Source organism: Schistocerca nitens, chromosome 5, assembly GCF_023898315.1.
Source record: "Schistocerca nitens isolate TAMUIC-IGC-003100 chromosome 5, iqSchNite1.1, whole genome shotgun sequence".
In the NCBI taxonomy this organism is placed as follows: domain Eukaryota; kingdom Metazoa; phylum Arthropoda; class Insecta; order Orthoptera; family Acrididae; genus Schistocerca; species Schistocerca nitens.
The window spans coordinates 857,640,463-858,793,895 of NC_064618.1; the positions used below are offsets into that span (position 1 = coordinate 857,640,463).

At 44.5% G+C, this 1,153,433-nt stretch overlaps 1 non-coding gene across 1 annotated transcript; it reads left to right on the plus strand.

Annotated features, from left to right (window-relative positions):
• Positions 1 to 345,951: 345,951 nt before the first annotated feature.
• On the plus strand, positions 345,952 to 346,024 carry Trnaa-cgc (transfer RNA alanine (anticodon CGC)). The gene has a single exon. It is a non-coding gene; the product is annotated as a tRNA-Ala (tRNA).
• Positions 346,025 to 1,153,433: the final 807,409 nt, after the last annotated feature.

Sequence of the window (1,153,433 nt, forward strand, 5' to 3'; positions counted from 1 at the left end):
AGAAAGCTTTTGACAATGTTAACTGGAATACTCTCTTTCAAATTCTGAAGGTGGCAGGGGTAAAATACAGAGAGCGAAAGGCTATTTACAATTTGTACAGAAAGCAGATGGCAGTTATAAGAGTCGAGGGGCATGAAAGGGAAGCAGTGGTTGGGAAGGGAGTGAGACAGGGTTGTAGCCTCTCCCCGATGTTATTCAATCTGTATATTGAGCAAGCAGTAAAGGAAACAAAAGAAAAATTCGGAGTAGGTATTAAAATCCATGGAGAAGAGATAAAAACTTTGAGGTTCGCCGATGACATTGTAATTCTGTCAGAGACAGCAAAGGACTTGGAAGAGCAGTTGAACGGAATGGACAGTGTCTTGAAAGGAGGATATATGGATGAACATCAACAAAAGCAAAACGAGGATAATGGAATGTAGTCAAATTAAATCGGGTGATGCTGAGGGAATTAGATTAGGAAATGAGACACTTAAAGTAGTAAAGGAGTTTTGCTATTTGGGGAGAAAAATAACTGATGATGGTCGAAGTAGAGAGGATATAAAATGTAGATTGGCAATGGCAAGGAAATCGTTTCTGAAGAAGAGAAATTTGTTAACATCGAGTATAGATTTAAGTGTCAGGAAGTCGTTTCTGGAAGTATTTGTATGGAGTGTAGTCATATATGGAAGTGAAACATGGACGATAACTAGTTTGGACAAGAAGAGAATAGAAGCTTTCGAAATGTGGTGCTACAGAAGAATGCTGAAGATAAGGTGGGTAGATCACGTAACTAATGAGGAGGTATTGAATAGGATTGGTGAGAAGAGAAGTGTGTGGCACAACTTGACTAGAAGAAGGGATCGGTTGGTAGGACATGTTTTGAGGCATCAAGGGATCACAAATTTAGCATTGGAGGGCAGCGTGGAGGGTATAAATCGTAGAGGGAGGCCAAGAGATGAATACACCAAGCAGATTCAGAAGGATGTAGGTTGCAGTAGGTACTGGGAGATGAAGAAGCTTGCACAGGATAGAGTAGCATGGAGAGCTGCATCAAACCAGTCTCAGGACTGAAGACCACAACAACAACAACAACAACATACCTTTCATGTATCACTTACCTCACAAAAATCTTCGTTACTCGAACTACTGCAATACAGCGTGTGCCATTACTGACAGCTGAATAAAAGATTCTAACTACTGAAGGCACTAACTACTGATAGGCATAGTTAGCAAATGAAAGATTCTGATGGAGAACAAACAATGTATTTACCTTAATAATGTTCAAAAGTCATAATATATATATCAGTCATGATATCCAGTATTACAAATTTACTCCTTCTGGCGGACACACGTCCAGATCGTCCGCTCTTAATATTCTGCCATCTCTCTCCCCACATCCACCACTGCTGACGGCACACCTCTAACTGCGCAACGCTACGCGCTGTTAACAGCCAACTGCCCAACACTACAATGGCGAATATTCCAACAATGCCAACCAGCCACAGGCTGCACAAAGCACAGTCAGTGATTTTCATACAGAGCGCTACGTGGCGTTACCAATATAGAAACCTAAACAGCCTACTTACGCTACTGACTGTTTTAATTCCAAGTTTCAATCACGAGAACAAATGAGAAAAGAAATAATATTTTTTCGAGTGATGTAATTACAAATTAATAAGTCTAGGATTTTTCCTTTACTTGTGCAGTGAAACCTTGCCAATTTTTACGGTTCTGGGCCAATGGGAAGTCTCCTGTAGATTTTGATGCGTGAGTTGGCCAGTATCAAAATACAGCCTCTGACAACAAAGTTCGGTGAATAGTCCTGTAGCCGGCTGGAGTGGCCGAGCGGTTCTGGGCGCTACAGTCTGGAACCGTGCCACCGCTACGGTCGCAGGTTCGAATCCTGCCTTGGGCATGGATGTGTGCGATGTTCTTAGGTTGGTTAGGTTTAAGCAGTTCTAAGTTCTAGGGGACTGATGACGTCAGAAGTTAAGTCCCATAGTGCTCAGAGCCATTTGAACCATTTTTTTGACGTAAATGGCCGCATTTGACTGCATTGACTTAGAAACTTCAATTTTTTACACCGCCAAGATACTATAGGTTTTAATGTGTTCCATGAATTTCAGCTCGATACGTCTGCCTGTACCTAAGAAAAAAGGGGTCATAAGAGACGGGTCAGGAACAGAGAATCATATAACAAATGACAAAAAAATCTTTTTTGTGTGATATAATTACAGTTTTACAATTTTCGGATTTTTTCCCTTTGGTTGTACTGTGGAACCTTCCAATTTGCAGATTTCACGATTCTAGGCCACCAGTAATGGCCACCGGGAAGTACCCTATAGTTTTGGTGAGCTACTTCGCGAGTTTAAAATGTGTGACATAAATTACCGTTTTTTTTATTGTGATGACTTAGAACCTTCAATGTTTTACACCACCAACGTACCTCAGACTTCAGTTTGCGACATAAATTTTAACCCGACACGGCTACCGATTCCTGAGAAAAAGGGTTTTCAATAGATGGACAGACAGACGGACGGACAAAAAAGATATCCTATAAGACTTCCCTTTTTACCGATTTAGGTACTGAACTCTAAAAACAAAAGAAAAGACGGGAAATTTGCTTACAGAAGAATGGAAAGACTGACTGGTATCGGTCTCGCTGAAGTTACGATTAGTCTGCAGAATTCCCGAGTGTCCGTCTGGGTTACTTCGCAAGTTCTGCACGATATTTCACCAGACAGACATGGAAGACTTGCGACGTGACCTGGACGAATACCTGAAAATTCTACTAGATCGAAATACGTCGACATAACATCAGATCCCAATATGAGTTTGGGTTCCAGAGGAATGTAGGAATATGCGAGACGCTACTGAAAGGACAACTGGTGTTAGACTAAAAGAAAAGGCAAACAACTTTTACATCATTGCTGGATCTACAGAAACTGTTTACCAATGTTGACAGGAACACAACTGACATAAAAGTTTTCTGGGTTTGGTACCGCGTCATAATGTAGACCCAGAAGAAGGCCGCTGCATTCGTGGCCGAAACGTTCGTTTTTCTCCAGCAGCAGTAGTTTTTACATTATGACGCGGTACCAAACCCAGAAAACTTTTATGTCGACTGACTCTGGCCGCGGAAGCATACGCAGCTATAGGAAAACATTTATTAAAATTCGGAAAATAGCAGAAATAAATACGGAGATCTAAATGTTATACACAAGTTGTATAGAAAACAAACGACAGTTATGATTCAAAGAACATGAAAGGGGAGGAGTGGCTTACAAGAGCGTGGGACTGGATTGTAGCTTATCCCCTACCTACAGTGCCGGACAAAAAAAGTCAATCGCCCAGAAGAAGTAATCCGCTGTCAATGTAACTTCGCATATGTACACACGATTGGCGGGAATGTTAACGATTAGAGTTGCAATTCTCTCTAACAGGTAGAACGAGCTTCAGAGTGGATTAGCTCTGTTCGTGTTTAGTGTTGATTCCAAGCCCTGTAACGCTTATAGGGGGCGCGAATAGCGTCAGATCTTGAGTGATATCAGAAGGACACAGAGGTGCCGCGTACTCGAATAAGACAGCGTTGTTAGCACCTGAGAGAACTAATTTCCACTCTGCAGCGGAGGGTGCGCTGGTAAGAAAACTGTGTGCCGGACTGAGACCCAAACTCAGGACCTTTGGCATTCGTGGGCAAGACTCGAACTAAGGACCTTTTGCATTCGCAGGCAAGTGCTCTACCACTGAGCTAGCCAGACACGAGACACAATCCTTCATCAGAGCTGTACTCCCTCGAGTAGCTCATCTACCAAACTTCACAGAACCTCGCCTGCGAAACTTGCACGACTTGCCCTCTTGGAAGAAAAGATATTGCCGAGATATGGCTTAGCCACTGCCTGGGGGATTATTTCCTCATATACACTCCTGGAAATGGAAAAAAGAACACATTGACACCGGTGTGTCAGACCCATCATACTTGCTCCGGACACTGCGAGAGGGCTGTACAAGCAATGATCACACGCACGGCACAGCGGACACACCAGGACCCGCGGTGTTGGCCGTCGAATGGCGCTAGCTGCGCAGCATTTGTGCACCGCCGCCGTCAGTGTCAGCCAGTTTGCCGTGGCATACGGAGCTCCATCGCAGTCTTTAACACTGGTAGCATGCCGCGACAGCGTGGACGTGAACCGTATGTGCAGTTGACGGACTTTGAGGGAGGGCGTATAGTGGGCATGCGGGAGGCCGGGTGGACGTACCGCCGAATTGCTCAACACGTGGGGCGTGAGGTCTCCACAGTACATCGATGTTGTCGCCAGTGGTCGGCGGAAGGTGCACGTGCCCGTCGACCTGGGACCTGACCGCAGCGACGCACGGATGCACGCCAAGACCGTAGGATCCTACGCAGTGCCGTAGGGGACCGCACCGCCACTTCCCAGCAAATTAGGGACACTGTTGCTCCTGGGGTATCGGCGAGGACCATTCGCAACCGTCTCCATGAAGCTGGGCTACGGTCCCGCACACCGTTAGGCCGTCTTCCGCTCACGCCCCAACATTGTGCAGCCCGCCTCCAGTGGTGTCGCGACAGGCGTGAATGGAGGGACGAATGGAGACGTGTCGTCTTCAGCGATGAGAGTCGCTTCTGCCTTGGTGCCAATGATGGTCGTATGCGTGTTTGGCGCCGTGCAGGTGAGCGCCACAATCAGGACTGCATACGACCGAGGCACACAGGGCCAACACCCGGCATCATGGTGTGGGGAGCGATCTCCTACACTGGCTGTACACCACTGGTGATCGTCGAGGGGACACTGAATAGTGCACGGTACATCCAAACCGTCATCGAACCCATCGTTCTACCATTGCTAGACCGTCAAGGGAACTTGCTGTTCCAACAGGACAATGCACGTCCGCATGTATCCCGTGCCACCCAACGTGCTCTAGAAGGTGTAAGTCAACTACCCTAGCCAGCAAGATCTCCGGATCTGTCCCCCATTGAGCATGTTTGGGACTGGACGAAGCGTCGTCTCACGCGGTCTGCACGTCCAGCACGAACGCTGGTCCAACTGAGGCGCCAGGTGGAAATGGCATGGCAAGCCGTTCCACAGGACTACATCCAGCATCTCTACGATCGTCTCCATGGGAGAATAGCAGCCTGCATTGCTGCGAAAGGTGGATATACACTGTACTAGTGCCGACATTGTGCATGCTGTGTTGCCTGTGTCTATGTGCCTGTGGTTCTATCCGTGTGATCATGTGATGTATCTGACCCCAGGAATGTGTCAATAAAGTTTCCCCTTCCTGGGACAATGAATTCACGGTGTTCTTATTTCAATTTCCAGGAGTGTAGTACACGTCTCTATGAACTGTCTATGTGACACTGAGGTACTCACGTGTCCAAGAAGATCCCCAGATCTTTCCCCGATGGGGTACGCGTGGGACCAGTTGCCACCTCAACACTGTCCCAGTGTCAGTATTCAGGATACCAAGGAGAGGTTACAGCAGCTGTGGGCCAGTTTGCCTCAGGAGAGGATATAACGGCCTTATGGCACCATTCCCAACCGTAGCAGTGCGTGCGTCCGGGCCATGTGGGGTGCAACGGCATACTGATAAGGGGGCTCGTAATGCCAAGTTCTTTGTAATTTTGACTCCATGTTGAAATTACGTAAATGACCCTCTCAGGTCGTGAAGATTCATTTCATTTCCTACTTTTCATCTGGAAATTTCATTTTTTTGTCGGACAGTGTATTTAATCGGTATATTGAGCAAGCAATAAACGAAATAAAGGAGAAATTTAAAGTACTTGGAAAAGAAACAAAAACGTTCTCAGCAAACGTAAAATAAAGGTCACATATTGAGGTCTACTGTCCCCTAGCGATGTGTTACACATTAGCTTCTAATCAATGGAATCAAGAGATATGGCCATTAATGTCACATATATTAATACTGGAAAACTCATTCATTAAGACGTATAGGGTGCTTCCCGTTGACCTAGTACCATGAAATTTCGCAGTAAGCGGGTTTCCGCAGTACAAATAAAGTAAGAATTTGCAACTATATAACACGAAATATACTTTTTATCCAGCTGTCTGTTTGTCTGTCATCTCTTAAGACCCTTTGTCTCTGGAACAGGTTGGCGTATCAAGTTAAAATTTATTACACATACTAAGACGTATTGTCCCTTGGTGGTGTACAAAAGGTACGGCCGTTTATGTAACATATTTTGATACTCGTATATCCACTCATCAAAACCTATAGGATACTTCTTGTTGATCTAGAGTCACTATATTTGGCAGTAAGCAAGGTTTCACATTACAGGTATAGCAAAAAATATAAGACTGTTAATCGGCAATTATATTACACGACAAGTCATACTTTTTGTCATTTTTTATCCTCTGCCTGTCTGACCGTCTTTTAAGAACCCTCTTTCTATGGAACACGTTGGCGTGTCAAGCTCAGAATTATGTCACATACTAAAGTCTTTGGTCCCTTGGCGCTGTAAAAAAAAATTAAGCTTCTAAATCAATGCAATATAAAACATACGGCCATTTATGTCAAATATTTTGATACTCGCAAACTCAGTCTTCAGGTATAAGATGTTTCTCGTTGATCTAGCATCATGACATTCGGGAAGAAGCAAGATGTAACAGTAAAAAACCTCAAACTTGTTAAATTTTAATTATATCACTTAAAAATATCTTTCTTCCACTTGAACAAACACTGCGTTCATCATCCGTTAAAAACGTTCCACGATTCGCGCATAAAATGTAAGTTGTAGTCGTGTTTTAGTAAGTAAATAAAATATGTTTTATTAAATCTTCTCACTGTATATATATTAATCGAAGTCCCCTGATCGTTCCGTTTTCTTTGTCTGGGGTACTCTGAGCAAGTACTGTAGAGATTTTGATATAATCTTGGAATTCCTGGGGCCAACATCTTACAGTACCGATGTTAATAACAGGCAAAAATCATTGAAGTTCTGGATTCCCAGGATGGATGAACTATACATATAAATAACTGAATTTGCTCGGAGCCTCAATTCGTGAGTCCTACTCGCACTTGGCGATTTATTTTATGTGTCCAAGTTTCAACAGTTTAATCTACCAAGTGAACTGTCCAGATCTTTCTGTTTAGAAATTCGTATTCATAAAATTTTAACATCAGTATTTTTGCTTTAGGTACTTCAAGTTCGTCTTCGCAGCTACTTCAAAATGTCTATTTTACCATATTTTGTGCGTTTTACTCATTGGAAAAGTCAGTGATCTGGAATCAAACATATTTACAATTTTAGTTTGCTTATACTTCTACATAAGAAAACAGTTGTTTGTGCAGCTACAGTAGTGTTACCACACTGTTACCTAAAAAATAAAAGTAACGAGAAGTGCTTTGCAACTGCTCTGCTTACGAGGCCAAATTTTAGTTACAGTTTGTATCAGTATCTCAAAGAAATGTGGAAACTTTTTTTCCTCCTACACCACTTTAACCTTCCCAACCACCTGGTTCAAATTACATCTACAAAAAAATTAAACATATACAAACTTTAGGATGCCATAAATAATAATAGTAACGTATACAGACTACCATTGCATCGTTATTAAAAATAAATTTGTGGGAGCTCTTACATGCGCGACATTCGTGCACCAATTTAAGATCATTCCAAACCATATTATATAAGAAATACTCACCTGGAGTAATCAGAAGAGTTCTTGCTACAGGCGAACGGAAACAGCACGAGTAACGTGAATGCACGACCTACACGTCTTAGATAAACGCAAAAAGGACGCCACATAATTCTCAATTACCGAATGTACGAGTTACTTTCAGGCCTGCAAACAAAATTAAACAGTAGTTTAAAAAAAAAAACTGTTTGAGGAATAAGTGGTCCGATGATGGACTCCAAAATATAGTTAATTGAATTTGCGTTTATTTTTATTATCTTTCACAAATCAACAATACAAATACAATCTCGGGGCCAGTTTGACTTAGCATAGATACGACTAGTAAGGATGTTAACCATTTCTCCTCACTATTTGACGGAGTGGGGCCCACAGGGAAGAAGACCCAACAAAGTGGGCTAAGATGGTATGGACATGTGCAGAGAAGAGGGGAGTACTACATGGGGAGAAGAACTGAAGACCTAGAAATCGAAAGACCAAGGAGTCGATGAAGACCGAGACTGAGATGGAAAGACAAGGTAGCAGGGGACTTACGGGAGAAAGGTTGGCTCAGAGAACAAGCGCTGGATAGGCATTTATGGAAGAGAAGGATCCAGCAAAGATTCGCCGACCCCAAATGACGTGGGTAAAGGCTGAGATGATGATGATGATGACGATGATTTGACAGAGTCGGTGTTATGTGCAGCCATGTGTGGGTAATGCAGTGTCAATGTGTCCTCCCTCACCTTCTGTGTCCCGTGGTGAAGCGCCGTCCTCTGCAACATAGGCTATTCCCCCTTCTGCTGGCTGATAGCTTGCTTCACCCCTCTCCAGCTACAGTGCTGCTCGGCAGCCAATGTCATGTTATTGTCCTCATTAACAGCGTCTATTGTCAGCAGTGGTCAGGTTCCAGACGGTGGAGGGGCGGGGGGGGGGGGGGGGGGCAGAGAGGAGTCAAATTAGTGTTCGGTCGGATATGCAACCGGATGGTTAAAGGCTTAATAATCAAACCATAAGAAATTGCTTGCGACACGGAATGGAAAATGAGGGTATCCCAAAGTGATAACAGATATCGGAATGGATGTAGAGATCCATCTAAAAATTTGAAAACTGAATCGAGAATAAGCTGATGTTCCTCCAGAATATAAAATCAGAATGCCCTTCTGTAAAACAGCATGCAAATCACTTTGTGTGACGCCTGATAGATCGATATGACGAAGAAGATGCCAATTAATCCTCCCTGATCTCTACCTGCTTCACTAGTACTCATTCCTAACTCACTGATCATACCGCTCAATCCTCGAGTCCTCCTCTCCCAAAGATCGAACTTGTAGTTTCCCGTACTCAGCTCTTTTGTTCGTTTCCCCCCACTCTGTCCTCAGGGCACTCAGTTTCCCGTCGTATCATCTCTGTCATTGGTGGGCTCAGTCTTCAATGAACAATCGACACTCGGTGACATAACAACCCTTCTCAGTCTTCGTATAGGCTGACAAAATTTGCGCTGAAATGCTCGTTGGCTGCAGCTTGCATGTGACACAGGAACTCCCAAGCCACTCTTAGGTGTTTCTCCTTATGGCAGATTGCGTGTGGGATTTTCTCATGAACACCGCTAAGAATTCATTCAGTTATTGATCTGCATTCCTGAATTGTCGAGACAGCTGCAACCCAACACAATGCAACTTGTTTCTAACGGAAATACCTATAACCCTACGCTGAAGTGTCCTGACATTTGGGTTTTGGCTGTCATTCTGTCTCTAAACAAGACATCCCTTTCAGAACGAAGCAGCCGCTGCAGTTAAATAATATTTATTTCACTTTTGGGAAAGACTCATTATGTTCATGTGTGGCTTAAGTGGAGCTCCTTTTTGCCCTGAGCGGCTGACAGTGAAGTATTACACTGTTCATTGGAATCGTCCTGAAGCTTTTGGTACAGAAGGTTGAGAGTCATGGTAGTGTGGGTATTCACAAAAGCATCTTTACTTCCTAATTAAAAATATATTGCAATTCACCCTCAAGTTCAGTGGGTTTCGTGGAGGTGCAATATCGTTTCCCGATGCGCCCAAAGTATGTCAAGCCTTGTCACAAGAACCCCTTAATCAGCAATGATCATCCATTAAATGATACACATAAAATAAATATACAAGAACGAACAACATGTAAATAATGCAACAACAATATAAATTACAAAAAATGGTTCAAATGGCTCTGAGCACTATGGGACTTAACAGCCGTGGTCATCAGTCCCCTAGAACTTAGAACTACTTAAACCTAACTAACCTAAGGACATCACACACATCCATGCCCGAGGCAGGGTTCGAACCTGCGACCGTAGCAGTCGTGCGGTTCCGGACTGCGCGCCTAGAACCGCGAGACCACCGCGGCCGGCTATAAATTACATTGAACAGAGTATCTATACGTCTCTATACGTCAGGTTAATACGCAAACCATGGCGCTATACCACAACACCGGGTTAGAAGGTATATGTACACTACTGGGCATTAAAATTGCTACACAAAGAAGAAATGCAGATGATAAACGGGTATTCATTGGACAAATATATTATACTAGAACTGACATGTGATTACATTTTCACGCAATTTGGGTGCATAGATCCTGAGAAATCAGTACCCAGAACAACCACCTCTGGCCGTAATAACGGCCTTGATACTCCTGGGCATCGAGTCAAACAGAGTTTGGATAGCGTGTACAGGTACAGCTGCCCATGCAGCTTCAACACGATACCGCAGTTCATCAAGAGTAGTGACTGGCTTATTCTGACGAGTCAGTTGCTCGGCCACCATTGACCAGACGTTTTCAGTTGGTGAGAGATCTGGAGAATGTGCTGGCCAGGACAGCAGTCGAACATTTTCTGTATCCAGAAAGGCCCGTACAGGACCTGGAACATGCGGTCGTGCATTATCCTGCTGAAATGTAGGGTTTCGCAAGGATCGAATGAAGGGTAGAGCAACGGGTCGTAACACATCTGAAATGTAACGTCCACTGTTCAAAGTGCCGTCATTGCTAACAAGAGGTGACCGAGACGTGTAACCAATGGCACCCCATACCATCACGACGGGTGGTACGCCAGTATGGCGATGACGAATACACGCTTCCAATGTGCGTTCACCGCGATGACGCCAAACACGGATGCGACCATCATGATGCTGTAAACAGAACCTGGATTCATCCGAAAAAATGACGTTTTGCCATTCATGCACCCATGGTCTCCGAGGTGATAGTCCATGCTGCCGCAAACGTCGTCGAACTGTTCGTGCAGATGGTTGTTGTGTTGCAAACGTCCCCATCTGTTGATCGAGACATGGCTGCACGATCCGTTACAGCCATGCGGATAAGATGCCTGTCATCTCGACTGCTAGTGGTACGAGGCCGTTGGGATCCTGCACGGCGTTCCGAATTACCCACCGATTCCATATTCTGTTAACAGTCATTGGATATCGACCAACGCGAGTAGCAATGTCGCGATACGATAAACCGCAATCGCGATAGGCTTCAATCCGACCTTTATCAAAGTCGGAAACGTGATGTTACGCATTTCTCCTCCTTACACGAGGCATCACAACAACGTTTCACCAGGCAACGCCGGTCAACTGCTGTTTGTGTATGAGAAATCGGTCGGAAACTTTCCTCACGTCAGCACGTTGTGTGTGTCGCCACCGGCGACAACCTTGTGTGAATTCTCTGAAAAGCTAATCATTTGCATATCACAGCATCTTCTTCCTATCGGTTAAATTTCGCGTCTGTAGCACGTCATCTTCGTGGTGCAGCAATTTTAATGGCACGTAGTGTATGATGTGGTGATACAGTCGCAACTACCAATTGCAATCTTCAAAAATTCGACGTCGTGCGAAATTTATCTAATGTATGCCGCCCTCGGTTTTTGTACGGTAACTGAATATGTAACGCTGAATCGCGTCTTTTGCGGAAGTATCCAGTAGTGTTTGATTAGTACTGTGTATGAAATGTGTGTATCTCATTAGCATCGTTGTGTGTGTGTGTGTGTGTGTGTGTGTGTGTGTTGCTTTTACTGTGGTTATCATATGTATAAAATACGAAGTAAACGTGCCGGACCCATATTTTGGATCCAAACACCTGAAGAAAGAATGCCAGACAAGGCGTTGAAAGTGAACTGACCGAGTTTTGTGGCAGTTTCGCAACGGTTAACTGTTTGGGCGTGACGTTCAGCACTTTGGTTGATTGATTTGGGGGTGGGGAGCAAACAGCGAGGCCATCGGTAACATCGGATTAGGGGAAGGATGGGGAACGAAGTCGGCCGTGTCCTTTCAATGGGACCATCCAGGAATTTGCCTGAAGCGATTTAGGGAAATCGCGGAAAACCTAAATCAGGCTGGGCGGACGCTGGTTTGAGCCGTCGTCCTCCCGAATGCGAGTCCATTGTGCTAGCAACTGCGCCACCACGCTCACGTTGAGTGCTCTGATTGGAGGAAACCAGCGCCAACGCGTAAAGTGTCAACTGTCAAGAAGTTTTAATCGGACTAAAGATAATAGCGACGGCTGTTACGACTTTAGCACGTTGCAGAGCTAATACAGCCTGAATACTCCTCTTAATTTTTGGATTGCTTTTTTATTCTGTTTAGAACTGACATCAAAAATATTGTGGTGTACTAGAAAGAAAAAGGTTAAATAGGTTGAATTGAACGTACAGAGTGTGGAGAAGTTTATAGAAACACCAAAAACGCAACACAGTGCAACCTCTAATACGTTGTAGGAGACCAGTTGGCATTCAGTCGTTTCGGAAACGTTTTCGAGGAAACGTTATACCATTTTTCGTGCAAAATAGTGGCAAATTCAGGCGACGATTTTGGAGATGGACAGCGATCACGCGTTCTTCTCTCCATGGTAGAGCACAAAGGCTCCCCGACATTGAGAACTGGCGACTGTGGCAGCCAGGGGAGGTGTGACCATTCATCCTCGTGCTCACAGAACCAGTCCTGGAAGACGCGCGTTGTGTGAACAGGTGCAGTGTCGTATTTGAACAAACCATCACCACTGGGGAACACATCTTACACCATGAGCTGCACCTGATCACTCAAAATGGTGACATAGTCCCTGGAAATAAGGCGACCTTCCAGAGCAAACACTTGGCCCACGGAGTACCACAGTGTGGATACCCAGATCGTCACCGAACCCGCACCACGTTTCAAGTCGGCCAGAAGTTGGAACAGTACGAAATAAGACTCATCCGACCAAACGACTTCCTTCCATTGTCCCACAGCCCAGGTTCTATGGCTTCGACACCACGTTATCCTGTCACGGGCATTTGGGTTACTGATGAGTCGTTTTGGGATTCCAACTCCCTTCTATATCTACATCTACATCTACGTGATTACTCTGCTATTCACAAAAAAGTGTCTGACAGAGGGTAGGTAGGTCTCTCTACCGTTCCACTCTCGAAAAGCACGCGGGAAAAACCAGCACTTGAATTTTTCTGTGCGAGCTCTGATATCTCTTATTTTATCGTGACGATCATTTCTCCGTATGTAGGTGGGTGCCAACAGAATATTTTCGCAATCCAAGGAGGAAACTGGTGATTGAAATTTCATGACAACATCCCGTCGCAACGAAAAACGCCTTTGTTTTAATGATTTCCGCTCCAATTCACGTACCATGTCTGTGACACTATATCCCCTATTTCGCGACAATACCAAACGAGCTGCCCTTCTTTGTACTTTTTCGATGTCATCCGTCAGTCCCACCTGATGCGGATCCCACACCGCGCAGCAATACTCCAGAATAGGGCGGACAAGCGTGGTCTAAGCAGTCTCTTTCGTAGACCTGTTGCACCTTCTAAGTGTTCTGCCAATGAATCGCAGTCTTTGGTTTGCTCTACCCACAATATTATCTATGTGATCGTTCCAATTTAGGTTATTTGTAATTGTAATCCCTAAGTATTTAGCTGAATTTACAGCCTTCAGATCTGTGTGACTTATCGCGTTATTGAAATTTAGCTGTTTTCTTTTAGTACTCATGTACAAGTGGCCCATCGGTACCATCCGACCGCCGTGTCATCCTCAAGCAGGATGCGGATAGGAGGGGCGTGGGGTCTAAATCATTTTGCAATTCGTTTTGGTCATCTGATGACTTTAAAAGAAGGTAAATGACAGGATAATGTGCAAACAATCTAAGACGGCTACTCAGACTGTCTCCTATGTTGTAAATATAGAACAGGAACAGTAGAGAGCCTATAACACTTCCTTGGGGAACGCCGGATATTACTTCTGTTTTACTCGATGACTTTCCGTCTATTACTACGAACTGTGGCCTTTCTGACAGTAAATCACGAATCCAGTCGCACAGCTGAGTCGATATTCTGTAGGAACGCAGTTTGCTTAGAAGACGCTTATGAGGAACGGTGTCGAAAGCCTTCTGGAAATCTACAAATATGGAATCAATTTGACATCCCCTGTCCATAGCACTCATTACTTCATGAGTATAAAGAGCTAGTTGTGTTTCACAAGAAAGATATTTTCTGAATCCGTGCTGACTATGTGTCAATAAATCGTTTTCTTCTAGGCACTTCATAGTGTTCGAATACAGTATATGTTGCAAAACTGCAAATCGACGTTAGTGATATAGACCTGTAATTCAGCGGATTACCCCTACTTGCCGGCCGTTGTGGCCGAGGGGTACTAGGCGCTTCAGTCTGGAACCGCGGGACTGCTACGGTCGCAGGTTCGAATCCTGCCTCGGGCTTGGATGTGTGTGATGTCCTTAGGTTAGTTAGGTTTAAGTAGTTCTAAGTTCTAGGGGACTGATGACCTCAGCTGTTAAGTCCCATAATGCTCAGAGCCATTTGAACCATTTTTGAACTCCTACTTCCCTTTTTGGGTATTGATGTGACTTGAGCAATTTTCCAGTCTTAAGGTACAAATCTGTCTGTGAGCGAGCGATTGTATGTAACTGCTAAATATGGAGCTATTGTATCAGCATACTCTGAGAGGAACCTGACTGGTATACAATCTGGACCAGAGACCTTGCCTTTATTAATCTGCTTCGTTACACCGAGGATATCTACTTCTACGTTACTCATCTTGGCAGTTGTTCTTGATTGGAATTTAGGAATATTTACTTTGTCTTATTTGGTGAAGGAGTTTCGGAAAACCGTGTTTAATAACTCTGCTTTAGTGGCACTGTCATGAGTGACTTCACCGTTGTTATCGCGCAGTGAAGGTACTGAATGCGTCTTGCCACTGGTGTGCTTTATGTATGACCAGAATCTCTCTGGGTTTTCTGCCAGATTTCTATACAAAATTTTTCGTTGTGGAAATTATTAAAAGCATCTCGCATTGAAGTACGCGCCATATTTCGAACTTCTGTAAAATTTTGCCAATCTTAGGGATTTTACGTTCTTTTGATTTTGGCATGCTTTTTTCGTTGCTTCTGAAACAACGATCTGACCCGTTTTGTGTTTCATGGAGGATCCCTTCTCGTTGTTTTGGCGCTGACAGCGTCCGCAAGTGCGTTATTCAGTTTGCGTAACATTTGCAGTTGCGCGTCCTCTTATTTTTCGTCACAAACCGGTTCAATGGCCGTCTGTCACGATTACTCAACAAGCGGCTTAATCCGCGTTGTGACTTAGTGGGTGACGTTTTCCCACGTTGCTCCTACGCGGCACAAAGCTACGATACGGTGTTTCTTGAAACACTAACCACTTCAGCTACTCTGGTTACTGAAGCCGCCACTAGTACGAGCACCACGCTGGAGTTCACTCAGCTCCGACGTAGCGCAGTCACAGCTACACAGAACGCTGTTCTGACCACGACTGACACTTGCAACATTGCACAGGTGTCGTTCGTAGTCAAATACACAGGGCAACCTGAAGGTTGGGTAGCGTCTGCATTTACATGATGACAATGATTGAACTACACACATCAAAAAAAGTTTTGCATCACCTCGGTTCCGAAAGTTCCGGAACCTGTACAGAAAATTGGAACAGAGATCGACATAAACACCATTTCCACCCTTTTTATTGCTCATCAAAACAACACATTGCACGTTGTACCACCATACAGCGAGACCTCCAGAGGTGGTGGTCCAGACTGCTGTGTACACCGGTATCTCTAGTACCCAGTAGCAAGTCCTATTACATTGACTCATGCCTGTATTCGTCGTGGATACTATGTACAAGTTCATCAAGGCACTGTTGGTCCAGACTGTCCCACTCCTCAATGGCGATTAGGCGTAGATCCCTCAAAGTGGTTGGTGGGTCATGTCGTCCATACACGGCCCTTTTAGATCTATCCCAGACATGTTCGACAGAGTTAATGTGTGGAGAACATGCTGGCCACTCTAGTCGAGCGATGTCGTTATCCTGAAGGAAGTCATTCACAAGATATGCACGATGGGGGCGCGAACTGTCGTACATGGAGACGAATGCCTTGCCAATATGCTGCCGATATGGTTGCATTATCGGTCGGAGGATGGCATTCACGTATCGTACAGCCGTTACGGCGCCTTCCATGACCACCAGCGGCGTACGTCGGCCCCACATAATGCCACCACAAAACAGCAGGGGACCTCCACCTTGCTGCACTCACTAGACGGTGTGTCCAGTTCGTTCAGCCTGACCGGATTGCTTCCAAAGACGTCTCCGATGACTGCCTGGCTGAAGGCATATGCGACACTCATTGGTGAAGAGAACGTGATGCCAATCCTGAGCGGTCCATTCGGCATGTCGTTGGGCCCATCTGTACCGCGCTGCTTGTTGCCGTGGCTGCAAAGATGGACCTCGCCATGGACGTCGGGAGTGAAGCCGCGCATCATGCAGGCTATTGCGCACGGTTTGAGTCGTAACACGACGTCCTGTGGCTGCACGAAAAGCAAAATTCCACATGGTGGCGTTGCTGTCAGTGTTTCTCCGAGGCATAATCTGTAGGTAGCGGTCATTCACTGCAGTAGCAGGCCTTGGGTGGCCTGAGTAAGGCATGTCATCGACAGTTCCTGTCTCTCTGTATCTCCTCTATGTCCGAACAAGATGGATTTGGTTCATCCCGAGACGCCTGGACCCTTTCCTTGCTGAGAGCCCTTCCTGGCACAAAGTAACAATGCTGATGCGATATAAATGCGGTATTGACCATCTAGGCATGGTTGAACTGTAGTTCACGAGGCGTGTACCTCCTTCCTGGTGGAATGACGGGAACTGATCGGCTGTCAGACCCCCTCCGTCTAATAGACACTGCTCATGCATGGTTGTTTACTTCTTTGGGCGGATTTATAAGTTGAATTCTTTTATCTTGGCGGCACGCGCATGCCCGCCCAGACGCGGGGGATTACTGCGTTGCCAGTTGCACACGACGCACGCGCCAAGAGAAGCAACGCCATAGTATAGTATAGTTCGCAAGCTTACGTTTAGGGGGGAGCGCACAGTTCATGAAGTAAAGCCACCACGGCCGCATTAACCCTTTCGATGCTACAGAGACGTGCTCTCCGCATTCCGCGCTGTGCGCGATTTTGTCACTGCACTGCTCGCCTGTGCTGACACATGGTGTTTCCGACTGCTTTGACACACTTATCATTCGATTCCAAAAAAAACTATTTGGCCCAAAAATTAGATTTTTACACATCTTCTTGACTGATATCTTCCCCCCACTTCCTTTGTCTGATTGAAGTGCTTTAAAATAAGCCAAACGCGCCCGGTGTAAATAAAACTTTTATTACAGTCGCGAAAGACGGAATATTTCTCAATATTACATACAACGCCTATGTGGTACTTAAATTAAATGAGATATTGTTATACAGTAAATTTTATATGAAATTTAGGTACCTTGTCCACATTTCATACTCAACATTGTGGCAACTAAAATCGACCATACGGAAAGTATACGCTATGGACTTTTACCTCTGCAAACTCTTCAAAATTTCGTGCAATGGTTTACTACATTTAATGCTGCACAATAACTGGGTTTAACATCGAAACAAAATTAAGTCATTTATGGGGGGAAGGTATCAGTCAAGAGGATGTGTAAAAATCTAATTTTTGGGCCAAATAGTTTTTGTTAAATCGAATGATAAGTGTGTCAAAGCAGTGGGAACACCATGTGTCTGCACAGGCAAGCAGTGCAGTGACGACAAAATCGCGCACAGCGCGGAATGCGGGGAGCACGTGACTGCAGCAGCAAAAGGATTAATGAAGAGTCAAAACACTAGAAATTTCAAAAAAATTGCATTCAAACGAATAAAATTCGTGAAGTAAGACACTTCGATATTGTTTTTAAACAAAGAAAATATTTAGCATCGCACAAGGTTTGAATTCTTTACCTTACGCTTACTAACCCAACGCCTTAACCGTTGCACTAGCGCAGCTCGATCTACAATGTTTTTCCATAAGGACTCTAACAGATGACGCAAAATTCTGACAAACATTGTTGGTATGCCTATGAATTACTCGCACTTTGTCGAAGTACAATAGGAAATAAACAATTACCGCTGTTCTTTATTACGAAAAAGCGGTTCGTTGATACAAACACCTTTCCTTGCTATCACCTGAATTAAGAGTGTTATTGCTTGTTTGGTTTAATTAATTAATAGAAAATGAAGCAATTGGTATAAAGAATGGTTTTTCCAAACTTTCAAAAAACAAAGTCTGCTATCAAGACATTGCTTTTGTTCTATTACTTTATTTATGACTGAACGTTTCTAAAACTGAAGACACTCGTCCGTGCTCTGCACTGCAGTGGAGCTCTGGCAACGTCGTTCTCTGTTCATTGGCTGACTGTGTTTTGTGACGTCAGATGCGCAGAACGAACCTAAACTCGGCCGCCAACATAAATGACGCTCACTTAGTGATATCTATGAACAGTCAAAGGGACTGTGTCTGTGATACAATATCCACATTCTGTCTTCACGAGTTTGGTAGCTGGGGTGATGCAAAACTTTTTTTTGATGTGTGTATATGAAAAAGACGTAAATTAGCTCAGACTACGGCGTGCACACACCATATTAAACATGTAAACGTAGCTACAGGTATTCGTATTTAGGTCATGACACGTTGAATATGCCTGCCGTCATTGGCGATGAGTTCTGCATGACCCGCTGAAGTGTCGAAACATGGATGCTGTTGATGATTTGCCGCGCAGGGTTAGCCGAGCGGTCTTAGGCGCTGCAGTCATGGACTGTGCGGCTGGTCCCGGCGGAGGTTCGAGTCCTCCCTCGGGCATGGGTGCGTGTGTGTTTGTCCTTACGATAATTTAGGTTAAATAGTGTGTAGGCTTAGGGACTGATGACCTTAGCAGTTAAGTCCCATAAGATTTCACACACACGCTGTTGATGATCTGCTGAATGGCTGTTATTAGCTCAGCAATGGTTTTGGGGTTATTGATGTTCACCTTGCCTTTAATATGGCCCCGCAAGAAGGAGTCGCAAGTGTTCAGATCCGGAGAATACGGCGGCCAATCGAGGCCCATGGCAGTGGTCTCTGGGTACACCAGAGCGAGAATGCGGTCCCCAGAGTGCTCCTCCAGGACATGAAACTCTCTCCTGCTTCGATGAGGTCGAGCTCCGTCTTGGATGGACCAGATCTTGTCGAAATGAGGGTCACTTTGGATAATGGGGATGAAATCATTTTCCAAAACCTTTACTTATCGTTCGGTAGTAAGCGTGCCGTCTAGTAATATCGCGCACCCCGCAATCGCCTGTTTAGAATGAGGAGACTTCTCGATCACGAAATACGGATTCTCAGTCCCCCAAATGCGCCAATTTTGCTTACTGACTCAACCATCCAAATGGAAGTGGGAATCGTCGCTAAACCAAACCATGCATGCGCATACTAATTCCCATAATACCCTGCGGCCACCCGTGCAATTTAAACGTCGTATCGCAAACCGTTCAGAAGGTATGACAATTTTACGTCATACAGTTCATTGATTGTCACTCTATTCGTTCTTGGAAGCATGCCTCGCGGTGTTATATATTTTTGCCCAAACCCTGTAGGCTGCAATAGCTGTGGAGGTATAAAGAGGTTTGCATAGGATGGTGGAGGGGCGTGGAGAACTGCACCAAGCCACTCTTCAGAGGAAGAGTGCAACAGCGAGAATGTCGCAGAGAGAGAGAGACTGACTAAAGTTTGCAAAGGCCTCAGGACCGCAATGATTCCAACAATCCCGTCGACCATATGAACTAGTGCTCCCCGCCTCTCTACGTTAGAGAGATGCAATACAGTTGACACCACGACATTAGGAATGCGTTTAAGGGGCATCGCACAAAACCTATTGTTCGGAATTCTCTTTGCTATGGTGTTGTAGAAACAAGGAAAAATTAGAGGGACTGGCGAAGGAAACGGAAGCTGTGGCTAAAGAAACCGGAGCGTGACTGTGTGTCGTGCGTGAGGCGTGCGGTTGCCACGTGTCAGCCGCTGGAATTAGCCGGAGAGTGAGTGTTACGTTTCATTTGCCGCGCGTGCATGTGACGGGCTTTATGACACCTAGGGCCTACCGTATAATTATAACCGACCCGAGGCACGCGCTGGAAATAGGCCGAGAGGTGAGCTACGGTCGCGGGATTAGGGCGCATCCGGAGGCGGCGGGCGGCGCGCGTGTGGGGGCCGAGTACACGGGCAGCGGGGGCGGTGGGGGCGGCGTAGCGCGGACGCGCCGCGGCAACTGCTGCTGCGGCCGCACTGACCGAGGGTCTGCGGCTGGAGGCCGGTCACACGCCGGAGTCCGAGAGTCGAGGACGATCTGCGGAAAGGTAAAAGAGGAAAGAACGGCGGCAGTCACTGGAAACTAACGCTAGGATCTTGTTGCTTCCGTAACGGGGACGTCCGCTGTACACTGAGGTCGGAAAATTCCGTGGGATACCTATAAGCACATGTGCAGATAGTGGAAGTCTCACACACACAAGGTGTAAAAGGGCGGTGGATTCGTGGTGCTGTCATTTCTATTCAGGTGATTCATGTGAGAAGGTTTCCGGCATCATTACGGCCGCGAGACGGCAATTAACAGACTTTTGAACGCGGGATCGTAGTTGAAGCCAGACGCGCGGAACATTCCATATCAAAGATCAAATGTTCAAATGTGTATGAAATCTTATGGGACTTAACTGCTAAGGTCATCAGTCCCTAAGCTTGCACACTACTTAGTCTAAATTATCCTAAGGACATTCACTTAACGACCGAGGGCAGCGGCATTTGCATAGAGTTGTATGTGCTAAGAGACAAGGAGCACTGCGAGAAATAACCGCAGAAATCAATGCGAGAAGTATGACGAACGTATTTGTCACGAGAGCACGGCGTAATTTGCCGTTAGCGGGCTGTGCCAGCAGACGACCGACTCGGGTGCCTTTGCTAACAGCGCGAAATCGTTCGCAGCGCATCTTCTAGGCTCGTGACTGTATCGGTTGGACGATAGATGACTAGAAAAGCGTCGCCTGGTCAGATGAGTCCCGATTTAGATTGGTAAGAGCTGATGGTAGGGTTGGGATGTGGCACAGACCTCGCGGAGCCACGGACCGTCTGTTTGTTAACAAGGCACTGTGCAAGCTGGCGGTGGCTTCACAATGGTGTGGGCTGTGCTTACGTGGAATGGGTTGGGTCCTTTGGTCCAATTGAAGTGATGATTCGTTGCAAATACACTCCTGGAAATGGAAAAAAGAACACATTGACACCGGTGTGTCAGACCCACCATACTTGCTCCGGACACTGCGACAGGGCTGTACAAGCAATGATCACACGCACGGCACAGCGGACACACCAGGAACCGCGGTGTTGGCCGTCGAATGGCGCTAGCTGCGCAGCATTTGTGCACCGCCGCCGTCAGTGTCAGCCAGTTTGCCGTGGCATACGGAGCTCCATCGCAGTCTTTAACACTGGTAGCATGCCGCGACAGCGTGGACGTGAACCGTATGTGCAGTTGACGGACTTTGAGCGAGGGTGTATAGTGGGCATGCGGGAGGCCGGGTGGACGTACCGCCGAATTGCTCAACACGTGGGGCGTGAGGTCTCCACAGTACATCGATGTTGTCGCCAGTGGTCGGCGGAAGGTGCACGTGCCCGTCGACCTGGGACCGGACCGCAGCGACGCACGGATGCACGCCAAGACCGTAGGATCCTACGCAGTGCCGTAGGGGACCGCACCGCCACTTCCCAGCAAATTAGGGACACTGTTGCTCCTGGGGTATCGGCGAGGACCATTCGCAACCGTCTCCATGAAGCTGGGCTACGGTCCCGCACACCGTTAGGCCGTCTTCCGCTCACGCCCCAACATCGTGCAGCCCGCCTCCAGTGGTGTCGCGACAGGCGTGAATGTAGGGACGAATGGAGACGTGTCGTCTTCAGCGATGAGAGTCGATTCTGCCTTGGTGCCAATGATGGTCGTATGCGTGTTTGGCGCCGTGCAGGTGAGCGCCACAATCAGGACTGCATACGACCGAGGCACACAGGGCCAACACCCGGCATCATGGTGTGGGGAGCGATCTCCTACACTGGCCGTACACCACTGGTGTTCGTCGAGGGGACACTGAATAGTGCACGGTACATCCAAACCGTCATCGAACCCATCGTTCTACCATTCCTAGACCGGCAAGGGAACTTGCTGTTCCAACAGGACAATGCACGTCCGCATGTATCCCGTGCCACCCAACGTGCTCTAGAAGGTGTAAGTCAACTACCCTAGCCAGCAAGATCTCCGGATCTGTCCCCCATTGAGCATGTTTGGGACTGGATGAAGCGTCGTCTCACGCGGTCTGCACGTCCAGCACGAACGCTGGTCCAACTGAGGCGCCAGGTGGAAATGGCATGGCAAGCCGTTCCACAGGACTACATCCAGCATCTCTACGATCGTCTCCATGGGAGAATAGCAGCCTGCATTGCTGCGAAAGGTGGATATACACTGTACTAGTGCCGACATTGTGCATGCTCTGTTGCCTGTGTCTATGTGCCTGTGGTTCTGTCAGTGTGATCATGTGATGTATCTGACCCCAGGAATGTGTCAATAAAGTTTCCCCTTCCTGGGACAATGAATTCACGGTGTCCTTATTTCAATTTCCAGGAGTGTAGTTATGTTCGGCTACTCTGAGACCATTTTCAGCCATTCACGATTCGTTGGAAATAGTTATGTTCGGTTACTCTCAGACCATTTTCAGCCATTCACGATTTGTTGGAAATAGTGATGTTCGGCTACTCTGAGACCATTTTCAGCCATTCACAGACTTCACGTTGCCAAACAATGAAACGCTATGTCAGTAGGCCGCAGCTGTTCGCGATTGAGCCACCCATATCGCCTGACATGTCGCACAAAATCCTGAACCGGCAACACTTTCGCAATTATGGACGGCTATGAAGGCAGCATGGCTCAACACTTTAGCTGGGGTTTCCCATGACTTGTTCAGTCCATACCACGTCGTGATGCTGCCGTACGCCGGGCAAAAGGAGGTCCGACACGGTATTAGGAAGTGTCCCGTGCTTTTCGTCGCTTCATTGTACACTATCTGACAAAAAAGAGAAACACAGAGAAGGTGAGAATGAAATGAAACTTTAGGGATTGAGAGGGTACGTGATTACAAAACCTAGTGAACTTTGCAAAGAACTTGGCAATGAGAGACCACTTATAAATATGACGTTGCACTCTCTCTGGTCAGGATGCACGCACTGATTCGGTCGAGCAGAGTGTCATAAAGCCGTTGCGTCTCCCACTGAGACAAGCTTGCCCACAGCTGTTGTGACTGGTGCTAGAGATACTGTGTGCTGGTTCCACACACACGTGTTGTATACGGGACAGATCACTGGATCTCGTTGGCCGTGGGAACACTCATGATTATACGGATAGTTCATACAGACATGTGCCATGCCTTGACGAGCATTGTCCTGTAGAAAGATCCCACCACGACGTTGTTCCACGAGAGGCAACACACGAGGGGGTAGGGACTCTGTGACGTACCGTTGTGACCTCCATCTCTACCAGCCGTGACCTGAAGACATACCTGATGGTTCCCCACGCCATGTCGCCAGGACTAAACACCATTCTGCCTCTCTAAAACACCGGAAGAACGGAACCTCCCCCCAAGTCACCACTATACTCGCCGACAATGATCCTCCAGGGTCGTGCACGTCCGCGATTCATCGCTGAACACAATGCGATGCCGTTCATCAGCACTCCATGCTCCTGGTAATGGCACCACTCCACATGCAGCCGTTTGTGCCGGACTCTTAAGCCGGCCGCTGTGGCCGAGCGGTTCTAGGCGCCTCAGTCCGCAACCGCTCTGCTGCTACGGTCGCAGGTTCGAATTCTGCCTCGAGCATGGATGTGTGTGGTGTCCTTAGGTTTAAGTTGCTCTAAGTCTAGGGGACTGATGACCTCAGATGTTAAGTCCCATAGTGCTCAGAGCCATTTGACCCAGACACTTACACCATCCAATGCGTGAGACTGTAATTTGCTAGACCGGCTGCTGTTAATCTTGGACTAACGGTTGCAGGGAGTGCGATAATTGTTCTTGGATGTCAGGCACAGATGTGTGCTTGGTGCACAATCCGGTGATCTTCCCTAGTTGCCGTCATACGCAGTGGACCGTAACGTCTACGCTATGACTGTCGCCATATTCCAAGCTCTCCAACAATGGGGCACTGTCTCATTCGAATGTCCCACAAATATAGATATGGCAGTATTCGACCAGCTGGACACGTGAAGACCCACAATGAGGACCCTTTAAAACTCTTTCAGATGCTGATAACGCTGTCTCACGCGAATACACGGCATCTCGGCGTCCTTTAGAGTGATCACTCAACATCTGAAGCTGTTCGCTGGCCGTATATACCTTGCCACGCCTGGTAAAAACACGAAGCAAAAGCAGCAGTAGTACAATCCAGTGGACCTCCTACCTGTTGCAGGGAACTGCATCTCTAATTCCCTACATATCTGTCGATGGTATGTATGTGTATGAAGTTACATTGTCTTCCGGGTGCTTCACTCTTTTTTTTATCAGTGAGTGCACTTTTTTATTAAAAACACAGAGTACTCGCTTATTACGTATTTTCCTTCGACTTAGTTCTGTTTCTTGTCTTAATTTACTTGCTGTGTATTTCGAAATAACTACGGCTTCACAGTGAGGCATTTGACCACAGTGATCAACGCGATGTACTAGAGGAGGTGTACCTTGTTAACGTTCTCGACGTACTCTGGTGTGGTAATTACAAGCCTCAAGTGTTAACGTCACCACACTAGAGGACACAGGCGGACGTCATCAGGGTCGCGGTGTAGCGGAGTGCAAATTAAGCAAGGAAAGGACGACGAAATAAAAACTCTGAAATTAGACGACGACGCTATAATTCACTCGGAGACGGCAAAGGACTTTGGAGAGCTGTTCAGCAGATGGACAGTCTTGAATAGAGATTATAACATGAACACAAACAGAAGTAAAACAAGCGTGATAGACTGCGGTGGGATAAAATCGGGCGGTGCTAAGGAAATTACATTACACAATGAGACACTAAAAATAGTAGATGAGCTTTGATGCTTGGTAAGAAAAATAGTTGACAATAGCCAAAGCAAGGAGGATATGAACTGTAGATTGGCAACACGAATAACAGCGCCTACGAAAGGACAAATCTGCTAACGCTGAATATAAATTTAAGTGTTAGAAGTCTTTTCTGAATGTATCTGGAATGTACCGTAGTGCGGAAGTGAAAAGTGGACGATATGTAGTTCAGAAAAGAAGAGAACGGAAGCTTATGAGGTATGTTGCTGCAGAAGGATGTTGAAAATTAGGTGGGTAGATGGAATACCTAATAAAGAGGTACTGAATCTAGTTTCGGGAGAAAATAATCTGTGTGTGGCACAACTTGCCTAAAAGAAGAGCTCAGTTGATAAGACACGTCCAGAGGCATCAAGGGATCGTCAATACGATAACTGACGTAAGTGTGTGTGTGCCTATGTGTGTGGAAGGGCAAAAGGGTATAAAAATTGCAGAGGTAGATCAAGGCAGGAATACAGTAAGGAGATTCAGGTTGATGTAGGCAGCAGTAATTATGCAGAGATGAAGGGCCTTGCACAGGATAATCTGGAGAGGTGCATCAAAAAAGTCTTCGAAGATTACAAAACTCGTTGTTGCTCCCCTTGTTGCAAGCAGTGAAACTCAAAGGCAATGCTCTGAACCAGTGACCGTGGACACTCAGACGATTCGTCTCCACAAGCTCGTCGCAAGCCGTCAGTAGGCACCTTAAGTTACAACGTGACAGCTGACTGAAATTTTGCCAGCTGAAATCACAGCGGGTATTGCAGGAGTCGTACGAGGTCTGTGCTCCCAACTTGTTTGTGTTTTCATTACGTGGAGAGTGAGTGGGTAACGGTAAGGTTAGTTTGTCAGTTAGTTAGTCTCATGTTCCAGGGATCATTTGCACGATAAATCGTAATGATATAGAAGTCATTATACATTCACATCGCAAATTAATTTTTAAACATGGTTACGTGCTGAAAATTTACAAGATTTTTCTTTAATTTATACATGACGTAACGGACGTAAGTGCACATATTTCTATTGGTAACTGAGGGCGATGTACGGGACAACAGTACATTAGTATTTAATTCATTTTCAGACTAATAATTATAGCTGTTAGGAGTAGTACGTTTGTAGGTTGGTTAGTACCTTCAAGTACATATGACAAGAGCAAGCCGCTGATGCCTATTTTCCCATGGGTAGTGGGTCAATTGCTGAAGTGTGGGCACGTGGACACAAAACGGCTAGTCTATACCGACAGGTGTAGTCCACTTAGTGGTGCAGTTGCGGCCATGCAAAAAACATCAGGTCTAAAGCTTGTAATGCATTTGTGAGAAGACTGTTTGACACAAAGAAAAAATATGTGTGTACATATTAAAGTACAACGTATAAAAATATCTGCAGTTATACCCATTAAACCCTTGATATGTACGATGGTAATTCCTACCCACTTCCTTTTACACATTAAAATAACAGAAACTCTTCTGCAGAACCTATTTTTGATCTATTTTCTATCTGTATCGATATTTCTATGTCAGTTTGTAGTATTCCTTAGGTGCAATGTCGTATCTGTCACGGAAATTCTTCGACTGTGTACACATGTTTCAGTTATGTGAATTTTAGAACGGTGTTGTTTAAATTATGGTTGTGAATTTAAGTAACTACTGAAATGATTGTTATGTAACGTACTATAAATGACTTGGTACATAATTAGGGAACGTAGTGTTGAATGTAAAAGATGTGGAGAAGCGCCGCAACTACGGAAGTAGCCTGGGGGAGTGGAAAAGGTGTGGTTGGTGCTGAAGCGGCAACTCGTGCTTTGTGACGGGGGAGAAGTCTGGGCTGAGCAGTGCTGTGGTTAACACCTCGCTAGCAGCAGCGGACCATAGTGGCTCATATTCCTGGAGTTTTGAGGCCAGGAGAGCTTAAGGGCAGTATTTATGGGCCTCGGATGCTGAATTTGGTGATACCATTAACATGGCATGGTTTTTGGCCCTATAAAATTATTATTCGACGCCACGAAGATCAGTTACAGGGCGAGGCCAACCCTACTGCTATGACTGCAACGCCGCCAGGTTCATAGCTACTGCAAATTGCTCCACCAGTGCCACCAGCCTTCGTCTAAATTGTTTTGTATTTGACACTCTGCAAACGGACCAGGTGTTTGTGAAAATTACTTGATTTTAATAATAATCGTGGTGTTACTAAAAACTATCTTACTACCATGATTATCCCAAATCACACAGACTCCTATCGTTGTGAATTTAATTCCAAGAGTCCTAATTTATTATGAGAAAGTGACTGAAATCCAATTTAACGACGTGTTGTCATCTGCACAACCAGTTATAATTTTTAGTAGGTGAAAAGAATGCTTATGAAAGCACCTTTGTTGTTTCAAAAGTGTTATAGTTTGCTGTGCTTCACTTAACTAATAATTAATTATAAGAATACTTACCTTTTGTCATACAAACTGGTGTAGTTTTGTTATTGAGCATGGTTCTTCAACCAATGAAAGAATAAGGGTCCTCCTGTACCAGCCTAGTTATTTAATGAAGCAATTCAAAGGCTCCTTCAGAGCCAGTGCAGTTAGATTTGCATTCGGTTTGGTTGCTACAAACCGAGTTTAAGAAAGGACTGTTTACTGCGTTATCTATCCTCATGCAAGTTGGTTAATTATAGGCATAGAGACCCTGTATTAGGCACTGAAGTTATAGTTTATGATCATTAGTAGACCCCTTGATTTAAATTACCATCGGTTACTATTGTTTATACTCTGCTGGAGTATTTCGGACCGAGCGAGGTGGCGCAGTGGCTAGCACACTGGACTCGCATTCGGGAGGACGACGGCTCAATCCCGCGTCCGGCCATCCTGATTTAGGTTTTCCGTGATTTCCCTAAATCGCTCCAGGCAAATACCAGGATGGTTCCTTTGAAAGGGCACGGCCGACTTCCTTCCCCGTCCTTCCTTGATCCGACGAGACCAATGACCTCGCAGTTTGGTCTCTTCCCACCGACAGAAACAACCCCCAGTATTTCGGGAACGAATCCCAGTTTGATGGCTCTTTTTCCATTAGGTTATTTCACGCTCACATCTCAAAAATTTCTCGAAGAGGTACAACGTTAGCATCGATTGCCGTTTAAGGTAGTCAGTGGTAGTGTTACAAATTGTCGAGGTGAAACTTCTTCTGTTTATTTTCAAACTGTACTTTGCTATCTCTCGAACATTTTATGTCATTGGGGAACTTAGCAAAATTTTTGTTGTAGCATTGTGCACCTCTTTTTGCGCTAGAGACAACCTTAATGTGGCGTAACGAATGTCATTTTTTCTTCTGGTATTGTAATTATGTACATCCTTGTTCCTTTTGAATTGCAGTGGGTTATTTACGACAATTTGCATAAGCAAATAAATGTATTGTGAAGCAGTAGTCGGTGCGCCCGACTCATGAAACAGTTGTCCACTAGACCAGCGTGGGTGGGCAACACAGATTACTTACAGCACGTTTTGGCTCAATGAAGACTTTCTTTTTTAACGATGAGTTGCCCCAGAACATTAGTCCACATGACACTACTGAATGAAAATATGCAAAATATGTCAACTTACTGATTGGTCTCTCCCGAAGATTTTCAACGATTCTAGGTGCAAATGTGGCTGAACTAAGTTGTTTAAGGAGTTCCGAAATGGGCTTTTCCCAGTTTAAATTCTTATCAATATGGACACCTAAGAATTTTGAAGTTCTCATCCTATTTATTATTTCATCACCATGTGTTGCACTTATCATTAGTGTAGTACCCATAGATGTGCAGAAATGAATAAGTTGTGTCTTTTTAAAACTGAGGCTGAGACCATTCCCAGAAAACCACTCAATGATGCTTTTAAGTAAATTGTTTACCATCTCTTCTGTTTCTGTATATATACTTGGACTGTTTACGATACTAGTGTCATCTACGAAATGAACTAATTTTGCTTGTTATGTATTAGATGGATGATCGTTTACATAATTATATGAGGAACAATAATAGAGCTAAGACTGAGCCTTGGGGAACCCCCTTCATGGTTTCTCCCCAGTCAGAATAATGTCTCGAAACCAGAATGGTTTAATTACTAAGTACAGTTTTCTGCATTCTTTTTTAGATATATTATCCACTGGTTGGATGTACCGATCCTATTAAAACTTCAATTTATTTAGAAATCTTAGCTAGTCGTATGGCTGTCAAATGAGACTATGGGAATTAATTCGTTACAGAGATCGACTCTTTACTGCGAAGGAGCAAACTAGTCCCGCTGTATTTCACTAGCCTGTCTGTATGATTGTTTTTTCCTTCGCCTATACTACTTAGCTCTGTTACCGTCCACAATTTACTCTTGACGACAGATAGTTTAGCAATAACTGTCTGTTAGAATTTGAGTTTCGTATATGGATTTCTTTTTGTACAACATGGCTGTCGTTTGGCAACGCAATAAATTTTCCTAGGTGCCGACATAAACTTTCGCTGAAATATAGTCGACACAGTCTTTGTTGGTCCGCTCGCTGGGACAAAGACGGTCACATGAACGTCCACGATTGTGTTGTACGCGTCGCGCTGTCCAGCAGTAAAAGCATAGCCGGCAGTTTAGTTTATACCTGCCACGGTCGCCCCGGCTGTTAACCCCTAAATACAGCGTGTAGCGCAGTTTTACAGCTGACGGTATCTGGTTCCACGCACCGGTCTCTAATGCGAAGTAAGCGACTCTAGCGTGATTTACAACACTAACACACGTTTTATTACACAGTTGTTGCTCTGCGTGTAAATCTTGCTGCGGAGACATTCGAACAGTCGGTTCGCTACACCAAACCTACACTGTTAATGTTTATAAAGGACAGTGGAAGATGATATCGTACAGAAGAAAGATGAAAGGGGTAACTAAGATAACGAATTTATACGTTACCTACTCAGCGACAAGCAGCAATTGAAAGCTTTATTTATGTCAGTAAGGCCAACTCCGAGATGTATTAAATAGCGTTCTGTAATTGGATTGCATAGAAATTGGATACCAAGTCTGCACACACAGAGGACCTTTAATGATTGAGTAAACAAATGGACTTTTTTTATTCATTTAGCTTATTCTTTTCTTGTACTATTTTTAGTTGTGGTCTTTCATACTCCCCATGTTTATTTGCTTTGCTGTTTGTGCTCGATGCGTTTGATATATATCTACAAGGTGACAGTTACTGAACTACATGAAAAAAAAAAATTATTATAAAATACGGCATGCACACACTTTATTCAACATGTAAATGTCACTACAGATTTTTGGATTTACGTTATGACATGTTCGATTTGCCTTCCACCATTGGTGATGATGTAGCGCAGACGAACAGCGAAATTGTGTGTGACGCGTCTGGAGTGTCGGAACATCGATGCTGTCGATTACCTCCTGAATGGCTGTTTTCAGCTCAGCAATGGTTCTGGGTTTATTGCTGTACAGCTTGTCTTTAATATAGCCTCACAAAAAGGAGTCCACTGTGTTCAGACCCGGAGAATATGGTTGCCAGTCGAGACCCATGCCAGGGGTCTCTGTGTACCACAGAGCCAGAATGCGGTCCCCAAAGTGCTCCTCCAGGACATCAAACACTCTCCTGCTTTGATGGGGTCGAGCTCCGTCTTGCATGAACCACATTTTGTCGAAGTCAGGGCCACTTTGGATAATGGGGATGAAATCATTTTCTAAAACCTTGACGTACCGTTCGGTAGTCACCGTGACATCAAGGAATATCGCACCGATTATTCCGTGACTGGACATTGCACAACACACAGTCACCCGTTGAGGCTGAAGAGACTTCCCGAACGCAAAATGCGCATTCTCCGTCCCACGAATGCCCCAATTTTGCTTACTGACAGACCCATCCAAATGAAAGTGGGCTTCGTCGCTAAGCCAAACCATGCACGTGCATACTATTTCCCATCATGTCCCGCAGCCAACCGTGGAGTTCGAACGTCCTAATGCGAATCGTTCAGAAGTTATGACGATTTTATTTCCCATAGTTCAATAATTGTCATCTGTACTAGTCCTCTACTTTCTCAGAGGTGCTGTATGTAGTTAAAGAATCGTCAAATCGCTGCCCATAGATATCACTTCTGTGCTTCTTTCTCTTTCAGATTCCTTCTGTTTCTTTTGTATTCTGTATCAACTCTCATTTTGACATTTCGAAGTCTTCCTCAACTCTTAGAGCTAGTTCTTTGAACACTTTTTCTTTTTCTTTTAGTTTCTCCGTATCGAATCGGTACGAAGCCGTTCTGTTCCTATTTCCATTAAGAGGTATGGGTCAGAGGTCTGTTACTGAAGGATAGTGATGTGCGTCTACACTTTTCTCTTTTTGACTCTGAAATTAATTATTTTTGGACTGTGCCTTTGAGATTTGGCAACTTGGTCTTTTTAGAATTCTCCCGTTTCCGTGATGCGTATTGCACTGCCAACTCGCCGCAACGCTAAAATTCTTCGCAAAATTAACGCCCACATAACTGCAGTCCCGTTACAAGAAATTTTTTAAGTGATGCTCCCCTATACCTCCATCGGTTTTGGTTTTACTTCTCTTGAGAGCCGTGAAGTGGAAGGTCGGCAAGTTAGCGGGGGACGTAGTTAATACCTGGTTTTCTTTTCAGCATATTTCTTCCCCTCTCATTCTTTCCTTAGGCGTAAGACTACGGAAACCAAATTCGGTAGAATAATATGCTGTCAAAATACATATTTCTATAATGTTACACTTCTGGGAAACTTGTTTTTCACAAATAATTAAATCAAAAATATTATTCCACGCTTTCAGTGGGTGAATATGGATTGAGGGTAAGAAATGAAAGAGGAAGCCGTATGGAAGAATTTCGCACAGAGCATAACTTAATCATAGCTAACAATTGGTTCAAGAATCATGAAAGAAGGTTGTATACCTGGAAGAAGCCTGGAGATACTAGAAGGTATGAGATAGATTATATAATGGTAAGACAGAGATTTAGGAACCAGGTTTTAAATTGTAAGACATTTCCAGGGGCAGATGTGGATTCTGACCACAATCTATTGGTTATGAACCGTAGATTAAAACTGAAGAAACTGCAAAAAGGTGGGAATTTAAGGAGATGGGACGTGGATAAACTGAAAGAACCAGAGGTTGTACAGAGTTTCAGGGAGAGCATAAGGGAACAATTGACAAGAATGGGGGAAAGAAATACAGTAGAAGAAGAATGGGTAGCTCTGAGGGATGAAGTAGTGAAGGCAGCAGAGGATCAAGTAGGTAAAAAGACGAGAGCTAGTAGAAATCCTTGGGTAACAGAAGAAATATTGAATTTAACTGATGAAAGGAGGAAATATAAAAATGCAGTAAATGAAGCAGGCAAAAAGGAATATAAAACGTCTCAAAAATGAGATCGACAGGAAGTGCAAAATGGCTAAGCAGGGATGGCTTGAGGACAAATGTAAGGATGTAGAGGCTTACCTCACTAGGGGCAAGATAGATACTGCCAACAGGAAAATTAAAGAGACCTTTGGAGAAAAGAGAGCCACTTGTATGAATATCAAGAGCTCAGATGGAAACACAGTTCTAAGCAAAGAAGGGAAAGCAGAAAGGTGAAAGGAGTACATAGAGGGTTTATACAAGGGTGATGTACTTGAGGACAAAATTATGAAAATGGAAGCGGATGAAGATGAAATGGGAGATACGATACTGCGTGTAGAGTTTGACAGAGCACTGAAAGACCTGAGTCGAAACAAGGCCCCGTGAGTAGACAACATTCCATTAGAACTACTGATGGCCTTGGGAGAGCCAGTCATGACAAAACTCTACCATCCGGTGAGCAAGATGTATGAGACAGGCGAAAGACCCTCAGACTTCAAGAAGAATATAATACTTCCAATCCCAAAGAAAGCAGGTGTTGACAGATGTGAAAATTACCGAACTATCAGTTTAATAAATCACAGCTGCAAAATACTAACGCGAATTCTTTACAGACGAATGGAAAAACTGATAGAAGCCGACCTCGGGGAAGATCAGTTTGGATTCCGTAGAAATGTTGTAACACGTGAGGGAATACTGACCCTACGACTTATCTTAGAAGCTAGATTAAGGTAAGGCAAACCTACATTTCTAGCATTTGTAGACTTAGAGAAAGCTTTTGACAATGTTGACTGGAATACTCTCTTTCAAATTCTGAAGGTGGCAGGGGTAAAATACAGGGAGCGAAAGGCTATTTACAATTTGTACAGAAACAAGATGGCAGTTATAAGAGTGGAGGGGCATGAAAGGGAAGCAGTGGTTGGGAAGGGAGTGAGACAGGGTTGTAGTCTCTCCCCGATGTTATTCAATCTGTATATTGAGCAAGCAGTAAAGGAAACAAAAGAAAAATTCGGATTAGGTATTAAAGTCCATGGAGAAGAAATAAAAACTTTGAGGTTCGCCGATGACATTGTAATTCTGTCAGAGACAGCAAAGGACTTGGAAGAGGAGTTGAACGGAATGGACAGTGTCTTGAAAGGAGGATATAAGATGAACCTCAACAAAAGCAAAACGAGGATAATGGAATGTAGTCGAATTAGATTAGGAAATGAGACACTTAAAGTAGTAAAGGAGTTTAATGTAGACTGGCAATGGCAAGGAAAGCTTTTCTGAATAAGAGAAATTTGTTAACATCGAGTATAGATTTAAGTGTCGGGAAGTCGTTTCTGAAAGTATTTGTATGGAGTGCAGCCATGTATGGAAGTGAAACATGGACGATAACCAGTTTGGACAAGAAGAGAATAGAAGCTTTCGAAATGTGGTGCTACAGAAGAATGCTGAAGATAAGGTGGGTAGATCACGTAACTAATGAGGAGGTATTGAATAGGATTGGGGAGAAGAGAAGTTTGTGGCACAACTTGACTAGAAAAGGGATCGGTTGGTAGGACATGTTTTGAGGCATCAAGGGATCACAAATTTAGCATTGGAGGGCAGCGTGGAGGGTAATAATCGTAGAGGGAGACCAAGAGATAAATACACTAAGCAGGTTCAGAAGGATATAGGTTGCAGTAGGTACTGGGAGATGAAGGAGCTTGCACAGGATAGAGTAGCACGGAGAGCTGCATCAAACCAGTCTCAGGACTGAAGACCACAACAACAACAATAACCTAAGCTAAAGAACGCATTAGAGAATTCATCACACAGTTTCTAAACACAGTGTTACACTAATAATGCTACATTATTAGACGTAATGGCATGCGCAGTGAATAGTAACAACAGAATATAAAGGACACTGCATAGCTAGAACGCATCATTAGACCCAGAAGAAGGCCGCTGCATCCGTGGCCGGTGGCCGAAACCTTGGTTTTTCTCCAGCAGCAGTAGTTTTTTACATTATGACGCGGTACCATACCCAGAAAACTTTTATGTCGAATGCTAAAACGATTTATTAAAGCTCACGATGCGAGCAGTATTCTCAAGTTGTACTGGTACAATATCGAAAACTTATAGCACTACAGTATAGGCAACGTCGCCATTTGTTCTTTGTCAATTTTCTGGAAACGAGTCACAACGAATAGAGATTCATGACTGTCTGCAGACTAAGACTATTTCATGTATATTCATCCATAAATATACAGTATGTTACCACTCATCATATAACAATAATTCTCTTCACCACATACACAAAAAATTGTTTACAAACTAGAACAAAATCAACGATGTATTCAGACGATCTGTTCCTCAACACACAGAGCTCATAGCTCATAGCTCTCCATGCTACTCTATCCTGTGCAAGCTTCTTCATCTCCCAGTACCTACTGCAACCTACATCCTTCTGAATCTGCTTAGTGTATTCATCTCTTGGTCTCCATCTACGATTTTTACCCTCCACGCTGCCCTACAATACTGATTTGGTGATCCCTTGATGCCTCAGAACATGTCTTATCAATCGATCCCTTCTTCTAGACAAGTTGTGCCACAAACTTCTCTTCTCCCCAATCCTATTCAATACCTCCTCATTAGTTATGTGATCTACCCATCTAATCTTAAGCATTCTTCTGTAGCACCACATTTTCGAAAGCTTCTATTCTCTTCTTCTCCAAACTAGTTATGTGATCTACCCATCTAATCTTAAGCATTCTTCTGTAGCACCTCATTTTCGAAAGCGTCTATTCTCTTCTTGTCCAAACTAGTTATCGTCCATGTTTCACTTCCATACATGGCTACACTCCATACGAATACTTTCAGAAACGACTTCCTGACACTTAAATCTATAATCAATGTTAACCAATTTCTCTTCTTCAGAAACGCTTTCCTTGCCATTGCCAATCTACATTTTATATCCTCTGTACTTCGACCATCATCAGTTATTTTGCTCCCCAAATAGTAAAACTCCTTTGCTACTTTAAGTGTCTCATTTCCTAATCTAATTCCCTCAGCGTCACCCGACTTAATTCGACTACATTCCATTATCCTCGTTTTGCTTTTCTTGATGTTCATCTTATATCCTCCTTTCAAGACACTGTCCATTCCCTTCAACTGCTCTACCAAGTTCTTTGCTGTCTCTGACAGAATTACAATGTCATCGGCGAACCTTAAAGTTTTTATTGCTTCTCCATGGATTTTAATACCTACTCCAAATTTTTCTTTTGTTTCCTTTACTGCTTGCTCAATATACAGATTGAATAACATCGGGGAGAGACTACAACCCTGTCTCACTCCCTTCCCAACCACTGCTTCCCTTTCATGCCCCTCCACTCTTATAACCGCCATCTGGTTTCTGTACAAATTGTAAATAGCCTTTTGCTTCCCTTATTTTACTCCTGTCACCTTCAGAATTTGAAAGAGAGTATTCCAGTCAACATTGTCAAAAGCTTTCTCTAAGTCTACAAATGCTAGAAATGTAGGTTTGCCTTACCTTAATCTAGCTTCAAAGATAAGTCGTAGGGTCAGTATTGCCTCACGTGTTCCAATATTTCTACGGAATCCAAACTGATCTTCCCCGAGGTCGGCTTCTACCAATTTTTCCATTCGCCAGTAAAGAATTTGCGTTAGTAATTTGCATCCGTGACTTATTAAACTGGTAGTTCGGTAATTTTCACATCTGTGAGCACGTGCTTTTTTGGGATTGGGTCAAATGGGTCAAATGGCTCTGAGCACTATGGAACTCAACTGCTGTGGTCATAAGTCCCCTAGAACTTAGAACTACTTAAACCTAACTAACCTAAGGACAGCACACAACACCCAGCCATCACGAGGCAGAGAAAATCCCTGACCCCGACGGGAATCGAACCCGGGAACCCGGGCGTGGGAAGCGAGAACGCTACCGCACGACCACGAGATGTCGGCTTTTTTTTTTGGGGGGGGGGGTTGGAATTATTATATTCTTCTTGAAGTCAGAGGTCAATTCGCCTGTCTCATACATCTTGCTCACCAGATGGCAGAGTTTTGTCAGGACTGGCTCTCCTAAGGCCGTCAGTAGTTCTAATGGAATGTTGTCTACTCCCGCGGCCTTGTTTCGACTCAGGTCTTTCAGTGCTCTGTCAAACTCTACACGCAGTATCGTATCTCCCATTTCATCTTCCTCTACATCCTCTTCCATTTCCATAACACTGTCTTCAAGTACATCGCCCTTGTATAGGCCCTCTATATACTCCTTCAACCTTTCTGCTTTCCCTTCTTTGCTTAGAACTGGGTTTCCATCAGAGATATTGATATTCATACAAGTGGTTCTCTTTTCTCCAAAGGTCGCTTTAATTTTCCTGTAGGCAGTATCCATCTTACCCCTAGTGAGATAAGCTTCTACATCCTTACATTTGTCCCCTAGCCATTCGTGCTTAGCCATTTTGCACTTCCAGTCGATCTCATTTTTGAGACATTTGTATTCCTTTTTGCCTGCTTCATTTACTGCATTTTTATATTTTTCCTTCTTTCATCGATTAAATTCAATATTTCTTCTATTACCCAAGGATTTCTACTAGCCCTCGTCTTTTTACCTACTAGATCCTCAGCTGCCTTCACTACTTCATTTCTCAAAGCTACCCATTCTTCTTTTACTGTATTTCTTTCCCCCATTCCTGTCAATTATTCCCTTATGCTCTCCCTGAAACTCTGTACAACCTCTGGTTCTTTCAGTTTATCCACGTTCCATCTCCTTAAATTCCCACCTTTTTGCAGTTACTTCAGTTTTAATCTACAGTTCATAACCAATAGATTGTGGTCAGAGTCCACATCTGCCCCTGGAAATGTCTTACAATTTAAAACCCGGTTCCTAAATCTCTGTCTTACCATTATATAATCTATATGATTAAGTTGTGCTCTGTGCAAAATTCTATTAGGCGGCTTCCTCTTTCATTTCTTAGTCCCAATCCATATTCACCTACTACGTTTCCTTCTCTCCTTGTCCTACTACCGAATTCCAGTCACCCATGATTATTAAATTTTCGTCTCCGTTCACTATCTGAATAATTTCTTTTATTTCATCATACATTTCTTCAATTTCTTCATCATCTGCAGAGCTAGTTGGTATATAAACTTGTAGTACTGTAGTAGGTGTGGGCTTCGTGTCTATCTTGGCCACAATAATGCATTCACTATGCTGTTTGTAGTAGCTTACCAGCACTCCCATTTTTCTATTCATTATTAAACCGACTTCTGCATTACCCCTATTTGACTTTGTATTTATAACCCTGTAGTCACCTGACCAGAAGTCTTGTTCCTCCTGCCACCGAACTTCACTAATTCCCATTATATCTAACTTTAATCTATCCATTTCAATTTTTAAATTTTTTAACCTACCTGCCAGATTAAGGGATCTGACATTTCACGCTCCGATCCGTAGAACGTCAGTTTTCTTTCTCCTGATAACAATGTCCTCCTGAGTAGCCCCCTCCCGGAGATCCGAATGTGGGTCTATTTTACCTCCGGAATATTTTACCCAAGAAGACGCCATCATAATTTAACCATAGAGTAAAGCTGCATGCCCTCGGGAAAACGATACAGATAGCCGTACCGTAGGTGCAACCACAACGGAGGGGTATCTGTTGAGAGGACAGACAAACGTGTGGTTCCTGAAGAGGGGCAGCAGCCTTTTCAGTAGTTGCAGGGGCAACAGTCTGGATGATTGACTGATCTGGCCTTGTAACACTAACCAAAATAGCCTTGCTGTTCTGGTACTGCGAACTGCTGAAAGCAAGGGGAAACTACAGCCGTAATTTTTCCCTTAGGTTATTAATTAAATAATTATTTTGTGTTACAGGATGGCAACAGAATGATATTATGGAAAGCGGAGCACAGATGAATTGCATTTACCTAGAACAGTATACCTAAATGGAGATGAATATTAAATGATTGTGCATATGAAATGTCCAAAAGTCAATAATTAAGAGGCATGCTGCAAATAAAAACGAAAATGCAAACAGGGATATAAAAAATTTTGGTCACATTAAAGTGTTTCCAACGAAGTTCAAAATCGAATTGGAAGAACATATTCTTAATCTTAAGAGATGATGTTCGCTGTAAGCATGTCAGATATGAGAAAACTGGCGTTAGACAGAAATGGATTGCTCCGTAATTTCAATACAGAAGAAGCAATTGCAGGCAAAAAGTCTTCTGCAGGTTGAAATGTGGCTGGGAAATTAGCATGCCCGTTTTATTCTGCCATCGATTTCATAATTAGAGAAGGACAGTGTTGGGGATTGCTATGAATACGTCATTAATGAGCGTGTGCTGGAGTGACTTGTAGTAGAGTGCTCTATGTAAATATTTTTTCCTCTTACTTGGTGAAGCACTCAGTCGTTTTGAATGCTTTTGCTATTGTGACAAAACACAGTGCAAAGGGGGCTGAGACTGTGGCAACAGGAGATGTTGCCAAGAGCGACACTGTGTGGGGAGACTGGCGGGTCAGGCAGCCAATTCGTGGAACCAGAGCTACCGTGGTCGCTCCAGGAGCCCGCTTACCATTGTCTGGGTTCACAACCTCTGCCTGCGTCTAGGGCGCCGAAGGCGGAGCTGTCATGAGATGGGGGCAGGGGCTGTTTCTGAAAGTTTTTGCAGAATGGCTTTGGAGACAGCCATCGGTCACTTCCGAAAACACGAAGCTCACAGAATAATGGGCTAGCCTCGTGAGCATCATTTTCGTCATTTTGGAAACCCTCAGATGTGAGGCTAGTGCTATGGGTGTGAAGGCGTGCGATTGGAGTGTCTGAATGTGACGTCATGAGCACAGGGTGAAGCCGCACTTCTTTTAATGGTAGGGGAGCATTGTGTGACTTGATTGGCATCTGAAGGCGACGCGCTGTCTTTCGTGGGACGCTGCTATTAGGCGGCGGTGCTTTTGCAGTTTTTTATTGGCAAAAGGTACTGCTGGCAATAAGTTGAGCGCAGGCGAGAGACATTTTGAAAACATTCAGTCACCTATTGTAGGCTTAAGTAGTCACACGTTTGGATGAAGACCAAGTGGAGAGGAGTCGGAGATTGCGGACTCCGGTTGAGGTTAACAGCAGTGCAGCTAAACAGACCGGCAGGGGACGCAGCTGCAGCTGTCTCAGTGCGTCACATCCACGTCAGCGCCGTTCGTCAGTGCGTGCAAGAATTCACGGTGGGCGCTGCAGGTAGCACTGGTGAGACAGGGCAATTTGTCCCGCACTTCAGGGACTCAATACTATTGCCAGTGTCAGCATCAGAGTTCATATGTTGATTGCATGATTTTCGCCAGCAGTTGCCAAGTTTATAGTCACTGTTTCTGTCAGAAATTCGTGGAGTGAACATACGTAAGCTTCAGGTACCTCTGAGTTCACTGGGCCTATGTGGGAGACAGGAGACAAACTCCGTTATCCAAAAACACAGTAATCAGTAATTTCCCAGAGATGGCGTTATTCATTGTTTCTCTGTTTCTTGTAATAAGGGTCATAATCATTGTCTCACTAGAACAAACTTGTGTATCTAAAACGAAACATTGCTTTTGCTAGAAATTTTCCTATCACATTAATTATGGTAGATCTTAAAGAAATGGCCTTCTCACAATCATTCTTCTGCGTAGGGACCACAAAACAGTGGAGATTTCGCATAAAGTGGCGAACCCTGAGCCAGGATATGGGTCCAGAACCCACTGAAACGCAATCAGAAGCAATAATTGCAGGATTTGCATAAAATGTCAAACATTAACCAGGATTTAACGTGGAAGTAAAGAAAATATGATTAGTAATTTTGGCAAACGCTATTCATGAATTGAACGTAATTTTCTGTTCCGCAGTTTTTAATATTAATCTTAGGGCCTTATTGTTCAATGATTACGTTTGTGGTGACTGAATAGGAGACAAATCATATCATGCTAGTCTTAGCAACCTGCTTGCGCCAGTAATTAGTCCTTTTGCACTTTTTTGTATTGCTTCTAGTTCAGAGTTTTGTGGATTCGTGTCCACATCTGTTGATACACCAGCGTTGAACATCAACGTTGCAATTCTGGAATGGGAAATATGGGAAATATTATGTTAAGTCAGTCACATTAGACTGTGATGAGTATAAGGATCAATAGTAGTATACGAATCTCAGTTGTATCGTGTGTTTAAACAGTCGACCGCAATAGGTGGAATCCACGACGATATTGTAACAGATAGCAGTCAGTTAGGAAATGAAGCAAGTACAGAAGTTGCGAGTACTCGAGAGGAGATCAAAGAGAGCAGACAACAACATTTGAAAACGGTAGTCATGCTAGTCTTAGCAACCTGCTTGCGCCAGTAATTAGTCCTTTTGCACATTTTTGTATTGCTTCTAGTTCAGAGTTTTGTGCATTCGTGTCCACATCTGTTGATACACCAGCGTTGAACATTAACGTTGCAATTCTGGAATGGGAAATATGGGAAATATTATGTTAAGTCAGTCACATTAGACTGTGATGAGTATAAGGATCAATAGTAGTATACGAATCTCAGTTGTATCGTGTGTTTAAACAGTCGACCGCAATAGGTGGAAACCACGACCATATTGTAATAGATAGCAGTCAGTTAGGAAATGAAGCAAGTACAGAAGTTGAGAGTACTCGAGAGGAGATCAAAGAGAGCAGACAACAACATTTGAAAACGGTAGTAATAATTCAGAACTAGGTGGACGAAAAGAGTAGGAAATCAAACCCAGAAGTGAGAGGAATCACTTTGTTAGCGTTCAGAGGTGCTTCGCCTGACAGATCGAGCAAATCACGAGATGATGAATTCAGATTAATAGACTTTTGAAGGGAGTGAGGAAAGAGAAAGAAGACATGAGAGAGAAGATACAAGGGAAAATCAGACGGAAACTGAAGACAAGGGGGAGAAAATAAAGAAAGAGAAAAAGGAAAAGGGGGGGAGGGGAGATAATATAAGTAAACAAAGACATGGGGAAAGAAAACAGAGCGAAATTTATGAGATAAAGAATGAGATGTAGAAGACTTTGCATGTAGCAAATGGCTCGAAGAAAACGACTGAAGAAGCGAATAGCGAAACCCAGGAAGTAAAATGAATTGCAAATGAGATGAAATAAGCAAATAAAAGCACTCACAAGAACCGTAGCGAGTCAATTGTAAAGACAGAAAACAGAATAGAAGATTCAGAGAAATGTATCGAGGAAAGGTTGGAAGAGGCAACGAATCTGCTAGCAAATTAAACAAGAGATAAAATCGAAAATGAGATGCAAGAACTGAGTACAGGATCCGATATAACAAGTCCAGTCCCAGTTCAAAAAACAGAAGAAGTCTTGGTACTAATAAGCTTTAAAAATAAAAAAGAAATTATTACTGCAGGAATAGAAAAGGAAATCGAAGCCACATTCAAAATAAGTATGCAGCAACAAAGAAGAGATAGAATGATGGCTAGTGTGGATAACATAACACATGAATCACACAAATGTGTGTGGCTGGGAACAACCCACGGACAAAGTGCCAGTGAAATTAGCTTCGCAGTTGACAGTATTGGAGGTTCACAAGAAATATGAAGTCAAGAAGGCATGGGGAGAGTAGAAACAAGTGTTCCAGCGTATCTAACCAGCGTATCTAACAATGGGAGTTCAGTTTGCCTCGAAGCGTTTTATCTGAGTAAGAAAAATTCCAAAATTACAGATACGAAAGGAATTCACTGTGTCCTAAAACATGAATATCACAAGTTAACATATCACTGCCACCACCTTGGCCACTACAGTAGAAATTAGAATTATCTGTGGACATTTAGAGGGAACTGTAGCAGAAAAGATGTGAGGAATAGCACTGACATGTTGCAAGCACAATGAGTTCCACCACGCTTTTCTGGAGAATTACTAGTCCAAGGACATTCAAGAATGAATCAAGCACGAAATGATAATTGTGAAGAATTACATAGAATCGTGATTTAAAAGCCCAGTCAAATTTCTGGAATCGATGATAAAAAAGAATCAGCTTCTGAATGTATCGTACACAGCACGTGAATTAACGAGGCACTGCCATACAAAACTAACGAAACTACCATCGCACTAGCAACAAGTATTAACAGATAGATGCAGTGTCGACATAAATACATTCAGAAACCCGAGCCTGCAGTACAGTCAGGTAGGAAGGCGAGAAAATGAAGGCAACAGTGGAGGACAGTCACCTGATCGAAATCAGTACAATGAAACTTCCTGGCAGATTACAACTGTGTGCAGGGCCGTGACTCGATCTCGGGACTTTTGTCTCTCGCAGAGCACTTGCTCGCGAAATGCAGAAGTCCCTAGTTCGAGTCTCAGTCCGGCACACAATTTTAATCTGCCAGGAAGTTTCTTATCAGCGCACACTACACTGCAGAGTGAAAATTCGTTCTGGAAAATCAGTACAATAATAACCAGAGAACCGGAAGTGCAGGAAGCGGGTACCATTCTGGGGTGCATGAAAAGGAGCAGATGTCGGAGACCATAATGGGCATAATAACAGTTCTATAGCTATGGGCCATGTAGTGGTGTCAGAGGCTTTATAATAACGGAGCACAGAATGGTGACTGGAATAATCGAAGGATCAATTACAGAAGTGAGTGAACTGCAACAAGCTACAGAGTAGCAGAGATGGATCAGAATAGGGTTGGAATCGCTGATGTCTGTGGCCCTAACCCACAACATCTCGTGTGTGGTCATAGTCCACACAGAAATTGACAACAAATTAGCAAGGTGGAGGCTAATGTAACACCCGCCATGATAATCGAAACTAGCCTCATCAACGTAATAAGATATAACGATACATCGGAAGTTTTACTGAGGAAAAAGAAAGAAGAGTGGCAAACGACATCCACCACATTGATAACGGCGACAGTGGGGGGAGGTGAATTTACGGGGAGTTTTAGACGGCAGGAGCCGCATTACCGCCATACGGGAAACCGCGTTTGTGAGATGCAATGTATAATTTAATTGACCGGAACTCTCATTAAAGAAAGTCGTGAAAGTCGGAATAAATGGCGCAGTTTGAGAGAAGATTAGCGAAGTGAACGGACAAGTGAAATTTGAATTTGTGTGCCAAGGATACAGATTAATCAGTAATTTTCTTGCGGAGCCAAAATTGGTGACAGATCATGTTATGGGGATTGACTTTCTCAGTGGTTATGAAGCATTATTAGACTCGGGAAGAAATGAGGTACTGATGCAGAAAGGAGAGAAGATGAAGCTTCGATCTGAAGAACATGGCATCCATACTCAAATACGGGGGAGTTGTTTAAGACCGTTTGTGGACCAGCTAGTTAAACAGGATAAATATGCAAACCAGCTAGGTCGACGACCTGTTAATAGCAATAAGTACTTTGAGGGATCGTAACAGAGTCCTGAAGTCCTTACTCGGTGCTCTGCGGAATCACAGACTAACAGTTACTTTGGAGCAGTCTTGTTTTGGTACACACGAGGTAGAATTTTTAGGCCATATCGTCCCTGGAGAGGAAGTAGCTCCGAATCCGGAGAAACTAGAGGCAATTGCGCAGTTCCAGACACCTTGGACTGGGACAGACTTGAGCGGATTTCTTGGAGACATCAACTTCTACAAGAAATTCATACGAATAGGTACATTGGCAGTACCAGAATGTTCTGCACTGACCAGGAAGAGGGCACCTTGGGTATGAGATGAAGATGCTGAGAGTGAAGTCACAGCACTGAAGCATACCCTGGTACCTGCGCTGATATAATCTCACCCTGGCTTATCAGCAGACTTCTTCATGGCAACTGATGGCGCAAAATCAGGAGTAGGGGTTAAGACCTTCCAGGGAATCGAGGAGAATGGAGTGACGATAACGAAGACGATGGCATCTGGAAGACGGGTACTGTCAAAGTGTGCAAGGAACTACTCCGTGAAGGAAAAAAAAAGGTTCAAATGGCTCTGAGCACTATGGGACATAACATCTGAGGTCATCAGTCCCCTAGAACTTAGAACTACTTAAACCTAACTAACCTATCACACACATCCATGCCCGAGGCAGGATTCGAACCTGCGACCGTAGCGGTCACGCGGTTCCATACTGAAGCACCTAGAACCGCACGGCCACTCCGGCCGGCTCGTGAAGGATTTCAAGGCTTTAGGCTGAAACGTCCTCTTTTGAAAAATTATATACGACTGTGCTTAAACTGACACACAATATTTTTAGCGCAACGCAATCTGACTTTCAAAAATACCTACAAAAGAATGGCCCTGACTAACATTAACCTATAGCTTTCACAAATCACTTACCTCACAAAAATCTTGGTTACTCGAACTACTGCTATACAGCGAGCGCCACTACTGCCAGCTAAATAAAAGATTCAAACTACGGAAGGCACTAACTACTGATAGGCATAGTTAGCAAATGAATTATTTTAATAGAGAACAAACAATGTATTTACCTTAATAGTGTTGAAAAATCATAATATACATAGCAGTTCATTACATCCAGTCTTACAAATTTCAAAACTCCGCCATTTCTCTCCCCACATCCACCACTGCTGGCGGCTCACCTCCAACTGTGCAACGCTACGCGCTGTTAACATCCAGCTGCCCAACACTACAATGGCAGACAACAATGCAAACTAGCCACAGACTGCACACAGCACAGCCAGTGATTTTCATACAGAGCGCTACGTAACGTTGCCAATAAGAAAACATAAACAGCCTACTTACATAGCCCCCATGCTCCCCACAAAAAATTTTACAAATTGTTTTGGGCACTGGCCAATACAGATTTGAAAAAAATTTCATAATTACAGTAAGAAAGATATCAAATGCACACACTTATTAATACAATGTTGGTCAAAAGCTAAAATTTTCTCACAGTCCATAAAGACAGTCCTGATCATTCATCACAGTAAAACTGCCGTTTCTTTTCTCAAAGTCTGAGCAGTAAAAGACAATGCACATGGAAGTAGTGGATTTCCATGCAGTCTTGAAGAAGTAGTGTTGTCCTTCCAATGGAAAGACAGTGCTGACTCTTGACATGCTGACAGGTAATGGGCCACAACAGAGCAAACCCACAGCAGAGTCATTCGACGTTTTGAAGAATATTGGTAGGTAGGTCATCACAGAGCAGACCCACTGTAGTCCTGGTAGAGACTACGGTTTATTGGTGGGCCACCAGAGGTGCAGACCCACTGCAGTCCTTGTAGAAATAATGGTATTGGTGGGTCATTAAAGATGCAGACCCATTGTAGTCCTTGTAGAGATTGCCAGCAGCCATCTGTTGTGACTGTGCAGGTGCACAATCACCATTGAAGAGTCTTGCGGATAATGTAGCAAGTCCATAACCACCACTTATGCACTCACAAAATTTTTGGAACTGTCCTCAGAACCAGCAATGCTGTTATCCAGTCCCTTGCTGAATTATTAACACACATGCAAACACTAACAGTCCCTACTTCTCACATATTGTCCATATACTATAACCAACAGAAACGTGTGCAGTGAAATGTAACTTACAAGTTACTTAATTTGATGAACTGGTGTCAATTACAATTTTATAACATAAGAATACAATAACAAAGGTGCAAAATACATCATTAAAGAACATAACAATACAGATAACATTTGTGGTAACGCAGGCTTTACAAAAGAATAGAAATAAACATGTACACCAGTGTTACAAGAATTATGACATAAGTACATACATAAAAGATCAGAATAACTTTTGAAACATCAACTTCACACATGAGCATTAAAACAGAACAGAATAAATAATGTCTAAACATCTTTACAAAGAAAATAACATATTATCAGAAAAATTCTACAACATAACTCTTATTAGCTAAACATATTAAGACAGGAAGAACATAAATACACAAGGGTACACAAACACATAGTGGGATAACACAAGGAAAGGACAGGGTTTGTTTTACTGCAGTATTTTGCAAACAAAACTTACTTTACTTCTCGGAGATCTCCCTTCGTTCTTCATTATTTCCAAAAGTCCTATCTATACCTGCTTTCTGTACTTTTCTCGTATAGCCTCTCAGTGCATTTCTTCAAATTCATCACAACTCATTCTCTTATAGGCTACCCCCTCTTAAGCTAACTTAAATCTACTGAGCTCAGATGCTAAACTAAGGGACGAGGCAATGCAGCAGCATAAAACAATTAACACAAACAGCAATGACAAAAAAAATGGAAAATTGCAAAGCAAGCTACGGTAAATCTAAATTACCAAGCAATGCAACATTACAACTAATATGAGCCAACAAGAAAAATAAATCAGTAGTAAAACTAGCTTAACAGAGTAATACAAAGTGAAATTTAGTAGCACTATGCCTGGCAAACAGCAGAAGCAAATGCAACAACTTATATCTAAACATGACAAAGCTCAATCAGAAAAAATATTACATTAAAGAGAACAATGCAGACAAGGGAAATGTATATTCACATCTTAATGTCTATGTAATTAAAGTGGTGCACCACACGAAGTTATTCTACCAAAAAAATTACCAAGTAGTTGAAAAGAAAATTCCGTATGCAATTCCTGTGAAGGGAAATGTCTTTTTATGCTCCTTCGACTTTTTTGAATAGATCATAAAATTATTTACTGGATCTGTAGGCATAAAATATTTATATTAGTACATCTATTAAATTTTATTTTAACCAATGCTGCAGTGCAGCTAGAAACTAGATATTAAACAAAATGAGTAAATAAATACATAAAGCAAACCATATGGCATTTCTCTCAACTAGCAAGACAATAGCCGTGAAATGTTTCTCATCGTTTCATTAGGCATTTTAGTAAATATCATAAATTAAGAGCCCCACAGTATAATCATATGTTTTCAAGCTTGAGCGTGTCGTGTTTGCGATGCTTTCTACAAAGGAATGTCAATAGCGAGGATAATGGCCTCTCTTCTTTTTCTACCTGTGCCTCTGAAAAGGCACACACTAATGGCTTTTTCTCCAGGCGTCTGACACAGCTGGGTGCCCACGACGCATTACGTGCAGGTGTTCACTCAACTTTCTTACGGAAATATTTACGACAGCAGTTTCTGCTACAGTGGCAGTCTCATATAAAAAAATTCCACAGGTTGAGAATTTGCGTTACAAATGTGTAGAAACAAAACCCTATTGATATAACAGTATCCAAAAAATTTTTGTCGGCATTGTAATACATTCACGCATTTACATACATTTCATAACTCTTAAAGTACGATTCTTGGTTTCCAACAACCTTTTTCACAAACCAGAGTCCCTAACCACTACTCATTGTTCCTTACCTTTTTACACATATACATATTCGTTGACACTTCTTCAATATTTCCTCACAACAGATATGTAGCATAATCAAATAACTCATATAGCATCAGCTTATTAATCATGAACATACCGCAACAGCATAATACACATAGTCATCGTAATTATAACATCATAGCACCTCAGTCAACTCTCAAAATCGTCGTAGCTTCCTCCAATAATTTGAAAACCTAAAAAAAGTTCTCTGCTCATGTCAAAAGTGTCACCTGCCTCAAACATACTTTAAAAATCGTGATCCCGTACTAAATATATCATTAAAAGCTCTCATAATATCAAAATGGGTTTGAAAAAATATGAACAGTTCACAAAGTACAGACAAAATACAATTTCATAAGTGTGAAGTTATCCAGTTGGGTAATTACGTAAACATCTGTCACTGATGTAGTAAAATAAATATTTGTCTCTCTGTTAAATAATCAGGTAGCTGTGTAATTCTGTGTTGGAGAAATATGGTACCGATGTGTAAAGTTGTATAAGCAAATACCATATTAGCTAGGGCTCCTTGTGCTTGCCAAACACATGGTACACAAAGTAAGCGTGTACCCCCCTGAGGATTAATGTAATTATACCCTCAGGTGTTACAGATTACAGCAATGGAATGAAATGTATCACGGAAAACTTTCTTTGTAATTCAAAAATCTTGAAAAATAAATGGTTTAAGTACAAAATTAATCACTCAAATACGTGTACTGTAACGCTAAATGTGCGTCTTGCTGTGAGATAATTCTGTGCAAGTGTCGTAGTTATCGTTCTCTGGAAGCAAAGTTCTGCTGAAGTCAATCTACTTACCTCATCATAAACGAAAGTGAAATGCTTTGCATATAGATATCGTAGTTATTACGTACCTTACTGTGATCAAGAAAGTACTATAATGTAACGTATTGTTGTGCTACAAAAAAGGCTGTCACATTGTAGCTATACCACAAAAGTTACTACTAAAACATGTTTTACTTTCCAGAATAATTCAGAAAACTGTGCAGATATAAAACAGAAGCCGGCCGCGGTGGTCTAGCGGTTCTGGCGCTGCAGTCCGGAACCGCGGGACTGCTACGGTCGCAGGTTCGAATCCTGCCTCGGGCGTGGGTGTGTGTGATGTCCTTAGGTTAGTTAGGTTTATGTAGTTCTAAGTTCTAGGGGACTTATGACCTAAGATGTTGAGTCCCATGGTGCTCAGAGCCATTTGAACCATTTGAGCCATAAAACAGAAACACCGCAAAAGCAACATTGTAAATTGTCACTCATTAGTAGTGTCGTGATAAAATCGTGTAGCTGTCACATAAACTAACCACTGTGTCATCTGGTATCTCACAGAAAGTACTTTAAATCCAGAATGTATTTTCAAGTTGCATTAAAATCTCATTAGCAGTACTGGTAAATGTTCTAAGTATGTGAGCCTTATAGTCGTTACGTAATCGTGCAACTAACAAGCAAGAATGCACAAATACAACACTGTGTTGTCTGTTCACTATAACAATGCATTCGTAATTTCTGTTTAAATAAATTCTCTTGGTTCATGACTGGATATTTAACTTCAAACATTGTTGCATGTTAACAGATTCTAAGTCTGACAAAGCATACTAGCAATGTAAAGTGAAAAGTTATATGGCAAAGACAAAGTTAAAAAGCAGATTATCTTTCAATAAACGGTTTTACATGTGAAATGTAGTGTAAACCTTTACTCTTCCTAGTACACAGAGGTTCAACTTGAACGGAATTATGATGCGGTATACGGCGGTCAGGAATGCTAAAATTTTTCTCAAGGTTAGCGTCTATGTTATTTTTCTCTGAGCCAGCCGGCGCACGCGGCTGCCTGCGGTGCGAGTCATTATCTGTTCCTTTGTTGGCGTGCATCGTTATTGGGATTAGGAGACCTAACTTCTACAAATTCACCTTGACGAGAAGGCCCTGCCCTGTTTGAAGCTCGCCAGTTCTGATGGAATTCAGGTCTGTCGTTTTGTCGGTAGTTTACATAGTTTCTTGTTTGTCGGTCATGTGGTGGAGAATTTCTCCCGGAATAGTAACTGCGCGCTGGACCGTTGCGTCTGAAGTTATTCTGTCTCCCTTGACAATAATTATTTTGGTTCCCATATTGTCTGTTTCTATGGTTGTCTCTGTCACATTCATTACTATGGAAAAGCGATCTTTCTCTGTAACTATTATTCTGCCAACGGTTGTCATACGGATGGTGTCTGTTTTGGTCACGATTTGTGTTGTGAAAATAGCCTTGTCGTGTCCAGTTATTATTTCTTTCGTCGCGGAATTGTGACGGATGTGACCTGTAATTGTTGTGCTCCTGTTTTCGCATTCCGCGATTGTCAGTGTCAGTTTCCAGTTCTTGTAACAGTCCCTGAAAAGCTTCAGTCGTCTTTGCAACGTCCTGCTAAAATAATATGTCGTAAATGTTCAGGCAATTTGATTAAGCCAATGCGGATGAGTTCTGAGGGGCTGTATGGGTTTGAAAGATACTGATTCTTATGCAACATGTCTTCAAAATATTTCATAAGACTGGAAAATTCAGATTGTTCGAAATGTTTCATCATTATGATGCTATGTTTTACTCGGTCTAGTGTAGCTTGAGACCAATACGCTGAGAGGAATGCATGATAAAATTCTCCTTCACTGTGACAATCGTGAATGACCGATCGCATTCTTACAGCTGGTTCATTCTCTAAGTAGCCACACATAAATTCTAATCTGTGTTCTGACGACCAGTTGGGAGGAAAACAATGAGAGAATTGATGAAGCCATGCTTGTGGATGAATGTCGTTGCCAGAATTCTTAAATGTTTTGAATTTACGTGTAGTAATGAACAGCTTATAGTCAAAATCATCATGTCAGCGAGTCATATGTCGGTCATTGTTACGTCGTTTCGGCGGTTCCATCTCAAAATTCGGTGTGCCTTGCCAATTTCTTTCATAATTTCCGAAGTGTCCTGTGTTATTATTTTGTGGTTGTTCTGTATTTCTAAGTCCCTCTTCCCGTGTTGGAGCGCGAGTGTCCTCTGAAATATGTAATTTTTGTATTACTAGTGCCAACTGATCTTGTACTTCCCGGATTTCTCTTTTTTGTTGCGTATTAATTTGATTCTGATTTTGTTTGAATTTCTTAATTTGTTCATACTCTTCTGTGTCAGTGATGGCTACAGGTCTTGTGTCATTCAGATCATCATCTACCTTTGTAGATAGGTTAGTGAACTGATCTGAAAGTTCGGCTACTTTATCCGTTAGTGAAATTATTTCCTCTGTGTGTTTTTCTGAACCAAGTTTCAGAGTGTCCATTTGTGTTGAAATCGTATCTACTGTGTCCTTTAAGTTTTCCTGAGTTTTTGCAAGTTGCGCAACCGAATCGGTAGATGCAACTGAGTCAATTTCAGCTTGCAAGGTGTCGTGATTTTCATGAACAATAGTTTGCAGTTCTTTTATGGATGCTTTGTGATTCTGTAATGCATTTTCATGACGCGAAAAAATAGGTTGGAAATGCTCACAAATTTGTGTTTTTACGTCATTACAGACTTTTTGATATTTCGATTCGATTTTATGTAACTCAGTAGTTAAATCTTCACGTGTTTGTTCAAGTGTGGTGTCTAACTTTTGAAGATTTTGTTCCATTGCGTCTAACTGCTGCTGTGTTTGTCTCTGGTGTTGTTCCATTGTGTCTAACTTTTGAAGCTTTTGCTGTGTTTGTCTCTGGTGTTGTTCCATTGTGTCTAACTTTTGAAGATTTTGTTCCATTGTGTCTAACTTTTGAAGCTTTTGCTGTGTTTGTCTCTGATTTTGTTCCATTTGTTGCATTAGCTGTAATAACAATGCATTAGTGTCTGGAATCTGTTCCTCTACGCTTTTCGGCAGTGCATTTGCACCGGCAACATTCACATTTTGATAAGCAGAAAATGTGTCTTGACTTATTTGAGAAAACGGTGAGGACGCAAAACCTGAATCTACAGTATTTGCAAAATTGTGTTCTGTCATTTCGGATTCCTGAGGCGAGCTGTTGCCGAGCGATCGATCGATAATGCTTCCCTGTTCACTAATTGTTTCACTGCCTACGCCATTGTTTGCCGCCTGCTCCATTTCCCTATGCACAGTTACCAAATTACTATGTTGAACATTAGTTAATTCATTACACGGTGGCGCTAACACACTCTTTCGTCTTCACTGTCATTTCTCAGTTTACTTTGGAGCCTAGTATTACGTTTTTCACACGCCATTATTGTCACAATATTTCACACGACAACACTGAAAAACACAATTTGAAGAGCAAAAATAGGGGAACACATTTACATAGAACTGAAAATAATATCTAGTTAATTGCAAGCGCAGTTGCGAAATACTTGCTGCAAATCTACATGCATGCCACAACTGTTTTACTGTACAACAATGAAAAACTACAACTACAAAGGAAATTCTGTCTCTAATTACGCGATAGCAATAAACAAAAGCTACACTAATTACACAAACTACAAGAAAAAATCAGTAGATTCCAGTGAGGTATCCTCGGCTAAGAGTCGACATATGAAACGTCCCCTTTTGAAAAATTATATACGACTGTGCTTAAACTGACACAATATTTTTAGCGCAACGCAATCTGACTTTCAAAAATCCCTACAAAAGAATGGCCCTGACTAACATTAACCTATACCTTTCACAAATCACTTACCTCACAAAAATCTTGGTTACTCGAACTACTGCAATACAGCGAGCGCCACTACTGCCAGCTAAATAAAAGATTCAAACTACGGAAGGCACTAACTACTGATACGCATAGTTAGCAAATGAAATATTTTAATAGAGAATAAACAATGTATTTACCTTAATAGTGTTGAAAAATCATAATATACATAGCAGTTCATGACATCCAGTCTTACAAATTTCAGAACTCCGCCATTTCTCTCCCCACATCCACCACTGCTGGCGGCTCACCTCCAACTGTGCAACGCTACGCGCTGTTAACATCCAGCTGCCCAACACTACAATGGCAGACAACAATGCAAACTAGCCACAGACTGCACACAGCACAACCAGTGATTTTCATACAGAGCGCTACGTAACGTTGCCAATAAGAAAACAAACAGCCTACTTACAAGGCGTGGTTTGGGGATTAAAATATTTCCCCTATTTTATCTTCCGGCCCAAGACATGAGTGTACATCGGCCATCGAGCCAAACTACGATGGAGTGAAACGGCGGGTTCCCTGCCTGAAAGAATTTAAAACAAAGAAATCGATCAATGTGCACCACATCTGTCATATCAAATTATATCGAATAAAAAATAATGAGTGCAGAAGTAAAGGTGAGAAGAATGCTCAGGAAGTATTACTGGAAGATGAAAATATGTTTACCGTAGTCCGTGGATGACATAGAAACCAGAATGACGTGAATGGGCGTATCAGTGTTCAAGGAGGAGCAGAGAAGCAGGAAATAACTGGTTTATCATAGCCCGATATGATAAGGTTCAAACAGGGAACAAGCCAATACCTAATACACACGAACAGCATTTATGATGTATTTTGCAGAGTGAGCATTATGTAGACACGTGAATGTTGAGGTTGTAGTTTGCGGTCGTTTGACGTCAATGAATATCCGAGTGAGATATTGGTTCTGTATATGAACTGTGTTTCATGTTTTACTGGGCTAGCACTCGGATGGGTGACCATCCTTGCTGTTGGCAAGCGGGGTGGACTCAGCCCTTGTGAGGCAAACTGAGGAGCTACTTGACTGAGTGAGAAGTAGCGGCTACGGCCTCGTAAACTGACCTACGACCGGGAGAGCGGTGTGCTGACCACATGCCCCTTCATATCCGCATCCAGTGACGCCTGTGGTCTGAGGATGACACGGTGGCCAGTCGGTACCGTTGGTCCTCATGGCCTGTTCGGGCGGAGTTTAGTTTCGTTTAAGTGCATGAGGAGCAAATGGAGGTGGCAAACAAGGTTTTTTGTCTAGTAAACAGTAGCTCGGAAAAGAAATTACAACAGGAAGATGCGATATACTACGGAACACACACAAATGTTCAGCAATGTGGAACTGTCCCGTATCCAACAGTATGTAACTAATCAGAACGAGTTTTATTTCGTTTTAGTAACTCGCAGAAGAATAAACACGCTTTGAATAAACAGCCGACCAAAGAAAAAAGGGGGGATGACGAGTCCAATGGTGATCAGAGAAGATTCTAACAATAAAGGAAGTGAAAGCTATGTGTAGTATTCTACAGGAGACTACGTTAGGTGCGGAAAAATGTATCAGATAAGCGTCTCGACATGGTTTTGTGTAGTAATTATGAGAAGGGTTAAGCTAATATTGTGAGACGGATGATTTTTGTGTGAGATTTTTCTTCGCAGGAGACCATGGGAGAACTGATGAAGAAGACAACACCAGAAGAATAGTTAGAGGGTTTAATATGTAAGAAAACAATTAAATTTTAGTCATTTTCATTAGGATTATGTGCATTTACTATAGCATTAATTAGGAGCAAAGCATGAAAACCAAACTAACATTGAAATGTAAGTCATGGCATGGGTGATATGGACGTCTGCTGGGTTAACAAGAGGTACGTAACATGGGTCATAGAGATTGTGTCTCAAAGAATCCACTTATCATACTGCCATCAGCGACACTGTCTGCAGAGCTTCATCAAAACAGCCAATGAACACTCTTAAGTGTCATGTTAATTAACATTGTAATCAATTCAGATTAATTTAGATCAGACCAATTGTATTTTCGTCAATTTATTTTATGCTTTCTTGATAAACTAAACTCATTAGTCTTAGGGTATTTGATAGGAAGTATGATAGATTGTAAGAATTCATGCATTGAGCCAGGTCGTAAAGTACTGTGCAGGAGGACTTGACAGTGAGGAGTGGGGGACGCGGGCAACACGCGGGTTGAAGGCATTTGATGCTACTGGCTACCCGAGAGACGTCTGACACGCAGGGGGAAAGCAGTGACGTCACAGGTGTGTGGTAGGCAGCCTGGTGGCGTGTGCCCAGTAGAGATGGGGGATCCGCTCCTGAACTGTTTTATAGAGTTGAATCTTTCAAAGTAGTGAACAATCAGTGATTCAGAAAAGAAGAACGGTAGCTCCAAACGTTTCCCACAGCAGAGAGAGAGAGAGAGAGAGAGAGAGAGAGAGAGAGAGAGAGACGGAGCATATCAGCGGGGCCTCTGCTGGTCAGAGCACACTGCGCGCCACACAACACAGCCAGCGCCGGCCTCTGCCCTGCTTCTGCCTTGGCTGCCTGCATTGTGCAGTGCCCCATTGGATTTTGTGTTTCACATATCCCGTGCCGTCTCTGTGCTTCCTCTGCCGCGTGCAGTGTCTGGCGCACCTTAGCATCGCACTCCGTCGGCGATCGTTTCAGTCGCACGTCCTGCCCTCTGGGCAGTTGATGCGAGCAACAGGACAGAGAGCCTCCTAGCGGAGAACATAAGAACTACTTGCAACAACCTGCTCGCAAGAGAGCGGACGATTTGTCTCGGAACGGGTGACTGGTGGCCGCTCACCGCTCCCCCCACCCTCGGAACTCGTCCGCTCAACGCTCACCCCACCGTTCTCAACTCTAGCCAGAGCGTTGAGCAAAGCAACTCAGGTGTCACTCTGGTCTCTGCGGTCTTAGCTCACGCAGCAATACAGCTTGCGGCTCGACCAGCTTGACTCAGCGCCTCTGCATCGGAGTTCGTCTATACTGGATATTGTTCTTCGTACTAATACAGATGTGTATATTACATAATTATGTTATGTATACATCATTTGTTTCTATTTTATTTTTATTTGTTTAAACTGATCAGATGAGGTTCCTGACGACTCCTCTTACTACAGGATTTTTTATTATGGACACTCGAATTTACACTTTAATTACGAGCGAACCAATAAACGTATCGCAAAATGTGATACACCAATATTTTCCTTGTTTTATTCTGCATAAGGCTATATGCAGCACTTTGGTCTTACAGTCAAATTTATATTTTTTTTCTAATTGTAGTACGGATTTGGCGATTTTGGGCGTCTTAGGAAGGAAATGTTTACTTTAAAAATATATGGCTTGGGATGTATTTGTACGAGGTTAATGAAATTTTAATACATTATAGCCAAATACATTGTTAATGTAAATCTCAAGTTACAAAATTTTCCGATCACCCAAAAAACCACGATAGTGCAAAATAAATCGATAATCAAAAACTTTGTCATATCGTGGAAATTTCAATAAACAATACAAAATTCTTACTCATTATCTGTGTTTCTTCAAAATAGGATCAAATATGATCAAAATACAGGTATAGTACTGGAGTAAACCAAGTTTAAAGGGCAATGTGCCTTCCATTTATTTTCTATTGTGAATGAGTGGTGAGTCATGAAAAAGACCTAGTTCATTTCAGGGAGTGAACAGTTCGGATCCGATCTCTGAAAAGAACAGTTTTGCCCATCTCTAGTGCCCAGCTGGCGTTAGCAGTGGCCAAGGACGAACGGCCTCTGCCAGTGAGCAGCTTCCTGGGCAGTGCTGAACAACGCCAGGGACTAGTCCACAATGTAGCATTCCCTAGAGACACCAGCGACTGACGTGACCACCAAGACAAACACCAGCTTGCAATGGCACTATAAGGACAACAAGAGATTCTCACCGTCTACGAGAGCACTTCGAATGGGTCATGCTAGCGTAGGCAACACAAATTCCTACCTCAGGCTCTTCTCCAGGCCCTTCTCCAGTTATTCTGACGGAAACCCCTGTCCATTAGCCAGATTGCACCTTCAAACAACTCTCTGCCAGGCTATAATAGCAAAATAAAAGTTTCTTTTCGAACAATGAGAAATTCCTCCGCTGTCTGGCAGAGCACGCGGTCGAGATCAGCAAACCCTGATTGAATATAACCTTTGAGTAATGGAATGGTTGTTCATACATGTCCTCTAAGAAATTTGTATTCAGCTTGAAGGAGCGCATTACATCACTGTCAGGCCACAGACGAGTGCGACAAGCAGCACCCATTTCATCTCCAAGAACTTTGGCAACAACTGATAATTTCTGCCTTGCCACACACCAGTGGGCAAAGAGGCACCCTTGCCGAGATGACGGTAGCCACAATATGGAGCGCGATCTTGTCGCAGAGCGTCACAGTCACCCCTCACTGAACCACCAGAGGACCGGACGGCGCTCCTCCTGCTGGCCTCTGCACAGACTTTGTCCATGAGCAGGGAGACGCCCCTGCTCCGCGCGACAACGAGGCAGCTGCTTTGGACGTTTCTATGAGCACCGCCATAGTTCAGTGAGCCTTTTGTGAACCACACTACACTCATGTGACTGTCGTGAACCTAGTGCACGTGCAATAAAAACAAAGATTCCTCAAAATGGTCAGGCTCAATTCTATTTTACGGTTGCTGTAAATATTAATTTGTACATGCAACACTCAGCGGTAAAGGAAATCTGAAAACGTGGCTAAGCTTAAGAAATATTTCAGTGATAATATGTAATATTATTTGTTTTTTATTCTATTCCAATAAATTATATTTAAATTGATTACTCAGTTCTTCTGCAACTTACGGAAAATTTTAGCCCAACTATGAGATTATCAAATATTGGGTTTTTCATATGATAATTATAATGGTAGGAAAACGCTATTATATTTATCAAATGTAAAATGTGATAGATCTTCAGATGACAGATTGTTCTTGGGAGCCTTACTAAATCTAGGAAGAGCATAGATAGGAATTTGATGTTTAATGTAACATTTAACTCCGACCTGTGAGAGAAGATTTGCTGCATTCTGATCAGCTAGAATAATCCTTTTTGTTTTTTCATTGTTAGTTAATTTTCTAATTCTAAAGGACATGCCCTGAACATTGACTGCAGCATTAAAGTAAGTTTTCGGACGTGTGCCTTAAACAGGTGGGAAGTTGACAGAGTTACTGAGTCGTTGATACTTATAAATCTAGCCCGTCATTCAGGCAATCCAGACAATTATACATAACTAAATAATAATAAAAAAGTCTGTTGAGTTGTAGGGTGCAAATTTATGCTTGTTCATGCCTCTCTGCATGGAAAGATAGTTACCCATAGTACAAAATTTACGTAAGAAGGAGTTATGAAACACAGGAAGGAAATTTGCAGGCCTGTTTCATTTTTATCCTGCCATCGACATTATGCACTGTAGTGCCAAAGCAACTGGTATACGCATGCGTATTCAAATACAGAGATATGTAAACAGGCAGAATACGGCGCTGCTATATCAGACTCCTATATCAGACAAGTGTCAGGCGCATTTGTTAGATCGGTTACTGCTGCTACAATGGTAGGTTATCAAGATTTGAGTGCGTTTGAACGTGGTCCTATAGTCGGCGCACGAGCGGTGGAACACAGCATCCCGAGGTATCAACGAAGTGGGGATATTCCCGTAAGACAATTTCACGAGTGTACCGTGAACGTCAGGAATACAGTAAAACGTCAAATCTCCGACATCGCTGTGGCCGGAAAAAGATCCTGCAAGAACGGGACTAACGACGACTGAAGAGAATCGTTCAACGTCATAGAAGTGGAAGCCTTCGGCAAACTGCTGCAGATTTCAATTCTGGGTCATCAACAAGTGTCAGCGTGCGAACCCTTGAACGAAACATCATCGGTATGGGATTTCGGAGCATAAGGCCAACTGGTGTACCCCTGATGACTGCACCACACAAAGCTTTACGCCTCTCCTGGGCCCGTCAACACTGACACTGGACAGTCGATGACTGGAAACATGTTGCCTGGTCGGACGAATCTCGTTTCGATCTGTATCGAGCATATCGACGTGTACGGGTATGGAGACATCCTCATGAATCCATGGATTCTGCACGTCAGCAGGGGACTCTTCAGGCTCTGTAATGGTGTGGGGCGTGTGCACTAGGACTGATATGGGGGCCGTGATACGTCTAGATACGACTCTGACAGGTGATACATACTTAAGCATTCTGTCTGATCAGCTGCATCTATTCACGTCCGTTGTGCATTCCGACGGACTTGAGCAATTACAGCAGGACAATGCGACACCCCACAAGTCCAGAATTTATACAGAGCGGCTCCAGGAACATTCTTCTGAGTTTAAACACTTTCGCTGCCCAGCAAACTCCCCAGACCTGATCATCATTGAGGATATCTGGCATGCCTTGCAATGTGCTGTTCAGAAGAGATCTCCACCCCCTCGTACCCTTACGGATTTACTGGCAGCCCTGCAGGATTCACTGTGTCACTTCCCTCCAGCACTACGAGGTGCATTCAAGTTGTAAGGCCTCCGATTTTTTTTCTAATTAACTACTCACCCGAAATCGATGAAACTGGCGTTACTTCTCGACGTAATCGCCCTGCAGACGTACACATTTTTCACAACGCTGACGCCAAGATTCCATGGCAGCGGCGAAGGCTTCTTTAGGAGTCTGTTTTGACCACTGGAAAATCGCTGAGGCAATAGCAGCACGGCTGGTGAATGTGCGGCCACGGAGAGTGTCTTTCATTGTCGGAAAAAGCCAAAAGTCACTAGGAGCCAGGTCAGGTGAGTAGGGAGCATGAGGAATCACTTCCAAGTTGTTATCACGAAGAAACTGTTGCGTAACGTTAGCTCGATGTGCGGGTGCGTTGTCTTGGTGAAACAGCACACGCGCAGCCCTTCCCGGACGTTTTTGTTGCAGTGCAGGAAGGAATTTGTTCTTCAAAACATTTTCGTAGGATGCACCTGTTACCGTAGTGCCCTTTGGAAGGCAATGGGTAAGGATTACGCCCTCGCTGTCCCAGAACATGGACACCATCATTTTTTCAGCACTGCCGGTTACCCGAAATTTTCTTGGTGGCGGTGAATCTGTGTGCTTCCATTGACCTGACTGGCGCTTTGTTTCTGGATGAAAAATGGCATGTACGTCTCATCCATTGTCACAACCGACGAAAAGAAAGTCCCATTCATGCTGTCGTTGCGCGTCAACATTGCTTGGCAACATGCCACACGGGCAGCTGTGTGGTCGTCCGTCAGCATTCGTGGCACCCACCTGGATGACACTTTTCGCATTTTCAGGTCGTCATGCAGGATTGTGTGCACAGAACCCACAGAAATGCCAACTCTGGAGGCGATCTGTTCAACAGTCATTCGGCGATCCCCCAAAACAATTCTCTCCACTTTCTCGATCATGTCGTCAGACCGGCTTGTGTGAGCCCGAGGTTGTTTCGGTTTGTTGTCACACGATGTTCTGCCTTCATTAAACTGTCGCACCCACGAACGCACTTTTGACACATCCGTAACTCCATCACCACATGTCTCCTTCAACTGTTGATGAATTTCAATTGGTTTCACACCACGCAAATTCAGAAAACGAATGATTGCACGCTGTTCAAGTAAGGAAAACGTCGCCATTTTAAATATTTAAAACAGTTCTCATTCTCGCCGCTGGCGGTAAAATTCCATCTGCCGTATGGTGCTGCCATCTCTGGGACGTATTGACAATGAACGCGGCCTCATTTTAAAACAATGCACATGTTTCTATCTCTTTCCAGTCCGGAGAAAAAAAATCGGAGGCCTTAGAACTTGAATGCACCTCGTACTTCAGACATTAGCTGAGTCCATGCCACGCCGTGTTGTTGAACTTCTGGGTGCTCGCGAGGTGCCTTCACGATATTAGGCAGTTGTTGGCTCTTCTGTGTAATAAGAGAAGGGAAATGATGGTCATTGCTATGAATACTTTATTAATGAGCATGGACCACAGTGGCTGGTAGTATGGTGCCATACGCAAATATTCTTTTCTGTACAACGGTGAAAGACTCAGTTGTTTCGAATTATTTTGGCGTTTGAGAAGATTCAGTGGAATGGGTGCTGAGACTGGGGCAACAGAAGATGTTTGCACCAGGGGCACTGTGTAGGGAGACCGGAGGTAATTCCAGGAACCGGAGCTGCCGAGCCGCCCCAGTAGCCATCTAGGCATTGTCTGGGTTTACAACCTGTGGCCGCATGTGGAGCGCCAAGAGCGGAGGCACCACGAGAGGGGAGTCGGGGCTGTTTCTGTATATTTTTTCAGGGTGGCTTTGGAGACAGCCACCGTCCACTTTCGAAAATACGAGGCCCACAAAATAATAGGCTAGTCTTGTGAGCATCATTTTCCATTTTGGAAACTCTCAGATGGGATGCTAGTAACTGGGCGCGAAGGCGTGAGGTTGGAGTGTTTGAGTGTGACATCGTGAGTACAGAGTGAAGGTGAACGTTTTTTAATAGTAAGGGAGCACTGTACGGCTTGATTGGCACATGAAGACGATGCGCTGTTTTTGGTGAGACTCTGTTGTGGAGGGAAATCTCGCCATTAGGTAGCAGTGCTTTTGCAATTTTTCTGTTGGCAAACCATACAGCTGGGCAAGAAACATAGCCGAGAGGAGAAAGGGAGACATTTTGAAAAGATTCATGTTTACCGACTGTAGGTTGTCAGACGTTTGGATGGAGAGCAGGTGGAGAATGATCTGAGATTCTTTCGGGGACTTCAGTTGAGGTGAGCAGCACCGTGGATAGACAGAGCGGCACGGGACGCAGCAGCGGCTGTGTCAGCGCCCGACAGAGCCACTTCCACGTCAGTGCCGTTCGTCACAGCGCACGAGAATTCACGGTGAGCGCTCGACAGAGTCAATGCGATTGCTTTTCAGTATTAGAGTACATGCGTTGATCGCGTGATTTTTGTTAGTAGTCACCAAGGTTCCAGTCAACGTTTCTGTCACGGATTCGTGAGGTGAATGTAAGCTTCAGATACCGTTTGAGTTCACTGGACCTGTGTGGGAGACAGGAGCGAAACTCTATTATCGAAAATAAACAGTAATCAATAGTTCAAAAATGGCTCTGAGCACTATGGGACTTAACATCTGAGGTCATCAGCCCATAGACTTTGAACTACTTAAACCTAACTAACCTAAGGACAGCACACACATCCATTCCCGAGGCAGGATTCGAACCTGCGACCGTAGCAGCAGCGCGGTTCCAGACTCAAGCGCCTAGAACCGCTCGGCCACAACGGGTGGCAGTAATCAGTAGTTTCCCACAAATAGCGTTACTCATTGTTTCTCTGTTTCTCGTAATAAGGATCATAACTGCAATAAACTCGTGTATTTAAATGAAATATCGTTTTTGCTAGAAATTTTCTTATTGAATTACTTATGGTGCAAGTCTCTCACTTTAGGATTATGCCTAGGTCTCTATAAAATATCGCGTTATCCGCGTAAATTTGCGTACATGTAAATTAATAGTCCCGATCTTAAAGAAGTGCTCTGCCCACATTTTGTTTTCTGGGCAGGGAACACAAAAGCACGATGAGGGGACCCACGCAAGAAATATCATCTAATCCGAGAAAAATGATAAAAGCTCCAGACAAAAGTTCCAAGACTCAGCGAAGGCAGCAAAAGAACCTAATCGCAGCAAAGGAGAAGAAATCCATAACTACAGCTCCGCTTGTGAAAAGAAAGCCTTTTGGGGATTCTGGAAGGAAGCCACCAAAGAAACTGACTCTCAAAACGGAGGAATGATATAGCTAGGTGTGCAGCGAATATTGAAAGGAATAAATGATAAATCACATGAAATGCAAAATGTGGATTCATGCGTACTTTGCACCGGTAGAGAAAGGAGGAGTTAAGTTGTACTGCAATACCTCTAAATAATGATATAAGAACTACAATATGGAACTTTTCCTTGAACTTAGGAAGCTCAGGGACATAGCTTCGGCACGCTACCTCGGCTCTGGCCGTCCGTCTGTCTGCCATCCCGCGGCCTTCTAATCGGCGCTCGCTTAATTAAAAAGGCTACAACTTTAGTTTCATTACCCGTACAATAACAGGGTTTCTGTCTGAAGCCACCTTATGTTCATAGGTATCGAATAAAGTTCTTAAAACTATTGCTTATCTGATGTAAGAAATAGTAAATTTGAATATTTTAGGCTTTTGAAAAATTATGACTCTCTTGTACAGGACGCGCGCACATAACGCAAAGACGGTGAACACAATCTAACAAATTTTTATTTCTATATAAGACCGGTGTTTTACATTTTATAACTACACTGCTGGCCACCGTAAATGCAACACCCTGAAGGAAGCATCCGAATCAAGTGGAATTTGCACCATGGGTTTGCAGCGATGAGATATGCAACTGATTAGAATTTCAGCGCAGACGCACATCACGCGCGCCTGTGGCGCCACCTCATAGCGCCATTTAAGGCTTGGCGATTTCGACGAGTGTACGTTCGGCACGTGTGTTTACCTTGTGGTTGTTTCACAAGACGATCAGTTATGCCTCGTAGACAACAGCGAACATCTTTTGATCAAGTATCCGAGTTCGACAGAGGAAGGATAGTGGCTTACCGAGATTGTGGATTATCATACAGAGAAATCGTTAGTCGTGTTGGACGAAACCAAACAACTGTAATGCGGATATGTGACCGTTGGATGCAGGAGGGTACGACTGACCGACGTGGTCGATCGCATTCACCTCGGTGCACCACTGCACGTGCTGATAGGCAAATTGTGCGCATGGCAGTGACGGATCGCTCAGTGACATCCCGAACCATAGCACAGCACATTGCGTCTGTAACGCATCATCCAGTGTCTGCGCGTACCATCTAACGCCGTTTACAGCAGAGTGGTCTGTCTGCAAGACGTCCATTGCTTCGTCTACCATTGACGCAGAACCACAGACGTCTCCGTCGCCAATGGTGTGATGACAGACGGATGTGGACGGCAGAATGGAATGACGTTGTCTTTACTGACGAGGCCGCTTCTGTCTGCAGCACCACGATGGTCGGATTCGAGTGTGGAGACACCGTGGAGAGAGGATGCTGGACAGCTGCATTATGCACCGCCACACTGGTCTTGCACCGGGTATTATGGTATGGGGCGGTATTGGATACTACTTTCGCACGCCTCTAGTACGCATTGCCGGTACTTTAAATAGCCGGCGCTACATATCCGAGGTGCTGGAGCCAGTTGTCCTTCCTTACCTTCAGGGCTCGGCCACAGCCATATTTCAACAGGATAATGCGCGACCACACGTGGCACGCATTGTCCAAAGGTTCTTCGTCAATAACCAGATTGAATTGCTTCCCTGGCCGGCTCGCTCTCCGGATCTTTCGCCGATAGAAAACATGTGGTCCATGGTTGCTCAACGAGTGACCCAGATTACATCCCCAGTTGCCACACCAGGTGATCTTTGGCAACGTGTGGAAGCTGCTTGGGCTGTTGTACCCCAGGAACACATCCAACGTCTCTTTGACTCAATGCCGAGACTTGTGGCAGCGGTGATCTCCAACAATGGTGGCTACTCTGGCTACTGATTCTGACAGGAACCACATGTCACAGACGTCTGTAAACGTAATCATTTGATACTTGGTCAACATGTTATCTACAAAATAAATTTTGTTGTGCTACCTCTTGTCTTTCTTGGTGTTGCATTTACGGTGGCCAGCAGTGTAGTTTCACAACGCATGAACCTGTGTTCAGTGTATGCCGCCTTTAGGTATGAACAATATATATTTCGCATAAATTCGTTTAGATTAATAATAAGCGTGGATGTACACTCCTGGAAATGGAAAAAAGAACACATTGACACCGGTGTGTCAGACCCACCATACTTGCTCCGGACACTGCGAGAGGGCTGTACAAGCAATGATCACACGCACGGCACAGCGGACACACCAGGAACCGCGGTGTTGGCCGTCGAATGGCGCTAGCTGCGCAGCATTTGTGCACCGCCACCGTCAGTGTCAGCCAGTTTGCCGTGGCATACGGAGCTCCATCGCAGTATTTAACACTGGTAGCATGCCGCGACAGCGTGAACGTGAACCGTTTGTGCAGTTGACGGACTTTGAGCGAGGGCGTATAGTGGGCATGCGGGAGGCCGGGTGGACGTACCGCCGAATTGCTCAACACGTGGGGCGTGAGGTCTCCACAGTACATCGATGTTGTCGCCAGTGGTCGGCGGAAGGTGCACGTGCCCGTCGACCTGGGACCGGACCGCAGCGACGCACGGATGCACGCCAAGACCGTAGGATCCTACGCAGTGCCGTAGGGGACCGCACCGCCACTTCCCAGCAAATTAGGGACACTGTTGCTCCTGGGGTATCGGCGAGGACCATTCGCAACCGTCTCCATGAAGCTGGGCTACGGTCCCGCACACCGTTAGGCCGTCTTCCGCTCACGCCCCAACATCGTGCAGCCCGCCTCCATTGGTGTCGCGACAGGCGTGAATGGAGGGACGAATGGAGACGTGTCGTCTTCAGCGATGAGAGTCGCTTCTGCCTTGGTGCCAATAATGGTCGTATGCGTGTTTGGCGCCGTGCAGGTGAGCGCCACAATCAGGACTGCATACGACCGAGGCACACAGGGCCAACACCCGGCATCATGGTGTGGGGAGCGATCTCCTACACTGGCCGTACACCACTGGTGATCGTGGAGGGGACACTGAATAGTGCACGGTACATCCAAACCGTCATCGAACCCATCGTTCTACCATTCCTAGACCGGCAAGGGAACTTGCTGTTCCAACAGGACAATGCACGTCCGCATGTATCCCGTGCCACCCAACGTGCTCTAGAAGGTGTAAGTCAACTACCCTGGCCAGCAAGATCTCCGGATCTGTCCCCCATTGAGCATGTTTGGGACTGGATGAAGCGTCGTCTCACGCGGTCTGCACGTCCAGCACGAACGCTGGTCCAACTGAGGCGCCAGGTGGAAATGGCATGGCAAGCCGTTCCACAGGACTACATCCAGCATCTCTACGATCGTCTCCATGGGAGAATAGCAGCCTGCATTGCTGCGAAAGGTGGATATACACTGTACTAGTGCCGACATTGTGCCTGCTCTGTTGCCTGTGTCTATGTGCCTGTGGTTCTGTCAGTATGATCATGTGATGTATCTGACCCCAGGAATGTGTCAATAAAGTTTCCCCTTCCTGGGACAATGAATTCACGGTGTTCTTATTTCAATTTTCAGGAGTGTATATTGCACTTATTTTTTAGGTGTTAATAAAAATTTTCTGTTGTATTGCTTTAGCATCTGAAGATGGTCATTGTATGGCCGAAAACGGTTATGACTTTGACATAAACATGTGATTGTGTCTATAAATAAACAAAAAATTTTTATAAGAGAATCAGTCACGCAATCCATAGACAAAATGTCGTTTTTTTTCCAAAAGCTTATCTGGTGCGTGGTCATTCGTGCACAATACATTGCCACATTTCGGGTGGTACAATTTATGTACCCACTGGAACAAATTAGGAAAACAATTTCCTAATTTGTACCACTTGCAAGTGTTAGAAAATTCAACGTAGCATTTTTACTTTTTTCAAAATTTATAGTGTTTAAATCAGATTCTAAGAACAACCTCCATTAGATGACGAAGGCATTGTTTAAATAATTCTGTAGCTTATTGTTTAAGCTATGATAAATACATATAGTATCTATGGTGGTGCCGGTTAGGCAACTATCCGCTAATACATCCCAGGGGTGTGTGACGATGTTTCAGAGGTCGCTTTAATTAAGAGAAGACGTATAAATAAATAAACATACAAGAAGAACAGACACCAGACATAAAAATATATGCACCTTGTCGGCAATTAATGATCATTCATTGCAGGTGCACACTTTGTCAGATCTCTTGCGGAAGCAGCATGAGGCTGCGGGCAATGAGGGTAACGGGCTATGTATGTAGTTTACGACAAGTTGGGAATTTGAGTTGGGCATAAAACGTGCTCGGATAGCCGAAGTGGTTATGGTGACCACTCATGTAAAGAGGGAAATCCGCATTCGTGTCCCGTCTGCCACAAATTTTCTCTTGCCCTTGAATTTATCTCAGTGCCTGATGCGACTAAGATAGGCATTTCAGTTCCGTCAACAAAGAAATAGTTTAAAGACTCACCTCTCTCGTCTTGACCTGCGAGGTGAGAATAAACTAATCATCACTTCTACACCACCGTCACCTTCTGATAAGTTCCAAAGTCTTGCCACCAAACAGGAAAAGTTCACTACATCTAGTCTCTAAATACCCCCAACTACCACTCTGCAATGTAATCAGACTGCTGGTGTAACTCCACACTCACAAATGGAACATGGAGTTCTTTCTGTCGAGGTAATGTTAAAGCGTATTTATTGTATGGGAACTGATACGTTCCATTTCCTCTGATTCGTGGATTTTATTTTCTCTTTTCGACTGCCTTCCTGAAATTATATGATTGCTAAGCTTTCCGGGAGGGGACTGCCAAGGGGGAGGTTACCCTGAGAAAAAGATTGAATAATCAACGAAAGGATAACGTTCTACGAGTCGGGGCGTGGAATGTTAGAAGCTTGAACGTGGTAGGGAAACTAGAAAATCTGAAAAGGGAAATGCAAAGGCTCAATCTAGACATAGTAGGGGTCAGTGAAGTGAAGTGGAAGGAAGACAAGGATTTCTGGTCAGATGAGTATCGGGTAATATCAACAGCAGCAGAAAATGGTATAACAGGTGTAGGATTCGTTATGAATAGGAAGGTAGGGCAGAGGGTGTGTTACTGTGAACAGTTCAGTGACCGAGTTGTTCTAATCAGAATCGACAGCAGACCAACACCGACAACGATAGTTCAGGTATACATGCCGACGTCGCAAGCTGAAGATGAACAGATAGAGGAAGTGTATGAGGATATTCAGAGGGTAATGCAGTATGTAAAGGGGGACGAAAATCAAATTTCAATTAGATTACATCATGGTCAGACAGAGATTCCGAAATCAGATACTGGATTGTAAGGCGTACCCAGGAGCAGATATAGACTCAGATCACAATATAGTAGTGATGAAGAGTAGGCTGAAGTTCAAGACATTAGTCAGGAAGAATCAATACGCAAAGAAGTGGGATACGGAAGTACTAAGGAATGACGAGATACGTTTGAAGTTCTCTAACGCTATAGATACAGCAATAAGGAATAGCGCAGTAGGCAGTACAGTTGAAGAGGAATGGACATCTCTAAAAAGGGCCATCACAGAAGTTGGGAAGGAAAACATAGGTACAAAGAAGGTAGCTGCGAAGAAACCATGGGTAACAGAAGAAATACTTCAGTTGATTGATGAAAGGAGGAAGTACAAACATGATCCGGGAAAATCAGGAATACAGAAGTACAAGTCGCTGAGGAATGAAATAAATAGGAAGTGCAGGGAAGCTAAGAAGAAATGGCTGCAGGAAAAATGTGAAGACATCGAAAAAGATATGATTGTCGGAAAGACAGACTCAGCATACAGGGAAGTCAAAACAACCTTTGGTGACATTAAAAGCAACGGTGGTAACATTAAGAGTGCAACGGGAATTCCACTATTAAATGCAGAGGAGAGAGCAGATAGGTGGAAAGAATACATTGAAAGCCTCTATGAGGGTGAAGATTTGTCTGATGTGATAGAATAAGAAACAGGAGTCGATTTAGAAGAGATAGGGGATCCAGTATTAGAATCGGAATTTAAAAGAGCTTTGGAGGAGTTACGGTCAAATAAGGCAGAAGGGATAGATAACATTCCATCAGAATTTCTAAAATCATTGGGGGAAGTGGCAACAAAACGACTATTCACGTTGGTGTGTAGAATATATGAGTCTGGCGATATACCATCTGACTTTCGGAAAAGCATCATCCACACAATTCCGAAGACGGCAAGAGCTGACAAGTGCGAGAATTATCGCACAATCAGCTTAACAGCTCATGCATCGAAGCTGCTTACAAGAATAATATACAGAAGAATGGAAAAGAAAATTGAGAATGCGCTAGGTGACGATCAGTTTGGCTTTAGGAAAAGTAAAGGGACGAGAGATGCAATTCTGACGTTACATCTAATAATGGAAGCAAGGCTAAAGAAAACTCATGACACTTTCATAGGATTTGTCGACCTGGAAAAAGCGTTCGACAATATAAAATGGTGCAAGCTGTTCGAGATTCTGAAAAAAGTAGGGGTAAGGTATAGGGAGAGACGGGTCATATACAATATGTACATCGCCCCTACTCTTCAATCTGTACATCGAGGAAGCAATGATAGAAATAAAAGAAAGGTTCAGGAGTGGAATTAAAATACAAGGTGAACGGATATCAATGATACGATTCGCTGATGACATTGCTATCCTGAGTGAAAGTGAAGAAGAATTAAATGATCTGCTGAACGGAATGAACAGTCTAATGAGTACACAGTATGGTTTGAGAGTAAATCGGAGGCCGGCCGAAGTGGCCGTGCGGTTAAAGGCGCTGCAGTCTGGAACCGCAAGACCGCTACGGTCGCAGGTTCGAATCCTGCCTCGGGCATGGATGTTTGTGATGTCCTTAGGTTAGTTAGGTTTAACTAGTTCTAAGTTCTAGGGGACTAATGACCTCAGCAGTTGAGTCCAATAGTGCTCAGAGCCATTTGAACCATTTGAACCAGTAAATCGGAGAAAGACGAAGGTAATGAGAAGTAGTAGAAATGAGAACAGCGAGAAACTTAATATCAGGATTGATGGTCACGAAGCCATTGAAGTTAAGGAATTCTGCTACCTAGGCAGTAAAATAACCAATGACGGACGGAGCAAGGAGGACATCAAAAGCAGACTCGCTATGGCAAAAAAGGCATTTCTGGCCAAGAGAAGTCTACTAACATCAAATACCGGCTTTAATTTGAGGAAGAAATTTCTGAGGATGTACGTCTGGAGTACAGCATTGTATGGTAGTGAAACATGGACTGTGGGAAAACCGGAACAGAAGAGAATCGAAGCATTTGAGATGTGGTGCTATAGACGAATGTTGAAAATTAGATGGACTGATAAGGTAAGGAATGAGGAGGTTCTACGCAGAATCGGAGAGGAAAGGAATATGTGGAAAACACTGATAAGGAGAAGGGACAGGATGATAGGACATCTGCCAAGACATGAGGGAATGACTTCCATGGTACTAGAGGGAGCTGTAGAGGGCAAAAACTGTAGAGGAAGACAGAGATTGGAATACAAGGAAATAATTGTGGACGTAGGTTGCAAGTGCTACTCTGAGATGAAGAGGTTAGACAGGAAAGGAATTCGTGGCGGGCCGCATCAAACCAGTCAGTAGACTGATGACCAAAAGAAAAAAAAAAAAGCTTTCCAGTGAAATCGCTGCTGATGCTGCTGTATGCTGTGGTGTATGGGGAGGCATCGAAGATGAGTGACTGTACTGTGATACAAGATGCGTTTGGTGTGATGAACGGCACCTGACTCTAAATGTGGAAGAATGTAAGTTAATGTGGATGAGTAGCAAAAAGAAACCCATAATGTTTGGATGCAGCATTGGTAGCGTCCTGACTGACAAAGACACATCATTCAAATATTTGGGATTAACGTTGCAGTGCGATAGGAAATGATACGAACTTGTGAGGATTATGGTAGAGAAGGCGAATGGTCGACTTTGCTTTATTGGGAGAATGTTTGGAAAGTGGAGTTCCTTTATTGGGAGAATGTTTGGAAAGTGGAGTTCATCTATAAAGAAACCACATATAGGTTGCTGGTGCGACCTACTCTTGAGTACTGCTCGAGTGTTTGTATCCGCATCAGGTACGATTAAAAGATGACATTGAAGCAGTTCAGAGGCAGGCTGCTAGATTTGTTACCTGTGGGTTGGAACACTCGACCAGTACTCAAGAGTAGGTCGCACCAGCGACCTATATGTGGTTTCTTTATAGATGAACTCCACTTTCCAAACACGCAAATGTTACGGAGATGCTTCGGGAACTCAAATGGGAACCCCTGGAGCGAAGACGACGTTCTTTTGGAGGTACTCTATTGAGAAAATGTAGAGAATCGGTATTTGAAATTGATTGCACAATGATCCTACTGCCCCAACATACATTTCGCGTAAGGACCACGAAGATATGATAGAGATTAGAGCTCATACGGAGGCATATACACAGTCGTTTTCGTTAGATTTACATGCGAGTGGAACAGGAAAGGAAATGACTAGTTGTGGTGCAGGGTGCCCTCCGCCACGCACCGTACGGTGGCCTGCGAAGTATGTATGTACACGCTGATGCGGATGTAGATGTGGGAGGCTGGTAATAGGAGGTGTATGTGGAGACTGGAAGCGGTGAATGTTTCCAGTTTGGTAGCGCAAACTGGGAGTTGATTGTGGTGCGTAGATACAGCTTTCCTGTAGTGATACCACTGTGTTGTGACTGAGATCGAATGCTGCATTGCACTGGGACTACGATACTGACAGCACTGGGTGATTGACTATGCCCCCCTCCCCTCGAGAACTCAAGCCACCAAAGTAAGTGTATGAAATGACTCTCAGAGATCTTTAGTGCATCTACAGTATCACATGCCCCCTCCTCATGAGACACTGCTGGGAGGACTGGAATTTAATCCAGGACATTGGTGCAAAGACCAGTGACCGGACACTTTTCGCGGATGATGCTGTAGTATACAGAGAAGTTGCAGCATTAGAAAATTGTAGCGAAATGCAGGAAGATCTGCAGCGGATAGGCACTTGGTGCAGGGAGTGGCAACTGTCCCTTAACATAGACAAATGTAATGTATTGCGAATACATAGAAAGAAGGATCCTTTATTGTATGATTATATGATAGCGGAACAAACACTGGTAGCAGTTACTTCTGTCAAATATCTGGGAGTATGCGTGCGGAACGATTTGAAGTGGAATGATCATATAAAATTAATTGTTGGTAAGGCGGGTACCAGGTTGAGATTCATTGGGAGAGTGCTTAGAAAATGTAGTCCATCAACAAAGGAGGTGGCTTACAAAACACTCGTTCGACCTATACTTGAGTATTGCTCATCAGTGTGCGATCTGTACCAGATCGGGTTGACGGAGGAGATAGAGAAGATCCAATGAAGAGCGGCGCGTTTCGTCACAGGGTTATTTGGTAACCGTGATAGCGTTACGGAGATGTTTAGCAAACTCGAGTGGCAGACTCTGCAAGAGAGGCGTTCTGCATCGCGGTGTAGCTTGCTCGCCAGGTTTCGAGAGGGTGCATTTCTGGATGAGGTATCGACTATATTGTTTCCCCCTACTTATACCTCCCGAGGAGATCACGAATGTAAAATTAGAGAGATTCGAGCGCGCACGGAGGCTTTCAGACAGTCGTTCTTCCCGCGAACCATACGCGACTGGAACAGGAAAGGGAGGTAATGACAGTGGCACGTAAAGTGCGCTCCGCCACACTCCGTTGGGTGGCTTGCGGAGTATAAATGTAGATGTAGATGTAGACTTCACGCAACCACAATTTCTCCCCTTGCCAGAAAAACACAGGAACGGAAAAATTCATCTACCAACAAGAATCGAACCCGCTTACCTCTGAGTTTGAGCGCCACCACACAGTCATGAGTTAGCGACCTTCGCTAAGACCCGGCGCATTTCGCTTTTATTGGCAAAACAGCACCAGCAGTTATGCTGTAATCGTTACAAGTGGATGACACATTTTGTTCCTTTGGTTTTTATAGGCTAAAGACAATTTTGTTTAAGGATATCATATTCAGCACAGTACTGTCAGCGTTTTGTGTTCCTTGTTCAACATTTTCATCACAACTGCTTCTCATTTCACGTTATCAGAAGGTGGAGTCAATCTTGCACTGCTCTCATTCACTTTTTTCCTTTTATTCATGGCTTTTTGAATCATTTTTCTGTCATTGTTATTCACAGTTTACGAAATTTGTTTGTGAATGTTCGGCTTTTGTACAGAATCTTATGCTGTCTTTTCATTTGTGTTGTTATGAGATAGAGCTGGTGCCAATGAAGGCATTGTTAAGGAGAACTATTTTAAACTTTATAATATTATAATACACTCCTGGAAATTCATTGTCCCAGGAAGGAGAAACTTTATTGACACATTCCTGGGGTCAGATACATCACATGATCACACTGACAGAACCACAGGCACATAGACACAGGCAACAGAGCATGCACAATGTCGGCACTAGTACAGTGTATATCCACCTTTCGCAGCAATGCAGGCTGCTATTCTCCCATGGAGACGATCGTAGAGATGCTGGATGTAGTCCTGTGGAACGGCTTGCCATGCCATTTCCACCTGGCGCCTCAGTTGGACCAGCGTTCGTGCTGGACGTGCAGACCGCGTGAGACGACGCTTCATCCAGTCCCAAACATGCTCAATGGGGGACAGATCCGGAGATCTTGCTGGCCAGGGTAGTTGACTTACACCTTCTAGAGCACGTTGGGTGGCACGGGATACATGCGGACGTGCATTGTCCTGTTGGAACAGCAAGTTCCCTTGCCGGTCTAGGAATGGTAGAACGATGGGTTCGATGACGGTTTGGATGTACCGTGCACTATTCAGTGTCCCCTCGACGATCACCAGTGGTGTACGGCCAGTGTAGGAGATCGCTCCCCACACCATGATGCCGGGTGTTGGCCCTGTGTGCCTCGGTCGTATGCAGTCCTGATTGTGGCGCTCACCTGCACGGCGCCAAACACGCATACGACCATCATTGGCACCAAGGCAGAAGCGACTCTCATCGCTGAAGACGACACGTCTCCATTCGTCCCTCCATTCACGCCTGTCGCGACGCCACTGGAGGCGGGCTGCACGATGTTGGGGCGTGAGCGGAAGACGGCCTAACGGTGTGCGGGACCGTAGCCCAGCTTCATGGAGACGGTTGCGAATGGTCGTCGCCGATACCCCAGGAGCAACAGTGTCCCTAATTTGCTGGGAAGTGGCGGTGCGGTCCCCTACGGCACTGCGTAGGATCCTACGGTCTTGGCGTGCATCAGTGCGTCGCTGCGGTCCGGTCCCAGGTCGACGGGCACGTGCACCTTCCGCCGACCACTGGCGACAACATCGATGTACTGTGGAGACCTCACGCCCCACGTGTTGAGCAATTCGGCGGTACGTCCACCCGGCCTCCCGCATGCCCACTATACGCCCTCGCTCAAAGTCCGTCAACTGCACATACGGTTCTCGTCCACGCTGTCGCGGCATGCTACCAGTGTTAAAGACTGCGATGGAGCTCCGTATGCCACGGCAAACTGGCTGACACTGACGGCGGCGGTGCACAAATGCTGCGCAGCTAGCGCCATTCGACGGCCAACACCGCGGTTCCTGGTGTGTCCGCTGTGCCGTGCGTGTGATCATTGCTTGTACAGCCCTCTCGCAGTGTCTGGAGCAAGTATGGTGGGTCTGACACACCGGTGTCAATGTGTTCTTTTTTCCATTTCCAGGAGTGTAGTTGTTATTTACACACAATGTTAATACGAGCTGGTGGTGCTAAAAAAGGGATGAGTTTTTCATTTTTCTGTGCGCTTAATACAGATAAACAAAAAAGCTGCAACAGCTAGCGAGGAGGAGAGTCACTCAAATAATTACCTCTGTTTTTATTTGTGATGTTCGTCCTGCACTCAGTGCTTTACAACCATATCATTTAAATGTGAAAACAACTCACTGTTCTATATTTTAGGTAATTTGTCTCTCAGTCAACACATATTGAGGAATTGCGAACAACCCAAGTGCTAGCCAGCTCAAGAAACACATAAGCTGAGCATATGTATTCTTCCAGTCACTAGTGTAATTGAGAACCAGCAACATTGCAGAATACTTTTGGCAACAATGCGACCATCGATTTACTACCTGGAGTGATTCAGAGCTATTCTACTAAATTCACTTCATATTTTCTTGTCGTTTACAAAAAATAATCTGAATGATTCTCCCTTACAGAATAACACTGGGTTTCAAATTTATGATTTGATACCACGAAGGTCATTGCACCCATAAGTTACAACAGATTTCGTATTTTTTGATGTGAATTATCTGCGCTGTCTATCATTATGGCGATGAGAGCACGCTGAGGGTAGTACTGTGTTGCTAGATGAGTGGTAATGTGCCGCTTTGTGAAGGAGAAGGTCTGTTAACTCTAGATTCAAAACTGTGTTTTGATTCAAAACTTGGTCAAAACCTAAACAGTTTCTCAGCTTTCTACTTCTTCTCTTACGACCTACAAGCTTAAAGGCAGAAAATCAATAGAGAAGTCTTAACATCTCCATCTACCGCAGCCTTGCTTTAGCACCCTCTAGATCTAAAGATAAAAAATTTAAGAAATTCAGACAGTGCACTTTCATTAAAACTCATATTATGGTTCTTATACTCACACAAATATTAGGTTTTTCTGAATGCTCAGTTTGACTGATTTATGGGTGGCAACGATTAATTTGTTAACTGAATTTCTTTTTGAGTCTACTCTTACTGCTAAATTTACAAATTTAGGTGGCAGTCCTGAGCTTTTCCTTGGGCGGGAAGTAAGACAACGTAGACAGAGACCATATCGAGCTTAAAAGTGCGTAATATCTTACTAATTAGTAATATTTAGGATATAGTTTTATGGGCCCGCGGTGTGGCCGAGCGGCTGTAGGCGCTTCAATCTAGAACCGCGCGACAGCTACGGTCGCAGGTTCGAATCCTGCCTCGGGCATGGATGTGTGTGACGTCTTTAGGTTAGTTAGGTTGAAGTAATTCTAAGTTATAGGGGACTGATGGCCTCAGATGTTAAGTCCCATAGTGCTCAGAGCCATTAGTTTTATGGATACTATTTGTTTTATTAAATTAGACTCTAGTCGTAAGGTTATCATGGTAAGTTGTAATGCATTTGTATTGGAAACTTCATGTTTTATTGCTTCTCGATGATTTACTGAATACAACAGAAAAACATAATAAAAATTATCATCAATTTCTCACATTAACTAAATTAGCCTGTCGACAGTCAGGGAGGTTTTGGATTCCTCTCCTGCAGAAAACTACTGGTTCGGAGATAAAGATGTAGTCGACCCACATTTAATGTGCATTTTCATTGACAAAGAATTTTCTTGATGGTTGTTCGATAAGAAGTGACGAATGTAAAGGAGCGAGGACACAAGACTTGAAAAATAAGCGTGATAAGATGCCAACTTTTTCGGTACGCTCTTTAGTGAAGTGACCATAGTGCAGATGGGCGTTCTATTGTAGCAGCAACACGTGATGCAGTTTGCTTGGTCGTTTCTCTTGTACTGGGATCGAAAAGCATCTCGGTTCTTGGCAACAAATGTCTGCTGCAATGAACATACACTTGTAATGCAGTTCGTAACACAAAAAACCTATCTAGCGCCAGCTGATACATAACGTTGCATATTAGTGACTCACACTAGCCTTTGCTACAAATATTTCTTATTAGGATCAAACGTTGTTTCCTTTTTATGAAGTTAACACACGGTGGCTCAAATCGTCGTATGGCTATCTAGAGTTGAGTTTAACGTTACCTCCTTAAATCGAATAAGACAAATGCTAGGATCCTTCTTTTCAAAGGGCAGGGTCGATTTCCTTCCCAACACTTTTCAATCGTGGCTCCTGTTTCATCTCTAATGATGCTATCAGAAACTTGATATTTAACCCGAATTATCCTTATCTTATTTTTTCCCCTACATTACCCACTGAATGCAAGTCAAGAGATACTTTCAAGAAAGTTAAATGGTCACAGTTCATCACATTTATCCATAGTCGAATGGACCATAATGGTAAACCAAAAAAACGTAATTCATAGAAGACCATTGGTCTTCTTGAATATGGTGAATAATTCACGTCAAAACAATCCTACTCGAAACAGGAAAACTATTTTCTGTTGTGAGTTCCTCAATATTCTTATTTCATACGCGACACGAACATTTACAGTGCTTCCGCTACCTGCAACGCTCTGTTAAATATAAAGAGAACAAAATGTCAAAACTGTTAGATTTTTCTTCCGTTTCACATTCCGTTTTGTAACACTTAAACTAAGTTCCACAACCTGCAATAACCCACCACAAGAATAGTTTTAGGACCTTAAATAAAAAATGATATTTGATAAATGTACTGCGCTATTAGACTAGTGACGAATTACATACTTCAGTATTAAATTTGTCACATAATATGCTGTATTTCCAAAGGTCTGTACTCTGTAGTCTGCACAGTGATATCAGATGAAATGCAATTTACAAAGTAAGGAGATGAATGCGCTCCATATATCAGCTTAGAATTTACACTGCAGCGCATTCACCAGTAGGCAGCTGATGATTCCATCAACTCAAGTGGGAAGGTATAGTTCATCTAGAAATTTCCGATTCCTACGGTGTTGACAATTCATGCAGATGACCATTATGCAGTTTTATTCTAATGAATACGAAATCAATTTGAAAATACGGATTGTGTATCGGAGGCAGCGGTTGAATCTCGATGCATCAGAGCAAGAAAATTAATGTTTTGAACTGGCTGAAATGCACAATTAGGATGTCAGAATTCTCATTCAGTTTGGAGCAGCCTTTTTTGTGACAAAATCGTGAGACCGGTATATATGTGTAGTTTGGTGGTTTGTTGAAATGATTCTAGCGTCGTATGCTTAAAGCATGGGTTCAGTTGACACCTTAGGCAACCTTTTTTAACAAGCACGAAGAGACAATTCCCGGTAGCGCCAATTGACCGACGATGGGCAGCAACTTGGTTCCAAATCTACACTGACTATGATGTCCCTTCGCCACCAACTGGAGGAGATGTAGGTTGGACCATAACAGCGGAGGAGGTTGCCACAAGTAGAAACTCTGTCGTTCATAAGTGTTCTTACACCAGAGTTTTTTTTTATTACTGGATATGTTGAATGTAAGATCACATGGATCTTACTTCTTATTTGATTTGAACTTGTGTTATTATATTCGAGACCAGATATCCCCTTCCGCGGGATTTGACACCTTCGCGACGATACAGTTCCATTATTTTGTTGCTTCCCCAAAATCTCAAACATCTCGTGGTCTGCATGAGAGACACGTGTCGGGGTTAGAATAATAGAGTGGTACAAAAAATTTCATCATGTCATTTCAAGCTGTGCATGCACAAGCCGAACTAAAGGTGATAAGTAATTATGATTTTTCACACCTCTCCATCCTTTATCAAAAATAGCGATAGTCATTTGAACTCACCGGCGGCACAGTTATTTCCTGTACAGAGATGTGCGCGCCTCACTGCTCCTAGCCGGCCGCTGTGACCGAGCGGTTCTAGGCGCTTCAGTCCGGAACCGCGCTGCTGCTACGGTCGCAGGTTCGAATCATGCCTCGGGCATGGATGGGTGTGATGTCCTTAGGTTACTTAAGTTTTAGTTCTAAGTCTAGGAGACTGATGGCCTCAGATGTTAAGTCCCACAGTGCTCTGAGCCATTTGAACCATTTGATCACTGCTCTTGAACTAGACCTGAAAGATATCTATTACTTCATGGGGAGGAACCACGCGTGCTGTTGCAGTCTGATATTTCTAATTATTCAATTCAAGGGCCGCCAGATGCCTAAGCATCAATGATTAAAACAAAAATGTTACATTTCCTATGGCCTGTAGGTTGATCGGAAGCTGTCTGTAAATTTAGAAGAAAATAAGCACCACTTAATAGTCTTAAGAAAGCAATGTCAATCACACAAATGTATGCCGATGGCCTTGGTTAATCTATATTGAAGTGAGATGGGTCTATTTAATTACTGAAATGAAATTAAGAGGAATTCGATTCATATACTTTTATTTTGTAAATATCTGCACACATGGGACAAACTGAACAGGGCGAATGTCTTCGTTCAAAAATGGCATGAAGCGCAATGAAGTTTAAACTGTTGTAATTACAATCAATGCACGTTACGCTGGGTCCTTAAGGTGCTGTGAAACATTCTGTAAAACAGATGTTATTTCTAAAGATCGCCATTGAATATATGATTTTGCAGAAATAATTACGTTTCCCATGGCACTGAGGAGGGATTACTTGCACCAGAAGTAATACATACAACGTGCAAGTTATGTAACAAAACGTTAAATTCCAAATAGCGAAAGAATTTAAATGAAAAGTTAAATATCATGACTTTGGCTGGGAAACGACTCAAAATACGAGAACACTCGCCATTTTTAGCTGGCATCTCGGATCCCGGATCCTGAACAATCACTAACTGCTCCTCACGGCTCTTCTAAATAAAATTCTCTTTCGACTGCTATCCAGAAGAGAATGGCCCGCTTCTCCTTTTTTCTGTCTCTGTCGTCTCAACAAAATAATTCCACTAAAAGCTCGCCTCAGCCAACCAGGGCTTGTAAAATAGAAAATTTTCCGCAAATTCTCCTCCCCTCGCTTCACGAGCATCAGAATGAACTGTGTAACATCTTAGTGCCCAATGAGAAATGTAGCCAAGGTGGTAGCCTATAAGACATGAGCATTTCTCGTTTCTTCCCCTACCATCGTGAATATTTTTGAGTGTCCCAAGTCTTCCAATAGTCCAGGTACATGCCTCTGAAGTTAATACATCGGCTGACGGCATGACTTCCTACTTAAACTGCAAGGTGTCAACTTGCAAGACACGCCCACCCCCCTCCCCCTCACTTGTACTAAACCTCCAGAAATGTCTCAGTTTAACTGGTAAAAACGTAGGCGGTGGCAGAAGGGAGGTACAGTATAACTGGCCACGCTTTCCCACCCTAGTTTGGCAATAATTAAGCCAGTCCGTCCTTGAACTGACTTAGTGAGCTGCCGTGTAAGAATTCTTCCTACCTGCTATGTGGAGATGTTCTCGTAGTTTTAAATCCTCTTTCAGAGGCGTAGCAGCTTCGTCGGAGCCTGAAAGTGCAATGCTACTATCCATGTTTTACATAATGAAGTGGCAATACGGTTTTTTGTGCAAATAATTTTTACACGGGATGCCATTATGGTGCGTTTATTCGAGAAACGCCGTAAAATGAATTTGTTCATACCGATTATAAGCCAACTATTAACGGCAGGAGAGCATGGTCTACCGCATGACTAGATCGAGGCATTCTATCGACGCCTGTCGACTATGGTGCACAGTCTGTAACGTGAACGTACAATCGGTATAGTTCGTATAAGATCGTAAATGTCTGGTTGTGGCAAAGTTATTCATTTACTTATTAATATCGACGATTTCTGGCATTTTCAAATTACTGAAAGATAGTATTTATGAGCTGTAGACTCCTTCCAATGTCTGGCTGGAAAAAGGCAACTTGTGTCAGCAAATATTTATTAATAACAATTACATGTCCATCATCATACTTTCCGAAGCAGAAACCAAGAGAGCGGACAAGGTAACGAACAGAGATCTCTGAGGCAAAGTGATTAATATTTTTACCGACATCGCTCTGTATTTTTCTAGCAGACGGATACACACCTCATCCGCAATATAGCTCTACGCACTAACTTTTTGTCAGAATCGTCAGATCTCGTGATTCCTTTTTTTCATTTATATTCTTTCCTTGGAGAAGCAAATCGCGTGCTGATATCTAGAGATTCTTCCGATTTTCCTGCACTGTTAATACGGAATACAGTCGATTTGGAAATACCGCAAGGCGATCTGGGTGCAGTGACGAAAGCCCAGTAAGAGCTGCAAATAAGAAAAAAATCAAGAGGTAGGAAATATTCTCGCTCATATTAATAGGCGCCGTCGGAACTAAACTCCTAGCGACATACAAGTATTCGCGCACATAGTCACTCGTAAAAAAAGGATACGATACAGTAAAGGTGTCTCCGATGTTGTCAAAATTAATTTCGTAGTTTTGTTAACAACTTTCTCACTGCACGTTTTCAGAATACCCAACAGAGCGCAAATTCATCAGCGACGACATTTTTCCTTACAGAGGCGAAACAGTGTCAGTCCTCTAACGGTATTTTATTTTTTATCTCCAAATACTTTTATGTTTTCACGATAAAATGTGTATCACATGGATCTGTTCATTTTGGGAATGTTTATGTATTACTATCATCCCAAATAAGTCAATGGTTTTGTTTTTTCTACCGGTTGGAGTAAAATTTTTTTTCTTCAAAATTTCGTATGACGTTAGTATTTATTTTATTTCGTAGCAGCTGGCTAGAATTTTCTCTTGGAAAGTACTCCGTTATATCTAGACCAGAAATAGAGACATGTAATATTTGTTTCTGAATTTTTACTAACATCTGAAATTATCATTAACTGCAATGATGTAGGACAGTGAGATTGTAACGCCGGAAATGCATATCCTCCTATTTCCATCTATTGCACTGCAAATTTTATTCCTTATTTTGTTACCTGGAGATATAACATTTCTGTGTCTTTGTATATTGTAATTGTTTTCCTATTTGTATATATATGCATTTATGTCGATGTATAATTGGTTTGTTTTGTGATTATTATTTGTATTTATACGCTGGGTCTGGCCTAGGGAAAACTATACTATCGAACGAATACATCGATAGGTCGTGTGGAGAACGGAAGTGTTTAGGATCTTTGGTAGTGTTAACTCTGCCACGTGGAGCGCGGGCTGAGCAGAAAGAGTCTGGCTGGGGTGGTGCAGTGGAGCAGGTGTGTTGTGTGAAGCTCCCGCGAGTTGCCGCGCTTTCGGGGTTTGGCAGCATGTAATTGCGCTCGACTTGCGATGCTAGTTTCTGACATGGTGTCGCGGACGGGAAGCATTAGCTGGCGCACATCAAGAGCCCGTTTCGTCTGGTGACCGTGTCGAGAAGAAGGCGCGCCAACATCCAGCTTCTGCAACAGCGACGGCCGACAATGAGTGACTGTCGCCACCTCCTCGATCGATGGCTTCAAACCTTCAATCAGCCAACAAGGAAGACTGGAAGCACGTAAAGTTTTAGAACTGTATGGCAGACCTCAGCTTTTCAAACTTTTAAAATTGTTGCATCACAAAACTACAGCAACTTAGCATGAACCTTTGTTGCTCATTGTCCCAATTGCATTGCCAAGCAGGGCCCCTTCCTTTTCCGAAATGAACCCGAGTGTCGCTGAAATTCAAACGCCACCATCATTCGATTTCACTGCTTTAATTTCAAAGTTCAGTTAAGGTATTTAGACTACACGAGCACAAATTAAGAGTGCGAGTTTTGTTAGCATATTTTAGCTTACCTGTGACTGCAGCTAAGCTTGGTACGTACTAAATTTTACTATTGTTATTTGTTCAGAATCATTTAATTCATGTTCGAAGTTAAATCTCTTATTTCTAAATTGCGTAGATTCAAGTAGCTTTTGAAATGATTGTTGAGGTAGCCCAAGACTAACCGTATTTTACTGAATTTAGATGTGCTTCAGAAAGAAAGCTCACTATTAATTTCAGTCACTAAATTAACTTTCAATTTTCCAGTTTTATTAATTCTTTTGCTAAATTAAGTCAGGGTGTAGCGAAATTTATTACTGCAGACAAACATTCAGTTTTCACACAACACGTGTCAACCTTCAGTTGCCACGCTTTTAGTGTTAATTATATGTGCAATAACCTTTCTTTTTCAGTTATTATAGTAATTGTCCATAGGACTGGCGACCGTAATTTTCCCCAAATCTCAAATATCTAATTACCGCTAGTTAATTGTTAACGTAACGGCCGCACATTTACTTTCTTTATTATCTTTACCCCTTTTCAAAATTAATTTCCACCAGTTTCATTTGCATTTTTCCTTTTCATTTAGATGTAACTCTTTCCTCCGTCTTTACCGACAGATTAACTTCGGTGACGATTGCTTTTCCCAAATTTCCATTAGGTACACGCAGTTTAATTTTTCACTGTCATTAAGGTCGATAAGTGAGGGGGAGGTTACAAGATGACGTTGAAATACAGACGGGGGCTGTTCGGAAAGTAAGAGTGCGATCGCTCGCGAAATGAAAACCACAGTGAAAATCAAAATTTTTTTATCGTAACAGTTTGCCACACCATTCAGCTACCTTTCTAAATAGTCGCCACTCCGACTTAGGCGTTCGTCATGGCGTGGTACAAACTTTCCAGTACTCTCGTCACAGAAAGTAGCCGCCTGTGCTTTCCGCCTATTCTCTACGGTGGTCTGCCTTCCGTTGTTTGTCGCAAAATGCTGTCTTCGTAGCCAGCGGTTCATGTGAGAAGAGATGAACAACGGAGGGAGCCAATTAAGGGTTGCATTGTGGGTGACTCTTCCCATCGAAAACGCTGCAGGACCTTCTGCATTGTCCCTGCAAAAGAAAGAAATGCATGACATTTATGTTATGTGGGCTGCATAGCTTCAGGCGAAATCTCTCACCAGATCCACGTACTTGGCGGGAGAGACTGTTGTTTTAGGCACTTCTACGTGGTCGCTTTGCGCTCTGAACAGAAAAGAGCGACGTGATCGACAGGCCAATAAAGGCACTGCCCAAAACATCTGTACAAAGTTGCATTGGATTTTCACAGTGGAGTCCATTCCGCGCCTAATTGGACCTTACTTTTCGAATATGCCTCGTACTTTCGTGACAGTCGCAGTAGTACGCAACTATTCGAATAGACGCCAGGCAGGGAGCTTGCAAATACTGCAGCCTTCCCGCGCAGCAGAACTGCTGCGCTGGTTGCATCTTCAACTTTGGTAGGGGCCAAGCGTGTGGCGGCCAGAGCGGCCCGCTCCGCAAACAAGTGTTTATTCACTAACAAGGGGACCACGCCTACTCGTCTTCTTCAATTTCGTCCAGATTTATGTTATATGCAGTGCTTGGCTAGAAACGAAAGTGGCAAAATTGAGAGCTCCAGGTAGCCAAAAATGTAGAGAAAATAGTATTTTTGGCGCGAGTCACGCGTGGCATATGCCGCTTATTTTAGTTTCCAAGCAGCGGCTGGCGCAGTGGAAAGGATGCAGAACGGTAAAATGAGGGTCATGCGATCGAGAGCCTCTGCGGGAACTTTTTTTTATATTTCCCATTTTTACGTCACTTACACTGCAAATAAATCGAAACAATGGTCAGTAGTTGGCCGAAGTGACCGAGCGGTTCTAGGTGCTACAGTCTGGAATCGCGCGACCGATACGGTCGCAGGTTCGACTCCTGCGTCGGGCATGGAAGTGTGTGATATCTTTAGGTTATTTGGGTTTAAGTAGTTTTAAGTTCTAGGGGACTGACGACCTTAGAAGTTAAGTCCCATAGTGCTCAAAGCCACAATGGTCAGTATATTGTACTAATTAACATTGTAATAAAATGAGTGAGAGAAAGGCACAGAAAATTTGTGATTGCACATAAATTTCCAACGAAGGACTGTACTTATAGCGTCCACGAGGACTCTGCAAATAACTTTCTAAGAAGGGATTGTAATTAAAGCTTGCAGTACTTCGTATTCCGTTAGTTTCACTTTGACTTTCGAGCAGCCCTCGCCAGGTAATGCAGTCTTGCAATGTCTGTTTTGATCATCACGTAAGAAAGCTGATCAAAAGCTTCAAAACTGCTCGTATCACATCGAGAGAAAAGGATATCATATTCCAAGAAGACTGCAGCAAAAAACATTCCATTGTCCACCACCAGCTATCCCCGCCAATATTTGGGGAAATGATGTGTTACGGCTGTTTTTCTGCCAAAGTGTGCGATGAGGGAGAACCTTTTTTGAATGTAAAGAAAGTTTTTTTATAGATACTTGAAAACGAGCCCGTAATTGTAAAAATACGGCTACATAAATGGAAAATTTATTGCTTCCCATGCTTTTATGCTAAATTCCACACCAACACATGTAAATCATCAATTATGAAATAATAAAAGTATCTAGTATTATACACGAAGTTCTCGTATACACTTTACAATCACGTTCCTTTGCCTTTCCTTTTCATGACGTTTATAAAAATATTGTTAAGTACAATATATTGAACACTATTTCGGTTTATCAGCAGTCTAAGTATCGTAAGTATTGAAAATAGAACGAAGTCGCTCTATCGCACGACCCTCGCATTAACATTGTGCACTCTTTCCGATGCTCCAGTCGCTGCCTGGAAACTACTGTAACATAACTGACTCATTCTTCGCCCGACCAGCACTAAAAATGCTGCTTTTTTTTAATAAACTGCTGGCCATATGGAGCTCCCATTTATATCACTTTCGCTTATGGCTAAGCCCCGCATGTTCCGTATATTTGGACGAAACCGGTGAGGACGAGTAGGCGCGGTCCCCTCGTAAGCTGTTTCACTGTACAGTGCTTTAACGCAAATACATGAGCTGGAATACAGTGCGCCGACAAAGCCTCTCTGCAATGGCGAGTTCTGCGTGTGTCATGTTGCTGCATAAGCTAGTGGCTGCAGTTACGTTGGCAGATAAGATTGAACATGATTACAACTAAAACAATGAAATTAATTGTTTTTACAAATTACAATTAAATACACTTCACCTACCAACATCATAATGGTCGCTGGAAATGTTTTCCTCTTTCTACAAGGCACAGTTCAACACTTTTACATTTATTTGCCAACACCCTTACCAAAATGAGATTTTCACTCTGCAGCGGAGTGTGCGCTGATATGAAACTTCCTGGCAGATTAAAACTGTGTGCCGGACCGAGACTCGGGACTCGGGACCTTTGCCTTTCGCGGGCAAGTGCTCTACTGGCAGAAGTAAAGCTATGAGGACGGGGCGTGAGTCGTGCTTAGGTATCTCAATTGTTAGAGTACTTGCCCGCGAAAGGCCCGAGTTCGAGTCTCGGTCCGGCACACAGTTTTAATGTTTCTTTCAACAAACAATATTAATTTTAGCACACTCTATTGCCATATTAATTTTAATATGCCTTCAATAAAGGACTCTCGGCAAACACTTTAGCGTGATAGGAATCTTAAGTGGATATGTGAGTAAGAATAAATCACGGTAGGTGCAAGAGTTCAGTCAAATTTTACCTTATATTTGGATACACTATAACATTCTATGAGCTGATCCTTCACTGTACATTACTATAGTGTTCCATTACAGTGATTGCGCAATGTGGTAGCGATTGCATGTTGATAGGTGGATTTGCAGGTAGAATTGCCCGACTCTGTCATTTCTTGGTGGAGGATACCAATTCGAGAATAGTTCCAGCTCTTTATCCATCCATCCGAGGCATTGGAAAGCGTCAGGAAAAGCCTCTCTCGAAACCAGCACAATACACAACTTTTACATGAGCAGTTGATAGTTTGGTAGCTCGTCCCCGACTGACTCTTAATCCATCTTTCTATCCATGCCAACCACATTTTGCGCACGCTGCATGCTTCCGTTCCCGAGGGGAACCACAACACCTTTTACATGCAAAATAACTAAGAACCCCAAGTGAAGGTCAGCAGTTTAGATAACAGCAACAAAACATATTTAAATAAAACAGAACATTTGCATATATTGGCAGTTCTACACAAAATTATTTAAATAAAATTATTAAATTTTAAAGATAACCAAGGGGATTATATGAGGAAGACAAAAGATCATTTGCTCATATTGTGCATATTACAGAGATTACACTTCATTGTAGCATCGAATTAATCGTACACTAATTACATCTACATCTACATCTACATCTATATGACTACTCTGCAATTCACATTTAAGTGCTTGGCAGAGGGTTGATCGAACCACAATCATACTATCTCTCTACCATTCCACTCCCGAACAGTGCGCGGGAAAAACGAACACCTAAACCTTTCTGTTCGAGCTCTGATTTCTCTTATTTTATTTTGATGATCATTCCTACCTATGTAGGTTGGGCTCAACAAAATGTTTTCGCATTCGGAAGTGAAAGTTGACGACTGAAATTTCGTAAATAGATCTCGCCGCGACGAAAAACGTCTTTGCTTTAATGACTTCCATCCCAACTCGCGTATCATATCTGCCACACTCTCTGCCCTATTACCTGATAATACAAAACGAGCTACCCTTCTTTGCACCTTTTCGATGTCCTCCGTCAGTCCCACCTGGTAACGATCCCACACCGCGCAGCAATATTCTAACAGAGGACGAACGAGTGTAGTGTAAGCTGTCTCTTTAGTGGACTTTTTGCATCTTCTAAGTGTCCTGCCAATGAAACGCAACCTTTGGCTCGCCTTCCCCACAATATTATTTATGTGGTCTTTCCAACTGAAGTTGTTCGTAATTTTAACACCCAGGTACTTAGTTGAATTGACAGCCTTGAGAATTGTACTATTTATTGAGTAATCGAATTCCAACGGATTTCTTTTGGAACTCATGTGGATCACCTCACACTTTTCGTTATTTAGCGTCAACTGCCACCTGACACACCATACAGCAATCTTTTCTAAATCGCTTTGCAACTGATACTGGTCTTCGGATGACCTTAGTAGACGGTAAATTACAGCATCATCTGTGAACAACCTAAGAGAACTGCTCAGATTGTCACCTAGGTCATTTATTTAGATCAGGAACAGCAGAGGTCCCAGGACGCTTCCCTGGGGAACATCGGATATCGCTTCAGTTTCACTCGATGATTTGCCGTCTATTACTACGAACTGCGACGTTCCTGACAGGAAATCAGGAGTCCAGTCGCACAACTGAGACGATACCCGATAGGCCCGCAGCTTGATTAGAAGTCGCTTGTGAGGAATGGTGTCAAAAGCTTTCCGAAAATCTAGAAATACGGAATCAACTTGAGATCCCCTGTCGACAACGGCCATTACTTCGTGCGAATAAAGAGCTAGCTGCGTTGCACAAGAACGATGTTTTCTGAAACCATGCTGATTACGTATCAATACATCTTTCCCTTCGTGTTTGAATACAGTATATGGTCCAAAACCCTACTGCAAACGGACGTCAATGATATAGGTCTGTAGTTAGATGGATTACTCCTACTACCCTTCTTAAACACTGGTGCGACCTGCGCAATTTTCCAATCTGTATGTACAGATCTATCGGTGAGCGAGCGGTTGTATATGATTGCTAAGTAGGGAGCTATTGTATCAGCGTAATCTGAAAGGAACCTAATCGGTATACAATCTGCACCTGAAGACTTGCCCGTATCAAGCGATTTGAGTTGCTTCGCAACCCCTAAGGTATCTACTTCTAAGAAACTCACGCCAGCAGCCGTTCGTGTTTCAAATTCTGGAATATTCCATTCGTCAGAAGTTCAACGATGGGATGTTGAACAAAATAGAAAGCTAAATGAATCAACAAAAGGTATGTAGTGTCTAAGCTATGGTGTTACAAACTGAGTAACTGTTGGGCACGCTACTGTGTTGTGTTTACGGTCTTTCGATACCTTCGTCCAGCCCCTGTACGTTCCTCCGGCCTCGTTCTGCAGCTGCCGCTAGCCAGCAAGTGCCGCAGTGCTCCCGAGACGGCGGCCGGAAGAGGAAGTGCGCCGCGCCCTGCTCCTCGCTGCGCCGTCCCGCTGATTGGTGGCGCCGGGGCGCGCGGCGCGACCTCCCCTAACGGCGTCGGCGTCGGCGTCGGCGTCGGGGCGGCCGGAGCGCCGGCTCCACGACGAACACTTCCTCCGCCTGCGCCTATACTTAGCGGAAGGATCTGCAGGTGGCCGGGAGCCGATGTGTCTGCCGGCGCGACTGCAACACCGGAATAGGCACCCCTTCCGCCGCGATTCGCCTTTCCGGATATCCGCTCTCTGCAGGAAGGGATCCGTCACAGCGTCCGCGGCGGCCGCGTCTGGAGCCTAATTGCGGGGCAGTGCGTCGTCGCCAGAAAATCTGAGACGCGATATACCTGTACAGGGTACAAACTCTACGGATTGATCGATCAGAGGATGCGGAACAAAAAAGGTCTATTGAAGTTATGCATGGTTCAAATGTTCAAATGTGTGTGAATTCCCAAAGGACCAAACTGCTGAGGTCATCCGTCCCTAGACTTACACACTAGTTAAACAAACTTAAACTAACTTATTCTATCAACAACACACACACACTCATGTTCGATTGAGGACTCAAAACCTGGGTTAGAAGGGGCCGCGAAGGCCGTGTGGAAGCAGGCTAGGTTTTTATGTTGGTAACGCCACGTAGCGCTCTGTATGGAAACCACTGACTGTGCTGTATGAAGTCTCTGGCTGGTTTGCGTTGTTGGAATATTCGCTATTGTAGTGTTTGGCAGTTGCATGTGAACAGCGCGTAGCGTTGAGCAGTTGGAGGTGATCCGCCAGCAGTGGTGGATGTGGGGAGAGAGATGGCAGAATTTTGAGACCTGACGATCTGGACGTGTGTCCGTCAGAAACGGTAAATTTGTAATATTGGATATCATGGACTGATATATATATATATATATATATATATATATATATATATATATATATATATATATATATATATATATATATATATATATATAGGGCTATTACAAATGATTGAAGCGATTTCATAAATTCACTGTAGCTCCATTCATTGACATATGGTCACGACACACTACAGATACGTAGAAAAACTCATAAAGTTTTGTTCGGCTGAAGCCACACTTCAGGTTTCTGCTGCCAGAGCGCTCAAGAGCGCAGTGAGACAAAATGGCGACAGGAGCCGAGAAAGCGTATGTCGTGCTTGAAATGCACTCACATCAGTCAGTCATAACAGTGCAACGACACTTCAGGACCAAGTTCAACAAAGATCCACCAACTGCTAACTCCATTTGGCGATGGTATGCGCAGTTTAAAGCTTCTGGATGCCTCTGTAAGGGGAAATCAATGGGTCGGCCTGCAGTGAGCGAAGAAACGGTTGAACGCGTGCGGACAAGTTTCACGTGTAGCCCGGGGAAGTCGACGAATAAAGCAAGCAGGGAGCTAAACGTACCACAGCCGACGGTTTGGAAAATCTTACGGAAAAGGCTAAAACAGAAGCCTTACCGTTTACAATTGCTACAAGCCCTAACACCCGATGACAAAGTCAAACGCTTGGAATTTTCGGCGCGGTTGCAACAGCTCATGGAAGAGGATGCGTTCAGTGCGAAACTTGTTTTCAGTGATGAAGAAACATTTTTTCTTAATGGTGAAGTGAACAGACAATGTGCCAGAACTGCGAGCTCGCATCAACGATGCTTTCGAACTCATTGATGGGGACATGCTGCGCCGAGTGTGGGAGGAACTTGATTATCAGCTTGATGTCTGCCGAATCACTAAAGGGGCACATATCGAACATTTGTGAATGCCTAAAAAAACTTTTTGAGTTTTTGTATGTGTGTGCAAAGCATTGTGAAAATATCTCAAGTAATAAAGTTATTGTAGAGCTGTGAAATCGCTTCAATCATTTGTAATAACCCTGAACACTATTAAGGTAAATACATTGCTTGTCCTCTATCAAAATCTTTCATTTGCTATGCCTATCAATAGTTAGTGCCTTCAGTAGTTAGAATCTTTTATTTAGCTGGCAGTATTGGCGCTCGCTGTTTTGCAGTAGTTAGACTAACGAAGATTTTTGTGAGGTAAGTGATTCATGAAAGGTATAGGTTATTGTTAGACAGGGCCATTCTTCAGTAAGGATTATTGAAAGTGAGATTGCGTTGCGCTAAAAATATTGTGTGTCAGTTTAGTGTTGATCAGAATAAGTAAAGAGAGAAATGTCTGACAAGGGAACCTCCCCATCGCACCCCCCTCAGATTTAGTTATAAGTTGGCACAGTGGATTGGCCTTGAAAAACTGAACACAGATCAATCGAGAAAACAGGAAGAAGTTGTGTGGAACTATGAAAAGAGTAAGCAAAATATACAAAATGAGTAGTCCATGCACAAGATAGGCAACAACAAGGATAGTGTAAGCTCAGGAGCGCCGTGGTCCCGTGGTTGGCGTGAGCAGCTGCGGAACGAGAGGTCTTTGGTTCAAGTCTTCCCTCGAGTGATTAGTTTCCTTTTCTTATTTTCGCAAAGTTATGATCTGTCCATTCCTTCATTGACGTCTCTGTTCACTGTAATAAGTTTAGTGTCTGTTTTCCGACCGCACCGCAAAACCGTGCGATTAGTAGACGAAAGGACGTGCCTCTCCAAGGCGAACCGAAAACATCTCACGAATACATCTCACGTATTTAATGCACTCTCGTCCAAAGTAGCGAACAGTCAACTGCCAGCCAGGGAGCCTCGTTAGCAGGAATACTCTCTCTTCTGTGCGCTGCAGTCGATTGACGTCGTGTGTTTCGATGTTTGTTTATGTGTAGCGTCCCCATACTACGGCGCAGTTACCTCGCATCGGACGGACGGACAGATAATAATTGTCTGAAAATAAAAAAATTAAACTTTTCATTCGAGGGAAGACTTCAACCAAGGACCTCTCGTTCCGCAGCTGCTGACGCTAACCACGGGACCACAGCGCTCCTGAGCTCATATTATCCGTGATGCATATCTTGCACATGGACTGCTCAGTTTGTACATTTTGCTTATTTTTTTCATAGTTCCACACAACTTCTTCCTGTTTTCTCGATTGATATGTGTTCAGTTTTTCAAGGCCAATCCACTGTGCCAACTTGTAACTATATCTGAGGGGGGTGCGATGGGGAGGTTCCCTTGTGAGTACATTCAGTTCTGCTCAGCTGTTTGAAAATCAAACAACGTAAGATGTTTATCAGCACAGTAATTCATAATTTTTTTTTTTGTAAGGGGACGTTTAACGTGATATGATGCGTCGAACCGCGCGGCCACTCCGCGCTGCGAAATGCGTGGTTTCCATGCTAGAGACAATTTATTCAGTCATACATTGCTACAGATACTGCGGTCTAATTGAAGCTGTAACATGCAGTTACAGTGACATGTACCTCAATGCATGCGTGTACGCGCCGTAGCATTTTCTATTTTACATGTTCACATCGGCCAGGCTGCATCCGAAAAGTGTCAAAGGCAGCATGTACACGCTGCTCCAGTGTCTCTACATCCTGAGCAGGTTCCCCATATACGATACTTTTGATATGGCCCCATAACCAGAATATCGCAGGGGTTGACATCCGCTGAACGAGCAGGCCATGCAACTGGACCCCCTCGTCCGATCCATCCACCAGATAAGACACGGCTGTGTCCGGACGTTAACGGCGGAGTGGGCTGGAACATCATCATGTAGCAGTCTTCGAATCATCAATAGCACTTCTTCCAGCAGCGGAGGCGCAGTCACCTGCAAGAAATACCGATAGTTCGGGCCTGTTAGGCGAAGTGGAGGGAAGACTGGTCCCAAAACACAGTCGCCAATTGTGGCGCCCCACACATGCTGGATGCACCGATGCTGATGATTCACTGCCACCGGACCACGGGGTTTCTGCATACTACCCCACAGATGACTGTTGTGAAAGGTGAAGATTCCACTCCGCATGAACGTGACCTCATCTGTGAATAGGATGCATGACACAAATCCCGGAACCATGGTTGCCTGGTCAAGAAACCAGTGACAAAACTTCTCCCGATGTGGAAATTCTGTCGCTAGTAAACTCTGGACACGCTGCCAGTGATAAGGGTAGTAACAATTGTCACGGAGAATGTTCCACACGGTCGTTTGCCTTACCCTCTACTGGTGGGCCAACCGGCAGGTGCTGACACGGCGATTGCCTTCCGCAGTGTTAATGACATTGTCCTCCAACTACGGTGTCCGATCATTTCGGGTACGCCGGCCGGAGTGGCCGTGCGGTTCTGGGCGCTACAGTCTGGAGCCGAGCGACCGCTACGGTCGCAGGTTCGAATCCTGCCTCGAGCATGGATGTGTGTGATGTCCTTAGGTTAGTTAGGTTTAATTAGTTCTAAGTTCTAGGCGACTGATGACCTCAGAAGTTAAGTCGCATAGTGCTCAGAGCCATTTGAACCAGCCATTTTCGGGTACGTCCTTCATGATTTCCTGCTTCCTGAAACGACCCTGTCTCAGATGGTGAAACACTGTTCCAAACATTGAATGCTGTGGTTGTTGTCGGCCGGGATAGGTCTCCGATACAACCTTGCTGCCCGCCACCCATACCCATTTGCCTTACCGTAAGTAAGTGTCAACCTGGCAAGCTCTCGATTCGAATACAAAACCATTCTGTACAACGCTGTATCACATCCGCAACAAGATGAGTCAGCAAGTGAATCGGACACAACATTAGGAATTAGTATGGCAAGGGAGCTCGCCCGGCTAGCCGCGCGGTCTAACGCGCTGCTTCCCGAGCGGGAAGGCCTGCCGGTCCCCACCACGAATCCGCCCGGCGGATTAGTGTGGAGGGCCGGCTTGCCGCCAGCCTGTGGGTGGTTTTTAGGCGGTTTTCCGTATGATTCGGCGAAAGGGGACTGGTTCCCCTTATTCCGCCTCAGTTATACTGTGTCGACGATTGCTGCGCAAATACCGTTTCCATGTACGCGTACACCATAATTATTCTACCACGCATACATTGGGGTAGCATTCGTCTGGTATGAGACGTTCCCTGGGGGGGGGGGGAGTCTACTGGGGTCCGAACCGCACAATAAACCTGGGTTTGGTGTGGGGCGGCGGTGTGGCGGGTGGACTGCTGTGGCCTGTTGTGGGGTTGTGAACCACTGAGGGCTACGGCGGGACGAAGCCCTCCGTCGTTTCTAGGTTCCCGGCTAATTCATACATACATACATACATACACCGCTGGTCTAGGGGTAGCGTTTGATTCATAATCAAAACGTCTTCGGTCCCGGGTTCGATCCCCGCCATGGCCTAAATTTTGATAAATAATCAGCATTGGCGGCCGAAGGCTTCCGGCATAAGAAGTCAGCCTCATTCTGCCAACGGCCTTGTCAAAGAGGGCGGAGGAGCGGATAGAGGTTCAGGGCACTCTCTTATCCTAGGGGTGGGAAATTGCCCCTAAAGGCGGAAGAATCAGCAATGATCATCGACATGAGGATGCAGAAGGCAATGGAAACCACTGCATTGAAGACACGTAACGTGTATCCACAGGACATGTGGCCTGTAATTGAAGAAGTGTCATGATGATCCCTCCATTGGCAAAAGATTCCGGAATAGTCCCCCATTCGGATCTCCGGGAGGGGACTGCCAAGGGGGAGGTTACCATGAGAAAAAGATTGAATAATCAACGAAAGGATAACGTTCTACGAGTCGGGGCGTGGAACGTCAGAAGCTTGAACGTGGTAGGGAAACTAGAAAATCTGAAAAGGGAAATGCAAAGGCTCAATCTAGACATAGTAGGGGTCAGTGAAGTGAAGTGGAAGGAAGACAAGGATTTCTGGTCAGATGAGTATCGGGTAATATCAACAGCAGCAGAAAATGGTATAACAGGTGCAGCATTCGTTATGAATAGGAAGGTAGGGCAGAGGGTGTGTTTCTGTGAACAGTTCAGTCACCGGGTTGCTCTAATCAGAATCGATAGCAGACCAACACCGACAACGATAGTTCAGGTATACATGCCGACGTCGCAAGCTGAAGATGAACAGATAGAGAAAGTGTATGAGGATATTGAAAGGGTAATGCAGTATGTAAAGGGGGACGAAAATCTAATAGTCATGGGCGACTGGAATGCAGTTGTAGGGGAAGGAGTAGAAGAAAAGGTTACAGGAGAATATGGGTTTGGGACAAGGAATGAAAGAGGAGAAAGACCAATTGAGTTTTGTAACAAGTTTCAGCTAGTAATAGCGAATACTCTGTTCAAGAATCACAAGAGCAGGAGGTATACTTGGAAAAGGCCGGGAGATACGGGAAGATTTCAATCAGATTACATCATGGTCAGACAGAGATTCCGAAATCAGATACTGGATTGTAAGGCGTACCCAGGAGCAGATACAGACTCAGATCACAATGTAGTAGTGATGAAGAGTAGGCTGAAGTTCAAGACATTAGTCAGGAAGAATCAATACGCAAAGAAGTGGGATACGGAAGTACTAAAGAATGACGAGATACGTTTGAAGTTCTCTAACGCTATACATACAGCAATAAGGAATAGCGCAGTAGGCAGTACAGTTGAAGAGGAATGGACATCTCTAAAAAGGGCCATCACAGAAGTTGGGAAGGAAAACATAGATACAAAGATGGTAGCTGCGAAGAAACCATGGGTAACAGAAGAAATACTTCAGTTGATTGATGAAAGGAGGAAGTACAAACATGTTCCGGGAAAATCAGGAATACAGAAATACAAGTCGCTGAGTAATGAAATAAATAGGAGGTGCAGGGAAGCTAAGACGAAATGGCTGCAGTAAAAATGTGAAGACATCGAAAAAGATATGATTGTCGGAAGGACAGACTCAGCATACAGGAAAGTCAAAACAACCTTTGGTGACATTAAAAGCAACGGTGGCAACATTAAGAGTGCAACGGGAATTCCTCTGTTAAATGCAGAGGAGAGAGCAGATAGGTGGAAAGAATACATTGAAAGCCTCTATGAGGGTGAAGATTTGGCGGATGTGATAGAAGGAGAAACAGGAGTCGATTTAGAAGAGATAGGGGATCCAGTATTAGAATCGGAATTTAAAAGAGCTTTGGAGGAGTTACGGTCAAATAAGGCAGAAGGGATAGATAACATTCCATCAGAATTTCTAAAATCATTGGGGGAAGTGGCCACAAAACGACTATTCACGTTGGTGTGTAGAATATATGAGTCTGGCGATGTACCATCTGACTTTCGGAAAAGCATCATCCACACAATTCCGAAGACGGCAAGAGCTGACAAGTGCGAGAATTATCGCACAATCAGCTTAGCAGCTCATGCATCGAAGCTGCTTACAAGAATAATATACAGAAGAATGGAAAAGAGAATTGAGAATGCGCTAGGTGACGATCAGTTTGGCTTTAGGAAATGTAAAGGGACGAGAGAGGCAATTCTGACGTTACGGCTAATAATGGAAGCAAGGCTAAAGAAAAATCAAGACACTTTCATAGGATTTGTCGACCTGGAAAAAGCGTTTGACAATATAAAATGGTGCAAGCTGTTAGAGATTCTGAAAAAAGTAGGGGTAAGCTATAGGGAAGGACGGGTCATATACAATATGTACAACAACCAAGAGGGAATAATAAGAGTGGACGATCAAGAACGAAGTGCTCGTATTAAGAAGGGTGTAAGACAAGGCTGCAGCCTTTCGCCCCTACTCTTCAATCTGTACATCGAGGAAGCAATGATGGAAATAAAAGAAAGGTTCAGGAGTGGAATTAAAATACAAAGTCAAAGGATATCAGTGATACGATTCGCTGATGACATTGCTATCCTGAGTGAAAGTGAAGGAAACTTAAATGATCTGCTGAACGGAATGAACAGTCTAATGAGTACACAGTATGGTTTGAGAGTAAATCGGAGAAAGACGAAGGTAATGAGAAGTAGTAGAAATGAGAACAGCGAGAAACTTAACATCAGGATTGATGGTCACGAAGTTAATGAAGTTAAGGAATTCTGCTACCTAGGCAGTAAAATAACCAATGACGGACGGAGCAAAGAGGACATCAAAAGCGGACTCGCTATGGCAAAAAAGGCATTTCTGGCCAAGAGAAGTCTACTAATATCAAATACCGGCCTTAATTTGAGGAAGAAATTTCTGAGGATGTATTTCTGGAGTACAGCATTGTATGGTAGTGAAACATGGACTGTGGGAAAACCGGAACAGAAGAGAATCGAAGCATTTGAGATGTGGTGCTATAGACGAATGTTGAAAATTAGGTGGACCGATAAGGTAAGGAATGAGGAGGTTCTACGCAGAATCGGAGAGGAAAGGAATATGTGGAAAACACTGATAAGGAGAAGGGACAGGATGATAGGACATCTGCTAAGACATGAGGGAATGACTTCCATGGTACTAGATGGAGCTGTAGAGGGCAAAAACTGTAGAGGAAGACAGAGATTGGAATACGTCAAGCAAATAATTGAGGACATAGGTTGCAAGTGCTACTCTGAGATGAAGAGGTTAGCACAGGAAAGGAATTCGTGGCGGGCCGCATCAAACCAGTCAGTAGACTGATGACCAAAAAAAAAAAAGAAAAAAACAACATACATACATACATATATACATGGCAGGAGAGGCCGCTAAGGTATAACGTATGAAGAACTGTACCGCTCCCTAGGAGGAAACCACGCATACTGTGACTTTGGCTGCATGGTACAGCGTGTATTAAACCGCAGTGTCTGTAAAAATGATTGAATAAATGGTTTGTAGCATGGAAACTATGCATTTCTGGACATAAGTTCATTAGACCTTATTTGTTCTGTATCCCCTCATGAGTCAATCCCTAGAGTTTGTATACGGTGGAAACAATCGCGGCGTATATGGCGTTCGCGGCATGCGGAGCTGCAGCTCAAGTGGAAAATGTTCAGCGGGAATCTGTGGCAGCACATGCGTTGACACCATCCCTCTGCTCGTAAGAAATGGATTATGGAAGCAACAGAACACTTAAACAGGAGAGATGGGTGTAATCAGAAGTCGGTGCCGATGACCTGCAGACTGCCGGAAAAAAATAGCACACTTTCAAAGACGACGTACGATTTTGATCTGATGATAGCATATGCCACCTGGGAGATGGTAGATGTACTGGTAATAGTTTCAACGTCGTCCGCCAGCAGATAGCGTAGTGGCATAACTAACAGTGCGCCATCTTTGTCTTCCCTTCAACAGAGGAAGCTAGCAGCCAGGAGGTTAAGGTTGCAAGCGTGTGAAGCTAACAGGCACCAATGCCACGGAGACGCACTCGTGCTTCTTACATCCACCTGAGCGTGTTTGAAATGGACCAGATTGTGACCTCCGATCGTCAAGTCAAGACCTGCTGCTTGGAGTGTCAGGCACCACCTGACTAGCAAGTCGCAATGCACATCAGAAACACACAAGCACGCTGTAAGCAAACAACAAAACCATACCTAACAACCACGCACGTTAAATGGCACAAATAAATGTCAGTGTGGTAACTTTTGAAATACGATATCTCGTAAATGACTCGAACCAGAAATCTGCAACAAACACCGCTGACATTCTAATTTACACTAATTTTAGTCTGTTAATATCAATAAGCATTGTTCCATTTAAAAAAGTGCATGTTTCCACAAAAATACGCTTTCTAAGTATTATTACAATCTGTTTATTGGCAAACAATACGAGCCCCTGGCTGCCAGTCCATTCAGTGATAAACTCAAACCAATAACACTTCCCACTTTCGTGATTATTCCAGTACAAGTTTGGTGTGATTCACCCCCATAGTTCCAGGCCACTGAAGATAGCTTGCAAATAAGGCAAAACGTGTATTGTACAAAACCTGCATTTTATTCAGTTGTGATTAGACGGTGCCAAAGTAATAATTATCAACATATCGTAATACGCAACCGAGGACTACAAAGCTGAACTTTGTTAACGGTTACTGTTTAAATATGTTAATAATTTTATTAAACACGCGACTTTATTTCGATTTCAATGGTGTCATCAGATTTTCTACACTACTGGCCATTAAAATTGCTACACCAAGAAGAAATGCAGATGATAAACGGGTGTTCATTGGACAAATATATTATACTAGAACTGACTTGTGATTACATTTTCGCGCAATTTGGGTGATAGATCCTGAGAAATCAGTATCCAGAACAACCACCTCTGGCCGTAATAACGGCCTTGATACGCCTGGGCATTGAGTCAAACAGAGCTTGGATGGCGTGTACAGGTACAGCTGCCCATGCAGCTTCAACACGATACCACAGTTCATCAAGAGTAGTGACCGGCGTATTGTGACGATCCAGTTGCTCGGCCACCATTGACCAGATGTTCTCAGTTGGTGAGAGATCTGGAGAATGTGCTGGCCAGGGCAGCAGTCGAACATTTTCTGTATCCAGAAAGGCCCGTACAGGACCTGCAACATGCGGGCGTGCATTCTCCTGGTGAACTGTAGGGTTTCGCAGGGATCGAATGAAGGGTAGAGCCACGGGTCGAAACACATCTGAAATGTAACGTCCACTGTTCAAAGTGCCGTCAATGCGAACAAAAGGTGACCGAGATGTGTAACCAATGGCAAAAAAAATGGTTCAAATGGCTCTGAGCACTATGGGACTCAACTGCTGAGGTCATTAGTCCCCTAGAACTTAGAACTAGTTAAACCTAACTAACCTAAGGACATCACAAACATCCATGCCCGAGGCAGGATTCGAACCTGCGACCGTAGCGGTCTTGCGGAACCAATGGCACCCCATACCATCCCGCCGGGTGATACGCCAATATGGCGATGACGAATACATGCTTCCAATGTGCGTACACCGCGATGTCGCCAAACACGGATGCGACCATCATGATGCTGTAAACAGAACGTAGATTCATCCGAAAACGTGACGTTTTGCCATTCGCGCACCCAGGTTCGTCGTTGAGTACACCATCGCAGGCGCTCCTGTCTGTGATACAGCATCAAGGGTAACCGCAGCCACGGTCTCCAAGCTGATAGTCCATGCTGCTCCAAATCTCGTCGAACTGTTCGTGCAGATGGTTGTCGTCTTCCAGACGTCGCCATGTGTTGACGCAAGGATCGATACGTGGCTGCACAATCCGTTACAGCCATGCGGATAAGATGCCTGTCATCTCGACCGCTAGTGATACGAGGCCGTTGGGATCCAGCACGGCGTTCCGTATTACCCTCCTGAACCCACCGATTTCATATTCTGCTAACAATCGTTGGATCTCGACCAACGCGAGCAGCAGTGTCACGATACGATAAACTGCAATCGCGATAGGCTACAATCGGACCTTTATCAAAGTCGGAAACGTGATGGTACGCATTTCTCCTCCTTACACGAGGTATCAGACAACGTTTCACCAGGCAACGCCGGTCAACTGCTGTTTGTGTATGAGAAAACGGTTCAAATGGCTCTGAGCACTATGGGACTTAACATCTATGGTCATCAGTCCCGTAGAACTTAGAACTACTTAAACCTAACTAACCTAAGGACAGCACACAACACCCAGCCATCACGAGGCAGAGAAAATCCCTGACCCCGCCGGGAATCGAACCCGGGAACCCGGGCGTGGGAAGCGAGAACGCTACCGCACGACCACGAGATGCGGGCTTCGTATGAGAAATCGGTTGGAAAGTTTCCTCATGTCAGCACGTTGTAGGTGTCGCCACCGGCGCCAACCTTGTGTGAATGCTCTGAAAAGATAATCATTTGCATAACACAGCATCTTCTTCCTGTCGGTTAACTTCCGCGTCAGTAGCACGTCATCTTCGTGGTGTAGCGATTTTAATGGCCAGTAGCGTATAACGTGCGTGGAAGCTGTGTTCGTGTTTTTGTGAATACTCGAAGCTTTTAGTTTTAGCGCAGTCGGTCCCTGGCCATATCGCTCAGCATTCACAGGCATGCGGCGGTACAGTTGACCCTGGTGGCGGTGACGGGAATACCAAGCTCCGTGACCTCCCAGCGACCCTGTGGACAGCAGCCTCCCCTCCTCTTCACCCCTCCCCCTGCCCTTCATCTCCTCTTCCCGCGGCTTGCTCCAGCGGCACTGAGCTCACCCCAGCATTCGCTCTCCTGCTTGATGCGGCCAGCCACTTCACGGCAACCTGACAGCGACATGATTCTCGGCCAAACGTGCCGTTGCGGAGGCAGTTCAAGGTCTGAAATCAGTAACCAGATTCAAATGCTTATAGAGTGCAGTAATCTGGTTGTTCAGAAATGGCTCTAAGCGCTATGAGGTCATCAGTCCCATAGACTTAGAACTACTCAAACCTAAGGACATCACACACATCCATGCCCGAGGCAGGATTCGAACCTGCGACCGTAGCAGCAGCGTGGTTCTGGACTGAAGCGCCGAGAACCGCTAGGCCACAACGGCAGGCAATCTGGTTGTCCTCGACGGCCAGTGTTCATCAGAGACAAGGGTATCGTCTTGGGTGCCCCGGGAAAGTGTGCCAGGACCGCTGTTGTTCTCGACATACACTGCTGGCCACCGTAAATGCAACACCCTGAAGGAAGCATCCGAATCAAGTGAAATTTACACCATGGGTTTGCAGCGATGAGATATGCAACTGATTAGAATTTCAGCGCAGACGCACATCACGCGCGCCTGTGGCGCCACCTCATAGCGCCATTTAAGGCTTGGCGATTTCGACGAGTGTACGTTCGGCACGTGTGTTTACCTTGTGGTTGTTTCACAAGACGATCAGTTATGCCTCGTAGACAACAGCGAACATCTTTTGATCAAGTATCCGAGTTCGACAGAGGAAGGATAGTGGCTTACCGAGATTGTAGATTATCATACAGAGAAATCGCTAGTCCTGTTGGACGAAACCAAACAACTGTAATGCGGATATGTGACCGTTGGATGCAGGAGGGTACGACCGACCGACGTGGTCGATCGCATTCACCTCGGTGCACCACTGCACGTGCTGATAGGCAAATTGTGCGCATGGCAGTGACGGATCGCTCAGTGACATCCCGAACCACAGCACAGCACATTGCGTCTGTAACGCATCATCCAGTGTCTGCGCGTACCATTCGACGCCGTTTACAGCAGAGTGGTCTGTCCGCAAGACGTCCATTGCTTCGTCTATCATTGACGCAGAACCACAGACATCTCCGTCGCCAATGGTGTGATGACAGACGGCTGTGGACGGCAGAATGGAATGACGTTGTCTTTACTGACGAGGCACGCTTCTGTCTGCAGCACCACGATGGTCGGATTCGAGTGTGGAGACACCGTGGAGAGAGGATGCTGGACAGCTGCATTATGCACCGCCACACTGGTCTTGCATCGGGTATTATGGTATGGGCGGTATTGGATATTACTCTCGCACGCCTCTAGTACGCATTGCCGGTACTTTAAATAGCCGGCGCTACATATCTGAGGTGCTGGAGCCATTTGTCCTTCCTTACCTTCAGGGCTCGGCCACAGCCATATTTCAACAGGATAATGCGCGACCACACGTGGCACGCATTGTCCAAAGGTTCTTCGTCAATAACCAGATTGAATTGCTTCGCTGGCCGGCTCGCTCTCCGGATCTTTCGCCGATAGAAAACATGTGGTCCATGGTTGCTCAACGAGTGACCCAGATTACATCCCCAGCTGCCACACCAGATGATCTTTGGCAACGTGTGGAAGCTGCTTGGGCTGCTGTACCCCAGGAACACATCCAACGTCTCTTTGACTCAATGCCGAGACGTGTGGCAGCGGTGATCTCCAACAATGGCGGCTACTCTGGCTACTGATTCTGGCAGGAACCACATGTCACAGACGTCTGTAAACGTTATCGTTTGATACTTGGTCAACATGTTATCTACAAAATAAATCTTGTTGTGCTACCTCTTGTCTTTCTTGTTGTTGCATTTACGGTGGCCAGCAGTGTACATAAATCTTTTGGCGCACAGGGTGGGCGGCAGTCTGCGGTTGTTGGCAGATGATGCCGTAATGTACGGTAAAGTGTCGAAGTTGAGTGACTGTAGGAAGATACAAGACGACTTAGACAAAATTTCCAGCCGGTCTGATGAATGACAGCTAACCCTAAATGTGGAAAAATGTAATGCCGATGAGTAGGAAGATCTGATCTATGACTTTCGAATACAGCATTACTAGTGTCCTGCTTAAAACGATCAACCCGTTTAAATATTTGAGGGTAACGTTGCAAAGCGATATGAGGTGGAACGAGCATCAAGCATGAACTGCGGTAGGGAGGGTGAACGATCAACTTCGATTTATTGGCAGAATTTTAGGAAAGACTCGTTCGCCTATAAAGGAGATCGCATATAGGGCACTGGTGTGGCCTATTCTTGAGTACTGCTCGACTGCTTGGGATCCGTACCAGGTCGGATTGAAGAAAGACATCGAAGCAATTCACAGGCGGGTTTTTAGATTTGTTACCGGTAGGTTCGAACAACACGTAACCGTTACGGAGTTGCTTCGGGAACTCCGATGGGATCCCTGGAAGGAAAGCGACGTTCTTTTCGAGAGAAAATTTAGACAACCGGCATTTGAAGCTGATTGTCATACGATTCAAATGGTTCAAATGTCTCGGAGCACTATGGGACTTAACATGTGACGTCATCAGTCCCTTGACTTAGCAATACTTAAACCTAACTAAGCTAAGGACATCACACACATCCATGCCCGAGGCAGGATTCGAACCTGCGGCTCTAGCAGCACAGCAGGTTCCGGACTGAAGCGCCTAGAACTGCTCGGCCACAACGGCCAGCGTCAAACGATTCTACTGGCGCCAACACACATTTCGCGTAAGGACAGGAAAATAAGGTAAGAGAAATTAGGGCTCATGCCTAGGAATGGTTCTGTTTGCTCTGTTTGTGAGTGTGACTGGAAAGGAAGTGACAAGTAATGGTACAGAGTATCCTTCGCCAAACACCGTACGGTGACTTGTGGAGTAGATATAGATGTAGAGGCTCCTCCAAAATATGGTGATTGCAGCGTACATGTTTCAGTATACTACGAGGCCTGTTCAGAAAGTAAGCTCCGATTGATTGCCAAATTGAAACCACAGTGAACATCAGAAATGTTTTACTTGTAACAATTAGCTACACCTTTCAGCTACTTCTCTACGTAGTCGCCGTTCTGACTTAGACTTTTGTCATAGCGTTGAACCAACTTTTCAATAGCCTCATCATAGAAGGCAGCCGCCAGTGCTTTCCGCCAATTCTCCACGCTGGCCTACACCTCGTTGTCTGTGTCAAAATGTTGTCTTCAAAGACAGCGGTTCATGTGACCAGAGATGAAACTCAGGGGGAGACAATTGCGGACTGTATTGTGGGTAATCTCACATTTCCATTTGAAAACGATGCCGGAGCATCTTCATTGCCCCTGCAGAATGCGGCTGAGAATTGTCTTGAAGAAGAAACAGCACGACAGTTACGTAATGTTAGCTGCATAGCTTCAGGCGAAATTTCTCACCAGGCCCTCGTACTTGGCGGCAGACACTATTTTCGAGACATCTTTACGCACTCACTGCGAGCTCAGAAATGAGAAAAGCGACGTGATGCTAACTGGGGTTATACTAGAGACACTACCCAACACATCTGTGCAAAGCTTTATCGGATTTTCATAGTCGTTTCCATTTCGCGACCGATCGGAGCTTACTTTCTGAACGCCCCTCGTATATTTGAAATCAACGTATTTTATAATCAGACAAGAAAATATAGGTTATTTTGCCAATTAATCTGCGCTGTGTTTTATTAGAGTATGAGGAAAATGAGACAAGATTTTTGTGATGCTTGAATTGCTCACTAAACCGTCCGGGAGGAGGTTTCAGTGTGTTATCAGAGTAATTGGCTAATCCTTTATTTTTTTTGGGGGGGGGGGGGAGGGAGGGGGCGTAAGTATGACTGCGCAGGTGAATGAGAGTGATAAAGGGGGAGAGTGATCGTAATTTTAATCAAATTGTATTTTATGCTTTTCTAATTTTGATTGATCTAATCACATTTGTTTAGTGATCAATTAGAAAAAACTGTAACGATTGCAGAATGTCACATTTATTAAAGTGAGAGGTTTCGGCTCGTTTAAATGGCCATCTTCAGATCTGAACACCATCTACATCTACATGCATACACCGCAAGCCACATGACCGTGTGTGGCGGACAGTTCTCCTTTCTATTCCAGTCTCGTATTGTTCGTGGGAAGAAAGATTGTCGGTATGCCTCTGTGTGGGCTCTAATCTCTCTGATTTTATCCTCATGGTCTCTTCGGGAGATATACGTAGTGGGGAGCAATATACTGCTTGACTCCTCGGTGAAGGTATGTTCTCGAAACTTCAACAAAAGCCCGGACCGAGCTACTGAGCGTCTCTCTTGCAGAGTCTTCCACTGGAGTTTGTCATCTCCGTAACGCTTTCGCGATTACTAAATGATCCTGTAACGAAGCGCGCTGCTCTCCGTTGGATCTTCTCTATCTCTTCTATCAACCCTATCTGGTACGGATCCCACACCGGTGAGCAGTATTCACGCAGTGGGCGAACAAGTGTACTGTAACCTAGTTCCTTAGTTTTCGGAGTGCATTTCCTGAGGATTCTTCCAATGAATCTCAGTCTGGCATCCGGTTTACCGACGAATAATTTTATATGGTCATTCCATTTTAAATCACTCCTAATGCGTACTCCCAGATAATTTATGGAATTAACTGCTTCCAGTTGCTGACCTGCTGTATTGTAGCTGAATGATAAAGGATCTTTCTTCCTATGTATTCGCAGCACATTACACTTGACTACATTGAGATTCAACTGCCATTCCCTGCACCAAGCGTCACTTCGTTGCAGATCTTCCTGCATTCCAGTACAATTTTCCATTGTTACAACCTCTCGATATACTACAGCATCATCCGCAAAAAGCCTCAGTCATTTATATACACTCCTGGAAATTGAAATAAGAACACCGTGAATTCATTGTCCCAGGAAGGGGAAACTTTATTGACACATTCCTGGGGTCAGATACATCACATGATCATACTGACAGAACCACAGGCACATAGACACAGGCAATAGAGCATGCACAATGTCGGCACTAGTACAGTGTATATCCACCTTTCGCAGCAATGCAGGCTGCTATTCTCCCATGGAGACGATCGTAGAGATGCTGGATGTAGTCCTGTGGAACGGCTTGCCATGCCATTTCCACCTGGCGCCTCAGTTGGACCAGCGTTCGTGCTGGACGTGCAGACCGCGTGAGACGACGCTTCATCCAGTCCCAAACATGCTCAATGGGGGACAGATCGGGAGATCTTGCTGGCCAGGGTAGTTGACTTACACCTTCTAGAGCACGTTGGGTGGCACGGGATACATGCGGACGTGCATTGTCCTGTTGGAACAGCAAGTTCCCTTGCCGGTCTAGGAATGGTAGAACGATGGGTTCGATGACGGTTTGGATGTACCGTGCACTATTCAGTGTCCCCTCGACGATCACCAGTGGTGTACGGCCAGTGTAGGAGATCGCTCCCCACACCATGATGCCGGGTGTTGGCCCTGTGTGCCTCGGTCGTATGCAGTCCTGATTGTGGCGCTCACCTGCACGGCGCCAAACACGCATACGACCATCATTGGCACCAAGGCAGAAGCGACTCTCATCGCTGAAGACGACACGTCTCCATTCGTCCCTCCATTCACGCCTGTCGCGACACCACTGGAGGCGGGCTGCACGATGTTGGGGCGTGAGCGGAAGACGGCCTAACAGTGTGCGGGACCGTAGCCCAGCTTCATGGAGACGGTTGCGAATGGTCCTCGCCGATACCCCAGGAGCAACAGTGTCCCTAATTTGCTGGGAAGTGGCGGTGCGGTCCCCTACGGCACTGCGTAGGATCCTACGGTCTTGGTGTGCATCCGTGCGTCGCTGCGGTCCGGTCCCAGGTCTACGGGCACGTGCACCTTCCGCCGACCACTGGCGACAACATCGATGTACTGTGGAGACCTCACGCCCCACGTGTTGAGCAATTCGGCGGTACGTCCACCCGGCCTCCCGCATGCCCACTATACGCCCTCGCTCAAAGTCCGTCAACTGCACATACGGTTCACGTCCACGCTGTCGCGGCATGCTACCAGTGTTAAAGACTGCGATGGAGCTCCGTATGCCACGGCAAACTGGCTGACACTGACGGCGGCGGTGCACAAATGCTGCGCAGCTAGCGCCATTCGACGGCCAACACCGCGGTTCCTGGTGTGTCCGCTGTGCCGTGCGTGTGATCATTGCTTGTACAGCCCTCTCGCAGTGTCCGGAGCAAGTATGGTGGGTCTGACACACCGGTGTCAATGTCTTATTTTTTCCATTTCCAGGAGTGTATATTGTGAATAGCAACGGTCCTATGACACTCCCCTGCGCCACACCTGAAATCACTCTTACTTCAAAAGACTTCTCTCCTCTGAGAATGACATGCTGCGTTCTGTTATTTAGGAACTCTTCAGTCCAATCACACAATTGGTCTGATAGTCCATATGCTCTTACTTTGTTCATTAAACGACTGTGGGGAACTGTATCAAACGCCTTGCGGAAGTCAAGAAACAGGGAATCTACCTGGGAACCCATGTCTATGGCCCTCTGAGTCTCGTGGATGAATAGCACGAGCTGGGTTTCACACGATCGTATTTTTCCAAACCCATGCTGATTCCTACAGAGTAGATTTCTAGTCTCCAATAAAGTCATTACATTCGAACATAATACGTGTTCCAAAATTCTACAACTGATCGACGTTAGAGATATAGGTCTATAGTTCTGCACATCTGTTCGATGTCCCTTCTTGAAAACTGGTATGACCTGTACCTTTTCCAATCTTTTGGAACGCTACGCTCTTCTAGAGACCTACGGTACACCGCTGCAAGAAGGGGGGCAAGTTCCTTCGCGTACTCTGTGTAAAATAGAACTGGTATCCCATCAGGTCCAACGGCTTATCCTCTTTTGAGCGATTTTAAATGTTTTTCTATCCCTCTGTCACCTGTTTCGATATCTACCATTTTGTCATCTGTGCGACAATCCAGAGAAGGAACTACAGTGCAGTCTTCCTCTGTGAAACAGCTTTGGGAAAAGACATTTAGTATTTCGCCCTTTAGTATGTCATCCTCTGTTTCAGTACCATTTTGGTCACAGAGTGTCTGGACATTTTGTTTTTATCCACCTACCGCTTTTACGTAAGACCAAAATTTCTTAGGATTTTCTGCCAAGTCAGTACACAGAACTTTACTTTGGAATTCATTGAACGTCTCTCGCATAGCCCTCCTCATACTATATTTCGCTTCGTGTAATTTTTGTTTGTCTGCAAGGCTTTGGCTATGTTTATGTTTGCTGTGAAGTTTCCTTTGCTTCCGTAGCAGTTTTCTAACTCAGTTGTTGTACCACGGTGGCTCTTTTCCATATCTTACGATCTTGCTTGGCACACATTCATCTAATAAGCATTAGATGGATGTGTGCCAAGCAACACTATCTGTACTTGAGTTAAAACTTTTGTGTTGAGCCGTAAAGTACTCTGTCATCTGCTTTTTGTAACTTTTGCTAAACAGAAAAATCTTCCTACCTTTTTTAATATTTCTATTTACAGCTCGAATTATCGATGCAGTAACTGGTTTATGATCGCTGATTCCCTGTTCTGCGTTAACTGTTTCAAATAGTTCGGGTCTGTTAGTCACGAGAAGGTCTAATATGTTATCACCACGAGTCGGTTCTCTGTTTAACTGCTCAAGATAATTTTCAAATAATGCACTTAAAAATATTTCACTGGATTCTTTGTGCCTGCCACCCGTTATAAACCTTTGAGTCTCCCAGTCTATATCTGATAAACTAAAATCTCCATCCAGAAATCTCCACAACCATTTGGCTGGAGCTGGCGGCGTGGTGAGGAGCTGCGTGTAGGCACTGCGGTAACTGCTGCGACCACACACAACTCTTCACCACGCCGCCAGCTCCAGCAAAATGGTGCTCAGATCTGAAGATGGCCGTTTAAACGTGCCGAAACCTCTGATTTTAATAAATCGGACATTCCGCAATCGTGAATGTTGTTTCTAATTGATTATCAACTATAACCTCCCGAGCATGTTGGTTAAATTTATTGCATTTGTTTCACACTATTTTAGCTAAAGCGCTAATTACCTGCCCTTGTGCTTCTTCATTACACAAAACAACCCCCCCCCCCCACACACACACACAAACCGTATGCTACACAGATGTGGGATGACTTACAAAAAAAATTCATGCATGGAGATGTGAATCAAACGACAAACAGATGATTACGATGATAACAATAACAACGCAACAAGAAAAAGAACAACAGTCTCCAACGTGCTTGGAAACGTTTCTATTGTTATTTCTATGCTATTTATTATTTAATTCTGATTGCTTCTGGTCCCGAAATAGTACGGCTTGCAGGCGATGAGATGACGTAATCCTACCCAGAGCTGTCGACATTTTTAACATTCAGATCTCTAAGAGCTTCTCAGTTCTCCGGGTAAATCGCAGTGGCTCGTCTCTCCGTTCGCCTTTGAACCAGGGCGGGCTGCAGCAGGCTACTGAACAGGGCACGGAGTGTAATATGTGAAGCTGTGGCGATTTTATCTCGGTTATCCCCGGAGCTCTTCAGCTCCTGCCACAGGTTCACGAAAAGCGAGGCGCTCCTGTGTCAAACTGCTTCCGGTCACTGCAGCAACACGGACACGCTGAATTGAGGCCGGCACACCTGGGGCGCGTCGAATCGCCTAACGGATTGCCGCGGGGGCAGCGCTGCGATGCTAAACGCGATGGCCGCGGACAGCCTGAGATGTGGGTGTTTCTCCAGCCGCTTCCTGAACAGATATAGCCGCGCTCTCAGGCACGTGACGTAAATTTTGAGAGATGATCTCGGCCGGGGCCGTGGCGACACCTGCCCACGCCTCGTGTGTCACGTCTCGCCACGTGACGTCAGGTTGCGCCACAGGGGCCGCTGACCGCCACCTTCCTTCCGGGCGCGTCCGCTGCCCGCCGCTCACTTCCTCCCCACGTGAGGCCGTTCTCTGCACCGTAACGTCCGTGACGAGCTGCTCAAGTCCCGTTCGCAGAGACATAGGCGATGTCACCGGTGTCTGAAGGCGATCTTTGCCGGCCGGTGTGGTCGAGCGGTTCTAGGCGCTTCAGTCTGGAACCGCGCGACCGCTACGGTCGCACGTTCGAATCCTGCCTCGGACATGGATGGTGTGATGTCCTAAGTTCTTTAGGTTTAAGTAGTTCTAAATTCTAGGGGACTGACCTCAGACATTAAGTCCCATAGTGCTTAGAGCCATTTGAACGATTTGAAAATCTTTCTGAAAAACCCCTTAGGGGTCCACCGGCTCTTTCTAGGGGGTCCGCGGCCACCTTTCACCAAATCGTGTAAAATAATGAGTAAAATTATTGAATAAAAATGTGAAAATCAAATTCATTACTATTTTTTCTTCTTCGAAAAATATGTGTTAGCACTCGAAAGTTGGCAATAACATTCGATCTTTGGCAATAATATTTGACAGTCGGCAACACAAACGAAAACATTGGTGCGGCTCCCGCTGTCGGAGGTTCGAGTCCTCCCTCGGGCACGTGTGTGTGTGTGTGTGTGTTGTCCTTAGCGGAAGTTAAACTTAGGTTAATAGTGTGTGAGACTAGGGACTGATGACCTCAGCAGTTAAGTCTCATAGACTTACATACATTTGAACATTTTTCTTCGGATTTCACGAAAAACCACACACACACACACACACACACACACACACACACACACACACACACACACACGCGACTGTTACGAAATATGCATGCTCCTTACACAGCAGTAGCCAAACAGTGGAAGTGAACAGACCACAGGCGGCAGCTTGTCAACAGCGAACAGTTGGGACGTGACGTCGATTGCTCTTGGAGGAAGGCAGCTCCAACGTGTGAAATGTCAATTACCTATTAATCAGGCTATAGTGTCTTGAACAAAGGGCATAAATCCACTAGTAAGTGTCTGGATACAGCGGGAATTCAAATTGGATCGTTAATTTCAAGTTGTTTTCGTTCATCTCTAAACCAAAGCCAAAGACTTCGGGGGGGGGGGGGGGGGGGGGGGTGGTCCTGTGCTCTTGACTGATTAGGGTTCCGCCATGAATTTTCAACTGAAGAAGGGTTCCGCCAGCTGAAAAGGTTGGGAGGCCCTGGTCTACGGTTACTTTCATTCCTCCTACCGCCAAGGATTATAGAGCATCTGCGCGGATTCGGAAGGTTGGTTGTCACTGCTAACAATACCAATTCCCATATCTTCAATCCCACTGCGGGTGTGCCACAAGATTCCACCTTTTCTCCTTTATCTCCTCTAAACTCCCAATACACCCAAACACCTTCCACCAGTCCTTCAGTAGCCTGATGACACCTCCTCCACCATTTTTTAAAATCATCTATCTTCTACATCTACATGGATACTCTGCAAATTACATTTAAGCGCCTGGCAGAGGGTTCATCGAACCACCTTCACAATTCTGTATTATTCCAATCTCGTATAGCGCGCGGAAAGAATGAACATCTATATCTCTCCGTACGAGCTCTGATTTCCCTTATTTTATCTTGGTGATCGTTCCGCCCTATGTAAGTCGGTGTCAACAAAATATTTTCGCATTCGGAGGAGAAAGTTGGTGATTGGAATTTTGTGAGAAGATTCCGTCGCAACGACTTTTAATGGTGTCCATCCCAAATCCTGTATCATTTCTGTGACACCCTCTCCCCTATTTCGCGATAATACAAAACGTGTTGCTTTACTTTGAACTTTTGCGATGTACTCCATCAGCCCTATCTGGTAAGGATCCCACACCGCGCAGCAGTATTCTCAAAGAGGACGGACAAGCGTAGTGTATGCAGTCTCCTTAGTAGGTCTGTTACATTTTCTAAGTGTCCTGCCAATAAAACGCAGTCTTTAGTTAGCCTTCCCCACAACATTTTCTATGTGTTCCTTCCAGTTTAAGTTTTTGGCAATTGTAATACCTAGGTATTTAGTTGATTTTCCGGCTTTTAGATTAACCCGATTTATTGTGTAACCGGAGTTTAACGAGTTCCTTTTAGCACTCATGTGGATGACCTCACACTTTTCGTAATTTAAGGTCAACTGCCACTTTTCGCACCATTCCGATATTTCTTATAAATCGTTTTCCAGTTTGTTTTCATCTTCTGATGTTCAAAAAATGTGTGTGAAATCTTATGGGACTTAACTGCTAGGGTCATCAGTCCCTAAGCTTGCACACTACTTAACCTAAATTATCCTAAGGACAACGACACACACCCATGCCCGAGGGAGGACTCGAACCTCCGCCGGGATCAGCCGCATAGCCCATGATGCAGTGCCCTAGACCGCTCGGCTAATCCCGTGCGGCGATCTTCTGATGACTTTGTTAGTCGATAAACGACAGCGTCATCTGCAAACAACCGAAGACGGCTGCTCAGATTGTCTCCAAAATCCTTTATATAGACAAGGAATATCGAAGGGCCTATAACACTACCTTGGGGAACGCCAGAAACCACTTCTGTTTTACTCCATGACTTTCCGTCATTTACTACGATCTGTGACTTCTCTGACAGGAAATCATAAACCCAGTCACATAACTGAGACGATATTCCATAAACACGCAATTTTACTACGAGCCGCTTGTGTGGTACAGTGTCAAAAGCCTTTCGGAAATCCAGAAATACGGAATCGATCTGAAATCCCTTGTCAATATCACTCAGCACTTGGGCTGGTTGTGTTTCACAAGAACGATGTTTTCTAATGTTGACTGTGTGTCATTAGACAGTTTTTTTCGAGGTAATTCATTATGTTCGAACACAATATATGTTCTGACAGTTTTGACGCTGTCCTTCATGAATTACTCTCCTTTGCCGACCTCTTCATCTCAGAGTAGCAGTTGCAACCTACGTCCTCAATTATTTGTTGGATGTATGCGAATGTCTATCTTCCCCAACAGTTTTTGCCCTATACAGCTCCCTCTAGTACCTTGGACGTTATTCCATGATATCTTAACAGATGTCCTATCATCCTGTCCCTTCTTGTCATCGTTTCCCATATATTCCTTTCCTTGCTGATCCTCCAGAGAACCTCCTCATTTCTCTCCTTATCAGTCCACCTAATTTTCAACATTCTTCTGCAGCACCACATCTTAAATGCTTCTCTTCTTTTCCGGTTTTCCCACAGTCTGTGTTTCACTACAATACAATGCTGTGCTCCAAAATTACATTCTCAGAAATTTCTTGCTGTACCCTACATTCCAGAAATGCCAACGATCCCTCCAAATCACACTCGCAAGGGGAGGCCACGACTCTGGCTTGATAGATTCACCTCCAACTTTGTGCACTTTTAGTAGCCCATTAAAACAACATCATGTGCAAATAGTAAGGTACTACCGTGGCAACTGCGAGAAAATCTCAAGAGAAGTTTTACGCGTCTTTTAGGTAAGTAATGTATCTGTGTGTAGACGCTAGCTTTTAGAGTTCATGGTGGTCAAGTGGACGCCAGCACGGTAGCTCAGCGTGTTCGATCAGAGGTTTACTCGCCCTCTGTAACAAAAACCTGAGTAAGTGGATCAACGATGAACTTTAATGGGTGTCATGGGACATCCGCGCAACGAATGGAACAAACAACAACGAACAAAATGAGACAACAAAAAGCCGACATGGTAGATCAGCGTGCTCGGTCAAAGGGCTGTACGCCCTCTGTGATAAAAAACTGGTAAAGGAATGAACGATCAACTTGAACGGATGTCTTGTGACATCCGCCCAGACCAAACGCAACGAACAATACCGAACAAAATGAAAAAAAAGGAAATAAATCACTCGGCACGCTGGCACGGTAGCTCGGCGTGTTCGATCAGAGGGTCGATTGTCCTCTGTAATAATAAAGAGAACTGAGTAAAGGAATCAACGATCAACTAGAATCGAAAGGAACAATACCGAACAAAATAAAAAGAAATAAAAAAGAAATAAAAGCGTGATCGGTCAGAGAGCTGGTTGCTCTCTGTAACAAAAAACTGAGTGAAACGAACTTCAGCGGATGTAATGTGACGTCCGCTACGACCAAATACAGCGAACAATAACGGAAAAAAATGTGGTTAGCGTTCGAGTGTGCGGCGATGGTTCAACTCCCGCTCAGACTTAGACTTTAATCTATTTCTTTTTTTCAATCACTGGACATATTTTTAATTTATATGACATTTTAGAGGTAATGTAATTAGAAAAACCACCTGTATATGCATGAAGTTTTAGTGAATTTCATGTTATTCGGCTACTTACTATTTTTAATTAAATGTAATTATTAGGACAAACATATTTATAACTGTCGACAAGTAAATGACGGAAAACATAGAGTTTTCGTTAAAATGTATGCCTGTCGTGATTTGCGAAATCCCTTATACATGCAATCTGATTAGATACCCGGAACTACTTTGCAGATAGACGCTTAGAGCTGCAGACACAGAGGCAGGATCCATTTGGCAGTTAACCTGTGTAGCTAACGTAACACGAACGAATAGTGTAGCTGCAAACTTTCTGAATATCAGAGAATTTACACTTGTTCTAGAAAAACGAAGGTTTGAGCAGGAGTCGAACCGTCGCCTCATACACGCTTGTCTTACAAAGTTCGAACGACAACCACTTGAGCACCACGTGCTCTCACTACCGGTACCCACGCACAGATACATGAGTAACGTAACAGACGCGCAAACCTTCTCTTGCGATTTTCTCTGAATTTTCAGAGTGGTGCACCTTACTACACTCCTGGAAATGGAAAGAAGAACACATTGACACCGGTGTGTCAGACCCACCATACTTGCTCCGGACACTGCGAGAGGGCTGTACAAGCAATGATCACACGCACGGCACAGCGGACACACCAGGAACCTCGGTGTTGGCCGTCGAATGGCGCTAGCTGCGCAGCATTTGTGCACCGCCGCCGTCAGTGTCAGCCAGTTTGCCGTGGCATACGGAGCTCCATCGCAGTCTTTAACACTGGTAGCATGCCGCGACAGCGTGGACGTGAACCGTATGTGCAGTTGACGGACTTTGAGCGAGGGCGTATAGTGGGCATGCGGGAGGCCGGGTGGACGTACCGCCCAATTGCTCAACACGTGGGGCGTGAGGTCTCCACAGTACATCGATGTTGTCGCCAGTGGTCGGCGGAAGGTGCACGTGCCCGTCGACCTGGGACCGGACCGCAGCGACGCACGGATGCACGCCGAGACCGTAGGATCCTACGCAGTGCCGTAGGGGACCGCACCGCCACTTCCCAGCAAATTAGGGACACTGTTGCTCCTGGGGTATCGGCGAGGACCATTCGCAACCGTCTCCATGAAGCTGGGCTACGGTCCCGCACACCGTTAGGCCGTCTTCCGCTCACGCCCCAACATCGTGCAGCCCGCCTCCAGTGGTGTCGCGACAGGCGTGAATGGAGGGACGAATGGAGACGTGTCGTCTTCAGCGATGAGAGTCGCTTCTGCCTTGGTGCCAATGATGGTCGTATGCGTGTTTGGCGCCGTGCAGGTGAGCGCCACAATCAGGACTGCATACGACCGAGGCACACAGGGCCAACACCCGGCATCATGGTGTGGGGAGCGATCTCCTACACTGGCCGTACACCACTGGTGATCGTCGAGGGGACACTGAATAGTGCACGGTACATCCAAACCGTCATCGAACCCATCGTTCTACCATTCCTAGACCGGCAAGGGAACTTGCTGTTCCAACAGGACAATGCACGTCCGCATGTATCCCGTGCCACCCAACGTGCTCTAGAAGGTGTAAGTCAACTACCCTGGCCAGCAAGATCTCCGGATCTGTCCCCCATTGAGCATGTTTGGGACTGGATGAAGCGTCGTCTCACGCGGTCTGCACGTCCAGCACGAACGCTGGTCCAACTGAGGCGCCAGGTGGAAATGGCATGGCAAGCCGTTCCACAGGACTACATCCAGCATCTCTACGATCGTCTCCATGGGAGAATAGCAGCCTGCATTGCTGCGAAAGGTGGATATACACTGTACTAGTCCCGACATTGTGCATGCTCTGCTGCCTGTGTCTATGTGCCTGTGGTTCTGTCGGTGTGATCATGTGATGTATCTGACCCCAGGAATGTGTCAATAAAGTTTCCCCTTCCTGGGACAATGAATTCACGGTGTTCTTATTTCAATTTCCAGGAGTGTATTTGCACATTACGTTGTTTTAATGGCCTACAAAAGGCGTACAAAGTGTGAAGTAAATCCGTGATCCCAACGCCGTCACCTCCGCTTGTCAATCAGTTTACCTCCTCATGCAGCCAAGGCCCCTCAAAGATCAACACCTCCCTAGCAATAATTATAGGACGATCCATGGGCATCTTACACGTTCATGACTTCTATCTCATCATTTACAACTGTCTTCTCCAATTAAATATCTTGGACTAAGCCTACACCGGCAACTAACATGGATACCTCAACTATAAAGATCCAATGAAGAATCCGCTATAAGATAAAACTACTAAACTTCAAACTGGTCGAACTTGGGGATTATACTCCTGTGGTGTCACCGCCAGACACCACACTTGCTAGGTGGTAGCTTAAATCGGCTGCGGTCCATTAGTATATGTCGGACCCGCGTGTCGCCACTGTCAGGATCGCAGACCGAGCGCCACCACAAGGCAGGTCTCGAGAGACTGACTTGCACTCGCCCCAGTTGTACGACGACGTTGCTAGCGACTACACTGACGAAGGCTTTCTCTCATTTGCCGAGAGACAGTTAGAATAGCCTTCAGCTAAGTTAATGGCTACGACCTAGCAAGGCGCCATTAACCATTTGTAACGTTGCATGTACCTCAAGATAGAGTCTCACTTGTATCATCCAGAATGCTGTATACCAAAGGACAATATAAAAGTTAAGTGTTCTAGTAGCTACGTTCTTTTCTTTATCACATTCATTACGAATCCTGTTCCAGACTTAACGCCAGACGGCGTGAGTTGACGCGTGCCCTTTCGGCTACTTCACTGTGGACTGGCTGCCTTAACAGTCCACAACATTGGCGACGCGGATTAATCAGGATCTTGTTCTTTCTCATTGCTTCCATTTACTTGTGTCATGGCTTCGCCACATTCTCCAGATGTACTGTCCGAATTTTATCGCTTGCAGAATCAGCAGACGCAGGCGTTATTGGATGCCCTTGGACAACTCGTCCAGGGTCAACGTGCGCTGCAAAACGATGCGGCCGCCGCCGCTTCATCGCTACCGCAGCCACACCATGCTGTTGCACCTCAATTTAGGCCCTACGAGGCGGCCAACGAGACATGGCCGGAATGGTCCCGACAATTTAGATTTCATCTCGCCGCCTACAGAATTCAAGGTAATGAGCTGCAGCCGTTTTTGCTTTTGTGTGTACGTGTGCCCAAATCGGCTACCCGTCTCTGTGGACTGGCTGCCTTCTCAGTCCACTAAAACTCCTCCACTATCTTCACACCTACAAAACCTTGATCCGACCTTTTCTCTCCTATGCGAATGTTACACGAATATCGAACCCTACTAAGTTTTATCAGCCCCTTGAAATCCTTCAAGGTCACTCAGCCCTTACTCTCAGCTTCCACTTACCCTCCCTCTCGTGGGTTCTCTACCGTCTCATCAAATTTCCGACGCTCCTCAGCAAAATCGAGCACCTCCACATATTGCACGCCATCCGCAAACTGGATTTCAGGAACCCCGTTGTTCCCCCTCTGATCAATAATCACGGTAAGGTGCCATGCCTTTACGAACATAACCCACCGTCACTTCACCTACACACACTCCATATCCTATTCCACGCAACTTCTACCTTAACCCCCTCTCCCAGACAACAAAATCTGTCCTGATATTTATTAGTGCTATCCACTGTCGAAGAGTGAAGATCAACACCAAAGCCATTCAAGATGATGCGCTGTACAAAAAGTTCAGTGAAGAAATTGAGATGAAACTGAATTCTGAGCAATTTATAACTACACAGAGCGCCAAAAATATGTGGCATCTAGCTAAAGAAAATATTATGCAGACAGCTATCGGAACATTTGGGATGCAGGGTAGGACTCAAAGTGGTTTACTGAATGTGAAAGTGAGCTGCGTCCATATATAGACAAGAAACCTAATGCTCATATACAGGTTATGAATAATCCTAAAGACCAACGAGCAATAGATGAATACAAGGCCTGCAAAGCAGATCTACAACGAGTTTCTCGCCATTGCGCAAATAGATATTCGACCAACCTTTGTAAAACTATTCAGATCTGCCGAGACAAAGGAGATTATAGTGGCATGTATCAAGGCATCAAAAAGGCCATTGGACCAACAAGCAGAAAGTTCGCTGCAATAAAAGATCTAAATGGAGACCCAATCAACAATAAAAACCAGCAGCTAGATAGATGGGTGCAGCACTATGCTAAACTATACTCAGAAGAGGTCAACATTTCTTCAGAAGCTCTGGGTACTTTACCAACTTACCCAGTTATGTCTGAGCTTGATGATCCTCCCACTGTTGACGAATTAAAACTCGCACTTAAAAGTCTAAAGCTAGGCAAGAGTACAGGCCGTGATAACTTACCAGCAGAAACCATCAAACTTGACTGCGTTTTGCCGATATTGTATCAAATCCTACTGCAGGCTGGGAAAAAGGCACAGTACCTCAAGACCTGCGAGATGCAAATATAGTAACATCTATAAGGGAAAAGGCGACAGAGGTAATTATAACAACTATAGAGGAATATCTCTCTTGAGCATTGCTGGAAAGGCGTATGCAAGGATAATCCTGAAGAAACTGGAAACCTTGGCTGCTCGGATCTACCCTGAGTCACAGTGTGGATTTCGAACCGGCAGATCCACAAGTGACACGATATTCACCTTGTGCCAACTACAAGAGAAGTGCCGCGAACACAGAGTGCCATTAGATGTGGCTTCTGTTGACCTCAACAAAGCCTTTGACACCGTCAGTAGGGAGGGACTCTACAGCATATTCGAAAGAAATTGGATGTCCCCCAACTTTTCATGACAATAGGCGTGGCTCTGTAATCTTCGATGGCAGTACATCTAAACCATTCAGTATGAACTGTGGCGTAGGACAAGGCTGTGTGTTGGCACCTACACTTTTTGGAATTTTCCTCTCGGGTCTGCTCCAAGTGGCTTTCGAGAATTGCAATGTTGGAGTAGATCTGCATACTAGGAAAGATGGAAGGCTTTTCAATGTCAGTCTTCTGAAGAGTAAGACAAAGCGCTACGAGATAGTCGCTCGTGAACTCCTGTATGCTGATGATGCTGCAATTGTTGCGAGCTCCACAGAAGAGCTGCAAGAGCTAGTATCGAGATTTAGTCACGCATGCCACCTATTCTCGATGAGTGTAAACAACAGTAAGACCATAATTATGGTTCAGGGTACTAACACAAAGCCGAATATCACACTAGATGGCACAACTCTGCAAGTCGTAGATAACTTCTGCTATCTTGGATCTACTGTAGAATCAAACATCTCTGTTGACAAGGAAATTGATGCGCGCATTGGAAGAGCTGCGACAACTTTTGGCAAACTCTCTACACGTGTTTGGAAAAACAACAAACTCTCTTTGACCACCAAAATTCTTGTATATCGAACTTGCGTCCTCAGCATCCTTTTGTATGCATCGGAAACATGGACTACCTATGCCAAACAAGAACGTCGCCTTAATGCTTTCCACATGCGTTGCCTGAGATCCATCCTCGGAGTAACGTGGAAGGACCGAGTGACCAACGAAGCAGTGCTATCTAAAACTAACTGCAACAGTATTTCAGCTGTCTTGAAGCAGAGACGACTCCGCTGGCTGGGACACGTCCACCGTATGGATCCTGACAGATTACCATGTGAGGTGATGCTTGGAGAGATCTCTATAGCCAAATGACCTGTAGGACGTCCTGTATTGAGGTTCAAGGACTCCTGTAAACGAGATATGGAGAGCTTTGGAATCGACACAAACAGATGGGAGGCACGGGCTAGCATGAGACCAGAGTGGCGTGATGATATATCATCTGGAATGTCGAAGCACGATGAAGGCTTGTTAGACAGATTAAGGCAGAAAAAGCTTCGCAGTGCTACCACTGCTCCTGCCTCAGCAGCCAGATACACTTGTGACAATTGCGGCAACAGATGCCGTGCTGCCATTGGCTTGACAAGTCATATGAAAAAAGGCAACCCATAAACACACAGACACTGCAACAATCATCTACCAAGATGTCGTGGCCAATATATATATCCACTGTAACTCTTCCCCCCTCCCCCCCATGAACCATGGACCTTGCCGTTGGTGGGGAGGCTTGCGTGCCTCAAGGATACAGATGGCCGTACCGTAGGTGCAACCACAACGGAGGGGTATCTGTTGAGAGGCCAGACAAACATGTGGTTCCTGAAGAGGGGCAGCAGCCCTTTCAGTAGTTGCAGGGGCAACAGTCTGGATGATTGACTGATCTGGCCTTGTAACATTAACCAAAACGGCCTTGCTGTGCTCGTACTGCGAACGGCTGAAAGCAAGGGGAAACTGCAGCCGTAATTTTTCCCGAGGACATGCAGCTTTACTGTATGATTAAATGATGATGGCGTCCTCTTGGGTCAAATATTCCGGAGGTAAAATAGTCCCCCATTCGGATCTCCGGGCGGGGACTACTCAAGAGGACGTCGTTATCAGGAGAAAGAAAACTGGCGTTCCACGGATCGGAGCATGGAATGTCAGATCCCTTAATCGGGCAGGTAGGTTAGAAAATTTAAAAAGGGAAATGGATAGGTTAAAGTTAGATATTGTGGGAATTAGTGAAGTTCGGTGGTAGGAGGAACAAGACTTTTGGTCAGGTGATTACAGGGTTATAAATACAAAATCAAATAGGGGTAATGCAGGAGTAGGTTTAATAATGAATAAAAAAATAGGAGTGCGGGTTAGCTACTACAAACAGCATAGTGAACGCATTATTGTGGCCAAGATAGACACAAAGCCCATGCCTACTACAGTAGTACAAGTTTATATGCCAACTAGCTCTGCAGATGATGAAGAAATAGATGAAATGTATGACGAGATAAAAGAAATTATTCAGGTAGTGAAAGGAGACGAAAATTTAATAGTCATGGGTGACTGGAAATCGGTAGTAGGAAAAGGGAGAGAAGGAAACATAGTAGGTGAATATGGATTGGGGGGAAGAAATGAAAGAGGAAGCCGCCTTGTAGAATTTTGCACAGAGCATAACTTAATCATAGCTAACACTTGGTTCAAGAATCATAAAAGATGGTTGTATACCTGGAAGAATCCTGGAGATACTAAAAGGTATCAGATAGATTATATAATGGTAAGACAGAGATTTAGGAACCAGGTTTTAAATTGTAAGACATTTCCAGGGGCAGATGTGGATTCTGACCACAATCTATTGGTTATGAACTGCAGATTGAAACTGAAGAAACTGCAAAAAGGTGGCAATTTAAGGAGATAGGACCTGGATAAACTGAGAGAACCAGAGGTGGTAGAGAGTTTCAGGGAGAGCATAAGGGAACAATTGACAGGAATGGGGGAAAGAAATACAGTAGAAGAAGAATGGGTAGCTCTGAGGGATGAAGTAGTGAAGGCAGCAGACGATCAAGTAGGTAAAAAGACGAGGGCTAATAGAAATCCTTGGGTAACAGAAGAAATGTTGAATTTAATTGATGAAAGGAGAAAATTTTATAATGCAGTAAATGAAGCAGGCAAAAAGGAATACAAACGTCTCAAAAATGAGATCGACAGGAAGTGCAAAATGGCTAAGCAGGGATGGCTAGAGGACAAATTTAAGGATGTAGAGGCTTGTCTCACTAGGGGTAAGATAGATACTGCCTACAGGAAAATTAAAGAGACCTTTGGAGAGAAGAGAACCACTTCTATGAATATCAAGAACTCAGATGGCAACCCAGTTCTAAGCAAAGAAGGGAAGGCAGAAAGGTGGAAGGAGGGTTTATACAAGGGCGATGTACTTGACGACAATATTTTGGAAATGGAAGAGGATGTAGACGAAGAAGAAATCGGAGATATTATACTGCGTGAAGAGTTTGACAGAGCACTGAAAGACCTGAGTCGAAACAAGGCCCCAGGAGTAGACAACATTCCATTAGAACTACTGATGGACTTGGGAGAGCCAGTCATGACAAAACTCTACCATCTGGTGAGCAAGATGTATGAGACAGGCGAAATACCCTCAGACTTCAAGAAGAATATAATGGTTCCAATCCCAAAGAAGGCAGGTGTTGACAGATGTGAAAATTACCGAACTATCAGTTTAATAAGTCACAGCTGCAAAATACTAACGCGAATTCTTTACAGACGAATGGAAAAACTGGTAGAAGCGGACCTCGGGGAGGATCAGTTTGGATTCCGTAGAAATGTTGGAACACGTGAGGCAATACTGACCTTACGACTTATCTTAGAAGAAAGATTAAGAAAAGGCAAACCTACGTTTCTAGCATTTGTAGACTTAGGGAAAGCTTTTGACAATGTTAACTGGAATACTCTCTTTCAAATTCTGAAGGTGGCAGGGGTAAAATACAGGGAGCGAAAAGCTGTTTACAATTTGTACAGAAACCAGATGGCAGTTATAAGAGTCGAGGGACATGAAAGGGAAGCAGCGGTTGGGAAAGGAGTGAGACAGGGTTGTAGTCTCTCCCCGATGTTATTCAATCTGTATATTCAGCAAGCAGTGAAGGAAACAAAAGAAAAATTCGGAGTAGGTATTAAAATTCATGGAGAAGAAGTAAAAACTTTGAGGTTCGCCGATGACATTGTAATTCTGTCAGAGACAGCAAAGGACTTGGAAGAGCAGTTGAACGGAATGGACAGTGTCTTGAAAGGAGGATATAAGATGAACATCAACAAAAGCAAAACGAGGATAATGGAATGTAGTCAAATTAAGTCGGGTGATGCTGACGGAATTAGATTAGGAAATGAGACACTTAAAGTAGTAAAGGAGTTTTGCTATTTAGGGAGTAAAATAACTGATGATGGTCGAAGTAGAGAGGATATAAATTGTAGACTGGCAATGGCAAGGAAAGCGTTTCTGAAGAAGAGAAATTTGTTAACATCGAGTATAGATTTAAGTGTCAGGAAGTCGTTTCTGAAAATTTTTGTATGGAGTGTAGCCATGTATGGAAGTGAAACATGGACGATAACTAGTTTGGACAAGAAGAGAATAGAAGCTTTCGAAATGTGGTGCTACAGAAGAATGCTGAAGATAAGGTGGGGGGATCACGTAACTAATGAGGAGGTATTGAATAGGATTGGGGAGAAGTTTGTGGCCTAACATGAACAGGGACAAGGGATCGGTTGGTAGGACATGTTTTGAGGCATCAAGGGATAACAAATTTAGCATTGGAGTGCACCGTGGAGGGTAAAAATCGTAGAGGGAGACCAAGAGATGAATACACTAAGCAGATTGAGAAGGATGTAGGTTGCCGTAGGTACTGGGAGATGAAGAAGCTTGCACAGGATAGAGTAGCATGGAGAGCTGCATCAAACCAGTCTCAGGACTGAAGACCACAACAACAACAACAACAAACTCTTCCCCACCTGTCGCACTCCACAATAGGGCTCTCTCTTCCTATCCCGTCCCCTCTTGATGCCATGGACCAGCCCACGCACCGCACTCCACACCTTCCCTCTATCCACCCCAACACTTATCTCCTCACTTCCAACCCAACATACCACTATATTTTTGGAGCCACACCCTTCAGCACAATAGAAAACATTTTTCCTCTTTCTAAATCCTTTTTCCTCAGAGCAGGTCCTTCAGCTTTTAACTGAAAATGCAGTTCTGTTTTCTTTTAGAAGAAGCCACCAATTTCGTGGTGTGTTTTTTAACTTTTAGTACTTTCATTAAAATAAGTAGAAAAAATCAACAGCCTTAATGTTTTTTAAACCATATCTAAACTTTTCATCTTTTAATAATATGTATTTCGTCTTTATTGTTATTTTCATAGCTCTTGGCTGAAGTTGTACCACTGTGCGCTTGGGGGATGAAATGATAATAAAGAAAAAGGAAATAGGATGGTTGTCGGGTGTGAAAAGGAATTGAAGATGGCGAGTGAGCGGTGGCTGGGTGTGCGGCGACAGCTGACTGAACAGTAGCCATGGAGGCGACGCTGCAAACTGTGCGAGTAGTGCCGCGGAAGTCAAGACACTCGCGACCTGACTAACCACAGTGGCAGCTCTGCGCATAGTGGGGTGCTCGTGCTTTGCGCAGGGTGTGGACGGGCGAGCATTCTGATGCGGGCTGGTGCTCGCGCCACATCTCTCGCGGCTGTCAGCATCATGGGACGTTCTCACAAACACGGTCGATTGTTACAGTCTTGCACATTTGTTTGGTTTATAGCTGAATTATAATTGAGCCTCGTTCGTGTAACGGCAGTTGCTCTTCATTAACTGTACCGAACTGATCGTGATACGCGTTTCTGTGCTGGAACTGTGCTTAAAAGGAATGTGCTCATCTGAGCGTTTCGTGTATTGTTCGTGTGCAGGAGCTGTTGTTTGAACCATTTTGTAATCGTTATCTGCTCACGTTCAGAGTTGTTGTTCACGTTAGTTTGTGTTATCACTATCTGCTCGCTGTTAAACCTATTGTTTGATTATTTTACCATTATCTGATCACTTTTAGACCTGTGTTTTTGAGCTATACTGTTAACGTTATTTGCTCACGTTCAGAACTGTTGTTCAAATGACGATGTTGTTATCTGCTCACGTTTAGAGCTGTTGTTTGAATTATTTTGTAATCATTATCTGCTCACGTTCTTGCTGTTGTTCGAATTATTGGTAATCATAAACTGCTCATTCGTAGCGCTGTTGTTAAAATTATTTTTTAGCCATTATCTGGTAACTGTAAGAGATATTGTTCGAATCAGTTTGCAGCCATTATCTGGTCACTTCCAGACTCATATGTCGCCTTGGGCACTGGGACAGATTCCGGGATAAGTCTTCATTTTTTTAAGATATTCAAAGAGTTAAATTAACCTCTTTTTATGCTACAGCGCTTACGTTTCTGTCAGAGGACGGAAGTTGTCAAAAGTGTTATCCGGAAGTTGATGGTGGTTATTGGCACGTGCGATAGTGCACTGAACTGTTTCATTAGTTAACTGAATATTCTTAAGCTGCATTCAGACCAAATGACATACTGTTATTTGTAGGAAATTTTTTATACTCTGAAAGATGTAATGTTTTCATTGGGTTTTAAGAGTTTAGTGTTTTTACTGTTTTTAAGTCCTAAAGCATTCAGTAAATGTTATTGCGGATTACATATGTAAAAAAATTACCATTTCTAAACGTGTATTTTCTAAAATGACTGCGACTGTTAGTAACTTTCTCGTTGCGATAGCTGCGAAGAGGCAGTTAGAGTTTTTCGGAAATTAAAAATGTCTCTTGAAAGTAACGTTATTTTTCACGGGAAAATCCACCAGCACTCTTCTCTCCCCAACTAAACAGTTCTCTACCGCCGTTCCAAAAAATTTCTACAATGGACGACTGGTATCACAAGGAATAATACGCAGTAAGAATGAGATTTTCACTCTGCAGCGCAGTGTGCTCTGATATGAAAATTCCCGGCAGATTTAAACTGTCTGCCGGACCGAGACTCGAACTCGGGACCTTTGCATTTCGCGGGCAAATACTGAGCTACCCAAGCACGACTCACGCCCCGTCCTCACAGCTTCAGCAGGAGAGCCTCTGTGAAGTTTGGAAGCTAGGAGACGAGGTACTGGCAGAAGTGAAGCTGTGAGGAGGGTCCGTGAGTCGTGTGTGGTGGGTAGCTCAGTTGGTTTAAAAAAAAATAAGTAAATAAATAAAAAAAAGGGTTGGTAGAGCACTTGCCGCGAAAGATAAAGGTACCGAGTTCGAGTCTCGGTCCGGCACACAGTTTTAATCTGCCAGGAAGTTTCAATAATACGCAGTAGTAGAATTGCAGAAGGAAACTTTATTACCTCTCCCGGGTACAGCTCTAGCAGTGATACAAGTATTTTGTTTGTGTCACATTTTATTTCCTCATGTCAGAACCCTTCCTTTACAGAACACACTGTTACAGACATTATATACATTTTTAGAACAAAGGAACATTCAGAAATAGCGCTGCCAAAATCGCAAATCTGACGTTGAACGACGTTGGGGCACTTAAGGCATAACGTCCTGCGTTGAACAAGTGAATGGACAAAGGCCACACCGCCACACTCGCGCACGCTCTTCTCCGATGTGGAACACCGCAATCTAAGGGAGGACACTGCCCTATCTACAGATTAGATTAGACTAGATTAGATTAATACTTGTTCCATAGATCATGAATACGACACTTGGTAATGATGTGGAACGTGTCGGTTAATAAAAGATTTCTGTACAACATATTACATTACACAAAATATTGCATGACACTAATGTTGAAGTTTTTTTTTTTTGCCCCCCTTAATTTATATCTAAAAATTCAGCCAATGAGTAGAAGGAGTTGCCATCTAGAAATTCTTTTAACTTATTTTTAAATGTTAGTTGGCTATCTGTCAGGCTTTTGATGCTGTTTGGTAGGTGACCAAGGACTTTTGTGGCAGCATAATTTACCCCTTTCTGTGCCAAAGTCAGATTTAACCCTGCATAGTGAAGATCATCCTTTCTCCTGGTGTTATAGCTATGCACACTGCTATTACTTTTGAACTGGGCTGGATTATTAACAATAAATTTCATAAGTGAATATATATACTGTGAGGTTGCTGTGAGGATCCCTAGATCCTTAAACAGATGTCTGCAGGATGACCGTGGGTGGGCTCCAGCAATTATTCTGATTATACGTTTTTGAGCAATGAATACTTTTCTACTCAACGATGAATTACCCCAGAATATGATGCCATACGAAAGTAGTGAATGAAAGTAGGCATAGTAAGCTAATTTACTGAGATTCTTATCACCAAAATTTGCAATAACCCTAACAGCATACGTAGCTGAACTCAGACGTTTCAGCAGACCATCAATGTGTTGCTTCCAGTTTAACCTCTCATCAATGGACACACCTAAAAATTTTGAAAATTCTACCTTAGCTACAGACTTCTGTTCAAAGTCTATATTTGTTACTGGAGTTGTGCCATTTACTGTACGGAACTGTATATATTGTGTTTTATCAAAATTTAAAGAGAGTCCGTTTGCTGAGAACCACTGAATAATTTTGTGAAAAACATCATTTACAATTACATCACTTAGTTATTTGTTTTTGGATGTTATTACTATACTTGTATCATCAGCAAAAAGAACTAACTTTGCATCTTCATCAATGTGGAATGGTAAGCCATTAATGTATATCAAGAACAGTAAAGGACCTAAGACCGAACCCTGTGGGACCCCATACTTGATAGCCCCCCAGTTTGAGGAATCAGCTGTTGTTTTAACATAACATGAACCACTTATTTCAACTTTCTGCATTCTTCCAGCTAAGTATGAATTAAACCATTTGTGCACTGCCCCGCTCAAACCATAATGATTTAGCTTATCTAAAAGAATTCCATGATTTACACAATCAAAGGCCTTTGAGAGATCACAAAAAATACCAATGGGTGATGTCCGGTTATTCAGAGCATTTAAAATTTGATCAGTGAAAGCGTATATAGCATTTTCTGTTGAAAAGCCTTTCTGAAAATCGAACTGACATTTTGTTAGTACTTTATTTTTACAAATATGGGAGGCTACTCTTGAATACATTACTTCCTCAAAAATTTCTTAACCGTTTAATAGACCTCCAAACACCCCAAAGCTCATTGTGGCCCGCCGGAAGATGCTCTCACGGTTTCATCCAATTTCCTCACACGGATTTCGATCGAAAAAGTCTTGGCTTGATTGGAGCGGATTTCAAAAGTTCTGTTGTTCGAACGAAACTTTTTCTTGATTTTAGTCTGGGGTCAGGCAGTTCATGACCAAACAGTGGGTGAGCTTCAACGCCCGCAGACTTCAGTCGTTCAACACTGGCTGCAACTTCTCGTGGAATATCTAGAGGCGCGATACCGAAACGACAGTAATTCTCGTCAACAGGAGTTGCTTTAAAGCACTCCGTAATCACTCTGCAAGCTTCGTACACAGCAGGGTACACAGTTTTGGCACGAGATGAGGTACACCAAACAGGGCTGCCATACTCTCCTGCAAAATAGTACAGGACCAAAACAGTGGTTCTAAGAATTCATTGCTTAGCTCCCCTGATTGTGCCTCTAAATTTTCTGAAGTTGTCATTCCGTGAGCTGGTATTGTGTTCGTCGTTGGAGCAGCGATGTTTGCAGGTGAGGGAGCCGTCCAGTATTAATCCTAGGTACTTTGAGGAGAAGCAATATACACTCCTGGAAATTGAAATAAGAACACCTTGAATTCATTGTCCCATGAAGGGGAAACTTTATTGACACATTCCTGGGGTCAGATACATCACATGATCACACTGACAGAACCACAGGCACATAGACACAGGCAACAGAGCATGCACAATGTCGGCACTAGTACAGTGTATATCCACCTTTCGCAGCAATGCAGGCTGCTATTCTCCCATGGAGACGATCGTAGAGATGCTGGATGTAGTCCTGTGGAACGGCTTGCCATGCCATTTCCACCTGGCGCCTCAGTTGGACCAGCGTTCGTGCTGGACGTGCAGACCGCGTGAGACGACGCTTCATCCAGTCCCAAACATGCTCAATGGGGGACAGATCCGGAGATCTTGCTGGCCAGGGTAGTTGACTTACACCTTCTAGAGCACGTTGGGTGGCACGGGATACATGCGGACGTGCATTGTCCTGTTGGAACAGCAAGTTCCCTTGCCGGTCTAGGAATGGTAGAACGATGGGTTCGATGACGGTTTGGATGTACCGTGCACTATTCAGTGTCCCCTCGACGATCACCAGTGGTGTACGGCCAGTGTAGGAGATCGCTCCCCACACCATGATGCCGGGTGTTGGCCCTGTGTGCCTCGGTCGTATGCAGTCCTGATTGTGGCGCTCACCTGCACGGCGTCAAACACGCATACGACCATCATTGGCACCAAGGCAGAAGCGACTCTCATCGCTGAAGACGACACGTCTCCATTCGTCCCTCCATTCACGCCTGTCGCGACACCACTGGAGGCGGGCTGCACGATGTTGGGGCGTGAGCGGAAGACGGCCTAACGGTGTGCGGGACCGTAGCCCAGCTTCATGGAGACGGTTGCGAATGGTCCTCGCCGATACCCCAGGAGCAACAGTGTCCCTAATTTGCTGGGAAGTGGCGGTGCGGTCCCCTACGGCACTGCGTAGGATCCTACGGTCTTGGTGTGCATCAGTGCGTCGCTGCGGTCCGGTCCCAGGTCGACGGGCACGTGCACCTTCCGCCGACCACTGGCGACAACATCGATGTACTGTGGAGACCTCACGCCCCACGTGTTGAGCAATTCGGCGGTACGTCCACCCGGCCTCCCGCATGCCCACTATACGCCCTCGCTCAAAGTCCGTCAACTACCAGTGTTAAAGACTGCGATGGAGATCCGTATGCCACGGCAAACTGGCTGACACTGACGGCGGCGGTGCACAAATGCTGCGCAGCTAGCGCCATTCGACGGCCAACACCGCGGTTCCTGGTGTGTCCGCTGTGCCGTGCGTGTGATCATTGCTTATACAGCCCTCTCGCAGTGTCCGGAGCAAGCATGGTGGGTCTGACACACCGGTGTCAATGTGTTCTTTTTTCCATTTCCAGGAGTGTATGTTATATTAGCACATACTGAACAGCATCATGGAAATGTTTCTTTTTGTGTAAACAGCAAGATATACTTTTATGAGTTATTTGTGCCCTGCCTTTATTATACTGAGTGAAACAGAATTCTCCGGTAAAATTTCAGAGCCTGTTCTGGATATTTTCTGAGTACTTTGGTATAAGGCCGCTGTGGTCTCTGGTGGTTACTTACAGAGTAATTGCATCTCGCTTCGTTTCTTACCTCCATTTATCTCTGAGTTTCTATCTCACTGTATATATAATTACGATATGCCGTGTGTGCACTGTTTGAAAAACGTCGTGTTTTTTTTCCACACACGGTAGCTGCTGTTGACTACATTAATGCCCATTTTACGTTTTGCCCTCAAATTTGCATTCCGCATTGCTCGATTCTGTCTTGCGTTTCCTTTCAGGCAGTGTTAGTTGCACGTTAACAGTGGTACACAGCTCTATGTAGAGGTGCGCTGACAAAGAGTTGGCCGACATTCACCTCGTGTACGGGTTTACTGAATGCAGTGGGTGAGCAGTGGTAGCGCCTCTGTATTCAGGTTTGGTTCAAAAAATGGTTCAAATGGTTCCGAGCACTATGGGACTTAACTTATGAGGTCATCAGTCCCCTAGAACTTAGAACTAATTAAACCTAACTAACCTAAGGACATCACACACATCCATGCCCGAGGCAGGATTCGAACCTGCGACCATAGCGGTCGCTCGGCTCCGGACTGTAGTGCCTAGAACCGCTCGGCCACTCTGGTCGGCATTCAGCTGTCTTCGCAACAGCAGCAACCGCATGTGGTTCATCTGAGTGCTGTTGGATTGCCCTGTGTTCTGCGGCGTGCGTTTTAGTGATTTCATTTTAAATCATTTTCACTGTTTTGAAGGTTTTGTCAGAGAAATTGAAGGAAATTGGGTTGACCGTATAAATCACAGTTACGTGATTACTCTGGAACGAACCACCGGTGACCATGGGTCCCTCACACCAAAATACTCAGAAAATATCGTTGCTGGTCCTAAATTTTGTCCCTCGATTTCAGGTTCAGGTTGCACTATTGAGTTAGGATTTTAATAGCACATTTTAGCACTGAGGAAATTGAAAATTTTACGTTCTTCATGACTGGGTTTGACCAGGTAGATGAATGTGAGTAAAAATGGGAGAGAGTGACGGCAGTTTTAAGTGAAATTGTATTTTATGCATTTTTAATTTTAATTGTACTGATCACACTCACTTCAGTCTATTTTACCAAGGATTCTAATCAGCTCTCTAACGAGTGCCCTAAATAAATACACACAAAATATATATATATATATATATATATATATATATATATATATATATATATACACTACTGGAAAATGAAATAAGAACACCGAGAATTCATTGTCCCAGGAAGGGGAAACTTTATTGACACATTCCTGGGGTCAGATACATCACATGATCACACTGACAGAACCACAGGCACATAGACACAGGCAACAGAGCATGCACAATGTCGGCACTAGTACAGTGTATATCCACCTTTCGCAGCAATGCAGGCTGCTATTCTCCCATGGAGACGATCGTAGAGATGCTGGATGTTGTCCTGTGGAACGGCTTGCCATGCCATTTCCACCTGGCGCCTCAGTTGGACCAGCGTTCGTGCTGGACGTGCAGACCGCGTGAGACGACGCTTCATCCAGTCCCAAACATGCTCAATGGGGGACAGATCCGGAGATCTTGCTGGCCAGGGTAGTTGACTTACACCTTCTAGAGCACGTTGGGTGGCACGGGATACATGCGGACGTGCATTGTCCTGTTGGAACAGCAAGTTCCCTTGCCGGTCTAGGAATGGTAGAACGATGGGTTCGATGACGGTTTGGATGTACCGTGCACTATTCAGTGTCCCCTCGACGATCACCAGTGGTATACGGCCAGTGTAGGAGATCGCTCCCCACACCATGATGCCGGGTGTTGGCCCTGTGTGCCTCGGTCGTATGCAGTCCTGATTGTGGCGCTCACCTGCACGGCGCCAAACACGCATACGACCATCATTGGCACCAAGGCAGAAGCGACTCTCATCGCTGAAGACGACACGTCTCCATTCGTCCCTCCATTCACGCCTGTCGCGACACCACTGGAGGCGGGCTGCACGATGTTGGGGCGTGAGCGGAAGACGACCTAACGGTGTGCGGGACCGTAGCCCAGCTTCATGGAGACGGTTGCGAATGGTCGTCGCCGATACCCCAGGAGCAACAATGTTCCTAATTTGCTAGGAAGTGGCGGTGCGGTCCCCTACGGCACTGCGTAGGATCCTACGGTCTTGGCGTGCATCCGTGCGTCGCTGCGGTCCGGTTCCAGGTCGACGGGCACGTGCACCTTCCGCCGACCACTGGCGACAACATCGATGTACTGTGGAGACCTCACGCCCCACGTGTTGAGCAATTCGGCGGTACGTCCACCCGGCCTCCCGCATGCCCACTATACGCCCTCGCTCAAAGTCCGTCAACTGCACATACGGTTCACGTCCACGCTGTCGCGGCATGCTGCCAGTGTTAAAGACTGCGATGGAGCTCCGTATGCCACGGCAAACTGGCTGACACTGACGGCGGCGGTGCACAAATGCTGCGCAGCTAGCGCCATTCGACGGCGAACACCGCGGTTCCTGGTGTGTCCGCTGTGCCGTGCGTGTGATCATTGCTTATACAGCCCTCTCGCAGTGTTCGGAGCAAGTATGGTGGGTCTGACACACCGGTGTCAATGTGTTCTTTTTTCCATTTCCAGGAGTGTATATATATATATATATATATACAAGTCTGCCATTTAGAATACCTCGGAGAGACTATACAGTCCTCAGAATTAAACCAAATCGCCAATAAACAAAAAAGTCACCAACCTCCAGAAGGCCTACAAGCTAACATTGATGCATTACAACAAGAAGTGCATTTCGACAGACGCAAAATCAAGGCCCTATAGAAGTGATTCTTCCAGAAGCAATCTAAGCAGCTGAAAAAATTCCTGGTGATGGATTATTGCTCCGTCACGACAGCTCTAAGTCGAAATATTAAATGAATTTTTAAATGGTTAATTCTTCTGACACCAGATATCTATATTCCAGTGTTTGTCTCGCTGAACACGATAAATCGTAACGTAACGCGTATGATGGAGAAATCCGCCGGAGAGAAGTTTTAGAATCTGTCATGGGAGAGGGGGGATGTGACTGCAGGGACTTCCCGGGTGTTGCACTCGCGTCGGCAAAGGACCCGCCAGCAGTGGAAAATAGTAGGGGTTTCTCCCTATTAGTAGGCAGAAAGCGGTGGAAGTACAGTCTAGGCTGATACAGTGCTTGTCCGGTCCTATGGCCGTTTTTTCTATGTATGAAATATGGCCATTTTGAAATACCTCATAATTCCATACTACGAGGGGCGTTCAATAACTAGCGCGATAAATTTTTATTCTGGAAGCAGGTTGGGTTTATACAGAATTTCAGTACACCATGTTATTACCCAATCTTTTGGCTACAAACCGATAGGTGAGTGAACAGCGCGGCGGTCTGTCACGCCAAGGTGGCCGGGTTCGATTCCCGGCTGGGTCGGAGATTTTCTCCGCTGAAGAACTGGGTGTTGTGTTGTCCTCATTACCATTTCATCACGATCAGTGGAAGGCAACGGGAAACCACCACCGGAATCACTTCCCTAGACGCTCATGCGGTGGACGTTTCTGACTAGTCTTCCCCCATGACAAGACCTGCCGTAAGGCACAACACAAAGAAGTTTGGCTACAAAACGCTATTTCTCAACATAATCTCCGTTGAAGGCGCCGGCCTTTCGCCACCTTTCTGGGAGGGCCTCTATGCCCGCATGGTACCATTCTACTTCTCGGATGGAGTGGCAGAGCGGTTCTAGGCGCTTCAGTCTGGAACCGCGCAACCGCTACGGTCGTAGGTTCGAATCCTGCCTCGGGAATGGATGTGTGTGATGTCCTTAGTTAGATTTAAGTAGTTCTAAGTCTAGGGGACTGATGACCTCAGATGTTAAGTCCCATAGTGGTCACAGCCATTTGAACCATTTAAACCACTCTACTGGTCTACGTCGGAGACGACGCCTTGCTGCATCATAACCGCCCCATCTTCCTCGTCCCGCTTGTAGTGTCGGCAGACTTGCCAACACTACGCACACTAATTGAAAGAGGCGGCCAAGATGCACGCGCTAACTCACGAAGGATGGAGTGAGGTCTGAAACAGGAGACTTAATGAATGCTATAAAGAAAAGTACATAGCTTCTGGACTACTTAACTTTTAATCCATCCTTTGTATACATCGTTCTTGATGAGACATCTGGAGATTGTGGCGATACAAGTGAGACTCTTTAGATATATGCAATGTTACAAATGGCGCCTTGCTAAGTCGTAGCCATTAACTTAGCTGAAGGCTATTCTAACTGTCTCTCGGCAAATGAGAGCAAAGGCTTCGTCCGTATAGTCGCTAGCAACGTCGTCGTACAACTGGGGCGAGTTCTCGTACGTCTCTCGAGACCTGCCGTGTGGTGGCGCTCGGTCTGCGATCACACAGTGGCGACACGCGGGTCCGACATGTACTAATGGACCGCGGCCGATTTAAGCTACCACCTAGCAAGTGTGGTGTCTGGCAGTGACACAACACTGCTTCCAGCGGAGTGCATCCTTTATTGGGCCAAACAGATGCAAGTTGGAAGGTGCGACGACATCCGAGAAGTAGGGTGGATGAGGAAGAACAGTCCAATGAAATTCTGTGTGATCCTCTCGGGTGCGAAGAATTTTGTGAGGCCTTTCGTTGTCGTGCAGAAGTTCGTTTCCATTTTTCAGGCGACTAACACACTGAAGTTGTTCTGCACTGTCCCGAGAGTACGTTGGAGGTCGGACAAGAAAAAAAAAAAAAAGGTTCACATGGCTCTTATCACTATGGGACTTAACATCTGAGGTCATCAGTCCCCTAGACTTAGAATTAAGTAAACCTAACTAACCTAAGGACATCACACACATCCATGCCCGAGACAGGATTCGAACCTGCGACCGTAGGAGCCGCGTGGTTCCGGACTGAAACGCGTAGAACCGCTCGGCCACAGCGGCCGGCGGTCGGACAAGATTCCGCGACGTTGTTGCAATGATAACAGACGCCTCGCACAATGGCTCGCCGTCCTTTCGTTCCCTGCAGGCGCCCACAAATGTCTGTGATGCTTTGGTTTTGCGCCAAGAGAAACTCAATGACAGCTCTCGGCTTGGAACGCACCTCCGTAGCACATGCCGTTTGAAAGGCTACATAGGGCGCTGCCACCTATCACAACTTCATGAAACTATCGGACTTGAAGCACAAATATCCCACGATGTCCCATAACAAATTTCGCGAAAAAAATGTGTTGCTCCACTTATTGAACATACACTGGCACTCGTAGTTCGGTAACTCACAGTACGAAAAATCCAAACGTATCAGTGTACTTGCGGCATTGAGGCGCTTGTATTAAGACTTTCATGTTATAAATATCATAAAAATTGTTGCGATTAACTGAACATTGTTAAATATTCTTACAATTCTCACTGCCAATAAATAACTGCTGAACGCTTCATTTGAGCTTTATAAATGAAGCAGTGGATGAAAGCTCAGGACTCTAGCTCCCACCCATCAAAGTCACCCACTCAAACGTATCTTATTTATTGAATTATTGCGTTTTATATCTTTTCATTATGTAAATGTGTCAGATCGTCGTATCTTCCAAAGAAATACAGCAAATGAAAGGAGTATGGAAATGTTCAGTTCTATTCATACGAGACCATCTTACGTTTATCTCAGTTATTAACAGTTTCTGAATGATAACTGAAAGTTATGTTAGCCACTATTAAAACTTTTGTAACGTAAAAGCAATAAATTATCCGTAAGATTTCATACTACAAATAGATTAAGCGTGAAAAGACGGATCACTTGAGCAGGCCAAACTTAGATGTCATATGCTTTAATGTGTGTTATTTATTGTTTGTTATAAGCGAGTATGCGCTAGATCATGCTTAATTCGTTGTGACTATGCTTTTATATGTACAATATCATGTTTGGTCTCTACAGAGGCGGAAGAAAAGGTCCTAATTTAAGCTGTATATCTAATCTAAACTTTATTATTATGCAGTTGGTGGTCCATTTTATGGATTTTAGTAAATCTTGCTCTTTGGCGGAGGACTGAATGTTTCTGATTGCCAGGAGTGGTGAAGCTCTCAGACATTGAAATTCATGCACCGGCTCTTGGGAGAGGTAGAGAGTTGAGACACTGGCACGAAAAAGTGATAGAAAACACTTTGTTTCGATATGTGATAGACGCACTTGGTGTGGAGAGGTGATTCGGTGAACTTCGACGTGGGATAGAGGAGAGATTTGATGTCACAAAGCAGTCAGTGGGGTAAAGTGACAGAATAGGGGCGGCTAGCGGTAGCGGATACTTCAAAATTTTCTGAGACTTTGCGGAGTTCCATGCCAAGTGGAACTTTGACTCTGTGACTTTAACTGTCAGCGATAATCATAAAATGTGCTTCGAGGAACTTTGACGTGATTTACTTGCTAGTCTGGGAGTATTTGCGCTTAATTTAAAGTACAGGACGAGTCATGATATATTGATTTCTGGGAAGTCTATTACCATTCTGATCGTCAGATTTACGCAATCTTAACTGCAACCGAATATATACTGTATCAATATCTACATCTACATACACTCATGCTCATAAATTAAGGATAATTGCAGAATGTGGTGCCACACAACGTGCCACTACACAAAAGTGGCGTTAATAGCATAGACCCATAGGGAACACACACGACACAGATCTGTAAGGCGACGGTATTGGTGATAAGTTGAGAAAACCGTCCCGAAACACATGTGCTACAAAACGCCACTGTTTCCTGCGCATGTACCCGACGTCAATATGGAATATGATCACCGTGCACACGTACACAGGCCGCACAACGGGTTGGCATACTCTGGAGCAGGTGGGCCAGCAGCTGCTGGGGTATAGCCTCCCATTCTTGCACTAGTGCCTGTCGGAGCTCCAGAAGTGTTGTAGGGGTTTGAAGACGTGCAGCGATACGTCGACCGAGAGCATCCCAGACGTGCTCGATGGGGTTTAGGTCTGGAGAACAGGCAGGCCGCTCCATTCGCCTGATATCTTCTACTTAAAGGTACTCCTCCACGATGGCAGCTCGGTGGAGCCGTGTGTTATCATCCATCAGGGGGAAGGTGGGACCCACTGCACCCCTGAAAAGGCGGACATACTGGTGCAAAATGATGTCCCAATCATAAACCCATCCCACACCATCAAACCACGATCTCCATACAGGTCCATTTCAATGACGTTAAGGGGCATGTGGTTCCTGGTTCACACCAGATGAAAACCCGGGGAGAATCACTGTTCAGACTATACCTGGACTCGTCGATGAACATAACCTGGTACCACTATTCCAATGACTATGTACTGTGTTCTTCACACTAGGCTTTACTGGTTCTCCTGTGACCAGTGGTCAGTGGAATGCACCTTGCAGGTCTCCGGGCAAATAAACCATATCTGTTCAGTCGTCTGTAGACTGTGTGTCTGGAGACAACTGTTTTAGTGGCTGCGGTAAGATCCCGAGCAAAGCTACCTGCAGTACTGCGTGGCCGTCTGCGGGCACTAATGGTGGACGTCCCGTACTGTGGCGCCTGGACACGTTTCCTGTTTGCTGGAATCGTTGCCATAATCTTGAGATCACACTTTGTGCCACACGGAGGGCCAGTGCTATGAGTTGCTGTGTTTGACCAGCCTCCAGTCGCCCTAGTTTTCTACCCCTCATAACGTCATCAAATATGCGTTCTTTGAGCCATTTTCAACACACAGTCAGCATTAGCACATCTGAAAACGTATGCACACGTACTCGCTGCACCGTAGTCTGACATGCACTAACACACCTCTGCGTATGAGGAATGCTGCCAGCGCCACCGTGCGACGACCGCAGGTCAAATGCACAGCATGGGCATACTCTGAGGTGATTTAAACCAGCTTACCGCCCACCAGAGCGTTGTTTCACCATGTATGAGCATTATCCTTAATTTATGTGCATGAGTGTAGACACTGCGCAAGCCACCGTAAGTGAGTGGTGAACGGTACCCTGTCCCACTACCTGTCATTTCCCCTCCTGTCCGACTACCAAACAGAGCGACGGTAAAACGACTCTCTGTACGCCTCCGTATGAGCCCTAATTTCTCGCACCTTATCTTCGTGGTCCTTATGGGCGATGTATGTTGGCGGCAGTAGAATCTTTAGGCAGTCGGCTTCAGATGCCGGTTCTCTAAATTTTCTTAATAGGTTTTTGGGAAATAACGCTGCCTTCCCTCCAGGGATTCGCAATTTAGTTCCCGAAACATCTCCGTAACACTTAAATTTGTTCGAACCTACAGGCAATAAATCTAGCAGTCCTCCTCTGAACTGCTTCGATTTCCTTCAATCCGACCTGTTACGGGTCACAAACACTCGAGTAGTACTCAAGAACAGGTCCCACCAGCATCCTATATGCGGTCTCCTTTACTCTTTCCTAAAATTCTGCCAATAAACCGAAGTCGACCATTCACCTTTCCTACCACAGTTCTCACTAGCTCGTTCTAACTCGTATCGCTTTACAGCGTTACGCCCAGGTGTTTAAACGACTAGACTGTGTCAAGCTGGACACTAGTATAACTTTATACGAACATTACAGGTTTGATATTCCTACTTATCCGAATTAACTTACATTTTTCCTCATTTAGGGCTAGCTGCCATTCATCACACCAACTGGAAATGCCGATTGTCCTCGGAGGATGCCTTCCGCAGTCAAAGGCGAAACGTCACGAGAGAGAGTTATATATGGACCACGGCATCTCAGCCCGGAAGTTTTAAGTGATGCTACCCATATTTCTTAAAAGCTAGTACGTTGAAAACTATATTTGTAAAAACAAGTAATGCCGATGACCGTAGAATAACACAGCATCAATTTTAATCTCTCGAAATCATCTACAGACTCGGTGGTCACACCAGCACTACAAAGATGGACTATATACTTACAATATTGGCGATGCTGATGCAGCAGCTGTTGCATTTGTCTCTGCTGTTACGGACATTATCTTTTGGTGCAATGGTATCCACCTAGATGCAAATAGACCTCTAACACCTTTAACACACTAAAAGGGTACAACTGAGATGAGGCAATTAAGTCAGCCACCTAGTGTTCTGACTAAACTATACGACTTTCTCAAGTATATACAATGTACCACTCATCGTGCAAAATTGCTTCACCTTTACCACAAAGTGAACCACAAAACTTGGCGACTGATAATATTAAACTTATATAACACACAAATAAGCAGGATAAGTATGGTGAATCTGACTACCGGTAGATTCCAGGGAAAGGTAGAGAGTTGAGACACTGGGATAGGAATGTGGTAGCGAACACTTTGTGTCGATATGTGATAGAGACATCTGGTGTGGGTAGGTGGTTCGGTGAACTTTGTGTCGACGCGGGATAAAGGAGAGGTAGAATAGTAGAGTAAACCAAATATCCGTCGGTGCTCACAGTCAACAACGCGGAACCGTTTTCTGCGTATCGGCCGCACAGACGCAGACTGTTTTGTTTCCTGGCTGACACACGCACACGGCTTCTTTTTTTCTTTTTTTTTCTTGTGCCTCTGACAGGACGCGACAGCAGGGAGGTAAACGCTGTCGTCTGCGAGAACGAACCGGACGCCGGGGGCCGTGCGGACAGCTAGCGAGCGGTTTGCTTTCGCGGTACACAAAGAGACGCCCCGAAACACTCCGACACGAAACACTGATTACTGGGTTGCCTAAACATCAATGGTGCTTAAAGAAGCCGTGAGTCAACGCGGCGTGTTTAAACAGCGGTTCCCGGTAAATGACCGAGGCAAAACAAAGAGGGGCGAGCCACAGGTCTAGGCGTGCGTGCAATACCTCCGAAGCGGGCCGAGGCGAGGCGAGGCGAGGTGTGTCTTCTGGAGAGAGAGAGAGAGAGAAAGAGAAAGACAGAGAGAGAGAGAGAGAGAGAGAGAGAGAGAGAGAGGGAGGGAGGGAGGGAGGTCCTCCAGGATGTGCCGTCAAGTGTGGCTGTGGGAAAGGCGCTTGCCGTCTGTGTGCCACATTCAAAATTCCCTTATTTATCCTTTCACAGTTGTTGCCCACTTCTGAGATACAAAGGGCGTTCAAAACGTTTTGCACAGTCGTCTCCAGTTTTTTTATTTTTTTGCAGGAGGAGAATGAAATTTTTTCTGAACGTACTTGGAACATTTAGCTATACGTTGAGCCTACTCAATGTAGCCTTCATCAGCTGCGACGCATCTGGCTCAATGTTCTTTCCATGATGTAAATGCACTTTTTTAAAATTCTGGGGATTGACATTTACACCATTGCTTGACACAGGAAATAAGGTCTTTCTCACTATCAAGAGTTTTACCGCGCATTTGAGACAAGTCTGGACTGTAAGGAGGAAGAGGAACAATTTTCCATCTCATTTTCCTGATTTTCTCCTGCGTCATAAGAGCTGTATGGGGTTTGGCATTGTCACGGTGTAGTCTGATGAACTGACTCTGAAGCTGTGGTCTGTGGGTCTTGATGGCACGTCGCAGCTTGTCCAGTGACAAACAGTAACGGTCCCGGTTAATTGTGGAGCCAGGTTCCAAAAATTCATTATTCTCCTTGTTCACATCACTCACCGCCGTCGATGGTCTACCGCATCGTGGATTATCCAGTAAGGAGAAATCACCTTCCTTAAACCTCTGCAACCACCGCTGGATATTGCTGTGAGCCACTGTGTCCTCCCCATAAACAGGGAGCAACTTCCTGTGAGTCGATGTGGCAGAGTCATTACCGGTCTTGAAGAGGAACTCCATCACCGACCGTTGTCGGAACCTGACATTTACTTCACGCTCCATTATCGCTCACCTGTAAATAAAAGAAAAACTTTTATTTACCAACTCGTCGCTAAGTGTTCCAAGTATGTTCACAAAAAATTTCTCCTCCTCCTGCAAAAAATAAAAAAAAAATTAGAGACGACAGTGCAAAACTTCTTGAACGCCCTTTGTATCTAGACTAAGTCTTTAACTCATATTGATCACGTGATGTACTTCTGTTTCATTGCAATTGCTGCTTAGACCGTATCCCACTCCTTGGATGCAAAAATCCTACAAACAGCGCAACTACTATTAACTTTTACTTCATTAGTGGGAGAACTACCGTCTCTAAAACTTAAATAGCGACTACTTTAGCCAGTCAATTGGGCTCGCAAGGGTGAGTGTAGCCCGCTTGCCAACAATGCTCGGTGGACCCAGACGAAGTGCTAGTCAAGCACAAAAGCGCTTAACTTCGGTGGTCTGACAGGAAATGGAGTTACCATTGCAGCAAGGCCGTTGACATTATTATTAACTATGTAACTACACTCCTGGAAATTGAAATAAGAACACCATGAATTCATTGTCCCAGGAAGGGGAAACTTTATTGACACATTCCTGGGGTCAGATACATCACATGATCACACTGACAGAACCACAGGCACATAGACACAGGCAACAGAGCATGCACAATGTCGGCACTAGTACAGTGTATATCCACCTTTCGCAGCAATGCAGGCTGCTATTCTCCCATGGAGACGATCGTAAAGATGCTGGATGTAGTCCTGTGGAACGGCTTGCCATGCCATTTCCACCTGGCGCCTCAGTTGGACCAGCGTTCGTGCTGGACGTGCAGACCGCGTGAGACGACGCTTCATCCAGTCCCAAACATGCTCAATGGGGGACAGATCCGGAGATCTTGCTGGCCAGGGTAGTTGACTTACACCTTCTAGAGCACGTTGGGTGACACGGGATACATGCGGACGTGCATTGTCCTGTTGGAACAGCAAGTTCCCTTGCCGGTCTAGGAATGGTAGAACGATGGGTTCGATGACGGTTTGGATGTACCGTGCACTATTCAGTGTCCCCTCGACGATCACCAGTGGGGTACGGCCAGTGTAGGAGATCGCTCCCCACACCATGATGCCGGGTGTTGGCCCTGTGTGCCTCGGTCGTATGCAGTCCTGATTGTGGCGCTCACCTGCACGGCGCCAAACACGCATACGACCATCATTGGCAAAAGGCAGAAGCGACTCTCATCGCTGAAGACGACACGTCTCCATTCGTCCCTCCATTCACGCCTGTCGCGACACCACTGGAGGCGGGCTGCAAGATGTTGGGGCGTGAGCGGAAGACGGCCTAACGGTGTGCGGGACCGTAGCCCAGCTTCATGGAGACGGTTGCGAATGGTCCTCGCCGATACCCCAGGAGCAACAGTGTCCCTAATTTGCTGGGAAGTGGCGGTGCGGTCCCCTACGGCACTGCGTAGGATCCTACGGTCTTGGCGTGCATCCGTGCGTCGCTGCGGTCCGGTCCCAGGTCGACGGGCACGTGCACCTTCCGCCGACCACTGGCGACAACATCGATGTACTGTGGAGACCTCACGTCCCACGTGTTGAGCAATTCGGCGGTACGTCCACCCGGCCTCCCGCATGCCCACTATACGCCCTCGCTCAAAGTCCGTCAACTGCACATACGGTTCACGTCCACGCTGTCGCGGCATGCTACCAGTGTTAAAGACTGCGATGGAGCTCCGTATGCCACGGCAAACTGGCTGACACTGACGGCGGCGGTGCACAAATGCTGCGCAGCTAGCGCCATTCGACGGCCAACACAGCGGTTCCTGGTGTGTCCGCTGTGCCGTGCGTGTGATCATTGCTTGTACAGCCCTCTCGCAGTGTCCGGAGCAAGTATGGTGGGTCTGACACACCGGTGTCAATGTGTTCTTTTTTCCATTTCCAGGAGTGTATAAATAAAATTCCTAATTACAAACTCTAGACAATGTGGTTTTCTTTGATATTAGCAAAACCTCCGTGTTGTTGTTATTATTGTTGTTGTTGTGGTCTTCAGTCCGAAGACTGATTCAATGCAGCTCTCCATGTTACTGTTCGCGTGTAAGTTTCTTTATCTCCGAATAACTACTGCAACCTACATCCTTCTGAATCTGCTTACTGTATTCATCTCTTGGTCTCCCTCTACGATTCTTACCCTTCGCGCTTCCCTCCAATACTAAATTGCTGATCCCGTGATGTCTCAGAATGTGTTCTATCAACCTATCCCTTCTTCTAGTCAGTTTTATTCAGTACCTTCTCCTTAATTACGTCATCTACCCATTCAATCGTCAGCATTCTTCTGTGGCGCCACATTTCAACAGCTTGTACTTTCTTCTTGGCTAAACCGTTTATCGTCCATATTTCACTACATAACATGACTACACTTTCGGAAAGGTCTTCCTAATACTTGAATCTACATTCGAAGTAAAAAACAATTCTCTTCTTCTTTAATACTTTTGCTGATACTGCCAGTCTGCATTTCATATCCTCTGTACTTCGCCCATCATCATTATTTGGCAGCCCCAAAGCAAAACTCATCGTGTACTTAAAGTGTTTCGTTTCCTAATCTAACTCCCTCAGCATCACCTGTCTTAATTCTACTATATTCCATTATCCTTGTCTTGCTTTTGTTGATGTTCATCTTGTATCCTCCTTTCAAAACCCTGCTCATTCCGTTCAACGGCTCTTCGAAGTCCTTTGCTGTCTCTGATCCAAGTCCTTACGACGTCATCAGCAGAGTTCGAAGTTTTTACTTCTTCTCACTGAACTTTTATTCTTGCCCCAAATTTTTCTCTGGTTTCCATACAACTACTACATTGGAAACGTACACCGCCCGACAGAAAATATACGTCAAAAGACATGTCAGATATAAATATAACTTCGTACAAGAACACACCATCGGCGGTAACGTAAATGATTAGAATAATTATTGCCTGTCACTGATACAACGGCCATCAGAGTGTGTTACTATTGTTCATGTTTAAGCGTTCTAACTATGCCAAGTAGCAAATATATCGGGCACGAACAGCGTCACAGTGGAGGGCACGCAGATGCCCCGTATTCGTCTGAGTCTGCATTACCAGCACCTAACAGAGCTTAAACACATCTCACTGTGGGTCTCCATTTGGCCGGCTGGTCAAATTGTGCGGTATCCAAATTTGTAGCCCGATGTTGGACTGCCTGGGACCGAGAGGCCAGGCATATTCGTCATCCACCTTTCAATCGACCACATCTGAGTGGCTCAATGGGGGGGATCGCTGTATTGTGCATGGTAACACCTTCACATCAGCGCCTGTCGACCAAAAACAAGCAATAGATTCCCAGCAAGGTTCTTTGTCATACCGCACTGTTGATCAGTAACTAGCGGCAGCTAGACTAGGGCATTGCTGTCTACATCTACATCCACATTCATACTCCGCAAGCCACCCAACGGTGTGTGGCGGAGGGCACTTTACGTGCCACTGTCATTACCTCCCTTTCCTGTTCCAGTCGCGTATGGTTCGCGGGAAGAACGACTGTCTGAAAGCCTCCGTGCGCGCTCTAATCTCTCTAATTTTACATTCGTGATCTCCTCGGGAGGTATAAGTAGGGGGAAGCAATATACTCGATACCTCATCCAGAAACGCACCCTCTCGAAACCTGGCGAGCAAGCTACACCGCGATGCAGAGCGCCTCTCTTGCAGAGTCTGCCACTTGAGTTTATTAAACATCTCCGTAACGCTATCACGGTTACCAAATAACCCTGTGACGAAACGCGCCGCTCTTCTTTGGATCTTCTCTATCTCCTCCGTCAACCCGATCTGGTACGGATCCCACATTGATGAGCAATACTCAAGTATAGGTCGAACGAGTGTTTTGTAAGCCACCTCCTTTGTTGCTGGACTACATTTTCTAAGGACTCTCCCAATGAATCTCAACCTGGTACCCGCCTTACCAACAATTAATTTTGTATGATCATTCCACTTCCAATCGTTCCGCACGCATACTCCCAGATATTTTACAGAAGTAACTGCTACCAGTGTTTGTTCCGCTATCATATAATCATACAATAAAGGATCCTTCTTTCTATGTATTCGCAATACATTACATTTGTCTATGTTAAGGGACAGTTGCCACTCCCTGCACCAAGTGCCTATCCGCTGCAGATCTTCCTGCATTTCGCTACAATTTTCTAATGCTGCAACTTCTCTGTATACTACAGCATCATCCGCGAAAAGCCGCATGGAACTTCCGACACTATCTACTAGGTCATTTATATATATTGTGAAAAGCAATGGTCCCATAACACTCCCCTGTGGCACGCCAGAGGTTACCTCATACGTAGGTTGTAGGTTGGAGTTAACACCACAACACAAATGGCAGCGCTTGGAGTGCTGCCATGGCAGGGAAGCACGGCTTGCTGACGAATGGTGTCGCTTCGTGTGCAGCGACGAATCACGGAATGCACTACCCCTGATGGGCGTCGTCAGATCGCATGGCGGTGGTCTGGGGACAGGTCCCATTCCTTCACTGTTTTGGAGAGGCAAGGCGATGTTACGCCTGGCGTTGTGGTGTGGGAAGCCATCTGGTATGAGGACAGATCACTGCTGGATGTAACTGAATGATCTCTCAGAACACCGCGATACCTCACGGACCCCCTGGATCGTCGAGCGTTATCCCTCATGTTGCAGTACCGCGGTGCGATTTTTCAACAGTGCACTGCTAGTCCAGACATGGCACGCGTCTCTGTGAACCGTCTGCGTGATGATTAGCTGCTCGTATGGTCAACACGATCCCCAGATCTGTCTCCGGTACAACATGTACGGAAGAAGCTCAGAAATCTACGGTGTTACAGGGCCAGCATCCAGCATATCAAGGACCAGTGGTGTACCAGTTTGCCTTAGGAGAGGATGAAACGGCTTTATGACAGCCTTCCCAACTATATCAGTGTATGCATTCAGGCCATACTGGCAAATTCTTTCTAAATTGGTTCGATTTTTTAATGACTGAAATAACAGTACTTACCCTCTTAACCAGTGAATTTTCTTTTCGTCCTGTCCTTCTGTGTGTTTTATTTTCGTGTGTGGTTAGTTTGTTTTCTTAATAGATTCGGTGCACTTGCAATTATTGCTCTCAATATGTTTTTTGGAATGGCCGATGATTATGATGGCGATGATCCTGATTATGAAGTGTACGAGTAAGCAACAATAAGACCTTCAGCAGTCTACGAGTGTGATTGAATGTGATAAAAGCTAAAAACATCTTCTGCACACTGATGAGGCTAATGCATTCTGACCAGCTGTTTGATACCGTGTCGGTTGATTTTTGGAGCGTAATACAGCAACCACTCTTCGTGGCATGGATTCGACAAATCCGTGGTGGGTTTCTGGGGACATGGCACTAGATGCCTACAGACAGGTCACGTATTTCCCACAATGTACTGGCAGAAAATTTGTGCGTGTGTAACTGGTGCCCTACAGCGTTCTAGTTGTCTTACAGTGAATTCAGATGTGGCGAATTTGGTGGCTACGAAATCAACTTGAGTTCCTCAAACCAATGAAGCTTGATTGTGGTCTTGTGACACAGTTATCCTGATTGTTGTTGTTGTGGTCTTCAGTCCAGAGACTGGTTCGATGCAACTCTCCATGCTACCCTATCCTGTGCAAGCTTCTTCATCTCCCAGTACTTACTGCAACCTACATCCTTTTGAATCTGCTTACTGTATTCATCTCTTGGTCTCCCTCTACGATTTTTACCCTCCACGCTGCCCTCCAATGCTAAATTTGTGATCCCTTGATGCCTCAGAACATGTACTACCAACCGGTCCCTTCTTCTTCTCAAGTTGTGCCACAAACTCCTCTTCTCCCCAATTCTGTTTCGTGCCTCCTCATTAGTTACGTGATATACGCATCTAATCTTCAGCATTCTTCTGCGGCACCACATTTCGAAAGCTTCTATTCTCTTCTTGTCCAAACTATTTATCGTCCATGTTTCACTTCCATACATGGCTACACTCCATACAAATACTTTCAGAAACGACTTCCCTTACACTTAAATCTATACTCGATGTTAACAAATTTCTCTTCTTCAGAAACTCTTTCCTTGCCATTGCCAGTCTACATTTTATATCTTCTCTACTTCGACCATCATCAGTTATTTTGCTCCCCAAATAGCAAAACTCCTTTACTACTTTAAGTGTCTCATTTCCTAATCTAATTCCCTCAGCATCACTCGACTTAATTCTACTAAATACCATTATCCTCGTTTTGCTTTTGTTGATGTTCATCTTATATCCTTCTTTCAAGACACTGTCCATTCCGTTCAACTGCTCTTCCAAGTCCTTTGCTGTCTCTGACAGAATTACAATGTCATCGGCGAACCTTGTAAGGGGTCCGCAGGCCCTTACTACTAAGTTTGCACTCACACAGGTCAACAGGGCAACTATCGATAGTGTATTGGGTCGCGAGAGCGAGAGTCAGTTGAGTTAGTGTGTGTTGTAGGTTCCCGCGAGGCGGGCAGAGAGCTGTGCAGAAGCCAGCAGTAGTTGATTCTTGAATTAGCGACAAAGGGAGTGGCCATCGCCGCGGTTTAACCCCTTTGTGTTAGTATTATACGGGAAAGTGAGAAAGTTTAATTAACAGAGTGATTTCAGTGATATTTATGTGCCGTTATTGAGATTCCGCGTCTACCGCGCCGGCATTATTTGGATTACAGTGTTGGATTACAGTGATTGTATGTTGCGTGTGACGATTATGAATAGCGAGGAAGCCTGTGCTGAGATTAGCCGTTATTAACAGTGTATTGACGAAGGCAGTGGCTGTCTCCTTATCTTTGTGGTTTTTGATGAGAATATAGGTCTTGTTTAGTGAAGCTGTGTTTGTTGTTCTTCTTGCCACCAGACAGTACATTGTTATAGTATTTGCGAAGGACAATATGGAATGTAACATCTCCTGAGCAGTCCAATCCGATTGCCAACCCATTAGGTACACGGTCACATCAATTAATTACTTAAATTGGGCTGCTATTCAGATCCGCGAACGAGCGGATACACCAAATTATAAGGGAGTGTTACACCCTTGGCTTACCATGAAAGGACAAGTGCAATTTTCGGACGAATCGTAATGAACAATAGGTAATTTTACCATGCTTAACGCTAGAAAATATTTTTCAATGTGGAATCGGGACAGTGCATGAACGTTAAAATCGCGACAAGGAACAGTGCATTTTTGAACAATACGAAGTAATAATATCTTACGATTGTGACTAAACTGTTTTTTCTTGCCATATTAAATAGAACAATAGTGTCAATAAACTGTGTTGTAAGTGCAAATGCGTAAATCCGCGCGAAAAACTGTGAAAAGTGAACGCCAAAGAAAGACACGTGTGAACAGTAAAATAGCAAAACGAGCTAAGATTTCGTCACGAAAGTTGTTAAAAAGGTGTTTAGTGGTAATATTTTGACTGAAATTGCTTTTTGAACAGTGAAAATCGGACAGCTTCGTGTGGACCCATAAAGTGTTATGCGGACGACAATGTATTGTGGCGACGCAATTATTGAGTGACGTCACTCAGACCCGTGTAGCAGTTGCACCAAAGAGCTTCGGTCCGCAAGGTGATTTCACATGACATCCCACCACGGCGAGCGACGCGAACTTCGAGACACAGAGCGCAGTCCCGGCATCTAGCGGCCAAACTACAAACTACGCTCGCCTGCAGAGCTACGGAGCGGCCGACGGAGAACTACGACGTCTCGCAACGGCAGCGCAACCTCACGCAGCTCCAGCGGCAGTACAGCGCCACGCCCACTTCAAACGTCAAAACATCGCGACTCGCGGTAACGTCAGCTGGTGAGTGAAGACGACTGGTTGACATAACATTAAATTGCAGTGGGCAGTCTTCGCGATAAATAAACGTCTGCAAACTGATAGTTACATTAGGAAAAGTGCCCAATTACAATAATTTTCGAAATATTTGCGAAACATACTTTGAACTATAGCATACTTATTTATGCACACTGCACTGTCTAAATAGTAATTATACAGATATGCTCATTGTTTTTGGGGATTTTACATTTATAGATTTTGTGAGTGATGTGATTATCTTGTTTAAAACATTTTTACATAAATTGTGTATGTGAAAATTGTTATTGGAAATTAATAGGTTTTTGAGAGTTGTGATGTTCGGTACTCATGCATGTAGTACCATTTTGGGGATTAACTGAAAGGATTGCAGGTACTGTTTGATTAGTTTCATGGTAATTAGGAGTGTTTTGGGTTATTAGAAGTTATTTTTGTATTACTTGCTTGTGCGTTAAAAATAAACCAAACATGTCTACTGAAGATAAGCAGATCTGTGAGGCAGTAGTTGAAAGGAAAGGGATAGGACAGGAGGACAGAGATGATTCAGGAATCAGTGATTGTGGATTGTCATTAGGAAGCCCATCAGCACATTCAACTAATTATCCCGAAACACCGGGACAAACGACGAGAGCTAGACCAGTTTCAGAGGATGCCGATAGGTGGTCGATGTTGATAGATTTGATAAAGAAGACTAACGAATCGTTAGAGAAGAATTCACAAGAAACAAGAGAATCACTAAAAAGTTTACAAGAAAATAACGTATCATTAAAGGAAGATTTACAAGAAACTAGAGAAGAGGGAAGAATATCCCGAGAATTATTAGAGAAAGGTCTCAGAGAATCACTAGAGAAGGGTTTACAAGAAACTAACGCATCGTTAGAGAAGAGTTCACAAGAAACAAGAGAATCACTAAAGGAAGATTTACAAGAGATCAAAACATCACAAATGAAGATGGAATATAATTTGAAGAAGGAAATGCAGGAGTTGCAAGAACGACTGAAGATCGACATCGACGAGAGAGAGAGGAAGCTACAGAAGAGCATAGACCAAGTCCAGGGAGACGTGGAGAAGATGGAAGGAAAGTTAGCAAAAAAGATAGAAGACGATATTGAAGAAACAAAAGCCGAATTGGGAGAAAGAATCAACGAAGTGGAAACAAATTGCAATCATCGAATCGCCGAGGTGATGCAGATGCAGAAACAATGCAATGATGCGGTTAAGGGGATAGGAGATAGGCAAAACCAACTAGCTGTCAATCTGAGAAATGCTATTGCCATGCAACGAGAAGAGGATAACAAGAGGGTTGAAATGGAGGTCAAGCAGTTACAACAGGGAGTGCAGCAATTGGAGAGCAAGACGGAAGAAATTGATAAACGAATTAGCAATGCCACCTTAGCCATTGGGGGGGGGGGTAAGGTCGTTACATTGATGAGCAGTGATAATCGGCGCATCCAAAGTAATACAGGGCTGCAGCAATTGAGGACCTACTCCATCGCAAGTCACTTAGCACATGGAGAGGAACGTTGAGAGAGTTTGCCGAACATTTGTGGGAATTGAACGAGACCTTGGAACAACCCCTGAGTGATGACGTAATGATATCAGCGATAAAAAGAAGAATGAGCCAGCGAATGCAAGAAACTGTATCCGGGAGCCTAATTGAAGATAGGGAGGCCTTGATGAAAATACTGGAACAGTTGGAATCTGTTCGATCACAGGGACACAATCAACCTAATGATCAAAACCGAGGGGGAGGTAATGACCCAAGGAATCATTTTGGTAATTCGTCTAATTATAGAGGAAGAGGTGGCAGTCATAGATACAGGAACCATGGTGGTGAACGTCAATGGAGAAATCATTGGAGAAGGAGTGAAGAACCAAGAGATCATGAGAGAAGATGGGATAGGCGAATGAATGACACGGTGCATATAGAAGAGGTGGAGAGACCGGAAAACTGAATGACACTCCAGATGAGGTCCGATCGGGAGTGAGAGCTACGAGGACCAGGGTAAACCTACTAAGACACGACAATGGCGGAGACCTAAGAGAAGATCTACTGGAGGAAAGAAGTGGGATTCCCAAAGAACCCATGCTACCCATGATAGGGATCAAGTTATGTGGACTGAATATCGAGGCATTAGTCAATACAGGAAGTGAAGCATGTGCAATATCCAAAAGGTTATATGAACAGATACTAAAAGCAAATGTTAGCTTGCCTAGTTTCCCAGTGAGTGGAGTGAGAATTGTGAACGCGTTGGGTGCAAGGAGTAAACCTATTAAAGAACAAGTGTTGATTACCTTCGAGATAGAGGGAGAAGAATACGAAGCAACATTTTTGGTGGTGGCCGGATTGAACACATCAATTATTTTAGGGATAGATTGGTTGAATGAAGTTGATGCAATAGTGAGTTTTGATGAAGGTACTATCAAGGTCAAAGGAAGAAAGGGAGAAGAGAAGAGGTTAAAGTTTGCTGAGGGGAATGCAATCGAAGAAGAGGAAGAATTCAGAAGAATAAATTTGTGTCACGAAGAGGAACCCACCACGGGATACGGAGAAGAGGAACTAGGAAAAGAAGTGTTGATATACCTTGAGGGACTAGCACGAGAGGATAGACATAAAGAGGACAAGATCAATAAAAAGTAGGAGGAGATGACACACCTAGATGAGAGGACTAATAAGAAATTAGCCACAGTATTATACAGGCGTTGTAAAGTATTTTCTCAACGGCCAGGTATCATGAAAGGGGTGGAGTGTAAGCTAAAGATAAAGAACCATAAACCGTTCAATATAAAACAGTATTCCATTCCCCAGGCGAAACGAAGAGCAGTAGATGAAGAAATACAGAGGATGATGGACCTTGGTGTTATAGAAAGGGCCAATAGTCAATACAACAACCCCTTATTTGTCGTTGATAAGAAGGATGGAAAGGTGAGGATAGTTTTGGATGCACGAACAGTGAACAAAATCATCGAACCGGAGCGGGACAAACCAGAGACTATAGAAGAACTGATTCAAAAATTCCGAGGAGCAAAGGTGCTTAGTAGTATCGACTTGACTGCTGGTTATTGGCATATACCATTGGCCACAGAGTCCCGCCAATATACAGCATTTACTTATGGAGGAAGGTGCTATCAATTTAAAGTGTTGCCATTTGGGCTTAATGTGTCAGTGTCTGAATTTATAAGAGCGATGGATAAGATACTAGGCGAGGAGTTACTTAAGAAGGTCACCGTCTACGTGGATGACCTCTTGATCGCAAGCGAATCATGGGAAGAACATTTGAATAGATTGGATGCAATCTTGGCAGCTTTCGAAACCGCAGGGGTAACTGTAAACCTGGACAAGTCGGAATTTGGCAAATCAAAGATAAAATTTCTGGGCCATATAATATCCGAGGAGGGTATCTATCCTGATCCTAGTAAAATGGAGGCTATTAGAAATTTTCCGACCCCCCATAGTAAGAAGCAGTTGCGAGCATTCTTTGGGGTTTGTGAGTTTTATAGAAAATTTGTCAAAGGATCTGTACTTAATGCCCCGAGTATGAGGGAATTGACTAAGGCGAGGATGCCGTGGAATTGGAGTGCAGAGTGCCAAACCGAGTTTGAGAATATCAAGGAAGCACTATATAGTGCGGATATATTGTACCACCCGGATTTTTCCAAGGATTTTTATTTAGGAGCAGACAGCTCTGACTATGGACTAGGAATACATTTGTACCAAATAGAGAGGAGCGGAAATGGTGAGAGTGTAAGAACAATAGCGTTCGGTAGCAGAAGTTTAAATGCTTGGGAGAGGAAATATTCGATTACTGAAAGGGAAGCATTGGCAATTGTGTGGGGGTTTAAGCGTTTCCGGTATTACTTGGCCGGGAGGCATGTGAAAGTCGTGACTGACCATAAGGCCCTTACATTTCTGACTACAAGCAAATTGAGACATAGCAGACTAACGCGATGGGCCCTGGCATTACAGGACTATGACTTCGAGATAATGAACCAGGAGCAACACACATAATACCTGATGCTTTGTCAAGATTACCAGCTGACTCGAGGGGAATGTTGGTGGACAGGCCAGAAGGAGAAGGAGTTAGGATTAACCTAATGAAGGGAGTACAGTATGAAGAATTCATAAGGAAGTTCCTAAAGAATGTGCGCAGGGAACAGAACGAGGACGAGAAATTAAAGGCAATTAAAAACAAATACAGGTGTGCAGGAGAGGAAAGAATTCGTACATTTTATTATATTCACAATGGGATACTTTATAAAAGGAACAAGGAGAGTGAGGAGAACTGGAAACTCTGTGTGCCTGAGCATGTAGTAGAAAAATTAATTTGGTATACGCACTATAGTAATGCGCATTATGGACCGAAGAAGTGTCTGGAGAAGTTGAAGTTAGATTGTGCATTCAACAACATGGGAAGGCGTATACGTAAAATACTGAGTACATGTGACACCTGTCAAAAATCTAAAACGACTACAGTTCAGCACAAAGGATATATGCATCCAATTGTACCAACAGCAATTAAGGACATAGTTGCAGTGGATCTCTTTGGGCCACTTCCTGCCTCACGAGGGAATTACACACAAATCTTAGTAGTGGAAGAACTGGTTTCCAAGTACATAAAATTTTACCCATTGAAGAAAGCTACTAGTAGAGCCATCATTAACCATTTTGAGAAAGACTATTTTCAAAAGGTGTGTATTCCTAAGCGAATTTTGAGTGATAATGGGTCACAGTTCAGGTCAAAGGAGTGGACAGAGATGCTAAATGAGCACGGAATAGAGCAAATTGCCATTTCTGGGTATAGGCCAGCTTCTAACCCAGCGGAACGAACAATGAAGGAATTGAACCGTTTGTGCCGAACCTACTGTCATAAGAAGCATGGTTCATGGAAAGAATATCTGGAAGAATTTGAGCGGGTGAGGAATCACCTCCCACATGATTCTACAGGGTTTGCACCATGTGAAGTATTGCTCAATCAAGAACCCGATAGTATTTTTCGTGAGTTGGTGGTCTACCCACCAGGAAGTTCATTGACCTGGGAAAGGAAATTGGAGCTAGTGGAATTAAGTATGAAGGAGAAGGCTAGGAAAAGGCAAGAAAGACACGACAAGCTAGTGAAACCGATAACTTACCGAGTGGGAGACCTGGTATTAGTAAAGGTTCATGCTAAATCAAAGAAAATAAACTCTGAAATACATGTTTAACCACGTTTATAAGGGACCGTACAGGATTATAAAAATTGGTCATCCTAACACTGTGGAATTGGAATATGCACGGACAAAGAGAGTGCATGGTAAGGAACATGTGGAAAACATAAAAAGGTACTACTCACACGAGAGTAGAAATAACCCGGATGAGGAAGAGGAACTCGATTAGGGCCAATGTCTGAACTGAGAGTGTTCAAGCTCCTTGAAGTAGTGGGGTAGGACATGGTTAGAACATTTAGCTGTAAAATGGACATTTGAAAGAGGGAAAGGTTTATTTACATTGTGTTTTGTGATGTATTACAATTAGAAGTGCACATTTCATGTCGAAGATTATCTGAGAATGGGTATAAAAAACCTGTAACAACTAATTTGTAGTGTAGTATTCATATGTCATGTGTTTAAACAATAATTTTTGGCTATATGTTGTGTGTTTCATTTAATATTGGACTATAGAGGACTATTGCTGCTTGATATAAAAATTGTAATTTGGACAATGCCATGTTTATGAGATGTATAACCTTTGTGTAGAAATTATTGTGGAGGCAGCCCACTACCGGAGTCGAGGGATTATTTGATGAATTGTAATTCCATTAATTATTTGTATTGTATGTTTTATTCAAATGTAGCAATGTTTAATTCCCTTGCCGATTCTTTTTCGCCTGCGGCTCTAAAGAAGTTTTCGAGGGCGGGGATGTAAGGGGTCCGCAGGCCCTTACTACTAAGTTTGCACTCACACAGGTCAACATGGCAACTATCGATAGTGTGTTGGGTCGCGAGAGCGAGAGTCAGTTGAGTTAGTGTGTGTTGTAGGTTCCCGCGAGGCGGGCAGAGAGCTGTGCAGAAGCCAGCAGTAGTTGATTCTTGAATTAGCGACAAAGGGAGTGGCCATCGCCGCGGTTTAACCCCTTTGTGTTAGTATTATACGGGAAAGTGAGAAAGTTTAATTAACAGAGTGATTTCAGTGATATTTATGTGCCGTTATTGAGATTCCGCGTCTACCGCGCCGGCATTATTTGGATTACAGTGTTGGATTACAGTGATTGTATGTTGCGTGTGACGATTATGAATAGCGAGGAAGCCTGTGCTGAGATTAGCCGTTATTAACAGTGTATTGACGAAGGCAGTGGCTGTCTCCTTATCTTTGTGGTTTTTGATGAGAATATAGGTCTTGTTTAGTGAAGCTGTGTTTGTTGTTCTTCTTGCCACCAGACAGTACATTGTAATAGTATCTGCGAAGGGCAATATGGAATGTAACATCTCCTGAGCAGTCCAATCCGATTGCCAGCCCATTAGGTACACGGTCACATTAATTAATTACTTAAATTGGGCTGCTATTCAGATCCGCGAACGAGCGGATACACCAAATTATAAGGGAGTGTTACAACCTCAAAGTTTTTATTTCTTCTCCATGGATTTTAATTCCTACTCCGAACTTTACTTTTGTTTCCTTTACTGCTTGTTCAATATACAGATTGAATAACATCGGGGAGAGCCTACAACCCTGTCTCACTCTCTTCCCAACCACTGCTTCCCTTTGATGCCCCTCGACTCTTATAACTGCCATCTGGTTTATGGTTGTCCTGTCGGGGAATACGTGAAGCACAGAGAGGTGCAGATGGTCTACAATGTGGTATCACTGATGGATACTACCCAAGTGGAGTCCTACAGTTGGTAAAAGCAACACAAGTTTCCGTCAGACACCAATTGTGGTCGTGCTGGAGCCGGTGACCCAATGGAGCATGCCTGCTGAGCCACACCTCCAGAGGCTCTGTACCACAACCGCCCTCTTCCGCCGAAATTCAAGATGGTCGGTGCCAGCCAAATGACCCATTCGCAACGAGGAGCGGTCTAATGGTAACGGAGTCGCCACCAAGGCACAGTGGACTAAGGTACCTCGCCAAGATTCGTGCGGCTCTACCCGCTGGAGGTTCAAGTCCTCCCTCGGGCATGGGGCATGGGGCATGGGTGTGTGTGCTGTCCTTAGCGTAAGTTAGTTTAAGTTAGATTAAGTAGTGTGTAAGCCTAGCGACCGATGACCTTAGCAGTTTGGTCCCTTAAGAACTTACCACATATCTTGAAAAATTTGCAAGGCATAGCCCAGTCGTGGCCATGACTATCAATTGTGCATTATTAAGAGAGCATGTCCCTTCGATGCTCTTTTTGCTGTTGTATTAGCTGAGCTTTATTGTTGCTTGTCCATTTGTAAAAAGACTTTATATGCTTCTAAAGAGCTACCCCCCTTTGCATAATACACCACCAAATCAATGGCGTGGCGGTCTGCAACTGTGTCGCATTTGACAGCATATCCGTACACGACCATCGACCTGGACTAAGGAAAAATTTGATTCAACCGACCAGGAGACACGTCTCCATTGATTCAAGATCCAGTCTGATGATCCCGCGCCCACTGCAGTCGCAGCTGATTGGGTCAGCATGCGAAGACGCGGGGCCCGTCTGCTGCAGAGACACCCTTGCACTGAATGGTAAGCTCCAAAACCTGCCTGCTCCAGCACTGTACTCTGCCGTCAGATGTACCACAAATCGTCGGCTATCCTGCTTCACGGAGTGAGACAGTCTCCGACCTCCACGCTCTGTGTTCAAATGTTCAAAATGTGTGTAACGTTGTTGCTTTAATTTGCTATGAAATCGGTACTGATAGACAATAAAAGCGGGTTAAAAGCTGTGAGCTGTCTGGGGAAGTTAACCTTGCATTACTGCGCAACTGTTTCGCCAGGTATCCAGTCTAGCTTACCAAATTCCCAACCAGACTAACATTAATTATAATCTTTTAATAGTCATACAACAACCGGTAACACACACACACACACACACACACACACACACACACACACACACACACATATATATATATATATATATATATATATATATATATATATATATATATATAAGAGAATTTAAATAAAAAGAAATAAATCAGTTTATATTTGGAAATTTATTTTAACATTGATCATTGAAATTTCAGCATATTAAACTTGAGTCACAACTAAGCTGGTGCCTTATTTAGGATTGTGTAAATGTGAGTTTGTAATCTTATGGAACACATCAAATAGGGAGCCAAGATTTGGAGACTGCATACAACACTGCATTCATAAAATAACACACGAAGAACGTTGAAACATATGAAAGAGGAAATTAACCACAACCAACCGATTCAATTTTCACCCAAAGAAGTTACGTTCTAGCGCAATCCTGTCCGTCATGTAATTACCACACACTGGTATACTAAATTCATACTAACTCTCTGTGAAATCTTCCCGAAAAGAATAGCTGAGAGCTACTTTGATGATTACACCACAAGGTACACGTGGTCAACTTGGTTTACACAAAGAGCGTAACTCCACAATAATTTCGATAATTAAAATAAATTACATCGAAATGCAATTTACAAAAGAAAAACCTCGAACTGATTACTATCGTCTTACTATTAACCTGATGGGTCAAACAACTGTATAAGCACGTGGTACTGGTCTCACAAAGTACACCCCACGTGGGTTGAACATAAAGAAAAGTTGCTATATTGGAAAATATTGTCAAGACGAGACGTTATAACCTCACCGACATTCGCATTTAAGATAGATGATCTTAGTTATAGTTACGAATCCTCAACACGTGGTTCCACTTTACTCACAAAGTAGTGACAATGCAACTACTGGAAGATATTCTAAACTTCACACTCGAATTTCACTGCGTTGCAATTTAAGATATAAGATATTTTAGATCTAAACCTGAAATAAAGGTGATTAAATTTTCAGTTAAGCTGAACTTAAGAAATCCATTGTCCTACGGACTTAGCAGACACGCGCTTAGCCGGAGATCTTACCACTTCAGACGCTCGCCGTGGACAGACTGCCCTGGTCCCTTCCTGAGGGTGGCTCACAAATACAGACGGAAGTGGCCAGAGGGACAGCTTCCTATGCCAAAATGACAAGGGACGGACAGGACCATACTAAGGATAGAAACCTCTTTGCTTTTAGAAAGCGTAGCTACCTCTTCCGACGTTGGTCCTACTGTCCTCTAGCAGACAGGCTTGTCTGCTACCCTCAAGCATGCAAGTAGAAATACATTTGCTCATTCATCCTCTAACACAGAAGGGAAGGGGGATGACAGTATCTTATCATATACAGTATATAACAGAAAGCGGATGTAGGTTCCGTATGAGACTGTGTGAGATGAATTACATATAAACTGTGTTTTAAAGTGTAGTAGTGTGACAGATCGTTCTTGTTTATGTGTAAAAGTAACACGTTCCACTGCTCAGTCTCCTCCCAGATAGTCAGAAACACCACAGTAAATTTAGAAGAGGAATTTATGCCGTAAATGACAACATATTTAAGAAATTAACATGAAAGTAATCCAACAGAGACCTTTCAGTGTGTGAAATCTTATGGCACTTAACTGCTAAGGTCATCAGTCCCTAAGCTTACACACTACTCAACCTAAATTATCCTAAGGACAAACACACACACACACAAGTCCGAGGGAGGACTCGAACCTCTGCCGGGACCAGTCACACAGTCTATGACTGCAGTGCCACAGACCGCTCGGCTAATCCCGCGCGGCATGCTCTGTGAAGACGCGTGGACCTTCAGCACTTTGTAGCCTACTCGTGGCTTCATCGTCCTTCAGCAGATTTAGATAGATGCTCACAACAGTAGCACGCGAACAAATGTGTGTACTCAGGCACCAGACCATAACAATCTCTCCTTTGTCGAAGTTGCTTATGTTGGTGGATTTCACCGTTTGTGGATTTCACCATTTTGTCGCTAGAATGATTCCTGAAACGCCCCTGTTTCGTTATGCACTGTCCTTATTGTGTCACGTGACCGCAAAACCACCAGGTGGCTCATCACTATATACAGGGTATTTCTAAACGAATACTCATTTTAAAGTTTTGTAGCATTTGTTGCATTCATCTTACAATTATAAAAAAAATACAGCAAGTGGAAGAGCAACCCAAACAATTTTTATTACAAGTGTTCAATTTGGGTAGATCAAAAATGGTTCAAATGGCTCTGAGCGCTATGGGACGTACCATCTGAGGTCATCAGTCCCCTAGAATTTAGAACTACTTAAACATAACCAACCTAAGGACACTACAGACATCCATGCCCGAGGCTGGATTCGAACCTGCGACCGTAGCGGTCGCGCGTTTCCAGATTGAAGCGCCTAGAACCGCTCGACCACACCGGTCGTCTCCGGTAGATCAGCTTGTAGCGGAGGCACATATGATCCTTTATGAACCACCAAACGTAAATATCGCATGAACTCAGTTTGTGTGTGAACGTGGAGGTCATGCAAAACAAGTTCTACTATCCGGCCCCTTGCAGGCAATCCAACTGAGTTATGCCAGTGAAGCGGTGCTCCATCTTGCTGTCACATAATGTTCAGCTTCTTCCAATTGAGGAAAGAGCCATAGTTCTAGCGCATCTCTTTGTGTGGGTCATTCTATTGGCCTTTTCTACAGCACACTTCCATACGAGTATTGTTCTGGCAGGCTGTTATACTCCATGCTCTCAACGTGTCCATGACGCCTGACCGTGCACTTCACAGCTCTCGGTCATTAACAGATCCGCTTGCATCTCTGCTCTGATGTCTTCCCTCCTAATTTTCTCTCTTCTAGTCTTCTGCATGGGTGATCGCAGAAACTTCATTTTGGATACTTGTAACTTGCTCACCACTCCAAGCTGCATGTCATAATCGGCGAGAGATACGTTTTAAATATGGCTTGTTTGGCTCTCACAGGAAGTCGCTTTTCTCACAAAAAAATTTAGGTCCCTTTCTTATTCTGTTCTGTACTTCTAGTTTAGCAGTTCCATTCCTTATGTTGTACTTCCCAAGTAACTGAAAGCTTCCACATATTCAGTTTTATCTTCATTTAGTATCAGTTTGTTCTGGGCCAATGTCCTGCTCTTAATCATTGCTCCAGTTTTGCTAGCCAAACAAAACTGTCCCGGAATACATTTCATGCACCTTAAGATACGCAACCGAACTTACATAATCCACATTCGGGCAGATGTTGTAACTTCGGTAGCCTGTCTTTACATGAAAAGTGTTCCGGGACAGTTTTGTTTAACCTACTCTGCAGCATATTCAAGGCTGGCCAGAACGATTTTCTTTCTTACTCGTCCATTCATGGATGATACGTATGAAGAAAGGTTGAAAACATGAAAAGTTTTCCAGGACAGTTTTGTTTAACCCTTTCTGCAGAAGATTCAAGGCTGGCCAGAACGATTTTCTTTCTTACTCTTCCATTCATGGATGGTACGTGTGAAGAAAGATTGTCCTTTCACTGCATACTTCAAATACACTGATTTAATTTGTGGGGTGTTATTGTGAAATGCGAACTGGAGTAAGCGAGAAGTTTTTTGACGCCTGCCAGTATTTGTGCTCTCGAAACTTCTACAGTAAGCCGAACTGCAATGTACATCTTTCATGTATGGTAACATCTCCAATTGGAATTTACAGAGCTCCAACGTTTTCCTTGTGACTTCACCAGCGTACGCGTATCTCACATTTATTTCGTATATATTTCACATATATTTGACACAGATTTGTACAAATATTTCATTTCCATCTGTAGCGAATATTACCCTGCGGTTTCATCTGACTCCTGAGAGAACTTATAATTCTGCCTAGGTAAAAAGTGAGCAAAAAGCTTGAATCCACACTTTTAAAGAATTGAAAGTCAACTAAATATAGGAAAGAACTACCAACAGATATTTTGCGTATATTTTTACACGTGATTTTTTTCTCAGCCGCACAACCGTACCTAGCGGTAGTAAGGGTATCTTACTCCCACAATATTATTATACAAATAATAGCCATATACAGGGTGTTTCACAAATTCTGCTACAGGTTTCTGAGAGTTGTACGGGGAACTTGGTAGATAAAGTTTTAACAAGGAACCTACGTCCGTAAATGTACCATTTGGATGTAGAATACGTTTGAAAATCGAATCGGTTACAAATCTGGACGCTTTTGCTGCTCAGGCCACAGTTCTCAAACTTCGACGCTTTGCAGTGCTCAGGCAGTGCGCGTCTGGACGTGGGTTGCCTCGTGGAAACAGACTAGTCCCGCGTGCTGCATAACGTACTAAGGGTTGCCGATGGTTTTGAAAACACCCTGTACCTCGCCGTTATCGCATCTAAGCAGAAAAAAATCCAGTAAACTTGCAGTTAATAATGACCAGATAGATGTAGCTTCTCCCGATATAATTCACTGCCACTAAAGTAACTGCGTAGTACTTTATCTACATAAGCATCCATTACGGATTTTCACTTTGCAGTGGCACACTGAAACCTTAGGTCATAGCCTGTCCCTTCAGGGTCAACTGGTCTACCGACTCAGCTATCCAGATGTTATGTTGGTGAAGCCAGTACACGAGGGGCGGCCAAGATTTGGGGTCGCAGCCTGTGCCTCAGCATGTGTGCCATAGCGCACAGGCTCCCTGCACATTTCCCCCACCGCCATGGCGAGCTGCCTTTCCGCTAGGAGTGGGAGGGGGGGTAAAGAGGGGGTCTGCGAATGGGGCGCATTTAAATAATACTGCAGTCAAACTGGATATGACTTTGTTTTATAGTTCACTTTTTCCATCAATGTAGATCAGAACTAAAACAAATTTTCAGTATTTAATTGCTTGTGGCGCGCTGAAAACAATGTAATTTTTATCTGGTACAGTCTATTGGCGTACGGACAGACGCAGAAAATGTCACAGATTTTCGCACTCAGGTTGCCATCTAATCGTGACTTGCTTAGCTTCATAATCAAAAAATGGGCATTCATGCATATATATCGATCGAAATTTTGTTGCACTCTCCCTGAGGAAAGCAATGTAGTTGTCGTAGATGGTTTTAACGTGAAAAGATTTGTCATTAAAACCGGAATTACCAGGCGGGTCATTTATGTAGTTACATCTGCTCATACGCAGTGCCGCTTTCAACTGAAATCGCAGAGCGGTTGTAAGACTGCCAGCGTCCTCAAAACGTTCAGGGGGCTATCCTTGTAATTCTTTCACGGCTACAGTGAATTCTTCAGACCTTTTCTATCTTTAAAGGCAGAAAGTGCCCCTCCCATATCGCGATTTCCTTTTTAAATGCATTCCCATCAAATGAGAAAGAAGTTGTTTCTCACCTTGCGATGTCTTATTGTGGGCAGCGTGCACTCAAGTCCAGTTAAGATGCGTGCTCCGCAATCCACTGATTTTCGTTCCTGCACTCGTTTTTCCTTCACAAATTCAACAATAGCGAGTTTTAAATCGAAAAATCGTTCTGGGCATGCCCCTTGACCTAACCAACGTACTTTGCAGCAATGTGTGCAGTCTGGATACTGTTCGTTCAGTTCCATCGAAAATAATTGTAACTGATGGTGGACGTGCGACTACACGAAATTTAGTATTCATACCATCAGATGATCACGTGCTCCAAGTCACCAATTTTAGCACTAAGTGCTTTTCGGTGTACAGGACAATTAATTTACATCTACATCTACACCCATACTCCGCAAGCCACCTGACGGTGTGTGGCGGAGGGTACCTTGAGTACCTTTATCGGTTCTCCCTCCTATTCCAGTCTCGTATTGTTCGTGGAAAGAAAGATTGTCGGTATGCCTCTTCTAAACTCTCTGATTTTATCATCATGGTCTCTTCGAGAGATATACCTAGGAGGTTGCAATATAGTTCTTGACTCCTCGCTGAAGGTATGTTCTCAGAACTTGGACAAAAGCCCGTACCGAGCTACTGAGCGTCTCTCTTACAGAGTCTTCCAATGGAGTTTATCTATCATCTCCGTAACGCTTTCGCGATTACTTAATGATCCTGTAACGAAGCGCGCTGCTCTCCGTTGGATCTTCCTTATCTCTTCTATAAACCCTACCTGGTAAGGATCCCACACCGGTGAGCAGTATTGAAGCAGTGGGCGAACAAGTGTACTGTAACCTACTTCCTTTGTTTTAGGACAGCATTTCCTTGGATTCTTCCAATGATCTCAGTCTGGCACCTGCTTTATCGACGATTAATTTTATATGGTCATTCCATTGTAGATCACTCCTAATGCCTACTCCCAAATAATTTATGGAATTAACTGCTACCAATTGCTGACGTGCTATACTGTAGCTAAATGATAAACGATCTTTCTTTCTATGTATTCGCAGCACATTACACTTGCCTACAATGAGATTCAACTGCCATTCCCTGCGCCATGCGTCAATTCGTTGCAGATCCTCCTGGATTTCAGTACAATTATCCATTGTTACAACCTCTCGATATACTGCAGCATCATCCGCAAATAGCCTCAGTGATCTTCCAATGTTATCGACAAGGTCTTATATTGTGAATAGCAACGGTCCTACGACATTCCCCTGCGGCACATCTGAAATCACTCTTACTTCGGAAGACTTCTCTCCAATGAGAATGAAATACTGCGTTCTGTTCTCTACGAACTCTTCAATCCAATCACACAATTGGTCTGATAGTCCACATGATCTTACTTTGTTCATTAAACGACTGTGGGGAACTGTATCAAACGCCTTGCGGAAGTGAAGAAACACGGCATCTACCTGGAAACCCGTCTGTCAATCGTTGTAATTGTTTGCTCTTTCACTGTCAACTAAATCTTTAAATTGTTTCAGTGTGGTACTATAATACCATTTCGTAGGAAATAAATACGCTGAGAAGTCTGTCCCTCTAGTCCGTCATTGCTATACATTTTTAAAGCTTTTGACGACAGATTGCTAGACTGCCTCTTTTTACTCAAGCATCCATTGGACATGTGGATGTCCTTCTTACCACAAACAGTGAAGGGTAAACACCGCTGCCGCCGCGTTTCTGACGGACTGGAGACAGATCTGCTGACCGAATAACGCCACACTACAATACTAAATGAAAATCGCGCTGCACTGAGGACTTGCGAGAAGGACCGAGAAAAGCCGACACAGGCCGAGCCGTGGCCCACACGTGGCCTGCACGTGGCCCGCACACGGTCCGCACACCTGATCCGCGTGTAGTTGCCACGCTGTGGCCGGCCCTGCAGCACACGACACCTCATGTCTGCCAGTACTGTACAGGAACGTCATGTCTGGTGACACTAGGCAACCATCTGACAGTGATCTGATGTCTCACGTTAACGTAGCGAAATATGTTCATAGTGTGCTTTCCGTTCTCTTACGCACGATATTTTGACGAGCAACTCGGTCACGTTCAGGTACTGAGTGCTGCTGGAGTCTACGCAGCGAATAAGCGTAATAATTGCTTACAGGACGTGGAGCAGACAGCTACATCGGTCGTACGAATATTGCGCGTAAGAATGGAATCAACAAATATACCGAAGACGCAGAAGCACACTGTGAATGGCAGAATGTTACAGATGTTATTATAAGTTCAGACAGTGGCAAAAGTGTTACGAAAATAATGGGATAGAATGAGCGCCTGAAGGCTATTGACGTTGATTGTGACGTGTTAGGCTTGAAAGCAGCAGTTAAAGTACGTGTACAAGATATGAGGCACGCTAGAATTATTGTAGTGATACACTACTGGCCATTAAAATTGCTACACCAAGAAGAAATGCAGATGATAAACGGGTATTGATTGGACAAATATATTATACTAGAACTGGCATGTGATTACATTTTCACGCAATTTGGGTGCATAGATGCTGAGAAATCAATACCCAGAATAACACCCTCTGGCCGCAATAACGGCCTTGATACGCCTGGGCATTGTGTCAAACAGAGCTTGGATGGCGAGTACAGGTACAGCTGCACATGCAGCTTCAACACGATACCACAGTTCATCACGGGTAGTGACTGGCGTATTGTGACTAGCCATTTGCTCGGCCACCATTGACCAGACGTTTTCAATTAGTGAGAGATTTGGAGAATGTGCTGGCCAGGGCAGCAGTCGAACATTTTCTGTATCCAGAAAGACCCGTACAAGACCTGCAACATGCGGTCGTGGGTCATCCTGCTGAAATGTAGGGTTTGGCAGGGTTCGAATGAAGGGTAGAGCCACGGCTAGTAACACATCTGAAATGTAACGTCCACTGTTCAAAGTTCCGTCAATGCGAACAAGAGGTGAACGAGACGAGTAACCAATGGCACCCCATACCATCACGCCGGGTTATACGCCAGTATGGCGATGACGAATAAACGCTTCCAATGTGCGTTCACCGCCATGTCGCCAAACACGGATGCGACCATCATGATGCTGTAAAGAGATCCTGGATTCATACGGAATAAATGACGTTTTGCCATTCGTGCACCCAGGTTCATCGTTGAGTACACCATCGCAGGCGCTGCTGTCTGTGATGCAGCGTCAAGGGTAACCGCAACCACGGTCTCCGAGCTGATAGTCCATGCTGCTGCAAACGTCGTCGAACTGTTCGTGCAGATGGTTGTTGTCTTGCAAACGTCCCCATCTGTTGACTCAGGGATCGAGACGTGGCTGCACGACCCGTTACAGCCGTGCGGATAAGATGCCTGTCATCTCGACTGCTAGTGATACGAGGCCGTTGGGATCCAGCACGGCGTTCCGTATTACCCTCCTGAACCCACCGATTCCATATTCTGCTAACAGTCATCTCGACCAACGCGAGCAGCAATGTCGCGATACGATAAACCGCAATAGTGATCCGCACAATTCGACCTTTATGAAAGTCGGAAATGTGATGGTACGCATTTCTGCTGCTTACACGAGGCATCACAACAACGTTTCACCAGGCAACGTCGATCAACTGTTGTTTTTGTATGAGAAATCGGTTGGAAAGTTTCCTCATGTCAGCACGTTGTAGGTGTCGCCACCGGCGCCAACCTTGTGTGAATGCTCTGAAAAGCTAATCATTTGCATATCACAGCATCTTCTTCCTGTCGGTTAAATTTCGCGTCAGTAGCACGTCATCTTCGTGGTGTGGCAATTTTAATGGCCAGTAGTGTGTATTGCCGAAGCAAGTAATGTATTAAGATGCATTACTGGAATTGTTAGCGCGCGTATTGTGACGGTGCTACAGCCACACACACAGTAATTTACGATTTCACTTTTAGTTGCTTTCAGCCTTGAGATTCATAGCGGTTCCATATTTAGCGCAGCACCTTGAAGAAGCGGTGTACAGCGCGCGTCCTCGTACAGTATTCTGCGTAAAGAAACAATGAGGACGGGGCGTCGTCGCGAGGTGTGGGAGACGCGGAGATGGTTTACGAGCGGCGCGGCGGCGGCAGGTAGCCGGCGCAGGCGCGGTGACGTCACGGCCCGCCCGGCCCAGCCCGTCCCCCTGTATAGCGGCGTGATGAACGGAGCCCGTGCGGCGCAGCGGTGTGGGGAGGGCGCGGCAGGCGCCGGCCCTGGTAAGGCGCCTACGTACGCCTCCTTGTGGGGCGCCGCGGACACGGCGAGCAGACGCGGCCCTGGGCTCCCCGCTGACAACACGGCGGCAAACTTTGACAAACTGCCCAGTTACTCTCTGAGTTGTGGTCTCTTCACTCTCTGGACAGCCTGTGTGTGTGTGTGTGTGGGTGGGTGAGTTACAACAAATTCGTCAGCAGCTGTTGGTGCTAGCTGAAGCTGGGTGTGGCACCAATGTTTTCAGTGTCGCATTTTTATATGGGAAACGTAAGGGGGGTAGGACGTCAAACGGGCCGACTTGGAGCACGAGAGGCACCACAGGACATTTTATTTTCTACTGTCTATACTTTTACAAATAAATTCATAAAAGCTTGTCAGCATGACCAGGAAGGATTCAGGATTCACACTCATAGCAGTGGAAGTGCAAAAACATAACAAAATATTTTTTTTAGATATGTAATTTCATCATTTTTTCACTTACTGTTGGCTCCATTTGTTGCTATAGGTACATTTTTCTTCACAATTCTTTGATGAATTTTACACAGCATACAAACCATACCTACAGGTGCATGAAACTCTACAATTTTCCAAATCTATCAAAAACTGTGGTAAAAATTAAGATAATTAACTACTAATTTTGATTTTTTCTAAACATAAAGTTTAAAACGTAACAGCTCATTCCTTTTTTATAAATTAAATATATTCTAGAGTTTCAGACACCTGTAAGTATATATCTAGAATGAAATTTTCACTCTACAGCGGAGTGTGCGCTGATATGAAACTTACTGGCAGATTAAAACTGTGTGCCGGACCGAGACTCGAACTCGGGACCTATGCCTTTCGCGGGCAAGTGCTCTACCGACTGAGCTACCCAAGCACGACTCACACCCCGTCCTCACAGCTTTACTTCCACCAGTACCTCGTCTCCTACCTTCCAAACTTTACAGAAGCTCTCCTGCGAACCTTGCGGAACTAGCACTCCTGAAAGAAAGGATACTGCGGAGACATGGCTTAGCCACAGCCTGGGGGATGTTTCTAGAATGAAATTTTCACTCTACAGCGGAGTGTGCGCTGATATGAAACTTCCTGGCAGACGAGGTACTGGCAGAAGTGAAGCTGTGAGGAGGGGCCGTGAGTCGTGCTTGGGTAGCTGAGTCGGTAGAGCACTTGCCCGCGAAAGGCATAGTTCCCGAGTTCGAGTCTCGGTACGGCACACAGTTTTAATGTGCCAGGAAGTTTCACCAGTAAGTATGGTTTGTATGCCGTGCAAAATACATCGAACAGTCTCTCTTACTTACGAAGGAAAGTGTACCTATAGCAACAAATGCAGCCAATAGTAAGTGACAAAATGATGAAATTTCAGATGTAAAAAAAATTTATTTTGTAATGTTTTTGAACTTCCGCTGCTACGAGTGTGAATCCTGAATCATGCCTGGTCATGCTGACAAAGTTTTATGAATTTACTTGTAAAAGTATAGACAGTCGAAAATAAAATGTCCTGTGGTGCCTCTCCTGCTCCAAGTCGGCCCGTTTGACGTCCTACCCCCCCTTAAAAGGAAATGGCTTTTCAACTCGCCACCTCAATTCCCAACAGCCATCCACATTAACTAAACACATCCTGACAAAAAAGGTGAGGCACCGAGAAGACGTGGTCCAACATCAATGTAACTTCGTATACGTACCCATCAGCAGGTATCCACACGGTTGCAGTTGCAATTCTCCATGGCAGCTAGAATGGCCACAAGAGTGCTGTAGTCCCTGTTGACCCATCATGGACAGGGGGCACCAGCTCGTCAAGTAGTTATCAATGAAATTCGCCAACAGCAGTGTAATTGAGATGTTATTTCATTTTATTTCATTTTCACTACCACTTTCCGCATTCCACTATGCCGTCTTCAGACCCCATGCGCATCTCTCAAAAGTAAATGATATTGTCATATAGTGCCATATAGGACCGTCAAGGCATGTTTGAACTACAGCCGTGTACCTCCTTCCTGGTGGAATGACTGGAACTGATCGGCTGTCGGACCGCCTCCGTCTAATAGCCGCTGCTCATGCATAGTTGTTTACATCTTTAGGCGCGTTTAGTGACATATCTGAACAGTCAAAGGGACTGTGTCTGTGATACAATATCCACAGTCAACGTCCGTCTTCAGGAGTTCTGGGAACTGGGGTGATGCAATACTTTTTATGATGTGTGTAGATATAAAACTTCCTGGCAGATTAAAACTGTGTGCCCGACCGAGACTCGAACTCGGGACCTTTGCCTTTCGCGGGCAAGTGCTCTGCCATCTGAGCTACCGAAGCACGACTCACGCCCGGTACTCACAGCTTTACTTCTGCCAGTATCTCGTCTCCTACCTTCCAAACTTTACAGAAGCTCTCATGCGAACCTTGCAGAACTAGCACTCCTGAAAGAAAGGATAATGCGGAGACATGGCTTAGCCACAGCCTGGGGGATGTTTCCAGAATGAGATTTTCACTCTGCAGCGGAGTGTGCGCTGATATGAAACTTCCTAGCTGATTAAAACTGTGTGCCCGACCGAGACTCGAACTCGGGACCTTTGCCTTTCGCGGGCAAGTGCTCTGCCATCTGAGATACTGGCAGAAGTAAAGCTGTGAGTACCGGGCGTGAGTCGTGCTTCGGTAGCTCAGATGGCAGAGCACTTGCCCGCGAAAGGCAAAGGTCCCGAGTTCGAGTCTCGGTCGGGCACACAGTTTTAATCTGCCAGGAAGTTTCATATCAGCGCACACTCCGCTGCAGAGTGAAAATCTCATTCTGTGTAGATATACTTTGTGTTTCTTTTTGATGGTTGTAGCTGTTACGGCATTCAGCCTAGCAGAAACTGCCTTGTGGTCGCTAATCCCTGTATTCGTCACTATTTTTCCAGGATTATTTGCTGGTAAGAAGGCATTCAGTACAATTTCGGATGACTTTTATGCCTGCCGCCGGCTTTATACGAGGGCTGTCCAGAAAGTAAGTTCCGATCGGTCGCGAAATGGAAACCATCGGGAAAATCCGGTAAAGCTTTGCACAGATGTGATGGGCAGTGTCTCTAGTATGCCCGTCGATAGTGTTGTACCGCACTTTTCAGTTTTGAGTGAACAGTGAGCTCATAAAGATGCGTCTTCCGCCAAGTATGAGGGCCTGGTTAGAGATTTCGCCTGTGTGACGCAGCCCACATAACACGACTGTCGAGCAGTTCCTTCTTCACGCCAATTCTCGGCCGCACACTGCAGGGGCAATCAAGACGCTCCTACAGCATTTCCGGTGGGAAGTGTTTGATCACACACAACACAGTCCGTAATTGGCTCCCCCTGAGTCTCATCTCTGCTCACAAGAACCGCTGCCTATGAAGACAAAATTTTTCCACAGACAAAGAGCTGCAGACCAGTCCAGATAACTGGCCGAAAGTACAGGCGGCTGCTTTCTATGACGAGTATATTGGAAAGTTGATACAACACTACGACAGAACTCGACGTAGGAGCGGCGACTGTGCAGAGAAGTAGGTGGAAGGTGTCCCTAACTGTTACAAATAAACGTTTTTGTTTCTCACTGTGGTTTCCATTTCGCGACCGATCGGAACTTACTTTATGGACAGCCCTTGTATAACGCCGGCGGCAGGCATAAAAGTCATGCGAAATTGTACTGAATGCTTTCTCAGAAAATTATTTTGAACAATTAGTTCATGAGCCCACGCCAAGTATAAATGGTTGCGAAAGCATACTTGACCTCTTAGCAACAAATAATCCTAGGAAAATAGTGAGTATAGTGACGAATACAGGAATTAGCGACCACAAGACAGTTGCTGCTACGCTGAATACCGTAACACCTATAACCATCAAAAAGAAACGCAAAGTGTATCTACACACATCAAAAAAGTTTTGCATCACCCCGGTTCGGAGAACTCCTGAAGATAGACGTTGGCTGTGGGTATTGTATCACAAACACAGTCCCTCTCACTGTTCAGAGATGTCAATAAACCCGCCCAAAGATGTAAACAACTATGCATGAGCAGCGGCTATTAGACGGAGGCGGTCCGATAGCCGATCAGTTCCAGTCATTCCACCAGGAAGGAAGTACACGGCTCGTGTTGTCTGTAGTTCAACCATGCCCTGACGGTCAATACCGCGGTTAGACCGCGTCCGCATTGTTACTTTGTGCCAGGAAGGGCTCTCAACATGGGAAGTATCCAGGCGTCTCAGAGTGAACCAAAGCGATGTTGTTCGGACATAGAGGGAGACAGGAACTGTCGATGAAATGCCTCCTCAGGTCGTTCAAGGGCTACTACTGCAGTGGATGGCCGCTACCTACGGATTATGGCTCGCAGGAACCCTGACAGCAACGCCACCGTGTTGAATAATGCTTTTCGTGCAACCACAGGACGTCGTGTTAGGACTCAAACTGTGAGCAATAGGTTAAATGATACGCAACTTCACTCCCGACGTCCATGGCGAGGTCCATCTTTGCAACCACGACACCATGCAACACGGTACAGATGGGCCCAACAACATGTCGAATGGATCGCTCAGGATTGGCATCACGTTCTCTTCACCGATGAGTGTTGCATATGCCATCAACCAGACAATCTTTGGAGACGTGTTTGGAGGCAACCCGGTCATGCTGAATGCCTTAGATACACTGTCCAGCGAGTGCAGCAAGGTAGAGGTTCCCTGATGTTTTGGGGTGGCATTATGTAGGGCCGACGTACGCCGCTGGTGGTCATACAAGTTGCCGTAACGGCTGTACGAAACGTGTATGCCATCCTCCGGCCGATAGTGCAACCATTTCGATAGCATATTGGCGAGGCATTCGTCTTCGTGGACGACAGTTCGCGCCTCTATCTTGCACATCTTGTGAATGACTTCCTTCAGGATAACGACATCGCTCGACTAGAGTGCCTAGCATGCTCTCCAGACATGAACCCTATCGAACATGCCTGGGATATGTTGAAAAGAGCTGTTTATGGACGACGTGACCCACCAACCACTCTGAGGGACCTACGCCGAATCTCCGTTAGGGAGTGGGACAATGTGGACCAACTGTGCTTTGATTTGATAGCATGCCATGACGAATACAGGCATGCATCAATGCAAGAGGACGTGCTACTGGTTATTAGAGGTACCGGTGTGTTCAGTAATCTGGATCACCACCTCTGTCCCGCTGTATGATGGTGCAACATGCAATGTTTGGTTTTCGTGAGCAATAAAAAGGGCGGAAATGATGTTTATGTTGATCTCTATTCCAATTTTCTGTACAGATATCGGAACTCTCGGAACCGAGGTGATGCAAACCTTTTTTTGGTGTGTGTATTTAAAAAAGCTGATAAAATACTCTTAACGCCGTTTTATGAGACAGTCTTCACTCCTTCCGATCTGGTCACGTAAGCGTAGAAAAGTTGTGGAATGATTTCCAAGAGATAGTATCTACAGCAATTGAGAGATGTATAAAACAAAAATTAATAAGTGATGGTAGTGATCCCCCATGGTACACAAAACGAGTCAGATCGCTGTTGCAGAAGCAGCGAAAAAAGCATGCCAAGTTTAAAAGAAAGCAAAATCCCCAAGACTGGTAAATTTCTACAGAAGTTCGAAATATAGTGCGTACTTCAGTGCGAGATGCTTTTAATAATTTCCTTAACGAAACCCTGTCTCGAAATCTGGCAGAAAACCCAAAGAGCAATCAATACCTTCACTGAACGGTAACAACTTCGAAGTCACTGATGACAGTGCCACTAAAACAGAGTTATTAAACACAGTTTTCCGAAACTCCTTCACCAAAGAAGACGAAGCACATATTCCTGAATTCCAATCAAGAATAACTGCCAAGATGAGAAACATAGAAGTAGTATTCTCGGTGTCTCAAAGCAGCTTGAGTTACTTAATAAAGGCAAGGCCTCCGGTTCAGATTGTATAACAGTCAGGTTCCTCTCAGAGTATGTTGATAAAATAGCTCCATATTTAGCAATAATATACAACCACTCCCTCACAGAAAGATTCGTACCTAAAGACTGGAAAATTGCTCAAGTCACTCCAGTACCCAAAAAGGGAAGTAGGAGTAATCCGTTGAATTACAGGCCCATATCACTAACGTCGATTTGCAGTAGGGTTTTGGAACATGAACATTATGAAGTACCTCGAAGAAAACGATTTATTGACACATAGTCAGCACGCATTCAGAAAATATCGTTCTTGCGAAACACAACTAGCTCTTTATATATAATAAGTGCTATCGACAGGGGATGTCAAATTGATTCCATATTTTTAGATTTCCAAAAGACATTTCACACCGTTCCTCACAAGCATCTTCTAACCAAACTGCGTGCCTATGGAGTATCGCCTCAGTTGTGGGACTGGATTCGTGATTTCCTGTCAGAAACGTCACAGTTCGTAGTAATAGACAGAAAGTCATCGAGTAAAACAGAAGTAATGTCCGGCGGTCCCCAAGGAAGTGTTATAGGCCCTCCATTGTTCCTGACCTATGTTAACGATATAGGAGACAATCTTAATAGCCTTCTTAGATTGTTTGCAGATGATGCTGTCATTTACCGTCTTGTAAAGTCATCAGTTGAGCAAAACGAATTGCAAAATTATTTAGATAAGATATCTGTATGGCGCGAAAAGTGGCAATTGACCCTGAATAAAGAAAAGTGTGAAGTGATTCACATGAGTACTAAAAGAAATCCACTAAATTTTGATTACGCGATAAGTCACACAAATCTGAAGGCTGTAAATTCAGCTAAATACTTAGGGATTACAATCACAAATAACCTAAATTTGAACGATCACATAGATAATGGTGTGGGTAGAACAAACCAAAGACTGCCATTCATTGGCAGAACACTTGGAAGGTGCAACAGGTCTACTAAGGAGACTGCTTACACCACGCTTGTCCGCCCTACTCTGGAGTACTGCTGTGCGATGTGGGATCCGCATCAGGTGGGACTGACGGATGACATCGAAAAAGTACAAAAAGGGCAGTTCGTTTTGTATTATCGCGAAATAGGGGATATAGTGTCATAGACATGATACGCGGCAATCATTAAAACAAAGGGATCTTCTCCTGAAATTTCAATCACTAGTTTTCACTTCCGATTGCGAAAACATTCTGTTGGAACCGACCTTCATAGGGAGTAATGAACATCACGATAAAATAAGAGAAATCAGGGCTCGCACAGTAAAATTTAAGCGCTCGTTTTTCCCGCGTGCCGTCCGAGAGGGGAGCGGTAGAGAGACAGCTTGAAGGGGGTTCGTTGAACCCTCTGCCAGACACTTTATTGTGAATAGCAGAGTAATCATGTAGATGTGTAGATGTAGATTCCTGAATGTCGTGAATTCAAAACCGTATTCCAAGTGCTTCATTCGAAGACTTGGAGTTTCAATAAATTCTTCGAATGATACACTTTATAACTCCATTTGTTTGTGGTTCATCTAATTTTTTTAAATAATTTTTTGCTTTAAAATTTTCGCATATTTCTGTATATGTAAAGTAAAGTGTGCTATAGTGGAGGTTGAAGTTCTTGCACTGTATGCGAATAATGTATGTAAAATACTACTATGTAAGTTGTTTATTACGTTAAGTAATTTGCTGATGACATTTTGCATTTAAAAATATTTGTATGTACAAACTGTTCATGTTGATGTAAATTTGACAGTTGGGGGAACAATGTAAGAAATAGGTGTTATGTAAAAGCCAGTGTGCTTTTGTTTGAAACGAAAGTGGCTCTGGGGAGGGGAAAAGGTGGCAATGGCGAAATGGCGCGCTACCTAGAGCAAGCGTGGGAAGAAAGGCAACGCAGTGTGTAGGCAGCAGTGAGTGAAGCAACCAACACCCTCGTGCGGCAGGAGAAGCTCAGCCTGCAAAATTGCACAAAAATGCCTCGGATGGAGATTGCAAACGGCTTACGGTATAGCTGCAAGTTGTTGGGCTCCTGTATATAAAATTGAACGACGCCAAGAAGAGAAAAAAAAATGTGTTTGAAATCTTATGGGACTTAACTGTTACGGTCATCAGTCCCTAAGCTTACACACTACTTAACCTAAATTATCCTTAGGACAAACACACACACACCCATGCCCGAGGGAGGACTCGAACCTCCACCGGGACCAGCCGCACAGTCCGTGACTGCAGCGCCTGAGACCGCTCGGCTAATCCCGCGCGGCCAAGAAGAGAAATTGAGGCCATACAGCGAGATAGTTGCAGGCCGTACTGAGGGTAGTGTAGTCGCTATAATTGTTCGTCACACCAAAGCCTACAGCGACCAGATAAGATTTTTTTGGTATTTTACTTTTGTACAAGGTGAACCACTACTTCAAACTATATTTCATTAGTGAATAATCATTCTTGAACTTTAAAGAAACTGGTTCACCCCGTTATTTCATCCTAGTCATACACCTATACAGGGTTCCTTCCTGGTGTTTGATTAATCCAAGTATCCTGTTTTACAGACTTATGAAGTGCCAAGGTAACACAAAGAGGCATCATTTAAACGCTAAGATATATATGTGTGAGGGACTAAATCCTGTAGTAATGAAATTACGCCTCAGTAGTGGAAGAGTGTAAATTGAATATAGTGAATTTAAATGCAATTTTGCATATAAGTTAAAGAGATCATAAATATTTTCAACTTGAGCAATAGTTAAAGAAAAGTTGTCTTAGTTGTTTCACTGAAAGGCATAATGAAAAGTTTAGTTACAGTAGTAACACGTCCATGCTTTAGTACATTACAGAGAAATAAAGTCAAACTATTCTTGTTGTAAAAGTTTTCTTAACTATTGCAACGTGTTATAGTAAAAGATTGCTTACGTAAAATTCAGTCAGAGTGAAGCAAAGTTACTAGAATCTGTTGGATGACTATGTAGAGTAAGTTCAAAGAGTAATAGTTTGTGACAGTAAAGTCCAGTAAGAAAGAGTAATAGCTTTTGAAAGTAAATTCCAGTAAGAAAGATGTTTTCTTGAAGTGATATGTTCATTATATAAAGTGCGTGCTTTAGTGTCTAAGTATTTTAGTATTAAAGTTTGTTGGTTATGGAAAGTGCTGTTACAAAAGTCGCCCTTGCCAAATTTTTTTTAGTTTCCCTTAAGTTATTTGAGATTTTGCTGTTTTAAAAACGTAGTAGACAAACAATTCCAGAGTCTGCACTCACATTGTTTACGTGGAGTAATATTTATTTGAAGAAGCAGCTTAAACGGTAGCAAGAAAGTAGGCAAAATTCATACTTCTGCTTTTGCAATACTTCACTGTTTCATTGCGTCGATAGATTGGCGACCGTTAGTGCATATTTTGAACCACTAAATGAACTTGGAACTGGGTTGTCCTAGCTTCAATATAATGCTATTCATACCACGTTTCTGTCTAACAGCTGGGTAAAATCTTACGAAAAGAACTGAATAGTCTGATTTACATTAGACACAAACACGGTCAAATCCTCTCAAAAGGGTAACTATTGATTAGCTTTTCCTATTAACAGGATTATCCTCCCATAGTGTACTTTATTTGAAAACTATACTAAATTTAGCAAGAGGGTTATACGTAGCACATAGAGACAGGGTTTTCTGTTAATTTTGGTAAAAGCATACTAAATTACAATAGTAGTAGAATACGGTTTTGAATTCACGACACCCAGGAATATATGGCACTGTATGACAATATCGTTTACTTTTGACAGATGCATGTGGGACCTGAAGACGGCATAGTGGAATGCCGAAACTGGTAGTCAAAATAAAATAAAGTATCTCATTTACACGGCTCTTGGGGAATTTCATTGATAATTAGAGTGCTTTGGTGTGGTTCGTCTGTAGCGCTGTTAGCAGGTCTGCTAGGGTGTGTAAGTGCTGTGAAATGCGTGAGATGTCGAGTGATCACCTCGAAAGACACAGAGAAGTCGTGTACTGGTGTGAGAGAGCGTGATCAGCACCTGACAGAGTTTGAAAGGTGTCTCATCGCAGGGCTCCGTTTTGCCAGCTGGTCGGATCGCCCAACATCCTGATTTGTGGGCCACTCGGGCGTGACACACTGGCCCCGTACTGGACTGCACGGGAATGTGAGGGCTGTCACAGCCTCCGTCAGGTCCTTGTCTATCGTAGCTGACCATCACAAGGAAGGACCGCTGTATTGTGCGCCAATAACATCAGAACGCCTTCGCATCTCCAGCTACCATCTGAGAACAAGTAATGCCCCCTCTGCGGCATTCTGTGTCTTCCCACACTATTGGTCAGAGGGTAGCGACTACTGAATTAATGTCCCATGCGTAGGGTGGGACTGCCATCACAACACCACTGATTGTGTTTGCAATGTTGCCATGATTGGGAAGCATAGGCTGCAGACGAATGCCATCATGTTGTGTTCGGTGATGAATCGCAGATTGCCGTCGTTCGCGAGTATGGCGGCGTCCTGGAGAGAGGTCCCATTCTTGCAATGTCTTGGAGAGACACAACGGTGTTACTCCCGGCGTCATGTTGTGTGGATACATCGCGTGTCACTTCAGGTCAATCAGGTCACGGGTCACGGTGTCTGAGCAACTCTGACGGCACGACGGTACTCATAGACATCCTGCATCCTTAAGTGTTACCATTCATGAGGCAGTATGTAGTGGCATTTTCCAACAGGAGAATAAGTGCCCAGCGTGGCTTAAGTCTGCGTGATGCTGGGGTACTCGTGTGCTGAGCAAGATATCCAGATCCAACCAGCAGGAGTGCAGACAGGTCGCATGATGCAAGAGCTATTTGAAGCCAACACACTCAGCCACGGTGTCAGTACCGAGAATGTCTCGCACCGTTGTCAAATGTTTGATATATTTACCACAACGTCTTTCGAGACTTCTTTTTCTATCTGAAACGTTTCTGCTTATGCAAATCGTTCGAAAAGCCTCTTTCAAACTTCGTTTTTCTTCCACAATCTATCATTCAGCATTATCCCCTTTCCACTCCTCTTCGGTTCAATTCATCCTTCACCTGGTATCTCCATCTTGTTCTTGGTCTTCTTACTGGTCTTCGTCAATTTTCTGTCCATTCCAGGGCTTTTCATGGAAGCTCTTCTGGTCTCATTGTTTTAATGTGGCCAAACCACGTAAGACTATATCTCTCAACAACTTCTTTTAGGGGCTCGATCCGCAAGGTGCTTCTTATTGTTCCATTACTTATCCTGTCTTTTCTCGTCTTACCCAGGCTGCCTCGTACAAAGCATATCTCTGTTCCATACATTCTGATCGGGTATTTCTTTGCCCAGCATTCTGATCCATACGTCAAATTTGGCAGATAGTATGAGTCGTATATCATGATCTTTGAGTTTTCAGGTAATTTTCAATTGCTAATTATCTCTACTAGTCAATAACAATATTTCGAACAATTTTCTTTTCTCTCCGAAATTTCATGCTTGATATTTCGTTTTTTGATTAATTTACTTCCTAGATACTTGAAAGCATCTACTTCTTTAATGAATTTTCCATTGCAAATTACATCATTCAATTTTCCTCTTGGTTTTCATTACTTCACTTTTTGTTAAGCTTATTTCCATGCCTCCTTCTTCGGTTACTCTCTGCCAGGTGTTCAGTTTTTCTTCCATTTTCTGCGCATTTTAGCCCCCAATTATCACTTCCTCCGCATATGCTATGATCTTCAAATTCTTTGCTGTTGACTCTCACTGAACTTTCCTTATGGTGCTGACCATGACTATATTAAGAAGCACTGGTGAGATAACGTTTCCTTAAGGACCCCTGTGTTTGTTTTATAACATTCTAATGCTTCGACGTCTATTATAATACAATTCAGGCATTTTTGTACATCTTTCTGTTTCTCAGTTGCAGTCCTTTTCACAATTGCAATCTATTCAGACTTTGCCATATCTCTTCCCTTCTAACAGTATGACAGTCCTTTTTTATATCTGTGATTGCAACTATGATGTTTTATCCTATTGTCAAGAAAAAATGGAATACATTGCGCCTCGCGGGATTAGCCGAGCGTTCTAAGGCGCTACAGTCATGGACTGTGCGGCTGGTCCCTCCGGAGGTTCGAGTCCTCCCTCGGGATAATTTAGGTTAAGCAGTGTGTGAGCTTAGGGACTGATTACCTTAGCAGTTAAGTCCCATAAGATTTCACACACATTTTTTTTAATACTTTGCAGTATTACGCATACCGGCAATGGTATCATCCAGAGATCACATTGCCACACCAAAGTTGGCTACGTTAATTAATACCACATACACCAAGCGATGGCTCGCTGCAATCCTAAACGACGTATGCGAGGTGCTCACTAACACCATGCCTTCCTTGTCAGTACTGCAGCGTCCTCACGCTGAGGTCAATATAGTGTCGAGCATGCTAAAGCTCTGCCCTGTTCGAGACCTTTGCTAGTCAACATGATTGAGTAGGACCGTGACAGAGTTTCTGATGAAATGTACTTTGTTAATGTAGAACATTGTACCTCAGAAAGCAGTTTGTTGATTATTCCATCGAGTGATGCTTTGCTAGTGCATGACAATTGTACACTCCTGTAAAATGGAAAAAAGAACACATTGACAGCGGTGTGTCAGACCCACCATACTTGCTCCGGACACTGCGAGAGGGCTGTACAAGCAATGATCACACGCACGGCACAGCGGACACACCAGGAACCGCGGTGTTGGCCGTCGAATGGCGCTAGCTGCGCAGCATTTGTGCACCGCCGCCGTCAGTATCAGCCCGTTTGCCGTGGCATACGGAGCTCCATCGCAGTCTTTAACACTGGTAGCATGCCGCGACAGCGTGGACGTGAACCGTATGTGCAGTTGACGGACTTTGAGCGAGGGCGTATAGTGGGCATGCGGGAGGCCGGGTGGACGTACCGCCGAATTGCTCAACACGTGGGGCGTGAGGTCTCCACAGTACATCGATGTTGTCGCCAGTGGTCGGCGGAAGGTGCACGTGCCCGTCGACCTGGGACCGGACGGCAGCGACGCACGGATGCACGCCAAGACCGTAGGATCCTACGCAGTGCCGTAGGGGACCGCACCGCCACTTCCCAGCAAATTAGGGACACTGTTGCTCCTGGGGTATCGGCGAGGACCATTCGCAACCCTCTCCATGAAGCTGGGCTACGGTCCCGCACACCGTTGGGCCGTCTTCCGCTCACGCCCCAACATCGTGCAGCCCGCCTCCAGTGGTGTCGCGACAGGCGTGAATGGAGGGACGAATGGAGACGTGTCGTCTTCAGCGATGAGAGTCGCTTCTGCCTTGGTGCCAATGATGGTCGTATGCGTGTTTGGCGCCGTGCAGGTGAGCGCCACAATCAGGACTGCATACGACCGAGGCACACAGGGCCAACACCCGGCATCATGGTGTGGGGAGCGATCTCCTACACTGGCCGTACACCACTGGTGATCGTCGAGGGGACACTGAATAGTGCACGGTACATCCAAACCGTCATCGAACCCATCGTTCTACCATTCCTAGACCGGCAAGGGAACTTGCTGTTCCAACAGGACAATGCACGTCCGCATGTATCCCGTGCCACCCAACGTGCTCTAGAAGGTGTAAGTCAACTACCCTGGCCAGCAAGATCTCCGGATCTGTCCCCCATTGAGCATGTTTGGGACTGGATGAAGCGTCGTCTCACGCGGTCTGCACGTCCAGCACGAACGCTGGTCCAACTGAGGCGCCAGGTGGAAATGGCATGGCAAGCCGTTCCACAGGACTACATCCAGCATCTCTACGATCGTCTCCATGGGAGAATAGCAGCCTGCATTGCTGCGAAAGGTGGATATACACTGTACTAGTGCCGACATTGTGCATGCTCTGTTGCCTGTGTCTATGTGCCTGTGGTTCTGTCAGTGTGATCATGTGATGTATCTGACCCCAGGAATGTGTCAATAAAGTTTCCCCTTCCTGGGACAATGAATTCACGGTGTTCTTACTTCAATTTCCAGGAGTGTAGATTGAACTAATATTGCGTGTGTTCTAGTTTTATGAGCCTTCTCCTAAAGCAATCAAAGAACCCACAGACGTTGCCAGACGAAACTAGTTTCACCTGATCAGAACACTGACACACATGTAAATATCTGTATTCTCCTGCACTACAAAATACGTTAAAGTTTCTATGCCATGAGGTACCATCAAAAGTAGAAAGCCAGCAGCAAACATGATTTATCAAAACATAAAACTCTTCCTTGAACACCTCATCCTTGTGCATAATACTCTTGCAAGGCTCAGTTGTAAATTAAAGGCAGCTGCTTTCATCTACCGAAAATAGTACTACCCTGTAACTGATGTTTCACAGCCCAAATATGCTACTGTCTACTGTGTGGTATACCAAGACCCAGCAAATCCTAAACATCAATACTGCACTTATGTTACAATGTGAGCAATCATATAAGAACACCAACAGGACACACTGAAACCTTACGCCACTAACTAGAAAAAGTTGGTGGCCGGTTCTCAAGGAGGACATTGCTGAAGTGGGCGCCGTGCTGTGTGACTCCCGTATCCCGCTTGAATTTTTCACCATATCCTGCATACTGCAGAGTGGAAAGCTGTGAGGGTCATGATCTGTTGTTCTCTGCAACACATCAGCTGCTGAGTGTGGAAACGTCTCTTCGCTACTTCTATGCATGAAGTGTTTTTCGCAATCTCTGTGGACCAAACGTCTCTCTCAACAACTTCAGACGATGTATTTTACATAGAGTCCCAAGACGAAGTTTGTAACTGCTCCTCTTAAGATACACTCCTGGAAATTGAAATAAGAACACCGTGAATTCATTGTCCCATGAAGGGGAAACTTTATTGACACATTCCTGGGGTCAGATACATCACATGATCACACTGACAGAACCACAGGCACATAGACACAGGCAACAGAGCATGCACAATGTCGGCACTAGTACAGTGTATATCCACCTTTCGCAGCAATGCAGGCTGCTATTCTCCCATGGAGACGATCGTAGAGATGCTGGATGTAGTCCTGTGCAACGGCTTGCCATGCCATTTCCACCTGGCGCCTCAGTTGGACCAGCGTTCGTGCTGGACGTGCAGACCGCGTGAGACGACGCTTCATCCAGTCCCAAACATGCTCAATGGGGGACAGATCCGGAGATCTTGCTGGCCAGGGTAGTTGACTTACACCTTCTAGAGCACGTTGGGTGGCACGGGATACATGCGGACGTGCATTGTCCTGTTGGAACAGCAAGTTCCCTTGCCGGTCTAGGAATGGTAGAACGATGGGTTCGATGACGGTTTGGATGTACCGTGCACTATTCAGTGTCCCCTCGACGATCACCAGTGGTGTACGGCCAGTGTAGGAGATCGCTCCCCACACCATGATGCCGGGTGTTGGCCCTGTGTGCCTCGGTCGTATGCAGTCCTGATTGTGGCGCTCACCTGCACGGCGCCAAACACGCATACGACCATCATTGGCACCAAGGCAGAAGCGACTCTCATCGCTGAAGACGACACGTCTCCATTCGTCCCTCCATTCACGCCTGTCGCGACACCACTGGAGGCGGGCTGCACGATGTTGGGGCGTGAGCGGAAGACGGCCTAACGGTGTGCGGGACCGTAGCCCAGCTTCATGGAGACGGTTGCGAATGGTCCTCGCCGATTCCCCAGGAGCAACAGTGTCCCTAATTTGCTGGGAAGTGGCGGTGCGGTCCCCTACGGCACTGCGTAGGATCCTACGGTCTTGGCGTGCATCCGTGCGTCGCTGCGGTCCGGTCCCAGGTCGACGGGCACGTGCACCTTCCGCCGACCACTGGCGACAACATCGATGTATTGTGGAGACCTCACGCCCCACGTGTTGAGCAATTCGGCGGTACGTCCACCCGGCCTCCCGCATGCCCACTATACGCCCTCGCTCAAAGTCCGTCAACTGCACATACGGTTCACGTCCACGCTGTCGCGGCATGCTACCAGTGTTAAAGACTGCGATGGAGCTCCGTATGCCACGGCAAACTGGCTGACACTGACGGCGGCGGTGCACAAATGCTGCGCAGCTAGCGCCATTCGACGGCCAACATCGCGGTTCCTGGTGTGTCCGCTGTGCCGTGCGTGTGATCATTGCTTGTACAGCCCTCTCGCAGTGTCCGGAGCAAGTATGGTGGGTCTGACACACCGGTGTCAATGTGTTCTTTTTTCCATTTCCAGGAGTGTATATTGGAAATGTTTGTTGGTGATATTCGTGCTCCGACTAACTCGCAGTAACATACAGTTACCCGCAGTTGCACACGAATGGCTATCCTCGTACTAATTATGGCTACAGTCCATATACGGCAATAGTTTCTCCCCTAAAGTTTTCAATTTACGTAAGCTTAATTGTTCGAGTCGCTACAATAACTGTCTAACGCGGCAAATAATATTTATGCATGCTGCGCTCTGTTATTAATCTATGTCGTCGCGCAATTAAATATTTCATAAAAACACAATATTAAATGGGTTGAATGAAATGTCACACAGTAAATCCAGTTTCTGCTGGTTTATTCTATACTATTCACGTCCTATTTTGTATTAAGGAAGGCCGGCCGCGGTGGTCTCGCGGTTCTAGGCGCGCAGTCCGAAACCGTGCGACTGCTACGGTCGCAGGTTCGAATCCTGCCTCGGGCATGGATGTGTGTGATGTCCTTAGGTTAGTTAGGTTTAAGTAGTTCTAAGTTCTAGGGGACTAATGACCACAGCAGTTGAGTCCCATAGTGCTCAGAGCCATTTTTTGTATTAAGGAAGTAACTTTTCCTTAAGCTGGGTGGAATTAATTACGTTTCCGTCAAAGAGTTTGTAACAAGATCCAGATTTCATTCGCTACTTTAACGAAACTTCAGTACTTTCTCACAGTTTAATAGGAATGTTCACTTCCTATGTCGGTAAATTGCTAACATTCTATTACTTTGGGGTAAAGTTCAGACTTCCCTATATGATAATCAATTTAAGACAAGTTCGGATCTTTTCTTCCCTTGCTGATCTACCTATTTCAATTTTGATGATTCTTATCAGATCGCAAAATTTCCCAAAATGCACCAAAAGCAATCTCGTCGCTCCTACGTACAAGACCATACGTTGAGATACAACCTGATCCAGCAAGCGCTAGCAGCACATTAACAATGTATGACTATTTTCTTCTGTATTACGCAGTATCCTGAAAGAGTACTCACAAGGAATATTCTTCGAGTTCACTCATTGTATTCCGTGATCTATAAGTACACTACTTTGCGATCTACTATTATTTGAATTTGAAACTAATTTATTCTATTTATTTTCTTTCCCTTTTCAAAACATTAAGTCAGTTTATACTGGATTTCTTTTCTATGTACTTGCTACTATTCAAGTGATGCTATTCCAGTGGGACTTGAAATTTGGATCTTGGATTCTGGGAATTTTATATTTTCAATTTTGCGTCCAAAGGAAGCGGCGTTACAAGTTTCACCTTCAATTAGACTTCTCTCTTCTCTCTGCCGAGCATGTGCAATTCCTGTCCGTCAATGAAAAGCCTCTGCAACATGATGCCCAATGATATCGCAGTTAACAAAATAACTTACTCAACATCTGACAAAAATTTTACATTGTTAACCAATCACCTAGCTGCCTCATATGCAGTTCTTAAACCATTCTGTGTTACACTCCCAACCTTCAGTTAAATTTCTCATTTCAGCCAATATGCTTGTCGCCACGTCCGAATTTCTCGCAAAGTGGCGTCTTGCCTCCTTCTCGTCTGCTATTTTTTTAAGATTAGCATGAGGTGCCGTCTTACAACATTTTACACAGTAGTGTATTCACTCGAAATGGAGCAGAGCCAGAATGTCGTCCCATCGCTTTTAAAACGACAGAAAAGAAATCCTGAGCAAACTGCAGCTGCATTGCTTCTCACGGGACACAACGATCTGTATCTGCAACTGGTTTACTACTCCACTCCATTCTAGGAAGCCGACCTGTATGCGAAAAACTTTTGAAATGTGTTTTGACCGGAGGCACAGCTTATAAAAGCCAAGATTCTGCACCAGCCCAGGTGCTTTTTTACAGCACGCTAGATGACTTCTTTCGATAAGGTTAGGACCCCACATTGCGAAGCCTGCATTATGAGGACAACTGGCAGAAGCGAACTCTCATGCGCCAGAGCTAAACAGCGCCTGGCTCACAGTGTTGTATGTCCTGCGAATGGACACTACTCACCATCCCCTAGCTTTCACCTCTGTAACGAGAGCCGAAACTCGCAGGGAGGCTTCACCAGACGCCGAGTGAACGTCCTGTAACTCTCTTTCTTTCCTGACTCGTTATTAGCCCGGCTGATCTACAGAAAATATCACTTGCGAAACTGCCACCTTGTGTTTGGATGGAACAGACTGGACTGCGTTTACATGGAGTGGTCTGTACCCTGTTTACATGGAATATAAAGGGTCCTCTCGTCCAACTGGAATTGACTGAAGATTGTTATGTTTGGCTACTTGGAGACCACTTGCAGCCATTCACGGACTTCATGTTCCTAAACGGTGGAATTCTTGTGGATAGTACAGGGTGATTCAAAAAGAATACCACAACTTTAGAAATGTGTATTTAATGAAAGAAACATAATATAACCTTCTGTTATACATCATTACAAAGAGTATTTAAAAATTTTTTTTTTTACTCAAAAACAAGTTCAGAGATGTTCAATATGGCCCCCTCCAGACACTCGAGCAATATCAACCCGATACTCCAACTCGTTCCACACACTCTGTAGCATATCAGGCGTAACAGTTTGGATAGCTGCTGTTATTTCTCGTTTCAAATCATCAATGGTGGCTGGGAGAGGTGGCCAAAACACCATATCCTTAACATACCCCCATAAGAAAAAATCGCAGGGGGTAAGATCAGGGCTTCTTGGAGGCCAGTGATGAAGTGCTCTGTCACGGGCTGCCTGGCGGCCGATCCATCGCCTCGGGTAGTTGACGTTCAGGTTTATACCAACGTTTAATACACCACCTATCAGGAGGTTTAACACCATACTTCGTTCGAAATGCACGCTGAACAACTGTCGTCGATTCACTTCTGCCGTACTCAATAACACAAAAAGCTTTCTGTTGAGCGGTCGCCATCTTAGCATCGACTGACGCTGACGCCTAGTCAACAGCGCCTCAAGCGAACAAATGTACAACTAAATGAAACTTTATAGCTCCCTTAATTCGCCGACAGATAGTGCTTAGCTCTGCCTTTTGTAATTGCAGAGTTTTAAATTCCTAAAGTTGTGGTATTCTTTTTGAATCACCCTGTAATGCTCCATGTCATCGGACCGCAATTGTTCGCGATTGATTTGACGAAGCAGTTCAAGCGAATGATTTGACTACCAAGTTCGCCCTACATGAATCCTATTGAACATTTATGGGAGATAATGGAGAGATGAGTTCGTGAAGAAAATGCTGCACCAGCAACACTTTCGCAGTTATGGACCGCTATAGAGGCAGCATGGCTCAGTATTTCTGCAGAGGACTTCCAAAGAGTTGTTGAGTTGCTGCACTAAGCCGCGTTAAAGGAGGTCCGACATGATATTGGGAGGTATCCGGTGATTTTTGCCACCTCAGTGTATTATCAGACGGAAAGTTATTCGAACTGTGTTGATTGAAAGTTGCTATGAAGAACAGAAAATAGTTTTAGATTGATAATTTTCCCATGTATGACAACTCAGCCAGGGATTAGTTACGGTGCCGCCAATTCCGGACATGGGCTTCATCACTGATTACTTTCGACGAAGGCAACATTTTTTCCAGGGCAGTTGAATGTGCTTTTGACGTTCAAATCTGCTAACTGCTTATCAGAAAACGTCAGAAATTTAGTTTCAGCTTACAGTCTGGGTAACAGAAATCCAAACACGGTGAAGAAAGATTACATCAAATATTTAGTTAAGTGTAAGGCTTATTTACTGAAACTTGAATTTCTGCTGTACTTATAAGATGGAATCAGAAGTTGCGTTTAGACTGATCATAGTGTTATGGCATCAAGAAAACTTTTATGAGTATCTCCTTGTCTAGAATGAAGGATTGTTTGGGATGACAGGAAAAATGGTTCTTTACCATGCGAAGATTTTCATTATCATGAACACACCAATCTCTCATTCCTAAAGAAAACACATCCATCCATTTAAAGAGCTGGCGAATATGTCGAAAACTTTATTTAAGGGCACAAAATTTAAAAAGCGGGAAACCGGGTTACATATTCCATTCATTGTCGTTATGAAAACTTTACAATGGTTGCTCTTTGAATACGTTTCTCATTCACACTCAATTTTTTAAAATTTTTTTTTGCGTTTTGCTGAGCCTGAATCATTCCTAATTTCATTCTAATGATGAAGAAGTCGTCTAACCACAATCACTCTTTACTTGAAAAATTAGTAGCAATTCACATTCATTCATTACTTGACAATTTACTGTGCTTCTCATCATTCAGATATATCCCTGCTGTACTAAACAATACAAATAAAACAGACATCTATTCAAGCATACATCTCTAAAAACGTCAATCTTATTGATTGACGTTTTTAGAATAATTAAACGTATACTTGTTACAAAAATCAGAAAATATGATATGAGCTACATTTGGTTTATAAAAACAGATAACATGGACAACATTGATTCAAAGATAGTATTACTAAGAAACAGCATGAAATACCGTGATTTACCAACAGACATTTATAAATATATAGTTAGTGAAGTCATGTGAAAAGTGTTTTAATGAGGTCAAGGGGTCAAGGCACTTAGCCTTGGGCAAACAAAAAACAACAGTACATTGGTGTAAATTAAGTCAGAATGACAAACTATGAAATGCAAACACTAAAGTAAAACATGCTAAACGCATGAAAAATGAACTGCGGTCGTCTCCACATGGAGACCGAAGTTACATAAAAGATCATCTTAAGTAGCAAAAATGTCTATCTATTCCACAAATTTCAAAAGAATAAAAAATATATCGCATTTAAAAGCAACTGATTGATCCACCAGTTTCAACAGACAAGATGATCAGTCTACATTTACGAACATCAAAGATAATTATCATAAATTAAAAGTCAATGCCAGAAAAGAAATACCGCATCATATGCTATAAACCATCTATCCGAATTTTTTAGTTTGATACATGATATTTATTTGTTCCACTTCATTTTGTGTGACAAAGCGAGACAGTTATGGTTCACTGGGGACGGGACGGATGTCATTCAGCGTTGATTCAGAACATCGTGGAATAAAATGATGTTGGCAAGATTTAGTTCAGCTCAATGTTTTTCGTGTCTACTTCCACTGAAGAGCAAAATCGAGTCTTTCAATGCGTCGTCTTCACCCCACAAACTGCCTCAATACCAGACCATTGCCATGAAAGCCTACCTCGGATCGGCATATTCACAGTCTTCACACGCTGCCGACACCGATTAATATCAGCACGTCAACTAAATATGTACACATGCCAAATAAAATTCAGTGGTTATGAATAACTGAAGCTGTACATATCATCCCTTTACTCGTTGAGAAGCTTACCTTCAGTCACGTTGTTCGTTATGACATACCTAAAACAGTTGATAGGAATAGCCCTCTGATACGATAGTTCTTGGTAGTTAAGTCCCTAAATGGTACCTATCTCATTTAACATATGCTCCGTCACTTGCGTAAGAATTGTCTTTTGAGAAACCTTTCCTCAGGCACTGGAAGACTATATCTGTGCATCATAAAAATTTTCGAAAGGTAAAGCTGCTCCGATTCATCACAGAACAAAAACAAACAAATACCGTCCAAACGGGCCTTGAAGGCCCAATGGTACCGACCGGCCGCCGTGTCATCCTCATCCCTTAGGCGTCACCGGATGCAGATACGGAGGAGCGTGTGATGAGCCCACCGCTTTCCCGGCAGTTGTCAGTTTTCGTGATTGGTTCCGCTGCTTCTCAGTCAAGTATCTCCTCAATTACTGAGTGCACTCCGCTTGGCAACAGGAATCGGCAGACCCAGACTGTGACCTAAACAAGCGCTAGCTAAGCCCGATAGTGCTTAGTTTCGGTGATCTGACGGGAACCAGTGTTGCGGCAAGGCCACTGGCTCATCGTGTAACATGTGTAGCAAAAATATCTATTGTCCTGATGCAGACTACACTTTGACATCGTAATTGCAGCAGTGAAAGATATCTAAACGTGTTTGGCACGCGTTTTTTTTATGTTTTCAACCCAAAAGACAAGCACATAGATGGGTCGGCACGGACAACTGACGCCTATTACCAGCGTCTTTCCTGTTGATATGTCCCTGTCGGTGATTCGCAATCTGCCAGCCTTGGTGCAGGTAGCGCTCTGTTGTGGAATTCCGTTGCGGCGCGAGTCCTTGAGTGACTGGACAGTGAAATACATAAGAGCTGGCCCAATTGTGTGGCATAAGATTGCCTGCTGGAACGCTGGAATGCCGCACTGCTCGCCCAGCGGAGAGGGAGAGTGACATGGACCGTTTCGCCGCAGCGTGCCCTCAGAAGTACGAGGGCAGTTCAATAAGTAATGCAACACATTTTTTTCTGAAACAGGGGTTGTTTTATTCAGCATTGAAATACACCAGGTTATTCCCCAATCTTTTAGCTACACAACACTATTTTTCAACGTAATCTCCATTCAATGCTACGGCCTTACGCCACCTTGAAATGAGGGCCTGTATGCCTGCACGGTACCATTCCACTGGTCGATGTCGCAGCCAACGTCGTACTGCATCAATAACTTCATCATCCGCGTAGTGCCTCCCACGGATTGCGTCCTTCATTGGGCCAAACATATGGAAATCCGACGGTGCGAGATCGGGGCTGTAGGGTGCATGAGGAAGAACAGTCCACTGAAGTTTTGTGAGCTCCTCTCGGGTGCGAAGACTTGTGTGAGGTCTTGCGTTGTCATGAAGAAGGAGAAGTTCGTTCTGATTTTTGTGCCTACGAACACGCTGAAGTCGTTTCTTCAATTTCTGAAGAGTAGCACAATACACTTCAGAGTTGATCGTTTGACCATGGGGAAGGACATCGAACAGAATAACCCCTTCAGCGTCCCAGAAGACTGTAACCAAGACTTTACCGGCTGAGGGTATGGCTTTAAACTTTTTCTTGGTAGGGGAGTGGGTGTGGCGCCACTCCATTGATTGCCGTTTTGTTTCAGGTTCGAAGTGATGAACCCATGTTTCATCGCCTGTAACAATCTTTGACAAGAAATTGTCACCCTCAGCCACATGACGAGCAAGCAATTCCGCACAGATGGTTCTCCTTTGCTCTTTATGGTGTTCGGTTAGACAACGAGGGACCCAGCGGGAACAAACCTTTGAATATCCCAACTGGTGAACAATTGTGACAGCACTACCAACAGAGATGTCAAGTTGAGCACTGAGTTGTTTGATGGTGATCCGTCGATCATCTCGAACGAGTGTGTTCGCACGCTCCGCCATTGCAGGAGTCACAGCTGCGCACGGCCGGCCCGCACGCGAGAGATCAGACAGTCTTGCTTGACCTTGCGGCGATGATGACACACGCTTTGCCCAACGACTCACCGTGCTTTTGTCCACTTCCAGATCACCGTAGACATTCTGCAAGCGCCTATGAATATCTGAGATGCCCTGGTTTTCCGCCAAAAGACACTCGATCACTGCCCGTTGTTTGCAACGCACATCCGTTACAGACGCCATTTTAACAGCTCCGTACAGGGCTGCCACCTGTCGGAAGTCAATGAAACTATACGAGACGAAGCGGGAATGTTTGAAAATATTCCACAAGAAATTTCCGGTTTTTTCAACCAAAATTGGCTGAGAAAAAAAAAGTGTTGCACTACTTATTGAACTGCCCTCGTAATATGTCTGAATAGCCTTCACATGTGTCTCACCTCCACATCTGGTCTCATACTCCCTCAAGCAGAGCGACAGGATAGGTGTAATCTACCATTACTACTGAAACAAATACGGTGACTTCGATTATGGAATCTATTTCAAACTTTACATAAAGAACATAACACTCTCATAAAGTTGTTTCAGGCAGCAAACAAAATTTATTACTCCAGAACGTTCTAGGAAGGCAACATGTCTGCGATAAACTTTTGAAATGTGTTTTGATCGGGTGCCACAGCTTGTAAAAGCTAGGATTTTACACAAGCCCAGCTTCTTGTTATTCCATGCTACATGGCTTCTAGGACACTGCAACAAACAAAATTTTCTTGAATGGTCCACGAAAACCGTGATTCAGATACAAAAACTTTACCACATGGCATTTCTAAGTGTGTAGTTATTTGCAAGACTTCAATAAATACAGTTAATCGATTAACATCGATGTTTTTCAACAATGAAGAGAAATTATCATCTTCTCACATATAAAACTGATTCTAAAATAAGTAGTGCGGTTTCAGTTCAATTGACGAATAAACCTAGCAACTAATATTTGCAATTTATCGCAGTCATTGGCAGTCCACGTTACAGTTTATAGTTATTCCCATCGTACCACTAATTACAACATGTACTAGGTGTTTGTCCTTAGGATAATTTAGGTTAAGTAGTGTGTAAGCTTAGGGAATGACGACCTTAGCAGTTCAGTCCCATAAGATTTCACACACATTTGAACATTTGAACAGATCTCATTGCTAGCACTTTGCAAAACTGTTTCATGTATATTATATTACCTACCGAACTGTTCATTCTCAAATTTATCTTGGGGTGAGAAAATTTTTTAATTCTTAGGTCTTGGAGTTTACCTTTGTATCAGCAATCTGAGCAGCCCTCTTAGATTGTTTACAGATGATTCCGTCTTTTAAAGCCATCAAATGATCAAAACCAACTGCAAAACGACTTAGCTAGGATATCTGTATGATACCAAATGTGGCAGCGGACTCTAAGTAACGAAAAGTATGAAGTCATGCACATGAGTACTAAAAAAATCATTTAATTGCAGTTGCTTGATAAATCTCACAAATATAAAGGCCTTAAATTCAAGTAAATACTTAGGGACTACAGTTACGAATAACTGAAAGTGGAGTGCTCACACAGATAATGTTTCGGGGAAAGTGAACCAAACACTGCGATTTAATGGCAGAACACTCAGAAGGTGCAACAAATCTACTAAACAGTCTTCCACCACACCTGTCCGTCCTCTTATGGAGTACTGCAGTGCAGTGCGAAATCCACATCAAATGCGACTGACGGAGGACATGCGAATTGTGGTGCCAATCAAAAAAACAGGCATTTTTCGTTGTGGCATGAGCTCATCAATAAATTTCAGTCCACAACCTTCTCCTCCGACTGCGAAAGTATTCTGTTGGCGCCCATTCACTATAATGTCATAAAATTTTACACGAAATTTACCCTATGTAATGTAACTGGTCTAGGCACCTCTGCATAATATATTGATAATCATACAAAGATCGTAATGTGTAATTAATATAAATAGCAGTGAAACGAGTGCTCCGCTGTGTTTTGTTCTTTTCTTTTTGCTCTTTACTCTCTTGCCATTGTGGTTGTCTCTTCGGTTAGCTTGATGCATATTACGCAGTTAATTCTGCGGATTTGATGATGTGGTCATAGGTGATCTTTCTTGGACTGTTACTTAATTATTTGGAACTGGAGCTGTTATCAGTAATCAGAATACCAAGTGCGTGCATTTGAATATCGGGCGTTTCATGTAGAGGATCTTTTGTTTTAAAAATTAGACATTAAATGTTTGCTTTGTCGAATAGCGTAAGTTGACTTTTCTTTCTTTAAAATATACCGTTACAGTTTAACAGTATTTCATTTACAAATATGTCTTTCCTTTACAGATTCTTAATTTTGTGTGTTTTCTTAGATACAGAAGCATTTCTTTTTGTTATTATAGTTTGCGTGCGCCATTTCATGCGCCTTAATCTTTTGTTTGTGAAACACCGTAGAACTTGCAATCATTTAATATTACGAAGTCAGCTATGACTACAAGGAAGATGTATACAGGGTGTTCGGAAGTTGCCGTTACAAACTTCTAGGACTTCTAGAAGCGAGTGAGGACATACGAATAATATTTTGATTAGAAACCGAGTCCGGAAACGTACCGTTTACGTTCTACTACGGCTTCAATTCAGATGTTTAACTAATCCACCTCCGCTTGAGGAATTGGGTTAGGCGTGACGCAGTACAATTACTAGGTAACGATTGGTAAGGAAACATAACGAAACATCCATTTATCACTTAAGCACATTTGTTTCTACTAACACTTAAACATTACGTTTCGTATGTACAGTCGTGCTCAAAAGTATCCAAACGACCTGAATTTCATTCGCCTGATTCGAATGCAACCCACACAGAGCAGCTGTCTACCAGGTCCTCTAATCGCCCCTCGGTACAGTCGTTTGACTATTGAAAATGGTTCCAACAACTCGCCACTAGAAAACATTGCTCTGTATCGCAATAACTCAAGATGTAAAGTAATACCAAGGTACTACAAATATCACGGAACATCTTATCGCAGATAAGACGGTTCTTCAGGCTTGTAAGCTCACATTTATTACAATAAATGACATACATGAAATGTTACCACTCTCATTATTAAGTCAGATAGGTAATTCACGTAGTAAGTTCGTCGTATACATGATTTCCTCTTCAAAATAACATACCGTACTTATTATTTAACACAAAATGACATTAATAATTTAAGTTATTCACGAGCAGCTAGTTGAGAATATGTATGAACTTCAAATGACATAACGAACCGTCTCGTTTTGCATATGGATTCAAACCCATGTCATGCAGACTAAGCAAAGACTTCGTGACTGACGGAAACTAACAGTCAATCCTGACTAAGCATACAGAGAGTGATATATCTCGATTTTAGACAGTACCAGTTAGCAAATATCAACTTTAAATTATATAACGTAAACATTGTTAACGGACGCGAATTCCTACCCAGCATCTATTGTCCTTGTTAACGAACTACGATAGATGTTAAATATTGCTTCTTCACAAGAAACTTACTTGAAATGCCGTGAGGTAAAGCTTTATGTTGGACAGGGATTCGAACCCAGAACCTAATTGAATTGTCATCGAAGCACAATTAACTGTGACATATAGGATTTTCTCGGCAGTAGCTAGATGTTTTAACTGAAATGACGAGACGAATCATTATTTTTTTCTTTCCCAGGACTCCAACCTGGCACCTATCGCTGTTATATTCTAGAGAAAACGAACGTAAAAAATGGGTTTGTTACACCAGCAGCGACGTATGAGCATGTTTGAATTAGAAATAATATGACGAAGAGTTCAGTGCTGACTGGGAATCGAGCCCCACACATATCGTTGTTGACTACACACAAAGAGACGTCAGCTACCGAATTTTTTCTCCACCAGCTGCTCGGAATAACATCCCTGAATTTACAATGATTTCGCCAACAGTTCTGTGTCTCACTGGCACTCAAATACGTCAGATACCGTTAGTGTTGACAACGAATGAAAATACATTAAAAATCAAAATATATTACCCACCAGCAGATAGGTGTTCTCATGCTAGAGCTTGATAATACGTAATGAAAGCTTTAGTGCCGGGCAAGGATTCGAACCCTTTCACGCGCAATATCTGGAGATGTTGAGGAATCTGCAGTTTTGAACAAACAACAAATTGCAGTCGAGCTGTATTGTCACGAAGGGGTCAAATTCCGCGTTGAGGGCGGTCTGAGTTGCATTCCCAGATCAGAACCAATTTTATCGACACAGAAGCTTAAATAAAAGATGGAATAAGTGCCTTGTGACCCTACATAGCGTTTGTTTCGTCACTAGAAATAAATAACTAGTATAAGAAAGCTTACTGTTGATAGAGTTTCTACGTGTCGCAACTCCTGACTTTATTGTGGTTCAACCTAACGTCTACTTGGTAGAGAAGGAATATCATGTTTAACGTGAATTTCAGATCACAATGCCATTATACCTTCTTCACTTGGCGTAGCCAGAAGAGAACAGAATCTGTCTCTCCTTATCAAAAATCATCAGCAGGAGTTGGAATCGAACCCAGACCATCAGTATATGAACCTAGCATCAATCCAATAGACCACAAAATGATCTTCTCTATTACTTTCTTTTCTATCATAACATTGTTGCGCCACACTGGATGAGAATTCTGACACACAGACTCCCTGTAGTGGTTTGCAGCATGTTGAGTACATTCATTTACTTGATTGACCGAATCGCCATGAACTAGCTGCCTCAGCTACCCAGTGCATACATTCGACTCTATTTTGTAATCACCGAAATAAAATCACGTAACTGACACCTACACAGAACTGCCAACAGTGTAGGATGCAGAAATTTAAACAGGAAGTGTTCCTTTCGACTTGAGCTATTCTACTGCGCTATCTGTTTGTTAAAAACGTCGTGCAGTGCGAAAGAAAAGCTGTAACTGTCTGTCTCTCAGAAGTCTCGATCCGGCCATATGCATTATCTCACAGCACTGTGCAATGCGCAAGTTCTGGAGGAATTGTTGTTGAGTTCTGGAGGTGTTGTAACTATGCGTCAGCTAGTAGCGTAACGGTAAGCATCACGCACTGTTGATAAGACGTCGCGAGTTTGGGTACATCACTACTACATTTTTTAAAACGCCATGCTGCTGTCTGCTGAAGTTATTGATCTAATGGAACTTCGAACATAATTCCCTTCACTTCTCAACCCAAAATAGTCGCATGTGGAAAAAGGGCTAACTTCTGCGACATTTTGTTCTTTTCAGGTTTAATAGATGGCCAGGCTGCAGATGCATCTCGAAACTTTTGTATTATGTATGGGGAGAGCGCATCGTGCCAAAATACGTCAGAAAAGTATTAACTACATTATCTGTCGTGTGGCAGTGGCATTTTATTCTCCATAAAACCTTGTTTGACAGCTTTAACTCAGAACAAGTTTTCTACACGCATGTCATCAATAAACTGCATGTGCATTGTCAGACAGTTATAGGTAACATCAAAGAATTTGCATTTATCGTTGATGATTAATTTCTCTCTCATGTTAACTAATGTTTTAACAACACTAAAAGAAACCGTACGAAAATTGTGCACTGTATTATAAGAAATGAAATAAAACTACCCACGTTAACCTTACGACGAAAGTCTGTTTCAATAAAACTGAGTATCTGTACACAAGCGCGCCTCTATCGGCACGAATTAGTAAAATACTAATCACTCAGATTTCGATTGGGTCTGTGTTTGATTGGTATGCTGTGTCATATTCAAGTGGTATGCAGATGTGGAATTTCATAAATAAAGTTATGTATTCCTAGAAACCCAAAATTTGTTTGTCAGCAGCGGAAAGAGGCGTTACCTGTTGTGCAGCATTGTAAGTTTTTCACCATTGCACTATGAGCCGAAGGTATTTTCTTGCGATTTCCTTATCGATGTGTGATCCGACTGCTTGTAGCTCTTTCACAGAAGGGATAAGAACGTTACAGTCAGCAGTACTGGAACCGCAAATGATAACACACACTTTCTCTCAGGTTAGCACGTTTCCACAGAGCTAGGGAATAGGCATTCGTTTAGGGCTTCTCCTACAAGACCAGTAGTGGCTAGAACTCGTAAACCGCTATTTAAACGATGAGATTAGATGCGATTTTCACGTGCAACGACTTTCCTGGGCAGAAAACCGTAAATTTACAATCTTTTGTTACAGCTCAAGCGTTTATAATAATTGAATTATTCAATGGAAATGACAGGAAAAATCAAGTGAACTTTGAGGCTTAATTCCGTGCACACGAGGAAGTAACTCGTCGATCACAGAGTTGCCAAATATACCTTGCCTTGTTGCCAAATCTCAGTTACATTACCCGCAGGAAGAAGACGAACCGATGTGATCCTACAGTGGGCTGGGAAGTGACCATAGCTGACGTCTCTAAGACGCGGCTGCTACGGCCTGGAATACGTAATCAGTCTGATTCACATTTCTGCAACTGGGTTTAGGGACTGGAGTGTAGTTACTAATAATACTCAGAACTGACTGCAAACTAAGCTTCATAAATAAGTAACTCTCTCAGTTGTTTTTATATATCTGTCGTAAGTGTACTCAAAACTAAGAAAATCATTGACGAACGTTTTCGTGCCTCGCTGATAGTCGAGCACAACAAACAAATAAAAATGAAAAAAGACTCTGTGTGTGTGTGTGTGTGTGTGTGTGTGTGTGTGTGAGAGAGAGAGAGAGAGAGAGAGAGAGAGAGAGAGGGAGAGAAATAAAAATAAAAAAGAATGAAAGAGAGAGTAAAAAATTGTTGCAAAGAAGCTGAATCATGGTATGTAAAGAAATCTTTCATTAAAATGACAGGTTCTACATCATTACGAAATGTCGTATTCATGATCTATGGAACAAATATTAATCTAATCTAATCATATCATATTGCTGACTAGTCATGAAGAGGCACGAATTACAGATATTTTCGCCAATATCAGTAACCAAATCTATTCTTGAAAAAAAAAAAAGACGACAGTATTTGTAATAAACCCGGACTCCTTTAAAGACCCTTTCGTCCCTGTTAACTAGCCACGAAAGATGTGTGATATAACTCCATTCAGAAGGAACAAAGTGTTCATGCATTTAAAGATGAAGCGCATGATGTGAAGTTCCGTGACGGAGATGCAAACCCAGCTGCAAGATGTTTGAATCTCAAATAAGGATACAAATTTTTGTGCCTGAGAGACAATCGAACCGCGCACCTACCTTCTTTATCATCCACGGATATAGCTTAAGTAACACGTGCATACTCACCAACAGTAAGATGTGTGCGTGTTTGACCAGAAATAACGACACCTATTGCGATTGTTGACAACACATGAACAGACATTAAAAATGCACGTTAATTTTCACTAGCAGACTGGTATGCACGTGATAGGGCTTGATATGAAATTATGAATATTTTTCTACTGGATCAGGATTCGGACCCTTTGGAGGAGACCTAGAGAAGATTGCAGTCTTGGGAAAAGGAACGAAATAATTGAACTATACTGTTCCGAGAGATTCAGATCCTCGAAAGATGAGATACGAATTCGAATCACAGTCCAGCACCAAATTTTTCAACGTCTCTAGTTCAATCAAGTACAAGAATAATAAGAGCCCTGGTCCTTTAAATGGCTATCGTTTCATCAAATAAAATAAAATTTTCTAATGTAAGTAAGTATACTGGAGACAGTATTTCTGTTTACCATGACTTCCGCCTATGTCATTTCCCAACGTAAACCGGCTCTGCCAAATTGGTAATGAAGGAACGTGATGTTTAATGCGGATTGTGCATTATAACGTCTTTCTCTTGAGGTTACCAGAGGTAAAGTAAATCTGTTTGTGCCTCTTAAAAGTAAATGCCTGAATCCACGCATTGCACCTGTGATAGTTCGTTCCACCAGACCATTGTAGCCACATTTCCCAGCCCCAGGAGTATGCTGTAACGGATGATGTGCTTAGCTTACAAAATTAGTCACGGTGGAGTGAGGAGTGGAGCAGACGGTGCCGGCAGAAGGCAGCGCAGTGCCTCAGCCCCCGCCGGTAGGCAGCATACGAGTCCGGGAGAACTCAGACGCATGAGGTGTTCAGAGGCTGATGGTCGGCCAAGAAATCTCTCGCTAAAATATTGTTGAACCAAACTGTTATTACCAATGTGACAGAAAGCGAAATATTTTGTAGACTCGCTTGAATTACACTCATATCTTCAGCACCGAGAGGAAATGGGTGATAAAAATTATGTAGACGTGTGCTCTCGGTTGCCAGACGTCGTAGTAGCTAGTCCTGCGTTTTACCTCAAGACTACAGTCGCAGTGGAAAATGATGCACTCAGACTGCACTCAAGACTTCCACCAGGAAGTGACGCAGTCTACAATGTAGCCAGACGGAGCATATTGCCGGACATAGAATTCTGATGGCAGCACAATTGTATCGTCCACCTTAAGGAACATTTTTTTTAATTTAAGACTGTATTTACATCACATATTGCACGCTGAACACCCAGAAAAATAAACAAAACAAAATTATTTTATGAGAGCAACGTTAGCTACAGCGTTCGAAGTATTCATAGTATTGTATACGTGTGTGTAAGGGTCTTCCAATGCCCACTCAAGCAAGACAAGGATAAACAGTCTAGCTTCAATATTATAAATACGCCTCAGTTTGTGAATGAACTCAGACTTAGATTGATAATCATTTTGAATATTTAGCAGTGCTGTACCCATTGGCGTTAAACTCGTTTTCAACCAATGATTCCCACAGCTACAGGAACACTACTTGTGATACCTCTTAGACAAAATACTTATGCACTGCTACAAGACGAAAAGATCGACCTGACAAACTGTGGGAAGTTTGTCTCACAACTTTCGTACCAGGATAAAGAGCTTTTTCCTATTTGAGATATCTGTGAACGTTGCTGCATAAGACGATTTAAGAAGAAACTAAATTCCTTCAGCTACGACAATCTTTAAAGAAATCGTCTTAACGGCATTAAATCGCGTTATGTGAATCGCTTACTGCCTGTACTCTGCCGCATTTCGCTGGTTGGAAGGCAAAAAGCTTACTGACAAATTTCACACAAGGAAAAGGGGGACGAAATGACTCCCACTGGCAGGTCATGTTGTTCTATTTAAATGATTACAAAATCAGCTAAAACGAACAGTGAGGCTGCCATTATAAGCACATTACTGTTGTCAGAATGATGTTGCACTGCCCAGGGCCTGTAATGATAAAGGGCCCGTTTAGGTCAGGCATATTGTATACAGAAGTGGAAGAGAGAGCACCACTAAATTCCACAATCCGCATGCATTGCATACACACATAGAAATTACTGTTACAGTGTACTATTGGAGCCCAATGAGTGAATTGCATATTTTCCGGTGAAAAAGAGCACTGGAAAACAGTCTTCGCTACATTAGGTTACTTAAACTGGTGTCACTCTGAGCTAGAATTTATGGTCAGCGACTAAGTATAAGGTCAATGAGTCGGATGCGGGTTTTGCAACTGTGAAATACTTTTGTACACTATAGAAGTGAATATTAAATCTGAACTAATAAGGCGAAATTTTTGAACTTGGGTAGCTTACTACGAAAATCTTTCTGTTTATTGCAAAGGAAAACAATTGATTTTCTAAAATATTCTCTGCCATACACAACTTGAAACAGGTCACGTCGACCAAATCTTGTGGAAGAACTGACAGCGACGTATAACGGAAGGCAGTAAGATCCCTTGGCTTTTGGTTTGGCAGTATTCGACAGCCATTATTGGGCACAAGTAAATTAAGAAAGGCAGCACGTTTTTGTTATCAAGTAACGTCTTCATCAATTACTTTAGTTTTAATGTAATCTGCGAGTAATTGCTGATGTTTGATATTAACATGAAAAGGACTCCGTAGACAGAGAAAGAACCTCTTCTTGTGCAACTACTTCTATAATGACCAAAAGGCAGTAAATGATCTTCAAGCACATATGTTCCAGCAACGGTATGAAGAAAATGATAGTAACAATGACGGTAATAATCGAATTATCCCGTAACTTCACACTTCACAGTGGATTTTCTCGAACTAAGAAATTTGCTGAATTAGTGAATATTTCAAAATTGCTTTACATCGAGGCTAAGATGACTAGAAGAGTCTTTACATCCTGCTGACATGAGAATAGCATAATCTCCACGTCAGAAGATTGCTTCTACTTAAGCATTTAACATACTCGCATTTCTTCCACCGTGACTAATTTTGTAAGCTAAGCACATCATCCGTTACAGCACACTCCTGGGGCTGGGAAATGTGACCACAGTTGTCTGGTGGAACGAACTATCACAGGTGCAATGCGTGGATTCAGGCATTTACTTTTAAGAGGCACAAACAGATTTACTTTACCTCTGGTAACCTCAAGAGAAAGACGTTATAATGCACAATCCGCATTAAACATCACGTTCCTTCATTATCAATTGGGCAGAGCCGGTTTACGTTGGGAAATGACATAGGCGAAAGTCATGGTAAACAGAAATACTGTCTCCAGTAAACTTACTTACATTAGAAAATTTTATTTTATTTGATGAAACGATAGCCATTTAAAGGAACAGGGCTCTTATTTTTCTTGTACTTGATTGAACTAGAGACGTTGAAAAATTTGGTGCTGGACTGTGATTCGAATTCGTATCTCATCTTTCGAGGATCTGAATCTCTCGGAGCAGTATAGTTCAATCATTTCGTTCCTTTTCCCAAGACTGAAATCTTCTCTAGGTCTCCTCCAAAGGTAAGTATGTGGGTCCGAATCCTGATCCAGTAGAAAAATATTCATAATTTCATATCAAGCCCTATCACGTGCATACCAGTCTGCTAGTGAAAATTAACGTGCATTTTTAATGTCTGTTCATGTGTTGTCAACAATCGCAATAGGTGTCGTTATTTCTGGTCAAACACGCACACATCTTACTGTTGGTGAGTAAGCACGTGTTACTTTATATTCGTGGATGATAAACAAGGTAGGTGTGCAGTTCGATTGTCGCTCAGGCACAAAAATTTGTATCCTTATTTGAGATTCAAACATCTAGCAGCTAGGTTCGTATCTCCATCACAGAACTTCACATCATGCGCTTCATCTTTAAATGTATGAACACTTTGTTCCTTCTGAATGGAGGTATATCACACATCTTTTGTGGCTAGTTAACAGGGACGAAAGGGTCTTTAAAGAAGTCCGGGTTTATTACAAATACTGTCGTCTTTTATTTTTTTTTCAAGAATAGATTTGGTTACTGATATTGGCGAAAATTTCTTTAATTCGTGCCTCTTCATGAGTAGTCAGCAATACGATATGATTAGATTAGATTAATATTTGTTCCATAGATCATGAATACGACATTTCGTAATGATGTAGAACCTGTCATTTTAATGAAAGATTTCTTTACATACCATGATTCAGTTTCTTTGCAACAATTTTTTTACTCTCTCTTTCATTCTTTTTTATTTTTATCTCTCTCCCTCTCTCTCTCTCTCTCTCTCACACACACACACACACACAAAGTCTTTTTTCCTTTTTATTTGTTTGTTGTGCTCGACTATCAGCGAGGCACGAAAACGTTCGTCAATGATTTTCTCAGTTTTGAGTACACTTACGACAGATCTATAAAAACAACTGTGAGAGTTACTGATTTATGAAGGTTAGTTTGCAGTCAGTTCTGAGTATTATTAGTAACTACACTTCAGTCCCTAAACCCAGTTGCAGAAATGTGAATCAGACGGATTACGTATTCCAGGCCGTAGCAGCCGCGTCTTAGAGACGTCAGCTATGGTCACTTGCCAGCCCACTGTAGGATCACCTCGGTTCGTCTTCTTCCTGCGGGTAATGTAACTGAGATTTGGCAACAAGGCAAGGTATATTTGGCAACTCTGTGATCGACGAGTTACTTCCTGATGTGCACGGAATTAAGCCTCAAGGTTCACTTGATTTGTCCTATCATTTCCATTGAATAATTGAGTTATTATAAACGCTTGAGCTGTAACAAAAGATTGTAAATTTACGGTTTCCAGCCCCGGAAAGTCGTTGCTCGTGAAAATCGCATCTAATCTCATCGTTTAAATAGCGGTTTACGAGTTCTAGCCACTACTGGTCTTGTAAGAGAAGCCGTAAACGCATGCCTATTCCCTAGCTCTGTGGAAACGTGCAAACCTGAGAGAAAGTACGTGTTATCATTTGCGGTTCCAGTACTGCTGACTGTAACGTTCTTATCCCTTCCGTGAAAGAGCTACAAGCAGTCAGATCACACATCGATAAGGAAATCGCAAGAAAATACTTTCGGCTCATAGTGCAATGGTGAAAAACTTACAATGCTGCACAACAGGTAACGCTTCTTTTCGCTGCTGACAAACAAATTTTGGGTTTCTAGGAATACATAACTTTATTTATGAAATTCCACATCTGCATACCACTTGAATATGACACAGCATACCAATCAAACACAGACCCAATCGAAATCTGAGTGATTAGTATTTTACTAATTCGTGCCGATAGAGGCGCGCTTGTGTACAGATACTCAGTTTTATTGAAACAGACTTTCGTCGTTAGGTTAACGTGGGTAGTTTTATTTCATTTCTTATAATACAGTGCACAATTTTCGTACGGTTTCTTTTAGTGTTGTTAAAACATTAGTCAACATGAGAGAGAAATTTATCATCAACGATAAATGCGAATTCTCTGATGTTATCTATAACTGTCTGACAATGCACATGCAGTTTATTGATTACATGCGTGTAGAAAACTTGTTTTGAGTTAAAGCTGTCAAACAAGGTTTTATGGAGAATAAAATGCCACTGCCACACGACAGCTAATGTAGAAAATACTTTTCTGACGTATTTTGGCACGATGCGCTCTCCCCATACACAATACAAAAGTTTCGAGATGCATCTGCAGCCTGGCCATCTATTAAACCTGAAAAGAACAAAATGTCGCAGAAGTTAGACCTTTTTCCAACTGCGACTATTTCGGGTTGAGAAGTGAAGGGAATTATGTTCAAAGTTCCATTACATCGATCACTTCAGCAGACAGCAGTATGGCGTTTTAAAAAATGTAGCAGTGAATGTACCCAAACTCGCGACGTCTTATCAACAGTGCGCGATGCTTACCGTTACGCTACCACCTGACGCGTAGATACAACACCTCCGGAACTCAATAACAATTCCTCCAGAACTTGCGCATTGCACAGTGCTGTGAGATATTGCATATGGCCGGATCTAGACGTCTGAGAGAGAGACAGTTACAGCTTTTCTTTTGCACTGCACGACGTTTTTAACAAACAGATAGCGCAACAGAGTAGCTCAAGTCGAAAGGAACACTTCCTGTTTAAATTTCTGCATCCTACACTGTTGGCAGTTCTGTGTAGGTGTCAGTTACGTGATTTTATTTCGGTGATTACAAAATAGAGTCGAGTGTATGTACTGGGTAGCCAAGGCAGCTAGTTCATGGCGATTCGATCAACCAAGTAAATGAATGTACTGAACATGCTGCAAACCACTACAGGGAGTCTGTGTGTCAGAATTCTCATCCAGTGTGGCGCAACATTGTTATGATAGAAAAGACAGTAACAGAGAAGAGAGTTTGGTGGTCTCTTGGATTGATGCTAGGTTCATATACTTATGGTCTGGGTTCGATTCCAACTTCTGCTAATGATTTTTGATAAGGAGAGACAGATTCTGTTCTCTTCTGGCTACGCCAAGTGAAGAAGGTATAATGGCATTGTGTCTGAAATTCACGTTAAACATGATATTCCGCCTCTACCAAGTAGACGTTAGGTTGAACCACAATAAAGTCAGGAGTCGCGACACGTAGAAACTCTATCAACAGTAACCTTTCTTATACTAGTTATTTATTTCTAGTGACGAAACAAATGCTATGTAGGGTCACAGGACACTTATTCCATCTTTTATTTGAGCTTCTGTGTGTCGATAAAATTGGTTCTGATCTGGGAATGTAACTCAGACCGCCCTTAGCGCGGAATTTGATCCCTTCGTGACAATACAGCTCGGCTGCAATTTGTTGTTTGTTCAATACTGCAGATTCCTCAACATCTCCACATATTGCGCGTGAAAGGGTTCGAATCCTGGCCCGGCACTAATGCTTTCATTATGTATTATCAAGCTCTAGCATGAGAACACCTATCTGCTGGTGGGTAACAATTTTGATTTTGAATGTATTTTCATTCGTTGTCAACACTAACGGTATCTGACGTTTTTGAGTGCCAGTGAGACACAGAACTGTTGGCGAAATCATTGTAAATTCAAGGATGTTATTCCGAGCTGCTGGTGGAGAAAAATTCGGTAGCTGACGTCTCTTTGTGTGTAGTCAACAACGATATGTCGTCATATTATTTCTAGTTCAAACATGCTCACATGTCGCTGCTGGTGTAACAAACCCATTTTTAACGTTCGTTTTCTCTAGAATATAACAGCGATAGGTGCCAGGTTGGAGTCCTGGGAAAGAAAAAATTAATGTTTCGTCTCGTCATTTCAGTTAAAACATCGAGCTACTGCCGAGAAAATCCGATATGTCACAGTTGATTGTGCTTCGATGACAATTCAATTAGGTTCTGGGTTCGAATCTCTGCCCAACATAAAGCTTTACCTCACGGCATTTCAAGTAAGTTTCTTGTGAAGAAGCAATATTTAACATCTATCGTAGTTCGTTAACAAGGACAATAGATGCTGGGTAGGAATTCGCGTCCGTTAACAATGTTTACGTTATGTAATTTAAAGTTGATATTTGCTAACTGATACTGTCTAAAATCGAGATATATCACTCTCTGTATGCCTAGTCAGGATTGACTGTTAGTTTCCGTCAGTCACGAAGTCTTTGCTTAGTCAGCATGACATGGGTTTGAATCCATATGCAGAACGAGACGGTTCGTCATGTCATTTGCAGTTCATACATATTCCCAACTAGCTGCTCGTGAATAACTTAAATTTTTAATGTCATTTTGTGTTAAATAATAAGTACGGTATGCTATTTTGAAGAGGAAATCATGTATACGACGAACTTACTACGTGAATTACCTATCTGACTTAATAATGAGAGTGGTAACATTTCAGGTATGTCATTTATTGTAATAAATGTGAGCTTACAAGCCTGAAGAACCGTCTTATCTGTGATAAGATGTACCGTGATATTTGTAGTATCTTGGTATTACTTTACATCTTGAGTTATTGCGATACAGAGCAGTGTTTTCTAGTGGTGAGTTGTTGGAACCATTTTCAATAGTCAAACGACTGTACCAATGGGCGATTAGAGAATCTGCTAGACAGCTGCGCTATGTGGGTTGCATTCGAATCAGGCGAAATGCAATTCAGGTCGTTCGGATACTTTTGAGCACGAGTGTACATTATGCTGGATTCTTTTTCGGTTTGAGTAATATAATCACATATTGTCCAAGCGTTAAATACAGACAAACGTGCTGAAGTGATAAATGGATGTTTCGTTATCTTTCCTTACGAATCGCTACCTAATATTTGTACTGTGTCGCGGCTAATTCACATTTCATTATGTTTCCTTTCGAATTGTTACCTAATAATAGTCCTGCGGCACACCTAATTAAGTTCCTCAGGCAGAAGTGGATCAGTTAAACATCTGGATTGAAACCATTGTAGAACGGAAACGGTACGTAATTTTCCATGTATAACGGATTATGGACAGGAGGTGGGCAGAAAAGGTCAAATAAGTGAGAAAGGCGTAATGATGATGTTTTCAGTAACCGCCGCTTACACAGCTCATTCAATACGATCGCCGGAGACGTCGTTGAGGTGCTGCACAGCTCTATTTGCACCTGGCCAAAAGTGGAACTAATTTCTTACCAGCGTAGATCGGTTCCGCGTTAACGCATTAGAATATCTACCGAGCGTCGTTGCCTTGTGATAATTACAGCCCACATTCGACCTCTGTGAATAGCTGCGCTTTAATTTTAAACACACATTGCTTGGTGCGGGTGTCCTGGAACGCTAATCATTTGCCTATCGAAGCAATTAGTACACCTCTTGCCAATCTGACGTCTACTGCATGCTGCACTGGTAGGAACGGCGTCACTCCATACAAAGAGTAAAACCAACAAAGTCAAAAAGTCCGTCGTCAGCAGCACAAGAGAATTTTTATTTGTTTCACTTTACTGGTTTCGTCTTCAGAAGTGAAACAGGCCCGAATCATGGGTAAGCCAACGTCGGAATAAGAATCGGACGGTAGTGTCCTACAAAGAATTGGAAAAAAATGTATGTGAAACAAGTACCTTAATAACAAATGTACTAAGATTGAACAGCAGAAATAAAACAGGTTTGTTAAAAGATGTAACACAGTTAAGCTTAAGAGCCACCACATATTTTTGCTACAGAATCAGTAAAACAGAGTGACACCGCTAAAAATATATGATGTGTGGGAGATGAAAGGCATTGTATGCGGCGAAAAATGAAGTGGGAGTGCTAATGTACATATAAACTGTAATAAAGCGTGTTACAGTTGCTGTAAACATTATAAAACCACATAAAATGATTTCCAAGAGCATTTACAGAGGCAAAAGGCCATGAACACTATGTGATCAAAAGCATCCGGACACCTGGCTGAAAATGACTTACAAGTTCGTGGCGCCCTCCATCGGTAATGCTGGAATTCAGTACGGTATTGGCCCATCCTTAGCCCTGAGGACAGCTTTGACTCTCGCAGGCATACGTTCAGTCAGGTGCTGGATGGTTTCTTGGGAAATGGCAGCCCATTCTTCATAGAGTGCTGCACTGAGGAGAGGTATCGATGTCCGTCGGTGAGGCTTGGCACGAAGTCGGCGTTCCAAAACATCCCAAAGATGTTCTATAAGATTCAGGTCAGGACTTTGTGCAGGCCAGTCCATTACAGGGATGTTATTGTCATGTAACCACTCCGCCACAGTCCGTGCATTATGAACAGGTGCTCGATCGTGTTGACAGATGCAAACGCCATCCCCGATTTGCTCTTCAACTGTGGGAAGCAAGAAGGTGCCTAAAATATCAATGTAGGCCTTTGGCGTGATAGTGCCACGCAAAGCAACAAGGGGTGCAAGGCCCCTCCATGAAAAACACGACCACAACATAACACCACCACCTCCGAATTTTACTGTTGGCGCTACACACGCTGGCAGATGAAGTTCACCGGGCATTCGCCATACCCACATCCTGCCATCGGATCGCCACGTTGTGTACCGCGATTCGTCACTTCACACAACGTTTTTCCACTGTTCAATCGTCAAATGTTTACGTTCCTTACACCAAGCGAGGCGTCATTTGGCATTTACCGGCTTATGAGCAGCTGCTCGACCATAAAATCCAGGTTTTGTCAACTCCAGTGTGTCATAGTAATTGCAGTGTATCCTGATGCAGTTTGGAATTCCTGAGTGATGGTCTGGATAGATGTCTGCCTGTTATGCATTACGACCCTCTTCGAGTGCCGGCGGTCCCTGTCAGTCATCATACGAGGTCGGCCTGTACGCTTTTTTGCTGTGCGTGACCCTTCACGTTTCCACTTCACTATCACATCGGAAACAGTGGATCTAGAGATGTTTAGGAATGTGGAAATCTCACGTACAGACGTATGACACAAGAGACAGCCAATCGCCTAACCACGTTTGAAGTCCGTGAGTTCCACAGAGCGCCCCATTCTGCTCTCTCACGATGTCTAATGACTGCTGAGGTCGCTGATACGGAGAACCTGGCAGTAGGTGGCAGCATAATGCACCTAATATGAAAAACGTATGTTTTTAGGGGTGTCCGGATAGTTTTGATCTGAATAAAATCAGAAATATTAAATTTGAAGTCATGTGGCGTGAATGGCTGGCAGACTCCGGAGGGCAGGTTTATCCGCTTAATTGGACAGGTTTTTCCTATCCTCCCCGCCCGCATGTACTTTTTCCTTCGAGAAGTATGAGAACTGTGTGTGTGTGGAAGTGTTTTGTTAGTCGTATTCATCTCGACATGGCCGTAGACCGCAGAAACATGTGCTGCGAACCAATTAGCGGGCTACTCTGCCGGTGTACTGAGTGTTTTGCTACAACCACGCGGATAGGGCGAGCCTCGAGGATCGCAATGCGACTTCGCAACGGCGGCGCGCCAGACACGCCGAATAGGGAATGAGCAACGGCTGGCGAGGCGGTGTTAATGGGCCCCCACTGCCAGCACACTTTCTCCGCGTGTCAGGGGTCGCGGCTAGCAGGCGATTCCAGTGGCGGCAGCGGGGAATTTCAGAGCCTCCGACCGTATCTCATCTTGGACATACAATGACTGTGTAAAAGCACAGACCCTCATTACTTTCGGAGGTGGCTTCTGCTTACCAGGAACGCTGCGAATCAGTTACTTGTGTGGTGGAATTCTCGTGTGCTGGAAAGTCCTACCGACCCTGCCTCCTTCATTATGGCTTAAATAACGTGTGTTCGGGAAATTTACGTAACGCACAAGTTGCGAAGACCGTCAAAATTCACCTCAAGTAACAAAAAGAAACTTGTGAATAACGAACTTTATCAAGCAAGAGCCGATGTTGTTAGCAAATCAAATAACTACACGCATTTCGTTCCCATATTTCACGTAATCGTACATGAAACACACACCCACATGGAAGGTTGTACGTGTTGAAGCGCTACTTTGGGGACGGTGAAATGCTCCGGTCCCCTCCGAGAGGATTAACGACGCGGGCCGTTTTGGTTTTTAGGCAGCTTCATACAGCCCACTAGGTGAATGGCAGGCTGGTACCCAAGTCCTGCCTCGCTGCACGATTGGCAAACATTTAGCAAGCTAACAATACGGGATTGTGAGTCCGCCTTGATACAAAACACTTTTATTAGTTATTCCCCCAAAACTAGTTTGGTTCACATGATTCAAAATGGCTCTGAGCACTATGGGACTCAGCTTCTGAGGACATTAGTCCCCTAGAACTTAGAACTAGCTAAACCTAACCAAATAACCTACTTGTAACACACATACATGCCCGAGGCAGGATTCGAACCTGCGACCGTAGCAGTCTCGCGGTTCCAGACTGCAGTGCCTAGAACCGCACGGCCACTTCGGCATTTTGTATTTGTTCAGTAACAGCCACTCATACAGCTGCAGACGACATCATCTGTGCAGAGAACACAGGCAAAAAAAAAAAAAAAAAAAAAAAAATGCCGGAAACAGCGGCAACAATCGTAAAATCACGCTGTATCGTATAGTAAATAAGGTGTTACGATGTTACGAAATTATTTACAGAAACAATATTTGGAACAAAATAGTGCACATAGCACAGTGTTTCACAGATCGCTATTTTTGTGCATGTTTTAGAATCAAGGAATCCACTGACGATGGCATATTTGTTCCTGAAACTAGTTTAGGGGAAGACATAAAATAATAACAAAAGTGTTTTACATCAAGGCGAACCCACAATCCCATATTGTTGTTTTGTACTTAAATACGGACCAATAGAAGAGTTTCAAGATACAGTTATTATTTAGAAAACTTTCTCTCACTTTCACATGAGTACATTACTCACAGACAGTTGGGATGCACATGCTCCGTCCCGGGTTGTAAAGGTTTCCCTACGGGTAGGGCAGCCCGGCATCCCTTAAATTAACCGTGCCAAATCCGTTCATAGCCATGACGACGCTGCACCGATGCGGGACGAAAGCGCAATAAAATAAGAATCTATGTGGATCACTCGCTAGGTGGTGAAAGGTTACCGTATTTTAGTGAGCTATTCGCCATGTCTTTACTGTGGAAGATTCATTTGCCAGTGCAGGAAACATAAAAGTACAAAGTATGTGTTTAATTTTAATTTACGTTGCTGAATTCAGCCACGAACAAATTAAAGTTGACCGCTTATCTCAGGGGCAGAGAGGGTACATGCGCGGCCACTGTGGGGTTATGTGGTTAAGAGAGGGGAATGTTTTATTGGTTATTTTCCAGTACTGAGAAGTCACGGGCGTGCGCGACTCGTACCGATCAGCTGCTATGGTCTAAAGTTTGACACGAAAGTAACATGGATTAGTGAATTCGCGTTGCAGAGTCTGTCGTCTTCAAATGCGGTATTTACTTGTAACAAACATTTTGAAACTGAATTACGGTCATTGTAACACAATGCAATGAGTAGAAGAAATACCACATTCAAAACACTTAGTAAATATCTATGATCGTGTCTCATATTGCACAACGCAGTTAAGTATGAGAACAATTAGTGTTATTAATTAATTGTTCATCCGCTCACACAACATAACAACTCTTCGTTACGGAATTACAGCAACAATTTGTGGGTCGCTGACGTTGGCAACAATATGAAACAGAACAGTCGACACAATATGTTCTGTCTGAATGGTGCTGGATTTGACGTCCAGTACTTGGGAACTGGTGGCCAAATTAAGCCTTTCCTATGGCTGGACTGTTGGTGGCTCATAACAGTTTAGGTAAACAATTGAAAATAAGACCGATACATAGGCGCCCAGGGATTGGGGGTTGGGTTGTTCGGGGAAGGAGACCAGACAGCGAGGTCATCGGTCTCATCGGATTAGGGAAGGATGGGGAAGGAAATCGGCCGTGTCCTTTCAGAGGAACCATCCAGGCATTTGCCTGAAGCGATTTAGGGAAATCACGGAAAACCTAAATCAGGATGGCCGGACGCGGGATTGAACAGTCATCCTCCGGAATGCGAGTCCAGTGTCTAACCACTGCGCCACCTCGCTCGGTGCGCCCAGGGGTGCCGCCCCACATTCTCAGTATAGGCTGTTGAGCAGAAAAAAAACTGACGGTCACTGATTAACTGTCGGCCGGCCGCGGTGGTCTAGCGGTTCTGGCGCTGCAGTCCGGAACCGCGGGACTGCTACGGTCGCAGGTTCGAATCCGGCCTCGGGCATGGGTGTGTGTGATGTCCTTAGGTTAGTTAGGTTTAACTAGTTCTAAGTTCTAGGGGACTTATGACCTAAGATGTTGAGTCCCATAGTGCTCAGAGCCATTTGAACCATTTGATTAACTGTCCATGACAGCTGCGGACTGTGTGAACATTACTGGCGACTACCAGCATCAGTTCGTGAAGTTGTTTTCCCCGACGGCGACGGCATCTTCTAGTGTGATACCAGTCAGTATCACACCACGATGATTTCAGGAGCATGATAGTAAACTCACGTTAACGTATTCGGCACGATTCGTCTGACCTGAACTGGATGGAAACCGTCTGGGATGCTATAAGGCACCAAACCCCAGTGCAGAAACTACCGGTCACTAATTCTGACAGAGCGAGGTGGCGCAGTGGTTAGCACACTGGACTCGCATTCGGGAGGACGACGGTTCAGTCCCGTCTCCTGCCATCCTGATTCAGGTTTTCCGTGATTTCCCTAAATCGTTTCAGGCAAATGCCGGGATGGTTCCTCTGAAAGGGCACGGCCGATTTCCTTCCCCATCCTTCCCTAATCTGAGCTTGCGCTCCAATGACCTCGTTATCGACGGGCCGGCCGCGATGGTCTCGCGGTTCTAGGCGCGCAGTCCGGAACCGTGCGACTGCTACGGTCGCAGGTTCGAATCCTGCCTCGGGCATGGATGTGTGTGATGTCCTTAGGTTAGTTAGGTTTAAGTAGTTCTGAGTTCTAGGGGACTTATGACCACAGCAGTTGAGTCCAATGGTGATCAGAGCCATTTGTCGACGGGACGTTAACACACACTAACCTAACCCACTAATTCTGACCCGTAAATACACTGACGGAAAAAAGTCGTAGCACTAGAAATAATTAATGAACAGTAGTGAAATTTCTGGAATACAGTTATCTAGGTAATATATGTAAGAGATTAACACTGCAAGATCACATTTGGATGTAAGCGCGAAATAACTCATTTCATATGTGAAATTCTGGTACATTAAAGATCAGTGTAACGGCCAGTATGTCGAATGTAAGCATGCAAACGTGTAAGCACTGTGTTTTACAGCTGCTGAAAGTCAGTATGTTGGAATGAAGTCCCGTACTTGTTGCACCTGGACGGTCAACATAGGGAGGGTTATCGCTGTTTGTGCACGACGCTGGAGTCGTCGTCCGGTGATGTCCCATATGAAGGGCTTATTTCAATAGCGGTAAAAGTCCATTTTTGTTCATCTTGAGATACAGAGTTCTAAAGTTAAATGAGCGCTGAAAAATCTGCAGTTGAGATACCAGAAATATTCAAGCATACGGCTTCTTGCTAGAGATGAACCTTTCTTTCCGTTTGTTTGGATCATTAATTTCAGAAGCATTATAGGCAGAAAAGTGGAGGTAATGGACTTGTACCACTATTGAAATAAGCCCTTCATATGTGCTCGATTGGAGACAGGTTAGGTGACCGAAATGGCCAAGCCAACATCAGAAAACTCAACACACCTCCACCCTGTCCTCCGGTGAGCTCTCGCTTGACACCACTGAAGTTCCAAATGGCGGTGCTCTGGGGTCAGAGGACTGCACGCTGCAGGGTGTCTGCCTCGGAGCTGTCCTTGAAGTAACCGGTCTGTAACAATTCGTTGTGCAGTGTGGCGCCAACCGGTGATCAAATTGCTGCTGCAGTTGCAGTGCGATGCGCCAGGCGCACACGCCGAACACGATGCTCTCGGCAGTGGCACATGGTTGCCCGAGCACAACCATCTTGCGACCGTACATTGCCGTGACCACCGCTGCTACCAACCGTGTACACTGACTACATTCCTGCCAATTCTCCCTGCACTATCGCAGAAGAAACATGCAGCTTCTCGTAGCCCTTTTGAACGACCTCGTTCAAACTCATTCAGTTGTTTGTAACCCCCCCCCTCACTTATCGACCTTAATGACAGTGAAAAATTAAACCGCGTGTACCTAATGGAAATTTGGGAAAGCAATCGTCACCGAAGTTAATCTGTCGGTAAAGAGGGAGGAAAGGGTTACATCTAAATGAAAGGAAAAATGCAAATGAAACTGGTGGAAATTAATTTTGAAAAGGGGTAAAGTTAATAAAGAAAGTAAATGTGCGGCCGTTACGTTAACAATTAACTAGCGGTAATTAGATATTTGAGATTTGGGGAAATTACGGTCGCCAGTCCTAAGGACAATTACTATAGTAACTGAAAAAGAAAGGTTATTACACATATAATTAGCTCTAGAAGCGTGGCAACTGAAGGTTCACACGTCTAGTGTGAAAACTGAAAGTTTGTCAGAAGTAATAAATTTCGCTACACTCTGACTTAATTTAGAAAAAGAATTAATAAAACCGGAAAATCGAAAGTTAATTTATTGACTGAAGTTAATAGTGAGCTTTCTTTCTGAAGCACATCGAAATTCAGTAAAATACGGTTAGTCTTGGACTACCTCAACAATCATTTCAAAAGCAACTTGACTCTACGCAATTTAGAAATAAGAGATTTAACTTTGAACTTGAATTAAATGATTCTGAACAATTAACAATAGTAAAATTTTGTACGTACCAAGCTGAGCTGCAGTCACAGGTAAGCTAAAATATGCTAAAAAAACTCGCACTCTTAATTTGTGCATGTGTAATCTAAATATTGTAGCCAGCTATGAATACTTTAACTGAACTTTGAAATTAAAGCAGTGAAATCTAATTATATTATTTTAATGCTGGCGTTTGAATTTCAACGACACTTGGGTTCATTTCGGAAAAGGAAGGGACCCTGCTTGGCAATGCAATTGGGACAATGAGCAACAAAGGTTCATGCTACGTTGCTGTAATTTTGTGATTTGAACAGTTTGAAAAGCTGAGGTCTGCCATACAGTTCTGAAACTTTACGTGCTTTTAGTCTTCCTTGTTGGTTGATTGAAGGTTTGAAGTCGCCGATCGAGGAGGTGGCGACAGTCACTCATTGTCGGCCGTCGCTGTTGCAGAAGCTGGATGCTGGCGCGCCTTCTTCTCGACACGGTCACCAGGCGAAACGGGCTCTTGATGTGTGCCAGCTAATGCTTCCCTTCCGCGACACCGTGCTAGAAACTACCATAGCCAGTCGATCGCAATTACATGCTGCCAAACCCCGAAAGCCTGGCAACTTGCGGAAGCGTCACACAACACACCTGCCCAATCGCACTACTCCAACCAGACTCCCCCTCGCTGCCCGCGCTCCACGCGGCAGAGTTAACACTCCCAAAGATCCTACACACTTTCGTTCTTCACATGACCTATCGATGTATTCGTTCGATAGCATAGTTTTCCCTAGGCAAGACCCAGCGTAAAATACAAATAATATTTACAAAACAAACCAATTATACATCGACATAAATGCATATATATATATATATATATATATATATATATATATATATATATATATATATATATATATATACAAATATTAAAACAATTCCAATATATAAAGACACAGAAATGTTATATCTTCAGGTAACAAATTATGGTACAATAGATGGAAATAGGAGGATATGCATTTCCGGCGTTACATGTTGATAATGATTTCTTTGTAACCCTAAAGGCATTCTTGACTAACATCAACTCACCACGTCCAATCTCAAAGGTAACTAATGCTCTCGACCGTAACAGCGTATATTTACAGAAAACCTGTTGTGCTTGCCGGCCGAAGTGGCCGTGCGGTTAAAGGCGCTGCAGTCTGGAACCGCAAGACCGCTACGGTCGCAGGTTCGAATCCTGCCTCGGGCATGGATGTTTGTGATGTCCTTAGGTTAGTTAGGTTTAACTAGTTCTAAGTTCTAGGGGACTAATGACCTCAGAAGTTGAGTCCCATAGTGCTCAGAGCCATTTGAACCATTTTGAACCTGTTGTGCTTACTCATAGTGGCGTTACTACCGCCAGGCTCTGACTGACTGCCACGAAATGTATTGATGGATATCGCCTTGAAGATGTAGAAACGCGGCTACCAAATTCCGCTTATGTTGCACAACTCCTTCCTGGTGTCGCGATTTTTTCCCGTCAGTCTAATTCACTGAACGCGCCTATGTAAAACCGAGATACGTTCCACAGCTAATGCAAGAGACTGTGCAAGCGCATCACGCGAAGCAACACGAGATTCTACCTGTTGATACGGCAGGTACTGCCAGGAGGCGCCGAGCAGCTACCACGCAGCCCGGTACAGGAGAGGGGCCAGATTCGCGATATCGTCGACCCAGCGGAAAGTGGCGTAGGTAAGCTGATTGCTTTACGTCCGAGCCACGGTCCTGTTGACTTACGTGATAGAAAACACTGCTTTGTAAAACACGGCTGGGCCGGGCTCATGCGAATACTCCTCATTTCTAGTCAGTAAGTTTCAGGTGGTTATAGTGAATACTCTGTTCAAGAACCACAACCGAGGAGCTGTAACTTCGTAGGTTTTCCCGGCGTAATAAGTACTGAAAGTCTCTTCGGGTTTGCTGCTGGATCCTAAAATCAATTAGATTCGATATTTCGGCGATCCAACTGGTCGCCACCATCAGGAGAATGCTGCTTCTTCTGATGAGTCCCGCTCGAGTTGATTTTACGATCCGGCAGCAAACCCTAAGAGACCTTCAGGATGAGCTGTATTTGGAAGATACCTGTAGACACATGAAGTTTCCAGCTGGATTACATGATGGCCAGACAGAGATTCCAAACGAGATATTGGATTGTAAGATGTACCCAAGTGTAGAGCACGCCGAAGTTTAAGAGAAGCCTTCGGAAGAATAACTGTGGAAGGAAAGGGGGGCACTGAAGAACTGAGTAATGATGAAAGGTATTTGAAGTTCGCTAAGGATGTGGATCCTGCGATAAGAAAGGCCGGAGAAGGCAGTTCCGTTGAAGAGTAGAGGACGTTTGTGTAAAGGACATTAACAGTCTTACTGGCTATTACGAGGGTTGGAACTTAAACAGTGGCAACTATTTATTCACAACCGATATAAAAGAGTTACGTGTTTGACTCTGTTACTGGCCTTCAAAGTAGTCACCAGCGTTGTGTAGAACCCGTTGCCAGCGATGTGGAAAGCGTAGTATACCATTAGCAGAGCCTGTTCTGTTCATGGTGCGAATGGAGCGGTCTACTGCCTGTCGAAACTTTGGAACAGTTCTGAAGCGAATGCCACGAAGTGGTTCCTTCATCTTCGGAATCAAATCAAAGTCACAAGGACTTAAGTTCGGGGAGTATGGTGGATGGTACAGTACTTCCCAGTCCCATCGACCGAACAGAGCAGCCACAGCTTGCGCTGTATGCGCCCCCGCATTGTCGAGCAAAATGATGGGTGGGTCGCACAGAAAGTGTCGCCGCTTCTTTTGCAAAGCTGGTCGCAGGTGATACTCCAAAAACGAACAGTAACACTGTGCATTGACGGTCTGCCGTGGAGGAACTTAATGCGTTAGTGTAACACCATCACAGTCGTACACGAGAATCACCATAACTTTCACCATACTGGGGCTCTGACGCGCTTTAGACTTTCGCGGCGACCCATAATGGCGCCACTCGTTGGATTGTTGGCTCGTACGATGTGGCCCATGTCTCATCCAGTGCTACGGTGCGGCGTAACAAAGCCTCTCCTTCTCACTCACAGCGCTCCAAATGCGTCTGAGCAGCGTCGTAACGCATCCATTTCCGCATTTCCGTCAAGTCATGCGGAAACCACCGTGATGCAATTTTTCGCATGCTCAGGCGTTCCTTCAGGATGTGAAGCACAGTCGTATGAGCTAATCCGGTTTCGTGGACGAGCTCACGAAACGTATGGCGTCGACCACTGTCCACTAACGCGGCAACAGCATCCAGTTCTTCTTCAGAGACACTAGGACTACCGGCCCGATGCGTGTCTGTTACAGTATGCAGACCTTCGTTGGTTGGTTGGTCGTTTTGGGGAAGGAGACCAGACAGCGAGGTCATCGGTCTCATCGGGTTAGAGAAGGACGGGGAAGGAAGTCGGCTGTGCCCTTTGAAAGGAACCATCCCGGCATTTGCCTGGAGCGATTTAGGGAAATCACGGAAAACCTAAATCTGGATGGCCGGACGCGGGATTGAACCATCGCCCTCCCGAATGCGAGTCCAGTGTTTAACCACTGCGCCACCTCGCTCGGTCAGACCTTAGTTGAAGGCTTTTACCCAACGTGCCACTGTTCTGTACGGCAATGCCTTTTCCCCGCACGCCTCTTGAAGCCCTTGATGACACTATCGTGCTGTACGATCTCTGGAACATTCAATCTTGATCCAACTGCATTGTTCCTGTTTCGAAAACATAGTGACACCGTTACGTTAGACCGCTCGCTCACAGGTGACTGAGTTTCCCTCGATTGTGCGCGCGCCGGTGGGGTGGGACGGGCGGTAAGGTGGGTATGTCAACAACGTGTGCTATCTACGACAAAAGTAGATTCCATTGCATAGTGTCTCCACAGCAGTGTTGCCACTATTTAAGTTCCAACCTACGTATCTAAATAGTAAGATGCCGATAATGCTATTCTTGTGAAACAATTTTTAATTTGTGACAGTGACTGAGTGTAATGGAAAGGCGTCGGACTAGTTTTGTTTCTGGAAAGGTTATTATTCAGATAAAGAAGTAGCAAGGTAAGCGAGAATCCATCCAATGTTCTATTAGCAATCTAGTAAACTGTAATTACGTTAAAAGATGTGGTTTCCAGCCTAATTAGTCAAAGTCGTACCTCAATGACGTACGCTAGTAGTACCATGGTTCATAAAGAAAGTTAGCTACGTGGGTTGTCTTTACTTGATACTATACTTCTGTTTTACTGATAAGATACAATGTATTATTTAGCAAAGAATGTACCGGTGAACTGACTTGAACTACACTGGAAAAGTATTAATGTGTTTAGGCAACAAGCGGCTCCCAATAACACCATCTGTACATTACACTAGGCTCTGGCTCTGAGCACTATGGGACTTAACATCTTAGGTCATCAGTCCCCTAGAACTTAGAACTAGTTAAACCTAACTAACCTAACGACATCACACACATCCATGCCCGAGGCAGGATTCGAACCTGCGACCGTAGCAGTCCCGCGGTTCCGGACTGCACGGCCACCGAGGCCGGCATTACACTAGGAAGATAATGACAATCATAGGTAAATGATTACTGATGGTGGGGCGCTATTGACATGGACAGGAGGTTCTTTTGTCGGTTTTATTAGAGCCAGTTGCTTATTATTGATTGCTGTTATTGTAATATGACATTTAAATTTCACTCAGCAACTAGCTTTGGGACCCTGAAACTAATGTATCGGTAGATTCAGATAGTGGCTGAACACTTCAGTCACAACACAATATGGGAAATACTGTTAGCTGCATAACACGTGAAATTATAAGCACTATTATTTCAATAAAAAGAATCTTTAAACTGAACACTTTAACTGTCCCTACATGAAATGTACAGTCGTGGACAAAACGAGCGAGACCCCTCGCCTTTTCGTTATGCTGATCCGCACAGCTTCTAAGTCTGCTACACAGCATAACAGGCTAGGCGACGAAGTCCTACCAACATACTATGCACAGGCGTGAAATTGAAAAACTTTCCGAACTTTGTCAGACTGTTTTCAATCCCGTCTAAGACTATATTAACGCTGATCAGTGTGGTAAACATAACACGCAAATATAAAATATAAATCAAAGAAGAAACGCTAATTAGTATGAACTGTACTAATTAAAATGAATTCCAGCTCATCGAGATAACATAACTGTTTTAGTAAGACAAAGTACCCCACATCGTTACGAATTAGCAAAATATTACTCGCATTCGGCCACGAAACGGTCTGTGTCATCGTTCAGACCAGTCACACTGGATTACCGTTGCTGAACTACCATGAAAGTGTGCAAATTTAGCAAAGCTTGAAGATACATAACGAAATTCTGTTAATGGTGCAAAGGGTTTCAGCGGGGCGGTGGCCGAGCGGTTCTAGGCGCTTCAGCCACGAACAGCGCGGCTGCTTCAGTCACAAGTTGGAATCCTACCTCAGGCATGCATGTGTGTGAGGCCCTTAGCTTAGGTAGGTTTAAGTAGTTGCCGGCCGAAGTGGCCGTGCGGTTAAAGGCGCTGCAGTCTGGAACCGCAAGACCGCTACGGTCGCAGGTTCGAATCCTGCCTCGGGCATGGATGTTTGTGATGTCCTTAGGTTAGTTAGGTTTAACTAGTTCTAAGTTCTAGGGGACTAATAACCTCAGCAGTTGAGTCCCATAGTGCTCAGAGCCATGTGAACCGTGTTTAAGTAGTTCTAGGTCTATGGGACTGATGACCTAAGCAGTTTGGTCGCATAGTTCCAATTTTTTGCCCTGTCGCGTAAATTTTCTTTACATAAACGGTCGTATCTTTAGATTGCGTTGACATAGGAGCTCACTTTTTTACACCACCAAGGGACCGTATACCGCAGGAAGTGCGACACATTTCCGCTTATTATATCTGCCCGTACTCGAGGTAAACGGGTTTCAAGGGTTGGGTAGACAGATAGACGGCCAAGAAAGTGAGACTAGTAGGGTTCCATTTTTAACGATTTAGGTGACGAAATCTTGAAACGAAAATAGCTACGACAGTTACTGAAGACGAGGGCCGCATGAATAATTCGCCCTTCTCTTTATTCGAAATGTTCCAGTTGCAGTTGATACATCAGCATATTAATCGTGGCTACGCTTTCAATCCAAATCACCTTTATAGGAATGCAAATAAAATCCATTTGCCTATACACGTGGTAATTCAGATCCCAGTATTAATGCCACCGCGTTTTAGAAGTGAGAGTATCCCCATTGCTAGCTAGATTAAGAAACACTTCGGCTAATGAACGTTTTCTGGGTGTGGTGAGTCTAATGGAGAATTCGAAACATTGTAGAATATATTTGGCAGCTATGTCGCCGTTTATTTCCTGGGGTGGTGCAGAATTATCCTACTAAATTTACTCGCTAATAACAGTATTTTGTTATTTCGACAAACATCCCGAATGATCGTCACATAAGCGGTGACATAAAGGTAGAAAATTCATTATTTTTTTAGTCCAAAAAGCTCTATGCAACAGAAAGTACAGATTATTTTGTCATTTTCATCGCGAAATTGCCGGCTTATTCGTGTCTGGGGTAATAATAGAGGGCTCTTTGCCTGGGTTGTCTGCTGGTGTAGTGAAATGTATTTGCTACTGCAAGGGACGTCTGGTTTGTTTTCGGTTCTAATCTCGATGGAGGCAGATAGACTATCAGTAAAACCATTTTAAGAAATTCTCGCGCCCCTAATGCGTTTTATTGCTACCTTTATTCTGAACCAGAGTCTTAGGGATGTCAATATGAAACTCTTGTAGAATTTCATACTTGTCACTGCCCACTTTTTCCGCTTCTGTCGATAACTGAATTGACTTAAGTGTGGCAACGAATGATTTTTGACAGAATTTCGTTATGTATCTTCAAGCTTTGCTAAATTTGCACACTTTCATGGTAGTTCAGCAACTGTAATCCAGTGTGACTGGTCTGAACGATGACACAGACCGTTTCGTGGCCGAATGCGAGTAATATTTTGCTAATTCGTAACGATGTGGGGTACTTTGTCTTACTAAAACAGTTATGTTATCTCGATAAGCTGGAATTCATTTTTATTAGTACAGTTCATACTAATTAGCGTTTCTTCTTTGATTTATACTTTATATTTACGTGTTATGTTTAACACACTAATCAGTGTTAATATAGTCTTACACGGGATTGAAAATAGTCTGACAAAGTTCGGATGGTTTTTCAATTTCACGCCTGTGCATAGTATGTTGGTAGGACTTCGTCGCCTAGCCTGTTATGCTGTGTAGCAGACTTCGAAGCTGTGCGGATCAGCATAACGAAAAGGCGAGGGGTCTCGCTCGTTTTGTCCACGACTGTACATGGAGTATTTCAATAATGATGTACTTTACAACTCCACAAAGATTGTTAATTTCCACTTCATTAAATTAGGACATTCGGGTATATCGTAGGACTTTGGGTAGGACTCTGTCTAGGTAAACGACTAAGGATAAAATACGGTGGTTCAACACGAACTTTACAGAATATAAAATTATTATTTCCAATGATATAGTACTCAGCTGATAAATTGAGACGGAGGTGGTGGCAGCGTAGATCTCGTCTGCTGTTCAGAAAGGCGGCCAAAGTATCCCTGGCTGTTCCTGCGCAACAAGCTTTGATGATTCTCTTCTTACCGCCGGATTTTCGTAGTCCACGGCTAACCAAAGTATGCCATGTGCAATAAGCCGCGCTACATCCGCATCCGTGGCTTGTATCACATAATCTTGCAGTTCTTCCCGTCTCTTTCAGTTCACAAGAAGCGCACCTGTTGCCTGATAGCCACCGACTGACTGTGGCCACACAGGAGGTTTGCAGATCGACCGCCAAATCGACCTTTTCTGCTCCCGCCTAGCCAGTTCTGTTGCGGAGGGACTTCCCTCCACGTTTTACATGATTACAAACCTACTTTCCCCGTGAATGAACCAGTAAAATATAACATTTTCGTCCTTTCACAAAACATTAGTTTTGACATCACATCTATCGATTAATTACAATTATATAAATAATCATAAATAGTGAACAAAACTTTTACATGGATGTTACGCTACTCTATCTGTGCAAGCGTCTCCCCGTAATTTAGGAATTAAATAAATAGGAAGTGCTGGCAGCCGAGGAGATTGACTGCAGAAAAAATGTGAAGAAATCGAAAAAACGATCGTCGGAAACACTGACTCAGCATATGCAAAAGTCAAAACACCTTTCGGTGAAATTTAAAGCAACAGCGACAACATTAAGAGTGCCATCAGAATCCCATTATTAGACGCAGAGGAGAGAGCTGGTAGTTGGAAAGAGTGTATTGAGAGCCTCTACAAGACGAAAGAGTTGTCTGATGGCGTGATAGAAGAAGAAACTGGAGTCAATATGGGAGTCAGAATTTAAAAGAGCTTTAGAAGAAATGAGTCATAGATAACGTTCCATCGGAAATGCTAACATTATTGGAAAAGTGGCAACCGAGGGACTGTTTAACCTGGTGTGAGACTGACGACGTATTGTCAGACTTTTGGAAAAATCGCATCCACACATTTCCGAAGATATTAACACAGATAGATGCGAGAAAAAGCAGACAATCATCGTAACAGCTTATGCGTGCACGTTGGAGACGGAAATAATATACAGAAGAATGAAAAAAAAACTGAAGGATGACGATCAGCCTGGCTTTAGGAAAGCTAAAGGAACGAGGGAGGCAATCTTGGCGTTGCGGCTGATAATGGAAGCAAGACTGAAGAAAGGATTCATAGGATTTGTCAACCGAGAAAAAAGTTGGACAACATAAAATGGTGCAAAACCTTTGAAATAATTTCAAAAGTAGGACTAAGCTATAGGGAAGGAAGGACGAGCTATATTATGTGCTAGAACCCACATGGGAAGAGAAAGACTGGAAGATCAAGAACGAAGCGGTCGGATTATAAAGGGTGTAAGACAGGGAAGTAGTCTTTCGTCCCTACTGTTCAACCTGTACATCGAAGAAGCAATGACGGAAAAAAATAAGGCTCAAGAATGGAATTAAAACTCAAGGTGAAAGGATATCAATGATAGGATTTGCTGATGACATTTCTATCCTCAGTGAAAGTGAAGAAGAATAACAGGATGTATTAAATAGAGTGAACAGTCAAATGAGTACAGAATATGGATTGAGAGTAAAGCCAAGAAAGGCGAAAGTAATGAGAAGTAGCAGAAATGAGAACAGCGAGAAACTTAACACCAGAGTTGATGTTCCCGAAGTAGACGAAGGTAAGGAATTCTGTTATCTAGGCATGATGGACGTACCAAGGAGGACATACAAAGCAAAGTGGCACTGGCAAAAAGGGCTTTCCTGGCCAAAAGAGGTCTTCTAGTATCAAACATAGGTCTTAATTTGAGGAAGAAATTTCTGAAAGTGTGCGTTTGGAGCCCAGCATTGTATGGTAGTGAAACATGGAGCATGGGAAATCGGGAACGGAAGAGAACCGAAGCGTTTGAGATGCGGTGCTACAGAAGAATGTTGAAAATTAGATGGACTGATAAGGTAAAAAAAAGAAAGTGGTTCAAATGGCTCTGAGCACTATGGGACTTAACATCTGTGGTCATCAGTGCCCTAGAACTTAGAACTACTTAAACCTAATTAACCTAAGGACATCACACACATCCATGCCCGAAGCAGGATTCGAACTTGCGAGCGTAGCGGTCGCTCGGTTCCAGACTGTAGCGCCTAGAACCGCTCGGCCACCCCGGCTGGCGGTAAAGAATGAGAAGGTTGTCCACAGAATCAGCGAAGAAAGGAACGTGTGGGAAAGAGCGACAGGAAGGAGGGACAGGATGATATACACTCCTGGAAATGGAAAAAAGAACACATTGACACCGGTGTGTCAGACCCACCATACTTGCTCCGGACACTGCGAGAGGGCTGTACAAGCAATGATCACACGCACGGCACAGCGGACACACCAGGAACTGCGGTGTTGGCCGTCGAATGGCGCTAGCTGCGCAGCATTTGTGCACCGCCGCCGTCAGTGTCAGCCAGTTTGCCGTGGCATACGGAGCTCCATCGCAGTCTTTAACACCGGTAGCATGCCGCGACAGCGTGGACGTGAACCGTATGTGCAGTTGACGGACTTTGAGCGAGGGCGTATAGTGGGCATGCGGGAGGCCGGGTGGACGTACCGCCAAATTGCTCAACACGTGGGGCGTGAGGTCTCCACAGTACATCGATGTTGTCGCCAGTGGTCGGCGGAAGGTGCACGTGCCCGTCGACCTGGGACCGGACCGCAGCGACGCACGGATGCACGCCAAGACCGTAGGATCCTACGCAGTGCCGTAGGGGACCGCACCGCCACTTCCCAGCAAATTAGGGACACTGTTGCTCCTGGGGTATCGGCGAGGACCATTCGCAACTGTCTCCATGAAGCTGGGCTACGGCCCCGCACACCGTTAGGCCGTCTTCCGCTCACGCCCCAACATCGTGCAGCCCGCCTCCAGTGGTGTCGCGACAGGCGTGAATGGAGGGACGAATGGAGACGTGTCGTCTTCAGCGATGAGAGTCGCTTCTGCCTTGGTGCCAATGATGGTCGTATGCGTGTTTGGCGCCGTGCAGGTGAGCGACACAATCAGGACTGCATACGACCGAGGCACACAGGGCCAACACCCGGCATCATGGTGTGGGGAGCGATCTCCTACACTGGCCGTACACCACTGGTGATCGTCGAGGGGACACTGAATAGTGCACGGTACATCCAAACCGTCATCGAACCCATCGTTCTACCATTCCTAGACCGGCAAGGGAACTTGCTGTTCCAACAGGACAATGCACGTCCGCATGTATCCCGTGCCACCCAACGTGCTCTAGAAGGTGTAAGTCAACTACCCTGGCCAGCAAGATCTCCGGATCTGTCCCCCATTGAGCATGTTTGGGACTGGATGAAGCGTCGTCTCACGCGGTCTGCACGTCCAGCACGAACGCTGGTCCAACTGAGGCGCCAGGTGGAAATGGCATGGCAAGCCGTTCCACAGGACTACATCCAGCATCTCTACGATCGTCTCCATGGGAGAATAGCAGCCTGCATTGCTGCGAAAGGTGGATATACAGTGTACTAGTGCCGACATTGTGCATTCTCTGTTGCCTGTGTCTATGTGCGTGTGGTTCTGTCAGTGTGATCATGTGATGTATCTGACCCCAGGAATGTGTCAATAAAGTTTCCCCTTCCTGGGACAATGAATTCACGGTGTTCTTATTTCAATTTCCAGGAGTGTATGTGATCAGACATCATGGAATAACTGGCGTGGTACTAAAGAGAGCTTTAGAAGGTAAAAACTGCAGGGGAAAACAGCGATTAGGAGACATCCAGGAAATAACTGAGGATGTACGTTGCAATTTCCCAACTAAGGTGGATAAGTTGGAGCAGGAGAGGAATTCGTGGCGGGCAGCAAGAGACAATCAGAAGACTGATGACACTCCCCCCCTCCCCCAAATGAACAGGAGGGCGGATGGAGGAAGCATACGAGGATCTGCAAATCCATGATTCTAACAGTCTACAAATCTGCATAGATCCATCACTCTCCACCTATGAGTCCGCTGGTGTTGGCTCCTGCCCTGCCGATCACGTTGAGTCCAGCACTGTGGACGTAGTGTCCTCCAACCGGCGGGCCACATACGGGCCTACCTCAGCCACTGCCGGCCTCATACCATGGAGATCTACCGTTCGAACCTCAGGCCGTGCATCCGTTCAGCCGCCATCGCCCATGCGGGAAAACTCTTTGCCGCCTGCCTCTGCTCGTGTTGGCAGACACTGTTGCTGCCATGAGCCGTCTCATCCACGCTGGCCCTGTGGAGTGATTTTATCCGCTTCTCCGCCCTCCGTCCTCTGCTGCCAGCCGGCCTCTAGTCTGCTATGCCAGCCGCCGCCTGCTACCACGGACGGCATCCTTGCAGGGTCGCTGCCGACATCACCCGCCAGCCGCAGAAAGCTGCAAGCTGCCCGGTCACCCGCTGACGGCCGCGCCTCCTCGCAGGACGTAACGCAGCTTACGTTCTGGGGGCGTCGACTTCTTCGACTATCATCAAGACTGTTGTAGTTGATAAGCAATAAATGAAAGTTTGAACAATGACTTTTTCATGAGTACACGTCGGAAGGCTACCAGTCATCCACTTACTGCTCCATCGCTACCCCTCTCAGGGTGTTGTACTGGTGGCCAACTCAGCTCTGCCAACCCAGGTCCACCACCCAGGCACCATGGATGGTTCAAATGGCTCTGAGCACTATGGGACTTAACTTCTGAGGTCATCAGTCCCCTAGAACTTAGAACTACTTAAACCTAACTAACCTAAGGAGTGGACGATCAAGAACGAAGTGCTCGTATTAAGAAGGGTGTAAGGCAAGGCTGTAGCCTTTCGCCCCTACTCTTCAATCTGCACATCGAGGAAGCAATGATGGAAATAAAAGAAAGGTTCAGGAGTGGAATAAAAATACAAGGTGAAAGGATATCAATGATACGATTCGCTGATGACATTGCTATCCTGAGTGAAAGTGAAGAAGAATTAAATGATCTGCTAAACGGAATGAACAGTCTAATGAGTACACAGTATGGTTTGAGAGTAAATCGGAGATAGACGAAGGTAATGAGAAGTAGTAGAAATCAGAACAGCGAGAAACTTAACATGAGGATTGATGGTCACGAAGTCAATGAAGTTAAGGAATTCTGCTACCTAGGCAGTAAAATAACCAATGGCGGACGGAGCAAGGAGGACATCAAAAGCAGACTCGCTAAGGCAAAAAAGGCATTTGTGGCCAAGAGAAGTCTACTAATATCAAATACCGGCCTTAATTTGAGGAAGAAATTTCTGAGGATGTACGTCTGGAGTACAGCATTGTATGGTAGTGAAACATGGACTGTGGGAAAACCGGAACAGAAGAGAATCGAAGCATTTGAGATGTGGTGCTATAGACGAATGTTGAAAATTAGGTGGACTGATAAGGTAAGGAATGAGGAGGTTCTACACAGGATCGGAGAGGAAAGGAATATGTGGAAAACACTGATAAGGAGCAGGGACAGGATGATAGGACATCTGCTAAGACATGAGGGAATGACTTCCATGGTACTAGAGGGAGCTGTAGAGGGCAAAAACTGTAGAGGAAGACAGAGTTTGGAATACGTCAAGCAAATAATTGAGGACGTAGGTTGCAAGTGCTACTCTGAGATGAAGAGGTTAGTACAGGAAAGGAATTCGTGGCGGGCCGCATCAAAGCAGTCACTAGACTGATGGCAAAAAAAAAAAAAAAAAAAAAAAAAAAAAAAAAAAAAAAAAAAAGAACCTAAGGACTTCATACACATCCATGCCCGAGGCAGGATTCGAACCTGCGACCGCAGCGGTCGCGCGGTTCCTGACTGTAGCGCCTAGAACCGCTCGGCCACTGCGGCCGGCCGCACCACGGATGTCTTTCAGTCCCGACTCAATACTACTTTACAGGTTGGAGAAGGCTCAGACCACCACATTCTGTGACAAGGTGTGGACGCCCAACATGTCACCATTTCGTTCTTTCACCATCTTTCAACCAGCTTGCGTAGTAGTATATGAGCAGCAGGCCAACTACTATGTTTACGCGATGCTTGTTCCCAGACGCTTGTCCATGCCTTCTCTTTGCGACAGTCGCTCACGTCTGTCGATTTCCCCATTTGCGGTCCGTGTATCTGATACAATGAATTCCATTCATTTCTGCTCCGCTTATACGGTGAGGCTACATAAGTCATGGAATATCTCCTAATATCGTGCCGGACCTCCTTTACACGGCACAGTGCATGAACTCGACGTCGCATGTGTAAGCGTATAGTCATATCTCTGGATTCGTTGTGGAGTATCTTTGCCGGTAGCCGCGTCTGTCGAGTCGTGCACGGGACACGGAACTGATATATTGAGTAGTGTGTAGCTCTGCATATAAGAAGCATTGTTAGTATTCAGGTTGAAGTGTTGCTACAAGTGCTATTACAGTAAACTGGTTAAATATGGAAGTAATTCAGAGGAAAGTGTGTCAAGGTGTAATTAAAAATGAGCAGTGCCGCCGATAACGTGTTTGTGTATCCTCTCGTTGCGTGTCGCACAGCATCGATCATCCGCGCCGTGTTCGGTCTCCCAGAATGAACTGATGTGAATCAGTAGAGATTAATTACCATAAACGAGTGCAGTCAAGTGCCAGTGTCTTGTAGCGAGCGTTAGGACGTGCGTTCGATCATCGCGTTCCGGCATTATCAACAATAAACCGCGCCGCGACGGTTACGCGCACGCTCGTACAAGTGAGAACTGAGAACTGAAAAAGTAACTTTACGAACAGTGTTATATCATTACTAGTGACAAGGAGGACTATTACCAGATATCTGTATGTGTGACGAGCGTAAGAACTTTCGGCTTCCGCATCAGCAATCACCAGCGTCATGTCGGTTACGCGTACGCTCATCTGAGTGATATTGTGGACAGATAATCATCAAGATTGTTAGTTGGGATAAACATTTACGACTTAGAATGTAAACAGTGCAACCTGCGTTTTTTTTTTTTTATCGTCTCGGAATATAGTTGTTCACACCAAACGTAAGACAGTGTTGTGTTTTGACGTTGAGTGCCTCCCCTAAATCCGCTTGCATGTTTTGATAAATAATTTCAGGCAAGCCAGTAGCAGTGTGGAGCAGAGCAATACGACCGCCGCGGGATTACCAGGTACATCGTGTGGACAGGGCTAAAAAAAAATGGCTCTGAGCACTATGGGACTCAACATCTTAGGTCATAAGTCCCCTAGAACTTAGAACTACTTAAACCTAACTAACCTAAGGACATCACACACACCCATGCCCGAGGCAGGATTCGAACCTGCGACCGTAGCGTGGACAGGGCGCACGGTCCAGAAGCGATAACTAGTTTAAGGGTCCCCCACCCCCATTTGTACACCCGGGCATATTACACATGGATCCAACAAGTTATTGGAAGTCCCTTTCAGAAATATTGAGCCATGCTGACTCTAGAGCCGTCCATAATTGCGAAAGTGCTGCCGGTGCAGGATTTTGTGCACGAACTGACTCTCAGTTACGTTACATAAATGTTCGATGCGATGCACGTCGGGAGATCTGGATGGCAGAATCACTAGCTCGAGTTATCCACAATGTTCTTCAAACCAATCGCCAATAACTGTCGCCCAGTTACATGGCGTATTGTGTGTCGTCCATAAATACTCCATCGTTGTTCGGGAAGTGAAGTCCGTGAACGCCTGCAAATGGCCTCCAAGATGCCGGACATAACCATTTACAGTCAATGATCGGTTCAGCTGGACCATAAGACCCAGTCCATTCCACGTAAACACAACCGGCACCATTATGGAGCCACCATCACCTTGCACACTGTCGCCCAGATACATGGCGTATTATGTGTCGTCCACAAATACTCCATCGTTGTTCGGGAAGTGAAGTCCGTGAACGCCTGCAAATGGCCTCCAAGTAGCCGGACATAACCATTTACAGTCAATGATCGGTTCAGCTGGACCATAAGACCCAGTCCATTCCACGTAAACACAACCGGCACCATTATGGAGCCACCATCACCTTGCACACTGTCGCCCAGTTACATGGCGTATTGTGTGTCGTCCATAAATATTCCATCGTTGTTCGGGAAGTGAAGTCCGTGAACGCCTGCAAATGGCCTCCAAGTAGCCGGACATAACCATTTACAGTCAATGATCGGTTCAGCTGGACCATAAGACCCAGTCCATTCCACGTAAACACAACCGGCACCATTATGGAGCCACCATCACCTTGCACACTGTCGCCCAGTTACATGGCGTATTGTGTGTCGTCCATAAATATTCCATCGTTGTTCGGGAAGTGAAGTCCGTGAACGCCTGCAAATGGCCTCCAAGTAGCCGGACATAACCATTTACAGTCAATGATCGGTTCAGCTGGACCATAAGACCCAGTCCATTCCACGTAAACACAACCGGCACCATTATGGAGCCACCATCACCTTGCACACTGTCGCCCAGTTACATGGCGTATTGTGTGTCGTCCATAAATATTCCATCGTTGTTCGGGAAGTGAAGTCCGTGAACGCCTGCAAATGGCCTCCAAGTAGCCGGACATAACCATTTACAGTCAATGATCGGTTCAGCTGGACCATAAGACCCAGTCCATTCCACGTAAACACAACCGGCACCATTATGGAGCCACCATCACCTTGCACACTGTCGCCCAGTTACATGGCGTATTGTGTGTCGTCCATAAATATTCCATCGTTGTTCGGGAAGTGAAGTCCGTGAACGCCTGCAAATGGCCTCCAAGTAGCCGGACATAACCATTTACAGTCAATGATCGGTTCAGCTGGACCATAAGACCCAGTCCATTCCACGTAAACACAACCGGCACCATTATGGAGCCACCATCACCTTGCACACTGTCGCCCAGTTACATGGCGTATTGTGTGTCGTCCATAAATATTCCATCGTTGTTCGGGAAGTGAAGTCCGTGAACGCCTGCAAATGGCCTCCAAGTAGCCGGACATAACCATTTACAGTCAATGATCGGTTCAGCTGGACCATAAGACCCAGTCCATTCCACGTAAACACAACCGGCACCATTATGGAGCCACCATCACCTCTCACACTGCCTTGTTGACAGTTTAGGTCCATGCCTTCGTGGGGTCTGCGCCACACCCGAGCCCTATCATCAGGTCTTAACAACTGAAACTGGGACTGACCTGAACAGGCCACGGTTTTTCCAGTCGTCTAGTGTTCTAGTGTCCAATCTCACTAGCGTCGGTCGTCTGCTGCCACAGGCCACTAACGGCAAATTTCGCCGCTCTGTCCTAAACCAATTCCTAATTAAATGGGAGCTGAGAGCACCGCAGCGCAACTGGAAAATCGTGTGGGAAAATTTAGCGTTGAAAATTAGGTGCCAGATCTACTTGGTACAAAATGATAAACCGGACAACTGGAATAACTCCATGCCCTACTCCATCCAGTTACAACCGTCGGTCGTATGTGGAAACTGTAGTTCGGAGGAAACAGTCGAACATCGTTCTGAGTTCCCGAAATCTGTCGAGGTATGGCACACAGCAAAGGATATGATTCGATTGATCAATAGAACGGACATATAGAGAGTACACATGATGATTCTCGAATGCAAACCGCTTCCCAAAGCAAAGAAACACGCAGCAACGTGGATCATGGCACACACAATTCATATAATTTTTGGTTTTACACTAACGGACAACTGGCATACGTATGAGATGAATATGAGAAATTAAGTCATCCTTAATACAGGATTACGTAAGTGAATTTCCTCAAGATTGGAAACTGCAAAGCTTATGATAGTATTTTGACATGAAACATCACGCAAAAAAAGACACGTAATGTGAATTCTACGAAAGTGTAATCTAAGAAGTAACTCAATGGCCAGATTCTTGCAGATTTCCGTACTAAAGAGTGAAATGTGAAAGTGTTGTATATAATTGTTTTCAAATGAGCTTTTTCTGTTATTACGTAAAACTGTTGAATGCTAAATACATATCTTAGAAAAAGATACGCTCATCGTACGTCCCACATTGATTCCTGTGGCTATTTCACACTGCGTTGCTTGTCTGTTAGCACTGACAACTACACGCAAATGCCGCTGCTCTCGGTCGTTAAGTGAACGCCGTTGGCCATCCCGTTGTCCGTGGTGAGAGGTAACGCCTGAAATTTGGTATTCTTGTCACCCTCTTGGCACTGTGGATGTCGGCATATTGAATTCGCTGGTAATTTCCGACATGGAATGTCGCATGCGTCTAGCTCCACCTTCCATTCCGCGTTCAAAGTCTAATAATTCCCGTCTTGCGACTACAATCTCGACGAAAACCTGTTCACATGAGTAACCTCAGTATAAATGATAGCTCCGCCAATACACTGCCCTTTTGTACCTTGTATACGCGATAGTACCGCCATCTGTATATGTGCATCCCATGACTTTTGTCATCTCAGCGTATTTTCGTGTCCTGACATAGGTCGGAGAGGGAGAAAAGGGGTTACTAGTCAGTCTGCGCTCCCGAACGGTACAGAACAGAGAGCAGAAGGACAATTCACAGTGAAGGCATTTGATTGTTTTCTTCTATCTGAGCCAACACTGGTACAGGCATTTACTAGAAACGCAGGTGGTGAGACTTGGTAGGGAACTCGTTGTGGAGACTCTTGGACAAACAGGGTTTTGAAATAGTTATTTATTCCAGACAGGACTAACTAATACACTGGAGGCTAGTTCTAGGGTTAGAAAAAGCATGAAGAACACTGTTACAACAGAAACCAGTGCAGAAGTCGCGGGAGTGGATGCTAACCACAGTAGCAAACACTAGCAGCACCTTAAGGCAACAACTTAGTTGCAAAACAAAACATACTGAATGTGACACTATTCGCTGAGGCACTCCAAGTGAGAGAGAGCAGACTTACGCGGAGCTGGACCGAGGCTGGAGTCGACGGACGCGGATTCGGCGCCCAGGTCGTCTGACTGAGAACTCTGCCAAAATGCGGAATCTGGGGGTTTTAAAGAGTCTCATGGGGGCACTTTTTTTCCCACTTAAAGCCACCCAGCCAGTCACGCAGGTCTCTTGCAGGCGCCTGCCAATCACGGTTTAGTTAGGTCCCCTCTACTGCTCCTAAGGCGGGGATGTTAATGCAGTTGCACTAAGTCCGTATCTGGTATCAAGACTGTTCAGCTGAAAGCTAAGCGTAACTGCTCTGCCAAATAAGGCTTGCAGCATTATTGTTATACGTCATTTAGCCTCGCCCCTCGGGCTCCCCGGAGTAGGGACTGCTAGGTCAACAGTTTCTTGGCGTTTTCGCTCTCTTTCTATCCCTTGCGAGCCTACTGACATTGCTGTTCTCAGGGCTGGTATCAAGCTGTCTTTATACGCTACTAAGTACCTGTTGGTTACAAAGTTCTGTGGTGGCAACCTACCACAGCGTCTAGACGACATATGAAGTTACATGTTAATTCCTTGAAGAGTAATTAACGCCCTGGGACCGCGTCTGGGGGCTTCTGCATTTTCGCAAGGCTCTCCCCGTACGGTTTACTTCATGTAACAATATCTCTCCTAGTTTCGTCTGCCCTCAGCATCGTCTCTGCTTCCGCGCCTTGGAGCCCCTGTCCTCCTTCCTCACAGCTTGAAGATAACACTACAGTAGCAAGGAATAATCAATATATTACAGTATACTTCCTTTACCACGTCACGCCCCCGCAACATCGCCGGATGAAATTGATTCCCGCGGTGGGCTGTTGTTGTAATGCTATTGACTCATCACTGTACGTAGCTGGAGTGATAGTAGGCATAGCTGAGGTAATGAGAGGTTTGTAGAAGTTTTCCAGTTCAAGAGGCACTTCATGTGGCTGTATCGAATATAGCTAGTCGAATACATATAATTTCATGACTCTCCATTTCAAAATTCATGATGTTTACAATACAACCGTATACAAAGTGCATTATTTTGAGTCAATGAGGGTTACATCTGCAAGGGCCGAGAAGTGATACGCTAAGTCGTACGTATGCTACTGATACTTGATCGACGCTAGCTGGGGGTTTAGTACATACAAGTAAGTTCTTAGTCCAAACAGCAGATAAGTGCAAAGGGATGTTCTACAGATCAATTACACAGTACTACCAGCACAGCCTACGGGTAAACTGGTAGGACAAATGGTTCAAATGGCTCTGAGCACTATGGGACTCAACTGCTGTGGTTATAAGTCCCTTAGAACTTAGAACTACTTAAGCCTAACTAACCTAAGGACATCACACACATCCATGCCCGAGGCAGGATTCGAACCTGCGACCGTAGCGGTCGTGCGGTTCCAGACTGTAGCGCCTTTAACCGCTCGGCCACTCCGGCCGGCAAACTGGTAGGACAGACTAGTGACCAAGCACGGAGATGCATCACAACCTTTACCGCTGCAAATTTTCTCTTGTTCCTGCTTCCAGACTAACCTTCCCGTGTACAGTTCTGTAAGTACTTTTGCTTCGATTGATGTTGGAACAACTTTACACTCAGTTTTCCATTTCTTGAGATGAAGTCTTTCTCAGTCTGTTCAGTTTTATGACACTCACCATTAAGATCCAGAAAATCCTCCCAAGTGCGCTGAACAGGCATTGCCGTAGGGTTGAGACTGTTGTTAGGGGTGCAATTTCTAGGCCCGTGTTGTACGACAGTAGCAGATCAGTTTAGTTTTAAGATCACCATTCATGTGAGTAGAATGGATAAGGCTCAAAGCTGACGTCTATTGACTATTTCCGTTGAGTGGCATTAATTTTTTGCAGGAAATTTATGGATTTTTTAAAAAAAATGGTGTCCGGAATTTCACAAAACTGTGAGCCACAAATTAAATCTTCTTCGTGCATGTTGTGTTCCGTTTTAAGAACGTCATTTATAGTTCAACAGCAAAATTTACTCACATAATTCCACGAAAGCTTAGTTTCCAATGAGAGTCTCCCAGTCTGATGTCAAACACAATTCAAGACAAAAACATACTTTTTTCAATGTAGAGAGAAAACAACATCTTTGTATGGGTCTACGAGGCTGATTCCGGTAAGTCGCAGAATCGGACTCTTCTAATGAATGCAGTACGGTGCAACGACATCGCCACATCAACTCTTCAATACCATTTTTGTTATTATTTGATACGAGTTGATAATTCTTATTACGATTGCGTAACTAAGTAGAATACAAATGGCAAATATGTTGTCTAATACGAGTACGGTCTATAGGGCGAAACTCGTTACACAATGAAGCATTCAAAATGGTTCAGATGGCTCTGAGCACTATGGGACTTAACTTCTGAGGTCATCAGTACCCTAGAACTTAGAACTACTTAAACCTAACTAACCTAAGGACATCACTCACAACCATGCTCGAGGCAGGATTCGAACCTGCGACCGTAGCGGGATCGCGGTTTCAGGCTGAAGCGCCTAGAACCACTCGGCCACCCCGGCCGGCAATGAAGCATTAATTCATCAACTTTGCTGCGCTAAGCTTACGAAAATGTGTAGATCAGAAACTTTTAAATGAAATTCTTCTTTGCGCCTGTGAAAGTACTAGCTACTATCATCGTTAGAATTTACGGCTCAAATAACTTTTCACGGAACTACACTTAAAACCTGGCAAAAATTCAGTGTAAACTGGCTGCAAAATTCCAACCGAATATTTAGTAGCACTTTGCAAGAGACGGTAGGCTTTCAAATGTCATTAAGACTGATATCTAAAGGGCACTTGTTTTAATTTTTGCTAACGCACAGTGACATGAATGAACTTTAATTGTAATACAGTACATCAGTAATTCTAAGTAGAGACATCGGTAAAAAAGGAAACAGAAATATCATTTTAAACAATACATACTTTTTTAAGTTCATTTTTTTACTGCTTCCAACATCAGTGGAGACATCGTCCAAGGAGCCACTAGTTTCCCAGCGGGCCAAAACCGCGCAGTTAGACGCACCGAGACACGCTTGCAACCGCGACTAGCTTTCGTGCCCTCGCCGCCGAACGTCTGTCGCTTTATGGCAGCAACAGCTCCGCAACGGTGCATTTGCCGACAAAAGCGTGCATGGAAAATTTTGCTCCATTCGACGCACCTACCTGCTCTGACCTTACTGTCAGACTGCTTTTGTCCAGCCAGAGCACAAAGAAAACCGGCTGCCAAAGCAGACGCCCGCGTTTGAGACTTCACCTATGATACAGCTGCATAGAACGTTGTGCAAATGATGTTCTGGCACAACACTGCGCATAGTGAGCTGTCTGGTAGAGCAGTTATGGTAACGACTGCATTTCGTACCGTATGTATTCTGTATTATCGAGATACAAACTCATTACAAATTATTCATGACTAGTTACTTTCGATACTAAATGTTAAGACATATAAAAGTTTTCTTTTATTTTTTTATTTTTATATTGTTGCTCCTTTTCCTTTCCGTGCTTGATCGGAAAATTGGTAAGCTATTCCGCCTTACGCAAGAGACGGCTTGATTGTTTTATTTTTCCCAAAAACGTTTCAACACTGTTTGTGCCATCATCATCAGAATACTTTTATTTTCCAAATTGAAAATTCTTGCAACATAATTACATTTGAATTTCCATCTAAAGTTATATATACACACACATTAAGAAGAGATAACTAGGCATGCGTTTTGCATTGGTTTAGATATGTAGTTAATTGCAATGTCAGCCAACTACGAGGGCTATTCGGAAAGTAAGGAACGATAGGTCGCGAAATGGAAACCAAAGTGAAAATCAAAACTGTTTTATTTGCACCAGTTAGCTACAACGTCCAGCTACTTATCTCCATAGTTGCCGATCCGACTTAAGTTACGTTGTGCAAGACGCGACAGTTGGCTGCGACTGCGACGCTGCCCCCTCCTCTTTTCCCACCCTGGCAGACGGCGACACGGCCGCAACACGACTGGAGTCGTCGCTGTTTCCCAAGCTCCGGTCGGCGGCGGCGGATTCAAATACATAAGAAAAATAAGAATTCCGATTTTCTTGCTGTAAAAAATACTGTATGTTAATGCAACAAAGTTACATCGGCTCCCAGAGTTAGTTTTTCGATGTAGATTCTCCTTTTACTTTAAAAAATTGAAAAGTATCTCTTCCGGTTTTGCGTGTTTTTTTTCGCTGTATATTAGTTCTCTAACAATTGTGAGGAAAGTAAAAGGCACAAAAAATTGATGTTTGCGTATCTTACAGTTTCACATCACAGCTTGATAATGAGGTGTCTATTTTTCCGATATTCGTCACAGTTATTCCGATACTTAATTTACAAGCGACCTACTGCATAAAATTTGAATTGTGTACAGTGAAAAATGTGGTCGCTGGCTACTTTACGTATGGTTCACGTTAGGTCATACATCGTTGCCGATGAAAAGAAGCTAACATATCGAAATTATTTTTAAAGTTGAGATCAGAATGATATCGATCTCCGTTTCCGAGATTTGAGCTCATATATCTCCGGGAGCGTCGCGACTAGCCGCCAGTTCTGTCGACGCGCAACGAGAATCGTGTGGTCATCACACGATAGAGAATGCATTTGTTTTGTTTCGCTGACACATTTGGACCTAATGAAACCATTTTATGTCATATATTTCCCCGGTATGAGTTACTAATATTTCTCCATATGCTCTTGACAATTTCATTTAAAATGCCACGAAATGTAGGTTTCTTAAAGCCAAGTGATCAAGCAGAACCCATTTTCTTGGTTTTGCTGAGGCATCTGAACCTGTTCCAAGCTTTCTTTCTCGTTTATTTCTCTGATACGAGTCCCGAATATTCCTCCATCTGTTTTTGCACATTTCACATAAAATTCCAATGAAAGATAAGTTTATTAACAATAAGCGCACGATAGCGTCATTGCATTGTTTCAAGTTCTTGACAACAAGATAGGGTTACACCTTAAACATCTCTAGAACTTTCATTCTGACCGTCTACAGTATACACTGGCAGAAATGTGGAAGAAATAATGTCCGTGCTTGTTCACAAAATTTCCCCAAATTATACTTGTCAGTTTCTCCCATGCAGAAACTTTTGGAACAAGCTAAGGCAACTTTCATAGCCGACTGACTCTTTATTCCCATCCAAATGAACTTCCATATTCTTATATTCTGACAGCATACATCGTTATGGATGACATGAACATTTAATCTTGCCAAGCTGCACTCAAAAGATGACTCCAGGATTTACAAAAGACGAATTTCAATTGTGAACTGTGTCAGACCAGAAGGGCCTTGTAAAACAGTAGTGCACTTTTGGCACAAGTTTTTTGAGCACCGCCGGCCACGGTGGTCTAGCGGTTCTAGGCGCACAGTCCGGAACCGCGCGACTGCTACGGTCGCAGGTTCGAATCCTGCCTCGGGCATGGATGTGTGTGATGTCCTTAGGTTAGTTAGGTTTAAGTAGTTCTAAGTTCTAGGGGACTGATGACCACAGATGTTAAGTCCCATAGTGCTCAGAACCATTTGAACCATTTTTTTTTTTTTGAGCACCATCTTCTACCAATGAATTGAAGTGAATGTGACAAATTACTTATTGCAGCATACTGTTTGCGCAATCTGTTGAGAAACGCCTTCCTCAAAAACGAACATCTATTGATTACAGAAAGCTGTACAACAATCTCGTGGTGGTTTTTCACAACTAGAAGGTATCATCAGGACACCAATCTACCGTTTACTTTCAAAGTGAAGGTATTGTAAAATGTAACTTTCTCGTTGTACTTTACATTGTTCATTTTATAATGTACTTGCCGTTTTCAATTTTTATCGTCACAAAAAAGAGTAATGCGAAAATTGACCTTCAAGTTCATTTTCATCATTCTAATTCTACATGTGCATGGATTATACTGATTTTCATAACAGGCCTGAAAAATTTGCATTAATGGGAAAATATTATATATTTCACTCACCTGCCAGTTTCAACTGTGCACCAATTTCTTCCCAAATTCTGTCTCTGAACATAGTGTCTCTATATTTAGGGTTCTTCAAATCGTAAAGGCAAGGATGTTGCGAGACCAGCTCACAGAGCATCACATCCTGTGAGTGGCTCATTTCAGTTTTCCTTGACTGGCTCGACGTCTTTCTGGCAGCCGTACGTCTTTGTGTCGTCCGACTTCCGTCGCAACACTGCTCACTGGTGCAGTGCTGCGACAGCTGCCGCAACAGTCGCGCGTCGCATCCCAAACTCGAACTGCGCATGCGCCAGCAGGCAACTTCTGACGTCACGTAGCGACCCGTCGCAGTCGCTAGTGTGCGTCGCGTCTTGGACAACGTACCTTTATTAGACGTCTGTTGTAGCGTTGTACCAACTTTCCAATACCCTCGTTATAGAAGGCGGCCGCCAGTGCTTTCCGCCAACTCTCTAGGCTGGCCTACAGCTCGTTGTCCGTGCCAAAATGTTGTCTTCATAGCCAGCGGTTCGTGTGAGCAGAGATGAATCTCAGTGGAGACAATTACGGGCTGTATTGTGGGTAATCAAACATTTCCAACTGAAAACGATGCAGGAGCATCTTCATTGCCCCTGCAGAATGCGGCTGAGAATTGTCTCGAAGAAGAAAACGCACGACAGTTATGTAATGTTGGCTGCATAGCTTCAGGCGAAGTTTCTCACCAGGCCCTCGTACTTTGCGGGAGACCCATTGTTCTAGGTATCTTTACGTGCTCCCTGTGTGCTCAGAATTAAAAAGAACGACGTAACGCGACCGACGGGCATGCCAGAGACACTGCCCAACACACCTGTGCAAAACTTCATCGGATTTTCGCTGTGGATTCCATTTCGCGACCGATAGTTCCTTACTTTCCGAATAACCCTCGTGGTATACGGAATACTGAATGTGTTCTTGAAGTGAATTGATAATGCTAAAAACTTACGAGTTGTGATAAAGTAAATAAAAATGACAGTGAAGCTGTCAGAACCTCCGATACACAGAACACACGTGCCCTAACACATCGTAATTACTAGGACTGAAGGCTAAAAATCGTAAGTAACAAAGAACTCGGGTCTCGATCTCAAATGGAGAAGGAACAGAAAATAGAAACCATTTGTTTTGTTGTGTAGATAGCGGGCTGTATTATAACAAATTTCACACTGAAAAACAAAAATCTACCAGTGATGATAGCACAATACGTCCTGTAACATGTTTGTGAAAAGTAAAACAAACAGCACCTTGCCTGATGCGGAACATCTCAACAAAATCTATTTTTTCTTTTTTAATTTGCTATGGGATGTCCTTTGATTGAATGTAATTGTCGATGCGTATGACACTTTGCTTCATTTGTTGATTGTCCTCGGAAAAAACTCACACCGTATCCTTCTTTTCCGCCACATGAAGATCGGACCACACAGTGAGAAAACGCGGCCAGCCTATGTATGCCGTGGTGAGGAATAGCGGCGTGGGGTGACGGGACACCAGACGCTGCGTTCCGGCGTAGCGCGAGCAAACCGACATTCAGCGCCGCGGGCAGTCGAAAAGCCGGCCGTAAGTGGAAACTGTAGCGAGTGAAACAGCACAGCTCGTGAAATGTATGTGACAGTGGAGCCGTTGCCAAGGGACGAGGCAGCTAACGTTGACGTGGACGAGGTTGCGAGGTCCAACGTCACAATAAATAGCGCAGTCGGCACACGGGACGAGCTGGCTAACGTGATTCTGTGCTCTCCAGCGGCAGCTGTCGTCTTTATTTGGCTCGCAAACCACACAGTTTATTCACGAAAATGGACTTGCGTAAATTTCTACGCTAGCCCCAATAAACGTACATTTCCTCCCTGTCCACGTGCTAGTCATATTTTTCTCTCTGTAGTATACAAAAATAAAAACTTCAGAATCCATGAAGATGTAGTAAAACAAAATGGAAAGATACACTTCCAGTCATTAAGGACATCAGATTACAAAAGTTTACAAAATCGAACAAATTTATTTCTGGCATGGAGTACACTTATATTTAAATAACAGCAAATATTACAGAAATTATTAATAATAATTTAATAACAAAGTCCCACAACCTTTAAGATAGCTCGAAGATGGAAAAAAATTAAAGCAGCAGGACGCGAGCCCGCTAACCCGCATTCCATAACGTGTTTCTGCTACAAACTATACTACGGTGAAGCGCAGCAATCACCGCGCTTGTATTTTATGTTACGATCTTATACAGGCTTTAACCTCCGATATGTTGTTAACAGACACTTAATTATAACAAATCCTACCAAAACAACACGCTTTTTAAGAATCTTCAATGTACCATAGCCTTACAATTGTGTAGTTTCATAACGCGAAAATGACTAAATACACTCCTGGAAATGGAAAAAAGAACACATTGACACCGGTGTGTCAGACCCACCATACTTGCTCCGGACACTGCGAGAGGGCTGTACAAGCAGTGATCACACGCACGGCACAGCGGACACACCAGGAACCGCGGTGTTGGCCGTCGAATGGCGCTAGCTGCGCAGCATTTGTGCACCGCCGCCGTCAGTGTCAGCCAGTTTGCCGTGGCATACGGAGCTCCATCGCAGTCTTTAACACTGGTAGCATGCCGCGACAGCGTGGACGTGAACCGTATGTGCAGTTGACGGACTTTGAGCGAGGGCGTATAGTGGGCATGCGGGAGGCTGGGTGGACGTACCGCCGAATTGCTCAACACGTGGGGCGTGAGGTCTCCACAGTACATCGATGTTGTCGCCAGTGGTCGACGGAAGGTGCACGTGCCCGTCGACCTGGGACCGGACCGCAGCGACGCACGGATGCACGCCAAGACCGTAGGATCCTACGCAGTGCCGTAGGGGACCGCACCGCCACTTCCCAGCAAATTAGGGACACTGTTGCTCCTGGGGTATCGGCGAGGACCATTCGCAACCGTCTCCATGAAGCTGGGCTACGGTCCCGCACACCGTTAGGCCGTCTTCCGCTCACGCCCCAACATCGTGCAGCCCGCCTCCAGTGGTGTCGCGACAGGCGTGAATGGAAGGACGAATGGAGACGTGTCGTCTTCAGCGATGAGAGTCGCTTCTGCCTTGGTGCCAATGATGGTCGTATGCGTGTTTGGCGCCGTGCAGGTGAGCGCCACAATCAGGACTGCATACGACCGAGGCACACAGGGCCAACACCCGGCATCATGGTGTGGGGAGCGATCTCCTACACTGGCCGTACACCACTGGTGATCGTCGAGGGGACACTGAATAGTGCACGGTACATCCAAACCGTCATCGAACCCATCGTTCTACCATTCCTAGACCGGCAAGGGAACTTGCTGTTCCAACAGGACAATGCACGTCTGCATGTATCCCGTGCCACCCAACGTGCTCTAGAAGGTGTAAGTCAACTACCCTGGCCAGCAAGATCTCCGGATCTGTCCCCCATTGAGCATGTTTGGGACTGGATGAAGCGTCGTCTCACGCGGTCTGCACGTCCAGCACGAACGCTGGTCCAACTGAGGCGCCAGGTGGAAATGGCATAGCAAGCCGTTCCACAGGACTACATCCAGCATCTGTACGATCGTCTCCATGGGAGAATAGCAGCCTGCATTGCTGCTAAAGGTGGATATACACTGTACTAGTGCCGACATTGTGCATGCTCTGTTGCCTGTGTCTATGTGCCTGTGGTTCTGTCAGTGTGATCATGTGATGTATCTGACCCCAGGAATGTGTCAATAAAGTTTCCCCTTCCTGGGACAATGAATTCACGGTGTTCTTATTTCAATTTCCAGGAGTGTATGAAAACTCTTTAGCCAAATGGTTCAAATGGCTCTGAGCACTATGGGACTCAACTGCTGAGGTCATTAGTCCCCTAGAACTTAGAACTAGTTAAACCTAACTAACCTAAGGACATCACAAACATCCATGCCCGAGGCAGGATTCGAACCTGCGACCGTAGCGGTCTTGGGGTTCCAGACTGCAGCGCCTTTAACCGCACGGCCACTTCGGCCGGCAATAGCAGGAAGTGACGTCACAAATCTCGTAGAGCGCCACGGCAGCGTTCGGTAATTCGTCTCGTGTGACGGCAGCTTACGGTAGGAACTGGAGGCTTACGAATGCTGACTACTCGACCTCCCTCGAGTTGGACACGAACTGCAGGCGGGGAAGCAGACACGGTGAGCGTCAGAATGTATTCACTACTCGTGTCGGTATCGACTTGGGCCACCGAGAGTAAGAAATCAGAGGAATGCGAAAACTGCCGAGTCGGCACGAACTGCATGTGCGCGGGAGAGGACTAGCGAGTAAAGAAACATTTTGTGACAATCAGAGTCCGCAGAGGAGACGAATTTGAGGAAACCGAAAGGTACCGGCTGGACCCTAGTTGGGTTCGAACTACGTGCAGGGTAGGAAATATGTGTGTAACGAAATGTTTCAGGTAGTAACGAAAGGCTGCTTGTAGTCTTGTCACGCATTCGTTAGACACAAGGGCCGTTACTGCCAGCTTTTCCCTTTTCGATTTTATTCATACACTAGTATTCGAAGCTTAGCGCTCATAAATCAGATTCCTAAAGCAGTACGACAAAAGTAAATCAAGCGGCTTTGAAGATTAGAACAGTTACCATTCCTGTTACGTACAAAGCATCAACTGTTTAATGACCCGAGTGCGTAATCGCTGCGTGGACAGTATAAAAGTCTTGCGGTCGAAACGTCGATGGTACAGATCTTGATAGTAGCAACCGTTTTTTCACATTTTGGTACACAAAATCCGAAACATCAAATAGAAAATGAAATGCTTATTTTTTATATGAAGTCTTCACGGGTTGTCAGTCGAGTAGCGTCGTCGTCTCGTAGCAACGTTTCGATGGAATGCGTCTCCATCATCTTCAGGCGAAGTGTCGGGATATCGTCGGGTCGCGGGCTTATATCTCTCCTGGACCGCTCTCCGCTTCCCGCGGCCGGCTACCTACTTGTTCAAGTGATAATATGTGTAAGAAAGTTAAAGAAAAGTAAAAACAGAACTAATGAGACCGAGCTGTCTAACATGTGTGGGACTGGTTCTGATCTACACTCCTGGAAATGGAAAAAAGAACACATTGACACCGGTGTGTCAGACCCACCATACTTGCTCCGGACACTGCGAGAGGGCTGTACAAGCAATGATAACACGCACGGCACAGCGGACACACCAGGACCCGCGGTGTTGGCCGTCGAATGGCGCTAGCTGCGCAGCATTTGTGCACCGCCGCCGTCAGTGTCAGCCAGTTTGCCGTGGCATACGGAGCTCCATCGCAGTCTTTAACACTGGTAGCATGCCGCGACAGCGTGGACGTGAACCGTATGTCCAGTTGACGGACTTTGAGCGAGGGCGTATAGTGGGCATGCGGGAGGCCGGGTGGACGTACCGCCGAATTGCTCAACACGTGGGGCGTGAGGTCTCCACAGTACATCGATGTTGTCGCCAGTGGTCGGCGGAAGGTGCACGTGCCCGTCGACCTGGGACCGGACCGCAGCGACGCACGGATGCACGCCAAGACCGTAGGATCCTACGCAGTGCCGTAGGGGACCGCACCGCCACTTCCCAGCAAATTAGGGACACTGTTGCTCCTGGGGTATCGGCGAGGACCATTCGCAACCGTCTCCATGAAGCTGGGCTACGGTCCCGCACACCGTTAGGCCGTCTTCCGCTCACGCCCCAACATCGTGCAGCCCGCCTCCAGTGGTGTCGCGACAGGCGTGAATGGAGGGACGAATGGAGACGTGTCGTCTTCAGCGATGAGAGTCGCTTCTGCCTTGGTGCCAATGATGGTCGTATGCGTGTTTGGCGCCGTGCAGGTGAGCGCCACAATCAGCACTGCATACGACCGAGGCACACAGGGCCAACACCCGGCATCATGGTGTGGGGAGCGATCCTACACTGGCCGTACACCACTGGTGATCGTCGAGGGGACACTGAATAGTGCACGGTACATCCAAACCGTCATCGAACCCATCGTTCTACCATTCCTAGACCGGCAAGGGAACTTGCTGTTCCAACAGGACAATGCACGTCCGCATGTATCCCGTGCCACCCAACGTGCTCTAGAAGGTGTAAGTCAACTACCCTGGCCAGCAAGATCTCCGGATCTGTCCCCCATTGAGCATGTTTGGGACTGGATGAAGCGTCGTCTCACGCGGTCTGCACGTCCAGCACGAACGCTGGTCCAACTGAGGCGCCAGGTGGAAATGGCATGGCAAGCCGTTCCACAGGACTACATCCAGCATCTCTACGATCGTCTCCATGGGAGAATAGCAGCCTGCATTGCTGCGAAAGGTGGATATACACTGTACTAGTGCCGACATTGTGCATGCTCTGTTGCCTGTGTCTATGTGCCTGTGGTTCTGTCAGTGTGATCATGTGATGTATCTGACCCCAGGAATGTGTCAATAAAGTTTCCCCTTCCTGGGACAATGAATTCACGGTGTTCTTATTTCAATTTCCAGGAGTGTATCTTCCTACCACAGTTGCACACGGACGCCATGTGAGCGTTTTAGGAATTTGGTGTTGAACCTACGGTCTGCAAGGTAGGAAGACACCAGCTGACCATGCAGAGTTCAGAAGAGTGTAGCAGTACGGACAGTCATGTAATTAGACAATGATTTCAGTGTCGGTTCCACTACACCCCCTGCAAAGGAAACGTTATCGCTAATAGAAAGTAGTGTACAGATTCAGGCGTAACTTTATGTTAGCAAAAAATGAAAATCTTACATTTTCGTTATTCAAATTTATATTTTACTCTGAGTATAAGTTTATGAGATATCAATCATAATGAAATTTTCACTCTGCAGCGGAGTGTGCGCTGATATGAAACTTCCTGGCAGATTGTAACTGTGTCCCGGACCGAGACTCGAACTCGGCAACTTTATCTTTCGCAGGCAAGTGCTCCATATCTGATTTACCCAAGCACGACTCACGAATCGTCCTCACAGCTTCAGTTCCTGCAGTACCTCGTCTCCTACCTTCCAAACTTCACAGAAGCTCTCCTGCGAACCCTGCAAAACTTGAACTCCTGGAAGAAAGGATATTGCGAAGACATGGCTTAGCCACAGCCTGGGGGATGTTTCCAGAATGACATTTTCACTCTGCAGCGGAGTGTGCGCTGATATGAAACTTCCTGGCAGATTAAAGCTGTGTGCCGGACCAAGGACGGGGCGTGAGTCGTGCTTGGGTAGCTCAGATGGTAGAGCACTTGCCCGCAAAAGGCAAAGGTCCCGAGTTCGAGTCTCGGTCCGGCACACAGTTTTAAACTGCCAGGAAGTTTCATATCAATCATAATTTTAATAGTTATAGGATGGTAAAATATTGATATTGGGTGTTCCCAAATGTGAAGCGAAATTCCTAACTCTTGTAAGGTTCTTTAATAGTAAGATGGTGGATGACCGTGTCTAGGAGTAGATAACATCCAAACAAATGAAATACTACTGCAGCCAGAGATATCAATTACGCTCCAATGCACACTGAAAATACCCAAAAATGGATGGGCGTTGGTAAAGAGCAATTAAAAAGAACCACACAGTTAAAACAATTCAATAACTTCAGGGCTGAAGCACTCTACAGTGGCTGATCAATACTTTTCGTTAGATCGGATATATCGCGTGTTTTTCCTTCAATTAAACCGGACAGTCGTGAATATGTTTCACTACACGTCATGGTTGAATGTAAGGGAAAAATAGGACTGACGGAGAGGACCACGGTTCTGAGTTTCAATTGAGTATCACTTGCTGGCGTAGCGCGAGCGCGTGTTTACCTCTCGTCGGAGGCGCCAGCGGCTGCTGTTGGCGCGAGCTGTGAACCGGAGAATCTATTCTAACTCTCTCGACTGTTAAACGCCAGTCTGATACATTTCCTACGTCTTCGGTGAAGCCGAGACTCCTAGTTGCTCCCTAGCTAATTGGCATGGTACACGCTATTTGGCTGGAATAGCGCATACGTCGTTGCCCTCAAATCCCTCACAAGCATTAACTGTCAGTACTCGTTGCAGTTCTCTGTACTAGAGATTAACCTTACGAGTTAAGACCAGTCTGTGAACAAGTATTCACATAATTACTCTCGCAATCGTCTCTGCGCGGCGATAGTCGACTTGCTCAAACACTCGACGAACTGCAGCAAGAGAGTAATAGCGAATTTTTCAGTTTGCAATTTGCCTATATCAAAGGTTGTGGCCACTCGTTTTCATGCTGGACAACCAGGGCGTTCGTACTTGCTATTATTACACCCACTAGAGTTGCTGTAACCTGTTACAGGCGTCGTTTCTTTTGTAGGGTGGAGTTTGACTTCTGCTACGCAATACAGAGATAAACAGCTTCTTTTCACGCGGGTTTTCACCCAGGTGGCCACAGTGAGTCACCAATGCTTTTAGCTGGATTTCTCTGGACGTTTATCTACGATTTCCAGCCGTGTTCCTGGAGAAATATTTTCCAAAGGGTCGTCGTTAAAAGCAGGGACGAGGGCGGCTTTTGCCGCCGGTGGTCTGCGCAGTGGCTCTGGCGTCTCGTTGTCTCCGCTGGAGGTCCCGCTGTGAAGGTTTCGGCCTACACGGGACGGGCGTTGCCGCCGTAAAACTCTCCTTCCCTCAGAACTGTGTGTCGTAGCTCAGTTTTGGTAAATCACTTGCGTGCAATTACTAGTGTGGGTGTTAGTGGTTTATGTTCACGAAATGCTGGTTTGTATTAAAATTCGTGCAGTTTCACGTAACTACACTCCTGGAAATTGAAATAAGAACACCGTGAATTCATTGTCCCAGGAAGGGGAAACGTTATTGACACATTCCTGGGGTCAGATACATCACATGATCACACTGACAGAACCACAGGCACATAGACACAGGCAACAGAGCATGCACAATGTCGGCACTAGTACAGTGTATATCCACCTTTCGCAGCAATGCAGGCTGCTATTCCCCCATGGAGACGATCGTAGAGATGCTGGATGTAGTCCTGTGGAACGGCTTGCCATGCCATTTCCACCTGGCGCCTCAGTTGGACCAGCGTTCGTGCCGGACGTGCAGACCGCGTGAGACGACGCTTCATCCAGTCCCAAACATGCTCAATGGGGGACAGATCCGGAGATCTTGCTGGCCAGGGTAGTTGACTTACACCTTCTAGAGCACGTTGGGTGACACGGGATACATGCGGACGTGCATTGTCCTGTTGGAACAGCAAGTTCCCTTGCCGGTCTAGGAATGGTAGAACGATGGGTTCGATGACGGTTTGGATGTACCGTGCACTATTCAGTGTCCCCTCGACGATCACCAGTGGTGTACGGCCAGTGTAGGAGACCGCTCCCCACACCAAGATGCCGGGTGTTGGCCCTGTATGCCTCGGTCGTATGCAGTCCTGATTGTGGCGCTCACCTGCACGGCGCCAAACACGCATACGACCATCATTGGCACCAAGGCAGAAGCGACTCTCATCGCTGAAGACGACACGTCTCCATTCGTCCCTCCATTCACGCCTGTCGCGACACCACTGGAGGCGGGCTGCACGATGTTGGGGCGTGAGCGGAAGACGGCCTAACGGTGTGCGGGACCGTAGCCCAGCTTCATGGAGACGGTTGCGAATGGTCCTCGCCGATACCCCAGGAGCAACAGTGTCCCTAATTTGCTGGTAAGTGGCGGTGCGGTCCCCTACGGCACTGCGTAGGATCCTACGGTCTTGGCGTGCATCCGTGCGTCGCTGCGGTCCGGTCCCAGGTCGACGGGCACGTGCACCTTCCGCCGACCACTGGCGACAACATCGATGTACTGTGGAGGCCTCACGCCCCACGTGTTGAGCAATTCGGCGGTACGTCCACCCGGCCTCCCGCATGCCCACTATACGCCCTCGCTCAAAGTCCGTCAACTGCACATACGGTTCACGCCCACGCTGTCGCGGCATGCTACCAGTGTTAAAGACTGCGATGGAGCTCCGTATGCCACGGCAAACTGGCTGACACTGACGGCGGCGGTGCACAAATGCTGCGCAGCTAACGCCATTCGACGGCCAACACTGCGGGTCCTGGTGTGTCCGCTGTGCCGTGCGTGTGATCATTGCTTGTACAGCCCTCTCGCAGTGTCCGGAGCGAGTATGGTGGGTCTGACACACCGGTGTCAATGTGTTCTTTTTTCCATTTCCAGGAGTGTATGTCATATGACATACCGATTTAACTGGAATTGTTTCAGGAATTCAATGTAAGGTGTGTTATTTGTTTGACACCTAGTCACTTTACTATTAAGAAATGTTTGCGTCACACTCTTTTTTTGTTATTTTACATTTTTCTCTTCATTTAAGAATGTGAAAGGTTTCATCATTTTACGTGTCGGCTATGCTTAAGGGCCATGCTAATCTCCGTCTGTATCACTCAAATTTCAGTCCACAAATCGTCGAAGTGACTGCCGAGGAATAGTCCTATCTTGGGATCGAGTCTGTCTTGCGGATTTACGACTAGGGCTGATTAGCTGGACAGCCTGGATCTCATTTTTAGGCGGTTTTCCACATCCAAGTAGGCGAAAACTGGGCTGGTAGCCAGGTGCCGCCTCAGGGACACGCTACACATCATCATCATCATCATCATCATCAGTGTTCTACGAAAAGGCAGGTTTTGACATGATAGTTCTGCAGGCTGTCCAGTCTTCTGCCATTCTCTTCAGGTCTGCACAATTTCCTCTTCCCTTTATGTCGTTTATCATCTTGTATCTCCTTCTTCCTCTCAGTCTTCTCCCACAAACCAATCCTTCCATAGCATCTGCTAGCAGGCACTCCCTTCTCAATGAATGTCCCAACCAGTTCTTTTTCCTTTCTCTTACAACCTTCAGCAGACATCTCTCACCAATCCTTCCAATACTCTTTCATTACTCACTCTTTCCATCCACCTTATTCTCGCCATTTTCCTCCACATTCACATCTCAAATGCTTCTAACCTTGTTTCATTCTCTCGTCTCAGCGTCCATGTTTCTGCCCCACTCCAGAGAAAACATTTGCTAAGTTTCTACCTTAGACCTTTATCTAATTTGCCACATAAGAATCTCCTCTTTCTGTTGAATGCCTCCTTCGCTATGGCAATTCGAGTTTTCACCTGCTGGTGACATCTCAAGGCTTGAGTTAATTGCGCTTCTAAGATATTTAAATGTAGTTATTGGGGTAATGGTAGATTGTCCTATTTTAATATTGGATAATCTGTATCTTGTAGTGATGACGATTCTCTTTGTGTTTGCTGTGTTTATTTGCATCGCTTATTCCACACAAGATTCATTCAGATCTTTCAGCATGTTATTCACTGTCAGCTCATTTTCTGCCATTAATACCATGGTATCAGCAAATCTTATACATTCTAATCTTTTTCCACCAACAGATATTCCTTTTTTCCCATCTAAGCCTTTCGCAATAATCTATTTAAGGTATGCTTTAAACAACAGTGAGGGAAAGGCAACAACCTTTCCAAACACCTCGTCCAATGCTGCCTCCTTCTGACATTTCATTTCCAGTTCGTGTCTTTACTTTCTGATGTAAATATAGATTCTGTATTAGTCGTCTCTCTATTCCTTTCCTCTTCCACTCCACTACACAAACACGTATAAAACGTTATCATGCTAGAACGTGAGCGGTTCCGTAAACAGGTCGACAGGGTACACAGATTTCTTTTTGGGGACAGCGATGGCGTTGGGGAGGGAATCCGATAGCCAAATGTGACTAATAACGGCTAAACCGATTTATAACAACTGCGACCCCAGGAGAATGGGAAAAAGCAAAAGCGTAAGAAAAAGAAGACCGACGAAGCCAGTACCCACTTAGCTAAAAGCGATCGTGTTAAATACATGGAACTGTTTTATACTGTAGCTGCTTTGGGTCCTGTTATGATCTTCAGCGGCCTTGTGTTTTAGTTTCGTGTTTCATAGTTACGTCATACGGCGTTAGGAAACTGATGTCCGGTCACTGAACCCAAAGTCCTATGGTACATACCGTGAGGCTTCCTCATTAGTAGGGCATAAATACGGTACAAAGGAGGCCTGCTCTCTGGAGCTGATTTCGGGAAACGCTGCGCAGTGCGGGCTGCGGCGACGGCTTGGCGGTCGGCTACAGGCGCTCCACCGAGAGGCGGCCGCCTTTATTTTTAGTCGCCGCGCTCTGAACAGGTCGGCAGCCATTCAGTGCGGGCGACGCGCCGTTGTGAATGAAACTGAAACAGGAGGGAAGCCGCCAAGAGGTGGCGGCTCAGAGCTGAGACGGCGGCCGCTCTCGTGGACGCCTGGGCGCAGGCGGCAGCGGCGGCGGCGGCGGTGGCCGAGGTGCGCGCAGCAGGTGCCGTAGGGCGGGATGCCTAACCGCCAGGCGCTGCTCGGCGGCGCGAGGAGCCGCTGAAACGGGCGGAGCTGGTCGCGAGACTTTCCGAATTAACTTTAATGCCTAGAATGTGAATCAGGAAGATAGAAACATTTTCACTAAGCCAGAGTTTACGAAAGACCAACAAATGTTACACCAAACAGAGACATTTTGAAAAGATAAGATCGCTTTAACTTTCAGTCATTTATTTGTAGGCACGAGCGGTTTCGCTCCATTTTAGCTGTGATGTGTAGATGGCTGAATGTTTTATTCCCAGAAGTATGGTTCATTTTTATAGGCATAAAGAATAGTTTGTTTCCGATAAATTTAAAACTACTTGCTTACGTTATGTCTCATGCGAGGACTGTCTGTCGGCCACATGGTTACAAGTTTTGATTCTAAGAGCACCTTAACCTAGGAAAGTGGAAATCACCTTTAAGATACACCTGACCGAAAACAGTCGTACTGCTACCAACCTGTGCAGCAAGCTTCAGGTCTTATATGTCGGGAAGTAAGAGCAATACTTAAATATTCTAGAGGAAGTGAAGGTTAAGCATTCCCTGAGGAAGTCGCCCGAATGTACCTTCAATGGGAAAATTGCGCTTAGACATCGTGGTTTATTAGACAATGGCTACAGCACCAGCTTTTAATGATTGCTTCTGCCCATGGTGTTGGATGCTGGCTTTTCTTGCTTTATCATTTTTTATTACCTTGTGTCATCCTGTTTCTGCGATTCGGTAATTTAAGGGCAAAAACTGGTTTCGTTTCTTTCATCCAACTCCCTCCATGGCCTTGATTCGAGCAGTTTGTGTATTGGTAACCAGTTTGTCCCGGCTTCGCTTTGGTGCTATATTCAAATACCTTGCCTTGATAGTGATGTGTCATGCTTTTTACTGAAATTTTAATGAAGCACGATTCCTATACAGCAAATTACGCTGGCCTATGTTCTGGCTTTTATTAGCTCCTTTTACAAAATTCTGTTATGTGTCACGGTTTCTAACTTTTAAATAATTGCAAAAAAAATGGCTCTGAGCACTATGGGACTTAACAGCTATGGTCATCAGTCCCCTAGAACTTAGAACTACTTAAACCTAACTAACCTAAGGACATCACACAACACCCAGCCATCACGAGGCAGAGAAAATCCCTGACCCCGCCGGGAATCGAACCCGGGAACCCGGGCGTGGGAAGCGAGAACGCTACCGCACGACCACGAGATGCGGGCAAATAATTGCAATCCTGAGTTCATTTTGCAACCATTAATGCGCTGCTTTTCCACGGTCTGCCTTTTACAACATTGGTAGTAATGACAGTTTTTTTTACATTTATTGAAAGCGTTTACCCCCAGCCTTCCAATCAGTTCAGCTGTCATTCTACTCGTGTAGTTATTCACGGATGCGCATGCGCGCTGCGCATGACGCCACTCTCTCCAAGTCGCTACTTGCCGCTTCCACAGGCGCGTCCTGACACACTGTCTGTTTAATGCAAATCCTTTCCGCGCGCTTGCTGTTTGTCAAGTTTAGACTCCTGCCGTCTGACGTCACAGTGTGTTGCTTTCTGCCCACTGAGCTGTTCAGGTACGCGATGGTATCCAGTCCCGTTACCTACTCCACGTCAGTTGCATCCAAAACCTTAAAATAGTTTTATGCTGGATACGTTTGATGGAATTAACCACATTTTTAGAGTGAGCAACCGGTACTTTACCAATATGTCTTTAATTCATTTTAGGCAAGTGGAGAGCCGTTAGATACTAAATTTTTACATTATTCCGTGGATGGCCATATGCGGCCTGTTCTTTGATCACCATTTCGACGTATGGGGGCTCCACTAGCTCACCAGAAACTGTTTACTCATGGTGAGTGGAATTTGGTAGTATTATACCTACCTGGTAGTCCCATATTAGAGATTTATTCTTATTAGTTTTCTCCTTTCTAGGTATTACGGGAGCGTTCTCTGTGAATTTATTTTTGACGTCCGCCACTTAGCAAAAATCTGATGATAATTAACGATGGGTCAACCCATTATTTTTTTCCGATCTGAATATAACTGCATCTTGTGACTGCGTTCACCCTGTGACATCTTAGTGATGACCTGACAAACTTACGTGAGTCTTCGTCCAGGGTATATGACAGAACGACTGGGACGCCAGTGAAACGGATCGAAGAGTTTTCCAGCCATTCCCATGGATCCGATAACGCCCAACACTTGGCCATCTAAACCCCAGTCGGGACACGGTACGTTACGTAGCGAGACTCAGCCCATATCCAGTTTACCTGCAGAAATTTAACGGCGAAGACATTGACGTCTGTCTGCGAGGTCATACGGGAACACACAGTTGCATTATCTTTAACTGTGAGACCTACAATGCAATTAGGGAACCGATAGAGACCAACCAATCACTATACAAACGTTTAAGAAATAAAGAATGATGGACATGAATAGACAATATTGCTAACACACTTCCCTTACATTAAAAAGATGAACTTGCCAGGGTATTGACATTTACAAAATCCTTGCTAATGTACACACTATCATCATAGGAGCGTCATTGTGAATAATGAGGGCCCAGCGAGTGAAACTGGTTTTGTGGAAGATGTAAACGCGAGTGATGCGCCACAGAAAATGTGCCCGTGCGACTAGGACGACAGCGACACACAGGGCAGGACCAGCAGCAAACGCATCAGCCCCACGCCGGCGCAGCTTGCAGTTCCACGGAGACGAGGAGCTGAGCATCGAAGGGAGGCGCATAACACATGATGTGTAACACAATGCTTGAAACAGCCCTGATGTTTTTCCGAGACTGTGCGCACTCGCACACACGCATACTCACAATAATAGTAAAAAAAATGTTCAAATGTGTGTGAAATCTTACGGGAGTTAACTGCTAAGGTCATCAGTCCCTAAGCTTACACCTAAATTATCCTAAGGACAAACACACACACCCATGCCCGAGGGAGGACTCGAACCTCCGCCGGTGTCAGCCGCACAGTCCATGACTGCAGCACCCTAACACCGCTCGGCTAATCCCGCGCGGCTCCAATAATAGTAACAGTAGTAATAATTATAATCGTAAGCACAATAATCAAAACGTGATTATTACGGCAGAGGTAATACGCCCTGGCGCCTTTCCAGAGCATATTCACATTTATATACAAACGCACGAACGTTGTTTTATGAGACGATGTTTTTCTCTGCTCATAGATCTCTTCCCTACAACCGAGTTGATGTGACTTTTGCTACTGAATGTCGTCTCTTTCATTTGTTTTTCTTATAAACTTCCATTTTACTCCTTTAGCCAGCACAAATGCACACAGTCTCTCAACTAATATTGGTACTCATTACTGATGCATAATACGTTCATATATTATTATTATTGCTATATACATTTTTGCTCTTAAGACAGTGATTGAACTTGAATGTTATTGATTATTCAATTTCCCCCTTTTTTACATGTTTTATTCTTCTTTTCTTCTTCCCAAACCTCTTCGATCTTCTACTGTGTTCGTGTTTCCTTTGTACTGTCCATATTTTCCCTGGTCTCTTCCTTTCTTTTACTTCAAATGTGGTATTCACAATTTTTGTTTCTGAATTTGTCTCTTTCATCTATCATTTCTGTATTGGTTCCTGCTTTTTTAGGTCTCCTATTTCATGAAACCAGCTGGGTTTTTGATTGGGTTGTTGACAACATCAAAAATCCTCTTTGCGAGTCCAGTGTTGTTCATTCTATGTATGTGCGTAAAGAATTTCAATCAACGTTTTCTGATTATGTGTGTGAGTCTGTCTGTATGTTCGTATAGTTCTTTGGTTGGCGTCTTCATCCATATACCATCTCTATGTATTGTCCAGAAATTTTTCGAAAGGGTTTAACTTTCTATCTTTTCTGTCTCTGTGATGCCTGCTGCCCCGATTGTTGTCGTTTCTGATGCATAGAGCGCTTCTGGTAGTACAACTGTATCGTAGTGCCAGAATTTCGCATATCTATTATTAGCGAATGTCCCCAATGGAGAACAATGAGCAGGTGATTTTCAATCTTCGTTATTGTTCTTCTTATTTTCCCAATATTTCTTCATTTTCTTCCCGAAGGCCTTCTTCCTTTCTCTGGCCCACTTTGATCGGTACGTTTTTGCTTCCATCTCTGGAGTAAAGTTCCACTTATCAATTTTGCTTGTGACTGTATCTCTATCTGACGTGTGTTTTTGCTTTTGCCAAATCCTTCTTAGCTTGAGTTACTCAGGATACTGACGCTCTAAGTCATGTCACATAGTCCGATAGACGTTTAATTAGTCTGTTTCCAGATACTCTGTCTAGGTGTCCGTAGAACACTCATCTATTTCAGATGTCAATTTCGATGTTTGATACTTTTTCTTTTGTCTCGATAGTTTGCTGCCTGTACCGTGGTCCCAGATTTTTTCTAATAATCTTTCTCTCTACTTTCTTAATTTCTTGTAAATCTAGTTTTCGTTCATTGAGAGTGTTTCGCTTGCATATGTTACTGTCGGTCTTATTACCGTGCTATAGTGTCAGATTTTAGCGCCTTTTCACAGGCATTTTTTGTTGTACAAATTTCAAACAAGTCCGGACACTTTCTTGATTTTTCTGCTGTCTGTTTTTTGTGCTAGTTTTTCAAGTCCTGTTGGTTCAATAATTTCACCGAGATACTTAAAGTGTTCGCCTCTATTGATTTGTTTTAAGTTTCGAAATATCTAACTTGGAACACATGAATTCAGTCTTCTCAAAGGAGATTTGCAGGCCAACTTTCTCTACACATTCTTTGAGGCTACGTTCATATATAATATATAATGCTGAGATATAACTTTGGAATCAATCAGTCAAAGCGTATAACATCTTCCAAATGTTAAAACACGGCCTGTTATGTAAATACAGAGAGCGGGTCAAAGGAAGCAATAAAATAAAAAAAGAAGGTGCACGATGTTCGTGTGTACACAAATTTCTACATCAGTAGTCTGCAAGCCACACGATGAGTAGCGGCAGTTACCATTGTCAGTTCGACCCTTTCCTGGTACAGTAAAGAACGGTACGCGGGAAGAAAAACTAGTGGTAAGTGTCTGTTTGAACTCCACTCTCTCTAATTTTACCTCCATGCTCTCTTCGTATGATAAAATGACGAGGAAGAAATATAGTTGTTGACTCCTCTAAGAAAGTACGTTCGCGTGAGTTTAGCAGTAAATCTCGCCGTGACGCACGGCTCCTGTCTTGCTGCCACTGTACTTGGTTCAGTGCTTCCATGACGCTTTCACGTCCGCTAAGCGAATCCGTAACGAAACGCGTTCCTCCTCTTCGGATGCTGCCTATTTCCTCTATCAGCCGTATCTGGTAACAGCCATCTCCTCTCTCTTCGTAACGATCCCTTGCGCTATTCCTCGTTATGTGAGCTAGTATTATCACTGAGAGTCAAGTACAACGATTTCTTTTGATCTAAAGTTGTTTTGGCACAGTAACGGCAAGTCTTGTTTCTAACTACTCTTGAAGTCTCTGCATTCAAAATAACAATAGCTACTCAAGATTACCTAGCAGTCAGTAATGTGCAATTAATTTAACAGATTAATTGCTTGCATTTAATTAAATGCTCACGTTATATATTCGTTTTAATGAAATCATTTTACTTAAGAAGGAATCGCTAGTAATCACTTCAGGTTTAATACCGTAACTATCCTACTATTTACTGAAATATCTTTGATGTGCCTAAACCGTTACTTAAGTTGAAATTGTCTGTAGGGAGACACAGCAACACACTGAACTGCAGTCATTACTCAACATCACTTCAGACCTGTTTATTCTTCTCCAACATCAGCAGAGTTTGTGGCAGCGGACTGAACGCAGATAAAACTGTAGCTAGTACTCTCCAATAGCCAAATCATCTGAAACTTTTGTAAATTTATATGTTGTGAAAGCTTTGCACTGGAAAATGTTAAGCCTGATAGATTATGAGTGCTGTTTGTATCTGTAAACTTTAAAGCAGCAGACCTAATCCATTCTCTAGCGACGTTTACGTTTATCTAAACCAAAGTTCCGGTTCAAATATCTGTGTTCAAAACCTACACACTGAGTGTACCTTTAATGTGCAAAATACGTGGCTTTGCAACAAGGACTTTGTAATGAATGCCAAAACATTTCAATTACTAATTAAAATAAACTTATATGCACTACAAATAATGTACATAAAGTTAGCACTGCTGCGTGTGCTAAATAATTTCATGCAAATGCATGACCACATCTGTGCAGTTATCTTTAATAGAGCTTGGAGATAGTAAACACAGAACACGTCTTTCACCAATTGTTCTAAAAATGTAAGAACTTTAAAACCTGCTTGAGCTTTTGAAAGGAACTGGAACGCTCAAATTCATTGCAAAAATTAAAATTATTTAATCTGAACGTAGCGTCTTTTACCAGAATGAAAAGTGCTCCTATCATAGCACAAAGAAGCGAATGCGTCCTGGTTAGAGTTAGGGATATAAAAGAAGGGAACTAGCTTTTCTACTTATCTGGCAGCTTCAAAGACATTTAAATCAAAACATGTTGAAATAATCGGGGTTTTTTACTTGTTAGTATCACTACTCATACCGTGTAATATCATGCTTGTAAGTAACATGTTACATGATGTCATGTAGTATAAAACGACACATACCATCACGTCATTCAACATGGCATTTCTCATGTCGTGGAGTATGACACAATGTGCCATTAAAGTTTAGGCTGCCTACATCCCTTCTCTGGGCTACTTCGTATTATGCCTACACCCCCGCTATCGGATACTTCCTATTGTAGATGCATCCATCCCTCTAGAAACATATAAATTTGCGGCTGTTCTTTCTTACACCTTCACCATACATGTAATGGGTTTGGAGAAAACTGTTCCCCTCAGAGAAAACAATGAAAACCCCCCAACCAGAAATAAAATAAAATGTTTTAGGGTTTTTCCAGGAACTAATCCACCTTCAGAAATTTCATCTCACCAGAAAAAAAAATTTAGCTATTACATGTATCCTCTTCAGCCATATGATGATTATTATTCATGTATGGGGCCAATAGGACCAAGCGAGGTACGATCCATCAGTGTCACTTTTGGTTGTTCGCCTTCTTTTTTGTCCAAATTTGTTTCATCCTCTCAGAATGGGGCTCTTTCTTTCATCAGAACACGGAGTTTCAGCCCGCTTTCTAATTTCCCTTTGACCAACTTTTCAACCAAATATCTTTTGCCTGAATGTTTTTCTATCTGTAACGTCTGCCTGAGTTATACCGGCTACTTTAAGATCCTCCTTAACGCCAGCCATCCATTTAATTGGCTTAGTTATACTCGTATATTCTTTACTATGATGAATCTTACGGATTTTAGGCATAGGATCTCGGACTTAAGCCTATAAATTGCAAGATGTAGGTGTGCCAACACCTTGCAGCTAAGGGAAGTAACTGCCCTGAAGAAGTAGGGTTACCTCGTAAAAAGAGCGCGAATATATCAAGATGTATTAATTTAATTCCCTTTTTTTACATAACTAACTGTGCGGGCGACATATTCGCCTTTTCCTGTCTATAATAGGAGCATCCGCCAAAACTTGGCAACCGATGTGATTTTTGTTGACTGGATTGACGATTGATCAGTTACAGATTTTTTAATTGTCTTTCGGACGATGTTGCTTGTGTCGTGGCAACGGGTAAAGCTTACACAAAACATTAGGACGACCATTAATTACATGTGTTTGTCTTCATTCTTACAAAATTTAGCCGATTCTCACGAGTCTGAAACACAGAAGTGTTCGAATAAAAAAACTCAGAAATAATGTGTCATTTTGCAGATAACATCCGAATGACGCTAGGTTTTTGAAAGTGGATTTTCAATTTTATCGTAAGAACGCATATTTTATTTATCTGATTCACTTAAACTGTTTCCGTGCGTTCAAATATAGTAAGAATGAATTTTACGTGCTACATTTAGCACGACTTGAGACCATTAATTTCAGCCCTATTAAAATATTTCGGAAAAGGAAGTAATCGATTCGCACAATTTGCCTGGGCGCCAGCTCCGGTTTGTCGATCAGAACTTGCTTAATATACTGTCACATATCTACAGTAAGAAAGATGTTCGAATGGGTACACAAATGGCCGACGGTCCGGGCTAAACGAAAAAATTTTTACCCCATGCTCCCTGCTCAAATGTGAACCGGGCACAAATACCCCCCCCCCCCATACCGCGATTATGTGTGTGGTCTCTTCAGACATATTTGTTACAATACTTCCGCGCTGTAACGATATACTTTTTGCATAGAGACTGTTTAAATGCATTGGCTATCTGAACGTTCTACTATTGCATTTGAACTGATACTTCGTACTTCAATGTTTTTTTAGAGAAGATGAGGTCATTTTTTCCAGTACTGTAATTATGAACCGTTTTGAATGCTGCCTGATTATTTATAACAAGTCTCTTGAGAGGATTTATGTACTGCAGTGCTGTAGTTAAGTTACCTAGCTCCTTAAACAGATGTCCACAGGATGATCGAGAGCGAGCACCACACGTTATTCTTATGGCGCTCTCGTATAATTAAGACTTTGTTTCTTAAAGATAAGTACCCCGAAATTCAGTTCCATACGATATTACTGAATGAATATAAGCAATGTTTGTTAACTTTCTGATCTGTTTCTCTCCAAGAGTTGCAGTAGAACGAAGGCCAAAAGTGGCTGAACTGAATTGTTTATGAAGTTCTAATTTTTTTTTCATTTAAACAATCTTCATTATGTACATCTAAACTTCTCGAAGACTGTGTCTTATTCTGGGATACTGCATCTACATAAATATATGTGTATATGTAAATTTATACAATAGCTTGCAAGATTTGAAAGTAGCACAAGAAAAATGTAATCTATGCTGCCAAAGCGGGAAAAGTAGGTGGTAGTAAGACACTGACAATGCTGTGAATTTATTGTACCTCATGTATTAATAAAATTATTAAATGTGGTTTCGTGATGGTACGTCGACACCTTATGCATAACACAGGACGTCTCAGTATACGCTCTCCACTCTCTGAGGTAGCTTTGGAGCGAAAAAACAGATCGCACGGTGTGTTGTAATACGAGGTGCGGCTAGAAAAAAACCGGACTGATGCTGGAAAAAACATTTATTTACAATTTCATGTTATCTCCTTCAATGTACTCTCCTCCTCGGTCTCTACACCGCTCCATACGAATTTTCCACTGTTCATAGCAATGCTGCAGATCATTTTCGGTAAGTCCATACATTACTTCCGTCGCTTTTTCTTTTACTGCTTCAACAGTCTCAAATCTAGTTCCTTTCAAAGCTGACTTGACTTTAGGGAAAAGAAAAAAGTCACAGGGGGCCAAATCAGGTGAGTAGGGTGGATGATCTAAGATGGGAATGTTATGTTTTGCCAAAAACGTCTTCACTGACAACGCACTGTGAGCTGGGGCATTGTCTTGGTGAAGGATCCATGACTTTTTTCTCCACAAATCGTTCCGTTTTCTCCGTACTCGCTCACGTAGGGTAGCCAGGGCGCTAATGTAGTAATGCTGATTCACTGTTTGTCCCTCTGGTACCCAATCAATGTGCACAATCCCTTTGATGTCAAAAAAAAACAATCATCATTGCCTTGAATTTCGATTTTGACATTCGTGCTTTTTTTTGTCGTGGAGAACCAGGAGTTTTCCAATCCATCGATTGGCGTTTAGTTTCGGGATCGTAAGTAAAAAACCACGATTCATCGCAAGTAATAACATTTTGTAAGAAGGTGGGATCACTTTCAATGTTTTCCAGGATGTGAGAACAAATCATTCTTCGGCGTTCCTTCTGTTCAATTGTGAGACACTTTGGAACCATTTTTGAACACACTTTGTTCATGTTGAAACTTTCATGAAGAATCTGCTTAACACTTTCCTTGTCAACTCCTGTTAACTCAGACACTGCTCTGATTGTTAAACGGCGATCTTGTCGAACAAGTTTACCGATTTTTTCAATGTTTGCATCAGTTTTTGCTGACAATGGTCTGCCAGTGCGAGTGTCATCACTGGTGTCTTCGTGGCCATCTTTAAATCGTTTAAACCACTCAGACACTTGTGTTCGCGATAAACAATCATCGCCGTACACTTGTTGTAACATTACAAACGTTTCACTTGCAGATTTTCCTAGTTTGAAACAAAATTTGATGTTAACACGCTGTTCTTTCTGTACACTCAACATTTTCCGACGCACAGACAAAACGTCAACTACTTAAAACAGACGCCACGGGCAGACTGAGTGCAGGAGGCAGATGAAACTCGAGCAGTAGGCGGAGCGAGAGTCACGTGACAGGCCACGCGACTTTCAGCCTTATTGCATTCGTTTTATTGTTTCACCAGTACTAGTCCGGTTTTTTTCTAGCCACACATCGTACATAGCGATTTTTTCTGAGCTATGTCACAGTGAGTAAACGCCCGTTGTGTACGATAATATGGTATACTGGAAGCGCAGATCGTCTCAGTACCTTATTTTCCAATGTTTTTCTTCCTACACTGAGCGAAAAAAAAACTGCAGCACCAAGAACGAGTTGTGGGACATAAAGGAAAGTTGGTAGGCCTGTTTCATAATCTGAAAGATGATGTCTATTCAAATTGCGCTCCAGTCGCATAAGTGGTGCTAGTACCGCCACAATGAGGATGCAAGCCAGGTTTGTTTTAAATACACGATGTTACGGTCGTCAGCGTTCGTTAACTTTCAGACTGGACATGGTGAGTTGGTGTTAGTCAAGAATGGCTTTACGGCGGCAAAGACGGCTTATCAACTATGGGAAGATGGATGTTCCTTTTACGGTACTGCGAAAGACTTGTCAGGAATGTAGCCACTGTATGTGACTGCTAGCAGCGGCGGTCAAGAGTCTGTACTCTTACAAGAACACCAGGCTCCAGACGGCCTCGTGGCACTAACGAGAGGGAAGACGATCGAGTTCTGCGTGCGGCTCTGGCGCGTCGCACTGCATCTGAAGGACCAGCCTGAACAGCAGTTGGCACAACACTGACACAACGAACTGTCACAAATCGATGTTCCGTAGCGTGCATTCAAATGACCCCAAAATACCGTCATTTGCTACTTCGTGAGAGCTCATTGAACGGCAGCATGGAGGTCTGTTGTGTTTTCTGATGAAAGCTGGTGTTGCTCCGGCGCTAGTGTTGGTTATCAGGACCCCACCTGAGGGCTTGCAACCAACCTGTGTGTGTGCTAGACACACCGGAGCTGCACTTGCAGGTGCGATTTTGTTTGACAGCAGGAGAAAAAAAAATGTTCAAATGGCTCTGAGCACTATGGGACTTAACATCTGAGGTCATCAGTCCCCTAGAACTTAGAACTACTTAAACCTAACTAACCTAAGGACATCACACACATCCATGCCCGAGGCAGGATTCGAACCTGCGACCGTAGCGGTTGCGCAGATCCAAACTGTAGCGCCTAGAACCGCTCGGCCACACCGGCCGGCCAGCAGGCGCACTCTCGCGGTTATCCCAGTCTGGAGACTCGGCCTGTTGTGGTGACATTCATCAATAGCACTCCAGGGGCGGTGTTTTCCAAGTGGATAAAAGTCGTACACATACCGCTGTTGTAACCCAACATGCTTTACAGGCTGCCATCGTGTTGCTTTGGCCTGCTCGATCACCAGATCTGTGTCCAGTCGAGCACGTGTGGGACATCATCGGACGACCACTCCAGCGTCATCCACAACCTCCGTGAACCGTCCATGTATTGACCCACCAAGTGCAACAGATATGAAGTTTCATCACACACACTGACATCCGGTTCCTCAACAACACAATGCAGGCACATTTGTGTGCTTGCATTCAACATTGTGGCAGCTACACGTGTTATTAATGTACCAGCATTTCACATTTGCAATGGCTTCACTCGCGCTTACGTTAGCCTGTGATCTTGCAATGTTATCACTTAAATATGTTACCTAGACAGATGTTTTCTCGAAATTTCTTTACTCTGCATTAATTAATTATTTGTTGGTGTTTCAGTTTTTTCCGTCTGTTTATATTGCTTAGGAATTAGGGAAGAATTTTTTTTAAATTGTTAATTTGAGTACAGAATTGTACGTAAGTGAAATATGGATAGTGGGAAATTGGAGTGATTATTGGGAAACGCTCGAAATGCAAGGGAACGATAAGCAATAAGTTTATAAGTATAACAATGAATGAATTTGTATTAGCAAGAAAGGATGAAGAAAGTCATCTAAAGGAAATCCTTATCCACAACTGGAACTAGGATATTGGAAAGTAGCTGGTCGGTCGCCGTGTGACTAGGGCCTCCCTTCAGGTAGACCATTCACCGGGTGCAAGTCTTTCGATTTGACGCGACTTGCTCGTCGATGGGGGTGAAATGATGATGATTAGGACAACACAACACGCAGTCCCTGAACGGAGAAAACCTCAGACCCAGCCGGGAATCCAACCCGGACCCTTAGGATTCACATTCTGTCATGCTGACCACTCAGCTGCCGGGGGCGGATCGAAAATAGCTAAGCTAGCGTTGTAGATGATAAGGGAAAGTCAAAAAGTTTGGAAAAGTCAAACAAATTATTGAGAACGTTTCATGTACTGTGTAGCCCAGTTCTCTTGCTCCTCCTGTATGTTCGCTTAGCCTTGTCTGGCAACAGCCTCTCATTAACAGTTACGAAAAGGGTAGACAGCTACTCACCGTAAAGATGACAGACTGAGATGGAGATAGGCATAACGAAAAGACTGTTACTCATTTACCTTTCAGCCAGAGCCTTCATCTCTTCCATATAAGGACGCACACCTCAAACAAACATGACCGCTACCTCTGGCTGCACAGGCCAGACCTTCGAAATGGCATCTGTAACGGAGGTGTGTTCCAGGCAGAGAGCTGTCACTGAGTTCCTTTTGGCGGAAAACCAGAGCACCGTAGATATTAACAGACGCTTTCAGAATGTCTACGGAGACCTGGCAGTGAACGAAAGCACGGCGAGTCGTAGGGCTCCGCCTTCCGTGCCCGCAAGTACAAAGAATGCCGAGAACGGCACAAGAGCCGACAGCGGCTCCGCCTCGCCAGTATTGTCGCGCCCGCCTGTGCGGCACGCTTGATCTCACTCGCCTGTGTAACGGCATTTCCAGAACGTCCATTTCACTGAATTCTTTCGGAAAAACTAACTTCCGAGTAATCTCAAGGAGTCCATTAACACTGTCACAGTGGATAACTCAACACTGTCCATCATCACACGCATGTACTAGCCTGAAACTTAAAACAGCGTCTAAGTACATCGGCAATGACTAGTAAAATCTTACAGCTAGTTACAAAATCATATTTACATTCCTTAATCTACTGTGACTCAGCTGAAAACTTAAACTAGCAGCTTGGATTTTTCAGTAGATTAATAATCAGTTTCTCTTAAATCATTTAGTCAAAATTAATTACTTATTAATTACAACTTCTTTAATGTCCTCTTGGTCAGGCAAAAGCATCGCAATCTAGCAAATAGTTAAATCCTACACTCTATATTTACATACTGTACAAATTACCCATTCTGTGGTATTTATCAATCCTAGGTTGGTACAGTTTCAAGTCTTCAGTGTTCCGTATACCTATTAGTTTTCCAGAGCTTGGATACTCTAAGCAATAAGAATTTGTGTGAGGTATACCAATGACTTTATATGGTCCATTATAAACAAACTTAAATTTAGAGATTTCATTGTCTATCTCGCTCGATTTCTCCTGAGCTTTTACAAGTACTAAGTCTCCGATTGCAAACTTAGCAAAACGCGATGTAGCGTCATGACGACGTATGCGAGCATCGGCTTTTAGCTGCATTATTTCTCGCAAACGACCTTTTTCACACCAATACTAATGTCAATCCGTGGAGGGAATTTGATTATCTCTTCCACTAAACTTTTACTTCTAACAGGATTTCCTCTGGAGAAAATCCCGTAGACTCATGTCTCAAGGTGTTCATAATTCTCTCAAATTCTGCTACATATTTGCCCCATGCCCTATGGTTGTGGTGGCAATAGGTACGGCAAAGTCGGCCTAGCTCGCGCATATACCTCTCAGCGGGATTTCCAGCCGGACAGTAAGCTGAAATATGGATCACTTCGACCCCATTACTTGCCATGCCTTCATTCCACAACTTAGAAGTAATTGTGCCCCATTGTCTGATAGAATCGCCTTGGGCTTACCAATATGAACAAAATAATCGTTCACAAGCTTGCTATAGACCCCTTTGGCTTGTAGCTTTCCTAATCGGGTATAGTTTGATGAACTTGGAAAAAACTTCTAGCACTACTAAAATGTAGGCAAAGTTTCCTGATGACTCGGGCAAAGGTCCGTACAAGTCCACGCACAGTAATTCAAAGGTGTCGTTAGGCCTTATACTTTGCATAGGACCACGACTCGTACAGTTGGTAACCTTCACCTTCTGACATAAATCGCAAGTTTTCACTCTCTCAGTAACGCGTTTTAACATGTTGTTAAAATGCACTACTTCACTCAGATTTTCCGTACATTTCTTTGGTCCACAGTGACCATACGCCAAATGGTAGTAGTCTATTATTTCCGTGACATATTTGGTGGGGCAGCATACCCGCCAAATATTACTATCTTTACCCTTACTTGTGTACAAGATATGATCGTATATCTTGTAATACTTCCTTAATTTCTCTCCTTCTGGACTCCTTTCGTCATATCGGGTTTTCACCATATTTAAACAACCGTCCTCGTTCTGATGACGACGTAGATTCTTACAGATGTTCACTATTAATTTACGTCCCTCAACTTCTTTAAAATAGTATAATTTGACCACTCCATCTGACTCATCTTGCAATACATCTTGATTAGACTCGGGCAACCGCGATAGCGCATCCGCTACGCAATTGTCGGTCCCTTTTACGTAACAGATGTCATAGTTGAATTGCTGTAAATACAGCGACCACCTTGTCAGTCTTTCGTGAAGTAGTTTACAATCCTTCAGATAAGTGAACGCCTTATGGTCCGTGTGAATAATCGCCTTACGGTCCCATAGGTAACCCTTGAACTTCTTGAATCCCCACACGATAGCGAGACACTCCTTCTCAGAAATCGTGTAGTTTCGCTCACTTTTTGATAAAGTCCGACTCGCGAACGCTATCGTCCGGTGTTCCTTATCCTCTCCTTCACCAACTTCTTGGAACAGTTCTACCCCCACCCCGTAATTCGACGAATCCGTCCCCAGATGGAAGGGTAGCGATAAATCAGGATGAAATAGTATGTTAGGTCTTAACAACTCGTCTTTTAATCTCTCGAAAGCGGCCTGACACCCGTCAGTCCACACGGAACATTTTTGCGTAAGAGATTATTCTAATTTTCATCATTAAACACCTGTCCTTTTACATATTTACGGTAAAATCCTGTGAGCCCTAGAAAACTCATTAACTGTTTCCTAGACTTGGGTGGAGGACAATTCCTTATTGCCTCTAGTTTCACTGGGTCTTTCGTAATACCAGGAGTGGTCATTACATGCCCTAAAAATTTCAGTTCCTGCTTCACAAATTCGCATTTCTTTAGCTTTAGAGTCATTCCGCCATGGCGCAATGCTCTAAAAACTTCATCTAACAGGTCACAATGGTCATGCCAAGTGGCATTGGCCAACAATAGGTCGTCAACATATACAGTTAATCTTGAACTCAAAACCGGGCCTAGCACTTTATCTAGGGCCCTGATGAATACGGACACAGATATATTAAGTCCAAACGGCAGTACTCTATACTGATAACACCTGCCCGCAAACAACAAGGCGGTGTATGGCCTAGATTCTTCTCCGATTTCTATTTGCCAGTAACTAGCCGTCAGATCGAAGCTAGTCATGAACTTAACGTCATGAAACCGTTGCAAAATCTCCTCCATACTCTCTGGTCTGTCTGTTTCGCGTTGAACGACCCTATTCAACGTGCGTGCGTCAATCACAATACGCACACTACCATCCCGTTTTGCTACAATGACCAAACCGTTATTGTATGGACTCGTACTTCTTTCAATCACTCCCCATTCGATCATCTTATCTATCTCCCGTTGCACTGCTTCCTTTTGGGACAGCAGTATAGCATACGGTCTCACGAAGAATGGTTCGTGCGGAATTACACGCAACTTGCATTTATATCCTTCCACAAGTCGTGGTTTGTCTGAAAACACACTCTTATTCCTCACTATTACTTCATACAGGCCTCGTATTTGTTCGTGTGTTACGTTTGACACACCGTCTACAATACTCCAATACTCCAGCCAGACTCCCTCTGCCCGCGCTCCATGCGGCAGAGTTAACACTACCAAAGATCCTGAACACTTTGGTTCTTCACACGACCTATCGATGTAATCGTTCGATAGCATAGTTTTCCCTAGACGCCAGACTCAGCGTAAAAATACAAATAATATTTACAAAACAAACCAATTATACATCGACACATATATATATATATATATATATATATAGTAGAACAATTAAAATATATAAAGACACAGAAATGTTATATATATATATATATATATATATATATATATATATATATATAGTAGAACAATTACAATATATAAAGACACAGAAATGTCATATCTTCAGGTAACAAAATAAGGAAAAAAAATTTATAGTACACTAGATGGAAATAGGAGGATATGCATTTCCGGCGTTACAAGCGATCCAAATGTTTTTTGCATATGTGCAAGCGCATATGTTTATGCAAGTGTGTGAGTTGTTTTGGGACCCATCTTGCACAAACTTCATGAAACCGATGTCTGTTGTAGATGATTTCGTAGGCAGAACCGTGACTAATTTGCAGACGATGTGCCACTTCGTCAATAGTTAATCGTCTGCCTAAGAGAATCATTTGACGTGAACGCTCAATTGCTTCTTCATTTGTGGCGGTAAACAGTGGTCCGGCTCTTCCATCGTGTGTAACACTTGTGCGACCATTTCGGAATTTTTAAATCCATCCGTAGACACTCCATTGTGGCGAAGCACTGTTCCCGTACTGCACCGGAAGTCTTCGATGAATTTCGGCCCCTGATACGCCTTCCGACCACACAAAACCGAATCACTGAATGTTGACGTTCTTTGGTGCAAATAGACAGCGGAGCACCCATGATTAACAGCACGGCAGCGATAACGAAACTAACCTGGCAGCTTGAAAATTGCAAAGATATAACAACAAGTAGACAAAGCATGCGTCATCAACGTAAAACGACATTACTATCAAAATAAACAAAAATATAACTAAATTGGGGACAATAATTGACTTACCCTCGTATTAACAACTTTTTCTTTTGTCCTGTGCCCTCAGTAATGGTTATCTCTGTTGCAGCATGTTGGATCACGTACGAGCGTATAAAATCCTTTCCCTCGTTCCCATACAGGCACCCCCTCGATGCTAAACACTGCGTCTGCCAAGTTACTGTCAAGGCTGCATTTCATAAGGAACAGCAGCATTTGAGAACATTATTAAATACCCAATTAAACCTCCTCCACGTAAAAAGTAGCTGTAATAATACCAAGGGTTTACATTCAGTGTTTTTTTTTTCAAGTCGCAAAGGTCATTTTCAGATGCATCAGGCAATGAAGGAAAAAATGTATCTAAGAGGTACTGCTAAACCTTGGGTTTGTCTCCATGAAGCCATTCTGTGGTGCTTGTCACCTTGCGCCAGAGTGAAGAAACTGTGTTATTTGTTTTCAGAGCGGAAATTCCTCATACTTTAATTAACCACAGTTTGGCCATTCCACTTATTGCGTACGACACCTTCATTGTGGACGTGATAAAAAGACAATAGGGATTAGTAGTTAAATATATTCAAATCCCATTTTTGCCTATTATTATTAATCAGAAACACAGATTACGATCAGTAGTTTAGCAACATACATGCCACCACCCATAAAAACTCTGCCGGCACCTGATAACATGTACATCATCATCATCATTTAAGACTGATTATGCCTTTCAGCGTTCAGTCTGGAGCATAGCCCCCTTATAAAATTCCTCCATGATCCCCTATTCAGTGCTAACATTGGTGCCTCTTCTGATGTTAAACCTATTACTTCAAAATCATTCTTAACCGAATCCAGGTACCTTCTCCTTGGTCTGCCCCGACTCCTCCTACCCTCTACTGCTGAACCCATCTCTTGGGTAACCTTGCTTCTCCCATGCGTGTAACATGACCCCACCATCTAACCCTTTTTTGCCCTGACTGCTACATCTATAGAGTTCATTCCCAGTTTTTCTTTGATTTCCTCATTGTGGACACCCTCCTGCCATCGTTCCCATCTACTAGTACCTGCAATCATCCTAGCTACTTTCATATCCGTAACCTCAACCTTGTTTAAGGTAACCTGAATCCACCCAGCTTTCGCTCCCATACAACAAAGTTGGTCGAAAGATTGAACAGTGCACAGATAACTTAGTCTTGGTACTGACTTCCTTCTTGCAGAAGAGAGTAGATCGTAGCTGAGCGCTCACTGGATTAGCTTTGCTACACCTCGCTTCCAGTTCTTTCACTATGTTGCCATCCTGTGAGAATATGCATCCTAAGTACTTGAAACCGTCCACCTGTTCTAACTTTGTTCCTCCTATTTGGCACTCAATCCGTTTATATTCCTTTACCACTGACATTACTTTCGTTTTGGAGATGCTAATCTTCATACCATAGTCCTTACATTTCTGATCTAGCTCTGAAATATTACTCTGCAAACTTTCAATCGAATCTGCCATCACAACTAAGTCATCCGCATATGACTGCTTATTTTGTGTTCACATATCTTAATCTCACCCAGCCAGTCTATTGTTTTCAACATATGATCCATAAATAATATGAACAACAGTGGAGACAGGTTGGAGCCTTGTCTTTCCCCTGAAACTACTCTGAACCATGAAAATGGTTCAAATGGCTCTGAGCACTATGGGACTTAACATCTATGGTCATCAGTCCCCTCTAGAACTTAGAACTACTTAAACCTAACTAACCTAAGGACATCACACAACACCCAGTCATCACGAGGCAGAGAAAATCCCTGACCCCGCCGGGAATCGAACCCGGGAACCCAGGCGCGGGTGAACCATGAACTCAATTTACCATCAACTCTAACTGCTGCCTGACTATCCATGTAAAGACCTTTAATTGCTTGCAAAAGTTTGCCTCCTATTCCATAATCTCGTAGAACAGACAATAACTTCCTCCTAGGAACCCGGTCATATGCCTTTTCTAGATCTATAAAGCATAGATACAATTCCCTGTTCCACTCATAACACTTCTCCATTATTTGCCGTAAGCTAAAGATCTGGTCCTGACAACCTCTAAGACGCCTAAACCCACACTGATTTTCATCCAATTGGTCCTCAACTAATACTCGCACTTTCCTTTCAACAATACCTGAGAAGATTTTACCCACAACGCTGATTAAAGAGATACCTGTGTAGTTGTTACAATCTTTTCTGTTTCCATGTTTAAAGATTGGTGTGATTACTGCTTTTGTCCAGTCTGATGGAACCTGTCCCGACTCCCAGGCCATTTCAATTATCCTGTGTAGCCATTTAAGACCTGCCATTCCACTGTATTTGATGAGTTCCGGCTTAATTTCATCCACCCCAGCTGCTTCATTGCACTGCAATCTATTGATCATTTTCTCCACTTCCTCAAATGTGATGCTATTTCCATCATCATTCCTATCCCATTCTACCTCGAAATCTGAAACATTACTGATCGTATTTTCACCGACATTGAGCAACTCTTCAAAATACTCCCTCCATCTGCCCAAGGCATCCCCAGGATTCACCAGCAGTTTTCCTGACCTGTCCAAAATACTTGTCATTTCCTTCTTACCTCCCTTTCGAAGACTGCTAATTACACTCCAGAATGGTTTTCCAGCAGCTTGACCCATAGTCTCCAACCTGTTTCCAAAGTCTTCCCAAGATATCTTCTTAGATGCTGTACTAGAAAACAAATTTCAGAAAAATTGAATGGTTGTCTAAAAGAAAGTGTCTCACAAACAACGCGTTGGTCCACCTCTGACCCTTATGTAAGCAGGTGTTCAGCTTGGCATGGATTGATAAAACTGTTGGATGTACTCCTGAGTGATTGCGTGCCAAATTCTGTGTAACTGGCGCGTTAGAGCGTTAAAATGCCGATGTGGTTGCAGGGCCTTGCGCGTAAAGCTCGAAACGTTCTCAGCTGTCGAGAGATCCGGCGACCTTCCTGGCAAAGATATGGTTGGGCAAGGCACAAAGTCAAGCAGTAGAATTATCGACGTGTCCAGTCGGGCATTACATTGCTGAAATGTAAGCCCAGAATGGCTTTCCATGAAGGGCAACAGACATACCGCTGCTCTGTGAGGGTGCCGTGGACCACAAACAAAAGGGTCCATGAAGGGCGACAAGATGGTGCGTAGAATGTCGTCGACGTTGGCTCAAGACAAAAGTTTTGTCTCAAGTACAGATAGTGTTGAGGATCAGTGGACAAAGTTCAAAACCGTCGTACATAATGCGTTAGATGAGTATGTGCCAAGCAAGTTCGTAAGAGATGGAAAAGAACCACCGTGGTACAACAACCGAGTTAGAAAACTGCTGCGGAAGCAAAGGGAACTTCACAGCAAACATAAACATACCCAAAGCCTTGCAGACAAACAAAAATTACGCGAAGCGAAATGTAGTGTGAGGAGGGCTATGCGAGAGGCGTTCAATGAATTCGAAAGTAAAGTTCTATGTACTGACTTGGCAGAAAATCCTAAGAAATTTTGGTCTTATGTCAAAGCGGTAGGTGGATCAAAACAAAATGTCCAGACACTCTGTGACCAAAATGGTACTGAAACAGGGGATGACAGACTAAAGGCCGAAATACTAAATGTCTTTTTCCAAAGTTGTTTCACAGAGGAAGATTGCACTGTAGTTCCTTCTCTAGATTGTCGCACAGATGACAAAATGGTAGATATCGAAATAGACGACAGAGGGATAGAGAAACAATTAAAATCGCTCAAAAGAGGAAAGGCCTCTGGACCTGATGGGATACCACTTCAATTTTACACAGAGTACGCGAAGGCACTTGCCCCCCTTCTTGCAGCGGTGTACCGTAGGTCTCTAGAAGAGCATAGCATTCCAAAGGATTGGAAAAGGGCACAGGTCATCCCCGTTTTCAAGAAGGGACGTCGAACAGATGTGCAGAACTATAGACCTATATCTCTGACGTCGATCAGTTGTAGAATTTTGGAACACGTATTGTGTTCGAGTATAATGACTTTTCTGGAGACTAGAAATCTACTCTCTAGGAATCAGCATGGGTTTCGAAAAAGACGGTCATGTGAAACCCAGCTCGCGCTATTCGTCCACGAGACTCAGAGGGCCATAGACACGGGTTCACAGGTAGATGCCGTGTTTCTTGACTTCCGCAAGGCGTTCGATACAGTTCCCCACAGTCGTTTAATGAACAAAGTAAGAGCATATGGACTATCAGACCAATTGTGTGATTGGATTGAGGAGTTCCTAGATAACAGGACGCAGCATGTCATTCTCAATGGAGAGAAGTCTTCCGAAGTAAGAGTGATTTCAGGTGTGCCGCAGGGGAGTGTCATATGACCGTTGCTATTCACAATATACATAAATGACCTGGTGGATGACATCGGAAGTTCACTGAGGCTTTTTGCAGATGATGCTGTGGTGTATCGAGAGGTTGTAACAATGGAAAATTGTACTGAAATGCAGGAGGATCTGCAGCGAATTGACGCATGGTGCAGGGAATGGCAATTGAATCTCAATGTAGACAAGTGCAATGTGCTGCGAATACACAGAAAGATAGATCGTTTATCATTTAGCTACAAAATAGCAGGTCAGCAACTCGAAGCAGTTAATACCATAAATTATCTCGGAGTACGCATTAGGAGTGATTTAAAATGGAATGATCATATAAAGTTGATCGTCGGTAAAGCAGATGCCAGACTGAGATTCATTGGAAGAATCCTAAGGAAATGCAATCCGAAAACAAAGGAAATAGGTTACAGTACGCTTGTTCGCCCACTGCTTGAATACTGCTCAGCAGTGTGGGATCCGTACCAGATAGGGTTGATAGAAGAGATAGAGAAGATCCAACGGAGAGCAGCGCGCTACTTTACAGGATCATTTAGTAATCGCGAAAGCGTTACGGAGATGATAGATAAACTCCAGTGGAAGACTCTGCAGGAGAGACGCTCAGTAGCTCGGTACGGGCTTTTGTCAAAGTTTCGAGAACATACCTTCACCGAAGAGTCAAGCAGTATATTGCTCCCTCCTACGTATATCTCGCGAAGAGACCATGAGGATAAAATCAGAGAGATTAGAGCCCACACAGAGGCATACCGACAATCCTTCTTTCCACGAACAATACGAGACTGGAATAGAAGGGAGAACCGATAGAGGTACTCAAGGTACCCTCCGCCACACACCGTCAGGTGACTTGCGGAGTATGGATGTAGATGTAGACGTGCTGCTATGCTGTAAGGGCACCGCAGATAAACATTTGAAGCATTATGAGCAGGGCCTTCCAACCATCTCCGCATTCTGACGATCTAACGTGCCAACTGAACATAATTTGGCGCGATATCTTTCAGAAAGACATCAAAAAAATCTGTCAATCAACGCCAAGCCGAATAACTGCTTGCATGAGTGCCAGAGGTGACCAACGCGTTTCAGACTTGCTCAGTTTGTGAAGTTCCTTCTCTTCACTAAATCATTCAATATTTCTGAAAATGTAATTACTTGCTTGTCTGTGTGTATACTAGACATCTACCGCTTTCCGTCCCATTCTGATAATTCCTTTGTGACGTGTCATTTTTTTTTTTTTTTTTGCCTCAGAGTGCGTTTAACGTACTCTCAGAAATAAATGGATTTTTACGTACCAACTCCACTTTTAGGATCATTCTGAATTGTTCGTTGATTAAGAATAGGTTCCTAAAAGAGGTAAAGTAATCCCGGTAAAAAATGTATGCCTGACACACGTAATTTCAATAAACAGTTATACAAACTAAACGCCACGAAATACTGGTTAAGGAGTAATGTTAAAATTCTAGTTCATTACAGTGTTAGGGGGCGGTCGAAGAATTAAGCTGTTGTTACGGAGCACTAGCTAGAATTATGCAGCCGCGGCTTTTTATGCATTAAGCTCTGCAAAACATCTTCTTCGCAAAAGAAATATAAATTAGAGCGTATCGCTAACTGTCATGTTGCCATGAACAAATGCCACTGCCATCCGAGGTTCATAAAGTACAGTTCAGTTATAATTTTGCTCCAGTCTTTCCTCCAGGTAGCTTCCACATCAATGGCCGACTTTGTCGAGTGTTGGCGCGCTACCTTCATCCCCTCACACCCTTTCTATAGCCGCGTTGACTCCTAGGCATAGAGAGATTTCCCTCCACCTTTTGGTATCATTTGAAGTGTCGTTAATGTTACACAATATACATACAGTACCAGCACGACAGCCTCACGCCTCACAGGCACCGTTTAGGCTATACGTTGCTCTGCCGCGTGTAAGCCTTGCACCGCACAGCGGGAATAACATGTGCCCTTCGCCAGTGTGGGAAGCGAATGACGGGCTGTACATCAAGCAGTGGCCCAGACACGCGCCTGCATCTGGTTTATAGGGCTATATTATAGGGGAATTATAACTAAATTACGAGGGTCGTTCAATAACTGACGCACCACTTTTTTTTTTCTCAGAACATATTTGCTGTTAAGAGTCAGAATTTGGTGAGAATATACACCAACATGTCTTGTTCATGACCTATTTCTCAACGTATTCTCCGTCACATTCTGTGGCCGTATGCCAACGTTGTGGAAGGGCATGTATTCCCCGTTGGTAAAAGCTCTTGTCCTGTAGGCGCAGCCATATTTTCACTGCAAGACTGACACTCTCGTCATATCCACAGTGTGTTTCCCATAGAGAATCCTTAAGCGTGGCAAAGAGATGGAAGTCCGAGGGTGCCAGGTCTGGACTGTAGTAGGGTGGGTGAGGCAATGATGTCCAACCCAACTGGGCAATGTGTTTCCGTGTTCTCAGACTTGGGTGTGGGCGTGCATTATCGTGTTGGAGCAAGATTTCTGCTGGATTCTTGTCCCATCGAGATTATTCAGAGTATTCACGTATGCCTCTGAGCTGACGGTTACCCTGGTTGGGATCACATTCACGAGAATGACGCCATCAAAATCCCAGAAGACTGTCACCATGACTTTTCCGTCAGAGGGGGATGTCTTGAATATATTCTTTTGTGGTGATTGAGGATGATGCCTCTGCACGGCCTGCCTTTTTATTTCCGGCGCAAAGTGGTGCACCCAGCTTACGTCCTCCGTAACGATCAGCGACAGAAAGGCCTCTCCGTCGGTCTCAAAACCCTTCAACATTTCAGATGAAACGGCCTTTATTTCAATCTTGTGGTCCGCTGTGAACATTCTTGGAGCCCGTCGTGAGCTCCTCTTTGAATATCCGAGATCATTGCAGACGCACTTACAATGCTGATTGACAACTGTAGAGCCAATTGTCGGCAAGAATAATGGCATCCGTACGATCCAGCATGTGTGGAGCAGTGGCTGTGGCAGGACGTCCCGACCGTGGCTGATCATGGAACTCTGTTTCTGCATTTCCTGAGGCTGTAACTTTCTTTACCCTTCGCCCAACTGTACTCTTATTAACTGCAGCATCGCAGTACACTGCACACAAATCTTTTTGGATGTTGACCACTGTTTCTTTTCCTGCACGCAAGAATTCAATAACAGCACGCTGCTTGTAGCGTGAGTCATATGTTGACGCCATTTTGACGTTGTATACGGCTCTGCCATCTGCCAGAGCAGTTCGAAACTTCACCGGCGCAAAGAATAAACATTAAATGTGAGGCACCAACAAGGACGTTCTTCTGTGTATATTAACGGCATTTTAAAAAGAATGTGGGTAATTACCTATTGAACGACCCTCGTACGTGTGGTCATGAAATGAACAAAATGTGATAAAATTACGAGGGCAGTTCAATAAGTAATGCAACACATTTTTTTTCTCGGCCAATTTTGGTTGAAAAAACCGGAAATTTCTTGTGGAATATTTTCAAACATTTCCGCTTCGTCTCGTATAGTTTCATTGACTTCCGACAGGTGGCAGCACTGTACGGAGCTGTTAAAATGGCGTCTGTAACGGATGTGCGTTGCAAACAACGGGCAGTGATCGAGTTTCTTTTGGCGGAAAACCAGAGCATCTCAGATATTCATAGGCGCTTGCAGAATGTCTACGGTGATCTGGCAGTGGGCAAAAGCACGGTGAGTCGTTGGGCAAAGCGTGTGTCATCATCGCCGCAAGGTCAAGCAAGACTGTCTGATCTCCCGCGTGCGGGCCGGCCGTGCACAGCTGTCACTCCTGCAATGGCGGAGCGTGCGAACACACTCGTTCGAGATGATCGACGGATCACCATCAAACAACTCAGTGCTCAACTTGACATCTCTGTTGGTAGTGCTGTCACAATTGTTCACCAGTTGGGATATTCAAAGGTTTGTTCCCGCTGGGTCCCTCGTTGTCTAACCGAACACCATAAAGAGCAAAGGAGAACCATCTGTGCGGAATTGCTTGCTCGTCATGTGGCTGAGGGTGACAATTTCTTGTCAAAGATTGTTACAGGCGATGAAACATGGGTTCATCACTTCGAACCTGAAACAAAACGGCAATCAATGGAGTGGCGCCACACCCGCTCCCCTACCAAGAAAAAGTTTAAAGCCATACCCTCAGCCGGTAAAGTCATGGTTACAGTCTTCTGGGACGCTGAAGGGGTTATTCTGTTCGATGTCCTTCCCCATGGTCAAACGATCAACTCTGAAGTTTATTGTGCTACTCTTCAGAAATTGAAGAAACGACTTCAGCGTGTTCGTAGGCACAAAAATCTGAACGAACTTCTCCTTCTTCATGACAACGCAAGACCTCACACAAGTCTTCGCACCCAGAGGAGCTCACAAAACTTCAGTGGACTGTTCTTCCTCATGCACCCTACAGCCCCGATCTCGCACCGTCGGATTTCCATATGTTTGGTCCAATGAAGGACGCAATCCGTGGGAGGCACTACGCGGATGATGAAGAAGTTATTGATGCAGTACGACGTTGGCTCCGAAATCGACCAGTGGAATGGTACCGTGCAGGCATACAGGCCCTCATTTCAAGGTGGCGTAAGGGCGTAGCATTGAATGGAGATTACGTTGAAAAATAGTGTTGTGTAGCTAAAAGATTGGGGAATAACCTGGTGTATTTCAATGCTGAATAAAACAACCCCTGTTTCAGAAAAAAAAATGTGTTGCATTACTTATTGAACTGCCCTCGTACAATTCCGATGTGCCAGAACACGACAGTCGGCAAAAACAATTCCCAATGAACCATATTTCGTGCCCAAATCTCGTCCAATGGCAAAGGCGACAGAATGGAAGAATCTGGACAAAAATTAAGTTATTACAGAATGGATAGTATAAAAGCGATCAGCTTTCCAAATAGAAAATAGGCATTTTTTCTCTGCCATGTCTGTAAGAGTTCCCCATCAGTAAGTTCTTGCCGGCTCGTTATAGTCTACTACAGTAGTTAAGCTGGTCCTTTGTGAAAGATACCACAGAGTTCACATCGGCAACACCTGTCAACACTTTATAGCACCCTACGATACCCATTCACTGTAGGATGGCGAGAAATTTCCAAAAACTGAACTGTTTCAGCAATATTTGCACCGGAAACTGAAATGTGTTTGAACCGTGGCGAGCAGGCGCCAGTATTATTTTCTTCAGGTATCCTTGAGATCGATTGCAATTGAGGTAAGGTATCTTTGATTTTCGCGTGTCTTATCTTGCGGCTTCGCAGACGAAGCAAGTCGGTTGTTAGCCTTCTACGGGTAACCCTCGAGATCTGGTGACATTAGGGGGGAGACGAATGTCAACGGCTGCCGAAGGAGCGTGATGACCGTCACACGTTTTGGTGTGAAACTGGTTGGGCGTTTGGCCGACATGGGCAGCTTGAAGTTCTGTGACTTCGCTGGGAACAAAATTTCAAGGGAAGCGGTGAAGCTGCGGAACCCGCTCCCTCGTATTGTTTACCTGATATGGAGTAAGTCGTCGTAATTGTTTGTTCGCCGACGCACTCAGAGATTTTAAACCGTATTATTATGGTGAGACTTTCATAGTCGAGCCTTAAGACGGTGTGGAAGAGTTCAGTTGGCCTAGTTAAATGGTGCCCGTTATTTGAAAATTTTCTCAGAAGTTTTACCAGTGCTTAGTGTCTCTTGCAATCAAATGATTTTTTGTTGCTGTTTTTAAAGCCCGCACTCTATTAATACAGTTGTCCATGTGTGAGTCAAAGGTTCTGCCGAGTGCTTCTATGTTTCAGAGTTATTTGAATGTCTTTGTGATTCTGGTAGAAACTTTTGATTGTGCCAGCGCCTTGGAGGAGAGTGAAGCGTTATCCGAGGTCTACGCCTGGCAGTGTTTGACAACCTGGCCAATACCGGCGTTTTTCACATATCCCTTTCCAAAGTTCAGTATTTATCTTCCTTCCGTCAAGGCGGGTTTTGTATATGAACTTGTTTTCTTAAATATTAGGGACTGGCAACTGGCTAAACCTAAAACTGCATAGCATCTGCTGAGTTCCTTGTGCTGCTCTTTCCGGTAATTTTTTATTAACACGTCTGATTACGTAAACATTTATTTTATTAAGATCAGTGTTTCTGTTGTGGTTTCTTTATTTAAGTGATTGTATCATGTTATGTAGTAGCATCTTAGCTTGACACTAGTGTTCAAGTGGTATTAAGTCACCCTTTACCTGTAACTGTTTCATTATACGAGGGTGAGTCAAATGAAAACCTTAAATATTTTCTTAAACATTATTTATTGTGCAGAAATGGTACAAAGCTGTATCACTTTTCAATACAATCCACGCTCAATGCAAGTCCTCGAGCGCTTACAAAGTGCATAAATTCCTTTAGAAAAAAAATTCTTTTGGTAGTCCTCGCAACCACTCATGCACCACGTGGCGTACCTCTTCATCAGAACGGAACTTCTTTCCTCCCATTGCGTCTTTGAGTGGCCCAAACATATAGAAATCACTTGGAGCAAGGTCTGGTGAGTATGGTGGATGAGGAAGACACTCAAAATGCAGGTCTCTGATTGTTGCAACTGTTGTACGGGCAGTAGGGGGCCTTGCATTGTCATGTTGCAAAAGTACACCTGCTGACAGCAATCCACGTCGCTTTTATTTGATTGCAGGCCGCAAATGATTTTTTAGGAGATTTGTGTATGATGCACTGGTGTCAGTGGTCCCTCTAGGCACGTAATGCTCCAAAATAACGCCTTTTTCGTCCCAAAAGAGAGTCAGCATAACCTTCCCTGCTGATGGTTCTGTTCGAAACTTCTTTGGTTTTGGTGATGAGGAATGGTGCCATTTCTTGCTCGCTCTCTTCGTTTCCGGTTGGTGGAAGTGAACCAAGGTTTCGCCCGTTGTAACGATTCTTACAAGGAAGCCATCACCGTCTCGTTCAAAGCGCCGAAGAAGTTCTTCACAAGCATCAACACGTCGTTCTCTCATTTCAGGAGTCAGCTGCCGTGGCACCCATCTTGCAGACACTTTGTGAAACTGGAGCACATCATGCACAATGTGGTGTGCTGACCCATGACTAATCTGTAAACATGCTGCAATGTCATTCAGTGTCACTCGGCGGTTTTCCTCCACTATGGCTTCAACTGCTGCAATGTTCTGTGGAGTCACAAGTCGTTGTGCCTGACTTGGTCGAGGAGCATCTTCCACTGAAGTCACACCATTTGCGAACTTCCTACTCCATTCGAAGACTTGCTGCTGTGACAAACACGCATCACCGTATTGAACCTTCATTCGTCGATGAATTTCAATAGGTTTGACATCTTCACTATGGAAAAACCAAATAACAGAACGTTGTTCTTCCCCAGTGCAAGTAGCAAGTGGGGCGGCCATCTTTATACTGATACTGCGACCGTATATGTGCATCTGCACTATGCTGCCACGTACAGGCCATTATGCACGCTGTTTGTAGCACGCTTACCAAGTTACAGGATAACGGCGCGAAATTTCGAAACTTAAGGTTTTCATTTGACTTACCCTCGTATATATTTTGAGGGAAGTTCTATATGGGAGTTTGAAGTTCTCAAGTTTGTCAGTTTGGAATTGTTTGTTAGTGTACTGAGTACGTTGGGTTTCTAACTGTATTTGCAAAGTTTTACCTAGTGGGTCGTCCACAATTTGTAACTGTCAGTTTTTTTAAAGAGGTTGTAACGCCGGAAATGCATATCCTCCTATTTCCATCTATTGTACTATAATTTTTTTCCTTATTTTTGTTACCTGAATATATGACATTTCTGTGTCTTTACATATTGTAATTGTTTTACTATTTGTATATATATATATATATATATATATATATATATATATATATATATATATATATATATATATATATATATGCATTTAGGTCGATGTATAATTGGTTTGTTTCGTAAATATTATTTGTATTTTTACGCTGGGTCTTGCCTAGGGAAAACTGCTATCGAACGATTACATCGATAGGTCGTGTGAAGAATCAAAGTGTGTAGGATCTTTGGTAGTGTTAACTCTGCCGCGTGGAGCGCGGGCAGAGAATGGGAGAGTCTGGCTGGAGTAGCGAGTGGAGCAGGTGTGTGGTGTGAAGCTCCCACGAGTTGCCGCGCTTTCGGGGTTTGGCAGCATGTAATTGCGCTCGACTTGCGATGATAGTTTCTGACATGGTGTCGCGGACGGGAAGCATTAGGTGGCGCACATCAAGAGCCCGTTTCGTCTGGTGACCGTGTCGAGAAGAAGGCGCGCCAACATCCAGCTTCTGCAACAGCGACGGCCGACAATGAGTGACTGTCGCCACATCCTCGATCGACGGCTTCAAACCTTCAATCAACCAACAAGGAAGACTGGAAGCACGTAAAGTTTTAGAACTGTATGGCAGACCTCAGCTTTTCAAACTTTTAAAATTGTTGCATCACAAAATTACTGCAACTTAGCATGAACCTTTGTTGCTCATTGTCCCAATTGCATTACCAAGCAGGGTCCCTTCCTTTTCCGAAATGAACCCGAGTGTCGTTGAAATTCAAACGCCAGCATAATTCCATTTCACTGCTTTAATTTCAAAGTTCAGTTAAAGTATTCATAGCTGGCTACAATACTTAGATTACACAAGCACAAATTAAGAGTGCTAGTTTTGTTACCATATTTTAGCTTACCTGTGACTGCAGCTCAGCTTGGAACGTACTAAATTTTACTATTGTTAATTGTTCAGAATCATTTAATTCAAGTTCAAAGTTAAATCTCTTATTTCTAAATTGCGTAGATTCAAGTAGCTTTTGAAATGATTGTTGAGGTAGTCCAAGACTAACCGTATTTTACTGAATTTCGATGTGCTTCAGAAAGACAGCTCACTATTAACTTCAGTCACTAAATTAACTTTTGATTTTCCAGTTTTATTAATTCTTTTGCTAAATTAAGTGTAGCGAAATTTATTACTTCTGACAAACTTTCAGTTTTCACACTACACTTGTCAACCTTCAGTTGCCACGCTTCTAGTGCTAATTATATGTGTAATAATCTTTCTTTTTCAGTTACTATAGTAATTGTCCTTAGGACTACCGCTGGTTGATTGTTAACGTAACGGCCGCACATTTACTTTCTTTATTAACTTTACCCCTATTTCAAACTTAATTTCCACCAGTTTCATTTGCATTTTTCCTTTCATTTAGATGTAACCCTTTCCTCCCTCTTTACCGACAAATTAACCTCGGTGACGTATTGCTTTTGCCAAATTTCCATTAGGTACACGCGGTTTAATTTTTCACTGTCATTAAGGTCGATAAGTGAGGGGGAGGTTACAGGGTAATATCAATAAACTGTCTTAATTATAAATTGTGACTACCTACCATGTTTCCATCCCGCTTCCTCTTTTATAGTATTTAAGATATGGTGGGTAAGTGTGGTACGATTCAGGAATCACGTGTCAGTGTTACGTTTGTGAGTAGTGTAAATTATGTCTTTTAGCGAAGGCAGACACGAGTGATGTACGCGCCGCTTTCGTCTTGCGTAGTTCCTAATTTTAGTGCACAGCGTGTAGGTGCCATAATGGGACACACACTGACCGTGGCAGATGAAGGAGAGCAACGCAACAACTTTATTCCACAGAACGTACGGCGTGTGACTGGATGCTTGTTTGGGAAGGTGGTTCAGAATAACTCTGAGAAATCGTTGCCTGGGAGAGAGAGCTTCGTGGACGCGAACATTCTTTACTATTTTGACTTGCGTGATCTTAGTCGGCGAACTAAATCGTCTCCGGGGCGCTCGTCGGTGTTTTCTCTGGGCCGTTCTTAAGGCCCGTCGTGCGAGCTCCTCCCTAAAACGCGCTGTGAATCTACAGAGTTACGGCGGCCGTTTAGCTTCCCGCAGTGGTGCTCGCGCCACGGCTGCGTGGGTGGCGAGCAATAGCCGGCTCCGGGGACAGGACAATTCGGCAATCAGGGCCACGCCCTCTGGCGGGGCGTCGCTGGTCGCCAGCTAGCTCCGGGCCGAAGCGGCGCGTCGTTACGGGCAGCGGCTCTTCCATATATCCTTATGGGCCACTCACTATACCACGGCTTGCTGGTGGCGTGGGTGGCGACAGAGCGGCCAGGGAGCGTGCGTCGCGGTCAGTCTGCGGCCACGCCCTCTATCGACATCCCCCCTGCTCGCGAGCTCTCGGCGATTGGTTTTGGATCTGGAAACCGGCGTCACTGTTGCCTAATGCTTCACAGACCCCTTTCAAGGTAAGTAGGTTGTTTATTCTCTTCGAATATCACTCGTTATTTCTCTTCCTACGCTGCATTTTGGTTTGGTACCTAAACAAAGCTTTTAAATTATGTACGAGCGCGATTCGAAAGAAAACCGTAAAAGTGCAATAAAATACCTAACAGGTGCTCAAACAGGTTTAGCAATTGGCTTGAGTCATTCTTGTGTTTCGACAAACGACCAACACATGGCGGCCTGTTGTTGCATTACAGATTAGGAAGCTGCATCAGTACAAAGATGGCCGCGCCACTGTCTAGTAGCTCGGTACGGGCTTTTGTTGAAGTTTCGAGAACATACCTTCACCGAGGAGTCAAGCAGTATATTTGCTCCCTCCTACGTATATCTCGCGAAGAGACCATGAGGATAAAATCAGAGAGATTAGAGCCCACACAGAGGCATACCGACAATCCTTTCCACGAACAACACGAGACTGGAATAGAAGGGAGAACCGATAGAGGTACTCAAGGTATCAAGATTTTAAACATGGCTGCAGCAGCAACTGTTAAAATTCTTCACAATAAAAGGATGACAGCCAAAACATTTGCAGGATAAAATTTTTTTTTTATTAAAATTCTTGACCAAGGTTTCGGTACATATAAATATACCTTCATCAGAAGTAAAACTTCCTGACCAGAAAGACACATTCATTAGAAAAGCCATATCAACGAAAGTTTTTTTTTTTTTTCCTTTATTGTATTTCAATTCCCCATCGGGGCGGGCTGGCACCAGCATAGGCGCTGCTCTTCAGCCGAAAGACATAGAACAAAACAATAGAAGACATTTAAAAACAGCAAAGGAGAGAATAAGGTGAACATAGATATAAAAAAGGGGAACATCATGGAAGGCAATAGACAAAAAAACGGGGTGACTGTAAAATGGAGAGAAAAAACTGTTTAAAAGTAGCACACATAAAAAGCCACACACTGCGACGGTTAAAAGAACACAAGGCACAGTAAGACTGGGGCATAAAGGTAGCGACGGACGGCATAGCACATAACGTAACACTGGCGGCGAACCTCAAGGCAGGACACAATTAAAACACACCTCTTGATGCACACGAGAAACAGCACTAAACAACACTGATGTGGCACACTGATGAAGAGCAACACAGAGGATCTGCCAGGCGCTAGGAGATGAGGGAGACCTGGAGAAGGGAGGGAGGGGAAGAGATGGGGGAGGTGAGCGGGGGGCGCGCGGAAGAGGGCCAGGTAGGGAGGGATGTGGGAAGGAGAGAGGCAAATATGGGGTGCAGGGTCTCAGGGGAGGGGGGGACGGAGGAAAATCCGCTCTGGGAGAAGGAGGAAAAAGGGGGCCCTGGGGAGGGGGGGGAACAAGGCCAGGCTATAGTTGGAAGGAAGGGTAGATGTCACGGCGAAGTTCGTCATCCGGGAGGGGGAGGCGTTGGAAATTGCCCTGATGAAGGAGATGGAGGGTGTGGAGGTGGAGAGAGGGAGGGATACAGCGATAGAGGCGCGGCAACGGGTGGGGGGTGGAGAGGAAGGAGGAAACCAGAGGGTGGGGGGGATCAAGCCTGCGAACAATGTAAAGGATGCGGAGATGTTGGAGGAACAGGAGGAGGTGGGGGAAGGGGAGCAGTTCATACAGGAGCCGTGTGGGGGAAGGAAGGCGGATACGGAAGGCAAGGCGGAGCGCATGGCGTTCAAGGATTTGGAGGGCCTTGTAAAAGCGGGTGGGGGCGGAGATCCAGGCAACGCTGGCATAACAGAGGATAGGACGGATGAGGGATTTGTAGGTGTGGAGAATGGTAGAAGGATGCAAGCCCCATGTCCGGCCAGACAGGAGTTTCAGAAGGCGGAGGCGGGAATGGGCTTTCTGCTGGATGGTCAGGAGATGAGGGGTCCAGGTGAGGTGGCGGTCAAGGGTGAGGCCAAGGTATTTCAGGGTGGGGGTGAGTTGGATAGGACGACCATAAAGGGTGAGGTAGAAATCATGGAGGCAGAAGGAGCGAGTGGTGCGGCCTATGATGATTGCCTGGGTTTTGGAGGGGTTGAGACGGAGGAACCACTGGTTACACCAAGTGGTGAACTGGTTAAGGTGGGTTTGGAGGGTACGTTGAGACCGTTGAAGGGTAGGATAGAGAGCCAGGAAGGCGGTGTCATCAGCATACTGGAGAAGGTGGACTGGTGGGGGTGGCTTGGGCATATCAGCTGTATACAAGAGATAAAGGAGAGGGGAGAGGACAGAACCCTGGGGGACGCCAGCCGTGGGATAAAAGATACGGGAGTTGGTGTTGTGGAGGGTGCGAGAGGAAGGAAGCGACCAGACGGACAAAATTGATAGGCAGGGCGTAGGTTTGGAGTTTAAAGAGGAGACCGGGATGCCATACACGGTCATAGGCATTTTGGAGGTCAAGGGAAACAAAAATGGCGGAGCGACGGGAGTTGAGCTGGAGGGACAGAAGGTGAACAAGGTTGAGGAGTTGGTCGTCAGCAGAGAAGGAGGGTCGGAAGCCACACTGGGTAAGGGGGAGGAGGTGGTGTTGAGCAAGGTGCTGATGGATACGGCGGGAGAGGATGGATTCAAAGACCTTACTGAAGACGGAGGTGAGGCAGATGGGACGATAGGAAGAGGTGGCAGAAGGGGGTTTGTTGGGTTTGAGGAATAAGAGGACGCGGGAGGTCTTCCACAGGTCAGGGTAGAAGCCAGTAGAGAGGACGACATTATAGAGATGGGCGAGGACAGTCAGGAAGGAATAGGGGCTTTCGCGAAGGTGACGGTAGGTGACACAGTCGTGACCAGGGGCCGTGTTGCGTTTAGACTGGAGGATAACTTTAATGTCTTGTGCTGTGATGGGAGTGTTTGTCGGAGGGGGGCAACTGCCCCAAGTACTGGAGACTAGGAGCTAGAGGAGCGACCGAGGTATCGGCACGTTCCATGACCGTGGGGAAAAGAGAATAATCAAAGTGGGGATCATCGGGGATGGAGAAGACCTCGGAAAGGTGGGAAGCGAAGTGGTTGGCCTTACTGAGGTTGTCAGGAAGGGGGCGATCGTTATGGAGAAGGGGGTAGTGGGGAGCGGAAAGGGAACCAGTAAGACGATGGAAGGCGGACCAGTACTTGGAGGAGTTGATAGGGAGGGTGGCGTTGAGTCGTGTGCAGGTCTGGCGCCAGTCTCGGCGTTTCGTTGCTGTAATAAGGTTCCGTACGTGTCGCTGTATTTGCCGGTGGCGTTGGAGTGTATCCCTGTCACGAGTGCGCAGGAAGGAGCGATAGAGGCGGCGGGATTCACGGAGGAGGAGGACAGCCCGCGGAGGGAGAGTGGGACGGTGTGGGTGGATGGTTTTAGTAGGAACATGGGCCTCCACGGCGTCAGTAATTACCTGCTGAAGGAAGGACGAGGCGTGGTTGATGTCGTCAGGATGGCGATAGGTAAGAGGGTGGCTTTCGACCTGGGCGGAGATGGAGTCCCGGTAGGCATCCCAGTTGGCACGGCGATAGTCATGGACGACCTTGGGAGGGGGTGCAGGGTGCGGAGCCGGAGGGGGGCGGTTTGCAGATGTGATGGTGAGAAGGACAGGGAGGTGATCGCTACCTGTGGGGTCAAGGACGGCGACAGTGATACGCCCAAAGAGGTTGGCGGAGGCAATGACAACATCGGGGGTGGTGTTACTTTCAGGTCGGGTGTGCTGGGGAAGAGGAACAAGGTCACCTTGAAGTGTGGAGAGGAACTGATGCCACCGCCGAAGGGCAGCAGGAGTGCGGCTATGGACGTTGAGGTCGGCGGCAATCACATAGGTGGAGAAGGTGTGGTCAATGTGTGAGATGAAGTCATAAGGAAGAGGAAGGGGAAGAAGACGCTAAGGATAAGGTGTTCAGTGGGGTCATTGGGGAGAGGTTGTGCCCGGACAGGGATATGCTTAAGGTGGCCAATCGCGACTCCACCCTGCGCACGAGGACCAGGAGCGTCAGTGCGGTGGAGGATATAGGGGGAGGTGCGGAGAGAATGGTGGGGCTGGAGAAAGGTTTCGTTCAAGAGGAAGGTGTCGACCTGGTGGTGGGAGAGGGTGTGCATGAGGAGGTATTTGTTGGAGCGGAAGGAGCGAATGTTCTGGAAGAGGATACGAGACTCGTGCCGCGCCATGACGGGAAGGAGGGGGGGAAGAGAGGGAAGCGAAGAGACTTAAACGAGGGTGTCGAGGCGGGTGAAGGTGAAGTGGGCTTGGTTGTGGGAGTAAGTGGCGAAGGCGTTCAGGTGGAAAACAGAGCGAGCAGCAAGGGATATTTATTGGAAGGTGTGGGGGCGCTGAAAAGGGTGAATGTTTTGGAGGACAACGGTAATGAACCGGATGATGTCCTCGGCCGTGGGGGGTGGACGGAGGGAATTGTTGGGATGGACAGGGGGATCGACGGGACGAACTGGGACCGTAAGTTCAGGGGTGGGTGGAGGGGGTTTAGCTTTACATTTGTGGGAGTATGTGGGATGGGGGCCATTGCAGGTATTACAGGAAGGTGGAGCAGCGAGGTTGGGGCAGTTCTTAAGAAAGTGGGAGGCCTTGCAATGGGGAAAGGTGGGGGGGTTTTTGCAGTTGGGAGTCAGGTGGTCATTGTACATCAGGCACCGCTGGCAACAGTAGGATTGGGGAGGGGATTTGGAGGATTCAACAGGGTGGCGACGGTGGTATATCAGGGCACCCTGGGTGAGGAGATGGTCTATGGATGGGGCGGATTCAGAGAATACCCGCATGAGGTAGGTGGGACCAGAGGCATTGTGGATACGGCGGGCAGAGCGGATTTCCAAGTCCGGGTGGGAGTTCAGTTCTACCAACACCTCATCCTCTGTGATCACCGGGCTGAGCTTGGTGATCACAGCGGTGTAGGTGGGGGGGTGACGGGGAGGCTGGGGCTGACGAGAAGCGGAAAGGAAGGGTGTCAGAGAGGCGTGGGGGGCCAAACATAACTCGTGGGAGTTTTCGCAGGAGGTCTGTGTGAAAGGATGGGGACGGGGACTTGATAAGGACTGAGTCCCTGCGGGGAATGTTGGGAAATGGGAGCACCAGGTAAGTACTTTCTTATTTCCTTGGTGAGGGTACGAGCGTCGAGAAACTTAGGATCGGGAGTTGACAGGACAAAGGTGTGGAGGGTGGGGGCCAAGGTATGGGTGGCAGGAGGAGGGGTGGTGTCCATGGTGACGGCAGGGGGAGGGGGAGGTGGTGTTGATTTTTTGTGGGAAGTGGCGGGAGCAGAGTCGGTAAGGACGCGCTTTTGGGGTTTTTTGGAGACTGGAGGCTGGGAGGAGGGGAGAGGGACGGGGAGGAGAGGGAGGTGGCGGGTGGCAGATCCCTGTGGCGTAGCGGAGGCACCGGGAGAAGCAGCTGGTTCAGTGGTGGCGATGGTGGCTCGGCGCGACGTGATGCGTGCGGGAGATGCAGAAGACGAAGCGACGGGGTCGGTGAGAGAGGGGAAGCCAACCACCTGAGGGGCGGCAGCAGAGGCGGCAACAGAAGCGTACGTGAGGGCGGGGGTAGGAGTGGGAGCTGTTGGTGTGGAAGCTGGAGGAAGGGTGTAGAGGTGTGGGTAGACAGCAGGGGAGGAGATAGGGGGATGTGTGAGCGGGGGAAGGGAAGGGGAGGCCAGGGGCGGCACTCCAGGAAGTGACTGTGGGAGAAGGGGAGGGGGAGGTGTAGATGACGGTGGAGGTGGGAGTACTCATTGCAGACGAACGGCGACGGACAGACGGACGTGCAGCAGGCAGCGGCGGCGTCAGCGTCGGCGTCGGCGCCGGCGAACAGCAGGCGGCGGCGGCGGTTACGACGACGGCGATGGACAGCGAGCAGGCAGGCAGGCGGGCGGGCGGGCGGGCGGGCGGGCGGGCGGGCGGACGGACGGACGAACAGCGACAGGCACACAGACAAATACACACAATCTTCGAAGACGGAGATTCCACCCTGAGAGTAGCGCAGGCTTTGCAATCTGACGCTTTCGAAGGAGGGGATCCAACCCTCTAGATGTCAACGAAAGTGTTTTTTTTTTTTTTTTTTTTCTTTATTGTTATTTTAACACCTTATACAAAGGCGGGCTGGCAGCAGCACAATACGCCGCTCTTCAGCCTCGAGTTTGGCAACAAGTAGTACAGAAAGGTGGCACAGAGCAGACAGTAAAAACGGTGGTCAAAAAAATGTAGACACTAAAAATCGAAAAAACATGGAGCCGTTCACGCCGGACGAGAAACATCACTAACACTGGGCGACACGATGCACAGAACACGGATGATGATGGCGACGGCACGTGAACGGTGGTGGCGTGACGGCGAACAACACTACACACAAACGAAGGCACACACACGAAACACTGACGGCGATGATCTCCGGCGCGCGAATGTTCACTGAGCGTGTACGAGTCCGGGGACCTGCCAAGATAGGAGGTGGAGGAGGAGGAGGAGGAGGAGGAGGAGGAAGGGGAAGGGGAATGGGAGAGGGGAGAGCAGAGATGCCATGGGCAAAGGAGAGAGGAGGAGGGAGGAAGGGGGAGGGGAAGCCCGGGGGAGAGGGGAGGAGGGAAGGGGGAAAGGAAAGAGAAGGGAAACGAAAGTGAGAAACAGACGCTTAAATAACGGTGAAATTACCAAAGTAATACAGGCACAAAATCTTTAGTACTTACTAAAATTACATCATGCAATGGAGAATAATAAAACAATTATGCCAAAGGCGTCGTCAGTAATTAATACATCATCTCCATTTATACAACATGTGTAATGGGCGCAGGGTCAAAGCGAACAGTTTATCACCATTACTTCGCCTAAGAACTATTGAGACACGAGTGTGAAAGCACTAGGGCAGATGGTTTCGCCGAGAGAGGGCACTTGCATGTGCCACACTCGCGCATGTTAAAAACGCATGAATACGTACATAAGCGCATCAAAAAATTATTAAAGGTTGTGTTAATTCTACGTATTTTGATGTTTGTTAGTTTTGAACTTCAATGTGTATGTGTGGTTAAATGACTACTATGTTTTATTCATAATGACAGATGGTTTCGTTTTATTATAACTTTTTTGGTTGTTTCGCTAGTATGTATTTCACTGCCTACGTTACGCGAGACCATTCGAGGGTTGGATTCCCTCTCGTCTTCATCGAAGAGTTTCACTGCCTGGGCTACTCTCAGGGTGCGACTTCGACGTGGAAGCTTCTCGCCGTTTTCCTTGCCGTGTCGTCTGCTCTCCGTCACTACTGCTCGCCGTCCGGTCCTCCTCGCCGCCGCCGCCTGGTCGCCGCCAGCCGGTGCTCGCCGCCGCCGCCGCCGCCGCCGCCGCCGTTTGGTCGCCGCCTGCCGGTCCTCGCCGCCGCCGCCGCCGCCGCCGCCGCCGCCGCCGCCGCCTGCCGCCTGCCGGTGCTCGCCGCCGCCGCCGCCGCCGCCGCCGCCGCCTGCCGCCTGTCGGTGCTCGCCGCCGCCGCCGCCGCCGCCGCCGCCTACCGGTCGCCGCCGTCGCCGTCGCCGTCTGGTCGCCGCCGCCGCCCTTCTCGCGCGCCGTCACCATGTCCCAACCCACCACCACCACCACTATCATTTTCACCTCTCCCTCCGCCGCACCAACCACCATCACATGGAGCTCCTCCTCCACCCCACTTCCCGTCCTTCCTTCTCTCCCTGTCCACCCCACCCCTGCGCCACTTTCGGCTGTCGCCACCCCCAACTCCTCCTCCCCTATCACTGTCGCCCCATCGACAGCTACTGACTTTCCGCCGCTCCCCGCACCGCCTCCGACGGGCTCCAAGCCCGCACGGATCTCTGCTCGCCGTTCCACAGTCTCAGTGACACCCACGCCCCCTCCGTCTGCGTCATCCGCTGCTCAGGGTGGTCCTGCCCCCCGCCATCTCCCCCTGCAACCCGTACCCCTGCCCCCTCTCCACCCGGTCGTGCCCACGAAACCTTCAAAGCGCCCGAATGTTGACCCTTCCCCCGCAGTCTCCTCCAAAAAAACCCCCAACCCCCGTGACCCACCCACCCCCATGGACGCGGCTCCGACCCCCACCCCCGCCACGCCTGCCACCCACACCTTTGTCCTCTCCAATCCTGACCCTCAATTCCTTGATGCCCGCTCCCTCACCCTCGCCATCCGGAAATACTACCCCCATGCTCCCATCTCCCAACTGATTCCTCGCAAGGACTCGGTCCTCATAAAATCCCCCAGTGCTTCCCTCCACACCGATCTCCTCTCCCGCATCCCCCGTATCCAATTTGGCCAACGTGCAACCCTCACCCCCTATCACACCCCGTCCTCTCCCCGTCAGCCTCAACCTCCCCGGCGTCCGCCAACCTTCACCGCTGTGATCACGAAGCTTCGCCCCGTGATCACGGAGGCTGAGGTGTTGGCGGAACTCAACTCCCGGCCCGACATTGAAATCCGCTCGGCCCGTCGCATCTTCAATGATGCCGGGCCGACTTTTCTCATGCGGATATTCACCGAATCCTCCTCCTCCATTGACCGCCTCCTCACCGAGGGAGCCCTCATCTACAATCAGCGCCATAAGGTGGACCCCTCCCCCAGTCCAATCCTACCGCTGCCAGCGCTGTCTCACCTACAACGACCACATTACCTCTGCCTGCAAAAACCCCCCTACTTGTCCCCACTGCAAAGCTTCCCACTTCCTCAAGCATTGCCCCAACCTCACCGCTCCCCCCTCCTGCAACACTTGCAACGAACCACATCCTACCTACTCCTCGAAGTGTAAAGCAAAACCTCCACCAGTAACTCCTGAGCTCACCGTGCCTGTCCGTCCTGTTGATGACCCCATCCACCCCAACAACTCGCTCCGCCCTCCCCCTACTGCTGAGGACATCATCCGCTTCACCACCATAGTGCTCCAAAACATCCACCCCTTCCAGCGCTCACACACTCTTTCCCAAATCGCCCTTGCTGCCCGTTCCATCTTCCATCTTACCACCTATGCCACATACTCCCACAACCAGGCCCACTTCACCTTCACCCCCCTCACCACCCTTGTCTAACTCTCCACTCCCATGGTACAACAACCGTACCGTATCCTGTACCACAACATTCGCTCCCTGCCCACTCACAAACTCCTCTTCCTCCACACCCTACATCAGCACCGCGTGGATGCCTTCATCCTAAATGAAACCTTCCTTCAACCCCGTATCTCCGTCTCCACGGCTCCTTACACTCTACACCGCACCGATAACCCGTACCCTCTCGCGCGTGGAGGAGTTGCCATAGGCCACCTCAAGCACCTCCCTGTCCGGCCCCAACCTCTCCTTAACAATCCTGCTGAGCATCTCACCCTCAGCCTCTTCTTCCCCACCCTTACCATCACCTGTGCCACCATTTATGTCCGCCCTCGCACCCCCATCCCGTACGATTTCCTGGCCCACATTGACCGCACCTTCTCCACCTACGTGATTGCCGCCGACCTCAATATCCACAGCCGTGATCCTGCCGACCTCCGGCGGTGGCATCAGTTTCTCACCACTCTCCAGGGAGACCTGGTTCCCCTGCCTCAGCACACCCGGCCCGAATCCAACACCACTCCTGATGTGGTCCTTGCCTCTCCAAACCTCCTTGGGCGCATCACCGCGGATGTCCTTGACCTCATTGGCAGTGACCATGCTCCTGTCCTCCTCACTATCTCTAACGGTCGCCATCCCCGCCACGCTCCTCGCCCTGCCGTCCCTCCTAAACTTGTCCATGATTACTCCCGTGCCAACTGGGATGCCTACCGGGATTCCATTCACACCCAGGTTGACGGCCACGACCTTACCCTCCAGTCTCCTGATGACATCTCTCGCACTGCTGCCTTCCTGCACCAGACCTTGTCTGACGCCGTCGCCACCCATATCCCCACCAAAGCCATCCACCCTCACCGCCCCGCCCTGCCTCCACAGGCCGTCCTTCTCCTTCGAGAGTCCCGCCGCCTCTACCGCTCTTTTCTCCGCACTCGTGACCGGGATACACTTACCCGCCACCGGCAATTACAGCGACACGTCCGCAACCTGCTTGTTGCAAAGAAACGCCGAGCCTGGCGCCAGACATGTACACAACTCAACACCACGCTCCCCATCAACTCTTCCAAGTATTGGTCTGCTTTCCACCGCCTTACTGGGAACCGCCCCACCCCCCAGTACCCTCTCCTCCTTAATGACCGTCCCTTTCCTGACAACCTCAGTAAGGCCACCCACTTTGCCTCCCACCTCTCTGATGTTTTTTCCATCCCAGACGATCCCCACTTTGATTATTCCCTCTTCCCTGATGTCATGGACCGTACGGATACCTCTGTTCCTCCCCTTGCTCCTAGCTTCCAGTACTTGGGCCACATCCCACCTTCTGCACTTAACACTCCCATCACTACACAGGACATCAGTCTCACACTCCGCACTAAACGCAACACTGCTCCCGGCCACGACTGCGTTACCTACCGCCACCTCAAACACTGCCCTCCCTCCTTCCTTTCCCTCCTTGCCACCCTCTACAATGTCATCCTTGCCACTGGCTTCTATCCCGACCTGTGGAAAACCTCCCGTATCCTGATGTTCTCCAAACCCAATAAGCCTCCGTCTGATGCCTCTTCCTATCGTCCTATCTGTCTCACATCGGTGTTCAGCAAGCTCTTGGAATCCATCCTTTCCCGGCGCATCCATCTCCACCTCCACCAAAACCACCTCCTCCCAAACACCCAATGTGGCTTTCGACCTTCCTTCTCTGCTGATGACCAACTCCTCCGCCTCACCCATCTCCTCTCCCTCCAGCTTAACTCCCGTCGCTCCGCCATTTTTGTCTCACTTGACCTCGAAAAGGCCTACGACCGTGTCTGGCATCCCGGTCTCCTGTTTAAACTCCAAACCTACGCCCTTCCTATCAACTACATCCGTCTGGTGGCCTCCTTCCTCTCCCACCGCCCCTCCTATGTTACCATCCATAATGCCAATTCCCCCACCTTCTACCCCTCTGCCGGTGTGCCCCAGGGCTCTGTCCTCTCCCCTCTCCTCTACCTCCTGTACACGGCAGATATGCCCCAACCCCCCCCTCCAGTACACCTCTTGCAATATGCTGATGACACCGCATTCCTCGCCCTCGCTCCTACGCTCCAACGGTCCCAACGCCTTCTCCAGAATCACCTTGACCTTTTTGCTGCATGGTGTAACCAGTGGCTCCTGAAACTCAATCCTTCCAAGACCCAGGCAATCATCGTAGGTCGTACCACTCGCTCCTTCCGGCTCCTGGATTTCTCCCTTACTGTCTGCGCACGTCCTGTCCGCCTCGCCCCCACCCTCACCTACCTTGGCCTCACCATTGACCGTCACCTCACCTGGATACCTCATCTCCGCTCCATCCAATCCAAAGCCCGCAACCGCCTCCGACTCCTCAAACTCCTCTCTGGCTGGACATGGGGGTTGCACCCCTCTACCATCCTCCACACCTACAAATCCTTAATCCGTCCCATCCTCTGTTATGCCAGTCCTGCCTGGATATCTGCCCCCCCCAAATTCTATCAGTCCCTCCAGATCCTTGAGCGTCATGCACTCCGCCTCGCCTTTCGTATCCGCCTCCCGTCCCCCACGCGGATCCTCTATGATCTCATTCCTTTCCCCCATCTCCTCCTATTCCTCGAACATCTCCGCATCCTCTACACCTCCCGCCGTCTTGAACCCCCTCACCCCCTGGTTGCTCCTCTCCTCTCCCATCCCCGACCCCTGCCACGTCTTCACCGTTGTGTCCCCCCTACCCTCCATCTCTACACCCTCCATCTCCTTTCCCAAGGTGGCTTCCGTCAACTCCCCCTCCCGGATGATGCCCTCTCTCCCTCCATTTATCCTTCCTATCAACTCTGATCCTCACTCCCCCTCCTTTCCACCGTCCTTTCCCTGGGCTCCCTCTTCCTCCCCCCCTCCCCTCCTGTGTTTTCTCCCTGCCCATCCTCCCCCTAGGTCCCTTCTCCCCCCCCCCGAGTCCTTTTGCATTCCCCTCCTCTGCCTTCCCCACTCCCTGGCCCGTCTGCTCAGCACCCCCCACCCCTCTTATGGGTCCTCATTCTCCACTGGCTTCTTTCCCCCCTCCCACCCTTCCCTTTTCCTCTCATTCCCCCCCCCCCCTTTTTTTATTTCTCCGTCTTCTGTCCTGTTTCCCCCCCACCCACTCTCGGCTGTGGTATGTCATGTTTGTGCCCACTTTTTAGTGCCGTATTTAAGTGAGTGTTCGGTGTTGTGCGTCTTTCCATAGTGATGCGAACAGACATCATGCTGTCGCTGGGTGTGCATTTTATATTTTGCGAACAGAAACCAGACTGTCGCCGTGTTTTTTAACTGTCTGTCTGCTATTTTTCTGCTTCTTGTATCATCAACCCTGTATTTTATGTTTTAAGTTCTAGAATTTTCTGCCATTTTACCTTTAAGTCGCCGATTTTCGCGCCAACTGTTGTTTTTTCTTATCTTCATCTTTTTAACACACATTCTGTAGGCTGAAGAGCGGCGTAGTAAGCTGCTGCCAGCCCGCCCCCTTCGGGGGGAATTGAAATTCAATAAAGGAAAAAAAAAAAAAAAAATTACGCGAGACTCTCGCGCATTACACTAGTGCCCTCTCTCGTTAGATGTTCCAAGCGCAAGCTTTATCCGTTTGACACTAAGACACAGGTAAATTGGTTCTATATTTCTTGTGGTGTCACCGCTAGACACCACACTTGCTAGGTGGTAACTTAAATCGGCCGCGGTCCTGTAGTACATGTCGGACCCGCGTGTCGCCACTGTGTATTCGCAATCCTAGCGCCACCACATGGCAGGTCACAAGACACGGACTTGACCTCGCCCCAGTTGTACGGACGACATAGCTTGCGACTAGACCTACCAAGTATTCCTCTCAATTGCCGAGAGACAGATTAAATAGCCTTCAGCTAGTCCATCGCTACTACCTAGCATGGCGCCATGTGTATCATTGCTAATTGCTTACTACTATGCAAGAGATGTATTTCAACAAGAACAAGACTACATTAAAGTTAAGTATATTAAAATCTCTCTTCTTTTCTTTATAGTTTTCATCCAGTCTCCTGTTTCAGAATTTACGCCCGTCTGCGTTAGTTTCGCGTGCACCTAGCCACTCATTGTGTCGAGACCTTAGGGAATCGACACAACAATATTTTGGCGACGAGGTGTGATGCCGCGCCCACGTTGCAGTTCTTGTGTTCTATTTGCTCTAATTTGCTTGTGTCATGGCTTCGCCGCATTCTCCAGATGTACTGTCCGAATTTTTTCGCTTGCAGAATCAGCAGACGCAGGCGTTATTGGAAGCCCTTGGACAGCTCGTCCAGGGTCAACGTGCGCTGCAAACCGATGCGGCGGCAGCCGCTTCATCGCTACCGCAGCCACACAACGCTGTCGCACCGCCATTTAGGCCCTTTGAGGCCCAGAACGAAAGCTGGACTGAGTGGGCCGATCAGTTCCGGTTCCACCTCACTGCTTATGGAATTCAAGGTAAAGAGCGGCAGCCGTTTTTGCTTTCTTGTGTCGGTGTGTCTACCTACCGTGTGATAGTGAAATTGTTTCCCCGACGCGACGTAGCAACTCTGTCCTACGAAGAAATTTTGTCGGCTTTAGATGCTTATTTCAAAGAAACAGTTAATGTTGTTGCAAAACGGTATACGTTTTTTCGTACAAAACGTACGGCCGGTCAGACTAATAGGGAGTGGGTAGCAACTTTGCAAGGACTTACTAGAGACTGCGCGTTTGCCTGTGAATGTGGCCTCCCATATTCAGATACTATGGTGCGTGATGCAATTGCACAGAACGTTTCTGATGTTCGCATAAGGGAACAGATTTTGAAACTCGTTAATCCCTCCCTGCAACAAGTGATAGACATATTGGACAGGCAAGACACACTTGACTTTGCTCAGGCATCATTTGAAACTTCGCCAGCAGTGTGTCACGTTAATCGGCCCGCCGGGCCCGCTGCACGGGACGCTAAGCGGCCCTCGCGCCCGACTTCGCAGCGGCCGCCTAGCTTGCAACCACGTGCGCCGCGTAAGCAAGCAAATGCAGTGAAATCTTGCCCGCGGTGTGCAATTAGACATTCGCGTGAAAATTGCCCGTCACGCCAAGCTATTTGCTTTTACTGTCAAAAGAAAGGACATGTACAAAGTGTTTGCCAGAAAAAGCTTAGATCAGACAATCACACAAATTCCAGGCCCTTTGCTTCGCGCCGGAATCGAACCCAGGACAATCAGGCTCGTGGACCTTCGCCCGTGGACATTAATGTAGTTCATTCCCACCCGTCCAGTGACACTTTAGCTAACAGTGACTGTGTTCGTCCCACCCAAAGTGTGCGTCGACGTCGCCGGAAATCCCGTGAAGTTGCAAGTGCTTCTGGACCTGTATCAGTTCGAATTGCACGAGACAGTCGCTCTTGTCGTCAACAAGACAATAAACTTTTTGTGGACTTAGACTTTGAAGGCAAAGTGATCCCATTCCAGCTCGATACCGGAGCTGCAGTTTCATTGCTCAATCACGACACGTACAAACAACTGGGCGCCCCGCCATTGCGTGCCGCAAATGTTACGTTAACTAGTTACTCAGCACAGCATATACCTGTGTTAGGACAGTGCAGCCTTCTTGCAACATACAAAGGGCAGACAAAACTTGTGTCATTTTATGTTCTTCGTTCCTCTAGTGCAGTGAACTTGTTTGGTTTAGATTTGTTTCAATTGTTTAATATGTCTATTGTAAATCAGGTCCTTTCAGTGAATCAGACTGTGCCTTCCGCCAGTGTTTCTAGTCTTTGTGAAGAATTTGCAGACATTTTTGCACCGGGCCTTGGTTGCGCTAAGAACTATGAAGCGCATTTGGAACTGAAAGACAACGCGCAACCAAAATTTTTCAGAGCGCGCAATGTTCCCCACGCATTGCGTGATGAGGTCGCAAGAACATTAGCCGAATTAGAATCTCAAGGTGTAATTGAACGAGTGCAGGCTTCTCTCTGGGCCTCACCCTTAGTAATTTTGCCCAAACCTTCCGGAAAATTGAGACTTTGCGTGGACTTCAAGGCAACTGTGAATCCACAACTTGTGACTGCTACTTTTCCTTTGCCCCGCCCGGAAGATCTTTTTGACACACTGTGCCCGGGAAAATATTTTTCAAAATTGGACCTAGCAGATGCGTACTTGCAAATACCTGTGGACGAAGAATCCCAGCGCGTCTTAGTGGTTAACACGCATCTTGGCTTGTATCGCTTCAAAAGACTGCCATTCGGGTGTGCATCCGCCCCTGCTTTGTTTCAGCAATATTTACAAACTATTTGTGCGTCGGTCCCTACTGCTGCGAACTATCTGGACGATATTGTGATCTCAGGACAGACAGAAGCAGAACATTTGCAAAATCTCCGAACATTATTTCAGGTATTGCGTCGGAATGGTCTTCGCTTGAGGAAGGACAAATGTGTGTTTTTTGCTCGTGACTTACCGTACCTGGGCCATGTCCTTAACGCCCAAGGTATACATCCGAGTCCAGAGCACCTTCGTGCCATTCAGGACTTGCCGTCACCGCAGAACTTAAAACAGCTACAGAGTGTGCTGGGTAAACTTAATTACTATGCTAAGTTTGTGCGCAATGCTTCTTCCATTTCAGCTCCGCTACATCGCTTACGCCGTAAAGGTGTTCCGTTCGTCTGGACGACGGAATGCGAACGCGCCTTTCGCCAGTTGAAATCGGCGTTACTTTCAAATACTTGCCTTACGCCATTCGATCCCCGAAAACCCCTTTTGTTGATGGTAGATGCCTCGGATTTCGGGATCGGTGCTGTGCTTGCGCACAAGGATGGCTCGCATGATCGCCCTATTGCCTTTGCGTCCAAATTGCTCTCATCTGCGCAAAGAAATTATTCACAAATCGAGAAAGAAGCTTTAGCTCTCGTGTTTGGTGTTACCAAGTTCCATGACTTCTTGTATGGTCGTCACTTTACCATCATCACGGACCACAAACCGTTGACATCACTTTTTCATCCGAACAAGCCTGTACCTCCACGTACAGCGCAGAAATTCATTCGCTGGTCACTTTTTCTCTCGCAGTACCGCTACGATATCTTGTATCGGTCCACTGCTAAGCACGGCAACGCTGATGCGTTGTCCCGTTTGCCTGTTGCTGAGGATAAAGCATTCGATTCTTCCGAACTTGCTTGCATGTTCATTGATTCGGAAGCCGATGACGTGGTCGCATCGTTTCCGATTGATTTTCGTCGTGTAGCTACTGCCACAGCTGCTGACCCTGTCCTTGCTTCCGTTTTGCGTTTTGTTGCTTCGCAATGGCCCTTATCAAAGTCACGGATCGAGGATCCTTTGGTTCGCCGTTTTTTTGCTCACAAGGAGAGACTTTTTGTCCGACGTGGTGTTTTGTTGTTGCGTTCCGATAATGATCAATCCCGAGTCGTGGTCCCACGTTCGTTACAGTCCTCTGTCTTAAAGCTTCTTCACCAAGGCCGTTGGGGTATAGTGCGAACGAAACAACTTGCTCGGCAGCACTGTACTTGGTTCGGAATCGATGCTGCGATTACGACTATGTGCTCCTCTTGCGTGGCGTGTGCCGAACAACAATCCGCACCGCCGCGGAAATTCTTTGCATGGCCGAAAGCCACTTCCCCTTGGCAACGCTTGCACATCGATTTTGCTGGTCCATTCTGGAATGCTCGATGGTTGGTTGTGATCGATGCTTTCAGTAATTTTCCTTTTGTTGTCCGGATGTCTTCCACGACGTCTTCTGCCACCATCCAAGCCTTGTCTGCTATCTTTTGCATTGAAGGTCTTCCGCAGACTATTGTTTCCGACAATGGCCCACAATTCATGTCCGCAGAATTTCAGTCGTTCTGCAAGGCCAATGGTATTCAACATCTGACATCCGCGCCGTTTTCGCCTCAGTCCAACGGTGCCGCTGAACGATTGGTCCGGACTTTCAAGTCACAGATGTTGAAGTTGAAAGAGTCGCATTCTCGGGAGGACGCTTTGTTGCTCTTTTTGTCCTCATATCGCTCTCAGCCTCGCGATGGTCGCTCGCCGGCTGAATTGCTCCATGGTCGTCCTCATCGAACTCTGATGTCTTTGCTGCATCCGCCACATCAGGTTCCTGTGCAGCGGCAGACTCCTGCTTTTGCTCCTGGCGACGTTGTCTATTATCGCAACTATCGCGGTTCACAGCGTTGGCTCGCAGGGCGCATTCTTCGCTGCCTCGGCCGCGCGATGTATTTGGTTTTGGGGGCCTCTGGTGCGGTGCGTCGGCATCTCAATCAGCTGCGCCTCTGTCGTCGCCTGGGTTCTGCCGCTCCCCGTCTGCTTTCAGCGACGGAGCCGTCAGGTCAGCGCCCTGGGGACCCATCTACTGGCTCGCCTCATCCCCAGGTGTTACCGACGCTGCCTTCCATTTTGCCTCATGGCGTCGCGCCGCCGCAGCCGCCGCCGGCGCCGCCAGCAGCGGACGCTTCGCTGCAGCCGCCTCGCGCCTCCCTGGGTCACGCGCCGCCGCTTGCTTCCCGTGACCAGCCGTCCTCCGCCATGGACCTCTTGCCCGCTCCGGACCGGATGTCGTCTTCGCCCGTCGGGTGCTCCGACCACATGGAGGTCGACCCCGCGGCTCCTCTTATATCATTCCGTGCGCAAACACCTCATGTTGACGTGCACCCTGGACTAGGTTTGCAGGCGTTTCCTAGCTCCCCTCGGACCGAATGGCCGGGTGCGGGTGGCACAGCCTCGCCTGTTAATAGGCTCCCCACCTCCTCGCATACGTCAACATGGGGTCCTCCCCACGGCGGGCGGAAGCCTTATCTCACGACCGTTCGCCGATTTGCGGGGGAGGAATGTGGTGTCACCGCTAGACACCACACTTGCTAGGTGGTAACTTAAATCGGCCGCGGTCCTGTAGTACATGTCGGACCCGCGTGTCGCCACTGTGTATTCGCAATCCTAGCGCCACCACATGGCAGGTCACAAGACACGGACTTGACCTCGCCCCAGTTGTACGGACGACATAGCTTGCGACTAGACCTACCAAGTATTCCTCTCAATTGCCGAGAGACAGATTAAATAGCCTTCAGCTAGTCCATCGCTACTACCTAGCAAGGCGCCATGTGTATCATTGCTAATTGCTTACTACTATGCAAGAGATGTATTTCAACAAGAACAAGACTACATTAAAGTTAAGTATATTAAAATCTCTCTTCTTTTCTTTATAGTTTTCATCCAGTCTCCTGTTTCAGAATTTACGCCCGTCTGCGTTAGTTTCGCGTGCACCTAGCCACTCATTGTGTCGAGACCTTAGGGAATCGACACAACATTTCTATTTTACATAAATGTCTTATTAAGACAGTGTTTGAATTAACACAACCTTTAATAAATTTTTGATGCGCTTATGTATGTATTCATGGATTTTAATATGCGTGAGTGTGGCACATGCAAGTGCCCTCTCTCGGCGAAACCATCTGCCCTAGTGCTTTCACACTCGTGTCTCAATAGTTCTTAGGCGAAGTAATGGTGATAAACTGTTCGCTTTGATCCTGCGCCCATTACACATGTTGTATAAATGGAGATGATGTCTTAATTACTGACGACGCCTTTGGCATAATTGTTTTATTATTCTCCATTGCATGATGTAATTTTAGTAAGTACTAAAGATTTTGTGCCTGTATTACTTTGGTAATTTCACCGTTATTTAAGCGTCTGTTTCTCATTTCCGTTGATATAGTTTTTCTAATGAATGTGTCTTTTTGGTCAGGAAGTTTTACTTCTGATGAAGGTATATTTATATGTACCGAAACCTTGGTCAAGAATTTTAATAAAAAAAATTTTATCCTGCAACTGTTTTGGCTGTCATCCTTCTATTGTGTACTCAAGGTGCCCTCCGTCACACACCGTCAGGTGGCTTGCAGAGTATGGATGTAGAGTTGCACGTTGTCGGAGCGTTGGGCTGTGATACGTTTTTTGAGTAGTGAAACTGTTACACCTGTAGAAATGCATTAGGGGCAGAAAGCAGAGCTCGGTGATTTCTGCGTGCCCCTGGGGAAGGTTGTGAAGGAAATTAGGTGTAAAACTGTGAACCACTAGCTACTAATATGGATGAAAGTGTCCGCAATATGGGTGCCACACATCAGCTGACGGCTCGATTGAGAGAACTCCGCATCGGTGCTCGTGCGAAATTTTTGCGTCATATCCAGGTCGTAGATAAAGGATTTCTAGACAATATAGTTACATGAGATGACACTTGGATCAGCGATCACCAACCTGAAATGAAAAGATCGGTCAAGAAATGACACCGTAGCTCTTCACCGTAACCAAAACGTTTCATCACTCAATCGTCTATAGGAAAAGTAATGCTGACTCTCTTTTGAAATGCCAGGAGGGTAATTTTAGAGTATTAACCAATATTTCATACTCATATCTTCCACTTTCGCTATGGAATGAAAGGTAAATGATGATAATTTCTGACTGCACGTGTTCTGTTGCAACACAAAAATGCTAGTTCCAATACTGATCGTACAGTCGTGTCAGTAATACAGAATACGACATTTTAATGTCTTGAATACTCACCTTTCTCACCAGACTTTGCCACGAGTGACTTTAATGTGTTCACAAGGATCAAAGAAGTGCAGGGAGACAAGGACTTGCGATGCGATGAAGAGTTGAAAACTTAGTGTACGAGTGCCTGCATTCACAACCAAAGAACTCTTCTCATGAGGTGTCCACGAACTCCTGAAAATGTGGAATACGCGTATTACATCTAATGGGCACTAAGACAAAAAATTATACACCTGTAATTTTTCTGTATTACCTCATTTGCAAGAGAATAAATAATTAAGAGTATATCGACTGTGGACTGGCAATGGTAAGAAAATCGTTTCTGAAGATGAGAAATTTGTTTGCATCGAATATAGATTTACGTGTTAGGCAGTCTCTTCTGAAGGTATCTGTCTGGAATATAGCTTGTATGGAAGTGACATGTGCACAATAAACAATTCAGACAAGAAGAGAGTAGAAGGTTTTCAAATGTGCTGCTACAGTAAATGTCGAAAATTAGAAGGGTAGATCTTGTAACTAATGAGTAGGTACTAAATAGAGGCGATCCTTGCAGAAGACTAAAAGAGATCAAATTAGGAATGAAGACGGCAGAGAAGAGATGCAAGTGGATCTGTCAATGACTGAGAGACTGAGTACTGCACGCCTGAAGTGTTTTGGACACGGATGAAGGATAACCGCCTGCTAAAACAATACTTGGATAGAAATATGCAGGGGAAAAGACCTATAGGAACTACTATCAGCTTAAGGAAGATCTGAAGACTAGAGGAGAAAACTGGGAAACCTCATCAAGATAAGAAATATGTAAGGGTGGAGATAAAGTGTAAGCAAATTATTGATAAACATAATACCTGGATCGTTGGAAAAACGAAAGTTATGACTGAGTAGAACTGGGTAGAAAAGAAATCTGTGGCACAGCTTGACTAACAGAAGGGATCGGTTGATAGGATACAGTCTATGACATCAAGGGATCAGCAATTTAACATTGGTGGAAAATGTGGGGGGTGGGGTAAAAATTGTAGAGAAGGCCAAGAGATGAATACGGTAAGCACATTCAAATCGATGTGTGTTGCAGAGTTATTTGGAGATGAAGAGGCTTGCATAAGTAGACCATCTGTACTACTTGTTTGTCGATTCCTGGCGTCCGGCCAGCATTTACGTCGTGGTTGCACCCCACTGGTTGGAATGTAGGAGCCGCAAAATGGTGTTCCGTGATGAGAGGATTACGACTACTCACAGTGATGCATGCTCTGTACCCAGTCGTACAACTCTATCAACCAAAGCACCCACTGCTGTAGCTGAAAATATTGATAGAGGGGATCCGCCTTCCATTGCAGCAGCACCTCCTGCCACTCCCACAGAATGTTGTGATGCACATGCTGTAAGACAGGGTCATAGAATCTCTTCTTTTGTCAGATTGGGACCCATCGGCAGCCTGGAGAGGGGATTTGCATGTGCACGTTTGTCAGTGGAAAGGAATGAATTTCATAATTCTATCTGATTATGTAAAATGCCCAGGTGAACAACCGGTGAGCCGTTTTATTTGGGAGCCGTGATGAGATGCTGAACAGTGAAATGAATGGCTTATGATCCGTTATCAGAGAATACTTAAGCCTGTACAAAAATATTACAAACTTCTATAGTGCATATACACTGAAGAGCCAGAGGAACTAGTACACATGCCTCATATCGTGTAGGGCCTCCACGAGCACGCAGAAGTGTCCCAACATGACGTGGCATGGATTCGATTAATGGCTGAAGGATAGCTAGAGGGAATGGACACCATGAATCCTTCAGGGCTGACCATAAATCCGTAAGCAGTGCAAGTGTTTAAACTCAGAAGAGAGTTGCTGGAGCCACTCTGTAGCAGTTCTAGACGTGTGGGGTGTCACATTGTCCTGCTGGAATTGCCTGAGTCCGTCGGAATTCACAATGGACACAAATGGGTGCAGGAGATCAGACAGGATGCTTACGTACCTGTCAGAGTCCTATATAGACGTATCAGGGACCCCATATCACTCCAACTGCACACTCCCCATACCATTATAGAGCCTCCACCATCTTGAACGGTCCTCTGCTGTCATGCTGGGTCCATCGATTCATGAGGTTGTCTCCATACCCGTACTGCTCGATAAAATTTGAAACGAGACTCTTCCGACCAGGCAACATGTATCCAGTCACCAACAGTCCAATACCGGTGTTGACGGGCCCAGGCAAGGCGCAAAGCTTTGTGTCGTGCAGTCGTCAATGGTACACGAACATAACTATGACGTTTTGTTGAATGGTTCCCACGCTGACATTTGTTGATGGCCCAACTTTGAAATCTGCAGCGATTTGCGGAGGGGTTGCACTTCTGTAACGCTGAACGATTCTCCCGTTCTTGCAGGATGTTTTTCCGGCCGCAGCGATGTGGGAGATTTGATGTTTTACCGGATTCCTGTTATTGACAGTACGCTCGTGAAACGGTCGTACGGGAAAATCCCCACTTCATCGCTACCCTGAAGATGCTGTGTCCCATCACTCGTGCGCCGAGTATAGCACCACGTTCAAACTCACTTAAATCTTGATAACCTGCGATTGTAGCAGCAGTAGCCGATCTGACAACAGCTTCGGGCACTCGTTGCCTTATACAGGTGTTGCCTGTTTACATATCTCTGTATTGCTTTGAGTTTTGAGCTTCCTTCAAAGTCTTGGAGGTGTAAGCTATCGGCTGCTCAGTCCAGCCAGAATGCTGATGTACCAGGAAGGCCCAAATTCAGTAGTCCAAGGCGTCAGCCAACACTAACAGCTGTTCGCTAGGCTGAAAGGCACCAGAATACAGGGCTGAGTGAAGACAAGTTTTCAAAGGTCGAAGTGTGGTCCCACTATCCTGTGTTCAGGCAAATGAGATACCCTTCTTTCGTAATTGATTCAACGGATGAGCTATCTCACGTGTTGTGGATGAGCTAATTGTAGTAGGAAATCTTCCAGAGAAAAGACAACACCTCCTTGATGTTCTTCAACTGAGCTAGCGCCGTGATGGTTTCCCCATTAGCGGTGATTGGATCAATGGGTTCATATGAAATTACGTGTCCAAAATATTTAATTGATGGATGAAAGAACAGAGATTTGTCGAGGTTACACTTTAAATCTGTTTCGTGGAGTATGTGGAACAGCTGACGCAAATTCTGGAGATGCGCTTCGGTGGAAGTTCCCGTTACTACGATGTCATCAAGATAATTTACACGTTATGGTACTTTTTCGTTTATTTCTCATAAAATCTTTGAAAGAGGTCAGCAGCACCTTCGTATTACAGCCTAAGGTCATATGAAAGGTGTTATTACTTGTTTCGACTGATAACGATCAACAGATGATTTTAATACTTTACGTTGTACCTCGTCAACTGAACGGACTCGGAGAAGAGTTTCAGGTGAATGCAGGAAAAAGACAGTCAGCCCTTCCTGTATGACGGAAGAAAGCCCAAATCTCCGAATAAAATGGTGCGCATTGGGAAAAAGTTTACCATGACCAGCTCCAGTTTCGCTGATAAAAGCATTCTGCGACAGGGAAGAATTCCTTCTATTCGGTGAACCGCCATACAGGTAATGTACCAGTGGCGTGGGGCTGTCACCACAGAAGCTGCACCCTGAATCCACACAGACCAAACGCTCTGCTGTCAAGCAATGAGCAGCCGGTGGCGGAATCTGAGGATTCTGCAGTGGTATGTGGTGCGATCGAAGATCATACAACATAGCGCCTGCCTTTCGTGTAGGGCGACAAAATCATATGACAGAACACGATGCTAAACACAGTATTGCTCTTTATATAAGCCAGACTAGTTCGTCTAGTGGAAGAAGCAAAAGAATCGCATGCAGGGGGAACGGAATACAGATTCCTGTTTCGTCAAGTTGATTTTAGATTTCAGTGATCTTCATAAATCACAAGACGACAAAGGCAATATGGTCACTTTGAATTGGCCATCACCTGTTTCACGCGAAGTCCCTGTGTATGCGTGCTCTCTAATAACATTGTCACCGCTATCGAAAAATCGTCATTTTTCAATACTGTGGTTCAAATGGTTCAAATGGCTCTGAGCACTATGCGACTTATCTCCTGAGGTCATCAGTCGCCTAGAACTTAGAACCAATTAAACCTAAACTAACCTAAGGACATCACACACATCCATGCCCGAGGCAGGATTCGAACCTGCAGCGGTAGCAGTCACTCGGATCCAGACTGCAGCGCCTAGAACCGGACGGCCACTCCGGCCGGCCAGTACTGTGGATAATTATTGTTAGTGTCCACGTTGTGCAGGGCACTTCAAGAAATACAGGCGTTGATGCTGTGTAGGTGTGCCTTCTTATCTGAGTGAGAAGTCTCACAAATTAATGTCTCATTAAGGGGCTCCGGAACGCCCTATACTTGCAATGTTAAAATAACGCTTATAAATTACATCTTTCCTCACAAAGTATTTGAGGTAGGAAGTTGAACTTTTTACAGATTATTTATTGGAATATGGGCTACATCTTAACACAGGGATTTTACAAAATTTTAGTTCAGTTATTAAAGATGATTTTTTTCAATTGTAATGAAAATTCACAACATTTTTTTGCAATTTTTTATTTATATATTCAAAAATATACAGTTTTTTGGAAAAAGGCTGTGTTAAATTATGCAGAAGGTACTGTGTAACATTTACTGAAAGTTTGAAACAAATATGTTTGGAAGATCCTTAGAAAACATGTAATTAGTATGAGAAAATAAAAGTTTTGGGAATCGAGCGACAAAGATTGGATTAACTTTTTAGTACATTCCAGGTCCATAGGATGGATTATCTTCATCCTCTGCAAACTCCTCCTCCAGCTTCCTCTTGTTCCTCCTCCTGTTTACTCTTGCTTGTATTTCTAGACTCTTTACAGCCCTGTCTGCAGCCCGAAGGCGTTCCTTGTCTAAAGCAAGCATCGCTCGTACCGTGTTAGAACCTATCTTCATTCCCATATTTCTAAATACCTTGCACCTTAACAATGTTGCCATCATTGAAAGTCGCAACAACATCATACACGCCAAAGTGAAGTGTTTCTATTCCAACAAATACAGTCTTGGGGATTCTCGACCATATAACACTATTTACACTTTCATTGGGGTTTTGAGTTTTTCCGTGAATACACTTTTTCAACAGTTCAGGTGCTGTTAAGTCTCTGAAAATAGGTTTTATCACCTCCATTATTGCATGAGGCAGACTATGCTTATGAGTGTACACTTCACCAGTTAGCAATCCTTTGTTATATTTACACCAACTGTCTTCTTCTTTGGGACACAAGCTATGTTGGGGATTTTCATCGTCTTTATTGTTTACAGTAATAACACATACCTTTGGCTTTCCAACATTTCTCCTTTTCTTAAAAGCCTTCCGAGGATTTCTAATAACTTTACTTTTACTCATTACTATACTTCAACAAAACAGAGGCTCAAGAAACAGAATTAATTACGAATATTTTCGAGATAACGACAGAGTAAATAAACACCAGCGATATATATTGAACCATCACAGGTTAGCCACAACACATACTTTATCTCACATCACTAAAATGTACCTGATGAACACGGACGTTAATAATAACACCATTTGACAGCAGTTTAACAGCGCCACAGTGGGTCACGCGCATGTAGAACACATTTCAAAAAAAATTTTAAAATAGTTGTAGTCTTCGGAATTGAATAAATTATATATCTATTAAAAGGTAATAGTCTGCAGATTCAGAAAACGCAAAAAAGTAAAAATTGAACTTTTCATGATTTTGAGCCTTTCCGGAGCCCCTTAAGATTCACATTAAGAAGTAAGAAACGTTAGGTCAGCTTGAAAGTGGCTGTAATTTCGCACCTTACAAGCACTCATCCGCATACTTTGCCGTGATCTACAAACACAATTAGGTATCATGTGAAAGGTTGTACATCGTATATAGGAGACTGACATTGTCACGTACGTCTTGTAAATAAATGTAAATAATTGTTAACGCTTATTGCATGAAAGGTGACGGAGTGTCTTTATTATATAAAAACGGCGTAATGAATGATTGCCTATACTAGTAGAGGTTGGAACGAAAGTGGACATGAAACGGCTGGCGGAACTGAAGCCCTGGGTGGAAGGCCCACAAAGGTGTGTTGGTCCTGCTTAAACACAGGAAACAGCTAGACGGATGTCATAGCACCTAAGCGCTGGAGCACAATACGAGGTGTGGCTAGAAAAAAACCGGACTAGTACTGGTGAAACAATAAAACGAATGCAATAAGGCTGAAAGTCGCGTGGCCTGTCACGTGACTCTCGCTCCGCCTACTGCTCGAGTTTCATCTGCCTCCTGCACTGAGTCTGCCCGTGGCGTCTGTTTTAAGTAGTTGACGTTTTGTCTGTGCGTCGGAAAATGTTGAGTGTACAGAAAGAACAGCGTGTTAACATCAAATTTTGTTTCAAACTAGGAAAATCTGCAAGTGAAACGTTTGTAATGTTACAACAAGTGTACGGCGATGATTGTTTATCGCGAACACAAGTGTTTGAGTGGTTTAAACGATTTAAAGATGGCCGCGAAGACACCAGTGATGACACTCGCACTGGCAGACCATTATCAGCAAAAACTGATGCAAACATTGAAAAAATCGGTAAACTTGTTCGACAAGATCGCCGTTTAACAGTCAGAGCAGTGTCTGAGTTAACAGGAGTTGACAAGGAAAGTGTTAGGCAGATTCTTCATGAAAGTTTCAACATGAACAAAGTGTGTTCAAAAATGGTTCCAAAGTGTCTCACAATTGAACAGAAGGAACGCCGAAGAATGATTTGTTCTGACATCCTGGAAAACATTGAAAGTGATCCCACCTTCTTACAAAATGTTATTACTTCCGATGAATCGTGGTTTTTTTACTTACGATCCCGAAACTAAACTCCAATCGATGCATTGGAAAACTCCTGGTTCTCCACGACAAAAAAAAGCACGAATGTCAAAATCGAAATTCAAGGCAATGATGATTGTTTTTTTTTGGACATCAAAGGGATTGTGCACATTGGTTGGGTACCAGAGGGACAAACAGTGAATCAGCATTACTACATTAGCGTCCTGGCTACCCTACGTGAGCGAGTACGGAGAAAACGGAACGATTTGTGGAGAAAAAAGTCATGGATCCTTCACCAAGACAATGCCCCAGCTCACAGTGCGTTGTCAGTGAAGGCGTTTTTGGCAAAACACAACATTCCCATCTTAGATCATCCACCCTGATTTGGCCCCCTGTGACTTTTTTCTTTTCCCTAAAGTCAAGTCAGCTTTGAAAGGAACTAGATTTGAGACTGTTGAAGCAGTAAAAGAAAAAGCGACGGAAGTAATGTATGGACTTACCGAAAATGATCTGCAGCATTGCTACGAACAGTGGAAAATTCGTATGGAGCGGTGTAGAGACCGAGGAGGAGAGTACATTGAAGGAGATAACATGAAATTGTAAATAATTGTAAATAAATGTTTTTTCCAGCATCAGTCCGGTTTTTTTCTAGCCACACCTCGTAGAGTCGCGACCGTCCGGTTTTGTAGCCGGACCAGAAGGATTATACTTCGGAAACGCTGGAAATCTTGGACGCAGGTGAGAGGAACGAAGAAGCGGCACCTCAGAAACCACGCAGGATGGGTTATTTCCAAGGATTTTTACTCAGAAGCGTACCTTTGTACGAGTATAGGTTTTTCCTCTCAAACGTTCCGCGCTGGACGATAAAAGACTAAAATATGGCTGGTCGGCGTTCGGAAGAATCTGTAGAGAGGGAGAATACTCCGTGGTTTCTGGAATATGATTCGCTTTCGGAATCACGAAGGCGGGGATTGGCTCCTTTCTGGGATACCAGCGCTGGAGAGAAGAAGTCTTCCGTTTTGAGCTCCCGTGTGTGACGGTCGTTTAGTACAAGCTTCTTGTTGGTACGGCTGGAGTTGCTGTCTCTGCTCTCACGAGATTTTATAGTGAGAACGGTTAGGCACTGTACTGTTGTGAATTTATACGATTCCGGACTACGCCTCTGGGCTCGAAGTCGTCGTTGAGTACGCAGCGTTCAGTGATTGAGAGCTCTTCTTCTGCCTATACTTACGTTGAGACGTTATCTGGACTCCGTCCTTGTGACTGGGAGTTCGCGTTTCTCGTCTGTAGAACACAGAGAGTATAGCAGTGAGAGGACCGCCTTCTGCCGTCCTACTCTTTGAAAGAGTTTGTTTTGTGGCTGGAGTTCTTCCATCGTTGCAGACGGGTACGAGAACCATCGCTCCGATGCAGCGGACGCAGTACGTACCGTGGTATTGCTAATTGCTTCGGCTTATTAGGGGCTATAAGGCTAAACAGCTGTGATCACGTAGGATTTATTTCCACTGACGTTGCACTCCATTGTAGATGATCCTTAAAATTAGTGTCTTCTTGTGTTTGTTACATAGATGATGTCAGTCATTTCACGTTATTTATACTAGATCGCGCTGTCATAATAAAAGGGCAGAGTTGTTCAATGGATCAGTAATTTTAGTTGGGAAATAAAAACATTTGTAATAAAGATTGTTTTTAATATACAATAAATGTATAAGCAGCAACAACGTTTATCATTTAGTATAATTAGTTCCCTTAATCATTCATTTCTGTTTAGGTTGGAATTTATATGTTAAAGAGCACTAAGAGATCCTAAGGTCTGCTTCAGGGGGTAGTCAGACAGGGCCAAATCTTCATTTTAGCGTTTATTATTTTCCGTTGCGCACAGTCATTTAACACCCGCCTGGAGTAGCATCTCGGAAGCTAAACAGGGTTGCGGCAAGGAATTGTTACAGAATGCAGAGATGCTTAGCGACGTTCAGTGCTTGGTGCAAGGATTTTCATCAACGCTACACATATGTAAATATTACGTAAAACACTGAATACCTCAAAAATATTTTTGCTCCATATTGTACCACCCGATCAGATGCAGTGGTTTCTCCATAGTTATATGTAATTCCTCTTTATCCAGGCCTAACAAAGCATTAAAAAGTGGAGCACCCAGACGACAAAATGGGATATCAGTGTAACTTTGTACACGTACACACCATCGGTGGGTGTATAAATGATTATCTTTGCATTTCTCTGTGACAGTTAGAACGGGCACGTGAGGGTAGGCACACCTGTCGTGAAGGTTCCACCGCAAGGAAGGATTGTCGTAACCTCTTCACATCTGCCCTTGCCACACTAGAGCAAGTGAAGGACACCCTGCAAAATTTTGTGTCAGCCCGATCCATTGGCCAGAAACTACCGGCAACCGGTGTAGGAAACTTACCGTCATATGCATAGGCTGCCGTTCACACCACAACAGAAACGGCAGCGTTTGGAGTGACCCCGTGACAGGGAAGTATGAACAGCTGACGAACGGTGTCGGATTGTGTACAGCGATGAATCACACTTCTGCACTATCCTGGGTGACCACTGTCGGCGAATATGGCGGAGACCTGCACAAAGGTCCCGCTCTTCCAATGTTTTGGAGAGGCACAACGATGTTTCTCCTGGCCCTATGGTGTGGATCCATCGGATATAATTTCAAGTTACGACTAGTACTGACTGAGGGAACTCTGGGTGCACATCGGTACGTGACGAACATCATATTTCCTTGTGTGTTACCTGTGTCATTTTTCAGCATGTCAATACTCGTCGACACATGGCACGTATCTGTATAAACTGTGTACTTGACGCTGAGGTACTTTCTTGGCCATCAAGATCCCCAGATCTGGCCTCGATACAACAAGGTGGGACCAGTCGAACTCCATCCCAGCGCCAGTACCAAGGATATAAACTACCGGTTACAACAGTTACGGACCAGATTGCCTCAGGAGAGGATAAAATGGCTTTTATGATACCCTTTCCAACCGAATCAGTCTATACTTCCAGGCTAGAGGGAGAATAACGTCATACTGATAAGTGGGTTAAAACCGCCATGTTCTTTGTTGATCTGAGTTGATTTTTTAATTAGTGAAATAACGTAACAAACCCCCTCAATCAGAGAATTTTCGTTGCTTTTCCGTCTTCCCTTCTGGGTACTTCACTTTTTTTTGTCAGTCACTGTATGTGGGTTATTCATAGGAAGTAAATTTTGATCTTCCCATTTTCGTGCTGGTTTTAGTTGTCTTCATGCATTTCCGCTAGGTTACAAAACTATGCAAGAGACCTTTCTAAAGCTACGGAAATAAACTTGTTTACACTGGTGAATATTACTTTTAGCATAATATAATAGAATGGTAGGCTACCATTGAATGTTTTATCACATGTTAAACAAGTCTGAAATAATTAAGAAATCATTCAAGATATCCAGATACATTTTGGGGAGAATATCGTGTCCAGCACAATTTGTGGTGAATGCTGGAATGTTTCCCTATAACCAGATCACTTGCAGATCCTTGGGTGATCGTTTTCTAACTCTAACCTCTCGTCGTGCTGTAACGACATGGATGACGAGAGACTGAAATCGTAACCCATCTTTCTGGTTAAGCTTGGAAAAAAATTGCTTATTATTACCCCGTCAACTGGAGGAAGCCGAGTGAAGGTACCTAAACAGGTGACTGGTCTGTGACGGAGAACTGTAATGATAAGTTCTTGGTAAGATTAAAATGGTTTCTCACGCCGGGCTATAGTAAATGTCATTGGAATATCCAATAGCGTAGTTGAATTACTTTGGTGTCGCCTTGGGAAGACTGAAGACATTGAATAACACAAACAGATTCGTCGACTAGCAAGTACAGCCAGAAACAGCTACTGCCTCTTGATCACAATCCGTCGCAATAAGCTGCACAGTGCAAATGAAGTACGGTATACTTTCCTCTGATGATTTCTCTTGCGGACTGAGCCTATGGTGTAGATTCCATACGATACGAGACTTAGTGCCGAGATCGACAACCGACGCAATTGGACAGCTCTTGGTATTTGCCTAAAGACAGCTACCGAGAATCTCAATACCGACCTTTTTGCAATATCAAAGTGCGGTCAGGATACAGGGTTTAAGCACAACACATTCATAATCCCAGCGGTACTGGTTGGACATTCTAGGCTCATTAGAGCGAAATATTGAGAATCCCTTCCACCTTTAACCCTAAATGGGGCAAGTAATAACTTCCCTTCCTCAGCAAGGAGTCTAGGAGAAATAGTAACCGAAAATGTAAATTGGACTAAGCACGTAACTACAACGTGCAAGAACGCATCAGTGCCTGTGCATGCACTACAAAAAACAAAAACTTCTTCCCTCTTGACAAGAAAAAGAAGCTTATACAAACACTTACGCTGCCAGTTACTGATTACAGCGGTGTTATCCTGCAAGGCGTTTCTCAGAATAGCTCACGGCGCCTGCAACCGGTTATAAATGCCTGTGCAGCACCTTTGATGTTCGACTGTGATTCCAGCATCGTATGTACAACTGTCCTGGCTGTTTGCAAACAAGCGCAGAGATTTCCATATCCTCTGTCTTCTATGCTGTTTTATCAACGTACACTGTCCCTTACATCTCTCCTCGACCTTACCACTCTTGCCTGAACACCACGGCAGAAACACCCCGTTCCCGTCAAAGCGAAATCCCTTCTGTCCCACTTTATCATTCAGCCACTTTCTCGAACTCCTTCTCAGTAGCAGGAACCGGAGTCTGAAATAACCTCCCGCATTACATTAGAGAACTGAACAACGTCCCCAGCTTCAGAAAACAGTTGATGTCCTATCTACTAAAGCAACAATAATGCTTACCATTATCCCTGGACACACTCGTTGCCCTTGTACAGCCTTCTCTCCTGCCACATCTTCCTCATTTCCCAGTATTATTAGCTGGTACAGTCTCCTTAAATTTCCTCTTCCCAGACTTCGTTGTATCAGAAAACATCCATTTTGTACACCTGCAACCTCTTTTTATATCTGTCACTATCATTATTGTTATTATTTCCTTTTATTATTATTGCTGTTATCATTATTAGTGGCAGCAGCAGTAGCAACACAAGTACTGAAACGTCCCCTTTGAACATTTATACACGACTGTGCTTTAACTGACGCACAATATTTTTAGCGCAACGCAATCTGACTTTCAAAATTCCCTACAAAAGAATGGCCCTGACTAACATTAAACTATACCTTTCACAAATCACTTACCTCACAAAAATCTTCGCTGCTCAAGCTACTGCAATACAGCGAGCGCCACTACTGCCAGCTAAATAAAAGATACAAACTATGGAAGGCACTAACTACTGATAGGGATAGTTAGGAAATGGAAGATATTAATAGAGAACAAACAATGTATTTACCTTGATATCATCATATATATAGCAGTTCATGACAAATTACAAAACTCCGCCATCTCTCTCCCCACATCCACCACTGCTGGCGGCTCACCTCCAACTGCCCAACGCTACGCGCTGTTCGCAGCCAGCTGCCTAACACTACAATGGCGAGTATTACAACAATGCAAAGCAGCCACAGACTGCACACGGTACAGCCAGTGATTTTCATACTGAGGTGGCGTTACCAATAAAAAAACCTAAACAGCCTACTTACATAGCCCCCATGCTCCTCACAAAAAATTTTACAAATTGGTTTGGGCAGTGCCCAATAGAGATTTGAAAAAAATTTTTCATAATTACAATAACAAAGAAATCAAATGCACACACTTATTGATACAATGTTGGTCAAAAGCTAAAATTTTCTCACAGTCCATAAAGACAGTCCTGATCATTCATCACATTGCAGTATTTTTCTCAAAGTCTGAGCAGTAAAAGAAAATGCACACGGAAGTAGTGGATTTCCATGCAGTCTTGAAGAAGTAGCGTTGTCCTTCCAACGGAAAGACAGTGCTGACTCTTGACATGCTGACAGGTAATGGGCCACAACAGAGCAAACCCACAGCGGACTCAGTCGAAGTTTTGAAGAATATCGTTTGGTAGGTCATCACAGAGCAGACCCACTGCAGTACTGGTAGAGATTACGGTATTGGTGGGCCACCAGAGGCGCAGACCCATTGCAGTCCTTGTAGAAATAATGGTACTCATGGATCATCAAAGATGTAGACCCACTGTAGTCCTTGTAGACATTATGGTACTGGTGAGTCAGCAACGACGTAGACCCACTGTAGTCCTCGTAGAGACGGCCAGCAGCCATCCGTTGTGACTGTGCAGGTGCACAATCACAATTGAAGAGTCTTGCGGGTAATACAGTATAGCAAGTCCATAACCACCACTTGTGCACTCACAAAGTTTTTGGAATTGTCCTTAGAACCAGCAATGCTGTTATCCAGTCCCTTGCTGAATTATTAACACACATACAAACACTAACAGTCCCTACTTCTCACATATTGTCCATATACTATGACCAACAGAAACGTGTGCAGTGAAATGTAACTTACAAGTTACTTAATTTGATGACCTGGTGTCAATTACAATTTTATAACATAAGAACACAGTAACAAAGGTACAAAACACATCAGTAAAGAACATAACAATACAGATAACATTTGTGGTAATAGGGGCTTTACAAAAGAATCAAAATAACATATACAGCAGTGTTACAGGAATTATGACATTAGTAAACACATAAAGATCAGAAGAACTTTTGAAACATCACCTTCACATGTAAGCAACAAACCAGAATAAATAATGTCTATAAACATTTTTACAAAGAAAATAACATATTATTAATGCAAATTATATTTGAGGAAAACAGTATTCCTCATCATAGTGAATGTAGCTTAGTACTAGGAGAGGAAAAAATTCTATTAAACTACACAGAGACAGGAAGAAAACAAATACACAAGGGTACACAAACACATAGCATAATAATACAAAAGGAAAGGACAGGGTTTGTTTTACTGCAGTATTTTGCATGGAGATCTCCCTTCGTTCATCATTATTCCCAAAAGTCCTATCTAAGCCTGTTTTCTGTATTCTGTTCACATCCTCTGTCAAAAATAGTTTTTCTCCACTGTACAGTATCCCTTTTTTTTTGCCAAACCATTTTCTGATAGCTTCTCAATGCATTTCTTATAAATTCATCATAGTTAGTTTCTTATATAGTCTACCCCCTCTTAAGCTAACTTAAATCTACTGAGCTCAGATATATATACCAAGGGACGAGGCAATGCAGCATCACATAAAACAATTAATATAAACAGCAATGAAAAAAACGCAGATTTGCGAAGCAAGCAGCATTAAGAAATTAGCAAAGCAATTGTAATATTACAACTAATCTAAGGCAATGTGCAGCAAACAATAAAAATAAATCATTAGGAAAACTGGCTTAACAGAATAATACAAAGTCAAATTCAATAACACTATGCCTGGCAAACAGCAGCAACTTATACCTAAACATGACATAGCTCAAGCAGAAAAAATATTACACTAAAAATGGCCATGTCTAATACCTACGTCACATCTTAACACTAGAGTGATGCATCACGAGAACTTACACTAGCAGATAAGTTACCAAATCGTAAAGAAATTGTTTGTGCAATTCCTGTGAAGGGAAATGTCTTTTTATGCTCCCTCATTTTTTTGGAAATATATCACAAAACTATTATTTACTGGATCTGGAGACAGAAAATATTTATATTAGTACATCTATAAAATTTTATTTTTACCAATACTGCAGTGCAGCTAGAAACTAGATATTAAACAAAATGGGCAAAGCAAGGCGTGAAACGTCATTCACTAGCCATATGGCATTTCTCTCAATTAGCATGACAATAGCCGTGAAATGTTTCTCATCGTTTTCAAGTTCGACCGTGTCGTTTTTGCGATGCTTTCTACAAAGGAACGTCAATAGCGAGGATAATGGCCTCCCCTTTTTTTTTCTACCTGTGCCGCTGGAAGGCTAATGGCTTTTTTTCGGGCGGCTGTCGCCCTGGTGGGTGCCCGCGACGCATTACGTGCAGGTGGTCACTTAACTTTCGTACGGAAATATTTACGACAGCAGTTTGCGCTACAGTGGCAGTCTCATATAAAAATATTTCACAGGTCAAGAATTAGCGTTGCAAATCTGTAGAAACAAAATCCTATAAATGTAAGTGTCCAAAAAAAAATATTCGTCAGCATTGTGATACATTCACGCATATACACACATTTCATTTCATAACTCTTAAAGTACGATTCTTGGTTTCCAACATACGTCTTCACAAGGCAGAGTTCCTAACCGCTACTCATTACTCCTTACCTTATTACACATATATATATTCGTCGACGCTTCTGTAATATTTCATCATATGAAACACGTAGCATAATCAAATTCCTCATATAGCATCAGCTTCTTGACCATAAACATACCTCAGCAGCATAACACACATCGTCGTCGTAAAAATAACATCATACCTCAGTCAACTCTCAAAATCGTCGTAGCTTCCTCCAATAGTTTCAAAACCTAAAAAAAATTCTCTGCTCATGTCAAAAGTGTCATCCGCCTCAAACGCACTTCAAAAATCATGATCCCATACCAAATACATCATTCAAAGCTCTCATAGTATCACAATGGTTCCGAAAAAAATATGAACATTTCACGAAGTACAGACAAAATACAATTTCGTAAGTGTGAAGTTATCCACCTGTGTAATTACGTAAACATGTGTCACTGATGCAGTAAAAAAATGTTTATCTCTCAGTTAAATGATCAGATAGCTGTGTAATTTGTGTTAGAGAAATATGGTACCGATGTTTAAAGTTGTATAAGCAAATACCATATTAGCTAGGGTTCCTTGTGGTTGCCACATACATGGTACACAAAGTAAGCGTGTACCCCCCTGAGGATAAATGTAATTATACCCTCAGGTGTTATAGATTATTGCAATGGAATGAAATGTATCACGGAAAACCTTCTTTGCAATTCAAAAATCTTGAAAAATAAATGGCTTAAGTACAAAATTAATCTCTCAAATGCGTGTCCTGTAGCGCTAAATGTGCGTCTTGCTGTAAGATAATTCTGTGGAAGTGTCGTAGTTATCGTCCTCCGAAAGCTAAGTTCTGCAGAAGTCAATGTACTTACCCCATGATACACAAAAGTGAAATGCTTTGTGTATAGATATCTTAGTTATTACGCTTATTGCCGTGATGAGGAAAGTACTGTGCTGTAACGTATTGTTGTGCCACGAAAAAGGCTGTCTCATTGTTGCTATACCACAAAAGTTACTACTAAAACATGTTGAACTTTCCAGAAGAATTCAGAAAACTTGTGCAGATATAAAACAGATACACCGCAAAAGCAACATTGTAAATTGTCACTCATTAGTAGCGTCGTGATAAAACCGTGCAGTTGTCACATAAACTAACCACTGTGTCGTCTGTTCACTATAACAATGCATTCGTAATTTCCGTTTAAATAAGTTCTCTTGGTTCTTGACTGGATGTTTAACTTCAAACATTGTTGCATGTTAACAGTTTCTTAAGTCTGACAAAGCATACTAGTAACGTGAAATGAAACATTGTATGGCAAAGACTAACAAGGGGAGGCCGCCAATTGTGAAATTCAGATTCGATTCATACTGCGCATAATAAAAGCTCATGGCCAGAGGTGTAATGTGGCAAAGAACCAAGATGCACTTCTCAGCCGCTGTCGAGAAAATCGACAGTTAATAGAAACCGTTGCGGTGAAATACTCTCTACGATGTATAACTTCCTATAGCGTCGTGGCGCAGCGGTAAGTGCTTGGGTTCGTAAGTCAAAGGTCGCCGGATCGAATCTAGCGCCATGCAATTTTTTTTTAGTATTTGTTTCTTGTAATTCAAATACATATATATATATCATGGGATCTCTAATTCGAACGTTTGACTTACACTATACGTATTCGTTTCGGAATATCGTTTCTATGTCTTCCGTTGACTACACGTGTAAACATTATGAAGACAATTAATAACATTTGTGAAATACAACTTTGTTTGCAGAAAACATAATCATGTTCGAAGTCGCCAGTTTTTCCACGACAAACTACTTTCAACAACTTATTATATGCATAATTGTTGCAACTGATTGCCGGGAATTTTTTATATATATATATATATATATATATATATATATATATATATATATTAATTACAAATAACAAATACTAAAAAAAAAGTTGCATGGCGCGAGATTCGATCCGGCGACCTTCAGATTACAAACCCGAGCGCTTACCGCTGCCCCACGACACTGTACGAAGGTACAAATCGTAGATAGTATTTCACCTCAACGGTTTCTTTTAACTGTCGATTTTCTCGACAACGGCTGAGAAGTGCATCTTGGTGCTTTGCCACATTACACCTCTGGCTATGAGCTTTTATTATGCGCAATATGAATCGAATCGGAATTTCACAATTGGCGGCCTCCCCTTGTAAGTTATAAAGCAGATTATCTTTCAATAAACGGTTTTACATGTGAAATGTGGTGTAAACCTTTACTCTTCACAGTACTCAGAATTTCAACTTGAATGTAATTATCATGCGGTATACGTCGGTAAAGAATGCTAAAATTATTCTCAAGGCTAGCGTCTTATGTTATTTTTCTCTGAGCCAGCCGGCGCACGCCGTTGCCTGCGGTGCGAGTCATTGTCTGTCCCTTTGTTGGCGCGCGTCGTTATTGGGATTAGGAGACCTAACTTCTACAAATTCACTCTGACGAGAAGGCCCTGCCCTGTTTAAATCCCGCCAGTTCTGATGCAATTCAGGTCTGTCGTTACGAATATATCGTCTGTCGTCATGTCGGTAGATTCCGTAGTTTCTTCCTTGTCCGTCACGTGGTGGAGAATTTCTCCTTGAATCGTAACTGTGCGTCGAACTGTTGCGTCTGAAGTTATTCTGTCTCCCGTGATAATAATTATTTTGGTTCCCATATTGTCTGTTTCTCTGATTGTCTCTGTAATAGTCATTACCGCGGAGAGGTGATCTTTCCCTGTAATTATTACTACTCTGCCAACGGTTGTCATACGGGTGGTGTCTGTTTTGGTCACGATTTACGTTATAAGAATAGCCTTGTCGTGTATTATTTCTGTCATCGCGGAATTGTGACAGATGTGACCTGTAATTGTTGTGCTCCTGTTCTCGCGTTCCGCGATTGTCAGTGTCGATTTCCAGTTCTTGTAACAGTCCCTGAAAAGCTTCAATGTCGTCTTTGCAACGTCCTGCTAAAATAATATGCCGTAAATGTTCAGGTAATTTGATTAAGCAAATGCGGATGAGTTCTGAGGGGCTGTATGGGTTTGAAAGATACTGATTCTTACGCAACATGTCTTCAAAATATTTCATAATACTGGAAAATTCAGATTGTTCGAAACGTTTCATCATTATGATGCTATGTTTTACTCGGTCTTGTGTGGCTTGAGACCAATATGCTGAGAGGAAGGCATGATAAAAATCTCCTTCACTGTGACAATCGTGAATGACCGATCGCATTCTTACAGCTGGTTCATTCTCTAAGTAGCCACACATAAATTCTAATCTGTGCTCTAACGACCAGTTGGGAGGAAAACAATGAGAGAATTGATGGAGCCATGCTTGTGGATGAATGTCATTACCAGAATTCTTAAATGTTTTGAATTTACGTGTAGTAATGAACAGCTTATAGTCAAAATCATCGTGTCGGCGAGTCGCATATCGGTCATTGTTACGTTGTTTCTGTGATTCCATCTCAAAATTCGGTGTGCCTTGCCAATTTCTTTCATAATTTCCGAAATGCACTGTGTTATTATTTTGTGGCTGTTCCGCATTTCTATGTCCCTCTTCCCGTATTGGGGCGCGAGTGTCCTCTGAAATACGTAATTCTTGTATTACTTGTGTCAGCTGATCTTGTACTTCCCGGATTTCTCTTTGGTGTTGCGTATTTATTTGATTCTGATTTTGTTTGAATTTCCTAATTTGTTCGCACTCTTCTGTGTCATTAAAGACTACCGGTTTTGTGTCATTCAGATTATCATCTACCTTCGTAGATAAGTTAGTGAACTGATCCGAAAGTTCGGCTACTTTCTCCGATAGTGAACACATTTCCTCAGTGTGTTTTTCTGAACCAAGTTTCAGAGTGTCCATTTGTGTTGAAATCGAATCTACTGTGTCCTTTAAGTTTTCTTGAGTTTTTGCAAGTTGCGTAACCGAATCGGTAGATGCAACTGAGTCAGTTTTAGCCGACAAGGTCTCATGATTTTCATGAACAATGGTTTGCAGTTCTTTTATGGCTGCTTCGTGATTCTGTAATGCATTTTCATGCCGCGAAAAAATAGGTTGAAAATGCTCACAAATTTGTGTTTTTACGTCATTACAGACTTTTTGACATTTCGATTCGATGTTATGTAACTCAGTAGTTAAATCTTCACGTGTTTGTTCAAGCGTGGTGTGAAGATTTTGTTCCATTTCGTCTAACTGTTGCTGTGTTTGTCTCTGGTGTTGTTCCATTGTGTCTAACTTTTGAAGATTTTGTCCCATTTCTTTCTGATTTTGTTCAAGCGTTGTGTCTAACTTTTGAAGATTTTGTCCCATTGCGTCTAACTGTTGCTGTGTTTGACTCTGATTTTGTTTCATTTGTCTCTGATTTTGTTCCATTTGTTGCATTAATTGCAATAATAATGTATTAGTGTCTGGAATCTGTTTCTCTATGCTTTTTGGCAGTGCATTTTCACCGGCAACATTCACATTTTGACAAGCAGAAAATGTGTCTTGACTCATTTGAGAAAACGGTGATGACCCAGAACCTGAATCTACAGTATTTGCGAAATTGTGTCCTGTCATTTCGGATTCCTGAGGCGAGCTGTTGCCGACCGACCGATCGATAATGCTTCCCTGCTCACTAATTGTTTCACTGTCTACGCCATTGTTTGCCGCCCGCTCCATTTCCCTATGCACAATTACCAAATTATTACTTTGAACATCAGTTAATTCATTACTCGGTGGCTCTGACACACTGCTTTCGTTTTCACTGTCATTTCGCAGTTTACTTTGGAGCCTAGTATTACGTTTTTCACACGCCATTATTGTCACAGTATTTCACACGACAACACTGAAAAACACAATTTGAAAAGCAAAAATAAGAGAACACATTAACATAACACTGAAAATAATATCTAGTTAATTGTAGCTGCGAAATACTTGGTGCCAATCTACATGCATGCCACAACTGTTTTACTGTACAACAATGAAAGACTGCAACTACAAAGGAGATTCTCTCTACAATTACGCGCTAGCAATAAACAAAATCTACACTAATTACACAAACTACAAGAAAAAATCAGAAGATTCCAGTGAGGTATCCTAGGCTAAGGGTCGACATATGAAACGTCCCCTTTTAAAAATTATACAGGACTGTGCTTATACTGACGCACAATATTTTTAGCGCAACGCAATCTGACTTTCAAAATTCCCTACAAAAGAATGGCCCTGACTAACATTAAACTATACCTTTCACAAATCACTTACCTCACAAAAATCTTCGCTGCTCAAGCTACTGCAATACAGCGAGCGCCACTACTGCCAGCTAAATAAAAGATACAAACTATGGAAGGCACTAACTACTGATAGGGATAGTTAGCAAATGAAAGATATTAATAGAGAACAAACAATGTATTTACCTTGATATCATCATATATATAGCAGTTCATGACAAATTACAAAACTCCGCCATCTCTCTCCCCACATCCACCACTGCTGGCGGCTCACCTCCAACTGCCCAACGCTACGCGCTGTTCGCAGCCAGCTGCCTAACACTACAATGGCGAGTATTACAACAATGCAAAGCAGCCACAGACTGCACACGGCACAGCCAGTGATTTTCATACTGAGGTGGCGTTACCAATAAAAAAACCTAAACAGCCTACTTACAGTACTTCCAGTATTTACTTTATGAGTTCTTAGTCAGTATTATTTACTCACATTGTCACTATAGACACTCAAATCATTTCAAAGCTATTTTTCATATTGAAGCTGTTGTTCCTTAGGTAACAATGATGTAGAAAAGGTACTATCTGTTTGAAACTCTAGTTCGATGTAAGAGAGGGTCTGATGCCTCTAAATGTACAAATGTGTGTGAAATCTTATGGGACTTAACTGCTAAGGTCATCAGTCTCTAAGCTTACACACTACTTAACCCTAAATTATCCTAAGGACAAACACACACGCCCGTGACCGAGGGAGGACACGAACCTCCGCCGGGACCAGCCGCACAGTCCATGACTGCAGCGCCTCAGACCGCTCAGCTAATCCCGCGCTGTTCTGATACCTCTAATTAGATCAGTTTATATAAATAAATAAAAGTGAAGTTATGTACAGGGCACCCCATTAATATTGCTACACCAGGACGGAAAAAATTACGAAATTTTACGTATTGTACACACATACTGTAGCAGGAAGACAAGGAATAAATTTGGAGGTGATATGGGGGTATTCAGGGTACGGAATTTTGTATTGTGTTAACCCTGAGAATAATAATTGGTCACTGCCGGCTGGGTGTTGAATCGAACTGATCTTTGATGACAGATACGGCTACGTCATTCCTTGCTGCTTCAACTTTTCGCGTAACTCGTAAATTGTATACTGTTTTCTTTTTTATTTTGGTTTTGTTATTTTTGTTCGCGTAATAACGCGTATACGAAAAGAGCCGCGAAATACCTTTTAGTAATGCTGTGCCAAGAATTTCTTTATAATCATTAATTTTCAATAAAACAGAATATATTGGGTTCTTATTGTTCTGTATCTGGCTTTCTATTAAAGGAACATTTTTGGTTACTGTAACTCACTATAAAAATCAACATATCTTCCCTACTTTATAGTTATTGAAAATGAAAATTACTTTGTTATGAAATACTGATGTTACAGTTCGCAAAGATTGTTCAACATTTTGCAGTGGATTTTTGTTAAGCGTAAAACACCAATAATTACCATGACTAGCACAAGAACATGAGACTATTGTCGGAGAAAAATACGTTTTCACTATAAGGTTTGCCAGACCAGAACTAAGCACAGCAAAAGTCCTATTATGTTACGAAGGTAAATTATCTCTTTTGTACTGTTAGCAATATATTATCAGCAGCCCGCGTCAACCTGCAAAACACATCATAAAATCTGCTGCTCTGCTCTGCAAGTCCAGAAGCTGAAAGAGATGATTTTATTTCACTATTACCTTCCCGCTTCTTTGCGGTATGATCGATTTCTTTTAATGCAGTTTGAATGCGCCGCGGCAGCGGCTTGTTCGTTCGTAGCGCAGCTCTGCACCACGGATAATATTTAAATAACTGAAAAATGTCTCAACAGGATGGGATAATAGGCAAGCAAGCTATAACAATTAATAATGCAAGTTTTCATTTAAATAACTCTATTTAAACATTCAAATATGTTAACTTATCTACAATACACACCTTTTTTAAAAATGAGTACGTAATGGCGTACATCGGTTAACCATGACAAAAGAAGACTACGTTAGCATGTACAACTGCGACACAGGCTATCTTACTCCCGTAACTTCAAGAAGAAGACAGAGAAATTAATGTTTATTCTGTATTATTTATACTAGTCGTGTTTTTTTTTCTTTGCTGATATTTATCGTCTGTGCGGTTTCAGTACTCGCCGACACAGATATTATCTAAAATAAATAATTAAAAAAAATACATAACTCCATACAATAACAGAATACGATGCACAATATTTTCTCTTTACTACAAAATATGTCTTTTTCTAAGGGACGTTACAAACTCTACGGCAGAGTTCATGAGTCGTTGTTACTCGGTAGTGGTGGCGTGTCGGTCTCCATATATTTTAAACGTGTGTGATATCAAGAGAGAGTTATGGCCAGGTCAAGAGTCAGTCGAACACTCTATGTGTCGAGGCAGGTTAGGACTGCACGCGTAAGATGGTGTCCTGCATGAGCTCGTCCAAAGATATCGTGGATATCTCTAAGTGCTCAGCCAGAGGCCTTACCACATCATCAATGTAGTAAGTGCTGTCCAAATTGCCGGCTATACGAGGAGAGGTAATCGTATTGTGTACCCAATGGCGCCTCATACCGTCACGGAAGGTACTGCGCTAGAATGACGATGGCGTGTACAGTCTGGTAGCGTTCCTTCTCCTCGGAGCTTCCACGCACTGGTATGCCTGCCGCGATGCTCTACGGACAGTCGCGTCTTGTCTAAAGAGCCCCTCCCGTGTCCAGTGTTGTAAATGGGAGCACTTGAGTATTGCTCATCAGTGTGGGATCCGTACCAGGTCGGGTTGACAGAGGAGAGAAGATCCAAAGAAGAGCGGCGCGTTTCGTCACAGGGTTATTTGGTAAGCGTGATAGCGTTACGGAGATGTTTAGCAAACTCAAGTGGCTGACTCTGCAAGAGAGGCGCTCTGCATCGCGGTGTAGCTTGCTGTCCAGGTTTCGAGAGGGTGCGTTTCTGGATGAGGTATCGAATATATTGCTTCCCCCTACTTATACCTCCGGAGGAGATCACGAGTGTAAAATTAGAGAGATTCGAGTGCGCATGGAGGCTCTCCGGCAGTCGTTCTTCCCGCGAACCATACGCGACTGGAACAGGAAAGGGAGGTAATGACAGTGGCACGTAAAGTGCCCTCCACCACACACCGTTAGGTGGCTTGCGGAGTATAAATGTAGATGTAGACCACTGTCGGCACACCTCTCGCGTCAAAATAAACCGCAACAATGGTCGCCGTGTTGCGGTCCTCCAGTCGTCGACGTACTGTTCGTGCGGGTACTGTCTCTCTGGAAGAGCCTAAGGTGCGTGATAGAGCCATACGATCCTGTACGGCCGAGATAACAGTGTGGCTGTCCTCTCTAGCGCAAGACGCGTGAGCCAATGTAATTCCGCCTGGAGTCATATCCGGCCGTCCTGAATCCATCGATTCCATATTGGCATGACAGTCGTGACCAGTGTGAGCAACAGTATCCCAGGACGATAAACCGAAGCCTGGTCAGACCTGCATACTGCCGCTGTCGGACTCTGGCACGTACCTGCAGACGTTTACACTATTTTGTCACAAACACTCAAATGCGGCGTCTAAAAGAGAATCTCACTGCTTAACTTGTGGTGCAAATGGCTCTGAGCACTATGGGACTCAACTGCTGTGGTCATCAGTCCCCTAGAACTTAGTACTACTTAAACCTAACTAACCTAAGGACAGCACACACATCCATGCCCGAGGCAGGATTCGAACCTGCGACCGTAGCAGTCGCACGGTTCCGGACTGCGCGCCTAGAACCGCGAGACCACCGCGGCCGGCTCACTGCTTAACATCTACATCTACATCTACATTTATACTCCGCAAGCCACCCAACGGTGTGTGGCGGAAGGCACTTTACGTGCCACTGTCATTACCTCCCTTTCCTGTTCCAGTCGCGTATGGTTCGCGGGAAGAACGACTGTCTGAAAGCCTCCGTGCGCGCTCTAATCTCTCTAATTTTACATTCGTTATCTCCTCGGGAGGTATAAGTAGGGGGAAGCCATATATTCGATACCTCATCCAGAAACGCACCCTCTCGAAACCTGGCGAGCAAGCTACACCGCGATGTGTATTAAACATCTCCGTAACGCTATCACGGTTACCAAATAACCCTGTGACGAAACGCGCCGCTCTTCTTTGGATCTTCTCTATCTCCTCCGTCAACCCGATCTGGTACGGATCCCACACTGATGAGCAATACTCAAGTATAGGTCGAACGAGTGTTTTGTAAACCACCTCCTTTGTTGATGGACTACATTTTCTAAGCACTCTCCCAATGAATCTCAACCTGGTACCCGCCTTATCAACAATTAATTTTATATGATCGTTCCACTTCAAATCGTTCCGCACGCATACTCCCAGATATTTTACAGAAGTAACTGCTACCAGTGTTTGTTCCGCTATCATATAATCGTACAATAAAGCATCCTTCTTTCTATGTATTCGCAATACATTACATTTGTCTATGTTAAGGGACAGTTGCCACTCCCTGCACCGAGTGCCTATCCGCTGCAGATCTTCCTGCATTTCGCTACAATTTTCTAACGCTGCAACTTCTCTGTGTACTACAGCATCATCCGCGAAAAGCCGCATGGAACTTCCGACACTATCTACTAGGTCATTTATATATATTGTGAAAAGCAATGGTCCCATAACACTTAACGTTTCCTTATATACAGAATTCTGACCACGTTACCTCTAGCTACTTTATGAGGTCGCGTTGAATTGCTAATCATTTGCATACCGACGCATATCGCACACTTCCGGGCATTTTTACGTATGTTTTATGGCGCCTTCGTATGGCCATTATATTAGGTTAGCCACAGCAATATAAATTCACAGCTTCCATACAGGTATTCGAACCATTTTGCATCATATTGCTAAGTGAAGAAGTATTAATGCTCGACAATCACTGTCATTTGGATGTGCCATTAACCCACGAGTAACGCAGGGTGACCTGTGTAATGTTTGTATCGCTTCTGAAGGAGGCGAGACATGTCTCCCCTAGTTGTAGTTCAGAAAACCTTCGGCACTGATACCGACTCTGGACTGTTGCTCCTGTGGAGCAGAGACATCCTCTGAAGATGACTCAGCAGGAGCAGGGGAGGTGCCGGGGTGGGCAGCGGCATCTCGCGTTCCCACGGCCAATCAGCGCAATTGGCTGTTAGCGAGCCCAGAGGTGGGGCCGGTGCAACTAACCGCCCGCAGCTCTCATTGGCGGACTGCCGCTGGTACCGCGATTTCTCCACGCCGTATTGCGACAGCGAAGCCAATACTGCAGTAATTTCAGCTTGGAGAGCCAGCAGAGACACTTCGCCACGAAACGGATACTGAGGGCAGTTGAAGCTGCCACAGAATGCTTCAATAACAGCTACTGGATGTAGCCGAAAGCTACTTCATTGTGGCATACCGGGAACCTATACAGGGTCTTACAAAAAGGTACTGCCAAACTTTCAGGAAACATTCCTCACACACAAAGAAAGAAAATACGAGTATGTTATGTGGGCATGTGTCCGGAAACGCTTACTTTCCATGTTAGAGCTTATTTTATTACTTCTCTTCAAATCACATTAATCATGGAATGGAAACACACAGCAACAGAACGTACCAAAACTTTGTTACAGGAAATGTTCAAAATGTTCTCCGCTAGCGAGGATACATGCATCCACCCTCCGTCGCGTGGAATCCCTGATGCGCTGATGCAGCCCTGGAGAATGGCGTATTGTATCACAGCCGTCCACAATACGAGCACGAAGAGTCTCTACATTAGGTACCGGGGTTGCGTAGACAAGAGCTTTCAAATGCCCCCGTAAATGAAAGTCAAGAGGGTTGAAGTCAGGAGAGCGTGGAGGCAATGGAATTGGTCCGCCTCTGCCACGAGTAATGAGTATGATCGGCAAACATCTATTAGGCATGTAGTGGTGTGGACATGTTGGGAATGTGGACCTCACGGGGAGCGTGCAAGGGATAAGTCCCAGCAGACGCACTATCCTCTGTGCCTGCGGTGGCTCAGATGGATAGAGTGTCTGCCATGTAGGCAGGAGATTCCGGGTTCGAGTCCCGGTCGGGGCACACATTTTCAACATGTCCCCATTGAAGTACATCAACGCTTGTTTGCAGCTAGGGTGTCTATTTAATTATCATTTCATTTCTAGCAAAGCTGCTTGGTCATCCACGGTAACTGTTCTTTCGAGAACAGATATTACCGTCATATATACAAACTAAGAAGGCTGCTAGTCCGCATCTCGTGGTAGTGCGGTAGAGTTCTCGCTTCCCACGCCCGGGTTCCCGGGTTCGATTCCCGGCGGGGTCAGGGATTTTCTCTGCCTCGTGATGGCTGGGTGTTGTGTGATGTCCTTAGGTTAGTTAGGTTTAAGTAGTTCTAAGTTCTAGGCGACTGATGACCATAGCTGTTAAGTCCCATAGTGCTCAGAGCCATTTGAACCATTTTTGGAAGAACATGGGGCCCAATCAAGACATCACCCAAAATGCCTGCCCAAACGTTCACATTAAAACTGTGTTGATGACGTGATTGCACAATTGTGTGCGGATTCTCGTCAGCCCACACATGCTGATTGTGAAAATTTACAATTTGATCACGTTGGAATTAAGCCTCATACGTAAAGAGAACATTTGCACTGAAATGGGGATTGACACATTGTTCGATGAAACATTCGCAGAAGTGTACCCGTGGAGGCCAATCAGTTGCTGATAGTGCCTGCACACGCTGTACATGGTACGGAAACAACTGGTTCTCCCGTAGCACTCTCCATACAGTGACGTGGTCAACGTTACCTTGTACAGCAGCAACTTCTCTGACGCTGACATTAGGGTTATCGTCAACTGCACTAAGAATTGCCTCGTCCATTGCAGGTGTCCTCGTCGTTCTAGGTCTTCCCCAGTCGCGAGTCATAGGCTGCAATGTTCCGTGCTTCCTAAGCCGCCGATCAATTGCTTCGAACGTCTTCCCGTCGGGACACCTTCGTTCTGGAAATCTGTCTCATACAAACGTACCGCGCCACGGCTATTGCCCCGTGCTAATCCATACATCAAATGGGCATCTGCCAACTCCGCATTTGTAAACATTGCACTCACTACAAAACCACGTTCGTGATGAACATTAACCTGTTGATGCTACGTACTGATGTGCTTGATGCTAGTACCGTAGAGCAATGAGTCGCATGTCAACACAAGCACCGAAGTCAACATTACCTTCCTTCAATTGGGCCAACTGGCGGTGAATCGAAGAAGTACAGTACATACTGACGAAACTAAAATGAGCTCTAACATGGGAATTAAGCGTTTCCGGACACATGTCCACATAACATCTTTTCTTTATTTGTGCGTGAGGAATGTTTCCTGAAAGTTTGGCCGTACCTTTTTGTAACACCCTGTATAAAATATAACACCACAGGATTCACTGGGAAAATAAAATCGCCAAAAGCATTAGGAAGTTTTAGGCCTAATTTCATTCCTTACTGACGAAAAAAGTGTCCTTCTGCTGATAATTTCAGCTCCGACGTGGAACTGCATTCAAAACAACGAGTATACTTCATTCAAGTATGCAATTCGACATCTGTTCGTGTTCACGAATTATCCCTTGAATTCGAGGATTCTTTCAATACTTCACAGCCACATAATTAATCACCAATACGGCGAAGCAGACATTCTAAGGACAAGACAAAAGGTGACATGGAGAGGGGCTTCCCCGCGGGTACCCCGTCGGATGGTGATCGGGGGAGTAAGTTGTCCATTCACTACGGCAGATTCGTGGATACCACCTAAAAGATTGGATAAAATGTGACAGTAAGATTGAGTCTGCTCGTCTTGAGCACCGAGTGCCTGCATCAAGAACCTTGACTGACTCGGTCAAATGCCTGATTAAAATCAATAAAAAGCAAGGCTCCAGAGTCAGAAGTCACTGCAGCCACTGAGGCAACGTCGTGACATTCGACTACAGAAATCAGAATCGTGGGCCCGGGCACGCAGCTGTCGACGTAAAGACTCAAAAAGATAAAAGCGATCGAGTCGGCTGCGGGAAGTCTAGTATTTTCGAAGCTTCGTATTTTCGGAGAACGCACCAAATCGTCTAGGTCCTTACTGAAATAAAAATTAGAGGTCTGATCCACAGGACGCAAAACAATTAAAATCTCCGCCTACCACAAGTTTCTGAGAGTTTTTACGAAGTAAATAAACTATATCCTCTTTATAAAAACGCTCACAATCTGTGGAACGACCGGATCCTGAAGGGGCATAAAGAAAAATGAAAGTAAGGTCACAAAAAGTGCAGCCTATTCCTCGGCCGTTATCAAGAACTTCGAAATCAGTCAGTGCTATGCCCTGTCTGTAGAATAACGCGGTATCAGTAGATAGTTTCCTACCTTCCGCTTCACTATCACATCGGAAACGGTGGACCTAGGGATGTTTAAGAGTGTGGAAATCTCGCGTACAGACGTATGACACAAGTGACACCCAATCACCTGAGCAGCTTTGAAATCCGTGAGGTTCGCGGAGCGCCCCATTCTGCTCTCTCAAGATGTCTGATTAGAGCCATCGCGATGAGTGAAAGGGACTTGTTGTCCGTGCCGCAGAATGTGCCTATCAATATGAAGCGGATCTACAAACCTGACATAAAACACATACGACTCAGAACCTAACGTAGCCGTGGGAACCCGTTCTGAGTGACCCTGTTTGCCGATGACTCTTCTTTTAGTCTTCTTTTTGTTTTTACTTGTTTGTCCCGGCTTCTTGAGATCTCTTAATGGAGACACCATACAACAAGTTCCGTAGAGATACAATGAAGTTACGCAACACTTGGTGATTTAACTTTTGAAACGGCCTGTTTATTGGCATTTATGGAAACAAAATTACCCTCATACTCTCAAGCGGTCAACTGTAACTTTTTTTTGTGTAGTGGGACTTACTGCGTCGCATATCGCTCTGATAAATTAAGTAAGCTGTATTAAAGTGTTGCTAGGCAACGTAATCAATACGGTGATACGTGTCTCAATTAAAACTGAACCTCGATACTTTAAACTTTCGGTTCATTTTTGTCAAAGTCAGTACTTGTCTCAAAATTAACTTCCAACTTGGTGCATTAACCAAGAGCATTTGCCACTATTGTATGCGATTTACAGGACAGCTCGATCACGCACAGGCGTGAAATCGAGCGCGCAGGTTTCAGTTTTCCCTAATGGGCTAAACGACTCTTTGTAATAACGTGATCTCACGTAAAGTCTAACTGGAACTGAATTTGTCTCCATCCGAGTCGAAATCATGGAAATAAAATTCACAACACAGGTCAGCGAACTGTACACGCACACTTTTGCACTATAAGTGATAACTCGTCTCAGAGTAAAAGCCGCACATAAATTCGCACTTTTTTTGTGCATACAAAAATCAAAACATCTTTACATTAAACAGATAAATTATGCCATGCAATTATTAAACATTTCCGATTCTGAATAAACTTCAAGAACTTGTATTTGATTATCAATAAAATTTATCGCCTGAGAGAAACTGTTATTTGCTAAAACGGATTCAGATTACAGTCAACTAGTGTCTGGACGATGACGTCACGAATCGACACTTACTTGGAATGAACGAAATACCTGTACTGAAAAATACTTCAGTTGAGTGATTTACTGGGTTTACGTCATACTTGGTACCCCTTGCATCGCTACACCTGATAGTATCTAGAAGCCAATAATGAATTTCGAACGAACTCGGTTGCACATGACGTGTGGACTTGTCAAAACTAAAACTGACGGTAGCTGTGCGTGGAATGTTCCTGGGAGCCATGCACGACATCACGGCGCAAGGCAACGCTGCGTCAATATGGAATCGCAAAGACGAGACGCCGACAGACAAACAACAATGTGACGCCCGTGTCGGACACGTCCGAAAGAACAGATACCACCTCCGTACAGTTAAGGCTAGCCGGCCATTGACTTTCTTCTGTGCGGTTGCACAAGTATTGCCCGAACTCTTGCGGGACTCGGTAAGATTGTCTGCCGCGAGTGATGAGTGTAATGGGCAGGGGCACTACGAATGCAGTGTGTGGACATTAAGCTGGGAATGTGGGTCTCACGAGGAGCGTGCAAGGGATAAGTCCCTGCAGTCGCACTATCGTCTGTGCCCGCGGTGGCTCAGATGGATAGAGCGTCTGCCATGTAATCATGAGATCCTGGGTTCGAGTGGCGGTCGGGTCACACATTTTCAACTGCCTCGGTTAATGTGTATCAGTAGTTGGCCTTTGGCTGTGCTGCGGTGAGGACGCGCTGTTTGTGTTCCTGCCGCGGAGCGAGCGCTTGTGTTGTTTACATCGTACTCGGCCGTCTCGCGCTTGCCGTACTCAGCATATAGATCACCATGGCGCACCAGTACAGAAAATCGACGCTCAAATTTACGTTCCGCAACGAATTTGCACGGCCCAAAGCACTCGAAGTCGAACGATTTCTACGAGAAGAAGTTAAAATCCCGGCGACCGACATTCTCGGCATTCACTTGTCCATTGTGAGTAGTATCGTATATGTCAAGATCATCAACGACGCAACATGTGAACGGATCCTTCGGGACACGAAACAGGGCCTCCGTTTCTACCATGCTGATGGCAATGTGGGGACTGTACACGTGGATTGGCGTTAGAGGTATGGCTGCTAGTGCAGAAGATCCTCGCCTGCTACCTACGTATCGCGCCTCGCACAATTGAGCCACGGCTTCTCCTTTGTCCAGAGGATACTTATTTCCCACCTGCGAAGACTCACGCTCTCACATGGTTTAAAGGCATATCCATATACTACCTCTTTCGCGATGATGAGAAGATGGTGCTTGATTACTGGCAATTTCTCCAGGACAGTCATAGCACACTTGAGTGAACACCCCGATACCGACAGCTATTTGCGAACTATTTGCGCAGTGTCTTCGACAACCCCCCTCACAGTTGGGGAGTACCGGGCAGAGGATGACCGCCGACATGGGGCTCCACACGCCGCGAAATGTTGTAACAATTTGGAACATGGAATCTGTACGCTGAGGGGCCATGCACATGGAATGGCGTGCGAGATTTGGTTACATTTTTCTTTCGTTATTATCTATCACCAGACTATTTGTTTCAAATTCTTTTTCATAGTTTAGAAGAAACTCTTGTTCTGTTGTTGCTACGGCTGTAATTTTCTAATTTTGTTTGTTGTAACTGAAAGACGCCTTAAAAAAATAAAAAGAAAAAAGAAAAAAAGGCGTTGGGTTAGTAAGCGAAAGGTAAAGAATTCAAATCTTGTGTGATGCTAAAAAAAGAAAAAGATGGTAGAACACTTGCTCGCGAAAAAAAAAGAAAAAAAAGGGGTAGCGTCTAAAAAAAACGGCCAAGGTAACTGGCTGGGACTTGGAGAGCCCGGGTTCGGGGCTCGGGGGGGCCTGGCGGATGTTGTTCTTTTCGTTTGTATTTTTCCGTGTCTCGGTTGGTGGGGGGGGGAGGGTTAGTGGGGCGAGTATTATTATCATTCCTTATTGATTTACTTGCCTTATTGGCCCTCCTATCCCTATCGACTGGGATGTGGGGGGGGGGGGGGTGCATGCGGGGGGAGCGGCGTCCGCTGCGTTTTCTTCGGGGTTCGGGCCCGGGTTTTTCCGATTCCCGGCCAATTACCTTGGCTTTTGCGCTATCGGCGCTGTCGGCGAAAGGCGTTTAACGTGTGGGTACAGAAGCGAAAAAAAAAGAAAAAAAAGAAAAAAATAAAAAAGTCGGTAGAGCACTTGCCCGCTGTAAAAAAAATAAAAAAAAGATGGATAGAGCGTCTGCCATGTAATCATGAGATCCTGGGTTCGAGTGGCGGTCGGGTCACACATTTTCAACTGCCTCGGTTAATGTGTATCGACGCCTGTCGGCAGCGTAGGGTCTCGATTTAATTATCATTTCATTCATATATCCTCTAATAATATTAGCGCTACGAAGCAGCGCTAGCCTCCAGAGGACCTCAGATATCGAAACTGAAGTAAGCGGCGTTTAAATGGCGTGCTACTTTTAATACCACAAATTGCTTCCATTTTTGAAGCTACTTTCCTTTACCCAATACACGGGCGGGTCAGACAAACAGATGCCAAAAGCGTCAAACGCCGCAATCGGGAGCACACATTCAGGTTGCCTTGGACATGCCTCAGGACGTTTATCTCAACAGTCTTGGTAACAAAGAATTGCCATTTGTTCAACATCCTCATGATGAACATCAAATACACTCCTGGAAATGGAAAAAAGAACACATTGACACCGGTGTGTCAGACCCACCATACTTGCTCCGGACACTGCGAGAGGGCTGTACAAGCAATGATCATACGCACGGCACAGCGGACACACCAGGAACCGCGGTGTTGGCCGTCGAATGGCGCTAGCTGCGCAGCATTTGTGCACCGCCGCCGTCAGTGTCAGCCAGTTTGCCGTGGCATACGGAGCTCCATCGCAGTCTTTAACACTGGTAGCATGCCGCGACAGCGTGGACGTGAACCGTATGTGCAGTTGACGGACTTTGAGCGAGGGCGTATAGTGGGCATGCGGGAGGCCGGGTGGACACACCGCCGAATTGCTCCACACGTGGGGCGGGAGGTCTCCACAGTACATCGATGTTGTCGCCAGTGGTCGGCGGAAGGTGCACGTGCCCGTCGACCTGGGACCGGACCGCAGCGACGCACGGATGCACGCCAAGACCGTAGGATCCTACGCTGTGCCGTAGGGGACCGCACCGCCACTTCCCAGCAAATTAGGGACACTGTTGCTCCTGGGGTATCGGCGAGGACCATTCGCAACCGTCTCCATGAATCTGGGCTACGGTCCCGCACACCGTTAGGCCGTCTTCCGCTCACGCCCCAACATCGTGCAGCCCGTCTCCAGTGGTGTCGCGACAGGCGTGAATGGAGGGACGAATGGAGACGTGTCGTCTTCAGCGATGAGAGTCGCTTCTGCCTTGGTGCCAATGATGGTCGTATGCGTGTTTGGCGCCGTGCAGGTGAGCGCCACAATCAGGACTGCATACGACCGAGGCACACAGGGCCAACACCCGGCATCATGGTGTGGGGAGCGATCTCCTACACTGGCCGTACACCACTGGTGATCGTCGAGGGGACACTGAATAGTGCACGGTACATCCAAACCGTCATCGAACCCATCGTTCTACCATTCCTAGACCGGCAAGGGAACTTGCTGTTCCAACAGGACAATGCACGTCCGCGTGTATCCCGTGCCACCCAACGTGCTCTAGAAGGTGTAAGTCAACTACCCTGGCCAGCAAGATCTCCGGATCTGTCCCCCATTGAGCATGTTTGGGACTGGATGAAGCGTCGTCTCACGCGGTCTGCACGTCCAGCACGAACGCTGGTCCAACTGAGGCGCCAGGTGGAAATGGCATGGCAAGCCGTTCCACAGGACTACATCCAGCATCTCTACGATCGTCTCCATGGGAGAATAGCAGCCTGCATTGCTGCGAAAGGTGGATGTACACTGTACTAGTGCCGACATTGTGCATGCTCTGTTGCCTGTGTCTATGTGCCTGTGGTTCTGTCGGTGTGATCATGTGATGTATCTGACCCCAGGAATGTGTCAATAAAGTTTCCCCTTCCTGGGACAATGAATTCACGGTGTTCTTATTTCAATTTCCAGGAGTGTACTATGTGTTGAGTGGTTCAGTGAACAGCCGGAAAAGAAAGTTTACTGTGTAAATCGTAAGATTATATATTGAAACAGTAATTCTTCGTTAGTTTCTCGTATGAGATAATTTTATCTGTATTTTCAAAAAAAATTTTTATCGTATGAAAAACTTTTAGGTTATTCAGATAGCAAGCACATGTGCCAAAGCGTTGACAGGGAATGTCGAGATTCTCTTTTCTGCGTGATTTCCCGGCAGAAAAATAGCAGTACGTAGTAGTCGAAGGGAAATTATCGAGTAAAACGTGATATCCAGCGTTCCAGAGGGAAGTGTTATAGGCCCTCTGTTGTTCATAAACGATTTAGAAGACAGTCTGAGCAGCATTCTTAAATGGCTCTGTGCACTATGGGACTTAACATCTATGGTCATCAGTCCCCTAGAACTTAGAACTACTTAAACGTAACTAACCTAAGGACAGCACACAACACCCAGTCATCACGAGGCAGAGAAAATCCCTGACCCCGCCGGGAATCGAGCCCGGGAACCCGGGCGTGGGAAGCGAGAACGCTACCGCACGACCACGAGCTGCGGACTAGCAGCCTTCTTAGTTTGTATATATGACGGTAATATCTGTTCTCGAAAGAACAGTTACCGTGGATGACCACGCAGCTTTGCTAGAAATGAAATGATAATTAAATAGACACCCTAGCTGCAAACAATCGTTGATGTCCTTCAATGGGGACATGTTGAAAATGTGTGCCCCGACCGTGACTCGAACCCGGGATCTACTGCTTACATGGCAGACACTCTATCCATCTGAGCCACCGCAGGCACAGAGGATAGTGCGTCTGCTGGGACTTATCCCTTGCACGCTCCCCGTGAGGTCCACATTCCCAACATGTCCACACCACTACATGTCTAATAGATGTTTGCCGATCATACTCATTACTCGTGGCAGATTAATCTACCAAGTCCCGTACGAGTTCGGGCATAGCGTGTGCGTTCGCACAAGAAGGTCAATAGCCGGGAAGCCATATTTTAACTAAATATGACGGTAATATCTGTTCTCGAAAGAACAGTTACCGTGGATGACCACGCAGCTTTGCTAGAAATGAAATGATAATTAAATAGACACCCTAGCTGCAAACAATCGTTGATGTCCTTCAATGGGGACATGTTGAAAATGTGTGCCCCGACCGTGACTCGAACCCGGGATCTACTGCTTACATGGCAGACACTCCATCCATCTGAGCCACTGCGGGCACAGAGGATAGTGCGTCTGCAGGGACTTATCCCTTGCACGCTCCCCGTGAGGTCCACATTCCCAACATGTCCACACCACTACATGTCTAATAGATGTTTGCCGATCATACTCATTACTCGTGGCAGATTAATCTACCAAGTCCCGTACGAGTTCGGGCATAGCGTGTGCGTTCGCACAAGAAGGTCAATAGCCGGGAAGCCATATTTTAACTAAATATGACGGTAGTATCTGTTCTCGAAAGAACAGTTACCGTGGATGACCATGCAGCTTTGCTAGAAATGAAATGATAATTAAATAGATACCCTAGCTGCCATGTAAGCAGGAGATCCCGGGTTCGAGTCCCGGTCGGGGCACACATTTTCAACATGTCCCCATTGAAGTACATCAACGCTTGTTTGCAGCTAGGGTGTCTATTTAATTATCATTTCATTCTTAGTTTGTTTACAGATGATTCTCTTATTTGGCTGGTTCAAATGGCTCTGAGCACTATGGGACTTAACATCTGTGGTCATCAGTCCCCTAGAACTTAGAACTACTTAAACCTAACTAACCTAAGGACATCACACACATCCATGCCAGGGGCAGGATTCGAACCTGCGACCGCAGCGGTGACGCGGTTCCAGACTGAAGCGCCTAGAACCACACGGCCTCACCGGCCGGCGATACTGTTATTTACCGTTTAGTAAAGTCATGTAATTGCAAAATGACTTAGATAGACACCTATGTGGAGCAAAAAGTGGCAATTTTCTCTCAATAGCTAAAAGCGTGAGGTCGTCAACGTCAGTAAAAAAACAAATCCGTTAAGTTTCCGTTGTACGATAAAGCACACAAATTTGAAGACTGTCAGTTCCGCCAAACACCAGGGAATTACAATTGCCAGCACCTTAAACTTCGACGACTACATACACGAAGTTCTACCTAAGGCAAACCAAAGACTGCGTTCTACTGGCAGAAAGCTTAGGAGATGCAACAGGTCTACTAACGAGACCGCCTGTGCTGCTGAACTGTATGGATCAGACTGGATTGACGGAGGACATCGAAAAAGCTGCAAGAACGGCAGCTCGTTTTGTATTACGGCGAAACAGGGAAAGTGTGTCACGGATGTGACACGTGAATTGGGATGACAATTATTTTTTTTTTAAAAAGGTGTTTTTCGTTGCGACGAGACCTTTTCTCAAAGTTTCTCTCCTAAATGTGAAAATATTTTACTGTCGCCACCCTACAAAGGGAGAAGCGATCAGCATAATGAAGTAATAGAGCTGAGAGCTCGTTGGGAAAGTGTTATTTTTCCCACGCGCTTTTAGAGAGTGGAACGGTAGAGAAATAGTGTGAAGGTGTTTTGAAGAACCGTCTGCCAGATACTCAACCGTGAATTGCAGACTAGATTTAGACGTCGGTGAACCTCCACGAGCAAACGTTCCTTTGGCAGGGAGAAGCAAGAGGAAGCGTTGTTATATAGTAATACGTGCATTCGCGCTGCTGGAAGAACGAGCTCAAATACGGGTCGGACCCCGACGGAAACTCACGAACTGACCCGAACTGGAAGGCTGCAGCCCACAACCGAAGCAGTTAGCACGGCTGTTTTCACTGCAATAGAGTGAGTTTCTTACAATCGCTTAACAGTGCATTCAGTTGTTGGTTGTACTTTATTGTCCTTATACATGTTCATCTGTTCTTGGAGTTTGTTTTCAAAGAAGAATGAATAGCATTCCGCAGCTTTTACAAACAAACTTCACGGCTTTAAGCTTGGAAGAGAAGTGCGAAATAAAGAAGCTTGGTAGGCTTATGCCTCAGCTCCAAATAAAACAAGCGCTAACAAGTCGAAAGACATTTTGCAGGTCTTGTAATGTAAATATACACTGAAGCCCCAAAGAAACTGGCATAGGAATGGCTATTACAATACAGAGAAATGTAAACAGGCAGAATACGGCGCTGCGGTCGGCAACGCCTATATAAGACGGTTACTGGTGCTACAATGGCAGGTTATCAATATTTAAGTGTTTCAACGTAGTGTTACAGTCGGGGCAAGAACGATGTGACACAGCATCTCTGAGGTAGCGATAAAGTGGGGATTTTCCCGTACGACCATTTCACGAGTGTACTGTGAATATCAGGAATCCGGTAAAACATCAAATACCCAACATCACTGCTGCCGGAAAAAGATCCTGAGAACGGAGCTAAGACGACTGAAGAGAACTGTTCAGTGTGACAGAACTGCAGCCCTTCCCCAAATTGTTGCAGATTTCATTGCTGGGTCATCAACAAGAGTCAGCGTGCTCACCATTCAACGAAACATAATCGATATGGGCTTTCGAAGCCGAAGGCCCACACGTGTACCCTTGATGACCACGCGACACAAAGCCTTACGCCCTTCACCACCGCCATTGGACTGTTGATGACTGGAAGCATGTTGGCTGGTCGGACGAGTCTCGTTTCAAATTGTATCGAGCGGATGGACGCATACGAGTAGGGAGACAACCTTATGAATCCATGGACCCTGCATGTCAGCAGGGGACTGTTGAAGCTGGTGGAGGCTCTGCAATGTTGTGGGGCGTGTACAGTTGGAGTGATATGGGACCCTTAATATGTCTAGATACGACTCTGACAGGTGACACGTATGAAAGCATCCTGTCTGACCTCTTGGATCCATTCATGTCCATTGTGCATTGCGATGGACGTGGACAGTTCCAGCAAGGCAACGCGACACCCCACACGTCCAGAATTGCTACAGAGTGACTCCAGGAACTCTCTCCTGAGTTTAAACACTTCCGCTGGCCACCAGACTCCACAGACATGCTGCTCATGCATGGTTGTTTACATCTTTGGGCGGGTTTAGTGACATCTCTGAAGAGTCAAAAGAACTGTGTCGGTGACACAGTATCTACAGTCAACGTCTATCTTCAGGAGTTCCGGAAACTAGGGTGATGCAAAACTTTTTTTGATGTTTGTATATCGCCAAAATTGGTAGCCCAATAAAATAACAGACTGGAAATTTGTACTGCTGAAAGGTGTTTGATTTGACATTCTGTACTGAACAGCCGAGGTCCCGCAACCATCTGTGAAAAGGTGGACATACAGAAATTCTGGAGATATTGATTACTATCTGTCACTGTTTTCCATGTAGTCCCAGACATTTTTTATGGCATTAACAGCGAGAGATTTAGGAGGTCAGTCGAGAAGCTACAGGGTGCTCAGTCGTTCGCGAAAACAGGAAAGCGTTCGTGCAGACCTCTCAACACTGCGGTTGTTGTCTTGGAAGACGTGAGTATGCTCCGCAATGGCAGGTGATACCTAAAGTGACTGGGAGTTCGATACTGTTACTACCTTATGCTATTTACCTTACCAAGTAATTTAATTTTCTAAATTATTTAAAATATTTCTGTCTAAAATTCCGTTAAAATGAGCCTGACGACGTTTATAAGACTGAATCTCCTCTACAGGTATATTTACAGAGAAAGTCCGGCCATTTTCCCCCTTTCGTGACGAATCTGTCTATGATTCCCTCGTTGAAACATGGAAGCCCGTGGATTATTTCCTTTTCAGTAGGTAGCATGGCAAGAACAGACAGCCTATATTCGTCCATAGTACTTCTAAGAAACGTTTTGGTCCGTGTCAACCGGGAGAAACACCTCTCTTCTTCACATGTTGAAATTGGGCTATGTAACTGCTAATTTCAGCAATTTCATGGAGCCACAAAAAGGTTCTTGCGGCTTATTTCCAACTGAAATCTTCAGACGAGCTGTAGTACTTTTCATGTTTTTAGAAAACATTTCGAGAGTACGGCCGGCCGGAGTGGCCGAGCGGATCTAGGCGCTACAGTCTGGAAATGCCGACCGCTACGGTCGCAGGTTCGAATCCTGCCTCGGGCATGGATGTGTGTGATGTCCTTAGGCTAGTTAGGTTTAAGTAGTTCTAAGTTCTAGGGGACTGATGACCATAGATGTTAAGTCCCATAGTGCTCAGAGCCATTTGAACCATTTTTTGGTAGCTGATTCATAAGTGACTCTAAATATTATAATTGCATCTAGAACAGCCAGTCGTTTCGATGAATGAAAGAAGAATGTTGGTACTTCTGCAGTAACACTGACAAACAGTTTTCCTTCTTTATTTTGACTTGTAGCTTAAGTTCAATTGCTGTGCATAACAATGCACATAATATGTGGAATCATAATCTTCTCCTACAACTGTTTGGTACCCCTGCATGTTGGCCATACATGCGCAAGCACCGTCATAACTTTGAAATGTTATTTTTTATTTCTGTTTGTGGAAAACATGGGCGAGAATATTTTTAATGTAAGCTAGAAAGGAAGAAACATCGTTATCGAATGGATTTAAAACTGCCCGAAATCTTTTAACAGGCTCTGAAGTCTATAATAGATAACGAAACACTGCAACCCACTAAAGTTTAGAAGATACATCAGAATTTCCATCTGCTACCACAGACACAAAATCTTTAACTGTTTCTACATTAACTTCCTCGTGACACACCTGCGACATAACCTCCAGTAAACGATTTTGTGTATTCTCGGATGTGCCGTTAAAGAATGTAGCATTCTTCAAGGTCTCTTTTACAACTGCATCTAAAGCTCAAGCGAAATTTATTAGTGCTCTGGGCATTCCTGGATTGTTAGATTCCGCTATTTCATCATTTCAACGTAAGGAAAGTTCAAACTCGCCGCAGAACTTGGAATAGTCAACTATTTTGGAAGAACATAGCATTTTTTCCTTACGTCGTCCTTGTGCCTTTCCATATTCATTCTGAAAGCTGATCTAGGCTGTTGCCTAATTTTTATTTTCCCAAGTTTGATAAATATAAGTAATTGTCCGTATGTGTTATAGATTCCTTGTGCTTCTTAATTTTCTGTGTTAGATGACTTAGATCTGGAACACCAGTGCATGTCCAAACTGTGTCTTCAAGCTATGCAACCAGCAAACACGGAAAACAGAACAGGCTATTTGTAGAAATGCAGCCACAAATTCATCTACTTATATTATATACACTGAAGAGCCGAATAAACTGGTATAACTGCCTAATATCGTGTAGGTCCCCCGTGAGCACGCAGAAGTGCCGCAACACGACGTGAAGTGGACTCGACTAATGTCTGAAGTAGTGCTGGAGGGAACTGACACCATGAATCCTGCAGGACTATCCATAAATCCGTAAGTGTACGAGAGGGTGGAGATCTCTTCTGAACAGCATGTTACAAGGTATCCCTGATATGCCACCATGTTCAATAATGCTTTCCTTGCAGCCACAGGACGTCGTGTTACGACTCAAACTGTGCGCAGTAGGCTGCATGATTCGCAACTTCACTGCCGACGTCTATGACGAGGTCCATCTTTGCAACCACGACACCGTGCAGCGCGGTGCAGATAGGCCCAACAGCACGCCGAATAGACCGCTGAGGATTGGCATCACGTTCTCTTTACCTATGAGTGTCGCATGTGCCTTCAACCAGGAAATCGTCGGAGACGTGTTTGGAGGCAACCCGGTCAGGCTGAAAGCTTTAGGCACTGTGTCCAGCGAGTGCAGCAAGGTGGAGATTCCCTGCTATTTTAGGGTGGCATTATGTGGGGCCGATGTACGCCGCTGATTGTTATGGAAGGCGCCGGAACGGCTGTACGATACGCGAATGCCATCCTTTACCTTTCGCCGGCAAGTGCTCTACCAACTGAGTTACCCAAGCACGCCCCACGAACCGTCCTCACAGCTTTAATTCCGAGAGATTAAAACTGCCAAGAAGTTTCATTTCAGCGCACACTCCGCTGTACAGTGAAGATCTTATCCTGGAAATATTAGTCTGGAGTGCTTAGATTCTGCCAAAAGAAGGAAGATGAGTCACAGATGATTGTCAATGTCAGAGACACCAGTAGAGGCCGACAATCAGCTCAGTAGGGCAGCGACGTGGGAAATGATACAAGCGTCGTTTCATCGAAGCAATCAACTCAGCATTCGAATTCAGTGATTTCGGGAGTCATGAGAAAACTGAACCGGGTGGGTGAAGTAAGATTCTGAAACCGACACCTGAACGCGATTCCATTTTCTTTACCACTGGAGCGCTTGTACGTGGTGCATTCAGGTTCTAAGGTCTCCGATTTTTTTCTAATTAACTACTCACCCGAAATCGATGAAACTGGCGTTACTTCTCGACGTAATCGCGCTGCAGACGTACATATTTTTCACAACGCTGACGCCATGATTCTATGGCAGCGGCGAAGGCTTCTTTAGGAGTCTATTTTGACCACTGGAAAATCGTTGAGGCAATAGCAGCACGGCTGGTGAATGTGCGGCCGCGGAGAGTGTCTTTCATTGTTGGACAAAGCCAAAAGTCACTAGGAGCCAGGACAGGTGAGTAGGGAGCATGAGGAATCACTTCAAAGTTGTTATCACGAAGAAACTGTTGCGTAACGTTAGCTCGATGTGCGGGTGCGTTGTCTTGGTGAAACAGCACACGCGCAGCCCTTCCTGGACGTTTCTGTTGCAGTGCAGGAAGGAATTTGTTCTTCAAAACATTTTCTTAGGATGCACCTGTTACCGTAGTGCCCTTTGGAACGCAATGTGTAAGGATTACGCCCTCGCCGTCCCAGAACATGGACACCATCATTTTTTCAGCACTGGCGGTTACCCGAAACTTTTTGGTGGCGGTGAATCTGTGTGCTTCCATTGAGCTGACTGGTGCTTTGTTTCTGGATTGAAAAATGGCATCCACGTCTCATCCATTGTCACAACCGACGAAAAGAAAGTCCCATTCATGCTGTCGTTGTGCGTCAACATTGCTTGGCAACATGCCACACGGGCAGCCATGTGGTCGCCCGTCAGCATTCGTGGCACCCACCTGGATGACACTTTTCGCATTTTCAGGTCGTCATGCAGGATTGTGTGCACAGAACCCACAGAAATGCCAACTCTGGAGGCGATCTGTTCAACAGTCATTCGGCGATCCCCCAAAACAATTCTCTCCACTTTCTCGACCATGTCGTCAGACCGGCTTGTACGAGCCCGAGGTTGTTTCGGTTTGTTGTCACACAATGTTCTGGCTTCATTAAACTGTCGCACCCACGAACGCACCTTCGACACATCCATAACTCCATCACCACATGTCTCCTTCAATTGTCGATGAATTTCAATTGGTTTCACACCACGCAAAGTCAGAAAACGAATGGTTGCACGCTGTTCAAGTAAGGAAAACGTCGCCATTTTAAGTATTTAAAACAGTTCTTATTCTCGCCGCTGGCAGTAAAATTCCATCTGCCGTACGGTGCTGCCATCTCTGGGACGTATTGACAATGAACACGGCCGCATTTTAAAACAATGCGCATGTTTCTATCTCTTTCTAGTCCGGAGAAAAAAAATCGGAGGCCTTCGAACTTGATTGCACCTCGTAAATAGGCTTCTGGTGTCGCTCCCACACCCGTTATACACTGAAAAGTCAGAGAAACTAGTACATATACCATATATCATGCAGGGCCTTCGCGAGCACGCAGATGTGCCGCAACACGACGTGGCATCGACTAGACTGGAGTCTGCAGTAGTGCTGGAGGCAACTGACACCAAGAATCCTGCAGGGTTCTCCATAAAGCTGTAAGTGTACGAGGCTTGGAGATCTCTTCTGAACAACTCGTTGCAAAGCACCGCACATATGCTTAATAATGTTTCAGGAGTTTGGTGGCGAGTGGAAGTTTTTAAATTCAGAAGAATGTTCCTGGAGCCACTCTGTAGCAATTCTGGACTTGTGGGGTGTCGCATTGTCCTGTTGGAATTGCTCAAGTCCGCTGGAATGAACAACTGACATAAATGGATGCTGGTGATTAGGCAGGATGCTTAAGTACGTGTCACCTGTCAGAGTCGTATCTAGACGTACCACGGGTCCCATATCACTCCAACAGCACACGTCCCACACCATTACTGAGCCTCCACCAGCTTGAACAGTCTCCTGCTAACATGCAGGGTCCATGGATTCATGAGGTTGTGTCCATACCCGTACGCGTCCAGCCGATCGATATAATTTGAAACGAGACTCATTCGACCAGGAAACATGTTTCAAGGAATCAACAGTTCAATGTCGGTGGTGACTGGCCCAGGCGAGGCGTAAACCTTTGTGTCGTGCAGTCATCAAGGGTACACGACTGGACCTTCGGCTACGAAAGCCCATATCGATGATGTTTCGTCGAATGTTTCGCACGCTTGCACTTGCTGGTGGCACAGCACTGAAATCTGGAGCAATTTGCGGATGAGTTGAACGATTCTCTTCAGTCGTCGCTGGTCCCGTTCCTGCAGGATCTTCCTCCGGCCGCAGCGATGTCGAAGGTTTGTTGTTTTACCGGATTCCTGATATTCACTGGACTCTCGTGAAATGGTCGTACGGGAAAATCCACATTTCATCACTGCCGCGGAGATGCTGTGTCCCGTCGCCCGTGCGCCGAATGTAGCACCGCATTCAAGCTCACTTAAGTCTTGATAACGTGCCATTGTATCAGCAGTAACCGATCTAACAACTGCAGCAGACACTTGTTGTCTTATGCAGGGTGTTACAAAAAGGTACGGCCAAACTTTCAGGAAACATTCCTCACACACAAATAAAGAAAAGATGTTATGTGGACACGTGTCCGGAAACGCTTAGTTTCCATGTTAGAGCTCATTTTAGTTTCGTCAGCATGTACTTCCACCTACGCTCAATGGAGCACGTTATCATGATTTCATACGGGATACTCTACCTGTGCTGCTAGAACATGTGCCTTTACAAGTACGACACACGATGTGGTTCATGCACGATGGAGCTCCTGCACATTTCAGTCGAAGTGTTCGTACGATTCTCAACAACAGATTCGGTGACCGATGGATTGGTAGCGGTGGACCAATTCCATGGCCTCCACGATCTCCTGACCTCAACCCTCTTGACTTTCATTTATGGGGGCATTTGAAAGCTCTTGTCTACGCAACCCCGGTACCAAATGTAGGGACTCTTCGTGCTGGTATTGTGGACGGCTGTGATAGAATACGCCATTCTCCAGGGCTGCATCAGCGCATCAGGGATTCCACGCGACGGACGGTGGACGTAAGTATCCTCGCTAACGGAGGACATTTTGAACATTCCCTGTATCAAAGTGACGTCACGCTGGTACATTCTGTTGCTGTGTTTTTCCATTCCATGATTAATGTGATTTGAAGAGAAGTAATAAAATGAGCTCTAACAAGGAAAGTAAGCGTTTCCAGACACTTTCCACATAACATATTTTCTTTCTTTGTGTGTGAGGAATGTTTCCTGAAAGTTTGGCCGTACCTTTTTGTAAGACCCTGTATAGGCGTTGCAAACGGCAGTGCCGTCTTCTGGCTGTTTACAGATCTCAGTATTTGAATCCGCATGCTTATAACAGTTTATTTGGCGCTTCAGTAATCGGAGTAGAAAAATTGACTGCGTCTGTCTGAGCGATTACGGTGGCGGTGGGATGTGGCGGCTGGGAGCTCTAGCCGAGCACGCCGGCCGCGACGAACGCGAGGGAGTCTTGAAGTGCGGTAAAGCGCCGAGCAGAGCAGGCGTCTGAGCGCCCTGCGGAGGCCGGCACACATCCGGCCGCGAGGCAGGAAGGCATGTGTCACGCACTGGGGGCGGGGAAGAGGGGTGGGGGGCGGCTCCTTACGGCTTAGGACGAGGCGCTGCCGCCAAGCAGACACCTGTAGCTGCTGTAGCAACGAGGCAGCGGTCTTCCCCTTTCCGTACGGAAGTCAACGTCTCACTCACTGTTGTGTGTGACTTCTTCTCAAGCCACCTGAGTATTTTATGGCAGGGGCCGTGCGTCGACGTGGTGTCCTTGGCGTTGCGTCTGATCTGCCTACATTCTTAGTTCTGACCGAATGCCTGTGACCGAATCACTTGGAGGCGCACCATTTTTGTTTAGTGGCCTTTTAGGAACAATATCTTCTGTAGCATAATTTGTAATTAAAATAGTGCTAATAATAATAATAATAATAATAATAATAATAAAGGAAAGAGAGAGTAAAGTTTACTGCTAAAGTATACGAAGGTTTACAAACGGAAAAATAAAAAACTTCCTGGCAGATTAAAACTGTGTGCCGGACCGAGACTCGAACTCGGGAACTTTGTCTTTTGCGGGCAAGTGCTGTACCATCTGAGCTACCCAAGCACGACACAAGACCCGTCCTCACAGCTTTACTTCTGCCAGTACCTCGTCTCCTACTTTCCAAAATTCACAGAAGCTCTCCTGCTAACCTGGCAGAACTAGCACTCCTGGAAGAAAGGATATTGCCGAGACATGGCTTAGCCCCAGCCTGGGGGATGTTTCCAGAATGAGATTTTCACTCTGCAGCGGTGTGTGCGCTGATATGAAACTTCCTGGCAGATTAAAACTGTGTGCCGGACCGAGACTCGAACTCGGGACCTTTGCCTTTCGCGGGCAAATGCTCTACCATCTGAGCTACCCAAGCACGACACAAGACCCGTCCTCACAGCTTCAATTCTGCCAGTACCTCGTCTCCTACTTTCCAAAATTCACAGAAGCTCTTCTTCGAACCTTGCAGAACTAGCACTCCTGAAAGAAAGGATATTGCAGAGAAATGGATTAGCCATGGAGACGAGGTACTGGCAGAATTGAAGCTGTGAGGGTGGGTCGTGAGTCGTGCTTGGGTAGCACAAATGGTAGAGCACTTGCCCGCGAAAGGTCCCGAGTCTCAGTTTTAATCTGTCAGGAAGTTTCATATCAGCGGACACTCCGCTGCAGAGTGAAAATCTCATTCCAGAAAAATAGGAAATACCTGGTTAGTATCTTGTATGAGTGCCTGACGGAAACTCGGGCTGGCGTCGCTATGGTGACGGCAAAATCGTTGACAGGCACAGGTGAAGGAGTTCGTAGCCGACCGAGTAAGCGCTTGGTTTCGTAAAATGAAGGACTCGGGATCGAATCCCGCTGCCGATGGTGTTTGACCGAGCGAGGTGGTGCAGTGGTTAGCACACTCGACTCGCATTCGGGAGGACGGTGGTTCAAATCCACGCCCGGCCACCCTGATTCTTGATTTAAGTTTTCCGTGATGTCCCTAAATCGCTTCAGGCAAACTCCGGGATGGTTCCTTTGAAAGGGCATGGTCGACTTCCTTCCCCATTCTTCCCTCGCTGTTTGGTCCCCTCCCCCCGAGTCAACCAACCAATGAGCCAATCAACCGGACGCCAGTGGCCTGCGCTGGGTCGTGCTCGCAGCATGCATGCTGTGATGTCAACTGCCGCTAGTACAATAATTATATACGAACGGGTACCGGCAGCGGAAAAATATTTCGGGTCATCGGGAAATTAGTGACATTGCTTGAAGTGATCGAGGAAACGTGACGTTTTCTGTGAACTAGGATGAGCAGGGATTACTGTAGTGGAAGCAACGAGTACAATCGCCTGCATGTCGGGACGGACTACTCGTGCAATCTTACGTTTCGTTCAACTCGCAGTTTGTTCAATGATGGCACTGACATCAGTTTCTTGTGAAAGAGATGCACTATCTTAGTGGTGGTGAGTTTGGGGGAGGGGACCAAACAGCGAGGAAATCGGTCCCATCGGATTAGGGAGCGATGGGGAAGGAACATTGACTGTGCCCTTTGAGAGGAACCATCACGGCATTTGCCTGAACCGATTTAGGGACATCACGGAAAACCTAAATCAGGATGGACGAACGGGGGTTTGAACCGTCGTCCTCCCTAATGCGAGTCCAGTGTGCTATCCACAGCGCCACCTCGCTCGGTGCATTATCTTGTCAATTAACTGGTGGTAATAAATTTGTCAGACGAAAATTTTGCGGAAATGCATTTCTTGACGACGTTATCGAATTTTGTACTCGTGGGAAACTTTTTGTTATTGAATTTAGACGCCACGCAGGATTAGCCGAGCGGTCTAGGGCGCTGCAGTCATGGACTGTGCGGCTGGTCCCGGCTGAGGTTCGAGTCCTCCCTCGGGCATGGGTGTGTGTGTTTGTCCTTAGGATAATTTAGGTTAAGAAGTGTGTAAGGTTAGGGACTGATGACCTTAACAGTTAAGTCCCATAAGATTTCACACACATTTGAACATTTTTTGAATTTAGACCGTCAGATTAGGCGAAGATTCCTTAATAATACACTATATTTTCATCTGCTCTAAACCGAAACTCTATCAGAGTCTCTTAAAAGACGTCATACTCGCCGTTGACTATATAAAATATTTATTACTACGGTTGCAATTTCGGCCTTAGGGCCATTTTCAAGTAACACTGCAGAAGTTACATTCTGTCAGAATATAAGACCATCTGACATGAGTACATCTCGTCGTCATGTACTCATGTCAGATAGTCTTACAATGTAACTTTTCCAGTGTTGCTTGAAAATGGCCCTAAGGCAGAAATTGAAACCGTAGTAATAAATGTTTTATATAGTCAACGGCGAGTATGATGTCGTTTAAGAAATATTATATGACTGTGAATCCCAACCATGAGAAATTAATACATCGGAGTCGTCTAACACGAGATGATCTGACTTAAATGCAAAGAGTTTTCGTCGGCATCATGCATCACCTCACCAACAGACTAAACAGCACGACTGCATGGAATTCTGTAGATCGGTTCTGATCCAATATCAGGCCAATTTTTTTTTTTTCATCAAAGAACTCTTTTTACCGATGAATCTACCTGTACAAATCATGAAACGCTGAATGCAAGAAATATGCATTATTGGAGCGATTCATAATCCGTACTGGCTGAAGCACATTGAACATGGGGGCCAGTGCAGTGTGAACATTTTATGCGGTATTATTGGACACTACGCGTTTGATTTGCACTTCATCGAAGAACGCTTAAGGGTAAAAGATACGTACAGTATTTTCCCGAATTGGTAGATACCGTTTCTTGTAAAGGAAGTATGAAGAGAACTCAGAATGTAAGTACAAATTACTACGGCAAGCCAAATAACTTTTATGGAATGCCGCGCTACACTTCAAAGTGGCACAGACACATGACGCTTCTTTTCAACGCTATCAACAAGCCTCTAGAAACAATGGAGGAACATCATACCAATCCTTCAATTCTTATACGATAGAAATTCTCCTCTTGGTCAAGCATCCATCGGAAAACGGCTATGTGAACGTCATCATCGCTGCGAACTCTCTTTTTCCCTCAAATGTTCTTTCAGATTGCCTAAGAGATCGAAATCGTATGGTGCGAGACCTGGAGTCTATGGCGCATGTTTCGGAACGTCCCATTGAAAACGCTGAAGCAAAACTTGCACTGTGGGCACCACACAGGGTGCAGGACAACAAAGCCTCTCCTAAATTTTCCACGCGTCTTGTTATTTATGTAGCTCGGCGGGGAGTCAGTGTTGCACGGTACGAATCGGTATTAATAATCCTGCTCTTTGCCATAAACTGGTTACACAACTCCTTCACAGTGGAAGCAAACGGTAGTCATGACCTTCCCTGCTGATGGCACTGCTTTGCATTTCGTCCACGGAGGCGAGGAGGTGTGTCTCGATTCCATAGATGCTCTTTTTGTTGCAGATGTGAAGTGAAGAAATCATGTCTCGTATGCTGAGCAATGTCTAGATTTACATCTACATCCATACTCCGCAAGACACCCGACGGTGTTTGGCGGAGGGTACCTTGAGTACAGCTATCGGTTCTCCCTTCTATTCCAGTCTTGTATTGTTCGCGGAAAGAAAGATTGTCGGTATGCCTCTGTGTGGGCTCTAATCTCTGTGATTTTATCCTCATGGTCTCTTCGCGAGATATACGTAGGAGGGAGCAGTATACTGCTTGACTCCTCGGTGAAGGTGTGTTCTCGAAACTTTAACAAAAGCCCGTACCGAGCTACTGAGCGTCTCTGCTGCAGAGTCTTCCACTGGAGTTTCCCTATCATCTCCGTAACGCTTTCGCGATTACTACATGATCCTGTAACGAAGCGCGCTGCTCTCCGTTGGATCTTCCCTATCTCTTCAAAAAAGGGATCTGAGCACTATGGGACTTAACTTCTAAGGTCATCAGTCCCCTAGAACTTAGAACTACTTAAACCTAACTAACCTAAGGACTTATTTTAGAAGCTAGATTAAGAAAAGGCAAACCTACGTTTCTAGCATTTGGAGACTTAGAGAAAGCTTTTGAAAATGTTGACTGGAATACTCTCTTTAAAATTCTGAAGGTGGCAGGGGTAAAATACAGGGAGCGAAAGGCTATTTACAATTTGTACAGAAACCAGATAGCAGTTATAAGAGTCGAGGGACCTGAAAGGGAAGCAGTGGTTGGGAAGGGAGTGAGACAGGGTTGTAGCCTCTCCCCGATGTTGTTCAATCTGTATATTGAGCAAGCAGTAAAGGAAACAAAAGAAAAATTCGCAGTAGGTATTAAAGTCCACGGAGAAGAAATAAAAACGTTGAGGTTCGCCTATGACATTGTAATTCTGTCAGAGACAGCAAAGGACTTGGAAGAGCAGTTGAACGGAATGGACAGTGTCTTGAAAGGAGGATATAAGATGAACATCAACAAAAGCAAAACGAGGATAATGGAATGTAGTCGAATTAAGTCGGGTGATGTTGAGGGAATTAGATTAGGAAATGAGACACTTAAAGTAGTAAAGGAGTTTTGCTATTTAGGGAGCAAAATAACTGCTGATGGTCGAAGTAGAGAGGATATAAAATGTAGATTGGCAATGGCAAGGAAAGCGTTTCTGAAGAAGAGAAATTAGTTAACATCGAGTATAGATTTAAATGTCAGGAAGTCGTTTCTGAAAGTATATGTATGGAGTGTAGCCATGTATGGGAGTGAAACATGGACGATAACTAGTTTGGACAAGAAGAGAATAGAAGCTTTCGAAATGTGGTGCTACAGAAGAATGCTGAAGATTAGATGGGTAGATCACATAACTGACGAGGAGGTACTGAATAGGATTGGGGAGAAGAGGAATTTGTGGCACAACTTGACTAGAAGACGGAATCGGTTGGTATGTTCTGAGGCATCAAGGGATCACAAATTTAGTATTGGAGAGCAGCGTGGAGGGTAAAAATCGTAGAGGGAGACCAAGAGATGAGTACACTAGGCAGATTCAGAAGGATGTAAGCTGCAGTACGTACTGGGAGATGAACAAGCGACACATTGACGGTCTGCTGAAACGTCTGAGTTCAGCTACGTATGCTATTAGGGTTATTGCAAATTTTAGTGATAAGAATCTCAGTAAATTAGCTTACTATGCCTACTTTCATTCACTGCTTTCGTATGGCATCATATTCTGGGGTAATTCATCGTTGAGTAGAAAAGTATTCATTGCTCAAAAACGTGTAATCAGAATAATTGCTGGAGCCCACCCACGGTCATCCTGCAGACATCTATTTAAGGATCTTGGATCCTCACAGTAACCTCACAATATATATATTCACTTATGAAATTTGTTGTTAATAATCCAACCCAGTTCAAAAGTAATAGCAGTGTGCATAGCTATAACACCAGGAGAAAGGATGATCTTCACTATGCAGGGTTAAATCTGACTTTGGCTGCCGCAAAAGTCTTTGGTGACCTACCAAATAGCATCAAAAGCCTAACAGATAGCCAACCAACATTTAAAAATAAATTAAAAGAATTTCTAGATGACAACTCCTTCTACTCATTGGCTGAATTTTTAGATATAAATTAAGGGAGGGGGAAAAAAACCAACTTAAACATTAGTGTCATGCAATATTTTGTGTAATGTAATATCTTGTACAGACATCTTTTATTAACCTGACGCGTTCCACATCATTACGAAGTGTGGTATTCATGATATATGGAACAAGTATTAATCTAATCTAATCGAAGAAGCTTGCACGGGATAGAGTAGCGTGGAGAGCTGCATCAAACAAGTCTCAGGGCTGAAAACCACAACAACAACAACAACAACCTAAGGACATCATACACATCCATGTCCGAGGCAGGATTCTAACCTGCGACCGTAGCAGTCGCGCGGTTCCAGACTGTAGCGCCTAGAACCGCTCGGCCACCCCGGCCGGCTCTATCTCTTCTATGAACCCTATCTGGTACGGATCCCACACTGGCAAGCAAAATTCAAGCAGTGGGCGAACAAGTGTACTGTTTACTTACTTCCTTTATTTTCGGATTGCATTTCCTTAGGATTCTTCCAATGAATCTCAGTATAGCATCTGCTTTACCGACGATCAACTTTATATGATCATTCCATTTTAAATCACTCCTAATGGCTACTCCCAGATAATTTATGTAATTAATTGCTTCCAGTTGCTGATCTAATATATTGTAGCTAAATGATAAAGGATCTTTCTTTTTACGCATTCGCAGCACATTACACTTGTCTACATTGAGATTCAATTGCCATTCCTGCACCATGCGTCAATCCGTTGCAGATCCTCCAGCATTTCAGTACAATTTTCTATTGTTACAACCTCTCAATATACTACAGCATCATTCGGAATAATCGTCAGTGAACTTCCGATATTGTCCACAAGGTCATTTACGTATATTGTGAATAGCAACGGTCCTACGACACTCCCCTGCGGCACACCTGAAATCACTCTTACTTCGGAAAACTTCTCTCTATTGAGAACGACATGCTGGTTTCTGTTATCTAGGAACTCTTCAATCCAATCACATAATTGGTCTGATATTCCATATGCTCTTACTTTGTTCATTAAACGACTGTGTGGAACTGTATTGAACGCCTTTCAGAAGTCACTCTGCGATTGCGATTGCTGAAAATCAGTTCTTCGATTGCTTGGACATTGTCATCCATACTTGATTTGGTGAATGGTAGGACAACAGCCGATATGTATGTAAGAAATATCAAACTGTAAGTTTATTTCCCATTTATTTTACGGGGTAGCCGTTTCGACGATATAATACGCCGTCATCAGACGCTCTATATAAATAGTGGCTCAATTTTCCAATGAAAAAATATGTATGTCATGCGAAAATGACACCTCGAGGTGTTGTTGTGTGCTAAAGTCGCGCGTGCATAAGGTAGTGCGAAGACTGGTTATTTTCACATATGGCATACACACGTTTGTCATTGGAAAATAAAGCTACTACCTACTATAGAGGACCTGATGGTGACGTATTATATCACCGAAACCGAGCTGGAGATGAAGTTGCAGCTAACGGTTTTCTCGATATTTCTTACACTGTCGTTTCTCGTCGATGTCGGTGGCATCTTTCCCTATCAGCACCACACACATCTATCAGCCGTGACCAAACTATCCGCACCCTTTCACTGCGGCTGGTCAAAACACTGCATTTGGTGCACATACGGCCGGAATTGCACGGAGAATCCATGTGCAGTTTAAATGTTTTGTCCACAAAAATGGTACTGCCCAGTGTGTTTCGACTCTGGAGTACGTTCCCAGTTGCCGCGCCATATCACTAGCACACTATGAAGGACCTACTGTCCATACCCCGGCAGAACTGTGGTTGCATCATACCCTGAACATGTATCCTACTTCCTTCCGCCATTTCGCCACTTTTGTTGTTGTTGTTGTTGTGGTCTTCAGTCCTGAGACTGGTTTGATGCAGCTGTCCATGCTACTCTACCCTGTGCAAGCTTCTTCATCTCCCAGTACCTACTGCAACCTACATCCTTCTGAATCTGCTTAGTGTATTGATCTCTTGGTCTCCCTCTACGATTTTTACCCTCCACGTTGCCCTCCAATGCTAAATTTGTAATCCCTTGATGCCTCAAAACATGTCCTACCAACCGATCCCTTCTTCTAGTCAAGTTGTGCCACAAACTTCTCTTCTCCCCAATCCTACTCAACACCTCCTCATTAGTTACGTGATCTACCCATCTAATCTTCAGCATTCTTCTGTAGCACCACATTTCAAAAGCTTCTATTCTCTTCTTATCCAAACTATTTATCGTCCATGTTTCACTTCCATACGTGGCTACACTCCATACAAATACTTTCAGAAACGACTTCCTGACACTTAAATCTATACTCGATGTTAACAAATTTCTCTTCTTCAGAAACGATTTCCTTGCCATTGCGTCTACTTTTTATATCCTCTCTACTTCGACCATCATCAGTTATTTTACTCCCTAAATAGCAAAACTCCTTTACTACTTTAAGTGTCTCATTTCCTAATCTAATCCCCTCAGCATCACCCGATTTAATTTGACTACATTCCATTATCCTCGTTTTGCTTTTGTTGATGTTCATCTTATATCCTCCCTTCAAGACACTGTCCATTCCGTTCAACTGCTCTTCCAAGTCCTTTGCTGTCTCTGACAGAATTACAATGTCATCGGCGAACCTCAAAGTTTTTACTTCTTCTCCATGAATTTTAATACCTACTCCGAATTTTTCTTTTGTTTCCTTTACTGCTTGCTCAATATACAGATTGAATAACATCGGGGAGAGGCTACAACCCTGTCTCACTGCTTTCCCAACCACTGCTTCCCTTTCATGCCCCTCGACTCTTATAACTGCCATCTGGTTTCTGTACAAATTGTTGCACAGTTCAAAATGGCTCTGAGCACTATGGGACTTAACATCTGAGGTCATCAGTCCCGTAGGACTTAGAACTACTTAAACCTAACTAAGCTAAAGACATCACACACATCCATGGCCAAGGCAGGATTCGAGCCTGCGACCGTAGCGGTCACGCAGTTCCAGACTGAAGCGCCTAGAACCGCTCGGCCACACCGGTCGGCAAAAAGGCGCCTGGGACGATGCGGCTACCGCGCGCGGATGTTTACTTGAGCACACGCGTAGGATATACGAGCGAGAAGTTTCTCCTTTGCGTGCACTCTGCACTTGTAGACTTCGCTCTTATGCCAGTCCAACAAACAGTAGCTGAATGACTCCACGGAACCGATCCAACGCCCAGGACACGTGTCAGTGGGACGATGCGCCACTGGCCGTACGGAATGTATAGAAACTCCGTCGTGCCGATAGTACATACGACGTAGTGTTGTCAAAGGAATGTTCAAGTATCCTGGTAACATATTCTGAAGGAAATAGAGATACCGTACTCCATTAAGCTTTTCATCTGCCAACACGCGTTGAGTGTGCTATTGATAAATGTTGACTCGTCAGTGAGCAGAATACGTGGAATGCAGTGTTCACTGGCAACAATCCGTTGACAGAATTCCTTCGTTTTATATCATCTCCCACATGCAGATGTTGCACAAGCTGCCGATGATACGGATGCAGCCCATGCTCGTGTATTGTACGCGCCATTCACGTTCGTGGAATAGCATGCTGTGCAGCAATTCTTTTAGAGCTGGTGGTTGGACTGCGTTCTACCATTTCCAGAATTTCTTAACTTCGCTAACATCTCGTTGGACGGGATGTTTCGACACCACCCTGGGAAGCGTACCGCACTCGCTCAATCTGTAAAACACCCAGCTAAACACCCGGCTGTCCGGAACTCAGCGATTAGGAAATCGTGGTTCTCATTCGCGAACAGTGGGTCTGGAATTCCTATTGCAAAACCCGTAGAGAAAGCTCATGTCACCACACTCCGCAAGTGTGAAGACCAGTGGCATTTTCACTACACTGTCCTACACTGTTTTGACTGTACACGTAACAACACTGTAGTACATCGGTGCAGCCACTATAGAACTGAGAACTGAGGGAACAACGTGTAAACAGGCAGGACTCTTCGCCCCACCACGAGCGAGTGAAGCGCGCGTTGAAATGTTCAGTAAAAACAACACTACGTAGCCTAATGTCGTCTTGGTTCTATTCGCGTGTGGGTGCTGATGAAGAAGACCATCCAGCTGACGCCAGTGATTTTCAGGCAGCTGTATGTCGGATACGATTAAGGAAAGGGTGTATGTTCATATGAAGTTTCTCGTTCAGAATCATCAATACTGTCATCCTTCATACACTATGTGATCAAAAGTATCCGGACACTTGACTGAAAATGACTTACAAGTTCGTGGCGCCCTCCATCGGTAATGCTGGAATTCAATATGGTGTTGGCCCACCCTTAGCCTTGTTGACAGCTTCCACTCTCGCAGGCATACGTTCAATCAGGTGCTGGAAGGTTTCTTGGGGAATGGCAGCCCATTCTTCACAGAGTGCTGCACTGAGGAGAGGTATCGATGTCGGGCGGTGAGGCCTGGCACGATGTCGGCGTTCCAAAACATCCCAAAGGTGCTCTATAGGATTCAAGTCAAGACACTGTGCATGCCAGTCCATTACAGGGATGTTATTGTCATGTAACCACTCCGCCACAGGCCGTGCACTATGAACAGTTGCTCGATCGTATTGAAAGATGCAATCCCCATCCGCAAATTGCTCTTCAACAGTGGGAAGCAAGAAAGTAATTAAAACATTAATGTAGGCCTGTGCTGTGATAGTGTCACGCAAAACAACAAGGGATCCAAGCCCCATCCATGAAAAACACGACCACACCATAACACCACCGCCTCAGAATTTTACTGTTGGCATTACACACTCAGGGAGATGACGTTCACCGGGAATTCGCCACACCCACACCTTGCCATCGGATCGGCACATTGTGTACCGTGATTCGTTACTCCACACAACGTTTTTCCATTGTTCCATCGCCCAATGTTTGCGCTAGTTACACCAAGCGAGGCGTCGTTTGGTATTTACCGGCGTGATGTGTGGCTTATGAGCAACCGCTCGGCCTTGAAAACCAAGTATTCTCACCTGCCGCCTAACTGCCATAGTACTTTCAGTGGATCCTGATGCAGTTTGGAATTCCAGTGTGATGGTCTGGATACATGTCTGCCTATTACACATTACGACCCTCTCCAACTGTCGGCGGTCTCTGTCAGTCAACAGACGAGGTCGGCCTGTACGCTTTTGTGCTGTACGTGTCCCTTCACGTTTCCACTTCACTATCACACCGGAAACAGTGGACCTAGGGATGTTTCGGAGTGTGGAAATCACGCGTACAGGCGTATGACACAAGTGACACCGAATCTGCTGAAGAAGTTCGAAGTCAGTGTGTCCTGCGGAGCACCCCATTCTGCTCTCTCACGATGTCTAATGATTACTAAGGTCGCTGATATGGAATACCTGGCAGTAGGTGGCAGCACAATGCACCTAATATGAAAAATGTATGTTTTTGTGTGTGTCCGGATACTTTTGATCACACAGTGTAGCAAGTACCTCTCCACCAGACTCACCATGTACGTAGCAAATACAGTTTAAAGACGATAATTCACAATGGAGTAATGTTACCTGTTTTACACAATTACAGGTGAAGCAAAAGAAAATTTAGCATGAAACATTGGTTAAAAACAGTCTTGGTTTGCAATTTTAGTTTTTTATTTTTCAACTACGCGTTTCGCCTAATTTAGGCATTTTCAGGTTGATCTTAATTTGGTATTTCTTAGAATGATCCATTAGACGGTGTCCCTCGTGAGGAATTCGCAGCACTCTTACTCGGAGTTGTTTTCATGTGACAAGGCTTGAAAGTTTCATACTTTACTAACTCACGGCGTTTGAGAAATTAGTTTGCCTACCTTATTATTATTATTCCTTATTGATTTACTTACCTTATTAAACCTCCTATCCCTATCGATTGAGATATGGAAAAATACAAACGAAATGAATAACATCCGCTAGGTTTCTTCGAGATTCGAACCCGGGTTTTCCGATTCCCAGCCACTTACTTCGTCCGTTGCGCTTTTTTTTAAAAAAAAATCTCATTTTGTTCGTTGTATCTGCTCTGAGCGGACGTCGAAAGACACCCGTTTCAGTTCGTTGTTGATCCATTAACTCAATTTTTTTATTATAGTGGACACCTAGCCCTCTGATCGAACACGCTGAGCTACCGTGCCGGTATGCTATCTGTGCTGTCGGCGAAAAGTGTTTACCATGTGGGTACAGAAGAGGCAGTTGTAAAAGTTTCTTTCCTCGATTTCTGGAAAAGTTTGCGTTTGCGGACCCCATACCTGATGATGAAAACTGCTCTATTTACAATTATCTATCGATCCCTCCAATTTTGAGTCGATTGCTCGTCATAAACATTAGGGGTGATTTTCTCAAAATTGCGGGGGGTTGACCCAAATTATCTTAAATTCCTTCGTTTTAGGTTGTATACAAGCGACCTGCCAAATTTGAGCCGAATCGGTTGGCCGTGTCTGAGGCCTTCCCCTTGTGAGTTTAACTCATTAAAAACTGAACGGGAACGCGTTATGCAGATCTTGGAGTCACTCGCGCCATCTAGAAAAGTTTTTACTAACGAAGGCGATGTTGGCCTGATGTATTCGACGATGCCCTTTGGCTACACTGTCTAAAGGATCGTTCTAAGAAATACCAAATGAAGATGCCTAAATAAGGCGAAACGCGTAGTTGAAAAATAAAAAAAACTGAAATTGCAGCAAAGACTGTTTTTAACCAATACTGTTAAGCAATGGTTTGCTGTGTGCCACACATGTATTGGAAGAATTTCTTTAGTATGAAGCTCTAGTACAACAGTATGAAGACAAACAGATGAATGAAATAAAAGACTTGAGTGGGTGTACGCTATTATTGACTGTAATGGCTGCTAGAGGGACTAAGGAAGCTCTTTACTAGCTTTCAAGAGATACGAAAAAGCAACAGACAATAGTAGGAAACATCAGTCGCTTGAGTACGTGCTGCTTGGAACAGTCAAGACATGCCCTTGTTTTTTAGCGGTGCACGTTAAGTGGCTGGTGTAGGAGTTGAAGATGTACTACCGTACAAAAACAAAATTTGCTGCCAATAAACACTGCTGAGCGGCACAGAAAGTTCTCCTTGCCTTTAAAGATAGGAAACGATCGCGCGTAACCAGACCCGGTGAGACTGCTGGCTGCGGCTGCAGACTCGGTAGACGCGGTCGCCCTCCGCGCCTGAGAAATCCGCGCAGACGCCGGCGGCAAATGAAGACACGTCCCACGGGACGCGACAGCGGCGGCGCACAGGAAGACGTCATTCCGTCGCATTAGCGGCGGCCCGCCGTCACCGACGGAGAAGGCGCGCAGCCCGCGCTTCGCGACAGCTGCCCGTGTAGGAGGCAGCCACCCAGCCAGCTGCGCAGCTGCCCCCGTCTCGTCTCCTGCCGCCGACCCGAGCCGTCACTAAGTGTCAACCTGACAGGCGTGGATCCAGGGGTCGCTACAGGAGCGGAGGTGGGTGGGGGACGTACTGGGAGGGTCACACCGTTCGTTACTATGTATGCCTATTCCTTTCTCATCCCCCTCCTTCATATACAGGGTTTCCACATGAAACAGCCCTGATGTACAAAAGAAATTATAAGAAGTGCGCTATTCGTCCAAGAGACTCAGAGGGCCATAGACACGGGTTCCCAGGTAGATGCCGTGTTTCTTGACTTCCGCAAGGCGTTCGATACAGTTCCCCACAGTCGTTTAATGAACAAAGTAAGAGCATATGGACTATCAGACCAATTGTGTGATTGGATTGAAGAGTTTCTAGATAACAGAACGCAGCATGTCATTCTCAATGCAGAGAAGTTTTCCGAAGTAAGAGTGATTTCGGGTGTGCCGCAGGGGACTGTCGTGGGACCGTTGCTGTTCATAGTATACATAAATGACCTGGTGGATAACAACGGAAGTTCACTGAGGCTTTTTGCGGATGATACTGTAGTATATCGAAAGGTTGTAACAATGGAAAATTGTACCTAAATGCACGAGGATCTGCAACGGATTGACGCATGGTGCAGGGAATGGCAATTGAATCTCAATGTAGACAAGTGTGCTGCGAATACGTAGAAAGAAAGATCCTTTATCATTTAGCTACAATATAGCAGGTCAGCAAATGGAAGCAGTTAATTCCATAAATTATTTGGGAGTAGGCATTAGGTGTGATTTAAAATGGAATGATCATATAAAGTTGATCGTCGGTAAAGCAGATGCCAGACTGAGATTCATTGGAAGAATCCTAAGGAAATGCAGTCCGAAAACAAAGGAAGTAGGTTACAGTACACTTGTTTGCCCACTGCTTGAATATTGATGTGATGTTGATGTGATGTTGAATATTGCTCACCAGTGTGGGATCCGCACCAGATAGAGTTGATAGAAGAGATAGAGAAGATCCAACGGAGAGCAGCGTGCTTCGTTACAGGATCATTCAGTAATCGCGAAAGTGTTACGGAGATGATAGATAAGCTCCAGTGGAAGACTCTGCAGGAGAGACGCTCAGTAGCTCGGTACGGGGTTTTGTTGAAGTTTCGAGAACATGCCTTCACCGAGGAGTCAAGCAGTATATTAATCCCTCCTACGTATATCTCGCAAAGAGACCGTGAGGATAAAATCAGAGAGATTAGAGCCCACACAGAGGCATACCCACAATCTTTCTTTCCACGAACAATACGAGCCTGGAATAGAAGGGAGAACCAATAGAGGTACTCAAAGTACCCTCCACCACACACCGTCAGGTGGCTAGCGGAGTATGGATGTAGATGTAGATGTAGATGTAGATATTTGTCGTATATATCATCGTGTAAAGTAACACAAAAAGGTTTCTTCAAAAAATTAATACACTTCTATATGGGCTCCGTGTGCACACAAGGGTGTCTGGGATAACGGAGGCTAGAGCCTCCACAAGTCTTCTACAGTGACACGTGCAGGCGAGGCATACAAGTGTCTTTCAAATAACCCGAAACGAAGAAATCCAGATTGGTTATGTCCGGAGATCGCAGTGGCCACTTAGATGGTACATCACGTCCTACCCATCGCTGTGGAAATCTTCAGTCCAGGAACTCACGAACATGTGACCTCCAGGTCGGTGGTGCTTCTTGCTGGAAGAATACATTCGACTACCGGGCGAGAAGCTAAGGGGTAGAAAATTGTTCAGCATATCCAGATTCCTGTTACTATTTCCTAGATTAAGTAAAATGGTCTAATTATGCTGTCTTTCATCAGTGCACACCACACATTCACCTTTCTGCTATCTATGATATGCTCCCAAGAACTGTGAGCATTTTAAGAACCCCAGATGCAAACGTTAAGCTAGTCAACCTTCCCTCACTAGTCAGAGAAAACGTCACTTCCTAGACAGCTGGGGCAAATTCGTGGTGAAGATACAAGTCGTTTCACTTCAGTGATCGTAGAACTTGAACTTTTTATAATGACGATTTTAGTTGCTTTTCTATTCCTTGATCTGTTATTTCCATATCCGCCATTTCGACGTTCGTACGAATTTTGAAAAGAGCAACAACACTACGAGTTTCCGCGATGAAACACATTCGGAAGACCCAAGTCAGTATTACGGCCTTCTCCCTCTTATCTTCTGTTTCGGTGCCTGCATGGTCACTGAATTAGTGGATAGCTGATTTCGACCCAGTTATTGATTTTACATAAGACCAAAATCTCTTAGGTTTTCCAGTCAATCGAGTGACAAAATTTTACTTTAAAAGTCATTGAATGCTTCTCTCATTGACCTCGTTACGGTCGTTTTCGCTAAGTCCATCTTTCGCTTCTCAGCTAGGTTCTCTCTTGGATCTGTGGTGAGGCTCTCTTTGTGTACGTAGCAGTTTTCTAACACGGCTATTAAACCATGATAAATCTTTCCCATCCCGTGAGACCATACTCGGAACATACTTATCGAGGGCATATTGCACGATGCCTTTGAATTTGCTCCGTTTGTGCTCAGCACTGAATATTTGTTGTTGACTACGTGGATACTCTGTAATTTGTTTCCTGTCACTCTTGTGAAGCAAAAATATCTTCCTACCTTTCTTAATATTCCTTGTAATACCCATAGTGATAGTTGGTACCACAGCCTTATGATCATTAATGCCTTCCTCTATGTTAAATGATTCGAAAAGTTTAGGTGTGCTTGTAGTTAGCAGGTCTAAGATACTTCCTTCTCTAGCTGGTTGTCTAATTATCTGCTCGAAGTAATTTTCGGATAAGACATGCAGAATAATGTCACACGAACCCCTGTTTCTGTCACCAGCTTAATAAGATCTCTCCCAATCTATACCTGGGAGGCTGAAGTCACCACCTTTTACAACGTCATGATTAGGAAACTTATTAACGAAATTCCGAAACTTCTCTCTGAGGCGCTTACCACTAGACCTCCTGAGCCAGGCAATCTACAAAAGCATCTGTTCACATTCGGTCGCGACCTTTGATGCTTAACTTCACCCTCATTAATTCACATTGGGAATCCGTGATAACCACGCTAGATATTATGTGTTTCTTTACTGCAATAAATACGCTACCACAACTGACAACTAATCTAACCTTGCGATAAATATTCCATCCTGAACTTAGGATTTTGTTGCTATATACCGGGTGATCAAAAAGTCAGTATAAATTTGAAAACTGAATAAATCACGGAATAATGTAGATAGAGAGGTACAAATTGACACACATGCTTGGCATGACATGGGGTTTTAGTAGAACAAAAAAATACAAACGTTCAAAAAATGCCCGACAGATGGCGCTTCATCTGATCAGAATAGCAATAATTAGCGTAACAAAGCAAAGATGATGTTCTTTACAGGAAATGCTCAATATGTCCATCCTCATTCCCCAACAATAGCTGTAGTCGAGGAATAATGTTGTGAACAGCACTGTAAAGCATGTCCGGAGTTATGGTGAGGCATTGGTGTCGGATGTTGTCTTTCAGCATACCTAGAGATGTCGGTCGATCACGATACACTTGCGACTTCAGGTAACCCCAAAGCCAATAATCGCACGGACTGAGGTCTGGGGACGTGGGAGGCCAAGCAAGACGAAAGTGGCGGCTGAGCACACGATCATCACCAAGCGACGCGCGCAAGAGATCTTTCACGCGTCTAGCAATATCGGGTGTATTTTTGGTTCTAATAAAACCCCATGTCATTCCAAGCATGTGTGTCAATTTTTACCTCTCTACCTACATTATTCCGTGGTTTATTGGCTTTTCAAATTTATTCTGACTTTTTGATCACCCGGTACTTCCGGTTTTAAAGAAGTCTCTATTCCTATCAATATCTGTGCATCTAAACATTCAATAAGCAATGCTAACTCTGGTACCTCTCCTTGGATGCTCCTGCAGTTTACTAACATCATATTAATCTTTTCTATATACGATCTCCAAAGACGAACGTTCTCTGAGAACATTGTGGCTGATGTATCTTCGATTTTGGCAGGCAATTCGTCTCTTATCGCAAGAGGGAGAGGTGTTCCTCTAACCTAAAAAAAGCCCCTCGTGCACACCTCATGTACTCCGACACCATGGTAGTTGCTTGCTGCGTGTAGTATTCCGTAAAGTCTTCGTACTCTGGCTGTAGGACACCACATTTTCATTGTTATTCGGTTAAACTGGTGTAGGTTAATGGAATTAGGAGAAAGAGGTAACAATATGCAGCAGAATTCTGTCGTTAGCTGTGAAATATGCTATAGAGAATAGAAAAAAATCATCTGTTTCGCAGTGGAGAAATTTCTCAATGGATGATGCAGTAAAAGAAGCCAATTTGCCGGACTTGCTTCCTTTGTGAGAATATGAAACGTGAGCAGCGTCATTATTGCAGCAGAGCCTGCTGTGGGCCTGCTCTGAATCCAGCCAGCTAACTCTGGAGGAGGTCAGCTTCTAGAGCAGCCTCCAATTCCAGCCCTGCGCGGAGTGCTGGAAGCCCGCCAAGTGCTGCCGCTAGCGTTCCAAGTGCCCAGCCATTACCGGGATTAGCGCTGAATCTCCTGCAACCGAAGGTCTTCACGCTCTCAACCAGCGTCCCGAGATCTCTAAGTCAAAGAAAAGAGCAGGTCTGAACACAGAAAAAACGAGATAAAAATAAAGTCTTGGCTATACTAAGGATCATTATGAAAAGTATCTCAAACTTTAGCTTTTAGAATATCATAGTTCCTTTATAGTACGAATTTACCACCCTCGGAAAAGAGCCCAAGGCTGAGAATAAACAGATTAGAATGAGCTGTAAGCTATGATAGTCGTAGAAGACAATCCAGGGTCTCTTGGGAGGAATGTTCAGTATTCAGGGACATGGCGGGAACGATCATTCGAAGCAAAAAACTTTAGTAAACATTGGCCCTAAAATGTGTACTTCAGAGATATCAGCACTTTCCTAATTGATAGCGTAAAACAAAGCTTTTGTACTGCAAGCTCTTTGCTTTGTATATTTTGAGAGGTGAAGGTATGGACCAAAAGAAACTCTAAAGCGCACACCTTAAGAACAATGACCACTTGTTCGTCTTCCCTACTGCGAAACACATCTCTTCCACTGATCAAGTGCCCATAATTCTTAAGGTATGCGGTTTGGAGCCCATGTTTATTAGACGATTTTTATACTACCAGCGTTCAAAATAAGGAAAGCGAAGAGCTTGCAGTAGAACAAAAAGAAAAACTACACAGCTGCCGCTTTTGTCGCTAAGTGGCACTAGTTTTGTATTCTTCACCGTCCTCTGGTACTTAAATTGTCTCCCTGGTTATGCCGTTGTAGCCAGTAGGTTAGTATGCTTGACATCTTTTTTTGTTACATTCTGTCTTTAAGTGTCTCATCACCAAGATGTTCACGATGTTTTATATTGACATTTGTAGTTTCACACTCTTCCACGTCCTTTGTATAGGCACATTTTGTGTTATTTGCTATGTATTTGTGGTTTGTAGACAATTTGAAGATGTGTTCTACCCGAAACACGTCAATATAGGCAATGGTTTATCAGCTGGCGTCTTGTTATTTGGTGATCAATACAGCAGCAGTGCAGTACTCCTACAGATTTGCAATACGACCGTATCTTTCCTGCGTGACTTTGTCACAGTTACACAACTTGTACCAGAAGACGACTGTTTCACAGAATCGACTATGAAGAAGTGTTCATGGCTCTTATGTTTTTCAGAACTTCTGTTTACTAAACTTCTTTGCCTCGAACTATCGTCCCTGTAATACCCCTGAATTTTGACTATTCTTCCTGGGACACACTGAAGGTTCAACCGTGGACAAATACTTTGTCCGTATGATAACTGTACCCTTCTGTTTAACATTAACGGTAGCCGTATATTCAATAACGATATAGGCTAAACAGTCTAACGTCATCTGAATTTACGCTACCATAACTGCCTGGAACGTTCATTTCGACAGACCACACGTCACTGAAGTATCCTGCCTCTATTGTAAGTAAATAAACTCGTAGTTCTAGGTAAACAGATAGGAATTGGTTGTCACGATTCCACAGCGGCGACATTCTTTATTAAAGAAAAAGAAGCTATCAAGAAGAAAAATTTTCATGTTCCTTAGGACAGGAGAACTGTCACTAACCCACAGTCAACCAAGTAAAATTATAATTAGAATTCTGTTCACGTAGAGTTGTGGTCTTTGTACGCCATGATATGGAAATAAAGTGTACGAGGACGGAAATGATGCCTGCCTGGTGTAATTGTCGCACTGTAAAATGATGACATCACAGGCTGTTGTCCTTCTAGAACAATAATGAATTTAAAGCTATGTAATGTAATTTTTTGCACCAGCTGTGGCAGGAACTGACTGATTATTACTTTTTCTTCTTCTTTATTCGTTTGGATCATCTATGGACCACGCACCAATTTCAATGCTTCCTTCTTTTTCCTGCAGTATTCTTTCATCTTTTCGCTATTTATCCTTTTTATCTCGTCGGGCCATTTTGACCCTGTCTTCTTCTCCCTCTTGCCTTGGAATTCTTCCATTTTTAACACTTTCCTCTTGAAAACATCTTTCTGTTGCATCTTTTTCACTTATGTTGTTTCTTTCCAGTTCTTTCCTAACTTGGTGAATCCAGGCTATTGTTGACTTCTTGTCCCAAAGATATTTGAAAATCTGTTTGGTTAACCTGTTGCTGTTCATTCTATATAAGTTTCCAAAAAGTGTCAGTCGCCTCTTTCGTAGTGTTTCATTTCTGTTTTCTATGGTGCGATAATGCCTTCGATATTTCATCCTAAAACTTTACTTTTGATTTGGTGTCTGTGAGCGTTTCACGAATAAGGTTTGCAAATTTAGATTTGATGCCAAATTCTCTGATCACTTTATCTAGTATTTCCCTACCAACCGAGTCAAATGCCTTTTTGAAATCTGTAAACGTTACAACTTTAACTTTGGAGTTTGTAAGTCTGTGACGAATTACGGACTGGTTATTACTATTATTATTATTATTATTATTATCATTTAGTAGAATTTATATAGTTGGCATTGAGAGCTAGGTTCGATAGGTTGGTCATGTGTGTAATTTTAATCCAGAGAAATTGTTGTCGCTGGCTTGAAGTACTGTCTGATGAAACAAACTATAAAAATCTGAACTGGTACTTCTTTGTCGGCCGTTGAGCGAAGCAAATGTGTTAATAGAAACGGAGAACATTTACAAATGAAATCGATAAGCAATAATTGTAAAACTCTCAAAGAAATCATCAATAATAAAAAGCGCTCATTTTAAAAGACGTCGTGGTTAAATTATATGCTGTTAAATATAGTTTGATTCTTCCAGAGAAAAAGATAGCAATGGTCATTGTTGATAACGCTATTTATTTGCACAAAAAGCGCCGTAACCGTTTTCGAACTAACAGGTTGATCTTCAGAAGGCTGTTCATGTCAAGATGCAAATTTGCTGAAGTTTATCTAAGTCTTTTGCCCTTTATTCCCCCTTGTGATCAAATATCTTTGGGGTGATGGTGCCTCACAGTAAACAACGATATTAGAAACGACTTATTTGAACGATCGAACTCAAAGTAAACAAATCTTGAAGACTGAACTGTTGTAGTAAAACAGAACTGCAACAGCTCAGTCTTAAAGATTTGTTTACTTTGAGTTCGATCGTTATGAACGATTCTTACGTTCATGTAAGTCGTTTCTAACATCACCCCAAGGATATTTGCCCACAAGGGGGAATAAAGGGCACAAAACTTAGGTAAACTCCAGGAAATTTGCATCTTGACATGAACAGCCGTCTGAAGATCAACCTGTCAACTCGAAAAAGCATTATTAATAACAGCTGCTTGCTGCCTTTTCGTTTGAAAGGATCAGTCTATATTTTGTACACACACACACACACAGTCTCAAAATGTCAGCTTTCGACAAAACAGCATTTAGTATTAATCCGAGTTAGTTTGTGTTCACAAATGAGATTCTCTACCCGCATAGAAGCGACCATATAACGTATTTAGGAGACAGACAGGAAAGATTCACCGCAAAATATGTTACATTAGGCGTTCGTAAGATGTTTTGTATTGATACACTGATGCCCATTAGCAAAAGATATAAGGAAGGGCCCGTGGCAGCCCGGTGACAGAGCGGGGAGGGGTCGAACCCGAGGTCTAGCCGCAGTGTCCCATTGACCGCCATCGAGCCTGTTGGGTGTAGGAAGTAGGTGAAACAGGAACCTTTACTATTCACAAAACTCTAGTATGCCCTGATAACCTTATGCTTGTCTTGGAAGCCACTTCGCTGCCATCCGACCATGCAGGGGGAAAATAACAACAAGACGCGATCACTGTCGACACCCTCCAACAATTCAGAAACTGAAACTTCCTGGCAGATTAAAACTGTATGCCGGACCGAGACTCGAACTCGGGACCTTTGCCTTTCGCAGGCAAGTACTCTACCATTTGAGCTACCCAAGCACGACTCACCACCCGTCCTCCCAGCTTCAATTCTGCCAGTACCTCGTTTCCGTGGCTAAGCCATGTCTCTGCAATATCCTTTGTTCCAGGAGTGCTAGTTCTGCAAGGTTGGCAGGAGTGCTTCTGTAAAGTTTGGAAGGTAGGAGACGAGATACTGGCAGAAGTAAAACTGTGAGAACGGAGCGTGAGTCGTGCTTGGGTAGCTCAGTTGGTAGAGCACTTGCCCGCGAAAGGCAAAGGTCCCGAGTTCGAGTCTCGGTTTTAATCTGCCAGGAAGTTTCATTTCAGCGCACACTCCGCTGCAGAGTGAAAATCTCTTTCCGAATTCAGAAACTAATTAAAAAATGAAAATAAAAAAGTCCTTGCGTTGCGAGCCTCGCATCTGTTCCGTGTTCCCGGCTCGTTTACTCGCTCTGTTTCCTTAGCTGATCCCTTTACGTGATCGGTTCCACAAACGACATCGCAGCTGCTCATCTATGCGCACCACCTGTTTGGAGGGTCGGCAAAAACCATTCCTGTGGTATGTCCACATCAATCCTTGTATTTGCGTAAGAGTAGCAGTTTTGTACGTCCGTCTGGCAATTATTACGTTCGTATTTGTATCGCGGTATATGTAATGGCCCACCCTACCCTTGACCCATACCACTGCATTCATCTTTTGACGCGGAAAATACGTTTCCTCTGAAAAAAATCACTCTATGGTGGGAGAGGTTTCGGTGTTTATGGTGAGCTGCCCGAACGCTATGATCTTCCTTGACGGGGTCCACCTCCAACACCGCACCGCAGGCCAATCGGTGTCGACCTTACCAAGCATGTCCCATCGTTGGCACATGGACAAATAAATGAATAGCGTACTTTTTGTCATTCGTCGGGTACTTCTGGTTCATGACAGGTTACTATGGTGATCCAGTTGATGTAGGTAGGTGGCGGTGATGATCCACGTCCCACACCACTCTCCAAATAACGGCGGGATGTTTCTGATCCACTATCGTCCGGGTGATCTGTAGAAGCAGCACATGTTTGACCGACCACGGACCCACTACTAGTATCAGTGAGAGTGCTGTCCGTGTGTAGAATGGGGAAGGGAAGCGACCGAGGACGGACTGTGATGGCCCAGCACAAGCAATTCGAAAACTGTACGACGTGTCTGGTGTTAGAGGAGTGCTGTGGTGAATGTCTTCAACACGTGGTGAAATTAAGGTGAAACTTCGACCAGACGCCGAGGGTTTAGGCGGCCACCCATCAGTACAAATGTCGGAGTCGTAGGATGGGTAGACTGGTAAAACAGGACAGGCGGTGAACTATGGAGGAACTTGTAACGCCGGAAATGCATATTCTCCTATTTCCATCTATTGTACTACAAATTTGTTTTTCTTATTTTTGTTACCTGAATATATGACATTTCTGTGTCTTTACATATTGTAATTGTTTTACTATTTGTATATATATATATATATATATATATATATATATTTATGCATTTATGTCGATGTATAATTGGTTTGTTTCGTAAATATTATTTGTATTTTTACGCTGGGTCTTGCCTAGGGAAAACTGCTATCGAACGATTACATCGATAGGTCGTGTGAAGAACGAAAGTGTGTAGGATCTTTGGTAGTGTGAACTCTGTCGCGTGGAGCGCAGAGCAGAAGAGAGTCTGGCTGGAGTAGTGCGGTTGAGCAGGTGTGTTGTGTGACGCTCCCGCGAGTTGCCGCGCTTTCGTGGTTTGGCAGCATGTAATTGCGCTCGACTTGCTATGATAGTTTCTGACACGGTGTCGCGGACGGGAAGCATTAGCTGGCGCACATCAAGAGCCCGTTTCGCCTGGTGACCGTGTCGAGAAGAAGGCGCGCCAGCATCCAGCTTCTGCAACAGCGACGGCCGACAATGAGCGACTGTCGCCACCTCCTCGATCGACGACTTCAAACCTTCAATCAACCAACAAGGAAGACTAAAAGCTCGTAAAGTTTCAGAACTGTATGGCAGACCTCAGCTTTTCAAACTGTTCCATTTGCCTCGCAAAATTACAGCAACTTAGCATGAACCTTTGTTGCTCATTGTCCCAATTGCATTACCAAGCAGGGTCCCTTCCTTTTCCGAAATGAACCCGAGTGTCGTTGAAATTCAGACGCCAGCATTAAAGCGATATTATTCTTTTTCACTGCTTTAATTTCAAAGTTCAGTTAAAGTATTCATAGCTGGCTACAATATTTAGATTACACAAGCACAAATTAAGAGTGCGAGTTTTGTTACCGTATTTTAGCTTACCTGTGACTGCAGCTAAGCTTGGTACGTACTAAATTTTACTATTCTTAATTGTTCAGTATCATTTAATTCAAGTTCAAAGCTAAATCTCTTATTTCTAAATTGCGTAGATTCAAGTAGCTTTTGAAATGATTGTTGAGGTAGTCCAAGACTAACCGTATTTTACTGAATTTCGATGTGCTTCAGAAAGAAAGCTCACTATTAACTTCAGTCACTAAATTAACTTTCGATTTTCCGGTTTTTTTAATTCTTTTGCTAAATTAAGTCAGAGTGTAGCGAAATTTATTACTTCTGACAAACTTTCAGTTTTCACACTACACGTGTCAACCTTCAGTTGCCACGCTCATAGTGCTAATTATATGTGTAATAACCTTTCTTTTTCAGTTACTATAGTAATTGTCCTTAGGACTGGCGACCGTAATTTCCCCCAAATCTCAAATATCTAATTACCGCTAGTTAATTGTTAACGTAACGGCCGCACATTTACTTTCTTTATTAACTTTACCCCTTTTCAAAATTAATTTCCACCAGTTTCATTTGCATTTTTCCTTTCATTTAGATGTAACCCTTTCCTCCCTCTTTACCGACAGATTAACTTCGGTGACGATTCCTTTTCCCAAATTACCATTAGGTACACGCGGTTTAATTTTTCACTGTCATTAAGGTCGATAAGTGAGGGGGAGGTTACAAACTAACATCAAACTTTAATGCTGGCACAGTTTGTCTGAACACACAGTGCACCACACACTCCTAACGATGGGCCTCTGCAGACGACGACCCATGCATGTCCCAATGTTAACCCCATGACATCGGCAACTACGACTGAAATGGGCCGACCCATGCATGTCCCAATGTTAACACCATGACATCGGGAACTACGACTGAAATGGGCACACGACCATTGGCACTGCACGTTGGAGCAGTGGAAGAGCATTTCATGGTCTGATGAATCCCGATACGTTCTTCATGAGTCGATGGAACGGCGCGAATGCGTCTTGTTCCATGCGAACAATTGCCCGACACCTGTACAGTGGGACGAAGACATGCTGACGGCGGCTGCATCGTGCTCTGGGGAACATCCACGTGAGCATCCATGGGTACAGCGGAGCTCGTGCAAGGCAACAAGAGGCCAAGGAGTATCGTACACTGGTTGCAGACCACGTACTCCCCTTCATGAGGATCGTGTTTCCAGACACCAGTGGCGTTTTTCCACAAGATAATGCGCCATGTCACAAGGCCAGGAGTGTGATGGAGTGGTTTGAGGAACACAGTGGCATGTTCCAATTGATGAGCTGGTCCCCCAACCCGCGAGGTCAGAACGCACTCGAACACACCAGGGACCTGACTGAATGTGGCTTCAGAGCTCATCACCCCCATCCTCGGGATTTAAGGGAATTAGGTAACTTGTGTACGGTTGCAGGGATTTGCTTTTTGCTTGCTTATTCTTGAATTGAGAACAAATGCATGAGGTGAAATGAGAAGTTTAATGTTGCAATATTTCTCATCAAATTACAGCTTTTCACACAGTTTTCAAGTCCCCAACATAAAAACAGCGCACTGGATAACGCATATTGCCAACATTAAAAAGTGACATAAGTTTATACACAAAAATGTTAAATATTCACTCTCTGAAAGAACATTAATCTTAAGCACAATATTATGAAAGTTTAATTGGAAGTTTCTTTATATTAATCCTAAGCACAGTAATACGAAAGTTTAATTGGACCTTTCTTTACAAAATTGCTCCTACACATACATTATGATGTTGGTGAGTACCACGAAAATCGTCCGATTCCGGTTCAAAGTTCAATACTATTTAGGATAACAATCGAGTCTACAGTGGATGGTTAGTTATGTGACAAATTTAGCGCAAGATTACCCAAAGCCGCTCGAGTTCACAGCGGATGCAAGCTGGTTAACCAACAAAGTTTATGCTTCTGCACACGGTATTTACCCTGAGCTGCGACGTACTGCTGTCTGCAAGCCCGCTCTCTCCCACTGAAATTCCTACAAAACTAATCTGGCCTTTACTGAAATTTCCAGCAGAAACTTTCCCTATGTTTCTTGTTAAGGAAGAAAACATGTACTCAGTCCCAGGCTTACTCTTTGGCGATATTCATAGTATGGTTGGAGCAGTGTGCATATTATAGTGCCCTCTCATTTTTTGCAAGAACCGTTAACTAATTTGGCTGGTTCGTTTCTTCACAGTTGGAGCTAAACATTGCTACAGCTAATTATAGCTGGAGTGCAGCCACTGCGAACACAGTGTCCACACGAGTTTCTTCTCTGCATTGTACGGAGCGTTAAGCGCTCCATTCTGCACTTGACGCCAGTTCAGAGAAGAGTGCATCCAAAATTTCTCTCTTGTCCTCTCATGGCAGAACTGCCTACCTCCACTTGGGTTCCTTTTCCACGTCATGGATTTTTTTGACCAATAGGAGCGTTCCTTTTATTTTGTAGAAACACCCTCTACCAATTACAACGTCCCTTCTATCAAACTGTGTCGAAACTTCAGTAGTTTTCTCCTTCCTAGAGAGTTTCCACCAATCGGACGTTTTTGTGCCCATTCCAGACGCCTAAAGTATATTGACCTTTCCGTGTGTCGCACTCGCTGGACGAAAATGCGTCACTTGCTTTTGTTTGTATCTCGTTTGAATTTCGAAACACAGTTTTCTAAAGCTTCTTGTCTGCTCCCGTACCGATGCCCTCGCTACAGGCGCCCCCACCCCTTGAAGTCAGGCTGTTCCAACCGAGCTCCAGGGAGCCGGAGCGCTCCGGAGCGCTCACTGCGGCAGCTCGGAGCCCGCGTGGAGGGGGAAAGCGAACGCACTGCCCCCTGGCCGCTTGTAGCCGCATCTGACGCAATAATCTGTGTTCAATGACAGCTATGACTAGCCGCGGGAGCCCTGTACCTCTATTGGAGGATACCTTTCTATTCATTGAGAGGGATGGTCGTCCGCAGTGTTTTGTATGTCATTAAGTATTTAATTCTGCGAAGAGGTACAATATACAACGACATTATACACGTCTTCAAGCAGCGCACTACGATCAGGTAGAGGGCGTTGCACGCAGAGAACTGATAGCCAGGCTTAGAAACTACACTCCTGGAAATTGAAATAAGAACACCGTGAATTCATTGTCCCAGGAAGGGGAAACTTTATTGACACATTCCTGGGGTCAGATACATCACATGATCACACTGACAGAACCACAGGCACATAGACACAGGCAACAGAGCATGCACAATGTCGGCACTAGTACAGTGTATATCCACCTTTCGCAGCAATGCAGGCTGCTATTCTCCCATGAGACGATCGTAGAGATGTTGGATGTAGTCCTGTGGAACGGCTTGCCATGCCATTTCCACCTGGCGCCTCAGTTGGACCAGCGTTCGTGCTGGACGTGCAGACCGCGTGAGACGACGCTTCATCCAGTCCCAAACATGCTCAATGGGCGACAGATCCGGAGATCTTGCTGGCCAGGGTAGTTGACTTACACCTTCTAGAGCACGTTGGGTGGCACGGGATACATGCGGACGTGCATTGTCCTGTTGGAACAGCAAGTTCCCTTGCCGGTCTAGGAATGGTAGAACGATGGGTTCGATGACGGTTTGGATGTACCGTGCACTATTCAGTGTCCCCTCGACGATCACCAGTGGTGTACGGCCAGTGTAGGAGATCGCTCCCCACACCATGATGCCGGGTGTTGGCCCTGTGTGCCTCGGTCGTATGCAGTCCTGATTGTGGCGCTCACCTGCACGGCGCCAAACACGCATACGACCATCATTGGCACCAAGGCAGAAGCGACTCTCATCGCTGAAGACGACACGTCTCCATTCGTCCCTCCATTCACGCCTGTCGCGACACCACTGGAGGCGGGCTGCACGATGTTGGGGCGTGAGCGGAAGACGGCCTAACGGTGTGCGGGACCGTAGCCCAGCTTCATGGAGACGGTTGCGAATGGTCCTCGCCGATACCCCAGGAGCAACAGTGTCCCTAATTTGCTGGGAAGTGGCGGTGCGGTTCCCTACGGCACTGCGTAGGATCCTACGGTCTTGGCGTGCATCCGTGCGTCGCTGCGGTCCGGTCCCAGGTCGACGGGCACGTGCACCTTCCGCCGACCACTGGCGACAACATCGATGTACTGTGGAGACCTCACGCCCCACGTGTTGAGCAATTCGGCGGTACGTCCACCCGGCCTCCCGCATGCCCACTATACGCCCTCGCTCAAAGTACGTCAACTGCACATACGGTTCACGTCCACGCTGTCGCGGCATGCTACCAGTGTTAAAGACTGCGATGGAGCTCCGTATGCCACGGCAAACTGGCTGACACTGACGGCGGCGGTGCACAAATGCTGCGCAGCTAGCGCCATTCGACGGCCAACACCGCGGTTCCTGGTGTGTCCGCTGTGCCGTGCGTGTGATCATTGCTTGTACAGCCCTCTCGCAGTGTCCGGAGCAAGTATGGTGGGTCTGACACACCGGTGTCAATGTGATCTTTTTTTCAGAATAAAGGATGACAGCCAGAAACAGTTGCAGGATAGAATTTTTTTATTAAAACTCTTGACCACGGTTTCGGTACATATAAACATACCTTCATCAGAAGTAAAACTTCTAAAATTACATCATGCCATGGAGAATAATAAAATAATTATGCCAAAGGCGTCGTCAGTAATTTAAAACGTCTCCATTTATACGACATGTGTAATGGGCACAAGATCATTACACATGTCGTATAAATGGAGACGTTTTAAATTACTGACGACGCCTTTGGCATAATTATTTTATTATTCTCCATGGCATGATGTAATTTTAGAAGTTTTACTTCTGATGAAGGTATGTTTATATGTACCGAAACCGTGGTCAAGAGTTTTAATAAAAAAAAAATTCTATCCTGCAACTGTTTCTGGCTGTCATCCTTTATTCTGAAGAATTTTAACAGTTGCTGCTGCAGCCATGTTTAAAATCTTGAAAAGTGTTCTTTTTTCCAGTTCCAGGAGTGTACATACCAGGGGACGTAAGTTTAAAAACGGTTTCGTAACACGGAGGGTATCAAAACATGCAACATAGTTCGTGTTCTGTAATGCGTTTATAATTTTCAGGTGAATGAGAGCGGAGAAAACACTACTGAATCTGCATTTCGAGCAAGCTACAGGGTCGTTCACATCATTGTGACGAGTGGCAAACTGTTTTCGGTGGGACCACTCGTAAAATCGTGCATGGGAGCAGTTGCAGAATGTTTATTTCCAAGGGAGTTGCAGGCAATTGAAGGGATTTGCCTGTCGAAGCAAACAATATCTCGTCGAATCCTGGACATGGCAGCGGATTTAGAGACACAGCTCAGGAAAAAGGCGGAGAGCTTTGTTGCATTTTCGCTAGCGCTTGACTAAAGCACAGTCATATCGGACTGTGCTCAGCTTGCGGCCTTTGTGGGTGGTGTCGACATGGAGCTGCAAGTAACTGAAGAACTCTTGGATGTGGTACCACTCGATTACACCGCACCAATACGTGACATTTTTGACGTTGTTTGTGAATCAGTGTGCAATTTGAATTTGCCGTGGGATAAGCTCCATTCTGTAGCGACAGACGGTGCACCACAAATGATCGGGTGTCACCAAGGTTATGCTTCTCGTTTGAAAAATAAACTCAGGGACGAATTCGGGAAAGACATTTTGACTCTTCATTGTTTTATTCATCAAGAGGCACTATGAGCTGAGACAGTAGAGCTAGGTGGCGTAATGAAAGATGTCGTGAAGTGTGTGAATTTTGTGCGGCGTCACGGTGTGAATCATCGCCAATTCAAAGGATTCCTGAAAGATATGGAAGCGGAGTATGGGGATATACCTTATCACAGTACAGTTCGTTGGCTGAGTCGGGGAAAAGTTTTTGATGTTTTCTTTGCCATTCGTGAGGAAATAACCCTTTTTCTCGAAAAGAAAGGGGAAGAAATGCGTTGTCTGAAAGATATAAAATGGGTATCAGAGCTGGCGTTCCTAGCTGACATAATTATGCATCTGAATAATTTAAATCTGTCATTGCAGGGCAAATGGCAGCTAATCGTTGACATGCACGACCAGATCAAAGCGTTCATGCAAAAGTTACGTTTATTTGAGAGGCATATGACTAATGGACATTTAACGTTCTTCAATCGTCTTGCTTCTTTATAACTACCTGAAGGTACTACTTTCGGCGATTACCAAGCAAAGTTAAAGCAGCTCATCACGTCGTTTGAAACATGATTCCGAGACCTCACTAGTTTGGAAATGGAACTTAAGGTGTTCAGCACTCCTTTTTCAGTTTCCCCCGATGACTTGTCATCATCACTTCAATTGGAGATTACTGATTAGGAAAATTCAACTTTGTTGACAGACAGGTGCTACAACACGTTGGATTTGTCATGGTGGTATCGTTCATTACAGAAAAAAACATTTCCCAAGCTACACAACAATGCCGCTCAGATCATGTGCATGTTTGGATCTACGTATTGTTGTGAGGAGCTTTTCTCAGCAATGAAAAGAGTAAATAGTGCCGGCCGGGGTGGCCAAGCGGTTAAAGGCGCTACTGCCTGGAACCGCGCGACCGCTACGGTCGCAGGTTCGAATCCTGCCTCGGGTATGAATGAGTGTGATGTCCTTAGGTTAGTTAGGTTTAAGTAGATCTAAGTTCTAGGGGACTGATGACCTTAGAAGTTAAGTCCCATAGTGCTCAGAGCCATTTTTTTGAGTAAATCGTAAGGAACGATCGTTTCTTCAGGATGCAACAATGAAGGCCATCCTCCGCATTAACGCTGCGAACACTTTGACGCCTGATATTTTCGATCTTGTAATGAAAATAAAAGTCAAGCTACAGAGGCCCAATAAATTTAGTATGCAATTTCTTGTAAAACAGTTGTTCCTTATTTATTTCCTGAACATCGTATTTCCTGGTGTAGCATGTCACCACGTCTTAGCAGCTAAGAGTGTAAGACGCAGCTGGCACATCAAAACGCCTGCCTGCCGTGCCACGTGCCGGCCCACTTGACTGGTCACAGCGAGCGACGCGGCTTTCTGCAGCAGGGAGCGCTCCGCGGCTCACAGCGGAGCCCACGAGCTGGAACAGCCTGCCTTGAAGTGGTTGCCAGCATAGCTCCCGCAACGCGGCTTCGCTAAGCCATCTTGGAGCTGGCTTTTCAAAACTGAAAGCAACTCAACTCGTGTTCCCTGTTCTACCTTCCGCTCAGAGACATGCATTGTATAGGAATGGTGTGTTAATTACCGTCAATTGTCTCTCATCCCTTTTTGCGTTACATACTGATAGGCAAATGTTCTCATAACTGTCGATTTACGTTAGGTGTCATCTTCAGCTTCTCATTGCGATTTGTAAAGGTCTCACGCAAGGTGCGAATCTGACCATTTATTCTGCTACCTTACAATTGTGTACGCAGATGTGGAGCCAGCTCTCACCAGCTACCTACCAGGGCCTCGCTGCTTCCATGCCACGACACGTCGGTGCTGTTATACGTGGCGATGGTGGACGTGCCAGCTTTTAGGTAGGTGGCCATAATGTCCCGGCTGATCACTGTGTGTCCCAGTCTGATCGGTGGAAGCTGCATTGTTGGTAATAGTTCTTTGATGATCGTGCCAGTAAGTGATTCCTTTTGCGCCATGATTTGTGCATGGCATTGATATTCATGCCCCGCGCCTTCTTGTGGACATCTACTAAGCCAGTGACCTCTTCTCGCGCTGGGAAGTTAACTGTGTCTTACTGTATTTTAACGAGCTGTTCCCGAATCCTCTTAGACATCGTACGCGTCATATGGAGAAGCTGTGTCAGGTAGTACATCATTCGAGCGAGGTAAAGGTTTATGAGTGATACTCGCTGCAGCATATCTATCAACCGCAGGGCATTGAATCATACAGACATGTCAACTCTGCCCAACAACCGTCGGTAGTTGTCCGCAACAGTCCCCGCCGTGTACTTATGAAAAGTGACACCGAAAAATCGCAGGGTTTGCACCACTGGTAAGGGTCCATCTGTTCCTGGTTCTAGTCCACGCCCCTCTCCCCCCTGCCCCCCTCCCCCCCCTCCCCCCTCCCCCCCACCAGTATGTGTCGTAATTTTCGGAGGTCGAATTCGCGTGAAGCGTGTCTCCCCACGAGTCCGGATGAGAAACAAAATATCATTTGCATATCCTCTAAATTTGAATGATAGATGCCCTAGGGAGATCCGAAAGGGAAGGCCTGCAAGACATGATTCTAAGGAGATCGCCCACAGGCGGTTCAACAAGTGGCAATCCTGACTGACAGAACGTAGGATCTTCAAGTACTCCGTTCTCCCTCCGTTGATCACCACTGCTGGTCTCGCGCTGTGCACCAGTCGCATCACTGCAGCAGTCAGTATTGGCGGGACACCCATCTCTCCCATCACCGTCGCGAGGTACGCATGATCCCTCCCATCAAATTCACGGTCGAAGTACACTCCTGGAAATGGAAAAAAGAACACATTGACACCGGTGTGTCAGACCCACCATACTTGCTCCGGACACTGCGAGAGGGCTGTACAAGCAATGATCACACGCACGGCACAGCGGACACACCAGGAACCGCGGTGTTGGCCGTCGAATGGCGCTAGCTGCGCAGCATTTGTGCACCGCCGCCGTCAGTGTCAGCCAGTTTGCCGTGGCATACGGAGCTCCATCGCAGTCTTTAACACTGGTAGCATGCCGCGACAGCGTGTACGTGAACCGTATGTGCAGTTGACGTACTTTGAGCGAGGGCGTATAGTGGGCATGCGGGAGGCCGGGTGGACGTACCGCCGAATTGCTCAACACGTGGGGCGTGAGGTCTCCACAGTACATCGATGTTGTCGCCAGTGGTCGGCGGAAGGTGCACGTGCCCGTCGACCTGGGACCGGACCGCAGCGACGCACGGATGCACGCCAAGACCGTAGGATCCTACGCAGTGCCGTAGGGGACCGCACCGCCACTTCCCAGCAAATTAGGGACACTGTTGCTCCTGGGGTATCGGCGAGGACCATTCGCAACCGTCTCCATGAAGCTGGGCTACGGTCCCGCACACCGTTAGGCCGTCTTCCGCTCACGCCCCAACATCGTGCAGCCCGCCTCCAGTGGTGTCGCGACAGGCGTGAATGGAGGGACGAATGGAGACGTGTCGTCTTCAGCGATGAGAGTCGCTTCTGCCTTGGTGCCAATGATGGTCGTATGCGTGTTTGGCGCCGTGCAGGTGAGCGCCACAATCAGGACTGCATACGACCGAGGCACACAGGGCCAACACCCGGCATCATGGTGTGGGGAGCGATCTCCTACAACTGGCCGTACACCACTGGTGATCGTCGAAGGGACACTGAATAGTGCACGGTACATCCAAACCGTCATCGAACCCATCGTTCTACCATTCCTAGACCGGCAAGGGAACTTGCTGTTCCAACAGGACAACGCACGTCCGCATGTATCCCGTGCCACCCAACGTGCTCTAGAAGGTGTAAGTCAACTACCCTGGCCAGCAAAATCTCCGGATCTGTCCCCCATTGAGCATGTTTGGGACTGGATGAAGCGTCGTCTCACGCGGTCTGCACGCCCAGCACGAACGCTGGTCCAACTGAGGCGCCAGGTGGAAATGGCATGGCAAGCCGTTCCACAGGACTACTTCCAGCATCTCTACGATCGTCTCCATGGGAGAATAGCAGCCTGCATTGCTGCGAAAGGTGGATATACACTGTACTAGTGTCGACATTGTGCATGCTCTGTTGCCTGTGTCTATGTGCCTGTGGTTCTGTCAGTGTGATCATGTGATGTATCTGACCCCAGGAATGTGTCAATAAAGTTTCCCCTTCCTGGGACAATGAATTCACGGTGTTCTTATTTCAATTTCCAGGAGTGTATATGGCGGCCAGTGTACCCTGGAAGCCACATGCTGCCACGAGGGCGATGACGTCACGATAGTACGCCACGGCTGTATGAATATCGCTTGAGCGGCCAAGACATGTCTGATCTGCATGTGTACGCTCTGCCTCTGACGTTTCGATGCGAACATCCTGTATGCGCATTAAGAACTTAGTCACTGTTAAGGAGGGTCAATGAGCGATAATCACAGCATCGTTTGCTCGACGCGATTTAGGTATCGGGATCACGAGCCCTTCTGTGAATTCAAAGAGAACCGGGACTTCCTTCTTCAGAAGCTCATTAAACATGTATAGCCACATCTGTGTCATAAAGGTGACCAAGACACGGTAAAATTTCAACGGGAACTCGTCAGGGCCTGGAGACCCCTCGTGTAACCGCTTCCTCAAGCACCTTACCCGTTATTTGAGATAAGACGTCTGCTTCCCCGTTCGAAAGTGTCCGGTCTGGGGTTTCGTCCAGGACGGTCCCCAGCTCCCTCTGGCCCTAATCGGTGGTCCCATAGAACACGAGGTGTGGCTAGAAAAAAACCGGACTAGTACTGGTGAAACAATAAAACGAATGCAATAAGGCTGAAAGTCGCGTGGCCTGTCACGTGACTCTCACTCCGCCTACTGCTCGAGTTTCATCTGCCTCCTGCACTCAGTCTGCCCGTGGCGTCTGTTTTAAGTAGTTGACGTTTTGTCTGTGCGTCGGAAAATGTTGAGTGTACAGAAAGAACAGCGTGTTAACATCAAATTTTGTTTCAAACTAGGAAAATCTGCAAGTGAAACGTTTGTAATGTTACAACAAGTGTACGGCGATGATTGTTTATCGCGAACACAAGTGTTTGAGTGGTTTAAACGATTTAAAGATGGCCGCGAAGACACCAGTGATGACACTCGCACTGGCAGACCATTGTCAGCAAAAACTGATGCAAACATTGAAAAAATCGGTAAACTTGTTCGACACTTTCCTTGTCAACTCCTGTTAACTCAGACACTGCTCTGATTGTTAAACGGCGATCTTGTCGAACAACGTCACAACGTGGAGGTCTGTTCTGTAAAAGATGGCAAATGATCTGGGAGATCAGTTGAATGGAAGACATAATGTCTTGAAAAGACGTTACAAGGTGAATATGAACAAAAGCGAAACAGAGGCAATGGAGAGCAGTCGTGTTACATCAGGCGATACTGAGAGAATTACATTGGGAAATGAGGCAGTAAAAGTACTAGATAAGTTTTGTTATTTGGGGAGCAAAATAACTCGCAGTATAAAAACTCTAGGACATGAGGAAATAAAACGCAGACCGTCAATAGCAAGTAAATCGTTTCTGAAAAAGAGAAATGTGTTAAAATCGAATATAATATTGAGTGTTTTCTTGTGTTTTCTGAGTGTTTTTTCTGGAGTGTAGCATGGTACAGAACTGCAACGTGGACTTTAGATAGCTCAGAACAGAAGAGAATAGAAACTTTTGAAATGTGGTGTTACAGAAGAAGTTTGTAAATTAGATGGCTGAATGGAGTGATTGTTGAGGAAGTACTGAGTAGAGTTGAGGAAAAAGGAAATGTATGGAACAATTTGACTAAAAGACGTGACTAGGTGATATACATCTTGAGTCATGAAGGAACAGCGAATTTGGTAATGGAGGGAACTATAGGGACTAAAATTTTTAGAGGGAGACCAATGCTTGGCTATCGTAGGTACGTTCAAATAAATAGAGAGTACAATAATTATACAAAGATGAAAATGCTTACACATTATCCACTAGCTGGAGAGCTGTATCAGATCATTCTTCGGACTGGAGACCACAAAGATAATAGAAAAAAAATCGTATGCCCTTAGTCCACGAGCTGTTAAATGTGATTACTGTTACTCATTCCACACCGACTTGGTAAAATAGATGTAAAGGAATGTAGCAGGACAGCAACGACTTGACAAGCTATCGTACCAGTAATCTCTTCATATTTGTCATCCGTGTTCGGAATTTCAGACAAAATCATGTGCCTTTATAAATACGCTACAAGTCACCTAATAAATCAACTAAAAATATTGCATGAGCTGCACTTTAGTATAAACAGAAAGAAAAGGTTTGTGGTTGTATTATGACATGCGTGATTATTCCTTCTGGTATATTTCCGTGCAGTATCGATATCCCAGTATCACAGGGTGGTAAGAGATAGCAAACAGATGTACTGGGGTTGGACAAAAATTTGCAAACACCACGAGAAAAGCATGCTTGAACATAAATTCAGGTTCCAGCGAACCTGCAGGTGGGGCTGATGTATCTGGCCACGAACAACACCTGTACAATGTCGTCAACACGTTGTAAGCGTCAGTCTTGGTTGAAACAGTGTTCTGTGTAGTTGTGAGTGCATTATGTCGGAGCTAAGAGTATTCGAACGTGCGAAAATTGTTGGTGCTTGTATGGTGTGTGCTTCAGTGATCAAGGAACTCGAAGTGTTTGGTGTTTCAAGAGGCACCGTATCGAAGATTTATACACATACAGGGAAACAGGAAAAACGTCATCCACTACGTCACAACGCGGACGATAAGTGTGTGTCCACTGGTCGTGACGGTCGGTCCTCGAAGAGGACTGTGACGAGAAACAAGGGGACGACAATTGCAGAAGTCACTGCAGAACCGGGCGTCGAGACGAAGGGAGCTCTAGAAGCTGGCAAATGCAGAGAAAGCTATAATTCAAAAAGCAAATCTCCGTGACGGGAAAACGCGGTACCGAAGCCATGAAACCTGGGCTATGGAGGAATGGAAGAAAGTCATATGGTCGGACGAGACTTGTTTCACACTGTTTTCAACTTGTGGGTGAGTTTGCGTACGTCTGGCGAACAGGATCCCAAGCAAATGATGGAGGCTACTTGTTGCCAGGAGTGATGATTTGGGCAGCCACATCGTGCAGTTCCATGGGCACCCCGGTTACTGTAGAAGGTCGCATTACTGCTATGGTGACTATTTATGCTGAACACTTCCATCCTATGGTACAATATTTTTTCTCCAATGATGATACTCAGTTACAAGACGACAGGTTCCCTGTTGACACAGCCCACATTGTCCAGAACTTGTTTTGTGAGCACGTGTATGAACTGTCGTACCTCCCCTGGCTACCACGGTCATCATATCTAATACTGTTGAGTCACTGTGACCTTCGTCGGAAAGAAGTGTGTGCTTTCGCTATCCACCTCCATCATCGTTACCCGAGCTCGCCAATATTTTGCAGGAATAATGGTAGAAGAATCCTATCAAAACTATACAAGACCAATATTTATGCTTTCCGAGAAGACTGGAAGCTTTTATAGATGCCGGCGGTTCTGCAACGCCGCTTTAGGCACGTTAATGTGTTGTGTTTTTGGTGTTTCTAAATTTTTGGGTACCTCCTGTAGCTGGTCAAACGGTGTGCTAATGACATATATAATGCAAAGCGTACTGAGTTCCTTGGAGCTAGAATCACAAAGGGTATTGGAAACCAGCGTCACCATTTACCGAAAATGTCACTACTGTCGAGGAATGTTGCTGATACAGTGTTGTGGTAGTACTTAAACAGTAACCGCTGGATGTGAGGTCCGCCAGTTATGCAAAACACCGTTTTTTCTCAGTACCCAAACATGTTTGGTCATCACTGTGCATTCATCAGTGGGTTTTCGTTTTTATTTATTCTGCAATGTGAACATTTTTGTTAAATGATTATAGAATTATGTGCATTTTTAGTTCAAACAACAGAACGTTTCTTTTTGTAAATACCTTTACATTTGGTGTGCATGAATTTTCTGGATCACTTGTGTGTTAATTAGTACAGGTAGCTTGTCATCTGCAACCAAACGATGTTGAAGTTAACCTATCTTCTAGAATGTAATTCAGTTTTTCGCGATGTTTTCGCGTCTATATTCATTTTTACTTACGTTTTCGTGTGGTAAGCACTTCCATTCTCCGTATCATGCTGAGGTGTTATGATGCATACGTAACTACAACAAGTATTTTCCACAAATAACGTGGTGAAAACACTTTTCACTACACCAGAACACAGTGTGATTGTGGTTTGTTGTATGTCCCAGCCCAGTCAGTGTTCATTTGTTCACCAGAGAGTTCGGGGCCAAATTTGAATTTTGTTTGCATTTTATCTTTGTGTGTGTGTGTGTGTGTGCGTGCGTGCGTGCGTATGTGTGTGTGTGTGTGTGTGTGTGTGTGTGTGTGTGTAGACGTTATTCGAATACACTACACTTGGCAAGCGCACACTATTTAACACATTAAAGGAACTTTACAAATAAAGTCTACACACACACACACACACACACACACACACACACACACATGCACACACACACACACACACACACAAAGATAAAATGCAAACAAAATCCAAATTTGGCGCCGAACTCTCTGGTGAACAAATGAACACTGACTGGGCTGGGACATATAACAAACCACAATCACACTGTGTTCTGGTGTAGTGAAAAGTGCTTTCACCACGTTATTTGTGGAAAATACTTGTTATAGTTACGTATGCATCATAACACCTCAGCATGATACGGAGAATGGAAGTGCTTGCCAAACGAAAACGTAAGTAAAAATGAATATAGGCGCGAAAACATAGCGAAAAACAGAATTACATTCTAGAAGATAGCTTAACTTCCAGCAAAAAACTTAGTCATCAACATCGTTTGGTTGCAGATGACAACCTACCTGTACTAATTAATACACAAGTAATCGAGAAAGTTCATGCACACCAAATGTAAAAGGTATTTACAAAAAGAAACGATCTGTTGTTTGAACTAAAAATGCACATAATTCTATAATCATTTAACAACAATGTTCACATTGCGGAATAAATAAAAACGAAAACCCACTGATGATGGTACAGTGGTGCCGAAACATGTTTTGGTACTGAGAAAAACGGTGTTTGCATAACTGGCGGACCTCACATCCAACAATTTTAAGTGCAAACACGGCCAATACAAGGAGCTGCAAATCAAAGTGATGGGTACTAACCGCTGGTTTTACTTCAGACAGCTCCTAACGAGAATGAGATTATCAAAATTTCAATACTGTCACCAAGGCAAATTCCTGAACGGCAATGAAGATCGGAATTAGGGAAATAGGGAAGGAAGGTAGGAAAGAATTTCCGTCGTGGCCTGTGCGAAGGAATCAGTCGTGCATTTGTGGGAATGCAGGTTTTCTTGGTGAACGTCACCGATGAAGTGGGGCCATTTTGTCGCAAAGTTTCGACGACTATCGTACTCGTGATGTTCACCTGAAGATGACGACTAGGAAACTCGTCGAAGCGTTGGAACAACACGACTCCTCGTCTTTGCTAATAAGCCAAGATGATGTCTTGAATCTCATATTTAGGGGAAATTACGGCAGATTTAAATCGCTACGGAGAAGTATTCGAACCTACACCTACAATTATCGTGTTTACTTTGAGGCTGCCTCGTTTGTTACAAATACTGAAAGCTGGCTCTTTTTTTTAGTAGTCGCGCACGCTGTTTTTTCTGTCAGGATATGAATGCTGAAGTTGACTGCAGACGGCACAAATACTGTAGCATATTTCGAAGTCGTTTGTTCCCATTACAGACAGAAGCATATGCTAATGTCTCTACTGCATTAAGGAGACAATCTGTTCTTATAGAACGAAACGAAAGCACTATACTGAACACGTCAGAAGAGTCACATGCACTCCAGAGGAAGTGTGTGGGTGTCTGGACCGTGTAAACACATTGTTTTCCAGCCATTACGGCGTGAGTTTGTCTACAAACAACGCCGACAAACACAGGCATAGCGTACGGGCTTTTGTTTGTTGGAGAGCAGCTCACAGTAGAGACGCGATGTGGGCACAACGTGAACCGGAGCACAACATTTCATTTCAGACTCAGATACAGCCAGCTGTAAACGAGGACACACTCTCTCTCTCTCTCTCTCTCTCTCTCTCTCTCTCTCTCACTCTCTCTCTCTCACACACACACACACACAAACAGATCCACTTCTGCTGCTGAGAAAGCACGAGTTCTTCTGGGCGCTCTGCTACTTACTCTCTCTCTTCTTCTTTTTTTTTTTTTAAAATTTCGTTTGACAGAGCACTGAAAGACCTAAGTCGAAACAAGACCCCCGGAGTATACAACATTCCATTAGAACTACTGATAGGCTTGGGAGAGCCAGCCCTGACAAAGCTCTAGCACCTGGTAAACAAGATGTATGAGACAGGCGAAATGCCCTCATACTTCAAAAAGAATATAATAATTCCAATCCCAAAGAAAGCAGGTGTTGACAGATGTGAAAATTACCGAACTATCAGTTTAATAAGCCACGGCTGTGAAATACTAACACCAATTCTTTACAGACGAACAGAAAAACTGGTAGAAGCCGACCTCGGGGAAGATCAGTTTGGATTCCGTAAAAATGTTGGAACACGTGAGGCAATACTGACCCTACGACTTATCTTAGAAGCTAGATTAAGAAAAGGCAAACCTACGTATATAGCACTTGTAGACTTAGAGAAAGCTTTTGACAATGTTGACTGGAATACTCTGTTTCAAATTCTGAAGGTGGCAGGGGTAAAAATACTATTTACAATTTGTACAGAAACCAAATGGCAGTTATAAGAGTCGAGGGGCACGAAAGGGAAGCAGTGGTTGGGAAGGGAGTGAGACAGGGTTGTAGCCTGTCCCCGATGTTATTCAATCTGTATATTGAGCAAGCAATAAAGGAAACAAAAGAAAAATTCGGAGTAGGTATTAAAATCCATGGAGAAGAAATAAAAACTTTGAGGTTCGCCGATGAGATTGTAATTCTGTCAGAGACAGCAAAGGACTTGGGAGAGCAGCTGAACGGAATGGTCAGTGTCTTGAAAGGAGGATATGAGATGAACATCAACAAATGCAAAATGAGGATAATGGAATGCAATCGAATTAAATCGGAGTAGTAAATGAGTTTTGCTATTTGGGGAGCAAAATAACTGATGATGGTCGAAATAGAGAGGATATAAAATGTAGACTGGCAATGGCAAGGTAAGCGTTTCTGAAGAAGAGAAATTTGTTAACTCCGAGTATAGATTTAAGTGTCATTAAGTTGTTTCTGAAAGTATTTGTATGGAGTGTAGTCACGTATGGAAGTGAAACATGGACGATAAATAGTTTGAATAAGAAGGGAATAGAAGCTTTCGAAACGTGGTGCTACAGAAGAATGCTGAAGATTAGATGGGTAGATCACATAACTAATGAGGAGGTATTGAATAGGATTGGGGAGAAGAGAAGTTTGTGGCACAACTTGACCAGAAGAATGGATCGGTTGGTAGGACATGTTCTGAGGCATCAAGGGATCACCAATTTAGTATTGGAGGGCAGCGTGGAGGGTAAAAATCGTAGAGGGAGACCAAGAAATCAATAGACTAAACAGGTTCAGAAGGATGTAGGTTGCAGTAGGTACTGGGAGATGAAGAAGCTTGCACGGGGTATAGTAGCATGGGGAGCTGCATCAAATCAGTCTCCGGACTGAAGACCACAACAAGAACAATTTCGTTTCTGGCTCGTCTATCCCAACAGGTATCACGTCAGTATTACTACCCACCTCTGCTGCCCGTACTCGCCATTCGATATTTATATTTCATAATTACGGTCGATATTGCGTGTTATCATTCCGTGTAATAAAAGGTTTGTAGAAGTTGCAGAGTAAGAACACATTTAATACCTTACTCTACGCTGAAGTTGGGTCTTGTACCTATCATCTCCTCAGTGACACTTCTCAGATGCCGCGGAGAGTACCACGCATCTATTCCCTACAACCACACACTCTGGCACGTTGTACACTCCATTTCGCAGACAAGCTGATCTTCCGTTGTACGACTGGTTAGAATTCTTGCATACACTCACAAATAGCAACGTCTTCAACATCGACCGGAACACAAACGGAATTCAATACAGAATGTTGTACTACCCAGTAGTGGTTTATTGACTACTACAGTCCCGCACGGAAATATACTCTGTCCAAGTACTATGTGATGTAGACACCGGTCAGTATAGTTAGCCACTGCTATAAAAAATACTAGATACTCACTTGATAACAAATGTACTAACAAACGGAATACCTCCGCATATTTACTACTGGCTCGAATTTGTCTGACTCATAGAGCACGGTGGGTTGACGTGGACGATTAGTGTTCACCAGGAGGAAAGATGACATCGGGAGTGATCCAAAAATTGTTAAAAAAACAATTATTTATCTGTTTACTTGTGTCCAGTGTCCTGCAGTGTTGTAGGAATGGCAACATTTTCGCCCTGGGCTGCTGAGCTTATTTGCTTTCGCGATATCGGCTGATGTGCCAGTTTCAAGTGAAGCTAATAATAAAGGGCTACCACTCTGGCTCCCGTATTTAGGGGCTTCAAGGACATGTACTTTACACAAATTACAGTGTATATTAGAAAAAATGGTTCAAATGGCTCTGAGCACTATGGGACTCAACTGCTGTGGTCATCAGTCCCCTAGAACTTAGAACTACTTAAACCTAACTAACCTAAGGACATCACACACATCCATGCCCGAGGCAGGATTCGAACCTGCGACCGTAGCAGACCCACGGTTCCGGACTGCGCGCCTAGAACCGCGAGACCACCGCGGCCGGCGTATATTAGGAGTTTTTGAATAAATTAACTACAGATCTTCAAACGGTTTGCACTGAGCGTCATTGGTAACATGGAAATTACAGTCCTATTCTGCTGAGTACTAGTAGATTGTGTTTATTATCACGAAATATGTCTTAATTGGGAAATCAATTCCGCTAAAGTGATAATTGGAATAATGACTTCCAAACTCTTGGCATGCCCCCGAAAATCAAACGTATACCCCGGTTACGCAACTAAACTGTTCAAAAATAGTTGCGCACAATCCTGCTGACAAGAGTAGCCCGTGTATGTTTGTTAGCCCCTTTTGACTACCGCGAATCGCTAAGTGAGTGTGAGTAAACCTACGTTCTCAGCGGAGTTGAGTAAAGAGGTCTGTCACTCATCGTGAGTTGTTTGTCGAGGAAAGAGAAATACTTTGAAAGGGTACAGTACCGCCCAACATTGAAAATAGGTACGAAATTCTTGTCAGAACAACACATTTTTTGTGTAAAAGTAACTCAATTTCAATTAATACAGCGAAGCCGGATACCAGTGTGGGAAAGAATGACAATTTATTTATTTAATTGATCACATGTGCACTCCCTCAAAATAAATCCCTACATCCAGTTTGGTGAGATCTGTGAAATGAATGAATGTATGGTCGTCTGCTAACCACAGATAGTGAATGGCAATATATGATCATCTTTGAGTCGATCCTTTGGCTACCTTTGGTGAGACCAAAGAGATGGAAGTTACCAGAGCTTTTGAGCGTCTGAAATGGGGCTGACCAATAAGGTAGCAAGGTGCTTCTCCCACTTCGACAGAGGTGCGAGAGAACCGGAATACGGCCATGTTTTCGGCACTCTGGCGCTGAACCTTCTGCTGTAAAGACCTGTTTTTTGTTGTGCTCCGTAATGAAAGTGTGGAGGCATGGTATGGATGTGGAATATTTAAGAGTAGTTAGAACTAATCATTTCTCTTTCCTAGGAACTTTTGTGGGGAAAATTACAAAGTGAGGCAGGTAATCTTAAGGGGATTGTAGTAATCCAACGGTCACAATGAGACCACGTGTAGTTATAAGTTGAGATACTAGCGTGTGTACAATAAGCTGAAATATTTAAGAATTAATAGCGTGTGTACAATAAGCTGAAATATTTAAGAAATAGCGTGTGTATCATAAGTTGAAGTATTTAAGAAATATCATTCCGTGTGACACTAAATTTAAACTCTGAGAGAGAATCAAGGTGAGTCGGCCGTTTTTCCAGCAACGCCACTTGGCTTGCATTGCACAGGAAGATGTGCGTTTATCTCCAGAGTTCACAGTAGGAAAGTAAAATTACAAAGTGGGGCAGTGTCGTGTGAAACTGGGATGGATATTGATTGAAGTGGGAAAGCGGAAAGTGATGAAGTTGTAACCGTTCTTTGTGTAATATTTCATATTGTTGTGTTGTGTATGTCTTGTAATTTGGGTATGTGTGTTTTGCATGGGAGTAGCAAGGTAGTTTCGAAAGATTTGTGGGTTATGCTTGTTCCTTCTGTATCGCTCGATCTGGAGGAAAGTTTCGTGAGGATGAATGTGAGAGGCGAAGTGTGAGGTATAATAAAAGATCCACCATCCGATCCAGGGAGTGCACTGTTGGGGCAAATAGATTACGAGACCATAGTATAGAGATTCACTAAAGTAAAGCCATGCCCACTGGGCGGAATTTCTCTTGTGATTTTGTTCTAGGTTGTAGAATTTGTGTGTTTAGGAATAAATCAAATAGTGAATAGAAAGAGATTGGTGGCCTTTTTCATTAAATTGTATGTTATCATAATGTCCCGAATTTATATAAAAGCCGTTAAATCAAAGACAAAAAGTAAGTGTGGTATTGCCAGTGCGTAGTGTGCAGTCAGAGTTCTATAAATCACTGATAGTCAGATGCGTGTTTCCGTTGCGTATTATTCATGCAGGAGGATAATTTGTAACTAAATAGTAAGATACGAGAATTCATGTTGCTCAATAAATTAAGGAAGAATCCACTCGCTTGGCAAACCACCCATCTTGCAGGCCTGACTGCTTGATGCCACAGTATGAGAAAGGCAAGTGGGTGCCTCTCATAATTTCGACCCTGCCAGGATCATTTTTGTTAGGATATTTTGTTGTTAGGGTTTGCTGTTAAATTTTTTTATGGAATGTATTGTGATAGCGCTAAGAAGTAAAATTTTTTTTGTTTGCAATTTCTTTCTGGATTGGTGAGGATCTTTTATTTTTTTTAATTGCCATATCGTACAAGGCTGGAAGATCGTGGTATAATTTTTTTTGCGTAATGTCCGTAGTAACTAGGTCGCAGTCGAAAAACGTAGCCACAATGGAGAATAGCGATTCTGGCGTGAACGTAGCAGTGCAGCAGGAAGTAGGTGTTGACCGTGAGTTAATGAGAGGGGAAGGCAGGCACTCCGAAGAGGCTGTATTGTTCAGTGGACCGCTGCAAGGGGATCCTTTGTGCGGCGGGCTTTGCTCACAACCGGGGGCCTTTCCCGACGACGCGGGCGAGCCGAGATTAGGACAGGTATGCAGTGAAAGTGCAGCTACTCTTAGCGAGGCTACGGTTTCACAGGCGAACGAGGTGAGCGCGTCGAAAGTTGCAAATAGCGATGTGATACTACAGTTGTTACAGAGTTTGGTGAGAGATAGTAAGGAGAGACATAGGGAGTTAATGGAAATGATGGACGCGATGTTTAGAGGTAATGAGGAAAGATGGGAAGCGATGGATAAAGATAGTGAGGAAAGTATGGAGGCATTGGATAAGGGAAATAAAGAGGCAATGAGGAAGGTACACTCAGTTACCGATGAGCGTCTGCCCGTAGTTAATAATCGGTTAGATGAGGGGGAGAAGGATCTGGGTGCGTTGAAGGAAGTATGTGACGCAGTGAAAGAAAAAGATAATAATTTGGAGGTACAAATATTTGCAATTGAGAGTGATGCTACTGAACGTAGGGACGTTTTGCCGGATGAGCGAATCGAAGAGGTAGTGGTCAGAATGAATACGATTAGTGCAGATGCAGAAAAGATCAGTACAAGAGGCGAGACAGGTTCTGACAGTACGCAGCGAGAGGTTTGTGCCGATCAGGAGGAGATACAGCCACCATTACAGTTTAAAGAGGCACAATTAGAAATAAGTAGGAAACATAGTGGAGAACTAGCACAGTTGCAATTAGCGTGCAGTAGCGAAGGTGACACACCACCAGGTAGATTGCAGAGGGAGAGTGAGATAAACTCAGAAAGCGAAAATAGGCAGAAAGAGAAAGACGAATTCACAGAGTCAGAAGAACGGTTGTGTCAGATAAAACAGGTGGCAGACCCAACTGGGTATAGTCCAAGGCTGTCTCAATTTCAAGATTCGTTACCTTCATCGAGGGGATTGCTCCGCAAAACGAAGTTTGTGTACAACTTTTTGAGAGACGAGGCTAGAGCGAAAATGCAGGAAGACCTTAAAGACTGTAGTAGCTATTTAAATGAATTCTGGTCGAAAAGTAAGGAGGACCAGGTTACGCAAAGCATATTGATAATGCCAAATCGTAACGGATGTGGTATAAGGGATTCAGTGTCATGCTATCAGGAGATGTTTAGACGAAACAGGTATTTGGATGTGACATACGAACCAGCGGAGTTCATTAGAATCCATATAACGAAGTTGCCAGCGAAATTGCGCAGAGGAATAGTGATGGCAGGCAGAGGCTTAGACGATTCCGCGTCATTTCAGCACTTGTTACAGGAACTGGGTAATGAGAGCAATATCGTGAACGGAGACACGACTCATAGGTCAGTTAGTGTCGAGGGTAGGAACGGCAGAAACTATCATAATGACAGGAGAGCGTGGAATCCAGGCATTTCATTCTTGTCACAATGGATTCAAGAATAGGAGAAACTAATCCAACATATCAGCCCTTAATATCTTGCTCTTAAAACACATGCAGCTGGCACTGAAAATTGTCTATGTAGCAGACAAACTCAACTAATATGTAGGAATGAAAATACCATACTTTTGATCAGAGAATAAAACGGCAGTAATGGAATCTGTTAGGCTGGTATCTCAGTAAAATTTGCAAATTTTTATTTCGAACAGTAAAGTAAAAGAAATGTTATGTAATAATGCCAATGAGTCCAGGTTAATTTAGTGCGAGAGTGACTATGGCAAGTGCTAAACACGTAATGTAAGAGGTAAACATTGTGAACGAAGTTTTTAAATTAGATGCCATCTGATCTATAGTATGTCATTGTCGTGGTGACAGTTATAATGAAGTGCTGTGCATGGTTGTTCGAAATCTGGTGTTAGTGAAAGAGGCCACTAGCACCAAAGTTACTAACACTTGGGCTGCCCAATTCTCCCAGCTTGTATATTCTCTGCACACATTTAATTTTCGTGTAAGCACATATTCCTAACTAGCGAATTCTTTATTGTGTATAGTGGACCATTCAGAGTGAGGCGGATTGTCCATGAAAATGCTGTACTAATTGAGACGATCAAGGGAAAACAATCTCGGGGGCTTCATCACATTTCTAACATCAAATTATGGAAAAGTTAAGGATAGATCTAAGGTAGGCAATTTATGGTAGATAGTCAGTGTATTTAATTGTGGTGTGTAACGTTGTGCAGGGTCAAATCGAACATAAGAATTTTCAGGCGGGATGTCAGGAAGTATGACAGAACAGACTGGTCGAATGAGTCATGAACAGGAGTCGACAGAGTGGTGTATGTACGTATTTTTGTCGTATGAATAAGGATCAAGCAGAAACGACGTGATGATTAATGAGTGAATAAAGATAGTAGATAGAGAAGCGACGTGATAAATAGTAGTGGATAAAGGTGGTATATGAGGAGAAGCGACGTGAAGCAAGGGGATTAATAAAGAGAGATTCGACGTGATGAAACAGTGGTAAATAAAGGTGAGTAGAATTGAATAATGTGGAGATGTCTTAGATGTATGTAACAGAGAGGCCTGTGTATGCTGCAATAGAGATTGATGCCAATGATGAAGGAAGACCAGGAAATGATGGAGTAATGGACGGACGGAGAGCCGAAATACGAATGAAGAGATGAGGACAACTGCACAATGTGAAAGGACGTAAAGGGAGTATGAGACCCAGATGGTGAACGTTGTGAAATACTGACGTAAGATGTAATATAAGTGTAGATCTAATTCTTAACATAAAATATGCTATTTGGCAAAAATAATATTTTTTGTTGTTGTTGAAGCCTGGTACCAGTATAACTAATCAAAACGGTACCAATAATGTGTACAGTTATTTTGCAAGTTGATTAATTTGTGTATTTTTGTTCTTAGATGAAATGTCGCGATTCTAAGTTGATATTTAGCATAAAGTGAATGCAGAGATAAGCCGATGGAGAGAGGTGCCAGAGTGAAAGGACGAATTCGGAGACTGGAAAGCTATCTCCGAGGCAGCTTCATGTGTTATGTGGTTGAGTATAAGGGAGCAAAGGTATGGTATGTTGTAGTGAGTGTGGTGGTGTTAAGGATAGCTGACTTCTAGACCTATTCTGTTAGTGTATCAATGGATTGAATGAGAGGGAAAATGTGATGTCTGGTGAGTGAGAGTCGTAGAGTAGTGTGATCAATGCACACACTCCTGTAAAGGGGATGCTACCGATCCATAACTAAAACATTATTGTGTTTTATTGTTTGTTGGGATGAACCTCGATGTCAGGTCAGGATCTGTCATACGTGTCCTAGAAACGTTGCTATATATAATGAAATGTAAAATATGTGAAGAGATACTGATTTCAGTCTGTCACAAGCACAAGGGTGCATTATATGTTGTAGATTTAGAGTCATCAGTTCCTAAAATGTTTATTGTGTTAGGATGTTAAAGTAGTTTAATATTTAATAACCTGTGGTAGGTAATTGAGAGTTGTGTAAATTATTTTCTCATTTTTTTGTTAGAACACTTTCAAGGGGTTTCAATTTCAGTCTGTCACAAGCACAAAGGTTCATTGTATATTGTAGCTTGAGAATCAACAGTTTCTAATATTTTCACTGTGATAGGATGTTAGAGTAGTTTACTATTTTGTATTGTAATTATGAGTTGTATAGATTGTTTCTTATTCATTTTGTTCTTTATTTTTTTACACTTTCATGTTTTGTATGAGGGACGACAGGTACAATGAATAGCACGAGTGTGGGCTGTCTATAGAAAAGAGATAAATGTTGATGTTGTATGTGTAGAAAACTAGGGTGTATAATTTTAATGTAAGAATTTCCTTTTGTCTGTAATGTTGCGAGATGCACGGAAGATCTGGCTAATTGGGTGTCGTAACGCCCATACCGCTAACGGGCCGAGCTGACGTCGCCATGGCGACAGGCGACACAGCCGCGGCACTCCCCACTCCACTATCGGACGAGGTACACTCCACGCGCCCGCTACAGCAGGTCAACGGCCTCGGGCGACACGCACGTGTCACTGGCCATTCATGAGTTCCGCCACCCTTACGACTGGGGAAGGTATCCCGCGGAGGCAACAGCGGGTGGTTTCTTCTGCTCAACGGCGCGCGCAGCGGCGCTACTGCTGAATGGACGAGGCGCGGCAGAGCCCGGCGAGCATATTTTTTTACCTGCAGCTATTAACTTGTACTGGACTGTGGAGCCGTGAAACAAAATGACTGCGACTTTCCATAATGTGGAAAGTGAAGGACTGGTGTTTCCACGTTGTGAGTGGGGGAAAAGATTTTGTCTGTAGCAAACAGGACGATCGTTTTGTTTTGTCTTGACCACTGAACGGTGGGATCCATAAACTTTTGGCAGTGACTTGTTAAGTGTGCTTTGTGAATTGCATGTGGGACACTTGGTATACTTAGAGGACAGTTGTCGTATGCTGAACAATTATTGTATGAAGGCAAGAAACTAGAGTGGGACATTGACATTTGCGTCCGTAGTAGGAGACATTTCTGGAATTGGTGCGGGAATAAGTGCTGTTTGTTGAAACTTACGACTTTTAATTACACCATGAACTGAAAGGACAGAACCGTGGGTAATAGTAGTTGTAGGGCCATTTTTTGGACGAACAGATTCGTGTGGGTGGTACTCTGAGAGTGACTATGACATTTGTGTTTAATGAGAGATACAGTTTACTGTTCAGTGCGTGTTCAAAATGCCGAATTGAGTGACTCAAAGACTTTCGTCCGGGTAACCATGGGAGAGCTTTGACACCGAGACAGTGGTTCTAGGAAAACTATCAGCAACTTTTTGACCCCAAGAAAAATCACAGAATGAAATGTTTCCGTGTGACTCGCAAGATAGGGAATAATGTATTTGTAATTGTGTAAATGTTTTTTTTTATATGTTTCATTCCTGAAGGGACAGCAAGCGTAATTGTATTTTATTAATATTTGTGTTTAGAATAGTTAGTGTTTGTTTTTTGTTTGTTCTGGGTTATCAAGTTCACGTAGCATGTTTATTAGAATATTTGGTACAATGATGCTTTAATTATGTCAGTGGCGTAATACTAACGTAGCGGTTCATGTAGCATTGATCAGTAAGATTGTCACAGGGGAGAAGAGTTTGCATTGCACAACAAATATCGGAATTAACTGATGTATTTTGATGTCGTGCATAGTAATAATCTTGTTGGTGTTTTGACTAAAGCCACTTATTTTATTATCACAGTGGTGATATTTCACATTAAAGTGTAACGAAGGCTAGTCGAAATGCAAGTTCTTGTCGTCTATATGTGTGACAACAGAGAAATGAACAGTAGAGTAAGATAAGAGAGCTACTGGTAGATTCAAGCACTTATTCCTAACTATTTATTGCGAGTATTGATCAAAGTTGATGGACTGACTAGCTCAGCAGCAGGTATTTGTACTGATGGATATAGGATAAGGTTAAACTCACTGTCGAGTAGCTGTGGCAATTGTTAGGTGATGATAGTTAATGAGGTATGACATGATGTCTTAGACGAACTATATTAAGTAACCAGAATGTAACTTGTGGTATATTTCATTGTTTTTCTTCTCAGTTTTTATTTCTCTGTAGGTTTGAGGTATATTTTAGAGTAATGGTATGGAGCCTGAGATTCTATGTGTAACTAGTGTACGAATTTTTTTTCTTTTGTTGATTTTGTTTTGTATTTAGACTTTGCTGTGTAAGGGTTTTTACAGCGCAATTTATGAATGTCAGATTACTTGCTCTGTGTTTGGACGGTGAGCTGTTTAAAATTTCATGAGTACAATTAGTACTTTTTTTATTTGTTGTAGAATTATTGAAATTTGCATTACTCATAAAAATAACGAAGATCCCAGTAACTAAAGCAAATTTTTATCTCAATATTATTTTTTCATTGCTATGATGTGATGTTTTATTTGTCATGTGGACTGTTATATATTTGTATGTGTACGTTACTCCGGATTGTGGAGAGTACAATAATGCAACAACTGCCAATAATTTGTTCGTCTATTTGAGGTCACCAGGGGCTAAGGTCTCCTCCTGGTTATTTTGATGAAATGCTACGTTTGTTTTAATACAGTTTTCTTAAAAAAATGTTCGGAACTACCCTCGCATTGCAAGGATAGTACCGTGCCATTTTTTTCTGCATGGGTAGCCGGTGGTGAAAGGGTACAGTACCGCCCAACATTGAAAATAGGTACGAAATTCTTGTCAGAACAACACATTTTTTGTGTAAAAGTAACTCAATTTCAATTAATACAGCGAAGCCGGATACCAGTGTGGGAAAGAATGACAATTTATTTATTTAATTGATCACATGTGCACTCCCTCAAAATAAATCCCTACATCCAGTTTGGTGAGATCTGTGAAATGAATGAATGTATGGTCGTCTGCTAACCACAGATAGTGAATGGCAATATATGATCATCTTTGAGTCGATCCTTTGGCTACCTTTGGTGAGACCAAAGAGATGGAAGTTACCAGAGCTTTTGAGCGTCTGAAATGGGGCTGACCAATAAGGTAGCAAGGTGCTTCTCCCACTTCGACAGAGGTGCGAGAGAACCGGAATACGGCCATGTTTTCGGCACTCTGGCGCTGAACCTTCTGCTGTAAAGACCTGTTTTTTGTTGTGCTCCGTAATGAAAGTGTGGAGGCATGGTATGGATGTGGAATATTTAAGAGTAGTTAGAACTAATCATTTCTCTTTCCTAGGAACTTTTGTGGGGAAAATTACAAAGTGAGGCAGGTAATCTTAAGGGGATTGTAGTAATCCAACGGTCACAATGAGACCACGTGTAGTTATAAGTTGAGATACTAGCGTGTGTACAATAAGCTGAAATATTTAAGAATTAATAGCGTGTGTACAATAAGCTGAAATATTTAAGAAATAGCGTGTGTATCATAAGTTGAAGTATTTAAGAAATATCATTCCGTGTGACACTAAATTTAAACTCTGAGAGAGAATCAAGGTGAGTCGGCCGTTTTTCCAGCAACGCCACTTGGCTTGCATTGCACAGGAAGATGTGCGTTTATCTCCAGAGTTCACAGTAGGAAAGTAAAATTACAAAGTGGGGCAGTGTCGTGTGAAACTGGGATGGATATTGATTGAAGTGGGAAAGCGGAAAGTGATGAAGTTGTAACCGTTCGTTGTGTAATATTTCATATTGTTGTGTTGTGTATGTCTTGTAATTTGGGTATGTGTGTTTTGCATGGGAGTAGCAAGGTAGTTTCGAAAGATTTGTGGGTTATGCTTGTTCCTTCTGTATCGCTCGATCTGGAGGAAAGTTTCGTGAGGATGAATGTGAGAGGCGAAGTGTGAGGTATAATAAAAGATCCGCCATCCGATCCAGGGAGTGCACTGTTGGGGCAAATAGATTACGAGACCATAGTATAGAGATTCACTAAAGTAAAGCCATGCCCACTGGGCGGAATTTCTCTTGTGATTTTGTTCTAGGTTGTAGAATTTGTGTGTTTAGGAATAAATCAAATAGTGAATAGAAAGAGATTGGTGGCCTTTTTCATTAAATTGTATGTTATCATAATGTCCCGAATTTATATAAAAGCCGTTAAATCAAAGACAAAAAGTAAGTGTGGTATTGCCAGTGCGTAGTGTGCAGTCAGAGTTCTATAAATCACTGATAGTCAGATGCGTGTTTCCGTTGCGTATTATTCATGCAGGAGGATAATTTGTAACTAAATAGTAAGATACGAGAATTCATGTTGCTCAATAAATTAAGGAAGAATCCACTCGCTTGGCAAACCACCCATCTTGCAGGCCTGACTGCTTGATGCCACAGTATGAGAAAGGCAAGTGGGTGCCTCTCAACTTGAATGCTTTTTTAATCGATGGATACACAGTGTGTTCCAGGAGACGCTCTTGTGAAGTCAAGCATTATGCACTTACTGTTTTATTTACGAGGGCGTGCTGAGAAACTGCTCCCGCCCCCTCCCTTTCCTAGAATTTTTTATGTGACAACTCTTAAAGTTTTTAAAATAAGGCAGACGTTATTAACATTCTACATCTTTAGTCTTCACCTCTAAGTACACTACTGGAAATGGAAAAAAGAACACATTGACACCGGTGTGTCAGACCCACCATACTTGCTCCGGACACTGCGAGAGGGCTGTACAAGCAATGATCACACGCACGGCACAGCGGACACACCAGGAACCGCGGTGTTGGCCGTCGAATGGCGCTAGCTGCGCAGCATTTGTGCACCGCCGCCGTCAGTGTCAGCCAGTTTGCCGTGGCATACGGAGCTCCATCGCAGTCTTTAACACTGGTAGCATGCCGCGACAGCGTGGACGTGAACCGTATGTGCAGTTGACGGACTTTGAGCGAGGGCGTATAGTGGGCATGCGGGAGGCCGGGTGGACGTACCGCCGAATTGCTCAACACGTGGGGCGTGAGGTCTCCACAGTACATCGATGTTGTCGCCAGTGGTCGGCGGAAGGTGCACGTGCCCGTCGACCTGGGACCGGACCGCAGCGACGCACGGATGCACGCCAAGACCGTAGGATCCTACGTGCGTCTCGCGCGCCCCGAGGAATCGCTTCATGACGTCATCAAAAAGGCTGAAAGCGTGACAGCGCTGCCTGGTGACTAGACCTGTAAACAACTCTGTTGACGTAAGTGACGTCACACGTTGGCTACAGTGTTTACTGTTTATACAGACTTGCCTTCAGCTGTTGTTTTGGAATGTCAAATCAATCCAGATTGTTTGAATGAAGCTTCCGTTAACAGAATAAAATGTAGAAACAAGGTTTAAATGCGAATAATCTGTATTATGGTGACATGATAAATCCGCAGCGTAGTCAAGGTTACATATTAGAGCCGTACGTGATTGACTGAAACCAACTCATTACAAATTATTGGTCGAAAGGCAGAGTGATTTATAGCATAACACATATTACGCATTGCGGACAATGTATCTAAATGTTTTTTAACGCATTAACTGCAGCTTACTAATGTAGGCTAACTACCACTGAGACATTTGCAGCACGAATTTGTCTTTGAACCCATACCAGAAGTAGCAAATGCGGAAAAACGAATCAAATATGGTAAAGGATGCGTAGTGGAACGCCCATTGCATTTTTCCAGTTTGTGTACGATATCTGTACGTAATATGCATCAAAACACGTCGGATACTTGTTCATTTTCTAATATATGTTTTTTGGGGATGACCTAGTAGTTTTATTTTTTTATTATGAGAAATGCGTTAAATGTGGGAAAGTGCATTTAAATATGCCACAAACAAATATTAGGCAAAGACTCACGTCTGTCTGTTACCACAACCTTTATTTCTCATTCGCTGTGTTCCACAACTGTCAAGGAAATTATTGCTTTTCAACCTAATGTAGACCTCAGACTATGCTACAAATAAAGTTATTACTCCAGTCAAGATTTCTAGGGAAAAGGGGGCGAAATCCAGTATAGTGCTCTTGCCCAGATATGTGCTCTTGCCCTGTGTGCATTACCGATATGCTTAAATTTTGATCGTTGTTTTTCTGTAAACAAACAGCTATATGCCAATCACATCTTCCTGTATGTAGTTTCTCAAAAATCCAGTTTATGTGATCTTAAAATAAAAAGAGCTCAATGAGGGAATATTAATTGATCGAAGCAATACTGACATCTCCAAATTGTAAGACTGCTATAGATGGAAGTCACTGATTGTCGGAGTGTGTCAGTGGGACAAAACATTTGAAGTAAATCACGAAGCTTTAGGGTAGTTCAACTATTACTTCTTAATGTAGTAGGGAGTCACAATTTTCTTCCGTATTTTTATGTATATACATACTACACAAGCAACCAAATGGTACCGTTCCACTCGCAAATAGAGAGAGGGAAGAAAGGCTGTCTATCATCCGAGCCCTGATTTCTCATTCCTTCTAAATTTTCTCAATAGTGTTATACAAAATAATACTCGCACACAGTTTGAAACTACTGGTAACCTATCTAGCATCCAGCCTGTGAGTTGCTTCAATGTGTTGCTTAAATCTGACTGGATCTCAAACTTTGGAGCAGTACTCATGAATGTGTCACATAAGTGTTCGATACAGGTGGTCTAAGTGATCTTCCCCTCATTTCCAGTCACAAAACATATTCATCTTCCCAGAGGAAGGGAGTAATGACCCTGAAAGCTAGAAATGGTTTTTTTATTCAAGTGGTGTTTCTCTCATACTTTGTACAAAGCATTTCAGAATTTTACAATGAGTACTGGCAGCCCTACATATAATGGTAACATTAAAACCCTGTTAATTTGAACCTTAGTGTTAACTATCATATGCATCCTTGAGTAAGAACATTATGTTTAATTATAATTATAGAAGGAGAGGGTAATAAAATAATTTTTTTACTTTGTATTTTATTAATATCTTAAGATTTTCAGTTTTCTGCCTGATGTCTTGCAGCAACCTCTTAAAGACTTTCAATCAGAATGTGAAATTCCATTTCCTTCCAGTATTTTGCAAGTTCATTTCACTGAACAGAGTCAAATTACCCCTATTATGAACAACAAATACTATTAGGGAGTAAATATGTTGACATGTAAGTGAAGACTCCGAAGGCCCTGAAGAGACTTCTGTAAGAAGCTGCACTATCGATTTTACACAATAATTTTACTCACATGGATCAAAAGTTCTGTTAACTTGCCATATCAGATTTGAATAATATCGGAAGCTTTTCATAACAGCCTCCATCACCGTCACCAGTAATGGTACTGGTATGTAATGGTGTGGTGTACTGTAGCAGTACATTAAATGTGTTTCAATTGAATTGATTCTGCATTATTTCTCTTCCCCATGTCCTTGACATTAATGCTACCAAGTTATGTTCTTGTACGGTAATTAGTTTCCATGTTATTTTATTTATTTATCATGTCAGAAGCAAACAAAAAAAAAAACAATATTAGATACATTACTACATACATACATACATTATGGTTTATAAATTAAACTAGTCAAGAATGAAATAAATGATTAGACTGAGATTGTGTTGTCAAACATAAGGTAATTTTAATCTATACAGTGGATGCCCAAAAATTTGCAACGTCCAGTGCACTTTGTGTAGCGTTTACGAGGTCCTCCATGGTGCACACAGTTGGAGGTAATGTGCATTGTAGTAGATGTGTTGATGTCTGCACGGCAGCTCGGCAGTCACACTGGAGAGAGCCCACCTGGAAGCCCCACCCCTCGTGATTACTCTTGGATCTTGTGACAGAAGAACGCAGGCGGTTGAGTGATTTCCATGTGGACCATTTCTCTGTGTGGCCTGGGGGAAGAACTTCTTGCGGGATCAGCCACTCCTCCAGATGCTGGCATCTGACCTGCCATCTCTTCTCCCGGTGTTGATGTGGAGTGTCAGCGAGTGGTTCTGTACTCTGAAGGAAGCTCTTTCTAGACACAAGTCTTTGCTGTGCCAGTTGGTGGCCATGTAGTGGGTGGGCTTCGGATGTTAATGCCTTCTTCATTTCACTCCGTGCTGCTGTATCTCTTCGGATGTCCGGGGGGGGGGGGGGGCGGGCTATGCCCGATAAGCAGTACAGTTTTTCCACAGGTGTGGCTCTTAGACAACCCGTAGTGATACGACATGTCTCATTCAGAGCAACATCAACTTTCTTTGTATGTGTAGATCTGCACCATACTGGGCAAGCGTACTCAGCTGCAGAGTAGCAGAGGGCTAATGCGGATGTGCGCACTGTGTCTGGCTGTGCTCCCCATGTTGTTCCAGTCAGCTTCCTAACAACATTGTTCCTGGCAGCCACTTTTTGCTTTGATTTTAAGCAGTGTTCCTTATATGTAAGAGCACGGTCCAGAGTGACTCCGAGGTATTTTGGAGTCTTGCAGTGTTCTAAAGAGGTTCCTTCCCAATCTATCTGCAAGGTTCTACTAGCCTGTCTGTTTCGGAGGTGGAAAGCACAGGTCTGGGTCTTAGAAGGATTTGGTTTCAATTGATTGTCCCTGTAATAGGCAGTTCATTCTTTCAGAGCATCAGTTAGCTTCCGCTCCACCCTCTCAAAGCTGTGATCTAGTGCTGTGATTGCTCGGTCATCTGCATATATGAAGCTTTGTGTTCCTTCTGGTAACGGCTGGTCATTAGTGTATATATTGAAGAGGGTGGGTGCCAGTACACTGCCCTGTGGCAACCCATTTTTCTGCTGCCTCCATCTGCTTCTTTGTCCTTGATACTCCACAAAATATCTTCAGTTCTGCAGAAGATTTCTAATTAGACAGGTTAGTTTATAGTCCTTGGTGAGGTTGTATAGCTTCAATAACAAGAGTCTGTGGTTGACAGTGTCGTAGGCGGCTGAAAGATCTATAAACACCACTCCTGTTATCTGCCACCTTTGGAAGCCATCCTCTATATGCTGTGTCAAATTCAACACCTGTGCTGTACAGCTCTTCCCTTGTCTGAATCCTGCCTGTTGAGGGATCAGTAATGGTTCTATCATATCTGTAATTCTTTGGAGGATCAACCTTTCCAATACCTTATACAGGTGGCATAGCAGGGAGATTGGCCTATAGCTTTTGGGGTCATCCCGGTCTTTCCCTGGTTTATGTATAGCTATAATTTTTGCTTTCCGCCAAGATTTTGGTATCTTGCCGCTCTTGACACAATTATTCATTAGCTCGAGTAGCCAGCACATTGCGCCTGGACCAAAGTTCTCGATCTGTTCACTTCTTATGTCATCTACCCCTGCTGCTTTTCCGACTTTGCACTTATTTAGAGCTGAGTCGAGCTCATTCAAACTGAATGGTCGAGACACAGTGTTTCCCTCTTGTTCGGGCTCCCTTTCCAGGGTTCGTCTCCCGATTTTACTGGTATGATCAGGTTTACCATTTTTCAAAAGCTGGTATGCAATCTGGTCTGCCTTCACATTTGTATGCGTATTGGGTTGGGAGGGATCATTGTTAAGGTGTCGTAACAATCTCCAGGCCTTTTGACTACTTCTACTCATCTCACATTCTGTCATCAGTTTAATCCACTGTTCTCTCTTCGCCTCAGAGATTGAGGAGAGAGTATTTTGTGCAGCCAGATAAGTCTCCTCGCTATAAGGGTTTTCTTCATATAGTCGATAGTATCCGTACAGCAGAGCAGCTGTTTCAGGTGTCACACCCTGCAGATACATTGTCCTACACCCTCTTGGAATTGATGCCCGGGAGCAATGTTTGACAGTTTGAACAAAGCTGTCATACTCTTCAGGAATAGGTCGCACAGACTTAATCTCCTTGTCCAGCATCTTAGCAAATTTTTTCCAACCAGCTTTCTTGAAATTGTATCTCCGTTTGAAATTCACCTCCTGTGGCCTTATTGCTGGAAGAACTTGACACAGTAGTGGCCTGTGTTGCGTCTTTGGTATGGGCGAGCACACTGATTTGGAGCAAAGCTGTGTGATGTCTTCACTCACAAAGAGGGGATCAGGGTTAAATCCACGTTGCCACCTGCCACTGTTGAAGGAAGGGGGGTAGCTTGCTGTCATGTATAAGAGACAACTGGCAGGATTCAGCCCAGGAGAGTACTGCCTCCCCATTTTCGTCATCTTCAGAGTATCCCCACAAATGACTATGGTTGTTAAAGTCACCGATTACTACAGACGTCTTGCTGTTATGGAAGTTCCTGGGTGGTGTGTAGGAAAATGCAGCCAAAGGAGGCTTATACACAAAGGTAGCCACGCAGTTACTCAGCTCCACTGAAATGTCTTCGATGTTATTTTCTACGGTGCAGTGAGCACTGATTATCTGAAGCCCTGGTCTCACAAATATAGCACTTCCATACTGAGTGTGCTGTGTTTCTGCACCTAGTTTCATGCCCGGTAGTTTTGGTCGTCTCTGTCGCTCATCTCTATGCGTCTCTTGTATACACAGGACGTTGCATTTTTTGTCACGGCATAGGTTGGATAACAGATGTTCTTTGGCTGATGATATGCCTTCAATATTTATAGATATGATAGTTAAAGTTGGCTCTGATAAGGACCGTTTATTTCCATGTTATAACATGTTAAATATAGAAAGTTTAACTGTAACCAAGTAGTAGTTTTCTTTGGTGACAATATCAGATCCAGTGCACAACTGAATTTAAAAATCTGTCTTGTGGGGTGAAAATCCTTTACTGCTGCTATCTTGTGCTGACAATGAGATGACTTTCATAGAAATACTGAGTTATTTCATTTGTAATACAGTTTCATAGTTTTTGTAGTTGCTCACGATCATTACACTTGCATGCAATGGGTGTAGCATCAGCATACAGAACTATCCTTGAATTTGAGGAGCAGTATTTTGTCATTTACACAAATCAACAAAAGAAAGTATCCCAGTACAAAGTCCTGGGTACCCTGTATTACCTATCAGTAATGTTAGATCTGTGTGTGCCACTCACCATCCTTATGAGTGAAAACTGATTTGTGTTAGATAAGGTTTTATTAAACTGTGAACAATTATCAGCATAATTATCAGCATAATTACCAGCCGTTTTCCCTTAGTATTTACTATCTTCTCTAGAAGCAACTGATAGAGATTAGCTAAAACAAATCTGTAATTTCAGATGGAGGTCTGTCTATATCTAAAATTATGTTTCCTTTCCCATCTACAGCTTATCGCAGAAAGTTGAGTAACACCTTCAACACGTAGGAATTACATCTTTGAGCACCAATTATTGCCACTTTTTGCAACATTACCATAAGGTTTGATATCCCTACTGAAAGATGAGCAGAAATTCTTTGTTAATGGGTGCATAATAAGATTCTTTTTTGGTATACCAATGCTCAGTAAAAACTGAAACATCTGGTTTATTAAAACATGCTACTATGTCCAAATCATTGTGCTTATTTCCTAGGCTCGTAAAGTTTTGGAGGACGATCTTGGTTTGCAGGTTGCATTGTATCCACATATTTATTTATTTTTTGTAACCATAAATATCCCCATTAAGCAAATCAGATGTGCTTGTCAAACTGGGAAGAGGAAACAAAAAGACCACACATGTACAAAATAATAATAAAAGGAAAGATTCCAAAAGAGTTCCTGACAGAAAAATGCAAAACTTAATTGTTTTTGGATATATTACTTCTTATATCCTTCATTCAAAAACTTAAGAAGGCTGTTAGTTTATTGTCTTCAAGGCATAATGCTGTTTCATTGAGCATCGCAACAATCAAGTCTGAGATAGTAGTGTACTATGATACTACCTATGAAGAAATTGATGCACTGGATGTGAAGTGCACAGTTTAGTCTACCCAGCAGAAGATGGCCCTGCACTGTTCTATACCATCATGAATATACCTATACATTAGTGACATATTCATCACTGACAGAAAATTGAATAATCACATTTTTGCTTCAAGTTTCTGAAATGGCAGTTGATGAGATCATATCTGAAGAGACAGCTATCAGCCCACACTTTCAGCATGAGGTAGGACTAGCAATTACCAGAATTCTGAAATGTGGATCTTGTAAACCTAAGAGTTGCTCTAGGAAAACAAGTAAGATGTGACACGTGTTCCAGATCAAAGATGAGAAAATAAAAGGTTGCTGTATTAGTTATAGCACACAAATATTCAGTGAATAAGAAGTGTGAAATGACTGTGTTCGCTGGCCGCGGTTGCCGAGCGGTTCTAGGCGCTACAGTCTGGAACCGCGCAACCACTACGGTCGCAGGTTCGAATCCTGCCTTGGGCATGGATGTGTGTGATGTCCTTAGGTTAGTTAGGTTTACGTAGTTCTAAGTTCTAGGGGACTGATGACCTCAGAAGTTAAATCCCATAGTGCTCAGAGCCATTTGAACCAACCATTTTTTGGCTGTGTTCAAAGCTATGTAGACTTGTTTAATTCCTGGTTTAAGTAATTCACATTATTTCATTGCTGTTTCCTGCTGTCATCCATTAATATCTCAATGTCAACAACTACTTTGTTACTTTAAAACCTTCAACATGTTCACTGTGGCTGACACAAAGGTCAATGAGAGCTACTAACACCGTGCTTTTAAGTGTCATTCACAGTGAATGTGCAAAACAAGAACATTTTTGCAATTTAATTGAAAGTCCTAATTTAGCTTCCTTTTTCTGGCATGTTTATTTTTAAATATTAAAACTGATGAGAGTTTCATTACTAGACCACTAATTTTGAAATCTGGATAACATCATCCCAGCACGGTAAGAAAATGTGCAGCATACACAACAGGTTAAATGCAATCTCTCCTCTCCACAAATTTGCACCTCAGATGTGTTGTATGTCATACAATACTACAGTTAATTTTCCATATATCTGAGCAAAACCAGTTCTTGTGTGTCCAAGTTTATCTCATCTAGGCATTGCACCTTTCCCTTAACTTTAGTGTGCTTTACAATAAAATTTGTATGAAAAGTATTCTGTGTAAATTACCTATTCTACACATACACCTACAGCTAATGCTTGTATAACCCAGTGTGCCATTCAGGTGGTTTACTTGTGTGTCAATATAATTATCAGGTTTGGTATGAAAGGGTTTCTTGAAATATATTCCCACATAAATTTTTTAGTATCTATTCTCAGTTGCAAAATATATTACGCACTGTCAGTGCCATTTCAATGCAAAAATTTTAAATCATGCTGGGGAATATACCAATAACACAGTTCCAGCACACCTCAGAAATTTGATTTTAGTTGCTTCAACCAATGAGAATTATGGACCAAGTCTTGTACTGCCCTGTTTTGTGTATTAACCCATTGGCTGGCATGAATGTGCCGGTGGTCACAGCAGACTGCCCTGCTGGGGCCAGCAGTGATATGGTAACAACCAGGTATCAGCAATTTTACACTTTTATCTTGCTGAGGAAAAATATTTACTAATATTTGATATTCCTTGCCATTTCCAGACTATTTTTGGGTGTGCAGTATTTTATTTTAAATGTCTTACAAAACCAAACGATTAAATGACTACAAAGTTATTCATGAATTCATTTTTAGATACATATTTAACTATGTAAAGGATAATTCCTGAAACAGTAATTAGCATTCTAGCTGTTCTTTTAGCCACAACTATACAGATGCATATACTTCACATTCAAAGTTCCTAAATGCCTGCTTAACACATTGACTACCATGCTGCTCACAGCAGAGCAGGACACTTAATGCTGTATGCCTAAGCTGGTGTTGAAACATCCATTACTAGTCATGTCAGGGTGAAGAAATGCAGAAGATAATCTCCCAGGGAGTACTATAATCTAAAAACGTAAAATTATAACTAAAAAGGTCATTTCCAATTATGTCTACCAAGCAAATTATGCTTTCAGTCAGTGATTTCTTTTGCCATAAATGACTAGTGAACGCACATGCCAGAGGATGGTAAATATTCATACTTTGCCTCTGACAAGCAGCAAAGCCATTAGAAACAGCTATGCACATAGTCCAATTTATGTTGAAATTATCACCTGGGTATTTTAATTAAATTTGGTCTACTATAAGCAACATGATAAAGGAATCAAAAGAAACACACACACGCACACTGAATTAATTTCTTTATTAACAACGCTCGGATTTCCACATCACCATAGAGGTACCAAGCTTGATGCGTTACTCGTTTTTTTACATGGCGAGTTTCCCCAGTAGGCCTATAAACCATGAAACAGACAAAAGGCTACTTCTCGCTGTCTTCTCTTCTTTGGATTTTCACTTCAGAAACTGAAACATCCATTACAAAAACAGATTACATCACTCACAAATCTGGATTCAGTCATTGCAATTCATACCTATTTTACTGTAAAAACATACTGACTATGATGAATGATGTAATTTTGAACATTCAAAAGTTTTCAAATGTGCAGGTTACTGACGTTAGAATACAGTTACTACACACTTTTTGATCAGGAAAAAGTTACGATGATTGCAACTTAAATACCGAGGCCATTTGTTATGAGAAATCGCCATTACCACAAATAATCCACATAGATGCATTGAAAGAAACTTTACTGGGTAACATAATGCATCAGAATACTATAGGCACAAAGAATGAAATTTCTGTAGATTTACCATACACTTTACTTTTCTTGAGCATTATAAGATTACTAACAGAAGTTACTTACCGTCCATTATCTGGAATATAAACTATCCTTTCTCCTCTGCAAACATCTGCTTTGCAGCAAATATTATCAATTTTTTTCCGTCATTGAAAAGCTTTAACGCACACAAATCACAAAACCCGCCATTACACACACACACACCACACACACACAAAATGCATTAGCATGTCATGTTCAAAGAATATCCGCGTTTCGAAAACTACCAGCGATATTGGCTAGCGTGAGAGACGACGTCATCTCATGATGTGACGTCATGATTCCTCGGGGCCCGCGAGACGCTTCTGTAGGATCCTACGCAGTGCCGTAGGGGACCGCACCGCCACTTACCAGCAAATTAGGGACACTGTTGCTCCTGGGGTATCGGCGAGGACCATTCGCAACCGTCTCCATGAAGCTGGGCTACGGTCCCGCACACCGTTAGGCCGTCTTCCGCTCACGCCCCAACATCGTGCAGCCCGCCTCCAGTGGTGTCGCGACAGGCGTGAATGGAGGGACGAATGGAGACGTGTCGTCTTCAGCGATGAGAGTCGCTTCTGCCTTGGTGCCAATGATGGTCGTGTGCGTGTTTGGCGCCGTGCAGGTGAGCGCCACAATCAGGACTGCATACGACCGAGGCACACAGGGCCAACACCCGGCATCATGGTGTGGGGAGCGATCTCCCTTGCTGTTCCAACAGGACAATGCACGTCCGCATGTATCCCGTGCCACCCAACGTGCTCTAGAAGGTGTACGTCAACTACCCTGGCCAGCAAGATCTCCGGATCTGTCCCCCATTGAGCATGTTTGGGACTGGATGAAGCGTCGTCTCACGCGGTCTGCACGTCCAGCACGAACGCTGGTCCAACTGAGGCGCCAGGTGGAAATGGCATGGCAAGCCGTTCCACAGGACTACATCCAGCATCTCTACGATGGTCTCCATGGGAGAATAGCAGCCTGCATTGCTGCGAAAGGTGGATATACACTGTACTAGTGCCGACATTGTGCATGCTCTGTTGCCTGTGTCTATGTGCCTGTGGTTCTGTCAGTGTGATCATGTGATGTATCTGACCCCAGGAATGTGTCAATAAAGTTTCCCCTTCCTGGGACAATGAATTCACGGTGTTCTTATTTCAATTTCCAGAAGTGTATTTATTTATCTACATAGTCGCCCTGGCGACGAACACATTTCTCCCAACGAGAGACCAGTTTATTGATACTGTCATAGAATGTTTGCTTTTCTCCTCACTTCTGTTTGCTCCGCTTCATCCGTATCGAAGTGAAGTCCTCGAAGGCGTTCTTTAAGTTTTGGAAAGATACAAATAGGATTGGGCCACGTCGGGACTGTATGGAGGATGATCGATGACAGTGAAGACAAGGCGTCGGACTGTTGCAGATGTCGCAGTGCACGCGTGTGGTCTGCCACTGCCAGGTCGAAGCAGATGGTACTCCGAGTTTGGACGACATCTTCAGCACGCTGTTTGTCACACACTGACACACTTACGTTACACATCGCTATGTTACACGCTACAGTTCCGATCCCTCTAGCGGCAGATGGCTGCAATTACATGGTGCGCCAAAAAGACCTCCCGTACTTGGAAAGGCTGCTGTGTCAACTGTAGTAGACGTACTCATGTGGAGCGGGTATCAATCGATTGCGGTGTACGTGCCGTTTCAGGAGGCGCAGTGGCTTGTCTGGTTGAACGTCGTGGAGGAGTATATTCATGATGGTGGTTTTGTGATTAATACTCATCGAGAATATCGCTTTTAGTTTGAAATTGACAGACATAACTCTATTCCTGGTAGAAAACCTATTCTAGTTTGGGTATCCTGCTTTAGAGCATCACAGTCTGCACTGAACAGAAGATCTACTGGTGGACCTCGGATGGTAACAACGCGGGAAAATGTGGCCGCCCAGCAATCTCCAAAGCGCTCAGAACTGAAACATGCAGCTCCTTTGGGATTGTCTGACAGGAGTGTAAGAGAAATTCTGCACAGAGAACTTCACCTGCACCCACACAGCATGATTGTTACCCAAGAATTAAGAGAGAGAGAGAGAGAGAGATTTTGAATCTTGCAGAGCTTTGTGTGAGGAAATTCTTCAGAACATATCTCCGGGCACTGTTTTGATTTCTTCTCATGAGACCCACTGTAACACGCCCGGGAGTACGAATGGCTGGGGGGATTCCTTATAGTGACTTCTCGTTTGGTGACCGTGCGCCCTCTCCACACCACGTAGCTGGTAATCCCGCGGCGGTCGTACTGTTCTGCTCCACACTGCTGCTGGCTTGCCTCAAATTATCTATCGAAAAAATGCAAGCGAGTTTAGGGGAGCCACTCAACGTTTAAACACATCACTGTCCTATGTCTATATTCTGAGACGATATGGAAACCACAGGTTGCACTATTTACACTCTAAATTGTAAATGTTTATCCCAATTAACAATCGTAAATGTTTATCCCAATTAACAATCTTGATGATTAACAGTCCAAAATATAATTCAGACGAGCGTACGTGTAACCGACGCGACGCGGATGATTGTTGATGATGGCCAGCCGTTGTGGCCGAGCGGTTCTAGGCGTTTCAGTGTGGAACCGCACGACCGTTACGGTCGCAGGTTCGAATCCTGCCTCGGGCTTGGATGTGTGTGTGTCCTTAGGTTAGTTAGGTTTAAGTAGTTCTAAGTTCTAGGGGTCTGGTGACCTCAGAAGTTAAGTCCCATAGTGCTCAGAGACATTTGAACCATTTTTTGTCGATGGTGCGGAAGCCGAATGATCGAACGAAAGTTCTTACGCTCGTCACACATACAGATATCTGGTAATAGTCCTCCTTGTCACTAGTAATGATATAACACTGTTCGTAAAGTTAATTTTTCAGTTCTCAGTTCTCACTTGTACGAGCGTGAGCGTAACCGTCGCGGCGCGGCTGATTGTTGATGATGCGGAACGCGATGATCGAACGTACGTCCTCACGCTCGCTACAAATCACTGGCACTTGATTGCACTCTTTTGTGGTAAATAGTATTACTGATTCACATTTGTTCATTCTTGGAGACCGAACACGGCGCGGCCGGCCGCGGTGGTCTAGCGGTTCTGGCGCTGCAGTCCGAAACCGCGGGACTGCTACGGTCGCAGGTTCGAATCCTGCCTCGGGCATGGGTGTGTGTGATGTCCTTAGGTTGGTTAGGTTTAAGTAGTTGTAAGTTCTAGGGGACTTATGACCTAAGAAGTTGAGTCCCATAGTGCTCAGAGCCATTTGAACCATTTTTGATACATAAATACGTTATTAACGCCACTGCTCATTTTCAATTACTTCTTGACGCACTTTCCTCTGAACCATTTCCGTACGTCCCCACTTTACTATAATAGCAGCAACACTTCAACCTGAATACTAACAATGCTTCTACATGCAGAGCTACACACTACACCGCATAACAATTTCGCGTCCCGTGATCGACTCACTACAGACGCGGCTGCCCGCAAAGATACTCCACAACTAAGCCAGCGATATGCCAATACGCTTACAACACTTCCACTTGGCAGATACCGTAAATAAACAAGAGTTCCACTACCAGGAAGCAGAAAATGCTCAGGAACTTCACCAATTACCACTTCAAAGCCATCGTGTAACAGTTTGGTGTGCCGTTGCTGAATTTGGAGTGTGGGATCCGCATTTATTCTCAGAAGATTGCGTAATGGTGACTTTTAATTCGAATCGCTATTGTCACATGACACAGACCTTCCTCTGGTCTAACTTAAACCAGTTTGTTGGGAACTATGAGGAGGGAGAAATCCAACAAGACGAAGCTACAGCTTCGCACTTCTCGACGTTGTCTAGAAATTTTGGGAGAGTAGTTTCCTGAACGGGTTCTCTCTTCGCGAGGAGAAATCGCTCGGTGCCCAGGATCACACGATTTGTGTCACCTTGTGAGTTTTTTCTGTGATGAACGTACTGGTTCAAGTCTACAAACATCGCCCCACAACTCTGGAATCGCATAACGAGGCAATCACCCTGGAAGTGGCCGCCATTCCACTGGAAAACTGAGGACGCAATTTACCGGAACCGGGGGGTGACGGGGCGTGAGGCTGGAGATGGAGATAAACAGGATTAATCTTGACACATTGAAAAATATTTTAAAACTGTTTTAAAAAACATTTGTACTTTAATTTTATCCATATTTCGCAGCTTCAACTGCATATGTCAATTGTTTCTTGCATATGTCAATTGTTTAATAATTATATCTTTAGCTCTACGAGTAAACTCATCACTGACCACACCTTGCACAAAAACATCTGTGAAGTGTTTACAAACATGTGTGTGCGAATGTGCCTGTTGAATGAAGTGACATGTACGAAAACGATGAAGAAAAGAATATATGCTTGTGCTAAAACATAAAAACGCTTTTCTTGCATTATTTGGTAAGTTTACACTGTTGATGTTTTCCACTATTTCGCACATATTTTCCGTGTTTGACTTGCGAAATTCATAACCTAACATCCAACAGTCTCATAACGCCCGCCACCACAGTTGCGTGATCGATTTAGAATCGCACGTTCGGTATCTATCGTTTGGAGCCCTCGGCTTCGATAGTCAAAACATTCTTGGAAATTAACAACCTTTTCGTGATAGGAATATGCATTTCACCTCTTACGAGAGAAAACATAAAGCATGTATTAAGACAAATTACACCTGATGGTGGACCCACAGCATCGTAAGGTGATTTCTATAAAGTCTTCGTGATGACGTTGTTTTATCCGACGCAATGTTGAAAAAAAGGTAGTTGTGAACAAACAAATGCATCGTGTACCACGCATGTAACGCCGCCTGCCGCTGTAGGCCACTTTCTTTCGGATTTGTTCCTTGGCAGCAATCTGCTTTTCTCTCTTGGTTAAGAATATTGACGAGATACAGCGTATCTATTGAACAGTTTTCTGTGTTTGACATAACACTGATAAGCCAAAAATGCCGTATTCTAGCCACTACACTTTGTCTGTAATCAAACACTCTCATATACTTCGATACCAGTTTTGAATTGTGTTTTACAGCCTTTGAAAATGACGGAATGTCGAAACGCATAAGGGGAGTTTGGAAATAATAAGTGTTCCCAAGACATCTGAAAGGTATTAAAAGTTAACATCAATAGTTATGTACGCAAAACCGCTCACGGTTTCGGTATTGACGCTAACCTTAAAAATAAAAAAAATAAAAAATTATTGAAGAAAGCGTTAATACCCTCACCGCTACGTACATTAAGTACGTTATCGAACTTAACTCGGTGAAATGCTATTTCATGTTATTCAAGTTTCTTCTCTACGTTCATCATCTGTAACTCCTCTTCTACACCTTTCAGTGGGTGGCCAGTCTCATATACACTCCTGGAAATTGAAATAAGAACACCGTGAATTCATTGTCCCAGGAAGGGGAAACTTTATTGACACATTCCTGGGGTCAGATACATCACATGATCACACTGACAGAACCACAGGCACATAGACACAGGCAACAGAGCATGCACAATGTCGGCACTAGTACAGTGTATATCCACCTTTCGCAGCAATGCAGGCTGCTATTCTCCCATGGGGACGATCGTAGAGATGCTGGATGTAGTCCTGTGGAACGGCTTGCCATGCCATTTCCACCTGGCGCCTCAGTTGGACCAGCGTTCGTGCTGGACGTGCAGACCGCGTGAGACGACGCTTCATCCAGTCCCAAACATGCTCAATGGGGGACAGATCCGGAGATCTTGCTGGCCAGGGTAGTTGACTTACACCTTCTAGAGCACGTTGGGTGGCACGGGATACATGCGGACGTGCATTGTCCTGTTGGAACAGCAAGTTCCCTTGCCGGTCTAGGAATGGTAGAACGATGGGTTCGATGACGGTTTGGATGTACCGTGCACTATTCAGTGTCCCCTCGACGATCACCAGTGGTGTACGGCCGGTGTAGGAGATCGCTCCCCACACCATGATGCCGGGTGTTGGCCCTGTGTGCCTCGGTCGTATGCAGTCCTGATTGTGGCGCTCATCTGCACGGCGCCAAACACGCATACGACCATCATTGGCACCAAGGCAGAAGCGACTCTCATCGCTGAAGACGACACGTCTCCATTCGTCCCTCCATTCACGCCTGTCGCGACACCACTGGAGGCGGGCTGCACGATGTTGGGGCGTGAGCGGAAGACGGCCTAACAGTGTGCGGGACCGTAGCCCAGCTTCATGGAGACGGTTGCGAATGGTCCTCGCCGATACCCCAGGAGCAAGAGTGTCCCTAATTTGCTGGGAAGTGGCGGTGCGGTCCCCTACGGCACTGCGTAGGATCCTACGGTCTTGGCGTGCATCCGTGCGTCGCTGCGGTCCGGTCCCAGGTCGACGGGCACGTGCACCTTCCGCCGACCACTGGCGACAACATCGATGTACTGTGGAGACCTCACGCCCCACGTGTTGAGCAATTCGGTGGTACGTCCACCCGGCCTCCCGCATTCCCACTATACGCCCTCGCTCAAAGTCCGTCAACTGCACATACGGTTCACGTCCACGCTGTCGCGGCATGCTACCAGTGTTAAAGACTGCGATGGAGCTCCGTATGCCACGGCAAACTGGCTGACACTGACGGCGGCGGTGCACAAATGCTGCGCAGCTAGCGCCATTCGACGGCCAACACCGCGGTTCCTGGTGTGTCCGCTGTGCCGTGCGTGTGATCATTGCTTGTACAGCCCTCTCGCAGTGTCCGGAGCAAGTATGGTGGGTCTGACACACCGGTGTCAATGTGTTCTTTTTTCCATTTCCAGGAGTGTATATATGCTTATCAAACACCAATTTGCCGTAACTGCTCAGTCTAAAAGCGTCTGCATGCTCCCTACATCTTGTAGAAAATTTCCTCCCCGTCTGTCCTACACATTTGGCGTCACACGAAGAACAGTATATTTTCTAAAGACCTGTCTGTTCAAATTTACTTATACTGTTGTTGACGTCGTGCTTTGAACTATATCCGATTAAGTTGTTTGCTGTGAAAGACAGCCTTACATCGTATGGTCTAAAAATATTCGGCACTTTCTGCGAAATTTTTAAAGTAAGACGAGAATTTCTTGTCCTAATAACTGTGTTTTGATTTTTCGATTTTGTGTGCTTTTTAGGTGCATGTTTATATATTGTTTACGAGCAGAGCTAGACGATTGATGACTCCCAAAACAGTTTTCTGAGGATTATGTTCCTAGTTTTAGTGTTGTATGCTAAAGAAGTTATAGTTTCTTCTTTTTTTTTATTTTTTTAAATAGAAAAGAAACCCGCACCGCGAAGGAATTGTCGGGAAGCCACGGAACTCAATAGACATGACGTACGTGTACAGACAGTAGCTTGTTGGCCCACCGCTAGCCCTTAAGGAAGCAGTTTTTCGGATTGCTATCGATTTATAGAGTTGCTGGTGCCCTGCTGAAGGATACGGCGCCGAATACTGTCCAATTGGCGGGTTAGTTCGTCAAGATCCCGACCTGTTTGGAGGACCCTGCACCTAATGCTCCAAACCTTCTCAGTTGGGGAGAATTTCCAGGGCATCTCCAGGCACGCCTTGGGCCTCGAATCTGATTGGAATTTTCAGTGATCGTTCCCGCTTAGAACTGATCCCCGATGACAAGGGAAGACGTGTCTGCAGACGCCCCTTGCAGCGGTGGTGTACCAACCTGACTGTCGCTTGGCACACGGCCCGACAAGCAGGAGTGGCGGTCTGCGCCACTATTTCATTTCATAGCATCTCATCTGTGGTGCCCTTACAGCACAGCGGCACGCCGACGATATTATAGCCTCGTTTTGTTGCCCTTCATAGCCAACCATATCGGACTTACATTTCAGCAAGATAATGCCCGCCTACACACGGCAATAGTTTCTACTGCTTGTTTCCGTTCTTGCACGCCCAGTCTTGGTCAGAAAAGTCGCAGTTTGGAGCATTAAGGGCAGGTCCCTCAAATCAGCTCGGGATTTTGGCGATCTGATGCGCTAATTGGACAGAATTTGTCATCATATCCTCCAGGGGGATATCAAAGAACTCTATCAGTCAATGCCAAACCGGAAGACTGCTTAAATAAGGGCCATAGGTGGACCAACGCGTTATTGACTTGCTCAATTTCTGAACCTCTTGCTCTTGAATAAATCATCCGCTTTTTCTGAACTTGTAATCGTTTGTTTGTACATGTACATGACATCTACCGACTTCCGTTCCATTCGGATGATTCTTTCTTGTTACGTCTTTTCCTTTTTTATTTTACGGTGTATTAGTAAAATATACGTCAGCATATTAAATCCTCCATAGCTTCCTAAAGACTTGAAAAACTCTGGGAACAAATTTAGAGTCAACCCAAAAGTTCCTTTGAAGTTTTCGCTTCTCGTCTCTTTTATTGTTATTTATTTTGTTTTGTTTTAGTTGTTTATATTATTATTATTGTTATTCGCGTAACAACTCATATATTAAATGAAATATGTTACTACGAAAAGAGACCCGAAATACCTTTTAGTGATGCTGTGCTATGCCTTTCTTTAGATCATTAATTTTCAACAAAACAAAATGTATTATGTTCCAATTGTTCTGTATATGGCTTTCTATTAAGCAGTTATAGTACGCAATGATTGTTCAACATCATAATTCTGCAGTGGATTTTTGTTAATAGTAAAACAACAATAAGTACCACATGAGACTATTATCGGAGAAAAATGATGTTTTTACTATAAGGTTGCCAGACCAGAACTACGCACAGCAAGATTTCTTTCATGTGATGAAAATAAATTATCTCTTTTCACTATTAGTACTATATTATCAGCAGCCCGCGTCAACCTGTAAAACACATCATAAAATCTGCCGCTCTGCTCTGCAACTTCGAAAGCTGAAAGAAATAATTTTTTACTTCACTATTACCTGACCGCTACCTTGCGGTATGATAGATTTCATTTACTGCAATTTAAATGAACCGCGGCAGCGGCTGGCTCGTTCGTAGCGCCGCTCTGCACCGCGAATAATATTTAAACAACTGAAAATGTCTTAAAGGGATGGGATAAAACACCAGGCAAGCTTGACAGAAATTATAATGCAAGGTTTCACTAAATAACTCTATTCAAAACAGTTAAATATCTTAATTATTACACACCTTTTTAACATCTCGCTTAATGGCGTCCCTCTTACAAACTTGACAAAAGAATGCTACGCTAGCATACAATATCACGTCACAGGCTATCCTTCTCTCGTAACTCCAGAAGAAGACAGAGAAATTAATGTTCGTTCTGTATTATTTATACTAGTCACATATTCTCATCTTTGTTTGATATTTATCGTCTGTGGCGGTTTCAGTACTCGCCGACACAGATATTATCTCAAATAAATAATAAAAAAAAGTACATAATTTTATACAATAACAAAATATGATACACAATGTTTTCTCTTTATTACATAATATGTCTTTTGCTAAGAGACGTTACAAAGTGAGACGCTTTACATATAAATACAGTTCTTTTAAACTTCCTAAAAAATGCACTTATTTTACTTTGCTGAGATGGCAGATATGTTTGAGGATTTGACAGTGGACTCAAGTGGGGTTGCTATCACATTAATTTACATTCAGATTAGAATCGCTCTTTTCGTTTAGTAAGCTGTTAATATTTGTTGCAGCGAGAATAAAAGTCAAAAGAGAGAAAGGGTGATTATAATGATGGGAGGAAAACCGGAATAGGCGAAGCCTGTTGTCAGCCTATCTTCGACACGGTGATGCGTAACCGTGGAAAAATGAATCAACCTTGCAATAAAATGACGCTCATAAACTGGCATCGGACTCGTTATCATGCAACTGAATGAAGATAGGTTCGTTTTCTGGAACGTTCCATGAGTACCTAAGGCTGCAACACTGGCAGCCGATCCATTGCATCATTGTATTAAGACGGCCAACAAAGAATACACTCCTGGAAATTGAAATAAGAACACCGTGAATTCATTGTCCCAGGAAGGGGAAACTTTATTGACACATTCCTGGGGTCAGATACATCACATGATCACACTGACAGAACCACAGGCACATAGACACAGGCAACAGAGCATGCACAATGTCGGCACTAGTACAGTGTATATCCACCTTTCGCAGCAATGCAGGCTGCTATTCTCCCATGGAGACGATCGTAGAGATGCTGGATGTAGTCCTGTGGAACGGCTTGCCATGACATTTCCACCTGGCGCCTCAGTTGGACCAGCGTTCGTGCTGGACGTGCAGACCGCGTGAGACGACGCTTCATCCAGTCCCAAACATGCTCAATGGGGGACAGATCCGGAGATCTTGCTGGCCAGGGTAGTTGACTTACACCTTCTAGAGCACGTTGGGTGGCACGGGATACATGCGGACGTGCATTGTCCTGTTGGAACAGCAAGTTCCCTTGCCGGTCTAGGAATGGTAGAAGGATGGGTTCGATGACGGTTTGGATGTACCGTGCACTATTCAGTGTCCCCTCGACGATCACCAGTGGTGTACGGCCAGTGTAGGAGATCGCTCCCCACACCATGATGCCGGGTGTTGGCCCCGTGTGCCTCGGTCGTATGCAGTCCTGATGGTGGCGCTCACCTGCACGGCGCCAAACACGCATACGACCATCATTGGCACCAAGGCAGAAGCGACTCTCATCGCTGAAGACGACACGTCTCCATTCGTCCCTCCATTCACGCCTGTCGCGACACCACTGGAGGCGGGCTGCACGATGTTGGGGCGTGAGCGGAAGACGGCCTAACGGTGTGCGGGACCGTAGCCCAGCTTCATGGAGACGGTTGCGAATGGTCCTCGCCGATACCCCAGGAGCAAGAGTGTCCCTAATTTGCTGGGAAGTGGCGGTGCGGTCCCCTACGGCACTGCGTAGGATCCTACGGTCTTGGCGTGCATCCGTGCGTCGCTGCGGTCCGGTCCCAGGTCGACGGGCACGTGCACCTTCCGCCGACCACTGGCGACAACATCGATGTACTGTGGAGACCTCACGCCCCACGTGTTGAGCAATTCGGCGGTACGTCCACCCGGCCTCCCGCATGCCCACTATACGCCCTCGCTCAAAGTCCGTCAACTGCACATACGGTTCACGTCCACGCTGTCGCGGCATGCTACCAGTGTTAAAGACTGCGATGGAGCTCCGTATGCCACGGCAAACTGGCTGACACCGATGGCGACGGTGCACAAATGCTGCGCAGCTAGCGCCATTCGACGGCCAACACCGCGGTTCCTGGTGTGTCCGCTGTGCCGTGCGTGTGATCATTGCTTGTACAGCCCTCTCGCAGTGTCCGGAGCAAGTATGGTGGGTCTGACACACCGGTGTGAATGTGTTCTTTTTTCCTTTTCCAGGAGTGTATTTGCTGAAAAACGTTGAAAATTCTCAGATGAGGACAAGGGGTAAATTAAATAATATAGATGAATAAAGTAAATATTGAGAATAATTTAATTCAACTTAGTTAAACGAACATCATAAGTCACCACATTTTATTCCATCCTTCACTGATATGGCTACGACAGAAGAGTGGGTGCAAGACAGTACTGAGACGTTAGCATTTGTCCTAAAAACAAATTCGGAACGAAACAGCGTCGTAGCACGTATATAAAGATTAAATTATCTCTGAGATCGCAAAGCTGTGATGACGATAATAAATTGTTGGATCGCAAAATAAATTTAATATGTAACAGAAAATCACTTGTATGTTAATACTAATGTAAATGAAAATAGAGCTAACTTTCAGGCACCATACCTCTATCATTAAATAAATTCTTATAGTTCCTTTTGTGACATCGTTTTCCCTAAAAGGTTGGAGACCGGCACGTTTTCTTATCCCACTACTTCTCATTCTCTTCGTTGTTTTTTCTTTTGCACATATTAAGAAGGCACATTATTCAGTGTTAGTCTGTAGTGTATTTTGTGTCATTACAGAATATAAATTGCGTTTTATAAGTAATAAAAATTAGCTGATCGCGTAAGTTCTGCGCTTTTATGCAACCAAACTAAGAACTTCTGATGCAAGTACAGTTTACATTGAAAAAAATAAAAATGTCTAAATAATAGGTCTTCTAGAGGGGATTGAGTACATATTATTATGAACAGAAACCCATGTCTGAAAACGTATCGTTTCCGTTCTACGACGGCTTCAGTTCAGATGTATAGCGCGTCCACGACTGCTGAGGGAAAGAGAAAAATCTCAGAGCTGCTTGTCCTGGTATGCAATAGAGTAGTGAGGATGACGTGTACTACGTCACACGGTCAGCTGATGTCACGGAACGTCAGCCTTGCTGCGAGACTCCTGTAGAGACAGAGGAAGATCTGCTGGCACGAATTCTGGCCGTTGCACTGGAAACTGAAAGAGACACAACGTGGTATGGAGAGTGTGTGCCAGAACATGCTTCGTAAGTACTATGTGCGTAACAACGTGGGTGGCTGCCACATCGAACTGCTGTTGTAATGCATCAGTATAAGTTCTGTGTGTACAGGATGCTGGGTCCTTTTTTGTTTTGGAATAATTTTAACACGTAATGTTTAAGTATTAACACCAAAAAGTGCTTAAGTGATAAATGGATGTTTCTTTTCGAATTGTGTCACGCCTAATCCAGTTCCTCAAGTAGAAGTGACCGAGTAAAAAATCTGAATTAAAACCATCGTAGGAAGGAAATAGTATGTTTCCGGACATGGTATCCTATTCTAAGTATTATTTACTCATTCGCCTCTACCCTTTGATGTATATCAACGCCTGTCGGCAGCGTAGGGTATTGATTTAATTATCATTTCACAAGTCCTCGAAGTTTGTAGCGCGTTTTTCTTATCAACCTGTATAAGCTCTACGAAGTACTGAAGCGAAGTTAGACAAATTTTTGTTTTGAGTTTTTCCTAATTTTATCGCTTATCGAGGAAACTGCCTTTAAGAGCGCTATATAATATTTTTACTGCCCCGTCTGTCTTACTTTCCAAATCAACAATTTTCGAAAAAAAGCTGAGTTAAACATCAAAAGATTCAATTTTGCTATAAGTACCGTGTAGTTTTAAGTAACAGACACGAGAGGAACTAAGAAGAGCAGAGATATTCCGTAGGTCACGTGGCCCTTTATATGTCCTCACTCAATTTCCATACGGTTCAACACTTCCGATTTCTAGAGGAATCTAGTAAGAGACTGATCGCGTATGTAAATAAAGCGGTCGATATGAGGTAAAGCCAGACAGGTATCGACACGCCTTACCCACGGGTAATCGACACTCCTTACCCAGAGGAAATGCGGACACTAAGTCTACTAGGAAAACTACCGTAGTCTACGCTTACTTATGATAGTCTACGGTAGCTTACGGTAGTTTTGGGCGTAACTAAAGGCTTCACTGACTAGCAAGAAGCTGGCTACAAGAGCCGCGCCACAGCATTTACCGGAGTACTCCCGTCAACAACCGGGTCCCTGTGACGTGCTACTTCACAAGGGAGCAAGCAGACGCCGGAATACGATGCCCGAGTATCTCTGACGGCACTCGGTCTGAGCAGTGAATCAGAACTACTGTCGGAAAGTAAAGATGTCTTTGAGCAGGTGCCAAGAAGCACTTGAGCATAAACTGATGATATGGTAAGCGAGGTGCACCTGCAATAGTTCTAAGTTTTGTGAATGACAACCAAATGTAATTTGGCATCAGTGAACAACATGGCGAATGTAAGTTATGCCACGCGGAGTGGCCGCGCGGTTTCAGGTGCCATGTAAAGGACTGCGCGGCCCATACCGCCGGAGGTTCGAGTCCTCCCTCGGGCATGGGTGTGTGTGTGTGTGTTGTTCTTCGCATAAGTTAGTTTAAGTAGTGTGTAAGTTTAGGGACCGATGACCTCAGCAGTTTGGTCCCTTAGGAATTCACACACATCTGAACATTTTCGAATGTCAGTTATATCCTGCCAATTGTTTATAACATAAATGCGTAGCTTTGAAAATATGTTTCCCTTGTCGGAGATTACATTGCACATCAGCTACAAATGTGAAATTAGGGACTAGAGACCTGGAATAGACTACTGTTGTTGTAGATTCAGACCGAAGACTGGTCTGGTGCAGCTCTCCATGCAACTCTAAACTGTGCCAGCCTCTTCATCTCCGAGTAGCTACTGCAACGTGTACCCTTTAGAAACTGCTTACTGTATTCATCTCTTGGGCTCCTTGTGTCCTATCAAGCTCGCTTCGCCTAGTCAGATTGTGCCACAGATTTCATTTCTCCCCAATTCCGGTACCTCCTGATCAGTTACGTCATATACCCATTTAATCTTCAGCAATTATGAAAATAAATTCGATGTTGATAAATTTATCTTGTTCGGAAACGCTCTTCTTTCCATTGCCATCCTACATTTTATATCCCATCATCAATTATTTCGCTGCCCAAATAGCAAAATTCATCTACTAGTTCACGTGTCTCATTTCCTAATCTAATTCCCTCTGGGACCTGATGGTCAAGGGAAAGCAGGATTCGGTTACGATTGTGGACGCGGCTGTAAACAGTTACATTTATTTTTAAAACAGTATTTCCAGACTCAACAATAAATAAAAAATATCGCACGTTATTAATGAAGGAATAAACAACTGTGTAAATAATAGTGTTTTAAGTGCGTTACAATTCAGCAAATCACCATAAAATAGAAAAAAAACAAGCCACTGTGATCACGGCTGAAGGTCTTACACGCCAAAAATGTCAATAAATTAAGAATGTTTAAGAACTCGCTGCAATTACAACTTACACGTATTGAAATATTGAAAAGTAAGTGGCCACAAACACAGCAGAAAGTATCAGGCGCGAGGAATGACAGTAAATAAGGTGTTACGGCTTACTGCTAAAATACGAGGCCTGTTCAGAAAGTAAGCTCCGATTGATTGCCAAATTGAAACCACAGTGAACATCAGAAATGTTTTACTTGTAACAATTAGCTACACCTTTCAGCTACTTCTCTACGTAGTCGCCGTTCTGACTTAGACTTTTGTCATAGCGTTGTACCAACTTTTCAATAGCCTCATCATAGAAGGCAGCCGCCAGTGCTTTCCGCCAATTCTCCACGCTGGCCTACACCTCGTTGTCTGTGTCAAAATGTTGTCTTCAAAGAGAGCGGTTCATGTGACCAGAGATGAAACTCAGGGGGAGACAATTGCGGACTGTATTGTGGGTAATCTCACATTTCCATTTGAAAACGATGCAGGAGCATCTTCATTGCCCCTGCAGAATGCGGCTGAGAATTGTCTTGAAGAAGAAACAGCACGACAGTTATGTAATGTTAGCTGCATAGCTTCAGGCGAAATTTCTCACCAGGCCCTCGTACTTGGCGGCAGACACTATTTTCTAGACATCTTTACGCACTCACTGCGAGCTCAAAAATGAGAAGAGCGACGTGATGCTAACTGGGGTTATACTAGAGACACTACCCAACACATCTGTGCAAAGCTTTATCGGATTTTCATAGTCGTTTCCATTTCGCGACCGATCGGAGCTTACTTTCTGAACGCCCCTCGTATAAATATCAAATAATTTTTTCAAAGCAAATGACCACAATCGCGGCTGAAGGCCTTGCACACCAGAAAACTGCTGTAAAACAGCAAATACAAGCAAAGATTAATTAAAAGAAACAAGCAACTGACCACCAAATGGTTGAAATAAGATGATGGTAACCTTGTATCACAACCCTTAGACTGCTAGATTTATTCCAGAAAGAGACCAGCACTATTAACGAGACATAGATAACCTTTAAAGTAGGCATTACGGTGCTCCAGGAATCGACCTCTGAGAAGGTCCAGCAACAAACACTTTCGCGAGCGATGAAATAGGCAGCCAAGAGTTGCATTCACTTCACAAGATGGTAACTCAGACTAGTGGTTGTGGAACGAATGACTAATGACAACCTTCCTGAAGCTACCTGATGTCCAATAAACCAAATGCAAGAATGGAACAACACGCCAAAGCCGGAAGCGGTGGACTGCACTACGCTCCCAGAATACTGTGCTTAGAGCGCCCGGAACGAGAAAGGAATCACTACTACCAGAGTAGAAGAATAACAAACGGCCTAAAATCAAGAAAGCTGTCAAAACTACACACCTTACCGGACAGCATCGGTAAGGCGAGGAAACGTACACTGCCGTTACATACACTAACCCCCAGGGCAGGTAACTGGGGCGTTAGTGGCTACCAGGCAGGAAAAATACCGCTGGTTGAACTTAACAAATTGTAACAAGCTGACCGCAGTAAATAGTATTTGCTGATACAATAGCTCCCTACTTAGCACTCATATACAACCGCTCGCTCACCGATAGATCTGTACCTACAGATTGGAAAATTGCGCAGGTCGCACCAGTGTTTAAGAAGGGTAGTAGGAGTAATCCATCTAACTACAGACCTATATCATTGACGTCGGTTTGCAGTAGGGTTTTGGAGCATATACTGTATTCAAACATTATGAATCACCTCGAAGGGAACGATCTATTGATACGTAATCAGTATGATTGCAGAAAACATCCGTCTTGTGCAACGCAGCTAGCTCTTTATTCGCACGAAGTAATGGCCGCTATCGACAGGGGATCTCAAGTCGATTCCGCATTTCTAGATTTCCGGAAAGCTTTTGACACCATTCCTCACAAGCGACTTCTAATCAAGCTGCGGGCCTATGGGGTATCGTGTCAGTTGTGCGACTGGATTCGTGATTTCCTGTCAGGAAGGTCGCAGTTCGTAGTAATAGACGGCAAATCATCGAGTAAAACTGAAGTGATATCAGGTGTTCCCAGGGAAGCGTCCTGGGACCTCTGCTGTTCCTGATCTATATAAATGACCTGGGTGACAATCTGAGCAGTTCTCTTAGGTTGTTCGCAGATGATGCTGTAATTTACCGTCTAGTAAGGTCATCCGAAGACCAGTATCAGTTGCAAAGCGATTTAGAAAAGATTGCTGTATGGTGTGGCAGGTGGCAGTTGACGCTAAATAACGAAAAGTGTGAGGTGATCCACATGAGTTCCAAAAGCAATCCGTCGGAATTCGATTACTCGATACATAGTACAATTCTCAAGGCTGTCAATTCAACTAAGTACCTGGGTGTTAAAATTACGAACAACTTCAGTTGGAAAGACCGCATAGATAATATTGTGGGGAAGGCGAGCCAAAGGTTGCGTTTCATTGGCAGGACACTTAGAAGATACAACAAGTCCACTAAAGAGACAGCTTACACTACACTCGTTCGTCCTCTGTTAGAATATTGCTGCGCGGTGTGGGATCCTTACCAGGTGGGATTGACGGAGGACATCGAAAGGGTGCAAAAAAGGGCAGCTCGTTTTGTATTATCACGTAATAGGGAAGAAAGTGTGGCAGATATGATACGCGAGTTGGGATGGAAGTCATTAAAGCAAAGACGTTTTTCGTCGCGGCGAGATCTATTTACGAAATTTCAGTCACCAACTTTCTCTTCCGAATGCGAAAATATTTTGTTGAGCCCAACCTACATAGGTAGGAATGATCATCAAAATAAAGTAAGAGAAATCAGAAAGGTTTAGGTGTTCGTTTTTCCCTCGCGCTGTTCGGGAGTGGAATGGTAGAGAGATAGTATGATTGTGGTTCGATGAACCCTCTGCCAAGCACTTAAATGTGAATTGCAGAGTAGTCATGTAGATGTAGATGTAGAAGTCGAGAAAAGCTAATCAGATCCACTTTCCCCAAGCACTATACTCGCTACTCTTCTCCTCGGCGACACTACGAGCAGCAACACGAAGCCAAGTCACTGGAGAATCGCGAGATGTCACAATGGTGGAGGTTCCTCTACTTGAATTGAAACGCACTCACCTTAATGCCTGCAGGATCTGGTTTACGACGAGGTCGTGCACCCTCGTGACCACAGCCCTTCCACCCGCCAGCCCATGCACGCCACCAGCGGTCCCGGGGTGTTCGCGCACTGTGCGGACCGAGCCCTCAACCGAACTGCCAGACTCACACCACGCGGAAAAACGACGACGTCGCCCCAAACATAGGCAACAGTTACTCGGTATCGATAACCGCCGCTGCTGCCAGCAGCGGACAGGCAACGCTTGTGAAACGAGTGGCGCCAGTCAAGACGAGAGGAAGACAAACCACCGCAACCATACCAACTAAAGGACTCCAACAGAGGGCGGAAACCAACAAACAGCTCCAACGCGAGCCGCAGCACGGATCACTCAGCATCATCTGATTTAATTCGACTACATTCCATTATCCTTGTTTTGCTTTTGTTGATGTTATATCTTGCTTTTCAGACACTGTCATTCCGCAACTGATCTTCTAAGTCCTTTGTGTCTCTGACAGAATTACAATGTCATCGGTAAACCTCGAAGTTTTTACTGCAGTCATCAAATTCGTGACATTACGTTGACGAAATTAACAATTTGGGTTTTGGAATACTGGTGTTACACTGAACGTGGGCTCATACTTTTTTATCAACTTCAGCCATAGCTATGCTGCAGTCTCTTACTATATTATCCTTATGCTTCTTTCAGCTTTTATTTGTCTAGAAAGCTTCAGTTTCGATTGAGTCTACGATTATGTACACTACTGGCCATTAAAATTGCTACACCACAAAGATGACGTGCTACAGACGCGAAATTTAACCGACAGGAACAAGATGCTGTGATATTCAAATGATTGGCTTTTCAGAGCATTCACACAAGGTTGACGCCGGTGGCGACACCTACAACGTGCTGACATGAGGAAAGTTTCCAACCGATTTCTCATACACAAACAGCAGTTGACCGGCGTTGCCTGGTGAAACGTTGTTGTGATACCTCGTGTAAGGAGGAGAAATGCGTACCATGACGTTTCCGACTTTGATAAACGTCGGATTGTAGCCTATTGCGATTGCGGTTTATCGTATCGCGACATTGCTGCTCTCATTGGACGAGATCCAATTACTGTTAGCAGAATGTGGAATCGGTGGGTTCAGGAGGGTAATACGGAACGCCGTGCTGGATCCCAACGGCCTCGTATCACTAGCACTCGAGATGACAGGCATCTTATCCCCATGGTTGTAACGGATCGTGCAGCCACGTCTCGATCCCTGAGTCGACAGATGGGGACGTTTGCAAGACAACAACCATCTGCACGAACAGTTCGACGACGTTTGCAGCAGCATGGACTATCGGCTCGGAGACCGTGGCTACAGTTAACCATCACAGACTGCAGCGCCTGCGATGGTGTACTCAACGACGAACCTGGGTGCATGAATGGCAAAACATCATTTTTTCGGATGGATCCAGGTTCTGTTTACAGCATCATGATGGTCGCATCCGTGTTTGGTGACATAGCCGTGAACGCACATTGTTGTTGTTGTTGTGGTCTTCACTCCTGAGACTGGTTTGATGCAGCTCTCCATGCTACTCTATCCTGTGCAAGCTTCTTCATCTCTCAGTACCTACTGCAACCTACATCCTTCTGAATCTTCTTCAGAAACGCTTTCCTTGCCATTACCAGTCTACATTTTATATCGTCTCTACTTCGACATCATCAGTTATTTTGCTCCCCAAATAGCAAAACTCCTTTACTACTTTAAGTGTCTCATTTCCTAATCTAATTCCCTCACCATCACCCGACTTAATTCGACTACATTCCATTATCCTCGTTTTGCTTTTGTTGATGTTCATCTTATACCCTCCTTTGAAGACACTGTCCATTCCATTCAACTGCTCTTCCAAGTCCTTTGCTCTCTCTGACAGAATTACAATGTCATCGGCGAACGCACATTGGAAGCGTGTATTCGTCATCGCCATACTGGCGTATCACCCGGCGCGATGGTATGGGGTGGCATTGGTTACACGTCTCGGACACCTCCTATTCGCATTGATGGCACTTTGAACAGTGGACGTTACATTTCAGATGTGTTACGACCCGTGGCTCTACCCTTCATTCGATCCCTGCGAAACCCTACATTTCAGCAGGATAGTGCACGACCACATGTTACAGGTCCTGTACGGGCCTTTCTGGATACAGAAAATGTTCGACTGCTGCCCTGGCCAGCACATTCTCCACATCTCTCACCAAATGAAAACGTCTGGTCAATGGTGGCCGAGCAATTGGCTTGTCGCAATACGCCAGTCACTACTCTTGATGAACTGTGGTATCGTGCTGAAGCTGCATGGGTAGCTGTACCTGTACACGCCATCCAAGTTCTGTTTGACTCAATGCCCGGGCGTATCAAGACCGTTATTACGGCCAGAGGTGGTCGTTCTGGGTACTGATTTCTCAGGATCTATGCACCCAAATTGCGACAAAATGTAATAACATGTCAGTTCTAGTATAATATATTTGTCCAATGAATACCCGTTTATCATCTGCATTTCTTCTTGGTGTAGCAATTTTAATGGCCAGTAGTGTATTTTTCGCTCCCGCAACGACTTTTTAACTCGGCTGTTGAATAGCAACATACTTGTCCCGTTCACTGCTATCGTTATCTAAAACCTGCTTCGATGTCTTGAACCATTTGTGGAATATCGGGGTTTTTTCTGTGTTTGGGACACCTTGGCACGTAGGCCGGAAGGGTACGTACGCCCACTGAGCCACCGAGCGGGTTAATGGACCGCGGGTGATGAGTGGAGGGATGTCGGCCGCCTCGCGTCGCCAGTATTTCTGGAAGCTCTCTCAGACGCCGGGGGCGGCCGCTCCAGAATGTTTCTCTCCGTCCCGAGACGCAGGCCGATTCATTCACGCGGCGCAGAGACAACAGCGGCGGCGGCGGCGAGGCGAGGGCCGGCTGTAGCTCGTGCTGGCTGTTTTTTAAATCCCGCAGAGTCAAACATTTATCCAGGAGGCCGCGTGGCACTTAGCGGGCCTCGGCTAATGTGTGCTCGTAGCAAAACGAAAACAGGCCGCGCACGCTCCGGCGTTCTAAATCGGAACGCGCGGCACAAGGGCCGCTTAATGCGCGCCCGGCAAGGGCAGAAAGGGGAATAACGAACGCGGCCGGCGTTATTCATAACGCGAGCGGCGCCTCCACAAAAAAGAAAAGGGGTCCCCCGGGCTGTGCGGTGCGCGCCCCTACCTGGGCCCCGGCGGCGGCGGCGGCGGCGGCGGCGGCGACACCTGTTACTGCTACAGGGCGAGCCGGCTTATCGCCGCCGTGTTCACCGACCCTCGGGCGAGATGCAGCCGGCAGATAGGCGCAGCCGAGGGGACTGAAAGCGGCGCTGGAGCGCCACGACCGGGACAAACGGCGGTGCCTCTGAGAGGCAATTGTCGTCGCGTGTCTGGGCGCCCCGTCCTCTGCGCGCTTAATGGGTCTTCCTGCACGCCTGGACTCCTATTCATCGCACGAGGAAACATATTTATCAACACTTACTACACCAAGAAGAAATGCAGATGATAAACGGGTATTCATTGGACAAAAATATTATACTAGAACTGCAATGTGATTACATTTTCACGCAATTTGGTTGCATAGATCCTGAGAAATCAGTACCCAGAACAACCACCTCTGGCCGTAGTAACGCCCTTCATACACCTGGGCATTGAGTCAAACAGAGCTTGGATGGCGTGTACAGGTACAGCTGCCCATGCTGCTTCAACACGATACCACAGTTCATCAAGAGTAGTGACTGGCGTGTTGTGACGAGCGAGTTGCTCGGCCACCATTGACCAGACGTTTTCAGTTGGTGAGGGATCTGGAGAATGTGCTGGCCAGGGAAGAAGCGAACATTTTCTGTATCCAGAAAGGCCCTTACAGGACCTGCAACATGCGGTCGTGCATTATCCTGCTGAAATGTAGGGTTTCGCAGGGATCGAATGAAGGGTAAAGCCACGGGTCGTAACACATCTGAAATGTAACGTCCACTGTTCAAAGTGCCGTCAGTGCGAACAAGAGGTGACCGAGACGTGTAACCAATGCTACCCCGTACCAACACGCCGGGTGATACGCCAGTATGGCGATGACGAATACACGCTTGCAATGTGCGTTCACCGCGATGTCGCCAAACACGGATGCGACCATCATGATGCAGTAAACAGATCCTGGATTCGTCCGAAAAAATGACATTTTGCCATTCGTGCACCCAGGTTCGTCGTTGGGTACACCATCGCAGGCGCTCCTGTCTGTGATGCAGCGTCAAGGGTAACCGCATCCACGGTCTCCGAGCTGATAGTCCATGCTGCTGCAAACGTCGTCGAACTGTTCGTGCAGATGGTTGTTGTCTTGCAAACGTCGCCATCTGTTGACTGAGGGATCGAGACGTGGCTGCACGATCCGTTACAGCCATGCGGATAAGATACCTGTCATATCGACTGCTAGTGATATGAGGCCTTTGGGATCCAGCACGGCGTTCCGCATTATCTTCCTGAATCCACTGATTCCATATTCTGGTAACAGTCCTTGGATCTCGACCAACGCGAGCTGCACTGTCGCGATGCGACAAACCGGAATCGCGATAGGCTACAATCCGACCTTTATCAAAGTACGGTACGCATTTCTCCTCCTTACATGAGGCATCACAACAACGTTTCACTAGGCAACGCCGGTCAACTGCTATTTGTGTATTAGAAATCGGTTGGAAACTTTCCTCATGTCAGCACGTTGTAGGTGTCGGCACAGGCGCCAACATTATGTGAACGCTCTCAAAAGCTAATCATTTGCATTTCAGAGCATCTTCTTCCTTTCGGTTAAATTTGGCGTCTGTAGCACGTAATCTTCGTGGTGTAGCAATTTTAATGACCAGTAGTGTATTTTCTCATTTTAACACTGAAAATATTTGTATTAAAACTGCGGTGTTCTGACAACGGCACCCACAGTCTGAAGCGTGTTCTCATAATTTTTGTTGGGAATGAAGGAGGAATGCTTAAGTTATCTTCTATCAGAAAGATTCCCAACAATGATATTTATTAATGTGAAGAAGTACTCAACTTAAATGATGCTTTTTCTTGTGAAACGTAGAGCAATATTAGACGTTTGGAATTATTACAAGTCCTTTAAGATACAAAAATCTTGTCTCTCAGTGATGCCTACCTAGAGTCCAGAGCTGGCCTGCGGTGACTACGGAACTTGAGCCTGGCAGACGACAGACGAACTCTGCAGCATGCAGACTCGGCAGTTAACTGGAGACTGCACACGACACGACACACACTGAAGAGAGCTGTCCGCCGTAGCTCAGTGCTTCGGTGTTTTACGCGCATCCACCAGTCGCCACACAGACGCGTGATGCCCACGGGGTGGTAGCCACTAGTGGACCTCGGTGTAGTTGGTACTGCCGACCCCTGCAGCTGCTGCCCTGCAAGTGTTTCGAGCGCGGCTTATCGATTGTGGTGCGGTATACTCTCTGGAGTCGTGAGTACCGTCAACACAATTTTTATACACCAAAAATGTCGCTATTCTACAGTATTGTTTTTATTATTATTATTCACGTAAGGGCCCAATAGGACCACGCGAGGTACAATCCATCAATGTCACTTTTGATGGTTAGACTTCCTTTGTGTCCAAGTTTGTTTCATTCTTTCGGAAAGAAATCTCTCTCTTTCATTACACCACGCTGTTTCAGTTCGTTTTCTAATTTCCCTCTGACCAACTTTCCAATTTTGCCCGAATGTTTTTTTCTATCTGAACATTCAACTCGTTCGACAGTCTATTTGCTCTTTACTTTATTATTTTTATCTTGTGCGTTCTCACTAATTTGTGAAAGCCAACCAACAACTGATCCTTCCATCGCTACTTGGTAGAGCAACTTCATACCAAAAAAAGAAAAGCACAACAATGTGAATGTTCTATAATATTAATTTATTTAGTTTATCACTTTGGATCTTATATGGCTATCATGAAACTACCTAGTGCGTCACGTAAAACCGGCCCGTCGTACGCAATGATAATGTCCTAGCGCGTGCGCGGGCCTCAATAATAATGGAAAACGAGAAACGCCGTCCAGATACTCGCGCACGAACTTGCCATTTCCTGTGATGTACCGACACTGCGTGGAACTTATTTGATGTGTAAGGCAGCTGCACCCGTATCCAGTGAATGAGCTGAAAAAAAGAATGTGTCAGGCCTGAGTTATACCTGCTACTTTAGGATGCTCCTCAATCGCAGCGATCAATTTAACTGGCGGAGTTTTCGTAGAATTCTACTATTTGTTTTGTCAATCTAGTGGGTGCCATTCTCATAATGCGCTTACAAAATTTAAGTCTTCGTTTTCTCATGTCACCATGTATGTTTGTGTATTCTTCTATTTCCTTATTACTTCTCAGCCTGTAAGTTTCTCCATCAGTAATTTTGGGGCCTAATATTTTCACAGTAATTTTTCTTCCTTTTAGATTTCTTTCATATCCCTCTTTCTATTTAAAATTAAAGTTTCTGCTCTGTAAAGACACTGAGGTTTGGTTACAGTGCTGTAACGCATGAGTTTGTCATATAATCTGTTTACAGTATTAATTGATTTACACTCCTGGAAATGGAAAAAAGAACACATTGACACCGGTGTGTGAGACCCACCATACTTGCTCCGGACACTGCGAGAGGGCTGTACAAGCAATGATCACACGCACGGCACAGCGGACACACCAAGAACCGCGGTGTTGGCCGTCGAATGGCGCTAGCTGCGCAGCATTTGTGCACCGCCGCCGTCAGTGTCAGCCAGTTTGCCGTGGCACACGGAGCTCCATCGCAGTCTTTAACACTGGTAGCATGCCGCGACAGCGTGGACGTGAACAGTATGTGCAGTTGACGGACTTTGAGCGAGGGTGTATAGTGGGCATGCGGGAGGCCGGGTGGACGTACCGCCGAATTGCTCAACACGTGGGGCGTGAGGTCTCCACAGTACATCGATGTTGTCGCCAGTGGTCGGCGGAAGGTGCACGTGCCCGTCGACCTGGGACCGGACCGCAGCGACGCACGGATGCACGCCAAGACCGTAGGATCCTACGCAGTGCCGTAGGGGACCGCACCGCCACTTCCCAGCAAATTAGGGACACTGTTGCCCCTGGGGTATCGGCGAGGACCATTCGCAACCGTCTCCATGAAGCTGGGCTACGGTCCCGCACACCGTTAGGCCGTCTTCCGCTCACGCCCCAACATCGTGCAGCCCACCTCCAGTGGTGTCGCGACAGGCGTGAATGGAAGGACGAATGGAGACGTGTCGTCTTCAGCGATGAGAGTCGCTTCTGCCTTGGTGCCAATGATGGTCGTATGCGTGTTTGGCGCCGTGCAGGTGAGCGTCACAATCAGGACTGCATACGACCGAGGCACACAGGGCCAACACCCGGCATCATGGTGTGGGGAGCGATCTCCTACACTGGCCGTACACCACTGGTGATCGTCGAGGGGACACTGAATAGTGCACGGTACATCCAAACCGTCATCGAACCCATCGTTCTACCATTCCTAGACCGGCAAGGGAACTTGCTGTTCCAACAGGACAATGCACGTCCGCATGTATCCCGTGCCACCCAACGTGCTCTAGAAGGTGTAAGTCAACTACCCTGGCCAGCAAGATCTCCGGATCTGTCCCCCATTGAGCATGTTTGGGACTGGATGAAGCGTCGTCTCACGCGGTCTGCACGTCCAGCACGAACGCTGGTCCAACTGAGGCGCCAGGTGGAAATGGCATGGCAAGCCGTTCCACAGGACTACATCCAGCATCTCTACGATCGTCTCCATGGGAGAATAGCAGCCTGCATTGCTGCGAAAGGTGGATATACACTGTACTAGTGCCGACATTGTGCATGCTCTGTTGCCTGTGTCTATGTGCCTGTGGTTCTGTCAGTGTGATCATGTGATGTATCTGACCCCAGGAATGTGTCAATAAAGTTTCCCCTTCCTGGGACAATGAATTCACGGTGTTCTTATTTCAATTTCCAGGAGTGTAGTTACCGGTTTTTCAATTAGAGAGCTATCATAAAACTATAACTGACTATCGTCATTAGGAAGGCTGCAGTAATGGCGAAGATCTTTGAAAATGTTATTGCACTTGGAGAGTAAGGTGCAAAAACTGGGTTAATGCCATCTTTTACACTGCACTTGTAACACAATTGAAACAGCTTAAGTAAGATAGAATTACACTACAAAGATACTGTTACTCCATCTCTGCATTTCTGTCTGCAGGTTTAAAATATTGTTCAAAACAGTTGACCGTTAGTGTATCCTATTTAACGACGATGTTTATAGAGGGTGCGGCACGTGAAACCGGCCAGTAAAGTCAACACATGAACATAAAATGAAAAGTAACGCTCTGAATATGGTTACTCACCTTCACAATAGGGGCTGAAAGTGACCTCCACCCACGTCAGCACACATGAGAGCACAGTTGAGGAGATTCATATACACCGTTGTGTTTTGTTTTTTTGTTGTAATGCTATTGATGATATGCTGGACCCTGGTTTTGAACTACTCAACTGCACGTAGATTTCTTTCGTATACTCTTCCCTTTAACAGTCCTCACCAGTAAAAGTAGAAAGTGGACAAGTCTGGTGACCGAGGAGGCCACAAGCCTTTGGTGATTGTCCTCTCTGGTGTAAAATTCCCATACACACGGGACAATGATGCAGCTGATGTGTGACACGTGTTGCACCGTCCTCCTCAAGGCAACATAACTGACGCTCCTCTTCTGTCAAGTTAGAGTAAAACTCCTCCACGATTTCCAAATACACTTTACTGACCACTGTCGTATCAAAGAATATGGGCCCAACATCGCGTATGGCGGAAATAGCACACCAAACACCGGTATTCTCATCATGCAAGGGTGCCTGGCGAACCGCGTGTGTATTTTCTGTCAACCAGTACCGGCTGTTTTGAGAATTTATGTACCCTGACAGGTGGAACCACACCTCGGCACTCATGATGAGTCTTGGTGGTTCCAGGACACCACTGGCAACATCTCTTAACAACAATGAACAGAAATGCACTCTCCTCGGCGGGTCAGGCTCCTTCAGTTCTTGCACAGTACTTATCCGGCACCGTTTTAACTTCAGTCCCCTTAAAGCACTTCTGCAACTTCTCCCAGTCGCATGGACCTGTTGACTCAGTCCCCTAGTTGACTTTCGAGGATTTCTTGTCTTATCTCCTACACTTGTGTCTTTAATTCAGGTGTGCAGACAGGTAGTGGTCTGTTCCAGGAGGATTTTGGACCGCTGCCATTTTTCAATCAATTCCTGGAAGTTTCTCCGGAAAGAAATTCTTTGGTTTCACAAAAGATCTAGTGCGAATGAACGATTCGACATTGGCAACAGGGTACGGTAACGAATACGTCATTATCACACACTCACACTAACGCCGCTTCACACAGTGAGGCCTTTTTCTCAGCTGGTTTCGACAAGTTTCACGGGATGCGGCTGCACCTGCCCTGCGCAACACCGAAGTTTCGCGCAGTGTCGGTACGTCACAGGAAGTGGTAAGTTCGTGCGCTACAGCCTGGACGGCGTTTCTCGTTTTCCGTTATTATTGACGCGCGCACACGCACTGGAACATTATAGTTGCGCACGACGGGCTGGTTTTACGTGACGCAAAAGGTAGTTTGATGATAGCCATACAAGTTTAAAAGTGATAAACTAAATAAATTAATATTATGGAACATTCACATTTTTCTGCTTTTCGTTTTTCAATATGGAGTTGCTCTATCAAACGGCGATGGAAGAATGAGTTGTTGGTTGGCTTTCACAAATGGTTCAAATGGCTCTGAGCGCTATGGGACTCAACATCTGTGGTCATCAGTCCCCTAGAACTTAGAACTACTTAAACCTAACTAACCCAAGGACATCACACACATCCATGCCCGAGGCAGGATTCGAACCTGCGACCGTAGTGGTCTCGCGGTTCCAGACTGTAGCGCCTAGAACCGCTCGGCCAGTTCGGCCGGCTGGCTTTCACAAATTAAGCACAATGCACAAGATAGAAATAACCAAATAAAAAGCACGAGTTGAATATATCAATGAGATGGACGTTCTGCACAAAACTACAACATGAGGAATGTCGCGTGGCAGTTCGTTAGCGTCATATTTGTCGCAATAGACAGGAAACTCAAAGGAAACAAATCCACCGAAATGAATATTGAAGCTACTTGTGAGATTGTCTACGGAAAAGTCAGTATCAAAGACAGGCATAAGCTTATAACTAGATACTTCTGTCGACCACTAGAATTACCTCCAGAAGTAACCGAAAACTTCAGAGAAAGCGTAAGTCCACTGGTACTTGAGCTTCCCAATTATATTGTCAACAGTGGAGGAGATTTCAGTCATCCAATAGTCAGTTAAGAAGACTACAATCTTGAAAGTGGAGACGGGAAGGGGCCGGGCAATACATCCTGCGAAACATTACTAAATGTCTTGTCCGAAAACTATCAAGAACAGTTTGTTCGGAAGCCCACTCACGATGGAAATATATGGGATCCAATAGCAACAAATAGACCTGATCTTTTTGACGATGGCTGCATAGAAACTGATATAAATGACCATGAGGCAGTTGTAGCAAATTTAATTACCAAAATACACTCCTGGAAATGGAAAAAAGAACACATTGACACCGGTGTGTCAGACCCACCATACTTGCTCCGGACACTGCGAGAGGGCTGTACAAGCAATGATCACACGCACGGCACAGCGGACACACCAGGAACCGCGGTGTTGGCTGTCGAATGGCGCTAGCTGCGCAGCATTTGTGCACCGCCGCCGTCAGTGTCAGCCAGTTTGCCGTGGCATACGGAGCTCCATCGCAGTCTTTAACACTGGTAGCATGCCGCGACAGCGTGGACGTGAACCGTATGTGCAGTTGACGGACTTTGAGCGAGGGCGTATAGTGGGCATGCGGGAGGCCGGGTGGACGTACCGCCGAATTGCTCAACACGTGGGGCGTGAGGTCTCCACAGTACATCGATGTTGTCGCCAGTGGTCGGCGGAAGGTGCACGTGCCCGTCGACCTGGGACCGGACCGCAGCGACGCACGGATGCACGCCAAGACCGTAGGATCCTACGCAGTGCCGTAGGGGACCGCACCGCCACTTCCCAGCAAATTAGGGACACTGTTGCTCCTGGGGTATCGGCGAGGACCATTCGCAACCGTCTCCATGAAGCTGGGCTACGGTCCCGCACACCGTTAGGCCGTCTTCCGTTCACGCCCCAACATCGTCCAGCCCGCCTCCAGTGGTGTCGCGACAGGCGTGAATGGAGGGACGAATGGAGACGTGTCGTCTTCAGCGATGAGAGTCGCTTCTGCCTTGGTGCCAATGATGGTCGTATGCGTGTTTGGCGCCGTGCAGGTGAGCGCCACAATCAGGACTGCATACGACCGAGGCACACAGGGCCAACACCTGGCATCATGGTGTGGGGAGCGATCTCCTACACTGGCCGTACACCACTGGTGATCGTCGAGGGGACACTGAATAGTGCACGGTAATCCAAACCGTCATCGAACCCATCGTTCTACCATTCCTAGACCGGCAAGGGAACTTGCTGTTCCAACAGGACAATGCACGTCCGCATGTATCCCGTGCCACCCAACGTGCTCTAGAAGGTGTAAGTCAACTACCCTGGCCAGCAAGATCTCCGGATCTGTCCCCCATTGAGCATGTTTGGAACTGGATGAAGCGTCGTCTCACGCGGTCTGCACGTCCAGCACGAACGCTGGTCCAACTGAGGCGCCAGGTGGAAATGGCATGGCAAGCCGTTCCACAGGACTACATCCAGCATCTCTACGATCGTCTCCATGGGAGAATAGCAGCCTGCATTGCTGCGAAAGGTGGATATACACTGTACTAGTGCCGACATTGTGCATGCTCTGTTGCCTGTGTCTATGTGCCTGTGGTTCTGTCAGTGTGATCATGTGATGTATCTGACCCCAGGAATGTGTCAATAAAGTTTCCCCTTCCTGGGACAATGAATTCACGGTGTTCTTATTTCAATTTCCAGGAGTGTACAAAGGCCAACTACAACAAGTAGAAAGATTTATATTTTCAAAGAACTAGATAAAGAGGTAGGCGCATCTCAATAACGAACTCGAAAGATTTAGCTCTGCAGAAGATCATGTAGAAGAGTTGTGGCTCACGTTCCGAAGAATAGTTGACCACGCACTTCATAGATAAGTGTCTAGTAAAACAGTTCATGATGCGAAACACACTCCATGGTATTCAGTCAATTTAAACAAACACACTACTCCATTTACATTTTTTTAAAGTCATCAGTCCTCTGACTGGTTTGATGGTCCTCTCCAGCGCCAAACTATTCATCTCGGAGTAGCACTTGCAACCTATGCCCTCAGTTATTTGCTGGACGTATTGCCAAGTGTTGGTTCAAATGGCTCTGAGCACTATGGGACTCAACTGCTGAGGTCATTAGTCCCCTAGAACTTAGAACGAGTTAAACCTAACTAACCTAAGGACATCACAAACATCCATGCCCGAGGCAGGATTCGAACCTGCGACCGTAGCGGTCTTGCGGTTCCAGACTGCAGCGCCTTTAACCGCACGGCCACTTCGGCCGGCCAGGACGTATTGCAATCTCTGTCTTCCTCTACACAGTTTCCTCTTCTACCATGGAACTTATTTCCCGATGTCTTAACAGATTTTCTGTTACCCTGTCCCTTTTTCTTGTCAGTGTTTTCCATATATTCCTTTCCTCGCCGATTCTGCAGAGAACCTCTTCATTCCTTATCAGCATCTACTTTTTAATATTCTTCTGTAGCACCACATTTCAAATGCTTCGATCCTCTTCTGTCCCGGTTTTCCCACAGTCCACGTTTCACTACCATACAATGCTGTGCTCCAGACGCGCATTCTCAGAAATTCCTTCCTCAAATGAAGCCCTACGTTTGATACTAGTAGATTTTTCTTGGCCAGGAATGCCCTTTTTGGAAGGGCTAGTCCGCTTTTTGTGTCCTCCTTGCTCCGTCCGCATTGGTTATTTTGCTGCCTTGGTAGTAGAATTCTTTAACTTCTCTTACTTTGTCATTATCAATCCTAATGTTGACCACCCCCGGTAGCTCAGTGGTCAGTCCGGCTTTCGCCGCCGTGCAGTGCGGACGTGTTGTTGTTTCCGGCTGCGGAGCCCACGCGCTCGCTGTTGTTTACATTCCAGCGGCCGTCACTTACGTGTCGCGTACGTGCACTAGAACCATGGCCAACCGTTTTCGAAAATCAACATTACGATTCAACTTCTGCAACGAATATGCACGACCAAAGGCCTCGGAAGTGGAACGCTTCCTACGCGACGTTGCTAAGATCCCAGCTTCCGACATCTTGGGCATCCATTTGTCCATATTAAGCAGTACAGTGTACGTCAAAGTCGTCAATGACGCGGTATGTGAAAGAATACTTCGTGACACCAACCATGGATTACGCTTTTGCCACTCCGACGGCAATGTCGGAGCGGTCACTGTCGACCGTGCCGGCTTAGGAATGCGCACCGTACGAGTTTTCTAACTCCCGTTCGAGCTTCCGGCGGAAGACGTTACCGCGGCTTTCCGCTCCTATGGCACTGTACATGGCCACACTGCCGAACGCTGGGCGCAATTCCAAACGTACCCCGTTCTTAACGGTGCACGGCAGATCACCAACGACCTCCATCGCCACGTGCCATCTTACCTGCAAATTAGCGGGTGCCGCGCGGTTGTCATATACGACGGCCAACCCGAGACCTGTTCCGGGTGCGGCAAAGAAGGTCACCTCAGATGTGAGTGTCTTCAGCGACGAATCACCCAATTGCCAGCCGCTACCGTGGCACCTCCGGCTCCGACGACGGTTTTACCGATCACCTACGCATCGGCGCTCTCTTCTCCTCCCACCGGCCGCCGCCCATCGGACCATGCACCGGTGACCCTTCCAGCTGCTACGGATACCGCTGGGGCCGACGCGTCGCGCTCAAAGCCTGACGCTACTCCGGCGCCACTACCAACAGCGACGACTTCCGACACCCACCCGCCTGAACGTATGGACGTCCCTTCATTTGACGTTCCCGCGACGGCCTTCCTCTCAGAGCGACGCGACTCCCTTCCGTCTTCCGACACGGAGGGACGAACCCGCAAACAACGTTCACCTAAGAGGCGCAAGAGGAGGCGCCGTACGCTCTCGGAACGAGACGGATAACCCCCCCGCCCTGATGCTCCAGAGGCCGCCCGACCCGACGAGGCCTCGGCGAACCTACACCACGATACGAATGACGACAACATGACGCCGACTGTGGATGCGTCGATGCCTACTCTACTGGCTCGCTCAGGTGCTCCTGAACCAATGGACTCCACCGTTGCGACTGCCGCCGAGACGTCCTCCGCCCTTACGACCGAAGTGGAACGTACGACGGCGCCTTCAATGGTGTGGAGTGAGGACGTCGATGAGGACCCGGACCACACGCTGGGGACAGAGTTACCCCAGACGGAAGCATCGTTACGCCGCTGATAACGCCGTCAGGTGGCGTACGGCACGACTCGCCGTTGCCTCGCCCCTCTTCATCCTCAGTCGGTGGAGTTCCCCTCCACGGCGGGGTACGGCTCCAAACCTACCGAATAGCGACGATCGACACTAACACCATTAGCTCACCAGTGAAACTTCAACTGCTGCGAGAGATGATATGGGCGTCGGACGTCGATATCGCACTACTACAGGAAGTACACTTGGCCACACTTCCAGACGTCGCGGGATATAACACTCATCCTTCTCCTGGTGACCACCTGGGACGCGGCGTAGCCATCTACGCCAGAGAAGGCATTCCAGTGACCGATATCGCATACCTTCCATCTGCCAGAGGCATGGCCGTCATCGTCATGCGGACGCGTATCGTCAACATTTACGCTCCGTCAGGCTCCACCCGCAGACGCGACAGGACACTCTTCTATTCAGAAGAAATCGCTCCTTTGTTTCTTGGACGCTGCGACCATTACTTGCTTGGGGGGGTGATTTTAATTGTGTATTGCGCCACAAAGATCCAGTGCCCCACTACAACACCTGTCAAGAACTGCGTCTTGTCGTCCGAGATCTGTTGCTCCGCGACACTTGGGAATTTCAGCACGGCGACGCGCCTGGACATACTCACCAGACGAGTCACTCCGCGAGCCGCCTTGATACAATTTACGTCTCTCGGGAACTCACACCTGCAGTCCAAGGTGCAGAACTTTGGCCCCTGGCCTTTTCGGACCACTGTGCCTACATCTGCAACATTCTCTTCCCCAAGCAAGTGGTCTGGCGTAGTCGTGCACCGTGGAAGCTAAACACCTCCCATCTTCATGATCCCGAATGTCTTCAAAGTGTTACCGAGACATGGGCCACCTGTGAACGTCGCTTACCTAAATACTGCACGACCTTGACCTGGTGGCTGGAATGTGCCAAACCTGCCATTCGACGTACTTTGATTCAGTGTGGAAAGGAAGTTGCTATGTGGCGCCGGCACACTACCGACTATTTCTACGCTGTTCTCCGCGACCTGGACGCCCAACCGCCCACCCCCGACACCCAGAGGGAACGCAGCAGGATTAAGGCGCAAATTTTAACTTTGACACGCCGTAGACTGCAGGGGGCTATGGTGCGAACCCGATGTCAAGATTCGGCGGAACAAGAACATCCGACCATGCATCATATCGCCTCCGATAGGAAACATCGACGACGACAACTCATCACCGAGATCAGCACCTGTCGCGGCCAGCACGTCACTTGCCAGGCCGAAATCGCCAGTGCCTTTGTCGACCACTACCGCACAATGTACCAGGAGACTACCGACAACCAAGCTGAGGAGTCTGTGTTACCACACGTAGCTCGCACCCTCACCAACGACGAAGCGGACGAGATGATGGAGCCAATTACGCGTGACGAAGTCCACGATGCAATCAAAAAAGGCGCTCTGAATAAGTCACCTGGTGTCGACGGATTGCCGATAGAATTTTATCGCGCTTTCTTCACACTAATGGCGTCACGGTGGACAACGATGTTTCATGAACTGCTGACGATGGGGAACGCCGTACCACCGTCCTTCGTCACGGGAATTATTATACCCGTCCACAAACCGACACCAGGTGTGACGACAGCACATTACCGTCCCCTGACTCTGCTTAACGCAGAGTGTAAAATTTTTACACGCCTACTGGCAACGCGATGCCGCAAGGTCCTGCCCAGCATTCTATCCCCGGAACAGACAACTCCGGGCGGCTCAGTTAATATACAAACGGCCACAGGAGAATGTCGCGATTTAATTGCACTGGCAGCGGCGTGCAGACTCCGCGCCGCAGTGGTTGCCATTGATTTTGACAGCGCATTCGACAAAGTGCGCCATCTTTTTCTGTTCTCAGTGATGAACCGCATGGGGTTTCCACCAGCCTTTATCGACGTGATCCGGCGCCTGTACGGCACCGCCGAATCGCTGATTCAGGTTAATGGCAGTGTGGCGGGACCAGTGGCGATCCGGCGTTCCGTACGGCAAGGCTGCCCACTTTCGACCCTACTCCATGCCATAAGCCTGGAGCCACTCATCGGGAGTCTGACGAGCCACCTTTCTGGTCTCACTCCGCGACAGCACAGTTTTCGATGTCGTGCGTATGCGGACGACCTTCTCCTCTTGATCCGCTCACGGAGTGAAACACACACGGAACTTGATTTGATATCAAAGTACGGAACTGCAGCGGGCAGTAACATGAATGTGGCTAAATCCGCACCGATGCCCATTGGACGCGGCCTCTCACACGACGACTTAGCACCTCTCCCGTGTGTACAAAAACTGCGATACCTTGGTATCATTTTCACCTCCACCGTGCGCCGCTCCGCTGCCATCAATTTTCGGCGTGCACTCCAAACTATCCGCACGATGCTGCGACAAAATCTTCTCCGACGACTCGATTCTTTACAACGTGTCCAATACCTCAATCAACATGTGGCGTCTGTAACGCCGGAAATGCATATCCTCCTATTTCCATCTATTGTACTATAATTTGTTTTCCTTATTTTTGTTACCTGAATATATGCCATTTCTGTGTCTTTACATATTGTAATTGTTTTACTATTTGTATATATATATACTTATGCATTTATGTCGATGTATAATTGGTTTGTTTCGTAAATATTATTTGTATTTTTACGCTGGGTCTTGCCTAGGGAAAACTGCTATCGAACGATTACATCGATAGGTCGTGTGAAGAATCAAAGTGTGTAGGATCTTTGGTAGTGTTAACTCTGCCGCGTGGAGCGCGGGCAGAGCAGGGGAGAGTCTGGCTGGAGTAGCGAGTGGAGCAGGTGTGTTGTGTGTAGCTCCCGCGAGTTGCCGCGCTTTCGGGGTTTGGCAGCATGTCATTGCGCTCGACTTGCGATGATAGTTTCTGACATGGTGTCGCGGACGGGAAGCATTAGCTGCCGCACATCAAGAGCCCGTTTCGTCTGGTGACCGTGTTGAGAAGAAGGCGCGCCAACATCCAGCTTCTGCAACAGCGACGGCCGACAGTGAGTGACTGTCGCCACCTCCTCGATCGACGGCTTCAAACCTTCAATCAACCAACAAGGAAGACTAAAAGCACGTAAAGTTTCAGAACTGTATGGCAGACCTCAGCTTTTCAAATTGTTCCATTTGCCTCGCAAAATTACAGCAACTTAGCATGAACCTTTGTTGCTCATTGTCCCAATTGCATTGCCAAGCAGGGTCCCTTCCTTTTCCGAAATGAACCCGAGTGTCGTTGAAATTCAAACGCCAGCATTAAAATAATATAATTAGATTTCACTGCTTTAATTTCAAAGTTCAGTTAAAGTATTCATAGCTGGCTACAATATTTAGATTACACGAGCACAAATTAAGAGTGCGAGTTTTGTTAGCATATTTTAGCTTTCCTGTGACTGCAGCTCAGCTTGGTACGTACTAAATTTTACTATTGTTAATTGTTCAGAATCATTTAATTCAAGTTCAAAGTTAAATCTCTTGTTTCTAAATTGCGTAGAGTCAAGTAGCTTTTGAAATGATTGTTGAGGTAGTCCAAGCCTAACCGTAGTTTACTGGATTTCGATGTGCTTCAGAAAGAAAGCTCACTATTAACTTCAGTCACTAAATTAACTTTCGATTTTCCGGTTTTATTAATTCTTTTGCTAAATTAAGTCAGAGTGTAGCGAAATTTATTACTTCTGACAAACTTTCAGTTTTCACACTACACGTGTCAACCTTCAGTTGCCACGCTTCTAGTGCTAATTATATGTGTAATAACCTTTCTTTTTCAGTTACTATAGTAATTGTCCTTAGGACTGGCGACCGTGATTTCCCCCAAATCTCGAATATCTAATTACCGCTAGTTAATTGTTAACGTAACGGCCGCACATTTACTTTCTTTATTAACTTTACCCCTTTTCAAAATTAATTTCCACCAGTTTCATTTGCATTTTTCCTTTCATTTAGATGTAACCCTTTCCTCCCTCTTTACCGACAGATTAACTTCGGTGACGATTGCTTTCCCAAATTTCCATTAGGTACACGCGGTTTAATTTTTCACTGTCATTAAGGTCGATAAGTGAGGGGGAGGTTACACGTCCAGAATGGTCCACATTGCACAGATCCTCCCGCTGCCATCAACTATTGGACGCAGCCTCCAGGCTGCCTTCGGATACTTCTTTACGGCCGGTACGCTCTTTAAGGTCCGCTACGACACGCTCACCCTTCCCCCGCGAGCGGGGGGCCTCCGCCTTGTCAATGTGCGACTCCGCGCGGCGTCCTTGTACATGTCCACCATGCACAAGCAGTGGCACGGGGGCACCTCCCTTACGCGCAGCTTGCTGGAAATTCTTGTGCCCGCGACCATAACACCACCAGTACCAGTCGGACACATCAAGCACCATCTGACGCACATTTCTGATTTCATCGTCGACTTCAGTTATGCTCACACACACTTACCGACCACGCGTTCTCCTCGACCTAAAGATTTTTACACCCCACTCCTTCGTTCCATATCCAGCAGCAGTATCGAACTGAGACATCCGTCCACGCGGTGGCCCACGGTTTGGCGTCACATCCACCAGCCTTTTCTTCTCTCCGACGTCCGGGCCACATGGTACCGAGTCGCAAATGAAAAATTCGCCACAAATCATCGTCTTCACGCCATCGGACTACAGGACTCTCCACTTTGTTCCATTTGCCACCTCGTGGATGACGATGTCCATCCACTGACTTGTGCTGCCACCAGTGACGTCTGGAAACTTGCCCGACAGTTCGTTGCCTGTTACCTCCGCGTTCCGCCGGACTCGATTGACCCATGGACTTTTATCCATCCTGAGAATACTTATTTCCCCGCCACCAAAAATCATGCGATTGTATGGGTCAAGGGATGGACGATCACCTACATGTATAATGATGGCGACAAATCACGCCCGATTTCTGGCAGTACTTACAAACCGCCCACAGTGAAGTCGAACACCGACCGCGCTACCGCGCCTTCTTCGCCAATTACCTACATGCGATCTTTACGTCACCTCCGCACAGTTGGATGGTGCCACACGCCGACAGCACTCCCGCCCCCCCTGATGACATCTGAGACCCCCCGCGCTACTTTCTACATTGTAACCCACAGTGGAGTAGGCGCATGGACACGCGCCTCCTTTCTTTTATGCACTATACCAGAAAACACTGGTTTTTCCCTCACTCCACTGTATATTGCTTCACACCTCTTAGCTTACATCAGTATTATTATTCTTTTTTTTCCCTACACCTTGTTCATAAAAAACAAATTTCTCGCCTTCTACGAGTATAATGTCTTGTGTTATTTTCGCCGGAAGGATGGCATTTCTGTTGTATTTAAGTTTGTACCAATAAAGATCTTTTGTTCATTTACCCTGTTCCTGGTGAAAAAAAAAAAAACATAATAAAAATAATAAAATAAAAAAAAATCAAAAAGCTACTTTGAGGGAGTGATGAGGGAGTGATTCAGGGACGGGGGGGGGGGGGGGGGGACATCGCGGCCAGCCTCGGGTTCCGACCCCTGCCCGCCTTGTCTCCACCTACTCATAACTGAACACTCTTAAAAAAAAGAATGAAATTCCAACGAAAACAATATAATAAAAAATAATAAAAAAACAGAAAAAAAGTGGTCAGCTCGAGAGAATATCAATCCTAAGGGCCCGGGTTCGATTCCCGGCTGGGTCGGAGATTTTCTCTGCTCAGGGACTGGGTGTTGTGTTGTCCTCATCATCATCATTTCATCCCCATCGACACGCAAGTCGCCGAAGTGGCGTCAGATCGAAAGACTTGCACCAGGCGAACGGTCTACCCGACGGGAGGCCCTAGTCACATGACGTTTAATCCTTATGTTAAGTTTCCATCTGTTCTCATTTCAGCTGTTTCTCATTACTTTCGTCTTTCTTCGGGTTACTCTCAAAGAATATTCTGTACTGATTAGACTGCTCACTCCATCAACACGTCCTGTAATGCTCCTTCACTTTCACTGAGGATAGCAATGTCATCAGCGTTTCTTATCATTGATAGCCTTTCACCTCGTATTTTAATTCAACTCTTGAACCTTACTTTTATTACCCTCACAGCTTCTTCGATGTATAGATTGAACGTTAGGGGTGAAGGACTACATCCCTGTCTTACCGCCTCTTTAATCCGCACATCGTTCATGGACTTCTTCTCTCGGTTCTTATTACCAGTCTTTCTCTGTACCTACCCCTACGTTTCTCAAGATTTCGAACATATTGCACAATTTTTCATAGCTAACCGCTTTTTCCATGTTGACAGATCCTATGAATGTGTCTTGATTTTTATTTACTCTTGCTTCCATTATCAACCGCAACGGCAGGACTGTCTCCCTGGCGCCTTTACATTTTACAAGGCCAAAGTGATCGTCACTTAAGACATCCTCAATGTTCTTTTCCATTTTCTGTATATTACTCTTGTCAGCAACTTGAATGTATGAGTGTGAAGCTGATTTTGCGATAATTCTAGCACTTGTCAGCTCTTACAGTTTTTGGAATTATGTGGGATGATGTTTTTCCAAAAGTAAGATGGTATATTACCGGACTCATACATTCTGCACACCAACGTGAATGGTTGCTTTGCTGCCATTTCCCCCAATGATTTTATAAATTCTGCATAATACGCGTAAAACAAATCATAGGACTATAGAGTCAGACATGTTGAATGAAATGCGTTTGGCTGTCAAATGGTAAAGCGTGAAACTTCCAGTGACTATCGTAGCAGAATACTGTCTAAAGATTTTCACAAAACCCAAGGAAATTCTAGTTATAAGTAAACGCTGTTAGTGGCACCAAAGTTAGTGTCCAGTCACTCATAGATGAGACTGCAACTGAAGTTGGGAGTAGCAAAGCAAAAGCAGAAATGCTTAGCTCTGTTTCCAAATGTTCCTTTAGAAAGGAAAACTTAAGTGTTGCCCAGATCCAACCCTCGTACCACTGGAAAGGCGAGTGAAAAAAGTATTACTGGCAATGGCATTGAGAAACAGCTGAAATCGTTAAAAGTGACGATGCTCCAGCGTCCGGCGGAATCCCTGTAAGTTTCTATGCTGAATATAGGGCTGAGTTAGCCCCTCTATTAATTTTTATTTGCTGTAGATCCGTCGAACAAAAAACCATGTCCAGAAACTGGAAGAAAGCACAGATCAGATTTGGCTACAGGAAGGTTATTAGAAATGATCCAAAAAACCCCCGTCCAATATATTTGACACTCATTTGTTGTAGAATTTTTGAACATATTCTGAGCTCAAATATAACGAAGTATCTCCATCAGAATGCCTCTTCCATGCCAACAAAGACTTATTCCGAAAACTTCGATCATGTGAAACCCAACCTGCACTTTTCGCACCGACACCCCGAAAGCCATGGATCAACGCAGTCAAAAAGATGTAGTGTTTCTCGGTTTCCGAAAAGTATTTGACCCAGTACCAGTCGTACGCATATTACAAAATATACGGTCGTATAGGGTATGAAGCGAAGTTTGTGACTGGATTGAGGAGTCTGAGGGGATGCAGCATGTTATCTTGGACGGAGAGTCTTCGACAGACGTAGAAGTAACTTCGGATTTACCCCAGGGAAGTGTGTTGGTACCCCTACTGTTCACCTTGTATGTCTATGACCTTGCCGGCAATATTAATGATCACCTCAACTTTTCTCAGATGATTCAGTTATCTATAATGAAGCGAAGTTTGTGACTGGATTGAGGAGTCTGAGGGGATGCAGCATGTTATCTTGGACGGAGAGTCTTCGACAGACGTAGAAGTAACTTCGTATTTACCCCAGGGAAGTGTGTTGGTACCCCTGCTGTTCACCTTGTATATCTATGACCTTGCCGGCAATATTAATGATCACCTCAACTTTTCTCAGATGATTCAGTTATCTATAATGAAGCGAAGTTTGTGACTGGATTGAGGAGTCTGAGGGGATGCAGCATGTTATCTTGGACGGAGAGTCTTCGACAGACGTAGAAGTAACTTCGGATTTACCCCAGGGAAGTGTGTTGGTACCCCTGCTGTTCACCTTGTATATCTATGACCTTGCCGGCAATATTAATGATCACCTCAACTTTTCTCAGATGATTCAGTTATCTATAATGAAGCGAAGTTTGTGACTGGATTGAGGAGTCTGAGGGGATGCAGCATGTTATCTTGGACGGAGAGTCTTCGACAGACGTAGAAGTAACTTCGAATTTACCCCAGGGAAGTGTGTTGGTACCCCTGCTGTTCACCTTGTATATCTATGACCTTGCCGGCAATATTAATGATCACCTCAACTTTTCTCAGATGATTCAGTTATCTGTAATGAAGCGAAGTTTGTGACTGGATTGAGGAGTCTGAGGGGATGCAGCCTGTTATCTTGGACGGAGAGTCTTCGACAGACGTAGAAGTAACTTCGGATTTACCCCAGGGAAGTGTGTTGGTACCCCTGCTGTTCACCTTGTATATCTATGACCTTGCCGGCAATATTAATGATCACCTCAACTTTTCTCAGATGATTCAGTTATCTATAATGAAGCGAAGTTTGTGACTGGATTGAGGAGTCTGAGGGGATGCAGCCTGTTATCTTGGACGGAGAGTCTTCGACAGACGTAGAAGTAACTTCGGATTTACCCCAGGGAAGTGTGTTGGTACCCCTGCTGTTCACCTTGTATATCTATGACCTTGCCGGCAATATTAATGATCACCTCAACTTTTCTCAGATGATTCAGTTATCTATAATGAAGCGAAGTTTGTGACTGGATTGAGGAGTCTGAGGGGATGCAGCATGTTATCTTGGACGGAGAGTCTTCGACAGACGTAGAAGTAACTTCGGATTTACCCCAGGGAAGTGTGTTGGTACCCCTGCTGTTCACCTTGTATATCTATGACCTTGCCGGCAATATTAATGATCACCTCAACTTTTCTCAGATGATTCAGTTATCTATAATGGAGTAAGGACTGAAAAATGGGGTGCAAGTATTCAGTCAGAACATGATGAGATTTGAAATTGTGCAGAGTTTGTCAACTTGCTTCAAATATTCAAAAGTGTAAATTTATGAAATTAACAGAACGAAAATTGTGGTATTTTATGACTAGAGCATCAGCGAGTCACTGTTGGAATGGGTCAATTCATGCAAATACCTGTGCGTAACACTTCGTAAGGGTGTGAAACGGAACGAGGGCACAAACTCTGTCGTGGGTAAAGCAGGTGGCAGACTTCCGTTTGTTGGTAGAATACCAGGGAAACGCAATCAGTTTACAAAGGAGGCTGCTTTGAAACCACTCGTGCGACCCATCTTATTATACTCCTGGAAATGGAAAAAAGAACACATTGACACCGGTGTGTCAGACCCACCATACTTGCTCCGGACACTGCGAGAGGGCTGTACAAGCAATGATCACACGCACGGCACAGCGGACACACCAGGAACCGCGGTGTTGGCCGTCGAATGGCGCTAGCTGCGCAGCATTTGTGCACCGCCGCCGTCAGTGTCAGCCAGTTTGCCGTGGCATACGGAGCTCCATCGCAGTCTTTAACACTGGTAGCATGCCGCGACAGCGTGGACGTGAACCGTATGTGCAGTTGACGGACTTTGAGCGAGGGCGTATAGTGGGCATGCGGGAGGCCGGGTGGACGTACCGCCGAATTGCTCAACACGTGGGGCGTGAGGTCTCCACAGTACATCGATGTTGTCGCCAGTGGTCGGCGGAAGGTGCACGTGCCCGTCGACCTGGGACCGGACCGCAGCGACGCACGGATGCACGCCAAGACCGTAGGATCCTACGCAGTGCCGTAGGGGGCCGCACCGCCACTTCCCAGCAAATTAGGGACACTGTTGCTCCTGGGGTATCGGCGAGGACCATTCGCAACCGTCTCCATGAAGCTGGGCTACGGTCCCGCACACCGTTAGGCCGTCTTCCGCTCACGCCCCAACATCGTGCAGCCCGCCTCCAGTGGTGTCGCGACAGGCGTGAATGGAGGGACGAATGGAGACGTGTCGTCTTCAGCGATGAGAGTCGCTTCTGCCTTGGTGCCAATGATCGTCGTATGCGTGTTTGGCGCCGTGCAGGTGAGCGCCACAATCAGGACTGCATACGACCGAGGCACACAGGGCCAACACCCGGCATCATGGTGTGGGGAGCGATCTCCTACACTGGCCGTACACCACTGGTGATCGTCGAGGGGACACTGAATAGTGCACGGTACATCCAAACCGTCATCGAACCCATCGTTCTACCATTCCTAGACCGGCAAGGGAACTTGCTGTTCCAACAGGACAATGCACGTCCGCATGTATCCCGTGCCACCCAACGTGCTCTAGAAGGTGTAAGTCAACTACCCTGGCCAGCAAGATCTCCGGATCTGTCCCCCATTGAGCATGTTTGGGACTGGATGAAGCGTCGTCTCACGCGGTCTGCACGTCCAGCACGAACGCTGGTCCAACTGAGGTGCCAGGTGGAAATGGCATGGCATGCCGTTCCACAGGACTACATCCAGCATCTCTCCGATCGTCTCCATGGGAGAATAGCAGCCTGCATTGCTGCGAAAGGTGGATATACACTGTACTAGTGCCGACATTGTGCATGCTCTGTTGCCTGTATCTATGTGTCTGTGGTTCTGTCAGTGTGATCATGTGATGTATCTGACCCCAGGAATGTGTCAATAAAGTTTCCCCTTCCTGGGACAATGAATTCACGGTGTTCTTATTTCAATTTCCAGGAGTGTATATTGTTCAAGTGTGTGAGATACAGGACTAACAGAGAATACTGAATGTATACAGAGAAGGGCAGCTCCAGTGGCCACAAGTTTGTTTGACTTGTGGGAGAGTGCAACAGAGATGTTGAAGAAACTGGACCGGCAGACACTTGAAAATACACGGTATCTATCCCGAGAGAGCCTACTTTCAAAGTTTAAAGAACTGGTTTTACTTGATGACTCTGGGAATATAGGCCTAATACAACCCCCTACGTATCCCTCCCGTAGGGATAATGAGGACAAGATTATATTAATTACAGCATGCACAGTCATTCTTCTTGCGCTGCATACGTGAATGGAACTGGAAGAAGGCCTAACACCTGGTACAGTGGGAAGTAACCTTTGCTGTGCAGTTCACATTGGTTTGCAGAGTATGGATGTACTTGGAGATGTACATATAGCATAATTTAGTAGGTTTTGTAATTGGTCTTGTGAGAGCGGGTGAATACAATTGGAACATTCAACACTTACAAAACGAACTACATCTACATCTACATCCATACTCCGGAAGCCACCTGACGGTGTGTGGCGGAGGGTACCTTGAGTAGCTCTATCTGTTCTCCCTTCTGTTCCAGTCTCGTATTGTTCGTGGAAATATGGGTTGTCGGTATGCCTCTGTGTGGGCTCTAATCTCTCTGATTTTATCCTCGTGGTCTCTTCGCGAAATGTACGTAGGAGGGAGGGATATACTGCTTGACTCCTCGGTGAAGGTGTGTTCTCGAAACTTCAACAAAAGCCCTTACCGAGCTACTGAACGTCTCTCCTGCAGAGTCTTCCACTGGAGTTTATCTATCATCTCCGTAATGCTTTCGCGATTACTAAATGATCCTGTAACGAAGCGCGCTGCTCTCAGTTGGATCTTCTCTATCTCTTCTATAAACCCTATCTGGTACGGATCCCACACTGCTGAGCAGTATTCAAGCAGTGGGCGAACAAGCGTACTGTAACCTACTTCCTGCTACCAGTCGCCTGGCGCATGTCGTTTTTAGATGACGCTACTTCGCTGACTTGGGTGTAGATGAGGATGGAATGATGATGGAGACAACACAACACCCAGTACCCGAGCGGAGAAAATCTCTGACCCGGCCGGGAATCGAAACCGAGGCCCTCACGTGGTATTCGGCCACGCTGACTTCGCAGCTATGCAAATGGACAGAAGAGCAGTTAATACCTCAGACACTGAAATTTAGGACTATTTCTCCGTGTGTGACCAGTATTGATTATCTGTGGCACAATATATTGCAACGGGTCATGACAACATCCTGCACATCATTTTATGGCGTCTGGCGAAGAGTGATAAGCATATCGCGGATACGTCTGAAATTTAATATGAGATATAGTACAATTCATCGGCAAGTTAAGAAGAAAAAGATCTTTCCTTCCGCCTCCTAAAAATTCGAAAGGCGAACACATCCGAGTAGCTGTTGTAGTAGTGTCTTCACTAACTGCATAAGGGAGACTTAGAGCGGATGTTTACCTGTCACATTACTCGAATCCCTGAACCCACACTGTTCGGCATGTGCTCACAGTTTGTGTGTAGGATACAGTTTCATTTCCGACAACATGACCGTGCTCGAAGTGACTCTACAACTTCCTTTCCGTTATACAAATTCACTAACAAGTATTTCCTGCCGATGTTGAGAAGACCTAAGACGTTACTCGGAAATACAATATCCTCAGTCGACTCCGAAGCAGCGCTTCCAGGGACGTCTCCATTATTTAACCAGCTGTCTTCCAATATAGGTAAGCATGCGACATGATGCAACATATTATGTTCCAAAACTCTACGCATAAAAACGTGTTTTTTGGTGATCATAGCTCGAATTCTATTCGCGATAAAAATATGGGGTCAAGTGTTTTGAAGCGCCCTTGGTCTAGGGACCTTTTGTATACCCAACAGAAGGATCGTCTTAGTGTCACTATCCTCCACCACAGGGTCAAAGTGTGAATATTTCACACTTCCTCCTGATTAGGTAAATGGAGCAAATCTGTTGGTTCTTCTTGCATTTGACGTGGTGTACGGTGGGACTTATGGAGGCTCCTTTAGTTCGTGGGCGGTTTCGCTGAAAAACCCACAAAAAGCTCTTTTTTAACTATATTATGGTTGCCACCAGCAGTCCAAGCCCAGCCGAGGATTCCAGGACACCTATGCACAGCAAAAGGCTGAAATTTTTCCATATATAAGATCCCGATCTCGAACAGTTTTGAAAATTTTTTAAATGTCTTTCTCCGTTTCCAGGCTATAGTGGTTAAAAGTTACCCTACCTGTACACGTAAAATATGCATACAGAAGCCGGCCGGTGTGGCCGTGCGGTTCTAGGCGCTTCAGTCTGGAACCGCGTGTCCGCTACGGTCGCAAGTTCGAATCCTGCCTCGGGCATGGATGTGTGTGATGTCCTTAGGTTGGTTAGGTTTAAGTAGTTCTAAGTTCTTGGGGACTGATGATCACAGATGTTAAGTCCCATAGTGCTCAGAGCACTGTAAAGAATCTTCGTTATCATCTGGAAGCCCCATTTTGTAGTACTGAAGCACATGTGAAGGGGTTTGGACGTGTAATCCGGTCTGAGGTGTAAAATTAGTTTTGTGTTATTTCGGTTTCACATAAGTGAAATATCTAAATATTACCGACCAAGCATTACTTTTCGTATTCGTTACATGCCCTGCTGCAGCAGGGAACAGAAGGGAACCAGCGGATAAATCCTCCTATCGGAGAACAAAAAATGCCGGTATATTCCTGTTCATTTAAAAGACTCTGAGAGGTGGTGTAGCACCTGCCACATTCTACCTTCCTCAGCGCCTTTAAAAACTTTCACAAAAATTTTAGCATATTCGCTCTTTTTTATGGTGAGAGAGAAGAAGACAGTGGCAGAGACGGGAAATTAATAAATACTTGAAAATAGTGGTTCTGTTATAGAAAGAACGAAGGAGACAATGGCAGTGTGATAGAAAGAGAGGGACACAGTAGTAGTGGAACGTAACTGGCAGTCACAGAACAGCGCTAGGGAAAGAGTGAAGGACACAGTGCAAGGAGGGTGGAATAAAGAGAAAGAGAGTGTGAAAGTGGGAAGACCGAGTGAAATGAGAGACAGAGTACATGATGATGACAACTGGGAAGAGAGAGATAGAGATAGTGTGAAGAAACAGGAGTGGGAAGGAAGGAATGAGATATTAGCAGCAAGAGAGAGAAGACGGAGACTATGACAGAGAGAGGAGAGAGACTTTAGTGGTACGACAGAACGAAGGAGCCTGTGCTGTGACGCAGAAGACAATGATAAAGACTGGCAATGAGTTGGGCTGAATGAGTGACTGAGAAAGGGCAACTGGGAGTGAATGGGTATGAACGACTTACCGCGATGGACTAGTGGGTGTCAGTGAGCTACTGTTAGGGAAGCTTGTGGAAGTTTGAGGTGAATTGCATGTGAAAAAAAGGCGAATATGTTCTCATCCCACAATTTTTGAGAAAAATTTTAACGGTGCCGTGGAACGAGGAAGGAAGAGTGAGGCAGTTGGTACCAAACTTTTCAGTCAGAGTCTTTTAAATAAACATGTTCTCATTTTTGTGCTCCAATGCCAGCATTTTTCCTTCTGTTACACTAAATAAAAAGTCTGATCAATTGGCACAACAAAACACATTTTTTACTTAATTTATCGAAAACTTAACCAGAATTTAAGACAGATTGCCTTAATGCTACAGAAATCTGCGTATTTTATTAGTGCGTTGTACAAATTTCTGATCTCTTAGTACTTCTACCTATTCCTGTGGGCACTCAACTCCATACCAGGTTAGTTTCCACAGCTTCAAGAAGACGTGAGTCCCTACTATTAGACAACACTGCACTCGTCTCTAATTTCTACTGGTCATATGAATTCACAGCTCCAAAAATGTACTTTTAGATACCTATCTCTCGTTTACGAAAAATTAAAATTACAACTTAAACTAAGAGCGTAATTATTAACAGGAATAAAACTCTATCTACATGTGGGGAACCATCATTGAAAACCGTATCACCAGTCCCAGACTTATTCTAAGTTAGTAATGTCCGTAGTCTTCTCTCTCTTTTTTTTTCATACTCAAAGATTTACTATACACGCTATCGCTCGAGAGTGAAGTAAAATGCTTTTCTTGGCTTCTTTCTCTCGTCATTTTTTGGCTTATGAAACTGTGATTGTTTAGAGCCGTACGTTTGAGCCTCGTTTACGAAACCGTACTGCTAATTGTTCTACGTCTCCTACTGCTGCTGAACTCCATGTCAGAAGTAAATTCTGGTGTGTGATGAATACCTCCTCGGGAAAGGAACTTGTGCGTGCGTAACGCACGAAATTTATATGGTTGGGAGGCTCTCTTGGTTTCTTACTACCACCCTCATCGCCCTCTGGTATCTGTTCTACACTTTCACAGATTTTCTTTCGTTTAATCTGCACTATTGAACGAAATTATTACTTGCTGCTGTGTTTCGAGTTAAATAACCTCTCCTTAGAAATCTAATCTCCGAAGCAACCACTTGTGTTTACTGCTGATCAAAAATAAAAGAGTAGTAGGACACCGGACAGTTCCCCGTACTGCAGGACCAGCAACGAATTTTATCACCTTAAGATGGTGTGATGCACAGTCTAAAATCGTAAGTTAGAGCCCTTACTGCTCGAGGGAGTTCATTAGCAGCGTGTTGTGATTTTTATTGCAGCAAATACACGACGTGGGCGGCCCACACCAGGTTTAATTTCCAAATTTGAGAACAGGTACGACGCTAATGAATTGCTGATATATTCGCTGTAACGAGGATCAGAGGTCACTGGGTACTAAACATTTTCTTATGTCTCCCAAACGTGTTCGTTTACATGTTAACTACTCTCAATGTTCGTGCTGTCCTCGTACCATGCGGGCCCCACAGGAGGAACAGTTGGCTCTAAAGCAGCATCTTTATGAGAGGAACGCGACACCGTTACCTCGATGTGAGAGTACTTCAGATTTGTTTCAAGGTCGCTAGGAGATGCCGGTAGTGTCCGGTTTGCCTGCTACTAACGTTGCGCTTTTAACGGCATTATTTTATTTCGTAATCCACACTTTTTTTCTAGTCCACACATATTCCATGAGATCAGCAAATCTCACAGTTGTAAATGCATTGGTGCCATCTGGTCATAAAGGCAAGAATTCGTCAGAATACGAATTTCGGAACTGTGGAGCAGTTATCTTGTATTAGCGTTTAAGTTTAGCAATTTTGTTTTCATCATTGACTTAATCGTCTCTCTCTTTCTACCTGTAATCCTCTCCCACTCACTATCCCCCTCTCTTTCCCTCTCCATACGTTTTTTTCTCTTCACTAACCATCTGTTTTAAAAAAATATGCGCTGTTACTTAACGTTTTTATGTAGTAAAGAACGAACGATATGATTGGAGACATCCAAGTTGCCAATAGCATTATTTATCAGATTTTGGAGGAAAGAAAGTATAAAACAATATGGTTTGAACCAGTTGGAGTAATGGCACTAAGACGATATCAAATATGCACAGTACTTCATAGAAATATTATGTTCACATATATATATATATATATATATATATATATATATATATATATATATATATATATATATATATATACACTCCTGGAAATGCAAAAAAGAACACATTGACACCGGTATGTCAGACCCACCATACTTGCTCCGGACACTGCGAGAGGGCTGTACAAGCAATGATCACACGCACGGCACAGCGGACACACCAAGAACCGTGGTGTTGGCCGTCGAATGGCACTAGCTGCGCAGCATTTGTGCACCGCCGCCGTCAGTGTCAGCCAGTTTGCCGTGGCATACGGAGCTCCATCACAGTCTTTAACACTGGTAGCATGCCGCGACAGCGTGGACGTGAACCGTATGTGCAGTTGACGGACTTTGAGCGAGGGCTTATAGTGGGCATGCGGGAGGCCGGGTGGACGTACCGCCGAATTGCTCAACACGTGGGGCGTGAGGTCTCCACACTACATCGATGTTGTCGCCAGTGGTCGGCGGAAGGTGCACGTGCCCGTCGACCTGGGACCGGACCGCAGCGACGCACGGATGCATGCCAAGACCGTAGGATCCTACGCAGTGCCGTAGGGGACCGCACCGCCACTTCCCAGCAAATTAGGGACACTGTTGCTCCTGGGGTATCGGCGAGGACCATTCGCAACCGTCTCCATGAAGCTGGGCTATGGTCCCGCACACCGTTAGGCCGTCTTCCGCTCACGCCCCAACATTGTGCAGCCCGCCTCCAGTGGTGTCGCGACAGGCGTGAATGGAGGGACGAATGGAGACGTGTCGTCTTCAGCGATGAGAGTCGCTTCTGCCTTGGTGCCAATGATGGTCGTATGCGTGTTTGGCGCCGTGCAGGTGAGCGCCACAATCGGGACTGCATACGACCGAGGCACACAGGGCCAATACCCGGCATCATGGTGTGGGGAGCGATCTCCTACACTGGCCGTACACCACTGGTGATCGTCGAGGGGACACTGAATAGTGCACGGTACATCCAAACCGTCATCGGACCCATCGTTCTACCATTCCTAGACCGGCAAGGGAACTTGCTGTTCCAACAGGACAATGCACGTCCGCATGTATCCCGTGCCACCCAACGTGCTCTAGAAGGTGTAAGGCAACTACCCTGGCCAGCAAGATCTCCGGATCTGTCCCCCATTGAGCATGTTTGGGACTGGATGAAGCGTCGTCTCACGCGGTCTGCACGTCCAGCACGAACGCTGGTCCAACTGAGGCGCCAGGTGGAAATGGCATGGCAAGCCGTTCCACAGGACTACATCCAGCATCTCTACGATTGTCTCCATGGGAGAATAGCAGCCTGCATTGCTGCGAAAGGTGGATATACACTGTACTAGTGCCGACATTGTGCATGCTCTGTTGCCTGTGTCTATGTGCCTGTGGTTCTGTCAGTGTGATCATGTGATGTATCTGACCCCAGGAATGTGTCAATAAAGTTTCCCCTTCCTGGGACAATGAATTCACGGTGTTCTTATTTCAATTTCCAGGAGTGTATATATATATATATATATATATAGGGTGGTCCATTAATCGTGACCGGGCCAAATATCTCGCGAAATAAGCGTCAAACGAAAAAACTACAAAGAACGAAACTTGTCTAGCTTGAAGAGGGAAACCAGATGGCGCTATGGTTTGCCTGTTAAATGGCGCTGCCATAGGTCAAACGGATATCAGATATCAACTGTTTTTTTTTAAATAGGAACCCTCATTTTTTATTACATATTCGTGTAATACGTAAAGAAATATAATTGTTTTGGTTGGACCACTTTTTTCGCTTTGTGATAGATGGCGCTGTAATAGTCACAAACATATGGCTCACAATTTTAGACGAACAGTTGGTAACATGTAGGTTTTTTAAATTAAAATACAGAGCGTAGGTACGTTTGAACATTTTATTTCGGTTGTTCCACTGTGATACATGTACCTTTTTGAACTTACCATTTCTGAGAACGCCTGCTGTCACAGCATGATTACCTGTAAATACCACATTAATGCAATAAATGCTCAAAATGATGTCCGTCAACCTCAATGCATTTGGCAATACGAGTAACGACATTCCTCTCAACAGCGAGTAGTTCGCCTTCCGTAATGTTGTCAGGCGTTGTCGGTGGGTCACGATAGCAAATATCCTTCAACTTTCCCCACAGAAAGAAATCCGGGGACGTCAGATCCGGTGAACGTACGGGCCATGGTGTGCTGCTTCGATGACCAATCCACCTGTCATGAAATATGCTATTCAATATCGCTTCAACCGCACGCGAGCTACGTGCCGGACGTCCATCATGTTGGAAGTACATCCCCATTCTGTCATGCAGCGAAACATCTAGTAGTAACATCGGTAAAACATTACGTAGGAAATCAGCATACATTGCACCATTTAGATTGCCATCGATAAAATGGGGGCCAATTATCCTTCCTCCCATAATGCCCCACCATACATTAACCCGCCAAGGTCGCTGATGTTTCACTTGTCGCTACCATCGTGGATTTTCCGTTGCCCAATAGTGCATATTATACTGGTTTAGGTTACCGCTGTTGGTGAATGACGCTTCGTCGCTAAATAGAACACGTGAAAAAAATCTGTCGTCATCCCGTAATTTCCCTTGTGCCCAGTTGCAGAACTCTACACGATGTTCAAAGTCGTCGCCATGCAATTCCTGGTGCATAGAAATATAGTACGGGTGCAATCGATGTTGATGTAGCATTCTCAACACCGACGTTTTTGAGATTCCCGATTCTCGCGCAATTTGTCTGCTACTGATGTGCGGATTAGCCGCGACAACCGCTAAAACACCTACTTGGGCATCATCATTTGTTGCAGGTCGTGGTTGACGTTTCACATGTGGCTGAACACTTCCTATTTCCTTAAATAACGTAACTATCCGGCGAACGGTCCGGACACTTGGATGATGTCGTCCAGGATACCGAGCAGCATACATAGCACACGCCCGTTGGGTATTTTGATCACAATAGCCATACATCAACTCGATACGCACCTTTTCCGCAATTGGTAAACGGTCCATTTTAACACGGGTAATGTACAGGGTGTTTCAAAAATGACCGGTATATTTGAAACGGCAATAAAAACTAAACGAGCAGCGATAGAAATACACCGTTTGTTGCAATATGCTTGGGACAACAGTACATTTTCAGGCGGACAAACTTTCGAAATTACAGTAGTTACAATTTTCAACAACAGATGGCGCTGCAAGTGATGTGAAAGATATAGACGACAACGCAGTCTGTGGGTGCGCCATTCTGTACGTCGTCTTTCTGCTGTAAGCGTGTGCTGTTCACAACGTGCAAGTGTGCTGTGGACAACATGGTTTATTCCTTAGAACAGAGGATTTTTCTGGTGTTGGAATTCCACCGCCTAGAACACAGTGTTGTTGCAACAAGACGAAGTTTCCAACGGAGGTTTAATGTAACCAAAGGACCGAAAAGCGATACAATAAAGGATCTGTTTGCAAAACTTCAACGGACTGGGAACGTGACGGATGAACGTGCTGGAAAGGTAGGGCGACCGCGTACGGCAACCACAGAGGGCAACGCGCAGCTAGTGCAGCAGGTGATCCAACAGCGGCCTCGGGTTTCCGTTCGCCGTGTTGCAGCTGCGGTCCAAATGACGCCAACGTCCACGTATCGTCTCATGCGCCAGAGTTTACACCTCTGTCCATACAAAATTCAAACGCGGCAACCCCTCAGCGCCGCTACCATTGCTGCACGAGAGACATTCGCTAACGATATAGTGCACAGGATTGATGACGGCGATATGCATGTGGGCAGCATTTGGTTTACTGACGAAGCTTATTTTTACCTGAACGGCTTCGTCAATAAACAGAACTGGCGCATATGGGGAACCGAAAAGCCCCATGTTGCAGTCCCATCGTCCCTGCATCCTCAAAAAGTACTGGTCTGGGCCGCCATTTCTTCCAAAGGAATCATTGGCCCATTTTTCAGATCCGAAACGATTACTGCATCACGCTATCTGGACATTCTTCGTGAATTTGTTTCGGTACAAACTGCCTTAGACGACACTGCGAACACCTCGTGGTTTATGCAAGATGGTGCCCGGCCACATCGCACGGCCGACGTCTTTAATTTCCTGAATGAATATTTCGATGATCGTGTGATTGCTTTGGGCTATCCGGAACATACAGGAGGCGGCGTGGATTGGCCTCCCTATTCGCCAGACATGAACCCCTGTGACTTCATTCTGTGGGGACGCTTGAAAGACCAGGTGTACCGCCAGAATCCAGAGACAATTGAACAGCTGAAGCAGTACATCTCATCTGCATGTGAAGCCATTCCGCCAGACACGTTGTCAAAGGTGTAACCACTGGTTCATTCAGAGACTACGCCATATTATTGCTACGCATGGTGGATATGTGGAAAATATCGTACTATAGAGTTTCCCAGACCGCAGCGCCATCTGTTGTTGAAAATTGTAACTACTGTAATTTCGAAAGTTTTTCTGCCTGAAAATGTAGTGTTGTCCCAAGCATATTGCAACAAACGGTGTATTTCTATCGCTGCTCGTTTAGTTTTTATTGCCGTTTCAAATATACCGGTCATTTTTGAAACACCCTGTATCACGAAGCAAATACCGTCCGCACTGGCGGAATGTTACGTGATACAGCGTACTTATACGTTTGTGACTATTACAGCGCCATCTATCACAAAGCAAAGAAAATGGTCCAACTGAAACATTCATATTTCTTTACGTACTACACGAATATGTAATAAAAAATGTGGGTTCCTATTTTAAAAAACGCTGTTGATATCCGTTTGACCTATGGCAGCGCCATCTAGCGGGCCAGCCATAGCGCCATCTGGTTTCCCCCTTCAAGCTAGACAAGTTTCGTACTTTGTAGTTTTTTCGTTTGATGCTTATTTCGTGGGATATTTGGCCCTGTGACTATCAATGGACAACCCCGTCTATGTATACAGCATGCTATAAACCTTTAGAATATAACTTATGTAGATGATAGAGACCCCTAAACTAACAACAGTATTTTTAAATAAAAACAAATTACCAAAAATGAATACGCAGTCACCCCAAAAGTATTCGGACACCCCTATGTAATGCGGACTTGACCACTAGATGTCATGAGTGATGGGACCAACAGTACGTGAGGAAGTACCTGTTATGTCAGAAATGTGGTTTATCTAAGCAGCCACTGCAGAATAGGTGGGTCAGAAGAGTTCAGTGACTTCGAACCTTGACTAGTCATTTGATACTACATGAGTAACAAATAGATGAAGGATATCTCAACCCTTGTAAAGCTGCCTACATCGACTGCTTATGGTGTGATTTTGGAGTGGAAACGAGGAGGAACAACCGCAACTAATACAAGACCAGGCGCACCTCGTGTACTGATGGACGGCGGCAGTCGAGGATTGTGGGTTGTGGTTGTGAAAAATCGCATGGTATCAGTGGCAGGAACTAATCGCGAGTTGCACAATGTTACCACAAATTCAACCAGCGCAGTAGTCACTGTGCGTAAGGAGTTAAAAAGAACGGGGTACGTGATGGAGTAGCTTCTCATAAGCCACAAAACTTTGTGGACAGTGTTATAGACGCTTGAGGTGGTGTAAAGAGAGACACCATTGGACGTGGGGTGACTGGAAACGAGTGATTCTGAGCTATAAATCGCGCTATACGCTGTGCTAATCTGGTGGAAGGGACTGGGTCTGGCGAATGCCTCGAGAACTTTACCCTGCCGTCACGCGTCGCGACAGCGGCGAAGTACGGAAGAGGTGGTGTTACGCTGTGGGAGTGTTTTTTGAGGTCAGAGTGTCGTTCTCTTGTCGCGCTGAAGAAAACATTTAATTCTGAAGGATATGAGCACATTTTGTAGTTCGTAGACGACGACTGATTGTAGTAGAAGTCAACAAAGCAGCATCTGTGAGGCAATGGTTTATGGACAATAATGTTCCTGAAATCGATTGGAGTACAGATTCGGGACCTGCATCCAATGGAACACCTTTGGGATGAGTTAGGACGTCGATTACGCTACAGACCCATGCGTCCAACACCGCTACCTTCTTTGGTTTCGGCTCTTGACGAAGAATGGGCAGTAATTCCACCACAGACATTCAGAGAGTTCACTGAAAAGTGTCTCCAGCATCGTTCAGAGAGTTCACTGAAAAGTGTCTCCAGCATCGTTCAGAGAGTTCACTGAAAAGTGTCTCCAGCATCGTTCAGAGAGTTCACTGAAAAGTGTCTCCAGCATCGTTCAGAGAGTTCACTGAAAAGTGTCTCCAGCATCGTTCAGAGAGTTCACTGAAAAGTGTCTCCAGCACCGTTCAGAGAGTTCACTGAAAAGTGTCTCCAGCATCGTTCAGAGAGTTCACTGAAAAGTGTCTCCAGCATCGTTCAGAGAGTTCACTGAAAAGTGTCTCCAGCATCGTTCAGAGAGTTCACTGAAAAGTGTCTCCAGCATCGTTCAGAGAGTTCACTGAAAAGTGTCTCCAGCATCGTTCAGAGAGTTCACTGAAAAGTGTCTCCAGCACCATTCAGAGAGTTCACTGAAAAGTGTCTCCAGCACCGTTCAGAGAGTTCACTGAAAAGTGTCTCCAGCATCGTTCAGAGAGTTCACTGAAAAGTGTCTCCAGCATCGTTCAGAGAGTTCACTGAAAAGTGTCTCCAGCATCGTTCAGAGAGTTCACTGAAAAGTGTCTCCAGCATCGTTCAGAGAGTTCACTGAAAAGTGTCTCCAGCACCGTTCAGAGAGTTCACTGAAAAGTGTCTCCAGCATCGTTCAGAGAGTTCACTGAAAAGTGTCTCCAGCACCGTTCAGAGAGTTCACTGAAAAGTGTCTCCTGCATCGTTCAGAGAGTTCACTGAAAAGTGTCTCCAGCATCGTTCAGAGAGTTCACTGAAAAGTGTCTCCAGCATCGTTCAGAGAGTTCACTGAAAAGTGTCTCCAGCATCGTTCAGAGAGTTCACTGAAAAGTGTCTCCAGCATCGTTCAGAGAGTTCACTGAAAAGTGTCTCCAGCACCGTTCAGAGAGTTCACTGAAAAGTGTCTCCAGCACCGTTCAGAGAGTTCACTGAAAAGTGTCTCCAGCATCGTTCAGAGAGTTCACTGAAAAGTGTCTCCAGCATCGTTCAGAGAGTTCACTGAAAAGTGTCTCCAGCATCGTTCAGAGAGTTCACTGAAAAGTGTCTCCAGCACCGTTCAGAGAGTTCACTGAAAAGTGTCTCCAGCACCGTTCAGAGAGTTCACTGAAAAGTGTCTCCAGCATCGTTCAGAGAGTTCACTGAAAAGTGTCTCCAGCATCGTTCAGAGAGTTCACTGAAAAGTGTCTCCAGCACCGTTCAGAGAGTTCACTGAAAAGTGTCTCCAGCACCGTTCAGAGAGTTCACTGAAAAGTGTCTCCAGCACCGTTCAGAGAGTTCACTGAAAAGTGTCTCCGGCATCGTTCAGAGAGTTCACTGAAAAGTGTCTCCAGCATCGTTCAGAGAGTTCACTGAAAAGTGTCTCCAGCATCGTTCAGAGAGTTCACTGAAAAGTGTCTCCAGCACCGTTCAGAGAGTTCACTGAAAAGTGTCTCCAGCACCGTTCAGAGAGTTCACTGAAAAGTGTCTCCAGCACCGTTCAGAGAGTTCACTGAAAAGTGTCTCCAGCATCGTTCAGAGAGTTCACTGAAAAGTGTCTCCAGCATCGTTCAGAGAGTTCACTGAAAAGTGTCTCCAGCACCGTTCAGAGAGTTCACTGAAAAGTGTCTCCAGCACCGTTCAGAGAGTTCACTGAAAAGTGTCTCCAGCACCGTTCAGAGAGTTCACTGAAAAGTGTCTCCAGCATCGTTCAGAGAGTTCACTGAAAAGTGTCTCCAGCATCATTCAGAGAGTTCACTGAAAAGTGTCTCCAGCATCGTTCAGAGAGTTCACTGAAAAGTGTCTCCAGCACCGTTCAGAGAGTTCACTGAAAAGTGTCTCCAGCATCGTTCAGAGAGTTCACTGAAAAGTGTCTCCAGCACCGTTCAGAGAGTTCACTGAAAAGTGTCTCCAGCACCGTTCAGAGAGTTCACTGAAAAGTGTCTCCAGCACCGTTCAGAGAGTTCACTGAAAAGTGTCTCCAGCATCGTTCAGAGAGTTCACTGAAAAGTGTCTCCAGCATCGTTCAGAGAGTTCACTGAAAAGTGTCTCCAGCATCGTTCAGAGAGTTCACTGAAAAGTGTCTCCAGCACCGTTCAGAGAGTTCACTGAAAAGTGTCTCCAGCACCGTTCAGAGAGTTCACTGAAAAGTGTCTCCAGCATCGTTCAGAGAGTTCACTGAAAAGTGTCTCCAGCATCGTTCAGAGAGTTCACTGAAAAGTGTCTCCAGCACCGTTCAGAGAGTTCACTGAAAAGTGTCTCCAGCACCGTTCAGAGAGTTCACTGAAAAGTGTCTCCAGCACCGTTCAGAGAGTTCACTGAAAAGTGTCTCCAGCATCGTTCAGAGAGTTCACTGAAAAGTGTCTCCAGCATCGTTCAGAGAGTTCACTGAAAAGTGTCTCCAGCATCGTTCAGAGAGTTCACTGAAAAGTGTCTCCAGCACCGTTCAGAGAGTTCACTGAAAAGTGTCTCCAGCATCGTTCAGAGAGTTCACTGAAAAGTGTCTCCAGCACCGTTCAGAGAGTTCACTGAAAAGTGTCTCCTGCATCGTTCAGAGAGTTCACTGAAAAGTGTCTCCAGCATCGTTCAGAGAGTTCACTGAAAAGTGTCTCCAGCATCGTTCAGAGAGTTCACTGAAAAGTGTCTCCAGCATCGTTCAGAGAGTTCACTGAAAAGTGTCTCCAGCATCGTTCAGAGAGTTCACTGAAAAGTGTCTCCAGCACCGTTCAGAGAGTTCACTGAAAAGTGTCTCCAGCACCGTTCAGAGAGTTCACTGAAAAGTGTCTCCAGCATCGTTCAGAGAGTTCACTGAAAAGTGTCTCCAGCATCGTTCAGAGAGTTCACTGAAAAGTGTCTCCAGCATCGTTCAGAGAGTTCACTGAAAAGTGTCTCCAGCACCGTTCAGAGAGTTCACTGAAAAGTGTCTCCAGCACCGTTCAGAGAGTTCACTGAAAAGTGTCTCCAGCATCGTTCAGAGAGTTCACTGAAAAGTGTCTCCAGCATCGTTCAGAGAGTTCACTGAAAAGTGTCTCCAGCACCGTTCAGAGAGTTCACTGAAAAGTGTCTCCAGCACCGTTCAGAGAGTTCACTGAAAAGTGTCTCCAGCACCGTTCAGAGAGTTCACTGAAAAGTGTCTCCAGCATCGTTCAGAGAGTTCACTGAAAAGTGTCTCCAGCATCGTTCAGAGAGTTCACTGAAAAGTGTCTCCAGCATCGTTCAGAGAGTTCACTGAAAAGTGTCTCCAGCACCGTTCAGAGAGTTCACTGAAAAGTGTCTCCAGCACCGTTCAGAGAGTTCACTGAAAAGTGTCTCCAGCACCGTTCAGAGAGTTCACTGAAAAGTGTCTCCAGCATCGTTCAGAGAGTTCACTGAAAAGTGTCTCCAGCATCGTTCAGAGAGTTCACTGAAAAGTGTCTCCAGCACCGTTCAGAGAGTTCACTGAAAAGTGTCTCCAGCATCGTTCAGAGAGTTCACTGAAAAGTGTCTCCAGCACCGTTCAGAGAGTTCACTGAAAAGTGTCTCCAGCACCGTTCAGAGAGTTCACTGAAAAGTGTCTCCAGCATCGTTCAGAGAGTTCACTGAAAAGTGTCTCCAGCATCGTTCAGAGAGTTCACTGAAAAGTGTCTCCAGCACCATTCAGAGAGTTCACTGAAAAGTGTCTCCAGCACCGTTCAGAGAGTTCACTGAAAAGTGTCTCCAGCATCGTTCAGAGAGTTCACTGAAAAGTGTCTCCAGCATCGTTCAGAGAGTTCACTGAAAAGTGTCTCCAGCATCGTTCAGAGAGTTCACTGAAAAGTGTCTCCAGCATCGTTCAGAGAGTTCACTGAAAAGTGTCTCCAGCACCGTTCAGAGAGTTCACTGAAAAGTGTCTCCAGCATCGTTCAGAGAGTTCACTGAAAAGTGTCTCCAGCACCGTTCAGAGAGTTCACTGAAAAGTGTCTCCTGCATCGTTCAGAGAGTTCACTGAAAAGTGTCTCCAGCATCGTTCAGAGAGTTCACTGAAAAGTGTCTCCAGCATCGTTCAGAGAGTTCACTGAAAAGTGTCTCCAGCATCGTTCAGAGAGTTCACTGAAAAGTGTCTCCAGCATCGTTCAGAGAGTTCACTGAAAAGTGTCTCCAGCACCGTTCAGAGAGTTCACTGAAAAGTGTCTCCAGCACCGTTCAGAGAGTTCACTGAAAAGTGTCTCCAGCATCGTTCAGAGAGTTCACTGAAAAGTGTCTCCAGCATCGTTCAGAGAGTTCACTGAAAAGTGTCTCCAGCATCGTTCAGAGAGTTCACTGAAAAGTGTCTCCAGCACCGTTCAGAGAGTTCACTGAAAAGTGTCTCCAGCACCGTTCAGAGAGTTCACTGAAAAGTGTCTCCAGCATCGTTCAGAGAGTTCACTGAAAAGTGTCTCCAGCATCGTTCAGAGAGTTCACTGAAAAGTGTCTCCAGCACCGTTCAGAGAGTTCACTGAAAAGTGTCTCCAGCACCGTTCAGAGAGTTCACTGAAAAGTGTCTCCAGCACCGTTCAGAGAGTTCACTGAAAAGTGTCTCCAGCATCGTTCAGAGAGTTCACTGAAAAGTGTCTCCAGCATCGTTCAGAGAGTTCACTGAAAAGTGTCTCCAGCATCGTTCAGAGAGTTCACTGAAAAGTGTCTCCAGCACCGTTCAGAGAGTTCACTGAAAAGTGTCTCCAGCACCGTTCAGAGAGTTCACTGAAAAGTGTCTCCAGCACCGTTCAGAGAGTTCACTGAAAAGTGTCTCCAGCATCGTTCAGAGAGTTCACTGAAAAGTGTCTCCAGCATCGTTCAGAGAGTTCACTGAAAAGTGTCTCCAGCACCGTTCAGAGAGTTCACTGAAAAGTGTCTCCAGCATCGTTCAGAGAGTTCACTGAAAAGTGTCTCCAGCATCGTTCGAGTCGTAGTTAAGGAGAGAGGCGGCACCCTCAAATCAATGGCCATTGATAAGTGTCCAGATATTGTTGATCAGATAGGTATTTCAGGACTTCCGAGATTTTAATCTTCACTGCGTGTAAGAAATGTGTTTCTAAATAAATGGTGAGCTTCCAGGTGCTCTGCTGCTTACTTGTTTCCATTTCACGCACAACATTTCCACGCTCGACCCAGCAGTCCTCTTCAGACGCTAAGAGTCTCGCTGCTGTCATGTGGTCCGCGTGTTTGTAAATTGGTAGTAAAAGAACAGTTGAAGTGTGCGATTAAAATTCAGGGTGAAAGGAGATGTTAGAGTCTCTGATGACATTGCTATACTAATTGAAATTGAAGAAGAGTTACAGGATCTGTTGACTAGAATGAACAGTCTAATGAGTACAGAATACGGATTGAAAGTAAACCGGAAAAATACAAAAGTAATGAGAACAGAAAAGGTATTAGTGATGAAATAGTCATTGAAATTGGGGACCACGAAGTACCTTGGGAGCAAAATAACACATGACCACGAAGCACGGGTCACATAAAAAGGACAGGCAAATAGTGGATTTCTGGCAAACAGAAATCTGATAGCACAAAAGATCGGCCTTAATTTCAGGAGGAAATTTCTGAAAATGTACGTTTCGAGCACAGCATTGTATGGTACAGAATCAAGGACCGTGGGAAAAACGGAACAGGAGAGAATTAAAGCATTTGAGATGAGGTGGTGTAGAAGGATGTTGAAACTGTGATGGCCTGATGAGGTGAGGAATGAAGAGATTTTCCACAGAATCGGCGAAAAAACATCATACGAAAACAGTGACATGAAGAAGGATCACGATGGTAGGAAGTGTGTTAAGATATCAAACAATAACCTTCATGGTACTAGAGGAAGCTGTAGAGGGTACAGTCTGTAGAGGAAGAGAGGTAGTGGAGTACATCCAACAAATAACTGAGCACGTAGATTGCAATTGATATTCTGAGATGAAAAGGTTGGCACATATGAGGAGGTCTTTTGCGGGCTGCACTGAACCATCAGAAGAATGGTCACAGAATAAACGAAAGGTACGAAAGAATCCTTCGGTACGGGCACGTGGCTGACTAAAGAATATTTATACTTCCCGCGTTGAAAGACGGGTCTTGTAGTTTTCCAAGCGGGTTGTCATGAAATTTACAGCGGCGTGGCTCGAGTCCTGACACTAAATTTTTTCAACATTTCTGTTACACTAGCTCGCCATTCAAACAATCTTGGAACAAGACATATCGACCCTCCCCCACTGATAGTATTTCCAGACCACGTAACTGTTCCTGATTCCGAGCGGAAGGTTAATGTTGTGACGTTGGAAAAAGAATCAGCGCGGTTGTGCATACGTCACGGTAACTCGATATCAGCAGTGTTAAATCTTGTACGCCGGAAGTTATGATGAAGTTGTTATCAGCATCAGCTGTGTTCGCAACAGTCGTTTCATGAGGAAACGTCATCGAAAAACAAGTAGTTCGTTTTCAGGATTTCATCACAGGCGTTACCTATGGGATGAAGCTGTATTCCTCCACTTGCGTCTGAAGCTTATTTCATTTTTTAGAGCTAGGAATTTATTTGAAAAAAAAAATGTTGTTAGGTGCTAGGTAAATTAAATTTAAGTCTAAGTCTAGTCAAGGATAGAACGATTGTTTGCTGAAAGTACCGTTCCTAAGGCTACGAAGCTGCAACGTCAATACAGTTAATACACTCATGTTTCAGGGCCTTTGTGGGACTGAATTATGTTTTTCAGACCTATTGTTACACTTCCTTTGGTAACATTTCTCACTTATATGAACTGTGTTTGTGCGAACCAAAATAAAATCGAGGAATCTCTCTTTAAGTGCATAGATGACGTCATATATGCCCCCTAAAAGCGTTAAGTTTAGTGTCGTTCAAGCTACTTTTCATGTACTCACTCAAAAAGTTTTTAAACCGTACCATTGTGGCATGCTGAGACGAAAAGATTTTCCGATAGCACCTGTTTCAAAGTGCAGATCTGTTTCTTGATTAGCTTCTACAATGCCTTTAGGAAGTAAATTAAAAATTTTAACATGAGTCTTTTTTCATATCTTTGTACCCGCCATAGCCTCGGACGCAACATTTCCTCACATCTTGCCATTTTGTTCTACAGGTTCAGTTAAATGACGTTCGAACTCTAAGGCAGACTAATCTTTGGGCTGAATGAAAGATCTAAATGATTTACATCTCTTTACGTCTGAAAGTTTTCTAGAACCATCTTTGCTTTTCTTAAGATTTCAAAATACTTCACTTGATTGATCATTTTTGATATTTTTTGTAATTTTCCTGTCAGATTATTGTTTCGTTTTTTCCCCAGTACTCTGTCTCTTCAGGGACCAGTGGTATTACCTCCGGTGTAACCACCTACTTACACCCTGCTATTATAGCTGGATAATTTCCTTAATTATGTGGTAATTATTTTCCGAATATCCCTTAAGAGTAAAACAAGAGACTGCAAGACGGCGCAGTTCTCGACAATGTAGGAGCTCCTGCAGGACACATGCCGTTCCATAGCAACAGTCTGCCACGGGACTGTCGGTGACAAACGTCAGTCCACCGTCAGCAAAATCTTCAGAAAACGCGGAGCAACGACAGCAGCCAGAAGACACGCCATCAACAAACATTTGAGTTCTGACAACTAATACATGGCACTCAAAATACACGTGTCTAAACGACTCTACCTCTCTGGCAATGTACAACAACACCAACAGGTACATGTGTTTAATGGTACGGAGATCTTCGACACCACAGCTATATTTAGGGTACTTTGATCTTGCAAAGCTGTCATACAGACTCATTTTCGCCGCTTATCTGTAGCAGTTCGTGTTGCAGAAACCTCAGTGTTGTAATTGTTGTGATTACGTCGGAATATTGCAAATTATGCGTACTCCTACAAAGTTTCTGTGGCAATTTGCACTTCTGCATTCGCTTGCGCTGATAATGTTCAACAAGTCGAATTTATCACCATGGTGGGTGATTTCCAAGAATGATTACCTATCGAAGTTGCGGTGTCCAAACGATACATATCGAACTTGCGATGTTAAATCGATCATGGGACCCTGGTGACGGGCGTTGTGATCAGTTATTTGTGAACATCATTTTTATCTGTTTCCCGTCGTTCCCTTAGTTGCTCTAAATTACATACCTCCGCGAATTTTTTGTGAGTTGCTAGGGAATCCCAGACGATTTATATGGTTAGTGAGTGGGATGTCTGGCATTCTTGACGTTTCTTCGGCGGATTCTCTCACATGGAAAAATGAAATTCCATGTTTATCCAGCGTAGAAAATTGTTCGACTTTTTGTCGCAAATGTTGTTGTTGTGGTCTTCAGTCCTGAGACTGGTTTGATGCAGCTCTCCATGCTACTCTATCCTGTGCAAGCTTCTTCATCTCCCAGTACCTACTGCAACCTACATCCTTCTGAATCTGCTTAGTGTATGCATCTCTTGGTCTCTCCCTACGATTTTTACCCTCCACGCTGCCCTCCAATACTAAACTGGTGATCCCTTGATGCCTCAAAACATGTCCTACCAACCGATCCCTTCTTCTGGTCAAGTTGTGCCACAAACTCCTCTTCTCCCCAATCCTATTCAGTACCTCCCCATTAGTTATGTGATCTACCCATCTAATCTTCAGCATTCTTCTGTAGCACCACATTTCGAAAGCTTCTATTCTCTTCTTGTCCAAACTATTTATCGTCCATGTTTCACTTCCATACATGGCTACACTCCATACAAATACTTTCAGAAAAGACTTCCTGACACTTAAATCTATACTCGATGTTAACAAATTTCTCTTCTTCAGAAACGCTTTCCTTGCCATTGCCAGTTTACATTTTATATCCTCTCTACTTCGACCATCATCAGTTATTTTGCTCCCCAAATAGCAAAACTCCTTTACTACTTTAAGTGTCTCATTTCCTAATCTAATACCCTCAACATCACCCGACTTAATTCGACTACATTCCATTATCCTCGTTTTGCTTTTGTTGATGTTCATCTTATACCCTCCCTTCAAGACACCATCCATTCCGTTCAACTGCTCTTCCAAGTCCTTTGCTGTCTCTGACAGAATTACAATGTCATCGGCGAACCTCAAAGTTTTTATTTCTTCTCCATGGATTTTAATACCTACTCCGAATTTTTCTTTTGTTTCCTTTACTGCTTGCTCAATATACAGATTTAATAACATCGGGGACAGGCTACAACCCTGTCTTACTCCCTTCCCAACCACTGCGTCCCTTTCATGTCCCTCGACTCTTATAACTGCCATCTGGTTTCTGTACAAATTGTAAATAGCCTTTCCCTCCCTGTATTTTACCCCTGCCACCTTTAGAATTTGAAAGAGAGTATTCCAGTCAACATTGTCAAAAGCTTTCTCTAAGTCGCAAATGCCAGCGTAGAAAATTGTTCGACTTTTTGTCGCAAATATGGAGTACTACTCGACGAGGAAAGAAGGGACTGTGTAGACTGTGGCGGTGAGAAGTGTGTAAAACTTAGTAAGAACAGTTTCGATGCTGAAATACCGTTTACAATTTCATTGTGGACAGTGCGGAAAACGAACGAGTATCAGGAAGCATACATGGTTCGACTCTTCCAAATTATCCATCCACACCGACGACGAGTAAAGTAAGTCGTCTCCTCTGCAATTAAAAGCATTTTTGTAACGCTCTTCTTTTGTCGTTGCTGTAGCGACCACCGTAAACATACTCATAACTCCCGCCACCAGAGTCGCTTGAGCGATTTATGATCGCACGTTCGATATGTATCGTTTGGACCCTGCCACTTCGATAGGCAATCATTCTTGGAAATTACCCCATGGTGCTTCGAAACAAATTTTCCATACGTTTACCATAACGATTAATAGGTTTTTATAAGAGTTTCGAACAAATTATAGACAAACTCCCGCCTTTAAATTTTTCTTTTGTCAGGAAACTAATTAGCCATTTAAACTATATGAATCTTTAAAAGCGTCGATGTTAGCGGAATGTTGTATCTGCTGACGCATAGTTAAATTAGATAAGTGAGTTTTATTGTCCTCTTGCCAGTGCAGTTCGTATTTTCAGTCGCAGCAAAGAGCGCCCATGCCGACTTGGCCTCTCGTCTCCCTAGTACTGAATCAGTAGAGGTCGCTGGAATTAGTGTAGCTAATACTTTAATTCCTTTTGCTGCCAACTGTAAAGATCAAACGATACAATGCGCAGCAGACCTAACACTATAGTCGTTGTTGCTTAATACAACGACATCTAATTTGTAGCAGTATCACTTTTACATGACTTCTTACACCGTCTCGTTACCCGTGGTGTGACACAACTAGTCGCACACGAAATGTATTCGCAAACTGCGAATGCGATTATACATCAGATATACCATTTGCGAGAAACACGTGACAATTTATGCCAGACCGGGACTCCAACACGGATCTCCAATTTATCGCGAGCGTTAGCCATAAGCACTTTTTTCATTTTGTTCTTTATATTTTGGTCGTAGCGGACGTCACAGGACATCCGTTGAAGTTCGTTGTTGATGCTTTCTCTCAGTTTTTTTATTGAAGAGACCAGCCAGCACTCTGACCGAACACGCTGAGCTACTGTGCCGGCTCCACTTCGGCTATCCGACCACGCCTCCAGGACCGATCCAAACTTCTATATGTCCTAATTTCTGGGTCCCATACTGCTCGCACACTATGTGATTCCCACACAGGAAGCGACTATATTTTGCTCGTCAGTTTGCCTTTGCTTTGGCAAGGAACACAGTTATTGCACTGCCCGTATGTCAAAGCGCCTGTGTACTTCGATGCAAATTTCCTTCGGACATACATGAATAAAAAAATAGGAGTGCGGGTTAGCTACTACAAACAGCATAGTGAACGCATTATTGTGACCAAGATAGACACAAAGCCCATGCCTACTACAGTAGTACAAGTTTATATGCCAACTAGCTCTGCAGATGATGAAGAAATTGATGAAATGTATGACGAGATAAAAGAAATTATTCAGGTAGTGAAGGGAGACGAAAATTTAATAGTCATGGGTGACTGGAATTCGTCAGTAGGAAAAGGGAGAGAATGAAACATAGTAGGTGAATATGGATTGGGGGGAAGAAATGAAAGAGGAAGCCGCCTTGTAGAATTTTGCACAGAGCATAACTTAATCATAGCTAACACTTGGTTCAAGAATCATAAAAGAAGGTTGTATACCTGGAAGAATCCTGGAGATATTAAAAGGTATCAGATAGATTATATAATGGTAAGACAGAGATTTAGGAACCAGGTTTTAAATTGTAAGACATTTCCAGGGGCAGATGTGGATTTTGACCACAATCTATTGGTTATGAACTGCAGATTGAAACTGAAGAAACTGCAAAAAGGTGGGAATTTAAGGAGATGGGACCTGGATAAACTGAAAGAACCAGAGGTTGTAGAGAGTTTCAGGGAGAGCATAAGGGAACAATTGACAGGAATGGGGGAAAGAAATACAGTAGAAGAAGAATGGGTAGCTCTGAGGGATGAAGTAGAGAAGGCAGCAGAGGATGAAGTAGGTAAAAAGACGAGGGCTAATAGAAATCCTTAGGTAACAGAAGAAATATTGAATTTAATTGATGAAAGGAGAAAATATAAAAATGCAGTAAATGAAGCAGGCAAAAAGGAATACAAACGTCTCAAAAATGAGATCGACAGGAAGTGCAAAATGGCTAAGCAGGGATGGCTAGAGGACAAATGTAAGGATGTAGAGGCTTATCTCACTAGGGGTAAGATAGATACTGCCTACAGGAAAATTAAAGAGACCTTTGGAGAGAAGAGAACCGCTTGTATGAATATCAAGAGCTCAGCAAAGAAGGGAAGGCAGAAAGGTGGAAGGAGTATATAGAGGGTTTATACAAGGGCGATGTACTTGAGGACAATATTATGGAAATGGAAGAGGATGTAGACGAAGACGAAATGGGAGATAAGATACTGCGTGAAGAGTTTGACAGAGCACTGAAAGACCTGAGTCGAAACAAGGCCCCGGGAGTAGACAACATTCCATTAGAACTACTGATGGCCTTGGGAGAGCCAGTCATGACAAAACTCTACCATCTGGTGATCAAGATGTATGAGACAGGCGAAATACCCACAGACTTCAAGAAGAATATAATAATTCCAATCCCAAAGAAAGCAGGTGTTGACAGATGTGAAAATTACCGAACTATCAGTTTAATAAGTCACAGCTGCAAAATACTAACGCGAATTCTTTACAGACGAATGGAAAAACTGGTAGAAGCGGACCTCGGGGAAGATCAGTTTGGATTCCGTAGAAATGTTGGAACACGTGAGGCAATACTAACCTTACGACTTATCTTAGAAGAAAGATTAAGAAAAGGCAAACCTACGTTTCTAGCATTTGTAGACTTAGAGAAAGCTTTTGACAATGTTAACTGGAATACTCTCTTTCAAATTCTAAAGGTGGCAGGGGTAAAATACAGGGAGCGAAAGGCTATTTACAATTTGTACAGAAATCAGATGGCAGTTATAAGAGTCGAGGGGCATGAAAGGGAAGCAGTGGTTGAGAAAGGAGTGAGACAGGGTTGTAGCCTCTCCCCGATGTTATTTAATCTGTGTATTGAGCAAGCAGTAAAGGAAACAAAAGAAAAATTCGGAGTATGTATTAAAATCCATGGAGAAGAGATAAAAACTTTGAGGTTCGCCGATGACATTGTAATTCTGTCAGAGACAGCAAAGGACTTGGAAGAGCAGTTGAACGGAATGGACAGTGTCTTGAAAGGAGGATATAAGATGAACATCAACAAAAGCAAAACGAGGATAATGGAATGTAGTCAAATTAAATCGGGTGATGCTGAGGGGATTAGATTAGGAAATGAGACACTTAAAGTAGTAAAGTATTTTTGCTATTTAGGGAGTAAAATAAGTGATGATGGTCGAAGTAGAGAGGATATAAAATGTAGACTGGCAATGGCAAGGAAAGCGTTTCTGAAGAAGAGAAATTTGTTAAGATCGAGTATAGATTTAAGTGTCAGGAAGTCGTTTCTGAAAGTATTTGTATGGAGTGTAGCCATGTATGGAAATGAAACATGGACGATAACTAGTTTGGACAAGAAGAGAATAGAAGCTTTCGAAATGTGGTGCTACAGAAGAATGCTGAAGATAAGGTGGGTAGATCACGTAACTAATGAGGAGGTATTGAATAGGATTGGGGAGAAGAGAATTTTGTGGCACAACTTGACTAGAAGAAGGGATCGGTTGGTAGGACATGTTTTGAGGCATCAAGGGATCACAAATTTAGCATTGGAGGGCAGCGTGGAGGGTAAAAATCGTAGAGGGAGACCAAGAGATGAATACACTAAGCAGATTCAGAAGGATGTAGGTTGCAGTAGGTACTGGGAGATGAAGAAGCTTGCACAGGATAGAGCAGCATGGAGAGCTGCATCCAACCAGTCTCAGGACTGAAGACCACAACAACAACAACAACAACATACATGCACTGACCCCCACAGTCTCTGTAAAGTACTGACGCTGCAATAACTGTACATCAAGAAGAAAATGATCTGCTATGTTAAGCAGCAGTGGCAGTTGAGCTGCGTATATCAGCTAATGTTCGCAAAAGGTAAGGCGAATGAAATTTATTGAAATTCTGTTGGAATGTTTTTCTCGGGAAATGTAACGGATCGGCTAAGGAAACGCTCAGACACTCTCCTAATAAAAAAGGGAAAAAATTAAAATGTGTACAGTTTTTCATTTTGCCATTGAATATATCATTATTTGTCTTTAAAGAATTTTTCCCATATTCCTAACACCTCCTACGTTTTCAATTCTGAGTGGTTAGTGCTCTGACACTGTAAATTTTAAGGTAAAATCCATCTGGCCATAGTGAAAACAAGTCATATTTTTCTGTAAGCGCCTTTAATTTAATTCATTCATTGCAACCAACTATTTAGTTGCGAATGAATGTTGTCATACACTGGGTAAATAAAATGCCATTCTGAGTCTTCAAATGGTTCAAATGGCTCTGAGCAGTATGGAACTTAACATATGAGGTCATCAGCCCCTAGAACTTAGAACTACTTAAACCTAACTAACCTAAGGACATCACACACATCCATGCCCGAGGCAGGATTCGAACCTGCGACTGTAGCGGTCGCGCGGTTCCAGACAGAAGCGCCTAGAACCTCTGGGCCACTGCGGCCGGCATTCTGAGTCTACTTGCGGGTTCTGTTGATCTCTCATTCTCGCGAAGATCGTAGAAACTTAACTTTATTTTTTTCATTCGTTTGTTAGATAATTTACATTCGATGCTTCATATTTCAGACATTTCTGAAAGTGTTTCTCCAATTGTCCTTTTGTACCAGTAGTTTTTGACAGCGTGGTTCCTAACAGGTCATATACAATTACTGCAACTTTCACACTCTCATATTTCAAGGCCTTTGCTACTACACTGATTCCTTGTACTATTTTGCATTGAAGAACAAAGCTGTAGCAAGGATTTATGTTTCTACAAGTTGTTGCTAAATTTCGTTCATCACACATCTTACTCTTATGAAATGCGTCTGTCAGAGCACAAGATCAGCAACAAATGTCTTTTTAATTGCACATTCCGGGTTCCCGGGTTCGATTCCCGGCGGGGTCAGGGATTTTCTCTGCCTCGTGATGACTGGGTGTTGTGTGATGTCCGTAGGTTAGTTAGGTTTAAGTAGTTCTAAGTTCTAGGGGACTGATGACCATAGATGTTAAGTCCCATAGTGCTCAGAGCCATTTGAACCAATTGCACATTCGGCCAACACAGCGCGGTGGGTTTACAGTCTTCAGCGTTTTCTTGGAGGTACTCACGGAACAAGTTTTTAAATCCTACCCCTTAACACGCTGCGGCCAAAAAAGTTTATAGATGTTGTCACCTGTATCGGAATACAATGCTTCTTGCTTATTAACCCCCATCGATAATTTAAAGTGTAACTTGATTCCCTGTGGCACAGCTTACTATATTCCACTCGCGCTGGAGGCTTCAGCTTAGCCTTGGCCGCGACGTTTGCTCGCTTGTTGACTGCTTCTATATTCAAGCAATTGACGTTCGAACGCTAATTCAGACTGAATTTTGATCTGGGTGAAGGAGATAAATGATAAGTGTATATTTACCATTCGAGGACTTCCAGAACCGTATTTGATTATTTTACCGTAAGAATCACTTGAATGACCGATTTTACTAATTTTCCCATTTTTCCTTTCCGTTTTAATTTGTCATTATTTTTATCATTCTTCTTTTCCTGTGATGTCAAGGGTCTCTTTAACGTCAATGGCCACGAGGCCTCGCCCATGCCTTATGATGACTTCAAAACAGTCAACTGCAAATTCACCCAAGCCTTCAAAGGCAGTCACCCTTCAAAGGGAGTAACGAGCATTTTTGTTTTCTTGCCATAAATGAGGGTATTTGGCTCACAATTGACTACCAGTAAAATATCGGGTTGACACGTGCCCAACAGACTGCTATTACGTGAAGGCTGCAGCTGCTAATAAACTCGAATTGAGTGTAAACACACTAAAAAAGTCAGCGGGCGACTTACATTATAGAGTCGGATGGAATAGTAATTATTAGAAAGTAAGATGCAGAACACAGAATAGTTGCACTGGGGGTGACGACAACGTGAGACTGTTGCAAACATTACCAAAAACGATTACCAAATTGAAAGCTGCCGCTGCAGTGAAGTTCTTCGAACACTCGCTCCACCAGACTGAGAAATTGTATGTTACAATGGAAGCGCAAGTATTGCAGTCTACACCTTCATCTATACTCCGCAAGTCAACTTACGGTGTGTGGTGTAGCGTATTTTGTACACTGCTGTAACTTCCCCCTCTTAATGTTCCAGTCGCAAATGGTTCGCGGAAACGATTGGTACTAAACCTCCGCGTGGGTTCGAATCCCTCCAGTTTTATCTCGATTGTATTTTTGCGAGATATACGTACCAGGAAGCAGTATATTGGCTGATTCTTCTAGGAACGTACACTCTCGGACCATTAACAGCAGATCATACTGTGACGCGGAGTGCCTATCTTGCAGCATCTGCCACTTGTGTTGGCCGAGCATCTTCGTAACTAAATGAACTTGTAACGAAATGTGCTGTTCTTGTCTGGACCGTCTATCAGTCCTATTTTTCACGGATCTCATAGTGACGAGCAAAATTCAAGTATTGATCGAACGAGTGTTTTTAGTAAGTTACTTCCTTTATTGACGAACTACGTACCCTGAGGATTCCTCCAATGGTTATGTCTGGCATTTGCCTTATACACGATTAATTTTATGTAATCGTTCCACTTCAAACTCCTCTATACGCACACTCCTAGATAGTTATGTACGTAGCTGCTTCCAGTGATTGCTCTGAAACTGTGTAACAATATAGATAGGGTCTGTCTGTGAATTCGCAATACGCTAGATTTGTTTACCTTCAGGGTCAACTGCCACTCGCTACACCTAGCGTCGATCCCATGCATGTCTATCTACATTTCGCTACAATTTTCTAGCATCGGAACTTCTCTGTATACAACAGCATCATCCGCGAAGAAGCTCATGGAACTTTCCACGTCTGAAAGCGACTCACCATAGTCCTGCTGTCCTCTTTGGGATACAACCATACTGACAAAGGATTTATTTTCCTTGTCCATGCTGTCCTCCTTGGGATAGACCCATCCTGACAAAGTATTTATTTTCCTGGGCCATTTGGCACACTTGTCAAGACATAACTATCATTGAAACTTCCTGGCAGATTAAAACTGTGTGCCGGACCGAGACTCGAACTCGGGACCTTTGCCTTTGGCGGGAAAGTGCTCTGCCGACTGAGCTACCCAAGCACGACTCACGCCCCGCCCTCACAGCTTTACTTCTTCCAGTACCTCGTCTCCTACCTTCCAAACTTTACAGAAGCTCTAATAACTATCATTAGTTGTGTGTTCAGCAGGATAACAAGCACCACGCCCAAAAGGACCAAGAATCGATGAAATAAGTTAATCTACTTAATCTAAGGAAAAATTACAGAACTGCAGTAACTAGACCATAGCTTTATATAAAGCTATTGACTCGGATCTTGGATATATTCTTATGACAGTAGTGTACTACGAAACTACACTCCTGGAAATTGAAATAAGAACACCGTGAATTCATTGTCCCAGGAAGGGGAAACTTTATTGACACATTCCTGGGGTCAGATACATCACATGATCACACTGACAGAACCACAGGCACATAGACACAGGCAACAAAGCATGCACAATGTCGGCACTAGTACAGTGTATATCCACCTTTCGCAGCAATGCAGGCTGCTATTCTCCCATGGAGACGATCGTAGAGATGCTGGATGTAGTCCTGTGGAACGGCTTGCCATGCCATTTCCACCTGGCGCCTCAGTTGGACCAGCGTTCGTGCTGGACGTACAGACCGCGTGAGACGACGCTTCATCCAGTCCCAAACATGCTCAATGGGGGACAGATCCGGAGATCTTGCTGGACAGGGTAGTTGACTTACACCTTCTAGAGCACGTTGGGTGGCACGGGATACATGCGGACGTGCATTGTCCTGTTGGAACAGCATGTTCCCTTGCCGGTCTAGGAATGGTAGAACGATGGGTTCGATGACGGTTTGGATGTACCGTGCACTATTCAGTGTCCCCTCGACGATCACCAGTGGTGTACGGCCAGTGTAGGAGATCGCTCCCCACACCATGATGCCGGGTGTTGGCCCTGTGTGCCTCGGTCGTATGCAGTCCTGATTGTGGCGCTCACCTGCACGGCGCCAAACACGCATACGACCATCATTGGCACCAAGGCAGAAGCGACTCTCATCGCTGAAGACGACACGTGTCCATTCGTCCCTCCATTCACGCCTGTCGCGACACCACTGGAGGCGGGCTGCACGATGTTGGGGCGTGAGCGGAAGACGGCCTAACGGTGTGCGGGACCGTAGCCCAGCTTCGTGGAGACGGTTGCGAATGGTCCTCGCCGATACCCCAGGAGCAACAGTGTCCCTAATTTGCTGGGAAGTGGCGGTGCGGTCCCCTACGGCACTGCGTAGGATCCTACGGTCTTGGCGTGCATCCGTGCGTCGCTGCGGTCCGGTCCCAGGTCGACGGGCACGTGCACCTTCCGCCGACCACTGACGACAACATCGATGTACTGTGGAGACCTCACGCCCCACGTGTTGAGCAATTCGGCGGTACGTCCCCCCGGCCTCCCGCATGCCCACTATACGCCCTCGCTCAAAGTCCGTCAACTGCACATACGGTTCACGTCCACGCTGTCGCGGCATGCTACCAGTGTTAAAGACTGCGATGGAGCTCCGTATGCCACGGCAAACTGGCTGATACTGACGGCGGCGGTGCACAAATGCTGCGCAGCTAGCGCCATTCGACGGCCAACACCGCGGTTCCTGGTGTGTCCGCTGTGCCGTGCGTGTGATCATTGCTTGTACAGCCCTCTCGCAGTGTCCGGAGCAAGTATGGTGGGTCTGACACACCGGTGTCAATGTGTTCTTTTTTCCATTTCCAGCAGAGTATCACATGACATCACTAGCGCTGAAATTGGCTGATTCATATACAAAATAAACCCAAACACTAGCAACGAAAGTTTGTTTTCGGAGTGATTTGGTATAAGTAATCCGTGGTCTCTTGTCACTCGGTACGATGCTCTCGCAGTGTAACCTGCAACTGTAACACCCATGTTGTCTCTTCAACCATCAACTATCATCTGAGTTAACAGTTGATGGTTGATGGTTGGAGAGGCAACATCGCTGTTACAGGTAGTCTGCGAAATCCAGTTACAGATGTTGTCCACTAATGCAGCGTGTATAAGGATGGTGTTAACCCGCTCAGCGTCAGCTAAGATCTGAAGACAGTGCGCTGCAGCATCGAAACTGGTAGCCATATAATAAATGACATCGTAAGGACGGCTGTAGGTGGTCCATTTTATTACGTTTATAATAAAATGTCGTCTATAACCGTTGATCAGCAAATGGTACATGTAATGTACACAAGATGCATTTCATCTGGTCCCGGCGGAGGTTCGAGTTCTCCCTCGGCCATCGGTGTGTGTGTTCGTCCTTAGGATAATTTAGGATAAGTAGTATATAATCTTAGGGACTGATGACCTTAGCAGTTAAGCTCCGTAAGATTTCACACACATTTGAACATTTGTATTTTCATTCCAACGAAAAGACCATTTTGTATGTGTACGTGAACCAGGACTCCACCGAAAAAATTTCGGAGGTTGTGAAAGGGCATTTTCTGAGTATTTTGACATAAGGGACGTGTGATCTCTGGTGGCTCGTTACAGAGTGATTACATTTCATTTGATTTCTTACGCTTTGTGTCGGTATTGCTATGAAAACATCTGTACGACAGTGAAAATATCGACTATATGCGCTGTGTGTGTTGTTTGGAAAGAAACTTGTTCCGTTCACTCATGGCACTGGTTACAACAGTAAGGCCTACTTCACTCTTGGTACTCGAGATTGTGATGGGACAGCCTCCCCTAACATTGCCTTTTTTTAATAGAAATAACCGATACCATTTACACTATCGATTCTTGCATAGCTGAACATTATCAGCTGTTTAACTGAATGACTTTCATATGATTTTGTGTACGATGTATTATATTTCAGGCTAAAATATACAAAAAGAAATTAATTTGTTTCTACTCTGTACGTACAATTAAAAATATTTGAAACTGAAAAATATTCGGCATACTTAAGATTCATATTACTAATTGCACATTCTAACGCTAATTATTAAATTTATTTCTAGATTCACTTATAAAATAATGTTATATCTTGCCGATGATTCTTCTTTTGTCATGAAAGTTTGTAAACTCTTTTGCTTTGTAAACTCTTTCGAATATTGTGAGTACCGCAGAAAGTTAGGAGTGGTGGGCACGCCTCTGATGGACTCACACTTGTTTTTGATTATGTCACTGTAATTTGTGGTTTGATAGGAGTGGGAATTGTTAAGACGGTGTGATATTCAATAATGTGACAAAGAATAAAATTCAAGAAATATAAAGGCAAATCTTCATCAGTTATTTAGTCATCAGGGACCCATAACGTTAAATAAAAATTTCAGCCGCAAGAATGTACCCCTAGACGCAAGAAGTGTAGCCAACAACAAGAAGAGGAAATGAAGATAAGTAAAAAGATTCTCTTTTGTATATCTTACGCCTCTCGAAACTTTTGAAAAATGAAGAGACTAAGAAAAATTTAATAGTGATGTGTGGGAGGATAAGATTACAAGCTGGCGTTTACTACTGCTTGGCCCAGTGTCGGGTTGGTTTCTCCGACAGTGCTAGTTGTACATTGACGGTAATACACAACAGTGTGGAGGGGTTCACTGACGAAAAATCGGCCGATATGCATCCCGTCTGTGGGTTCACTGAATACAACGGAAAAAAGGCTCGACGATGATATGTTCAGCTATTCTCACAGCGACGGCAACCCCGTAGCAACAGTTTTTCATTTGTACTTAGGCGTTCACAAATAACTCGATCTGTTCGTGTTATTACGTTTTGTTGATTGCGTATATCAGCCTTTTACACTGTTGTGAAAGTACTTTCAGAGAAACAAATTCAGTTACGGTAACGAAGCGTATTAAGTCATAATTACATTACTACTTTATAAGGAACCACTGGCGACCACAGGCATGTACCAAAATACTCAGAACATATCCCTGGACGGACTCTGAAATTCTGTTGGTCGCGTTCTGGTTCATCCTGTATAGGTACTGTGAGTTGTACGTAGCTCCCTCTCCCGCTGCTAAAACTACGTGTGTTCATCCTCTAAGTGTGACTTAAGGGGCTCCGGAACGCCCTATACTTGCAATGTTAAAATAACGCTTATAAATTACATCTTTCCTCACAAAGTATTTGAGGTAGGAAGTTGAACTTTTTACAGATTATTTATTGGAATATGGGCTACAACTTAACACAGGGATTTTACAAAATTTTAGTTCAGTTATTAAAGATGATTTTTTTCAATTGTAATGAAAATTCACAACATTTTTTTGCAATTTTTTATTTATATATTCAAAAATATACAGTTTTTTGGAAAAAGGCTGTGTTAAATTATGCAGAAGGTACTGTGTAACATTTACTGAAAGTTTGAAACAAATATGTTTGGAAGATCCTTAGAAAACATGTAATTAGTATGAGAAAATAAAAGTTTTGGGAATCGAGCGACAAAGATTGGATTAACTTTTTAGTGCATTCCAGGTCCATAGGATGGATTATCTTCATCCTCTGCAAACTCCTCCTCCAACTTCCTCTTGTTCCTCCTCCTGTTTACTCTTGCTTGTATTTCTAGACTCTTTACAGCCCTGTCTGCAGCCCGAAGGCGTTCCTTGTCTAAAGCAAGCATCGCTCGTACCATGTTAGAACCTATCTTCATTCCCATATTTCTAAATACCTTGCACCTTACAATGTTGCCATCATTAAAAGTCGCAACAGCATCATACACACCAAAGTGAAGCGTTTCTATTCCAACAAATACAGTCTTGGGGATTCTCGACCATATAACACTATTTACACTTTCATTGGGGTTTTGAGCTTTTCCGTGAATACACTTTTTCAACAGTTCAGGTGCTGCTAAGTCTCTGAAAATAGGTTTTATCACCTCCATTATTGCATGAGGCAGACTATGCTTATGAGTGTACACTTCACCAGTTAGCAATCCTTTGTTATATTTACACCAACTGTCTTCTTCTTTGGGACACAAGCTATGTTGGGGATTTTCATCGGTTGAAGAAGTATGAAAAAAAAGAGCCCAAACAGCCTTCTTCATTTCGTCGACACTTTGTGTATTTTTCCTAATAGCCATTCCATAATAGTTCTGTATTTTGTCAATTACACTGTCAGTTAACCTTCCCTTCCCATCCAACCCTTTACCATCACTGAGTTTTTGTTTTTTGTACGAAGCTTTCAGTCGCCGAAGTCTTGTTCCCATTCGCTTCTGTACGTGTCCAATACACTCAAATTTCTGCACTACAACATCACCATAGGGCTTCAGTCCTTGAACATGTTTGAAACTTTTAGAATCACCGTCACCAAGGTAATTAACATATCGCACTTTATCACACGCCTCAGAACGCTGGAATATACTGGCAACACCAGCCACTTCCATTCCTCCACTACTGCCACTATAGTTAGCTTTGCAATTATTTTCATGTGTACCTTTATATTTTTGTGGACATCTACAATGCTTTGATATTACTGCTACATCTAAAACTTTCCCTGTATACATACTGGTGGCAGATACTACACCATGAAGAGATGTGTGTCCCCGTTTATGCCAGGTACCATCGAACGCTGCAGTCAAATGTCTGTTACCATTATTTTCCATTACTGCCTCTTCCACAGCGTTCTTCATAGATTCTATACAGACATCTTCTACTTTAGACCCTATTAATTTATTATAGGTCGTAAACTTGGTTGGGGGATTTGGAAGATTCATGATGCCACAGAAAATTGCACCTGCAGTAGCACCCTTACCAACTGAACGCAAGGAATAAACAAATCTAATGTTGTGTTGGTAGATTTTGCTACCATTTTCTTCAGTTGCAGTTACTGCAACACTGTTCCAAAAGGTGGTCATGTATGAACACTTATCACATTTCAGTTGTATTTCACTAGCAAGTCCTACGTGCTTTATTATGGAGAGTTCCAGACCAACTTCACTACAATGAATACATCTTACACAGTTTGAAAAAATTCCTTTGAGAACCGACATATCAAATATTTCATTCACATCCGATTCGCCCATAAAACATTCATAGTTTTCACTCATTGAACCAAGCTTCTTCTGTGAAGTATTTTCTTTCCCACTTTGACTGCTATGGGCAGGTGTACTTGAGAGGTTAGGTTCACTCACTTGGTTATCGTCTTTATTGTTTACAGTAATAACACATACCTTTGGTTTTCCAACATTTCTCCTTTTCTTAAAAGCCTTCAGAGGATTTCTAATAACTTTACTTTTACTCATTATTATACTTCAACAAAACAGAGACTCAAGAAAAAGAATTAATTACGAATATTTTCGAGATAACGACAGAGTAAATAAACATGAAACAATCGACAATCACACCAGCGATATATATTGAACCATCACAGGTTAGCCACAACACACACTTTATCTCACATCACTAAAATGTACCTGATGACCACGGACGTTAATAATAACACCATCTGACAGCAGTTTAACAGCGCCAGAGTGGGTCACGCCCATGTAGAACACATTTCAAAAAAAAAAATTTAAAAATAGTTGTAGTCTTCGGAATTGAATAAATTATATATCTATTAAAAGGTAATAGTCTGCAGATTCAGAAAACGCAAAAAAGTAAAAATTGAACTTTTCATGATTTTGAGCCTTTCCGGAGCCCCTTAAAAACATGGAAACAATTTTCTTCGTAACAGTAATTCTACATCTCCATTCATATGTGAAGCACATGACAGAGCGCTTTTTCCATTGTACCAATGATTAAGGTTTCTTAACGTTCTATTCACGTTTGGAGCGCGGAAAGAATGATGGCTTAAACGTGTCAGTGGACGATGTAACTAGTGTACACTTGTCCTTGCAATTCTTTCGGAAAAGTTACATAGCGGATTGTAGTATATTCCTAGATTTTTCGTTTAAACATTGTTCTTGTAACTTTCTAACAAGGCTTCCTTTGGGAGCGATAACATATTTCAATTTATTCCGAATTACGATGCAGTGCATGCATAACCGAAGGAACATTGCATCATAGTTCGGAATAACACAAGAACTGCAATATCGTGTTTATCGCTGACACCGGGCATGCGACTTTCGAGTAAAATGTCTCCCCTGGACAGGAACATACACAATGGATGTACGAGTACAGGTTGTAGACACATGGTTGACGTCATATGGAAATTTGGATATGGCCGTGAGTCGTGCTCGGATAGTCTAACGGCAAGGTGTCCGCTCGCGATAAGCGGGAAATACGGGCTTGAGTCCCGGTCCGACATAATTTTTCACTGTCGGCATTTCATTATAGAGCTGATGTTTATCCATATTCGCAACTGAGAATACATTTCATGTAGTCGGGATAGTTTGCCTCCATCTTCAAGCGCCTGTCAGTTCATTTTCATCAGAATCTTCATGACACTCTCGCACTGGTCAAAAAAACCTGCGACCGTTAGTGAAGCCTTTCTAATCTTTGTTGAACATTCCTTGTTAGTCTTATTTGGCACGGGTCACACGTACTTGAGCAATATTCTATGATGGGACACACGAGTGTTTTTTGTATGCAGTCTCTTTTGTATACTGACTGCTTTTTCCTCGTATTCTATCAATGAACCAAAGTGTGATCCCTGCTTTGCCAACGACTAAGCCCCTCTGATTGTTCCATTTTGTACCTCTGCAAATTGTTACGCCCAGGTATTTGTATGAGTTGACCGATTCCTGTTGTGACTCGTTGATATTGTTGTCGTTCGGTACCACGTTGTTTTCGTTTTGTGAAGTGCACAGTTTTACATCTCTGAAGATTTAAAACCAGTTGTCATTTTTTTTTCACCACACTGAACTCTTATGAAGAGCTACTTGAATATTTGTGCAGTTTTCTCAAATAATGCCCCTTTATAAACAACTATATAATCTGTAAAAAGTCTGAGATTACTAAAATGTAGCTTGCAAGGTGATTAACTACACAACATTACCAACAGGGGGCGATTCGATTTGATTTATTTCTCTTTTAGAGACCTGTTGCCTAATATTTTTTAACATGTCGTTCATTTTATAGCTTTTCATGTCGATTACGAAACATATTACAGATTACAAAATTCAATTATTTTTTCAGCAATTACAATGGAAGTAATGATAAATTATAAATACATTAGAAATTGAAAGGAAAAAAATACAAAAATTTTGATAGTGTTGAGACACCATTCTATTTAGAATAAAGGAACTTAAAATAAATTTGTGGCTGGTTGCTGTCTCAACACCTTCAACATTTGTCTTCAAATAACAGCCACGGTCTCCAACCACGTCATCATATGACAAAATTGCATTAATAAAAAAATTTTCAGCCTTTAAGAAGACATAATGATAGGTGATAGCGAAGACTTGGATAGAAAGAGAGAGAGAAATGGTACCCTATCTGAGATAGCCTGGTCTGAAAGCCTCGGAACTACTTCCAGCCTTGCAGTCCCGGTTCTCTACAGTTTAATTTACTGATTAATATTTCTAAACATTATTTACAAAAACACTATAACTATTATGTACATTGCGGAAAGCCGAGTGGTGTGTGAATGTAAAGCGTGTTATTTTTTGGTGTTATTAATGAACCTTCAGTTTATATACTGAGTCTTGAATTTTACGTATTATTTTGCTAATATACTAAGTGTTCAGTTACAAGTGTTACATTCCAACAGCGTATAATGATCGAGAGACGGATATGCCTGCTGTTTATACTTAAGCTAGAACAGGTTTACAGGGTCGATTGAATTACACCATTTATTCTCATACAGGTTAATTATTCTAGATGTTGTGTAAGATTGTTTGAGAGAGGTTGGATTTCGGTACTGGTGTCTGTGTTGGTGCAAGAACTGGAAATGCTGTCTTACGTGCTTCGTGTGTGTTGCCGTGTTCTCTTACACGGCCGTGTCTGTCTGTAATCGTCATGTAATGTCCTTGAGACGTCATCAGCTATTTAAGTTATTATCACCCGCTCGTCTTTGTCTCTTATTGCCCGTATCACGTCATAGTTGTACTGCTTTGGTATCTGGTGTGCTGCTCTGTGTCGGAGACTGAAAAAGTATGTGTTCTGGGGACCCATGTTCCCCACATGTACAAGTAGCTCTCTGGCTGCGGGACACGCGGTAACAGAAAGTGCGCAGGGTAAGGGTCCTCACCTGTCAGAAAGTGAACCACAGCCCGGCTGGGACTGATATGACTCAGCGTCAGAGGATCCCTGATGTCCGGCAAGAAAAGATGTACCCTGCGGCCCTTATCGCTAAACTCCCATTCCCTTTGCCAGGTATCCACGCCACATTTGACGAGCTGTCGCTTCTCGATGATGTCCTGTCCGGTAAGCTCGATTACCTTCTGCTGTCTCCCCCTCCTCAGCCAGCACATTGCAGCCCGAAACCGAAAGGTTATGTCGTTAGGGAAGGTTCCAAGCACCACGCGGAGTGATTCCACTGACGTGGTGGTGAAACTCCAGACAGCCTTACCAGGCCACTCTTCCTGCCCTCGCCGCTAGATGTTCCTCTTTGTCACCATACGTACTCGGTGGGCCCACGCACTGGCTGCAAGGCAGAGCACAGACTCAAACAACGCATATTGGTAAGTTCTCAGTGTGTGTAATGGTACCCTCAAGTTGGTTGTGTTGAGGCTGGCCAGCTTGTGTATGATCTTGGCAGCCCTGTCAATCGTTGTTCTGGTGTGTTCGTAAAATGACAATCGTTCGCCGAGTTGCAATCCAAGATATCGTGTTTCCCGTTGTCTGCGTATGTTTATGTCGAGTAGCTTCATGGTAAGATTACTTTGTAGTGTTCCTTTGAGTAGCATATAAACAGTTCTGTGTAGAACCATCTGGAGTTTATTACGTTGGCACCACTGGCTGATGCTTGTGAGTCGCTGTGTTGATCGGTGTTCGAGTTGCGCTCTTGAGTCCGTGCAGACCACACCCAGGAGCTCACCTGCATATCCTACCGTCCCGTTCGCAATGTTGTCCTCATCCAGTTGATGTAGGAGGGGTTCAAATGTGATATTCCAAAAGTCGAAGCTACAGATTGATCCTTGCGGGTAATTCTTTTAATGACTTTCTGACTTCCCGCGCGCCAATCGAATGCTGTTTTCCAGACTGCAGGTACCCGTCCCAGCCATAGCGCTTCGTTGAGTAGATAGGTCAGGTATGGAACAATCTGTGGAATTACAAATTTCAGTGTCTCGGAATACCATCTGGCCCGAGGGATTTTTTGTTGTTTAGTTTGGCAATAGCAAGCGTGACCTCCTCACATGCAAAAGGAATGATGACGATACCATTTTCATAGCAAGAGTTCATTAAGGTTCGTTGTCCAGTGTGAACATGTTTATTGGACTGTTGCTCGTCATTGGGGAGGAGTTTGTTTAGCAAGAATTGCGCAGAACTTCTCCATCCCTCTGTTATGGTACCATCTCGTCTCAACGATAATAAGACTAGTGGCGTCCTTAGACGCTCCGTTTGTATTTGGCAGAGTTTGCTCAAATGCTGGTTTCGAGCTGTTTCTGCATGTGTGTGTTCCAACGTTCTTCTCGTGTTTTTTGTAACTCTTGTTTATAGCGTTGTTTTGCTTCCCTGAACTGTATGAGTCTGACATCTCTGTTCGTTGCCTTTGTCCCTCTTTGATACCATTTCCAGTTTGTTTCTTGCTTCTTTGCGCTACTTCCTTAGTCTTCTAGTTCATGGTATGTTTATCTTTCGTCCTGTGTCAACAGTCGGAATTACAAACCTTTGTCATATTAACAGAATCTTCCGTCGGTTCTTGGTAGAACAACATTATAATAATAAATGAAAAGCACGAGTTTGCTTTTGTTCTACAATATTACTTTTATTGCTAACCGGTTTTCGGCTTACATGTCTGAAGATGTCTGAAGATGGCTTGTAAGCCGAAAACCGGTTAGCAATAAAAGTAATATTGTAGAACAAAAGCCAAACTCGTGCTTTTCATTTATTATTACAAACCTTTGTGCTTAGTGTCGAAAGCCAAAATATGTGCTTCATAATCCACTGACCCCTCAACTGCATGTAGCGTGAAGGTCTCAGTCATCTGTCTTAGCCGGCCGCGGTGGCCGAGCGGTTCTAGGCGCTTCAGTCCGGAACCGCGCAACTGCTACGGTCGCAGGTTCGAATCGTTCCTCGGGCATGGATGTGTGTGATGTCCTTAGGTTAGTTAGGTTTAAGTAGTTCTAAGCTCTAGGGGACTGATGACCTCAGATGTTAAGTCCCATAGTGCTCAGAGCCATTTGAACCATCTGTCTTAGTTTTTCCCAGTCCGCCTTATGAAATGACAATCGCTGACGTCTGTCCTGTGTAGGTGTGCATATTTCTGTGTCTGTGTTCGTGATGAGAACTTTATGGTCGCTGTGACCAGCGCCATCCATAACCTCCCAACCCGTTACAAGTGGCAGTGCATTTGCATTGCAATTGTTATGTCAATCCTGCTGCTGGCTCCCGATGGCGCTATGTAGGAGGCTCGCTGATTCGGACTGTTGACGATGTAGAGGTTGTGTTCAAATAGCACCTCATGTACTTGGTGCACCCGATCGTCTTCTTGTGTGAGAGTACCATACAGTCGACGTAGCAATTATGTCTGCAGCTATTAGTAAGTTTCTGTTATTCACATGTTCGACAACGTCTCTGATATAACCTGATATAACTGAGGTACAGTTAAATGTCGTGCGAGCACTGCGCGTATAGCAACGCAGTAATCCACTTTTTGCCTTCGTCCTCTACTTCCATTGTTGCGAGGTGTTCGGTACATAGTTATCTGCGTAAATGTTAAGTTTCGATTTTTGACAACTATCGCAGCCTTCACGTTGGATGTACCTGTTATGGTGATTTGTTTGTAATTAAAACCTACTAGTTTGCCGTTCCTGGTGTAGGGTTCCTGCAAGCAGACCTCACCCGCGTACACTTCATCCACCAATTTATGTAGCTCCATACTAATTAGTGTCTGGTTGTTTGCATTCCGTTGTGACAGTTTCATGGATGTCGGGTACATACAAACATTTAGAACTCTCTTCATTGTAATCGAAGTATACTCGCCGGTGGGCCCTTGCAAGGTCTTTGTACACATTTTCTAAAATGAACTTTTCGCCACGGACAAGGTGTTTCGGAGTGCACCGTTCATCGTTCATTGTTGAACATAGAGCGCGGCAGCAGACCAGCCCTACGTGCTCACATGTTGACCCAGCGTCTTCGCCAGTTACGATCGCAGTGGGCACGGAACCGTCTGATTTCGACCGTCGATAAATAGAAACGTGTCGGCTCTTCGGGTAAATCACATTTTTGCTACGCCTCATCGCTGATCATCTCCAAAAAAGCCGTAAATGAGGTGAACGGCGGCTCGAAACGTGCAGCGCGCCACGGACGCAGTGTGGCGGGAGCAGTATTATGCTATGGGAGACTTTCTCCTGCGCTTGCATGGCACCTGTGGTAGCAATCGAAGACACGCTGACAACTGCGGTCCACTTGCATCCCTTCATGCTTGATGGCTTCCCCGACGTCGGTGTCATATTTCTGCAGTGTCTTTGTCCGTGTCTCAGAGCCAGAACCGTGATACAGTGATTCGAGAAGCATTATAGTGAACTCACGTTGATGTCTCGGCGACGAAATTCGTCTGATGTACGTCTGATGGAACCCATATGGGTCGCTATCGGGCACCAGCGCCGTGTACGCAAATCAGCGACCCGTTATTTGTGCAAATTACATTAGCTGTACGTGGACATCTAATGCCACATACCTCCAAGGACGTACCAACAAATTGTTGTATCCCTGCCACGCAGAGTCAGTGATGTATTTCGTTCCAAAAACGGCCAAACGAGTTATTAAACAGGTGGTCATAATGTTTTGGCTCATCAGTGTATTTTTATCTTGTTATTTGGCTTTATGAACGCTCGAAAATGGAAAAGAAGAATGCAGGCAGTGAAATTTAAATAAAAAAAAAATGGTTCAAATGGCTCTGAGCACTATGGGACTCAACTGCTGTGGTCATTAGTCCCCTAGAACTTAGAACTACTTAAACCTAACTAACCTAAGGACATCACACACATCCATGCCCGAGGCAGGATTCGAACCTGCGACCGTAGCAGTCGCACGGTTCCGGACTGCGCGCCTAGAACCGCGAGACCACCGCGGCCAGCTTTAAATAAAAGAAAAGGTTCTTAGATGTTGCGTACAGCCATTCACGGTCCGTAATGGGCAGTGCTTCAATGAATGGTTTCTAAAACGTATAACAGCGAGAGTGTATTTGCCATTTAGAAGGGAATTTTAGTGCAATAATACCACGACAATCTCTCTGAGATAGACATTAACTGTATTCACGAACTGGGTGATCCTCGGGACACAGCTGCCATGAAACGTGTTTGGTAACAGGCTTAATGCGGGAACGCCGAGACACGTCTTGCTGGACGGCCGTGGTGGGCCACCGGGAGCTGCAGCGGCAGCAGCAGCAGCAGCAGAAGCCGTAAAACGGCCCGCCTTGCAGGACGGCGCCTGTCCGCGAGCTAAACACGCGGGTCCAGAAATACACGAGCTCTGAAACGAGCAGACAGTAAAGATTCCTTCACATTTGCGGACAGTGTAATAAAAAGTGTGGACGGGAGATATTTACTGAACCCGTAAACGCCAGCCCTGGGTGTGGATTAGCGGCGGACACCGGCGCCCTGCAGGTGTGGCAGGGCTGCGAACACGGTGCACGAGTGTGGTCACAACTGGCTGTTTATTTATCGCTGTCCTCTGCGAATTCACACTTTTTTTTTTCTTCGGTGTGAATCTCAAGGTTCCTTACAAAGCGACAGAAAGGAAAATTTATAGCACATTGGAAGTTTCTTTATTGTTCAGTGTAATCCGTGTGACATCGCTGTGTGTCGTACAAAATGGTGTAATCGGCCTATGACGTGGGGTTTTCAAGTCACATGCACTCCAGACCGTTTTAATTAATGATCCATTCATGCCCTAAGGCGCGAAAAAGACACTTACGTGAGAGAATAGGCGTTAAAGTTTAGTTGGTATATTTTTAATTTCCATTCGCTTATTGTAACACATAATTTGTCCCGATGTCTGTTACTCTCTTAGAAAAATTTAAGTTTTCTGGAACTAATGGCTTTACAAGCAATTACTTTGAATCATACTTAACACACAGAATCCAAATAAGTTGTGCTGAATAGTTCAAGCAACCTTACAAGGAGAGAAAATTTTAGTAACTGGGGAGAAATTGGCAAGAGTGTCCCACAAGGTTCCGTTTTGGGTCCATGTCTATTTCTTGTACATGCGCATGACCTTGTACTTAATTCTCATGAAGCAGAATTGGTACTTCTTGCAGGTGATACTGACACTAAAATAAATACTATTAGAGAGAAAGCAACAGAAGATATTGGTAATGTTGTCTTTGGAAGAATTAAGTGGTTCTCTGAAAACGGACTCTCTCAACATTCTTAGAAAACACGCTGTATTCAGTTCTGTGCAACAAATAGTCATACCGCCAGTTGACGCAGCAAATGAACACTATTCAGTAAACGAGGTAAAATGCTGCAATTTTTTTAGGTCTGCATGTTGTTGCAAACTTTAACTGAGAGAAGCCATTTTGTTCTGCTACTTTTGCTCTTCATATAAATTTTAGTGGAAACAAACGAATCAACCTTTCGACATATTTCAACTCAATAACGTCTTATTCAGTAGTTTTCTGTTGTAACTCATCACTTACAAAGTAGTGAGTGCACAAAAACGGGGAGTAAGAATAACATCTGTTGTTTACCCGCGGTCACCATGTAGGTACTTCTTGAAGGAGGAGTACAACGTTAAGCTGCAGCTTGATGGGGCACATACTCGCCAGTGAATTAGTTATAAAGTGATCCATCACTGTTTGAGAGAAGCGATGTCCATACTTACAACACTAAAGGAAGAGAGACCTCTGTTATCCATTATTAGAGCTGTCAGCAGCTCAGAAAGGAGTTCAGCGTGCTGAACAATAATGTTTGATTTTTCCCCAATAATACAAAATGTCGGGCAGGTAGCAATATAAATTTTGAATCTAATTCAGAATCATTCCTCCTGGAAAACTCCTTCTATTCCATGGACGAATTTTTATTTAAAAACTGGTAGCGTGTTAAAAAGACTAGTTGTTTAGTGTAGCTGCATGAGTACGACTAACAACTAATATGTTAAATTAATGTTAACATCAATCATTTATATGTATCCTATAAACTGACTAGTCCCACACAACAGTTCAAACAGCCTATATAACACATAACAGTAAAAATTAAAACAAAAAAATACTGGAGTGGAGCTAAGCGGTTATGGTGCGACGAGTCAAACAAAATTGGGCCAGCACTGTTACAGAATGTTGCAGGTTTACCCCGGCCCACGGCAGAGATCAGTTTCCTTGGAGAACTTCATACAACGCTGACGTTTGCTCGTTCCTCCCCCCGGTTAGCAGGTAGCAATACAGACGGTGGCGCGTCAATTCGCAAGAAGACGACTTCAAATATGATCTATAATGATGGCTTAGTATGTAATAAACACTGCTGTTTTTGTTGTGGTTTTCAGTCAGAAGACTGGTTTGACGCAGCTCTCCACGCCACTCTATCCTCTGAGAGCCTCTTTATCCTTGAATAACTACTGCAACCAACATCCTTCTGAATCTGCTTAGTGTATTCATTTCTTGGTCTCCCTCAACTACTTTAACCCCCCACACTTCACTCCAGTACTAAACTGGTGATCCATTGATGTCTCAGATTGTATTCTATCAACTAATCCCTTCTCTTGGTCAAGTTGCGCCGCAACTTTCTTGTCTCCTCAGTTATGTTCTGTACCTCCTCATCACTTACGTGACCTACCCACCTAATCCTCAACATTTTTCTGTACCATCACTTTTCGAAAGTTTCTATTCTCTTTCGTCTAAACTACTCATTGTCTGTGTTTCACTCCCATACATGACTACAATCCGGACAAATACCTTAAGAAAATACTTCCTAACACTTAAATCTATATATTTGATGTTAACAAATTTTTCTTCTTCAGAAACACTATTCTTGACATTGTGACTCTACATTTATTCCCTCTCTACTTCCACCATCATCAGTTACTTTGTTGCCCAACTAGCAAAACTCATCTGCTACCTTAAGTTTCTCGATTCCTAATCTAATTCCCTTACTATCGCCTGATTTGATTCGATTCCATTCCATTATCCTTGTTTGCTTTTGATTATGTTCACCTTATATCTTCCTTTCAAGACCCTGTCTTCTAAGTCTTTTGCTGCTCTCCCAATTTTTATTTTTATTTATTTATTTATTTATTTTTTTGCTTGTTCAGTGTGCAGCCTGAATAACATCGGGGATAGGCTACAACCCTGCCTCACTCCTTTCCCAACCACTGCTTTTCTATCATGCCCCTCGACTCTGCCGCCTGGTTTCTGTGCAAGCTGTAAATAGCCTTTCGGTTACTGTGTTTTACCCCTGCTACCTTCAGAATTTCAGAGAGAGTATTTCAGTCAACAGTGTCAAAAGCTCTGTCTAAGTCTACAAGTGCTATAAACGTACGTTTGCCTTTCCTTAACGTATCTTATAAGGTCAACATCGCCTCCCGTTCCTACACTTCTCCGGAATCCAAACTGATCTTCCCAGGGGTCGGCTGCTATCAGTCTTTCCACTCTTCTGTAAAAAAATCGTGTCATTATTTTGCAGCCATGACTTATTAAAGTGATACCTCGATAATTTTCGCACATATCGCATAAACACTATAAAGGGGAATTCTCACGGAAGAAGCGAGATAATTTGACATTTATCGTTTAGGGTTACGCCGCCGACGATGTCATAGGAACCAAAGCTATAAGTCGTGTAAAGGAACGTTGGGAAGATATGTACTGTTTACTTTTCGTGAGAACCAGCCCGGCATTCGTTTAAATTGATTTGGAGAAGCACTGGAAAAGTGGCTGAGTGGGTTTGAACCCAGTATCATCATGTGCACGCCCAGTGTCTTAACCACTGCATCACTTCCCAAAGTTCAAGCTCGCACTATTGATTGGCTGCACCGGATGAACGTCGAGCATGATAAAATGTCAGAGGTTGAGTTCTTACAGCTTCGAATGGCAGCTACTCTTCGAAATGCCGACTAAATCACGGGCGGTGTAGCACCTGGTCTGATACAACTCTTTCAGTACCTTGCTGGGTGCATATAACAGCAGGGGACCACTGTTGGGAGTCTGATGGTAATAGCGTCAGCACTAGTACCCTCATTTGTCCAAGGATTATTTTGTACAACACTATCAGATCCATTACGTTATGAAGAAATGTGCAGTCCAGAACTGGGGGAAAATACAGTCGTCGGTAGAATGCTGAGTTCTTTGCTTTCGTGTGGGGCAAATTAGAGTGGATACTATAACACATAAAACATTAGTCCACTTTATTACAACACAGACAAGAAGAACTCATCAACTTTGTACAATAGATTTCCACAGGAATGTCATGAGATTTCACAGCTGTTTCTGAGCATCAACGTATCACTTGACACAGACAAAATACAAGTGCCTCACTTAGCTTACATTCGACAATAACTTTCATGTAGAGTTGAAACGTTTCTGGGCGTGGCTTCTCCAGTGCTGCTCGTTCGTCGACGCGGCTTGCAGGTGAAATGCTTACCTCCGTTTTCAAACGATCCTTCACAAAGGAAAGCCCAGGAGAACTGCCCCAGTTTAACCCTCATACAACTAAAAGGAAGAATGAAATACGTAATAGTGTCTGAGGTGTTGAGAAACAGCTGAAATCGTTAAAACTGAGAAAAGCTCCAGGGCTCGATGAAAACCCTGTCAGATTCTATAATGAATTTGCGGCTCAGTTAGCCCCTCTCATAACTAGAATCTATCGTAGATCTCTCTAACAAAAAACCGTGCCCAGTTCTTGGAAAAAAGCACAGGTCACACCCATCTACAAGAAGAGTAGTACAAGTGATCCACAAAACTACCGTTCAATTTCCTTGACATCGATTTTCTGCAGAATCTTAGAAAGTATTCTGAGCTCAAACATAAAGAGGTATCTTGAACAGAGCGATGTCCTCAACGTCAGCCGGCATGGATTCCAAAACTTCGAACATGTGGAACCCAACTCGCTCTTTTCTGACAGGACATACTGAAAGGTTTAGATCAAGACAGCCACGTAGATGCAGTATTTCTTGATTTCAGAAAAGCATTTGACTCAGTACCACACCTTCACTCATTGTCAAAGGTACCATCATATGGTGTATAAAGAGAAATATTTAAATGGATTAAGAACTTTTTGGTAGGGCGGACGCAGTACGTTACCATGGACGGCGAGTCAGCGTTAAATGTAGAAGTAACTTCAGGTCTGCCCAAGGAAGTTTGCTGGGACCCTTGCTGTTCATGTTGTATATTAATGGCCTCGCAGACAATACTAATAGTAACCTCACATACTAATACATAATGCAGTTATCTATAATGAAGTACTGTCCGAAAGTAGCTTCATAAATATGCAGTCAGATCTTGATAAGGTTTTAAAGTGTTTCAGAGACTGACCACTTGCTTTAAATGTTCAGAAATTTAATACTATGTACTTCGAGAATCGCGGTATCCTATGGCTATAATATCATGAGTCAATTTTGGAATCGGTCAGCTCGTACAAATTCCTGGGTGTAATGTCGCAGTTCGTAGTAATAGACGGCAAATCATCGAGTAAAACTGAACTGATATCAGGTGTTCCCCAGGGAAGCGTCCTGGGACCTCTGCTGTTCCTGATCTATATAAATGACCTGGGTGACAATCTGAGCAGTTCTCTTAGGTTGTTTGCAGATGATGCTGTAATTTACCGTGTAGTAAGGTCATCCGTAGACCAGTATCAGTTGCAAAGCGATTTAGAAAAGATTGCTGTATGGTGTGGCAGGTGGCAGTTGACGCTAAATAACGAAAAGTGTGAGGTGATCCACATGAGTTCCAAAAGCAATCCGTCGGAATTCGATTACTCGATACATAGTACAATTCTCAAGGCTGTCAATTCAACTAAGTACCTGGGTGTTAAAATTAAGAACAACTTCAGTTGGAAAGGCCGCATAGATAATATTGTGGGGAAGGCGAGCCAAAGGTTGCGTTTCATTGGCAGGACACTTAGAAGATGCAACAAGTCCACTAAAGAGACAGCTTACACTACACTCGTTCGTCCTCTGTTAGAATATTGCTGCGCGGTGTGGGATCCTTACCAGGTGGGATTGACGGAGGACATGGAAAGGGTGCAAAAAAGGGCAGCTCGCTTTGTATTATCACGTAATAGGGGAGAGAGTGTGGCAGATATGATACGCGAGTTGGGATGGAAGTCATTAAAGCAAAGACGTTTTTCGTCGCGGCGAGATCTATTTACGAAATTTCAGTCACCAACTTTCTCTTCCGAATGCGAAAATATTTTGTTGAGCCCAACCTAAATAGGTAGGAATGATCATCACAATAAAATAAGAGAAATCAGAGCTCGAACAGAAAGGTTTAGGTGTTCCTTTTTCCCGCGCGCTGTTCGGGAGTGGAATGGTAGAGAGATAGTATGATTCTAGTTCGATGAACCCTCTGCCAAGCACTTAAATGTGAATTGCAGAGTAGTCATGTAGATGTATATGTAGAATCGAAATGCCATGTGACTAGGGCTTCTCGTCGGGTAGACCGTTCGGCTGGTGCAAGTCTTTCGAGTTGACGCCACTTCGGCAACTTGCGTGTCGATGGGGATGAAATGATGATGATAAGGACAACACAACACCCAGTTCCCGAGAGGAGAAAGTCTCCGACCCAGCCAGGAATCGAACCTGGGCCGCTGGGTATGACATTCCGTCGCGCTGACCACTCAGCTACCAGGGGCGGACTGGGTGAAATATTTTGTAGGGACATGAAACGAAATGATCACATAGGTTCAGCGTGTGTAAAGGAGATGGCAGACTTCGGTTTATTGGTAGAATACTGTAGAAGTCTACAAAGAAGATTGCTTACATATCACTCGTGTGACCGTCTTTAGAGTATTGCTCAAGTGTGTGCGACGCGTACCAGATAGAACTAACACGGAAACTGAACGTATACAGAGAAGGGCAGTACGAATGGGCACAGGCTCGTTTAATCCGTGGGAGAGCTTCACAAAGATTCTGAAGGCGCCGAAGACCCTTGAAGATAGACGTAAGCTGTCCCGAGAAGGTCTCTTGAAAGAGTTTCAAAAACTGGCTTTAAATGATGACTCTCGGAATATAATACAAACCCTTATGTGTCGCTCTCAAACGGATCGTGAGGATAAGATTAGAATAATTACTGCACGCACAGAGGCATCCAAACAATCATTCTTCCCGTTCTCCAGACGTTAATGGAACGTGAAGAAACCCTAATAACTGGTACAATGAAGAACATCACATTTCACATAATGTTCTCCATAAAGGAACTAAAGGGACAAAACTAACATTACTTGAAATTCTAGCCCTTAATAAACAGTTATCAGAGAATCCTGACCTGGTGTTAATGATCAAACAGAGTTCCATTACTCACCCTTATTAAAGTAGCAGCCAGTTATTATTCCTCTCACCATTAGCCAGTAAGTTTGTTATAACTGTGTTATAACACCCACATTCCTTAGACGCTTTTCTTCCCCTCCATTTATTCGGTCTGTTCGTCAAATTCCCCAGTCCATATGACACAGTAGCCTGTGTCATTACTCATTTGTAAAACATTTCTCTTTTATACAGTCACATAGTTTTAATATTTGAATATACTGTACTATAAGATGTATTGTTTCAGTGCCTCTTTAGATATTACACCATGCTTGAGTTTTGTATCGGTATAGTGGCGTCCTCTTGGGTAAAATATTCCGGAGGTAAAATAGTCCCCCATTCGGATCTCCGGGCGTGGACTACTCAGAAGGACGTCGTTATCAGGAGAAAGAAAACTGGCGTTCTACGGATCGGAGCGTGGAATGTTAGATCCCTTAATCGGGCAGGTAGGTTATAAAATTTGAAAAGGGAAATGGATAGGTTAAAGTTAGATATAGTGGGAATTAGTGAAGTTCGGTGGCAGGAGGAACAAGACTTTTGGTCTGTTGATAACAGGGTTATAAATACAAAATCAAATAGGGGTAATGCAGGAGTAGGTTTAATAATGAATAAAAAAAATAGGAGTGCGGGTCAGCTACTACAAACAGCATAGTGAACGCATTATTGTGGCCAAGATAGACACAAAGCCCATGCCTACTACAGTAGTACAAGTTTATATGCCAACTAGCTCTGCAGATGATGAAGAAATAGATGAAATGTATGAGGAGATAAAAGAAATTATTCAGGTAGTGAAGGGAGACGAAAATTTAATAGTCATGGGTGACTGGAATTCGTCAGTAGGAAAAGGGAGAGAAGGAAACATAGTAGGTGAATATGGATTGGGGGGAAGAAATGAAAGAGAAAGCCGCCTTGTAGAATTTTGCACAGAGCATAACATAATCATAACTAACACTTGGTTCAAGAACCATAAAAGAAGGTTGTATACCTGGAAGAATCCTGGAGATACTAAAAGGTATCAGATAGATCATATAATGGTAAGACAGAGATTTAGGAACCAGGTTTTAAATTGTAAGACATTTCCAGGGGCAGATGTGGATTCTGACCACAATCTATTGGTTATGAACTGCAGATTGAAACTGAAGAAACTGCAAAAAGGTGGGAATTTAAGGAGATGGGACCTGGATACACTGAAAGAACCAGAGGTTGTAGAGAGTTGCAGGGAGAGCATAAGGGAACAATTGACAGGAATCGGGGAAAGAAATACAGTAGAAGAAGAATGGGTAGCTCTGAGGGATGAAGTAGTGAAGGCAGCAGAGGATGAAGTAGGTAAAAAGACGAGGGCTAATAGAAAACCTTGGGTAACAAAAGAAATATTGAATTTAATTGATGAAAGGAGAAAATATAAAAATGCAGTAAATGAAGCAGGCAAAAAGGAATACAAACGTCTCAAAAATGAGATCGACAGAAAGTGCAAAATGGCTAAGCAGGGATGGCTAGAGGACAAATGTAAGGATGTAGAGGCTTATCTCACTAGGCGTAAGATAGATACTGCCTACAGGAATATTAAAGAGACCTTTGGAGAGAAGAGAACCGCTTGTATGAATATCAAGAGCTCAGATGGCAACCCAGTTCTAAGCAAAGAAGGGAAGGCAGAAAGGTGGAAGGAGTATATAGAGGGTTTATACAAGGGCGATGTACTTGAGGACAATATTATGGAAATAGAAGAGGGTGTAGATGAAGACGAAATGGGAGATAAGATACTGCGTGAAGAGTTTGACAGAGCACTGAAAGACATGAGTCGAAACAAGGCCCCGGGAGTAGACAACATTCCATTAGAACTACTGATGGCCTTGGGAGAGCCAGTCATGACAAAAGTCTACCATCTGGTGATCAAGATGTATGAGACAGGCGAAATACCCACAGACTTCAAAAAGAATATAATAATTCCAATCCCAAAGAAAGCAGGTGTTGACAGATGTGAAAATTACCGAACTATCAGTTTAATAAGTCACAGCTGCAAAATACTAACGCGAATTCTTTACAGACGAATGGAAAAACTGGTAGAAGCGGACCTTGGGAAGATCAGTTTGGATTCCGTAGAAATGTTGGAACACGTGAGGCAATACTAACCTTACGACTTATCTTAGAAGAAAGATTAAGAAAAGGCAAACCTACATTTCTAGCATTTGTAGACTTAGAGAAAGCTTATGACAATGTTAACTGGAATACTTTCTTTCAAATTCTGAAGGTGGCAGGGGTAAAATATAGGGAGCGAAAGGCTATTTACAATTTGTACAGAAACCAGATGGCAGTTATAAGAGTCGAGGGGCATGAAAGGGAAGCAGTGGTTGGGAAAGGAGTGAGACAGGGTGGTAGCCTCTCCCCGATGTTTTTCAATCTGTATATTGAGCAAGCAGTAAAGGAAACGAAAGAAAAATTCGGAGTAGGTATTAAAATTCATGGAGAAGAAGTAAAAACTTTGAGGTTCGCCGACGACACTGTAATTCTGTCAGAGACAGCAAAGGACTTGGAAGAGCTGTTGAACGGAATGGACAGTGTCTTGAAAGGAGGATATAAGATGAACATCAACAAAAGCAAAACGAGGATAATGGAATGTAGTCAAATTAAATCGGGTGATGCTGAGGGGATTAGATTAGGAAATGAGACACTGAAAGTAGTAAAGTGGTTTTGCTATTTAGGGAGTGAAATAACTGATGATGGTCGAAGTAGAGAGGATATAAAATGTAGACTGACAATGGCAAGGAAATCGTTTCTGAAGAAGAGAAATTTGTTAAGATCGAGTATAGATTTAAGTGTCAGGAAGTCGTTTCTGAAAGTATTTGTATGGAGTGTAGCCATGTATGGAAGTGAAACATGGACGATAACTAGTTTGGACAAGAAGAGAATAGAAGCTTTCGAAATGTGGTGCTACAGAAGAATGTTGAAGATAAGGTGGGTAGATCACGTAACTAATGAGGAGGTATTGAATAGGATTGGGGAGAAGAGAAGTTTGTGGCACAACTTGACTAGAAGAAGGGATCGGTTGGTAGGACATGTTTTGAGGCATCAAGGGATCACAAATTTAGCATTGGAGGGCAGCGTGGAGGGTAAAAACCGTAGAGGGAGACCAAGAGATGAATACACCAAGCAGATTCAGAAGGATGTAGGTTGCAGTAGATACTGGGAAATGAAGAAGCTTGCACAGGATAGAGTAGCATGGAGAGCTGCATCAAACCAGTCTCAGGACTGAAGACCACAACAACAACATAGTCATGAAATGTCACATACCTTTCTACAGCATTCTTTGAACAGCTATGAATTCTCGCTAAACTTATGTGGACTATATTTTTAGCGTTATCTGACGATGGCCCAAGAAGGCGAAAGCCGGTTCACAACGAACTAATAAATATTATTGTGGAACATTAACACTTTGTATTCAAGCTATTAAAACGTCTATGTTCCTCCAAGAACCGACGAAATATTCCATAAATATTATCTAAACAAACAGTTCAACAACTAGGTACACCATGACCTCAACAAAAACGATTTTATGACTATGTCTACAGTATGTTCCTTGCTTTCTTGTCTGAGACGGCTTCTATCATTTTAAAATTGCTCTCACTATTTCTTCCTCACTCTGTTTTCTTGCAAATATCAATTTCAGATCTTCTATTATGTTAACAGTATTTGTTGTGTTCCAGTTCTTACAATCTCTATATTTGTATTCTTCGTAGAGTGCTATATCTACCATGGAATAAGCTAGAGCTGAGATGAGGACTTAGCGTTTCTTCTCTGTGTTTTCAGGTAAGTAAATTTCTCTTTGTTTTTCTAACAATGAATAGCTTACTTAATTTTTTCCTTTAACTTGAATCCAGAAATAGTTTTTCTGATACAAATGTGGAGTCTAATGATGCATTGACTGTAAAGGATAAATGAACGCTAGAATTTAGCACCTTGTCGACATGAATGCCGTAAGACCATGGAGCACTGATATTAATGTTATAATAATTAGTGTTAAGAAGGGCATGAGAAGTACGCAGTTGTGGAAGAAACTTAGGCGCTTAGTAACTGCTAGTTAGTTCAAGTTTTGGTGAACAGTCACAGGTTGGAGGGGTAGATACACTTAGCAGGGTTGATATATAGAAGGCATTCATACATACATTCATTATACTTTATGATACAGCTTTCTGCCAAGGTACATAAAACGCACTTCCAATAGTGACAAAGAGAAAACGCGGCCGATACGTCGTTACAGACTCATTTAAAACGAGGAAGAATTGTACAAATCTTTACAGTGAAATCGAAATCCGTCATCAATAAGCTGTCACAAAAAAATTCTATTAGAACGCAAGTAGTGTTATTCGAAAGGCAAAGCGTAAGAGCTAAGTAAGCAGGACGTACAAATATTAGAATGAAATCATAGTGAAGGGAGTGCCAAGTACATAACAGAAATCAGTTCATGGTAATGGAAGAAAAAATGCGATAATGACACTCCTGAGGCGCACAAAACTTTCAGTGTATGTCACATGTGTTAATTCTTCTTACGTAAACTAGGTGCAGGAGTTTGTCAGAGAATACCTGCAGAAGATCGCAATGAAGACTAATATAATGGATGTACAAGCAATAAAAAGATAATCTTAATAACTGTAGTACAATATCATTGTTACTTACGTTTTCAAAACGTTTTTGAAAGGCAGTGTGCAGTAGATTAGTTGCTTAGTTCTCTTATCATATTTGGTTAACGGATTGGCTGTTTTGTTTCAGAAACGCCTCCTCAGTTGACCGAGCGATGTTTAATCGTTTTTGACCGAGGTCGTGAAAGGACTGATATAAAACTTAGCAAACCAAGTAGTTTCCACCACTTACAGAAGGCCTTATACTGAAGGCCTTATACTGAAGAACGAGAGAAAATGGTACACCTGCCTAATACCGTATAGGGCCCCGTCGAGCACGCAGAACTGCCGCAACACGACACGACATGGCATGGACTCGACTAATTTCTGGAGTAGTGCTGGAGGGAACTGACGCCATGAATCCTGCAGGACTGTCCATAAATCCGCAAGAGTACGAGGGGGTGGAGATCTCTTGTGAACGGCACGTCACAAGGCCTCCCAGATATGCTCACTAATGTTCATGCCTGAGGAGTTTGCTGGTCAGTGGAAGTGTTTACACTCAGAAGAGTGTTCCTGGAGTCTCTCTGTAGCAATTCTGGACGTGTGGGGTGTCTCATTGTCCTGCTGGAAGTGCCCAAGTCCGTCGCAATGCGCGATGGACATGAATGGATACAGGTGATTAGACATGATGCTTACGCGCGTGTGACCTGTCAGAGTCGTATAAAGACGCGTCAGGGGTCTCATATCAGTCCAACTGCACACGCCTCACACCATTAAAGAGCCTGCACCAGGTTGGACGGTCCCCTGTTGACATGCAGGGTCCATGGGTTCATAAGATTGTGTCCATACCCGGTCACGTCCATCCGCTCGATACAATTTGAAACGAGACTCGTCCGACGAGGCAACATGTTTCCAGTCATCAACAGTCCAATGTCGGTGTTGACGGGCCCAGGCGAACGTGAAGCTTTGTGTCTTGCAGTCATCAAGGGTACACAAGTGAGCCTTCGGCTCCGAAAGCCCACATCGATGATGTTTCGTTGAATGGTTCGCACGCTCACACTCGTTGATGGCCTGGAACTGAAATCTGCAGCAATTTGCGGAAGGATTGCACTTCTGTCACGCTGAATGGTTCTCCACAGTCGTCATCGGTCCTGTTCTCGCACGTTCTTTTTCCGGCCGCAGCGATGTCGGAGATTTTATGTTTTACCGAATTCCTGATATTCACGGTACACTCGTGAAATGGTCGTATCGGAAAATCGCCACTTCATCGCTACCTTGGAAATGCTGTGTCCCATCGCGCGGTGCCAACTATAACACCACGTTCAAATTCTGTTAAATCTTGATAACCTGCCATTGTAGCCGCAGTAACCGATCTGAAAATTGCGCCGGACACTTGTCTTATATAGGCGTTACCGGCCGCAGGGTCGTATTCCGCCTGTTTACATATCTCTGTATTTGAATACGCACTCCTATACAAGTTTCTTTGGCGCTTCAGTGTAGGTTTAATGAAGTACATAGAGCAAGTTCAAAGAAGAGCAGCACATTTTGTATTATCGACAAATTTGGGAGGGAATGTCAGTGAAGTGATGCAGGATTTTGGCGTGGACATCATTAAAACAAAGGCGTGTGTCTTGCGGCAGAATCATCTCACGAAATTTCAATCACCAACTTGCTCCTCTGAATGCGGAATTATTTTGTTGATGTCAAGCTACATAGGGAGAAACGATCATCACAATAAAATAAGGAAAATCAGAGCTCGTACGGAAAGATATAGGTTTCCGTTTTTTCCACGCGCTGTTCCAGATTGAAATAACAGAGAATTATTTTGAAGGTGGTTCGATAAACCTTCTGCCAGGCACTTAAGTGTGATTTATAAACTACCCATGTAGACGGAGATGTAGATAACTGAAAGATAGATCATGATCGAGACCTTCCCTTTGCTTGCTGACTTTTTCGGTTTGTAAAATGAGCTAACACTGTTGTTGTATATGTTTACTGCTGTTATTATAATTGCTGTTTTTTAATATTTGTATTCAGCGATTTCTAAAATCACTGGAGGAAGTGGGAAAAGAACGACTGTTCACGTTGGTGAATAAATTTTATGATACTGACGATATCCTATCACATTTCGGGGAAACATCATCCACACAATTCTGAATTTAGGAAAAGCCGACAAGTGCGAGAGTTGTTGCAAAATCAGCGTAACACCTCATGCATCCAAATTGATGACAAGAATAACATATAGAAGAATGGAAAAGAAAAGTGGCTTTTGGAAATGTAATAACACACAGCGGCAGTTATGACGTTGCTGTTGGTAATGGAAGTAAAACTGAAGGAAAGTCAACATACGTTCATAGGATTTGTCGACGTGGAAAACGCGTTCGACAATGTCAAATAGAGCAAGATGCTCGAAATTGTGAAACAAATAGGAGTAAGCTATAGGGAAAGACGCGTCGTATACATTACGTACAAGAGCCAAGAGGGAACAAAAAGAAGAGCAAGAGCGAAGTACTGGGATTAAAAAGTGTGTAAGACAGGGATGGAGTCTTTCATCCCTACTGTTCAAACTGAAAAGTGGGTTTAAAATTCAAGATGAAAAGGATATCAATGAGAACACTCGCTGATGACATTGCTATCCTCAGTGAAAACGAAGGGGAATTACAGCATGGTTCAAATGGCTCTGAGCACTATGGGACTTAACATCTTAGGTCAGCAGTCCCCTAGAACTTAGAACTACTTAAACCTAACTAACCTAAGGACATCACACACATACATGCCCGAGGCAGAATTCGAACCTGCGACCGTAGCAGTCCCGCAGTTCCGGACTACAGCGCCTAGAACCGCACGGCCACCACAATTACAGCATGTAATGAATGTAATGGGCAGACTACTGAATGCAGAATATGAACTGAGAGTAACTCGAGGATAGACGAAAGTAATGAAAAGTAGCAGAAATGAGAACAGCGAGAAACTTAACAGGAAAATAACGCATGATGGACAGAGCAAAGACGACATGAAAAGAAGATTTACACTGCCAAAAAGGGCATTCCTGGACAAGAGAAGTCTACTAGTATTAAACATAGGCCTTAATTCGGAGAATAAACTTGTGAGAATGCGCTATTGGAGCACAGCATTGTGTGGTAGTGAAATATGGACTGTAGGCAAACCAGAACAGAATACAAGCATTTGAGGTATGGTGCTGGAGAGGAATGTTGAAAATTAGGCTGGCTGATAAGGTAAGGAGTGAGGAGGTTCTCCACAAAATCGTTGAGGAAAGTAATATACGGAAAACATTGACAAGTAGAAGGGACTAGACAGTAAGAGAATTGTGTGTGTGAAATCTTATGGGACTTAACTGCTAAGGTCAGCAGTCCCTAAGCTTACACACTACTTAACCTAAATTATCCCAAGGACAAACACACACATTCATGCCCGAGGGAGGACTCGAACCTCCGCCGGTACCAGCCGCACAGTCCATGACGTACAGCGCCTGAGACCGCTCGGCTAATCCCGCGCGGCGATAAGAGAATTTCTAAGGCATCAGAGAATAACTTCGAAGGTACCAGAAGGAGCTGTAGAGGGTAAAAACTGTAGGGAAGACGGAGACTGGAATACATACAGCCAAATAATTGAGGACGGAGGTTGTAAGTGCTACTCTGAGATGAAACGGCTGGCACTGGGGAGGAACTTGGGGTGGGCTGCATCAAACCAGTCACAAGACTAAAAAGAAAAAAAAAAGAAAAAAGACCGATATTTTTATTCAGTAACTTCTGCTTGTTTTACGGCTAATGACATCCTCTACAGTCATGGAAGAAAATTAAATAAACAAGTAAAATAAAATTAGAAATGATGTACTAATCGTATATGATAATAACGGACGAGGAATAGGACACAGCATTGTTGAGGGAGACTTCTGAAAATCAGATGAAGCTGTTGAGGGAGACTTCTGAAAATCACATGAAGCCGTTTAGGGAAATCATGAAAAACACAACTTAGAACTGTTGGACGGTGATTTTAACCTTCCTTCTTCAGAATACGGACCCCGTACAGTAGTCGGTTCGGCACGCCACACCTTCAGTTATTCCGCCGTAGTCACCAGCAGTTAGAGTATTCATCAGCTGATCTCTGAGGTGCATTAATAATGTCTGTGATGTGAGACTTCATCTTGCTGGGCTACCCATAGGCTAACGTTTTAAGTGTTGATCTGGTCATAAACTATTCTTCTATAGCATCTGTCTGTCAGTGCATTAGCATTAAGATCATATACCGGTAGTACGTAGGTGAATTCTTACATTAAGTATTGTAAGGAATTGGTTCAAATGGCTCTGAGCACTATGGGACTTGACTACTGAGGTCATCAGTCCCCTAGAACTTAGAACTACTTAAACCTAACTAACCTAAGGACATCACACACATCCATGCCTGAGGCAGGATTCGAACCTGCGACCGTAGCGGTTGCGCGGTTCCTAACTGTAGCGCGTAGAACCGCTCGGTCACTCCGACCGGCTGTGATTAAAGATGTAAGGTAAATGTGATATTTTGAAGCACTTGGCCACCATCAGAATACATTCTTAGTGCATTGAAGAAATAGCTTAAGGTGTAGAGAACATCTTGAAATATTCGAATAGAGAATGAAAGACTAAATTGAAAATGAACACCTAAACCTCTCGCAAGACGTGCAACTTAGTTGCATGTGAGGCACCATAAGAACCACCCGTCTCGTAGGCTGGAAAACGTCCAGGAGTGCAAGCCATTTACTTACGAAGGCAAACAATTCGAAATTTTTACTCTGTGCAATTTGTATAAAGTTTTTACTTTCACGTTTGTGGAGCCGAAATATCGGTCCGCGTGTAAATTCAACTCTTCATCCAACACGTTTTGTTTCGGGTAAATGTGTTTACACACACACACACACACACACACACACACACACACGAGCGCACTCGCGCGCAAACAAAAAGGAAAGAAAAGTACTGAACAAATACTTAAAATCGGACAGGGAAACATACGTCACTGCTGAAAGATGTACACGATTAGCGTTTTAAATGGTTGATAGGTAATACGTTCAAGCATGAAAGCCTAATGTTATTTCCGGGTCATCACAATATTTATTGAAATTACAGCTCATTTTACTGATCACCGTTACAGACTATTTATTCAAAGTGATGGTGCAAGGTGGTACCAAAACATCTCGTGAAGAGAAACATTACTCCAAAAAGCTAAAGATTTAAGCGTGATGCAAAGTGTGTATTCGGTTCAAAACTCTGAAATACGAAATGAGATTCACAAAACTTTTTGTTCGGAAAAGGAAATGGAGTTCCTTTGAATGTCTCAAAAATGTTCATGACATGTTTAAAAGATTTAACTCAAAACACACAAAACAAAGTTTAATATAAAATATCTATTGGCAAGATGATCCTCAGTACAGCTGAACATGGAATAAATCCTCACAGGCAATGCCACTTCTTATACAGGTCATAGAACAGCACAAAACGAACTATCGCTTAGAGTATTTCTACATTTGTAATCAACGCAGTATTTTTCTAGTACCTTTCATACAGATCGAACAAAAACATGAAAAGCTCTTCAGTCATCTACTGGAAAACGAAAAGAACACCAAAATTGAATATCAACAATAAATTAAGAAAACTACGTCTGTTGAGAAAAAAATGCTTAAAAAGCAACAGATGTTAGTTATAATTCGTAAATAATTTTGAATCCTCATCGAAAACGTCTAGTCAGTGCGTAACTACCAACAATCCCACCGAAATCACCTGAAAGCTTATCTGATTCTAGGGTAGAGGTAATCTATGGGGTAGAAATATACAAATAAATATGCAATACAGGATCTGATTTATCTATTAGCAATGGCGTTGATTATTCATTTCCAAATGAAATGTGTGTTACACGTGTAAACCGCTGTTTTCCTATTCTCTTGTAAATTTTTAGACTTTTTATTGTAGTCTGTGCTCTTGTATTTTTCGCAATTTGGTGATTTTGTCTATTCGGTCTCGGACATCCTTTATTTTTTTAACTTAGTAACCAATGCAGTTCTCTGAAGATTGTTGGGTAATTCAAAATTGTCTGTAAAAGTCAACAAAACAGTCTATAGCTTAATGAGATCACAAATTCCGACCGACAGAAAACAATCTTAGAAACTGAAAGCAGGAAGAAGGTATTTGTTAAACACACGTTGGTTCAGCAAATTAACACAGGTGGCTTCGGAGGCATATGCAACTTTTTCCGGCCAATAATTAAAACCAGAAGGGAACGCCGTTCAAACGCGTTTGTATTTTATCGGCTTAAATGGCAATTTAAACGCCGTAAGTCACTTCGCGAGACGTTAAGCTGATGTTAATGAGGCAGCCGCACCATTAATTGCCGGATTTCGCTCACACTCCTCGCAAATCCTTTAGCGCGCTGGACGGCCTCCACTTGTGGCCTTTTGTAGCGCCGACAACGCTTTGTAACTTTATAGCGGTTCCCTTAACTACAAGGAGAACCCACAACTGCATATGTTCCTAAAGAGCGTAATTTATAATGTTTACTTCTCCGGTAAATGTCAAGAGCATGACTCTTGATTGTTCGTACTCAACCGCGCGAATGGAGTTCAGGGCCCAAGAAATAATTACGACTCGACGTGGCGTAGGTCACGCGCCAAAACAGGTATGAGATTTATTCATTAAAGGTATTACTTGTCCGTTTTAAAGTCGTAAAGTGCTTCCGAAAGAACAGTGAAACAATTCAGAAAGACCTTTAAAGGTTACGTTACACTGGTCACTGAAAGAGTAAATCAAACTCTATCATTCCAAATACCACAGTCAGCGTAAACATCTGTACTTATGCAATGTTGAAGTAACGAGGTCAGTTGAACTGTTATTTTAGAAAACAAAGTTTTCTCTATTTTGTGTGGCGCTCTTTAGTCGTAATTGAAAAATAAATTTTGATAAAAGGAAATTAACTGGAGTGCCAGTAATTAAAAGAAGCATAAATTTACCACTAAGAGAGGGAAAATTAATAATTCAAGATTAGATTAGATCAGATTAATTATTCATGCCATAGATCCATAAAGTAGGGAATCCTCCTGGGTGTGGAACATGTCAGATAAAGATATTACAAAAATGTAATTATATAAACTTGAGTTTCATTAATTTTAATGATCCTCAGTCAATAAACAGTAAAATTATCTACATGAATTAAATTTAAACTTCTAATATTTACAGGTTTAATACTTATATCTGCTTTCATTAAATTCATCATTCAGACATTTGCTAGTTTCTTGGATATTACAACCAAGTATTGTCAAAAATTAAAGTAGATTATTCATTTCAGTAATCGTCAGTTAAGGACACACAGCTTATGTACAAGATTTAAAATTAAACTTCCACTATTTACAGACTTAAGTCTTCCATCTGCTTTCCATACATCCATCATTCACACAGTAGGTAGTTACTTGGCTGTGACAACCAAGCATTGTCAAAAATTAAAGTATAATAAATTCTCATTAAAATGGGGTACTGCACTTGGTGAGAAACTCATGGATGGAATAGAAGGAGTTGGCCACCAAAAATTCTTTTAAATTATGATTAAATTGTGCCTTGTCTGAAACTAAACTCTTAATGGTTGCTGGTAACTTATTATATGCGTTGCTGAGTACTGGACTCCTTTCTGGACAAGAGTAAGTGATTTTAAATCTTTATGTATATTGTTCTTATTCCTAGTATTGATACTATGTACTAAGCAGTTAGTTGGAAAAAGAGATGTATTATTTACAACAAACTTCATTAAGGAATAAATATACTGAGAAGCTGTGGCTAATATGCCCAATTCCTTGAATAGCTTTAGACATGATGTTCACGGATTTACACTACTCATTACTCTTATTATACGCTTCTGTACTCTAAACATTTTTTCTCTGTTTTGTGGAGATACCCCAAAATATGCCAGTTTTTTATATTTATATCCCCTATGTCTGACATCATTCGCATTGCAGACACAGACTTGTTTAGGCGCTTTAGCAGTTCGTTAGTACGTTGTTCCCAACTGAATTTATTATCAAGTTGTAATCCCAAGAATTTTACACTCTCAACTTCTCCTATTTCCATGTAGTCATATTTTATACACACACCAGAAGGAAATCTCTTGGAAGTTCTGAACTGCATATAGTGGGTTGTTTCCAAGTTTAACGACGGTGAACTGGCTATGAACCACTTATTAATGTCAGTAAAAATATTATTAGCTGCCCTTTCTAAATTTATATTTGATTTACTATTTATTGCAATGTTTGTATCATCTGGAAATAAGACAAACTTGGCATCTGGTAATGTAACAGATGACAGGTCGTTAGTATACACGAGAAACAGTAGTGGACCTAGTATGGAACCTTGGGTAACACAACATGTGATTTCTTCCCAGTCAGATGATGTCTGATTGCCTACTGCTGAAGTGTTACGTAATGACACCCTTTGTTTTTTATTAGTAAGTTATGACTGAAACCACTTTGCAGCACTACCAGTGACGCCATAATGTTTTAATTTACTTAAAAGAATGCTGTGATTCACACGGTCAAACGCCTTTGACAGGTCACAGAATATGCCAGTTGCCTCTAATTTGTTGTCCAATGAATTAAGGACATTTTCGCTGGAAGTGTAAATAGCTTTCTCAATATCAGAACCCTTAAGAAACCCAAACTGTGACTTTGACAGTATGTTATTTTCACTAAGGTACTTAAGTAGACGCTTGAACATAACCTGTTCAAAGATTTTTGAAAAAGATGGCAAAAGTGAGATCGGTCGGTAATTTGACGGCATTTCTTTGTCCCCTTTCCTGTGGAGAGGTATAACTTCAGCACATTTAACCCAGTCCGGGAATGTTCCTGTGACAAGTGATTGATTACACAAATAACTTAAGACATGACTAAGCTCACACGAACACTCTTTTATTAACTTTGTAGATATGTTATCATAACCACAAGATTTTGTCTAACCTGCTTTCATATCATGGAGGGGACTTACTGCGCGCATCGTTTGTTGGCCGTATACCGATCATTAATATTACGCGTTATGCACCGAAGTGCTGCCTGCAAACTGCGTTTACAGATCGGCTTAACAGATCTCAGCGAAGCACGAGTGACAGCTACAAACTCGAACATGAGTGATGTTCGACAGCGGCCACCAAGTGATATGTCAGATGTCTTGCAGTTCTCCTAGCTGAAACATACTAAAGTAGGCAGGCAAGGTTAATGTTGTTGAAATGAAGCATCGGTAAACAGTAACAATTATTCATATACTGACGACACTTTTACATAGATGAATACTTTACACACCTTGAAAATATCTTTCAAGTTTTCAAGTACAACTGCCCGTTACAAAAAATCATTCGAGAGAGCGACCATTAAGAGAGAGCGATTGACAAGAGCGGAGACATCAATAGGGAGCAAGCCTCATGAGAGAGAGAGAGAGAGAGAGAGAGAGAGAGAGATCGAGAAAGAGCGAGCCAGACGCCGATCGTGTTTATATACACTAAGTGATCGAAAGTTTACGGACACCCCAAAACACATAGGTTTTTCGTATTGGCCGCATTGTGCTGCCACCTACTGCCAGGTACTCCAAATAAGCGACCTCAGTAGTCATTAGACATCGTGAGAGTGCAGTATGGTGCGCTCCGCGGATCTCACGGACTTCGAACGTGGTCAGGTGATAGGGTATCACTTGTGTCATACGTCTGTACGCGAGATTTACACACTCCTAAAAATCCCTAGGTCCATTGTTTCCGATGTGATAGTGAAGTGGAAACGCGAAGGGACACGTACAGCACAAAAGCGTACAGGCCGACCTCGTCTGTTGACTGGCAGAGACCGCCGATATTTGAAGAGGATCGTAATGTGTAATAGGCAGATTTCTGTCCAGACCATCACACTGGAATTCCAAACTGCATCAGGATCCACTGCAAGTACTATGACAGTTAGGCGGGAGGGGAGGTGTGGTCGTGTTTTTATGGAGGGGGCTTGCACCCGTTGCTGTTTTGCGTGGCACTATCACAACACAGGCCTACATTGATGTTTTAAACAACTTCTTGCTTCCCACCGTTGAAGAGCAATTCGGGGGTGACGATTGCATCTTTCAGCACCACGGAGCCCCTGTTCATAATCTGATCACGACAATTAACATCCCTGTAACAAAATGGTTCAAATGGCTCTGAGCACTATGGGACTCAACTGCTGAGGTCATTAGTCCCCTAGAACTTAGAACTAGTTAAACCTAACTAACCTAAGGACATCACAAACATCCATGCCCGAGGCAGGATTCGAACCTGCGACCGTAGCGGTCTTGCGGTTCCAGACTGCAGCGCCTTTAACCGCACGGCCACTTCGGCCGGCCATCCCTGTAACGGACTGGCTTGCGCAGAGTCCTGACCTGAATCCTACAGAGCACCTTTGGGATGTTTTGAAACGCCGACTTCGTGCCTGGACTCACTGACCGATTTCGATACCTCTCCTCAGTGCAGCAGTCCGTGAAGAATGGGCTACCATTACCGAAGAACCCTTCCAGCACCTGATTGAACGTATGCCTGCGAGATTGGAATCTGTCGTCAAGGCTAAGGGTGGGCCAACACCATACTGAATTCCAGCATTACCGATGGAGGGCGCTGCGAACTTGTAAGTCATTTTCAGCCAGGTGTCCGGATACTTTTGATCACATAGTGTACAAGCAGACAACTGAAGGCAATTTTACTGTCATTTTTCCTCACTCTCTTCCTGTTCTGGAAGCGTCTTGCGTGGAAAGATGTTCGAGAGACTTCGATGCTCTCGTTTCCGGCGCGGCTGATCGCATAAAATTTGATTATTGACGCCGCTCGCTCTGCGTCCGATGCATTATTTGTCAATTAAAAAATACAATTGCTCTCTTTCGCTAACTTTAACATCTGTATGCTAACTCACATTTAAGAATTAATTAAAAATTTAGATTATAAGACAATTTAAAGACAATACACTGAATTAATACAAAATACTGCGTTTCTTACGTAGGATAACATAAATTATTCTAATTTTGGGAGTTAAATTTATTTAGATATAAAAAGAAACGCTTCACAATATAACGTTCGTTCAAAACGAAAAGGTTCGTAGATATGATGGACATTTCGAAGGGAATAAGAACGGGAGAAGAAGTGACAATGCTTTGCTAAAGGTTCTCATTACCATGGCCTATGTAAACATTCACTGTAGTTTTAGATAACTCGCAAGGTAAGTTAATCTAGCTAATTTGCTTCAATGTCAGTCGAAATCTGCATACTGGGTACACTCCCCCCCCCCCCCCAAAAAAAAAAAGGAGGATCATTACCGTGGCCGGAGCTTGTGTAGTACGAATGGCTGCCGGTAGGCGTGTATAGCCCAACTCATGGACAGCTCAGTGCCGCCTGTGCTGACGACATGGCTTCGATTGTTTTTGCTAGCGTTGTTTTGTTCTTGTTTCGTTTTCTTTGGCGGCAAGTTTAACTGAACAACGTGGAGCTCTCAAATTTTGTTTTCACTCGGTAAAAATGCCGCTGAAACTGTTTTAGTGTTGGAAATAGCTTTCCAGGATGAGGCTATGGGAAAAACTCAAGTGTACGAGTGGTTTGCTCGATTTAAAAGAGGCGACATGACGACTGATGACAAAACTCGTTCTGGACCTCCGTCAGCTGCCCGAATCGAAGAAATTACGAAAAAATTTGAGAGCTTGTGCTCACAGACCGTCGACAGGCAATTGATCAGCTGTCAAAGATTAGTGGTTTATCTTGGGGCTCAGTTCAGGGAACTTGAACGCAAGATTTGGGAATGAAAAGTGTTGCTGCCACGTTAGTTTCTCGGGTTAAGACTGACAGTGAAAAGGGAATGGTTCAAATGGCTCTAAGCACTATGGGACTTAAATCTGATGTCATCAGTCCCCAAGACTTAGAACTACTTCAGCCTAACTAACCTAAGAACATCACACACATCCATGCCCGAGGCAGGATTCGGACCTTCGATCGTAGCAGAAGCGCGGTTCCGAACTGAAGCTCCTAGAACCGCTCGGCCACAGCGGCCGGCAGTCAAAAGGAAGGTCTAGTTGAAACATGTCATGCTTTGAAACAACAGTGGTATGCTTACGACCCAAAAACAAAGCAACAGTATAGACAAAGGAAAACGTCATCGTCACCCCTTCTAAAAAAATGTCGTCAAGTCAAATCAAACGCCAAAACAGTACTGATTTGCTTATTTGAGGCCCATAGCGTGGTTCATTCAGAGATTGCTCCCCTACGTCAGACCGTCAATCACACATTTTATCTGGAAGTTTTAAGAAGATTGTGCAACAGTGTTCTTCAAAAAAGATCCGATTTGTGGCAGAGAGGAGACTGGATCTTCCATCGCGACGACGCTCCTGTACACACAGCCGTCTCTGTTAGTTTTTGGCTAAAAATTGCTGCCCCACGAACTTTACTCGCCTGAACTGGCTCAAGCGGGCATAAAAGGATACCGATTTGACGACATTGGAGGAGTCAAGAAAAAAAAAAACTAAGGAGGAGCTGTCAGCCATTTCTAAAGATCACTACGAAATATGTTTCGAACAATGGAAGCACCGGTGGGCAAATGTATTTATTTTAATGGAGAGTATTTTTAAGTGGATAAGGTTGTTTTGTAAACAGTTTGAAAGTATATAGCTTTTAAAAATTAATTCCGGTTTTTTCTGGCACCCTCTCGTGTATTGGCGGGTAGTGATGGAATAATACCGAACAGATACAAAGTGCTTTCCATTAGGGATGTGTTCTGGTTCAAAATTTTGAGTGAGCATCTCGGAGATCTTGAAAGGAGTCGGCAGGGTGCACCGAGCCTTGAGATGGAACCGCCGACACGACGTAAGGATGACTTTGATTATAAGCTCTTCATCGCAACGCGTAAAATTATAATACTCAAAAATTCTAGTAATAACATATATCCAGAGGCTTGGCTTCATCAATTTTCTTATTGCTTTCCTCCTAATTGACGATTAAAGTACAAAAAAAATTAACAAAAGATTATACCACATTTCTCGCGTAAAACCGTTTATTCAGAAATACACTCCTGGAAATTGAAATAAGAACACCGTGAATTCATTGTCCCAGGAAGGGGAAACTTTATTGACACATTCCTGGGGTCAGATACATCACATGATCACACTGACAGAACCACAGGCACATAGACACAGGCAACAGAGCATGCACAATGTCGGCACTAGTACAGTGTATATCCACCTTTCGCAGCAATGCAGGCTGCTATTCTCCCATGGAGACGATCGTAGAGATGCTGGATGTAGTCCTGTGGAACGGCTTGCCATGCCATTTCCACCTGGCGCCTCAGTTGGACCAGCGTTCGTGCTGGACGTGCAGACCGCGTGAGACGACGCTTCATCCAGTCCCAAACATGCTCAATGGGGGACAGATCCGGAGATCTTGCTGGCCAGGGTAGTTGACTTACACCTTCTAGAGCACGTTGGGTGGCACGGGATACATGCGGACGTGCATTGTCCTGTTGGAACAGCAAGTTCCCTTGCCGGTCTATGAATGGTAGAACGATGGGTTCGATGACGGTTTGGATGTACCGTGCACTATTCAGTGTCCCCTCGACGATCACCAGTGGTGTACGGCCAGTGTAGGAGATCGCTCCCCACACCATGATGCCGGGTGTTGGCCCTGTGTGCCTCGGTCGTATGCAGTCCTGATTGTGGCGCTCACCTGCACGGCGCCAAACACGCATACGACCATCATTGGCACCAAGGCAGAAGCGACTCTCATCGCTGAAGACGACACGTCTCCATTCGTCCCTCCATTCACGCCTGTCGCGACACCACTGGAGGCGGGCTGCACGATGTTGGGGCGTGAGCGGAAGACGGCCTAACGGTGTGCGGGACCGTAGCCCAGCTTCATGGAGACGGTTGCGAATGGTCCTCGCCGATACCCCAGGAGCAACAGTGTCCCTAATTTGCTGGGAAGTGGTGGTGCGTTCCCCTACGGCACTGCGTAGGATCCTACGGTCTTGGCGTGCATCCGTGCGTCGCTGCGGTCCGGTCCCAGGTCGACGGGCACGTGCACCTTCCGCCGACCACTGGCGACAACATCGATGTACTGTGGAGACCTCACGCCCCACGTGTTGAGCAATTCGGCGGTACGTCCACCCGGCCTCCCGCATGCCCACTATACGCCCTCGCTCAAAGTCCGTCAACTGCACATACGGTTCACGTCCACGCTGTCGCGGCATGCTACCAGTGTTAAAGACTGCGATGGAGCTCCGTATGCCACGGCAAACTGGCTGACACTGACGGCGGCGGTGCACAAATGCTGCGCAGCTAGCGCCATTCGACGGCCAACACCGCGGTTCCTGGTGTGTCCGCTGCGTGTGATCATTGCTTGTACAGCCCTCTCGCAGTGTCCGGAGCAAGTATGGTGGGTCTGACACACCGGTGTCAATGTGTTCTTTTTTCCATTTCCAGGAGTGTAGTTTGCTTTCTGACTTAGTCTTTGCCACTAAATTTTTCACTTGAAGTTACTATCACGCTTTGTCACATTTATCATACAGCAATGTTTTGAAGTTAACTATCTAGTCAAGAACTTATGGAACTTCTTAAGACCTATGGAACTTCTTATGGGGAACAGACGATACAGTCTTATTGCGTGTACATTTTTGCTTGTTAGTTGCACGATTATGTAACGACTATAAGGTTTACATTCTTGGAACATATACTGCTAATGAGGTTTGCTGCAACGTTTTGGCTTACTCGAAAAGACATTTTTATTTTAAGTACTTTCTGAGAGGTCACAGATGACAGGGTATTCGGTTTGTTTGATTGCTGCACGATTATGGTACGACGCTACTTAGGAGTGACGCAATCGTCGTTATTGCTTTTGCACTGTATCTGTTTTATGCCTGCACAGTTTTTCTACGTTCTTCTGGAAAGTAAAACACGTTTTGGTTATGACTTTTGTAGCATAGCTACAGTGAGACAGCTATTTTCGTAACACAATAAGACGTTACAGTACAGTACTTTCAAGGTCACGGCAATGAAAGTAATAACTACAACATTTATACGCATAGCGCTTCGCTTTTGTACAGACTATGACAAGGTAAGTACATTTTTTTTGGAGAACTTGGTTTATGGACGACGATAACTACGACGCTTGGCACATTTTTACCGCTAAGCGACGACAGATATTTTCTTACAGCAAGAAGCATAGTTTAGCGCTACAGGACACGCATTTGAGTAATTGCTTTTTGAACTTGGAACATTTCTAGGAAATATTTTTGGACTACAGTGATACAGAGAATGTTTTCGGTGATAGATTTCATTCTGCAGTTTTAATCTGTAACATCTGAGGTATAATTACATTATCCCTCATGCAGGTACGCCTACTTTGTATACCATACACGTGGCAAGTGCAAGGAGCCCTAGCTAATACGGTATTTGCTTATACGATTTTATACATCTGTACCATATTTCTCTTACACAGCTATCTGGTCATTTAACTGCGGGGAATAAACTTTTTTATTCCGTCACTGAGACATGTCTATATAATTTACATAGTCAGATTGCTTCGCATTTAGAAAATTGTACTTTGTCTGCACTTTGCGATCTGTTCTTATATTTTCGGAACCATTATGATACTGTGAGAGCTTTGAGTGATACATATTGTATGGGATCATGATTTTTTAAGTATGTTTGAGGTAGATAACACTACTGAAACGAGCAGAGAGCATTTTTTAAGATTTCGAGATTGTTGAAGAAAATAAGACGATTTTGAGATTTGACTGATGTGTTATGATGGTATTATTACGACGACATTATGTATTATGATGTTGAGATATGTTTATGATCAATAAGGTGATGCTATATGAGGAACGTGATTACATGTTTATATGTATATGAATAATGAATAAGTAATGTGATAATCCTACGAGTTTATTATGATGAAGTATTGAAGCAGTATCAATGTATATGTATATGAATAATGAGGAGGGGTTAGGGACTCTGGTTTGTGGAAAAGAATGTTGGAAACCAAAAATCATACTTTAAGTATTATGAAAATTGAGTATATATGTGAATGTGAGTACCAGAATACTGACTGAAAGTTTTGGACACTGTTGTTGATGAGTTTTCGTTTCTGTACACTTCCAATATAAATTTTCAACCTGTTAAATTTATTTGTATGAAACTGTCATTGTAGTTGAAACTGTTGTAAATATTTCCGTAAAGAGTATAGGTGACCTTGACGTAATGATTTGCTGGACCCAGCTGCGCGCTAGCCACCTGGAAAAACCCATTGTTGTTGTGGTGTCACCGCCAGACATCACACTTGCTAGGTGGTAGCTTAAATCGGCCGCGGTCCATTAGTACATGTCGGACTCGCGTGTCGCCACTGTCAGGATCGCAGACCGAGCGCCACCACAAGGCAGGTCTCGAGAGACGTACTAGCACTCGCCCCAGTTGTACGACGACGTTGCTAGCGACTACACTGACGAAGCCTTTCTCTCAATTGCCGAGAGACAGTTAGAATAGCCTTCAGCTAAGTTAATGGCTACGACCTAGCAAGGCGCCATTTGTACCATTGCATGTATCTCAAGATAGTCTCACTTGTATCATCAAGAATGCTGTATACCAAAGGACGATATAAAAGTTAAGTGTTCTAGTAGCTACGTTCTTTTCTATATCACATTCATTACGAATCCTGTTCCAGACTTCGCGCCAGTCGGCGTGTGTGTACGTGTGCCCTTTCGGCTACCCGTCACTGTGGACTGGCTGCCTTGTCTGTCCACTACATTGGCGACGAGTCTCAAAAGGGACTTTAGCGTTCGTATTGTATTAATTTGCTTGTGTCATGGCTTCGCCACATTCTCCGGATGTACTGTCTGAATTTTATCGTTGCAGAATCAGCAGAGGCAGGCGTTATTGGATGCCCTTGGACAGCTTGTCCAGGGGCAACGTGCACTGCAAACCGATGCGGCCGCCGCCGCTTCACCGCTACCGCAGCCACAACATGCAGTTGCACCCCCGTTTCGTAGCTTTGATGCAGCCGTTGAATCCTGGACGGAGTGGTCACGCCAATTTGGATTTCATCTCGCCGCCTACAGAATTCAAGGTAATGAGCGGCAGCCGTTTTTGCTTTCGTGTGTAGGTGTGTCCACCTACCGTGTGATTGTGAAATTGTTTCCCCGACGCGACGTAGCAACTCTATCCTATGAAGAAATTTTGTCTGCTTTAGATGCCTATTTCAAAGAAACAGTTAATGTAGTTGCAAAACGGTATACGTTCTTCCGTACAAAACGTACGGCCGGTCAAACTAATCGGGAGTGGGTTGCAACTTTGCAAGGACTTACTAGGGAGTGTGCATTTGAATGTGACTGTGGACTCCCTTATTCAGATACTATGGTGCGTGATGCAATAGCACAGAACGTTTCTGATGTTCGCATAAGGGAACAGATTTTGAAACTAGTAAATCCCTCCCTTCATCAAGTGATAGACATATTGGATCGGCAAGACACACTTGACTTTGCTCAGGAATCATTTGCAACTTCGCCAGCCGTGTGTCACGTTAACCGGCCCGCCGGGCCCGCTGCACGGAACGCTAACCTGCCCTCGCGCACGTCCGCGCAGCCACGTGTGCCGCGCAAGCAAGCAAATGCAGTGAAATCATGCCCGCGGTGTGCAACTAGACATTCGCGTGAGAATTGCCCATCACGCCAGGCTATTTGCTTTTACTGTCATAAGAAAGGGCATGTTCAAAGTGTTTGCCGGAAAAAGCTCAGATCAGACAATCACAACCATTCCAGGCCCTTTGCTTCGCGCCGGAATCGAATCAAGGACACACAGGCTCGGGAACCTTCGCCCATGGACATTCATGTCGTTAGTGCCACTCCGCCCAGTGTTCCTCTCGCTAACAGTGACTGTGTTCGTCCCACAAAAAGTGTGCGGCGACGTCGACGCAAATCCCGTAAAGTCGCACGTGATTCTGTACCAGTGTCTGTTCACGCTGCACAAAACAGTCGCTCTTGTCGTCAGCAGGACAATAAACTTTTTGTAGATTTGGACTTTACCGGACAAGTGATACCGTTCCAGCTCGATACCGGAGCTGCAGTTTCATTGCTCAATCACGCCACGTACAAACAACTGGGCGCACCTCCGTTGCGTGCCGCAAATGTTCAGCTCACGAGTTATTCAGGACAGAATATCCCTGTGTTAGGACAGTGCAGCCTTCATGCAACATACAAGGGACAAACAAAACTTGTGTCTTTTTACATTCTTCGTTCTTCTTCGGCAGTGAACTTGTTTGGTTTAGATTTATTTCAATTGTTTAACTTGTCTATCGTCAATCAGGTCCTATCAGTGAATCAGACTGTGCCTTCAGCCAGTGTTTCTAGTCTGTGTGAAGAATTTGCAGACATTTTTGCACCGGGCCTTGTTTGCGCTACGAACTATACAGCACATTTGGAACTGAAAGTCAACGCGCAACCGAAATTTTTCAGAGCGCGCAATGTTCCCCACGCATTGCGTGATGAGGTCGCCAACCGCTACGATATCTTGTATCGGTCCACTGCTCAGCACGGAAGCGCTGATGCGTTGTCCCGTTTGCCTGTTGCTGAGGATAAAGCATTCGATTCTTCCGAACTTGCTTGCATGTTCATTGATGCGGAAACCGATGACGTGGTCGAATCGTTTCCGATTGATTTTCGTTGTGTAGCTACGGCCACAGCTGCTGACCCTGTCCTTGCTACTGTTTTGCGTTTTGTTGCTACGCAATGGCCCTTGTCGAAGTCACGGATCGAGGATCCGTTGGTTCGCCGATTTTTTTCTCACAAGGAGAGACTTTTTGTACGACGTGGTGTTTTGTTGTTGCGTTCTGCTAATGATCAGTCTAGAGTAGTGGTCCCGCGTTCGTTACAGTCCTCTGTCTTACGGCTCCTTCACCAAGGACATTGGGGTATAGGTCGCACGAAACAACTTGCTCGTCAGCACTGTACTTGGTTCGGAATCGATGCTGCGATTACGAATATGTGCTCTTATTGCATGGCGTGTGCCGAACAACAATCCGCACCGCCGTGGAAATTCTTTGCATGGCCGAAAGCCACTTCCCCTTGGCAACGCTTGCACATAGATTTTGCCGGTCCATTCTGGAATGCTCGATGGTTGGTTGTGGTCGATTCTTTCAGTAATTTTCCTTTTGTTGTCCGGATGTCTTCCACGACGTCTTCTGCCACCATCCAAGCGTTATCCGCTATTTTTTGCATTGAAGGTCTTCCGCAGACTATTGTTTCCGACAATGGCCCACAATTCATGTCCGCAGAATTTCAGTCATTCTGCAAGGCCAATGGTATTCAACATCTGACATCCGCGCCGTTTTCGCCTCAGTCAAACGGTGCCGCTGAACGATTGGTCCGGACTTTCAAGTCACAGATGTTGAAGTTGAAAGAGTCGCATTCTCGGGAGGATGCATTGTTGCTCTTTTTGTCTTCGTATCGCTCTCAGCCCCGCGATGGTCGCTCGCCGGCTGAGTTGCTCCATGGTCGTCCTCATCGAACCTTGATGTCTTTGCTGCATCCGCCGCATCCGGTTCCTGTGCAGCGGCAGACTCCTGCTTTTGCTCCAGGCGACGTTGTCTATTATCGCAACTATCGAGGTTCACGGCGTTGGCTCGCAGGGCGCATTCTTCGCTGCCTGGGCCGCGCGATGTATTTGGTTTTGGGGGCCTCTGGCGAGGTGCGTCGGCATCTCAATCAGCTGCGCCTCTGTCGTCGCCTGGGTTCTGCCGCTCCCCGTCTGCTTTCAGCGACGGTGCCGTCCGGTCAGCGCCTTGGGGACCCATCTACTGGCTCGCCTCATCCCCAGGTGTTACCGACGTTGCCTTCCATTTTGCCCCATGGCGACGCGCCGCTGCCGCCGCCGCCGCCGCCGCCGCCTGTTCTCCCGCCGGCGCCACCCGCAGTGGACGCTTCGCTGCAGCCGCTCAGCGCCCCCCTGGGTCGCGCGCCGCCGATCGCTTCCCGTGACCAGCTGTCCTCCGCCATGGAACTCTTGCCCGCTCCGGACCAGATGTCGTCATCGCACGTCGGATCCCCCGACGCAATGGAGGTCGACCCTTCGGCCCCCCCTGTCTCATTACGGGCGCATACACCGCATGTTGACGTGCGCCCTGGACTAGGTTTTCAGGCGTTTCCTAGCTCCCCTCGGACCGAATGGCAGGGTGCGGGTGGCACAGCCTCGCCTGTTGTTAGGCTCCGCACCCTATCGCATACGTCAACATGGGGTCCTCCCCACGGCGGGCGGAAGCCTTATCACACGACTGTTCGCCGATTTGCGGGGAAGGAATGTGGTGTCACCGCCAGACACCCCGCTTGCTAGGTGGTAGCTTAAATTGGCCGCGGTCCATTAGTACATGTCGGACCCGCGTGTCGCCACTGTCAGGATCGCAGACCGAGCTCCACCACAAGGCAGGTCTCGAGAGACGTACTAGCACTCGCCCCAGTTGTACGACGACGTTGCTAGCGACTACACTGACGAAGCCTTTCTCTCAATTGCCGAGAGACAGTTAGGATAGCCTTCAGCTAAGTTAATGGCTACGACCTAGCAAGGCGCCATTTGTACCATTGCATGTATCTCAAGATAGTCTCACTTGTATCATCAAGAATGCTGTATACCAAAGGACGATATAAAAGTTAAGTGTTCTAGTAGCTACGTTCTTTTCTTTATCACATTCATTACGAATCCTGTTCCACACTTCGCGCCAGTCGGCGTGTGTGTACGTGTGTCCTTTCGGCTACCCGTCACTGTGGACTGGTTGCCTTGTCTGTCCACTACAGTTGTGTTGCCTTCCAACTTTAAACGGTGTCGCGTAAGCCGCTGTGAAGCAGGCCGCAAACCCGCAAGCGCTTGCACAGCTGTAGAATAGATAGGTCGTTGTCCTCGCTATTGACATTTCTTTGCAGATCGCACCACAAACACGACACACTATTACTTGGAAACATATGATTACACTTTGGAGCTCGTACTTTGTGCCACTTACTGAAGTGCTTATGAACTGATAAGAAATATTCTTACATCTACGCACCTGATTATGACAAGTGTCTTTCTGCAAGAGTTGAGAGAATTTTTACGGATTTATGAAATGGCATATGGCTGGAGAGTAATGTTTTTATGCTTTACTTTGTACATATATGTTTATTTTATTTGATATCTAGTTTCTAGCTGCCTTTCAGCATTGATTTTATAAATTAAAATTTAATAAACACTTTTTGTCAACAGATTCATTAAATAATAATTTTGTGATCCTCATTTTTTTTAAAAAAAAACAGCACTTGGGAAGGAGAAGGGACTAGTAACAGGAATTGCATACATAATATTCTTTTCAAGGACTTTGTAATTTTTTTGGTAGAATAAGTTGTTGTGGTGCACCACTCTAGTATTAAGATGTGACATAGACATTAAGATGTGACATAGACATTAAGATGTGACATAGACATTAAGATGTGATATAGACATTAAGATGTGACATAGACATTAGGGTGTGAACAGACATTTCCCTTATCTGCATTGCTGTCTTTACTGTATTATTTTTTCTGCTTGTGCTTTGTCATATTTAGGTATAAGTTATTCCATTTGCTGCTGCTATTTGTCAGGCATTGTCCTACTGAATTTTGCTTTGTATTACTGTGATAAACCAGTTTTACCACTATTTTACCTTTCTTGTTTACTGCATATTACTTGATATTAGTTGTAATGTCGCATTTTTTGATATGCTGTGCTTGCTTTGCCAATTTGCATTTTTGTTGTTGTTTTTTATGTTAATTGTTTTGTGCTGCTGCATTGCCTCGTTCTCTAGTTTATGTATCTGAACTCAGTAGTTAGTTTAAGAGGAGTATGCTACATACGAAAATGAGTTGTGATGAGTTGAGAAGAAATGAATTCAGAAGCTATAAGAAAAAGGTTTGGCCAAAGAGTATTGTACAACGAGGAACAATTTTTGTGAAAAACGAAATGAACAGAAAAGGAGGGTATGGTGACAACAGGTTGAGGTAGAATTTTCTTGGAAACAAATGGTGAGGTGATAAATATATGAAAGTATAAAGGCTGTGGCCTTACAGTACGAGCCATTTCGGCATTTCTCTGAAGTAATTTAGCAAGATCTCAAAAAAACCTAATTCAACATATGAAGACTGGAGCCTCCCGAAATCGAGGACAGTAGAATACAGCGCTGACTCATTCGATTTACCGCCAGTGTACAGTACTGTATTGCAAAGAAGTTATTTAATAATGTATAAGGCTAATGTCAAATCTTTCATTCAAGTCAAACAGCATTACAATCCTACATTACGAAACAATAATACGGAAATTACGTCCTTGGAAGACACTGCATTTATACATCTCTACAATATCTGTAGTGTTGGTGTTTACATTTATGACGAAAGTAAGGGTTATTTCTGGTGTAACATGATGCAAGTAACTTTGTTATTATTTAATATTTATAATTCAGGAGGATATAAGATGAACATCAACAAAAGCAAAACGAGGATAGTGGAATGTAGTCGCATTAAATTGGGTGATGCTGGGAATCGGATTAGGAAATGAGACGCTTAAAGTAGTAAAGGAGTTTTGCTATTTTGGGAGCAATATAACAGAGGATGGTCGAAGTAGAGAGGATATAAAATGTAGACTGGCAATGACAAGGAAAGCGTTTCTGAAGATGAGAAATTTGTTAACATCGAGTATAGATTTAAGTGTGAGGAAGTCGTTTCTGAAAGTATTTGTATGGAGTGTAGCCATGTATGGATGTGAAACGTGGACGACAAATAGTTTGGACAAGAAGAGAATAGAAGATTTCGAGATGTGGTGCTACAGAAGAATGCTGAAGATTAGATGGGTAGATCACATAACTAATGAGGAGGTATTGAATAGAATTGGAGAGAAGAGAAATTTGTGGCACAACTTGACTAGAAGAATGGATCGGTTGGTAGGACATGTTTTGAGGCATCAAGGGATCACAAATTTAGCATTGAAGGGCAGCGTGGAGGGTAAAAATCGTAGAGGGAGACCAAGAGATGGAAACACTAAGCAGATTCAGAAGGATGTAGGTTGCAGTAGGTACTGGGAGATGAAGAAGCTTGTTCAGGATAGAACAGCATGGAGAGCTGCATCAAACCAGTCTCAGGACTGAAGTCCACAACAGACAACAACTCAGTCCCATATTACGATGACAAGAGCAAGTTATTTCTTATTTCTAGCGAAATGAAGTTCAAAGTACACCACTGGCTACATCCAGCCAACAAAAATGTAATAATCCACTCGTCCACCTGTAGACGAAGGTGTAAGTGGTAGTGGGAGAAAATAAAAGTGAATGACACAGAGAACTGTTTTTTTTTTTTGTCATGAACAACCACAGTTTCTATATCGCAGTCTAACATGGACGGCATATGAGTGGCACAGCACGTAACAGAGTTGTTCAGTATGTGCTGTGCTGTTGGATGTGAAGTTTGGCGTTGCCCGAGAGCCTCGTCATTCCTCGGCTCTGTCTCTCGTGTCGCACACACAGGGGGACGGCGCCGCGCCGGCTCATCCCGGCGTCTGGCCGACGTCACGCCACGTCACGCCACGTCACGGCTGCCGCCCGCCGCTCACGGCACGGCCTGCACGCGTGGCCGCCGTCCTACAGAGCCACACCGTGCGGCCAGCAGGCTCCCCTCCACCCTGGCCGTACCGTCGCCTGCGTCTCCAAGAGTCTAAAACACAGACTGCCTTAGCTTACGAATATTATTGGCTGCGAACTGGTTCAAAATTATACGTCTTCTCATCGCACACCAAACACGTTCTGTAGGTGACACATCAGGGAATCTGGCAGGCCAAACAAGGGTCCAAACATTCCTCAAGGCGTTTGTGGTGTGAACTGGAGTGTGAAGTATTTTTTAATTATGCTGCTGGAATACGTTATATGGTACCTTGATCGTGAAGTACCTCGAAGAAAACGGTTTATTGACAGATAGTCAGCACGGTTTCAGAAAATATCGTTCTTGTGAAACACAACTAGCTCTTTACACTCATGAAGTAATAAGTGCTATCGAAAGGGGATGTCAAATTGACTCCATATTTTTAGATTTCCAGAAGACTTTCGACACCGTTCCTCACAAGCGTCTTCTAACCAAACTGCGTGCCTTCGGAGTATCGCCTCAGTTGTGCGACTGGATTCGCGATTTCCTGTCAGGAAGGTCACAGTTCGTAGTAATAGACGGAAAGTCATCGAGTAAAACAGCGTCCCCCAAGGAAGTGGCTCTGAGCACTATGGGACTCAACTGCTGAGGTCATTAGTCCCCTAGAACTTAGAACTAGTTAAACCTAACTAACCTAAGGACATCACAAACATCCATGCCCGAGGCAGGATTCGAACCTGCGACCGTAGCGGTCTTGCGGTTCCAGACTGCAGCGCCTTTAACCGCACGGCCACTTCGGCCGGCTCCCCAAGGAAGTGTTATAGGCCCTATATTGTTCCTCATCTATATTAACGACATAGGAGACAATCTTAGTAGCCGTCTTAGATTATTTGCAGATGATGCTGTCATTTACCGTCTTGTAAAGTCATCAGATGACCAAAACGAATTGCAAAGTGATTTAGATAAGGTATCTGTATGGTGGGAAAAGTGGCAGTCGCCCCTGAATAAAGAAAAGCGTGAAGTTATGCACATGACTACTTAAAGAATACTGCTAAATTTCAATTACGCGACAACGCATGCAAATCTGAAGGCTATTAATTCAACTAAATACTTAGGAATTACAATTACAAAAAACCTAAATTGGAACGATCATATAGATAATATTGTGGATAAATCAAACCAAATACTGCGATTCATTGGCAGAACACTTAGAAGGTGCAACAGGTCTACTAAAGAGACTGCTTACACCACGCTTGTCCACCCTGTTTTGGAGTATTGCTCTGCGGTGTGGGATTCGCATCAGGTGGGACTGACGGATGACATCGGAAGAGTACAAAGAAGGGCAGCTCGTTTTGTATTATCGCGAAATAGGGGAGATAGTGCCACAGACATGATACGTGAATTGCAGTGACAATCATTAAAACAAAGGCATTTTTCGTTGCGACGGGATGTTCTCATGAAATTTCAATCACCAGTTTTCTCCTCCGATTGCGAAAACATTCTGTTGGCACACATCTACATAGGGAGAAATGATCATCACCATAAAATAAGAGAAATCAGGGCTCGCATAGAAAAATTTAAGTGCTCATTTTGCCCACGTGGCGTTCGAGAGTGCAACGGTAGAGAGGTTGGAGGTGGTTCATTGAACCCTCTGCCAGGCACTTTATTCTGAATAGCAGTACATGTAGATGTAGATAGATGAATGGTGTTACAATAGGACCGTTCTTGCCACATAGTGGCGAGCATCCAATATCCCATTAACAAATACCAAATCAGTCCTATTGTCATATACCACCACAACTCTATGAACTGATCAGTGATAGGTTTCGACAGTTGATGCTTCATCTGACATTTCATCAGGTATCTTTTGACCAAGTTGGTGTCGATCTGAGGTCGGCCGGAGTGGCCGAGCTGTTAAAGGCGCTACAGTTTGGAACCGCACGACCGCTACGGTCGCAGGTTCGAATCCTGCCTCGGGAATGGATGTGTGTGATGTCCTTAGGTTAGTTAGGTTTAAGTAGTTCTAAGTTCTAGGGGACTTATGACCACAGCAGTTGAGTCCCATAGTGCTCAGAGCCATTTGGTGTCGATCTGACTGCTACAAACAGAAGTCAGACTCGTCGAACACCCATAGAATGCCACTCAGTGTTCCAGTTGACTCTGGCTCTAGACTCGGAAAGTCTCAGCTGACTGTGGTAGGGTGTCAACCCAGAGAGATGACCCCTCTCCAAGGGGACGGCGCTAAGAATAATAGTAGTAGTAGAGGACAGCTCTGCAGCGGAGGTAAGCTTTGTGGCCCATTCTGATGGGGGCACTCAAAGCTGACAGAGAGATGGCATTAGGAGGCTCACTTACATCCATGCAACAACGAATACAAGAATATATTCCTGCCGTTAGGAGCCACACCTGATACTGATGTTGATGATAAACATCAGTTTTATTTTAAAATTGGTATTAACACATCACGTCGTGAACATCTCCACAAAGTTTGATAAATATAGCCTGGTCTTTGTGGCGTAACATAGTACTTTCCGACTCGGCTATAAGCAAAATTACTATAAGCTGAAGATAATTCTCTGGAAAAAATCTGAAACTTCAGCTTTGTATTGTACTTACTTGGCACCGTTATGTTGCAGGGCGATCTAGATTAATCCAGAAACCGAAGTACAACTTCAAAGAGCCAAGATCGCTACTGTAGAGCATTTATTGTGACCGTTGGGTGTTAATGAAGTTGTATTTCTATTTCAGGTTTTTATTACTACTTTACGTAATCACGTTTGACACTCAAGCGTTTGTCACATCTGTTCTCTACTACTTAAGACACAATGATACGTAGCGCGCGAGCTAACATCCCAAAGATATTTGGGCTCACATGCGGTTCCTCTTCGTCCAAATGTCTTGCCTCAAACATGTCTAGGAGTTGAACCGGATGTTTCGCATTAAACGCCCTAAAGTAGATATTTGTGACTCTTTGGTCAAATTGTCTGGCTGCCGGCGAGTATGCGACATTGTACGAAACATACAAAGTTAATATAACATATAATAACGGTAATAATAATATTGGGAACTAAATTAACGACCCATAAATGATGTAGGCCACGCAGTTGCGATTTGGTTAGAATAATGTTTATTGAGAAAGCAAACTCATAGCGAAAGTGGTCGTATGTAGGATTACTGTTAGAGTCGAGCGCATATCCATTTGACACATTTCGATCACTCACAATCTCATCGCGAAATACAAGTCCAATACTCCACCTTGCTATCTACGAGAAAAGTTAACAGTTCACACCAGGCGTGCGGCTGATCACCGCTCAGTGACTAAGTCCCGCGATACCACACAACGCGAAATTTTCTTACTCGTTTCACTTCCTAGCTTCCTTAAAGGTCCGTAAAAAAGGCCGACTGTCCGCTTTCGCACCTGCACCTACACTGTCCCTCTGCCCGTCCCGGCCGCGGTTTCCCGCGTGCCGAACATCGTCGCTCAACTGACTAGTGCAGTTCCCTTCTCTGAAGCCGTCCATCTGATTGGCTACAAATTATTCCACATTATTTCACATTTTAACATATTTAAATAACCAAAGCTTGACCACTTTCACGTTCTAAATAAAATAACAATAATATACATTACATAATAAACGTTAAATTCTTTTACATAAAATCAATACAATTTCCTTCTTAACTCTGAATGTCACGGACAGTAGCCTTACAACCATGTGCTCTCTGATAAATAAATAAAGAACAAAAGTAACTAATATGCACTAAACACTAAAACAAATATTCTATTACTTAATGATTCAATAAGGTCTCATGCTTTCATCGTTCAATGTGTTTTGTGTGGAGGAAATGATGATCTGATGCTTAACTCTAAATACTGATAATTTAAATTTACTATATCTTTTAAACAATGTTACAGAGTTGATATTTACAACATTTGTCATTTTAATTATGCGCTTCTATATGAAATGTCGATCGTTAAGATCGACCAAAGCGTTCAGATTTTAGCATTCAGGTCTTTCCGGAATGAGATTTTCACTCTGCAGCGGAGTGTGCGCTGATATGAAACTTCCTGGCAGATTAAAACTGTGTGCCCGACCGAGACTCGAACTCGGGACCTTTGCCTTTCGCGGGCAAGTGCTCTACCACTGAGCTACCGAAGCACGACTCACGACCGGTACTCACAGCTTTACTTCTGCCAGTACCTCGTCTCCTACCTTCCAAACTTTACAGAAGCTCTCCTGCGAACCTTGCAGAACTAGCACTCCTGAAAGAAAGGATATTGCGGAGACATGGCTTAGCCACAGCCTGTGGGATGTTTCCAGAATGAGATTTTCACTCTGCAGCGGAGTGTGCGCTGATATGAAACTTCGGTCGTGAGTCGTGCTTCGGTAGCTCAGTGGTAGAGCACTTGCCCGCGAAAGGCAAAGGTCCCGAGTTCGAGTCTCGGTCGGGCACACAGTTTTAATCTGCCAGGAAGTTTCATTCAGGTCTTTGTTACAAAACTTGTTAAATTCACTTTAATAGTAAATCCTAAACTATTATAGATATGATCAATATCCAAGTTTTATTGAGATTACCTTGAAAATTTAAGAAAGATGGTAGATTGTAATGTCTGTGGCTTGAGTCGCAGAATTACTACAGCACTGAATAGTTTTCATAAATGTTTCCCTTTACGGCCGATCTTAGGTCCGCTATATTCAACACTGCTACGCCTCCCTGGGCACAAACAGCTCCTATGTTGTTTCCCTATGACGTAGGTTCTCGTCTGTCTCACTCGCACACTACAGCGCTTGGGCCTGATCAGCCTGGTCTCTTTCACCGCAATAGACGCCTGTGAATTTCCCCATCTCGTGACGAACCTGCTCTCTTTGTGATACACGGTCCTGGACGACGGGATTCGTTTCACAATTCCTGGAAGGCTGTTTCTTTCGGCCATACACTTAAATGAGAGCGAAATGCTCGTTAACCCACAAGAGGTGGGCTGACTGTTGTGGCAGCTATCGTCATGGAAAAGCTGGACAGGAGCAGAAATGATTAGCAAACAGGTTAACACAGTAAAGATAACATCAACTTGACTTGTGTTTCTCTAAACATACAAAGACCCATTATCAAAAATGCAGCAGCAAATAGTGTCCAGCTAATACAAGAGTAACAAGGATGAAGGTCTCTGAACTACAGCACAAGCGATGATGTCGGAGCTGCAGGTAGGTGGCGTCTGCATTGCGGCAAGTAGCGATGAGGTTCCCCGTGTGAGCGGGCTGGCTGGCTGCCGCCTGCCGACCTACACTGCAGCGGCAGAGGGCGCTCGTGGTACGGAGCCGCTGGAACTGCGTGGCTCAGCGGGCGCGCACCACTGGTTCTATCGGCGTCTGACTGAAACTTGCAGTTCTGTTGCCAACTTTGAGACGCCAGTAGGGTGGTATCGATACGTGATATCACCATACCTCTTACAGAGTTGCCAAATTAATTGCCCCCACGTGAAGTTTTGCAACTTGAGATTACAGCCAGTCAGAGCTCGTACCATAATTGTTTAGTCATGGTGTCATGCGACGATCATTGCGAGAAATCTCCGCGAATGCTGTTACTGCCAGCTAACAGCATAACTCCTTCACTCTTAACATTCGTTCTGTACACAGCACAAACTTCTTGACGAATGTCAAAGGCTTCGAGATATCTTGTCACTAAATATCGTATTACAGAATGGATTTCATGTTTGGTAGGACTGCCCATTTGCGACGCTCATTTTGAACGCAGAACGAGAAGCAATGTGGCTTTGTCGCTATCGCAGCCCTGGACACATTGATATTCTATACTCATATGTGCTTGTGTATTTACCTTTCTGATCGATCCAACTGGGTCACTGGAGGTTACTATAGCAGAAACAAGCTCAGTAATGCACCATAAGTGTAATTTGAAATGAAAACGCAAGGGGAGAACTAAAAAGCATCCACTGTGATAATAAAGTACAAGTCACTCTACTCATTAAAGGTGAAGACAATATTGCATCTATTGGGAAGTAAGTTGAGACTTAACATTTAACATCAGCATGAGGAGGATGGAAGAGGACTTACAGCGATTTCTCTGCTGACTGGCGTCGACACAGTGGAATCAATGTTAGGTGACGTGTCAATGGCTCAGTGGCGCGTCAGTGATGGTGAGAGGTCGCTCACAGGTATCAGAAGATAAGTTTGGAGCGGTTCCACTAGGGTGATACAGGAAGCCACTACCGTCTTCCCGCCATAAACGCAACGCAGAGTTACTGAGTAGAACGTTTTTTGCTAATAGTTTCGCAAAATGTATAACTATCTGTAGAAAAAGAAAAAAAAACTTTAAAACTGTGAGTGGCTGACCTATTTCAGGATGAAGCTCCAACAAGGATGTTGCTTTCTCTGTGGGATCTCGCATGAATTTGCGACGAGGAAGCCTTGTGCGCGAAAGACGTGCGGAAAACTTCAACTGGGAGGTTATTAGCGCCCTGCCAGAAACAGTCCGATGCGAATGTACTTAAAAGGTTAAACAATTTTTTTAAAGTATTACGTAACTTAAAGAGACAATTACTCTCCTGTTTTCACTCACGTTCAACTACCATAACAGTAAGAATGTAAATTTTGTGACTGTCAGTTTCAAAATTTGTCACTAAAAACATAAAGGAACCATACTACAAAAGTGACACGAAAAACTCAAGAAAGGGTGGCTGTTCATAGTTAAAAATAATTTCTTTTTAAAGAAACTGAGTGAGCCAGTTACTCTGGTAACACATTAACATCTTTTCGTTGACAGGTTAGAGAGCCAGGCAGATATGTCATGAAACCTTAAAAGTCGTAAAACAGTCATCTCATTGGTAACTATAGCAGAGGATATATCACCTGGCAGGCTGAGGTCTACCCTCTTGTCTGAATATAAAACGCATTATTTTTAAACATAATGTACCGTAATCTGCATACTACAAGCACCACACACTGTAGGGTCCTCCAACCAAGGGAAAATTCCTTGCGCTACCGTCAACTGAAAGCTTGAGTTGCATGAAACGTACGTTACTTCACCACCGTTTTCGGCCAGTGAGCAACCTCAAACGATGAAACTTTATAAAGCACGACAGTTTTGTTGTTATGATAAACAATTGCTCAATAGTTGAAAAATATCTTAATGAGAAAAGCCGATAGCAACGCAGAATAAATGTTATGCTACTGGAGCTATTATTTAATCAAAATATTTCATTACTTCACATTTAAAAGGAATGCATCTTATACTGTGACAAGATGTAACATTACGAGTCAAGATAGCTGTAACGGAACTTGAATAGCGTAAAGTTGTCGTTAAAAACGCACGCCGCGCGATTTGTTACGATTTGGTCGGTCATAATAGTAGTAACATGCTTTTGAATACAATTAAAATATAACGGCGATACCTGTTTAGTGTTATTGGAAATAATATGTAGTAAATTAATGAGTAAGGTAGCCGATCCTATAAGAAGAGGTAAAATTGGGCATATTAAGGTGTTTTGCTTTATATCGACTAAGCCGATGATACAGCGTCTTTTTTTTCCATTTACTCTTAGAAAAAAAAACAAGTAACGAAGTGCTAATTGTGCGTTGTGAAAAATATAGGGGCGAATTTTAAATAGCTACAGTGTATAATCAGACTAACAAATGGACATTCAGTTACGCGAAATAGCGGACAGCGAAGTGTGGTCATTAAATTGAGTACACCTACAGGGCGGTCAATTCCGGGATAAGTCTATTCGCATCTCACGAGGGACGCGGTATTGAGACCGGTTTTTTTTTATTATATCACGGAGAGCGGGCTTCAATTTATAAAAAGGAGAAAAGCTGTATCATTATCATTGACTGTTGGTGTTAAGGAACCAAAACTGTTCATCAAAGGGTTTCGGTGAATGAGTGGTGAATGCGAAATGAAACTGTGAACGAAGTTATGTTAAATAAAGCAGAAGAGACAAGACAGTTTGGTCGTATCTGTTATTATTCCATAAACCGTAACATTTCTTCTCGTTGTACGAAGCCTTTATAGACGATCGTTATGACAATTTGCTTTGAAGGGATCTCGTTACGAGTTAAGTTTTGGGGACCTGGTCAACAGGGGATAGTTCGTAGATCTTAACTACTGCAGCTATTCTGGAATCAGGTGCTACCGTGACCGTTGTGTGTTGTCAATGGCTTAAGGTCATCATATCTCACGCTCTAAGATCGACGCGCCTTTCCTCTTGGTATAACGGTGTCTCACGGTAACAACGACAACGCCGACGGCGAAGCAAGATACGGTAGAAAGACATCAGCTGTCATTTTAATTACGGGCCTGCTCTATGGTTTTCGGTTTTTCTTTTGATGAGAAGACGACCGTGAAATGCGTTTTTAACTCTTATCTGTTGTCTAGACTCTAACGTACACTAGTAATCTGAAAACATTCTGTGAGTTGCAAAGCATGTTTAGTGATTAACAAGCCATTAATATGTGCAAAAGTGTTTGGTTGTACCCCTTGCGGTGTGAGGGTTAATATCTACCTCGATTTACTCGGTGGTTGCAATACCTCCATTAAGGTGGTAAGTAGACAGGTTGGTAGAGAACACGTCAGACTACCTACTCTCTTTGAAACTTACGGGACTGGCGCGACTTTTGCTGAGCAGTAACACAGGTGGGATCAGGCAAATTGTACAACATTGCGACATTCCCACGGCGGTATCATGAGGATGCCAAGTTGCACTTTTTAAATTTTGGTTGTTAACTCTAATGTGACTGTGCGTGGATAAATGCGAGGGACTGAGCCAACTTTTTAAAATATCTAAGTAATTTCTTAAAGAATGTTTGTAAATACATTGCTTTTGCGATGCCTGTTTGACAATAGTTTTCTGTTTAAGGTCTCTTCTGATTGTTTTGCTCAACCGTCAATATCTCTTCAAATGAAAAATTCTTTTATCCGACTTCGAAAACATTTACTTACCGAACAAACGGTTCGTACTGGACAATTTATGTGCATTTAATGAACACGGAACCGTTCGCTATGTTTTGACGCTGTATAGCTGAGGATGAGTTTTAACATAAAATGAAACAAATACACTCCTGGAAATGGAATAAAGAACACATTGACACCGGTGTGTCAGACCCACCATACTTGCTCCGGACACTGCGAGAGGGCTGTACAAGCAATGATCACACGCACGGCACAGCGGACACACCAGGAACCGCGGTGTTGGCCGTCGAATGGCGCTAGCTGCGCAGCATTTGTGCACCGCCGCCGTCAGTGTCAGCCAGTTTGCCGTGGCATACGGAGCTCCATCGCAGTCTTTAACACTGGTAGCATGCCGCGACAGCGTGGACGTGAACCGTATGTGCAGTTGACGGACTTTGAGCGAGGGCGTATAGTGGGCATGCGGGAGGCCGGGTGGACGTACCGCCGAATTGCTCAACACGTGGGGCGTGAGGTCTCCACAGTACATCGATGTTGTCGCCAGTGGTCGGCGGAAGGTGCACGTGCCCGTCGACCTGGGACCGGACCGCAGCGACGCACGGATGCACGCCAAGACCGTAGGATCCTACGCAGTGCCGTAGGGGACCGCACCGCCACTTCCCAGCAAATTAGGGACACTGTTGCTCCTGGGGTATCGGCGAGGACCATTCGCAACCGTCTCCATGAAGCTGGGCTACGGTCCCGCACACCGTTAGGCCGTCTTCCGCTCACGCCCCAACATCGTGCAGCCCGCCTCCAGTGGTGTCGCGACAGGCGTGAATGGAGGGACGAATGGAGACGTGTCGTCTTCAGCGATGAGAGTCGCTTCTGCCTTGGTGCCAATGATGGTCGTATGCGTGTTTGGCCTCGTGCAGGTGAGCGCCACAATCAGGACTGCATACGACCGAGGCACACAGGGCCAACACCCGGCATCATGGTGTGGGGAGCGATCTCCTACACTGGCCGTACACCACTGGTGATCGTCGAGGGGACACTGAACAGTGCACGGTACATCCAAACCGTCATCGAACCCATCGTTCTACCATTCCTAGACCGGCAAGGGAACTTGCTGTTCCAACAGGACAATGCACGTCCGCATGTATCCCGTGCCACCCAACGTGCTCTAGAAGGTGTCAGTCAACTACCTTGGCCAGCAAGATCTCCGGATCTGTCCCCCATTGAGCATGTTTGGGACTGGATGAAGCGTCGTCTCACGCGGTCTGCACGTCCAGCACGAACGCTGGTCCAGCTGAGGCGCCAGGTGGAAATGGCATGGCAAGCCGTTCCACAGGACTACATCCAGCATCTCTACGATCGTCTCCATGGGAGAATAGCAGCCTGCATTGCTGCGAAAGGTGGATATACACTGTACTAGTGCCGACATATGTGCATGCTCTGTTGCCTGTGTCTATGTGCCTGTGGTTCTGTCAGTGTGATCATGTGATGTATCTGACCCCAGGAATGTGTCAATAAAGTTTCCCCTTCCTGGGACAATGAATTCACGGTGTTCTTATTTCAATTTTCAGGAGTGTATTAAGCAATATCACTACATTCAATTATCACACATAAACAATAAATCTACAATGAGACTTAAATTAAATTAGTTGCTGTATGCAAGAATAAGCAAGTCTGCGTAGTATGATTGCGCCTTTCAAAATATAAATGATAATGGCGGTGTGCCGTATAACTATGCCGTAATCGCAGAAACGCATCCATCTTGGCTCGCTTCTAAAAAAAGAAGACTCTATAGATCTGCTCCTTCAGTTATTTGACAACAGTGTTGTGGGCTTATTCAAACATGCTCTGACGTCATCGTATTTCTTGTATGATGGAGAATATTTCAACCAGACGGACGGCAATGCGGTGGGAAGCCAATTAGCTCCAGTTGCAGCCAATCTGTTCGTGGAATACTTTGATAACATCGCCGTGGACATGGCTCCTGAAAAGCCTAGTTGTTTTTATCGTTACGTCGACGTCACTTTCATTGTCTGGTCTCATGGACGTGAAAAGCTGGGAGAATTCTTGGACCACATCAACAAAAGCCATGACAACATCAAGTTCACGATGGAGACAGAGACAGACGGTGCTTTTCCGCTCCTCGTCCACCGCAAAACACATCTGTGTCTCAGCGACAGCGTTTACCGGAAACCCACCCCACACAGACCGATATCTACACGCTAACAGCTATCACTATCCGGTGCAAAAACGTTCCGTTCTGGGAACCTTAGTGTATCGAGCCGAAACCGTCTCACATTCTGAAAACTTGCCGAAGGAACTGAGCCGCTTACGGAAACTATTCAAGGAAAACGGCTACAACAACCGCCAGATTTCGCAAGCTATTTTTCCTAAAATACGTAAGCAGAAAGACTCCGAGGAGGACTCGGAGAAGTTTGCGTTCCTGTTGTTCCGTGGCTCAATAACAGGAAAGATAAGTCGGCTCCTAAAGAGACATAAAATCGATTCGGTCTTCAGGGCTCCAGCAAAAGTGCGGCAACTCTTGAGACGACATAAGCCTCAGAACGCTAGGAGTATATAAAGTACCGTGTGGGTGTGGGCAGTTCTATAGCGGACAGACTGTGCGTACCATTGAACAGTGATGTGTAGAACACGAGAGATGTTTTCGTCTACGGTACCCAGAGAAATCAGCGGCAGCAGAGCATGCATTAGAAAACGGTCGTCTTATTGCATTCGATGAGAGATCTACACTCCTGGAAATTGAATTAAGAACACCGTGAATTCATTGTCCCAGGAAGGGGAAACTTTATTGACACATTCCTGGGGTCAGATACATCACATGATCACACTGACAGAACCACAGGCACATAGACACAGGCAACAGAGCATGCACAATGTCGGCACTAGTACAGTGTATATCCACCTTTCGCAGCAATGCAGGCTGCTATTCTCCCATGGAGACGATCGTAGAGATGCTGGATGTAGTCCTGTGGAACGGCTTGCCATGCCATTTCCACCTGGCGCCTCAGTTGGACCAGCGTTCGTGCTGGACATGCAGACCGCGTGAGACGACGCTTCATCCAGTCCCAAACATGCTCAATGGCGGACAGATCCGGAGATCTTGCTGGCCAGGGTAGTTGACTTACACCTTCTAGAGCACGTTGGGTGCCACGGGATACATGCGGACGTGCATTGTCCTGTTGGAACAGCAAGTTCCCTTGCCGGTCTAGGAATGGTAGAACGATGGGTTCGATGACGGTTTGGATGTACCGTGCACTATTCAGTGTCCCCTCGACGATCACCAGTGGTGTACGGCCAGTGTAGGAGATCGCTCCCCACACCATGATGCCGGGTGTTGGCCCTGTGTGCCTCGGTCGTATGCAGTCCTGATTGTGGCGCTCACCTGCACGGCGCCAAACACGCATACGACCATCATTGGCACCAAGGCAGAAGCGACTCTCATCGCTGAAGACGACACGTCTCCATTCGTCCCTCCATTCACGCCTGTCGCGACACCACTGAAGGCGGGCTGCACGATGTTGGGGCGTGAGCGGAAGACGGCCTAACGGTGTGCGGGACCGTAGCCCAGCTTCATGGAGACGGTTGCGAATGGTCCTCGCCGATACCCCAGGAGCAACAGTGTCCCTAATTTGCTGGGAAGTGGCGGTGCGGTCCCCTACGGCACTGAGTAGGATCCTACGGTCTTGGCGTGCATCCGTGCGTCGCTGCGGTCCGGTCCCAGGTCGACGGGCACGTGCATCTTCCGCCGACCACTGGCGACAACATCGATGTACTGTGGAGACCTCACGCCCCACGTGTTGAGCAATTCGGCGGTACGTCCACCCGGCCTCCCGCATGCCCACTATACGCCCTCGCTCAAAGTCCGTCAACTGCACATACGGTTCACGTCCACGCTGTCGCGGCATGCTACCAGTGTTAAAGACTGCGATGGAGCTCCGTATGCCACGGCAAACTGGCTGACACTGACGGCGGCGGTGCACAAATGCTGCGCAGCTAGCGCCATTCGACGGCCAACACCGCGGTTGCTGGTGTGTCCGCTGTGCCGTGCGTGTGATCATTGCTTGTACAGCCCTCTCGCAGTGTCCGGAGCAAGTATGGTGGGTCTGACACACCGGTTTCCAAGTGTTCTTTTTTCCATTTCCAGGAGTGTATTATCACACGGACTAACAGTTTTTGGGATAACATAATGAAAGAAGCGATCGAAATAAAAATTTGTGGCAACACGCTCAATAAATACGGCGGCGTACAGCTAAGCACAGCTTGGAACCCGGCCATCGGATGGGTCTAGTGAAGCAGGGGATACAACACGTCGGCTTTGACCAATGACGTGATACATTAGTCATAGATAGTAATGTCTTCACTTCGAGGCATAGATAATAAAACAGTTCTCTGTTCCGGATAAGTGCTATCATTGTACAATAAAATTATTCGCAATGATATTGAGGTGATTTGGAGTATTAGTTTGTTATTGCAGGACAATTTATACTGTCTCATTTTCGTTTATTGGAATGGATTTGTCTGTTTGTGGGTATGTAATTTTCGTTACTGTCTGTCTAAGCGAGCTTCGGCTATTCCTCGATATTTCCGTGTGGTAAGTACACTTTTCCATTTGCGTCTTTCACTGTATTTCACTAATTTGACACATTCCACTGTTTTATTCCACCAATATGTGTATTTTCGTGTTGTGAAGTACGTAATAGAAATTTCTCAGCTGTCGATCTTCTTTCGTTTCCCAGCACCAGTATCAGCACGACATTTTCGAATGTGTACTTGCTATATCACAGGCGAAACCCCTCACACAACTAAAATGTGTATCCCGTCCTTCACTTTGCCTTTACACCGACACTATATATGTCAATTGGCGAGCAAGATACAAATGTTGCGTATAGCTATATAGCTCAAGTAACTAATGGGATACTATTAGCGTCCAAGGCAACAAGAAAACTGTACCCCATAGTGAAGTACGGGATACAAATTCTACATGTGTCGTCTTCTTGTCTCCGTGTACTTCAGTTGTGGTACAGGTTGCACATGTAACTTACGTCTATTTCCACCTTTTCGTTACCAGTGTACATATATCGAGGCCAACGGAAGTCTGGTATACATATATTACATACGTAGGTCCTTCTGTCATCAGTAGTACTTATATGTACGTATGAAAGGACTGTTAGTAATAGCGGAGACGAAATAAACAACACATCTACAATTTGTATCCCGTGTTCCACTTACGGTTTTCTGAAGCGGAGGATACATCGTTCAAGTGAAGAACAGGACAGTAATGCTAGTGAAAACGAAGAAATCGACTTACGACAAACTCGTATTCCGTACTGTACTTAAGCAACACACTTCGAGTGAGCTTTTAATTTGTATCTGGTGTTTAACTTACGGTTTAGTGAAGAAGGGGATACATAGTTCAAATGAACAACAGGGCAGCAATGCTAGTTGAAACTAAGAAATCGACGTACACTGAACTTGCATCCCGTACTGCACTTAAGCAATACATTTCTAAACAGTTTCGGGATACAACTGACATACATGTTACGTGATGTATTCTTTGCTAGTAATATATTTTATTCATTTCTATTTCTTTCCGTTGTATTTCCGGAGAAATACTAAGATACAAACACGCGTTATCGTTAACGCGAAAATACTACTGGTCCTTGTTGTTGTTGTGGTCTTCAGTCCTAAGACTGGTTTGATGCAGCTCTCCATGCTACTCTATCCTGTGCAAGCTTCTTCATCTCCCAGTACCTACTGCAACCTACATCCTTCTGAATCTGCTTAGTGTATTGATCTCTTGGTCTCCCTCTACGATTTTTACCCTCCACGCTGCCCTCCAATGCTAAATTTGTGATCCCTTGATGCCTCAAAACATGTCCTACCAACCGATCCCTTCTTCTAGTCCTTATATATGTGAAATACAGTTTTTCTCTCTTGCATTCCTTTGTTTCTGAACGTTCCTCTCAGCTCTTTCATCTTTTTAATACGTGCTCTCTGGCCAGTTCTGACGTCATTGGTCAAAGCTGACGGGCTGTATCCCCTGCTAAACTAGACCCGGAAGATCGAAGCGGGCGCGGCGGCCGCACAACGCAAACATTACCATATATGGTGCCAGAGCGGGTACCAGTGACGTCACGGAAGGCAGCGCGGCTATATAAGGGCGGTAGCAGCAAAGCAGCAACCAGAAGACAGTCACCACTTGACAATGGCCGAGGAGTCCTCGGCCGAAAGCTCGTGGATTTTAAACCACTTGACGTGGCTGGTAGCCCGACAAACTTTTATTAGATACAAAGTGTATAACATATCATCGACCCGAAGGTCTTTTAGATAGGGACGAAAAGCTACAAATGAGTAAACACATGGAAAAGACGGCAATGTTCTGAATAAACCATTCCGACATTGGTCTGTACCGATTAAAAGTGATTCTAAATCTAGATTAGAGGAATTGAATGTAATACGCTGCCGAATTTGAGCCCTCCTATACGGCAGCCATATAATGAGACACCGCCGATGTGACCTCAGATTTTTATAAATGTACAGATGATTAAAATTCTTTATATGCCAAAGAACATCTGAACCTGCCCCTACACTATGTGCCAATTTGATGAGGATGTTTGTAAAAGTACCGTAAAGAAAAGGAACTGTTCTTGCGCCCACCTGACGATCACGTCAAGGTGCATGTCCGACCTTCGACGCTTTGCTTGAAGCGGAACTCTTCGCCGACGCCTACAAGCTGCAGACGACGACCTCCAACCGTGACGAATAGGGTCCCGGTGGAGGCGGCAACGAGGATGATCAACAGATTCAAGATTTTAGTACACAGTCCCGGTTAGAGCCCATACGGAATCTAGGGAGGTCGCCAAGCTTATCCGCAAGACGAACATCTCGGCGCCGGAGACAGACCACATCAGCAGTGCCAACTTACGGCACCTCCCGCAGAAGGCAGTGGTTCTCCTGACAAGTCTGGAAGACTGGGAAGGTCGTCCCTATTCCAAAAAGTGGCCGCGACCTTGGACAACCAAAAAATCATCATCCCGTCTGCCTGCTACCGATGCTCGGGAAGATGGTTGAGAGGGTGTTGCTTGTAAGATTGACTCAGTGCCTCGGGAGCCACGGAATTATTTGGCCGTAACAATTCGGTTTTCAGCAGAACATGTCCGCCGAGATGCTTCTCATTCGCCTCGTGGAACATGTTCGCCTTCACTTTAATCTGCGGCAGTCAACTGTTGACGTCTTTTTTAACCTCGAAAAGGGGTGTGACAAGGTGTGGCAGACAACATGATCGCCAATCTCTGCCACAAAACGCGTCTCTCAGGCTGTTGCCTTAAGATGGTGGACAGGAAGAACTTTCTATGAAGCTGTTGATGGCAAGAGATTTGCATTGAAAACTCCGTCTGAAGGGATCCCACAGGGTTCCGTGATTTCGCCTCTGCTCTTCAACCTATACATCAATGATCTCCTGACGAATCCGCAGATAGTGTACAGCCTTCGTGCTGATGACATGACGATTTTTATGTCGGGACAAAATGTCCATGAGTTGCTCACCAGGGCACTGCAACAAATAGATGTAATGAAGGCACGGTCACTTGCCAATGAAATTACCATCAACCCCAACAAGACGGCGGCAGTGATCTTCACACAGAAGAGGCGACTACTCCTGCGCTTCCCGTTGTGGATGTTGTAAAACACATTCATTTGTCACCGTCTACGAAATATTTAGGAACCGTCTTGGACAAGTTCACTAACGTTACCATTCACACGCTCGAGAGGAAGACAGCCACGATGAAATGGTTCACGCCTTAATCCTCATTTGTGGTCAGTAGGAACCTAACTGCCAAGACGATACTCCACCTCTGCAACTCCACGGTGCAGCCAGATGTCCTGGATTGATGCGAAGCGTGGGCATAACTAGTGATTGCGACATTAAATCGTTACAGGTAATCCCAAGCTGTTGTCAGAAACTGACGCTAGTGGTGCAGTGTTGGGCCAGGGCACAAGAAATTCACGACGCACTTCATGTACGATACGTAAAGGACAAGATAACAGACTACATCACCATATTATTCACCAAGATCGACATGTAACGAGACGCAGAATAGTAGCTACGCCTGGTTGGAATGGTACACCCACAGCATTTAAGTATAACGTGCCAAAGGCCTTCGTGTACTGGCACCTGTAACGCCGGAAATGCATATCCTCCTATTTCCATCTAGTGTACTATAATTTGTTTTCCTTATTTTTGTTACCTGAATATATGACATTTCTGTGTCTTTACATATTGTAATTGTTTTACTATTTGTATATATATATTTATGCATTTATGTCGATGTACAATTGGTTTGTTTCGTAAATATTACACTCCTGGAAATGGAAAAAAGAACACATTGATACCGGTGTGTCAGACCCACCATACTTGCTCCGGACACTGCGAGAGGGCTGTACAAGCAATGATCACACGCACGGCACAGCGGACACACCAGGAACCGCGGTGTTGGCCGTCGAATGGCGCTAGCTGCGCAGCATTTGTGCACCGCCGCCGTCAGTGTCAGCCAGTTTGCCGTGGCATACGGAGCTCCATCGCAGTCTTTAACACTGGTAGCATGCCGCGACAGCGTGGACGTGAACCGTATGTGCAGTTGACGGACTTTGAGCGAGGGCGTATAGTGGGCATGCGGGAGGCCGGGTGGACGTACCGCCGAATTGCTCAACACGTGGGGCGTGAGGTCTCCACAGTACATCGATGTTGTCGCCAGTGGTCGGCGGAAGGTGCACGTGCCCGTCGACATGGGACCGGACCGCAGCGACGCACGGATGCACGCCAAGACCGTAGGATCCTACGCAGTGCCGTAGGGGACCGCACCGCCACTTCCCAGCAAATTAGGGACACTGTTGCTCCTGGGGTATCGGCGAGGACCATTCGCAACCGTCTCCATGAAGCTGGGCTACGGTCCCGCACACTGTTAGGCCGTCTTCCGCTCACGCCCCAACATCGTGCAGCCCGCCTCCAGTGGTGTCGCGACAGGCGTGAATGGAGGGACGAATGGAGACGTGTCGTCTTCAGCGATGAGAGTCGCTTCTGCCTTGGTGCCAATGATGGTCGTATGCGTGTTTGGCGCCGTGCAGGTGAGCGCCACAATCAGGACTGCATACGACCGAGGCACACAGGGCCAACACCCGGCATCATGGTGTGGGGAGCGATCTCCTACACTGGCCGTACACCACTGGTGATCGCCGAGGGGACACTGAATAGTGCACGGTACATCCAAACCGTCATCGAACCCATCGCTCTACCATTCCTAGACCGGCAAGGGAACTTGCTGTTCCAACAGGACAATGCACGTCCGCATGTATCCCGTGCCACCCAACGTGCTCTAGAAGGTGTAAGTCAACTACCCTGGCCAGCAAGATCTCCGGATCTGTCCGCCATTGAGCATGTTTGGGACTGGATGAAGCGTCGTCTCACGCGGTCTGCACGTCCAGCACGAACGCTGGTCCAACTGAGGCGCCAGGTGGAAATGGCATGGCAAGCCGTTCCACAGGACTACATCCAGCATCTCTACGATCGTCTCCATGGGAGAATAGCAGCCTGCATTGCTGCGAAAGGTGGATATACACTGTACTAGTGCCGACATTGTGCATGCTCTGTTGCCTGTGTCTATGTGCCTGTGGTTCTGTCAGTGTGATCATGTGATGTATCTGACCCCAGGAATGTGTCAATAAAGTTTCCCCTTCCTGGGACAATGAATTCACGGTGTTCTTATTTCAATTTCCAGGAGTGTATTTGTATTTTTACGCTGGGTCTTGCCTAGGGAAAACTGCTATCGAATGATTACATCGATAGGTCGTGTGAAGAATCAAAGTGTGTAGGATCTTTGGTAGTGTTAACTCAGCCGCATGGAGCGCGGGCAGAGCAAGAGGGAGTCTGGCGGGAGTAGCGAGTGGAGCAGGTGTGTGGTGTGAAGCTCCCGCGAGTTGCCGCGCTTTCGGGGTTTGGCAGCATGTAATTGCGCTCGACTTGCGATGATAGTTTCTGCCATGGTGTCGCGGACGAGAAGCATTAGCTGGCGCACATCAAGAGCCCGTTTCGTCTGGTGACCGTGTCGAGAAGAAGGCGCGCCAACATCCAGCTTCTGCAACAGCGACGGCCGACAATGAGTGACTGTCGCCACATCCTCGATCGACGGCTTCAAACCTTCAATCAACCAACAAGGAAGACTGGAAGCACGTAAAGTTTTAGAACTGTATGGCAGACCTCAGCTTTTCAAACTTTTAAAATTGTTGCATCACAAAATTACAGCTACTTAGCATGAACCTTTGTTGCTCACTGTCCCAATTGCATTACCAAGCAGGGTCCCTTCCTTTTCCGAAATGAACCCGAGTGTCGTTGAAATTCAAACGCCAGCATAATTCCATTTCACTGCTTTAATTTCAAAGTTCAGTTAAAGTATTCATAGCTGGCTACAATACTTAGATTACACAAGCACAAATTAAGAGTGCTAGTTTTGTTACCGTATTTTAGCTTACCTGTGACTGCAGCTCAGCTTGGTACGTACTAAATTTTACTACTGTTAATTGTTCAGAATCATTTAATTCAAGTTCAAAGTTAAATCTCTTATTTCTAAACTGCGTAGATTCAAGTAGCTTTTGAAATGATTGTTGAGGTAGTCCAAGACTAACCGTATTTTACTGAATTTCGATGTGCTTCAGAAAGAAAGCTCACTATTAATTTCAGTCACTAAATTAACTTTCGATTTTCCGGTTTTATTAATTCTTTTGCTAAATTAAGTCAGAGTGTAGCGAAATTTATTACTTCTGACAAACTTTCAGTTTTCACACTACACGTGTCAACCTTCAGTTGCCACGCTTCTAGTGCTAATTATATGTGTAATAACCTTTCTTTTTCAGTTATTATAGTAACTGTCCATAGGACTGGCGACCGTAATTTTCCCCAAATCTCAAATATCTAATTACCGCTAGTTAATTGTTAACGTAACGACCGCACATTTACTTTCTTTATTAACTTTACCCCTTTTCAAAATTAATTTCCACCAGTTTCATCTGCATTTTTCCTTTCATTTAGATGTAACCCTTTCCTCCCTCTTTACCGACAAATTAACTTCGGTGTCGATTGCTTTTTCCCATATTTCCATTAGGTACACGCGGTTTAATTTTTCACTGTCATTAAGGTCGATAAGCGAGGGGGAGGTTACACACCCACGTTGACTCTGCTCTCAAACTGGAAGAAGGACACTGAGACTGTGGTTTACTCTTGGATCAACACCCCACTGATTTACCGCCTGATGTTCCAAACCTCTACAGAATTAATGATAGAGCTCTCGCCCCGAGGTAATGAGGTACCATTTTGTGTACCCCACTTCCCTCCCTGTGGTATCATGCATCGACACCACCCCACAGGCACAACAGCAGCTGAGTTGCTACTTTCCGTCTGACGCCGACAGCCATGTTGCGAGGCCTGGCGCATCCAATAGAGCAAGGCCGCTGGGCCACACCTCCAGCAGGTCTGTACTTCGAGCACCCTCTGCTGCTGCAATGTACGGTGGCCCAGCTCGCCCATTCATGCGTGGAGTCACTGCTACGGGCGTCACGGAGATGCCGCCTAGTTGCGGCTGCAGTATCATTGTTATTGTTGTGTATGATCTGGACTCTACACATATCTTGTTGTGTACATTCGGAGAAATACAAGTTAAGCACACCCTCCGTTTACTACGATTAACTTGTTCACTAATCATTTCTGCTCCTCTGCATCTTTCCTGCGACGACAGTCGCCACATCACTCTGCAGCTGACGTCTCCTTACCATTGTATACCTAGTCGTCCACAAAACTTTCAAAGTGAAATGCTTAAATAAAGAGAACATTTTATACGTGTACCCTTCACCCAACAAGCAAAAGCTGCTGATGGGATGCCACATCGGCGTCAGTCGGAGGAGGGCATTGAGAGGGCGGTGTGGATATGGATGTCGTGGGGGTGCATGTGAAGAATTGAGGAAATTAACATTTGAGACAGGATGCCGAGGGTGCAAGTAAGACGCCAGTATCATAAGTAAAATAATGAAGGAGTGAAGGAAGTTTGTAATATGATTGATTAAGGTTGTAATGGCTCTGAGCACTATGGGACTTAACATCTGAGGTCACCAGTCCCCTACAACTTAGAACTACTTAAACCTAACTAACCTAAGGACATCACACACATCCATGACCGAGGCAGGATTCGAACCTGTGACAGTAGCGGTCGCGCGGTTCCAGACTGAAGCGCCTAGAACCGCTCGGCCACTCCAGCCGGCTGATTAAGGTTGTACATTGGGCTGGAAGTAAACGGTTGGTGCCTAGAAAAAAATGGTTCAAATGGCTCTGAGCACTATGGGACTCAACTGCTGAGGTCATAAGTCCCCTAGAACTTAGAACTACTTAAACCTAACTAACCTAAGGACAACACACACATCCATGCCCGAGGCAGGATTCGAACCTGCGACCGTAGCGGTCGCGCGGTTCCGGACTGTAGCGCCAGAACCGCTCGGCCACCAGCGGCCGGCCGGTGCCTAGAAGCGCAGTAAACTGTTGACTAATTGCTCTTGCTGTCATACATAAATACTCGTATATGTCTGGTTCAAATGGCTCTGAGCACTATGGGACTTAACATACATGTCTGGAAGACAGCCCCATACCATTGAATGTAGTGGCTGTTGGCCAGCCGCTGTGGCCGAGCGGTTCTACACGCTTCAGTCCGGAACCGCGCCTCTGCTACGGTCGCAGGTTCGAATCCTGCCTCGGACATGGATGTGTGTGATGTCCTTAGGTTAGTTAGGTTTAAGTAGTTCTAAGTATAGGGGACTGATGACGACCTCAGATGTTAGGTCCCATTGTGCTTAGAGCCATTTGAACCATTTTTAGTTGTTGTCGACAGGGCGGCTTGCTTGCACGCGGCAACTACACAGCCTTATGGCAAGGCCAAACAGACTTCGGCAACAGTTAAATATGCATGGCAATACAAATTAGCAACAGTCAATAGTATTTCACTACTTAATTTTAGTCTGAACGTGGTGCGTGGCTGTAGTTTAATGTTCACTTGCACTGAACTGTCTTTAACTCTGGGTCACTCATGAATACAGCGAACGATGAGGAATACAAATGTAATTAAGTTCACAGGACAAAAAATTAGTCACTCCTCAAGAAATCATTACAAGCGTCACTTGATACGGTGTAATTCCGCCCCTGGACTTGATAACTGCCTGCATTCCATTAGGAAGTGGGTCCATGTCGTGCGGGTACGTCGCATCCACTTAGAGCCACTCGCAAAGGATGTGACTGCGAAATTCAACCAAGTTGCAGGGATGCTGACGTCGGCATTTTACTCGCTCTTCCAACACGTCCCACGTATTCTCTATGGGGTTGAAGTCCGATGTTTTGCAGACGAATTGAGATGTAACGGAGTGGGGGAGCGCTCAGTCACATATTCTTCCTACACCATGGTCTTCCCTCTTGTCGTCTTTATATGTCCGTGTGAGCACTGCCATCTTGTTGCAAGGCGATCGACTCCCAGTGTTCACTGCATGCAGTTTCCGTTGCTGTTCTTTCACTAACAGGGGGGGAAGGAACTTCATTCACTACCCGCAGCAAATTCTGTCACGTTTGGAAACGATCTTGACTCACAAGTTATTATATCTCTTAAAAAAAAAATGTAACTATTTATTTAGAGGAAACACTCTCCTAGTAAATTTGTTTGTCCTTTGATTTATCGTGATCTGTTACTGATTTTTAGTGGAGTTAGTTTTTACTTTTAGCTTTCAAAAAATACAAAAGAGATATAATTAGCAAAATAATGAATTTCGTATGTTGCCAATTACGTATTATATCTGGTTTTATCGAGCGCCAGGCTCCCTACAAATTACTGTAAATGCAATAGCGTAGTATTACTCAGCTCCAGTTCACTATCACAGAAAATAGACAAGTTTTAATAAAATTATTTCACTGGATTACTTCAATTAATCTCACTGAATATTTTTACATAATTTCTTCCGCTCCGGCTATCAGACATTGTGCTGTGAAAAAATATTTTTAAATGTACCGCGTAATGGCGGCTAATTGTTAACAATCAGAGATCACTGTTACTCGCTCCGCAGCAGCTGGAAACATGCTAAATAATTTTCATTAAATATTCTTTTCATAAGATAAATGTGGCGTAGGTTCTTGAAATAACACACGGAGATCACTTTATACTAATATATTCTTACTAGGACACAGTTTACACCATTAAATATTTGCAATTACGTTACGACAGAAACAAATGCTAGCGCATCTCTTACAGAGATGATAATACTTCTTTTAATTACTTACACATTATAATCTCATACACTAAAAATAATATCTTTTCTGCATTTATCGATATATATTGTATATTTTTACAGTCAAATCAATGATAAATCAATGTTTGCAATCCATTTTGAGTCACATACAGTCATTTTTATTTATGTTTCACCTCGATAAGGATGAATATTGCAAAAGGGACACTACAAAGTCTGTAACGCATCTCCGGTCCCTCTCAGTTGGGATCTTTTTCCGTCCACAGTTCTTAGGCAGTGTATCGGGGTCACGCGTATTACTGCACTGCTTGTAGTCACGCTGAATAGTCGGCCGCCAAACACCAACAAATGCAGCGACTCCACACACCGTATGGCCATGGGTACGGCCAAACACGATTGGTCTCTTTTGCCAGTATGTCTTTTACATTTAGCCATGTTTACTTACAATGTTCACTTGAAACATAAATGTCTCATTGATCACTACTGTAGCCGGCCGGTGTGGCCGTGCGGTTCTAGACGCTACAGTCTGGAACCACGGGAGCGCTACGGTCGCAGGTTCGAATCCTGCCTCGGACATGGATGTGTGTGACGTCCTTAGGTTAGTTAGGTTTAAGTAGTTCTAAGTTCTAGGGGACTTATGACCACAGATGTTAAGTCCTATAGTGCTCAGAGCCACTTGAACTATTTGATCACTACCGTCTCATGTTCACACTCGACCGCTGCGCCATCCGTAAACGCTGAACGTTTCATCTGTGCGTGAGCACTGGGATGGCAAATTTTTCTATGGTGAGCTTAGTAGAATGTCCAGTTTCGCTGTTTATGGTGGCGACTATAGACATGGTCCCGATGGTGTCACGAAGTACTGTCAATAACTGCTGATACTGATTTGATAGTAGCTGAGAGCAGTCGTGCGTCAGCTTATATCAGTGTTCAGCGGGTGGCTGCTCAATGGCAACTATTTCCGTGATGTTAGGTGGAAGCATAACTGAGCTGCTGGTGTGTGTGTCCTCTATGGGGTCTGGCCATAACTATATAGCGCCTTCCTGCGGGATGGTAATGCTGTGAAGCGCTCTCTCTGTATAAAACTGTAAAACTGTGTCGTGTATCTTTTGGCTCACACAGGATGAATAACAATAATTTTTAACTCAAAAATGACTTATGTGGGTTTATTCATTAATCAAATCATCTTTCGAAAGAAAAAACAAAACAATCAATAAAATAGACACCATGAAAGAGGCGCCGCACACCGCCAGGATTCGATGCCGTGATGCGTGTGAACAGAGCACGTTTTTGGCATGCTCCAGAAATCGTCACTTCAAGTGTAGGATACAGATCGAGGCCCACTTTAACATAACGACTGTGGGATCCACTACTCAAGAACAGATATTGCATCCCGCATATTGCTCCACTAACATTTTCCTTTGCAGTCACATTAGATCATACAGAAATAAAAATTGTAGTGTCATAAACATTAGTGACGATTCTTATATTACAGAAACAGCTTAGCGCCCATTACCTCGTTCGCGTTGACTGTATGGTGTGCGCAGTTTTTTTCTATTAATGGGATTTTTATGTTGTGCGCAAACTGCAACGTCTTCTAAACTCTGTAAGCTAGATAAGACTATAGAAGCAACGTCTTTTCGGAATGTGCTTCTCATAAAAAAAAGGAAGTCTTGCAGTTTAAGTCGGAGTTTTTGTTAACGCTGCCTTTTGAGTTTTTGTGATAATATTTCTGTGGAAACATACTATTTTAGAAATTTTCATCGATTTAACTTTAAAAATATTTTAATACAAAAATATTATCATTTCCAAAAAAAGAAAGAATGAAGCACGTATTTTTTTTAAAATTTCTAACTGAGAAGCGAAATACAAAATTTCAGAGATTTAGTTTCAAAAATTCTTTCGTAATGAAATATTTCCGTAAAAAGGTTCAGCTCCTATTTTACCGCCTTAGGGATTGAATTTCCGCAACAACTTTAACACACACACACACACACACACACACACACACACACACACAAAGAAAAACACTTTCACGAACTATTTAGCTCCCATAGGAGTTCAGTTTACTAATTTCCCAAAACGCTGAGGCACGTATTTCTTTAATTTCGGCCGAGAAACCAAATACCAATTTACGTACTTTCAAGTCCAAGGTTACATTAATAGCGACATTTTTGAAAAAATCTTTCGACCTCTTTTTCACCCTCTTAGGGGTGGGGTTTGGAGAAATCTCTTCTTGAACGATGTCTAGAGTATAAGATCTGTGGTATCACGTATCGATATGGACGCCATACAGTTGGTAACGAAATTTCAAGTATCTCTGAGACGCCGATAGCAGTCGCACGGGTTGTGGCGGACCGAATGGTGCGCTTCCGCCAAGCCACGCCTCTAGCGGCTCTGGACTAGAGCGGCCTCTATCGCCGCAATCTAGGACAACGAGTGGCAACCAAGCGACACTCTCGGGCTTGGATCCTCAGCGCCACGACACCGTCGTTCGTCCTGCGTACAGCGAGCCTCTTCCTTGTTGACGCTGTGTTGGCTGGACTCAGTTTCTTGCTGCAAGACTTGTAACGAGTCTCTGTTCACGTGCAGAAATACAAGTTAATTAAATCTTCTGTTTACTGTGTTAGCTTGTTCGCTAATCATTATAATATTAAAGCTTTTAAGCTGGTAATATTAAACTCGTTGTTACTGAACTAGCGTGTGTCTTGTTTGTTTGCCTAAGGACAATATCAATTTCCAGAGCGTACGTAATTTCGAACACGTAGACAAGTTACTCTCGTGGTGTAGAAGCAGCTGCCGACTCCGACGGTTGCCTGTGAAATTCTTGAAATGTAAGAGAAAGAAAACTTCTATAGGATCTTCTCCAACTGGAACACAGCCATTCGCATTTGGTCATTCGATGATTTTCTGCGGGTGAAATGAGATCGTTTTAGCAGAGAAATCTTTCTATATGCTTTTGACCGTATTACTGAAGCAGGTTTTACAGCAGACATCGACCACCAAATGTTCGACGTCCTTAATAGCTTGTTGTACATAACAGTTCATCACAGAATCTTTAATCAAAAATAAATACGCGAAATTACCTTTGAAATGCACCAGACTGTATTATGGCTGTTACTAAACTCCACATTAACGTTACATATCGCTTGTGAATCTCAAAAACACAAATTATACAATATGGCGGTTGACAATGATTGTTTCATTGTAAACACTTCATAGACGTCCTCTCATTACCCAATCTCGCAACAAAATCCGATGACATACCGATTTTCTTACACGTCTTCGCTCGCCATGGAGCAACGCTAAGTCAAGAAATACATATTTCGCTCGCGTAGGGGAAATGCGCCGCCTCGCCGATATATATATATTAACTTTGAACCAATAAGAATAAATGGCTCTGAGCACTATGGGACTCAACTGCTGAGGTCATTAGTCCCCTAGAACTTAGAACTAGTTAAACCTAACTAACCTAAGGACATCACAAACATCCATGCCCGAGGCAGGATTCGAACCTGCGACCGTAGCGGTCTTGCGGTTCCAGACTGCAGCGCCTTTAACCGCACGGCCACTTCGGCCGGCACCAATAAGAATAGGGAGGTCGTTAAACCGATCGGCTGATCGACTGACTTCCCGTAATCGCTAGCAACGGCCAAGATATACGACATCCAGAAGTACGTGCACTCAAGTGACAAAGAGAGCAGAGTAGAAACAGTGAACAGTCCATTTTAACAAGTGCAACATCGAGCGGGCTGGAAGAGAGATCGCGCGGCGGATAAGCCGCTGCGTTGCTAGACCTCCAACCGGACGACGTAGGTTCAAAACTTCCGTTTGCGGTTTATTTTAATTTTTTTTTTCACAAAGCTATGAACTGTTCGTCTGGCCATATTAAGGTTTGTCCTCTTTCTGTAGCCTTGGCAGTCGTCGCACCACACACTAGTTATGGATTATGAGTCATGTGGTAAGAGAATATTACTGTCGCAAGTAAATGTGATGAGCAGGTGAGATACCACGTAGACGTATCACAGAAATTAAAACAACAAATAAACGGGTGTGAACCACGTTACTACCAAGGAACTCAAGAGTCAAAACGTCAAAAATAGTACGCAACTACATAATCGTTAAAACCGTATGTTTTGAAAGAGCACAGGGAAAAGTGTGTGGTTATGAAATCTTACGTTCATTTGTTGCAGCTTATGTGACAAATTATCATGTTTTCATCATTTCCTTGGGAGTGATCACAATCACATTCACACGACACCTAAATCGGGCAAGCGGTCCTGTCTCACTCACTCACCAGCCGTACAAGTTAGGTGCGTCGATAAGAGATACCTATCATATGGCACACATATTGTCGCTAATGCCGTGTGTGACACACCGGACTTGTTTTTCGGTGGAGGATTCGGTTGACTTGTCTCATTGTCATCAAACTTTTGCGGTTCCCATTCGAGAACAACTTCCTTTCGGCTGAAAATCTGCAGAATCTGCTTTGATTATAGGTCCCTTGCTTACTTCTCGCTTTTGCAAACGGACATTACACCACGACACACACGCAGATCTGAATACAGCGAACAGTGGGAAGAAAATGGGGACGAAGAAGCTTCCAGAGGGATTTTAGGCGCTTCAGTCTGGAACCGTGCGACCGCTACGGTCGCCTCGGACATGGGTGTGTGTGTGTGTGATGTCCTTAGGTTAGTTAGGTTTAAGCAGTTATAAGTTCTAGAGGACTGATGACCACAGATGTTAAGTCCCATAGTGCTCAGAGCCGTTTGAACCATTTAAAGAAGCTTCGAATACGTTTCGCCAGATCTGCAGACCAAAACCGTCACCATTTAACCACGACACCGAGGCTCTTCCATACACCTCTATGTTGCACTTCTTGTGATTGGACCGTTTACTATTTCTATTTTGCTTCTTCTTTCACGGTTCAGTGCACCTTGTTCCCGTTTTCATGTTTTATCTGTGTTCAGTTTTTGGCGGGCTGTCAACTGGACCCCCTTAAGACTGAATCTGAGGGAAGTGTGATGGGCAGTTTCCCTTGCCAGATTTGCAGTTATGATTTACTCTGTGGTGTCACCGCCAGACACCACAATTGCTAGGTGGTAGCCTTTAAATCGGCCGCGGTCCGTTAGTATACGTCGGACCCGCGTGTCGCCACTATCAGTGATTGCAGACCGAGCGCCGCCACACGGCAGGTCTAGTGTCGAGAGACTCCGTAGCACTCGCCCCAGTTGTACAGCCGACTTTGCTAGCGGTGGTTCACTGTCTACATACGCTCTCATTTGCCGAGACGACAGTTTAGCATAGCCTTCAGCTACGTCATTCGCTACGAGCTAGCAAGGCGCCATATTCAGTTACTATTCTGGACAGATAATATTGTGAATCATGTACCGTAAAGAGCGACATTCATCATTAATGCATTACAGTTAAGTATCAAACTAATTACGTCTGCTTTCTGAATTCTAATTCCTTGTCATGTTCCAGACCTCACGTCAGTATAGTCCTTCCCTCCTCACGCCAGCCTGCGTGAGCTAAAACGTGTGCATTTCGGCCTCCTCTAGTAACACGGTGTTGGCTCTTCAGCCAACACAACATACTCTCTCCACAGGACGAGGTTCACTGTAGATGGCGACAGAAGACAATGTAAGACAACGTGTCACTATACGACACGTACGTAAAGGTAAGCAAACATGTCCAAAGTGGGGCTCGAGCCCACGACCCCGCACGGCTTTACGGAGCTGCACAGACTGAGAGAGAGAGAGAGAGAGGGCGGTAGGTGCGGTCGCTATATTTACGCGCGCCGGCACTCCAGCGAGTGATGCTGCTTGTCAGCTGTTTTGACGCGCCGGCGCAGCGTCCAATATAACCCGCGCGGCGCTTCGCTTCCGCTCCACATACTTGGCGCCCTGCGACACCCAGCGGCCGCCGCGGTAAACAAGCCCACCCCACCGCGCTGCCATTCACCGGCCGCTCGCTCAATGGTCGCATTCTCCCGGCGGTCTGCGGGTCGTTGCCTCTCGACCTACAAACGTCACGCCGCGTTTTACGCGCCTTTGTTTCATTGGCTCCTTTCCACAAAGACCCGTCACGTACATCAAAAGCTGCGAGGCGGATTAAGCCATCGTCGTTTCAGTGCCGACACCAGTCATATATGAAAGTGTGCCTCCACCGAGCTAATCAGAGTTTTGTTTCTTAATTTTCTGATGATGTGCTTTGAATGAAATAATATACAACGCGGTGACAAAAGTCATAGGACAGCGAATTGCATATATAGAGATGGCGGTAGTACTGCGTACAGAATGTATAAAAGGGCAGTACACTGGTGGAGATGTCAGCTGTACTCAGGTAATTCACGTGAAAAGTTTCCAGCTTGATTACAGCCACAGGGCAGGAACTAACAGACCATCAATGCGGAATGGCAGTTGGAGCTACACGTATGCGATATTACATTTCGGAGATAGTCATGGAATTCAATATTCCGAGACCCGCATTGTCAAGAGTGTTATGATGACGACGAAGGAGTCGTCGCCAATGTTGACTGGTGGCCAATGCTAAATAGTGAACCATCCCCTTAGAAAGATCAATGAATTACTGTGCTGACAAACCTCTTCCGTTATTTGATTTTCAAACAGCTGACCAGAACTGAACGTACTCAGACATTTCTCTCTTTACTGATGAATACTAAACTGACTCTCAATATTTTTAGCGCAACGCAGTCTGACTTTCAATAATCCCTATAAAAGAATGGCCCTGACTAACAATAACCTACACCTTTCATGAATCACTTACCTCACAAAAATCTTCGTTACTCGAACTACTGCAATATAGCGAGCGACAAAACGGCCAGCTAAGTAAAAGATTCTAACTACTGAAGGCACCAACTACTGATAGGCATAGTTAGCAAATGAAAGATTTTGACAGAGCACGAACAATCTATTTACCTTAATAATATTCAAAAGTCATCATATATATATATATATATCAGTTCATGATATCCAGAATTACAAATTTACTCTTTCTGATGGACACACGTCCAGGTCGTCCGCTCTCAAAATTCTGCCATCTCTCTCCCCACATCCACCACTGCTCGCGGGACACCTCCAACTGTGCAACGCTACCCGCCGTTCACATCCAACTGCCCAACACTACAACAGCAAATGTTCCAACAATCCAAACCAGCCACAGACTGCACACAGCACGGTCAGTGATTTTCATTCAGAGCGCTACGTGGCGTTACCAACATAAAAACCTAAACAGCCTACTTACAATAGAAACATCTAAATTACACCAGGTTTGTCAGTAACGTCGATAAGGTGCTGGCTGCATGGTCTGGATCTGCAACGACTAAAATAATTAGAAGTCGTTGGTAAAAAATAATATACAGGGTGATTCAAAAAGAATACCACAACTTTAGGAATTTAAAACTCTGCAACGACAAAAGGCAGAGCTAAGCACTATCTGTCGGCGAATTAAGGGAGCTATAAAGTTTCATTTAGTTGTACATTTGTTCGCTTGAGACGCTGTTGACTAGGCGTCAGCGTCAGTTGATGCTAAGATGGCGACCGCTCAACAGAAAGCTTTTTGTGTTATTGAGTACGGCAGAAGTGAATCGACGACAGTTGTTCAGCGCGCATTTCGAACGAAGTATAGTGTTAAACCTCCTGACAGGTGGTGTATTAAACGTTGGTATAAACAGTTTACAGAGAATGAGTGTTTGTGCAAAGGGAAAAGTTCTGGACGGCCGAGAACGAGTGATGAAAATGTAGCACGCATCCAGCAAGCATTTGTTGGCAGCCCAGGAAAATCGACTCGCAGAGCTAGCAGAGAGCTGCAAATTCCACAGTCAACTGTATGGAGAGTCCTACGAAAAAGGTTAGTTATGAAACCTTATCGTCTGAAATTGGTTCAAGCACTGTCTGCAGCTGATAAGATTAAAAGAATCGATTTCTGTGATTTTATCCTTGCTCAAATGGAAACAGATGAATCTTTCGTTTCAAAGATTGTGTTTAGTGATGAAGCAACTTTCCACACTAACGGGAAAGTCAACCGTCACAATGTCTGTATATGGGGCACTGGGAATCCGCGGGAAACAACTCAGTATGAACGTGACTCGCCTAAGGTGAACGTTTTCTGTGCCATTTCAGCCAATAACGTTTTTGGTCCCTTTTTCTTCGAAGGTGCTACTGTAACTGGACTACAGTATCTGGAGATGTTAGAGAATTGGCTGTTCCCTCAGCTCGAACAAGAAGCACAACAATTCATATTTCAGCAGGATGGAGCGCCACCACATTGGCACTTATCTGTCCGTAACTACCTGAACGTCAACTACCCGAGGCTATGGATCGGCCGCCAGGCAGCCCGTGACAGAGCACTTCATCACTGGCCTCCAAGAAGCCCTGATCTTACCCCCTGCGATTTTTTCTTATGGGGGTATGTTAAGGATATGGTGTTTCGGCCACCTCTCCCAGCCACCATTGATGATTTGAAACGAGAAATAACAGCAGCTATCCAAACTGTTACGCCTGATATGCTACAGAGAGTGTGGAACGAGTTGGAGTATCGGGTTGATATTGCTCGTGTGTCTGGAGGGGGCGATATTGAACATCTCTGAACTTGTTTTTGAGTGAAAAAAAAACCTTTTAAATACTCTTTGTAATGATGTATAACAGAAGGTTATATTATGTTTCTTTCATTAAATACACATTTTTAAAGTTGTGGTATTCTTTTTGAATCACCCTGTATATTCTACGTAAGTGGCTGTACAAGATTCTTCTTGGCTGCATACATATAATTATAAACAGATAGCTATTGAGGCCTCACCTAGCCCATATGTTACTAACCACCTTGTTAGATGTTGCTTCCTATCAGCTGAAGGCTATGCTACTTTACTACTTGACGTCCGGAGCAAGAGTGGACGAGAGCTCACTAGAAACTTGATACAAGCCGCGGAGAGGCGCTAGCGGCTCTGGTCGTGACTCGCGATAACTGCAATCCTTAACGGCCGAGCGGTTCTAGTCGCTTCAGTCCGGAACCGCGTGACTGCTACGGTCGCAGGTTCGGATCCTGCCTCGGGCAGGGATGTGTGTGATGTCCTTAGGTTAATTAGGTTCAAGTAGTTCTAAGTTATAGGGGACTGATGACCTCAGTAGTCAAGTCCCATAGTGCTCAGAACCATTTTTTTTTTTTTTTTTTTGCAACCCCTAACAAGTGTGGTATCGAACCTTGATACCACAAAGAGAGTGTGGAAAATACCAAATTTGAGGCAGTATCTCTCACCATGGGCAACGCAGCGGCCGTCGGTCTTCACTTAACGACCCAAAGCCGTGGCGTTTGGGTAGAGTTGTCGGTGCTAACAGACTAGCAACACAGCGTGAAATAACGGCAGAAATCAATGTGGGGCGGACGACGAACGTATTCGTTAGGACAGTGCTGCGAAATTTGGCGTTAATGGGCTATGGGAGCAGACGACCGACGCTAGTGCCTTTGATAACAGCACGACATCGCTTCCAGCACCTCTCCTGTGGTCGTGACCATATCGGCAAACGACTGGAGAACCATGGCCTGGTCAGATGGTAAGAGCTGATGGTAGAGTTCGCTTGTGACGCTGACTTCACAAGGCCACGGACCCAAGCTCTCAACACGGTGTAGTGCAAGGGTTCCGTAATGCTGGGGGCAGTGTTTGCATGGAGTGGAGTTTGGTCCAACTGAACAGATCATTGACCGGCAATGGTTATGTTCGGCTACTTGGAGACCATTTTCAGCCGTTCATGGACTTTCATGTTCCCAAACAACGACGTCATGTTAATGAGGTTCGATTGGTCGCGATTGGTTTGAAGAAGATTGTGGACAATTGGAGTGAGTGATTTAGCATTCCAGATGGCCCGCCGTCGAACATTTATGGGACATAGTCAAGATGACAGTTCGTGGACAAAATCCTGCACCGGCAACACTTTCGCAATCACAGACGGCTGTAGGGGCAGCTTGGCACAGTATTTCTGCACGGGACTTCTAATGACTTGTTCAGTGCGTCCGACGTGGAATTGCTGGACTACGCCCGGCAAAAGCAGCTCCGACACAATATTAGAAGGTATCCAGTGACTTTTGTCACCTCAGCGTATAAATACGTTGTTACTAAAACAATTATTTACGGTCATATTTATATAAATTTATTTCCTGTTCTACAGCATCGATTGATAATAAAATCAAATAACAAAATTGTAGCTACAATTGATTGTACAACAGAATGAGACATACGTATGGATTGAAGCTGGACACCAATAATAACGCAGGATAAGTAATGATTTAACCAACTATCAGACAGTATGCAAAAGCCTTTTTGTACATAATCGCTTAAAATGCAACTCGTATGGGATTAGTTTGTTATCCGAATGTCTGTTTGTCTGTTAAGACCTCTTTTTCTCGGAAACGGGTCGAGATAGTAAGTTGAAACTTATGGCAATGCTATGGTGTGCAGTTCCTTGACGGTGTAAAAATTTTGAGCTCTTAAGTATATGCAGTCACATATTTTGATAATCGCCAAGTCTCTCATCAAAGCCTGTGGAAAAAATATTTACGTACGAATAATTAAGTTTGTACGAAACACAGAGAACGCGAGTTATGTTCGCACTTCACTTGTCCGGTTTTTATTGTTGAGCAGTGTTGGATATTCATTTTGAGAACAGGGGTGTAGTAACACATACTCACCACTTTTACTTAAAATTAATTCTTTATTTAATGTGAAAAGTAATAATGTGCAATAATTTATAAGTTAAAAAATAACAGTCAGCACAAATGCGTTCTTCCAACTTACCTGGTGTCCGACCAAAGACCTGATCCAAAATAGGGATGCCAAGTGCATACTTTATTTCGTAGTGTCGGTTCGTGCCCCGACGCGTTGCTTTCCTGTGCAACGGAGATCGCTCGCCTAGACCCTTTCGTAACACACGAGAGCACATAGTGCGGCTATCGCCGTTGTTAAAAGATTAGAAATAATGTAGCCTGTCAAAGATTAGCTAATGCAGTGCTTACATCAACGCCCCTGTTGCTACTTCATGCTGATGCTGCACTCACTAGCGGAGTAGCTTTGTCCGAAGCCACAGTGCCTCGTCTCACGAAGTAATTAACCCAAAGACTGTCCACTACCGTCATTCACATATTTCCTACTCTTCACTGTACGAGGGCTGTCCAGAAAGTAAGTTCCGATCGGTCGCTAAACGGAAACCACAGTGAAAACCAGAAACGTTTTCTTTGCAACAGTTAGGTACACCTTCCACCTACTTCTCTACATAGTCGCCGCTCCAACTTCGAGTTTTGTCGTAGTGTTGTATCAGCTTTCCAATATCCTCGTCGTAGAAAGCAGCCGCCTGTGCTTTCAGCCAGTTATCTGCACTGGTCTGCAGCTCGTTGTCTGTGGAAAAATTTTGTCTTCATGGCCAGTGGTTCTTGTGAGCCAATTACGGACCGTGTTGTGAGTGATCAAACACTTCTCATTTGAAACGCTGTGCGGTGGCGCGTTTCTTTCCGTCCCTTTACGACGGACCTGCACCTACCTGTGAACATTGTCTCAGCAGATCATCAGTAGGAAAGCCGTGTGAAACCTACTGTACTTCGACGTGAACCAGGCTGCAATTAAAGTCACTAATCTACGTTTCGGGAGAAACAAACAATGAAAGATTGCAAGTTTTGTCCTCAATTAATACATTCTGAAACTTAGGTGAACAAGTATCACTACCGAGCCCGTGCTAGTCTTAACACAGTCACTCACAATCCCTTTCACTCACGTTAGCAAGTTTATGGTGTTGCATTTCCCGAAAACGTAATAGCTACAAAAATACTGATTGTTTTTGATTGAGAATGCTCGTGAAATATTAAAAATATTAAGTCTGTCGGTACCAAATGCAGTCACAGTTTTTAGCCACCGACCTGCTCAATAAGCCACTCGGAATATATGTCTTTTCTCGTCACAAAATTCACCTAAAAATTCCGAAATTTCTACACACACATCGGAATAATTATGCCGTCACTTTCCAACACTTTTGATGTATGAAACACTGCTAGATCCGGCAACTTATCGTTTCCATCGGAACTACTGCTACACACGTACGATCTATTTCATGGCTAGGCTTCCACTCCTCTCTAGAATACTCTAAGTCTTATCTACCAGCAGAGAAAGGCGCGCGAAGAATATTGCTTTACCATTGGTCAGTTTACTCAACAGACAATAGCAAAACAACATTCTCCCGCGTCAGTCCGCGCTTTTCATCAATAACCAATGGCAAAATAGTAAACCTAACGACTGCACCTTTCACCGACGTAATTATCTAATATGCTGAAGTTTTGTTTATGCATAAAGTTATTTACTTTTGTTATTTATACCTGAATTAACTTTCCCTTTACCATAAACTTACTTTACAAATCTATTCTACAAAAATCCCCTTTGTCCATATCGATACTTCTTCGAAATGTTCCCACACTAAATCCTACTACATAACTCGTCATATTAACATTAATCCACATTCACGCATCATTCATACTGCTAAAACACATTTATAACATTTTACATATACAAAAAGACATAATAACACTTTATGAAAATACTAGAACAGTTTATGAAAAACAATCAGTTACTTTAGTACACTCTAGTGGGCTCAATCGAAACTAAAACCAGTCCTCTATCCAGTACTGTCCTCTATCGGCTGATACATAAACTACACGCGCATCCAGTCTCGCCGTCACCATCTGTCACTATCCAGCTCTGAGACACATCTCCCACTTAAACGCCTCCAAGGCAGGATCGTTATACGGCCCTACGGCTCAGCTGCAGGAGCGCCTTCATTGCCCCTGCAGTGTGCGGTCGAGAATTGGAATGAAGAAGGAACTGCTCGACAGTTGTGTTATGTGGGCTGCGTCACACAGGCGAAATATCTAACCAGGCCCTCATACTTGGCGGGAAACTCTATTCCCTACACATCTTTACGTGCTCACTGTTCACTCAAAACTGAAAAGAGCGTCACAAAACGACAGGCGGGCATACTAGAGACACTGCCCAACACATCTGTGCAAAGCTTTACCGGATTTTCCCAGTGGTTTCCATTTCGCGACCGATCGGACAACCCTCGTATTTCACTGATTGTCTTCAGTGTGCCAAGGCCTTGTCGATTGACCGGCTGTAGGTTATATCCTGATCATCAACTAAAATACAGAACTCCGTGTTATCCTATTTGCAATCGAAAAGTATTGTGACTGACTGGCATCGCCGGTGAGTATTCCGGACTCCAAGTCTCCCCTCAACGAGTCTCAAATTACCGCAAAACGTTAACCTTTTTTCGTTATTTCCGAACGGCCGCTCCCCGGGGAACTGCCTCCCACGAACGCCACTACACAGAAATGAATAGTTACGCTGAGGTGGGAGAAGCTTTGACTCTGAACGACAACGCGTGACTCTAGGAGACCCTGAATTTGCCATCTACTGCACTCTGAAGGACACTAACATTACCGACTCTGTTTTCTCGTGTCCAGGGTCAGGAGTAATCACTCGTCACAAATGACTAACATGCCCCCGGATTTGGTCCGAGTGGAACTTCACATGCGGGACCAACTAGTCTGAGCGAGCTTTACGAGTCGCTTGCCAGGAAGTGTCAATCACACTCTCCTACACGCAGAATATTATTCAGTCCATTAAGAACAAGCAGTTGTTAGTACTCGCCAACAGAGCGAAAATTATTGCTATTTTTTCCGCTGACCATACGGAACTTCGTGTATATTCTACAAGGCCTTCCCTGAGAATATATGATGTGCTCGTGTTTAAGTTAAGGTCGTAATTCTGAAAGAAAAACAATACGGTTTTGGCAACCGAACAAGCCTGTAATGTAGTAAGTCACGCCAGGCGGATGCATGGCAGTGTCTTCCGCGACGACTTCGGTCTGCGGTTGTATATGGATACTACTAATTTTGCTTTTACTTTTTCCGCCGCTGTAAAATTGCAAGACAGTCGCGTCTACGCGAGTGGCAGTTTGACACGCATAGCTCGGGAGGAGGCAGCGGGTGGAGTTGTCAGATTGAGTGCAGAAGACATTTGAGCCTGTGGCATTGGCCAAACGTACGGACCACGAAGTAGGCCGCCGGTCAGATGTGCAGCAAATAAACTGAGGGCTTAGTACGATGGATTTCCCAGAGCGAATGGCTGTTGTTCGTCCGCGCGAAGCATGAGGGGCCGGCCGAAGTGGCCGTGCGGTTAAAAGGCGCTGCAGTCTGGAACCGCAAGACCGCTACGGTCGCAGGTTCGAATCCTGCCTTGGGCATGGATGTTTGTGATGTCCTTAGGTTAGTTAGGTTTAACTAGTTCTAAGTTCTAGGGGACTAATGACCTCAGCAGTTGAGTCCCATAGTGCTCAGAGCCATTTGAACCATTTTTGAAGCATGAGGATTCCGTCATGACGTAAATTCAAAGACAAGAACCTTTTTATGGCCGGTGTACAATTAAAATTCACACTAATAAAATACGGAATATGCAATGACAGATCACGAAAATAAGGCGACGAGCACCATAGCAGTTTAGATTTTAAAAAAATTGTTCTAATGGCTCTGAGCACTATGGGACTTAACATCTGAGGTCATCAGTCCCCTAGAACTTAGAACTACTTAAACGTAACTAACCTAAGGACATCACACACATCTATGCCCGAGGCAGGATTCGAACCTGCGACCGTAGCGGTCGCGCAGTTCCAGGCTGAAGCGCCTAGAACTGCTCGGCCACACCGGCCGGCCAGTAGTTTAGATATTGACAATGGAAGACGTAATTGTACTTATATCTACATCTACATAGATACTTCGCAAGCCACCTTATGATGCGTGGGGGAGGGTATTCTGTACCACTGCTTGTCATTTCCCCTCCTGTTCCACTCGCAACACAGCGAGGGAAAAACGACTGTTTGTACGGCTCCGTATGAGCCTTAATTTCTCGTATCTTATCTTCGTGGTCCTTACGAGCGATGTATGTTGACGGCAGTAGAATCGTTCGGCAGCCAGCTTCAAATTCCCGTTCTCTAAATTTTCTCAACAGTCTTTCTCGAAAATAACGTCCCCCCCCCCCCCCCCCCCCCCCAGGGATTCGCATTTGAGTTTCCGAAGCATCTCCATAACAATTACTTATTGGTCGAACCTACCGGGAAGTAATTTAGCAGCCCTCCTCTGAATCGATTCGATGTCTTCCTTCAATCCGACCCGGTACGCATCCCAGACACTCGAGCAGTACCCAGGTACAGGTCGCACCATCGTCCTATATGCGGCCTCCTTCACAGGTGAACCACTCTTTCCTAAAATTCTCCCAATGAACCGAAGTCGACCATTCGCCTTCCCCACCACAGTTCTCACCCGCTCGTTCCATTTCACAACGCTTTGCAACGTTGCGCCCAGATAGTTGAACGACTTTATTGTGTCAAGCAGAGTGCTAGTAATACGGTAACCCAAAATTACAGGTTTGTTCTTCTTACTAACCCGCATTAACTTACATTTTTCCACATGTAGGACTAGCTGTCATTCATCACACCAACAAGATATTTTGTCTATGTCGTTTTGTGTCTTCCTACCGTCACTCAACTTCGACACCTTACCGCAGATTGGTGCCCACCCTGTCAGCCAAAGCATTTATGTACACAGAGAACAACGGCGGTCCTATTACACTTCCCTGGGGCACTCCTCACTATACCCTTGTCTCTGATGAACACTCGACGTCGAGGGCAACATACTGGGTTCTATTATTTAAAAAGTCTTCGACCCACTCACACATCTGTGAACCTATTCCATATGTTCGTACCTTCATTAGCAGCCTGCAATGGAGTACCGTATCAAATGATTTCGGGAAATCTAGAAATATGAAATCTGTCTGTTGCCCTTTCCAGCCGCTGTGGCCGAACGGTTCTAGGCGCTTCAGTCCGGAACCGCGTTGCTGCTACGGTCGCAGTTCCTTATCCTGCCTCGGGCATGGATGTGTGTGATGTCCTTAGGTTAGTCAGGTTTAAGTAGTTCCACGTCTAGGGCACTGATGAGCTTTGATGTTAAGTCCCATAGTGCTCAGAGCCATTTTATGTTCCCCTTCTTTCATGATTCTCAGTATTTAATGTGAGGAAAGGGCAAGCTGAGTTTCGCCGAGAGACACTTTCTAAAACAACCTTATTAACTTTAAAACATAGTAATCTGTAATCCCCATTATAAATTTTAATGAGTAAAGTGTCAACTTATAGTGCTTGAGGAGGGCTACCGAAATTAAACTTCAGAATCTCTGATAAAGGCGTACAATTCGAATTGTGAGGAGGGATACTGATTGCGGGGGTTAAAAAACGTATTTAGGGAAAAAACTGATTGCAAATAGTAAGCGTAGCCGCAGTTTAGAAAACGAATTACGATAGCTATGTGTAGAAACATAATTCTTCTGAGAACTTGTCTAATAATAAATAATGCCAAATTTGGCCATTTCATTTAATACGATCCAAAGAATTCTGAAATCAAACTCCCAACAAAAACTAATGTTATCACTGAAAAATTGGTGAAATTCTAGTCCTCATTCACGTGTAATACTTACATCAGTAATAACTTCAATGTAATTTTTGTTCATTTATGAGGTTTATTTGCAATCAACGAAAGATATTATATTATAGCTACTAATAAAAGGACGACAAAACTGGCATTTTTAACATCTCATAGGAATCGGCAATCAAGTGAAAGTCATGCAAACTGTTTATATATGTAGTTTTAATGGTAACAGTTATATAAGCGTAATTTTGCGACTTTTCACAGTGACAGGTCGGGGCTATTTACGGCAGCGACGATTTGGGTCTGATCAGTTGTTTGTACAACCTCGGTGCATAAAGACGTACGTCGGTAAGAGGCGTGTCAGTTGCCATTCGAGTATTAGTAGTTTTTGGGTCACAAGTGTAGGGACTTGCTGAATTCCTGCAGGTGTACGGGAAGTAGATAAGTTTTCTACAGCCAAGTTCCTGAAATCCAAATTTGAAACGCAGTATGGTGTTTAAATACTTGTAAAATTTCTCTATGGATTCTCAGACTCTGAAAAGTTATCCATAACAGGTTCTTCGAACTTTAACTTTGAGCAGCAACGTCGTAAGCCAGGCTTACAGCTCTACTAATCGTGCTTGCGGATGAATCTCTGGTTCCATTCAAAGTGTTAATCAAGAGTTAAATGTAATACTGAACAGTACCCAGGTTGCGCTCAGGACGCGTGTTTAGAACCTGTATCGCCAACCATAATCCTATCAGAAGTTTGGTTAATTTATAAGAAGTTAACAGAACAGTAATAGGGTAATGAAGGTATGTGCGGCTGTATCCTGGGCGTCAAAATCCGCAAAGTACTTTACAAAGCTGTTATGCGCGCTTTGTTAAGCCTTTTTCCGCAAACTGTGCATAAATAAAATGAGGGAGAGTTGAAGATCGCATCGTAATGTAGGTATTTACGTTCAGTTTAGACAAAGAAAATATTTTAGGTGCATTAAGAACGACCCGAAATTCTTGCTAATTTATGATAGTCTCGCATGTTTTGTAAGAACAATGGACAATGCACTAGACGAATAAGAGCGCTGTTCACATTTATTAGTCCAGTGAGGCAGTCCTGTACTGAATGTAGAATTGAAAAGTCTGACAGTACATTCCTTTTAAAAGTATTCTGAGTCGTGATTGGCCTGAAAGTTGTACAAATGCTGTCATCGCACTATTTGTGAAGGCACCAAAGCAATACTAATTTCAGTAAGAAGTAACACGATGGTAAAATGGTGCGCCTTTTATAAAACACTTTGCGTTTAGTACCACCGAGGTTCCATAACAGGAAGTTACTCGTATAACATTGGTTGTCCGCAGCTCGTGGTCGTGCGGTAGCGTTCTCGCTTCGCACGCCCGGGTTCCCGGGTTCGATTCCCGGCGGGGTCAGGGATTTTCTCTGCCTCGTGATGACTGGGTGTTGTGTGCTGTCCTTAGGTTAGTTAGGTTTAAGTAGTTCTAAGTTCTAGGGGACTGATGACCATAGATGTTAAGTCCCATAGTGCTCAGAGCCATTTATAACATTGGTTGTGTGATATTGTATGAGAGTTATTGAACCGCTATTTTTACGAATGACTGTGCATTTTAATAGCTCTTAGGCATTTGCAAAAATGAGTTTATAGATTGGCGAATAACTTATTTTAGACAATTACGAAATTTATTGGCAGATGCTGAAAGAATTTGACGTCAGCTGTACTAGGTATAGATGCACAATCTGTTAGTGAAACATGAAAACTTGTGCTAAAGAGAGAGTCGAACCGGATTTCTTGCTTATCACAAGCGGAAGCCTGAACCACTTCTATCATTATTATTATTGTCAATCATAGATATTACCATTTCAAAAATTTTATAGTGATGAGAAGATGGAAAATGTGTTGTTGTGTTTGAACAAGAAAAATGTCACCGTAATTTTTCATCTTGCAACACTAACATCTTTTCTTTAATTTTTATTTTTAAATTTATTATTTTTATTATTTTATAAGTAGAGGACTTACTTGGTTGTAACAATAGTGACCATTAAAAAATTCCAATACGAAATGAAACTCATGTGACAGCGTCGTATTTTATTAGTAAACAATATAAAACAGAATACAACCAAACTGGAGATACCTTTCTCGTAGTACAGCTTAAGAAAGACTACTACTCGAAACACCGTCAAGTTACAACTCTCCACAGCGGGGATCCGTGCACGTCTTCGCGGAATACGGTCTTGTTCAATGGTCCTGTGCAAGATTCAAATCAATGTCCACAAGAATCAACTTCTCTTACCTCGTACTACCCAGCTTCAGGGAGGGCGGGGGGGGGGGGGGGGAAGCTGCAATCCTCGAATACATACATAATAAGCAAAATAGTACTGCAGCTGATCATATCGTTCCTGTAAGAAGGCCCAGAAGTCAAATACATCTTTGAGACCATCTCAAGAAAGGTAGTACACAGAAAGTCCTTTGATCCCAATCTACGATTGGGGAAAGTATATCTTAACCAGGCGAAGGAGCATTCTGGGCTTGATCGTGTGAAGTCGCACTCGGTGATAGAAAGCAAACATCTTCTGAATGAGAATAAACACATCCATGAAAGGTCCACATTCTAGGCGATGATGTTCACCTGTGCTGGTCGCATGACACCGGACGCACAATGAGATTCAGCTAGAGAAATGTTGTGCAGTCTATATCTCGTCGGAAGTTTCTCGTTGACCATCAGGTACCAGCCGGCGCGGATTACCATCGTGAAATATTTTTGGTCAATCGCTTTCCACACCGCAGGCCATGCCACACCTGGATGACGCCTTTTAACCACATTCAGAAGGTGATTCATCATCAACAGGCCATACACATCACGCGTCGTACATGTCCTGGTACGGGATATAATCGTGTACAGATAGCTATAATCGAGGAAGAATGTTTTGATGTGGGAGAGCGCAGGCGAGGTGTGAGCGAATGCAACAGAGGGCAGACAGGGAGGATCCACTAGTCCAGCAATGAGGAGACCAGTGGGATGCATCAGCGAAGGGTCCAGATCGTGAGCATGGTGCTGATGCAAGGGGCAGCCCCATGTGTTCGAACGCTGTAAGTCCCCGGTCTGCACTGAGAAGGGGGAGGGTGAGGCCATAGTATTGTATCTTGAAGGGAAGACCATCGCTAACGAAGTAACCAAAGGCCGCCTGGATCCGCTGTGCCGCTACCGGAGTCATCGGCAGGATCTGCGCCAAATGACCCGGGAGACAGTGTGGGTATTAATGAAGGCGACCCTTTGGGCCAAGTCTAAAGCTCGAAGGAGATGGCCTCAGGCACAGATACGGAGAGCTTGTAAAACGCGTTTATAGTGGAGTGCTGTCGTATGGCGGACGTCTCAAGTAAATACAATGCCCAAACACCAAATTCTATACATCGTCCACAGCAGGGCCACACTCCACTCCCGGAACCCTCTGCTGATTTCCACGGTACTTGTCTCGACCATTTTCGTGTTACTGCCTGCAGCATTCCCATATCGCTCTATCCTTCCTAGTGCCGTCCTGATCTTCTGCTCAGAACGGGCGAGAAAGACTATATCATCCGCGTTATCGTGGCACTGGAAACTGTGTCAGTGTGGACCCCAAAAAATAGTGTTTCAGCCCACACAGAAGTGGCTCTCTGTTGCTAGAGCAAAAAGAATCATTGAGAGGGGACTCTCCTGTCAGCCTGGACGTAAGATGGCGACATGTCCTTCACCACACAATTAATCATCTCCCTTGCTTATATAACATAGGGAATGTGCGTGATCACTCGCGTAAAGGTGGCTGGGAGGGCCATATGGTTCAAATGGCTCTGAGCACTATGGGACTTAACATCTATGGTCATCAGTCCCCTAGAACTTAGAACTACTTAAACCTAACTAACCTCAGGAGATCACACAACACCTAGTCATCACGAGGCAGAGAAAATCCCTGACCCCGCCGGGAATCGAACCCGGGAACCCGGGCGCGGGAAGCGAGAACGCTACCGCACGACCACGAGCTGCGGACGGAGGGCCATACAATCCATAAAGTGGCTCACTTTACGAAATGCGCGCTCAAAGTCCATGGAGACCAAGGTACTGCGCAATCTACGGGCCAACGGAAGGGCCAACACATCTCGATAGTCACTAAAGGCTATCTGGATATTACAATCTGCTTTCCTTCCACCACAACAACGTTTGTCCACATGAAATAACTTGGTGCAATACTCGCTTAAGACATATCGCCAACATTCTGCTGAAGATCTTGAAACCACATTTGAGAAGAGTGATTGGGCGGTAATGTTCAATCCATGTGCCTCCAGCTGGTTTGGGAATCAGAATAATGTAACCTACCATGAAAGCTGGTCGATCAGGGACTGCTAATGACAGCAATTCTTGGTACATCTCCTTTCACTGCAGGGCCATCGGGCCCTTAAAGGTCACGCAGAATTCCAAAGGAAGACCACCTGGATCTGGTGATTTATTAACTGCCCCCTTGTCAAGTGTGTCTGCAACATCATTTCTTGTGATCTGATCCAAAAGGGATGCTAATGCCCTATCATCAAGGGTGCCAGTGAGGGTGTGGGGGACTGCTGCCAAGGCAACACCATTGTGGCACACGTCCTGATATAGTCGGTGATAGTGATCGACGAATGCACGGACAGCGTCTGCCTGGATCACCACCCTTCTAACATCTGGGAGATCTAGAACGTGTACCAGTGTTCGTTGTCTTTGTCATCATTCCGAGGTAATGTGGTTCATAGAGTAAGTTTTTTTACTGAGCCTTTCTGGCATCTCGTTCACACCACGACATCTTCAAGTCTATGGCAGAAAAGGGTGAGAACTTTTGCTTTGGCCCAACGTGTCTCCACCTTGCTATCAAGGCTTTGGTCGGGCACCATAAATTCTCAGAGAAGTGCTGACTAGGAGTTCATCATTTGTCATGACACAATGATCTTTATCTATGGTAACCGACAAGCGCATGTCATAAAGTTGGTTTGACACATTCGAGTCACTAGTGAAACCGTGAGAGATACCACAGCAAAAGATGTTCACATAAGGCTCACTTGCTCACTATTAGTTACCTACATTCCTGAACCCAACAGTCAATTTCCATAATCCCTGACTTCTTCACACCATCTGCCACTGGAGGTCGACCGTGCAGTTGTACGCACTATGGTCTGAGAAAGCTGTAGGCCTGCACTCCACAGCTAGTATCGCCATCGCAAGGTTAAAGAAGATGTAGATGAGATCGAGTGTGCTGGTGGTATGACTGGTCACATAAGTAAAGCCATGGCAGTGACCGCGTAACACCTCCGAAATATCAGCAACCTGCAGGTGTTGTACTAAGAAATGCAGTTTGGGGCACAGAGTGTAGTTTGGTTGTTGGTCTTCCTGGAACATCACAGTATTAAGATCTCTGCCAATAATGATGTAGCCATAGTGGCCCAATAAGATGCTGAGTGCAGCCATTACATCGTCTGCTGGCACTCTGAACGAGATTTCGAATATGCGGATCATCCTGAGTTCGAGACCTGAAGAATCTACAGTCACTGGATCAATGTTACTGTCCGAAAGTTGGAACTTGAACCTGTCCTTCGTTTTACCTAAAACCGTGTCGATGCAGCATCACTTACTCACTGCTCACAGCTGAGAGATGAGTTTCAACAAGATCAGTGCAGCGAATCTTCACATCGTCTCGAAGAAATCATTGTACTTCCAGCGCTCTGAGACGTGCATATTCATTCGAGAAATTGAATTACAGTGTCGATTTCCAACGTGAATTTACCATTTACTTCTAAAGACACTCATTCGTGCGAAGTCTGCTTAAACATGTGAACACCTCAACAGTTCATGCAGCAGTAAGGACATGAACAGCTCCGTCTGCACTGCTCCGCTGGAAGAGGCAGACCTCAACTTTGGCTAACCGCGCACGCCTTCGTGACTGACTCAGGGGTCCACATGTCTCGGGGTTCACAACCCTACGCTCGGTGCATAAACACAGACATTGTAACCGTCGATGATGTAGCCATGCCTTGATGGGCTAAACTGATAATACAATATTTCTGTCTCGCTGTACGGGGATAAGAGAATGTGTGAGCTTAGGGTTTTGGGCCCCATGACGAACCTGGAGGCGTGCTTTGACAAGGCGACTGCTCGCAATAAGTGGGGAATTCGGGTTGGATCCCGGTCTGGCACAAATGTTCATTTATCAGAAGCAGCTGATGTCTATCTCGAAAAACGCATTGCGAGAGAGGGTATTGTATGTTCCCTTATGCAGAACAGGGGTAACTTTCTGCCTTATACACAGAGATACGGTGGTATCACACACACCACTGGTTTTCTGGCAAACCTTGACTCTTTCATATAGCATGTGTCACAACTTTGTAGGACACTGACTAATATCTTCGTGCCTCATGTTTCGTGGATCTTGAAAATGGCTGATATTGATGGATGGCGTAAGATAGTGTGGGTGTCCCCAATTTTAAGATTTTAAACATAATGGTGAAAGAATTTTGTTCAATCAGCACGAGTATTCGATGAGGAAGGTAAGGAATGATGGCACCATAAAGTACATCTACATCTACATTCATACACTTCAAACCACCGAACGGTGTGTGGCGGAGGGCACTTTACGTTCCACTGTCATTACCTCCCTTTCCTGTTCCAGTCGCGTATGGTTGGCGGGAAGAACGACTGCCGGAAAGCCTCCGTGCGCGCTCGAATCTCTCTACATTCGTGATCTCCTCGAGAGGTATAAGTACGGGGAAGTAATATATTCGATACCTCATCCAGAAACGCACCCTCTCGAAACCCGGACAGCAAGCTACACCGCGATGCAGAGCGCCTCTCTTGCAGAGTCTGCCACTCGAGTTTGCTAAACATCTCCGTAACGCTATCACGCTTACCAAATAACCCTGTGACGAAACGCGCCTCTCTTCTTTGGATCTTCTCTATCTCCTCTGTCAACTCGACCTGGTACGGATCCCACACTGATGTGCAATACTCAAGTATAGGTTTTGTAAGCCACCTCCTTTGTTGATGAACTACATTTTCTAAGGACTCTCCCAATGAATCTCAAGCTGGCACCCGCTTTACCAACAGCTAATTTTATATGATGATTCCACTTCAAATCGTTCCGTACGCATACTCCCAGATATTTTACACAAGTAACTGTTACGAGTGTTTGTTCCGCTATCATATGATCACACAATAAAGGATCATTCTTGTTATGTATTCGCAATACGTTACATTTGTACTTATACAAGTACTTGATTTATTTAACAGCAAGTGGGACAATTTTGAGAGCGAAATGCTGATCGACAATACAGTATCAAATGAACTAGGGGCAGAGCGTCATGGTACTGTCACTTGGTTGTCAGCTATTTCGGGGGAATACACTACGTCGTTTTTCTGGCACTTACTTCCTTTCTTATGCGTAATCATGCCCAGCAGCGCTACTTTGCATAGGACTCAAGACATTGTGCAAAATACAGAGGTGGTCATTTGATTCTGTACCTTGCAGGAAGCGATCGACACTGTCTCAGGAACATTAATATAAATACAGGGCGAGTCAAAAGTCCTTGGACACCTTCACAAGTTGGAAGATTAAAGGGAAAATTGAAATGTGATGATGGGAACATAGGTTTGATGTGGGGCCTCAACGTTTGGAGTGAATGTCATTCGTGGCCGCCATCTTGATATCCGACATTTTGGATTGAAGTCGGTTTTTTTTATTGGAAAGGGGGTGTATGACACATGAGATAACACTCGCTTGAGCTCTGGAATTTAGTGGTGTAATTTGTTTTTGTCTATCTTGTATAGTTTAGAGGTTATTAATGTTCAAAGTTGGGAAATTACCTTCATACCGACTGATACAACACATGTTCCACATGTTCAAATAACTTACGGGTTTGCTGCCGGGTGACGTCGTCGGACACCGCCGATATTTCGACAGGAGCACACCCTGCCATTCTCAAGGCACAAGTGCAAGGAAGAAAAAATGTGCAAGCAAATTTAATACCTCGGTTCATAGAGGAGAAACAAGGAAGATACCGCACACAGAACAAGTGTCAACACAACCAAAGATAACCAACGTCAGAAATATCGATGGTTACTATTAATCAACAGGTGAGGTAGCACTAATTTTGTCCCTCTGTTATTTGAGGAGAGACAGAGCCGGATTCCAAGCAGGTCTCACATGTTCTACATGTTGTCCATCCCGTGCAATGCACAACTGTAGTCGCTGCAACCACATTAATAACTTCTAAACTGTATAAGATAGACAAAAACAAATTACACCACTCAATTCCAGAGCTCAAGCGAGTGTTATTTGATGTGTCATACACCCCCTTTCCCATTAAAAAAAAATGACTTGAATCCAAGTTGGCGGATTTCAAGATGGCGGCCACGAATGACATTCACTCCAAAAGTTGCGGCCCCACGTCAAACCTATGTTGCCATCGTCACATTTCAATTTTCCCTTTAATCTTCCAACTTACGAAGGCGTCGAAGGACTTTTGACTCGCCCTGTATATTGGAGTAGTGAAGTGGACATCACTGCATTAAAAATACTTTTACAAAGACATGCATTTATTTATCATAACAGCTAACAAATTTATTCAGTTACAAATAGAGAACACTAACCACACTAATGGACGATACACACGATTCTTTTGTCACACAGTGTTACAGTTCCTCTCAGGACTAACTGGCCGAAACGAATATATGTTGCAGTGATAGTTTCCTTTCTCGAAAATTTCTTAGTAGGCTGACCGTAAGACACTCTCGCGGTCTCGATGCTTCGGTTCTAAACTTAAAACACTGCCCACTTCCTAGACACGTCTCTGGTGTAGTGGACCGACAGTGTTCCCCGAGAGCAGTTTCACTACAGAGTGTGGTGAACCACGATCTGTCTGGCCCCGTGCGCCGCTAGTCGTACGGCTGCTGGGGGCCGAGCGACGAGTAGGAGACGGTCTGCAGCTGCACCTCCTCGCTGTCGGTGGTGGCGGAGGCGGAGGGCGGCAGCGGCCGGCGGTGCGGCCTCCTCGCGCGGCCCGCCGCAGCGCTCTCTGCGCTGCCGCAGCCTCCGCTGCCGCTGCCGCCGCTGCCGCTGCCGGAGCCCTTGCCACCGAGGCGCGTGCGCCACGCGGGCGCCGACGGCCCGTCGTCCAGCAGGCGCACGCTGTAGTTGGTGCGCCACCACTGGCGCCAGTCCTCCACGTGCTGCTGCACGGCGGCCGTCAGCCACGAGTAGTAGGACGCCAGCACGAACGACGAGCTCATCATGGTCACGACCAGCATGTAGGAGGCGCGCGCCGCAGGGTCCGCCTGCTCGCTGACCGCGCGCGTCGACCACACCACCAGGTACAGCGCCATCATCACCAGCGGCGTCAGCACCATCAGGAGCACCAGGTCCATCAGCAGCTGCATCCACACAGAGGTCGCCGGTCACGTCTAAACCCTCCTGGCAGGCTGCAGCTCGGCACTGGACCGGGACAGTTTCCTTCCATGTGCAGTGCTCTAACGACTGAACTATCTGGGCGAGACTTGTTCCCCCCTACCCCCTTCACCAGCTCACCTCACATCCTCACTTCCGCCAGTACCTCCCTTCTACTTTCCAAACCTCACACAAGTTATATATAAGAATATACAGCCTACAGTTGCAGGTTAACTTTATCGTTTACCTAGGTTTCAACGTTAGTAATAACATCTTCAGAACCTGTTTTTTGTTTTTCTTTATCGTGATTTCATTCCCCTGCCCCATATGGGCAGGGGAGGGCTGTCAGCGGCACAATCCGCCTCTCTTCAGCCGAGTGACATGAGCTTAAAATAAGAACAAAATGTTACATACATAAGGCGATAAAGGGGAACTTAAAACACAATAATGGGAGAAAGTGGAGGTAAAAAATATAGACTAACACGGAGACGTTCATGGAGGACAGTTAAAAAAAAAAAGTCACCAGAAAGTTAAATAACACAGTTGGCGATTCTTCAAAACTCAGAGAAGACACTGAATGGACATGCACACGTTAAAAGTCGGCCACAGTAGTAAAATCACTCTGGAACAACACACTTAAAACCCATTTGTAGCACACACGACGAAGAATAAAACTGCCAGGCGGGACCTGCCGAGGGAAAGGGCAGAGAGGATAGAAAAGGAGGGGAGAGCATGGGGCAGCAGGGGAAGCGGCGGGATGAAGAGATGAGGGGCATCAGTGGGTTCATGAAGAGGCAGGAAACACGTGGGGTGGGAGATGAAGAGGGAAGACAGGGCAGGAGGGAGTGCAGAGACACGCAAAGGAGGCACAAGAGACGGAGGGGGAGTTGGAGGGGGAAGCCGCTCAGGAGGAGGGAGGGGGAGGAGAGGGAGCCCAGAGGAGGAGGCAGGAAGATGGGATAGGATTTGGTAGGAAGGGTAGATGTCAGGGTGAAGTTCATCATCCGGGAGGGGTAGACGGTGGAAGTTGCGTTGGGAAAGGAGATGGAGGGTGTGGAGATGGAGAGAGGGTGGACACAACGGTGAAGGCACGGCAACTGGTTGGGGATGGAGACGAAGGGAGACACCAGGGGGTGAGGGGGATCAAGGCTGTGGACAATATATAGTGTGCAGATGTGTTCAAGGAAAAGGAGAAGGTGGCGGAAGGGGATGAGGTCGTAGAGGATGCGCGTTGGGGACGGAATGTGGATGCGGAAAGCGAGGCGGAGTGCATGGTGTTCGAGGAGTTGGAGGGCTTTATAGAACCGGGAAGGGGCGGAAATCCAAGCTACGCTGGCATAACAGAGGATGGGGTAGATCAAGAATTCGTAGGTGTGAAGGATGGTGGAAGGATGCAGACCCCATGTCCGGCTGGACAGGAGTTTCAGGAGGCGGAGGCAGTTGTGAGCTTTGTTTTGGATGGTAAGGAGATGGGGAGTCCAGGTGAGGTGGCGGTCGAGTGTGAGGCCAAGGTATTTGAGGGTAGGAGTGAGGTGGATAGGACGGCCATAAATGGTGAGGTAGAAATCGTGGAAGGAGCGGGTGGTGCGGCCTATGATGATCGCCTGGGTCTTGGAGGGATTAACTCAGAGGAACAACTGGTTGCACCAAGCGGTGAATTGGTCAAGGTGGGATTGGAGGGTACGCTGGGACCGTTGAAGGGTAGGATAAAGGGCTAAGAAGGCGGTGTCATCAGAGAACTGGAGAAGATGAACAGGAGGGGGAGGTTTGGGCCAGAACCTGCAACAAGTTAATATTATAATGTGCTAGTAAATTATATTCGATATGGTCATCCTACAGGATGCAACGTGTAGTACTTACATAAAATATCATTTAAATGTTTGTCTAAAACAAGCCATGTCCTAAGTAACTTTATAAAATTTGATGCATAACCATATGGTTTCGTCACTTCTATTAAACAAGCTGTAGCATATTCACTTTAAGCCCGTTGTATGGGCCTCGTCGTGCGACTAGAGACTGCGGACCGCGAGGGCTTCGTGGTCTGCCTCACAGAGGGCAGCACGCATGCACGAGACGTATAGAATCAAACTCTTATTACGCACGCGTAAGATACCATTTTTGCTATGAATTAATTTTATACTTTACTATTGTAAGTTAATTACAGTATCCCGCATGACTACATTTTACATTCTACTATAGAGCCTTATAAACTGACCAACAAATCTCGTATGAACATCTGTAGGAAAGGTTCTATTATTACAGAAACTGTAATGGTCACATGCATTATGAATTATTGTAAACCTGATTTCGCTGACGCTTGAGAAAGACTGATAAGTCAGCGAAATCAGGCGTATATAAGATTATGTGTGATGATTGCCCATGTTATTACATAGGTCAAACAGGCAGAGCCATAGCAGTAAGGTTTAAAGAACATCATCCAATAAAGGACGTAGAAACATGGGGGTCAGCCTTTGCGGAACATCTGGTGCAAATGGCTCGTACACCTAAACCTTTACGTGACATAGAGCTGCTACATCATGAAGTTAAGGGCTATAGACTCGACACGCTTGAGGAACTACACATTCATCCACACCTAATTACTGATAGAGGCAATTTACTGAACGATCAACTGTATCTAAAAAAATAGGGCATACTTCTAAGGCTTCCAGCCTATATGAGGTTTACAATAACTCATAATGCATGTGACCATGACAGTTTCTGTAATAATAGAACATTTCCTACAGATGTTCATACGAGATTTGTTGGTCAGTTTGTTAGGCTCTGTTGTACAATGTAAAACGTAGTCATACTGGATACTCTAATTAACTTACAATAGTAAAGTATAAAATTAATTCATAGCAAAAATGTTATCGGACGCGTGGGTAATAAGAGTTTGATCCTATACGTCTCGCGCATGCGCGCCGCCCTCTGTGAGGCAGACTGCGAAGCTCTCGCGATCTGCAGTCTCTAGTCGCATGACGAGGCCCATACAACGGGCTTAAAGTGAATATGCTACAGCTTGTTTAATGGAAGTGACGAAACCTTATGGTTATGCATGAAGTTTTATAAAGTTGACTTAGGACATGGCTTGTTTTAGACAAATATTTAAATGATATTTTATGTAAGTACTACACATTGCATCCTGTAGGATGACCAAATCTAATATAATTTACTAGCACATTATAATATTAACTTCTTTCTCTCCACTGGCTTTTACCCCGACCTGTGGAAGACTTCCCATGTCCTGCTGTTCCCTAAACCTAACAAACCCCCCTCTGATACCTCTTCCTATCGTCCAATCTGCCTCACCTCCGTGTTCAGTAAGGTCTTCGAGGCCATCCACTCTCGCTGTATTCACCGCCACCTTAACCAGCACCGCCTCCTTTCTCTTACCCAATGTGGCTTCCTGCCTTCCTTCTCCGCCTATGACCAGCTCCTTAACCTTACCAATCTTCTTTCCCTCCAACTTAACTCCCGTCGCTCTGCTATCTTTGTTTCCCTTGATCTCCAGAACACCTATGGCCGTGTCTGGCATCCTGGGCTCCTCTTCAAACTCCAGAACTATGCTGTCCCCATCAACTTCGTCCGTCTCGTTGCTTCCTTCCTCTCCCATCGACCCTCCTATGTGACTACCCACAATTCCAACTCCCATACTTTCTATCCCTCTGCCGGCGTGCCCCAAGGTTCTGTCCTTTCCCCTCTCATCTATCTCCTGTACACTGCTGATATGCCCAAACCTCCCCCTCCTGTTCAACTTCTCCAGTTCGCTGATGACACCGCCTTCCTGCCCTTTATCCTACCCTTCAACGGTCCCAACGTACCCTCCAAACCCACCTTGACCAATTCACCGCTTGGTGCAACCAGTGGATCCTCCGAGTTAATCCCTCCACGATTTCCACCTCACCATTTATGGCCGTCCTATCCACCTCACTCCTACCCTCAAATACCTTGGCCTCACACTTGACCGCCACCTCACCTGGACTCCCCATCTCCTTACCATCCAAAACAAAGCTCACAACCGCTCCGCCTCCTGAAACTCCTGTCCGGCCGGACATGGGGTCTGCATCCTTCCACCATCCTTCACACCTACAAATCCTTGATCCGCCCCAACCTCTGTTATGCCAGCGTCACTTGGATTTCCGCCCCTCCACGGTTCTATAAAGCCCTCCAAATCCTCGAACACCACGCGCTCCGCCTCACCTTCCGCATCCGCCTTCTGTTCCCCACGTGCATGCTCTACGACCTCGTCCCCTTCCCCCACCTTCTCCTTTTCCTTGAACACATCTGCACACTATATATTGTCCGCCGCCTTGATCCCCCTCACCCCCTGGTGTCTCCCTTCCTCTCCACCCCCAACCAGTTGCCGCACCTTTACCATTGTGTCCCACCCTCTCTCCATCTCCACACGCTCCGGCTCCTTTCCCAACACAACTTCCACCATCTACCCCTCCCGGATGATGTGCTTCGCCCTGACATCTACCCTTCCTACCAACTCTAACCCAATCTTCCTGCCTCCTCCTCAGGGCTCCCTCTCCTCCCCCTTCCTCCTCCTGAGCGGCTTCCCCCTCCTACTCCCCCTCCATCTCTTGTGCCTCCTTTCAGTGTCTCTGCGCTCCCTCCTGCCCTGTCTTCCCTCTTCCTCTCCCGCCCCACGTGTATCCTGCCTCTTCATGAACCCACTGATGCCCCTCCTCTCTTCATCCCTCCGCTTCCCCTGCTGCCCCATGCTCTCCCCTCCTTTTCCATCCTCTCTGCCCTTTCCCTCGGCAGGTCCCACCTGGCAGTTTTAATCTTCGTCTTGTGTGCTCCAAGTGGGTTTTAAGTGTGTTTTTACTACTGTGGCCGACTTTTAACGTGTGCATGTCCATTCAGTGTCTTCTCTGAGTTTTGAAGACTCACCAACTGTGTTTTTTAACTTTCTGGTGACTTTAAACTGTCCTACATGAACGTCTCTTTGTTAGTCTATTTTTTTACCTCCATTTTCTCCCATTATTCTGTTTTCAGTTCCCCTTTCTCGCCTTATGTATGTAACATTTTATTCTTATTTTAAGTTGTTATGTCACTCGCATGAAGAGTGGCGGATTGTGCCGCTGACAGTCCTCCCCTGCCCATATGGGGCAGGGGAATGAAATCACAATAAAGAAAAACAAATATAAACTTCTTGCAGGTTCTGAAGAAGACGTTATTACTAACGTTGAAACCTAGGTAAACGATAAAGTTAACCTGCAACTGTAGGCTGTATATTCTTATATAAACAATATAAGTTGCTGTCGCTGCATAACAATGTTAAAAATTACTCACACAAGTTCCCCTGCATACCTCGCCTGTAGAGCCACGCACAGTGCCGATGTCAGCCTGACCTCCCCATGCTCACTCGCCGGCCCATACAGGCTACAATCTAGCCCACCTGCCCCGCCACATCATATTTGGTGAAAAGTATTTAAACCGACAAACTCTGCGAGGTTGTAGTGGACATCAAAACAAATATTTTTCCCTAATGTCATTTTTTCCTATGAGGATTATTTAAATCGGTGGAGGCCGTATTACGCTCTTCAGTTGTTATACGTCGAATTACGATCTTCAGTTGTTAGAGGGCGTATTACACTCTTCAGTTGTAGGCAATTGCGGTCCACCAGTGTAGTAGTGCATTGTCTCTGTTTACTAATGGAGCGATACAGCTGGAGTGAGTACACTGATATGGTTGGTGCGTACTACGTAACGCACCACAACGGACGAGCTGCACAGCGGGTTCATCAACAACAATATCCTAATCGCCGTATCATACGGCCTTTGCTGCTCTGTACCAACGTCTGCGTGAGACCGGGTCATTTAGCAGATTACCTGGACAGGGACGCCGTCACATTGTGAGAACGCTGCAATTTGAGGAAGCTGTCTTGCAGCATGTGGAGCGGGATCCTTCAATCAGCATTCGTGCAATTGCACGTAACATGGGGACCAATGTAAGAACTGTCCATGGAGAGCAATTGTTACGTCCATTTCACTTACAGCGTGTCCACAACCTGGAACCAGTTGATTATGCACCCAGAGCACAGTTTTAGCAGTGGTACCTGGAACAGTGTGAAATGCACCCTGCACTTCCATCCTCTGTGTTCTTTACCGATGAAGCAACGTTCGGGCGTGATGGAGTCTTCAATATGCACAATTGGCATCTTTGGAGTGAGTATAACCCACATGCCACAGTTACTAGCGCTCATCAACTGCTGTTCTTGGTTAATGTGTGGGTCGGTGTTTTTGGGGACTGTTTAATTGTGCCGTATCTGCTTCCTAGGTCATTAAATGGCCGGCAGTATTACAATTTTCTCGCCAGAGCATTGCCAGAATTGCTGGAAGGCGTCCAGCTCCCTACAAGACAAAGCATGTGGTTCCAACATGACGGGGCGCCGGCACATTTCAGTCGTCGTGTGCGTCGATTCCTGGACCGACGGTTCCCAGAAATGTGGATGGCAGAGGTGGTCCTGTAGCATGGTCTGTTCGATCCCCAGATATGTCCCCTCTGGACGTTTTTGTGTGGGGAGAGATGCGCAACCTTGTTTAGGCAACTCCTGCTACAACAGAAGAGGATCTGGTTGCCCGGATAGTAGCAGCAGCAGGAACAATTCAGGTACTTCTGGGGTTTTTGCCCGTGTCGCACAGAACATGATCCGACGGCGTAACCTTTGTTTACGTGTCAATGGAGGCATTTTTGAAAATTTATTGTAATTGAAATTGGGATGTGTTAATGTGTAGTCTCTTGGTCATAAAAAAGTGGAAAAGTTTTTGTTGGTTCAATTAATTTACCGCCAGAGAAATCTTCCTCTACCGGTTTAAATACACCTCATAGGAAAAAATGAGATTAGGGAAAAATATTTGTTTTGATGTCGCCTACAATCTCCCAGAGTTTGTCGGTTTAAATACTTTTCACCCTGTATATGGTGGGCCAGATAGCCATGCCATCCTGTCGGTTCATATAAAGCAGCATTTTGCATTCCCCACTGCTCTGGCCCGTATACTGTGCTGTGGCGTGTCCTGCATCTGTCTGCAACCTCCTATAATTTTTGGCGGACTCAATGTGACTTTGATGTCCTGATTCCTACTAAGTGTCAATTGATAATATTCTTCTCGGGTGTGCAGACGGATCATAACGTCATCTTGACACAATATTTCAGCGGTCCATCTGGCCGCCACCTTCAGGTGGGAGTGCTGGTATACGATCTCGCCGGAACTGACTTCTAATCGCAAGCGGTGGCCCCTATATAGGCCCACAACGCGTGCGGGAGAAGGTGCCGTAACTGCCCCCTAGCGCAAGTAAACGTACAGCACCCCAGTGGTGGAAACAGGCGAAATCGAGATATCGCTATCAAAAATTAAAAATTATTCCGTCGATCGAAACACAGACCGTTGTTTTTTAATGTCTGATAACACCGAGTTCCAAGTCTTACTTAAAAGGTAACCCTTGTCTCTGTTAATAAAATTATCAGAAAATCGAATCTCTATGGATTCTCTTAAAACACAGTCCCAATAGCGAGATGTAGAGGCAACCATTTGCGTGTCGTCATACAGCATTCTATGTCCCTCGGTGAGACAGTGCTCCGCCACTGCAGATTTCTCAGGATGAACCAACCGTGTGTGCCGCTGGTGCTCAACACATCGGTCCTGAATGGTCCGGATTGTCTGACCAATATAAGCCTTCCCACAGTGGTTACGGATCGTGTACACAACGGGCTTCCTCAAACCCAAGACATTCTTAAGTGAGCCAAGAAGCGCGCTAACCTTGGCTGGCGGACGAAAAATACTTTCGATATGATATCTTTTTAGAATTCTTCCTATCTTCGAGGAAATGCTCCCAGCAAAAGGCAGAAAAGCCACCGATTTGCAGGTATCTTCTGGTGGTTCAGGCGAAGTTTCAAACTGGAAAGCACGACGGATCTGTTTATCTGTATAGCCATTCTGCTTGAACACAACCTTGAGATGGTCCATTTCTTGCGTCAAGCTTTCTCCGTCTGAAATGGCATAAGCTCTTCTCGCCAACGTCCGCAGGACCCCGCACCGTTGGAACGATGGATGACAGGTATATCCATGCAGGTAACGGTCCGTGTGCGTAGGCTTTCGATAAACACTGTGTCCCAGTGTCCCATCATCCTTTCTATACACCGGAACATCCAGAAACGCAAGCTTTCCATCTACCTTTTGCTGGGAGCATTTCCTCGAAAATAGGAAGAATTCTAAAAAGATATCATATCGAAAGTATTTTTCGTCCGCCAGCCAAGGTTAGCGCGCTTCTTGGCTCACTTAAGAATGTCTTGGGTTTGAGGAAGCCCGTTGTGTACACGATCCGTAACCACTGTGGGAAGGCTTATATTGGTCAGACAATCCGGACCATTCAGGACCGATGTGTTGAGCACCAGCGGCACACACGGTTGGTTCATCCTGAGAAATCTGCAGTGGCGGAGCACTGTCTCACCGAGGGACATAGAATGCTGTATGACGACACGCAAATGGTTGCCTCTACATCTCGCTATTGGGACTGTGTTTTAAGAGAATCCATAGAGATTCGATTTTCTGATAATTTTATTAACAGAGACAAGGGTTACCTTTTAAGTAAGACTTGGAACTCGGTGTTATCAGACATTAAAAAACAACGGTCTGTGTTTCGATCGACGGAATAATTTTTAATTTTTGATAGCGATATCTCGATTTCGCCTGTTTCCACCACTGGGGTGCTGTACGTTTACTTGCGCTAGGGGGCAGTTACGGCACCTTCTCCCGCACGCGTTGTGGGTCTATATAGGGGCCACCGCTTGCGATTAGAAGTCAGTTCCGGCGAGATCGTATACCAGCACTCCCACCTGAAGGTGGCGGCCAGATGGACCGCTGAAATATTGTGTCAAGATGACGTTATGATCCGTCTGCACACCCGAGAAGAATATTATCAATTATTACGCCGGGAAAGCCTTCGTAGTAACATGTGTGTCAATTCATTATCCCGTTGTCATTTTCAGCGAAGCCACGCTAAGAGAGGAAAAGGCCTTCGATTGCATCAATGTGTGCTTGATTTGCACTCTCTATCGAAAGGCAAGACACACTGTACTTGTTACTGCTGTCACATGTACTCTTCTCATATTCTGGTAATAAATAGAAACCTATGAGGATATTGTAACTGGCTGAACGTAAAAAGAAAACTGTAAACTGTCGACACTATGAAGAATTCAAGTTTAAGCTTCCAGTATCAACCTCCCTCTCCACAGATAATCTGAATAACGGTCTTTTTTAACACCCCAGCGTTCTTACTTGTTTGATGCTACCAACTAGGTATTCCTTTCTTGTACCAAACTCTCCTTCATTTTAAATTGGCACTTGCACCCTATGTCCCTAATTATTGGTTGGATATATTCCAGTTTCTGTCTTCCAATACAGTTTTCATGTTCTGTAGCATCCTCTACTACCATGGAAATTATTCTCTGATGTCTTCCCACATGTTGTATCACCTCTTCTTCTTGTATCATCTCTTCTTTGTCTCAGTGGGTTCAGTATGTTCCTTTCTTCACCGATTCTGCGGAGAACGTCTTTATTCCTTACCTCATCAGTCCAACTAATTTTCAACATCCTTCTCTAGCGCTACATCTCAGACACTTGGATTCTCATGTTTCTCGGTTTTTCCACAGTCCGTGATTCACTTCCATACAATGCTGTACCCCAGACTGCCAGGAATTTCTTCTACAAATTAAAACTGATGTTCCATACCAGTACATTTCTCTTGCTGGGGAATGCCGTCTTTATTTATGCTAGTTTGCTTTTTATGGACTATTTCTTCACGCGTCTTGATGTTAAGTTCATCAGTAACCTCATTTCTACTACAAGTCATTTCTTTCGTCCATTTTCTGTACTCATTAAACTATTCATTCCATTCAGCACATCCTTCCATTTCACTGAGGATAGCACTGTCATCAGCGAATCTTGAACCCTTTTTTCCGTCAATGATTCTTTGGCGTACCGTATATATCGGACAGCAGGGGTCATGTCAACTGCACCTCTATCTTACACTCTTTTTTTTTTAACCGAACACTTCGTTCTTCGTCTTTTATTCTTATTATTTCCTCTTGGTTCTTGGACATACTGTATATTACCTGCCTTTTATAATTTATTCCTATTTTCTATGTATTTCGTCTAACGCTTTTTCCTGGACGACAAACATCAGTTCAATTAAAGCTGCCTAAAAACGCACCCAAGGACCGTAATAGCTCAATTTGGATAAAAAAACCGAAATAACAACTGATTTACGCATTGAGATCGGTCGCTGAGCAAAATTCTCAGTGCAATTTTGTCATATGATGCCATGGCTGGAGGCCGCGGCTGTTATTTCAAAACAAATGTTGATGGTGTCGAGACAGCAACCAGCCACAAATTTATTTTAAGTTCCTTTATTCAAAAGGTACCATTACCGGTTTCGAATCATGAAAATTCATCGTCAGACGGCTTTTCTTCACCACATGTTCTAATGAAAGCATGAAAGCCGTCTGAGATGAATCGTAATGATTCGAAACCGGTAATGGTACCTTTTGAATAAAGGAACTTAAATTTGTGGCTGGTTGCTGTCTCAACACCATTAAAATTCTCAGTTGTGTTCAGCATGTGCCATCAGCGAGAAAGAACCAAATAGAATTTTGCCTATTACGCTAATGACTCAGTGATAATCAGGATGAGATATAGAACTTAACTTGTTTGACACATTCTCTAAGTCTTTTGCCCACTGCACAACATATGTGCTACAAATTAAAGTTTCACGAGAGCAGAAGATTAAATTCCAGTATGGGGAAAACATTGTGGATTAGTGACTGCATGTCAGAATCCATTTGGCCTGATGGTACTTGCTATATAATCTTATCTCATTAGTCGTTTTACTCATTGCTGAGTGTCGTGACCTCATTTCCTCATTCATTCTTACGTAGTTGGAACTTCAGACAGATGTCTCCATCCACAGCGATCTTCGGCCTTCCTTGCTGTATAATAGTGAGGATTAAATTCTCACTAGCTGCACGAAAATTCTTTACACGCTTAGAAAATGTTTACGAGCATAACATCTGCGAGCAACAGAGAGTGTATGCACTTTCATTTCACATACAGGGTGGTGTCCACATGAAACCTACATGATTTGCGAATGCAGTACACACCACACACACACACACACACACACACACACACACACACACACACACACACACACACACACGCGCGCGCGCTCGCACACACACACTGATGAGCCAAAACATTGAGACCACTGACCACCACAAGATTGTATGCTGCCTGGTGGCGCTGAGGGCACGTGACATGATAAGTATATAAGCGGAGTAGAGACGAATGGGGGATCACGCTAGCGACGGTGAGTGGCGTAAATGCGGAAATCCAAGTGACTTGGATGACAGTCAGGTTGTTGTGGCCCAGTGCCTGGGAGCGAGCGTCTCGGTAATGGCGAAGCTGGTCCGCAGTTCGCGTGCTGCTGTTGTGAGCATCTGTGGAAAGTGGTTGGCGAATGCTGAAACCACGAGTAGGTGACAAGAAGTTGAATGTCCGTACCTCAACACAGGTTTGCCCCCTCTCTAAAGCAGGACAGGCGGCGATATGTGGCATATATGACGGCAGAGCACAGTGCTGGCGAAGGCACAAGTGTTCCAGAGCACACAATTTAGTGCACTGTGTTGAACATGCAGCACAGGACCGCTACCTTTCCCCATGTTGACCCAACAACGTCGTCAGTTAAGATTACAGTGAGGACGAGATCATCGATATTGGACCGCAGATCAATGGAATCATGTCGCATGGTCGGATGAACCCCGTTTATTGTTAAACCAGGTCGATGGCCGTGCCCAGATACTCTGCCATCCAGGCGAACGGCTGCTCGAAACATGCAGCGCACCACGGACGCAGGGGACGTCAGCTGGGTTTCCGTGGGGGCTGCGGCAATAATCGAAGGCACCATCACAGTTGTCGACTACATGAACATTATTAAGGACCTCCTGTTATCCCTTCTGCTTGATGTCTTCCCCAACAGCGATGGCATCTTCCATCAGGATAACTCTGCGTGTCAGAAGGCCAGTATCGTGCTGCAGTGGGGTGAGGGGCATGATAGTGGACTCACGTTGATGTCTTGGCCATCAAATTGGGCTTACCTGAATCCGATGAAACCCAGCTGGGACGCTATCAGGCGCCAAGCGTCGCACCCACAAACCAACCGCCCGTAAATTGCAGGACGTCTGTGACCTATGTTTAGCCATCTGGTGCCACAAACCTCTGAGAACTTACAAAGTACTCGTCGAATCCATGCCACGCAGAATCACTTCTGAATTGCGCTCCAGAGGTGGACAAACACACTTTTGAGTAGGTGGTCATAACGTTTCGGCTCATCAGTGTGCGATACTTGTGGTATCATGTGCAGCAACTTGTGAGATGTCTCTTGTTTTGACGGGTAATTATTTTTCCAAATTTTACGTTTATTGAAACAACATATTCGACTTTGCTGTGCTCTCGAAACTTTGCTTAAAGAACCGTTCCACAATACTGAACTGTTTCTATTACAAGGTGTTTGAAAATAAACGCATTGATGGCATCATGGAATTTATGTCACAGAAACTAGCTACACCACTAATTGGAATCACAGGTCGCCTGCTTGCATGTTTTGAAGACTCTAGTGCGCTACCAGTTGTGCTTTTGTGGCAAACTACGAGAGCATCGCAGAGTACAGGTAGCAGAAAGCCCTACACGCTTTCACTGGGAGGGCATCGCGTCTACTGCTATACAGCCCACCTGGGTTCCCGCGAGGGTCGGAGGTTTTTTCTGCTTGGGACTGGGTGCTGTGTTGTCCTCGTCATCAGTTCATCGTCATCGACACCCAAGTCGCCCGACGTGACGTCAACTGGAAAGACTTGCAACTAGATGGCTGCCGTTTACAGTTGGGGACTCCCAGCCATCAATGCCATACGAACATTTGATTTCACTAAGGTAATCCAAGAAAGGATCATGTTAACTAACGCAGCCCCCGTGGGAAGGCTTGACCAGTATGCCGTACGTCACCTACACCACTTCCTACGGAATGTCGACTGAACTGAGAAACTTGTATGGAGCTCCAAATACGCGAGGGGAAAACCAACGTTTTTCTGTAGATTTCATCCTAAGCGATTCGTTTTGTTCTGTTTCAGATACTAAATAATTAGCACAAATGACTACACCTCAAGGGCGAACCCAACGTATGGTTTCGTATGAGGAAACGAAATTATTTACTACTGTACAAAATAAATAAATAAATAAATAAATAAAATAAAATAAAATAAAATCGATATGAATCTCAGAGGGAGCCACCAGACACTAGGTCAGTTAAGGCTCCGTATGACAAGAAATTAACCACTCGCGTGTAAACAGACAGACAGATTCTGGGACAAAATGCACATCTAATGAAATAATAGGAGAGCCTCTCAAAGAAGCCCATCAAAGACAGTTCGCCTAGCATCACGACAGTTTAATACACTGTCTGACAAAAAGGATCCAGAAACACACATGTAATATGGAATTCACGATATCACGAGAGGAGGACCCACCATTATAGAAGAAAGCGGGGGGTATTTTGTTGTCTGCACGCAAGCAGTAGCAACAGAACGGATCGGTCATGAAAGCTCAGCCATTTTGAACATGGATTAATCGTCAGGGACATTGCAACCCTTCTAAAGCTAGTCAGACCCGCTGCTAGTGATGCGACTATGCAGCATAAACACGAAGGAACTAACACAGTTCAACAAAGGCCAATCAGACGTCATTTACTGCCAGACAGGGACCGTCTAGCATTGCAAAGGGTGGCTGTAAGCAGTCGCATGAAATCAGCGGAAGAAATCACTCGTGAATTCCAGAATAGTAACAGCAGTGTAACTAGCACACAAAAACTCTGCGTGGCAAGTTAAAAAAAAGTGGTGGTGTGGGTGGGTGGCCGAACAGCTCCTCACAAGCCACACATTTCTTAGTGAGTGCTAAGTGACGCTTGAGGTGGGGTGTAGAGCGATGGCACAGGACAGCGAATGACTGGAAACCAGTGATTTGGAGTGACGAATCACGCTGTATCCTCTGGCAGTCCGATGGCAGGGTTCTGGTTTGCCGAATGTCTCGAGAACGTTACCTGCCGTCATCTATAATGCCGACCGCAAAGTACATTGCAGGTGATGTTACGGTATAGCCGTGTTCTCGTGGCTGAGGTGTGGACCCCCAAGTGTGCTCAAGAGAACGCTGAATGTGGAAGAATACGAACGCGTTTTACGGCATTGTGTGCTGCGTACAGGAGAGGAACTGTTGGGAGACGATGGTTGTTCCAGTTTGTCAATGCACCCTGTCATAAGGCAGCAGCTGTGAGGCAATGGGTGGACAAATACATTCTTGAAATGGACTAGCCTGCCAAGAGTCCAGACCTGAGTCAAATTGAACACCTTTGGGATAAGCTACTACGTCGACTTAGCCCCAGACCCCAGGGTCCAATATCACTACTTTGTCTTGTTTCGGCAGTTGGCGATGAATGGGCTACGATTCATTCACAGACATTTAGACACATCGAAACTGTTCCCAGAAAAGTTCAATCCGTCATAAACTCGAAGGGTGGACACACCCTGTTTTAATATCCATTAATATTTATCCCCATACATTTGATGAGACAGTATATACATCTACAAAGTGCAGCATGAAAAACTTCCCTTTCGACACTGACAAAGTTCACACTGTGCAAGCAAACGATTTGCAATTTCGTCTTGCGTTTGATATTTAGATACTGGACTGGAGACCGGGCAATACTCTCAGTATCTAGGAAATGTTTTATCTTCCATACATGTAGGAAAGTTACTCAACGCAACATTCGCGTCTGGGGTTCGGGAAACCCCAGCAGCTTTTGGGAATATGTGAGAGACAGCGAAATGGTGAAAGTGTGGTGTTCGCCGGACCGATGGAGCGAAGGGTAGAACTTGATGAACCAACGAAGTGGCCTCCGTGGTTTCCGGACACAACCCATCTGGATTTCTTCCTATGGGGTTGTGTATGATTCGCCTGGAGTGATCTTAGCGATCCACACAGAAGAGTTCTGGATGTAATGACCTCCATCGCCCTCAAATAAGCTCGTGCACGCATGGGTTGAGAAAGTATAGATATTTTACGGGTTGTGAATGGAGCGTATGTAGACGCGTATTTGCTAATTGTATAAAACTTTTTGATATACTTGTCATGATACCTCAAACTAAAGCTACATATGTCACATGCTTTTTTAAAATTGCATTTGGAAATCAGGGAGATTTCTTGGTGATACCCTGTGTGCACCACTATTTACGGCTTTGTTCTAATGAGGGTGGTCTCATTAAGGACTATTATGCTGGGCGTCCTATCTCAGTTAGTAAATCAGACGCGACTCCTGGATTCGGTTCTGGAGGGTGGGATCACTGTTTTTCACTGTCTTCCCACCCCCCTCCCGCCGCACACAGAAATAACTTAACCTCACTTCCACTTTCAACGTGGCACAGGTCCCCAGAATTTTAATGATAATTGTTGTTGTTGTGGTCTTCAGTCCTGAGACTGGTTTGATGCAGCTCTCCATGCTACTCTATCCTGTGCAAGCTTCTTCATCTCCCAGTACCTACTGCAACCTACATCCTTCCGAATCTGCTTAGTGTATTCATCTCTTGGTCTACCTCTACGGTTTTTACCCTCCACGCTGCCCTCCAATGCTAAATTTGTGATCCCTTGATGCCTCAAAACATGTCCTACCAACCGATCCCTTCTTCTAGTCAAGTTGTGCCACAAACTTCTCTTCTCCCCAATCCTATTCAGTACCTCCTCATTAGTTACGTGATCTACCCACCTTATCTTCAGCATTCTTCTGTAGCACCACATTTCGAAAGCTTCTATTCTCTTCTTGTCCAAACTAGTTATCGTCCATGTTTCACTTCCATACATGGCTACACTCCATACAAATACTTTCAGAAACGACTTCCTGACACTTAAATCTATACTTGATGTTAACAAATTTCTCTTCTTGAGAAACGCTTTCCTTGCCATTGCCAGTCTACATTTTATATCCTCTCTACTTCGACCATCATCGGTTATTTTACTCCCTAAACAGCAAAACTCCTTTACTACTTTAAGTGTCTCATTTATTAACCTAATTCCCTCAGCATCACCCAACTTAATTCGACTACATTCCATTATCCTCGTTTTGCTTTTGTTGATGTTCATCTTATATCCTCCTTTCAAGACACTGTCCATTCCGTTCAACCGCTCTTCCAAGTCCTTTGCTGTCTCTGACAGAATGACAATGTCATCGGCGAACCTCAAAGTTTTTACTTCTTCTCCATGAATTTTAATACCTACTCCGAATTTTTCTTTTGTTTCCTTTACTGCTTGCTCAATATACAGATTGAATAACATCGGGGAGAGGCTACAACCCTGTCTCACTCCTTTCCCAACCACTGCTTCCCTTTCATGCCCCTCGACTCTTATAACTGCCATCTGGTTTCTGTACAAATTGTAAATAGCCTTTCGCTCCCTGTATTTTACCCCTGCCACCTTCAGAATTTGAAAGAGACTATTCCAGTTAACATTGTCAAAAGCTTGCTCTAAGTCTACAAATGCTAGAAACGTAGGTTTGCCTTTTCTTAATCTTTCTTCTAAGATAAGTCGTAAGGTCAGTATTGCCTCACGTGTTCCAACATTTCTACGGAATCCAAACTGATCTTCCCCGAGGTCCGCTTCTACCAGTTTTTCCATTCGTCTGTAAAGAATTCGCGTTAGTATTTTGCAGCTGTGACTTATTAAATTTTCACATCTGTCAACACCTTCTTTCTTTGGGATTGGAATTATTATATTCTTCTTGAAGTCTGACGGTATTTCGCCTGTCTCATACATCGTGCTCACCAGATGGTAGAGTTTTGTCATGACTGGCTCTCCCGAGGCCATCAGTAGTTCTAATGGAATGTTGTCTACTCCCGGGGCCTTGTTTCGACTTAGATCTTTCAGTGCTCTGTCTAACTCTTCACGCTGTATCTTATCTCCCATTTCATCTTCATCTACACCCTCTTCCATTTCCATAATATTGTCCTCAAGTACATCGCCCTTGTATAAACCCTCTATATACTCCTTCCACCTTTCTGCCTTCCCTTCTTTGCTTAGAACTGGGTTGCCATCTGAGCTCTTGATATTCATACAAGCGGTTCTCTTCTCTCCAAAGGTCTCTTTAATTTTCCTGTAGGCAGTATCTATCTTACCCCTAGTGAGATAAGCCTCTACATCCTTACATTTGTCCTCTAGCCATCCCTGCTTAGCCATTTTGCACTTCCTGTCGATCTCATTTTTGAGACGTATCTATTCCTTTTTGCCTGCTTCATTTACTGCATTTTTATATTTTCTCCTTTCATAAATTAAATTCAATATTTCTTCTGTTACCCAAGGATTTCTATTAGCCCTCGTCTTTTTACCTACTTGATCCTCTGCTGCCTTCACTACTTCATCCCTCAGAGCTACCCATTCTTCTTCTACTGTATTTCTTTCCCCCATTCCTGTCAATTGTTCCCTTATGCTCTCCCTGAAACTCTCTACAACCTCTGGTTCTTTCAGTTTATCCAGGTCCCATCTCCTTAAATTCCCACCTTTTTGCAGTTTCTTCAGTTTCAATCTGCAGTTCATAACCAATAGATTGTGGTCAGAATCCACATCTGCCCCAGGAAATGTCTTACAATTTAAAACCTGGTTCCTAAATCTCTGTCTTACCATTATATAATCTATCTGATACCTTTTAGTATCTCCAGGATTCTTCCAGGTATACAACCTCCTTTTATGATTCTTGAACCAAGTGTTAGCTATGATTAAGTTATGTTCTGTGCAAAATTCTACAAGGCGGCTTCCTCTTTCATTCCTTCCCCCCAATCCATATTCACCTACTATGTTTCCTTCTCTCCTTTTTCCTACTGACGAATTCCAGTCACCCATGACTATTAAATTTTCGTCTCCCTTCACTACCTGAATAATTTCTTTTATCTCGTCATACATTTCATCTATTTCTTCATCATCTGCAGAGCTAGTTGGCATATAAACTTGTACTACTGTAGTAGGCATGGGCTTTGTGTCTATCTTGGCCACAATAATGCGTTCACTATGCTGTTTGTAGTAGCTAACCCGCACTCCTATTTTTTTATTCATTATTAAACCTACTACTGCATTACCCCTATTTGATTTCGTATTTATAACCCTGTAATCACCTGACCAAAAGTCTTGTTCCTCCTGCCACCGAACTTCACTAATTCCCACTATATGTAACTTTAACCTATCCATTTCGCTTTTTAAATTTTCTAACCTACCTGCCCCATTAAGGGATCTGACATTCCACGCTCTGATCCGTAGAACGCCTGTTTTCTTTCTCCTGATAACGACGTCCTCCTGAGTAGTCCCCGCCCGGAGATCCGAATGGGGGACTATTTTACCTCCGGATTATTTTACCCAAGAGGACGCCATCATCTTTTTATCATACAGTAGAGCTGTATGTCCTCGGGAAAAATTATGGCTGTAGTTTCCCCTTGCTTTCAGCCGTTCGCAGTACCAGCACAGCAAGGCCGTTTTGGTTAATGTTACAAGGCCAGATCAGTCAAACACCAGACTGTTGCCCCTGCAACTACTGAAAAGGCTGCTGTCCCTCTTCAGGAACCACATGTTTGTCTGGCCTCTCAACAGATACCCCTCCGTTGTGGTTGCACCTACGGTACGGCCATCTGTATCGCTGAGGCACGCAAGCCTCCCCACCAACGGCAAGGTCCATGGTTCATGGGGGGAGGTAATGATAATTACGATAAGATAAATAAAATATTTTGATACAATCAAAATAATTTGTTAAGATCGGTGGTTAGTACGGTGTTTTTTTTTGGGGGGGGGGGAGGAGGTGGTTGTGCACCTGTGATTAAGCGAAACTGCGGAAAAACCCCGTTCTTCCCGAGTACCATCCCAGTGTCTCAACATCCATGCAGCCAAGCTCTAAACCTGGAGAACTTTGCGGAAGAAATCAGCAATAGACTCACAAGGGAAATTTACTCTGGGGAACAGAGCAACCGACTTGTAACGAAATTTTGTTATTGGATTTTACTCTAATGGCATTGCTTTGCTCACTTAAGATCAAAGCTCCATGTAAGCTGACGCAAGACCAGCATCGGACCTGAAGATGTTGGATGAATACGTCAAACCTAATCATATCCGACCTAATTCTCAAAAGACCGTTGTACGCACTTTCTAGCTGCGGATTAAACAAGCTAACTACTAACCTAACATCACATTTAGAAAGCGGACTTTCCGATATTGCAACACTCCAGAATGCCTCGGTATGAGCCTACACAGGTTTTTGACACAGGAAATCTATCTATGGAATGTGGCAGCTAAAATCAGAACTCGGAGCAGTATGTTGCAGAAGTTAACAGCAACCGATTGGTGTGCCATTGCAACAGTATCTACGTCAGCTTTAGATCTTTCATACTGTCGCACAGTAATGCTATTCCACCTGGCTAACAGAGCCCACATTAAAATAATTGACACAAACCTCAGTCAAACAATACGTCTCATCACAAAGTGCATTCGTCCCCCAAAACACACACTGGCTACCCGATCTTACTAATATCCCACCACTATGCGTTAAAAACATCACAGCCATTGCTGAATGTGACAAAATTGAAATACAACCAAGAAGTAGTAATTCATTCAGAATTTTTATTATCACGACCCCAGTGACAGAGTTCTAGAAAACCATCGTGCTATACAATAATCAGCGCGCAGAACAGTCATTTCAACATGCAAAATGTCTGTAACAATCAATGGCAGAAGCAAATCTCCTTGATGCATCAGCAGTTATTAAAACTACCTGGGAGCGACCAAAAGGCTTTCATCAACCCCTGGTGCATAGAACTGTCTGCGGAACATGTGGAGCACTGCTGCACCAATAGCGATCGAGATCATCTCCTTAACGCAAATGTGACTGCAACGAAGAGCAGCAAATATGTAAATCGTATAACATTTTAGTGTTACCTCAGAGTATGCAAATGGACAATGGAAGGCCTTCACCATCTGTCTGTAGAAGATTCTGATTGGATTTCAAACCTGGACTTAAGTATAAGAAACCATTACGAACTTGAGATTGTGTGTGTATTTTTGTGTGTATGTGTTTTTGTGTGTTGTAATCACTTCTCTAGAATTTTTTGCTCTCATAATACGGTAAATACATAAGACGTTATGTTTAAATAGAAAGAAAAAAGGAGATATTAAAAAACTAGCAAATTAAAATACAAATAAAACTAGCTTCCATACAGGGCCACACACATCTGTATGCGTTATATCCTAACTCGTTAACTGAAAAGGCCGGAAGAGAGTTTTATAGCGTAAAGATATCTGCAAGTGCGATTCCTCTCTACAGATAATCTTTATCCAGTACTGGATGTCAAATGGTTGATGTTGATGATGTGAAAACGAAGACGACATGGTAACTGAGAACCATCTTAATACATTCTGAAAAATAATCTGGGGAAAATTCACATAAACGGATATTGTAATAGATTAAGGATGTTAATACTGCAAATGTTTGATGCATAAATGCACGTGACATAACTCTGACAAAATGGAATACAAAGGTGTTTTATCGGTACACGTGAAAAACCTCATTTTAGCCTGGCTTATTTATATGCGTTTTTAACTTTTGCTGACCTGAAAAGATACAAAACCCTCATCTATTTCGTCTTTACCCATGCCATTGTACCAAGCACTTCCCCTATTCCCCAGTTTCGTCACTCCCTCCAAATTGTCGAGCGACATTCGCTGAGCCTCACTTCCCGTATGCCGCTGCCTGCTACCACTCGCGTCCTCTTACCAGTTCATGAAGTTCCCACACCTCATCAAACACCCAGATCACCTTCACCTCTCCTACATCTCGCGTAAGTGTCGAGTCGAGACACCCTGTAGTCTTCCCCACACTTGAGAAGACTAGCCTGCTGCCGCGCCTCTAGCAGCACATCCCGCGTTCTTTTCATCTCCAAACTCTCAACGTAATTTTCCAATTTAATTTCAGTGACCTTCCCCATCAAAACCATGAATTCATCCGTGAAGTCTACCGTCCGTTACAGCCGAGCAAAGCCTATTTTATCCATCCCAAATGAAGGCTCCAATCCATCATTTTTTGCGCAGCTGGCATCCCAGTTATTACTGTCTATCATCTTATTCGCAGATAGCCCACCTCATTTTCCATATAATATACTCCACACTATTTCCCACAGCTCAGTCGCTACCCACAGTTACCATGAGGGTACATATTAGAAGTAATGACCCCGGTGTCGTCGTTTTAGTATACCCTTGTCTATTGGTAAGCTTTAAGCTTAAAATCCAACGTTCTGTACAACAAATTCTGTGTGGAACTCGTGAAATCGCGTATGGTGACATTGGCCATAACACAGAAAGTCTCTGGAAGCCTATAAAAAGCAGACATTCTGAGGAGGCACCAGTCCTTCAAAATCTGTCTACAGACTGTGGAAGACGAATTCGACGCAGGTTGCTCGTACACAGACGGAATAGAAGACAATCTACAAGGTGTGCGTGATGTGTTGAACTCAGAGGAGCGGTTAAGTGTTTGAATGAGCACAGACATCGCAGGAATTAACAGAGAACTGTGAGGACATTATTACCCAAGATTTGCAGATGAGAAAAATCTGTGGCAGCCTATCTCCAAATTGAAATACAGCGAAAGGCAATACTGTGAGGTTGTTAGAGGAAATATTTGGCAGCGTGGTCAGAATGACCATAAGTTTTGGGCTGTGTGATAATCAGGGACGAAATGTGGACTACTGATTACAGCACTGAGGGGATATGCCATAGTGCCAACTGGCACACATCAACGTCAAACTAACAGGTGAAAGGCGAAAAACATGCTCTTTGTCTTTAGAATGAAATTTTCACTCTACAGTGGAGTGTGTGCTGATATGAAACTTCCTGGCAGATTAAAACTGTGTGCCGGGCCGAGACTCGAACTCGGGACCTTTGCCTTTCGCGGGCAAGTGCTCTGCAAACTGAGCTACCCAAGCACGACTCACGCCCCGTCCTCACAGCTTTACCTCCGCCAGTACCTCGTCTCCTACCTCCCAAACTTCACAGAAGCTCTCCTCTCCTGCGAACCTTGCAGAACTCTCCTGGAAGAAAGGATATTGCGGAGACATGGCTTAGCCACAGCCTGGGGGATGTTTCCAGATTTTCACTCTGTAGCGGAGTGTGCGCTGATATGAAACTTCCTGGCAGATTAAAACTGTGTGCCGGACCGAGACTCGAACTCGGGACCTTTGCCTTTCATGGGCAAGTGCTCTACCACTCCGCTGCAGAGTGAAAATCTCATTTTGGAAACATCCCCTAAGCTGTGGCTAAGCCATGTCTCCGCAATATCCTTTCTTCCAGGAGTGCTAGTTCTGCAAGGTTCGCAGGAGAGCTTCTGTGAAGTTTGGAAGGTAGGAAACGAGGTACTGGCGGAATTAAAGCTGTGAGGACGGGGCGTGAGTCGTGCTTGGGTAGCTCATTTGGTAGAGCACTTGCTCGCGAAAGGCAAAGGTCCCGAGTTCGAGTCTTGGCCCGGTACACAGTGTTAATCTGCCAGGAAGTTTCATGCTCTTTGTCTTCTTTAAAGCCAAGGGTGTGGTCCACGCGGGGGACTGGTCATTACAGCTGCTGTCTACACGGAAGTGCAAGAAAGATAGAAGGGAATGGTCGACCGAGTGAGGACACAGGTTGCCAGGAATAGAAAGCTTCATCTCGGCAAGGTAGCGAGCCACACACGCTTCTCGGTTAACGAGTACCTGGCCAGGTGCAGCCTCGCGACACCATCCAGGCCACTGTACAGTCCTGGCGAGGCCCTGGTGTACTTTTCCCTGTTCCCTGAGTGATGACAGCCACTAAAGAACAATGCTACGAGACCGCTGCAGAGGTCAAAGCGATTTCTTGAGAGACGCTTCGGAAGGAAGACTTCCAGGGCACCTTCAGAGCTTGTGACCTCGTTCACAGTAGTGTATCGAAGCTCAAGGGCCCTATTTTGAAGACTTTTGACTATCTTTGTAGATACGTTGAGAGTACACTTCTGCGGCTGCTCACCTGCCTGGCGTCGAGCCCGGTGGCGAGCCAGCGTAGCAGCCCGGACCACGGCCCGTGTCGCGGCACGCGCACCGTGCGGAACTGGCGGCCGCAAAGCTCGCACGAGTCGCGGCCCGCCTCGGACAGCCAGCGCTCGAGGCAGGCGCGGTGCACCCAGGCGACGGTGCCGCGGCAGCTGCACGGCGCCACCAGCCAGCCCTCGTCGCCGTGGCAGATGCGGCAGATCCACGCCGAGCCCAGCGACGCCTTGCCCGAGCCCGACTCACTGCCGCACACGTCACACCTGCTCAGCGAGACCGGCACACTACCGGCGACCGAGCGCAGTCTCCCAAAGCTCGGAACAAAGGATTACACTAGTTTTTTTTTCTTTATTGTTATTTCACTCCCCAAAATGGGGCGGGCTGGCAGCAGCACAATACGCCACTATTCAGCCAGGAGAGATACAGAGAAAACATAGTCAAATGAGATAATAACACATAAAATAGAATTGTATAAAGTGATGAATAAACAAAAACAAAAATAGATGAGTAGAAATGGTACATTTAAAAACAACATAGACTAGAGCCATACGCACATGCAGAGAATGAACGCTGTGAGTCGACACGAAACAAAGAAACACTACAGTGGGAACACAAATGAATGATGCTGGCGACACTGCTGGTGCTGGTGGAACGTAGCACTTCGCACGGCACTGGAGTAACACTGATACCACAACGAAAACGTTAAAAATCACTGCACCGAAGCAGACTTAACACCGGGCGAAGCTAGGAGGGGGGGGGGAGAAGAAAAGGGAGGGACAGACGGTAGGGGGAAACCAGGGAGGGGGTAGGAGGAGGGAAGTGGAGGGGAGAAGGAAAGGAGCTGGAAGCCGTGGGGGGGGGATGAAAAGGAAAAAGAATGTGTTTGGAAGGGGAAAAGGAGGAAGAAGGGAAGGGGGAGAGGGAGGGAGAGAGGGAGCGGTGAGGAGGGATTAGATCTGGTAGGAGGGGTAGATGGAAGGCACAAGGACATCATCTGGGAGGGGGAGTTGGCGGGAGCCACCTTCAGCGAGGGTATGGAGCGTGTGGAGATGGAAGCCAGGCGGGACACTGTGGTACAGACGCGACAGCGGGCTAGGGTGGGAGAGGATGGGGAAAACCAAAGGATGGGGGGGGGGGGGGATCCAGTTTGCAGGAGACATATAGGATCCACATTCGTTCTAGGAACAGGAGGAGATGGGGGAAGAGAATCAGATCATAAACGATCCGCATGGGGGATGGCAGAAGGATGCGATAAGCGAGGTGGAGTGCATGGCACATTACAGTAGTTTCGAAACAGAGGTTTTACTGAAGGTAAAAAAGGTTAACCCTTCTAAATCCAATTCTCCAAAATCAAAACGTCATAAACCAGCGAAAAGGTTACCAATATACCAGGCAGTTATAATTAAACTTTCCTTATTTAACATGTTATAACACGGAAACGAATTACCATATGAGTAACAAACTTGCTAGCATTAATGTCTTCCATGCGTCACAGCGCCACCGTCCAGTTCCAACTATGGCCACCAGGTGCTGTGATCAGTCATAGTCTGGTCGCAGTGCACTTGTTGACTTGTCAACACGAGCTTGGACAGAAGGAACAGGGCATTGTCGGTGAAGCTCTATTATCAAAGCAACAGTAATGCTGCAGCTGCTCTTAGAGAATATCGCCAGCTGAAAGGATTACGGATGGGCCCTCTTTCTACACCTGCTGTGTGGAGCATGATGAAGTTCGAATCAACTGGAGAACTAGGCGTTGCTCCGCAAAGCACCTGTTGCACCACAGGTGGTTGATCAAATCGCTGTTCCTATGGCAGAAAAGACTGCTTGCAATTCCCAATCGTCAGGCAGTCCGTGTGCTGTGACGTGACAGTTGAACATCCTGTGGTCCACTGTTTGGAAGGTGCTTCGAACCGTTCTCAAATGCTATCCGTACAACATCCATATCGTACAACAGCTCGCACCACAGGACACACAACGACGTGTTGACTTCGCTCCCAAGTTTCTCGCAATGTCTGAAGTTAATTTTCCTCTGGACAGACGAAGTTCATCTTTCTCTGACGGGTTAGACAACACGCGCAATTGCCGAGTGTGGGGATCTGAAGCTCCAGTCCCTGTACGTGAACTTCCTCTGTATGGTGAATGTGTCAGTGCATGCTGTGGCTTCACAGATATATTCATCATTGGCCCATTCTTTTTTGAACACGCTGGCGCTCAGAGACCAAAGATGTGCGGTGTGACTGGCCAGTGTTACTACAATATCCTTCGCTAAGATGTCATACCCGCCCTGCAGGAGAGACTCATTGAACTTAATATTTTTCATGCAAGATCTGGAAACGGTGGAGTTATCAGCTGATCGCTTTGAAACGCTGGGCCGGGACGATCACCTGATCTCATTCCCTGTGATTTCTGGTTGTGCGGCTACCTGAAGGACAGGGTCTACTGGGGGAACAGTCCGCACATTTGATAAAAACCGTGTCCAGCTGGTTCAGTGCGTAACACAACTGCCTAGTAAGCAAGAGATCCCAGCTTCGAGTCCCGGTCCAGCACACATTTTCATTCGTCGCCACTGATTCCACATAAAGTTCCAATCCACCTGATATCATTAGTTCCTCCTTTTCCTTTCTTTTCTTCCCCCTCCAGCTTCCATTTTCATTGGAGGGCAGTCGAGTTTGGGTCATACTGTGTACCTGGCTTCATGCATTGTCTGACATATAATGAGCATACAGTACTTTCTGAGCGCTCTGCTGTCAACGTCATAACCAGTGCGCGCATTAGACTTGATTGTAGCGAATTATTTACTGCAACAAGTTCTACATAAGTATGTGAATGGCATAATTTGCAGAATACACGCTTTCTGCAAGCACGAGCCCCTCTAGACACAAGGAACAACAATAGCTTGGAACAGGCAATATTGGAATGCCAGTCTGTGCCTCGACCAGTGTGCACCGACATCATTTGTGGATCGGACTATATTTGCTTTGGCTTACCACAAAGAACTGCTGCTCTTTGAAATTCCCCTAGAAATAGCGCGCTGGTCGCGTTGAAGCTCTGTAGATAATGTAGAACTGATACCCGTATAATCATGTGACCCACCACTGCTGAGCTGGCCAGGGTAGCCGAGCGGATCTAGGCTCTACAGTCTGGAACCGCGCGACCGCTACAGTCGCAGGTTCGAATCCTGCCTTGGGTATGGATATGTGTGATGTCCTTAGGTTAGTTAGGCTTAAGCAGTTCTAAAGTCTAGGGGACTGATGACCTCAGAAGTTAAGTCCCTTAGTGCTCAGAGCCATTTGAACCGTTTCGAACCACTGCTGACCCAAGTCGTGGCAGTTAAATGGCGTGAATGAGTCAGGCTGTTGCATGGAATCAACGAAGTAAGATACGGTCACATAATGATATCTATTTGATTTTTATTGGATGTCAGACAAATGTTTGCATTACACCCTCTCCATGGGACCAAAAAACACAGAAACTGGACTATAGCTGAATGGAAGCATACAGTGAGGTCAAATGAGTCAAGATTTTACATCTTTTCAAAATGTGAAAGGCGTCGAGTTCACAAGCAGCCCAATAAGGCCTTTAACCAACAGTGTCTGCAGTGTGTGGATGATGTAGTTCAAGCTGCAGGCGGGTCCTCCTCTCTCACTCAGGTCACCATGAAGATGAACCAAGCCGCGCGGGGTTAGCCGAGCGGTGTGGGTGCTGCAGTCATGGACTGTATGGCTGGTTCCGGAGGAGGTTCGAGTCCTCCCTGGGGCATGGGTCTGTGTTTGTCCTTAGGATAATTTAGGTTAGGTACTGTGTAAGCTTAGGGACTGATGACCTCAGCAGTTAAGTCCCATAAGATTTCACACATATTTGAACATTTTTGATGAACCAAGATTGTTTCAACATTCTCGATGGCCAAGTGTTGCCCTTTCTCCTGCATCTATGCGATAAAAACTCGCACATTCAGAGGTGACAACAACCATCTTCACACTCCGCACATATAGGTTTGTGGTTTGATAAACACTTGGGCAAACTATGGCGTCCAAGGTGCCCCATCAAATCATTCTATCTAAATCCCATACAAAATGTCTGGGAGGATTTGCAACGTTTTGGAGCAGGAGGTGAAACACACCAATCAAAATGCCATAATACGGTAGCTCCACTCCATGTAATCATAAATGAGTGGCTCCAGTTAGATGTGGCATACCTGAAGAAACTTGAGACTCTTTGCCAAGCCTAACTGAGTTCAATATCAAGGCTACAGGCGTCGTTACTTGGTATTCGTGTCACATCTCTGGGAGGGACAAATTTTTTGTTTCATTTCCACGATGGATACGATGGCTACGATGTGTTGGATTTCCTAAGAACCTTGTTTAACAGAGAGCGGTATTCAAGATAAGTCAACTGGAAGCACCTATGATGTAACAAGGTGAAGCTCTTGTGAGGTGACCGGTCGATATGTGTGAATAGTATGACAGCAGTATGATAATTAATAGTCATGAAGTGGTTTATTTATTTTCGAGGGTTCAGTCGACACGAGCAAGATGGCGCATGGTGGGCCAACAGGTACTTTTGCTTGGGGAGGGACACTTAAGTCACCCATGAGAAGCCGTATCATTGGCTGAAGGACGAGAAAAGCCGCCGTTGTGAAGCATCTGGGCTGCCCAAGCATGAAGAGATAGGAGCTCTCAGAGAGAATGTAAAAAGTGGCTTAGTGGCATTTTATGTCATTCACATAAGATAGCCAGCCGGAGTGACATAGCGGTTCTAGGCGCTTCAGTCTGGAACCGCGCTGCTGCTACGGTCGCAGGTTCGAATCTTGCCTCCGGCATGGATGTGTGTGATGTCCTTAGGTTAGTTAGGTTTAAGTAGTTCTAGGTCTAAGGGACTGATGACCTCAGATGTTAAGTTCTCATAGTGCTTAGAGCCATTTGAACCATTTGAACGACATAAGATATGATGTTTCATGACGGAACAAAGATATTCACTAACTAAGAACGACAAAACTAAACTCCACCCAAATAGACTATGAATGCGCAAGGGTACCGACCGGCCGCTGTGTCATCCTCAGCTCAGAGATGTCACTCGATGCGAATATGGAGAGGCCTGCAATCAGCACATACCTCTCCCACCCATATGTCAGTTTAGGAGACTGGAGCCGCTACTTCTCAATCAAGTAAGTCCTCAGTTTGCCTCACAAGAACTGAGTAAACCCCGCTTTGCCAACAGTGCTCGGCAGACCGGATGGTCACCCATTCAAGTGCTAGCCAAGCACGACGACGCTTAGCTTCGGCGATCTGACGGGAACTGGTGTTACCACTGCGGCAAGGCCTAACGCCGACAAAGCAAAGATAAAAGACTTTCTGGTTATCAGAGTTCTCGAATATGACCAGCAGTTCAAGATTTGCAGCTAATCAAAATCCATATTTCACCACAACACTTTGTAATTAACTAACTCTGCTAATAAAATTTACACAACTCTCAGCAAGGTATCTATACTTGTGTTATTGGCAGGTTTGTTTAGTGGTAGGAGGCCATCACTAATATACCTTGAAATTAACTAACTCTGTTAATAAAACTAGTACTAAACTCAGAGAGGTGTCAACAGATAAATCTCGCTATTCACTTACATCATTCATGTATTTGTTTACCTGACAGGAGGTAATTTCCACACTTCATTAATCACTGTTGAGAAGCTACAATATGTTCCATACAGCAGCATGCGCTAGTATTAAGACCTAGCTATAATTTTAAATAAAAATGTCTATGCTATTATGTAATGCAAGATTAAAATCATATTACACTAAATAATATTATTAACATCGTCAGTTATGTGAGAACCATAAGCACTGAATCCTCAATTATTGGAAAAATGGGTATTTTTTCTCATAGGAATAACGCCCTGCTGTTGTATGAGCGTAAAATTTAAGATATATTTAACTACTCAAAGATCCTTACTTTATGCAAATGTTATACATCACGACAACTCATAGAACATTTAAGCTACACGTATAGTGTTTGTTGTCACAGTTATAGTGTTTGTTGTCATTGTTACTTTGTAAATGTCGCGTGTTGTTTAAAAGATATGAATTTTGGTGCGTTAGGGCAGTGACTGTTGGAGACTCATGGTGGGAGTATAGCGTATAAAGAGCGAGACGCTAATGTGTGAACGACTACCATATGAGACGCATTTCTGTGACATAGCTGTATCGGTTTGGGTGACAGGTTAGCCGCGTTAGTGAATTATTTGTCGTAAGAAGTACAGAATCCAGAACATGAACTTCCGCAGGGACTTGGTGTTCGCCACGTGACGAGCAACTCGCGATACTTCAGTTTTGGAGGGACGTAGTGTTGGGTGCGACTCTAAGCTTCATGCTCTAAAAGTCAGTCTGTGCTTCACTTTCTTGAGGCACACTTGGTAGCATTTAAGTTTGGTGAGGCAATTAAACTCGGCTTGTTCAACGATTCACGACATTCTGCTCGTACGTCTGAGGACAGTAAAGGATTAACCGAACCTTATTTCTCATGTTAGTCGACTATCTTAAACTGAAATCAGCCGTTTTTCATAATTATTCATTAATATTTTCAGTGAAAATGTTCATAGAAGCACAATTCGGCGGTACACGGCAACCCATTTGGCATGAATGAGCCAAAAACATTAACTAATTACTCATGGATCGCCGTTCAATCGCCGGGTAATATTGTTGACAGTAATAAACATTGTTTTGTTACATTTTAAACCCTCAGGTAGGCCTAAAAGCGCAGTTCACTCAGGAAACGGCTGTCAGGTGACGGTTAGAACTACGAACACACTTTAAGAGCAATCTCTCATGTACTGTTATCTTACTCCCTGTGTGAAACGCTCAACATTTATCAACTACTTATGAGCCTGAAAACTAACGCCAGTGAATTCTAAGAGGATTTTAGTTAGGATTTACTTCAGTGAATTCCGTGCAAATACTGGGAAGTCTAAAATCTGAGAGAAATGCTCGTCAAGAAAATGTAAAATTACTTCTTTAAAAGGACTGAAAAATTCTCTCGAGCTTCCATCTTCGTCATATGAGTTTTAAACCACTTGACGCGGCTGGAAGCTCGAGAGAATTTTGTCAGTATATATCGCTGTGAAACCATGCTTTCGTACCTCTAAAACAATAATGCTTTGAAGGGATCTTTGATGAGAACCAAAAATGGGATATCATGAACTCATAGCGAAAAAGATTGGTTAGCTGATTTCTGAATTGATAGCCCCTCCAAGATTTATCGTTTAGTTTCGTGAACGGTCTCGCATTTAAAAACCTAATGCCGTATGGTATATAGAACTATCAATTAAGGTGCCACTATTCCTTTTTATTTGATATACATGTGCTAGTATTGTATATTGTAACTGTTAATTGTGTAAGTAATAAAACCGATTTTATCATATCTGTACTAATAATAACACTTGAAGACCGTAATGTCTGTTTGGTTCCCTATTTGAACACACTAATCTCCAAAAGTACGCATGAGTTCTAATGGGGTTTTCAAAGATAACGTGAGCGTAGCTTGGGAAAATATGTAGACTTTATTTCACCAAAATCGGATAACAAAAAGAAAAAGGATATCGTAATTTAAAGTTTTATAGAAGAATATAACACGACGTGGGAAAAGACATTTCTTCATCCAGGAAGATATTTACTGTTTGCCTTTGGATTGTATAATAGTTCTGAAAACGCTTTTATTGATTGACATGTTCAGCATAATACGATTCAACGTAAGGAATACAATGCTTGTACAATCCTCAACAAGTTTAATCCATAATTCCATACTAATATTACCAAATATGAAAGTAACTCTATCTGTTCCTTTTTAACAACTAAACTGCTCAACCAATTTCGATGAAATTTGGTATGCAAATAGCTTGATCCCTAAGAAAGAACGTAGCCTACTTTAGAAACTAAGAAAAGAAAAATCGGTCCCTTAGAGTGTGGAGTATGGGATGGGAATTCCTTTTCTTTACACCAGTGAACATAAACTACTTAAAAATTATTAAATTTGTCATATAATTTCCATGCTGTGTTACGCATAGTTACTTCAGTGGTACAGTGGATATATGTGTGCTCCTGTCCAGAGCGTTCCCCTGGCACCGCTCGGCAGCAATGCTGTGCATGCCACCACGTAGTGCAATGGGGTGGAGGAGCGCTGGGGAGGAGGCTTGGAAGTCACTAGCTGTGCTTATCAGAACAGCCACATTATTGCATGTACAGCAGTTTGCTCACCATCACTCTTTCTAATAAAACTACTAATCTGAGAGTGCAGCTGTGGTGACACCTGGTATATAAATAAACTGACAAACCTACACAGCGATACTGCTGTTGAGAAATGATCATTACGTAGACACTCCCTCCAGCTCCGACTTCCATTCCGACAAAATAGTTGCACCTCCTCTAACCCTAAATCCAGTTCTAATAAAGCCATCTCCATCAAATCTCCAGTGTGTATGCCATTAAGGATGCTGCTGGGAAACTTGACGGCGTGGTGCCACATTTAAGCCTGGGGAATGAAGATGTGTGTTGCCCAGCTCACAGTGTGATGGTCTTGAGATGTGTAAGATATCGTCATATCTCTTTGTCATACCTGTGTTACCTTTTGTACAGTATGGTATTACTGGATTTTTGTAGTGGTAGCACATTATCATATTAGTTTAGGTTCTTGCCGCTACATTTCAATGGTGAACATAAAATAATACAGCTAGGTCCTCTATTCCAATGTTGTCGTTGTTGTTGTGGTCTTCAGTCCTGAGACTGGTTTGATGCAGCTCTCCATGCTACCCTATCCAGTGCAACCTCCTTCATCTCCCAGTACTAATTTCAACCTACATCCTTCTGAATCTGCTTAGTGTATTCATCTCTTGGTCTCCCTCTACGATTTTTCCCCTCCACGCTGCCCTCCAATGCTAAATTTGTGATCCCTTGATGCCTCAGAGCATGTCCTACCAACCGGTCCCTTCTTTTTGTCAAGTTGTGCCACAAACTCCTCTTTTCCCCAATTCTATTCAGTACTTCATCATTAGTTATGTGATCTACCCACCTAATCTTTAGCATTCTTCTGTAGCACCACATTTCGAAAGCTTCTATTCTCTTCTTGTCCAAACTATGTATCGTCCATGTTTCACTTCCATACATGGCTACACTCCATACAAATACTTTCTGAAACGACTTCCTGACCCTTAAATCTATATTCGATGTTAACAAATTTCTCTTCTTCAGAAAGGCTTTCCTCGCCATTGCCAGTCTACATTTTATATCCTCTCTACTTCGACCATCATCAGTTATTTTGCTCCCCAAATGGCAAAACTCATTTACTACTTTAAGCGTCTCATTTCCTAATCTAATTCCCTCAGCAATACCCGATTTAATTCGACTACATTCCATTATCCTCGTTTTGCTTTTGTTGATGTTCATCTTATATCCTCCTTTCAAGACACTGTCCATTCCATTCAACTGCTCTTCCAAGTCCTTTGCTGTCTCTATTCCAATATGATGGTCTAATTCAGCCAGATCTAGTGCCGCTCTATTGAGATTTATACTTCTGTAGCCCTTCCATCACCCCATAGCTTAGAGCACACTTCTTTATGCTGCGACGTCAATTTACAAACAAATTCAACATCTACCATTTATTTTATGAGTTACAATGACATTGTTTATTAAAATACTTATGTATGATTTTCTACTTTTGACACTTTATTTTCACAGAATATCAGTAATATAAAAGAGTGGTATCACAGTCTATATGACTGAATGATCCAGCCATGTAACATCAGCCAACATCTTATCGGTATGTTGGTCTACACCGGCGTTGTTAATTTGGAAGGAGTGGAGACTGTCTCCCAGGAAGGCGTCAAGTAAATTTATATCTGCTTTGTTGAATAGATATATTTTTCGTTTATTTTTGTGGGATTTGTGAATTACCAATCCCTCTATGCGTTTTGATACTTGTTATTAGCTTAGGACTATTATCAAGTGTGTTTTCACAACCGTTTACAATTCGCGTGGGATCACTAACTAACTGCTCGTATTTAGCGCTATTTCGGATGATGTTTTATGCATAGCTCCGAATTTAAACATGTATTTTCACCAACATACCGAGGATAAATTGGTCACCAGCAACTATAATTATATGAGTCTGGTATATGTTTGAAATCAAACTCAAGTTTTCTTTGAACCTTTCATGCCGGTAAAAGGATCCAGTTATTATGTTATTCCGGGTACCAAGAAAGATTTCTGCCCATACTAACTCACAGGAACTATCTACTTCAATTTCGCGACAATATGAACTGCTAACAGCAACAAACACGCCACCGCCGATCGTGTTCAGCCTATCCTTTCTGAACACATTTACGTTATTCGCAAAAAATTCAGCTGAACGTATCTCCGGCTTTAGGCAGCTTTCAGTGCCTATAACGATCTGAGCATCAGCACTTTCTATTAGCGCTTGAAGCTCTGGTACTTTCCCAACGTAGCTATGACAATTTACAAATGTTATGCCGATGGTCCCAGGATCTACCTTAATCCTGCGTTATACCTGCACCTTTTGAGACTGAAGCCCTTTTTGTGGTTTTCCGAGACCCTCTAACCTAAAAACCACCCAGTCTACGCCACACAGCCCCTGATACTCTCGTAGCTGCCTCCTGCATATAGTGGACTCCTGACCTATTCAGCGCAAGTCGAACCCCTACCACCCTATCGTGCAAGTCGAGAAATCTGCAACGTACACGGTCGCAGAACTGTCTGAGGCTCTGAGTCAGACCTTCCACTCGGCTCAGTACCAGAGTTCCGCAATCAGTCCTGTCGACTATGCTGCAAATGGTGAGCTCTGTTTTCATCTCACAAGCAACACTGGCAGCCTTGACCACTTCTGTTAGCTGCTTGAAACCAGAGAGAATCTCTTATACAAAGCAACACACATCCTTGGTACCGATGTGAGCCACTGTTCTCTTCATGGCATCAGGAAGGACCCATTCCACGTCTGGAATGACTCCACCCGGTATGCACACATGCCCACATTGGCTTTCTTACCCTTGTTGGCAGCCATGTCTCTAAGGGGTCCCATAGTGCGCCTAACATTTGAGCTCCCAACTACCAATAATCCCACCGTCTGTGATTGCCAGGATCTTGCAGGCTGAGAGGTTTCCTCTGAAACAGGACAGGCGACTGCATGTGGCTGAGCGGCAGTGTCAGTCACAGACAGCACCTGGAACCTGTTTGTCAGACAAACCGAGGAGGCCTTATGTGCGGCCGCCTGGGAAGTCTTTCGCCGCTTGCACGCCCTGAGGTGACCTCCCACTCGACCACGGATGAGGTATCAACCTCAGGGCGAGCAGTAATTGAGCTGGACACCGTTGCGGACTGATTGGAGGAGTCAGACGTGATGGACGTCCGTTGGATTCCTACGACCAACCCACAACTGTGGTGTCCAAGCACTGCACCTTCGAGCTGCATAACCAAAGCCTTCGCAGCCTGGAGCTGAGAGCGAAGTGTCACCAACTTGGCCCACATCCGCACACAGCCATCACAGTCCCTAGACCGTGGAAATCTGTGCTATACAGACAAATGGACTATCGATACGCGCTACGGCACTCTACTGTGGACATGGAGGAAAACGCAAGGACTGTGTCTAATAAATTAGATTAACACGCAGAGATACTCAAAAACTGAACTACCAAAGCACTCAGGTGAGACTAAGATATTCGCTCCTAATTAGGAACTTGTGATATGTCACAAAATCGGTTTACTTTCCGACGCAAACAAAAACGCGAGAGCTGTGTGTGTTATAAATGCTAAAATTAACACGCAGAAACTCAAGGAACTGAACTACTAGAGCGCACAGATGAAACTATACAATTCTCTCCTGGTTAGGAACTCGTGAAAGTCACAAAATCCATTACTTCCCTGTAGCTGCTTGTGTCTCGGCCAGCTGCTGTGGTTGGTGTTATGCATATGTTTGTGGTGGTGTACTTGGTTACAGGTTTTTATTTTCCGGAGATGCAACTGCACAGATGGAGTACTTCCTTTACGCCGTTGACATACTTTTTTTATTATATTGTGAGCAGTAATATCGGAAAATACAGTCTATAAAGCTTTTAGAGAGCCTTCTGACTGCGGTTATTAAATATAACATTTACTAGGCATGTGTCATTTGCAACAACAGAATAAGTGGCAAAGAATAGATTCGTTTACAATGTTTCTAGTGAATAACATGATGAATTATCCTTGTCCCCTCCTTGAGAACTACTTAAAAATGCTGGAATATATCTTTTCGGGGTAGTATTAACCTCAACTGGCAATGTAAACATCACACTTTTTCTGCTGTCTCAGAAACATTTCATTTGGTGGATTAGTTACATTCGGTCTGTCTATTTGTCTACTTAGCTAACACGTACTTTTCCGCAGTTGTAAGCCTAATCAGACTAGTTTTACGACATCTAAATTTTGGGCCTAATATGCACACTCCCAAATGTTTAAATCTACCATTAGGGAACATACTTCAGAAATTTTGACACAAATTTGAAGAATAGTATAGATTTGGATGTTAACTTGTGCTTTCATTTAGATTGCAGATTTTTTTTTGCGATATTGTGGCATCAAGCACCGTCTTTTGCATACATTAAACTCTATTAGCTATGAAAACTTCGCCTTTTTTCATGGTGCTGGCGTATGCTGTAAACACTTTAGAATACTTGCAACATATTAGACGCAGAAAATAATTAATTTACTATTGATTGCGCTTTTTAATTGCGGTTGGAGGCGTCTGTTAGTACGGTGGAGATATCAAACTATGAGCGCAATTGCAGTGTGCAGCCATCTCCTGGTAACTGAAAGAGCTGGGATTTGCTATTATTTAGCGTTTTCTTGATTTGGTAGAAGGTATCCAAGATAAAACTCATGCTTAACAAAAGATTATTATATTTTCTTAAATAATGTTGGTTTTAATTATTTTTAGAGACTTATCGAATTTTCGGTGCAGCTGTCTAATGGTGACAAGAGAAAGTTGGATGTGAAAGTGGACTTACCTTTATTAACGTTTTCAGATTCTGTGGGGAAAGTGTTCTTGGTAAGAAAGTAATTTTCAACAGATAAGAATTCCTATTTCGTTATTTGTATTTTATGTCAAAATGTAGGTTTTAATTGTTTGCAGTGTTCCGTGGCAAATGATACACAGCTTCAAATCAGAGTTACCAGTGTGACGGCTGGTAACTCACTTCTTAAGGAAGTTTTTGTAAGTCAGTAATGCAAACATAGCAGCAGAGCGAAAGTGTGAGGTGCATGGGAGCTAGGAGGCGCAGGTTGGGGGTGCTTTACGCACAATTCGCAGAAGTGCAGAGGCCGAGGCTGAGGATGCTGATGTCAGCGAAATATGACATGTGTAATTGTCTCAGCTGTAATGTGACCCCATTGATAAGAAAGCGCCGATGCTGATGTCAGCACTTTTCTGCCCAGAACCCTTCTTGCCACCCTACTTGTTGGTACTACAGCAAGGCTGAAAGCAAGGGTGCACTATAGCCATTCAAACTACAGAGGTCTTGCAGCTCAATTGCTTTGAGGATTATGGAATATATCTCGAGTCCTACGGGTGAAAATTCTTATCCTTTAATCATGTCAGTAGATTAGAGAACCAGAAAAGAGAAACGGATATGTGGCTTGCAGTTAGACACCGTACAAATTATTCAGGTGTGACGGCAGGAAGAATAGCGTTTCTGGCCAGGGTACATGTATATCAGCATCAAATAGGGATAACGCTGGAGTAAGTCTAACGATGATCAGGAAGAGAGGAATATGAGTAAATTTATAGAAACAACACAGTAAATAGGTTAGCATAGCCAGAAAGGACACAAAATCACGACTCACAATAATTGGATTAGTATACATTCCTTCTAGGTCCACGTATATTGACTAGATTCAAACAATGTATGGTGCCGCAAGGAAAATTTATCAAGACATTAGGACGACGAAAATTTAGTTATGATGGGGAGTTGGATATCGATAGCAGGAAAAGGAATAGAAGAAGAACTGTGGGGAAAAGGGATGAAAGTTGTAGGTGGTACTAAAATTTTGCATTGAAGTAATCATTACAAAACTGTTCCATGTGGTATGCAGGGTATATGGCATCCTAATTCGTCTAGAAGAAAGTAATAATTCCAGTGCCAGTAAATACAGATACACACAGTTGTGTTATCGCATCATCAGTTTAATAAATTTTGTTTGCAAAATACTAATATGAATTGCCCACAGAAGAATAGGCCACTTACAGAAGCAGATCTCGTGTGAGATAAGTCTTTCCCTGGCATATGGGAATATGTGAATGAATACTTATCCTACGACTTGTATTAGGAGTTAGGTTGAGGGGAAAAAAAAACATGTTTTAGTAGTTGTGGACTAAGTTAAAGCTCTTGACACTGCTGATAGGAATACAGTGTCTGGAATTCTGAAGTTAACAGGAATAAAATAAAGAGATCGAAAAGTTATGCACAACTTGTGCAGATGACAGACTGCAGTTTGGGAATCGAAGGCAGTAGTTGAAAAGGGACTGGGGCAGGGTTACCGCCTACCTTCCATGTTATTAAACATTTACGTTGAACGAGTAATACAGGAAATCAAGAAGAAATTTGGAAGCTTCTTCCAGCGTAGCAACCTATTGCAATAAAATTCCCGCTTCTGCCGCCTCAGGTGATCAATCGTAACTACGGCCTTTTAAAATTATGACGTAAAGTCATGCTCAGCGAGCGGCAATGACAAAATATAAGCACTCTTCAGAGCTAAAGCACATCACTGCACTCAGACGAAGGCGACTGTAACAGTGTCCGAAACATTGGTATCTGCAGTACCGTTTCTTACATTATGACGCAGTAGTGTACTCAGAAAACTGTTATGTCAACTAACTCTGGCAGCGGAAGCCTACGCAACTAATATTCAGTATGTTTATTCTATATTTCCACACTATTTGTTTCATAATGCACAAGTTGCATATTGTATAGCTACTATGCGCACTATGCGGTATTTCAGCACGACAGAACTTAGTGACTTGCAACAAACTTCACACGTAGTTTCTAACCTTTACGAAACTTCTTCTCGCTGATAACCCCCACAAAAAGATGAATGACAAAAAAGTTTTTTGTTTACTTCATTTTAACTGTTCGTGCAGTAGAAGTGTCGAAGAGACTGATGACCCTGTAATTTGGTCCCTTTAAGCCACAAAGCAACCAAACAAAAGTGTCGCATCAGGCATGACGTCATGATGTTTACATTTGTCGCTTCTTTGCTACTAACTGCACCCGCAACACATTTAGCAGACAGTAGCTGTTGAATGTTGTTACAAAATAGCATCATTGTACGACACGTTGTTCAAGAGATATAAGAAAGGAGGAGATGGACAGAGAGAGAGAGAGAGAGAGAGAGAGAGAGAGAGAGAGAGAGAGAGATTAGGAGATGGAGGAGGAGATGCACAGAGAAAGGGGAGAGGGGGAAATGGGCACGGAGGGGGGAATAAAAATAACAGTAAAAGTGCAGTAAGCAAGATGGTGAAACGTATCTGACGGTGGCGCTCAGGTACTGAATTCCAGCGGATGGATTTATTAAACTGCTGGAAATTTTGTTTTTTGGTTTGTGTAGTTTCCTTATCCATACTATATTGCCCCTACTGGTTCCAACAACAACTGTTCTTAACGGCTGATGTACAATAATATACTTGCAGCTGACAAACATTTAGAGTGTGCATTATAAATGATACTGTGAATGAAAAACATCCTTTATCGTGGATGAAATCTGCTTGCAGGAGTGTAAATCTTTGAGGCTCGCGCAGGCTAATAACGAAGAATGTTTGTAATGAAACGCATCCATACTCCGCGCGGAAAAACGAATCTAAAAATGACAAGACGTTCGTTGAAAGTGCTGTGGAGAATTCAGAGTAAATAATCTGATGGTTGCTTGCGGATTTCATGTCAGTTTAACCTAACAATTTACGTTGAAATAATTTAGCATCAAATTCTGTGCATTTTGAATGTCCGTAGATAAATTCTGCTTTGCTAACCTGAGTTCATGTCTATACACATGTGCGTCACCATGTTGAAAGTATTTGAACGAATTTGTGTTTACTGATGTAACGTATTATCAATTTTATAGGACTATAAATACATGTATGTTGTAGATCAATTGTCACTTTGCTCTAAATCCTTAAAGAAAAGTTAGATTGATTCGTCTGTATTTAATTAAATACGGATATAAAGGTGAATTATGTTATACATCGCGTGTTGGAACATTTCTAATTACTGCATAAACAATGGAACAGACTTAAATATCCTAATTTTTATAGTCCTAGACAAATACACTGTAGAAACATTCAGTTCAAGTGATATAAGTAATATCAGCTACGTGACTACAGAGCAAATGTATTGAGTCCTCTTGTGTCTAACTAAGGCTGCCGCTTGTTTTCGAGGCAGGACGTACAGTGTCACGTAGTGAGTAGGCTGGGCCAAGTGCAGACCGTTGTGCTGTACTACGAGTTCGCTCACCTCAGAGATCTCTTCCGGGCCCGGCTGGCGGATCTGTTGGCGGAAATTCCCGGAGGACCCTTCCTTGCTGCTGCAGAGGTCCCCATAGATCAGCTCTCGACAGAAGGATGCCTGGGGACCAGAATGATGTAACTCAGTCATGTAAAACGACTCTGCAGGACGGTTTAGGACTGCAAATGAGATTAGTGCATAAAGTGAAGAACGCCGAACACTGAAGACAGAATCCAGTGACGACATCGACATTCCTCATAGAGTAGAAATACGGAGTGAGCATTGCGTTCTGCGCACGTTTTCAACATTCCCGACGACGCTGTTTGTTAAAGGCCAAATCGCAGTCGATGCTACGTCATGTCACCTCAAGCCAAAACATTCCGCCGGCCGCTGGTGGCCGAGCGGTTCTGGCGCTACAGTCTGGAACCGCGCGACCGCTACGGTCGCAGGTTCGAATCCTGCCTCGGGCATGGATGTGTGTGTTGTCCTTAGGTTAGTTAGGTTTAAGTAGTTCTAAGTTCTAGGGGACTTATGACCTCAGCAGTTGAGTCCCATAGTGCTCAGAGCCATTTGAACAACCAAAACATTCCGCAATGCATTTCAAATGGCGGCAATCGCCCTGGTCGTCAACGGACCGCTACATCACATCACATCACATAACGTCACGGCATGTCAAGGTTTATCGGGAAGAAATTTTTGACGGTGCCAACGTTCAAAAAATGGTTCAAATGGCTCTGAGCACTGTGCGACTTAACTTCTGAGGTCACCAGTCGCCTAGAACTTAGAACTACTTAAACCTAACCAACCTAAGGACGTCACACAAATCCATGCCCGAGGCAGGATTCGAACCTGCGACCAGAGCGGTCGCTCGGTTCCAGACTGAAGCGCCTAGAACCGCACGGCCATTCCGGCCGGCCCACGGTGCCAACGTCCGCTAGCATCGTAAGTTAATGTACTTTTGCCGCTGGGCTTTTGTCTCTACGTAATTCTTATTTTGCTGTTAGACATTATTCGCGTCGCAAATTGCAAATGTTCCATGACGACTTGGATATTTTTTCCATTGAGTGCCCTTGCACAAGTGAGGTTAGATATGTGAAAGGGAAAATACCAGATACACAGCACCTACGAAGGGGATCTGTCTGTACTAGCGATATCACAACGTTCAAAATGTATAAGATACCTTACGTACAAATCTACGCATCCCCTAGATCACGTGACCACAGTAGCAACGAATGTTACCAACAGGAAGCCAATTCTGCTCACCTGAATGCTCACTCCAGAGATATTTCTGCTCTATGACACTTTTACGAGACTATACACAACAGCTAGAGCAACCTAACACCTACTGTACCTCTCAAGCTTCCTTCGAAATTAGACTCGTCCCGTTAACCAGATTAAAGTTAAGCGAATTTAATGAATTCTAATTACAAGAGATTGGAAGCGATGAATGTCAGCTCGTGTTTAGTCTCTAATGACTTTGTTTTCTAATGTTAATCGACAGTTATACATTTGTTGCTTGCATATAAAGGGACTGAATAGGTCAAGTTCCTGGAAAGCAATAGCTGCATTTAAAAACTTGTCATAACAGCTGTTATGAAATTATTATTTTGGTGCATTTGTTAAGTGACAGAACGGAAACTATATATGAAAAACTACATTTTCACACGCAAAAATCGAATTTATTGTAGTTAGATTCTGTAATTAAGCCTTAAAGTCTGATGAAACAATGGCAATACCATCTATACTTCGTGGAGTGAGTCGTGTACAATAACAGCGGCGAATGAGTGAAAAATACAATCTGAGGAAACAAGATTTTTTGAGAAGAGTAGCTGGATGTAGGCAATCTGTTATGATAAAGAATACAACAATTAGACTCGAGCTACACATAAAAGCATAAATGAACAGAGAAGGGAGTATAGAAATGAATGGAGAGGTCGTGCCAAGAGAATTAGTGCAAACAGAAGCTCTATAATAATAATGAATTATCGACCAATAGGAAGATCTATAGGAAGATAAAGAAAGAGGAGCAAAGATCGAACACAGAAACTAACGACAACCGATACAGGTTCTGAACAATAGGACAGGACAGGCAAATCCCCTAATATTTGAAGAAAGGGAACGAAGAAGGAGAAATGATACACATGAAGTATTCACAGTCAATACCAAATAAGCTACGTCAACTACGCCAATGTAAGAGAGTTCATTACATTTTAGTTCCACAAAATATATACCCTGGTTAAATTGACTGCAGTTTACAAAACTTACCTGAAAAGACTGATATCGATCCATTAGGTACTAAGACTAAAAAGGAAATATTTATAGCCCATTGTATCAGTAATTACCTTTGCGACCTTTTCCTGAGTATCAGCTATTACCCCGAAGTGAGTGAAACACTGGGTGTCAGACTTCTACTGCGATGCGTTACTGAATCTCATCACCATGTGCTGTGTCGCTGATGAGATGACGTTAAGAGAGACATTCACTGGTGAGACAGCAGCGTTTTCAGACGGTGGGGATTGTTAACATGAAACTAGTTTCTTATTACTGGTCTTGGCATCTGGCAGCAATGAGTCGATCTGACGTTCATTGCTTGCACTGCTTACCATATATTTGAGGAAACTTCCATTAGGTACTGATGTCTCTAACATCAGGACTATCAGCAGAAGTGCCACACAGTAGCAATATCTGTTTGTCTCCTCTCTGCTCTGATGTGCTGCAAAATTAAATCTACCAGTTCAATTATTTGTTAATAAAAGTCGCTGCTCCTGTGCAACGCCGTCATTTTGTACTCTACAGGAAACACACTTTCTCAAAATGTTGGTTCTAAAAGTATCTAAAACCCCACCAGATTCTGGAAATTTTGATCCCAAATGAGTCGTAAGTCTTGCCAAATCCTATTGACCGCCTCATCCAATAAGCATTGCCGGCTTGGACCTGCAAGCTAAACAAGCAATAGGGCTCATCCGGTACCTTTCTTGTGTGGGTTGTCGGTTGTGCCGTTTTACGTACCCCTATGATGATAAAGCCCGATCTCTGTTGACCTACAGAGAAGAGAAGCACCCCACATGATCATGCAAATTAATGATAATTATTAGGGGTGATCCAACCAAGCATGGCAATATTGGTACCACAGAATGCACACAGACACATTAATGAGAGGTGTTATCATCTGATCTATAACAGAAACAAGTGGTCACTGTAACAATCAGATTTACTATCGTAAAATAAAGCACTTGAGTTACTCACTGGGATAAACAGTTGAACATTAAGTACTTGCGCTACGGGTCCTTATCGTGAGCTGTAACCATGGAACCAGGTGGGTGGACATCTTAAACGCAAGTTTATGTGGGTAAAGCACGAATACAACCAGTGAATGTAAGCATGGTTTGTAAATTACAAAAGGAACACGGAAAAATAGGATCTAACACCAGTGACACCGCCAACGCGCATACTGAAAGCAGACTAGATGGCTACAAAGTATCAGGACCGAATAACTGGTACCTAAAAGTAATGAACTAATATCGTGTTCGTACTGAATCGCTGATTGCGACGAAGGCACATGTTACCACATTCGCAACGGAATTCGGAAGACAGTGGCCGCAGCGGCTGGATACTGGGATTCAGCTCTCCTTCTGACCTCAGAACTCGAGTGGAAACCTCCTTCTCTGCGTCTGCAAGGCTCGCCTCATCAGACTTCCAACAATAAGTCTTTACTCCCCGATCTCACAATGACAAGTGTCCTCTTCCGTCACCTAGCGCCAAGTGTTCCTTTATGAACACTCTGTAACTTGATTGATTTTCACCAGAGCGGGACCAGTCGTGACTGACATTGCCAGTTCCGTACAGTAAAACTCAAGTAAAGATCTTAAACACCCTCCTACTCTTACGAATTTGTACTATTTTCAACAATAGTGCTCTGAGATGAGGAGAAAGGCAGAAAATTCGTCCCACTACGTGGCACAATTTTGAAACAGACCTGCGAGAAGGCTGACACGAAGGAAAGGTCGAGAAACTGCGTGCTCTATGAAAAATGATGGTAATAACCAACCACAACGCTGGATTCTATATTTCAAGCCGAAAGTTATTTCGCAGCTTCGTCCCCAAGGTAACGAGGGTTCACGTGCTAAACCCTGGGAAAGGGCACTTGGCTAGAGACCTCTTGTCTTACTAAACGGCTTCTACTTACAGTACTTTGTGTTTTCGACAGAAAGCGGACGTCCCATGTCGCGCCTGGCAAGGGTGGAGTGAGGGAACTGAATGCTAAAATAGAGAAGTGAAGTAACAAGGAACAGTCGTTGGAGATACTGAATGTCGATTGCAGTTATTACGTAGCTTTAGTGATTAATTACGTGGTTAATGGAAATGAGCATAAAATATTCAGAGAAAACTGGTCATCTAACACCTGCTAACACTTCAGTTTCGGTCTAGGCCCCTTAACTGGTATTATCGTCTGCCGAGATGGTGTCTGTCCTGTACTACCACATGCAGGCAAACTATATTGCAGAGTTTACGTATGAGACCACTCAGTCCAACATTAACGTAAACTATTCCTAAATATGTGAATGACAAAAAAAAGTAGTTTAATGGTTTACGGAATAACGTTTAATATTCTGTCAGAGACGCTTCAGATGCAACATTTTGGCGCATGTGTCTGACGCAAAGTGTTTACCGTTTCACCCTGGCGTTCCCTCAAAACCGTGTTCATAATTTGCTTTGCTGCCATGCCACTTGAGACATTTCATATTTAGAGAAACGATATTCGTGAGTGCAATATTGGCTATAGCTACACATCTAGTCGAAGCATAAACATTACCTGTCGGTGACCGTGCAGTACAGACTTTGGGTGCTGTTACTAAAAAATTTAAGCATTATATTTATGCCTCCGTTTTCATATGATGAACATGTACTTGATGACAATAATGTCGGAAAAAATTAATGTGATGAGCTATTAAGCTATTTAATCAAGATTCTACCAAACCTAACTAACGGTTAGGATGTCAATAAAATCAGTACTTACAGATGGCGATAATGATGCAATGAAACATCTTTGGATAAGAAAACCAACCTAAGAAGAAAGTTTCCCAAAGGTCAGGATGAGCTCAGTATTATAATATGAAAACCTATCCTAAAGTAAAAGACAACACTGCAGCCGGCCGGAGTGGCCGAGCGGTTCTCGGCGCTTCAGTCTGGAACCGCGCGACCGCTACGGTCGCAGGTTCGAATCCTGCCTCGGGCATGGATGTGTGTGCTGTCCTTAGGTTAGTTAGGTTTAAGTTGTTCTAAGTTCTAGGGGACTAATGACCTCAGCAGTTAAGTCCCATAGTGCTCGGAGCCATTTGAACCATTTGAACAACACTGCACTCTTGAATAAAAGCAGCGGAACAGATCCATCGTTGAAATGACAAGGAAGAGCGTACTTTCATCTGAATCACCAGTTTGCTTTTATACATAGTGACCAGCAGCATTAGTTCACAACTGAACAACATGGGCCACCCACTTGACTTATCTCATACAGCTAGAGGAAAAAGGGACGGAGTGCGAAACTGACGATAATATGCTTTCAAAATAACTGAAAGAAGCTAGGTGAAAAACGACGAACATTTGATCGTGAAATGAAGGCAGTTGTAAGAAACGATAAAGAAGGCTCTGAGAATCAACTCAGACAGCAAAAAGTTGGACGGACTTCAACATACCAGTTTAGTGGAGTGCTGAATAACATTAATGGGGTAATTATATCCACGGTCGAGCAACATTAATGTGACTAACTCCTATGTTCGACGTCAGGTGGCAGCACTAGCACTGGAGAGTATATAAAGCGTGTCGAGATGTGGGCGGGGGGGGGGGGGGGGGGACACGCGAACACAGCGTAGTCGGTATCGTAACGCGGAAATGGGGAGAGTTATCTGACGTCCAAAAGGGCACGATGATTGGCTTTAGGACCAAGGGTGGTAGCGGTTCCGAAATGGCTAAGTTTGTAAACCGTTCGCTTGTCGCCATGATTAGAGTATACCGTACATGGCAAAATAGCTTTAACCAAAACCAGAGCCTAGGTAACTGTGGTGCACCACGGGCGATAGATGACAGGGGTGAACAAAAGGTGCGGATTCGTGTGCGCACGAATACTGAACAACTAACGGCCCATGTGAACCAACAACCGTACAGCGAACGTTGCTGCGTATGGGCCTCCGCTTAAGGCACCTGGTTCATGCACTCTTGGCGACTGCTGTTCACCGACGACGAAGGCAGGGATCTGCACTCCAATACCGTAACTGGACGTCCACTCGGTGGCGTTTTCAGATGAATCACTTTGTGTGCTCCATCGGACACATGGCAGTTGTCGTGTAAGGCTTGAAGCGTCTGATAGCAAACAACCTGCAAGAATCGTCGGAAGGTTCCAGACCGGAGGAGGGTGCGCTACCGTCTGGGGAATATTTTCGTGGCACTCTCTGGGTGACCTCGTCATTCTGGCAGGCACAATACATCAACACAAGTAAGCGTCTGTCCTTGGAGATCGGATTCAAGCATTCGACTGATGTTCACGTTAATGTGACTAGACAGTGTATAAACGAAAGAACACTACTAGTAGACGGTTTATACAAGAAGACCGAAGTCGCGTAAAGTTCAAATTGAAACAAAAGTTTGCAACAAAAGCTTGAAGAAAGAATGTGCATGAAAATGCATGAATAATTAAATCAGTTAACAGAAATGATCAGTCTACAAAAATTAAAGACTAGACAAGTCTCATTCCAACGGAAGAAATGGAAAAAGGAATCACAGAAAGAACGTAATTTCTTAAATTTACGAAGAGTTTGTATACACATGAAAAACAGACATGAACAGTGAAACAAGCAGACCGAAATGAAAATATTCTGGTCGACTTCGTCGAAGATGAAGCCCCGTTGACGACATAGAAACGTCCAGTTCGTACCAAAAATGCAAGCAAACAGTTCACATATCTCAACAGGAATGCTCAGGCACCAACTAAACATTTGCTGGAACTGGGTACAGGACTTCATATCGTAAATAAAAATGTCACGAAGCTCACATGCAACGGGAAACGAAGAGTAGGCTTACCTCAAAGCTGCAATATTACCATAAAAATCTAAGTGTACGTGCAGGAGGACTGTTATGAATACATCGGAGAAATTCCGTGTAAGATTCACTTTTACGTTGTGTGTTAGGTTTAAGAATCGAGAGTGGATATCACGCACATATTAAATCACCAACCAGTCTGAAAATTTCTTTTCATGCTTCATTGCATTACTAGATACAAAAAAATTTGAAAGAGAGAAAATTAGACTAGAGTACAGTTTTTCTGATTTCATGGACGACTGCAATAAATAAATTAACCAAAGGATGATAGCAAAAATGAACAGACATCTTATTACGTGTACGTTTACCAGAGCAGTGAGAGACATGCAATACTCATGTCCCCACTTAAAGAGGATATCTCGTTATGTAAAAAGCGAGGCAAGTCAATACTGATTTCTGTTTGGACAAAAAATAATAGACAGTCGACAACGGTCGGACTAACGGTATAAGATGTTTTCTTATCAAGGTACCATCAATGACTATTAACGGAATATCTGTTGCTTTCTCGTAGATTTTTGGGCATGATATAAAGATGAGGTTGGAATAAAAGGAATGAAATTCCCTGACGTACGACCTGTTCGACAGGGAGCTATATCTGGTATTTTAAAAAGTGACTTAGAAGGATCTTCTCATTAGAAATGTGAAATAAGAACAAAGTTTAAATTATTAAAGTTCTATCGGTAACAACAGAAACACAGCAGAATGAGACAGTGGAAACTCCAATGACACAAAGGCAAGGGAATAAAAGTGCAAAGAGATAAAAGTGTAAACGCTACTGCTATGAAAAAAGTTATTTGTAGCTGACAAAGGAATGCATTTGTACATTGAAACAGAGTACGAATATTTCTTCTAACAAGAAAATGGCTTAAGAATTCTTCTACTTGCATCATCTGTCGAAATTATAATAATTGAATACCATTTTCAACCTTTTTTGTAGATTTATACATGTTTCTCGATAGGCCAAAAATCCCACGTAGGAGAAAACAGACGAACGAAGTGTCAGAGAAAATGTGGCCTGTCTCCTGATTTCGTATAAACGACTGTTGATCTTGGAAAGCTCTGGGACTAATTCAGTCCACTAGACAGATGGCTTTTATACCGGAATGTAGTCTCAAAACGTAATAAAGGTTGATATATGATGTATGTTAACACCCAAAAGAAAGCAACACTAACGTATTATTTCCGCTGAATATTTTTGTCCACACAAATGAGGAACTGCGTAAAAAGCTACTTAAAATAAAGTAAAATATTAACTTTTCGTATTATTGAATATGGTGTGACCTGTTTTCATGTTGACAGAAGGTTGTATTTACTACCAGTTCGTGACAGTTGAAACAAAAAGGCTTGCTTCCCTCCTGGGAGTCTCATAGGCACCCTGATACACCATTAATTGTAAAGCATTTATTGAAGATAATGAGTGAGAAATGACGATTTCTGGTTCCTCTCTTGTCTTACAACTTCTGATCTTCTCGTAAACCAAACATGAAGTTTTTTTAGAATTATTAGAAGTATCTTGCGATTATATTTAAACGTGTGTGGCCACGAATATCGACTAACACTTGCACTGAGAAATTACTAAAATAAATAAATTCATAGAAAGCACCGGCACACGTTCATATGTTCTTTCGTATGAGTTGCAGACGGAGGAACTGTTGTCCAGTATTCCAGTATTCTAGCTGGGAAAAATAATGGGTATCGCTGCTAGCTATGAATGCTGCAGGAACAAAGACAAACAGTACATTCTCCAACATTTGTGTTTCCGTTATAGAGGATTTACGATAATACTCAGTGATCGAACGAAACAAGATATTTTGCGCTTGTGTGACTAACTTCCTCTGTACAGATAATGATACTCTGTAACTAATCTATGTAGTTACAACATCTTCTACAATATTAGTTCTTGGCTAAAGTGCACTAAAGGTGTCCGCCGTTCTGCATGCTGCTGTTGCAATTTTGCTATCGCGGTAATAGCCAATCGGGTGATAATTCATTTGTCAACTTAGTATCATTAATAAACAAAAGTAACCATTGAAGAGAGCATAATGCTTATGACATTTACAAGGTTTGATCCTTGCCTACAGACGTGGTGATGTTGATATCGATTTACATTGAGCTGTGAAGTCCAGAAGTACGCATAAAAGTATACATTATTGCACATGTATTAGTGGTTGTGGCTGCAGCATCAAAGTATTGTGTTTCTCATACGTATTACCCATTTGACCTTTCTTCGATGTTGTACTGCCTTGTTCCGTAAAAATACGACCAACTAAACGTGTGGTTTCCCTGTTTGTGCTCTCAACACACGCACGTCTTTGTGACCTAAAAAATAAACCTAAAAGAGCTACTTTCCTGATACTGTCTTCGGAAACATCATATTTTGTATAGAACGTACAGCTATATAAAAATCGACATTACCGTCATTGTTAACTACTTGACACGCACCTCTTTAAAAATAATAAAAATATGTCAACACACACATTACACGAATATAAATTCTCAATTAATCTACCTACTTCATTAGACTGTTTTTGAACACTCAACTTTCTAAATATAGAAGCGTCAGTTTCACTGGAAATCTACAGTAATGTTCAAAATAACTTACCATACCATATGAATGCTTCAGTACAATACAAACACCATGGATAATTTAACAGAAAAGAACTTCATGAAATACAGCTATCCCTACAAGCAAAATGAAAACATAGCACCACAGACAGCTGCGCCTAAACAGTTGCGCAGACTGTGTAATAACTATCTTAGCCAAAGATTACGCATCTCGCAGTTCAATCTAAGAGTTTACATGATAGCAGCAATAAATGCTATAATGCTCTGAGCGAAATCGCCTCCTGAATTTGATCAGTTGCGCGTATAGCCCTTTGTATTCTTCATTGCAGGCTCAAAATTGGCTCGATCACGTAAATGATTAAACTAGCTAACAGCCATCCCGAACAGTGACTACGAGATGGATTTATGCAAAGAATGTCTCCTTATCCGAAATTAAAAAAAATGACTGTGTCAAGAGACGGCTCTCAGATGTCTGAGGCTTAAGGTGACTGTCAAATATGGAATAAGCTCGCTAAGATCATGCTTCTAGGAAAGTTAATTCAATCCTCACAAAATAAACACTACTCTGTATTAATGAAAAAAATGAAATCGTAACAACGAACGCGTTTCCCAGGAAGCATCTGTTTTGAATTTTAGATTTAAGTCGTATATTCAATTTATTACAAAAGACTACACACGCCTGATTGTTTTCCTATTACATGAGGAAATGAATGAGTTCAGAAATTTCCTCGGGGGCCAAGAAGAAGAAAGTGCTGTCCCTCGGTGTCAATTGCTAGTGTCTAAAACATTCTGGATCAAATTACTTTAGTGCTGCTTCTATGAAACTTTAGAAAAAAATCATGACCATCAAGATATTATAGCAGTAGAACAGTAACAATCTTAGGATGGTACATCGCTTGTTTAATTTTTTTTTCGGTTGTAGATTACATACCATTATATCAATTTACGTATAAGACGGAAGGACGATAATAAGATAGTTAAATAGTTCGAAAGGTATGATCTTTGACATCCTTCAAATTTAAGCTATATGACGTGATCAAACTTGGTTGATCACAGTTCAAATTGCAAATTTTTGACATCTTGGAACTAGTAACATTTGGGTGAATAGACAAACGAAAATACTGTTCTGGATTTCCTTTTTTCTGAGAAAAAATGAACTGCTGACAGACGGAATTTCAATACTGTTAGGTACTGAGTGTTCCACTTTCGATCTGCTTCAACTGCCAGCATCGAAACACAGAGACCTCGGCAATTCGAAATGTTAGCTACATAGACAAAAGTTGGAAGTAAATCATTAGTTCTGGAGTGGTGAATTTGCTCTGATCTCTGTACTGTGAAACCCAGATTTTTCTGGCTTTCACACTGGCAGTTAGTTGATGCTCAATCTTATTGTCTAGTAATGCGTTGTAGGCATGCAGAAAAGCAGTCATACAGACGCCCTGAGCGTTGTGTACCATGGCGTTCATCGTCTCCCCACAGCGTCTACTTGAATCTACACTGTCAACAATGTGCAAGTTGTATAAAATACAAGTGTTCAGTGACATGAGAGCAACGAAAGGCATATAAATTACCATAATTATAAATGATGACTACCTCATAAAATATGATCTATTTATTCTGATCACGCCAAATAACTTTTTGTCCAGAAACAATAAAAAAAAGAGTAAAGAAAATGTTGTTTAGCTAGCAAGGGACATTAACCAGCATGGTTGCCTCTGTTGCAGCGTTGTTCATTACGAAGTTATGCGCAACAAATAAACAAACACCGTCTGGATCATAACTTTTTATTTACCGACAATCGGTTTCAGTCTGCGCAGCAGATCATCTTCAGGTCAGCCGCCACAAAGCGCAGTTTGTCAACGTTTTTGTACTTTGATAAGGTCCACACAACGTTGACAAACTGCACTTTGTGGCGCCTGACATGAGATGATCTGCTGCGCAGACTGAAACCGATTGTCGGTAAATAAAAAGTTGTGATCTAAACAGTGTTCGTTTATTTATTATAATGAATGGTCACGATTCCTAAGACATGGCATCAGTTATGAAGGTATGTCCAGCAGAATGTATTTTGTAAGTAGCAGCCTACTTTTTTTATTCGTTAATCCACATCGTCTCCTGAAGTTGTGTTAAAAAACGTATTGTACCAATGTCGTAACCATAAAGTTATTAAGGATATAACACAAAACTGACTTTGTCACTACTGTACTACAGTGCAATTAGCGGAGACAAAGTAACTAGCCCAATTGCTGGAGTTGACAATGAGGAAATGGAAACACAAGGAAACTGAACACCAGTCATTCAGTCATCATTGTGTTGTAGTAAAATGTAGACCAAGAAGAGAAAGAGGAAGCGCTACACATCGTTTGAACTTTTTACAACACTGTACTAGATGTATTCGTATTGCAGAGAAGAAAACGTTATTGGAGTTATTATTCTGAAAACTTACATTCACTGCATATGTGCTGCATTTCTACCTTCTCTTCGTTGTTTGTAAATTCTGCTCAGTCACACCTTCAACTAAACGTGTCCGTCTTGGAAAATAAAAAAGAAACTTGTTCTCTATGTTACTAGAAACAAAAACTGCTTTTCTCTAGTTTCACTTGTTGTTACTTATTTCGCCTACACGATTTAAGTTTCGACCATGGGTTTCGGATTACTTGCCTCTGTTTAGCGTTATTGGGAAAGATGTTATTGTGCCTAGTAGTCCTAACGTAAACAAAGCAAGGAATTTATAGCGATCAATGAACATTAAATCGTGTATTAAATATACAAAATAATACATATAAAATCGTAGGGCACTATAGTAAATTACAGGCAAATCCATTTACAATGGGGCATGTAACAAAGATGGAGCTGACAAACAGTCAGGTATTCCGCGAGCTATTTTGACAACCTTCTTCTTCATTGTGGGCACCAGAGTTTTAAATGTCTTAAATGAATGCGATGTCTTTACGCTTAGGCTTTTCTTATGCAGGTAAAACACTCGATGGCACATTGAAACACAAAGGTTGAGAAAGCAAGAAGTTGTCTAGCGGAACGAAGCATAGGTCGTAAATGAAAAAAAGAAAGAAAAGGTTTCATTAGTTTTATCAGTTTTATGAAGTGGAATGTTACTGAAGTCTGTTTGTTCGTTCAGTAGTTGCTCAGGATTATCCTTGTGATGCAGATCGGTTTTTACTGCGGACGCTAGTCGATGTGCCAGAAGCTATCGAAAGGTTTCCGGAGCAGTTTCTGAGGAGATAATTAGTTCGATTAGCTAAGACCGCAGAGATAAGATAGAGGCCTATGGGCAAGAAACTTCTTTTCAGATACACTCCTGGAAATTGAAATAAGAACACCGTGAATTCATTGTCCCAGGAAGGGGAAACTTTATTGACACATTCCTGGGGTCAGATACATCACATGATCACACTGACAGAACCACAGGCACATAGACACAGGCAACAGAGCATGCACAATGTCGGCACTAGTACAGTGTATATCCACCTTTCGCAGCAATGCAGGCTGCTATTCTCCCATGGAGACGATCGTAGAGATGCTGGATGTAGTCCTGTGGAATGGCTTGCCATGCCATTTCCACCTGGCGCCTCAGTTGGACCAGCGTTCGTGCTGGACGTGCAGACCGCGTGAGACGACGCGTCATCCAGTCCCAAACATGCTCAATGGGGGACAGATCCGGAGATCTTGCTGGCCAGGGTAGTTGACTTACACCTTCTAGAGCACGTTGGGTGGCACGGGATACATGCGGACGTGCATTGTCCTATTGGAACAGCAAGTTCCCTTGCCGGTCTAGGAATGGTAGAACGATGGGTTCGATGACGGTTTGGATGTACCGTGCACTATTCAGTGTCCCCTCGATGATCACCAGTGGTGTACGGCCAGTGTAGGAGATCGCTCCCCACACCATGATGCCGGGTGTTGGCCCTGTGTGCCCCGGTCGTATGCAGTCCTGATTGTGGCGCTCACCTGCACGGCGCCAAACACGCATACGACCATCATTGGCACCAAGGCAGAAGCGACTCTCATCGCTGAAGACGACACGTCTCCATTCGTCCCTCCATTCACGCCTGTCGCGACACCACTGGAGGCGGGCTGCACGATGTTGGGGCGTGAGCGGAAGACGGCCTAACGGTGTGCGGGACCGTAGCCCAGCTTCATGGAGACGGTTGCGAATGGTCCTCGCCGATACCCCAGGAGCAACAGTGTCCCTAATTTGCTGGGAAGTGGCGGTGCGGTTCCCTACGGCACTGCGTAGGATCCTACGGTCTTGGCGTGCATCCGTGCGTCGCTGCGGTCCGGTCCCAGGTCGACGGGCACGTGCACCTTCCGCCGACCACTGGCGACAACATCGATGTACTGTGGAGACCTCACGCCCCACGTGTTGAGCAATTCGGCGGTACGTCCACCCGGCCTCCCGCATGCCCACTATACGCCCTCGCTCAAAGTCCGTCAACTGCACATACGGTTCACGTCCACGCTGTCGCGGCATGCTACCAGTGTTAAAGACTGCGATGGAGCTCCGTATGCCACGGCAAACTGGCTGACACTGACGGCGGCGGTGCACAAATGCTGCGCAGCTAGCGCCATTCGACGGCCAACACCGCGGTTCCTGGTGTGTCCGCTGTGCCGTGCGTGTGATCATTGCTTGTACAGCCCTCTCGCAGTGTCCGGAGCAAGTATGGTGGGTCTGACACACCGGTGTCAATGTGTTCTTTTTTCCATTTCCAGGAGTGTATTTTAGGGTGCGTTCATCAATAACTAGATTCGAAGACATGTACATAACAGATTTGTAGTTTCGCAGTTGTCAAAATTTTGGCTTTAGAATTACCTGATCCCACCTGGAGCCAGTCACATCATACATATACGTAGGAGTAGCGTCTGGAGACATGTACACGGGTGTGCAAACCTCGTGGACGAAAATAATGCGTCACTGTCCAAGCAACACAGCTCGTTGATGCTTGGATCATACATGGAAAGAACTACTACATTATCGTACAGAAATTTGTAAGGTGCTCATGTCATTTTGATTTTGTATGTCATCGATGTGCACGTCAGAAAGAGAGAGCAACTTACGTTACTGTTAAACAATCTTTGTTCTTGTCGTGGGTCAGTCTTTGCCTCTGCGGTGTCTGATACATTTTCAGTTGAAGTGTGTTAGGTGATGTGATGGAATCTGTTGGGTGAAGGATGAGTATGGCCGGAACATTGAGAAATGAAAGGAATGTAAATTTCGAATGATGTCGCTACTTTTTGAAGAGAAGAAGTTTGAGGTAAGAGTGAAGCACTGCGCAGCTAGGAATGATTATTGTCAGCTAATCTACTTGCTCAGAGCTGAGAGAAAGACGACCCCACTTCGCTGAGTCATATTAATTGCATATTAATTGAGTACGCTGTTTAATTTTTATAGAAATTCTCTATTAACTTTGTACCTTTTTTTTAAAAAAATCATAGTTTAATTTAACTATAGTATTATTCAGACCAGTTTGTGTGCAAAGATGACGCGAAGTATTACTCAGTGTTTTTGAATATACAGGGTGATTATAATGAAAGCTAAACTTTCAAACCGTTGTAGAAATAACACCATTGGTCAAAATTCAAACGGAATATTATCGGAGAAGGGGGAGAACTTATGACAGAAGAAAAATAAACAGGCATAAAATGTAGCAATAGATGGCGCTGTAAGCATCATAATTTAATAGTGGTCGACTGCAAATGACAGTGCCTAAGGTGTACGTTTGGCGGTAAACAAACTGTATTACTCAGTGTTCAGGGTGGACTGGTGTGATACGGTCAGTTACGTAAGCCCATCCACCACGGCAAGGTCAGATCACATCGGATGGGAAAAATCGGTTTTTAATTGTATTGAGGCCAAAAACCGCATAAAAAGCATCAATCAAAATCAAATCGGAATATTGATTTCCGTTTGATTGGCGCAAAACATGTTTACTAATATGCTGTCCACCGTTTTCTGCAACAAGTTGAAATCGAGAAACAGCATGCTCCACAACTGATCGAAGAGTCTCCGGGGTCACATTCAGAATGTGTTGCGCAATGCGTGCCTTCAATGCAGCTAAGTTTGCAGTCAGAACACTACACACAACATCTTTCAGATAACTCTGCAGCCAGAAGTCACGCGGATGAAGATCAGGTGGTCGAGACGGCCAGGCTGTAGGAAAATCACAGCTGATAATTATAGCGTTTCCGAAATGGCTTTTCAGCAGCTGCTTAACTGGATTTGCAATGTGCGGAGGTGCGCCATCTTGCATAAAAATGATCCCATCCGCTCATCCACGCTGTTGGAGAGCTGGAATGACGTGGATGCGCAAAAGACACTCATGGCGCTTACCAGTGACGGTCCAGGTAACAGGACCGGAAGCACCTGCCTCTACGAAAAAATATGGCCCTATGATAAATGATGCCGTAAACCCGCGCCACACAGTGACCTTTTGAGGATGAAGCGGTACTGGTTGATTTGCGTGTGGATTTTCCGTTGCCCATATTTGAGAATTCTGTGTATTGAGATATTCTGTCAAATGGAAGAGGGATTCGTCAGTGCACGAAATCTTCCACGGCCGATCATTGTCCACTTCCATGCAAGCAAGAAATTCTAAAGCAAATGTCTCTCTGGCTAGCAGGTCAACAGGAAGCAACTCGTGCACATGGTCAATTCTGAATGGATAGCAAAGAAGGATGTTTCGTAGGATTTTACGGACTGTGCTCACGGGTATGTCCAATATTCGGGCAATTCTCAGTGCACTACAAGTTTGTACATCACCACTCGTCTCCTCCTGCATTTCTGTGTTCACTGCTTCCACTGACGTCGAATCAATTCGTTTCCTCCCACCAAAAGGACTCGTCTTTTCGAATTTTCGAATCATTTTCTCCAGAAAAACCATGGCAGTCATCGTACCAACGGCTTTTTTCAAACCCTTCAGTGCCCGGAACTTCTGCAGAGCGACGTGTGCACAGTCATCATTCTTGTAATACAGCTTTACAAGCAGAGCGCGATCCTGCGTTGAGACAATCAAATGGTTCAAATGGCTCTGAGCACTATGGGACTTAACTTCTAAGGTCATCAGTCCCCTAGAACTTAGAACTACTTAAACCTAACTAACCTAAGGACATCACACACATCCATGCCCGAGGCAGGATTCGAACCTGCGACCGTAGCGGTCGCGCGGTTCCAGACTGTAGCGCCTTTAACCGCTTGGCCACCACGGCCGGCGTTGAGACAATCACGGCGAACGTCGCAGACGCGAAAGGAGGAAAAGCTGTGTATCCGGCGTGTTTATACCAACTTCAATGGTCGTGCGCATGACAGGTATTTTCATTTACGTATTATGACACATACAGCGCCATCTACTGATCAATTTTCACACTGTTTATTTTTCTTCTGTCATATGTTTTTCCTCTTTTGCGATAATATTCCGTTGCAATTTGACGTCATTCTGACCAGTGGTATTATTTCTACAGCGTTTTGAAAGTTCAACTTCACTTGTAATCACCCTGTACATTTCATTCTAAAATCGTTGACTTGGGCTATCACTTCATAAGAATAGTTATTCTCCCCACCCCACTATTTTATCATTGCGTTTTACCAAAGGCAAAAGTCTGATTATGTATCTAGAAACAGAAATCTAGCTTAACCGCTGTCTGCTTGCTGTTTGCTGTGGTGCTTTAGAGATATCTACAACAATGTTGCCAATACGCGAGGTAAATGGAAATTTTAATTAGGGCCAGATAATTGCTTTACTTCCGTTGCCCATTTGACACAAAGTCGAGCTGCATTCTAATCAACTGCTTTTCAGCTCATGTTAGATTTTTAATATTTTTGGCTAAATTTCATACAGAAAAGAATATAGAGAGCAACTTACAAAGTAAGTGAAAGCAATACGCAATGAGACGAACATAAATGACACTGTTATTCAAAGACACTAATTACTTCGAAGTTACCGCGATTTACGACGTTCGGCGAGTGGAATAACCTGTACGTTCTCCCCGACTTAAATCCCATAGTGCACGTGTGGGTTGCTCTGGGGAGACGTACCACGGCACGCCCACGGCACCAGTGGCCATTCGGCAGTCGTGAAGAAGAACTCCTTAATGAGCAGGCAATGCTGTCCGTGGTGATCACACAACCTATTAAGAATCATGTCCCGCTTTTTGTAGCGTCCGGGTGACCCCATAAAGCGCTGTGTCTTCAGTGAAATTATGTCTTTCAATATTAGTCTCATTTCTGTTCGTGTCATTGCGTACTACTTCACTTGCTTTCTGTACCACACTATATCAGTTGTTTCTATGTACGCTTCAAGTGTCAACGAGGTATGTTATTTTCGGCCTTACGTTTTCCACACCACTGTATTAAGTGCAATTGGTAACACAGGCTCAGATGTAGGTACAACAATTGGCAAGAAGAAGATACTTTAGCAACTACGGCTTAAGGCGTACTCAACAGGTTTGGTTAATAGCTTAGTTGAGTGTAGAGAAATAAAATAGGACTGGTAACAGGGCTCTTTACTTGTCTGAATCGGCAGAAGTCGATTATCTAAGGAAAATCTGGTTAGATAGCTCCAAGAAACTTTCTTATAATGTCATCATCATCAGTGTTCTGCCTAAAGGCAGGTTTCCACACGGTAGTTCTCCAGGCTGTCCGGTCTTCTGCCATCCTCTTCAGGTCTGCATAATGTCCTCTTCCCTTTATGTCGTCTATCATCTTGTATCTCCTTCTTCCTCTCAGTCTTCTCCTACAAACCAATCCTTCCAAAGCATCTACTAGCAAGCACTCCCTACTCAATGAATGTCCCAACCAGTTCTTTTTCCTTTCTCTTACAACCTTCAGCAGACATGTTCTCTCACCAACCCTTTCCAGTACTCTTTCATTACTCACTCTTTCCATCCTGCTTATTCTCTCCATTCTCCTCCACATCCACATCTCAAATGCTTCTAACCTTTTTTCATCCTCTCGTCTCAGTGCCCATGTTTCCGCCCCCATATAGTGCCACACTCCAGACAAAATATTTGGCAAGCCTTTTCCTTAGTCCTTTATCTAATTTGCCACATAAGTGTCTCCTCTTTCTGTTGAATGCCTCCTTCGCTATGGAAATTCGAGTTTTCATCTCCTGGTGACATCTCAATCTTCAGTTAGTGTGCTTCCAAGATATTTAAATGCACTTACTGTGGTGTCACCGCCAGACACCACACTTGCTAGGTGGTAGCCTTTAAATCGGCCGCGGTCCGCTAGTATACGTCGGACCCGCGTGTCGCCACTGTCAGTGATTGCAGACCGAGCGCCGCCACACGGCAGGTCTAGAGAGACTTCCTAGCACTCGTCCCAGTTGTACAGCAGATTTTGCCAGAGATGGATCAATGACAAATACGCTCTCATTTGCCGAGACGATAGTTAGCATAGCCTTCAGCTACGTCATTTGCTACGACCTAGCAAGGCGCTATTACCAGTTTATATTGAGATTGTAATTAATGTATCATCAAGAGCGATGTTCTCCAATTATGGATTAAAGTTAAGTATTCAATCAACTACGTTATTTTCTTCATAGGATAATTACTTTACCTTGTTCCAGACCTCACGCCAGTCTGCGTGAGTTTAAACGCGTGCATTTCGGCCTCCTCTAGCAACACGGTGTTGGCTCTTCTGCCAACACATCACTTACTTGGCTAATGATAGATAGTCCTATTTTAATATTGGACAGTCTGTGTCTTGTACTGATGACCATACTCTTTGGGCATGCTACTCACTGTCCCCTCACTTTCTGCCTCTAATACTGTGTCATCAGCAAATCTTATACATTCTATCCTCTTTCCACCAATACATATTCCTCTTTTCCCATCTAAGCTTTTCGCAATAATTCCTTCAAGGTATACGTTAAACAACAGCGGGGAAAGGCAACAACCTTGTCTAACACCTCGTCCAGTGCTGCTTCCTTCTGACATTTCATTTCCAATTCTTATCCAAAAAATGTAATGGAATTTACTGCCATCTGTGATGTGTCAACGGTGGAGTTTATCGAATCAAATGGTTCAGATGGCCCTGAGCACTATGGGACTGCCGGCCGCGGTGGTCTAGCGGTTCTAGGCGTGCAGTCCGGAACCGCGCGACTGCTACGGTCGCAGGTTCGAATCCTGCCTCGGGCATGGATGTGTGTGCTGTCCTTAGGTTGGTTAGGTTTAAGTAGTTCTAAGTTCTAGGGGACTGATGACCACAGTAGTTAAGTCCCATAGTGCTCAGAGCCAGTATGGGACTTAACATCTGAGGTCATCAGTCCCCTAGAACTTAGAAGTATTAAACCTAACTAACCTAAGGACATCACATACACCTATGCCCGAGGCAGGATTCGAACCTGCCTAGAACCACTCGGCCACAGCAGCCGGTAGGTGGAGTTTATCGCTGTTCGTAGTTCATAACTGGCTGTCGGCGATATGTGTATTATGCGTTACGGGAATTTTCAAGCATACATTTAATACATAGTACAGCACTATATGTTGCTCGGAAAGCCGAGAGGATGTACAGGGGAATTTTCCGACGGTAGACTTCATTCTAATTGCTAAGTGATTTCTCGTCATGGACAGAAACTTAAGAGTAACTGGTTCGGTGTTTTTGAAGGTAAATGCGGCAGACACGCATTGCTTACTCAAGACCTATTACAGCTATTTCTGGTAACTTTTTCCCTTACGCCAAGAAAGTCAATTTAGGTTATTCGACGTTTGTATAATATGGATCTTAAAGGCTTACAAGAAACAATGGTTTACAAGTGTGATACTTTGCCATGCAGGCTACACAAGGTGTGGGATAGTTAATACAGGAACCGACGTTGTTGAGAGAATACGATAATAGAAGCATAGACGTCCAAGTAGACATGCACACGCGTTTGCGAGATAACTGTGAACGAGTGGTTACGTGTCGATTCTGACTTCAGTTTGAAATATTGTCCTACTGGCTTGTCGGAAAGCTGCGTGTAGTTACAACGTTGTTGGAAATGACGTCTACGGGCGGTTGTGAAATCTGAACCCGGTTAATTTTACTGGAAAACACTTTCTGCAGATTGAACCGTGATGTGTTTCTCAGTTACGCAGTTATTTCAGTTTTTAAGTCACAAAGCGTGCGTGAGCTGTTGCGATACACTAGAGACTTTTTCTGCTCCCCAAAGAAAGGGTCTGGCGCAGTAACGTTCGGCGAGCGAGCTGTCCGTACCGTTTTTCTGAGATGACACGTTCCCCAAAAAACTCATCTAGAAGAAGCATAGTATTGCTAGTTGTGTGTACAGCAGCGCCATCTAGTTGAAACCGAGAGTAGTTGGCCTCGTCTTCCTTTAGGTGGTCTATGAAGTAGTGGCTCATTAAACAATAACGTCCACTGTTCCCAGTTACTTCAAAAAATGAAGGTCTAATAATGGGCCGTCTGGATGTTGCTACCCACACTCCAATTTTGTGATCATGCATCGATGTTTCAACCACAGCACGAAGATTCTCCGTTGACAATAATCGTGTGTTGTATGAAAATATCAACAGAAAGGTGGAAAAAAGCCTCGTGTGTATAGAAGGTGACATCAATAATATCGATGCCATTCCTCTCAATAAAAGATGTAAACCATTTGCAGTGATGCATTCGCTTCCCGTGATCCGCATTTTTCAATTCTTGCGCTCTTGTCACTTATTCGAGAACAATTTCAATGTTTGTCTAACCGAGTCAGAAATATCCAAAAACGTCTGTTCGCTTAGTTTAGGTAGTCTTCCAGTTCGTTCGGCATTTAAGAGGGAGCCCGTTTCTCGAAATTTCTCATTAAATCGACGAACTTCGTTACGATGACATACAACTGTTTCCGGGAATTTTTCAGCAAAAGGCACCTGCACTAAATCTTTACATTTATCGCATTGTCAAAACTTAACTTTAATAAGAAAAATGCGTTCCTCAGTTGAAAGAACCATTATCTGAAAAGAAAGTGAACGTATAAACTCCACATACCACGTTCAATAACTTTCATCAACTCATCCAAGCAGTTAAATGTTACGCAACAGTACAAAGAATTAAAAAACAATTGCCCACATATTAAAAATCAGTTCTGCCAACTTGTGTTCTGCCGAACTTCTTTTCGAACTTACAATTTAATCTACATTTGTAGTCTGTAGTTCAGTAAACGGAGAGTTCCCGAATGCACTGCAGTTAGTACACCTGTATCTGACATTTTAACTTTTCTGATTGAAATCTTACTTCCACACATACCTCTCGCACAACTTTGGGGAATTTGGTACATGCTTGATAGGGCGCTGGCACATTTTTCTGCTGATGTAAGGTGTTATCTAACACGCCGATATCGGCTAAAATGTACCTAGCCTTCCAAAATCACCTGATCTCAATCCTCTTGAGATTTTCTGTGTAAGGTCATTTCAGAAGTGAGGTGTACAGCACTCGCACAGAAGTGAGGCGTGCAGCACTCGGGTTGACATGGTTGATGAAATGGAGCAGCCAGAACCTAGTGTTATCAGGTTTGACGAGAAATATCTTATAAGAACAAGGGGGAATTTCAGAGCATTCGTAACTCACCTCAGAGACGAGTGCCACACAGCATCCAAATCTGAGCATGTCTCGTAGAACATCTCCTTTAACAGACACGAGTAAACAGTAACTTGTAATATGAAATGGACTCAAATGGTATTGTATTTCTTGAAAAGCTAAGGCATTGGTGAAATCTGAGCACCGTTAGTTGAGAACTAATCGAAAATATATATGTTCTATCTAGGGCAATACTCTACCTCTCATGAACCATGGACCTTGATGAGCTGGTATTGCTTGGGAGCCTCAACAATGTATGTCGACGGCGTACATGCAACAACGAAGCAGGCATATCTCTGGAAAATCAAGACCGCCGGCCGATGTGGCGCAGCGGTTCTAGGCGCGTCAGTCTCAAACCGCGCGGCCGCAACGATCGCAGGTTCGAATCCTGCCTCGGGCATGGATGTGTGTGATGTCCTTAGGTTAGTTAGGTTTAAGTAGTTCTAAGTTCTAGGGGACTGATGACTTCCGAAGTTAAGACCCATAGCGCTCAGAGCCATTTGAAATCAAGACCAATCCATTGTTCCTGAAAATTGGCAGCTGCCTTTCCGGTAGCTGCAGGGGCAAAGGAATGAATGACTGACTGAATAGCCTACACGGTATTGCTTTGCTGGTACTGAAAATAGCTGAAAACAAGGGGAAACTACAGCCATTATTGTTTTCCTAAGGGCATTCAGCTCTATTACATGGTTTGTGACGTTACTGCCGCATATGACGACATGATATTGATTCATTTGTGCCACTATTTTGTTTGAAGTGTACTGGCCGCATTTGCCAGCAGGGAAGCTTTGTGTTTTTCTCACTGACAAAATAATCATCCGGTGTGGTCTCTGGGTCCTCTTTGCCGGCGGGAGGCGGTCAGTTAATCTAATTAAGAAGAGTGAAGGTCACCTGGGAGCTAAGCAGTTTCCGCGGAAGTAAGGCTGTGGCGTGCTTTCTGTTTTGACTGGCAGACCCGGTTTCTCCCCATGCTCCACTACCATCCTCAGAGAGTAACTGAGCACGACATTTTCGTCCCTTCCGTTTGGACATCGAAGGACGAGACACGGAGACGCCACACAAACAGCGTGGGAAGTTCCGAAGCTTTTCCTCCAAAATTTGTTGTACCCAAGTGCCTCCCTTAAATCGTTGCACAAACAGAAAAATGGCAATAAGTGATCGTTGGATAGAAAAGCAACTAAAATTGCTCAATAGAGGGAAGGTCACATGACCTGATGGGACACCTATATGATTCTACATAGGTATGCGAAAGAATTCGCTCCTCTTCTATCAGCAGTGCGCCGAAGATCTTTGGAGGAGCGAAGTGTCCCTGATGATTGGAAAACAGCTCGGGTCATTCCCATTTTCAAGAATAGTTGTCAGAGATACACAGAAAACTGTAGGTTTTTGTCTCTGATAGCAGTCAGATGTAGAATTTTGGAACATGTTTTATACTCGCATGTTATGACACTCCTAGAGGCCGAAAATCTTCTCTGTAGCAAACAACACGGTTTTCAGAAACAACGATCTTGTGAAACGCAACGCGCTCTGTTTGTGTACGAGACCCAGAAAGAAGCAGGTACAGACGCCCAGGTCGATGCCGTGCTTCTTGACTTCTGGAAGGCATTCAACACAGCTCTGCAGTGCTGCTAAGGAACAAAACACGAGCGTACGGAATATCAGATCAAATGTGTGATTGGATTCTAGGGTTTCTACCAAACAGAAAACAGCATGTCATTCTGAACGGAGATAAGTCTTCAGAACTAAGAGTACCTTCAGGTGTGCCGCAAGGGAGTCTTATAGGACCATTACTTTCCACAGTATATATAAATGACCGAATAGATAACTTAGGGAGTTCCATTAGGATTTTCTCAGATGATGCTGTTGAATACAGAGCATTCGTGACGCTAGAAAAGTGTAGCGAAATGCAGGAAGGATTGCAGAGGACTGACACTTGGTTCAGGGAGTGGCAGCTGATCCTCAACATTGACAAATATAACATTTTAAGAATGTCGTTGATGTTGTGATCTTCAGTTCAGAGACTTGTTTGATGCAGCTCTCCATGCTATTCTATCCTGTGCAAGCTTCTTCATCTCCCAGTAAGTACTGCAACATACATCCTTCTGACTCTGCTTGGTGTATTCATGTCTTGCTCTCCCTTTGAGATTTTTACCCTCCACGCTGTTCTCCAATACTGGTGATCCCTTGATGCCTCAGAACATGTCCTATCACCCAATCCCTTCTTCTAGTCAAGTTGTGCCACAACTTTCTCTTCTCCCCAATTCTATTCAATACCTCCTCTTTAGTTATTTGATCTACCTATCTAGTCTTCAGCATTCTTCTGTAACACCACATTTCGAAAGCTTCTATTCTCTTCTTGTCTGAACTATTTATCGTCCACGTTTCACTTCCATACATGGCTACACTCCATACAAATACTTTCAGAAACGACTCCGCATCCAGCCATCACAAGCTGTATTTATAACTTTCTTGAAGGGTCCGAACACAGATCTATCCAAGGGTTGAAGTTTGTGCGAACAGTGTGGAGGAAATGAAAGCAATGTGATTCCATTTTCTTTACAAAAATCCAGTGTGTTGATGTGGATGTGTGAGGAATGGTTATCCAGCAAAAGCAACACTTTATGCGTTTGAGAAGCATTAGAGAATTTCTTAAAATGTTGGAGAAATACTAAGAACGATTCACCTTGCATCCATCCTGAAGGATTTGCAGTCCCAATTGATCCTACAGGCCCATCCCTAACAAAATGATCACGATAACGAACCCGTGGAAATATAAATAGAGGAGACATAGTATTTTCCAAGGCATTTACTGCAAAAGCAACTGTGACTAATGTGCCTCGCTCAGCTGAAGTAAGAGCTCACACTTGGCGTACCCCACGTCTTGCCACTACCTTTTCAGGTTTTTGGACGGTCGTGACGCCTGTTTCGTCAACATTGTATATATCCTGTGGTTCATATTTCTGTCTGTCCATAAGTTTGCAAATTGCCATAAAAAGCTTTTACATTTGTTTTATTAAAGCTCGTTGCTCTTGAAAGGCTAGTTGCTTGAGCTACGCGAACAGAGAGTGAAGGATTTCTATTCACGAATGAACGAAACCGTTCCTCGGCAGCCATCTCATTCTCGAGCCAAGTAGCAGGTCACTTCAGATTGTATTTAGTACTAAGTTCGAAAGCTAGCTTCCGCACCTCTTTCGGAGAAAGGCCAAAATATATTTCTGCTCCTCAGAGAACACTTTATTATGTGCGACATATTCCATGCTGACGCTGTCTTCATTCTGGCCTGCAGTGACTCCATCGCGTTTACGAATGTATCGTAGCAAAGACATGCGATTAACTTCGTGCATTTTCGCGGCTCTGCGTATAGAACTCCCGTTTTTCACTTCTTTATAAGCGTCTTCATATTTTGTAATGCCACACTGCCCTCTGTCAGTCTTCCTCAACCTCTTTCTGGGCATCTAGGAAAAAAAAAAATATCTTCGTGTCACAACGGTACCCAGAAAATATGTCACAACCGTAAGCTTAAAACATGTCACAACCGTACCCAGAAAATATGTCACAACCGTACCCAACGCACTCCTCCACAAGAAAAACATCGCAATGGCAATACAAAATTTTCTACGTGCGAAGTAATCAATGATAGTAAACTACTAATGTTTAACGTTTAACGAGAAGAAACTCTCATTACTTTATCAGTACACATATAGCAACAATCATTAAAGAAATGGAATCAAGAAACTTACTTTTGACTGTTGAAAAGTAACGTAGACAGCCGCTAGCGTTATTGTCGCGCGACGGCTGACGCAATACTGTGACACAAGTCCAGACAGGCACGCCGCTTTTGCCTCCCTCCCACTCTCCACGTTATTCTTTTTTGTTTGGCTAATATGGCGACTGTCACAACCATACCCTGGCACAACCGTACCCAGTCTACCCTGCTGTGATTGACTGCAATTGCCATTACAAACTGCTGATTTAAGGGGCTCCGGAACGCCCTATACTTGCAATGTTAAAATAACGCTTATAAATTACATCTTTCCTCACAAAGTATTTGAGGTAGGAAGTTGAACTTTTTACAGATTATTTATTGGAATATGGGCTACAACTTAACACAGGGATTTTACAAAATTTTAGTTCAGTTATTAAAGATGATTTTTTTCAATTGTAATTAAAATTCACAACATTTTTTTGCAATTTTTTATTTATATATTAAAAAATATACAGTTTTTTTGGAAAAAGGCTGTGTTAAATTATGCAGAAGGTACTGTGTAACATTTACTGAAAGTTTGAAACAAATATGTTTGGAAGATCCTTAGAAAACATGTAATTAGTATGAGAAAATAAAAGTTTTGGGAATCGAGCGACAAAGATTGGATTAACTTTTTAGTGCATTCCAGGTCCATAGGATGGATTATCTTCATCCTCTGCAAACTCCTCCTCCAGCTTCCTCTTGTTCCTCCTCCTGTTTACTCTTGCTTGTATTTCTAGACTCTTTACAGCCCTGTCTGCAGCCCGAAGGCGTTCCTTGTCTAAAGCAAGCATCGCTCGTACCATGTTAGAACCTATCTTCAATCCCATATTTCTAAATACCTTGCACCTTACAATGTTGCCATCATTGAAAGTCGCAACAGCATCATACACACCAAAGTAAAGTGTTTCTATTCCAACAAATACAGTCTTGGGGATTCTCGACCATATAACACTATTTACACTTTCATTGGGGTTTGAGTTTTTCCGTGAATACACTTTTTCAACAGTTCAGGTGCTGCTAAGTCTCTGAAAATAGGTTTTATACTTTATCTCACATCACTAAAATGTACCCGATGAACACGGACGTTAATAATAACACCATTTGACAGCAGTTTAACAGCGCCACAGTGGGTCACGCCCATGTAGAACACATTTCAAAAAAAATTTAAAAATAGTTATAGGCTTCGGAATTGAATAAATTATATATCTATTAAAAGGTAATAGTCTGCAGATTCAGAAAACGCAAAAAAGTAAAAATTGAACTTTTCATGATTTTGAGCCTTTCCGGAGCCCCTTAAAAGCGGTCAATGGCATGTTTCAGCTGATACCACAATTGCAAAGAGAACGAAAAGACGCTTCTGTTAAGAAGCTATAAGTATCTGCCGAAATACACTACTGGCCATTAACATTGCTACACCACGAAGATGACGTGCTACAGACGCGAAATTTAACCGACAGGAAGAAGATGCTGTGATATGCAAATGAGTAGCTTTTCACAGCATTCACACAAGGTTGGCGCCGGTGGCGACAACCGATTTCTCATACACAAACAGCAGTTGATCGGCGTTGCCTGGTAAAACGTTGTTGTGATGCCTCGTGAAAGGAGGAGAAATGCGTACCATCACGTTTCCGACTTTGATAAAGGTCGAATTGTAGCCTATCGCGATTGCGGTTTATCGTATCGCGACATTGCTGCTCGCGTTGTTGGAAATCCAATGACTGTTAGCAACATATGGACTCGGTGAGGTGCAGGAGGGTAATACGGAACGCCGTGCTGGATCCCGGCGTATCACCCGTCGTGATGGTATGGGGTGGCATTGGTTACAGGTCTCGATCACCTCTTGTTCGCGTTGACGGCACTTTGAACAGTGGACGTTACATTTCAGATGTGTTACGACCCGTGGCTCTACCCTTCATTCGATCTCTGCGAAACCCTACATTTCAGCAGGATAATGCACGACCGCATATTGCAGGTCCTGTACGGGCCTTTCTGGATACAGAAAATGTTCGTCTGCTGGCCTGGCCAGCACTTTCTCCAGATCTCTCAGCAATTGAAAACGTCTGGTCAATGGTGGCCGAGCAACTGGCTCGTCACAATACGCCAGTCACTACTCTTGATGAACTGTGGTATCGTGTTGAAGCTGCATGGGCAGCTGTACCTGTACACCCCATCCAAGCTCTGTTTGACTCAATGCCCGGGCGTCTCAAGGCCAGAGGTGGTTGTTCTGGGTACTGATTTCTCAGGATCTATGCACCCATATTGCGTGAAAATGTAATCACATTTCAGTTGTAGTATAGTATAGTTGTGCAATGAATACCCGTTTATCATCTGCATTTCTTCTTGGTGTAGCAATTTTAATGGCCAGTAGTGTAGTACAGCGTGAATACCTCATAAATTGTTATAATTGTGCAGTTATTTAAGGAACAATTTACTGTTTCAGCAGTAATTTTATTTAATTATTGACTGCAATTGCCATTAAAAGCTGCTAATCTAAAAGCGGTCAGTGGCATGTTTTAGCAGATACCACAGTTGCAAAGAGAACGAAAAGATGCTTCTGTTGTGAAGGTATAAGTAACTGTTGAAATAATATTCACCAATAATCTGTAGTCATTTAACATGAGCACTCTTGCGCAAGAATACTGGCTTATTGATCTATTAACAAAGTATTACTTGTATTTATTGTAAATGATTTGAATGTAACCAGACGTTTATGAATTTCTCTTACTTAACTTTTATTACAATATATTAGATTAGTCCAAAAAGTGGTCATGTGAGTCAAATTATGTCTTTAAAGAGTAAGAACGGTGTATTTTTGGTGAGAATGGCCTTCAGCCAATGGGAAGCAGACAGTAGAGGAACACTACAGGAATCATGTGGAGATGGGAACTTTTCGAATGAAGAACTCAAGTAAGCGATTCGGGTCACTTCTACGCAAGTTGTGGAAGAAGGCACACCTGCCTGTGATAACAAGTGGTATTCGATTGTGGAGGTGATTCATTCTGGGTGGTAAATGGCCACTACCGGACTTTAACTTCTAAAGGGACTTATATTTCGAGAGGTTTGAAAGTGCTCCAGAGTAGCACTCTAACTTTTGCCGCTTGATTTACAGAACTGAAAATAGACAGAGTATGAGTTGCTATTCATCGTATCGTGTGTGTTCATTTGTGAATCGTCATGTTGAGCTCTGAACTATTTTAGCTGGCGAAACCTTCATGCATTGTATCAAGAAATGGACTTAGATTTCTCGAGTCTTTGATGGCTATTTGTAAGTAGGCTGTTTAGGTTTTTATGTTGGTAACGCCACGTAGCGCTCTGTATGAAAATCACTGACTGTGCTGTGTGCAGTCTGTGGCTGGCTGGATTCATTGTTGGAATATTCGCTAGTGTAGTGTTGGGCACATTGTTGCCAATTTAGCGACTTTGTCGCTAGAAATGGCGACTTTTGCCTACGCCTTAGCGCCAAAAAAATTTTTTTTAGCGACAAAAATTATTTAGCGACTTATTTGGCGACTTTTGGAGTACTGACGACTTTTGAAGTACAAATCAAAACTATTTTGGGCCAGTATTTTCATTAACAAAACTAAGATTTTAACTATAGAATGGGTACTACACTGACTTTGTTCTAGATTTACTACGTTAAATTAAGTTCTTAGCAGATCATGTAGCATTGTTCAGCATTTAGTACATTTGTGACGACTCAAATCATCTTTACATGTTTTACCTTAAACATGCTTTAAGAGACGTACAAATAGCAATCAAAGCTTTTGAAGGAGAGGACAATGACACCACTAAATTACTAGATACACTTCTATTTCTCATGCAGTCACTCGGACAAAACATAGTTTTTCCAAGTGTTGATTTGTTAACAACACCAGTTCCAAGCGAATGTATGTACGCAAATCCGAACCTTTGCTTCACGTTTGAACAGAAATTGTCCGAGTCAAGTTTGTCTGAAGAAAATAAAGTTTATTTGAAGAAGAGATGCATTCAGTTTAGTCTGAAACTCATAAAAGAAATTCAACAAAGACTGCCGAGTAATGTTACGATCCTGAATAAAAGTCAATGCTGGATGTTGAAGAAACACTACAAGTGAATAAAAATAATGCTGTAGCGGATGTAGCCAAAGAATTGGGTTTTAGTGGCGATTTCATAGACGGTATGCTGCAAGAATGGCATAATATCAACTTCATTGGGTGGAATAACACTACTAACACTGTTCGATTTTGGAGTGAGGTTTTGCAGGAGAGAATCCTTTTTCTTTGATTTCACAGCTAGCAATGACTGTTCTATGCCTACCGCACTCAAATGCAGAAGTGGAAAGAATATTCAGTTCCATGAACATTATAAAAACTAAACAACGTAACAGATTATCGTTAAGGACAATTAATGCTTTGATCATATTGAGAGAACAGCTGAAGAAACAAAATAAAGACTGTGCATCTTTTGACATACCGTCAGACGTATTGGAGCTTATTGGTACGAAGAAAAGTTACTGTTTTGCGACAAAACCAGTCGAACTGCAACATCACCTTTTGAGCGACGTTCAACACATTACATCAACTACAGTTCTGTCAGAGCATGAAACAGAAGAGTTATTCGATATTCTGAGTGACAACGATGAATAGCTCACATACTGGTATGTGTATATTTTGTAACCTAATTTGAGTTCTTGCTTTCTTTTGTTACAAATATAGTTGTATATTTCTCGTATATTTGACTACTGTGATTGATACAACAATTTATGAAATGATAATTAAATGACACCCTAGCTGCAAACAGGCGTTCATGTACTTCATTGGGGAAATGTTGAAAATGTGTGCCCCGACCGGGACTCGAACCCGGGATCTCCTGCTTACATGGCAGACGCTCTATCCATCCGAGCCACCGCGGGCACAGAGGATAGCGCGTCTGCAGGGACTTATCCCTTGCACGCTCCCCGTGAGGTCCACATTCCCAACATGTCCACACCACTACATTCGTAGTGCGCCTAATAGATGTTTTGCCCATCATACTCTTTACTCGTGGCAAATTAACCTACCAAGTCCCGTACGAGTTCGGGCATAGCATGTGCGTTCGCACAAGAAGGTTAATGGCCGGGAAGCCATATTTTAACTATATATGACGGTAGTATCTGTTCCCGAAAGAACAGTTACCGTGGATGACCATGCAGCTTTCCTATAAATGAAATGACAATTAAATGACACCCTAGCTGCAAACAGGCGTTCATGTATTTCATTGGGGACATGTTGAAAATGTGTGCCCCGACATTTTCAACATGTCCTCAATGAAGTACATGAACGCCTGTTTGCAGCTAGGGTGTCATTTAATTATCATTTCATTTATAGGAAAGCTGCATGGTCATCCACGGTAACTGTTCTTTCGGGAACAGATACTACCGTCATATATAGACAACAATTTATGTGTTGCGTCAATTATGATAACATGTTTAATTAAACGTTAGCGTATTTTATATGTATGTTGTTGCAAGCGATGCGTCATTTAATTAAGACAATATAGCAATTACGTTTGAGACAATTTTTATTTTATTAACTCCCGCACCTCCCCCCCCCCCCCTCCCCCACTGGCTTACTGCGCCATTCACAGCACGAAATTTTCAGTACACCCATAGTAAAATCAGTTTTAGCGACTTTCTAGCGACTTTTGATATTGAATCTAGCGACTCGGGTTTTTTCGAGTTGGCAACACTGGTTGGGCAGTCGGATGTGAACAGCGCGTAGCGTTGTGACGTTGGAGGTGAGCCGCCAGCAGTGGTGCATGCGGAGAGAGAGGTGCCAGACGTGTGTCCGCCAAAACAACTAAATTTGTAAAGATGGATCTAATGAATTGATAGATATATATATTATGACTTTTGAACACTATCAAAATCTTTCACTTGCTAACTATGCCTATCAGTAGTTAGTGCCTTCAGTAGTTAGAGTCTTTTATTTAGCTGGCAGTATTGGCGCTCGCTGTATTGCAGTATTTCGAGTAACGAAGATTTTTGTGAGGTAAGTGATTTCATGAAAGGTATAGGTTATTGGTAGTCAGGGCCATTCTTTTGTAGGGATTCTTGAAAGTCAGATTGCTTTGCGCTAAAAAAATTTCGTGTGTCAGCTTAGTGATGATTAGAATAAGTAAAGAGAGAAATGTCTGAGTACGTTCAGTTTTGCTCAGCTGTTTGAAAATCAAATAACTTAAGAGGTTTCTAAGGGGACGTTTCATATTTAATTTGAGGATTTTTCTCCGACTCTTTTATCATTATCCGGTAGCTTCACTGCATTTGGTAAATATCATAGGACCACTTCCCACTTATTTGAGACGTCCTTTCTTGAATAAATATTATTCAACACAATAGAACCTTTGTTATTCAGTTATTCATTTAATTTTTATTGCGGATTTCTGTTTATTATATTAAGTCCCAATTCCAGCAAATGCATAGACTATTTGACTGCATGATCATAGCTACAGGTTATCATTTGCAGCGAGTCAGGTGCAGGGCAATAAAAGCAGACGTGTGCCGCTCGGCCCTGTGAGTACATGGAGCTCTTCTTTTTAAACAGAGCCCAGGTATCTAAGTACGAGTAACTGCAGGTAAAGACGCAACTGGTCTGCTCGTATGTACTGTTGTTTGAGAAGAGCAACTACTTAGCAATAACTCTAGGTACTATAGCAGGGTTTCACACTACATAACAGTAAGAGGTAATTTAGGAAGCAGATTTTAAATTACAGGATACACCCAGAATCAGACATGATACTATGAGAAATATTTGACAGAACACTGAAAGACGTAAGTCGAAACAAGGCCCCTGGATTTGACGACATTCCTTCAGACCTGCTAATACCCTCGGGAGAATCGACCATGACAAAAGTGTCCGAGATGGTGTGCAAGGTATATGGGATAGGAGAAATTCCAAAGAAAGCGAACTTTCATTTCAGTAAGTCATGTTTCAAAATACTGACACGAATTATACACAGAAGAATGGAAAAACATGAAGAAACCGAACGAAAGGAAGACGAGTTTGGCGGTTCTAGGCGCTTCAGTCCGGAACCGCGTGACTGCTACAGTCTCAAGTTCGAATCCTGCCTCGGGCATGGATGTGTGTGGTGTCCTTAGGTTAGTTAGGTTTAAGTAGTTCTAAGTTCTAGGGGACTGATGACCTCAGATGTTGAGTCCCATAGTGCTCAGAGCCATTTGAACCATTTGAAAGAAGAGTTTGGATTCCGGAGGAATTTGAAGCAAGCGAGGTAATACTGACGCTACGACTTACCTTAGACGATAGGTTAAAGAAAAGTGAACCTACATTTATAGCATAGTGTGGTGTTACCGCCAGACACCACACTTGCTAGGTGGTAGCCTTTAAATCGGCCGCGGTCCGTTAGTATACGTCGGACCCGCGTGTCGCCACTATCAGTGATTGCAGACCGAGCGCCGCCACACGGCAGGTCTAGAGAGACTTCCTAGCACTCGCCCCAGTTAGACAACCGACTTTGCTAGCGATGGTTCACTGACAAAATACGCTCTCATTTGCCGAGACGATAGTTAGCATAGCCTTCAGCTACGTCTTTTGCTACGACCTAGCAAGGCGCCAGTACCAGTTACTATTGATACTGTAACCATGTACCGTCAAGAGCGACGCTCATTATTAATGGATTAAAGTTAAGTATTCCACCAGCTACGTCCGTTTTTCTAAATTCCTTGTCCTGTTCCAGACCTCACGCCAGCCTGCGTGAGCTAAAACGCGTGCCTTTCGGCTTCCTCTAGTACCCGGTGTTGGCTGTCCTGCCAACCCACAACACATAGCATTTGCAGATTTAGAGAAAATTTTTGACAATGCTGACTCAACTATTTGAAATTTCGAAGGTAGCAGGTGTAAAATATAGGGAGCGCAAGGTTATTTACATCTTGTACAGAAACCATGGCAGTGCGAAGAGACGAAGGGCATGGAAACGAATAGTAGTTGACAAAGGATTGAGACGGGGTTGTAGCCTACCCCCGATGTTACGTAATTTGTACACAAAGCAAGCAGTAAATGGAATCAAAGAAAAATCTCGAGAAGAAATTAAAATTCAAGGAAAGGAAATAAAAATTTTGAAGTTATTCGTTGACATTGTGATTCTGTCATAAATAGCAAAGAACTTGGAGGAGCAGTTGAATCAATGCAAAGTGTCATGAAAGGAGGACGAACATCGATAAAAGCAAAATAAGAGTAGTGGAATTTAGTTGAATTAAATCAGGCAGTATTGAGGGAATTAGATTAGGAAGTGAGACACCAACAGTACGAGACGAGTTTTGCTATTTGGACAGCAAAATAACTGATGACGGCCGAAGTTGAGAGGATATAGAATGCTGACCCGCAATCGCAAGGAAACCGTTTCTAAAGAAGAGTTATTTGTTAACACCGAAGTGTTACGAAGGCTCTTCATAAGGTATTTGTCTGGAGTATAGCCTTGTATGGAACTGAAACGTGGACGATAAACAGTTGAGACAAGAAGAAAAAAAATGTCTCTGAGCACTATGGAACTTAACTGCTGTGGTCATCAGTCTCCTAGAACTTAGAACTACTTAAACCTAACTAACCTAAGGACATCACACACATCCATGCCCGAAGCAGGATTCGAACCTGCGACCGTAGCGGTCACGCGGTTCCAGACTGTAGAGCCTAGAACCGCAGGGCCACTCCGGCCGGCCGAGACTAGAAGAGAATAGGAACTTTTGAAATGAGGTTCTACAGAAAAATGCTGAATATTAGGTGGGTAGGTGATGTAACTAATGAGGAGGTACTGGACACAATTAGGGAGAAAAGTAATATGAGGCAAAATTTGACTATAAGAAGGGGTGGGTTGAGAGGACACATCCTGAGGCATCAAGGAATTGTGAATTTGGTAATAGCAGGAACTATAGAGGAACACCATATCTTGAAGGAGGTTGAAATGGATGTCAGATCCAGTATGAAGACATGAAGAAGCTTGCACAAGATGGTTCGCATGGATAACTGCATAAAACCAGTCTTCGGTCTGAAGACCGCGGAAACAATAACAGGAAAGTGCTTCATACCGAAGTCAGTGGTGATTCGTAACCATACATATTTACAGGAATGCTTTTGGTTGCTTTATCATATACTTTTACCCACGTTAATTTTAACTGCTAATTATGATATAGGCTGTAGATTTCAATGTATAATGACTTGAAACTATCATATATGGCCGTTACTACTCTGGACTTTTTAAGAAGACATAACGCACTGAAATTTGCTGGAATATTAAGCTATTTGACGGAGCATGACTGGAATCTAACACCTTTGATTTTTACCGTCAGATGCACAACCCACTAATATCCAAGCACGACTCACAACATGCCCTCTCAGCTCCACTTGTACCAGTAGCTGTCTCTGTTCATGTTAAAATTCAAAGTGGCAGTTTGCTTTAAATATTCGGAAATGGAAAACACAGCTCTTTAAAAAAGAAGAAAATGTATCCTATGACTACGAGTGGCGTTTGAAAAGTCTGGGCAAAACTAAAAACTACTTACGTGTTTGGGGTAAACCTTTTTTATTTTTCGACATAGTCTCCTTTTAGACTTACACACTTCGTCCAACGCTATTCTAATTTGTTGATCCCTTCCGAATAATAGGAACTGTCCAAGTCTGCAAAATAGCTATTAGTTGCTGCAATCACCTCCTCATTTCAATAACATCTTTGTCCCACCACCCTCTTCTTCAACTTGGGAACAAATAGTAATCCAAGAGAGCCAAGTCTGGAGAATAGGGGGGATGTGAAATGACTTGGAATCCTATTTCCAATAATTTTGCGACCACAATTACTGAGGTGTGTGCTGGTGCATTATCGTGATGGAAAAGGACTTTTTTGAGGTCCCATCGCCGGCGGTTTTTTTGCAGCTCAGTTTTCAAACGGACCGATAACGATGAATAATATGCGCCTGTAATAGTTTTATCCTTTTCCAGATAGTCGATGAGGATTACCCCTTGCGAATCCCAAAAGACAGTCGCCATAACCTTTCCAGCCGACGGAATGGTCTTCGCCTTTTTTGGTGCAGATTCTGTCTTGATAACCCTTTGTTTAGATTGTTATTTGGTCTTAGGAGTATAGTAATGTATCCATGTTTCATCCACAGTGACAGAACGACGCTTAAAGTCCTGCAGATTCTTCTTGAACAGCTGCAGACCATCCTTGCAACACTTCACACGATTCCGTTTTTGGTCAAGCGTGAGCAATCGCGGGACCCATCTTGCGGATAGCTTTCTCATATCCAAATCTTTAAGCAAAATGTTATGTACCAGTTCATTCGAGATGCCCACAGCACTAGCAATCTCACGCACCTTAACTCTTCTGTCATCCATCACCATATCATGGATTTTATCAATAATTTATGGAGTCGTAACCTCCATAGGGCGTCAAGAACGTTCAGCATCACTTGTGCCCATATGGCCACACCGAAAATTTTGAAACGACTTATAAACTGTTCTAATCGAAGGTGCAGAGTCACCGTAATGTTTATCAAGCTTCTCTTTAGTCTCCTGAGGCGTTTTGTCTTTCATAAAGTAATGTTTAATCACCACACGAAATTCTTTTTCGTCCACTTTTTGACAATCACTCGACTTCCTTGATTGACACAAATGCCAAACAAAAAGAAATAGACCAATATGACTGAAACTTTTTGTGCGTTCTTTCAAAAGACGGTACTAACTAAACATAACCTCGATACGCTCCGGTGGTGTCATCTCTCGGACTTTGCACGGACTTTTCAAACGCCCCTCGTACACGGTCAACAAGTAATAACAGAAATTGCTCAGCTCAGACAAACTGCGAGGCTCAAGTTGTAAACCATGTCATCTCTACAGTGAACAGAATGCTCCTCGTAAGATCATGTAGAGTATTAAGACAAAGTCGCGCAACGGATATTATTGAATATCTGAACGTGAAATAAAGATACCATAGCTCAATAATGAGAAATGGTTTCGTCAAACTACGGAATGAAACTAAAGGTCTCAGCAAAGTCCTGTTTATTGCTGAAACATGTGGGCTTGACTCCAAACACTGCGTGGATAACATAAGTAATTAATATGTGGGCAATAGTTTAAATTGATCGTTGAACATGAATGATAATACCTTGGCACAATGGGTTGTAAATGGAAAGGAAATGCTAATAATGTCGTTCAGTTTACTATATCAGCGTAAACCGTCAATGATTGCTGAATTACCTAAGAGATTAAAGGAAAGACCAAGAAAAAGTGTATATGAACACCAGTACCCTCGCTTAAGTGCATGCTGAGTTTAACTAGCTGAGTGCGTGTACTAATTCAGAAAATCAAGACCCTGACTTGAAACAGGTAACTGCGCATCCGCTTCGCCACGTCGTACGTAAATGCTGCACATATTTACTATCGTTTGACACCGAGACAGAGGCTTAAAACGATCATCTAGAAAGGACTCCAGTTGGAAATCAGTCGAACACGGAGCGTTCCCTCACTGGACCTCTAAGACGAAGTGTTCATATCCTCTCCTTCTAAAAAATGTTGCTGGTTCTGCTAGCACTGGATTCATGTTAGCCAATCACTGTGGACTTTCCGACTTCCAACCAGTGAAAAATCGTAAAAGTACTACCAATATCCCTCCACTTAAAGAATCTGCTGTGATTAAACAGCAATACGCATTTCACGCAATACACAATACGCATACGCATTTCAAGTGTGGGTACAGAAAACAGAAACTTTCTTCCACTACGAGTTTTGCCTCACGTTTTGGCCAATGTAGGTGGTCGTACGTAGGCACTCGCGGGCTTCCATCCCCGCTCAAAATTAATTTTGGTGAGCCAATCCTGAGCTCTCTTACAAAACTTATGCATCAGTTACTTGTGACCTCCTTTGAGTCTCTCGCCCTCAGTTTCTCATGTTTCCCCATCTACTAGCAAATCCGTATTTTTTTAGCAAGTGTTCTTTTCACTGTGTCTCACAATTCCAGTTTACAATTTCCCGAGTTCAGCTTCCTGCTTCCTGCTATGTCCAGTGCATACGTACTGAGCCGTGCGTGGCTCGTGTTCCCGCCATCATCTATTTTACAACCTGTTTTTAACGTACTTCCACCTCACTACGTTAATTTAAATTCCTACTGTCACTCAGATGCTGCTTTGCCTGACCTTGAGCGGCGTTAGCAGCGCGTATCGATATATCCCCTCTCGTAGTGTCTTTGCTGGACTGCTATTAATTCCTGGTCCTTGTCTGTCGTAAGCCAGTTTTGTCGGCAGTTCAGATTGGCAGTTCATCGGCAGCTCGGGTCTGCCAATGGGTTGGTACGCATCTGGAGCACATTCCGGACCCGCCAGTCGATAGTTGCAGTGCGGCACAAGTGCAGTCGGGTTGGAGCGGCAGTGAGGTCTGCGTCGACGTGGCTCGCCCGACCATTGCCGCCACGCACCACTTGAGTCGGGCCACGGTCTTGGTGGATCGTCGGTCGGTCGTCCAACCGGACGACGCGTTTTGGCTCGCCGATCGTTCATGAATCGGCAGCGTGTGTGTGCATCGACTACCGATTTGTCTTCGTGTGTGCTTAGTTACTGTTGGGTATCGTTCTGGTCTTCGTGCAAGTGTTTGTCAGGTTCTGTGTGTACACTCCTGGAAATGGAAAAAAGAACACATTGACACCGGTGTGTCAGACCCACCATACTTGCTCCGGACACTGCGAGAGGGCTGTACAAGCAATGATCACACGCACGGCACAGCGGACACACCAGGAACCGCGGTGTTGGCCGTCGAATGGCGCTAGCTGCGCAGCATTTGTGCACCGCCGCCGTCAGTGTCAGCCAGTTTGCCGTGGCATACGGAGCTCCATCGCAGTCTTTAACACTGGTAGCATGCCGCGACAGCGTGGACGTGAACCGTATGTGCAGTTGACGGACTTTGAGCGAGGGCGTATAGTGGGCATGCGGGAGGCCGGGTGGACGTACCGCCGAATTGCTCAACACGTGGGGCGTGAGGTCTCCACAGTACATCGATGTTGTCGCCAGTGGTCGGCGGAAGGTGCACGTGCCCGTCGACCTGGGACCGGACCGCAGCGACGCACGGATGCACGCCAAGACCGTAGGATCCTACGCAGTGCCGTAGGGGACCGCACCGCCACTTCCCAGCAAATTAGGGACACTGTTGCTCCTGGGGTATCGGCGAGGACCATTCGCAACCGTCTCCATGAAGCTGGGCTACGGTCCCGCACACCGTTAGGCCGTCTTCCGCTCACGCCCCAACATCGTGCAGCCCGCCTCCAGTGGTGTCGCGACAGGCGTGAATGGAGGGACGAATGGAGACGTGTCGTCTTCAGCGATGAGAGTCGCTTCTGCCTTGGTGCCAATGATGGTCGTATGCGTGTTTGGCGCCGTGCAGGTGAGCGCCACAATCAGGACTGCATACGACCGAGGCACACAGGGCCAACACCCGGCATCATGGTGTGGGGAGCGATCTCCTACACTGGCCGTACACCACTGGTGATCGTCGAGGGGACACTGAATAGTGCACGGTACATCCAAACCGTCATCGAACCCATCGTTTTACCATTCCTAGACCGGCAAGGGAACTTGCTGTTCCAACAGGACAATGCACGTCCGCATGTATCCCGTGCCACCCAACGTGCTCTGGAAGGTGTAAGTCAACTACCCTGGCCAGCAAGATCTCCGCATCTGTTCCCCATTGAGCATGTTTGGGACTGGATGAAGCGTCGTCTCACGCGGTCTGCACGTCCAGCACGAACGCTGGTCCAACTGAGGCGCCAGGTGGAAATGGCATGGCAAGCCGTTCCACAGGACTACATCCAGCATCTCTACGATCGTCTCCATGGGAGAATAGCAGCCTGCATTGCTGCGAAAGGTGGATATACACTGTACTAGTGCCGACATTGTGCATGCTCTGTTGCCTGTGTCTATGTGCCTGTGGTTCTGTCAGTGTGATCATGTGATGTATCTGACCCCAGGAATGTGTCAATAAAGTTTCCCCTTCCTGGGACAATGAATTCACGGTGTTCTTATTTCAATTTCCAGGAGTGTAGTTGGCGTTAGTTCCACTGACGGTTATTTTAAATGTTGTCGGCGTACTGGCCCTGAGAGGTCGCTCGTCTCATCGGGCGACGTGTAACTGGTTCTCTGAGCACTTCTGGGCCCCTTCAGTTACCATCTTGTTGAACTTGGGTCGTTCCTTTCCTGCTGCAGGGATGTCGTTTTGGCCAGTGGGCGTGTTTCCGCTGCATGGTTGGGTCAGAGCCAGTATTTCCGTCGTCGTGTGCCTGGAAGTGAGTGGGAGACGCATCAGCAGTGCAGTCGCGACGGAGCAGCAGTCGCGGATGGACCAGCAGGCAGTCGGTCGGTTGCTGCGGACCAGGGAAGATGTCTCCACGCGGTGCAGTCGCTGGATCCGTTGCTGGTCTCTGCGCAGTGCCGGAGCGTATGTGGAGCTGTCCGATCGCTACGAGCTTGGTGGTTCACCGACCCAGGACGTCAAAGTTGAGTAGTGGTTTCAGCTACCGAAGCCACGTCAATTCATGTTGTGTGCTCCGTAACTTTCGTGTGTTTGGGTTCTCATGTACTGACTGACGGGAAGCAAGTTGTTGTGTCGGTCGGTCCGTGACTGCCCCCTGGTTGGATTCCGACGGATCAAGTACAGTTGGACTCACCACCTGTCCCACCTAAGTGAACGAGGGCAGACCGACCCCCCTGGAGGCCTTCTGAGTGCCACCGGTGTTTAATTATCTATTGTCTGCTATTTTAAATTTTAGGCTTGTGGTTATTGTTTGTTTCTTAAAATTTTGCAAAATGAATTTTTAAATTTATCTTTCAAGCTTAAACACCGTGGCCCTCTGCCTTCTAAGATTATGGTAATACATTTTGTAATTTTGAAGTTTGATTGTAGCCCTCAGTCATTGGTATTGCACCTTGCATATGTTGTTTCTTTAAATTATTTTATTGCTATCTTACTTGGATTTTTATCTTGTTGATTTTTAAGATTTCTTGTTGTTAAACATGCTGGCCTTCTGCCTTTAAAGGTCTATGGTAATATATTCTGAAGTTTTGAAATTTAATTGTGGCCTTCAGCCATTTACGTTGCACCTTGTATATGTTGCCTTTCTGGTTTCAAATTATTTTATTGCTATCTTAATTGAATTTTTGATTTTTTTAAGATTTCTTGTTGACTTTCTGCCTTTAAAGGTCTATGGTAATATATTGCAAAATTTTGGAAACTAATTGTGGCCCTCAGCCATTTGTATTGCACTTTGCGTATGTTGTTTTTTGAATTATATTATTTCTATCTTAATTGGATTTTTTTATCTTGTTAAGATTTCTTGTTGGAGGCCTTCAGCCGTGAAAGAGTTGCCAAATTACAATACATGACAGTCAGAAGCAGAAACTGACCTCAACCCTTGGCCCTTTCCACAATCCTATTACATGTTCTGCCCAGCGGGTTTAGCGGGCGTCTCACATACCTTGTAGCGACTCCGCCTTTTAGCGAAAGGACATTCGACCTGTTTGCTATCCTACCCCTGTGGAGCACATGTACTCACAGTCAGCCAGCAGATTCAGTTCACAGAAAAATTACGCACATCTTTCACCACCATATCGAAATGGTACAAAAATGTATTAAATTCACAATCATTGGTGTTCGTTTCAATTGCTTGTGTTATTTCCAGCTTCACTTTGAATTGATTTGACAGTGTCATTTGAAAAATGGGTTTTGAATTAGGTTACGGAGCAGTTTTGTAAAAACTGCCCCGTAACGAAACAAGTGCATGTAGCAGTTTGTAGGGATATGAAGTGGAACTAAAAGATAGGCTCAGTCGTAGATAAAGCAGGTGGCGAACTTCGTTTCAGTGGTAGAATAGCAGGGAAATCCAATCAGTCTACAAAGCAGATAGCATGTAAACCACTCGTGCGACCCACCTCGGAATATTTTCCAAGTGTGTGGGATCCGTACCAATAGGATGAACAAGGGAGGTTAAGCAGCTACAGAGAAGGGCAGCACGAATTGTTACATGTTTGCGATCATTAGTGGGCGAATGCTACAGAGATGCTGAAGAGACTGAACTGGTAGATACTTGAAGAAACACGCAAACTATCTCCAGAGGGCTTACTTAAAAAGTTTCAGGGAATATACTACAACTCCTGTAGGGGTTCGTAAAGACAAGATTAGATTAATAGTAGCGTGCACAGAGGCATTTAACAATCTTTTTTTTTCGAACTCCTTACGGGAACTGAACGGGAAGAAGCCTCAACAACTGATACAATGGAACGTACCCTCTGCGATGCACTTCACAGTGATTTACTGAGTATGGATGTATAGGTGGACGAGAAGTCTCAGTATCCCTGTAGCCCCTGTCTAGTATCAAATGTTATTATGCAGTTGGTAGCTATGTTACTTCTTACCAGTTCTTGGAATCAATTGTTGGAATACATGACTACATGTATTCGCAGTCACACTCGCAGTTAAGTTTCATTTTGTGGCTATTGCAGATGTGTGTGTGTGTCTGCTGAACGCCGAGGTTATCACCGCCCTATTGCAGATGTGAGCGGTCATAGATACAGTACTGAGGAGAGCTTAGTGACAAGTGTTTGGGTGCACGAACAACATACAGGGCAGAAAATGAGACAGAGCATGGGAGAGTTGCAGGAAAGATTTAATGAACCTCCATCGCGGAAGGCAACACTTCTGCAGTGGGAAAGACGTGCTTTTTCTTTTGACAGTGTTAAAGACAGGCCGTGGGGAAAGAAGGCGCAAGAAGAAACACGTACCAGAGTCTGTGTTTCGACTGAACAATCTGCTATGACGTGGACATATAAACATCCCTCGGAACTTAGTATACCGAGAGCAAAAATGAGAGATGACATGAAAAAAGACCTTAAGGTCAGACCTTTTAGACCGACATTCGCAAACAAGTTGTCGGGTACGGACTGGTACGAGCGCGTTTTAGCATGCTGAGCTTTGTTAACTCAATTTTCAAACACAGTGAACCGTGCCAAACTTATGGTTTCAGATGAATGTGGCATTAATCACTGCTAACCTGCTATAAATATTGTCGTTTCGGCCAAAGAGAATCCTCATTACATAGTCGAGCTAGAAACAAACTGCCTAATGCAATGATATGGGCAGCGATAGTAGGGGGACAAGGGCCGTGTCACCCCACACTCCATTGTTGCCAAATTTATTCAAGATGTCGGCGATGACGTCATCCAAGATGGCGGAATGTAGACTTGGCAACAGCACATGACGTCATCCAAGATGGCGGGTTTTGGCGGGAGAATAGTCCAATTGTGCTACATCCACTAACCTAACCTTCAGAAAAAAAAACCGAGCGAGGTGGCGCAGTGGTTAGCACACTGGACTCGCATTCGGGAGGATGACGGTTCAATCCCATCTCCGGCCATCCTGATTTAGGTTTTCCGTGATTTCCCTAAATCGTTTCAGGCAAATACCGGGGTGGTTCCTTTGAAAGGGCACGGCCGATTTCCTTCCCAATCCTTCCCTAACGCGAGCTTGCGCTCCGTCTCTAATGACCTCGTTGTCGACGGGACGTTAAACACTAACCACCACCACCACCACCACCTTCAGAAAAAATGGCGGGAATTTTGAATTTTGGAGGGAAAATAGTCCATTCGTGCTACCTCCACTAACCTTACCTCAAGAAAAAATGGCGGGAAGTTTGAATTCCAACAGGATAATGCATGCAAAGACCATACTTGCCTTTATTATTATTATTATTGATTATCATTCATTAACATTCATTATCATTCATTAACACTAGAAAATTGCGCCAAATTCAAATTCCAACACGATATTCTCTCGAAAACTGTACTTCTATGTATTACTATCATTTATTATTAATTCAAAATGTCCGATTTTCTCGGTGAGAAAGCCATTCTCCTTACATCCATAACAAAAATCTATCACAAGTTCAAACCCCCAACACCATAATTGATCATATGTACGAGCTTTCGCCGTCACTTATCTTTTTTTTCACTGGTAGCCTATCATAATTATGTCAAATAATAAACTGCTCTTATAGTAACGTAAGTCACGTCCTTTGATTGTGCAGGGGGGAAGGGACTGAAGACTTTATTTCAAGCAGTACGGTCATCACTTGTTCTCCAACACAGTCAGCACACACATCTTTGATATCGCAGTGCAGTCACCACGACGTCCGCGCTCCAACTGAATTAGTTCAAATCCTCGCCACCCCCTGGCCAGCGCGCGGAGACACTGCCTACGCCTGTCACGTGAGGCGGCCGGCCACTAGCGCAGGGGGCGAGCCCAGCGATCGCTCCCACGTCGTAAACATGTTTTCGCTGGACACGTTGGAACTTGTCGAGTTTGACGTCACAGCGGCCCCTTGTCCGCTCACCACGTGAATTCGTCGCCTCCATACGTTTCCCGACAAAATTGACTCCCTCGGAGCCGAATCGCACAACGGTCAGCCGTTTCCCTGCAACACTTCCGGCACCACGTTCAAACCTGTCGACGCCGACCTCACACAGCCGTTCGCCACGTGTCCCTGTGTGAGCGAGAGTGCAGCGCTACACTTTTGGCGGCAAAGTTTGCTCAACAGTGGAATCTGCCATGACTATATAACAGCACGTTTGGACCGCACTAGAACGCCCGTTAATTGACGCACTCCATCTTGGATGACATCATGCACTGTTGCCAAGTCTACATGCCGCCATCTTGGATTACGTCATCGCCGCTATCTTGAATAAATTTGGCAACAATGTAGAGTGGGGTGATACGCCCCTTGTCACCCTACTAGCGATGACATCAAAACAGTTGCTCGGACCGCACTCCTTTCGAGGAACTGTGAATGGCGCCAATTATTTACACTTGGTACAAACATTGTTAACGCCTAAGCTTGTGGAAAGGGGCCTCACAGAGCGCGTATGGTTGCAGCTAGAGGAACACCTCCTCACTACGCTCTTTCAATGAATTAGTTCTTAAATGAACACTTTCCAGGACGGTGGATAGAACGTCTTTCATCAGCAACACCAGCGCTCTTGAAATGGCCACCAGGAAGTCGTGACCTCATTTCATATGACACCTCCTTATGGGGAGTCATTGAGGTTCACGTCTGGCCCCGGTAGCTGAGTGATAAGTGCGACAGAATGTCAATCCTAAGGGCCCGGGTTCGATTGCCGGCTGGGTCGGATATTTTCTCCGGTCAGGGACTGGGTGTTGTGTTGTCCTAAACATCATCATTTCATCCCCATCGATGCGCAAGTCGCCGAAGTGGCGTCAGATCGAAAGACTTGCACCGGGCGAACTGTCTACCCGACGGGAGGCCGTCCTCACAAGACATTTATTTTATTTATTTTATTCAGGTTCACGAGCGAAGAACTGCACAATGCTGTTGAGGATGCATCTCGCTCTATAACACCGGATCTGCCCAAAAATACAAGAAGAAAATGCAGGAATATAGAAATATCTTCACAGTATGATGGGAAACATGACGATATATTGGACACTTAATACGTAAGCAACTACTTGTGGTGAAACGAATCAGATTAATTAAAGATCGATATTAGGAAGTTTCCCGCCCATCCTGCAGATGTAGATCTAAAAGCGTTCTGCCACACGGGTGCAAAGCATCGCCTACTCTACCGTAGCGGTAAAATTTGTTCTGAGAATGAAGCATTTAAAACGTAGTAAGTTTGCATTTCTTGTTAGCATCATCATCATTGCGTTCTGCCGTAGGGCACGTCTTCACATGCGGCTCTCCATGCAGTACTGTCATTTTCTACCATTTTAGTTTCCTCATAATTGTTTCCTATCTTTATATTATCCACCATCTGGTATCTTCTGCGTCTTCTTCTTCTTCTTCTTCTTCTTCTTCTTCTGTTCACCGTCTTTCCATAGCATCCATCAGCGAACAATCCCTTCTCATCCAGTGCCTAAGCCAGTTGCGTTTCGCCTTCATTATTACCTTTAAAATTTCTCTCTCTTCCACCACTCTTCTCTACAATCGTCCTTTCTCACTTAGTCTGTCGATTTTATCTCTTCCATTCACCTCCAAACCCACATCTGAAATGCTTCTATACTTCTTTCTTTCTCTTTAGAGTCTATGTCTCAGCTCAGTATAGTGCCACACTCCATATGAAGCATTTCGTATGTGTTTTCCTCAGGTCCCCTGTCCAAGCACCCACATAGAAGCCACCTGTTTTTCTTAAATGCTTCCTTGGTATTTGCTATAGGTATTTTCGCCTCCTTATTAATCACATGTCGTCCGTAATAATGCTTCGCAGGTATCCGAAAACACAGACTTGTTCTGTATCTTCCTGTCCTAAATTTTTAGTTATTCTTACTCTTCTTGCGGTTATAACGGTAATTTTGTCTTTCTCTTAATAATTCTCACTTTATATTCCTCACAGGTGTTATTTAATTCTTTTAACAATCCAGTCACAGTTCTTGTGCTCTCTGCCAATAAAACCATATCATCCACAAATGGAATACATTCTGTCCTCCGACCATGAATTCGCTCTCGTCTGTTTTGGTTCAAACATTTCTGAATAATGTGCTCCAAATATACAGGGTAACAATTATTGAACTATTTAAAAAAACGTAAATTAATTACAAACTACGGCGTGCACACACTTTATTCAACATGTGAACGTCACTACAGATATTCGGATTTGGATTATGACATATTTGTTACGCCTGCCATCATTGGCTACGACGTGGCGCGGACGAATAGCGAAATTCTGCATGACCCCCTGAAGTATCGGGGCATTGATACTGTCGATGACCTCCTGAATGGCTGTTTTCAGCTCAGCGATGGTTTTGGGTTTATTGCTGTACAACTTCTCTTTAATATAGCCCCACAAAGAAGGATTCACATGTGTTCAGATCCGGAGAAGATGGCGGCCAATCGAGGTCCCTAGCCAGTGGCCGGAATGTGGTCCCCAGAGTGCTCCTGCAGGACATCAAACACTCTCCTGGTTCGATGGTGTCGAGCGCCGTCCAGAATGAACTGCATCTTGTCGAAATCAGGGTCACTTTAGATAACGAGGATGAAATCATCTTCCAAAGCCTTCATGTACCGTTGGGTAGCCACCGTACCACCGATGAATATCGGACCGATTATCCCGTGACTGGACACTGCAAACCACACAGTCACCCGTTGTGAGTGAAGGGACTTCTTGATCGCGAAATGCGGATTTTCAGTCCCCAAATGCGTCAGTTTTGCTTATTGGCCAACCCGTCCAAACGAAAGCGGGTTTCGTCGCTAAACGGATCATATCTACATCAAAGTACTGTTCTACAGTTCTGTGGACAATAGTGTTGACGAAAGACAACTGCTGTTCCAGGCCCAGGGGCTTATTGGCTGATGGATCTGAATTTTGTAAGGGAAGAGGTGCAGGTCTTCAACAACAATTTAGCGCACTGTCTCCCGGTTGATTCCAACCTGTTTTCCAGCTCGTCCGATCGATTTCTTGGGGCTGGTCTGAAAGACAACGCGTGTACGCTGGGTGTTTTCAGGCGTTTCACCATTTTTTGGACGACCGACATTGACAACACTGCCGTCACGAAAACTACCCGTTCTTAATTGTTAGCATACATGCACGGGCTGTCTTCATCTCGAACTCAGCCGCAAACTTCCATTCAGCCGCAGTTGGGCTGTTACTCCTCCCATGGTAGGGCTTCACAAGGGTTACACGCTCAGGCACGCTGCACCGTGACATTTTCACGAGCAAATGGCCGAGAACAACAAGTCGCGTGCGCAAGCGCATACTAATTCCCTTCATGCCCTGTTGCCAACCGCGCAGATTGAACGTCCTAACGCAAACCTTTCAGAAGTTATGCATCAGGCCGGTTCCCAAACTCCCGAAGACAGACGTTGACTGTGGATATTGCATCACGGGCACAATCCCTTTGAATGTTCAAAGATGTCACTAAATCAGCCCAAAGATGTTAACAACAATGCATGAGCAGCATCTGTTAGAAGGAGGGGGTCCGACAGCCGATCACTAGCAGTCTTTCCACCAGGAAGGAGGTACACGGCTAGTGTTGTCTGTAGATCAACCATGCATAGACGGTCAATAACGCAGTTAGACCGCGTCTGCGTTGTTACTTTGTCCCAGGAAGGGCTCTCAACAAGGGTAGTATGCAATCACCTCGGAATGAACCAAAGCGATGTTCGGACATGGAGGAGATACAAAGAGGCAGGAACTGTCGATGACATGCCTCGCTCAGGCTGTCCAAGTGCTACTACTGCAGTCGATGACCGCTACCTGCGGATTATGGCTCGTAGGAACTCTGATAGCAACGCCAGCGTGTTGAATGATGCTTTCCGTGCAGCCACATGACGTCGTGTTACAATTCAAACTGTGCGCAATAGGCTGCATGATGCGCAACTTCACTCGCGACGTCCATGACGAGGTCCGTCTTTGCAAACACGACACCGTGCAGCGCGATACAGATGGGCCCAACAACATGACGAATGGACCGCTCAGGATTGACATCACGTTCTCGCGTGTGCCTTCAACCAGACAATCGTCGGAGACGCGTTTGGAGGCAACCCGGTCAGGCTGAACCTCTTAGACACACTGTCGAGCGAGTGCAGCAAGGTGGATGTCCCCTGCTGCCTGCTGTTTTGGGGTGGCATTATGTGGAGGCGACGTACGCCGCTGGTGATCGTGGAAGGCGCCGCAACGGCTGTACGATACGTGAATGCCATCCTCCGACCGATAGTGCAACCATATCGGCAGCAGAATGGCGAGGCATTCGTCTTCATGGACGGCAATTCCCGCCCCCATCGTGCACATCTTGTGATTGACTTCCTTCAGGACAACGACATCAAAAAGGGCTCTGAGCACTACGGGACTTAACTTCTGTACAGTCTGGACCAACAGTGCCTTGATGAACTTGTGGATAGTGTGCCACGACGAATACTCGCATGCATCAATGCAAGAGGACGTGCTACTGGGTATTAGAGGTACCGGTGTGTACAGTTCCGGCCGCTGTGGCGGTTCTAGGCGCTTCAGTCCGGAACCGTGCGCCTGCTACGGTCGCAGGTTCGTATCCTGCCTCAGGCATGGCTGTGTGTGGTGTCCTTAGGTTAGTTTAAGTAGTTCTAAGTTTAGGAGACTGATGACCTCAGATGTTAAGTTCCATAGTGCTTACAGCTATTTGAACCATGTTTCGTGTGTACAGCAGTCTGGACCATCAGCTTTGAAGGTCTCGCTGTATAGTGGTACAACATGCAGTGTGTGGTTTTGATGAGCTATTCCAATTTTCTGTACAGGTTCCAGAACTCTAGGAACCGCGGGGATTCAATACGTTTTATTTATGTGTGTAGTTCAAATATTGTAAGCCTGTATGTTAAACACTGTTGGGGAGAGGCAGCAGCCTTGCCTCACTCCACTTCCAGTTGTGCTTTCTGTGGTGTCACTGCCAGACACCACACTTGCTAGGTGGTAGCCTTTAAATTGGCCGCAGTCCGGTAGTATACGTCGGACCCGCGTGTCGCAACTATCAGTGATTGCAGACCAAGCGCCGCCACACGGCAGGTCTAGAGAGAGACTTCCTAGCACTCGCCCCAGTTGTACAGCCGACTTTGCTAGTGATGGTTCACTGACAAATTACGCTCTCATTTGCCGAGACGATAGTTAGCATACCCTTCAGCTACGTCATTTGCTATGACCTAGCAAGGCGCCATTATCAATTGCTATTTATCTTGTGATGCATGTGCTGTCAGACCGATGTTCACCAATTATGGATTAAAGTATTCCAGAAGCTACGTGCCATTTTTGCTACTATAAAGACCTTGTCATTTTCCAGACCTCACGCCAGCCTGCGTGAGCTTAAACGTGTGCCTTTCGGCTACCTCCTAGTGGCTTGGCTGTCTTGCCAAGTCACAACAGTTTGGCGCCGAGGATTGGCGACGAGCCAATTCGCGTTTGTACCAATACACACTGATATACTTGTGTAATGGCTTCGCCACAATCTCCAGATGTACTGTCCGAATTTTATCGCTTCCAGAACCAGCAGATGCAGGCCTTACTGGATGCCCTTGGACAGCTCGCCCAGGGTCAACGGGCAATGCAAAAAGATGCGGCAGCCGCCGCTCCACCGCTACCGCAGCCACAACGCGCAGTTGCACCACCTTTTCGTCCTTTTGATGCGGCACTGGAAAGCTGGACGGAGTGGTCACGCCAATTTGGATTCCATCTCGCCGCCTACAGAATTCAAGGTAACGAGCGGCAGCCATTTCTTCTTTCCGCCGTAGGCATACCCATGTACCGAGTGATAGTGAAATTATTTCCCCGACGCAACGTAGCAACTCTGTCCTACGAAGAAATTTTGTCTGCATTAGATGCATATTTCAAAGAATCTGTCAATGTAGTTGCAAAAAGGTATACCTTCTTTCGTACAAAACGTACGGCCGGTCAAACTAATCGGGAGTGGGTTGCAACTTTGCAAGGCCTTAGAAGGGATTGTGCTTTTGAGTGTCAAGGTGGACTCCCTTATTCAGATACTATGGTATGTGATGCAATTGCACAGAACGTTTCTGATGTTCGTATAAGGGAACAGATTTTGAAACTAGTCAATCCCTCCCTTCAACAAGTGATGGACATATTGGATCGGCAGGACACACTTGACTTTGCTCAGGAATCGTTTGAAACTTCGCAAGCCGTGTGTCGCGTTAACTGGCCCGCCGGGCGCGCTGCATGGAACAGTAAACAGACCTCGCGCCTGTCCGCGCTGCTGCCGCCAAGCTCTCAGCCAAGTGTGCCGTGCAGGCAAGCAAATGCAGTGCTAAAATCATGCCCGCGGTGTACTACTACACATTCACGTGAGAATTGGCCATCACGCCAGGCTATTTGCTTTTTCTGTAATAAAAAAGGGCATGTTCAAAGTGTTTGCCTGAAAAAGCTCAGAACGGGCACTTACAACCATTCCAGGCCCTTTGCTTCGCGCCAGAATCGGAATCGAACCCAGAATACTCAGGCTCGTGAACCTTCGCCCATGGACATTCATGTAGTTCATTCCACTCCGCCCAGTGCCACTTTCTCTAACAGTGACTGTGTTCGTCCCACGAATCGTGTGCGTCGACATCGCCGGAAATTGCGTCAAGTCGCAAGTGATTCTGTACCAGTGTCAGTTCACGTTGCACGAGACAGTCGCTCTTGTTGTTAGCAGGTCAATAAACTTTTTGTAGATTTGGACATTAATGGCAACGTGATACCATTCCAGCTCGATACCGGAGCTGCAGTTTCCTTTATCAATCAAGACACGTACGAACAGCTGGGCACACCTCCGTTGCGTGCCGTAAATGTTAAGCTCTGTAGTTATTCAAGACAAGTACTCCCTGTGTTAGGACAGTGCAGCATTCTTGCAACATACAAGTAACAAACAAAACTTGTGTCATTTTACGTCCTTCGTTCTTTTTCTGCAGTGAACTTGTTTGGTTTAGATTTGTTACAATTGTTTACCTTGTCTATAGTAAATCAGGTCCTATCAGTGAGCCAGACGGTGCCTTCAGCCAGTGTATCTCGTCTCTGTGAAGAATTTGCAGACATTTTTGCACCGGGCCTTGGTTGCGTTAAGAATTATGAAGCACAGCAACCGAAATTTTTCAGAGCGCGCAATGTTCCCCACGCTTTGCGTGATGGGGTCGCAAGAACATTACACGATTTGGAATCACAAGGTGTAATTGAACGTGTGCAGGCTTCTCTCTGGGCATCACCCTTAGTAATTTTGCCAAAACCTTCCGGAAAATTGAGACTTTGTGTGGACTTCAAGGCAACAGGGAATCCACAACTAGTGATTGCAACTTTTCCTTTACCCCGCCCGAAAGATCTTTTTGACAAACTGTGCCCGGGTAAATATTTTTCGAAGTTGGACCTAGCAGATGCGTACTTGCAAATACCGGTGGACGAAGAATCCCAGCGCGTTTTGGTGGTTAACACGCATCTTGGTTTGTATCGATTCAAACGACTGCCGTTCGGGTGTGCATCCACCCCTGCATTGTTTCAGCAATATCTACAAACTGTTTGTGCGTCGGTCCCTACTGCAGCAGACTATCTGGACGATATTGTGATCTCCGGAAAGACGGAAGAAGAATATTTGGCCCATCTCAGAACATTATTTCAGGTCTTGAGACAAAATGGTCTTCGCTTGCGGAAGGACAAATGTGTGGTTTTTGCTCGTGACTTACCCTATCTGGGCCATGTACTCAATGCCCAAGGCATACATCCCAGTCCAGAGCACCTCCGTGCCATACAAGACTTGCCTTCGCCCACCTCTAGTGGTCGTGCGGTAGCGTTCTCGCTTCCCACGCCCGGGTTCCCGGGTTCGATTCCCGGCGGGGTCAGGGATTTTCTCTGCCTCGTGATGGCTGGGTGTTGTGTGCTGTCCTTAGGTTAGTTAGGTTTAAGTAGTTCTAAGTTCTAGGGGACTGATGACCATAGATGTTAAGTCCCATAGTGCTCAGAGCCATTTTGAACTTACCTTCGCCGCAGAATTTGAAGCAGCTACAGAGTGTGCTGGGAAAAATCAATTACTACCATAAATATGTGCGCCACGCCTCTTCCATTTCAGCTCCGCTTCATCGCTTACGCCGTAAAGGTGTTCCGTTCGTCTGGACGACGGAATGCGAGCGCGCCTTTCGCCAGTTGAAATCGACGTTGCTTTCCAATACTTGTCTTACGCTATTCGATCCCCGGAAGCCCCTTTTGTTGATGATGGATGCATCGGATTTCGGGATCGGTGCTGTGCTTGCGCACAAAGATGGTTCACACGATCGCCCTATTGCCTTTGCGTCCAAATTGCTCTCGTCTGCGCAAAGAAATTATTCAGAGATCGAGAAAGAAGCATTGGCTCTCGTATTTGGTGTTACTAAGTTTCATGATTTCTTGTATGGTCGTCACTTTACCATCATCACAGGCCACAAACCTTTGACAGCGCTTTTTCATCCGACCAAGCCTGTACCTCCACGTACAGCGCAGAAATTCATTCGTTGGTCTATTTTCCTCTCGCAGTACCGCTACGATATCTTGTATCGGTCCACTGCTAAGCACGGAAACGCCGATGCGTTGTCCCGTTTGCCTGTTGCTGAGGATAGAGCATTCAAGTCTTCCGAACTTGCTTGCATGTTAATTGATTCGGAAACCGATGACGTGGTCGAATCGTTTCCGATTGATTTTCGACGTGTAGCTACAGCCACAGCTGCAGACCCTGTCCTTGCTCCCGTTGTGCTTTTTGTTGCTACGCAACGGCCCTTGTCAAAGTCACAGATGTTGAAGTGGAAAGAGTCGCAATCTCGGGAGGACGCGTTATTGCTCTTTTTGTCCTCGTATCGCTCTCAGCCTCGAGATGGTCGCTCACCGGCTGAGTTGCTTCACGGTCGCCCTCATCGCACCTTGATGTCTTTACTACATCCGCCGCATCAGGTTCCTGTGCAGCGGCAGACACCTGCTTTTGCTCCAGGCGACGTTGTGTATTATCGCAACTATCGCGGTTCACGGCGTTGGCTCGCAGGGCGCATTCTTCGCTGCCTCGGCCGCGCTATGTATCTGGTTTTGGGGGCCTCTGGTGAGGTGCGTCGGCATCTCAATCAGCTGCGCCTCTGTCGTCGCCCGGGTTCTGCCGCTCCCCGTCTACTTTCAGCGACGGTGCCGTCCGGTCAGCGCCCTGGGGACCCATCTACTGGCTCGCCTCAGCCCCAGGTGTTACCGACGCTGCCTTCCATTTTGCCCCATGGCGACGCGCCGCCGCCGCCGCCTGTTCTTCCGCCGGCGACGCCCGAAGTGGACGCGTCGCTGCAACCGCCGGGCGCCTCCCTGGGTCACGCGCCGCCGATCGCTTCCCGTGACCCGTTGTCCTCCACCATGGACTTCTTGCCCGCCCCAGACCATCTGTCGTCTTCGCCCGTCGGGTGCCCCGACCCGATGGAGGTCGACCCTTCGGCCCCTCCTGTCTCTCTACGGGCGCATACACCGCATGTTGGCGTGCACCCTGGACTAGGCTTTCAGGCATTTCCTAGCTCTCCTCGGACCGAATGGCAGGGTGCGGGTGGCACAGCCTCGCCTGTTGTTAGGCTCCCCACCTCGTCGCATACGTCAACATGGGGTCCTCCCCACGGCGGACGGAAGCCTTATAACACAACCGTCCGCCGATTTGCGGGGGAGGAATGTGGTGTCACCGCCAGACACCACACTTGCTAGGTGGTAGCCTTTAAATCGGCCGCGGTCCGGTAGTATACGTCGGACCCGCGTGTCGCCACTATCAGTGATCGCAGACCGAGCGCCGCCACACGGCAGGTCTAGAGAGAGACTTCCTAGCACTCGCCCCAGTTGTACAGCCGACTTTGCTAGCGATGGTTCACTGACAAATTACGCTCTCATTTGCCGAGACGATAGTTAGCATAGCCTTCAGCTACGTCATTTGCTACGACCTAGCAAGGCGCCATTATCAATTGCTATTTATCTTGTGATGCATGTACCGTCAGACCGATGTTCACCAATTATGGATTAAAGTTAAGTATTGCAGAAGCTACGTACTATTTTTGCTACTATAAAGACCTTATCATTTTCCAGTCCTCACGCCAGCCTGCGTGAGCGTAAACGCGTGCCTTTCGGCTACCTGCTAGTGGCTTGGCTGTCTTGCCGAGTCACAACACTTTCCTTGTCTGTTAGCAGACAATCTGAATTTTTGGTCGTGGCTGTTCGTACAGGGAAGGAAGTGGCGCGGCACGGCAGGTGCGTTGGCTGTCGGTTTGTTTTCTCCGCAGAGCCGACGAGCGACACCAACAGCGCCCGCGCGGGTCTACGTCACTGTGCGGTGTACGCGCCGCTAGTAACCTTGACTGCAGGGCGCCTGTTCTTGTACCGCCGCCTGGCCTGGCGTCGACGCGTTCGCAGCTCGTCCCTCAAACGCGGCGCACCTGCGGGCCGTAGCGGCAGCAGCAGCGGCGGCCGCGAGCTGTTGGCAACAAACAGCACGTCAGCACGGCCGCGGCTGCGGCTGCCGCGCGGGACTGCCCGGCCAAAGGCGGCCGCAGGGGCAGGGCGAGAAGCAGCCAGAGGAGTCTGCGTGGCGGTGAGCACGAGGGGGCGCTGCAGTCTCAAAACAGTTGTTGCTCTAAATGCCCCTAAGTAAGTAGAAAAGAACACCTCGAACGCACAGTACGTATTAATCTTTATTATGCGTGGGCTGTTCGGAAAGTATGGTGCGATCGGTCGCGAAATGGAAACCACCATTGTTGTTGTGTTGTTGTGGTCTTCAGTCCTGAGACTGGTTTGATGCAGCTCTCCATGCTAATCTATCCTGTGCAAGCTCCTTCATGCCGCAGTACCTACTGCAACCTACAACCTTCTGAATCTTCTTAGTGTATTCATTTCATGGTCTCCCTCTACGATTTTTACCCTCCACACTGCCCTCCATGCTAAATATGTGATCCCTTGATGCCTCAGGACATGTCCTACCAACCGATCCCTTCTTCTAGTCAAGTTGTGCCACAAACTTCTCTTCTCTCCAATCCTATTCAACATCTCCTCATTACTTACGTGATCTACCCAACTACTCTTCAACATTCTTCTGTAGCACCACATTTCAAAAGCTTCTATTCTCTTCTTGTCTAAACTATTTATCGCCCATGTTTCACTTCAATACATGGTTACACTCCATACAAATACTTTCAGAAACGACTTCCTGACACTTAAATCTATACTCGATGTTATCAAATTTCTCTTCTTCAGAAGACACTGTCCATTCCGTTCAACTGCTCTTCCAAGTCCTTTGCTGTCTCTGACAGAATTACAATGTCATCGGCGAACCTCAAAGTTTTTATTTCTTCTCCCTGGATTTTAATACCTACTCCAAATTTTTCTTTTGTTTCCTTTACTGCTTGCTCAATACACAGATTGAATAACATCGGGGACAGGCTACAACCCTGTCTCACTCCCTTCCCAACCGCTGCTTCCCTTTCATGTCCCTCGACTCTTATAACTGCCATCTGGTTTCTGTACAAATTGTAAATAGCCTTTCGCTCCCTGTATTTTACCCCTGCCACCTTTAGAATTTGAAAGAGAGTATTCCAGTCAACATTGTCAAAAGCTTTCTCTGAGTGTACAAATGCCAGAAACGTAGGTTTGCCTTTCCTTAATCTTCCTTCTAAGATAAGTCGTAAGGTCAGTATTGCCTCAAGTGTTCCAACATTTTTACGGAATACAAACTGAGAAACCACCGTGAAAATTAAATTTTTTTTCTCGAAACAGTTAGGCACATCTTCCAGCTACCTCTCTGAATAGTCAACGCTCCGACTTAGACATCTGTAGTAGCGTTGTACAATGTTTCCAGTACCCTGGTTATAGAAAGCAACCGCCTTTGCTTTCCGCTAATTCTTTATGCTGCTATGCCTTTCGTTGTTTGTGCCAAAGTGTTGTCTTCGCAGCCAGAGGTTCATGTGAGCAGAGATGAACATCGGAGGGAGCCAGTTAAGGGATGTATTGTGGGTGATCAAATACAGTACCGGCCATTAAAATTGCTAACCAAGAAGAAATGCAGATGATATACGGGTATTCATTGGACAAATATATTATACTAGAACTGACATGTGATTACATTTTGTCGCAATTTGGGTGCATAGATCCTGAGAAATCAGTACCCCGTACAACCACCTCTGGCCGTAATAACGGCCTTGATACGCCTGGGCATTGAGTCAAACAGAGCTTGGATGGCGTGTACAGGAACAGCTGCCCATGCAGCTTCAACACGATACCACAGTTCATCAAGAGTAGTGACTGGCGTATTGTGACGAGCCGGTTGCTCGGCCACCATTGACCAGACCTTTTCAATTGGTGAGAGATCTGGACAATGTGCTGGCCAGGACAGAAGTCGAACATTTTCTGTATCCAGAAAGGGCAGTACAGGACCTGCAACATGCGGTCGTGCATTATCCTGCTGAAATGTAGGGTTTCGCAGGGATCGAATGGAGGGTAGAGCCACCGGTCGTAACACATCTGAAATGTAACGTCCACTGTTCAAAGTGCCGTCAATGCGAACAAGAGGTGACCGAGATGTGTAACCAACGGGCACCCCATACCATCACGCCGGTTGATACGCCAGTGTGGCGATGAGGAATACACGCTTCCAACGTGCGTTCACCGCGATGTCGCCAAACACGGATGCGACCATCATGATGCTGTAAACAGAACCTGGAATCAACCGAAAAAATGACGTTTTGCTATTCGTGCACCCAGGTTCGTCGTTGAGTTCACCATCGCAGGCGTTCCTGTCTGTGATGCAGCGTCAAGGATAACCGCAGCCATGGTCTCCGAGCTGATAGTCCATGCTGCTGCAAACGTCGTCGAACTGTTGGTGCAGATTGTTGTTGCCTTGCAAACGTCCCCATCTGTTGACTGAGGGATCGAGACGTGGCTGCACTGTCCGTTACAGCCGTGCGGATAAGATGCGGATAAGATGCCTGTTATCTCGACTGCTGGTGTTACGAGGCCGTATTACCCTCCTGCACCCACAGATTCCATATTCTGCCAACAGTCATAGGACATCGTCCAACGCGAGCAGCAATGTCGCGATACGATAAACCGCAATCGCGATAGGCTACAATCCGACCTTTATCAAACTCGGAAACGTGATGGTACGCGTTTCTCCTCCTTACACGAGGCATCACAACAACGTTTCACCAGGCAACGCCAGTCAACTGCTGTTTGTGCATGAGAAAGAGGTTGGAAACTTTCCTCATGTCAGCACGTTGTAGCTGTCGCCACCGGCGCCAACCTTGTGTGAATGCTCCGAAAAGCTAATGAATGTCATATCACAGGATCTTCTTCCTGTCGTCTAACTTTCGTTTCTGTAGCACGTCATCTTCGTGGTGTAGCAATTTTAATCGCCAGTAGGGTACTTCCCATCGTAAAAGCTGCAGGTGCGTCTTCATTGCTCCCTGCAGAATGAGGCTGGGAATTGTCTTGAAGAGGTTTAAGTGGTTCTAAGTTCTAGGGGACTGATGACCTGAGAAGTTAAGTCCCATAGTGCTCAGAGCCATTTTGTTGCCCTTCATGGCAATCCATTGTGGGCTTACGTTTCAGCAAGGTAATTCCCGCCCGCACACGGCGAGAGTTTCAACTGATTGTTTTTGTGCTTGCCAAACCCTACCTTGGCGAACAATGTCGCCTGATCCTACCCCAGTTACGAGTATTTGGAGCATTGTGGACAGGGCCTTGCAACCAGCTCGTGGTTTTGACCATCTATCGTGCCTGTTGGACAGAATTTGTCACGGTATGTCCCAAGACAGCCAACAACTTTATCAGTCAGTGCCAAGTCGAATAACTGCTTGTGTAAGGGACAGAGTCGATTTGTGAAGCTCTTTCTCTTGAGTAAACCATAAAATTTTTCCGAAATTGTAATCGTTTGTTTGTCTCTACATGTACACCACATCTACCGATTTCCGTCATATTCGGATAATTCATTCGTGCTGCGTTGTTCTTTTGTCTTAGAGTGGATAATAAACAGAAAGACAACGAAACGGTTTTATGCACTTTTGTGACTCTTGTCTAATAGCATAGCTCGGGGAGCATCTCGAGTTGTACATTTTGTTTCTGCTTAAGAAAATTAAATCTAGATGCAGGTCGTCTTGCACGGAATAAAACAATACTGTTAACTGTCTAGAACTTCATTAATATTTGTTTCTTTATAAAATGTATAGTAAAGCGTGCAAGAAACAGCAACTGACAAAAGCGGTAGCTGTGATGCTATTTATCAATCCACACTACTTTTTGATTCTTGATCCTGATAAAGAAAGTGATATTTGTAGTCTTTAAGATCGTACATCGGCTTTGAGCCAATCGTCTTTTCGTCACAGTCGTTAGTATATATTAAAGTACCGTTCCGGAGACGGACAAATGCCTCATTCATTACATGTGTCTCTTGTCATGCGAGATTGTTTCACCACCTAACACTGTCAAACTGTCTTCCGCGTATTTGTAGTTGTGGCGGCGGGGTTCCTTTCCTTTCTGTCCTTTTCACCAGCACCTACCTGTGAGCTCGTGGAGCCGGCCGAAGTGGCCGTGCGGTTAAAGGCGCTGCAGTCTGGAACCGCAAGACCGCTACGGTCGCAGGTTCGAATCCTGCCTCGGGCATGGATGTTTGTGATGTCCTTAGGTTAGTTAGGTTTAACTAGTTCTAAGTTCTAGGGGACTAATGACCTCAGCAGTTGAGTCCCATAGTGCTCAGAGCCATTTTTTTTGTGAGCTCGTGGCAGCAGTTCGCCGGTGGCAAAACAGAGCAGAAACCTGCCGTACTGCAACTCGCACGGGTCTGCATACAACGTAACTGTTCTAAGAATCGGGAAAAGGTCTTAATTTTGAATGAAAGGTGAAAATACTGGCAAAACTTCGGTATATTCTGAAGTCTAGAATTACAGGTTCACAGCTAAGCCCGTGCTAATCCTAACACAGTCATGCACAAACCGTTTCATTCATGTTAGCAAGTTTATGGTAATGTATTTCCCCAAATCTGAACAGCTACTAAGCACGAATTGTTCTTAAATGAAAATGCTCGCCACATTATTAAGTTTATCGGTGTCTAATGCACTCAAGCTTTTAGTCACCGATCTGTTCTATATGCCACGCGGAATTACTGTCTTTTCTCATACACAAAGTTACTTAGAAAATCCGTACGTCCTAAAAAAAAAAAAAAAACCGCCGGAATAAATATGCCTTCACTTTAAAGCACTTTTGAAGCCTGTAGCACAGCTAAAGCCGGCAAACTATAACTTCCTTCCGAGCTCGTACTACACACGACCTTACCACTGAAAGGTTGGGCTCCGACTACTTCGACTGCTGTAACCATTCTCTAGCTCCAAGAGGAAAGCGCGCTAAGAATACTCCGTTCTGATTGGACAGTTTTCTTTAAGGCCAACAGGAAAAAACATTATTCTCCCGCGTTAGTCCGCGCTTTTCAAGTCTAACCAATCAATAAGTAACACACTTTCGAACTGTACTTTTTCCCAAAATAAATATTTAACATTCTAATATTTTGTTTATACTTTACATTATTAACTATTTTTATTTTCACTTGAATTAGCTTTCCTTTTACCGTAAACTTACTTACCATATTATGATATAAAATTCCCCGTCGTCTGCATTCCCACTTCCTTAAAATTTTCTCACGCTAGTTTGTACAGCGTTTATCAGTAGAATAGTGATCTACATATTTACTTCAGACCACATTCAAGCATCGTTCACACTACGTACTAAAAGCACATACAAAACTGTACAAACATATATAAACAAAAAAGTCTTTAAGAAATAAACAGAACAATTCACAAAAACCCTCTCTTGACCTGTTTCTTGAATGTCTCTGTGCACTATTGACCTCTAGCAGATGAAAATTAGAACTACGTACCCGACTGAACCCGCTTCGGACCATCTGTCACTGTGCAAGCATGAGTCATTCTCCCGACACACAGTCTCTAGACAGGAGCCATGTAAGGCGCCACGCCTCCAGGTACTTTCTGTGGCTTCACTTGTGTCAGTTTCACTTCTCTTCTTATTAATTCCCACAGTCTCGTGAACGATAATCTGGATTTGAAATTTTCCTCCTCTGCAAGTGGTCTTGACTCGGTTCCTTACCTACAAATCGAAGAAAGTGTCGACGTATTATCATATCTTCTCGGTTCCGAAAAATATACATTACTAGACTTGTTTATTCCTGTGACATTCAGAATCATTGCTATCTTTTAGAATTTCTGCAGACACAATACGATTATCTCCAATATTAACACTGCATTTTGTTACATTTTTGCGTGTGATCGTTTCAGTTTCAATTTGCTTCTTGTTTCTTCGTCAGTTGCCCCATAACAATGCAAAATGGATATCGAGACGAGTCTCTTCGTTTTCTGCAGCTTTTTCACCCTGGTTTCTTCTTTGCTGCATGCGAAAATGCTTGAATGTAAAGCATGAGTTCCTGTTGTTGTGTGGTCTTCAGTCCTGAGACTGGTTTGATGCAGCTCTCCATGCCACTCTATCCTGTGCAAGCCTCTTCATCTCCCACTACCTACTGCAACCTACATCCTTCTGAATCTGCTTAGTGTATTGATCTCTTGGTTTCCCTCTACGATTTTTACCCTCCACGCTGCCCTCCAATGCTAAATTTGTGATCCCTTGATGCCTCAAAACATGTCCTACCAACCGATCCCTTTTTCTAGTCAAGTTGTGCCACAAACTTCTCTTCTCCCCAATCCTATTCAATACCTCCTCATTAGTTACGTGATCTACCCACCTTATCTTCAGCATTCTTCTGTAGCACCACATTTCGAAAGCTTCTATTCTCTTCTTGTCCAAACTAGTTATCGTCCATGTTTCACTTCCATACATGGCTACACTCCATACAAATACTTTCAGAAACGACTTCCTGACACTTAAATCTATACTCGATGTTAACAAATTTCTCTTCTTCAGAAACGATTTCCTTGCCATTGCCAGTCTACATTTTATATCCTCTCTACTTCGACCATCATCTGTTATTTTACTCCCTAAATAGCAAAACTCCTTTACTACTTTAAGTGCCTCATTTCCTAATCTAATCCCCTCAGCATCACCCGATTTAATTTGACTACATTCCATTATCCTCGTTTTGCCTTTGTTGATGTTCATCTTATATCCTCCTTTCAAGACACTGTCCATTCCGTTCAACTGCTCTTCCAAGTCCTTTGCTGTCTCTGAGAGAATTACAATGTCATCGGCGAACCTCAAAGTTTTTACTTCTTCTCCATGAATTTTAATACCTACTCCGAATTTTTCTTTTGTTTCCTTTACTGATTGCTCAATATACAGATTGAATAACATCGGGGAGAGGCTACAACCCTGTCTCACTCCTTTCCCAACCACTGCTTCCCTTTCATGCCCCTCGACTCTTATAACTGCCATCTGGTTTCTGTACAAATTGTAAATAGCCTTTCGCTCCCTGTATTTTACCCCTGCCACCTTCAGAATTTGAAAGAGAGTATTCCAGTTAACGTTCTCAAAAGCTTTCTCTAAGTCTACAAATGCTAGAAACGTAGGTTTGCCTTTTCTTAATCTTTCTTCTAAGATAAGTCGTAAGGTTAGTATTGCCTCACGTGTTCCAACATTTCTACGGAATCCAAACTGATCTTCCCCGAGGTCCGCTTCTATCATTTTTGTCCATTCGTCTGTAAAGAATTCGCGTTAGTATTTTGCAGCTGTGACTTATTAAACTGATAGTTCGGTAATTTTCACATCTGTCAACACCTGCTTTCTTTGGTATTGGAATTATTATATTCTTCTTGAAGTCTGTGGGTATTTCGCCTGTCTCATACATCTTGCTCACCAGATGGTAGAGTTTTGTCATGACTGGCTCTCCCAAGGCCATCAGTAGTTGTAATGGAATGTTGTCTACTCCCGGGGCCTTGTTTCGACTCAGGTCTTTCAGTGCTCTGTCAAACTCTTCACGCAGTATCTTATCTCCCATTTCATCTTCATCTACATCCTCTTCCATTTCCATAATATTGTCCTCAAGTACATCGCCCTTGTATAAACCTTCTATATACTCCTTCCACCTTTCTGCCTTCCCTTCTTTGCTTAGAACTGGGTTGCCATCTGAGCTCTTGATATTCATACAAGTGGTTTTCTTCTCTCCAAAGGTCTCTTTAATTTTCCTGTAGGCAGTATCTATCTTACCCCTAGTGAGACAAGCCTCTACATCCTTACATTTGTCCTCTTGCCATCCCTGCTTAGCCATTTTGCACTTTCTGTCGATCTCATTTTTGAGACGTTTGTATTCCTTTTTGCCTGCTTCATTTACTGCATTTTTATATTTTCTCCTTTCATCAATTAAATTCAATATTTCTTCTGTTACCCAAGGATTTCTATTAGCCCTCGTCTTTTTACCTACTTGATCCTCTGCTGCCTTCACTACTTCATCCCTCAGAGCTACCCATTCTTCTTCTACTGTATTTCTTTCCCCCATTCCTGTCAATTGTTCCCTTATGCGTATACTGTTTCCCATCACGCCCCGCGCCCAACAGTGCAGTTTGAACGTCCTAATGCAAACCGTTAAGAAGTTACGACGACTTATTTCGTACAGTTTGATAATTGTTGCCGAGTGCTACATGATGTTGCGCCGTCCGACCACTGCTGGTGATGAAAGGAGACTCCTTTGAAGTCATTCTCATGTTTCCAAGTTTCCAGCCGCTTCGACGATTTTTGCACATAAAGTCCGCACGAATGACCTAGCCGCCCTCTTCAGATAATCATCAGTGTGCTCGCTGTCCGACATCCATAAATCGTGAACTTTTTTTTTCTGATACCTTGCAAAGAAGTCTCTGCAACAAATGTTGATACGTGCGCTATAGACTCTTTGACTTTTGCCGACTTGTTTCCGGGCACTAGGGCAATCGGCACTGCGCCGTGGCGGCTGGCGCTAGGGTGTTCCAACTTCCATCGCTGATATCGATATTCGGCGGCCTTGCTATCGTTGACTGCTGCCCCCGGCGGGTTTTCCGCGTGAACGTGTGTCGGGTGAGTCTCCGGTCGGCGTTCATCGAGCCAACTCGTGTTGAAAACAGGCCGGCGTCCCTAACCGTGGTGCACGGGCTTCGCCGTGCTCGCCGTCCTTGTCTTTTGTCGCGTCGGATGGACGGGAACGATCATTGGGCGCCTTGACTTGCAAAATTATGGTGGGCTCGTCGTCTCGCGCTGAACAGCTTCCCAGCTCGTAATTTGAAAGCTCCAAGTTACTCTGTGTTTAACTAAGAAGATTCTTGAAACTTATTGTGGCATGGGTAGCTGCCGGAGATGATTCTGGACTTGGTTCCACAGTAGCTATTTTAAGGAGGCTGATGTTCCTCATTTCGTTTCCCATCATTTGTGGAGTGTGTGTTGTAAGTGGTTTTCATGAGAGTTTTAACTTGCTTTAGGACATATTGGCCGCTTGGGGACTGGTTGCCGCTACGTACGCGCCCGGCAGCCGTAGAGTTGTAAGTAGGCTGTTTATGTTTTCTTATTGGCAACGTTACGTAGCGCTCTGTATGAAAATCACTGGCTGTGCTGTGTGCAGTCTGTGGCTAGTTTGCATTGCTGTCTGCCATTGTAGTGTTGGGCAGCGGCAGCTGGATGTTAACAGCGCGTAGCGTTGCGCAGTTGGAGGTGAGCCGCCAGCAGTGGTGGATGTAGGGAGAGAAATGGCGGAGATTTGAAATTTGTAAGACTGGATGTCATGAACTGCTATATACATTATGACTTTTGAACACTATCGACGTAAATACATTGTTTGTTCTCTATCAAAATCTTTCATTTGCTAACTATGCCTATCAGTATTTAGTGCCTTCCGTAGTTTGAATCTTTTATTTAGCTGGCAGTAGTGGCGCTCGCTGTATTGCAGTAGTTCGAGTAACCAAGATTTTTGTGAGGTAAGCGATTTGTGAAACGCATAGGTTAATGTTAGTCAGGGCCATTTTTTTGTAGGGATTTTTGAAAGTCAGATTGCGTTGCGCTAAAAATATTGTGTGTCAGTTTAAGCACAGTCTTAATTAATTTTTCTAAGGGGACGTTTCAGAGTTCATGGTTTAATCATTTGTCACGGCAGGTTTTCGTATGTTTATTTAATGTTGCCTTAAGGCAACTGCAAGTGATCTCTAAGTTTGCTGCTAATTTACTGGGAGACGGGGACTGTTAGAGTATTGCTCCATAATAATTTGGGCGTGCTTATTATTTATTCCAGTGTGGCTCTGATTTGACCTTGACATCGGTCAATGTTGATATCAAGTACTGAAAGTCAAATTTCTGTTGCCACTTGTGCTGGCGTAAGATGGCGCCAATACAGCATGTGGCAAAGAGTTTGCGAGACGATAGATACAGGCCAACAACAGAGTCGCAGGGAAAGCCCCGCCAACACCTTCTCGACGTCCAGTATGTGGGATCGCCGCAGCGGACCGGAGGGCCAGTTAGTTCGAGTTAGTTCGAGTCTGTCGCACTGAGTGAGTTACAGGTTGCCATCGAGTCGGTGCCGCAGTCACAGCCTCTAGCACAGAATCAGGCAGCCCGTAGCAACCATAAAAGTGTTCATGGCGGACTTCGTACTTTACCAGCAGTGAGGCTAACGTGAACTATACAGAAGAGCTTGTACCACAAGTTAAGCAAATGGTTCAAATGGCTCTAACTGTTATGGGACTTAAAATGTGAGGTCATCAGTCCCCTAGAACTTAGAACTACTTAAACCTAACGAACCTAAGGACATCACACACAGCCGTGCCCGAGGCAGGATGTGAACCTGAGACCGTAGTGGTCGCGCGGTTCGAGACTGCACCGCCTAGAACCGCTCGGCCACACCGGCCGGCCCGCTCGTAATAAACAAATGTTATTGTGATCTCGACTGTCGTTTTGACTATAATTTGTGCATGTTGAGGGGATGTAGCGTTAGTGATCCTTTAGTCATCACAGGCGATCAGATGGCGCTCGGGGGTCCTGTTTGTGCGCCCTCTGCTTTGATGCTGCAGGCAGTAACTGCGCTGGCTTTAGAGGTGATCACTCCAGCGTGCAGCCATGACCCACCGACAACTGCATGCTGCTGTTGATAAACTTCAGCCCTGTTAACGGGGTCAGGGTCGCATTGTGGGCCTGCGCGAAGCTCGGTGGACGTATGGACGGCCTGCGGAACATGTTGGGCAGAGTGTGTCGGTGGCGTGACGGTGCTTTGAGAACTGGACTGTGGCTAATTCCCACTTCCTTAAACCACTTTTCGGAAGTCTGCTTAGTACTGACGTTCGTCAAGATTGACGCAATGTGCTAGCAGTGGTGGTCTGGCGAAGATCATCCAGAGAAAAAAAATCTCGCCACACACTACACTTGCTGTGTCGGCAAGGACCAGCGGAGACGCTCTGCGTTCAGCACATCTAAGGACACGTGTGCCTCTTGCCAGACTACCAGTGAGACCTCGACACCGACCAGCACGGGTGGTCTGGTGACATGAAGGAGTCCACTGGGGAGGGCGATGGCACTCTGCTGTCTTTAGTCATGACAGGAGGCTCTGTCAGTATGTGAGCGATAGACGTATACATGTATGGCATACATACGGTTTGCGGCCCATTCCAGAGTGCATCCACCCATCTGAGGCTTCATGGTGTGGGGAACATCACTTACAACCCGCGGTCACATCTGGTGTTTCCGAAGGACAAAGTAACCAGTGCCCGCTATATTGCACATGTTGGTATGCCGCTGCCACTGCCATTTCTTCGAGAGGAAGGCCATGTGCTTTTCCAGCAGGACAACGCACGTCTACATATGGCTGCTGGGAGGCAACGTGCTCTTCGTGGTGTAAAACAGCTCTCGACATTTGAACACACGTGGGACCTGGTGAAGCAGAAACTTGCTCTTTCTCCACAGCGTGCAAGAACCTTTGCCAAATTGCAACAAAAGGTGCAGGTTGCATGGGAAAATACATCTCAGAATGCCATTCGGCACCTTCATGATTCGTTGCATGAGAGAATACATGCCCACTTGCTGCCAGAGGGAGATACACTGTGCAGTTATGCGACTGTTTGGGTATACCTGTTTCATTCGATCTGAATTTGTTGCCATATACTCCTACATCGATGAACTGTCTGTCACATTACTTGTGAATAAAACGATCTTTCTCTTGAAGATGGCTGCTGGCAGTCAGTTTGCGTGCCTTCCTTGATTTTGAGAGATAAAGAAGTTCGATGTTGGGAAGTGACCTCGACATCGGGGCTCAGTTCGAAGCGGCAGTCAACACAATTCTACTCCAGTCAATGAGTTTCCAGGCTAAGACGTGTCTGGAGACGCCCCGGACAGCGCTGGAATACTAACCAGACTGTTGCCCGTCATACGGCTCCCAACCTGGAGTGACGCTCGTGGGTGAAAGTTTATTTCGTAGCAGAACCCTTTGGTTATCATCTGCGGCAGCCTTACAGGACAGCGGCACATCGACGATTTTCTACGCCCCGTTTTGTTGCCCTTCATGGCAGGGCATTCAGGGCTTACGTTTGAGCAAAACAATTCCCGCCCGCACACTGCCAGTGTTTTTACTGCTTGTCTTCATGCTTGCCATGCCCCCTGCCTTGGCCAGCCAGCAAGGCCGCGGCAAGGTCCTCCAATCATAGAATTTGCCACGACATCCCTCAGGATACCATCCAACAACTCTATCAAGGCCAAGCCGAATGAATGCTTCTATAAGGGCCAGAGGAACCCTAACGCTTTATTCACACGAGGTGATCTACGCCACCTGAAGACACATACACAATTCGTAACTTTATCACTTCATTTCTTGTGTTAAACTTCTAACGTTAAATTATACACTGAAGAGCCAAAGAACCTGATAACACCTGCCTAATATCATGAAGGGCCCATGCGAGCACACAGAAGTGGCGCAACACGACGTGGCTTGGCCTAGACTAATGTCTGAAGTGGTGCTCGAGGGAGCTGACACCGTCAATCCTGCAGGGCTGTCCGTAAATCCGTAAGAGTATGAGGAGGTGGAGATCTCTTCTGAACAGCACGTTGCAAGGCATCCCAGATATGCTGAATAATTTCATGTTTGGGGACTTTGGTGGCCAGCAGAAGTCTTTATTCTCAGAAGAGTGTTCCTGGAGCCACTCTGTAGCAATTCTGGACGTGAGAGGTGTCGTCGCATTGTCCTGCTGGAATAGCCCAAGTCAGTAGGAATGCACAATGGACATGATTGGAAGCAGGTGATCAGACAGGATGCTTACCTATGTAAGAGTCGTATCTAGATGTATCGAGGGCCCCATATCACTCTGACTGCACATGCCCCACACAATTACACAGCTTCCACCAGCTTGAACAGTCCCCAGCTGACATACAGCGTCCATGGATTCATAAGGTTGTCTCCATACCCGTACACGTTCATCCGCTCGATACAATTTGAAACGAGCCTCGTCCGACCAGATAACATGTTTCGATTCATCAACAGTCCAATGTCGGTGTTGACGGGCCGAGGCGAGGCGTAAAGCTTCGTGTCATGCAGTCATCATTGGTACACGAGTGGGCCTTCGGCTCCAAAAGCCCACATAGATGATGTTTCGTCGAATGGTTCGCACGCTGACCCTTTTTGATGGCCCAGCACTGAAATCTGCAGAAATTTGCGGAAGGGTTGCACTTCTGTTATGTTGAACGATTCTCTTCAGTCGTAGTTTGTGCCGTTCTTGCAGGATCTTTTTTCGGCCGCAGCGATGTCGGAGATCTGATGTTTTACCGGATTCTTGACATTCACGGTACACTCTTGAAATAGTCGTACGGAAAATCCCCACTGCATCGCTACCTCGGAGATGCTGCTTGTGCGCGACTATAACACAACTTTCAAACTCACTTTAATGTTGACAACCTCCCATTGTAGAAGCAGAAACCGATCTAACAACTGCACCAGACACTTGTCTTATACAGGCGTTGCCGACCGCAGCGCCGTTTTCTGCCTGTTTGCATATCTTTGTATTTGAATACGCATGCCTGTACGATTTTCTTTGTCGCTTCAGTGTTTAAGCAGGCTGTTTAGGTTTTTATATTGGTAACGCGACGTAGCGCTCTGTATGAAAATCACTGGCTGTGTTGTGTGCAGTCTCTGGTTGGTTGGCATTGTTGCAATATTCGCTATTGTATTGTCGGATAGTTGGATGTGAACAGCGCATAGCGTTGTGCAGTTGGAGGTGAGCCGCCAGCAGTAGTGGATGTGGGGAGAGAGATGGCAGAATTCTGAGGGCGGACGATCTGGACGTGTGTCCATCAGAAAGAGTAAATCTGTAATACTGTATATATAACGTAAGGGGTTTATCAACACAATCATTCATAAATTTTCCTAAGGGGATGTTTCAAGTGTATCTCTTAATGAGTTCCTTATCACAACGTTTCAAATTTTTATATTCCGTCAGTAATTATATGAAGTAGCGGAAAACCTAGATCACTGTCTCCCAAAACTAAAGTACGTATGTGTAATGCCACAGCGTAAGTCAGCGTAATCAGCGTCCCTGAAAAATGAAAAAAAAAAAGATGTGTGCGTCATAACACGGCATCTATTTAGTTTGCTTATACCACAAACAGAAGAATGTAATAACAAGTAATTATAGGTCTACGAGTGTGAGTCAAATGAAAACCTTAAATTTGTAATAACAAATCGAAATTTCGAGCCGTTATCCTGTAAGTTCGTAAGCATGCTACAAACATCGTGCAGAATGGTCTGCAGGTGGCAGCATAGTGCAGATGCACACATACCGTCGCAGTATCAGGATGGCCGCCCCACTTGCGACTTGCACGAGGGAAGAACAGCGTTCTGTTATTCAGTTTTTGCGCACTGAAGTTGTAAAACCTACTGAAATTCATCGACGAATGAAGGTTTAGCACGGTGATGTATGTCGTCACAGCAGCAAGTCTACGAATGGAGTAGGAAGTTCGAGAATGGTTCAAAGGGTTCTGAGCACTATGGGACTTAACATCTTAGGTCATCAGTCCCCCAGAACGTAGAACTAGTTAAACCTAACTAACCTAAGGACATCACACACATCCATGCCCGAGGCAGGATTCGAACCTGCGACCGTAGCAGTCGCACGGTTCCGGACTGAGCGCCTAGAACCGCGAGACCACCGCGGCCGGCAGTCCGCAGATGGTGTGACGTCAGTGGAATATGCTCCTCGTCCAGGTCAGGCACAACGTGTTGTGACTCCACAAAACAATGCAGCAGTTGAATCCATAGTGAAGGAAAACCACCGAGTAACACTGAATGACACTGCAGCATGTATACAGATTAGTCATGGGTCAGCACACCACATTGTGCACGATGTGCTCCAGTTTCTCAAAGTGTCTGCAAGATGGGCGCTACGGTAGATGACTCCTGAAATGAGAGAACGACGTGTTGATGCTTGCGAAGAACTTCTTCGGCGCTTTGAACGAGACGGTGATGGCTTCCTTGTAAGAATCGTTACAGCGGGCGAAACCTTGGTTCGCTTCCACCAACCGGAAACGAAGAGAGCGAGCAAGAAATGGCACCATTCCTCATCACCAAAACCAAAGAAGTTTCGAACAGAACCATCAGCAGCGAAGGTTATGCTGACTCTCTTTTGGGACGAAAAAGGCGTTATTTTGGAGCATTACGTGCCTAGAGGGACCACAGTCACCAATGAATCATACACAGATCTCCTAAAAAGTCATCTGCGGCCTGCAATCAAATCAAAGCGACTTGGATTGCTGTCAGCAGGTGTCCTTCTGCTACATGACAATGCAAGGCCCCACACTGTCCATACAACAGTAGCAAGAATCACAGAGCTGCATTTTGTGTGTCTTCCTCATCCACCATACTCACCAGACCTTGCCCCAGGTGATTTCCATGTGTTTGGACCACTCAAAGACGCAATGGGAGGAAAGTAGTTCCGTTCTGATGAAGAGGTACGCCACGCGGTGCATGAGTGGTTGCCCGGACTACCAAAAGAATTTTTTTTTCTAAAGGGATTTGTGCACTTTGTAAGCGCTGGAGGACTTGCATTGAGCGTGGGGGAGATTATGTTGAAAAATGATACAGCTTTGTACTACTTCTGCACAATAAATAATATTTAAAAAAAATATTTAAGGTTTTCATTTGACTCACCCTCGTATTAGCGTCTTTTAGAGGTAGAGCGAAATACTCAATACCGCTGCGTGTGCCTAAGGCAAAGGGAGTGCGGAGGAGCTGGAAGGGGCTGCTTAATAGAATCAGACAAGACGGGGGAGGGTACAACAGATACTTTAAATAAGCCGGTGATTTAGTCCTGCGGCAGGCACAGCGCGCTAACAATTTAGTGCCGTTTTTGCTCATTAGAGAGCGCTATCTGTGGATCCTGCGCCGCCCCCGGCCGCCCCCACTGCATTATTTAGTGGGGGCGGCTCAGGTGGTCCGCGGCCGGCCCCATAGCCTCTGGCGCGTGCCCCCCACCCCCACCCTCTTTGGGTCACCCCTCTTCTCGGCGCCCCTCCCAGCAACTCTCCACCCCAACACTGACGCCCCATGCGAGACCTTCCTCGCCCCTTTTAATTCTCTCGTTTCCGAGGCTCAGGAACGCGATTCTTATCCCGAAATAGATGTACACCGATTGGGCCACCACAGGTGGGTTCGCCAAAGAGACTCCTGCATCTGCACTTTTCATAATTCATTATGACAACATGTTGCGCATGAAATAAGGCGCAGTACTACTCAGGCGATTCCGAGAAAACCAAAGATAGTTTTACGCGTCAGTGCTGTACTGGTGCACTGCGACATTGACTACGAGCTGGCGGCGGTCAAGTGGAATGTTGAAATTCTATATCCGTCGTAGGACACTCCATCGTCCGTGTGTTTAAGATTTTTTGTGTTCCTTTCTATTGTTGAGTGGTACTTAAGATAAGTTATAACACTCCTACCTGCTACTGCTATACCATAACCTCGAAATTGGAGGCAGTTTGCAAACAGAATTATTATGTTAGAGTAATAATGGTACAAAGCAACAGAGCAGTGTTACCCTCTGAGAGGAATTTTGTTATGTTGACCGTGTTGTACCTAACGGAGGTGGCTTATCGGAAATGAAAATCAGAATTGCGTAAATATTTGAACAGTAACAAACCAAATTATGCCTATCTGCACTGTTTAACGGATAAAGAAACGGTCGCCAGCCTAACTAGGCAAGAGAATGATTAACATTCTCGTTCAAGAAAATAGTTATTAGTAACTTTAATGCATAAACACAACCTATACGTTGTCACACGCGAGTGCAGTGAACTCTGACACATACATATGTTTACGTTAAGATTGAAGTTAACAACTGGAGCAGCACAAACTATTTGCAAAATTATAACAGATACCGAAACACACAATTACTTTCAGGCCTTGTTCAAACTGAATGGTATTTATATCATTACTATTAACATTTGAAATTATGGTTTTTATAATCAGTGGTCTTCCCATTACTTGTTACCCAGCATTAATACAATAGACAAACTGTGGATCCTGTTATATTATTAATATGCACTTCCTATACACAAGAGAGACATACGCTTAGCAACCATGAACATATAATTTCCTACTAGTGCAGTTTTCCACTTTTACTGCAGCGAAAAACAATGTTGACAAAATTGCAAGAAACTGACTCACCTTTCTGAATTTACTACAGATATCAAGATGATCATTTGCTAAGCAAAACTTTATAAGCCTCAGTCTTAAGAACTTTTAATTTTGCAGTTGGCAACAGCACTTTAATAAGCAGTTTTAATAGGAATATTTTCAGCAAGCATCATTAACTTTAACTCACTCTCGTGCCACATTAACTTTAACTTTCTCTTTACTATGTTCAAGAGGCATTAATTAGAAAACTGGGTTTTAATGTACTTTCAGTAAGGACACTCGGTAATCACTTTAGTTCAAACGGAGAGGAACCTGAGAGGTGTTATGATGAGGAGAAAAATAAAGGCAGGTACATAAATTCAGATATAAATTACCTTATATTTGAGCACATTAGCACATCCATTAAGCTGATGCTTCACTGTACATCATTATAGTATTACGTTACAGTGATTGCGCAACGTGGTGGCAACTGCATATTGGTAGGTGGATTCGCAGACAGAATTGCTGGACTCTGTCATTTCTTGGTGGCGACGACAGATACAAATTCCAGAATATTTCCAGCTATTTATCCGTCCATCCGAGGCATTGGAAAGCGGCAGGAAAAGCCTCTCTCGGAACCAGCACAATATGCATCTTTTACATGGCGGTGCACAGTTTGGTAGCTCGTCCCTGACTCGTAGCTCGTCCCCGACTCTCTTTTGTTCCACCTTTTCCACCTAGGCCAACCACAATTTGCGCGTGCTACACAGTTCCGTTCCCGAGGGGAACCACTACACCATTTACATACACAATAACTAAGAACTCTAAGTGAGGATCAGCAGTTTACATAACAGTAACCAAATACATTAAATAAAACAGAACATTTGCACATATTGACATTTATACAAAAAAATTATTCACACAGAATTACAATCATATACAGTAAGTTTTGTTCCCTCCAAATGGGACAAAGCATTTAAATGACAGATACACTACTTTGCATTGAATTAAATCAAGACATCAAAGTTCTTACAAAGAAAGGAGTATACAATTTTATGTTATCGATTCAATCACACACATTTACAGAAGATAAACGATGTAGCATTAAACAAAACAAAAGCAAAATAGATCAGTACAGCATTAGAATTATGGTGTTACAAAGTAAATAAATTAGTGAAATCAAAGTGAAGTAGAAATTAGAAAATAAATGAAAAACTTGGTTTAGTTTAGAAGAATTACACACTGGCAAACAGCGGGCAGAGCAGCAGAGCAGAAGAGACAATGACCGTGAAGTCAGCAAGTTCAGAAGCCATCGCCCTCCCTACATAAGCGGACGCTGTCGATTCAGCCGTCAGGGCATCGCCCGACTGGCTCACGTGTTTCTCAGTTGTCACATGTGAGCAAAGGCCCTCGCCTACATTCCAAGAGCCAATCACCGACGTTAAGAAGATTCTTCGAGAAGCTTTTCAACGTGACAGAAGAGGCAATGACCGGCTCACGTGTTTCTCAGTCGTCACATGTGATCAAAGGCCCTCGCATACATTCCAAGAGCCAATGACCGACGCTAAGAAGATTCTTCAAGAAGCTTTTCAACGTGACAGAAGAGGCAATGACCGTGAAGTCGTTCAACTCCAGTAAACTGAAGTGAATAAATACGCGAGACGCAGTGGGCCCGACAGACGAAGAAGTGAAGAAGCGTAGCAGTAGTTTTCAGTCAGTTTCGGTGCTGAAGACCGTCATGCAAGAAGAGATTACATCATGCACAGATGCACCAAGTCCGCCGCTGTAATTGAATAGCAAGCAGCAGCCTCGGCGCCAGAAGACAGAAGTTAAAAGGTATTTGAAATCTGATTTTTACGTACCTGGGTGACTTGTGAGGACGGGAAGGAGACGGCCTCACATCAGCAGTCACCTGTGAGCTGGAATGAAGATCTGACAGCTGAAGACTTGCAAGCGGGAGTCCGTTGTTCGAGTCCGGGACACTGGCCTTCCCCCGCCGCGCCGCTCCGCTGGCCGACGCACAGCACACGCAGCCGCTTAGAGAAGAGAAACACTGGGACGCCACATCCAAGGTATCACCGTCCGATGCACGACTTCGCTCTCAATAATTAAACGGGCCACCGCACGATGCGCGTCTCCAGTCAACTGGGCGAGACTGCGACACGAGATACACACCGTCGGGCGTAATCAGACGCCGCCGCCGCCGCTGCCGCAGCAGAAGGCTTCGCAAACGACACAGCTGCCGCTCTCCCAGCCAGAACATCGAGTAAGGAAACAGTTATACAAACTTTCAATAAAAGTTATCTTATGTAAAAATGCTGTTTAATTCTACCTCATACCCGAGCCAAGGAAGAACCCACCCTGCCCACATGTTGTTAAGAGAGAAAAATTAATTTATTTATTATTTTCACCCTGACATAATGCTTTAGAATCAAATGCCCTTTGCAGTAATGCTCATCCTGACAATTGACTAGCATCAAATGAGAAAACCCAGTTACATTTAGTGACAAAAGTGTTACACTATTGACATATATTCGGAATTGCACTTCTAGTGTGCCGTTTCTACTTGCAGTTAAATTTACATTGTACCAATAATGAGTGAGGGAACAGCAACTATTCGAACAATAAAGTTCATGACAAATAGGGTCTTATGAGGTAAGCAGGTGGTTGTCGATGTTTTGCATCCAGGGCAGCCGTATGTGAAGAAAACTGACATAAGAGAAAAACTCGGTAAAATGTTTAAAGTTACACCAGATACAGTGTTTGTATTTGGATTTCGAACCGCATTTTGAGGTGGAAAATCTACCGGGTTCGCCTTGATTTATGATACACTAGATTATGCCAAGAAGTTTGAACCGAAATACACGTTACAGAGGCAGGGTTTGTATGAGAAACAAAAGGCAACAAGGAAACAGCGCAAGGAAAGGAAAAACAGAAAGAAGAACGTACGTGGTACAAATAAATCCAAAGTTGGTGCAGCATCAGGAAAGAAGTAATTGAAATGGTGCTGTCCTGCAGTGTCATCAGAATTGGAATGAGAATGATGTATGGATGTAAAAAAATTGTGAAATAAAGTTGTGAGTTTTTATAATTAGTGAAAAAAGTGGTTAGCGTATAAGCTCCCTAATCCTTTGATCGATAGCTCGAAACCTGTTTTTTTTAATTTTTTTTCAACACTAGTTATATTATTTCGCATATATTACATTCGAAACGAAATATATCGAAAAGACATGTGTCTTTGAGTAAACTTTTATTAGTTTTTCCAACGTTATTTCGGTGTTTACCTGTTATTATTATTGCAACAAATACTACCCACGTTTTGTTTCTATAGGCAAGTTAAAAACCTTCATATTTGATTGACAACCAAAGAGACATTGCTTCTCCTGAAGATGCGAATTCATTCAATCGTGCACCACCAATTTTCGGCGCCGATATTTATGAAAATGTTGCCTTACTCATGGTTTGCATCCGAATTGTCGCAAGAAAGGGAAATTTTTTAAAATTTCAACGAGCTTTGTCTTTCATTTGAAATTCTGAAAATTACTTGTGTGTGCGGGAAAACTGCATTCATTCGATATAGTAGCTATCGTTTTGATTTATTCTTTTCGTGTCAGAATGAAAAATATCATCCTGCAACTTGTAATGTTGAACACACATCCGACGATTGATCATATATTACCCTCATATTATAGCATAGTGTATTCTATTATTGAATAAAATTAATTATACCTTTATTTATCGATGTCTGTCTTAGTCTTTCCAAGTCTGTCCCTCGCCCTTGAAACCTTTGTTTGCAGATCGAAGCTCAAAAAAATGTTTCAAATGGCTCTGAGCACTATGGGACTTAACATCTGAGGTCATCAGTCCCCTAGAACTTAGAACTACGTAAACCTAACTAACCTAAGAAGATCATACACATCCATGCCCGCGGCAGGACTCGAACCTCCGACCGTAGCCGTCGCGCGGTTCCAGACCCAGATCGAGGCGTCCACGTGTAAAGCAGTTACCCGTAACTCACCCGCCGGCAGGATTTCGGAAATTGCGACAGGCTTGCATTTTCGGATAAACTTTATGTGTTTGGTCATTTAATTGTAGATAATTATGAATATAATATTTGTTCTGATAATAAAAGTTAGAAAAACTAAATAATATTGAAAATTCAAAATTCGTGCAAATACACGGGCCTTTTCATCATATTACCTTTCAGATGTAATATGTATGAAGTAATACGACCAGAACTAAAAAAAAAAATTAAATAAAAAATAAATCAATAAAGAACACCAGCGGGACTCGATCCACCGATCCACCGACTACGCAGCTTGAACGCTAACCACATGACCGCCGCCATCTCTCTCTCGCGGTTGCAACTACCTATACGTCAAACAGTTTTAACACCAGGACCGCCATCAATTTGACCACTTCCTATATTTCAACATGTTATCATTCGGTCGATTTCTAATCTGTACTGTTGTTTATGTAGATCATATAAATAGTCCAATATTTATTTTATCTTCATTAGTTTTCTTTGAATTACCACATATACCGCTGAGTGGTCACTTTGACCACAATACATGTATATTTGAAAACAGATTATTTGAAGATTGTGTGCGTCACTCCCGGGATTTATTCTTAGCACTCGTCAACAATGTACTAAATATGTTGGTTACTGAATTATTCGCATTGTTTGAATTTAAAAGCTCAACAATGCAATACGTCATTTATTGTTTGCTATTGGGTTTCGCATAAACAAGACTGATTATTTGAGTACTGGTCTCAGAACAGTAGACATGGCTCAGAAGTCACAGCGATACAAACCACGGCCACGGCCACTTTCAGATGAAGAAATTGTCACACTTTTGTATGAATCGGATGCTGAAAATGATCCTGAAGTTGAGGACTTTGTGGAAGATTCTACAGATGAAGATTACCACCCTGTCGCTAATGTGGAGAGTGACAGCTCCGAGACTGAAAATGAAGGTAATTTACATTCACTTATATTATTATTATTATTATTATTATTATTGTTACTATATGAATAACGATCACTATTATTAAAGAGCTTCTACTGCTACTTCTGTTATTGCTATTTTATTGTGTGGTGTGTTATCTTTATAATGAGTTGTAGCTTTCTAGTTGTCACTTTCCTCACGCAGTTGCTCAACCAGGACCAAGCAATAATATAAACAATGCTAGAGAAGGACCTACCCTGTAAGTGGACCAATACAGAATCGACGTAGAAGAGGAGAACGAAGCGAGGGTTCACTTCGAGAACCTGGCTCAAAACTCCTGGGGAAGGACGGGATCACGGAGTGGACTGTAGCAGACTTCGGTGTTACTACTGCAGGTCGGATAGGTCAACAGAATATATTGAAAGGAACACGGGGAGCTACTCCACACGCAGAGCGGCACATCTCAAATGATAATGTTTCGAGTGACTGGCGCCTTTTAGTTGATCAATCAATGTTGAAACACACAAAGAAATGCACAGAAGCAGAGGCACAACGGCTTCTTGGAAATGATTCCTGGAGTTTGCATTTAGAAGAATTAGATGCATATGTTGCTTTATTATATGTTCGTGGTGCACTAGGTACCAGATGTATGAAGTAGATGAGTTGTGGTCGAAAAAGTGGGGAGCCCCATTTTTCACAGGTTTCGAGAAATTTTGAAATATCTGCGTTTTGACGAAAAAAAATACACTGTCGGAACGTTTGAAAAGTGACAAATTTGCACTTATATTAACTACTTGGAACCATTTTATAGAAAACTGTCAGTTGAATTACATACCTGGATCAAATGTCACTGTGGACGAACAACTTTTCCCCAGCAGAACCACGTGTCGGTATTTGCAATATATGCCGAATAAGCCTGATAAATTCTGAACAAAATTCTGGCTTCTAGCGGATGTAGAAACAAAATATCTTTGTAATGGGTTCCCTTATGCAGGCAAGAACGAACAGAGGGCACCTAATGGGAAACTTCCAGAACAAGAAGTTGGTAGCTCCATATCGCAATAAGGGGCGAAATGTGACTACTGATAATTTTTTCGCTACGGTCACACTTGGGGAGAGACTGGAAAAAGAGAAAACTGGTCTTGTCGGCACTATCAACCGTGCAAGAAAAGAGATTCCGAACACTATAAAGAAATGAAAACTTCTCTTTATACGTCTGTTCTCTTGAAAAGGGAATGTGGTACTCTGACTGTTTACAAAGGGAAAAAGAACAAAAATGTTCTTCTGTATAGCACCATGCACACAGATGTTGAAATACAAAATAATTCGAAACACCTTCCCGAAACAGTGAGCTTCTACAACAGCACAAAATTTGCTGTAGATGTCTTGGACCAGATGACGAGGAAATATTGTGTCCGCTCTGGTACTCGCCGATGGCCTGTACACGTATTTCACAAAATCCTTGATTTAGCAGCCATCAACGCATGGATCATTTTCAAGCTAGTGGCAGGGATCAAAATAAGTAGGAGGAATTTAATCCTACATCCAGCAGAAGAATTACGTAGAGCCTATATGGAAACCAGAAATCAGGAAAGGATGCCAAGGAATGGAAAAGAAAAGGAAGAAAAGGACGATGGTGATGAAGAAAGAGAAGAAGCGGAAATTCCTGCGAAAGTAAGAAAACTGTGTCAAACGAGGAAATGCAGAAACAAGACAAATGAAGTGTGCAGTAAATGCAAGAGATATGTTTGTGGGCCGTGTACATATAAAGTAATAAAGACAGCAGTTTGTAATGCTTGTAAGTAGGATTACGTACTATACATGGTCATATTTTATGATTGGTCTTTCTCTTAACATACTCATGGATACTTAGTTTCTCCAGTAAGATTAATTTCTATTAATTTTAAAACTACTGCAATACAAGTAGTATGGTTGCAGATACATATTGTGAACTATGTTCTTTAATATTAGTGATATTATGTTCCCATTGTTGTTGTAAAATACAATAATACTGTTATTAAAGGGATACATTGCTATAAAGGTCGTTAATATTTACATTAAACAGCACAGCATGTACTTACAAAGAAAGTGGTCACTTTGACCACATCGACGGTTCTAAGTATAGTAATACACTCCTGGAAATTGAAATAAGAACACCGTGAATTCATTGTCCCAGGAAGGGGAAACTTTATTGACACATTCCTGGGGTCAGATACATCACATGATCACACTGACAGAACCACAGGCACATATACACAGGCAACAGAGCATGCACAATGTCGGCACTAGTACAGTGTATATCCACCTTTCGCAGCAATGCAGGCTGCTATTCTCCCATGGAGACGATCGTAGAGATGCTGGATGTAGTCCTGTGGAACGGCTTGCCATGCCATTTCCACCTGGCGCCTCAGTTGGACCAGCGTTCGTGCTGGACGTGCAGACCGCGTGAGACGACGCTTCATCCAGTCCCAAACATGCTCAATAGGGGACAGATCCGGAGATCTTGCTGGCCAGGGTAGTTGACTTACGCCTTCTAGAGCACGTTTGGTGGCACGGGATACATGCGGACGTGCATTGTCCTGTTGGAACAGCAAGTTCCCTTGCCGGTCTAGGAATGGTAGAACGATGGGTTCGATGACGGTTTGGATGTACCGTGCACTATTCAGTGTCCCCTCGACGATCACCAGTGGTGTACGGCCAGTGTAGGAGATCGCTCCCCACACCATGATGCCGGGTGTTGGCCCTGTGTGCCTCGGTCGTATGCAGTCCTGATTGTGGCGCTCACCTGCACGGCGCCAAACACGCATACGACCATCATTGGCACCAAGGCAGAAGCGACTCTCATCGCTGAAGACGACACGTCTCCATTCGTCCCTCCATTCACGCCTGTCGCGACGCCACTGGAGGCGGGCTGCACGATGTTGGGGCGTGAGCGGAAGACGGCCTAACGGTGTGCGGGACCGTAGCCCAGCTTCATGGAGACGGTTGCGAATGGTCCTCGCCGATACCCCAGGAGCAACAGTGTCCCTAATTTGCTGGGAAGTGGCGGTGCGGTCCCCTACGGCACTGCGTAGGATCCTACGGTCTTGGCGTGCATCCGTGCGTCGCTGCGGTCCGGTCCCAGGTCGACGGGCACGTGCACCTTCCGCCGACCACTGGCGACAACATCGATGTACTGTGGAGACCTCACGCCCCACGTGTTGAGCAATTCGGCGGTACGTCCACCCGGCCTCCCGCATGCCCACTATACGCCCTCGCTCAAAGTCCGTCAACTGCACATACGGTTCACGTCCACGCTGTCGCGGCATGCTACCAGTGTTAAAAGACTGCGATGGAGCTCCGTATGCCACGGCAAACTGGCTGACACTGACGGCGGCGGAGCACAAATGCTGCGCAGCTAGCGCCATTCGACGGCCAACACCGCGGTTCCTGGTGTGTCCGCTGTGCCGTGCGTGTGATCATTGCTTGTACAGCCCTCTCGCAGTGTCCGGAGCAAGTATGGTGGGTCTGACACACCGGTGTCAATGTGTTCTTTTTTCCATTTCCAGGAGTGTAGTTCCGGCGGTTCTATTGTTAAAACTTTTGAATGCTGCGTCTCACCGTGATAACATTGAATAAAATGTTCTCGGGTTTCAAACCGCGTCAGTTGCTTGAAACTACACAAGCTTTCGGGGAAGCGCTCCTTGGCCATTGTCAAGTGTTATGACTGCCAGTGGGCCCGTGGCATTGCCATATATGGGCATGTTTTGAGTCCTAAAAAATCAGAGAATAGTTCATTAGGCAATTTTCTGAGAGGGATTTCCCCAGATTTTGCATGGCAGCTGTGAAAGGAAAATTCTGAGGATTTAGCTGCGGCACTACGTATTTCTACACACTCACAAGAAATAGCTAGTGTAAAAAAATTTGCAATGAGAGGAAGATGTGAAACTTCCTGTCAGATTAAAACTGCGTGCCGGACCGAGACTCGAACTCGAGACCTTTGCCTTCCGCAGGCAAGTGCTCTACCAACTGAGCTACCCAAGCACAACTCACGCCCCCTCCTCACAGCTCTACTTCTGCCAGTACCTCGTCTCCTATCTTCCAAACTTTACAGAAGCTCTCCTGCGAGTTCGAGTCTCGGTCCGGCACACAGTTTTAATGTGCCAGGAAGTTTCACATCAGCGCACACACCGCTACAGAGTGAAAATCTCATTCTAGAGGAAGATGTTTTCGTCTAGTAAGGAATGTTGCCATTGTGATCAATAGGGTCAGTTGAAGGCACAATGTCAGCAACCAAAATGCTATAATTGCCAACGCTTCGGGTACAAGGCTCAAGACAACGATTCCAGAAATCAGGACAAATACAATGGGAAGGGGAAAAAGTTAAACATCAACGAAATGTTCCTTAGATCGGAAAGTGTTCCCAATAAACAGCAGTGCTGTAAAAACGTATAGAGAGACCGATTGTTGCTTGATATCACGGGTGAATAAGAAGATATACAAATTTGTAGTGGAACGTTCCGGTTCTGAGTCTGGTTCTCGTGGACAAGAACAAATGAAAACTCCGAGATACACATTTCACTCAATAGGGGATAAACGATAGTTTCAGTTGGGACAGCACAGCTCAAGTTCTTGGTAGCAAATGGAAGTATTGCCAAGTGTGGGGCAGTGATTTTCTGCAGTACTTGGATCATATTAAAATCGACCTTTGACACAAATAGTTGAATTCAATGGGAGTTCGTTTTTGAAGAATACAAGAGGTGCAAATATTTCTACATCACAAGGTGAGCCCATTTAGGGCATTAAAATTTGTTTTGCATGACCAGCAGGTACAGGGAAGCTAATTTGGATCATAATAGATCTCGATACACCGCAGCGGCCTTTGTTTGATGGAGCCATTGTCTAGTAGTGACATTTTGGATGAACCGCATTGTCTTTATGAAGAAGCACAGCACATTCTAGGGACGTAAATGCAAAGGTTATGGTGCCAATAAGCCTGGAGTATTTCAGAATGAATGAAGTTGGTCTTGTGAAGGGCTTGGTAATAGCTACACTACATGTACTCGTTGAAGAAGACATTACTAGGTCAGTGAGAGAACAATATCAAGCAGTCTGTCAGCACGTATGTGTAGCGTTTTAAAGTCAGTAATATGAAGGGTAATGAGCAATCGATCATTGAGTAATTATTAGTACAGCACAAAGGTTTATTTTATTCAGACGATCCATTGCCAGTCACAACAGTTATACAGCATTAAATTGGAACAGGTAATTATACACCACCATACCAAAAGTAATGCAGGTTACTGAAGCACCTCCAGCCATTGACTGAGCAGTTCATAGTTCAGTAGCTTGAGGAAGGCATAATAGGACACAGTAACAGTTCTTGGTCAGCAAGTATAGTAATTGTACTGAAAAAGGCAAATGATGCAACTAGGAAACAGCGTTTCTGTCGTGATTACAGATTTTTAAACGAACATACAGCAACCAACTCGTATCCGATTCCTGAAACTTTGGATAAGCTTAGGCAGTGTAAATTCTTTTCCACAATAGATTTAGGGAGTGGTTATCACCAAATTGAAATATGTCCAGAAGATGGACCTAAGTAAGCATTTAAAGAACTATCCACTCACTATCAATATCGCAGAATGCGTTTTGGGTTAAAGAATCAGCCTACAACATTCCAGCGCTTGGTAGATCGAGTCCTTCAAGTTTTAAAACCGAAGAAATTCATGGTCTATTTAGACGATACCATAGTTCATGCTTAAGATTTAGACAAAAACACGAAATTTCAAAGAGAATTATTTGAGAGATAAAGAACAGCTCGCCTCATGCTGACCACTGATAAATGTCACTTTGCATGTTCACAAGTTAATAATATTGGGCATAATATTAGTGTAGATGGAGTGAGGACAAATCTTCATATCATTTCAGCTGTGCATGATTCTCCAGTTCCACAGGCAGTAAAATAGTTGCTGTCATTCCGTACTTTGAAAATTTATTTCCAAAGATTCGTCAAAGCGTTTGCAGAAATTACTAGATTACTGAAAAAAGTAGTTAAGTTTCATTGGACATCAGAGTGCCAGACAGCATATCAAAATTTAAAAGAGATAGTAGCCTGAGGTCCCGTATTAGGTTTCGCTGATTTTACCAAAGAATTTATACTATCATTTAAAGACGAAATGTAAATGGTCAGGAACATCCGCTAGCATATGACTCACATCAGCTAAATAAGGCTGAGTGCAACGTTTCAACTATAAAGAAAGAGATGCTAACTTTAATACACGGTATTTCGTATTTCTGTTCTTAGTTATATAGTCAGAAACGTAAAGCAGTTACAGATCACACGTCCTTGAAGTGATTACTGACCATTCAAGTCAACTAACAAGCACTGGACACTGAAATTAAGTGAGTTTCAGTATGAAGTAGTTCACAAGTGTGGAGCTAAAAAAACAAATGAAGACACACTTAGGAGGAAAATAGTGGTGTTACAAGTGTCTGGATTAAGTTTAACAGACTGGAAGAAGGTACAATGGACAAAGAACACAAATTATACACCAGGAAACCACAGTTTCTTATGCACAGAGGTTTTCTCTTCCCCCATGAACCTTGGACCTTGCCGTTGGTGGGGAGGCTTGCGTGCCTCAACGATACAGATGGCCGTACCGTAGGTGCAACCACAACGGAGCGGTATCTGCTGAGAGGCCAGACAAACATGTGGTTCCTGAAGAGGGGCAGCAGCCTTTTCAGTAGTTGCAGGGGCAACAGTCTGGATGATTGACTGATCTGGCCTTGTAACATTAACCAAAACGGCCTCGCTGTGCTGCTACTGCGAACGGCTGAAAGCAAGGGGAAACTACAGCCGTAATTTTTCCCGAGGGCATGCAGCTTTACTGTATGATTAAATGATGATGGCGTCCTCTTGGGTAAAATATTCCGGAGGTAAAATAGTCCCCCATTCGGATCTCCGGGCTGGGACTACTCAAGAGGACGTCGTTATCAGGAGAAAGAAAACTTGCATTCTACGGATCGGAGCGTGGAATGTCAGATCCCTTAATCGGGCAGGTAGGTTAGAAAATTTAAAAAGGGAAATGGATAGGTTAAAGTTAGATATAGTGGGAATTAGTGAAGTTCGGTGGCAGGAGGAACTAGGTCTGCAGATGATGAAGAAATTGATGAAATGTATGATGAGATAAAAGAAATTATTCAGGTAGTGAAGGGAGACGAAAATTCAATAGTCATGGGTGACTGGAATTCGTCAGTAGGAAAAGGGAGAGTAGGAAACATAGTAGGTGAATGTGGTTGGGGGGGAAGAAATGAAAGAGGAAGCCGCCTTGTAGAATTTTGCACAGAGCATAATTTAATCATAGCTAACACTTGGTTCAAGAATCATAAAAGAAGGTTGTATACCTGGAAGAATCCTGGAGATACTAAAAGGTATCAGATAGATTATATAATGGTAAGACAGAGATTTAGGAACCAGGTTTTAAATTGTAAGACATTTCCAGGGGCAGATGTGGATTCTGACCACAATCTATTGGTTATGAACTACAGATTGAAACTGAAGAAACTGCAAAAAGGTGGGACCTGGATAAACTGAAAGAACCAGAGGTTGTAGAGAGTTTCAGGGAGAGCATAAGGGAACAATTGACAGGAATGGGGGAAAGAAATACAGTAGAAGAAGAATGGGTAGCTCTGAGGGATGAAGTAGTGAAGGCAGCAGACGATAAAGTAGGTAAAAAGACGAGGGCTAATAGAAATCCTTGGGTAACAGAAGAAATATTGAATTTAATTGATGAAAGGAGAAAATATAAAAATGCAGTAAATGAAGCAGGCAAAAAGGAATACAAACGTCTCAAAAATGAGATCGACAGGAAGTGCAAAATGGCTAAGCAGGGATGGCTAGAGGACAAATGTAAGGATGTACAGATCTCACTAGGGGTAAGATAGATACTGCCTACAGGAAAATTAAAGAGACCTTTGGAGATAAGAGAACCACTTGTATGAACATCAAGAGCTCAGATGGAAACCCAGTTCTAAGCAAAGAAGGGAAGGCAGAAAGGTGGAAGGAGTATATAGAGGGTTTATACAAGGGCGATGTACTCGAGGACAATATTATGGAAATGGAAGAGAATGTAGATGAAGATGAAATGGGAGATAAGATACTGCGTGAAGAGTTTGACAGAGCACTGAAAGACCCGAGTCGAAACAAGGCCCCGGGAGTAGACAACATTCCATTATAACTACTGATGGCCTTGGGAGAGCCAGTCATAACAAAACTCTACCATCTGGTGAGCAAGATGTATGAGACAGGCGAAATACCCACAGACTTCAAGAAGAATATAATAATTCCAATCCCAAAGAAAGCAGGTGTTGACAGATGTGAAAATTACCGAACTATCAGTTTAATAAGTCACAGCTGCAAAATACTAACGCGAATTCTTTACAGACGAATGGAAAAACTGGTAGAAGCGGACCTCGGGGAAGATCAGTTTGGATTCCGTAGAAATGTTGGAACACGTGATGCAATACTAACCTTACGACTTATCTTAGAAGAAAGATTAAGAAAAGGCAAACCTACGTTTCTAGCATTTGTAGACTTAGAGAAAGCTTTTGACAACGTTAACTGGAATACTCTCTTTCAAATTCTGAAGGTTGCAGGGGTAAAATACAGGGAGCGAAAGGCTATTTACAATTTGTACAGAAACCAGATGGCAGTTATAAGAGTCGAGGGGCATGAAAGGGAAGCAGTGGTTGGGAAAGGAGTGAGACAGGGTTGTAGCCTCTCCCCGATGTTATTCAATCTGTATATTGAGCAAGCAGTAAAGGAAACAAAAGAAAAATTCGGAGTAGGTATTAAAATTCATGGAGAAGAAGTAAAAACTTTGAGGTTCGCCGATGACATTGTCATTCTGTCAGAGACAGCAAAGGACTTGGAAGAGCAGTTGAACGGAATGGACAGTGTTTTGAAAGGAGGATATAAGATGAACATCAACAAAAGCAAAACGAGGGTAATGGAATGTAGTCAAATTAAATCGGGTGATGCTGAGGGGATTAGATTAGGAAATGAGACACTTAAAGTAGTAAAGGAGTTTTGCTATGTGGGGAGTAAAATAACTGATGATGGTCGAAGTAGAGAGGATATAAAATGTAGACTGGCAATGGCAAGGAAATCGTTTCTGAAGAAGAGAAATTTGTTAACATCGAGTATAGATTTAAGTGTCAGGAAGTCGTTTCTGAAAGTATTTATATGGAGTGTAGCCATGTATGGAAGTGAAACATGGACGATAACCAGTTTGGACAAGAAGAGAATAGAAGCTTACGAAATGTGGTGCTACAGAAGAATGCTGAAGATAAGGTGGGTAGATCACGTAACTAATGAGGAGGTATTGAATAGGATTGGGGAGAAGAGAAGTTTGTGGCACAACTTGACTAGAAGAAGGGATCGGTTGGTAGGACATGTTTTGAGGCATCAAGGGATCACAAATTTAGCATTGGAGGGCAGCGTGGAGGGTAAAAATCGTAGAGGGAGACCAAGAGATGAATACACTAAGCAGATTCAGAAGGATGTAGGTTGCAGTAGGTACTGGGAGATGAAGAAGCTTGCACAGGATAGAGTAGCATGGAGAGCTGCATCAAACCAGTCTCAGGACTGAAGACCACAACAACAACAACAACAGAGGTGTTCTGTGCACATCAAGAAAATAAAGATCACGCTTCATCACTCCTACTGCACTCGAAACCGAAGTGTTATGATAAGCACATCAACATGTGTGGTCAGGATCAGATGGATTGTAGAAAGATTTTGGTGAAAAACACGATTTAGAAATGTGAAGGAAAATGTTAGAACTTAACATCCCTTGTACTCAACAAACAGATTTGTGTCACCAAACTTTTAAGATGGTAGGAATTGATGCGTTAGGCCCGTTTAATAGAAGTTTGCAGGGAGTAAGTATTCACTAACTACTATCGATCATTTTTCGAGATACCTAGTAATCGTAGCAATATTAAATCAAAAAGTGAGCACTGGAACTCAAGCTATGGTTAACAAATGGATACTTAGATTTAGAGTAACAGAACCTATAGTCACAGATCAAGAAACTAAGTTGATGTCTGATCTGATGAAGTACTTTATTAAAAGTGAAGAAGTTGCATACTAGTCCATTCCACCCACAAGCAAATGGCCATACAGGGTGAGTCCACCTTAACATAGTGAAAACGTTAAGTCATCACAGGAACAGCCAAAACTTGGACCGAGATACGTATTTAAGTTATATGGTGAGTGCATACAACTCTAAAATCCACACAGGAACAGATCTTTCGTCACACAAAGTTGTGTATGGGCGAAAGATGCCTTCACCGTTTGAGGTGATCAGGACAAAGGTGGGTGGGTACACAGGGTGAACATAAAAATCAAAAAGCGAAAACACTGCAAGAAATATGGCAATAGGTGGAATATGCTACTACAAGAGCATTACCTCAGTACATAGTATGGTGGGTCTCATTGGCCAATTCTCATATCCCAAAGAATAAACCTAAGAAATTACTGACGAAGTTTCAGCGACTGTATCAGTTAGTGGAGACGACTCCACTGATCGATGCCAAGCTGCAGTTGCCCATGAAAACATCGCCAATACATGTTAGTCAGATAAAACCTTTTAAGGGTACTGTTGATGCTGCAAATACCATGGTAATTATTGCAAAAAAGTTAACATATGGACCAAAAGTAGCACAGAATATCCCATATGGACGTAGGTCTAGGGATAAATGATAGAGGAAAAGCAAATTGTGTTTAGTGTTACATTGAATTACCTAGGTTAATGTTACCGAACTATCAGTTTAATAAGTCACAGCTGCAAAATACTAACACGAATCCTTTACAGACGAATGGAAAAACTGGTAAAGCCGACCTCGGGGAAGAACAGTTTGGATTCCGTAGAAATATTGGAACACGTGAGGCAATAGTGACCTTAAGACTTATCTTAGAAGAAAGATTAAGGAAAGGCAAACCTACGTTTCTAGCATTTGTAGACTTAGAGAAAGCTTTTGACAATGTTGACTGGAATACTCTCTTCCAAATTCTAAAGGTGGCAGGGGTAAAATACAGGGAGCGAAAGGCTACAATTTGTACAGAAACCAGATGGCAGTTATAAGAGTCGAGGGGCATCAAAGGGAAGCAGTGGTTGGGAAGGGAGTGAGACAGGGTTGTAGCCTCTCCCCGATGTTATTCAATCTGTATATTGAGCAAGCAGTAAAGGAAACAAAAGAAAATTTCGGAGTAGGTATTAAAATCCATGGAGAAGAAATAAAAACTTTGCGGTTCGCCGATGACATTGTAATTCTGTCAGAGACAGCAAAGGACTTGGAAGAGCAGTTGAACGGAATGGACAGTGTCTTGAAAGGAGAATACAAGATGAACATCAACAAAAGCAAAACGAGGAACATGGAATGTAGTCGAATTAAGTCGTGTGATGCTGAGGGAATTCGATTAGGAAATGAGACACTTTAAAGTAGTAAAGGAGTTTTGCTATGTGGGGAGCAAAATAACTGATGATGGTCGAAGTAGAGAGGATATAAAATGTAGACTGGCAATGGCAAGGAAAGCGTTTCTGAAGAAGAGAAATTTGTTAACATCGAGTATAGATTTAAGTGTCAGGAAGTCATTTCTGAAAGTATTTGTATGGAGTGTAGCCATGTATGGAAGTGAAACATGGACGATAAATAGTTTGAACAAGAAGAGAATAGAAGCTTTCGAAATGTGGTGCTACAGAAGAATGCTGAAGATTAGATGGGTAGATCACATAACTAATGAGGAGGTATTGAATAGAATCGGGGAGAAGAGGAGTTTGTGGCACAACTTGACGAGAAGAAGGGATCGGTTGGTAGGACATGTTCTGAGGCATCAAGGGATCACAAATTTAGCATTGGAGGGCAGCGTGGAGGGTAAAAATCGTAGAGGGAGATCAAGAGATGAATACACTAAGCAGATTCAGAAGGATGTAGGTTGCAGTAGGTACTGGGAGATGAAGAAACTTGCACAGGATAGGGTAGCATGGAGAGCTGCATCAAACCAGTCTCAGGACTGAAGACCACAACAACAACAACAACAATGTTATTTTGTTTAATTAGCTGTAATATGCATAATTTTCAGTGAGAGGGAGGGGATTCATAGTGATTTTTTTCTCATAGGTGGTGTCAAAGATGGTGGCAAAACGTGTAATGATTTTATAGTGTTTTTGCGCATGTCTGAAGGGGATGTATTAAGAACCAAAATTATTTGAGGACATTAGATGAGAAACTAGTAACAAGTTTGTATGCGTGGACATCCTCTGCAGCAAGCACAGAAATACTTGTTTTGTAAATAAAACCGCCTTTTCTTGTTGCAACTTAATTCATTTTTCCGAGACGCGTTTCGACTTTTCCTTGCTCTAAGGCATACAATTTTGCAATTTTTAGATTATCGAAGAGTTCACTTCGCGTTTTTTTACGACATTAAGTAATTACTTACAGTTTGCTGTGATTTGCGATTCGTCTCATCTGGTCTGGAGGTCGCACTACGACTTTATTTTCGAAACGTAAGCACAATTTCGTATTCCGAAGTTTTTCATACTGTTCACCATGTTAATTCTCCTTTTTGTTGTGTACTATTATTCTTTTGCACTAGATATAAGCTAGTTGCTCGAACACTGTGCTTTTAACAACGTAAATATTGGAACTTCATTATGTGTTTCCTTCTCTTCGGTTTGTTTACCTACATGTTTCCAACCTAACGAAGTATGTGATCAAAACCAATTCATGATGTTTATATCTGTGTGTGTGTATGAGAGAGAAAGTGAGCTGAACAGTGTATAGGTGGCCTTTATTTTTATTTTTAGTACTGTATGTGTGGTGGGGGTTGTGGTGTTTTTTTTTATTTATTGAGTGTGTGAGTGGGGGTGTGGAGGGGTGTTGATGGTTTGAATTGTAGTGTTATGAATATATTCAATAGCCGTTAGAAAGTGGTTGAAAGTTTTGGTTACAGCTGATTTGGCTTTTGGTTTCAATGTTCTGTGGAGGGGTCTCGGACATGTGAGTAAAAAGATGTAGGGTAGTATTATTATTATATTAATTCTCTTTGCGAGCGTTATTCCATTACTTCATCTATTAGTATAAACAATAAATTGTCTGGCATGTGTACTTGATCATTGAACAGGGTTTTCTTTCCTGCTTTGGTTTTCTGTGTGTGGTAATTCTCTTGCAGGGTTAGGAGGTGTTTTTTTATTGTTGATTCTAATTATTTTCATGTCTTCTTCTCCAGTGGTTGGTTTGTGGTTACGTTCTCTTAGGTGTTCTGCAAATGTGGAGTGGTTTGTCCCATTAGATGACAATTAGAGGACAATTAGAGGAACTCGAACAACGTTGTAGTGGCTGGACAAACCTTCGAGTGTGTTACCCATACACAACTTCATGAACGGTACATTGAACCCTATTTTCATTCGCTGCATTCGTATGGAATCATATTTTGGGGCACTTCATCATTAAGAGAGTAAGTATTCACCGCACAAATAATAGCTGGAGCTTATAGGCAATTACAGACAACAGATGAATTAATCATTTCAAAGAAAGGACAATTTTCGGTAGATCAAATATTACAGCATATGTGGAAATATCAAGAAAACACAGATGGAATATCATTACGATTAGTGTACCAACCACTGGTGTTAATCGAATACTAGCATTTATTTGTATAGTTAATTTTCGTCTAAGAAGGGAAATCACTAACGCAAAGGAAGCAACAGTTTACGAAATTTCCATGGAGCGGATTCGCACTAGTAAATTAGAGATCTGAGAGAACACAAAGTATGAAGAAGCAAACTAAGAAGATAATATTAAAAGGAGGATAAATTTCTTTGTGATTACAGGAAAAAGAGTGCAGAACAAATGCGGATATGTAAAACAGTTCAGTGTTAGGCTAAGAAAGGAAAATTTGGAGGGGAATGTTAGGCATAAAGAAAGCAAGGGAATAGGACGAACATTTCTAAGCCTGAGCGGAACGTCATTGGTCAGGCACACAGAGTACCAACATAAGCCAGTCGCTAGATGTAACCATTTAAACATGACTAGTCGGTCACCAAGTGTGCAAAGTCGACATTTCTCTGTATGGGCGCTATGGGGCTTAGCGGAAAATTGTTAAGCAAATGTAGTCCAAATTACCTTTATTTCTCTCTTATCATTACTTAAGACACAGTGAGGAGAACGCAACAATGCACATCAGAAACATGGCGGATCTGTTAAGACACTGAAACAAACTGGTTAAGCTACTGCAGCGGACCAGAAGGCTGTTGCCAGCTCGTAAAGAATGGAACCGATTACGTCATGACGTATGACGTCAAAAAGCAGAGCCTCTTCCCGAACCCATCTCGCTAGGCTACAGTCAATTGATCAATAATATCGATGGTATTCGTGTTATTCATACTCGATTCTCTGTTGTTTGTATTGCAACATCTTGTGAATGAGATTGTTCCAGTATCAGTCATACTCCTGCCACCCTACGGGATAAAAGACTGTTTTGTATCGGGAGATTACAGAAGCCAGCCTCCAGTACCACCCACCAGAGCTGGGTGGTCTGTGGACCTACCAACACTGTGCCAGCCTGGATCACAATCTGCTCTAAACTCTAGCGTCGCTTTGGGCAGAAGCCCTTCTGAACTGGGGTCAAGGATCAGCATTCAACTTGATCTCACGGCATCCGACATTGTGATGCACAAGCTACCTGCCTGGGCACATTGCTGATGTAGTGAACCACGGCAGCCTAAGCCAGCCACTGGGCTCAGCAGATTCTTTGCTGGCTTGCTAAGCCACCAGTGGTCGCCGAAGAAATGGCAACGATTTGTTTACAGAAAAATAAATAAAGCAGTACTTAATTATGTTTTATTGTGTCTGGCGACGCCACACAGGTTCCTCGGCCTTCATCCTGAGAAAACAGTAGGGCTTTCCAGCCCTCGAGTATAGTAACAATTTCATGTAAAATAAATAAATAAATTCTGGTCAGAGGGCGCGAACTTTTTATGAACAATCCAATGGCAAAGAAGGACGCGTCCATTGCGACGTCTGCTGATTAGTTTCAGGGTCATAACCATAATAACGATTATTGTAACCAGTGAGTATCATCGATAAAAAGTCTCTCTTACCTCTAAGCAGTTGTTTAACTTCTTTGCAGACTCCCACATGATATTGGTTCTGATCTTTTGGAGTAGATGGCGGGCAAACTTCATCACAGTCCAGAACGATATTTTCACTCTGCAGCGGAGTGTGCGCTGATATTAAACTTCCTGGCAGATTATAACTGTGTGCCGGACCGAGACTCGAACTCGGGATCTTTGCCTTTCGCGGGAAAGCGCTCTACCATCTGAGCTACCCAAGCAGAAGAGCTTCTGTGACGTTTGGAAGGTAGGAGACGAGAGACTGGCAGAACTGAAGCTCTGAGGACGGGACCTGAGTCGTGGTTGGGTAGCTCAGATGGTAGGGCACTTGCCCGCGAAAGGCAAAGATCCCGAGCTCGATTCTCGGTCCGGCATACAGTTTAAATCTGCCAGCAAGTTTCGTCACAGTCCTTCGCATGTGGAATACCTATGACGCAATACATTCTCGTTTAGTATGAAGTATTCCGAAAGCGTTGTACATCAGATGAGCCAATTTTTAGTGTGAATTCTTTTATAATATATATAGGGTGATTGTAACTAAACTTTCAGTTTCAAAATGCTGTTAAAAAAAGAGCCACTACTCGGAATGAGGTGATATTTGAGATGAATATTATGGAAGAAGAGGGAAACAAAACTATATTCAACGAAAATTTTCCCACTGAATAGCTCTGAAAGAGTCATAACTTACACGGATTCGGCTACAAATGACAGATTAATCGTAATACGACGGCTGTGGTGTTAGCTGTCCATTAGGCGAACTATATTGTCCAAAGTGAATAACCGCAGTGTTAATTAGGCAAGCTCATCCGCCACAGCCATCATACCACTTCGAATGGGATATATCGGTTTTTAATAGTAATAAGTCAAAAGCAGCATAAAAATCAATACTGACATTGGTTTTTAATTGTCCTGAGGCCACAAACCACCTAAGAAGCGTCACTGAATTCGGTTTTTAATTCTCCTGGAACCAAAACCTCTTAAATAGCAACAATGAGATCAGTTTTTAAGTTTCGTCTGACTAGCGCAAGACATGTTCAATGTACTGTCCACCGTTTTCTACCAAAAGCTGAAACCGAGAAACAGTATTTTCCACAACACATGTGAGTGTCTCAGAGGTCACGTTCAGAATGCGTTGCGCAATGCGTCCCTCCAGTTCAGCTACTTTTGTAATCGGATCACCGAACACATCATTTTTCAGATAACCTCACAGCCAGAAGTTACACAGATTGAGATCAGGTGATGTGGACGGCCAAACTGTAGGGAAATAATGCCTGACAATTCTAGTATATCCAAAGTGCCTCTTCACTAGCTTCAACACTGGCCGTGCAATGTTCGGAAGGACGCCATCTTGCGTAAGAGTCATCCTAAGCCACCCATGTCCAGGAAATAACGTTGACGCGGGAAAGACTCTCAAAGCGTTTACCAGTGATGGTACAGGTACCAGGACCCACAGGGCCCGCCTCCTCGGACAAATATGGCTCTACAATAAATGATGCCGCCAATCCGTACCACAGAATTACCTTTTCAGATTGGAGTGGTACTTGTTGATGTGTGACCGCATTTTCCGTTGCCAGTTTTCTGAAGTTATGTCTATTGACAGGTCCTTGAAGATGGGAATGTGATTCATAAGTTCACAGAATGTTCCACGGCCATTCATTGTCCATTTCCGTGTCAGGACGAAAGTACAGAGGTTTGTTTTACTAGCAGGTCAGTATGAAGCAACTCCTGAACATGGGTAATTTTGTATTGGTAGCAATGCAGGATATTTAATGAAATTTTATGCGCCTTGCTTATAGGAATGTCCTGAGCTGGGGCTATTCTCCGTGCACCGCATGTTTGCACACCACCACTTGACCCCTCATGCAATTCTGTGGCCACATCTGGTATTGAGCTGTCGGGTTAATTGTTTCCTTGTTTCCTCTCCCTCCCTCTCCCCCCCTTTCCTCCATCACTCTGCACTTCAGAACTACCTGTCTTTTCGAATTTCGTAATCATTTCCTCCAGATCCTTGGCAGACATCAGACTAATGCCTTTTTTCATACCCTTGAGTGTGCGGAACTTTTGCAGACCTACTGGTGCATTGTTACCGTTCCTGTAAACGCGCTTTATCAGCAGCGCGCGATCCATCATGGAGAAAGTCAAGATGGACGCCTCAGACGGAAACTGAGGAACAGCCGTGTACCCGACGTCTTTTATTTTTTATATTCTGCCACCCACAGTGCCATCTAGTAGTAAAATATTCGTTTGTTTGTTTGTTTCCGTAGCGGTTCCCTGTTCTTTGATAATTTGGCAATACAATTTGACATCGTTCTGAGGAGGGGTGCTTTTCTTTTACAAAGCTTTGAAGCTGTAACTTTCGTTATAATCGCCGGCCGAAGTGGCTGAGCGGTTCTAGGCGCTATATTCTGGAACTGCGCGACCGCTACGGTCGCAGGTTCGAATCCTGCCTCGGGCATGGATGTGTGTGATGTCCTTAGTTAGGTTTAAGTAGTTCTAGGGGACTGATGACCTCAGAACTTAAGTCCCATAGTGCTCAGAGCCATTTGAACCTTTTTTTTCGTTATAATTACCCTGTATTTTAATTTCCGTGTGCGTATACACTATTATTGACTCTAGGCATGCTGTCTGTTATAAGTTCGTGGCCTAAATCCTAAAAATTACCTTAGCGTCGCAATTACGAAGGGAAAATTGTGTTATTTTTCTGTACAAAGACTAACAGAAATTTGTCTTATATTGGGAACTACCGAACGATTCAGTTTACCTAAATGGGGCCACAAATTTCCTGTTGCAGAATATTGTAATAGAATCAAATTTTCATGAGAAGTGAACCACTGACTTAAAAGTAACTTCGCGTTGAATTATTCAACAAACGTTCGAAATAAATTATTATTTTTTTTTCTCATTTCGAAAAATAGCTGTAAGCACTATGGGACTTAAAATATGAGGTCATCAGTCCGCTAGAATTAGAACTACTGAAACCTAGCTAACCTATGGACATCACACACAGCCATGCCCGAGGCAGGATTCGAACCTGCGACCGTAGTAGCTACAGGTTTCCGGACTGAAGCGCCTAGAACCGGTCGGCCACAGCGGCCGGCTTTTCTCATTTCATTGTTTGAAAAGTACGCTAGTGTATGCACATGTATGTGTACATGTGTTTGTGGAACATCGGTGTGAAGAAAACAGGGCAGCAGATTAATTTCCTTGGTTATTTTGAATATTGCTTAGCTCAGAACCATACAGAATATTTTCGTAACCATAACTGTCACGGAGTGGTTCACTGATTAATAAGTGTCTCAGAGTAAAGTAGACAATAAATATTGCACGTAAAATTTGTTTCAAAAGCTTTCTCGTCAAACAAGTAACGCAGACATGCTATTGGTAATTGAAATTTTTGGTTCAGTTATTGCAACACTTGTACTCATTGAAAAGTGTGTCAGAGCGGGTCTGTCGACCATAAATTTACCTTGGTACAACACGTAATTACAGGTTTGTGTGTCGCAACAGAAATGATTTGCAGTGAATATTGTTTTGTACGCTGACTACGGTGAGTTTTGGGGTAGAAAAATTAAGTTTGAGTCCGATTCTCTAAGTTAACCTGTAGTAACGCCATCTAGGTCAAACGTTTTGTGTAATTACAGGTCACACAACTTGTACGGGGGAGGGGGGAGACTCGAAAAACCCGGAGGTTATGTAGTACGCATTTCTGCATAGCGGAACTCATTGCCAGTTCAGTGCCGCCTGTGTTGTCGACCTGGCTTGTTCTGTCCATCTACAGTGATTGTTTTTGGTAGCACTGTTTTGTTATTGTGTCGTTTTTTATGATGGCAAGTTTTAGTGAACGTGCAGCAACGAAATTTGGTTTTCTACTCGGTAAAAATGCTGCTGAAACTGTTTTAATGTTGAAAACAGGTTACCATGATGGCGCTATGGAAAAAACTCAAGTGTACGAGTTTTCTGCTCGATTTAAAAATGGCGACATGTTGTCTGATGACAAACCTCTTTCTGGATGTCCATCAACTGCCGGAATCGACGAAAATATTGAAAAAAAATCGAGAGCTTGTGCTCACAGACCGTCAACAGATAACTGATGAGCTGTCAGAGATTATTGGGTTATCTTGGAGCTCGGTTCAGCCTATTTTGTGACAGAAAGGAGACTGGCTCTTCCACCAAGACAACACACCTGCACACACAGCCATCCCTGTTGGACAGTTTTTGGCTAAAAATGGCATGGTTCCGTTGCCCCACGCTCCTAAGTCGCCGGACCTGGCTCCGGGCGACGTTTTCTTATTTCCACGCATGAGAATAGACATGAAAGAAAACCGACGTGACAACACTCAAGATGTCAAGAAAAAACCAGGGAGGAGCTGTCAGCCATTTCTAAAGATAGCTGCAAAAAAATGTTTCAAACAGGGTAAGCAGTGATGGGACAAATGTATTAGTTGCAATGGAGAGTTTTTTGAAGGGGATAAGTGTAAACAATTTGAAAAGATGTAGATTTTAAAAAATAATTAAGTTTTTTTGGGTACCCCCCCGTACAGTGTCGTAAGCGAAAAGGGGTGTTACGCAAGTAGAGGAGTCATGTGGTCAAGACGACGTACAGGTCAGACCTGACTCGCTTTGTTAGTCATTCTAAGTTTTCACCCAATCTGTCCTGTCGCATGAGACGCTGCGTTCCCCGAGGCAGCTGGCCTTCTGCCGCCACCCGCGCCACACGACGCCAGGGCACGCAGTTTCTGGAAAGCGTCATCGCGTCGCGTACACAACGCCACCTCCTCCACACACGTGCGAGGCACGTGCCGTGTTTACTGCACCCTCAGCTCTCCCCCTTCTGTGGTAGCAGAAGCTCACCTATGCTCCCCTCTTCTCAGGAACGACCGACGAGTTCTAATATAAGCTCTTACTCTGTATACCGTTCGCCCTCTCCCCCTCCTTTTCCACGCTACGATTCATACAACAGGGCGATGGGCTTAAGTCCAATAACTAAGTTCATATAACAGAATGACACAATTCAGCTACAGTAATGATCCAGTTCATATAACAGAATGACAGATTTAATTCTGACAGAACAGTAAGCAAATTCATATAACATAATGAGAGATATAATTAGGCCAGGACAACAGCCATCGCACATAAAAGTGTGAGAGCCACCCATATTTCATTGGTCATTTTATGAAGAAGCGAGTCCCCATCAGCAAATTCGCAACTCCGCTGGACACATCTATCTTGTGCTCGTTGGCTAACCCGAATCGCAAGCCCGTGGTTCCATTTTGTATGTGATTACATCTTAACTTTCTAAGTAAGAAACAAAAACTTTCAGTAATGTTTTTTTGTCCATGTTGGATCTTGTGAACTCCGCGACCGTTAATGGTGGTTGGTGAATGAAGCAACCAGCCACATATATTTTCTTAATGTTTTTTTTTACTGCCCTAACCGCTTTCGGGCTACCATGCCCATCTTCAGATGGGTAATGTTGTTCCTTACATAGATGTTTTCGTTAACAGCGTGTCGTTTACTCCACACTGCATCAGAATATTGGAGTAATTGCCGGCCGCTGGTGGCCGAGCGGTTCTGGCGCTACAGTATGGAACCGCGCGACCGCTACGGTTGCAGGTTCGAATCCTGCCTCGGGCATGGATGTGTGTGTGTTGTCCTTAGGTTAGTTAGGTTTAAGTAGTTCTAAGTTCTAGGGGACTTATGACCTCAGCAGTTGAGTCCCATAGTGCTCAGAGCCATTTGAACCATTTTTTTATTGGAGTAATTAGTGCCACTTTATCCGTTGTATCATTAACAAAAATACGCTAAAGTGATTGCTTTATATGCAAAATAGTGGTGTTCTCTTACATATGTTCCAGTAGATAGTGGCCTATTTTGCATCATATATTCAAGCACTTAAGCGTATTTTTTTTAATGAAACAACGGATAAGATGGCACTAAATACTGCAATATTCTTGTGCCGTGTGGAGCTGACGACGTGCTGTTAACCTAAACATCTAATATTAGCCATCTGAAGATGGAGATGGTAGCCCGAAACCGGTTATGGCAGTAAAATAAAACACAGAGAAAGTATTTGTGGCTGGTTGCGTCATTCATCACCTTGCAGTAATGTTTGTTTACTCTTGTTCAGTACAAAAACAAAGATATCTTGCATCGCCTGCACGAATCATTGTCTGGCTATTGTTTTCGAAGTTTCAACTATGCAGAACACTGGCCGGAACGACTTCAGATGCGGTTCTAGGCGTCCGGAACCGCGCGACCGCTACGGTCGCATGTTCGAATTCTGCCTCGGGCATGGATGTATGTGATGTCCTTAGGTTAGTTAGCTTTAAGTAGTTCTAAGTTCTAGGGCACTGATGACCTCAGATGTTAAGTCCCATAGTGCTCAGAGCCATTTGAACCATTTTTTCGACTTCGGATGGATACGAACGAGCGAACGTTCACTGTGTTCCAGTCTCGCTCACTTCGTAAAGGAATGGCCACGGGAACAGAGGTTTGTGCAATCGGTGGTCGATGCTAGGTTATGTGGTTGCTAAAATGTGGGTCAGGATCGTTGTACGATATAACTGGTTGCTAGTTGAAAGCCTGCATCTACGGTTCGACTTCGACTTGGTGGTGTATTGTTGCCACAGGATAGGTGGCACTCTCGCCTGACTAGTACTCGCACATCAGATTGTGCCTTTGGTTTCTTCTGTCAAACTGGTTATTGTATCGTCATTACTACTGCCTAAAAACAGTCGGGGCTCCCTTTTATTTTCCTGATTTTTCCTGTATAGATCACGAGTGCAATAGCGTACCTTTACGCCGTCTGCATCGCAACAGTCTTTTAGTTTTATCTCTTGTAGTTCGTGTCTGTTAACAGTTTTTCAGTTACTCTACAAGTGTCTTCGTTAGTGGATTCTTCAGTGTTACGAAAGTGTCATAATTTCGAAGTTTTGCACAATAGAAAACTAATGGACACTGTGCTTGCTTTGTATGAACACAAGAAGAATTTCCCGCTGTCTGTAAATGGTATGAGATCACGGCAGAAAGTGTCATAATTTCGAAGTTTTGCACAATAGAAAACTAATGGATACTGTGCTTGCTTTGTATGAAGACAAGAAGAATTTCCCGCTGTCTGTAAATGGTATGAGATCACGGCAGAAACCAGTAACAGGCCTCAGGTTGTCGCGCTATACTGCTGCGTTTTTAGGGCACCTGTCATGAAAGCTACAACACTTACGGTGGAAACCCCTTTACCACTGCGTCTCCCGATGCAAAACATCTGATCGGTTTCTCGTCACTCGAGGGTGAGTGGCAGACAGTGGTGGCTTCGTGTATCCTTGAATGAAAGGCGAATATAGAGAACGCTGCATGGCTGCACCTTTAGGGCCATACCATACTGGGAAGCCGCGGTAGGTCTGACGGCACACACGCCAGACGCAACGCAGGTGACTAAATGGAGCCTCTCACCCCCGGCAACTACCTGAGTGTGGCAGCTCTGGTGGGAGGACCGAGAGCTGCCGCCACAGGGCGCTTACCTGCAGGTCTGCCGGCCTGTCAGCACAGCCAGTCTGGCGCACAGTGGCCTATGGCACCAGAGTACCAGTGGAGCCGTCAGCTGCTACTGTACTGTTTCTCCTGGGTGGACATGAATGTGAAATGTATAGATTACATGTTTTTACGATAAGTATTGTATGAGTAACTTGCGAGTTTTACCGAGGAACAATAAACAGGGTGATTCAAAAATAATACCACAACTTTAGGAATTTAAAACTCTGCAGCGACAAAAGGCAGAGCTAAGCACTATCTGTCGGCGAATTAAGGGAGCTATAAAGTTTCATTTAGTTGTACATTTGTTCGCTTGAGGCGCTGTTGACTAGGCGTCAGCGTCAGTTGATGCTAAGATGGCGACCGCTCAACAGAAAGCTTTTTGTGTTATTGAGTGCGGCAGAAGTGAATCGACGACAGTTGTTCAGCGTGAATTTCGAACGACGTATGGTGTTAAACCTCCTGATAGGTGGTGTATTAAACGTTGGTATAAACAGTTTACAGAGAACGGGTGTTTGTGCAAAGGGAAAAGTTCTGGACGGCCGAGAACGAGTGATGAAAATGTAGCACGCATCCAGCAAGCATTTGTTCGCAGCCCAGGAAAATCGACTCGCAGAGCTAGCAGAGAGCTGCAAATTCCACAATCAACTGTATGGAGAGTCCTACGAAAAAGGTTAGTTATGAAACCTTATCGTCTGAAATTGGTTCAAGCACTGTCTGCAGCTGATAAGGTTAAAAGAATCGATTTCTGTGATTTTATCCTTGCTCAAATGGAAACAGACGAATCTTTCGTTTCAAAGATTGTGTTTAGTGATGAAGCAACTTTCCACACTAACGGGAAAGTAAACCGTCACAATGTCTGTATATGGGGCACTGAGAATCCGCGGGAAACAACTCAGTATGAACGTGACTCGCCTAAGGTGAACGTTTTCTGTGCCATTTCAGCCAATAAAGTTTTTGGTCCCTTTTTCTTCGAAGGTGCTACTGTAACTGGACTACAGTATCTGGAGATGTTAGAGAATTGTCTGTTCCCTCAGCTCGAACAAGAAGCAGGATGGAGCGCCATCACATTGGCACTTATCTGTCCGTAACTACCTGAACGTCAACTACCCGAGGCGATGGATCGGCCGCCCGTGACAGAGCACTTCATCACTGGCCTCCAAGAAGCCCTGATCTTACCCCCTGCGATTTTTTCTTATGAGGGTATGTTAAGGATATGGTGTTTCGGCCACCTCTCCCAGCCACCATTGATGATTTGAAACGAGAAATAACAGCAGCTATCCAAACTGTTACGCCTGATATGCTACAGAGAGTGTGAAACGAGTTGGAGTATCGGGTTGATGTTGCTCGAGTGTCTGGAGGGGGCCATATTGAACATCTCTGAACGTGTTTTTGAGTGAAAAGAAACCTTTTTAAATACTCTTTGTAATGATGTATAACAGAAGGTTTTATTATGTTTCTTTCATTAAATACACATTTTTAAAGTTGTAGTATTATTTTTTAATCACCCTGTATTATGCTACACTGTATGCCTATTCCATGGAATTCAGATTCTGTGTTTGAACTCTGACCTCTTTTGTCATTACTGTTCTTCTTCTTGGCTTATGATGTGGACGCGAACCGTAAGGAGTGTTTAACGAAGGTGCATCTCGTTGTATCAACCAATGTACGTTATTAACAAAACTGAAAATAGAGTTGTTTGTGACTTAAAAATTGTGTCCGTGTTGAAATCATTTGTAATCCTAAACCTTGCTTCTCTAGAGTATACATGGGCCTTAACAGAAATTCTTCATTGTTAGGCGCCATCTTAAAAAATAATTAAAAACTTTCTTTTAGCTCATCTTAGAGACGTGCCGCCGGTTAGAAAAGTAAACCTTTCTTTCAGACTCTACGAGCCTGGTGGTCGCTGCAAATAATTTAATAAAATTCACTTTCAGATTTTCTCAAAGTTGCAAGATAACATCCCAGGCAGGAAGGCCTGCTCACACGATTCTAGTTCTAGTATAAGATTTTATTTGCAAAAGCTACGCTTGTTATCGTATATTGGGAATCAAGACCAAACCACGATTTTGAGTTACGGAATTTATTGCTGTACAGTGAACGGACTGGTGAAATATTCTCTGGTGCTCTAAGCACACGACTTTTAACTTGGCGTCGACTAGGCATATATTGAGGAATATATGTGGTGTTTTAATAGTTAAACAAATGAGTATTTACAATTTCGTGGCCTCCTGACAATTGAGCTAGTTTACTGAGTGCTTATACGCGTCAGGCTAAATTCAACAACATACTACACTGTTAATAACATTCCTACATTACTTATTTCTATTTTATGCTGAGCCATTGCATTAATGTGTGTTCCTTTTTTATATAAGTCACGGCTCATATTCATTCTATTACATTACACTGATAGTAAAGAAGAGAGTCACAACTGTTTTTATTTTATTACATTACACTACCCGCGGCTCAGCCATGTGTAGTTTTCTTCGAATTCCACATTCGTGCTGTGGATGGTTCTGACATCGAATCTTTTATTTGCAAGAATCAGATGAGACGAGCAATTTGATACTTCACTGAAGTAGTATGCAAACCGCAAGCAGAAAAAAAGAAAGCGGTGTTTGGAACGCATACTGTAAATTTTCAGAAAAAAATAATCGACTTTGGGAGATGACAATGAGCTGGGTGTTTCACAAACATTTTATTTGATTGTACTTCATTTTAGTGAACATAACTGCTTTGCAACCTGAGGGGTCATGTTTAACAAAACACTCCGCAGATACGTATCTCGCTGCAAACAGTCCTCCTCTGTCTTAACGACTGATGTATTCATTATTTGCTGCAGAAGAGGGGGAAAACCTCAGGGGCTCTTTTAGTCGTCAACTACACCGCAGGAAAAAAAAATCTATAAAGTCACGATGAGGTCCGCCCATAAGGAAGAATGAATATATTTGTTTGAATTATGTTTTGTTTCTGAAGCACAGTGCCAGCATAAAAGTACAAGAAGAAATCAAAGGCGCACAAAGACGAGAAAACAGGAGTACATATCATGCACCTGTATTGCGAAAAAGTAAGAAACAGGCAGAAAAAAGATGATGCTAGTATACAGCTAAGGGATTTATGCGACTAACAACCAGAGGAAGACGAAGACGAAACGTTTCATTGTCTCTGCTGAATTTCGTTCAGAGTATTATAGAAGGAAAGAAAATGAGCATTGAAAGCGGAGTCATGAACATCATAAATGAAGCCCATTTCGAAGAATACGTCCCTCCACGTGATAGTCATATTAAAGCTAGATATAACAACGCACTTCGAGGAGAATGGCCAGGGGGACAATGTGAAAATTATCGTCCCTCGTAACATAAGGTATTGGTCCAATTGTAACGTCCTCTTGGAAAAATTATGAAATGACAGTGCTGGAAAACCTCTTACGTTATTTGATTTTCAAACAGCTGAGCAAAACTGAACGTACTCAGACATTTCTGTCTTTCCTTATGAGAGGCACCCACATGCCTTGCTCATACTGTGGCATCAAGCAGTCAGGCCTGCAAGATGAGTGGTCTGCCAAGCGAGTGGATTCATTCTTATTTATCGAGTAACATGAACTCTCGTACTCACAATTAAGTTACAAATTATCCCCCTGTATGAATAATACGCAACGGAAACGCACATGTGACTATCAGTAATTTGTAGAACTCTGACTGTACACTACGCACTGGCAATACTACATTTTCCTTTTTTTTTATTTAACGGCTTTTATCAACACGTGGCCATCGCACTGAATATGAGTGGCGCACACATTATAAATTCTGGATATCATGACAACATACAATTTAAGGAAAAGGCCACCAATCTTTTTCCTTTCACTATCTTATTTATTCCGATGAATTCTATAACCTAAACACACAAATTCTATAACCTACAACAATAACACATGAGAAATTCCACCCAGTGGGCATGGCTTTACATTGATGATTCTCTGTCTTATGGTCTCGTAATTATTTAACGCTGCAGTGCCCTTTCTGGATAGGATGGTAGATCTTTTATTATTTCTCACACTTCGAGTCTCACAATCATCATTACGAAACTTTCCTCCAGACCGAGCAGTACAAAAGGAACACGCATAACCCATTACCTCTGAAACTACCTTGCTACTCTCCCATGCAAACCACACATACTTAAATTACATGACATACATCACACTACAACATGAAATACAACACAAGGGATAGTCACAACATTATCACTTTCAGCTTTCCCACTTCAATTAATATTTATCCCAGTTTCACATGACACTGCCCCACTTCGTAATTCTACTTTCCTACTATGAACTCTGGAGATATATGCACGTCTTCCTGTGCAATGCAAGCCAAGTGGCGTTGCTGGATAGACGGCTGACTCACCTTGCTTCTCTCTCAGAGTATTATAATCTGAATCAAGCGTCACACGGAAACATATCTCGCAAAGTAATATTAAGAACATATTCATCACACACACGAGTCCTCAACTGATACCATGGACGAGTACTTCTCTTTATCCTTTGTCTCATACACAGATTGAGACTCACACAGTACTCACCATCTGGTAGTACTCGCCTCTAATTTCAAGTCCTGCCCACGCTATTTCTTAAATATTTCAACTTATAGTACACATGCTAGTAATTCAGCTTAACTTAAGCACACGGAAGTATTTCAACTTATTGCTACACGTGGTTTCATTATGACCGTTGGTCACTTCCGAAGAATACTACGATATCATTAATATTACCTGCCTGATATTTAATTCTCCCCACAAAAGTTCCTGAGATAGAGAAATTATTATTTCAAACTACTCTTAAATATTACACATGCATACCATGTCTCCACTCTTTCGTCATCACGGAGCACAACTAAAACAGGTCTTAACAGCACAAGATCCAGCGGCAGAGTGCTGAAACATGGCTGTTCTTCAGGTTCTTTCGCACCTCTGCCGAAATGGGGGAGCACCTTACTACCGTATTGATCAGCCACATTTCAGGCGCTCAAAGCTCAGGTAAATTTCATCTCTTTGGTCCCACCAAAGGTGGCCAAAGGATCGTCTCAAATATGATCATATATTCACATTCACTATCTTCGGTTAGCAGACGACCATACATTCATTCATTTCACAGATCTCACCAAACTGGATGTAGGGATTTATTTTGCGGGAGTGCACATGTGATCAATTAAATAAATAAATTGTAATTATTTCCCACACTGGTATCCGGCTTCACTGTATTAATTGAAATTGGGTTATTTTTACCAAAAAAATGTGTTGTTCTGACAAGAATAATGAAGTATGCTGTACCTGTTTTCAATGTCGGGCGGTACTGTACCCTTTCACTTATTCTGATCAGCACTAAACTGACACACTGTACTTTTTAGCGCAACGCAATCTGACTTTCAATAATCCCTAGAAAAGAATGGCCCTGATTAACGATAACCTATACCTTTCATGAATCACTTACGTCACAAAAATCTTCGTTACTCGAAGTAGTGCAATGCAGTGAGCGCCAATACTGCCAGCTAAATAAAAGATTCTAACTACTGAAAACACTAACTACTGATAGACATAGTTAACAAATGAAATATTTTGATACATAACAAACAATGTATTTACCTTAATAATGTTCAAAAGTCATCATATATATATGTATCGATTTATGACATCCATCTTTACAAATTTCCTTTTTCTGGCGGACACACCTCCAGATCGTCCGCTTGTAGCAACCTCTCAAAACTTTGGCATCTCTCTCTCCACATCCATAACTGCTGGCGGCTCACCTCCAACTGCGCAACGCTACGCGCTGTTAACATCCAGCTGCCCAACACTACAGTAGCGAATATTCCAACAATGAGTCGAACCAGCCACAGACTGCACACAGCACAGTCAGTGATTTTCATACAGAGCGCTACGTGGCGTTACCAACATACACAATACATTAGATGCGGGAGAAATATTTTAAGAAATTGGATGTGTAAACAAATGAGGCTGCTCTCCTGTTTTTGGTCTCTAATATTCGTAGTACAGAATTTGAGTTTATTATAAACTGTATGTGAAATGAAAACTCGAAAATCACTTTTATATTCTGTGGGGTCTTGTCCACTCGTCGCTAATAGTGTGCCTACGGGATGCAGCGTTCTCGATTCTAGAAAGCAGTTGACAATACTCAACTCAGGAGATTTACAAGTAGTAGTTGCAAACGAGGGGTGACTTGCAATATAATTTAGAGTGTGAGCCGCGGCGGACTGGCGCCAGCACGGGGTGCGCTCGTTATATCGTTGCGGCCGATTTTGGAGGGTAAATGAGATCTTTGCACGTCGCGTGGCTTTCTTCCGGGTTGGCGGGCCTCAAGAGTCGGCCGTTAGCTTTCTAAAGGAAAACATAGAGGGACGTGGGACGTCTCCGGAAAAAGGAGTGTCGACTGCGACCGGGTGTGCCCTATCAGCGTCATGTACCGCGCATTTGTATTGGTCGGCAAGTCTGTGTTTTGGGGCAGCTCTGAGATTAAAGTTTCGTGATTTCTGTCAAGGGAAAGGTTCCTGAAGGAATGTGGTTAAGCTATCTGAGCCGCTAACTTGTGCTGTGTGCAAGCATGAAGTAAGTTGATCTTTAGTGTATGTGGCTGACCGACGCGTTGAGAGGCGTTCCACTCGCTAGGTGATTGTGGGACTTACACAGCCGTTAATTGAAAAGTATGTGGATGAGCTCCGTGTGAGCTGGTTAAATGATGGCTTCAGTGAAGTCTTAGTTATAACTTAGTTATGACTGAAAACTGATACTATTATTATTGGTGAACCGTCGTCGTTGTTGTTGTTGTTGTTGTTGTGGTCTTCAGTCCTGAGACTGGTTTGATGCAGCTCTCCATGCTACTCTATCCTGTGCAAGCTTCTTCATCTCGCAGTACCTACTGCAACCTACATCCTTCTGAATCTGCTTAGTGTATTCATCTCTTGGTCTCCCTCTACGATTTTTACCCTCCACGCTGCCCTCCAATGCTAAATTTGTGATCCCTTGATGCCTCAAAACATGTCCTGCCAACCGATCCCTTCTTCTAGTCAAGTTGTGCCACAAACTTCTCTTCTCCCCAATCCTATTCAATACCTCCTCATTAGTTACGTGATCTACCCATCTTATCTTCAGCATTCTTCTGTAGCACCACATTTCGAAAGCTTCTATTCTCTTCTTGTCCAAACTGGTTATCGTCCATGTTTCACTTCCATACATGGCTACACTCCATACAAATACTTTCAGAAACGACTTCCTGACACTTAAATCTATACTAGATGTTAATAAATTTCTCTTCTTCAGTAACGATTTCCTTGCCATTGCCAGTCTACATTTTATATGCTCTCTACTTCGACCATCATCAGTTATTTTACTCCCTAAATAGCAAAACTCCTTTACTACTTTAAGTGTCTCATTTCCTAATCTAATCCCCTCAGCATCACCCGATTTAATTTGACTACATTCCATTATCCTCGTTTTGCTCTTGTTGATGTTCATCTTATATCCCCCTATCAAGACACTGTCCATTCCGTTCAACTGCTCTTGCAAGTCCTTTGCTGTCTCTGACAGAATTACAATGTCATCGGCGAACCTCAAAGTTTTTACTTCTTCTCCATGAATTTTAATACCTACTCCGAATTTTTCTTTTGTTTCCTTTACTGCTTGCTCAATATACAGATTGAATAACATCGGGGAGAGGCTACAACCCTGTCTCACTCCCTTCCCAACCACTGCTTCCCTTTCATGCCCCTCGACTCTTATAACTGCCATCTGGTTTCTGTACAAATTGTAAATAGCCTTTCGCTCCTTGTATTTTACCCCTGCCACCTTCAGAATTTGAAAGAGAGTATTCCAATTAACGTTGTCAAAAGCTTTCTCTAAGTCTACAAATGCTAGAAACGTAAGTTTGCCTTTTCTTAATCTTTCTTCTAAGATAAGTCGTAAGGTTAGTATTGCCTCACGTGTTCCAACATTTCTACGGAATCCAAACTGATCTTCCCCGAGGTCCGCTTCTACCAGTTTTTCCATTCGTCTGTAAAGAATTCGCGTTAGTATTTTGCAGCTGTGACTTATTAAACTGATAGTTCGGTAATTTTCACATCTGTCAACACCTGCTTTCTTTGGGATTGGAATTATTATATTCTTCTTGAAGTCTGAGGGTATTTCGCCTGTCTCATACATCTTGCTCACCAGATGGTAGAGTTTTCTCATGACTGGCTCTCCCAAGGCCATCAGTAGTTCCAATGGAATTTTGTCTACTCCCGGGGCCTTGTTTCGACTCAGGTCTTTCAGTGCTCTGTCAAACTCTTCACGCAGTATCTTATCTCCCATTTCGTCTTCGTCTACATCCTCTTCCATTTCCATAATATTGTCCTCAAGTACATCGCCCTTGTATAAACCCTCTATATACTCCTTCCACCTTTCTGCCTTCCCTTCTTTGCTTAGAACTGGGTTGCCATCTGAGCTCTTGATATTCATACAAGTGGTTCTCTTCTCTCCAAAGGTCTCTTTAATTTTCCTGTAGGCAGTATCTATCTTACCCCTAGTGAAACATGCCTCTACATCCTTACATTTGTCCTCTAGCCATCCCTGCTTAGCCATTTTGCACTTCCCGTCGATCTCATTTTTGAGACGTTTGTATTCCTTTTTGCCTGCTTCATTTACTGCATTTTTATATTTTCTCCTTTCATCAATTAAATTCAATATTTCTTCTGTTACCCAAGGATTTCTATTAGCCCTCGTCTTTTTACCTACTTGATCCTCTGCTGCCTTCACTACTTCATCCCTCAGAGCTACCCATTCTTCTTCTACTGTATTTCTTTCCCCCATTCCTGTCAATTGTTCCCTTATGCTCTCCCTGAAACTCTGTACAACCTCTGGTTCTTTCAGTTTATCCAGGTCCCATCTCCTTAAATCCCCACCTTTTTGCAGTTTCTTCAGTTTCAATCTGCAGTTCATAACCAATAGATTGTGGTCAGAATCCACATCTGCCCCTGGAAATGTCTTACAATTTAAAACCTGGTTCCTAAATCTCTGTCTTACCATTATATAATCTGATACCTTTTAGTATCTCCAGGATTCTTCCAGGTATACAACCTTCTTTTATGATTCTTGAACCAAGTGTTAGCTATGATTATGTTATGCTCTGTGCAAAATTCTACAAGGCGGCTTCCTCTTTCATTTCTTCCCCCCAATCCATATTCACCTACTATGTTTCCTTCTCTCCCTTTTCCTACTGACGAATTCCAGTCACCCATGACTATTAAATTTTCGTCTCCCTTCACTACCTGAATAATTTCTTTTATCTCGTCATACATTTCATCAATTTCTTCATCATCTGCAGAGCTAGTTGGCATATAAACTTGTACTACTGTAGTAGGCATGGGATTTGTGTCTATCTTGGCCACAATAATGCGTTCACTATGCTGTTTGTAATAGCTAACCCGCACTCCTATTTTTTTTATTCATTATTAAACCTACTCCTGCATTACCCCTATTTGATTTTGTATTTATAACCCTGTAATCAACTGACCAAAAGTCTTGTTCCTCCTGCCACCGAACTTCACTAATTCCCACTATATCTAACTTTAACCTATCCATTTCCCTTTTAAAATTTTCTAACCTACCTGCCCGATTAAGGGATCTGACATTCCACGCTCCGATCCGTAGAATGCCAGTTTTCTTTCTCCTGATAACGACGTCCTCTTGAGTAGTAGATCCGAATGGGGGACTATTTTACCTCCGGAATATTTTACCCAAGAGGACGCCATCATCATTTAACCATACAGTAAAGCTGCATGCCCTCGGGAAAAATTACGGCTGTAGTTTCCCCTTGCTTTCAGCCGTTCGCAGTACCAGCACAGCAAGGCCGTTTTGGTTAATGTTACAAGGCCAGATCAGTCAATCATCCAGACTGTTGCTCCTGCAACTACTAAAAAGGCTGCTGCCCCTCTTCAGGAACCACATGTTTGTCTGGCCTCTCAACAGATACCCCTCCGTTGTGGTTGCACCTACGGTACGGCCATCTGTATCGCTGAGGCACGCAAGCCTCCCCACCAACGGCAAGGTCCATGGTTCATGGGGGAAGGAACCGTCGTTAAGTGGTTTCAATTTAAAGGGCAGTGGTTGCTGTGGACGGAACATTTTGTAGACTGATGCACGTCTGTCTGATGCAAGGATTCTGCCCTGTATTTTGTATGTGTTTCAGAGAGTTACGAGCCGCTGCGGAATTAGCCGAGCGGTCTGAGGCGCTGCAGTCATGAACTGTGCGGCTGGTCCCGGTGGAGGTTCGAGTCCGCCCTCGGGCATGGGTGTGTGTGTTTGTCCTTAGGATAATTTAGGTTAAGTAGTGTGTAAGCTTAGGGACTGATGACGTTAGCAGTTAAGTCCCATAAGATTTCACACACATTTGAACATTTAGAGAGTTGCAGTTGTCCTCTGTTTGTCAAAAGCTGCTGTAAGTGCCAACGCCTTGGCGGGGAGTGAGCTGTAGCCCGCAGCCTAGGTCCTGCTGTGTTTACGTAACCCTGCCACGGCTGGATTGCTTTGGGCGAAGACCCCATACAAAGGATTAGTGTATCTTTTCCTTCCGCCAAGGCGTGTAAAACGCGTTTTGAAATTTGTGATTTTCTGATGTTTAAACAAATAGACCTGCAACTAAGTGTAATCTGGGTTTTCTTCATGGCAATCTTTCTTGCTCCTGTTACATATCTGTTTTCTAGTGAATCGTGGTTAACGACGTGAGATTTAAGTGTTGTTTGGGCCGTGTAGTTTTCAAATGCAATTAAGTGGATGGCCCACTCTGATAGGAACTGTACTGTTAGTTGTAAGCGTTTAAGTGTGTGTCGAAGGCACGGCAATACTGTGTTTGCCAGTTGCTTCTGAACTGTTTTTACATGCGTTTTATGGTTATTCTTGTTTTGTTTCAGTAAGAACTTATACTACGTAACTGCTGCTTGTAGTGAATATTGTGGGGAATTATCTGCAGTAACCTAGTGTTAATACAGGGTGTTTCAAAAATGACCGGTATATTTGAAACGGCAATAAAAACTAAACGAGCAGCGATAGAAATACACCGTTTGTTGCAATATGCTTGGGACAACAGTACATTTTCAGGCGGACAAACTTTCGAAATTACAGTAGTTACAATTTTCAACAACAGATGGCGCTGCAAGTGATGTGAAAGATATAGAAGACAACGCAGTCTGTGGGTGCGCCATTCTGTACGTCGTCTTTCTGCTGTAACCGTGTGCTGTTCACAACGTGCAAGTGTGCTGTAGACAACATGGTTTATTCCTTAGAACAGAGGATTTTTCTGGTGTTGGAATTCCACCGCCTAGAACACAGTGTTGTTGCAACAAGACGAAGTTTTCAACGGAGCTTTAATGTAACCAAAGGACCGAAAAGCGATACAATAAAGGATCTGTTTGAAAAATTTCAACGGACTGGGAACGTGACGGATGAACGTGCTGGAAAGGTAGGGCGACCGCGTACGGCAACCACAGAGGGCAACGCGCAGCTAGTGCAGCAGGTGATCCAACAGCGGCCTCGGGTTTCCGTTCGCCGTGTTGCAGCTGCGGTCCAAATGACGCCAACGTCCACGTATCGTCTCATGCGCCAGAGTTTACACCTCTATCCATACAAAATTCAAACGCGGCAACCCCTCAGTGCCGCTACCATTGCTGCACGAGAGACATTCGCTAACGATATAGTGCACAGGATTGATGACGGCGATATGCATGTGGGCAGCATTTGGTTTACTGACGAAGCTTATTTTTACCTAGACGGCTTCGTCAATAAACAGAACTGGCGCATATGGGGAACCAAAAAGCCCCACGTTGCAGTCCCATCGTCCCTGCATCCTCAAAAAGTACTGGTCTGGGCCGCCATTTCTTCCAAAGGAATCATTGGCCCATTTTTCAGATCCGAAACGATTACTGCATCACGCTATCTGGACATTCTTCGTGAATTTGTGGCGGTACAAACTACCTTAGACGACACTGCGAACACCTCGTGGTTTATGCAAGATGGTGCCCGGCCACATCGCACAGCCGACGTCTTTAATTTCCTGAATGAATATTTCTATGATCGTGTGATTGCTTTGGGCTATCCGAAACATACAGGAGGCGGCGTGGATTGGCCTCCCCATTCGCCAGACATGAACCCCTGTGACTTCCTTCTGTGGGGAGACTTGAAAGACCACGTGTACCGCCAGAATCCAGAAACAATTGAACAGCTGAAGCAGTACATCTCATCTGCATGTGAAGCCATTCCGCCAGACACGTTGTCAAAGGTTTCGGGTAATTTCATTCAGAGACTACGCCATATTATTGCTACGCATGGTGGCTATGTGGAAAATATCGTACTATAGAGTTTCCCAGACCGCAGCGCCATCTGTTGTTGAAAATTGTAACTACTGTAATTTCGAAAGTTTGTCTGCCTGAAAATGTACTGTTGTCCCAAGCATATTGCAACAAACTGTGTATTTCTATCGCTGCTCGTTTAGTTTTTATTGCCGTTTCAAATATACCGGTCATTTTTGGAACACGCTGTAAATTAAGTATGTGTAAATCCAATAGTCGAGCGGTCTGAGGCGCTGCAGTCATGGACTGTGCGGCTGATCCTGGCGGAGGTTCGAGTCCTCCCTCGGGCATGGGTGTGTGTGTTTGTCCTCAGGATAATTTAGGTTAAGTAGTGTGTAAGCTTAGGGACTGATGACCTTAGCAGTTACGTCCCATAAGATTTCACACTTTTTTTTTTTAATCCAAGTACGACTACCAACCATGATTCGCCATCCCGTTTCCTGTCCTGCTAATAGTTGTTGTATGGATTGTGCAAGGTCGTATTAAAGGGGCCACGTACCAGAGTCCTCGATATGTTCAGGCAAGTTGACACACGTCACTGATAACTGACGTCGGCGATCCGTGCCGATCTGAGCTGCCGAGGCTATCAGGAGTGGCGTTTATATTCGCTTCTTATAGGTGTCGCTCTTGGCGCGGCGCGGTCCAATTCCGCTCACCATTGAACGACGTTTCCTCACCGCCTTCTCTGCTCTTACGTTCCACATCGTTCCGGCGCTTGTAGTTAACGCCAGAACACTCGTCCACCCGAAGCGACAGACCGTCGTCATGTATGAAGTGCGACCACGGCAGGGGATGCGAGAGCGTGGGCGCTCTGGTGGACCGGAAGCTGTGGCTGCAGGGGGCGTCCAGCTTCCGGCCGTACCCCGCCGTCCGGCCTGTGATCTGGCGGGAACGTCCCCCGGGAAACCACCAGAAGCGTACGCGTCCAGCTCTTGCTGCCACGAACCAGACGAAGGCGGCGACTGCTGCGGTGTGGGCGGGTCCAGCTCCATGGGCTGGACGAGAGGAGGCGAAGGAGGTGAAGGCTCCGTCTCCACGGGGTCGTCCCGCGGTGTCGTGGTGATACCGTCTGGCGGCTGCTGCGGCCGCGCTGTCCTCTGGACTCGTGAATCTAGGGGGAGAGAGGCTGCAAGATCATCGTGTACTGACACAGGCGAAGTTGATTTCGATGGCGGCGCTGCAAACCATCCGGACCTGAAACAAGATACATGCAAGCGCCAAGTCGATGGACTATCTCGCCTCGCTCCCACCGTCTGCTGCCGCTAAGAACTCTGTAAAAGACAACATCACGCTGCGCGAAACGATACTTGCTGCGTTCCTGCGGCGCCGAATGCTGATGGGGGTGTGTAACGCCGGAAATGCATATCCTCCTATTTCCATCTATTGTACTATAAATTTTTTCCTTATTTTGTTACCTGAAGATATGACATTTCTGTGTGTTTATATATTGTAATTGTGACTGGAATTCTCTCTTTCAAATTCTGAAGGTGGCAGGGGTAAAATACAGGGAGCGAAAGGTTATTTACAATTTGTATAGAAACCAAATGGCAGTTATAATAGTTGAGGGGCATGAAAGGGAAGGGTGGTTGGGAAGGGAGTGAGACAGGGTTGTAGCCTCTCCCCGATGTTATTCAATCTGTATATTGAGCAAGCAGTGAAGGAAACAAAAGAAAAATTCGGAGTAGGTATTAAAATCCATGGAGAAGAAATAAAAACTTTGAGGTTCGCCGATGACATTGAAATTCTGCCAGAGACAACAAAGGACTTGGAAGAGCAGTTGAACGGAATGGATAGTGTCTTGAAAGGAGGATATAAGATGAACATCAACAAAAGCAAAACGAGGATAATGGAATGTAGTCAAGTCGGGTGATGCTGAGGGAATTAGATTAGGAAATGAGACACTTAAAGTAGGAAAGGAGTTTTGCTATTTAGGGAGTAAAATAACTGATGATGGTCGAAGTAGAGAGGATGTAAAATGTAGGCTGGAAGTGGCAAGAAAGCTTTTCTGAAGAAGTGAAATTTGTCAACATCGAGTATAGATTCAAGTGTCAGGAAGTCGTTTCTGAAAGTATTTGTATGGAGTGTAGCCATGTATTGAAGTGAAACATGGGCGATAAATAGTTTAGACAAGAAGAGAATGGAAGATTTCGAAATGTGGTGCTACAGAAGAATGCTGAAGATTAGATGGGTGAGCGCATAACTAATGAGGATGTATTGAATAGGATTGGGGAGAAGAGAAGTTTGTGGCACAACGTGACTAGAAGAAGGGATCGATTGGTAGGACATGTTATGAGGCATCAAGGGATCACCCATTTAGTATTGGAGGGCAGCATGGAGGGTAAAAATCGTAGAGGGAGACCAAGAGATGAATACACCAAGCAGATTCAGAAGGATGTAGGTTGCAGTAGGTACTGGGATATGAAGAAGCTTGGACAGGATAGAGTAGCATGGAGAGCTGCATCACACCAGTCTCAGGACTGAAGACCACAACAACAACAACATACATATTCATTTATGTCGATGTATAATTGGTTTCTTTTCTAAATATTATTTGTATTTTTATCCTCGGTCTGGCCTAGGGAAAACTATGCTATCGAACGATTACATCGATAGGTCGTGTGGAGAACCAAAGTGTTTAGGATGTTTGGTAGTGTTAACTCTGCCACATGGAGCGCAGGCAGAGGGAGTCTGGCTGGAGTAGGGCGGTAGAGCAGGTGTGTTGTGTGACACTCCCGCGAGATGCCGTGCTTTCGGGGTTTGGCAGCATGTAATTGCGCTCGACTTGCTATGATAGTTTCTGACACGGTATCGCGGACGGGAAGCATTAGCTGGCGCACATCAAGAGCCCGTTTCGCCTGGTGACCGTGCAGAGAAGAAGGCGCGCCAACATCCAGCTTCTGCAACAGCGACGGCCGACAATGAGTGACTGTCGCCACCTCCTCGATCGACGGCTTCAAACCTTCAATCAACCAACAAGGAAGACTGGAAGCACGTGAAGTTTCAGAACTGTATGGCAGACCTCAGCTTTTAAAATTGTTGCATCACAAAATTACAGCAACTTAGCATGAACCTTTGTTGCTCATTTTTTTTAACCCAAAGGCATACAGCATCTAACTAGTGCACCGATCCATCCACAGCCAAAAGGCGAAGCGCAACGTTCTGTCAGAACATTCAGACAGCAGATGGCCAAACTTCGCTCCTCACACACCACGGATCAAGCCTTGCAACTGATCCTCGCCTCGTATTGTTCGCACCCACGAAATGGACCATCGCATTCGGAATTGCTTCACGGCCGCCGCCATCGCACACTGCTCCACCTTGTAATGGTTCTTTATTTACGTCACCATTACCGCACTCCAACTCCACTCGATACCAGTAATATCGTACTACTTTTCTGCGAATTAACAGACATATCTTTGTGACTCCGATGTATCGATATATTACAGTGATATGGTTCTTGTGTGTATTCATTTCTGTGAGACTGTCGTAATCTTTGACTTACTTGTAACCGTTTTGGCGTGAATGCGCACAGAGCAGTCTTTGTTTCACTTTGCAGAAGTTAAGTTGTTATTTCGCTTTGTAAAAGAACAATGAAGTCTTGTGTTTGGTTAAAGTTGAAATTAAAAATATGAAGATTGATACGAAACTGTTTTCTGGATGATGTGACAGTTAAGAAGAAGTAGATGTGAATTTACAAGAAGTTTAATACAAATGTGGATCGTGAACACCAAGTCGAAAATTATTTCTACCATACAATTGTTCTGATCTGGGATTGTTTGATCATTAAGAATTTCCTGAAAAATGCATTTGTTAGGTCTTGAAATATTGCTAAAATGCAGATCTGGACCTTCTAGCAGTCAAAGTGGAATAACCCTAGAATCAACAAGATGAGCCATAACAACTGCGACGAAATCTACGTGAGAATCCATTCCAGATAAGTGCCACAATTAATGACTTTTTTTACAATGACTTCATTATTTCCATTCAGACGATATCATCCACAGTCAATAACTTTGTTGTTGCCCGATAGGGCGAACATACGCTGCGTGAGCAACATTATTAATCTGATTTCTAACCTAATTTGCAAGTGGTGGTATTGTTAGAACCTGCTCCACCCCCATCAGCATCCGGCGCCGCAGGAAGGCCGCAAGTATAGCTTCGCGCAGCGTGATATTGTCTTTTAGAGGGTTTTTAGCGGCAGCAGACGGTGGGCGCGAGGCGATACTTGGGGCTTTCCTGCGGCACCGCCGTGCGGGGTAGCCGCTCCGTGTAGGGCACCTTGCCACGGTCCGCGTGGCTCCCCCCGTCGGAGGTTCGAGTCCTCCCTCGGGCATGGGTGTGTGTGTTGTCCACAGCGAAAGTTAGCTTAAGTCAGATTAAGTAGAGTGTAAGCTTAGGGACCGATGGCCTAAGCAGTTTGGTCCCATAAGAGCTTACCACAAATTTACAATTCTTTTACCTGCGGCACCGGCGGCGTGCGGTAGCCACGCCGAGTAAACAGCCGTCCACGCCACGTACACAGTTTGCTAAACAGGCGGCTACACACCTAACAAAATTATGTCTTGCCCTCGCTGTTGTACACGGCACAAACGCCAAGACTGCCCCTCCCGAAAACCTCAGTGTTAACGCTTGTGGTAGAAATGACATGTGCAATCCGTATGTTTGCAACGGAACAAGCGTAAGAATTCAGCCTACCCACATGTCATTAATGCAGTACGTTCCAAGTCAGCAACTAGTGTGAGCGTGTGGGTACTATTCTGTCATTCTGCGCAACGGTATTATCTGAGATGTACCATTTACCCTGTGGCTCCTGCGAGATGCTATTTCCACCCCCACACTACTACAGAAGTCAGACAGACGCTCCTAACGTTCTAAAGAGAAATGCCTCAAAAACTTTCAGCAATAAATATCTCCTGGAGTCGTCCGCTGTAAGGAAATGACACAAAAATTCACAAAATTTCTTACATAACTAGTGGGATACTTGGGTACTGGAATAGTGCTAGTTAGTGTAAGGAAAACATGAAACTAACGAAAATTATGATTTATTTTCCAAAAATTCTGAGAAATCACAATGGCACTTTTAGTTATGAACTGAACAGGTTATTTCCGGGTTCTTTTCGGTATGTGAAGTTACCTCTTAAGGATAGGATTCGCTAATGAAACTTCTATACAAAGTTTAAGATTGTTATTGACTTGGCAGAAAGGCTGAGAGCCGCACCTACTCAACTTGAATAATTATCCGTTACAATGTTGCTAGGTGCGGTCGAGGCTGTTGCGTGTGAAATGCAGTGAAGTGTACTGTTGTGGAGGAAATATGGGGCTCACAAGAGCTGTAGCACACAATACCATAAGCTGCTGTCTGCGCCGCTCGCTGCTGACAAATGAGATAACTCTCGTTCTATCTCGATTGACCTACGCACTGATGAAGTGAAGGACTCCTATTCGCCCCTAGTCTAACTACTGGCGTGGTACACTGGTCAGATAACCAGTCCACCGCGATGCCACTCAAAAATTCGCTCGCAGGCGTTTAACTCTAACTCTGTCCGTTCACACCACACAATAAGTGTGGTGGCCAACACAGTGAACAACGCTTAATCACAAGGACTCAATATAGAGTCCCACTCCGATTAGCTCTTGACAGAGGTGCTCTCCCAGTGAAGTACTGAGGAGAGACTTGTTCCTCGCTCCAAGAGCGACAACGGAATGGCGCTTCTCCATGCCAGACATGAAGGGGTATATCTTTCGGTCTCTACCATTACTCCTTCAGCTCAAGGCGTCAGAAATATCGTTTGCCAATCAGCACTGCTCTTCTAAAACGGGAGAATGACGTTTCGTTTAAGGCGACCAATCCGGAAATCTGTAGCATCAGCGTTTGGCGTTTGCTGTCTCCCTGTGAAAACCTCTGAAACTGCGTGCTATGTTTGTAATAAATGCATAGGCTGGGCACTCCCACACACTTCAGCGGAATTTGCTTTTAAGCCGAACATGGGGTCGTTCTCCCCTTTCACTCAGGCAAACGCTGTCCGCTCCAGAGGCGGTCGCTGTCCGACATACATGAGTTGTCTCGTCCTCTGAAGGGACTGGCTTCTCGGCGCGCAGTCCACCTCTCCCGAACTAAAAGCTTTTGTGACCGTCGTGTCTTGAATGTGTGTGTGTATGCCAGCCTCGAGTATTTCAACCCCTATGCGCACTTGTTATTTGCATATCGTTTACATGAATTCATACAACATTGACTTTATCTTATCGAGTTTGTGTTCGAATGAAGTGTCTTGATGTGCGGAATATGATTGAGAGGGCAAAATATGTAAGCAATGAAGGCCAGGAGACCACGACGTCTTACACTAGCAAGCGTCAGTGATACGTCAGTCGAACAAACTTTTTGTTCATTTATGTATTTGTGGGAAACGCGTGAAATTTCAGTCGGACACAGGTGCCTCTATTACATTGCTAAATCGTCATACATACGAACTGTTAGGCTCCCCATGCCTGTCTAAAACTAGCACGCAACTAACAGCTCATAATGGGCAAGATACCACATGTTGTATTACAGTTGTAACTAAAATTGTAAAACTCACTGCAAACAACAAATAATCTGCTACTTATTGCTACTTAATATCACGGAAATCTTTCTTCTGGCTACAAGGCTTTCCTCAAAACAATCTCCTTTTCCTTTAGTTCATGTCGCCAGATTTCCAATAACTCGTCGAATAAATGTACTGACATTCTCACGCAAATGACAAATTACCCCAGTAATTGCCTGAATCATTGTGCAGTGAGTGAAATAACATGTTTATGATAGAATCATAAATCTGGGAATTTAGCGAGAACTACTTTTTTGAGCTGTCTTTTTATTTCGACGTCGTACACTAATCACAGCTACATCCATTTTGGTACTGAGAGCAGGCTGAAGAAATTCCTCTCGTACCTCTGGCGTCGTGAGACCAGAGTGCCACCAGCAGACCTGCCGTGGTCTCCCTAGTGCGGCTCCAACCTCCACGCTGAGCAACAGGTGCGGGGTGCCAGCCAGTTTTGCTACCACGTCCTAGCCAGCACGGGATGACGATTTTCCTGCCAAGCCTGCGCTGAGGGCCGCAACATTAGCAAAACAGCGGAGACTCTCACGTAAGAAGTAGACAAATCTGAAATCAAGGCCACAATGCACTTAGTGTGGTTTCCAGGACTTCCGGTCCGAGATGTGTTCAATGTGGTGAGTCTAACTGGCTACAAATTTTAGGTCATTTCGGCACGAATAATGCTTGCCCTCTGCTTTACACTCCAATGCAGGCTTTTCTAAATTAATGAAGACACATACCCTCGCACGCAAGGTGGAAGCACGACTAACTACAGTAAAAAAAAAAAAAGCACAACGAAATAATTATCGGAATCGGACGCAAATGGGTAGATGTCTCGTACATGTAGAGGCAAACAATTTATTACAGTTTCAGAAAAATCGGATGATTTGTTCACTAGAAAGAGCTTGACAAAACTGAGCAAGTGAATAATGCGTGGATCCACGTCTGGCTTTTATTCAAGCAGTTATTCGCCTTGGTATTGATTGAAGTTGTTGAATGTTTTCCTGACGCTTATCGTGCCAAATGGTGTTCAAGTGGAGCGATAGATCGTTAATATCCCGAGCTGGTTGGAGGGCTCTGGCCATAATTCTCCAAACGTAATCAGTCAGGGTGAATTTATTGGCGACTCCATGGAGTGTCCTGTGCTCTACGACCAGATAATGGATATACTTAGGAGGGGAGACAGCATTGGTCGTATTTTTTGTTTTATTAACCACAAAATCGATTTTCGGTCACTTAGTGACCATCCTCAGTGCTGTAATATATAATTTAAATTGGTAGGCACTGCTGTCAACAAGCTTAGAGCGATCACATAAACTGAGAACTGAGTTCTACCAATTTAAATTATATATTAGAGCACTGAGGATGGTCACTAAGTGACCGAACATCGATTTTGTGGTTAATAAAACAAAAAATACGACCAATGCTGTCTCTCCTTCTAATTTGGGTGAAATTCAACGACCTCGACGGCCAAACTGGGGTCTGACAAGCACGAAGAGAAACAATATAAAGTCTCGCAGTACGCCCGGGAGGGGGGGGGGGGGGGGGGGGCTTATCCATTATCCTGCTGAGATGTAAGCCCAAGACCGCTTGGCATGAAGGATAACAAAACGGGACGTAGAATACCGTCTACATACCTCAGTGCTGTAAGGCTGCCGCGGATGACAACCAAAGGGGCCGTCCTGCTATGAAAGGGAATGGAACCCAAGACCATCACTCCTGGTTGTCGGGGCGTATGGAGGGCGACAGGGTGGTTGTTATTCGATGACTGTCCGGGGCGTCTTTAGACACGTTTTCGGCTGAAAATCTCGTCGGCTGGAGTAGAATTGTCTTCAACGACGAATCGCGCTTCGAACTGAGCGTTGATGACCAGTGAAGATGTACCTGAAGAGGCCGGGAAAGCAGTGGGATGCCAACGAGACTGTCGTTCGCCATAAGGTCTGACAACCAGGAATCATAGTCTGGGGTGCCATTTCATTTCCTAGCTGTAGCTGCAGCCTTTCTTTGGTTGTAATCCACAGCATCATTACAGCACAGTGGTTAGTCGACCATACTCTACGCCGCGTTTTGTTCCTCTTCATAGCAAGCTTTCCTGGGCTTACATTTCAGCTAGGTCTCGTCTGTCCAGAGTTTCTACTGCCTGTGTTTGTGCTAGCTAATCCCTTATGTAGCCAGAAAGGATGCCGGATCTCTTCCCAAATGAGAACGTTTGGACCATTATGGGCAGTGCCCTCCAATTATTCCGGGATATTGACGCCAACTGGACAGACTGTGGTAGAATATGCCTCAGGAGGATATGCCAAGCCGAATAACCGCTTGCATAAGAGTCATAGATGGACCAATATTTTATTGACTTTCTTGATTTGTGAAGCTCTCTCACTCTCGAACAAATCATCAAATTTTTTCTGAGATTGTAATTATTTCTTTGTCAGTACATGTAAATCACATCTACAGCTTTCCGTCCCATTCGAAATACTTTCGTCGGGGTCCGTCGTTTTTTGGATTTAGCTGTGTTTGCAGCGTCTTACTCATACCTGATCTTGGTCCTTCGATATAGGGCTGAGTGGAAGGCTGGAACCAGAGGCTCCGATGATTCTGCGGCGAAATCGACGCAGATTTCTTAATGACCACGATGGGAGAATTGCATGATCTTTCTGAACAAATGCAGGCAGCAGAGTACTTATGTACTGTACAGGAACGGTTCCATGACCGACGAGAAAATTCGTTGTTGCAGATCAGAAAGACAAAATGGTGATCTGTTATTAGGCAGCTGCAGGAGCATTCATGTTACGGTCATAGAATTAGTCTCACTTATGAAATTGTTAATGTCCATGTACTATTAGGAACACGAAACTGGCTATGGCTGGATGTGAATAACACTGAAATCTTAAAGATCCAACAGAGAAGCTGGATGACTGTCGTAGAGGAGTATCACAGTACAGAACTTCATCATATGTAGAAAACTGCGTCAACAGAGAACAGGAGGGAGACGCAGAAGGACTTGCAGAGGGTAAATGCTGGTTGCTGGGACTGGTAGCTAACACACAGCGTAAGTGCAGTTTAACGTATTGCTAACAGAAATGCGGAACTGCACGTTGCAAACCGCAGGGGCCGGCCGTCGTTCGGCAGAATTAGCGAGTCTGCATCTAATGAACTACGTCACGCAGCAGCTTGCCGATCTGATTTGGAATTTGTTTTTATCTGACAGCGAGCTCAACTCTTACAACCTTACCTGTTATCATTAATGCTAATATAGCCGTGGTGACTATCCGTTGCTAAACAGAAGAGAAAAATCAGTCGAGGAAAGAGTACCCACTGAAATAGATCCTTTTCTTTCTTTCTTTCTCTTTTTTTTTTATTCGTTAGTCCTGTGAATGGTTTGATAGAGCCTGCCACGAATTCCTCTCCTGTCCCAATATTTTCTTCTCAAAGTAACACTTACAACCTACATCCTCAGTTATTTGCTGATGTATCCATGTATCACAAGCTCTGTCTTCCTCTACAGTTTTTACCCTTTACAGCGCCCTCTAGTACTATGGAAGTTATTCGCTAATGTCTTAAAAGATGTCCCATCATCCTATCCTTTCTTCTTGTCGGTGTTTTCCGTATATTCCTCTCCTCGCTGATTCTACAGAACTTCCTCGGTCCTAACGTTATCAGTCCATCTGATTATCAACATTCTTCTGTAGCACCACATCTCAAATGCTTCGAATCTCTTCTGTTCCGGTTTTCCCACATTGTATGTCTCACTGTCATACAATGCTGTGCTCAAAACGCAAATTCCCAGAAATGTCTTCCTCAAATTAAGACCTGTGGTAAAGTCGTCTTCTCTTGACCAGGAATGCCCTTTTTGCTAGTGCTACTCTGCATTTTACGTCCTCCTTGCTCCATCCGTCATGGGTTATTTTTGTGCCTAGGTAGCAGAATTCCTCAGATCCATCTACTTCGTTATCACCAATTATGATGCAGAGTTTCTCGCTCTTCTCATTTCTGCTACTCTTCATTACTTTCATCTTTCTTCGATTTACTCTCAGTCTTAGTTCTGTATTCATTAGACTGCCCATTCCATTCAACAGGTCCTGTAAATCCGTACGAACACTACTATACACACAATATGCTAGGCTAGCAAAGAAGTATTTACGTGTAGTGTCTGCATCAGTAGCGGCTTTCAGTAACGAAAGTAAGGGGAACAATTGCTTTGTAACAAGTATGTGTCTTGACAATACCGAATAAATACGGGACAAAATTTAGGCGAATTCCTCCTTGGTGGCTGCGGGATCAGCGCAGCAGATTCTTTACTAAAGAGTCCCCAATTCCATTCCCCGGCTGAGTCGAAGATTTTCTCTGCTACATCTACACCTACATCTACATTTACACTCCGCAAGCCACCCAACGGTGTGTGGCGGAGGGCACTTAACGTGCCACTGTCATTATCTAGCTTTCCTGTTCCAGTCGCGTATGGTTCGCGGGAAGAACGACTGCCGGAAAACCTCCGTGCGCGCACGAATCTCTCTAATTTTACATTCGTGATCTCCTCGGGAGGTATAAGTAGGGGGAAGCAATATATTCGATACCTCATCCAGAAACGCACCCTCTCGAAACCTGGCGAGCAAGCTACACCGCGATGCAGAGCGCCTCTCTTGCAGAGTCTGCCACTTCAGTTTGCTGAACATCTCCGTAACGCTATCACGCTTACCATAAACCCTGTGACGAAACGCGCCGCTCTTCTTTGGCTCTTCTCTATCTCCTTTGTCAACCCGACTTGGTACGGATCCCACAATGATGAGCAATACTCAAGTATAGGTTGAACAAGTGTTTTGTAAGCCACCTCCTTTGTTGATGGACTTCATTTTCTAAGGACTCTCCCAATGAATCTCAACCTGGCAACCGCCTTACCAACAATTAATTTTATATGATCATTCCACTTCAAATCGTTCCGTACGCATACTCCCAGATATTTTACAGAAGTAACTGCTACCAGTGTTTGTTCCGCTATCATATAATCATACAATAAAGGATCCTTCTTTCTATGTATTCGCAATACATCACAGTTGTCTATGTTAAGGGTCAGTTGCCACTCCCTGCACCAAGTGCCTATCCGCTGCAGATCTTCCTGCATTTCGCTGCAATTTTCTAATGCTGCAACTTCTCTGTATACTACAGCATCATCCGCGAAAATCCTCATGGAACTTCCGACACTATCTTCTGCGTCATTTATATATATTGTGAAAAGCAATGGTCCCATAACACTCCCCTGTGGCACGCCAGAGGTTACTTTAGCGTCTGTAGACGTCTCTCCATTGAGAACAACATGCAGTGTTCTGTTTGCTAAAAACTCTTCAATCCAGCCACACAGCTGGTCTGATATTCCGTAGGCTCTTACTTTGTTTATCAGGCGACCGTGCGGAACTGTATCGAACGCCTTCCGGAAGTCAAGGAAAATGGCATCTACCTGGGAGCCTGTATCTAATATTTTCTGGGCCTCATGAACAAATAAAGCGAGTTGGGTCTCACACGACCGGTGTTTCCGGAATCCACGTTGATTCCTACAGAGTAGATTCTGGGTTTCCAGAAATGACACGATACGCGAGCATAAAATATGCTCTAAAATTCTACAACAGATCTATGTCAGAGATATAGGCCTATAGTTTTGCGCATCTGCTCGGCGACCCTTCTTGAAGACTGGAACTACCTGCGCTCTTCTCTAATCATGTGGAACCTTCCATTCCTCTAGAGCAGGGCTTCCCAACCTTTTCAGCTGGCAGACCCCTTCTTCAGTCGAAAATCCATGGCGGACCCCTAGTCAGTCAAGAGCACAGTAACTTTAAATTTCAGAGCGAAACCCATGGGAACTGAAAGCTTCTTAATGCAAGTGCCATGTTCCCAATGACCCCCCCTTCCCCCCCCCCCCCCCCCCGCCCCCCCCCCCCCCACGAAGTATCAATAATCTTTGGTTTAGAGATCAATGAAAACAACTTGAAGGTCAAAAATCAATTTATGAAATAGGTAGTGCACTGACAAAGCAAGTGTAACATTTAATGATGCCTGGGGACACATGCGTGCTTACGAGCGCTGTGATTGGTCGACAAAGCTCGCTCCGCGCATGCGTAAAAGGTTTCAGCGCATCTAGCGCCGTGAGCCGGCGCACAAACGACCCCCGTATTGTTGCGAATCAGTCGATCAGAGAAGCCGCATTCTCCGGCACTAAACTGTGTATGCATTCTCACTTCGGAACCGTAAAGGCTGTTTGGGAATACGACCTGAAGTAAAAGTACACATGTTTTACACACGAAAAAAAAAATTAGTGATGAATTGGATTTTCACATTTTTATTCAATAATTTTACACTTTATTTTACACGATTTGGTGAAAGGTGACCGCGGACCCTCTAGAAAGAGCTGGCGGACCACACGTTGGGAAGCCCTGCTATAGAGACTTGCGGGGTTTGAGTGCTGTAGTAACTGTAGTGTTGTAGTAACTGAGAAAGAAATCATCTCCATAGCACTGTCGTACCGTCCATCCCTTATTGAGATGGCTGAATAGACACGAGCCGAAGCCCAAAAAATTGAAAAAAAAAAGCCATATCTTATTCGTCACGTACAGTTCCTCCTCCGATCCTGCAGTTGCGCTGACTGCCTCCTCTAATGCCTTCGGCGAGACGGGAAACTCCGGGGGAAGCGCTGGCGAGCCTGCTCCCACAGTTGTCCGCCGGATCACACACCGGACCATAGCGCGCAGCGCCGCCGCTGCGACTGCACGGGGCGACGCCGTGTTTGCGGCAGGAAGCGGCGGCCGCTATCTGCTCGCGCACATCGCGCGCCCCGTCATGTCTGCTGCATTCGGCGGACGCCGACGCCGTGGGTGGCCGCCGGGCTTCGCTCGCCGCATCCCCTCCCCCTCCTCCTCCTCCTCTCTGCTTCTCTCTTCTTCCTCTCTTCACGCAGCTCACGGCCAGCGGCCCGCCGCATAAACCCGACACGCGCTTCCGCTGCTACCGATGGCACTGCCTCCAAAGGCGCACCGCCTTCTCCGTGTAGAGCTCATTAGTAAGGCAGTAATTTCGGCTGTAAAACTAACATTAGCATTGACCTTATTTCTTACGCGAGTGTATCAAAATGCACCGCCGAGTTTAACGAGCTACACATCATTCTAGCAGCCACAGCAGCTCGACATTCTTAATTAAAATTTTGTAGCCTTGCTTTCACTTCATCATTGTTTAATAGTAACAGCATCCATCCATATTAGAACAAGAAACACCTGCACTGTTTATTCTAAACAGTATGCTGTCTCTATTTCTAATAACACCGCTTTTCTTCTGAGAAAACATTTCTTCCGGTCGAGCTGCATAGAGCAGTGATGCTGCGGAAGTTACAAACTGAAGCAGCGAAACAGCGGCAGCACAAGATTCAGGTGTATTTAGTGCTACGAAATCCTTGATTACTCTCACTACTTGTAATCACCAATCCAGTGTATGTATAAGTCGTCATACGAGTTGTTTTATATGGTAAAAAATGTTTTGCTTCTGTGACCACTGAAACTGTATTTTCGCCTTTCATGCAGCAGCCAATCACGGGGAGAATGTTTGACAGTTTCAAAAATGGCCTGAGCTTGTCGGATACCTGGTCACAAACTGCAACGCGCCGGAGGCCACTGTAAAAAAAATTTTATCCACCACTGTATCAAATTTTACATACTGCGACACCTTCAAATGGTTCACATGGCTCTGAGCACTATGGGACTTAACATCTGAGGTCATCAGTCCCCTAGAACTTAGAACTAGTTAAACCTAACTAACCTAAGAGCATCACACACATCCATACCCGAAGCAGGATTCGAACCTGCGACCGTAGCGGTCGCGCAGTTCCAGACTGTAGCGCCGAGAACCGCACGGCCCCTCCGGCCTGCAACGACAGAAATGGCACACGTGAACGTACGAGCACAAATGACGAAACACTGAATCTCTAACACGATGGCAAACACACAACACTGGCAACAATCTCTGGCACGCAAATGTTCGCATTACGTGTACGAATCTGGGGACCTGCCAAAAAAGGGGAAAAGGTGGGGGAGGAGCTAGAGGGGAGGGTGTAGATACCAGTGGCAGAGGAGACGAAAGGGGGAGGAAAGAAGGTAGCGGGGGTAAGGGAAGTCCAGGGAGAGGAGGGAGGGAGGAAGGGAGAAGGGAGAGAAGGGAGAGATGGTGCCCTTGGAAAAAAACACAGGGTTTGGTAGGGGAGGATCAAAGTTGGTATGAGGGGTAGATGGAGGGGATGAGGGCATCATCAGGGAGGGGGAGTTGGCGGAAGGCAGCTCGGGTGAGGGTATGGAGAGTGGAGAGATGGGACTTAAGAATGCAGGTGCGGCAGTGGATGGGGTGGGAGAGGATGGGAGAGACAAGCGGGTGAGGCGGATCAAGTTTACGGGAGGTGTAGAGGATCCGTATCTGGTCGAGGAAAAGGAGGAGGTGCGGGAACGGAATAAGGTCATACAGGATCCACGTGGGGGAGGGGATACGGATGCGATAGGCGAGATGGAGTGCATGGCATTCTAGGATTTGAAGGGATTTGTAAAAGGTAGGAGGGGCAGAGATCCAGGCAGGGTGGACGTAGTAGAGGACAGGGCAGATGAGGGATTTATAGGTGTGGAGGATGGTGGAGGGGTCCAGGCCCCATGTGCAGCGAGAAAGGAGCTTGAGGAGACAGAGTAAGGAGCGTGCTTTGGCTTGGATTGTCCGGAAATGGGGCGTCCAGGAGAGGCGACGGTCAAGGGTAACACCAAGGCACTTGAGGGTGGGGGTGAGGGCGATAGGACTGCTATAAATGGTGATTTAGAAATCGAGGAGACGGAAGGAAGGGGTGGTTTTGCCTACAATGATTGCCTGGGTCTTCGAAGGGTTGACTTTGAGCAACCACTGGTTGCACTAAGTGGTGAACCAGTCAAGATGGGATTGGAGAAGGTGTTGGGAGTGTTGCAGGGTGGGGGCGAGGGCAAGGAAAGCGGTGTCATCGGCGTACTGGAGAAGGTGGTTGGGGGTGAAGGCGGCGGCATGTCCGCCGTATACAGAAGGTAGAGAAGAGGGGAGAGGACGGAACCTTGGGGCACACCGGCGGAGTGGTAGGTGTAGGAATCCGTTATGGATGGTGACGTAGGAAGGACGTTGGGAAAGAAAGGATCCGAATAGACGGACATAGTTGATAGGATGGGCGAAGATTTGGAGCTTGAAGAGGAGCCCAGAATGCCGTACACGGTCGTAAGCACGCTCAAGGTCAAGAGAGAGGAAGATGGCGGATCGACGGGAGTTGAGCTGTTCAGAGAGGAGATGAGTTAGGTGAAGGAGAAAGTCATTGGCAGAGAGGGATGGTCGAAAGCCACACTGGGTAGTGGGAAGGAGGTGGTACAGGCAGAGATGCTGGTGGATGCATCGGGTAAGGATGGATTCCAGGACCTTGCTGAAGACTGAGGTACTGCTGATCGGACAGTAGGAGGAGACAGCAGATGGTGGTTTGTCGGGTTTGAGAAACATCAGGATATGGGAGGTTTTCCACAGGTCGGGGTAGTAGCCGGTAGACAAGACCACATTATATAGTCTGGCCAGGATGGACAGGAAGGAGGCGGGAGCTTCATGGAGGTGGTGATAGGTAACACAATTGTGACCGGGAGCAGTGTTGCGTTTCATGTGGAGTGTAGGACGATATCCTGAGTAGTGATAGGGGCATTGAGTTCGTTGTGTGTAATGTTGTTCAAGTACTGGAAGCCAGGGGCGAGGGGAGGGACAGAGGTGTCAGCTCGATCATGGGCATCTGGGAAGAGGGAGTAATCGAACTGGGGATCGCCAGGGAGGGTAAAGATATCGAATAAGTAGGAGGCAAAATGATTGGCCTTACTAAGGTTGTTAGGGAAGGGTTGGTCATTATGAAGGAGAGGGTAGTAGGGGGGAGGGGTTTAAATCTGGTAAGGCGGTGAAAGGCTGACCACTACTTGGATGAGTTGATAGGAAGGGTAGCATTAAGATGGGTGCATGTCTGTCGCCAGTCCCGGCGTTTCTTAGCTGCGAGCAAGTTTCTGATGTGTCGTAGCTGCCGGTGGCATCATAGTGTGTCCTGGTCATGCATGTGAAGGAAGGCACGGTAGAGACAGCGGGATTCATGGAGGAGGAGGATGGCCTGTTGGGGTAAAGTGGGACGGTGAGGGTGGATGGCGATGGTAGGGATGTGGGCCTGCACAGCTGCAGACAAGGTCTGCTGGAGAAAGGAGGCGGCATAGGTAACATTATCAGGGTGGTGATAGGCGAGGGGGTGGCTATCGACCTGGGTAGAAAGGGTATCCCAGTAGGCATTCCAGTCGACATGGGAATAATCATGGACATATTCAGGGGAGGGTCGATGTAAAGATTGGGATTGGGGCGACGACCGTCTGAAACGGTGAGGAAGACAGGGAGATGGTCACTGCCAATAGGGTCGTCCACCACTATGCAACCAAGGAGGTTAGGGGAGAAGAGGACGACATCGGGAGTGGTATTGGATTCAGGGCGGGTGTGCTGGGGAAGGGGAATGAGGTCGCTAATGAGGTCACATGAGAGAGTTGAGAGGACCAATGTCAACACCATAACTGGGTGGTGGAACGACTATGGATGTTGAGATCGGTGGCAATCATGTAGGAGGAGATGATACGGTCGATGTGGGAAATATGCATCTAATGCAGACAAAATTTCGTCGGAGGACAGAGTTGCTACGTCGCGTCGGGGAAATAATTTGACTATCACACAGTTCGTTTTCACCCCGACTGATGATAACAAAAAAGGCGGCCGCTCGTTACCTTGAATTCTGTAGGCGGCAAGATGGAATCCAAATTGGCGTGACCACTCCGTCCAGCTTTCCAGTACAGCATCAAAAGGACGAAAAGTTGGTGCAACAGCGTGTTGTGGCTGCGTTAGCGGTGGAGCGGTGGCTGCCGCATCTTTTTGCATTGCCCGTTGACCCTGGACGAGCTGTCCAAGGGCATCCAGTAAGGCCTGCGTCTGCTGATTCTGTAAGCGATAAAATTCGGACAGTACATCTGGAGATTGTGGCGAAGCCATTACACAAGTAAATCAGGGCAATATCGATAAGAACGCGGCTGTGCCTCGTCGCCAATGTTTTGGTTGGTAGGAGAGCCAACACCGCGTTACTAGTGGAGGTCGAAAGGCACGCCTTTTAGCTCATGCAGGCTGGCGTAAGGTCTGGAACAGGACAAGGAAATTAGAATTTAGAAAAACGGACGTAGCTGGTGGAATACTTAACTTTAATCCGTTAATGAAGAACGTCGGTCTTGACGGTACATGATTCATAATATCAATAGTAACTGAAACTTCCTGGCAGATTAAAACTGTGTGCCCGACCGAGACTCGAACTCGGGACCTTTGCCTTTCGCGGGCAAGTGCTCTACCATCCGAGCTACCGAAGCACGACTCACGCCCGGTACTCACAGCTTTACTTCTGCCAGTATCTCGTCTCCTACCTTCCAAACTTTACAGAAGCTCTCAATAGTAACTGATAATGGCGCCTTGCTAGGTCGTAGCAAATTATGTAGCTGAAGGCTATGTTAAACTATCGTCTCGGCAAATGAGAGCGTATTTTGTCAGTGAACCATCGCTAGCAAAGTCGGCTGTACAACTGGGCGAGTGCTAGGGAGTCTCTCTAGACCTGCCATGTGGCGGCGCTCGGTCTGCAATCACTGATAGTGGCGACACGCGGGTCCGACGTATACTAACGGACCGCGGCCGATTTAAAGGCTATCATCTAGTAAGTGTGGTGTCTGGCGGTGACAACACAGGAACAATAGCTTGCAACATAAATGAAACACAGGATTAAATAATGTCACTGTTCACAAAATATCACACTAAATTAAATCACATAGACACTTACATAATTCTGTTGCTGTGTGCAACTATGAGTACGCCTAGTGAGATTGCGTCTCAATAAAATAGTAATAGTAACAATAGCGGTGTGCCAAGTAATTATCTGCAGCGATGGCAGATATACGCCCGATCTGGACCGCTACAAGAACAAAAAAGGTTCTGCCTTCTGGGCAAGATGACTGAACTGCGTAACGTTTCAGTGGTTGCAAGCCACAATCGATACAAACGCTTATACTATCTTAAGTAGTTCTTTATTTATATTATCATCTTGTATATAAGTTTCTTTAATATATCAACACCCATCCTACAAATATGCCTTTAAAGCTGCCATACATGAACAGCATTCCAGGGGGTGTTTTCCAACAGGATAACACTCGCCCATATACCAGTTTTTAACCCAACATGCTCTGCAGGGTGTCGACATGTCCTCTTGGCCAGATCTGTCTCCAATTGAGCACACACAGGACATCACTGGGCGACAACTCCAGCGTCATCCACCAACAGCATTATCTGTCGCTGTATTGGCTGCTCAAGTGCAACAGCCAGAGAGGACGAGTCCCTCTCTCACTCCTTTTGATATTCAAAGCTACTCTTTAATGTTAATTTTACACGCAAGACATCATTTTTGCCAGATGACAGGAAATTATCAACATGAAGAGGCACTGATAAGAGCATGAACGTCATAAACGCATACATGTGGTTCTTCTTCGAATGATTTTGCACTGTCGTCTCTAATTTTTTTATTTTTTTGCAGGAGGAGAGTGAAATTTTTTGTGAACATAATTGGAACATTTAGCTATACATTGAGCCCACTGCATGTAGCCTCTATCAGCTGTGACGCATCTGGCCCAACGTTCTTTCCATGATGTAAATACACTTCGGTAAAATTCTGGGGATTGACTTTTACACCATCGCTTGACACAGGAAAAAGGTCTTTCTCTCTATCAAATGTTTTACCACGCAGGTGGGCCTTCAGACGACCAAATAGGTAAAAATCAGATGGAGCCAAGTCCCAACTGTAGGGAGGATGAGAAAAAATTGTCCAACCCATCTTCCTGATTTTCTCCTACGTCATAAGGTCTGTATGGGGTTTGGCATCGTCATGGTGTAGTCTAATGAGCTGACCCTGAAGCTGTGGTCTGCGAGTCTTGATGGCACGTCGCAGCTTGTCCAATGACAAACAGCAATGGTCCCGGGTAATTATGGAGCTAGGTTCCAAAAAGTCAGTGAAAATGACACCACACTGATCCCAGAAGCAGGAGGCCGTCACCTTTCGACCGGCTGTACGTGAAAGTCTTGGTTTCTTCTACCGAGAGGAATACCTCTCCATGGAATGGATTTTGCTCTCAGGTTCGGACAAAAACAACCATGTTTCAACCTGGGTAATGACGCCGTCAAAACACTGTTTCCACTCTTCAGTAAAGGTCTTCATGAGACCATCACACACATTCTTCCTCATCATTTTCATTTGTATTGCCTATAATCTAGGCCCCAAACGTGCACTGATTTCTCTATACCCTAGTGACTGTACCAGTTATAGCACACTACCCAATGACAAACGCGTAATTTTAGCAAGCTGTTGTGTCGTCACACATGTGTCATTTTGGATGATTTGATCAGTGGTTTCCTTATTCACATCACTCACTGCCGTCGATGGTCTACCGCATCGTGGATTGTCCATCAGAGAGAAATCACCTTCTTTAAAGCTCTGCAACCACCGCTGGATACTGCTGCGATTCACTGTGTCCCCCCCATAAACAGGGACCAACTTTCTGTGATTCGATGTGGCAGAGTCATCGGCGGTCTTGAAGAGGAACTCCATCACCGACCATTGTCGCAACCTGACATCTAGTTCACGGTCCACAATGCCTCACCTATAAATAAAAGAAAATACTTTTATATACCAACTTGTACCTAAATGTTCCAAGAATGTTAAAAAGAATTCATTCTCCTCCTGCAAAAAATAAAAAAAAATAGAATCGATTGTGTAAAACTTTTTGAACGCCCTATGTATTTTTTGGAGTTCAGTACAAGCAGATAATTTGATCATTTAATAGTAAATCTTGCAGTGGACGTTTGCGCCTTCAAAGCCGTGGGCCGCTATAAGGGAAAGGAACAACTCGAAGCACTCGCGCTCACAGTGGACAGAATGCTGGTCCCAAGAATTTCTCACACCAATTTTTAGACGGTGCTTTCTGCCAGAGAGATGGAAATATTGCCTATCGGACCCACCTGTTAGGCACCTATAGCCACGACAGGGGCAGGAGCATGAAAGAAATTTAGGTCCCTCGACCCAGGCGTTTCGACAGTGTCGTAAATCCCCTTTGTGATCAGGGTTGGCAGCCATAAAAATTCGCGAGTTTCCATGTTCACCATGGATCAGACACTACTGAGGGAGCTGCCAGGTTGTGTCATCCCTCTGCCTGCCGAGTTTTTTGGGAAACCTCAAGACTTCAAGAACAGTTTTAGAACGGAACGCAACATTTGTGGTGGCTCTGAAACGGTCTATGTTGGGACACGAAGGCACGTTTCTTAGTTTACATCTACATCTACACGGATACTCTGCAAATCACATTCAAGTGCCCGGCAGAGGGTTCATCGAACCACCTTCACAATTCTCTATTATTCCAATCTCGTATAGCGCACGGAAAGAATGAACACCTATATCTTTCCGTACGAGTTCTGATTTCCCTTATTTTATCGTGGTATTCGTTCCTCCCTATGTAGGTCGGTGTCAACAAAATATATACGCATTCGGAGGAGAAAGTTTATGATTGGAATTTCGTGAGAAGATTCCGTCGCAACGAAAAACGCCTTTCTTTCAATGATTTCCAGCCCAATTCCTGTATCATTTCTGTGACACTTTCTTCCATATTTCCCGATAATACAAAACGTGCTGCCTTTCTTTGAGCTTTTTCGATGTACTCCGTCAGTCCTATATGGTAAGGATTCCACACCGCGCAGCAGTATTCTAAAAGAGGACGGACAAGCGTAGTGTAGGCAGTCTCCTTAGTAGGTCTGTTACATTTTCTAAGTATCGTGCCTTCCCCACAACATTTTCTACGTGTTCCTTTCAATTTAAGTTGTTCGTAGTTGTAATACGGCTTTTAGATTAGACTGATTTATCGTGCAACCGAAGTTTAACGAGTTCCTTTTAGCACTCATGTGGATGACCTCACACTTTTCGTTATTTAGGGTCAACCGCCACTTTTCGAACCATTCAGATATCTTTCCTAAATCGTTTTGCAGTTTGTTTCGATCTTCTGATGACTTTATTACTCGATAAACGACAGCGTCATCTGCAAACAGCCTAATACGGCTTCTCAGATTTCCTCCCAAATCGTTTATATAGATAAGGAACAGCAAAGGGCCTATAACACTACCTTGGGGAATGCCAGAAATCACTTCTGTTTTACTCGATGTCTTTCCGTCGATTACTACGAACTGCGACCTCTCTGACAGGAAATCACATACCCAGTCACATAACTGAGACGATATTCCATAAGCATGCAATTTCACTACGAACCGCTTGTGTGGTACAGTGTCAAAAGCCTTCCGGAATTCCAGAAATACGGAATCGATCTGAAATCCCTTGTCAATAACACTCAACACTTCATGTGAATAAAGAGGTAGTTGTGTTTCACAGGAACGATGTTTTCTAAACCCATGTTGACTGTATGTCAATAGACCGTTTTCTTCGAGGTAATTCATTGTTAGACCACAATATATGTTCTAAAATCCTGCTGTATATCGACGTTAACGATATAGGCCTGTAATTTAGTGGATTACTCCCACTACCTTTCTTGAATATTGGTGTGACCTGTGCAACCTTTAGTCAAGGCCCCTCGTTGGACACATTGTTACGTCTTGGCTGCGCAGATAATTATCTCCGTGATAAATGCACTTTAGGGCTAAATGGAGAAAAAACATTGTGCCTAAAAAGGTCGCGGGAAAAAAAAAAAACAAGTCGGGAGCACAAAATGTTCTCCTCTTTGTGTGGGAATCTTTGAGTCAGGAATTGGCTGCTTCTCCAGAAAAGAAATGACTTTTGTTTGATTAGGATTGGCTGATGGGTAGAGCAGAAGAGTTAGAGGGGAGACATAGAGCTTTTGGATTCTTGTGATTGGTACGAAACCCTTGTGGGGGTGGCTGCGTGAGTGCTTTAGTGGAGTTTACCGAGATTTTGTGGACAGTGAGGAGTGGAGAAACGTGGTCATCTGATTCAGACCCCAGCCTTGAGAGGATACTGGTCATGATCTTTGTTACGAGTGGACTGCACTTGGGAGACTTGTCCTGAGCGTGACTTCGCACTAGCATTGCTCTTGACTAGGGAGCCTGTGGTGAGGACTTAGCTGTACCGACGTATCAGACCTCAGACACCTCAGACAGCTCTCTGTGCCGGGGGCGATGTCGTTCATGTCAGGTCTGCCGCCTTGACGTTTGATCTTCTTGTGCGCTTTACAGTGTAAGTGAGTGAGATTGGTTCATGGTATGACCGGCGAATGAGAGTGTCACGTGCTGGGGTCTGCCGAGATTTCAGGGCTCCTTTAGTGAGCAATAGCGGTCCATCTAACAGATCGCCAGCCGCGACTTTCCATATTTCATGGCCGCGATAACGAATTACGTACAGGCCGCACAAATCGCCGCTCTGCAGACGCTTGGACCACGACTGTCACCTGACACAGGGCTATGCATCACTCCGGCTTGTTAGAGTAAACAGAGTCACAGTCTTGCCATTTGTTCTCAGCTGCAACAACGTTGTATAACTTCTGTGTAGAATAAATCCATCAAAGGCTATTCAGGATTAGATAATTTCAGATTGCATTATCCCTGTTTGGACCCAGAGTAAATAGTTCAGTCACACAAACTTAGGCTTTGCCAACCAATCGCCAGCCAGTGGAGTGTTAACTAATTGTTGTGTCTATTTGTGCTGGCAACAGTTCATTATTTACTTGTCATCACGCTTCACCTGTATTGTTTGTCCTATTTCGTGATCAATAAACTTGCGCAATAATCTTTATAAAAGGTCAGACCCGTGTTTGTATATTTATCACTCATCATTAATTGACTAGTAATGACAGGGCCACTGTTTCATTAAATTACCTCAGCATCCAAGTTCATTTAGAGTATAATACAAGGTGATTCAAAAAGAATACCACAACTTTAGGAATTTAAAACTCTGCAACGACAAAAGGCAGAGCTAAGCACTATCTGTCGGCGAATTAAGGGAGCTATAAAGTTTCATTTAGTTGTACATTTGTTCGCTTGAGGCGCTGTTGACTAGGCGTCAGCGTCAGTTGATGCTAAGATGGCGACCGCTCAACAGAAAGCTTTTTGTGTTATTGAGTACGGCAGAAGTAAATCGACGACAGTTGTTCAGCGTGCATTTCGAACGAAGTATGGTGTTAAACCTCCTGATAGGTGGTGTATTAAACGTTGGTATAAACAGTTTACAGAGAATGGGTGTTTGTGCAAAGGGAAAAGTTCTGGAAGGCCGAGAACGAGTGATGAAAATGTAGCACGCATCCAGCAAGCATTTGTTCGCAGCCCAGGAAAATCGACTCGCAGAGCTAGCAGAGAGCTGCAAATTCCACAATCAACTGTATGGAGAGTCCTACGAAAAAGGTTAGTTATGAAACCTTATCGTCTGAAAGTGGTTCAAGCACTGTCTATTGGTTCAAGCACTGTCTGCAGCTGATAAGATTAAAAGAATCGATTTCTGTGATTTTATCCTTGCTCAAATGGAAACAGATGAATCTTTCGTTTCAAAGATTGTGTTTAGTGATGAAGCAACTTTCCACACTAACGGGAAAGTCAACCGTCACAATGTCTGTATATGGGGCACTGAGAATCCGCGGGAAACAACTCAGTATGAACGTGACTCGCCTAAGGTGAACGTTTTCTGTGCCATTTCAGCCAATAAAGTTTTTGGTCCCTTTTTCTTCGATGGTGCTACTGTAACTGGACTACAGTAGCTGGAGATGTTAGAGAATTGGCTGTTCCCTCAGCTCGAACAAGCACAACAATTCATATTTCAGCAGGATGGAGCGCCACCACATTGGCAGTTATCTGTCCGTAACTACCTGAACGTCAACTACCCGAGGCGATGGATCGGCCGCCAGGCAGCCCGTGACAGAGCACTTCATCACTGGCCTCCAAGAAGCCCTGATCTTACCCCCTGCGATTTTTTCTTATGGGGGTATGTTAAGGATATGGTGTTTCGGCCACCTCTCCCAGCCACCATTGATGATTTGAAACGAGAAATAACAGCAGCTATCCAAACTGTTACGCCTGATATGCTACAGAGAGTGTGGAACGAGTTGGAGTATCGGGTTGATATTGCTCGTGTGTCTGGAGGGGGCCATATTGAACATCTCTGAACTTGTTTTTGAGTGAAAAAAAAACCTTTTTATATACTCTTTGTAATGATGTATAACAGAAGGTTATATTATGTTTCTTTCATTAAATACACATTTTTAAAGTTGTGGTATTCTTTTTGAATCACCCTGTATATGTGATAACCTCTAATGCAGGCTAACAAAAACCACAGTCAAAGGGCACAAGCCGTCCGTGGCTCGTGTTCCCGCCATCATGTATTTTACTCCCTGTTTTTAACGTACTTCCACCTCACTACGTTAATTTAAATTACTAGTCACTGAGTTGCTACTTTGCCCGACCGTGAGCGGCGTTAGCAGCGCATATCGATATATCCCCTCTCGGAGTATCTTTGCTCGACTGTTATTACTTCCCGGCCGTTGTCTGTCGTAAGGGAGTTCGGGTCGTGAGTTCGGGTCAGTCGGAACGCGTCTGGAGCGCAGTCCGGACCTGCCAGTCGGGGAGTCGCAGTGCTGCACTGGTGCAGTCGGGCTGGAGCAGCAGTGAGGTCTGCGTCGGCATGGCTCGCGCGACCATGGCCCGCCACGCATCACTTGAGCCGCGCAACAGTCTTGGTGGATCGTCGGTCGGTCGTCCTACCGGACGAGGGAAGTTCGAGCGGTGCAGTCGGCTGGTTCCGCTGGCGGTCCCTGCGCAGTGTCGGAGCGTGTGTGGAGCTGTCCGATCGCTACGAGCTTCGTGGTTCACCGACCCAGGACGTCAAAGTTGAGTAGTGGTTTCAACTACCCAAGCCACGTCCATTCATGTTGTGGTGGTTCGTTTCGGTGGTTCGCTGTTGGGGCGGTTTTCCTGTGAGCAGCACCGAGAGTTTCTATTGCTGAAATTTAGCCGCCATGCGGTGCAATTAACTGTATTGGTTGACTACAATTCGAGTGCACCAGCAGAATTTTTTGCCTTGTGGCCGTTGGTGTTCTAGTTACTTGCCCTGGCCACTGACGTAAATTCAGGCAGCGTCCTTTCCTCACCTGTTGTCGTTGTCCAACATGGTGTGTAATTTTGACAGCTAATACATACCTCATTGTGAATTATCTCGTTCGTAACCTTTTGTGTTTGAGTTCTCATGTACTAATTGATGGCCAGCAAGTCGTTGTGTCGGTCGGTCCGTGGCTGTCCCCTGTTTGGGTTCCGACGGATCAAGTGTAGTCTCAGCTAAGTGAACGAGGGCAGACAGACCTCCCTGGAGGCTTCTGAGTGTCGTTGTCTTGATTGTCTTTCCCACCGGTGTTTAATGATCTGTTTTCAGCTATTTAAAATTTAAGGCTTATGGTTATATTTTTTTTAAAAAAAAATTGGAAAATTGTGGGTTTCCAGCCTTGCAGCTTTATTCTTAAAATTATCTTTCAAGCTTAAAAATTGCGGCCTTCTGTCTTTGAAAGATTATGGTAATATATTTTAAAATTTTGAAATTTAATTGTGGCCTTTAGCCATTTGTATCGCACCTTGCATATGTTTGTTCTATCTACTTGCCTTGAAGCTTTCCACATAGCTGTGACATAATTTTTTTAATTATTTTGTTTGCTATTTTAACTGCACAGGGCACTTGTCAAGTGGAACTCATCCTAGGTAAAGTGATTGCTGTCAGGAAGCAAAATTATGGTTGACTGTAACCTTTCAAGTCATACTGAAAGTCCAGTGTAGTCTTGCAACAGGAATGTAATTACATCCCACAATCTGCGATCTGGCACCTCTACGACAGAATGCATGCATGTTTGCATGCTTGAATTAAGCACTGTGGTGTTTATACCAGTTATTAATGTACGAGCATTTCACATTTGCAATGGTGTATCTCACTGATACATCAATCTGTTATCTTGCAATGTTAGTCACTTACACATGTTACCTAGACAAATATATTCCCGAAATTTCTTTACCCTACATTAATTATACAGGGTGATTCAAAAAGAATACCACAACTTTAAAAATGTGTATTTAATGAAAGAAACGTAATATAACCTTCTGTTATACATCATTACAAAGAGTATTTAAAAAGGTTTTTTTTCACTCAAAAACAAGTTCAGAGATGTTCAATATGGCCCCCTCCAGACACACGAGCAATATCAACCCGATACTCCAACTCGTTCCACACTCTCTGTAGCATATCAGGCGTAACAGTTTGGATAGCTGCTGTTATTTCTCGTTTCAAATCATCAATGGTGGCTGGGAGAGGTGGCCGAAACACCATATCCTTAACATACCCCCATAAGAAAAAATCGCAGGGGGTAAGATCAGGGCTTCTTGGAGGCCAGTGATGAAGTGCTCTGTCACGGGCGGCCGATCCATCGCCTCGGGTAGTTGACGTTCAGGTTTCATAACTAACCTTTTTCGTAGGACTCTCCATACAGTTGATTGTGGAATTTCCAGCTCTCTGCTAGCTCTGCGAGTCGATTTTCCTGGGCTGCGAACAAATGCTTGCTGGATGCGTGCTACATTTTCATCACTCGTTCTCGGCCGTCCAGAACTTTTCCCTTTGCACAAACACCCATTCTCTGTCAACTGTTTATACCAACGTTTAATACACCACCTATCGGGAGGTTTAACACCATACTTCGTTCGAAATGCACGCTGAACAACTGTCGTCGATTCACTTCTGCCGTACTCAATAACACAAAAAGCTTTCTGTTGAGCGGTCGCCATCTTAGCATCAACTGATGCTGACGCCTAGTCAACAGCGCCTCAAGCGAACAAATGTACAACTAAATGAAACTTTATAGCTCCCTTAATTCGCCGACAGATAGTGCTTAGCTCTGCCTTTTGTCGTTGCAGAGTTTTAAATTCCTGAAGTTGTGGTATTCTTTTTGAATCACCCTGTATTTTGCTGTTGCGACTTTTTTCCATGAGTGTACATCCTGAGTGTATGAAGAAAATGTGAAAATTGTTTTGTGCTTAGTCAAGAGTGAAAAAACACACTATGGTGGATTTAACTGGCGTTTCGTTTAGAAGGAATTTCATTTTATACCTGATTAAATACTACAGAACTGAATTAATGTTGAATTTGTTGGCGCAATTACAACAGAATAATGACAAAGAGGAAGAAGTTTAATATTGTTATTAAAGATTTTTAAGATACAGTCACCCTCTCGGCGAAATCATGTCCCGTTTATTTTTAGTTATGCGAGCAACAACAACTACAGCGAGTGAACTCGTAACCTGTATGGTGGGGTCCTGGGAGCCCCAGCCAGTTTTGTTTATTCTGTAATACCCATAGGGGCCGCTATTAGGAGCTGTGGTTCACAGCCCCTTTCAGGCAGTAGCTTGTGAGCTGTTGACGGAAGTGGTCCGTCTGCGGTAACAGATTTATAAGTTTTATTCAATTATTAGTGGAGCCCACAATACCATTAGTGAAACTTTTTTATTAAAAAATAATTGATATTGTTTCAGTCAAAAATGGCATATTCGCAGCAACAGCCGATGATTGTTAATGATCCCAATTATCTGGGATGGCTGGAAGCTGCTATGAGCGAATGTGGAAGAGACCAGGACTTTGATCCAGATTTGGAAAGTGAAAATGATTCGAATTCGGAGTTAGATTATGGGACCGATGACAATCAGAAATATGAAGCCGAATCAGGTATTTCTTTGGAAAATTTAGAACAAGGACGCGCTGTGCAGGAAAATGTTGCATCTCAGGGCATGACAGCTGAGAATTATTTTGGAAAAAATAGGTTCAAGTGGTGTTGCACTCCACCTGCCATAAATGTACGAACCCGTTCCCACAGTACAATTGTCCATTTACTAGGAGCTATAGGCCCTGCTAAACTACTTGGAAAAACTTTCTCTGAACTAGCTACTTGGTCTTGTATTTTTACAAACGATATTTTAGATGGAGTATTATTACGCTCAAATAAAAAAATGGAGGCCATAAGAAATAACTTTACAGATAACAAATATTTGACAGCAGGTATTGATATTGTGGATTTGAAAGTATGCCTTGTGCTTCTCTTTGGTTATTTTCTTTTCCGTTTCCATAACGTTTCCCTCTCCTTAAATAGTGTTCCGTTCAAATTTGAAGTATTTTTGGGCGTGCATATACTTTGATCGTGATATCGCGATTATTAGGTGTAGCTTGAAGCAATCGGAGCTTGTAGATTCCGTGGCATGTGATCAAAGAGTACATGGACATACTTTAGGGGAACACATCGCCACATGGTTTGCAGGAGCGTCCACAAAGCATCGATAGTGGTTGCAGGGACCAGAACGACCAGTGTCCGACGGACGGACCATATTCTAGACTTATGCCACGGGTGACATGTCAGGCGAAAGTGCAGTCCAGAGAAGTGGCGGTACCCGTCGCTCGTCGAAGAAAGCTTGCACACGTTGTAACGCCGGAAATGCATATCCTCCTATTTCCATCTATTGCACTGCAAATTTTTTTCCTTATTTTGTTACCTGAAGATATAACATTTCTGTGTCTTTATATATTGTAATTGTTTTATATATATATATATATATATATATATATATATATATATATATATGCATTATAACATTTCTGTGTCTTTATATATTGTAATTGTTTTACTGTTTATATATATATATATATATATATATATATATATATATATATATATATATATATATATGCATTTATGTTGGTTTGTTTTGTGAATATTATTTGTATTTATACGCTGGGTCTGGCCTAGGGAAAACAATGTTATCGAACGAATACATCGATAGGTCGTGTGGAGAACCAAAGTGTTTAGGATCTTTGGTAGTGTTAACTCGGTCGCGTGGAGCGCGGGCAGAGGGAGAGTCTGGCTGGGGTGGTGCAGTGGAGCAGGTGTGTTGTGTGACGCTCCCGCGAGTTGCCGCACTTTCGGGGTTGGGCAGCATGTAATTGCGCTCGACTTGCTATGATAGTTTCTGACACGGTGTCGCGGACGGGAAGCATTAGCTGGCGCACATCAAGAGCCCGTTTCGCCTGGTGACCGTGTCGAGAAGAAGGCGCGCCAACATCCAGCTTCTGCAACAGCGACGGCCGACAATGAGTGACTGTCGCCACCTCCTCGATCGACGGCTTCGAACCTTCAATCAACCAACAAGGAAGACTGGAAGCACGTAAAGTTTTAGAACTGTATGGCAGACCTCAGCTTTTGAAACTGTTCCATTTTCATAACTAAATTACAGCAACGTAGCATGAACCTTTGTTGCTCATTGTCCCAATTGCATTACCAAGCAGGGTCCCTTCCTTTTCCGGAATGAACCCGAGTGTCGCTGAAATTCAAACGCCAGCATCATTCGATTTCACTGCTTTAATTTCAAAGTTCAGTTAAGGTATTCATAGGTGGCTACAATATTTAGATTACACAAGCACAAATTAAGAGTGCGAGTTTTGTTACCGTATTTTAGCTTACCTGTGTCTGCAGCTGAGCTTGGTACGTACTAAATTTTACTATTGTTAATTGTTCAGAATCATTTAATTCAAGTTCAAAGTCAAATCTCTTGTTTCTAAATTGCGTAGATTCAAGTAGCTTTTGAAATGATTGTTGAGGTAGTCCAAGACTAACCGTATTTTACTGAATTTCGATGTGCTTCAGTATTAACTTCAGTCACTAGATTAACTTTCGATTTTCCGGTTTTATTAATTCTTTTGCTAAAAGTAGCGAAATTTATTACTTCTGGCAAACATTCAGTTTTCACACAGCACGTGTCAACTTTCAGTTGCCACGCTTTTAGTGCTAATTATATGTGCATTAATCTTTCATTTTCAGTTATTATAGTAGTTGTCCATAGGACTGGCGACCGTAATTTTCCCCAAATCTCAAATATCTAATTAACGCCAATTAATTGTCAACGTAACGACCGCACATTTACTTTCTTTATTAATTTTACCCTTTTCTCAAAATTAATTTTCACCAATTTCATTTGCATTTTTCCTTTCATTTAGATGTAACCCTTTCCTCCCTCTTTACCGACAAATTAACTTCGGTGACGATTGCTTTTCCCAAATTTCCATTAGGTACACGCGGTTTAATTTTTCACTGCCATTAAGGTCGATAAGTGAGAGGGAGGTCACAACGTGACTGGGCATTGTTCTGCTGAAATATGAGATGTGGAGCTGCCTGCAGGAGTGGCAATTCCTCGGGCTCTAAAACCTCCTTGATATATCGGTTGCAGCTGAAACAGCCCTCAGCACATACGAGATGGTATCTTATGCCTACTGGCACCTCAAAGCATCACACTTGGGGTTTGCCATTTATTCTTGTCAACAATGCGTCTGCTCAGTAGATGTTGCCATGTTAGCGTCTAACATGTTCGCTGCCATCACAGTAGGACAAACTGAAGCGGGACTCGTCCGTAAACATTAAATTTTGCCACTCAGCTCGCCAGTGACTGCTTTCACGTGGCCAAAGCTGTCAGAGGCGTTGGTGGTTTCTGGTCAGTGGAAGCGGACGCTGTGGCACACGTATCACCAATCCAGTCCTCAGCATAAGGCGTCGAAGCGTCTACGCAGTCATGTCCAAATAGTTCCAATGTCAACACTGTGGACGAGACTGTTACATTTTCTACAGCCACACGGACGTTGTGGCGGCCATTCTGCACTCTGATGTTGTGTGATCCAGCTTCCGCTCGTCCCTGTCTACGACGGCCTTCCATCCACTGGTTTCAGACACGCAAAACTGTCATAGCAGCATACTCTGTACGAGCAGCAGCGTCATGGTACAATAAACCCGTTTCCTGGAAACCTATCATTCTACCCCGTTCGAGCTCACTCTGGTCTGATATTTCAGCCTTGTACATCGACGAGTCTTACTGGTACGAGGGTCGATCCGAAAGCAAAGCCTCCTATTTTTTTGTGCTGACTCTGGATGTCCGCGCCAGATGCCTCTGGTGTAGTGTTAACGCATGAACCTTCATCTTTCGTTTGCAGGTAGTTCTGTTGTTGTGCGGTAGTTGGCGGCACCAGAAGAATGTTCCAAATTACGGTCTGACATGGACGCGCGTATGAAACAGCTATGTGTCATTGAACTCCTCACTGATGAAGAAATTTCTAGGATTGAAACCCATCGACGCTTGCTAACGGTGTATGAAGTCTGTAGAATAGACGTGAGAAATGTGAGGCGACGGGCATGCCATTTTGAAGGTGGTGAAAATGGTTTGCATGACAAGCCACGGCCCGTTAGACCCTGCACGCGCTGTCATCCCTCTCAATAAAAAGCGTCTTGATTAACTCATCCGTGCTGATCGGCGGATAACGACCAGAGAACTGTGTGCAAAGGTAAATGTCGGCTATAGTGCCTTGGAAACAATGTTGGAACATTGCAAAGTCTGTGCGAGATGGGTTCCGCGGATGCATACAGAGGAACAAAAAACTCATCGATTGGAAATTTGTCGGGAACTGCTGGACCAATACGAGGTGCGGCTAGAAAAAAACCGGACTGATGCTGGAAAAAACATTTATTTACAATTATTTACAATTTCATGTTATCTCCTTCAATGTACTCTCCTCCTCGGTCTCTACACCGCTCCATACGAATTTTCCACTGTTCATAGCAATGCTGCAGATCATTTTCGGTAAGTCCATACATTACTTCCGTCGCTTTTTCTTTTACTGCTTCAACAGTCTCAAATCTAGTTCCTTTCAAAGCTGACTTGACTTTAGGGAAAAAAGTCACAGGGGGCCAAATCAGGTGAGTAGGGTGGATGATCTAAGATGGGAATGTTGTATTTTGCCAAAAACGTCTTCACTGACAACGCACTGTGGGCTGGGGCATTGTCTTGGTGAAGGATCCATGACTTTTTTCTCCACAAATCGTTCCGTTTTCTCCGTACTCGCTCACGTAGGGTAGCCAGGACGCTAATGTAATAATGCTGATTCACTGTTTGTCCCTCTGGTACCCAATCAATGTGCACAATCCCTTTGATGTGAAAAAAAACAATCATCATTGCCTTGAATTTCGATTTTGACATTCGTGCTTTCTTTTGTCGTGGAGAACCAGGAGTTTTCCAATGCATCGATTGGCGTTTAGTTTCGGGATCGTAAGTAAAAAACCACGATTCATCGCTAGTAATAACATTTTGTAAGAAGGCGGGATCACTTTCAATGTTTTCCAGGATGTCAGAACAAATCATTCTTCGGCGTTCCTTCTGTTCAATTGTGAGACACTTTGGAACCATTTTTGAACACACTTTGTTCATGTTGAAACTTTCATGAAGAATCTGCCTAACACTTTCCTTGTCAACTCCTGTTAACTCAGACACTGCTCTGATTGTTAAACGGCGATCTTGTCGAACAAGTTTACCGATTTTTTCAATGTTTGCATCAGTTTTTGCTGACAATGGTCTGCCAGTGCGAGTGTCATCACTGGTGTCTTCGCGGCCATCTTTAAATCGTTTAAACCACTCAAACACTTGTGTTCGCGATAAACAATCATCGCCGTACACTTGTAACATTACAAACGTTTCACTTGCAGATTTTCCTAGTTTGAAACAAAATTTGATGTTAACACGCTGTTCTTTCCGTACACTCAACATTTTCCGACGCACAGACAAAACGTCAACTACTTAAAACAGACGCCACGGGCAGACTGAGTGCAGGAGGCAGATGAAACTCGAGCAGTAGGCGGAGCGAGAGTCACGTGACAGGCCACGCGACTTTCAGCCTTATTGCATTCGTTTTATTGCTTCACCAGTACTAGTCCGGTTTTTTTCTAGCCACACCTCGTATGAAGGAGACAATTTTCTGAAAAGCATCGTCACCAGAGATGAAACGTGGTGTGACCAGTACGAGCCGGATTCCAAAAGATTCTCCGTCAAAGAAAAAATTCAAGACACAGCCGCCTGTAGGAAAAATGACGTGCACAGTCTTCTGGGATAGCCACGATGTGGTTCTTTCGGATGTCCTGGAGCCTGGTGAAACTGTCATTTCAGCACGCAACGAGAAGACACTGACTAAGCTGAAAGCCTGAATTTCCAGAGTAAGGCCAGAGAAGAGGATCGATTTTCACCTGCTACACGATAACTCCAGGCCCCACACCAGTTTTGCGACCAACGCAACTGATTGTAAAATTCTGCTGGACTGTCTTAGCACATCCATCGTACAGTCCCCGTATAGCGCGTTCAGACTTCCATCTCTTTGGACCTCTGAAAGATGGACTACGTGGCGAACATTTTCAGGACTCGGTTGCTGTTGTCAAAGCTGTAAGGAAGTGGTCAGCCTGAGCTGGCTCCGATTTTTAAAAGCGCGGCATGCAGGCTCTGCTTCATTGTTGGTAAAACTGCATAACGGAAAGTGCGTGACGAATGGTGGTGATTGTGCGGAAAAATGACAGTCTGTAGCTGAAATATTGCTCGATTTAGCTGTGCTGTTGTGATTTATGTATCTCCTGCAGTTTCCATGAATAAAAGTAGGAGGCGTTACTTTTGGAACGATTCCCGTACATTCTTGGATGCTTCCGTTTCGTTTGACGGCTCTGCGCCGACTGAACGTAGCGTAACACGGACCTGTTCGTGTCCACAAAAGAGGGCGCTGCTGGGCCTATGTAAACGCCATTCTCTGCAGTCTTAATAGCTTATTGCGTTTCCACTGTTCAGGACATCCTCCCGTTTTGGAGTGATTCATACAGTTTTTTTCTGGGCGTTTTTACAAAGGTAGTGTATAGTATAAGAGAAAAGTGGTCTACTACAGCTGACATTACGTAAAAGGTTGTGGAACTCTGTCAAATAAGGCTGAACAATATGGTCCCTGCAGCATTTCCTTTGTTCTCAGCTGGTGCAAATTCTAGAGCGCTGGTGGTAATGAACTACACTCGTGGAAATGGAAAAAAGAACACATTGACACCGGTGTGTCAGGCCCACCATACTTGCTCCGGACACTGCGAGAGGGCTGTACAAGCAATGATCACACGCACGGCACAGCGGACACACCAGGAACCGCGGTGTTGGCCGTCGAATGGCGCTAGCTGCGCAGCATTTGTGCACCGCCGCCGTCAGTGTCAGCCAGTTTGCCGTGGCATACGGAGCTCCATCGCAGTCTTTAACACTGGTAGCATGCCGCGACAGCGTGGACGTGAACCGTATGTGCAGTTGACGGACTTTGAGCGAGGGCGTATAGTGGGCATGCTGGAGGCCGGGTGGACGTACCGCCGAATTGCTCAACACGTGGGGCGTGAGGTCTCCACAGTACATCGATGTTGTCGCCAGTGGTCGGCGGAAGGTGCACGTGCCCGTTGACCTGGGACCGGACCGCAGCGACGCACGGATGCACGCCAAGACCGTAGGATCCTACGCAGTGCCGTAGGGGACCGCACCGCCACTTCCCAGCAAATTAGGGACACTGTTGCTCCTGGGGTATCGGCGAGGACCATTCGCAACCGTCTCCATGAAGCTGGGCTACAGTCCCGCACACCGTTAGGCCGTCTTCCGCTTACGCCCCAACATCGTGCAGCCCGCCTCCAGTGGTGTCGCGACAGGCGTGAATGGAGGGACGAATGGAGACGTGTCGTCTTCAGCGATGAGAGTCGCTTCTGCCTTGGTGCCAATGATGGTCGTATGCGTGTTTGGCGCCGTGCAGGTGAGCGCCACAATCAGGACTGCATACGACCGAGGCACACAGGGCCAACACCCGGCATCATGGTGTGGGGAGCGATCTCCTACACTGGCCATACACCACTGGTGATCGTCGAGGGGACACTGAATAGTGCACGGTACATCCAAACCGTCATCGAACCCATCGTTCTACCATTCCTAGACCGGCAAGGGAACTTGCTGTTCCAACAGGACAATGCACGTCCGCATGTATCCCGTGCCACCCAACGTGCTCTAGAAGGTGTAAGTCAACTACCCTGGCCAGCAAGATCTCCGGATCTGTCCCCCATTGAGCATGTTTGGGACTGGATGAAGCGTCGTCTCACGCGGTCTGCACGTCCAGCACGAACGCTGGTCCAACTGAGGCGCCAGGTGGAAATGGCATGGCAAGCCGTTCCACAGGACTACATCCAGCATCTCTACGATCGTCTCCATGGGAGAATAGCAGCCTGCATTGCTGCGAAAGGTGGATATACACTGTACTAGTGCCGACATTGTGCATGCTCTGTTGCCTGTGTCTATGTGCCTGTGGTTCTGTCAGTGTGATCATGTGATGTATCTGACCCCAGGAATGTGTCAATAAAGTTTCCCCTTCCTGGGACAATGAATTCACGGTGTTCTTATTTCAATTTCCAGGAGTGTATTTCGTACGGGCATACGAAGCGCGAAGTCTGCACGAAAGCGAAAGGAAAGGATACAGAGCGAGTTTTGTTTTTTATTGTGTCTGCCATATTCCTGTTTCCGCCGTTAATGACGTCGTCTTGTTTCTTTTCCCAGATCCATTTAGACGCTTACTAAAATAGCTGGAGCCACAGTCAACAAAGCGGTCAGCCGCTGGCGCGGCTCCAGCAGTTTTCTCCATAACTTCTGCCCATACCTACTCTCTTTTTATTTGTCCTTCGACGCGTTCTCCGCCGTATAGCCAGAGCCCTACATTCGTCCATTGGAGGGCGGCCAGCTCTGTGACTACCAAGGGCTGTTCGCCGCCCTTGACTTGTTACTCCGCAGACATTACACTGGGTGCGGGTCAGCATACGAGAAAGCACCAACACATGTTATAGTGAAAAGCATTGCATACCACAAACAGCGCGTTTACAGACAGCTGGAGATCAACATTAACCTGTAAAGGAAAAATCCTGATACGTAGTCGAACAGACAGCAGTTCGTTGTAAATGCGAGCGAGGTATTATCCGATGGTTCCCAAAATTTGTATTTAGCTCCCAAATAGTTACAAGTACACGAAACGCCGCTACGTGTTCCCCATACAACCTACTTCAAGCAGTTGTACCTCGTCCTCCAGACATAAGTTCAAAATGGCTCTGAGCACTATGGGACTCAACTGCTGTGGTCATAAGTCCCCTAGAACTACTTAAACCTAACTAACCTAAGGACAGCACATAACACCCAGCCATCACGAGGCAGAGAAAATCCCTGACCCCGCCGGGAATCGAACCCGGGAACCCGGGCGTGGGAAGCGAGAACGCTACCGCACGACCACGAGATGCGGGCCCAGACATAAGTGAACGATTTCTTTTCTACATTTGCACCAATGTCGAGCCGCATATGAAATATTTCGCAAGATTTTTTTCTCACAATAGGATCAAGCAGCTTATTTTAATCCTATTTTGAAACTAGTATACAGTTGCTGAATAACAGCCAAGTTGAAAACTGTGTTTTGGAAGAATTAAAAAGAGGATAAATTTACGTCTTATAACGTACATGCGTTAGTACGCGACTTGTGAGAGACGAGGCGAAAGCACAGCCCCCTACCACAGGGAACCGAGATTACAGATGCTGACGGGAGACGTGGATGGCGACGAAAAGCTTCGGCCGCAGTGAAGCCTGTTATTATCATAATTACTGTAATTAATTAAAAGACGCTCCTTCGTCCTTAGTAAGAACGATTTATGTAAGTATTATCAAGAGTGTGAAGTCGGAGCCAGCCACAGGAATTACAAGACGTATTATATTGTATACATTTATCTTGTCTCGCTGGAATGTCATAAAGGAGCGTGTTATAATTTTCAAGCCAGACGTCGTGTTTGAGTAGGACTGGAATAAATTGACTAAATTCATAATGGGAAATTTCTGATCATAGATAGAGGGCAACGCCAGAGAGGGAAAAGTCTGTTTTTGTTTGGTCGGTTGAACAGAGGCGGTGTCAAGTAGGGGTAGCTTTCATCTTTGTTTAATTTTTTTTTTTGTGCTGAGTAAGCTTGGCTTGGAAAGTGGGATAGTTGAATGCTTATTTTGGTTCAACACTACGCCAACGAGTGTACAAATTGCGCTAAATAACAAAAATATATACACGCACTCGTAAATTCCACGCTACGTTAAGTCTGTGGTCCTGCCCACTCGTCGCTTATAATGGTGCCTAAAGGATGCTGCGTTCTCGGAATGTTATACAACAATTGAAGCAAAGAACATTAATAGTTTTTATTAGAAATAAAGCAGATTGATAATACTTAACTTTGAATTTACAGTGATGTCGCAAGCGATGGGCGACATGCAAACAATCAAAGTCCTTTGCTGTATACAAGGTCCATATAAGCAGTTGGTATGGATCACACGTCACCTGTGTGGTAGTTCTCTCCGAGCACTGACCTAACACTGTCCGTATACTGTCCGCATACTGTCCGGCCGAGGCTGGCAGGAGAGGCCCTTATATTCTCTCCTTGTAGAGGCCGCCCCTGTCGTGATGCGGTCCTTGCCAGCGGCTATTGGCTGACGTCGTCTCACAACCTTCTTTGTTCTTACGATCTTCGTCTTCGTGCCGGCGCTTGCCGATACGCAAGAACATTAGGGATGCTACGGAAAGTTAATATTCATACAGACTAAGTCAAATATTTCTCCACGCTCTTAACAAAAGATCACTTACCCAAAGGCAAAAAAAAGGAAAAGATGTCCAGTGAACATGGGTTCTAAAATGCATACCTTAGGATTTATCAGCATTTGTTCATTTCTGATGCTGTGAAACACATTTCTTCGACTGAACAAGTGCCCGAAGTTCTTAAGATTTGCATTTTAGAGCCCATTTTTACTGGACCTTTTTTCTGGTTTAGGCCCATACTACCTCCTCCAAAAATATGTAAACCAAAGACCTGACAGTAGAAGAGATGGGTATCGAAGATGAACAAGTGCGCATAGTTCTCAACCCACGTTTTCTAGACATTTTCGTCTTATTTAGGTGCATACTAGCATATCTAAAAGTTGCCCACCTTACAGTCTTAACAACAACCGTACAGGTACAAGTATTCCACAGTCAGAGATATCAAAACGATTTTCACTTATAATTTTCGACTCAGTCGTTTCCAGATCGGGATCCTTTACCTCTAATTGATACACTTACCCTTCTCCATCATCCATGAAAGTTTGTAACACCAATACGGAATCAACCTGTACTTTTACGTCGATGCTACACTTTCCATAAGATTTTGTGAGGATTGCGACAAGTCGATGACTAAAAGAGGACTTAACGTGAGAAGATTCTATTCGCACCACACTTTAAACTGAGAAAACAGAAAAGGGATAGATTAAGCATATTCATTACAGATGTCTTAGAACCCGTGATACTTTATTCAATATAAATTATTCAATGTAACTGCAACTAGTCACTTTTTTTGAAATATTTATTTATTGTTCCATGAACCGGTATTCAATCCTTTTTCAAGCTCATCTTCACTTGGTTTTCCGGAAATTTCAGTCTGTTTAAGTATAATGCTGGGTGCTGGCTCTGTGACAAGAAGATGGAACATGCTTTAATGCATCGCCATGAGTATTGTTTGTGTCAAAAATGGTTCAAATGGCTCTGAGCACTATAGGACTAAACATCTGAGGTCATCAGTCCCCTAGAACTTAGAACTACTTAAACCTAACTAACCTAAGGACATCACACACATCCATGCCCGAGGCAGGATTCGAACCTGCGACCGTAGCGACCGCGCGGTTCCAGACTGTAGCGCCGAGAACCGCATGACCACACCGGCCGGCGTTTATCTGTCTGTAGTATGGGCCGCTATTTCTTTGTTACTACCCATCTGTCTGCTTCCTTTGTAATGGCTGCTTGTCACCACATCACACATTTTTGCGTAATATGTATGTATATACACTGTGATAACGAAACTTTGCCAGCATTCACCATGTGCAATACAGCTGTTGCTTGTTACAAAGATCTTGACACAAAGATATGACTACTGTGTCAGAGTCCTTTTATTTCCACTACTTTGCTGTAATTGATTACCGTCCCACATATGCGAACGCGAACTTTGCTCAGAGATTTTATTTGTTTCTATTTGCATGTATTAAAGTCGATATGTGGGCAAATACTTTGGGTCAACTGAAGAAGGGGATACAACCCGTCGGCTTTGACCAATGACGTCATATACATTAATTTCTTTAATTTCGAGCTATAGATAATAAATCAGGTTTCTTCTGTGGTGAGGCGCGATCATTGTAAATTGATATAAATGAATGTGTTTTTAAAAGACAGGGCTAAACATTGCATTCGATTTTTGGTTTGGATTTGTTCGTTCCAATTCATTCGGTACTTATTTTTAATTCTTAGTGAGTCTGACATATTTTGGAAGAATTTTTTCATTCTGGACAGTTTTTGATTTTTGATTTTCGTTTGTACCTCTGGACTTATCAGCTCAACTGAAGAATGGGATACTGGTACAAAAATGAAAGGAAAAGAGTAAAGTGACAAAGGTAGCGTTAGCATTGAATACCTGAGCTGATATATATGAGTTGTATCCCAAACTTCCGTTGATCTATACAGTTTAACAGCAGTACGGCATACAAATTTAAAGTATGTCGACTTTTCCGCTTTCGCTACCACTAGTATCTTATTCTTCAACTGACCTATGTAAGTCAAATGAAGTACGGGATACAAATTTCACAGGTTTTTTTTCGTCTGCGCTGCTACGAGCAACGCTCTTACGAGCACCTGTATAGGTCAACTGAAGTATGGGATACGAATTTTTTTTCGCCTTCGATACTAGTAGTATCGACTGAATAATTATCATAGCGGTACTAGTGTCGGTGAAAAAACCTACAACAGTAAAATCTGTATCCCGTACTTCAACTGACCCATATATATTAACTGAAGAATAGGATACTAGTGCTAGCGATGGCGAAAAATAGCGACATACGTAAGATTTGTATCCCATACTGCAGTTGACCTCTATAGGTCAAATGAAAAAAAGGATTACTACCTTCGTAGTTCAAATATGTTACAGGACGCCAATGTTACGTATGTCGCTAGTATCCTTCAGTTGACCCGAGGTACGGGATACAAATTTTTCGTGTGTCGGCCTTTTCACCTGAAAAATATTCTATTAATACTAGTGCTGACGAAGGTGAAAAAAAGTGACAGCTGTAAAATTTGTATTCGTACTGCAGTTGACGAACCCTGCTTCAGGTCTTCCATATTCATAGGAATAGATAGATCAAGTGAAATGAAGAATAGGATACTAGCACTCAAAGAAGCGATGTGCTTAATATTATCTTCGAAATATGAATGTACGTGTTATTTGTCCACCATCTGTTTTCCCTGTCCTACATGCCTTTGTTTCTCAATACTCGTCTTTGGTGTTAAATCTGTGCAATACATTATCTCTGGTAACTTCTGACGTCATTGGTCAAAGCCGACTGGTGTACCCCACTCTTCAGTAATTCCAATACTTCAATCAAAACTAGAGTTAATATGAGAGCCCAAAACAGATAAATAAATAAATTACTACAAGAACAATCTTCAAATGATCTGCTGTCTTATTTCTATTCGTATATTAATGTATGTGGCGTCTTCTGTCATCGTCCAGCGTCGTGACATGCGCAGGAGTTTGAAAGTACAGTGCCGCGAAACTTCCCCGCTAGACGCCAGAGACGCTATACACAAGCGACATTTGTTCTGTGATTTACTCTTTGATTGTTGATTTCTGTTCCATGTTCTACTCCTTGGCGAAAGCGTGAATCCAAGTGTGTTAGATACGGAATAATTTACCGTACTGAACTTTTCTCACCCCTTCGCACGAGTTATCGATTGCAGTGTATTATTGTCTGTTCTGACCGCAGGGTTTCGTTAATAAATTATTACATCAAGCTGACAAAAGCCTACTTCCCTTATTCAGCCTACAAGCACACGCAGATGTTAAACCATCGATCGCGGTAATTCAAACCGGTACCGACAATGTATAATTCAGTCAATTTATGAACAAATACTTTAATCAAGATTGGCATTAATATAAATGCCCAGGAATAAAATTATGAGGAATCACAGTATTAGCAATGCACTGGAGCAGTTTGTATGACCGTGAACTTTACATTTAAAACAAATACATGTCAATGCCTTTACATTTAAAAGAAATGTGTGTCGATGTCACATTTTCTGATCAAATGGAACTACTTCCGTTCTGTGCAGATATAAATCAACAACGAAATGAAAATATCCAAGTTATCCGTAGGCTAAACACGGAAAATCGAAGCCCGAATTCCTTCACGAAAATGAAAGGTGTTACAAAAATTTTTTCCGTGCACTTGTTTCATAGGAAAAAAAGGGACAAAATTTGTATTTTTTGCCAATGAAAGTGGAAGAGTATGTGTATCAGAAATGAAGGCCCCAAAACAGAACCGTGTATTTCATCAACTATGACAGTATAAATTTTGAATATTTTGTTGCTCAGTGATCGCACGTGTTCAGTGCCTTAGCCACTGGGATAGCCAGCTCGGTTACTGTGTCACAGTCCTTTCATTTGTACTACTTTGCTGTAATTGATTACCGTCCCACATACACGAACGGAAACCATTCTTTGTTCGGAGGAGCAGGTTATCCAAGCAGACACTGACAAATAAGTGCTCGATTTTGCACGGCTCTCGAACTGTAGTAGATAATAACACACATTACTGTGCAGCTCGACGCTAAGTTTCTCTTCCTTATTAAGGGCGAGAGTATGTGCGACACCAGAAGGTTCATGAATCACTTTAAATACTGGTCACAGATCGTAATTGTAGTTCGATTTGTCATTACGATTGCCCAGTGCCTCGTGGACGCTCTCCGCGGCGAGCTGGGGACGCCCGCCTGGCCGCAGATAAATTACGGGCAGATTACTTTTTTCTTTTTTACGCGGCCTGAGGTACGGCCGCTGCCCATCTCACGGCCGTTTAATTTGACAGCGGCGGCGGAAGGCGGTCGTGGCGGCGGGCGTTCTTCACGGGCCCCGCTCCGCCGCGGCCATAAAGACGTGATTTCTGGCGGCGGCCGCCAGGTGGCAGCAGCGGCGGCGCGGCATACGTCACCGGCGGCCCGCGCCAGGTGGACACTTCACTTGGACAGGGCGCGACTGCGCGCGTCCGCACAACGGCTAAACGGCCGTGAAATATAACGAGCCAGCGCCTAGCGCCCCGGCGCGACAGAAACAAATGCATTCGCAGCGCCGGTCGCTGGGAAACAATAAAAGACTGCAGCCGGCGGAATAAATCACACGGTTTATGTTCTCGGCGCGATATTTAGGGGTTTAACGCAGCTGCTAGCCCGTTAAAGAACACTGTATGGTCTTCGCCTTCTCCTAAATCCTCTCTCTCTCTCTCCTAATACTACCACGCAATATACACTGTGTAAATTTCAGAACACAGATATCCTTTCAAGAAACGCTCTACGTCTTGTCAAATATCTTTCGTTTCTCCCAGTCTCAGGAAATATCATTGCTTCTGGGACGTTTTCACAGAGCAGACTACTAAAACTCCTCTGATCACCAAACTGTGTTCTCTGTCACGCTTCGAGGAAAGCAGTCCTACATACATTTTACCGGTGATTCAGATACTGCATTGCACACTTTTGGTTTTTACCCCGACAATGGAAGTTTCTTTGCTTTTTTTATATGTTGTTCGATTTGTCAGATACACAGCGTGAAATGGCTCTGAGCACTATGGGACTTAACATCTGAGGTCATCAGTCCCATAGAACTTAGAACTACGTAAACCTAACTAACCTAAGGACATCACACACATCCATGCCCGAGGCAGGATTGGAACCTGCGGTCGCGCGGTTCCAGACTGAAGCGCCTAGAAGCGCTCGGTCACACCGGCCGGTATGCAGAATGTAACTCGAATAACTGCTTCTGGATTTGTTACGTTTTTCAGTTTGAGTAGCTAATTGTTTTAGTCACATTTATCAGCTACAAAACAATTTAACTTGAAAACAGCATTTATATTCAATCTATATCTATCTTCTATACTAATAATAAAACTATAAAACCCACGTGTCTGCCTGTTTGTCTGTTTCAACTCGCTAGTCTCTAAAACTACTAGACCAATTTTCATGGAAATTTCACAACTAACTTTAGCGAAGATTGGGGCAATCTATTCTCTTTCACCGAGGACGATCATGAAAATTAAAAAAAAATATAAAAATAAAAAAAATTAAAAAAATTTAAAAAATAGAAATCGTAACTTAAATTTTTATCTAAAACTGTCATGTCTGTCAGTTTCTCTGTTTGAACACACTGATCTCCAAAACAACTAGACGAATTTTTATACTGCCGACCGCTACGGTCGCAGGTTCGAATCCTGCCTCGGGCATGGATGTGTGTGATGTTCTCAGGTTAGTAGGTTTGAGTAGTTCTAAGTTCTAGGCGACTGATGACCTCAGATGTTAAGTCCCATAGTGCTCGGAGCCATTTGCACCAATCAGCAGACCACTCCGTCACAGCTATCGGATTTTGAAAGGTAATTTGAGTGTCACTTGGCGCAACATACAGGCTTTATTTCATCAAAAGTGGAACACGGGAAAAATGACATCTTGATTTAAAGCTTTTTCTAAAATTGTCTGCTCGGCTCAGTAGTTCACCATCACGGCGTAGTAGGCTACACCAAAGAACCAAAACATGGCGTTGTTAGTTTCGTAGCACACTGTTAACTCGTTAACTCAGTGACAAATGTATTTTGAGAAGTTTACATTAGTGGTGTGACAATAGGTTGGTTGGTTGGTTTTGGGGAAGGAGACCAGACAGCGTGGTCATCGGTCTCATCGGATTAGGGAAGGATGGGGAAGGAAGTCGGCCGTGCCCTTTCAGAGGAACCATCCCGGCATTTGCCTGGAGTGATTTAGGGAAATCACGGAAAACCTAAATCAGGATGGCCGGTCGCGGGATTGAACCGTCGTCCTCCCGAATGCGAGTCCAGTGTGGTGTGACAATAATTACAGTGAAGTCCCTGCGCCTCAGGATGGACTACTGGTTATTAAAAACGGTGGCACATGGCGCTCGGTAGAGTGTGTGATCACCATGGCCGGCAATTCATGCCCTGCAGTGAGCTCCCGTGCTGGCCACAAGGTCGTTAAGGAGTTATCTCAATATTCCAACCTTCTTTTGCCTCCATTTTTCTTCATAGTATGAAATTAAAAGCTCACTGATTTCTCGGCACATGCACCACCAATGTGTCGCTTCTTTCCCTAAAAGTTTATCAGTGCCATGCTTCTTGTCTGCCGTTATAACCATACTTAACCTGTCCATTTAATTTTTAGTATTTTATATTTATATTAGGTCTACAACTTTGCTTCCGCCGTTTTGCAGTAGACGGGAGTAGCGGCAAGTGGGGTTCAGATGGTTGATCATAGGTGTAATACAAAATGCTTAGGCATCTGTAAACATAATGCCATAAAGATATTGGTAGATTTATGACTGCATCATAAGGTTATTCTCGATTAAGTATTATCAACTTACGTACCCATTTCTGGCCATTTTTGGGAAGTTTCAATTTTCTCGTTTAACAAGAAGAAAACTACTGCTGTGGCTTTTAAAATGCTTGGTGCGACCAAAGGTGAGGGACCTATTAGTGAAAGAACGTGCAGAGAATGTTTTCAACGCCTTAAGAAAGTAGATTTTGATGTCGAAGACTAGCATGGGGGTGGAAGACAGAACCTTTTCGTAGCTACTGAAACAGACGAAGACAGTCACAGGACATCATTATAGAAAGCAATTGATGCGTTTGAGCCCAGCACTGAAACACAAACGGCCACAGTACATCGATAGACACGTAAAGGTAATTTTGCAGCATGTCAGTGCTCGACCCCATGTCGCATAACCCGCGAAAATATACATGGAAACGTTGAAATGAGAAGGCCTATCCCTCCCGCCGCATTCTCCATACATTGGTCTCTCCTACTACAATCTTTTTCGGTCAGTGGCTTACAGTCTGGCTGACCAGCACTTCCGAATCCGCCATGGGATTCGTATGCTATCCGAAAGATGGAAGAATGTAGTGGCCAGCGATGGGCAGTACTACGAATCATATTTTTTTGGTAAGTTTTTGACAATAAACCCCCGAACTTCGAGAAAAAACGGCGGAAGCAAAGTTGTAGACCTAGTATTTTATGAGGGGCTTCAGTTTCAAACATTGAAATTTATTCCTGAAATGCAACTTACATGTGATAGGAGTAGATTTAATTTCTGGAGCGACATATCAAAATTTTTGTCAGACTGACACTCTCATCTAGATTTCCCGCCTATGATGAGTCGTTACCTTACCACTTAAGCTGTCTGAGCACACTCCCTGAAAAGAAAATGACTGCCATATGTCGCACTTCTATCTATTTCTTCTCATAGATTGTCCATTCGTCATCAGATATATATGTATATATAAGGCAAATAAGGGCTTGCGACGAAAATGAAACAACTGAAACTACTAATGTGCCATGTTTCTTGTCTGCCGTTATAACCATACTTAACCTGTCCATTTAATTGTTAGTATTCTATATTTATATTAGGTCTACAAGTTTGCTTCCGCCGTTTTGCAATAGACAACTCATCGTTGTCTTGATTCTAAAACCTACATGGGAATCACGAGATGTACGAGTGTAAGTAAAATAATTAATAATCTATGAGAAGAAATACACTCCTGGAAATGGAAAAAAGAACACATTGACACCGGTGTGTCAGACCCACCATACTTGCTCCGGACACTGCGAGAGGGCTGTACAAGCAATGATCACACGCACGGCACAGCGGACACACCAGGAACCGCGGTGTTGGCCGTCAAATGGCGCTAGCTGCGCAGCATTTGTGCACCGCCGCCGTCAGTGTCAGCCAGTTTGCCGTGGCATACGGAGCTCCATCGCAGTCTTTAACACTGGTAGCATGCCGCGACAGCGTGGACGTGAACCGTATGTGCAGTTGACGGACTTTGAGCGAGAGCGTATAGTGGGCATGCGGGAGGCCGGGTGGACGTACCGCCGAATTGCTCAACACGTGGGGCGTGAGGTCTCCACAGTACATCGATGTTGTCGCCAGTGGTCGGCGGAAGGTGCACGTGCCCGTCGACCTGGGACCGGACCGCAGCGACGCACGGATGCACGCCAAGACCGTAGGATCCTACGCAGTGCCGTAGGGGACCGCACCGCCACTTCCCAGCAAATTAGGGACACTGTTGCTCCTGGGGTATCGGCGAGGACCATTCGCAACCGTCTCCATGAAGCTGGGCTACGGTCCCGCACACCGTTAGGCCGTCTTCCGCTCACGCCCCAACATCGTGCAGCCCGCCTCCAGTGGTGTCGCGACAGGCGTGAATGGAGGGACGAATGGAGGCGTGTCGTCTTCAGCGATGAGAGTCGCTTCTGCCTTGGTGCCAATGATGGTCGTATGCGTGTTTGGCGCCGTACAGGTGAGCGCCACAATCAGGACTGCATACGACAGAGGCACACAGGGCCAACACCCGGCATCATGGTGTGGGGAGCGATCTCCTACACTGGCCGTACACCACTGGTGATCGTCGACGGGACACTGAATAGTGCACGGTACATCGAAACCGTCATCGAACCCATCGTTCTACCATTCCTAGACCGGCAAGGGAACTTGCTGTTCCAACAGGACAATGCACGTCCGCATGTATCCCGTGCCACCCAACGTGCTCTAGAAGGTGTAAGTCAACTACCCTGGCCAGCAAGATCTCCGGATCTGTCCCCCATTGAGCATGTTTGGGACTGGATGAAGCGTCGTCTCACGCGGTCTGCACGTCCAGCACGAACGTTGGTCCAACTGAGGCGCCAGGTGGAAATGGCATGGCAAGCCGTTCCACAGGACTACATCCAGCATCTCCACGATCGTCTCCATGGGAGAATAGCAGCCTGCATTGCTGCGAAAGGTGGATATACACTGTACTAGTGCCGACATTGTGCATGCTCTGTTGCCTGTGTCTATGTGCCTGTGGTTCTGTCAGTGTGATCATGTGATGTATCTGACCCCAGGAATGTGTCAATAAAGTTTCCCCTTCCTGGGACAATGAATTCACGGTGTTCTTATTTCAATTTCCAGGAGTGTAGATAGGTGTTTGACATATGGAACTTACCTGGGGAACTTGCTCGGATAGCCCAAGTGGTGAGGCAACTCCAGACATAAAGTGTCTTTTGTCAAGCTTATGGCAAAAATAATAGCTCTCTTTTGGTGAAGGAAACTTTCTCGGCAATGGATTATCAATGTTTTCCTCGCTTCTTATAACTTGTCTGAGCTAGATTCAAAAGTGTGGAGGTGTATGGGATCGCAACTGCTAGGTATGTTGCGGCCTCGATAGGCATTCTCAATACCCCTTGTTTACACGCACTTCCTTGTAGGAGATTCTGCAGGTGTTAGTTGGCTGTGAACGTGACAACCATTCAGTCTGAACATTGACCCTGTCTCTCTTTCTCTTTCCATGCGGCTCCATTTATTCAAGTGTGCTATTACATACTTGAATGATGTGCACCCCAACTAAAATAACTTTGTGACTGACAGGTTACAGCAGCAGGGAGGGGGTGGGGGTGGGAGTGGGCGGGGGGGGGGGAGGGTTGTCAGAGTGCAGCCAGACATATTTGTCAATGTCAATAAAATCCACTAACAGCCGTGTACTTTAAGGTATTATTTTATTTTATTTTGAAGGCTACCAGTTTCTGCACTTCGTTATGCCATCTTCAGCCCCCAGCATCTATCCAACTTGTCGTACACGACAAGTTCGTTTATGTGGATAGTGTATGGGGCTGAAGATGGTATAATGAAATGCCGAAACTGGTAGCCTTCTCAATAACACAAAATAATATCTTAAAGTAGAAAGCTGTTGGTGAATTTTACTGAGATTGAGAATTACTTAACCAGCCGATATTCCCTGGCCATGATGGACCAACAGAGGCACTAGATGAAGGTTCTACATGCACCACAGTACAAGACAGGGGACACATACAGCTTGAGAGGGAACTACAACCGTGTGATGGGTGGTCCCTACCACACGATTCACTGAAATGTCAGTTACAATTATTTCAGTCATAGCATAACAAAATACTGTTGACTCAACACTTCAGGTGGTTTGCCAAATAACTTACGTAGCAACTAAAGTTGGCACATGGGAGTATGAGAAGCCAGTGTTTGCAGAGTATTGGGAGAGTTGAATTTGAAAAAGAATTCCACCAGGTGCATTCGCGGAATGTTGTCGGATGACCGAAAGGAACACGAAAGAATATGTCCTGCTTTGCACGATCCCGTCGTTCACATATCAGGCGGTAACATTGCAAAGTTATAATAAATGGAAGGAGAGCGTGAGGATTGTACTAGAGAAAATGAATGGTCGACTTCGGTTTATTGGAAGAATTTTAGGAAAGGGTGGTTCACCTGCAAAGGAGACTGCATATAGGACGCTGGTGTGACCTATTCTTGAGTGCAGCTTGAGTGTTTGGGATCCGCACAAGGTATTATTAAGGGAAGATATCGAAGCTGTTCAGAGGTGACCAGCTAGATTCCCTACCAGTAGGTTCGAACAACACGCAAGTGTTACGGAAATGCTTGGGGAACTCAGATCGGAATCCCTGGCAGAAAGGCGACGTTCTTTTCGAGGAAAACTATTGAGGAAATTCAGAGAACCGGCATTTGAAGCTGACTGCAGATCGATCCTTCTGCCGCCATCATACATTGCGCATAAGAACCACGGAGACAAGATACGATAAATTAAGCCTCCTTCGGAAGCATACACAGGGTCGCTTTTCCCTCTCTGTATATCTGTGAGAGAAGACGACTAATAGTGGTATAGCCTACCCTCCGCCACCCACTGTGTGGGAGCTTTCGGTTTATGTATGTTGATGTAGACGTAGGTGTGTGCAGCGAGATGGGAGATGAAACCTTGCTGCATCACGTTGAACTGGAGACGAAACGGCAATCGATGGTGTCGGAGAAGAAGAAATTCAGAACCACTCATGCAGCAGGAAAAGCTTTGGCTACTCTGTACTTCGACTGTTTGTGGGCATCATGCCACACAGAACCACTTTGAGTCAGACGTATATGTTCGACAACATCTCTAAAAACACGATGTTTTGTTGTTATATGATAACACCTAGTCACATGCCAGTTAGAAAACCACCACCGACATCACAAGGCTTGTTTGGGCAACACTGAAACACCCATCCTGAAGTCCTGCGTATCATTGTCTGATTACGACCTCCGCGGTAAGCTAAAGGAACTCCTTCGCGGAACGAAACTGAAGATGGTGACTTCCTAGTGAAGGCTGCCAAAGAGAGTCTCCACCGGTGCATGTCCTGATTTCTACCGTCCTCGTACACAGGCCTCAGTTCCACGTTGGCGTAACAATGTTTAAACGGCTGCATGTGGAACAATGACATTTTTCTATCTCAAGAATTTCTCAACAAACTTTAAAAATATTAAAGGTATCGAAAACAAATCGCATGTTTGAAAACATTGTGCATTTCTTTTCTAGTGACCCTCGTGCAACAGGTTCCACGGCATGATATCAAACATAAAATAAAAACCATTTTCGGTCACTGAAACTGCCGTTATTCGCCATTTTAATTACAGTGAAGCAGCATGATTTATACACTCCTGGAAATGGAAAAAAGAACACATTGACACCGGTGTGTCAGACCCACCATACTTGCTCCGGACACTGCGAGAGGGCTGTACAAGCAATGATCACACGCACGGCACAGCGGACACACCAGGAACCGCGGTGTTGGCCGTAGAATGGCGCTAGCTGCGCAGCATTTGTGCACCGCCGCCGTCAGTGTCAGCCAGTTTGCCGTGGCATACGGACCTCCATCGCAGTCTTTAACACTGGTAGCATGCCGCGACAGCGTGGACGTGAACCGTATGTGCAGTTGACGGACTTTGAGCAAGGGCGTATAGTGGGCATGCGGGAGGCCGGGTGGACGTACCGCCGAATTGCTCAACACGTGGGGCGTGAGGTCTCCACAGTACACGCCAAGACCGTAGGATCCTACGCAGTGCCGTAGGGGACCGCACCGCCACTTCCCAGCAAATTAGGGACACTCTTGCTCCTGGGGTATCGGCGAGGACCATTCGCAACCGTCTCCATGAAGCTGGGCTACGGTCCCGCACACCGTTAGGCCGTCTTCCGCTCACGCCCCAACATCGTGCAGCCCGCCTCCAGTGGTGTCGCGACAGGCGTGAATGGAGGGACGAATGGAGACGTGTCGTCTTCAGCGATGAGAGTCGCTTCTGCCTTGGTGCCAATGATGGTCGTATGCGTGTTTGGCGCCGTGCAGGTGAGCGCCACAATCAGGACTGCATACGACCGAGGCACACAGGGCCAACACCCGGCATCATGGTGTGGGGAGCGAGCTCCTACACTGGCCGTACACCACTGGTGATCGTCGAGGGGGCACTGAATAGTGCACGGTACATCCAAACCGTCATCGAACCCATCGTTCTACCATTCCTAGACCGGCAAGGGAACTTGCTGATCCAACAGGACAATGCACGTCCGCATGTATCCCGTGCCACCCAACGTGCTCTAGAAGGTGTAAGTCAACTACCCTGGCCAGCAAGATCTCCGGATCTGTCCCCCATTGAGCATGTTTGGGACTGGATGAAGCGTCGCCTCACGCGGCCTGCACGTCCAGCACGAACGCTGGTCCAACTGAGGCGCCAGGTGGAAATGGCATGGCAAGCCGTTCCACAGGACTACATCCAGCATCTCTACGATCGTCTCCATGGGAGAATAGCAGCCTGCATTGCTGCGAAAGGTGGATATACACTGTACTAGTGCCGACATTGTGCATGCTCTGTTGGCTGTGTCTATGTGCCTGTGGTTCTGTCAGTGTGATCATGTGATGTATCTGACCCCAGGAATGTGTCAATAAAGTTTCCCCTTCCTGGGACAATGAATTCACGGTGTTCTTATTTCAATTTCCAGGAGTGTACTTTACTTTTGACGCCACAGTTAGAACGTTGCCATAGAGACCATGATATGTGATCATATGGTAGCTGACCGTGATCGGTTCATCGAAACTGGCAGCTACTAAAGATTTATTTCACCGGGAGTTTTTGCTTGCTTTGAAATGTGACTTACTTTTCTAAAACAAGGACGAGGAGGAGGAGATTAGTGTTTAACGTCCCGTCGACAACGAGGTCATTACAGACGCAGCGCAAGCTCGGGTGAGGGAAGGATGGGGAAGGAAATCGGCCGTGCCCTTTCAAAGGAACCATCCCGGCATTTGCCTTGGGCGATTTAGGGAAATCACGGAAAACCTAAATCAGGATGGCCGGAGACAGGATTGAACCGTCGTCCTCCCGAATGCGAGTCCATTGTGCACTAAAACAACAACAAACGTGCGTAAGAAAAATATACAGTCCGTCATGCGAGCAACCGTCAGACGCCACAGGTCAATGAGTGTGCTGGCTCTGTGAACGGTTCATGTTGAATTTTCGATAAAAAGCTGTGAATTTTTACAAAGAAACGACACAATTGTAGACTTCCGATATTTTGCAGTCACCAAATGACATTTCGAGTAGTGTTTTTGTATTAGGTACTTTACTCAACCACTCTCTTCAATTAAGTAAGGCAACAGATGCTTCTTCAGGGACAGATAAAAATTCGATTGATTGAAAGAAAATGATTTTAAATAGAATACACGAAAAACACAACTTTTAGAAGTATTGATAATTTACAAACCACAGGAAACACAGCGTATAACTGATTCATTAGCACAGGCCAGCCAGTGCTGTGGCCGAGCGGTTCTAGGCGCTTCAGTCTGGAAACGCGCGACCACTACGGTCGTAGGTTCGAATCCTGCCTCTGGTATGGATGTGTGTGATGTCCTTAAGTTACCTGTAGGTATGTTTAAGTAGTTCTCAGTTGTAGGGGACTGATGACCTCAGATGTTAAGTCCCATAGTGCTCAGAGCCATTTGAAGCATTTTGAGCACAGGCCAGGTCCAAATGGTTTACACATCTTTCCCAATAGCATGCAACCTCAGTGCCACTACCACTGAACTTCTTGGGGCCTAAAGTAAAGCGAAACATGTGCACGACAGAATGTGACAGGCCATGAAACCTAGGATGTGACATTCCGAAACAGTACTTTGACCTTTGAGAATAGAGTACGTAAAATCATTCTGTGAAAATTGACCGTAGAAGGTACTTGTAGACGATTTAGTTAATAGAACATCCGATGAATTAGTAGACGACATCTGAGAACTGAAGACGGAGGTGTGTATGAAAGAGGAAGATGGATTTGTTTTACGATCGTTCTTTCCGTTTAGTACGCTGTTATTATTGACCGTAGTGAATATAAAAGTCAACAGAGAGAAAGAGTGATTACAATGATGAGATGAACGACGAAAATCGGCGAAGCCGTGTTGTAAGCCTATCTGTATGACCGTGGAAAGATGATTAATCAGTTTTGTGCGTCAGAATTAGTTTTGTAGTAAAATGACGCTCATAAATCGGCAGCGGACTTAGTTATCATGTAATTAAATGAAGATAGGTTCCTTTTCTGGAACATGCTCTGAGCACTTAAGGCTGCGACCATGGCGGCCCATACATTGTATCACCGTTTTAAGAATGAATTTTTGCTGAAAACCATTAAAATTAAAAATGATTGGATGAGGACAAGGAGTATATTAAATAATACAAGAGAATAAAGTAAATCTTCAGATTTGTATAACTGAAGCTAGTTAAACAGTTGTGATACAACATCGCCTTTTATTATACCCGTTCATTAAGACGGCTTCGACAGGAGGGAGAGAGTAAAAGACAGTCTTGAGACACTAGCATTTATTATAAAACATGATCGAATCGTAAATAAGTCATAGAACATATCTCTGAGATGAGAAAGCTGTGATAATACTAATAAACTGTGGGACTGTAGTTTCAATGAATAATGTACTGTAATAAATTCGGGTATTTTGTAATTTCATAGAGCCAATCATTCAGAGGTTCAGCTTAACTGATATCGTGGTACTGAATGTTTCTACGACTGACTATCGACTATCATCTGTTTTAAAAACAATAGAAGGTATACAGCCTTCTTATTGCCGCCCTATCGACTCCTGTCTTGCAGAATGCAAGTTCGCCATTTTTTTTTCTTTGTGTAATACTGTCATTAACATAGAAGTAATTAACCTGAGCTATGGTTCTACTGATTGGAAAATACATCTCCGTTATTCACTAATATAATGTAAAGCTGCTTTTCATATTTCAATTTACAATAACGTTGCGAAGTTATCGGTTTGGTGACGCGTCGATTGTATGCATATTTTAATATTTTTATAAACGGAACCTTGCAATCTAAATTTCAAGTCACGACTTCCGATCGCTGCTTTTTTGTGTAATGCACGTTATTCTGGTGCATTACACATCACATTACCAAGCTGCGCCGTCACCAAACTTTTCTACTTCCCAGTAACGATTGTGCACCTGATTACAATGAAAGAATGGTACCAACAGGTATCCGAGCCATCTTGTAGGAGATTTAATTGCAACGGAATCTGAAATTCTAATGATACATACAAAGTGGTCAGTAACAGTCTTAAAAATTTGTAATGGTGTTGCAATGTAGGTTGTGTTGAGAAATAATTATTAAGAAATAAATTCGATACCTTACGCGTATCTGAGTTAATTAGCGTCGCTCTTTGCCAATCAGGTTATAGGAAACCAAACAAAGAACACATTCGGCGACACCATCATGCCCTTGTACAATCATGTTATATGAACCTTGTGTGTTCTCACTCTCTTCTAACTTTCTTTTATTTGTTCATGAACCCCAAGAAAAGATAAATGGAAATATAAAGAAATCATTATAAAACAACAAAAAGGAAAATATACCGTTGGAAGCATTATATACTTTTAAATGTTGGACGTTTGCTGTCTACGCTATGCTATAAAATAAAAGTATTGCATTGTCTGTTTTCCTTTCTCTGAGCACAGAGAGAATTAATGCCAGAGATGAACTCACTCAAAATAAATACTTCTTGGTACATGAAATTTGGCAAATTTTGCAATGCTGGTTAGCCTTAACAATAATGAGAATCAAATTTTTGCAAAATGGCGGACTTCATGTTGCAAAGCATGCGTAATGGCACAGTGAGTGATGTTATGCTGTTTCATCCCAATGTCATATTTCAGAACATTCTTGTTCAGCAATAGTCACCACTTGTGTGATGATACTAAACTGGATAAAGTGATTTCATATACGCTATTTCAGTCATTTTAAATCTTGTGGTAAAGATAGGGAAATGCTGTAAAATGTAACTTGCGACAATACATAAAACAGAATTTAGTGACAATGAGAATGATTCCACTGATGTGACTGTAGCTGCTGCGGTCGCTTCAGTTCTCGAAACTTTATCGCTTGATGGAAGCAAAGTAATTAATCCTACACTTAGTCCTACCACCAGTCAAGCACAAGATAAAAATATTGTAAATGCTTAGTAACTTAACAGAAGCGATAAAGCAAATGTCAGCTGAAGTAACTGCAACGAAGTTGGATGAAATGACCAACAAAAATGATGTTTCTTCTCAAATAGCTATCTTATCCACCACTGTGTCAAATTTTACATACTGTGGCACCTTCACTACAAAAATAATCGCATTGAAAGATGCATACGATGGCCTCTCTCGCACTATGAAACAATTGTCCGATGGACAATTACACATCAAAGAGCCGCAAGCTAGATTCAAAGGTGGACGATTTCACTGCACAGCATGAGGCTAAGATTAAACTTCAGTTTCACACAAAGAGAAAGTTTAGACAAACACTGTTCTGGGCGAATTTCAAACAGGGAAACCCATATTAATGAAAAGTTAAATTCAGCACTACTGTAGGTTGTTCAGCAAACAGTCAATGGGATACTGTCACAGGGAGGAACTTCGGGAGAACCCATGAACGTGGAGTTAAACGAGATTACAATAGCACTAGGCGAACACTTACCGAAGCGGTGAGAAAATGTCGCACTCCAAATCAGTAACATTTAACAGGAGCCAATATCGGTTGGACAAACAGCAACTAATTCAATCCCCAATTTTGTTAACGTAGAAGACGATCACATTAGCCCTGGAGTGTTTGAGGGAAGGTGTGGCAATAACTTCAATAATACAGACATGTCACCAAGCCCCGCATTGTGTAGGATGGGGGCAACACCTCAACTGTCATCCGTTCTGCTGGACCAAAGTCTATTGAAAGATTGGCAGTTTCAAGTGTTCACACCGGATAAAAATGTATTCATCCCGTTGTTTTCATTAAGTCATTTAAGGGTGTGTTACCGAGGTTGTGGACTGGCCAAAAGAGAATTCACTTCATCACAGGTTTCCCACAGGGAGAAGCTGGGCCACTGCTACTGCAGAGAATTGTTAAGATTATGCACAATCCGAGGGTGCGCTTTTAGGTAAGTACTGGTCTTGGTGTGTTCATGAAATACTGCAAGAGCAGGTCTTGGTTCGTAAACAAAAGAAGGTATTGGGATTAGCCAATATCTAATCGAGACGTTCTTAGCGTGTTAAAGCTAAAGGGAAAAATTGACCCCTGTATCTGAAAACGACCATGAACAGGTTATGTTTGTGCTGGACTCACTTGCCCTCGTTCAAGGGGATGCTAAACTGAGTAATCATAACAATAGCAGTACAGCACAATTCTCTTCACCAAACACTCGATGGTACGGCACTGGTGGAACAAGAGAGAATCGTATAAATTAACTTTCGCAGACGGGAGGGCCTCCCACGTGCAATGCACAAAATGTAGATAGTGGTACACCAAAATCACATTAAAAGAGATGGAATAACAACCAGTACCATCCATGTTATTATGGTAATGGTAATGGGCGCTGGTCGAACCATAATAAAAAGCACAGTAACAATAGATCGAATTCCCAGATGGGAAATCACAACCAACCACTCACGGATAACAATGTCAACATGCATGATTCATAATAATAATAATCTGTAAAGCTCCTTTTCACATTTTAGTTGAAAACAATGCTGAGAAGCGATTGGTTTGGTGACAAGTGAATTGTGCGCCCTCCGCACACCACTGTATGCAAATTTGCGTTCTTTCACACATCAAATGTTGCAATCTAAATTTTTTATCAAGAAGTCCTACCACTATTTTTCTTTGCACACTGCACATTATACTGATGCACTATACATCATATTATCATAGTCCACCATTACCAAACTTTTCCGCTCCACGATAACGACTCTGCACCTGACTGCAAAGGAAAGAATGACAGCAGCAGGTAACAGATCCGTTTTGACCAAGAAGCAGGTTTAATTTCTGTGGAATTCCAATGATATATATTTCTTTGTTGTACTCCTGCTGTGTTCACTGTGATGTACCCAACTTCTGAAGAATTAGCTTTCGGAATAATTCAGCACAATCCTTTAATTTACTTTATCGTACCTTCAGTAACATTTTTTTCCAGCAAGTTGCAACTACAGAAGTTGCACTGACACAATGCTCTGAGAGATTTGCTTTCACCCTCACATAGAAATTAGTACAGAAGTTGTCTCGCTGCTGACTTTTTTCCCCTGTAGGCTCCCACTAGTTTCATGGCGAGAGGTTATAACCTTGCTGCTGAGTTATTCAAGTTCTGTCATGGCAATATAAATAGAACCTGCCTTCACTCTTTGGTGTGTTAATGATTTAATGACACGTGTTAACTAATGTTCTGTATTTTACAGATAAGGAAAATGTAATAAAATTTCTCACAGTTGAAATGATATTATCTGTTTCATTTGAGATTCACTCAGCAACAATGCTGGAAGGATGAGATCCTACTAATGATTAATGGCGTAGCATAACGGTTGACGCTCTAGTTGATTACTGTTTAACTGAAGTCACTATAATGTTCAAATATTGCATCTATGACGCTTGCAAACTGTATACAAAAGTAATAAAGTAACTGGCTTCATCTTACTTTCAGACGAGTTGCAAGTGGTGCGATGTATGCATTATGTGGCAATAATTAATAGTAGCAGGCGCTTCTTCAACGATGAACAACTTTATAAAACTCTGGCCCCGCAGTACTCTTCTTGAGTGCTTCAGTTACCAATTCTTCTTGCATGCTTTGTACTGTGATCAGATATGTGTTCGCTCATGCACTTACGGTGCCTTGGCATATCGAAAACACCATTTCGGTAGTACACACTCCTTTATGCCTTTGAGCAACAACACATTGCATCCACATTTCACCAACTTGCAACTGGCAGCTGCCTCTCTCTTTGCACGCGCTCACCCACAGTGATAATATTGCCTCACTTCAAACATATTCTTTGGAATTTATAGGATACGTATATTCTCAACCTTGCAAGCGTTTGAACCACAAAGCTTGATGATATCATCTTGCAATAGTTTCTCACAAACACGTTACGTTTTTTTTTTAAGTAACAGACATTGACGAAATTCGACTTATAAATTATCTAATTGAAAATATCTGGACATTAATAGGAAATGTCTGCACACTGTAACTTTATGACAGATTGAACTGTGTTGGGACACTTTTAGTGGGGTGTCTACATGCCTGTGTGGGAATGTCAACCCATGCTCCTCAAGAGCCCAAACCAAAGAAGGTAGCTACATTGTTCGCTGGGCTCTGGGGCCGACGTTATGACTCATCCAAAAAGTGTTACGCTGTGTTAAGGCAGGCAAAACCATTTGAGGAATGTTATTGTCCACAAACCATTGCCTCAAAGATGCTGCCTTATGACATTGTGCGTTGTCAGGCTGATGCAAACAACCGTCGTTTCTGAACTTTTCGTCTACTGCATGTATGCAGTGCTATGAAATATGTTCACATCATTCCACATTTGGTGTTTTCTCAAATGTAATAAGGGAACAACACTCCAAGCACGAAAAACACCCTATGCCCCAACACAATGTCCTCCATACTTCACTGCTGGCATTACACAATGGCAGGTAAAATTCTTCAGGAATTCGCCAAACCTGAAACCTTACATCGAATTGCCACAGGGTATAGCGTGTTTTACCAGTCCAAATCATTTGTTTCCAGTCATGTACTGACCATATAACCCTACCACTACTATTGTAGTTTGGTATGCTTTTACCTAAATAACAGAAAACCTTTCCGTATGTTGCGACGTATACTACACCGCAACAGAACAAATAGTCCTGTTACGAGAAAAGCCACGTAAGTCCCTTACTAAAATTTAGTTTAGTTTCCAAATAAAGTACACTATGGGAGGATAGTCCTGTTAATAGGAAAAGCTAATCAATAGAGTTACCCCTCTTACAGGATTTGACCGTGTGTTGTGTCTAAAGGATACGTAAATCAGACTATTCAACTCTTTACCTAAGATTTAACCTAGCGGTTAAATAGAAATGCATTATGAATGGTATTATACTGAAACTAGGACAACTCAGTTCCAAGTTCATTTACTGGTTTAAAACATGTACTAATGGTCGCCAGCCTATCCAGACAATGAAACAGTGAAGTATTGGAAAAGCAGAAGTATGAATTCTGCCTATTTTCGTGCTACTGTTTAATTTGGTTCTTCAAATTAAATATTACTCCGGGCAAACAATGTTAGTGCAGACAGTGCAGACTATGGAATTTCTTTTTGGCTATTACACCCTTACATATAACGTTTTTTTTTTAATTAAACACATAGTAGATAAATTCAGGGAACCTAAAAAAATTTGGCCGGACGGGGGGGGGGGGAGGGGGGGAGGAGACATATAGAAAAGAATTTTCTATAATAAACAAACTTAAATACTAAAAATACTTAGATTCCAAAGTACACACTTTTTATACTGATCATTTCACTTCAAGAAAACCTCTTTCTTACTGGAATTTACTTTCAAAAGCTACGAGGGCAGTTCAATAAGTAATGCAACACATTTTTTTCTGAAACAGGGGTTGTTTTATTCAACATTGAAATACACCAGGTTATTCCCCAATCTTTTAGCTACACAACACTATTTTTCAACGTTATCTCCATTCAATGCTACGGCCTTACGCTACCTTGAAATGAGGGCCTGTATGCCTGCACGGTACCATTCCACTGGTCGATGTCGGAGACAACGTCGTACTGCATCAATAACTTCTTCATCATCCGCGTAGTGCCTCCCACGGATTGCGTCCTTCATTGGGCCAAACATATGGAAATCCGACGGTGCGAGATCGGGGCTGTAGGGTGCATGAGGAAGAACAGTCCACTGAAGTTTTGTGAGCTCCTCTCGGGTTCGAAGACTTGTGTGAGGTCTTGCGTTGTCATGAAGAAGGAGAAGTTCGTTCTGATTTTTGTGCCTACGAACACGCTGAAGTCGTTTCTTCAATTTCTGAAGAGTAGCACAATACACTTCAGAGTTTATCGTTTGACCATGGGGAAGGACATCGAACAGAATAACCCCTTCAGCGTCCCAGAAGACTGTAACCATGACTTTACCGGCTGAGGGTATGGCTTTAAACTTTTTCTTGGTAGGGGAGTGGGTGTGGCGCCACTCCATTGATTGCCGTTTTGTTTCAGGTTCGAAGTGATGAACCCATGTTTCATCGCCTGTAACAATCTTTGACAAGAAATTGTCACCCTCAGCCACATGACAAGCAAGCAATTCCGCACAGATGGTTCTCCTTTGCTCTTTATGGTGTTCGGTCAGACAACGAGGGACCCAGCGGGAACAAACCTTTGAATATCCCAACTGGTGAAAAATTGTGACAGCACTACCAACAGAGATGTCAAGTTGAGCACTGAGTTGTTTGATGGTGATCCGTCGATCATCTCGAACGAGTGTGTTCGCACGCTCCGCCATTGCAGGAGTCACAGCTGCGCACGGCCGGCCCGCACGCGGGAGATCAGACAGTCTTGCTTGACCTTGCGGCGATGATGACACACGCTTTGCCCAACGACTCACCGTGCTTTTGTCCACTGCCAGATCACCGTAGACATTCTGCAAGCACCTATGAATATCTGAGATGCCCTGGTTTTCCGCCAAAAGAAACTCGATCACTGCCCGTTGTTTGCAATGCACATCCGTTACAGACGCCATTTTAACAGCTCCGTACAGCGCTGCCACCCGTCGGAAGTCAATGAAACTATACGAGACGAAGCGGGAATGTTTGAAAATATTCCACAAGAAATTTCCGGTTTTTTCAACCAAAATTGGCCGAGAAAAAAAATGTGTTGCATTACTTATTGAACTGCCCTCGTATTATTCTTTGAACTAGCTCTGTATAGTCATTTACTAGAGTCTAGTAACTTGACTACACTCTGACTGAATTTTACGCAAACAAAATTTTACTATAACACTTTGCAATTGTTAAGAAAACACAAAAGCAATTTAAATGGTGGTTCTGTATAATAACTTGGCACTTCAGAAGTCTGTAAAATAGAATATTCGGATTCATCAAACAACAGGAAGGAACCCTATATAGTTGTTTGATTAGGATGAAGTAACAGGGTGAACTACTTTCTTTATAGTCCAAGAATATTAAAACACAGCTTAAATTAATGGTTCGCACTTCACAAAAGTAAATTTACAATAAAAGTCTTATCTGGTGGCTGTAGGCTTGGTTGTGGCGAACAATTATGGCGGCTACACTACCCTCAGTACGGCCTACAAGTCTCTTGCTGTATGGGCTCAGTTTCTGTTCTTGGCGTCGTTCAGTTCTACATACAGTACCCCAACAACTCGCAGCTATGCCGTAAGCCGATTGCAGTCTCCATCAGAGGACGTGGTGGATTTTTTTGTCACGTGACATCCAATGAGTAATCTACATTCAGAGTCACTTCAGCTCTCCCGACCGACCCAGTCTGCCTTACTGCTTCCCTACTGACGAGACATAACCCCTCCTTTCATGCTGGCAGATCCGCCTCTCGTGGCGTCTGGTGGTCAGTTACGCCTTACGTGAGGGTATCCGGATACTTTTGGTGAAATAATGTATTATTACGTAATGTTGCCTTGGCCACACCGTGTTTTCCCTTACCCACATCAGGCGAATGCCAGCATAGCTTCAGTGGAGGATTGTGGCCGATCGCTCGTCCCACTGCTATACGGTGCGAGCATGTACTGCGTCTGTAACGAGCTGGACGCAGACTTGACTTCGATCTCAAACCTCCTCGCCTCCCTTAGAGTTTCAAATAACCCTGCAATACTTGTGTACGTGGAACGCGAGAACGACGGTTCGTGTCGCGTAACTGTCCGGCAGCAGGGGCGGCGCGCACAGTGGCGGCGGCGGCGGCGGCGGCGGCGGCGGTCCGCAAATAGAGCCGCGGCCGGCCGGCTGACCTCCCGATATACCGGCGCCGGCGGTATTTTTAAACCGCAGTCACTCACGCGGAACGCAGTGTCGCACGCACCAGGAAGAAAAAGAGGCGCAGTAAGAGCGGGGGAAGGGCCAAAGTGCGTGATAAACACGCTGCCGACTGTCTAATGGGCGCCGCTCGGGCCAACCCCGGCCGCCCGGCCGCTAGCGACCCAGGCTTAAAGCGGCTTTCGCCGCGCGCTGCGGCACCTTCTACTGCCAGCTTTTGTTCGAAACAAACCACTTGGGAACTGTTGGACAACAAAAGGAACTTCACATCCATCGTTGTGGCTGTGTCCTCCTGTAATGTTTTGTGACTCCTGGCTGGATGAGGACGGGGTAGTATCATAGGCGGCTGGCCGGTTTCCTCCCACTACAACACAAAGTGCACACGTGGTTAAAATACACTTTATTACAGGAACCAATTGAGTACTTAACTTCAAGGATGTCCAGTCTGAAGTTCTGTGGTTAACTGAAGACAACTGACATGCACTAATTCTTGAATCTTGTCCGTCTCCATGTCACAACTATATACAATGACTAACATTCCCTCACAGCTAGCTTAAGTCCGAGGCGACGACTATCACTATGGAAGACTAGAGCTCAGTGCGGCATATTGGTGTGAAATAGGAACTGATTCTCGATCCGACGTACTGAGGTACTAAATGAGGAATTGAGACAACTTGGTCGGCGGCGGCGGCCTATACGCACGCTGCTCAGGGTGCGTTATCGGCCCATAGCCTGGGGGCGTGTATTGGTCTTCTCTTGTCATAGACGCGTTTACTTCAACGCCCGCCATACGTTGTTTCCTAGTGCCGACCGATGTGCTGGCGAAAGGGTATACCAGCACATCCACAATACAATATGTTGTCGAAGGAAGGTTTCGATTTAACATCGAGTCAGTGACAAAATCGTTATGGATGAAGAACAATATCGGACTGGGGATAGTTGGAGCGAGTAAATCGGCCATGACAACTGAAAGCAACCATCTGATGCGGCTTTTGGGAATTCTAGACAACCCGGCGTACCTCTCTCTCAATCAGTATTTCGTTGCTACTAAGCACAAACACGTACGTGTCAGTCTATTGAGAGGCACCCACATGCCTTGCTCATACTGTGGCATCAAGCAGTCAGGCCTGCAAGATGAGTGGTCTGCCAAGCGAGTGGATTCATTCTTATTTATCGAGTAACATGAACTCTCGTACTCACAATTAAGTTACAAATTATCCTCCTGTATGAATAATACGCAACGGAAACACGCATCTGACTATCAGTAATTTACAGAACTCTGAATGTACACTACGCACTGGCAATACCACATTTTCTTTTTGTCTTTTATTTAACGGCTTTTGTCAACACGTGGCCACTGCACTGAATATGAATGGCGCACACATTATAAATTCGGGACATTATGACAACATACAATTCAATGGAAAAGTCCACCAATCTTTTTCTTTTCACTATCTTATTTATTCCGATAAATTCTCTAACCTAAACACACAAATTCTATAACCTACAACAATAGCACATGAGAAATTCCGCCCAGTGGGCATGGCTTTACATTGCTGAATCTCTATATTATGGTCTCGTAATTATTTAACGCTACAGTGCACTTTCTGGATAGGATGGTGGATCTTTTATTATATCTCACACTTCGACTCTCACAATCATCATCACGAAACTTTCCTCCAGATCGAGCGGTACAGAAGGAACAAGCATAACCCACTAATCTTTTGAAACTACCTTGCTACTCTCCCATGCAAACCACACATACCCAAATTACATGACATACACCACACTACAACATGGAATACAATACAATAAATAGTCACAACACTATCACTTTCAGCTTCCCCACTTCAATTAGTATTTATCCCAGTTTCACACGACACTGCCCCACTTTGTAATTCTACTTTCCTACTATGAACTCTGGAGATATATGCACGTCTTCCTGTGCAATGCAAGCCAAGTGGCGTTGCTGGATAGACGGCCGACTCACCTTGCTTCTCTCTCAGAGCTTGAATCTAGCGTCACACGGAATTATATCACGCAAGGTAATATTAAGAACGTATTCATCACACACGCGAGTCCTCAACTGATACCATGGACGAGTACTTCTCTTTATCTTTTGTCTCATACACAGATTGAGACTCACACAGTACTCACCACGTGGAAGTACTCGCCTCTAATTTCAAGTCCTGCACTCGCTATTTCTTAAATATTTCAACTTATGGTACACACGCTATTTCTTAAATATTTCAACTTATAGTACACACGCTAGTAATTCAGCTTAACTTAAGCACACGGAAGTATTTCAACTTATTGCTACACGTGGTTTCATTGTGACCATTGGTCACTTCTGAAGATTACTACAATCCCTTTAATATTACCTGCCCGACATTTAATTCTCCCCACAAAAGTTCCTGAAATAGAGAAATTATTATTTCAAACTACTCTTAAATATTCCACATGCATACCATGTCTCCACTCTTTCATCATTACGGGGCACAACTAAAACAGGTCTTAACAGCACAAGATCCAGCGGCAGAGTGCTGAAACATGGCCGTTGTTCAGGTCCTCTCACACCTCTGTCGTGGTGGGGGAAGACCATGCTACCATATTGGTCAGCCACATTTGAGGCGCTCAAAGCTCAGGCAAATTTCATCTCTTTGGTCCCACCAAAGGTGGCCAAAGGATCGTCTCAAAGATGATCATATATTCACATTCACTATCTGCGGTTAGCAGACGACCATACATTCATTCATTTCACAGATCTCACCAAACTGGATGTAGGGATTTACTTTGTGGGAGTGCACATGTGATCAATTAAATAAATAAATTGTCGTTCTTTCCCACACTGGTCTCCGGCTTCGCTGTGTTAATTGAAATTGAGTTAGTTTTACAAAAAAAAAGTGTTGTTCTGACATAAATAATGAAGTATGTTGTACCTATTTTCAATGTTGGGCGGTACTGTACCCTTTCACTATAACAAAGGTTTGGAGTTCTGTCCTTAGTCGGTGCTAGGTTCAAATGTCTCTGAGCACTATGCGACTTAACTTCTGAGGTTATGTGTCCCCTAGAACATAGAACTACTTAAACCTAACTAACCTAAGTACATCGCACACATCCATGCCCGAGGCAGGATTCGAACCTGCGACCGTAGGGTCGCGCGGTTCCAGACTGTAGCGCCTACAACCGCTCGGCCCCTCCGGACGGCTCGGTGCTAGGGTGTTTATTGTCACATACTACTCTCTTTCACCTCCGACAAAGATTAGTATATGTGAAAAACTAGCAAGATGCGCTGTCGTGTGGCGCCCGCATTTAACACTAGGTCCCAGAGAACCTGGCTAGGTAGGACTTCGAAGATCAGAAGAGGGCAAAAGCACGCTACCTACAATTGGACCACGACCACAGCCTGATTAAAATTATTTGTTGTTTGGCACTTTACGTCTTGGAAATGATTTCCTCCAGTCAGAGCTCACATCGCCAGTGGGCAGCTGTTCACTGTTGCTGTTTTGCACAGCAAGTAGTCAGTTCTCTGGCAGTGTCAAGTGTTGAGATGCCTAATAACTGTCTGTTCCGTTACCGATATTATGTGCTGTAACTATTTGAATCACCTTTGGTTCTATGTTTGATACTGTTATCATCTGTGCCGGTCGGATTGGCCGTGTGGTTCCAGGCGCTACAGTCTGGAGCCGAGCGACTGTTACGGTCGCAGGTTCAAATCCTGCCTCGGGCATGGATGTGTGTGATGTCCTTAGGTTAGTTAGGTTTAATTAGTTCTAAGTTCTAGGCGACTGATGACCTCAGAAGTTAAGTCGCATAGTGCTCAGAGCCATTTGAACCATTTTTTGTTATCATCTGTCTTTCAAAAGGAAATGAAGGGGCAGACCCAGATGTTAGGACCTAAACACCAGAACAAAGGAAGTCAGATAAGGAATTGCGCTTAAAGGACGATCGCAAAAATTCGTGTGGAATATGGAGGACACTTTGAAAGGGCATGGAAATGGTGGATCATTTTAACGGTTTCCAGTGGCTCATTAACGGTTGTGGAAAACCTGTGGCGAGTTTTTGCTTAGGCTAGGCGAAGAGTTTAGCTTAAATTAATCACTACAGAAGATGGTACTGCCTGCTGCTCTCTCGTCGTCTACTACGAGAGCTATTCGGAAAGAAAGGAACGATAGGTCGCGAAATAGAAGCCACAGTGAACATCACAACTGTTTTATTTGAAACGGTTTGCTACACCTTCGAGCTACTTCTCCACACAGTCGCCGCTCAGACTTAGACATCTGTCGTACCGTTGTACCAACTTTTCAATTCCCTCGTTATAGAAGACATCCGCCAGTGCTTTTCGACAATTTTCTACTCTGGACTCTAGCTCGTTGTCTGTGTCGAAATATTGTCCTCACAGCCAGCGGTTCATTTGAGCAGAGATGAACCTCAGGGGGAGCCATTTATGGGCTGTATTGTGGGTGATCAAACATTCCCCATCGAAAACGCTGCAGGAGAATCTTCATTGCCCCTGCAGAGTGCGGCCACGAATTGTCGTGTAGAGCGAACCGCATGACAGTTACGCTATGTGGATTGCATAGCTTCAGGCGAAATATTTCGACAAGCCCTCATACTTGGTGGGAGACGCTAATTTCTAGCCATCTTTATGTTCTCAGTGTGGGCTCAGAACTGAAAATAGCGACATGATCCGATCGACAGGCGTACAAGACACACTGCCCAACTCATATGTGCAAAGCTACATCAGATTTTAGATGTATTTTCCATTACACGACCGATCGTTCCTTACTTTCCGAATAACCCTCATAAAACAAACTGGCGACACAGCTTTTGCTTCAGTACCCTGGAAATGCCCTCTGAAGAAAATGCATTCCCGTGGCATATCTAACCAAATTCGCAACAGGTTCGAAAATTTCGTGGCAGCCAAGACGCGTCACGTCATCCTGATTGGAGACTCATCTACAGTCATTTGAAGCAGTGACTGGAGTACCCCAGCAAAATATAATAGGATATTTGCCGTTCTGTTAATAAGTCGTTGACTTGTCGGATAGTGTTAGTTGTGAGCTAAGGCTGAAAGTTCCATTGTGACTTTACTTAAATGCCATACAGAAATTTTGAAACAACTTTTAAACTGATTTATGACAGGCACGACCTTGTGATCACGAAAACGGAATCGAAACGATTTAGCGGGAAACCGTTAAAATGTTGCAAGTGCAGTATATGTTTCGTAGCTGTATTTGTGAAAGAAACTAATTAATCTCAGTATGGAAGTCTTCAAGGTTAATGAATACTTCGTGTAAAGAGTTGCTGGTTATAGACGAAGACTCGTTCAGTGGAAATATCTTTACGATTTGTACGACCTACGTCTTACAAGAAAATGGAATTTCAGACTTTCATAGGAACCCTGCCGTGATACTGATTTCCACTGCCGCACGTCCTGCAAGAAACGTAAGAGAAGCACGCATAGAAACGCGGTGTGAGCCAGAGCACATGGCGAATTCAGTCAAGGAAGTGCTGCGTCATCACTAAAAGTCAGGTCTGCGTCCATACGGTACCAAAACTTAGTCCAGAATTGTGTCGTTTCTGGCAGGCCATGCTCTTGGGAACTGAAATTCACACGAAGCCACTGATTGGCTCTCGCAAGCTACAGTCTTTGAATTCCGAGAGACATACCACGTGTCATTATATACAGATAACTGCGGCAGCCAGCTAGGCGTGCAACCTATTAGAAATGCTACAGTTTGGAAGAAACAGTAGACTGGCAAGTAGCGCGCTTGTGTGCGTTTGAAACAAGTCTGTGCGGATAGCCGATGGTTTTAAAGGCTTTCATTAGGTTACATAGTTATCTGTGTATATTCCCACACTCCACCAGTCAAAGAGCAGAAAGAAATTTTAATATACGCTATAGTTACACTAAAAGTACCGTCTGTTCGCACTTCAGTGCGCTTGAAGACTTTATCTATAGGTGCAGAAGTAAATGCCTTTGAACTAATTACAGTTCCCAAGGAAACAAAAATGCATTCTATGGATACAGAGACTTGGCAACTTTAGAAGTAATAAGCAAGAATATACACATAAAAAACGAAGAAATAGTGAACCACATCGATCTTCTAAAACTGTTCATCTCTTACAGTTACCAAAAGAAAACTGCCCAGTATCATGATACCTCGGTCGTGGACCGATAAAAGTGGGGTTACATTGTTGACATTTTCTTTGAAAAGCGTGAAAACAAGAAAAAGAAAAGAAAGAGAAAGCAGTATTTTTCGTATGTATTGTTCTCGAGTAACTGCAGGAGTGGACGTCATGCAACGGACCACACGTTATCTGGAACCAATGTGGCGGAGAAAATGACTTATGAAGTAACTGAAAACGTACCACTGAAGACGAAGATTTCCCTCCCAAACGGAGTGCAAGCTATGAACGAGGTGATCAGCGATCGGTTCTGGTATTTATTAATACACAGAATGAAAACATATTACGCTAACGAACCTGGTTCGTTGTTATATTATGCAGTGTGACAGTTAAGCAGGCCCTGATAAACTTCATCATATTTTTCCAGTACGAATTTTCACTCTGCAGTGGACTATGTGCGATCTGAAACTTCCTGGCAAGTTAAAACTGTGTGCCTGTCTGGGACTCGGGCCTGGGACTGGTCGTTAGTTTATATATTCGACAGCTTAGTCAGAGAGTGCTTGCCCAAGAAAGGGAAACGTCCTACATTCGAGTCCCAGTCCAACTCACCGTGCTGATCTGTCACAAAGTTACCGTATATGCTATTAATCACTGTACTGTCTCAGGAATGTTATACATATGTATGCTACAACTGACTAACTGAAATTCCATCTATTAATAAATACCCACAGATCCTAACCATCCTGATTATTTAAAAACGGTCTGTTTAATTTTTGTACCCCACTTGTAGATGCCAGTTGTTCATAAATATGGAGAGACCGTAACTAAAATTAACTTCTTCATCATTAGAAGCTCACTAATACCATGGTAAAGAATTATTATAGTAATGTACATACAAATAAGATGATCATATTAGTTCAAACCTTGAAAAGAGAGCCAATTATTTGAAGAAACTCTTGTTTACAGCCATCAGCTGAACACATTCAACTTCATTCTTTACCGATTTCAGTTTTTATAACCATCACCAATGGAAGGCTAAACAACTACACCAGAAAGACGTATGTCGTGTACACAGACAAAAAGAGCAAAAAATTTCTGAGTTATACTAACATGCATCATAATCATAACTGACACTTACAAAGCAGTACATCAAATCGATCATAAATGCATATTACTTATAAATGACATAAAATACAACGACGCTCCACTGCGATATGCAAGAAACACTTATTTTAGCTCATGTTGTAAATCACACAACTGCGTTACAAGCCATTGTATAACATGTTGAATAAAGGCTGATGACAGTTACCAAGTAAATGTCATAAAAGACACTCATAACCTAAGGTCATCAGAGAGTATAGTATCAAAGAATAAAATTTATCAATATCTGTGCTACAGTCAGTGGAAGAAGTCAGAGAGTACAATTAATACAAGACTACTTCAATGCTGGCAACATGTTGCAGGTACTCTAAAAAGTCGAAATACATAACAATATAGCATAAGGAGAACTAGCATAGATGATGCTACACATGGCAAAACAGTAAATTATAAAGGTGATATCTTATAAGATAAATGTGATGTAATTGATAAATCTTTTTGGTATAACAGTAACATTATATAAACAATACATTTGTAGGTAACAATTACAGTCAATGAACTAGTCACCCAACAGGCAGAATGACATTTATTCTGTTTTTAAGATATGATATGAAGTGCCATTCTCATTACAAACAAATTGCTAGTAATGATCATAATTTATCGAACAAGAACAATTATAGTACTTAAGTAAATGACCTAGACCCATACACTGGTCAAGAATAAACAAACATATATATAATAAAATCCAGGTTACAAATTCATGTAAACATTGAATGCTAGTGACAGTGAAATCAAATATTGTGTCTCTTCAATTTTTTTTAGAAATTCGAGAATTATATAAGATACAGACATATGTTACTAGTTAATAATAAAAGATGAATGTAGCAAAAATTAGGCCTTAGGCTACTGATGACATACACCTTAGGTTCGACTTAGACTGTAAAATTTAAGTCTATAGCTTTTACGTTTCAGCTGATCATACAAATGAAACATATCAAAGAACTGTATACATATAAGTGTACAGTAACCAGTGAATAATAAAACATAAATTCAACAAACCCATGCCTTGTTACAGGTGAAATGATTGCAACAAACCAAACCTAGGCCTTAGTTAAATATGACAAAACCTAAATATAACTATGTGTATACTAGGCCTTGGGCTACAGGACACACAAGCTTTAGACACTAGTGATAGTAAGGTCAATGAAATCGTCAATGAAACTCGTCATCTATATTGTCACACATGTACAAGTCAATAATGCTATAACAGGACGGCAAATCTCAAATATTAAAGAATGTAGATTGGTAATAACAGTCAAGAATATACAAACACAATTATACATACAACTATGCATCAGCTTACAAACGACATAAATCTTGGTTAGTAGCACAATGACATGTTACTGATGAGAGATCACCAGCACTAAAGTAGTATTCTGAGACAAAAATGACTGGGGATAAGAAGTAAAATAACAGTTGAATGCAAATCAAAGATCAAGAAATCTTAATAATAACACCAACTGAATCTTTTTTTTTAGATATTCCATCTTGTCATCCTGTTTCATATAAGCGTGCTTACTTCCATGAAATGATAGAAAGAAAAGTTAAGATTCCAGTAAATGCTGATAATATAGCTACAGAATTAGTCACAATAAGGTACGTGGCAGTAAGCACCAGGTAGACACTGTCCTGAGTGACAATGGGGAAGAATCATAACGTGCTTATGAAGGAGAATATAAGGAGGACAACAGAGTAGGGCTTACGTTGGCAGTGGTGAAAGTAATGAGGAACAGAATGCACGTAATAAAGAAAAAAATCGGGTTACTAATCATGAGCAGAAAAATAAGATCAATCTGTTCTGGGTTTTGCAGGAAACAGATCAGTTGGGCACAAAGCTTTATAAATGTATAGAATCTGTGGAGAAGCGGAAAAGAAATGGATGGATGTGAAAAAGAGGAAGACAGATAAAGATGGTTTAAAGGGAATGTAAATGCCACTGTGGGAATTAATATTTTATGAAATCTGATTGGACAAGAGGGGCATTTAAACAGGATTTTTAACAGAGGAAAATGGTGGATTTTATAAGATGGAGAACCCTATGATAATGATTAACATTTATGTCTTAAACGAAAGGGTTTTCCTGCTCACTGGATGTGAAGTCACAGATTTGTCAAAAGTGTTATGAAAGCGTTTCAAGAAAAGTAATGTAAGTGTAGAGTTGCCTCTATCTGGAGTAAGGGTTGGTGGCGCCACACGAAAATTCATTAAAGAAATAAAGGGACAAGTTAACTTGATATCTGAGACTGAGGGATTTAAAATAGAGAAGCACATTTTAGCGGCACTTGATTTATGTTTGAATGTAATTCTAGGGATGGATTTTATGAATAGATTTAATTGATTGTGAGAGGGGTGTACTTTGTGAGACCAGTACCACGTGCTTATACAATTGTTTGACCCATCAGGTTAATAGTAAGACGATAGTAACCAGTTCGAAGTTTTTTCTATTGTAAATTGCGTTTCGATGTAATTTATTTTAATTGTCAAAATTATTGTGGATTTACACTCTTTGTGTAAACCAAGTTGACCACGTGAAGCATGTGGTGTAAGCATCAAAGTAGCCCTCAGCTATTCTTTTCAGGAAGATTTCACAGAGAGTCAGTATGAATTTAGTATACCAGTGTGTGGTAATTTCATGAGGGACAGGATTGTGCTACGAACGTAACTTCTTTGGGTGAAAATTGAATGGGTTGGTTGTGGTTAATTTCCTCTTACATATGTTTCAACGTTCTTCGTGTGTTATTTTATGAATGCAGTGTTGTATGTAGTCTCCCAACCTTGGCTCCCTATTTGATGTGTTCTGTAAGATTACAAACTCACATTTACACAATCTTAAATAAGGCACCAGGTTAGTTATGAATCAAGTTTGAAATGCTGAAATTTTAACAGAACAATGATCAATGTTAAAATAAATGTCCAAATATAAACTAATTTATTTCTTTTTATTTAAATTGTCTTTATATATATGACCGGTTATCGTAAGATGAGTACTAAGAGATTATAATTAATGTTAGTCTGGTTGGGAATTTGGTAAGCTAGACTGGATACCTGGTGAAAGAGTTGCGCAATAATGCAAGGTTAACTTCCTCAGATAGCTCACAGCTTTTAAACCAATTTTATGGTCTTGAATATCAGAACCGCTTTCAGAACAAATTAATGCAACAACATTGCAATCTTCTTCCACCTGGTGGTACCGTCAATACAGAAATTGTAGTGTCAGATCCTTCTCTTCACGCACCGACAAGTTTTTGTTGCTGGGGAAAATGAATCTATAATTAAAACTGTTTTGCTGTCATCTTGTACGAGTTTAGAAAACACCTTTCATGTCTTTTTCAGAAGATGAGGCGACTGTACAATGTTATCTACATGAAACGAACTTTGTGCGACTCGCCATCCAGACGTCCCGTTCGGTTCTATTGAAATTACAAACGGAAGTGACAGCAAGTGTCCACATGAAGATAACGTTGGCATTATAGTGTAGCTGTGCGTCGTGTTACTGATAGACTGCACGACTCTTTCGATGACTTTCGTCCTTTTTTTGGCAAGAGATTGACCGGAAGTTATTTTCCAAGTCAAAACCGCTCTGATCCATGTTGTACACATTCTGCCTTCCATAATAGCTCTGGTGTTAGCGACAAACAGCAATTCTGTCTCTCTCAACACCCAGCTTTTTAGCTGTAGTAACATAGGTTACTTTTCGCAACACAATAAGATGTTTCTTCTTGAAAGCCTACACCCACCCAGCAGATGACTTACACTTTTAGGCCCACCTAAATTGAGGCTTGAACGCCCCACTGCGTTGTTTTCATAGCTTGAATCGTCATCTCTTTCCTGAAAATAATATTAAATTTATCTGGACAGATTATGTTGACCTGGAGGGCTTTTATTAAAGCGCACACTGGTTCTCAAGGTAACTAATCCATATGTACAGATCTCTTTTTCATTTTAATGTGTAATCCTCTTGAAAGTTGTAAAAGATAGATTCCTTTTCTTTCCGAATTTCCAAAAGACAATAGTTCGTTTCGTATACTCTTCTGCTACAGACAGGGCAAAGTGGTATCCATCAAAACTAGACATGTTTGTCTCAATGGGAATTCCGCGATCGTTCACGAAATAAAATAAAATATGGCGTTTCAGTCTTCGATCGCTATTCTTTATTTCCAATTACCGGTTTCGGGCTAGCTGCCCATCTTCAGATCATATATTGTAGTTACAGAGTAACTTGTCCGTACATAACAGCGAACCGAGTGTTCTGTACGGACAAGTTACTCTGTAACTACAATATATGATCTGAAGATGGGTAGCTAGCTCGAAACCGGTAATTGAAAATAAAGAATAGCGATCGAAGACTGAAACGCCATATTTTATTTTATTTAAAGTGGTATCCAACGATACGTCTTCAAAGCTGGTTTCACCATCGCTTACTTCCTCGTTTTCGCATCACAGTCCCGTTGTACCAATCACATCTGTTGGACAAACGTGACTGCGATGAAAGGGCAGTCTTATTATCGTCATTGTTATCCTCTAGTAAACAAGCAACGAATGTCAGTCCACTATTTTGCACTGTATCTAACACGTCTTTCTTCGTGAAGTCGTCTCTGATTCCTGCAATGAAACTGAAAGGTGTAAATAACAGCACAAAATAAGCCCAATAAGCTTTCGTTTGGCGTGTATAAAAGATAGTCGAAAAGCCACATATAGTAATGCTTACAAGACACGACTTCCATAAGCTCCCATTATTTGACATTTAAACGTTGAAATCTGGTCGTCATCCCGTACCGCTCCTAGAGGTGCCGCACTATCGCTTTTTGATTCATCGACATTATAAATACAAACCTCTTGATCACTCCTCTTACAGTACTCCGTCCTCGGACATTAATTAGGCGTTCAGTAAAAACAATATCAATCGCCGTTGTATAGGCTTATTTCTAGGCAACCAGTTTCGACGTTACACTACGTCATCTTAAGGCCTAAACTGCTCCAATCCAGTAACATTCGTCACAAATATAGTAGTGCCAACAGTCAGTTGCTGACTATTGTCCAGCGAGCACGTATACCCGTAATAGCAATTAAGAGACCGGCTAAAGGCACTACTATATTTGTAACACGAAGGTTACTGGATTGGAGCAGTTTAGACCTGAAGATGACGTAGTATAACGTCGAAACTAGTTGCCTAGAAATAAACTTATACAACGGCGATTGATATTGTTTCTATTGAACATTGAACAGCCGTAGTCCCATACTCCACCAGAAGATGGAGTTACATTAATTAATCAGGCGTAGTGCAGCAGAGCGAGTGACCTACATGCGACGCGCGTGTTTTTAAAACCTGTACATTGAGTAGGTCATAACTTTGTGTTCTAAGAATAATGGCCCAAATTTTCTCGCGGGGTCGATTGTTGGGGCTTGTATCTTCCACTTATGTCTTTTTCTCCTTAAAATATGAGGGCTGGTTGGTGATGTTTCCTTGTAAGAAAAATCATAGTTTTGAATTCTATGAATATTTATTCATTGCTTACTTAACAAGAGGGTCTTAAGCCACTCTCTTACATCTGTCTATGAACAACACATACATAAAATATTAAACAACAGTCACAATAATAATAATAAGTTATACTGTTAATAAAAATAATAATTGGTAATAATAATGATGATAATAATAATAATAGTTACATAAATAATGATGATAAAAGTGTTAGGAATTTAAAATGATATTAATTACTTATTACATAACAAACTCAACAATAATAATTTGCATTATCAACAAAACTAATAATTTTGCAGTAATAACAATAATAATAATAATAATAATAATAATAATTGAGGCATTGACAATAATATTGTTTAGTTTAGCACTTTTGAAGCCTTGTTTGCTATTAGAAGAAGTGGAAGGGATAACGAAAGAAGGGAGGATTGAAATGAAAGTGACAATGGTTGCTAGGGAAGATCAGAATTTCGACAGAGAACTTTGTAGACAAGGGGAGGGAAAAGTGATGGGGGGAGGGAGTGTTCACGAGATTGAGCTACAAGAAGACATAGCTATTGTGATACAAGGGCGCCATCAGCTGTCTTTCGAAGTTCGAAAGAAGTTTAATTTCACTAATACTTTGAGTAAGATTGTTCCAAGGTGGGGTTCCCGAAACAGAAAATGATTTAGACAACATGCAGTGTTGCATAGTGGTACAGAGAGGAATTTACTTTGTTGGGAAAAAGTATTTCTGCTGTGTTGTTCAGATTGTAGTGTAAGAGTTGAAGATAAATGGGAAATAGTGGAATGACTGTGAAGACGATACAGCACTCACAGTGTATGATTAATCTCTACGCTTATCGGCACGTAGGCATGATAATTGGTTATTAGCAGGAGTGATATGGTCGAAATACCGTAAATCACAAATATTCACAGACTGTTACAGTTCTCATACGAAAGTCCTTGGAGGAGAGGATCATCATAATCAAGGATGGGCATATTAGTTACTCTACGAGTTTCTTTTTAAGCTTGAGAGAATGTATTTTTTTATATTTCTGTAATTAATGAAACACTGAAACTTTCTTACAGACTGTATTTGCGTGTTCAATGCTTTCTAGAAGATGGTCCAGAATTATCTCCAAACTCTTTGCAGAATTAGAAGAGGTAGTTTCTGTGCTGTTTTGGATTAAGGATGTAAGAGGTTCTTTGAACTGATCAGTAATTTCTGCGAGAGACTAAGATCGCTTGCGTTTTAGGTGGGTTATGTTTCAAACCTATGTTCTGCGCCAATTTTAATAAAGCAAGTAGGTCAGCATTTACGGTCCTGATGTCTGTGCGCAAATCTCTTGAGCTTGCACTTAGGTACAACCGAAGGTCATCAGCGTATAAACGATATTTGCAATGGAAGATATGATAAAGAGTAATGAGAAAAGTAATGGGCCCAATACTGAACCTTGTAGGACCCCTGATACTACATTCTTCCATCGTGACCTCTTTGTTCCGATCGCTACATACAGTTGACAGCATGTAGGGTACGATTTGAATCATTTTACAGAACTTGAGGAGAAGCTTTGACTTTTGAGTTTAGCAAGTAGGATATCAAAGTCGACAGTGGCAAAAGCTTTGTATCTCCTACTCTTTATGACCCATCGACTCTAACCGCTTTCCCCTTCATCCCACCCTCACACTTGTCCGCCCTAGATCATCACACTCGATGCTGTTTGAGAATGTCGTGGAAAATAGTGCAGGAGTACTGAGATGTCAACACGAAATGGGCTACTAACATCTCTCTCAAGGCCGGTCGTATGAACTATCCACTCAAGTTGTGTATTTTCCCTGCCTCGTGACACCCCCATCTCACTGCTACCCGCAGATCTTAGATACAGTCGAAAATGGGTTTGAGTACCTGAGACACTTCACAACCAGTCTCCATTAGCTGCAGGTGATAACGTACCAACGTTGTCACACAACGATTCCGATGCCTTGTGGAGTTCAACTACGCTGATTTGCAAGTAGAAGACGGCGTTATAAAACTCTAAAAGGTCACTTTAGTGCAATTGCTTATCATTTGCATTTATGAAGTGTGCTAAATGTGCTAGTTTTTAAGATTTCAGTCTTTCATTTGGTAATCAGGTACCTACACTGTTGAATGTTTAGAATGGTCTAAAAGAGTTGCTCAGAGTGAAACACTACTCTCTTCTTGATCATCTTGTGAGTCCAACGGCCTCGTCCAATGGGTCCTCGCTCCGCCGTCGCTTGCTGCGTAGCTGCATCTAAATATATTAGCCAGATTTGCTCTTAGTATAATGGTGCCTAGGGCCACATTACGGACGGAAGCTGGCACACAATTGCAGCGAAGGAGCGTTTTGGCAGAATGAAATGCGAATAATCACCTGGCAGTCGGCCACTTTAGAAGAGGAACAATGGCTTCGCATCGTCTTGTCGGTGCTCTAGAGTAATGTTAGCAGAGAGTAAAAACGAGGTGAAGAGACTACATTGAGGCAGCCGGCCATTAGAGTATGAGTTTAATGGCCACTCAGTAGCCAAATGTTTCACAATATCTGCGCTTCCGCATTCCTATGGCATGGCTGAAGAAGCGATTAAAGAGAGGTCAGACAACCAACACTTGCAGAGAAATCAGGTGCGAAATTAGTGAATAGGTAAGAAAAACTTTGCATGTTACTGATATTACAGTCACACTGAAATGCTTTGCTTCAAGTACTGTTCAGGCAGTATTGTTTGTCAATATACTGACTTGCGTTTGTAAAACGAGAAGGCTTATTTCCAACCACTGGCAACTGGCTTTCGTGGTTATATTCTTCGGAATAATGGTGATATCCAGTACTGGTGTTGGTTCATTAACTAAAAACTCTATCCAGATAGGCCCCTGACGGCCCAACATTACCGACCGATAGCGTGTCATGCACAGCCTATATGCGTCATTGGATGCGGATATGAAGGAGCATTTAGGCAGCATGTCGCTCTCCCGTCCGTTGTCAGTTTTCGCGACCGGAGCCTCTATACTACTTCAGAATCGAGTAGCTCCTGAATTGGCCACACAGGGGCTGAATGCACCCCGCTAGCCAACGGCGCTCGGCCACCCTAGCCAAGCCCGCCGACGCTTAACTTCGGTTACGGAAACAGACGTTGCCACTGTTGTCAGGTCGTTGGCTGTTGTTTCAGTAGGTTTAATAATGTTCACCATTTGGTTACTCTCATCATTTTGTTCACACGTGTTACGCTCAGCCGGCCGGTGTGGCCGAGCGGTTCTAGGCGCTACAGTCTGGAACCGCGCGACCGCTACGGTCGCAGATTCGAATCCTGCCTCGGGCATGGATGTGTGTGATGTCCTTAGGTTAGTTAGGTTTTAAGTAGTTCTAAGCTCTAGAGGACGGATGACCTCAGAAGTTAAGTGCCATAGTGCTCAGCGCCATTTTTGTTGCGTTCACTAACTAACAAGGAAGATGCCTGCAGACAGACGTCATACACTCTCCACTTCGTAGAAAAAGACGCGATTATCAAGCATCGGCGTAATCCCACTATCTTCGTGACACAGAAAATTGTTTACGAACTGCAGTAATTGTATTCAACAATATATTCTAAGGCCTAAGCTTTGTTGCTGTGGTAATTTTTTTCAGTCTTCTGCAACTCCTTTCATAATCGTGGTTATTGAATCCTAGTGTTATGCTTACGTTTTCGATTAATTATTTCATTGGCCTGCTTCTGTCCCTTTTGTCCCCTGTTTGTTTCGAGAAACATTAGTTTTACATATTTCGTGCCTTAACAAAAATCTCGTTTTATATTGCCTTACAGTATTACCTTCTCGTTTATTCTGTTAGTGATCTCTTGATTATTTGTACTCTACTTTATGTCTTTCTCGTGACTGCTATCTAAGTCCACATTTTGGTCGCCTGTAGGTGCTATGTCTCTTTCTTACTGAATCTCCGTTCTTTTGGGGCAATGAGATTTTGTATCAAATTTTCGAAAGAAAGAGTACGAGTGATTGGATGCGGAAGATAATGATACTGATAGAAATAATATTTGGAGTAACTGTCTGGTTCCACACCTAATAAAAAATATGTTTGTGAACAAAATATATCGAATCAACAAGAAGTCCAATATTGAAAACCTTTAGCAATATTTATCTTATTTTTTAAATTAGTATGAAACGTTATTACCATATTAGCGTTAAAACAATATCTCAGGAAAATTTTATGAGTCATTAAATTGTGATTACAAATATCTTATAATAAGAGAGAATAAAAGAACTTGCTGATGGCCAGCTATTTTCACTCCATTGACTAATTTCTTCACAGTTATTGCTTAAATTTACATTCAGAGAAGCACTGTTCCCTTACAACGTTTTTTATTATAGCACAACTGAAAACTTAAATATTATTTTTATGTTGTAATAGTTCACAGCTTAAAGTCATTGTATTTTTCGAAATTTATTCATTGACTTCAAATTCTTTGACATCAGCTATATTAAGTTTACATGTACTAACCGTTGGTGAGATATTACAGTTTAGGCAGGACTGGGACATGAACCCAGAATTCGGACGACCCAAATAAGAACGCCAATGGGTAGTACATCTATACCTAATACAGCTTGCGTCGCAGTCAGTGAATAAATTTCGCGTTATTTCGTAAAGCTACAGAACGTCAGTAATGGCTGTTCTTTCAGAGATGCAAGTAAAGTATTACAAGCCTAGACGGGCAGATGACGATGAGAACAGGGGCCTCGATTCCTCGTAGTCACATTCTCTCTGTGCGGGAGTCCCAACTATTAATGTTGCCGAGCATTACGTTATGAATATAGCGGGGCTGTAGCATAAGGATGTTGACAATGTGACACACGGAAGTCTGGGTCGCTCGGAGGAGAGTGCAGGAAGTGCTGAAGTGGTTAAGGCGACAAACGTGAAATCCGGTTTCGAGTCCCGGTGCGGCAAAAACTTTCCTTATGTCTCTGATAGGTAGTACATATGTACCTAAAATAGCTGGTGTCAAAGAATTTGCAGTCAGCAAATAACGTTCGATTTATTTGGTACAGCTGTAACTCGTGGTAATATCTGTTCTTTTAGTTATTTCTGTACCCACAATGACAAACGTTTACCTCAGGATAGGAGCATATAGAGGAACTTTGGCTAAAGCTTAAAGAATAGTTGACCATGCAGTGGACAGATATGTATCCAGTAGAACACTTCGTGATGGAAGGGACCCTCCACGGTGTACAGTCGCTGCAAGGAATAGAGACAACACCATAACGGGTGTAAGGCGAAACGTAGGAGTACAGAGGCAGATGCTGAATGAAACGCGTTTTGTGATCAATAGAGCTCTGCGAGTAGCCTTCAGTGACTACCGGACTAGAATGTTGTCAAAAGATCTTGCACAAAACTCAAAGAAATTCTGGTTTTATGTAAAGGCGGTTAGTGGGACCAAAGTTAGTCTTCAGTCACAAGCCAAGAACTTAAATTGAGAGTTGCAAAGTAGAAACGCTTAACTCTGTCTTCAAATGTTCCTTTACAATGGAAGGAGTATTGACCCAATTTAACTGTCGAATTCCTGAAAAGATGAGCAAAATAGATGTTAGTATCAGTGGCGTTGAGTAAGAGCTGGAACTGCTAAAACTGAACAAAGATCCAGAACCGATGGAACCTCCATCTCAAAAAGTCTCTCCGCAGTGCCGTATGATTGTTCACCTGCCTGGGTTACTTCCCTTTAAGTGGACTCTCCCAACATTCCACTGTTTTATCTCAGCCAGCGTCAGTAGTATCGTTGGTGTGTGTCGTTACGTGTTGACGTGAACGTTCAAGTTTAGTTCCTTTGTTCGTTTGTTTCGTTTTTGCCAGTGTTAAAATGCTAACCATTGAAGAACGTGTGTTTTTAGTCGAAGAAGTGTTCAAAACTTGCGGTAAATAAACAGTTTCAGTTCGTCAAACACATAATGCACTTTTCCCGGAGACAACACTCCCACATCGCGATACTGTGCGAGATTTGACTAACAAATTTCGAAGTACGGTTTCAGTGGCAGATACACCGGGAAGTAGTCGTCCTAGCGTTTTGTCTGAGGATAAACTGATTGATATTTCCGATAAAATGTCCATGAGTCCGAAAAATCCAGTAAGAAACTCGCCCAGGAAATCGATGTTAGTGTCGGAACGGCCCACACAGCTGTAAAGCAAAACTTAGAACTTTTCCCATACAAACTGACAGTCGTGCAAGAACTGAAAAATACTGATCATGGCAACAGACTGCATTATTGTCAATGGTTCAAAAATTTCGTTCAACAAAATGGGAGGGATATTCTTGTTGAAACGTTTTCCACTGATGAGGCGTGGTTTCATTTATCCGGGTACATGAACTCGCAAAATTCTTGTATGTGGAGTACTGCAAATCAATTGTGTAATCATGAGGAACCACTTCATTCTGTGAAAATACGAGTTTGGATTGCAATTTCTAGACGTCGGATTGTGGGTCCCATATTTTTCAACCAAACAAGAAACGCACAACGATACTGCAGTGATATTCTGTACCCATTCATAGGAGAACTTGTGTTAAATGAGATACTGAACGGTTATTTTCAACAAGATGGTGCAACCGCTCATACAGCTCGCGTTTCAATGTCACTGCTTGCTGACAAATTTGGTAATCGCATAATTTCACAGGGACTTTGGCCTCCACGATCGCCTGACCTAACACCACCTGACATTTTTTCTTCTGGGCTGCAGCGAAAGCAACTGCCTATAAAAACCGTCCAAAATGCATAGATGAAGTGAAAAGTGCAATATACACTTTCCCTGCTTCTTTTACAGAAGAAATGTTACAGCTTGTGTTTGGAAACATGAGTAGATGAACTGAATTGTCTATTCAACAACAGGGGGCACACTTTAAACATTTACTGTGAAAATTTGTAAGTAGAAATGAATATTCAATGAATTAATAACTTGTATTTCACTGAGTTTCATTTCGGTATATTCACCGCGGCATACGGCACGCGCGGCTAACAGTCATACGGTTAGAAGAAAGCTTAAGTCACACCTGTCTACAAGAAGGGTAGTGGAAGTGATTCACAAAATTATAAAACTGTCGTCCATTATCCTTGACATGCGTTTGTTATAGAATGGTAGAAAATACTCTGAGCACAAATATAATGGTCTGTCTCGAACAAAACGTCCTCCTCCATGCCACCGAGCATGGAATTCATGAACATATATCATGTAAAATTCAACACGAACTTGTATCACATAACATCCTGAAAGCCATGGATCAAGGCAATCAGACAGACGCAGTATTGCTCTATTTCGGAAAAACATTTGACTTTGTGCCACACCTACGCTTGTTGTCAAAAGTACAATGGTACGATGTATCAGACGAATTTGTGACAGAACTGAGGATTTCTTTGTAGGGAGGACACAACATGTTATCTTGGATGGAGAGCCATCGACGGACGCAGAAATAACTTCCCGTGTCAGCCAATGAAGTGTGTTTGGTTCTTTGCTGTTTATGTTGTATGTTGACAACCTCGCGGACAAATATGAAAAGGAACCTCAGACATTTCGCAGATGACAGTTACCTACAGTGAAGCACAGTGTGAAAGAAGCTGCATAAATATTGTTAGATTTTGATAAGGTTTCAAAGTGGTGCAAAGATTTCCAAGTTGCTTTAAATTTTCTGAAATGTAAAATAGTGTACTTAACAAAACGAAGAAACATAGTAAGCTATGAATATAATATTAGTGATTCACAGTTCGAAATGGTAAACCTGGGTGCAACGTTAGGGACATGAAGTTGAACGAACAGCTGGGGACAGTTGTGGGTAAATCAGGTGTTAGTCTTCGGATTATTTGTCGAATGCTGAGGAAATGTCGTCAGTCTACAATGAAATTGCCTACAAAGCACTCGTGCTGTTCATTCTAGAATATCGCTGAAGTGTGTGCCACCCGTACCACGTGGGACTGGTAGGGAATGTTGAACGTGTACAGAGAAAGACAGCACGAATGGTCACGGGTTTGTCTGACCCGCAGGAGCGTGCCACAGTGATTTTAAAGAACTGAACTGGAAGACTTTTAAAGATAGGCGCGAACTATCCCCAGGAAGACTGTTAACAAAGTTTCAAGAATCTCTAGAAATATTCTACAACCCCCCTGTGTATCGCTCCCGTGGGGATCGCGAGGACGATTAATTACAGCACGTGCAGAGGCATTTAAACAGTCGCTCTTTCCGCCGCCTTTATGTGAATGGAACGCCAAAATACCCCCATAACTGGTACTTGGGGACGTACCCTCCGCTGTGCACTTGACAGTGGTTTGCAGAGCATATACTTGGATGTAGATGTAAACTTACACATGTCTCAGTAGGATCCATGAAATAATGGAATTTATCTAACGCAGTATAGTCTAATCTGGCCCAAAATTAGTCACATATGTATTCATACCATTCGACACATGCCACCTTTGATAACAGGTGCGTCTCGCAGTGACATGGAAGGAAGACGTCTTTTGCCCACGGCAGACATCCAGGCCCAACGAGCGGGGCACATAGATTGTACATGTCGACTAGATTGCGTAGTTGTGTGCTCTGGCTTTTGATGTGTCATTTACGGCTCTTGCAGCGATCCTTCGCAGGAGTCGTAAAAACCGCAAGAATTCTACAGGGGACCAGTGCAGCTGTTTGTACCTATCGTACCTATCGTAAAAGTTAACTCCGTCCACAGGCCCCGTGGGCCATCAGTACCGACCGAGCGGTATTACGAGGTGCATTCAAGTTCTAAGGCCTCCGATGTTTTTTTCTCCAGACTGGAAAGAGATAGAAACATACGCATTGTTTTAAAATGAGGCCGCGTTCATTGTCAATACGTCCCAGAGATGGCAGCACCGTACGGCAGATGGAATTTTACCGCCAGCGGCGAGAATGAGAACTGTTTTAAATACTTAAAATGGCGACGTTTTCCGTACTTCAACAGCGTGCAATCATTCTTTTTCTGAATTTGCGTGGTGTGAAACCAATTGAAATTCATCGACAGTTGAAGGAGACATGTGGTGATGGAGTTATGGATGTGTCGAAAGTGCGTTCGTGGGTGGGACAGTAATGAAGGCAGCACATCGTGTGACAACAAACCGAAACAACCTTGGGCTCGCACAAGCCGGTCTGACGACACGATCGACAAAGTGGAGAGAATTGTTTTGGGGGATCGCCGAATGACTGTTGAACAGATCGCCTCCAGAGTTGGCATTTCTGTGGGTTCTGTGCACACAATCCTGCATGACGTTCTGAAAATGCGAAAAGTGTCATCCAGGTGGGTGCCACGAATGCTGACGGACGACCACACGGCTGCCCGTGTGCCATGTTGCCAAGCAATGTTGACGCGCAATGACAGCATGAATGGGACTTTCTTTTCGTCGGTTGTGACAATGGATGAGACGTGGATGCCATTTTTCAATCCAGAAACAAAGCGCCAGTCAGCTCAATGGAAGCACACAGATTCACCGCCACCAAAAAAATTTCGGGTAACTGCCAGTGCTGAAAAAATGATGGTGTCCATGTTCTGGGACAGCGAGGGCGTAATCCTTACCCATTGCGTTCCAAAGGGCACTACGGTAACAGGTGCATCCTACGAAAATGTTTTGAAGAACAAATTCCTTCCTGCACTGCAACAAAAACGTCCAGGAAGGGCTGCGCGTGTGCTGTTTCACCAAGACAAAAATGGAAATGAAGTCCCATGCTTCTTTACAGAGCGTAGGGGAATGATGCGGGAGACCCGCACCGCCTTACTAGGCAAGGTCCTAATGGAGGTGGTTTGCCGTTGCCTTCCTCCGACCGTAATGGGGATGAATGATGATGATGAAGACGACACAACAACACCCAGTCATCTCGAGGCAGGGAAAATCCCTGACCCCGCCGGGAATCGAACCCGGGACCCTGTGCTCGGGAAGCGAGAACGCTACCGCGAGACCACGAGGGGCGGACTTCACCAAGACAACGCACCCGCAGATCGAGCTAACGTTACGCAACAGTTTCTTGGTGATAACTTTGAAGTGATTCCTCATGCTCCCTACTCACCTGACCTGGCTCCTAGTGACTTTTGGCTTTTTCCAACAATGAAAGACACTCTCCGTGGCCACACATTCACCAGCCGTGCTGCTATTGCCTCAGCAATTTTCCAGTGGTCAAAACAGGCTCCTAAAGAAGCATTCGCCGCTGCCACGGAATCATGGCGTCAGCGTTGTGAAAACTGTGTACGTCTGCAGGGCGATTACGTCGAGAAGTAACGCCAGTTTCGTTGATTTCGGGTGAGTAGTTAATTAGAAAAAAAAATCGGAGGCCTTAGAACTTGAATGCACCTCGTACATCCTCTTGGAGTGGTGTCATTGGATGTGATAGTGGAGGGGCGTGGGAACACCACACCGCTCTTCCGACAGTCATAACTTTCCGTGAGTCGCTACTGCTCATCACCTCAAACGAAAACTTTTTTGCTATATTTCGTTTGATGTTCGTCTGGAAATTTTCTTCTCGTATGTTAATCTTTTCCTCTCAGAATGGCCCCTACACCCAAAATGTAGGTGTAAACTGTTCATTTCTCTACACGATTTGCCCTCTGCGGTACTTCTTGCTAGTACTATAGTCCGATCCAAGAACGATGGCGCATGTCGAGTCACAGACGGGGATTGCATTGTTGACGATTCCAAGCCACAGTTGCAGTACGCGCATGCGCGTGCTTTCCGCTTGAAGAAAGTGTATATCCCGCAAATTGTCTTTCTCAATTACTTATGCACAATTTATCACTCACAATCAAAATCAGCGATGACACCTCGCAACAAATGGCATCGAAGTTCACCAAACAACTCGCTACTATCACGTTTAATGCTCGCGTTAGTTGCGGCATTCACAGCAGAGCGCTCAGAACGTACTGAACGCTCACTGACTGTCGAGGCTTACGTGATGTACGTGCCTAGAACAAGCGTAAACTCGATCGCAATCGTTCGTGACTCCAACTATAATATCTAACCGGGAACATTTTCTGCGTTCTACGACGAGTATCTCGTTGCTAATTCTTCACAGAAATGCCTCTTCTGACCGGATAACCAGGTCCACTGTAGCAGTCTCTGGAATTCGTGAAGCTAGTATGGGTGACTGGAATTCGAGTGTAGGAAAAGGGAGAGAAGGAAACGTAGTAGGTGAATATACACTCCTGGAAATGGGAAAAAGAACACATTGACACCGGTGTGTCAGACCCACCGTCCGCAGCTCGTGGTCGTGCGGTAGCGTTCTCGCTTCCCACGCCCGGGTTCCCGGGTTCGATTCCCGGCGGGGTCAGGGATTTTCTCTGCCTCGTGATGACTGGGTGTTGTGTGCTGTCCTTAGGTTAGTTAGGTTTAAGTAGTTCTAAGTTCTAGGGGACTGATGACCATAGATGTTAAGTCCCATAGTGCTCAGAGCCATTTTTCAGACCCACCATACTTGCTCCGGACACTGCGAGAGGGCTGTACAAGCAATGATCACACGCACGGCACAGCGGGTTGGCCGTCGAATGGCGCTAGCTGCGCAGCATTTGTGCACCGCCGCCGTCAGTGTCAGCCAGTTTGCCGTGGCATACGGAGCTCCATCGCAGTCTTTAACACTGGTAGCATGCCGCGACAGCGTGGACGTGAACCGTATATGCAGTTGACGGACTTTGAGCGAGGGCGTATAGTGGGCATGCGGGAGGTCGGGTGGACGTACCGCCGAATTGCTCAACACGTGGGGCGTGAGGTCTCTACAGTACATCGATGTTGTCGCCAGTGGTCGGCGGAAGGTGCACGTGCCCGTCGACCTGGGACCGGACCGCAGCGACGCACGGATGCGCGCCAAGACGATAGGATCCTACGCAGTGCCGTAGGGGACCGCACCGCCACTTCCCAGCAAATTAGGGACACTGTTGCTCCTGGGGTATCGGCGAGGACCATTCGCAACCGTCTCCATGAAGCTGGGCTACGGTCCCGCACACCGTTGGGCCGTCTTCCGCTCACGCCCCAACATCGTGCAGCCCGCCTCCAGTGGTGTCGCGACAGGCGTGAATGGAGGGACGAATGGAGACGTGTCGTCTTCAGCGATGAGAGTCGCTTCTGCCTTGGTGCCAATGATGGTCGTATGCGTGTTTGGCGCCGTGCAGGTGAGCGCCACAATCAGGACTGCATACGACCGAGGCACACAGGGCCAACACCCGGCATCATGGTGTGGGGAGCGATCTCCTACACTGGCCGTACACCACTGGTGATCGTCGAGGGGACACTGAATAGTGCACGGTGCATCCAAACCGTCATCGAACTTGCCATTCCTAGACCGGCAAGGGAACTTGCTGTTCCAACAGGACAATGCACGTCCGCATGTATCCCGTGCCACCCAACGTGCTCTAGAAGGTGTAAGTCAACTACCCTGGCCAGCGAGATCTCCGGATCTGTCCCCCATTGAGCATGTTTGGGACTGGATGAAGCGTCGTCTCACGCGGTCTGCACGTCCAGCACGAACGCTGGTCCAACTGAGGCGCCAGGTGGAAATGGCATGGCTAGCCGTTCCACAGGACTACATCCAGCATCTCTACGATCGTCTCCATGGGAGAATAGCAGCCTGCATTGCTGCGAAAGGTGGATATACACTGTACTAGTGCCGACATTGTGCATGCTCTGTTGCCTGTGTCTATGTGCCTGTGGTTGTGTCAGTGTGATCATGTGATGTATCTGACCCCAGGAATGTGTCAATAAAGTTTCCCCTTCCTGGGACAATGAATTCACGGTGTTCTTATTTCAATTTCCAGGAGTGTAGATTGGGGCTAAGAAATGAAAGAGGAAGCCGCCTGGTAGAATTTTGCACAGAGCACAACATAATCATAGCTAACACTTGGTTTAAGAATCATGAAAGAAGTTTGTATACATGGAAGAACCCTGGAGATACTAAAAGGTATCAGATAGATTATATAATGGTAAGGCAGAGACTTAGGAACCAGGTTTTAAATTGTAAGACATTTCCAGGGGCAGATGTGGATTCTGACCACAATCTATTGGTTATGACCTGTCGATTAAAACTGAAGAAACTGCAAAAAGGTAGGAATTTAAGGAGATGGGACCTGGATAAACTGAAAGAACCAGAGGTTGTAGAGAGTTTCAGGGAGAGCATAAGGGAACAATTGACAGGAATGGGGGAAAGAAATACAGTAGAAGAAGAATGAGTAGCTTTGAGGGATGAAGTAGTGAAGGCAGCAGAGGATCAAGTAGGTAAACAGACGAGGGCTAGTAGAAATCCTGGGGTAACAGAAGAAATATTGAATTTAGTTGATGAAAGGAGAAAATATAAGAATGCAGTAAATGAAGCAGGCAAAAAGGAATACAAACGTCTCAAAAATGAGATCGATAGGAAGTGCAAAATGGCTAAGCGGGGATGGCTAGAGGACAAATGTAAGGATGTAGAGGCTTATCTCACTAGGGGTAAGATAGATACTGCCTACAGGAAAATTAAAGAGACCTTTGGAGAAAGGAGAACCACTTGTATGAACATCAACAGCTCAGTTCTAAGCAAATAAGGGAAAGCAGAAAGGTGGAAGGAGTATATAGAGGGTCTATACAAGGGCGATGTACTTGAGGACAATATTATGGAAATGGGAGAGGATGTAGATGAAGATGAAATGGGAGATATGATACTGCGTGAAGAGTTTGACAGAGCACTGAAAGACCTGAGTCGAAACAAGGCCCCCGGAGTAGACAACATTCCATTGGAACTACTGACGGCCTTGGGAGAGCCAGTCCTGTCAAAACTCTACCATCTGGTGAGCAAGATGTATGGAACAGGCGAAATACCCTCAGACTTCAAGAAGAATATAATAATTCCAATTCCAAAGAAAGCAGGTGTTGACAGATGTGAAAATTACCGAACAATCAGTTTAATAAGCCACAGCTGCAAAATACTAACACGAACTCTATTCAGACGAATGGAAAAACTAGTAGAAACCGACCTCGGGTGGTAAAATACAGGGAGCGAAAGGCTATTTACAATTTGTACAGAAACCAGATGGCAGTTATAAGAGTCGAGGGACATGAAAGGGAAGCAGTGGTTGGGAAGGGAGTAAGACAGGGTTGTAGCCTCTCCCCGATGTTATTCAATCTGTATATTGAGCAAGCAGTAAAGGAAACAAAATATAAATTTGGAGTAGGTATTAAAATCCATGGAGAAGAAATAAAAACTTTGAGGTTCGCCGATGACAGCAAAGGACTTGGAAGAGCAGTTGAATGGAATGGACAGTGTCTTGAAAGGAGGATATAAGATGAACATCAACAAAAACATAACGAGGATAATGGAATGTAGTCGAATTAATTCGGGTGATGCTGAGGGAATTAGATTAGGAAATGAGACACTTAAAGTAGTAAAGGAGTTTTGCTATTTGGGGAGCTAAATAACTGATGATGGTCGAAGTAGAGAGGATATAAAATGTGGACTAGCAATAGCAAGGAAAGCGTTTCTGAAGAAGAGAAATTTGTTAACATCGAGTATAGATTTAAGTGTCAGGAAGTCATTTCTAAAAGTATTTGTATGGAGTGTAGCCATGTATGGAAGTGAGACATGGACGATAACTAGTTTGGACAAGAAGAGAATAGAAGCTTTCGAAATGTGGTGCTACAGAAGAATGCTGAAGATTAGATGGGTATATCACATAACTATTGAGGAAGTATTGAATGGGACTGGGGAGAAGAGAAGTTTGTGGCACAACTTGACCAGAAGAAGGGATCGGTTGGTAGGACACGTTCTGAGGCATCAAGGGATCACCAATTTAGTATTGGAGGGCAGCGTGGAGGGTAAAAATCGTAGAGGGAGACCAAGAGATGAATACACTAAGCAGATTCAGAAGGATGTAGGCTGCAGTAGGTACTGGGAGATGAAGAAGCTTGGACAGGATAGAGTAGCATGGAGAGCTGCATCAATCCAGTCTCAGGACTGAAGACCACAACGACAACAACAGTATTCGGCGGTGTAGAAAAGTCTTGCTCTCAATTAGCAGGACAGCACACAAAATCTTTTTACATTGCAAATTACAACACCAGTGCCTAATTTTATTTATTTATTTATTTTTTTATTTTTTTTTTGGGCCATCAGTCTTCTGACTGGTTTGAAGCGGCCCGCCACGAACTCCTCTCCAGATCCGACCTCTTCATCTCAGAGGTCAGAGAAGCATTTGCAACCTACGTCCTCAATTATTTGCTGGATGTATTCCAGTCTCTGATTTCCTCTACAGTTTTTCCCCTCTACAGCTCCCTCTAGTACCATGGAAGTCAATCGCACATGTCTTAACACATGTCCTATTATCCTGCCCCTTCTCCTTTTCAGTGATTTCCACATATTACTTTCCTCTCCGATTCTGCGCAAAACCTCCTCATTCCTTACCTTATCAGTCCACTTAATTTTCAACATTCGTTTGTAGTAGCTCACCTCAAATGCTTCGATTCTCTTCTGTTCTGGTTTTCCCACTTTCCATGTTTTACTATCACAAAATACAGGAATTTCTTCCTCAAATTAAGGACTATGTTTGATACTAGTAGACTTCTCTTGGTCAGGAATGCCTTTTCCCCATTGCTGGTCTGCTTTTGATATCCTCCTTGCTCTGTCCGTCAATGGTTATTCTACTGCGTGGGTAGCAGAATTCCTTAACTTCATCTACTTCGTGACCATCAATGCTGATGTTAAGTTCCTCGCTGTTCTCATTTCTGCGACTTCTACTTACTTTCGACTTTCTTCGATTTACTCTCAATCCATATTCTGTACTCATTAGATTGTTCATTCCATTCAGCAGGTCATGAAATTTATCTTCACTTTCACATGTCATCGGCAAATTGTACCACGGATGTCCTTTCCCCTTGAATTTTAATTCCACTTCTGAATCTTTCTTTTATTTCCATCATTCCTACATCTCTCTCTTAAACCCTTTTTAAAACGAGTACATTCTTGGTCGTCCACTCTTATTATTCCCTCTTGGCTCTTGTACATGTTGTATATTGCCCCTTTCTCCCTATAGCTTGCCCCTATTTTTCTCAGCTAAAGTAAATGTAAATGTCTTGTGACTAGGGCCTCCCGTCGGGTAGACCGTTCGCCGGGTGCAAGTCTTTCGATTTGACGCCACTTCGGCGACTTGGGCGTCGATGGGGATGAAATGATGACTATAAGGACAACACAACACCCAGTCCCTGAGCGGAGAAAATCTCCGACCTGGCCGGGAATCGAGCCCGGGCCCTTAGGATTGACATTCTGTCACGCTGACCACTCAGCTACCGGGGGCAGACCTCACCTAAAGTAGATCAAAGTAATTCTCTTCGGAAAATTGTTCCGTAAACTGATCGAGAAAGAAGTTCGTTGTTGTATTGCAGATATTCTTGGTCTTAGTGGAAGATTAATTTTCACGAATAGTCATGACACGTGATGGCATTCGTCGTATTTCATAATAGAATTTCTGTCACAGTTATGACTTGAATTTCTAATAGGTTTCCTGTTTTCAACTGCGAACAGACTAGAAGCACCGTATGCGGCATTTCCCTTTCGCTATCCGGCACTTTCTTCAAGCAATGACGTTCCACAGTACTTCCAAAGGCAACCACAGTTCGTCTGCTGCTGCATCACGTGGGCTCAGCTGCAAGTTCGCGCGCTGCTCTACACTTCTGGACCGACTTCTCCTCTCCACCCCTCGTTACGTGGCATCTGAAATCACTTGACATTGGCTTCGATATTTCAGGTGACAAATTTCTGAACCGTTTACTTCAGTGTGTATTCAGGTGTTTCGGCGCTCGTACTACAGCGATGCGAATAGATGTCATCATAAACTGGCAGAATGAATTTTGTCCTTTCGGATTCACTGACTGTTCAGTGAATAATTGTACAATGGCAGTGATCTCCACTAGAGCAGTTACTACCTTCGCTATTATCGAGACCGTACTAAGCATGGGTATTCGTTCTGTATTCAACACGACATGCGTCACCCAATTTAAACTGAAGTCGCTGAAGTCATATGAATGTATCATTATGGATGAAATTAGTGGAGACGCATTGGATATGAAACTATAGCAATGAAGTGCTCCAAAAATTCTGAATATATCGTGCTGTTCTTACATATCACTTGTGAGAACCTCTGGTTGCAGTGTCCGGAAGTCATAGGGAGAAACATCAGTGACAAATAAAGCCTTAAACACACTCGGCAGCGAGTGCCGGTTAGCGTGACTCCTTCAGAAAAGGAGAAACTCTTGTTTCGAGTTCTGGGCTTGTACAAATATTCATTTGTCACGACATGTGTAACGCTCTCTGAAACTGCTGAATAGAATACAGTGATCGAAGACATGGTAAGGAAGCTGTACCCGAGAGGGCACTGAGGCTAGATTGTAGCCTGTTCCCGAAGTTATTCGATCTGTACAGCCAGAGAGCAGTAAATGAAACCGGGGAATTTGAAATGGCAATTTAAGTTCAGGGAGAAGAAACTAAAAATTTTAGGGTTTATTGAGGAGCTTGCACTTATGTCACAGACAGTAAAGGAAATGAAAAATCATGTAAGTGAAATGAATATTGTTTTGAAATAATGTTGTAAGAAAGAAAAGTAAAACCATGTAAGAATGTAGAACCATTACATTAGGCGATACTGAGGGAATTTGGTAGGAAATGAGACACTAAAGTAATATATGAATGTTTTTTTTTCGTGAACAAGATAACAGATTATGTCTGAAGTAGAGAGCATTTAAAATGTAAATTTGCAACAGGGTTTTTGAAAAAGAGGGGTTTATTAACATAGAATATTAAATGTTACGAAGTATTTCCTTGAGGTATACAGCTGAAGTGTAAGCTCGTATTGGAGAGAGCTGTCGACGAAAAATAACTCAAACGAGAAGAGGGTGTAAGCTTTTGACATGTGGTGCTTCAGGAGAATTCTGAAAATTAAATGGCTAAATTGAACATGTAATGAGGAGGGAGAAAAGAAGTTATAAGTTAGTGGCACAGCTTGACTATAAGAACAGATGGGTTGACACGACACATTCTGTGTCGTCAGGGAGTAATCAGAGAGGGGTGTGGAGGGTAAAAGTGTAGAGGAAGACCACGTGGACTGGGTTGTAGTAGTTACGTAGAGATCAAAAATGGTTCAAATGGCTCTGAGCACTGTGGGACTTAACTTCTGAGGTCATCAGTCCTCTAGAATTTAGAACTACTTAAACCTAACTAAACTGAGGACATCACACACATCCATGCTCGAGGCAGGATTCGAACCTGCGACCGTAGCGGTCGCGCAGGTCCAGATTGTAGCGCCTAGTACCGCTCGGCCACTCCGTCCACCACGTAGAGATCAAGAGGCAACAGAGAGGTCTGCATCAAACCAGTCTCCGGACTTCCGGACTGAGGCCCACAACAAAAAACCTCTCTCAAAAGTAAATCTAGCAGATATACTCTAGATATGTCACTAAGGGATGGGGTTGGACTCGGTGAATTGCGTCTAACTGGAATCGTTACTAGTCCCATGATAACTGTGAAAATCCACCGTACAAGTTTATCAACATTACAAAAAAGGATAAATGACACAAAATATCAAAAGGTACACAGAACATCAGAAATTTAACTCCATTTGATCCGAAAATACGTTTTCAGAGTATCTAGATGGTTAATGTGATGAGAAGCGACTCCGCTGCTGCTAGTTAGAAAGGAGGCATAAGTCCTCTGCACTTCACCTCAGCGTGCGCCCTACAGCACTGTTCATACGCAGCGCACCGCAGGACCTTAACGTCAAAACAGGCAACGAAAAAAAAAAAAAACATTCCCCTGGGTAAGGACGGCAACAGTGATTCTACAGATAGATACGGCAGAATTGCGCCTTCTGGGCATCTTTCAGTAATCTTATTCATCACCTTGCTATCCTACGCGTTTTTTTCATTTATTTATTTGTAGCATGTGGCTAGCATCACATCACATAAGAAAACATTTTTTCTTTAATCGTAAATATACATCTATATAATATAAAAAACATAAATTAATTAAATTTACAGTATTTACAAAGCAAGAGTGTCTTGAGGTTCAAGTTCAGAATGCTTTACGCAAAGCGTGCCTTCAGTTCAGCTACGTTTCTAATTGGAACACTGAACACAAAAGACTTTCAGATAACCCTACAGCCAGAAATCACACGCATTAAGACAAATTGGTATATATCGAAACAGATGACAGAGTGATAGAAAAACAATTAAAATCGCTCAAAAGAGGAAAGGCCGCTGGACCTGATGGGATACCAGTTCGATTTTACGCTAAGGAACTTGCCCCCCTTATTGCGGCGGTGTACCGTAGCTCTCTAGAAGAGCGTAGCGTTCCAAAGGATTGGAAAAGGGCACAGGTCATCCCCGTTTTCAAGAAGGGACGTCGAACAGATGTGCAGAACTATAGACCTATATCTCTAACGCCGATCAGTTGCAGAATTTTGGAACACCTATCATGTTCCAGTATAATGACTTTTCTGGAGACTAGAAATCTACTCTCTAGGAATCAGCATTGGTTTCGAAAAAGACGGTCGTGTGAAACCCACCTCGTGCTATTCGTCCACGAGACTCAGAGGGCCATAGACACGGGTTCACAGGTAGATGCCGTGTTTCTTGACTTCCGCAAGGCGTTCGATACAGTTCCCCACAGTCGTTTAATGAACAAAGTAAGAGCATATGGACTATTAGACCAATTGTGTGATTGGATTGAAGAGTTCCTAGATAACAGAACGCAGAATGTCATTCTAAATGGAGAGAAGTCTTCCGAAGTAAGAGTGATTTCAGGTGTGCCGCAGGGGAGTGTCGTAGGACCGTTGCTATTCACAATATACACTCCTGGAAATGGAAAAAAGAACACATTGACACCGGTGTGTCAGACCCACCATACTTGCTCCGGACACTGCGAGAGGGCTGTACAAGCAATGATCACACGCACGGCACAGCGGACACACCAGGAACCGCGGTGTTGGCCGTCGAATGGCGCTAGCTGCGCAGCATTTGTGCACCGCCGCCGTCAGTGTCAGCCAGTTTGCCGTGGCATACGGAGCTCCATCGCAGTCTTTAACACTGGTAGCATGCCGCGACAGCGTGGACGTGAACCGTATGTGCAGTTGACGGACTTTGAGCGAGGGCGTATAGTGGGCATGCGGGAGGCCGGGTGGACGTACCGCCGAATTGCTCAACACGTGGGGCGTGAGGTCTCCACAGTACATCGATGTTGTCGACAGTGGTCGGCGGAAGGTGCACGTGCCCGTCGACCTGGGACCGGACCGCAGCGACGCACGGATGCACGCCAAGACGGTAGGATCCTACGCAGTGCCGTAGGTTCAAATGGCTCTGAGCACTATGGGACTCAACTGCTGTGGTCATAAGTCCCCTAGAACTTAGAACTACTTAAACCTAACTAACCTAAGGACAGCACACAACACCCAGCCATCACGAGGCAGAGAAAATCCCTGACCCCGCCGGGAATCGAACCCGGGAACCCGGGCGTGGGAAGCGAGAATGCTACCGCACGACCACGAGATGCGGCCAGTGCCGTAGGGGACCGCACCACCACTTCCCAACAAATTAGGGACACTGTTGCTCCTGGGGTATCGGCGAGGACCATTCGCAACCGTCTCCATGAAGCTGGGCTACGGTCCCGCACACCGTTAGGCCGTCTTCCGCTCACGCCCCAACATCGTGCAGCCCGCCTCCAGTGGTGTCGCGACAGGCGTGAATGGAGGGACGAATGGAGACGTGTCGTCTTCAGCGATGAGAGTCGCTTCTGCCTTGGTGCCAATGATGGTCGTATGCGTGTTTGGCACCGTGCAGGTGAGCGCCACAATCAGGACTGCATACGACCGAGGCACACAGGGCCAACACCCGGCATCATGGTGTGGGGAGCGATCTCCTACACTGGCCGTACACCACTGGTGATCGTCGAGGGGACACTGAATAGTGCACGGTACATCCAAACCGTCATCGAACCCATCGTTCTACCATTCCTAGACCGGCAAGGGAACTTGCTGTTCCAACAGGACAATGCACGTCCGCATGTATCCCGTGCCACCCAACGTGCTCTAGAAAGTGTAAGTCAACTACCCCGGCCAGCAAGATCTCCGGATCTGTCCCCCATTGAGCATGTTTGGGACTGGATGAAGCGTCGTCTCACGCGGTCTGCACGTCCAGCACGAACGCTGGTCCAACTGAGGCGCCAGGTGGAAATGGCATGGCAAGCCGTTCCACAGGACTACATCCAGCATCTCTACGATCGTCTCCATGGGAGAATAGCAGCCTGCATTGCTGCGAAAGGTGGACATACACTGTACTAGTGCCGACATTGTGCATGCTCTGTTGCCTGTGTCTATGTGCCTGTGGTTGTGTCAGTGTGATCATGTGATGTATCTGACCCCAGGAATGTGTCAATAAAGTTTCCCCTTCCTGGGACAATGAATTCACGGTGTTCTTATTTCAATTTCCAGGAGTGTATATAAATGACCTTGTGGATGACATCGGAAGTTCACTGAGGCTTTTTGCAGATGATGCCGTGGTATATCGAGAGGCTGTAACAATGGAAAATTGTACTGAAATTCATGAGGATCTGCAAAGAATTGACGCATGGTGCAGGGAATGGCAATTGAAGTCAATGTAGACAAGTGTAATGTGCTGCGAATACATAGAAAGGAAGATCCCTTATCATTTAGCTACAATATAGCAGGTCAGCAACTGGAAGTAGTTAATTCCATAAATTATCTGGGAGTAGGCATTAGGAGTGATTTAAAATGGGATAACCGTATAAAATTAATCGTTGGTAAAGCAGATGCCAGACTGAGATCCATTGGAAGAATCCTAAGGAAATGCAGTCCGAAAACAAAGGAAGTAGGTTACAGTACACTTGTTCGCCCACTGCTCGAATACTGCTCACCAGTGTGGGATCCGTACCAGATAAGGTTGATAGAAGAGATAGAGAAGATCCAACGGAGAGCAGCGCGCTTCGTTACAGGATCATTTAGTAATCGCGAAAGCTTTACGGAGATGATAGATATACTCCAGTGGAAGACTCTGCAAGAGAGACGCTCAGTAGCTCAGTACTGGCTTTTTTTTGAAGTTTCGAGAAATTACCTTCACCGAGAAGTCAAGCAGTATATTGCTCCCTCCTACGTAAATCTCGCGAAGAGACCATGAGGATAAAATCATAGAGATTGAAGCCCACACAGAGGCGTACCGACAATCTTTCTTTCGACGAACAATATGAGACTGGAATAAAAGGGAGAACCGATAGAGGTACTCAAGATACCCTCCGCTACACACCGTGAGGTGGCTTGCGGAGTATAGGATCGGGTGATCTGGATGTAGGGAAATGACGGCTGATAATTGTAACATTTCTGAAATGCCTCTGCAACAGTCGCTTCACTGACTGTGCAATGTGCGGAGGAGCGCCTTCTTGTATAAAGATGATCCTACCCACACATGAACGCTGTTGAAGGGTTGGAGTGACGTTGGTGTGCAGCTGCGAGTTAACAGGTTTAGAAACGCATTTCGGCTGCTGAGCTGAGCGAGGGAGCGAGGTCAGGCCTACCTCCGTGACGTACGCGGCGCGGCCTGTTTTTCTCGTGGGCCTCGTGTTGTGACATGTGACGTTATACAAATGCAGACATGAGGAGAACAGAATACTGAAAATATCTGCATTGCTCCTTCTTTGCGTTGTGTTTTTTGTTAGAAAGACGGTTGTCGTGACAGACTGATCTGAAGCGTAGCTCAAGATATAGGTTAGGCTGAAAGTTGACAATTGCGTTGGAGTCGGTAAAGCGGTATCGAAATCTTCAGTTGGCGCACTGGCGGCCCGCGGCGGACGGAGCGCAGCGCGCGGCCGCGGGCGCGGCCCTTCAATGGCGGCCGGGGATTCCCGCGCACAGTACTGTATAATAAGCCGGCCAGATGGCGGGCGCAGCTGTAGCCGCGTATTTGTGTGTCTCCGGGCAGCGCCGCGCAGTCTGCCGCTCCGCGCACCGCGGATATAAATACCGGCGGACACTGTGTGTGCACGCGGCAGCCGGCCAGGACGCGGTCCGCCGCTCAAAGGCGCTCCTAGCTGGCGGCAACCCCCACTCCACCCTGCTCTCCACAAACAGGCGGCCGCAGAGCACTGGCTTGCCAGCAGGCCACAACCATCACGCGATGTTACTCCGTGAGCCTCACCACTACAGTATCTATCCGCGAGATCAGTCGTCGTCCGAAGAGTGCCACGATTCGTAGACAGGAAAACGAAAGCTCTTTAATTTCTTTCACCAACGTAGTACGTTATCCTAGACAGTGAATGCTCAGCAAAAACAAAAGTAATGTCGGGTATGCCCCAAGGAAGAGCCCCTAACCTTCCCAGAATAAGGACACGCAGTGGTGACCATTAAATCTGCTGCACCGTGACGGTGGCACGCAACAGACGTCAAACCTGGATCACTAGCTCTACATGCTTGGATATGCAAATTATTAGTGTTTCATTACAGCTTAAAAAAATTGGCAGGTGTAGCTATCAAGTCAAGATACAACCTCATGGTGATGTCAATATTTCGTTGCGAGGGACCTATCGTTCTTAGAAAGGTCATATTGCAATCTTAGGAATATATCAACCAGCGGTAAAATGCTCGTGTCGAACCACAGAAGGCGAATATGCTCCTGTTCAATAAAACTCTGACTCAAAAGTGGTGTATCAGCAGCCCCATTCTACCGTTCTCAGCAACTTGAAAAATTTTCGCAAAAGATTCTGGCATGCCAACATATACGCGCTCTTTTTAAATATGCAACTCACCTCTCACTCCCACAACCTCTCCTAACAGTTAATCGATCACACCCCCTAATGCACCCTGTAATCACTCACACCCATCCACTCCCAGTTGCCCTTTCTCACTCAGTTACTCAGCCCGACTCACTGTCATTATCACTTTGTGTCTCTCTGCCATTGTCTCCTCTGTCATAGCTACATTCTCCTTCTCTCTGTCTTACTTATACTATCCCCTCTCACTGTCACTGTCTTTCTCTAGCTCTCTTTTGCTGCTACCATCTCATTCATTCCATCCCACTGTTACTGTCTCCTCTCACCTTCACTATCTCTCTCTTCCTCATTGCCCTTGTCATACATTCTCTGCCTCTCATTATCACTGACAGTCACTCACTTCTAGTGTCTCCTTCTCTTCATTCCTCTCACTGGCATTGACTACTTTACTCTTTTCGTAGCACTGTTCTGTTACAGTCGCCTAGGATCCACTGCCAATGTCCCCCACACTTTCTGTCACACTGCCATTGCGTCCTTCCCTCTTTCTATGCTACAACCACTGTATACTATCTTCCAGTATTTATTACTCTTCCGTCTTTTTCCCACTGCTCTCTCAGAACGATGATGATGATGATGATGATGAGGTCCCATACTTCGAGGAGTGTAGGAGACGATGCGGGGGACCCGCACCGCCGACTAGGCAACGTCCTAGCGGAGGTGGTTTGCCATTGTCTTCCTCCGACCGTAATGGGGATGAATTATGATGAAGACGACTCAACACCACGCAGTCATCTCGAGGCAGGGAAAATCCCTGACCCCGCCAGGAATCGAACCTGGGACCCCGTGCGCTGGAAGCGAGAACGCCACCGCAACACCACGTGCTGCGGATCTCTCAGAATAAAAAAGTACAAATATGTTCGCATGCTAAACATTTTGTAAATTTTTTCAAAGATGCTGAGGTAGGTAGAATGAGGCAGCTAGTACCCCACTTTTCGGTCAGTCTTTTAATAAACAGGAGCAGATTAGCCTTCATTTCTTGCTCCGATAGGAGCATTTTTCCGCTGGTTTCTTTCCTTTTCCTGCTAGAGCTGAACATCTCACTCACACGAAAAGAACTTTATGGGTCAGTAAAACTTTGAATGTTTTCTTTTGTCGAACTAAAATATCGCGAAACTATATAATTCTACACCTCAGACCAAATTTTATATGCACAAAAATTTTGGTTGTGCTTCTGTACCACAACAACATGGCGCTCTCAGAACCCTTCTCACGATAACAGAGACACTTTACAGCATATTTCTCCGTGCTACGTCACTATATAAGCTACGTTTTCGCCTCACGCCGGATTTTGCGCGCCTCTTTTACGTGTACAGGCAGGGTAAATTTGAACCTCTGTGTCTCGGCAACGTATAGCGATATCAAGAAAATTTTCGATGTTATTCGAGACTGAGTTTTTAAGAGCACATCGTAAACATTTCAGCCCTTCGGTTTCGGGACCTAAAAACAGAATTTTTCGTGTTTCCTCAGGAAACGCTCATGAACTAGATGTTGCTACCATAAGCCCCTTAAGGGGCACCCGTCTAATGCAAAACAGAACCAACCGATTTACTCAATTTACCTAAAAAGGAGGAGATATGTGATATTCAAACTTTGACCCTGTACGGTATTATAGTTACAGCAAGACGATCGTTGTGTTAGGTATACAAATGCTCCCTACCCCAAGGGCTTTCAAAAACACTTGACCCTACCTTTCTGTCACCCAAAGAACGCGAGGTATCAGTCCCGGAAAAATTCAATTTTTATGCGCAGCGTTTTGGAACATACCGACATTGAAGCAGACTATTTGTTTTCTTGACGAATCATATTTCACGAGACATAGTGTTACCCATCAGGAAAATTGCCCATACCACGACTCTAAAATCTTGATGTACCAGTTTGAAGAAAATGATGATTACATCTACATCTGCGTGATGACTCTGCTATTCATAATAAAATGACTGGCAGAGGATTCAATGAACCACCTTCAAGCTGTCTCTCTACCGTTCCACTCTCGAACATAACGCGGGAAAAACGAGCACAGAAATATTTCTGTGCCGGACCTGATTTCTCTTTTTTTATCGTGATGATCATTTATCCCTATGTAGGTGGGTGACAACAGAATGTTTTCGCAATCGGAGCAGAAGACTGGTGATTGAAATTTCATGAGAAGATCCCGTCGCAACGAAAAAGTCTTTGTTTTAATGATTGCCACTCCAATTCACGTATCATGTCTGTGACACTATCTCCCCTATTTCGCGATAATACAAAACGAGCTGCCCTTCTTTGTACTTTTTCGATGTCATCCGTCAGTCCCACCTGATGCGGATCCCACACCTCACAGCAATACTCCAGAATAGGGCGGACAAGTGTGGTGTAAGCAGTCTCTTTAGTAGACCTGTTGCACTTCCTTTGTGTTGCACTTACCCACAATACTATCTATGTAATCGTTCCAATTTAGGTTATTTGTAATTGTAATCCCTAAGTATTTAGTTGAATTTAAAGCCTTCAGATTTGTGTGACTTATCGCGTAATCGAAATTTAGCTGATTTCCTTCAGTTGGTTCAAATGGTTGAAATGGCTCTGAGCACTATGGGACTTAACATCTTAGGTCATCAGTCCCCTAGAACTTAGAACTACTTAAACCTAACTAACCTAAGCACATCACACACAACCATGCCCGAGGCAGGATTCGAACCTGCGACTGAAGCGCCTAGAACCGCACGGCCACCGCGACCGGCGATTTCTTTTAGAACTAATGTGAATAACTTCACACTTTTCCTTATTCAGGGTCAATTGCCACTTTTCGCACCATACAGATATCTTATCTAAATCATTTTGCAAGTAGTTTTGATCACCTCATGACTTTAGAAGACCGTAAATGACAGCATTATCTGAAAACAATCTAAAACGGCTTCTCAGATTGTCTCCTATGTCGTTAATGTAGATCAGGAACAATAGAGGGCCTATAACACTTCCTTGGGGAACGCCGGATATTACTTCTGTTTTGCTCGATGACTTTCCGTCTATTACTACGAACTGTGACCTTTCTGACAGGAAATCACAAATCCAGTCGCACAACTGAGGTGATACTCCGTAGGCACTCAGTTTGGTTAGAAGACGCTTGTGAGGAACGGTGTCGAAAGCCTTCTGGAAATCTAAAAATATGGAATCAATTTGACATCCCCTGTCGATAGCACTTATTACTTCATGAGTATAAAGAACTAGTTGTGTTTCACAAGAAGGATATTTTCTGAAACCGTGCTCACTATGTGTCAATAAATCGTTTTCTTCGAGGTACTTCATAATGTTCGAATACAGTATATGTTCCAAAACCCTACTGCAAATCGACGTTAGTGATATGGGCCTGTAATTCAGCGGATTACTCCTACTTCCCTTTTTGGGTGTTGGCGTGACTTGAGCAATTTTCCAGTCTTTAGGTACGGATCTTCCTGTGAGCGAGTGGTTGTATATAATTGCTAAATATGGAGCTATTTTATCAACATACTCTGAGGGGAACCTGATTGGTATACAATCTGGACTGGAGGCCTTGCCTTTATTAAGTGATTTAAGCAGCCTCCTTACTCCGAGGATATCTACGTCTATGTTTATTTTGGCAGTTGTTCTTGATTGGAATTCAGGTATATTTACTTCGTATTTTTTGATTAAGGAGTTTCGGAAAACTGTGTTTAATAACTCTGTTTTAGTGGCACTGTCATCAGTGACTTCACCGTTGTTATCTCGTATTGAAGGTATTTATTCCGTCTTGCCACTGGTGTACTTTATGTATGACCAGAGTCTCTTTGGGCTTTCTGCCAGATTTCGAGACAGAATTTCGTTATGGAAATTATTAAATGCGTCTGGCATTGAAGTACGCGCCTTATTTCGAACTACTGTAAAACATTGCCAGTCTTGGGGATTTTGCGTTCTTTTAAATTTGGCAAGCTTTTTTCGTTGCTTCTGCAACTACGATCTGAAGCCGTTTTATGTACCAGGGGGGGGGGGGTCAGTACCATCCCTTATTAATTTTTGTTTTATACATCTCTCAATTGTTGTCGATACTATCTCTTTGAAAACATTCCACAACTTTTCTACACTTACATGATCAGATAAGGAGTGAAGAGTATGTCTTAAAAAGGCGTTAAGAGCATTTTTATCAGCTTTTTTTAGATATATATACTTTGCGTTTCTTTTTGATGATTGTAGGTGTTACGGTATTGAGCCCAGCAGCAACTGCCTTGTGGTCGCTAATCCCTGTATTCGTCGCAATACTCACTATTTGGCCAGGATTATTTGTTGCTGAAAGGTCACGTATGCTTTCCCAACCATTTACGCTTCGAGTGAACTCTGGAACTAATTGTTCAAAATAATTTTCTGAGAAAGCATTCAGTACAATTACGGATGACGTTTTATGCCTGCCGGCGGCTTTAAACGTATAATTTTTCCAGCATATCGAGGGTAGATTAAAATCACCACCGACTATAATTGTATGAGTGGGGTACTTATTTAAAATGAGACTCAAGTTTTATTTGAAGTGTTGATCAACTGTATCTTGTGAGTCGGGGGTCGGTAAAACGATACAATTAATAGTTTAGTCCGATTGTCAGGTATAACCTCTACCCATACTATTTCACACGAACTATCTACTTCAATTTCGCTACACGGCAAACTACCTCTGACAGCAATAAATACTCCACCACCAACTGTATTTGATCTATCCTTTCAGAACACTATAAGATCGTTTGAAAAAATTTCGGCTGAACTTATTTCCGGCTTTAGCCAGCTCTCTGTACGTACAACAATTTGAGCTTCAGTAATTTCAGAAGATACCTTCTCAGCTCATTTGCTGAAAGAAAACCCAACTGAACACGTCTGGGATGTCACCGAAACATAGCTCGTTAAATTACCTCGTACTAATCTACCACATTTACGTCAGGAGCGATTGGTCTTGAGGTAATCGTTTTCGACTCTCGCCCGCGCTGCTAAAGGTTCGATTCAGCGTCGTGGATTTTTTCCACTCGGGACTATGTGTGTGTGTGTGTGTGTGTGTTTGTCCTCATCGTCGTTGCGCATATCTGTGAAGTGGCGTCAAATACACACATCAAAAAAAGTTTTGCATCACTCCGGTTCCCAGAACTCCTGAACATAGACGTTGACTGTGGGTATTGTATCACAGAGCCTTTCACTGTTCAGAGACGTCACTAAACCCGCCAAAAGATGTAAACAACCATGCATGAGCAGCGACTATTAGACGGAGGGTTCCGACAGCCGATCAGTTCCAGTCATTCCACCAGCGAGGAGGTACACGGCTCATGTTGTCTGTAGTTCAACCATGCCTAGACGGTAAATACCGCGGTTCTATCGAGTCCGCATTGTTACTTCGTGCCAGGAAGCGCGCTCAACGAAGGAAGTGTTCAGGCGTCTCGAAGTGAACCAAAAAGATGTTGTTCGGACATGGAGGAGGTACAGAGAGACAGAAACAGTCGATGACATGCTTCGCATAGGCCTCCCAAGAGCTACTACTGCAGTGGATGACCGCTACCAAGGGATTATGGTTCGGAAGAACCCTGACAGCAACGGCACCCTGTTGAATAATGCTTATCGTGCAGCCACAGGACGACGTGTTACGACTCAAACTGTGCGCAGTAGGCTGGATGATGCACAACTTCACTCCCGACGTCCATGGCGAGGTCCAGCATTGCACCAACGTCGCCATGCAGCGCGGTACAGAGGGGCACAACAACATGCCGAATGGACCGCTCAGGATTGGCATCACGTTATCTTCACCGATGAGTGTCGCGTATGCCTTCAACCAGACAATCGTCGGAGACTTCTTTGGAGTCAATGCGGTCAGTCTGAACGCCTTAGACACACTGTCCAGCGAGTGCAGCAATGTGGAGGTTCCCTAATATTTTGGGGAGGCATTATGTGGGGCCGACGTAGGCCGCTGGTGGTCATGGAAGGTGCCGTAACGGCTGTACGATACGTGAATGCCATTCTCCGACCGATGCTGCAACCATATCGGCATGATATTGGTGAGGTATTCTTCTTCATGGACGAAAGTTCCCACCCCTATGTTACATATCTCCTGAATGACTGCGTTCAAAACAACGACATCTCTCGACTAGAGTGGTTAGCATGTTCTCCAGACATGAACCCTATCGAACATGTCTGGGATAGACTGAAAAGGGCTGTTTACGAACGACGTGACCCACCAACCACTCAGAGGGATCTACGCCAAATCGCCGTTGAGGAGTGGGACAATCTGGACCAACAGTGCCTTGATGAACTTGTGGACAGTATGTCACGACGAATACAGGCAAGCATCAGTGTAAGAGGGGGTGCTATTGGGTATTAGAAGTACCGGTGTGTACAGCAGTGTGGACCAACACCTCTGAGGGTCTGGCTGTATGGTAGTACAACATGCGATGTGTGGTTTTCATGAGCAATAAAAAGAGCGGAAAAGAGGTTTATGTTGACCTCTATTCCAGTTTTCTGTACAGGTTCCGGAACTCTCGGAACCGAGGTGATGCTAATCTTTTTTTGATGTGTGTAAAAAGATTTGCACCACGCAGCCGAACTTCCGAGAAGCGGGTGCCCATTTCAGTTTTTACAAGATTTACTACATGTGAATCGATATTTAGTATATTTTTCCACATGTGATCTCCCCAGCAGCCAGAAAATAATTTGGGTTTCGGTAATGATCCTCGTTTTCTTATCTCAAAACTCAGTGCCTGATACTAACGTGATGACGAAGCACGTTGTGAAGTGAATAATTGGCGTGTTGCAATCGTTAAAGCGTAAGTATGAAAATTTACTTAGGGGGAAAGAAAGTAAGGATTTAAAAGGTGGCTTACGACAACAACAGTACTTCATAATTATCAGAAGCGACACGGCAGTAACTGCCCTAAAAATACCACATTTCTCACATCTTTCCGTAGCACATTGTTCATGTATTCTGATTGACTTTGTGACCACCAGATGACGCTTCAAACGTATAGCATCGTGTTAAACCTGGAAGTAAACTGTCGTTATCATAAGTTTGTACGTATTTTGTTACTGGTGCTGCTGCTATAAAAATATAATTTTGTGCTACAGGGTGCGAACGGAGTGACACTGGAGATAAAAGTTACTAGGTGTTATTCTTCATCTCGTGCGCTCTCTGTCAGAAACTGTGTGCACTGTATTATCGTTGCTCTTAAGCCATAACCATATTCCTATACACCACGACCAGATATTCTTGACTACTCTCTGGAAATCATTTACATTGTATCTCGCATCTTTCAGAAAACCCACACATATTATCTGCAAACCTGAATGTCTTCAATCAGCTAGCATCTGCAGCTGATTTAAATTTGACCCCTGTTTATTAAGAATGGTGTAACCTCCCCACAAAATAAAATAAAATAAATAATATGAATAATGATTCTAATTTAGTCTAACATCAAAACAAAATTCTTTCACAGTGTAACCTCCCCACAAAACATAATAAATATTATGGATAATGATTCTGATTTAGTGTAACCCCCCCCCCCCCCAAAATTCTTTCTCATTTGACCTCTTTTCACATTAACCTCCACACAAAATTCTTTCTGATTTAATCTAAGCTCAAAATTCATTCACATTTAGCGTAACCTCAAAACAGAAAAATTCCTAAACCTCTCAACAGTAAAAATTATAATTATGTCGTTCACATTCAGTGTAACGTCCCAATAAAAAATAAATTTAGTAATCTGGTAATAAAACAATGTAACTAACCTCTCAATTAAATTGTTGCTCACTTATGACTTTTCAATAATTCACTGTGAATTTAACCTGATAAATTTTTGACGACAGCAGTGCTGTGTCATGGCCCTGAAAGATCATTCTGAATAAAAAAAAAGGAAAAATTCTTACCTCAATAAAGTCGCCGGATATATCTGCTCTTACAATAAATTTTTCCGGCACAGCTCTGTGCAATGCTGGCCGTCCTATCTGTTATTTATGAAAGGGAAACAACTGATTTTTCTATTGCAATAATCGGGATGATCATGGATGGGAGAAATTAGTAAATTCTTTAAATTGAAATGAAGGGTTGTTAACAGTTACTTTTTATGAGGAAGATTATTATTACGAGTGTTTTAAAACATTTACATGCGACTTGAGATAACATTACTACATATGCGCGAGGCTGCTTTTTACCTTATACAATAATACTCAGGCTCCGGCATCGCTGCACCGCGACCGGGCCAGCCAACACGATACACCAGACCAGACCAGAGCAGACTCCAGACTAGCAACAACTTACTGCTACAGCTACACAGTTCCTACTGCAGTCAACACTGCTCTCTGGTCAGAGACCTTGCATATCGCAGGCAGCGCATGAGCAATCCATCGAAATTACATCTGCTCGGACCTCTTACAATGGGGCACAGCAATCTTCTTTCTAATGATTGGATACAAATTCCCTAAACTTACGCAAAAGTTAGCGTAGTCTGCACAATCAGATAGTGGTGTTAAATCCAGTGTATTTTCTGTTGTAGCGACGTCTTGTATCGGCAAAACGATAGTTATGCTGTGTGCGTCACAGCTCAACTTGTGGAGTCAGACCCCCTTCAAGGTCACAGCTCTCTCGATACATTGTCATGCAGTCGGGCGCTGTATTCAAATGCTGCTCTGAAACGCTTACGTTCAGTTGCGCGCCGTGTGTTCGATTACGTATCGGGCGTTTCCGTGGCAGGACAATGGGGTGCACTTGTCTCGTCTTTTTATCGGAGCCCTTCCAGATTCGTTTCCCGCCCTCCCCACACGAGTCGAGTACTACGGAAACGTAGCGTCCCTAATCGTATTCATCACGATCGTGTGAACAATAGGTTCTCGACTTTCTCCTGCGCTATTACTAGGCGGGACGGAAGCGGCTGGAACGCGAGCTGTTGAGTCGTGTCCCGTTTCGGCTCCCCGAACTCGGCGTGCTGCCCCGTCCGATTTCACGGCCACAGAGAAGCCAGAGAGGAATACAGTGTAATACAATTCACGGATGGACCACAGTTTGCTCGTCTCAAACTGTACAATGATCTCTTGACAGTCATGCTCTGAATTTTGTTATCACGGAGAAAAGAAAATGTCTAACATGTATGCTGTTATCTTTCTGTTTCTAAACTATTTTCTGCGATAGTGGAATATGATATTACGGTCCATCTGCCACCGGTGCTGTTCGACAACGGCCGAATACAAAGCAGAATACAGACTTGCACTTCACACAGTAGTGTGGTCATCGACAATGAGGCAGACTCTAGTAGACTCTTGTTCTTGTTAGAGAGGTCCAGCATGATTGACGTGAACGAGCTATGCACGAAGCTTAAAGTGATTCTTCAATTTCTCCAGGCGTATTTTACGACGAAATAAATCTCGGGTGAATAGCCTGGTATGTGGATAGGACATAGCACACTCATACCAGGCTGTTCACCCGAGATTTATTTCGTCGAAGCGTAAAGTGACTGTATATCTCGCTCTGGAGGACTACGTGCCGAGTAAGTTGATTATGGACGGACGAGACCCCATCGCGGTGCAACGGCAAAAGTCGGAAAGTCCTGAGAAAGCGGGGACTGTAGTACCTCCGGTTCGAAGAAGAACGCAGAAATGTCTACACCCAAAGTTATCTACATCTACATCTACATCTATACTCCGCGAGCCACCTTACGGTGTGTGGCGGAGGGTACTTATTGTACCACTATCTGATCCCCCCTTCCCTGTTCCATTCACGAATTGTGCGTGGGAAGAACGACTGCTTGTAAGTCTCCGTATTTGCTCTAATTTCTCGGATCTTTTCGTTGTGATCATTACGCGAGATATATGTGGGCGGTAGTAATATGTTGCCCATCTCTTCCCGGAATGTGCTCTCTCGTAATTTCGATAATAAACCTCTCCGTATTGCGTAACGCCTTTCTTGAAGTGTCCGCCATTGGAGCTTGTTCAGCATCTCCGTAACGCTCTCGCGCTGACTAAATGTCCCCATGACGAATCGCGCTGCTTTTCGCTGGATCATGTCTATCTCTTCTATTAATCCAACCTGGTAAGGGTCCCATACTGATGAGCAATACTCAAGAATCGGACGAACAAGCGTTTTGTAAGCTACTTCTTTCGTCGATGAGTCACATTTTCTTAGAATTCTTCCTATGAATCTCAACCTGGCGCCTGCTTTTCCCACTATTTGTTTTATGTGATCATTCCACTTCAGATCGCTCCGGATAGTAACTCCTAAGTATTTTACGGTCGTTACCGCTTCCAATGATTTACCACCTATGGCATAATCGTACTGGAATGGATTTCTGCCCCTATGTATGCGCATTATATTACATTTATCTACGTTTAGGGAAAGCTGCCAGCTGTCGCACCATTCATTAATCCTCTGCAGGTCTTCCTGGAGTACGTACGAGTCTTCTGATGTTGCTACTTTCTTGTAGACAACCGTGTCATCTGCAAATAGCCTCACGGAGCTACCGATGTTGTCAACTAAGTCATTTATGTATATTGTAAACAATAAAGGTCCTATCACGCTTCCTTGCGGTACTCCCGAAATTACCTCTACATCTGCAGATTTTGAACCGTTAAGAATGACATGTTGTGTTCTTTCTTCTAGGAAATCCTGAATCCAATCACAAACCTGGTCCGATATTCCGTAAGCTCGTATTTTTTTCACTAAACGTAAATGCGGAACCGTATCAAATGCCTTCCTGAAGTCCAGGAATACGGCATCAATCTGCTCGCCAGTGTCTACGGCACTGTGAATTTCTTGGACAAATAGGGCGAGCTGAGTTTCACATGATCTCTGTTTGCGGAATCCATGTTGGTTATGATGAAGGAGATTTGTATTATCTAAGAACGTTCTTAGACGTTATTGCGTCTATAAAACTATCGATACGTCCACCACACAACTTTGACTGTAATACGTTAGCGGAAGATCTAGTCAAGAACCCTAGACAGTTCTGGTACCACGTAAAATGGGTAAGCGGATTGAAAGCTTCTATTCTGTCACTTGTAGACCAGTCTGGAGTGTCAGAAGCTGACAGTAAGTCGAAAGCTGAAGTTTAAAATTTCGCATTTAAACGAATCATTCACACAGGAGAATGGCACGGACATACCATCCTTTGACAGGCACACAAACTCCCATATCTAAGATACAGAAATAGGCGCCCCTGGAGTTGAAAAGCGGCTGAAACAACTGCAGACGAATGAGTCATCATGTCCAGATCGAATCTCAGGTCTGTATTATTAGTCCCATACAATTCTGTATTCGGTATTAGCCCCATACATTTGTCGTGAATACCTCGCAAACCAAGAAGGACATGAGAGACTGAAACAAGCTGTGTTCCGTAGATAATATACACGGGAACACGCTGATAAGACGTTACAGAACTGCGCGTCGTCTTCCTTACGAGTATAGTGTGAAGCACACACATACAGACACTAGAAAATCTGAGTGCCGTGGTGTGCATTAGAAAAGATACTGAAATCATTGAGGAATCGCCCTTCATGCGGTTTGTATTAGAGTTCCCAGAATATCAGCAGCGATTGGTTTAACACCAGGTTTGTATCAAACGTAATCTATGGCGAACCTGGGGTTTACACCAGCGGCACGTCACCTGAAGAAGACTTGCATATTCCTCGTTTTATATGGGCGGGCACTGGACAGAAATTTAGCTGTAGAGTTCCCTAAATGAGGGCCAGTATGCTAGATTAAAAACTTATTTATCTAACAATTGAACCCGTAGCAGTCGAAATCGTAACGCTCTGCTCCAAAATGCTATGTCTTCAGTTCCGATACCGTACTATCGAAGCGTCTTCTCTAAAGACAAAGGTATTCTGAGTTAGTAAAATGCACTCGCAGGAGTGAATTTATGAAGCAATGTATTTGTTCAGGGATATTTAATGATTGCACAAAGATGAAAGAAATCACGGGATAGCGATAAAAACGTGTACACATGTAGTATCAGGAAGTGCATTGGCGGATCTGTCATTTCTACTCAGGTGAGTCATGTGGAAAGGTGTCGGACGTAATTATGGCTGCACGACGGGAGTTATCAGATCCTGAACAGGACATGGTAGTTGGAGCTACACTCCTGGAAATGGAAAAAAGAACACATTGACACCGGTGTGTCAGACCCACCATACTTGCTCCGGACACTGCGAGAGGGCTGTACAAGCAATGATCACACGCACGGCACAGCGGACACACCAGGAACCGCGGTGTTGGCCGTCGAATGGCGCTAGCTGCGCAGCATTTGTGCACCACCGCCGTCAGTGTCAGCCAGTTTGCCGTGGCATACGGAGCTCCATCGCGGCCTTTAACACTGGTAGCATGCCGCGACAGCGTGGACGTGAACCGTATGTGCAGTTGACGGACTTTGAGCGAGGGCGTATAGTGGGCATGCGGGAGGCCGGGTGGACGTACCGCCGAATTGCTCAACACGTGGGGCGTGAGGTCTCCACAGTACATCGATGTTGTCGCCAGTGGTCGGCGGAAGGTGCACGTGCCCGTCGACCTGGGACCGGACCGAAGCGACGCACGGATGCACGCCAAGACCGTAGGATCCTACGCAGTGCCGTAGGGGACCGCACCGCCACTTCCCAGCAAATTAGGGACACTGTTGCTCCTGGGGTATCGGCGAGGACCATTCGCAACCGTCTCCATGAAGCTGGGCTACGGTCCCGCACACCGTTAGGCCGTCTTCCGCTCACGCCCCAACATCGTGCAGCCCGCCTCCAGTGGTGTCGCGACAGGCGTGAATGGAGGGACGAATGGAGACGTGTCGTCTTCAGCGATGAGAGTCGCTTCTGCCTTGGTGCCAATGATGGTCGTATGCGTGTTTGGCGCCGTGCAGGTGAGCGCCACAATCAGGACTGCATACGACCGAGGCACACAGGGCCAACACCCGGCATCATGGTGTGGGGAGCGATCTCCTACACTGGCCGTACACCACTGGTGATCGTCGAGGGGACACTGAATAGTGCACGGTACATCCAAACCGTCATCGAACCCATCGTTCTACCATTCCTAGACCGGCAAGGGAACTTGCTGTTCCAACAGGACAATGCACGTCCGCATGTATCCCGTGCCACCCAACGTGCTCTTGAAGGTGTAAGTCAACTACCCTGGCCAGCAAGATCTCCGGATCTGTCCCCCATTGAGCATGTTTGGGACTGGATGAAGCGTCGTCTCACGCGGTCTGCACGTCCGGCACGAACGCTGGTCCAACTGAGGCGCCAGGTGGAAATGGCATGGCAAGCCGTTCCACAGGACTACATCCAGCATCTCTACGATCGTCTCCATGGGAGAATAGCAGCCTGCATTGCTGCGAAAGGTGGATATACACTGTACTAGTGCCGACATTGTGCATGCTCTGTTGCCTGTGTCTATGTGCCTGTGGTTCTGTCAGTGTGATCATGTGATGTATCTGACCCCAGGAATGTGTCAATAAAGTTTCCCCTTCCTGGGACAATGAATTCACGGTGTTCTTATTTCAATTTCCAGGAGTGTAGATGCATAGGATATTCTGTTTCGCAAATCGTTAGGAAAATCGATACTACGAGATCCACAGTGTAGAGACTGTGTTAGTAGGCTGTTTAGAGTTTCATGTTGTTAACACCACGTAGCGCTCTGTATGAAAGTCACGGACTGTGCTGTGTGCAGTCTGTGGTTGGCTGGACTCATTGTTGGAATATTCGCTTGTATAGTGTTGGGCAGTTGGATGTCAACAGCGCGTAGCGTTGGGCAATTGGAGATGAACCGCCAGCAGTGGTGGATGTGGAGAGAGAGATGGCAGAGTTTTGAGAGGTTTCTATAAGCGGACGATCTCTACGTGTGTCCGCCAGAAAAAGGAAATTTGTAAAGATGGATGTCACGAACTGATAGATATACAGGGTGATTCAAAAAGAATACCACAACTTTAAAAATGTGTATTTAATGAAAGAAACATAATATAACCTTCTGTTATACATTACAAAGAGTATTTAAAAAGTTTTTTTTTCACTCAAAAACAAGTTCAGAGATGTTCAATATGGCCCCCTCCAGACACTCGAGCAATATCAACCCGATACTCCAACTCGTTCCACACTCTCTGTAGCATATCAGGCGTAACAGTTTGGATAGCTGCTGTTATTTCTCGTTTCAAATCATCAATGGTGGCTGGGAGAGGTGGCCGAAACATCATATCCTTAACATACCCCCATAAGAAAAAATCGCAGGGGGTAAGATCAGGGCTTCTTGGAGGCCAGTGATGAAGTGCATCAACTGACGCTGACGCCTAGTCAACAGCGCCTCAAGCGAACAAATGTACAACTAAATGAAACTTTATAGCTCCCTTAATTCGCCGACAGATAGTGCTTAGCTCTGCCTTTTGTCGTTGCAGAGTTTTAAATTCCTAAAGTTGTGGTATTCTTTTTGAATCACCCTGTATATATGATGACTTTTAAGGTAAATACCTTGCTTGTTCTCTATCAAACTTGCTATGCCTATCAATAGTTAGTGCCTTCAGTTGTTAGAATGTTTTATTTAGGTGGCAGTATTGGCGCTCGCAGTATTGCAGTATTTCGAGTATTGAACATTTTTGTGAGGTAAGTGATTCATGAAAGGTAAAGGGATTCTTGAAAGTCAGATTGCGTTGTACCAAAAAATACTGTGTGTCAGTTTAGTGATGATCAGAATAAGTAAAGAGAGTACTGTCTACGTTCAGTTTTACTCAGCTGTCTTTGTATCAAATAACATAGAAGTTTACCAGCACAGTCATTCATAAATTTTCTAAGGGGACGTTTCAACTGTACCGAGAATGCCAGATTTCAGGCATTAACTCTCACCAACGCAGTGACTGATGGTGACCGCTACGGTCGCAGCTTCGAATCCTGCCTCGGGCATGGATATGTGTGATGTCCTTAGGTTAGTTAGGTTTAAGTAGGTCTAAGTTCTGGGGGACTGATGACCTTAGATGTTAAGTCCCATAGTGCTCAGAGCCATTTGAGCCATAACCACAGAAATCAGTGTGGGAAGGACAACGAACGTATCCGTTACAACAGTGCAGTGAAATTTTGCGTCAATGGCCCATGGGACCAGACGACCGAGGCGAGTGCCTTTGCTGGACTGCAGCGCCTCTCCTGGGCTTGTGACAATATCGGTTGGACAATGGCCTAGTTATGTGAGTCATGTCAGTTGGTAAGAGCTAATGGCTGGGTTCGAGTGTGGCGCAGACCACAGGAGACCGTGGACCCAAGCTGTCAACAAAGCACTGTGCAAGCCCAAAGCCCAGGAAACCATGGACCCAAGTTGTAAACAAAGCACTGTGCAAGCCTAAAGCCCAGGAAACCATGAACCCAAGTTGTAAACAAAGCGGTGTGCAAGCCCAAAGCCCAGGAAACCATGGACCCAAGTTGTAAACAAAGCACTGTGCAAGCCCAAAGCCCAGGAAACCATGGACCCAAGTTGTAAACAAAGCGCTGTGCAAGCCCAAAGCCCAGGAAACCATGGACCCAAGTTGTAAACAAAGCACTGTGCAAGCCTAAAGCCCAGGAAACCATGAACCCAAGTTGTAAACAAAGCGGTGTGCAAGCCCAAAGGCCAGGAAACCATGGACCTAAGCTGTCAATGAAGCACTGTGCAAGCCCAAAGCCCAGGAAACCATGGACCCAAGTTGTAAACAAAGCACTGTGCAAGCCTAAAGCCCAGGAAACCATGAACCCAAGTTGTAAACAAAGCGGTGTGCAAGCCCAAAGCCCAGGAAACCATGGACCCAAGCTGTCAACAAAGCACTGTGCAAGCCCAAAGCCCAGGAAACCATGGACCCAAGTTGTAAACAAAGCACTGTGCAAGCCTAAAGCCCAGGAAACCATGAACCCAAGTTGTAAACAAAGCGGTGTGCAAGCCCAAAGCCCAGGAAACCATGGACCCAAGTTGTAAACAAAGCACTGTGCAAGCCCAAAGCCCAGGAAACCATGGACCCAAGTTGTAAACAAAGCGCTGTGCAAGCCCAAAGCCCAGGAAACCATGGACCCAAGTTGTAAACAAAGTGCTGTGCAAGCCCAAAGCCCAGGAAACCATGGACCCAAGTTGTAAACAAAGCGCTGTGCAAGCCCAAAGCCCAGGAAACCATGGACCCAAGTTGTAAACAAAGTGCTGTGCAAGCCCAAAGCCCAGGAAACCATGGACCCAAGTTGTAAACAAAGTGCTGTGCAAGCCCAAAGCCCAGGAAACCATGGACCCAAGTTGTAAACAAAGCACTGTGCAAGCCTAAAGCCCAGGAAACCATGAACCCAAGTTGTAAACAAAGCGGTGTGCAAGCCCAAAGCCCAGGAAACCATGGACCCAAGTTGTAAACAAAGCACTGTGCAAGCCCAAAGCCCAGGAAACCATGGACCCAAGTTGTAAACAAAGCGCTGTGCAAGCCCAAAGGCCAGGAAACCATGGACCCTAGTTGTAAACAAAGCGTTGTGCAAGCCCAAAGCCCAGGAAACCATGGACCCAAGTTGTAAACAAAGCGCTGTGCAAGCCCAAAGCCCAGGAAACCATGGACCCAAGTTGTAAACAAAGCGCTGTGCAAGCCCAAAGGCCAGGAAACCATGGACCCAAGTTGTAAACAAAGCGCTGTGCAAGCCCAAAGCCCAGGAAACCATGGACCCAAGCTGTCAACGAAGCACTGTGCAAGCCCAAAGCCCAGGAAACCATGGACCCAAGCTGTCAACAAAGCACTGTGCAAACCCAAAGCCCAGGAGACCAAGGACCCAAGTTGTAAACAAAGCACTGTGCAAGCCCAAAGCCCAGGAAACCATGGACCCTAGTTGTAAACAAAGCGCTGTGCAAGCCCAAAGCCCAGGAAACCATGGACCCAAGTTGTAAACAAAGCGCTGTGCAAGCCCAAAGCCCAGGAAACCATGGACCCTAGTTGTAAACAAAGCGTTGTGCAAGCCCAAAGCCCAGGAAACCATGGACCCAAGTTGTAAACAAAGCGCTGTGCAAGCCCAAAGCCCAGGAAACCATGGACCCAAGTTGTAAACAAAGCGCTGTGCAAGCCCAAAGCCCAGAAAACCATGGACCCAAGTTGTAAACAAAGCGCTGTGCAAGCCCAAAGCCCAGGAAACCATGGACCCAAGTTGTAAACAAATCGCTGTGCAAGCCCAAAGCCCAGGAAACCATGGACCCAAGTTGTAAACAAAGTGCTGTGCAAGCCCAAAGCCCAGGAAACCATGGACCCAAGTTGTAAACAAAGCGCTGTGCAAGCCCAAAGCCCAGGAAACCATGAACCCAAGTTGTAAACAAAGCGGTGTGCAAGCCCAAAGCCCAGGAAACCATGGACCTAAGCTGTCAATGAAGCACTGTGCAAGCCCAAAGCCCAGGAAACCATGGACCCAAGCTGTCAACAAAGCACTGTGCAAACCCAAAGCCCAGGAGACCAAGGACCCAAGTTGTAAACAAAGCACTGTGCAAGCCCAAAGCCCAGGAAACCATGGACCCAAGTTGTAAACAAAGTGCTGTGCAAGCCCAAAGCCCAGGAAACCATGGACCCAAGTTGTAAACAAAGCGCTGTGCAAGCCCAAAGCCCAGGAAACCATGGACCCAAGTTGTAAACAAATCGCTGTGCAAGCCCAAAGCCCAGGAAACCATGGACCCAAGTTGTAAACAAAGCGCTGTGCAAGCCCAAAGCCCAGGAAACCATGGACCCTAGTTGTAAACAAAGCGCTGTGCAAGCCCAAAGCCCAGGAAACCATGGACCCAAGTTGTAAACAAAGCGCTGTGCAAGCCCAAAGCCCAGGAAACCATGGACCCTAGTTGTAAACAAAGCGTTGTGCAAGCCCAAAGCCCAGGAAACCATGGACCCAAGTTGTAAACAAAGCGCTGTGCAAGCCCAAAGCCCAGGAAACCATGGACCCAAGTTGTAAACAAAGCGCTGTGCAAGCCAATGGTGGCTCTATAATTTTGTCAGCTATGTTTACACGGAATGGGCTGGGTCCTGTGGCCCGACTGAACCGACGATTGACTGGAAATGATTATATTCAGCTACTTGGAGTTCGTTAACAGCCGTTCATGAACTTCATTTTGCCAAACAATGATGTCATGCCATTGGGCCACATTTGTTGGAGATTGGTATGAAGAACATTCTGGACAATTCGAGAGAACGACAAGCTGCAGTACGGCAGTTTGTTTTGAACAGTAGTGCTGCTGACAAGATGATTCTTATGTATACCCTTATTTATAGATGTTTGACGAGGCTGCCGCTGATTTCGTGTTTAGCATTTGACGATGCCACTATGGCTTCAGTGTAACAGGACAGCCGGCTGGAGTGGCCGAGCGGTTAAAGGCGCTACAGTCTGGAACCGCACGACCGCTACGGTCGCAGGTTCGAATCCTGCCTCGGGCATGGATGTGTGTGATGTCCTTAGGTTAGTTAGGTTTAAGTAGTTCTAAGTTCTAGGGGACTGATGACCACAGCAGTTATGTCCCATAGTGCTCAGAGCCATTTGAACCATTTTTTTGTAACAGGACACGTTATTCTAAAACAGGTATGCCTCATCATATTTAAAGCGCGTAAACGTACATGTATGTCAGTAACACTTTCCAGAATGGTTTATTTTATTGTTTTGAGCTGTAGACAATCTCCTAGTTATATTTGTGTTTTTTCCCATATTTTGCTGCAGATCTGAAGATGGTCATTGCTGACCGAAACCGGTAGTTTGAGGACTTAAAAGTTTGTGACCACAGACGTGAAATAAAGGAAATTTATTCGAGCGAATGATTTGACCACTGAGATTGCCTGACGTGAATCGCATCGGACATTTATGGGTCATACTGAGAGATCAGTCCATGTACAAAATTATGCACCGGCAACAGTATCGCATTTATGGTCGGCTATAGACGCAGCATGGCTCAGTATTTATGTAGGGAACTTGCAACAACTTGTCGAGTACATGACGCGTCGAGTTGCTGCATCATGCTGGGCAAAAGGAGGTTCGACACGATGTTACGAAGTATCGCATGACTCTCGCCACCTCAGTATAAGTGTTCAATTAATTGACAGGCAGGTTGTTAGTGAGCTGAATATTTAAACTGTAGCATCCCGAAGCCGGCCTGTAACAAATATCAAACTGTTATGAATTGATGAGCAAATTAATAACATTTCAATGCAAGCGCACAATGTTTGTAGAAGCGAGGACATCTATATTCTCATATAGGGAAGGATATACACTATGTGATCAAAAGTGTCCGGACACTCCCAGAAACATACGTTTTTCATATTAGGTGCATTGTGCTACCACCTACTGCCAGGTACTCCACATCAGCGACCTCAGTAGTCATTAGACATCGTAGAGGGCAGAATGGGGCGCTCCGCGGAAATCACAGTCTTCGAACGTGGTCAGGTGATTGGGTGTCACTTGCGCCATACGTCTGACCGCGAGATCTGCACGCTCCTAAACATCCCTAGGTCCACTGTTTCCGATGTGATAGTGAAGTGGATACGTGAATGGACATGTACAGCGCAAAAGTGTACATGCCGACCTCGTCTGTTGACTGACAGAGACCGCCGACAATTGAAGAGGGTCGTAATGTGCCATAGGCAGACATCTATCCAGACCATCATAGAGGAATTCCAGACTGCATCAGGATTCACTGTAAGTATTATGACAGGTAGGCGAGAGTTGAGAAATCTTGGATTTCATGGTCGAGAGGCTGCTCATAAGCCACACATCACTCCGGTAAATACCAAACGACGCTTCGCTTAGTGTAAGGAGCGTAAACATTGGACGATTGAACAGTGGGAAAACGTTGTGTGGAGTGACGAATCACGGTACACAATGTTGCGATCCGATGTCAGGGCGTGGATATGGCGAATTCCCGGTGAACGTCATCTGCCAGCGGGTGTAGTGCCAACAGTGAAATTCAGAGGCGGTGGTCTTATGGTGTGGTCATGTTTTTAATGGAGGGGGCTTGCACCCCTTGCAGTTTTGGGTGGCACTTTCACAACACAGGCCTACAATGATGTTTTAAGTACCTTCTTGCTTCCCACTGTTGAAGAGAAATTCGGGGATGGCGATTGCATCTTTCTACACGATCGAGCACCTGTTCATAATGCACGGCCTGTGGCGGAGTGGTTACATGACAATAACATCCCTGTAATGGACTGACCTGCAAAGTGTCCTAACCTGAATTCTACAGGACACCTTTGGGATGTTTAGGAACGCTCACTTGGTGCCAGGCCTCATCGACCGACATCGATGCCTCTCCTCAGTGCAGCACTCCGTGAAGAATGGGGTGCCATTCCCCAAGAAACCTTCCCGTACCTGATTGAACGTATGCCTGCGAGAGTGGAAGCTGTCATTAATACTAAGGGTGGGCCAACATCGTATTGAAGTCCAGCATAACCTATAGAGGGCGCCACGAACTTGTAACTGATTTTCAGCCAGGTGTCCGGATACTTTTGATCACACAGTGTAGGAGCATGGTATTCTGAAGGCGCAGTTGAAAGTTGTTTACGTTTGTGAAGCGATCTAATTATGCGTCCTGTAAGAAGGGGACAGGTGTACGAGCACGTTTTGATAGTCGACAGTGGCAGGATCGTGGTCTATTAAAGGCTGTGTTCACTGTTCCGCTGTTTGCCTTGATAAAAGTCCCAAGACCGCCACGCGTACATGAAATTGATGGGTACAAGAATGTCATTCTCAACGAGATAGACTGTCTGAAGGGTTATTCGTGACAAGCACCCTAGAGGACAGACAGATCAATCAGACGGTCGTGCACAATCGTAGAGCGACGTTGCATAACTAGAGTGAGGAAATGCACTTGTTTGCAGCATGGAGACAAGTGCTCCTAAATCCCTTGATGTGGCGGCAGAAAGTGGCCCACCAGCAGTGGTGCTTCCAAAGGCAGCAATGGACACACCTGCGGTACCGCGTCGCCTCTTGAGACGAATCCCGGTTCTGCGTAGTGCATTCGTGCGTGGTGACTCCGAGGAAGTCGAACTTTGCCAACGTCCTACTCATACGGGCTCAGCTCCTGGCGTGATGGTATGCAGTGGCAATGGAAACACAGGACGATCAGTTCTGGTTTCAATAACTGGTAAGTTTGGTAGCAGGTACTACATTTCTGACATGTAAAGGACAGTGGTTATGCTCTATGTTGATGTTCTGCGTCGCGTTATCTTTTAATGTAGCCGCGCGGTCTCAGGCGTCTTATCACGGTTCGCGCGGCTCTCCTTGTCGGAGGTTCGAGTCCTCCCTCGAGCATGAGTGTGTGTGTTGCCCTTAGCGTAAGTTAGGTTAAGTTAGATTAATTAGTGTGTAAGACTAGTGACCGATGACCTCAGTAGTTTGGCCCCATAGTCCTTACCACAAATTTCCAAATTTTAATGTACGAAGGGCGTAATGCAGCACATTTTTTCTTAGAGCGAATTGGTTTTATTCGGAATTCCAGTACACCATATTACTTCACAGTATTTTGGCTACAAAGCCCCGTTCCTCAACGTAATATCCGTTCATTGTGACGACGTTTGACCACCTTACTGGGAGGGCCTGTATGCCACTATGGTACCGCTCTATTGGTCAACGTCGGAGCCATCTTCTTGCTGCATTACTAACCTCCCCATTAGCTTCGTACTGCGTCCCGCGAAGTGCATCCTTCATTGGAACAAACAGATGGAAGTCGTGAGGTGCGAGACCTTGGCTTTAGGGTGCATGAAGAAAAACAGTCCAATGAAGTTTTGTGACCTCCTTTTGGGTGCACAAACGTGTGCGAAGCCTTACATGGTCAGGGAGAAAGAGAAGTTCGGTTGTATTTTTGTGGAGACGAACGCGCTGAAGACGTTTCTTCCCAGCTGAGGGGGCGACATTGAACTTTTTCTTCGGAGTTATAAGTGTTGAACCCAGGTTTCATCGCCTGTGACGAAGCTCGACGAAAAATGATCACGATCAGGCTCGTAACGCGCAAACAACTCTGCACAGACGGTCCTTCGTTGCTCTTTAAGGTTTTCTGTTAGGCGCCGAAGAACACACCTTTGAGTGCCCCAACTGGTGGACGAATGTGTCAACACTACCAGCAAAGATATGCAGCTGAGCAGCGAGGTGTCTGATTGTGACTCGTCGGCCACTTCGAGTGAGACTGTCCGCACGTTCCAACATTGCAGGAGTGACAGCTGTGTGCGACAGGCCGGCACAGCAGAAATCGTACAAGTTTGCGGGACCTTATTGAGACAATTCCAGACGCCTTGCCCAACGACTCACCGTGCGTTTGTTCACTGCCAGGTCTCCGTAGATATTCTGCTTAGCGTCTGTGAATATGTGTGGATTTTCCGGTTTTCAGCCAAAAGAAGCTCAGTGACAACTCTCTGCTTGGAACGTACCTCCGTGGCAGTCGCCATTTTGAAGGTGAAGGTGGATAGCGCCGTCACCTATCACAACGTAACGTGGCTTTAGCAGTTGAAGCGGGAATATTCCACTATACTCTGCATTTTTAACCGAAATGGGCCAAAAAAAATTGTTGTATAACTCACTGAACACCCTTCGCAGCAACGGAAGATCGTGTCTTGTCGCCCGCCGCGGTGGTCTAGCGGTTCTAGGCGCTCAGTCCGGAACCGCGGGACTGCTACGGTCGCAGGTTCGAATCCTGCCTCGGGCATGGATGTTTGTGATGTTCTTAGATTAGTTAGGTTTAAGTAGTTCTAAGTTCTAGGGGACTGATGACCACAGATGTTAAGTCCCATAGTGCTCAGAGCCATTTGAACCATTTGAACCATTTGTGTCTTGTCAGCGCTATCCTGACCTACAGCCACAGAAGACATATTCGACTGTGACCTCGCCAACACGTTCTCCAAGTCTCTCACCCACTGGAAACGTCTGGACATGTCTCGCTATCGCCCGGCAGATGCCACGACTTGAAACGTCCCCTTTGAAAAATTATGACTGATTGTGCTGGTGAACTTCTACGTTATTTGATGTTCAAACAGCTGAGCAAAACTCAACGTACTCTTTACTTATTCTGATCATCACTAAACTGACACACAATATATTTAGCGCAAAGCAATCTGACTTTCAATAAACCCTACAAAAGAATGGCCCTGACTAACATTAACCTTTACCTTTCACGAATCACTTACCTCACAAAAATCTTCGTTACTCGAACTACTGGAATACAGCGAGAGCCAATACTAACAGCTAAATAAAAGATTCTAACTACTGATGGCACTAACTACTGATAGGCATAGTTAGAAAATGAAAGATTTTGGTAGAGAACAAACAACGTATTTACCTTAATAGTGTTCAAAAGTCATAATATATATATCAGTTCATGACATCCAGTCTTACAAATTTCCTTTTTCTGACGAACACACGACCAGATCGTCCACTCTCAAAACACTGGCAACCCTCTCCCCACATCCACCACTGCCGGCGGCTCACCTCCAACTGCGCAACGCTACGCGCTGTTCCCATCCAACTGCCCAACACTACAATAGCGAATATTCCAACAGTGCCAACCAGCCACAGACTGCACATAGCACAGCCAGTGATTTTCATACATAGTGCTACGTGGCGTTACCAACATAGAAACCTAAACAGCCTACTTACAGTCTTACGAGCACTGGTACAGCGTTGTGCACCCTGGAATGACCCACCGGTATCTGCCATCCAGGCTCATTTCGAATCGACGACCGGTGGTGGGGTAAGAATCATTGTTTTTACCAAAGATGGCAGGTTTGTGTACTGCATTTCGCATCATCTAAACCACCAAGCCACTTACAAATTTAATCGTGTATTCGTCCTACTATCCAGATACGTACAACAAGGAAACTTCCGTTTATTGCTATCTTTTCTTATGTTGCCATTTTAATGATCAATTGTGTACAAGCCAACGAAATCAGTTAATGCAGACAATGCATAAAGAGAAGATGTTCGGAATGTGACTCGGAAATGTGCGATATCGGGCAGCGAAACATTTATTTTGCCAAATAGGTACACTGTATTATTGCAAACATACCTAAAGAGCGTGGCAAGACACTTGCAATGAATCAATGACTTGTGAAAGCTAGTGGTTGTGCACAGGGTAAGTTTCCGAAAGGGTGTTTTTACGTGGGTAACGTTACGGATACTCATTGCGGTTACGAGTTGTTGCGGGACGAAGCTTAAGACAGGCCGAGTATCACCGCCTTCCACTGCTGGGTGAAGACACTCTGCGGAGAGCGGCGAGAGCTGAGCGCCCAACGGCTCCGACGTGACACGCGTCGCCAGCTGGGTGGCTCAACGTCGCGTCGTGAACATGGGAAGACCCGCGACGCAACCAGCAGCAGGGTGCGGACGAGGGCGGCAGCGGCAGACGCTGGCAGGACCCCAACCTCGAGGCACCAGCCACCAGCGAGGCATCCTGACTTCTCTGAAACTCGGAAAGAGTAAAGCTCCGCGTCTAGAACTTCTCTAAGGCTCCACTCGAAGAGCACTATAGTGCCAATTGTTCTCCTAACGTTGCCCCTTCCCCATAGCTTAGCCTCACTGGTTCATCCGCTCTTCATTCTTCAGCTTTGTGTGGGATTACAAATTTGTACCTTACATCAACTCCTCTTGGCAGAATTTTGTTCATCCTGTGATACCACATTTATTTTATTAGGGAATCAACCTATAAATTAGAATTAAAAAATCCCTCCCCTTCTTCTGTGTCTCACTGAGAAGATACTGAGACGGAAATTACTTGACATAGTTACCCTTGAATGGGAATAATATTGCGCGAGGGTAATTTTAAGGGAACGCTTTTCAGATTGTAATTATTGGTGGCAACCAAGATCCAGTGAGCATTACTAGCTCCTTGGTTTCCTCTGTAACGGGTCGAACGCGTGACGCACTGCGCCGTCACCGTCGGGTCCTATGACGCTCCACACCGCACGGTCTCGACACACGCGAAAGAAGGGCTAAAGCTCAGAAGTTCGTGTCACGTTTGAGGAGAGTTAATGACGTCACATTGCAACCAGTTGTCACCTCAATTCCTGTCCAGAGCCACCGTGGACGTGTCCCACGATGAGAAAGTTGTCCCACACACTCTCACCCATATTTCACCTCTTTTATTGACGCCTCTGCAATGGGTGACAAAGGAAAACATTTCAGACACTCGACCTCTCAGAATCCTCACGGAAAGGTCTCAGGGGTGGCATAAATGATGTCAACGAAACAACTCATTTCGTTAGAACGTTGACTCCCACACATTTCACGGTCGAAAACAACAGTTCGCAGTGCTATATATACGAAGACAGTAACTTGTTCTCGAAAGAACAGTTACTGTTGATGACCACCGTGCAGCTTCGTCTGTGCGAATGCGCACAGGTTGCCCAAACTCTTACGGGAATCGACAAAGCGTGCGCGAGTAATGAGTGGGTGGGAAAATGTCTATAAGGTACAATACATATGTAGAATTGTGGACAGTTGGGAATGTGAGTCTCACAGGAAGCGTACAAGGGATAAGTCCCTGCAGTCGCGCTATTCATCTGTGTCCTCGGTGGCTCAGATGGATAGAGCGTCTGCCATGTAAGCAGGATATCCCGGGTTCGAGTCCCGGGCGGGGCACACAGCTGTCCACATCGAGGTATATCAACAACACCTGTCGGCAGCTGAGGTTTTCAGTTAGTCATCATTTAGTTCGCAGTGCATTGTGTACTGTAAGTCGTTCTTCAAAACTTTTGACACTGCTGACACCCTCTGGCGTTTCAACCCCTCTTTAAGGAGAAAATTGACAACCTATGATACTGCTGAAACACTCCGGAGGTATCAACTATTCTTTAAGACATTGTGGGCGTGCAACCCCACTGGAGGTGATCGCACCCCTTCGGAATATGTATGTACTCTGAGGTGGCGAAGGTCATGGGATACATTGTATCAACGAGTCAGAGCTCCTTGTCCCCGGTATAGTACAGAAGCTCGACGCCGTATGGACTCAACAAATTGTTGGAAGACCCATGCCGAATTGCTGCCTCTATAGACGTGCACAATTGCGAAGATTCCCTAATAAAATAAATGTGGTGTCACAGGACGAACAAAATTCCGCCAAGAGGAGATGATGTAAGGTAAAAATTTGTAACGCCACACGAAGCTGACGAATGAAGAGCGGATGAACCAGTGAGGCTAAGCTACGGGGGAGGGGCAAGGTCAGGAGTACACTTGGCACGACAGCGGTCTTCGATTGGAGCCTTAGAGAAGTTCTAGACGCGGAGCTTTACTCTTCCGGAGTTTGAGACTAGTCAGGGTGCCTGGCTGGTAACGGTACAGTTATCTAACCTCTCGATTATTTCCCTAAAATTTTCGACGGGATTCATGTCGGGCGATGTGGGTGGCCAAATAATTGGCTCAAACTGTCCAGAATGTTTCCTGAAACCAGTCCCAAACATTTGTGTCTCAGTGACACGGCGCAACTCCATCTGTAAAAATTCTATCGTTGTTTGGCTTCAAATGGTCCCCAAGTCACCCAAAATAACATTTCCAGTGAATGACCGGTTCAGTTTGACCAGGGGACCCACCGCATTCCATGTAAACACAGTCCATGCCATTACGGAGCCACCACAAGCTTGGACAGTGCCTTGTTGACAACTCGGATCGATGACTTTGTGGCGTCTGCTGCACATTCGAAACCCATCATCAGCTGTTACCGACTGAAACCGTCACTCTTGTGAGCAGGCCACGGCTTCGCAGTTGTCTAGGGTCCAACCGATATGGTCACGAGCCCAGGACACGTGGTGCAGGCGACGTCGTGCTGCTACCTAGGGCACTCGCGTCGGCTTTCTGCTGTCATCAGTCTACTGACTGGTTTGATGCGACCCGCCACCAATTCCTTTCCTGTGCTAACCTCTTCATCTCAGAGTAGCACTTGCAACCTACGTCCTCAATTATTTGCTTGACGTATTCCAGTCTCTGTCTTCCTCTACAGTTTTTGCCCTGTACAGCCCCCTCTAGTACCCTGGAAGCCATTCCCTCGTGTCTTAGCAGATGTCCTATCATCCTGTCCCTTCTCCTTATCAGTGTTTTCCACATATTCCTTTCCTCTCCGATTCTGCGTAGAACCTCCTCATTCCTTACCTTATCAGTCCACCTAATTTTCAACATTCGTCTATAGCACCACATCTCAAATGCTTCGATTCTCTTCTGTTCCGGTATTCCCACAGTCCATGTTTCACTACCATACAATGCTGTACTCCAGACGTACATCCTCAGATATTTCTTCCTCAAATTAAGGCCGGTATTTGATATTAGTAGACTTCTCTTGGCCAGAAATGCCTTTTTTGCCATAGCGAATCTGCTTTTGATGTCCTCCTTGCTCCGTCCGTCATTGGTTATTTTACTGCCTAGGTAGCAGAATTCCTTAACTTCATTGACTTCGTGACCATCAATCCTGATGTTAAGTTTCTCGCTGTTCTCATTTCTACTACTTCTCATTACCTTCGTCTTTCTCCGATTTACTCTCAAACCATACTGTGTACTCATTAGACTGTTCATTCCATTCAGCAGATCATTTAATTCTTCTTCACTTTCACTCAGGATAGCAATGTCATCAGCGAATCGTATCATTGATATCCTTTCACCTTGTATTTTAATTCCACTCCTGAACCTTTCTTTTATTTCCATCATTGCTTCCTCGATGTACAGATTGAAGAGTAGGAGCGAAAGGCTGCAGCCTTGTCTTACACCCTTCTTAATACGAGCACTTCTTAGCACACTGGACTCGCATTCGGGAGGACGACGGTTCAATCCCGTCTCCAGCCATCCTGATTTAGGTTTTCCGTGATTTCCCTAAATCGTTTCAGGCAAATGCCGGGATGGTTCCTTTGAAAGGGCACGGCCGATTTCCTTCCCGACCCTTCCCTAACCCGAGCTTGCGCTCCGTCTCTAATGACCTCGTTGTCGACGGGACGTTAAACACTAACCACCCCACCCCACGAGCACTTCGTTCTTGATCGTCCACTCTTATTATTCCCTCTTGATTGTTGTACATATTGTATATGACCCGTCTCTCCCTATAGCTTACCCCTACTTTTTTCAGAATCTCGAACAGCTTGCACCATTTTATATTGTCGAACGCTTTTTCCAGGTCGACAAATCCTATGAAAGTGTCTTGATTTTTCTTTAGCCTTGCTTCCATTATTAGCCGTAACGTCAGAATTGCCTCTCTCGTCCCTTTACTTTTCCTAAAGCCAAACTGATCGTCACCTAGCGCATTCTCAATTTTCTTTTCCATTCTTCTGTATATTCTTGTAAGCAGCTTCGATGCATGAGCTGTTAAGCTGATTGTGCGATAATTCTCGCACTTGTCAGCTCTTGCCGTCTTCGGAATTGTGTGCATGCTGCTTTTCCGAAAGTCAGATGGTATATCGCCAGACTCATATATTCTACACACCAACGTGAATAGTCGTTTTGTTGCAACTTCCCCCAATGGTTTTAGAAATTCTGATGGAATGTTATCTATCCCTTCTGCCTTATTTGACCGAAAGGCAAAGCTCTTTTAAAATCCGATTCTAATTCTGGATCCCCTATCTCTTCTAAATCGACTCCTGTTTCTTCTTCTATCACATCAGACAAATCTTCACCCTCATAGAGGCTTTCAATGTATTCTTTCCACCTATCTGCTCTCTCCTCTGCATTTAACAGTGGAATTCCCGTTGCACTCTTAATGTTATCACCGTTGCTTTTAATGTCACCAAAGGTTGTTTTGATTTTCCTGTATGCTGAGTCTGTCCTTCCGACAATCATATCTTTTTCGAAGTCTTCACATTTTTCCTGGAGCCATTTCGTCTTAGCTTCCCTGCACTTCCTATTTATTTCATTCCTCAGCGACTTGTATTTCTGTATTCCTGATTTTCCCGGAACATGTTTGTACTTCCTCCTTTCATCAATCAACTGAAGTATTTCTTCTGTTATCCATGGTTTCTTCGCAGCCACCTTCTTTGTACCTATGTTTTCCTTCCCAACTTCTGTGATGGCCCTTTTTAGAGATGTCCATTCCTCATCAACTGTACTGCCTACTACGCTATTATTTATTGCTGTATCTATAGCGTTAGAGAACTTCAAACGTATCTCGTCATTCCTTAGTACTTCCATATCCCACTTCTTTGCGTATTGATTCTTCCTGACTAATGTCTTGAACTTCCGCCTACTCTTCATCACGACCATATTATGATCTGAGTCTCTATCTGCTCCTGGGTACGCCTTACAATCCAGTATCTGATTTGGGAATCTCTGTCTGACCATGATGTAATCTAATTGAAATCTTCCCTTATCTCCCTGCCTTTTCCAAGTATACCTCCTCCTCTTGTGATTCTTGAACAGGGTATTCGCTATTACTAGCTGAAACTTGTTACATAACTCAATTAGTCTTTCTCCTCTTTCATTCATAGTCCCAAGCCCATATTCTCCTGTAACCTTTTCTTCTACTCCTTCCCCTACAACTGCATTCCAGTCCCCCTTTACATACTGCATTACCCTTTCAATATCCTCATACACTTTCTCTATCTGTTCATCTTCAGCTTGCGACGTCAGCATGTATACCTGAACTATCGTTGTCGGTGTTGGTCTGCTGTCGATTCTGATTAGAATAGCCTATTAACACCAAATTTCGCCGCTGCCCAAAGGGATAGGTTCGTTGTACGGCCCATATTGACTTATGCGTTTATTACATTTGCCTGTTATCACCGACAACTCTACGCAAACGCAGCTGCTCTGTGAGGTCAAGTGGAGGCCCTCGGCCACAGTGTTGTCGTTGGTGAGGCGAAACGCTTGAAATGTGGGATTCTCGGTACACCCTTCGCACTGTGGAACCCAGAATACTCAAGTTCCTAACGATTCCTGAAATGGAACATCCCATGCGTCTGGCTCCAATTACCATTGCGCATCGATTGTCCAGTAATCCCCATCGTGCAGCCATAATTACGCCGGAAACCATTCCACACGAATGACCTGAGTAAAGACGACGTCTCCGTCAAGGCACTGCCCTTTTAAATCTTGTATACATGATACTACCGCCATCTGTACACGTGTATACCGCTATCCCATAGCTTCTGTCGTCTTAGAGTGTGTATGTATGTGTGTTTATACACTCCTGGAAATGGAAAAAAGAACACATTGACACCGGTGTGTCAGACCCACCATACTTGCTCCGGACACTGCGAGAGGGCTGTACAAGCAATGATCACACGCACGGCACAGCGGACACACCAGGAACCGCGGTGTTGGCCGTCGAATGGCGCTAGCTGCGCAGCATTTGTGCACCGCCGCCGTCAGTGTCAGCCAGTTTGCCGTGGCATACGGAGCTCCATCGCAGTCTTTAACACTGGTAGCATGCCGCGACAGCGTGGACGTGAACCGTATGTGCAGTTGACGGACTTTGAGCGAGGGCGTATAGTGGGCATGCGGGAGGCCGGGTGGACGTACCGCCGAATTGCTCAACACGTGGGGCGTGAGGTCTCCACAGTACATCGATGTTGTCGCCAGTGGTCGGCGGAAGGTGCACGTGCCCGTCGACCTGGGACCGGACCGCAGCGACGCACGGATGCACGCCAAGACCGTAGGATCCTACGCAGTGCCGTAGGGGACCGCACCGCCACTTCCCAGCAAATTAGGGACACTGTTGCTCCTGGGGTATCGGCGAGGACCATTCGCAACCGTCTCCATGAAGCTGGGCTACGGTCCCGCACACCGTTAGGCCGTCTTCCGCTCACGCCCCTACATCGTGCAGCCCGCCTCCAGTGGTGTCGCGACAGGCGTGAATGGAGGGACGAATGGAGACGTGTCGTCTTCAGCGATGAGAGTCGCTTCTGCCTTGGTGCCAATGATGGTCGTATGCGTGTTTGGCGCCGTGCAGGTGAGCGCCACAATCAGGACTGCATACGACCGAGGCACACAGGGCCAACACTCGGCATCATGATGTGGGGAGCGATCTCCTACACTGGCCATACACCACTGGTGATCGTCGAGGGGACACTGAATAGTGCACGGTACATCCAAACCGTCATCGAACCCATCGTTCTACCATTCCTAGACCGGCAAGGGAACTTGCTGTTCCAACAGGACAATGCACGTCCGCATGTATCCTGTACCACCCAACGTGCTCTAGAAGGTGTAAGTCAACTACCCTGGCCAGCAAGATCTCCGGATCTGTCCCCCATTGAGCATGTTTGGGACTGGATGAAGCGTCGTCTCACGCGGTCTGCACGTCCAGCACGAACGCTGGTCCAACTGAGGCGCCAGGTGGAAATGGCATGGCAAGCCGTTCCACAGGACTACATCCAGCATCTCTACGATCGTCTCCATGGGAGAATAGCAGCCTGCATTGCTGCGAAAGGTGGATATACACTGTACTAGTGCCGACATTGTGCATGCTCTGTTGCCTGTGTCTATGTGCCTGTGGTTCTGTCAGTGTGATCATGTGATGTATCTGACCCCAGGAATGTATCAATAAAGTTTCCCCTTCCTGGGACAATGAATTCACGGTGTTCTTATTTCAATTTCCAGGAGTGTATGTATGTACACGGTATTACAAACAGATACCGACGAACCTCGAGGGGGTTCCAGAGGTTGTCGTGAAGAACAAATTGCCGGCAGAACCTGTGTCGGGAAACGTCACGCAAAAACACGACCGACCGTACAAGTTACAGTCGCCGGCGCCTGCCGCTAGGCCATCCCATCGCCAACAAACGTAGCTTCGTACTCTTGTCAGATCATAGGCGGAACGTCTCGCAAAGTTGTTTGTTTTTGAGTGATCGGCACTGATTCCGACGAGCGCCAGTGGGGAAGATGTAACTAGCAGCTGCATACACAGGCCTTGTTTCCTATGTATATGATGATGTGTTGTCTTGGTAGATGACGGTTCCGAACATGTGTTTCCTTCAGCAGTTTATTTTTCTCGTGGAACCGTCTAAAATCTCCAAGTTTTTCTGGGGTAGGAAACCAGTGTCTGAAACCTTCATCCTCCAAGGCATTCATAGGAGACAAGGCCTGTCTACACAGCTGCTAGCTCCATCTTCTCCAGAGGTGCTCTTGGTATTCAGTCGCGAGCGTAGAATAACAAACAGCATAGCGAGACGTTCCGCTTGCGATCCGTCAACGTACAAATTCACGTTTGCTGGCGAAGGGGCGGCCTACCGGCAGGAGATAGCGACTATAATTTGAACGCTAGGTAGCGCCGTAGGATGACGTTTCCGGTCACGGGTTCCTATGCTCAATTTGTTCCTCAAGACTCACTCTATAACTCCTCAAAGTTTATCGTTGTCGTTTTGTAACATCCTTTATATGCATGTAACTTTTTTAAAGGCTGCTGTAAATACATTTTAATATTTGATGTCTGTTCTGAGACTGTTTAACAAATATGCACATACCATCGAGACGTTACCGGATCTGTGACGAGAGCAGAAGACAATATGAGGATGAAATGCATCGTCTAAATGGCCACTATATATAAAAATAAATTTATATCAGTCTTCCAAAAAGTTGGAGGAATGAATGAAAAGCTACACAGCTCCCTTTTAATTTACAAACGCAAGTTGCCATGACCAAAAGAATACAGAATTACCATTGTTTTTGGTTGCAGAGACATATCAGTGACTTCTGTTCCCCATTTTCGTTTGGCACAACACACCTATATTTCCTTTCGGTGAAGTTGGAATAATCCGAAGTGCAACCATTTTGTTTGCATTGTACGAAATTGGTATGTCCTTTGTCTGAAGCTTGGACTATAGCACGGAATGTATTCCAGACATCACGCCTCCTGTAATAGAACATATTTGCAGTTGTATTCACTGCATCACTTTCATCTTTCACTCTCGGCAGGCACACAACACAGCTTCGTTAGAAGCTATCTGATCGCGACAGCCGGTGATTTCGCCCTTTACGCCGGGCGGGATTAGCCGAGCGGTCTCGGGCGCTGCAGTGATGGACTGTGCGGCTGGTCCCGGCGGGCCGAGGAACAAGTCCTCTCTCGGGCATGGGTGTCTGTGTTCGTCCTTAGGATGATTTAGGTTAAGTGGTGTGTAAGCTTAGAAACTGAAAAAAAAAGAAAAAAGCGATATCGTGCTTTCAACTTTTGTGCTAACAAGGGAACCTCCCCATCGCACCCCCCTCAGATTTAGTTATAAGTTGGCACAGTGTATAGGCCTTGATAAACTGAACACAGATCAATTGAGAAAGCAGGAAGTTGCGTGGAACTGTGAAAAAATAAGCAAAATATACAAACTGAGTAGTCCATGGGCCACATAGGCAACATCATGGAAAATGTGAGCTCAGGAGCCCGTGGTCTCGTGGTAGCGTGAGCAGCTGCAGAACGAAAGGTCCTTGGTTCAAGTCTTCCCTCCAGTGAGAATTTTACTTTCTTTATTTTTACATCGTTATTATCTGTCCGTTCGTTCATTGACGTCTCTGTTCACTGTAATAAGTTTAGTGTCTGTGTCTTGCGACCGCATCGCAAAACCGTGCGATTAGTAGACGAAAGGACGTGCATCTCCAATGGGAACCGAAAACATTTGATCGCAAGGTCATAGGTCAACCGATTCCTCCACAGGAAAACACATCTGATATATTCTATACGACACTGGTAACGGCATGTGCGTCACATGACAGGAATATGTTGTCGACCCACCTAACTTGTACACTTGGCGAATGGGTAAAAAGATTCTTCTACCTTGCCCGATTTAGGTTTTCTTGTGGATGTGATAATCACTCCCAAAAAAGTGATGAAAACACAATAGTTTGTCACATAAACTGAAAATAAAAAAATTAAACTTTTCACTCGATGGAGGATTTTAACCACGGACTTCTCGTTCCGCAGCTGCTCACGTTACCACGAGACCACGGCGCTCCTGTGTTCTTAGAGTCCTTGATGTCGCCTATCTTCCCATGAACTACTCAGTTTATATATTTGCTTATTTTTTCGCAGTTCCACACAACGTCTTCCTGTTTTCTCAATTGATCTGTGTTCAGTTTTTCAAGGCCTATCCACTGTGCCAACTTACAACTAAATCTGAAGGGGGTGCGATGGGGAGGTTCCCTTGTAAGTATCATCTAGACTTAACAGTCCTGCACGTTTCAGTAAAGGGCAACAAGTCGACAAGTAGCAAGCGACCGCAGCGCCACTGTTCTAAGACGCGTCGTACTAGCGAAACTACGGTAGGAACGATGGAAGGCGCTATAGAACTGACGTAACAGCGGCGGCTCGATTTGTAAAGTATGCAACCCGCAACATTATATACGTACTCACTCGGTTAACTGGTGTCTACAGGCTAGGACCTGTTTGGTAATGGAAATATAAAAAGCTTGTTGCGCCTTCAGTAGTTATTAATTTGTAACTTTTATTTTGGTTGATGCTTGGTAATGTACGAAGTTGAACACAGTCTTTCTCCCGCTTTCAGCGTTTGAGTTCAGTGCTTCATATTCGTCTCCCATTCCTTTGTAAATCTTGAATTCAGAGTATATCGTAATTAAAGATCCATTTTGCACCTCTTCCCATTTTTATGACTGTGGTACCCTCCTTCCTGTATACCTACGTCCCCACGACTAGCTTCGGTGAATTCACCGCATATTAAAACTTACTGCTTGACTCCTGCCTACAAGTACGTTCGAGCCGATTGGTTCCATGTCCACACAGAAAGACATCAGCTTCATTGCGTTTCAGTTGTTAGCGGAAATAGTGGGCAGGCGAGGTGTAACACAACAATCCGCCGAATAAGATGATCCAGAAGCAAGAAATTTCCATTTCGATGGTAACATGCTTCTGGCCACGCGGAAGTCCCTCCTGTGATGACGAGGTTCCCATCGATTTTCTGTTCTACAGCGCAGTCTTTCTGCCCAGCTGCAATTTTTCCCCACTGCCAAACATTTTCTGTGTCTAACTGAATAGGATAGGGTTTAAAAAAAGTGTGCCATCCCATCTGCCAACTAACGGCCAACGAAAGGTGTCAGGACTTCGCTTCCAACGAGTTGCCGTTGTGAAACTGATCTGCATGAAGTGCATGCACCGGAGACTGGAATCAAAAAAATAGAGCGACTTGCAAATCAAATCACTTCACTCCTACGTTTTCAACTTCGTATAAACGCTTCTGTCGTGAGTACTCAGAAATGATACAACATGTGCAACCCAGCTTAGCGTTGAGCTATTATGCCGAACAACTTTGCAGCCATTTGGATTGGGGTCACAACAGTATATGAACCTAGAAGTAAAAATAAGCGATAGTGAATCTTAGCAAATAGTATAGTTATCGTACTAGTTCTTAACGAGGCAGATGTTGCTGACTTTCGCTTGGACATTTCAGATGTTGTAGAAATGCAGCACCAACATTTGGTTCCATTTACTGTTCGCTACGTCTTAGTGGAGCAATGTTTTAGCAGTAAGCACCAGTTCATTTAGTGTTGTGACCAGATGAAACTACACTCCTGGAAATTGAAATAAGAACACCGTGAATTCATTGTCCCAGGAAGGGGAAACTTTATTGACACATTCCTGGGGTCAGATACATCACATGATCACACTGACAGAACCACAGGCACATAGACACAGGCAACAGAGCATGCACAATGTCGGCACTAGTACACTGTATATCCACCTTTCGCAGCAATGCAGGCTGCTATTCTCCCATGGAGACGATCGTAGAGATGCTGGATGTAGTCCTGTGGAACGGCTTGCCATGCCATTTCCACCTGGCGCCTCAGTTGGACCAGCGTTCGTGCTGGACGTGCAGACCGCGTGAGACGACGCTTCATCCAGTCCCAAACATGCTCAATGGGGGACAGATCCGGAGATCTTGCTGGCCAGGGTAGTTGACTTACACCTTCTAGAGCACGTTGGGTGGCACGGGATACATGCGGACGTGCATTGTCCTGTTGGAACAGCAAGTTCCCTTGCCGGTCTAGGAATGGTGGAACGATGGGTTCGATGACGGTTTGGATGTACCGTGCACTATTCAGTGTCCCCTCGACGATCACCAGTGGTGTACGGCCAGTGTAGGAGATCGCTCTCCACACCATGATGCCGGGTGTTGGCCCTGTGTGCCTCGGTCGTATGCAGTCCTGATTGTGGCGCTCACCTGCACGGCGCCAAACACGCATACGACCATCATTGGCACCAAGGCAGAAGCGACTCTCATCGCTGAAGACGACACGTCTCCATTCGTCCCTCCATTCACGCCTGTCGCGACACCACTGGAGGCGGGCTGCACGATGTTGGGGCGTGAGCGGAAGACGGCCTAACGGTGTGCGGGACCGTAGCCCAGCTTCATGGAGACGGTTGCGAATGGTCCTCGCCGATACCCCAGGAGCAACAGTGTCCTTAATTTGCTGGGAAGTGGCGGTGCGGTCCCCTACGGCACTGCGTAGGATCCTACGGTCTTGGCGTGCATCCGTGCGTCGCTGCGGTCCGGTCCCAGGTCGACGGGCACGTGCACCTACCGCCGACCACTGGCGACAACATCGATGTACTGTGGAGACCTCACGCCCCACGTGTTGAGCAATTCGGCGGTACGTCCACCCGGCCTCCCGCATGCCCACTATACGCCCTCGCTCAAAGTCCGTCAACTGCACATACGGTTCACGTCCACGCTGTCGCGGCATGCTACCAGTGTTAAAGACTGCGATGGAGCTCCGTATGCCACGGCAAACTGGCTGACACTGACGGCGGCGGTGCACAAATGCTGCGCAGCTAGCGCCATTCGACGGCCAACACCGCGGTTCCTGGTGTGTCCGCTGTGCCGTGCGTGTGATCATTGCTTGCACAGCCCTCTCGCAGTGTCCGGAGCAAGTATGGTGGGTCTGACACACCGGTGTCAATGTGTTCTTTTTTCCATTTCCAGGAGTGTACGTCCAGCCATAACAGTGGATTCTTTGATTGCACTGGAAGAAGGTCCGTCAAACTAGAACACATGAAGTGATGAAACCGAACTTGTAGAATTATAGCGAGAGTGTTTTAACTCTGCAGAAGTAAATCCGTGGGTAACAAGCAGGAGAGGATGGACCAAGCGGGGTTTATTTATTTATTCATTGATTTTTATTTAGTGTGTGACACGTTTCCTTGCATCCTTTCTCTTATGCGACCTTGGACTGTACGAATGAGATAGTATGTGATGTAGCAGAAAGCTTTGGTCAGAGGTCGTAGCATTGCATGTGTACAGTGGGTCTGTGGTAGGATAGTACCAACCCCCTAAACACGAACAAGTTTGGAAATAATAGTGTGCAAGTCAGGTCAGCGAGGTCGCGAAGACACGAGTATTGGCTGTCTCAGGTTGCGAACCATCCGCTCCACCATCTTTTAGAACGAACAACGGTCAGGCGAGGTGTTGGCAGGTCCCCTGGTTCGTGGGTAGCGGCGCTGGAAGGACGTGGAGACGCAGCTCTCGATTTTGGTAATGTCAACAAAGGTATCAGAATGTCTCAAAACTGGTCGTGAATAAAGTCCAGATGTTGAAATCAGGTGTGAGATTACCACCAAACCCCCATAAGTGAGTTTATTTTCACAATTTAGTCAAATTTCAGTAAGAACTTTGCGTTTGTGCCTTGGTCAGGCCACGCACCGTGGGCCTTAAGCTCACACTCGTATTATTGCTCTGTTCTTAACAGAAGTTAACTCATTTAATGTATTTTGACGTGGTCTTTCTTTTACTGTAACATTTTGGGGAATTTTTTTAAACATTTTTCTTATGTTTTCTTTGTGCATTTGCTTCCCCGCCGTGTCGTCGGTTGGAGCAACCGCCACATTGGTAAAGTGCAGTTTCGGTCTGACAGTGTATAGTACACGAGTGAGTAACCATATGGTAGTTGGTGAGTGAAAGATAGGGAAGGAATAATCTTGCGTGTCCGTAGTTTTTGTATTTCTGCTGGCTACCGCAACTTGGCCACGTGTGTGGAATAGTATTAATGTGATAATGTTTCTTGTGCCCCCCATAACTATTTGACTTGCTGGCAATGTTGCGCGTTACATAAAATACACGGGTAAACTCTTGTATCTAGGAAAGTTCAGATTTTACTGCCCATTGATGAAATAAAGACTTACACAAAATTTTCCCGCCTTATGATAGTAAATGTTCTTCCTCCGAGCTCAGTAACTCGGTGTTGTTTGTGAGAGCAGGATTAAACCAGAATTGGCAGTCACAGCTAATTGCACCACTTGCTACCATTTCTTCATCGTACGTTTTTAATGAAAATTGAAATATTTAGGCAAATACTCTTCAGCTCTTACCGAGTTCGCTTGTAGTGTCTTTGCTGATCTTGTTGTGCTTGACCTGTAGTAACTGATTGTAATACCGCATGGGTTTAGGTATGATTGTGTGCCTGCATAAAATTACATTGAAGCCAGGTCTGTGCTCCCCTCCCCATTTCCATAATTACGTGGTGAAAGTGAATCATGTTAACTAGAGAGCCTAGTTGTGATTATGTATACTGCGATAGAACCACGGCTAGCTGTTGAAATGCCATCAGTACTGAATAAATATCAATTAATCTCTACACTCGACTGATTATTCCCTCCCTTCATCATAAAGAACAGTTGAAAGTCAGTATCACAGTTGAATGCTGCGTCATGAAAGTAAATAATGGCTCTATGATCCCTATGGAGCCCTGCATAAGTGCCTTCTGTAGTGGTTCTAAAAAATATTGCGTTATCCGTTGTGTTTAAATTTTTGCCGGTTGGCTTAACCCTCCCGCTAGAAATTATTAATACCCGGCAATAACTCGCAGTGGCCTGTAATTTTGTGGCCCACACGAATTTGTAAGAACATTGCTACAGAGGGTAGCTTGCAGGAGCTGTAGGATATGATAAGCGACGGTAATCTTCCTAGTAGAATCGAGTTTTAACATTAACTGTGCCACCGCCACTAGAAGGTTACAGTGGAGTCTTCGTTCATTGTATTGCATAAATGGATAAAAGATTTGATCCAGTTTGACTTTTTTGCCACACAAGTACTGGATAACTTGCAACTGTCATTCACAATGAAAGCATCACTTGGTGCATTAAGTAAGAAACTGTTGTCTTGAGGTACAACGTTCGACATTTAGGACAGTAGACTTTTGTCTGAATCTTTAACAGCCCACTGGTTTTACACACTGATGCTGGCTCCTTCAGATGAGGTCATGCATGCTGGCCAGAGCTCATGCATGCTCAGTACTGTACCGACGTCATTGTGGGCGCTGCCATACCGACAATGAGTATCTTCTGGAGAGTCTCCTACTGGTTGTTGCGGATTGCAGCGAGCCGTCGTTAATGTCCGTGGCGAGGATTCGTGTTGCCGACTTTGATGTGGCACCTGGTACCGCGATCTCAGGGCAACAGTTGTCACAGCGTTCGAAACTTTAAAGTCGTCAGATTGAAAACTGAACAACATGGAAGTCGCGAAGTTTAGGCGTCGTCTTTCTGGAGAATTACGAGGGTTGCTCACGAAGTAATTCGCCGCATTTTTTTCTTTAACAATTCTTTATTGAACATAATGAGAATTACTCACGCGAAAGCCGGCTGGAGTGGCCGAGCGGTTCTAGGCGCTACAGTCTGGAACCGCGCGACCGCTACGGTCACAGGTTCGAATCCTGCCTCGGGCATGGATGTATGTGATGTCCTTAGTGCTGTGTCTAGACAAGACAGTCTAGACACAAGGGAGGTAGCCGAAAGGGCACGCGTCAACTCAAGCCGTCCTGCGTTAAGTCTGAAACACGATACGTGATGAAAGCTATAAAGAAAAGAACGGAGCTTCTCGTATACTTAACTTTAATTCCTTGTGGTACATTTCTCTTGATAATACAAGTGAGACTCTCTACAGATATGGTTAATGGCGCCTTGCTAGGTCGTAGTCATGGACTTAGCTGAAGGCTATTCTAACTGTCTCTCGGCAAAGGAGAGAAAGGCTTCGTACGTGTAGTCGCTAGCAATGTCGTCCGTACAATTGGGGCGAGTGCTAGTAAGTCTCTCGAGACCTGCCGTGTGGTGGCGCTCGATCTGCGATCCTGACAGAGGCGACACGCGGGTCCGACATGTACTAATGGACCGCGGCCGATTTAAGCTACCACCTAGCAAGTGTGGTGTCTGGCGGTGACACCACACTTAGGTTGGTTATGTTTAAGTATTTCTAAGTTCTGGGGGACTGATGGCCTCATATGGTAAGTCCCATAGAGCTCAGAGCCATTTGAACCGCCGTAAATCGTGGAGCTCCGCCGAACAACCTTCTGATGACCTCACCCACCGCGCCAAGCGACTAACTGTACTTCTGTCGACAGCAGGCGCTCCATAGACTTCGCAGTGGGAAACTCAATGCGCCTTGTTGCTTGTAACGTACATCACCTACAGAGGCCATTTTGAATCTGTCCTGCAGCTACGCTATCTGCCGGAAGTGACGGAAACTTGGCGCGCTCACTCAGTAGACTTCAAATAATACGTACGTGGACGTTTTGCATTCGTAGCATTGTTTTCGGCTGAGAAAAAAATGCGGTGCATTACTTCCTGGGCAACCCTCGTACTTAGCGAATTTCAGTTAGTGACACGCTATTGAGTTTGCCACTTTAAGAACTGATTTGCCAGTCAGATGAACCACTAATGATTAATCGAGGTTAATACGAATCTACGCAATCGGCAATAATAGAAAAACAAGTTGTTCCGAGTTTAGAGAGCGCTTTGAAGGTGAGGCAGAATAGATACATGTATGCGGGGAACATAAATATGATTCACTCCCATATGCTAGGAACCACCTACATAAAGCCACATCTGCTATCACATTCCGCACACAGTATGTCGAACAGATAGAGTCGATGCAACCCATAATGTTTCGAATGCTGTTTCACATTTTTTACGGAATTCAAAATTGGGGAATAGATGCCTTTTTCGAAATCTGTAAATGGTGCTGAACGTTCGTCATTGCTCAGTCACAGTTTCACAAGTGGACAGCAGAGCTACAACCCATGAAAGACAGGGCTGGTATAGTTGCAGACCTTATTAGGACGTCTGACATAAGGAAAAAACCAATATCGTCCAGTAGGCCGACGTAGCAACGCTGGTTTTAAAAACACTATCGCATGAAGCAAAACTTCAGCAGGACGTTTTCCATCCTGTTACTCCAGTGAAACTGCATATCGTCCGCAGATCGTTTAGGAGGCACTCTTAGTTGTGTCTTCTGGAAAATAAACATTGTGTCTCCAGTACACAACAGCCAGTTATGCATTCGCGCTCGAAGTTTTCGACGTGTTACCTTCCTAACTGCAACTGAAAGAAATTTCATTTAAATTACTTTGTAGTCGGTTGGTTTAAGTACCTCAAATACATACCAGAAAAAAATGATGTTCTGTTTAAAAACATTGTAGGTCGTTGCTGTAACTCCCCGGAAGGAAACCAAATAAACTTGTAAAATAAACTCCGAAGATTTGTAACGATTCTTAAGTTTTCATATGTAAATAAAAATTTCTGTCACTTACGATTTTACGAGTTACAGATACAAACAACTTCTCTGGAACACCTACGTATGTATTGGTTAGCAACTCAGACACATGAATTACATGAGGTCTTAGGTCGCATTTGACAGTTCTCCAAAATTCCTTACTTGCAGCCACAGGCCGTCTGTCGTCTGTGATCTACACTCATGCTCATAAATTAAGGAGAATTTTAGAATGTGGTGCCACACAACGTGGCACTACACAAAACTGGCGCTAATAGCATAGGCACATAGGAACACACATGATACAGACCTGTAAGTCCATGGTATTGGTGATACGTTGAGAAAACCGACCCGAAACACATGTGCTACAAAACGCCACTGTTTCCTGCGCATGTACCCCGACATCAATAGGGGATATGATGACCATGCACACGTACACAGGCCGCACAATGGGTTGGCATACTCTGGATCAGGTGGTCGAGCAGCTGCTGGGGTATAGCCTCCCATTCTTTCACTAGTGCCTGTCAGAGCTCCTGTAGTGTCGTAGGGGTTTGAAGACGTGCAGCGATACGTCGACCGAGAGCATCCCAGACGTGCTCGGTGGGGTTTAGATCTGGAGAACAGGCAGGCCACTCCATTCACCTGATATCTTCTGTTTCAAGGTACTCCTCCACGATGACAGCTCGGTGGGGCGGTAAATTATGGTGCATCAGGAGGAAGGTGGGATCCACTGCAGCCTTGAAAAGGCGGACATATTGGTGCAAAATGACTTCCCGGTACACCTGACCTGTTACATTTCCTCTGTCAAAGACATCATGCAGGGGTGTACGTGCACTAATCATAATGCCACCCCATACGATCAAACCACGACCTCCATACAGGTTTCTTTCACGGACATTAAGGGGTTGGTATCTGGTTCCTGGTTCACGCCAGATGAAAACCCGGTGAGAATCACTGTTCAGACTGTACCTGACCACTCTTCCAATGACCATGTACTGCGTTCTTGACACCAGGCTTTACGGGCTCTCCTGTGACCAGGGGTCAATGGAATGTACCTTGCTGGTCTCCGGGCGGATAAACCATGCCTGTTCAGTCGTCAAAAGACTATGTGTCTGGAGACAACTGTTCCAGTGGCTGCGGTAAGGTCCCGAGCAAGGCTACCAACAGCTGGCCGCGGTGGGCGAGCGGTTCTAGGCACTGCAGTCCGAAACCGCGTGACTGCTACGGTCGCAGGTTCGAATCCTGCCTCGGGCATAGATGTCTGCGATGTCCTTAGGTTAGTTAGGTTTAAGCAGTTCTATGTTCTAGGGGACTGATGACCTCATGTTAAGTCCCATAGTGTTCAGAGCCATTTGAACCAAGGCTACCAACAGTACTCCGTGCCCGTCTGCGGGCACTGGTGGTGAAATATCGGTCTTCTTGTGGTGTTGTACACTGTGGACGTCCCGTAGTGTAGCGACTGGACACGTTTCCTGTCTGCTGGAATCGTTGCCATAATCTTTGTGGCACACGCAGGGCCCGTGCTACGACCTACTGTGTTTGACCAGCCTCCAGTCGCCCTAGTATTCTACCCCTCATAACGTCATAAATATGCGTTCTTTGAGCCATTTTCAACTCTTAGTCACCATTAGCATATCTGAAAACGTCTGTCCACTTACTCGCTGCACCGTACTCTGACATGCACCAACACACCTCTGCATATGTGGACTGCTGCCTGCGCCACCGTGCGACGACCGCAGGTCAGATGCACCGCATGGTCATACCCCGAGGTGATTTAAACCCGCAAACCGCCCACCAGAGCGTTGTTTCATCAAGTATTAGCATTATCCTTAATTTATGAGCATGAATGTCTATTTTCAGCTTTTGTACTTAAGTTAAAAGTGTGATACTTTTTTATCTTTCATGGAATGCTTCCTTGACAAACTACATACTAATAGGAAATGTATTTTACACTCATAACAGCTATCGAAAAAAGGAAAACGAAACTATTTGGACATGTATGTAGCCAAAGTAAGCTTGCAACGAATATGTTAGAAGGAGAAAAAGACAGGAAAAACTGAAGGGAGGCCAAGAGAAAACAGTACATCTGTTGAAGTTACATATGTCAAGATTTGAAGAGGAGAGCGCAGAGGAGAAAAGAGTGATTGTAGCGACAAGGTGTAGCCTTTAGAAGATGCCGACGATCACACTCTCTTTTTGTATGAACTTTTGCTGCTTCGTGCAGTGCATTTATAGCCCCTCATTTTCGTCTGTATTTTGTCCTCTTCTTTGCAGTGTTTCGGTTGTCGTGTTTTATCTCACATTTTCGAATAAATTCTGTGTCTCCAGAAATGTGATGGGGCCAACGATGATTGATGGTTTTAAAAATGGTTAAGTAGCTGTTGCAGATCTTATACATTGTCTGGCCTTGCTTCATCTGACAGTGTGTTAAAAATCACTGACGCATCATGTGAAAACTTCTATGAAGTTCATCGAACACCATAACCCATCTCTGGTAATTAGAAACTTATACTCGTATGTTTATCAGACAGTAACAGCGCCAGTTACTCGAGGGTGATTATCTTCTCGTTCACAAACACCCTTCCACTTCAAAGTGTGTGTTTCCTCTCTGTGACAACCAACTGCAATAAAAGTCCTTTCTTTCATCGTGCCATGTACTGATCCTTCATTCTCGTCCAAAATGTTCATTTCATTACATATTTCCTTCGGCAACTTCCCAGGGGTATGGGAAATTAGAATGACGTCACTATCTTCCATAGCCGAGCAGCTACAATTTTTTTTTAACTAGTGCCTTGATATGGCTACAGAGGATGGGAAATGTGTGACTCCGCTGGAAATTGAATGAAGTTATGACGCCGGCAGTTGTGGCCGAGCGGTTCTAGGCGCTTCAGTGCGGAACCGGGCTGCTGCTACGGTCGCAAGTTCGAATCCTGCCTCGGGCATGGATGTGTGTGATGTTCTTAGTTAGGTTTAAGTAGTTCTAAGTCTAGGGGACTGATGAGCTCAGATGTTAAAACCGATAGTGCTTAGAGCCATTTTTTGAGGTGATGATAACACCCGAGAAGCTCAGAAGAAGTCAAAAATACGAAGTTTATGAATGACCTTCATAATCATACAATGTAAACTTTCACGGCCGGTATTGTCTTCACTTAAAACTTCCGGGCTGATAGGCCGTGGTCGAAGTATAAAACTGTCTTCTAACGTTTCGTCTCCGACTGCGGGAGACATCTTCGGAGGTAAAGCGGCGAACTGCGAAGAGGACTCGAGGAGGCGCTGATTATATAGGCAGTACAGAGGGCGCCACTGTCGATCACGTGGCGTCGGCTATGAGATTGTCTCTGGTAATGCCAACATTCTCGATTGAAAGTAATCGATCGTCACGCTTGCGGTGCAACGCTGACATCCAAATTTTATCCAGATAGAGAGGCTATCGAGATCGATAAACATCGTAATAATTTTAACAGGAAAGACGGTGTTAAACTGGATAAAATTTGGATGTCAGCGTTGCACCGCAAGCGTGACGATCGATTACTTTCAATCGAGAATGTTGGCATTACCAGAGACAATCTCATAGCCGACGCCACGTGATCGACAGTGGCGCCCTCTGTACTGCCTATATAATCAGCGCCTCCTCGAGTCCTCTTCGCAGTTCGCCGCTTTACCTCCGAAGATGTCTCCCGCAGTCGGAGACGAAACGTTAGGAGACAGTTTTATACTTCGACCACGGCCTATCAGCCCGGAAGTTTTAAGTGAAGACCTTCATAATGTTCCTACGACATAAACCTCACCATGCTCTGCACAGTAGCTTACGCATGAAAAACTATGCTGGACAAACGTGTAAATATTAGAATGCAAATACCTTTACACCAGTATTTCAGTACATTAGTTATCCACTGATAAATCCATCACAGCTTTTACTCCAGAAAAGTGTCACACCTGAAGAGGTGGAAGAATTTGCTTTTTGTTACAAGGAGCCAACTGTCATCGCATCACAGACGTTTTGATTGTGACGTCAGCGATCTTGCTGCGCGGTGTTCAATGTAGGAGTTGTGGTGAGTGTGACGGCGTGTTACTCACGTCCTACCTGGGACTCACGGACGCAGCCACGTCTCGTAAACTGCGGAACTCCTGCGCCTCGTCGCTCGTCATGGACGCCAAGCTGTCAAGCGACGGCTGCTTCCCCATCACTTCGCACGGCGCACACAGAGGCCTGTACACGATGACCTCGTTCTCTGTCCACTGACCGCTAACGAACATGGCTGGTTCAGTACGACGTTTGCTACGCTGTACAGCATGATTACTAATCGGCTGGAGAAATTTAGTCAGTAAAATTTTTCTGGGATTGTGACCGCATTGTCAATACGTAAAACTACCGACGTTTCGGTCACTGTTTCGAGTTACCTTCTTCAGGGTGTTTTTGTTGTCGGTAAACAAAAACACCCTGAAGGAGGTCACTTGCAACAGTCACCGAAACGTCGGTAGTTTTACATATTGACAATGCGGTCACAAGCCCAGAAAAATTTTATTGACTGTGATAATGGCCGCTGAAGCCTACGTTTATGTCGAGAAATTTAATTTGCGTGCACCATGAGAAGCTTGATATTCTGCCTGTATCTACATCTAGAAATACGTGGCGGAAAGGACCGGTATGTATTGTGGAGGAATCATAGCCTCCAGTTCCACTCGAGGATTACAGTCCAAGACAAATGAAACGACGCACCGCAAAGGAATCATCCGAATGGAATGGAAATCGGTAGATGTGACAAACAAATGATTAAAGTTTCAGAAAAACTGGATGAGTTATTAAAGAGAAACAACTTCAAAAATCGAGCAGGGTAATAGCGCACTGGTCCACCTGTAGCCCTCATGCAAACAGTTATTCGGCTTGGCACTGACAGAGTCGTTGGATGTCTACCTGAAGGCTATCATGCCAAGTTCCGTCCAGTTGGGGCGTCAGACCGTCAAAATCCCGAGATGGCGGGGTGGCCCTGTCCATAATGCGCCAAACGTTCTCAACTGGAGAGAGGTCTGGCGGCCTAGCTGGCATGATGCAGCCTGGAACGTACGGAGACAAGCAGTAAGGGCTCTCAGCGTGCATGGGCGGGCATTATCTTGCGGAAATGTAAGCCCAAGATGGCCTGCCATGAAGAGCAACTGAAAGCGTCGTACAAATCATGGACGTTCCGCTGTGCTGTAAGGGTGCTGCAAATAACAACAAAAGGTGTCCTGCTATGAAAATAAATGCCACATCAGACAATCTCTCCTGGTTGTTGAACCGTATGGCGGACGATAGACCAGACAGGTTTGTACCCCACAGTTCTCCGAAGCCTCTCCAGACGCGTCTTCGGTCTGGAATCTCACTGATTTGAGTATAATTGTCTTTACAGATGAGTCCCCATTTGAAGTGAGCTCAGAGGACCATCGAAGACGTGCCTGGAGTAGCCCAGACGATGGTGGGATACAACTTGACAGTCGCCCGACATATGGCCCAGCAATTGGGAATGATGGTCTGCGGTGCCATTTATTACATAGCAAGACTTACATTTTAGCAATATATTTCCAGTTGGACAAGGTGAGAGTTTCTACTGTTTGCTTTCCTGCTTGTGAAATCCTTCATTGGCCAGGGAGCTCACCGGATCACTCCAGCAACTGAGAACGTTTGGAGCATTATGGGCAGGAGAAATTTAAGATTACGATTTTGACAATCTAACATGCCAACTGGGCAAAACGTAAGATCATATTCCTCAAGAGGACATCCTACAATTCTATCAATCAAGGCCAAGCCGAATAACTGCTTGCACAAGGGCCAGAGGTGGACGAACGCACTGCTGACTTGCTCCATGTGTGAAACTCTTTTTCTTCTATAAATCATCCAACTTCTCTCAAACTCGAATCATTTGTTTGTCTGTACATGTAATCACATCTGACGATTTCCGTCCCGTTTGTATAATTCCTTCGTGGCCCGTCGCTGTTTTTTGTCTTGGAGTGTATTTTCTTATATTTTAGGTTTTATTGTCTTAGTTACTTTGCCAAAATAATCTAGAGGCTGCTTACAATCAAGCACTTATAGACAGACACAGGTAAAATGCTTCCAGTTTTGATGGTGGTGGTACAGTCATGTACAAGTCGTCAGGTCTCTCTCCAATTGAGAACATTTGGAGCATTAAGGGCAGGGTTCTCCAACCAGCTCGCGATTTCTAAGATCTGAAGACCCTAATGTACATAATTTGGCACGATATCCCTCTGGAGCAAATGCAGTAACTCCAGTCAATGCCAAGCCGAATAACTGCTTACACAATGGCCAGCTGAGGACCAGCTTACTGACTTCTCCAATTTGTGAAGCTCTTTCTCTTGAATAAATCATCCAATTTTTTATACGCTGGAAGACATCATCTGTACCTTTGTAATCCTACCGCTGCCATTAAGAAGTATGCATGTTTGGAGAAAGTAATGTATTTATTTTTTTATTTGTTTTTGGAGGCGGGTTCTCTGTATTTCGATAGTATGACTTTTCACTACGCACAAACCATTCCCTGCAGGGTCTCTCACTAAAGTGCACTGAATATTTCTGCAGCGCTTACGCACCGACAAAACAAACCTGTAGCGGATACCACATTCTCTTCTTCAATGTTCTTTATCTGTTCCAGTAACTGGACCTTGGGTGGGTCCCAGACTATTGGGCAGTACTCAAGGAGCCAGACTGGCTCGTGGTTCAGCATTTTTTGCATCAAGGAGTGTGTGTTGTAATACATGAATAACAAGCAATAATAATGAAGTAAATCCGCTACCAGTCACTTTTGAAGACTACGTACTTAAAACACGATTTTATTCAACATTACCCTTTAAACGAACTGTGAAGGAGTTTGACAGCACCTGTTACGGATGCAACTGATACTGTATCAATAATGTATTTTTCTCAAGGTTCAAAAGCTGAAACTTGTCGGGAAATCCTCGCTGCCGTCTGATGGCATGCCTAGACTAGAAAATTTGTCGATAAATAAACTGTTTATTCAAAAATAGTGTGGCTACTCGTAATTTCCTTACTCACCGATGCTTCTTTAGGTTTCTCCCGATGAAGAGAATTGTGAAATTTACCTTACTAAATGGTAGATATATGAAACTTTTGTAAATTCCTCAACAGTCACTGATCGCAAGCACTTGTTTATTCAGTTTCCGGCCTCCATCGTTTTGTTCATCTTCAGACTGATTTAAATACAGAAGTGCCCATATGTTACAAAGTGTATCAACTGTAATAAGCAGTGTTGTAATAAGCTCGAAAAACATACCTGTCTTGACGAAATTAACAGAGACGTAGCCGCTAGATGTCGTTGGCCCAATACAGTTTTCAACGGCGTAATTCAAAGTTATGAATCTAATCTTAGACTACGTCTGCACATAACTAAACTGAATACGTGAAATACTAGAGTTATAGCAGGAATCAAAGGAGAATATTAGATTAACCTCTGAAGCGTAGTCGAAAATAAATGTACGTGCCACAACACAGTAAAGTTAATTGACAGAGGCTACGTCTGCATACAACTAAATTGAATACGAGATATACGGTACAGAGAAGTTAATAGACAGCAGCTTCTCAGGCGATAAAAATGCCGTGTGCACAGCGGGAATACCAAAACGAGTCTGAGGAAGCGCTGGTGGGCCCAGTCAAGGCGTAATGAAACCGGACCGACTGAGGAACAAAATTAATAAAAGCTCCGAGGCTAAACAAATGTATGATAATGAACTGTCGGTAAAAATGTAAAAGATAGTGCCTAAAGAAATCTGTAATTGCTGCAACCTCGATGGACTTGACCTGACCTCTTTTGAGTATGGCGCCACCGCAATTTTTGCTCTAGTTTGCAGAGTGGAATCTCTATGAGCTGTAAAGTTCATCTGAAGAGATTTGAATGCAATCCGAAGCAGCAATGGGTGTTTATGCCTTCGCAGCCCTCCAGCTTCGCGCCCTGCTGCGACGTGATCACGGAGGTATGCAACATTGAAACGTGCAGGAATAAAACGTCCCTCTAAGTCCCCCCTCCAGTTCGGTAAACAGCGTACCACTGCTGAGCACTCTAAAAATGTACCTGTACAGAGACAACGCTGACCGATTTCTAGGCACCTGTGGGGAGGCAGACACTCCGACACCCCGCATGTGAGTACCGCTAAATTGCTGCTCTAGTATCTGAGTGATGTGGAGTGTTTGCCGCTTTTGTGGTGATTGGAATATATTCTTCCAACGGACGTTTACAATGAATCTGTCTAGCATCTGACTTCCCTTCGATTAATTTTATCTGATAATTGCACTTTAAATACCTCCACATGCAAACAACGTAGATAGTTAATTGATGTTACTGTTTCCAGTGATTGTCTGCCAATCGTATAAACATATAGTAAGGATGATTATATTTACATTTTGTATGCTGTGCACAACACTCCATGCTTTGTGCGCCGGAACGCGGTTGGTTCCGTATTATGTCCCTTATGCTTTTATTTGCCATAGAGTACGGCATTGGCCCCTTACCTAGCTTATACACTCCTGGAAATGGAAAAAAGAACACATTGACACCGGTGTGTCAGACCCACCATACTTGCTCCGGACACTGCGAGAGGGCTGTACAAGCAATGATCACACGCACGGCACAGCGGACACACCAGGAACCGCGGTGTTGGCCGTCGAATGGCGCTAGCTGCGCAGCATTTGTGCACCGCCGCCGTCAGTGTCAGCCAGTTTGCCGTGGCATACGGAGCTCCATCGCAGTCTTTAACACTGGTAGCATGCCGCGACAGCGTGGACGTGAACCGTATGTGCAGTTGACGGACTTTGAGCGAGGGCGTATAGTGGGCATGCGGGAGGCCGGGTGGACGTACCGCCGAATTGCTCAACACGTGGGGCGTGAGGTCTCCACAGTACATCGATGTTGTCGCCAGTGGTCGGCGGAAGGTGCACGTGCCCGTCGACCTGGGACCGGACCGCAGCGACGCACGGATGCACGCCAAGACCGTAGGATCCTACGCAGTGCCGTAGGGGACCGCACCGCCACTTCCCAGCAAATTAGGGACACTGTTGCTCCTGGGGTATCGGCGAGGACCATTCGCAACCGTCTCCATGAAGCTGGGCTACGGTCCCGCACACCCTTAGGCCGTCTTCCGCTCACGCCCCAACATCGTGCAGCCCGCCTCCAGTGGTGTCGCGACAGGCGTGAACGGAGGGACGAATGGAGACGTGTCGTCTTCAGCGATGAGAGTCGCTTCTGCCTTGGTGCCAATGATGGTCGTATGCGTGTTTGGCGCCGTGCAGGTGAGCGCCACAATCAGGACTGCATACGACCGAGACACACAGGGCCAACACCCGGCATCATGGTGTGGGGAGCGATCTCCTACACTGGCCGTACACCACTGGTGATCGTCGAGGGGACACTGAATAGTGCACGGTACATCCAAACCGTCATCGAACCCATCGTTCACCATTCCTAGACCGGCAAGGGAACTTGCTGTTCCAACAAGACAATGCACGTCCGCATGTATCCTGTGCCACCCAACGTGCTCTAGAAGGTGTAAGTCAACTACCCTGGCCAGCAAGATCTCCGGATCTGTCCCCCATTGAGCATGTTTGGGACTGGATGAAGCGTCGTCTCACGCGGTCTGCACGTCCAGCACGAACGCTGGTCCAACTGAGGCGGCAGGTGGAAATGGCATGGCAAGCCGTTCCACAGGACTACATCCAGCATCTCTACGATCGTCTCCATGGGAGAATAGCAGCCTGCATTGCTGCGAAAGGTGGATATACACTGTACTAGTGCCGACATTGTGCATGCTCTGTTGCCTGTGTCTATGTGCCTGTGGTTCTGTCAGTGTGATCATGTGATGTATCTGACCCCAGGAATGTGTCAATAAAGTTTCCCCTTCCTGGGACAATGAATTCACGGTGTTCTTATTTCAATTTCCAGGAGTGTATTTATCGGTAATTTCTCCCCCAGCACAAAATCCCAAGCGATTAGAAAAAGCAGAAGTTATTCATTTATTTACTCGATCGCCATTTACAAGGCGAAATATTAAACTGGGACATTACAGGATTAAAATGAGACATTCAGCATTACTTAATTACATAATACAAAATGCGAAATTTTATACAATATAACATTTTTTAAGCCATTCAGTGGCATTGTCCGTGACGTTATATGTATCCTCCAGTTCACCATTAAAACCATGTACAGTATACTCGATCAGGTGGGCTAAGGATTGGTTGAGTCCACATTCGCACTGAGCGTCATTCGCGATGCCCCATGTTGTCATCATCTCCCTGCATCTTCCGACACCCGTCCTCACCCAGTTCAGCGTAGTCCGCACTCTTCTGGGAAGATTAAAGCCCTCTATTTGTAGTGACTCCAGTATATTAGAAGGATAAAATAACAAACACGCAAAATTGCAGACCAATGTCCATAAATTTTTTGCTGCTGAATCCTTGCACATATTCTGAGTTCGAATATAATGAACTTTCGTGAAACTGAGAAGCTTATGTCAACGAATCAGTATGGGGTTACAAAGCATCGCTCGTGCGAAAATCAACTTTCCCTTTTCTCGCGTGATGTACTGCAAACAATGGATGAAGGGCAACAGGCATATCGTGTCTCCAGATATCCGGAAAGCATTTGACACTGCAGGCTGTTAACGAAGGTACGAGCATATGGAATAAGTTCACGATATTTGGGTGGCTCGTAGACTTCTTAAGTAATAGAACCCAGTATGTTGGATGTAGAGGCTTGTCTCACTAGGGGTAAGATAGATACTGCCTACAGGAAAATTAAAGAGACCTTTGGAGAGAAGAGAACCACTTGTACGAACATCAAGAGCTCAGATGGCAACCCAGTTCTAAGCAAAGAAGGGAAGGCAGAAAGGTGGAAGGAGTATATAGAGGGTTTATACAAGGGCGATGTACTCGAGGACAATATTATGGAAATGGAAGAGGATGTAGATGAAGATGAAATGGGAGAAGAGCTTGACAGAGCACTGAAAGACCTGAGTCGAAACAAGGCCCCGGGAGTAGACAACATTCCATTAGAACTACTGATGGCCTTGGGAGAGCCAGTCATGACAAAACTCTGCCATCTGGTGAGCACGATGTATGAGACAGGCGAAATACCCACAGACTTCAAGAAGAATATAATAATTCCAATCCCAAAGAAAGCAGGTGTTGACAGATGTGAAAATTACCGAACTATCAGTTTAATAAGTCACAGCTGCAAAATACTAACGCGAATTCTTTACAGACGAATGGAAAAACTGGTAGAAGCGGACCTCGGGGAAGATCAGTTTGGATTCCGTAGAAATGTTGGAACACGTGAGGCAATACTAACCTTACGACTTATCTTAGAAGAAAGATTAAGAAAAGGCAAACCTACATTTCTAGCATTTGTAGACTTAGAGAAAGCTTTTGACAACGTTAACTGGAATACTCTCTTTCAAATTCTGAAGGTGGCAGGGGTAAAATACAGGGAGCGAAAGGCTATTTACAATTTGTACAGAAACCAGATGGCAGTTATAAGAGTCGAGGGGCATGAAAGGGAAGCAGTGGTTGGGAAAGGAGTGAGACAGGGTTGTAGCCTCTCCCCGATGTTATTCAATCTGTATATTGAGTAAGCAGTAAAGGAAACAAAAGAAAAATTCGGAGTAGGTATTAAAATCCATGGAGAAGAAGTAAAAACTTTGAGGTTCGCCGATGACATAGTAATTCAGTCAGAGACAGCAAAGGACTTGGAAGAGCAGTTGAACGGAATGGACAGTGTCTTGAAAGGAGGATATAAGATGAACATCAACAAAAGCAAATTGAGGATAATGGAATGTAGTCAAATTAAATCGGGTGATGCTGAGGGAATTAGATTAGGAAATGAGACACTTAAAGTAGTAAAGGAGTTTTGCTATTTAGGGAGCAAAATAACTGATGATGGTCGAAGTAGAGAGGATATAAAATGTAGACTGGCAATGGCAAGGAAATCGTTTCTGAAGAAGAGAAATTTGTTAACATCGAGTATAGATGTAAGTGTCAGGAAGTCGTTTCTGAAAGTATTTGTATGGAGTGTAGCCATGTATGGAAGTGAAACATGGACGATGACCAGTTTGGACAAGAAGAGAATAGAAGCTTTCGAAATGTGGTGCTACAGAAGAATGCTGAAGATAAGGTGGGTAGATCACGTAACTAATGAGGAGGTTTTGAATAGGATTGGGGAGAAGAGACGTTTGTGGCACAACTTGACTAGAAGAAGGGATCGGTTGGTAGGACATGTTTTGAGGCATCAAGGGATCACAAATTTAGCATTGGAGGGCAGCGTGGAGGGTAAAAATCGTAGAGGGAGACCAAGAGATCAATACACTATGCATATTCAGAAGGATGTAGGTTGTAGAAGGTACTGGGAGATAAACAAGCTTGCACAGGATAGAGTAGCATGGAGAGCTGCATCAAACCAGTCTCAGGACTGAAGACGACAACAACAACAACAACATGTTGACCACGGCGGCGAGTGTTCGTCAGAGGTTATCGTCAGGAGCGCCCCAGGGAAGTGTGATAGAACCGCTGTTGTTCTCTACATACGTAAATGGAATTCTGGACGGGGTGGGTAGCAAACTGCAGTCCTTGCTGATGATTCTGTGGTGTACGGTAAGTTGTCGAAGTTGAGTGACTGTAGGAAGATACAAGACAGACAAGGGAGAGAGAGAGAGAGAGAGTAGCGTTTAACGTATCATCGACAACGAGGTCGTTAGAGACGGAGCACAAGCTCAGATTAGGGAAGGACGGGGAAGGAAATCGGCCGTGCCCTGTGAAAGGAACCATCCCGGCATTTGCCTGAAGTGATCTGGGGAAAACCTAAACCAGGATGGCCGGACGCGGGATTGAACCGTCGTCCTCCCGACTTAGACAAGGTTTCTAGTTGATGTGATGAATGCCAGCTAGCTCTAAATGTGGAAAGATGTAAGTTAATGCGGATGTGTAGGAAAATCAAACCTGTAATGTTCAGATACGGTATTACTGGTGTCCTTATGGACACAGAGATTCTGGTAGCTGGAGTCCAAAGGTTTTGTTAATCATGACTTTTACGTTTTTGTAGTAATATTTCCATAGGAACTTTCGTCTCCTAACAAATATTTTTTTATCCAACCGAGAAGTGAAATACCAATATTCATAAACTTATCTTTAATTTCTTTTATGTTTCGAAATATTTTCTTAAAATTGTTCATCCCCTATTGCACTCCCTTAGACGTTGAATCTCCGAAAATACTGAAACACGTATTTTTTTCCCTAATCGAGAAGTCAAATACCAATTTCATAGATGTAGCCTTAAACTCCCTTAACAGTTCTTTAGTAATTATTTATTTCTTAAAAAAATTTATTCGCTATTTTACCCCCTTAGTGGTTGAATTTCAAAAAATGCTGAAACACGTATTTTTTGTATTTCCTTACTGAGAAACCAAATATTAGTTACCTAGTTCTAGCTTCAAAATTCCCTTAATAGCGACATACTATCAAAAAGACTCCATCCCTTGCTTCGCCCCCTTAGGAGTGGAATTTCTGACAATCCATGCTTTAACGATGTCTACAGTACGGGATCCACACCCTTTACAAACTTCAAGTTTCTATCCTTAGCTGTTTGGGTTGGATGATGATGAGTTACTGAATCACTCTGACCCTATTTCACACCCTTAGGACCTGAATTTCCAAAAAAAGTGAAACACATATTTTTTAATCCCTAACCGAGAAGCTAAACAACAGTTTTCAAAGATTTAGCTTTAAAAATGCCTTTGCTAGTGTTCACCATCATCTTCGTTTCCCCTGTATCCAACACCCGATCGGGTTGGAGTATCAATCGCACTGCGCCACTTTACTCGGTCTTTCCACCATTCTTCTTCCACAATTTGGTTCCATAGCAGGTCTCTCCTCCTTAAACTCATATTTATTGTATCAATCCATCTTGTTCTCAGTCTTCCTCTTGGCCTCTTATCCTCAATCTTTAACTCCATCATTATATTTCGTAAATATTTCCCCTCCGATTTGAAACCTCTTACGGGATCAATTTCCAAAACATAAAAAATTCTTGCACAATGAAATATTTCCATAAAAATTTTGATCATCCATTTTCCCCTACAGGGGCTGAATTTCCAAAAGCAGCGAAACACGTATTTTTTTATTTCTAACTGAGAAGCCAAATTTAAATTTTTATAGATTTAGCTTTAAAAATACTTTCATAATAAAATTCATTCATTCATTTCATTGTTGCCCTTATGGACAGTGTTTGAACTCGAAAATCACATGATGACACAATTTTCACTTCTTTCCTTTCTTCCTCTTCTCTTCCCAAAATCTCTTCATCCTTTGGCTGTGCTCCTGTTTCCTTTGCTCTGTCCATAATGTTCCTGTCTTCTTTCTCTCCTTTACAATAAATTTTGCACTCCTAACTTTGTTTCTGAAGTATTTCCTGTCTCCTATCATTTGCCTGTTGATCCCTATCTGCCTTAAGTCTTCGTCTATTTCATGATACCAATTTGTTTTCTTGCTTGAGCTGTTTACTACATCAAAAATTTTCTTTGTAAGTCGGTTGTTGTCCATTCTCTGTATGTGCCCATAGAAAGTTAATCTGCGTTTTCTGATCGCGTCTGTTAGTCTGTCAGTGTGCTGGTACAGCTCTTTGGTAGGTCGCTTCATCCATATGCCATCTCTGTGAATTGGTCCAAATATTTTTCTGAGAATTTTGCGTTCTATTTTTTCTGTGTCTATGATGCCTGATGCTCCAATTGTGGTTGTTTCTGACGCGTACAATGCTTCTGGTAATACAACTGTTTTGTAGTGCCTAAGTTTGGCCTGCCTCGATATGCTTTTCTTATTATAATGTGACCATGTGAGTTTGTATGCCTTCTGGAGTTTCTTCGTTCGTTCCATGTTAGCCGCCTTGTTTGATCCTCCCATTTGTATGTACTCCCCTAAATACTTAAATTTTTCGACTCTTTCTACGGATCCATATACAGTATGCATGGTGTGTACATTGTTGGTCTGTCGTTCCATATATTGTGTCTTCTCGTAAGATACCTGCAGACCTGTTTTGGCAGCTATTTCATGCAAGCATTCCAGTGCTTCCTTTGCCTCCTATGTATTATTGCTGAGTATGGCTATATCATCTGCAAATGCCAGACATTTTATGATTGTTTTGGTTTCACGTGTTCTTCCCAGCTGTATTCCTTTAACTTGTTCCTCCCACTGCTTGATAATTTTGTCTAACACCATGTTGAACAGGATTGGTGAGAGTCCGTCTCCTTGTCGGACACCTGTGTGTATGTGGAAGGGTTCCGAAATTTCTCCCATGAACTTAATCTTGGAGGTAGTGTCTGTAAGCGTCTGTTGTATAAGTGCCCTGGTTTTTCTGTCGATACCATATTCTTCGAGTACGTCAAAGAGTGTCTGTCTGTCTATGGAATCATATGCTTTTTTAAAGTCCACAAAGGTAACTACAGTGTTTCTTGCCTGTCTGACTTTCAAAAGTGTTCTCAAGTTCCAGATCTGTTCGATGCATGATCTCCCTTTTCTGAAGCCTGCCTGGTATTCCCCAATTTGCAGATCTGCTTGTGGTTCTAGTCTGTTTAATAGCACCTTAGAGAAAATTTTGTATGTAACTGGTACTAGCGAAATGCCTCTGTAATTGTTTGGATCTGACTTATCACCCATTTTATGTAACGGATGGATCAATGCACATTTCCATTCCTCTGGCACTTTCTCTGTGATCCAAATTTCGGAGATAATCTTATGGATTTTTTTGGTGATGTTTTCATCTTGGAGTTTCCAGATCTCGGCGATAATACCATCTTCTCCGGCAGCTCTGTTATTTTTCATTTGTTTTATGATTTCCTCTATCTCTTCTATTGTGGGTGGAGCAGAATCGGCATTAGATGTGGTCTTTTGGAATGTTAATTTTCCTGTAGGTTTTTTTGCAATTAAGAAGTTTATCAAAGTAATGTTTGAGAATTTTACAGTTTTCTTTTGTGTTTGTTTCCAGGGATCCATCTGTTCTTCGGAAGCAGAGGCTAGGGGGTTGATAGCCCTTAATATTTTCTTTGAAAGTTCTGTAAAAATTTCTTGTGTTATTTCTTTTGAAATCTTCCTCAATTTCTTTTAGTCTGTTATTGTCATATGCTCGTTTTTCCCTTCTGATTTCCTTCGATGCTAGTTTCTGAACTTCGTGAAATTCTTTCCATGTTTCTGAATTTCTGTAGCTACTGAACTTGTCCCATGCTTGCTTTCTTCTCTCAATGGCTTCATCACAATTTGCGTTCCACCACCTATGTTTGCGTTTTCTAGGTGGTTGTCCCCAGCACATAGTCTTCTGAACTGCCTTCGCCAGATCTGTCCATGTGTCTATTGAATGCTTATTAATTTCTTCAACGATTTTATCCCTGTTTATCTTCAAGTATTCCGGATCAGGTTTGACTATTTTGTTTTGCGCTGTCTGTTTCAGACTTGGGATTGGCCTAATCTTAACTTGTAGCAAATAATGATCAGACTCGAAGACTCTTTTACGTGTTCTCACATTTAGAATTTCCCGCGAATTTTTCTTGGATATGGCCACATGATCAATCTGAAATTCTCTCCACACTGTGTTGGGTGCTTTCCATGTTGTAAGTTTTCGTCTTGGTTTTTGAAATTGTGTTGACATGATTTTGAGGTTAAAGTTTTGACAATATTTTATGAGGTGTTCCCCATTTCTGTTCGTGCGAATATGTGCTGAGTATGGGCCTGTCATTTCTCTGAATTTTCTCTCCTTACCAAGCTGCGCATTGAAATCACCCATTAAAATTTTCACATGTCTTTCTGGTACGTTGTTAGTTACTTCCTCCATGTCTTCCCAGAAGTCTTCAATTTCTTGTGGCTTCTTTCTGTTATGGTCATTTGTGGGTGCATGTGCGTTGATAATTGTGTATGCTTTATTACCTGATTTGAAGGACAGTGTCGAGATACGTTCTGATATTGAATTGAAGTCTATGATGTTATCCATGACTGATTTGTGTACTGCAAACCCTGTACCAAACAATAATGGTGTTCCTCTTCTGACAGCAGGTTTACCTTTGTAAATCCTGTAATGTTCTGTGTCGAAATGGTTTTCATCTACGAAGCGCGTCTCTTGAATGGCAAGAATTTTGATGTGAAATTTATCTAGCATGTCTGTCAGTTGTTTTAGTTTTCCAAGTTTGAACAGAGTGTTTGCATTGAGAGTGCCGAGGTAGTGCTTGCGAAGAGGTTTTGAGAAGCTCCGACTCTTCTCCTCATGATGTTCCTGGTCTCCCAGAATCCGATGACCAGGAAAGTCCAGTCCGTTGACTGGGGCCTGGGGTAGCGGATTTCTTTCCATTTGTTCCATCATGATTACTTCAAGTTGAAGTTGGTTGTGGTGACCTTTAACAAGATCACGGTAATTGCAGACTTGATTGTTGAGATCAAGCCATATTTCACTGCCGCACCAACTAGGTAAACAGACGCAGACCACTAGTCGCTGGATACCAGAACAGACACTAATGGATTTCTTGATGTTGTGTGTTTGGTCCGCGAGAGCTATTTTATTTCGCTCAAGTCCGCCGGCAAGCCGGTTTCATAATTTTTTTTTCTTTTTCATAATAAAATATTTTCATAAGAAATCTCTTTCCCTGTTTCACCCCCTTAGGGGTACAATTTTCAAAAACACTGGAACACATATGTTTTTATTAATAACTCAGAAGTAAAATATCAATGTTCATAGATGTAGCTATGAAATTATAATTATATATTTTCAAAAAAACTTTTCACCTACCGTTTCATCCCCATAGGGTTAAATTTCCAAAATTCTGAAACATGTATTTCTTTATTTCTGAGAAACCAAATACTAATTTTCGTAGGTTCAAATGGTTCAAATGGCTCTGAGCACTATGGGACTTAACAAAAAAAAAAAATGGTTCAAATGGCTCTGAGCACTATGGGACTTAACATCTATGGTCATCAGTCCCCTAGAACTTAGAACTACTTTAACCTAACTAACCTAAGGACATCCCACAACACCCAGTCATCACGAGGCAGAGAAAATCCCTGACCCCGCCGGGAATCGAACCCGGGAACCCGGGCGCGGGAAGCGAGAACGCTACCGCACGACCACGAGCTGCGGACTGGGACTTAACATCTGAGGTCATCAGTCCCCAAGACTTGGAACTACTTAAACTTAACTAACCTAAGGACATCACACACAACCATGCCCGAGGCAGGATTCGCACCTGCGACCGTAGCGGTCGCGCGGTTCCAGACTGTAGCGCCTAGAACCGCTCGGCCACACCGGCCTGCTACCAGTCAGGTTCCTCTCAGAGTATGCTGATACAATAGCTCCATATTTAGCAATTATATACAACCACTCGCTCACAGAAAGATGCGTACCTAAAGACTGGAAAATTGCTCAAGTCACACCAATACCCAAAAAGGGAAATAGAAGTAATCCGCTGAATTACAGGCCTATATCACTAACGTCGATTTGCATTAGGGTTTTGGAACATATACTGTATTGGAACATTATGAAGTACCTGGAAGGAAACACAACTAGCTCTTTATACTCATGACGTAATAAGTGCTATCGACAGGGGATGTCAAATTGATTCCATATTTTTAGATTTCCAGAAGGCTTTCCTCACAAGCGTCTTCTAAGCAAACTGCATGCCTACGGAGTATCGCCTCAGTTGTGCGACTGCATTCGTGATTTGCTGTCAGAAAGGTCACAGTTCGTAGTAATGGACGGAAAGTCATCGAGCAAAACAGAAGTAATGTCCGGCGTTCCCCAAGGAAGTGTTACGGGCCCTCTATTGTTCCTGATCTGTATTAACGACATAGGAGACAATCCAGTAGCCGTCTTAGATTGTTTGCAGATGATGCTGTCATTTACCGTCTTGTAAAGTCATCAGATGACCAAAACGTGTTGCAGAATGGTCTAGATAAGATAATTTGTGTATGGTGTGAAAAGTGGAAATTGACCCTGAATAAGGAAAGGTGTGAAGTTGTTCACGTGAGTACTAAAAGAAATCAGCTAAAGTAAGGTTACGCGATAAGTCACACAAATCTGAAGGCTCTAAATTCAACTAAAGTCTTAGGGATTACATTTACAAATAACCTAAATTGGAACGATCACATAGATAATGTTGTGGATAGAGCAAGCCAAAGACTGCTATTTATTGGGAGAACACTTAGAAGGTGCAACAGGTCTACCAAAGAGACTGCTTACACCACGCTTGTCCGCCCTATTCTGGAGTATTGCTGTGTGGTGTGGGATCCGCATCAGGTGGGACTGACGGATGACACCGAAAAAGTACAAAGAAGAGCAGCTCGTTTTGTGTTATGGCGAATTAGGGAAGATATTTTCACAGAACTGATACGTGAATTCGAGTGGCAATCATTGAAACAAATGTGTTTGTCGTTGCGACGGGATCTTCTCATGAAATTTCAATCACCAGTTTTCTCCTCCGATTGCGAAGTCATTCTGTTGGCACCGACCTACATAGGGAGGAATAATCATCACGATAAAATAAGAGAAATCAGGGCTCGCACAGAAAAACTTAAGTGCTCGTTTTTCCCGCGTACCGTTCGAGAGTGGAACGGTAGAGAGACAGCTTGAAGTTGGTTCATTGAACCCTCTGCCAGTCACTTTATTGTGAATAGCAGAGTAATCACGTAGATGTAGATGTAGATTGTTGAACATCTAGGTATCTTCGTTTATAAAGAATATCTTACGACAAAACGGCAGTGGTGAAACTGATGCTAAGTCAGAGTTCTCTGACAGCTCATCCAACATTGGTTAGAAAGAGCTTGAAAGCTTGAGTCATCGTTTAAACATAAAGCGGTAGGAAACTAGATATTTTTGAGGTGTAGTAGTTGCTTAATTCTCTGCTTCTGGGCCCGTGAAAATACACTCCTGGAAATGGAAAAAAGAACACATTGACACCGGTGTGTCAGACCCACCATACTTGCTCCGGACACTGCGAGAGGGCTGTACAAGCAATGATCACACGCACGGCACAGCGGACACACCAGGAACCGCGGTGTTGGCCGTCGAATGGCGCTAGCTGCGCAGCATTTGTGCACCGCCGCCGTCAGTGTCAGCCAGTTTGCCGTGGCATACGGAGCTCCATCGCGGTCTTTAACACTGGTAGCATGCCGCGACAGCGTGGACGTGAACCGTATGTGCAGTTGACGGACTTTGAGCGAGGGCGTATAGTGGGCATGCGGGAGGCCGGGTGGACGTACCGCCGAATTGCTCAACACGTGGGGCGTGAGGTCTCCACAGTACATCGATGTTGTCGCCAGTGGTCGGCGGAAGGTGCACGTGCCCGTCGACCTGGGACCGGACCGCAGCGACGCACGGATGCACGCCAAGACCGTAGGATCCTACGCAGTGCCGTAGGGGACCGCACCGCCACTTCCCAGCAAATTAGGGACACTGTTGCTCCTGGGGTATCGGCGAGGACCATTCGCAACCGTCTCCATGAAGCTGGGCTACGGTCCCGCACACCGTTAGGCCGTCTTCCGCTCACGCCCCAACATCGTGCAGCCCGCCTCCAGTGGTGTCGCGACAGGCGTGAATGGAGGGACGAATGGAGACGTGTCGTCTTCAGCGATGAGAGTCGCTGCTGCCTTGGTGCCAATGATGGTCGTATGCGTGTTTGGCGCCGTGCAGGTGAGCACCACAATCAGGACTGCATACGACCGAGGCACACAGGGCCAACACCCGGCATCATGGTGTGGAGAGCGATCTCCTACACTGGCCGTACACCACTGGTGATCGTCGAGGGGACACTGAATAGTGCACGGTACATCCAAACCGTCATCGAACCCATCGTTCTACCATTCCTAGACCGGCAAGGGAACTTGCTGTTCCAACAGGACAATGCACGTCCGCATGTATCCCGTGCCACCCAACGTGCTCTAGAAGGTGTAAGTCAACTACCCTGGCCAGCAAGATCTCCGGATCTGTCCCCCATTGAGCATGTTTGGGACTGGATGAAGCGTCGTCTCACGCGGTCTGCACGTCCAGCACGAACACTGGTCCAACTGAGGCGCCAGGTGGAAATGGCATGGCAAGCCGTTCCACAGGACTACATCCAGCATCTCTACGATCGTCTCCATGGGAGAATAGCAGCCTGCATTGCTGCGAAAGGTGGATATACACTGTACTAGTGCCGACATTGTGCATGCTCTGTTGCCTGTGTCTATGTGCCTGTGGTTCTGTCAGTGTGATCATGTGATGTATCTGACCCCAGGAATGTGTCAATAAAGTTTCCCCTTCCTGGGACAATGAATTCACGGTGTTCTTATTTCAATTTCCAGGAGTGTATGTTCCGACGTTTAATAAACAACATACTTTGCAGCTGTGGTTAATGTTTTATCTGACGCGATACGTTTCAACAGCTTGCTGCAATTAATTTTGCGATACGGTATTTAGTACGTCTGCATTAGCCACTAGTGTACGTTTTTGTAGTTTTGTGTGTTCCAGTGAGGTTCGGTGCGCGAACTGCTTGGTTCTGTCAAGTAACTGACTGTACGCTATGGCAGCGCCTATGTTATTTGGAATTACGATGCAAAGTTCCTTCGGACATGCATGACTGTTCGAAGGAACAGGCACTGCGGCGACTACAGCCTCTATGAGATACATTAAACGTATTCACAATTGCGAATATGGACAACCATCAGCTGTAGGACAGAATGAGGACAGTGAAAATTTGTGGCGAACCGAGACTCGAACACTGATTCCCCGCTTATGGCGAGCGGTCGCTTTACCACTTGGCTATCCGAGCGCGACACAATGCCAGAAGCAAACTTCCATATGTCGTCAACCATGTGTCCGAAACCTGTAATCGTACACCCATTACGTATATTCCCTTAGAGGGGAGACATTTTCCTTGAAAATCGCTTGCCCGGTGTCGGCGGATAAATACGATATTGCAGTGCCTTTGTTAGTCCGGCGTAAAGTTTTCGCTGTCGTCATTCTGTTCTACAGCTGACGGTTGTCCATATTCGCAATTGCGAATACATTTAATGTAAACAGACTGCAGATTACGAATGAAAAATTGTGTACATCCACATGGTGAGAATACGCAACTTCCTTCAGAATGTCTATCGCAGCCATTTAGGGCTTGTAGAGAGCACTTTATGGATAAAGTTTTGAAAAGGTACTCTTGTCCGGAAATGTACCGTTTCGACTGAAAATGAGTTTGAAGATCTCAATCAGTTTCCAATCTCCCACCCCACGCTACACAGGCATCGGAAACGACGAGCTTTGATCGGTGTTCTCCGCAGGGACAGGGGCTCCTTGGGGGCTCGTGGCACAGACAGTATTTCGAGCACTGGATGTCGGGTTCTCCTCTGTGTGACGAAAGACGAACTCGTCTAAGTCGACAGAGCGGCACGGCCGTGGAGCACCGCGGCCGACCGTCATGGCTGCGAAAGTAGCAGTTTCTCGCAGCCGTTGTCGAAGACTGACGATATTTGTGAGTGATGTCTTAGTTGCAAATGGGTACCCTCAGTTTGTATGCGTACCGCGAAGCACGAGACTTGAGCAGGTGATCACATCTTCATATTTATTTCGTGCATCCTAATGCTGCATTTCGGGACATCGATTGTTTATCAGACTCTATCTACTAAGTCCCTTCTATAATCCCTAGGACCGTGTAACACGAATTGTCTCACACCCTTGTACAGTCCCGCTTTTGGCTCATAGACTGCGAAACAAAATCAGTAGAATGTCCAGTTTCTGGCTCATAGACTGCGAAAAAAAATCAGTAGAACCCTACTATTTTTCTAGAGTATCGTTTGTACTGCACTCAAAGGGGGTAATATATTGAACTTGGAAATAGATAATACAGCGTTTGAAATCCATTACAGTAACTATTAGCGCAGTCTGAACGTTTCTATTAGAAATCGCAGAAAAATATACCATTTGTCAATAAACACGTTGTTGTTGTTGTTGTGGTCTTCAGTCCTGAGACTGGTTTGATGCAGCTCTCCATGCTACTCTATCCTGTGCAAGCCTCTTCATCTCCCAGTACCTACTGCAACCTACATCCTTCTGAATCTGCTTAGTGTATTCATCTCTTGGTCTCCCTCTACGATTTTTACCCTCCACGCTGCCCTCCAATGCTAAATTTGTGATCCCTTGATGCCTCAAAACATGTCCTACCAACCGATCCCTTCTTCTAGTCAAGTTGTGCCACAAACTTCTCTTCTCCCCAATCCTATTCAATACCTCCTCATTAGTTACGTGATCTACCCACCTTATCTTCAGCATTCTTCTGTAGCACCACATTTCGAAAGCTTCTATTCTCTTCTTGTCCAAACTATTTATCGTCCATGTTTCACTTCCATACATGGCTACACTCCATACAAATACTTTCAGAAACGACTTCCTGACACTAAAATCTATACTCGATGTTAACAAATTTCTCTTCTTCAGAAACGATTTCATTGCCATTGCCAGTCTACATTTTATATCCTCTCTACTTCGACCATCATCAGTTATTTTGCTCCCTAAATAGCAAAACTCCTTTACTACTTTAAGTGTCTCATTTCCTAATCTAATCCCCTCAGCATCACCCGATTTAATTTGACTACATTCCATTATCCTCGTTTTGCTTTTGTTGATGTTCATCTTATATCCTCCTTTCAAGACACTGTCCATTCCGTTCAACTGCTCTTCCAAGTCTTTTGCTGTCTCTGACTGAATTACTGTGTCATCGGCGAACCTCAAAGTTTTTACTTCTTCTCCATGAATTTTAATACCTACTCCGAATTTTTCTTTTGTTTCCTTTACTGCTTGCTCAATATACAGATTGAATAACATCGGGGAGAGGCTACAACCCTGTCTCACTCCTTTCCCAACCACTGCTTCCCTTTCATGCCCCTCGACTCTTATAACTGCCATCTGGTTTCTGTACAAATTGTAAATAGCCTTACGCTCCTTGTATTTTACCCCTGCCACCTTCAGAATTTGAGAGAGGGTATTCCAGTTAACGTTGTCAAAAGCTTTCTCAATGTCTACAAATGCTAGAAACGTAGGTTTGCCTTTTCTTAATCTTTCTTCTAAGATAAGTCGTAAGGTTAGTATTGCCTCACGTGTTCCAACATTTCTACGGAATCCAAACTGATCTTCCCCGAGGTCCGCTTCTACCAGTTTTTCCATTCGTCTGTAAAGAATTCGCGTTAGTATTTTGCAGCTGTGACTTATTAAACTGATAGTTCGGTAATTTTCACATCTGTCAACACCTGCTTTCTTTGGGATTGGAATTATTATGTTCTTCTTGAAGTCTGTAGGTATTTCGCCTGTCTCATATATCTTGCTCAGCAGATGGTGGAGTTTTGTCATGACTGGCTCTTCCAAGGCCATCAGTAGTTCTAATGGAATGTTGTCTACTCCCGGGGCCTTGTTTCGACTCAGGTCTTTCAGTGCTTTGTCAAACTCTTCACGCAGTATCTTATCTCCCATTTCGTCTTCGTCTACATCCTCTTCCATTTCCATAATATTGTCCTCAAGTACATCGCCCTTGTATAAACCCTCTATATACTCCTTCCACCTTTCTGCCTTCCCTTCTTTGCTTAGAACTGGGTTTCCATCTGAGCTCTTGATATTCATACAAGTGGTTCTCTTCACTCCAAAGGTCTCTTTAATTTTCCTGTAGGCAGTATCTATCTTACCCCTAGTGAGACAAGCCTCTACATCCTTACATTTGTCCTCTAGCCATCCCTGCTTAGCCATTTTGCACTTCTTGTCTATCTCATTTTTGAGACGTTTGTATTCCTTTTTGCCTGCTTCATTTACTGCATTTTTATATTTTCTCCTTTCATCAATTAAATTCAATATTTCTTCTGTTACCCAAGGATTTCTATTAGCCCTCGTCTTTTTACCTACTTGATCCTCTGCTGCCTTCACTACTTCATCCCTCAGAGCTACCCATTCTTCTACTGTATTTCTTTATCCCATTCCTGTCAATTGTTCCCTTATGCTCTCCCTGAAACTCTCTACAACCTCTGGTTCTTTCAGTTCATCCAGGTTCCATCTCCTTAAATTCCCACCTTTTTGCAGTTTCTCCAGTTTCAATCTGCAGTTCATAACCAATAGATTGTGGTCAGAATCCACATCTTCCCCTGGAAATGTCTTACAATTTAAAACCTGGTTCCTAAATCTCTGTCTTACCGTTATATTATCTATCTGATACCTTTTAGTATCTCCAGGATTCTTCCAGGTATACAACCTTCTTTTATGATTCTTGAACCAAGTGTAAGCTACGATTAAGTTATGCTCTGTGCAAAATTCTACAAGGGGGCTTCCTCTTTCATTTCTTCCCCCCAATCCATATTCACCTACTATGTTTCCTTCTCTCCCTTTTCCTACTGACGAATTCCAGTCACCCATGACTATTAAATTTTCGTCTCCTTTCACTACCTGAATAATTTCTTTTATCTCGTCATACATTTCATCAATTTCTTCATCATCTGCAGAGCTAGTTGGCATATAAACCTGTACTACTGTAGTAGGCATGGGCTTTGTGTCTATCTTGGCCACAATAATGCGGTCACTATGCTGTTTGTAGTAGCTAACCCGCACTCCTATTTTTTTATTCATTATTAAACCTACTCCCGCATTACCCGTATTTGATTTTGTATTTATAACCCTGTAATCACCTGACCAAAAGTCTTGTTCCTCCTGCCACCGAACTTCACTAATTCCCACTATATCTAACTTTAACCTATCCATTTCCCTTTTTAAATTTTCTAACCTACCTGCCCGATTAAGGGATCTGACATTCCACGCTCCGATCCGTAGAATGCCAGTTTTCTTTCTCCTGATAACGACGTCCTCTTGAGTAGTCCCCGCCCGGAGATCCGAATGGGGGCTATTTTACCTCCGGAATATTTTACCCAAGAGGACGCCATCATCATTTAATCATACAGTAAAGCTGCATGTCCTCGGGAAAAATTACGGCTGTAGTTTCCCCTTGCTTTCAGCCGTTCGCAGTACCAGCACAGCAAGGCCGTTTTGGTTAATGTTACAAGGCCAGATCAGTCAGTCATCCAGACTGTTGCTCCTGCAATTACTGAAAAGGCTGCTGCCCCTCTTCAGGAACCACATGTTTGTCTGGCCTCTCAACAGATACCCCTCCGTTGTGGTTGCACCTACGGTACGGCCATCTGTATCGCTGAGGCACGCAAGCCTCCCCACCAACGTATTCAGTGTTATTGAATATGTCATCAAATTCCCAAATGTTTGTGTTGCTTATTAATTGGTATTTTACTGAGACAATTTTTTTGAAAAAATTCACATTCTTATTTCTAACTTATCGTTTAAGAACTCGCTTCCAAAATTTGAGCCATTTATGAAGATGAAGGCAATTCCACTTGATAACCTTGTGTTAATGTGACTTTCCTGAAGCATACGAACTATGAAAGGCTCTCTGGTTCAAATGGCTCTAAGCACTATGGGACTTAACATCTGAGGTCATCAGTCCCCTAGACTTAGAACTACTTAAACCTAACTAACCTAAGGACATCACACACATCCACGACCGAGGCAGGATTCGAACCTGCGACCGTAGCATCAGCGCGGTTCCGGACTGAAGCGCCTAGAACCGCTCGGCCACAGCGGCCGGCAGGCTCTCTGGTTTCCAGCCGGGTGGGAGCTCTGTTCATTTTGTATAATGTGTGGAGAGTATTTATAATATTTATAAACTACAGTGATTCGTGGTCATACCAAAGTTAGAGAGACTGAAAAGCAAGAACAAAAATTGTGAGGGAAATATACGGCCCACTGTTTCGTGAAGGAATTTGGATGAGGAAGCCAACAAGGGACATCTATAAAGGCAAATCTTTGACATATCAAATACTAAAGAGAACAAGATAAAGTGGATCAGTGAAACAGAAGAAGACATTAAGGAACTGGGACTCACACAAGACAACATAAACAATCGAAAACAGTTCAGGAACATCTTACAGAAACATACACTTAAACAAAAACACACCGAGAAAAGGACAGGAAATAAATGGTCGGAAGAACGCAAGAGAGAACACGGCGAGCGTATGAAGAGAATTTGGGAAGAACGAAGGAAGAAGAAGAGGTCATGACTACTCAAGTTCAATCGCTCTCTTAAAAGGGGATAATCGAAAATAATAGATAATAATAATCACAGGTGGTAATTATCGTTAATGTTGGTAGCTATTGCTGATTTGGAATAATTGTTAGTGTGGTACACACTGATGCATTCAGTGCAGTGTTTCTGGAAACCTCTCCCATTTTGCCCTACATGGAGGGGGAAAAAAAATCTATGTGATTTACGGTATTTGTAAGTATTTCTTCGGAAATGTTCGAAAAGAGTCGAAACAGGAAGAACCTTTCCCTCTTGCTCTACAGTGAATTCTATCAAATGGAGGAACGTATCAACGACAACGTCCCTCTCCTTCTTTCGTTATAGGTTAGCAAAAGACAGCGTTGAAACCACTAACACAGATTTACTCCATCTCCAGTGCTGTACTTCTTTCACCCAGCTTCACCTTCCTTCTCTTATAGAGTCATCTTCCACATCCTTCTGGAAAATTTTGTCCTGAAAATCTTCCCACTATTCACATTTTCTTTATACAAGGATGGTTCAGTGAATAATGCCCCACAATTTACATTTTTAAGAGTAAAAATTTAGTTGCAATATTAATAGACTTTTCGTTTTCGTGTACTGTTTTCCAACATAGCCTCCATCGCCTTCTATGGCATCACAGCAGCGTTGTTAAGAGCATGTGCCTTCTCCTGGTAAAAACTCGAAGTGATTCATTTCATCACCTGTGATGATGCCTGACAGACGACCTCCACATTGGCCTGAAACTGCTCCAACAGTTCAGTTGCAAGAGCATTTCTTTCAATATTGTGGTCTAATGGGACCATTCATGATACCCGTGTTCAGCACACCTCTCAGTACCCAACAGTCTCAATCACTGCATATGCGTTTCGAATGCTCAACGGTAGCTGCAGGGCCAATTGTGGAGTTATGATGCTCCGGTCTGCACGACTAATATCATCCGCGAGATCCACCTTGTCGGGAACAGTGGCTGCGACAGGACAACCCGGATGTGGCTTACTTTTTGCTCACTCTCTGTCCACATCAACTAACAATGCTTCTCTCAAATGCATCATTGCCATACATTGGCCGCAAACGATAAAAGCGGTATTCACCAGGGTTTCTTTCTCCGTAACTAAGAATTTAATTGCAACACGTTTCTTATAACGACTGCTCTGGAAAAAAGTCATTTTCGTGGTTCGCTACCGTTCTTTGAGCAGTCGGAATTGTTCGAAACGTGAGCACAAGAAATATCAAATATGAAGTACGTAGAAGGTCGTTTTCCTATATTTAATGACGTTTATAAAAAATCGGTACATCATGTACTGAATGACTCTAGCATATTTTGTTTGGTCTTAAACTTCTCGCTCATTTATGGCAGTTTCTTTCATCTCTTCATGCACTTTCGAAAGCTAGTTGGATTTACCTTTTAATTTTTCAAAACGCTGTACAATTTTTGTAGGTCAACTAGGGGTCATTCTTTGGATATGCCCATAGGTATTTATTTTATTTATTGCCAAATTATAGACCTGTTACCTGATGTTTAAAACAGGTCGTACATCTTACAATTTTCGTTTTTCATCTTTTTACAGTTTTCTTGTCTTTTGTTGTATCTACAACATTTACAAAGAATGATACTTTTCAAAATAATTATAATTTAAGGTTGAAATATAAATAAAATTTTGTTGTTTCTTAAGAAGAATATAAAAAGAATATAGGATAGAGGAGAGATTTGTTAGTACCATCACCGAATGTGACTGACGGTGAATACCTCGGAATGGTTTCTTCGAGCCGTTGACCGCCAGTCACACACACACACACACACACACACACACACACACACACACAAATGGTTATTAGTAGAGAAATAATGTTGCTTATCCTATTTATTACTAATCCTATGTATTAACTGCTTTAGGTGTCCATCCATGTACAGCATTTGGTGTTTTCTTGGCTAGGTCGCCAGCACTTTTGATTATTTACTGTCACATCTCAGCTTCCCCCTCCTGTTCCTCCTCATTGTCACTATTTTCGCTGTCACTGTGGGTATCGCTGTCTATCCTCTGGAGATTGTTGTTACGTTGCACATAGGCATGTCTGTACTGTCGTGTCCGCATGTACTCTTCATGTGTTGTTTTTGAAATACTGTTTGTCAGTGCATTTAATTGTGCCCATTGTTCTTCGTCTCTTATTGCTGTGTATATATTTATGTCTGTATCTGTGTAGTCTAAATGTAGTGTATGTCTATTGTTCGCGTATTGCTCGCAGAAAAAAACAGTGTGTTCTGGGGAACCTTCTTCCCCGCATGTGTATGTAGATGTCTGCCTCAGACTCACGCGGCTTAAGTGCGTGGGATAAGGTCCGTGTCCGGTTAAGAAATGTACCATACCGCGGCTGGGATCGATATGTCTCATTCTCAACCGCTCCCTTATGTCAGGGAGGAAGTCGTGCAGCCTGCGTCCCTTATCACTTACATCCCACTCACCTTGCCATGTATCCAAACGCCAACTTTTAAGGTGACGTATCGTCTCGATCGGCACACCGGTTATTGTGTGTACCTTATTTAGTCTCCCCACCTTTAACCAGTACCTCGCAGCTCTGTATTTGATCGTGATATCTATGGGGCATATTCCGAGCACCACACACAGTGCATCCGCTGAGGTGGTACCGAAGGCTCCAGATAGCCTAAGTAGGACACTTCTCTGCCCTCGTCTGACCAATGCTTTGTTGGTGACCACGATCAGTCTATGTGTCTACGTGATAGCTGCGAAGCTGAGTACTGATTCGAAGAGCGCACAGTGGTATGTACGTATGACTGGTAGAGGTAGGCTGTACTGTTTTGAATTTAGTCTCACCAGTTTGTGTAGTATTTTTTCTGATTTGTCTATTGTTAGCCTTATGTGTTCGTGGAAATTCAATTTTTCATCTATGTGGGCCCATAGATATGGTGGGTATCAGGCAAATAAAATATCTGAGGCACACTAACGCTGGCATGCACAGAACACCTCTATACCACATGTTAGTGGCAGTGGCCAATAGTGTAGCACATGTTAGAGGCAAGTCAACAGCCAGCTCTGGAGCTCAGTTCTGAACTTGTCAGTCACTTCGTTACCTTCACAGAAAATTAAGCAGGCTGGCTATGCCTGCGGTTCACCTCTCCAGCACCTGGGGAAGTGTCCGATGGGAGACAGGCGGCTCTAAGCAGGGTTCAGTCATTAGACCACGCCATACTTCTAAGTTTCGAACACTCTGTTGTTATCTCCTTCAGGACACTGGTTACCGTAGATGGCTGAATGCTGAATCGCGAAGAATATGACAGCATCGAAATGAAAATGTGACGCAGCCAAACTATTTGGAAGACTTTACTATCATCGTGAATATATGTGGTTGTGTTGGAACCCACGAGGGTTGGGACGGGCTGCACCGGGCAGCAGCGGCTGTCCACGCGTGCGGGGCACGTGTGCCCACGTGCCGGCGCCGCGTGTCGTGTATTTTTGTCAGTGTCACAGTGCAGAGCAGAGCCGCGCAGTCTCACCTCGCGGTATAAATATGAGCGAGGGGGAAGCCGCGCAGCCACCGCCACCGGCACCAGCAACAGCACCCAGCGCCCCTCCCCCACACGTGGCACGCACGTGCGTGCAGCTCCTGCGGAGGCGGGGCGCGCAGCTGCGCCGCTGGACCGTCCCGCATCAATCTGCAACGGTAAATAGTGTTACAGCCAGCGGCGCGTCCAAACGAGAAGAGCACATCCTGCCTCCTCAGATACGTGTTTAATCTGGCCAAATGGCACTGAGCCGCTACAGCAGTTCATCGACCGTACGGACGGTATACAACCAAGCGTAAGATATGTGCCGGAGATGGGGAGGAACGAAAAGTGTCTTTCTTAGACGTACTGGTTGAATTAAAAGCAGCCATCCAGGGTGGCCGAGCGGCTCTAGGTGCTACAGTCTGGAACCGCGCGATCGCTACGGTCGCAGGTTCGAATCCTGCCTCAGGCATGGATGTTTGTGGTGTCCTTAGGTTAGTTATGTTTAAGCAGTTCTAAGTTCTAGGAGACTGATGACCGCAGAAGTTAAGTCCCATAGTGCTCAGAGCCATTTGAACCATTTTTAAAGGAAAAGCAGATGGACGAAGCGTACAGACTTGTATCTGAACGTGTGTAGATTTCACCATCTAAACCTACATTTACGTCTATCCTCTGCAAACCACTGTGAAGCGCTTTGCCGAGAATACCTCACATTGTACCCGACGTTAGGCCTTCTTCCCTCTCCATAAATGTATGGATCGCGGGAAGAATTATTGTTTGAATGCCTCTGTCCGTGTTGTAATCATTCTAATCTTGTCCCCACGATCCCTATGTTATCGATACGCAGGGGATTGCAGAATATTCCTAGAGTCATCATTTAAAGCCGGTTCCTGCTTACGTCTCTCTTCAGTTCAGTTTCTTCAGCATCTCTCCCACGAGTCAAAGAAACCTGCGACCATTTATGCTGCCCCTCTCTGTATACGTTCAATACCACCGATAGTTCTATTTGGCACAGGTCTCACACACTTGAACAATATTCTAGAATTGGTCACGCGAGTGATTTGTAAGCAATCTGCTTCGTAGACTGATCGCACTTCACCAGTAATCTACGAGTAAATCGGAGTCTACTGTTCGATTTCACATCCCTACAAAATGTTACACAGGCGTCTGTATGAGTTGACGGATTCCAGTAGTGACTCATTGATATTATAGTCATAGGATACTGTGTTTTATCGTTTTGTGAATTCCACAACTTTACATTTCGGAACATTTGAAGTACGAGGTGCGACAGTAAAGTAATGAGACTGATGTGAAAAAAAATGTGACTAACCGTTTTAGTCAAGTTTAGTGTTGTCTCCTTCAAAGTAGTTCCCTTCTGATTGCACACACTTTTTCCAGCGCTTCTGCCATTCATGGTAACATTTCTGGAACTTATCTTCTGTAATATCCTCCAAGACCCTCGTCACAGCTTTTTGGACATTTTGTGTTGTTTGAAAATGGTGTCCCTTGACCGCTGTTTTGACTCTTGGAAATAGAAAAAAGTCGCACGGAGGGATATCTGGTGAATAAAGTGGCTGTGGTAGTACTGAAATTTGTTTTGAGGTTAAAAATAGCTTTACTGACAGAGCAGTAAGAGATGGCGCATTATCGTGATGCAGAATCCAATTATCAGCAATGTTGGCATGGACACGGAGAACTCTTTTACGAAGTCTTTCTAAAATTTCTTTGTAGTAATACTGGGTAACTGTTTGTCCGGGAGGCACGCGCTCTTTGAGAACAATTCTCTTTGGATCAAAGAAGCACACAAGAATGCACTGTGGTCGTTATCTTCAACATTCGTTCTGCCTTCACTAAACATTTTATCCCAACGAAAAACTTGAGCTCTTGACATGACCTCTTCTCCAAAAGCCTTCTGAAGCTTACCGTAAGTTGTCGTCGCGTTTTCACCCAATTTAAGAGCAGCTGCATCGATGTGCCGCTTGGACTAGAAGCAGCTTATAGACCGAAGTCAAAGATATTGTGCCTACGCAAGCCTGCAGGGTTGCCACATCTTGCAAAGAAAATCAGTCTCATTACTTTATTGTCGCACCTCGTAAGTTGTCAATCTTTGCACCACTTTGAAACATCAAAATGTGACTGAATATTTATGCGGTTTCTTTCAGGCAGTACTTCATTATACATAACTGCACCATCTTATAAGCAAGGTAATTCACGTACAATACGAACATCAATGGTAGCAACACACTTCACTGGGACACACCACATGTTACTTCTACATCTGACGACGACTCTCCGAGAAAGATAACATGCTGCGTCCTGCCTACCAACAACCCCTCGATCCAGCCACAAATTTCACTTGATACCCCCTATAAACATACATTTAATAGTAGGCATAGGTGTGGTGCTGAGTCAAATACTTTTCGCAAATCAAGAAATGCAATATCTACCTGACTGCCTTGATCCAAAGCTTTCCTTATGTCACGTGAGAAAAGTATGCGTTCAGTTTCACGTGGTCGATGTTTCCGGAATCCACGCTGGTTGGCATGGAGGAGGTCATTCTTTCCGAGTTAGCTCACTATGCTTGAATATATTCTAAGATTGTACAGAAAATCGATGTCAAAGATATCGGACGTTAGTTCTGCAGGTCCAACCCAGGAGAGAGCTATGCCGGACCCCATAATTCATAGAGGCAGGGATATTTCAGGCACGGAGCACTTTGGCTCAGAGATTATCATCTGACGAAGGTCTTTAGAACGAGTGGGTATTCAATCCGTGATGTTAGATCAACGCTGTCGAGAACACAGGGACACCAAACAAAGCCAGGAGTACCAATACACGTCGTGGCTCAGATTCTTCTGTGCAACAACTAGTAACCTAGGTAGAGTCCCATAAGGACAACGAATTGACTGGTAAATTAAGGGAATGTTGCGGCCTTTAATGGACAATCTGCGCCTGACAGTGTCGGGGATTTGTAGCTCTCCTTGCCTTTGTGGCAACAATTATGTGGGGTAATATCTATGTCGGCTATTGGTGATCGCTGCTATCAACACCAGTGTCACCTTAGGTGCAGGAATTTTGAAACATCAGCGGTGTGTGAGCACAGATTGTTAAATAAACACAATGTTATGTTCGAACGTACGGTAATTCCGCACCACCTGTGGAAATACTGGGCCTCTATGATGAGACGAGGTGTAGAAATTAAATTACGTGATAAAACTTCAATTGAGACATCAGCTACATTGGAACAACTTTCAGAATTCAATCTGAAACTCCATCAACGCTATATGAAAGTTCAATTTTTAACTCCGTTAATGTTAGCGAAGGATGTTGGTACTACTTTTAATTGTTTAAAGTTTTGTGGAATAACGTTTTTAATACATTCTCTTGCTTGGTCAACTGGAAAATTTAATCCTACTTTTGCTGCTACTTCTAGAAATTGATTGGTAAAAGGTACTCACAGCTTGTGAATAATCAGTCACGACATTATCATTTAGTTTAATTGTCATGGTATCTTTTCCAATGACCCGCTGTCCTGTCTTCCGTTTGGAAATATCTCGTATAGTTTTAATCTTATTATCTGCATTACTTATTTCTGTCAGGAAGTGCATACTTCTGGACATTTTAATGACTTTCCCTAAAATACTACAGCACTTTTTGTAGAATTTAAGTAATGTCGGATGTTGCCTTACTCTGTCCTTTACGTAAATTTCCCTCTTTTATATGAGATTTTAATTCCCGTAGTTACCAAAGGTTTCCTTTTCCTTTCTAGGAAATCAACTCTCAAATATAGACACAAATTTACTATGGAATAAAGTGAATATGACATTATTTTCTCTTTCTGTACATGTTTCATCCCTTACAGTCTCCTTTAACTTACTCTTCAAACATTGTATCCTGTTTTCATTACTAAGCCTCACTGCTTGATAGGAACGTTCCTCAGGGTACTATACTGTTTATTTCCGTTGAGTGTGCATCATGATCGGATAGTCCACTAATAACTGGATACACATTATCGTTTCAGCCTGAGCATTGTCTATAAAAAGTTTGGCAATCAGTGTCCTACTATCTTCCTACACACGAGTTGGCTAACTGACTATTGAAATCAGACTGAAACGCCTAAATATTGACTCTAGTTCATTTTTCTGTTAGTATCAATGAACGTAACAACACATGGAGGCGTGCACTTGATAAAGAAAGAGCACAGAGGAAGATTTGTCGTAGTTTATCATCTCAACGCGAGTCGTGGCGCTGCATAGAAAGTACAAATGCAGTCTGTGTAGGTAGAGGATGCCATCTCATCACACGCCATCTCTGTGATGTCACCACGACGTAATGTAGCCAATCAGAGGCCACTTTCTCACACAAAAGTATAAGTCTCGCCAGTTTCTGACGATCAGACTCAGTCCCTGGCGATGATGATGGAGGCAGTCATCGAAAGCTTAAGATTTTATCCAATTCGGCACAACACGTTAACCGAGAACTTTTTACCCAAGAGTTTAACGCAAAATACGTCGCACCCTCATCGCAACAAAAAAGACTGTGGTAGTCAAGTGCGAAGTCATGAAGTACATACGAGAGGTAGTGAACAAGTTTAATTATGGCATCGAAAGAGATAAAACTATGTGACTTTTTACGTAAACTGAAGACAATGAGGGGTAAAGTAAAAGGAAGCGAAGGACCTGATGACCTGATGAAATGTGTGTTCGGCAGGGACTCGAACCTGGGATCTTCTGTTTACTTGGCAGTTGCGATGAGCAACAAAGTCTTCAGATGCGCGGACTACTTGCGCACGCCTCTCGGCCGACCTACATTCCCACCCAGCTCCACCGCTTATCTAGAGTCACTGTCCATGTTCTCCATGCTTGCTATTTTTAGATTCCCCCTGGAGGTCGAACTTAAATGCACAAGTGTAATGATGCTCGAGGATTCTTAGCCCATCAAGACGTATCAATTATGTGAATGTGTGGTGTCCGAAAGAATAGTCACCCGGAATTCATATATTTTTTTGTTTCTTTACTGATATAACTCTGCAGTCCTGGTAGGCTTTGAAACCTGCGCCACTCGGTAGCAGCCGCTAGTGGCACCAACTCATAATGGCGCAAGTCCAGTACCATGCAGGAGTTCGTTTTCGGCAGCAGGCGACATGTTACTGCTGTGTCAAACCAATCAAGAGGGCTAACAAAGTCATCTCGAGAAAAACGAATACTGTCATCGCTGTGTATTCTCATTATTTAAATACACTCCTGGAAATTGAAATAAGAACACCGTGAATTCATTGTCCCAGGAAGGGGAAACTTTATTGACACATTCCTGGGGTCAGATACATCACATGATCACACTGACAGAACCACAGGCACATAGACACAGGCAACAGAGCATGCACAATGTCGGCACTAGTACAGTGTATATCCACCTTTCGCAGCAATGCAGGCTGCTATTCTCCCATGGAGACGATCGTAGAGATGCTGGATGTAGTCGTGTGGAACGGCTTGCCATGCCATTTCCACCTGGCGCCTCAGTTGGACCAGCGTTCGTGCTGGACGTGCAGACCGCGTGAGACGACGCTTCATCCAGTCCCAAACATGCTCAATGGGGGACAGATCCGGAGATCTTGCTGGCCAGGGTAGTTGACTTACACCTTCTAGAGCACGTTGGGTGGCACGGGATACATGCGGACGTGCATTGTCCTGTTGAAACAGCAAGTTCCCTTGCCGGTCTAGGAATGGTAGAACGATGGGTTCGATGACGGTTTGGATGTACCGTGCACTATTCAGTGTCCCCTCGACGATCACCAGTGGTGTACGGCCAGTGTAGGAGATCGCTCCCCACACCATGATGCCGGGTGTTGGCCCTGTGTGCCTCGGTCGTATGCAGTCCTGATTGTGGCGCTCACCTGCACGGCGCCAAACACGCATACGACCATCATTGGCATCAAGGCAGAAGCGACTCTCATCGCTGAAGACGACACGTCTCCATTCGTCCCTCCATTCACGCCTGTCGCGACACCACTGGAGGCGGGCTGCACGATGTTGGGGCGTGAGCGGAAGACGGCCTAACGGTGTGCGGGACCGTAGCCCAGCTTCATGGAGACGGTTGCGAATGGTCCTCGCCGATACCCCAGGAGCAACAGTGTCCCTAATTTGCTGGGAAGTGGCGGTGCGGTCCCCTACGGCACTGCGTAGGACCCTACGGTCTTGGCGTGCATCCGTGCGTCGCTGCGGTCCGGTCCCAGGTCGACGGGCACGTGCACCTTCCGCCGACCACTGGCGACAACATCGATCTACTGTGGAGACCTCACACCCCACGTGTTGAGCAATTCGGCGGTACGTCCACCCGGCCTCCCGCATGCCCACTATACGCCGTCGCTCAAAGTCCGTCAACTGCACATACGGTTCACGTCCACGCTGTCGCGGCATGCTACCAGTGTTAAAACTGCGATGGAGCTCCGTATGCCACGGCAAACTGGCTGACACTGACGGCGGCGGTGCACAAATGCTGCGCAGCTAGCGCCATTCGACGGCCAACACCGCGGGTCCTGGTGTGTCCGCTGTGCCGTGCGTGTGATCATTGCTTGTACAGCCCTCTCGCAGTGTCCGGACCAAGTATGGTGGGTCTGACACACCGGTGTCAATGTGTTCTTTTTTCATTTCCAGGAGTGTACATATGACGTCCCACCCCACAGTATCATTACATCAACCATCAAACGACGTCGACCAGAATCGATTTTTCCACCGGCGTACTACGGCAGCAAAGTAAGTAATGTATCAGATCATGAGTATCGATGTAGACATGAATATCGAGAAACAGTCGTCTAAATCCAGTTGCTAGCATATCTACATTAGACTTGCAACATATCATTAGATTTTCACGGGAGAACTTCTGTGGTCAGTAGACGCACGTATCAGCACATGCAACTGTCACTGTAATAAGTGGGGACATCATGTTACAGCAGGCATTTCTAACAATCAGCTGCACCATTTCCTCAACACACTGCTTACATAAAAATGGTTTTACTGGCTTTAGACCAGGAAAGAGTAGCCACTAATGAGCTGATGCATTCGCCTGTAATGGTCGAGATTACATTTGACAGCGGAAGTTTTCCACCTATGTCAGGACCAAGAGGTAAAGTATCAGCCAAAACCCTTCTCCAAGAATGTCACTTTCCCTCCTCTAACAGCTGCTAATGCATTATTTCGTGACTGTTCTATACTAGACTCATGCTCATAAATTAAGAATAACTGCAGAATGTGGTGCCACACAACGTGGCACTACACAAAACTGGCGCTAATAGCATAGGCACATAGGGAACATACACGACACAGATCTCTAAGTCCACGGTATTGGTGATAAGAAAACCGTCCCGACACACATGTGCTACAAAACGCCACAGTTTCCCGCGTATGTACCCCGACATCAGTATGGGATATGATCACCATGCACTCGTACATAGATCGCACAAAGGGGTTGGCATACTCTGGATCAGGTGGTCGAGCAGCTGCTGGGGTATAGCCTCCCATTCTTGCACCAGTGTCTGTCGGAGCTCCTGAAGTGTCGTACGGGTTTGAAGACGTGCAGCGATACGTCGACCGAGAGCATCCCAGACGTGCTCGATGGGGTTTAGGTCTGGAGAATAGGCAAGCCACTCCATTCTGTTTCAAGGTACTCCTCCAGAATGGCAGCTCCGTGGGGCCGTACGTTATTATCCATCAGGAGGAAGGTGGGACCCACTGCACCCGTGAAAAGGCGGGCATACTAGTGCAAAGTGACGTCCCGATACACCTGACCTGTTACGGTTCCTCTGTCAAAGACATGCAGGGGTGTACTGGCACCAATCATAATCCCACCCCACACCATCAAACCACGATCTCCATAGAGGTCCCTTTCAAGGATATTAAGGAATTGGTATCTGGTTCCTGGTTCACGCCAGATGAAAACTGTTCAGACTGCACCTGGACTCGTCCGTGAACATAAACTGGGACCACTGTTCGAATGGCCATGTACTGTGTTCTTGACACCAGGCTTTACGGGCTCTCCTGTGACCAGGGGTCAGTGGAATGCACCTTGCAGGTCTCCGGACGAATAAAGCATGTCTGTTCAGTCTTCTGTATACTGTATGTCTGGGGACAACTGTTACAGGGCTGCGGTAAGGTCTCGAGCAAGGATACCTGCAGTACTCCGTGGCCGTCTGCAGGCACTGATGGTTAGATGTCGGTCTTCTTGTGGTGTTGTACACTGTGGACGTCCCGTACTGTAGCGCCTGGACACGTTTCCTGTCTGCTGGAATCGTTGCCATAATCGTGAGATCACACTTTGTGGCACACGGAGGGCCCTTGCTACGACGTGCTGTGTTTGACCAGCCTCCAGTCGCCCTAGTATCCTACCTCTCATAGCGTCATCAATTTGTGTTCTTCGAGCCATTTACAACACACAGTCACCATTAGCACGTCTGAAAGCGTCTGCACACTTAATTGCTGCACCGTACTCTGACATGCACCAAACACACCTCTGCGTATGTGGACTGCTGCCAGCGTCACCGTGCGACGACCACAGGTCAAATGCACCGCATGCTCATATCCCGAGGTGATTTAAACCCGCAAACCGCTCACCAGAGCGTTGTTTCACCATGTATCAGCATTATCCTTAATGCACTCCTGGAAATTGAAATAAGAACACCGTGAATTCATTGTCCCAGGAAGGGGAAACTTTATTGACACATTCCTGGGGTCAGATACATCACATGATCACACTGACAGAACCACAGGCACATAGACACAGGCAACAGAGCATGCACAATGTCGGCACTAGTACAGTGTATATCCACCTTTCGCAGCAATGCAGGCTGCTATTCTCCCATGGAGACGATCGTAGAGATGCTGGATGTAGTCCTGTGGAACGGCTTGACATGCCATTTCCACCTGGCGCCTCAGCTGGACCAGCGTTCGTGCTGGACGTGCAGACCGCGTGAGACGACGCTTCATCCAGTCCCAAACATGCTCAATGGGGGACAGATCCGGAGATCTTGCTGGCCAGGGTAGTTGACTTACACCTTCTAGAGCACGTTGGGTGGCACGGGATACATGCGGACGTGCATTGTCCTGTTGGAACAGCAAGTTCCCTTGCCGGTCTAGGAATGGTAGAACGATGGGTTCGATGACGGTTTGGATGTACCGTGCACTATTCAGTGTCCCCTCGACGATCACCAGTGGTGTACGGCCAGTGTAGGAGATCGCTCCCCACACCATGATGCCGGGTGTTGGCCCTGTGTGCCTCGGTCGTATGCAGTCCTGATTGTGGCGCTCACCTGCACGGCGCCAAACACGCATACGACCATCATTGGCACCAAGGCAGAAGCGACTCTCATCGCTGAAGACGACACGTCTCCATTCGTCCCTCCATTCACGCCTGTCGCGACACCACTGGAGGCGGGCTGCACGATGTTGGGGCGTGAGCGGAAGACGGCCTAATGGTGTGCGGGACCGTAGCCCAGCTTGATGGAGACGGTTGCGAATGGTCCTCGCCGATACCCCAGGAACAACAGTGTCCCTAATTTGCTGGGAAGTGGCGGTGCGGTCCCCTACGGCACTGCGTAGGATCCTACGGTCTTGGCGTGCATCCGTGCGTCGCTGCGGTCCGGTCCCAGGTCGACGGGCACCTTCCGCCGACCACTGGCGACAACATCGATGTACTGTGGAGACCTCACGCCCCACGTGTTGAGCAATTCGGCTGTACGTCCACCCGGCCTCCCGCATGCCCACTATACGCCCTCGCTCAAAGTCCGTCAACTGCACATACGGTTCACGTCCACGCTGTCGCGGCATGCTACCAGTGTTAAAGACTGCGATGGAGCTCCGTATGCCACGGCAAACTGGCTGACACTGACGGCGGCGGTGCACAAATGCTGCGCAGCTAGCGCCATTCGACGGCCAACACCGCGGTTCCTGGTGTGTCCGCTGTGCCGTGCGTGTGATCATTGCTTGTACAGCCCTCTCGCAGTGTCCGGAGCAAGTATGGTGGGTCTGACACACCGGTGTCAATGTGTTCTTTTTTCCATTTCCAGGAGTGTATGAGCATGATTGTACATCATCTAAGCTCTCTGGTGGTAGCTGCGGCTCAGCACAGACGGATGCAAACAGTATGAAGTCGAGTACAGTAGAATCATTCCAGCCTAAATAACAATCCGGAAAGAGAGAGTTACACGTAAGACGAAGTCCGTTGAACCAGAAAAAATACCAGACAAACACAAGATAGCCCTTAGATTTTCTTAGCAATGATTTTGAGGCCTGAATCCGTCATCAGCTGGCAGAGAGTATTTCGTGTACGAATTTACATTTCTGTCCTGTAATATAAAATAGTACACTGCCCAATAACATTAATGTGACCACCTGCCAAAAGCCTGAATAGCCACCTTTGCTGCGAGATGTACAACGAGAGGGTCAGTGAGATTCTGGAAGGTACCGACTGGGATGTGGATCCATGCCCACTCCAGTGCCACGGTCAGCGGCGCCAGGTTCCTCTTCGAGGATCCACGGCGCGAACAGCCCGGTCGAGGTGGTCCCACAGATTCTCGATTCGCTTTAAATCTGGGGAGTTTTAGAGTCAGGGGAGTAAGGTAAAGGTAAACTCACTCTAGTGCTGTCTGAACCACGGGCTTACACTGCTAGCTTGTAGTTACCATGGACCTGAGGAAGAACGAATTGCATGTGGGGGTGGACATGATTCCCAAGGATAGATCCATACTTGTGTTGGTCAACTGTGCCTACGAAAATGACGGGAACATCCAGGCAATGCCCTCCAGCCTGGACCCTTCTGATGACTGTTGGAAGGTGTTTGATTTGACGTTCCACGACGTACACGCAAACGGCCATCTGTCTGAGGGCGCATAAAACGTTTTCCATCTGAAAAGGCCACCTATCGCCACTCAGTGAACGTCCAGTTGTCGTATTAGCAACCAACTTCCAACCTTAGTCGCCGATGAACTGCAGTTAGCATGGGTAGATGAACCCGGCGCCTGCTGTGGATACCCACACACAGCGACGTTGACTGAATGGTCGTTGAGGACACTGTTAGTACCCTTCTGGTTCATGTACGTGGTCAGTTACTCCCCACGTCTATTGTTGTGTACCTATCTCCGCAGCCGTCATTCATCCATCAACTATGGCCTGTGGTACACCAAAGTTGCCTTGGCGCCTAGTTTAGATAGCGACATTTTGCCGTTCACAGTGGATGCGAACAGTTTACAAACTTGACCGTTTCGAGAATACTTCCGGCCTTCATCCGACAACCAATGATGCACTTTTGGGTGTCAGATATTATATTATATTATATTGCTCCGCTTCCGCATTACGACAACGACTGTCTCTCCCAACGCGCCTTATACACCCTCCACTGCTAGTAATGCCACCTGGTGTTTGTGAGTGGTTACTGCACGTTGATCTCGACCTTAGTCGGTGACCACATTACAGTGACTCGACCGCGTATAAATGACTCGTTCATACAGCTTAATGGGTAATGAACTAGCTCGCGTGACATAGAAGTGAACTGGTCACGGATCGCATTGTGTGCGGTGGATTAACGAAGGTTGATCTGCTACGTTGGTCAGTCTGACTGTGGTTTTTAGGTGGTTTTCCACGCTTCTTAATGCAATGCTGGGCTGTTCTCCAAGCTCTGTCTTATAAAATACGATGCACAGTTTGTTATGATGTACACAGAGTTTACCAGCAGACAGCCTATACACAGAGAGAGTGAACTATCCTCAGGTGGCCGCCATCTCTTTTTTCCAGACTGTACGTGAAATGTACAACCAGGGAGCGTCGCAACGTGAAATGCAGTCACCTGTCGGCCGAAGTAAGAAATCAGTCCGACAGATGACACCAAAACTCCACTCCTAACGTATCATTTTCTACGTGGCTAAAGCGAGTTCCGTTCCTGTATTATTACACAGTTCACAGTTAATCTGCCGTATACTAAACACTCTGGGGTGAACCGATGTATTCATCGGACGTATGCCAAGAATAGTGAAAGGCTGGTCATTTATTGCAGTTTCCTTCACGTTCTGGAAGCACTGAAGGTCGATCATGTTAAGTTTTATTTAAGTCAAGATGATCTAAAGCACTTTCAGTTTTTTTCTGATGCTTGGATGTGACATTAATCACTTACGAGAGTGCTATGCACAAATTAATAATTTCGATGTTTTAAGGCCAACTACCAAAATATAGTAGGGGAACACTTTCGTAGAAAAAATGTGGCTTTCCGCAGAGTCCAGTCACAATAATGTGGCCACCGCCTATGGTCGACGTCAACGTGCAATGATCGCTCACAGAAGGCAGATGGTAGTACTAGCAGTGGAGGGAACGTAAAGCCTGCCGGGAAACGCGGAAGTCATGCAGTCGTTGTCATAACGCGGAAATGGAGCTATTTATCTCACGTCCAAAAGTGCATGATAATTGGCTTTCGGGCCAAGAGCGGAGGAATTCCGAAACGGCAAGGTTCGTAAACTGCTCGTCTGCTGTCGCTGTTAAAGTGCACCGTACAAGCCAAAATGGTGCTGTCTTAAACAGGTGCGAAGGCAACTGTTATGCATCACGGGTCATAGATGAGAGGGGTGAGTGACGGTCGCAGAGACGTTGTACGGGCGAATAGAGGGGCAACTCTTGAGTAACCGCTGAAATGAACCAGGGGACGACCAACAGCGTCTCCTCAACCAGCGTTCAGCGAATGTTGCTACGTACGTGGCTCCGTAGCAGGCATCTGGTTCGTGCAGCCAAGCTGCCTGCTGTTCATCGGAGACGGTCGGAGGAGGGAGCGGTATCTGGTGAGTGTTTCGATGGCTTTGGCTAGGTGATCTCGTCATTCTGGAAGGCACAGTGGATCAATGCAAGTACGCATCTGTCCTTCAGAACCACGTAGACACCTACATGCAATTTGCTCTTCTTCAGCACGATGGCATCTACCAGCAGGACAATGCGACGTGTCAAGCAGCCCGCAGTGTTCGTGCATTGGTTCGAAGAGCACCAGGGGGAGTCTACCGTATTCCCCTGGGCACCAGACTCCCCGGATTTAAAACTAATCGAGAATCCGTGGGACCATCTCATCGGACTGTTCGCGCCGTGGATTCTCATCGGAGAAACCTGGAGCAGCTGGCCACCGCGTTGGAGTCGGCACGGCTCCACACACGTGTCATAAGCTTCCAGGACCTCACTGGCTCTCTTGCTGCACATCCGCATTGCAACAGGTGGTTATTCAGACTTTTGACAGGTGGTCACCTTTGTGGTGTCACCGCCAGACACCACACTTGCTAGGTGGTAGCCTTTAAATCGGCCGCGGTCCGCTAGTATACGTCGGACCCGCGTGTCGCCACTGTCAGTGATCGCAGACCGAGCGCCACCACACGGCAAGTCTAGAGAGACGTCCTGGCACTCGCCCCAGTTGTACAGCCGACTTTGCCAGAGATGGATCACTGACAACTACGCTCTCATTTGCCGAGACGATAGTTAGCATAGCCTTCAGCTACGTCATTTGCTACGACCTAGCAAAGCGCCATAGCATTTGATATTGATATTATAACATGTACCGTCAAGAGCGATGTACACCAATTGTGGATTAAAGTTAAGTATTATATCAACTACGTACTTTATTTGCTACTATTAATTCCCTTAACTGTTCCAGACCTCGCGCCAGCCTGCGTGAGCTTAAGCGCGTCCCTTTTGGCTTCCTCTCATAGTGACTTGGCTGTCTTGCCAAGTCACAACATTTTGGCGACGAGTGTACAAACGGTCTCCTTTATATTGCACTAATTTACTTGTGTCATGGCTTCGCCACAATCTCCAGATGTACGTCCGAATTTTATCGCTTGCAGAATCAGCAGACGCAGGCCTTATTGGATGCCCTTGGACAGCTCGTCCAGGGTCAATGTGCAATGCAAAACGATGCGGCAGCCGCCGCTCCACCGCTACCGCAGCCACAACATGCTGTTGCACCGACTTTTCGTCCTTTTGATGCGACACTGGAAAGCTGGACGGAGTGGTCACGCCAATTTGGATTCCATCTCGCCGCCTACGGAATTCAAGGTAATGAGCGGCAGCCTTTTTTGTTGGCATGTGTAGTTGTGTCCACCTACCATGTGATAGTGCAATTGTTTCCCCGACGCGATGTAGCAACTCTGTCCTACGCAGAAATTTTGTCTGCATTAGAAGCATATTTCAAAGACTCAGTCAATGTAGTTGCCAAACGGTATACGTTCTTTCGTACAAAACGTACGGCTGGTCAGACTAATAGGGAGTGGGTTGCAACATTGCAAGGCCTTACTAGGGACTGTTCTTTTGAGTGTGAATGTGGACTCCCTTATTCAGATACTATGGTACGTGATGCAATTGCACAGAACGTTTCTGATGTTCGTATTAGGGAACAGATTTTGAAACTAGTCAATCCCTCCCTTCAACAAGTGATGGACATACTGGATAGGCAAGACACACTTGACTTTGCTCAGGAATCATTTGCAACTTCGCCAGCCGTGTGTCACGTTAACCGGCCCACCGGGCGCGCTGCACGGAACAGTAAACAGCCCTCGCGCCCGTCCACGCAGCTGCCGCCAAGCTCTCCACTAGGTATGCCGCGCAAGCATGCAAATGCAGTGCTAAAATAATGCCCGCGGTGTGCTAATAGACATTTGCGTGAGAATTGCCCGTCACGCCAAGCTATTTGCTTTTTCTGTAATAAAAATGGACATGTTCTGAGTGTTTGCCAGAAAAAGCTTAGTTCGGACACTCCCAACCATTCCAGGTCCTTTGCTTCACGCCGGAATCGGAATCGAACCGAGAATACTCAGGCTCGTGAACCTTCGCCCATGGACATTCATGTAGTTCATTCCACTCCGCCCAGTGCCACTCTCTCTAACAGTGACTGTGTTCGCCCCACAAATAGTGTGCGTCGACGTCGCAGGAAATCACGTCAAGTCGCAAGTGATTCTGTACCAGTGTCGGTTCACGTTGCACGAGACAGTCGCTCTTGTCGTCAGCAGGACAATAAACTTTTTGTGGACTTGGATATTCAAGGCAAAGTGATACCGTTCCAGCTCGATATAGGAGCTGCGGTTTCACTAATCAATAACGACACGTACAAACAACTGGGCACACCTCCGTTGCGTGCCGCAAATGTTAAGTTAACTAGCTATTCCGGTCAGAATATCCCTGTGTTAGGACAGTGCGGCCTTCTTGCTACATACAAGGGACAAACAAAACTTGTGTCTTTTTACGTACTTCGTTCTTCTTCTGCAGTGAACTTCTTTGGTTTGGATTTATTTCAGTTGTTTAGCTTGTCTGTAGTAAATCAGGTCCTATCAGTGAACCAGACTGTGCCTTCAGACAGTGTTTCTCGTCCCTGTGACGAATTTGCAGACATTTTTGCACCGGGCCTCGGTTGCGCTAAGAACTATGAAGCACATTTGGAACTGAAAGTCGGCGCGCAAACGAAATTTTTCAGAGCGCGCAATGTTCCCCACGCATTGCGTGATGAGGTCGCCAGAACGTTACACGATTTGGAATCACAAGGTGTGCTTGAACGTGTGCAGGCTTCTCTCTGGGCATCACCCTTAGTAATTTTACCAAAACCTTCTGGAAAATTGAGACTTTGTGTCGACTTCAAGGCAACAGTGAATCCACAACTAGTGATTGCAACTTATCCTTTACCCCGCCCGGAAGATCTTTTTCACAAACTGTGCCTGGGTAAATATTTTTCGAAGTTGGACCTAGCCGATGCGTACTTTCAAATGCCAGTGGACGACGAATCCCAGCGCGTCTTGGTGGTTAACACGCATCTTGGTTTGTACCGATTCAAACGACTGCCATTCGGGTGTGCATCCGCCCCTGCATTGTTTCAGCAATATCTGCAAACTGTTTGTGCCTCGGTCCCTACTGCAGCAAACTATCTGGACGATAGTGTGATCTCCGGGCAGACAGAAGAAGAACATTTAGCCAATCTCCGAACCTTATTTCAGGTCTTGCAACAAAATGGTCTTCGCTTGCGGAAGGACAAATGAGTGTTTTTTGCTCGTGACTTACCCTATCTGGGACATGTAATAAATGCCCAAGGCATACATCCCGGTCCAGAGCACCTCCGTGCCATACAAGACTTGCCTTCGCCGCAGAATTTGAAGCAGCTACAGAGTGTGCTGGGAATTATGAATTACTATAAGACATATGTGCGCAACGCCTCTTCCATTTCAGCTCCGCTTCATCGCTTACGCCGTAAAGGTGTTCCGTTTGCCTGGACGACGGAATGCGAACGCGCCTTTCGCCAGTTGAAATCGGCGTTGCTTTCCAATACTTGCCTTACGCCATTCGATCCCCAGAAGCCCCTTTTGTTGATGGTAGATGCATCGGATTTCGGGATCGGTGCTGTGCTTGCGCACAAAGATGGATCGCGTGATCGCCCTATTGCCTTTGCGTCCAAATTGCTCTCGTATGTGCAAAGAAATTATTCACAGATAGAGAAAGAAGCTTTGGCTCTCGTGTTTGGTGTTACAAAGTTTCATGATTTCTTGTATGGTCGTCACGTTACCATCATCACAGACCACAAACCTTTGACATCCCTTTTTCAGCCGAACAAGCCTGTACCTCCACGTACAGCGCAGAAATTCATTCACTGGTCTATTTTCCTCTCGCAGTACCGCTACGATATCTTGTATCGGTCCACTGCTAAGCACGGAAACGCCAATGCGTTGTCCCATTTGCCTGTTGCTGAGGAAAGAGCCTTCGATTCTTCCGAACTCGCTTGCATGTTCATTGATGCGGAAACCGATGACGTGGTCGAATCGTTTCCGATTGATTTTCGTCGTGTAGCTACAGCCACAGCTGCTGACCCTGTCCTTGCTACCGTTTTGCGTTTTGTTGCTACGCAATGGCCCTTGTCAAAGTCACGGATCGAGGATCCGTTGGTTCGCCGATTTTTTGCTCACAAGGAGAGACTTTTTGTTCGACGTGGTGTTTTGTTGTTGCGTTCTGATAATGATCAGTCCAGGGTCGTGGTCCCACGTTAGTTACAGTCCTCTGTCTTACGGCTTCTTCACCAAGGTCATTGGGGTATAGTGCGAACGAAACAACTTGCTCGTCAGCACTGTACTTGGTTCGGAATCGATGCTGCGATTACGAATATGTGCTCTCCTTGTATGGCGTGTGCCGAACAACAATCCGCACCACCGCGGAAATTCTTTGCATGGCCGAAAGCCACTTCCCCTTGGCAACGCTTGCACATCGATTTTGCTGGTCCATTCTGGAATGCTCGATGATTGGTTGTGGTCGATACCTTCAGTAATTTTCCTTTTGTTGTACGGATGTCTTCCACGACGTCGTCTGCCACCATCCAAGCGTTATCTGCTATCTTTTGCATTGAAGGTCTTCCGCAGACTATTGTTTCCGACAATGGCCCACGACGTTGTATACTATCGCAACTTTCGCGGTTCACGGCGTTGGCTCGCAGGGCGCATTCTTCGCTGCCTCGGCCGCGCGATGTATTTGGTTTTGGGGGCCTCTGGTGAGGTGCGTCGGCATCTCAATGAGCTGCGCCTCTGTCGTCGCCCGGGTTCTGCCGCTCCCCGTATGCTTTCAGCGACGGTGCCGTCCGGTCAGCGCCTTGGGGACCCATCTACTGGTGTTACCGACATTGCCTTCCATTTTGCCCCATGGCGACGCGCCGCCGCCGCCGCCTGTTCTCCCTCCGGCGACGCCCGCAGTGGACGCGTCGCTGCAACCGCCGGGCGCCTCCCTGGGTCACGCGCCGCCGATCGCTTCCCGTGACCAACTGTCCTCCGACATGGAACTCTTGCCCGCTCCGGACCAGACGTCGTCTTCGCCCGTCGGCTGCCCCGCCCCGATGGAGGTCGACTCTTCGGCCCCTCCTGTCTCTTTACGGGCGCATACACCGCATGTTGGCGTGCACCCTGGAGCAGGTTTTCAGGCGTTTCCTAGCTCCCCTCGGACCGAATGGCCGGGTGCGGGTGGCACAGCCTCGCCTGTTGTTAGGCTCCCCACCTCGTCGCATACGTCAACATGGGGTCCTCCCCACGGCGGGCGGAAGCCTTATACACAACCGTTCACCGATTTGCGGGGGAGGAATGTGGTGTCACCGCCAGACACCACACTTGCTAGGTGGTAGCCTTTAAATCGGCCGCGGTCCGCTGGTATACGTCGGACCCGCGAGTCGCCACTGTCAGTGAACGCAGACCGAGCGTCACCACACGGCAGGTCTAGAGAGACGTCCTGGCACTCGCCCCAGTTGTACAGCCGACTTTGCCAGAGATGGATCACTGACAACTACGCTCTCATTTGCCGAGACGATAGTTAGCATAGCCTTCAGCTACGTCATTTGCTACGACCTAGCAAGGTGACATAGCATTTGATATTGAGATTATAACATGTACCGTCAAGAGCGATGTACACCAATTGTGGATTAAAGTTAAGTATTACATCAACTACGTACTTTATTTGCTACTATTAATTCCCTTAACTGTTCCAGACCTCGCGCCAGCCTGCGTGAGCTTGAGCGCGTCCCTTTCGGCTTCCTCTCATAGTGACTTGGCTGTCTTGCCAAGTCACAACAACCTTAATGTGAATGGACAGTGTATTTTTGTCCTAACAACATACACACTGTACACTGCAACACTGAACAGTCTTCAAACAATAGTACACACTACCAAATGGTATTGTTAATATTAAAGAGGAATGCACCTACCGGAGTTTCAGTTAATGTCAGATGGTTCAAAAATGGTTCAAATGGCTCTGAGCACTATGGGACTTAACTTCTGAGGGCATCAGTCCCCTAGAACTACTTGAATCTAACCAACCTAAGGACATCACACACATCCATGCCCGAGGCAGGATTCGAACCTGCGACGGTAGCGGTCGCGGCGCGGTTCCAGACAATAGCGCCTAGAACCGCTCGGCCACTCCGATGTCAGAAGTTACCGGTTAGTTATTACTAATAACATGTCACAGCACAAAATGCGCAGTTCGCACACGAAGGAACAGTTTGTCGGTTTGTACAAGCCAACTTAGCTTCAACTGCCTATTGTTTGCATCTTTCTTCCTTTACCGAAAAGAATACTGACATGGAGCCATCTTCAAGGTAGTTTTTAATTTCAATAGCGGAACAATCTTGAATGGTTATTTATCGTTCTCAAAAATTACCGAAGTCATGAAAGTTAGATTAATTAAGATTAATTAAAGTACTCATTAAGCAAAATCCACTCTACAGAAATGAAAATCTAATGCAACAATCACCATTGCGGATTCGACGTACATCACTGTCTTTTATCGAAATTAAATTACGTAAAATGAACAAAGGACTTGCAGAAATGCACCAAGACCTATAGAATTTACGTTTGATAATAATTACGTCATGGAATAGTTATAGCGAGCTTTAAAATAGACCTACAACTGCACTGCTAAAACTATTCCAAACGTAATAAACAAACGACATAAAAACGTGGCGTCTTAAGCTCTTATGTATGGAGTGAGGCAGCTAAGACAGGTCACCCCAAAATGTATCCGGAATGAATAAATATGTATACACTGAAGAAACTGGTAGAAGCATGCGTACTCAAATACAGAGTTACGTCAACAGGCACAATACAGCACTGGAAGGTGGTGTTACAGTCGGCGCACGAACGATGGGACACAACATTTCACGAGTGTACCATGAACATCAGGATTCCGGTAAAACATCAAATCTCCGACATCGCTGCGGCCGGAAAAAGATCCTGCAAGAACGGGACCGACGACGACTGAAGAGAATCGTTCAAGGTGACAGAAGTGCAACCCTTCCGCAAATTGCTGAAGATTTCAATGCTGGGCCATGAACAAATTCTAGCATGCGAACCATTGAACGAAACAACGTCGATATGGACTTTCGGAGCCGAAGGCCCATTCGCGTACCCTTGATGACAGCGCAACAGAAAGCTTCACGCCTCTCCTGGACCCAATGTCAACACCGACATTGGATTGTTGATGACTGGAAACATGTTGCCTGGTCGCTAGAGTCACATTTCAAATTGTATCGAGCGGATGTACGTGTACGGGTATGAATCCGTGGACTCTGCATGTCAGCAGGGGACTGTTCAAGATGGTAGAGGCTCTGTAATGGTGTGGGGCGAGTGCAGTTGGAGAGACATGTGTAAGTAGGCTGTTTAGGTTTTTTTATTGGTAACGCCACCTCAGTATGAAAATCACCGGCTGTGCCGTGTGCAGTCTGTGGCTGCTTTGCATTGTTGTAATACTCAACCATTGTAGTGTTAGGCAGCTGGCTGTGAACAGCGCGTAACGTTGCGCAGTTGGAGGTGAGCCGCCAGCAGTGGTGGATGTGGGGAGAGAGATGGCGGAGTTTTGGAAGTTGTCATGAACTGCTCTATATATATATATATATATATATATATATATATATATATATATATATGATATAAAGGTAAATACATTCTTTGTTCTCTATTAATATCTTTCATTTCCTAACTATCCCTATCAGTAGTTAGTGCCTTCCATAGTTTGAATCTTTTATTTAGCTGGCAGTAGTGGCGCTCGCTGTATTGCAGTAGCTTGAGCAGCGAAGACTTTTGTGAGGTGAGTGATTTGCGAAAGGTATAGTTTAATGTTAGTCAGGGCCATTCTCTTGTAGAGATTATTGAAAGTCAGATTGCGTTGCGCTAACAAAATATTGTGTGTTGAAAGTCAGATCACGTTGCGCTAAAAAAAAAATATTGTGTGTCAGGTTAAGCACAGTCGTGTAAAATTGTTCTAAGGGGACGTTTCATATGTCGACCCTTAGCCGAGGATACCTCACTGGAATCTTCTGATTTTTTCTTGTAGTTTGTGTAATTAGTGTAGATTTTGTTTATTGCTAGCGCGTAATTGTAGAGAGAATTTCCATTGTAGTTGTAGTTTTTCATTGTTGTACAGTAAAACAGGTGTGGCATGCATGTAGATTTGCACCAAGTATTTCGCAGCTGCAATTAACTAGATATTATTTTCAGTGTTATGTTAATGTGTTCTCTTATTTTTGATCTTCAAATTGTGCTTTTCTGTGTTGTCGTGTGAAATACTGTGACAATAATGGCGTGTGAAAAACGTAATACTAGGCTCCAAAGTAAATTGAGAAATGACAGCGAAGACGAAAGCAGTGTGTTAGCGCCACCGAGTAATGAATTAACTGATGTTCAAAGTAATAATTTGGTAATTGTGCATACGGAAATGGAGCGGGCGGCAAACAATGGTGTAGACAGCGAAACAATTAGAGAACAGGGAAGCATTATCGATCGATCGGTCGGCAATAGCTCGGCTCAGGGATCCGAAATGACACGAGACGATCTCACAAATACTGTAGATTCAGGTTTTGGGTCCTCACCGTTTTCTCAAATAAGTCAAGACACATTTTCTGCTTGTCAAAATGTGAATGTTGCCGGTGCAACTTCACTGCCGAAAAGCACTGAGGAACGTGTTTCAGACACCAGTGCATTGTTATTACAATTAATGCAACAAATGGGACAAAAGCTTGAAAAATTAGACACAATGGAACAAAATCTTCAAAAGTTAGACACAACGCTTGAACAAAATCAGAGTCAAACACAGCAACAGTTAGACGCAATGGAACAAAAGCTTCAAAAGTTAGACTCAGTGGAAAATAAGCTTGAACAAACACGTGAAGATTTAACTACCGAGTTACATAATATTGAATCGAAATGTCAAAAAGTCTGTAATGATGTAAAAACACAAATTTGTGAGCATTTTCAACCTATTTTTTCGCGGCATGAAAATGCATTACAGAATCACGAAGCAGCCATAAAAGAACTGCAAACCATTGTTCATGAAAATCATGAGACCTTGTCGGCTAAAATTGACTCAGTTGCATCTACCGATTCGGTTACGCAACTTGCAAAAACTCAAGAAAACTTAAAGGACACAGTAGATTCGATTTCAACACAAATGGACACTGAAACTTGGTTCAGAAAAACACACTGAGGAAATGTGTTCACTATCGGAGAAAGTAGCCGAACTTTCGGATCAGTTCACTAACTTATCTACGAAGGTAGATGATAATCTGAACGACACAAAACCGGTAGTTTTTAATGACACAGAAGAGTATGAAAAAATTAGAAAATTCAAACAAAATCAAAATCAAATCAATACACAGTACAAAAGAGAAATCCGCGAAGTACAAGATCAGCTGACACAGGTAATACAAGAATTACGTATTTCAGAGGACACTCGCGCCCCAATACGGGAAGAGGGACATAGAAATACGGAACAACCACAAAATAATAACACAGGACACTTCGGAAATTATAAAAGAAATTAGCAAGGCACACCGAATTTTGAGATGGAACCGCCGACACGACGTAACAATGACCGATATGCGACTCGCCGACATGATGACTTTGACTATAAGCTGTTCATTACCACACGTAAATTCAAAACGTTTAAAAATTCTGCCAACGACATTCATCCACAAGCGTGGTTCCATCAATTCTCTCATTGTTTTCCCCCCAACTGGTCATTAGAACACAGATTAGAATTTATGTGTGGCTATTTAGAGAATGAACCAGCTGTAAGAATGCGTTCGGTCATTCACGATTGTCATAGTGAAGGAGAATTTTACCATGCCTTCCTCTCAGCATATTGGTCTCAAGCCACACAAGACCGAGTAAAACATGGCATCATAATGATGAAACATTTCGAACAATCTGAATTCTTCAGTCTTGTGAAATATTTTGAAGACATGTTGCACAAGAATCAGTACCTGTCAAACCCATACAGCCCCTCAGAACTCATCCGCATTTGCTTAATCAAACTGCCTGAACATTTGCGACATATTATTTTGGCAGGACGTTGCAAAGACGACATTGAAGCATTTCAAGGACTCTTACAAGAACTGGAAATTGACACTGACAATCGCGGAACGCACGAGCACAACAATTACAGATCACATCCGTCACAATTCCGCGATGAAAGAAATAATAACTGGACGCGACAAGGCTATTCTCACAACACAAATCGTGACCGAAACAGACACCACCCGTATAACAACCGTTGGCAGAGTAGTAATAATTACAGGGAAAGATCACCTCTCCGCGGTAATGACTATCACAGAGACAATCAGAGAAACAGACAATATGGGAACCAAAACGATTATTATTACGAGGGACAGAATAACTTTAGACGCAACGGTCCAGCGCGCAGTTACGATTCAGGGAGAAATTCTCCACCACTTAACCGACAAGAAAGAAACCACAGAAACTACCAACATGACGACAGACGATGTGATCGTAACGACAGACCTGAATTGCATCAGAACTGGCGGGATTTAAACAGGGCAGGGCCGTCTCGTCATGGTGAATTTGTAGAAGTTAGGTCTCCAAACCCCAATAACGACGCGCGCCAACAAAGAGACAATAGGCAGTGACTCATACAGCTGGCAGCCACGAAACGCACGTGTGACACTAACGATGCAGCTGCCGTAGCAAGTAATTACGTAAAAATGGAAGACATTAGGGACATCTTACTCCAAGAACACGACGTAAAACATAACAACATTGCATATCCTGTGATTCACATTACAGTAAATGACGTAAAATTTACGGCAGTACTTGACTCTGGCAGTCCCATTTCAGTAATTAGTGAAACAGCTTTTAGAAAATGCAACATATCGAACGATTGCCCCACACTTCCGTTACGTAAGATTAAATTACAAGGTGCAATCTTTGGAAAAAGTGTAGATGTACGCCAACAAACCTACTTAGAATTCTTTTGTCAAAGCCACAGCTTCTCTATGAACTTTCTTATTGTTCCATTATTGTCGACGGAAATTATACTGGGAGTAGACTTTTTGAATAAATACAAAGCAATCTTAAGCTTTCACGATGCTGAAATAAGTTTAGAAAAAGAAGGTAAGTCAGTAGCTTTGAATTTTGAAGATTGGCTCTCAAACCATGACGAAGAAATTAATCGGCTTTACCTCCTGTTAGACAACAGTTCGGAATTTTCGACGGAACTTGACACTAACAATCACTCTGCAAGTACTGACAGGGGTGATATCGACGGCGCATTTGATACTTATGAGTTAATTCAGAATAAAATTCAAACAATTGAGAATTGTAATGACACTGATAGGCAGGACCTTTTTGAGATTTTACAAGCACATTCCTCAGTTTTTACTCATAAAACAGGAACCATCAAGGGATTTCAATACCAATTTCGTGTTCGTGAGCATACTAAATTTTGTGTTAGACCATACGTAATTCCGGCGCATTATAGGGACCGTGTTAGAACAGAAATACAATCTATGCTTGACGAGGGCATTATTGAGCCTGCAGTAAGCTCATACAACAATCCATTACATGTTGTTGAGAAGAAAAATGGATCAATCAGGCTTGTCTTAGATTCGAGACAAATCAATACGATCATTATTCCTGAAACAGACAGGCCGCAAACGTTGGAAGAACTTCTTCAAAATTTTAATGGTGTAAAAGTGTTGTCTTCCATTGATCTCAGATCCAGCTTTTATCAGATCGAACTTCATCCAGAATGTAGAAAATACACAGCTTTCCTTTGTTTCGGCGTTTGTTATCAGTTTCGGAAACTTCCTTTTGGTTTGAACATTTCTTCAGCAGCATTCATTCGCGGGCTAAATTCCATATTACCTGAGTTCTTAAAACGTCACATCACCTTATATGTGGACGATATTCTAATAGCAGAAGCTTCATGGGAACAACATAATCGCATCCTCAACAGTTTGTTACGTATTTTTGCAGAATCTGGAATTACAGTTAACTTGGAAAAGTCTGAATTCGGTAGGTCAAAGGTGAGGTTTTTGGGACATATTATTTCTTCTGAAGGCATTCAGCCGGATCCTGAAAAGTTAGAAGCAATCAGAGCCATTCCAGTTCCATCCACAAAAAGACAAGTCCGCAGTTTTCTAGGTCTCGTAAATTTTTACCGTCGTTTTCTGAATATGCAAATTCTTGTTACACCAAAACTTTGTTCTCTCACTGGAAAAAATACTATTTGGAACTGGGACGAACAAGCACAGTTGGAATTCAATTCTTTGAAAGAATCGCTACTTAACGCGCCAATTCTAGCTCATCCAGATCTGTCACAAGATTTCTGCCTTAGCACGGATTCTTCTAAAGTCGGTCTTGGTGCCCATTTATTTCAAGAAGCCACAGAAAATGACACTACTGTTCAGAAAACCATTGCTTTTGCTAGCCGAGTGCTAACAAAATCTGAAAAAAATTATTCCGTTACTGAATTAGAAGCTTTAGCTATCGTTTTGGCATTTAACAAATTCCGTTTCTTTCTTTCTGGTAAGCACGTAAAAGTATACAGTGATCATCGTGCATTACAATTTCTTATGTCTTCAAAATTAAATCATGACAGGTTAAAACGTTGGGCATTGTTTCTGCAAGAATTCCACTTCACAATAGTCTACATTCCCGGCAAAGAGAACATTGTTGCGGACGCACTGTCACGCGCACCGGCTGGGCTTGAGAAAAGTAACACAGAAGGCAACCTCGAGAAAAATTTCAGTATTCTTTACATTCAGAAAGTCGCCTTTGAAAACTTCATCACCACATCTTTAAAGGACATTGCTCATGAACAAGATAAAGATCCGATTTGGAAAGACATCAAAAGCAAATGGCATGAAAAGACACACACACAGATTCGGCATTATTATCTGGTTAGAAACAATATACTGTTCAAACGCTGCACTGTTGATGACAAGCTATGGGTACTTTGCATTCCTGACGATTTTGTTAATAAGCTCATTTGGTACATTCATTTCAGCTATGCACATTTTGGTCCACGAAAATGTTATCATATTCTTCGAACGACTTGTTATTTTAACAATATGGAAAAGAGAATTCGAAGAGTTTTGTCTATTTGTAAACTTTGTCAAAAGGCGAAACCATCTACTGTCTCACATCGTGCTCCGTTGTTTCCTATTATTCCTTCTAAATTAAAAGAATTTGCTGCAGTTGATCTATTGGGACCCCTTGTCAGAACATCTAATGGATTTTCGTACGTTCTAGTCGCTGTTGAACTTACTTCAAAATTTGTTTCTTTCACTCCGTTACGTAAAGCCACTGGACGATCTGTATCCAACGCCTTTGTTAAAAATTTCTTACGTGAAGTTGGCCACGTTGCTAAAGTCATTTCAGATAACGGACCGCACTTCAGATCTGCTGTTTGGTCTCGCATGCTTCGCAACCATAAAATCAAACCTGTTTTTATTTCATTGTATTCACCACATTGTAACCCCGCCGAACGGATTATGAAAGAAATCAATAAGCTTTGCAGACTTTATTGTCACAGAAAGCATCAGCATTGGGACAGATATTGACACTTATTTCAAAACGTGCTGAATGAAATGCCTCATGACTCCACTGCTTTACCACCTACTCTTGTGCTGAAGAATGAAAAACCACCGAACAGAATCAGAGAGCTTGTACCTTTCCCGAACACACGTAAACTTCGACACAAAGACATAATTGATTTGGCTCTTAAAAATATAAAATCTGCAGCAGACAAAAGGAGAAAACTACACGGAAAAGCAAACGCAAAGAAATTGTATATTGGTCAGAAAGTTCTCATTAAAGCTCATTCATTGTCACATAAGAAGAAACACTTGAGTCACAAATTCTTTCTAGTTTACAATGGACCTTACAGAATCCGACGTATACCACATGATAATTGCGTTGAAGTTGAAACTCTGCGTACTAGGAAGAGTAAAGGTTTACACCACATTTCACATGTAAAACCGTTTATTGAAAGATAATCTGCTTTTTTTTAATGCAGCATTTTGGTTTACTTGCAAATACATTATGGATTCAAGGTGCTTTCTGAGAGATACCAGGTGACACAGTGGTTAGTTTATTTGACAGCTACACGACTATATCACGACGCTACTAATGTGTGACACAATTCACCTTGTTGCTTTTGCGGTGTATCTGTTTTATATCTGCACAGTTTTTCTGAATTCTTCTGGAAAGTAAAACATGTTTTAGTAGTAACTTTTGTGGTATAGCAACAATGAGGCAGCCTTTTCCGTAGCACAACAATACGTTACAGCACAGTACTTTCTTCATCACAACAATAAGCGTAATAACTAAGATATCTATACGCAAAGCATTTCACTTTTGTGTATCATCAGGTAAGTACATTGACTTCTGCAGAACTTAGCTTTCGGAGGACGATAACTACAAGACTTCCACAGAGATTATCTTACAACATGACGCACAGTTTAGCGCTACAGGACACGTATTTCAGTGATTAATTTTGTACTTAAAACATTTATTTTTAAAGATTTTTGAATTACAAAGAAAGTTTTCCGAGATACATTTCATTCCATTGCTGTAATTTGTAACACCTGAGGGTATAATTACATTTATCCTCAGGGGGGTACACGCTTACTTCGTGTACCATGTGTGTGGCAACCACAAGGAACCCTAGCTAATATGGTATTTGCTTATACAACTTTACACATCGGTACCATATTTCTCCAACACATAAATTACACAGCTATCTGATCATGTAACTGAGAGATAAACATTTTTTTTACTACATCAGTGACAGATGTTTACGTAATTACACAGTTGGATAACTTCACTCTTACGAAATTGTATTTTGTATGTACCTTGTGAACTCTTCATATTTTTTCAGAACCATTGTGATACTATGAGAGCTTTGAATGATGTATTTGGTAAGGGAGCATGATTTTTAAAGTACGTTTGAGGTAAATGACACTACTGACATGAGCAGAGAATTTTTTTAGGTTTTGAAATTATTGCAGAAAGCTACGACGTTTTTGAGATTTGACTGAGGTGTTATGATGTTATTTTGACGACGACGATGTGTTTTGTGCTGCTGAGGTATGTTTATGGTCAAGAAGCTGATGCTATATGAGGAATTTGATTATGCTACGTATTTCATGTAATGAAATATTAAAGAAGCGTCGACAAATATATATATGTATAATAAGGTAAGGAGTAATGAGTAACGGTTAGGAACTTTGCCTTGTGAAGACGTATGTTGGAAACCGAGAATTATGAAATGTGTGTAAATGCGTGAATGTATCACAATGCCGACGAAAATTTTTTGGACACTGTTATATTCATAGGATTTTGTTTTTACAGATTTGCAACGCTAATTCTTGACCTGTGAAATATTTAAGACTGCCATTGTAGTGGAAACTGCTGTCGTAAATATTTCCGTACGAAAGTTAAGTGACCACCTGCACGTAATGCGTCGCGGGCACCCACCTGGGCGACAGCCGCCCGAACAAAAAAAAAAAAAAAAAAGGGGCCATTAGCCTTCCAGCGGCACAGGTAGAAGAAAAAGCCATTAGGGGAGGCCATTATAATCGCTATTGACGTTCTGCATGTCAGCAGGGGACTGTTCAAGATGGTAGAGGCTCTGTAATGGTGTGGGGCGAGTGCAGTTGGAGAGACATGAAACCCGAGATACGCCTAGACACGACTCTGACAGGTGACACGTACGTAAGCATCCTGTCCGATCACCTGCATCCATTCATATCCGTTGTGCATTCCGACGGACTTGCGCAGTTCCAGAAGGACAATGCAACACCCCACACATAGAATTGCTGCAGAGTGGCTCCAGGAACACTCTTCTGAGTTTAAACAATTCCGCTGGCCACTGGACTCCCCAGACATGAACATCATTCTGCATATTTAAGATGCCCTTCAGCGTGCTGTTCAGAAGAGATCACCATTCCCTCGTACGCTTACGGATTTATGAACAGCCCTGCACCATGGTGTCAGTTCCCTCCAACACCACTTCAGACATTAGTCGAGTCCATGCCACGTCGTGTTGCGGCACTTCCGCGTGCTCGCGGGGGTCCTACACGGTATTAGCCAGCTGTACCAGCTATTCAGCCCTGAATGAAAATTCCGCAACGGATAACTGGGGAGGGGAGCTTCAGAGCGCTACCTGGAGAGCGTGCCCTTTCTGTACGTTACTAGGCAAGGAGCTGGAGGGATCACACGCTGATGTGTGGGTCCCTGCATTCTATATCTTTTATTTTAAATGAATTCCTTTACCTTGGCTCCTTTGTGATTTTGAGGGTATATTAAAGATTGAGGACAATTGATTACCTGACAAACTGCCTATTGGCTTCTGTCTCGGGTTCTTCGGCCGACGTTCATCTAATGATTTTTCTGACGTTTCGCCAGCACGAGTGGCTGGCATTGTCAAAGCTTCACCCTCCATTGCCGGTGGTGAACTGGAGCCGAGCTCGCGGGCGCAGGCTATATGTACCTGGCGCGCCAGCGTCCGAGGGCTTCTCCGCGGTCATTTCCGGTGCGGTTCTCCTCTTGCTACCTGCGACGGTCGTTCGCTGCAGTACGGGAAGCCAGGATCCGTTGACCTTAAGGCTTTCCTCTTTCTTGTTCAAACTGTTCGCGTGTTTTTGTATTTCTACAGCTTCTCTGAACATGCGCGTGTGATAGTGCTTCTCTACAGCCAGAACTTCCGTGTCGCCGAATTTTATTACATGGTCGGTCTCATTCAGTGCGTGCTCTGCCACGGCCGATTTCTCCACCTGCCCCAACCTGCAATGTCACTTATGCTCTTTGATCTTGGTGTTAATGGATCGTCCAGTCATTCCGACATAAACTTTTCCGCATGTGCATGGTATACGGTATATTCCCGACATTGCAAGTGGGTCTCTTTTCTCCTTCGCCGATCGAAGACACTCTTTGATCTTCCTTGTCGGTTTGAAAATCGTCTCTACGCCATGTTTGCGCAATATACGGCCGATTCTGTCCGTCACTCTGCGAATGTATGGCAGAAAGGCCGTACCCGACAATTCTTTTTCCGGTTCCTTACTTCGCCGAGGGTTGGGCTCTGTTACACTTCTAATATAAGTTGTGGAGTAACCATTGCTCCTCAGGACAGTTTCCAGGTGTTGCATTTCTCGTTTGAGGTGTTGCGGCTCACATATTCGTCCTGCTCTCGTTACGAGCGTACTAATCATGCCTCTTTTCTGGCTCGGGTCGTGGTTTGACAGTTTGTGCAGGTATCGGTCCGTGCGAGTCAGTTTTCGATACACGCTGTGTCCCAGATCTTCGCCGTCCCTTGTGACCAGAACATCTAGAAATGGCAGTTTCTTGTCCTTTTCTACTTCCATGGTAAATGTTATGTTGGCATGGCGGCTGTTCAAGTGTCTTAGGAAGTCACTGAGCTGTTCTTCACCATGGCTCCACACCACGAAAGTATCATCGACGTACCTGTACCACACCACCAACTTCTTCATGGAACAATTCGAAGCACAGGCACTGGACTCGGCGACTTGCAAACCTAAGGTGTGGTACAGGTACGTCGATGATACTTTCGTGGTGTGGAGCCATGGTGAAGAACAGCTCAGTAACTTCCTAAGACACTTGAACAGCCTCCATGCCAACATAACATTTACCATGGAAGTAGAAAAGGACAAGAAACTGCCATTTCTAGATGTTCTGGTCACAAGGGACGGCGAAGATCTGGGACACAGCGTGTATCGAAAACCGACTCACACGGACTGATACCTGCACAAACTGTCAAACCACCACCCGAGCCAGAAAAGAGGCATGATTAGTATGCTCGTAACGAGAGCAGGACGAATATGTGAGCCGCAACACCTCAAACGAGAAATGCAACACCTGGAAACTGTCCTGAGGAGCAATGGTTACTCCACAAATTATATTAGAAGTGTAACAGAGCCCAACCCTCGGCGAAGTAAGGAACCGGAAAAAGAATTGTCGGATACGGCCTTTCTGCCATACATTCGCAGAGTGACGGACAGAATCGGCCGTATATTGCGCAAACATGGCGTAAAGACGATTTTCAAACCGACAAGGAAGATCAAAGAGTGTCTTAGATCGGCGAAGGAGAAAAGAGACCCACTTGCAATGTCGGGAATATACCGCATACCATGCACATGCGGAAAAGTTTATGTCGGAATGACTGGACGATCCATTAACACCAGGATCAAAGAGCATAAGCGACATTGCAGGTTGGGGCAGGTGGAGAAATCGGCCGTGGCAGAGCACGCACTGAATGAGACCGACCATGTAATAAAATTCGCCGACACGGAAGTTCTGGCTGTAGAGAAGCACTATCACACGCGCTTGTTCAGAGAAGCTGTAGAAATACAAAAACACGCGAACAGTTTGAACAAGAAAGAGGAAAGCCTTAAGGTCAACGGATCCTGGCTTCCCGTACTGCAGCGAACGACCGTCGCAGGTAGCAAGAGGAGAACCGCACCGGAAATGACTGCGGAGAAGCCCTCGGACGCTGGCGCGCCAGGTACATATAGTCTGCGGCCGCGAGCTCGCCTCCAGTTCACCACCGGCAATAGAGGGTGAAGCTTTGACAATGCCAGCCACTCGTGCTGGCGAAACGTCAGAAAAATCATTAGATGAACGTCGGCCGAAGAACCCGAGACAGAAGGCAATAGGCAGTTTGTCAACAAGTGGCCACGAAAGCCTCAACAATTTTGAATTGATTACCTGTTTATTTCAAACATTATCACTCGATTTTACAGCGATTGCAGCAATTGTTACAGTTTACAGATATTACAGTTTTACAACTTATGGCTCGGGTATATTGTATACTAATCTGCACACACATTTCTACGGGCAAGACGGAATTGCATTGGCCAAATGTATACCACCAAAGTCTCCCAATATTTTGCATGGGACATCCATTATGTGAGGAGGATAAAGGGCAAACTGGGGACCAGATACATTAACACAGGGGGTCAAATTTCCGAAATTGAACGAGAACATTCATTTCCTTACACAATCCGAAGCTGGAAATAAAAGAATTAGTGCAATTATTCAAATACCTCTCTTCCAAGAGTGAACATCGAGACAGACGCACTGAAGGCACGTCTGCTCACTTACCCGTCTTCTGTAACACTCCCAGAATATGGCGGGCACCCGGAGGTCTTCCTGGGCCCCAGTGGAGGGGATGGTCGAACCACTTGGCCGTCACCAACCTCTCGACCCCAAATCTTGTTACACTGGAACGTCTTTGACTTCTACCTGCCTGTGCTGTCTCTCTGATCCCCTACCCAGCAGTGAGGTTGGCACTACTATACTACAGAACTACTTCCCAACTGAGATTTGGTCACGCTTTATGGAAAGGTGTGAGGAGGATTAGGAAAATTCATGTGCAGATTCACATTCACGTACAAGGAATGCATAATACACGACACATATAAATATGTATTACGAAGCCTGACACATTTCTTTCCACCCGTCCACATGGGTTCTGTTGCACCAGCTTCTGGCCACGTCGTGCCTCCGTTTGTATTTCCCGGTGCGAGCCAGCAGCGAAACCTGCTGTTTATGGAGCAGAAACTCCTATACCGTTTCAATAGATAGTGCAGTCCTCACTTTAAGCACTGGAAACTGTAGAACATTTTATTTAATTTCTGATTTAAAACACAGTACTTGACCAACATAGTCTCTGGAGTACCTGCTAAACGAAGACGTGGTTACACAGCTAAAATAATGTAAGAAAGGTCAGCCCGATTTTTCATCTCCAGAACTATACAATCACCTTCAGTGAGAGATTAAAAGTCGAATTGCATTTACTCGAAACTCGAGTGAAAATGACAATTGCTAATAATGATAATAATTAAAAAACTAGATGGTCACTTCATTTAGTGAATATTTTAAGGTCATCTGCAGGGAACAATATGAAGCAGACACATATATTGCAAGCCGTCGCTCGCGTTAATCGTAAATACATTTCTGCGTGAAGATCAATGTTATTATCTTTACATAAACAAAAGCCTTGTCTTGTCAATAGCCTCCAAATCATGTCCTACTCACATGAGTCTTCTATACGAATTAGTGAATATACTCATGGCACTTTTCTGCCCTAAGCATGTAATCACTTCCAGAAGTCAAATTGTCCGCAGCTCGTGGTCGTGCGGTAGCGTTCTCGCTTCCCACGCCCGGGTTCCCGGGTTCGATTCCCGGTGGGGTCAGGGATTTTCTCTGCCTCGTGATGACTGGGTGTTGTGTGATGTCCTTAGGTTAGTTAGGTTTAAGTAGCTCTAAACCATGGACCTTGCCGTTGGTGGGGAGGCTTGCGTGCCTCAGCGATACAGATAGCCGTACCGTAGGTGCAACCACAACGGAGGGGTATCTGTTGAGAGGCCAGACAAACATGTGGTTCTTGAAGAGGGGCAGCAGCCTTTTCAGTAGTTGCAAGGGCAACAGTCTGGATGATTGACTGATCTGGCCTTGTAACAATAACCAAAACGGCCTTGCTGTGCTGGTACTCCGAACGGCTGAAAGAAAGGGGAAACTACAGCTGTAATTTTTCCCGAGGGCATGCAGCTTTACTGTATGATTTAATGATGATGGCGTTCTCTTTGGTAAGATATTCCGGAGGTAAAATAGTCCCCCATTTGGATCTCCGGGCGGGGACTACTCAAGAGGATGTCGTTATCAGGAGAAAGAAAACTGGCGTTCTACGGATCGGAGAATGGAATGTCAGATCCCTTAATCGGGCAGGTAGGTTAGAAAATTTAAAAAGGGAAATGGACAGGTTAAAGTTAGATATAGTGGGAATTAGTGAAGTTCGGTGGCAGGAGGAACAAGACTTCTGGTCAGGTGACTACAGGGTTATAAACACAAAATCAAATAGGGGTAAAGCAGGAGTAGGTTTAATAATGAATAACAAAAGAGGTATGCGGGTAAGCTACTACAAACAGCATACTGAACGCATTATTGTGGCCAAGATAGATACGAAGCCCACACCTACTACAGTAGTACAAATTTATATGCCAACTAGCTCTGCAGATGACGAAGAAATTGAAGAAATGTATGATGAAATAAAAGAAATTATTCAGATAGTGAAGGGAGATGAAAATTTAATAGTCATGGGTGACTGGAATTCGAGTGTAGGAAAAGGGAGAGAAGGAAACGTAGTAGGTGAATATGGATTGGGGCTAAGAAATGAAAGAGGAAGCCGCCTGGTAGAATTTTGCACAGAGCACAACATAATCATAGCTAACACTTGGTTTAAGAATCATGAAAGAAGGTTGTATACATGAAAGAACCCTGGAGATACTAAAAGGTATCAGATAGATTATATAATGGTAAGACAGAGATTTAGGAACCAGGTTTTAAATTGTAAGACATTTCCAGGGGCAGATGTGGACTCTGACCACAATCTATTGGTTATGACCTGTAGATTAAAACTGAAGAAACTGTAAAAAGGTGGGAATTTAAGGAGATGGGACCTGGATAAACTGAAAGAACCAGATATTGTACAGAGTATCAGGGAGAGCATAAGGGAACAATTGACAGGCATGGGGGAAAGAAATACAGTAGAAGAAGAATGGGGAGCTTTGAGGGATGAAGTAGTGAAGGCAGCAGAGGATCAAGTAGGTAAAAAGACGAGGGCTAGTAGAAATCCTTGGGTAACAGAAGAAATATTCAATTTAATTGATGAAAGGAGAAAATATAAAAATGCAGTAAATGAAGCAGGCAAAAGGGAATACAAACGTCTCAAAAATGAGATCGACAGAAAGTGCAAAATGGCTAAGCAGGGATGGCTAGAGGACAAATGTAAGAATGTAGAGGCTTATCTCACTAGGGGTAAGATAGATACTGCCTACAGGAAAATTAAAGAGACGTTTGGAGATAAGAGAACGACTTGTATGAATATCAAGAGCTCAGATGGAAACCCAGTTCTAAGCAAAGAAGGGAAAGTAGAAAGGTGGAAGGAGTATATAGAGGGTCTATACAAGGGCGATGTACTTGAGGACAATATTATGGAAATGGAAGAGGATGTAGATGAAGATGAAATGGGAGATACGATACTGCGGGAAGAGTTTGACAGAGCACTGAAAGACCTGAGTCGAAACAAGGCCCCCGGAGTAGACAACATTCCATTGGAACTACTGACGGCCCTGGGAGAGCCAGTCATGACAAAACTCTACCATCTGGTGAGCAAGATGTATGAAACAGGCGAAATACCCTCAGACTTCAAGAAGAATATAATAATTCCAATCCCAAAGAAAGCAGGTGTTGACAGATGTGAAAATTACCGAACTATCAGTTTAATAAGTCACAGCTGTAAAATACTAACACGAATTCTTTACAGACGAATGGAAAAACTAGTAGAAGCAAACCTCGGGGAAGATCAGTTTGGATTCCGTAGAAACACTGGAACACGTGAGGCAATACCAACCTTAAGACTTATTTTAGAAGAATGATTAAGGAAAGGCAAACGTACGTTTCTAGAATTTGTAGACTTAGAGAAAGATTTTGACAATGTTGACTGGAATACTCTCTTTCAAATTCTAAAGGTGGCAGGGGTAAAATACAGGGAGCGAAAGGCTATTTACAATTTGTACAGAAACCAAATGGCAGTTATAAGAGTCGAGGGACATGAAAGGGAAGCAGTGGATGGGAAGGGAGTAAGACAGGGTTGTAGCCTCTCCCCGATGTTGTTCAATCTGTATATTGAGCAAGCAGTAAAGGAAACAAAAGAAAAATTCGGGGTAGGTATTAAAATCCATGGAGAAAGAATAAAAACTTTGAGGTTCGCCGATGACATTGTAATTCTGTCAGAGACAGCAAAGGACTTGGAAGAGCAGTTGAATGGAATGGACAGTGTCTTGAAAGGAGGATATAAGATGAACATCAACAAAAGCAAAACGAGGATAATGGAATGTAGTCGAATTAAGTCGGGTGATGCTGAGGGAATTAGATTAGGAAATGAGACACTTAAATTAGAAAAGGACTTTTGCTATTTGGGGAGCAAAATAACTGATGATGGTCGAAGTAGAGAGGATATAAAATGTAGACTGGCAATGGCAACGAAAGCGTTTCTGAAGAAGAGAAATTTGTTAACATCGAGTATAGATTTAAGTGTCAGGAAGTCGTTTCTGAAAGTCTTTGTATGGAGTGTAGCCATGTATGGAAGTGAAACATGGACCATAAATAGTTTGGACAAGTAGAGAATAGAAGCTTTCGAAATGTGGTGCTACAGAAGAATGCTAAAGATTAGATGGGTAGATCACATAACTAATGAGGAAGTATTGAATAGGATTGGGGAGAAGAGAAGTTTGTGGCACAACTTGACCAGAAGAAGGGATCGGTTGGTAGGACATGTTCTGAGGCATCAAGGGATCACCAATTTAGTATTGGAGGGCAGCGTGGAGGGTAAAAATCGTAGAGGGAGACCAAGAGATGAATACACTAAGCAGATTCAGAAGGATGTAGGTTGCAGTGGGTACTGGGAGATGACAAAGCTTGCACAGGATAGAGTAGCATGGAGAGCTGCATCAAACCAGTCTCAGGACTGAAGACCACAACAACAACAACAAGTTGTAGGGGACTGTTGACCATAGATGTTAAGTCCCATAGTGCTCAGAACCATTTGACCCATTTTTTAGAAGTCAAATTGTAACACCCCACCCATCACTTATCTGGTTTTGGCATGTGTTTTCCCAGCTAATTGACTAACAGGTCAACAGAGAGTGCAAAACTGCCGCAATATCGGATAACAAAAAAAAGTAATATGGCCCTGTGACTCCTGACTGAACTGTGGTGGCAGTGTTGACATTAATTGATTCCCAATTGATCACTTTTAATTAAAAAGGGGTCACATTGATGTTATATTCAGCTATTGAACATCAGATGCAAATGTTGAACATAAAATTAATTAAGAAAGTGACTTGGGATTTCAACTACTTGATTGAAAACAGATGCAGTCGATTAGCACAAATTTATTTTAACTCCCGACCTTCAATCATCACATTACAAGACTCTCCTATCAGGCAGTGGTAATAAATTGCGTTTGTGTGAAGTAAGGTGCGATAACTCAAAAGTAATTCCTATCGACTGACCCAGGCATAATGCGAAGTGCGAGAAGAATTCTACAGTATACGGCCCATGAAACCCTCGAGGAAACCTTGCGGACGTGATCTAACAAATTAATCAGTGCCCGGAGCGGGCGCAATATCACCGAATTCAGCGTGGCGGAGCGGCGTCGTTATGCAGACGTCGGCCGACCTCATGGTGCTGCAAGGCTGCACTCGTCTATTCACTCCTAGCTATCTTGCTCAGTACATAGCTGAACCAAAACTTCCTATCTCCAAGCTCAATCGTTCCATTTGCTAAGTCCTAAACTGCAGAGATGCTCACTCTTTCTCAGGCAAGCTGAGTAAAGAACGCCACATCCACACTCTAGGCAAGCTGGGAACGGACTACCACCATGGTGACTTCTCCCAGTCCGCTCATTGCCTCGGTTTCCCCTCCAGCAAAATCACTTACGCCAATTGCAGCGCAAGTCGCGTTAATTATGCGTCACTTCCCAGAGCTGACCAATGCCTGCTCTGGGAAGTGTACAAATTCCCACAAAATTTCCCTTCCTCTCAACTTCTGCTATTTAGCTCCTCCCAGGCCACCCATCAAGGTTAGCGTCTGCACAAAACACCAATTTTTCCGGAATTCTGACTCCCAGGAGAGTACTTCAAATTCCTTGGTCCTATGTTCCCATCGGAGGCCACCGTATTTCATTCTGTCGCTCTTCACCTGATTTACTTCAGACTCTGCAGACCGTGAATTCAGCGTGAAGTTGCTATGGTCACAAACACGCATAGTTTGGCGTCTGTTGACAGCTCCACCATAGCTTTGCGTGGCTTACTCGCATGTTTCACTGAAAACCGGACGACGGACATTTATCAAAAGACATACAAGTTCTCCATCTGCTTCGCGGTACACCAGCATGGGGTCGACCACCCTCTCACTGTCACTCATCTTAAGGCAGCTGTAGGCCGCACCCCGTTACCACTTTCTCAGAGCTTGAGCCGCCCTAAGCTGCCTATTGTCGCTTCCGATCGGCGCTCCCCAGCTGGCCACGGTCAACTCGAATACTTCCCTGGAATAAACTAGCCTCCAGTAAATCGACGAGTTTCCACAAAGTTTTCATGTCGTGTGAATTACTTTAAAACCATCATCCGACAATAATTATTCCAATACGTCCACACTATACCCTCTACAAGATGCAATGTGCCTTGTCAGTCATTTTTGTTCAGCCCTACTGCTCGCTCAACGTGAGTTAGGTGATCTTTAATGACTTCATGTAAGGGGCATAGTTCTTTCCATCTTACAAAATTAATAACTCAATTAAGTAATTTAATAATAATGAATTTTAAATTGATAGTGTACTCATGTACCTCAACAATAAAATAAAAACAGTGAATAGCAGAGGGAGTATGAATGTGAACAGTGGCGTATTTAAGTTTACAAAATAATGACGAGTTTTAATAAACTTTCTCTAACTACAACTTTCTGCAGAACCAGCTGATAAATCCAGCACAGAAAAGTGACAAACACAAATCCGTTAAGGAATTATCTTTGATAGGCACATCATACATTCGGGTGAAAGTTACACAAATTCTCTCTGAATTAACTCTTTTACAAAGCAGTATGACTTGGTTTACATGTATCTACTGCGAGGCCCAACTATAGTCACATGAAATCAACTACGATCAACTATATCACAAACTATGATTCGCCTGAGAACAGGAAGCTATGAATATCATTTAATAACCACACCTCAGTGGAGCAGTAGTTCATACACTTTCACCTTGAATCTGGCGGCAGCAGAAAGCGGCGCGCTGTCGGCGAGGAGCGGTCTCTGTGGCAGCAGTAATGTTCTGACGCATCCACGAAAATATGCAAGCTACGAGGTCTGGTGTTCTGATTATCAGAACGCTGGAAACTTTCCTATCAGAGCCCTGAAATCCCGCCAGGTTTCAGTGTGAGGTGCACCTACTCACTGGTGTGGCCAACCAGTTTGACTCCCAGGCATGACGGTGAGTGATGGAAATGTCAAACGCCAGGTGGTCGACTCAGGACGAATAAGTTAACCTTCGTGACACACGATATCTCCGAGATGATAAGCAGTTCCACTGTCGGTACATTTGGAAACTGCCACAGGCTCTTAGTCCACCAGGAGATACAGACCGCTAGTCTCACCCACTAGGAAAGACCTGACGTTCTTCAGGAGAGGAGGACCAGAAGATTAAATCCCCTGAATAATCACAACCACCTTCCATCAAGCCTCGTATGGGAGCTAAATCAGCAGAAACGAAACCGCCCCCACATTGCACAAACCAATCCAACTATCCTCTACTCATTGAATCGTCCCACTTGCATGTTCTGCTGGCATGGCAGCCAATGCTGAGAGGAGCCAATCAGCGACACCAAATCTCTCTTACCTGAACAAGATTTTAGACTAGGAAGGCGTCATTCTCACGGTAAGCATGGCCATGTTTTGGCAAAAAACATCTATCTAGACGGTACCACAGTCCCTCATTTATGATTTAATCTTTTTCAGCCGACCGTTTCCATTTTCTGAAAGAAGGCTAGTAAGCTTCCCAGTCATTCCCATGAAATATGTGTTTTTACTGCTCACTAGAAGAGCCTGGCGACTTTCTGGCACCATGGTGTGGGGGGTGTTTACTGTCATACCTCCACTAGACACGTACATCAACTGCTCTGTCCATATCGTGCCAGCTTTTTAACATGAGAATGCATGGAGTTTTATGACCTTCCCATCTACAAGAAAGCACAGTTTGCAGCAGTCTCTCTTAAATGGCTTCCTGGACCCACTTTCAGCCATCTGGCTGTCTTCCACAATGGACTGGCTCCTGGCCCAGGTAACATGTTTTGAAAACCGGTGCCCTTCTGTCCGATCCTAAGCAGATGGAGGACAGAGCTTCAGCCATATGTCCCTCTCCAAGTAAGAATCACAGGACACTGTTCCCCAGAATCACTTGCATCGCCAGGTCTCTGCTCTCAGCTTTTATGGCACACAGTTCATCTTGCTCCCTGTTCTTGGTCGCCCCTTCTATGGCCCCCAGGTACAATCTCTCTACAGGTTATATCTGCAGTTACAGCAACATTCTGCCTACAGTTTCCTTAGGTAGAAAAAGACATTAACCACACATAGCAAATGTAGCTCTGTGGAACACGGAGATCATGCCCTAAAATATGAATGTTAATCTGACTCACGATGTTTTTAAAGTATAGTTGCGTGCCACCTCTTACTATGACTAGAAGATCTGAGGACTTAACGCCAAAATAATCTGCGAGGACCGTATTCTTCAAAAATATTAGTATCACATCAGTACTTGCAACTCAAACTGGACGAGGATTCTGTTATTCATGCCTTTTCGGCTCCACAAATACAATGTTCAAAAGAATTAGGGGAACACATGAATCAATATCTGGTATGTTAAATCTATATACATTAATCTATCTATGTTAAATCTATCTACGGCGGTACCTGTGGTATTATTGAAGAGCTTGAGATCTTTGCGGTTGCAAAATCGTAACACGAATTCTTTACAGACGAATGGAGAAACTAGTAGAAGCCGATCTCGGAGAAGATCAGTTTGGATTCTGGAGAAATGTCGGAACACGTGAGGCAATACTGACCCTACGACATCTTAGAAGCAAGGTTAAGAAAAGGGAAACCTACATTAATAGCATTCGTAGACTTAGAAAAGCTTTTGACGATGTTGAGTGGAATATTCTCTTTAAAATTCTGAAGGTGGCTGGGGTAAAATACAGGGAGTTGTACAGAAACCAGAAGGCAATTATAAGAGTCTAGGGCACAAAAGGGAAGCAATGGTTGAGAAGGAATTGAGACAGGGTTGTAGCCTATCCTCGATGTTATTCAATCTGAACATTGAACAAGCAGTAAAGGAAACGAAAGAAAAATTTGGAGTAGAAATTAAAATAAAAACCTTGAGATTTGCCGATGAGATTGCAATCTGACAGAGACAGCAAAGGACTTGGAAGAACATTTGAACGTAATGGACAATGTCTTGAAAAAGAGGATATAAGATGAACATCAACAAAAGCAAAACGAGGATCTACATCTACATCTACATATCTACATACATACTCCGCAATCCACCATACGGTGCGTGGCGGAGGGTACCTCGTACCACAACTACCATCTCCTCTCCTTGTTCCACCCCCAAACAGAACGAGGGAAAAATGACTGCCTATATGCCTCTGTACGAGCCCTAATCTTGTAAGTAGGCTGTTTATGTTTTCTTATTGGCAACGTTACGTAGCGCTCTGTATGAAAATCACTGTCTGTGCTGTGTGCAGTCTGTGGCTAGTTTGCATTGTTGTCTGCCATTGTAGTGTTGAGCAGCTGGATGTTAACAGCGCGTAGCGTTGTGCAGTTGGAGGTGAGCCGCCAGCAGTGGTTTGTTTGTTTGTTTGTTGTTTGGGGAAGGAGACCAGACAGCGTGGTCATCGGTCTCATCGGATTAGGGAAGGAAGTCGGCCGTGCCCTTTCAGAGGACCCATCCTGGCATTTGCCTGGAGTGATTTAGGGAAATCACGGAAAACCTAAATCAGGAGGGCCGGAGGCGGGATTGAACCGTCGTCCTTCCGAATGCGAGTCCAGTGTCTAACCACTGCGCCACCTCGCTCGGTCCAGCAGTGGTGGATGTGGGGAGAGAGATGGCGGAGTTTTGAAATTTGTAAGACTGGATGTCATGAACTGCTATGTATATTATGATTTTTCAACACTATTAAGGTAAATCATTGTTTGTTCTCTATTAAAATCTTTCATTTGCTAACTATGCCTATCAGTAGTTAGTGCCTTCAGTAGTTTGAATCTTTTATTTAGCTGGCAGTAGTGGCGCTCGCTGTGTTGCAGTAGTTCGAGTAACGAAGATTTTTGTGAGGTAAGTGATTTGTGAAAGGTATAGGTTAATGTTAGTCAGGGCCATTCTTTTGTAGGGATTTTTGAAAGTCAGATTGCGTTGCGCTAAAAATATTGTGTGTCAGTTTAAGCACAGTCATGTATAATTTTTCTAAGGGGACGTTTCAATCTCTCTTATCTTGTCTCTGTGGTCTTTCCGCGAAATGTAGGTTGGCGGCAGTAAAATTCTACTGCAGTCAGCATCAAATGCCGGTTCTCTAAGTTTCCTCAGTAGCGATTCACGAAAAGAAAGCCTCCTTTCCTCTACAGACTCCCACCCGAGTTCCTTAAGCATTTCTGTAACACTCGCGTGATGATCAAACCTACCAGTAACAAATCTAGCAGCCCACCTCTGAATTGCTTTTATGTGCTCCCTCAATCCGACCTGATAGGGATCCCAAACGCTCGAGCAGTAATCAAGAATAGGTCGCACCAGCGTTCTGTAAGCGGTCTCCTTTGCAGATGAACCACATCTTCCCAAAATTCTGCCAACGAACCGAAGACGAGCATCCGCCTTCCCCACAACTGCCATTACATGCTTGTCCCACTTCATATCGCTCTGCAGTGTTACGCCCAAATATTTAATCGATGTGACTGTGTCTAGCGCTACACTACTAACGGAGTATTCAAACATTACAGGATTCTTTTTCCCATTCATCTGCATTAATTTACATTTATCTATATTTAGAGTTAGCTGCCATTTTTTACACCAATCACAAATCCTCTCCAAGTCATCTTGTATCCTCCTACAGTCACTCAACGACGATACCTTCCCGTACACTACTGCATCATCAGCAAACAGCCGCACTTTGCTGTCCACCCTATCCAAAAGATCATTTATGTAAATGGAAAACAACTGCGGACCTACCACACTTCCCTGGGGCACTCCAGATGATACCCTCATCTCCGATGAACACTCACCATCGAGGACAACGTACTGGGTTCTATTACTTAAGAAGTCTTAGAGCCACTCACATACTTGGGAACCAATCCCATATGCTCGTACCTTAGTTAGGAGTCTGCAGTGGGGCACCAAGAGTCAAACGCTTTCCGGAAGTCAAGGAATATGGCATCCGTCTGATACCCTTCATCCATGGTTCGCAAGACATCATATGAAAAAAGGGCGAGTTGCGTTTTGCAGGAGCGATGCTTTCTAAAGCCGTGCTGATGCATGGACAGCAACTTCTTTGTCTCAAGGATATTCATTATATTCGAACTGAGAATATGTTCGAGAATCCTGCAACAAACCGATGTTAAGGATATTGGTCTGTAAGTTTGAGGATCCGTTCTTCTACCCTTCTTATATACGGGCGTCACCTGTGCTTTTTTCCAGTCGCTCGGGACTTTACGTTGGGCAAGAGATTCGCGATAAATGCAAGCTAAGTAAGGAGACAATGCAGTAGAGTAATCTCTGTAAAACCGAATTGGAATCCCATCAGGACCTGGCGATTTATTTATTTTCAACCCATTCAGCTGCTTCACAACCCCAGGGATGTCTATCACTATGTCCCCCATACGGGAATCTGTACAAGACTCAAACGGCGGTATGTTTGTACGATCCTACTGCGTGAAAGATTTCTCAAATGCTAAATTTAAAATTTCAGCTTTCGTTTTGCTGTCTTCCGTTGCCAGGCCAGACTGATCAGTGAGTGACTGGATGGAAGCCTTCGATCCGCTTACCGATTTTACGTAAGACCAGAATTTCCTTGGGTTCTCAGCAAGATCTTTTGCTAAAGTATGACGGTGTTAGTGCTTGAATGCTTCGCGCATCGCTCTTCTTACAGCAGCACGAATCTCTACTAACTTTTGCCTGTCCTCAATCTCCCGATCTTTCTTGTACCGCGAGTGCAACTGTCTTTGCTTCCTGAGCATTCTCCGAATTGCGCTGTTAAACCACAGTGGGTCTTTTCCGTTCGTAACCCACTTTTTCGGCACATACTTGTCCAATGCGTGATTCACAATGTGTTTAAAATCTGCCCATAACTCTTCCACGTCCATCGTACCGGAAGTAAATGAAGTCGATTCATTTACTAGGTGGGATGCTAACAACTGCTTATCTGCTCTTTATAGTAAGAATACTCTCCTAGCCTTCTTGACCGACTTTTTAACTTTCGTAACCATAGTCGTAATGACAACATCATGATCACTAATCCCTGTCTCAACACTGACACCGTCGATGAGGTCTGGTCTGTTCGTGGCTACCAGATCTAAAATATTTCCATTACGCGTTGGCTGTCGATTTAGCTGCTCAAGACAGTTTTCGGATAATGTATTCAAAAGTAATTCACACGACGGCTTGTCTTTACCACCTGTAATGAATCCACAGACATCCCAGTTTATACTAGAGAGGTTGAAGTCGCCTCCGACTAATATAGCATGATTCGGGTACTTCTGCGATACAAAATGTAGACTCCCTTTGAATGATTGTAGAACTGTCACTGTGGAACCTGGTGGCCAGTAATAACACGCCACAATTACCTTTATTTCCCCCAGCCCTGTTAAACGTGTCCAGATAACTTCACAATCACACTCTACTTGACCTCAGTAGACACAATATTTTTGTCAACTGCAATGAAGACACCACCTCCTACGGTGTCTAGTCTGTCTTTCCGATACACGTTCCAACCCTCACTAAATATTTCAGAACTTCCTATCTCAGGGTTCAGCCAGGTATCAGCCCCGAGAATAATTTGCGCGCCACATGCTTCCTAGAGGGCAGTAATTTCAGTAACTTTATTCCGAACACTCTGAAAATTTAGTGCTAATATCTTGATAGCTGAAGTGTCTTTACACTGAGCGCGTCCTGATTTCCCTGATTGCACGTCGACTGGTGAGTGTTCATCAGGACACCTCGCACTACTGCCTACCCTAAAAAAAAAAAAAAAAAAGCATGTGCTTTTCGCTTTTAATGTAGGGAATAAGGAAAATGGCTCGCCATCTCTCGGGGGTGTTGTGCATTACAGTGTCAGGTTACTCTTCAGGTGGAAGTGAGTGCCACGTTCGTAGTGTTTTCTAGTGAGGTACGCAGGTAGCACTTGTCATTTGTGGACGTTGTATTCAACCAAACACATGCAGTGTGACATCTTAATGCAGAGCACGTTGAAAGGGGACTTCTGTTTGATCAAAAAAAGGATGGACTTTCCGTCATGTAGGTGCTGATACCAATGTCTCTCCCTGTGTCATTCACAGGATGTGGACACGCTGCAGGGAGACAGGTCTGTACATAAGGTGGCTGGACAAACGTGCCAGCGCATTACAACCACACGTGAAGACCGGTATACAGCCATCTCTGAGGTGCAGCGTCGTACAGTTACCTCCAGAGAACTGCAGCATGATCTCAGAAGGGCCACTGGAGCAGCTGCGTCCGACCAGACTATAACGAGCCGGTTATGAGAAAGGACCGTGCGACCAGGCATGCTGTTCTGGTACCCCTCTTAATACGAAAGAGTCTTGAAGCTCGCAGTCAGTTCTGCCGTTCCCATGTAAACTGGCAACTTCGTCACTGGAGAAACGTGTTATTCACCTACGAGTCCAGATACCCTGTGATGCAAGGTGATGGTCGTGTTTGTGTGTGGAGACCCGTGGTGACCGGTACCTCCCAGATGTTGTCCAGGACATCGACAGATTTCCAAGGTTCTGTGATGTTGTGCAGAGGCATCAGTGTTGAGAGCCACATGGATCTTACCGTGGTCGCCTTACCACCACACAATAAATCGAACAGATGTTGTTGGACCATGTGTTGGCTGTTGCATGTGGTGGTGGCCCTGAATAGCTTCTGCTGCCAGGGCCCACGTGTCAGGTGTCACCAGGGGTGTCTTGCAAAGCCTGGACATTGAAGTAATGGAATGGTTGGCGCTGAGTCCCGACCTAAACCCCATCGTGCATATGTGGGACATGTTCATAGACGTGTTATTGGTCCTCCTGTTCCATCACATCCTCCAAGAACTCTCATATTGTCTGATTGAAGAATGGAAATGTATACCACGGATGACCTCCGCTGATTTGTACGGAGCATGCCACGTAGGTTCCAGGGATGAACACTCACGCAGGGTATTAGCGTAGTTGAAACAAAGTCCAATGAATGCACGCAGGATGATGAGGTGAATGACTTGTTTCCATTTTCTTTGCGACACCTGTCGGACATTTCGGTTCTTTTTAACTAAACGGTCGAGGTTGTAATGATGCTTCGTTGTATATTTAATTTGTGAAAGATAAATCAGCAATTTGGTAAAATTATCTCTCAATAGAGTATGGCAGACGCCCAAATTCATGTTCCCTTAATTCTTTTGAGCAGTATATAATTGTACTGTCACAGTGATAGCTAGCGGCCCAATAGTTTTTTAATAAGCAGAGTGAATCCGAATTTCAAAGATAAAATTTCAGAGATTCTTCAGGGATATTTTCTGAATATCTTGGTAGCTCCTGAAAGAGTAATAATGTAATTGTAATACTGGTGGCGCCACTGTCACCATTTCCAAGTGACGTATTTTCTTCTAGATCGGATTTTCTGGCATACTTTACATGGAAGGATGCAGTTTCTTGTAGGTGCCTACATACAGGTGCAAAACTACTATAATCTGGTTGGTGTCGCTACGTAACGGCTTAGCGTTGCATCGTTCAGCTGGCCTTCCACTGCATTCAATGAACCATTACACGAGGTGCATATCGGCCAACTCTATGTCAGTAAAGTCATGCATAGTGCTGTGTCTCAACGTTAATACATATCTAACTCTTCCGAATAACAGGTCTGAGGCGGAACCGAACCGTGCTGAACGTTAGCTTCGGTCCTAAGAGTTAAGTTGTCCTTAGTGTTGTCAAGAGTGACTACGCCAAGTGAGTGAAACAAGGTAGTTTCCAAACAAAATACCGTCGACATTAGCAATGTTGTGCAGATATTTTCATTGTCATACAGAAAATAGATAAATGTTGGCAAAAAATCAAACAGAATACCGTTACTCTGTATAGAGCCATTAGAGAGAAGGAGGGCTGTGATATGAAAATGTTCAGAAAATATCCCTGAACAAACTCCAAAATTTTGTGATTGGAGTTCGGTTTCACAGTATATGTAGAGTAACAAAGCATTTCTAAATGCGTAAATTGTCTAACTGGTATCATCCAGTCACTCATGAAGTGGTACTAACATTCGAAAACTTTAAACAGTTTTTTTCTCTATCGCCAACAGAATGAGAATGCTACTTTTTGCAGTACTGTGACTAATGTTTAGGTCACATCTTTAGGAGTAAACGTCTGTAGCTTACAAAACAGTACACTGATGCTGCAGAAAAATTACCTTCTCTAGCTGATTTTAGAAGATCGTAATATTTTCAAGAGAATGTTGGAAATCACGGAAAATTAATTTAAAAAGTGACTCGACAATTGGTAACCCTTATGTGTTAAATATGACTGGGTGAGATAGTGCTACAAAGTATTCTTGATGTATGTCTAAAAACGGCCATTACTCTGTCTTTCTCACCACGAAAATACTTCGCCTCCGCCCCAACACATAACAGCCAAGTTGAGACTATAACGTCTAAATCGAAAACGCTAATGGCAGCACAAACAAGTTATTCAAAAGCCCAAATGAGGTTCTCGGTATCACACATGCAGTGATAAAATATCATGTATATACACTCCTGGAAATGGAAAAAAGAACACATTGACACCGGTGTGTCAGACCCACCATACTTGCTCCGGACACTGCGAGAGTGCTGTACAAGCAATGATCACACGCACGGCACAGCGGACACACCAGGAACCGCGGTGTTGGCCGTCGAATGGCGCTAGCTGCGCAGCATTTGTGCACCGCCGCCGTCAGTGTCAGCCAGTTTGCCGTGGCATACGGAGCTCCATCGCAGTCTTTAACACTGGTAGCATGCCGCGACAGCGTGGACGTGAACCGTATGTGCAGTTGACGGACTTTGAGCGAGGGCGTTTAGTGGGCATGCAGGAGGCCGGGTGGACGTACCGCCGAATTGCTCAACACGTGGGGCGTGAGGTCTCCACAGTACATCGATGTTGTCGCCAGTGGTCGGCGAAAAGTGCACGTGCCCGTCGACCTGGGACCGGACCGCAGCGACGCACGGATGCACGCCAAGACCGTAGGATCCTACGCAGTGCCGTAGGGGACCGCACCGCCACTTCCCAGCAAATTAGGGACACTGTTGCTCCTGGGGTATCGGCGAGGACCATTCGCAACCGTCTACATGAAGCTGGGCTACGGTCCCGCACACCGTTAGGCCGTCTTCCGCTCACGCCCCAACATCGTGCAGCCCGCTTCCAGTGGTGTCGCGACAGGCGTGAATGGAGGGACGAATGGAGACGTGTCGTCTTCAGCGATGAGAGTCGCTTCTGCCTTGGTGCCAATGATGGTCGTATGCGTGTTTGGCGCCGTGCAGGTGAGCGCCACAATCAGGACTGCATACGACCGAGGCACACAGGGCCAACACCCGGCATCATGGTGTGGGGAGCGATCTCCTACACTGGCCGTACACCACTGGTGATCGTCGAGGGGACACTGAATAGTGCACGGTACATCCAAACCGTCATCGAACCCATCGTTCTACCATTCCTAGACCGGCAAGGGAACTTGCTGTTCCAACAGGACAATGCACGTCCGCATGTATCCCGTGCCACCCAACGTGCTCTAGAAGGTGTAAGTCAACTACCCTGGCCAGCAAGATCTCCGGATCTGTCCCCCATTGAGCATGTTTGGGACTGGATGAAGCGTCGTCTCACGCGGTCTGCACGTCCAGCACGAACGCTGGTCCAACTGAGGCGCCAGGTGGAAATGGCATGGCAAGCCGTTCCACAGGACTACATCCAGCATCTCTACGATCGTCTCCATGGGAGAATAGCAGCCTGCATTGCTGCGAAAGGTGGATATACACTGTACTAGTGCCGACATTGTGCATGCTCTGTTGCCTGTGTCTATGTGCCTGTGGTTCTGTCAGTGTGATCATGTGATGTATCTGACCCGAGGAATGTGTCAATAAAGTTTCCCCTTCCTGGGACAATGAATTCACGGTGTTCTTATTTCAATTTCCAGGAGTGTATTATTACGGAAATAAGTTTCACGTAATAACGGATGACAAACGGGTGAAAGCTCTTTCCGTTCCTAGTGCCGTTTACCTGAAGAAAAAAAGGAAGCTACAGTAACGAGCGTTGTTCTTAAGTGACTTCAACTATGTTATCTAGTATAGAACAACTAGTCGGGACACTAATTCTGGTTATACTCGTATTGTCGTAAAACTGCCGTTTCTCTTCCATGGATGTAGATACACATGTTGACACTGAAGTGACTTAGCGCAATGAAGGAAACAATTCTGTTTTCACCAAGAAGTCTAAATTTTTCGTGTCTGCATTTTATCTCGTGTAGAAAAGTTAGGGTTCAATGAATTTTCGGCACCGGTATCACAAGGAAGGTGACGACCTCTTCAAAGATACTATCCAACCATTTCATTTACCTGAAGCGATTTGGAAAATCTGTATGACCGGCTCCTCTAATTCCTTAACTTCGTTCGGCAGAGTAATCCATAGGATCGTAACTATCGCTGACAAAACAGACCTCACGACAGCGTCATTGGTTTATCGGTTTCCGTAATGACGAGGCTACTGTAATAAGACAGTAACGGTTAGCGAGTTTACTTTAAACTGTGTGTAGTACGCCTGTCACTGCTATTGTTTACCGCGCCAGAAATTTAGGATGACAGAGGCCAATTGCATTGAAAGGTATGGACGATATGAAACAGATACGTCAGCGGGAAGACAAATTAGAGCGAGCTGTGTGGAACGGAGGAGCACTTATGGCTCAAAGCCAACAGCTGGGTCTCGTATGTCACGAGAGACAATGGCAATCCAGAGAGCGTCGGAAGTGGACAAAAGAGCAGAAAAAGAAACAAACAAAAACGGATTCAGAGATTAACGAGACACAGGAACGTCTGTGATGGAGGAACCAGAGAAAGAGCTGTTTCTCAGGACAGGAGAAAGCGCCGCTGGAATCCAGCGTCGTAGAATAACAACACTGAGAGGATGACACTTTGGAAAGGCACAAACACGATACAGGACCACCCTCTTTTGATACAGACGGCGACGCTGTGAGAGGGACCTGCCAGTGTTAACAGGGCGTCAGTGCGGTAGCAGCAGAGGGACATCAACATATCGCTGACGTCACAGTAAAGTGTAACTGTCCACAAAAGGAGGAGTCTACAATGTCTTACGAATAAGAACCTACGCGCCGGGTGTATCATCGAAATTCTATGGTACACACGTTATTATGAGATGCCTGCAGTTTTACGTCTACGTGCATTTCATGTCACACATATAAAGTATAAATATCATTACTTCCCCACCCATGTTTGCAATACAGAAGCTATGACACAACGGATTATTTCCTAATTAGAACACCACAAATAAGGAATTTATTTTTGGTGTTAATTAACTCATCGCCGGCCGAAGTGGCCGTGCGGTTAAAGGCGCTGCAGTCTGGAACCGCAAGACCGCTACGGTCGCAGGTTCGAATCCTGCCTCGGGCATGGATGTTTGTGATGTCCTTAGGTTAGTTAGGTTTAACTAGTTCTAAGTTCTAGGGGACTAATGACCTCAGCAGTTGAGTCCCATAGTGCTCAGAGCCATTTTGAATTAACTCATCAGTACAAAGGTATTGTTAATTTTACTGTTACTCACTCCGTTTCTGGACTACTGTTGCTCTACAATTTAACAGATAGATCTATGTTATACTTTTAATTCACGGTTTGAAGCATGTTCCAAAACGCAGTTAATGCTATTACGATGATAAAAAGTACACAAAGCTCCAATAATTTGATTCTTGTCTTAGGAAAGGACAATGAAAGAGGTGTGAAGAACTGCTCTCTAAAGCGGAAATTCCTGCTGGCGTATCGAAATCACACAGCATACGTAATATTTTTCAGTTGATGAATGCCACTGTCTCGACAGCAGCCAATGCTGAGATTTTGAACCAAATTAGCTTCATGTGGTGACTACATGGTCGCAATGTATTGAATTATACTCATTATGAGAATGGAAAGAAGGGGACAGAGATTCGCGGCATCGTTGTGCCATTTCTATAGTAACTGACCCTCGGATCTGAACAAGCAGCAAAAGCTGTGCTGTAATTTACTCGCAATAGATTTTACGCACGTGAAAGAAACATCGCCGGCCGGAGTGGCCGAGCGTTTCTATGCGCTATAGTCTGGAACCACGCTGCTGCTACGGTCGCAGGTTCGAATCCTGTCTCGGGCATGGATGTGTGTGATGTCCTTAGGTTAGTTAGGTTTAAGTAGTTCTAAGTTCTAGGGGACTGATGACCTCAGAAGTTAAGTCCCATAATGCTCAGAGACATTTCAACCATTTTCAACGAAACATCCCGATGATATGTCTTATTGTTGTCCTAAGTGCACACTACCCTTTGCGAATTGCTTGCCCGATTTGCTAGTGACCACACTCACTCACCATCCCTTACTCGCTGACTATTTCGTGTGACACACTGACATCAAAAACCTCAGCAGTTGCCTCATTTTTCATGAATGACAAAAGACATTATTAGTGTATTTTTTACTGTTTCACTGGCTCATCTACTTTCTAACTGAGCCGCAAAATGGCTAATATACCATCTTATTGCTCTGCTCATCGGTTGTGTGTTGCTCTTGCTGTTACATTCTGAAACAGTTTATCTGCAAATTAGTAAAGTCATATTTTGCAGCACCTTCCGTCGGGAATCTTAGCTTTTAACACATGTTTCCGGCAAATGATAACGTTACAGCGCATTGTTACCGTTTTCTGTGTCCTCCAGCAGACAAGAGACACGTCCACACACATAGAGGGCGCCACGCAGCAGGATTAGCCTCCAGAGACGCGCAACGCAGTCACGGTCAGACGCACAAGAGGACGCACTGTGTTATGATTCCGCGTAACGCCACACAAATAGTTCCCAAGTGAAAGTCCATCCGCCAAATGCGGAAATAAGCAGACGGACGTAACTACTCATAGAGTGTGTGAACAGTTCGTACGACAGTATCAACACGTTGCCTACAGTCGCCACCCAGAAGGGCCCAAATTGGCATAGCACTAGCTACGTTAATGGTCGTTCACGGGACCTAGGACTAGACCATGCTTTTTAGACAGATCACTGCAAGTGAACATTTAAATACATTATCACGTATCATCTTCACAATGAATACACGTAATGCATACTTACACTTAGTAAACTATTGTAAATTGCTGCTAACCTGTGTTGTCTTCATTTTTGCCCTCGTTTGCTCGAACTTATTTGTCCACGTGACAGTGCTGTATATCTAAGGGTCAGTCAAATGAAAACCGAATACCCGCGATAACGAAACAGTGGAATGGTACCATTCAAAAGTAATCACCACACGCGTTAAAGACATTTATTCCACCGGGAGAAGAGACGATCAATTCCTGTCTCGTAGAACGCTGCCGGCCACTAAAGGATTTACAACGGCAACCACTCTCGTACTTTGTCATCCGACTGAAACCAACGTTCACGCATGTCTTTATTGAGGTCGCCAAAGATGTGAGAATCACAGTGGAAGATTTGGGCTGGGGGCGGGGGTGGGGGGTGGGGGGGATGTTGCAGAGTTTTGCAACCAATTCGCTGAAGTTTAGCCTTCGTCTGATGGGCAGTATTTAGTGAATACAATACAGTTCTCCAAATTAGTACATTTCAATGGCGAATGGTTCCAGAAAAGGCAGTGAAATGAAGGTTGATATTCTTGAGTATCATACATTATGTAATGAAAAGTATCCGGACACCTGGCTGAAAATGACTTACAAGTTCGTGGCGCCCTCCATCGGTAATGCTGGAATTCAATATGGTGGTGTTGGCCCACCCTTATCCTTGATGATAGTTCCACTCTCGCAGGCATACTTTCAGTCAGATGCTGGAAGGTTTCTTGGGGAATGGCAGCCCATTCTTTACGGAGTGCTGGACTGAGGAGAGGTATCGATGTCGGTCGGTGAGGCCTGGCACGAAGTCGGCGTTCCAAAACATCCCAAAGGTGTTCTATAAGATTCAGGTCAAGAGTCTGTGCGGTCAGTCCATTACAGGGATGTTATTGTCGTGTAACCACTCAGCCACAGGCCGTGCATTATGAACAGGTGTTGTATCGTGTTGAAAGATGCAGTCGCCATCCTTGAATTGCTCTTCAACAATGGGAAGCAAGAAGGTGCTTAAAACTGTGCTGTGATAGTGCCACGCAAAACAACAAGGCGTACAAGCCCCCTCCATGAGAAACACGACCACACCATAACACCACCGCCTCCGAATTTTACTGTTGGCACAACACACGCTGGCAGACGACGTTCACCGGGCATTCGCCATACCCACACCGTACCGTCAGATCGCCACATTGTGTACCGTGATTCGTCACTCCACACAATGTTTTTCCACTGTTAAATCGTCCAATGTTTACGTTCCTTGCTCCAAGCGAGGCGTCGTTTGGCATTTACCGACGTGGTCGGTCTGTACGCTTTTGTGCTGTATGTGCGCCTTCACGTTTCCACTTCACTATCACTTCGGAAAAAGTGGACCTACGGATGTTTAGGAAGGTGGGAATGTCGCGTATGACGTAAGTGACACCCAATTACCTGACCACGTTCGAAATCCATGAGTTCCGCGGACCGTCCCATTGTGTTCTCTCACGATGTCTGACTACTGATGTCGCTGATAGGGAGTGCCTGGCACAAGGTGGCAACACAATGCACCTAATGTGAAAAATGGATGTTTACGGGAGTGTCCGGATACTTTTGATCACATAGTGTATGACCAATAGTGGTGAAGAACTCTTTATATTTAAGGCGTCTAAGAAATGTAAAACGCTGTAGTTCTGCACTTTCTTGGTAGACTTAATACGAGTTGGATTAGCAAGGTCTTTTATGAACACTCTCAGTTTATCTGCTCCTTGACATCATACACTCCTGGAAATTGAAATAAGAACACCGTGCATTCATTGTCCCAGGAAGGGGAAACTTTATTGACACATTCCTGGGGTCAGATACATCACATGATCACACTGACAGAACCACAGGCACATAGACACAGGCAACAGAGCATGCACAATGTCGGCACTAGTACAGTGTATATCCACCTTTCGCAGCAATGCAGGCTGCTATTCTCCCATGGAGACGATCGTAGAGATGCTGGATGTAGTCCTGTGGAACGGCTTGCCATGCCATTTCCACCTGGCGCCTCAGTTGGACCAGCGTTCGTGCTGGACGTGCAGACCGCGTGAGACGACGCTTCATCCAGTCCCAAACATGCTCAATGGGGGACACATCCGGAGATCTTGCTGGCCAGGGTAGTTGACTTACACCTTCTAGAGCACGTTGGGTGGCACGGGATACATGCGGACGTGCATTGTCCTGTTGGAACAGCAAGTTCCCTTGCCGGTCTAGGAATGGTAGAACGATGGGTTCGATGACGGTTTGGATGTACCGTGCACTATTCAGTGTCCCCTCGACGATCACCAGTGGTGTACGGCCAGTGTAGGAGATCGCTCCCCACACCATGATGCCGGGTGTTGGCCCTGTGTGCCTCGGTCGTATGCAGTCCTGATTGTGGCGCTCACCTGCACGGCGCCAAACACGCATACGACCATCATTGGCACCAAGGCAGAAGCGACTTTCATCGCTGAAGACGACACGTCTCCATTCGTCCCTCCATTCACGCCTGTCGCGACACCACTGGAGGCGGGCTGCACGATGTTGGGGCGTGAGCGGAAGACGGCCTAACGGTGTGCGGGACCGTAGCCCAGCTTCATGGAGACGGTTGCGAATGGTCCTCGCCGATACCCTAGGAGCAACAGTGTCCCTAATTTGCTGGGAAGTGGCGGTGCGGTCCCCTACGGCACTGCGTAGGATCCTACGGTCTTGGCGTGCATCCGTGCGTCGCTGCGGTCCGGTCCCAGGTCGACGGGCACGTGGACCTTCCGCCGACCACTGGCGACAACATCGATGTACTGTGGAGACCTCACGCCCCACGTGTTGAGCAATTCGGCGGTACGTCCACCCGGCCTCCCGCATGCCCACTATACGCCCTCGTTCAAAGTCCGTCAACTGCACATACGGTTCACGTCCACGCTGTCGCGGCATGCTACCAGTGTTAAAGACTGCGATGGAGCTCCGTATGCCACGGCAAACTGGCTGACACTGACGGCGGCGGTGCACAAATGCTGCGCAGCTAGCGCCATTCGACGGCCAACACCGCGGTTCCTGGTGTGTCCGCTGTGCCGTGCGTGTGATCATTGCTTGTACAGCCCTCTCGCAGTGTCCGGAGCAAGTATGGTTGGTCTGATACACCGGTGTCAATGTGTTCTTTTTTCCATTTCCAGGAGTGTATAATCAATTATGTCAATCTAGTGATGCGTAAGAACTCATTATATTTATTACGTCCGTGAAGTGCAAGACACTGCCTTTCCGCACATTAGTGAACTTGACACAGGCTTAAATTGTACGAAGGTCTATGGTCGATGACGACAGTATTCTAATTTATGTCCATAGTGTAGTGAAAACCATCCTAAGTGTGCGTAAACGAATCGAAAAACAGAAACATAGCCAAGGTAACTAAGGCCTCAGAAAATATCGAGAATTGTTGGACACGTCCGGGGCATTGTCACGTCAGAGGATGGGCTCATATGACAATGACAAGCCCATGGTGGTAGCAGCTGCGCTTTCTGCGAGAGCAAGCTACAGATGCGCTATTAATCCCGAGTATCTCTGTGGCCTTTTATCGATATCGATATTCGATACTCCAGGTCACTGTCAGATCCTAAACTTCTTTACCATTTAATCAGCACATAGGGTCATAAAAGTCTCATCTTGTGCTAGCTTTGTCAAGGAGGGGGCGACAGTGGTGCTGGAATCCCAGGAAAGGCTGTCGCAGTATTTCTTCATTGTGTTAAGCGGCACAGGCTGTTGGCATTGTCTGTGTAGACTTCCTGGTTGGTCGATGATTTCTGGGACACTGCTTGGTGCCACCGGCAGAGTATTGCGTCCTGGCGTTCAGGTGGGAACTACGTTCTGGGTTCCATCGGCACCTGTGTGCAAGAACGCTCAGCCTCCGTAGATTGCTTCGATCCTGAAGTGGCTTGCAGGCTGCACGTGGTTTTCCATCCATCAGATCTCATCGTTGATAGCTGTCCCCCTCCTGTTGGCATCTGAAATGAGGGCGGAGTTGCAGCAGTGGTAGGCAGGTTATTGGACAGGCATTTTATATGCACGGTTGTATGAGTCGGCTTCCAAATTGGATATGTGTTTACAAAAATCCTGTAACAAGATGCCGTGAAATGAAGTGTCTTATCGAAAACTTTGGAAGGTGCCCGGTCCACTGCAAATATGATGGAGAGGGCACAAATAGTAGTTCCTGTGGTAAGGGTAGACATTCATGGCGCATATGAAATGCTAGAGAGGGCTTCAACAACTGATGACTTCATGGCTCCTCGAAATCGTCTGGCGAAAGCAGCATCTACTCTTTGCCAGTGATGGTCAGGGAAACCGCCAAGGGCTGAAACGCTGAAACCGGCACTTACTGACTGTGACCAAATGCCTGGCAGTTTCGGGATGATATGCTCTGCACCATCATCAAAACCTCTCCTGTACACGTTATGTCGTGCTATTGCCTTCCTTCTGAAAATTTCCCAAAGTAAAGAATAGCTTCAGTATGTGGTGTGGAGCATGCGTGGAATTACCACATGGCATTCAGATTCATCCGTGGTTAATAACAAGATAACATTATTCGCGCTAAGCCGGTGCCTTAGGCGTGTACTCCAGTTGCACAGTAGGCAACGCGCTGCGGAGTAACAGATCACAGACTGTTCCTGTTGTACTTCGTGGGCAGTAATTGACAATTCGTGGGTGTGTCAGTGACTGGCGTCTAAGGCAACAAACAGCAATTCATGCCCAAAATATTCTGCACTTTACCCACACTGTTAGCAGAAGAGCGTACGCTTCTGGATGATGGGCAGATCTCGTAGTCGTAGTTACTAAGGAACAGCGCCCACCACTGCAGCTGCTGCGTCGTCTTATCAGAAAGTTTCGAGCGGAGACTGAATAGCGAAATTCGATGATATTGGGAAACTTACAATCTTACCATGGCGATATAAGTGAAGCGTCCTAGTGCCGTATGTCATAAGCAAAGTATCTATCTCTACTTGCATGTAATTTCACTGTGAGACATTCAGTGTTTTAGACGCAATGGGCTGTCCTGTGCCGTCAGCGTTTATCAGCGAGAGAAGTTCAACAATGCCACCATTTGACATATTGGTGGCAAACATTAAACGTATGCATGCACTGGACATTGTTAAACACTGGACTGACATAACGCACTTTTTAACTCACAATATATCTTTCTGGTACTCCCCTGTGGCACGAATTCAACTCCGTTTATAAGCATCTTACACTACTGTCCATTAAAATTGCTGCACAAAGAAGAAACGCAGATGATAAACGGGTATTCATTGCACAAATATATTCTACTAGAACTGAAATGTGATTATATTTGCACTCAATTTGGGTGCATAGATCCTGAGAAATCAGTACCCAGAACAACCACCTCTGGCCGTAATAACGGCCTTCATACGCCTGGACATTGAGTCAAACAGAGCTTGAATGGCGTGTACAGGTACAGCTGCCCATGCAGCTTCAACACGATACCACAGTTGATCAAGAGAAGTGACTGGCGTATTGTGACGTGCCAGTTGCTCGGCCACCACTGACCAGACGATTTCAATTGGTAAGAGATCTGGAGAATGTTGTCGCCAGGACAGCAGTCGAATATTTTCTGTATCCACATAGGCCCGTACAGGACCTGCAACATGCGGTCGTGCAATATCCTGCTGAAATGAATGGTTTCGCAGGGATCGAATGAAGGGTAGAGCCACGGGTAGTAACACAACTGAAATGTAACGTCCACTGTTCAAAGTGCCGTCAATGCGAACAAGAGGTGACAGAGACATGTAACCAATGGCACCCCATACCATCACGCCGGGTGATACGCCAGTATGGCGATGACGAATACACGCTTCCAATGTGCGTTCACCGCGATGTCGCCAAACACGGATGCGACCATCATGATGCTGTAAACAGAACTTGGATTCATCCGAAAAAATGTCGTATTGCCATTCGTGCACCCAGGTTCGCCGTTGAGTACACCATGGCAAGCGCTCCTGTCTGTGATTCAGCGTCAAGGGTAACCGCAGCCATGGTCTCCGAGCTGCCGCAAACGTCGTCGAACTGTTCGTGCAGATGGTTGTTGTCTTGCAAACGTCCCCATCTGCTGACTCAAGGATCGAGACGTGGCTTCACGATCCGTTACAGCCCGGCGCATAAGATGCCTGTCATCTCGACTGCTAGTGATACGAGGCCGTTGGAATCGAGCACGGCGTTGCGTATTACCCTCCTGAACCCACCGATTCCATATTCTGCTAACAGTCTCGACCAACGCAATACGATAAACGGCAATCGTCATAGGCTACAATCAGACCTTTATCAAAGTCGGAAACGTGATGGTACGCATTTCTCCTCGTTACACGAGGCATCACAACAACGTTACACGAGGCAACACCGGTCAACTGCTGTTCGTGTATGAGAAATAGGTTGGTAACTTTCCTCATGTCAGCAGGTTGTAGGTGTCGCCACCGGCGCCATCCTTGTGTGAATGTTCTGAAAAGCTAATCATTTGCATATCACAGCATTTTCTTCCTGTCGGTTAAATTTCGCGTCTCTAGCACGTCATCTTCGTGGTGTAGCAATTTTAATAGCCAGTAGTGTACTTTTTTTCTGAAAGCATGTTGGTTTTATCCACATTCGAAACACGAAGTTATTCCCCACTCTTTTGGCTAAAAAGTCCTATTTTTGAACATAATCCCCGACGGCCTTACGCCGCCTTACTGGAAGGGTCTGTATGCCCGGATGGAACGGCTCACTGGCCGACGTCGAAGCCGACGTCTTGCTGCATCAGACAACCTCCCTGTCGTCCACGTACTGCTTCCGCGGAGTGCATCCTTCGTTGGGCCAAACAGATGCAATTCGGAAGATGCCAGATCTGGGCTACAGGATGGATGAGGAAGTACAGCTCCGTGAAGTTTTGCGACCTCATTTCGGGTCGCACATCTGTCGGACGCCTTGCGTTGTCGTGAAGAGGGGAACGTCCGTTTGCATTCTGTGTGGTGACTAACATGCTGAAGTCGTTTCTTCACTTTCCTGATGGTGCACAATACACTTCAGAGTTGGCCGGCCGAAGTGGCCGTGCGGTTAAAGGCGCTGCAGTCTGGAACCGCAAGACCGCTACGGTCGCAGGTTCGAATCCTGCCTCGGGCATGGATGTTTGTGATGTCCTTAGGTTAGTTAGGTTTAACTAGTCCTAAGTTCTAGGGGACTAATGACCTCAGCAGTTGAGTCCCATAGTGCTCAGAGCCATTTTTTGAACACTTCAGAGTTGATAGTTGCACCATGAGGGACGAAATCAAGCAGAATAACTCTTCAGAGTCCCAGAAGACCGCCATGACTTTCTAAAATTCTGCGTGGTGTCTGTTGTTCTATGTCGTGTCTCCCTATCACTTTCGCGCAACGACGCTCTGAGCGTGTTTTTTAGGGAATTGACTAGTTTCAACCTGAGACCTGTTGCTGGTAAGGAGACGCCAGACCACACATGACATGTAGAGTTCAGAAGAGTTCAGTGAGACTAGCGATGGTATAACCAAATACTTAATGATTTCAGCGTCAGCTCCACTGTACTCCCTGTATGAGAATCTTAATACTAACTAAATTTAATGTAAGGGGTTCAAGGCTTTCCTATTTTTAGTTAGCTGGTAAAATAACGTCGAAAAAGCAGTTAAGTTTACCATTGGACATTTTATTCTACTCACAAAACATTCTTTATAAATTGCACTATTGGTAAAAGGAAATGTTTTAATACAGGATGATAAAAACCAACTGCATTCAACAAAAATGTGAACGAATATTCCCTGAATGGGTTTCCAAGTTCTACAATGGATCGAAGGATGACCTATGCCATATCATATCTATAATCTAGGTTTAAATTAAGTTTCACAAAAGAGAAAACTATCAAAATGGTCTACAGTGACCCTCAATTATCTTTAATTACTTATCTAATTTGTCGTAAATTACAGTGGCTGATGTGGCTTCTCAATAACTATATAACAGAAAAATCATCGCGTTTCAGATTTTAACTTACGTAGCAAATGTGAATACCATGAGCTTTAATTGACGATCGACACTAATATTACGCAAAACGGGGGTGTTACAGATGAGACTTCTGCAGTTCTGAGTGAAGCTTTATGCGCTGTTATGCGGCATCGCGTGCGTTCATTACCTTGTCGTTGGTTAGGCAGTGTCAAGGGGCGTCGGTCGGCACAGCTCCACGCACCTCGCCGACTCGGAAGCAACTCCCTCCTAACTTCTCCTTACTACAATTTACCGAAGTTGGTTAAAAAAAAATCTATCTGGCTGTGTTTTCATCTGACCAATCAGGGTCTCAATGTTAACCTTAAGCTCCGCCTACAAAAATTTTGTCTATCCAATGAGAAACGTTATACTTTTCGTGGTGGGGCAATGTTTTTAAAGTTTGCAACGTAACAGAGACGCGAAAAAGTCTCACGCTAAAACTTGCAGCTGGTGTGACCCTTTTAGTTTTATCGTAAGATCTATACTGTTCTTCTGGAGGGCTCTATCTTTTAACATGGGCTGGGGGGTGGTCCTGACGGTTAGCTGGCGACGTGGGTGTCCGTCCCTTATCGTAGTGCCTTCTAGCTTAACACGGTTCTGCTCTCGGCTTCTGTTCTCGTTTCTCCCCTCGGAACTGCGTCTGTCTCACGGTGGGAAGGTATGACATGCATTTAGGCATTCTTGTGTTAGTCTGTGGTATTCCATTTGCTCACTCGTTACTCGTATTACTTTGGTTAATTTAATGTCACGATTTATCCGGAGCTTTGTGACATACTACTGGATTTGCTTATCATGTCAGTGTTTCCATGGAAGGTGTTGGATTTGCCTGACACCTTACAACTTTACTGTCTGAGGATGCGGCTTTGCGCATTTTATTCGGAGGAGAGGTGGTGTGGCGCCGTTGCATGGATTGCCGTTTTGTTTCAGTTGTAGGGATCAGCTTCACAGGGCGCAAGCAGTTCTGCGCAGATGGTCAGCCGTTGCTCTTGATGGACTTCTGTCAGGCAAGGAGGAAGTCAGCGGGCACACACCTTAGAGTACACCAACTGCTGGACGTGTGTGTCAGCACTACCAACAGAGACGTCCAATTGGGCAGCGAGGTTTTCGATTGTGATGCATCGATCAACTAGAATGAGAGTGTCCGCACGTTCGAAAACTACAGGAGTCACAGCTGTGTGTGGCCAGCTGGCGCACCGGAGATTAGACAGGTGTGCGCGACCTTGTTGCGATGATGGCAGGTACCTCGCCCTACGATTCACAGTGCTTTTGTTCACTGGCAGGCCTCCGTAGACATTCTGCAAGCGCCTCTGGGTATCTACGATGCTCCTGTTTCCCACCAAAGAAACTCAGTGACAGCTCTTTGGTTGGAAAGCACCTGTGTTACAGACACCATTTTGAAGGCTATGTACAATGGCGCCACTTGTCAGAACTTCAGGAAACTGTGTGGCTCTGGTAATTAGCAAGTCCTCAATTAATTAACACAACTGAGGATTCTTTGGATGAGTCCTCGAGGTACCTCTCTCCTGCTGAGAGAGTTTGGTCCTCCAGAACGAATGCTTTTATCTCGGCCGTCCGTAGCAGTCCCATGCTATAAACTGAAAAATAGCCCCTTGCCAGTGACTGCTCGGCAAAGCGACTTTCTCCTGAACGAGATGAGGTGCCTTTGGCAGCTGCTCTCCACCCCTCTAATTCTGGTAAGGTCTGTGTGCCCTCAGTTCCCTAGGGGATCATTTTCAGATCCTTGCAATAAGTTACCTGTCTTATATCCACAGCACTGCTCACTTACAAAGATCAGCCATAAGAGGAAATTGATTGAGCTAGGATCATGTTACATCACAGAATGACAAGAAGAGCAAATCAGATCAGCTCATATAATCACTGTAATCTGATTAATCCCTTTGAAGTATCTCAACTCCCACCCATTTGAATTAAGAAAGATGAATAAATCAAAGGAGACGAGAGTAAGGGCTTGCCACTTTCCACATTTTGCTATCGTACTCGGTGTAGGTACAACACAGTCTGTGATCTCTCACAGTAGCACTGATGTAGCAATTGCTGGTACAAATATGTTGTTCCTGTGCTCGATGATGATGTAGTTCACAAAGTGAACTGCTAGTCAGTCATAAGCAAACTCCACAGTGTAGCGAAACTTGTCGGAAGCATGCGCAAATGGTCAGGGAGTGATCCAAATCGAAAGACGTAAACACACGCAAGATGAGTCACAGTACTATCTACGGTACGTATCGATGGCTTCACAGAATAGTGAGAACTGCCAGACAAGTGTGCAGTGTGTACACAGGCTGTAGCATCAGTGGACGTGCACACATGGCGTGCCCGCGGCAGTGTTGCCAACATCTGTGGCAGCAAGCTGCAGCCCTGGTACGCTGTCTGAACGTCTCTGACGTTTCCTCCACATCTATATTCCGGTTGGATGGGGAATTGAACGACTGCCGGTTACTGACCGTTATTTCAGCGTTTTGCCGCCTCTAATGTAGAAAACTCTAATGTTGTGTCACATACTGATACCACCCAACGGGTATCATAGCAACGGAATTGCAGGTTCCCTTGTGGCGCCAATAGCGGTCGCACAGGATCTGGTGGAGCCAATGGCGCGTGCCTGCTGGGCCACCAGCCACCTGCTGCCGTGATACAGGACAACAGGCGACAGCCTGACATCCACTTGCACTTGGACACTCTCCGTTACGATACCATCGTTCGTGCTTAGTACAGTGAGCCTCGTCCTAGTTGCTGATGTATAAACTGGACTCTTTTTATTGCTGCATTATTTTTAATGAGTCTTCTTACGCCTGGAGAAATACACTCCTGGAAATTGAAATAAGAACACCGTGAATTCATTGTCCCAGGAAGGAGAAACTTTATTGACACATTCCTGGGGTCAGATACATCACATGATCACACTGACAGAACCACAGGCACATAGACACAGGCAACAGAGCATGCACAATGTCGGCACTAGTACAGTGTATATCCACCTTTCGCAGCAATGCAGGCTGCTATTCTCCCATGGAGACGATCGTAGAGATGCTGGATGTAGTCCTGTGGAACGGCTTGCCATGCCATTTCCACCTGGCGCCTCAGTTGGACCAGCGTTCGTGCTGGACGTGCAGACCGCGTGAGACGACGCTTCATCCAGTCCCAAACATGCTCAATGGGGGACAGATCCGGAGATCTTGCTGGCCAGGGTAGTTGACTTACACCTTCTAGAGCACGTTGGGTGGCACGGGATACATGCGGACGTGCATTGTCCTGTTGGAACAGCAAGTTCCCTTGCCGGTCTAGGAATGGTAGAACGATGGGTTCGATGACGGTTTGGATGTACCGTGCACTATTCAGTGTCCCCTCGACGATCACCAGTGGTGTACGGCCAGTGTAGGAGATCGCTCCCCACACCATGATGCCGGGTGTTGGCCCTGTGTGCCTCGGTCGTATGCAGTCCTGATTGTGGCGCTCACCTGCACGGCGCCAAACACGCATACGACCATCATTGGCACCAAGGCAGAAGCGACTCTCATCGCTGAAGACGACACGTCTCCATTCGTCCCTCCATTCACGCCTGTCGCGACACCACTGGAGGCGGGCTGCACGATGTTGGGGCGTGAGCGGAAGACGGCCTAACGGTGTGCGGGACCGTAGCCCAGCTTCATGGAGACGGTTGCGAATGGTCCTCGCCGATACCCCAGGAGCAACAGTGTCCCTAATTTGCTGGGAAGTGGCGGTGCGGTCCCCTACGGCACTGCGTAGGATCCTACGGTCTTGGCGTGCATCCGTGCGTCGCTGCGGTCCGGTCCCAGGTCGACGGGCACGTGCACCTTCCGCCGACCACTGGCGACAACACCGATGTACTGTGGAGACCTCACGCCCCACGTGTTGAGCAATTCGGCGGTACGTCCACCCGGCCTCCCGCATGCCCACTTTACGCCCTCGCTCAAAGTCCGTCAACTGCACATACGGTTCACGTCCACGCTGTCGCGGCATGCTACCAGTGTTAAAGACTGCGATGGAGCTCCGTATGCCACGGCAAACTGCCTGACACTGACGGCGGCGGTGCACAAATGCTGCGCAGCTAGCGCCATTCGACGGCCAACACCGCGGTTCTTGGTGTGTCCGCTGTGCCGTGCGTGTGATCATTGCTTGTACAGCCTCCTCGCAGTGTCCGGAGCAAGTATGGTGGGTCTGACACACCGGTGCCAATGTGTTCTTTTTTCCATTTCCAGGAGTGTACAAGTACAGCTTCTGTTTACTGTGTTAACTTGTTCACTAGTCGTTTCCGCTCCTGTCCAGCTTTCCTACGACGACAATAGCGGTGTCACCCTGCAGCCCACCTCACCTCTCCTTGCCGTTGTGTGCAGAGTCATACACAACAGTTAGTGGAGTGCGCCGTTTTGCTTTCGCTTCACTAGAGGCTTGCTATGGAACTGTGGCGCCGAGATATCAGTGTATATGTGGACTGAAGGCATGTACAGAGTGGAAATTATTGAACTACGTGAAAAAAAAAGGTAGAGCACTTGGCCGCGAAAGGCAAAGGTCCCGGGTTCGTCTATCGGTCCGACACACACAGTTTTAATCTGCCGGGAAGTTTCATATCAGCGCACACTCCGCTGCAGAGTGAAAATCTCATTCTAAAAAAGTAAATTAATTACAAATTACGGCGTGCACACACTTTATTTAACATGTAAACGTCACTATAGATATTCGGATTTACGCTATGAAATGTTCGATATGCCTGCCATCTCTGGCGATGATGTATGCGGACAATAACATTCTGTATGACCCGCTGAAGTGTCGTAATATCAAAGTTATCGATGACTTCCTGAATGGCTGTTTTCGTCTCAGCAATGAATTTGGGGTTATTACTGTACATATTGTATTTAATACAGCCTCACATAAAGGAGTTGCATGTGTTCAGATCCGGAGAGTATGGCGGCCAATGAAGGCCCATGCCAGTGGCCTCTGGGTACCCCAGAGCCAGAATGCGGTCCCCAGGGTGCTCCTTCAGGACATCAAACACTCTCCTGCTTCGATGGGGTGGAGCTTCGTCTTGCGTGAACCACATCTTTTCGAAATCAGGGTCACTTTGGATAGTGGGGATGAAATCATCTCCCAAAATCTTCACGTACCGTGCCATCAAGGAATATCGCACCCATTATTCCGGGACTGGACGTTGCATACCACACTTCTCGATCGCGAAATGCGGATTCTCAGTCTCCAAAATGCGCAAATTTTGCTTATTGACGAACCCACCCAAATGAAAGTGGGCTTCGCCACTAAACCAAACCCCACGTGCCATACTTAATCTCCGCCATGACCCGCTGCCAACAGTGCAGTTTGAACGTCGTAACGCACACCGTTCAGAATTAATCACGATTTTATTTCATGTAGTTAGACAATTGTTACCCTGTAGCTACATACAAACAAAAAATAAAGTCCGTGCAAAGTCCGAGAGATGGCACCACCGGCGCGTATCGAGGTCATGTTTAGTTAGTAGCATCTTTGAAAAGAACGCACAAAAAGTTTCAACCATATTGGTCTATTTCTTTGGGTTTGGCATTCGTGTGAATCAAGGAAGTCGAGTGATTGTCAAAAAATGGACGAAGAAGAATTTTGTGTGGTGATTAAACATTACTTTATGAAAGGCAAAACGTCTCAGGAGACTAAAGAGAAGCTTGATAAACACTACGGTGACTCTGTACCTTCGATTAGAACAGTTTACAAGTGGTTCCAAAATTTTCGGAGTGGCCATGTGAGCACAACTGCTGCTGAACGTTCTGGACGCCCTGTGGAGGTTACGACTCCACAAATCATTGATAAAATCCATGATATGGTGATGGATGACAGAAGAGTTAAGGTGCGTGAGATTGCTAGTGCTGTGGGCATCTCGAATGAACGGGTACATAATATTTTGCATAAGCATTTGGACATGAGAAAGCTATCCGCAAGATGGGTTCCGCGATTGCTCACGCTTGACCAAAACCGGAATCGTGTGAAGTGTTGCAAGGGTGGTTTCCAGCTGTTCAGGAAGAAACTGCAGGACTTAAATCGTCGTTTCGTCACTGTGGTTGAAACACGGATACATTGGTATACTCGTGAGACCAAACAACACTCTAAACAATGGGTTACCAAGGGAGAATCTGCGTCAAAAAAGGTGAAGACCAGTCCTTCGGCCGGAAACGTTATGGTGACTGTCTTCTGCAATTCGAAAGGGATAATAATCCTCATCGACTATCTGGAAAAGTGTAAAACTATTACAGGTGAATATTATTCACCCCTACTAGACCTTCTAAAAACAGAGCTGCAAGGAAAACGCCGGAAATTGGACCGCAAAAAACTCCTATTCCATCACGACAATGCACCAGCACACACCTCAGCAGTTGTGGTCGCAAAATTAATGGAAATAGGATTGTAGGTCTTTTCACATCCCCCCTATTCTCCAGAATTGGTTCCTTCGGACTACTGTTATTTCCCCAATGGCTGGCGGGATAAAGATTTTATTCAAACGAGGAGGTAATTGCAGCAACTAATAGCTATTTTGCAGACTTGGACAATTCGTATTATTCGGAAGGGATCAAAAATTAGAACAGCGTTGGACGAAATGTATAAGTCTAAAAGGAGACTCTGTGGAACAATAAAAAAAGGTTAACCCCAAACATTTAAGTAGTTTTATTGTTTGCACGGACTTTTCAAAAGCCATTCATACGTGAGACTAGTTTTTGGAGCTGGTACTTGAAATTTTGTAAGCTTTCTATTTGGCAGACGTCTGACTCCATAGCTGAGTGGTCAGCGAGGCAGGCTGCTATGCAAGCGATCTGGGTTCGATTCCCCGCTGGATCAGAGATTTTCTCCGCTCGGGCACTGGGTGTTGTGTTTTCTTTATTGTCATATCATCCTCATAGACACACAAGTCGGCGAAGTGGCGTCATCCGAGGCGACTTGCACCAGGTGAAAGGTCTTCCAGACGGGAGGCCCCAACCACACGAAATTTCACTTCATTTCATCTGACAGACGACACCGAGCTGCTGTGACAAAGAACTCAGCGTGGCTCGTAGTTAAGTTACCTTGAGCAGACACTGCAGAATACCGCACAGTGGAAGGACATACCAAACTGATCGGGAGGACGACGGTTCCATCCTGCGTCCGGCCATCCTGATTGAGGTTTTCCGTGATTTCCCTAAATCACTCCAGGCAAATGCTGGGATGGTTCCTCTGAAAGGGCACCTCCGACTTCCTTGCCCATCCTTTCCTAATCCGATGAGACCGATGACCTCGCTGTCTGGTCTCCTTCCCCAAAAAATTACAATACCAAACTGAAGTAGATGAGGGTACTCGGGGCAAGATGACCTCTCTGTCTGGTCTCCTTCCCCAAAAAACGGCAATACCAAACTGAAGTAGACGCGGGTACTCGGGGCAAGATGACCTCGCTGTCTGGTCTCCTTCCCCAAAAAACAACAATACCAAAGTGAAGTAGACGAGGGTACTCGGGGCAAGATGACCTCGCTGTCTCGTCTCCGTCCCCAAAAAACAACAATACCAAACTGAAGTAGACGCGGGTACTCGGAGCAAGATGACCTCACTGTCTAGTCTCAGTCCCCAAAAAACAACAATACCAAACTGAAGTATACGAGGGTCCTCGGGGCAAGTCCCCAAAACACAACAATACCAACCTGAAGTAGACGCGGGCACTCGGGGCAAGATTATCTCGCTGTCTAGTCTCAGTCCCCAAAAAACAACAGTACCAAACTGAAGTAGACGCAGGTACTCGGGGCAAGATGACCTCGCTGTCTAGTCTCAGTCCCCAAAAAACAACAATACCAAACTGAAGTATAAGAGGGTACTCGGGGCAAGTCCCCAAAACACAACAATACCAACCTGAAGTAGACGCGGGTACTCGGGGCAAGATGATCTCGCTGTCTGGTCTCCGTCCCCAAAAAACAACAATAGCAAACTGAAGTAGATGCGGGTACTTGGTGCAAGATGACCTCGCTGTCTAGACTCAGTCCCCAAAAAACAACAATACCAAACTGAAGTAGACGAGGGTACTCGGGGCAAAATGACCTCGCTGTCTGGTCTCCTTCCCCAAAAAACAACAATACCAAACTGAAGTAGATGCGGGTACTCGGGGCAAGATGATCTCGCTGATTGGTCTCCTTCCCCAAAACACAACAATACCAAACTGAAGTAGACACGGGTACTCCGGGCAAGATGATCTCGCTGTCTGGTCTCAGTCCCCAAAAAACAACAATACCAAACTGAAGTAGACGCGGGTACTCGGGGCAAGATGATCTCGCTGTCTGGTCTCAGTCCCGAAGAAACAACAATACCAAACTGAAGTAGACGCAGGTACTCGGGGCAAGATAATCTCGCTGTCTGGTCTCCTTCCCCAAAAAACAACAATACCAAACTGAAGTAGACGCAGGTACTCAGGGCAAGATTACCTTGCTGTCTAGTCTCAGTCCCCAAAAAACAACACTACCAAAGTGAAGTAGACGAGGGTACTCGGGGCAAGATGACGTCGCTGTCTGATCTCCTTCCCCAAAAAACAACAATACCAAACTGAAGTAGACGCGGGTACTCGGGGCAAGATGACCTCCCTGTATGGTCTCCTTTCCCAAAACACAACAATACCAAACTGAAGTAGACGCTGGTTCTCGGGGCAAGATGAGCTCCCTGTCTGGTCTCCTTCCCCATATTTCAACAATACCAAACTAAAGTAGATTAGGGTACTCGGGGCAAGAACGATCGCGAGTTCCTGTGCTTGCGTGCTGCTGTGCTCAGTGGCTCTGGCCAGCCGTGCCAGCGAGTCGCTGATGCCTGCGGGTGAAATACGAGCCGGCAGAAGCGCCGAGTGACAGTTATTGGGTGACGTCCGCCGCGCCTGGACCTCGCCGCTGGACACCTGTCGCTCGTGGACGTCCGTCAACGCCGCCGCGGGCCGCGCTATAACCGGCCCCGCACCAGCACCAGGAATAGCTGCCGCCTGCTATCCGGTGTCCCTCGCGACCAGGTGCACCTTCCGCCAGCATCTGGTCGCTCGTAGGAAAAAGCTTACATATTAATTTTAGAGCTCTAATGTTCTGTTTGACCGGTCAGGTCACCTCTGTCGTTTGAGAGACTATGGAGCGGATCCAATTAACGGACTCCCTACCGCCACGAGTCTGGCAATGTTTTAGATACCCTTAATTTCATGGGCTACTCCCACGCTATTTCATAATATTACCTGTTACAGATTCAGTAATTCGAGGAAACATTTATTTGGGATTTTAAATCTGTATCTGCAGGGAAATTTTCTCCCTCGAGGTAAAGGTTAACGACGGCGAGGTTGAAGGATCTCGGCGTAGCGCAGGGCTACCATTGGTATCAATGACGTATTAAACGTTTTTTTTCTTTACGTTTTTCTACAATTTAGAGCGATAACACTGAACATTTGTCAAGTTTATCTCCGGAAAAGGTGAGCCGTTTGTAGGTTGGCATCGTGTAATAGGGATAGTGACGTCTCGTTTGCTTCATGGTTTTACTGGCGCCAATACGTTAGCTAGCATTTTCTGTCCGTGAGTGGCAGCAGCAGCGTTTATCGATATCTAGTACCGTGGTACTATCTTTGGAAGGACGTCAAGTGTTTTCCGGGTCAGGTGTGTCGATATTTCGGATGGGTCGGAGCTGGAGGAAGGTCCAGCAGGTCGGGAACATTCCGGGACCGCTGGCGGCACGCAGGCGTTGTTGGATCGAGGGGCTTGTAGTTGCGAGGGCCACAACCTCGTTGTCCACCGGACCCAGTAGTGAAACCTCCACTACTTTGAGATCACGCCGTTTGTTCGCGCGTTGCTGCTCGCAGGGTCGCTGAGACAAAGAGCAACGAGTGGAGTGTTTCGAGTTGGCGAAATTAAGTAGCCGTTATTATTGGTGAAGTTCAACCAGCCGTATTTTTCTGCCCAGTGGCCGCTAATGCCCCAGTTACCTGCCCTGGAGGTTAGTGTATTTTCGTGGCAGTGTACCTTTCCTCGCCTTGCCGCTGCTGTTCGTTAAGGCGTGTAGTTCGACAACCTCCTTGAATGTGGTTCGGATATTTTGTTCCTTTTGGACTACTTTGGTCGTAGTGGTTCCTTCTGCTTCTGGATGTTATAAACACCAGATTCTGAAGACGCAGTGTTGTCCGCCTTGCCTGGGTTATTCCATCGCTGTATTGGTTATCAGACGTTAGGTAGATTTTGCAAGAGTTTTAGTCTGCGTTTAAAGTGTCACTCGTTTGAGTTGCAATCCGGTTACGTGAATACAAGTCTTGCCTGCCTTCCTCATCGTTTACGAAGTAGAGCGACTTTCCCGGGTCGATCCGTGGAGCACTATTTGAGGTCCACTTCTCTCTTGATTTGGTCAGATTGTAATGATTGTTTTTTTAAATATTTTAATTTTGAATTATTACTGTTTGGGCCTTCAGCCAACGAAAAGTTTGAATTTCTTATTAATAAGGCCTTCAGCTGTGAGTGTAACTTAAGATATTTTAATTAGACAAAATATCTTAACACTGAAATGTTGATGATTGTTCTTTAAATATCTATCGAAGAAGTGTAATTGCTTTTCAGAAATTTGCTATCCAGGCCTTCAGCTGTCCAGCTGTTTTTTTGAGTTTTAACTATTGGGGCCTTCAGCCAACAAATAATTTTAATTTATTGTCAATAAGGCTTTCAGCCATGAACGTAATTGGTCTTAAGAATTTTTAATTAGATATAGTCTCTTAATAGTGAAATTTTATGATTGTCTTTTTTTAAAATATTGTATTATCTCTTGGAGAAGGTTAACTGGTTTTTATGAATTTGCTACCCAGTCCTTCAGCCGTTAAATTGTTTTTGAGTTATTACTATTGGGGCCTTCAGGCGACAAATAATTTGAATCTCTGGTCACTGAGCCCTTCAGCCGAGAATGTAATTTCTCTTAATAAGTTCTTTTCATTAGGTATTGTCTATTAATAGTAAAAATTTTGATAATTTTTTTCCTTAAAATATACTTTAGTATCTCTTGGAGAAGTTAAACTGTTTTTAAGAATTTACTAACCAGGCCTTCAGCCGTGAAATTGTTTTACTACTATTTGGGCCTTCAGCAGACAAATCATTTGTTCTGGTCAATAAGGCCTTCAGCTGTGAGTGCAAATTGCTTAAGACAATGTGTATTAAAAGTAAAATTTGACAATTGTTCCTTATTGTCAACCTAATTTGCAATTGGTTCCAAATAAAGTGTACGCGATTTCTTTTAAAAACTGAGCACGGTAACTACGGCCCCGTCCACACAGAATCCTGTCGTTCCCTAAGTCCCATGTTTCTACAGGACTATGTGCAGTTGCACCAGGATATGACACACTGAGGAGCCAAAGAAATTGGTACATCTGCCTAATATCATGTATGTAGCCACCCCCCCACCCCCCGCGAGCATGCAGAAGTGCCCCAACACGACGTGACATGGACTCAACTAATGTCTGCAGTAGTATTGGAGGGAAGTGATAACATGAATCCTGCGGGGCTGTCCATAAACCTGTAAGAGAGGAAACGTTGTGGAAAGAGGCCGATATCGAGGAGGGTCCCTAATGGTGTGAGCAGGGGTTATGTTGACCACTGGAACGCCTATTTATGGAATTGTAAGGTTGTTTAATTGTTGTGTCAGGTGTGGTGACGAGACCTTGGCACCTCATGTGCGGTTGTTGCGAGGTGCTGTGGGCCCAGACTTCGCACCGACGGACGATAATGCTCGACCTCATAGAGCACAGGTACTTGATCTCTTGGAAACGGAAGATATTCAACGCCTGGCGTGGCCTGCTCACTCTTCCGATCTGAATCCCTTAGAGCATGTCTGGCGTGCACTAGGGAGACGGGTTGCATCACATCAGCATCCACCGACCAGTCTCCAAGACTTGCGAGCAGCTCTGCACGAAGAATGGGCGTTATTGTCTCAAATTGATGACGTCATTCACAGCATACCCCGGCGTTGTAAGGCCTCTATCGCTGACATAGGTGGCCACACCCCATACTGAGAACATCAACCAGTTGTCGGAATGCGTGTGCAAATCCGTTAAATTGGGAAAAAGAGAAGACATCTTTTGTCTAACGTCATGGGTGTTGCAGTTCTGTATTTTTACATTATTTCTACTTTACTGTCACCTGTTTGTGCTGTTTTGTGGCAAAATAAACGCAAGCTTGCAAAATTTGCGTTTGTTGCTTTCATTTTGGACTCCAGTGTATTTTTGGTACCGGTGAGTATGCGTACTTCCACTGAGTTAAGAGGTGCTTCGTTTCCGAGCTGAAAGACGGCAGACAGGTCTCGTTTACTGTCAAAACTGTTGAAAAGAAAGTCCCATTCACACATTTGTCACGTGGCTACATCGCCTGGCAAACCGCCACGCGCCAAGCCAGTCACCACTGTTGGCACCTGGAGGACGCTCTCCACACACTTTCAGTTCATCGTGCAGTATCGTGTGCACACATAATTTTTCACAATCAACCAGAGATCCTGGAAAACAATCGTCTCCACTAACATGAAAATGTAATCAGGTAGGCCGGTGCGGGGATGAGACTGTTGTTGTTCGTAGCCACAGGACGTTCTGCCTTCTTTGACGTGTCACACGTTCCAACTCACATTCGTCACATTCGTGACACCACCAGAAAATGTCTAATTTAACTGGCGATTAATTTCAAAGAGTATGAGTCCTCACTCTTGTCGCATACTCTAGAGCTTTGTGTACCTTATGGTGCTGCCATCCCTGCCACGAAAGCACAAAAAGGGCTGGCGTATTTTAAACGGAACAAAGTGTTCCTATCTGTGCCCACCCATGAGATAGAAAGTCCGAGCCCTTTAAACTTGAACGCGACTCATACGTGAAGCTTAAATTATGTGAAAGCTTTGTGCGTCATGGGTGTAGTGTACGAGTATGGTGAATGCCGACAAAAGTGATTGCAAAAACTAGTTTCTCACGACTGTGGTTGTATGGGAAAGAATTCTACAGGTTTTGTGGATAAGGCACAGCTTCGTCATTGTACCCCTAGAAACTTATTGGAAATGAAAGTAGTGTGAAAGAAGTCAAGTACACTTCATCTGCTGGATAAACTACGGGCGGTATTTTATTGAGTGTACAAAGGGGAGAATAAATAGCTGAAGAATACCACGCAAGTCTTATGGATCAGCTGGATGAAAAGATGCGTGAGAGAGAGGTTTGGATAGCAAAGGGGAAAAAATCGCCTTATGTCAGGCCAATACACCCACCAGAAAGTGTTTTGGGAATGAGATTCGAAGTATGGATTGTTGCTACGTCCATATTGTTCACCAGACTTGCCACTTTCCATCCACTTCAGCGTCTAGAAATCTCTGATTAGAAAATGTTTAGAATTCAGCGAAGACATTATGGCAGCTGTGGACTGAGAATTACCAGACTTTCCAGAATGGCACTTATGAGATAGAATCTATTTGAAAAGATTTTGTTTCATTTCCTTTCATCACCTACACATAAATTTCAAATTTTAGAAAATTTGTTACCTCTCTCTCTCTCTTTCTCAGTTCTCAGGTGCATTGGTCTATGTGTTTAGCGACTGTATCTGCAAAGATCTTGCCATGCAGTTGCGAGTTAACGTCTGGCCCAGTTTTCTGCGTCTATATTGCACCAAAACTCACTTTATTCTCGTTAGTCCGTCTTTTGGAACCGGCTGCTGTGTGTGTCAGTGAGCAAGCAATATTTCGCTGTTTCCTGTTGTGTCACTTATTTCAGGTGTTTCTTGTTACTTCCAAATTCGTGACCAAGTTATGTCTCTAGACTGGTAATTAATTATTTGGTTTTGAATGTTAATCAGCCGTGATATATCGTTGTGTAAAATATGGCGTTTCAGTCTTCGATCGCTATTCTTTATTCTCAATAACCGGTTTCGGGCTAGCTGCCCATCTTCAGATCATATGTTGTAGTTACAGAGTAACTGTGTGTTCTGTACGGACAAGTTACTCTGTAACTACAACATATGATCTGAAGATGGGCAGCTAGCCCGAAACCGGTTATTGACAATAAAGAATAGCGATCGAAGACTGAAACGCCATATTTTACTTAATGAACGATCGCGGACCTCCCAGTGAGACAACCATGTCTTGTTTTGATAAATATCGTTGTGTGCTTCACTATAAATTTTGCAGCACATCAATAGCTTCTATTCCTCATATGGCCGGCCGCGGTGGTCTAGCGGTTCTGGCGCTGCAGTCCGGAACCGCGGGACTGCTACGGTCGCAGGTTCGAATCCTGCCTCGGGCTTGGGTGTGTGTGATGTCCTTAGGTTAGTTAGGTTTAAGTAGTTCTAAGTTCTAGGGGACTTATGACCTAAGATGTTGAGTCCCATAGTGCTCAGAGCCATTTGAACCATTTTTTTCCTCATATGGCTCTGAGCACTACGGGACTTAACTTCTGAGGTCATCAGTCCCCTATAACTTAGAACTACTTAAACTTAAGTAACCTAATGACATTACACATACCATGGCCGAGGCAGGATTGGAACCTGCGACCGTAGCAGTTGCGCGGTTCCGGACTGTAGCGCCTAGAACCGCTCGGTCACGCCGGCCGGCTATTCCTCAAACATGAGAGTGATTTGGATATCAGATTTTCCGAGGGAACAGTTATTTTTTCCAGTTTCCTTCCCGGAATATGGATTTGATGAAGCCGATCAAATCGCGAAGTAGTTCGTTGTGTAAAAGATAGATTAACACACCTCCACTTGTAACAGCTCCTACAAACACACATACACGCGCGTACACACACACACACACAATATATATAAACATACTGGTGTAATTAGTGCTAGCCCCTCTAGAAGGCTTTCCTTCATGTAATGTTCACATTCAATAAATTTAATAACAGTTTCTGGATCTTTCTGATCCGCGTTACAGGCATATGGCCCCATTATTTTTGTGCTTTAATAAATTACAAGATACAGTACATTGGTAAGGTGTATTTCACTGTGTCCTTTATATCCGGAAGGATCTATAAACCCAGTACTTCCATCTATCCATGAGATTCTGTTGAATGTTTAATTCTGTATACAGACAGAAATCATTCTAAAGCGCTGAAATTCCGAAAGATCAGAGAAACACGCTCCAAAATTACAAAATTAATAAACAAGAAAATGGATCACACGTGCTATAGCTTAATGTCATCCAATATGAAGTGGAATATGACGTCAAAAGAGATTCATCACACAAAAATAAGAAAGCTGTGGAATAAATTTTGATGCCATTCATAGAAAAGAACGATTCCAGGATACCTGTTGCAATACTGATAGAGCCTGGCTCAAACTCGAGCGCACTTTCAGACGGTGTGTTCTTCCAGTTGAACAATAACAGAAGTCTCCGACTTTTTCTGTGAATGGCATTCGTGTGGGTGGCGCTGTTGGTAATAAAAGCAAGGTATTCGGAGGACTGATACCACTGAAGTAAAAACTCTAACGTAAGTACATGAAGAGCATGAAATATAACTTGAAGAGCAAATATAAGAATTGATTTAAAGAATACAAGGATGACCGTGTGCACTTTGAGGGAGCAAATATGACGATCCTGAGAACGTAACTGTGTATTAGAAGGAAGGTTACGCTAAAGACACTATTGATGGGATTTGTTTTAGGGTTAAAGACTTGGTAGGATCGCTTGTTGCAAAAATAGAGGAACATCATGAGGTATTACAGTATTATTCATTTTTTTTTTCTAAGAGGAGGAGGTCTGATGTAACTCAAGAGTATGGAACTTTCATCAGAGAAAGAAATCCTATTTCGTCACCTAAAAGAAAAACAGTCGACGATGAGATCGACGTATGCTAGTTAATGACTTTCTGCAGTGAGGTTATGGGGGAGCGATATGCAGGAATACGTAGAGCACTAGCATTGCGTCCGGAAGGCGTGAAAGGGTAGTGCATTGGCGGAGCTGTCGTTTTCACTGAGGTGATTCATGTGAAAGGGTTTGCGACTTGATTATGAGTGCATCTACATCTACATCTACATGACTACTATGCATTTCACATTTAAGTGCTTGGCAGAGGGTTCATCGAACCACAATCATATTATCTCTCTACCATTCCACTCCCGAACAGCACGTGGGAAAAACGAACACCTAAACCTTTCTGTTCGAGCTCTGATTTCTCTTATTTTATTTTGATGATCATTCCTACCTATGTAGGTTGGGCTCAACAAAATATTTTCGCATTCGGAAGAGAAAGTCGGTGACTGAAATTTCGTAAATAGATCTCGCCGCGACGGAAAACGTCTTTGCTTTAGTGAGTTCCATCCCAACTCGCGTATCATATCTGCCACATTCTCTCCCATCTTACGTGATAATACAAAACGAGCTGCCCTTTTATGCACCCTTTCGATGTCCTCCGTCAATCCCACCTGGTAAGGATCCCACGCCGCGCAGCAATATTCTAACAGAGGACAAACGAGTGTAGTGTAAGCTGTCTCTTTAGTGGACTTGTTGCATCTTCTAAGTGTCCTGCCAGTGAAACGCAACCTTTGGCTCGCCTTCCCCACAATATTATCTATGTGGTCTTTCCAACTGAAGTTGTTCGTAATTTTAACAAAAAAAAAAAAAATGGTTCAAATGGCTCTGAGCACTATGGGACTCAACTGCTGTGGTCATAAGTCCCCTAGAACTTAGAACTACTTAAACCTAACTAACCTAAGGACAGCACACAACACCCAGCCATCACGAGGCAGAGAAAATCCCTGACCCCGCCGGGAATCGAACCCGGGAACCCGGGCGTGGGAAGCGAGAACGCTACCGCACGACCACGAGATGCGGGCGTAATTTTAACACCCAAGTACTTAGTTGAATTGACAGCCTTGAGAATTGCACTATTTATCGAGTAATCAAATTCCAACGGATTTCTTTTGGAACTCGTGTGGATCACCTCACACTTTTCGTTATTTAGCGTCAACTGCCACCTGCCACAACATACAGCAATCTTTTCTAAATCGCTTTGCAACTGATACTGGTCTTCGGATGACCTTACTAGACGGTAAATTACAGCATCATCTGCGAACAACCTAAGAGAACTGCTCAGATTGTCACCCAGGTCATTTATATAGATCAAGAACAGCAGAGGTCCCAGGGCGCTTCCCTGGGAACACCTGATATCACTTCAGTTTTACTGGATGATTTGCCGTCTATTACTACGAACTGCGACCTTCCTGACAGGAAATCACGAATCCAGTCGCACAACTGAGACGATACCCCGTAGGCCCGCAGCTTGATTAGAAGTCGCTTGTGAGGAACGGTGTCAAAAGCTTTCCGGAAATCTAGAAATACGGAATCAACTTGAGATCCCCTGTCGACAGCGGCCATTACTTCGTGCGAATAAAGAGCTAGCTGCGTTGCACAAGAACGATGTTTTCTGAAACCATGCTGATTACATATCAATAGATCGTTCCCTTCGAGGTGATTCATAATGTTTTAATACAGTATATGCTCCAAAACCCTACTGCCAACCGACGTCAATGATATAGGTCTGTAGTTCGATGGATTACTCCTACTACCCTTCTTAAACACTGGTGCGACCTGCGCAATTTTCCATTCTGCAGGTACAGATCCATCGGTGAGCGAGCGGTTGTATGTGATTGATAAGTAGGGAGCTATTGTATCAGCGTAATCTGAAAGGAACCTTATCGGTATACAATCTGGACCTGAAGACTTGCCCGTATCAAGCGATTTGAGTTGCTTCGCAACCCCTAAGGCATCTACTTCAAAGAAACTCATGCTAGCAGCTGTTCGTGTTTCAAATTCTGGAATATTCCATTCGTCTTCCCTGGTGAAGGAATTTCGGAAAACTGCGTTCAATAACTCCGCTTTAGCGGCACAGTCGTCGGTAACAGTACCATCGGCACTGCGCTGCGAAGGTGTTGACTGCGTCTTGCCGCTTGTGTACTTTACATACGACCAGAATTTCTTCGGATTTTCTACCGAATTTCGAGACAATGTTTCGTTGTGGAACCTATTAAAGGCGGGCATTAACGGACTTTGAACGCGGGATGGTAGTTGGAGCTAGTCGCATGCGACATTCCATTTCGGAAAGCGTTAGGGAATTGAATATTCTGAGATCCACAGGATCAAGAGCGTGATGAGAGTATCACATTTCAGGCATTACCTCTCACGACGGACAACGCAGTGGTTGACGGGTTTCACTTAATGAAAGAGAGCTGTGGCGTTTGCTTAGAGAGGTCAGTGCTAACAGACAAGCAACAGTGCGTGAAGTAACCGCAGCAAACGGAGACGAACGTCGAAGGTATCCGTTAGGACAGTGGCGCGAAATTTGGCGTTAATGGTGTATGGCAGCTGAGTGTGCTCCCTGCCGCCGTTGGATAGGCAGCTGCAGCAGCAAGTCGTATACTCCTAGCTCACTCATTTGTTACATAGTTTAATTCTTAATTTCTTTGCGTGTTTTTGGTACTTGCATTGTTTAATTCATAAATTTCTGGCGTATTTTACGAGGGCAGTTCAATAAGTAATGCAACACATTTTTTTTCTCGGCCAATTTTGGTTGAAAAAACCGGAAATTTCTTGTGGAATATTTTCAAACATTCCCGCTTCGTCTCGTATAGTTTCATTGACTTCCGACAGGTGGCAGCGCTGTACGGAGCTGTTAAAATGGCGTCTGTAACGGATGTGCGTTGCAAACAACGGGCAGTGATCGAGTTTCTTTTGGCGGAAAACCAGGGCATCTCAGATATTCATAGGCGCTTGCAGAATGTCTACGGTGATCTGGCAGTGGACAAAAGCACGGTGAGTCGTTGGGCAAAGCGTGTGTCATCATCGCCGCAAGGTCAAGCAAGACTGTCTGATCTCCCGCGTGCGGGCCGGCCGAGCACAGCTGTGACTCCTGCAATGGCGGAGCGTGCGAACACACTCGTTCGAGATGATCGACGGATCACCATCAAACAACTCAGTGCTCAACTTGGCATCTCTGTTGGTAGTGCTGTCACAATTGTTCACCAGTTGGGATATTCAAAGATTTGTTCCCGCTGGGTCCCTCGTTGTCTAACCGAACACCATAAAGAGCAAAGGAGAACCATCTGTGCGGAATTGCTTGCTCGTCATGTGGCTGAAAGTGACAATTTCTTGTCAAAGATTGTTACAGGCGATGAAACATGGGTTCATCACTTCGAACCTGAAACAAAACGGCAATGAATGGAGTGGCGCCACACCCAGTCCCCTACCAAGAAAAAGTTTAAAGCCATACCCTCAGCCAGTAAAGTCATGGTTACAGTCTTCTGGGAATCTGAAGGGGTTATTCTGTTCGATGTCCTTCCCCATGGTCAAACGATCAACTCTGAAGTGTATTGTGCTACTCTTCAGAAATTGAAGAAACGACTTCAACGTGTTCGTAGGCACAAAAATCTGAACGAACTTCTCCTTCTTCATCACAACGCAAGACCTCACACAAGTCTTCGCACCCGAGAGGAGCTCACAAAACTTCAGTGGACTGTTCTTCCTCATGCACCCTACAGCCCCGATCTCGCACCGTCGGATTTACATATTTTTGGCCCAATGAAGGACGCAATCCGTGGGACGCACTACGCGGATGATGAAGAAGTTATTGATGCAGTACGACGTTAGCTCCGACATCGACCAGTGGAATGGTACCGTGCAGGCGTACAGGCCCTCATTTCAAGGTGGCGTAAGGCCGTAGCATTGAATGGAGATTACGTTGAAAAATAGTGTTGTGTAGCTAAAAGATTGGGAAATAACCTGATGTATTTCAATGCTGAATAAAACAACCCCTGTTTCAGAAAAAAAATGTGTTGCATTACTTATTGAACTGCCCTCGTAGTATTTGAGAGTTGTAGCATCGCGTTTTAGTACCTGAATAGTGTAAAATCGCGTAGTCTCCTTCCACCACCGAGCAGTGTGTCAGCAGTGCGCAAGTAGCAGCATTATTCCATTTACTAGGCAATCTTGTATTTTAATAACCGTTTAAATTTTGTGTCGATTTGTTTGCGCTCTCTGTTGATTAGTTCAGACGTTCTTTGCACAACAGTTTTTAGTATGGATAGGGACTGCAACTGCTGTGTTCGGATGCAGGCTGAGTTGGCATCCCTTCGTTCCCAGCTTCAGGCAGTATTGGCTTCGGTCACACAGCTTGAGGCTGTTGCCAATGGGCATCACTGTGGGGGTCCGGATGGGGGTTTGTCGGGGACGGCCAGCTCGTCCCACGCATCCCCCGATTGGACTACGACTGTGACTGCCCTGGATACTGCCCGCATTGAGGCTGATCCCTCAGCTGTGGTAGAGTGGGAGGTCGTCTCGAGGTGTGGCAGGGGGCGAAAGTCATTCCGGAGGGCTGAACGGAAGGCCTCTCCAGTTTGTCTGACGAACCGGTTTCAGGCTCTGTCTCAGGCTGATACTGATCTTCGGCCTGACATGGCTGCTTGTCCTGTTCCAGAGGTTGCCCCTCAGTCTGCAAGATCCGGGCGGTCGCAGAGGGTGGGCGTACTGGTAGTTGGGAGCTCCAACGTCAGGCGCGTAATGGGGCCCCTTAGGGAAATGGCAGCAAGAGAGGGGAAGAAAACCAATGTGCACTCCGTGTGCATACCGGTGGGAGTCATTTCAGATGTAGAAAGGGTCCTTCCGGATGCCATGAAGGGTACAGGGTGCACCCATCTGCAGGTGGTCGCTCATGTCGGCACCAATGATGTGTGTCGCTATTGATCGGAGGAAATCCTCTCTGGCTTCCGGGGGCTATCTGATTTGGTGAAGACTGCCAGTCTCGCTAGCGGGATGAAAGCAGAGCTCACCATCTGCAGCATCGTCGACAGGACTGACTGCGGACCTTTGGTACAGAGCCGAGTGGAGGGTCTGAATCAGAGGCTGAGACGGTTCTGCGACCGTGTGGGCTGCAGATTCCTCGACTTGCCCCATAGGGTGGTGGGGTTTCGGGTTCCGCTGGATAGGTCAGGAGTCCACTACACGCAACAAGCGGCTACACGGGTAGCAGGGGTTATGTGGCGTGGGCTGGGTGGTTTTTTACGTTAGATGGCCTCGGGCAAGTACAGAAAGGGCAACAGCCTCAACGGGTGCGGGGCAAAGTCAGGACATGCGGGGACCAACCAGCAATCGGTATTGTAATTGTCAACTGTCGAAGCTGCGTTGGTAAAGTACCGGAACTTCAAGCGCTGATAGAAAGCACCGAAGCTGAAATCGTTATAGGTACAGAAAGCTGGCAGAAGCCAGAGATAAATTCTGCCGAAATATTTACAAAGGTACAGACGGTATTTAGAAAGGATAGATTGCATGCAACCGGTGGTGGAGTGTTCGTCGCTGTTAGTAGTAGTTTATCCTGTAGTGAAGTAGAAGTGGATAGTTCCTGTGAATTATTATGGGTGGAGGTTACACTCAACAACGGAGCTAGGTTAATAATTGGCTCCTTTTACCGACCTCCCGACTCAGCAGCATTAGTGGCAGAACAACTGAGAGAAAATCTGTAATACATTTCATATACATTTTCTCAGCATGTTATAGTCTTAGTTTACCAGATATAGACTGTGACACTCAGATGTTTAGGACGGGTGGTAGGGACAGAGCATCGAGTGACACTATACTGAGTGCACTATCCGAAAATTACCTCGAGCAATTAAACAGAGAACCGACTCGTGGAGATAACATCTTGGACCTACTGATAACAAACAGACCCGAACTTTTCGACTCTGTATGTGCAGAACAGGGATTCAGTGATCATAAGGCCGTTGCAGCATCCCTGAATATGGAAGTTAATAGCAATATAAAAAAAAGGGAGGAAGGTTTATCTGTTTAGCAAGAGTAATAGAAGGCAGATTTCAGACTACCTAACAGATCAAAACGAAAATTTCTGTTCCGACACTGACAATGTTGAGTGTTTATGGAAAAAGTTCAGGGCAATCGTAAAATGCGTTTTAGACAGGTACGTGCCGAGTAAAACTGTGAGGGACGGGAAAAACCCACAGTGGTACAACAACAAAGTTAGGAAACTACTGCGAAAGCAAAGAGAGCTTCACTCCAAGTTTAAACGCAGCCAAAACCTCTCAGACAAACAGAAGCTAAACGATGTCAAAGTTAGCGTAAGGAGGGCTATGCGTGAAGCGTTCAGTGAATTCGAAAGTAAAATTCTATGTATCGACTTGACAGAAAATCCTAGGAAGTTCTGGTCTTACGTTAAATCAGTAAGTGGCTCGAAACAGCATATCCAGACACTCCGGGATGATGATGGCATTGAAACAGAGGATGACACGCGTAAAGCTGAAATACTAAACACCTTTTTCCAAAGCTGTTTCACAGAGGAAGACCGCACTGCAGTTCCTTCTCTAAATCCTCGCACAAACGAAAAAATGGCTGACATCGAAATAAGTGTTCAAGGAATAGAAAAGCAACTGGAATCACTCAACAGAGGAAAGTCCACTGGACCTGACGGGATACGAATTCGACTCTACACAGAGTACGCGAAAGAACTTGCCCCCCTTCTAACAGCCGTGTACCGCAAGTCTCTAGAGGAACGGAGGGTTCCAAATGATTGGAAAAGAGCACAGGTAGTCCCAGTCTTCAAGAAGGGTCGTCGAGCAGATGCGCAAAACTATAGACCTATATCTGTGACGTCGATCTGTTGTAGAATTTTAGAACACGTTTTTTGCTCGAGTATCATGTTGTTTTTGGAAACCCAGAATCTACTATGTAGGAATCAACATGGATTCCGGAAACAGCGATCGTGTGAGACCCAACTCGCTTTATTTGTTCATGAGACCCAGAAAATATTAGATACAGGCTCCCAGGTAGATGCTATTTTTCTTGACTTCCGGAAGGCGTTCGATACAGTTCCGCACTGTCGCCTGATAAAGTAAGAGCCTACGGAATATCAGAACAGCTGTGTGGCTGGATTGAAGAGTTTTTAGCAAACAGAACACAGCATGTTGTTCTCAATGGAGAGACGTCTACAGACGTTAAGGTAACCTCTGGCGTGCCACAGGGAAGTGTTATGGGACCATTGCTTTTCACAATATATATAAATGACCTAGTAGATAGTGTCGGAAGTTCCATGCGGCTTTTCGCGGATGATGCTGTAGTATACAGAGAAGTTGCAGCATTAGAAAATTGTAGCGAAATGCAGGAAGATCTGCAGCGGATAGGCACTTGGTGCAGGGAGTGGCAACTGACCCTTAACATAGACAAATGTAATGTATTGCGAATACATAGAAAGAAGGATCCTTTATTGTATGATTATATGATAGCGGAACAAACACTGGTAGCAGTTACTTCTGTAAAATATCTGGGAGTATGCGTGCGGAACGATTTGAAGTGGAATGATCATATAAAATTAATTGTTGGTAAGGCGGGTATCAGGTTGAGATTCATTGGGAGAGTGCTTAGAAAATGTAGTCCATCGACAAAGGAGGTGGCTTACAAAACACTCGTTCGACCTATACTTGAGTATTGCTCATCAGTGTGGGATCCGTACCAGATCGGGTTGACGGAGGAGATAGAGAAGATCCAAAGAAGAGCGGCGCGTTTCGTCACAGGGTTATTTGGTAACCGTGATAGCGTTACGGAGATGTTTAATAAACTCAAGTGGCAGACTCTGCAAGAGAGGCGCTCTGCATCGCGGTGTAGCTTGCTCGCCAGGTTTCGAGAGGGTGCGTTTCTGGATGAGGTATCGAATATATTGCTTCCCCCTACTTATACCTCCCGAGGAGATCACGAATGTAAAATTAGAGAGATTAGAGCGCGCACAGAGGCTTTCAGACAGTCGTTCTTCCCGCGAACTATATGCGACTGGAACAGGAACGGGAGGTAATGACAGTGGCACGTAAAGTGCCCTCCGCCACACACCGTTGGGTGGCTTGCGGAGTATAAATGTAGATGTGGATGTAGAACCGGCACGAATGCCTTTGCTAACAGAACGACATCGCCTGCAGCGGCTCAGCTGGGCAGGTGACCATATCGGTTGGACCCGAGACGACTGGAGAAACGTGGCCTGGCCAGACGTTTCCCGATTTCAGGTGGTAAGAACGGATGGTAGGGTTCGAGTGGGGCGCAGTCCTCACGAAGCCATGGACCCTAGTCGTCAACAAGACACTCTGCGAGCTGGTGGTGGCTCCATAATGGTGTGGGCTGTCTTTACATGGAATTGACTGGGTCCTGAGGCCCAACTGAACCGATCATTGACTGGAAATGGTTACGTTTGGCCACTTGGAGACCATTTGCAGCCGTTCGTGGACTTCATTATTCCAACAACGATGGAATTTTTGTGGGTGATAACGCTCCATGTCTCCTGACCACAATTGCTCGTAACCGGTTTGAAGAACTTTATGGAGTGGTTTGTCCATCCAAATCGCCCGACATGGGACGCAATAGAGAGGTCAGTTCATGCGAAACACTTTCGCAGTTATGAACGGCTATAGAGCCAGCATGGCTCAATATTTCTGGAGGAGACTTCCAGCTACTTGTTGAGTCCATGCCAGGTGGAGTTGCAGCATTACCCCTAGCAAGAGAAGGTCCGATACGATGTCAGGAGGTATCCTGTGATTTGTGTCACTTCGGTGTAGAGTGGGCTGTTAGTGACTGCCGCAATCCGATAAAAATGTCGTGTCACTAGGGCCTCCCGTCGGTAGACCGTTCGCCGGGTGCAAGTCTTTCGATTGGACGCCACTTCGGCGACTTGCGCGTCGACGGGGATGAAATGATGATGATTAATACAACACCCAGTCCCTGAGCGGAGAAAATCTCCAGCTCAGCCGGGAATCGAACCCGGGCCCTTGGGATTGACATTTTGTCGCGCTGACCACTCAGCTACCGGGGGCGGACGCCGTAATCCGATCCCGATAGTAGATAAAAGGGATGAATCTGTCAGAACTGTTTCTGGTTCATCAATTGTAAACCATATTATAATGATGTATTTTCCCAAAGAGAACATACCTGTTCACTTTGGGAAAATGTAGAGGGTTCTATGCGCAAATTCAAAGGCTGTAAATGTTTAGTATCGGCACTTGGAATTGCACCAGGAAAGCAGAAAATACACAGCCTTTGCCAAAATGATAGATATTATCAACTCAAGAGAAAGCTTCACAAATTAAACGTTTCGTTAGTAACATTTGTGAGTGCATTTATAACGTTATTTGTTCATGGTTCATCTATACATTTTATAATTTTCTCCATCAAAATTTTCGCATACTGGTACTACATTTACTGTATACGTATAGTAAACTGTCTATACTGGAAGTTGAAGTTCTTTGCATTCTATGTGGGTAATGTATGTAAAACACTATGTAAATTGTTTATTACGTTAAATAACTTTCTGATGACGTTTTTTTATTTAAAATTATTTTTCTGTACAAAATGTTTATCTTGATATAATTTTGACAATTGTAAGCAATGGTCACGCTTAGGAACAACGTAAGAAATAAATGTTATGTAAAAGCCAGTGTGCTTTTGTTTCAAACGGAAGTGGCTCTGCGGAGTGGAAAAGGTGGCAAGAGCGAATTGGCGCGCTTTGCCTGCTGATTTGCACAAAAATACCTCGGATGGAGACTGCAAACGGCTTACGGCATAGCTGCGAGTTGTTGGCTCCTGTATTTAGATTTGAACGACGCCAAGAAGAGAAACTGAGCCCATAAACCAAGATACTTGTAGGCTGTACTGTGGGTAGTGTATCTGCTATAATTGTTCGCCACACTCAAGCCTACAGCCACCAGATAAGATTTTCTTTTTATTCTACTTTTGTACAGCGTGAACCATTATTTTAAACTGTGTTTTAATAATCATTCTTGAACTTTAAAGAAACCGTTTCATCCTGTTATTTCATCCTAATCACACACCTATATTGGGTTCCTTCCTGGTGTTTGATTAATCTGAGTATCCTGTCTTTCAGACTTATGAAGTAATAAGTTAATATAAAGAGACACCATTTAAATTTCTTCTGTGTAAATAATGAGAAAGTTTTCCTAACTATTGCAAAGTGTTATAGTAAAAGTGTGCTTACGTAAAATTCAATCAGAGTGAAGCCAAGTTACTAGAATCTGTTAAATTACTATACAGAGTTAGTTCAAAGAATAATAGCTTTTGAAAGTAAACTCCCGTAAGAAAGAGGTTTTCTTGAAGTGAAATGTTCAATATGAAAAATGTGTCCTTTAGTATCTAAGTACTTTAGTATTTAAGTTTGTTGATTATGGAAAGTACTTTTCTAAAGGTCCCCCTGGCCTAATTTTTTCACCTTCCTTGACGTTATCTAATGGGCTTTTTCTCTTTTAAAAACGTAATGTATAAGGATGTAGTCCAACATTGTTTACGCGGAGTAATATTTATTTGAAGAAGCAACTTAAACAGTAGGAAGAAAGTAGGCAAAATACTTACTTCTGCTTTTCCAATACTTCACTTTTTCATTGCCTGGATAGGCTGGCGACCATTAGTACATGTATTAAACCCCCAGATGAACTTGGAACTGAGTTGTCCAAGCTTCAGTATCATGCTATTCATACTGCGTTTCCTTCTAACCGCTGGGTAAGACCTTAGGAAGAGAATTGAATAGTCTGATTTACTGATCCATTAAAGGCAACATATGGTCAAATCCTGTAAACAAGGGTAACACTATTGATATTAGCTTTTCCTACTAACAGCACTATCTTCCCATGGTGTACTTTATTTGGAAACTAAATTAACTTTTAGTAAGAGGGTTATATGTGGCAACATAGAGACTGGGTTTCTGTTATTTAGGTAAAGACTTACTAAATTACAATAGTAGTGGTAGGTTTGTACATTTAATTAAGCTCTGGGAGATAACTTACTACAAAACGCTATAACACGCCTCGGTGACATTGTGTTCAGCGTCATGCGAACAGTATCAATTTTTGCAAGTATTTCAAAGCTGGGAGTTCCCGTAAATTTTAATAAATAATTTGTTAGCTGGGGGTAAGTTAAATTGCAACAGGACGTACTGAACTGTATACTATGAAGAACAAAGCGGTCCAAAATTTTTCAGTGCCAATATATAAGAGGTAGGCAAATGCATTTCTTAGATTTTGCAATTTATCATACCACGATGATTTAACCTATTGAAGAATAACTTGTTATAGGTTCAGAAGATTAAACAGAAGATATTCGGTGAATTAAAGCATAACTGTCTGAAGCTCAAATATTTTCAATAATGAGGACTGTGTTTGTAGTTTCTCTCAAACTTTGATTGTATCCATTATGAGAAGCGAGCAATAAACTAATAACAAGAGGCTGCAAAACAACTGTTTTTCGATCATAATGATTCGTAACTACATTTTGATGGATGATGCCCCTCAATTTCGATCCAAGTTGTGAAAAGGATTCCCAGAAAGTAATGTCATCAGGAATCTTCCAATTTAAAATTACAGACCAGCTTCATGTTCAGAAACTGGTCGTCTATTTCGCAGCCGGTACGGTAAAAATAATTGCACACAGAAATGTTCAGGTTTTGAATCTGAACAGCTTAAGTCACGATAATGCTGGGATACCATACGGTTCCATTCCGGTAAGGAAGGGACCGGAAAGCGTTTCTGAAGAGCTTATTGATTTTCAAGACTGCAACAGAATGTGCAAAATCTACTTTTGTAATTATACCAGAAAAGGTTAATACTAAATAGTTTTTGAGCTTGATGTCGCACAGTCTAAACGTTTTCCTCAAAATTATTCACAGTCGAGTGTACAAAAAACCTAGAATGTAAGGTTCATAATATGAGTGAAAATCAGTCTGGATTCCATAATGGTATGGGTACCAGAGAAGCCTTACTTGCACTCATTGTTTTGATCCGAAAATGCAGCGATATTATTCAGGATCTAGTACTGGGGTTCACTGATTACGGAAGCGATTTTGACAAAGTGAGACATCATAAACTGGTGAGCCTATTGGAATGAAGTGAAACTGACCAGCAGGATATTGGAATAATTAAAAAAAAATATTCTGGTAACAGACCGCAATTGTCAACTGCGACGCAGAAATGGCACAAGATATTAAGAAAACAAGATCATGTTCTGTCCCGATTCCTGTTAAACTATTATTCGAGGTCAATCCTCAGGCAAGCTATGTCGAACACATAAGTAGGTTATAAAAGTCAGTGGAAAAGTGGTTAATAAAATAAGTTACTTTATGATGACAAGATATTGGTACTGGTAGCTACAGACACTATTTGCAGAAATTAATAAAGCCAGCAACGGTTATTGCCAGAAAAATGAATTTTAATAAAACCAAATATGTGATTATTAGAAAAACTCCAAAGATTTCTTCTTTACTGTGACTCTATCTGCAACATACTTTGTAGACAGTACGTACAGAGTGTTTCAAAAATGACCGGTATATTTGAAACGGCAATAAAAACTAAACGAGCAGCGATAGAAATACACCGTTTGCTGCAATATGCTTGGGACAACAGTACATTTTCAGGCAGACAAACTTTCGAAATTACAGTAGTTACAATTGTCAACAACAGATGGCGCTGCGGTCTGGGAAACTCTATAGTACGATATTTTCCACATATCCACCATGCGTAGCAATAATATGGCGTAGTCTCTGAATGAAATTACCCGAAACCTTTGACAACGTGTCTGGCGGAATGGCTTCACATGCAGATGAGATGTACTGCTTCAGCTGTTCAATTGTTTCTGGATTCTGGCTGTACACCTGGTCTTTCAAGTGTCCCCACAGAAAGAAGTCACAGGGGTTCATGTCTGGCGAATAGGGAGGCCAATCCACGCCGCCTCCTGTATGTTTCGGATAGCCCAAAGCAATCACACGATCATCGAAATATTCATTCAGGAAATTAAAGACGCCGGCCGTGCGATGTGGCCGGGCACCATCTTGCATAAACCACGAGGTGTTCGCAGTGTTGTCTAAGGCAGTTTGTACCGCCCCAAATTCACGAAGAATGTCCAGATAGCGTGATGCAGTAATCGTTTCGGATCTGAAAAATGGGCCAATGATTCCTTTGGAAGAAATGGCGGCCCAGACCAGTACTTTTTAAGGATGCAGGGGCGATGGGACTGCAACATGGGGCTTTTCGGTTCCCCATATGCGCCAGTTCTGTTTGTTGACGAAGCCGTCCAGGTAAAAATAAGCTTCGTCAGTAAACCAAATGCTGCCCACATGCATATCGCCGTCATCTATCCTGTGCACTATATCGTTAGCGTATGTCTCTCGTGCAGCAATGGTAGCGGCGCTGAGGGGTTGCCGCGTTTGAATTTTGTATGGATAGAGGTGTAAACTCTGGCGCATGAGACGATACGTGGACGTTGGCGTCATTTGGACCGCAGCTGCAACACGGCGAACGGAAACCCGAGGACGCTGTTGGATCACCTGCTGCACTAGCTGCGCGTTGCCCTCTGTGGTTGCCGTACGCGGTCGCCCTACCTTTCCAGCACGTTCATCCGTCACGTTCCCAGTCCGTTGAAATTTTTCAAACAGATCCTTTATTGTATCGCTTTTCGGTCCTTTGGTTACATTAAACCTCCGTTGAAAACTTCGTCTTGTTGCAACAACACTGTGTTCTAGGCGGTGGAATTCCAACACCAGAAAAATCCTCTGTTCTAAGGAATAAACCATGTTGTCTACAGCACACTTGCACGTTGTGAACAGCACACGCTTACAGCAGAAAGACGACGTACAGAATGGCGCACCCACAGACTGCGTTGTCTTCTATATCTTTCACATCACTTGCAGCGCCATCTGTTGTTGAAAATTGTAACTACTGTAATTTCGAAAGTTAGTCCGCCTGAAAATGTACTGTTTTCCCAAGCATATTGCAACAAACGGTGTATTTCTATCGCTGCTCGTTTAGTTTTTATTGCCGTTTCAAATATACCGGTCATTTCTGAAACACCCTGTACATATGTTACTGAATGAAGATACAAGATATGTCGTTTGTAGCGGCTCCACCGTTTAGGTTAGGGAGAGTTAGTTTTGTGCGATATTCGGAGCACGAGTTACTGCCAAGTGCGGGCCGGATTGCAGTAAGTTATGCATACCAGCAGTTGCAAAGGCAAATAGAGGCCACTGGGGCGTAGAACTGCCGGAGAGGGTCCGCACAGCAGTTTCCATGGCGCAAAGTCACAGGCGGAAGAGGGCCACTGGCCAATCTAGAAGTTACGCATACGTGACGCGAAGTGACGTGCTTGCCAAAACAGAGGCGCACAGCCGAGTATAAATAGGTGCCGTTTTCTAACGGCAGCTCTCCTGGACGGCGGGGCGTATCACACCACCGGGGTACACGGAGCAACAGATGAGGCGCCAGTGTCCCAGTTCACGGCGGGTCGTTGGTTCGACCCTCTGAGGCTGACACGGGGTCCACAGCCAGCCGGGGCGGGCCACTCTTCGGCACACTACCGCAGGGAGTCGTCTCAGATCCTGACACATGCTGGAGACTTCCGAGGCAAGGGCCGCGGAGTTGGACGCCGCATCGCAGGCGGTCGTTACCGCTGCTTTCTCAGCTACACCAGCAAGGAAGAAGCAGCAGCAGGGCCGGCCCACGGCTCCCGGTGGAGCAGTCTGGAGTCAACGGGGATGGTGGCAACTGAGTCGGCTGCTGGCGCAGCCATCCTGACATCATCGGAACTCAGCAGGCCGGCCAAGACTGGCACAACACAGAGTTGCGTTGCACCAACACCGACTCAAAGGAAGGCCTAGGCGCTTGTTCGTGACGTCACGTCAGCTAGGCACGGCGAACGCCAGGTCTGTTGCAGGCAGAAACGCCTGGGCGTTTTACTTAGATGAAAGATTTTCTTACTATCGTAAACCTACAAATGAAGATCATAGTTCTGTAATGCTGAATTCTCTTTTGGAAAATGTAGTTCACATACCTGAAAATAATTTCGAAAATAATGTCTGAAGTTGAACACTAATTCGATTGCATTAGAGCTCATAACTTCGAATTTACACATCGTACTATTATTTTCAGTGGAAACCTTTGCTAAAACCTGACTTGTCACAACACAGCTAACTGTATGATCTTTACTCTGAAAAGCAGTCTTTGCCTACATGCAGCTCAAATAAATCGTTCCTTCGAGTAAATAAAAAATTATGTAGAAACCGCGATTTCGTCTATTCAAGTGTAAATACTAGTTGCTGAACTGACCGGTCAAAATTCGTTTACTACGTGAGACTGACGACGCAAAACCAGTAGTGGTGCCTGGGTACAATATCTTACAGGTCTTCAAAAGGTATAAATAATGAATAAAGAACTATAAAAACTGTAAACATGGAACACTATCGGATTTACTTACTTTGGAATATTTGGTTGGTGAAAATGCATCCCTGTGAATCGCAGCAGTCCACTTGCGACGAAGGTCTTCGTCGTTAGGAAACGAAAACACTTGGACCTTAGGTCCATTCTGACAATTCCTGTTACAGCGAGGAACACAACACTTGTACACAATGGTGAAAACTCTCACTATAACTGCTGCAGTCGAAAAAACACAATAAGTAACACAAAAGGAACGGCACTGCACAACCAACACTACGGTGATACGCCATGTGGCATGCCTAGGCGTTGTGACGTCACTAACGACTGATGACGTAGCGCCAGGGCCTTCTATAGAGTCGGTGTTGGTTGCACAGCCTGCTGGGGTGCTTCCTCGGCATTGCAGGGCCCGGTGACGCAGACCGGGGTGAACGGAGCACTATACTGGAAACAAATAAATCATTCAGAAAGTTCTCGCCGAGTTTTAATACAGGATCTTCTGGCACCCACCCACTACATTTGGTGTCTTCCCGCTACATTTGGTTATCCTGATACATTCGGTGGCGGAAATCGCCACAACACATTGTAAGACACATAGTTCAGGGTCTATGACGTCGTAAACATTGAGATTTGTGAGAAACGTGCTTTTGCTTAAAATAGAGTACAAATTACCAGAACATGTTAATCCAGTGTTTCATACTGAAAGCGTGTAGTGAATTACAACAAACTGTAAACATAATTTCTAATCTTTCCTAAACTTTTCTCGCTCTTATGTTTAACAACAAACATTTTACATATCACTTTACAAATGAGTTAACCAAACATTTAGAGCTGATCTACGCATGGGAGGTCCGTTCTGTAAAGAATCCGGCGTTTGCTGATATTGATTGTATTGTGCTGACAGCAGCGTCAGGCCGGCGCGAGCTACATCTGCTGCTGTATTCTTTTTAAATTTTTGAATGAAACTGTAAATTGCGTCAAACGGATTAACGGAAGACGCATTTAGGATATAATATCAAAGATTATTTTATTGGCCCTGGAAACAGATAGAAACATGGTTTGCTTTTTTTTTAAAAAAAAATATGGGTGCTCTCTTTGTAGATACGTTACAGAGATGCAGCACTGTATGACATGCACATACAGAACTCAAGCAGCAATGGAAAGACCGAGGACTGTTTTTCATACTTAAACAGGCGACATTTACATTACAAGAACAGCGCGTAATTATCCATTTTCTCCATTTCCGTGGTGTGATGCTCACTGAAATTCATCTGCAATTTAGTGAGACATCTGATGATGGTGTCATGGATGTGACTAATGTGAGCTAATGGGTGCGACGTTTCAAAGAAGGTAGAATGTTGTGCGACAACAAGCCAAGACAAATTAGGCCAAATATCAGCCCTTCTGACGACATGATCAAGCGACTGCAGAAAGTTGTTTTGGAGGATTGGCGAATGAGAGTGGAACACATCGTCACCCGTCGGATCTGTGCACGCAATCCTGGACAAAGACCAGAAAATGGGAAAAGTGTCCTCCAGGTGCCTGCCACGAACTGTGACGGACGACCACAAAGTTGTGCATGTGGCATGTGGCATGTGGCATGTCACCAGGCAATATTTCATCGATTATGACTATGGATCAGACATGGGTGCCGGTTTTCAAACCTGAAGCGAAGCACCAGTCAGCCGAATACAACACACATTCACTGCCACAATAAAATTTCGGAGAGCAGCATATAACACTGTATGTCAACAGAACAAATAGTCCTACTATAGGTTAAGCCATGTCATAATACAGGAAATTGTGCATATATTACACACCTGTCGTATAATGATTTGACCGTAATGTACGACTAATGGATATGGAAATCAGACTATTAGTTCCTTTTCGCAAGAGTTTTCTAGCTGTTAGAAAGAAACGCAGCAGAAATGGAATAACACTTAAGCTAGGACCTTTCTGTACCAAGGTCATTAAGTGGTTTGCCTAATGGATTTACGTTCGAGAAACTAACTACGCAATGAAATGGTTAAGTTTCAGAAAAGCAGAAGAAGCAAATTTGGTCTGTTTTCCTACTGTACTGTAATATAACTTCACAAATAAAATAAACATAAGTTTACAGGATAAGGTTCAGAGAAAGACACTGGAACCTCTTAGATATTGCACCCACATCAATATGCAGTTCTGATTTAGAAAGGTCACAAATTTTCAGTCATCACTACGTGATTAAAAAAAAGAAATGGCCAGCGGCGGACTTCTACGTTTGCATTTTGGGTAACGAACAAATTAAATGTTTCAATATTCTAAAGCATAATACACACAACTGAATTTATTAAGACACTTCGCTTGGATCCTCATCTTAATAAATGATCTGTCAAAAGACAAAGGTATGGTGCGGTCACTCTATATTGTCATTCAGTACATTTATGCAACCCTACTTCACTGTCACTGAGCCACATAAGCAATTTTCTATTTTGTGATCACTCTTTGTACATCACTGAAGTTCATTTATAACTGAGAGAATTTAAGTTACCACAAATAAATTTTCTTTTCGTGTTATCTCTGACAGTACTGACCAATGACTTATCTTTGCAATTGTCGATTTTGAGTACCTTGTAAATCAAAATGTTATGTTTCCCTTTCAAAACTACTTACGTAAATAACTTCATGGGGGATACTATAGTTTCCACTAAACGAATGTCCGTAACGCGAAGTTTATTTTTACCTTATTTATTTATTTTAGTTCAATAAATTCAAGATGAGTTTGAAATTTTATCGTGAACAAGTGACTCAAAACTAATCCCACACGAACGGAAATGTGAAAGACAAAAAACTGAAAACAAAAAAACTACCCGCCACTATCACTCGTATCCTGAATTAAATTAAATTATTATCAACACTCAGCCTCTTCAGGTGATACGATATTGCAGGGCCTGTGTTACTCCGAACTCTGAATGACACAGCCACTGCAATATATTATTTATCCGCAGAAACCGCGCAAGCTACTTTCAAGTAAAATGTCTCCCCTGTACGGGAATACACATAATGGATGTACGAATACAGGTTGCGGACACATGGTTGACGACGTATGGAAGATGGGCTCTAGCCATGAGTCGTGCTCGGATAGCCAAATGGTAAGGCGACCGGCATTCGCAAGTGCAAATACATTTACAGTAATGTCTTCAAGTGTTGCCTCACGCGTTCCCACTTACACTCCCCACTTAAGATGTCACTCGTCACCCCAACTAGCTACGGCGGAATATCGTCGGCTTTTGGGTTTATCGGTTCCGCTAGGATACTAAACTATCCACACTATTTACAGTCACACATGCACGGGGTAACACTGTGCAAATTCTGGTTCCTGGCTATAATCAATCACCGATTGGAACTCTTTTCAACGGACTGCTGGGTTAATGGCGTAACATGTATGCTGTATAGCATACATGTTACGCCATTAATCCAGCAATGCGTGTTAAAACATGAACAAAAACAAGCGCAAAACACTCGATTACCTGAGAGTGTGCCTCCTACACCAGCCACAAAATTATCGCAAGCACTCAATTGCCTTAGAGCGTACGTACCGTAAGACTAAAAAATAAGCCACAATGATTATCAATGTCTTGAGCAATCCAGAATAATCACGAACTACAACTAACAATCCGGTTCCGTGACTAACTACAACTGTTCCGAAGATCGAACTTTTCGAAACATAGACACAGTTTCTGCAATTCGTGCAACTTTTGCTCAGCACTATAGCAGTTACGTTCAACAAAACGTCTAGTTATGTGTTTTCGGAGCCGAAGGCCCACTCGTGTACCCTTAATGACTGTACGACACAAAACTTTGCGCCTGCCTAGGTCCGTCAACACTGACGTTGGGCTGTTGATGACTGGAAACATGTTGCCTGCTGGACAAGTCTTGTTTCAGATTGTATAGCGCGGATGTACGTGTACGGGTATGGAGACAACCTATGAATCCATGGGCCCTACGTGTCAGCAAGGGACTGTTCAAGCTGGTGGATTCTCTATGTGCAGTTGGAGTGATATGGGACCCCTGACACGTCTAGATACGACTCTGACAGGTGACACGTACGTAAGCATCTTGTCTGATCACCCGCATCTATTCATGTCCATTATGCAGTCCGACGGACTTGGGCAATTCCAGAAGGACAATGAGACACCTGAAACGTCCAGTTACAGCTGAGTAGCTTCAGAAACGCTCTTCTGAGTTTGAACACTTCCGCTGGCCACCAAACTCCCCAGACATGAACATTTTTGAGCATATCTGGGATGCCTTGCAACGTGCTGTTCAGAAGACATCTTCACCCCCTCGTACTTTTACGGATTTATCGGCAGCCCTGCAGGATTCATGGTGTCAGTTCCCTCCAGCACTACTTCAGACATTAGTGGAATCCATGTCACGTCGTGTTGCGGCACTTCTGCGTGCTCCCGGGGGCCCTATACAATATTAGGCAGGTGTACCAATGTACGAGGGCAGTTCAATAAGTAATGCAACACATTTTTTTTCTCGTCCAATTTTGGTTGAAAAAACCGTAAATTTCTTGTGGAATATTTTCAAACATTCCCGCTTCGTCTCGTACAGTTTCATTAACTTTCGACAGGTGGCAGCGCTGTACGGAGCTGTTAAAATGGCGTCTGTAACGGATGTGCGTTGCAAACAACAGGCAGTGATCGAGTTTCTTTAGGCGGAAAACCAGGGCATCTCAGATATTCATAGGCGCTTGCAGAATGTCTACGGTGATCTGGCAGTGGACAAAAGCACGGTGAGTCGTTGGGCAAAGCGTGTGTCATCATCGCCGCAAGGTCAAGCAAGACTGTCTGATCTCCCGCGTGCGGGCCGGCCGTGCACAGCTGTGACTCCTGCAATGGCGGAGCGTGCGAACACACTCGTTCGAGATGATCGACGGATCACCATCAAACAACTCAGTGCTCAACTTGACATCTCTGTTGGTAGTGCTGTCACAATTGTTCACCAGTTGGGATATTCAAAGGTTTGTTCCCGCTGGGTCCCTCGTTGTCTAACCGAACACCATAAAGAGCAAAGGAGAACCATCTGTGCGGAATTGCTTGCTCGTCATGTGGCTGAGGGTGACAATTTCTTGTCAAAGATTGTTACAGGCGATGAAACATGGGTTCATCACTTCGAACCTGAAACAAAACGGCAATCAATGGAGTGGCGCCACATCCACTCCCCTAAAAGAAAAAGTTTAAAGCCATACCCTCAGCCGGTAAAGTCATGGTTACAGTCTTCTGGGACGCTGAAGGGGTTATTCTGTTCGATGTCCTTCCCCATGGTCAAACGATCAACTCTGAAGTGTATTGTGCTACTCTTCAGAAATTGAAGAAACGACTTCAGCGTGTTCGTAGGCACAAAAATCTGAACGAACTTCTCCTTCTTCATGACAATGCAAGACCTCACACAAGCCTTCGCACCCTAGAGGAGCTCACAAAACTTCAGTGGACTGTTCTTCCTCATGCACCCTACAGCCCCGATCTCGCACCGTCGGATTTCCATATGTTTGGCCCAATGAAGGTCGCAATCCGTGGGAGGCACTACGCGGATGATGAAGAAGTTATTGATACAGTACGGCGTTGGCTCCGACACCGACCAGTGCAATGGTACCGTGCAGGCATACAGGCCCTCATTTCAAGGTGGCGTAAGGCCGTAGCATTGAATGGAGATTACGTTGAAAAATAGTGTTGTGTAGCTAAAAGATTGGGGAATAACGTGGTGTATTTCAATGCTGAATAAAACAACCCCTGTTTCAGAAAAAAAATGTGTTGCATTACTTATTGAACTGCCCTCGTAATTTGTCTCTTCAGTGTATGCCATCTATATCATTTCCTACTCGGATCAAAGCCTGAAGGGGAGTGATCTAAAATGGCTCTGAGCGCTATGGGACTCAACTGCTGAGGTCATTAGTCCCCTAGAACTTAGAACTAGTTAAACCTAACTAACCTAAGGACATCACAAACATCCATGCCCGAGGCAGGATTCGAACCTGCGACCGTAGTGTTCTTGCGGTTCCAGACTGCAGCGCCTTTAACCGCACGGCCACTTCGGCCGGCCAGGGAGTGATCTATAGGGTGCGTGTTTTATTTGATTCTGACTTCATGATCTGCAACTTCTACTTCATGAACACTCCCTGTCTTGCATGAAATCTACTCTGTTACTCTGGCTGTTTACTAAGAGGAATATTCAGCTCTGTCCGAACTTAGAAACTGACTATTGAACAGTTGAAATGCACAGGACAATAGCAAGGGCATCTGCTATTGTGTTGGGGCACTTGACTTGGACTGCGCAGGTGGAACATTCGTGGACGAATGTTTCCATTTGTTAAGTTTCCGGTAGAAGCCTCTTTCTAGAGTATCTGTCAGTTAAAACGCACGAACAAGGGATCAGCATCGCGCGCTCTTGGTGCGAGTCGACAGGGCCTATGGTTGCTCCCAGGGGGTAGAGTTGAGGAGCGAAGTATAGGTAAAAGCAATTGAAGACAGCGCGAGTTGCAGTCTGGACGCGCTGGAGATGCTGTTGGCCAAAGGAGACTCGCTGTGCAACTGAACCACGAGGCAACGACGACGAGACTTAATGCAGCTGCTTGCTGGCATGCCGATAGGTCACGATCAGAACTTGTTCCTAGTCACAATTCTCTGCATCAAAATCTTTCCGACTTGTTGAAACCCATACCATGTGTGTCGTAAGCTAAATTCTTTACATCGCCCCATTTTAGATCGACCGTTAAGTTCGCTCTCTTGCTTGAATAACTATGACTAACATTCATTTTTCACTCGCTCTGCTGCTGTCCCGTGCACACTGGTTAAACGAAATGTTCAAGTTTATCAGCCCCGCGAATCTCTGTGAATGAGTAGTAGCAACTTTCTCTCTAGCTGTTTACCCTCAGCGACGCTTATCTCTGACGCAGGATGTTGGATCATGCAGAAGCTTATAAAATCCTTTCCTTCTTTCACATCGAGGCACCCCCCCCCTTCCCCCCTCCTGCTGATCATTTTGTCTGCTAAGTTATTGTCAAGTCTTCGTTTCGTAAGAGACAGTAACATTTCAGAGCATTGCTTGTTACGCAATTCAGATTTGCTTCACGTAAAAATAACTGTTAATAAATCCGAAGATTTCAGTTCAATCTCTTACATCAACCACTCTATCACCCCATGTCATTTTCAGATGCGTCAGGCAATAGATTAAGAAATATAATAGGTACGGCTAAACACTGTGATTGTCTCTACAGGGTGTTACAAAAAGGTACGGCCGAACTTTCAGGAAACATTCCTCACACACAAATAAAGAAAAGATGTTATGTGGACATGTGTCCGGAAACGCTTAATTTCCATGTTAGAGCTCATTTTAATTTCGTCAGTATGTACTGTACTTCCTCGATTCACCGCCAGTTGGCCCAATTGAAGGAAAGTAATGTTGACTTCGGTGCTTGTGTTGACATGCGACTCATTGCTCTACAGTACTAGCATCAAGCACATCAGTACGTAGCATCAACAGGTTAGTGTTCATCACGAACGTGGTTTTGCAGTCAGTGCAATGTTTACAAATGCGGAGTTGGCAGATGCCCATTTGACGTATGGATTAGTACGGGGCAATAGCCGTGGCGCGGTACGTTTGTATGGCGACAGATTTCCAGAACGAAGGTGTCCCGACAGGAAGACGTTCGAAGCAATTGATCGGCGTCTTAGGGAGCACGGAACATTCCAGCCTATGACTCGCGACTGGGGAAGACCTAGAACGACGAGGACACCTGCAATGGACGAGGCAATTCTTCGTGCAGTTGACGATAACCCTAATGTCAGCGTCAGAGAAGTTGCTGCTGTACAAGGTAACGTTGACCACGTCACTGTATGGAGAGTGCTACGGGAGAACCAGATGTTTCCGTACCATGTACAGCGTGTGCAGGCACTATCAGCAGTTGATTGGCCTCCACAGGTACACTTCTGCGAATGGTTCATCCAACAATGTGTCAATCCTCGTTTCAGTGCAAATGTTCTCTTTACGGAAGAGGCTTCATTCCAACGTGATCAAATTGTAAATTTTCACAATCAAGATATGTGGGCTGACGAAAATCCGCACGCAATTGTGCAATCACGTCATCAACACAGATTTTCTGTGAACGTTTGGGCAGGCATTGTTGGTGATGTCTCGATTGGGCCCCATGTTCTTCCACCTACGCTTAATGGAGCACGTTATCATGATTTCATACGGGATACTCTACCTGTGCTGCTAGAACATGTGCCTTTACAAGTACGACACATGTGGTTCATGCACGATGGAGCTCCTGCACATTTCAGTCGTAGTGTTCGCACGCTTCTCAACAACAGACTCGGTGACCGATGGATTGGTAGAGGCGGACCAATTCCGTGGCCTCCACGCTCTCCTGACCTCAACCCTCTTGACTTTCATTTATGGGGGCATTTGAAAGCTCTTGTCTACGCAATCCCGGTACCAAATGTAGAGACTCTTCGTGCTCGTATTGTGGACGGCTGTGATACAATACGCCATTCTCCAGGGCTGCATCAGCGCATCAGGGATTCCATGCGACGGAGGGTGGATGCACGTATCCTCGCTAACGGAGGACATTTTGAAAATTTCCTGTAACAAAGTGTTTGAAGTCATGCTGGTACGTTCTGTTGCTGTGTGTTTCCATTCCATGATTAATGTGATTTGGAGAGGAGTAATAAAATGAGCTCTAGCATGGAAAGAAAGCGTTTCCGGACACATGTCCACATAACATATTTTCTTTCTTTGTGTGTGAGGAATGTTTCCTGAAAGTTTGGCCGCACCTTTTTGTAACACCCCGTATAAGGCCATACTGTTGCTTGTTGCGTTGGTGAAAGAAATTGTTTCACTTCTTTTCAATGCAGAAATTCGTTGGTTCAAATGGCTCTGACCACTATGTGACTTAACGTCTGAGGTCATCATTCGCCTAGAACTTAGAACTAATTAAACCTGACTAACCTAAGGACATCACACACATCCATGCCCGAGGCAGGATTCGTACCTGCGACCGGAGCAAGGCTTAAATTCCTCCTACTTTTGGTTTACCACAGTGTGGCCATTGCACTTACGGGGCACAACACCATCAGTGGATGTGCTCACGTAACAACAGCAATCAGTGATTAAGGGTGTTACTGTCACACGTCTGCCTGATTTCAGCCATAAATGCAGATGAAGAACATTAGTTTACCACTCCATGCTTACAAACGCAAAAACACTGCTAATACCTTATACAATAAACTAAAACACTTTCTTAGTCTTCTGTCAACATTAAATTTTTATTCTTGATGTTCCGCCCTTACTGCTCTTCCGATATCCCTGTACTATTGTAGGAGAGCCGGCCGCTGTGGCCGAGCGGTTCTAGGCACTTCAGTCTGGAACTGCGCGACCGCTGCGGTCGCAGGTTCGAATCCTGCCTCGGGCATGGATGTGTGTGATGCCCTTAGGTTAGTTAGGTTTACGTAGTTTTAAGTTCTAGGGGACTGATGACCTCAGGTGTTAAGTCCCATAGTGGTCAGAGCCATTTGAACCATTTTATTGTAGGAGATGAGATGGTTGCTTATCTCTGTGGAATTATCCTCGTTTAGAAATTCCGCTGTCCATCGGCTCCTTCAGGCTGCAATGCACGTTCGGGGGCGGCAGCGATGATGGCAAGTGGAATCATTCGTCTCTGTAACCGCCGCTCACCCTTCGTGTAACTTCTCGGTTGTCCTCCACAGGATGAATGTTAACGTTTCAAGTCGTCCCACTGGGAAAAAATTCTCTGTCGGTGAAGCGTCCTCGACATGGCACGCACACTGACCCTCAGAGCCAAACCTTATTATTTTTTTTTCAAGTGTTGTAAACACACGTGTTTACGGAAACTGCAAATATTTTCAGAGCAGACACCTGGTCGCATTAGCTCGCACCTGGCCCCGTGACTAATGATCTGACACTTCCAAAATACTCGAACCCCATCAACCGAGTGGATGCTAAAACTGTGCCTTCAAACGAGGACGTCTGTGTGTGTGTTTTGGAGAGTGATCGATAGTCGCGCCGTACGTGACCACCGAGGCCGCTGCCAGAAGGCAGAAGGCTGCCGCCCTCTCTGGCAGTCAGCAGTCAGCGCGTTAATGAGAGTGCTCTCCCGCCCTCCCCCCCCCCCCCCCCCCTCTACCACCCTCCAGCAGGTGCCCTGCAGACAGCGCGCCGCCACCGGCCCCCGGCCGCTGGACACGGCCCGGTCGCTACGGATGGCCTGGGCGTGGCCTGTATTTCCGTCCCGTCCATCTGTCGCAGCACACGCCAGACAGCGCGACGCCAGAGCTGTGCTGGAAATACCAATTCCGGAAAAGCTGCGTCTCTCTGCTCTCCTCTGCTGGCAACACACCCGGCGGTGAGCGCTCGGGCCGGCCGTCGGCGGCACGTGGAGGCGCGAACAGGTGCGCTGGAGAGGATCCTTCCGCTATTTCTGGACTCCAGTGACAAACATCGAGGAGCGACAGAGTAGCAGTTTCTCGCTCGCTATCTTTCGAATGCCGATTTCAGGCATACGAGAAAGTTCTTCTTGAAAAACAACAAAATTGAAACTTCCTGGCAGGTTAAAACTGTGTGCCCGACCGAGACTCGAACTCGGGACCTTTGCCTTTCGCGGGCAAGTGCTCTACCATCTGAGTTACCCAAGGACGAATGACGCCCGGTCCTCAAAGCTTTACTTCTTCCAGTATCTCGTCTCCTACCTTCCAAACTAGAAGCTCTCCTGCGTGAGTAGTGCTTCGGTAGCTCAGATGGTAGAGCACTTGTCCGCGAAAGGCAAAGGTCCCGACTTCGAGTCTCGCTCGGGCACACAGTTTTAATACGCCAGGAAGTTTCATATCAGCGCACACTCCGCTGCAGAGTGAAAATTTCATTCTGGGAACAACAAAATTAGCCACCCTGTGTGTTCCTTTATAGGTATTTTAGGAACGATTTTTTCCTTCCTGGTCATAGAACTTCTCCAGAAGTCTTATGAGCCGCTTGCACGTTTTTCGTAGTCCTCTACTGTTGGCTTGGGCCTTACTATAATTGCAAGTTGTCTAAGTACATTCTTCAAAACACTATCGTATCTCCCAAAACTACTGAGACCTGATGAGTTTTTTCTGGTAATACAGTAAATTGTTTTAGATTCGCAGATGAGATGTGCAAATGTCATCACGACGCAAGGAAAATATCTTGTTGTGAGGACAGTGGTCGCACTAGTGAGGAAGTGTTGAGTTTTCCGTTCAAGGCTTTTATTCTGTTTGCTGTTGTAGCAACTTGATTAATCAACCAATTACAGCACTTAAGTGACTGGCAGGTACAGTCTCGAAAAAGTACAATGCTTTTTGAAATATATTATTTATTAAAAAAAAAGATGTGTAGTAGTTCTCTAAACAGTCATAAACCAAAAGAAGACGCCTTGTATGCAAATGAATCTCCAAGATGTACAAAACTTCCACTGATAACTACAAAAGAAATCGAAGAATCCCCTGACAAATTTTTGTATTTTGGGCAGCTGAAGACTGACTGGATGTACAGCAAATGAAACAAGTGTAGGAGTAAAAGCAGCATGGAGGATACTTGGAAAACTAAGTAGCTTTCTCAAAAGCAAATTTTCAAAGTGTCTGTCTGTAAAGATAAGCATACAGTCAATGTGTTTAAGCAGTTTTCGTTTCGAAATACATTTGGAAATTTGCAACACAGTTTTATACGTGTGTTGTGAGGGTGGCCGAGAGATGATACGAGAAAGTTAAGGAACGCACACGCATTCGACTTAAAGCACTTCCGACAATTTTCCTCACAAGTTACTACTACGTAAACCGTGCTATTTCTGTCATTTCTAGACGTTGTCCCCCCTGCAGCCGTATGCATTTTTCACAACGTCGGTCCTAATGCTTCTTTAGGAATCTGGTTAGACCGCTGGATTATCTCCGATGCAGTAACGGCACGGATAGTAAGTGTGTGTTCACAGAGAGTCTCTTTCATCGTCGGAAACAGACGAAAGTCGCTAGGAGTCAGGTCAGGTTACTGGGGAACATGAGAAGTCACTGCAGCGTCATGTTCGCCCCATTCGATGGTACGTTGTCTCGGTGAAGGAGCACAAGTGCAGCATTTTCCGGCGGTTTTTTCATGCAGTGCTGGAGGGTACTTTGCAGTGCCTTTTGGAACCCGATTAATAAGGATTACGCCATCGCTTATAACACTATTATTCAACCAGTCATCTAGTTTATGATGTTTTTTGTATTTAAAATTCGTTCTGATGTAACTGTCATATGCAGACTAAACTCCTCCTAGCGGGCCTTGGTACGCCCAACGGTACCGACCGGCCGCCGTGTCATCCTCAGACCACAGGCATCACTGGATATGGATATGGAGGGGCATGTGGTCAGCACACCGCTCTCCCGGCCGTATGTCTGTTTACGAGACCGGAGCCGCTACTTCTCAGTCAAGTAGCTCCTCAGTTTGCCTCACAAGGGCTGAGTGCACCCCGCTTGCAAACAGCACTCAGAAGATGGGATAGTACCCATCCAAGTGCTAGCCCAGCCCGACAGCGCTTAATTTCGGTGAACTGACGGGAACCGGTGTTAGCACTGCGGCTAGGCCGTTGGCCTCTGGTGTGCAAAGACTATTTCAAAAATGTGAGATATGTGGTCTTAGAGTCTTTGCTAATGTATATTTATAACTTAACATATACGAGGTGCATTCAAGTTCTAAGGCCTCCGATTTTTTTTCTCCGGACTGGAAAGAGATAGAAACATGCGCATTCTTTTAAAATGAGGTCGCGTTCATTGTCAATACGTCCCAGAGATGGCAGCACCGTACGGCATATGGAATTTTACCGCCAGCGGCGAGAATGAGAACTGTTTTAAATACTTAAAATGGTGACGTTTTCCTTACTTGAACAGCGTGCAATCATTCGTTTTTTGAATTTGCGTGGTGTGAAACCAATTGAAATTCATCGACAGTTGAAGGAGACATGTCGTGATGGAGTTATGGATGTGTCGAAAGTGCGTTCGTGGGTGCGACAGTTTAATGAAGGCAGAACATCGTGTGACAGCAAACCGAAACAACCTTGGGCTCGCACAAGCCGGTCTGACGACACGATCGAGAAAGTAGAGAGAATTGTTTTGGGGAATCACCGAATGACTGTTGAACAGATCGCCTCCAGAATTGGCATTTCTGTGGGTTCTGTGCACACAATCCTGCTTGACGACCTAAAAATGCGAAAAGTGTCATCCAGGTGGGTGCCACGAATGCTGACGGACGACCACACGGGCGCCCGTGTGGCACGTTGCCAAGCGATGTTGACGCGCAACGACAGCACGAATGGGACTTTCTTTTCGTCGGTTGTGACAATGGATGAGATGTGGATGCCATTTTTCAATCCAGAAACAAAGAGCCAGTCAGCTCAATGGAAGCACACAGCTTCACCGCCACCAAAAAAATTTCGGGTAACCGCCAGTGCTGAAAAAATGATGGTGTCCATGTTCTGGGACAGCGAGGGCGTAATCCTTACCCATTGCGTTCCAAAGGGCACTACGGTAACAGGTGCATCCTACGAAAATGTTTTGAAGAACAAATTCCTTCCTGCAATGCAACAAAAACGTCCGGGAAGAGCTGCGCGTGTGCTGTTTCACCAAGACAACGCACCCGCACATCGAGCTAACGTTACGCAACAGTTTCTTCGTGATAACAACTTTGAAGTGATTCCTCATGCTCTCTACTCACCTGACCTGGCTCTTAGTGAATTTTGCCTTTTTCCAACAATGAAAGACACTCTCTGTGGCCGCACATTCACCAGCTGTGCTGCTATTGCCTCAGCGATATTCCAGTGGTCAAAACAGACTCCTAAAGAAGCCTTCGCCGCTGCCATGGAATCATGGCGTCAGCGTTGTGAAAAATGTGTACGTCTGCAGGGCGATTATGTCGAGAAGTAACGCCAGTTTCATCGATTTCGGGTGAGTAGTTAATTATAAAAAAAAATCGGAGGTCTTAGAACTTGAATGCACCTCGTAATTTAGTAAATAATAATTTACCAAGGATTAATAAAATTAAAATATCCGTGTATGTAATATTATATATTTGGTCAAGTTGTCGTTTGTATAAAATGCTACATGCTGAGGGATAATGTGTTGGATATGTGTTATGTAAAAGATGGAGTGTTTCTGCACTGTACGGAAATTACTGTGGGAAGCGTAAAAGGTGGCTTGGGTCTTTGGCGCGCCACCTGTAGAGCAAGCAGGAACGAGAGGGCACGGTCTGTAGGCAGCGGGCGATGTCTTGCCTAGAAAGTATTGCACAATAGGCTCGGATGACGACTGCTGAGTTATTACGGATTTGATACAACCTGTTGGGCTACGTTACGGGCGGTAAAACGACGCCAAGAAAAATTAATTAGTCCATACTTCGAGAAACTTGAACACCATACGACCGTTAGTGTGACCGCAATTACTTTCCGCCACAGCCAACGCCAACAGCTAACGGGCTACGAACTGTATAATTAGAATTGTAGAAGTGTGAACCACTAATACAAAATTAACTTCTTTTGTTAAATATAAAATTTGTTTCACCCTCTTCATTCCTGGTGTTTGATTATTCGAAGTAAATCTGTTACTGTCCGCCCCCAGTAGCTGAATGGTCAGTATGACTGACTGTCAATCCTCTGGGATATTTTCCGCCCAGGGACTCGGTGTTATGCTGTGCTGTCCTCATCATCATCCTATCATCCTCATCGACTGCAGGTCGAACAAGTGGCGTCAAATTGAAAGACCGGCACCCGGTGAACGGTCTGCCCGATGGGGGACCCTCACCATATGATTAAAAAAATAAATCTGTTATTAAAACATTTGAAATGCTTTATTTAGTATCTCCAAGCACTAATTTTCATCTTTGAATAAATGTTTGAAAATAATTGTCATGAACTAACTTTTAAAGTAAAGGTAAATGTACTGTATAATTTACATTATAGAAGTGCTGGAGTGAAATTTTGCTGAAGTTGTGAAGTAGATGTTGAGAGAGGAAAAGTCACTCTCTCAACTATTTTTCACATACGGAAAATTATTAAAGATTTTTTTACAACCTGACACACCTGGAGCGGGACTCTAAAAAGTTACCGGCCTGAGCAGATGTTGATGGAGCATGGTAGGGCGCTAAAAACATGAGATACTTTTATGATTCTTAGCTTGTATAAATAGCTTGTTGGGAGTTGAAAGTAATTGACGGCGAGCCCATCACTTAGTAAATGTTGCCGAACAGGCCCACAGCCGTACAGGGCAGACAGGACAGCCCCTCGTCGAGGACTCCAGCAAAACAATGCCGAGCTACCTGCCATGGAGCCAAACCAAGCCTGGGCTGGGACGACGGTCTGAAGGAACGCAACTACACAGTGGAGTTGTAAACCGAGCATTGTGTGCAGAGCCACGTGTAATAAAAATTCACGTCTTTTCGTGTTTTCCGATAGTGCAAATAGGCCAGTGAACTACTACCCACAGCCACCTCGGTTGTATAAGAATCTGGCATCTGAGAAACGCTTAGAGGTAGAATCTTTATTACACCTCATAGCTAAGACTAACAAGCTCCAAGGCACAGGCGATTTAGATAAAGATCTTTCAGACCGTTCGCTTGTTGCCATGGGTAGAGACATGACTTCGAAAAAGAAAATCATCCCTTCCCCCTCTGCGAAAACTTAAAAAAAAGCCAGTAACTGGCGGTTTCTTTTTTTCAGAGACGCAGGTTTCTTAACTGTTGCCCTGGTTCAATATGAGTTTGTGCAGTCATGTGGGAGGGGAGATTTAGAGCCTCTAGAGTTCTGTGATTGGCTCAAGATGGTGTGAAGGCGGGGTCGTTCATGCACTTTGCGGGAAAACGGATTTTTTTTTCTCGAGAGGTGCCCAGGACTTTGGCCTGGTAAGCACTTCTGGCCTAAGTGACTTCACTTGCGAGTAGTTTCTACTGGGGAGCCTGTGGTGAAGTTCTTACTATACCGACAGTGTGACTTCAAACGTCTCAGACTACTCGTTTGGCGAGGGCGCACTTATTCGTTTTTGGTTTACCAGTCTTGACGTTTGGTATCCTTGTGCTCTCTGCTGTTTTAGTGAGCCAAATTGGTCCTGGGTACGACCGGCGAATGCGTATGTCACTCACTGAAATCTACCATGATTTCAGGGCTCTGGTAGAGAGTAAATTGCGATCCATCTGCCTGATCGCTAGACCGTGAGATTTTTGCATTTCTTTCGTCTTCGCGATCGATTCACAGATGCCGCCTCCACGTCTCTCCTCCGCCGCATGCATCTCGCCAGCTGCAAGTTACGAGGGCAGTTCAATAAGTAATGCAATACTTTTTTTTTCTGAAACAGGGGTTGTTTTATTCAGCATTGAAATACACCAGGTTATTCCCCAATCTTTTAGCTACACAACACTATTTTTCAACGTAATCTCCATTCAATGCTACGGCCTTACGCCACCTTGAAATGAGGGCCTGTATGCCTGCACGGTACCATTCCACTGGTCGATGTCGGAGCCAACGTCGTACTGCATCAATAACTTCTTCATCATCCGCGTAGTGCCTCCTACGGATTGTGTCCTTCATTGGGCCAAACATATGGAAATCCGACGGTGCGAGATCGGGGCTGTAGGGTGCATGAGGAAGAACAGTCCACTGAAGTTTTGTGAGCTCCTCTCGGGTGCGAAGACTTGTGTGAGGTCTTGCGTTGTCATGAAGAAGGAGAAGTTCGTTCAGATTTTTGTGCCTACGAACACGCTGAAGTCGTTTCTTCAATTTCTGAAGAGTAGCACAATACACTTCAGAGTTGATCGTTTGACCATAGGGAAGGACATCGAACAGAATAACCCCTTCAGCGTCCCAGAAGACTGTAACCATGACTTTACCGGCTGAGGATATGTCTTTAAACTTTTTCTTGGTAGGGGAGTGGGTGTGGCGCCACTCCATTGATTGCCGTTTTGTTTCAGGTTCGAAGTGATGAACCCATGTTTCATCGCCTGTAACAATCTTTGACAAGAAATTGTCACCCTCAGCCACATGACGAGCAAGCAATTCCGCACAGATGGTTCTCCTTTGCTCTTTATGGTGTTCGGTTAGACAACGAGGGACCCAGCGGGAACAAACCTTTGAATATCCCAACTGGTGAACAATTGTGACAGCACTACCAACAGAGTTGTCAAGTTGAGCACTGAGTTGTCTGATGGTGATCCGTCGATCATCTCGAACGAGTGTGTTCGCACGCTCCGCCATTGCAGGAGTCACAGCTGTGCACGGCCGGCCCGCACGCGGGAGATCAGACAGTCTTGCTTGACCTTGCGGCGATGATGACACACGCTTTGCACAACGACTCACCGTGCTTTTGTCCACTGCCAGATCACCGTAGACATTCTGCAAGCGCCTATGAATATCTGAGATGCCCTGGTTTTCCGCCAAAAGAAACTCGATCACTGCCCGTTGTTTGCAACGCACATCCGTTACAGACGCCATTTTAACAGCTCCGTACAGCGCTGCCACCTGTCGGAAGTCAATGAAACTATACGAGACGAAGCGGGAATGTTTGAAAATATTCCACAAGAAATTTCCGGTTTTTTCAACCAAAATTGGCCGAGAAAAAAAGTGTGTTGCATTACTTATTGAACTGCCCTCGTACATCGCCGCACGAAGTAAACAGGGTAACGTACTGTCGCTCCGGCATTGTCTGGGCGTACAGACTTCAATCGCCACTTGCTCTGAGCTCCACCTATGTAAAGAAACTTCAGTAGATTTGATCAATCAAAGTCTGATCAGCGTCAGACCAATTCAGCTTGCGTTATCCACATTTTTAGGGCCAGAATACTTGACTCAGTGTTCACCTAGTTAAACTGTCTCTGCACCCAGGATCCACCCAGTGCAGTCTTAAAACACCTGTTAGTTGTTTACGGTATTCAATCAATAATTTGTTTAGCATAATTTATGTCTATTTTGGGAAAGTAAATGTCGTTAGTACAATAAATTTTGCCTACATTGTCAATAAATTTAAACAGTCCAACCAGAGTATCCTTTAAATGTTTCCAGTCAAATTTCACTGTTTTAATGTTCTTACTCTCTTTGTGGCAGTAAGTAAAGTGAAAGTGAGTAAGTAAGTTACTTGTCCAGCAAAACGGTAATACAGTGTATACACGAATGTACAGTCGTGGACAAAACGAGCGAGACCCCTCGCCTTTTCGTTATGCTGATCCGCACGGCTTTAAAGTCTGCTACACAGCATAACAGGCAAGGCGACAAAGTGCTACCAACATACTATGCACAGGCGTGAAATTGACAAACTATCTGAGCTTTTTTAGACTGTTTTCCATAATTTGTAAGACTATATTAATGCTGATTAATGTGTTAAACACAACACGTAAATATAAGACAGAAATGAAAGAAGAAACGCAAATTGGTATGAACCGTACCAATAAAAATGAATTTCAACTTATCGAGAAAACATAACTGTTTTAGTAAGACAAAGAACCCCAGATCGTTACGAATTAGCAAAATATTATCCTCATTCGGCCGCGAAACGGTCTGTGTCAACGTTCAGACCAGTCATACTGGATTACCGTTGCTGACCTACCACGAAAGTGTGCAGGTTTAGCAATTCATAACGAAATTCAGTTAAAAATCATTCAGTGCCACACTTGAGTCAATTCCATTATTGACAGAAGCGGAAAAAGTAGGCAGTAACATGAATTAAATTCTACAAAAGTGGCATATTGACATCCACAGTATAGAATAAAGGTAGCGATAAAACGTACTGGGGGCGAGAGAATTTCTTAAAATTGCTTTACTGATATTCTACCTGCCTCAATCGAGATTAGAACCGAAAACAAATCAGACCTTCCTTTCACTACACTAGCAGACAACCCAGGCAAACAGTCCTCTATTATTACCCCTGACATGAATAAGCCGGCAATTTCGCAATGAAAATGCCAAAATGAACTGCGGTTTCTGTTGCATAGAGCTTTCCGGACTCAAAAACATGAATTTTCTACCTTTATGTCACCGCTTATGTGACAGTCATTCGGGATGTTTATCGAAATAACAAAATACTGTTATTAGCGAGTAAATTTAGGAGAATAATTCTGCACCACCCCAGGAAATAAACGGCTACACAGCTGCCAAACGTATTCTACACTGTTTAGAATTCTCCACTAGGCTCACCACAGCCAGAAAATGTTCATTAGCCGAAGTGTTTCTTAAGCTAGCTAGCAATGGGAATGTTCGCACTTCTAAAACGCGGTGGCATTAATACTGGGATGTGAATTGCCACGTGTATAGGCAAATGGATTCTATTTGCATTCTTGTAAACGTGATTTGGATCGAAAGCGTAGCTACGATTAATATGCTGATGTATCGACTGCAACTAGCACATTTCGAATAAAGAGCGGGGGGTGTTATTTATGCGGCCCTTATCTTCAGTAACTGTCGTAGCTATTTTCGTTGTTAGGATTTCGTCACCTAAACCGGTAAAAACGGAACCCTACTAGTCTCATTTTCTTGAGCGTCTATCGGTCTACCCAACCCTTAAAACCCGTTTACCTCGAGAACGGGTAGACATAATAAGCGGAGATGTATCGCACTTCTTGCGGTAACCGGTCACTTGGTGGTGTAAAAAAAGTGAGCTTCTATGTCAACGCAATCTAAAGATACGGCCGTTTATGTAAAGAAAGTTTACGTGAAAGGTCAAAAAATGGTTCCAAGAAATGTGCGACCAAACTGCTTAGGTCATCAGCCCCTAGACCTTGAACTACTTAAACCAACCTAACCTAACACACATCCATGCCCGGGGAAGGATTAGAACTGACGGCGCAAGCAGCCGCGCGTTCCGCAATATGACGTCGTTGAAAGCACGGCTAACCCGCGCCGGCAAGCTGTTAATATCGTCTGCTGTTGCTAAGAAGTAATTTACTTCTGGTTAATGATTTTAAGCGCGGTTCATTTAAGATAGAATAACTAAAATATATTTGATGTTGCGGAAGACGAAGGACGCCTAATTCATTTCCCTCACTTTATTTATGATGTTAGATTCGCAATCTGAGCATACGTATTATTCATAACCACACTTTAGCGCCACATAGATATGTGATTGCAACACATTGGCGTACACTTGAGATATTTCGTTTCCCTTGAAGTGGTGGCAGACGATGCTGTGGCGTCTTCGAAGCGAGAGCTTCGTCAGTGCAAGGTATCTCAGCACAGCTGAGCGAACGTTTTCTTCCTGCTGCTAGTCTAATGGACAATGGAAATACTGTAGAATACTTTTGACAACTATGTGACCATCGATTTACGTTCGTGAGTCGTTCATAATTATGTTAGTAAATTCACTCGATATTTTTATGTTCTTTTAATTACATTTGCTACATGATTCGCATGTATGTTATTTGGTCCAGGAAGCACGTTCCAATAGAAATTGATGCTTACATTGACATTTATGTTGCGAATTAGTCGTCTTATCCATCACATGGATAACGAGGATGCTCCGTTTTGCTACAGCTTACAAGGGAACCTCCCCATTGCACCCCCCCCCCCCCCCCCCTCCCCACAGATTTAGTTTTAAGTTGGCACAGTGCATAGGCCTTGAAAAACTGAACACAAATGAATCGAGAAAACAGGAAGAAGTTGTGTGGAACTATGAAAAAAATCAAATTATACAAACTGAGTAGTTCATGCACAAGATAAGCAACATCATGGAGGGTGTATACTCACGAGCGCCGTGGTCGCGTGGTTAGCGTGAGCAACTGCGCACGAGAGGTCCTTGGTGTAAGTCTTCCCTCGAGTGGAAAGCTTAATTTTTTATTTTCATACAATTGTTATCTGTCCATCCGTCCGTCCGATGCGAGGTAACTGCGCCGTACTATGGGGACGCTACACCTAAACAAATGTCGAAACACAGGACGTCAGTCGACTACAGCGCACGGAAGAGAGAGTATTCCTGCTAACGAGGCTCCCTGGCTGGCAGTTGACTGTTCGCTACTTTGGACGAGAGTGCTTTAAATACGTGAGATGTATTCCGTGGGCAATATGAATCCAGAAAATATAGCTCGCGACTTCAATAACAAGGTCAATGAATATTTTTCGAACTGTAAGGAATCGGAAAGTTCCTTAAGGGATCGAACGATTGTCGAACATTTGTATGATTATTTCCTACATTTTTTGATAAACAGTACGTGTGGTGATGATTGAAAATAAAAAATTAAACTATTCACTCGAGGGAAGACTTAAAACAATGACCTCTCGTTCCGCAGCTGCTCACGCTAACCACGCGACCACGGCACTCCTGAGCTCACACTGTCCTTGATGTTGCCTATTTTCCAAATGGACTACTCAGTTTGTATATTTCGCTTATTTTTTTCATAGATCCACACAACTTCTTCCTGTTTTCTCGATTGATCTGTGTTCATTTTTCAAGGCCTATCCACTGTGCCAACTTATAACTAAATCTGAGGGGTGTACGATAGGGAGGTTCCCTTGTTAGTGGTAGTGTGTGTTGGTGGCGTTGCCAGTTTACATACTGTGCATGTAACACACTATAAATGCGTTGGATGCCTCCTGTGATCAGTTCACTTGAAAAACGTTTTTTGTCATTGTAATTTATGTAACTGGCTCTTCGACTTCCAATTTGACAATTTGTGGAAAAATTGTGACTCTTCAGGCTTTGTTTATCTTGCTAGTCCTAGTTTCAAACATTGTCTGACAGAAAACGTAGGCATGAAGGAGTCAGTAAAAGCAATTATTCGCTATTATAGCAAACTTTTGAATACACTGGACACTTGAATTCTCTATATTGATTGTGAGAGTTTTGTTATTTCTCTTCTTATTTACTGTCTCAATGTCATCCGTGAGAATAAAATTAAAGGCAGTTGGATTAGGTTCCTGATCTATAAACTATGATTTAATATTCTGCGCTGCTAAATAAATTTTGAAGGTTATATTCTTTACGTAAAACAGAGTATCGGTTTCAGTCCTAGGATTGACGATAAACTTCAGAAATACAATTACAGAATAGTGGCATATCGATTATGGCTCCTCACCATCAACAATAGTTGTTACCCATAGTTTCGTATTTGCTGGGCCGGCCGGTGTGGCCGTGCGGATCTAGGCGCTTTAGTCTGGAACCGCGTGACCGCTACGGTCGCAGGTTCGAATCCTGCCTCGGGCATGGATGTGAGTGATGTCCTTAGGTTAGTTAGGTTTAAGTAGTTCTAATTTCTAGGGGACTGATGACCTTAGAAGTTAAGTCCCATAGTGCTCAGAGCCATTTGAACCATTTTCGTATTTGCTATTTGACCGTCGTTACCCTTTAGAGACCAACCTGATCTTTCCACAATGCCATTTTTGACTTGCTTCTTAATAGGTCCTATAACTACAGTTTTGTTGAAAATATTAACTGTTAAATACGTTATTCCACAAATTAAAAACTTCGAGTTATTCTTCATATCTTGAAACTTACTACCGTTCACTTTCACTGAAGAAAAGATACATAATAATAAAATTAAATCAAAGATTAGAATGTCAAAGCATAGTGTGAATGGTTAAAATTAAATGAACTAAAAATCATCTTCTTGTCTAAAACACGTTACTGTTCCAGAGAACTTCGGCACCTCTCAAAATTTTTTACACCTCTGATGTTTAGCCACATGTGGAAAAATAGTGGGTCTCATGATGCAGCACTGTTTAGCTGCCACAAAATAAAGCCTCAAAAATCAGTAAATAAATCTATTGTTCTACTGTTGCTCCGAATCGCATATACCAACCGCCCTCTGCTGCGACAACAACTCAAAGTCTACTGGGTATTCGATTCTTCTCTGCTTTTTCGGGCCTCCTTACCTCTCCTTCTAGCCCAACCTGTGTTCTCCCATTACGCCTTCATCGGCGAGCTTCTCCTCAATATTTTTCATTTGTGCTGAATTTTTTTGTGCCCTTCTTGCATATACACGTGTGTCATATATTTTTAGAGACTGCGTGAATATATAAGGTGAGTATTTCTTCCCTTAGCAAATTAAATATTACATATCTTGCTGTGAATTAATTTGTTTGTCCCCATTCCACTTACTGCGTTTCCCTAAAATTATAAAAAATATACGTCTGTAAAAAAAACAAAAAAACCTTCAAACATCTGTTGCAGCTGATTGGTGAAGGGCTGAAAAAAAAAACACCTCTGCTGATGCTGCTTAGTATCGCGTATAGCCTCCTTCGGCTTCCACAACAGCTCGAAGTCTGTTGGGCATTGAGCCCACAACTCGAGCCACATAACTAGGAGATTCAAGTAACTCATTCCAAGCGTCATGAATCACATCAGAAAGCCGTCGGCGAGTCGACGGTGCCTGCCCCTTTTCTCGTATTACTCTGACCATTTCTGCCCAAATATTCTCAATAGGATTCATGTCAGCTGCTTTAGGTGGCCATTCCATTACAGTAATATTACTATGCTCGTCGAACCACCTCTAACCACACGTGCCATATAAATAGGCGAGCGATATTGTTGGAACATGATCTGATCATCGCCAAATTTTGCTGTCAGAAGGCAACATCACGTTCTCCAGAACTGAGATGTAATTGCGCGCATCGAGTCTTCCTTCCACTTCCCACAGGAGCCCACACCCATCGGCCGATATCCATGCCCATACCGTTACCGACTCCCTGCCACTCCTTCGGCAACTGTAAATATATTTTCGATTATACCTAGCACGTTTAGGTCGGTAATCAAGTACTTTTTAGGTTGATGCCGTAGAGAAAACTTTTTCGTCCGTGAAAATCACTCGCCTCCAAAACTGGAGAAGTCTGTCGACATATTCAGCAGCAAAAGCAAGGCGAGCTTCTCTGTGGGAAACTGTCAATGTCTCTTTCACAGCAGCGCTTCTTGCTCTCAGTCCACCTTCACTTAGACGACGAGTGACGGTCTTACAGCTAACATTGATACCCAAAGTCTGCTGAATTTGTCGTGCGTTGACAAATGGGTGGTTCTCACTGAAACGTCGTATCTGCTGATCCTGAGCTGCTGTTGTTTTGCGGCGACGGCCATGAGGCCTCCCATTCAGGTTACCACTCTCTTCCTTTCGTCTGATCCACCTGGCTACCGTCGACTTGTGAAGACCCATAGTTCTTGCTATGTCGGCATTTGAAAATCCCTCTGCATGGAGTGCTATTATAGCGCCCTTGTCTGCCTCAGCCAGATGGGCCATTTTGCGTCGACTGAATGATTCGTCGCGGTTAATATCTGCTGCGGAAACAGCACTAGCAGGAAACAGACTGCCTCCTCCACGACGGCAGCCACAACACAGTGGCCAAGCATGTGTAACACGGAAATCGATGGCATAAACGATAGATCGCAAGCCCGTACCCGTGTCATTACATAGTGGAGCAACTTAAAATCTGTAATTGTTCTCAGAAGGGACTGGTCCACTCTTGTCATGTCTTATCCTGATAAATATTACATGAAATGAAATGTTTACGTTTTGTATATGCGGCTGGCCAAACGCAAGAAACATTTCTATCTGAGGCAACCTGAAGAAAACTTCGTGAATTTTAGCTGTAGAAGGTTGCCTTATAGGAAGGAAAACGTGTTTATCCTCGCTCGCCGTGTTTCCAAGCGGCGCAGTTTACTCTGACGCATGCATAGTTCTCGCCGGGCGTAAGAAGCGACTCGACTAACGAGGGGAACTCGCCAGGTGGCATAGGCTGATTGTCCGGAAACTTTGCTCAGTGAAGGAGAGGACAAAATAAGCGAACCTGTGGTTCAGCTTATCTGCAGACACTCGACAGTTTCCGAGAAAATGACGGTCAAAGTTATCAACGCGCTATAGTGTAGATACCTTCTGCAGCCGAGAACGCAATTGAAGCGGTGGCTCAGTGGCTACCGTCGTTGCTTCATAACTTTGATTCCCGTGTTCGAGACCATCTTGTTTTTTTTATTATTATTTTTTCCTGCCTCTCTAGCAGAATTATCTACGAATGCTTTTTTTATGTTGAAATAATGTTGTCGTTATTCGCCAATTAACTTAATGTGTAATTAATGAATTAAAAAAATAATAAAAGAATGAGACAAGCTGATCTAAAATCATCTGCTCTGCCTCATGTATCGTTATATCTAAATGGTTTATACACTCCTGGAAATGGAAAAAAGAACACATTGACACCGGTGTGTCAGACCCACCATACTTGCTCCGGACACTGCGAGAGGGCTGTACAAGCAATGATCACACGCACGGCACAGCGGACACACCAGGAACCGCGGTGTTGGCCGTCGAATGGCGCTAGCTGCGCAGCATTTGTGCACCGCCGCCGTCAGTGTCAGCCAGTTTGCCGTGGCATACGGAGCTCCATCGCAGTCTTTAACACTGGTAGCATGCCGCGACAGCGTGGACGTGAACCGTATGTGCAGTTGACGGACTTTGAGCGAGGGCGTATAGTGGGCATGCGGGAGGCCGGGTGGACGTACCGCCGAATTGCTCAACACGTGGGGCGTGAGGTCTCCACAGTACATCGATGTTGTCGCCAGTGGTCGGCGGAAGGTGTACGTGCCCGTCGACCTGGGACCGGACCGCAGCGACGCACGGATGCACGCCAAGACCGTAGGATCCTACGCAGTGCCGTAGGGGACCGCACCGCCACTTCCCAGCAAATTAGGGACACTGTTGCTCCTGGGGTATCGGCGAGGACCATTCGCAACCGTCTCCATGAAGCTGGGCTACGGTCTCGCACACCGTTAGGCCGTCTTCCGCTCACGCCCCAACATCGTGCAGCCCGCCTCCAGTGGTGTCGCGACAGGCGTGAATGGAGGGACGAATGGAGACGTGTCGTCTTCAGCGATGAGAGTCGCTTCTGCCTTGGTGCCAATGATGGTCGTATGCGTGTTTGGCGCCATGCAGGTGAGCGCCACAATCAGAACTGCATACGACCGAGGCACACAGGGCCAACATCCGGCATCATGGTGTGGGGAGCGATCACCTACACTGGCCGTACACCACTGGTGATCGTCGAGGGGACACTGAATAGTGCACGGTACATCCAAACCGTCAACGAACCCATCGTTCTACCATTCCTAGACCGGCAAGGGAACTTGCTGTTCCAACAGGACAATGCACGTCCGCATGCATCCCGTGCCACCCAACGTGCTCTAGAAGGTGTAAGTCAACTACCCTGGCCAGCAAGATCTCCGGATCTGTCCCCCATTGAGCATGTTTGGGACTGGATGAAGCGTCGTCTCACGCGGTCTGCACGTCCAGCACGAACGCTGGTCCAACTGAGGCGCCAGGTGGAAATGGCATGGCAAGCCGTTCCACAGGATTACATCCAGCATCTCTACGATCGTCTCCATGGGAGAATAGCAGCCTGCATTGCTGCGAAAGGTGGATATACACTGTACTAGTGCCGACATTGTGCATGCTCTGTTGCCTGTGTCTATGTGCCTGTGGTTCTGTCAGTGTGATCATGTGATGTATCTGACCCCAGGAATGTGTCAATAAAGTTTCCCCTTCCTGGGACAATGAATTCACGGTGTTCTTATTTCAATTTCCAGGAGTGTAAATGTTAATCTACATTCCGATCCGATGATGGCGCCTTTAATGTGTTGAAATCGGTTATCCAGTAAACAGTATTTAAGCGATCTTGGCTTCTGAATTATTTCTACAACAGATTCATCGCCCCACTACGCGCTGTGTGTTCCCTTTTTAACTTCTTCCTTTACACAGTAAAGTAACTGACGAATAACGACAACATTGTTTCAACATAAGTTGGAATAAACATTCGTAGATAATTCAGAGAGTGAGGGGGAAAAAAAAGGAAAGAGCAGGTTTCGAACTCGTAGCGCAAAGTTCCGAAGTCGCGATGGTAGCCACAGACCCAGCGCTTCAGCTGAATCCTTGCCCGCTAAGAGGTATCTACACTATAGCAACAGCGCATTGAAAACTTTGACTGTCGTTCTCTCAGAAGCGGTAGAGTGTAAGCAGATAAGCCGAGACAAGTGTTCGCTTATTTTGTCCCCTCTTTCTCAATTCTGGAGAACGTGATGTCGCCTTCTGTGACAGCAAGATTTGGCGATGATCATGTTCCATCAAGATCGCTCGCCTATTCATATGGCACGTGTGGTTAGAGGTGGTTCGACGAGCATAGTAATATTACTGTAATGGAATGGCCACCTAAAGCAGCTGACATGAATCCTATTGAGAATATTTGGGCAGAAATGGTCAGAGTAATACGAGAAAAGGGGCAGGCACCGTCGACTCGCCGACGGCTTTCTGATGTGATTCATGACGCTTGGAATGAGTTACTTGAATCTCCTAGTTATGTGGCTCGAGTTGTGGGCTCAATGCCCAGCAGACTTCGAGCTGTTGTGGAAGCCGAAGGAGGCTATACGCGATACTAAGCAGCATCAGCAGAGGTGGTTTTTTTTTCCGGCCCTTCACCAATCAGCTGCAACAGATGTTTCAAGGCTTTTTTTGTTTTTTGTTTTTTTTACAGACGTATATTTTTTTATAATTTTAGGGAAACGCAGTAAGTGGAATGGGGACAAACAAATTAATTCACAGCAAGATATGTAATATTTAATTTGCTAAGGGAAGAAATACTCACCTTATATATTCACGCAGTCTCTAAAAATATATGACACACGTGTATATGCAAGAAGGGCACAAAAAAATTCAGCACAAATGAAAAATATTGAGGAGAAGTGCGCTGATGAAGGAGTAATTGGAGAACAAAGGTTGGGCTAGAAGGAGAGGTAATGAGGCCCGAAAAAGCAGAGAAAAATCGAATACCCAGTAGACTTTGAGTTGTCGCAAAAGAAGGCGGTTGCTATATGCGACTGTCACATAAGCGGTGGCATAAAGGTAGAAAATTCATGTTTTTGAGTCCAGAAAGCTCTATGCAACAGAAACCGCAGTTCATTTTGCCATTTTCATTGCGAAATTGCCGGCTTATTCCTGTCAGGGGTAATAATAGAGGGCTGTTTGCCTGGGTTGTCTGCTAGTGTAGTGAAAGGAAGGACTGGTTTGTTTTCGGTTCTAATATCGATTGAGGCAGGTAGAATATCAGTAAAGCAATTTTAAGAAATTCTCTCGCCCCCAGTACGTTTTATCGCTACCTTTATTCTATACTGTGGATGTCAATATGCCACTTTTGTAGAATTTAATTCATGTTACTGCCTACTTTTTCCGCTTCTGTCAATAATGGAATTGACTCAAGTGTGGCACTGAATGATTTTTAACTGAATTTCGTTATGAATTGCTAAACCTGCACACTTTCGTGGTAGGTCAGCAACGGTAATCCAGTATGACTGGTCTGAACGTTGACACAGACCGTTTCGCGGCCGAATGAGGATAATATTTTGCTAATTCGTAACGATCTGGGGTTCTTTGTCTTACTAAAACAGTTATGTTTTCTCGATAAGTTGAAATTCATTTTTATTGGTACAGTTCATACCAATTTGCGTTTCTTCTTTCATTTCTGTCTTATATTTACGTGTTGTGTTTGACACATTAATCAGCATTAATAGAGTCTTACAAATTATGGAAAACAGTCTAAAAAAAGTTCAGATAGTTTGTCAATTTCAAGCCTGTGCATAGTATGTTGGTAGCACTTTGTCGCCTTGCCTGTTATGCTGTGTAGCAGACTTGAAAGCCGTGCGCATCAGCATAACGAAAAGGCGAGGGGTCTCGCTCGTTTTGTCCACGACTGTACTTTATGGGTCAGTCTCTATACTTGTGAAAACTATATGAAAATCCCTACAGTAGTTCCTGAGATTAGCTGTAGCAGATAAACATAAAACAGCGGCAGGGAACTTTAATGTATAATACACTGGTGTGTAAAACTTGAGGACGAAAGTTATGCTTCGCACGGTGTGTTACTGCCAAACCTCATAGCTCGATGAGACTTGGACCATACATAGCAAGATCTGCTACTGTATACTACCGAAAGTATCTCAGAGAAATACGCAGTGAGACGCACAGAAATGAACTTTTATTCGAAGACAATAGTTACATTGAAATCACCGAGATTTATCATGGTCCCGTGACATTACAGCAGGCTGAAGGTGGTTGTTAATAGTGTGTGTGATCACAGCGGACGGCAATGTATTCTCTGTGACGTACTCCCATGCTAGCCACAAGGTTCGTTACGATGTCTTGCGGTAGGGACGTCCATTCCTCCACGAGTGTGGTTGACAAGTGACGGACGGCTATTGGTGGGTGTGGACGTGCTGAAACGTGTTAGCAAACGCGTCCTCCACGAGCACTATGGGATTTACGTCGGGGAAATGGACAGGCTGGTCGATTCTCCGAATATCCGCTCCTTTCAAGCGCTCTTCGAAGAGTTTGATGCAATCACGTAACAATCTAGAGAAATGAAAAAGACTGTACTGTGTTCAAAGAACTGGACGACAGTACGCCGATGTAACATTAAGGTTCCCCACACTCCCGGGCCATCAAAATGATCGTGCCCGACAATGCCGGTGGTAAGTTGGTGGTAAGTTCCAATGGGACCAAACTGCTGAGGTCATTGGTCCCTAGGCTTACACTCTACTTGTTGTTATTGTGGTCTTCAATCCTGAGACTGCTTTCATGCAGCTCTCCGTGGTACTCTATCCTGTGCAGGCTTCTTCATCTCCCAGTACCTACTGCACCTACATCCTTCTGAATCTGCTTACTGTATTCATCTCTTGGTCTGCCTCTACGATTTTTACCCTCCACGCTGCCCTCCAATACTAAATTTGTGATCCCTTGATGTCACACGACATGTCCTACCAACCGGTCCCTTCTTCTAGTCAAGTTGTGCCACAAACTCCTCTTCTCCCCAATTCTGTTCAATACCTCCTCATTAGTTATGTGATCTACCCATCCAAACTTCACCATTCTTCTGTAGCACCACATTTCGAAAGCTTCTATTCTCTTCTTGTCTAAACTATTTATCGTCCACGTTTCACTTCCATACATGGCTACACTCCATACAAATACTTTCAGAAACGACTTCCTAACACTTAAATCAATACTTGATGTTAACAAATTTCTCTTCTTCAGAAACGCTTTCCTTGCCATTGCTAGTCTTCATTTTATATCCTCTCTACTTCGACCATCATCAGTTATTTTGCTCCCCAAATAGCGAAACTCCTTTACTACTTTAAGTGTCTCATTTCCTAATCTAATTCACTCAGCATCACCCGACTTAATTCGACTACATTCCATTAGCCTCGCTTTGCTTTTGTTGGTGTTCATCTTATATCCTCCTTTCAAGACACTGTCCATTCCGTTCAACTGCTATTCCAAGTCCTTTGCTGTCTCTGACAGAATTACAGTGTCATCGGCGAACCTCAAAGTTTTTATTTCTTCTCCATGGATTTTAATACCTACTCCGAATTTTTCTTTTGTTTCCTATACTGCTTGCTCAATATACAGATTGAATAACATCGGGGAGAGGCTACAACCCTGTCTCACTCCCTTCCCAAAAACTGCTTCCCTTCCATGTCCCTCGACTCTTACAACTGCCATCTGGTTTGTATATACCACTTAATCCAACTTGAACTTACGCTAAGGAGAACACACACATACCCGTGCCCGAGGGAGGGCTCGAACCTCCGATGGGGGAAGCCGCGCTAACAGCGTCAAGGCGCCTGAGACCGCGAGGCTTTCGCACGCGGCGATAATGCTCGAAGTACCATCATATGGCGACAGGTGGAACAGGTAATGGTGTCAGGAACATTGTGTCACTTCTGTTCGCTTCATTTCGTTTTTCTTTCAGTGACACTCTGTACTACACTGTAGCAGGTCTTTCTATTTATGGTCCAATTTTCATCGCGCTATATTACTTTGCAGTCACACATCTGTTGAAAGGCAGTTTCGTCGCTAAGGTTTGCACACCAGTGTAAGTCGTGATGCGCCCGCCTTTTCTCACGCTCGTTGTTGATTGACTCTCGAAGTTCCGGGGTATAGTTGGTTGCAAAATATTGCTCGATTCGACGATACCATGCTATAACTTTACTATCATGTTGTTTTTTCCAGGGTGCGTACTTTCATGGTAGCATGTGTAAAGCCCAGTTGAGCCGTGGTAAAAACTGCTGTTTTGAAGAGCGCGCCGCAGCGCGTAGTGGGAAGCAATCGCCCTCCGTTTCTGGCGGTGGCGCCGCTACGGCAATCGCAGCTTTGGTGTCTCCCTCTGGCGGAAAAGGGGAAAGGTTGCCTGTTCACGTGCATTTAAGGGGCGTTATGAGGTCGCCAGTTGGTCAGTCTGGGGGAGTCTGGAGTCAGTCTGGGGTCAGTCTCTCGCTCCCAGCTTGCTAATCTGTCTCTCGTCCGAATTTGTGGGGCAGTTAATGTGCGTCTGTCGTCCGGAGTGTTAGTATGCCTTTCGTTCGGATCAATCTTTAAAGCCGGATAAATGAGTCTTTCCACTCCGCCAGTAAGAGAACTCAGAGAGTGGTCGCCCGGTCGGGGCTTAGTTCCTGCATCTGAGTCTGCACGTTAGGCCGCCAGTCTGCTCGAGTTGCTCAGGCAACGGTCATTGGCGGTTGGATCGATCGGTTGGTCGGTCGTGCACTGAGACACAAGATGACTTGTCCGCCTTGAGCGTCGTCGCATGTGGGTTCACCACGTGAGTCCAGTGGGCCGCGACGTATAGCGAGGGGTAGTGGCTTCCCGGTCGACACGAGAGCAACAGGAGTCAACCCACGACGTCGGTCTGGCCGGTGCGAGCTGCGACGCCTTCCTGCGTCCGCTGAAGCGGCTGGAAGCGGACGGTTCAGGAGAGCGATTTGGGGGTGCTGCTCCTCGTCCTCTCCAGAAATCGCAGTTTATTAGAAGTTAGGTGATTGGTGATGTGTTGTTTCCCTTACGTGTTAAATTCTACTTGTTTTCTTGGTGAGGTCACCAGCCGCTTTGTTTTGGGGTCGTCCCACCATTCTTCTCCGTTTTCCCACCCGCGGGAAGGTGGTTATTTATGAATTGGGTGGTCCGTTTTTCCCTTTTGGAGTAGGGGTGGGTTAGATCAACCTGCGGTTCGGGTTGTTCGGTAATCTCCCTATCTGCCGTACGTTAGTAGCTGCCTCTGTCATATTTGTGAGTTTCGGTGTGTTAACTAATTTATTGTTTGGAGTGTAACGGCCTAATTCCTCAAATATGTTTTTATCTTGCCTGTCATCTTGAGAGGCATTATATGTGTACTGTATACCATGTTAACTCGTTTGGCCAACCTTGTATAGTTTTATATAAGATTGCATGTTATGGGCTTTTATTTAAATGGTCATTTTAGTATATAAAGTTGCCACCCTTTCACTGTAAGACTTTCTTAGAAGTTAAAATTAAGTTGCACTTTCGGTGGCAAAGTTAATATTTTAATTTTTAGTGTTTTGTACCTTTTCCATCCCTCCTACGGGGGTGCATAGTTTGTGTGCTTGTGTGAATTGTAAAAACTTTTAGTTTAACGTAATTTGGTGTGTTGCAGATTTGCACCAGTGTAGTCTTTCAGAGGTTGTTGTGAGCGGTCGTGTCAAAAGGGAGCGGCAAGGTTCTCAGCCCGAAAGCTCATACACTCAAAAATTTGTTTCTTTCTCCCTCTGAATAAATTGTAACTTGATATTTAGAGGGTGCTTTCTGCTTATGACTTTAAATTATGATTTCATCAGTTACTCCCTGGCAACTACTTCCACGCTCACATAGTGTGATTAAATGTATTAATGTTCTTGATGACTCGCTAGTAAATAAAATAAAATTTTTAAGAATATTCTTTGAAATTAGATCCACGGTTCACCGGGTTCCCGGGTTCGATTCCCGGCGGGGTCAGGGATTTTCTCTGCCTCGTGATGGCTGGGTGTTGTGTGCTGTCCTTAGGTTAGTTAGGTTTAAGTAGTTCTAAGTTCTAGGGGACTTATGACCACAGCAGTTGAGTCCCATAGTGCTCAGAGCCATTTGAACCATTTTCCACGGTTCACCAGTGCCTATACGACTTTGGATACGGTGGATCCAACATGATACCATTTACATGAACCCTTCGTTTCATTCATCGTGCGAACATCGTGCTGTGTTTTAGTCAGTGTTTACAAGCACGAGAGCGTCTCAGAGGGAGGGGTGACTCCGCGCGGCACCTGTTGGACGCTGCTGAGCAGCGGCGCGCCGTCCAGCGACGCCGCTGGAGCCGAGCAGTCTGGCGGCGTATAAATACTGGACGGGACGGGGCCCGCACGTGGCGGCGGCGGCGACACGTGCACGTCCAGGAATGTCGCCCGGTGGGTGCGCTGCGGCGCTTCCAAAATAATAAACGGCGGGCCCGCTCCGGCCGTGTTATTAACAGGATTATTTCTGCCGTAAATACTCGTTTGTTTTCATAATGGTACAGTTACATAATTTACGTGCGGCATTAACACAGTACAGGGCGAGGAGCGCTATGGGCCTAGCCGGCCGGCGTCGGCGCGTGGGAGCCGCGGAAGCGACGCCCCGTCACGGGCGGATCCCCGGCCAGTACTCATGGCCGGTGCCGGGGGAAAGCGCCGCCCGGCACGGCGCAGCACAGCACAGCACTCGCCCGGGAACACGCCGACCTGCTTGCTGCCGCCGGGTGTAATCTACGCGACCCGACACAATGGACTGGGGCTCGACTCGACTTAGTCGTGTTTATAAACTCACCGGGCAAACTATTAGTCAGTGCTATGAAAAGCAGCGCTAGAGCGCTGAAGATGGTGTACCAGTAGAACTGGTACAAGGCGAGCGAACACTCTCATAGTTCATGGTAATGCATTTACGTACAGGTTGTCCGGTTTATCTTGACCATCCCGAACAACTTTATGTCCAGAAGCAAAAAAGTTTTGCGTCGCCTCAGCTCCGAAAATTCCGGAACCTGTACAGAAAATTGGAATAGAGACCAACACAAACATCATTTCCGCCCTTTTCATTGCTCAAGAAAACCACACATTTCACATCGCACCACTATACAGCAAGACCTTCAGACGTGGTGGTTCAGATTGTAAAACAATAAACTGGTAGCCAAGATCGCAGGAATTCTTTTTATTCCATGATTACCGGTTTACGCGAAACGAAAGCATCCATCATCGGATCTTAGGACACATACAGGTTACATCAAGGGAAACAACCTGTATGTGTCCTAAGATCCGATGATGGCGGCTTCAGTTTCGCCGAAACCGGTAATCATGGAATAAAAATAATTCCTGCGATGTTGGCTACCTGTTTATTGTTTTACAAGCATCTAGATCGCTCCCACATGAGCATAATGTGCTCCCTACAAAAGGTGGTTCAGATTGCTGCAGACGCCGGTACCTCTAATACCCCGTAGCACGTCCTCTTGCATTGATGCATGCCTGTATACGTCGTGCCATACTATCCACAAGTTCATCAAGGCACTGTTGGTCCAGATTGTTCCACTCCTCAACGGCGATTCGGCGTAGATCCCTCGGACAGGTTAGTGGGTCACGTCGTCCATAAACAGCCCTTTTCAATCTATCCCGGGCATGTTCGATAGGGTTCGTGTCTGGAGAACATGCTGGCCACTATAGTCGAGCGATGTCGTTATCCTGAACGAAGTCATTCACAAGATGTGTACGGTGGGGGCGCGAATTGTCGTCCATGAAGAAGAATTCCTCGCCAATATGCTGCCGATATGGCTGCACTACCGCTCGGAGGATGGCATTCACGTATCGTACTGCCGTTAGGGCACCTTCCACGACCACCAGCGGCGTACGTCGGCATCGCATAATGCCACCCCAAAACAGCAGGGAACCTCCACCTTGCTGCACTTGCTGGACAGTGTGTCTAAGGCGCTTATCCTGACCCGGTTGTCTCCATACACGATTGTCTGGCTGAAGGCATAAGCCACACCCATCAGTGAAGAGAACGTGATGCCAATCCTGAGCGGTCCATACGGCATGTTGTTGGGCCCATCTGCACCGCGCTGCATGGTGTCGTGGTTGCAAAGATGGACCTCGCCATGGAACGGGAGTGAATTTGCGCACAGTTTGAGGATGATAAAAGGAGGTCAATTAATCTGTGTGTGTGGGGAGGGGGGGCTTGCACAAATTAAGTATCAGATGAAGAGGACAGACCCATATTCTTCCACAGATTGGCCGTGCGGCTCCTGAGAAGCAACAGAAAAGAAAACTGGTGGTACGTGTTCTACCGTCATCACATGTTCCGCTGGTACACTTGTGTCGATCTAGACCTGTTCAGCAGAGGCCTCTGCCATGCTTTCCCTATACGGGGGCGCAGACGAACGATGGAAATACGTTACAGACTCAAGGATGCCCTGCAAATACGTCGATATCATACACTATGTGATCAAAAGTAACCGGACACCTGGCTGAAAATGACTTAGTGGTGCCCTCCATCGGTATTGCTCTAATTCAGTATGGTATTGGCCAACCCTTAGCCTTGATGACAGCTTCCACTCTCGCAAGCATATGTTCAATCAGGTGCTGGATCGTTTCTTGGGAATGAGAGCCCATTTTTCAAGGAGTGCTGCACTGAGGAGAGGTATCGAAGATGGTCGGTGAGACCTGGTACGAAGTCGGCGTTCCAAAACATCCCAAAGGTATTCTATAGGATTCAGGTCGAGACTCTGTGCAGGCCAGTCCATTACAGTGATGTTATTGTCGTGTAACCACTCCACCACAAGCCGAGAATTACGAACAGGTGATCGATCGTGTTGAAAGATCCAATCGCCATCCTCGAATTGCTCTTCAACAGTGGGAAGCAAGATGGTGCTTAAAACATCAATGTAGGCTGTGCTGTGATAATGCCACGCAAAACAACAAGGGGTGCAAGCCCCCTCCATGAGAAACACGATCACACCATAACACTACTGCCTCCGAATTTTACTGTTGGCACTACACACGCTGGCAGATGACGTTCACCGGGCATTTGCCGTACCCTCACCTTGCCATCGGATCACCACATTGTGTACCGCGATTCGTCACTCCACATAACGTTTTCCCACCGTTCAATCGTCCAATGTTTACGCTCCTTACACCAAGCGAGGCGTCGTTTGGCATTTACCGGCGTAATGTGTGACTTATGATCAACCGCTCGACCATTAAATCCAAGTTTTCTCACCTCCCGCCTAACTGTTATAGCACTTGCAGTGGATTGTGATGCAGTTTGGAATTCCTGTGTGATGGTCTGGATAGATGTCTGTCTATTAGACATTACGACCCTCTTCAACTGTCGGGGGTCTCTGTCAATCAACAGACGAGGTCGGCCTGTACGCTTTTGTGCTGTATGTGTCCCTTCACGTTTCCACTTAACTGTCACGTCGGAAACAATGAACCTATGGATGTTTGGGAGCGTGGAATTCTCGCGTACAGACGTACGACACAAGTGACTCCCAGTCACCTGACCACGTTGTAAGTCCGTGAGTTCCGCGGAGAATCCCATTTTGCTCCCTCACGATGTCTGATGGCTACCGATGTCGGTGGTATGGAGTACCTGGCAGTAGGTGGCCGAACAATGCTCCCAATACGGAAAACGTAGGTTTTTGGGGGTGTCTGGATACTTTTGATCACATAGTGTACGTATTAACGACCTGATGCACTGTGTGTTGTTTATTACATTATGTCTAAAGTTCTAGTTATAGCTTAATTGGCAAAGGAGTGGATTTCATCAAGCTATTTGGCCGGCTGCTGTGGCCGAGCGGTGCTAGGCGATTCAGTCCCGAACCGCGCTGCTGCTACGGCCGCAGTTTCGAATCCGGCCTCGGGCATGGATGTGTGTGATGTCCTTAGGTTAAGTTAGGTTTAAGTAGTTCTAAGTCTAGGGGACTGATGACCTCAAATCCCATAGTGGTTAGGGCCATTTGAACCAACCAAGCTATTCGGTATTTATGTTGGTAGCTAGTCTGCTACACAATCTACAACTTATCACCTTCAAACATTTTCTGTTTATTATGCATTTACGAACGGAAATGAGTATATATCACGTTTTTTTGTGTGCAACGTACGGCTTTAATGTTGCAGTGTAGAAAGGGTGTCCTGCATAAGGCGGAGTTCCTCGTCCTATTTTCATAGCAAGCAACACCACAACATTATTATTTGTACCTGCACCAGCAAACTAGAGAGGATATTCCGTTCTACCACCATGCATAAACGTCGAACACACGTATGTAATTGTAAACGATGTTGAGCGGACCAGAATTCCCTCCGTACATTCCGTATGTACCCAAACGGAAGCAGGGCGGTCTTGAGTAAACTGTCATTAACTTCGGGAGGAAGGTTAAACAGCCCAGCCTTCGTACATTCCGTGTTCACCAAAGTAGCCATACTATTAGAGTCATCACAATGAGTGAAGTTGTCCGTGCAGCAAAAGGAGCCTACCAACCTGAAGAGGGTCTAGAAATTTTACGTAAAACACATACGAGTTAGAATTGAGGGAAAATGTGTGAACCTGTCTACAAGTCAGTCATAAATTTCTAACGAACTTGGCTGCACATGTCACGTGGACTTGCCAAATCTAAAAGTAATGGTACCTATGTAAGTCTTTAGGCTCTCGTGGCCGTTGTCACTGAAGTTAAAATCGTCTGGGTTATTAGGTCGCGTCATGTTTCTTCTAAAATGTTCGACTTTTCGGGCCCTCTGCTGGGATCTTCCTCAGGATCGTTTGGTGTCCACTACCGCTAGAACACTAGCAGTAGTGGACACCAATATATCCTGAGGAAGATCCCAGCAGCGGGGTCGAAACGTCGAACATTTTAGAAGAAACATGACGGGCCTAATAACCCCGACGATTTTAACTTCAGTGATGGTACCTGTACGTGGAATGTTCCTGGGAGCCATAGACGACATCATGGCACAAGCCAACACCACGACAAACTGAGTCACAAACACGACACTCTATGAGACAGACAACGATACGCCGCACGCAAGGGCTCACACGAAACTGAAGGGAAACAAGGAAGCTCTCCAGTATAGGCGAGAACAGTCAGAATCTGCTAGCTTGACACGTGGAGCGGGAATACACAACCCACTGACCTGCCCAAGCACGACTTACAACCCCAACTTAAGGCTGTACTTCCGGCAGTACTGCAACTTTCATAGGAGAACTGTGAAGCTTTTAAGTTTGAAGATGAGGTACTGGTGGAAGGAAAGGTATGAGGGTCGCTTGTGACTCGCTGTTGTTCAGCTTAGTTGGTAAAGCGGTTACCCGTGAAAGGCAAAAGTCTTGATTCGAGTCTCGGACCAGCAACCAATAATAATCTGCCAGGAAGTTTCGTATCAGCGGACACTCCGCTGCAGAGCGAAAATTCCATTCTAGAAAATCCCTCAGGTTGTGGCTACCCCATGTCTCCGCAACATCCTTTCTTCCAGGATTGCTCAACCTAGAAGAAAATCAGTACTCAATGGTTCTCAAGTAGCAACGCCTTGCAATAAGTATTCCCTACTATCTATCTTGGGTTTTTGATGTTTTTCGAATAACAGTCCTAAAAGGTTTAGTTCGGGATCACCGTTGCTTAATCTCAATTTCCAAAATTTACAAGTCTTATATAATGTGACTGTTTCAGGCATCATGTGTTTCCTAGACTCACACACTCATAGCGATTACTAAAGTGAATGTTATTTGTTAAGTTTATCTGCCTCAACCAACTTCCTTTCCATCTCGGGCACGAGCTCGAATGTATCACTGCAACATGTCTGCCTCTTGACTGGTGAGATTCGTGCCATTCAATCAAGATTCAATCAGATTTTCGAATCTTAATTTTGAAGGGTCGACGCTTGAAGGTCATAATCGACATTGAAGCCATTGTGAAGCTCGAGTTGGACAACACTCAAAAGAACGACGTTTCTCACTGTTTCACATTGTTGTACAGACGTTCTGTGCGTTGTACTCAAGTGGGGCTCGACGGTGGGTGGGTGGTGGGTGAACTGCATGGAACACCTCAAGCATTAAAACGAACATCTTAAGATTTCTCCGTTTTTTTAATAAAAAAGTCTCGAAACTTCATGGAATTCCCAACGCCGCAGTCGAGTCTTAGATTTGTTTGACCTGTCTTCCCAAAATATGTTACTTCAGAGTATGCTTCCCCTGCGATAGCTTGGGCTTCTGACAAGGCCTCCCAATGAGATCGGGGTACTTGGATGCAGGTAGCTTAAGGATAGTTGTGCATATGATAACTGCATGTTAATACTTACCACATACGACGTTAGATAATCATTTGCTGATGGACATGCGGTAATCGGACACGGTAGCCCTCGCGAAGAGCCGTTTGGTGACGCTGACACCTTTCTATGCCGACACGCATCTGAATACCACGCAAGAATGTATGATACTTTCCACTCCGCCAGACCCTGTTATTTCAAGTATACGATGTGCCAAAAACGGCAGCTCTTTTAAAAAGACGAGATATCGCGATAATATTACCGAGAAGCTTAGGAAAATTTCTGAGATACTATAACTTGGATCTTTGTGTAAAAACACCCTTTTGTATTGTGCCGAGTGACGCCCGCACATTACAAAAGGCCGGCATGGGAACACGGTCTTGCTAGCTCGTTGCCGGTGCAAGAGAGAAGTTGAGGTTTTTGAGCAAAGCTCTTCGGCGGTGATGATCAGTCGGTAGAGGATGTCTCAGCGACGTTCGCTACTTGCTGTGCACAGGGCGGCGGGTGGAATAAATGTTGAATAAAATGTAGAATGTAATGTAGAAAAGATGCATTTCCCGGCCGATTAGCAACATATGTGGGGCGGCGGGTGGAATAATAGAATAAATGTTATGTATTTATTTAATGCTGTCTTTTGCCGTTCTCAACACTGGCTCTCTAACTACAATATTGGCAACCAGAAAGTGATTAGCAAAACGTGAAGCCTGTAATTAGAATTCCTAGTGCACACTTCATCTGAGAAATACACTTATAGCTACAGCTTATAGCTCTGAGGAATTAGGAGATTGTCTGGGATTCATAATGAAAAACGATTCTCTCTAAAATGTTCACTATATTCTGAAAGTCACAGACCAAAAAGAATCCACACAATTCAACTACCAGAGCACTTCAGAGTCTAATGTGCTGATGCAACTATAACTGTTCAAATTAAAGTTTAAGTGAATGCTCGCCATAATTTGATGATAATGATCATCAAACGCCAGGTTAAATAATGGTAGAATGTCTGTCCCGCAGCGGCACGTGAAAGTACGACATACGCAAACTGAAGATAGATCATTAAAGTCATCCCAGAATTAACACTTCACTCGAAAACGATTTCATGGTTACGCGTATCCTGAGTAACTTAATACGGCATCCGAGGCTGTTTATAGCAATGATACTGATGCGACGCGACTCCCGGTACAGATGGTGCGCTAATCAGCGTCTGGAGAGAACTGGGGCCTTTTTTCCTCGCGCAGCGTTCTTATATATAAAGCCGCGGTGCGGACGGCTAAGGGAACGCCTGATCAAATCGGCTCTCCCGACTAGCCGCTGGGCAAGTAATGCACCACTTTAAGTTATCGAATAAATCATTGCTTCCTTTGCTGATGGACGATGAAGCTCTCAATTTAAATGTGCAATCAGCACACAGGTAAGTAATCATAATAAAAGTCTGACGTGGCTAAGTCTAATATTTTAGGCGACAGAATTAATTTAATTACACTACACGCAGTAGACGAGCTCTGAACTTGCCCTTTGGAGATACGCTATCGCTATAGTTTTACAGTTATTCAGTTGAAACTTCTCATATCTTTATGATTATAGCGGATTAAATTTAAACATCCTAGCCTTATTTATTCGCCTACTTAATCTATCTTGCTTCCTTAATTTTTAAGACAAAAACCAGAAAATCATGAATTTCAACTAAATTTTAATTTGTGAGATCCAGAATACTGTTTCTACTAAATTATTATGAAAAAGGAATCTAAATATAAATTTTTAAGTTTCTAGCTCTTTTCTGTTGCGCCAATGATTTTTACAGAAAAACATCCAAATTTCTAAAATGGTTACAGTTATTGAACTGATATTCAACACATATTGATTTAGTATTACTCCTGACATGCTAGAAACGTTTCAGGTTATTTACTTGATTTTTAAAGTATTGCGGAACATTTATGACGTCAGAGTTAGTTACAGCGGACTGGCTGGCACACAATGGAAAGACTGATGTGAATTTTATACGGCGTGAGTAGGCTGCTTCCCTACACCCTGCTGAGGGTAAGACCTTACTTCGTACGAAGGCAGCGATGAATTATGAAGCGACAGCCAAATATAATGTTTTTAAAGAAAAATATGAAATAATAAACTTGACTGGTTGGGCGAATTGCTCAGTAAACAAATGCAGTGATAGTGCACAAGCAGAAAGATATAGTTGTCGAAATCTTATCGAAATGACCTCTGTGGTAACGACGAGTGTGTTCTACTCTAGGCGGTGACTAGTTGAAAATGAATTTGGTGGAAAAACAGCGTTCAACTTTCAGTGGCGCTGTTAAGTTAAAGATTATGATTCATTGTGAAATTCTGACGAGATGTAGTACTTTGTAAATGATGTTGCTCTGCAACTACAACTAAACAATGTCTGTTCGTCCACCTGAAATGTCTATCAAATTTGATTGACACTCGAGTCATAGAAATGCCAACTGATGTGTCAGTCGTTCTTCTAATCAGCGTGGGAACATTGCACAAATCCTCGGTTAATAATGTAACAAGAACGAGGAGCACATTTTCTAATTATCCGATAGTCCACCATCGGAGAGGAACTGAAATGTATACCACTATTTACAACTCAGATATTGCGCAAAGACAACGAAGATCTACTCAGTAAACTGACAGGACATCTAGCTATCCGTCAACGAAAGATACTCTCTAAATGTAATGGCTCCTCCATTTCCTCCCATCAGTTTAGCCGAAGACATGCCTGTCTCGGCAGTGATTTCCTGGCTTTAAGCAATTTGTAAAATTACAGAGGATAATAAATATTTTGTGTAAGGAAGTATAATAAAACCGGGAAAATGTGAAAAAAAGTAAAAGAAAGAAAGCGCCCAACTTTTTTGTCTCTGTTGTTACATCCCTAGATCACACGCGTTCAGGACTTCATGGGTAGTGTGGGACGACTTTACCAACATTGCAAACTTACTCGCACACACTAGTTGAGAATTCGCCAACGCAGGACCCGTATCAACTGGCCTCAAACGGTGCTCGTAGACAGAATGTACGTTGGGTCGTATACTGACGAGAACATGACGTCTGTGCGGATGAAACATACGAGTATATGCTGGTGGACGCTGTGTCGTGCACGTTGTCATCAGCTGGAGTGTTCTGTGATCTTCAGCGAGAGCGTGTAACTTGTCGTCACAGGAGTTATACGAGCGCTCTGATTTGTGGCGTGGAACCCATTTTGTGTCCCGAGTACGTTAATTCCACAGAAAATTGCAGTCGTTGTATGTGTTGACATTATGCTCGTGTTCCCAGAGATAACTCCCGTTAATAGTTTCTCGTAAATTCTTACTCCATATGCTGTTTAAGACTCCAGATCTTAAGCACGCTTGCCTCGGAATTAGTGTTGCTTCAATGGTAGTGTTAATGTATTTTAAAAAATATGTTTGTTTAGTTGAAACAAAAGAGTTGTACGTGGTGTGATCATACAAATTTTTCGTTGGAATCGACAACTAAAACTATACCAATCTCTGCCACCTTTCGGGATTACCTGAGAACTAAGATTAAAGCGAAAGCTAAATTTGCCTATGTTGACTGATTTGTTCTGCACAGTCGTCTTATCCTGCAGTGTTCATATACTTCATTAGCTATACCGCTTCCCTCACTCTGATAATACCAATGCGCAGTTAACTTTCCAAATTCCTCTTTCTTCCTTTAGGTGCTATGTAATACTGCCGCATAGTTTATAGGAGACAGCCTATTGGCTGTTGTCTTACAATAACAACTCCTCTCTTTTGTTGGACCGAGATTCAGTTCTTCCAAAACTCTCAGTTTCGTATCAGAGGTCAGCAGTTTCCGTTGCAGAAGTCTATCTTTCTTCCTTTATGTGCAACTTGTGAACATTACACTACAGAACGATATTTTTTTTTCCTTTCCCCCTATACATTTTTTACTTGTATTCTCCTTTATTTTCGTGATATACTGAAATAATTATTTCTGGATATGTTTTGTAGAGCCGTTTCTTTGCACCACTACGTTTCTGTTTACGTCAAGGTAGTTGGCATGAATGTAATCGGCATTTCATTTTGGCCTGGTGCTGTACATTTTCTCCTTTAGTAACATGTTGTTTAAGGGGAGGTTTACAATCAAATGGCTCTGAGCACAATGGGACTTAACATCTGAGGTCATCAGTCCCCTAGAACTTAGAACTACTTAAACATAACTAACCTAAAGACATCACACACATCGATGCCAGAGGCAGGATTCGAAACTGCGACCGTAGCAGTCGCGTGGTTCCAGACTAAAGTGCCTAGAACCGCTCGGCCACCACGGCCGGCTGTTTACTATATTTGGCCAGAAAAAAGCATGTTCTTTGAGAATTTGTTTAAAATGTTTATTCATTTCAGCTTGCAGAAACTGGAATTTTTTCGACCGGAAATGTTGAAAAACAAAGGCGGAAATGCCGTCGGAACGAAACAAAATTTCCACGTAGACCTCCACGCGCGGTATGTCACAGGTCAGCCGGCTCGTCTGAAATCAAAATTGAGTTGACGTTAGCGAACTATTCCTTAGGAGTCGTACCCCGCTTAAGTTATTTGGACCATAGGAAACAAAATGGCGGCCATTTGAAACAAATTAGGATTTTTTCATCGATATTCCTACTTCTTCTGCCAATTAAAAATATTTATAGTTGATGGGTCGGAATAAAAGTGATACAACTCCTAGACAGTTTAGTTAGCTTCGTCGGAAACAATCACGCCAATCGGCTCAGTAGATTTCAAGTTACCATACCGCGCGATAAAACAAAAGTCATTACGAGAAAAAAAGCTTTTGAAGTTTTGACTACATATAAATGCAATATTATTCAACTTACGTTCAATCTGCTATTTCGGGTCCATAAACTAGTCCTTCCTCTTCATCATAGAGGGCGTTCTGCTCGATCTGGGCCATCCTGCGCTGCTCCAGAGCCGCTCGTACGTCCGGTGACAAGCGGTTTTCGGCCGCTTGAATCCGGTGGTCGTCCGGATGCTTGGCGAACTGCGTCGAAGAGGGTCCCAGGGTGACGTCCATCGTTGTCATGGTCTTCAGAATTGCTGAATACCCTTCGTTGAAGCTGCTCACTGCCAGGAGAGTCGCAGTCTCTACAGTCTTCGCACCAGAATGCAAATGCTTGATGGCTAACTTCCGAACACACGCGTTCCAACTTTTATTTGAATTTTGTGTGTTTCCTCCCAAGCACCGGTACACTAACGTCCTCCGAAAGGGCCTCGTAGATCGGATGAACCACTTTTTGAACTTCTTTGGAGAGCGACTGGTCGTGTTGATATTCGTCCAGGTGTCCGGTAGCCTCTGCAATGCGCCACTTGCTCCAACTAGTTTCCCCAGCCGGACAATTTTGGTGTTGTGGGTGGTCATCCGTCGAACACCTGTGGAAATACGTTGACCAAATTGCCTTCTTCATCTGTCCCACCGAATTGGAATGCTGTCGGATTACCAAGCCGTAGTACGTCGTAAGCTCCTTGATCACTTGATCCTTGGGCAAGCACATAGAATAATTTTTGCTGCTACAAAGTCGAAATTCCCGAAAAAAAAACTGGTTTGTGAAAAAGGCCGATTTCAGGCAGGTGCATTTGTTTGTTCAACCGCGAATAACAAACATTTCCGTTCTGTATTCGGCAAAACTGTTTCAGGTGTGGATTCTTAAGGCTTTTATGGATCCAAAAATGCAATTTTAAAAAAATCGTTTTTGAACCAAAAAATAATGAACCTCTTCTTAAACTGTTTCTCCAAGAACAGAGTAATGTGACGTAATTTTGAATGAAAATATACATCGACGTATTTGGAATTTTTGAAAGTGTAATGTGAAACGATGTGGTTTGAGGGGTTGCGAAACATACCCAAAGGTCGACAGGGAAAACCACCAACAAGGAATCTCGAGCAAGAGGAACAGAATGGGGCTGACCGTCGTGCCGTGCGTGTACTGCTCCGTATTGAGTCTGTGGACGGCGAAAAATATCGGTGTTTGAACAGTGATACATTTGTGACTTCGGTGTGTGCCTCGAGTAAGGAATTACCAACTTTACTCATTACATGGAACTGCAGTTTGGCTCATTACGCGCAAATCTCTGATAAGCAGACCGGTAAGCTGCGTCAAAGTTGTAAATACACCGTTTTCGATTGCAGACAGCTCAGATTGTTTAGTGCGTACCGCAGACTGTGAAATTATGCAGAATATATGGTAACACATTTTCTTTTCTTATGTGAGTAGGCTGTTTATGTTTACACAATTACACAGTTGGGTAACTTCACACTTATGAAACTGTATTTTGTCTGTACTTTGTGAACTGTTCATATTTTTTTGGAACCATTGTGATACTATGAGAGCTTTGAATGATATATTTGATATGGGATCATGATTTTTATAGTACGTTTGAGGTAGATGACACTATCGAAATAAGCAGAGAATTTTTTTAGGTTTTGTTATTATTGCAGAAAGCTACGACGATTTTGAGAATTGACTGAGGTGTTATGATGTTATTATTACGATGACAATGTGTATTATGCTGTTGAGGTATGTTTATGATCAATAAGCTGATGCTATATGAGGAATCTGATTATGCTACATATTTATTATGACGAAATATTGAAGTGTCGACGCAAGATTGACGTGTCAACGAATATATATATATATATATATATATATATATATATATATATATATATATATATATATATATATATATGTGTGTGTGTGTGTGTGTGTGTGTGTGTAATACAGTAAGAAATAATGAGTAGTGTTTAGGGACTCTGATATGAGAAAAAGGATGTTGGAAACCAAGAATCGTACTTTAAGAATTATGAAATGTGTGTACATGAGTGAATGTATTACAATGCTGTCGAAAATTTTTTGGACACTGTTATATTTATAGGATTTTGTTTCTACACTTTTCCACTGTAATTTCTCGACTTGTGAAATTTTATTTGTATATGAGACTGTCACTGTAGTGCAAACTGGTGTCATAAATATTTCGGTAAGAAAGTTAAGTGACCACCTGCACGTAATGCGTCGTGGGCACCCAGCTGCGTGACAATCGCCTGGAAAAAAGCCATTAGTGTGTGCCTTTCAGAGGCACAGTTGGAGAAAAGAGGAGGCCATTATCCTCGCTATTAACATTTATTTGTAGAAAGCATAGCAAATACGACATGCTCAAACTTGAAAACATATGATTTCACTGTGGAGCTCGTAATTTATGATGTTTACTAAAATGCCTAATGAAATGATGAGAAACATTTCACATCTATTGCCTTGCTAGTTGAAAGATTGTTTACTGCATTATGAAATGCGATATGGCTAGTGAATGACATTTCACGCCTTGCTTTGCCTATTTTGTTTAATATCTGGTTTCTAGCTGCACTGCAGCATTGGTTACATTAAAATTTAATAGATGTACTAATATAGTAATTTTATGCCTACAGATCCAGTCAATAAGAAATTTATGATCTACTTCCAAGAAAACGAGGGCACATAAATAGACATTTCCCTTCACAGGAATAGCATAAATAATTTTTTTACGATGTGGTAACTTATCTGCTAGTGTAAGTTCTCGTGATGCATCAGTCTAGTGTTAAGATGTGACATAGGTATTAAACATGGCCATTTTTACTGTAATATTTTTTCTGCTTGAGCTATGTCATGTTTAGATATAAGTTATTGCATTTGCTGCTGCTGTTTGCCAGGCACAGTGCTACTAAATTTCACTTTGCATTACTCTGTTAAGCTAGTTTTACTACTGATTTACTTTTCTTGTTGTTGCACATTGGCTCATATTAGTTGTAATGTTGCATTGCTTGGTAATTTAGATTTACTGTAGCTTGCTTTGACAATTTCCATTTTTTTCATTGCTGTTTGTATTAATTGTTTTATGCTGCAGCATTGCCTCGTCCCTTAGTTTAGCATCTGAGCTCTGTAGATTTAAGTTAGCTTAAGAGGGGGGATACTATATAAGAAACTAACTATGAAGAATAGGGAAAGAATGCATTGAGAAGTTATATGAAACAGATTTGGCAAAAATGAGTATTGTGCACTGAGAAATAATTATTTTGAAAGAAATATGAATAGAATACAGAAAGCAGGTATAGATAGGACTTTTTGGGAATAATGATGAATGAAGGGAGATCTCCAAGAAGTAAAGAAAGTTTTGTTTGCAAAATACTGCAGTAAAACAAACCCTGTCCTTTCCTTTTGTATTATTATGCTATGTGTGTGTGTACCCTTGTGTATTTGTGTTTTTTCCTGTCTTTATGTGTTTAGCTGATGAGAGCTATGTTGTAGAATTTTTATAATACTATGTTATTTACTTTGTAAAGATGTTTAGACATTATTTATCTGTTCTGTTTTGTTGCTCATGTGTGAAGTTGATGTTTCAAAAGTTATTCTGATCTTTCATGTATGTACTTATGTCATAATTCCTGTGACACTGATGTATATGTTATTTCTATTCTTTTGTAAAGCCCATATTACTACAAATGTCATCTGTATTGTTATGTTCTTTAATGATGTATTTTGTACCTTTGTTATTGTATTTTTATGTTATCAAATTGTAATTGTTAACAGTTCTTCAAATTGAGTATCATTTCACTGCACACGTTTCTGTTGGTCATAATATATGCACAGTATGTGAGAAGTTGGGACTGTTAGTTCTTGCACATGTGTTAAAAATTCAGCAAGGGACTGGATAACAGCATTGCTGGTTCTAAGGACAATTCCAAAACTTTGAGAGTGCACAAGTGGTGGTTATGGACTTGCTATATTGTCTGCAAGACTCTTCGATGGTGATTGTGCACCTGCACAGTCGCAGCAGATGGCTGCTGGCCATCTCTACAAGGACTACAGTGGGTCTACACCTTTGATGATCGATCAATACCATTATTTCTACAAGGACTGCAGTGGGTCTGCATCTTTGATGGCCCACTAATACCGTAATCTCTACCAGGACTACAGTGGGTCTACTCTGTGATGACCTACCTACCAATATTCTTCAAAACTTCGAATGACTCTGCGGTGGGTTTGCTCTGTTGTGACCCATTACCTGTCTGCATGTCGAGAATCAGCACTGTCTTTCCGTTGGAAGGACTACACTACTTCTTCAAGACTGCATGGAAAAGTAGGCTGTTTATGTTTTCTTATTGGCAACGTTACGTAGTGCTCTGTATGAAAATCACTGGCTGTGCTGTGTGCAGTCTGTGGCTAGTTTCCATTGTTGTCTGTCATTGTAGTGTTGAGCAGCTGGATGTTAACAGTGCGTAGCGTTGCGCAGCTGGAGGTGAGCCGCCAGCAGTGGTGGATGTGGGGAGAGAAATGGCGGAGTTTTGAAATTTGTAAGACTGGATGTCATGAACTGCTATGTATATTATGATTTTTCAACACTATTAAGGTAAATACATTGTTTGTTCTCTATTAAAATCTTTCGTTTGTTAACTATGCCTATCAGTAGTTAGTGCCTTCCGTATTTTGAATCTTTTATTTAGCTGACAGTAGTGGCGCTCGCTGTATTGCAGTAGTTCGAGTAACCAAGATTTTTGTGAGGTAAGTGATTGGTGAAACGTATAGGTTAATGTTAGTCAGGGCCATTCTCTTGTAGAGATTATTGAAAGTCAGATTGCGTTGCGCTAAAAATATTGTGTGTCAGTTTAAGCACGGTCATGTATAATTGTTCTAAGGGGACGTTACACTTATAACGCGTCGAGTAGCTACAGAGACAATTGAAGAGCTTATTTCAATAGTGGTTCAAGTCCATCTCCACTATTCTGCCTATAATGCTTCTGAAATTAATGATCCAAACAAACAGAAAGAAAGGTTCACCTCTAGCAAGAAGCCATAGGCTTGAATATTTCTGTTGTCTTAACTATAGATTTTACAGCGCTCATTTAACTTTAGGACTCTGTATCTCAAAATGAACACAAATGGACTTGTACCACTATTGAAATAAGCCCTTCAATTGTGCATGGCACCGCGGACTCTTGATTCACTGTACAATCAAGTTAATATACTTCCGTAGTGTTGACGAATACCGTGAACTATACCTAACCGTGGTCGAATAGTTAAGCCTCGGTGAGGAAACTATGGCTATAACGACTAATGTACATTATGACGTCGGAGTAAGTCACACGTTAATGCAAAGAAGCGTGTCCTGTGTTTGTCGTTGCATGCAGATACGCAAAGTGTATTAATTCTACAAATATCGGGCGTTTCTGTTAGATTCGCAACAGACGCCCACGATCAAGGAGACCAGCAATATGGCACCAGTTATTGGATTGTACGCTCGAGGATCACGGGCTAGGGACGCGGACGTCGACGACTCGCCGACAGCACCAGCTGAGTGCAGATTGTTTTTTTTAAAAAACGCTGGCAAAGAAATACCGCGAACTACATTTTTCTGAGCAATGATGTAAAACCGCATTTTGAAGAAACAACAGAAACTTTTCATTGTCTACTTCTGTTTACAGTTCGTGATTGGTGGTCGAAGATGGAGGTTTACGTATTGCTGAAATGTTTGGCACAGCTGGATGCAACGCCAGGTAAGCCGAAAGAATGTTTGTAGAGATCTTTCACAACAGGTGACAACCTCAGTGCAATCAGTTTACAGGCTTGGGTGGAAAATTGCGAGAAGCTGGGCTGTTGAAGCAAAAGAGAGCTGGTCAGTGTGCTGGACAAAGAACTGCCGACACTGTGGAATTTTAATAGATGAGTACGATGTTACAGTGCCGAAGGATCATGCACTGTGGCGACTACAGACGTTATGAAATAAATGAAACATATTCGCAGTTGCGAATATGGACAAAAATCAACTGTGTCATGGAATGAACACAATTCAAATTTGTGCCCGGACTCGAAACCGTATTTTCCACTTATCCCGAGCGTTGGCCTTACCGTTTGGCTGTCCGAGCACGTCTCATGGCCAGATCCGAACATCCATACGTCATCAGCCACGTGTGTGCAGCCTATACTCATACATCCATTACGTAGATTCCTTTACACGGGAGGCATTTTACTTGAAAGTAGCTTGTCCGATGTTGGTGGGTAAATACCATACTGCAGTGTCTTTGTGTTTCGGATATACGATTCCAAGCTCCTTCAGACATGAATGTCCGAAGGAACAGGCAAGTGGTGATTACAGTCTGAACCGTGATTTATTTTCAAAGAATATTCTTAAGAATTTATTTTATTTACTAGCGAGTCATCAAGAAAATTAACACATTTAATCTCACTATGTAAGCATGGAAGTAGTTGCCAGGGAGTAACTGATGAAATCATAACCAAATTCCTTTTAACAAATGGGAATTTTATTCACTTTAATAGTTCCTAAAAGCATTTTTTAAAAGAAACAGATTTAAAATCATAATCAGAAAGCACCCTCTAAATATCAAAGTTACAATTTATTCAGAGGCAGAAAGAAACAAGTTCTGACTGTATGAGCTTTCGGGCAGAGAACCTTGCCGCTCCCTTTTGACAGAGCCGTAGTTACGGCCGCTCACAACAGCCTCTGCACGACTACACTGGTGCAAATCTGCAACACACCAGATAACTTTAAACTAAGAATTTTAAGAATTTACACAAGCACACAAACTATGCAACCCCCGTAGGAGGAATGGAAATGGTACAAAACACTAACAATTACAATATTAAATTGTTAAGGCTTTCGTGGCCACTTGTTGATAAACTGCCTATTGGCTTCTGTCTCGGGTTCTTCGGCCGACGTTCATGTAATGATTTTTCTGACGTTTCGCCAGCACGAGTGGCTGGCATTGTCAAAGCTTCACCCTCCATTGCCGGTGGTGAACTGGAGGCGAGCTCGCGGCCGCAGGCTATATGTACCTGGCGCGCCAACGTCCGAGGGCTTCTCCGCGGTCATTTCCGGTGCGGTTCTCCTCTTGCTACCTGCGACGGTCGTTCGCTGCAGTACGGGAAGCCAGGATCCGTTTACCTTAAGGCTTTCCTCTTTCTTGTTGAAACTGTTCGCGTGTTTTTGGATTTCTACAGCTTCTCTGAACAAGCGCGTGTGATAGTGCTTCTCTACAGCCAGAACTTCCGTGTCGGCGAATTTTATAACGTGGTCGGTCTCATTCAGTGCGTGCTCTGCCACGGCCGATTTCTCCACCTGCCCCAACCTGCAATGTCGCTTATGCTCTTTGATCCTGGTGTTAATGGATCGGCCAGTCATTCCGACATAAACTTCTCCGCAAGTGCATGGTATACGGTATATTCCCGACATTGCAAGTGGGTCTCTTTTCTCCTTCGCCGATCTAAGAGTGTCTTAGATCGGCGAAGGAGAAAAGAGACCCACTTGCAATGTCGGGAATATACCGCATACCTTGCACTTGCGGAGAAGTTTATGTCGGAATGACTGGCCGATCCATTAACACCAGGATCAAAGAGCATAAGCGACATTGCAGGTTGGGGCAGGTGGAGAAATCGGCCGTGGCAGAGCACGCACTGAATGAGACCGACCACGTAATAAAATTCGCCGACACGGAAGTTCTGGCTGTAGAGAAGCACTATCACACGCGCTTGTTCAGAGAAGCTGTAGAAATCCAAAAACACGCGAACAGTTTCAACAAGAAAGAGGAAAGCCTTAAGGTAAACGGATCCTGGCTTCCCGTACTGCAGCGAACGACCGTCGCAGGTAGCAAGAGGAGAACCGCACCGGAAATGACCGCGGAGAAGCCCTCGGACGTTGGCGCGCCAGGTACATATAGCCTGCGGCCGCGAGCTCGCCTCCAGTTCACCACCGGCAATGGAGGGTGAAGCTTTGACAATGCCAGCCACTCGTGCTGGCGAAACGTCAGAAAAATCATTACATGAACGTCGGCCGAAGAACCCGAGACAGAAGCCAATAGGCAGTTTGTCAATTACAATATTAACTTTTCCACCGAAGGAGCAACTTGATTTTAACTTCTAAGAAAAGTCTTACGGTGAAAGGGTGGCAACTTTATTTACTAAAATGATCAGTTAAATAAAAGCCCATGAAATGCAATCTTATAAAAAATTCTACAAGGTCGGCCAAACAATAGTTAAGATGCTCTACAGTACACAGATACCGCCTCTCAAGATCATAGGCAATAATATCAATGTTTCCAAAGATCAAAACATATTTGAGGTATTAAGCCGTTACACTCGAAGCAATAAATTCGTTAACACACCAAAACCGACAAACATGCCAGAGGCAGCTACTAACGTACGGTAGATTGATAGGGAGATTAAAGAACAACCCGAACCGCAGGTTGCTCTAACCCGCCCCTACTCCACAAGGGAAAAACGGACCACCCAATTTATAAACAACCACCTTCCCGCGGGTGCGAAAACGGAGAAGAATGGTGCGACGACCCCAAAGCAAAACGGCTGGTGACCTCATCAAGAAAACAAGTAGAATTTAACAAGAGTAAATCAAACAAGATATCACCAATCACTTAACTTCTAATAAACTGCGATTTCTCGAGAAGACCTAACGCAGCACCCCCAAATCACTCTCCCGAACCTTTCGCTGCCAGTCGCTGCAACAGACGCAGGAAGGCGCGTCGATCTCCCGTCTCACGGCGTCGCAGCTCGCAGCGGCCAGAGCGATGTCGTGGGTTGACTCCTGTTGCTCTCGTGTCGACCGCGAAGTCACTACCCCTCGCTATACGCCGCGGCCCACTGGACTCACGTAGCGATCTAATATGCGCCGACGCTCAAGACGAACCAGTCATCTTGTGTCCCAGTGCGCGACCGACCAACCGATCGATCCAACCGCCAGTGACCATTGCCTGAGCAAACTCGAGCAGACTGGCGGTCTAACGGGCAGACTCAGACGCAGGAACTAAGCCCCGACCGGGCGACCACTCGCTGAGTTCTCTTACTGGCGGAGTGGAAAGACTCTCATTTTGTCGGCTTTAAAGTTTGATCCGAACGACACACATACTAGCTCTCCAAACGACAGACAGACACTAACTGCCTAACAAATGCGGACGAGAGACAGACTAGCAAGCTGGGGACGAGAGACTGACCCAGACTGACCGACTGGCGAGCTCATAGCGCCCCTTAAATGCACGTGAACAGGCTACCTCTCCCCTTTCCCACCAGATGAAGACACCAAAGCTGCGATTGCCACAGCGGCGCCACCGCCAGAAACTGAGGGCTACTGCTTCACACTACGCGCGGTGGCGCGCTCTTCAAAACAGCAGTTTTTACCACGGCTCGCAGTCATTATGAAATACGTGAAATGTATTCGCAGTTGCGAACATGGATAACCACCAGACGTACAATTTACTTCATGTTGAACTGTTTCGGAGAAGATTCATTAGGAAGCATGTACCTACTTCAGCATCACTCTGAACAGTTTATTACGAGCCTAAATTGTTACCGTATGATGTAACTTGTTTATGTCAACATTAAACTTAATGTTCATTTTTGCAAAGTGATCCTCATCTTCCATTGGCTCCTTCCCCCCTCCCCCTTCACTTTTCCTCTCCTTCCACCCCTTTTTTTCCCGTCGTCTGACCAGTTCCCCCCCCCCCCCCCACCTCCTGCTCTCGGGTGTGGTATGTCATATTTGTGCCAACTTTTTAGTGCAGTGTTTAAGTGAGTGTTCAGTGTTGTGCGTCTTTCCACAGTGTTGCGAACAGAAATCATGCTGTCGCTGGGTGTGCATTTTATATCTCTTGCGAACAGACCCCAGACTGTCGCCATGTTTTTTAATTGTCTGTCTATTATTTTCTGCTTCCTGTATATTTTATTAGCATCATCAACCCCGTGTTTTATGTTTTAAGCTCCCGAATTTTCTGCCATTTTACCGATTTTATCGCCAACTGTTATTATTTTTTTATTCTCTTCGTCTTTTTAAAACAAATCCTGTAGGCTGAAGAGCGGCGTAATAAGCTGCTGCCAGCCCGCCCCCTTTAGGGGGAATCGAAACTCAATAAAGGAAAAAAAACCTGCAAAGTGCTGAGTGTCGAACCCTCTTCTATCTGTCAGTCCGCCTCCCTCAGCGGTCAGCGGAGCTGAACGCGAGACGGAGCACCCGGTATCAACTACTGGTGCTGTCGTATCGCAGGGGACTTTTCCTTAGTGTGAGGACTGGAGCGGGGTGTCGTGATGCGATTTGTGGAGCCACCTGAGTGAGAAGCAACGGCGCCCACAAAAGCGACAACGGCCAGGAGAGCGGTGTGTTGATCCCATACCGCTCTCTGTACCGCATCGTAATGGCGGCACTGGTCGAGGGTGACTCAGCGGTAGGGGGTCCCGATTGCCCCGTCTGAGGGCAGATCGGTGCAGCCTTTTTCTTCGTAAACTAAAATTTTGACGTTAAATATTTGGGGAGCAATTCATGTTTCAGTAGTACCCACTACCACAAACCTTCATCAGTTTTCAATGTCTCGTTTCAAATCTAAAGATATTTCCATGTAAAAAAAGGCCGCACGGGTTTTGTTGAATGGAATACTGAGGAGAAATACGGCGAATGACATATGCAAACAACTATTCAGCATCATTCCACTAATTTGTCCGACCGTAGGGCAGGGGCTTCAAGAAAATGACGTTACCTCTCGTGTAGGAATGGGAAACATCTTCTGGAACGTGTTGCTATTTCATGGCGTCAGGATCATGACATACAGAGACCGCAGTTTATCGTGACCCGATATTGCTGTTTCCGTTGCTCGAGGTACCGCGACTGGCATGCTAATACGGAAGCGATACGTTCAGTAAATCGCTAGTCAACGCCATGCAGGGTGTCAGTACCACCACGCAACTAGCTTCCGAGAGGACACGCGTGTTGTTCGCTCGGACGAGCAGCATCGTACAGCCACCCCACACGCTTTGAGTCAAATAACGGGCCGTTCTGCAGCGAGACAAGTTTCCATACAGGCCGTGAGACAACATCCGGGCTCTGAACAATGGGCGCTTTGTTGCAGCTTCCGCTGATTAGGCGGCACGGAGGCGCGCCAGCAGATCCAAAAATGGTTCAAATGGCTCTGAGCACTATGGGACTTAACATTGGAGGTCATCAGTCCCCTAGACCTTAGGACTACTCAAACCTAACTAACCTAAGGACATCACACACATCCATGCCCGAGGCAGGATTCGAACCTGCGACCGTAGCGGTTACGCGGTTCCATATTGAAGCGCCTAGAACAGCTCGGCCACAGCGGCCTGCGCGCCAGCAGCGGTGCAGCAAACACCTCCACTGGAGACCGTCTTTAGTGGACACTTACATGTGCGGTGGCTTTGAGGCTTGGAGTCGTCATCGTCATAAGGGGCCCAGCATCTGGTGCGATATAATTTACAACTCGATAACCGCGTGATCACGTACATAGTGATTTGGACAGCAGCTGTTGAATTTCTGACGTGTTAGGGCAGGTGGCTGTGTCCTGACTCCCGTGTCTCCGCGATGTAATCTTTCAACCAGTTAACGCAAGACCTCGTATAGCCAGTCCTCTCCTCACCCACCTGGACGTGTAGCAGGTTAGACTGCTCTGCGGCCAGTATATTCTCCAAGGTTTGGGTGACTGCCACCCCACCACTCATCAGGCATTTCTTTTTTTTTTTTGGTCATCAGTCTACTGACTGGTTTGATGTGGCCCGCCACGAATTTCTTTCTTGTGCTAACCTCTTCATCTCAGAGTAGAACTTGCAACCTACGTCCTCATTTATTTGCTTGACGTATTCCAATCTCTCTCTACAGTTTTTGCCCTCTACAGCTCCCTCTAGTACCATGGAAGCCATTCCCTCATGTCTTAGCAGATGTCCTACCATCCTGTCCCTTCTCCTTATCAGTGTTTTCCACATATTCCTTTCCTCTCCGATTCTGCGTTGAACCTCCTCATTCCTTACCTTATTAGTCCACCTAATTTTCAACATTCGTCTATAGCAACACATCTCAAGTGCTTCGATTCTCTTCTGTTCCGGTTTCCCCACAGTCCATGTTTCACTACCATACAATGCTGTACTCCAGACGTACATCCTCAGAAATTTCTTCCTCAAATTAAGGCCGGTATTTGATATTAGTAGACTTCTCTTGGCCAGAAATGCCTTTTTTGCCATAGCGAGTCTGCTTTTGATGTCCTCCTTGCTCGGTCCGTCATTGGTTATTTTACTCCCTAGGTAGCAGAATTCCTTAACTTCATTGACTTCGTGACCATCAATCCTGATGTTAAGTTTCTCGCTGTTCACATTTCTACTACTTCTCATTACCTTCGTCTTTCTCCGATTGACTCTCAAACCATACTGTGTACTCATTAGACTGTTCATTCCATTCAGCAGATCATTTAATTCTTCTTCAGTTTCACTCAGGATAGCAATGTCATCAGCGAATCGTATCATTGATATCCTTTCACCTTGTATTTTAATCCCACTCCTGAACCTTCCTTTTATTTCCATCATTGCTTCCTCGATGTACACATTGAAGAATAGGGGGGAAAGGCTACAGCCTTGTCTTACACCCTTATTAATACGAGCACTTCGTTCTTGATCGTCCACTCTTATTATTCCCTCTTGGTTGTTGTACATATTGTATATGACTCGTCTCTCCCTATAGCTTACCCCTATTTTTTCAGAATCTCGAACAGCTCGCACCATTTTATATTGTCGAACGCTTTTTCCGGGTCGACAAATCCTATGAAAGTGTCTTGATTTTTCTTTAGCCTTGCTTCCATTATTAGCCGTAACGTCAGAATTGCATCTCTCGTCCCTTTACTTTTCCTAAAGCCAAACTGATCGTCACCTAGCGCATTCTCAATTTTCTTTTCCATTCTTCTGTATATTATTCTTGCAAGCAGCTTCGATGCATGAGCTGTTAAGCTGATTGTGCGACAATTCTCGCACTTGTCAGCTCTTGCCGTCTTCGGAATTGTGTGGATGATGCTTTTCCGAAAGTCAGATGGTATATCGCCAGACTCATATATTCTACACACCAACGTGAATAGTCGTTTTGTTGCCACTTCCCCAATGATTTTAGAAATTCTGATGGAATGTTATCCATCCCTTCGGCCTTATTTGGCCGTAAGTCCTCCAAAGCTCTTTTAAATTCCGATTCTAATACTGGATCCCCTATCTCTTCTAAATCGACTCCTGTTCCTTCTTCTATCTTATCAGACAAATCTTCACCCTCATAGAGGCTTTCAATGTATTCTTTCCACCTATCTGCTCTCTCCTCTGCATTTAACAGTGGAATTCCCGTTGCACTCTTAATGTTACCACCGTTGCTTTTAATGTCACCAAAGGTTGTTTTGACTTTCCTGTATGCTGAGTCTGTCCTTCCGACAATCATATCTTTTTCGATGTCTTCACATTTTTCCTGCAGCCATTTCGTCTTAGCTTCCCTGCACTTCCTATTTATTTCATTCCTCGGCGACTTGTATTTCTGGATTCCTGATTTTCCCGAAACATTTTTGTACTTCCTCCTTTCATAAATCAACTGAAGTATTTCTTCTGTTACCCATGGTTTCTTCGCAGCTACCTTCTTTGTACCTATGGTTTCCTTCCCAACTTCTGTGATGGCCCTATTTAGAGATGTCCATTCCTCTTCAACTGTACTGCCTACTGTGCTATTCCTTATTGCTGTATCTATAGCGTTAGAGAACTTCAAACGTATCTCGTCATTCCTTAGTACTTCCGTATCCCACTTCTTTGCGTATTGATTCTTCCTGACTAATGTCTTGAACTTCAGCCTACTCTTCATCACTACTATATTGTGATCTGAGTCTATATCTGCTCCTGGGTACGCCTTACAATCCAGTATCTGATTTCGGAATCTCTGTCTGACCATGATGTAATCTAATTGAAATCTTCCCGTATCTCCCGGCCTTTTCCAAGTTTACCTCCTCCTCCTGTGATTCTTGAACAGGGTATTCGCTATTACTAGCTGAAACTTGTTACAGAACTCAATTAGTCTTTCTCCTCTTTCATTCCTCGTCCCAAGCCCATATTCTCCTGTAATCTTTTCTTCTACTCCTTCCCCTACAACTGCATTCCAGTCGCCCATGACTATTAGATTTTCGTCCCCCTTTACATACTGCATTACCCTTTCAATATCTTCATACACCTTCTCTATCTGTTCATCTTCAGCTTGCGACGTCGGCATGTATACCTGAACTATCGTTGTCGGTGTTGGTCGGCTTTCGATTCTGATTAGAACAACCCGGTCACTGAACTGTTCACAGTAACACACCCTCTGCCCTACCTTCCTATTCATAACGAATCCTACACCTGTTATACCATTTTCTGCTGCTGTTGATATTACCCGATACTCATCTGACCAGAAATCCTTGTCTTCCTTCCACTTCACTTCACTGACCCCTACTATATCTAGAGTGAGCCTTTGCATTTCCCTTTTCAGATTTTCTAGTTTCCCTACCACGTTCATGCTTCTGATATTCCACGCCCCGGCTCATAGAACGTTATTCTTTCGTTGATTATTCAATCATTTTCTCATGGTAACCTACCCCTTGGCAGTCCCCTCCCGGAGATCCGAATGGGGGACTGTTACGGAATCTTTTGCCAATGGAGAGATCATCATGACACTTCTTCAATTGCAGGCCAAATGTCCTGTGGATACACGTTACGTGTCTTTAATGCAGTGGTTTCCATTGCCTTCTGCATCCTCATGTCGTTGATCATTGCTGATTCTTCCGCCTTTAGGGGCAATTTCCGACCCCTAGGACAAGAGAGTGCCCTGAACCTCTATCCACTCCTCCGCCCTCTTTGACAAGGCCGTTGGCAGAAAGAGGCTGACTTCTTATGCCGGAAGTCTTCGGCCACCAATGCTGATTATTTATCAATTAGTTGTCGACTTGGAGCTGCACGGCATCACAATACCGTAAAAGTGTCTATCCAGCTTCAGCTCGACACAATGTTCTGCTGCATTATCGCCTTTGTTGCTTTCCGCTTTTCTGTGCCTATCCACTAAAGCAACTATCGCTTAGTCTGTCCTTCCTGGTGTAGTAATCCACTTTGAGATAAAAAATGGTCCAGATGGCTCTGAGCACTATGGGACTTAACATTTGAGGTCATCAGTCCCCAAGAACTTAGAACTACTTAAACCTAACTAACCTAAGGACATCACACACATCCATGTCCGAAGCAGGATTCGAACCTGCGACCGTAGCAGTCGCGCGGTTCCGGACTGAAGAGCCTAGAATAGCTCGGCCACCGCGGCTTTCTAAAAAAAGATGCACCACTAAGGAATTGTCCGAACGGAACAGATATCCGTAGATCTGATATACACTCCTGGAAATAGAAAAAAGAATACATTGACACCGGTGTGTCAGACCCACCATACTTGCTCCGGACACTGCGAGAGGGCTGTACAGGCAATGATCACACGCACGGCACAGCGGACACACCAGGAACCGCAATGTTGGCCGTCGAATGGCGCTAGCTGCGCAGCATTTGTGCACCGCCGCCGTCAGTGTCAGCCAGTTTGCCGTGGCATACGGAGCTCCATCGCAGTCTTTAACACTGGTAGCATGCCGCGACAGCGTGGACGTGAACCGTATGTGCAGTTGACGGACTTTGAGCGAGGGCGTATAGTGGGCATGCGGGAGGCCGGGTGGACGTACCGCCGAATTGCTCAACACGTGGGGCGTGAGGTCTCCACAGTACATCGATGTTGTCGCCAGTGGTCGGCGGAAGGTGCACGTGCCCGTCGACCTGGGACCGGACCGCAGCGACGCACGGATGCACGCCAAGACCGTAGGATCCTACGCAGTGCCGTAGGGGACCGCACCGCCACTTCCCAGCAAATTAGGGACACTGTTGCTCCTGGGGTATCGGCGAGGACCATTCGCAACCGTCTCCATGAAGCTGGGCTACGGTCCCGCACACCGTTAGGCCGTCTTCCGCTCACGCCCCAACATCGTGCAGCCCGCCTCCAGTGGTGTCGCGACAGGCGTGAATGGAGGGACGAATGGAGACGTGTCGTCTTCAGCGATGAGAGTCGCTTCTGCCTTGGTGCCAATGATGGTCGTATGCGTGTTTGGCGCCGTGCAGGTGAGCGCCACAATCAGGACTGCATACGACCGAGGCACACAGGGCCAACACCCGGCATCATGGTGTGGGGAGCGATCTCCTACACTGGCCGTACACCACTGGTGATCGTCGAAGGGACACTGAATAGTGCACGGTACATCCAAACCGTCATCGAACCCATCGTTCTACCATTCCTAGACCGGCAAGGGAACTTGCTGTTCCAACAGGACAATGCACGTCCGCATGTATCCCGTGCCACCCAAGGTGCTCTAGAAGGTGTAAGTCAACTACCCTGGCCAGCAAGATCTCCGGATCTGTCCCCCATTGAGCATGTTTGTGACTGGATGAAGCGTCGTCTCACGCGGTCTGCACGTCCAGCACGAACGCTGGTCCAACTGAGGCGCCAGGTGGAAATGGCATGGCAAGCCGTTCCACAGGACTACATCCAGCATCTCTACGATCGTCTCCATGGGAGAATAGCAGCCTGCATTGCTGCGAAAGGTGGATATACACTGTACTAGTGCCGACATTGTGCATGCTCTGTCGCCTGTGTCTATGTGCCTGTGGTTCTGTCAGTATGATCATGTGATGTATGTGACCCCAGGAATGTGTCAATAAAGTTTCCCCTTCCTGGGACAATGAATTCACGGTGTTCTTATTTCAATTTCCAGGAGTGTAGATGTACACAAAAAGTGACTGAGTTTAATGTGTACAGCACCGAAGATGATCACTATGTGATCGAAAATCGATTCTGCTATTAATAAAACATCACTATTACGACCAACGCTGACCTTCCTTTTAATTTAACATACATGGTGGTTGCGCACACAGCACTCCATGGAGTCACCAGTCAACAAAAACAAATGATTAAAATGTTAGAAAAATTTGATGATTTATTCAAGAGAAAGAACTTCACAAACTAAGCCATCAATAATCCGTTGGTCCAGCTCTGCCCCTTATGCAAAAATTTTTTCCGCTTGGCATCCACTGTCAGAAGAATTGGATGGCCTCCTAAGGTATATAGTATCACATTCTGTCTGATTGGCGCGTTATATCGTCTTAATCACGAGACTGTTGGAGAAGCCTGCCCATAACGCTACAAATGTTGTCAGTTTGGCAGAGACCCGGCGACCATGGGGTTTGGCAAGCAAGAAGGGAAACAGTAGAAGTTGTCTTCGAATACGAGCATGCATTGTCATACAAAAATGTAAGCCCATGATGACTTGCCACGAAGGGCAACAAAACGAGGCGTAGAGTATACTCAACACACCGCTGTGCTGTAAGGGTACCGCGGATGACAACCAAAGTCGTCCTGCAGAACATCGTTTCTGGTTTTCGTGGCGCACCACGGGTGACAGTCTAGTTGGTATCCCACCGCTGTCTGGGAGATCTCCAGACACGTCCTTGTGTGGGCATCTCACTGACAAGAGCGGAATTGTCTTCTGTAATGAGTCCCGCTTCGAACTGAGCCCCGATGACCAGGGAAGATGTGCCTGGAGACGTCCTGGGTAGTGGTCGGATACCAGCCTGTCTGTCGCCCGTCATACGGCCCGTCGCCCACGACCGATGGTCCGGGTGGACATCTCTTCTCATAGCAGGACCCATTTGGATGTCATCCGCGGTATCGTACCAGCATAGCGATATGTCGACGATATGATACACGCCATTTTGTTGCCCTTCACGACAAGGCATCCTGGGCTTACATTTCAGCACGATAATGCTCGCCCGAGCACGGCTAGAGTTTCCACTGCTTGTCTCCTTGCCTGTCGAAACCTATCTTAGCCAGAAACATCGCCGCTTCTCTACCCAACTGAGAACGTTTGGAGCATTATGGGCGGGGGCGTCCAACCAGCTCGCTATTTTGACGATCTGAAGCGCCAATTGGACAGAATGTGGTGCGATTTCTTTCAGGAGGATATCGAACAACTCCATCAATCAATGCCAAGCCGAATGCCTGCTTTCATAAGGGCCAGAGGTGGACCAACGTATTATTCACGTTCTCAGTTTGTGAAGTTCTTTCACTTCAATAAATCTTCCAGTTTTTCTAAAACTGTTGTGAGTTGGCTGTTTAGGTTTGCTTATTGGCAACGTTACGTAGCGCTCTGTATGAAAATCACTGGCTGTGCTGTGTGCAGTCTGTGGCTAGTTTGCATTGTTGTCTGCCATTGTAGTGTTGGGCAGCGGCAGCTGGATGTTAACAGCGCGTAGCGTTGTGCAGTTGGAGGTGAGCCGCCAGCAGTGGTGGATGTGGGGAGAGAGATGGCGGAGTTTGGAAATTTGTAAGAGATACAATGATCTGTTATGTATATTGTGAGTTTTCAACATTATTAAGGTAAATACATTGTTTGTTCTCTACTGAAATCTTTCATTTCCTAACTATGCCTATCAGTAGTTAGTGCCTTCCGTAGTTTGAATCTTTTATTTAGCTGGCAGTAGTGGCGCTCGCTGTTTTGCAGTAGTTCGAGTAACGAAGATTTTTGGTGAGGTAAGTGATTTGTGAAAGGTATAGGTTAATGTTAGTCAGGGCCATTCTTTTGTAGGGATTTTTGAAAGTCAGATTGCGTTGCGCTAAAAATATTGTGTGTCAGGATAAGCACAGTTTTGTATAATTGTTGAAAGGGGACGTTTCACTGTAATCACATGTTTTTTTGTTAACATACACCACTTCTACCGATTTCCGTTCCTTTCGTATAATTCCTTCGTAGAGCGTAATTTTTTCGTGACGGAGTGTATAAATGTACATCTACACCCCCATACTCTGAAAACCACTGTAAAGTGCACGGTAGACGGTACTTCCCAGTGCAGCTATGATTTGAGTTTTCTCTCATTCCACTCATACATAGCGCGGGAAGAATGATGAGATAAACGACTCCATGCGCGGTGTAACTAGTCTAACCTTCAAACTTCCTGGCAGATTAAAACTGTGTGCCGGACCTAGACTCGAACTCGGGACCTTTGCCTTGCGGGCAAGTGCTCTATCAAGTGAGCTACCCAAGCACGCCTTACGCCCCGTCCTCACAGTTTTAATCTCTCAGGAAGTTTCATATCGGCGCACACTCCGCTGCAGAGTGGAAATCTCATTCTAGTCTAATCTCGTATCGCAGTCCCTACGAGAACTATATGTAGGAGATTGTGGCTGGCTCTGAGCACTATGGAACTTAAGATCTGTGGTCATCAGTCCGCTACAACTTAGAACTACTTAAACCTAACTAACCTAAGGACATCACACACGTCCATGTCAGAGGCAGGATTCGAACCTGCCACCGTAGCGGTCACGCGGTTCCAGACTGAAGCGTCTAAAACCGCACGGCCACACCGGCCGGGTAGGGCATTGTAGTACATTCCTAGCTTCAATACTTAAAGTTAGTTTCTTGAAGTGCAGTAAATAGGCTTTCAGTGGATAGTTTACCCTGTGACTACTCGTGCTGCCCTATTTTCTGCATACTTCCAATATCGCCTGTTAGTCCAATTTGGTATACGTGCCTCGAACAATATTCAGAAATGGGTGCCACGTGTGTCTCGTTTGTAGACTGCTTTTTACTGTTATGAACGGAAGTCCATCACCTGCTTTACCTATCACTCAGTCGATGTGGCCATTCCATTAGTGTTCCAGCAAAGTGTTGCAACGAGGTTTTCATATAAATTGACCGATTATATCTGCGTATCGTAGATACTATAGTCACAGGTTAGTTCGTTTAAGAGATTCGTGAATCACAGAGGTTTGCATATCTGAACATTTACAGAAAAGAGCATGGAATATTGCTCTTGTTGTCCCGAAGGTTTGGTTCAAATGGCTCTGAGCACTATCGGACTCAACGTCTAAGGTCATCAGTCCCCTAGAACTTAGAACTACTTAAACCTAACTAACCTAAGTACATCACACACATCCATGCCCGAGGCAGGATTCGAACCTGCGACCGTAGTGGTCCAGCGGTTCCAGACTGAAACGCCTAGAACCGCTCGGCCACCCCGGCCCCAATATTTAATTCGTCGTTCCTGTTTATGTTGTTTCCATTCCGTTTTATTGGTGGACATAGGGGCTATGCCATCTTTGTGTGTGTGTTTCATTTTTCCATTTATTGAATCCAAAAACTGTCAATTTTTTCACAAAGTTTAGTATACTTTCTGCTGGTGTTCTTGTTAAACAACAGCTCTAGAACAAACCAGTGATTAACGTAACGTTATGTGTAATATAGGCTGGTGTTCTTATGCAGCTGGAGAATGACGCAGTGGTTAACAGTAGTGAATCATAGGTACTGCCCTGAAGAGATTTGTGCTGCGACAGCGAACATTAATAAAGATAAACTGGGTGGATAATCAGGGGCGGCTCACGCCACAGAGAGAGGTCCGGCGTCTGTGCCGGAGGCCGCAGATGCTTCAGAGAGACAACGCCCCGCCGGTGCGTCCGTCACCGTGGACTCCTCCGCAGGTGCGCGCGCCACCTGCTCCGCGAGCCGCGTGGGTGGCCGGCCGGCCGGCCGCCTTATCGCTCCGCGCCGGTAATTGGGCCATTGTGACCCCGGCTGCCTCCAGTGACGTCTTCGTCAGCGGCGCGAGTTACGCCGCCTGGCGACCGTAATTCGGGCGGCGCCTCGGGCGGGGCTTTGGAAAGCCGCGGGGAACGTCAACAGATATGGACGCCCCGTGTCCTCTGATAGGGGGGGACCGTTACTCACGCCTGGGAGCACGCTTTCCACGCGATTCGGAAGAGGCAACGGCACGCAGGGCCACGCTCGCACCATCTTATCGGCGCTTCCTAGTTTCCATCTGGTGATCCACTGGCACTGAGCAGGCCATCACAGCCACCAGAGAACCACCATGCAGTTCACGAAAGACGTTCCGGTGGAGCTAAGAAAATAAACAAATAAAAACAAGTATTCTGTTAGTATTTCTATGACGCCAAAGCCCTTGACTGTTTGGACCAAAAATTTTACGTAGCGACCTAAGACGAAATAGCAACATTGTGTCACAAGTATGAGGCTAGCCTCAGAATGGAGGAACATTATGTACAGACTCACGCAAGGATCTAAACTGGGTCATACCCAGTTCTTAACCTAAAGTGCTGGCCATTAAAATTGCAAGATTGGGAAGAGTACCAAATAACTAAATATTATTTATTGCGTATGTAAGTACAGTATAGCGTGAAGAACGCATGATGAAATTTGAGGTTGGTTTTGGGCTACACAGTGTGTGAAACTTAGCACAGGGAACTGCCACCTCTGGCAGCATCAATGGGTGTATCCCAGTTGGTCACTTCATCGAAGTGAGCCTGGATGGCAGATACGGGCACACCATGCTGCTTCCTCTACATCTACTACTACATCTACATACATACTCCGCAAGCTACTGATTGTGCGTACCGGAGGGTACACTATAGCACTAGTGTCATTTTCTCAAAAAAATGTTCAAATGTGTGTGAAATCTTAGGAGGCTTAACTGCTAAGGTCATCAGTCCCTAAACTTACACACTACTTAACCTAAATTATCCTAAGGACCAACACACACAGCATGCCCGAGGGAGGACTCGAACCTCCGCCGGGACCAGCCGCACAGTCCATGACTGCAGCGCCTTAGACCGCTCAGCTAATCCCGCGCAGTGTCATTTTCTTTGTTCCACTCGCAAATCTGTTTTTCTTTTTTGTTGACTCATCAGTCTTCTGACTGGTTTGATGCGCTCGCCACGAATTCCTCTCCTGTGCTACACTCTTCATCTCAGAGTAGCACTTGCAACCTACGCCCTCAATTATTTGCTTGATATATAGCAATCTCTGTCTTCCTCTACAGTCTTTGCCCTCTGCAGCGCCCTCTAGTGCCACGGAAGTCGTTCCCTCATGTCTTAACAGACGTCATATCAGCCTGTCCCTTCTCCTTATCAGTGTTTTCCACATATTCCTTTCCTCTCCGATTCTGCGAAGAACCTCCTCATTCCTTACCTTATCAGTCAACCTAATTTTCAACATTCGTCTGTAGCACCACATCTCAAGTGCTTCGATTCTCTTCTGTTCCTGTTTTCCCACAGTCCATGATTCACTACCATACAATGCTGTGCTCCAGACGTACGTCTGCTGCTCGTGGTCTCACGGTCGCGATCTCGCTTCCCGACCACGGGGTCCTGGGTTCGATTCCCGGCGGGGTCAGCGATTTTCACCTGCCTCGAGATGACTGGGTGTTCGTGTTGGCCCCGTCATTTCATCGTCATTCACGAAGGTGACGATATTGGGCTCAGAAAAGGTTGCGAATTTGTACGGGCGCTGATAACCGCGGAGTTGAGTGCCCCTCAAATCAACATCATCCTCATCATCATCCAAACGTACCTAGCCGCGCGGTCTCGGGTGTCCTGTCACGGTTTGCTCGGCTCAACCCGTCAGAGGTTCGAGGTCTCCCTCAGGCATTGGTGTGTGTGTTTGTGTGTGTTGTCCTTAAAGTAAGTTAGTTACAGTTACATTAAGTGGTGTGTAAGCTTATGGACCGATGATCTTACCACAAATTTCCAGACGTACATTCTCAGAAATTTCTTCCTCAAATTAAGGCTGATATTTGATACTAGTAGACTTCTCTAGGCCAGTAATGCCATTTTTCCCATTGCTAGTCTACTTTTGATGTCCTCCTTGCTCCGTCCGTCATTGGTTATTTTGCAGCCTAGGTAGCAGAATTCTTCCTCTACTTCGTGACCATCAGTCCTAATGTTAAGTTTCTCACTGTTCTCATTTCTACTGCTTCTCATTACCTTCGTCCTTCTTCGATTTACTCTCAGTCCATACTCTGTAGCCATTACTGTTCTGTCCTTTCAGCAGATCATGTAATTTTCACTTTCATTCTTGATTGGAATGTCATCAGACAATCGTATCATTGATATCCTTTCACCTTGAATTATAATTCCACTCCTGAACCTTTCTTTTATTTTCATGGTTGCTTCCTCGATGTATAGATTGAACAGTAGGGGCGAAAGGCTACATCTTTGTCTTACACCCTTTTTAATGCGACCACTCTTTCTTGGTCGTCCGCAGCTCGTGGTCGTGCGGTAGAGTTCTCGCTTCGCACGCCCAGGTTCCCGGGTTCGGTTCCCGGCGGGGTCAGGGATTTTCTCTGCCTCGTGATGACTGGGTGTTGTGTGATGTCCTTAGGTTAGTTAGGTTTAAGTAGTTCTAAGTTCTAGGGGACTGATGACCAAAGATGTTAAGTCCCATAGTGCTCAGAGCCATTTGAACCATTGAACCTTCTTGGTCGTCTTATTATTCCCTCTTGGCCGTTGTGCATATTGTGTATGATCCGTCTCTCGCTATAGCTTACCCCTACTTTTTTCAGAATTTCGAACATCTTGCTCCATTTTAAATTGTCGAACGCTTTTTCCAGGTCGGAAACTCCTATAAACGTGTCTTGATTTTCCTTTAGTCTTGCTTCCATTATTAACCGCAATGTCAGAATTTCCTCTCTCGTTCCTTTACCTTTCCAAAAGCCAAACTGATCGTCACCTAGCGCATTCTCAATTTTCTTTTCCGTTCTTCTGTATATTATTCTTGTAAGCAGCTTCGATGCATGAGCTGTTAAGCTGATTGTGCGATAATTCTCGCACTTGTCAGCTCTTGCCGTCTTCGGAATTGTGTGGATGATGCTTTTCCAAAAGCCAGATGGTATGTTGCCAGACTCGTACATTCTAGACACCGACGTCAATAGTCGCTTTGTTGCCACTTCCCCCAATGTTTTTAGAAGTTCTAAAGGAATGTTATCCATCCCTTCTGCCTTATTTGATCTTAAGTCCTTCAAAGCTTTTTAAAATTCTGATTCTAATAGTGAATCCCCTATCTCTTCTAAATCGACTCCTGTTTCTTCTTATCAGCCAAACCTTCCCCCTCGTTGTTGTTCTTGTTGTGGTCTTCTGTCCTGAGACTGGTTTGATGCAGCTCTCAGTAAAGCTGCATGCCATCGGGAAACATTACGGCCGTAGTTTCCCCTTGCTTTCAGCCGTTCGCAGTACCAGCACAGCAAGGCCGTTTTGGTTAGTGTTACAAGGCCAGATCAGTCAATCATCCAGACTCTTCCCCCTGCAGCTACTGAAAAGGCTGCTGCCTCTCTTCAGGTACCACACGTTTATCTGGCCTCTCAACAGATACCCTCCGTTGTGGTTGCACCTACGGTACGGCCATCTGTATCGCTGAGGAGGCACCCAAGCCTCCCCACCAACGGCAAGGTCCATGGTTCATGGGATAGAGGCTTTCAATGTATTCTTTCCACCTATCCGCTCTCTCCTTTGCTTTTAACAGTGGAATGTCCGTTGCACTCTCAATGTTATCACCATTTCTTTTAATGTCACCGAAGGTTGTTTTGATTTTCGTGTATGCTGAGTCTGTCCTTCCGACAATCACTTCTTTTTCGATATCTTCATATTTTTCCTGCAGCCATTTCGTCTTAGCTTCCCTGCACTTCCTATTTGTTTCATTCCTCAGCGACTTGTATTACAGTATTCCTGAGTTTCCGAGAACATTTTTGTACTTATTCCTTTCACCAATCAATTGAAATATTTCTTCTGTTACCCATGGTTTCTTCGCAGTTACCTTCTTTGTACCTATGTTTTCATTCCTAACTTCTGTGATGGACCTTTTTAGAGATGTCCATTCCTCTTCAGCTGTACTGACTACTAAGCTATTCCTTATTGCTCATAGCCTTAAAGAATTTCAAACGTATCTCGACATTCCTTAGTACTTCCGTATCCCACTTCTTCACGTATTGATTCTTCCTGGCTAATGTCTTAACCTTCAGCCTACTCTTCATCACTACTGTATTGTGATCTGAGTCTATATCTGCTCCTGGGTACGCCTTACAAGCCAGTATCTTATTTCGGAATCTCTATCTGACCATGATGTAATGTAACTGAAATCTTCCCGTATCATCCGACATTTTCGAAGTACAGCTCGTCCTCTTGTGATTCTTGAACAGAGTATTCACTATTGCTAGCTGAACTTTATTACAGAACTCAATTAGTCTTTCTGCTATCTCATTCCTTGTCGCAAGCCCATATTCCCCTGTAACATTTTCCTCTACTCCTTCCCCCACAACTGCATTCCAGCCTCCCATGTCGATTTTCATATCCCTTTACATAGTGTAATATCCTTCCAATATCCTCATATATTTTCTCTATATCTTCATCTACAGCTTGTAACGTCGGCATGTATACCGGAACTATCGCTGTCGGTGTTGGTTTGCTGTCAGTTCTGATTAGAACAACCCTATCACTGAGCTGTTCACAGTAACACACCCTCTGCCCTACCTTCCTATTCATAACGAATCCTACTCCAGCTATACCATTTTCTGCTGTTGTTGATATTACCCTATACTCATCTTTCCACTTTACTTCACTGGCCCCTACTATATCTAGATTGAGCCTGTAAGGTGTCAGGCAAATCCAACACCTTCCATGAAAACCCTGACATGATAAGCAAATCCAGTAGTATGTCACATAGCTCCGAATAAATCGTGACACTAAATTAACCAAAGTAATGCGAGTAACGAGTGAGCAAATGGAATACCACAGACTAACACAAGAACGCCTAAATGCATGCCATACCTTCCCACCGTGATACAGACGCAGTTCCGAGGGGAGAAACGAGAACAGAAGCCGAGAGCAGAACCGTGTTAAGCTGGAAGGCCCTACGATAAGGGACGGACACCCACGTCGCCAGGTAACCGCTAGGACCACCCCCCCAGCCCATGTTAAAAGCTAGTGCCCTCCAGAAGAACAGTATAGATCTTACGATAACACTGAAAGGACCACACCAGCTGCAAGTTTTAGCGTGACACTTTTTCGCGTCTCAGTTACGTTGCAAACTTTAAAAACATTGCCTCACCACGAAAAGTATAACGTTTCTTATTGGATAAACAGAATTTTTGTAGGCGGAGCTTAAGGTTAACATTGAGACCCTGATTGGTCAGATGAAAACACAGCCAGATAGTTTTTTTAAACCAACTTCGGTAAATTGTAGTAAGGAGAAGTTAGGAGAGAGTTGCTTCCGAGACGGCGAGGTGAGCGGAGCTGTGCTGCCCGCCGCCCCCTGACGAACACTGACAAGGTAATGAACGCATGCGATGCCGCATAACAGCGCATAAAGCGCCACTCAGAACTGCAGAAGCCTCATCTGTTACATCCCCTTTTTGCGTAACACTAGTGTCGATCGTCAATTAAAGCTCGTGGTGTTCACATTTGCCACATGAAGCAAAAATCTGAAACGCGATGATTTTTCTGTTATATAGTTATTGAGAAGCCACATCAGCCACTGTAATTTACGACAAGTTAGATAAGTAATTAAAGATAATTGAGGGTCACTGTAGACCATTTTGATAATTTTCTCTCTTGTAAAACTTAATTTAAACCTAGATTATAGATGTTGCATGGGGGCTTAATTAAAATAAAATGCAAATATTTTTTAATTTTTCGTAGCTGTTTGTCCGATTACGAAGTCTCGTAAACGGTTGGCCCTGACTTATTATTACGCAATCTGACTGCTTAGACAATAACAAAGAATGAAATGGAAATTTTCATTGTTGTTGTTGTGGTCTTCAGTCCTGAGACTGGTTTGATGCAGCTCTCCATGCTACTCTATCCTGTGCAAGCTTCTTCATCTCCCAGTACCTACTGCAACCTACATCCTTCTGAATCTGCTTAGTGTATTGATCTCTTGGTCTCCCTCTACGATTTTTACCCTCCACGCTGCCCTCCAATGCTAAATTTGTGATCCCTTGATGCCTCAAAACATGTCCTACCAACCGATCCCTTCTTCTAGTCAAGTTGTGCCACAAACTTCTCTTCTCCCCAATCCTATTCAATACCTCCTCATTAGTTACGTGATCTATCCACCTTATCTTCAGCATTCTTCTGTAGCACCACATTTCGAAAGCTTCTATTCTCTTCTTGTCCAAACTGGTTATCGTCCATGTTTCACTTCCATACATGGCTACACTCCATACAAATACTTTCAGAAACGACTTCCTGACACTTAAATCTATACTCGATGTTAACAAATTTCTCTTCTTCAGAAACGATTTCCTTGCCATTGCCAGTCTACATTTTATATCCTCTCTACTTCGACCATCATCAGTTATTTTACTCCCTAAATAGCAAAACTCCTTTACTACTTTAAGTGTCTCATTTCCTAATCTAATCCCCTCAGCATCACCCGATTTAATTTGACTACATTCAATTATCCTCGTTTTGCTTTTGTTGATGTTCATCTTATATCCTCCTTTCAAGACACTGTCCATTCCGTTCAACTGCTCTTCCAAGTCCTTTGCTGTCTCTGACAGAATTACAATGTCATCGGCGAACCTCAAAGTCTTTACTTCTTCTCCATGAATATTAATACCTACTCCGAATTTTTCTTTTGTTTCCTTTACTGCTTGCTCAATATACAGATTGAATAACATCGGGGAGAGGCTACAACCCTGTCTCACTCCTTTCCCAACCACTGCTTCCCTTTCATGCCCCTCGACTCTTATAACTGCCATCTGGTTTCTGTACAAATTGTAAATAACCTTTCGCTCCCTGTATTTTACCCCTGCCACCTTCAGAATTTGAAAGAGAGTATTCCAGTTAACGTTGTCAAAAGCTTTCTCTAAGTCTACAAATGCTAGAAACGTAGGTTTGCCTTTTCTTAATCTTTCTTCTAAGATAAGTCGTAAGGTTAGTATTGCCTCACGTGTTCCAACATTTCTACGGAATCCAAACTGATCTTCCCCGAGGTCCGCTTCTACCAGTTTTTCCATTCGTCTGTAAAGAATTCGCGTTAGTATTTTGCAGCTGTGACTTATTAAACTGATAGTTCGGTAATTTTCACATCTGTCAACACCTGCTTTCTTTGGGATTGGAATTATTATATTCTTCTTGAAGTCTGTGGGTATTTCGCCTGTCTCATACATCTTGCCCACCAGATGGTAGAGTTTTGTCATGACTGGCTCTCCCAAGGCCATCAGTAGTTCTAATGGAATGTTGTCTACTCCCGGGGCCTTGTTTCGACTCAGGTCTTTCAGTGCTGTGTCAAACTCTTCACGCAGTATCTTATCTCCCATTTCATCTTCATCTACATCCTCTTCCATTTCCATAATATTGTCCTCAAGTACATCGCCCTTGTATAAACCCTCTATATACTCCTTCCACCTTTCTGCCTTCCCTTCTTTGCTTAGAACTGGGTTGCCATCTGAGCTCTTGATATTCATACAAGTGGTTCTCTTCTCTCCAAAGGTCTCTTTAATTTTCCTGTAGGCAGTATCTATCTTACCCCTAGTGAGACAAGCCTCTACATCCTTACATTTGTCCTCTAGCCATCCCTGCTTAGCCATTTTGCACTTTCTGTCGATCTCATTTTTGAGACGTTTGTATTCCCTTTTGCCTGCTTCATTTACTGCATTTTTATATTTTCTCCTTTCATCAATTAAATTCAATATTTCTTCTGTTACCCAAGGATTTCTATTAGCCCTCGTCTTTTTACCTACTTGATCCTCTGCTGCCTTCACTACTTCATCCCTCAGAGCTACCCATTCTTCTTCTACTGTATTTCTTTCCCCCATTCCTGTCAGTTGTTCCCTTATGCTCTCCCTGAAACACTCTACAACCTCTGGTTCTTTCAGTTTATCCAGGTCCCATCTCCTTAAATTCCCACCTTTTTGCAGTTTCTTCAGTTTCAATCTGCAGTTCATAACCAATAGATTGTGGTCAGAATCCACATCTGCCCCTGGAAATGTCTTACAATTTAAAACCTGGTTCCTAAATCTCTGTCTTACCATTATATAATCTATCTGATACCTATTAGTATCTCCAGGGTTCTTCCAGGTATACAACCTTCTTTTATGATTCTTGAACCAAGTGTTAGCTATGATTAAGTTATGCTCTGTGCAAAATTCTACAAGGCGGCTTCCTCTTTCATTTCTTCCCCCCAATCCATATTCACCTACTATGTTTCCTTCTCTCCCTTTTCCTACTGACGAATTCCAGTCACCCATGACTATTAAATTTTCGTCTCCCTTCACTACCTGAATAATTTCTTTTATCTCGTCATACATTTCATCAATTTCTTCATCATCTGCAGAGCTAGTTGGCATATAAACTTGTACTACTGTAGTAGGCATGGGCTTTGTGTCTATCTTGGCAACAATAATGCGTTCACTATGCTGTTTGTAGTAGCTAACCCGCACTCCTATTTTTTTATTCATTATTAAACCTACTCCTGCATTACCCCTATTTGATTTTGTATTTATAACCCTGTAATCACCTGACCAAAAGTCTTGTTCCTCCTGCCACCGAACTTCACTAATTCCCACTATATCTAACTTTAACCTATCCATTTCCCTTTTTAAATTTTCTAACCTACCTGCCCGATTAAGGGATCTGACATTCCACGCTCCGATCCGTAGAATGCCAGTTTTCTTTCTCCTGATAACGATTTTCATTAACACAATTAATTAATTAAGTCCCCAGCAACTATAAAAACCTACGAAACCAAAGCACAAGTGTAACTGTTCTGTGTGTGGAAGTATGACTCAACGTACGCATCTGGCACGGTTCTTCTTCAATAACACAGGAAATTTTAAATATCATTTATACTGAATTAATTAAAGAAAATAAAAATACCATAATTACTCAAGAAAACCAGAATTACACTCTAATACAAGAACACAAGCCAGATGCTTTGTTGACTGAACCTGTAATGACGCATTATTTAAAACATGGAAATAATGAAAAATAAATCAAGTTTCGTTACCTTCATATATTGACCAAACTCACTCTAATCATTACAATATATCTCCACACCGACTCACTATTACCACATCTCAACAAGAACTTTTCAGTATCACATCTCAGCAAGCACTCCCTACTAGCACATCTGAACACGAACTGACTACTACGAGTCCTCGACAAGCACTGCCCACTACGAGTTCTCAATAATCACTGCCCGTGGAGGCGGCGGAACAATGCTCTCTAGCGATCTCTGGCGCTGTGGCTCAGTGTAGCCACCTTTCATATGCCCTTCCTTCACGGCTAGAATTTGATGGTATTTATGCCAGCATTGGTGGTGAAAATACCACCAAATTCGTCAAAAAAATACAGACAAAAATAAAAGATAATATTAATACGTAAATATCACATAACTAGATAAAATTTTGGCTTTGCACTGACCTTTCAATAACCTATTATATAGAATACAGTAAGCAATACAAATTCTTTCATACATGTGACTTTACATAATAGTTTACACAAGTATTATGTGGTTAAACAATTCAATCAATAGCGTCAGCAATGACGAATATGTGCAGGTAAGAGTCTCATAACTTTTCACAAACAGTAATACACAAAAAATCAGTTTATACAAATATTCACATAAACGCTTTCCATAGCCCAAGAAACAAGTAGTTGACAGTTCCAGCAGTAGCACCCAGCAATGGTCAACAGGTGCAAAAACCAACAAGTAACATTTTTTCAATAGAAACAGTCCATCAGTGGCACCCAGTAATGTTGAATAGGTGCAGACACCAACAAGTAACACCATTTCAGTATAAGCAGTTCCATTAGTGGCACCAGCAATGTTGAGCAGGTGCACACAGCAACAGGTGACATCTTTTCAGTAGAAGCAGTCCATCAGTGGCACCCAGCAATGTTGAGCAGGTGCAGACACCAACAAGTAACACCATTTCAGTATAAGCAGTTCCATTAGTGGCACCAGCAATGTTGAGCAGATGCACACAGCAACAGGTGACATCTTTTCAGTAGAAGCAGTCCATCAGTAGCACCCAGCAATGTTGAGCAGGTGCAGACACCAACAAGTAACACCATTTCAGTAGAAGCAGTCCATCAGTGGCACCCAGCAATGTTGAGCAGGTGCAGACACCAACAAGTAACACCATTTCAGTAGAAGCAGTCCATCAGTGGCACCCAGTAATGTTGACCAGGTGCAGACAGCAAGAAGCAACATCATTTCAGTAGAAGCAGTCCATCAGTGGTACCCAGCAATGTTGAGCAGGTACACACAGCAACAAGTCACATTTCTCAGCAGAAGCAGTTCCATAAAATTCAGTATCACTGATCACACTGTTCATCAGAGTTTATAAGCAGAAATTAAACATGTCCTAGTGGCACCAATCATGTAGAAAAGGTACAAGTAACAGTCCATAATTTTTACAATCACTGATCACACAGTTCATCAACAGAAATTAAACATGACTAAATGTCACACATCATGTTGAAAAGTGCAGCACCATCACTAATCAGACAGTTCAGGCATGAACAATAGTTTGAATACACATACAATGCTTTTACACTAAACATACAAATCATAACAAACACACAAATGATATCAGATAATTGTCCTATTAACTATTACAATACACAAATACCAGTAAACCTATAACATTTATGGGTGTCAGTGCAAGCCACTACCAACAAATAAAATAATATTTAGGAGATAGGTGGGTAGGATTAGGAAAGGAAAACACACAAAACACACTCACTCATCTTTCATCCACATTAAGTACTACTGTGTAATTGAATAGTGTTAACTGTGTAAATGTAACTCTGTCCAAGATTTGATGTTCATCATGTGTACCAAGTAGTAGTGGCAGCAATGTATAACAATCAATAATAGTTAAGTCAACGTCATAGTCATCATGTCAAGACCAATGTTTGCCAAGCCTGATCAAAATGTACGGTTGCTGAACAACTGTCAGTGAGCCAAGATATGCACATGCTTCCTCTCTCAAAAAAAAGTATATACTGCTTTGTGATTTGACGTGTGTGTAGACAATCTTCCTTCTACTTGAGTGTTCTAGTCTGCCATCTTCATCCTCCTTGTTCCATATGGACCAACAAAAAAAAATATGCTCCTCACTTACTTTACCTCTTATCCACCAAAACTCCAATAATCATCAGCATAATCTCAATACTTCACTAATACCTCTTCAATACGTCGATACATATAAACCTTAGCACCAATATCATTTCACTTCCATAACAACTCTTTCCTCTAGTCAGTCTCCTCGAACAAGTACAGACAAAATCCTAGTGCAAACTTCAATTCATCATCCAATACAATCCGAAGACACAGTGTCCACACACAACCTCTGTGTAATCCATCTGATCCAAATCTGCTACTCATTATAAATTATAAGATACATTTTGGTTCCTTGTCCATCATTAAATAAAAGAAATGCATACATGAGCTCTAACAGACTTAGTTCGAATAACTCTCAGTAATTAAGTACGATTACGGAGTGTGAATGATCATAATATTACACAGTGTGTACACCACTTCAAGAATCATAGCAGAAGCAAACATGTGGAGTATTTTTTGTGTCAAGTGTCACTTCCTATTTCAATTGCTCACGAAAAATGCAGTGTAATACTGTCAATGGTGTAAACCTAGTTTTGGTATGTCATGTCGTTAGCTTTCTTCCTATTAGCATAAATTTATACAACTTCCATAAAACCTCAGCTCATGTGACTTCTATGACTTTCTTGTACTAATGTCGTTCGTCGAATTATAGCAGTTCATTTTCTTATCTTAAAAACATAAGGCACTGAGCATAAGCAAAACATGCAATAGCGAGTAAATATACCAGTAGAGAACAGAATGTCAACAAGTGGATGCAGCACAATTCTTACAACGAGGCTCTGCCAAGCGAACAATCTATAATTAATACCACAGTGTAACCTAAACTCTATGTTCGTACGCTGTACATCATCATTGCTATATTCTAAATTGAAGAGTAGTTATGACAACAAAACAGAAATGTGTAAATATGCAATCCATACAAAAAGCAGCAAACATATATCTTACGTGATAAACAAGTCATTAGCATCATATCAGCATAAGCAAATAAATGTTTATATGTAATCTTAATAAGTAAACATGAAGGCGCAAGCAGATAAATCACAAAGTGTAACCTACATACATAACAGCACAACTAATCAGGTGGCAATTATAATTTAAATAAATAAGCACAGCAGGCACATAATTAAAAAATATGACGTCAGTGAAAAAGCATAGCAGCCAAGCGATGCATAATATACACAAGTAATAACACTGTTCATTAATCAATTGTCATAATCAGTAAATGTACACAAGCACGTCGCTTCACAAGTAAATTCATAGAACATGAGATTTAGCACAAAGTATGAATCACGTAATCGCAAGCAGCAAATTACATCTAAAGTACGTACCTAAGTGGAAATATGTTACCTGAAAAATAAACTTAATTAATCGTTACCTTTTTGGTTTTTTACTTCCTTTTTTTTTTTTTTTTTGAATTTACATTCTTCCTGAAAATTTCTCGATAGCAAGTCCTCTTAACGTCGCACACACACAGAATTTACCTGAAGTTCTTAAATATTTTATACAACCGTATCCTGAAAAATACTGAACGTTAATAACATAATTTATAAAGTCACCATAGCTTTATACTGAATTTAATCCGAGAAATTAGACTGAGTATTTGTTTACGTCTGTCAGTGCATTCGCACTGAGCGCTCGATCAGCTGTAGGCGCGTGACGTAGGAAGCAATTGTTTGCGGTCAACGACAGCCTTGTGCGGCGCGCAGACTTCACTGTTGCTTTGAGTACGCGCCGCCGCCGGAACACGGCGCGGTATCCTTGTATTCTCCGCATGTTTACATGTAGCTGTTAGTTTCTCTAAAGTATGTCATTCCACAAAAATTTTAACGTTAGATAAGTGATGTATTCCCTTGGAGCGTCGAGATTTAAGAGTTTCTACTTCAACAGTGTTATCATGGATAATTTTGCGAATTCTGTATGGACCGTTATAAAGCAGAAAAAATTTGCGACATAAGCCTTTTCCTTTATGAGACAAACGATGAGACTTAATTAACACCTTTTGACCAACTGACAAAATTTTTAAACGACCAGGACGTTTAGCTGATTTCTCTCTTCTTGCAGCCGCAGACGCAATATTTCGTAGAGCCAGGTTGACAACTTCAGAATGCCGCAGTTTCCGTGAAGTCGGAAAAGGGACGATTTCAGAAATGCGATTTGTTGGTACTTTATTTTTTAATATCAGTATAGGCGGTAAAGAAGTTGAGTCATTAGGAAGTTCATTCAGAATGTTTTGAAAAATATGAAGATACTGATCCCACGTTCTGTGATTCTGATGACAATAAAGACGACACAATTTATTAATTTCTTTCATCCATCTTTCTGAAGCGTTAGACTGGGGGTGAAAAAGTGAAATGAAAATTGGTTTAATTTTACGACGCCGTAGAGTACGAAGCCAAATTTTAGAGCGAAACTGTGATCCATTATCTGATATAACCTTATCAACATGACCCACTTCTTTAAGAAAATGTTTGATGAAAGCACTAGATACTGAACGAGCTGTTGCTTTGCGTAACGGTGTAAAACACACATATTTTGATGTTAATTCCACTGCTACGAAAATGTACGCAAAACCATTAGTAGAACGAACCACTGGACCGAACAAATCGACTGCAGCCATGTCCTTTAATTTCGCTGGAATGATAGGAAACAACGGTGCTCTGTGAGAAATAGTTGGCGGCTTAGCCTGTTGACATAATTTGCATTTGGCAAGAACAGATCGAATACGTTTTTCCATATTACTGAAGTAGCAATTTTCTCGCAATTTATGAAAGCATTTTCTGGGACCAAAATGTGCATAACTGAAATGTGTAAACGAGGTGTGGCCAAATCATCCAATCCAACAAAGCGTCTAAGAAAATTACAGACACCAAGGAAACTACGAACATCACGTTTTGTGGTAGGAACAGCATAATTACGAATAGCGTCTAGTTTTTCTGGATCAGGAAGAATACCTTCTGTAGAAATAATGTGACCGAGAAATTTCACCTGAGAACGACCAAATTCAGATTTTTCCAAGTTCACTGTCATGCCAACTCGTGCAAAAATACGTAATAATGAATCCAAAATTTTGTTATGCTCACTCCAAGAACGTTTAGCAATAAGAATATCGTCAACATATGAAGTAATATTGTCACGAAGATAAACAGGTAAAATTTCATTTAAGCTACGAATGAATGCTGCTGAAGATACAGTAAGTCCAAACGGTAATTTCCGAAACTGGTAACAGTTACCAAAGGCTAAAAAGGCAGTATATTTTCTACAATCAGGGTGGAGTTCTATTTGCCAAAAACTTACGCGCATATCAATCGTGGATAAAACTTTAATTCCATGGAAATGTTGAAGAAGTTCATCTAAATTTTGTGGACGGTCAGTTTCAGGAAAAATAATATTATTTATCTGTCTGGAATCCAGAACCAAACGAATTGACCCATCCTTTTTAAGAACAACGTGTAATGGGCTGGTATAAGGGCTGACTGCTGGCTCAATAATGCCCTGATCTAACATGTATTGAAGTTCATTCTTAACCTTGTCTCTGTAAGCCAAAGGAATAGCGTACGTTTTCCCGCGAAATGGTGTGTGTTCTTTTACTTTAAATAAATATTGTAAGCCTTGTATAGTTCCTGTGTGATGACTAAACACTGTAGCATGTGAAGTCAAAATATGGTGCAGCTCTTCTCTTGCAACGTCATCTGGCACTTCAGCTGTTTTAACCTTTTCATTAATTAATTCTTCGCTATGAATTATATCCTCCATCGCGTCTCTGTATCTATTGTCATTGTCATGAATAAACACACTGTCGTCATAATGCTCAACAAAAACATCAGAAGTAAGAAACCTTAAACATTTTGTATCTGATTCAGATCTTGCTAAACACTCGAAAAATTTCAAACATTTCGGCATTCCGGCAACAGTCAAATTCACACTTCCTTCTTTAAAGTTCAAAATTGCTTTATGTGTGTTAAGAAACTCCATACCTAATATAATTTGTGTGTTGAGTAATGGAACAATAATAAAATTAGCAGAAAATTCGTATCCTTGACAAATGAAATTTAGATTGGCCTGTTGTTTAACTTCCACACTTTTTCCAGAAATCGCTCCTCGAATTGTAGTTTTAGAAATAGGTAACACAGGACAGGCAATAGTTCTTTCACATATTCGAAAAACTGATTCACTAATGACGTTCAATGGGCTCCCAGAATCTAAAACTGCAGTGAACTTATTCTTACCCACACATACTTCAATAACAGGATGTAAAAATGCGTCTACATTATTTTCCTTTTCGTCTAACAAAATGTCTCTCATGTCTTCCAGGCGTACGTAGTGTAAAGTCGTAGTGTCATTACTTTCTGAACCGTCTATATTGCTGCCAGAAGCCGAAGCTGCTAGTCATTGTCGATTGTTTGCGTCACGTCTTTGATTATTCCCGACATTTCGCGGATCAATTTCTACTATTTCCACTTGTCTCTCTGAATTTCTGTCACGCGGAGGATGCCAATTAGGTCCTTCCTGTCTGTTAGATGCAAATTCTTGGTTGTGTCTGTTATTAAAATTTCTGTTTTCCTGTCTGTCTGCATAACTACTTCTTGTATAATTTCGACTGTCACTTCTGAAATTATTGTTAGACCTACTACCCTGGTTATTTCTGTAGTAAGAGTTTCTATTATTGCATGAATAATTTCTGTCTTGATGATACCGATTACTGTTTCCGTATGATTGATCATTCCGGTAAGAATTACCGTTATTATAATTGTCTGTGTAATCTCTGTTAGAACGTCTGTTATTGTCATAAGGCTGGTATCTATTGTCCTGTCTGTTACGTCTGTCATTCTCAAAATTACCCATATAACGCCCGTTCCGATCACTATCCCTTTTCTCTGAAAATCTATTGTAATTACTGTTACTGAAAAAGTTACAAGAAGTCCCGTCGTCGTTGTCATACTCAAGTTCTTGCAATAAAGTCTTAAAAGTCTCACTGTCGTCTTTACATCTTCCAGCTAAAGCAATTTGTCTTATGGATTGTGGCAGCTTAGTTAAACAAATGCGAATTAATTCAGTCGGGCTATAGGGGTTGGACAGGAACTGATTCTTTCGAATCATGTCTTCAAAGTATTCTGCCGGTGTGCGGAACTCAGACTGTTTAAAATTACGCTGCATAATCAGACTATGTTTGACTCTGTCTTGTGTGTTTTCGGACCAATATGCCGATAGAAATGCATGATAAAAATCATTCAGATTATTACACTCTCTAATGAGTGCGCGCATCCGCGTCGCCGGTTCGTTTTCTAAATATCCACACACAAATTCCAGTTTGGGACTTAGTGGCCAATTTGGTGGGAGTGCGTACATAAATTGATCTAACCATGCACATGGATGTATGTCATTCTTAGAATTGCGGAAGATCTTAAATTTCCGAACAGTCAAAAAGTGTTTATAGTCAAAGTTTTCGCCTCGTGGCGACAAAGACCTACCGCGTCTGTCCCAGTTTGAATGTCGATTATTGTCAAGTTCGCGCGCCTGGCGCTCTCTTGTTGCGTCCCGTAAATGAAACAAATTATCTTCTTCAAAGCCCTCTGCTATCTGTGATTCTAAATTTCTTCTGCTGTCTTTTCCTAAGATTTCGCCTTCAATTTGTTTGACTTGCTTTCGTAATGCCTCAACTTCCCTTTTAACGCGTTCATTAAATTTTCCCTGATTTTCAACATGCTTATTTATGTTCTGATACTCTTCGGTTTCTGCAAATGGCAATGGTGCTGTATCATCTGAATCTCTGTCCCCATGTAAACTAAGATTTGTCAATTTATCTGAAATCTCCTCAACTCTTTCCGATAAGTCACCTATTTTTTCTTTCTGTTTATTTACGTCTTCCGTAAGTGTCGCGACTCGGGTTTCAGTGTTGACACATTTGGAAGTTAACTGTTCATATTGTTGTGTTAGATTATTTATTCTGTCATTTGGTACGGATTCCTCGATTCTCTCAAATATTTCTTTCTTATCGTGTGCACGTTGTAAATTTAACTCTGAAAATTTTTGTACTATCACGCGATCTCTTTCTTCCTGTTCTCTATCCTGTTCCCTTTGTCTAATCTCTACTGCAATTAATCTATTATTGTGAGAATTCAAAATCGGTTGTACTTCTTCCCTGATTTCTTTCTTTAACTCATCTTTCATATTTTTGAAACATGTCCCTATTCGTGAGTCTAGCCGTGTTTCCATTGTTTCCAACTCTGTTTCTAAACGTGTTGCCACTGTTTTTAATTCAGATCCTAACCGAGTTTCCATTGTTCCCATCCGTGTTTCCATTTGTGAGTCTAACCGTGTTGCCAAAGTTCCCATCTCTGTTTTTAATTCAGCTCGTAACTGTGATCCCAAATTTAATATTGCACTCATCAACTGTTCCGTATGATCTGGTTCGAAATTCTTTTCGCCCCTAACATTTCTCGCAAAACCAGTTTCCTTCGTCATAGCTGTAAAGCTATCTGTGTTCGATACTATTACAGAATCTTCTGTCGTTAATCTCTTATTCTGTGAATTTTCTGATTGAGAAAAATTTTGAAATGGTTCCGGACTATTTTCCCGACTTATTACATTGTTTTCCACTTCATTATCCATCATACTGTTTTCCTCTGTTGGCGAGTTCGCCATGTTAACAATTTCGTCATTCTCACTATCCATCATTTTTGCCTTTTTCATTGATCGCGTGATCATTTACAAAATATACAAAACTCGTCACTATAAAAAAAATTACACACAATGACACTTTATCATCAACAATATCATTCACACGAGATGTTTCCCTCAAACACGATCATCGAACAATTGAAATAATTGCACTAATTGTCAAACCCGTAGACAAGACAACAGAAATGAAATTTTGCAAAAAAAAAAAAAATACCATTAGAAGAATGACAATTACCAAATCTACACATGCAATATAGACTACAATTACTAAACTACAAATTACTACAACAATCCTACTGTCTACTATTTCTACAATCAGAAGATTCCAAGGGACGATCCGAAGCAGCGGTCGCCACGTGCATGGGGGCTTAATTAAATGAAATGAAAATAATTTTAATTTCTGCTTTAGTAGCTGTTTGTCCGATTACGAAGTCTCGTAAACGGTTGGCCCTGACTAGTATTATTACGCAATCTGACTGCTTAGACAATAACAAAGAATGAAATGGAAATTTTCATTGACACAATTAATTAATTAAGTCCCCAGCAACTATAAAAACCTACGAAACCAAAGCTCAAGTGTAACTGTTCTGTGTGTGGAAGTATGACTCAATGTACGCATCTGGCACGGTTCTTCTTCAATAACACAAGAAATTTTAAATATCATTTATACTGAATTAATTAAAGAAAATAAAAATACCATAATTACTCAAGAAAACCAGAATTACACTCTAATACAAGAACACAAGCCAGATGCTTTGTTGACTGAACCTGTAATGACGCATTATTTAAAACATGGAAATAATGAAAAATAAATCAAGTTTCGTTACCTTCATATATTGACCAAACTCACTCTAATCATTACAATATATCTCCACACCGACTCGCTATTACCACATCTCAACAAGAACTTTTCAGTATCACATCTCAGCAAGCACTCCCTACTAGCACATCTGAACACGAACTGACTACTACGAGTCCTCGACAAGCACTGCCCACTACGAGTTCTCAATAATCACTGCCCGTGGAGGCGGCGGAACAATGCTCTCTAGCGATCTCTGGCGCTGTGGCTCAGTGTAGCCACCTTTCAATGTGATATGGCATAGGTCATCCTTCGATCCATTGTAGAACTTGGAAACCCATTCAGGGAATATTCGTTCACAGTTTTGTTGAACGCAGTTGGTTTTTACCATCCTGTATTAAAATATTTCCTTTTATCAATAGTGCAATTTATAAACGATGTTTTGTGAGTAGAATAAAATTTCCAGTGGTAAACTTAACTGCTTTTTCGACGTTATTTTACCAGCTAACTAAAAATAGGAAAGCCTTGAACCCCTTCCACTAAATTTAGTTAGTATTAAGATTCTTTTACAGGGAGTGCAGTGGAGCTGACGCTGAAATCATTAAGTATTTGGTTATATCATCGCTAGTCTCACTGAACTCTTCTGAACTCTACATGTGATGTGTGGTCTGGCGTCTCCTTACCAGCAACAGGTCCCAGGTTCAAACTAGTCACTTCCCTAAAAAACACGCTCAGAGCGTCGTTGCGCGAAAGTGGTAGTGAGACACGATATAGAACAACAGACACCACGCAGAATGTTAGAAGCCTTTGCACTTCCCTTTTCAGATTTTCTAATTTCCCTACCACGTTCAAGCTTCTCGTAGGACGTTATCCTTTCGCTAATTATTCATTCATTTTCTCATAGTAACCTCCCCCTTGGCAGTCTGCTCCCGGAGATCCGAATGGGGGACTATTACGGAATCTTTTGCCAATGGAGAGATCATGATTACACTTCTGCAATTACAGGCCGCATGTGCTGTGGATACGCATTACGTCTCTTTAATGCAGTGGTTTCCATTGACGTCTGTATCCTCATGCCGTTGATCATTGCTGATTCTTCCGCCTTTAGGGACAGTTTACCATCCCCAGGACAAGAGAGTGCCCTGAACCTCCGTCCGCTCCTTAACCCCGCTTTGACAAGGCCGTTGGCAGAGTGAGGGTGCCTTCTTATGCCGGAAGTCATCGGCTGCCAATGCTGATTATTAATTAAAAATTAAGTACCTGCTGGATTCGAACCCGGGACCAAAGACGTTTTGATTATGAATTAAGACGCTAACCCTATACCACTCGCAAATAGAACAGGGTAAAAACGGCTATATATACCTTCTCGTATCTTATCTGCGTGATCCTTACGCTTAATGTATGTTGGCGACAGTAGAACCGTTCGGCAGTCAGCTTCAAATGTCGGTTCTCTAAATTTTACGAATAGTATTACCCGAAAAGTGCGTCGCCTTCCTTCTAGGGATTCCCACTTGAATTCCCGGACCAGCTCCGTAACGCTTACTTGTCGCTCGAAAACAACGCTAACAAATCTAGCAGTCCTCCTCTGAATTGCTCCGATGTCTTTCTCCAACACGTCGTGGTACGGATCCCAAACACTCGAACACTACTCAAGAATATGTCGCACCAGAGTCCTATATGCGGTCACCTTTATTGGTGAACCACTCTTCCCTAAAATTCAATATTCCGAAGTCGACCATTCGCCTTCCCTACTGGAGTCCTAACGTGCGCGATCCATCTCATATCGTTTTGCAGTTTTACGCCTAGATAGTTAAACGACTTGAGTGTGTCAAGCAGAACAATGGCCATACTGTAGCCGAGCATTACAGGTTTCATCTTCCTATTCATCAGCATTAACTTACATTTTACACATTTAGGGCTCACTGCTATTCATCATACCATCTGAAAATTTTGTCTGAGTCGTCTTGTATCTTCCTACCGTCACTCAACTGCGAGACCTTACCGTACACCACGGCATCATCTGCAAACCACCGCAGACTGCTGTCTACCCTGCCTGCCAACAACAGCGGTCCTATCACACTTTCTTAGGACATTCCTGACGGTACGTTGGTCCGTGATGAACACTCGCTGTCGAGGACAACATACTGCGTTATATTACACTCCTGGAAATTGAAATAAGAACACCGTGAATTCATTGTCCCAGGAAGGGGAAACTTTATTCACACATTCCTGGGGTCAGATACATCACATGATCACACTGACAGAACCACAGGCACATAGACACAGGCAACAGAGCATGCACAATGTCGGCACTAGTACAGTGTATATCCACCTTTCGCAGCAATGCAGGCTGCTATTCTCCCATGGAGACGATAGTAGAGATGCTGGATGTAGTCCTGTGGAACGGCTTGCCATGCCATTTCCACCTGGCGCCTCAGTTGGACCAGCGTTCGTGCTGGACGTGCAGACCGCGTGAGACGACGCTTCATCCAGTCCCAAACATGCTCAATGGGGGACAGATCCGGAGATCTTGCTGGCCAGGGTAGTTGTCTTACACCTTCTAGAGCACGTTGGGTGGCACGGGATACATGCGGACGTGCATTGTCCTGTTGGAACAGCAAGTTCCCTTGCCGGTCTAGGAATGGTAGAACGATGGGTTCGATGACGGTTTGGATGTACCGTGCACTATTCAGTGTCCCCTCGACGATCACCAGTGGTGTACGGCCAGTGTAGGAGATCGCTCCCCACACCATGATGCCGGGTGTTGGCCCTGTGTGCCTCGGTCGTATGCAGTCCTGATTGCGGCGCTCACCTGCACGGCGCCAAACACGCATACGACCATCATTGGCACCAAGGCAGAAGCGACTCTCATCGCTGAAGACGACACGTCTCCATTCGTCCCTCCATTCACGCCTGTCGCGACACCACTGGAGGCGGGCTGCACGATGTTGGGGCGTGAGCGGAAGACGGCCTAACGGTGTGCGGGACCGTAGCCCAGCTTCGTGGAGACGGTTGCGAATGGTCCTCGCCGATACCCCAGGTGCAACAGTGTCCCTAATTTGCTGGGAAGTGGCGGTGCGGGCCCCTACGGCACTGCGTAGGATCCTACGGTCTTGGCGTGCATCCGTGCGTCGCTGCGGTCCGGTCCCAGGTCGACGGGCACGTGCACCTTCCGCCGACCACTGGCGACAACATCGATGTACTGTGGAGACCTCACGCCCCACGTGTTGAGCAATTCGGCGGTACGTCCACCCGGCCTCCCGCATGCCCACTATACGCCCTCGCTCAAAGTCCGTCAACTGCACATACGGTTCACGTCCACGCTGTCGCGGCATGCTACCAGTGTTAAAGACTGCGATGGAGCTCCGTATGCCACGGCAAACTGGCTGACACTGACGGCGGCGGTGCACAAATGCTGCGCAGCTAGCGCCATTCGACGGCCAACACCGCGGTTCCTGGTGTGTCCGCTGTGCCGTGCGTGTGATCATTGCTTGTACAGCCCTCTCGCAGTGTCCGGAGCAAGTATGGTGGGTCTGACACACCGGTGTCAATGTGTTCTTTTTTCCATTTCCAGGAGTGTATTTAAGAAGTCTTCGAGCCACCCACATGTTTCTGAACTTATTCCATATGCTCGTACCTCTGTTAACAGCTTACAATGGGACACCGTGTCAAAAGCTTTCCGGAAATCTGGAAACACGGAATCTGCCTGTTGCCCTTCATCCATGGTTCGCAGTGTATTGTGTGGGAAGAGGGCAAGCTGAATTTCGCACGAGGGAGCGCAACCATACTGATTCGTGGACATAAGCCTCTCAATCTCAAGAAAGTTTTTTATTCGAACTGAGACGATGTTCAAGGATTCTCCAACAAACAGAAGCCAAAGATTTTGATCTGTAATTTTGCGGGCCCGTTCGTTTACCCTTCTTATATACTGGAGTCACTTCCGCTTTTTTCCAGTCGCCTGGTAGTTAATACTGGGCGAGAGATTCACCATAAATGCGAGCTGGGTAAGGGACCATCGCCGTAGAGTACCCTTTGTAATATCGAACTGAGGTGCTTCAGCTTCATACCCGGCTCATTAAAGGTCGTGGCCGGCGAGTGGTGGCGTGCTGGTATTGCGGCAATCCACGACGAAATGTTAACAGGTACCCTTTCGTGTAGGAATTAAAATGCGTTTCTTTCAGTGGTTTATTCATTATTCTTCTTTCTCATGCAATTACAAATGTTCCCACAAAATTTCATTGTCCTACGATCATTCGCTTTTCATGGAGGCCCTTCAAGCAGTGTAAGTTTCATTATAATAATAATGTATGTGACATAAATGGCAGTATCTTTTCATCACTTGGCCTTAGGAGCTGAAATTTTCACACCATGAAAGAACTGTAGATGTTAGTGTTTAAGACAAATTTGAACTTGGTACCTCTGCCGGTTCCTAAGCAAAAGGGGTCATAACAAATGGTCAGATACACGAACAACCAAGCGATCCAATGAAAGTTCCATTTTTCCTGATTCAGGTACGGAAACCTAAAACTCAATGTAATAATAACAAAAAAATTGTAAAATAAACTGCAATTTAGTTAAATGAAATGAAAGGTGTTAAGTAATAATGTTAGTACTTTAAAAGAAATTAAGAAAGAACAGAAAAGCATAGATGATGGTTGCCCGCCTCCATCAATGATCGGAACAGAAAAACTCGAGATAGCATCGAACTGTTTTCTTTCGACCTAACGTTAAAAAGTGTGTACATAATTTGACTGTGTATTAAGAGCTAGTTTCCTGAATTAATTACACTCTTTAGGCTATCGCTGTTTGGGGACAGTTACGAAATACACTTCAAAGACAATTATTGTGCAGCGTGATTGACCTACCCCTACCACTGACACCTTATGCAGCCCGCAGTGCAATGTTATAGCTGGCCTTCATAAACCACCCACGAGATGTTTATACACTCCTGGAAATTGAAATAAGAACACCGTGAATTCATTGTCCCAGGAAGGGAAACTTTATTGACACATTCCTGGGGTCAGATACATCACATGATCACACTGACAGAACCACAGGCACATAGACACAGGCAACAGAGCATGCACAATGTCGGCACTAGTACAGTGTATATCCACCTTTCGCAGCAATGCAGGCTGCTATTCTCCCATGGAGACGATCGTAGAGATGCTGGATGTAGTCCTGTGGAACGGCTTGCCATGCCATTTCCACCTGGCGCCTCAGTTGGACCAGCGTTCGTGCTGGACGTGCAGACCGCGTGAGACGACGCTTCATCCAGTCCCAAACATGCTCAATAGGGGACAGATCCGGAGATCTTGCTGGCCAGGGTAGTTGACTTACACCTTCTAGAGCACGTTGGTTGGCACGGGATACATGCGGACGTGCATTGTCCTGTTGGAACAGCAAGTTCCCTTGCCGGTCTAGGAATGGTAGAACGATGGGTTCGATGACGGTTTGGATGTACCGTGCACTATTCAGTGTCCCCTCGACGATCACCAGTGGTGTACGGCCAGTGTAGGAGATCGCTCCCCACACCATGATGCCGGGTGTTGGCCCTGTGTGCCTCGGTCGTATGCAGTCCTGATTGTGGCGCTCACCTGCACGGCGCCAAACACGCATACGACCACATTGGCACCAAGGCAGAAGCGACTCTCATCGCTGAAGACGACACGTCTCCATTCGTCCCTCCATTCACGCCTGTCGCGACACCACTGGAGGCGGGCTGCACGATGTTGGGGCGTTTGCGGAAGACGGCCTAACGGTGTGCGGGACCGTAGCCCAGCTTCATGGAGACGGTTGCGAATGGTCCTCGCCGATACCCCAGGAGCAACAGTGTCCCTAATTTGCTGGGAAGTGGCGGTGCGGTCCCCTACGGCACTGCGTAGGATCCTACGGTCTTGGCGTGCATCCGTGCGTCGCTGCGGTCCGGTCCCAGGTCGACGGGCACGTGCACCTTCCGCCGACCACTGGCGACAACATCGATGTACTGTGGAGACCTCACGCCCCACGTGTTGAGCAATTCGGCGGTACGTCCACCCGGCCTCCCGCATGCCCACTATACGCCATCGGTCAAAGTCCGTCAACTGCACATACGGTTCACGTCCACGCTGTCGCGGCATGCTACCAGTGTTAGACTGCGATGGAGCTCCGTATGCCACGGCAAACTGGCTGACACTGACGGCGGCGGTGCACAAATGCTGCGCAGCTAGCGCCATTCGACGGCCAACACCGCGGTTCCTGGTGTGTCCGCTGTGCCGTGCGTGTGATCATTGCTTGTACAGCCCTCTCGCAGTGTCCGGAGCAAGTATGGTGGGTCTGACACACCGGTGTCAATGTGTTCTTTTTTCTATTTCCAGGAGTGTATTATCTCGCTCGCTAAGTGTAAACTATTAGTCCTACGTTTTAAAAATGAGCATTACTTTTTTGTAGGAAATTTAATGTAGTTAAATTTTGTACTTGGATACATTTTTCGCTGGACGCCACTGTTTCCGAGGTATCCAAGGAAAGTGACCTTCAGACGCTCCCCCACACTCACACCCATCCTACATTGTTCGGGATTTCTAGTACGTTGTTCATGGCACCGCAGGCTACTACCGTAAGCCTGCTAATATATGTGACTGTGCGAATTGTTTCCCAGATGCGACCTTTTGTCTTCATTATTGACTGGCCTTATTACACTAGCGGCTTAGGCAACAAGTTATAAATTGTAGCACGGACGTTTCTGTAAATGTTGCGTGATAATTTTGTGAACTTGAACAGCATAAAATATACAGTCATATCGTTGTATTCGTCAGGTCTGCTGACTACGAATACCGTACTTGTAAGTATTAATTTTGAACTGAATTGTGAACTTAATTACACTGATGTTCGGCAGCCGGTGTGGCCGTGCGGTTCTAGGCGCGTCAGTTTGGAACCGCGTGACCGGTACGGTCGCAGGTTCGAATCCTGCCTCGGGCATGGATGTGTGTAATGTTCTTAGGTTAGTTAGGTTTAAGTAGTTCTAAGTTCTAGGGGACTGATGACCACGTATGTTGAGTCCCATAGTGCTCAGAGCCATTTGAACCATTTTTGAACACTGATGTTCAGAAAAAAACAGAGCACCTAGAACGTATCCAGATAGGACGTTCATGTTTACAGGACATGTACAATAGTATGTTCTGGAGTAGCATTTCGGTCACCTCGGTTCAGCATGTGTCCTACTGCCTAGTAAGCACAGGGCCTGCCATATGCCCTGACATCTTGTTCCATGTGCGATGGTATCGACTCGTATGAAGCGCAAATGTCGTCCTGTGGTATAGCCATACACGCTGCATTGACCTGACCCCAAAGTTCATCTCTGGCGGTAGGCATTGGGCCACACCACTCCACCCATCATTTCACCATATCCCACGCATTTTCAGTTGGTGGCAAGCCAGATGAAAAGGCTGGCCATGGCAAAGGGCTGACATCCTGTGACACCAGGAAGGCACGTGTTCATGCAGCAACATGTGTTCGTGCACTGCCTTGCTGAAAAATGGTCTCTTTGCTGTTGTGCAGAGGGTATGGCTATTGGTTTCAGGATGTCATTCACCTAAGTCACACTGGTCATAGCCCTTGGACACACACCAACTATGATTTTTGGTTGTACCCAATAGCATCCCACACCATAAGGCCTTGAGTTGACACTGCATGTCTTGTGCGAATGAGGTCATTATGATGCCGCTGCCCCTCTCTGCTGCGCAACAAAATCCGGCCATCATTTTCGAACAAACAGAACCTGGATACATCTAAAAACACTATCTGCTGCATCTCTTGTACACACTGACGTCCGTCCATACATCATTGCCGTATAGCATGTCTCTGCATATTCGTCAAAGGTAGGTGGAGAAATGGACGACACACACGTAACCCATGCCGCAATAAAAAGAGACGGACCATCACCCCCGATAGTGTACGATGTGTTACACTATCCGACTGCTGCGCCAGAGCCGAGGAGAACGTATGTCTGTACTGCAATGCCATGTGGGTGAGGTGTCGATATTTTCGGGGGGTTGTGCGACCTGACACGTCTCTTCGTGTTCAACGTCCTTCCATGAACCATTTTGCACACACACGTTGCACTGCCAAAAAACTTCGCCCCAAACAAGCAGCAATTTCCCGGATGGGTGTACCGCACTCTCTCATGCCAATAATGCACCTTCTTTCAAACTCACTGATTTGACGGTAAGATTCGCGCATACGTCTGCGAGGCGTCCTGCACGTCTGCTCAAGTCACACTGACCCATTACCTTCGGTTTATAGCGAAAACGAGAGCCGTAGGCACATTTTACACGTAGGTGGTGTTGCGCCGCAATATCGATGTTGATCTTGAACCCTCGGTCCGACATGGTTCAAATGCTGATCATTTCTGCAGATCATACTATTGTACAGTCATGCTCAAAAGTATCCGAACGACCTGAATTGCATTTCGCCTGATTCGCTTGCAACCCACGTAACGCAGCTGTCTAGCAGGTCCTCTGATCGCTCCTTGGAACAGTCGTTTCACTATTGAAAATGGTGCCAACAAGTCACCACTGGAAAACACTGCCCAGTATCGCAATAACTCAAGATGCAAAGCAATACCATGATACTAGAAATATCGGGGAACACCTTATCACAGATAAGAATGTCCTTAAAGCTTGTAAGCTCACATTTATTGCAATAAATGGCATACCTGAAATGTTACCACTCTCATTATTACGTCAGATAGGTAATGCACGTAGTAAGTTCATCGTATTCATGATTTCCCCTTCAAAGTTACGTACCGTACTTCTTATTTAACACAAAATGACAATAAAAATTTAAGTTATTCTCGAGCAGCTGGTTGAGAATATGTATGAACTTCAAATGACACAACGAACCGTCTCGTTCTACACATGGATTCAAACCCAGGCCATGCAGACTAAGATTTCGTGACTGACGGAAACTACAGTCATTCCTGATTAGGCATACAGAGAGTGATATACCTGGATTTTATACAGTAACAGTTGGCAAATATCAACTTTAAATTACATAACGCAAACATTTTTAACGGACGCGAATTCCTACCCAGCATCTATTGTCCTTGTTAACGAACTACGATAGATGTTAAATATTGCTTCTTCACAAGAAACTTACTTGAAATGCCGTGAGGTAAAGCTTTATGTTGGGCAGGGATTCGAACCCAGAACCTAATCGGATTGTTATCGAAGCACAATCAACTGTGACGTATCGGATTTTCTCGGCAGTAGCTACATGTTTTAACTGAAATAACGAGACGAAACATTAATATTTTCCTTCCCAGGACTCCAACCCGGCACCTATCAATATTATATTCTAGAGAAAATGAACGCTAAATATGGGTCTGTTACACCAGCAGCAACATGGGAGCATGTTTGAAATAGAAATAATATGACGAAGAGTTCAATGCTGACTGGGAATCGAACCCCACACATGTCGTTTTGACTCCACACAAACAGACGTCAGCTACTGAATTTTTCTCCACCAGCAGCTCGGAATAGCGTTCTTGAACTTACAGTGACCTCGCAAATATTTATATGTCTCACTGGGAGTCAAAAATGTCAGATATCGTTAGTGTTGACAACGAATGAAAATGCATTAAAAATCAAAATTATTATCCACCAGCAGATAGGTGTTCTCATACTAGAGCTTGATAATTCATAATGAAAACCTTAGTGCCCAGCCAGGATTCGAACCCATTCACGCGCAATATGTGGAGATGTTGAGGAATCTGCAGTTGAACCATGCGATCGCTATGGTCGCAGGTTCGAATCCTGCCTCAAGCATGGATGTGTGTGATGTCCTTAGGTTAGTTAGGTTTAACTAGTTCTAAGTTCTAGGGGACTAATGACCTCAGAAGTTAAGTCCCATAGTGCTCAGAGCCATTTGAGCCAATCTGCAGTTTTGAACAAACAACAAATTGTAGTCGAGCTGTATTGTCATGAAGGAATCAAATTCCGCGTTAAGAGTTGCATTCCAAAATCAGAACCAATTTTATCGGCGTACAGAAACTCAAAAAAAGATGGAATAAGTGTCCTGTGACCCTACATAGCGTTTGTTCCATCACTAGAAATAAATAGTACAAGAAAGGATAATGGTCATAGAGTTTCTACATGTCGCCACTCCTGACTTTATTGTGGTTCAAAGTAACGTCTGCTTGGTAGAGAAGGAATACCATGTTCAATGTGAATTTGAGACCACAATTCCATTATACCTTCTTCGCGTAGCCAGAAGCAAATAGAATCTGTCTCTCCCTATCAAAAAGCATCGGCAGAAGTTGGGATTGAACCTAGACTGTCAGTATACGAACCTACCATCAATCCAACAGACCACCAAATCCTCTTCTCTCTTACTCATTATTCTATCGTAACACCGATGCGGCCTACTCGATGGGAATTCTGACACACAGGCTCCCTGTAGTGGTTTGCAGCATGTTCAGTACAGTCATTTACTTGGCTGACCGAATCGCCATGAACTAGCTGCCTTGGCTACCCAGTACATCACCGAAATAAAATCACGTAACTGCCACCTACACAGAACTGCCAACAGTGCAGGATGCAGAAATTTAAATAGGAAGTGTTCCTTTCCGCTTGAGCTACTCTATTGCGCTATCTGTTTGTTCAAGATGTCGTGCAGTGCAAAAGAAAAGCTGTAACTGTCTGTCTCTCTGAAGTCTAGATCCACCCTTATGCATTATCTCACAGCACTGTGGAATGTGGCAGTTCTGGAGGAACTGTTGTCGACTTCAGGAGCTGCTAGCCACTAGCGTAATGGTAAGTGTCGTGAGTTCTATTACATCCGCTGCTACATTTTTTAAAACGCAATTGTGATGTCTGTTGAAGTTATCAGTATAATGGAACTTTGAACATAATTCCCTTCAGGTCTCAACCCAAAATAGTCGCATGTGGAAAAAGAGCTAACTTCTGCGACATTTTGTTCTTTTCAGGTTTAATAGACGGCCAGGCAGCAGATGCATCTAGAAGCTTTTGTGTTATGTCTGGGGAGAGCGCATCGTGCCAAAATAGTCAGAAAAGTATTTTCTACATTATCTGTCGTCTGGTAGTGGCATTTTATTCTTCTTCAAACCTTATTTGACAGCTTTAACTCAGAACAAGTTTTCTACATGCAAGTAATCAATAAACTGCATGTGCATTGTCAGACAGTTATAGATAACATCGGAGAAGTCGCATATATCGTTTATGATTAATTTCTCTCTCATGTTTAGTATTGTTTTAACAACACTAGAAGAAACCTTACGAAAACTCTGCACTGTATTATAAGAAATGTACTAAAACTACCCACGACAACCTTACAACGAAAGTCTGTGTTAATAAAACTGAGTATCTGTACACAAGCGTGCCTCTATCGGCACGAATTAGTAAAATACTACTCACTTAGATTTCGATCGGGTCTGTGTTTAATTGGTATGCTACGTCATACTCAACAGATATGTAAATGTGGCATTTGATAAGTAAAGTTATGTACTCCTAGAAACCCAAAATTTGCTTGTGAGCAGCATTGTAAGCTTTTCACCATTGCACATTATGAGCTGAAAGTATTTCTTGCGAATTGCATATCGATGTTTGATCTGACTGCTTGTAGCTCTTTCACAGATGGGATAAAAACTTTACAGTCAGCGATACTGGAACCGCGAACAATAATAGACGCTTCTTCACAGGTCAGCACGTTACCACACGGCCAGCGGCTATGTATGTGTTTTGCTTTCCTCTTACAAGGCCAATAGTGGCTAGAACTCGTCAACTGCTATTTAAAGGACAAGATTAGTTGCAATTTCCACGTGCAACGACTTTCCTGGGCTGAAAACCGTAAATTTACAATCTTCTGTTACACCACAAGCGATAGTAACTCAGATTATTCAATGGAAATGACAGGAAAAATCAAGTGAATTTTGAGGGTTAATTCCGTGCACACCAGTAAGTAACTCGTCGATCACAGAGTTGCGAAACATACCTTGCGTTGTTGCCAAATCTCAGTTATATTACAAGCAGGAAGAAGACGAACCGATGTGATCCTACAGTGGGCTGGGAAGTGACCATAGCTGACGTCTCAAAGACGCGGCTGCTACGGCCTGGAATACGTAATCCGTCTGATTCACATTTCTGTAACTAGGTTTAGGGACTGGAGCGTAGTTACTAATAATACTCAGAACTGACTGCTAACTAAGCAACATAAATCAGTAACTCTCATAGCCGGCCGCGGTGGTCTAGCGGTTCTGGCGCTGCAGTCCGGAACCGCGGGACTGCTACGGTCGCAGGTTCGAATCCTGCCTCGGGCATGGGTGTGTGTGATGTCCTTAGGTTTAAGTAGTTCTAAGTTCTAGGGGACTTATGACCTAAGATGTTGAGTCCCATAGTGCTCAGAGCCATTTAACTCTCATAGCTGTTTTTATATTTCTTTCGCAAGTGTACTCAAAAGTAAGAAACTCATTCACGGAAGTTTTCGTGCCTCGCCGATAGCCGAGCACAACAAACAAAAATAAAAAGAGAATGTGTGTGTGTGTGTGTGTGTGTGTGCGAGTGAGAGAGAGAGAGAGAGAGAGAGAGAGAGAGAGAGAGAGAGATAAAAATAAAAAAGAATGAGAGAGAGGATAAAAAACTGTTGTAAAGAAGTTGAATACTGGAATGTATAGAAATCTTTCATTAAAATGAGACGTTCCACATCATTACGAAATGTCGTATTCATGATCTATGGAACAAGTATTAATCTAATCTAATCTAATCATATCATATTGCTGACTAGCTATGAAAAGTCGCGAATTACCGAAATTTTCGCCAATATCAGTATCTAAATCTAAACTTGAAAGTAAAAGACGATAGTTTTTGTAATAAACCGGAACTCCTATCAAGATCCTTTCATCCCTGTAACTAACCACGAAAGATGTCTGATATACCTCAATTCAGAAGTAACAAAGTGTGTATGCATTTAAATATGAAGCGCATGATATGAAGTTCTGCGACGGAGATACGAACCCTGAAAGGGTACAGTACCGCCCGACATTGAAAATAGGTACGAAATACTTCGATATTTTTGTCAGAACAACACATTTTTTTTGTAAAGTAACTCAATTTCAATTAATACAGCGAAGCCGGATACCAGTGTGGGAAAGAATGACAATTTATTTATTTAATTGATCACATGTGCACTCCCTCAAAATAAATCCCTACATCCAGTTTGGTGAGATCTGTGAAGTGAATGAATGTATGGTCGTCTGCTAACCACAGATAGTGAATGGGAATATATGATCATCTTTGAGTCGATCCTTTGGCTACCTTTGGTGGGACCAAAGAGATGGAAGTTACCAGAGCTTTGAGCGTCTGAAATGTGGCTGACCAATAAGGTAGCAAGGTGCTTCTCCCACTTCGACAGAGGTGCGAGAGAACCGGAATACGGCCATGTTTCAGCACTCTGCCGCTGGACCTTCTGCTGTAAAGACCTGTTTTTTGTTGTGCTCCGTAATGAAAGAGTGGAGGCATGGTATGGATGTGGAATATTTAAGAGTAGTTAGAATTAATAATTTCTCTTTCTCAGGAACTTTTGTGGGGAGAATTAAGTGTGAGGCAGGTAATTTTAAGGGGATTGTAGTAAACCAACGGTCACAATGAGCCCACGTGTAGTTGTAAGTTGAGATACCTCCGTGTGCTTAAGTTAAGCTGAATAACTAGCGTGTGTACGATAAGCTGAAATATTTAAGAAATAGTGTGTGTATCATAAGTTGAAGTATTTAAGAAATATCATTCCGTGTGACGCTAAATTTAAACTCTGAGAGAGAATCAAGGTGAGTCGGCCGTCTTTCCAGCAACGCCACTTGGCTTGCATTGCACAGGAAGACGTGCGTTTATCTCCAGAATTCAGAGTAGGAAAGTAGAATTACAAAGTGGGGCAGTGTCGTGTGAAACTGGGATAAATATTGATTGAAGTGGGAAAGCGGAAAGTGATGATGTTGTAACAGTTCTTTGTGTAGTATTTCATATTGTTGTGTTGTGTATGTCATGTAATTTGGGTATGTGTGTTTTGTATGGGAGTAGCAAGGTAGTTTCGAAGGAATTGTGGGTTATGCTTGTTCCTTCTGTATCGCTCGATCTGGAGGAAAGTTTCGTGAGGACGATTGTGAGAGTCGAAGCGTGAGATATAATAAAACATCCACCATCCTATCCAGGAAGTGCACTGTTGCGGTAAATAGATTACGAGACCATAGTATAGAGGTTCACTAATGTAAAGCCATGCCCATTGGGCGGAAATTCTCATATGATATTGTCGTAGGTTGTAGAATTTGTGTGTTTAGGAATAAATCAGCTAGTGAAAAGAAAGAGATTGGTGGCCTTTTTCATTAAATTGTATGTTGCCATAATGTCCCGAATTTATATAAAAGCCGTTAAATCAAAGACAAAAAGTAAATGTGGTATTGCCAGTGCGTAGTGTACAAACAGAGTTCTATAAATCACTGATAGTCAGATGCGTGTTTCCGTTGCGTGTTATTCATACAGGAGGATAATTTGTAACTAAATAGTAAGATACGAGAATTCATGTTGCTCGATAAATTAAGGAAGAATCCACTCGCTTGGCAAGCCACTCATCTTGCAGGCCTGACTGCTTGATGCCACAGTATGAGAAAGGCAAGTGGGTGCCTCTCAACCCAACACGTAATCGCATTGTTAACTAAGTAAAATCAAATGTTATGTATCGGTTTTTCTTACCAGCTGCTAGGTGTTTGAATCTAAAATAAGGATACAAATTTTTGTGCCTGAGCGCAATCGAAGCGCGCTCCTGTCGTTCTTTTTTATCGTCCACGAATGTTGCTTAAGTATCAATTGCGTACTCACCAACAGTAAGATGTGTGCGTGTTTGACCAGAAATTATTGGCAACACATGAACAGACATTAAAAATACACGTTAATTTTCACTAGCTGGTCGGTGTGCACGTGATAGGGCTTGAAATGAAATTATGAATAATTTTGTACTGGATCAGAATTCGCACCTACTTAACTTTGGAAAAGACCTAGGGAATATTGTAGTCTTGGGAAAAGGAACGAAATGATTGAACTATACTGTTCAGAGAGATTCAGATCTTCGAAAGAGGAAATACCAATTTGAATCACAGTCAAGCACCAAATTTTTCAACGTCTCTAGTTCAATCAAGTACCAGTAAAATAAGGGCCCTGTTCCTTTAAATGGCTATCGGTTCATCAAATAAAATAAAGTTTTCTAATGTAAGTTTACTAGCGACAGTATTTCTGTTTACCATGACCTCCACCTATGTCATTTCCCAACGTAAACCGGCTCTGCCCATTTGGTAATGAAGGAACGTTATGTGTAATGCGAATTCTGGATTATAACATCTTTCTCTTGAGGTTACCGGAGGTAAAGTAAATGTGTTTGGGCCTCTTAAAAGTAAATGCCTGAACCCACGCATTGCACCTGTGATAGTTCGTTCCACCAGACCATTGTGGCCACATTTCCCAGCCCCAGGAGTGTGCTGTAACGGATGATGTGCTTAGCTTACAAAATTAGTCACGGTGGAAAAAATGCGGGTCTATTAAATGATTGAGTACAAGAAAGCTTCTGACGTGGAGATTATGCTATTCTCATGTCAGCAGGATGTAAAGACTCTTCTAGGCATCATAGCCTCGATGTGGAGCCATTTTGAAATTTCCACTAATTCAGCAAATTTCTTAGTTCGAGAAAATCCACTCTGAATTGTGAAGTTACCGTATAATTCGATTATTACCGTCATTATTACTATCATATTCTTCATACCGCTGCTTTAAGCCATGTGCTTGAAGATCATCTTTTGGTCATTATAGAAGTAGTTGCCCAAGAACAGGTTCTTTTCTTGTCTACGGAATCCTTTTCATGTTAATATGAAACATTGAAACATCCCCTTTTGAACAATTTTACGACTGTCCTTAACCTGACGCACAATATTTTTAGCGCAACGCAATCTGACTTTCCACACACAATATTTTGTTAACGCAACGCAATCTGACTTTCAAAATTCTCTACAAGAGAATGGCCCTGACTAACATTAACCTGTACTTTTCAGAAATCACTTACCTCACAAAAATCTTGGTTACTCCCACTACTGCAATACAGCGAGCGCCACTACTGCCAGCTAAATAAAAGATTCAAACTATGGAAGGCACTAACTACTGATAGGGATAGTTAGCAAATGAAAGATATTAATAGAGAACAAACAATGTATTTACCTTGATATCATGACAAATTACAAAACTCCGCCATCTCTCTCCCCACATCCACCACTGCTGGCGGCTCACCTCCAACTGCGCAACGTTACGCGCTGTTCACAGCCAGCTGCCTAACACTACAATGGTTGAGTATTACAACAATGCAAAGCAGCCACAGACTGCACACAGCACAGCCGGTGATTTTCATACTGAGGTGGCGTTACCAATAAAAAAACCTAAACAGCCTACTTACATAGCCCCCATGCTCCCCACAGAAAATTTTACAAATTTTGTTGGGCACTGGCCAATACATATTTGTAAAAATTTTTTTTTCACAATTACAATAACAAAGAAATCAAATGCACACACTTATTGATACAATGTTGGTCAAAAGCTAAAATTTTCTCTCACAGTCCATAAAGACAGTCCTGATCATTCATCACATTGCAGTGTTTTTCTTAAAGTCTGAGCAGTAAAAGAAAATGCACACGGAAGTAGTAGATTTCCATGCAGTCTTGAAGAAGTAGTGTTGCCCTTCCAACGGAAAGACAGTGCTGACTCTTGACATGCTGACAGGTAATGGGCCACAACAGAGCAAACCCACAGCGGAGTCAGTCGAAGTTTTGAAGAGTATTGGTGGGTAGGTCATCACAGAGCAGACCCACTGTAGTCCTGGTAGAGATTATGGTATTGGTGGGCCACCAGAGGCGCAGACCCACTGCAGTCCTTGTAGAAATAATGGTATTGGTGAGTCATCAAAGGTATAGACCCACTGTAGTCCTTGTAGAGATGGCCAGCAACCATCTGTTGTGACTGTGCAGGTGCACAATCACCATCGAAGAGTCTTGCGGATAATGTAGCAAGCCCATAACCACCACTTGTGCACTCACAAAGTTTTTGGAATTGTCCTCAGAACCAGCAATGCTGTTATCCAGTCCCTTGCTGAATCATTAAATCACATGCAAACACTATCACTCCCTACTTCTCACATATTGTCCATATACTATGACCAACAGAAACGTGTGCAGTGAAATGTAACTTACAAGTTACTTAATTTGATGACCTGGTGTCAATTACAATTTTATAACATAAGAACACAATAACAAAGGTACAAAACACATCATTCAAGAACATAACAATACAAATAACAGTTGCGGTAATAGGGGCTTTACAAAAGAATAGAAATAAACATATACATCAGTGTTACAGGAATTATGACATAATTTCATACATAAAAGATCAGAATAACTTTTGAAACATCAACTTCACACCTAAGCATTAACACAGAACAGATAAATGTCTAAACATCTTTACAAAGTAAATAACATATTATCAATGCAAATTATATTTGAGGATCACAGTATTCCTCATCATAGTGAATGTAGCTTAGTATTAGAAGAAGAAAAAATTCTATGAAACTACACAAAGACAGGAAGAAAACAAATACACAAGGGTACACAAACACATAGTGGGATAACACAATGGAAAGGACAGGGTTCGTTTCAGTGTAACTTTTGGTACTGCAGTATTTTGTGAGCAAAACCTTTTTTGTTCTTGGAGATCTCTCTTCGTTCATCATTATTCCCAAATGGTCCTATCTGTACCTCTTTTCTGTATTCTAACCATATTTCTTTCAAAATAATTATTTCTCATTGTACAATACTCATTTTGGCCCTATCTGTTTCTTGTGGCTTCTCAATGCATTTCTTCCAATTCATCATAGTTAGTTTCTTATATAGTCTACCCCCTCTTAAGCTAACTTAAATCTACTGAGCTCAGATATATATACCAATGGACGAGGCAATGCAGCATCACATAAAACAATTAATATCAATGACAAATATTTCAAACTGGCAAAGCAAGCTACAGTAAATCTAAATTACCAAGCAATTCAACATTACAACTAATATGAGGCAATGCGCAGCAAACAATAAAATAATCATTAGTAAAACTGGCTTAACAGCGTAATACAAAATCAAATTCAGTAACATTATGCCTGGCAAACAGCAGAAGCAAAAGCAATAAATTATATCTAAACATGACAACGCTCAAGCAGAAAAATATTACAGTAAAGACAACAATGCAGATAAGGGAAATGTATAATCACATCTTAATGTCTATGTAATTAAAGTGGTGCACCACAACAACTTATTGTAAAAAAAATATTACCATGTACTTGAAAAGAAAATTATGTGTGCAGTAACTGTTACTAGTCCCTTCTTATTGTTCTTTCCATTCCAAGAGCTCCTTTTTCGAAGAATGTGGGTCATAAAGTAATTATTTAATAGATCTGTTGACAGAAAGTGTTCACATTAGCAAATGAATTTTTTTTTTTTATGAAACCAATGCTGCAACACAGCTGGAAACTAGATATCAAATGAAATAAGCAACTATGTACAAAGTAAAGCATAAAATAATCATTCAGTAGTCATGTGACATTTCATAAGTTAGAAATTCTCTCAACTCTCGTAGAAAGACGCTTGTCGTAATCAGGTGTGCAGATGGAAAAATATTTCTCGTCATTTCATTAGGCATTTCTGTCGCCATATGGCATTTCTCTCAACTAGCACGACAATAGCCGTGAAATGTTGCGATGCTTTCTACAAAGGAACGTCAAGCGAGGATAATGGCCCCCCCCTTTTTTTTTTTCTCCACCTAATGGCTGTTTCTCCAGGTGGCTGGCACAGGTGGCCGCTCACAACGAATTACGTCTCGGTCACTTACCTCTCATCCCGGAATATTTACGACAGCAGTTTTCGCTACAGTGACTCATATAAAAATATTTCACAGGTCAAGAATTTGGATTACAAATCTGTAGAAACAAAATCCTATAAATATAACAGCGTCCAAAAAAAATTTTCGTCGGCATTGTGATACATTCACGCATTTACACACATTTCATAATTCTAAAATACGATTCTTGGTTTCCAACATCCTTTTCCACAAAGCAGAGTCCCTAAATCACTATTCATTACTCCTTACCTTATTACACATATATATATCGTCGACACATAATCAAATTCCTCATATAGCATCAGCTTCTTGACCATAAACATACCTCAGCAGCATAATACACATCGTCGTCGTAATAATAACATCATAAAACCTCAGCCAAATCTCAAAATCGTCGTAGCTTCCTGAATATTTTAAAACCTAAAAGTAATACTCTGCGCATTTCAAAAGTGTCATCTACCTCAAACGTACCTTAAAATCATGCTCCCTTACCAAATATATCATTCAAAGCTCTCATAGTATCACAATGGTTCCGAAAAAATATGAACAGTTTACAAAGTACAGACAAAATACAATTTCATAAGTGTGAAGGTATCCAACTGTGAAATTACGTAAACGTCTGTCACTGATGTAGTAAAATAAATATTTGTCTCTCTCAGGTAAATAATCAGATAGCTGTGTAATTCTGTGTTAGAGAAATATGGTACCGATGTGTAAAGTTGTATAAGCAAATACCATATTAGCTAGGGTTCCTTGTGGTTGCCACACACATGGTACACAAAGTAAGCGTGTACCCCCCTGAGGATTAATGTAATTATACCCTCAGGTGTTACAGATTACAGCAATGGAATGAAATGTATCACGGAAAACCTTCTTTGTAATTAAAAAATCTTTAAAAGTAAGTGTTTTAAGTATAAGATTAATCACTCAAATGCGTGTACTGTAGCGCTAAACTGTGCGTCTTGTCGCAACATAATCTCTGTGGAAGTGTCGTAGTTATCGTCCTCCGAAAGCTAAGTTCTGCAGAAGTCAATGTACTTACCTCATGCTAAACAAAAGTGAAATGCTTTGCGTATAGATATCTTAGTTATTACGCTTATTGTTGTGATGAAGAAAGTACTGTACTGTAATGTATTGTTGTGCCACGAAAAAGGCTGTCTCATTGTTGCCATACCACAAAAGTTACTACTAAAACATGTTTTTCTTTCCTGAAGAATTCAGAAAACTGTGCAGATATAAAACAGATACACCGCAAAAGCAACAAGATGAATTGTGTCACACATTAGTAGCGTCGTGATAAAATCGTGTAGCTGTCACATAAACTAACCACTGTGTCATCTGGTATCTCACAGAAAGTACTTTAAACCCAGAATGTATTTTCAAGTAAACCAAAATGTTGCATTAAAAAAAAGCAGATTATCTTTCAATAAACGGTTTTACGTGTGAAATGTGGTGTAAACCTTTACTCTTGCTAGTACGCAGAGTTTCAACTTCAACGCAATTATCATGCGGTATACATCGTTAAAGAATACTGGAATTTTTCTCAAGGTTAGCGTCTATGTTATTTTTCTCGGAGCCAGCCGGCGCAGGTGTCTGCCTGCGGTGCGGGTCAGTGTCTGTTTCTTTGTTGGAGCGCGTCGTTATTGGGATTCGGAGACCTAACTTCTACAAATTCACCGTGACGAGACGGCCCTGCCCTGCTTAAATCCTGCCAGTTCTGATGCAATTCAGGTCTGTCGTTACGATCACATCGTCTGTCGTCATGTCGGTAGTTTCTGTGGTTTCTTTCTTGTCGGTTAAGTGGTGGAGAATTTCTCCCTGAATCGTAACTGCGCGCTGGACCGTTGCGTCTAAAGTTATTCTGTCCCTCGTAATAATAATTGTTTTGGTTCCCATATTGTCTGTTTCTCTGATTGTCTCTGTGATAGTCATTACCGCGGAGAGGTGATCTTTCCCTGTAATTATTACTACTCTGCCAACGGTTGTTATACGGGTGGTGTCTGTTTCGGTCACGATTTGTGTTGTGAGAATAGCCTTGTCGCGTCCAGTTATTATTTCTTTCATCGCGGAATTGCGACGGATGTGATCTGTAATTGTTGTGCTCGTGCGTTCCGCGATTGTCAGTGTCAATTTCCAGTTCTTGTAAGAGTCCTTGAAATGCTTCAATGTCGTCTTTGCAACGTCCTGCCAAAATAATGTGTCGCAAATGTTCAGGCAGTTTGATTAAGCAAATGCGGATGAGTTCTGAGGGGCTGTATGGGTTTGACAGGTACTGATTCTTGTGCAACATGTCTTCAAAATATTTCACAAGACTGGAGAATTCAGATTGTTCGAAATGTTTCATCATTATGATGCCATGTTTTACTCGGTCTTGTGTGGCTTGAGACCAATATGCTGAGAGGAAGGCATGATAAAATTCTCCTTCACTATGACAATCGTGAATGACCGAACGCATTCTTACAGCTGGTTCATTCTCTAAATAGCCACACATAAATTCTAATCTGTGTTCTAATGACCAGTTAGGGGGAAAACAATGAGAGAATTGATGGAGCCACGCTTGTGGATGAATGTCGTTGGCAGAATTCTTAAACGTTTTGAATTTACGTGTAGTAATGAACAGCTTATAGTCAAAGTCATCATGTCGGCGAGTCGCATATCGCTCATTGTTAGGTCGTGTCGGCCGTTCCATCTCAAAATTCGGTGCGCATTGCCAGTTTCTTTCATAACTTCCGAAATGCCCTGTGTTATTATTTTGTGGCTGTTCCGTATTTCTAAGTCCCTCTTCCCGTGTTGGGGCACGAGTGTCCTCTGAAATACGTAATTCTTGTATTACCTGTGTCAGCTGATCTTGTACTTCGCGGATTTCTCTTTTGTACTGTGTATTGATTTGATTTTGATTTTGTTTGAATTTTCTAATTTGTTCATACTCTTCTGTGTCAGTGAAGGCTACAGGTCTTGTGCCATTCAGATCATCATCTACCTTTGTAGATAAGTTAGTGACCTGATCCGAAAGTTCGCCTACTTTCTCCGATAGTGAACACATTTCCTCAGTGTGTTTTTCTGAACCAAGTTTCAGAGTGTCCATTTGTGTTGAAATCGAATCTACTGTGTCCTTCAAGTTTTCCTGAGTTTTTGCAAGTTGCATAACCGAATCGGTAGATGCAACTGAGTCAAATTTAGCTTGCAAGGTCTCATGATTTTCATGAACAGTAGTTTGCAGTTATTTTATGGCTGCTTCGTGATTCTGTAGTGCATTTTCATGACGCGAAAAAATAGGTTGGAAATGCTCACAAATTTGTGTTTTTACGTCATTACAGACTTTTTGACATTTCGATTCAATGTGATGTAACTCATTAGTTAAATCCTCACGTGTTTGTTCAAGTGTGGTGTCTAACTTTTTGAGATTTTGTTCCACTGTGTCTAACTTTCGAAGATTTTGTTCCATTGTGTCTAACTTTTGAAGCTTTTGTTGTGTTTGTCCCATTTGTTGTATTAATTGTAATAACAATGCACTGGTGTCTGGAACATGTTCCTCAGTGCTTTTCGGCAGTGAATTTGCACCGGAAACATTCACATTTTGACAAGCAGAAAATGTGTCTTGACTTATTTGAGAAAACGGTGAGGATCCAAAACCTGAATCTACAGTATTTGCGAGATCGTGTCGCGTCATTTCGGATTCCTGAGCCGAGCTATTGCCGACCGATCGATCGATAATGCTTCCCTCTTCACTAATTGTTTCACTGTCCACGCCATTGTTTGAAACCCGCTCCATTTCCCTATGCGCAATTACCAAATTACTACTATTAACATTAGTTAATTCATTATTCTGCGGCGCTAACATATTGCTTTCGTCTTCACTGTCATTTCTCAATTTACTTTGGAGCCTAGTGTTACGTTTTTCACACGCCATTATTGTCACAGTATTTCACACGACAACACAGAAAAACTCAATTTGAAGAGCAAAAATAAGAGAACACATTAACATAACACTGAAAATAATATCTAGTTAATTGCAGCTGCGAAATACTTGGTGCAAATCTACATGCATACCACAACTGTTTTACTGTACAACAATGAAAAACTACAACTACAATGGAAATTCTCTCTACAATTACGCGCTAGCAATAAACAAAAGCTACACTAATTACACAAACTATAAGAAAAAATCAGAAGATTCCAGTGAGGTATCCTCGGCTAAGGGTCGCCATATGAAACGTCCCCTTTTTGAACAATTTTACATGACTGTGCTTAACCTGACACACAATATTTTTTTTTTTTAGCGCAACGCAATCTGACTTTCCACACACAATATTTTGTTAACGCAACGCAATCTGACTTTCAAAATTCTCTACAAGAGAATGGCCCTGACTAACATTAACCTGTACTTTTCAGAAATCACTTACCTCACAAAAATCTTGGTTACTCCCACTACTGCAATACAGCGAGCGCCACTACTGCCAGCTAAATAAAAGATTCAAACTATGGAAGGCACTAACTACTGATAGGGATAGTTAGCAAATGAAAGATATTAATAGAGAACAAACAATGTATTTACCTTGATATCATGACAAATTACAAAACTCCGCCATCTCTCTCCCCACATCCACCACTGCTGGCGGCTCACCTCCAACTGCGCAACGTTACGCGCTGTTCACAGCCAGCTGCCTAACACTACAATGGTTGAGTATTACAACAATGCAAAGCAGCCACAGACTGCACACAGCACAGCCGGTGATTTTCATACTGAGGTGGCGTTACCAATAAAAAAACCTAAACAGCCTACTTACAACATTAGCAATTACTCGTAGATCACATTAAAACTAAAGTAATTGATGAAGACGTTACTTGATAACAAAAACGCGCTGCCTTTCTTCATTTACTTGCGCCTAGAAATGGCTGTCGAATACTGCCTAACCAAAAGCCAAGGGATCTTACTGCCTTCCGATATACGCCGCTGTCAGTTCTTCCATATGATTTGGTCAACGTGGCCTGTTTCAAGTTGTGTAGGACAGAGAAAGTTTTAGAAAATCAGTTGTTTTCCTTTGCGATAAACAGAAAGATTTTCATTGTAAGCTATCCAAGTGCAACATTTTCGCAATATTAGTTCAAATTTAATATTCACTTCTATAGTGTAGAAAAGTATTTCACAGTTGCAAAACCCGCATCCGACTCATTGACCTCATACTTAGTCGCTGACTATAAATTCTAGCTCAGAGTGACACCAGTTTAAGGAACCTAAGGTAGCGAAGACTGTTTGCCAGTGCTCTTTCTCACCGGAAAATATGCAATTCACACATTGGGCTCCATAAGTACACTGTAACAGTAATTTCTATGTGTATGCAATGCATACGGATTGTAGAATTTTGTGGTGCTCTCTCTTCCACTTCTGTATACAATATGCCTGACCTAAACGGGCCCTTTATCATTGCAGGCCCTGGGCGGTGCAACATCATATTGACAACAGTAATGTGCTTATACTGACAACCTCGATGTTCGTTTTACCTGATTTTGTAACCATTTAAATAAAACAACATTTCGTCCCTCTTTCCCTTCTGTGAAGTTTGTCAGTCAGCTTTTTGCCTTCCAACCAGCGAAATGCGGCTGAGTACGGCCGGTAAACGATTCACAAACCACGATTTAGTGCCGTTAAGACGATTTCTTTAAACATTGGCGTAGCTGAAGGAATTTAGTTTCTTCTTAAATCGTCTTATACAGCAACGTTCACAGATATATCAAATAGCAAAAGCTCTTTATCCAGGTATGAAGGTTGTAAAACAAACTTCCCATAGTTTGTGTCAGGTTGATCTTTTCGTCTGATAGCACTGCGTAAGTATTTTGTTTGAAAGGTATCACAAGTAGTGTTCCTGTAGCTGTGGGAATCATTGGTTGAAAACAAGTTTACCACCAATGGGTACAGCACTGCTAAATATTCAAAATGATTATCAACATAACTCTGCGTTCATCCACAAACTGAGACGTATTTGTAATATTGAAGCTATCCTTGTCTTCCTTGAGTGGGCATTGGAAGACGTTTACACACAGGTATACCAGGGTAATCCCAAAGATAAGGTCCCCTAAGGGACACGCAAGTGCCAACGCAGGCACAAACGGAGATCCTAATTTTAATGCCAAATAGAAACCGCTGTGAGCTCTAGTGGCAAAGTGATAAAGAACAAGACTACGGGTACAAAGGCCTCACGCTCGATCCCCCCCGTCAGTCCTACGATTTTTATTTGCCATTTTACCCTTATTTCCCCTCGGGCAGTGTTTTTTGATGTGAAAAATGCCGAGTTGCACTGTGGTCCGAAGGCCACGTTAAACTGTAGGTTCCCCTATTAACTGGCTAGGTAAGTCAACTCAAAGGTCGGAGGAAAGCAATGGCATACCACTTCCAACAAGACCGTGCCTATTAAAGCACTGTGGTGTTCAAACAACTCTTCCGACTGATGGCTGCTTTACTTTCTATGGGTTCCAAAATTAATGATCTTCGGGTTATTAACATTTTTGTGTTTTTATGCTGTAGCTTTGATACCAGTAAACGTAAGTAGCCGGCCGAGCACTGTCACCGTTCGAGTTGTCAAGGTGGTAGACGACGATGCTGTCGACCCCAGTTACAATCTTGGTCATGGCTATGTTTCAGTCGAATACCTCTATGTGGTTTTCTGCGTATTTCAAGATATACTTTTATACACTTGGTACGCATCCAAATTGATATCTGATAGAGCTGTATTCAGCAACATGAATCAGATATGTTTTCCGTGCAATATATCGGACAACACGTCAGTGCAGCTAGATTTCGTTTGTGTGTTGCGCATGGTGCAAGAAATATTTGTGTTTTGTTTGCTTCTCTGATAGGTTTCATCCCACTGAATGCGTGTAAGCTCACGAATAGACTGTCAATAATTGGAATTCCGCAATAATACACTTAAAAGTTGTATTTTTCATTATGTATCCCGATGAAAATAACAGTAAACAGGTTATATGCCTACTTGCTTATTATTCGCGCTTCTCGATGCTTTCTCAGAAAATAAAAAGAAATATAAAAAGAGAGAGAAAGACAGAGAGAGAAAACAGGAATGTATTTCAAATATCAGCTCAGTGACGCCATGTTCGTGTCGTGATATAAAGCAAGGATAGTTGATAGGTAATATCTCATTGTGCTAGCGATGTACGGCTACAGGGTTCTTTCTTTTCTCTCTGCGAACAACCAGATCAGAATTCAGTAACGAAATGATAAGAACACCTACGCAGTGCGCCAATTAAACACTCAGCCTTTCTTGGTTATTTTGTTAATCGTTAACAATTGCCTGTAATGCAGTTAACATTCTTGATTACTGATTTGTTATTACTACCATTGTTATTGTTATTCGTCACCTCACAACAGCTTTCCTATCACTCATTGCTGCCGGTGCACGTACGTAACAAATGGATCAGGATGAATGGAATGTGGGATGTTTCGTCACGCAGAACATACACATCTATCTCGGGTCTTTCGTTCAAGGTAATTTGAAAATCTCAATAAGAGAAGACGAAAATGGGATGCCGGTGATGCACGCAATAACACAACTATTTCTGTCGACTCAACACCATGACGACAGACAAACTGGCGTCTCACTGTATTTTGATTATAATTCGTTAGCCTCCTTGCGACCTCTTTTTAATACCTCGTGGCAGCAGGCATAATGTTTCGCTTTTTGAACACCGAACAATAAAACACAAAGATAGCAGATGGAAGGATAAAAGGAAACAATATCACACTCATGGGTGTGGATCCAGTTCATCATTAGAAGACTATACAAGAGGGAAACATTACGAAAGCAATGAATACGCTGCTTAGTATACATTATTTGTGTAGATCTGAAGATGAAAAAGCGCAGATCTGCACAGTGCCCGCATCTGCACTTCATTTTCTGTCTTCTAATGGGCATACTTTTTAGTTTCTTCTCTTCCGAATTTTGAAATGAATTGATTATTACATGGTACAGAATAATTAGTTAACTGTGTTTCTCACAGTTTCCATTCGCTACAACATTTTTCTACATTCTCGTGCAATTCAAGAAATTCTACTTGTATGATCACAAGACTGTACATAGATGCAATCGATTTCGAGGTGCAAAGCGTTTGTTATCTTACTTTTCGTGACAGGTGGGCAAAGTTGATTTCCAAAGACTTTTTATTTTACTGAAATAATCTTTTGTCACAAAGTAACAATGTAAGTGTTTTACTCGTATATATTTTGTGGGACTCTGTAATCGTGATGGAAGATTACACACCTGAATGTTTGACACAACTGGTAGGAGAAAACGCTGCATATTAACCAAACCCCGCGCCTCCTCTCCGTATCCTCCTATGACACCAGCACGGGATTCTCCTCCTATAACGCTACAGACATGTTCCTAGCGCAGCTGAGAACTGGCAACATCGTCACAAACATTTGCCAACACTGTGACAGTGCAATCACTTCCGCGTGTGGTACTGAACTGACTCGCTAAATTCACTTGATATTCCCTTTCCATTTGAATGACTCGTGCTATATAATCCTCATGTTAACTGAGACACTGAGACAAAAAATTCAATTTTTTGAATAAAGGAATGCTGTTCTTCGCGTAAGTGACAACTTTTATTATCTTTCACGATGCGTTATGAGGCTGAGCGACCAATACCATGACGACAGTGGGGTGCTGGCAGCAGTGTGTCCGTAGCCCCGTGGTACCGCGCGTCTCTTCTGTCGCAATGGTTCAAGAAGTCGTTAGTTCTAACCGCGGTAGGGGACAGCATCTGCGAACATTCTTTCTTGGTTTATTTTATGGGGCTGCGAATTTCCAGAAAAAAATTCTGTAACGAAATTCACCATTCAAATCCTCTTGGCAGCTCGACTCAGTAAGTTGTATTAATGATCATAGATCTCGGCTTTCTGACTGCCAAGCTGCTTCACAATACAAGCGTCTCTGAAGAAATTCGAATCAACCGTCAAGACTCACATGCCAGGGTGATACGTACAAAGGAAATGAATCGATAAGCAATTCGCAAGAAAATACTTTTAGGTCATAATGTGCAATGGTGAAAAACTTACAATGCTGCACAACAGGTAACGCCTCTTTCCGCTGCTGACAAGCAAATTTTGGGTTTCTAGGAATACATAACTTTATTTATGAAATGCCACATTTGCATACCTGTTGAGTATGACACAGCATACCAATCAAACACAGACCCAATCGAAATCTAAGTGAGTAGTATTTTACTAATTCGTGCCGTTAGAGGCGCGCCTGTGTACAGATACTCAGTTTTATTAACACAGACTTTCGTTGTAAGGTGGTCGTGGGTAGTTTTAGTACATTTCTTATAATACAGTGCAGAGTTTTCGTAAGGTGAAAACAATACTAAACATGAGAGAGAAATTAATCATAAACGATATATGCGACTTCTCCGATGTTATCTATAACAGTCTGACAATGCACATGCAGTTTATTGATTACTTGCATGTAGAAAACTTGTTCTGAGTTAAAGCTGTCAAATAAGGTTTGAAGAAGAATAAAATGCCACTACCAGACGACAGCTAATGTAGAAAATACTTTTCTGACTATTTTGGGACGATGCGCTCTCCCCAGACATAACACAAAAGCTTCTAGATGCATCTGCTGCCTGGCCGTCTATTAAACCTGAAAAGAACAAAATGTCGCAGAAGTTAGCTCTTTTTCCACATGCGACTATTTTGGGTTGAGACCCGAAGGGAATTATGTTCAAAGTTCCATTATACTGATAACTTAAACAGACAGCACAATTGCGTTTTAAAAAATGTAGCAGCGGATGTAATAGAACTCACGACACTTACCATTACGCTAGTGGCTAGCAGCTCCTGAAGTCGACAACAGTTCCTCCAGAACTTCCACATTCCACAGTGCTGTGAGATAATGCATAAGGGTGGATCTAGACTTCAGAGAGACAGACAGTTACAGCTTTTCTTTTGCACTGCACGACATCTTGAACAAACAGATAGCGCAATAGAGTAGCTCAAGCGGAAAGGAACACTTCCTATTTAAATTTCTGCATCCTGCACTGTTGGCAGTTCTGTGTAGGTGGCAGTTACGTGATTTTATTTCGGTGATTACAAAATAGAGTCGAATGTATGTACTGGATAGCCAAGGCAGCTAGTTCATGGCGATTCGGTCAACCAAGTAAATGACTGTACTGAACATGCTGCAAACCACTACACGGAGCCTGTGTGTCAGAATTCCCATCGAGTAGGCCGCATCGGTGTTATGATAGAAAAATGAGTAAGAGAGAAGAGGATTTGGTGGTCTGTTGGATTGATGGTAGGTTCGTATGCTGACGGTCCAGGTTCAATTCCAACTTCTGCCGCTGCTTTTTGGTAGGGAGAGACAGATTCTATTTGCTTCTGGCTACGTGAAGAAGGTATAATGGAATTGTGGTCTCAAATTCACATTAAACATGGTATTCCTTCTCTACCAAGCAGACGTTACTTTGAACCACAGTAAAGTCAGGAGTGGCGACATGTACAAACTCTATGACCATTATCCTTTCTTGTACTAGTTATTCATTTCTAGCAACGAAACAAACGCTATGTAGGGCCACAGGACACTTATTCCATCTTTTATTTGAGCTTCTGTACGCCGATAAAATTGGTTCTGAACTAGGAATGCAACTCAGGCCGCCCTTAACGTGGAATTTGATTCCTTCATGACAATACAGCTCGACTACAATTTGTGTTTGTTCAAAACTGCAGATTCCTCAACATCTCCACATATTGCGCGTGAATGGGTTCGAATCCTGGCTGGGCACTAAGGTTTTCATTATCAATTATCAAGCTCTAGCATGAGAACACCTATCTGCTGGTGGATAATAATTTTGATTTTTAATGCATTTTCATTCGTTGTCAACACTAACGATATGTGACATTTGTATTCCCAGTGAGATATATAACTATTTGCGAGATCACTGTAAGTTCAAGGACGCTATTCCGAGCTGCTGGTGGAGAAAAATTCAGTAGCTGACGTCTGTTTGTGTGGAGTCAAAACGACATGTGTGGGGTTCGATTCCCAGTCAGCATTGAACTCTTAGTCATATTATTTCTAGTTCAAACATGCTCCCATGTTGCTGCTGGTGTAACAAACCCATATTTAGCGTTCGTTTTCTCCAGAGTATAATATCGATAGGTGCCGGGTTGGAGTCCTGGGAAGGAAAATATTAATGTTTCGTCTCGTTATTTCAGTTAAAACATCTAGCTACTGCCGAGAAAATCCGATATGTCAAAGTTGATTGTGCTTCGGTAACAATCCGATTAGGTTCTGGGTTCGAATCCCTGTCCAACACAAAGCTTTACCTCACGGCATTTCAAGTAAGTTACTTATGAAGAAGCAATATTTAACACCTCTCGTAGTTCGTTAACAGGGACAATAGATGCTGGGTAGGAATTCGCGTCCGTTAAAAATGTTTGCGTTATGTAATTTAAAGTTGATATTTGCCAACTGTTACTGTATAAAATCCAGGTATATCACTCTCTGTATGCCTAATCAGGAATGACTGTAGTTTCCGTCAGTTACGAAATCTTAGTCTGCATGGCCTGGGTTTGAATCCATATGCAGAATGAGACGGTTCGTTGTGTCATTTGAAGTTCATACATATTCTCAACCAGCTGCTCGAGAATAACTTAAATTTTTATTGTCATTTTGTGTTAAATAGGAAGTACGGTATGTTACTTTGAAGAGGAAATCATGAATACGATGAACTTACTACGTGCATTACCTATCTGACTTAATAATGAGAGTGGTAACATTTCAGGTATGCCATTTATTGCAATAAATGTGAGCTTACAAGCTTTAAGGACATTCTTATCTGTGATAAGGTGTTCCCTGATATTTCTAGTATCATGGTATTGCTTTGCATCTTGAGTTATTGCGATACTGGGCAGTGTTTTCCAGTGGTGACTTGTTGGCACCATTTTCAATAGTGAAACGACTGTTCCAAGGAGCGATTAGAGGACCTGCTAGACAGCTGCGTTACGTGGGTTGCAAGCGAATCAGGCGAAATGCAATTCAGGTCGTTCGGGTACTTTTGAGCACGACTGTACGTGTCCGGTGAATATGAACGTCCTGTCTATATTCATTCAAGGATCTCTGTTTTCTGAACATGAGTGTAGTTTCCATGTTGTTTTCTTTGTTTTTCGGTGTCTTTGTTTCCACAGTTGTAGGTATACAAATTGTATAGGTTAATTACTCTCTTCTGCAAGTGCAATGAACTTGTTCTTGAAATCAGAACTTTTTCGCTTTATTCTAAAGCATCTTAAGTGATCACTCTAACAATATGGCTTTTTCTCTTACAATTTTATTTGATAGGATCATGGAGAGGCCTCTTGCTTTATCTGCTACTGTAAACAGTTTTAATTCTAATCGTCACTCATTTTTTTTCTTGTTTGCTTCATTCTATAGTGGATCAAATCAGTCCATTCTTATTGTTCTTCCACGTGTGTGTTTTTGGTATTCAGCATACAGCACTTTCACTGCACTCAGTATTCACATTTCTGTGTTGTAAAGTACTATTGTCATCTCGACATTTTGTGTGTTTCGTTTTGCTATTGCGAGATGCGTTCGTGTTTTGTTTGCTTTGGTGTTGGTGGTGGAAGAGTCTGCTATCGCTCTGTGAGTGTATTTTCCAGCTGGAAAGTGTATATGTGTATATGTGAGTGTGTGTGTGTGTTTGTGTGTTGAAATATTTATTTCTTCGGTCAGGCTGTGTGAGTTTGTGTGTGTGTGTGTGTGTGTGTGTGTGTGTGTGTGTGAGAGAGAGAGAGAGAGAGAGAGAGAGAGAGAGAGAGAGTACAAATTCTCTTTTTGTGTGGTATGATTCTCTTTGTGTCTGTGTGTGTGCACATTTGTGTGTTTTTGTGAAGGGAGCTAACATGACTTACCACTTCCGTTTTACCCTACTACTTTCCGTCGATTGCAGCGAATTACGATCTTTCTGACTGGAAAACACGAATCCAGTCGCGCAGCCTAGACGATAGTCCATAGGCATACAGTTTGATTCGAGGTCGGTTGTGAGGAATGGTGTCAAAAGCCTTCTAGGATTCTAGAAATATGGAATCGATTTGAGATACTTCAGGCTAATGTTTCACAAGAGCGACATTTTCTGACTCTGTTGGCTATTTGACAAACTGTTTTCTTCGAGGTTGTTCATAACATTCGAACACAGTATATGCTCCAAAATCCTTCTGCAATACGAGGTTAGTGATATGCGTCTGTAATTCAGCGGATTACTCCTATTGCCTTTTTGGGTATTGGTTTGATTAGTGCAACATTTCAGTCCTTAGGTACGGATCGTTCGATCGAGAGGTTGTATATGATTGCTCACTAGGGAGCTATTGTATCAACCTACTCTGAAAGGAACCTAAGTGTAATAGAATCTGGATCGGAGGCTTTACCTTTATTGACCTAAGCTGCTTGGCTACAACGAACATATCTATGCCTCTGTTACTCATGTTGGCAGTTGTTCTTGATTTGACTTCTTGAATGTTTACTTCGTCTCTTTTGGTGAAGCACTTTCGGGAAACCGTGTTGTAACTCTGCTTTAGTGGCACTGCCGTCAGTAAAATTACCATTGATATCACTCAAGGAAGGTATTCAATGCGTCTTGCCGCCGGTGTACTTTTACGTGCTGGAGTTACACGTGACGGACTGAGTCGATCTGGGAAACGTATTCGATACATGCATTGCGCTGTTGTAGCATTATGTACTGTTCTGCGAAACGGGTGATTTGAAAGTCATCAGATCTTCAAACGTTTGATATATCCAATGGGTACATTTTTGGATATGGTTTTCTTATCAAAACTTTATGTACTGAGTCCAGTCTACAGCTCGTGGAAGCATGTTATGGGAGTTGTGAAGCAACCTGTAAAACACAGCAGCCTTTATGTGGTAGTGTCACATATAGTCGCTGAGAATATTTACTTCTTACGTAACAGTTATGACTGAGTACTGTGACTAACTTCTTACGTAGCAGTTATAACTGAGTACTGTGACTAACTGCAGATCATATGATCAAAAGATTTAACATCTCAGTAGCAGAGTACACTTTCTTTACAGTTCTTCAGGACTGTTTCGACATATCTTAGAGGGGCAGTAGCAGTGCTGACAGATATATTTATGTGGTAGTTTCAACTACAGATGAGGTAACTCAGATAAGATAATCCCTTCAAATATTTCCGGGGACGTTGAAAACACCCACGGATTCACCCAGAGGAATTGTGAGACGGTCATCGTTAGGACTCCGTACGCCAGCGACTGCAAATACATATTGCACTAGACCCTGTGCTCTTTCGAATACTTGATGACATATATGAAATTTTAAGGAAGTTTTTATGGCCAACTTCTTTTCCGATTTCTTCTTCTTTTTTGTTGTTTCTGGTGTAATTTTGCAATGTAAGTATGTATCATTAAACTTTTGACACAAAGGTATTATTATTTAACACTCTGTATAGCTCACCTCCCTGTTTTTCAAATCTATTACATTTTGGAAGTGAATCTTCTCTTTCAAGGCTTTGGCAGAAAACAAGAGCAGAAGTGTTAGTGCAGTTAACTGGTGAAGTATCCTTAGATATCACATTCATTGCCTTCCAGTTGGTGTGTAATGCCAACCACATATAGCCTAATGTGATGAGTGACAGTTCAGTTTACAACTTGCCTGCACTATCCACCATTTCGAAGCCGGAGCACCTCATCAGCCTGACGCAAAGTTCTGTATAACAACACGGAGTTCCGCGTAAGCCAGGAATCGGTTCCATATCCAATACACATAAATCCTGAGTTCCAAATATTGTAAATTCTCCGAAACTAGTAATCGGATTTCGAAGAATAAAAGGCCATTGAATTTTTCTGTTGTAGAACTGAGATGCTAGCAACAGGAACTACAGTAGTTCAAATTGAGAAAGCGAATATAAGGGTGGTCCATTGATCGTGACCGGGCCAAATATCTCACGAAATAAGCGTCAAACGAAAAAACTACAAAGAACAAAACTTGTCTAGCTTGAAGGGCGAAACTAGATGGCGCTATGGTTGGCCCGCTAGATGGCGCTGCCATACGTCAAACGGATATCAACTGCGTTTCTTTAAAATAGGAACGCCCATTTTTTATTACATGTTCGTGTAGTACGTAAAGAAATATGAATGTTTTAGTTGGACCACTTTTTTCGCTTTTTGATAGATGGCGCTGAAATAGCCACAAACATATGGCTCACAATTTTAGACGAACAGTTGAAACAGGTAGGTTTTTTAAATTAAAATACAGAACGTAGGTACGTTTGAACATTTTATATCGGTTGTTCCAATGTGATATATATATATATATATATGTACCTTTGTAAACTTATCATTTCTGAGATCGCATACTTTTACAGCGTGATTACCTGTAAATACCACATTAATGCAATAAATGCTCAAAATGATGTCCGTCAACCTCAATGCATTTGGCAATACGTGTAACGACATTCCTCTCAACAGCGAGCAGTTCGCCATCCGTAATGTTCGCACATGCATTGAAAATGCGCTGACGCATGTTGTCAGGCGTTGTCGGTGGATCACGATAGCAAATATCCTTCAACTTCCCAAGAGAAAGAATTCCGGGGACGTCAGATCCTGTGAACGTGCGGGCCATGGTATGGTACTTCGACGACCAATCCACCTGTCATGAAATACGCTATTCAATACCGCTTTAACCGCACACGAGCTATGTGCCGGACATCCATCATGTTGGAAGTACATCGCCATTCTATCATGCAGTGAAACATTTTGTAGTAACATCGGTAGAACATTGCACCATTTAGATTGCCATCGATAAAATGGGGGCCAATTATCCTTCCTCCCATAATGCCGCACCATACATTAACCCGCCAAGGTCGCTGATGTTCCACTTGTCGCAGCCATTGTTGGTTTTCCGTTGCCCAATAGTGCATATTACGCCGGTTTACGTTACCGCTGTTGCTGAATGACGCTTCGCCGCTAAATATAAAGAGTGCAAAATATCTGTCATCGTCCCGTAATTTCTCTTCTGTCCAGTTGTAGAACTGTACACGACGTTCAAAGTAGTCGCCATGCAATTCCTGGTGCTTAGAAATATGGTACGGGTGCAGTCGATGTTGGCGTAGCATTCTCAACACCGACGTGTTTGAGATTCCCGATTATCGTGCAGTTTGTCTGCTATTGATGTGCGGATTAGCCGCGACAGCAGCTAAAACAACTACTTGGGCATCATCATTTGTTGCAGGTCGTGGGTGACGTTTCACATGTGGTTGAACACTTCCTGTTTCCTTAAATAACGTAACTATGTCCAGGATACCGAGCAGCATACACAGCACACGCCCGTTGGGCATTTTGATCACAATCGCCATACATCAACACGATATCGACCTTTTGCGCAATTGGTAAACGGCCCATTGTAACAAGGCTAATGTATCACGAAGCAAATACTGTCCTCACTGGCTGAATGTACGTGACACCACGTACTTATACGTTTGTGACTATTACAGCGCCATCTATCACAAAGCAAAAAAAGTGGTCCAACTAAAACATTCATATTTTATTAACAGAATCTTCCGTCGGTTCTTGGTAGAACAACATTATAATAAATGAAAAGCATCAGTTTGCTTTTGTTCTACAATATTACTTAAAGTAATATTACTTAAAGTAATATTGTACTTCAAGTAATATTGTAGAACAAAAGTAACCATTCATATTTCTTTACGTACTACACGAATATATAATAAAAAATGGGAGTTCCTATTAAAAAAAAAAACGCAGTTGATATCCGTTTGACCTATGGCAGCGCCATCTAGCGGGCCAACCATAGCGCCGTCTGGTTTCCCCCTTCAAGCTAGAGGAGTCTCGTTCTTGGTAGTTTTTTCGTTTGATGTTTATTTCGTGAGATATTTGGCCCGGTCACTATCAATGGACCACCCTGTAGTACTGCAATCTCTCTTATTATTACAATGCTGCACAGTAAACATCGTGTGGTGAAGAGTTTTTCACAATTTATTTTAGCGAAAACAGAATTACCGTATCTGAAACGATTCAGGAAGTATCTGAGCCGGACGGCTTTGGTGGACAACTCTTGTAAGACGGAGAGGGGAACGACTGCAGTACGGCTCACTCCGCCCCTTTTTCGAGACGTCGCCTGGAGCTGCGGCTGGAGCTGTGCCTGGAGCATGCGGCCACGTCGCGGCCGCCGCATTGGGATGCCGCTGGCGGAACGCAGCCGCTGCCCGCCCATCCATTGTCCGGCTGGACAGCGCCGGTCCCACCGTCGGGGCCCCACGCTTTTCGGCTCGCACGCCGGTCGCCTGGGCAGGCTCTGCAGGCAGCCTACTAGCCAGGCGAAGTCAGACGGCCCAGGGCGCGTTGGCGGATTAGGACAAGTGTGAAATACATGACATAGTTCTCATTCATTGTTACACCTCAGATGCACAGCTTTAATTTGTTTACATGTTTCGATCACTCAGGGTCATCTTCGTAACTGAGTCAGCTACCCGTCTTGTCCACTCAGGAATGGTTCTGAGTAGACAAGACGGGTAGTTGACGAAACTACTTAGATCTGAAGATGATCCTGAATGATTGAAACATGTAATCTAAATACAAATGTGCAACTGAGACGGAAAAATAGAATTATCTTAAATATCAACAGGGTTGCTGTTTCTCACAAGACCAGTATCTTAGCTATATTGAAATTTGAAATACGCAAACGATACAGCTACCAACCCCGGTGGCAGAACAGCCTGAATATGCCAACCCCTCTGAGCGAGCTCAGATGGACATACGAGGTGCGGCTAGAAAAAAACCGGACTGATACTGGAAAAAACATTTGTTTACAGTTATTTACAATTTCATGTTATCTCCTTCAATGTACTCTCCTCCTCGGTCTCTACACCGCTCCATACAAATTTTCCACTGTTCATAGCAATGCTGCAGATCATTTTCGGTAAGTCCATACATTAATTCCGTCGCTTTTTCTTTTACTGCTTCAACAGTCTCAAATCTAGTTCCTTTCAAAGCTGACTTGACTTTAGGGAAAAGAAAAAAGTCACAGGGGGCCAAATCAGGTGAGTAGGGTGGATGATCTAAGATGGGAATGTTGTGTTTTGCCAAAAACGTCTTCACTGACAACGCACTGTGAGCTGGGGCATTGTCTTGGTGAAGGATCCATGACTTTTTTCTCCACAAATCGTTCCGTTTTCTCCGTACTCGCTCACGTAGGGTAGCCAGGACGCTAATGTAGTAATGCTGATTCACTGTTTATCCCTCTGGTACCCAATCAATGTGCACAATCCCTTTGATGTCAAAAAAAAAAAAAAAAACAATCATCATTGCCTTGAATTTCGATTTTGACATTCGTGCTTTTTTTTGTCGTGGAGAACCAGGAGTTTTCCAATGCATCGATTGGCAAGTAATAACATTTTGTAAGAAGGTGGGATCACTTTCAATGTTTTCCAGGATGTCAGAACAAATCATTCTTCGCCGTTCCTTCTGTTCAATTGTGAGACACTTTGGAACCATTTTTGAACACACTTTGTTCATGTTGAAACTTTCATGAAGAATCTGCCTAACACTTTCCTTGTCAACTCCTGTTAACTCAGACACTGCTCTGATTGTTAAACGGCGATCTTGTCGAACAAGTTTACCGATTTTTTCAATGTTTGCATCAGTTTTTGCTGACAATGGTCTGCCAGTGCGAGTGTCATTACTGGTGTCTTCGCGGCCATCTTTAAATCGTTTAAACCACTCAAACACTTGTGTTCGCGATAAACAATCATCGCCGTACACTTGTTGTAACATTAAAAACGTTTCACTTGCAGATTTTCCTAGTTTGAAACAAAATTTGATGTTAACACGCTGTTCTTTCTGTACACTCAACATTTTCCGACGCACAGACAAAACGTCAACTACTTAAAACAGACGCCACGGGCAGACTGAGTGCAGGAGGCAGATGAAACTCGAGCAGTAGGCGGAGCGAGAGTCACGTGACAGGCCACGCGACTTTCAGCCTCATTGCATTCGTTTTATTGTTTCACCAGTACTAGTCCGGTTTTTTTCTAGCCACACCTCGTATTGTTGGATGGTTTCCCTTGTCAAGTAACCGAATCGTTGCTTAATTAACTCTTAACTCGTGATGTTCACACTATACAAAAGCAGATTGTTGGAAACGCATACAGAAGATGAAAGACGCTCACCATTTGACGCATATCAAGATGATGTTACTCGATAGACTACCTGCTTCTGTAGCTAGACAGGTGTTACATATGAAAGCACAAGGTTACTCCTCTGATCTATTGTAGGCTACAGGGAGTTTCGAAAATGGAAGGCGTAATGTCAACTATGTATTCTCCTTCATGCATTCTCCACGCGTAGAAAGCGGTATCGTCTAAAGATCACTGTGTTGTAACAAAGTCGACACCTCGCATCGACACCACAGAAGATATCGATGTCTCACTGCATGCTGCACCAACGAATTTGAGGCGCTGGCATAGCCATAGGCTCTCTCAGCTTTACAGCACCACCGCATCTAGAACTCGAGATACAGCCGAACAGAGGAAAACTCAGCCCAGTTCGTGACCTCCGATCAAGCGGACATCAACTAGCTCCCCATGTCTTAGACTGAACTGACATTCTGAACTCTGTGAATCTTGCACTTCAAGAGAAGAGCTTAGAAAACGTGTCCATTAAAGTCATCGTTTAGTATTCCAAGACAGGTGAAAATATTCGGCATATTCCTGTGGCGATGGACTGTATGCAGTTAAGCAACTGTTTTTATCATTCTTGTAAAAAAGTGAACTAATACTTTATGTGTCCTAATTTCCACTCGTTTTCCTCTTGTAGCAAGCGAAGAACCCACTGATTTACTGACGATTATGTTTTCCTCTTGTACAACAAATTGTCGAGGATTATTCATGCCTCGTTCGCTTGCTGCATGGTTTCCGTGTCCGGGTGTACACATCCTTTCACTGCCTGCTGTTGTCAGCTCTTTCCTTTTTTTTTTAATTTTCTGACGTATTTAGCGTTTCACCATATCTGAGCCGCTACAAGGAATGTCTCTAACCAAAACTGTTCAATTTCTGGCACTGCAGATTCGAAAAATTTGAAAATTTGTGGTAAGATCTTATGGGACCAAACTGCTGAGGTCATCGGTCCCTAAGCCTAAACACTACTAAATGTAACTTAAACTAACTTACGCTATGGACAGACAACACGCACACACCCACGCCCGAGGGAGGACTAGGAACTCGGAGGTGGGGAGCCGCATAGACCGTGAGAAGGCGCCCTAGACCGTGCGGCTACCCAGGGCAGCAGCAGATTGGACTCACGCTGCTCAGTGTGCAGCAACTGACGTCACTACTCAATCGCCAAGCAGCACCGCCATGGGTTGTTGAACATAAATTTCGCCCATTTCATAGTCAAAAAGAAGAATGGTCGGAATGTCAGGGGCAACTGGAGGCCGAGTTTGCTACTTACAACATAACGGATGTGATGGGCAGTGTTTATTTTTTGTTGACCGTGGCACCCGACGTTTACCAGTTCTGGCTAAAGTTGCGTCCAGTTACTAGTCCCGAATCAGTCACGTACGACAAAACTGTTAAACTGCTCGACGTACGTTGTAATACTCTGGTCCATGTCACAGCAGTAGGTTTAAATTTTTTCTTCTCATGCAGCAGCCTGCACAAACACTAATACTGTGGATAGCTAATCTTTAAGGGCTTACAAACCACTGTAAGTTTAAGTGTTCTTTTGGTATCAGTTATAACGAGGTCACGTTACGTGATTCAATCACAAAGAAAGTATTAGATGTATGCATCAGCTCTGCAGTTCTAAAACTGCCAGATCCTGATTTAAAAACTGTTCCGTCTATTGGAGAATTTCGGATTATTGTGGAACTCAACAGAGGTTGATTTTGAGGCTCGTTGTATTTGTGTCGTTCGTAGTGCACAAGATGCTAAGTCTAATGTACATGACCTTGTGATTAAAAATAGAGCTCAGACAAACAGAAAGCATGCGTGTAAAAACTTCCAGTCTCGTGGTACACGACGCGCACTACAACGTGTACTACAAAATTCTGTGAGGAGATTTTGTCCGCGGTGCTTTTTGACCCATAACCGAAAACCGTGTCCTTGTCGTGATGCAACATGCTACCATTGCAGACGACAAAGTCACATTGAAACACTGTGTTTATGTGGCATCTCTGGCACGGCAAACAGCTGCCACACTGCAAATGCGTCGTTATGGCAAAGTACGCAGGCGAACAAACGTTTTGTTCAGTTACGACTGGAACAAAGGATAATTAAGTTTCAGCTGGCCACTGGCGCTTCTATTTCCCTGAGTAATAAAGACATGTAATGCAGACTGCAATGTTACTTTATAAATGAATAAAAATTAGCCCCAATTTTAATTAACGCCGGAAAATATTATAAATACTATTACATATATAAAAAAAATTGTATATTAACTGAACGAAATGATGTACTAATTATATGATGCATTTTTAATTATTCATGCATTATTTTGTAAAAGAAGTATCTAAGAGTTAAAATGTGTAAAAAAACTGTGTGAGAAACAAACGTAGTTATTAATTTCGTTAGTCTAGCGAATAAGAAAGCGTAACGCGACTTGTTCGCTCTCTCTCTCTCTCTCTCTCTCTCTATTTGGTCCTTCGCTATCGGGAAGTTGACTGGAACACTCTCTTTCAAATTCTGAAGGCTGCAGGGGCAAAATACAGGGAGCGAAAGGCTATTTACAATTTATACAGAAACCAGATGGCAGTTACAAGAGTCGAGGGCCATGAAAGGGAAGTAGTGGTTGGGAAGGGAGTGAGACAGGGTTGTAGCCTCTCCCCGATGTTATTCAATCTCTTTATTGAGCAAGCAGTAAAGGAAACAAAAGAAAAATTCTGAGTAGGAATTAAAATCCATGGAGAAGAAATAACAATTTTGAGGTTCGCCGATGACATTGTAGTTCTGTCAGGAAAGGACTTGGAAGAGCAGTTGAACGGAATGGACAGTGTCTTGAAAGGAGGATATAAGATGAACACCAACAAAAGCAAAACGAGGATAATGGAATTTAGTCAAATTAAGTCGGGTGAAGCTGAGGGAATTAGATTAGGAAATGAGACGCTTAAATTAGTAAAGGAGTTTTGTTATTTGGGGAGTAAAATAACTGATGATGGTCGATATAAAATGTAGACTGGCAATGGCAAGGAAAGCGTTTCTGAAGAAGAGAAATTTGTTAACATGGAGTACAGATTTAAGTGTCAGGAAGTCGTTTCTGAAAGTATTTGTATGGAGTGTAGCCATGTATGGAAGTGAAACATGGACGATAAATAGTTTAGACAAGAAGTGAATAGAAGCTTTCAAAATGTGGTGCTACAGAAGAATGCTGAAGATTAGATGGGTAGATCACATAACTAATGAGGAGGTATTGAACAGAATCGGGGAGAAGAGAAATTTGTGGCACAACTTGACTAGAAGAAGGGATTGGTTGGTAGGGGATATTCTGAGGCATCAAGGGATCAGCAGTTTAGTATTGGAGGGCAGCGTGGAGGGTAAAAATCGTAGAGGGAGACCAAGAGATGAATACACTAAGCAGATTCAGAAGGATGTAGGTTGCAGTAGGTACTGGGAGATGAAGAAGCTTGCACAGGGTAGAGAAGCATGGAGAGCTACATCTCTGGACTGAAGACCACAACAACAACATCGAGATGACCTGTGTACGTTATGTTAATTTGATGTTAATTAGCCGTGTTTCATTTGAAGATCTCTTTCCTTGCTATTCATGTTATATGTGATTTTATTATGCATTTTTTTAGACTAGTTTCAGGCTGCATCGAAGAGAAGTAGCTGGCGCATTGTTTGATGGTCACGGCCGAACACTGCTAGAGTTCATTCGCATAATTCATATGACTCTGAGATCATTTTTACTTATCTTTTTTCCTCAGAATCCTGGCAACGTTATTACGCGAACCGCGTAATATTCAGATCTGTCATTGGCCTGCAAACAATGTCGTCTACCAACGCTTTCGACGGTCTGATGTGATGACGATGCTGGAAGGCAGAATTCAGCTTAAATAGAAAAGGCAGTAAAATTTTTGTGTCCCATATTTCATCATTTCAATAGTATTGCCTTCAGCAAAGCGAGGACATTCAGTAGTGTTCTCAACCAGTACTTACCAATTATTCAGTGCTTTCTTAAAAGTCATGTATACTAACAGAAATAAAATCCATTAACACTCCATTTTAATTAATTCATATCTGTCTAACCATATATTGTATATTATTTTTTATTATTTTTTTATTGAGAAACGCTACAAACTCAGTAGTTCTCCTCCCTCTAGAGCAGCTTGCTTCTGTTTTGTCTGCCTACAATGAGCATCAAATTCGAGTCCTTGGTGTGTGCTGTTCGTCAGCAACGTTTTGTGGAGTGGCAAAGTGTGTTTCGTTTCATGTACTCAATTCTAGAAACAATGCAAATATTTTCGGTTTAGATTTATTTGAGATATTCAGGCTGTGTGTACAATAAAATATGATGCAAATCAGTGTTTTTATGCATCACACTAATGTTTCTGACTTGTGTAGTAAGTACAAGGAACTGTTTGAACCAGGTTTAGGAAGGTCTAAAAAGTGTGAAGCACACATAATTGTCAAAGACAATGCACAGCCGCAATTTTTTCGTGCACGACCTGGCCAAGTTGTTCAGGAACTGCAATGATGGAAAGGGAATGGTGCTATCCAGCCAATTAATGGAAGCCAATGGGCATCACCTTGGACATTTTCAGAAAACCTTCAGGTGGTTTACGTCTGTGTGCTGATTTTAAAGCAACAGTAAACTCACAGACTGTAGTGGATTCTTTTCCGCATCCACATCCAGAAGAGTTGATGGGCAGACTGGGACAGGGAAAATATTTTTCAAAGATAGATTTGCATGAGCCATATAAAAAATTAACGCCGGACGAACAGTCCAAGCAACACTGTTTGATAAACGCTCACCTCGGTTTGTCCTAGTTTCACAGAATATTGTTTGGAACTGTTTCAGCTCGTAAATTTAGCTATAGTTCTTGGAATAGGGAAAGGACCTCCTTGACAAACTATTTAGACGATACTGTAGTAATGGGTCATATGCCTGCTGAACATTTAGCTTGATTTAAGTTCTTTCTGCAGCCGACCTGAAGTACTACAAAGAAAAGTGCTCCTTCTTCCAAGAAGAACTGGACTACTTAGGTCACTTACTTAATGAAAAGTGTACTCATCCCACTACATCGCACTTGGATGCTCTCAGAGCTGGCGCTCCGAACATTGGGGTCCTCCAGTTAGTTATACCAAATTTGTGTGTAATGCTGAGCGAATTACTACGCCGTTCAACCAGCTGTGCCGGAAAAATGTTTCTTCTGTGTGGTCCTAAGAATGTAAGGACACATTGCAACAATTAAAGGATGTTATATTGGAACAAATAATCCCTCGGTCACAACTATTCAGTCAAAATTGACCTGGTTTCGACGCTACTATGAGCGTCGTATTCAGAATTAGACTAACTGTTCTAAAACATATTAGGTATATAGTATATTAATAAAGTAAAAGTTTGTACTGACTGGAAAAGATGCAGTACTTACAAGTCACACATTAAAAAAGATCTGAGCCGGAAAGGCGACGTCATGAACAGTTTTGAGATGGCGAGCGGCTAAGGGCTGCTCGTACTGTGAACAAGGGTTACAACGAGACTCACAGTACGAGCAGCCCTTAGCGGCTCGCACTCTCACAACTGTTCATGACGTCGCCTTTCGGGCTCAGATCTTTTTTAATATGTGACTTGTAAGTACTGCATCTTTTCCAGTCAGTACAAACTTTTACTTTATTAATATACTATATACCTAATATGTTTTAGAACAGTTAGTCTAGTTCTGAAGACGACGCTCATAGTAGCGTCGAAACCAGGTCAATTTTGACTTAATATTTGTGACCGAGGGCTTATTTGTTACAATATAGTTCTGACACGGTCACTGAACCTTAGCAGCTATGTTCAAAGTTTTAAATTAGAGGATGTGTTATTAAGTTGTTGCTTAATTCATTTTGATCCAGCTAAGCCTGTTGTGTTAGTTGTGGATGTTACCGGACTGGAGCTCTGTTCTCCTGTAAAACTGGTTCTTCTGGTAGACCTATTTCTTTCGCGTCGAAAACTCTGAACAAAGTGCAGTGTAATTACAATCAGCTTCAAAAAGAGGTATTCGCCATTACCAATGGCACTATCAAGCCGCACCAATACTTTTCGGTCGGAATTTCTATTTGACTACAGATCATCGGCCTATAGCCATCTTCTTCAACACTAGCAAGCCTGTCCCGTCTTGGACAGCCCAAAAGTCTATCCGCCCTAATATTGCCTAATTATCAATATGAGGCGCACCGTCCAACATTCGAACGCTGACGTGTTGTCTCCGTTTCTGGTCGGTATCGACACAGCATTTGAATCACCTGAAGAATTCTGTTTTCAGCTCAGTTCTCAGAATTTTGAATGTCTTCAAAAACATCATCTCGGCCTTTGGCATGTTGCCGCAGTAGCTTCCTTTGAAGCAGCTCTCCAGGTTGTTTTGCAGTGCACGCGCGCCTTGGGTGGCCACGCAGCTTTGAAGAAATTTACCGCCCAGTGGCCCGTCGCTGCTTTTCGCATTGCCATGCGCTATCCTCTCGGTCGCGTGTTCTGCTGTTGCATACAGAGAACGACGACGCGCGGGTTTTGATCGTGCGCTCCCTGCAGCCGGAAGTTTTCGTTGTACTGCAAAAAGGCTGCTACGTCGCATTTCGCACGAAGCAGCTCGAAAGACGTCATTGTACTTGGAAGGCAATGAACACTCAGATTGAGCTAATTACATATTTTTGCACAGTTTGTACAGTACATCAGTAAGCTCGACCGCAACGCTTTTTCGAGTGGCCACATCCTTCCAGGCCGTGGTAGCGCCTTCATATTGATTTCGCGCGTCTGTTCTGGACCACGTGATGGTTGTTAGTGGTAAACGCTTGTAGTAAGTATCGTTAGTTGTCCACATGATTTGCATCACTACTGGAACGGCACCACCTTTGTCTACCGTGTTTGTCTTGAAGTCCTCCTGAGGACATTGTCTCGAACAATGGACAAGAAAATTATTAGAAACTACCTTGCTAGTCAACAGCAAACACTAAGCTTTGACAAGGAGAATGGGAGCCATGTAGGGCACGGATTTAGATGTGTCACCCACGTCCAAGACGAGTCTGTGTTGTTGAAGATAGTTAGGGACTGGGAAGAGTCACAGTGTGTCAGTAACAGTATTATAAAGCTGTCATGGCAGCGTAGATAGAAGGACAAGAGTTTCGTGCAGAAAGCTGAACAGTGTCCCAACAAGTGTAAGGACATCTGTCGAAATCTACATCTACATCTACGTGTTTACTCTGTTATTCACAGTAAAGTGCCTGGCAGAGGGTTCAATCAACCAACTTCAAGCTGTCTCTCTACCGTTCCACTCTAGAACGGCACGCGGGAGAAACGAGCACTTAAATTTTTCTGTGCAAGCCCTGACTTCTCTTATTTTATCGTGATGATCATTTCTCCCTATGTAGGTGGGTACCAACAGAATGTTTTCGCAATCGGAGGAGAAAACTGGTGATTGAAACTTCATGAGAAGACCCCGTCGCAACGAAAAACGCCTTTGTTTTAATGACTGCCACTGCACCTCACGTATCATGTCTCTGACACTATCTCCCCCATTTTGCAATAATACAAAACGAGCTGCTCTTCTTTGTACTTTTTCGATGTCATCAGCCAGTCCCACCTGATGCGGATCCCACAGCCCACAGCAATACTCCAGAATAGGGCGGACAAGCATGGTGTAAGCAGTCTCTTTAGTAGATCTGTTGCACCTTCTAAGTGTTCTACCAATGAATCGCAGTCTTTGGTTTGATTTACCCACAATATTATCTATGTGATCTTCCCAATTTAGGTTATTTGTAATTGTAATCCCTAAGTATTCATTCCATTTTACAGCCTTCAGATTTGTGTGACTTATCGCGTAATCGAAATTTAGCTGATTTCTTTTAGTACTCATGTGAATAACTTCACAATTTTCTTTATTCAGGGTCAATTACATTTTTCACACCACACAGATATCTTATCTAAATCATTTTGCAAGTCGTTTTGATCGTCTGGTGACCTTACGAGACAATGACAGCATCTGCAAACAATCTAAGACGGCTACTCAGATTGTCTCCGATATTGTTAATATAGATCAGGAACAATAGAGGGCCTATAACACTTCCTTTGCGAACGCCGGATATTACTTCTGTTTTACTCGATGACTTTCCGTCTATTACTAAGAACTGTGACCTTTCTGACAGGAAATCACGAATCCCGTCGTACAACTGAGGCGATACTCCGTAGGCACGCAGTTTGGTTAGAAGACGCTTGTGAGGAACGGTGTCGAATGCCTTCTGGAAATCTAAAAATATGGAATCAATTTGACATCCCCTGTCGATAGCACTTATTACTTCATGAGTATAAAGAGCTAGTTGTGTTTCACAAGAATGATATTTTCTGAACCCACTGAAACGACTGAAACAGTGGTTAATTAATTTAAGTTTCGCTGTGGAAGCTATTAAAAGCATATCGCTAGCTCTAAGTATCGAGCTCAAGTAAAACATTGGCAGTCTTGAAGATTTTGTGTTCTTTTAAATTTGTCATGTTTTTTTCATTGTTTCTGCAACAGTGTTCTGACCTGTAAATTGGTAATCACCGAAAAAAAAATTTTTTTTTAATGAGTTCAGTTGTCTTTGGGATAAGGAGAGAGAGATGAGAACCTTTTTCGCACACGAGAATATTACAACCTTTTCACAGCAATTAACGTTAACTCTGTCCCTAACTAAAATTAAGAACAGACTTTTGACGCATGTAGAAATACTACAGAAGTCTACTCTCATGAGCCAAAACAACCGTTGGAATGTACCTGACCTGGGTTGGACAAGTTTTTGTTGGATTTAACGGGAAATGCAGTCCCAGAAGTGTTCCATCTGGTTCTGATCAGGTGAATTTGGTGGCCAAATCTTCAACGTTACTCCGTTGTCCTGCTCTTCAAACCACTGTAGCAAGACTCTGGTGCTGTGACACAGAAAGTTATCCTGCTGGAAGATTCCATTGCTTGAAGGGATGCAGCTGGTCAGTTCTTAGTCCATCGCTATCCCGGTGCCTTCGATTACTGCTGGTCCGATAGAAGTCCAGATGAATATGACAAATAGCGTAATACTACCCCTCCCCTTCCCCCACTGGCCTGCATCCATGATGGGGTGCACGTTTACAGCAGCCGTTAGCTTGGATGGATGCTGGGTATCCGGAGTCGACCATCGACCTAGTGCAACTAAAACCGTAATTCATCCGACCAGCATCATGTTTATATTGATCTAGGGCCCACTCTCGATGGTTGCGTGTACATTGCAGCTATAATATACTATGCCATTTGGTCAATATACAGGGTGTTTCAAAAATGACCGGTATATTTGCAACGGCAATAAAAACTAAACGAGCAGCGATAGAAATACACCGTTTGTTGCAATATGCTTGGGACAACAGTACATTTTCAGGCGGACAAACTTTCGAAATTACAGTAGTTACAATTTTCAACAACAGATGGCGCTGCAAGTGATGTGAAAGATATAGAAGACAACGCAGTCTGTGGGTGCGCCATTCTGTACGTCGTCTTTCTGCTGTAAGCGTGTGCTGTTCACAACGTGCAAGTGTGCTGTGAACAACATGGTTTATTCCTTAGAACAGAGGATTTTTCTGGTGTTGGAATTCCACCGCCTAGAACAGAGTGTTGTTGCAACAAGACGAAGTTTTCAACGGAGGTTTTATGTAACCAAAGGACCGAAAAGCGATACAATAAAGGACCTGTTTGAAAAATTTCAACGGACTGGGAACGTGACGGATGAACGTGCTGGAAAGGTAGGGCGACCGCATACGGCAACCAGAGAGGGCAACGCGCAGCTAGTGCAGCAGGTGATCCAACAGCGGCCTCGGGTTTCCGTTCGCCGTGTTGCAGCTGCGGTCCAAATGACGCCAACGTCCACGTATCGTCTCATGCGCCAGAGTTTACACCTCTATCCATACAAAATTCAAACGCGGCAACCCCTCAGCGCCGCTACCATTGCTGCACGAGAGACATTCGCTAACGATATAGTGCACAGGATTGATGACGGCGATATGCATGTGGGCAGCATTTGGTTTACTGACGAAGCTTATTTTTACCTGGACGGCTTCGTCAATAAACAGAATTGGCGCATATGGTGAACCGAAAAGCCCCATGTTGCAGTCTCATCGTCCCTGCATCCTCAAAAAGTACTGGTCTGGGCCGCCATGTCTTCCAAAGGAATCATTGGCCCATTTTTCAGATCCGAAACGATTACTGCATCACGCTATCTGGACATTTTTCGTGAATTTGTGGCGGTACAAACTGCCTTAGACGACACTGCGAACACCTCGTGGTTTATGCAAGATGGTGCCCGGCCACATCGCACGGCCGACGTCTTTAATTTCCTGAATGAATATTTCGATGATCGTGTGATTGCTTTGGGCTATCCGAAACATACAGGAGGCGGCGTGGATTGGCCTCCCTATTCGTCAGACATGAACCCCTGTGACTTCTTTCTGTGGGGACACTTGAAAGACCAGGTGTACCGCCAGAATCCAGAAACAATTGAACAGCTGAAGCAGTACATCTCATCTGCATGTGAAGCCATTCCGCCAGACACGTTGTCAAAGGTTTCGGGTAATTTCATTCAGAGACTACGCCATATTATTGCTACGCATGGTGGATATGTGGAAAATATCGTACTATATAGTTTCCCAGACCGCAGCGCCATCTGTTGTTGAAAATTGTAACTACTGTAATTTCGAAAGTTTGTCTGCCTGAAAATGTACTGTTGTCCCAAGCATATTGCAACAAACGGTGTATTTCTATCGCTGCTCGTTTAGTTTTTATTGCCGTTTCAAATATACCGGTCATTTTTGAAACACCCGGTACATGGGATAGGCAAAATGGTGTGCACAGCGATAGTGATGAGATGGTTGTGTTTGACGGTCAACAACACAGGTAAGGCACGTTTCGCCCTGGACTGTGCGTGTTCAGTACGGACCAGGCACCGGTGCAGCTTGTTTACGAGTAGTGCACACATCGTATTTGCGTTCAGAGGCCGACGTCGACGTGCAGTGAAAGACCTAACACAGTTCCAAAGACGGCAGTGTGTGGAGGCCCGATTATCTGGAGCATTAGTAACCAAGGGAGCCAACTTATTGAATGTTTCAAGAGCGACTGTTTCAACATTCGTGACAACTTACACAAAATATGGAAAGGCATCATCGTGTAAACGTAATGGTGGGCGCACATCAAAATAAAATGACAGAGATCGTCGTACGCTAACACGAATTGTGTAAAAACAGCACAAAACTATTGCGGCTAAAAGACTGCAGAGCTCAACAGCCATCTTCGAGACCCCGTATCTATCGACACTGCCCGCCGAGAACTCAATAAAGCGAATATTCATGGACGAGCTGCTATACCGAAACCATTAGTGACGACAACCAACGCAAAGATGCGTAAAACATGGTGTCAGCAGCATAAATCCTGGACGGCTGATCAGTGGAAACACGTCATACGGTCCGCCGAGTCAACGTTTTGGTTTCCCGGGTTCGATTCCCGGCGGGGTCAGGGATTTTCTCTTCCTCGTGATGGCTGGGTGTTGTGTGATGTCCTTAGGTTAGTTAGATTTAAGTAGTTCTAAGTTCTAGGGGACTGATGACCATCGAAGTTAAGTCGCATAGTGCTCAGAGCCATTTTTTTCAACGTTTTCGTTATTTCCAACACCTTGCCTGGTTTACGTCTGAAGAAGCCTACAGTCCTGACTGCTTGATTCCAACGGTTTTCGCGGAAGTCGCACTGCCGCCTGCTCCGTGCTTTTGTCGGGAGAACCGGCACCTGCCCTCCCTCAGGGCACAGGAGCCACGCTACCGTTGACGTCCCCAGAGAATAATTCAGCGTGACATTTTTGTCTTTTCTGTGCGTACATCAACGCCGTGGTGCCGCTCGACCAGTGTGACAAAGCCAGCTGGTTCTCCTCCAAAAGTCTGGTATATCCAGTCAAACGAGATGGCCCCGTCATTGTGGTTGGCATGTAATGTCTGAACAACAGAATGCAGAATGCTCCAGAGAGGTACCAACCTTGTGTTTCTTAATGTGCATTATGTACACGAAGAGTCAGAAGTTTCTGTTGATTTCTTTTTTCTTTTTTTTTTATAATAAAGTAAGCGATAATCTCGTTCATTAAATTGGTAACAACATTGAGTCGTCCCCTTCTCGGAGAGGATTTTTTTTTTCTTTTTTTAAGCGAGCAGTTGAGTTTTGTTCTGCCTAAGATTCCTAGCGAATTGTCTCCCAGTTTCTATCTGGTGCTGACCAGTGCACACTAGATGATTTTTGGTAGAATGTGGGTGTTGTAATTGTGGTAGTGTGACAGGTATTCTGAGCAGATGGCTACTTACTTACTTTTTCACGCAACTTCTGTTGTTCAGTTTGTTATAATTTGTATCCTCTTTTTGTCTCGTTAACTATCAATTGGTAAAAATGATGAGATCTTGTGTTACGGTGTACAGTCTTCCCATAAGAGGTCGTGCTGGAAAGAAATGCCTCCGTTTTTTATTCTGTTCTCAGCATCAGTTGATGTATTACATGTCACGAATATTACTCGACCGAGTTTACCACATCACTGACGCAACTGGCAATCCTCTGCCACTAGGGGGTTCTGTTCTGCAGCGTTTAACATGGTGGTGTATAACGTCGGTGTATGTGAGATCCTCGGAAAACTGAAAGCACCATTTAAAAGAGTTCGTCCACACGTGGAGCACCTCTGCTTCATCACGACGATGTCAAGTCATACACGAGAGCTGCCACGCCTGCACCATCCGACGCCTTGGCTTCGCTGCCGTCGACCATCCTCCATACAGTTTCCACTTGGCCCCATCTGATTTCCATCTGGTTCCAAAACTTAAAGAACACCTTCGAGGACTTCACTCTGATAATAACGGAGGGGTGCAACCCGAAGTGAACTCGTGATCCGTCAAATGGTCAAAAAGTCTACAGTGACGTTATTAAAAAAAACTATTCTGTCGTTGGGAGAAATGTGTTCGATTGCAGGATGACTATATTGAGAAATAAATATGCACGATATGAAGAATAATGATGTAGACTATCCATAAAGTTTTTTTAAAAAAAGCTTGAAAGTTTTTACCATAAAAAATAGTTACTATTGTTATTAGCCTGGTGAAAGAGGTGCGGAAATGGGTAAGGCTCTATCTCTGACAATATTATCGTTACCTACACCTCTCTCAAAATATAGCAAGGCAATCTGCTGAAACTTTACTGTCGTTATCATAAGATCTTATATGTATCCGTACAACTTGTATTATGAGAACTCTTAATCCGACATGTCACTATTCAGACATTTTCTGGAACCTCCTACCATCGGACATGTCAAAATACTGATTAAAAAAAACAGAAATTAATTACTCTTCCTATAAATCACGAAAAATCCATTCTCTAGTGTATGACTGCGGTTATAAAAACATTCTCGAACGTCTCCTAACAATTATACTACAATTCTCCTACACGCAAAAGGCAACTTACCTTGTTTTGCCCCTACAACTGCATAAATACACTCCTGGAAATGGAAAAAAGAACACATTGACACCGGTGTGTCAGACCCACCATACTTGCTCCGGACACTGCGAGAGGGCTGTACAAGCAATGATCACACGCACGGCACAGGGGACACACCAGGAACCGCGGTGTTGGCCGTCGAATGGCGCTAGCTGCGCAGCGTTTGTGCACCGCCGCCGTCAGTGGCAGCCAGTTTGCCGTGGCATACGGAGCTCCATCGCAGTCTTTAACACTGGTAGCATGCCGCGACAGCGTGGACGTGAACCGTATGTGCAGTTGACGGACTTTGAGCGAGGGCGTATAGTGGGCATGCGGGAGGCCGGGTGGACGTACCGCCGAATTGCTCAACACGTGGGGCGTGAGGTCTCCACAGTACATCGATGTTGTCGCCAGTGGTCGGCGGAAGGTGCACGTGCCCGTCGACCTGGGACCGGACCGCAGCGACGCACGGATGCACGCCAAGACCGTAGGATCCTACGCAGTGCCGTAGGGGACCGCACCGCCACTTCCCAGCAAATTAGGGACACTGTTGCTCCTGGGGTATCGGCGAGGACCATTCGCAACCGTCTCCATGAAGCTGGGCTACGGTCCCGCACACCGTTGGGCCGTCTTCCGCTCACGCCCCAACATCGTGCAGCCCGCCTCCAGTGGTGTCGCGACAGGCGTGAATGGAGGGACGAATGGAGACGTGTCGTCTTCAGCGATGAGAGTCGCTTCTGCCTTGGTGCCAATGATGGTCGTATGCGTGTTTGGCGCCGTGCAGGTGAGCGCCACAATCAGGACTGCATACGACCGAGGCACACAGGGCCAACACCCGGCATCATGGTGTGGGGAGCGATCTCCTACACTGGCCGTACACCACTGGTGATCGTCGAGGGGACACTGAATAGTGCACGGTACATCCAAACCGTCATCGAACCCATCGTTCTACCATTCCTAGACCGGCAAGGGAACTTGCTGTTCCAACAGGACAATGCACGTCCGCATGTATCCCGTGCCACCCAACGTGCTCTAGAAGGTGTAAGTCAACTACCCTGGCCAGCAGGATCTCCGGATCTGTCCCCCATTGAGCATGTTTGGGACTGGATGAAGCGTCGTCTCACGCGGTCTGCACGTCCGGCACGAACGCTGGTCCAACTGAGGCGCCAGGTGGAAATGGCATGGCAAGCCGTTCCACAGGACTACATCCAGCATCTCTACGATCGTCTCCATGGGAGAATAGCAGCCTGCATTGCTGCGAAAGGTGGATATACACTGTACTAGTGCCGATATTGTGCATGCTCTGTTGCCTGTGTCTATGTGCCTGTGGTTCTGTCAGTGTGATCATGTGATGTATCTGACCCCAGGAATGTGTCAATAAAGTTTCCCCTTCCTGGGACAATGAATTCACGGTGTTCTTATTTCAATTTCCAGGAGTGTATTATTAGCCTGGTGAAAGAGGTGCGGAAATGGGTAAGGCTCTATCTCTGACAATATTATCGTTACCTACACCTCTCTCAAAATATAGCAAGGCAATCTGGTGAAACTTTACTATCGTTATCATAAGATCTTATATGTATCCGTACAACTTGTATTATGAGAACTCTTAATCCGACATGTCACTATTCAGACATTTTCTGGAACCTCCTACCATCGGACATGTCAAAATACTGATAAAAAAAACTGAAATTAGTTACTCTTCCTATAAATCACGAAAAATCCATTCTCTAGTGTATGACTGCGGTTTTAAAAATATTCTCGAACGTCTCCTAACAATTATACTACAATGCTCCTACACGCAAAAGGCAACTTACCTTGTCTTGCCCCTACAACTGCATAAATATATTGTATCCAGCAGCGGGCTAAAATACTGCGATGCATGCAGAGTCCAATGCAGGATCACAACTATTGATGCAGCTATTCATTTGCTTTATTTTTATAGAAATTAAATGATTAGTGGAGTTTAGTCAACGAGCCTTAAGCAGTGTTAAAAAATGAAAGCAATCAATGAACACTTTTATTTTACTGTGTTCTGAAAGTTGACGATTCACACACTGATAAACTTTATTCAGACCTTTCTTTTCCTTGGACGGTTTGATTAGCAAAAACTTTTGTCATTCCATAATGTCTATAACCAAAATAACGTATCTGGTCGCAGCAAAAATACGAATATTTCTCTCAATGTTCGCATACTCAAATCTGACAAAACCCCTCCATTGCAAAAGCAACCAACAACTAGTGCAGCAGAAAGGCAAATTACGCAGAAATCCTCGATTAATACAGAAATCTCCTCCGGCGCCACTAGCACGGCCAGGGCAGGCAGGCTGCGACCTCTCATGACGCGCGGTTCCTCTCCAGGGCAGCCTGCGTCCGACCACTCTCAACAACTGTTTCCTCGCCACCACTCGCGATATTAATACCCCAGACTCAGAGTTTGTGTATGCACGCAACAGAAGAATCAGGAGTCAAGTTTCCAAAACAAGTATATGAACTTCCAACTTTCAAGCTTTAAGAAGTTTCACATAAAAATTTCGGAGCCATTGCTTTCAGCTTGTCCTCGTAATTTGGTTCCTCCCAGCAGTGTTGGCCTCATATTGTACTTTCATTTGAGCCTTCAGAGAACATTTTTTGCGTTAATGAAATATCCCCTACCATCCTACAAACTTTTACATGGTTAGATAATACACACATCAAAAAAATGTTTTGCACAACCTCGGTTGTGTACAGAAACTGGAATAGAGATCGACATAAACATAATTTCCGCCGTTTCTATTGCTCATGAAAACCACACATTTCATGTTTTACCTCCATACAGCGAGAACTTCAGAGGTGGTGGTCCAGACTGCTGTACATAATGTCACCACCTTTAATACCAAGTAGCACTTGCTTTGATGCATGCGTGTATTCGTCGTGGCATACTATCCACAAGTTCATCAAGGCACTGCTGGTCCAGATTGTCCAACTCCTCAACGGCGATTCGGCGTACATCGCTCAGAGTGTTTGGTGGGTCACGTCGTACATAAACAGCCCTTTCTAATCTAGCACAGGCATGTTCGATGGGGTTCATGTCTGGAGAACATGCTGGCCACTCTAGTCGAGCGATGTCGTTATCCTGAAGGGAGTCATTCACAAGATGTGCACGATGGGGGCGCGAATTGCCGTCCATGAAGACGAATGCCTCGCGAATATGCAGCCGATGTGGTTGCACTATCAGTCGGAGGATGGCATTCACGTATCGTACAGCCGTTACGGCGCCTTTCGTGACCACCAGCGGCGTACGTCGGCCCTACATAATGCCACCCCAAAACAGCAGGGAACCTCCACCTCGCTGCACTCGCTGGACAGTGTGTCTAAGGCGTTCAGCCTCACCAGGTTGCCTCCGAACACGTCTCCGACGAATGCCTGGTTGAAGTCATATTCGACACTCATCGGTGAGGAGAACGTGATGCCAGTGGTGAGCGGTCCAAACGGCATGTTGTTGCGGCCATCTGTACCGCGCTGCATGGTGTCGTCGTTGCAAAGATGGACCTGGCCATGGAAGTCGGGACTGAAGTCGCGCATCATGCATCTTATTGCACACAGTTTGAGTCGTAATACGACGTCGTGTGGCTGCACGAAAAGCATTATTCAACATGGTGGCGTTGCTGTCAGGGTTCCTCCGAGCCATAATCCGTAGGTAGCGGTCATCCACTGCAGTACTAACCCTTGGGCGGCCTGAACGATGCATGTCATCGACAGTTCCTGTCTCTCTGTATCTGCTCCATGTCCGAACAACTTCGCTTTGGTTCACTCCGAGACGCCTCTACACTTCCCTTCTTGAGAGCCCTTCGTAGCACAAAGTAACAATGCGGACGCTGTCGAACCGCCCTATTGACCGTCTAGGCATGGTTGAACTACAGACAACACGAGGCGTGTACCTCCTTCCTGGTGGAATGACTGGAACTGATCGGCTATCGGACGCCCTCCGTCTAATAAGCGCTGCTCGTGTGTGGTTGTTTACATCTTTGGGCGGGTTTACTGATATCTCTGAACAGTCAAATGGAATGTATCTGTGATACAATATACCCAATCAACGTCTATCTTCAGGAGGTCTGAAAACCGGGGTGATGCAACACTTTTTTGATGTTGGCAATATACCCTACTTTATTCCTGAGCTGTTGATCTCGTAGTAACTGCGTTTTCGTTATGCACACGGCCAAACATAAGGCAAAATTTGGAGAAGCACACGAGCATTGCACCCGCTCTTCTTGTACGATTATATGTTTGTTTATTGACCAGAGAGAGTGCTCTCGCTTTCCCTTTGGTCTGTAACTTGGCTTTCTGTTACGTTATGACACTATAGTCAACGAACTTTAATATTTTAATATAGAGATCATAAGTTTGATGATAATCGGCGGATACAGATCGGCTGTTTGGGCTACTATGTTGATGAAAAGTTTTATGATATCGGTTAGTAGCATAGCTTCGAGCCTCGACAGATGGTTTAAAAATGGAAACTTTGACAACATTTATAACTACTTTTTACATATACGAGTACAGCAGAGGAATTCCTCGATCTGAGCCCAGTACTAGAAAGGTACAACACTGTCTGTGTTTAACCTCAGACTGGTCCGCTGCGATGTTCTCACAAGGGAACCTCCCCATCGCACCCCCCTCGGTTTTAGTCATAAGTTGGCACAGTGGATAGGCCTTGAAAAACTGAACACCGATCAATGGAGAAAACAGGAAGAAGTTGTGTGGAACTATGAAAAAAATAAGCAAAATATACAAACTGAGTAGTCCATGCAAAAGATAAGCAACATCAAGGATAAAGTAATGCAAGGAGCGCCGTGGTCCCGTGTTTAGCGTGAGCAGCTGCGGAACGAGAGGTCCTTGGTTCAAGTCTATCGTCGGGTGAGAATTTTACTTTCTTTATTTTCGCAAAGTTATGATCTGTCCGTTCGTTCATTGACGTCTCTGTTCACTGTAATAAGTTTATTGTCTGTGTTTTGTGACCGCACTGCAAAGGACGTGTCTCTCCAATGGGAAACGAAAACATTTGATCGCAAGGTCACAGGTCAACCGATTCCCCCACAGGAAAACACGTCTGATGTGTTCTATACGACACTGGTAACGGCATGTGCGTCACATGACAGGAATATGTTGTCGACCCATCTAACTTGTACACTTGGCGAATGGGTAAAGAGATTCTTCTACCTTGCCCAATTTAGGTTTTCTTGTGGATGTGATAATCAATCCTGAAAAAGTGATGAAAACATAAGAGTTTGTCACATAAACTGCAACAAATGAATGCAACAGTTTCACAGTCGCACAGTTTTCCCTGTGCTCTGTCAAAAAGTATGTTTTTAACGTTTTCAAATTTTTCAGTTTGTACACCATCAAATCCTGCATATGTCCAAGCAAATCTGAACATGTCCTGGAATTTTGGAGAGCGAAGTTGATTACATGTGAGTGCCTGAACTTTGACAATTGACACACGATCACGTAAACAATACTGCTCTGTGTACCTGTGCAGCTTCGCAAAATAATTGTCTGAAAATTAAAATTTTCACTCGAGGGATGATTTGAACGAAGGACTTCTCGGTCCGCTGCTGCTCGCGCTAACCATGGGACCACGGTGCTCTTGAGCTCACAGTGTCCTTGATGTTGCATATCTTGCTTATGGACTACTCAGATTGCATATTTTGCTTATTTTCTTCATAGTTCCACACAACTTCATCCTGTTTTCTCGAGTGATCTGTGTTCAGTTTTTCAAGGCCTATCCACTGTGCCAACTTACAACTAAATCTGAGGGGGGTGCGATGGGGAGGTTTCCTTGTCAGAATTCTCAGCAAAATTTAAGTCGACGGGGAGTCAGTGAAATACACTGAGGGGCCAAACAAACTCGTATAGGCTTATGTATTCTACTACAGAAATTATGTAAACATGCAGAATACGGCGCTGCAGTCGGGAATTCCTATATAAGACAAGTGTCTGGCGCAGTTGTTAGATCGGTTACTGATGTTACAAAGCCAAGTTATCAACATTTAAGTGAGTGTGAACGCGGCGTTTTAGTCGGCGCACGAGGGATGGGACACAGCATCCCCGAGGTAGCGATGAAGTGGGAATTTTCCCGTACGATGATTTCACGAGTGTATCGTAAACATCAGGAATCCGGTAACACATCAAATCTCCGACATCGCTGCGGCCGCAAAAAGATCCTACAAAAACGTGACCAACGACGACCTTCACTGTGGCACAAGTGCAACCTTCTGCAAATTTCTGCAGATTTCAATGCTGAGCCATCAAAAAGTGTCAGCGTGGGAACCATTCAACGAAACATCATCGATTTGGACTTTCGGAGCCGAAGGCCCACTCGTGTACCCTTGATGACTGCACGACACAAAGCTTTTGCCTCCCTGGGCCCGTCAACACCAACATTGGACAACCTCATGAATACATGGACCCTGCATGTCAGTAGGGGACTGTTGAGATTGGTGGAGGCTCTATAGGGGTTTGGGGCGTGTGGAGTGATATGGGACCACTGATAGGTCTAGATGCGACTCTGACAGGTGACACATACGTAAGCATCCTGTCTGACCACCTGCACCCGTTCGCGTCCATTCTGCATTCCGACGGACTTGGGCAATTCCAGCAGGGCATGGCACCCCACGCGTCCAGAATTGCTACAGTGTGGCTGCAGAAACACTCTCCTGAGTTTAAACACTTCCGCTGGCCACCAAACTCCGCTGACATGAATATTATTGAGTATATCTAGGATGCCTTGCAACGTGCTGTTCAGAAGCGATCTCCACCCCCTCGTACTCTTACGGATTTATGAGCTGCTCTGCGGGATTCATGGTGTCAGTTCCCTCCAGCACTACTTCAGACATTAGTCGAGTCCATGCCACGTCGTCTTGCGGCACTTCTGTGTGCTCGCTGATGCCCAACACGATATTAGGCAGGTTTATTAGTTTCTTTGGTTCTTCAGTGCATATCAGTGTCAGTCGGCCCACATCAAAATTGATCACTTCAGATTCCGCGAAAAGAATGGGTACTTAACAAACCTCGTCAAGTTCGTTTCTTTGATTAACAGCTTCTCCGTTTAACAGTTTGCTCCCTGACGTGTCAGAAACCGGCTTGGGCCAAATTATCAAACGGCATAGCCACTGCAAAGTTTCGACGTTAAGTCGTGAGTGACTTGAGACTTTTTTGAGCGGATGTCATTTTTCTAACTGCTAAGGAACAGACAGCTTTTTACGATGCAGTTATTAATTCCTTATCTAAGATACCGTATGTTTCAAAAGGGTTCATCACATTTCACAAGAGTATACCCTCGATGTGAGTAATGATAGAAACTTGTTGTCGATTTAAGTTTAAGCATCGAAACTAAAGTTTAGCATGGTGTCAGCTGTAAGTGGCCGGTTCACGTGTTTGCCGGTAAAGGGCCTCCGTGCGGCTGTTCGCTCCCGCACTCGTTCAGTAGGTAATGTGTGTGGAGTCGGTATGGCAATAACACAGCAGCAAGAGGAGTTGCGGGTTCTCCGTTGCAACAGGTGCCATTCAGTCACATATGTGCGGCGTAAATTTCCTCGAGTATATGGCACTACAACAGTGGAATGGCCATATGGAGTTGGTGCACAATTGACATCGATATCGTCTGATTTCAGCTTTTATAAAATTAGGCGGGTCCTACTGAACGTTATACAGGCTCTCGATGGCTCCACGTGACTAGCGCCCGAAAGGAGAGATACGAGGGCAGTTCAATAAGTAATGCAACACATTTTTTTTCTGAAACAGGGGTTGTTTTATTCAGCATTGAAATACACCAGGTTATTCCCCAATCTTTTAGCTACACAACACTATTTTTCAACGTAATCTCCATTCAATGCTACGGCCTTACGCCACCTTGAAATGAGGGCCTGTATGCCTGCACGGTACCATTCCACTGGTCGATGTCAGAGCCAACGTCGTACTGCATCAATAACTTCTTCATCATCCGCGTAGTGCCTCCCACGGATTGCGTCCTTCATTGGGCCAAACATATGGAAATCCGACGGTGCGAGATCGGGGCTGTAGGGTGCATGAGCAAGAACAGTCCACTGAAGTTTTGTGAGCTCCTCTCGGGTGCGAAGACTTGTGTGAGGTCTTGCGTTGTCATGAAGAAGGAGAAGTTCGTTCAGATTCTTGTACCTACGAACACGCTGAAGTCGTTTCTTCAATTTCTGAAGAGTAGCACAATACACTTCAGAGTTGATCGTTTGACCATGGGGAAGGACATCGAACAGAATAACCCCTTCAGCGTCCCAGAAGATTGTAACCATGACTTTACCGGCTGAGGGTATGGCTTTAAACTTTTTCTTGGTAGGGGAGTGGGTGTGGCGCCACTCCATTGATTGCCGTTTTGTTTCAGGTTCGAAGTGATGAACCCATGTTTCATCGCCTGTAACAATCTTTGACAAGAAATTGTCACCCTCAGCCACATGACGAGCAAGCAATTCCGCACAGATGGTTCTCCTTTGCTCTTTATGGTGTTCGGTTAGACAACGAGGGACCCAGCGGGAACAAACCTTTGAATATCCCAACTGGTGAACGATTGTGACAGCACTACCAACAGAGATGTCAAGTTGAGCACTGAGTTGTTTGATGGTGATCCGTCGATCATCTCGAACGAGTGTGTTCGCACGCTCCGCCATTGCAGGAGTCACAGCTGTGCACGGCCGGCCCGCACGCGGGAGATCAGACAGTCTTGCTTGACCGTGCGGCGATGATGACACACGCTTTGCCCAACGACTCACCGTGGTTTTGTCCACTGCCAGATCACCGTAGACATTCTGCAAGCGCCTATGAATATCTGAGATGCCCTGATTTTCCGCCAAAAGAAACTCGATCACTGCCCGTTGTTTGCAACGCACATCCGTTACAGACGCCATTTTAACAGCTCCGTACAGCGCCGCCACGTGTCGGAAGTCACTGAAACTATACGAGACGAAGCGGGAATGTTTGAAAATATTCCATAAGAAATTTCCGATTTTTTCAACCAAAATTGGCCGAGAAAAATAATGTGTTGCATTACTTATTGAACTGCCCTCGTATGTTGCTCACTCAGCCATGCCAGTTCGTACAGTAGCTTAATGTACAGGGCTGTTCAAAAAGAAGGTACAGATTTCAAACATTTGTTGCTTCGAAACTACAAAAGATACAATCCCTGAAAAGAGAAAAATCAAGTTTTTATGCGTTCCATGTGATCACCATGTGCTACACGATAAATATCAAAACGGTGGCTCATTTCCTGCCACACACGAAGCAGATGGTCTCTCGTTATCGAATTCACAGCTTCAACAATTCGATGGTGCAGACTTTCAAGAGTGTCAGTCACCGGGGGGGGGGGGTTAAAAACGCGGTATTTTTCTGAGGACGTCCGGCGTTACATGAATGACACCATTCCAGGAAGTTAGATTGGAAGAGGAGCAGAAGAAGATGAATTTCATGGCCGGTGGCCTCCCAGGCTTCTATCTGTGGGGTTAAGTAACCGACCGTGGTTTTATACCTCTATGCCTGACACTCTTCAAAATCTGCTGTTGCAGGTATGAATTCGATAACGAGAGACCAGCCCTGCGACGTCACCCTCGTGTTCTATGAGGCTTCATGGATCAAGGTGTCTACACAAGTGAAAAAAGACCAGAGCTCAGAAATTCATATGAGGTGTACGCTGGGTCAATGATGTTACATTCACACGAAATTTCATCACAATTTTGCCCAACACCACCCTGTGGGTGTGGCTTCGTCACCCCTCCCACCCTCAACCACATTTCACCCACTTCTCGCTGTGGAGCTCTGAACTGCAACGCCCAGCATCGAGAATCGACACGAGTTGGCTTCAAGGTCATCAATGAAACGACCCCTTGCCGTGCGGCGTTTATTTCCGCTGATTTCACGCTCGACAGGTTGCAGTGTGATGCGAAACAGAACGATGTTGTCGATAATCTTTGACACTGCTGACAAACGAGGACGATTTCACCCTTCTGTAAGGACATCGTGTGGAAGCAACGCGATTGAACGTGATCTGATCCATTTGGAGTGTAGCACGACAGCAATTTTGGCAGTGGTATACAAGGTGCAACAACTAGGGATCGTTCAAAATCTTCCGACGAAATTTGAACGTCGTCCGAAGCAGACGCCCTGTAATCACGCCACAGGACGACGCGAAAGGGAAGTCTAAAAAACTAAAAAACCATTTGCCATTTCGAATCACGTTCAAATTTCATCGAATTGTTTTTACAGTCTATAGACGTTCCGCCCTGTACGCCACAGCCAAAAGAGGGGTCGCGCTGCACTCCAGAGGGGTGTTGGAGACAAACGACATCCTTTGAGCAGGGTTGAATTGTCGGCGATGTCAGCAGTGTCAGAGGCTGTGAAGAACACCATTCTGTTGCTCATCACACTGCAAAAGTCGTTTTCGTACGCGGAATGTGTTTAAGGGGCGCCGGAACGCCCTATACTTGCAATGTTAAAATAACGCTTATAAATTACATCTTTCCTCACAAAGTATTTGAGGTAGGAAGTTGAACTTTTTACAGATTATTTATTGGAATATGGGCTACAACTTAACACAGGGATTTTACAAAATTTTAGTTCAGTAATTAAAGATGATTTTTTTTCAATTGTAATGAAAATTCACAACATTTTTATGCAATTTTTTATTTATATATTCAAAAATATACAGTTTTTTGGAAAAAGGCTGTGTTAAATTATGCAGAAGGTACTTTGTAACATTTACTGAAAGTTTGAAACAAATATGTTTGGAAGATCCTTAGAAAACATGTAATTAGTATGAGAAAATAAAAGTTTGGGAATCGAGTGACAAAGATTGGATTAACTTTTTGGTGCATTACAGGTCCATAGGATGGATTATCTTCATCCTCTGCAAACTCCTCCTCCAGCTTCCTCTTGTTCCTCCTCCTGTTTACTCTTGCTTGTATTTCTAGACTCTTTACAGCCCTGTCTGCAGCCCGAAGGCGTTGCTTGTCTAAAGCAAGCATCGCTCGTACCATGTTAGAACCTATCTTCATTCCCATATTTCTAAATACCTTGCACCTTACAATGTTGCCATCATTGAAAGTCGCAACAGCATCATACACACCAAAGTGAAGTGTTTCTATTCCAACAAATACAGTCTTGGGGATTCTCGACCATATAACACTATTTACACTTTCATTGGGGTTTTGAGTTTTTCCGTGAATACACTTATTCAACAGTTCAGGTGCTGCTAAGTCTCTGAAAATAGGTTTTATCACCTCCATTATTGCATGAGGCAGACTATGCTTATGAGTGTACACTTCACCAGTTAGCAATCCTTTGTTATATTTACACCAACTGTCTTCTTCTTTGGGACACAAGCTATGTTGGGGATTTTCATCGTCTTTATTGTTTACAGTAATAACACATACCTTTGGCTTTCCAACATTTCTCCTTTTCTTAAAAGCCTTCAGAGGATTTCTAATAACTTTACTTTTACGCATTATTATACTTCAACAAAACAGAGACTCAAGAAACAGAATTAATTACGAATATTTTCGAGATAACGACAGAGTAAATAAACATGAAACAATCGACAATCACACCAGCGATATATATTGAACCATCACAGGTTAGCCACAACACATACTTTATCTCACATCACTAAAATGTACCTGATGAACACGGACGTTAATAATAACACCATTTGACAGCAGTTTAACAGCACCACAGTGGGTCACGCCCATGTAGAACACATTTCAAAAAAAATTTAAAAATAGTTGTAGTCTTCGGAATTGAATAAATTATATATCTATTAAAAGGTAATAGTCTGCAGATTCAGAAAACGCAACCCCAAAGAAAGGGGTGGTTTGATTGACGCCCTTTGCGTCATCTCCTGAGACCTTCTCGTTTGAATTCAGAGCTTCGGTGTCTCTGAAATGTGTTTCTCAGTCACCCGTAAGAAAACTACGTGATTTCAATGTTGAACTTCGCGGTTCTGGCATTCAATGCAGAGGCGTCAGGAGAAGGGGTGAGATGTGATTATGGAGCGTGTGAGGACCTTCCCATCGTGTGTCACGTCCTAGGTGGTGTGGTAGAACTGTGGCGGTCAATGTGTCAAGATGAACCCACCTTAAAGCTCACATCAGCTTCTGAGATCTGTCATTTTTTTCGCTCGTGTCAAGACCTTGCAGTCTGAAACGCCGCCGAGCCTGAGGTTGACATACCAGGGCGCAACGCTTTTGGACAATTACAGAGGAAGGTTGTAGGCACCTCCCAGCAAAATTTCAAACTTCTGCATAGCAATGGGCAAAACAGCAGGAGTTTCAAAGAAGAGAGCCTTTCATGCTTTTGGACAGTATGTATTCAGCGACAGTGGAGCGCAGTGTACTAAAGTCGCGCGCATATATTAAAATGATGTAGGACCATAGTATTAATGGTCCGTTCCATAAAATTTCGATCGTGCAGCCGCATAAATTCATCTTCTTCTAATATTTCGTCTGAATACCGTCCAGCCATCTTGAGAGTGAACAGAGGTGACTAAAGCTCCAGCACGTGCTCCGTTCTTTTGAACCCGAGGATCGAACCACTGCGCCTGCGGCCGCGAAAACATGAAGATGCACAATGCGCCGTGTATCAACTCGTGCTACAGACATGTATGTTTGATATGTTGTCTGTCATTAAGTGACTGCTTGTTTGTCTTTTCCCTCTGCTGTCGATATGTGTTTTTGCTTGCGGGAAACTGCTATGGAGGAAGTGAGATGTTTGACCGGTTGTAACCTCGTGTGGTGGCGCGGAAGTAGGGGCGTTGCGCGCAGAGAGTGTGGTGGACACAGGAGGGCAGTGTGGCTCTCCAGCGCGAAGCAGGTGTGGTCGGTTGTACCGAGTCGCCACGTGATGTACACTCCTGGAAATGGAAAAAAGAACACGTTGACGCCGGTGTGTCAGACCCACCATACTTGCTCCGGACACTGCGAGAGGGCTGTACAAGCAATGATCACACGCACGGCACAGCGGACACACCAGGACCCGCGGTGTTGGCCGTCGAATGGCGCTAGCTGCGCAGCATTTGTGCACCGCCGCCGTCAGTGTCAGCCAGTTTGCCGTGGCATACGGAGCTCCATCGCAGTCTTTAACACTGGTAGCATGCCGCGACAGCGTGGACGTGAACCGTATGTGCAGTTGACGGACTTTGAGCGAGGGCGTATAGTGGGCATGCGGGAGGCCGGGTGGACGTACCGCCGAATTGCTCAACACGTGGGGCGTGAGGTCTCCACAGTACATCGATGTTGTCGCCAGTGGTCGGCGGAAGGTGCACGTGCCCGTCGACCTGGGATCGGACCGCAGCGACGCACGGATGCACGCCAAGACCGTAGGATCCTACGCAGTGTCGTAGGGGACCGCACCGCCACTTCCCAGCAAATTAGGGACACTGTTGCTCCTGGGGTATCGGCGAGGACCATTCGCAACCGTCTCCATGAAGCTGGGCTACGGTCCCGCACACCGTTAGGCCGTCTTCCGCTCACGCCCCAACATCGTGCAGCCCGCCTCCAGTGGTGTCGCGACAGGTGTGAATGGAGGGACGAATGGAGACGTGTCGTCTTCAGCGATGTGAGTCGCTTCTGCCTTGGTGCCGATGATGGTCGTATGCGTGTTTGGCGCCGTGCAGGTGAGCGCCACAATCAGGACGGCATACGACCGAGGCACACAGGGCCAACACCCGGCATCATGGTGTGGGGAGCGATCTCCTACACTGGCCGTACACCACTGGTGATCGTCGAGGGGACACTGAATAGTGCACGGTACATCCAAACCGTCATCGAACCCATCGTTCTACCATTCCTAGACCGGCAAGGGAACTTGCTGTTCCAACAGGACAATGCACGTCCGCATGTATCCCGTGCCACCCAACGTGCTCTAGAAGGTGTAAGTCAACTACCCTGGCCAGCAAGATCTCCGGATCTGTCCCCCATTGAGCATGTTTGGGACTGGATGGAGCGTCGTCTCACGCGGTCTGCACGTCCAGCACGAACGCTGGTCCAACTGAGGCGCCAGGTGGAAATGGCATGGCAAGCCGTTCCACAGGACTACATCCAGCATCTCTACGATCGTCTCCATGGGAGAATAGCAGCCTGCATTGCTGCGAAAGGTGGATATACACTGTACTAGTGCCGACATTGTGCATGCTCTGTTGCCTGTGTCTATGTGCCTGTGGCTCTGTCAGTGTGATCATGTGATGTATCTGACCCCAGGAATGTGTCAATAAAGCTTCCCCTTCCTGGGACAATGAATTCACGGTGTTCTTATTTCAATTTCTAGGAGTGTATGTCGGTTGTGTGTAACGAGCGGGTCGAGTTTACGGAAGAGCTCCCCGCGTGTTGGTTGTATACAGAATCGCGCCACGAGTAGTTGCTGTTCATTTCGCCTTGGTGGGACGTTAACAAGCTTCTTTAGGTCCTCCGTTTCAACACTGGAGCCGGCCGCGGTGGTCTCGCGGTTCTAGGCGCGCAGTCCGGAACCGTGCGACCGCTACGGTCGCAGGTTCGAATCCTGCCTCGGGCATGGATGTGTGTGATGTCCTTAGGTTAGTTAGGTTTAAGTAGTTCTAAGTTCTACTGGACTGATGACCACAGTAGTTGAGTCCCATAGTGCTCAGAGCCATTTGAACCATTTCAACACTGGAGTTTAAAAAGAGACACCTAACATGAAGGAGCGGTCACTACCCGTCAACGTTGCAGAGAAGACGTGAACTCCGGTGACAGAGCGTGTTGTCGCATGACCGTGGCGTGTTTGGGACGATGGCGACGTGTGCGCGGTCGGATGTGTGGATCCTTGCCATCGGAGGTCGTGTACTGCCTGTTCGAGCATAATTGCAAGTTAAGTTCGTGGAAGGTTTAATCATCAAGTAATAATTTTGTGTAACCAGCGTCTCTTCTGCCTTGTGGCCTCCGGCGACCGGGTTCCCTGTTCCTGGTACCGGTGTGATTGAAGACAGTGATCTTTCCTCCTCCTCTCGTTACTGTCCGATGGGAGGTGTAGTTTTGGCAGTTTCATTGCTTTGCTATTCTGTCGTGGGTTATGAGTAAATCCATGCTTCTTGTTGGTTGATCATGTGGTCGCTCATTCACGACTGTGTGGTGTAATGTTTCCTTGCACGAGGTTAGCTCTAATTCTGTCAGCAAGTTGAGCCATCTTATAACAAGTTTTCGCTGGATAAAAGTCGGTGGAGTGACCAGCCTGAGAGTGGCAATTGTGTTTACGGGCGTACTTAAATTGGTCAGTATTCTGTCTAGCCTGAGCATCCCTGAGTGGGTGATTTGATGCTGGCTTACACGGGTCCGTCGTATCTGTTATGTTCTAATCATATTCCAGGATACTTTTGTTTAATTTTTTTAAAAATATCTCCAAGTTTGTAAATTCCTTTGATTGCCATTAATCGTGTGTTTACTGAGACCTGTTTAATTTTTTAATGGCGGTGTTGGTAGCTTCACTACCTCACCCTACTTTATTAACAAAGTTCTGTATTTACCTTAGTAGCCGGTTTACTAATGTTCTCTAAATTTGTTTAAATTGTTGTATTGCTATAAATTACTTTGATTGGCGTTAGCGGCGTGTTTAAAAGGCTGTTTATTGCCGTACTGCTAGTTTCTGTAAGATACGAATAAAACATTTGTGAAAATCTCAACTCGACAGGAAACTACTAGAAATTTGGCCCCGTTTCCCAACTGTGGTGTGGCTTGTAGTAACCGTAAACACTGTGTGTTCACACAATATTAATGGTATTTGCAAACATACTTGTGTTAGTCGAGAACAGTTTTATTGAACCTTAGACAGAAGGCGCTTTGGTGAGCTTGGCTTAATTTTTTATCGTGATATTTCACGAGAGCACGCTGAGCCACTTGATGGTGTATGCACAGATGACCTGAATGGATTCACTGCACCAGTATATCTGTTTACTGTAACGTCAGCCAGATGGAGCGAGTGCAGTAATATCGTTGTCGTGTGGTAAGAAGAATCACACTGCTGCAGATATCACACAAGGTATAACGCTTATGGCATGAATAAGACTTTTATTACAGTCACAACAGACAGTATATAAACTACACCATTTGTATTTAAGTTTCTTTTGCTGTCAGGGGCGACAGATTTGTCTCTGTAATTCGTATTCACGGAGCGTAGTTAAAATTGGAAACAAGAAACAGTCGTCCCCCAGGAAGTGAATTTCCTTTCTGTCCGACCATTAACGTCCCCAGCGAGACAGTGCCACGTGCCTCTGAATGCGGAGCGCATCGTTGACGAGGGGCGACGCCTCCCGTGCAGCCGCCCCACGCCACTGACAGGTAGTCAGTCGGCGGCAGGTAGGCTCTCCGCAGCTACTGTATGCAGATGGCCGCCACTCCAGCGCGAGCTGGGCCACAATGGGCGCTCCAGTGGCCCAGGAGCGGGCGGCGCGCGCCTCGTAAAGCCGGGGTCAGTGCACAGTGGTGGGCGTGGCCGGTGTCAAGCCGCGACAGCTGCCGTCCAGATGTTTACCGTTACAAAAGGCTGCCCGGGAACCAGGCCGGCTCCGAATGTCCACCCATTCATACGGCACGCTACGTGCCTCCTGCTGCACAACGCCTCTAGGAATGTAAACACAGAGACCTAACCAGCTGTCACTAGGACCAACGACCTTTACTGTGACTTCCAAGGCAGACCGGAACGCTTCTGTGTGAGTTGAGGTCTACGCAGTCATTGCCACCTTAAATTAGACGGTTCTGTTTCACGACAGCGTCTTCGTGACATTTATAAAAACAACAATTTGGCTGCTGTTGCAAGTCACCAATTCACCGTTATAACAGAACGTAAAATCATGTATGTCAGTAATTTCTTTACGTGTAATGTTTTATGTAAATATAGCCTTTGACTGCAACAACTAAGAGACTGTTATCTTTGGTCATGCGGGAAGGAGGTGGATCTTTGGAAGAGGTGGTTGGCGGTCTTTCGATCTGTAGCATGGGTTGAAGGAGGTGGTGATGCAGATGTGGTGGAAAACAATGTCTTATTTCATATTAGTGTAGAAGTGTTAAATGTGAATAAATGAATTAAATAGTGATGTGCAAAACTAATGTAACGCTTGCTCTCTAAAAATCAAAATACCACGTTGCCCTACAAACCAGTTAGTCTCATCCAAACACAAACAAAGCCGCGGGAACTTCGCAGTGGAAACACCTCTAGACTTCACGAAGACAACAACGCACTCATCGATATGAGTTAAGTACCAGACTGTTCGTACTTCTTAACGACCTCGGACTATAAATTTGAATGTCCTGTAGTTCCTGAAGTCACCATGTGAACAAAGGAGTAACACAACTTATAGACTGCGGAAATTTTAGCAAGAGGTCTGTTAAACCGTGATTTAATTATTAATGTGTTAGTCAGTGCAGCGTTCAGATCTTATGCACACTGTCTGATAAAACAAGTGAAACACCCAGAAGCAGAGAAGTAAACGAAATGAAACTTCACACGGTGAGAGGGTGTGTGATGTTTCAGTTTAGTGAGTCAAATTTTCGAAGTACTCTGCAGTATTTGCCCACTGATCAGTATGACGTTGCAATCGTCTGTCCTGGCCTGGATCCTTGCACTAGTTACGATGGGGAGAGTGTCACAAGACAGTTGGGTCCTCCCATGGGACAACTTGGACCGCAACTGCCATAACTGGTCTTCGATATCCTGAAATGGGCATGACGTCTGAACTGGTCCCACACGTGCTTGCTAGCCACGGGGCTACCAGAGTCTCATGTAGACAATTTATAGAGGCACGAGACGTGTCTGTGTGTGCGTAGTTCTGTTGAAAAAATGTCGCACTGGAGGTGAAGTCGTAACGAGTGGCTCCCTGATCAAGACGCCAGGAATAACGCTACCCAGCCTCTCCGAAACACTGCAACAGTGGGACGTGTCCAGAGATCTGCGTCATGTTCACCGACGATGGTCGACGAGGCTGGTACAGGACTAGGGTCCGTCGCTGGACAAAATGCGACGACATTCATCAACAGTTCACACAGCACCACTCCAAACGCAGACGTTTGTGATGTTGTGTTAACGGCAGCCTACGCGGGGCGGTATTCCTCTACTCTGGCCGCTGAAAATCTCCGACAAACGGTGTGGAATAACCAAGAACGTTGGAGGGAGTCCATTACTTGTTGTGTACGGCAGGCGCAGAGCTGAAGGTACACTACTTGCCGCTAAAATTACTACACCACGAAGATGAGGTGCTACATACGCGAAATTTAACCGACAGGAAGAAGATGCTGTGATATGCTAATGATTAGCTTTTCAGAGCATTCACACAAGGTTGGCGCCGGTGGCGATACCTACAACGTGCTGACATGAGGAAACTTGCCAACCGATTTCTCCCACACTAACAGCAGTTGACCGACGTTGCCTGGTGAAACGTTGTTGTGATGCCTCGTGTAAGTAGGAGAAATGCGTACCATCACGTTTCCGACTTTGATAAAGGTCGGATTATAGGCTATCGCGATTGCGGTTTATCGTATCGCGACGCTGCTGCTCGCGTTGGTCGAGATCCAATGACTGTTAGCAGAACATGGAATCGGTGGGTTCAGGAGGGTAATACGGAACGCCATGCTGGATCCCAACGGCCTCGTAACACTAGCACTCGAGATGACAGGCATCTTATCCGCATGGCTGTAACGGATCGTGCAGCCACTTCTCGATCCCTGAGTCAAGAGATGGGGACGTTTGCAAGACAACAACCATCTGCACGAACAGTTCGACGACGTTGGCAGCAGCATGTACTATCAGCTCGGAGATCATGGCTGCGATTACCCTTGACACTGCATCACAGACAGGAGCGCCTGCGATGGTGTACTCAACGACGAACCTGGATGCACGAATGGCAAAATGTCATTTTTTCGGATGAATCCAGGTTCTGTTTACAGCATCATGATGGTCGCATCCGTGTTTGGCGACATCGCGGTGAACGCACATTGGACCCGTGTCTTCGTCATCGCCATACTGGCGTATCACTAGGCGTGATGGTATGGGGTGCCTTCGGTTTCAGGTCTCGGTCACCTCTTGTTCGCATTGACGGCACTTTGAACAGTGGACGTTACGTTTCAGATGCGTTAAGACCCGTGGCTCTACCCTTCATTCGATCCCTGCGAAACCCTACATTTCAGCAGGATAATGAACGACCGCATGTTGCAGGTCCTGTACGGGCCTTTCGGGATACAGAAAACGTTCGACTGCTGCCCTGGCCAGTACATTCTCCAGGTCTGTCACCAATTGAAAACGTCTGCTCAATGGTGACCGAGCAACTGGCTCGTCACAATACGCCAGTCACTATTCTTGATGAACTGTGGTATCGTGTTGAAGCTGCATGGGCATCCAAGCTCAGTTTGACTCAATGCGCAAGCGTATCAAGGCCGTTATTACGGCCAGAGGTGGTTGTTCTAGGTACTGATTTCTCAGGATTTGTGCACGCAAATTGCGTGAAAATGTAATCACATGTCAGTTCTAGTATAATGTATTTGTCCAATGAATACCCGTTTATCATATTCGTTTCTTCTTGGTGTAGCAATTTTTATGGCCAGTAGTGTATTACGATATGCTTGGTACAAAATATAGAAATCCTCGCTTGTGGTGGGTAGACGTGTTCGACCGGAACCTCGACGCCGAGTATGCCTGCCCTCACGTTCCCACGCAGTCCTACAGTGGACCACAGTGACATTCAAATGCGCCACTAATCTGGGTATTGCACGATTTGCCCAGTGAGCCAAATGGAGAGCCACGGCGAGGCCCCTTTCAGGCCATGCCAAGTGCTGATAACGCTGTCCTACGCGAGTATGCGGCGCCTCTGTGTCCTTCACAGGAGCCACTCATTACTGGACGCCGTTCATGCTCCTCATACAGCCTGCCAAGCCTGATCACAACACTAAACACGAATAAACACTCATGCATTCCTGCCAGAGGCAATTGCAAATGTTTGTCATTTACGTACCATCGGGTCGCGCATGTGTGTGCGAAGTTACATTGACACTCCACCACGTTCTCTAGGAGCCTTGCTTTCTATTGTCAGGTAAGGCATTTAGGCGTACAGATATTGCTAAAACGCAATGAAGCAGTTTGCCACTCTGTTGACTAGAAGTCAAATTGTTGTCATTTCAGTGGCGTCATGAAGAAGGTGTTGAATTACCTGTCACGTAAAAATATACCAACACATGTAATACATTACAGCAAAAGCGTTTGCATTTCTGGATTTTCATCAGCTTCCAAAACATTAGGCTGATTCAGAATGAAACGTGCCGCAGGCTGTAAAATGAAAACCACTGAAGGTGTGGTACCTAATGGGCTGTTGGTAAAATATCGACGTTTACGCAGAAATATCGATATGTATATCGCCGATAGATTACTCACGAACAAATTGACATATCGATACCGAAATGACAATTCGAGTGCCGATATATTTATTTTATATTAGAGTTGACAAGATACCATTAGAACTACTGACAGCACTGGTAGAGCGAGTCCTGACAAAACTCTACCAACTGGTGAGCAAGAAGTATGAGACAGGCGAAATACCTTCAGACTTCAAGAAGAATATAATAATTCCAATCCCAAAGAAAGCAGGTGTTGACAGATGTGAAAATTACCGAAATATCGGATTAATAAATCACGGCTGCAAAATACTAACGCGAATTCTTTACAGACGAATGGAAAAAACTGGTAGAAGTCGACCTCGGGGAAGATCAGTTTGGGCTCCGTAGAAATGTTGGAACACGTGAGGGAATACCCAACCTACGACGTACCTTAGAAAATAGATTAAGGAAAGGCAAACCTACGTTTCTAGCATGTGTAGACTTAGAGAAAGCGTTTGACAATGTTGACTGGAACACTCTCTTTAAAATTCTAAAGGTGGCAGGGGTAATATACAGGAAGCGAAAGGCTATTTACAATTTGTACAGAAAGTAGATGGCAGTTATAAGAGTCGAGGGACATGAAAGGGAAGCAGTGGTTGGGAAGGGAGTGAGACAGGGTTGTAGCCTCTCCACGTTGCTATTCAATCTGTATAAGCGGTAAAGGAAACAAGAGAAAAATTTGGAGTACGTATTAAAATCCATGAAGAAGAAATAAAAACTTTGAGGTTCGCCGATGACATTGTAATTCTGTCAGAGACAGCAAAGGACTTGGAAGAGCAAAACGCGGATAATGGAATGTAATCGAATTAAGTCGGGTGTTGCTGAGGGAATTAGAATAGGAAATGAGACATTTAAAGTAGTAAAGGAGTTTTGCTGTTTGGAGAGGATATAAAAAGTAGGCTGGCAATGGCAAGGAAAGCGTTTCTGAAGAAGAGAAATTTGTTAACATCGAGTATTGATTTAAGTGTCAGGAAGTCGTTTCTGAAAGTATTTGTATGGAGTGTAGCCATGTATGGAAGTGAAACATGGACGATAAATAGTTTCGACAAGAAGAGAATGGAAGCTTTCGAAATGTGGTGCTACAGAAGAATGCTGGAGGTTAAATGGGTAGATCACATAACTAATGAGGAGGTACTGAATAGAATTGGGGAGAAGCGGAGTTTGTGGCACAACTTGACTAGAAGAAGGGATCGGTTGGTAGGACATGTTCTGAGGCATCAAGGGATCACAAATTTAGTATTGGAGGGCAGCGTGGAGGGTAAAAATCGTAGAGGGAGACCAAGAGAGGAATACACTAAGCAGATTCAGAAGGATGTAGGCTGCTGTAGGTACTGGGAGATGAAGAAGTTTGCACAGGATAGAGTAGCATGGAGAGCTGCATCAAACCAGTCTCAGGACTGAAGACCACAAACAACAACTCTATATATACTTTTCGCAGTTTTCGCTAAATATTTGAAATTGTTATACTGAAATTGTAGTAGACCATAATTTTACTTTCACTGAGTCAAAGAGTCTTAATACTTTTTGAACCTGCATCACGTCCAGTGTGTAGCAGGTACAGGTGGCACAAAGAAGAAGTCAGATTGGTCTGGGGGGGGGGGGGGGGGAGGGGGCTGGAGCGATGTCAGTGGAATAACAAGATTTCAGACGTGAAGAAGTAGCACACAAGTTGCGTTAAAAAAAAAAATGTTTTTAACGCAACTAGTGTGCTATTTCATCACATCGGCATTCTTCAAAAATAGTTTCTGAAAATGATGAACAAAGACCTAAATAAGAAGACTGCTCTTTGCTGTGTGCGGAGAGGTGTGAGGTAAAATGCTAACGAAAACGGTGCTCGGCGCTAACAACAGAAACTGCAACGTTTAACTCGACCACGCGGCTTTGACACTACAGCTGCTTGGTCGCTAGCATTTGCGGAAATGAAAAAAACAGGGAAGTGAACATAAAGTGTTCCGGACAAATCCGATATGCGACCAACCGAGCGACGGACGTACCGGTCACGTTTTATTGAGCCACGTACGTGCAGTTACCATGTTGGCGAACTGGTTATCGACAAGCGTGAACGTGGGTCGTTTCCCTTTCAATTCTTGTTCTAAGGGGTACAAGCAGGCTGCTATCTTGTTGATGTACAGAATATCTAATAATAAATCAATAGTTAAACATACAGCTTCAAGACCGGCAGTCTATTTACAATGTGCAGCCGATTTTTATAGCGCGGTTAATCGATATTCTTTCCGGTCAATATATCGATACGTATTTGATACATTAGCCGTCGATAATGTTTCTAAATATCGATATACCGGATTCCCGATGTTTTAAAAATATCGGCATTCCCAGTTCGCATAAAAGCCCTGAGATACCAAACGCGCCGCTAGAGGGACACTGGCGCGTCAACCGTGGACCGTACCAAGTCGTGTTGAAAACAGCGAAATGGTGAAGAGCGTTTTCTGACAGCAGAAAGGGTGCGGGGAACAGTAATTCGTCAAAGAGTGGCGCAAGTGCACGAAGAGCACAACAAGTCCGTTGCAAGGGTCAAGGTGTGTCAAAAAAATGTTCAAATGCTGCTAAGGTCATCAGTCGCTAAGCTTACACACTACTTAACCTAAATTATCCTAAGGACAAACACACACACCCATGCCCGAGGGAGGACTCGAACCTCTGCCGGGATCAGCCTCACAGTCCATGACTGCAGCGCCTTAGATCGCTCGGCTAATCCTGCGCGGCATGGTGTGTCACAAGCGGTTCAAGGAAGGAGGGATGTCACTGGCCAATGACGCACGATCTGTCCAGAACGCCACATCGCACTTCCTATACCACTGTCCAGCAGGCGGATGCCTTAATTATTGAAGGTGAAAACTAATTGCTTCAGAGGTCGAGGTCAGCTTCGGAACTGCAAAGGACCTCTCCGTTTACTTGCGCCTTTCTCCGATGAATTTCCTTTCCCCGCACTCCCTATGCCGTTGTCAAACGCTCTAAATCTCTTTCCTCTTGTTTTGAAGCCACCATTCCACCGTTTCCATCACGAGTGATGCAGTAGACGTCGGATGCGTGTACATGATCGCTGTGTCGTGACTTTGCTGTGCGCCCGCGTCCCTTTAGCGGCGTGTTCAAGGCGACAGCCTCTTACAGGGACCACACCTTCATCCATAGACAATGGCATTACGATCCTCTCAGTGGTTTTTATTTTACGACCTATGGATCGTTTCTTTTTCAATCAACATAATCTCGATGTTGAAGAAAATATTATATCTTGCAAATCATTTTATTTACAATACAAAAGCATCCCTAAATTATGTCAGCACTGACATTTACTTCTGAAATTCTACAAAACAACAAGAGAATAATCCTTAACATTAAGTAACTAACGAAATTAATCAGAGATAGAGACAAAGAGACAAATCAGATATATAATGCTTTGCGTTTACGGCCGATCTAATAATATTAGTTCCTAGATTCACAACCCCAATACGAGAGTGTTCATTAGAGAGACGTGTACAGAGCTTTGCTGGAATTTCATTAGTAAACACAAGCCGGTTACAACTTGAACAAATCTACATTCACTGAAGTGACAAACATGATGAGATAGCGATGTACACATACACAGACGACTGTAGTATCGCGTACACAGGGTGAAAAAGGGCACTGTAGTGGCGGAGATGTCATTTGTACTCATATTTCCCAAGTGATTATGGCCGCACGACGAAAATTAAGACACTTTTAAAGCGAAATGGTACACTATGTGATCAAAAGTATCCGGACACCTGGCTGAAAATGACTTACAAGATCGTGGCGCCCTCCATCGGTAGTGCTGGAATTCAATATGGTGTTGGCCCACCCTTAGCCCCGATGACAGCTTCCACGCTGGCGGGCATACGTCCAATCACGCACTACAAAGTTTCTTGGGGAATGACAGCCCATTCTTCACGGAGTGCTGCACTGAGTCGGCGTTCCAAAACATCCCAAAGGTGTTCTATAGGATTCAGGTCAGGACCCTGTGCAGGCCAGTCCATTACAGGGATGTTACTGTCGTGTAACCACTCCGCCACAGGCCGTCCATTATGAACAGGTGCTCGATCGTGTTGAAAGATGCAAGCGCCATCCGCGAACTGCTCTTCAGCGGTGGGAAGCAAGAAGGCCTGTGCCACGCAAAACAAAAAGGGATACAAGTCGCCTCCATGATAAACACGAACACACTTTAACACCACCGCCTCCGAGTTTTTCTGTTGGCACTACACCCGCTGGCAGATGACGTTCACCGGGCATTCGCCATACACTCACCCTGCCATCGGATCGCCACATTGTGGACCGTGATTCGTCACTCCACACAACGTTTTTGCACTGTTCAATCGTCTAGTGTCCACACTCCTTACACCAAGCGAGGCGTCGTTTACCATTCACTGGCTTGATATGTGGCTTATGAGCAGCCGCTCGACCATCAGAACCAAGTTTTCTCGCCTTCCGCCTACCTCTTACAGTACTTGCAGTGGATCCTGATGGTCTTTGGAAATCCCGTGGGGTGGTCTGCCTATTACACATCACGACCCTCTTCAACTGTCGGCGGTCTCTGTCAGTTCACTTTTGTACTGTACGTGTCCTTTCGCGTTTCCACTTCACTATCACGTCGGAAATAGTGGACCTAGGGATGTTTAGGAGTGTGGAAATCTCGCGGACAGAGGGGTGTTCAAATGGTTCAAATAGCTCTGAGCACTATGGGACTCAACTTCTGAGGTCATTAGTCCCCTAGAACTTAGAACTAGTTAAACCTAACTAACCTACGGAGATCACAAACATCCATGCCCGAGGCAGGATTCGAACCTGCGACCGTAGCGGTCTTGCGGTTCCAGACTGCAGCGCCTTTAACCGCACGGCCACTTCGGCCGGCTACAGAGGGGTGTCCCGATACTTTTGATCACATAGTGTAGTTGGAGCTAAACGGATGAGATATTTCATTTCGGAAATCGTTACTGACTTCAATATTCCAAGATCCACAGTGTGAAAAATGAGCCAAAAATAGCAAGTGTCAGGCATTACCTCTCACCACGGACAACACAGTGGCCGGCGGCCTTCACTTAACGACCGAGAACAGTGGCGTTTACGTCGAGTGTTCACTGTTAACAGACGAGCTGCACTGCGTGAAATAACAGCAGAAATTAATGTGGGACGTACGACGAACGTACTGTTGGGACAGTGCGGTGAAATTCGGCGTTAATGGGCTGTGTCAGCAGACGACCGACGGGAGTGCCTTTGCTGACAGCTCAACATCGCATGCTGAGTGTCTCCTGGGCTCGTGACCATATCGGTTGGACCCTACAAGACTGGAAAACCGTGGCCTGGTCACATGACTTGGTAGGAGCTGATGCTAGGTTTCGAGTTTGGAGCAGACCTCACAAAGCGATGGACCCAAGTTGCCAACAAGGCACTGTGACTGTGCAAGTTGTGTTGACTCCAAGATGGTGTGGGCTTGGAATGGGCTAGCTTTTCTGGTCAAGTTGAACCGATCATTGACTATAAATGGTTATTTTAGGCCACTTGGAGATCATCTTCAGCCATTAATGGACTTCATGCTGCCATAAAACAATGAAAACCTGCCGTGTCTTCGGACCCCAGTTGTTAGCGACTGATTTGAAGAATATTCTGGACAATTCGGGCAAATATTCGACCACCCAGATCGCCCGCCATGATTCCCACAGAACATTTGTGGGACATAATCCAGGGGTCAATTGGTCCAAAAAAATCTTGCACCGGTAACACTTTAGCAATTATGGACTGTGATAAAGGCAGTGTGGCTCAATACGTCTTGCACGGGACATGCAAAACCACGTAGATCTGTCGCTCTACGCCGGGAAAAAAGAAATCCAGTACGGTATTAAGAGGTGTCCCATGACTTTTGTCTCCTCAATGTGTATGTCAACAACTTACATAAAAGCCAAGCAACTGTAATTGTTCAAATGTGTCGCCGAAATAGTTGGGCGGGCTGTTTTTACACAAGCAAAACAAAGCCATTCCAACAACGTCATAAATGTCTCTGTAGGTCTAGCTGGGTTAAAAAATGAAATCTTCTTCTTTTGTAATTCAAGTACTTGATCTTCGCTTGCTACAACTCCCATCTCTTGTTCGAGCTACTCGATTACAGATCCCTACTTTGTGAGATAATCTATCGCAGATAATTCTATAGCAACGTTGCTTGTATTTCCTCCAGTTACCGCCGATTTTGTAACTATGTAGACTTTTCCGGCGTATCAGTATATCAAATTCTTGTCGGGTTTCCAGCCGGATCAAACAGTCATCTGAGCACAATATTTCGCCGATAACTGCGAGAGCAGCGTAGCTTTTCCCACCTGATGATTGCGGCCAGGTGGACCGCTGAAATATTGTGCTCAGATGACAGTTTGATCCGGCTGGAAACCTGACAAGAATTTGATATACCACCGATTTTGTTTCTTTTGTTAAATATCTTTAGTTCCTTCGTAAGGTCATCTTTAATTAATCTATCTATACCTAGACAACCTTTCGCAGCTCTAAGAAATCACATCACATCTCATCTCTCCGGATGTTGTTCTTTCCTTGTCATTTGTAAGTGATCTAAGACTCGGCTGCGTAGTAAGGTAATTACTTTATCTAACTCCATTCTTGTTACTTTCCTGATTTTGTTTATTTTAAATACCGGTTGATTATCAAGCACACGTTTCTATATTTTTCAGCATCATCTCAAATTCCCTGTCAGTCTTGTGAAGAGTGATATCACATTCCAGTTTATTAAAACGACTGACCTAGTAAGCTACCATGTAGTTCTTCATTGTTTTCGTATTATGGGATCTTTCCCTGTGAAACTTGTGGTTTTATATTTCTTTGTATATAGACTCTTCATAAGCAATATTTTTTCAGGTCGCAGTTTCGAGACGGTCTTCATACAGAAGACAATTCAGAGTAGCCTTCTTTTCTATTCTGACATTAAATGATTCATATCCGAAATAACTAGAAAAAAGGACAAAAATTTGTACGAAAATCTGTGTGTCCAACATGCAACCTGCATAGATCCAAATGTCATACTAAACGTGGAATAGAAGCATCAGGAAATATTCAAACATACACCATGACATCAGAAATTTCGAACTAAAATATTACAACAGATAAAAGAAATGCTTCGACCTGACCAGCAAAATAAACAATTGATTTCTATGAAACCGCAGGGGAAGGAAAAAATGTACTTTTCCAGAGACCATCAGGATCCACTGCAAG